The sequence below is a fragment of the Patagioenas fasciata genome, chromosome 1, assembly GCF_037038585.1.
Source record: "Patagioenas fasciata isolate bPatFas1 chromosome 1, bPatFas1.hap1, whole genome shotgun sequence".
Lineage (NCBI taxonomy): Eukaryota > Metazoa > Chordata > Aves > Columbiformes > Columbidae > Patagioenas > Patagioenas fasciata.
In genome coordinates, this window is record NC_092520.1 from 14,497,218 (window position 1) to 15,511,764 (window position 1,014,547).

The following is a 1,014,547-nucleotide window of genomic DNA, read 5'->3' on the forward strand; positions in this document are numbered from 1 at the left end:
CCCAAGCAGCAGCATCCCTCACTGTTCCCTGCTAGAAACCCAGGTCTGAAGGAAAACACACTGCTTTTTTGTTGTCTGGTTTTCACTTCTCTCAATTATCTCAGGGGAAATCTGAGTTTTTTAAGAAGTATCTCGCTGTCTACAGCTACTTGTAATAACTCACTGCTTTGTCTTTGGCAGAAGTTTGAAAGATGGTCAGCAGAGTCTGCTACACACCTGGGCTCCTTGTTCTTCTTGCCTGCTTGGATTTCCTTAGATGTCCACCCTCAGTGCTCTATTGCCAGCTTTCTTCTCGTCTGTGTTGGTTGCTCATCACTTGACTCTTCACATGCTGCTTTTCGCTTTCGGTCTTCTTGTGAAGAGCCTGGCAACCTTTCCATCCAATAGTATTTGTTAGATGGGTAAAGCCGTTAACAACATGAATCCATTCTGCTCTTCATCAAAGCTAGCTCACGTTACCTGCTCTCCCAGAGGAGCTCGTCGGGTCTTCGCTTTCCAGAGTGACTGGAGGCTCCTGCAATGGAAATGTGTAAGTGAGGAGGTGGCAGGGAACTACCTGCCCAATATCCACCTCAGCTCTGAAAGGCACATCCCTTGGAAGGGTTTGCTCAGCTCAGCGGTGCCAGTTCTGGTAGGATCACCACACAAAGTGCAATGGCCAACCTGCATCAGCCTTACTCTACACTTCTGCAGAGATGCAGGCTGGTGGATGACCTTGCTTGTCCCTGTGGCAGCAGTCCCACCTTTGGAGGGGGGAGGCTTTTTTGTCACACTGTTTGTGGCCCTGACATACCTCTGGGGTTTCTGCTCATGCCTCTGCTGCTGCAACTCCTCGGCCGAAGCACCGGCAAGCCCATCCTCCTCCTCCTCCTCAAACAGTTCCTCCTGGTGTTCAATGAGGAACTGCACCAGCTGCGTCACCTGCACGCAGCAGCAAACCATTGGTTTCCAGCCCGGTGGCTGAAAATGGGTCAAACAGCCCTTCCCACTCCTGACCCTCACTGCACTGCAAAGCTGCAGCTCTGGGGGCCCGGCAGGCTGCAACCGGCCTTCAAACACAGCGTACCTTCCCTGTCACCTGCACCAGGACGTCCAGGGGCAGCGAATCCTCCTCGGGTGGGCTGAGGAGGTTCGGCCCCACGCAGATGGCCAGGTTGGCAGCGGTCATCCTGCTGGTGCAGGTGTTGCTGCTGATAGTGCACAGCAGGGTGAGCAGCTGCTTGAGGAGGAGGAGGTTGGCTGTGGGGAGCTTGCTGGCCACCCTGCAGGAACAGGAACACGACATTAATAAAAGAGACGTTGTCACCATAGGTCTCCCAGGATGATCCCAGCCAAGCCCACCCAAGGGAAGGCTCCTTGGCCATGCCTGGTCCACAGCAGAGGGACTGCATTGGCTGAGATATGACTACCTCTCTCCCTGCCTGCTCTTCTTACCACAGTCCCTTTGTGGAGCAACCCTCAATGTCTGCGGGCATTGCCCCGAGGAAAGAAATGCTCCTCTGTGCCACTTTCCCCCAAAACCTGGCCGCACAGCCTCAAGAGGTGTCTGGCAGAAACACGTCTCTTTCAGGCAGCCTGTGGCTTTGCAGGCAAGTTTGGGACTCTGGCAGTGCCTGTGCAGCAGACAGGCTGCTGGCCACACTTACTCCTTCAGCCTCGCCAGCCCCTCCTGCCTGCTGGTCTTCTGCAGGGCACTCATACAGTCCTCATATAACTCGTTCTGGAGGAGCTTGGAGGGGATCTTGTGGAGGAACTTCTGCAATGGCAAGGGCTGCGGGTCAGGCTGTGCCCAGCACTCAGGTTGAGCAGCAGCTCCTGGGTCTGGGCTCCTGCTGTGGCAGGTGCCCGTCAGCACTGGCAGAGCCGGGAGCTGCCGGGCTCCATGTCAGCAGGGTTCATGTTCAGGATGGTGGCCAGGAGGTGCACCGGCTGGCTTTCGAGCTGGACCCAGCCTACGCTGTCCAGGGCCTCCCGCAGCTCCCGGGAGGCGTGCTTGCCTGCCGCCAGCCGGAAGATCCCCTCCATAGATGGGCCGGGTTCCTGCAGGAGAGCCAGCAGGTCCTGCGAGGACAGAGGAGGACCTTGCTGGGCTGGAGCCAGCTTTGTCCTCAAGACCTATCTGGGTTCTCTCTGATCAGGACAGTGCACTTCCAGAGGAGCCAGCGGGATGGGGAGCCTCTGGCCAGGCTCGCTTACCTGGATGGGCTGGGGCAGCGTGCCGTCCTGGCTGTAGAGAGCTGCCAGGGGCTGGCCAAACAGAAGCCCCCTGTCGCCAGAGCCTGATGGCTTGGCAGCCTCTGTAGCAGACGGGGTCCCTCGCTGCCCAAAGGGCCAGGGCAGCCACCTCCTCCACCCGGGCGTCCCACCTGATGCTGAGGAGAAGAGAGTAAAGAGCTATTGAGGAGATGTGCCAGGTGAGCTCTCCTTGACCCTCTCAGTGCTGTCCTCCCACCACTGCACACAGGGGAAAAGCATCATTTGGGAGAAAGAGACCGTGGGGAATCAGGTCTCTCCTGCCACTGACCAATGGGGACAGACGGGCCCTGCGGGAAGGGCAGCCACAGCCCCAGTGCAGCACCGGTGCCCGTTTGCAAGAGGAGGACAGAAGGGCCATTCTGTCCCCATCTTCCCCAAACTCACCAGCCGAGTGGCCAACTCCACCTTCGCTGCGGGATGGGACAACAGGTGGTGGCCGCTGCTCTGCACCAGCCTGCAAGAAATGTTCTGTGTTCACCAAACCGCTGTTCTCACCACCACCGAGACTGCACCCCCAGCGATCCTCACCTTTGCCTGGCTCTCCACCAGCCTCTCCAGGCTGCTGGCGTGCAGTGCCATGGCCTGGGCAAGGGGAAAAGAGCAGAGGGTGAGAAGCAATGCACCTGGAGCTGGGCTGGAGCAGCCTCTGGGGACAGAGCAGAGCCAGGAGGGACACTCACAGCATTACAGCCCCTCAGCTCCTTCAGCAGCTGCTGAAGGAGGGCATTTTGGTAACCCGGGCTCCCTCCACTCCTTCTGGTGGTCTATGCATGGGGAAGAGGAAAGAGAAGAGCTCTGTGACACCCAGCCCACCTTTTGCCTCCCCTACCAGCACTTGGAGCACTTCCAAGCTGCCCCAGAGCAGTGGAGCGGAGAGCAGCGGCGGTGCTGAAGACGGGGCTGGGCAGGTGTTGGCTGGGCACAGCTGGGCTTACCCAAGGAGCGCGCTGACCCACAGCTCCTTCACTGCCCGGCAGCTGCAGAAAGAGAGGAGAAACAGCCTGAGTGCCCCTGCTCCCCAGCCTGTGGGCAGAGGTGGGTGCCAGCACAGCCCTGCCCCGTGGGGATGGCCACAGTCAGGACGAAGCCCTGTGGGGCAGAACAGGGGTGCTGCCCAGCCCTGTCATGGGACGTGGCATCGAGACTCACCGGAAAGTGATGACACAAAAGCCGCAGGACCAGATGAGGACAAGCGAGGTGGTGTGCTTGCCGTCCTCCTCCTCTGCGCCATCGCCAGCTGCCCCGTCCCGCTGCTCAGCACCCGCAGCTGGCCCAGGGACAGGCAGAGCTGCGGGCGTGGGGCACTGCCACATCTGCAGAGAGGACCGGCAGGTAGTGACCCAGATGTGGCCAAGCCCCATGGCTCCCCTCTGGTGTCCCCCTACCACGGTCACAGCCGTGGGTGCATCCAGCACCAGGGTTCTGGGAGCCTGGGGCTGATCTCGGGATGTCCCTTCCCCGGTGCCAGGGCCAGTGCTTGGGAGGAAAGGCAGCTGGGCTCTGCCAGTCTTACTGGAGCTTGGCGATGACCAAGGTGTCGCTGAAGAGGAGGAGGTCCCTCTTCCTCGTCTCACGGCCCTGGGTCACCCGCACGCGCTGCCGGAGCAGTGGCTTGCTCTCGCCCCTGCTGCTCCATGTTGGCACAGAACTATTTCTGGGTCAGTGCCGGGTCAACACAGCATCGCATTCTAACCGCCCTGGTGGGGGAGGGACACTGGAGGCTCTCCCCACTTTGCCCACGTCTCTCTCATCCTGGGCAGCCCAGACCTGGGCACAGCACTGCAGGCCTGGCCTCTGCAGCGCTGAGCAGAGAGAAGGGTCACCTCCCTCTAGCTGCTACCAACGCTTTGCCCCATGCATCCCTGGGTACCACTCACCACCACCTTGGTGCATGGGCACCTTGCTGCCTCCTGCTCAAATTGGTATCCACCAGGACCCCAAACCTTTTGTCCCACGTTGCTTTCCAGCAGCTATTGAACAAGAATTGAAGAGTATTATTTTGATCATTGTCCAATGCCTCTTAAACGTTGAGAGGCATGAGGTATCGACCAGCTGCCTAGGAAGCCTGTTCCAGCATTTGACCATTCTCTGAGTAAAGAAAGGTTTCCTAATATCAACTCTGGAGCATACCTGATTCCTCTGCGAGGTCTCTTGTCCCTCGAGAGAGTCAACAGCACCTCCCAGTTTGGTATCATCAGACAACTTGCTAATGGTGCATTCAACTCCTGCGTCCAGATCCTTGTTAAAAATATTGAGCCAAACTGGCCCTAGAATTGAGCCACGAGGAACATCACTACTGACTGGCCAGCTGGACAACTTGTCCAGAAGGCTACTGTGAGGGACAGTATCAAAAACCATACTGAAATGCAGACCACATCCCATCATGCTTTCCCATCATCCACTAGGCAGGAGACCTTATCAATGAAGGATATCGGGACAGGATCTCCTTACTCTTCCATGCTTGCCTCCTACTCCCTTTACTTGATTTATTGCTCATAGGAATGCATTGGTCTTGAGCTTGGAGGAAGTGGTGTTTGAATATTAGCCAGCTCTCTTGGACCTCCCTGCCTTCTAGAGCCCTATCCTGTGGGATTCTTCCAAGCAGGACATTGAAGAGGCCAGACTTCGCCCTGCGGAAGTCCCCAGTTTTAGTCCTACTCATTTTCCTGTTTCCTCCACACAGGATCCTGACCTCCATCATCTCATGGTCACTGCAGCTGAGGCTGCCTCCAACCTTCCCATCTACAAACAGATCTTCTTTTTTTAGGACAAGTCCCAGGAGCATGCCTCTCCTCATTGTTTCCTCCACCATCTATGTCAAAAAGTTGTCACCAATGATCTGTAGGAACTTCCTGGACTGTATGCTCAGCTATGTTGCCCACCCAGCAGATGTCAGGGTTATTGAAGTCTCCTATGAGAGCCAGGGCATGTGATTGTGAGGCTGCTTCCAGCTGTCTGTAGAAAGCCTCATCAGCCTCTTCTTCCTGATCAGGAGATCTGTAGCAAATATCCACAACACTGTTCCCTGTGTTAGTTTGTCCCTTAATTCTTACCCAGAAGAATTCAACTAGCTCGTCGTCCCCCCCTTAGGCAGAGTTTAAGACATTCAAGTTGCTCTCTCACGTAAAGTGCAACTTCTCCACCTGACCTTGCTGGTCTGTCTTTCCTGAAAAGTACATAGCCCTCCATGACAACATTCCAGTCATGTGAGCTGTCCCACCATGTCTCCGTAATAGCTATGAGATCATGGCCCTGTGAACGCACATAGATTTCTAATTCTTCCTGTTTATTCCCCATGCTACACTCATTTGTGTACAGACACTTCAGGGAAATACTCAAGCATATGGGTTTCTCATTGAGGGTAACAGAACACTGGAACAGGCTGCCCAGGGGAGTTGTGGAGTCTCCTTCTCTGGAGACATTCGAAACCCGTCTGGACGCATTCCTGTGTAGCCTCATCTAAGTGTTCCTGCTCCAGTAGGGGGATTGGACTGGATGATCTTTAGAGGTCCCTTCCAATCCCTAACATTCTGTGATTCTGTGATTCTGTGATGAGGGGTGCAGAAAGATCTACCACAGCTGTGTGTACCCTAGACATGGTTGGCCCTCCGGTTCTCATCTTGGGAAGCAGCTAAGGAATATTTGTCACTGCTCTGGTTGGTCTGGCATGTTCCCCAGTTTGATGTGATTGCATGAGCATCACTACTTTGGACCCCCCTCTCAAGCACAACAGTTTAGAGCCTGCTTCACCTTGCTCCTCTGTGCTTGCTGTCTCATCCCACAGCATGTCACAGGTGAGTCCGATTACATCCCGAGTTATTTTCTCCTCTTTTCTTCCAGTCATGGAGAGTGACATTAGGAGAAACAGATGGGTGCGCTCTATTAACACAGTCCCACATGCCTCAGATTGTGGCCCAAGAGATTGAGAGAGGCCACATTTCAGGATGTGGGGGTTTTTTATGGTATTCTATTCACTCAGGCTAGACTTTTCCTGAAACAGACTGTATCCCACCACTTTTCTTCCCTCATTCTTATTTTTTTCTTGGAGACAGAAATTGGGGTAGAGAGAAACTGGGAGAGAAATGGTCTATGCGTAAATCTCATCCTAACATGTGGCCAAAATGGACAACCACATTCAGGAGTTCAGGGGAACACTCTTAAGCCATGTATTTTCCATGTAGCCAAGGAAATTTTAATGGAAGGAGGCATTCAAGAGGTAGTAAGTTAGGTTTCTTAATTTTAAATTATAAAACCTTTTCATCTGCATTCTGCAATCACTTGTTTAATTCTTCGCTTAGAATTGTGACTTGCCAGTTCAGAAGACAAGGTTATAAAGAGTTGTGTACAGAGGAGAAAAGAATAATAGAACACAACTGTTGTCTTATCACATACAAAGGGACCACCCACCTGTAGTTCTATTTGTTTGTTTGGACTCGTGTTGATTGCATAACTTGGTATAGTTTCATCCTGAGAGTATTGATAAAGTTATTTATCAGGCTATAGAATTATTAAAGAAAGGATAGAAGGAGAATATTTCACAGAGATGGAGACAAATATAAGCAGTGCACAGGCAGAGAGACAGAGTCGAAGTTGAGACTGGGAAAGAGCTGTGATCACCTGGAGACTTGACGAATATTGGTGGAATTCAGGAAGTTTGATAAGCATTTTAAGGTGCTTCAAGTGACAACCATTACAGAAAAGTCAGAAAGTGCCAAAGATGTGAGGGTGGGAAAGCATATGAGAAATAGCCAGAGCTCTCTGTTGGCACAAGAAAACTAAGCAGATGTGGAGAACAGCATACAATCAAGGGCAGGAAAACAGCCACGAGCTGGCTGTCTAGTTTATTTACGCCAGAGTCCTGAAAACCCAGGGTTTCAGAGGCTGCTGCTAATGAGGCAAGAACTGGGTCTATGCAGCTGTCACTGTGTCAGGCAAGGGAGAGGGCCAGAAGCAGCAAGAGCAGCACAATGATGTTCCAGTACTGCCAATTTAGCTTACTATCTTAGTCAACCTCTCTTTCATGGTTGGGATGAAAAATATTTTTTTTTTTTTCCTTACATTTCTTAGAAAGTTTGGAGCCCCTTACGATGCTCTCATCATCAAAAGATGGTGAAAAACTGATGTTTGCCTTATGTTATTTCAGGCTCTGGTAAAGTGGTAGAAGTAACATTTACCAAGAAAAGAAAAAAAAAAAAAAGCTAGAAAAATAGTTGTCATGTTTTCAGAAATGATCACCAAAGATCAGTGTCACAGATTTTAGACCACAGATTAAGAGGTCTCTGTCCTCGACGGTTTTTTTTGGGTTTTTTTTGGTTTTTTTTTCAGACTTAGGGAAGGTCAAGATTTCTAAAAATAAGTTCAAGGTTGTTCAAGGTGGATACCCAACACCAAAATACAGTTCCATAAAGTTCAGCTCAAGATATTACTGTGCTTATGATGAAACCTTATCAGTTGTGACTGTTTTATAATGTTTTATATTTAAAAGTTTGGGGAAAAAAATTAAAGAGCTCTGAAAAATGGGAGCATCTTATATGAAGAACGAAGACTTACAATATTTTGTCTAATTAATGTCTTAATGGTCTCATCAAGATAAGAAAAAAAAAAAAAACACCCAAACTAAACAAAAAGAAATAACCAAACAAACCAACCAACCAACCAACCAACCAACCAACCAACCAACCAACCAACCAACCAAATTTCTTAGTCCAATTATTAAAAGTGAAACACATGAATTTTTCAGTATCAGCCCTTTCATCTTCTGCTCATTCTTCCTATGTGTACTTATGAAAGTTGTAAAAATCCTGAATCCTTCACTGGGACTAGTATGATGTTAAAGGTGAAGGGCTCTTTCTCTTTGGGTGCTATTGGTGCTTTTAAAAAAGGTTTTCGAATGATCTGTTGTTCATGTTCTTTCCCTGTTGGTCCATCCAGTCAGTTAACAACTGTGACATATATATCTTCCCACCCACCTTCAAAAACATCGGAAACTTCTGGACCACTATGATCTTAGCCAATGAAATGCCTTGGTTGAGAGAAGTTTCTAGACTACTGACCATATATGACCACAGATCAGATTCAACTAGGATATAAGTGGAGCGCTGCCAGAGATCCCATTTTCAGTTGGTCCTCCTTGGAGCAGCAGATCTCCAGCTGGGGACTCTCCACTTAGGTAGGGATGCCACCTAAGGAAACACCTCGAGGTTGAGAGGCCTCATCTTATATACATGAATCATCATTCTGGAGTCTGGGAATCCCCTGAGCCAGCTGTATACTAAATGGAGTCCCCTTGGTATCTCAAACCTGTGGTTTAGTGAATGTTTGTCGGAGTGTAAAGTAATTTTGATTAAAAGCACATTATATTATTGATTTTTCACCAGTTGAACAATTTTGATTGGAAGAGAAAAAATAAACTTCCTTTTGAGTTTTCCATCTGCCTGGGTTGATTTTTTTTGTGTGCAACTTGTTATGTATTGATAAGGATCATGGCTGAAAACATTGTGGCGAAACTAGTTCATCCAGCCACAGGAGATGACACATTCAGTATTGAGTGAACTGTGATTTACATATCAACGACAAGCTGACGAGCCACAGCCCAGGCCAGCTGGCTGATACCAGAGGTGGAGGATGAGCCAGAAGCCACATAGATCCATCTTCTGATATGCCCAGCTTGGCACACAAAGGGGAAAAGCTGAGACCCTTCAACATAGCCCGGGGCTTGTCAAGACTTGTCAATCTTTTGCAATAGCCTCTTGCCCCCAGACTTTACTCTGAGAGCTATAAAAAAGCTCACCTAAAACAGCACTGGTAGGGAACCCACCCTCAGGCCACCAGCATTGCCACGGGAACCAGAACAGATACCGCAGGACGCTGCGCTCCTGAATTACAAACCCCAGCATCCTCGCCGCAGGACACCGGAGACCATACATCATCATACAAGTCTCGTCATCCACACTGTGGAGCTGTAAGAGTGGCTGGATTCCTCACCCTTTTTTTCCTTCCTTTCTCTCTGTTCTTCTCTCTTTTTTTATTCTATATCCCTATTTCTTTGCCTCTCCTTCTGTGAGTGGTGATATCTTGCTCTCTTTCTTTCTTATACCTTAGTTTTCCTTCTCTCTCTACACTCTCTCTCTTTTCCTTTTGAACATATAAGAGTAACATCATCTAAGCTCTGCTGTCGCATTCTTGTTAAATTTTGTGTTATAGCTACTAATGGTTGCCAATACATTGCTTGTAGGACTCTTGTTGTTGTATTGATAAGTTCTGTGATATCACAAAATACTATTCACTGTAATTAGTATTCCAACATGTGCTTTTAGTAAAACTCATAATTGAATTGGACCCCTGGAGTGATTGTCTGTCATTGACTTCACATAACCATGCAGAATTAACCCAGAGTTAACTCACACCTGATCTCATCTGTTTAGTCAGGGCACATGTCGCATTCGGAGTTAAGTCATCCCTCATCCCATCTGTTGGGACACGGCACAAATGCAACACCAATAAACACTTTGTTTATTAGACCATTACTATAGCTTGTGTAAGTTTTAGGGTAAAACTGAAATTGCAAAAGCTACATTAATACTAAAACAAGTCATAGATTGATCACCTCACAGACAATTTGTTTTTTCAGATAAAATAGTCTAGAATAAGCTTAAGACTAAACAAGTCCAGACAGGGGTCAGCAATTTCTGTATTGTGAAATTAATAAAGAACCTGTGGCTTCTAACTAAGATGGTAGCCACATATTTCGTGGGCTTAGCAATAGTGTAATTTTCAGCAACATACAAACCACAAGGATATATAAATCATCTCCCTAAACAAAGCCAGAATAAACTAAAATTAATGAAACTGCACAGATAAAGTTATAAAGTCGCATTTGTCACCACTAGAGATTTTTCAAGTACAATTTTATATTTTTAGAGAGAGCTAAGTGCTGAGAAGAGATTAAAACAAAGTTTAGGAAGGTAACATATTATAAATATATGTCAAAACAGAGAGAGTCATAATAAACAAAGTAGCTGACTGATATCAACCATGAGCTATAAAAGATATTTTTGTGAGGTTTCTAGTATCTACAATATATAATTAAAATTATTTATTCACTGGACTATATAAGGACTTGTGCTAAACTTGGGACAAGGACTACAAGAAAAATATAAGTAAACCTACAGTTGCACTGAATTGTATAAATTCTCAGTTTTCTTCACTTGGTATAATTATTCACTCATGCTCATACGAGCAAAGTCTATATTAAAAGGCAATAAATAGAAAAGATTTCCAGAAATGGGACATTTTAAAAATGAAACAACATAGACTGCTTCTTAGAAAGCACATTTTTGAAGGCTATGAATAGTTAGTGATAATAAGAGTGATCTGGGAGAGTACAATGTGTCATTACCAGGAATAATGACTGGTATTAAAATCAGAAAAATACTGTATTTGGAGAAAACTATTTGTCCCAAGGGAAGTGTTCAGACCGTGTCCCCTGAGACATTTATAATATGAATAGGCAGGACACAAGACACAGTGTAGGCAACAATCCTGTTTGTCCCCAGGGTCTGAAGTAAATTAACTGGTAGATCTTCTTAATCACTATTCCTTTAATCTATGATCAAGGGAGAACTAAAAGGTGAACCAAACTCAGATGACTGATATTTCTGATTTGGGTACAAAATAAAGTCTGGTTGCAAAATACTTTATATGCACACACATATACATATGTATACATATGTATGTTTGACTATAAACATATACACTTCCATCTACAATATTTTATTTTCTTTTTTTTTTTTTTTCCCTGAAGTATGAAGTGTATCTGCAAAACATTAATGAATGGGAAACTCTGTTGTAGCCATACAGAGAGAGATTAGAAAATGAATCAAAAGACATTAAAAGTTCTCAGTCATATGGAATAAACTGATAAACACTTTCACCCTCTGAAGTGGCTCAGAGGAAGGTAACACATAGAGATTATAAGATATTTCAGGACAGAAGCTTGAGGCTTAGTGCACAATATCTTAGTTCACATCCACATTGTTCCACTTACAAATGGAAGATATACTGATATGCATGAAAGTATCTGACCCAAAGCTTTTATTAGATATTTAATGCATTATTAAATTGTGTTATAAATTTAAGCATTCTTTATATTTATTTCCATATCCTAACTGGACATGTTTTTAGATAGATAACTACAAAACAAATTATAATTTACAAACAAAGTAATTAGAAGAAAAATTTATTGAAATGCAGGATGGAAAATAAAACCACAATTGTGAAAAATTCAAATATACCTTTCATTAATATATAGATAATAACATGCAAATTATATTTGTATATATATTATTATGCTAATTGCTACTTTAGCAGAACTTTACTGAAGATCTTGGAGATTGCTGAACATGATACCTATGGGTTAGAAAGTTTTAATGCTCTAGGAATAGTGTGTATGGAGTACAGTGTTGTTACTATGAAGTAGAAGTGATTGTAGAAAAAGCTGTGCAGGCCTATTTCTTACATATAACTAGTTTGAGCACAACATCAGAGAAAGACAGCTTTGCATCAATTTTTTTGACCATTAAATAAAGGAACAGACAATCTTCAGTGTTGTTCCCTGAAACATAAATTTGTTTTGGTATGGTTTGGGTTTTTGTTTGTTGTTTTTTTTGTTTGGTTGGGGTTTTTTTGACTTATATATTTTATAAGATATTTCATATATTTTCATGGTCTGCAAATATTAGCTGGTCTTATATTCGCTTTTCAAAGGAAAGCTTGAAAATACAGGATCCAAGTCTGGTTCCCCCAGAACAGCTGTCAAAATCGAGACATTAATGTGAGGATTCCCTTTTGTTTGTTTTTATTTATACTAATACATAACTGATTACTTACACAATAATCCCTTGGCCATAGCAGTTTGAAGAACACTGCCATCCTCTGCCTGCCACAACTTAAACAAGAGAAAAAGGCCAAAACAAAATGGAAGTGTCAAAAACAAAAAGAAAAGATGTGGAAATGACAAGGTACAGGGAAAGATCTTGACAATTATCATTATGTGATTTTGACGTATTCGGAAGCATATGCCATGCCAGCGTTACCCAAGTAAAGGGCTAAAAGTAAGTTGCTTTTAAAATCACCTCTCCAAAACAGCTTGTAAAGAGACTACATTTAGATCACAGTCAAACATACTGCAAAACATGCTCTGCATCTGCTAGGTACATGTAGGATGAGAAGAAAGCCCTTCAAAATGAGACACAGATTTCTTTCACGGAGTGCTCAGAGGTGTGTTACTGCCATAAATTATGCAGTGCTCTCTATCTGATAAACTCTCCTTCTGTGATTTAGAGAGACTAGAACAGTAAAACTCATGATATTGCTTTTTAAGGACTATTCTGAACAGCTTTCCAGACTGAGGTCCCGACATTTATTTTTTTTTTTTCAAACTGAGAACTGCATAGAAATGCTTTCATTTAGACACACAGGACAAACTTAACCTGTGCAATTAAAGATGATGAAATACACACAATTTTGACTTCAAATGGATTTAAGTGTATCTAAAATGATGAAGCTGTGACGATGAAGAAGAGGTTCATCGGATGTAAGGCGTGAATGAAAATGTCCAAGTGACTGAAATTCTGTTTATTTTGAGTAACGTCATCAGTATGGCATATGACAGGGATGTCCTCATGTAAATGCATAAGCCAATAAATTTTGTGTTTGAAAATAGAGCTGTCACAATGAAGCAGGAAACCTTGCAGGGTTCACTGATGTCCAGGTCCTTCAAAATATCAGGAAAAAAAAAGTGGATCATTGTAGGATTTTATTTTCTATCATTTGCTTCTGATTTCTCTCATAAATTGTATGTGTATATTTGTTTTCTTGAGTGCACAGATGGATACGTTTGAAAAGAAGAATCTGGTTCCTAGAAGGAGACTAAAGAAATATTTTTCATGCAACCTATGGAACGTGGAAACTCACCTATGATTGCTGGGACCAAGAATGAAAGACACACACATAAGCCTGAATGTAAATAACCAATATAATTGCAACTAATAAAAAGACTGTTAAAAAGAAATTGCACCTTACTCAGGCAGTAAGACACTCCTTAGCTATTAGATACCACAAATAGTCTTATTGCCCAGGAAAATCTCAGCTTTATCTGCTGGGAGGTCCTAATGCCTCTGCCAAATAGTGGAGGAAATGGAATATTAGACGCATCCATTTTGTGGCCCATAAGGTTTAGTAGGAAATTCAGAAACCCTTTTACCATGAAACACTGGTACTACAAGGTTTTATCACTTTGGAATGAGTGAATACTAAAAAGAATTTCAGTAGTTCTCTCTTTAGTTTAATTATCCTCATAATATTTGATGTGACCAAGCAACTTGGTTGGTACTCTGAGGATTACGTGATTAGAGAGATTAATGAAAAGGAAAATCTTCTTGATGAAAACTTGATGGTTCTTAATTCAGCTTGTTAATTAGGTTAGAGGTATTTGATTTGGGGGTACAATTTAATCTATTGCAGCTTTAGTTTCATGTGTTGCCAAAACGCACTTCACGTGCCACAACACATTCTACTATTAAAAACATGAACTGAAAATTATTCTTTTTGCTGTCTTTATAGTAGACTGAACATGAAGAAATTAGAGGGCATGGTATTTTAGCAAGCTTGTGTTCTAAGTGTATATATTTTAGTGCTATTATTTGGGAGACAGAACACCTAAAAATCAACAATTGCAATGCTCTGAGCTCTATTTCAACTATTTAAAATTAGAAATGAGGGGAGAAGTTCAATCCACTTGTTCACCTACCAAATAGCACATGTTCTTATCCTCACACCTCCATCCTCCTATATCTGATGAAAGATCATGTTATCAAAAATGCCTTTGAAATACAATATTGTCTAATATATGCATGGTTTTAAGAGAGCTTTGTTGACTTATATCAACTTATGAACTGATGCATGATTTTTCTCTAATCAGGTCAATTTTCTCCCTCTTCTAAAAGCAAAGATTTGGAAATAAAAATCACAATTACAAATGCACTTTACTGCTGAAAACATAATTATTATGGCTTTATGTGATGGCTGATTATGTTACCAAATCACCCTCCTCATATAGCAAGATGGATCCTCATAAAGCAATATGGATCGCTGTAGTATGTTCTCAATAATGCAAACAGTGTTCATCACTTCTCCTAAGAAGCTTTTTCAAGCTTGACTCAACAACGTGGGAGAGGCGAGGTGCCCCAGCTCCATGCCCACAGGTCCAAACAGTAGTGAAGCTGAGCGTGTATTCCAAGTAGCCACACACACAGAGCACAAGTGTACAATATAGATATATGTGTACATACAGATATACATACATCTATACCTACAGGCTTATATACCTGGCTGGCCTCACTGATCACAGACAGACAGGAACACTCACAAAAACACAAGCAGCACTGAAAGTCTCATCCTTCCTTCTCTGGTTGAGCAGGATGAAGGTTCACTAGTGAGAATGTGTATGTATACCTGTACCTATAGATATCTGCATGTATATACAATGTGGATCCCTCTAGCACCTGGGCTTAGACAGCCAGTCTGCCGAGTAGCTTCTCCTGGACCTCTGTTGACAGGACCTGGGCATGCAAGATCTGAGCCCTCACTCCAGCTGCAGGTACTGACCATCTCAGTTACATGGAACTGGCCAGAGCTCTCCTGGCTCCCCAGTGGGCAATTCTCCACTGCAGGAGAAGCATCAGTAAGCTGCAGAGATTTCAGAAGAGGCCATTGATATGGCAAGCACTGGAGTATTTGCCCTGTGAGGAGAGACTGGAGGAACTGGGCTCAGCTAGCCTGGAACAGAGATGGGTTTGGGGGAATCTAACAAGAGTTCCCGGTACTCACTGAGGAGACAGAGTCAGGCTCTTCACAGATATACAGGGCTCCAGAGAGATAACAGGCACAAGTTGAAGCAAGAGCGGTTCAGACTGGATATAGAGATTTTTTTTTCTCCTTATAAGGACAGTTAGGGAATGGCACAGGTGACCCACAGAGGTTGTACAGTCTCAATCCCTGGAAACTTTCAAGTGCTGATTGAAAGAAACCCTGAGTAACCTGGTCTGATCACCCAGGTGATGCTACTGTAAAGAGGAAATTGGACTTCAGACACCCTGAGATCCCTTCCAACAGGAGTTACCCTGTGATCCTAAAAATTTCCTTTCAGTCAAGCCCTTTATTATCTACTGTGTTTCGTTGTCTCACATGCATGACCTCTGAATTTCATTTGGTTTAATTGTAACACCAAAAAAACCCTCAGACTGTGCCTTCACAGAATCACAGAATGTCAGGGATTGGAAGGCACCTCGAAAGATCATCCAGTCCAATCCCCCTGCTGGAGCAGGAACGCCCAGATGAAGCTACACAGGAAGGTGTCCAGGCGGGTTTTGAATGTCTCCAGAGTAGGAGACTCCACAACCTCCCTGGGCAGCCTGTTCCAGTGTCTGTCACCCTCACTGAGAAGAAGTTTCTTCTCATATTTAAGTGGAAACTCCTGTGTTCCAGTTTGAACCCATTACCCCTTATCCTACCATTGGTTGTCACCGAGAAGAGCCTGGCTCCATCCTGACACTCACCCTTTATATATTTGTAAACATTAATAAGGTCACCGCCTTCTTATTTAAAAAGCCAGGAATCTACTTAAAATTCCAGAAATTTTATTTGAATACACTGAAACGGTCTGTAATATACATCGGTCTTTGCCCTACCATAAAATGAAGAATGCAGAGCTTCCTGCAGATGTCTGTGAAGGGTCAGACTAATCTGTTTAGCCTCTAACACATTCACTGTCACTGAAAGTGGAAATCTGGTAAAATAAGAATTTTTATGCATTTCCTGAAAAATGCTTTCTCCCTAATATTTGAGAGTTCCCCAGATTTTTTGTTTGTGCCTCTGATTAATAATTTTGACTTTAGCACTGAAGGGGGTAGGTTTCCAATAACTGACACCCTTGGGTTTGTTTGCGCAATGACAGTCATGTAAAAGTGTGTGCAAAATGTCTAAAGTCACAGTGCTATCTCAATCCATGACAATATTTCTGTAATACGGTATTACTTGGTCAGAGCAGGAGAAGCAGAATCAAGCTCTATCCAGCACTCTGGACAAATGCCTTTCCCGTTGACACAGATGTGCCAGTGGAAGTGATTACTTCCAGTTCTTCATTATTGCCAGAAGAACGGCAAGTGTATTTCATTTGCTTCAGGCAAAAATCAGCCAGGTTTCCCTAAACAGTGTATAATGGTGGCTTCCAGCTCCTCTAACTGTTCTTGCCTGAAGCATATAACCAAGGTACACATATGAAGTGAGCTCCTGACAGATCGGTGGTGCCCATAATTTCCAGCAGGGCATTGAGGGTGAGCAGCTAGAATAGTGACTTACTGGCATGGCTTGTTCCAGAAGAAACTATCCTTGGCCTTAGTTACATTCTAAGTTAATGTTAACAATTGCTTTATCTGGAAATGTGAAATTTTGTTTGTTTGTTTGGTTGGTTGGTTGGTTGGTTTTTTTTCCCCTCCATAATCTTCTCCAAATTATGTGGTAGTATTTGCTTGTCCTTTCGTAATTTGTTTTATTTCTTCAAACTCTGTCAGAAAAGATAATCAGGTTCATTTTTATTTTGAACCTTCTTCTGGAATTGTTCCACATTGTAAGAAGTGAAAAACAGGAAAAACCTCCAAAGAGAAACAGAAAACCCTCTTACCTCTGCCTGGCTCACCTCACTTAACTTCCAAACCTCAAGTGTGTTACTATCAAGAAAACTATTTTTTAAAGTTGTAAATTGAGTTCTGATGTTATCACTTGGCTAAATTCCCATGCTGATATCACTGTATGAAAATCAATTCATCTGTGTCATCTTAGATTCCTTTGTAATTTACTTTCTAAGATTAGATATTGCTTCCAAAACGTCTAATCCCAAGATTGTTTTAATGATTCTTTGCTTATCTATTTGTACTACAGGCAAATTTTGTCAAACAGTTTTCTGTCCCTCAGATGAAAAAAAAAAACATTTTTTTTTTCCGTTTTAAAACATCATGTGAAAGCAAATAGCAAAAGTCCCTGACAGATGTACTCAAAACAGCCTTGAAGGAGGAATTCAGAAGATGTCTTGAAGCCTGTAGGTTAGTTTGTTGTTTTATGAAATACTCAATACCAGCTTATACTTTTGTCTTTCTTCAAGATGTGAGAAACTGGGAAGTGGTGCAAGAGATCCAAAAGATTGGTTCAGTGTGGAGAAAAATCCAATCCGAGAGATGGGTAAATGAATCTCTAAGCACATTGCTTATGTCTGTGTGTAACTGCTGAGATCACTTGGACCTGTAAGACACAGGTCTATTTTAAGTGTAGATTAAATAGCCGCATTCTTTGGAGCTGAAACAGTATTCCTTGCTGCACAGGCGTGTTATGTATCATGACCAGCAGGAAGATTTGCATGCACAGTCAGATCCTGAGGCAAAAATGTATACAGATTGAGACTATCAAATGAACTCCATGGATTTGTTTTTAGCTGTTTTGATGAAAAATGTGACTACTTGCAAATTCCTGTCAAGTGTTGCAATGTTTTAGCTGGAAAAAAGAAAAAAAGAAAAAAAAAAGTAAGATGACTGTTTTCAATATAGTGATTATTTATTTTGAAATGGATTTCTGAAGAAATAAATTGTCCTCCAATTAAAAACAAACAAAAACCAAAAAACAAAAACAGAAAAACAAGAACAAAACAAAACAAAACAAAAAAACAACAAAACCTAAAACCTGTGTTTCAAGAAAAAAAAAAACTGAACCAGAAAGAAATTTGTTGCCATTAGAGTAAGAAAATGATACCTTTGGCTTGTCGTAAATATTTTCTTTTCAGTATTTTGGTTAGCCAGGGAACTGGAAAAATAAATAATTACACAGGGTTCTCTGTCTCATGGATTACCTCATCTCCTGGAGTTTCTTGTGCTTCCCATGGTAAAGCATGAGGTAGAGCACACAGTAAAGATACACTGTGTGCTTTCATCTCCCAGCTATTTTGGACTGAGTTCATCCTGAGATGAAAACACAACAACTATGTCCAAAAAAAAGGAGACAGAGAAAAGCAAACTTGAATCAGAGACCTAATTATTACCTAAAATTGAAATGTAAGAAGGTTTCTAAAAGGCCCTGTCAGTTGAGATAAAACATATAGTTTTCATTCAGATGAAGATAAGACAGCAATGCAGAGAAATACAGAGCAGTGGAATGATGTGATCTGAGCACTGACAAAGGAAAATTATTTTAGTCACAGTGCTGGATGAAGTTGAGGGGTGCAATAACAGAAACAAAAGGTTATAAAGTAACTGGCTGCAGTAGTCAAGGTAACAAAATTTGACGTGCCCAGCAATTTACTTGTCATACTGAAGCATTGTATTTACCCATAAAATAGAAAAAAAGAAAAAAAAAAAAAGAGCTGGGGGAGACGGAAGAAAATCACAACCCAATTACTCATGGGAACCTTCAGCCCATATGTGTCTGTTTAATTACTGATAAAAGCTTCAGAGCTGGTACAATCCTGGTCAGTCCTATAAAAAGCTTTTTATTCAGTGCTTGGTGAACTATTTCTAAAAGCCTGAATGCTATGAGGATTAATGATTCTTGAAAGAACTGGTTTGGATCTCATTTGATGGACAGAAAATCTATTCTGACTAGGAACTTGCATCCAGATAATCTTCTGTCACACCTATTAGAGGTTTGCCTCAAATTCTCTCCTAGAAATACTTCTGTGCTTTTCCTCAGCACTCTCCAAGCAGCTAACCAGAAAGATAGACAGAATAACCTTCATAATTAGTAGTGAATCTTTTCCATACCTTTTCTTAAAAAATAAAGAAAAATTCCCCTACCCCATAAGAAAACTGGAAACTAAAGGCAAATGTTAATTCAGCTAGATGAGGCTTTTAATGTGCTTTCCATAATAGCAAACCTGCAGTGGATTCCTCCCCAAGTAGTGGTATTTGATAACTGTAGTATATAACTTTTCAATATTCCCTAAACAATGAGCTTTGAACTAAAGCTATAACGATCTTAGAAACTTATACAAAACTGAAGGATTGGATGAGTCCAGAAAATGTTTAATCTACTGGAGGCATAGTTGTTACTGTTTATAGTTCTCCTGAAATCATTGACTGTCCAAAGAAAATCCCCAAGGGTTTAGGGTTCGGATCCCTCCAATAATTTTCTAGAGAGTCATGTCAGAACAGCTTTAGTCAAGAAAAAAAAATAAAAATAAAGCATATGTACTGAAATGATAATAATTGTTTCTGCAGTATTGACCAGCAAAAGCTTACACAGGCTGGTGTGAAGGAATTCCAAACCCCTTTCAATAAAATACCCAGTTCTTAAACGCTTTTTTGCAGTCAAATCTACATTCAAGAAGTTTGACTTTTCAAGAAATGTTTTACTTTTTCTTGATTATGCACCAAGCGTACCTACTGATATTTTGTTTTCTTTTGCAAGAGGAGCCAATAATAATAATAATTATATAATAATGACATTATTATATTCCGTATTATTTCTATTATTATATTTTAACAATGTATTCCTAGAATTGTATTTCTTTATAGTAAGGACTGCTCTACCACAGACAGAAAATCCAGCAAAGTAAAACACCGGTCCAGGAAAAAACACCACTGCATTATTAATAGCATGAAAACACTTTAAGTTTCTCAGGAAGTAGAATGACCTAGTGAAAATATCAGGATGTTGCTAACAACATGCTTGCTGATGATTGGTAGAAAATTGTGAAGAACATTCAAGAAGGTGAAAACAATGTCCCTGAGGACAGAGACAACAGCTACACTTGTGGAGTGGTACTGCAGATGTCCTTCTTTTACAGGCTTTGAAGCCAGAAGTGGTGACTTCCTGTGTCATTCCAGGTCTCCTTCTCTGCATCCTCTAAAGAGGCACATCTGAACACAATTCCTTGGTCCACCCTGGTCACAGTGGCCATCAGTAGTCCTAGGAGGTCATGCTCTATTTCCTAGTTTGGGTAAGTATATCACTCTACTATACATGTGTTTTGAGTGTATGAGCCAGGTTATTGAGGCCTATGACTAAACATTGCTGAAACCTGGAAGAGAGCAGACAGGAACATAAATAAAACTTTCAGATGTGAGTCCTTGCCTGGCAGTATTGTCAGAGACCATGATACAAAATCTTCTTCTGCACGAGGTGTTTGAAATGACAGGGTGAGACTTCTTAAGAAGGTCACAGGAGGACAATTTAGTTTGTGAAATAACTTTCCATCAGAAAGCTTTGAACTGAGTAGTAGGTATGGTTGGTCCAATGGAACAGATTAAATTTAGTTTGATGTACATGCCTTAATTGTATATAACGGGGCCTTTTCACCAACTGACCTACTGATTTCTTCCTATTACACTACTTGCTAATGCAGACATATGCATTGCCATATTCTCTACAGCAGAACTATGACTAAGGAGTAATTCCACTAAAAAAATGGTGGGTTATTACTATTCAATTTAATTTTTATTTCCATTGTCTTGTAAAGACATATATACAGTATGATCAATTTTACTTTTGATCATAATCCCTTTTAGTTTTCATTCTTTGCTGTGACTCCCATGCAAGTAGACAAGATTGGGATTGTAGATGTAATAGTAAATCCCCCTGAACAAGAATTGTTCCTACTGGTACGTAGATTTTGTCTTTATATCTCACTGTCCAACTGTTTACATAGTAGAAAATTTGGCATCCTCCTTTTATTTTATATTTTTCCTCCTTTTTTCTCCCTGCTTTTTCTGATTTTTCTCTTCTTTCATCATTACTAAAGCTAATACCATTCATACTGTTGTAGTAAATTTATGTTTCCTTTAAAAGAACAATATAAGTAATAAAAGTATTGTTCTCAAACAATTTTGTATTAAGTATGGAAACATTCCCTGCCTCGGTAGTGTAATTGTAACAACCAAATTTGGTGTTCAATGGAGAACTTCATTGTTACACAAGTCATTAAAAAGATGTTTAGTAAATGAAATATGGTTGAAATCAACAGGCACATAGAGAAAATGCCAACAGTAAAATAATAGAGTAAGAAACTGTATGCTTTCTTCTAATGCTTTCATTTTATAGAATTCTATAGGTTAGAATCCTTTATGACACTACAGAAAATTCATAAGCATTAATAAACTTCCTGGAATTTTAAAAATACTTCTTAAAAGCAAACAAACAAACACACACACACACACACACACAAAAAACAAAAAACCACAACCAAACGAAAAAAAACAAAACAAAACAAAACAAAACAAAACAAACAAACAAACAAACAAACAAACAAAAAAAGAGAATATTTTTGACCTTAACCTATTCAAGCTATTATGATATACTATAAGGTAGAGGGATATATCAGTGTCAACAAAACCAGTTTTAACTACGGTGTCCAGCCAAAGAACTCAGAGATATTTTAGTACAAAAGGAATAGCTACAAAAAGAAACCTTGCCTTCATCCAACCTGATATGTGAAGTTCCAAAGCAGAGGCCAGGAAAGTTATGCCTGTACTGCACTGAAAAAAAAGCAAGACGAGACAGAAATCCTGTAGATCTGTGATACAGATGATGACCCTTGTAAGGGTATCACATGTCACCATATGAAGGAAAATACGAATGGTCCAGCGATATCACAGATCTTTAAGACTGCAAAACTATTTTTGGTGTGCAGTGGGACTTAGTTCAAAAGATCTTGTAACCATCAGAATATGTTTCAGACAGTAAGCCTATTGTCTCTGTGAATCAATACGCGATTTTTAGATCTGGACGTTTTTGTTTGAATTTGCTCAGGAAATCAGTTTCTCGTGATTACATGAAGGACAGTGACAGTTGCTCCTTACAGATAATGTATTCAGATACAATTTCAGAGGACCACGATGAAATTCTTTATTTCAGGCCAGGCAAAAAAGTAATTTAGATGGGCAAATAACAGGGTATTTAAAGAAATTGAATAGCTCTAAAGGGAAAAAAAAATCATTAATATATGCATTACCTAACAGCAACTGAGCTACTAATGTTCCTTATTTGGAATTAGAGGTGAATTTCATAACTTTGCCTCAAAGTTTAGCACTAACTTATTACTCATCAAGCACTTCTGAAATACTAAGAAGTCATCTTGCAAAGGTGATCCAATTTGATGAAGCGCTGGGCCAAGCCTATTATGTAGTGTCATCAGCATATAAATGACATCTGGTATCCGGTCTGGAACTGCTCCTGCTACTGTCACTACTGTAAAATGTATGTGTGTGGAAGAGGAGAGAGAAAGACAACAGGCCCAGACCAAGCCCCAAAGAAGGTTTTCTACTTGCATGGTAAATCACTTGAAGTTCATTTGATACTGTACTTGACAATCTGCTTCTTAGCAATTCTTCCAACCACTGAACATCCATTAATAATCAGTGTAAAACAATTAGGGCCCAAAATGTCTTTTCGAAAAATCTGCAAGGAACACTCCAGTACTCATGCAGAACTAATACAAGATGGACTCAGAAAGATCTGAATTAAGTCTAATCAACTCTTCTATAAATAGCTGAGTCTTGACTTTTGCTCACTCACCTGGCTCATGTTTAGTTTGAATAATACTAGGCTTAAAACCCTGTAATTTCATACAAGGTCACAACCTGTGATGCTGAGCTGTGTGAGACAATATCAACTAAAGACTCCCCAGCAGTGAACAAAATAGCTGGTGTAACTCAAGTGTGGAACTATCGGAGAAAGGTGTTCAGAGATCGAGGGCTTTATAGCAGCTGGCTCTTAAGGAAACGCATCTGAAGAGGAAGAAAATAAAATATACCAGATGGCAGCGGAGGCTCCACAGCAAGAAAGACAGAAAATGAATTCTGATGAGATGAGTGCTTATCATTGCTCAGCTCTCTCTGTGACTGAAATAGAAACAATGTTTGTTTCCAGACAAAATTCAAAATGCATAACTCAGCTTTTATGCAATCCATAACTCTTTATAGGAAACATTGGCTACTGCAGACCCACATTTATTTCCACCGTAACTGATATGTATTGAGTACCAGGCTGTGCAAAGGTCTATGACTCCATTTAAAAGAAATATCTAAGTATATCTGCTTGTCCTTCTCCTTTATCTTGGTGATAGCTCTCCAAAACAGAATCAAGGATCTGGACTCCATTTCCTCAAGTCTCACCTTCTGCATAGCACGGTGCAGTGCTGTGCTGGATTACAAAGCACACTGCAACCACCTGCAGTGCACACATTTAGCAAAGAAGACGTCTTAGAAAGAAAGTAGTTCTGAGTTTTAAGATCAGCAAAAAGATCTTTACAAATCTGGATATAAGCATAAAACAAGTTGAAAGAAAACCAATTAATTGAGGCAGATGGTAAAATCCCTAAGCTGGTATCTAGTTTTTAGGTAAGTGTGGTGATACAGGAATTTTGCTGTTTGTGTGACAAATAACATTTGGGTGGTGGATTTCTATAAAGACATCACAAAGGTACTCAGGGTTTGACATTTCATGTATACATCCTTCTGATAGTAGTTAAACACATACAGAAGAAATCCTTCCTCACTCTAACCACTTTGAAAGCTCCTACTTCACCACAGAGAAACTACATTTCAACTTGGATGTAAAATACTCCCTTAATTATCCATAATTTTACTTGGTAATTGAGCCCTATGTTTCTAAATCAATCTAACATGTTTTCAATTAACACCTTTTCAGTTATGTAAAAACACTGTCAGTTGAATAATCAGCAGTTTTGTTCTTTATTTTTACAATGAAAGTAGACCTTCTAAAAGTGTTATTTTTTTTCAGCCAGTAGCAGACACAGAGACTTCATTTAATTGACAGTAATTAACTTTTTAAATTAAAAAAATGACAGTAACTTAGAGATAATCCAACATTTTTTCTTCTTTTTAACTCTTTATATCCTAGAAGGTATGCACTTATCACAAAAATGTAAAAATAGTGCTTGCAAAATATAACCAGAATTGTAAGGCTTTGGGATAAATTCAGTACTTTTTTGGTTTATATGTCTGATATATCCATGCCAAATGCTTTTGGGTCAAAACGTTTAAAATACTGACAGTATTTCTTGTTGTTATCATTGTTCTAATCCTTTTTTTTAAGGAGAGCCTGGCTCAGTAAAAGATACAAGAGCCAGATCCATATGGTTGGATTTTTTGAAAACAGTTTATAAAGAACAATTTACTCAGCAGTACAAGCTGCTTTATAGGTTTTAGAAACGTTTTAATTTTAAGGAATGTTATATAACGCAATGATAGTTCCAAATGTGACAGATAAGAAAATAAATTAAGGTTTGGTTCTGCATATTTTGTGTATTTACTTCAATTTCTTAAATATCAGCTGCCAGTTCTAATCTTATTAACCCTTTCAGAGTGCAAAATGTGCAGATTTTGAATTTTTTGAATTTTGAATTTTTTACTTTGTGATTTTAGTCCTTCACACCCTATTATGGTCCAAACCAATCTAAATCATCTTCTAATAAAAAAAATAAACCAGATGAAGTTCTTAGAAACCTGTCAAACACTAATGAGAAAGATTTAATTTGGTTTATGAGACATATCATTATGTATGGGTTGCATGAGCAGTCACCAAGACGGACTGAAAACTGACTGAATGTCCAGGAACAGAGAGTGGTGATCTGCAGAGCAAAGTGTGGTTGTAGGTCGGTAGTTAGCAGTGCAGCCCAGGGGTCCATGCTGAGTCCAGTCCTGTTCAACATGTTCACTAGTTACCTGGATGACAAGGTAGAGCGTATCCTCGGCAAGTTTGCAGATGACATCATACCAGCAGGATTGGCTGATATGCCAGAGGGACCTCAACAGACTGTGGAAATGGCCGTACAGGAACCTCATGGAGTTCAACAAGGGGAATTGCAAAGTCCTGCACTTCAGAAAGAACAACCCTGGGCATCAGCATGTGCTGTGGACTGCTTAGTTGAGAAACAGCTTGGCAGAAAAGGGCCTGGTGGTCCTGGTGGACACCGAGTTGAACACGAGCCAGCAGCATGCCCTAACTGTAAATGGTATCCTGGGCTGCATTAGGCAAACTATTACCAGCAGGTTGAGGAAGGTGATCCTTCCACTCAGCACTGATGAGGTCTCACCTGAAGTATTGTGTATAGTTCTGAGCAACCCAGTTCAAGAGAGACATGGACATACTGGAAGAATCATACAAACAGCCACAAAGATGATGAAAGGACTTCCCTTCTTTGAGGAAAGGCTGAGACAACTAGGACTGTTTAGGCAAAAGAAGGCTTAGAGGAGTTGTCATCGATGTCTACAAATACTTGTAGAGATATTGTAAAGAGGTCAGAATCAGGCATTTTTCAGTGATTCCCAATGCCAGTATGAGAGGTAAGGGGCACAAACTGAAACACAGGAGGTTCGCTCTGAACATCAGGAAACACTTTTTTTATATTGTGAGATTGAACAAGTGCTGGCACAGGTTGCCCAGGAAGATTGTGGACTCTCTCACACTGGAAATATTCAATAACTGTCTGGACCTGGTCCTGGGCAATAGTCTCTAAGTGGCCCTGCTGTAGCAGGGGAGTTGGACCAGATTGACTCCAGATATCCCTTCTAACCTCAACCACTCTGTGATTCTGTTAGTGTGTGTGTAGCTCTGATGACTCATACCGTGGAAAAATGGTGGATGAGCAATTTTTAAATTCTACATGTTTCAGATCAGTTATTTCCATCTGTTTTCTGCAAGACATATCAAAATTATAATGCAGTTTCCTATTCCTTTGAAGCTAGAATGATATTGATACTGAGGGAACTCCCGGTATCAGTACAGGCTGGGGAATGAACGGATTGAGATCAGCCCTACAGAAAAGGACTTGGGGGTACTGGTGGATGAAAGATTGGACATGGGTCAGCAACGTGCACTCACAGCCCAAACACCCAATTGTATCTTGATCTGCATCAAAAGGATAGTAGTCAGAAAATCGAGGGAGGTGATTCTGCTCCTCTGATCCATTCTGGTGAGACCGAAACTAGAGTCCTGCATCCAGCTCTGAAGCCCTCAGTGCAGGAAAGACATAGACCTGTTCGAGAGGGGTCAGAAGAGAGCCACGAAAATGATCACAGGGATGGAACACCTCTCCTGTGAAGAAAGGCTGACAGAGCTGGGATTGTTCAGCCTGGAGAAGAGAAGGCTCCAGGGAGACCTTATTGTGGCTTTTCGGTACTTAAAGTGGCTTATAAGAAAGGTAAGGACAGATTTTTAAGCAGGGCCTGTTGTGATAGGACAAGGAGTAATGGTTTAAAATTAAAAGAGTGGAGATTCAGGCTAGACATGAGCAAGAAAACTTTTACAGTGAGGGTGGTGAAACACTGGAACAGATTGCCTCCTTGGAGACATTCAAGACCAGTCTGGACAGGGCTCTGAGCAACCTGATCTGGTTGAAGATGTCCCTGCCCATTGCAGAGGGGTTGGACTAGCTGAGCTTTGAAGGTCCCTTCCGAACCAAACTATTCTATGATTCTATGAATCTATTTCATCTCAGCTTGCAGTCAAAAAACACTCTTCCCTTTTTTTGCCTTCTCTTAAGAATGCCAAGGTTTGTTATCCTGAGACAGGTTAGACAGACTGAGTATCATCAGAATGAAAAGCATCATCTTAATACAGCTGTGTCAATAGATATCAGAGCTTCCTCAATGATTAGCACAGTTTCTTCCCAGTCTTAGGCCCTTTCCATCATAGGTAACAAGGTGCAAAGTTGTCTCCTGGCACAGGCGAGTGTGAGGATTCCAGAGGCTAGAAGGAGCATCTGCTGTTTCAAGACTCAATATCTTTCTGAAACGATCTAACTTCTCTGAACCATGTTTCCCAAGTTTCTCCACATGGTTCTGCTTTTAAGTTTCTAAATTTAAATTCATATTTGCAATGAAAACAGAAAGCAGTGATTTTCAGGAATGGACATTCTTTTTTTGATCTTCTTAGTTTATCTGTGAACCCAACTGAAAGAAAACTTTATGGACAGAAGTCACTAAAATCAAATTCTTGGAAGGACTTTAACACATTCTTACAGTGGAAATCTTGGATTTGAATTATTTTGAAATGTTAAATCATTCTGGAAGCAATGCTAAGCCATATCAAGCCAGAAATTAGCTATCTTTGTAACCTTTAACATGTTTTTCTAAGGCAACAAGTTGTATGTAATCACATAATCTATATCTCTCAGTCCTCCGCTAACAGCACTGAAATCTTCAACTAGCTTTTCAATACATTGAAAAAAAAAAGATAAGGTCTTAAAGAGACAAAATTTATTTAGGTTTCATGAATACCATTAGTAAGAGATTGTCATTTTTTCAGTCAGTACTACCTGAAAAAGGGAGAAAAGTAGTTCTAACTTTTGCTCTCACCTGGCCCAAAAGGTAACACAATGATTCAGAAGTCTGTCTTTTACTGTGTAAGAGATGGAAAGGGGGAGGGGGGGAAAGAGGGGAAAAGAACACATCTGATGTTTTAAAACTATGCTTTGCAGACGTATCTCTAAATAATTTAATCTTATTAAGTGCCTTGTTATCTTCATTTTTGCCCCATAAAAAAATCAGTGTCACAGCACCCACGGTGCAAACCAGCTCCAAATCAAAGACTGACTGCTGAGCTGTGGAATGCTGGGCTTTCATGAACAAAGCAGTGTTCTGTTTTCTTTACTTCTAAAAGCAAAAAGGACAGATAGCATTCAATTTAGCTTCCTTTTACTGTTGGTTACCTCCAAGTTTACACTTTGCACAGTTCTCACAAGCTAAGGCTTTTGAGAGAAACCTAATTGACCTCAGCTGTGTAGTGGGAAACAATCTTATTCAATCTTGCAACATTTGAGGGGAGAGAATCTTGGTTAATGTAAATTGGTAGAGATCTATTTTGAAAAAAAAATCTACATTTATTCCACAGAATAAAATCCATAGCTAGAAGGCTCTGCTCTTCCAGGGATTAACATTTCTTACAAAAACTTTTGTCATTTCCTTCAGCAAGAGAAGGGCTAGATCAATTTTGAATTCCAATTTAATGTATTTCTTCATTTGGCCTTTAGAATCTCATATTACAGTTCAGTTTTTAAAAACAAAACCTTTGTGCAGTGTCGGCTTTTACTATCTGTCCCAGAATTTTGTGTTGCTGTTTGTCAGCATGGTGTATGAGGTCTTTTCTATAGAAAGAGCAAAGTCCTCAGTAAGTGACAGAGTCTCATGAAAGGAAATGCATCCAGCATTGCTTTAGCCATGACTGTATTATAGCTGTTCTGAGCATCAGTGTGGTTTGTGCCCGTTAAGTAATACGGGTAGATCCATCTGTGACACAGAGGAATATTATTGAATTTGAATAGAGGAATTCACCGGTATTTCAAGATAATAATTTCAGAAAGAATTAGTCAGAAAAGGGAATAATGAGAGAATATGTGGTTGAATTCTGAGCTACAAAGTGCTGAAAGCTGCCAAAGCATTCTCCTGCTCCTTTTCTTGAGCTGAAGAACCAGAAAGGAACTGTGAAAGAAGAATTTATCCTGTGGGCAAATCATGTACCTCTATTTTCATCAAAATTGTGGTATAAATATACACAGTATCCTTTTATTAAATGTTTAATCAGCAGCAACAAAATGTAGGACATATTGAGTTAGTTTGCCGCTCTTCTCCAGGCCAGTCTCAGTGGCTTTACTGTAGGGAAGAGACAGTAGTGCTCTTTTCCAAACTCTGCTTATGAAGACATCACTGTCTTACACAGAGAGATAAGGCAGTTCAAATCTCAAATCTTTGTACTACTGCATTTAATAAGGAACAAGTTTCAAGGTTTTTCTTTTTGTGGTTAAAACAATATCTGAAATTTTGGAGCAAAAGTCTGTAATGTAGTCCCAGCTCAGATTCTGTTTTAGTTGTATTTACAGTAACTCTGAAGGCTATGGTAACTGAAGACACTTTCAGCCTACCATCTGCTGGTTTTCTTTATTTTTTTCAGTAAATTTCCTGTCCATAAGTACAGTGGGGAGAAATAAAAATAATCTAGTGCTCCCATCAGTTCTTTAAAGTAAATTCTAACATTTAGGCTTACACACTTATAAATGCTGTGCCGTTATATCTCTCACAAATGTAATGGTCATTGTAACCCAATGAACAGACATATGGTAAATAACAATAACATTATTGTTGTTGTTATTGTTATTATTATTATTATAGCAAATCCAAAACCTTAAAGATACTTGCTTTTGAACTATACCTGTACCATATTCCAGCTACATTGGAATTTCTATCATATCAATCCAAGTAGAAGGAAGGATAAGATTCAGCAGTGTAGACTGAGTATGGCACAATTCAGAAATTTGAAGGATCAATGTATGGGCTTAGAAACTATTTAGTCTCCCAGGTTAGTAAAATCTCAACCTCTTTAGAGGCCTTTCATCTCAGCTGTGAGCTCCTTCTTGTGAAGGAGTGGTTTCAGTGGTTTCAATCCTCAGGGGTCTATGTATTAGTTTGAAAAATCTCGGTTTCAAAGGACTTTTTGTGAATCCATTGCAAGAAGAGATGCTGTGCCTGGCACCATGCCATAGGCAGTAGCACATCTTGTCATTAGCTTTGGTCTTCTTGTGTGTGTACTACTACTGTGGTCACAAGCAGTTTTTACTGTTAACAGTGGTTTGCTTGAAAATCCAGCATCTTAGGGTTTGGTCTGATTTGGATCAAACTCTCCAAGAAACAAAATACATATCTATATTGCTAAATGCATCTGTGACACACTGTGATTTTTTTGTCCTTAGTGAGCAGAGGCAGTGGTTCAAACACAGACCACATAGAGTCAAATGCCCTTAGGGCAGACGGGATACAGCTACCTAATACTCGCCCCTGGTTCTGTGTCATGTGCAGCACTCCCAAAACTTCTTCATTTTTTCTGTGTATGCCTATGATATAATAAGAAATCTGTGTTTAGTCCTACTACGGTGAAATGTTTATAGCATACAACTCAGGATGACAGTCACTTGCCTCAAGGCAAGTCATATGAAGTTGTGTTATTTGTTAAGAAACAGTACTCACCAGGTAATAATGGAGGATGCTACAGAGAAGAAAACCAAACCAAACCAAATCAAGCCAAACCAAACTGAATTGTTTGCAGCCTTCATCCATTCTCTGTACTGAAAACAATCTCCATAGAAAACTCTCTTTTTAAGAACAGATGTGTTTTTTACCATGGGGAACTGATCGATAGTGCTCCAAAAGAAGGTTTAGAAACAAATCAACAATTATGCAGTGTGGAAAATCGAAAGGTCAAGGTCTGGATCTTAGAAGCCAAACTATTTGACAGGATAGGCAGACTTCAAGCTTCCTACAGGCCAGAACACTGATTTTCAGCCAGGTCTATTTGTCAGATCAACACATGCTCCTGACTGACTTCAGACTTTTGCTCCAAATGCACTGAATTCATACAAACAGAGATTGAAAGTCCTCTACTTTGGCCATTGCAAATATTCTGTTTACTCATAAAACCTCTCTTGGGGAGCTTTTCAGGACTTTTTTCTTTTACCATTTCTCTTTCTTTGTAAATATTTCTGACATCTGCAGATAAGATGCACAGTATACATGCTAGATATTATAATAACTATTCTTATGAAAGATATCTGTATAATTTACCTCTTCAGAAAAACAAGTTTTTGCTTTTTCTTTGATTTTAGTCCTTACGAATAAATCTGTGGCCTTCATGCTCTAATAATGACAGGACATGACATGACATAGGACAAAGTATTGCAGGGATGTGACAGCAAGCCAATGTGAATATATTTACCAGACAAATATCTTCCCTGAAATCTTTAATCTACTTAACAATGTTATCAATTAGTCAGGAACATTGATTAGGTGAATCAATACAATTCCTGTTTAACAATCCAGCTTTCTTCTCTGGTAATGCCCAGAAGCTGTTGGTATTAGTATGTTGCCAATACTTGTTTTTCTTATAGAATTTACATATTTTAATTTAAAAGAAGGGAAGTTATGTCTCAATATTTCTATTGATGTATATGTATATTCTTTTTAATTACTCATTGAGATACAGAAAAAAGTTTAGTCTCAGTCTTTCTCTTAACCACCCTTTACATATTTTCCTTAATCATATAGATTAATGTTTCTTAGACTCTAGAATAAGGCCTTGGCTCTTCTAGAGTGCATCTTTTATTCTGTTCAGTTGCAGTTTAGGAATACAAATAACAAATACAAAACCCAACTTTTTTCACCTCTTAAGCAATGGCAGGTGTTCATCTGTATATGTGTGGAAATTATCAAGATAACCGTTAACTAAATAATGTTATTGTCAACTTTGTGTTACTCAAGATTTCAGATGTTTTGCATATAAAATGCAATCTTACTTTTAAATATTACGCCAAGGCCTCTCTGCCAGCTTTATTACTTTTAGGGTGGTTTTTGTCTCTCTTTTTTTTTTTTATTTTTCCGGATCTTGAATAGGGTATTTTATACTATTTCTATTCATGCACTAATAAAACAACGTATTTTCACACCAAAACTAGTTTTATTTCCTCCTTTTTTTTTTTTTTTAACTGTCTGCAATAGGTTTATTTTTAATGTACTTTCTGTTCCTAGCATTATTTGAAGCTAAGTGTAATATCAGATGGGACATTCATTAATGTACCATTTTATTGCACATCCTAGCCTGTTGAAGTGAGTAAGAGTTTTGTCATTCACTTCAGTAGGGCCAAGGCTCCACCTAAGTTTATTATTAATAATGTCAGAATAGGACCCAAACAAACAAAGGACCATACCTCATCAAAACCTGATGCATTGTTATTCATCATTGCTTTATTTTACAGCCCTGTAGTTAGATCCTGTCAATATGAAAGAGTAATTTTCCAAGTTGATTTTAATTAATGTTGAGACTAAGATCATTTGCTAGCTTTGTAATAACATCAAAATGTAATAACATCAAATGTAAGAACATCAGACTTGCCTGGTAAGATTTAGTGCTTACAAACCTATAGTGAAGCATCTTGGACATCCTCAGTCCTACACATGACAGGGACAGGCACTTTTCCCTTATTCACAGTCCACAAAACAAGCCTGTTTCACCGGGTATATTATGCACCTCTTCTGAAGAAGTAAAAGTCTTGCTCTGCTCTGTGAGGTCAGGAAGGAAATGTTGAACAGAAGTCTTCCAGATGCTGCCATCAGAGTAGCATGGCCTCTCTTTGCCCCTCAAAAGAGGAGCAAATGAGATGGTAATGAGGCATGTGAAATCTAAACCACACACTGCATCTCTGCAAAGAATCACTCTAAAAGTGACATAACCTTGCCACGTGATTGATTTGAAATATCGGACAACATTCAAAAATTATTTGCAAGGTTAAAAAAAGCAATGACTAATACAGATCCTTTAAAAAGCAATGAAGCAGGCATTTGTAATAGGTGCTTTGGAAAAAAAAAAAAAGTAGAAACAACATAGGACAATTCTCTGAGAAACTTCATTGTGTTAGTTAAAGACAAGATGATTGCGAGTGCTCATGGATTAATTTCATTTCCTAAATCCAAGCAGAATACCCTAACCAGCAAGATAAAGACACAAGTTGTTTTTTTTTTTTTTCCAGCTGTGTTCCAAAGCAACTAAATTCCATTATTTCTCTCAGAGCCAAGAGTCCAAAAGCCTTTGAGGATCAGGGCTATAACACATTAAAAGGATTTATCTCCTAATCCAAAACCAGTCATGAACAAAACTCAGTGGGAAGGAAAAAAAATAATGAAAACTATGAATGATTAGGTAATGTTTAAGAAAGGTTTATTTGTTGTTTAGTTGTTTGTTTGTTAGGGGTTTTTGTTTGTTTTCTAATTGCCTACAATTCCCAATTATTCATTGACCTAGAGGACTTTTATTAAAAATCTGCTTCAAGAGAGGAGGTGAAAGTTAAACAAAGTCTCTTCCTCTCACATTCATAACATAAATGAATTACTTTATATATATGTATATATATTTTTTTATATATATATATAAAAAATAAGTTAGACAACACAGGGACAGGAAACGGAACAAAACTCCTTAAATTATGAAGGAGAAATGAAAAAACTAGCAGGTCCAAAAAATGATAATTTTTTTATTCATGATGCAGACAAGAAATGCAGTATCTTTTTAATCTGAAGATCTAAATAACTGTGCTCCCAGAAATACTAACATATTGTTAAAGGAACTGGAAATGCAGCACATACCTGTGCACATATATGCAAAAGTAATAGTCTCACTATTCCAGCAATACTGGCCTCTAGTATTGGGTTTGCATTAGACAACCCTCCTGAATGGCTTCTGCTACCAATCCTGTGAGATTAATGGGGCTGGCTATGCAGGCTACACCACAGATGGTTAAGCAATAGCACAGAAGCAGCTGTGGATAACTGCTGAACCGGCCAGCAATCACTTATTTTTCTTTCTTTTTTTTTTTTTTTCCCCAGGGCAGAGAAGCAGTATCTCCTACTGTTCAAGATAAGGTAAGGAGGTGGAAAAGCAGCTAGGTGAAGTTGTTTGCTTGCTACAACACTCACTTTAACAGCCTTTCTGAAGTTATATTTCTGATCATAACTGCCATCTATTTTTTCTCTGCTTCTACTGTATTTTGCATCTTTGACTTCTTCAGCCGGTGAACTATTTGCAAGGGACAAAAAGCATGACAGTTTGCAAGCCTGGAATTCAGAATCAGAGTTTAATTATCTCATCTGATATAAATTTACCATGGTATCTCGAGCAATTAACTTAGAAGAATTTAAATATTGCAATGCCTAAATTAAAGGCTCCTGAGATGGAGTTCTGAGTTAGATGACTAGATTTCCTGTGCTTTACATGAGACCAGGGGAATATTAAGGGAAACAATAAGATTTTGTAATAACCAGTGCACTGAGTGGAAGGCATAGATCATCAAAGCAACAAGTAAAGAATGCAGATGGTAAAGGGTGTGTTAGGACTCAGCTTTCCCAGAGGCTTAAAATCAAACTTCACGCTGTGGAAATGTACCTGACATCTTTACTTGGAATTTACAGCTCTGAAACACACTGCCTGATTAAGTATCTGAATCTTTCAGAAATGGAAACGAAGATCGTGCTTCTCTTTGAAAACACTGATGTGGCTCGGGAAGCAAAACAACCTTGCATTTTTAATTTAACAGGATCCCCCTCCCTCTGAATGTGAGAGGCCTGAGTTCATCTCTCTGTGGGGACTTCAATTCACCTCCATCTCCATCTGCCAAGTAGCCAGCTTCAATTCAAAGCTGTATGTATGTATAAGAACAGATGTAGAATTAAGGACAGGATTCATTTATTTTGCTTCAACTGTAAAATTTTGTGGAGAGTGTTAAAGATTCATACGGTCAAAAGTAAGAACAAACCTGGCATGTGTCAAGAGGAAGGAGGAAGGGAAGAGAGCAACAGAAATACAGAACTGGATTCCAACATCTTCTTCTGAAATTGGTTATGTAATTCATCTAATGTGTCTGATGAAACTTTTAATGAATTCCTACTGGATTGTAAGTTAACTACATAGCTGTAGCTACCGTTAAATCCAGTGGACCGTCGCTCCTGAAATCAAAGGTAGAGAAAAATAGAATAGAAATAATAATATTTTTTAAAAAACACCCTCATGTTAAAAAACACTTATTCTTTCCAAAATGCTACTGCTCTTTACTTTAAATTCAAGCAGTGGAATTTGAGATGGTCTTTCTTCTTAAATGCCTAAGAATCTGCAAAATGTTGTGGAAAACTCCATTTCTACATGTTCAGGACCTTTCAGTTTTGTCAAGAAATTAATGAGGAATAATCCGCTCTCAGAGTGATTAATCTTACTCTATGTCAGACCTGTACATCCTGGTTCTCCTTTCTTTTTCAGGAACCATGATCTTCTGAAAAAAAAAAAATAAAAAGGCATCATAAATGAAGTAGGAGACCTCTCTCTCCTGAATTTTTGGTGTTACATCAGCCTGGTATCCAGAATGTGAGAAAGAAGCAATGCTCAAGTAGGAGAGAGGTACTAAAGACAGCTTGAGCTATGGGCAAAAGTAGGATGGAAAGAAGGCAGGCTGCTCTGGGCAAAAAATCTTCACAAAAGCATAATGTGAAAGAAAAGGATTTCTCAAATGCTGCTTATGTTGTCAGCTGCTGGTGTTAATGAATAGCACAGTAATAAACAGAAAAGACTGATGGCCAAGAGGAGGTTGTCTTCTGTACACTCAGATCAATATGATATAAGTCAAATAGATGTATATCCAGGAGACATACATTTGAGTAAAAAAAAATACAGATTGTGAACTCAAAAGATTCTAACATAAATTTCAGCTGAGGCACTGACACCAAATCCCTGGAAACTTTACACAGATTTCTTGGAAGAATTTGACTTTATATGGATAGAATCCATTTTTGTAAGAGATCCTTCTCTAAGGAAAGGCTTTATCCCATTCATTATCTGAACATAATGTTTTATGCCTTGTGACAAGTGCAGAATCACATCCACTGCATACAGGCCACTTATTTAAATAAAGGTGTTAAAGTTAACACTGCATCGTTTAAGGAAAAGTGTTAAACAAAAAGGTTAACTAATCCTGAGTAGGTTATGGAGTCAATAACCTTAGAATACTCACTGAATTAGCTTTCAAAATTTATCATGTCATGCCTGGAGTAAAATTTCAAAGTAAAGATAATGAGGTTGTGGGGAAAGATAAGAGATGTGGGGTATTAGAAACTAGCAAATTGTAAGAGTTTCATGCACTCATAGAATTAAAGTAAAAAGGGAATATACCATCACACATACTGACTTCCAGATAGCTGTTTATTAAGACCAACAACTTCAGCTAGACTAAATTTATTGGGTTTTCATGGCAATGTTCTGGTAGTAGGGGGGCTACAGGGATAGCTTTTGTAAGAAGCTGCTAGAAGCTTCCTCCATGTCCGACAGAACCAATACCAGCTGGGTCCCAGAGGGACCCACCACTGGCCAAGGCTGAGCCCATCACAATGCTGGTAGCACCTCTGGGATAACATAGTTAAGAAGGGGAAAAAAAAAGCTGCACTACAGCAGGCAGAAGAGAGGAGTGAGGATATGTGAGAGAAACAACTCTGCAGACACCAAGGCAAATGAAGAAGGAGGGCAGGAGGTGCTCCAGACACTGGACCAGAGATTCCCCTGCAGCCCGTGGTGCAGACCATGGTGAGGTAGGCAGTCCCCTGCAGCACATGGAGGTCCACAGTGGAGCAGATCTCCACCTGCAACCCAGGTAGGACCCCATGCTGGAGCAGGTGGATGCCCAAAGGAGGCTGTGACCCTATGGGAAACCTACACTGGATCAGGCTCCTGACAGGACCTGTGGCCCCATGGAGAGAAGAGCCCATGCTGGAGCAGTTTTTGAAGAACCTCAGTCCGTGGGAAGGATCCACATTGGAGAAGTTCATGGTGAACTGTCTCCTGTGGGAGGGACCCCACACTGGAACAGGGGAAGAGTGTGAGGAGTCCTTGAGGAGAAACAAGCAGCAGAGACAACACGTGATGAAGTGACCAAAACCCCCATTCCCCATCCCCCTGTGCTTCTTGGGGGGAAGGAGGTAGAGAAAGCTGGGAGTGAAGTTGAACTGGGAATAAGGGAGGAGTGGGAGAAAGGGTTTTTTTAAGATTTGATTTTTATTTCTCATTACCCTACTCTGATTTAATTGGCAATAAATTAATTTCCCCAAGTCAAGTCTGCTTTGCCAGTGATGATAATTAGTGAGTGATCTCTCCTTGTCCTTATCTCAATCTACAAGTCTTTTGTTATATTTTCTCTCCTCTGTCCAGCTGAGGAGGGGAGTGACAGAGCAACTCTGGTGGGAACATGGCATCCACCACATAACAATCTTAAAATAGGGTTTGAAAACAGTTTCTCATTGTGCACCTCAAAGAACAGTAGCTTAATTGAAGCAATTTGAATTATAAACAAGCTTAAAAATTGTTCAATATCAAGTAGAGAAGGTCTAGTTTTAATTTTGCTCTCCTTAGGAAAAGAGTAGAGTTTTTCTCATAAATGCAGGTAAAAAATGCTGTGTGTCCAGATAAAAAACCCTCTATACTCAATTCTATCCTACTCTGCATTTCTTCCGCATACATTTATACAGATATTTATGGTGGAAAAACATCTATTGTTCAAAACTCACACTCAAGGGAGGTCCTTCTGCTGTTTTGGCAACTGGCAAAACTTTCATCATATGTAATGAAACTAGAAGATGTAACTTAGTATGGAATGGAAATAGAAATGCTGACATTTATCATACCATTGTAGATTATAACTGATTATACAATTATAACCAGACTATAAACTTTATAAACTTAAAGATTTGAAAGAAGGAAACATTTGGTTAGTATGAAAGTTCAAGAGCACAGTCCCAAACATAAGTGATATTTTGAAAGTCACTGTGGACTTCCATAGGAGTGTGAACTCAGAATTAGAAATCTGGTCACCATTGTTGAGCTCATTTTCCTCTTCTGATTCTCCTGTCACCAAAATGGGTGGAAAAGATTAATCCATTTTGATTTCACTGAGATTCTTTGGAATGGAACTCAAACAGGCATTCCTGTTAAGCGTTAAAAAAAAAATTACAGTCATCACAGAAAGTATGATAATTCACTGTATATCCATTGTTAACGTACAGAAGATGTAATGTCACTCACCATAGATTAGCAGTTTTCCACTCTGGGGAAAGACGAGGGAATTATATAATATTTGGAAAAGGTAAGAGCATACAAAGGGAAAATCACAGCAGTCCACTAGCCAAGCAATAACTTGTTGCTTTACAGTAACTTTCCTACATGCTTTAACCTTTAAATTACTGTGTACTTTGAACACAGACAGAGATCTTCAGTTACTGAATTGTGAGGTGGGAAGGTATGAAGACTAGACTAAGTGAAACACATACCAGAGAGCCAGAAGCACAAAGATACATCATGCATATAGCTAAGATATACAAGTTCAAGAAGCTGCAGACAAATATTACCATTTGGACTTGATACAAAAAAAACCAGATTGGTGTCCAGGAGAGAACAAGAGGAAGAGATAAAAACACATCCTCCGTGACAAAAAGGAAAGATGTTTACAACTAGACAGATATTTTTAAAAAATGGTTTGCTTGTCTCTCTTATTAGCTTTGTATCACATGTTTTCTGTAGATTTATTTAAAATAAACTCTCAGTGGGTTTGTGGTTTGTTGTTTTTTGTTTTGTTTTGTTTTGGTTTGGTTTGGTTTGGTTTGTTTTGGTTTGGTTTGGGTTTTTTTGTTCTGTAAAGACATCTGAAACAAACTTGTCCCCAGTGGAAATGTATTCCCAGAACTGCCATGTATAAAACTATGATTTCTTCAAGAAAACACTCCAGGAGTGTTTTCATGCTACTCCTGTAGCATGAAGGCTAGGCAGATAACTTAGTTATTTCATTTTCAGATTTGTTTGCTATTAGTAAATAGCTTGCAGTCTTAGAGGTGCTTTCATTACGCTCATTTTTCTTTTTTATCTATCTGTCATGGAAATAAATTTTTCTATTGATTTTTTTTTCTTTTTAATCTAAGACTGTTTGAATACTCCTCAAGTCTTATTTGATATGAGGAGAACATTTCTTCTGACATTATATGCTTTAATAGTAGTTCCTAACTGTTACTATCTACATTCTTTCACTATGCTGCCTTTTCAACATGTATCTGATTCCTGCGTTTTTTACTACATACTAAAATCTCAGCTTTTTGCACCCTGTTTCACTCAGAACGTTAAAAGGTGCTTATCTAAGGCAGAATTATGCTTAACAGTGAAAAAGCAGCAGCTCAGGTAAAATGGTGAACTATTCTTTTTAGTCTTTTGTTTTGTTCTGATTGGGAGATGGACATAAATTTCTATCTGTTTATACCAATTGTTCAGCTACTAGACTGAATAATGTTGATGATGGATGTATTAAACAAAGTCTTTCATAACTGCTGATTTACTCTAAAATGGCTCAGCTAGTTTCTGCTCTAATTTTCCAGTCATTTTATACTTTCTAAGACTACTCTTGACACTTAGATTCTCAAAAATTAAAAGAGGTGATAACCCATGAGCAACAAATGGAATGGAAACAGCCATAATAATAGGAATTAGTCCTCAGAGGAGTATCTCTGCCCCAAATGTCTAGGCCATTCTCCTAAAATATTTTCCTAGCCTCTTCTAAAGCTTATAATACTAAAGACTACAATCTCTGCTCCATTTGTCCCATTTTATAACCATTAGAATCTTTCCCCTTAAGTCCATTATTAATTTATTTTAATATATGACTTCACATTGTACTCACATAAGAAAGAATAGAAATGAAGAATAACTCATTCCTTTCATGTTTGCATATCTTTATATGGATCTGGAAACTGTTTCTTCGCTGTCTTCTGTCTAGATTAAATGGCCCCAATTTTTTCAGCCTTACCATGTCTCCTATACCCCTTAATATTCTTGTTGAAGTCCATATTTTCTCTATCTGTCTTGAGGCAGCCTAAAATAATAACTCATTTAATGGGAGATTTGCATGGTATTTGGAAAACATCTGGGAAAATAGTAGTCTGCTATTCTTTAGTTGAAACCATTACAATAGAATACATCATGCATTATAGGAGAAAGAGCAAATGCTAGTTAGCTCCATTGCAGACTAGAATACTATCAGTAATGGTATAGTTATTGGAAAGTTGTAAAGCACACCAAAAAACTGACACAGACAACTCAAATTTGTGACGCAAAATCCTGTATCAGTGGCACGAAGTTCAACTGGAAGCCAGTCACTGATGTACCGCAGAGGTCAACGTTGCAGCCAATACCGTTTAACATCTTCCTTAATGACCTGTATGATGGAGTGGAGTACACCCTCAGTAAGTTCATAAATGATACAAAACCAGGAGGCCTGATTCATAGACCAGATGGGTGGACTGGTTGGAGAAATGGGCAGAGAGGAACCTCATGAAGTTCAGAGAAGGGAAATGTCAAGTCCTCCTACTAGGGAGGAATAAATCATAGGATCTTACAACAGTTTTGGTTGGAAAGAATCTGTACAGGTCATCTAGTCCAGCTTTCATGTAACAGAACAGGCTGGGATTTACCAGCTGGAAAGCAGGTTGGCAGAGAAGGACCTGGGTGTCTGGGGGGACAACAAGCTGACCAGAACCCAACAATGTGGTTTTGTGGCAAAAAAAGCCAACTCCTTCCTGGGCTGCATTAGGCAAAGCATTGTCATCAGGTCTAGGCAGAGAATCCTTCCCCTCTTCTCAACACTGGCGAGACACATCTGGAATCCTGTGGCCAGTGCTGGGCTGCCCAGTACAAGAGAAACGTGGACATAATGCAGCAAGTCTAGCACATGGTCATTATTGAGGGACTGGAGCATCTATCATGTGATGACAGAAAAGAGAGCTAAGAGTTGAGAATGTTCAGCCTTGAGAAGAGAAGGTTCAGGAAGGATCTCATCCATGTGTATAAATAAGTTATGGGGGTGTAAAGAAGATAAACTCTTTCAGCAACACCCACTCACGGGACAAGATCTGAACACAAGAAGACACTTCTTTTCATGTGAAGGTGGTCAAACACTGACACAGGTTGCCCAGGGAGATTGTGAAGTCTCCATCCATGAAATATTTAAAACTTGGCTGGTTCTGGTTAATCTGCTGTAGGTAATCCTTGTGTAAAGAATCTCAAGAGGTCCCTTCCAAAATAATGATTCAATGATTCTGTGAAATGGGACAAAAGAGTCAATGAACTGAACATATTTTTTAACAGAATTCCGACAAATGGAAAGGAGTCTGGTGAAAGAAACAAGAGAAACATTAAAAAAAAAAAAGCAGTGGGGAAGGGTAAAAAAGAGTAAATGAGCCCAAGGCCAAAACTGTTGTCCAACAGAAGATCCTTGAGGCTTTAGATTTTGCTTGAGACAGTTTATTTTTAGATCAACTACCCCTAAAAGACAAAATGTCCCAAATAAAAAATTATCACCAACAAAAATACTGCAGATAACAGTAACATGGAAGATAAATACAAATTTGATAAATTTTTGCTGCTTACAGCATTGTGTTCCTCTCACCTCCCAGATCATATCAGAAAGATAAAACTACATGCCTCTAAATACTTTTTCAGGTCTTACAATTTTTTTTTTTTTTTTTTAAATCAGAGGTATTGTATTTCTTACTATCAAAGTGAGGCTGGTGAGACACACATAGATTTTTTTTTTTTAAGAAGAAGGAAGAAAAATAAGAACTGTAATTTGAGTAAGAAGACACAATTCCCAAAGTAAATCATATCAAGCTTTATGTTTGGCATTGTCCTCACTTTATTCTATACAACAAATGGGGTATCAGTGGAGAATAACAAATCGTTGGACCTCTATGACCACACCAAAAGCTGATGATCTTCTATGAAACAAATGTGCCACTGTAGGATAGAAATGAGTATTAAGCCACTCAAATCTTCTTGGGGGGTGGGAGAGAAGAGAATTAAGGAGAAAATACATTCACATTCATGCAGTCTCTTTGAAGTTGAACAAAAGGGTTGAGAGAACTGCCTGAATTTCTGGTGAAAAAATGTAGGCATACAAACCCTTTTCATGCAAAGTGATGAAACATCACAGGTGATGTGACCTAAATTCATTGAACCCTATTTTCCTCTTGCTTTGATCGGTCCCTATACTGTTCAGTTTCTTGCCTTTATATAAAATACTGTAGTACCTTCTTTGAAACGGTGAAATATGCTCCTCTACAGAATCAGTCAGACTTACTTAAGAAATATCTTATTTTCCAAAGGTTAACCTTAAAACGGAAGATACTTGAAATTTATATTGTTTAGAAGACAGACTTTTAAGAAATACAAATAAAAAGGAGCCTGTTGTATATCCATACAAGAACTAGTCCAATTACATTTACTAATTACTTCCATGAAAGATTTTAATAAAAATGGTGATATGGAAACTAGAATATATTGTATTTCAGACTTGAATCAAATTATTTAGAAGTCTTATCATGGTAAAAGCCTACAACAGAAAATACGTAATTTTTTAAATTTTTCTCAGTTGCGATTGTCTCAGAATAGGACTTTTTCATTATGTGCATAGGAAAGCATTATATTCTTGTATCATGAAAATTACTGCCTGAGCTGTTGACCTGAGAACAGATTGACCATGGTAAACAAACTGCAAATTTGTCCTTAGGAGTGCTTCTTTCAGTGCAAAGTTGGGATATACACTTGGAGCAATGTAGGAGCTGGAAATGAGTCTCACTGACTACTGTATTTTTCTAAAAATGACTTATTTCTTTAGCCTGAAAATGCATGAAATTCAATTGAGGTGAGCAAAATCTTCACTGAAGTCAGTAGAATTGTTGAAATTATGAGCATGCTTTATGTTTGGAGCTGAAAATATACCACCCTAATGTAATGCTCATTGATGTCTCCACATGATTACTTGGGTTTTATCTTGCAAAAAAGAAGTTTTAACGTGGGTTTTTGTTAACAGTACTGTTTTATGGCATAGCTGTGTTTATCTCCTGCCATATTTATTCTCACATTATCTCTTTGAAACTGTCATGATCTTGTGAGACACTGAACACAGAGCCCTCACTCAGCTTCTGCAGAATTCTGATGGCAGAAGTGTTCATTAAAAGGGAAAAAAAAAAAAAAGTAAATGAAGAAAGTCAACATAAGACTTCACAAAGTTTATAGAAAAATAGTAGGTAATATTTTATAAATACTTTTTCTTATCCCTATCTCTGTATTATATATACTATGAGGCACATCTTTCTTTGCACCTGACTTGAACAAAAATGTATATGAACTCATTAGATTCACAACCCTCTTACTTACAGTGTTAAGTAATTCAAAGAAGTATTAATATGAACAATTCTGTACAGTGCAAATTTGACTGATACTATTAACTTTCTACTCTATGACTGAGCCAAAAATTATTAAGCTAAGCAAGCTTTCCTGTCTACCTCCATGTACTGCTAATTTTAACACTGAAAAAATTCAACAAGACCTTTTTTGTTTTGTTTAGCAGTAAAGGTATTAAAAGGTATGTGTGTGGTTTTTTTTCAGGCACAGTGTTACGCATGTTAAGCAAACTGACCTGACACCAACAACTTTGTCATTTGGCTCTATTTAAGACACTGTATTTGAGTTCCAGCTTTTGAGTAGAGAAGATAAGGATTTCCAAATGATCATGAAACTTATCTTCCATACATCTTTATACACAGGAGGCAATCATACACTAGTATAGAACAATTTCATGTATGTGCCTCAAAGATTTGAATGCAACCGGGTCATTTGCTGACACATGTAAATTCAAAACTCTATACTGCACAGGCAAGGGTAAATATTGAAATGCTAGGAGGATAAAAGCTGCCTTACCAGTATTAGTAATGAGCCTTCAGCATGTTTCCCATCTCAAACACTCATTCTGTTAGGAAGCATTAAACAGGAAACTTCCACTTTTGGAAGAAATGCACCTGAAATAAGTACAGCAATAATGCAAATACCTGGGCACCAGCACTAACATTTCATTTCAAGAAGTCCAATTATTTTCTAGCCCATAAGAATTAATTTTGCTTGATAGATTTATTTTTCCTAACCTGGCATAATTTCCCTCCTGATTTCTAAATTAAAACCCTTAAATTGCCATTTTTATTTTGTACATTGTGTGGCCTCTAGAAACCTGGACAATCAAAACAATCAAATCCAATGTAAAGCTCCAAATAATCAATCTGAGCTGGTGCAAATTTCTCAGTGTTGTGTACTGACAGATATAGATCAGTGAGTCTTGGTGTGGCGATTTAAAATGTTAATTTTCTTTGCTATCCTTTTACTTCCACCGAATACAGTCACTGTCCTGAAATGGAACCACAACAGGAGGAATGTGTCTGCCCTAGTTAATGATTATTGATTAGTATTGCCTTCTGCTACCACTGATATAAGGGAACTATCGTTGCCTGCAGAATATTCACTGTAACAAATGTGATAAAACATCAGCCATTTAATCAAACTCATCTAGTGTTTCCACAGAGAAAGCCTTATACCAACCTCACTAGTTGTAACGTTACTAAACACAGGGTCTGTCTTACTCAAGGTCTGTCAAAGACCAGGAGAAAAGGTCTTGTCTACTCATGGATAATTACTGAGAATGTCAGACACATGAGGTCAGAACTAGTTTTTCTAAGTCTGCCTTAATTGCTGGGAGTAAGTCTAGGAAAAAGAGAGCCTGTCAATTTTTCATTAAGCAAATAGTTGCAAACAAATATTTACTTTGATATTTGTAAACAAAATTGCCTATTGAACACCCTGTAGTGGAGATATACATGTGCCTTAATTTCGAAAGCAGCTTGCAGAGGTTAGTATATGAAGGACTCCCTGCTGTTTCCTTTTTGACCCTCTAGCTATTCAGCATGGAGATTTCTGAAACAAAGATGATGTGACAGGGTACATAGAGGACAAATGCTGTCACATAAGCATAGATGGAAAAAAGGATTATCAAGCCTGGATATATATATATATATATATGTTTAGCAAGGATATTTGCATTATTTATTCAGGATAGTTACTTGTTATTTTTCTGTAAGAACTAACCAGATCAATCAAAACTCTAAAAGAGGAGAGGTAGACTATGGTTCACATTATGAGCACCAGAAAAAATTGGAAAGGACATTTCCTAGATTCTACAGGACATTACAGACACAGATTAAAAGAAAGGCACAGGATGCAGGTAGGAGCCTGAACCTCATGCAGGGAAACCTAGAGACTGCAGGCACCCAGACCACAAAAGGGACAGAGAGCACTTCCTGGGGACCAGAGCTAACTGATGTTTCTGATACTCAGTAATCTTGGTCAATTATGGAAAGAGTCCAGAAGCAAGAACTTGCTTTCAACAGCATAGTGAGTGAAAGGCAAATTTTTATTCACTTATTTTCAAGTGTTTGCGGTTTATGCTCACATAAAAATCTGGTTTGGTATTTTTCAGAGGTGAGTATGTTTAAAAAACTTTGTCTTCTTGGGGAATAAAGAGAAGGTCTAGAAACCTCTGTCTCAAAGTTATGCTGCTGACTGAGGTCCTATCACAAAATATGAGTTTATTCTTTCTATATTCATAGTAATCTGGAAGATATTAATGATGCCATATGGCCCACTGTTCAACCCTGTAACAGAAATTTTCCCAGATTATGACTGCATCAAAACATGTGTCTATATACTTGTATGTTGAGTACAGTACTTGCAATTAATTCATTAACTTATATAGGTCTGAAAATATCTAGTGCTTTGCACAAGTGCTCAGAAAATCCAGCAGTATATATTTTTTTTCCTGATTAGATCTTGCATGGAAGATATCATATGACTTATTTCAGAATAGGCCAGTTAAACATCTGGATTCATCTTTACTGCTGCAACACTCATCTGCACAGGAAAAGACACCAGAACCCATGTCTCCAATACATCCATTTTTTCCCAAGACCTTCTTATTCCAGCAATTTTGGAATTTTTTGAAAAATTACCGCAAGCTTGACAGGTGAAAATTCTCCAAGAAAAATCATAAACCAATATATTCCCAAAGAATGAGTGAAACTTAAGGGAAATTTTACCCTAGTGTTTTTACAATAGTGAAAATAATCATGAAGAACAGTTCATGTTTTTACTTTTAGGAGATACCAGCAAGTGTTCTAAGATCCGTAAAACATGATTCTCATTTTACAAATGAAACAAAACATTTTTTCCTCCTTTTTCTGTCTAATGTCTGAGAATATTGCTCGAGAAAGCCATAGACATACACCTACTTATGTCAGAACTTCTTCTAGAAAACAGATGTCCTAATTCCTTCTGCTTTGTTGAGAAGTTGGAGACCAAATATGAAAGCCACCAAACTTTGACATACAATTATATATAATTATTTTTATAGTTACAATTTTGACAATGGTATTTTTATTTTCATTTAGGCATTCCGCCATGGATTGAGATTAATTATTTGAACATCAAAGTCTATGAAACAAATGTGTCTGGAAGCAGATGTATTACTGATGAATACAAATAAAACTATTTTTCATAAGACTTCCCATCTGTAAAAGACAATTACTGCATATTCTCTATTATATCCTCATCTACCATAGGCAGAATTTGCAACAAGTTAGAGATGCTATTAGCTTTCAACACTTCTTTGCGTTTGAGTGCATTATGATTTAAGAATCCGTTATGTCCCAATCCTGAAAATTGCCGCACTTACATTACTTCCACAGAGACTTACACTGAAATCTAAGAACACCATAAAAATTACTCCCCAAATTAAGAGTCTTTAATTTCTGTCTCTGGAGTTGTAAAATTCAAATGACAGTTCTGAATGTAAAAAGTTGCATTTTCTAAACACCTCCGTAGTTTATCTTGTTCTTGTCACTAAGCCACAGCAGGCCTAGGTAAAGCATTCTACTCTAGCAGACAGAGCAGAGCAAATGGAGGTACTGCAGACAATTATACAGAGATGCCTTACTGTTGCTTCATTTCATGACCACTGGAAACCAAACCAGGTATCGAATTCTGTATTATCAGGATTGAAAAATTAATCTTTGTGAATTATTTTTTAATTATAAAATAACCTTTGTTTTGAAAGATTTTTTATTACCTGAACTGACTTCTTGTGGAGGTATTATCACTCTGATGGTGAACTATTGAAGAAGGAAGGTTATACATAGCTGAATTAGTTTTCTACTCCAGTTCAGTTGACTGGGTACTCCGGTGGTGTAAATTCATGTAGTTTTAGTAAAGCTAATGGTCAAATGTCTGTTTTAAATACTTAAGAATGTTACTTGAATTTTGCATCCTTCCCCTGAAATCCACCCATAAGCTCCCCCCCAAGCCACCTCAGGATTTGGAACCACAAGTTTCCAAGATCCAGGGGGCAGCTCTGATATAACCCTATTGGTTGGCCTTAGTTGCTGAGAAAGTGGCTAAGCTATCTGATAAAGCCATGTGATAAAGTCTGTAGAAAGATGTAAAATGTAAAAATACAGACAGAAAAATATTTCTTGAGACAAGTATTGCAAGGAGCTCTGGATTCAAGATGGGGACATCAACATGAAAAGGTTAAATTCCTGTGAGAAAAAAAAATCACAGTCTCATGAGGAGTTGTCAGGCCATCATGCTGATTTGGTGTTTCATTGTTGATGGAGGCTGGGAAAGATGGTCAAGAATCGAGTATAGGAAGTTATGGAGGTGAACTAATTTTTCCATGAGACACCTGCTGGCCAGAAAAAATATTTCGGGTGATGAGAACATGGAACCTAACAGCTTGGTAAAACCCAGCTCTCACCTGTGTGTGTTAGCCAATATGTAAGTGCTATATGAATTTAAACTGAGCATATCCTGCTGACAGTCTCCTTATACATAGCTAAATATTTCCAAACAAATTCACTTAAAAGAATAACTGCAAAACATTTTACTGTTTTGGAAAACTATGTAATCCTGGGCAATTCTGGAATCAAGCTGGTTTCTTTTTCCTTCCTTCCTTCCTTCCTTCCTTCCTTCCTTCCTTCCTTCCTTCCTTCCTTCCTTCCTTCCTTCCTTCCTTCCTTCCTTCCCTCCTTCCTTCCCTCCTTCCCTCCCTCCTTCCCTCCTTCCCTCCTTCCCTCCTTCCTTCCCCTCCTTCCTTCCCCTCCTTCCTTCCCCTCCTTCCCTCCTTCCTTCCTCCCTTCTTTCCTCCCTTCCTCCCTCCCTCCCTCCCTCCCTCCCTTCCTTCCTTCCTCCCTCCTTTCCTTCCTTCCTTCCTTCCTTCCTTCCTTCCTTCCTTCCTTCCTTCCTTCCTTCCTTCCTTCCTTCCTTCCTTCCTTCCTTCCTTCCTTCCTTCCTTCCTTCCTTTTCCTTCTTCTCTTTCTTTCCTTCTCTTTCTCTCTTCCTGTCTCTCTTACTCACCTGAAACACTAGGATATCAATATGATGTTAATTCTATGGTTAGTGGTTATTTTACTGAAAGTACAGTGTAATTATTGTAGGAAAAAATATTTGTTTTGCAATTTTCTCACATCTATGTACATCTATGTATCTTTGGTCCCCCTCTTATTTTTTTTTGTACCAAGCAAAGGCTCTGTATAATTTTATTCTTTGTCTGTTGTTTGGGTTAATAATGTATGATATCTTAGTCAATAGAAAATTATTTTCTAGTCCCTTAACAATTAAGTGTTTTGTATTTGCAGTACATTTAGACTTCACACCCTCAAATTCAGCATCCAGTCTGAAGCCAAAGTCACTCTGATGACTACAAAGCACATTGATACATTAATGGATTTACTCTCCTGTTGCTCTTGCCAATAGTCTAAAACTTATATGGAATAAATCTTTATTTCTAGATGAAATAAAGAACCAGAAACTCCCAAATTCTCATCTAGAAATAGCAGTGCTGTCTTGATATAAGTTGTCATCTGACCAACACTACAATAATGATTATAATGTAGTGACAGACTGAAGGGTACAGAATGTCCCTGAGAGAATGTTGGGGTTACTGATTCCTCTGAATACCTCCCAGTTAATAGTTTAATTTTGCATTTAATGGACCTGAAGAATTGCCAAAATTGCCAATGAGAGTTGAGGGCAGATACTATATAACAAGAAATCCTATACCAAATTTTATTGACATATTGGAAAATGCAGATTTTTTTAAAACTACATTTATTTTTTAAAACAGAAAGAGGTAATGGGGCAGGTTATTTGTTCCACAGCTAACAAAAAGCTACGCAATTAAAAGGAATGTGAAGACTGTAAGAGAAGGAATATGAAAGTTAACTAATAAATGAGACTAATAAAGTATGCAGAGAAATTGCCCATTCCTGCACATGAGCTGTTTTCCTTTGTTTTTTGTTATTTTAAGACAGACTTATCTCTGATGAAAGATCTGGAAAGCAAGCAGCTGGAGAGAGGCTGTTTCATCTGGTTTTGGTTCCCTTTGTGGATTGTATCCTACTAGGTTACAATGTCTCAGTGTGCATGTGTCAGAGAAAGCACATCATCCAATTTTACATTTAATCTCAGGACTGGTCCTATCTCAACTACTTCTTGAGATCTGTTCTGTTTGAAATGCGCTCTTTTTTTGTAGACACTAGTTGAAGTGTGTCAGATAGTGATCTAACTGGTAAACCTGGAAATGAAGAACTTCTAAACTTCTTCCAGATTTCTTGTGGACATAGGTGGTCTCACGCCTTTCTCAGACATGTTTTGTTTCACTTTCTCTGAAGTTTGTTCCTCTTCTCTGCTGTCCCTTTGTTGTCCTCTTCTCCTTGGTGTGCAGTTCCCTTCTGATTTGCTGTACAAGCCTCAAGTTTTCTACATCAGGTTGCAATCCTCACTTTTACTTTCCAGGACTCATCCACTCCCAAAGTTTCTATTTCATATCTAGTCTCTCCCACCATGTGGTTATTGCTGAATTCTGATTCCTTACTGACTTGTAGCCTAATCAAATAATGTCTTTCCTTCTTTCATGCTACTCAGGTTTGTGCCCAAGATTTTTCCTTAAATCATGATTTGAGCTTCTAATGGAGAAATCATATTAACTCTCACACTGTTTGTTATTAAGCATACCTGGTACTCATATCGGATGATCATGTTTATCCATAAAGGCTAAACTGTGTATTGGAGAAAGTCAATTTGACAAATTGCCTCCATTCACTTCCACTCTGTCTACTGGTACATCCCTGTTCCTTATTGATTATTTGCTCACCAGTCAATTTCTTCACACACTTCTTACTCTGTAGTAGTTTTATGCCACTTCTCTCTACCCAGAGGTTTCACTGTCTCTCAGATGTGCTTTCAAGGATTAAGATTTCCTTTAAAAAAAAGCCAAGAGGAAACAATGGATAAACCCGGCACAACAAGATGTGTGAGAACAGACTATCTCAAGCAGGCTAGTGGCCTTCTAAATGCCATTGTGGCTGATGAGTTAAGTGTAGCTTCTTCATTCTCTGTTTTGACTGATGTACTGGCTTGCTAATACTCCCATGAAAATGGTATAGACAAGAACAGCAAGCACTTCTGACATTAAATTTCTGGAGGAAAGTAATATTAACAGCTTTTGAAACAGATGATGAGTATGTAGATAGTCAAAACAGCATACTTGGATTTTTCAGCAGCTTTTAACAAAATATTCTTTCAGACATTCAACAGAGGCTCCTAAAGAAACCATGGATGATTATGGAGAAAGGTGTTTTGTAGGTCAGTGAGTGGCTAAAAAAAAAAAAAATCAGAAATAATAATATAATTTTGTGTCCAATTTTCACAGCAGGCAAAGGCTTCTGGTAGGATACTATAGACACTGAGACTTAGGCCATTTAACAGACATCATAAAATCCTAGTAAATTATCTGAAAAAGGAGGTGAATATTGCTGTCATGCATTCTACAGATCATACAAATTTAGTAGGTTTTCTACTAACCAGAAATCTTAGGAATAGGATTTTCCGCTGCCATAAGTCATTTTATTTGGGGAAAACTGCAAGGAAGCTTCCTGAAAATAGGAACCTAACAAGAAAAGTCAGTCAACACAAAGGACTCTATCTTCTACACATGTGGATTTGAAAACAAAATTGTGCCTCATTTTGGTACAGTAAGCTTCAAGATTAAGGATAAACAGGTTCTCTCAAAACAGGTTCTTACCAAAAAAAGTACTCAAATATTAATTGCAACTGAGTTCAGAGAAGTGTCAAAAATGCATTAAGTGGCAACCTCTCTCCCACTCACCTCTAGTTTCAATTTTTTTAAAGACTTTCCCTGTATTTTGTCTGGGAAAATATTAAATTACTATGATTTCTTGCTCTGCATAAATCCTAAAATGCACAACAAAGATGATAGTCTGCTAAGTTTACATTTTTAAAAAATGCCAAGGCTGCATCTGTGCACTTTGATTCTGTTTATACAAGGTACAAGTGGAGCTACTCTAACAGGAACTGAACAGGACAAGCCAGCTCCGGAACAAGCAGCATTCTGCAGAGCTGCATCTCGTGTAAACAGTTCTGCTTAGAGGCTCAATAGTTATCCTCTGAATGCCTATGTGTTAACATTGCTATTGTGATTTTAGGAACCACAGACCAGTGTTGCTGTGCCCCACATAGCTATCACAGCTACCTGAAAGGCAAATAAAAAATTTCTAACATCGATCAACACTGTGCTACATAAAAATGTTTCTAGAGACCCAGAACTCTGTTGAAAGAACTGTCTTCATAGCTAGTTTTCTTCTTACTGCCTGATAAAATACAGCTCTGGTTCCCAAACAGGGTCTCTGGAAGTTACTGCAGTCAAAGTTTGCCTGCAGTATTGAACAGAAAATGTCTGGGCATGACTGAAAACTAAGTAATTGAGATTCTTGTGATTAGGTGGCAGTTAAAGCTTATTTTCTTCTTCTTGTTCAGTTCTTTATTTTTTTTCTTTTCTTTTTTCTTTTTTTTCTTTTTTTTTTTTTTTTTAAATGAAATAGTATTAAGAGAACTGTGGTACTTCAATGGGATAAGGGCTTTGCACTATCCCTCTGCCTCAGAATGACACGCATGCAGAAAATGTCAACTGAAGTGGCCCCTACCCTCTCCACCGGAGAGGAAGCCTCGTTAGGCTGATGTTGTACATAGGACCAGATGGCAGGCTATGAGCAGAAGATTATGGGTCCTTAGAATTGAATGACAGGTTTTATTCCCAGTGCCACAGTAGTTAAAGAGAGTTTTCAAAGTTCAATAAGCAGAAGTCACATAACTTGTGACCCCATCTTGCCAATTAGGAGAGAAAACTCTTAAGGGTAATAAGCTTACCCAGAGAAATGTAGACTTCCAGGGCTAATGAAGATCATATTGTATAAATTGTCAGCATTCCCTTCTTTTAATTAAAAAGCAATAAACATGTGGTATGTTTTGTCCCCATTTTTTGTTATGAGACATTTCAGCAATATAACATAAAAGCTTATGATAACAGATGAAGGAAAAAACAATGCTCTTCATCAGGCATATAGCCTTCCTGATGCCTGTCAGTGCTCTATAGCTGCAAAGTGACACACAAAACCACTTTCTGTAGCACGCAAAACGTTCTTTACATAATCAGTTAGGGAAAAAAAAAATATTAGAAGCATCGAGGTTATAAGAATGACAAGGAAAATCAGGCATATGATGTTTTAATGACAGGTTGAAGTATGTTAAAGGGCTGGAAAGGAATCTTCGTATCTGAAAATGTATATGCTTAGTGATAAAAGAAATACACAGAATAAAAATTAAAGTTTACATAAAGTTTAGCAGCTCCCTTTGCTGATCTATAATGTATATTTGCAATATAAATTCATGAAACATGAAAGATTTTTTTAAACAAAACAGAATTTCACTTAAGATTGTACAAGAAATTGCAGTACATGCTGTCTCCACAATTCATATCATTAACTTTAAAGAAGGGATCTGTAGAATAAAGCAAGATGTAATTGAAGTAATCTGAGCCTCTGATCTATTCCTTGTAAATATTTTGCATCCTTCCTCCAAGCTCTATGTAACATTCAGAATATTCAAGTGATGAATGCTCAGTTAAGCATAATGCATGAAGCACCCTGCAAATACATTATTAAAAATCATACTATAATAGAAAAAATATATTTAAAGTAAGCTAAAGGCTAAGCCAAGCAACTTCAAATGTTATAAAACTCAATGATGTCTCTATTATATATATGACACTTAAAAATAATTTGCAGCAAATGTACTGCATATCTCTGCCTCTTGAAGTCTCGAGACCAATATGAGATAGGGTCTTTCATTTGAAGGTATGCTTTAGGAAGACAATAAATGCAAAAGTTCGTTACAATGTGAAATCGCCTGAGTTTTCGCTGTACATGCATGAGTGTAGAAATCTGTTATGTGTCTTTCTGGCTTTGCATCTATTATATTAATGTAAAAGAAGTGACAGAAGCTCCTTTATGGGGTATTTCTGCACTAAAGAGTTAATGTCTATTTACACAAAAAGTATGGGAATCAGTTGAAAACATTTCATCCCCTTGTGTTCTTTTAAGCACCCTAAAGCATTTTGTTGGAATTGGCAAATGTGAGACAAATTGCTGGAAGGTCTAGAGATGCAGCAGAAGACTACAGACAGCATACTGAATTGTTCCTAAAACGAATTTTAGGCAAGGGACTCCTACTAATAGGGTAGGGTTCAGTTCAACACAAAGATGATATATCATCTTGTAAAGATGATTGTGACAGTGAAAATCACCAAATGTTTAACTATTTAATGAGTTTTATGTGATTACTGGGATATTGTTCACATGCAGAATCATGTTACGTGGAAGAAGTAAACAGACAAACTATAGCTGCCATTCAGTATGGGAAGGGAAGGGAAGGGAAGGGAAGGGAAGGGAAGGGAAGGGAAGGGAAGGGAAGGGAAGGGAAGGGAAGGGAAGGGAAGGGAAGGGAAGGGAAGGGAAGGGAAGGGAAGGGAAGGGAAGGGAAGGGAAGGGAAGGGAAGGGAAGGGAAGGGAAGGGAAGGGAAGGGAAGGGAAGGGAAGGGAAGGGAAGGGAAGGGAAGGGAAGGGAAGGGAAGGGAAGGGAAGGGAAGGGGCCTATTACCCAGAACCAATAATTCAGTTATTAATAGTTACACAAGCAAAACAACAGTATCTAGAATAAGCGATCCACCCTTGTGCAAGTCTGCAGGAAGTTCTTAAGAGTCTATACATATCTGAATATCTGGATTCCTCATATTACATGGGTGGATAAACAAAGAAATTCACCCTCTACATCATCTGTTTCATGAAGTAGTGCAATTATTGCTCTCCTGTCTGTTTAAACCTTAAGTACTCTTCCAGTTTTATTCAATCAATTCTGTCAAGACTGTTCTTTATCTTAAGATTTCATATTAAGAATTCTTAGAATTTTCTTATTATCCTTCTTTCTTTTTTTTTTCTTCTTTTCCCTTCAAAGATAAATAATTATTCTACCCTTTTCAATATCATCACATATTCTGCCTATTGATATTGTTGAGATAACATTGTTTATTTTATTTCAACGTGTTTAGACTTCTCACAATTCCTTGTTAAATCTTGTTTTACTTTTCATGGCCCTAAATCCGTCATAATACTTTATTGTCAGAAGTATTTAGTTGTCTATCTTACTTTTCAGTAATAAGATCCCAGAGCTCACATCTATCTGAAAAATAACAACTATAATGACCGGAAATGTAGATCTAAAACTCAGCCTTCACACTGAGGAATCTCTACAGAAAAAAAAAAAAAAAAAAGCAAAAAAAAAAAGCCAGTATTTCAGTGCATGGCCAGCTCTTCTTTGCATTAGGCAGAAGTAAGTGTTATAACTTTTAAATATTATTTCCTGACTCCTTCAAAATAACAAGAAAGTCTCCCCTCATTGTCTCAATTTTCACCACATGCCATTTCTCACCATTGTGAATTTGTTTTTCAGCCAGGATAAGCTGCTAAGATAGATGACTGCTGTCCATCCCCTTAACATCACTTTGTTCTCTCTCTGCTCAAGTTTCCAGTTCCTTTTGAGGCTGGTGAGAGATTGTTCCTAGGTATTCAAACTAAATATAGAAATTTATTCAGATCTGCTCGCTGATGAGATATTTTTGCCATATATCTGCATATATCATTACAAGTTTGGAGCACAATCTTTCCTGTTACTTTTTCTATTTCTCTAACCATTTTTATAACTCTGCTCAGTTCTTTCAGTAATAAGTCAAATGACTGCTATATCAAGGTGTTTCACATTCATATTTCTTCTTCCTTGCTCACATCAGTAAGCCCTGTGAATAATTAATTTTCTGTCTTTAATCTAATACTGGTGTCATAAGCAGCAGATGTTTTACTCGATGTACTCATGAGACTTTCTGAATGCAAACGCAGCATTGCACTAGCATAACAATTGCAAGAGGTACTTTACATTCTTGCATTATAGTATATCCTATATCCTGTAGCACATACAGGCTGTTCATGTGCTTTCTTAGAATCTATAAAAAATCAAAACTATAGTTGAAACTTACTTCACCATAACTGTATTATGTAACTGACCTAATTTTCCTGAATAATAGTGATTTTCTATCACTATCCTTTCTTCATAAGTGACAATATGTGTGTATTAAAGATGATATTTGATAGGAAGAAGATATTTGATAAGGAAGAAGACAGAACACTGTCATGCTCACTACATTTCCACTTTCTTAAATGGGACATGTGATGTCCTAATTTTTATTTTGTTCTTCTAATTCTTCAAGAGAGTGAAACCATCTTGTACAGTGTCTAGGTTAATTGTCCATTCTTTGCAGAATCAGAATCACAGAATGTTAAGGATTGGAAGGGACCTCGAAAGATCATCCAGTCCAATCCCCCTGCTGGAGCAGAAACATCTAGATGAGGTTACACAGCAAGGCGTTCAGGCGGGTTTTGAATGTCTCCAGAGTAGGAGACTCCACAACCTCCCTGGCCAGCCTGTTCCAGTGCTCTGTCACCCTCACTGAGAAGAAGTTTCTTCTCATATTTAAGTGGAACCTCCTGTGTTCCAGTTTGTACCCATTGCCCCTTGTCCTATCATCGGTTGTCATCGAGAAGAGCCTGGCTCCATCCTCATGGCACTCACCCTTTACATATTTATAAACATTAATGAGGTCACCCCTCAGTCTCCTCTTCTCCAAACTAGACACCCAGCTCCCTCGGCCTTTCCTCATACGGGAGATGCTCCACTCCCTTAATCATCTTCGTGGCTCTGTGCTGGACTCTCTCCAGCAGTTCCTTGTCCTTCTTGAACTGAAGGGCCCAGAACTGGACACAATATTCCAGATGTGGTCTCACCAGGGCAGAGTAGAGGGGAAGGAGAACCTCCCTTGACCTACTAACCTCTCCACTTCTAATACACTCCAGGTTACCATTGACCTTTCTGGCCACAAGGGCACAGTGCTGGCTCATGGTCATCCTGCTGTCCACCAGGACCCCTAGATCCTTTACTACTAATTCATCATTGCAATGCCTTATGTTTTGTTGCTTTGGGTTTACCTCTTCAAATTGGCATTTTGAGACAGTTCATGTAGCTGAAAACTGCATATTTGAAGTGCTGTACTCCCTGACCATCTAACGTAACACTATTTGGGGAAGAAAGAAGAGGTGGGACTGTGTGTGAAAGAGATATCATTATGTCAGAACAGAGAATACTGAACGAAAGGCTATCTCATGACTGGGAGAAAGAGATGAAGGAACATGGTGGGAAAGGAAAAGAAGCTCCAGGAACTGGGGGTAGCAAGGATGGATAACAGAGTGGGAGGAGTAAGATTGTTGCGGTTGTTTCACAAATCATTTGCAACTTTGGTAATTTGTTTAATCAAACCAGTTTTGATTTATTGTTTTTCCAGCTCAGTTTTACTAAAGAATTTTCAAATTACAATTTTCTGGTCAAAGATTTTTCCTCTTTTTATTTATTATTAGATTGTTTGGTAAGCTGCGATAATGCTCCTTTAAAATGTTCCTAGCATGGTCATACTTCTGCCTGGACATGTGCTTTCTATCAAGTCAAACAAAAATTTTCTTTGGAAGTTTTCTACAAGATGCTCAGCTATACTTTTGGTTTCATTATATTTCTCACAACAGAATTATTAAAGCTTTAGTCTTGTTCTCAGTTTTTAAGTGCTCAAACATTTCCATATTTCTTGTCTCTTTTCCGCAAATACGAGTATTTAATCATGTTACTAATAGTTTTGTTTCAGAATTCATTTGAGAATTTATAAAATAATGTTTTTGTTTGTGTTTCGGGGGCCGTATTAGAAAATAGTCAATTGCAATATACAACGTAGACACTGTTCAAATTCTCTAACCTGTGAGGTCCAGCAATCTCTTAGCTTATCTCCCGAAGTCATGAGAACACACAGTTCCTCTTCTGTGCTGAAGTTTATACTCTCATGGATCATTCCTACCACATTGATAGAAAAAATAATAACAAGAAAGCAAATGGAAAGTCAAGTCATTGATGGCTAATTCACTGAACTCACTGATCGAATAATCAGGTTGATTGCATGTGGAATGCATGAAAATCTCCTCCACTTCACAGTGCCAATTCTCCTAATGTTGTGTAGGAAAAAAATACTACTCATTAACAAATTGTCAGGTAAAGAAAAATTAACTGACTTCATAAAAGAGAAATGGTATTTTATGCCAAAAAGGATGTTGGCATATGGTATGGGAAAAGACAAAGAAAGTACTTCACCACATCTGGCATGTCAGCAGGTAGGTACAGTTTGAAAATGCTAGTAGGGAACAAACCTGCAGCAGAAAAATCAGTGGCAAAGAATACTGACAGATTTTGGAGGTTTCAATGTCATTCTAGTGTATGGATGCAGATACAGCATTGTCTGTGCAGTTGTAGATCATGAACACAAATCATCTCTTGGCTAAAATGGAGCCAGGAGGTAAAGAAGAAATTCTATGAAAAAAATTACTGATGCAGGATTAGATAGGGTGTGCTGGCAGATTACCCAAAAGCTACCATACCCAAAAGCTGTACATACCATGCATAGATCTGTGTGTTTAAAAGAATTAAAAGCCTGACAAAATTGCTATTCATTTCTGCTGGTGCATTCCAACATGTGAGAAGCCTTGGACAATAATAGAAATGACCTGAATTTCTTCAACATGTTATCTTCACCTGTCACCTTCAAATGGTTGAATGAAGAAATTAATACAAAATAATGGGAGTGAAAAGGCTTGTGCATCTTCCTCAGAAAGGAAAATAAGAAATTATTTAAATCGTGGTCATTGTTGACATTAGGAGGAATATGCCCATACAGAAAACATGTGTTTGAAATAGTGCTTGCTTGTAAAAAGCTTTATCAGTATGCTTAAAGTCACAGAACTGCTTTGGAGGACAGTGGTTTTAGAAATATACTATATATGGTTTGAAAACTAGGTCATTGAATTTGCACTGTTACAGTTTTGATGTGTGTAGCAAGAAAGGGTGGAGATAAACATACTTGACTTATTGTCCAAAAATTATATCATAAAAATACCAACTGCACAAGAAAGAGATCTCCAACCTGATGGTAGCCTAGAATGAAAAGCCCTCAGTTACTTTCCATTTTCAAAGCAAGGACCACAAAGCACCTGAGAACACACTGTGTAAAATGAATTTTAAGCTCCTCAAATTCATCATCTTGTCAGTATTTCCTGACACCAGAGGAGAAGCCACACATAGTTCTCAAGAACACAGCAATAGCAACTGCAACTTTAAAACAGGTAAAATAATGTAATTAAAACAAAAAACTTTTCAAAAAGTGTTTTGAAGTACCTTGTTTTAGCCAGAAAGCTAGAGCTGCTGTTGTAATCCGTTGGCATAAGTGTCATGGTTTAACCGCAGCAGACAGCTCAGCACCACCTGGTTGCTCGCTCATTCCTCCCCTGGTGGGATGAAGGAGAGAATCGTAAGGCTGAAAGTGAGAAAACTGATGGGTTGAGATAAAGACAGGTTAATAGATAAAGTAAAACATGCACAAACAAAGCAAAACAAGGAATTAATTAGCTGCTTTCCATCAGCAGGAAGGTGTTCAGACATCCCCAGGAAAGCAGGGCTCCATCATACGTAATGGTTATTTGGGAAGAGGAATGCCATCACTCCGAATGTCTCCCTCATCCTCTTTCTACCCCCAGATTTTATTGCTGAGAATGACCTCATAAGGTATGGAATATTTCTTTGGTCAGTTGGGGTCAGCTGTCCTAGCTGTGTCACCTCCCAACTTCTTGTGCACCCCAGCCTAATTGCTGACATAGCAGTCTGAGGAGCAGAGGAGGCCTTGACGTTGTGCAATTCTCAGCATTTATTTTAAAATCCCTCTGTTATTAACATTGTTTCCATCACAAATCCGAAACATGGCACCATATAAGCTGCCAAGAAGACAAGTGACTCCATCTCAGGCAAACCAGTAAAATGGATAAGGACAAAAATGGAAGATCTGGTGAGCCAAGGTCATGTGAATGAGGAAATGAAGACCACACAGCAAAAGATGATGACAGTACTCAACATCATTTACAGAAATTGAAAAAAAAAGTGTTGTTTTTTTTTTTTAATTAGAAAATACAGCTTGTAGACTCCTGTTCATACATTATCAATACAATAATTACAGAAAGATACTACTGTGTTTCATCAAATATGTTGTTGTTTGCTGGGATAATTACATCACTGATCTCTTCCAACTTTTTTATCTTTAAAAGTCTCCATCTATTTCATGCTAAAGAGAGGAGAGAAATTTCATCATTCTCCTGTTCTTATTATATCTTGCATAACATCGTCTGAGTCCTAAAAGGCTTATCTAAGCTAGAACTCTTAAGATCACATTGGATGTTTCATTGCTTCTCTTTCTTCATTAAATATTTATATTCAGAGCATATGCAATATGCCAACAGAAATTAATACAAAAATACAATTGTAATGTTCTGTTAGAAGATATAACAAGAGCACAAATACGTTGTGATACTCTTTGATCAGGTGATAAAGCAACTTGATAAAAGCAATTACACACTTGAAATATTTTAAAATTTTTGACTCAGTATTATATAATACCTTACTCTGAGAAGACATGCAATGCACATAAGCAATTGGTCACATGCTTTAGTTGGGCAAAACCTGATGTATTCATGTATAGCAGACAGAGTTTAAAGGCAAAGAAATCAGTGCTAGGGTTTATGATAGCTAGGAACACTAAGATTTCTTCAGGATCTGATACTACTCAATGTTTTAATCAATAATCATATTGTGTGTATTTAGATGATAATTTATGATCTTTGTCAGTACATTGTATAAATCAATGGAAGTATTAAATAATGAGGAGAAAAGGGTGTTGTTAGACAATGTTCTAAATCTTCCAGGTAAAATGTCATAATTCAGCAAAATGTGTTTCAGTACAGCAAAGGCAGTGCAAGTTGCTACACATGGAAACTGGTGCAGCAAACTTTAGCAGCAGAATGAGAGATTTCTTCCTGGAAAGCAGCTTCTTGAGAAAAAAACAACTATTATCAGAGAGAACAGTGTCAGTGTGGAAGCTCAGTATAATATTCAGTGGATGTTGTCACTGGACGAATGAAAGAATACCAAAAAGGGAAAATATAATCTCTGTACACAGCATTCATAACAATTTGAATAATTCATTCTGCTCAAAGTCTGTACTGCATGGAAGATATGACCTTAATAAAGAGGATTCAGAGAACTCCAAAAATGTGCTAGAATGTACAGATGTGCTAGAAACCAATCCTTGATAATGGGATGCTTATGGAATTCAAACTGCTATCTTATTGAGGAGAAATACATCATCATGCTGCATAGATACTCAAACATAGAGTTGTTATTTGACAGAGGATGGTGTCTTAATCTTGCAGATGAAGGTCTAAGAATATCCAATGCCTGGAAACTGAAGTTAGACTTATTCAGCCTTGAAATAAGATGCAGCAAGATGCATTGGTGAAGCTGATCAACCACTGGAACAACCTGCCAGAAGAACACCATGGACTTGTTATCATTTGGAGTCTTTAAAAACATATTAGATAGTTCTCTGAGAAACATATTTTAACCTAGTTTCTGGAAAAAATTCTGCAGTCTGTACAGGCAGAGCAGAGGGTCAGATGGTCCCTTCAAAAAGGAGTGCAGGTCCTGTCTGTTCTCAGTGTCCATGAGTGAGAGAAATGAATCTTTGTTTTTTTCAGAGCAACGCTCAGAATCAGTATTTCTAGGATTAGCGAGCTGGAGTATACTCCTCAGTAGAGCTCTGTTTCCAGTCTCATGTAGCGTGTAAACGGCAGGCAGTAAAGTTTTCTGGTTACTCCCAGAAGACCAGATTTTGTCTCCAGAACCTAAATATTGGGGGATGATAAAAAACAAAAAAAGTGTAATTTGATTCCTAAATCAAGGCATATGTTGGGAGAAAAACAACAACCTCTACTACAATTAAAAAAAAAAAAAAAAAGACTTTTAGATTGGCATATAATCCATGCAGAATACATCAAGTCTCTTCACTGTGGAACTCTAACAAAACTATTTTTGAAGTAAAAATTTTGACTGATTGTGTTTCTATGTGCTTCTGCTTCTGGATAGTTTTTGTTTGCAATTTATTGTACACCAAAGAAGCTACAACAAATGTAAGTATAGGTTATGAATCTCAAATATGCAAATATTCCAATATTTATTGACTATTCTTCCAATTATTAATTATTATTAATTGAGATATTTTATTTTCTACCATGTCCTCCATTTAAACTTTTTTTTTGTTTGCTTTTATATTGAATTTCCATGAACTAAAAGGGCATCCTGCAGTGTTTCTTCCAGGATTGCATGTGCTTTCTATGAGACTTAGTTCATCTACACTGGCAGCATGTTAATTAACTAAACTATGAATTACCCCCTGCTATTTTACTGGGATTTTTAGCAGTAAAATAAAGACAAAAAGAATACATAAAACTTTGCTTTTGCAGCCAATAGGGGATGGGAGTATTATTGTCCCATATTATTCCTTTCAGTGATAGTCTCTATGTGGATAATCCCCACAATGTAAATCTCTGATGTCAGGCAGTGAAATCAGTTGGAAGGGAATGATATAAAGCAACACCACCCCATACAGACGCAAATACTCCTAACCATCGGAAAGCAACTCATCAATCTGTGATTGCTTCCTTTTCTGTCCTCATCAAGAGAAAATTCCTCTATGAAGAAGCTGCAGAACTATTGTTAATGGAAGGGTATCAGAAATTACACTGCTACATACTTCTTCCTTTCAATTATTACTATTATTATTAAATACGTATTTGCATATGTTGCAACAATGGCCTAGAGCACAAAATGGAATCAAAGTCTCATCATTGCAGGCTAATGATATAAACAAAATTAAACTGGCAACCACAAGAAAAAAAAACCCAAGGAAGATTTTAGAAAGAGTCTTCTCCTCTTTTGCAATGCATACCATTGCATGTAGCAGATTCCATAACATCTAGTGAATCCTAACAATATCATTATTCTGCATTATGTTCCCTGATGCTGGATTTTTCCCTTTATTCTACTGAACACTCGCCCAGGCTTTTCTTTTTTAATTGGTCTTGCATTTTTTGTTAAACTTATTCTGCACGTTTAGGAACATGCACCACTTTTGTGAGATGCTGCAATCTCTTGGAAATCCCAACTAGAAACCTTGGGCATTCACATTTTTTCATAAAATGACAAGTGAAAATATCTGTAATTCAAAAACACAAACATAAGTCGTTGTAGACAACAACTAGTAAAACTTATAGAATGAGAAACTTCATTTCTATACCTTAATGTTATTACAAACTAATATTCCTCAAAGGTTTTACAATCTCCAGGAGAAATTCCAGCACAACTGGGTTAATAGCAACCCTCACCTCCCCCTTTGAGTCTCTGAGGATAGAATTTCACCTGTAAACCAAATTCACCTCTCATTTACCCTGCTTTTAAACTGATACAGAAATGTTGCTTGTGTAATTACTAATTCATCTTAAAGGTACATGAAGTAATTAGGGTGGGTTTTTTTGTTTCTGTTGTTTTCCACAGTCCTGAGGCATACAAAAGCAGTTCAGCCAACTTGTTTTTCCATTCACAAGTCTCTCAGGCAGCAAGAAATAGAAAAAGCAAACTGAATGCGAAAAGTAGCGACTAATTCTCACATTGCTATTCTGAAAAACTGTTAACTACTGCACAAAACCAAGTTCTCTCACTTATTTTTCTGTGAAGACCTGACAGCAGATAGCAGGTTTCAAAAAATTAATTATATTAATTGGGATACTAGGAAATTCAATATCATAGTACATACATGGCAAACAGAGACACTGGAGTATATTTTTAACATAATTTGTTGGGGTCCATTGTACAATGGGAAGCTTAAGGATAATTCAATCCCCTTGAACTAATGTAATTCCTTGAATAAACATGATAGTGAATGTTCACATCATATGTAGCTTCAGACCTCTGTAGATAGAATTGCAAGTTATCTAACATGAAGCATACTCTTCCAACCCTAACAACGTGACCTGCAGTTTGTCTACACAGCAATGTGTAAACATTCCAAGAAATTTCAACAGGAGATATACTGCATTTAGTCCATAAATTCTTAGAAATAAAACAGATCTCTTAACTGATCAGTTACAACTTGATTAATCACAATCATTATAGAGATTAGGCCATGGACTTTTCACATACTTACATATTTTCATATAAAAAACTTACATCAAATAAGTAACATATTTGTTCTCAGTGTCTACCTGCAGATAATTGTCAAGCTAGTGGAAAAAGGCCAATCAGTCTCAGAAGGTCAGTTGTATCCTGAGTTGCATCAAAAGGAGTTTGATCAGCAGGCAGAGGGAGGTGATTATGCTCCTCTGCTCCGCTCTGGTGAGACCCCACCTGGAGTCCAGTGTCCTGCTCTGGAGCCCTCATTACAGGACAGACGTGGACCTGTTGGAAAGGGGCCAGAAGAACCTCAGAAATGATCAGAGACTGGAACAGCTCTGCTGTGAGGACAGGCTGAGAGAGTTGCGGTTGTTCAGCCTGTGGCCTTTCAGTACTTAAAAGGGGCCTATAGGAAAGGTGGGGACAGACTTTTTAGCAAGGTCTATTGTGATAGGACATGGGGTAATGGTTTTAAACTAAAAGAGGGGAGATTCAGGCTAGACATGAGGAAGATTTTTTTTTTTACAATGAGGATGGTAAAATGGTGGAACAGGTTGCCCCGAGAGGTGGTAGATGCCCCATCCTTGGCAACACTCAGGACCAGGCTGGACAGGGCTCTGAGCAACCTGATCTGGTTGAAGATGTCCCTGCTCATTGCAGGGGGTTTGGACTAGATGAGCTTTGAAGGTCCCTTCCAAGTCAAACTATTTTATGATTCTATGGTTCTATGAAAATAGGCAATGAATTATAGACTGGAATGAATGTATTTTTCCAGTATTTCATTTCTGTATTTTGAGAAAACAGAAAAAGACTAATTCTTTGAAATAAAACCAGGTTTGGTTGTTTTGGGGTTTTGTTTGTTTGTTTTTAACCTAAGGCTTTGATTTAGTTAAGATTTTGATTGGGACACATTTGATGTAGTTAATTTCCTATCATTTCACTTGCTGTGTCTGATGCAGTCAGTATGCATTCAGACTTCTCCAGCTTATGAAGAACCAGAAGAGTTTATGATAAGTTCATTTGCAAAGAAGACAGGGAGAAAAGATTCAATCATCACCTGCCTGAGATAGTTTGAACTTTATAAGAATTTAACTTAAATTGCTGCTTTGTATGGCATTCTAGCGGAGATCAGTGAGACACCTCTTAATCCCTCCTGAAGCAGTGGATTCATTTCACATAAAGTTGCAGAACAGTCACTTCAGAGAGACTGGGTGAAGCCATCACTTAAGGCCTTCCATCTGGAGGAATCAAAAGATAAATCTGCTTTCTATCATCAGCTCAGAAGAAAATTACACTATCAAATGTAAAATGTCATTTCCTCCATTTTGAAGAGAGACTGAAGACTATCATGGGCTGTGACTGATCATGATGGTAGTTAGGTTTCTCATTTGGGGGGAAATAAGTTTAGATATGTAGAAGTAAAGGAGAAATTCGAACCCAAATTTTGTCAGTCACCAAGTAAACAAATTTGTTTGGAAGTACTATTTTTCCTTTTTTTTCAGATTCAAATATATATATATATAATGTCATAGGAGAAATATTGCCCTTTCTTAACTTCAGAATACTGGAATTGTTTATCTTTCGTCACTAATCTTATAAGAGAGACTGAAGGCCAGATCAACCCTTTTAACAGCTATTTTACAATTATCTCAATGGAACTGAGTTACCTATGAGCTTTGACTCCTAAGTTGTAACTGTAAAAAATCACTTTCCTCTTTCCAATTAACCTTTTGTTTTGTTAAAAGCAGGAATACTGAACAGAGATAATCAAGTAATTTCACTACTTTAAGAGTAAGTAAGCTAGTAAGCACATATGAAACAATAATACTTTTTCTGATGGTTTGTTAAAAATGTGAAAAAATAAGAAGTTTAGGGCAGCTGACACTCTATTTCTTTAAGTAAATGTAGCTATTAGTGAGGCAGTCTCAACATGGCTTACTGAAAATAAATATATGGGAATTGAAAGGCAAAGAACAAACTTCACTTGCTGCAAAAAGTATTTGTGAGCTAAATCACATCCATATTTTAACAAAGCATCACATTTTCAGAAGGTCATATTTGGAGAAAGAGATCACATGCAGAAATCAGTGGGATTATAGGGAGTATATACATATGGGGAAAGGTACGAGTTGCAGATAAATATGTTGTGTCTTTATTTCCGTTTTATTTCTCTTTGACCTGAACTAAATAATAAAAAGACAGTATTTGTATGTTTGTTTCCACAGGAAAAAGGAAAGGCTAAAGGGTAAGCAATCACACTGGAGAACTGCACTAGGTGATGTGTATTCCCTTTCAGATAAATGTCAGCAGTTGGAAACAGAGTGAATAGTGCCATGAGAAAGTTTGCTGGATGGCAAAGGGAAGAGCCAGTTGCAAAGGGCTGCAGAAACTTGGGAGAACAATATGATTCTTAAACAATCTACGGACAATGAAAGTAAAGTATACACATTTAAAACAGCATATGTAGGAAAAAGAATCATTTTTTTTCACATACATATTCAGGAAGTTTAAAGTGACTGTTTCCACTTGTGCAGACAACATTGTGGTTAGGAGAAAGAGTCCAGTGCAGATATAACAGCAGCAGCTAAAAATACTTCCTCTCTCCCTTTCTACCTTCCTCCTTTCCTCCCTCCCTCCTTCCCTTCCTCCATTCTTCCCTGTGGCAGGATGCAAATCCCCCTCTCTTCTCCTCCCTCCTTCAGTATGGAAGGAGTAGGCACATCTCCCCCTCTCTCTGCTGTTTGAGGCTAACAGCTTCTTTTGTTTGGCCCCAGAGCACCCTGGCCAGGGCCATTAGGAGAAGGGAGCGTCAAGGCGCCAGTGAGCCGCTGGGCACCTGCAGCCAGTGTGGGGGATGTTTGGAGGCTTCAGGGGCACTCCACAGCCAGGGTGGGGGTGCAGAGAAGCTTCTGGAATGCCTACAGCCAGGTCTGATCAGGCAATAAAAAACAGGATTCTCGTCGAGACTCCGCCCATTGTCATGGGTCTCTCAGAGCACGAGCGAGATGCTGCCGCCGAGAGCCCCTCTCCCCAGGATGGAGACTCCACTTGCCTTACTGCCACATGTGCGAGTAAAACTCGCAGGATTGCGAGTGTATTTATACTTTCCGTGCACATATGCACGTGTAACTTTCCGTACTCAGTATGAGCACGTGTATAAATTATTTCCTCACACAATCGCGAGTGTATTTTCCTCCCATGCTTCTGTATAAGCACGTGTAATATTCCGTGCACATTTGCATGTGTATTAACCCTCGCAGGATTGCGAGTGTATTATAACTTTACCCTTGTAGAATCGCGAGTGTACACTTTCTATACTCACTACGAGTACGTGTATCTCTTTAAAAATAATCCCACACCGTGTTCAGGCAAGTGTGTACTCCTCCCGGACTCAGGGGCCGCTCCGGCATTATTTTGGATGAAGCCATGTGCATGCACTCTGTGGACCGCCTGTTGTATGAGTTGCTGCCCCTTAATAATTTTCCTCAACTGATATCCAAACCCGTATTTAAGTCACTTTTGGACTGCTAAAACCCTGTTTCTCACCAGTTTAATAAAAGTTGTTTTGGACCCTGTTGTCCCTTGAACTAGCCTCGGGGTGCCTCCGTGACACTCCCTTCCTCCCTTCCTCCCTTCCTCCCTTCTTTGCTTCTTTTCTCCAGCTTTCATAAAATCATAGAGTCATAGAATCATTTGGGTTGGAAGGGACCTTAAGGACAACCTAGTTTCAACCACCCTGGCCAGGGCCACCTTCCACTAGACCAGGTTACTCAAAGCCACATCCAGCCTGGCCCTGAACACTTCTAGGGAAGGGGAACACACAGCTTCTCTGGGCAGCCTGTTCCAGTACCTCTCAATCCTCATGGTGAACAATTTCTTCCTTATGTCTAATCTAAATTAACCCTCCTTCAGTTTAGAGCCACTACACCTTATCCTATCACTGCATGACCTTGTAAGAGACCCTCTCCAGCTTTCCTGTAGTGCCCACTTAAGTAATAGAAGGCTGCTATACAGTCTCCCTTGAGTCTTCTCCAGAATGAACAACCCGCACTCTCTCAGCCTGTCTTCATAGGAAAGGTGCTCCAGCCCTCTGATCATCTTTATGGCCTTCCCCTAGACTCACTCCAACAGGTCCATGTCCTTCTTATGTTGGGGGTTCCAGAGCTGAACACAGTACTCCAGATGGGGTCTCATGAGTGTGGTGTGGAGGGGGAGAATCACCTCCCTTGACCTGCTGTTCACGTTTCTCTTGATGCAGCCCAGGATACAGTTTGCCTTCTGGGCCGCTAGTGCACTTTACTGGCTCATGTTGATTTTCTCATCCACCAGTACGCCTCCAGGTCCTTCTCCACAGTGCTACTCTTAATCCATTCTCCATCCTGCCTGTCTCGATATTTGGGATCGCCTGGACCCTGTTGTAGGGCCTTACACTTGGCCTTTTTCATGAGATTTGTATGGGTCCACTTTTCAAGCCTGTTAATTCCCTCTGATGGCATCCCTTCTATCCAGCATGTTGACAGAACCACACAGCTTGGTGTTGTTAGCAAACTTCCTGAGGGTACACTCAGTCCCACTGTCCACGCCACTGGCAAAGATGTTAGATAACGCCGGTCCCAACACCAACCCTTGAGGAACGCCACTCATCACTGGTCTCCACTTGGACATAAAGATTTTGACCAATCCATCTAATTCTTTATCCACCATCAAATCCATGTCTCTCCAATCTAGAGGCAGAGGTGTTATGCAGGACAGTGTCAAAGACTTTGCACAAGTCCAGATAGCTGATATGAATTGCTGGGCACAGAGGTGAGACTGACTGGCCTATAGTTCCCCAGGTCTTCCATTTTACCCCTTTTAAAAATGGGGGTTATGTTTTCCATTTTCCAGTCAGTTGGAACTTCACTGGACTGCCACAGCTTCTCAAATATAATGGATAGTTTCTTAGCAATTTCATCCAACAGTTCCCTCAGGACCCACAGATGTATCTCATCAAGTCCCATGGACTTGTGCACTTTCAGGTTCCTTAGATGGTCTCAAATCTGATCTCCAGTGAGCGGTTCTTCATTCTCCCAGTCCCTGCCTTTGCCTTCTGAGACTTGGGTGATGCATCTATAGTACCTGCCAGTAAAGAATGAGGCAAAAAAGAAAAGTTGTTGAGTACCTTCGCCTTCTCCATATCCTGGTCAACCCGGTCTCCCATTTCCTTCTGGAGAGGATCCACATTTTTCCTGGTTTTTCTTTTATCACTGACATACCTATAGAAGCTTTGTTTTCATTAAACTCTTAATTATGTCATAACTTTGGCTATTTTCCTATGCCTATTTTTGTCCCTAATCTTTGAGGAAGGATTTCATCAAATGCAAAAAAGGAATGATATTTAATCTCTTGCTTTATTAGCTACTTAAATTATTAAGAAACATATGCACAGTTCTCCTGTACAGAAACACAGTAAACCTGATTATGTGAAATCAAGCTTGCCTAAATTTTACAATGCTAGGATACTTCATCTTCATGGTGATTTTCTGTAACTAAAATATCAGTAATCTGTAATTCTCACTGCTTTACAGTTTTGAGAAACAAGATAGGCTAAGGATATTACATACATGTGACCACTGTTGATATTTTCTATTGGTATTTCTTTCAGAACTCATGGACACATTTCATTCAATCTATATGATTCATAGTCCTTGTGTTTCTTTGTTCACTTGTAACATATATGTGTTGTACAAATCTGCAACAGAAACAACATAAAAGTAATGAGAACAGACATAAAGCAATATTTTTTGACCTGAATCTGCAATAACTCAACTGAGGAACTGTGTTTCATACAGCAAACCAGGTAAAATTCATGGTTAAAATTGATGTGGTTTGGGGTTGCTACTAATTAGCTCAGTTGTCATCAAACAGGAGGGTTTTTTCACATGTGCTTTTATGTGTGCTTGTTTTGTATCTATACATTTTAGGAAATACTTTGTTGCACTGAAATTTTCATTGCTATGAAGACAATCTGAATAAAATTATTCACTTGGAAAGGGTATGTTCTGAAAAGAAAAATGTAGCTGGGAATCAATGATGAGTAATCTGTAGTAAGGTCCTGGAGATAACACCATCTTGGTTCCTTCTGGGTTAATATTTTTAAAACAACTCAAAAGACATTAAGTAGGGACTGATGACATCAACATTGGAGGAAAAGCAAATAACAGAAAAGTCAGATTTGAATCAGTTCATGAGATGGTAGTTGGCTTGTAAACAAAAAATGTGTGTTTGGTTACAGGCAAATATAGATATACACAACTGAGTATGTAGGCCAAAGCTATAAGATTTTGAGGAGTAGATATCTAGGGAATGGAGGAGGTATGGGTTAGTAAATAACTATTTGGACATTATATTCCAGGTGAATATTTTGAACAACAGGACTAATATGGTATTTGGGTATGCAAAAAGGTACACAATAAATATATTTAGATATTATATTTTTTCTTTATTCTTACTGTAACACCCTTTAAATCTGTAGCCAGTTCTGGTGTCCATATTTGAAGGTTACCAAAAAACTGAAGAGGGCTCAGAGTAGAACCAAAATACATGTAGGATTATAAAATACGCGTTCCAATTAAATACTCAGGCAGTTCAGTCTATTATATTATCAAAGAAATGGTTATGACTGTTATGGTCTGTGAGTGTCTACACTTGCTAATAGAGAAATAAACTGACACTTGTAAATATAAAGTTCTTAAATTTAGAATCTAACAATACATTACAGTCAAATAGCAAGAAATTTGAACTAACTTCAAAGTAAGATGAGATGTCTGTTTCTTTAGAAAGTTAAGATAATTGACTATTTAAATATCTTATCAAGAGTTGTGGTGATTCTGTATGTTTTTAAATCAGGAAAGATTTTGGTTTTTTGGTTTTTTTTGGGTTTTTTTTGTTTGTTTTTTGTTTGTTTTTTTGGTTTTTGGTTTTTGGTGTTTTTTTGTTTTTGTTTTTGTTTTTTTTAATGCAGATTAACCATAGGTTTGGAGCTTCTGACAGAATTTAACTCAGACAAGTCTGGTACCATACAGTATACTGGGGAACAAACTAGTCTCAAAATCTGTCCTTTGTTACATTTTCATAGAAGCATAGAATCACAGAATCATAGAATGCTAGGGATTGGAATGGACCTTGAAAGATCATCCAGTCCAATTCCCCTGCCAGAGCAGGAACACCTAGATGAGGCTACACAGGAACGTGTCCAGGCGGGTTTTGAACGTCTCCAGAGTAGGAGACTCCACAACCTCCCTGGCCAGCCTGTTCCAGTGCTCTGTCACCCTCACTGAGAAGAAGTTTCTTCTCATATTTAAGTGGAACCTCCCGTGTTCCAGTTTGTACCCATTGCCCCTTGTCCTATCATCGGTTGTCATCGAGAAGAGCCTGGTTCCATCCTTGTGACACTCACCCTTTGTATATCTGTAAACATTAATGAGATCGCCCCTCAGTCTCCTCCAAACTAAAGAGACTCAGCTCTCTCAGTCTTTCCTCATAAGGGAGGTGCTCCGCTCCCTTAATCATCTTTGTTGCCCTGCGCTGGACTCTCTCCAGCAGTTCCCTGTCCTTCTTGAACTGAGAGCCCAGAACTGGACACAATATTCCAGGTGTGGTCTCACCAGGGCAGAGTAGAGAGGAAGGAGAACCTCTCTTGACCTACTAACCACCCCCCTTCTAATTCACCCCAGGATGCCATTGGCCCTCTTGGCCACAAGGGCACAGTGCTGGCTCATGGTCCACTGTAAAGATAAACTTTGACAATCAATGTGTAGTCATTTAGTTTTCTCATTCTTAGAAAAAAATTCAGTCTCTCATGATCTCCAGAAATAATCCAATATCTTGTACATTATCATAGTTTATTCTCAGGAGATGGGAATGCCTTGTGGACTAGAACATTATGAGTCTGCTGAAGTCTTATACTCCACCCTGTTTTTCAAGTGTTAGACTTATAAGTAAACTGCAGTGTTAAACAAGGATTGGTGATTTTTATTTATTTTATGTGTTTATTATATACATGAGAGACATTATTATGTATAAATATACATTAAAAAAAATTAAAAACCCACTAAGCAGTATTGCTTTAGAGAAGACTTCTTTCTTAACCATAATTATTCAACACTAATGTCAGATTTAAGTAAAACCTCTGAACCTCGGGGCATAAAATCCATTGTTCTGCCTACTGGGGACTATTTTGTATTCAAAGATGATGTTGTAAAGGCATGTTCAGTTAACTGTCAGTTCTTTTAATATGTACATATTCTGCAAAGTCAGGCTTTTATATTGGAATATTTCCTGTGTGTTTGCATTGCAAGTTTTTGGTAGTAAATGGGGTTAAAGGGTTGGCTTTTGTGAGAAGCTGCTAGAAGCTTCTCCTTTGTTTGACAGAGCCATAGCTCCAAGATGGACCCACCACTGGTCGAGGTTGAACCAATCAGCAACAAAGGCAACACCACTGAGATAATGTATTTAAGAAGGGAAAAAAATAACCCACGCACTTGTAGATGGGAGAAAGGGAGAATATGTGAGAGAAACAATTCCGCATGAGGCTGGCTGTCCCCCTACAGCCCATGGAGGTTTAATTCTTGTTTAGCACAGTTTTTTACAGTTTACTCGCTTATTATATTTGAGGACTTCTTTTTTTTTTTTTTTTTTTTTGGAACTTGTTGTCAAGGTATTGGAGCATTTTTCTTTTGGCACTTCAAGTTTCTTGAACACAAGCAATAGAGTATTGTTACAGTTATCCTTAAATTTGCAAGTAAGGACATTTTTGTCTGGAGACACTATAGATTTTACTAAAGTATGTAGGCAAACTTTGGAAAAATTGAAAAGGTTTTCACCTAACATGTTTCAAAAAGATCCATTCAACAAGAAATCATATCCTAATTTATGTAATTGTCTGCAATTTGGTTTCATTTTGTATCTATACAAAGAGTCACATTGGCTTTATACCAAAGCATTCACCCATCTCAAAATTTTCTTTCAACATATGTAAATGAGAAAGAGAAAATTACTGTTTCAAGAAAGCTGAAAGAATCATGCTTGATATCCTTTTGTATCTCTTGTTTAATATATTCTTTTCCTTTTCCATATTTCCGATGTAACTCCCTTACTCTGCTTCAACATCTCACATTAAAATAAAATCAAACAAAACCAAACAAAAAAAAAAAAAAAAAAAGGAAAAGACTAAAAACCTGGACAAATTGATTTCTGAACATCTGTTGTAGGTGTTATTTTTATCATAGTGCTACCATTCCCCTACTTTCTAACTTTTTCCAATTTCTCATTCCTGAAAGAAAAAGATATTCACCCTTTCTAAATATCTGCATTCTTTCACCGGCCATCTGTTAATCCACCACCAAACACCAAAAAGATCTATCTCATTTGTTTTCAAAATTTTACGTCCTTTCATACCACCTTGGCTTTTTCAGAGACCTGCTAGTCTTTAAAATAGCCTTGTAGACTGGTGAGATTTATCAGTGAAAGCTGTCTTTCTTAAAACAAACAAGCAAGCAAACAAACAAACAAGTTGGCCAGAAGAAGCCTTTTGTGACAATTTCATAGAATCATAGAACCATACAATGGTAGATTCATAGAATCATAGATCTTTAAATATCATCTAGTCCATCCTTCTCCATGGACAGGGATATCTTTCACTAGATCAGGTCATTCAAAGTCCTGCCAAACTTGTCTTGAACACTTCCAGAGAGGGGGCATCCACAGCTTCTCCGGACCACTTGTTCCAGATTCTCAACAGCTTTGTGGTAAAACCTTTTTTCTTTACGTCTAAACTAAATCTACTTTCAATTTTAAACCACTGCCCTTTGCCCTGTCACTACAGGCCTTGGTAAAAAGTCTCTATCTTTCTTATAAGTTTTCTTTTAAGTATTGAAACAGCATAATAAAGTGTCCCCAGAGTCTTCTCTTCTGCAGGCTGAACAGCCCCAGCTCTATCAGTCTGTCTTCATAGAAGAGATGTTTCAGGTTTTAGATTATTTTCATGATCCTCCTTTGGCTCCATTTTAACAGGTTCACGTCCTTCTTGTGCTGTGGACCCCAGGGATGGATGCGGTACTCCAAGGACACCAGTCATTACTGATTTCCACTGGGACACTGAGCCATTGACTGCAAGTTTTTGGATGCAGCCATCCAGCCAATTACTTATCCATCTACCTATCCATCTATCATCAAACCTACATCTTTCCAATATAGAGACAAGAATACTGTGGGAGGCTGTATAAAAGGCCTTACAGAAGTCAAGGTAGCTGACATCCCTAGCTCTTCCCTTGTCCACTAATATAGTCACTCCATCAAAAAAGCCACTAGGTACAATTAGCCTTCGATGGAACCATGTTGGCTGTCTCTAACCACCTCTTGGTCTTCCCTATGTTTTGACATTTCTTCCAGGAGAATATGTTCCATGATCTTGCCAGGCCCTGAGGTGAATGTTAGAGAAGTTCCCTTTCCTTAGGTTTCCTGTAGCAGAGACTCAAGCATAGATTCCAGAAATTCTTCTAAAATAAATATTTTTTTTGAAAGGAAAAATGCAGAGCAGTTTGAGCTGGATGCCTCCCAAAAAGGGACCCTCAGCTCAAAAAACCTTGGACAATTATACCCTCACAATCCAATCCTCCACCCCCTTGCACATCGATCTGGGCCAACTGCAAAATTAGAGTCTGAGGTCTCCCCATTCTTCATTGGATCTCTTCATTTTCATCAGGTGGGCCGGCAATCCAAGTCCTGACATTCAGTTGTTACTTTGCACTTGCAGCTGGAGCAAAGTAAGTTCTTGGTAATAGTCAAAACATTTTTCTGTTTCTTGTATTCTGTGAGGGGCCGTTCTGTTTCTTTGCTTATCTCCAGAGGCACAGCTCCCCTTACATTCTAGCTTGAAGACTCTGAGGCCTTTTTTACTTAACAAAGAGAAAGTTCACAGCTTGCAGAAGTTATGCTAAGCAAACTTATCTATGCTAAGTGAATTCTATATAAGCATCTTCTAAACAATTTTTATAAGAAGCAGTATACAAAATAATTCAATGAGCTAAGGCAGTCTATTCCCTAACAGTGAGGCTGACTGGTCAGTAGTTCCCAGGGTCCTCCTTGCCACTCTTTTTAAAAATGAGTGCAATATTTGCTTTTGTCCAGTCACTGGGGACTTCACCTGATTGCCATGGCTGTTGAAATAGGATGGAGAATGGCTTGGCAACTACATCAGCCAGTTCCGTCATGACCCTGGGGTGCATGTCATTAGGTCCCACAGACGTGTGTATTCGAGTTTATCAGGTGGTCTCAAATCTGATATTCTTTTATGATGGGAGGGGTTATTTCTAATGGCTGTGTGCATAAAGCAATTAGATCACATTAGTCTGGGCATATTTAAAAAATTATTTTGTATTATTGACCATCTTATTGCCCTCAGCAGAAAACCATGCTTGTAACTATGTCAAATAATTTAAATATTTAATTTCAGTCTCACCAAACAAGAAAAAAAAAAAAAAAAAACAAACTCAGAAATTCAACACCGAGATTATCTTTAAACTCTAAATATTTTTAATATGCATGATTAACTTAATTCAATTTAAGCCTTGTTTTATATTACTTTAAACAGGGAAAAAAATAAAAAGGATGCACCTTGACTATAAATAAGTTGTGAATAGTAAAATACTATGCCACAAATACAGTTTAAGGCTGAAGAATATGAACAAGTTATCCTAGACAAAAGCATACATTAACTAATCTGCAATAAATATCCATGTTTGTATTCTTACCTGATAAGAAATACAAGATAATTGAATTTAGAGTATTCTTTTTCTATTAGTGGCTATGTTAACTTGGATTAAATTGTATTTGTTTTGGCCTGAGTTCCATTTACATAATGAGTTACCACAGATCAGCAGATGTGTATCAACTTTCTAACCACCAACAACTGGCTTATATTTAGAGCCCTTAACTGTGTTATTAGCTCTAGCAATTGAACAGCTTTAAACTGAAATTTCAGTTGTCATGGAAAACTAGTATCTTCAACATGTTCATGATTTTAGTACCTATCACTGTGTGGCAATTCTGATGCAAAGTCAACAGAAAAGTAACAGTTTTGTTTTACCTTTCTAATATATGCTGATATATGTTTCAAAATTCTATCAATGGTAACTTACTAAATATTTTCTGGGTGGTTCTCCACTAAATCAATTGGCTGTTATGCTAATCAGGCTTGAGGGAATATGTTTCTTTCTAGCCAGCGTCAATGACAAAATACTCTAGAGGGGACATGATTAGCGATGGAGCTTCATTGGACTTGAAATGTACTGCAGCCTGATCTCCCATTCAGGCACTAAACCGTTGAAATTTTGTTTCATGTCAGAACAGCGCATCTGCTCCTACTCAGGGGCACAGAATGAATGAAGGACTTACAAACTGCCAGAGAAGTTCATCTACTTTATCAAGCTATCCTGTCACTTTTCCTGCAAAGTCCAACTCGCAGTTATACAATTCCTATGTTTCATGTCTCTGGCTCAGCAGTAGGTAAACTGATTTCCTACCTAATGGAAGGATTTGTGATATGTTAAATGTGACATGAGGCCAATGAATTGAACTAGGTTCATTTCAAAACTCATTCCACCAAGAAAGACTTTGTGACCTATGAGTTGTTTTCATGGATACACGTCTTTAAAAGCCTATTTAGCTCAGCTCGGAAAAAGACTTTGCAGTGCCATATCTATGCCTGAAGTGACTTTTTTTTTCCTCCCCTCTTTCCCCATCCCCACTTCTACCAATATCTTGACTGCCTTTCCCTGCTTTCCTTTCACACTTTGCAAATATTGTCTTCTGCTGTGCTCCAGCTGGCAGGAATTCAGCAGCTCTCAGTGTTCACATTTGGAATCCATCCTTAGAAGATGAGGGACTGAAGATAATGAAAGGAGAATTGGACTATTTTTCCTACATGCTTCTGCAGTTGATCCCACACTTCTCAAACTAATCCAGTTACTGATTTCTGAAAGTGTCATCCCTAGTGTTATGACTACAGAGGTACAAAGACAGACCATGTGAGGAAGTTTTGCAGTTCCAAGAGATGTCATGGGGGAAATGTTTGCATGAAGAGAAATAGCTACTAAAAAGAACTGTATGTTTTCACTTACCAAGGTGACAGTTACTTTACTGTGTTTAAGACTGGTACAATAAAAGCTGGCTGTGAAATCATAATTAAGCTAAGAAAAATACAGAACAGTATTAAAAATTTCTTGCCAGCTGCTCAGCTAAAGTCATGTTAACTTTTTATGTAAAATCACTTTCTGTTGAGAACAGACTAAAATAAACTGAAATTGCTGTTCATATCAGAAGTCAAACTAATGATAGGATTATGGCAAAGAGTCTCAGAGTACAGTGGGTTGACCCCAACCAGCAGCAAAGCATCCACACAGCTGCTTGATTGCTCGTCTCTCCTGAGGCACAGGGAGAAAATTGAATGAAGGCAAGAAAACTGATGGATGAAGATAAAAACAGTTTAATGGGCGAAGCCAAAGCTGTGCGCAGGAGCAAAGCAACATAAGGAATTGATTCGCTACTTCCCTTCTGCAGGTAGATGTCCAGCCATTTCCTGGCCTGCAGGTCCTCAGCACATATGACAATTGCTTGAGAAGGTGAATGCCATATCCACAGATGTCCCCCATGCCTCTTCCTTTCCTGGAGCTTTTATCTCTGAGCTCAATGACATGTGGTATGGGATATCCCTTTGGTCAGTTCAGGTCAGCTGACCCAACTGTGTCTCCTTGCAACCAACCTGCCCATCAGGAGGAAGGGGGAAGAAGTGCAGAATGAGGAAAAGAAGGAAAGGAAAAAGAAAGATGGAAAAAAAAAGGTTCCTTGTTTGTGTGCAAGCCTTCAGCAACAGTCAAAATGTTGGTGAGTCCTCTGCATTGTTTTAGTCACAAAGCTAAAGCACATCACCCTTTGGGCTGCTATGAAGTAAGTTAACTTCTTCCTAGCGAGACTCAGTGCTCAGAGGTCTAGTGCTACATAAAACAAACAAGCAAACATTTTTCTGCTTTACTTGAATTCCTCTTGTAACATTAGCAAACTAATCCATTTATTACATACTGTTCTGACAGGTGTAACTATATAAAACTGTCACACATTACAAGCTCGGTTCTATTATTTTGGCTGCAATCCGAAAAAAGACTCATACTTTTCAGAAGATTAGTACATTCCCTCTGAGGTGAAATTCTGGCACAGTTCCCACTCAGTTTAGTATACATGTCTGTATTATCTTGGTGTTATCAATTGAGCACTGCTTACTAAGCCAATGAGTGTCTCTTGGACAACATCTCCACTGTTGAAAGCAAAGGCCACATTATACAGATTGTGTGCATTCTATTGCATCCACTTCGACATGAATGATATTCAGTTCCTCACACATTAATGTGAATACCGTATCCATCTGACACACACCAGGGGGATGGGAGTCAGTCCCAAGTTCAGAAATGTAGATTAAAATGTGTTTATGTGTTTTCTTAATTCCCACTATGGGCAGTGGTGATCTAGGGATTTATTAATTTGCCGAGTATCATCTGAGATGACTGCATGTATCTGAAATGACCTAGACGACTGGCAGATATGACCCAGAACATATGGTACTTGTGTCCTTTACAGGTGGCAGATGGAGGTCAGCATGAAGCATCCAGAATGTCACTAGATGGATATTTAAGCAACTGAATCTAGTCCCTACCATCAATGGACACAAGTGAGATATTCCATGCTTTAAGGACCGATTCATTTTCTAAATATTTATGACTGCAATGCCATTTTTGTCAACCTAGGGTTTCTGAAATATTTGGAGTGGGCTAGAAGATTTGATATATAGAGCCAACAGACATGGCAGACAGAATCTATAGGAAATGCAAGTCCTTCTTCAGCAGCATTCAGAGGCCAGGTAGAACACCCAAGCAGTCTCAGACTGTGCCAGACTGACATGCCTATACATAAGCAACTAAATCTAGATTGTCCTATTTGTTCATTTAATTCAAAATCTTGTAATATAAGAAAAGGAACATACATGTGAAGATTTATCCAAGGCACTGTCTGGGAGACCTGCACCATGCCAAGTGTGATTATATGGCTCCCAGGGCAACAGTCGAAGGCTTGGGGGATCAAAGTGGTTTTTCCTCAGTCATGCTGATGAGAGGAAAGGGCAAAGAAAGTGTAGTGCCCAAGAGATCAAAACTGGCAAACTGATAACAGCAGACAAGGAAAAGACTGAGGTACTCAACAATGTTTTTGCCTCAGTCTCCACAGGCAAGCTGTCTTCCCACACTGCTTGAGTGAACTGCAAAATAGGGACCAAGAGAGCAAAATCCATCCCACTGAAAGAGAAGATCACGTTCATGACCACCCAAGGAACCTGAACATACATAAGTCTATGGTACCTGATGAAATGCATTCCAGAGTTCTGAGGGAATTGGCTGATGCAGTTGACAAGCCACTTTCCGTCATAATTAAGAAGTCCTGGCAGTCAGGTGAAGACCCTGGTGACTGGAAAAAAGGAAACATCACATCCATTTTTAAAAAGGGTAGAAAGGACCACTCTGGGATCTACCGACCTGTCAACCTTGCCTCTGTGACTAGGAAGATCATGGAACTGATTCTTTTAGAAGCTATGCTAAAGCACATGGAGGACAGGGAGGTGATTTGAGAGAGCCAGCACAGCTTCATGAAGAGCAAGTCTTGCCTGACCAACCTAATGGCCTTCTGTGATGGAGTAGACAAAAGAAAGGCTATGGATGTCATCTATCTGAACCTCTCTAAAGCCTTTGACACAGTCCCAGGACACAGGTGGCCCTCTTGGCTGCCAGGGACACTGCTGGGTCATGTTCAACTTGCCATTGACAAGAACCCCCAGATCCCTCTCCACAGAGCTGCGTTCCAGCATTCCATTCCCCAATCTGCATTTACAGCCAGGGCTGCTGTGTCCCAGGTGCAAAATCCGGCACTTCTCCTCATTAAACTTCATGTAGTTGTTGATTTTCCAGTTCTTCAATTTGTCCAAATGCCTCTGCAGGGCCTCTCTGTCCTCAAGAGTGTCAACAGCTCCTCCCAGTTTTGTGTCATCAGCAGACTTAGTATTCTATCAAGTCCTTTGTCCAAGTCATTTATGAAGACATTAAAGAATACTGGCCCTAAGAGGTGCATCAAGCACAGCATTGCCAGCCAGGCGAGGGAGGTGATTGTCCCACTCTGCTCTGCACTGGTGCGGCCTCACCTAGAGCACTGTGTGCATTTTTGGGTGCCACAGGATAAAAAGGATATAAAGCTACTGGAGAGTGTCCAAAAGAGGGCTACAGAGTTGCTGAAAGGTTTGGAGGGGAAGCTGTATAAGGAGTGGCTAAAATCGCTTGGTTTGTTCAGCCTGGAGGAGACTGAGGGGAGACCTCATCACCGTCTACAGCTTCCTCACAAGAGGAGGAGGAGGAGGGGCAGGTGCCAATCCCTTCTCTTTGGTGACCAAAGACAGAACCTGAGGAAACGACAGGAAGATGTGCCAGGGGAGGTTTAGGTTGGACATCAGGAAAAGGTTCCTCACCCAGAGGGTGCTGGAGCACCGGAACAGGCTCCCCAGGGAGGTGTCACAGCCCCAAGCCTGACAGTGTTCAAGAAGAGACTGGACAACACCCTCAGACACATGGTGTGAACTGTGGAGTTGTCCTGTGCAGCGAAAAGAGTTGGACTTGATGATCCTTGTGGATCCGTTCCAACTCAGGACATTCTGTGATTCTATGATCCTGTCATTCCATGAACAAACAAGAATTATTTGGGAATAAGAGCCAATCCTAGGATTCCTGCAGTGTTATACATACATGAGCTCTAAGATTGGTACCTATCTTACTGAGAAAAAAAACAAAAACAAAAACAAAACATGTTTACATTTATATGGGCAGAAATGCATCTGTCTTGATGAGTGCTTACAAGTATTACACATACTACCAAAATAATGGATATGTCTTGTCAACACAAGACAGAAAACCAACAAAAAATCTTTCCTTCTCCTACCTTGAAGTCCAGATGTAAAACTTTAACCTTCATCTTTTATATTGTAGAATATCAGGTTATCTTACGTTGAATGAGGTGTTTCACTGGGCAGATACCTATGTCTTTCCTACATCTGTCTTTGCTCCAGACCTTTAACTCCTGAGACATCCTGCACTCTGTAAGGAGCTGCACCTCACCCTATATTTCCATATTAAACCAGATAAATTCTTTTTAGTTTGCACAGACTTGAAGCAAATTATTTTTTCATTCTGGGCTGTAATTAGGAAGTCACATAATAAACTTATTTAGAGCCCAGAATTGAACTAATTTATCTATAACATGGAAAAAAAGACCCTGAAACTCTAGTGCAAAGCAAGTAGACATGGGTACCTCATAGAACACAAGCAGATAAGGGGATTAACTTTTTTAAAAATGAAAACTTAAACACAGTATTACTTTTTATTTTGAGTGTTTTGGTATGCTGAGACTTCTGTAAAGACAGCCATATTCATTGGCACATACTTTAGCTCTCACAGCTTAAAGCCACACAAATTAATACACATTGTGACGCAACTCCTTGTTGGCTTAATTTTTATTTTTATTCCTCTCTTTTCTTGAACATCCTCTAAAAGTATACAAACACAGCTATCACTGACAGTTTGACATATATGAAGCATATTCTTCAGCTTTTCTGAAGAAACCTCACATTTGCATTGGCCTGGATGAATGTTTCATTCAACTTTTCTCAAAGCTCTCTTTACTTGTCAAGAAATAATTTAACTGAAATTCAAGAGATTTTGAAACAGAAATTATTATGCTTTGTTTTGAAAACTTTTAAGTGATGTCTTTTGACCATTAAAAATTCCTCCCACTTTATTTTTTTTTTTCCCCCAGCTGAAACTATTCACCTAAGTGAAAGACTTTTTGAATCAGCAGTAGATAATGAAACCAATGCAGTGGAACTGGAAAATATCCCTATCAGATTGAAGATTTTGTGAAAATAAGAATTGTAATTAATGGATAAATTATTTCTGATTTTTTTTTTTTTTTTTTTGTCATGAGCTCTTTGCACATGTTAAAAATAAGAACCTAACAGAATTTTGGCACATTTAAAAGATCAGATTCTGAGATCTATGCTTAAGCCATTACTTATATGAATGTGATTTTATTCAAGATGAAAAATAAATCATTTTTTCTCAACTCAACCATTCTCCAAAATTTGAAGGAGGAATTTATTTTTTGTGAAGGTTAAGATTATTGGTTTTTAATGTTGATAGGTATTTTCATTGTTTCTGTTATTGTAAAGTTGGGCTAGGGGGGAGTTCGGTTGTTTGATTGGGGCTTTTTTAGTTGGCTGGTTATTTTTTTGTTTGTTTTTGTTTTAATGTTGGAGCTGTCTTAATAAACAAATAAAAATAAATAAATAGCAACTGACATGTATTCTCTTCAGAAAATAATCTTCAGAGAAGACAACATTTTGACCATCAAGATAATTATCAGACAATATTAAAAAATATATACTCAAAATAAGGCTAGATGGCATAGTATGAAGTGTAGAGTCTTTGATACCTACAGAGTTTCAGAACTGAAACAGTACAGTATCAGGATTATTCTTGACTGTTATTTATATTTAAAGCTTGAATCAGCTAACTCAAATAGAATTATGACATTATTAATTTTCCGGGATTTTTGTTTTGTTTTATTTTCTAAGCAGGGCTAGCAGAAGTAAAGCCATCCTGTTTTTATTGGGATGGCAAGTAGTGGCTGTTAGAGATGATTGCAACATCTGGACATTATCGTTTGAGTAATTTATGGTACTATTCATAAACTATAGCACAATTTCAGGGGGTCTATGAGGGCAAGCAATTCTTTCTTCCTGAGTCTGAGCCTGCCCTAGGCAGCTGTCATCCCACGATCGAAGTATCACTAAGAAGCAACACAGTCTAAGAAAAAAAAATCATTAAACAAGCCCCTTCCAGGATCCCAGATCCATACTGATCCCACACATTTTATTATCTGGATATAGAAAGAAATACCATTGACTGAGACAAGAGGAAGGAAACATCATGTACCTCTAAGCCCCTTTTCACTTATCAAGGAAAATGGTAGGAACAAAAAGGTCATGTACCATATTTTTAAATTTGGTAAGAGCTACAGAAATACAGAAGTTAATCAGCACACATGAGGCACTGGTCTACTATTGAAGCCATTTTGTTGCTTCAGAGCTAAGGGCATTCAGCAATTTTTTTATTATATTATGTATTTTTAAGAATCATAATTTTCCGAAGATATAACAACATTTCCAGTGTTTTTTTCACCTCCCACATACAGCTACTCCTATCCCAGCAGTTACAAGTTTGCAATATGTACACTTCCCTGTACAGCAAAATACTTCTACATCACAATGTGTAAGTTACTTCGAGTTACTTCAGCTTTCTTCAACACTGATATCTAATTTTCCTCCAAGTTACCTTGCAAAGAGGCAATCATCAAGCAGTATTTAATTGTAGCTTTAGTTCTAGCTTCCAAAAATCCTGAGATCTGATCAAAAGCTCCATAAAAGCTTAGGGCACAGTTTCAGACTTATCAATTTTATCAAAAGCTATTATCAATCTTTTATTTCCTCCCTGAATGAGGTAACTACACCTCAGGTCAGTCAAATGCCTCATAGCTATTGTTTTGGTTTTCATGTTAAGGGGTTTTTTTGTTTGGTTTCTTTTTTTACCATTTAGATTCTACTCTGCTCCTGTTCTTGCACAAGCTAAAAGTAGAAGGGCTGTGGTAAACTGACCTTTACACAAAGAAGATGACTTTTTGTCCTACCAATTTTTTGGTGTCTTTCAGTTTTCTCTTTTTCCAGAGATGACATATTCTCTTTCAGAGTGAAAATTAGGCCTTTGGATGCGTGTGATGGAACTCATGGGAATTGTTAAGGCATGTCACAGTGCAGATTAAGCTTCCTGTTTGATAAAAGTCTATCTAAAGGTCTTTGCTGCTCAGTTCACTTTGCACATTATGTTTTCCCTCATTTTATTCTGCCAAGAGGGACACGTTATGCTACCTTAATTAAGATCTGAATCAAGAGGCCATTTATAAATATTTTGAGATCTTTCTTCTTTAACTGGGTTCCTTTAAGAACGAAAAATTTCAAATAAAATTGTGACAGAGGAAGGAAATTTCTGAGTACATTTTCTGAGTTTTATTTGTACTTCAATTCTCTGAAAAGCCAGCTGGGATACTGAAGGTACAAACACAAATGCAGACACGTGGGTTTTCTTTAAAAAAAGCAAACCAACTGTAATCTATTTGTCTTTGCATTCTCCATTTTGGTTTCTGAAATCTTTTCTCATTTTACAAAATGAAAGACACACTAATTGGTTTCTCTTATAACTTTTGTTGTTATTGATTGAACAAGCATAGCAGTTGGATAAACTCTGAAGAACTATAATAGGAACATGTGGAACAAACAAGTATTGGATTAATAAGGACTAGTTTGCATGGGAGTTTAATTATCTCCCAGATCTACAAGAATGTGTCATTTTAGCCACAGGTACCATGGAAGTCATTTATAAAATAATAAGTGCAGCTAATGAATAGCAGCCATAACTATACAGGACAATCAGACAATTATTTTCTCTACTGTAGCCAAACTAATGGTAACATGGAAGTTATTTTCACTTCTTTTTAGGAAAATGAAATCCACAGAAGCAAATGAGAACCTCAAGAATCATTGAAATAGAAAGACAGAACACTGTGGAGGGGAATTCTTTTAGAAATCTTATTAAGCTTCTTTGTTAAACACTGATAAGCTTGCCACTGATCCTACAGATCCCTTATCACTTAGAAAAAAAAAAAAAGTGTTATTAACCAAACCATCAAACCATGGGAAAGTTTTGCTTACATAAATTCATTTCTGTTACCATTAAAAAACAAACAAACAAAACAACAACAACAAAAACAAACAAAAACAAAAAATAAACAAAATAAAAATAAACAAAAAACAAACAAAATAAAAACAAAACCAAAATCAACCAACCAACCAACCAACCAAAAACATAAGCGGAAAACACTAAGACACTGCTTTCTACATGACAGATCCTCCTTCAATTACCAGACCAAAACTGAATGCAAGTGAAAGCTTAATCTACTTGGTTAGACTGGCAGCCATTACCTCACTTTTTAAGGAATTGCATGAGTGGTGATCCATTATATAGGATTGACAATACACTGACTTTAGTACCTCAGAGTGCTAGATGTTAGACTCTTATAAGAGTCTAATTAAAGAACTCATGATTTGCACTACCTAGAGGCAACATGCTTTAAACAGAGCACTTCAACATATATTCCCTTGTTTCCCTATTCCTCCAAGCAGCTATACAGATTTTATTCTAACACTTATACATACTAGATCCCTTTCCACTCAAGTACAGTGTGGGACAGAGTGAGGCTGTGGAGACACCTGAAGAATCTCCTCTTGTCATCTGCCTATGTGCTGTCCCAGAAAAATCACTAGAAATCTGTCCAATGCAGTGTCACATCTCCTGAGATTGCCTGGGTGAAACAGACCTTTTTGCTTTGAAGACAGATTTGTAATGTTGCCATTCTTTCACTATTAAATAACCATAAAATTGTACTATTTCACAGGAAGTTTAAAGCTTCTGTTCCAGATACTTCTCCAATCTCTCATTTTGAGCTTATTTCTTATTCAGCCTACTGCTGCTAATTATCATTAATTCCTTTGGTATTCACTGTAATAGCACTAATTATAATGGAATTGTTTGGTATTCATTATAATAGCACTGATCATAAAGAATTCATTTGACGTTTATAAGGACGTCACATGTATTTTCTCAGCATACTATTGTAATTTAGCATCTGTAAAATATTGCTTAATAGAAACAGAAAGTTAAACTTCAGCCACATTTTGGAAGAATAAAATATGTGCCTACTATTATTGAAGAGATGGGGGACTTAATCTGTTGGGGTTTTTTTTGAGGGAATTTGTTGGGCAATCAGCCTTATTAAGAAATCAAAAACAATTTTGATAAGTGTTTTGCTTTCTGTTACGGGTTTTACTGCAAAGCTCAAGCAGATTTTTTTTATTGCATGGTGATCAATACTCTTTGCTCTGCACATAGAGATGTATCTCTAGATTTATACATTTAATGCATGCATTTTAAAGATGGGTCAGCTTTATGTGTTCACTGAGAATCCAAATTCAGGCATTGAAATAAGACATTCCGGATGCTTCCCAATTAAGGGTTAATTGTGTATGCAGAGAGAGTATTCACTGATTGTATCTTATTAAATTATGCAATAGTATCAGTGTTGATCTTGTGCTTCCATCAGGTTCAAAATCTCGTCACAGAAACTACCAGAATACCATGTCATCACTTCTGTTTTCCGTAGTGATTTAGTGATGCACATCAACACAGTTATAATAATATGTGTAGCAAACCAGCAATACAATAAATAGAAATAGAAATAGGTATAGTACTATAGTATAATATATTAACATTGGAAATTACACTTAAATGTAAGAAAAAAATTCGATTGTGAGAGTAGTCAAACACTGGAAGATGTTGCCCAGAGATGTTGTGAAGTCTTTATCCCTAGAGGATATGCAAAACCTCACTGCACATGGTCCTGAGCAAACAACTCAACTTGATGAAGTTTCAGGCAAGCAGGCTAGACTAGAGATTACCAGGGTCCCTTCCAACCACAATGATTTTTTTTGTTTGTTTTTAATATGTAGGGTATTGACACCTCCCGCATTAAATAAATTTATTTTAACATAAAAAATCAAAAGAAACTGGACATATTCTAAGTCAAATAGTTAAACGACTTTCTGGGGTATGCCACAAGGTAAGTAGATTCTTACACAGTCTCTGTCTCATTTTACCCCTCTTGCAAGTTCCTGATGTAAGGCTAGAATCAAGCTGCATATTCTTCACAGTTTATTTACAGAAGGCAATATTTTGAATGGTATATTTACAAACAGGTTTGAAAGCCTGTTCTGGAGTACTTGATTGATCCTGGACTACTTCAGAGGTACTCTTACAGAACTGAAGAGGGAATAATACATTAGCAAGGTGCTCACATGAGCAGCCTCTAATCATTTCTTTATTGCAAATCATCACCAAATGTAATACCAGTAATCTGTAGCTCTTAAGAGAGCTCAATGCAGTATTTTGTACATGTGTAAACAAGGAAATGATTCAATGCTGAGGATGTTTATGATGCTGATAATACAGAAAGATCACATTACAAGGTTTTATGGAAAAACTGATTAGAAGAGATTGACCTACTCCATGAACTGGATGTTAATCTAGAGAGGGGACACTAATAAGTTTAATCACACCTGGTTTTTTTTCTTTTTTTAAAAAAAAAAAGAAAGAAAAAAAAAAGAAAAAAAGAAAATGAAAGGCATCACTTTGTCCTTTGATATTCATCTGAAGATCTTCACAGCCTAACAACAGAGTATGGAATCTTGCATCCCTATTAGCAACCCAAGCAGTCTGCTATGCTAAATATCAAATGAGACTCCAAAATAAGTTCTTCACCTTTTATATCTGCTTCTTCACCTTCCCAAAAGACTATAGAAACTACTGGATTTTCCAAAACGCCTCTATCAAGCCTAACTCATTAAAAAAAAAAAAAAAAATGCTAAGAACTGCACTCAAAGATACAATAATGGAAGTGAAGGAATAGTAGTTCTTAAATAGTTGTTCTATCTTAATAGTTACCATATGATTATACACAATTTAACATCCAAGATTTTTCAGGAAAGATTTTCAATTCTGCCTTTTTTTTTTCAACAATCTGCTACCCTACTGCTGTCATCAGTGACTTATCAGGTTGAGTACAACTTCTGTTTGTGAATTCTGAACGTTCTAAAACCAAGTTTAACCCATAACTCCAAGAAAACTTGTGATTGTCACATGTAAGTCTATATTACTTATAATTATTCTCTTGTGTGCACAAGGTTCCCCATGTTTCTAGAACATATGAAATCTCTTATGTAAATAAAGACCAATTTTTGAATACATGGTGGTTTTGAGAAAGCACTGATTCCTCATATTTTCTGAAATATTATTTTATGTGTTTCAAGATTAACTTCAATAATACTGATAGATATGTTGTGGCTTTTAGTTACAGTAGTTCAACTAATGCAACGGTCACAAGATCTTAAGGGAGTCACAGTATCTACAGATTTCAGTTCTGCTTCAGTGACTATGGGTATTTTTGTTCATAATACCTGTTCTGTTCTTTTCATGCTATTACTGATTCTCTGTAGTGTTATTGAGAAAGGGAAATAATCAACTTACATGAAAGCAACGTGGTAAGCTATATAATGCTAAAAACTGCACAGGGAAAGCAGGGTGTAATTAAAACACAAAATTCCTCCTGGTCTGGTGAATTATTAAGAGCTTTGTTGTGAAAAGAACAAGGATAAAGGTATTTCTAAGAATTATAGCAAAAGAAGGTTCTGCATACTACACTGGAGAAATTTCTCATCCATAAGTAAAGATTACCCTTCCAGTGACGCCATGCTAACAGGGTTGCCAGGGTTTTTTTGAGCAGTCCCTAGGAATGGATGTTAGATATGTGAAAATACAAAAATACTGAAAGGCTGTCATTTTTTTTTGTACTAAAATCTCAAGGTGTTATTATTTCCTTTTGAAAGACTTCTGGTTGGCTACTCAGAAGTCAGCACCCTTATTGAAATGGTGTTGTTATTTTCATTAGGGATGTGATTCTTTTGATTTATCTTTAGTTCCTGAAACTCAAGTTTGACATTTAAACTAAAAAATCTGAAGTTAGACATCCAAGTACACTCAGATGTTTTGATTTAATAAATCATGACCAGGTATGGAGTTCTCTCCTAGATGACGTAGAAGGGAAAAGACTTGCTTCAACAAAGTTTTACTCTACCTGTTATGGTGCTATGGGCTAAAGCCAGACTGAAAGTGTTGCTCAGGAGAGTAAGACTCTAACCACACTTGTCCAAATCTACTTCTGCCTCTAGCAGTGCTACAAAAACAAACCCAGCACATTGCTATGGGGGAAGTTTCTCCAAATGCTCAGTCTGCATCTGCCCAGCCAATTGTTTAGGTGTATGCTCGGAAAGACAGAAGCACAGGTGAACTGTAAATAATTTTAACTTAAAATACATTTGGTGCAGAAGCTCAAACTATAATAGTAAAATGGGTGAAAACAGCTACCTGGTTTAGTCATGGAGAAAAGCAAAACAATTGACATGGATGAAGTGGCCAGTGAAACCATAGTCAGCTTTTACCATAGTCAGCTTTTACCATCTAAGTCAGAAAACAATCAATAGTTAAAATATTAACCCCTCCATAGGAACAAATCCATGGGCATCCAACACCGTGCAAAATGCTGAAACCAAGGTGGAACCACTACATGTGTAAGCTTTCCAGGACTCAGGTGCATGGAACAGTTCAAATAAAGTGTCTTGTACCTCTGGATCTCTGGTACTGATCACAACTGGACCAAAGAGGAGGGATCTCAACTGGTGTGAGTATATTCTGTACAGAGTGAATTAGCATGTCACAGTATAGAAACATTGAAATAAAAAGTTAACCACCTGTTATGCTCATGCTATTGAGTAAATAAAAATCTAAAATTTATGCCACTCAGTGAAGTAATTCTATTTTTGCCAATACCTCAACTTAAATTCCTCCATGATGTAGACCATGAAGAAATAAACAAACCTCCTTATGAAAATTTTAGGATTGACAGTCTTAGCATCTCAACTAACTCTTTTGTTAAGGTACAAAGATAAAGCCAGACAAATGCTTATATTACAACATGGACTAATAGAGCATGGAGTATTTAATAGTAAAACCAGCACCTGAATTTTCAACAGAAAACAAAATGGAAGCTTGATATATAACAAGATCGCGGATAAAATCTACACTTCATCCTTAAATTCCACTAAGCTAGCACAAAGCTGTATTGTGTACCAGCTAAAAACATTATGTGTTCATTGATGTGTATTGTATTTCAGTAACACACTCAGAAATTTTGCTTTCATGAAGTCTACACTTAAAAGAAAGGTGACTTGGATTAGATCACTTTGCTTCATTTGATAAGTTGTATTTGTTTTGAGGATGTCAGACTCATATTTGATAGCTTTCATCCTTGCCATGGGGTCTGGCACACTTTCTAAAACAGGAAGCTTACTAAACATGGGGCTGTAAAGATGAAAGTACGAAAACAAACAGACAAATGAACAAAACAAACAAAAACAAACAAACAACGCTGCCACAAAATTGAGAGGGCAATGCTTATACCATAAAAATTATAAGCCTATTATCTCTAAAAACAAGTTTCATTTTTGCTTACTGTTTTTTCCTCAGTCCAAAGTTTTTTCTCTTGTTACCATTTGATTCCAATAATTTTTACTCCAGGGAAATGAAAACACTGCATCACAAATCAGGTGTAGCTAGATGATGGAATTTCAGGATTTTTCAATGATCTACAGCAGTGACTAAAAGCAGTTGCTCTCATCCTTATAATATCTTTCTCTAAACTGCCTTCACACATTCACACATTTGAACAAAAGAAACAAAATCCTAGGAGTTTTGGCCTTGCTGTTCCCAGTAGGCAATCAGGAAATCATACAGTATTGCCGCTACACCATTTCTCAAAATAAGGTCAATTGCATGCAGTCTTAAGTATTTAAAAAAACCTGAAGTATAGCAACTTCTGTAATTTCAGTTTAGATTAGTCTAGTAAACTTGTCCCTTCAACCGTTTTCCATTAGAAAAAAAAATGCTTCCTGTATGGTTTGATTTCCATTTTCTGTGACACCAAAACCAGATGAGGAAACAGCTGTTATGATTGTATCTATCACATTGCTAAGAGATCCAATTATTAACCTTTCCTTCAACTAATTCTTAGAAACATTATTTGATTTAAGGTATCAATAGTTTAAGTAAATCACATTTGTTTTTTCAATAATTTGTATTGTGACTTTGTCAGGCTTGTCATTTTTACACTTGGCAAGACATCCAAAACTGACATAGTCACTTCTTGAGTTTTTCTCAGTACAAAAATCTGCTCTTCCTTTATAATCCCTGTTTGGCACTAGGGTTTAGCTAGCAAACATTTTCATTCTTTGATTAAAAAAAAAAAAAAAAACAACACCAAACTTTTTTCAGCTTGTTCATTGTCTCCGGATATAATGTCACAATATTTAACATCCAAGTCTACCCAGTCTCCCTTGTTATGTTAAATAGCTTTTATTTTTCGAGATTACTGATTGTACATCTTAGCATGGCATGAGAAATTCTAGTGCTGCATAATTTTGGAACATACTTTTCCCTTCTTTGTATCACCTAAGAGTTAATGTTGCAAAGATTGTCCAGGGAATATAGTCTTCATTATTACCTTAAGGTACAATGTGCTTAATTCAGTTGTCTAGACACTGGAACGTCAAGCCTTAGTAAAAAGAATAGGTTCCCAACTGACTCAGTTGCGTAAACCTGAACAGCATAGTGCCTTTTCAGATGTGTTCAGACATTTCCTTTACTTTCTGCAGCCAGTTCAAAAACTCATAGGTCTCCAGCAGATATTCTGTCATATCTTCTTGACCCTTTCAGATATTTCTGCTATAATCAGCTATTTCAAACGTCAGTAAGTGTTTAAATTTGAGCAACTGAACATTACCCTGGGAGTCAGTTCCTAATTCAAACTGAGAGTTTACAGATCTAATGCAAATTTTGTAACCTATTTATGTTCTGTTTTGACAGCCTTCTAAATAAATGTGAATTATAAAAAAAAAAATCTTTCTTATATCTTAGAGCATAATGAAAATTAAAACAAACAAACAAACAAACAAAAAACCCACTACTGATTGTAAGGTATTTCAGTACTTCAGTGGATAAAGCTCTTTAAAGCCTCAGGAAAGATCCTTTTGATGTCACAGACCACATCGATTAAAAAAGTACATCCATGTCTTCACTAAAACTTACATCAGGCACCCTCAGGTGAGAGTGTCTTCAAAGTAGGCATTGAAAAAAGCAAATGTTGTATTTATAGCAGAATATGACAAAGATAAACCAGAGACAATCATGTTTATATTTCATTTAATACTGCATGGAAATAATACTGTTATCTAGTCTTTGATTTTCAGCAACTTCATAGAATAGTTAACATGTAAGATATCATGGTCAGGTATCATATTTTTCAGTTTTCATGCTCATGCTCAATCTTAGTCTAATACGCAGAGAGACATAAGGAGAGAAATTAAGCTGATTCATTCCTGACAAAGTGAATATATTATTAAGAATAGAACTTGCTAACATTAAAATGACTAGGTAGGGCACTGAGGGAACTTGGGAAGGCAGCCAATAATCATATTTCCTATTGAAGGAAAAGGAAAAATCTGAGTGGCAAGGGAAACAAAAGAAGTGTTCTTAAAGAAAATTGTATAGTTCCAGGACTAGCAACATCTTCAGCTTCTGTCTGTGTCTTTTTGAGTATCCTTCCAAGTAACATGTCTGGCATCTGCATATCTTTGAATGGTATCACATGTTCTATTTCACTTGTATAAAGTGTTTTATATTTATAGCATCTCTCTGAAAATGAAGTTTCTTCAGCCATTTAAGTTGTGTTTGGAACTCCTGGAAACTGCAAAGAGTATGAAAAGAAATATCCTTGATGATTTTTTTTCCTAAACTTTATGTATTTCACAACTAGAATACAGAAACTAGAAAGAAATACTGAAATAAAACAATATCTACAAAATTGGTGTAATTTGTGCAGGCATATGTATTTGAGCAATACATCTTAGATTCCCTTAAAAAGAATAGATAAAGTCAGCACTTTCTGGATATCATCTATTTTATTTCAATGTCTCTAGTTAGATGAGATGAATCTCACATACTTTCTTCTTGAAACTTTACACTGCCATGAGATCCCTGATAAGAGCTTCAGTCTCATGGGAAAATGACAACATTCCAGTTCTTAACAGTTAATATTTTGCATCATCTTTGTCAATCTTTTGTTTTATCTGATTTTATCAGCTATTCTGTTTTTCAGAGAAAAAAATCCGTAACACTATATAACTCTCTGATTCAAAGCAGCAAACAGCTTTGTAGATGCCAAAAAGAAAGCTGTATGAAGTGTAAATAATTATTACATTAGTACAATAAAGCCATTAAAAACAAATCTTTCAGAATTTTTTAAATGACCATACAAATATTCTTAATGAAGGCAGAGTCTTACAGGGAACTGAATTAAGAACATTGTGAGAAGAGAAATACAAGAATCCACAATAAAAAAAAATGAGATAATCATAGTAATATTTTTTAAAAGATTAATCTTCTCATGTGGATTTTGAAAGGAACTGCTAAGACTTTCTGGTTGCTAAACATTTCAGACAACTAGGTTATTTATTTAGGAGGTTATTTAGAAATAATCTTTAACTTTTGTACTGATTCAATTTTTGAACAGTTCATCAAGCACTCCTCTGTCATTGTCACAGCATTTATAAATTACTCTGCTTTCTTCAACTCCTCTGTGGCTGAAGTACTTCTTGTAAGCAGCAACAGTATTCACAAAAGCTATGTTCAGCTCTGTTCCTGTGCTCACCTGATGGTATGAGTGTGTGAAAAATCAAATCTATTTGTTTTCTGTTCATTTTTTTTAAGGCTTCCTTAGGGAGGTTAGGATTCAGTAACCAAATATATTTTTCATCTAGAATTTCACAAAGTGTTTTGTTTGGGGATATTTTAAAGATCTTTCCATTAAAATGAAAAATGTCAAAATATTATTTATATTTATAAAGTTAGATTTAGACAACACACTGGGGCTTCCTGATGTATATTCAATGTTCTTTTTGAAAGGAGTAATCCGGTCACACATTCATTGCCTTCAAACCTTCAATCTTTCATGTTTTCATTGTCACAAATACTCGCAAATGGAGCCTGGGACTTTACTGAAATCAGAAATAATTTACATATTTCAGACAGCCCCTCCCTCATAGATGTCTTTGTGCTGCTGCATTTACTTATACATTGAAACTAGTACCTACAGAAGAAAACTCAGAAGAGATTAAACATATGACTGTCTATAAACATCTAGAATTTATGCTACATGTTTTTCAATCTCACCTTGATTTATAATGAAATCATGAAAACCTTGCTAAAAAAAAGTAATCCAAATTGTAAAAAAAATAATGTGGATCTCTAACTTTGCAATACTTTTAAGATATTTTCTTGGATTCTGAAGTCTTCTTAAACACATTTAAATAGGAAAAAAAAAAAGCCACTGTTGCCACTTAAGATTGAAACTAAGATGTGAACTTCGACATTAGGAAAAGCATAGAATATAAATAATCCTTTGGACCCCATTGTAGAAGAGATTTTTTTTTCTTATGTCATGAATAAACATTAAAATTATGTATAATAACCTGTAGTCACATTACACTATGTACATAGAGAATGTTTAGGCAGGACAAGGGAAGGAAGGTCCTTCCTTTATAGGGCTATGCTTTCTGTCAAAAATGATCACACAGCATGCATCCCTGGAGGTAGAATCTTCCACTGATTAGTCGAGGCTTGTTCTTCAACATCTCCTCCTGTCCTGCTCACTGGATTTTAGAGATACTTCCCAAAAGATCCTATAAAGAAACACTATGCTATAAAAACAAGCTTATTAAAAATCATTTTTCTACTTAAGTCCTTTCATAAACTGTGCCCTTTCTCTCAGCTTATGAACAAATGGTCTTAACAATAATTTGATTCTCATTTATCCTATATTCTCTGCTCCACACATACATCCACATTTACTTCATTGGATTTCTTTGTTTTGTCTCCTTTTTTTTTGTATTTATAGCTTGTTACTTTTCAGGAATAAGTACTTGTGTCTTGTAAAGTTACAACATAAAAAAACATGGATCATTCAGGACTGGAATTCATTTGTGCCTGTAAGAGACCAATAGATATGAATAATCACAGTGGTGTTTGGTACCATGTAAATTAAAGTTTTCTGTGTATGTTCACAATTACCCTGTACATCATAAGGATATTTTCAGTTGCCTTCTGAAGAGAGCTGACATACAAAATCTTTTAAGTTGCTATCTAATGGAACTGTTACTCTAACTGTCTCCAAATGTTAAAGGCCACCTATTTTTAGAAGAGATGGCAGTATTTAACCTTGCTCTGATTGTGTATGGATCCTGAGAACCATGGTGTTTGTATATCTATACTAAGTTATTTTTACTACAAAAATATGGATGCCCCTGGCAACTATTAAATTTTGATAAGTCACTTTGTTTCTAATGTCTTGGTTTTAAGTTTGTGCCTTAGCCCAATTTATGTACATTAAAAAACAAACCAAAAAACAACAACAACAAAAAAACCCCCACAACCAAACAAAGAACCACCATGACAACAACAAAAAAACGCACAACAAATAGGGAAAAGAGTGATTTAAGAAAGAACTATTGGTGGATTTCTATTCTTTATCTATCTGCTATGATATATATCAAGAAGAATACTGCTTTCCTAAAGTTGTTTACTTTCTAGCATCCGTTTCCTATAAAGGCTATTAAAGAAAGATAATAATTTGTATAAATAAAGATTCCCAATTCTATACTCTACTGGAATAGGAAGCCATAAACCATTTCAGGAATTACAAGAAAACATTAGGGTATTTTCTTGGAAACTCTATCATAAACTAGTCTTGCTAAGAGTCACACATAAATTACTGTGGAAATAAGCTAATGTTAAGATGTATTTGTAAAAGTGCATGCAATAGCTACTGCATATCTAATGAAATAAATGTTATTGCATACAAGCTCTCTGCTTATGACAATATATTTATTACTCTGCTTAGGAAAGCTAAGTGTTCTGGGCATTGATCACTGCAGAACCTCATTGTCTTGAATAGCTTTTCTCTAAAAAACTATTCTGTTTCTTTAAAAGCAACAATGACAAATGCTAAATGCATGACTAGTCAATAACGGAGTAAGAGAGCATTGCAGGCTTGAGGACAAAATGCTGGTGCAGCTTCTGACTTACCATTGCAAATTAGGAAGGATTATCATTTCCAAGAATATTGCTGATCAGTCTTAGGAATAAATGTCTACAGCAAAGCTAAGCTCACTTGGGGAAGAAATGATCTCACTTGGGGAAAAAAAAACATATTGAACATAACACTGTGTTTAACACAATACTGTCAGAGAGTGCATCATATGTCACAGGAAGTGCTAATGGTATTTAGTATTTGTGTAAAATGATTAAAACTTGGTAGAACTTCTGTTAAGAATTATATATTACTTGTAACAGTAACAATAACCATTTAATGATTGTGTGCTTATATTGTTACATCTCAAATCTTCTTATAAAGATTAGTCTCTGTTTAACTTTTCCTTTACAGTCTCTTTTGTTTTCACCTGTATCAGTAAATTTGAACAATAGGCAGAAAAGGAGGTATGACCCATTTTTGAATTAAGAGAATAAAATGTAGGTGTCTATGGTCAAAAAAGATTTAGCCAGTATAACCACAGGTATTTTAATGGCTATTCAGTTGGCCATGTACTGGACAGAAGGTTTAATTACCTGTGAACAGGTTGCGTGATGCCATGGGAGACCCCCCACGGTATCTGAAACATCTGCTCAGGACTAGTATATATGGCACGGAAATTATACCTTAGATGTTAGAAACCTATAGCTACATAACTGAATCCTCTTCTGGAAAAAAAAAAAAAAAAAAGAAAAGAAAAAAAGAAAAATATTTGATTGCCTAAAAATGACATCTAGAGCCATTTTAGTTTCTTTACCCCCTCTGGCCTTCAGCTTGTAGTCTGGAATTGCACTAACTATTCAAATGTCTTGTGTCATATTTACTATTCCTTTGCAGATTTCTGGAATCCTCTACAGCCTCTCATATGGACATATATGTTAACAAATAGAGTGATTCCTAACCATGTGCTTTATCATGAGTCAAATCACTCAATTGCTCCATTCTAGCTCCAGCTCAGAGTTAGCTACATCTCCACTACCTACATAAAGGGAATTTACACTCCTACACCTATATATATTGACCCTGATATGTAAGTTTCTCAGTCTGGAAGTGAGTCCCACCTGAATGATAACATGAAATTAAAAACTGATCTGCTATTTTCCCCCTTAACAGTATCTATTCTGTGGTAACTTACAATATTATAGGTATGACAAATTCTTTATGATGCATACTCAAACCTCAATGAAACCCATTAATACTCTATAACTAAAACTGACACAAATTTTCATCTTTTTATATTATGATTTATTTCTGCTAACTTAAGTGCAAGTATTAATGGTCTACATAAAATATACAGAACCATGAAGAAGATTGTCCTACCCAAATGAATAACTATATTCAGAGCCCCAGCATAGCAACAGACAATCACAAATCGTAAAATGGGTCTTCAAAATCACTTTTCCTCCTTTTGTAATCAGTTTATTTCCCACTCAGGGTTACTAGGACAGAACTCTCATTAGAAAAAGTTGGAAAGTTTTATTGAAAGCTACTCAAAACAGAATAGTCTTCAAAACTGGTAATGGATTTTTTTATTTAACTTATCACTAGTACCCATGAAGCTAGTAATATCAGTATATTAATGTAAAATATTCTATATATATATCACATCACCAATATCTGTAATCTGCCATCAGCTTCACTGAGTGACAGGAATTTATTTGTTAACTTTTCAGTGCAGTTTATGAACTTGGGTAACTTGTGCAAATATTAATAATCCCCTTTCAAGTCCAAATTGAGTAATACTTTATTTCAATGCTTGTTCACTATGTTACACTGGGTTGAAAATATTAAAAATATTGGAAGTGTGATTAATCAGAGAAATTTAATGTCACTCGAACTGAAGAAAGACATTAAACGTTATTGTTTCTTGTTTTCACAATATAATGAGAATAAAAAAAATTCTAGAAGTGTTGTTCGTGCATATAATAAACTCTGTTTTTCAACAACTGTGTTAGTAATTTCTTTAATCTGAATCGATCACAATGATCCATGCTTAGAAGTAGATATTAACATCCTATTTTTCACAGGTGTTGAATTTTCCTCAAAGTCCAGTGGCTGTTATGGGTGTGTAGTATCTCTGTAAGTCAGGTCATGAAACACATACTTAAGTACCTAACGAAAGGTGACCTTACTCTCATAGGAGGCTGAGCATCCATGCTGAAGTTAATGACGCGGCAGCGCTTACTACATCTGAAAATCATATTAAATTTATCTGTGTAACTTTAAACTTAAAAGCGAGTCAAATTCTGATTAATACAGAGAAAAAGTTAATCTTCTTGTCCTATCATTACCCTCCTAACTGTCATTCACCTGTCTGCATTTTTGTGCCCTGGAGTTGGACCACAGGTGTGTGTAGGGGGTGTTGGATTTTGGTAGGGTTTTTTTGTCTTAAACTTTTCCGATCTTTCACACTTCTGTGATAATTTCTCTTTTGGCAATGTTTTTGCTTGAATTATTCAGAAAGGCAAATATAGTTCTGGTTCCCTGAGATGACTTGACAGTAGACTTAAACAGAATGTTGGAAAAAGATGGTACATATCAGCCAAACAATAGTATCTACAAGATTTCATGACCTCACTCCTAATACTGTGAACTGTTGGAGTTTTTTCCTTATAGATTCATGAAGGTTTTAAATCTAAATTGAAATAACTGTTTTGTTCCAGTTGATCTAGGATTTAAAAATAAATATGTGCTTTACTCACTGGGAAAAGGAGCAAATGATGTAGAAACATGCCTGTACTTCTTGTAATATTAAAATTTTCTCCTTTGCGACTTCAATAGAAGTCTTTAAAAAGATTGTGCTATTTCACAGAATCACTTAACTACACAGCCACAGAACAGCTGAAGCTTGAAAGTACCTCTGGAGAGTATCTAATACAACTCCCTGCTCAAAACAGAGACACCTAGACTAGGTTACTCAAAACTCAGGTTTTGAGTATCTCCAAGGATGGAGGTTCCACAACCATTCTGGGCAACCTGTTACAGTGTTATGTTTAAATGGAATTTCTGGGATTTCAGTTTGTGCCTATTGCCTCTTATTTTGTCACTGAATATTTAAAATGAATGTCCTTAAAGATCTGCAAATCAAGTGGCATCTGCAGTATGTCACACAATGGATGAAATAATCCAAACAGATAAAGAAATTCCTGAAAAGATTTCTTAAACAAATGCTTCCAGACATCCAGTAGAAAGGGAAGATACTTTTATTTTGGGCTGCTGCTGTGCCTGAATACATGAAGCCTCACCATGTGTGGCAGTGTACAAGTTTTAAAAAATTCTTTGATCATTACTTATTATTGTATGCTCCTTTTCCCTTTGATCCTTTTCTATGTGACGATCTTTAGAAATTGTATTAAAAACTCCACGGTTTTCAGAAAAACAGTGTCACACCTAAGTCTGTAGATTGATTTCTTAAAAAGAAATTTTGTTTTCTTTTACATTTTCTTCCAGTTAGATCTTTATTCTCCCTGATGCATTATTAATTGATCTATGCTCTCTGGATGGAGCTTTCCATAAACATCTACCAGACTTCCTCAGAATTTTACTATTCTACTATACTGTCATTTTGCATTTTAGTATATTAAGCCCACTGTCAAACACCTAGTATGTTGGAATCTAAACACTGTTTTCAAAGGAAAGAAAAGTTAGCTCAGAGTTCATGCTAATATTCAACATTAAAAAAAAATCTATTTTTGGGAATGAATATTTTTCTTTGTCTGTTTTTCTTTTTTTTAATGAATACTTAATTAAATTAAACAAGTATCTTTCTATGCCAAATTACACTTGAGTCTTTACTATTCCAAATTCCAAACCAGAGGAATTAGCTGTGAACTTCACATTTGAAGATGAAAAAGCAGTGTAAAATTTTCATATTTAATGTTTTACATTCACCACTTGGACATCAGAGAGACCTTCAAATTCTACTTCAACTTTTACAGTCAAGAGTGTACTTTAAAATCATAGCTTTCTAGCAAACCAGTGCAGAAAATTTCAGTCTATTTATATATGGTACCTTCTCTTGAAACTTATTGTCATGCTTGATGTCTTCATTTAATTGAAGATAGACTAAAATATGATCATAGACAGCAAAGGATTATTACATAGTGAATACAGAGAAAACTACATAGTTGTGTGGAGAATTTGTTCTTAAAAGATTTGGATTAGAATAGTTAATGAATTCATTTTCTCAGGGTTTTATATTTGTTGTCTCCCTGCAATGAAAATGAGTTGCAGAGAAAGCTTCAATGATTGTCCAACTATTAAGTGATAAAAACCAGGAAGTTAGAGCTGACATTTCTCAAAATACTTTCTTTTTTTTCAAAGTTTCCTATGGGTCTAAGTTTGCATTTGAACACACTCAATGAAAGAGAAATTTCTTGTTCTTAATCTTGATGCTTGTTGTGTTTCTTCAGCACAGAACATAGTTACGTGGGATTAAAGTTTTTACTACCTCTGTTGCCTGCACTTTGCCATGGAGTCTGTTCTTGATCAAACATGGCCTGGAACCTTGGCGACACCCTTACACTTGTGAAGTGTCAGTGTGAACATTCACAGAATAAAAGAAAAAACGTTCTGTTACCATTTGGCATTATCACAAGTGAGTATGCAAGTGACAGAAAATTGAGATTTGTGATGTAGTGAGACAGTTTTGGTCAAATCGAACAATATGTACTCCTGAATTGTGGGATCTCTTGTGGAATTAAATTCCATTTTGAAATTTTCTGCTGTACCTTTTGCTTATTTTAACTAAATTCTTTGTATGATGGCCCTGTTCCATTTTGAGTTTGGATATCACCTACCACGGGAGACTGGTCTAATATCATCTCTAGACAATCTCTAGGAATGATTTATCCAAGAATACATACAGTTGATTCAGTGTGCAAAATATGGACATTAATACTTTGTTCTCTCCTGTATTGCAGAAGAAGTACGTTTCTGTTTGTTCTGTTCTCAAATCATTTGAGACAGAGCTCGCATAGCACTGATAGAGTCAGGAAAAAAAAAAACATAACAAACAAAAAACCTCCACAAACAAAAACACCTCACAACAACAAATATATATGTCTTTGACTTCTTAAACATACTCCATTTTTATCTGTAATGGGAGTAGGGAAGTGACTGATCTTTACACAGAACTTAAGGACACTGCAGTTCTATTTTAAGGATGGTTTTCAGGGACACATGCTGGAAAAGAAACAAGCTACAGAACTTTCCATCAAGGGACGTATTCAAAATTACGTGAATAGCTTATAGGAATAAAAGGTTCTATAATTGTTGAGCAAACAAAAAATGGGATCTTGACTGTAAAAATTAAAAAAAAAAAAAAAAAAAAAGAAAAAAAAAAAGAGTTGTAGCATTCTCTTTCTATGGAATATTAGAATTATTGTTTCAATTTAAACTTGTGCAATCTAAGTGCTTTGATTCCCTAGGCTGGAGGTACCCCGCAAGTTAAGAAGCACAAGGGCATCTGAACCAAACATGTTTCTTTAGTCTATTTTGTATGTGAAGAAAATACACGTCTTGACCCTGTATATGTAGACCTGAGAAAGTTCCCCGAGAACGTATTTGAAGGCACAATTACCTATTTTCAACTGCAGAGAATAATGATTCCCATTTTAAATTATGCATGTCTAAATTACAAGGGGCATAAAGAGGTCAGATCCTGTCCCTCAAGATAAGGTAATTAATAATGTTCTGTACTTGTGGTACAACCTAAGAAGCATGTTATGCCTCTGTATTGTGATTCCACACTTGAACATTTGGAAGGCAGTTTCTATTTGGTTTAGATGTTTGTTTGTTTTTTTCCCAATGTTCACTACATTGGAAACAAGTATGATTTTTTTTAATGATATCAGAACAGTTCAAGTTCTCTGAGAATTTTTGGTTCAAGAAATGTATTGGGGTTTTTTTGGTTTTTTTTGTTTTTTTTTTTTCTGGTGCAAACATTTGACATGACTCATGAGCTCAGAATTTTCACCCTTTGTCATTGTAATCTTTCTTCATCACAAAACATTATGTGTGTGTGTGTTGTTTTGTTGTTTGTTTGCTTTTTGTTGACTGTGAGGGTAACTGAGCACTGGAATGGGACGCCCAGTTTTGGACTAAAGGATCTTCACAGGTCCTTTCCAACATCAAGCATTCAGTGACACTGCAGTTCTCTGATTCTCCACTACTATTGCATTCTGCTTCTATTTGCTCGCTGAATTAAGGCTATTGAGAACATGGGAGGCACGTCTACCTGCTATATTGTGGGGTCCTCCATGGGCTGTAGGGTGGATATCTGCTCTGACATGGTCCTCCATGGGCTCCAGCAGGACAACCTCACCACTATAGTCTTCTCCACAGGCTACAGCAGAATCTGCTCCAGCATCTGGAGCATGTACCTCCCCTCCTTCACTGACCTTGGGATCTGCAAAATTATTTCTCACTCTTTCCTCAGCTGCTGCACCACATTTTTTACCCTTTCTTAATTATATCATCACAGAGGCACTACCAGCATCACTGATGGGCTCAGCTCTGGCCAGTGGTGGGTCTGTTTTGGAGCCATCTAGAACTGTCTGTGTCTGGGATGGGGCAGTACCTGGTCTTGTCTCACAGAAACCACCCGATCCCTGCAGTCTCTTGGTTACCAAAACATTGCCATGTAAACCCAATGCAAGTTGATTGTTCTAGTTCTACATGTACTCTGCACTGTAAAAGCAAGAATCTTCTTTACCTGACCAGTCCAAAGATTTTCCTGTTTTCTGCCCTGTTTGTGATTAGTATCAAGCATTTATAATGATGTTTTCCCCGTATGACTTCAGCTGCTGCGATCAGAAATGTATGTTCAATATCTATGCCTTAGGTCAGATAGATTTTACTCTTTTACTCTTTAACCTCCAGTTTATGTGCTAAGAAAAAAAAAATTAAACTGGATGGTATTTGACCTACATTTGGCCATCTTCTGCCTTATTGCTGTGGAACCTGGTGTAATATGACACTCATGATTGTGTGAAAAGCCTATCTGTTTCTTCAGTTTTGCTTTCATTGGGATAACACTTCATTATTTACCTTCTCGGTCTATGTGTTTTGTTTTTTGTTTTTTGGTTTGTTTTTTTTTTTTTTTTTTGCTCCTAAATAACTTAGCTGAATGCAGGTTCTTATCTTTGGATGATCCAGGTATTTTTTCAAGTTTATATCTTGAAAAAAATTGTGCACAAGCCAAATATTTGGTATGGGCACAATAAAAAAAATGAGAATTTTCATATAGGAAGATTTACCATCTTTCCAATACAGCCATTTTTTAATAAAAATATCTTTATATAAGGTTCTATATAATGTTACACTGGGATAAAGTATTTTTTTCTCCCAGTATCTAGTATAGTGCTGTGGTTTGGGTTTAGTATGAGAAGAATGCTGATAATACACTGGTGTTTTAGCTATTGCTGAGCAGTGCTTACACAGAATCAAGGCCTTTTTGGCTCCTCATACTGCTCCATCATCAAGTAGGTTGTGAGTGCACAAGAAACCGGCAGGAGACACAGCTGGGACAGCTGACCCCAAATGACCAAAGGGATATTGCATACCATATGACATCATGCTCAGTATATATGCTGGGGGAAGAAGAAGGAAAGGGGGGCCATTTGGAGTTATGGCATTGGTCTTCCCAGTTAACCACGACGCGTGATGGAGCTGAAGATGGCTGAAAACCTGCCTGCTGATGAGAAGTAGTGAATGAATCCTCTGCTTTGCCTTGCTTCCATGAGTGGCTTTTGCTTTACCTATTAAACCATCTTTATCTCAACCCATGAGTTTTCTTATTTTTATTCTTCTGATTCTCTCCCCATCCCACCAGGGGAGTTGGGGAACAAGTGGCTGCATGGTTGTTAGTGATTAAACCACAACTGGCAAGGTGATAGAGCAAATAATTTTGGAAATAATTTCCAAATGTACTAAGGACAAGAAGGTGACTAGTAATAGTTGACATGAATTTATAAACCAGATATGATATTCAACAAACCTGACAGGCTTCTATGATGAAATGACCAGCTCAGTGGAGGGCAATGACTTCAGTTAGTCTTCCATACATTTTCACAGAAAAAAAAATGGTGAAGTACAGATCAGATAAATGGACAGTAATTTATTGGACAGTAAAGGATTTACAGTAGGTTGGGCAGCTAAGGCTTGAAAACTGGCTGAACTGTTGGCTCATAGGGTTATGATCAGAGACACGAAGTCCAGCTGAATTGTCCCAAGGGTCAATATTGTGGCCAGTGCTGTTTAACATCTTTATTGATGATTTGGATGATGAGACAGAGTGCATCCTTAGAGCATCACAGATGATACAAAACTAGGATGAGTGGCTGATGTACCAGAGCACTGTGCTGAACATTCACAGGAACTTCCACAGACAAGAGAAATGGGCAGACAGAAATCTCATTAAATTCAACAAAGGGAAATGAGTCTGAGGAAGAACAATTCTGAACACCAGGACAGGCTGAGGCCAATCAGCTGGAAAGCAGCTTGGTGTAGAAGGCCCTGGAGATCAGGGCTGCCAGCAAACTGAGTGAGAGCCAGCAATGCGTTCTTGGAGCAAAAAAGGCTCACAGCCTCCAGGGCTGCATTAGGTAGAGTATTGCCAGCAGGTTGAGGAAGGTGAACTTCCCCTGTCTCAGTGCTACACTCAGCACTGGTGAGAAACATCTGGAGTCCTGTGTTAAGTACTGGACTGACCACTACAAGGGAGAAATGAACTTATTAAAGCAAGTCTAGCACAGGGCAACAAAGACAACCAAGGGCTTGGAACATCAACACACAAAGAGAGGCTGGGAGAGCTGGGACTGTTCAGCCCCCCCTCAGGGGGATCTTAGCATTGTGTGTAAATACTTGATGGCAGTGGGGAGTAAAGAAGGTGGAATCAGATGTCTCAGTGGTGCAGAGTAACAGGTCCAGAGGCAATAGGCACAAACTGAACACAGGAAATTGCATTTAAACATGAGGAAAATCTTTTTCCTGTGAGGGTGACTGAGTGCTGGAGCAGGTTTCCCAGATAGACTGTGGTGTCTCCATCTTTGTAAACAATGAAAACCATTGGGCATGCCCCTGAGCAACCTGCTGTAGGTGACCTTGCATGGGCAGGGTGGTTGAACTAGATGATCTCCAGAAGTGCCTGCCAACTTCAGCCATTCTGGGATTCTATATGCCAATATTTATAGTTATCTAATATTCAGGGTATTGAAAACATCATGATTGGTGAGCATTCCCTGTTCGCTTAGAAAAGTCATGCTTTACAATGTCTTTGATACAGTAGGGCTGTTTTCTTTCATACAATTGCAAACCAGTTTGCCTTACAGACCAATGCTTTGCTCAGAAGACTGATTTATGTACTAGTGTTTTACTATGAGTTGCTTGATTCTTTTGTTAGCAAAAATGCACAAAGACTTTTATCTTTTCACTTAATTGTGGTGTAAGCCTTTATACTCTGGAGGCTGTTACTGTAATAGAAGAACCAGTCATAAGTAAATAAGATGGAAGACAAAAAGAAAAATGATAATTATCAGTACCAAGCACAAGCTTAGACAGGAAAACAAATTGGCTTTGGAGCTCTGATTTTGGTTCATTCTCTTGCTAAGCTCCACACTTAGCAAATTGATCAAGTAACAGGTCACAGCTGAGATTACTGTTTATTCTACAAGGATCCAACAATTTTATTTATAATCTTTCCAGCTCCTTGTTATTACTAATTTCTCCCAACTACTTGAGGCCTAATATCTTCACCTTAATGCTTGCAGATGTTGTTGATTCTTATTCATATTTCAAGTACAGCTACTTGTTCAATTCATTTGCAGAGAAGCAGCAAATTAGTAATGCTTCACTACAGCAGTTCATTTGAGTTTAATGAACTAGTTCCTCTACATTGGATTAGTGAAACTACTTCAGATGATGTTTAGCAGTAGCTTTACTTTTGCAAGTATCGGTCACTTTGCATCTGTTATACTGTTCCTTGTGCAATTTCAATGGAAGTGATTTACTGAAGTTCCATAATATTCTATTTAAAATCTACTGAACTAACAGTTTCTTCTTTTTTTAACTATGAAAATCAGCGCTAAAGTTGAGAGCAGCAGCACTTGTGTTTATTCACACAAACTGATAATTTGGGCCAGTTGGTCCCGCACTATAGCTCACAAGGGATGTTATGATGCCTAGTGGTTAGACAAGGACTGTGAACCAAAATCAAACATGTAGCTTTGAAATGTTGAATACTCAGCTAGTATTTTGACTTGTTCTGCTTTTTATTTCAAACTAATTCCATTAATGAGGTACAACTTTATCTTCGACTTATGCTGAAACTGATCCATGAGAAACACTGCTACTTTACATCTGGATTGCAATAATTAACTGATCAGTTATTTTCCTTCAAATTCATTTCTTCATCTCCATTCCTTTGAAAACATGACAAGTTTTTGTGGTCATACTTGCTGTCAGTGTTGCTTGTTAGGAGATACATTGTGGGTGGGTTTCATTTCATGTAACATTATGAATCTATGACAGAAGCATCCTTATCTATGATTTTCCCTCGAGGTTCCATTTATAATCAATGGAAAAATAGCAATATTTTTCAGAGTATGATTAATCTGACCTAGTTTAGCTGTCTACTTTAGGATGAAATGAATCATGAGCTAGAAGTGATTATTTTCTACCATTGACCAAACTAGAAAGGGAAATATGAATGGGATCAAATGAATCTTTCCACTATGCTTGACTTCATTTAATTTCTCTTTTACCTAGGGTTACTTTATTGCCACCGCTTGAAGACAGGACAATGCAGATTAAAATATGTTTTAGCTAAATAGTGAAGTTGGTTCACACTGGTCATACAACCCCATGCAAAAAGTCTGTATAGAAATATAAGATTCCAGCTGAGTGTTCAGGGTGTATCAAAATCCCATATTTCTTAGCTTTAATGTGTCAAACAAATGGTTAAAATCTTGAGTTTTAGGAAGGTGGATTTTTCCAGTTTTAAGAAAACTTATGAGGTTACACTTTGATTTTTTTTAACTATGGAGACTAGACTAAGAAGGGGAAATATTTTCTTTCTTAATTCAGGAAGATACTATCAGCAGTAGATGTTGCCACATTTCCTGGAGTTTTGTTCAAAGATGAGAAATAGACTGAGAATCACCCATCAGAGAAATACTGTGAAGAAATATCATATATTTTAAAAAAATCTTCATTAACTAAACTACCTTTAAGACTAGTAAAATGTTGCACACTTTTTTTTTGCTTCTATATCTTAGAAAAATTTATGGCTTCTTTTTAGTTACAGAGTCGTTTTTTCATAATGTGTTTTTTCTTATTAAATTTGTGTTTGGGTACAAGAGAAAACATACTTGCCTCTCTACAAGGTACAAAGAATTTCCAAACCAAATTCCTATCTTTTTTATGCATAATTCAACTAGAATTGATTTTATTTTCTTGTTCTGTACTTCTTTTTGATAGCTGAACTGGCTGCTTCAAATATTCTAGCTACCACCAACCTACTAATCCAATGTTTTAAAGTTCAAATATCTTAGAGTTCCTACTATTAAAATAAAAAAAAAAAAAAAAAAAAGGTGTGTTTGTTTATCTGTTTTCATATTTGTGCACATCCACACAGACTCACACACACCTACACACAACAGAAATACCTAATAGGACTGTAGGAGTGATTTTTAATTTTTTTTTTAATTTTTTTTTTTCTGTGGACGTTGGAGTCTATTTTAAGTCAAATATTCTTTGAAATCAAATAGAAAACTGACATGTGCTAAGAAATAGGATAAATTCTTGGTATTCAGGGACTTTATCAAGATTAACAGAACACATAGTCAGTCCCTTTAGAGAAGGAACGTTAAACAGCATTTTTAAGAGTCTTGACTGTTGCAGCAGGGATATGCTTGATAAAGGTGATCCTTTTCCATTGCTGTAGATAATGATCCACCTCACGCCTCCAAAGTATGCTGAAATATTGAAAAATTGATGAAAGGGTTGAAATATTTTTGAAAGGATAATAACATGAAAATGATCAGAGGGATGGAGCACCTCTCTTATGAGGACAGGTTGAGAAAGTTGAGGTTGTTCAGCCTGGAGAAGAGAAGGTTCCAGGGAGACCTCGTTGAAGCATTTCAGTTCTTAAAAGGGACTGATGAGAAAGATGGGGACAGACTTTGTAGCAGGGCCTGTTGTGATAGGACAAGGAGTAACGGTTTTAAACTAAAAGAGGTTCAGGGTAGCCATAAGGAAGAAATTTTTTACAATGGGGGTGGTAAAACACTGGAACATGTTGGCCAAAGAGGTGGTGGATGCCCCATCCCCAGAGACATTCAAGGCCAGGCTGGACAGCGCTTTGAGCAACCTGATCTGGGTGAAGATGTCCCTGCTCATTGCAGGGGGTTGGACTAGGTGACCTTTGAAGGTCCCTTCCAACCCAAACTACTCTATGATGGTACAATTTTATACCTGCATAAAATCTTAAAGGGGAGAATGCAATTTAGAAAACAGAAATCATTCCAAGTATCTGTGGGGTAAGAAGGGGACCATTCTTGGAGAAAAAGAGAAAACGACTGTCACAAGTAACCCAACTAAAGAATATCCCAGTTCCAGTGGTTAGAGCAGTCATCCAGAAAATTAAATGTTTGTGATCCATTCTCCTACTTATTAATATTTTTCCAATGGATTTGTGTCAAATCTGTGAAAAATTTGGGATGATCAGAAACAGGGTTTTCAGTAAATGAGGTATTTGTTTCTGATAGCTTTGGTGCTTGGGGAGCCACAGTATACTATAATCCAGAGTATCATTTTTGCCAATATGAATCGAAAATTTCTCTGACCCCTAAGCAAACAAATTTGCTGAACTTTGAGACCTATCTTCAAAAACTAACTGCAAAGTAAGAAATGTTGAAGTTTATTTGATAGCTTCTGTAACCCTTTGATTTATAGAATCTACTGTCACAACATGGTTGCTGAAGAAAAAAAAATCATCTCACAAGGCATTTCAAGCAATAAAAAAATATTTTACTATGTTTCAGCACTTCTATGTAAAAAATAAGGTTTGTATCAGAAGGAAAAAAAAATTCTACTGATTTAAAAGAGAAGTATAAAAAGTAAAGTATAAAGAGCAAAAGTACTTTTCCTACTAAAATATATCTAAAGCAAAACTTTGATTCAAAATATAAACATTTTTTCTGTAACACTCAAAAACCAGTAATTTTCTCATGGCACTATAATGTTTCATGTAATGTATATGTATTTTATGACATCTCATTGATTCCACTATAATATTCTCAACAGGAACAAAAAGTACTGGAAGTACTAGAGAGAGTGCAGTACTAGAGAGGGTGACGAAGCAGGTGAGGGGCCTGGAACACAAGTCTGATGAGGAGCGGTTGGTGGAACCGAGGTCGTTCAGCCTGGAGAAAAGAGGGGAGACCTTATCGCTGTCTACAACTGCCTGCAATGAGGTTGTAGCATGGACGGTGTTGGATTCTTCTCACAAGTAGCAAGTGATAGGACAAGAGGAAATGGTCTCAAGTTGCACCAGGGGAGGTTTAGATTGGATATAAGGAAAAAATTCTTCATTGAAAGGGTTGTCAGGCATTGGAACAGGCTGCCCAGGGAAGTGGTGGAGTCACCATTCCTGGAGGTGTTTAAAAGGGGTTTAAATGAGGTTCTTACAGACATGGTTTAGTGCTAGAGATTGGTTAGGTTATGGTTGGACTCAATGATCCTGAAGGTCTCTTTCAACTGAAATGATTCTATCATTCTATTCTAAAAGTACTTCTCAGGAAACCATTTTTCCAAAAGGCTGCAGCCAGCGTCTCATGGGATAAGTGCTGAAGAGAGGTGTAGAAATAGAAGTAAAGTATGCTTATGGGGTCCTCGCCTCCTCAGTCTTGAGCCTTGAAGCAGAAAGAATGATAACTTGTCCTGTTTATTCTAATTTTGGACAACTATTTTTGCTGGGTGGTGATTTTTTGTTTCTTTCTTTTGTTTGTTTGCTTGTTTGTTCTTGTTGTTGCTGGTTTTGTTTCTTTGTTTTTAATTTTGAGATTATCAGTCAAATTAGAGAAATGGATTATAGAAAAGCCTTCTTTGCCTTCTAAATTTTTGGAGCTAGAGGGACAGCCTCCATCTTCAGCTGAAGACTCTGTACACTACCCTTAATATAGATTTAAACTTTTTTTTTTTTAGATCAGCTGAAGTTTTGTTGCTTTTCCATTTTTACTCCTAGTATTTTGCTCTTTAAAGTCTCCAAAAATAAACACAGAAGCCCAAAGAGAACCCACAGAGCAATAGATTATCCTAAAATAACTTTTTCATGGCCTAAGAGTAACAGTGATTCTAGAATAAAAACTACATAATTGAGAAATAATTTTTATTTTAATATTTTGTCAGATTCTAACTGGAAATTATTTTCATGCGCTTGTTCAAATGTATCTGCTCAATGTTCATGATTGAAGGCAGTTTAAGAATGGTAAGGCTAATTCTTTTTAGAACTCTGTAATCATGTATCAAGTGACACAGGAATATAAATTAAAAGTAAATTAAAGATTAATTTCCAGATCTTTAAATTAACAAGGAAACTGCTTCAGCAAGAAATCACCAGAGAAAATAGGGAAGTTTAGAGATCTTACCGAGTCACGCAGTCATTCTGGCTACATATAGCTCCAGAAGAAAATACAGCAAAATTTAGAGGACATTTCAAATTCTAAGTGGGTTGACTATGCCTCAAATATATTATATATCTCACTCATTCCTTCAGTGCTCCATTGACAAAGCTTACAGGGACTGATGACTCTGCTCCTAATGCAGTTAGCTGTCTGCTACTGTACGAGAAAAGTAAGTCTACACAGGTGCATAAGAAGGAGAAGAAAGCATCCACTGGAAAAAAAAAAAAAAATGAAGTTAGGACTGAGATGTCTACAAAGAAAATACAAATGTCTGTGGTTTTGGGCTTCATCTCAGTAGGGCATTTAATTGTTTTATCTCTTTTGTCCCGATGTTGAAAAAATGTTTTTTTGTTGGAAAACACTGGATTTGCTTTTAAGTAAATATGTATTATAAAACTGTGTAAGAGTAAAACTGACTTCTGAACGAAAAATGCTTAAGACAGGGTGAAAAGGAAAAAAAAAAAAACCAACCCACAAGCACACACAGGGGACACTGATGCCATTAATACCACAGCTAATTAAGTTGTCTTTTTTCCTTTTTTCCACTTACTTCAGCAAGTTAAATTTCAAAATTCAGTTCAAAGGCTTTTTTATTTCTTTTTAGCATTGAACAGTCTGACTCCATTGTTCCTGATTTTTTCCTTGCATTATAAATGTAAGTTTAATAAAGTTCTACATTTCTTCAGCACTTGTTGTTAACCATATTGCCATCTACTTAATTGTAAGGAAATGTGAAGCGACAGCTATACCAGAAGGTTTTATTAAAGTATCAAAAAACAGCAAGCTATCTACACAAGCCAATTAAATGGCACTGCATGTCCCCAAAGTAGAAAGCACACAGAGTTACATATAAGTTGATATTTTATTCAGCAAATAAATCAAGCCTTACACAACATACTCCATAAAACTAATCAGGCAGAATATACTCCGTATGGAATAGCAGTCTCTTCATCTCAGGAATATTAAAAAGCATGTAGAAAGCTACTTTACCACTCTATAAACTATCACTGAAAGATATTCCTTGGTACTTCACAATAAACCACTCGTGCACTAGTAATTAGTCACTCATTGAAACTAGTGTAGGTGTAATGTATTCAAACACTTCCTGTTTCCCAGGCCTTCCTTGATTGCACATTCACGTGATTTTGGAGCACACTTTCTAGCTTTATGAATTGGTAAAGATGATCATGAATGTGTAAGACTCACTCTGGTGAATCATATATTTCATAGAGCACTAAAGATCACAGACATGTATCTTCTATCTACATATAGAGCTGAAAAACAGTACTGTTACTAGTACATGGGATTTCATTTTAAATTATTCTTTTTCCATTAAACCTTTATCTTATCTCCAGAAATCCTGCTTATGAATGTCAACTTTCCCAAATATCTTTATCTTCCCCAGGCGCACAGGCTCCAAAGAGTCATCAGTAGTTCAGGCTGAGTTCTGTCATGGGCTTGGGGAAAGCTTTTGAAACACAAGATGTTTTGAATGTTATATATCGGATATAAAAAGCTGGACTTTTTTCACTGAACTGTTGCATTCAAATATTTTGTCCTGTCTTATTATAATGAAAGTTATTTTGGATGCAACTCCATCCTTTTTTCAGCTGCCCAAATAAGTACTCCACTATCACTCTGCAACTGGTAAGAGGATAAAAGAGATCTCACTGGGGCTCTTCAGATAGTTTTAAGCCATATCAGACAAAAAGAGGAAGGATTCCTCCGTATAAGGTGGAAAACCAATGATTACAGTACAACCTTGAAAAGGAACAATGACTAAGCAGAACATGCGCATCCTGGATTGTCTCAGAGCATTATGATGATGTGCATTATTAGTGTTTTTCACATTATTATTTAAAAAATTGATCTAACGGCCCTTCAGACCAAGAAAGACTAATAAATAAACTCTATTCAGGGGCAGGATGATGCTTATAGCTGATCCTTGACACCAAAGGCTCTAGCCTAGCTCAGAAATCTCAGTCTCTGCAAGACAAAATTGTCAGTACCCTGAGAGCATCAGTAAGCCTTCCCCTGGGCCTCCTCCTACCCAGACCATGGCTCAAGACCCCACTTCAGCCCAGTCCCTGCCCCTGCCATGCTATCGGATGTTGATCTTCAGCTCTCCACAGTCCTGACCTGCACAGTCATGGGCTGTGTTGGTGCCCCTCCATAGACCAATGTCCCAGCCCAGTCTAAGTCTACCCCTGGCTGCAGAGAGATGTCCAATGTCCAGGTCTGTGGCTGTCTCTAGTGTCCTCTGGTTGTCAGACCCTGTCACCCCAGAGATTCCCCAGGCCACATGGAGCTGCTGGTCCTCCCTTCTCCCTGACAAAAATATGATTCCTGACATATTCTTTATGCCTGTAAATGCCAGGCAAACAATTCTCAACAGAGCATGACAATCCCCTAGCACTGCTAGGCAGACAATTGATTTTCCATTGTCAAAATGATTATCACATACTTGTGACAATGAGAGGTGGTCGGTTTCCAGGGAAGAAGCGTAACCGCTTCCCACATGAGTGCCGGTTTCTCCACTCACGTTGCAGGCAACAGGAAACAGAGCTGATATGGATGTGTCAGCTCATGCAGAAGTTCTGGAGCACACCTTATCATTTCTCATCTGGGAAACAAAATGATTCCATGTTAATGATTCTGTTTCATAAATTCTGGAGATTTCATCAGATAAGTCTGTTTAATATACATCTTTGCACGTAGTGTTCTTAGACATTTAGCAATTACTAGAGTGCCTTCTTTCTTGAATGTCCACACACCTTTTCCTGCACTATTAACAGCACTGCTGCAGTGAAACAGTTGTGGTCCAGTAGACTCAGCAGCTCTGACCTGTGTCTTGTGTCTATAAAGACACAAGAGTGAACCACAACATGGGCCAGCCAATGCTCCTGCACTGGCAGGAGCTGAATATTGAATCAGAGACCCTTTTCTAAGAGGTCTTTGTTTTGTGTGCCGTTAAGAGGCCAATTTTTCTCTGTATATCCTAGCACCAGGGCCTAAATAGCAGTAAGGTCAGTGCAGGCACGGGTAAGCAAGGTTTGGAAGGTCTGACCAGCAATTTTCCTGCTGTGATTTGATGAACTGAACTCCAGAGCATAAGGCCTCCTAATGGTACAGAAAATTACTCCCCTCTCCACATTCCTCCAGCTAGATTGCTGCCTTTTACAGAACATCCTGTCCCAATGCTTAGGACTTAAGAAACACACCAGCAGCAGAAAGATAACATCTTCAGGATACCACTCCAGATACTGCCTCTGTATTTTTCCAACACTTAGTTCTTCCACAATTTTGCACAGAAAAGTATCTGAAGAGACTAGAGAATCTTCCCAGAGCCAGAAGCAAGTAAAGTCAGCGTAACAGTCAATAAAAGACTTACGCATTTGTTTTTTGTCATTAGTTTTGCCTATGTTTTGTTTTCACCTATTTTTCTTTGTAATACACTTGTAGCCTCACCTGGCTGAAGCAGGTGATCCATTAGTGGCTGTATTCATTTATTTAAATGCAATGCCAGAAGGATGCAGGGTGCATAAAGCACTAGGCTGGCAGCATTCGCAAATCATTCTGTCTAGAGTAATAAAACTGGCTTCGTTTCTTCTAGTCTTTAAAGATTGTAGCTTTCTACTTCAGACAGAAAGAAGTCAGTCCTTCAGTTTGTGAATAGCTGCCATCCTTCTATGCAGGGCAGCTGGCATACTGGAACATAGAGTTTTACAGCAGGATTTACATATGCACTTTGACAATCACAGAATCACTGAAAACGAACTGCTGGGATTAAAGCTATGAATACAGAGAAGGTAGATTTGAAGATGATGAGAAGAAAATAGCATGTAAATGTATGATGGGTCAAGATGTAAGAACATGCTGCCAGGAATGAAAAGGTGCTATAGGAGAAGTGAAATAGTTTACTCTCTTCCTAAATTAGACACATTGAGGTGAATTAATTATTCTGTTAGAGCAATGATGCTTCTTGGAACCTGCTTGGCTCTGAATTTTGAGATCAATTTCATCATAGAAGTTTGAGACAAATGTTTACAAGGTGATTCATATGGATAAGATTGAGTCTCTCTCATTTAAAAGAATAATTAAAAAAGCAGCACATCCTTTAGAAAGGTTTTACTGTCTGAAAATATGAACAGGAATAAAAAGAATTAAAAAATGTATGGCTTTCAGGCTGGACCTGGTTTTGGTGTCTTATATGTAACTTGATAAACAAGCAATGGTCATGCTATCTTAGGTACTGAAAAGTAATTAACTTTGCTGAAATGTGTATGCTTCTGGGTTGATGATGTATTCAGCAAGATAGCAAAAGAAGACAGCTCTTGCCCAGCTGCTTAATGATCAAAATACTCAAGTGTCTGAACATGGCCAGTGTAATCTATTTCTAGTAGTTTGCAATCTGAGCTGAGCACTACAAATTCTGAGCTCTTAAACTACTCAATCTCCTGGACAAAAAAAATCATTGTCCTTTTTTCTCTATGTGTCATTATTTCCCCATCTTAAAAAAAAAAGAAAGAAAAAAAAAAAAAAGAGACAGCTGTTCTTTACCTACAAATAGAAGGCTCTGTTCTGTTTTGTTACTAACACAGGTTAGTAGTACCCCTCAAGACGAGAAGTTAAATGTTTGCTGAGGCTAAAGTCTCCATGTTTTAATTTTCTGTGGCTTCTCAGCATGCTCTTACTTATACAGTTTAATCAACGTTTCTTTAAAAGGTACAAATTTCAGTATTGTTTTAGCTTACCCAATCCAAGACCTTCTTCAGAGTGTAATAAGAGTACCATTAACGTATGTTTTGCAAGACAGTGTTAATGTTCATACAACAACATCGTGATTTAATCCCAGCTGCCAGCAGAGCATCACACAGTGGCTTGCTCACTCCCCTCCCCAGCAGGATAGTGGGAAGAGAATTGGAAGAGTAAAAGGGAGAAAACTCATGGGCTGAAATAAGAACAGTTTAATAATTAAAAAAAAAAGAAAAATAAATAAAAAAAAAAAAAAAACACACACACCAAACCGAAATAAAATAAAATAATTGCAATATAAAGGAAAACGACGAAGAGAAAAATAAAGTGATACAAAAGAAAACAATTGTTCACCTCCAATTCACTGGTGTCCAGTTAGTCCCCAAGCAGTAGCTCCCCCAGACAGCCTTCCCCCTAGTTTATTGCTGACCATGATGTCCTGCAGTATGCAATAATCCTTTGGTCAGTCTGGGTCAGCTGCCCTGATCCTCCCAACTATTTGTGCACCCTGAGCCTACCTGAGGAGCCAAATGCTATGAGGAGCCTCAACTCTGTGCAGGCATTGCCCAGCGATAACTACACATCCCTGTATTATCAATACTGTTTTCAGATTGCAGCATGATTTTCACATGTCCACATAGCCACATAGTAGTTACTATGCATAAAATTAACTCTACCCCAGCCAAAACCACCAAAGACATCTTTCTAGGTTTTTTTTAGTGTCTGAAGACTGTAGGAAAATTAGGGTTGGTTTTACCAGTAAAAATAAAGAAAAAAAATACAAACTAACAAAACCAAACAAACTATGGATATTTCTCTTGGCTGTATATTTGTATATTTTATTTTTTCAGGTTAAAAATTTTACAGATCTGCCAATATTTTTTTTTTTTTTTTTTCCTAGAAGACAAAATAAAAACAGTAGAGGAATTAGAGGAAAATAACATATAGTTAATTTATGGTTAAAGTATGAAAAGCTGAGTTTTATTGAAAGCAACAACTAGACAAATGACAACAGAGAGCAAAATAAGATTCCAAAATGAAACCAAGAACCGAGAGAGGAAAACCAAGAGTCTGATTATAGCCACAAAAGTGGATGAACAGTGGTCACTCTAGCCCACTGATCTTTAACTTCCTCTATGAACTGTATGTGCCACTTACCAAATACACTGAGAAAACTATCCCCACCTGAACTAAATGCCAGTTTCTGTCTGACATTTGCAGTACTGCAGTGTATTTGAAGGTCAGTTATCAATGTAACTTACACTGTTGGGTGTTGATTAAGGTATGTTAGCCTATAAACAGAATCACATGCCAAGTGTTATCTGATTGGAGAAACACTGAAGATATTGGATGCTTTTTCTAGTACATAGATCTCAATTTCAAGTACTGTGCTATTTTTTTCTCCATCAACAGTTTTGCTGCAACAGTAACATCAACTTAATTAGAGATTTCCAAATTTGTAACAGTGCAAGTGTGCAACAGTATGAAATGCAATCAGAAGTGAGCTGGAATTTCATCACTAAATTAGTTATATTTACTGAAAATTCATGAATTACCCTTGAGCTGAACTGATGTACTACAAAGACCTTTTACTTTTTTTTTTTTTTATCACCCCTAAATCTACCTGACTTTATTAGATTACTGCCTACCCAGTTATGAAACATCAAGGAGAGAGACATCTATAGTACAAATAGATTGAATGGACTGCAGCATTATTTTTACATGTCTATCAGCCATGACAAAAATACAAGAAAAGGGCTTGTAGAATTTAGGCCCATAATCCAGGGGAAACTGTTGAGGGAACAAAGAAAATATAAAAAGGGAACAATCTGGCAAAATAACATGCTATGGGTGGGGGGAAGTGAAAACTGATTGTTATTATTTATTTGAATTACATGCACACATGGATAGATTAATTATAAGGAAAAGAAGAACATCAAAGTTCGGTTTAAAATATATTGAAGTTGAGTTGTCATATAAGAAAAGGAGATAAGGCTTGGAATTTTAAAGATAACTAAGAAAGGGAAAATCAATAAACATTATAATAATAATAAAAAAAATTTTAGAAATGTCAGTGTTTTAAATGATAATCAGAAGGCCGTGGTTTTGGGATAGTTCTTACAAAGATGTTAAGCAGAAAGTCCTAATAATAAACCAATTTTATATTACTTTTACATGAATTACTTGTCTATTACCTTTATACTATAAAATACATTTATATTTATGGTATGAGGAATGAGTGTGCCAGTCACGAATAATCTTTTTTTTTACCTTTCTTACAGCATGTAAATCCACACCACTTCCTGTTAACAGTAGTTGGTAATGTTCACATTCACCTTCTCCTAAAAACTTACTGTTTATTCTGCTGTACTTATTTATGACAGCTTTTATTTGCTTTATTTTTTTTTTCATTGTAAAACTTAGTTCTGCTTGAAATACAGAGCTTAAAAGAAAGGAGGAACAATTAATATCTCTTTCTACAACTGCTGCTCTTTACAAGTAGCGTTAAATAAATGATGATATACTACAAGATTTAAAGCCCAGCAAGAATCCAAAACCTTCTATGCTACCCATAATGTTGCAGTTTAAAGGCAAACTGCTCTGACTCTGTAGGCAACCCTTTTGAAGCTTCTCATCTCAAAGAGAAATTAACCTTTTAATTGAAAAGGCAATTTTTATTAAAACATTTTTTATTAAACTGAGGTAAAAGCAGGGGTTTGCAAACTGGCCTCTTGTAAGTGCACATGTATATGCGCATGCTTAGATTTCAGTAACTGAAAATAAAAGCAACATTTTTATAAAAGGATACCATTAAATTTGAAGCATATAAACAAAAATGCTATGACCTGTATAGAGAAGATGTCCTGTAGGTTTTCCTTTAACTTGGTAAAGGCTTTTTTCTTGGAAGGAGGAGAGGGGGACGATGTTTTAGTTTAAGGGTTTTTTTTATTTTTATAGGAGTCTAAATGGAAGCTTGTACTAATGATACCTACAAGATACAGATCTGTATATTCTTGTAAAATAATAGTTTGTACAAAGAGATCTGGTTTTACATAACACAAAGGCTTTAACACATATTTATTAAGCCTGACAGTACCCTAGTGAATAAACCAAGTATTCATTAATTTTTTTTAAATTAAATAACTAACTAAATAAACAAATAAAAAATAAATAAGAAAAGGAGAAAGGTTTCCCAAAATCATAGCCAGCAAGAAAGCTGTAGATATAATCCAGAACTTTTGATTAAAACTCTGATCACTGGATACACTAAATCAGGCATTTTAAAGGAAGCTTTCTCTGTCATATTTTTTTTTAATATATAGGTACATTTACGATCCAGAATTTGCCACTGGTTTCAAACAACAGGCTTAACAGGCAACTGAGATCTAAATATCTCTTAGGTATTTTAAATTAATCATATTTTGGATGAAAGCTAAACATGCAGCTTCTACATCAAGGAATACTGCCTTAACCACAGCCTTTTCTGGACTGGGTTCAACATTAGAAATTATCATTTTTCAAAGGAGAATTTCAACACTTGGCAAAACCAAATAAACAGTAACTGATTTTACAGAAATTTCTCAGTCTTAATTAATCTGTAACACAATCACAGAATGGTTGAGCTTGGTAGGAACCTCTAGAGATCATCTAGTCCAACCACACTGTCCAAGCAGGGCCAACCACAGCAGGTTGCTCAGGGTCATATGCAGTCAGGTTTTAGATTTCTCCATGCATGGAGACTCCACAGCAGCTCTGAGAAACCTATTCCAGAATACGACCAACCTCACAGGAAAATTAAAATAATACTAATACTAATACTAATACTAAACGATAATTTTTCTAAAAAAACTTTTTCCTATATTTAAATGGTATTTCCTACTTTTTCAGTTTGTGCCCATTAACTCTTGTCCTGTCACAGTGCACCACTGAGAAGAGTCTGGCTCAATCTTCTTTATTCCACCCATAAAGTATTTAAACACATTGTTGAGATCCTGCTGAGCTTTCTCTTCACCAGCTGAACAGTTTCAGCTCTCTCAGCTTATCCTCACATGACAGATGCTACAAGCTCTTAGTCATTCTCAGGTCCATTTGATGGAGTCTCTTCAGTATGCCCATGTCTCTTTTGCACTGGGTAGCCCAGCACTGTGCTCAGCACTCTGAATATATTTCACCAGAGCTGAACAGAGAGGGAGGATCACCTCTCTTGACCTGCTGGCAGTAATCCGCCTATTGCAGCCCACGAGGCTGTTGGCTTTTTTATTGATGCAAGAGCACATTGCTAGCTCATGACCAACTTGGTGTTCACCAGAATGCCCTGTTCCTTCCTTGCCAAGATGCTTTTCAGCTGATTTGTGCCAGACTGTCCTGATGCCTGGGGTTATTCCTCCCCAGGGGAAGCACTTGGCATATCTTTTTGCTGGACTGAATGATGTTTCCGTTTGCCTTTTTCTCTAACTTGTTTATGTTCCTGTGAATATCAACAAAACCCTCTGGTGTATCAGGTACTCCTTCCAGTTTTACCATCTGGAAATGTGCTGAGGGTGCACTCTGCCCCATTGTCCAGGTCATCAATGAAGATGTCAAATGGTACTGGCCACTATATTGACCCTTGGGCCAAATCACTAGTAACAGGTTTTCAGCTGTACTTTCTGCCTGATCATAACCCTTGGAATCAACAGTTCAGCCAGGTTTCAATCCACCTCACTGTTCATTTATCTGGTCCATCCTTCATATTTTTTTTCCATGTGGATATGATGTGATACAGTGTGAAAGTTTTACAAAAATCAATATGAACAACTTTAAATGCTCTTCACTGAGCAAGTCATACCATTGTAGAAGCCTTCCAGGTTGGTAGACTATTTCCTCTTCAAAAATCCATGATGGCTTCTCTCAGTCACATTTCTGCGATGTGAAGCTGACCAACCTGTAGTTCCCTAGGTCTTTTTTCTTGTCCTTCCTGAATACAGCAGTGATATTTGCTTTCTTTCGGTCCTTGGGAGTCTCCCCACCTCCTCCTCATCTCCCATTACCATCACTCATCACCTAGTTACAAAGTTTCCAAAATTATTAAGAACTTTTCAATACATATTAAAATCAAACAAACTAATACACAAAAACAAGAAAACCAACCCTGGAGTGATTATTTATGTAGAATATTTGTCATAATGTAACATGCATTGAACTATGTTTGATTAGAGTATAATACATTTTAGAAGATAACATATAACTGAGCACTATTGTTTCTTGAAAGACACCTTTGCATTTAACTAACAATCCCTTAGTATTACTCAGTGGAATGCAGACCAGGAGAAACATAAAGTAAGTCAGAAGATTGTACAGAATCAGGAATTCTATACAGCAATAGTGTGATTTCTTTAATGAGGTAGACAGTATAGTATATGCAATTGTAGTTTAAATGTAGGACAAATACTTGTCCAATTTTTAAACTTATAGTATATGGCATTTATATAAATCTATGTCTTCCTTTCTTATCCTGTTTTAATTGATGAAACATCTTTGAAATACTCAAGGGAAGAAATAAATTGATGAACAAAGAGAAAATAAATTAAGGGGCAGAATAATAGATGATTCAAAGCCCAATAATGTAAAGGAGATTAAACTTTGAAAATATCATGAATAGTGAATAATATGAACAGAAATAAAATCAGAGTTCAATGTATCATCTTTACTATATGCCTGCTGAATTTCACGTTTTTATCTCAATTTTGTATGTAAAAGAGAACACAGGGAATTGCTGCAAAAAATCATCCACTTTAAGAGCAGCTGCAGATTCCATGTAGCTTGCATTATTTATTAATCCCCAAAAATGTGGTTTGGTTTTTATTCCTGTGTTTCTTTTCCCCACATGCCTCAGAAACCAGTAAAATAAATCTTTTCTTCTCCACGGGAGTGACATAACTAGACGCATAAGATTTCCTGAGACCAGAAAAATTGTAAGAAAGGTCTGTCTCCACAATCCCTTTTTAACTCCTAAGTAGAATATAGTTGAAACAGTTCCAAGAGGGCCATAAGTATTTTTATTATAATACAAAATGGAGAATCAGAACATAGTCAGTGGGGAAAATGAAAACACTATTATGCACATGAGTCAGTGTTTAAGGAAAGACAATTACTTGCAAAGTCACTAATTAGATTTCTGACTCTTATTTCACTCCTACTTTGGGCAGCTCTTGGAGTCTAATGTGTATTGAATGAAAATGCCCTTTCTACAATCAAATGACTATAAGAACAATTATTTTATGAATACTCATCCTTGCCATTTCTAATATGTCTTTTCCTTCATATCTATTGTACCAGGATTTATGGAGAATGAGGTTATGGGATATGTATTTTTCCTTTCTCTAGATATTTCCCCTGTTGGAGGGTCTGTAACAGAGGAGTTCAAGACTAATTCTACTTTCTTAGAGCATAGGGCCAAAGAGTCAGATCTTTTGAGTTTGTGATCAGGGTGAAGTATTCTATTGGTTATGTGTGGCAACAAAGGACTGGATTTTATAATCTCCAAATGTTCACTTCACTCTTACATCCTTACATGACCGCTATACTGTTAGCATAATCACAGTTCCTAGTACTTCTTAAGTGAATCTTCTAACGACAGAACTGACTTCCTGATTTTTCTCTGGGTGTAGAGCTTCAAGGACAAATCAATCTTATTTTGATACAGATAAAAATAGCTTTCCAACCATTTTAATGGTAATCACCTATGTCACTTTCGGTCCTTGATCCTGTTTATATGATGGCAGAGATATACTGTGACATGCTGAAAAGATGACTCGCTAATTCTTCAGAAGATCTAAGCCTGTAAAAAAACAAACAGACAGAAAAAAAACCCAGCAAACATATTTTGCATGTACTTATATCCCTGGCAAGTTCCATTCAGCTCAGTAATATCATGTTTGGGCCAATACCACTTACCACTGTTGCTTTATAAATTAATCTGCCACATTCTCAATGAGACTTATAACAATGTCAGATCATTAACAACTTATTTTATTGCAAACCTGAGTTTTCAGAGCAATGAATTGTGACATAGAAGAGGAAGTTAAAGAACAATTTTTCCTTTCCTATGTTGATGGTCCAGACTTCTTCTCCTTGGGGATCCTTAAATTTGACAGTCACACTCCCCTTTGAAAGGTTTACTCTGAATTCATAGAAGCATATACTCATAGAATGGTTTATGTTGCAAAGGGTGTTGAAGATTACCTAGTTCCACATCCCTGCCATGGGCAGGGACACTTTCCACTAAACCAGGTTGCTCAAAGCCTGTCCAACGTGACCTTGAACACTTCCAGGGATGAGGCATCCACAACATCTCTGGGTAACCTGTTCCAATGCCTCTAAACTCTCATGGTGAAGAATTTCTTCCTTATGTCTAATCTAAATGTACCTTCCTTCAGTTTAAAACCATTACCCCTTGCCCTATCACTACATGCTCTTGTAAAAAGTCCCTCTCCAGCCTTCTTATAGGCCCCTTTTAGGTACTGGAAGGTTACTATGAGGTCTCCCCAGAGTATCCAGACTGAACGACCCCAACTCTCTAGGCGTGTCTTCAGAGCAGAGGTGTTCCAGCCATCTGATCATCTCCATGACCCTCTTCTAGACTCACTTCAACAGGTTTGTGTCCTTCTTATGTTGGGGGCCCCAGAGCTGGATGCAATAATCCAGGTGGCATCTTATGAGAGCCAAGCAGAGGTGGGGAGAATCACATCCCTTGATCTGCTAGTCAGGTTTCTTTTGATGCAGCCCAGGATACAGGCTGCAAGCACATGTTGGCAGGTCATGTTGAACTTCTCATCAACCAGCATCCCCAAGTCCTTCTCCCCAAGGCTGTTCTCAATCCATTTTCTGCCCAACCTGTATTTGTGCTTGGGTTTGCTTCAACCCATGTGCAGGACCTTGTACTCGGCCTTGTTGAACTTCATGAGGTTTGCATAAGCCTACCTGTGTCAAAGCTCGTCAAAGTCTGTAATTGTTGAAAAACAAGCAGTTTAACATGACTTTTGGGTGTGTATTAAGGAAAGAAAAATGGGTAGAAGGAAGCAGAGAAGAGGCAACTTCAGAATGATGAAAATGTTTCAGCTTGGGGTATTAATCCTATGGAGAGTTAGTAGAGCTTTGTCTGTGAATGTGTCAGATTTACAATAAGTGCAATTTACAGTTTAACTACTAACCTGATGGATGTTAACTTACTCATACTGATTACCTAAGAGATATTAGCTTTATATATATAATATAATATAATATAATATAATATAATATAATATAATATAATATAATATAATATAATATAATATAATATAATATAATATAATATAATATAATATAATATAATATAATATAATATAATATAATATAATATAATATAATATAATATAATATACATAATATAACATATACATCATATATTATAATTTATAATCTAACTATAGTGTAGAATTTTTTAATATATATGTGTACAGGTCTTAGTACAGTGAATAAAGACTATGATCAAAATCACAATTTTAATGCTCATAATAATGGTCTTGATGCATTTAATGAACTGTCAAATGTGGAAGAGCCTCTTATTTCTGTGAGTTGTTATTATCACATTATTGCCTACACCTGGAAAAATCTTAATGGTATGTTAATCCTGCAGATCTGTTTCACTATTAAACACAGATCTAAAAATCCTAACTACATTTCTAAATAATGAGCTTCATACAATGTAGCTCCATCCTGGGTTCATTTAAGACAGCAAACTGACAGTATACAGAAAGTGTTAGACTACTCCACTCGAGCAGCTCACAAAAAAATAAGTGCCTGGCAATTTCATCTCAGGAAAGAGAGAAGGTTTTTGATAAGTTCAAAGGGGACAGTTTTGACCTTATGGGGAATAGACCGATAATTTGTGAAATAGATGAAACCTCTTTACTGCAAAGTACAATGCGAATGAATGACTAGATCTAAGACTCTAGTCTTAGCACTCCTGTACCTCTTGTACCTCTCTGGAATGCAAGTCTGACACCACTTTGGTCACAAAAGTAGAGGAGCCACACTCGTAAATAATGTTTTATCACTGCACCTGCAAGAATGACAAGCATAAAGATAAAGGGTTACAGTTACAGTTACAAGGCAGTAAACACTTAAACAAAATGCAATTAAAACAGTTGATTTTTTTTTTTTTTTTTTTTTACTTTTTAGACATTTCTTGCATTTGCCAATAGGCTGTTGTATTTTTTTTTACTTTGATAAAAAAGTAGTGCCTTGGTATTTTATACATGTCAGCAAGCATATTGTACAAGCTGCTGAGCTGTTTGGCAGTTTGCTGAGAACTCTGGTTTTCTAAAACCCTAGCCTTAACTTTTCACATTTCCATACCCTGTGAGCAATAAAAATGGTTATTAATTGGTCTTGCAATGACTTTTTTTAAAAAGTAAAGCTTTAAATAATACAGAAAAACAATTCCAACCTTTTCTGAAAAACAGCAATTACTCCAAATTCAGTTGTCTATAATCATCCTTGTACCTGTGCTGAGTGTTTCAGCTTTTTCGAAAATATTTCTATAGCAGAAGAAAATAAAATACATAAAAATGTCGCAAACATCTGAAAGGGAATATAGAAAATGTAAAATACTACACCTTGTGATTGTGACAGACAAAATACTCAATATAAATTACCTGCTTCTAAAACCATCTTCAATTAAAATAATTCTGTAGCTAAAATAACTCACTTCTCTAATTCTCAGATACTTTTTGGAAAAGTATCCGTGGACTCTGTCTTCTACAGACATGTGACATGACTCAGTCCTCATCTTGGATGCATTTGTTACCCAAGACAGAAATACATAGAGCAAGATATTGTGGTGAGCAGCAGTGTATAGTCTGTTACACTGTAACTTGTGCTGTACATTGAGAGAAGCAGGAGATAAGCCTTCCTAATTCAGTCATGTATGTCCATGGTGATATTCAACAGTATTTTGCTTTGTGACAACATAAAAGGAAAATCTTTAAAGAGCATTTTGGGTTTGCTGGGTTTTTTTCTGACTCTGTTCACAAACCTATTGCTATTCAAAAACACAAAATATGCTACATAACAATGGAAGATGTGGCCTAGACCTACAGGTGCATCACTTATCTATATTCTTCAGTGTAAGGAAGTATAAAAGTTCCCCTCCTTTCATTTCAGCAGCTATCATTCAGCAATTTAGGACAAGAGAGATCAAGCTGGCAGTCAATATATTTCAGGTTTTCCTACCTTTAGAGGGGTATTTATTCATGTAAATAATGTTGTATTCCAGTCCTGTTTTTTCTTTTACAAAGTAGCTTAACAGAATTGACAGAAGAGCATGTTTTAAATGCTGCAACATTATTGGATTTTTGGTTACTTGGTTGGGGTTTGGTTTTTGTGTTTTGGTGGTGGTGGTTTTTGTTTTAAAGCATGCATCTTTGCATGGCATAGAGAAATAGTGCCAAACACAGACTTTAATACACCTTTTGTCAACATACCCATATTCCAATACTCAGGGCTGCAGCTGTCTCTCCTATCATTTGATGCTCAACAAGCCATCAGGAAGCAGAATGAACATAAACCAGTTAAACTATAGCAAAGAAAGAGTTAAAAATTATTAGCAGATATTTAGATTTTATCAGGTGAAAAGCACAGTGTAATGACTCTGCTTTTAAATGTCATTATTATGTCTGAAAGGAAAAAATAAATTAAAGCTGTTGGGCTTTCTTGATCTGAATTAATTTCTTTGACCATTGGGTTATTGCAGTGATTTGCTGCTCTTGTACTTGCATTGTGTTCTGGTGCTAGCACTGCTGAGAAAATATCTCCCATACACTTATAATGAACAGGCTCAAATTGCCCTGTAATGTGACACTTATCATTATTTCTCCCTTTACCAACTGAAAGTGAGAATGTTAATACATTTAAGGCAGACTAAGGAGAATTGCTGGTGACTCAAATGCCCGTAGATCAAACCTTTCCCCCACATTTCCCCACATCAAATATTATTACTGCAGCTGAGTAAAATGAAGAACTGTTCTTGCCTTTATTACATGGATGTCTAGTGGTATTGAGTTCAAGGCCCACCGTGCTGCCCCTGTGAGATTTACAGACTAGGAAAGAAACACATCTCAAGAAACAGTGGCTGGAGCTAGACTGATTCATGCTGGAAATGAGACCTATATTTTTTATCAAAATCTATCAGGAAAAATAGATTCCATGCCCTGTAGTCTTCCTAAAAATCTCAGACCCTTTACAAAAGAGGTTACTATTTATGTAAATGCTAATTTATTGGACTAAACACAAGAATAACGAATGAAAATTTGTGCATCCAAGCATATCATATATGACAAAGCCTCTCGCCTTAGAATCTCTGAATGGGAATCTCACTGTGTACAGTGGGCAGCAGGGTGATACTAGTATTCCTATTTTACAGATGAGGAAAAAAGCCTAAAGAGGCCACACATTACAGATATTTTGTTTGAGTCCAACAAATTCAATTTTTTTCTCTGCTATGTAACAGAACTGCAGTTCACCCTTTAAAAATACATCTATACAGCATTTGGGTGTATAGAGGTCACCTGCATTCCTCCATGCACAGCTTTTAATCTCTCAAGTATTTGAGCATGACACCCAATATGTGTAAAAAACAAAGTTGCATTGCCACATCTCTGATTTAACTCTTGTTTTTTGTCTTTCCAGATATCTTGTGATTGGTGCTTACTGTCACATCACTACTGTCTGACTTCCTCTTTTTCTAGCAGTAGGATCTCATTCGTTTACCCCTTTCAGCTACACTGTAGTCAACAGACTCCCTGTGCTCATTCCTTTTTTATAAGAATTAGTGTCAACATTCCTCCTGGAAAAGAAGCATAATGCTCATGTAGAATTGTTCCTGCTGTGTTGAAGTTATATTTACAATATTTGCTGGAGGGTTCAGCTTAGGAATTTAACAACCACATGCATAAGTTCTGGCCTCCATCCCCATAGTTCCTGCCAATATACTAAGTACAGTCAGCATTTGCAGATGTACAGCTGTCCAGCAGATAAGATGACACCCTCAGGGTACCTACTGCCACTAGGGATATCACAAGTCAAAACCAGCATTTCTGCCCAGGCCAGGAAGCTAAAGTCTTATAAACTCATTCATGCATTTTCCTCCACTGTATTTTTTAAATTAATACAAAAACCCAAGGCAGTCCTATTGTTCCTGCTACCATACTCACTGCTGCTTCTCTGAATCATTTAGTCTATGGCTATGTCTGTTCCCCACAGGTGTAAAACTGATCTATGTTGACCCTAATTGGCTTAGAAAGTCTGCCAGGATCACAGCATAATATCAACCAGGTATTTCTTTACCCTGTGTTATTATATTAGACTGTAGCATTTAGCAAAAACTGATCAAGTATAAGATTTTATTGTTCACGTGTGTAAAAAAAAAAAAAAAAGCATAAAGACAGCAGCAATGCTTATTCTAATTTAAGACAATGCTCCAGATGGATTCTGATTGACCCAATTAACTGAAGGACCTAATCTGGGAGTATGATTGCTGTAGGCACTGGCTGTTGTCAGAGGACAGACACAAGCTTCTTTATTGAGGGTTGAGAACCATCTGAATTCTGAATTATCCTGCAGAGGTGCCTTTCTCCTTCCTTAACTGTTAAGTAAGCCTATGGTTCCAACTTAAGTACCTCTGTTAGGTACATCAACATAGGCGAGATGAATCAGGGCTAAAGCAGCAATGACAAATGGAATAGAAATAATTGTGTGAAGCAAAAATAACAACAGTATGACTGTGATTTCTGTTGTATGTATAGCTGATCCTGAATCTATTCATGACACACATCTGAGATACTAATTTTCTGATAGTCTCCTCATTGAGACTGGTTTTCTAGGTATTCCAGCAAAACTGAGTCTTCAGCTAGACAGAGATTTTTGTCTTGTTTTGTTTTGTTTGTCAGAGAAAGTCCATCCATTGGAACTGAAAATGTTTGTCTTAAGTTTATTTTTGTTATATAGGTCAGTTCTTTGACTACACAGACTTGGGAAACACAGATGGGAATAAGCCTCAATTTTTCACTCTTATGTGCATTTTCAGGCTTCAACATTTTTGAGCAAGACAGAAACATCTGCATAAGCATTGGTTTAGGAAATCAGACAAAATTTGAACTAAAAGCCATATCATGCAACAGAAGTTCAAGTGTTAACAGTGGCTAACCCATGAAGAAACTGTCTTCCACGCAGAGTATTAACCAAGACACAGACTGCTTAAAGAAGCCAAAAGATGATAAAGTTTGGGGGCAAACAGGAACTCTGTTAATTGGGAAGCCAGGAGAAGAAATTCAAAGAAAAGTGAACAAAGTTTCTAGGTGCGTAGGAAAACTGAAGCTATTTGAAGGACAAATATCTGTCACATAATATTGACTTTATACTGCTTATTCTACTAACTAGGATTCTCTATGCTATGCCCACACAAATTAGACTCATAAACCAAGTAATTTTGCTAAGATAGCTTATGGTCCAGAGATGCAAGTGTTGTTTATGTTTCTGCTTATAAAACTACTTTCACTTAATTACAGACTTAGGTTACTTAAACACTCTAAGGCCATTTGAACACTTTGAGGATCAGTTTCATTTAACTGAAAATTACTTTACATCTCTAGAAGTTCAAATGGGCTAAATGGCAGCATTTTAAAATGACTGGAAATTGGTTCATTGAAAAGTATATTTTCATCTTTTCCAGCAAGTTCACCCTGATCCATCAACTAAAACTAGTTAGAAGTTTGAGAAGTGACTCATTCTGAGTTACAGTACTGAAAGCTGTTTCATGAGCTAACTACGCATGATGGTAAAATGCCTTATTTTTAACTTAATGTTGGGATAAGATTCAGGACACCTTTATCTCACATCCCTTCCCTCTTCTACCTTGGTCTGTGGAAGAAAAGCCAGAACTATGATGTGGTAGCCCAGATGTAGGACCAGAACCAGGGGCCTCTCAAAGCCTCCTCATAGCTGTTTTGACAGGTTACACTGAGAGTCTTCCCTAACTGTAGGGAAGACCTCACTACTTGTGTTAGGTGATTCTGGGTGTCTCCACACTGGCTGGGAAGTTGCTCAGATGTAGCCATCTCAGTACACATAACATAAAGGATGTGTCGAAATAGGTGCAATACTCAAAGCTTCCTAGTAGATTCCTCTGAGCTCTCACACTGCAGTTTTCTTTTTTGAGGTTGTTAACTGTTTGTAAAGGGAGGGAAGGAAAGGTTTTTTTGAGAGCATTTTGGCTGCCATTAGCTACAGACATCATTTGTTTTCCTTTTCATTACAAGGAAACAGATCTTCCTCTATAGTTTGCATGTGGTTTGCCAAGTCTATTTATCTGTCTGCTAAGAGCAGCTCCAAGACCACACTCAAGAGCAGAGCCTATAAGCAGAAATAATATTATGAGACTGTGTAATCAAACACTGCGTAACGATGTTCACCTAGCAGATGGTTAAAAAAAAACAACAAAGCCACAAACAAACAAAAAAACCTCTACCCACAGAATTTCAGCGCTCTCTGGTTTCCTAAAGTGAAATATTTGACTTTACAGCTTCAAAGTTCTTTCAGTGTGTTCGTGTGTGTGTGTGTGGTTGGAAAGAAAGATGTTACATAAATATAGATTATTCTATAAACACACTGAATACTGTAAAACAAATGCAAGTTTATGCAAAACTGTCTTTAACAGAATGCTTTTCCAGTTCACACAAAACATGAAATCCTATATTTGGGTACAAAGCATGTTCTGCTGCAAGTTACACTGTAATTTAGGAAAAACATAATTTTGAGATTTACAATTAGGAAAACTATTATAGCCTCAAGTACTGAATCTCAAAAATAAACTTTCAGCAATGAAATGCAAGTGAAATAACACCATTGATCATGTGGTATAAAATGCATTCAGTTGGCTTTTAATAGGCGAATATATAATTAAAGGAAATTATATACAATCTTTCTGTTTAATGCATCTATATATGCACATACACAATAGGCAGCCTGATAACTCTTTAACTTCTGACTATTGCTAGAAAATTATGGCATAAACAACTTCTTATTTGACACATAATGAGAAAACTTTGTGCTTACACAGTGATTTTATTCCAAAAATCTTTCTAAACTGTGCCAAGCAGTGCCTCTATTTTAGATACTGTGAAGGATGTTAAGGATTTTATAAGATGCAGTTAGGCTTGACACAAGAAGCAAGTGACCACTCCAAAGTAATGTCAGTATCAAGGAGACAGTAGTGGAGAAATCATAGAGCCACAGGGAGTATCAAGCATGTCTCATCACATCTGTCCATCAAACTTACAAAAAACATACCCCCAGCATACAGTAGTTTTAAATGCCTCCAATGAAAAGGATTCAACAGACTCCCTAGAAAGCCTTCCTTGTGCTATCAATTACTTAATTATTCAATCAATTAATTTTACTGTTACTGGTTTTTGCCACTGATTTCGAAATTAGTATTATATTGTTGTTTATTATGTTGGTTAATTTTACTGGAAAATCCTCCAGATTTGATGCTCTCCATTGGGCAGTGACTGAATTCGGCTTTTCAAACCATTGTGTAACCTCCATGTGACAATTACTGTGAGACTGTGTTCCTCTGTAGTTTGTTTATGACAGTGCCAAATGGGACTGTGTGAAAATCCTTACTAATGTCAAGATATATCAAATCTATGGCTTTTCCCTTGTCCACTAGGCAATTACCCTGCCACAGAAAGAACTTGGATTGATTTGATATGACTTTTTTTTTTTTTTTGACAAAGCCATGTCAGCTGTTCTCTATCACTTTATCCTCAGGGTGCATCCAAACTAATTAACAAGCTGTTCCAGAATGTTTCAGGTATTGAGGCTAAGCTGAGGGACTTAGGTCTTCCCTCTTACCCCTTTGTAAAAATAGATACAATGTCTGTCCTTCCTCATTCTTTAGGGAATTCACCTGTTCTCCATGTGTTTTTTAATCACCAGTGTCTCCTAGATTTTGTCCGCTTCTTGGACTACGTAGTATGAATAAATCTGTAATATCTTAATATTAACTGGTTTAAGTATATATCTAGAATTAATTTATACAAATTAAGATTTTCTTAAAAATCTGAGTTTAGATTTAAAATTCCACATATAAAACTTTGTATGACTTTAACAGTTACAGCACATAATATCTTTCAGAAGTCATTGAATGCTCTGAACATGGCATTTAGGTGACATTTGACAGTGTATGTGCAAGCAAGCAAGCTTAAGCATGTATTGTAAAGATGTAAATGCACACACAATACACAAATATCTGTATAATACACCTGCAGATATGCATCCAGCAACACAGATCAACAGAGAGAGAGAGTAGTGCTTTTACTTGCACACATAAATGCAGCACTTTCAATACTGTGAACAGCACTGAGGGCTGATCCTGCGTACCCTCTTCAGGTGACCAGGATTAGAGCTTGCTTGCAAACATACAGTTGCCTTCACTCTCCCAGCCCATGATGACAGGCACATCTGCTGTCCCTTGAGCCCTGGTTCTATGGGCATATCCAGAATTGACACCTAGACCAAGCTCCAACCTTGGGACTGGCCAAGTTCAATTTCCTCCTGCTCACTGGCCAGTCCTGCTTGAGGTTCATTAGCAAGTCACACATGGTAGAGAGCAAGTTTACACAGATAACGGACAGGAACAGTTTAACAAGACAGGACAGACTGCAGCAACTAGATACATGGCTTGACCAGATGGACAAGTAGTCTGTAGTTAGTGGGGTTCCCAGGGGTCAGTGTTAGGTCCAGTCCTGTTCAACCTGATCATCAATGACCTGGATGAAGAGATTGAGTGCACCCTCAGAAAGTTTGTTGACAATACCAAACTGCAAGGAAGAGTTGACACACCAAATGGCTGTGCTGCTATTCAATAAGACCTGGACAGGCTGGAGGACTGGGCAGAGAAGAACCTGATGAAGTTCAACAAGGGCAAGTGTAGGATCCTGCATCTGTGGACAAATAGTAGTCCAGTAGAGAGCTACAAAGATGATTAGGAATCTGGAGCATCTTTCTTATGAGGAGAAACTGAGATCACTGGGTCTGTTCAGCCTGGAGAAGAGAAGGCTGAGAGGGGATCTCATCAATGTTTATAGATATCTCAAGTGTGGATGTCAAGAAGATGAGACCAGACTCTTTGTTTGCCAACGATAGGATGAGAGGCAACAGGTGCAGACTGAAACATAAGAGTTTCCATCTGATATGAGGAGAAACTTCCTTACTTTGAGGGTGACAGGGCACTGGAACAGGCTGCCCAGAGAAGTTGTGGAGTCTCCTTCTCTGGAGACATTCAAGACCTGCCTGGATGCATTCCTGTGTAATCTACTCTAGGTGAACCTGCTTTAGCAGGTGGATTGGATTAGATGACCTCCAGAGGTCCCTTCCAACCCCAGCCATTCTGTGATCCTGTGACATATGTACCAAGAGCCTGCTTATATGGGACTGGCCCCTTTTATCTGCTCTTTTTTATTTTCCCACACCCACTTTGGATAGATTTTCACATCCACTTTTACCTTTCCTTTTCCCTACCTTCAGCCTCTCCCCTAACTCTCCCATAATAAGTTTCATATTTTCATAATTTGCCTTGAATATCCCACATTTTTTACCTTTCCTATGAGATCCATGATGATATTATTTCCTCCTTATCAGTTTCTAAGCTCTTTGAGACTTGGAGGTTGTTTGTTTCTTTGTTTGTTTATGTTGAAGAGCTGTTAACCCTCATAAGCCAGATAGCCTTAAAATCCAGATATCCACAAATCTTCTAACTTATATTTTTGCATTAATGTAATTCCAGATATACTAATTCTTCAGGATCCTATTTTTTGATTCCTGGTTCTGTGATGGTTGCATGATCAACTTTCTTTCTACAAGGACATAATTACTCCTACTAATTAAGACTTGTCGTAACTTCAATGTGATGTTATTAAATATTAAAGATCAGAAATACATCAAAAACTATATTTGGAAGATTTGATACAAGACAACTTGTCTTTTTTATAAATGCCATCTAACTATCTACCTGATTTTCTTTATTTATTTTCTTTCTTCTGTTGTTTGAATAAATCTCTAGGCTGCCACAGGTACATGGTTAGCTAATGCCTTTAAGAACTTTAAAATAGGTTAAAGAACTTGATGTGGCCAAACTTTTAATTCCCTTCCTACTTACTTCAATCTAAGAGTCATACTGCTTCAGGAGGTACCAGAACTCTATTCTAAGTAATTCTATTAGATAAATGGAAAGATTTAAAGCATGTGAAATGAATAGAATAAATAGAGATAGCAGCATGTCAGAGCAGAGCTGTGAGAAATACTGTTTGTCACTAGGATATTGTTTCTCAGACTCAAGGCACACTAACAAGCAGATCTAAAATATGTAACCTCAGCCATCACAGTCAACTAAACAGACTTGATGCATGCCTCTTCAGCACCTCGTCCTCTGAGACATGTAAAAATGTACCGCCACTATTTTAGTTCTATCTGCTTCATATTTTGGGGGGTAATAAAATTATGAAGAAATGTTAAGGCCATGTGAAGCCCTGTATGGAAGACAGAACGGATATAGGGGAGTTTAGCACAGCTCCCTGCTCATACACTCACTGGATCATGCAATTGAGCTGCAGATCACACTGGACACCATCAATGAGGTGCCATAGAAGGCTGTAATCCTTTCTTAGGCATCTTCTTCCACTCAGGAAAGCCTTCTTGAGAATATAGTAGCTTGCTTCTATATGAAAAATATTTTTTCTGTCAAAAACCTACAGGTGTTGAGAATTCACTACAAAGTAGTAATAGATTTGTTATTTCTGTAGTGCAAACTCTACAACTGAAGTGATCAATTAGATGCTGGAAGCATGAGGGGGCACGAAGTTATTCTTATAAATATAGGAATATTTAGAAGTTCTCATTTTGTGTTGCTGATAGCTATTCTTTCTAAAATTATGCTAATAACTTTACATATCCATAGTGAGTGATTCACTCTTTTGATCCAACTGGATTCTCTGTTTAGAGTCAGGATGAAAACTCTGTGGTCCCTTATAACTAAAAACAACCTGGGGAATTTAGGGTAGGATTCAGCTTACCTAACTTTAACCATCTAAACACTAGGCATCACACCTAAGGGATTTGTTCAGGCTTTCTCTGTTGCCAAAGTGAAAGAGACAGGTATGTCCTTAGGACGTATTGTCCTACGTATCTCAGACAGAATCTTAGCAGTTGATAAATTACTTTCTGGGAGTGTCTCTCTCCCTGCATGGACTATAGATGAAGACTTGTCAACTAACCTAGACAAGATGTTTAACTTTCAGAAGGTTAAAGTTAAGTAAAATCAAACCATTTTTTTTGTGACTGACAATCCAATATTTTCATTTACTGGATTGCTTGATTCACTGTGAAATTTTAGGTAGCACAGAGTCTCATTTTTTAAAAAAAATATAAACAGTCAAGCTAATTAATATGTTTAGCCTATCAAAATGTATGTTTTATTCAGTTCAAATTTTGGAGTTCTAATAATTAATGTTTAAATTTAAATGCTAACTATAAGAAATCTCTTCTACTTCAGTCAATATTGTTTTCACAGTCGAGTGAAATTGTTTTATTAACATTAGTGATGCTACTGAAAATGTAACAAAAGCGTAACTATTCATAATCTCAGTATCAGAGACATCCAAGGTAATCCTATTCTTTGTCCTTATACTGTCAAGTCTGACATCCATTTCCTTATCGTCACTTGAGTTTGACACCTATTTCCTTATATTCACTCTATCATGCTTGTCGCTCTTATTTGAAGAAACTTATATATTTAATATCACATCATAAAAAGGAAAAATAAAGAGGGTTGAAGGAAAAAAATAATTTCATTTGTTTCTAACAAGATTTACTTATTTGTAATAATTACAACCTCAAATTGAGTTTCATATTTTTCTCCCTGACCTTCCTGATGTCAAACTCAGTTCAACCTGGCACCTTGATGTTATCATGTCATCAGCATTTGGCATTTACTGAAGAAGCACCTGACAGTCAAATTTCCTTCCTCTGTCTGTGTGAGCTTTTTTTGAAATGAGACATTGTCAATCTTCATTCAGCTTTCAACTCTTTCTTAGGAATCATGGATGGATTTGAAAACATAAAAATAACACATCTAAATACTTGTTAAAAAGTTTTGGTTATTCATATCCTATTCATATTTGGTATAAGTATGATTTTCATCTTTCTGTTACTGAGAAAAAATATGCAAAATCAGCTCAACAAGAATTTTATTAATTTGTCTAATAAGAAACAAAAACCATATCACTAGATTTTAATTCCATCTTATTTGATTATTTGCTGTGTGTTTAGGGTTGTAAATATCTCTCAACTACCATTCTTATCCTTTGAAGAGTATTTTACCTGCTGCCACTGTCACTTTTCCACAAATTTTTCCATTCTGCCTCACTTCCGCTTACAAATAATGAACAAAATCATCTTACAATGTAAATGAAAGCAGCTCCACTGAAGTAGGAGCATCATTTATAATCTTTAAAAGGCATTTAAAGAGAGTTTATGGACTTGCAAGGCTGAAGTGCAGTCTTAGAGCTGACAAGGTGACTTTAAAAATCTGTTAATTTTCTGTTTCAAGATGGTGCAATGCATGATTTTGATGTCATTAAATGATGGTGAAAGGAGATATTATGCATGGACAGTGGACACATCCAGTCATTGACGGGCACTGGGACATGAATCAGAACTAAGCATTACAAATTGTTGAATATTTATTACCAAATGGTCCTCTGGAAATCCTCCTGGGGTTGTCTCACAGCAGTGGTCACACTCATCAAAATGAATAATTAATGATTCACCCTGCACAACAGATAGCTCTGTGAAGCTTTTATTTGGGAAGAAAAACAGCCCAGAATTACAGGCATAGGAAGAAGTACAGGAAGCTCTAATCAAGGAAAAAACCCATATTAAGTGTCTTCCATAATAGATAGGATAGAAAAAAAGTTGAAATGGTTGGCTATTTGTTACTGTGGATGCTCAGAGGATGCTTACCTCTAAAAACAAGCCACCCACCTGAGTGGAATCATAGTAATCTTGAGCAGCTCCAGGTCTAATTCATGCTTTAGTCATGTCCCAGTTAATAAACTTACTGATTGCCTTTGTCACTGGCAGGCCTAGTTTCTGTTTGCTTTCTTAGAGCATACTCAACACAGTTTGGTTCCACAAAAACAAATCTGGGAACATCCTCTATCCCTTCCTTGATCTACTTTTATCTAGGAACACAAGGAAGAAACATGCATCTGTGTTATGTGGATTAGCTGTTCTGGTCCTAGAAAGTGTGCTTCCTATGGAGGTGCCCTAATTGCCACACTGAGGTGGAGTCTAGGGAAAGGAAGTGCTTTTGCAATTTTTTATTAAGCTAAAACCATTCCACTTTACATGAGATCGATGAACATTCATTTGGCACAGAAGGAAGAGTGAGTGTGATTATAATGGTTGATGCATTCATCTGAGAGACAAAAATGACCAGGTGCTCCACTTCGTGAATACTTTAATATTCAGTATTGATTAGATTAATGAAGGGCCTCCAGGTCTCTCTTTTCCTTTCCAAAGGCTTTAACTACCAGAGTGTGGTTCAAGTTTCCAGTTTATAAGTCAAAAAAAAAAGAAAACTAAATGGAATGATATTTTCTGCTTCATCCCTCAGAACTGAAAAGAGTCTTGTGAAAGACAGACACTAGGCTGTTGCTTCAGCTAATTACTCATAGACTGAATAAAATTATCAATCTTGTATTTTTTATATATTTCCTATGGGAAAAAAAAAAAAAAAAAAAAGGTATTTGTGATTTTAAAACAAGAGTCCTGCTTTCAGTCGAAGATATAGCACTAGTACCTGCAGGTGGAATTAAGGACATACTGCTGTTTTGAGTGCTTCCTGTGATCTAGGCATTGAACCTGTTGGTTTCCCCAGCATTCAGATGACTGACTCGCAGTATGAACTACCCATGAGTGACCTAAATCTGTGCTGTCGCTACACACTTACCTTTAAAATTAAGCACAGAAATAATCAGAACTGTCCTTTTGTATATGTACTCTGATTTGAACATTGGAAAAGGGAATACTCTTTCAGATTTGATTGCAGAATTGTTTTTTTTTTCTTCTCTTCTTTTTAAATATTCAACAATTTTATTTACAGAAATCCACAGAAGGCTGCTTTCTGATCATGCCATCTTTAGCTGAGGTCTCAAGGCAAAGCATCACAAAGAAAGTATATCTGACATGCAGAAACCTCAAAGCATGTGGTAATCAACGGCTTGTTTTTTCCTGAACAAGACAGAAAGTTTAATCCATTAAAAGTAAGTTAGCAGGCACAAATTTCAGCTATATCACCTATCAGACAGATAACTGAATGAAAAAGGATAGAATTCTTAAATGTTTTTGCACAGGAAAACAACCATGTGCCCTGAAATAATTTACTGCAATGAAACAAACCAACCACAAGGTGGAGAGAGACAAAGCAGGATTACATAGATGAGCCCTGATATAAATTTAAAATTATATAGTATTCCTGCTGGATTCTTGTTCTGAAGAAGGCATTGGCTTAGTCAACAATTGTTGCATGATGGTTATTGATTTGAATGGATGATTTTGTCTTAAGGCCAGCCTCTGTCAAAAACAAATGCATGGGTTGCTTGAAGAAGCTGCCAGGAACACGCAATGGCAGCTAGAAATATGCTACCAGGCAGATTTAGCTAAAGAAATGATTAATGGAGACTGCAAAGACCTTGTAAGAAAATAACTCTTAGTTTTAGAAATACAATGGTTCTGCAAAGAACAAAATAAATGCCTGTCCTTTACTCTTCGCTGTATTTATTTTCCCTTTCTTATATTCTTACAGCACAGAATATACGACAGAGACCTTTTATTAATAGAGAAAGGCCAAAAGGCACAACTTACATAGCTGACTCAGGACTATCTAGATCTTCCTTCATACTGGGGGATTTGAAACTGTGTGAAAAATAATCACAATTAAAGTGCAAAGATGTTTTAATGCAACTACACCAAGGGATTTTTATATTCAGCCTTAATGAAGAAATAAAAGTGTGTAGGGAATTGTTGTAAACCCACCAAATAATACATTTACTTGTCATATGTTTTCATATCATTTTCAAGGCCTCTATTATAACAATTAATTAGAGATGTTGCATAGGTAAACTTAAGGACGTTTATTGTTTTGCAACATACTGTGTAGTAGGATGGTTGCCAAAACACAGCTGTTGTTTAGTCCATAAATATCATGAATGGTCGAAGTAAAAGCAGAATGATACAATCTATATTTTAACAAAACTAGTTATTAGGTACTTCCACAATATACATGCATATTCATTCTAACACATATGAACCTGTATCTTCCATAGATAGTTGTTATTTAATTTACAAACACAATTGTTCTGCAATTTTGATTCCTGTGAGAATAAGGAGGATATGATCATGCTATTTCCCTAAGTATATCTGCACATCTAAAAGTTCTTAGCAATTTCTGAATCCATTGCCAATTTCAGCTGAGTCAATGTTCAAATGTGTTATGTACCTACTCAGCTCATGAAAAAGGGTACCCAAGTAAGAACATCTCCATGGAAAGAAAGGATATGGCATGAGCACAATACAAAAGACGTTAGAGAATCAATACAGGAAAGCTCTATTACAAATGACCTAGCTTTGGAGAAAGATTCAGGGAGACTTCACACCTAGTTAGAAATCACAGAATCTATTCCTCGGACTAGGTTTTTCACTCATCTGTCATTCCTGTTGTCGAAAAAGATACAAAATCCTACCCTTCAATACTGCTGATATTTATAAAGCCATTGCCTAGCCCCCTTGCCCCATCATTCTCCGATGCCTAAGAACATGTGGATTCCAGTGGTAGCTTCAGTTTCATTCATTGATAAAGGCAGTCAACCATGAGATACAAATCCACAGGATGCAAGGCTTCACTAGTTAACAATAGAACTTTTTGTTTAGTACATTTAGTACTTTTCATTGCATATCACTTTATCATGTTACTTCAGTAGCAGCTACCACCTAATAAGAGTTTTTCAAAACTGTGGGAAAATCATCATAGATTTTGCTAAAGGCAGTACAAGCATGTAGAATCATCACATCGTAATAAGTAGCTCACAGAGCAGTTAAGAAGGCACAATATTGGTAACTGTATTTTAACATTAAAAAACCCTACTTTGTATGTCTTACAAAGGAACATACAAAACATACTGAATGTCATCACATGTTAGCTTGATGTGATCTGTAGAAGAACAATCACATCTGTCTCCTGTCCTTGGCTTTGTGATCCTTTCCACTTGGAAAGATTCATAATAAGTCATTGTTGCAATAACAAATCCTTCCAATGTTTTTCATGAATCTAAAACTCAGGTGAGTGGTCTTTAAACTAGATTCCTGGAAGGAGCTAGAACTTCCATTTCTCTTTTACCTAATCATGTATGACTTCAAACACCTGCCTTCTTAAAAAAAAAAAAAAAAAACCACAACAAAAAACCCACCAAACTTAAATGCTATTTATATCTTGTAATCATCAAGAAATGAAAAAATCACCAACTCAGTTGCACCAAGTTTAGGATACTTCGGTATTTTTCTTGATAGTATTTGTTATTTGACTTTATTGTAGCGTGTCTTCTATGTATCAGTGAATTATATCTGTCAGAAATACAAAAGGGTCCTGTCACCTTTTCAACTGTCTCTATGTCAAGCAATTTATCAAGTGAATTTTATTTGCTCCCCTTAGGACTACTTTGTACAGTTCAGATTTAAAATTAGACAGTCTTTGATACTTAGTGCAGTGTTCACTGATTCTAATTGACAATCCATTACATATTCCTTGAATGCCTCTCTGTCTAATTGCTTGCTAGTATCTGTTTCTACTCAAAGGATATACACAATCATTCCTTTAAAAATATAGTGAAGGATGAGCAAGAATAGGATAATGAAAAGTTGTAGGACAGACATGCTCAAACATTTTAGTCTCTCCCTCCATTCTTTTATCTACTGACTACCAGGACCTTCTTATCACTGTTCTGACCATTTTCCTCTCCTCTCCCATGTAAAGAACTGTCATGAAAATCACCTGCCATCTAAACTTTTAAGACCCTGCCTTGCCACAGAAAGTGAGCCTAGGCTCCACCAAGGAGAAAAAACGCTGTTGTTACAGATATTTCCCTACTGGATTAGTTCTATACATCTTTTTACAAGGTAGGACTCAAGGGAGAAGACAAGAAGCATGTCGCTCCCAAACATGTGGGGAAAGCATTGACCAGATGGAGAAACAGCCTTTCATTTCCTAAAAAAAATGTTATGACCTTCACTTTGTTGTCAGAAAGAAAAGACAGAAGGAGGTGAGCAGGCAGAAAACAGAGAAAGGACTGATAACATCTTTCTGTGCTTTCTCATAGTGCTATATCAAAGTATCCATCCTGGATCAACCACCAAACTAAGTATATGTATCGTCAAAAGAAAATTTGCTTGAAAGGTGTATAAATATAGAGCTAGTAACAGAAGTAAAATCTCAGTTTTCTTAGTCTATGCAAGTCTAGACTTAGCCTTTTCATTGTAGTGATTGTACTCTCAAAAACACCACAGGTTTCTGAAAGACCTCCCTGTAGGCCAGATTCTTGTTCTTCAGATGAACCAGATGCCTTTTTCCTAAACAAATGCAAATATACTTTAATCTCTACACACATGCTTTCATTGACTCCATTTCAAAAGACAGAGTCAAGCTTCAAATAAACATCCCTTTTTCCAAGGATTACAAAGCAAAATTACTAGTAAATCTCCAGTTCAATGTGATATCTTTCCCAGGTATATGTATGCATGACCATTGACATTTGGAGGTATTTGCTGTACCTTTTTTCTGTATTATATATTACAGTGTCACACTGACATTGGTGTCTGATCCATGGAAGCTATGAATCTTGTCCTGCTCTAGGGAAAGGGCAAGACATTTTGTACCATGGAGCAGACATGGTACATGTAGCTTGTGTCTTGGCAGCAAGGAGCTTCTGCAGCTACAGCAGATCCAAGCAGGTTTCAAATTATTCCAAGAAGCAACAAAGATTACTCCACTCTAATCTTTCGATGGCTGCATCTGACTTTCTAGTCCTATGCTCATGCAAATCTCTTTGGTGAATTTGTTGTCCTTTACTCTGTTTTAAATCACATATGTTCAGTATTTAATGTTCAAGTCTGCTGAAACTGAAACTGTGAAAATTACAACAAAAATATAGAAGATTTGATTTTATTATTATAATTTTTGTGCTTCAAGAATGCCAAAATTCTGTTGACCATGTGCTTATTTCTCTTTTTACTCTCATGAAAAAGTGAAAAAGCAACAGTGTGAAATGTAGAGTATTGCTGATTCTATATTGTTTTAATTGTTCATAGATGTAAAGATAAATAGTAATTGAATTGACATTCAGGAAGATGTTTAGGTACCAGGGCAGTTCAATAACGCTTTTTGGTGTTGGCATTTATTAACCTGGATGGCAGAAAAATTATTGTGTATAGCCTTTACAGACATAAAGAAGAAATTATATACAAATTTGGAAATTTAGCTGCAATAAACCAAAGGAACTGGATGATATTTACCAGAAAATCTAGAAGAAATAAAGTGTGAAGTAGCAGTGAAACTGGCATTTATGTGATGTAATCTTAAAAATCAGGAGTACTCCTAGAGATGGAAAGTTCTTTCTAAGCTATCTTTTTGCTAAGAAAGACAGTTAGGTGAGGATAGATAACAAAACAAGTGCATTTTAGTGCTGTGTTTTCAGGTTTCTTGTTTCTGCAGACACTATGGGATGAGTGGTAGCCTGCACTTGTGAAACCTGGATTCCAGCTCCTTTTTCAATCCTTATTCTCTTATTTTTCCTCTAAGTGTGGAGCCACAGCCAAAACAAACAGTCACACACAACCAGACATCGAAGCAAAAAAGACAAAGTGGAAATTAACTGCCTAGTTCATGTATCCATACTTCTGGAAAATTTGATGATCAGACATGGAAATAGAAGTCAATGAAGAGACGTAGTTACTTCTTTGCTTTGCACAAAGCCGCTGTGTGGAGATCTCTGAAAAATGGGTCTCTGAAATCCCAACAGTGTCTTGCAAAAGGTGGAAAAGTTTAAAGGGTAAGTACATGGCCACAAAAGCAGAAACATGAGGCAAGGTCATTCCATGCTCACGCTATATAGCTCATGGAGTTTTACCACAGGCATGTTTCCAGAGCTACTGTTGGAAATGCTGGAGTATCCCAGAGCAGAGCAGGCCCACTGCTTAGGCACATTGCATATGACCCATTAAAAAGGCAGAATACTCAGTATCATAACGGAAATACTTACATTGGGAGTTACATTTTTATGACTTTTTTTCCTTTTTCATACAATTTCATTGGCAAGTACTTGTCAATATTGAGTGAATGAAGTTGTTCAAAGTGTTGTACCAAATTTTGAAGGCTTTCCATAAAATCTCGTACCTCTCCTGAAGCAGCTATAGTCCTATTTAGTATCATCGTTGGCATAATTTATCAATGGAAAGGCCAGAGATAGCTTGTTCTTACAGAAGGGCAATGCAGCAAAGTGTTTATGTACATCTGTCATTTAAACCACTATAAATTTTACCCTACCTGTGAGTCAAGAGCCATGTAAGGAGAAGCTTTGCTGGATCACAGAAAGATTACTATTATCCTGAATAACCTAGAAAGCTTAGAGATTTCAGAGATTTCTCTCTTAGAAAATAATTATATCCACACTCTGCTGGGCCATACGCACCTGCAGGAAAACTTAAACAATAAAATCCATGTGTGGATTTAATTCTTTTAATTATTATTAGAAAGCAGGGTGGTTTCAGACCTTAAGATCTCTCCCTTCTTGAGTTTAATGATATTTAGTTTATTTTCTTATAATTGGTTATTCACATTCCTAAAAGTGTCTTTTAATACCAGCACAGATTTGCAGGATGCGTGGAGTAAGGGGATTTTTTTTTTCTACCTCCCTGTCATTTACACCATGCAATATGGCACTGGCACATTATATTATCTGGTTGCCAATGAACTCTTCAGTTATTCCTGTGTCTGTCATTGTAGCATAAACCAAGGCCAAGACTTAAGTTTCTGGTGTTCTATTTACAATTTTTGTTATCCTGTCAAAGGTAAGATTCCAAAATGTAAAATGTTCAATGCAACAAGATCCTGTTATTGTTCAATTCAAAAAGAACGAGTGAGCACAGCTATCTTCTGAATATTACTACATTGAAAACTTTCAAAAATAGTATGAATAGTATGGTATTAAGAAGTCTAATAGTCTAAGACTTGTGAGTTCCTCTAAACTATCGGAATGTCTAGGGTTTTTGGAAAAACATGGCTATAATTACAGCCATGGTTTTAACACTTAAATATAAACTGCAGATCTCATGCCAGGTATTTCTAGTTCTTAACCCTAAATTCTAATTAAATCTAATTCAGAATTTCTAAATTCATCCCTTCTAATATAATGTCTAGAAAGTAAAACAACAATAAGCATAGGAGGATTAATATTGAAAGACTATTAGGAGAGCAGGCTCCCACTTATAAAACAATTTAGTGTTTCATAACTGGAATCAGAGTTAGTAATATTTGCCATTGGGAATGAGCTTATGCTTTTACAAATCTAATTTCAACATACAAAATATGCATCTCTTTATCTCAAATGCAAATAAGTTACACAATTTAAGCTCTGAATGTAATGAAAAAGATGTTTTGAAGTCTTAATTATTATTATATTCCAGAGCTTCAAATAAAGCCTTACGTGTGCAGTTTTATGCAAAACTTAACTCACAGTCTGATTCAAATTTGTTTCTGGTCACCAACATTGCTGTATTCCATGGGGACGACTCATTCTTTTTTTTTGTTTTTGTTCAGTATGAAACTCAACAAGAAGTACATGCGGCATGGAGTCAAAAGCCACTTGAAGCTAAAACTTATTCTGGTTTCTGTTCAAATCAGTTCTCCAGATTATCAGTTTAGCCTTATTTTGATGAGATATTTTTGGAAACAAAGATGGTTAGGAATAGAAATGCCTAGCTAGATACAGAGACTCGTAATAAAACCATTAGTCCACCATTTTTTTAAAACATTTCTGACTTCTGTAACCCAATGAACTCACACATACTATTCATAACAGATGAAGCCTTTTTATTGAGTCTATATCAGTGATGTTAAAGCTTTTTTCAGGCACTAAAGAGAGTCCTAGATATATGGTAGGAAAGCAAGCAGCTACTAACTATTCCTGGTAAATCTATCCAAAGCATTGTCCGTAAACAAATTCCTGGAGATAAAATCTTGCTGTTTTGTGGGGGTTTTATTTATTTTATTTTATGGTTCTGTATATTTTGACTCTTCTCTGTTTCTATTTAATTTGAACCTAATTCTGCAGAGCCATGCACCGGGAGTACTCATTTCATCTGCAAACATTGGCCATTAGGATTCCAATAGGAGTTTCACTCATTTATGGTTGCTTGTATGCTATGTTATGCTATGTTATATACTATACTGGGTTCAAGGCAATGAAAAATTAGTGCTTCTGTAATCTATGGTTGTGCAGGGACAGATTGTCCTCTGGTGCAGTTCTATGGCTACTGACAGAGAGATGTCAATTTAGCCTGCTGAGGATGTGACTTCCTGCAGTCAGCAAGGAGGAAACTGTAAGCAGGATGACTTTCAGGGAGAATTGTAACCATTCATCATTTATGAATGTCTTTGTGAGATTAAAACAGGAAAAATGTATGATTTTAACTTTTATGTTTTCTTCAGTCTCTAATATCTGTACTTCTCAAGATTGTCTCTCTGCATATAAACACATATCCATGCATACATATCCAAATATGCTTATAAACAAATACAATGTCTGCAATGATTTAAAACTACTGACATGAGTAACAGCCCCAGAGGGAAAATAACAAAGTGACTGAAGGAGTCAGTATCCTGAATCCCCATATAATCTCATTACAGTAAAACGGAAAACAGTGAGGGAGAATTCTCTCCGGAGAATAAAAGTAGAGTATGGAATGTGCAGGTTACACAGCAAGTTTTTGATTTTTTTTAATGTGCTACACTGTCTTAACATCTACATACTGTTTTTCTCATTATGTGTTTTCTCAAGTGAGTGATTATTTAAAGCATTTATTTTTAAATGGCAACAAATGTTGCAGACTATTATGAAACACTAACACAAGGCAACTCATCACTTTGTTACCATTTACATATGCAAGATAGCCTTAGAAAACTGTTGTTTTGTGAGTTTATTTAATTGCAATTTTAGGTGATTTTTTATTTATTTTTTTAATACAAATATTATACACAGTATAAGACCAAAAGTAATTCATCAGAGGAGTGTCTGATGGCAAAAGAAAGATAAGATCATTCGCTAGAAAAAGAAAAGTACAAAGCAAAAGGAGCTTGATAAAGAGAGGCCAGATCATCAACCTTTTCTTTTTTATCTCTATATGCAACAGAAAAAAGGAGTAATTTCACTTAAAAGTTTAAACTAATAATTAAGCGACCAAACGGTAAAATGAAAAAGTCTCAAAGTAAATTATAGTAATTAAAAAATGTTAAATGGATTCATTCTTTTCCCTGGTTTGGAAAAAAAAAAAAAAAAAAAAAACAAACACGTGAAAAAGTATTTAATCTTTTTAAACAAGTTTGGTTTAATCCTGGTAGGTAGGTGTCCCTTTCACAAAAGGCAAACAATAGCTGGCATCCTTTAGTGATTCCTGCTCTGCCGAGAATGAGAACAGATTGAATGCAGATGAAGATCAAACCAGACTGACATCTCTAGAAGTGGTGGGTGAAGGTTGGAAAATGTAGACAGAGCAGTGCAGGAGAGCAACAAAGCTGTTGCACATGCTGCCATGTAAAGGCTTTATATGCTCAGTGTGAGACTTATTGGTACTTACTTCACAAGCAGAGCTGTGAATTGCAAAACAAAGCATACCCCAGAGATGCTGTAGAAGAAAACTTTCAAACTCGAATATTCCTGGAAAAGAAAAAGAAGAATGATTTAATGGGGAAAGCACTAAGCTTGATATACCTGATCCCAATTCTGTGCTCAGTCACAGACTTTCTGCTTCATCAGATCAAATACAAGAATTATATTCTTGAGAGATGCATATTTAGATACCAAAAGATATGGAAGCTGCATATGAAACTTGCAGAATTCACATCTCTCTTATTGTATGTTCATAAAGCTGCCTAAATCCTTAGAACAACTTCTGCATTTCTTTGTCTCAGCAGATTTTCAAAACTTTTGCCCAGTTGGCCTTCATGTGAATAAGCACTAATAATAATCATGGCCACACTATTTCCTTCTCCTCTGCCTCCACTCACTCCAAAAAAACACCACAGGACACATTACCTTCATTGTCTCCTTGAAGGTCAAAGGTCCAATTTCATGCTCCTTCCCTTCCTGAAGGGATGTCCTTCCAACTCGGAGCTGAATGCCTTAGCTATCAGCCTTTTTGTGTCACCAGTGAAAGAGTTGCAACTACAATGTATTGAGTACTGTCCAGGCACGGGTGAGGAGTGAGTTGAGAGTCTGTGGGTGAGAATTAAGGGCAGGCTGGCAGGGGTGTTACTGTTGTGGGCATCTATTACAGGCCACCACATTGGGGTGAAGAAGCAAATGTCACTCCAGTCTTCAAAAGGGGCAAGAAGGAGGACCCAGGTAACTATAGACCGGTCAGCCTCACCTCCATTCCTGGGAAAGTGATGGAACAACTTATCTTTGGCGCCATCTCAAGGCATATCAAGGATAAGAGGGTCATTAGGGGCAGTCAGCATGGCTTCACCAAAGGGAAGTTGTGCTTGACCAATCTCATAGCCTTTTATGAGGACATAACGAGGTGGACAGACGATGGCAGAGCGGTGGATGTGGTCTGCCTTGACTTCAGTAAAGCATTTGACACAGTCTCCCACAGCATCCTCACAGCAAAACTGAGAAAGTGTGCTTTGGATGACCGGTATTGAGGTGGACTGCGAACTGGTTGAAGGAAAGAAGCCAGAGAGTTGTGGTCAATGGGGCAGAGTCTAGTTGGAGGCCTGTATCTAATGGAGTGCCTCAAGGGTCAGTACTGGGGACAGTATTATTCAATATATTCATCAATGACTTGGATGAGGGAATAGAGTGTACTACCAGCAAGTTTGCTGATGACACCAAGCTGGGAGGAGTGGCTGACATGCCAGAAGGTTGTGCTGCCATCCGGCGAGACCTGGACGGGCTGGAGAGCTGGGCGGGAAAAAATTTAATGATATAAAACAAGAGCAAGTGCAGAGTCTTGCATCTGAGCAGGAACAACCCCAGGTTCCAGTATAGGTTGGGGAATGACCTATTAGAGAGCAGTGTAGGGGAAAGGGACCTGGGGGTCCTGGTGGACAGCAGGATGACCATAAGCCAGCACTGTGCACTTGTGGCCAGGAAGGCCAATGGCATCCTGGAGTGAATTAGAAGTGGGTTGGTTAGTAGGTCGAGAGAGCTTCTCCTTCCCCTCTACTCTGCCCTGGTGTGACCACACCTGGAATACTGTGTCCAGTTCTGGGCCCCTCAGTTCAAGAAGGACAGGGAACTGCTGGAGAGAGTTCAGTGCATGGCAACGAAGATGATTAAGTGAGTGGAGCATCTCCTGTATGAGGAAAGGCTGAGGGAGCTGGGTCTCTTTAGCTTGGAGAAGAGGAGACTGAGGGGTGACCTCATTAATGTTTACAAATATATAAAGGGTGAGTGTCACAAGGATGGAGCCAGGCTCTTCTCGGTGACAATCAGTGGTAAGACAAGGGTAGTGGGTTCAAACTGGAACACAAGAGGTTCCACTTAAATTTGAGAAGAAACTTCTTCTCAGTAAGGCTAACAGAACACTGAAACAGGATGTCCAAGGAGGTTGTGGAGTCTCCTACTCTGGAGACATTCAAAACCCGCCTGGACACATTCCTGTGTAACCTCATCTAGGTGTTCCTGCTCCGGCAGGGGGATTGGACTGGATGAGCTTTTGAGGTCCCTTCCAGTCCCTAACATTCTGTGATTATGCAATTATGCAGGAGATTCTAGGGGTTAAAATACTTGTTTTAGAAAGGAGATGGAGGGAAGGCATGAGACTCTGGATGTAAGACAGATGGACTTGGGGTTAGTCACTAGTAGTGACTTTCTGTAACAACTGGATATGCACTAAATTTCAAACTTAGGGCTATCCACTTGTGGAAATATATTCCAGACTAATTCATGTGCACATGCTCCCACTCCAACACTGTAAATCTTACATGTTAAACTGATACACTGGCACACTGGAAGTCTTTTCTTAAAGCAAATACCCAAACTCTGTGTATACACACAATATTTATAACCTTGTGTTTCAATACGTGGCAATATTATGCATTAAATCTACACCTGCCTCTGCATGGCATTTGATTTTCCACAGTACTGAGAAGTTTTGATGTTCCATTGTTGCATTTCTTTTTCGTTTTTGTACCTTCTTTTCAACCTCGGGATTTTGTTCAGTGTGTCAATCTGTCATTTCACACATAAAGATGTATTTTGTGAACCTGTAAAATTGTGAACTAAGCCTCTGAAGTTTTTCAAATAATTACAGACACTGTCTCTTTTGTCTGCTTTGTACTAGCTCCATTTTGCTCTTTATTTGACACTTTTTCTTTCCGTATTAGGACACATGAAGTTCAAACATACATTCCACTTTTCACTCTGTGGTAATTCTATGCATCAGTTTCCATATCATAAAAATTTTAAGCATCCAAAGAGATGCAATAATTATCTAGAGATAGTATTCTTTACTAACAGCCTTTATAGAACATGGAATTCTTCTAAATCCAGAGGGGAGATATTTTCTATTCCCAGAAAGGACTTCCAACTCTATTTGTTATGAGATATACCACTTTCGGGAAGATACCTACATCCAGTGTAAGTTTCAAAAATTCCACACTAAGTCTTCATTTTTAGCACATTTCAGAATTTACACCTGATGAGATATGATTCCACCCTAACTATCAGAATATTTGGCATAAAAGGATGGTCTAGCCAGGGAAAAATAATGGTGTAAGGAACTAGCCAGACTGATTTCAGATAAAGTTACTCTTGATGCTAAGCAGATTATAATAATCTTGGAATATGTTTATCTCAGTTATAGAATTTTATTCTGATTGTTTGAAAAAATGTAACTGCTTCCATTGCTTAAAACTCCCATTTAGTATCTAAACACACTTTGCATTGTGTGCTTCAGGGATTTTGACTTGCTGTATTTGTTCTGTGTTATGATATATCACAACAATAAAGACAGGTACTTTTCAACTGGGAAAAGCCTTCCCACAAAAAATCACACCAAGAATTGTTTTTTCTGGTATGCAAAAGTAGATATCTGAGAAGTAACACTGTAATGCATACAAGCTTGCAATAACTGGAACCCAAACTATCAAATGAAGGCTCTTAGTAAAGAAAGATTGAAAATGTTCTGTGTAGGAATGACAAAGCCAGCATCAAGCTGGTTTAGCTATGGTGCCTATATGGAAGCATCCAGCCAGAGAAATGTGTAGGACTGAATTGGACATGTAGGATCAGGCCATCAGTGAACAGTTACAGCATCATTCCAGCTTGTGAAGAACTACACTGATATAAATTTTTACAGTAGCCATTTCACATAGAGGGCTATCTTACAAAGATTACTTGAAATTAAAAGAAGCTGGACAAAGAAAATCTGCCAGCTTTTTCAGTTCTGAGTGATATCTAGTAAAAGAAGGTTGTTTACTGCTTTGTGTATATCTGTAGTTTTCCTGTGCTGTCAGAGCAAAATGAATGATTTTACAGTTGCTTTACAAACTCTTGGATTTCTTATGTTTTTCTTCCTTCATGGTGCTCAAATAATTAAACTATGAATCATACCGTCTACAGCCATCTGGGATTCTGGGAGGCAATTAATGAAAAATTGAGCAGAGACTTGAGAGGGTCTTCAGTGTGCTTCATATCCAAAACAATTGGTCTGTTGTCCAAAGCTTTTGGCCCAAAATGATACACATTTTCCCATGCCAGAAAAAAATAAGGTTTTTACAAGGTTGGCAGTTCCAAAAACTTGATCCACTTGAGCTATCACAAAGGGCTTTTGTTCAATAACAATATTTGCAGTAAATGGTGGAGGACTACTGTTTTCTTTCCACTCTTTTTTTTGTTTGGTTTTTTTTTTTTTGTTTGTTTGTTTTTTTTTTTAATTCTCTTTTCTTTCAATGTTTGGGACTAAGAATTTAGGAATAGGGCATTATGAAATAGCATAAAATCAGATTGTTATTCCTTAGTCTCTTACCAAAATTTACTACATTGGAAAGGTGTATTTTTCTGGTTGATTAGTTGGTTGGGGTTTTTTGTTGTTGCTGTTGGCTTCTTGCCTCTTAAGAAAACATGTTTCACTGAGAAATGTCACAATTGAAATATGTTGACCAATTTTGAAAGGCATTGGTTTTTAATTGAACACAAATTCTACCAATGAAGACCAGGAAGTGTGAAGACTCTTAAAAAGCAGAAAAGTAAAACACTAAAAAGCCGCTGTCACAGCATCAGGATGCATTGTAAGTTGTGAAATATGAAAGTCTGGTTTGAACAGTCGAATAGAAATTAAATAAAATATAGTTACATAGTGCAATCTGTGGAGATGTAAACAAAGTTAAGAAATTATAATACATGAATAATATAATAGCAACATTGTACAAATTTCAGAGGAATAAACTATCTTTAACAGCCTTCTAATCAAAAACCTACCTACTGTCTTTCTGAACAGAGACAGCAAAATCTCTAATTGCAAGTAGTTAATTCGGAAACATTTCTGCAATAGTTTCTATTTTAGAGCAATTATAGCTAGCAGATCAATCATGAAAGCAGGTATAAACTTGTGTGGGTACGAATTGTTTCAGTTTTCTTTCTGGTTAATTAAAGGAAAACCATCACATATATTCTAAAGGTTTTCATTGTGTAAGTGGAAAAATCCTTGTGATAAGCAGCCATCTAAATTAGAAGCAATTCTTCTTTTTCATTACTTAATTAGCAAAAAAAAAAAAAGTAGAATACAGATTTCACTAAGAGAAGTGTGGTTTTCATTTTTAATAGCAATGCACTAGAAAGATCTCAGAATATTTACTCTTCTTTTAAGTTGTAAAAGTATATGGCACAGCAAGTTCATGAGTTGTAAGGTTCACCAGTTAAGCTGAATGTAAAACATGCTGGGCTCTAAAAATAGTTATCAGTTCCTTGATGTCCAAGTTGTGTTTTAAAATAATTATATTTATTTTTGAATGTCAGAGGTTTTAAAAGACACAACGTTCTTGATCATGATTTGCAGACTCTTGCTTCCTGTGTTCAGCGTAAGAAGCATTAGTTTGGAAGCACAGAATTGTTTTTATGACTATCAGCTAATAGACTAATATTGCTTAAAGTTTTCACCTCTTTTAAAGGGACTAACATTTGCTGTGCATGTTTGCTAAATCCTTTTCAATAGTTTCTATGATTATTCTGCATGTATTATAACTAATGTCACCACTGTATCTTGAACTCCTAAACAGCTGTCATGATAAGATCACTTCAAACACTTCTGAACTGTTTTGTATTCTGCCTGCCTGGACAGGGAGCGCAGCAGCAATGAAATGAATATTTGCATTAGTCTTGCATTAGTCTGACTTGATTATAGTGCAAAGCATAAAAAAAACAAGTGGAGACTCAGGTTCTCTTTATTATCTTTTATTATAAGCAAATATTCAAAGTACTGATTTAGGTTCTGTGTGGATATTAAAAAAAGTATATTAAAAATACTAAATAACATGTAAAAATGCTGATTCTAAAATGTTGCATTCAATATAACTTCGTTGGCTATTGCATGACATGATATTTTTTCCTATAGAGAGACCCAGATCTGGCAAGTATTTAAGAACACAGAGAAAGTAATTGTTTCAAAAAATAAAAAAAATGGTTGGCTTATCTTTGAAGCTATTAAACAATAAATACACAGTTCTGTTAGTGTTTATTTAAAAATAGTGGAATGTGTTCTGTAATAAAAAGAATAGATTAAATATATTTGTTTTGAAGAAGAAAAAATGTGTATACATGTTGTTTGTCAAATGATAACAATTGCTACTTGTTTCCCTTACTGCAAACTACCCTTTTCAGAATTTAAATAATGCCCTCAAAAAGTTATTCTGACCATGGTAGAAATCACCATACTCAATGCTAAACCAAGCGCAGACCATTAAATTTATGTCAATGTAAAAATGATGCAAAGAGAAACTGAACCCACAGTCCAATTGTTTACATTTACATTACACATTCCTGGAGGTAAAAAAAATCTTTTCCAACATATCCGCTAATTATTTTTCCTGGTTAAAAAGATAAGAAAACAAAACAAACCTTTTTAAACTTTTATTTTTATAACATAGATTAAAAAAAATAGTATTTATGAGCAATAAGAACAAAAATTACAAAATGTTGTGAATCTTGACATTCAAGTGCCTTTCATGAACTTACATGTGTTTTATGTCAGTCTCAGTGATTTGTTTCGTGTGATACTTTTGAGTAAGCATGAAATTCAAAAATGAGGACTAGATAACTTAGGAAATACTAGATGGCTAAAACTATATTTTTCCTTCATGCATTTCTACTGGTAAAACTATATTCTGTAAAGAAATTTACTTTGCTCGGGTCATGATATCTTCCAGTGCTTAGCTAATTGCAACAAAAGGATCCAACAGAAAGTGAAACTTAGCCCATAGTGAACAGTTATGTCATTTTCTCTTAAGAAGAGAGTATTCCCATTCTTTAAAATTCTGTTTCATGAACTTTAAAGGGTTGTGGCAAATAGGTGTCCCTTCTGAAAACTGTAATTTATTTCCAAATATATGGACTTTGATATGCCGAAAAAAGGAGGTGGAAAGGGGAAAAGAGAGTCAGGAAATAGGCTGGAAAATTTTCAAGATATGACAAGGACTTTAGAGCTATGGTCCTGATGAAGGTAGATACTTAGGCTCTCTGGAAAATATTAGTTATAACTGTATTCTTATGTCTCCACTTACTTTTGTAGAACTGAATTTTTAAAAGACCTTAGATAGTATCAGGTAGATTATGACAGAGATATAAATTTAATATTTCAAGGTTTATTTTTTTCTTTTAAAAATAAACACAAAACACTAATCCACAACTTGAGATTTTCGATTAATGGCTATAAAGGCCTGATACTGATATATTCAGGATGGACAAGAGGTCAGCAGAACGGGCCATGATGTAATGATGCATCTATGGTTATCCATAAACCAAGCTAATCCTCACATACACAAGTGTCTGAGTAAGATGGTAAGTAACACTGTTGCATTGTTGCTGAAATCATACCACTAGTCTCTTATCCTGTGTGGTAATAAGCCCTTAACTCTGCGCATGTTATATCACAGTGGGATATTCTTTTGGGTTCCCACTACAGGAAAGACATTGATAACTGGAGGAAGTCCAGTGGAGACCACTGAGACTGTGGGGACTGGAGCACTTTTACCTGTGATGAGAGACTGGAGGAGTTGGATTTGGTCAGGCAGGAGCAAGATGGCTTGAGGGGTCCTAGTAGCAGTCCCCAGTACCTACAATGAGTGACCAAGAAGTTGGATCCATGTTCTTCATAAAATACAGTGGACACAGGTATAAACACGAGAGGCTCAGACTGGCTATATAAACAAAGCTTCCTTCCCATGAGGAGTGTCAAGCCATGGCACAGATTGCCAAGAGTAGTGCAGTCTCCATGCTTTGAGGTTTTCAAGACATGACTGGATACAAACTGGTTCAACACCATAGCAGACCCTTCTGTGAGCTGGAGATTGAACCAGAGACCTCCTGAGATCCCTTCCAGCCTGAATTATACATGAGTCTAACAAGCCCACAGATACCTTTTAAAAGTATAGAGTACTCTGAAGTGTAGCAAAAATACTGTACATTAAATCAGTGAGGACCAGTAATAACTGCAATTCATGCAACAAAATACAAATAAAATATGTAGGGATTTCCTGCCTTTCTTGATCAAGTCCACAGCCTCTGAAAGGTATTTCCATCTTGAAAAAGGAACAAGACAAGCCTTGAAAGGAGTGTGCAGTAGCCCTAGATATGCCCCTTACTCTATTCAGAGGAACAGCTCCCTGGAGCTATTCCTTTGCACAAGCATTTCCTGATCTCATTAACCATTATCTCTATGGCACTAATTGAACAAAAGGACTTATGGCCTTGTTCAAAGCTGATTTTTTTTACAGAATGATATGATACCAGTATCAAGAGTAATGTAATGCCAATTGATTGATCTTTGCTGCAGAAGAAAGAATTATGTAGGAATTCAGGAAAAAAAAAAAAAAAAGATAATGTGGTGCTATTCTTATTAAGTAAAGCATGAAATGGAGCCTGAAGAACAACAGATGAATTTATGCTGCTGCTATCTGAAGCCAGTGACTTTTATAAAGCTTAGGTCATGAATAAGAGGTGTTATTTGGGAGAGAGAAGAGCAGGTGAAGTTTAATACACAAATTCTAATTACCCTCAGTGGACTTCAGATATATACATTTTAAGTCTCCCCCTTTATCGTGAATTAAAAGGGTTTGATAAATGTCTTAAACATGTTACTCAGATAATTTATCTATTTAAGTTGCATTCTTTCCTGTCTTTTTTCCATTCAGCTTTCACCCTAGTGAATTTAGTCCAGAAAACACTTCATTGTATCATAGAATTATAGAACCATAGAATATTCGGACTTGGAAGGGACTCACAAGTATCCAGTTTAACTCCTGACTCCATGCAGGACAACCTAATATCAGACCATAGATCTAAGAGCATTGTCCAAACACTTGCACACTGAGAGGCACAGGGCCATGTGGGGAGATTGTTCCAGTGCCAGATCACCTTCTCAGTGAATAACTTTTTTGACAACATCGAATATGAATTTCCCCTGACACAGCTTTAAGCCATCCCCTTGCATCCTATCTCTGGACACCAGGGAGAAGGATCCTTCCTTCTCTGTTCCCCATCATGAGGAAGTTATAAGCAGCAACAAGACGACCCCTCAGTCTCTTCTCTAAACTGAATAAATCTTGTATCCTCAGCCACTTCTCATTAGGCACGCTCTCTCATCCTTTCAGCACCTTCCCTGCTCTCTTTTGAACATATCCTAATATTTTTATATCCTTGCACTGTGGAGTCCAAAACTGCGCACAGTACTTGAGGTGAGGCTGCACCCATGCTGAGTATAGTGAGAAAATCACTTCTTTCCACCGGTTAGCTATACTGTGCTTAATGCACCCCAAGGTAGGGCTCTCCCTTTTGGGCACCAGGGCACATTGTTGACTTGTGTTGAGTCTACCATCAATCAAGACCCCCACATCTCTTCCTCCACAGCTGCACACAGGCTTCATGTTCCCCAGTCTATATGTACATCCAGAATTATACTGATCCAGGTGCAGAATCTGGCATTTGTTTCAAATGTATATTATTGAAGGTATATGTATATGCTCATATATAACCTTAAATACAAGTGTAGACCCCTTGCAGTGGCATGTACCAAAGGACTTTTTAGCTTTTCCGTTAAAATCTCTTTTTAAAATCCAGATCTTACTCAGCATCCTTTTCCACAGCTCATCCCATTGACTATGCTTTTTGATGTTTTGCAAACCTAGCTTTCAGTAGCAGCTGAAAGACAAACAAAACATTACGATTAGTAAAACACAGAGATAGGAAATAATACCAAACATATTGCATTCCAGTTACACAAAAGAATGATTTGTGAGGATTAGCATTTTCCCTTATATAATCTCACTACAAACAGGAATGTGAAAGAGGCATTACAGCTTCTGCAAGGGGAGACTGAAGAGTCTTGGACTATTTATTCAAGGAAGACAAAAAATACAAGAGGACATGATGCAGGTATAAAAAACTGCAGGTAAGCTTGCAAAAGCAGTAGAAATGTTGGGTTTGGCCAGTAATTACCAGGAAGTATAATTTCTGCAATCCAAAGGGCTTTTTAGCAATAAAACCCAAAATCTTAGTGCCTATCAATTATTAACACATCACGACTTCAACCACATCCTGATAACTGACAAGAATCGGGAAAAATTGGAGTCTTCCAAGTATGATAACACCAGACACCATTTTGGATAATATCTGTGGTTTTATGTTCTCCATTAATTTGCTATGTCACTGAGCAATTTCAGAAAAACACTATAATAGACAATTAGAGGCTAATAGACAGCAGGAAAGGTCTCCTTTCTAACTCCAGTTCAGTTTGAACTCCTGAAGAGTTAGGTTTCTGCTCCTTTCAAAAAAGTTAATTACTGATATATTTCTTCTTCTTCTAGTTCATGTACCATCCTCACCTTCTTTTGAATCCCACTAATCACTTGCCCTGTTGATATCCTGTGGTAATGAGCTCCACAATCCTGTCTTAGGCAAGGAAAATAATTGTTTCATTTTGAATTTTTTCTATTTTGTTTTGTGTTTCCTCATTTCTGCACCACAGTTTAGGGCACTTTCCACTTCTTTAACAACGTGTTACTTCACATATTTGTCTCACTTATTTGTCTAAATACATTTTTAAAGGAAACATCTCCAAAAGTCTTGCTCTATAGATCTTCTGTGTCCCTTGCTCTAAATTTTCTGGAATAAAGAATACATTCTGCCAGAGGCAGAATTTGTGAGTACATAGCTGAAAGTCTAGTTTAATGTACTTTTTCCTATGGAAATCTGTATGCTGTGGTTGAATACTAAAAAATCCTTCCAAACATGTTTCCTTATAATTCTTTAAATGTATTTTCTATAATGATCCTAAAAGTACAGGCAATAATAAATGTACAGGTTTTGAGAGAGTGTTGCATCAGGGTGTTAGAAAAATGGTTATTAATTTTTCTGGACAATTTATTTCAGTAGTTCCTTTATGGAAAGAAATTTTCATTTAGTTTTCACTTATTTTCCCATAAAAATATCCCTAGCAGGGTTAGATACTATTTAGAAATTTCCAGATAGTTTGAAAATAGTAGTTACATGTTATTCTGTTTGATGCCAGATCTTCACACTGTAAAACTAAAAATCTGAGAATGTCATAAGGTGTTATAATCTATCGGAGTAACAGAAGGTACAGAGAACTCTATTATTGAGAAAAATAAGGCTTTTTTTTTTTTTTTTGTAAAGTCTTCAAGAAATAGTGATAAAAAAACAAACAAACAAACAAAACCAGAAAACAATTCAAGTTAAATATCTGGAAAGAAAGTATGTGGTTTATCTTAATGGAAAGCTTATTTCTGCACAATAAATTATAAAAAATGTTCAAGAACAGTTCATATTTGAAAAAAATATGACCACCTGTAATACTGCCAGAGTCAAAGAGATCTTTAGTGAACTTTCGAGCAAATAATCATCATGTGAAGTGCAACTGCCTAGGGCCAATCTTAACTGAAGCACCCAGTTTCTTTAGGATTTTAAGCAAGTTTAGAATAATAAATTCAGAATACAAATACTGTAACTGACACATATGAGATAGTTCCTCTCTTCCTGCCCTCCCTACCCCATTATTCTTTTCCTTATTTTGAATATACATATTTAGGTTGCACAGTGGCAGGTTTCTAGGCAAAGAAGAAACTCGGGACGGGGGGGAATGTATTCATCAATTAATTGCAGCAGGAATACTACATGGTACTTCTTAAATTCAAAGGCAAGAAAGTCGTTATCTGTGAAGAAAAAAAAGTAAAAATATGCTGAGCATGCCTCTCCATGTTAATTATCTTGGTTACATCTACAACCTTGCACATTTGTATGCTCACCTTGTCATTCTGTGGAATCTGAACCCCTGATATTGAACAGCAGGTGCATGGGGAAAGTATAAAAGAAAGTTAAATCAAAGGTAGGATTGAAGGTCTTGTAGTGATGGCATGAGGAAAACAGAAGATCTAAAGTCAGTTCTTGATTTAGCTGTGTGTGCACCAAGGAGCAAGTCACATTTCCTTCTGCTAACTTTTCTCCCTATCCATAAAACACAGAAGATACTTTATTCAACTTCTTTTTTTTTTTTTTTTTGTCAGTTTGTCATTTAATCTATGAACTTTTAGAGGGGGAGAGATGTGTCTTACTGGAGACTCATGTGGAACTGAGCACAATGAGACTTGTCAGTTGTGAATTCTCAGCTCTACCAGAATAGTGGAAAGCAATAAGAGGCAAAGCAGAATAGAGATGTTCTTATTTCAAGTAGCAAGTACAGACAGGTATAATATTACTGAATTTAAATGGGGAACTGAAGGGAGAATAGCAACCAACACAACAGTAACCATTTTCCATAATTCAGAGACCTTTAAAACAGAGAAAGTGAAAGAAAGGTCTTACAGCTATTACATACTGCTGACTTTGTTTCCTAAGCCTGAAAGTCAGTCATTAATTAAATACACTTTGGTTGTATTTACATGATGTACTTCATATTTTCAAGTTTATTGATTTCATTTTCCTATATGTGTATGTATATATACACACATACATACATACATAGAAATTCAAACAATATATACATAGTATATATACATACATATCTAATACTGAAGCATGTTTCAGTCTTCTGTCTAGAACAAGAGATTTTTATTTCTTAATGAGGAGTCATTAGATGTGATGGGATTACAGTGGTAGATCTGGACAGACTGCCTGCAGCTGTTGAATGTGTTGAAGTGTCAGCAAATTCACAACAGCATTTGAGGTTTAGTTTTGTGGTCTGATAAATAATTTCAGTCAAACAAAGCTTTAGTCTGAGTCATTATAAAAGAAAGCTATGGTGTATTAGGAGTAGCAAGTAGCCTGAAAAATGTCAAATGGTGGTTTCCTTTGTAGCTGATAAAAGTTAAAGGACAGAAAAAATTATCCAGGCCTTTCTTAGAAAAGGAGAAAATAGGGCAGCAAAATACTGCTGCCTCATGAATTGTTATTCAATAGGTAGCTTGATGAGGGCAGCTTCACGGATAGTTTAGGGTTAATGATGTTTAATTTTTATAAGACAACAGCTGCCTTTGCATTTTGCAAGGTACCTAAAAGGTAATTTTGACATAAAAACAAATAGCTCTTATAAAACAACCGATTAAAAAAGAAATAAATTTAATTCCATGTTGAACTTATTGGCACAGAACTCTGAAACTTTCAGATGAGAAGTGCATCTAAGCTTTGATTTTTGACATTCGATATTTGGAAATAGTCAGGGAATTACCCTATTAATAAAACTAATGTTGATTTGGCAGCAATGTTCTGATTGTCTTCTGACTTGGTTTCATTTTCTGCTTCTTTTTATGGTTCCAGGAAGCTCAGGACTATATCTGAGGTAAATACAAAATTGAGCACAGAGAAATCCCAACTATTTTTAATCTGAAGCTAGTACCAGTGCTGGGACTGAGTCTGCAGTTTCCAGTTGTGAACTTCAGTTGATTTTGGTCAGTCATTTCAGTGAGTGCACCTGATAATACCCTCATCTTGCAGTGTTCTGTATGCTTAACGTGGCACATAAGAATTCATTTTTATGTCAACTTCAGCCTAATCAGGTATGTGAGAATAAGCACATGAATAGCACTTGCAGGACAAAAATGTATGAACCACACAGCAGTGAAACTTAATTAGCATTCAGATCTGTTGCGAAAAAAAAAAAAATATATATATATAGATATAGATATGGAGATATATATATATATATATATTACTATAGTACCACATTCTTCTAAGTCCCCATTAGGGTTTAAGCAGGTTTTACAGCTTTTCTTCTATAGCTTTGTATCCTGAACAAGGTATCCTGAGTATTACCGACAGAAAATCACCTGCCTGTCCCCAAAGGTCATCCTGCCTATTGCTGTGTTTTTTTTAAGAAAAAAGAAAATATTCTTCTCATTTTGGTCTGTATTTTTTGAGCAAATCTTGTGAAATTCCAACGAAGACATGTTTTCGAAGTACAGTCCACAGTACTAAGTTGTGAATAATGCATTGTGCTCTGCACAGGCAGGTCTATAAAAACATGCTTTGAACAAGTAAATCATTCAGGTCAAACCAAACCAAAACATACTTCTTTTTTCTTTTTCTTTTTTCCCAAATACTTTTTGGTTTAAATAAAAATGGAAGAAAAACTGGGATGAAAAAAAAAAAAAAGGTAATGTCTCCTTAAAAACTTGCAACAATTTTTACCTTTTCAAGTTTTTGTCTTTTTTTTTTTTTTTTCCTCCAGATTTAAGCAGTCCTGCAGACACAGGCATATATTTGTAATTTTGCCATTGTTGCTGTTGACAAATCACTGATTTTCACTGGATTTTTTCTTCAAATCTGAAATTCTTGTTTTATATTTACTGGTAGGAAAAATATTTCCTTTAAGCAACTTGAAATTCTCCTGCATCTCTTCCCACCTTCCTTAGTGTGTTTCTATATTCTAAGACAAAACTTTATTAGAAATATTCTGTAATTAATATTATAAAGCAAATAGAAGTATATTTACCCCTGTAGTACTTTGGTCTTCCCAATATTGTTTTCAAAACTATCAATTTTTACTTTTTAAAGACAGTGAGTGTTACACTCCCAGATGAAATAGGTTTTGCATCCTGATAAAACAAGGGTTATGGTACCCACGCATCCACCTCGGAAAAGATGTTATTCTGGACTCTCCCACTGCAGGCCTGGGTCCCAGCCCCCATTCACATACTTTTCCCTTTTCCTCAATTACAGGATTTCAGCTCCAGCTACCTTTCTGCAGAACTCCAGACCAAAAATAACATTAGCCAACCCCAACAAAGCAAGATGAAGACATATAAGGATTCCACAGAAGAGACTATTCCTTATCAAAACTGTAATAAACCTACAGTATCAACATAGTTGATGGTTCAAAAGTTTTAATAAATTACAGAAACAGTCTCATTCCCTTCTGCAAGCTGGGTAGCACCTGGAGGAAAAGTTTCAGAAGCGGAGCAATACTTGATGTAGCTCCATGCAGGTGTTACCCAGAAATCTCCAAGACAGCAGAACTTGGTGTTTGTCACTGAAAAGTAGAGACTTTCAAATACTGGACTCTGGCAAGGTTACAGTTTGAGAGCCTGCTATCAGACAAATAGATTTGCATTGTGTTCTCAAAGGACTTAAAAAAAAAAAAAAAAAAGGCTGATCATCTCTTCCTTTCACACGTTAAAAAAGCATTGAGTTGAAAAAGAATGATAGAAAGCCTAAAAAGAGTTTGACAGCTTAACTGAAACCTTGGAAGAAAGTCACAGGATCATTTAATACTTGTTTTCTCTAAAAGACTATGTAGAAAATGTCTGTTGCTTTATTTATATTTTAAACACCAAATGTACTTTTTTCTGTCCTGAAAGGCTCTGTCTGAGAACTTCCAAGGTTGAAATATTGCAATGAGTAAAAGAACGCAGATAATAGTAAACCTCAAAACTTCAGCATCTATCAAGGATACTCTCTCTGGGAGACAAAAGGTCCACAAAATTATATCCTGTTGTAGGAGTTAACTTCAAATCTGTCAGTCCTAAAAATAAACAGAGGAAAACTTCTGCACAATTTTAATGAAGAATGCTCAGAAAGCCTTTGTGAGCTTCTTCAATATCGCCTAATAGAAAAAAAAATCGTAAATCTCCAAAATTTTGGCATGTAAATCACCTTAATGGGCAATGACCACAACAGCAAGGTATATATATCTAAAAAAACCTATACTAGAACTAGATATGATATTTTGCCCTACGTCAGAAATCACTACAGACATTAGATATTTGGCCATTGTAGAGAAGATTAATGTGCATGTGTAGGGGAGGGGGAAGAAAGAGAATTGCAGGCAAGTGTGGAGGGAATAAAGAGGACAAACACTGTCCTATGAACAAAGTATCACCTGTGACATGGGAGAAACACGTAGCCAGCCTGCTTCAGAACAGAAAAGGAATTGAACATGCGGTTTCCACATCCTGACTTACAATAATAGCTCAAGAACCTGGATGCCTGTAAAGGTAAGGCAAGCCTGTCTTTTTCAAATGGTCTGTGGTTGTGTTTGAGAGTGGGGCTGGGTTTGTTTAGGTTTTTAATGTCATTTTTCAAACCCTGAGCAAAGCCAATTCTCTGCCAAGAATGTGTATAAAGAACTTGTGAAAACCCCAAGTCAGATAAGTATAGGGAAAAAATTAAGCTTATCTGTTTATCCTCATTCCTAAGGTAATCACTATGGCTAGAAATCACAGATAAAGACAAGCTGTCTCAGCTACTGACAGCTCTCTGAAATCATATAGCAGTAGCACTAATTTGGGTAGTACTGCTGCTCTTAGACACAACTGGTTTGTGCTGGGTTGAAAACAGAGCTTTTGTCCTGGCTGTGACACAGCCGCAGGGGGTGGGGAGCAACAAGAGCTAAAGGAAGCAGGAGTGGATGGGAATAGGGCAGAGCCAGAGCCCAGTGTGTGGTAGTAGATCGTTAAATAAACAAAACCCAAAAAGCTTGCAAAACTTTCACCCCAGCGATCAATTAAAGTCGCTGACTGAAAGTGGAAGGGGGTACAGTGGGAGGGAGGAAGTCAGGCAGGCAGGAAGGAAAAGATAAACTCGTCTCTTTCTCTGTCTTTCCTGGGACCTTTGTGGAGTCTTTTCTGCAGCCAACACTGCAGGGACATGGCATTTACTACACTAGATCAAGGATCAGTCCTACATCCTATGTTAGAAATGGACCAATTTTAAATGCTTTGTAGGAAGGGAGTAGAGGATTAGATTATATCTCTCAAGGTCTCATTTTATCTCTACATTTCTCTGTGGCAAGGCTATTTTCATCACATAAAGCTAACATCCTCCCAGAACAACAGAGAGGTTAAAGAATAAGATGGAAATATAAATTGGATTTTCATGCTCTTCCATCATGAATGCTGAGATTATAACATGCATTTGAGTCCCATTATCAGGCTTTTCGTTTTTTAAAATAATGCTGATAATTTTAAGTAAGCATACAACTACACAAACTGTGACTAGAAAAAGGAATGATATCACAAAATTTGTAATATGACTGCTGATAAAACTGAATTTATTGAATACCTCAGTCATACTGTAAAAAGGACATCTGTCTGTCTTTGACACCAATCCTCTGAGCAAGTGAAGCGGGTGACAATGTCTGTGTCTCACCATTCTTTTCAAACTCACTGTAATTTTCTGACATCCCATGGAGTGTTTTGCATGATGTCTTGGACACAGGTATAGGTCTGATACATTATTGCTTTATTCAGGCAGCATGTGAAAAATCTGTCTAAAGCTCCATTGTCATTTTTCAGTACATGTTTTTCTCAGGAAATATTCTTATGCCTTTTTAGAGTAGAAGACATGAGCACTATCAGGCACTTGAAAAGCATGATTTCTGAAAGACGAAATCAGAGAGGTAGTCTAAAAAATCTGTTAAGAAAAGTCCCTGCCCATTCTGCAGGGGGAGAGGATGAAAAACCTGCTGGACAATATGACAGTCAGAGGAATCTTGCCAAACCTCTTTCTCCGCTAGGTTCTTGACTATGAAGTTTTCCAAGGAAAGGATGCTCAGAGAAGTTCATTGACATTAGTACAATGCCTGATATCTTTAGAACAAAGGTGCTATGTCAGCATAAAGTATAATTAACTGAGTTTCATATACTTTAGCTCCAGTGATGGAGTTGTTCCTTTCATAACAGAGGGTCCTTTATACAATTATCACCTGGGAGATACAGCACATGTTCAGAACAGCCATGACAGTATTCATATGCATACACCCTTTAGACCACACATTTCACATTCCACTGATGTTTGCCATCATGCTGCAGTGACTGCAGGTGACATCATGGCCTTGACAAGAATTTGTGTGCTAAGGATGTTTCTATCTGATAATGATGTTCAGCTGCAGAAAAAAATACCATGACAAAGCTGCAGGGCTATTTTCCACGTGTCTCTTAAGGTTGGCTTCCATGAAAAGTTGGGAAAGAGAGCAACCTTCCAGATTCTGAACTTTAAATAGCTGCTTTTTGACTGCTCAGTTCAGCTTTATCCAAGAGCTTCTTTATGGCCGTTATCAGCCTGGTGAAGAAGTACGAGGAGAAAGGGTGGAAATCTTGATCTTTTTCCCCAGGCACTAAGATGTTAAATATGGTTGTCTCATAAGAAAATGTGAAGATTTTTTTCCTTTTATGCCATGTCTTCATTCTCTCAGATAAACTGAAATACCTTGGTTGTCTGCAATTCTCTGAACTCTGTGTTTTGGACCACTGCATCAAGTTTCTCTTTCCCTGCCCTCCTGTTGATAATGCTTCTGGTTCTGCCTCTGCCCTCTATCTCTGATTTTGTCCCCACTTTATTATATGTTAGAACCCCAAATTCTCCACTAAGCAGAGACTGGAAGTAAGCTGACATTATTTAATACCTGATTTATAACTCAGATTAAAAAAAATAAATCAAATGTTACAGATTATGTTTGGCTGGTTGAAAAACAAATATGTTCACTGAGAATAGTCCTAGACTAATGTTTTGTGCAACTATGACTGTGAACCTTTTGTACCTGATCTCCATTCAAACTAGAAGACCCATAGACACCTGGTTTGGCTCTGGGACTGATTCACCTCTCTGCATCAAACTCCTTTATATTCCTACACCTTCTGAGATATTTTGTTTGTACATAATTTTGTTTATTTAACAGGATAAATCAAAGCATATCTTAAATAAAGTATATGACCTTATTCACTTGGCACACAGATATGTTGAAATCTCACATGTTCTGTTAATCCTGGGGTGTTAAAGAACATCTGATGGTATGCTATCAAGCAAAGCAAGAGTAGGTTAGGGATTTTCCATCATCTGGAAGATTCTGAAACTTCAAAACCTTGAGTAATGTGCAGTGGGATGACCTACAGACTTCACAAAGTTTTCATGAAAAATTAAACCTTCTAGAACAAATTATCCAATTCCAGAATTTGACTTTTCTATATATTATACATATGCATACGTATATGCATAAGCATATATGCAAGTATAGATTCTAAAGAACTGTTGAGGTGAAAGAGAAGAAAGCTGGAACAATTGTTTCTTCCCACTTCTGTCCAGTCTGTAAGTTTTGTTTCCTCACTTTTTGTGCTAATGTTGAAATCTGTCAGATTGAAAGCAGCCAAAACAACCTAACCAACAAAAAAAACCCAAACCAAACCAAAACCAACCCAAAACAAACAAAAAACCCCACACCGACCTCAAACCCCAAACCAATTTGAGCTAAAAGGGGCTGAATTGTCAAGCAAGAAGGTTTTTCTTTGTTTTAAATCTGAGAGAGAAAAGTAAATGAACCAAGATGTACTTTTAGTGCTTTAAACTTTTCTAACAAAAGAAGCCATGCTGTAAAGAGTTGATTTAGAGCATAAATCTCTCTGAAAATGGCTCAGATTGCAGGTGAAACTATTTTCTAACAGCTCATATTTTGAGGGCAAACTATAAGTGACCCCTGGAGTCTTAGTCAGCACCAAGTCACAGCAAGGACAAGCCAGCACCTGCAGTACTCTGTTCCTGTAAAATGCCTCCAGGACTGTCAGTGCTCCCTTTAGCCACTTCTAATCTGACCTGCAGGTGTAGGTTGGAGTGTCTTCTCATCCCTGAAACACAGAGATACAACATATGATAAACACCCATCTGAACTACATGGCTGAATTTTCCTTTCTAAGAAAATCACATGATTAGAGGAAGGGAGAAGAGGGCAACTCCTGGAGCCCCAGTTTATTATGTACTGTTTCTGTAGACATAGTTATAACTGCCATAAATAAAGGCAGTGAATGCACACACACAAACCTTATTTTATTGTTTGAGTAACAAACAATAAAACAGGTTCCCAGAGATGTTTTGAAGCCTTCATCCCTGAATGTCTTCAAAACCCAACTGGACACAGCCCTGGGCAGTGTGCACGGGAAGATGCTGCTTTGAGCAGGGGATTGGAATAGATGATCTTCAGAGATGCCTTCCAACCTCAATCCATGATTTTGTGGTTCTGTAAATATCTTGCCTTCATCTACTGATCAGAATGAAAGCTACCTTTTTCAGATCCTCACTGATTCAAAGACATGCATGCAGAAGAATTTCTGGGTATGTATCCATTAGCTGGAACAGATGCTTCATGTACATGGTTAGCTTGTCGCACTGGGCCTCATTTTACAATTGTGTTTCTTAAAATAAATGCAAGAGATAAACAGACTCATTTACTTCCTCTACTTTCTCTGCTGACAGTAACTTCTTAAAAAGCAGCACTTCTGACAATCACGAATGGAAGACACACATGTTGTTCCCAAGGGTCTAACACCAGAAATTCAAACATATATTTTTATAACAAAACAGGATAATTTTAGAACACAATTATTTCATAATTATTTTCCTTGGTCAAGTGGGACATTAGTACATTGAGTGAGGAAAAAAATAAAAAAAAGGCTAAATATTCTAATAGACTGTTGACTAAAGGATTCCTGTTTTGAGTCAGTTTTGGTACCTGTCACAGTCCATTCAGTGATGGACTCATGATGGTTCTTTTATTTTGATCTCGAAGCACAAAATTAAGGCAATCAAAATGCCAAGGGGTTATGATTCAATCAAACAGTGTTACTTTATTATTTTGAGTGTAAAACAGCATGCAATAGTGAGAGAGAGTAAGAAAAAGGAAAAGGGAAAAGAAACAGGGAAAGGAAAAGAAAAAAGTGGGAATGAAGATTGTTTTACCACCAGTTGAGCTTCAGAGGTGTCCCTCTGGTCTCCAGTCCCATCGAGTCCTGCTGGTCGCTGTTGTGGGTCGGGATCCTCTGGTGAGGAGATCTTGACAGTGTCCACTTGCGAGTAATCTCTTATGCTTCTTTACCCCCTTCACTCCCATTGTTTGAGGCCAGTCTCTGCCTTGATTTCGCAACCCAGGCTTAAACTACGCAGGCTCGAAAGGTCCATGCTTTCTTTTGCCAGCACTTACGTGGCCAGCACTTAGGGTTCTTTCTCTGGTCCATTGGGTGACCTCAGGACCCTTGGTGAGCTTCTAGGCATGCTCCTTTTTGTTGACCATTGTTTGAGGGAACACGTGGGGGATAGGTGTGACTGAGGCTGCAGGTGAGAACACATCTTCTGGACGGCAGCTATTGTCCCTGGGTCAAAGAGATCCTCATAACAATCCCTTTCAGGAGGTGGGGGCTGGTTTGGCCAAAGCAGTAGGTGAAGTTCATACAGCATCCATCGTAAGCAGCAGCTCCCCTGAACTGGATAAACCAATGCAACACAATGCTTCTACTTGGGCCTCTCTCCAAGTCATTGTCCATGCATTCCTCTGTCAGGGCCTCAGTTATCTCAGTTCCTGATGGCGATGGTCAGGTAAATCTTCAGACCGACTCTTACAGTACCCATGACTGTCTTCCACTGAAAGCAGGGCTCAAATAAAGAAATGTAGTTGAGTGAAAAACTGAACCAAAGTGTTAAGTGTGTGACATTAAAAACTAGGCCATTAACAACTAACTCCACGTACCTGATTAGGGTTTACATAGTGGTCTTCATGCTCTATTAATTTGTTTGTTTATTTGTACTCTGATACACTCATTAGGAGAATGAGCAATCCTTCACCAAAGATCCCTCCTGAAGAATATTACTGATTTTTCACCAAAAATTTAATTAAGCCAAACTGGAACAAACAGAATGTGCCAAATGCTGACACCCTGTACAGCCTATTCCTCAGGAAGAATGATACCAACATGCAAGAGTCTGTATCATTTTTATAATACAAATTCCAAGTTTTCTCATATGGACATGCAACTGTTGAAATGATATCAGGCACACATCCAAGTACCTATAGATCTGTCATGCATTCTGTCTCTCCAGATATTTTCCTCATATTATTTTAAAGCAGCACTTACTTTCACTACATTTCAGATAATTCACCATAAGTTTCATCTCTTCCATAGTTCTCTTCTATTTGGAGCAGCAGAGAAGTTGTTACCCTTTCTGTTTTCCAGACGGTTCCCTTAATGCAGCATGGAATGCCTTAATCTGAGAAGATACAGAAAGATCTTACTAGTAACTAGATGGTTTGTCTCCTTGAGAGATACAATAGAGAAGCCAGAGAACTTCAACCCCTTTCATCATTGAGCAAATTTACCCCTACAATGCTGGATACCTTATTCTACATGAATGAAAGCTGAAGAGATATTGAGTCCTTTAGAAAGTCAGAGCTTGCTCTTGGAATTTCTAAAGAATGTTTTTGCAATTGTAGTCGGGGGGAAATGAAGAAAACTGCTAAAATCTAGATTTCCCAGAACCTTTTACTTGTAAAGAGTGGGACAAACCCCTTGGCAACAGCCACATATGCTGAAATCAGCAGTCTCTCTGACAAAACATGTTAAGCAGTTCTGTACTGATTTCAGGGTTTTAGATAAGTAGCAAGATCAGTCCCAGTTGAGAAGCAGAATTACAGTTTGTCCAGAGACCTAATTTAAACAGTTTTGATGCACTGAGCCTGAAAAACACTCTTCCTCAGAGGGAACACTTTTGTTCTTGAAGGCATGGAAGATTTTTTCTTATTGGGAAACAGAAGTGAGAAAGGACAAGACTCTTTCCAGAAGCTTCCCCTTACTATGCTGACCTATTAACTGAAATCAAAAGATGAATAGCTAAACTAACCTTGCCCTTTCCAACCCAGTAACATATATTTTCAGAGTTTCAGAAGAGATGAGGACACCCAAGAGGTACCATTTTCGCAGGTTTAAATTTAGAAGTCTAAGTCCTATGTTATAAGTGCCTCATACAGTGGTGACAGATTTATTATTTCTTTCTTGTCTATGTAAACTTTGCAAGAAGCTCCTCTCACCTTGGAAAAGAGTGATAGATGGTGTCCATGATCTCTCTGCACTATTACTGAAGAAAGATGGAGTTATCCAGGGCATTTTGTCATTTTGTGGAACTTATTGCTCTTCATCCTCTTTGTAAAGAGACTAAGGATACATGAGATCTAACTGAATACTCACATTTGGAGAATGTATTGGAATATATCCTTGTCTACACATGTATATACTCTATGAGAAATCAAAGACCACCTAAAATAACTAGACAAATGAGGACTATACAGAGTGGAGTCCTGAAGAAAAGTAGACAACCTTTAGGAAGAGCGGGCAATTGCCAACAGCAAAACAGTCTGGCACACCCACGACACCATATTCTTTCTATGAGAGAAAGAGTGACACCAAAATGTCATGAGTAAAGATGAATAAACACATCCATGTGGTAGTTACCCAGTAAACTGGGTTATTTTTAAGGGTCTCTGCCATTCTGGAGGCTCAACCTTACGAAAGATACAGAAGTACAAAAATAAAGAAAAGGTATTCACAATAATTTCAAAGGGATAAGTAAATCCCCATGACGGATTTGTTTGACACTTTATGCCTTACATGGCTTCAAAGAAATCTGTCAGTACATGCTACTTCATGTCTGTGTATTAGATTACTATAAAAGTTAATCATCACATCCCTTACCTAAAGTCATAATCCTGTATTTGTGACTGTACAATTATTTAACATGGTAACAAATCATATTATTAAGTGCAATACAATTCTAAGTGAGAAATAAGTGGGAAGAGATGGAATTTTTTTAAAGGAAGAAAACACAGTCTTTAAAGATAGGGGCAATGGAGAAGATGCATGGATCAGAGCAGACAGTGTGCAACCAAAATTGTCAGCTTTCTTCCTTGAGTGTCATTGATTCACTATCCTTGTACAGTTCTCTGGAATTTACCTGTTAGTCTTCTTAATCCCTCAAAAGGCTGAGATTCCTATTGATTTTTCAGTTTTGCCTCTTTTCCACTGATCTGCAGTTGGGGGTAGCTTGTTCTGATGGAATCAGCTTGTGCAGAACTGTTTATTGGATGTTGTTTGTATGGGATTCGTCTTTATTTTGTGAATCATTTTACTCCTGAAATCACTAATAAACAGAAGTGAAATGGGGTCTTCACTGAAGTCAGTAGTAAAACTCACATTGACTTCAGTGACATCACACTTTCCTGTCTTTGGATTACAGTCTTTCATCCATGCAGCAAGTTTAGTCTGAATAATCACCATGTAAGATTCAAATCTTATTTTTCCATATGTCAGAATCCAGTCTACTGATGTGAACAGAGGGGTAAGCAATGTCCTCTCAGACCTTTTCGGTTGGGTGACTTGAAGAGCCAGGGGCTGTCCTTTAATGAGAAGTTATGGTGCTGTGGGCACTTGACTGAAGAATTCATTTTGCCTAGGCCAGCACAGAGTTTTAGACTCATAAAATCTTATACAAAGGTCTCTGTGCTCATATTCATTTGCTTATTCAGGTGGTCCCATGGAAGACTCTGACACCATTACTGCCTCATAAACACAAAACTAGAGGGAGAAACAAATAATCAATTTATTTAATACATGGTAGGATTTATCACCACTTAACATAAAGTCTCAGAGAAGAAAATTTAAAAAAACACACTGTAGAGATCAGCAGATCAAAAAGGCTTGTCCTGTGTGAGGAACTTTCCCTAATCTGGCCTTTTTCATGTGTGGCTTTTCAATTGTGTTTTGACTCACAGGCTCATTGTGAGACCTTTGTTGAGGCACCTGGATTCTGTAGGTCTATTATTCTCAATGTATTGTTTTTGTTTTGGTTTTATTTTATGACAGAAAGACCTTACTAAAAAGGATGTTTTTGAAAACTGCTAAATTCAGGTTGTTTTGTGTTCTGAATTGATAAATAACATTTAAAAAAAAAACCAACACGAATGTAAAACCTGTTAAAAAAGATGACAAGCTAAATCTAGAAGGGAGAGAGAAGGAGAATCACCTCATAGTGCAACACCTGCTTCAGGCTAAAACAGTAAAATTCAATTCATTTTCATACAGCATCTTTCATACAAAGCCTCTCAAAACACTTTATAGCAAGATATAAAATGACAAGATAACTTGTTACAGAAGAGGTTATTGCAACTCTCACCAGACAGCAAAGGAAGGAAGCTGTGTACAGAAACAGACTGGGCTAGGGGAAAAAAAAAAAAGGATGTAAATTCAAAGGAGGGGAAAAAGTAATATCCTTGCATAGTGTAACAGAAAGATGAATAGTAATCATACAAATGATATGGATGAGCAAAATGATGGGGATGGGGATGATAATAAGGATAAGAATGTTTCCTCCTTGTATAAAAATTTACATCTATAAATTTCATAGCCTTTGCAGACAGAAAAACCTAAGTATAAATAAATATGCTAAAAGGACTGTCCCAGGAACAGAGGCAGCTTCCTACTGATAGGAGCTGGAGAATGAGAACTGCCAATACTTACCAAAACACTAATACAAAAGCTGGCTCTGCTACTTTAACCAAATACAGCATTTTCCCATTTTACGGTGGAGTACTGTATGTAGTATTTTTCAGCAGGTCCATGAGTGACTGAATTCCAGTGTGAATGCTTGAATTATGTATTGAAAGAACAATTTTTGCACTGTTCTGTCATCTCTGAAGATCACAAAATGAGTCAATGTCATGGACATGGATGTGATTCAGGAGCCATCCCCAGTGTTGAGCTTCAGGTGCCAGGCAGATGACACCAATACACAGAAGGAAGATACAAGAACAGAGGTTGGTCTGGGAAAGCCAACTCCCATGCAGTTTTGATCACACCGTAACATACAAGAACTGTTCAATGATGTGGCAGTAGATAGAAGAAGGATTCATAATTTATGGGAGTGAAAGCAAGGGAAAGGAATTCCAGATTTAGAAGACTCTGTATTTTCAAAGTGAAAGGAAACAATATAGAAAATCAAAGCAGTAGCAAGTAGTAGGTTAGAGAAGTAAACTGTGGGAGAGTAAACGAACACAGAATGCTGTAAACAAAATACATGGGTTTTTTAACCATAGAATCATAGAATCATTTTGGTTGAAAGAAACATTTAAGATCATCAAGTCCAACTGTTAACTGAACACTGCCAAGTCCACCACTAAACATTGTCCCTAAGAACATTTTCTAAATGCCTTTTAAACACCTCCAGGGATGGTGACTCCACCACTTCCCCAGGCAGCCTGTTCCAATACCTGACAACCCTTTCCGTGAAGAAATTTTTCCTACTATCCAATCTACACTTACCCTGGTGCAACTTGAGGCCATTTCCTCTTGTGCTATCACTTGCTACTTGGGAGACCAACACCCTCCATGCTACAACCTCCTTTCAGATAGTTGTAGGCAGTGATAAGGTCTCCCCTCAGCCTCCTTTTCTCCAGACTGAACAGCCCCAGTTTCCTCAGCCACTCCTCATCAGACTTGTGCTCCAGGCCCCTCACCAGCTTCATTGCCCTTCTCTGAACTCTCTCCAGCACCTCAATATCTTTCTTGTAGTGAGGGGCCCAAAACTGAAAACAGGATTTGAGGTTGAACCTCACCAGCACCAAGTGCAGGTGGATGATCACTTCCCTAGTCCTGCTGGCCACACTACTTCTGAGACAAGCCAGAATGTTAGATACCCAGTGCCTATACAAGCAGACAACAGATGAGCACTGTGCCTGTGCACTGTCTGCTTTTGGAGGACTGCAAGAGTAGAGATTCTTCATTTTTAATCAGTGTACTTTCCCTAGTATTCGTCTTCCATGTTTTCACTCCATTTTTCCTCACTCATTCATCTTTCTTTGTATCATAAATAATGCATACATGGCTTGCTGCATAGCAAATCATTGGCATCAGATACATTCTTGCAAAAGTGTTAACTTCCACACATAGTTGTGCATTTTGGAGAATATGGATATTTTCCTGTGATTGAGAAATGTGACAGTACTGTCAACATATTCCAAGAACACTGTATACATGGCAGGGTGCTTGAATCACTGTTACCACGGAACCAGGCTTAGCGCCAACGTACTATGTGCACTCCCAACTTACTGAACTAATATAAACCACCGTCCCCATCCTGCATTTGGCAGCCTTGGGGAAGTCTGATGCACCCAGTTTCAGTTCAGCTGTTTGCTCATATGCTGTCTGCTATGTGACAGACCTACAACAGTAGGAACAAGACTGATGAGAACAGAGATGAGTTGTCATCCAAATATTGTCTTTAAATATATTAATGCAACAGCATTGATGGTACAAGACTGTAAGTAAAGAGTTCCTACTTCTTTATTCATAGTGTATTAAAATCAGAAAGAAAGTGTGCATAGATATACAACAAATGAGACTTATTTTTTATTTGTTTTATGTCTGTATTATTTAATATTCTTTGTATGTTTCAAAAAAATTAACAAGATATTGTAAAGTGTCACATTTTATCATGCCATAATGTTTTCAGATATCAGGACTGGTTACAGCTATGTAGAACATAAAAGTAACATATTTTAGACTTTTCCATGTAAAGCCACTACCTTACCTGCTATAAATGTATCATTAATTATATAATTATTTAATTATCTTTTTAAAGTAGTAAAAAATTTTCAGTACTTTACATTTCTTTTTTTTTTTTCTGCAAGTTTCACTTGTAAGAATACAATTATTTCATTTCGAATGTTGTATTCTTTCTTTAGAAGGTATATTTTAGAGAGGCAACATTTTTTTTTCAGCTCTGCTCTCCGTAAGATAGAGTAAGTAGTGATAGATTAGTGAGGATATATGTTTTTAATCTCATAGGTTTATTTTATTTTTAAATTAATTCCAAGGTGACTTTAAAAACACTATTTAAACTTTCTTGTAGGTTAAAAATGAGGGTACATAATTCTTTATGATTTCATAATATTTGTCTATTCAGTAGTAAGTTAATGTGATTTAACTTAAATGTCCTCTAGAAATGCCCACTACACCATGTAGTTTATGTTATTCATCTGTGGAATGAGCAAACAAATAAGCTATAGGTCAATATGAATGAGAGTGGCAGTAGGTATCCCTTAACATAGTTTATCTGTAGGTCACCGACAGCAGGTATCACACAGGTAGCACTATTACAAATCTGAGAATTATAGGCTATATCATGACTAAACCTCTCGCTCCTCACAAAGGAACTGGGGAAAGGAAGCCTTGGGCAAAGTATATCCAGATTCCCCAGAAGAATAGTCTATATGAAGGAAGATTTAATCTTCCAGACACGATTAGTACATTTATTGCTCCTCATGATGCTCTGTGCAATATGGTCTCTGTGGGTCATGTATAAAGGACCATTTCTGCTGTATTTTCTCATGTTCTCAGACACTTTGTTCCACAAGGAATTGGTTTTGCTACAAACTTTTTGTCATTATGAGACTCCAGCCAAGCCTTGTGCCTCCGTTGCAGTTGAGCATTTCTGTTTGAATCCCCAAGTAGGTTTTCACTTTCCTGGTTGGAGAGGTGAGGATTTTTGAACAGTTAAGCCACTCATTGTCCTCTGGGAAATAAATTTACTCCTGAAAAGATGTGGGTGCCTAAGCCATTCTTCCCCTGCAATCAGATTTTTGAAATGGCATTGGCAGGATTTACATGGTGTCTATTGACAGTAGGTCATAGTGATGGCACCTGAGATGAAAAAGGGAAAAAGCCAAGAAGCTGTATATATTGCATATAAAATTTAGAGATTTTTTACTGACATTTTCCACATTTTTTCCTTTCAGCATCACGTTCATTGTCTGCAGTTTAAACCCTATTTCTCTTCACTTCATGTTGTTTATGTGTCATGCTCTCTTGCATTACCTACATGTTCTGTTGTGTGTTTTTTGTTGTGTTTTGTTTTGGTTTTTAATCCTATCAGTCACAGCTGGATGCCCCTGTGAAACAGTTTTATAGCATGTATACAGAGCAGCATCTTCTGAAAGCCCCAATATTTGCAAATACTTTTCCAAACAATGTCAACCCATGTAACATTTAACTGTCCTAAATGCATTCTGGCCAGGTAAGTATTACCTTTTAAATTTAAAGACTTGTCAGCATCTTTCATTGTCTTTCCAGGAGTACAACACTCAGGCATGTAAAGGTGCATTGATAACATAAACTTCAGTAATTTCAATATTAATCCTAGTTTCCTTTTTTTGTTAGCATAGTCCTTGCCTAACATTGACTTTAATCAGTCAACTTGCCCCCTCAGTACAAGGTGACCATTCATGTGATATACTGCCATGTTTAGCTTCCTTAATCACATACACCTAATTTTTCCAGCATTGATTTTTACTCCAGATTATCCACAGGAGGGTTTATGCCACACATACCTCCTACATCTTTCTGCCCACAATAGGATAACCAAGATAATTCAACATCATTGCAATAATAACACACTATTTACATTATTAAAAATAAGCAGCTATATTCCAAGGAGTCCTTTGGACTTGTGGTCTGAGTTCAGGGTTTAGCAGTCAGGCTTGCTAAATTGTAAGTTGTCCCATCAAAGTGTAACACCTCTGAGGAAATCTTTAAGCTCTCCTGTCATGAAATTTTCCTCTGTAAACTTAGTTACTATACCTGTCTCACAGGGACCAGGGACCAGGGACCAGGGACCAGGGACCAGGGACCAGGGACCAGGGGAGGCGAGGTGAGGTGAGGGGAGAGGAGGCGAGGGGAGGGGAGGGGAGGGGAGGGGAGGGGAGGGGAGGGGAGGGGAGGGGAGGGGAGGGGAGAGGAGGCGAGGGGAGAGGAGGCGAGGGGAGGGGAGGGGAGGGGAGGGGAGGGGAGGGGAGGGGAGGGGAGGGGAGGGGAGGGGAGGGGAGAGGAGGCGAGGGGAGGGGAGGCGAGGGGAGGCGAGGGGAGGCGAGGGGAGGGGAGGGGAGGGGAGGGGAGGGGAGGGGAGGGGAGGGGAGGGGAGGAGAGGGGAGGGGAGGGGAGGGGAGGGGAGGGGAGGAGAGGAGAGGAGAGGAGAGGAGAGGAGAGGAGAGGAGAGGAGAGGAGAGGAGAGGAGAGGAGAGGAGAGGAGAGGAGAGGAGAGGAGAGGAGAGGAGAGGAGAGGAGAGGAGAGGAGAGGAGAGGAGAGGAGAGGAGAGAGAGGAGAGGAGAGGAGAGGAGAGGAGAGGAGAGGAGAGGAGAGGAGAGGAGAGGAGAGGAGAGGAGAGGAGAGGAGAGGAGAGGAGAGGAGAGGAGAGGAGAGGAGAGGAGAGGAGAGGAGAGGAGAGGAGAGGAGAGGAGAGGAGAGGAGAGGAGAGGAGAGGAGAGGAGAGGAGAGGAGAGGAGAGGAGAGGAGAGGAGAGGAGAGGAGAGGAGAGGAGAGGAGAGGAGAGGGAGATATATTTCCAGAAGTTTTGATGTGATTGCACTTTGCTCTGGATGGACAGGACTATGTGTTACACAGTCCCCAGCATAAGTAACAGGGTGAAGCCAAGGCACCTTAGCAGCATTTGCAGTCACGAAAGTCCCTCACTCCTTCCCCAGTACAGAAGGGTGAGAGAAGCCCTATAAAATTAACTGCATTTATTGTTGGCTTCACTTGATCTTCTGGGAAATAGAAAAGTTTCTCCCACCACTCGCCTATTCTTGCCAGAGTTTCTAGCACACAGCCTAGATACCAAGCATGGCAAAATAAATGTGCACAATAATTCAAGCGGTGCCAAAATAAATTTGCTGAGGAAACAGGTGAGAACTTTTACATGAACATATATACTTACACAGTTGTCACTTAATAAGACAACAAATGCTTCAAAAGCACCTAAGAAACAATAACTTGGCTGCAACAGACTTCCACATACAGTAGTTTACTTTCTTTTATGCAAAACACAGTCAGGTTGTGACTGCAACCCCAAAATGCCCAGCTCTATTGACAGTAATATACAAGTAAAAAAAAAATAAAATAGTAGAGTCCCTATCAAGTCCCCAATCACTAAATCTATTTAGTGTTTCTAAAGTGGCGTAATACTGATTTAATGATGCTATTAGTAATATCTGCTGAGAATGTATGAATATAAGCAATTACCATTTGGGATATTCTTTCTTGATAGAAAAAACACATAATTCCACTAATTGCCTCTACTTTTGTTTCTGTTAACTGTACACTGCATACATGTTAATAATGTGATTATCAGCAGCAATTAATTTTAATTAATATTCATGTGTATAAATATAATTCAAAACAAACATATTCTGATCAGTTTATTTTATTAATTGCATAGTTATTTGCAGACCTAAATCATTATTCCTAGGTATCAATTAACAAAAAAATCTGCAATTCACCATGAAACAAAGTTAAAACAACCCTTACATGAAACAGACATCTAGAGACCCTATCCCTAACTAATACTTCAAATCAGACCATTACATTAAACACTCCTATGAACACATAATAGGCATTATTACTACAGTATCACAGTATGTTTGGGATTGGAAGGGACCTCAAAAGATCATCTAATCCAATCCCCCTGCTGGAGCAGGAACGCCTAGGTGAGGTCACACAGGAACATGTCCAGGCGGGCTTTGAATGTCTCCAGGGAAGGAGACTCCACAATCTCCCTGGGTAGCCTGTTCCAGTGCTCTGTCACCCTCACTGAGAAGAAGTTCTTTCTCAAATTTAAGTGGAACCTCTTGTGTTCCAGTTTGATCCCATTACCCCTTGTCCTATCATTGTTTGCCACTGAGAAGAGCCTGGTTCCATTCTCATGGCACTCACCCTTTATATATTTATAAACATTAATAAGGTCACCCCTCAGTCTCCTCTTCTCCAAACTAAAGAGACCCAGCTCCCGCAGCCTTTCTTCATAAGGGAGGTGCTCCACTCCCTTAATCATCTTTGTTGCCCTACGCTGGACCCTCTCCAGGAGTTCCCTGTCCTTGAACTGAGGGGCCCAGAACTGGACACAATATTCCAGATGGGGTCTCACCAGGGCGGAGTAGAGGGGAAGGAGGACCTCTCTTGATCTGCTGACCACCCCCCTTGTAATACACCCGAGGATGCCATTGGCCTTCCTGGCCACAAGGGCACAGTGTTGGCTCATGGTCATCCTGTTGTCCACCAGGACCCCCAGGTCCCTTTCCCCTACACTGCTCTCTAATATGTAATTTCCCAACCTATACTGGAACCTGGGGTTGTTCCTGGCCAGATGTAGGACTCTACACTTTCCCTTGTTAAATTTCATCAGGTTATTCCCCGCCCAACTCTCCAGCCTGTCCAGGTCCCGCTGGATGGCAGCACAGCCTTCTGGCGTGTCAGCCACTCCTCCCAGCTTAGTGTCATCAGTAAACTTGCTGATAGTACACTCAATTCCCTCGTCTAAATCGTTAATGAATATATTGAACAATATTGGCCCCAGCACTGACCCCTGAGGCACTCCACTAGATACTGGCCTCCAACTGGACTCCGCACCATTGACCACCACTCTCTGGCTTCTCTCTTTAAGCCAGTTTGCAACCCACCTCATGACTCTATTGTCTAGACCACACCTCCTCAATTTAGCTGTGAGGATGCTGTGAGGGACTGTGTCAAAGGCTTTCCTGAAGTCAAGGTAGACCACATCCACCGCTCTGCCACCATCCATCCACCTTGTTATATTCTCATAGAAGGCTATGAGGTTGGTCAAGCATGACTTACCCTTGGTAAAGCCATGCTGACTGCCCCTAATGACCCTCTTATCCCTGATATGCCTTGAGATGACACCAAGGATAAGCTGTTCCATTACTTTCCCAGGGACAGAGGTGAGGTTGACCGGTCTATAATTACCCGGGTCCTCCTTCTTGCCCTTTTTGAAGAGTGGAGTGACATTTGCTTTCCTCCAATCCTCGGGCACCTCTCCCGTTTCCCAAGACTTGGCAAAAATGATGGAGAGCGGTCCAGCAATGACTTCGGCCAGCTCCCTCAGCACCTGCAGATGCATCCCATCTGGACCCATGGATTTATGGATGTCCAGACTATTTAATTGCTCCCTAACCCAGTCCCCATCGACTAAAGCAAACTCCTCCATTGACCTGGCTTCATCCGGGCTCTCAGGGGTACAGGGTTCCCCAGGACAGCCTCCAGCAGAGTAGACAGAGACAAAGAAGGCATTCAGCAATTCTGTCTTCTCTGTGTCTTCTGCCACCAGGGCACCCACCTCATTCACCAGTGGGCCTACATTGCCTCTGGTATTAGTTTTATCCGCTACGTATTTGAAAAAGTTCTTCTTGCTGTCCTTGACCCCTCTCGCCATCTGTAATTCTAAGGAGGCCTTGGCTATCCTAGCTACCTTCCTACATCCTCTAACAGCAGCCTTATATTCCTCCCAAGTGGCCAGCCCCTGCTTCCATGACCTGTAAACTCTCTTCTTCTACTTGAGCATACCCAACAGATCCCTATTCAACCACACAGGCCTCCTGGCTCCCCTCCTCAACCTCCTACATGTGGGGATGCTCTGATCCTGAACATGGAAGAAGCGATCTCTGAATGCATTCTAGCTCTCTTGGGCTCCTTTTCCTTCAAGCAGTCTTGCCCATGGGATTTCCCCCAGCAATTGCTTGAAAAGGCCGAAGTTAGCTCTGCTGAAGTCCAGGGTTGCAATTCTAATTGCTATACTGTTCCTGCCACACAAGATGCTGAACTCCACCATCTCGTGGTCACTGCAACCCAGGCAGCCCTCAACCTTTACTGCTTCGACCAGACCCTCTTTGTTAGTGAGGATGAGATCCAGCAGTGCACCTCTCCTAGTCGGCTCCTCCACCATCTACACAGTCTTCCAGTTCAGAAAATATACTCTATATTCTGATAAAGTTAGGAAAAGTAAGCATGAAGAACTGAAAAACCAAATCACTAGTCCAGAGCCATCCAAGAGGTTTATAGTAGGGCAACAAATTGAATCCAGATCTCATGAAAACTGGTTCAGTGCTTTAACTACAAGACATTAGAGACATGACTGATCAGTCATTGAGATTTTATAGAGACTTGAAATGTGCAGCAGTTTCAGAGCATAATTTCAGCTTCCTCCCTGCATAAAACTGCCAAAATCGGACTAGGTTGTTCATGGAATTTGGAGAATTAAAGCTGCTTCTGAAACCTGCAGTTCTCCTTGCTAGTTTTAATCCTCTTTAAATCATATTGTCATGACCAATATTGATATAAGGATATCAATACACAACAAAGTATTCCTTTTCCCACACAGCAAGTATAAATGTTTGACAATACACCTGAATTTTGCCAACTGATTTGTAAGAGGATTAGAGGCCTTCTTTAAAAGCTAGTAAAATGAATGTAAGTCATCTTTAAGGATATTCTAGTAAGGTCCTTGATAGGTGCATCAGCCATGGCTGTGTACTTGGCTGATTTCCATGATATTTCACACAGTTTCAAAAATATTAATACTCTTCTTTTAAGAACTATTAATACTCTTTGCAGGTTCTGAAGGAAATAATCCATAAAAGTTTTAGGGACTTTGCAAAAGCCAGTGTAAATGCCTTAAATCAACATTCTCCCCATTTGAATCACTAGTAATATATATATATTCCAGGCTGCATTTATTACAATTGATTTCACAATATAATCAAACTGGATTCAGCACTGCTATTTAAAAAAAGAACTAAAAGTTTTAGGTGTGATGAATTCCTCAATGTCTACCATAGGTTTGCTTTTTATTGGTACCTCAATAATGCTGATCAATGTCATTTAATTTCTGGCAGGCACAGAGCAAACACAAGTAGTGATCCTATATATTTCACTGCTCCTCTTACACCTATGTGGCTATAAATGGTCAATGTGGACCCACTGTTGGAACTAAAAACCTTCAGTCACATTGACACTCAGACAGTTGTTATGAATGGACATATGGAGAAAATATATTCAAGCTACAAAAGATGACACAAAATGGCATACCATTATAAAGTACATTTAATAGTCCAGGTGCACACCTTTTAGTCACTGACAGCATTGCAGAATCATTCTAAGTAGGCAATGGCAGCTTTTACGCATCAGCAAGGAAATCTTCAGTACTCCCTGGAGACCATCTCTGTTATAATTGGCACTGGTGGAGGAGGAAGATGCATCAGGCAGAAGGATATTCTCACACCATCCTGAGATGGTAGTAGTGGCAGTTAATGCTCCTTCGGACTTCGGAAACTAGCTATGGAAGTCCCTGATGGGAACCTAAATGAAGGAGTAAGATGGCATTCTTTTACAGCTGCTTCTCATAGTATCATGACATTTAAAGTGCATGTTGAACTCTATCAAGTACAGTAAAAACATAATTATGTCATTTTTGTAATGTGTTATGTACCTAATGTAAGTACAATTAGTCTATCAGTGTTTTGAATCTGTTATGGAGACAATAGACCAGAGCACTTGGAAAAATTATATTTCTGAGTTTATTATTCAATTAGTATGTATACTCTCCCTAAGAAACCAAAATTTTTTGTGGGGAACAAAACATTTTTTTCTGCATGTGCAGAGTATGCAATTTAATTCTTAACAAATTGCTTCTGCTTTAAATTATTATTATGTTAAAAAAAAAAATCTTACATGTTGTCATCACTCTTTAAATTTCACTTAATGGTGCTTGGCTATACATGCCAAAAGGTCTTTCAAACAAATAGTTTTGCTTTCAGTCTGTTCAATTAAAATCAGAAAGTCATCTGTCAAAACCTTAATCCTATGCTAATACAAATTCTATAGAACAGATTTTAGTTCCTTTTATAACATTATTTCTGGTATTTTCTATGGTAAAGGTGCTTTACACTGACTGATGTTTCACAACGATAACCAAAATCAGACCAAATACTCAACACATCATTTGCTGAATCATTTCAGAAGTAGTTCAATCAGGAGTAAAAATATATTATCTTTTGTTTTTTAATTAATCTTCTGAGGTGGAACCTTATGATAGAGCTCTGAGGTGTATCTGTCTCCACAATTCCTTAGAGCAAGAGACATAATCCAAAAAGCATCCATGCACTCTGAAGGTCAAAAGCTGTTTTCATTGAAAAGTAAACTAGAAAATAGCCTTAAAAAAATAAATAAATAAAAGAAAAAGAAAAAAAAGAAAGTGTCTCCCTATTTTCTGTTACATCCTTGCAGAGTGCTGCCTTTTCAACAACAAATCCCATGCTGGCTATAAAAGCTGATTTTTCTGTCCCTGAGGCCCTGTTGTGAGCTTGCTCTCAGAAGCGTCTACCACACTGTGGTTTCCACACTAGTTACTTCTTTCTGTCCATCACTCCTAGTTTGACTCAGAGGAATAAATGAAATTTTCCACAATTTTCTCTCCCCCAGAAGTCTGACGACTCCTAGATACCTGCAGTTCTCCTCTTCAGAGGGCATCACCTAACTCAGGCTTTAGCTTTCAGGGACAAACAGCACAACAGCTATCTATCAAACTGGGTGGCCATTCCTGGTTAAAGGAACACATACAGCTGTTCATTACAAAATCAAACCTTATCCAGCCTGTCACAACTTTAACAAAGAAGATTAATATAAGACAACTTTTTAAGAGCCCTCACATCCTTTATGTTAACACTTTGAAAGGAAAACAGATGTTTAATATTCACTTTCATTACTAATAACATAGTTGATAATTTAATACAAAAAGATGTTATTATAGATGGAGCTGGTAGTGTCTTTGGAGTTATTCTTGCTTAATATTTCTCATTAGAAGATTCTGATTGAAGCTGCATTTAACTTTGCCAAAAAATTTTACATTTGGATTGAAATTTTCTCCACTGCACGTCTGTCAGGCAGATGATTTATTTTATTTTCTTCACAAATGTTTCAGCAAAAATGATTCAGCCATTTCTGAACAAAAGCTAACAGAAAAACACTCTTTCACTGATGTTAAAGTATAGCAAATTCAGCAGTTACTTTAAGAACACTTTACAACAAGAGCTTGACCTTTTAGCAGTATCTGTTTTTAAGCCAGAGGTGTGTCTGATACCATTCCAGTAATAAAACTGCTTTTTCCCATGCTAAAAACCCCCCAAAAATATACTTCCACAGTAGCTTGGAAAGCCTGAAAGGTTTCACAGGTACATTTCCCACAGCTTCTGCCTTCCAAATCAGAGCTCTGACTTGTTTGAGGAAGTTTCATACCTGGAAAGTGACACAGTCCAGACCACAATTACAAAGACCACGGAAGACTCTTCCTGAGTTTCAGTGCCAGTTAATGTGGGCATGGCATGCAAAACCGTGAACTAATAGATTATTTTCCTAGAGCCTTAAGGTATTTCTTTGTTGATGCTCAAGTGATGTAGAAGTGTGGGAAATGTGAAAAAAAGCATCATAACATCTGACACAAAGACAAAAAACAGAGGGCAAAAGATGACGGTTGAGGGAAGGAGCAGACTGGGACAAGAAACCTGAGAGAAAGAGTGCGAGAAGGTTGAAGATTGAAAAAAATGCTGTAATCAATAAGCAAGGAAATGGACTCTGGGAAGAGGAACATAAGGAAGATGGGACGTAGAGCTGTGAAAGCTACACAAGTCATACATTGTAACCAGAAAACAAGAAGAGTGTGGAAGAACAGAAACGAGGAAACAAGGCAGGAAAGGTAATGATAGAAAAGAGGGACTCATACTGGAAATTTGGAAGAACTGCAGAGACAGGGAGGGCCCAGCTGTGCAAGGATGTGTAACTTAAACATTTGCAATGACAGGCAGATTGCAATATGTAGGACGTTGGTAGTCAAAACTCAGAGGAACAGATAGAATGGATTAGGTTCACACCCCAGACCAGAGGCTGGAGGAGAACCCACCACTGGAGACACACTGCTGTACAAATTTAATGGAATTCTGCCTTGCTGGGGTATGATTTCATGCCTCTTAATATCTGTTACTGCTTTCATGTTAGGAGAATTTGTGAAACAGATTTTAAAATCTGATATATTTGCTCAAATACCTTTATGATTGTATAAGATGGGATTCATGAGGTTTTTGGGTGAATTTTTTAATTTTTCTTTTTTCTAAGCTGGAAGTTATACTTTGAAAGAGGGGTTAACACGACAGTGTTTCAATGTCAGAACAGTAAAAAGGAACTGCTAGCATAAAGATTTCCTATGCTATTTCAGTCTCTTCCCCCATTTTTGCTCCAAAGTTGAATTTTTGTTTGGACACATGAGAAACTCATGTTTGAGCACATGAGATCTGGAAAGAAGCCACCAGGAATTTCTGTTTCTGACTTCCTGGCAAACGCAATTCTGCTTAGGAAATTGTTTTGCAGCACATAACCCTTGAAGTTCCCTTGAAATAGATCAATCCACTTTAGTAGCATGTGTAAGCATATTGTGGTAGCTGTGATCACAATACTAGTAAGACATCATCCACTTTAAAACTCAATAGTTTTGATTGTTGCAGATGGTGTCAAGACATTAACATAGTAGAGTGTGTTCCTTGGTATTGGTTATTGGTGCAGCTGTTAACTTAATGAAGTCAGTATATATTCAGTTTTAATTGTAGACACATTTTATTTGAGCTTTCATAGAACAGCTGTGAAATAAGTGCTATAATTAATGTTCTCTGTGTTATGCTGAAATCTATGTATATATTTTATAAATTATATGCTATAACCTCAGTTCAATTTATTTAGTTTTTGGTTCTTAAAATGAAAGATGATCAGATTATTGTATTTTCTTCAAAAAACATTTAAAGATTTCAAAGTCATCTTCATTTGTGTTTTCACCTGCCAAGTCATCATCAATAAAATTTATTAGTAGATTAAATCAATTTATTTTATTAAATTAATGCCATCTGTATATAACTAGATTTATCAGGTACTCAGCATATTAATACTGGAGTCAAGTAGGTTGTTCCAGTTGTACTTAAAGAAATAAATAACCTCATTCTAGCTTTCTTTTGTATAATTATCATATAGGGTGTTCCAAATTTTCCATTCATGAGAAACAGTCATACAAAGGATAAAACTTCAAAGGGAAAGTCAAATGTTGAATCTAATCCCCTTGGTCAGGTTTGTAGGTAAACTCAGGAATGCTATTTGTGCTATTTTAATTGCAGCTGCTACAAACTCCCTCAGTTTCAAACATTCTCAGTCAAATGTTTTCTTCTATGGGGTAGCATGATTGTAGGAAACTCAATGAAGTAGAATTGTCAAGTCTTCTGGGAGACTCTGAGATTAGCAGAATAATCTGAGACTGTCTCAGACTTGGGGAAGTGATTTATAGATATAGTCTTCCTTTCTCCCTCCTTCCTCCTTTTTTTCTGTTTTCATAATGGCATTTGGAAAAGGGGTTAGTTGGTTTGCTTGGGTTTTTTTTATTTATTTTCAGATAAGAGTTCACAAATTCAGTTATACACAATTTACCAAATAAGGACTTCCTAATGGTATCACTTAGGTTTCTTGGGGATACCTTTATCCAGCTTTACTTATATATTACATTATTTATTGCATTGTTTTGGACATTGTGTTATATTCCAGAATTCCTATTTTTATTTTTGTGACCCTGAAATGCTTAAGTGACTATTCCAGAAAGCAATGGGAGTCTGAAAACTGCAGGAACTTTGTCTTCCTCATACTTCATTCACAGAGTCACAAATCTTCTGGAAAAAAAGATAATAGCATACACTGTGGGTTACATAAATAGCTTATGTCATAAGTTCCAGATTTTTGTTATTTTCCTCAACAGGAAAACCACCTAGAACTAAAGGCTCGTTGTTTAGAAGTAGTGAAAATCTTAATTCACTGCTAGTGTAGTTGCAGGTATACTATACTCCTAAGAAGTTTTTTAGTGACAAGGATACTTCCCACATCAAGCCACTTCTTTTAGTGTATTTCTGTTGAATTGGGGTGGGAGGGGATAGGAGAAAATAAAGAAATAAAAGCATTTTTTACTGCACACTTAGAGCTATGGGAATTCTGTCCCTCATCTGCCTCATTAACAGGAAGAAATAGGGAAATTATTTTCTTTCGGAGCATCTTTGTGAGGCACAATAGTATCTTCAAATATTTTACAAAGTAGATTGTAATGACGTGATCTATAAGGGCAGAATTCTGTGTACCATTGTTTGATACTTAAACAGAAGAGTCTGGTTTTTTTCTTAAGTACCAACAGAAATCGGAGGAATCTAAAATTGCTCAACATCTTTGAAAAAATCAGGCCATTTATATTTAGCTATTGAATATAAGTTAGGAACCTGCATTTAGTATCTACTTGTCTGCATTCAAAAGTCATGGTCTCTGACCATTCTGTGATTGAGTGGAGGGCAGTTTATTCATCCTTCATGCTCTTCACTCTTTGGAAATGTGAGTTAGGAATATACTAGGATTTATCTTTGTTATCATCCAGTTTTCTTTGTCACTGGAACATTCAAGTATAATTAAGCATTGTTCTAAAATTGTGTGGTGCTCAGAGAACCTCTCATTCCCCTTTCTGTTTTTCTCTACTTTGAGGATTATGACTCACCACATCTAAATAGTTTGCTATCCGAACAGCTCATGTTGCCATGGGATGGTTGCAGTGGTAAACAGATCTGTTCTTTCTCCACTCCTCACCCCTTTGTGGGTTTTGCTCCCATGTGAAGAAGAAGATCTGCTCCACTTTTGTAGAATGTAAACTCAGTCTCCAGGGGCCACTAGATCCTTCCTGTGCATATGGTGAAGATCAAGATGGAAGGAATGAGGAAAATTATGGTTTTGCTGTTCCCAGCATACCAACTAGTACAGTTGTATCACAGCATCAAAAGCAATGCACTGTATCTCACAACAGATGTTCCAGGTATGTCTCTCACAAGGTTAGGAGAAAATATGAATCTGCACATCCCTTATCTTTATTCTGCCTCTAAGCTACAAAAACATATCACACAAAGCACACAAGGAAAAATAAAAGGAATCCTCTCCCATGGCCAGTTTATCCTGCTTCTGTCAGTAGCCAGGAGACTGACTGCTAAGAACCTGTTCTGCTGGCTTCCTTCGGGCCAGTTCTTCGCAAAGCCAGTAACACTCAGTGGAGAATCAATGTATAAATGCATTTGGTATAAGCCTAAGATGTTCACATTTGTCACTTCCCTAAGGCTCTCCCAGTGGCTGTGGCTTCTGCAGAGACAACGGAAATCCAAGCCTGTCCCTTCTGTAAATAACTGAATACCACAGCATTGCTAGTTTGTTGTTCGATGACCATTGTTTTGGTAGTAATATACTGCCTGTATACCTGGATACATCAAAATACATAGTACCCAGCCTATTTTGTCTTCAACTAGGCGGCAGTGGAAGTTTACACTGGGTGTTGCCCACCAAAGAACAGAAGGGCCTCACCACCCTTCAGGTGCTTGACTAACTGCAGTATGGCTCTGTAATCCTCTCTTACTTAGACCATGGTTTAATTAAACAATATATCCAGTTTAGAAGTTTCTCTTGCAGAATAAAAAAGACTGCTGTGACTTTATATAAATCTGCAATATAGAACATGCTTCATTCGGCTGCTTCAAAAGTTTTTCAAACAGGTTAACTTTCTGCCAGTCTTTATGTTGGACCAGCTGTCATCTGTCTGCACTTCTGAAAATTTAGGAGGCTCAAGTCCCCAGAGGTTGGTTATTTTTGTTTATTTTATGCAGCAACTTCTTCCCTTTGCTAACATCTCCAGTTTGTTAATTATCTGCTATAACTGAAAGCTTGCATGGTAGGCTCTGCATCTTCTGCTGTTTGCCCAAGGCCTGAAGAATTATGTGTCACATTTACACATAATTCTGCTTATCCCCCTACAAAATTCTCTCATAAGTCTAATTATGCAGCCATGAGGAACTGAATGAGTCTATCCAGATGTTCTAGGGGAGGACAAAATACAGTCGCTGCCACTAAGTTGATACAGTTATGTACTAAAATAGGGCAAATGCATATCTTTCAAAAATTAGTATTTGCTAAATACTGTCCACCAGGTACCTGAAGGAATATCTTGTTATAAATTGGGAGGGGAAGAGAAAGAGAAGCTCTCACGCTACTCTGAAGATACACCCCGAGTGCTGTTGCAGACACAGATGTGTAGGAGAAAGTTGTGCAGCCAATTATTTTCTTCAAGATTCACTCCCTAACTTTTACTTATATGCATCAATTGGTTAAGAAAGTACAGCGAAATGTCCCAATAATAATGGTATTGCTCAGGTAGCTCTCCATGTGACAAAGAAAAATATTACATTACGCTCTGCTTAAAAGAAGAAGAGAGATTGAATTAAAAGGAAAGATGTACAAAACAAATAAGAGAAGAGCTCAGAAACAATTCAGACTCTGCAGATGTGCTGCATCTGTTTGCTTGCCCACTGGGGACATCAAGATAGAGAGATTAGGGCATTCATACAGAGATGGTTAGACAACTAGATCAAATATGCAAAATGCAGCTAGATTGACTTAAAGTCTATAACAACAATATTACTCTAACAAAGAAGTGAATATCATTCACTGCCAATGCATTAAACATTGAACATATATGCCATAAACCAGTTCATGGTCTTACAGTGATGGAGTAAAACCAGAACTGACCTTGCAAAGGATGCACACAATCAAACTTAATGTTAACCTGTTTAAAAGCTGTGTGCCACTTAGCTGTCAAGGAAAAATAAAACTGGTACTCATACATACACAGTCAATCTCTAATTATATTGAATGAAAAGGTAAAAATATGTCCTTGTAGAAATACTGCTGATGTGAAGTTAAAAGGAAGGAAACAAACATAAAAAGTAGCCATTCAAAATAAATAGGTACCTGTGACACATGGTACCAGGGCTTCTAACATGGTAGCCACTGGCTCTTTCACACCCTTCGTTTCGTACCTCTTACACCCCACCTTGGCTGTCATTCTGCATGCACTTTGGTTGGGTGTCAAACATCACGCACCCACTGCGGTACAGTGACCCCTGTCACGTACACCCCGAGCTGGGGGAGCAAGAGAAGCAGGACTCCTCTATCATCAGACGATGCCCCTGGCCAATGGGGTGCCTCAGCCCAGAGAATCTTTTGGACATGATCATATATGATCACAGTTCAGATCCGACCAGGTTATAAATGCGAACCCCACCAGAAACCGCTTTTGAGTTGGTCTTCTCACAGCACTGGGTCTGTGATTGGAATCTCTCCTCTTCAGCCAGCGACGCTGCCTAAGGAATCTTCCTGGGACTGAGAACCCTCACCTCTACCCCTGGTGAGTGATTATTTCTTCTGGCTATATTCTTGAGAGAGCCCTCACCCTGCCCCTGGCAAGCAATTATTTCTTCTGGGCACCCTTGAGAGAGCTTCCCCTTTGTGAATGAGCATGTGTGCGCTTCAGATTATCGTTCTCATGTGCTAACGTGCAGTAATACTCTGACTGGTACAACGAACCTACAGTGGTGTGTCAAATGTCATCAGGGTGTTGATCGATTTTGGATTGCCTCTGTTTTCATTGCTTTCTGCTGCTTGGTTTTGGTGTTGTCATGAAATAAAGTTCGAGCTTATCTTTTGTTTGAATCGGTTTCTGTATACCTCCATGACACTGCCTTGGCAAGAATTCTTAGATAAAAGTGAGCTAAAAGCAAAAATAAGGTAACCCAATGGGTATGGCATGTGAGCCTTATAGTAGTCTTTAAAAATAACCTTGACCTATGAACTTCACAAGGGAAGATAAAGGCCATAAAATCCACTCTTTATGACTTAAAAATAAAATTTGAAAAAATCTATTTAATTCCATCTCTACCTGTAAACACAAGTAACCAGTGAAAGTCACCTTTTCACAAATAATTCCTCACTATTGTCCTAAATGACTACAGTATGTAAAAAATAAATTTATTAGCAAAAATGCTTCTGGCTTTAACTTTCACTTTAGAAATATTGAGAAATGGAGTCTCATAAGTTATTCATAAGATTAGAATTAATGCAGTCACTATTCGTGGCTTCTGATTAAATGCTGTCTTGTAACCTAGTAACACCAGAAATAATGACCAGATGATAATACTCAATGAAATGAGTCAATGAAGAGAAACTATGTCAAGTGTCAACATCACTTGTCCCACAAAAATATACCTAGAGACCCATTCACAGTTGTGGAGACAATTTTCTTCTGTGTTGTATGGGCTAGTGCATGCAAAGTCAATTTCTAATGATGGGTTCATTCTCTCTCTTTCACTATGATAGTTAAGACAGTGGTAGGCGGTTATGACGAACTGAAATTTACAATCCTAGAGTAACAAAAAAAAAGGAATTAAAAGTGGGGGAGTTTATTCAGCTCATCCTCACTGATATTAGTGGGTAGAATTCATTTAACACGGTGCCAAGCTGCAAATCCTTGGACAGACTTCCATATAGTATACAAGACCACAAAAGTGTATAAAACAGTGTCACTCATCCCCAAAAACTTATCTTGCTAGAGGCTTCAATATAAAAGACAAGCAAAAGACACAGAGAAAAAACTCATATCAGTATTGCCAAGATTTAAGATTAGAGTCTGTAAGAACCCCCAGCAAATTCCAAAATTAAACAATTCCTCTTCCCCATGAATCGAAAACAAATAAAAGACCATTTCTAAAAAATAATCAGAAAATACTTGAGATAGGAAAATAAATAAACACGAAGACATGTTAGTAAAGGAAAAGGCACACACACGTGTTTATACACCACACAGGCTCAGGAAGTATAAAACATTGCAACACGGTCACTGAAGCAGATACAAATCTTGGAGAATAGGAATTAGACAACATTTAGTTAACGGATAAGTTAAAAAAAGAGACCTAATCTGGAAGGAAAAAAAAAAAAAAGATATGAAAGAAAAATATAGAAGAGTAGTACTAAATGTTAAAGCAGAAAGTTGTCATTGCTACAGGAAAAAGAAGGATTTAAAATCAGCCCAGATCCTGAGGGTGGCCATTACAGCCACAGAGTGTGAGCAGGCAGTACAGATAAGGATGAGCACGGAGATGCCGAAAAACACGAAAAACGCGAATTTGAACGAGCGGCGGCGCCGTAGCCCTACCCAGGGCTCCGCACCCGCGCCACCTCCGCAGGGCCAGGAGCGCAGCGGCCGCGGGGGCGGTGCTGCGCAGGGGAGCGGCTGCGCAGCCCGAGCAGAGGCGGGGGGATGGCAGGAGGGCGCAGCAGCGCGGAGCGCAGCGCGGAAGATGGGGCGAGGCGGGGCGCTGCGAGCTGTTGAAGCGGTGTGCAATTAAAAGCGAATGGATGATGGGGAATAGAGAGGGAAGGGGTTGGCGGAGCCGCGGAGCTACAGCTGCTGGCACCGGGCTTGCTGCCACTGGTGTTTTTCCAGCCGCCGCTGTATAAAGGCGGAGGTTGCGCGGGCGCGGCGCGGTGGAGGCAGCGGCCGCGGTTCTCAGCGCCCGGCTGCAGGGCGCGGAGGGGAGCGAGAGTCATTACCGCTGGAGGGGAACAATTTACATTTAAGAAAAAAAAAAATCTTAAATAAAGAATCTACCTGGAAGAAGGATGGGGAAGGGGGTGGGAAGAAGGGGATAGGGGCAAAAAGTGATTTCTGGGGAAAGCTGGTGTCTTGGATTCGAGAGGAGTAATAGACCGGGGAAGAGCGCTTGTCAAGTCATCCTGTTGCCTTCACGCTCCGGGGCAGAGTGGAGAAAAGGAGAAAATCGGGGAGGAAGGCGGCGAGGAGGAGGAGAAAAGAAGGGGGGAGTCCGTGTGCGCTTAGGGGTAGGGGCGAACCGCGGGCGGCAGTGTGAGATGGCACACACATAAGCGTCCACATACACACGCGCACACACACACTCATCCAGCCAGGGGCGGGCAGAGCCTCCGCCGCCCCTCGGGAGCAGCCGGGGGAGGTGCCTCGTCCCCCCCCGCCGGGGAGGGGGCACGGCGGGGCCGGGAGGGGCTCGCGGGAGCTGCCGGCGCGGATGCCTTCACCTGGGTCTCTTCATCAGTGAGCGAGGCGAGGGGAGGCGGTCGGGTCTGGAGAACTACCTCTGGATGGTTTAAAAGAGAAAAAAAAAAAAGAAAAAAAACCCAAACAACTCTGCAATCCTCTGCTCCACACAGGCTCAGCACCATAAGGGACTGCTATATTTGAGGCTGTCAGGAGGATGGGAGAGAGAGACTGAGAGTCAGGGCGAGAGAGAGACGGTGCCACAGCAGCGGTAAGTGTCTCTGCCATTCCCCCAGCCAGGCACTGGTTTCCCTGGTTAGACTTTGGAGTGCGTGCAGATTATTTGTTGTAGTATCCATCGCGGCATCTCCGTGAGCAGTCTCCTGTGAAGCCAGCAATGGCCAGAGATCCGATTTTTGGGCTCCTTCAGGTTTATGTGTTTTGCTTTTTGTTTGGAATCTAATGTTGAATTTGTTGTCAAAATTGAGGAAAAAAGTTGAAGCAGAAATTACTGTGATCTCCTGCATGCTTCCTGTCATTTAGCTAGCAAACGACTGCAGCAAACGAGTTGTGAAAAGAGATGTGAGGCTTTTAGAACAAATGCCTACTCCAGAGAAAAAAATGCCTATTTTAATGTGCTATTTTTTATGTTTGGGAGAGCTACTGTGCTAATTCTTGAGGGTGAAACAGAAAATAATCTAGTGTATTGAGTTTATAGTGATGCACTAAAGTTGTGTTGTTATGAAGTTCAGAATGGTACTTGGCTTTGGGATAAACAATTATCTCCTGAATTAGAAAAGTACGGTGCCTGGACTGTTCTGCTTTGCTGACAGGCAGAGGAGATGAAATGACATAAAGATTCACTGTTTTTTCCTGTATGATGTGAGGACAGTGAATAAGACTATGTGGAATGTCTATGAGCTGGGTAGAAGATGAACTGAGGACTATTTCTATAACAGAGTGTGACTGTGTTTTTTAAGATTTTTATCTTAGATAAATAATCGGCTTCCGTTACTGTACCTGTACTTCTTCAGATGTTTAGTTTCGTTACTGTTGAGCACAGAAACTTCATAACACAGAAGTTACACAAGATAGTGTGACATGACTACTTAAGGCTAAACTTTTCTGTGTGTTGCAAAATTTCAGAAACATAACATAATGTGTTTGCAAAGTTTGTTCATGTTTTGAATTCTAAAAGTAACACTTTCCTTGAATGACATATTTTCAGTAATGTTTTTTAATGAAGAACCTGATGACAAATTTTTCTAAGGAGTTAACATTCCCCTAGTCTTCAGTGAGTTTTGGATCAGATCCTGAAGTTTGAAACTACAAATAAATTATATGTTCACTGTTAGCCAAAAGCTAAGGGGGATTCCCAATAATTAAAATTTGGATGACATTTTCCAATTAATAAATGTGCAATTAATTATTGCTGAATTATAGTAGAACTCCTTCAGAAGTACTTAGTGACAATCAATACAAAATCAGTTCATTGTGATTAATATTATTACAGTGGATATCAAAAGAATTAGCAATAATTGGGTAGTTACTTCAAAGTGCTATAAAAATATCTATTAAAATTTGTAAGAATGTATTTTCATAAATTGTTTTTAATCACTAAAGCATTTATCTGCAAAATCATAAGTGGAAAAAAACCCACCAAAATTCCACTGTCTCTCTTTTTGGGAGGAATGACTCTTTTTTACTAGTGTGAGGTATTCTAAACGGAAGACAGAAAATTGAGACATGAACTATAGTAACTGAGGAATATTTCATGTATAGTGGCCCTCTGTGGCAATTTACTTTTAACTATGTGAATGATTAAGAGATGTCATTAAGAAGACAAAGTCTTGGAAGACAACAAGTATATAAAGGAAGGAAGATGAAGCATTAAGCATTCTTAAAGGTGATAACAGCTAACTAGTTTTAAAAGTGGACTATTCAACATGCAGTTCTTCTGTTTCATACACTTACACAGCAAATGTCCCTGCAAAAAGTCAGAACTAGCAGACCGTGACATGAAGTGTGAAGATAGCTGGGTGGATAGAAGATGGATGGTCGGGAGACTTTAGTTTTGTTGGTCAATATGAAGCTGAAGGTCATACTTTGAATTTTAGGTTAAAATGTCAGGAGAAGGGAACTTAAATTCATTTTATAATGAGGGCAGATGTACTAAGAATGAAAACAGAAAATACAAGAAGTCTGACTGGCTGAATTATAGCTGAGAACGTGGAAGAAACCAGCTTTGACAACAGATCTTGAGGAAAAATATCCTAGCAACTAAGATAAAAGGTATGATTAAAACCACTGCTGTTAGGAAGTAATAAAGCGCAACCTTAAGAAATGCGTAACTTAGAGCTGTCAGCACAGATTCAATACAGGAAGGTCATGACTGGTAAATTTGCTTGAGTCCCCTGAATAAATTGCTGACATGATGAACTATTGGGGAATCAGTGATATGATTTATGGGGATTTCAGAAAATGTCCAGTTCTGTGCTCCACAAAATATTGATTTGGAAAGTAAATTTTGGATGGAGTGCTGGAATGAATTCAAACCTGACTTAGAGATAGGGACCAGAGGGTGTCAGTAAAGGTAAGGAGCTTTGGATGAAAGGAGGAGGTTAAAAGTATGATCCTTTAAGTGACAACCTGAGATCCAGTTTTCTTTCTTGCTTGCTAAAAAGCTGGCATATTAAAAAAAAAAAAAAGAAAAAGAAAAATCTGATTTGCTAGCAATACAGAAAAATCTGTTCCACTGAACAGATTCAGCACACTTGAAAGTTTTCTAATTAGATTAATTATAGGAATAGTTATTTTAACTAATTAATGCAAATCTTTACTGATGGCATTGGAAACTATATATGTTAAGAATATACATATCAAACAGCTGTCATTGACCCATCTGAGGTGATTTGTTCAGTGATATTGAAAAAATGGTTCTTCTAAATGATTTTGTCTTTCTGCGTGTAGCCTGCAACATAGACTTTAGTTCCTCTGAATTCACTGCATAATTTGCCACTGTTGGTCTGCTCCCTCCATATGCTCCTGCTGTCTGCTTCTGCATTGCACTTTCTCTCAGTTTCAGAACCACCTACCATTTGAACAATTTCTTGTAGTCTAAAATACTAAACTGAAATCCACCGCAGTTTATACAGCATTCTTAATTTCTGAGAATCAATGCCAAATAGACATTCTCTTGCTAATATTATATTGGTAGGTGTTTTGCAGAATTTATTTTTCTCCTTCTGTGTAGAGGTTCTCTGATGCTTTTTTCAGGGTCTCTCACACTCTGTATTATCAACTTCTTAGCACTTTACGAGGAAAAAATACTCTGTCTGGAAGTGATGGAGTCCCTACAGAGTTGTATCTTCTGAGCAATTCTGATCAATAACACTACATTAGAGGGCCGGTGTCTTTTAAAAAATTACAAAATTGTTAAAACTTGGTAAGATAAATACATTCTGATTTTACTTAAATTTGAGATCTCAATGCCTCTTAATGTGTGTATATATATGTATACCTGGTTTTATACACACACGTATTATATACTAATGATTCTGTATCTTTGCAAGGGGAAATGAAAGCAACAATAACATTTTCTGTCTAGTGGAAGGGAATGTAATCTGTTTGTTTTTATAATTAATTTCTTGGCTGATTTGTGGAAATATCCCACAGTGTATGAATCATAGTAAAATGTTATCTTTGGTTATATGCTGCTTTCTAAAAGGGAGTTCAGGATGATTTCTCACTGTACTTCATAAAGAAGGCCACAAATCAAGTTTTAGGTGTTGTAAGAGGATGTATAACAAGGGAATATGATAGCAGATACTGTCTGCTGTGAATATAATAAAACATTAGAATTACCACCCATGTTAGAGCTAATGTTCTTGATCACACATGCCTATACTTATTCTGTGTCATCATCCACTCAGACTAGCTCCTAAGCTTACAGAGCCATGAGGTTGTGTCAGAATGACAAAGTAATTCATGCTGTCATGTAGTAGTTACCAACACCATAGCTCACCTCTTTATATCTCCTTCAGGACCAAACTTACATGTCAGTCTCAGGAAAATCTGATAACTCTTCTCCATTCTCATACCTAGAAATAGAAAGTGCATCAAACTCTTTCCATCCATCAGAAGCCTCTTTTGGGAGTTTCCTTTTTCAGTACGCTCTTAAAGGTTTTATTGTAAATTGTGTTAAAACATGATATCTTCAGAGAACCTTCTGCTGCTGAAACTGAAAGCAGACAAACACTGAAGGTAGTTCATCGCAGTTACTGAGAGGAATAGAGGATGACAATTTTCCATTCCATGTACAGGAAGTGTGGCTTCAGTCTCAATGTGAGTAAAAATGCTCGTTTTTGTAGGAGCCAGAAGTTTAAGATTTACTATATATCCTAGCCTGCAAATCGTTCTGATCGAGACTAAATGTACAGCTTTGTAATTCGTGTAGACATAATATCAGTCCAGTCTTTCGGGTATCTTGCCTAACCAAATAGCATTGCTTTGCAAGAATTCATGAACCCCATTATATTTTATTGGTTTTATAGTCTCCACTAAGTATGTGAGGGGCATTGTCCTGTGGTTGTAACATTTCTGTTGCAGGTAGTAACCAACCTGCTATAGCAATGCATCCAACCAAGAGTAGTAGCTACACAGGTGGGCACATGAATGAAAAGGACTGTGGTCATAGTATCAGAAGCAGCTAATCTGTCAGCATAACGCCCTCATAACCTTATTTTGAAAAGGCACTAAACTTGAAAAGTTGTAATTCTTACTTAGTCATAAAGAAGACATATCCAGAAGATACATTTGTTGCAATAATTTCCCCCTAAATGTGCTCTCAAAACTAAGTAGTAATTGATAAGGAGCTTAACAGAAATCTGCTTTTGGCAAAAGTGGCTAATTATTACCTGTTTAAGTACAGATGCATTATCTTTTCTAAAAGATGACCAGTTTTCCCTGTGAGCTTACTCCACAGACTTTCTTATGCTGTCTGACTTCAGTTACTTCGGGTCTCCACATAGGGAGTGTAATGAACAAAACCATACGAAAATGAGTTAACAAGGTTACAGTATATATTTTATCTCTTCTTCTGAGATGGTTCTCACAGAGGACATTTTCCAAAAGTTTAGTATTATAGTCACTGAAAAATGATTCTGAGCATGCTGGAACACTTTTGTGACGTTCAGCACTGTTGGTCTGGCAGAGTCATTCAGCTTTGTCACGTTCATGTTACTGCAATGTAATCAGGATTTTTCATTTATCTTTACATTTATTCTTGTGATGGCTTGAACGGGGGACAAGATGGACATACTCTGAAATGGATGGAATAGAAAATACTGAAAATTTAATGAGCTGTCTTAGTCCTGTATAGGAATTCCAGTATGCCTAGCACACAAAATGGTGGTTGTATTCCAAACAAGCATTTGAAGTTCTGGACATAAAGATAAATTAAAATGCCATTCAGTTTATTTTTTATTATTTTTTTTTCTGTGCTTACTAATGTATTTCCTGTGCTGTGGCCTTATTCTTTGTTTGGTTTTTGACTTCTGCACATCTGAGGTTATACATGGTCTTGATTTCTCAGTCTTCTGCTATGCAGGATACTCAGGGTGTTCTTACTCCGTTGAAACTTATGCAGTGTCATGAGTTATTGCTTACATAGAACTCAGCGCAAGCACTGTTTCTCAATTCAAAAACAGTTGTGTAGTATTTCCTCTGTCCAGACTTTGGGGATGCAGGTTGGGTATTGAAATAGCTTCGGGCTGAGAAAGACTGACGTTACTTGGTTTTGAGAAGAGCCATAACTGAAAATGTAGAACAGATCAGATAATGAGAGAGGATAATTTATTAAGAAGACCATTGACACACAAAGAGATAATTAAGAAAACAAGATATATAGCTGAAATGTCTGCAGTCTTGTTTTCCCCCTTGCATATCACAACTGACTGACTGCTAACGTCTAAGCATTTATTTGGCTTATCAATCACTTTGTGCCTGAGTCATTCACTGATGGGCATAATCCTCTATTTGTGACTTCACAAGGTATCTCTGGAGGAAATTTGAATGTCATCAGCAACGAATTGAGACATTACTGAAGGCATCAGGTAGGAGGAAGATGTTTGCACAAGGGGTATATTAATCAACAACAGGAGAAAATATGCAGCATTAAAGTAGCATAATTCAGTTGAATTTGAATTAAATTCTTGCATATTTTCTGCAAAGTTGAAGCAAGACAGACTGGTTGATCAAGCTCTGCAAAAAAGCAAAGCCCTTTTCTAGAAAATAAATAAGCTTGAGCACATTGAGAAGCATTAAGCATAAAGATTATACCCTTAAAAGGTCATTTACCACCATAACTTACTTGTTCAAGATTTCTGTTATATCTGGAAGTTTTCAGTAAATATCTGTAAGTTATTATCAAGATTCCTTCTTTGTCAAGCTTTGTAAAATAATTCTTTTGAAACGTCGTGACTTTAGTTGCAAAGACTATTAATAAAGGAATGTAGAGGAATTTGCTAAGGATTTCTCTCAAAGCTTACAAAAAAATATGTTGGAATTATAAACGATGTGTGCATGGTTATATAGGATTATAGGATTTGTAAACAAGACTCCAGTATGAGAGAAAAAGAGGTGTATCATAGTTTTAGTTATTTTTCTTCAACAGAAAATGATTACATGACTTCATATGTGACATTCTGTATCAAATAAAAACTGGCATATAAGACAGTGTGATCAATTTAACAATTTTAGTATTTACTAAAATATTCTCTGTTTCAACAACTGCATGTTAGTTTCATGTGGTATCTGCGATTTCAGAAAAAGATAACAGACTGCTTTGTGCAGACTGATTTAAAGTCAAAAGAATCTTGGGTTATGAAAAACGTCTTAAAAAATGTAATGGACACACTTGCTTTTGCAACCTACAGGAGTGTAACTAAGCAGCTTAGGGGATCCCAAGTATTCCTCTAAAATCTACCTGTAGGTGGTATAATAAGATCTGGAATATTTTGTCAGTGGAAGAAACAGACTGTAAAGAGCTCTGTGCAAGGCTGTGATTTTGGACTTTTTTTTTTTTTTTCATGGTTTATTATAGTACTGTGGTGAGGTGACAGAGCAAACAAATACAGAAGTTTACCTTCTATTGGACCAAATCTTGTTTTGTGAAGTGGCTGAGAAAACCTCTATCCATTAACTTGAAAATAAAAATGAAACCAAACCAAACTAACTTCCAGGATTAAGCACACTGGACATAGAGTTGTTTTACTTGTTTATGCTGTACAACAGATTTTAAGACACATCAGAGACATGGGAAGAAATAGTTTTTCCTTGCTTAATAAAACAGTCTAACGGTTCAGTCAAAAGAAACTTTGGCAGACTATGGACAGAAGGGCTTATCACAGGTGATTTTTGTTACTTTCTACTAATTTTTGTTCTGAATGTATTAGTATTTTTAAAATATGATTGGATTTTGTGACTTTAGTTATATTTCTTTTTCTCTAATGCAGTCTTTTTTATTGCCATTTTCCTTTGGTTTCCTCATCACCTGAGTTTTTCCTGTATGTTGAGTGGCGTGAGATCACATTTCTTAATTTGTGTGCTTGATTTGCCTTTTCTGTATTTTGGATTTTATTGCCAATGTCAGACAAAAAAAGAAAAAAGTGAGGGAAGTATTGAGAACACAACTCTTCATCACTCCCATTGTCAGATATAAAGCCAGTAAATAAATGTATTTTCTTAATGCAGTAAAGCCGAAGTCCCTGTGGCTTGAGATACATTAAAGAGACTCTAGCACACCAAGGACTGCTGAATTAGATGATGCTGAGGGAAAAGAAAGAAAAAAGAAATAAGAAAAAAGCACTTTCACATTAAATTCACACCACATTTAACAAGCTTAAGAAAAAAACACTTACCCAAAGCTGAAAGCACAGGTCACTACAGCTTGAGTTTAAGAGCCAGGCTTTCCACCAAGAGGCTGTAAACACAGGCTGGGTAGTGCAGAAATGGTGGGGAATGTGCAGTGATGAATCCTACTTTCTCTGCTCAGTGCTAAGTAAGGGGAAGAAGGAGAGCATCTACATAAATTAGTCCCCTTCTGTGTCACAGAGCTGTATCTGCAAACAGGCAACCCCTCTATTGGGAATATGGAGGATCACACAACACGCACGCAGAACACTGATGTGGGTTATTGAGGTTTTTTTGATATACTGTCACCTGAACACCACTAGGAATCAGAGGTGTATTGTGCTTACCATCCTGTCCAGCTATATTTCTCCTAACAATACCATAGTGATCCTTGTGACACGTTCTGGGTATAGACTAGCTCTTTTATGGGCATATTTCTTTGCACCCAAAGTAAACATTTATAGACAGTGTCCTTAAGTACAATGAAAGCCGGTAGTTGAAGTCCACTGACCACTAGCAAGTGCTGACTGCTGTTTAACAATTTGTGTGTATTTCTTATGCCTCTTTTAGTTCTCTTTCTTCATTGCCACGACATGGACGTATCCCCACATTTTGCCTTTTTGTAGTCATGAGTGGGCTTTTGTGGCTAATCCTTACCCAGAAGGACTCAAAACCATCCAGAGCCAAATTCTGTGCTGGCATAAATGAGTGCAGCAACACAAAATTTGGTGTCATCCCGCCCATTCATTTAGGGATAACTCCAATACCTTGAGTTTATTTGAAACCTTCAGCCCCTACTGCCCAATGAAGCATATTTTGCCACTGACAGTGACTGAGGAATTCTAGGCTGGATTTTAAATCTGCCACCAAATGTATTCTGGCTATGCTAGTGGCAAGCGGAGCTGCACAAAAATTACCCATTTTTGTTCTGTAAGTGTCCATCTGCATCAATGATGATTTTCTGCCTAAATATTTTATTCTTCTGTGAATGTGCAAAAATGTGGATTTTTTTTCCCCCTGCCGGTTCTGCTGACAAGCAGAACTTTTTCATACAGCTCTATAATTAGGCTCCAGAGTCCTGTGGAGACACACAGCAGAGTCATAGACTTTATATTCTGCAACACTCAAAAGCTGCAGTTCACAGACGTGTGCGCTTACATCTATCCCACCTGTTTGCATGCCATAACTAGTCTTTTCCATTCCCTTTGGATGTGTCCCCCTGTGTCTAACAAAAATTAGAATTTTGAGTGTTTCTGGTCTTAAACTGCAAATCAGCACTCGACCACTGTGTGAAACTTTTGACAGTATAGAACACAGTTTTAGGTCATCATTAAAAATCCCAACTCTGGAATCTTGCTTTGTTTCAGGTTGTACAATGAAACTATCATACTTTGTATCAAAAACATATAACTCTTCAGGTTTTTTGAACAGTTCAGTATGAATGTGAATTTTTGTTGTGATTTTCGTCACTGTACAGTGTTCCTGATCCCAAAGCCCAGTGATGATTATTTATATAACTTTCCTATGGCAAATATGAATGTACTTGTAAAGAAATAGATCACTGGTAGAAGCTGTATGCAGATTACTATATGTTGTTCTTGCATGGCCTGTGGGGAAACCTTCTATTTTCCTCTAAGATAACCTTCAAACTAATCTGTTTTGAAGCATGCTATTTAGAGACTATGAGTCTTTGCTACTTGAGTCCATAGAGAGCCTCAAACAACAGTAAATTAGTGACACTAGTTATATCTCCTGAAGATAGCTAACATCTGAGATTTCATTACTATTAAGCTTCTGTCAAGACTATTTGGGAATATGAATTGGTATGATTTCTTTATCTTTGTATTGGCATGATTTGGGAAAAAAGATTTTCATGTTATTATATGGCTAATGAGTATTACGGCTTATTCTTTAGCACTGTTACCAGCAAAGGAGAATGTTTCCTGTCCTTAGCTCATTTTAGAGATTTAATTAATAATGTAGGCAGTTGAGTCTGCCTGCTTGAACTAAAATAATTAGCAGAGAGTAAACAAACACTTTACGTTTCACTTTATGAATGGTGTGGTGCCACTTTAAATATTTAATGTTTTGATCTGAGTGACCAATCAATTCTTGCAGGGTGCCAGGTTACAGCTGCAATCTGGGCAGGAAATCCAAGCTGTGAGCAAAGGTGGGCTCCTGTAACTGCTCTGACCAGCAAGGGTGGCAGGAGATCGTAGAAAACCTAAAAATACTTTTAAAAGGAAGAGCATGAAAATGTAGAAGCTACCAGAAAATAAATGGCAAAGAAAAACAAACAGGAGGGGGAGCTGATAGAAAGCAGTTTAATGCAGCTCAGTGACTAACTGGTTAGATTTCCATATGAGGTCCTGTAGGAGACAAGTGTCTCATACACATTTAAATCTCAGGTCGTGACTTATTCTCATTCCTTTGTACATTCAGGGCAAATAAAACTAGGCAATATCCCTCTTAGTCAAATTTACTGGCTTTTTCTCATAAATATTGATGGTTTGGTAAAGAGAAAGCCCAGACCTTGCCCACAGAGCAGATAAAGCTGAAAACCAGCAGTGTTTGCAGTTTTGACTTCAGGAAACACGTATGCATTTTCTGAACAACTTCATGCACAATCTTAAACTGAACATAGCCTTAAACAACCTTGACTGCAGTTTAGTTAATCTTAGGTGAAGTCCTGGACAAGTAGCTTTAAAAAGGGAATGATAATTACACCTTATCTTTACTTCATGGTGTGGACTAGTACTTTTGCATTTACAACAATTCTGTATTTCTGTCTGAAGCATGCAAAAAAACCATACTTCTTAACTTTAAAAATCTCTTTATTTTTGTGGTTTATGTCTTGCAAACCCAAATACTTATTTTCTATCATTTAAAAAAAATTCTTATTTTCAAAATCTCAAAAATACCTAATATCTTGTAAATATATAAACTAATTTTGAAGAAGCTGTTTGATTCAGTCAAGTGTCGTTCACTTTCAACAGCATGAAATATTCAAAAAGTCACATTCGTATTTATTTTTATTTTTTCTGGAAACTAGATGAAGATGCAACAAATGCCATATGAGGCTGGTGAATAATATTATTTTCTGACTGCTGCACCACTCAGAAAAATGTCCACAGGCTTCACTCACTGTGCCCACTTCAATGAGTTAGCTATATTACTGCAGCCCATGATGAAACTCCTGAGCTATAACTCAGGACAGTTTTCTCCTTCTGGCTCTTTTATTAATCATGATCATACTTAGGAGAGAGCCTTGCCTGATTTTCGTATTTCATGCTGAATTTGCAAGGTTGACTAAAATATCAGTTAACCTGTTGTGTTTGGTACAAAAGCCACTACACAATGATTAATATGGATCCCCACTGTGCTGTTTGTTTATGGTTATTTTCCAGGGAAAGATCAAGTTTCAATTGTATTTTTTCAGTACAACCTGCTATCTTCAACATTTTGAAGACCGTGTAGCAAGTCCCTTGCCATTTGAGTAGAAGTTTCCTGAAACGTACTCGTGAGTGACAAGAGGCTTTGTCTGGGCAGGGATATGGGCTATGGCATGTGGGAAGCTGGCTCCATCTCATCCTCGTGCTGGGTGAGAGGTTTTTCACCTATCAGTGACACACACAAATACGACAGCACTGAAATATTAGATGTATGTGTCACTGTCACTATTTTTTTTTTTCTTGTTCAGAAACAACCAAACACCACAATCATCTGAGAAAAAATGAGAGTTATGGGAGCTTCTGTATGAAGTGATTTGCCTTTTTTTTTTTTTTTATTTATAGCAAACTTTGATGACAGTATTTGGATGCTTATTTGTTAATGAAAATACAAAGAGTGATGTAAAATATAAACATTTTGTTAAAATATTTTGTTTCTTTCCTATTCTTTTTCTACTCCAGATTAAAACTATTCTCTTGGTATTCTGAAAATAAAATTCCATTCCCAACTGGGATTTTATACTGATTGTCACAAAACCGAAAATCTATTTTTAATCCAGTTCATCTATGAACTACCACTGGTTCTGAGCAACCAGAGACCTCATTTTCACAATCTGTTCATTCTCCCATCTGTGAAAACTGATGCAAGCATAAGGGAAGGGGTCAGCTATCTATTCATCCACTTTTCATGGCTTTTTCTGTGACACAGAAACCTCTAGAACTGGCAGCAAAAAGCAGTTTGAACAGATCGCTTTGCTGCCAAGGTAATAAAATCCATGAGCTTTCAGAATAAGCAGATTTCTTGTATGATGTTTAATGTTCGTGGCTGACTGACTAAGAAAAAAACTAACAGCTTTTCATAACAAATAAGGTGCCCATCTTTTGAATAGCAGTTTGCAACATTTGGGCAATTTGTGGAGCCTGGAGTAGATGAGGTGTGAACCAAATAGAGGAGAAAATGATGTTTAAGTACCCAAGATGGCGAAGTCCAATGCATTTGTGTCCCAAAGAGTAATTTCAAATGTATGTATGTATGAGTGCACAGGGTCATCAGCTGATGTTTTTTTCAGAGTTGTGAGTAAAATTCAAAAGATTTTGAACTGTGACTATTGCCTGTGACTTCTGAGATATGTATTACTGTCCTCAGTAAGGGAGGCTGAACATCTACGAAGCAATCAGTTTGCAAGCACTCAATCTCAATAGGGATTTTGTTTGTGTTATTTGTAACCTCTGCTACCAGTGTATAAAACTCTGACTTGGACTTTTGATTAATATGTTTTTTATTGCACCATTAAGCTTGTCTAGTTTACTAGCAGCATGGGAAAATTCACAAATTCACAAATATAACATTTTTTCCACTCTCCAAATACAAATAAACTAGTTTGTGCAGACATCCTCAAGGATTTGCATCCTGAAATACATTTATGGAAGTTAATGTTCAGGGGATATCTCTGGGAAAATTGAAGTAAGTCATGTCAGGGCTGATATTGCCGAGGTGCTGAATTTGGGGGGAAACATTGATTTTAGTGGACACAAAATATCCCTCCATCCAGAGGAAGAAGACACCCCAGAGCTTTGGACAGAGTCTGTATGCCTTGCCGTTGAAACTTCTGTGGTTTGCAACCTGTTCACTGCAGGGCTGTGAGTGAGTTTTCTCTTTGGAACTGATATCTTATGAGAGGAATCCACAGCACAGTAAATAGTGATGATCTTTGTTAACTCTCATCTACCTTGTTTGTCAAGATGATGAATCTGTATAGGCTCAAGGTTTTAAAAGATAATGTGGTTTGCTACTGGCTCTAATGGGGATTTTTTTTTTTTTTGGTAATAACATGGAATTTGACTGTCCAGTATCATTTTATTTTATTATGCTCTTTTTTTGTGTAAACATTTTTTGTGCCATTTGATCACACACAGGCTGTTTTGCTACAGGAGCTGTTCATCAAAGTGGTGACATTTCATTTTAGGACGCATTTGGAAAACAGATATTGTTGTTGTTGCTGTGGTGGTTTGACTTGGGAAATGCCATATAGTGTATGCAAAAACTCTGCACAGTCACGGAAGTGGCGGAAGTTTGCCTGAGCTTAAATTCCCAGACACTTTGCAATGAAAATTAGCCACTTTGCCTCATCCTTCTCTCACACCGAAATGAGGCCTGCATAATGCAGGCAAAGGTAAAACAAATTAAAGGGAGCACTTCTTCACACAGCATGAAGTCAGCCTGGGGAATACAGTGACACAGTTCATAGATTTGATTTTTAAACTGGGTAATTTTATGACCAATAATAACATTTTTAGTTATGCATGCTAAGTAAGTTATAATTGGATTTCCTGCTTCACAGCATCAGCTAAAAGGCCGCTACATGACTACAGGGGCTGGGAAGGGGTGTATTTACACACACACATGCACTTGTTCACACCCATGTACACCCCTCTTGCACGCAGCAATGAATTTTGGTGATGTGTCCTAAGGAATTTTTTGAGTCATTGTGCATAAGCCATTGGCTGTGAGTAGTTAGAGCCAACCATCTACATGTCAACAAGAGCAATGCAGAGTAACAGTAGTAATTACAATGCATGCAGAGCATGTGAAAACTGCAGGCACTTCGTCCATTTTGCAAATGTCAGCAAGTCTGGACCCAGCTGCAGGAGGAAGAGAATGTGTCAAAACATCAGCTCTTAATATTCAAAAGGCTTCTGGAAATATGAAAAGCTATGCAAACCTCAGTTAGTACCGGAGTGCCAGATGCTGGCAGCAGACACAGTCACTAAAATGTGATTGCTAGTTTAGTTAACACATCCTTCACCTTTCCATCATGGTTATTTCAGAAATCAACAGGAATAAAAATAGGAGACCGTAGCATGGTTGCTTCTTTTTAAGTATTTGCTTTTAGTGAAAGTATAGCTGAAAATTAAAAATTGATCTGAAAATACAGGGGATAATTACTGCAGAGAAAGTCCAGGCTATGAGTATGATGAAGTAGCACACTGGGCCTCTTTTAATTTTATTTTATTATTTTTCCTAGCAGGGTGTATGTTATCTACACTGGAACATGAACCTATGGAAGAATGGACTAATTAGTGAGTTTATTAAAGGTATCATATATCACTATCAGCAGTTTCAACTACCAGAATAGGATCCAGAAACCTTTTCTAACACTTACTATGAGGAGGAGCGTTAGGCACAAGCAAGAAGGTAATTAAAATCTGAATTTTCAGCATGTAGATGCCTAGAGCATGCCAAAGGCAAAAGATGATGGTGACAAGCCCTGTGTTCCACTGGGGACACTAGAATTTGACCTGGCCATTCACAATGCATATCACTGAACCACTTCTTTAGAGAATTATGTTTTTAAAATTAAAGTATACCACTCATTCTGTTAAAATGGAAGAGGATAAATTTCATTACTGGACTGTCTTTGTGTTTAGAGCCATTCCCTAAGTCTGAGTTGTGGCTTCAGTTTCATGAGGAGTTGGGGGCAATTCAAATGCACAAGCATGTTGGTGTAGCATGGTTAGTGCTCCCTGATTGTGCAGAAAGGAGGTAGATGCTCACTGCTGGATGGAGACAGAGCACATGCTAGAAAAAACTTCATTGCTGCTAATAATTGAATCACTGAGAAGGAGTCCTCAGTTCTGCTGCCAGGACCGCATCTGCTACAGAGAAAATAACAAAACAGCCAGTGGTGAATCTGAGCACTGCATCCAGAACCTTAAGTCTCTGTGGTCTCACTGTGTTCAGTTCAGTTTATCTGCAAATCCTGTTCCATTCACTTTGGAACTAATAAGGAGAGATGTGGAAAACTGCAGTTCTGTCCTCTAACAAATTAGTCACTTGCAGATCCGTTTATCCCTAGCCAACCTGCCTACACTGTTGTAAAGTGTGATTGCAGGTAGCAGAGTTGTAACTGTAAAACTACAGCTAAAAGCATCCCCTTTTAGTGACAGTCTGTCCCCCTTACAGAGTGGACAATTTGTTGAGAATTACATGATAAACACTAACTACACCAGGGAGTTTGAATTGATAAATATACCTTATCTTGCTTAACAACATTAAAGCAAATATAAATTATAAAGTGTGTCATGGAGGTGATATTTAGTCTGAAGAACTGTAGACAAGAAGTAGGTAGAAGTATAATTATAGAAAAGCTAAAGCGAAGTTTACGTTGATGGAAGGCAACGCTGATATCTGATAGATTTGACATCAAGAGTTATTTGACTATACATGATGAAACTATTAAAAGTATGTTAAATGGAAGTAACTAGATCAGCCTATTGTATGGGTCAATAATACCAAGTAAATCCAGAGAAAGAGGAAAAAGAGGGAAAAAAAAAAAAAGAGAAAACAAATCTGTATAATTTTCTCTAGACAAGTTTCCGACTAGTCACATTGAGAGTATTGGGGCTTCAAGGGGAAAGCCATCCTGTGTTCTGTGAAAGGACAAGGCAAAATTGGTCACTGTGTAGGTATTCTTCCTGAAGAGTAGAAATCATCTTGAAGAGCATGGAGAGAAGAAAAATACAGCCAGAGTTCCATGCTGCCTGAATACTAGCTTTTTAACCTAGTCAGCCAAGGTGGTGAGGTAGTATTTGTCCGTCCTTCTTTGGGATGCAGTGGTTTATCTGTTCCCAAGTTACCACTTCTGGGGTACTATGAGAAGACTAACAGGAAATAAAATAATTAGTAGAGGTGAAAAATAAATCTTCCGTTATTTCTGAAATATCAAAACTACATTCTTACCCTTGAGCATTCTTACACTTTTATACATATAAAAGGCTTAATTTTGAATAGTTACTAGTGATCTAAAACTGAAAATTCATATGTTCAAGACAGGCTGGTTTGGGATTTAATTAAATTTCTCAAATACAATTTTAGAGAATAGAAACTTCTCAGCTTTTTTTTTTTAAAGGATGTAATTCTTCAAATTACGTTTCCTAAAAACCAACCAACCAAACTAAAACTCTCCTTTCTTCCTGATCCAGCATTTGCTACCATCAAGTATTGTTCGGAGAATACTCCTGATTTGTCACTGGGTGATGGGAGGTGACTGAAGAGGAAACGTGTTTAACAAAGAACCCCAGACCTTTGTGTGGCCCTAAAAATTAAATCATATGTACTGTATAGAAAATAATGTATTTAGGATAATCCAGATAAAATTACATAAATAGTGTGTCTTTTCCAGCACTTATAGAAGATTTAAATTATACAGAGATGTTGAATGTGTTCCTTTTGTAGGATTCTGCGTGTTGAGGAAATGCATCACTGTAGTACAAAACCCATATTGGAAAATATGTTAGAATGACTGTGAGAAGTCAAAAATATTAGATGGTGCCTTTTTTTCTTTTCTTTTTACCACAGAAATAAAAGGGAAGTGCGTATGGTATTTCAGACTACACGGTGCTTAATTCTTTTGAATTCTGGTTTTATATGCAATGCTGGACTTTGCATTATTTGTAGAAAACTGACCTTCTAAATTCAGGGCTTCGTTTTCCCTAACTATTACTGGGTGCCAAGGATAAAGCAAAGCATCTGGAACTGTACTGTGCAGGTTCAAACAAGTCCATGAGGTTTCCTTTTATTTTCATATTTGCAAAGCCATTATTTAAACAGGAAGGATGAGAGTGAAAAAAAGCAGCAACATAGAGAAGGAGACAGAGTAGTCTAATTACATTATGATTCTTCAGTTACAGATATATACTGGTTTATTCCATCCAGTCTTCTCATTTATGAGCACTATCAACAGGGAAATGGGTTGTGTGTGTTTGTACTGGATGCCATTGGAGCAGTATTGTTTTCTGTGTACTGGTCCAGAAGATGGTGGCCAATGTGTTATAGGGAAGTTCTGCAGCCCAACGCAAGGGAAGGAATAACTGTGCTGGTTTTGTAGATTTTCCTGAATGTTTGTTTTCCTCCCTTCCTTGCTTTGCTGTTGTAGTACTGTAAAACAAAGGTCATTCCAAGTAAAAAATATAAGTTTGTTCTTTGTGTATGGAAAGCATAATTAAATTACTGATGCTTTAAAAGATTGGGTTTAGATCCTGTTAAGCAGATCTTTATTCGTATTGATGAATTCATTTGACATCTGTTTACTACCTAAAATATTGCTGCTATCGTCTAATGACCAGACATTCTGGCTCCATTCAGCAGAAGTGTCATTCAATAGCTGCTCTTTAGCACTAAATGTTGCATTACATAGAATGATGGAGTATTATGAATTTAATATATTTTAATTAGTTTCTAATGTCAAGATTGAGTGTTATGAAGCAGGTGTTCTAGTAAGAGTTAAAGATTATCTACATTATCTACAGAGCAATTGTACTAAGTCAGTTAGCAATGTGGGTGTCTGAAAGTTTTAAAATTCATGAAGGGTATCCTCTACTTGGTCATTTCTATCAAATATGAATGCATGCAAATCTTCATTTCCACATGTACAAGGACGTTTCAAGAGAAGATGAGTGTTGCTTAGCCTTTTCCACTGAATTTGCAAACACTCTAGTACTCCCTCTGCCATTGCTGAATGCTAAAAAAAAATGCTGTAAGTCAATGGAAACACTGCCAGAAGTTGGACTGGCATAAACCACCACATATTGTTGGATTCTACATTATTTTTATGGGGCATTAGGTACACTTGCTATGAATTGGTTTCACAGTAACTGAATTGGATTGAAAATAAAAAACTTGCAATTTTGGATTAAAGAGAAAGATGCTCAACAGGAGTAACAGTAGCAATAAATTTATCTTTAAAGATGAGGCACATTCACTGTGCTATTCTCTATGTGATACCATTTGATTCAGATGCTCTAGTCTTTCTTTGCAGCAGTATAAGAACATTCCCCTTGGACTTTTGCTCAGAAATGACTGACATTATCTTTCATGGAAGAAGAAGGGAAAATTATAACAGCCCGACCATTGAATCAAGGTTAAAGGCCTCATTTATGCAAGCTATCAAAAGTCTCCGTGTGTGTAGTGAAATGTTGGTGGGGGAGGGAGGGAAGAACTTGGACAGAGAAGGAAAGTGGCTGGTAATACTGTTTAATAAAGACACTGTCAGAGAGCTTTGGGAAAAGGCAAGAGGTCTGAGTGGCAGAAGGATTCTTTGCATATACCCTGTGTTAGGACAGTGGTTTCTAAGCTGTAGCTTCAGCATTGAGATTCATCACCAAATTCACTAAGTAGCCGTGGGACATGTCACCACACCTTGCACAATTTTTGTGACAAGGAAAGGTCATAATACCCATTTGTTATCAATCATATGATAACATTGAGGTAAATTATCTAAATTGTTGGAGAAATTGCCTCATGCAAAACCTGGTGAGAAGCACACTAAGACGTACACCATGGGCTTGATCCACATCTTACTGAACACAGTGGAAGTACTTTCTGTGAGTTCTTTAGGGTTTCCTTCCAGGTATTAATGCTGAATATTAGCATTTGCTGCATTGTGAACATTGGCACTAACGCTGCTTTCTGTTCATGAATTCATGCTGAGTGTTGCTTTGTTTGCCAAGGCAGTGCAGTGTTTTGTGTACAGACCTATTTTCTCAAAAGCAGCAGAGAAGTGTTCGACAAAAGAAGAGAGTGTTCATGTTTAAGGTGGTAAACCTTTTTCAATATGTTGTACACTATATTTGTTTTTAAATTTTATTACATGATTTCTATGTTGAATCTAAAGGGCTGAATTCACTATTTGAAAAATGACGTGTTAAAAAAAAAGTATATAGCTTTTTCTTTTTTTTCTGTCCTGTTGCATTTTATTTTGTATTTAACATTTTAAAGTTAATACTTGTACACTGTAAATATTCTTAACTGAAATCTCATGTGTTTTGAGATATTTGCAGAGAAAGTACCCCTGTAAGCAAAGCAAAGGGAGATGGAAGATTTCACATCTTATTTAATGATGTGCAAACATTTTTTTTACTTTTTTTTTTTTACATTTTATTAATAAGTACCCAGGGATTTATTAATTAAAAAGTAAATAAAGAAGTTAAGGAAAAGAAAATATCACTGCTAAGTCTTCAAATAACAGCTCTTGGTTCCCAATTGTCGTATCAAACAGAACTAAATCAGCACTGTATTTAAAATTTTAGATTTAGTTTTTTAATAAGGTTTATTTAGGAAGAATTTCTATATAGGTTTGAATAAGTGTCTGCGTGTATACGTAGTGTTTTATGTATGTAGTGTTTTAATATGCATATAATTATAAAAAACATACTTTTAAATTTTTGTTTATGATGGCAGGCTCATGAAGGGCATGGAAATGTTATAAATGAAACTACCTGTGGATGAAATCTATATTGAAAATTAGGCTGTTGATGCTTAAAACTCCTTTCCTCAATTTTTCCCAATTTACTGTTTTTTCTAATCAGTGTCAGATGACAAATACATTATTCTAAAGTCTTAAGTGGCGTGGTGGCAAGCGCCTTTTCAAAGACTGGTTTAGATAATCTAAACATTCCCTGATATCTTGACAGATATGGGGGTATTGTAATTGCTTACTTTGTGTCCTGTACATGGAAGGACTGTGAATCTCAGAAAAAAAGTACTATTTAATGAATTAGCCCTAGTGATAACTACTCTTTTTATTATACAGCAGAGTAAACAGTCATTAATTTAAAACATGTAAATTGGAAATCTGTAGTGGGACATATTCCTTCAGAATGTGATTACTTCCATAATTCTTGCATATATAAGAATTGCTGTGAAGCGGAACAGTCAGACATTCCCAATAAGAGGCATCAACTGCTAACTCATTAAAGGAAGAAAGAGAATCTGTGGACATGGAAAGAATCTACAAGTCATGCCATTTCTAAATTAAAGCCTGAAATAGTTTGATTAGAATAAAGGTTTGAAAGCTTATTACTTCCTACAGAGAAATAGCACACTCAACATATATTTGAAATGGTTGAAATATTATGACAAAACCTTGTATAGTGTAAAACTAGTTGCAATTGGACTCTGAAAAGTGGGCATGCTTTTAATTGGAGATATTTTTTAAGAAAGGGAAAAAATGACAAAAAAATGAAACCTGATTTCAGTATATTATAGGATACATGCAGTGAAAGTAATTATGCATTTAAGGCGATATCATTCCATTTTGCAGTTCTCTAGGTTTATTTCAGAGCTTGTGCTTTGATTATCAGTAGCTATCAGTGGGTGTTTATGACATTAGGTGCTAATTGGCTGAATACAGAGGACTTCCAGGGAGCACACCACCAAAATCTCCTTTCTTACCTGAGTCTTCAGAGAAGCTGACCACTGTCGAGGTTCTGAGCTGCCATCTGGAGACCTCCAGGATGCTTCTTTCTCTCAACTGCCTTCTGTATGAACTCCAGGATCCTTATTTAGGAAGTCAGGATTGTGCAATGGGGAAGAAAGATCTCTCTTTTCAATACTAGGATATCTAACTTAGGTAGTCTGGCTATGAACCTGAAAGCTTAATTTATAGGTTTTTAGGTGCGTTACTTGTTAGAAAGGGAGAGCACTTACAAAGATTTACTAAGAAATAATTTTTACCTTTGCAAAACTGCAGCTTTACAAAACTATTTTCCATCTTTCTCTCTTAATGGAAAATACTTTATTCCATTTTTTCCTTAAAATTAAAGTATAGCAGTTACTGCAAAATATATGCTAGTAAGACAAAACAAAGTGCAATTATATAACCTATATACCATGTAGGAAAAATCCCTTTTGTTAAGTTTTACTGCAGTTTGAATATTCTGAAAAAAAAAATAATGTAATTTGATTAGACATATCTCACATTAGGCAAGCTCTTGGACCAGTCAGTTTTGTTAATGTAAAGTGATAGCTTGGATTTGTACACTGAAGGCTGTAGCATAATTCTTGGACTAGATGTGTTGCCTCTTTTGTTTTTCCCCTTACTTCATTCTAATTCTGGACCCTTTAGTATGCAGTGAAATGCATTCCTTTAAATTCAGTATTGGGTAATGTCTAGAATATAACAGAGATTCAATGAGACTCCTTATCAGAGGCTGTAGGATGCACAGAGTCTCCTGCTATCTCTCTGCTGTGCCAGGTTGTGAGTGGGGATGGTCCTGAAGATCTGTCCATCCCAGCTCATTGTTAAAGGCTCAGCGATTCTTGCCCTAAAGCTCTCTCTTTTCAAATTTACTGCCAAGGTCTGAGTGTTTTTTTGCCCTTGGGCTCTATTCTTTCAGATTGATCATCAGGGTTTGAATGAGTGTTGCCTCTGGGTTGTCTCTTTTCAGTTTGAATTTCAGAGTTGGAACTCTTGCTGTCATTAGATATTCACCTTTCACTTTCAATATAAGGGTTTAAAGACCTACTGCCTTTAAAACCTTTTACCTTTTAATATGTTCTTGCATCATGCTTCAGTTAGATGCAGTTGCATTTCTCTCATTGATTATGCCTCCTTTTGTACATTTCTTAATATTCACGGGGTTGGTTTGTTCAGGATTTTCTTACGTTTTCCACTTCTGTGTTGCAATGTGGTAAAAAACCTCACTGATTATTTATTTAGAAATGTATTGAAACCACTTGCAAGCTCCTCTTGTATTTGAACATGAAAACAGTAATAGATAGAGAGTACTCCTTCCCTTTATTGAAGAAGTACAGGTACTTTCTTTAAACATTTTAGAATGCCACATCAAACTTCACAGGATTTGTCCATTTCTTTATGCAGTGATATTTCTAGTGCTCACTGGAGTCTTCAGTTCCAAAAGACAGGGCTTCATTATGGAACTTTCCATGATAGTATTACATTTAAAGGTGCCTCTGAATTGCCAAACATTGATAACGTGTGCAAATGTTTGGAATGTTGCCTTTATAATTTACATACACTTCCACACAGCACTTGTCACTTCTCTCACATGTTGCTTTCAGTGTGCTCAACTGGTTTATGCAAGGAAAACAGTGTTGTTTTTTTTTTCCAGGAAAACAGTTAATCTCTTCCCCCAGCTGCTTGTCCTTCAAAATTTCATGCCTGTGTACTCCTATCAAGGCCAGGCTAAAGTCTGCTGCACTGCGGCAGGAAGAAGCTCAGGTAACATTGACACCTTCACAGAATCACAGAGTCACAGAGCAGGTGTGCTGGGAAGACATCTCTGGAGATCACCTACAGCAGGTTGCTCAGGCTGTGTCCAGTTGGGTTTTGAATATCTCCAAGGATGAAGACTCCACAGCCCCTATGACAAAACTATTTCAGTGTTTGATCACCATCTCAAAAGCCTTTTTTAGGCTTAAATGGAATTTGTTATATTTCAGTCTGTCCTGATTGACTCTCATCTTTTTAGTGGACTTTACAGCATATCTTTTTATGTTTAAAACACAGATACTTCAGTCCTTTGCATCTGCTGTGTTCCCTTGCAACACGCAGAGAGAGTACAAAAGATACACTGTGCTAAAGCCTTTCCTCATAACAGATGCACAAGATTTATATTAAACCAGACTAAAACACCGTCTCTTAGATAAATTGTGTAAAAATGAATATGAACACATACAGCCTTTTCAGGAGGAGGACTTTTTGTTTGCTTTCCAATAGGAGTAATTTACATGTCTGAACACTTTTTCAAAATGCCAAGATACTTATCTTTGGTCTCCTCAACAAAAAGCTACTATAATATTTAGACCCTTGAACACAGGTATATATCATCAGAAGCTATTCAAAACAGGCCCTAAACGTCATAACTATCAAGCCCATTTATAAGAAGCCTACTGAAACAGTTAAATAAGTTTCATTGGGACAAAGGTTTCTAAGGGTCAGTAAAGACTTTAATAGCATCCTAAATTGATTTGTAGATGTACTCACTTATCACTTGCATAGTTTTGTTTCTTTATGCTGACATTCAGGAGCTGGAAGGTGTGGATGGGTCCCGGACAGGAGGATCAGAACCCAGAGCAGAGTCCAGAGTGTAAGTCTTGATTATTGTTCGAAATGGATTCATCTATATTGTATGCCAAACACATAAGGCCTTTTGGACTGTTTATCCCAAGGCTTTTAAAATCCAGTGATAGCATCCTACAGGACACCAGAATATATTTCTTTACATCCCCCTCTGGACCTGTTTGACATAGCAGAATCCCAAACTCTTTAAACCTAATGCTACGTTCACATATACCCTAAATAACAGAAAGGTTGTTTCTTATTGGTTTAAGACCACTCCCAATGACCCCTTGGCGCATTAATGATTAATTAAAGTCTGTTATATTGATTTCCCTATGCTGCAGTCACTTTATCATACTTCCACTGGAAGTAAGGGGGAGCTGGGGTTTTCAGTTCCTGATTTTTTATTTTTATTAAAAAAAAACCACACGAAAATGGTCATTTAGGAAACCAAGAGTTTTGACAAATCATTGGTTACTAGACAGTAAGTAGTCATTATACATCATGTGTTCCACGGGAATTTTCCTTGGAAATATGGTTAGTATTGCCCATTAAAATCTCTGTGTCATTGCTCTTTTATTAAGGTAAGCTATGTCACGTTACATCGCATATTCTGTGGGATGCTGTAGGACAAGGACAGGCACACAAAAAGTAGCACTCAGTAGCTGAGGTGCAGTTATTTGTTACCTTCTTGAAAATGGAATTTAGCCTCCTAATCATGTATGTGTAGAAGAAGATATATTCCAAGGTCTTGTTTATCCTCATTTTCAACAGAAATGAATGGTGCAAGAAAATGGAAAAGAACCGAGCCTTGAAAGTATTCATTAAATAAATAAATAAATAAATAAAAATGTTTATTTTCTGTCATATATTAAGCATGTGGTATGATTTTCCTGATTGGGTACACAGCAAAAGGCAACAGTCATTTTTTCAAAAAATATGTTACATGAGAAATCTTGTGCAACAAGCTCATATGAATTGCTTCCAAATTAAAAATTGATTTTGAACAATCCTTGATCCCATTTAAAAGAACAGCTGATGTGCATTCAACAGCATAATGCCACTGGTATATTAAAAGATAAAGGTGAAATATTTTGTTGATTTGTTTCATAGGTAGGCTAAAAAGATGTTTGAAAAAGGGATACGTTTGAAATGCTAATGGGTATTTGAAAGTTTTATTTTGTCCTGTTCAGAATCTGAGATTTCATAATTCAATGTGTTTAATCTTTATTCATTTTTTTTTTTTTCCGCACCAGGGTATTTTTTAGGCCTATGCAAGTCTGACTAGGTTCTCTTTTTCCAGGTCACTCTTTTATTACATTCTTTGAAAGTATCTAAGTGACTGATCCCTCCTGGCTTTGACCTTTCATCGAAGCCTCAGACCACTGTGCTCATTTGCAGTATTTTCTTCTTCTCAGATAGTTCTATCTTAATGATCTGTATTCTGTCTTTTTATTAAACTTTTTGAATTCGAATTCCTTTCAGCTGACATGTTTTATATCCAGTCCATGATAATGAAAAAATACTGTTTTGAAATCATATCTTGGAGTCATGGTAAATTTTGGTTATCTAAGAACTATTGGTGAACATCTATTTATCTGTCACAGAAGAGATACAGTGGACCAAGTTACTCTGATATAAAATACTGCTATTATACTCATGATCAGATTGGGTTTTACAGTGTTAGGACGCTAGATTGCTTTAAAAATTATTTTAAGTTACTAGCTCAGGATAAGTACTTCTTTGTGTCGCAATGCAACTGTCTAATTTTATGGGCATGTCTTTATTTGAAGAAAACCAACAAAGCTCTATTGAAGACAGTTAAAATAAATTTTGTTTACAATTTGTCAGCAAAATTTTCCATATCTGTATTTGATGAATAAAGAAAGGGCAGCTAGGTAAAGAAAGAAATTTATCATTCACGAAATTCAATTGCTTGAATAAAAGAAAAACAAATATAAAATATTTTCTTGTTGAAGTCCCTGCCTACTGCTAAATCCACTTCTGAAGTTCATGCATATGACTTCAGAGAAATTAATTTTCTTGTATGGAAGTAACACATACAGATTTTGACCCATCAGATTTCATTTATGGTACTAATTATAATTTATTTATTTTTATACTAGGAACTGCAATGGTGATACAATCCCTAATGCTTTATTGCTATTTAGATATGGCATATTTAAGGGTACCCTGTGATTGGATAGAATTCAATGTAGTGGAACAATAATGTCATGGTATAATTTCAATTATGTTTTTAAATGTACTATTTCTCCAATTAAGAATACTGCAAAATAATTGGGATTTTTTGGTGTATGAACTTACAAAGGTGACAATCAAAGTCAGTCAACAGCAACAATATACTCTCTTGTAATCTATTATTTACTGTTACTTTATACATTGAAAAAATGATCCTTTTGATGCTTTTTATCGTTTAGTTTCATTCTTACAATAAAGTCAAACAAATTTGAAAATGCTGCCTTTGTAGACATCTTTGAATTACGTTGGTAAATTTGTCTATTCAGTGATGAAATACAAAGTCTGTCAGTCTTTGTTACACATCTCAGGGGGAAATATTTGTAAGTGTTGCTTAGCACCAATCCAAACTAAGAGTAAAATTCTGTATTTGGTTGGTTGACACAAACTCAGTACAATTTTTAGTTTAAATGGGCATCATAATGGGAGTTAAATTGAAATAAGATATATGGCAGGTAATTTGATGGTAATTCATCTCTAATAGGTAGAAAGGTCTTGGAGGAGATACTAGTAGAGTTTCTAACAGAAGTATAAATTAATGATATAATAAAATCATAATTTTACCTGTCTAATGTTTTAATCATCATTTTACATTGTCATATGTTTCAGAAATAATAACCCCAGAAGCAACAACAGGGACCGCATTTAGGACACAGTAGAAAGAGACATCTTTTACCCTGGTTACTATTCGGTTGATAATTCGTAACTTGAACCAGATCATATAGATTCTTCTTACCACAATGGTACGGCTATTTCAGGATCAATTCACTGATGTCATATGGGAATCAGGAATGATGGCTTCTAGCTAATGATACAATCTAGCTACTAAAATTTTTCACTGATGATGTTAACCTCTTAACATAAAATGGTTGATTCAGGGTTGAATTGGTAAATAACAGATTCTTAGAACTCCAAAGAATAAATTTTGAATCTTGCATTAGCTCAGATTGAAGCTCATCCATCCCATCCAGATTGTGCAGGCTCACAATTGGCTTGAGTATCAAGTAAGCCAACAGGCACGGTTAGTGAAGAAAAACTGGAAAGGAAGCCATCAGTGAGATGTTGAACCAGGCATTAAAAAAAGGAAAATGGTCTTAAAGCACCTCAATACCATTTCTCCCGCACTACCTCAAGACCTTAAGTTCTGAGAGAGGTGCAACAGTTTACTTTTGAATGTTACCTCTTTCTTTCCATTAATTAAAGAAGAAACCTAAAGAACAAAGTTAGACTAGAAGCTTTTAGATGTGTAAAACTAGGTAAGATGGCTCCAACTTCCCATGCCAGAGGTGTTGGAACTAGAAGATCTTCAAGTTTGCTTCCAACCCAAATCATTCTATGATTCTATGAATCCCACTCGAGCATTGCCTGAGGATGGGCACATGACATCTGTAGCTTCAGTAATTCTTTGAGACATGAAAAACACTTTTGGCTGCAGGAAAAGTCTTGATGGTCCCTCATGCCAATGTTAGGATAGACTACTAGTTCTTTCTAGTTAGAGATTCCTTTTCTGCTTTGCAACTTCATGGTGAATATGAAAGGCACAGTCATGGGTAACTTTTTTTTTACCATGGTCTGTCTGAATGAACAAGTAAAATCCTTGATGCCCTATACCAAGGCCAAGAAATTGCTTGCTCATCTTCTGCTGGTGCATCTGTATCAGATCTTATAATCACAGACATTTATTAGACACAAAAGCAACAGGTAGCATCATGCTTGGCATGTTCAGAGATCCCATGAGGGTAGGAGGCTGAAACTGTCTCTTCCAGAGGTAGGATGATGAAGGAAATCATTCAGATGTTAAAATTCTGTTGTGGTGAAGTAAGGGTTTGTGTGTTACTACTAGGTAATTGGTGTTCATTGTTTTTGAAGTAAGGTATAATGCAACTGATAAAGGAAAGAAGCTAATGCTTAAGCTTATGGCACGAATGTGACTGACCCAGACCACTTTGGTGAACTTGAGCCGAAACAGAGGCATAGCTGCAGATATAGCTGGATATTTCATCTGTTCCTCAAAAGGATGATTTTTTTAATTTTTTTTTTTTATTTTTTTAAGGGATACCGTGTAATTTCACTACATTCTTCTCAGATATCTCAGACTTTACACTGCTGTAAATGATACTAGAACACAAGCTATTGGATTCACGAACAGGATTGCAGGTTTACTTCTGCACCATTTCTAGGCAGAAAAAGCTGTTTTGTTTTTAACAGAAGCAATCTTTCTTAAGGAATAGGTTCTGGAACAAAGCATAGATTCTCCTCTAGCAAGGGGAGCTGGAGGTAAAAATAATAGATTTTGGTTACACCTGGTGCAAACCCTGAGATCTGGTAGCGAGCTTCTGCATAAGCAAGTGATACTAAGTACATTCTTTTCTCAATACCGTATAAGAAAACAGCACTCTAACATTTAGCACAATAGAATCCATGTACAATGCTACCTGTGATGATAAAGCAGTAGAAAACTGAGGGAAAGACAAGTCCTGAATTAAAAGGTCGTTTAATTCTGACCCTTTATTGCATGAAATCAAAGTATAAAGCTTAAGTGATAAACACATGTGACTCAAAACTGTTTGGTCTACTTTGTTTCAAACGGCATTCAGTGCTTACCATAGCGCTTCTGTTTTATCTAACACTTGTAAGAAACAGATAAACTGTGTATTTTTGTCTTTTTACAAAGACCCAGTACATTCCTTGCTATATGAATATCAAGCATTTATGTTATACAGCAAAATATCCAGAGAAAAATGAAATAAGAAATAATTAAATAAGACGCCTAATGAAATAAGATGTGTACAATGTGGATACCTTAATCTAATCTAGTCACACTATGCCTCCCTTCTGTGTATTTCTAGAGCATTATCAATCTCACCTTAAAGTAGATATTGAAACCAAATTAGATTAATTGTGTCCTAAAAGTGACTGTTTTTTTGGTTCTTTATAAAGGGAGCCTAGGCTGACCTGCATTGATTTGGATGAATAAGGTTAAATGTATGCAGTTAGGTGAGATGCATATCCACATTACCTGTGTGAAGTACTTGTTAAAGGATTTTTAGACATAAATACTCATTGATGTAAACTTTATTGAGCTAGATGAAGCAAAGCTGTTGGTTTTACAAATTGAGAAAGAAGGGAAGCTAAGATTTTTCACCAGAGACAGAAATTTTCACAGTCCTTATATGATCATGGACAAATAGGCTCAAGGGAACCGGTAGCATGACACGTTTTTACCATAATATTCTTCTTAAACATAAATTAGAATGATTAGGCAGTGCAAGCATGGATATTATGATTAGGAATTAACTGGCATTGAGCTAAACTCCTGACTAGACCATTCCCTTTTAGAGTGGACGCAAGGATTTCCCTTGTGTCTTTCCTAATCCACCACTACCTTGAGCTGATTCATTTCTGTGCTGAATGTATACTGCCATCCTCAGAGGGCAGATTGCAACACTCTGCATATTAAATACACCAGGAATCCCTTCTCTCCTTCTTTCTAAAAAGTGTCTAAAATTTCTTTCCCCTGCCATGCCTTCATCTTCTGCAAAATAGACCATTCTTTTTGATTTTAAGTCCTTCTACCGTAACAGTTTATGGTGTAATACTTCTGGGAGAAGGGTTTTGCTGTATGTTAATCTCACTCTAATGCAATTTATCCTTTGAGGTGGTGGTCCCTATAAAATGAAAACCTGTATTGAACTAGGAAAAAATAATACTTATCCCTGAAAATATTGAGGATTAAGGAGAGCACTTGAGTGCCAACCTGAAATGATCAGTCATAACAAAAGACATGAAGGAAAATAAAACAGGAGTTAAAAGATCAGAATTTCAATACATTTTATTTTTATTAAATTTTTTTAGAAAATATAGCTTAATCTTACAGAATATGCTTTACTAAACATGAGTTTGAAAAAAAATTCAGAACCAAGAAAATATTAAATATTATCAGTAAAACCATAAAAATATGCTTCTTGGACAGTTAGGGCGGTTTTAATTATTTTTTCAAAGCAATTTATTAACCACTTATCGCAAAGGGTTTTTTTTTCATAATTAATAAGTATTTTCGGGAAACAAAGCATGAAATAAAATTGTAAGCTCCAAGAGTAATAACATAGTTGGCCATAGTAGGATCATCTTGGATTTGTGTATCACTGATATTAGTGTTAGAAAGGCATAATGACCTTTTCATATATCATCCTGCCTATCTAACTATGAAATCTCACCCAAAAATTCCTTTTTTACTTCTGTCTTTATGCTCTTTTATCTGTGAAAGTGACAGAAGCACTACTTTTTCCCTCTTCCTCTAGTCAAACTTTTTCTTTATGAAAAACACTTCCATATTCTTCTACACCAAATTTAGCATCGTAGGCATCTTACCATTGAAAAATATGATTCTTGGTAATGTCATGCTGAAATGCGAACATTCCAGATCTATCTGCTTTGACTAGATATCCCCTCAGGTATTTAAAGTTAACTTCTGACAGTTCTGAGTTATGAATAATTCACACGCTGAACAGCATCTCCAGTAACACATCAATACACTGAAGAGACTTGTTTTAAGTTTCCCCTAAACTTTTTTGAAAAGCCTTCCTTATTTATGGCAATTGAGCGATCTCTGAAATATGTATATAGTTACATATTTTCATTACTATATATATATATATATATATATGCGTATGTATCTATTTATCAAAAAATGGAAGTTTTGGTTTTCTTTGCCAGATGGTGCAGCTTTGGAGGAAGGTATTTCTGCAACATGCTTGAATTAATGTATAAATTTAAAAATTTTAATCTGTATCCTTTACGGATATGAAGATTTAACTACTCTTCTCCTGTGACACAGATTTTTGAGTGAATGATCAGCACCTTTTCGCTGTTAATACAACTGGAAGGAAAAGATGTACTAAATTATCATGTGGACTATTAAATTCTTAATAAGATAGGCAACATAACAACAACAAAAGATTAAGATCTGCCATGAAGAAAATGGATACTGCTAGTTATTTTTTATTTAACACAACCAAGATTGTTTATATTTTATGTGCGTGCTGTATATATACCTAGAACTTTTCTTTATGCCAAACCTGTCCGGTTTAGATACCACAAGAAACTGAGCAAACATCTCAGTGTGGTGTACGACAGATGCACCTCATGGCTATTCCTAAAATCCCAGAATTTTGGGAATTCAGCCAATTCAGCGCTCTGTCAGTTGCTGATATTCTGCCATTGCTGTGCCTTATCTCACCATGCTCAATTCCCTTGTTTTGCTCTGAGAAACATATATCTCAGCAGTAAATGATTCAGCAAGCAAATAAAAGAATAGAACGATTTTTGTAAGATTTTTATATGCTCAGAGTCCAATGTTACGTATGCAGAAAAGCTGATGTTCTTTCTTCTGGTAGCATCTAAGTTTAACTCACCTTTTCTATAAGCTATGCAGTGCTGTCACTCTTCCTGTGTATATGCTGAGAGACACAAAACATGTAGCTTTAACTTCTTTGCAAATTGTTGCTGAACTGTCTGTTATGTGGATCATATCTGATCCAAAGGTGGAAGATGTGTCTACAGCAGCATTTTCTTTGAAATCAAGAGTGCATTTTTGAACTGAATCTCCTTACCATGCCCACAACTCTGCTTTGGTTCACACCCCAGAGCAGGTTTGGTGAACATGAACTGCATTCCTCTCAGATGAACTAAACTTGTGCTCCAGGAGCACACCTAATGCAGTGTAACAGCTGGTAGGCATTCATGAATATGAATTTTTGCCTGTCTATAACCGAATTTGTAGAAGGCTTTTAGAATTTCTCTCTAACAGTGTCTGGGGGTTTGTGATTTGTAATGCACAGGGCAATGCAAATGCGGTAGCTTGACTAGTAAGTTATGCTGCTGCTACCTACTAGTTCACCTCCGTTTTCTAAGCCAATGTACTTGTCTTGACTAAGAAGGGAAAAAGCTACAAGATTTGCTTGAAATAAGCATCCTCTTGGCCAGTTATTTTAAGCCACTGGTGATGGTGTTTTCCTTGCGTTCTTATCCTTGCTCATATGCTTATGCTTTTCTCCAGTAATCTCATTTAGTAATATCTTAGGAGCATGTCACTTTGTTCAAGAGCAACACAATGTGTCACTTTGTCAAATCCTATACATTTTTTTACATGTAGAAGAATCACAGAAGTCATCCTGTGAACTCAGTCATATAATGAGTTTTGTGGAAGATTAGTGGTGTTTGAAATTTTAATTTCATGGAAAAATGTGGCATTTTGATATGAGATAGAGTTCTTCACCAAAATGAAAGCCAGATTTTTCTACATTTCTTAAAATATGGATTTTTTTTTTTTTTATGTTTTAATGAAGTCAAGTATTCTGTTTAGTATCAGAGCACATTCTGGTATTTATGTAATCTATGTAAGATTGTATACATACAATCAGCAAGTATTAATTCATAACTTGACTGTGAACTGCAACAAGCTGGCCAGTTATCATTCCATTTTATCAAAATAAAACCAACTTCAACAAATAAAAAGCTTTTGGGGGTGCTAAAATTTGACACATCTTGAATTCTCTTTTAGAATTCTCAGCTCATAAGCTGCTTCTCTTAGACCTTCAATACAGGACAGTTAGGAATGTAAAAATTAGGTAAAAAATTAAGATCCATGCTAAAACCCCAGTGTGCTTTATATGAGACCATTTACAGATAGTCCAGTGATTTTTATACTTCCCTTTGATGAGAGATATCTATTACAAAGGAAAGGAGATGTTCTCAAATAAATGCAAGTACTTTTTGAATCCTTGCCCTTTATAAAAAAATGTTTCCAGTTAACATTTGTCAGATGTTAGAGTTCATTCCATTTTCTCTCATTCCCCAGTGAACTCAATTCCCATGACTACGCAAAATTATGTTGCTGTCGTAAATTATGTCAATTTTAACCTTTATTACACATTTCCAGTTATAAGTTTTCATGAATGGAACTGAAAACAAAAGAGGGAGAAGATCTCTGAGCAAGTGTGTTAAAAGCCTAGTTATTAGATTGTTCATTCCTATTCTGGTGAAGTCTCACGTTATTATATTTTTCTCTTTCCTTATTACACTCTATATTCTTTATTGACGTTTTCCAGCTAAGTTTTTATTTATAAAATTTTAGCTTGCACTTTTCCTTTTCCTGTTCCTTTTTCTTTTTCTCATGAGTATGTCTTCATGGTCATGTTTTGGAATATTAAAGCTGTGTGACTGTAGATTCTAGCACTACTGACATTTATTATGAGTTTTCAACAAGGCAATACAGATTAAACTATTGTACAATGGCACTTTTTATGTGGCAGTCCTTTTGACACATCTCACAACCACAGAATAGTGCCTGTAAGATGTAATTCAGAGAGAAGTACGTGCATTTGGCACATCTATGCCTATAAATCTTAGATCTGCCTGCATCTCCATAGATTAAAAATGCTTTTAGGAATGACAATAAATTAAAAGCCTTATTTTTTATAAATTTTATCCCAGACAACTAATCTATCTCTTATGACTGTTGACAGTGTACGCAAGTCTGATTAACTGATGTGTTCCTTGAACTCTAGTTGTTTATTAAAATGGTTTTATTGATAAAGAAATCCAGCTATTTCTGGAAGCGGACAAGAGTTTTATCTATGAGAGACTTAATGGTAAAAAAACACTTAAAGCAACTCAGTCTGTATTACATTTTAGTTTCCTTTTTCAGATTACTTAAACTTTGAAATATTTGATCTTAAATTAGTTATCTCCCTCTTTTCCTGCAAATATAAAGTGGCTTTTTTTATGATTATGTTAAAGAACTGGAATGAGATTAAGATATCACAGAGAATCACAGAACTTTCTTTTAGCTGAAGAAAATCTGTCCGCAATTTCTTCCTTTTTCCATTCTGCATTACCATACTGGTCTTCAGCCAACTGCAGTACAGGAAAATAAATGAAGATTCTAAAATTAAAGATGTCACTGGCAAAAATAAAAGCAGGGGTTCAAACCAGCTGCGACAAATATAACTACAAAAGAGGTGCTGCAGAGAGCGTAATGTGAAACTGTCTGGAGGACAAATGTAAAAAATCTGAAGATTAGGAGATATTGTCAGAGTAGATACAGGATTTGCAGAAGGTGAGAAGATGGGATTGACCTGCGGGGAGGGAGAACACGAGCCAGATCCTGCTGTGTTGTTGTGCAAAGAGAAATGGTATGGGGAACACATTGAACAGAACGAGCAAGTAGGTGAGAAATAGGAAAGAAGAGCAGATAATCATATTAAAGCTGAGGAAGACAAATATATACTCAGCAATGTCAAAACAAGCACAGAGACAAAAAAAAAAAAAGTGTTGAACAATGAATTATTATGTGTGGTCAAATGTTAGCATGTATGTCAATCAGAGAACCTGAGTAAATAACCTGAATGAGGTGTGTATAAGCATTGTTTCTATTTATTTTAATCCTCTGGCTCTAAATACAGGCTTTTTTCTTGATTTTCCTCATTTTTTGCCCAGAAAGCTCTTTATATAGTTTTGACTTGTTTAAAACTGTTGCTTCTAGAAGGCACATCTATTCAGTGTTCCAGCTTTGCATCTGGAGCTGTGCAATATGGGAAGTGGGTGAGCTTCTTGCAGACTTATCATAGCTATGAGAGCGAGAGCAGAAAATCCAGCCAAAATTGCAGAGACTGGAGCACTTGCCCTGTGAAGAGAGGCTGGTGGGAGAGCTGGGTTTGTTCAGACACTTTGGGAGAGAAATAACATCACCCGCCAGTGGCTAAGCAGACATCATTGGTCATCAAGGAGGTGAAGCTGCATTATTCTGAGCTGTGCAGGTCAGGAGGATGAGAGACAGTGGACATAAATAGAAATCTGAGATGCATACTGAACCTCTAAGGAGAACCTTTTCCCCATGAAGGCAGTCAGGCAGTGGTATAAGTTGCCCACAGAGGTTGGGCAGTCTCTGTTCTTACAGGTTTTTCAAAACCTGACTGGACAGAGCCCAGAACAACCTTGTCAGATCTCATGGGAGACCCTGAACTGAGTGGGAACTTGGACTGGAGATTGTCTGAAGACCCTTTGGACCTGAATTATCTTATATGATTAGTCTATGATTTAGGAAAAAATATGCTCACATTATACCCAGTAACCAAGCAGTTGCTTGGAAAAGTCACTTCTCTGTCTCTGTGAGCTGAATCATACTTATTACCTGCTTATTTTAATAGACAATTTCAAAATTACTTATGATTTTACAGTGAAAAGAGAACAAAAACTAACTGATCCTTTTTTATTGTATTTCTTAAGCTTTTTCTTTTTTTCTTCCCCATGAAACAGTAAATTGTATCCCACCCAACTCTTAGGTGTATATTTGTGAGCGCTATAAATGTGACTATCACAACTAGTAAATATAGATTAATTAAAAATGACCTAAAACCTTCTGATAATAAGGCATTAATGTAACTCTAATACATATACAAATTCAGCTTATTTTTTAATTTACATAATTTGCTAAAAGACACTCCATTAATTTAAATTATCTTTCAGTAGTTTTAGCGCAAATTTATTTGTTTCTACAAATAATACCTGTTAGTTTAGTAGAATGTATCAGACTGTGAAACAAGGAATGTGATAAAAGGTATCTTGATATAAATTAAAGTGCATTGGTTTTGAAAAATAATTTGGTTTGGATAAAAGCTTTTAGAATTAGCAAAAATGTGCTGCTCTGAATAAAAATCTGTTCATTTCCATGCAAATATGTTGCTTATCATACAAATGGTCTGATTTCAAGCGGCAGGGACAGGTATTCAATGAAGGTGTATAAAGTGTGTATTTCAGGCAAAAATTATCCCCAAATATTTTGATTTTTAATAAAAAGTTAAGAAAAATGTTTAAATCTTCAAGATTTAATTACTGGAATTGATTGAAATTCCATAGTTAAATAATATTCTTTTGGAAAATATAGCTTATGAGAAATGAAAACTTGCAAATCTATCACTTCAACTGAAAATTCAAAATAAAAAAAAAAACCTTACAGAATTATTGTTCATTTTAATTTGTGGCACATTTGTATGCACACTTAATGTTATGCAGGAATAATAATAAAAAAAGAGTATTCAAAATATTCTGAGTGTATCTTTCAGTAGTCACAAAATACATACAATAGCAGATGAATGAAATAAATAGGAACAATGAAGTCAAAATAGATGTTTCAGTTCTTTAAAATAGAGTTGATTGATTGACATATATTCTGAATTCTTGTCTTATTAAATGAGGATTAACTTCTCTAAAGACTGTGAATTTGAACAGGTATAAATTTTTAGAGCATCAAACAAGATGGATCTATGCCATTCCCAGAACAGATGATTCATAAGCCAACTGGTGAACCCCAAATTCTCTAGTCCAGATGGCTTTATTTTCCCTCTCATTTTCTGGTGATACAAAAAAGTCCTCTGGGGATATCTGATGTTTAACATCAGATTGGAAAAGATCAGAGATACTGTACCTCCTAGGGGTGAATTCTGGAGTATGGGAATAAACTAAAAACACATTTAAGATTATGGAGATATAGTTACTGTTCAATGTAGTACCCAGATTGCTTTAAAATATTCTAAAAATGGTCCCATTCCACAGGCAGCTGTGAAATGAGAGGTAAAAATGTTTTGTTCTTATTAGATGTTCTTCATGGATTATGAATGAACATCAGGGATGGAGGCTCTGATATATAAGATATACAGATAATTTCAACTTTTCACTATTTCTAAGGCACAGAAAGAAATAAGATTCAGAGCATTGTTTGTGAAGTATTATTGGTGGCATACAAAAATGGAAATTAGAAACAATGTTGTGATTACTCCAAACTCACAGTATTGTTGTGACCCAACCAGTCTATATTTCTCAATTAGAAAATGGGAGCACGATGTAATACAATTGTTAAAGTAATGAGATATATCTTGCAACATCAGAAAATGAAATTGGAGAATTCAGTTATGAGGATGGTGTCATGGGATAAGTGGTAGAGGAAAAGTGGGTATTGCAGTAAACATTAAGCCCATCGTTTCCAAGGATGTTGACAGTCAGTTACATCCAGCTCATAGGATACACTAGCCTTCCTGAAAATGATCCTGTATATTGATTTGTGACTGCGTATCTGAAATGTCAAAGATACTAATATCATAGAATCGTTGAATGGAATCACACAGTAATTTAGGTTTGAAGAGACTTTTGGAGACTATCCAGTCCAAACCAAACTAAAAGCTCAGATGTCTCCCCCCTATGTTGTGACAAAATTTGTTCCTCCTCACCTTTCCCAAGGCATTAGATCTATTCTCTAAATGCACAGCTGCAAAGAAGGGAAAGAGCTTTCCTCCTCTTACCAAACTTGCAAGCTTCTGTCTTTCCCCTTCCTGGCATTCTGTATCGTGCACTTGTTCAGGTGCAGGTTCTACCTGCCCCTCCTTCCACACAATGAAGGTTTTAGGGTCTGGCAGGTTCCATCGGTCTTGTGTTGATACCTTCTTGATGGTGTGCAGTCTGCTTACCTCCAGCTGGTGACTCTGTTTCAACCAGACCACACCTCCCACAGGTGAGGCTGCATTTTTCCCCAGCCTCAGAGTGTTACATCAGGCACTGGAGACTTGAGGGTTGTGGCAGGAGCTGTCATTCAAAGTGTGTCTGCAAAATCACCCCTGGTGTGTCAGTGCTAGTGTTGCACCAACTGTGGCAGACCGATGCAATTTCTGGGTATTTTACCTTCTCTTCCATAAATTGGTCCCACCTTGCCATCCCTGTTCACTACATTTTCTGGTTGTTGTTACTCCAGATAATAGAACAAGCAGTCAAAGGTGAAAATATTGAAATGCAGTCAGGTAATATTGTTGGTCAGAAGAAGAGGATGCAGTATATCGGTCCTACCAAAGTAGGAACTACTGGTATTGCCATTCCAGACAGTGACAGAGCTTCTTTAGCCACTTAAAACACTGGCCTCTAGTCAACTTTGAACTAAAAGACTTGAAAAGCTGAAAACCACTGTAGACAATAATGTCTGTAAGGAGATCTCCTAAGCAAACCCAAACTAGTGTCAAAAATAACAAATTCCCATTTTCATTCTATGGATATAGATACATAGATTGCACCAGAGATCAAGAGATTTGACTAATACACACTCTCTTGAGAGAATTTAACTATCTAAATCTCATATTGAGCTTCTCTCCCTGAAGCTCTTTGGTAAAATGTGAGCATGGCTCCAAGCCCTTAAGCATTTCCAAATACGGAAACATACATTTCATCCAAAACTACTATATTCAATAAATTATGAGCTCTGCGTAAACCTTGTAAAATCCTTGTGAAAAGAAAAAAAAAAATCTAACAAACAAACAAAAGCAACAACAACAACAAAACAAGCAACCAATCAAAAAATGAGAAAAAAGAGAAAGGGAGAATTTATTGTTGATGACTCTTTGCAAACTGTGAATGTGAGCTTTCAAAAAGGTCTAAACATATGTTAAGATCAGCATTTTTCTGCTTTCTTTGGTGCTGCAGTTCTTGTTTTCAACTTCTGCTTAAAAAAAAAAAAAATAATCTAACATAAGGTATTGCGTTTTGTTTGATTTGTAACTAATTTTGAAGTTTCCGGTCTCTCCTTAGGGTAATGTTTCTGCTTACTAAATTTAATGCTTATTCTTCTCAGGAGAAATGGACCCTTTTTTTTTTTTTTTTTTTAAAGTCTCATCCTTAACACTAAATTCTAACATATGAAGTTGCCTTTTTTTTTTTCTATATCTGTTATAAGGATCTGTTATTGGTTGCACACAAACAAATTATTTTGTTAATTAGATCTTTGACAGTAACAGTACATTTACCTACATTTTACTTGTCTGAGATCTTACAGGTGCATATTTTTCTGTTGGACTTTCCAGAAAGTAGTTGCAATGCTCTGTAGCACATCGTGTTCCTCTCTGCTGATGTTGGTGTCCCATTTTTATTAGATCTAAGTGAGGGTAAGAAGAAAAAAAATATGACTTTTATTTTCTTCTTTGCTAATTTCCATAAAGAAGGTTATCCACTAACCTCAAAGGTAAAAATTATCTTCTAATGACATGCTAATAACATTGTTAAGTGGAATATAGAATAACCTTTAGGAATTTTTCATGTGAATTGGACAGTGGATTTTATTATCTGTCCCTCAAAGGAGATCCTTGCTGTTGTCTCTCTTACTACAGTTTTAAAGAAGACCCAACGATTTTGACTAAAGGAACAGAAAAGTGCTAGGAGTAGTATCCTCAGATACAGAGCTATAACCTCTACTACATGACCAGGTCTGAAGAAGTGGTTTGCAATAAAAGTCGGGAGTAGGAACCCTACGAGGAAAGCTGTCTCTTAAAATGCAAGACAGAATATGTGCATTTTTTAAAGGAACTCTTGAACCCCTGCAACAATGGTAAAAAATGAAAAAGAGGAAATGCTACAGATCAGTTCAAATGTTTTTGAAAACAGGCTTAAAACAGAGGATTAACTGCAGATATCTGAATGTAATTTCAGTAAGATAAGGGCAGAACAGGACTTTTTTAAATACAAGATGTCTGAAGATTCATCACGTTCCTTTAAAGATCTTAAAATTTTCTAATCTTTCCTCAATCTCAGTATCACATCATTCTGTAATCAAATAATAGTACAATCTTGCTTTTTCACATTTCTATTTTTATTTTATTTATTTATTTTTTAAAATTTAATTTGGTTTTTAACTTCCCAGGCACCAGAAGGCTCCTACAATGCTAAAAAGCATTGATAATACAAATACTGATTATTTTCCTGGTAAGGGTTTTGTCTCAGAAGATTTCAGAACTCTGGTACATGATTGTGAACAGGGACTGCACCGCCTTGCTCTGGGTCCAGGTATATTTTGATCTCATAAACATGTTAACAATGCTGCAGTGTTGTCCAAATAAGAGAGAGCTCCCTGATGCCAAATGTAAAGAAGAGCTTTCTTTAACAGGTCTGCATCAACTGTTTCTCCTTCTACTAACTTTCCTTTCCTTTCCTTTCCTTTCCTTTCCTTTCCTTTCCTTTCCTTTCCTTTCCTTTCCTTTCCTTTCCTTTCCTTTCCTTTCCTTTCCTTTCCTTTCCTTTCCTTTCCTTTCCTTTCCTTTCCTTTCCTTTCCTTTCCTTTCCCTTCCTTCCCCTTCCTTCCCCTTCCTTCCCCTTCCTTCCCCTTCCTTCCCCTTCCTTCCCCTTCCTTCCCCTTCCTTCCCCTTCCTTCCCCTTCCCTTCCCTTCCCTTCCCTTCCCTTCCCTTCCCTTCCCTTCCCTTCCCTTCCCTTCCCTTCCCTTCCCTTCCCTTCCCTTCCCTTCCCTTCCCTTCCCCTTCCCTTCCCCTTCCCCTTCCCTTTCCTTATTTTTCCTTCCCTTTTCCCTTTTCACTTTTCCCTTTTCCCTCCCCTTCCCCTTCCCCTTCCCCTTCCCCTTCCCTTCCCCTTTTTTCTTTTTTTCCCCTTTTTCCCCTTTTTTTCCTTTTTTTTTCCTTTTTTTTTTCCTTTTTTTCCCCCTTCTTTTCTTTTTTATTTTTCTTTTTGTTTTTGTCTTCTGCTTCCCAGATGGGAAGACAAAGACTATATGTCTGAAAGCTCTTTAGGAGAAGAGAGTTTTCCTTCTGTGTTCACAAGGTCAAACACAGTCTAAGCCTCAGCAGAAGCTCTGAAATTCATATTTCTTCTCCCAGACTTCATTTTAGCTCCTATTTGATTTGTCTCCAGTATCACTTTCTCTCAGTAAAGATAGATTTCTTCTTCTCTTTTACTGAGCTCAAAGTGGGATGTTGGGTTTGCTTTAAGTTCTTTAGGAAGACCACATAACAACTCCTTTGAAACCTTGGGTTACAAACATGGAAACACAGCAATCTATTAGATGGTCATTAGAAATAAAGCTTATTGAACTCTCAGCTCGACCCAGATCTTGGCAGAGAGCAAAAGAGCATCACTTCAGTGAACTCAGTGGTACTATGGTGATACATGCCAGTTGAAGATGCTTACTGTGGCTTTCTGTGCTCATTACTCAGTGAGTGATCATTGTGAAGAGCACAAACACTAAATCAGTTCATGTTTTTAATAGGTCAGCTGAAATACATTTTTCTCTCAGAAAGAAAATTACCTTGCTAATACAGCAGATTTTTTCTGTAAAGACAATTAAGTAACAACTAGCATAAACATTGTGGTAATTGTTAAATTGTTAAACCATATGCCGATAGTCTCAAATAAAATTTGAGCAAAGCTCATCCAAACACATAGAACCAGTCTTTCCCTGAACTCATAAATTCTAACAACTTGCATCTTGGCTCCTGATTTCACTGAGTAGAAAATTCCAAATACTTCCTGATAAAGTAAAATTTGAACTACTTCTCTCTTGTTAAAAAAAAAAAATCCTTTCCATTTAAGCACTGTGTCAGTGTTGCAGTCACTTTTTTAAAAGCCTGGCTTTGCTTGGGAAGATCTTGTTATTGTCTCATCACCACCTGATTCTTTATTGTGCTACTGAAAACCTTTTCTAAAAAATCATAAAGAGGGAGGGGATTGTTACCCCTTCTGATTCAATTGCTTTGCACAGCTCTAACAGAGAGCTAGTGTTGCCAAGTTTGCCTTTTAAGGCTTTCTCTGTTAGGTATCCCCACAGTGGACAGAAGTAGCCCTTTCAGTCTTATATTTTAGGGGAAAAGTGACCCTATTTGTGCTGCTGCATATCAGATGATTCTCATGGTCATCCTGCATAAGAAAAATTTGATGTGGTTCTCAAACTGTAGCATAATCATAATAGCAGTCATATTTTTACGCTGAATTAAAAATCTTTAACTCACATTACGGCAATCATGCTTCAGTCAAACGACACGCTGAGCATGATGCAGGTTCTTCCATCCCTTGTCTGTACTTGACTGCTAATTTGAAATTTCTAATTGCATTCTTGTGATCTTGCTTCCTGTCAGACTGAAAGCTACATAACATGTAGGAGTAATGCTAGATGGGAAGGCTAATTATGAACTAAGGCAGCCAGGAGGGAGAGAGAGAGAAGGATTATTTTATTTTTTAATCGATATTATATTTTCTCTTGCACCACCCCCAATAGATTGTGTCTTAATGAGATTCAGTCCTAATCAATGCACATCTAGCCAAATTAAAGGTCAAATCCTTACTGTCTAGGGCATGTAAATCATGGGAAAGTCTTTGAGATGCCTTTTCTTCCTTTCCTCCTTTTCCACAGGACAGCCAAGTCCAGAAAGAACACAAATTCCTTCACTAGAAGAGAGGAGGTTTTTCTTTTTATCCTGATTCCCTGCAATTCGTATCATTCAAAGAGGTAGAAAAAGGCCAGCTGTGTTCCCTTTTCTGATTTTACTATGGTTTGCTGACTACCACATTATTATTCTCTAAGCAACTATTCTATATATTTCTGCTCTTAGCCATGCTCCATGCATTGATCTTCCAACATGATTCAAGACTACTCATACTGTCCTCATATTTTCATATACTTTGCATAACCTCCTATCCTGCCCCAAGGCATGAAACATACACTTCCTATAGAAGCAATGTTTTAGTGGGTCAGAACTCAGCCTTTGCTGTTTCTCAGATGCTTTGAAAGCATACACAAAAACCAGTTACATCAGTGGGCCCCAGGAATACCATATGTGGGAGCAGAATTCAGCCAGGTAAAGTTCTATGTTGTGTAGATAGACCATCTGTTCTAGTGATACAGTCCTTACAACAATAATACACATTTTTTCCATGCAAACTGAATTAATATAAGAGACAATTTAATGGAACCTTACTTAAACATCTATATTAACCACGATATAGTAATATTTCATAAGGTTTTATCCATTTAAAAATTTTAGGAATTTTGAGTTTAAAAGCATAGAAAATAAATTAACTGGTATATAATATATTTCTGGATTTGAAATATTTTGCTTTTCCTGGTTTCTTCTCCTGATTTATCATTGTGCGTCATATCCTGGTTATATCAGGTTCACCATACTAGAAACCTGCACAAATTGGTCCTGATGTTTATAATGAGGCTAGAATGAGTGGTGGAGATGTGGATTCACAGTCATGAGACAGAGAAGTTTAAGAATTCTCCCAGTCTAAGAATCTGTGTAGAAAATGTGATCAGAAGTAAGTGAGGATTATAGCAGAAAACAAATGATAATATGGACAAGAAGTCAGAAGCAGATGCCAGAAATCACAGCTAAGCAAGCAAGAGACAGAACAAAGGAAAAAGCCACAGTGGCACATGCGAAGGACTTATATGCTGCTAAGGGACACTCTTCAGTCTCTTTGATCAATGTTACACCATTTCTGCTTGCTCTATCAGCATCTTAGCAGGAGCTTGAATAAGAACAGGTGGTCCACTGCAGAGCCCCATTAATGAAACTGTTAAAAAGGAGAGTATTTTCACTACTGACATGTGTTATGTAATTCAATAATCTTTCCCAGTTTCTTTTTAAATCAGTAGTAGTTGACATCAGTAAGGGTAAGCTGGGATCCTAAGACAACAAACTAAACCTAAAACAATAAAAGTCAGTTTGCTCATTTGGGCCATTCAGAAAGTGGCTCCTTAACCATTTTATATCAGAAAAGAATTAATCTAAATGAGCTGCAGTCAATTTTTTTCTTTCAGAATATTACGTGGTAAGTAGATAATGTAGAATAATTCTGTTGCTATCATTGTAAAGACAGTGTAGATGTGGGTTTTCTTGAACTTTTACTAACAAATCAGATATTGACTGCTGCTAAAATTGTGTTGGACCTATTTATTAAAATTTTGCCTAAAGACAAGATCAGGTTCAAGTATTGCTCAGATAATCCTGGAAATGTCATAGCTGTGTATGATGCACATAGTTCTAAGCATAAGCTTCTATTTTTATCTCCTGCATTTAACACCTCCATTTGTTCACACTTTACTTAGCTTCCTTGCCACCTTCTCATCTCCTGAGAACACCCAGCATCACAGTTTTGGTGTGACTACAGGGATGAATAAAGCCACAAAAATGAAAGGATGCTACTCCCCAGTCCAGTTTGCTTGATTCTCAGTTGCCTCTGGTTTCACCAGCCGGGTAGCCATCTGCCCAGACAGGAGCTAATTTACAGGGATCTAAAAGTAGAAAGTACCATCATTATTTCAGAGTTCTATTTGGAAACTGCAACTACAATGATAAGGAAGCGTTACTCCAAACTGGGCAGTGTTACAGATCTCTTCTGAGCAGATGGGCTGCAAAACAGCAAACTTTGCATGGACCAGCTGCAGTCTTTCATAATGAATACAAGCTGCTGATAGCAGTCTAGACAGGCACAACAGCTAGAAAACACATTTCCATAATATAATAACCTGTTGTAGAAATGAAACCTGGTCTTTGGCATTCCTACTAAAATTTATGTTCTTATTAATAGAGCTAGATTATTATATACTTACATAAACAACTCTGCCAGCATGTGCAAGTTAACACAAAATAGATGTAAAATGCTACCAAGGTAACTAGGTAGGAATCAAATATCACAAACAGATTTTTTTTCTTGTTTGTTTACCCAAAGGAAGTGGCAGTTTTCTCAAAATCAAGTTGTTAATGAGCAAAGAATTCTGAGAAAAATCCATATGTCATATGCTGAATAGTTAAACTGAAGAACATTTCTTATTTTTTAACTGGTGCAAAGTATTTAGTTTTGGAACATCAAAAATTTTAAGACTGAATTTTCTTATTTGTGCTCTGCCTTATAAAAATTGTGAGTCACTTGCAGTTTTGGAGTGTTTTCAGATTTTTTTTTTTTTATTGTTTTCTTTTATCCTATATGGCCAGCAGAAATTCTGTATCTCTCAGCATCACGCTCTAAATCTCCCTCTGACAGAAATACAACTTTAATACCATTTCATGAGAAATGCAACTCTACATGTGTTAGAGAAGGTGAAAAGTAGGGTTATCAGAAACATGAATAGAGACCTTTCTCTTAACAGTGTGACTCTCAAAAGGTAGCTTATTATAGCAGCTGATTTTAAATTAAATGTAACAAGATAGTAGAGAACTAAAAAAAAAAAGGCATCTTAAAGAAATGCTTCACTTATTTTGAAGCAAATTGATTAATAATTATGATTTCTGGCAAAAATAATTAAAATAATAGTATTTTACAGAGAGATGGGATGGGACCTGTGAGTTTCACTGCATTCTTCCTTAATCAGTCTGATTTAGCAGATTTCTTTCACCTTCTGCAAATCTCTCGTAATGTATAACTTGTAATTAAAGGGAGAGCTAACAAGGAGTTTGTAACACTCTTACAAGTGATTTTTATTCAGAAGAGAGGTCAACAGAGATAACTGCTGTCCCAAATATTCTCCAGATGTTCCAGTGCAGAAAAGAGAAGTCATGGCTGAAAGAAATCATGCCATAGGTTAATTCCTGTGTAGTAGCGAGGTTCCTATTTTATTCATCTCTAGATATATTCAGGTAGTATCCTAACTCCTGGATTCTATTTATTTGATGTTTCAGTTAACTGAGTTAATCATTTAAGTGATGGAGAATAACTGAATCCTAAATGCCACATACTCCATGTTTCTTGCATGTAGGAACTCCTCTCACATGTGCCCACACCTTTGACTTTGTGCAGTGTCCTAGCTGTGTCCTGTGGCTCTGAGTCACGCAGACATTTTAATGTGCATGGCATGAGGTCAGGCATTTCGGCTCTCACTGTGCACAATCTCACTCTGTGTGCTCTGTGCCCTCTCATCTCTGAGAGAATCACCAGAGTGATCTAGACCAAAATGCATGTGTATTGTCTAGCTTTGCTTTACGCTAACATAGTATCTACTATAGTGTATACTAAACATGGCACTCATTAATATAACTGATCTCTCAAAGGCTATGGAACAAATGAAAACCCCAAGGCTTTTGATTCAAACCTTTAGCTCCTGTTTTTAAACTTTAGAGAAATAGCCATTAATTTCAGGATATAATAGTTGAAAAGGCCTGTCTCTCTCTCTCTCTCTCCAAATATATAGTAATCATATGTTGTTGCAGTAACAAACCAGTTAATTTAGCTTTTTAGCACAGGTTTCAGTCAGGTTTCAGACAGTTATCTTTGGATATTCAGTATTAAAGAACACATCGTATATTTTTGTCCATTAAACCAAAAAAGGGAAATGGTAAGCAAAAATTTCCTGAAGTTGTAACATCACTAGAGTCTAAATTTCTTCCAGGTCCTATGATGCTGAGACTTAGGATATTTATAAAGTGGATGACACAAAAATATTCAAACTTTCTCTCCAGGTATCTTTTTAAAGTAGAGGAGAAAACAGACTGGTGAGAAAAATGTAGTGTGAAACACTGTTTTAATAATGCCAGATGAGAATATTATTGCTGGGCAATAAAAAGACTTTGCAATTTTGTAAAAAGATTATAAAGAAATGTGACCAAACCCTCCTCAGACTGCCTTTAAAACAAACAAAACCCCTCTATCACAAAACAAAAACTCATAAGTAATTCAGTCCTTTGTTCTCCTTTGTTTGATAGCTCTAAACCATTTTGCTTTTAAGATTTTCTTCTTTTTTATTTTTTGTACGTATAATATTGAATAAATATGTGACTGTCTCCACGGCTAACACAGGGAGAAATAAAAAATAAAATATAGTATCCCGATTAATAGTCATAAGAAAAGTTATAGTCTCTTTGGAAGGAAATAAACTGCCACAAAGGTCACACAAACAGTTTTCCATGTATATAACATGTTAGTGTTCTATCAACATAAGATTACTTGCACTTTGTTCACATTTTTTTCTTTTTTTGCTTGCAGATGTTCTTCTATTCAGGGTAATATAAAAATAATTCCCTCTATGAACTCCATGTTATTTTTATTGAGCTTTCCTGTAACAAAGCAAGCATAGTTATCTGGTACTTTCTAGTTACATAACCAGGGATGAAGAGTTAATTAGGATACAAGCACTAAGATCATTCAGATTTGCATAAGACAATCTAATAACTCAATGTTATTAAAAATGCTTCGGCAATGTTCTTGAGTGTCAATCATAGAGAATGAAAGGAGGGGAATATTACTCATTTTAATTTTTAAAAATGAATATAAATAATGCACTGAGAAGATTCCAGATGGAAACCATCACATATTCCCTGCCTCTTTCCTCTCTCTTCTGTATTGTTTTTGCATACCTAAAAGGCGGAAACTGTCACAAAGAGGAAGATTCTTATTTGTTTGGAGTCTTGTTGAAGTCAAGGGAGAGAGTCCACTGTGCCTCAGTGAATCAGCTACTTACATGCTAAGAGACAGATGTCTGACTTGCAGGAGTTTGCATTTATGTACCTTTGAGGAAGGAAATAAAGATTGTAAAAGAAAGGAGAATGGAAATCTGAATAGTGAATTTCCTACCTGCAACATGGGACTATGAAAGCATGGCTTGAACTTTGTAATTCTCTCAGATGGATATACTGTGACATGGCAGTACTTTCCTTGCTTTAGACGAAACAACTTTTGGTGGGGGGGCAGGGGGGGGAAGACACAGCATGATACAGGGAAAATATTACTTTTTTCCTATTCTGATCTGAGCTTCTATGCTAAAAACACAGAAATAACCACAGCTGACTCTCCAGGAAGGGCTTAAATGCCTTTGTTTCTAGGCATTTAATATTTAAGTATCCCATAGGTGCCTCACTATTATCAAAGGATGGAAAAATGCCTGGGAGTTACGTGAAAAACACAGTTAACCTGCCTGAATTGAATTATTCCTAAAACTCAGTGTAATAATAAATGTTTTTTTCAGTTGCTTTGTTTCCTAACAGATGTTGTTTGAATTGTGTGTTTGACTCTACTTACTTTAATTAGGCGTAACTCTCCATCTGAGTCCCCCAGGTCAGTGTTTTATATTTAACATTTTTTCTGTCATATTGTTGGTTTTCAGCCACTGATGTACCACAGTCAGTTTATTCACATGCAATGCTCATTTGCCATAAGGCAGCAATTCAATTTCAATAACAGACCTTACTCCTGACAAACTAACAGCTGTGGCACTTCTAGTCCTCAAAGCACCTGTGACTGGGTTTCTACATGCCTGGAAATGATTGTACATGTTTTTTCCTTTTTAGCACGATAAATACAGATCTGTCTGCCTATGAGAGTAGTAGCACTGACATATCCATGAATTCACTTGTTTGCAGGACAAATGCACCATTCTAGGAATGTTTTTTTTGGCAATATGTTTAAACTACTGTATATATCTACATATCTTCCTACTCTGAAAGATTGCCTGAAAATTTACACATTAATATTTATTCACCAGTTTTCATACCTTACAAACAGAAAATACTTTGATACACACTGTTTCCTGATTGATTATTAATACATACGAGATCATTACAGAAGTGTTTGTGACAAGAGTGATAGTAGAGTAAATCACAGGATATGAGTAAAGTTCATATGGGAATAGAAACAGGTGTTCCAGCATCCTGGTCTTTTGTGGGTAGGCTAAACACTAGATGTCTACTTGAAAAGCCAGGAAGTAGAATAGTGTGGAAAAGGGAGGAACATATCTGTGATTCCGGAGATGAGGATTACGAGCCCTAGAAAGACTCTTGTCTCAGAAAATATGAAAGAGAAAATAACTAAGTGTTTCTGAAAGTTATCTAAGAAAGAAGAGATTAGATATCTTAGCCTGATTTAAATTTAACTGATAAATAAAGGTTTTAGATGAGACAATATAAGTCACTTAAAATGTGTCTTTTGAGATGATAGCAAATTACTTCAGTGGGTTTACTACAATAATAAAAATGTGTCTTGTGCCCAGAAAGCATGTGGAGAGCTCAGTAACTACTGAACTGAAGCTGTTCTGAGGTCAGTGGATACTAGTTTGTGGTATATCTTAGTTAATAACTTTGTAGTTCTGATACCTGTCTGATGTTTAGAACAGAAAAGTCAATATCCTTCACCAGCAATGATATGAGTTGCACTCTTTATTGGAGGAGTCAGTGCTGTGTGGGAGTAGAACCTAAATGAATGTTTATATGTGGAAAAACAATTTTGTTCTTCAAACTTGAAATATGTGCTCTTTCAGAAGCAGTTCGAGCTGGCATCTTAAAGTATTTTTGTTTTCTATACAAAGCCTCTGTGAAATTACATTTATGTGTTAGAGAGCATCAAATGGTACCATTTAATTGCAAACTATTTTTTTCTTAGCCATAAAAGCAAAGGCCTTGTAGATCAAAGCTTTTAAGAGACACTGTGACAGATAACAGAGAACAATCTTTCTCCGTAATGTTTTATATTTAAAGACACTCACTCCACAACTTCCTAGGAATTTTTGGAGAAAACTGATTAACTTTGTGTTGATTACAGCAGCTTCTAAAGTTATAAAGTTGATGTTATAAAGATAATGTAAAGTATGTAAACAAAATGAAGTATGCTGAAATAATGGTCACCCTCCTCACTTTGTATTTGTCCTCCAAAAATATGCAAATTGTATATATCAAGCTGTCTGCTGCACCTAGGCACAGCTAGAATAACTACTTTTGGGAACAATAAATTAAGGACCACTACATGTTATGTAAAACCTTGCTAATTTTACCTTTGTTTCACTATTCACATAGTGGGGTTTTGTGTAATAGTTTTGCAATGTAAAAGAAAACTTCTGAAATCTTTCCCTGTGTAGTGGAAGTGCTGTAATTATGATGTCTTGCAACTTTTGAGGTTAATTTTGGCTTAGAAGCAAGAAAGTTGTTTGTTTTATAACTTGAATTAAAAGTTAGTTCTTGAAGCATATACTTCGTGTTATGGATGGCTGAAACGAGGCCCTGGAAGAAAGGGATTATGTACAGAACTGATCTAGAGTCAGTCCATATATGGAACAAATTATAGATGAAGTTTAGGAAGACTCTGCATAAAAGATTTCCCCTTCATTGGGAAGCCAACATTGAGCAAGTGATGAAAAATTGAGAGAATAGGGTTTTGTTGTGCTTAGAGAAGGCTACAAGGAGGTGATAGGTTACTGTCTTCAGTCTCCTAATGGTGGCTACAGATATGACAGAAGCTCTTCTCAGAGATGACAGCAAAAATGCAAAAGAACATGGGTGCATGTTGCAACAAGAGAAATTCTGATTACATTTCAAGGAAAATATTGGTCATAGTGTCGGTGGTTGAGCATTGAAACAGTTTCTTTCGAAAAGTTGCAGAATCTCTGTCCTTAGTGATACTTGACACTCAAATGGTTGTAACACTCAGAAACATTTTCAGACTTTGAGCCTGGCCCTTCTCTGACTGGAAGGGTATAGATCATCTCCAGTAGTCACTTTCAACTAAAATTATGATATGAATCTAAGTTATTAGGTCTGGGATATCAGAGATTACTTTTACCAGACAGATTGCCCGTCCTGTCACTGCTATGGAGGATTTACTGTTATTAATTGATTCAGCCAACAAGCCACAACCAATTCCTTACTCACAATCTAGTGGGCAGGACTCTAGGCTCTTGAAGCCCATAACAACCTCTGCTTAGGCCAGCTTTTTCCATCCAAAGAGCCTGACTGTGAACCAGGAATGGAGTAAACTGCTATCACAGTCAAATCAGCACTTCCCAGCCTTTGGTACCTTCGACATCAGCCCTGGGAGTCTTCTACTGGCTGTGTCTCATCTGCTGTGGGGCCGTGGGCTGGGGTGCTGGAACGCAGCTGGGCAGAACACAGTGTGTGCTGCTGTTATTGACTGCACCAGTACCGTGCTATGATGCCACCTCCACTGGAGAGTGCTGCCCCCGTAAGCAGTGATCATCCTCTTTCCAGGAGTCACCGAAGATCACGTCTCCCTCTTTTTGCATTGACAACCACTCTCTTTCACTTTGTCACTGAATTCATACTCATGCAGCCCCTCTCCTCTGCTAACTTTTCCTGGTTATTCTCTAAAAAAAATCTTTTCCTGTGTCAGTTACTAAACTGAAAAATACTAACAGCCTAATATCATTAACTGTGCCTTCCATATTGTGTTTGCAATGAAAGATTCTTTATCCAGCAAGAACCAAAACAAAGATATTTTGTTTCTTTTACTTTTCATCATGGGTTTCTGTCAGGAGGCATGATTGTTTAGGACTAGTAGGAGATGGGAAACACACACGTTGAAATGGTAATTCCCTGAGATAACACCTTTTTTGGGTGTTGAATTCTCAAAAAAAAAACCAAAACCCAACCAAACAAACAAACATCAAACCAACCAAACAAACAAAAAAAAACCCAACCAACCAACCAAATACACCCCCACGCCTTTCTGAAATAAGAACATCATTATATATAATATGTATGATTTTTAGGCAGAAACTACTCTCTGAATTCTGGAGAGACTGCATATGAAAAATATGAAGGCATCCTATATTCTGGAAGGCTTCACATCAGGTTAAAATTTGGCTTTAGACACTAGAATTTGTTTTGCTGTATAGCTATAACTGTATCCATCCAGCCCTGTTTAGCTACTGCACTAGTTGAGTAATAAACACGCACAAGAACGCTGTCTTGGAATTTTAGAGTTCACCATAGAGTTCCTCTTAATTGTTCATGAGATTTGTTCTGTCCTTGCAAACTTAATTTTCCCTGGCGCCTTCTGGAGTTAGCACACAGAAAAGTACCTTTTCTGACATCCTCCAGAGGAGCTTCTCTCTCCAATGGTTACGCTAAGAGCTTGAGGAGATTATCCAGCCTTGGCTAATCTTAGGCTTTACAAACACTCCCTCCATTTATATTCACAGATTAAATTATTCACAGACATCTCTTTAAAAAAAAAATGCTAAAACATTTTATAACGTCTTGTAACACTGAATTGCACAGACTCTGCTAAGCATGAGGAGTTGGGCCATATGTGGTTCACACAGAATTTGCTTATGCATGAACTTGAGGTTCTTTGCAAGTAGTGGGCATGATCTAAGACTGGATTAAAGAAATGTTTACTTACAAGATGTCCAGAAAGTGGCATCAGGTCCTTGACTGGGACTGTGAAGGTCAAGTTCAATTATCTGTCCCAGGCTTCCTGTGAAAGAATGGAGAGACCCAGACTATAAACTTATTTATATATAATTCAAGTCTTTTAGTACTGAACTACTGAGGCTCCTAAAACTGATTTTCTTTGATGGTTCAGATACTTAGAAATTTATGTGTCATTAAATAATTTTTAAAATATAGACTAGAGTACTCTATAAAATTGTGGGGCCCAAGAAATTGCTTCTTAAATATCAAAACAGTAAAATTATCTGATCAAATATTGAGAAGATTGTGCTAGTCCACTTAGTGATAGTACAAGGAATTTCCTGTTTCTGCTGATTCATGATGATTTACACTGCTAAGAATGGCAGCCTGAATGAGGACAAGCATGTTAAGAAAAAAGGAGATGCTCAGAGTTTATCAGCAAGAAGAATTTGGCTGTTCAGTCCTCTACCCAAACACTCACAGCCTTGAAAACTGCATATTGTTCCTGTGGGCAATGCTGTTTTGCAGAGTTAGGTTTGTCTCTGGCCTGTTGAGAAGGAACTGACCTTGGTTATGAAGATAATATGGCGTGATTAATAAAACAACAGGGAAAAAAACAGACCAAAGTTAGGGAAGATCAGAGGCAATATACAAGAAAAACAAGCAATTGAGTAGAAAAAACATAAGAGCTAGAGAGGAAGAAATGCCGAATTTTGGAAGCAGGGTTTTCTTCTCCATTTCCTAGGCCATTGCATTTTCCTATAAAAACTTTCAACCAACAGTGCATGCCTAAATTTTTCATGGATTTGTAACTATTTTATGCTGAGACCATGCAGGCAGAAGTTCAAACACTGCGTAATGGCAAATCAGATAAAAAGAACCGCCTTCCAGTGAGGTTTCTCCTGTTAGAACTGCTGTACACATGTAACTGCTGGCAATAAAATGTCAGGACTGAGAGAGAAACTTGAAAGATCCTTGATTCAATAGGGAAAAAAGATTTTTTTTTTTTTTAAGACAATGTTCCACATTGTTATAGAACCTAATTATGAACAAACCAGACCTTGAATGAAAGCTGAGACTTTCATCCCCTGTTTGCAGAAGGCATGAGACTACATTTGTTTTGAGAGATAATGAGTTTGACACAGAAAGCTCAGCCTGGCTACCTTTGAGCTTAGCAGCATATGGTCTAAAACTTCACTAATGATGTGAAAGCTTGAACTTCCCATTTTATGGAGGTCTACGCTCCACCCTTGCAACAAGCTTGCTTATCCAGACGTCCATGAACACCACTCAATACTCTTGCATGTTTCATATCATTAACAGAGAGTGGTAAAAATCAGTAAATTGAATTTTTGATAAAAGACAACAACTAGTATATTGCCTGTGCAGGAGAGATGTAAATATTCAAGTATATACAGGGGTTTGGCCTCACAAGTCACTCTTCCTTTGCTAGTCTTCCTCACATATCCTTCCTTGCATACCTACTTCCATATCAAAGACAAATGTGGTAAATAATAAACTCAAAAAAAACCAAGAACAAGTTCTGAATTTTAATCATTCCAATGGAAGAAGTACTGTTATAGTCACATATAAAGGTTGGGCTCATAAAAATCACACTTTTTTTAGCTATCTCAAGCTAGCACTTCTATAATTGTTTTTAACATTGTAACACCACTTCATGATGGAAGCCATGGGCTTATTCTGTGCCATGATTAGAGTATTAAATAATTTTCTAGAGTAACACTAGTGATTCAAATGGAAGCATACAAAAAAAAAAAAAAAAGACATAGTTTATTTTATAGCCTCTTTCAATCCTTTGGGGCCTGCACAGGGACTTTCTGTGAGCTGTGCTGCAATCTCCATGAGGCTCTCCTGGGTTTCCAACATACGGTAGCAATGTGATTCTGTCAAGACAGTTTAGCCAAATCAAAAAATTTAAGATTGCCTCATTATCTAGCTAGAAAGGATTTAACAGTGATTGATTTCTGTCATACTGGAATAATTAACCTTACCACTTACCATATGTAGTTATTCATTAAGAGTATCTCACACCGATTGCCAGAAATTACTAAGCTAAACCTCATGATACTTGTAAAGAAAGAATAATTATCCCCACTTTGCAGGTGGAGAAGCTGATTACATACATACACAAATATCTACACATGCTCACAAATACATTGTATACATAACAGCATAGATACAGTTGTACGTAAAGAGAAAAGCCTACATTTTCCTAATTGATTATCTAAAATTTGGTATTAGACTTATGCCTACATGTATAGATAAATTTTTTGAGGTGCTGAAAATCTTTTATATCACAATCCAGTGTATATGGAGATGAAGTTTAAATACAAATCAGGAACAAATTACATCTGAGCAACTTCAAAAATCCAAGTTTGTTTTTGAAAGCATGAGAAAATGTGTAAAAAAAGCACAAGAAAATTTAACAGAATTCTGCAGCAAATACTAGAGCTTTTTATTTGAATATTGTAGTTGTGAGTCACAGAATCACAGAATCACAAAATGGTTGGGGCTGGAAGTGACATCTGGAGATCATCCAGTCCGACCCACCTGCTAAAGCAGGTTCACCAGAGCAGATCACACAGGAATGTGTCCAGGTGGGTTTTGAATGTCTCCAGAGAAGGAGACTCCACAGCCTCTCTGGGCAGCCTGTTCCAGGGCTCTGGCACCATCGAAGTTTCTTTTCATGTTTAGATGGAACCTCCTGTGCTTCATTCTGTGTCCATTACCCCTCATACTGTCATTGGGCATCACTGAAAGGAGTCTGGTCCCATCCTCTTGACACCCACCCTTGCAATATTTGTAAATATTGATGCTAGTTTCTATATATTAGAGATGTAGATTTTTGATTAGATTTGGATTTAGACTTTTTGATTATACATAGATTGCAATGAGAGTTTGACACTGCCTGTCTTTGATTTCTGTCACATTTATTTTTATTTATTTTACTTCATTAAAACATTACTTCTTTTTCATTAAAGGAAACTCTCTGGTACCTAATTTAACATTCAGTACACAGTCTTGTGTTGGAGAAGAGGTGGAGTTCTTAGCTGTACCATCCACTAGCAATCTGTTCTCCAGGAGCTGCTAGGTAGAAGGAGAAAAATCACATAGCAATCCCGAAAAGCCATGCCTAGCTTAATAATAATGAACAGTTGTCATTGAAATTGCTAAACCTTTATAAAACCTTTGTGTTTGAAAAACATTATCACTCGTGGTTAAGTGTAACATGACAGAGTTGCTACTTACAGAGTTCTACTTTCCTGGTTTATATAGATAAAACCAGAAGAAAGCAGTGAATCAAACTTAACCCAGTCTTCATTGGCTGTGCATTTTAATCAGCTTTTAAAAATGACTGGTTTTCTGGTTCTCAGCATTTTGGGGGATACTTCGGTAAACTGAAGCAACAGACAAAGAAAGAATAACCAGGGAAGAGTGGCTCAGGTCAACCATGGAGATGAGATATCTTTATAGCAGCAGAGGTTCCAGTTACCTTTTCAATATTTATCAATACTATTCTTCTTCCATTAAATTTATTCATTCCCTTATCCAATTATTTGGATTAGATGGGTACAGTATACAAAAGAGGACCCATTGTGGCAAGGAAAGTGTTGCATCACTTTATTTACTTTAAAAATGCTTCGATCATTAGGAGTGCTCAAAAGCTAAAGACAAGGAATCTGTGTAGAAAATATGTTTTGAGAATATACCCATTAGGGGATAGTCTACCTGATTTAATGTTTTAATGATGTAGTGTATCGAATAGGATAGAAACCTTACTGAATCTCAGGGCTTAAGCATTTATTCAGGTTCTGTTTGAAATAGTGAGGAATAGCGTGGAAGCAAAATGCTGTGAAGGTTATAGACCATAAAACTGGTGATGTAAAGAAATAAGAATGGTCAAATATGGCCATTCTTGCTTTTACTGGGTAAATAGGAGCTTGCTTGTCCTGCTGGGATTACTTGCAGAGCATAGTTTCTCAGCAAACAGTTGTAAGAATCAGCTGTATTGTAAGGGAAAAAATGTCCTGAATGTGTCTGTGGAAAACAAATTGCACTTGTCCTGTGCAATCGTTTCTTACAGGCTACAACGTCATTGTTGAAAAGGGCTCGTTATTTTATTTGTGGGCATTATTGCACAAGCCATTGTAATAGCTGATGAATAACAGGTACATTATAATCACTGATTTTCTTCTCCATGAGGTAATTAACAGGGCCAATAATAAGCAATCTGTCTGCCCTGTCTTCAAGGTACTCAAGGTCAGAGCAGTGTCACACGGTCTCCTCCCAGCTAATTGATATCGCACTCCCTTGTAAGACCTTTCTTCTTTTAGTGAACAACTCCTACCTTAGCAAAGGGATGTTACAAGCAGGTGAGGACATTAACCTTTTCCACTGTCACAGATGAGTCTGGGTCTGCAGTGATACACTGAATGCTGCAATCCGGCCTGACTTCTGCCTCAAGCAGTAAGTGTTAGACTATCAACATTAGGTTCAGGTGCAAGACTTAGCTTACCTGAACCTGGAAAACAGACTAAGTTCATGTTTGGATTCAGGCTTGGCTCAGTACTTATTTTATCAATACTTGTTTTTTCCCATCCTAAAACATTAGCTCTTTCTCCGCGTTTGCGATAAAGTCAGTGTTACCCTGGTGATTTCAGAGAGAAAGAGCACAGCCATCAGAGGAGAGAAATGGTTTCATTAATTGAGTGTGCTACCTCCTAGTCCTTGTGTCAATATGAATTCAGTGTTTTGCCAAGATTTTCTAAGGAGATTAATGATTTTGGCTGCCTAATTTAAGAAACCTTTAAAGCCTCTTGAACTTTAAGAAGTAAAAGTTATGTTCCATTAAAGCGCTGCAGGCTGGCTATGTAAAACCCAAAGCTCTGAGACACATCCATCTAAATACGCACATATATACTTGTACGTGCTCTTTGCTATAGTTATGCATTTGGTAGGACATGAGCTTGCTGGTTCATTTCTTCCCTTGGCTAAAACTGACAATCAGAAATGCTAGAAAATGCATATTCACTCACAACTGTAGCCCTTTTGATTGAAATTTACTATCTTCATTTTTTATCCTGTAATAGAAAGATTCAACAACCAGTGGCCATGGTAAAACTAATGAATCAATAATCCAGCTGCAGGATTTAATTTGGGAAACAAAAAAAAAGCCACAGTTCATATCAGTTCACATAGTGTCACAGCTCTGGATATTTGTACCTTTTTCAGAATTTTCTCACCATGGAAGTTTTCCAAGTTGAGAAAAAAGGTAGAATTCCAGAATTCAGCTTTGAGTTTTTTACTTGCTCTAAAAGCTTTATCCTGATTATAAATGTTTATGACAATTTCTGTAATTTATTTTTTTTCCAAATAAAAGAAGATTTACAAAGAAATGAAGGTGTTTTAATTAAAAGCTGATCAAAGGAAATTGGTATTCATAGTTGCTTTCCAAAGCACTACATACATTTTGTGCTACATGTTTGTATATATAAGTTCTCATGATGGATTGAAAAGTAAGTTCTGCACAATAATTTATCTTTATAATTATTTTTTTTATTGTACTGTGCTAGTTGCAAACAGATTGGTAAGTCTTCAAAATAACTCAAAATTACAATTTAAGTTCTCTATTCAGTTGTTTGTGGGCAAAAATCTACCACTATTTTGACTCGGGTATTTGTAATAAAAATGATCTTAATTTATGACTTCCGCTATGTTATTCGCCTAAATAAATGTCATAGGAAAATTATTCCATTTTGATTCTGTGAACACTTTATGTTTAATTCTAGGTTTCTGTTAAGTCCAATTTATTGTGACAGAACTATTTATGTGCTGTTATCTAAGCACATAAATAAGTGTTTGCAATCAAAGGTCTCTGTATATCAGTTAGAAAAATATATTAGTTAGCAGACAGTCCATAAGAGAGAAAAATCAATGACATATGAAAGCTAACAAAGTCCTCTGTCCTTCTTTCCCTCCCGATTGCCTGTCCTTAATGAGAATGGGGGAGAGGGAGGGGAAAAAGGGGGAAGGGGGAGGGAGAGGAGGTTAACAATACGTCTGCCAGGGTTTTATTGTCACCCTGCAATCTAAACCCTCAACAACCATGTATTATTTAGTACTTTGATGGATAATTTTTGAGATGACAGTGAGCTTTTTGATTTTTGTAAACTCCTTATTGATGACTTATTTTTGAACCATTTTGTTTCTCCTTTCAACCTAATATACTTCTGTAATTGTCTATCACCTTGATTTCATCACTTACACTAATGTCACAATGCCTTATTTCAACCGTTGATTATGCAATTGGTTTAACATTTCAACTGGCATGTGCTTTGATATTGGAGTGGAACTCAGAGTCAACTGATCATCTGTAAAATTGCACAGTTATTACCCTATAATATGGAATAACCTCAAAAGGATGAGACAAAATTCAAAATAATCTATGTGGAACATGCTGGTGGGAGATTAGTAGAGTGAATATCAGAGATACGGGTTCTGTCAGCAGAGAGGCTAAGAGCATGGTTGTTTGAATACGCTAGTTTGGCCAAAAAAATATATTTTTCTCTTGTAAAGGGTTTTTTTTTTTTTTAAAAACCCCAAATTTGCTGCTTATCCCACCTATATCTGAGGCAAAAATGTAAATCAGAGTGGTGGAGAGAACAAAAGAAAACCAAAACTGACGGGAAGCAAATGTTTTGTCCTTTTAAAGAAATCATGTGTGTAAGCGGTGAGGGCATATGCATATGTTGCACTCATGTCTCCAGCCTCCCAAACTTCTTTATTTAATTTCTGGGTCAAAATAGTCAAAGACAACGCAAATTTGGGGTTTATTCTGTTTTAAACCTTGTATCTAGGAAGTTGTCCTCGATCCTTCTCTTTATATACAGCTTAGTTTGAATGGGGCTAAAGTACCATGCTTCTGCTTTGATGTGTCCAGCGAGAAAGGGAATGATGGACCTCTGCCTATGTGTCGAGGGTTAGGATTGCGGGGTGACAATCAAACCCTGGCAGATGTATTGTTAACCTCCTCTCCCCCCCACTTCCCCCTTTTGCCCCTCCCTCTCCCCCCTTCCCACTCAGCACAGGCGATCGGGAGGGAAAGAAGGACAGAGAGAAGAGAGTTGGAAAAGTTAAAGATGTTTTACTAATGCTACTAATAAAAATAGAGAAAATAACACAAAATATACAAAACCAATCTTGTAAGTCTCAGCAACTGCAGAGCCAGCACCCAAAGTCCTGGATTAGACTCTGCAGCCAACCGGAGCTGGATTCAGTCTGTCACTAGGCCTCAGTTCGCAGGGACGACCAGCAAGGTCCCCTCCTAATGTTGGCCATAAGTAGAAGGGAAGGAAAAAGGCAAAAAAGGGCCGAGATTCTCGTGATCTCCCACTTTTATATGAAGTATTCATGTGAATGGAATGTTATACACTGTTGGTCAGTCTCTCGGTCATCAGTTTTCTCGTTGCCCCTCTCGCGAGATGTCCATCCGTGCTTATCAATAAGTTTGCATTCCATTGCTAGGTTTACCAAAACATGTGTTGGGTTCTCCAGGAAAATGCAGTTAACATGAAGGCTTTAGCTGACAGGCAAATTCACTAAAAGAGAAACTTGTTTTTAACAAAACCGGGACACTATGCTAAAGTGAGGATCTAGCTTTCATCTCTCAGTGGCATAGACATACCTTGGCTTCTGATACTAACACTTTGCTACGGAGACAGAGAAATGGTGAGGTGACCCCTATGGATGGATGGATGGATGCTCGGGCAGTGTCTGTTAATGCTATATTGTTTTAATCTGCTAAAATGGAAGCATATATATATATATATAAATAAATATAATGTGTATATATATATATATATATAATGTATATATATAGAACTACAGGATCATAAATTCATTTTGGTTGGAAAAGACCCTCAAGATCATTGAGTCCAACCTTTAATCTAACACTGTCACTAAACCATATCCCTAAGATCCTTATCTATACATCTTTTAAACACCTCCAGGGCTGCTGATTCAACCACTCTGTTGGGCAGCCCGTTCCATGTATGCAAGTACATATGTGTGTGTATGTATGTGTTATGGATTGACAACCTTCGTGATTTCCAGTAAAAAGCGATTGATCAATACACAGACATCTGTTTGGAGAGAAATGTCTAAATTGCAAGATACATTAGATTGTCACTGTGAAAGAATAATGTTGTCTAAATACTTTTTTCAGTGATACTACCCTGGGATCTTACCCTAGGTAACTTGGAAACTAAGAAAATGGTTGTGCAAGAATTATCTACTAATTTGTATTTGGCTTTCATGCTTTCAGACAGTGCTTTGTATTATAATTCTCATGTGGGTTGTTTCAGCATATGCTTAATTTTAAGCATGAGCTCAAATCTAGTTGTCAGTGGACTATTTTGCTGCAGATGGATAGATTTAAAAGTTAAGCATGTGCCTTAGTACTTCATGGATGTACAAACCTCCCAAGACTTCAATTAAATGTCAGTTAAGCTTTGCTGAAGACTCAAGCCTGTGTGAGCAGCTGAGGATCTGGATGTAAGAAAAAGAGTTGAACAAGAGCTACCCAGCGTGTTTTCCTCATACAGTGTTCAGCATGGATTTGCTGTCAAAAATGTGAATACAAGTCTTGCTGTTTAGATCCCTGCTCAGTGAGATTTTTTTTTTTCTTTTACCCTATCTAAAAGTTGGTTTTTTGTTAATCTTAAACCATTACTGAATAGGAACAACACTGTAAGTGCCCTATATACAAAAGCTGAAAGTAAGATTCAGAATGTTGGATAACCAGGTGGGAATATAAGGATATCAAAGTGCACCTCTTTTCCTCAAAGGCAGAAGAAAGCAATCTAAATCCTAAGTTGGGTACTGAAGCCACACGTAGCTGGGACAATGGGAAAAAGGAATTATTCTAGTTTCAGACATGTGGGCTGAAACAATATTTGGCATTATCCACATGGTGCTATCGCCTGTATCTAATCTGAATCTGTTGTGTCCTCCTCAGTTAACATCAGTCACAATTATTACAACTTCACAGGCATCCACAAAGCATTCTAATCATTGCACATGAATCACTGTTGAATATTTTGTGTACTATCATGTGCAAAGTGTCTTTTTTCAAGTTATTTCTATTGCCCGTTGAGCTCCTCTGCTCAACACTTCTGGCAGGGCTGTGAGAATGGATGAACAGCTCCATGAGGTATTGTCACAACCCGAGTTTGCTGGAAGCCTTTTGTGCATTGTTTTCTTTGGATGAAATGTTTTGTAAGAATGAGTAGGCTTCAGTGCATGTTTTGAGAAGTTTTCTCAGGTACAGGATGAATGGCTGCAAGAGACATGAAAGGAAATAACAGACCATAGGAACACAGTATCTTTAACTTGGTTCTTCCACACCGCAGATGAATACATAATTGTTACTTAACACATTTAACTGTTTCTTACTTAGAGGCTTAGAAGATGTGAAGTGTTAAACCTGGCCCCTCTCTATCTGAAGTGAGATTAGTCATGAAGCTTTGATTATTTCTAGCTTTCCCCCTTTCACTCTAAAAGTCTTTTCCTCACCTACTCCCTGGATTAACTTTGAGAAAGCTCAAAAAAAATTTTAGTGAAGCAATGACAACATTTTTCACATTTCATAAAACAGGAAAAATATTTCCTGTTCCTTCTTTGCAATTCTGGCCTCAACACGATTTCCTCTTGTGTCTCCTGCCAAACTTCATTGTCCCTGGATCCCCAAGCATAAAGATCAAAAAAGTGTTTGTTTGTTTGTTTGTTTTCATACAGGATGTGTAATGATAGACAAGGTAACTTGCCAGCTTTTTGAGACAGTCAGAGATTACGTGACTGCAGTATGAGCCTTACGAAGCAAATATTTATTCAGAGCTCAGTGTATGGTTTGGATGACATGATATGTAAGCTAAAGGTCACATAGTGAGTGACGAGCATAAGAGAATATAAAGAAAAAGTTAACGGCTGGTCATTCCCTATGTCTTATGTGACCTATCTGTTGAATGAAACAAGGTCTTGTAGAAAAAGGGGAAAAAGCCTGCCCCAACAACTGCACCAGTTTGGTTTTGAACAGAGGCAAATATTTGCATTGTTCATTCTGAAAATTCACCTTTGCAACATTAAAAAAATGTGGTTTTTGTGTTGACTGTCTTAGTTCAGTGAAGTAGCAAAATGAATGTTTTCTGTGCCTTTTAAACACTATTCATCCATGCCAGTGGTGAAATTTCCCTCTAAAAAAGTTAATGCTTTGCCTACTCTAGTCAAAAGGAGAGGTGTGTAATAAGCAAGTCTTACAGAAAGAAACCCCTTGGGCTTGGCTTTCCCTCCTCTTGCTCTGCCCATGTTGTCACCTCCTGCCACTTTGCTCATAATGTGAACTCGCTTTTCAACAGAATGTCTGTGATTATCTGCTACTTTTTCCCCATGTGCAAAATATGGCTGGAAATGTAGCGGTGTACAAGAAAGGGCAAAGTTTAAATAGTTTGCAACTCAGCTGGAGAAAAATACATCAGCCAAGAAAACCCATTTCTGTAGCCTAAGGGCCAGATTTCAGTATTCAGTTATTAGACATCTTGGAGCTCAGCAAAAAGATTGCACAGATCTCTTGTAGCTACAAAGGCTGTTTCTTAGCTTTCTCTGCAATTACTGTAGCTTTAGCCTTGATCCCCACAGCAATTAACACATTACCTCATTTTGATAATTTTTAGTTGGTTGTGTTTTTTAGAATCTTTGAGGTAGTCTCAGCAGACAAAACCCTGATTGACAGGTGGTTACACCTTTATGAGAATGTTATAATTTGGCCGTCTGTCTCGGCAGGTTTAGCTCCTTTGTCATTCCTAGCTCTGTGCACATCTGGCTTTTTCACATTTGCAACTTTCATGTTCTGCTGAGTTGGTTGCTCTGTCTAGATCATCCTTTTGATCATATGTCTCACAGAGCTAATAGACATACATTTCTACTGGTGATTCACTCTGTGCATGTCTGATTTCATGAATTTTATGGTTATTTTATTAAGAAGACTGCAGTGATGATTGCCACCTTAATGTTCTTATCCAGATAGTAATACAGCAGGTGACTACTGGTAATTAATCATCCAAACCTTTATTCTTTTTATACCAGGGGAGATTTTTAACATTATGCAAAAGTCATAACCTGCAAAGCCCACAAGTGTTGGGAGAATCTGACCGAAATAGCTAAGCTTTTACAGAAAATGGTGTCAAATGTTGAAACTCTGATCTTAAGAATTTATGGGATCTGAATGTGCATGAATATATCCACATGCTAATTGCAGCAAAGCAATTTTTTTCCTATCACAAGTTTTATAGCTATAATTTGCACTAAAAATATGGAAAATGGCATGTCATATCCCCCAAAGTAACAGTGGTGTGTTTCTCTTAATAACCCTTACTCTTCCTTGCAGATAAATTATAGTCTTTCAGCCATATAAATACCTTTTCCATTGGAAGAACTGTGTACAAGCAGCCATTCTTTTACCTGCATTTTTAAAGGCCATTAATGCCCATTCAACCAACCGTTCATAGCACTTAATAAGAATATTAATGACACACAGCTGACAGTAATGTCAAGCAGTCAATGTTTGGACATTAGCTAATATTTTCCATTACACACTGTATGATTAATTTACTATGACTGCAGTTAGAAGAAGGAGCAGAATGATGTCACATTTGTGAATTTATTTTGAACTTTGAGTAGTACAGAACATATTTAAAATGGCATTGTACTATGAGTGAAATGGTTATGACTGTGTGTTGATCAATAGAGACATCTAGAATAGCCCTTTGCTGTGTCTTCCAATGATCATATCGGTCGATTAACATTGGCAAAGGAGTCTGAAAGTCTACAGCATCAAAGGAGTTTCCAGTGAATCCAGGATTAGAAAAACATGCAGTGTAGCTGCTTGACATATCTATATGTTTGTTTGCTACACGTGTTAAAGAATAAATGTCTTTCTGGACTACTGAAAAATATTTTCCTGATTTGAGTGGTGTTGGATATTTTCCGGGTAAGACAAGGGGTTTCAGTCTTTAAAAACAAATGAAACCAAACTAACAAAAAAAAAAGTATTGTAATTGCTAGAAGACCATGTTTGTGGCTGACTAGATAGCACTCATATGCTGCTATTCAAGTAGATATTGACATGTGCTTGTGAGGTGTTTTTTATCACCTGAAATACATTATTTGGAATACATAACCTATATTTCAGCTGAAGTAGATGAACTTCTTTGTTTATTCGCATTTCTGTGCTACATTAGAAAAGATAAGTTTGTTATGATATGATATGCATAATATTGCCGTTGTCCCACTTCTCCCAGATTTTGCAGAACTGGTTTTGGTTACTCTTAGGATTGGGAAATTGTTGGCACACAAAATGTTCATGGAAAGACTTTGTGCTCAGGGAGCACATTTATCAGTGCCTTGGAGAGGATTTTAATCAGAAAGAAACCCAGTCTTTTAGATTTTTGGACAAGACAACCATTTGATCCTAACAGGTGTTGAGCATTTTGTGATATGGATAGGACTGGAAGCCCAGCTCTTAAGACTCTGTCTTTATGTGTATGTACGTGTAATGGTGGAGTTTGTTTTTCTTTGCATTGTTTTTAAGGATAATCAGCTTTATTTGACTTTCTGTGACAATATTTCTGTTGGGAATTTCCAGAGGGAAACTTGGTAGAAATAAGTAAGTACTGAAGAATACTGATAGGTAGCTAGGTAGCTAGTGAGGTTTTCAGAAGTGCCAAAGCATTTTAATAAGTTGGAAAAACATACAATGATGCCTGTCTACATTGTAAACCACTTATATGCTTTCAAAGCTAATCTTTAGCCTCAGTTTGTGAGATTAATCTCACCTAACTTGAAACATCCTTCCTTAATATAGATGTATTTGTCTGAGTTAGGCAGCATGGTGACTTTTTATAGTCATGGATGAGAAACAGCCACTTGTGGGACACGATTCATCTCACTGTGCCTTAGAAATCTCTAGTAGTTCAGATGAATGGAACCCTAAAAATACCTATTTTTCTCCACTCCCTGTAGAAGGATTGTAGGGTGACAGTCTGAGATATCCCTGGCTATATTACTGACCTATAAAGTCAGATAGCTAAAAATCTGAACTACCTGGTTTTAGATCAATTTCTTAGAGCCACATGGCTCAAGCAAGTTATGTCCAGACCTACTGTCAGGGCAAAATTCATGTGTGAATCTGTCTCTCTGTGTGGAACATGAGTTGATTCATTCCAGATTTCAATAAGATCATGGGACAGGACATAGGTTATAGTCACATATAGGCTCATGGGTTATAATGTGAATTCAAAGTAACATGCATCACTTCTGTGCTTCAGTACTAATTCATTAACTAGATATCATCACTTATAGCTTATTGTCAGGTGTAGTGTGGAAATGTGCTAGGGGTTGCAATTCGTGTGCTACATAAAAGAAGGGCTTATCCTTAAGGAGTCACAGTAAAGCCCTGCGAGTCTGCTGGTATTAGGTAGAATTGTGCCTTGAACATATCAGTGGATTTTTAGGATGTTTTCACTATATAACTTGGAAAAGTAAGAATTCAGATTTCTAGTGGTCATTTTTTCCTGACTTCTGTGTCCAATAATCCTTCTCTGAAATATGGAAAAGGTGGCTTTTAATGCATGAGATGCATTCTTTTACCTCACCCTGCTTTGTAAGGAATGGTATTTTATTCACAAGTTACCTTCAGCATTGAGGTGGGATTGTGATGAGTCATTTCGCCTTATTTTCTCAAAGACAGTTTTGTAAATAAAATTAGAAAGCATCAGTAGTTTGTTGATAGAAAGATGATGATGTTCTAAGTTCTGCATAATACTGAAGAGAGGGTTTGTTTGAAAGAATAAAATACCTTTTTCTTTTCTAGATAGGGTAGTTATTTTTGTATACTTTTTATTGAGTGTTGTGAAATCATCTGCTGATCTGTTTTCCAAAAAGACTAGTGATGACTTTGTCAGTCCCATTAGACATCTTGATCTTGGGCCATTTAGTACTAATGCAATTGTCAGGAAGAATCTGTTACAAGCTCTGATGTTGTTCCAAAGTGCTCCTCTGGCTAAAGAAGCAAAAATAGAGATGGTTAACAAAAAAAGAATGAGGGGGAGGAAGGAGCAGAGGAGGACAATGTATATTCAACAGCATAGAAAAATAAGTGAAGTTTTAGAGCTGCAGAAATCTACTCTATACCAATGCATTAAGACAGGGGTATCATACTCATTTTCACCAGGGGCCACATCAGCCTCGTGTTTGCGTTCAAAGGACTGAATGTAATTTTAGGACTGCATAAATGTAGGAGTAGTTACCCAGTGAAAATGAGTTTGACACTGCTGCCTTAAGACTTCAGCTTGAGAAAAATTCCAAGCTCTAACTTTTGACTCTGCTTATTATCTTCTCTGAACATAGGCTGTGTGCTCTGTGTTTGAAATCATTAAAGGCGAGGTTCAAATTGTAGTAGACTTGCAATTTAAGGGTGGTTAATGGCATAGAAAGAAAATCCTTGTCATTTCTCATTCCCTCAGCCCTTTTGAGCCACTGACATCTTTTTATGTATCTTTCCAAAAGCTTTTACTTTCAGCACACTCCTTGCTTTCAGTCTACACACCATACTATTTCTTGCATCCACAGTGCAAAGAACTACTGCTTGTGTTATTGTCCTTGAAGACACTATTTCAGATCTCCTTCATAATTATCTCTGTCTAAAAAAGAGATTGTGCTGAGCCACCTACCTTCCAGTAGTGCTACAGGATCAACAGCATGGTGGCAAGAGGTATAGTCAGCAACAGCAGCTCCTACTCTTTGCTAGGGTGTCTTTTTGTGTGAAGTGCTTAGTTTATTGTATTAAAATAGTTGGAAGACTCCAGTCTACAATAATGTGTGAACAAGCTGCATTATTGTGTTGCTCTTGCATTATTTCAAGAATACCTTCTCAGCCATTTCCTCTATTTAGACGAATCTTGCTCAAAGCTACAGTGATCTGTAAATTCTGACAAAATTTCTAATCCTCTATCTTTACTCTTCCTGGTCTTTCCAGGTCCATCAATACTTGAAAACCCCACTCTTTCCTGACTTTCATGACAATGCCCTTCCTGATTTTCCTGTTGTTTTTTTTTCTTCTGGAGAGGACACTTTTATGTCTCCTAGGTTATTGATCTTTCCCTTAAAACCTTCTCCACTATGTCTGTTTTCCACATACAGGGTTTCCATTCTCCTATGGCTAAGTTCTCAATCTTAGTTTTTCCTTTGTTTCTTTCTCATCTCCTGTTATCCAAACTGTATTAATATTCCACTGTTTCTTTTTCTCTTGATATTTTTCTGTTCACAACTGTTTTACTCGTCTCAGCTCAAATCAGGTCAAGATTTGATTTCTGTAAGCTCAGTCTTGCAAACTCTCACAATTTCACAACAAGTCTTGTATTACTTAATGTTTTACTGAAAGTTTCAGATCCTGAAGGCAACTGAGAACAAGAAACTGTAAGCTTTTATCAAAATTACTAAAAGCTTAGCATTCAGGATTACACAAAAACCCTGAACACACAAAGGAACATATTAAGGACTCAAATACAAAAAGACAAATAAAAGCCCAGGCTGTCCCTCTTTTAGCATTTTACCCCTGCTTCCATTAAGAAGCAAGCTAGCCTCACATTTGAGAAAACAGAATTCCTTTCTCACCAATAGTTAGAGATATACTTACCTGTGAAAAACATGGAAAGTATGCTGATATTATAAAAATAAATCATGACAATAAAATGTTATTATTTTCATATGAATCAGAAAGAATAGTGAGTATGAAACAGCTTACTGTAAAATCAAATTGAGATCATTCTTCTTAAATGAGGATGAGCATCTTGATCACACAATAATTTTACTGAAGTGTGTAAATTTGCTCCATCTCCATGCCGCCTCTAGTTCCACATAGCAACTTGGGAAAAATATATGGACATTGCCAGTTAATAAAGAAGTGAATGGTATTTCTGCAGATTTTTAGGAGTTATGTAAGCCGGAATCCATTTGTGTCTTTAACTTGTGAACTTTAACAAACTTGTGAACACTGCTACATGTTTTCTCCTGCCAGTAGGTGGTGATAGTTATATTAACTATTTAAGTAAATGGGAAAATATATACAATTATTTAGTTGGTTATACATTCCTTATATCCTCGATATATTTTAACAACATGAGCTAATTTCAAGTGCTTTGGGAGTTTATATAAAGTTTAAAGTATGGTACCAACACATAACTGCACACCTAGCTTTGACATTTATTATGTCCACTTTATTGCTCAGATCATCATGTTTTGAGCCAGCAGCATTTAACTACTTTGTATATTTAGATTGGCTGAATATTCCTCAGAGCTGTGTGTGAAACTAAAAGGAAAAAACAGAATTTTGAAAGGTTCCATCTTCTGTTTCACAGTCAGTTGCAAGTGAAAGCTAAACGCTCATGTATTTGGTAGAATTAGTCAAGTTTTCTTTGCTACAACTATGCCTGTCTGTTTACTGGTCTAAGCATTCTTGAAAGAATTTGAGTTAGAGTTCATGGGTGGTTTAGAATATATTAATGTATGTTTTAAATTAAACTGCCCTTCGTCAACCCTAGTACTTTTCAAATATGAACTTGATTAAGATTGAATTCAGTAGGTCTGTTATTTTAAGCTTTGTTCCTTACTATCTAGATAAGAGTGGTAAGTGTAAATACTGCCAACTAAGATTGCAGTGATTTTATTTTCCCAAGATATAACAACATTGCAAGAAAGCAACTCTCCAGATTTTTGACTGAAATTTAAGCCTAGAAATTTTTTTGAAACAACAATAACAAAAATTCAGAGCATAAGAAATAATAATGTTGGGTATTAGCTCCATAAAAAATTTGCTAGGAGAGAAAACAACAACAAAACCCCATGTTCATTTATATCTCACTAGTCTGTATTTTGCTTAAATGTAAAATGGAAATTAAGTATCCAGGTTCCACAAAGTTCTATTTATCACATGGTGTTCATTTTGTGGAAATACACAGTATTCATGAAAAAATGCGAAGAGTAAAGTTTTTTATTTTTTTATATTTTTGCATAGTTACATATATCATACATAAAAACATCCTGTTGCTGAATTAAATTCTATGAAAACTTAGTTATTGCAAATAAGTGAGAAGCACAAACTATGCATTAAATTTAACATCAGGTTTTGTTTTTGTTTTTTAATATTTGCAATCAAATTAAGTCAGTCTTCAAAACCTTTTCTTTAGAATATCTCTGTAATTCTATTTCTTTAAGATGAATCTGTACACTGGATTGAAAGCCCATGAAGCTGGAACTCCATTGGAAAGAAATGAAATCTGTCACTGCAGAAATAAAGTAGTAACTAATCTGTTATGCAGATGCGTTTATTCATGCAATGAAGAATAAAGAGCCCCAAATAATGAATTTAAATAATATAAAGTCTGAAGGGTTTGTTTTGTTTTGTTTTGTTTTATTTTTTCTTAATTTCCTTAATTATCTTCCAGCTAACAAGCACCTCTAGTTTTACCTTGTGGAATCATCAACTCAGAAATATATTTCCAGATGAGTGTCATTGAAAATATTAGTCATCTAAAATGCACGCATCTCAGGTGCAGTAGTTATCTGGTTGTGGGAGAGACAAGGGCTCCTCTTCTTTGAGATTTAGTTTAGATAAGAACTCCTTATCTCCCCTTTGAATACAAGTGCTGAAGTCACTCATATTATTTTGGGATACACTAAGGACAGTATTTGTAAGGGCATCTTTGCTGATCAACAAACATTATCTGCACAGCAGTTATCTTATTGACTACCATTTTGTACATGCAAAGAGGATTATTGCAGTATAGAGTTCAGTTCATTGCTACCAAAACCATTTTTCTTAGATTCATTTCAGTTTGATGCTATAAGTTACCTATGATCCATAACTCCTACCAGGTTCATATTGATTTTGATTAATACTTAATATAGTTAGCTCAGTAACTCAGGAGACTAGAAGTATGCCAGGACCTCAACAGCTGGAGCCATAAGAAAAACAATAGTATAATCCATCAAATAACAGGCCCTTGAAAATGAATACATTGCTTGCTTGAGCTTATTGTTAGAGGAAGCAGGAAACTGTGGAAAGGGTGAGGAAACAAAATACTGATGTGTTGAATTAGCCAGGAGGGAACATTGATTCCGATGTGGAAAAGAAGTAAGATGGTTGTAAGAAAAAATGTTGGAAGAAAAACAGGGATTTTTTTTTTTTCATCTGGGCAGAGAAATTTGCTCAATATATTTTACAGTGTGTTGTAATTTCCTTTTTAAAGAGTTGTAAGAAGAACCTGTAAGATCTGTGAATAACTGAGAACTTTGAGTGATGTGCATGATGGCAAAACTATCTTAGATTTTCCCTCCAGGTACAGAAAGAAACCTTAGTTTGGAGAAGGATGTTAATATCAAGTTCTAAGAAAGAAATGTGCATCAGGATCATCCAGACTTAAGTCAATAGCAAAGCTGGAGAGACAAGGAGGGACCCAAGACCCTGGGAAGTCCTAGTAGCTGTTTTAATTGCAGAAATAAAGGTTCTGAGTTGATGGTGAAAGTGAGTTGATGGTCAACAGAAGTGGGTTTATTAGACTCAATAAATCATCCCAAGAATTTAAACTCTAGGAACATACAATCATTGTACCCCAGTTTGGAAGGAAGATGGACAAATAAAACAATTCTAATTCAGCAGTTCGGGGAGCTAGAGAAATAAGGAGGCTGAAGATATAGCTGAAGTACAATAACCAAAGATTAGACATCATAAGGCCTATAGTGTGTTGTTTATTTTTAAAAAGTTTCATTTTTATTTATTCAGTAATTCTAAATTTGAGAAAAATGGTTAACATACTTTATAATAGTTGTTAAAATCAAGAGTTTTAATAATATGGAAGTGCACAATTGTAGCTGAATCTTGACTGAGACCTTTGAGATAGCTCTGATTCTCTTACACTGGGGTCATGTATTAGTGAGGTTTTGCTAAACATGCAGAAATGGGCACAATAATACTGATTAAGAATTAAATGTGTGGCATACCTTCTGCACTTAACAGTTTTGGTTATTCATATTCAGAGATGAGATAGTGATTTTACGTTAAAGGACAAATGAAGAGAGCAAATGAAGTAAAACAGATTGAATCTCAGTAACTGAGGTGATAATCTGTTTGGAGACCAGTGATGACTGAGAAGGAAAGCTTCAAATAACCAGTTGAATCTTGATTTCTTATGTAGGACCAGCAAAGGAATGCAGTTTAGATTGTCCAATTTATTGATTGCGACAAGGATGAAGTTATTAGATTTAGAGAGCTTAAAAGGCAGAAGAAGACAGAGAATTTTAGAAAAATAAGGATTTAGTTGCTTGTATTTTGTAGAAAGAGTCCTGAAAATTTTGCATCACAGTTACTCTTGTTTTTTTTGGGTATCAGTAATATCTAGTGGAAGGTCACTTTCTCTGTGATAATTGGAGAAATTTGGGGTTGACTCAAAGAGATGTAGCCATCACGAAACTCTTCAAGGTTTGTTTTTTTTTTTTTTTTTAAATATAAATTCGTAATAGATGCAATGTATTCAAATGACATATCTTTTTTTTTGTCTGCCAAGTTAGGTATACTCACATAGCACTGAGATGTAATATGGAGGTCAGGATTCTGTTCTGTAAGAATTTTCACAGTTAATTAATATTACTGCCTGCCCTGGAGAACTTAAATTTCAGTTAGATAAGATAAATGCTAATGAGAATGCAAAGTAATAAGGCATCTCTTTAAAGTCCCTAAGTAATTTTACCCATGACTCACTGGCATTTCTTTGGAGAGGATCTAGGTCTCTAGCCTCCCACTTAGATTTGTTGCTTACTGTATGGTCATGTAACTATATTTTTCACAATCATCATTTACAACTATATTATGATATTAAAATGCAGAACCTTTCTTCAATGTGTTAAAAGCAGTACCTGTCTGTCATTGTTTAAAAATGAAACTCTGTGAAGTGGAAGTTCTATCACTTCTGTGTTGGAATGCCTTCCTGTGGCTTGAAAGTCTCTATTTCTTCTTCCATTGAAGATCCCTGTATGAAAAGATGTAGAGATGTCTTCCTGGTTCACCCTTTCCCCATTTTTAATGAAGATTTCTGACCACTGACATTAGTAATAGTAATATTTATTTTTCATTCCAAACGCAATCTTTATGAAACTTTGCATTACAGATACAGGAAAAGTGTACCTGAAACACTAAAGTCATGTTAATTTTAGCCATAACTTATGCAAAATAAATGCATTGAATAATTTTACAGACGTAGCTTCTTAATCATTTATGTCAATGTAAACAAAACTTTAAGCTTGATATTGTAATATAATCTACAGAATTTGTTGTTAGTGTGAAAATGGCTAAATAATACTTTACGTCATGATCCATATATTTTGAAAATCACCCTTACATTTTACAAAAATACATACTAAAATAAATAGTGAACAAAATGGTGTTTGAATGATTTTCAAATTTGTGTTCCTGTATTTTATTTTTATATAACATGGCACACTGAGCAGGCCTGACAGTTTACGTGTATTGCAGTAATTTCTGAGATAACAATCAATGTTAGTATTATTTTGTGGGTGATGTTGTGACCATACATGTCAAATGGCAGTTTTGCATACATAAATTGTCCAGGCCAAAGAAAAGTGGGAGGAGTTTATTACCATCCCATTTCACAGAAAATCAAAACAAATCTTAAAATGTAATTAATGTCTTACGTCTTGATACCTGTAATGTAAGTATATGTTTTGAGGTTGTTACTATTGACTGTTTTCATTCTTGATAGAAACTGACTGTAGATATGTGAAAGGGGTGATTCAGACATGCCTATTTAACATTCTACATTAGAATGCAATGAATTGCTTACTAACAGTGTCCATTTCCCTCTGTTAACTGTAGTCCAAGGCTAAAGGAAGGATTTCTATATCTGATCAGATGAAATCCATTATTATCTTAGGTCATATCTTATTTGGGCCATATGAGAAATCTGTCAGATAGGAAAATTGAACACCCACGACTTTTAATTTCTAGTCCAATATTCCCAATGTAGTGCCCTCCTTTTCCAAAAAGCTGATTGCTAAGGACTGCTCTTCATGAATGGGAAGACTTACTCATTTAGATGTATGATACAATCTTAGGTAAACCATTAAGCATACAGCTGTAAGGTTTTAAGCTCACAGGCAGATCATGTTGACTTGAGAAGCATTTTACATATCCTGGTCCTATAGAAGGTAACAGGTCCTGGAGGAGACTGGTTGCATCTTGTCAAAAGGGATGTCCTGAAGAGAGGTACAATAAGGTGAATGATTTACATACAAAGTGTGTAAATTGCTAGGTCTAAGTACCCAGATAAAGGACTCTCATAAATTATTTCCTAAAAAAAAAAAGTGATTGTTTTTCCTTATGTTATGTTCTGTACAGGTTTTTCTGCCATAGTAATAACCATGCTGACTTTGAACATTACTATGTATTTTCTGGTAGCTTTATCATCATAAGCTTTTTATGATCCACATCTAAGTCACATAAATTATAAAAAAATAAGGCATAAAAATATTTTAAAAACACATTAAAACATTTTACAAATACTCAGACTTAAAACATCTTAGCATAATCAAAATTTTCATTCTGCAATGTAAATACATTCTGGTTTTCTCTCTCTGTTTCTGTGACTCAGTATTTATCTTCTTGAAAAGGAATGTGTGTGTATTCATATATTATCTTACATGTATAGTAAATAAAATAGAGTATGGATGGATATACAGAAATAGATAAGAGGACTACTTAGAAGTCCATTAGAGAGAATTAAACTGGATCAAGGCATTGATATAATTTAATTTATGTTTTGAAATGTAAAACTTTTATGATAGTAGTAAAAATGTCTTGAATGCAACCTAATGTCGTATTTCTTGCTGATTTCAGATAAAGTAAAAGGTGCTATTCTGTCAATGTTTCCTGACAAATAAGAAGCAGCAAGTATTAGAAGTGTTTGATAAAACTTCACCTATCTTAATTTTATGTTGACCATAGCAATCTTTCTGAATGTTCAGAGTTTACACTAATATATTTATCAGATAATCACAGGAGTGAGCTTCATCAGATAGTCACAGGAACTATTATCTCAGATTAGTTCAGGAAAGCATTATCGTTGCCTGTAGTACACTTCCAAGTAATGATATTTTATAGTGATAGCTATATTTACTTAGAATGTTTTAAAAATATACTGCTTTATTCTTCCTGATCTATGGTGCAGTACAATGCATGTACTAGTATACTTTTTCCATTTCATATGATTATATGCTAAAATTGTTTGTCAAATTATGAAAATATTTCAACTGTGATACAAAACCAGATTTCATTGAATCTACGTGTCCTTTAAATATGACTTAGGTTCTAGTACTAAAACTAATACATTAGTTAGATTAATTTCCTGTGCAATTTTTCATCACAACACCATTACAACTGAAGTAGTTTCATTACATAATGATGGAAAATGTCAGGAAATACGAATAGGATTCTGATAGATGTGGCAAATATGAGAAGCATAGAAATGTGAAGGAGTAACACAAGATATATATCTTTTTCAGAATAAGACTAAACTAGAGAAGTGTTTTCATCATCACAATTGGAAGGACTGAATGAGCATCAGTATAGGCACTATTACTCTATTCAAACACACTACCTCCTTTGCTGCAAGGAATTCTTTACTTAGTATATTCAAGTAGCTACAGGTTTGAATACTGATGCTGCAGCCTGCAGAGCATGTGGTTCAGGGGTACCATGAATCTTCCCTCTCCACAGCACCTGCAAGCAAAGGTCTTAGAGTTTTCACCCTGTTGCTTTAGGTGTGGGAGAAGAGAATCTAGAAGATAACAAGATACAGCATAAAATATTCTAATGGCAGCTATACCTGTAGAATTTATTTCCAACCATTTTGATATCTGTAACATAGGAAAATATCACAAGCATGAGTACAGCATGATCAGGTAACCAAGGTCAATCCTTGAAGGTGAAGCATGTAAGCAGTACACAGACCCTTTGGGCTGCCGTTATTGGAGGACGATTTTAGCAGTCACTAGAGGTCAGTGCAAGCCCACAGAATTTTCCTGGTCCAACAATTTCTCTTGGAGATGGCTGTGGTACCCACACAAGTCACAAGCATGGACACACTACTCCTTCAGTAGAGTTTCTGTAAAAGCTCCCTACTGTGAATGGGATGGGGATTTCAAAATATTTGATCTAAGTTCTGTAAGGAAGCTTTTGGTTTGGTTTGAGTTTTTTTGTGATTTTTTTTGGTGTGTTTTTGTTGTTGTTATTTTCTTGTCTTTGTACTGCTTCATTATGTACTTCCTTTCTTCATCCTCAGCATTTAATTCAGATTCCTTTCTTTCCTTCAATAGTTTACATTCTGTTCTCCTTCTCTCTTTTTTCTTTTAAGTCTAGCTTCATAGGAGTTTCTTATTTGTAGTTGAAGTTTACATAAATATTTGTTATTATTTATTTATCAGTTTGTTTCAAGTTCTGGGCTAAGATTCATACTTGTTCTACAAGCAATTTGTTCATTGTTATAGACTGAAGATGAATCAAGTCTATGAGCAGAAAAAATATCTTGAGATTTCTAGGAGTGTGGGGAGGATGTTGGTGGGTTTATTCTGGGGAGAGGTTTGAGGGTTTTTTTCCAGTAGGAAGCTATCTTCCAGCAGAAGAATCAGGGATGGCAACTATAAGCTATAGATTCCAATCCCAGGTTTGCTATTGACAAAACTGCTACCTCAGGGAGGCTTTTTTCTAATGTTCGCTCTTTCCACCTGAAGGATGTAAATATCAATCCCTACCTTGGAGGGAGTGCTACTGAGATTTCCAGAAGAAAATACTTAAAACAGTAATTTGAAAAGATTCATTTAACTAAGCTACATTCGACTAGCCTTGCACACAGATTTGCATCTAAATTCAATAAGTCGAAATAAAGAAGAGATTATTAATCATAGTTTATGTACACACATGTATTTATATATAAATTTCATAAGCATGATTTTATATTTTTGCTATATTTAATCTTTCTGCAAAGGTTTTATTTAATTATTATACTCAATAGTTCCAGTGGTAATGACTTCCAGATGTCATGTATTTTTTCTGTCCCAATGACAGTACTCATGATAGTTGTAGCATTTAAATTGTTTATAGTGATTTTTGTGCGTGTTTGAATATTCTTAATTAAAAAATAAGGAGTAAGTATAGATCAAAAAGAAATAATTCATATGATGGTATTAATTTCTTAAGAGTTAAAGGTTCATAGTAAGTATTCAAATACTCAAAGTATTTTCTGGTATATTTGACAAATGAAAGAGGAAAAATCTATTTAATTTACAGAAGAGACATAAAAATCTCTGTTAACACACCAAGAAATAAAAGGCAGATGTCAGCCTTGTGTTTCAATTACTCTGAGTTCAGGTAATAAAACAGAAGTGATAGAGCAACTTGAACACTGAGTGTAAAGGAATTTAGGCAACTTCTTTCCCTAACACTGGAGCGTATTTCCAAGTAGCTCAACAATGTGGTGTACATTTTGAAAATTAAAAGGAACTCACTGGAAAAATGAACAGTAACAAGACAGAATGTCAAGGCTAAAGTAAGACAGACTGGCCTTGTAGAAGAAGTGAGTTTGCAGGTGAGTGAGAGGCTGTTCTGGAGAGAAACCAGAGAAAGTGGCAGCACAACCAAAAGAGGTAAAGGTGCCAGTAGCAACACTGATATAAATCCTCAGCATCAATAACATGCAAGAGTAGAGAAGTAAGAACTGTTATGTTCATTTATTTAAAACACATTATTAGTATCACAGAAATACGGAAAGAGCTATTTGACAATAGGTTATAATACCTTAAATGTGGTAGTTATGTACTTTTTATAAATATAAAGGAATTAACAAAATGTTTCTTCTCTTAAGTTATTTTAACCATTCAGGGAATATAAAAAGGTAAACTCTTGTTATCTTGAAAATAATAGAAGCAGGACTGAAAAGGTGTTTTTTGTATAAATTAGGGCAGCATTAAGTGAGTTTTTGCAATTACCCACAAATGCAGAATCTTGTAGTATGCAAGTAGCATTGTCTACACTGAGCATGTGTTGTGGTTTGGCTTAACTTCAGAGTCAAAATCATGGACATTAATAATGTCTGTTTTTCTGCTATTATATACCAACCAGATAGAATATGCTTCCTTTTCTAAAATAGAAGAGCATTACTAATGAAAGAAACATACAAATCCAACTTCTGATATTGTTCTGTATAGTGAAACTCTCTAAGGAATATTTATGTGCCTAGTAGATTCATTATTTAATAGCCTTGCCATATTTAGTCTCCCCAAGTGCCAATTTTTTGTATGGAAGTATAAACCAGAATTGTAATATTTCCTTTTCTAATAGACCTCTCAGTAAAAAAAATCAATATTTCCATTTCCTCTTTTTATTCCTGACAACCAAGAGGATATTAGAATTCCTACACTAACTTTTTATTGTAGTCTGGATTACTCTGCATTTAGCTTTTGGCTCCTTTTGGGAGCTGAAGCCCTCTTCAATGGACTAATGTCTGCAGATTACCTAAATTCTCCATACTGGTAATATTTAATATACTTCATATCTCAGTTTCACACAAATAGGCACTACTCATTTATGAATAGAAAGGTATATGTCCTTGCATGGGAAAACGATTATAGAAAATTTATAATACAGAAAAAATATCAGACAGAAGCTAAACAAAGTGTTACTGATCTGATCTTTAGAGAGGTCTTTCCACAATAGACTTTCCTTGCCACCTTTTTTATCCTAAAAGTTGGGAGACAGGGTTGCTGGTTATTTATTTGTTTGGCAGTGGTTTTCTGAGTGTTCATTGTTTCTTTGTATTATAAACATATTTTTGCAGTTTTGTTAATTTGAGGTTGGCTCCTTAATGATCAAAAATACAAATTTTCCCATTGCATGTCAGGATTCTGTGTCAGGATCCACCTGAGATATTTTAGATAATGTTATTTCAACAATTCCTGTAGTTCCCTGGTGCTGGCTTTCTGTAACAGCTATGCAGGATTTGGATTTTGTTATCAAAAATCAAAAGGTGTAATCTGCAAAGAAAAGTTAACTTTGGACTTTAGAATATCTAAATAGCAGAAACTAAGGTCTTCTGCTCACACAGTGATAAACTTTTCCTTTTTTATTTTTTGGCTAAAAAAATTCCATGAAGCTGAATATAACTTGGCCTCAGGGTATTCAGGAGTTATCTAGGAACACAGAGCTGTACTTTAATTTTGCAGGATTTGACATTTTAGTTGAATCATGTTATTTTCAGTAAATTTCCTTTTCCTGTTTTCATGTGGTATTATAACTAGTTGCATCCATTATTTATTCTGCAGTGTGTTGCTTTAACCCTCAATTCAGCAAAGCATTGAAGTATATGCATAAGTATGATTGACTTCTTTTAAATCAATCCTGATATAATAATTTACTCTGGGACCTGATCTATTTCTTTAATTTGCCCCTGCAATTCACTGTGTCTGTAGGAAACATTTTCTCCAAACTGTGCTGTTACAAGTGTTAATGAGAAATGGATGGGTCATGATGCTACTCATGGAGTGAAATAGTTTACAATTTAGGTAACTCAGCTTTCAAAATAGCTTATTTTTCTCTTTGATCTGGGTGATGGAGATCAATACTTTTTTACTCATCTTCACTGTCACTAAGTGTTTATTTTTCCCTTGTGCAGACAGTCTATCAAGCAAATACTTAATACTGAGAATTATCTATCAGGAGTGTCAAACTCATTTTCACGGGGCAGGGGGGGCAGAGAGGGGCACATCAACCTCGCGGTTGCCTTCAAAGGGCCGAATGTAGTTACATTTATACAGTCCTAAAATTTTATTTGGCCCTTTGAAGGCAACTGCAAGGCTGATGTGGCCCCCAGTAAAAATGAGTTTGACACCCCCAATTTAAATCTATCCATCCTCAATATAGCATTCAAGCTTGTTTTACTTTTTTTTTTTTTAAAAACTCAGTAGCTGTTTTACATAATACAAAAATTTTTGGAAGGACTGTTGAATGCCATAAGGTTTTGCTAAATAGTCAGGTTTTATTTATACTGGAATTTCTGGAAACTTTCTTTGAAGTCTGTAGCTGACACGTGTTAGTGTATTAGATTAAAGTTAACTCTGAATCAGCGTGTTAATTTTTCTGTCTCTGTTTAAAACCCAAAAAGCGGCCAGGGGTTTGATTAGCAATCTGAGAACTGGGAGGTCTGCAAAAGATCAGTCAAGGCTACAGTAGTAAACATAATTTAGAGACAACCTTTTACATTCAAAGAGCTTTGCTCTTGTCTAATCTCTGAGTTTTCCAGGGCTGGCACTTCTATCTGTCTGTTACTACTATCAGTGCGGCCCCTGGTTCCTCTATTGTGGCTGATGCCCACGGCCACAAAAATCATGTCTCCACAAAGTTGGTACATATTGGCCCTTCTGTATTCCTGATGAGACCTCGCTTTGTAGATGTGAGTTTCTGAAGGGAACGTTTTATCTTCCTCATTCCTTTAACCATATTATTATATTCTCACTGAAGTTCAGTGAAATTCAAATCCCTCCCCTGCCTGAACCCAAAGCTCACTGATTTGAATCCAGTCTCACATGACAGTCTCTGAGCCACTGACAAGTATTCTGCTGGTGCCTCTAGGCTGCTGAATTTGGTCCATTCTATGTACAGTATCAAGGCAGTGGTGGCACTGTCTTCTCAGAAGTAGGATTTCAGTATATGATCAGTGAATGTCAGTCTCCCCTTAAACATTCATGCCAACTTGCTTGATGTTTTTTGTGAATCTCTCAGCACCCAATTCCTGTAAAATCCTCTGTAAGGATGTTAGATATGTAAGACTGATATATGGCTTCTTCCCAGTGAGGCAAGAAATGCATTTGCACTCACTTCAGTCTCAGTGCATCTTAGTTCTACAATGGAATTAAAGCTATTCTCTCAGAGATATATTAGATATTATGAGGTACTCAGATACTATGGTGGTGAAGTCTTATAAGTTTCTTAGCTAGATATCAAGTCCTTTGTCCAGTTTGAAGTATATACAATTAAAGCGACTCCTTAAAATTAGGGCTGAGTTGTACACACGGCTGTCAAACATAACACTGGTCACACCATTTAATTCTTGCTTTGGCAAGATACTTAACATGCACCTAAATTTGAGTGTTAATGAGTTAGATTAAATCTCTTTGGTGCTTAGGGACATTCTTGACTTCTTTACTGAACAGAGGCTTAAAACTGAACAACAAACAAGCTAAGTACACCCAGCAGAATCGTTGGACTGTCATTCCATAAGACTGGAAGCTGACTTTGGCATGAAGACCTGTTTGCATAATTAAATCTCTTAATAAGTAGACCTCCTTTATGACTTTTACATAACTAACAAGCTTAAGTACTACAGATTATTTTTCTTCAATATTATTGAGTAATTAACATTTAATTCCAATCAAATCCCATAATTTCCTGTTACGGTTAGCAGAGAAACCTCGTTCCAGAGCACTCAGAGCAAGCTGTCGTGCTTTGTTAAACAGGTACTATAGGGCAGTAATGCTTCCCCAGAAGACTTCTATGTGTATTCAATTAAAACACAAAGTTGCTGCCTCATTTATACGAGTAGATATGTTTAAAATTGAATAAATGGGTTTGGTTTGGATTAGTACATATTTCAACACTTGTATTAAAATATAGAAAGACAGAATGGAGCTTGGGGTGTAATTCCTCTCTCCCTTCCCTGACAGCTTAAAGTGGACCCAAGATGTAGTATGTATATATAGCAATAAATAAATCTGGCATAAAATATTACACACATAAAAATATGCAGGTCTGCTTCTTTTTTATCTGGGCTATTTCATGTTCAAAATTCAGATAACTTTTTTAAACCTGAATTTCCACAACTACTGCTGTATATAATATAACAGAAACAGATACTTCTGTTTTCACTGAAAGCAACATCTATACTTTCATTTAATTGATAAAGTGATTAACCTCACTCTAAGTAATGTGAAACTAATGGTTATTTAAAAGCGTATTTATACTGACTCAGTAGGAATTGGACAAGAGCTTATTTTTCTTATATCTTTCGGCTTTTGTTCAGAACTGATAGCACCTTCTGATATCCTGATAAGAATTTTGTAAGCTTGGATAAATGTAAACTAGCCAAGCATTCAATCACAAGTCCATAGGATTTCTTGGAAAGGTCTGGGGCCAGGGTGGGCTCTGGGTCTGCAGAACTGGAGGAAGTCCTCTCACAAACTGTGAAACTGAAATATTGAAAGCCTCCACCTAGTCCTTCTCAGAAGTATCTGAATTATGAAAATGTGTCTGGCAGAGGGAAAGTCCCAGGGCTGCTGTGGTAGCAACTCCAGAGCAGCTGTCTGAAGAGCATATCACATTTCTTGCCATGCAGAGGTGAACTTTAAAACCACCAGAAACAGAGGTTCAATGTAAATCCAAGTTCTTATTTCCACAACAGGAAATCCAGGTGCATTGGTCTTGGAGATTCCAGATTCATAGAGGGAATTTCTGGTACGAGCTGCAGGGATTTGTGTCTGGGACAATCATCAGGGCAGGGCTGTCAGGACGCCTTGCACCAGTGATTTCTGAGCTGCAATTAATGCTGAAGGAATTTATATCTGTGGCAATGGTACAGCACAGCTGTGCTGTCTGGAGGCCATGTTTCATTTCAGAAGTGTTCTCCTCTGGTGTTTCTTGTTAGTGAGACTGTGCATGGGGGAAAGGTGTGAGATACACACAGGCACCCATCTGCCCCATTAGCCATATGTGCTGCTTGTTGCCGCACCCTTATAGTGCAGCAAAGCTCCCAGTTCACATATGACTGCTTCTGCCACAACACTGTCTTTATACAACACTGCTGATGATACTCTACAAGAACTCATTAGCAAATAGAATCACAGCATCATAGAATCATTTTGGTTGGAAAAGACTTTTAGGATCATCAAATTTGACCATTAACACTGTCAAGTGTACTTCCAAACCATGTCCCTAAGAACCTCATCTACGCATCTTTTAAACACCTCCAGAGATGAATCCTCTTCATTGCTTAACCATGCTATGTTGCACTTTCTTTTTCTTTTTTTTTCCGCTGACAATACCTAATCTGTTTTCTGAACAGTTGTTCTTCATATCTTTTTCATTTCCATTGCAAATTCTTTGAGACAGGCATTAGTCATTCAGCATGTTTTCTAAAGTGATGTGTACACTTACACTCCTATCTAAGCAAAAAAACAGTAAAAGCAACATTTTGAAAGATTTACTGAACAAGGCAATAACATAGGAACATCTTCAAAGAGGATAAAATAGTTAACAGTAAAATTCTCATTTAATCTTAATAGATCATGGGATAATTCACATTACTGTGAGAGTACTGACACCACTGTGTATATTGTTGTTTTAATTGTTTGCTAATTAGCAGTTCATGGAGCAGACCAAATTACTTCTTGGCATGTTGCACTGTGGCACAGCTTTGGCTCCCCCTATCTCCTACACCCCATCTGTTTCTCCCCTCTCTCCTTCCATTAGCTGTGAGCAGTGGACTGTGCTTGCTCATGGACTCAGATGAGAAAGCAGATTTTTTTTTGTTTGTTTATTTTGTTTGGATTTTTTTGTCTTCATTAAAATAATATTGCTCTAAAATAATGACAACAAAAAAACCCTCTGCTCCCTATATTCAAAGTTTCAGACCAGAAAAATGAGCAAAGGGAAGGGATAACACTGGGAAAAAAAAAAAAAAAAAAAGAGTGAAGATCTGAATAATAGGTTTCAAAGTTGCAAACTAGTTTTCTGTGCTGTTTCTATAGCCACAAAGCAGTACACAAATGAGCAAAAGTAAAAATGACAAAATACAAGCAGCAGCAACTTCTCTGAATAAACATGAAAGATCACTGACATGAAACATGTCCCTGCTCCCATTTAATGTAATCTAACTCATTGTCTGAAATGCAAGCATTTCATTTTGAGCTCACAGGTCCAATTATTATTCATCTATTATTCATCAAAATAATACTAGAAAGTGGCATAAATGGTGTATGTTGTGTCTTATGGCTGACCTTAAGTCTACTTTATTTAAAAGCTGTAAATATCATGGCCTGTCAGAGGAGGAGGCATGAGTTGCAGTCTTAAAAAATATTTTAAAAATTCTCCCCATTACTTGTTCTGAAATTATTGTGAATTTTGTGTCCTGTTCTTCACCATGGTTTGGAAGTTTTAGACTTGAATTAATTCAACAAAGGGAATGTGTGATGGGTTGACCCTGGCTGGACACCAGATGATCACCAAAGCTGCTCTATCACTCCCCTCCTCAGCTGGACAGGGGAGAGAAAAATTGACAAAAGGGTCATGGGTCAAGATAAAGACAGGGAGACATCACTCAGAAATTATGATCATGGAAAAGACAGACTTGACTTCAGGAAATTAGTTTAATTTATTGCCAATTAAATGAGAACAGGGTAGTGTGAAAATAAAAACAAATCTCATAACACCTTCCTCCCACCCCTTCCTTCTTCCCAGGCTCAACTTCACTCCTGATTTCTTCTCCTCCCCTCAACAAGCAGCACAGGAGGATGGGGAATGGAAGTTTTGGTCAGTTCATCATATGTTGTCTCTGGTACTCCTTCCTCCTCGTGGGGAGGACTCCTCACACTCTTCCCCTGCTCCAATGTAGGGTCTCTCCCATGGCAGACAGTTCTCCATGAGCTTCTCCAACATGAGTCCTTCCCATGGACTGCAGTTCTCCATGAACTGCTCTAACATGGGTGCCTTCCATGGGGTGCAGTCCTTCAGGAGCAGACTATTCCAGTGTGGATCTCCCACTGGGGTCATGAGTCCTGCCAGCAAACCTGCGCAGCCTGGGCTCCTCTCTCCATGGGGCCACAGGTCCTGCCAGGCGTCAGGAGAGCTGACCTCACCATGGGCTGCACCAGGGGCTGCAGGGGAATCTCTGCTCGGGTGTGTGAAACACCTCCTGCCCTCCTTCTCCACTGATCTTGGTGTCTGCAGAGTTGCTTCTCACAGATTCTGACTCCTCTCTCTGGCTGCAATCACTGTTGTGCAGCAACTTTCCCCCATTCTTAAATACATTAACCCAGAGGCACTACCACTGTCACTAATAGGCTTGGCCTTGGCCAGCAGTGAGTCTGTCTTGGAACTAGCTGGCATTGGCTCTGTCAGAAAATGGGGGAGTCTTCTAGCAGCTTCTCACAGAAGCCACCGCTGTATCCCCCCCGCGCTACCAAAACCTTGCCACACAAACCCAATACCTAATGACATATTCATATGCCAGAATATGATTCATATAAATATGTATTAGCTTAACAAGGATTTAATGCCAGCACCACTTTATATGTCATATATTCCTCTACACCTTCATTGTGCATGGCACAAATGATGAAAATTGTTGTCTGTTAGCTAATGGATGATTTTTAATTTTTTTTACCTTCCTCAAGTATGCAAATTAGAAATAATAATTATTATTACAAAGTTTAATGCCACAGTTAGCTGATTGCCATCAAAAGCAAAAAGAGCAGGAGATTAGAAACACCAGGATCTGATTTGTTTATAGATATGTCAGCAACTTGTGGCATTTGTCCCTCTGTAACACTGCTGCTTTCTGCTCTCTGTAAGCCTCAAGATGTCACATCAAAATTGAGCACATGTCTGCTCAATAGGCAAAATGGAAACTGGGCATGAGGAATGCTTTTTGCAGCACCTTGAATTCTGCAGGCCTAACTAGCTAGGCAAGTTGTGTTCCTCAAATGAATTGACTTTCACAGTTATTTCAAGGAAACAGAACATAGCAATGTTAGCACTTCTCTTTTTACAACTGCATTACAATTCATTACTGTGAATCGTACATTTATTTCTTTCCAGCCACCTATCTCAGGCACAATTTTAGGCTTATGATCACAGCTGCATATGTACAGGTGTTGAACACCTTTAAAATGATAAATTGTACAACTTCAATTTTAAGATAATACATTGCTATAACTTTTCTAGACCTTGTTATGAGATGCATTTATCAGACAAATACACAAATCAAGATATCCAACTCCAGCATCCAAAACTACTTCCTAGTTAATTTTTTCACACCTTTCAGTTTGATTCTTTCAGGATCAGCACTGTTTGGGTTCTGGCTATATGCTTGCACCCATCATGGTTACTGGCAGCACTGTAGATGATATTTCTCCTTAAATATTTAAAAGCTGTTATCTTTTAATTTCTGGTGATGAAACTGTATAACGAAATGTGTAAAATATATCTAATTTGAGTGAATGGCCTTTTCATCATCCTGACATGAAACTTCTGTTTTGTGAAGGGTCATAGAAAAGGAGCAGTAGAGACACACATGGTCACTTCTTGCCTTTGTACAACAAGTCTCTCAACCAGAGGCACTACCCTTATGAGCCCTGGGAGCCTCAGGTAAGGCTCATCTCTGCAAGGTGAGGGAACACAATGTCTCAGGAAGGTAATGAAGATAATTCTGGGTATTTCTCTGGGATCCTGGAGATGGAAGAAAACAGGGTGAACTGTTCAAAAAGTTCATTACATGTAGAATACAGTTATTGCATTGTTATGCTGAAATATTATCAGAAAAGCTGTGAAGTTGCTTGATAATGAACTTCCACAGTCCTCCATTATCTCACTATTAGCCTATCAAGTTGCATCTTGAGATCAAAAAAAACCCACTTGGTTACAGGTACAGAACAGTGTAGCTGACGCATGTCAAAAGGAGGAGTTTAGGATTTTCTTATGCCATTGACTTTGGGACATTCATGTTCTGCATAAACTAAAATATACTTTAAGGTGCTCTGGAGGTAGTCAAGTGGCTGTGACACTATCAGTGCTAAATTCAAACCATCGAATAATAAATGCATAACTTGGGAAGATTTGTTCTTTTTGTTAGGGGGGAGAGGGTTGTTTAGGTTTGAATTATTATTTTTCTGAGAATGCCTGCAGTTTGCCAGAAAACTGAAAACAGATTAGCAGACACTGCTTTTAAATGGTATTTTAGTATGCTCTGAGTGCCAGCACAGACATTCTACACTGACTGGATCTGATACTTAGGTATTCTGCTTTTATCCCCAGTTGGGCCTAAGTAAGTGTCTTGACAAGAGTCACTACCTATCTCCTGCCTTACACCACTTTCTCACATTCAGAATCATGTTTTATATTTAACTTTTACTATAGAAACAGAGCCATTCTTCCTGAGAGATTATCTCTTCTAAGCCGAGGACAATGCAAAGGCATCCATGCTGTTCCTCATACTTCTATTCATTGTTTGTAACAATGTTTTCCATAAGATTCCATAATATTGTCTCAAATATTCAGTAGGAATTGAAAGAACAGCTTGACCATTAATATACTCCTTTCTCTTAGATAAATTTCAGGTGTAACTGTACTGTCAATAATGAAAAACCCTTTTTTCCCTGCAGGTTCAAATGGATAGATCTTTTTCTCTTTCCTGTTCAACATATGTGCTAAACCAGTCAGCAATATTATAAAATGCTACAGGCTTAAATGCCTACCATATGCTGATAGTGCACAGCTGTATGTGTTGCATCAGGAAACAGAAAACACTGCCATCCAGATTCTCATTGCCTGCATCAGCCAATTATCAGCAATTTAAACTTAAGGAGGAGGTAGATAGGTATAAAACTGATAGGAAATTTCTGCAAAGTTTTCTTGATCTAATAGCCCTCAAAGGGATGCAATACTCTGTATTGGATAACAACTAGACACACATTAGCAGCTGGAGGAAAGATAACATTTGATCACTTATAGGAAACACTAAGTGTAGACATGATAGAAAAAGGTACATAAATGTATATATGTTATATAAAGAAAACACCTAGCATTGCTTCTCCACATTTTTGACTACACAACTCTTTTGCTGAGGTGAGGAGGAAGGTGGAAGTGAGATACAAAATGTTGCTTTGATCAGAGATTTTCCAATCTCCTTTCTGATTTGAACCTAACAGGCAGAAATGCCAATCAAACACCTCTCTTTTGGTCTTTTACTCCCACTGAAGTACTGATGCTTGACCACTGATAGCAATGCCAAAATTATTATCAATAGAGATTTAGGCTGGTCTAAGTAACAAGACACAACACTTTAAAAAATGAACAAAAATTTTATCTTCTAATCCTTTTATATCAAAGTTATTTAGATCCTCTACAGACAGAAGTAGCAAAAATTCTAAATTCTACTTAGGATAGGTTGGCATAACTACAAAGCACTTTGCAATAAAAGCCCATTTACAATGCTGAGAAATGAGTATAGATTTATTCAAACAGACGTCCAACAAAAGTTCTGCACCATTTCCCTAAGAGTACACAGATATCTTATTCACATTAACCTTTTATGTGAGTAGACAAACACGCTTCATGAAACTCAAATAAGACCTTTACATTTATCAGAGAATTTAATTCTAACCATTTACCACAGATTAAGAACCGGATTAAGAATGTATTACTAACAATATCCAGCTGGAAGGATGTAAGTGCAAAACTGGGTCATATCAACAGCTTTGGCCAATGATTATGTAGATAAATGCAATAATCTAAACAGCATATTAGTGTGTAGATATTTCCCTAAATGCTACATTTAGAATGATTTTAATATTGTTGCCTATTTAATCAACTATTGTAGCCATGTTACTAACCATCTGTCCTAAAAACATGCTGGATATCTGGTGCTTGGATTACAGGATCTTTGGAGGCTCCAGATTTTGTTAGTCTGAAAATACAATGCCTAGATAAAGGCTCTATTAGCAGCTAAAAGCCAGAATCTTGGTGAGCTTTCCTTGCTTTCTAAAATTCATGATATTCGGTATTCTGAGAAATATATGTACCTCAAAATGAAATGGTGATTCTAGTTAGATTTACCTATGTGTTGCCCACAGGACAAAGTAATCTTGACGAAAGCAACTGTCTTTGCCACACATAATCTACTATGTAACCAAAGTGTTTTGAATTAGTTTGGAATTGGACATATTCCTCAAAGATATTTTTCCTTGTTAATGAAAATTTTCTGATTGAAGAACAGCTTTTTCTGAACACTGAGGGATATGGAACAGAAGTAAGTCCTGTCTCAAAACAAAGTTGGTGGCTGAGTAGAAGACTTCTGTCCAGAATACAGAAATATCGAATAGTTGTCTTTGCCAGATATCTGAGTCCTAAGTAGTCAGGAAATGCAAAATAATATATTGATTTCATAAAAAAAAAAAAAAAAAAAAAAAGTTCAACTGTCAAATGTGATAAATAAGTCACAACGTCAAATGAAAATGTCCAAACAATATGTCAATCTATTTAATACCAATCATGATCTTCATAGAATCAGCAGAATGTAGTAGAAGAAAAAAAATGGTGATACCATAGGAAATGAAATATTGTTTAATACTGAATAGTTTCTTCTCACAACTCAATGCCTAAGACCGGTCCTTAGAAATTTAGTGTACATGCTAATAATGCAGTCATTCAAAGCATCATTGAAAATGGTCTTTTCTATGACCAGAATTCATTGTTAAGAGTGTATGTACACCTTAAACAGAATGTAAAGTGTTTACTGACTGCACAATGGAAGATAATGACTCAAAATCAATTCTTGTATTCAAATTACAGTCAATTGTGAAGATCATTTAGGAAATAAAAAGTAAAAAGAAATGTCATAATGAGTTATTCAGGGATTTTAAATACTCCATCAAGAGCTCTAGTTTTATTACCATAAATCAGAAAATAAATTCCATTGCAAATGAAGAAAGAGTCACTCATTTTCTGAAAGAGGAAATGGAAAGAGCAGCAGAATAAAGAATCTCTTCAGTGATGATTATATAGTCATTGAATTCAGTTTGCTCATTGAGCTCACCTCTGCAGCCTTTTCTTTAAACTTTCCAGAGCCTCTCCCAGTTCTTGGCAGGAAGTCTTGCTCACTTCTTTACGAAATGACTAAGTGTTTTTGATTTAGAGTCCATGACTTTTTTCTTCATAAAAAGTCCTAACTGCCTGGGTATTTTTTCTGTGACATATGGAGCATCCTCAGCACGTTTGCAGCCCTCACCTGTGCTGCCATATGAGAACTGTTTCAGGGATTACCCTATTTAAATTAGCAGAGGGAAAAACTTAGTTTCAGGTGGGATATAGAATTTTCCTAAAAGTCAAATGTGTTTGGTTTGGTTTGGTTTGGTTTGGTTTGGTTTGGTTTGGTTTGGTTTGGTTTGGTTTGGTGTCATAAACCTGGGAAAAGCAAGGTGCTACTTTGGAGGCATCTGAAGTTACTCATTCGAGTGTTAGGATACTGTGAGGCATAAGATCAGGTAGATTTAGTAGCAAGAGTTCAGGCTGAGTTCAGACTCTAGAAGACCAAACGTGGTCAGCTTGTCCACAATACAGCCTACTTTAGACTCAAGGCACTCCTAACTAGTACCATTTTCAGTGAAACAATTCGAACAGTGTGGTCAACAGTGGCTCAGAGGTCTGTTTTGGATATGTAAGTGGAATTAAAATCAAATCAATTTTAGTTCTACCACAAAGAAAATAACAAGACCAGGAAGACTGTAATGTAACTCTGTGATTACGTATCTATGAGGCTCCTGATAATTTCCTTTCTTTGACAATGAGCAACAAAATCTTAATCACTTTCATATTACTGTGTTGTCTTGATTTTTTCTTTTTAAGGAAAAACAAATCCTTCTGAAATCCTAGCCACCCCATACAATTACTCATACTTTTTATCTAAGAATCTGGAAAGAGTAAGATTATCTTATTCTCCAACGTGACATAAACATATAGGTCAGATCTATTCAGTGAAGGTTTAACATCTATACATAATCTAACAATTATTTATTTCCTTCATGGTCACTTACAGGAAATATGCATTTGTAGATCACATTTCATCTTAGTCTAGAATAAACAAAATATGTCCAAAAGTGATTATTTCCTTCTCTCTACTATAAGCTAAATAGCTATGGTGTAGACATCTAACCTGGGTATGTCTAGAAGAAGTTGATATAAATTTGTTCTGCAGCAGTTGAAACATGCAATACCTCAGTTTCTAATGCTTGTAGGAACTCTAACAGTTTTCACAATTGCATCTGCTTATTAAAAAAGTGAATGGAAACCCTGTAGGGAGGGAGCAATAGCTGAACAGGGAGGAAAATGTGGGGATATAGAAATATCTGGGGGTCAGAAATGACTACTCTGAATAAATCAAGAAATAAAGTGATAGAGGAAATTAGTTAGAGGTCATGCTGGAGAAGTGGTTCATTGTACCCCAGACAATTGAACACTCATTTACAGCACTCATTCATCATTTCCATTTAATCACAGCACCTGAAGCGTAAAAGTAAATGTCAAAGCAAACTTTAAAACTGAGTTAAATGTAGATAGCTGCATGACCTGTCCCACCACGCAGCCTGTGAGGCCAATCAGCAGAGACATAAGTTTAATAGATCAATTAATTTAAATGTCTCTATTTAACATAATTTATTGAAGTTAAGAGGAAGACACTAAAATTCCTTTTTTGTTTTTCATTTTACCTAACAAAATCCTTGCTATCACTGATTTCTATGAAGTATAACATGAGATAAGTTCAAGTTAATAGGAGAAATATATTCTGTAAAAGACAGGACAGAAGCTTTGCTGTATGACACTGTTAATTTTTGATGGATGGGCCTTTTAAGACAGCACCCTTCATTTCAGTTAGTTTTCATCCAGGTGTTGACATTCATAGGTGGTAGTTGTTCAAACAGTTCTGTTGTTCATCACTATCATGTTTGTTATATTAAAAGTAGCTGCAAACGCAATGACAGGAGTGGGAAGCAGAAGCGATAATTAAGCTCTAAATGTTGAAGCAGTTATACCAAGGATTGGCAGGTGGCAAGTGGAAAAGTCATCTAAGTGATTCAGAGCAGTCTGCCAGCCTCATAGGTTATCTCTTAATCAACTCCAGACTTTAAATGTTCACGCATTCATGTTCAAAACTAAATTGGGTTTGGCAACAATATTTTTTTCATTGAGAAGTTTTGCCACTCTGGATTCAGCTCATGAAATAACTTGTTAACCAGTATCCTGGAGTAACAAATACAGAATTAAAAGACGTTCAATAGTCTACATCAGTCATAGGCTAACATTTATGAAAGAGCTGGCCTGCAAATGAATTTTATTAACTGTAGTCTAAAATACAACTAGAAAGTACAAATATGAGAAAAAAGTAACCTTACAGAGACAGAACATGGAACAATCAGAAAACAAAACTTGAGGCTATAGTCTTAACTCCTGGTATTAAGTGAAATAGAGTGGCTTACGTATTCAGGTCTGTTAAAATTATTAAAAAGAGAAAAACACATAAAAAGGCCTTCCAAAGGACTGAATTATAAAATTATATTGTATATATTGGAACAGGAAATTAAGATATTGAAAGCCGATCAAATTAGAAATGAATGATGTGGTTACCCACTGTATTATCCTTGATTGAAAAGCTTAGGCTTTTCTGTACACTCACCATGTTTATGCTCACTCACCTCTCAAGCAAACATTTCAATACTGTTATGTTGCCGACTAGAGATGTTCTATATAGACTAACCTTGAATGAATCCAGAGTTAATAAGACCCCTCCCACCCCTCATAAAAAGTGGAGAAGAGAGAGGGAAGCAGGATCAGCAATTTCTTTAGCTGTTCGAAAACTGTATAACACCACATTCTGAGATTACTGGGAGTCAGTCCTAATGAACCCTTTAGCCAAAATTTTTATGCGTGATGTCTGCTGGAAACAGATTCCTCACCCAAAATCTCACCTTTTTAATGGCAACATGAGTAAACAGGTGTGCTGTCATCAGATATGTGTTTAAACTTAGTCAAATATAGTAGTGTCCTAGCTGCTGGTCATGATCTCATCTTTGCTGGAAAAATTCACACCTCAGACATGAGTGTAGTCTGTCACATGACCAAAATTGTTGTTATTAATCACCTTATTTTGCATTCCAAAAACATTTATTTTCATAATATTCATTTTGTGTGCAGTTCTTTGATTGCCCCAAGTGCATACATCCATTTTAATATCACTTCAACTAAAATGCTCTGCAACTGACCCAACAGTTTTTGTTTTCAAAATTATCTTTTAAACATTCAAGAGAGTGTATTCACATATATTTCAAATAAATCTCCATTTATATCTTTTGATATCATGAGTGAGTTCACTATCAAGTCTAAAAATACAGTGTCAGTCCAAATGTCTCGTAATAGTGACGTAAAGAATTTGACCATTAAACTTGTTCACTAATGAATTATGGAGACCCTCGATGACATCTAAACTATCCTGAAAGTAGTTGTAACATTAATAATTCGTGGCAGAAATTCCTGTTTTAACTATCTTTATTACTGCTGACAGCAGTCACTAAGTAATTTTTAAGTGAGGGAAAAACAAGACTACAAGCCGAATGAATAAATTTGTTCGAAATATTGGCAGGTCATAACATAGATTAAAAAATAGTGAAACGCTGCGTATTATGGAAGCGTAGAATCATTTAGGTTGGCAAAGACACTTAAGATGATCAAGTCTAGCCATTACCCAGCACTGCCTAGTCCAGCACTAAACCATGTCCTTAAGCATCACATCTACACATCTTTTAAACGCCTCCAGTGATGGTGACTCCACCACTTCCCTGGGTAGCCTGTTCCAATGCCCGACAACCCTTTATGTGAAAAGAAAAAAAAAATTCTAATATCCAATTCAAACTTCCCCTGGTGTAACTTGAGGCCATTTCTTCTTGTCCTATCTCATTACTTAGAAGAGACCAACACCCACTTTGCTAAAAGAAATTAGTAATTAGTACTTTTAGCATTGAATTATACATATTTATTCATATTTGAAGGAAATGTGATTCCCTTTAATTCTAAGATAACAATGTTGAATGGGCGGTTCAGCTCAGAGTAGATCTTCTGCCACCTGGAGATAGCCTCTGAGGAGCATCTATGTCTATAAGGAGATTCTTTTTTTAAAGCTCTAGTGTCTTTTAACTTATCTAACAGACAACATTAAAAGAAATAATGAAAAAAGGCTCTTTCATGCACTGTGTTAAAAAAAAAAAAAAGGAAAAGGACAGTAATTATTTTTCTCTGCTTCATTCTCAAGTATTATAGAAGTTTTATCACTGATATTTCCAGTATCGGTACACATGCTTAACTTTCCCTTAGTTGTGGACAAGGTTTCCCGAGTGAGACAGAGTAACCAGGGCAACATGAAAGCAGCCATCAGTAGGTTTGCTAGTTTTTCTTATTGTTGACAAAATGTCTTTTTTGAGAGTGATTTGCATTTAAATAATTATTTATGTGTGTCAAAAAGGGATAGCTGGTTCCTCTCCTCATAAATAAAAAGCAATCTAAAGCAAACTAAACTATATTGCTTTCCTTTCAGCTAGTCACTTTCATCTACCACAGAATAACTATGACATTTAGAATATGTGGAGACTCTAAAGAAGAATTTTAGATATTTATTTATTTATGAAGAAAGGCTATAATTATTTTAATGTTGCTTTTTTTTTCAGTATGCTGGTTTGTATGCTCATAGTTATGCCTTCTGGCCTTGAAATATATGATCTTCTTAACTTTTGCTTCATCCTTGGTCTCCAGGGGCTAGAGAGATAACAGATTGCCCATAATGATATTATTCTGCTCTTTCAACTTTATTTTAATACAGCCAAATACATTCTTCAGATCTTCGGGAAAGAGTTTTCTGATTTTTTGTTTACTTTTTTTTTTTCCAACAGATGCAAATTTCACTGTGTCTTCTATTTCTTACATCTTCTTTCTTCCAAAATAGGAGAAAACATCTAATCTATGGTTTAAGGATATAGGAAAGGATGAATGATTATTTCATAGTCATATAGAACTGTCTTGGATGCTTGTTTGCTGTATTTTTATAAACATTCCCGGAATATAGAATTTTATCTTTGTCTACACAGTGTAGGTTAAAAATAAGACCTACAAAGATCACCTAGATTTATACAATCTAATCAACTCACTATTGAAGATTTCTAAGTCATTTTAATTTCTTTAGACCTCACAGAGATGTATTAGTGGGAAATGCAATGGGTTAAATGATTCTCTCTATTCCGAAAGCCTTGGACATCCTTATCAATAGTTTCTTTTGGAAGAGAAGGAGCAAAATTAAAATGCATAGAGTCATTAGCTACTTAAGATCAGTTCTAGAAGACTTTATTAAAGTAAATCTGTGTTATTGATAATTGAAAATAGAACACCTAACTGTTAAAGCTTTTGCAGACAACTTAGTTTTGCAAAATGAAGAAAGTCTGGGAATACTTCTCTTTTCTCTTTTTTCTTTTCTTTTCTTTTCTTTTCTTTTCTTTTCTTTTCTTTTCTTTTCTTTTCTTTTCTTTTCTTTTCTTTTCTTTTCTTTTCTTTTCTTTTCTTTTCTTTTCTTTTCTTTTCTTTTCTTTTCTTTTCTTTTCTTTTTTCTTTTCTTTTTTCTTTTCTTATTTTCTTTTCATTTCCTCTTCTTAACACTGGTATTAGCACATATGGTATTGATACTTTGTATCAAGTAAGTTACTTGTAAAATCAATATCTGTCACAGTATTGTGCTTTACACTATACATTAAAAAATAAATAAATAAATCACACTCTGGAAAGAAAATTCCCTTGATGCTCTGAAATCTGAAATGGGACAGTTTTGCTTATTGGCTCCATCCACAGACATAACTCCATAGAATTTAGTTAAAGGCAATATTACAGTTCATCTGTTTCCAGCAGATGTATGGTTTTTATCATCAGCACAAAAAAGGCAAACACCAACAAAAATGACCATATCCATATGCTACTGACACTTATTTTTGTCACTTGTGTAGCATAAATTATATTTAGCTAATTTAACATATTTTAAAAACAAATGGATTTCTTTTCAGATATCTTTTCCTTAGTGTTATTTTTTGTTTCACCTCTCACTGATGGCAGCTCACTGCTCTCAAGTGGCAACAGAACTGGAAAAATATAGTAAGCTTTTAAAAATTATGCATTATTGCAGAAAGTTACATTTTTGTGTCTCTTTTGGAAGGCTTGGTTACAGAATACCAGATACTGACCAATCTTATATTCAGAGACTGGACATTGGGCTGCTCACTATGGGTCCTGTCTGTAGTAACGAGTTTGATCAGACTGTAAATTAGGTTTATACAGTTTGTTCTGATTAAATTATTCCCTTGTGTGGGATTCACGATTTTGTAAAACAAGGATCATGGAAAATATGCCAAAAATTTCTGCTATCAGTAACATTTCCAAAGTACCAATTGCATCAAAAAATATCATCAGAAGTTGCTGATAGCAGTATTTTCCTCATTCTCTGTCTGTTTTGCTTCACATGGCTTTGGATATGGCCATATAGTCTGTTTCTGTAGGGATTTTTACATATGCTGGTTTAAGAGCACAAACACTAGAATAGCTTGCCAGAGGAGGTTGCAGGAACTCCATTGCTGGTGTTTTTAAGAATAGTTTAAATAAACTTAGGGTAGAAAATGTGCAACTACAGCATAATCTGCTGTGAAATAAATGTTTTTTTCAGCTACCTGCCAACCATATTTTTTGTGGTCCTGTGATTCTATCATTTGTAGATTATGCATGGAAACAAAGTTGTGGGCAGATGTCAAATGTGTACTTTCTCATAAACTCAATCATCCAGGGCATAACTTTTCCTCTCTTTGCTCACATGGAAAGGAGATTCCTTGACTTCCCTGGGTCACTGCTTTCAGCACTTAACTGTCTGTATAATTACATATATTTTCCTAATATCAAAACTAATCTCTGTAAAGCTAATTTATTCTTGTCCTGTCCCTAGTGAACAAGGGTAATAATTGCTCACTGATGAAGGTCACTTTATATTTTATATTAGCATAAGACAAAATAATAAAATATAATGACTAACAGAGCCCACCTGATGCCCTTAGAGATCCTGCTAGTGGACCCTTGCTTGCAGCAAAAGTCAGGTAAGGCAGGAGTCTGAAAATTGTATACATCTATGGAAGCATTGCTTGTATTATCAGAGGCTGATCCTACCGTAGTGACTACTTCAAATGAAATTAGTCATCTCTGAGGATTTTCTTTTTTCAATTTGCTTTTGCTCCCTCAGAACTCATGCTAATAAGGTTTAGGTATATAACTTATATAGAGATATACCAAAAATATATGCAATTATTTGCAGCTTGATAAAATATACCTGTTTATTGTTACCGTCACTCTTTGTATATTGACTTTTGTAATCAAATAGAGAAGGAATGTGTATTTTCAACATATATTCATGTCTTTAAAATCTCTGAGAGATTTTGTGGGGTGCATGTAGGATTCCTGTTCAAGCACACTCAAGTCACTGTAGAATTTTCTCCCATTCACCAACTGTTAATGTTTGCAGAGAATGCAAGCAACATTTTCTTACAATATTTGATCACCTCAGGTGAAATGGAGAATTATTTTTAATTATCCTTTTCTTGACAGAATTTGATCAATTGGAAGATTGTCTTTATGTTTCCTTGAAACTTTTCTTTAAAAAAAATCATTTCCTTCAAGCTTTTCTACTAGACACATTTTCTAAGCCTTGTTTTAACCTACTTATTTTTCTTTGTCTTTCCATTTTTTACATTTTAATTAAAGTGTGATGTTCCCACAACCTAAAATAGTCCCAAATCTGGGACCTTACAAGAGACAACTAGAGTTTGAATTATTGTCTCTCTACCTTATTATATAAGTAATTTCTGTTAAAACAAGACAGATTGAGTTGCTTTTTTCTGTAACTGTGAGGCATAACAGACTTGTATTCAATTTATAAGCCATCACAACTCCCACATCATTTTGTATCATATCACTGCTAACCAGTTATTCTTCACTTTGTGCATTTTTTTCCTCCTTTCTAGCAGCAGTACTTTGCGTTTTTCTTTATTGAATTTTGTCTTCTTGTTTTTGAGCCATTTCTTCAATTTATCAAAATAATGTTGAAATTATGTCCTGTTCTACAGAGTGCTTATAGAATCATAGAGCTCATATAATCTATGAATGCTTTTAGTATGCTTTAATCACTGTAGTGAATATGTTTTTTAAAGATGTCTAGGACAGACAGCTAATATGCTTTCTCAAAAAAACCCATGGATAATAATTCTATGGAAATAGCAACCTTTGAAGGCAAGTAATTTTTACAAGTCTCAAAAAGGACTGACACTTAATAAGAGAATATCTGGTGTTATCAAAACTCACTATATAAGTTTCAGGATGAATTTATAATGCTATACTTCCAGATTTCAACTGATTTCTAATTATATCAGCTCAAGATGAAAGCTATAATGTCACATCATCTTGTATCAAAGTCAGAACTTTCTAGAGAATTTACTATTCCATGCTGTTGAAGGAAGGCTATTAAGCTTGATGACTCTTCTGTCCAAACTAGAACTGCAAAATCTCAATTCCTAGCTGCTCTAGGAAAACAGAGCATCTCTGAATGAGAGCACAACCTGAAAAAGATGGCAATGTAGTGCCGTTAGTAGTAGGATTATAGAAACATAGCCATATATACAAATCATGCTTCATATCAAGTAAGTTTTTAGGGATTTCTTTTTATTTTTTTTTTTAAGGGGTTATTTTGTTTGTAAATGGAGCAGAACTGATGGGTGTATCATCAAGGGACAAGGGTGAAAGATGCTTTTTGATGGAGTTCCTTTTCAGAGAAGAACCTGTCTTCAAAGCTTTTAGAGATTTTGCTGTTGCAGTATCTAGATGGTTTTGGAAGGCAAAAGCTAAAGCATGCTGATAGTACTTCAATGCACGTGCACATTGCAATAGTGTCAAGAAAAGTCATGTCACAGAGGGAAAGAAAGTCTCAGAAACACAGGCAACACAACCACTCCATTCCTACAGGGCATTGATGTAACTGGGAACTCAAGAAGAAGTTCTTTCCTTTCTCTTCCCTAGCAAATTTTTTTTTTTTTTTTTTTTTTTAATGCTGATTTGCTTATTTTCACCTCATTTAAGCTTTTAAAGGTAAAAGCTGTCCCCGCTCCCTGGTCTTGTGAAAAGAATTCAAACAGGGGAAAGAGGAATTTGTTTTCAAGCTGCAGAAATGTTCTGCTAAACTCTAATCACCTCTAACACTGAGGGAGGGGTGGAAATTTCTTCTCAGCCTTTTGCCACTTGAAAAGGAGCCCGATTGGCAAAATTGGAACTGGTGTCCTCAATTCAGTGTCCTTATTGGTGTCCTTGTGCTATAGATGCTAGAAACAGATGGACTAGGAAGCACAGACTTTAGTAAGGAAGCTAAAACAACACCGTAAAGAAAAAGGAACACAGCAAAAGAGGTATTTTTTTCTTTTTTGCTTTAATTAGTTTTGATTGAGATTACCCCATTTACCCATCAAGTTGCTACAGTATTTTCCTTTGAATTAGGAACAAGAAGTTACTACAGTACAGTAATTTAAGAAGAAATGTGGATGTAACTTACCAGTGTTTCAAACTCACAAAATGCTATGTGATGATGCTAATTAGGTCACCAGACCGGAATTGTTAATTGCTGGGGAGAGTCAGGGTGGATTATCTGGGACTTAATGTTTCACAACATAGTCACAGGATTTCTATATTGGAGGTTGCTCATGGCCAGCATGAGATACAAGCAGAACAATGGTACCTTAGTATAGAAATAATGCAACTCATTCCAGATTGGGTACTGAAAAAAAGTTCTTTTTTAAACTCTTATTTTCACTGTAACCATCAGCAGTTGCAAATGATCCTACTGTAAATTTTTTTCATAAAATGAGGAATAGTAACCTGGCAGTAATTAAGATGAATGACACTTTACTGGGGAAAGTAAACTGTAAAAGTTACAGAGAAGTAGATAGACACAAGCAAGCTGTATAAAGTGATCTTGGAAAAAGTGACAAAAACAGCATAACAAAAACTGTCTGTGCATTCACTCTTCACAGTCATCCATAGCACTGGCTGCGTGCATTGTACATGGTGTCCAGCAAATTTGTCCACAATGGACAGGCATTGAAGATTAAGATGTGTATTGAAGATTGAACAGGATAAAAGTGCTTTGTACACTTTTTCTTTGCTTACCAAGTGAGTAACACATATTTTAAAATATTTGTCATGAACAATATTTTTAAATCACAGTAGGGATCAAGAACTTATAAAAGTGCATTTTTTTTCTCAAATTCCAATATTTCCCTCACGTACTGCAGATCATGCATGTATGCTTGTGATTCTGTTGCCCTCAGGTTTGACATCTGTAGTTAAATAATTATTAGTTTTTAATTTTAAATAAATTATCTAAAACATTTTAGATCTTCAGAAGTGTTTGAGATTTTTCATATAGGTACATTATGCTGAAATTCTTATAAATGTTTTTCATATTCCTTCCATTCTCCTTCTTCCATTGCAGCTCTTCTTAATCCACTTACTGTAGTAAGCTCATTTGGACAGGCTGTACTTCACTTTCTCATGGGTAACACACTAATACACCCATCTAATCAGTTAAAGAACAGGCCACCCTGGTGTGAGTGGTAATCTGTCCAAGGACATATATGTAGTTCACATTATCGTGAAAATTCTTTCAAAAATAGGCACATTTGTTCAGGTGTGGCCAGGTAATTTTTTTGTCAATATCAAGACACTGTAGTGTAGTAAGTATCTCTTGTTGCAATATTTAAAGAGCCAAGTGATTGCAGTGAACATGATAAGACACAATAGTAATTGACTCATTTGTTACAAAACAGTTGTCCTGTATAAATCAATGTACGTTGGTTAGTGCATTGTAGTAAAGATAATGTATACCAATTCTCAAAGGATCAGCCTTATATTAATTTTATCAATGGATTTAAGACAAATAAATGTCTAAAAGGTTTAAAATGTGATAAACACAAGACTATTTTGTTTGCATTAGAAAGATGTGTATCCTCTCCCAGTGTGAAAGTGTATTCATAATTTTTGGAGTCAGGACAATAAATGGCTCTAATAATGACGTTGTCAAGAGAAGTAACACTGAGGGATTTTTTTGTTCATGTTTGCTTTATTTTGTTTTGTTTTTCCCCTCCCTACAGTTCTATACATACAATCGTAAATAATTCAGATGATATATTGTTGAATCTCTTTGAAATAAGTGGCTACCACTGTTGAAAGTTTCAAAACTGAAAATATTTGAGAGCAAACTGTTTTAAGGAAGAAAAAGGCAGCATGCTCTGAACAAAAGCTAGCTTTTAGGAATTTAATCAATTTTACTCTGTTTTTGTCATTTGGTCTCATCTATTATTCTGTGTTGGACATGAGCATATGAGATCCCTCAAAAGAGGCTGCCTCATTTGCTTTGTGCCTGCAAGCAAAGATTTTATTGAATTTGGAGAATTGAATTTAGGGTAAGGAAGAGTCTACTCTTGGTAAAACTGTAGTCAAAAAATCATCAAAGCTATTATGTTAATAAAGAATGAGATAGAGACTAATGGAGGTGAGAATACAGAAGGGCGGACTGTTATTTCACAGAAACAGTTCACTTTAGAAGACAAGAGTGGACATGATGTTAGTGTCCTATGGAGTGAAACAGATAGGTGGGAAGTTTTGCTTTCCTATCTCATTACCTATGAACAAGACAGTATTTTCAATTAAATTACTGTGTTCAGAGTCACTGATGGTCACTCAGTAAATTGATGTGGTTTTTAATGATTTTTTAAATGTGTAAGAGTGTGAAAAACACTGCTATTGAATATTATTGAGATCACAAACTGAAGGTGATTCAAAAGAGAAGTGAGTAATTGTATAGATATAAAATTATCTGACAGAACTATCATAATTATTGCAATTCTGGAAGGTACATTAAGTTTTGTATTTCAAGGTTTAGGGCAATTTCTAACAGAGATCAAGAAGATACAGAGTAGCGGACTATCATAGTCTGATTATTTTTCTTATGTTCCTTCCTGCAGCTAGTGTCAAGTAGTAGATATTTGAATCTGACACATTTTGAGTCTGGAGGTACATTTTCCTGTGAAACTAATGATAATATTTCCACTTGTTATCTGAGAACCTCACAAAGCTTTGGAACATAGAGCATTGCTAAGTGTTACTGAATGCACTTATGCTACAGAGTGCATCCACACCTATAATAAAAATATATTAATACCTTCTGAGGCTTCAAATTGTGCATGCAAAAAGAGAAAATTGGAACCTAAGTTTTGAGTGGATTGAAGTAAAGTTTCTAAACTATAGTAATAAATTAATTGCCTTTCTAGTTGTCTCTCTCTCTTCAGTCCCCTTAAGTAAAGCAAATGGCCTGTGGCTTGTTCTGTAGACATGTCACCAGTGACATACACAGACATTGTGCATCTAGCACAACGGTGTTTGACTTTGGCCTTATTTTGCTTCAGAATATAAAACCTCCTTCAATTTGCAATGTATCACATTAGAATATTTGAGAATGTTCAGTTTGTTTTGTCAAAATAGTGCATTCACTTATTTTAAACTGAGAGTTTGAAAATTACGTATCCGATAGTTAATTGTGCTTGCAGCTAGGTGGATAAATGATATACAATAGTGTATTTAAGTATAGTTAGTGTATTTTAAGATTGATTTCCTTGAATGGAATAATAACATATTTTTATTATCACTTTGCTTTTAAATTGTGTATGTAGTTGACATTGTCGTGAAAATTCTTTCAAAAATAGGCACATTTGTTCAGGTGTGGACAGGTAATTTTTTTGTCAATATCAAGACATTGTAGTGTAGTAAATATCTCTTGTTGCAATATTTAAAGAGCCAAGTGATTGCAGTGAACATGATAAGACACAATAGTAATTGACTCATTTGTTACAAAACAGTTGTCCTGTATAAATCAAATTTTGCTAAAATTCACTATGCCCTACGCATTATTAATCCTGATTCCAATAACAGCTTGAAGGCATTGAGAACTTTCTTTTTTTCTTTTGAAGGACTTGAAGGACAGATGCAGCCAAGTAATGTCACTCAAGCATGAAAATGCTTTTTTCTGACTACTAAAGCTCCACCTCAATGTCTTATAAGAGAGAACTCATGGTTGACCAGGCAACCATGTATTGTTTCTATCACATAATTTGGATTTGACATTTATTTTCTTCAGTGAATATTGAGAAGCAATTATTTTTGATTCCTTATCATCAAAGTTGTTTTTTAGGAGCTCCTTTAACCAGTGCTTGAAATACCAGCAATATGAAATTCAGAGAGGAATACCAAGGCTTTGGAATCTTACAAGAGGTACAGGGGATATATTGAAATGATACTGAAATGAAAGATCCCAAAGGTGAAAGCAAAGCAGAAACCAGAGATTTATCTTACCTCATCTCACTTAGACACATGCAGTGTAGACATCCATGTCTGAGCCAAGCAAACATTGTTAATCAGATTCCCTTTGTAGTCAAAGGAGAGTAACAGCTGCTTTTATAGCTGGATGTATTTGATGGAATTTGGATGTCTTCTTTGGGATGATATAATTCCCACCTATGAAGTGTCTTTGTCTCTTCCTTGACTACAAAGGGATAAAAAGATGACTATCCTAGAAGCTGACATGTAGATAGCTATGTTTGGTTAAATAAATGCCACTTTGAAACACTACAAACAATGTCAAGAATAAATTACTTTGCAGGTAGATTCATGACTTTTTTTTTAAATAACGGTCCAATACTGTTGGAAACACACAATGACAATGGTAAGGTACATCTGTGAATTGTAATTAAAAATTAAAATAAGGAAAGGTTATTTCTGTCAAGCACTTCCTTGCTTTTAAAGAAGAAAAAGTAAAAAAAAAGAAATTACCAGTTAACACATTAATTTGTTCCTATGCAGTCTTTTACTGACTGCTTTGAAAAATGTCCACAGATCAAAGGACCTGCTTGCATTCATCAACACAACAATGTTCTGATGTGTAAAAGGAAGGAACGGCTCAGATGAGCCACAAAGAACAAATAAGGAGTATTATCAAAAGCTTGTCAGCAGTGGGTAAACCTGAAGGAGGTAGTTTGCAGCCTGAAAAGAAAGCAATAATCTTTCATATGGTCAGACAAGAAGCTGTGAAATTCCATCCAGACTTATGTACATGTAATCATAAAGTGACTTTCACAAACTCCATTCAATGGTAATAGCAGTAAAAAGCACAGCAGTGTAATTCAACCAGTGCAATAATAATATTTATGTACTTTAAAAAAATACAATATAAGAACTCTAAATTATCACAATTCTTATCATGTTTGTTCTTCTTGTGCAAGAGCTCCATACATTCAGTCAGCCTCCTTGCTCTTCTCTGTATTCCTCTCTTTCTCGTGTAGGAAGAAGATGTTATTGCTACTTCAGGTAACATGACCAAATGAGTCTGCAGTAATGGTTCATATGGAGACATTAGCATATGCTCCAGATTGCTCATTATCTTTTTTTTTTTTTTTTCCCCAAACACCTTATTTAGGTATTGTCTTTTATTATTGCTTTTTATAATTTGAAAAATATCTTAACTGCCTTGTCTGAAATGATTCTCAGGTCAGTTTCCTCAGTTTAGCACTTAGCCTGAAACATTTAGTTTGCCTATTTGCCAATTTTGTCAAGATATGAAATCTTTACCAGTCCTCCTAAAATCTAAGTAATGCTGTCTGATTGCAAAGATTTTCCTCTTAGCTCTTGTTTAAGATAATATAAATAAGATAAATTAATGTACTCTTCTGGAGACTTTAAGATGTGTTCTGTTGACCATTATCATAGGGAAAAATGGCTGTTAAGTTGCAAACTTTGATGTTTTTCTCCAAGACACCCTTAATCCATTACAAGATTGCCCTATCTCCAAAGCTTAATTAGCTCATTTAGGCCTCTCTCAGGAAAGTTCTTGACAAAGGCCTCTTGAAAGTGCTTCTTCTCCGTTCTTCACTTTCTGCTTACATACAAAGAAATATGGCACTGAAGTAAAACACTGTAACAGGGAAGAAAATAGAAAAATGTGGTTAACTACATAGTCACTAGATATTATAATTGTCTTGGAATTTCCAGCTCTGAAGACTTAATTTCTAATGCTGATAGTTTTTACTCCTGGTTTATAGTATTGCTTTTGAAGTTGCAACTAAATCCAAGTACATATGCATTGTTGTGAACACATTTGACACTAGAATATACAACAGTACACTTTATTTACCAAAGTGGGATGCATTTTTTTTTATTTTTTCAATTTTAATTTCAAAAAATAATATTGGAGCATTCAGACTTTTTGAGATAGCCTGGTTCAATATTTTAGAAAAAAATATTTTAAATATTCCTTTTCTTCATAATACATGTTGATAATCCTGTGCCTATAGATGAAACCAGAATTCTGTTTAATCAGAATAATATTTTAGAACTTTCTTTCAGAAAGATTTTTTGCAATAAGGAAGATTCTTCTTAACTGAAATATAGCACGACTTTGAATCATTAAATTCTTCTCAAAAGAGGACTGCTGTATTTTGCAGTGCTCTAAAGCAGCGTAAAGTTCTTTTTTGTTAGCTGACTGACTTGAAAATATCCTAAAATCTGTTTATCAGGAAAGATGCACAGGAAGACCTTACTGGTGGCGCCATATGGAATAATTACAGTGACAGCCCTCAGAGGGGTAAAGCACTGTTTTGTACAGTCGGAGCAGTAAATTAATACCCCAAGGATTAACTCGCCAAAGGCTGAAGTAATCAGTAGCACAATAATTGTATCATAGATGCTGAATTTTACCCAGCTAAGCTGCCACTGTCTTTCTGCCGCACTGGATTGAGAATGGGAATGCTATCTGCTAAGAAGGAGCTGGGACAGGTCTAGCATTCAACCACATTCCAAGTGACCATGTTAACACAGGTAACTGATCATGATATTGGTATCTCGTCTTGTATAACTGTTTATCAGATTATATCAGCCTTGTTGTGGACATGCTGACGAAAATCCTCGCAAGCCTCTGAATGCTTAATAATAGTTAATGACAAAATGAACCTGTTTGACACATAATAGTTTCCCATATAAACACTTGCATTTTTTAGCTAGCCATTAATTGTGATTTCAGGCAATGTTTCGAGTGAGTCTGAAGAAAATAACATAACTGATCATGCTGCATATGTTAACACTTTGTAATAAAACATTATAGCAAATGGCTAGTTAAATCCTCACTTTTGCAGTGAGAAACATGTTGAAACACATCTAAACAAGGAGAATGTTCTGCATTGCTAAATTCGTGACTAAAAATAAGTTTGTTTTAGTGAGTGTGGCTAGTTCTTTTACATTTTTATTTTTAATAATAGGAATGGTCTTTTTAAAGTTGTATAATGATCTTAACTATGGCTAAGAAAATTTTTTCAATTAGTGAAGTAGATGTATTTTTTAAATTTAATACACTGTATAAAGATTTATGCTTTAACGTGATATTTGACTGCAATTTTTAAAAGATTCAGTATCAGAGGGTATGTTAGTATGGAATTGAACTTTATGGCAACAGAAATTTGCAGAATATATGGCGTGTATAAACAGTAAAGCTGGAGAGCAATAAACACTGTATTTATTTTTGCATCAATTGAGCTTCTCTGTTTTGAAACAAAGCTGGTTTTGCCTACAGAGACCTTAATTTTGCTAATAAGTTAAGTGCAGTGAGATGAATACAGACACTCTATCTGCTTTGTGTTAAAGCTAAATTAATACCCAAAGGATTAACCTTCAGCATAGAGTGTGCTGATTATTATTATATTAGAAATTACTATTAAATGCTCTTTAAAACGTGGTTCCACCAAACAAGTTGCCAGTGGGAGTCTGAGATGGGGGGAGAAAAACACCTCCAGTCCAACATGAATACAAACTGGTTCAAACTCAGCATCTTTTTACCTCTGTCAGATCTGCTTTAACAATTTTGATGAAGTGTTGGGTTTTGATTTTTTTTTTACTTGTTTGTTTTTTTATCCTCATTTTCTGAAAAGACTTAGTTGCTGTCCCATAACTTTTATATTCTTCTTCATCAATGCTATATTAACAGTCACTTCAGTGAACTGTTACAGGAGGTGTTGGCTTGTGCTGTGGTTAACAGCACACTGAAGTCAATGAGATGGCATTGGGTCAACTCCCTTGGTATGTTTAAGCAAGAAAGGACTACCAGATTTGAGTAGTTTTCCCTGTAAATATATAACACGCTACCTGAAGATGGTTAAAAAAATCCTTAAGACCTTGTTATTTGTAAAAAGCCTTCAGCAAATCACATAAGAACCTCATGAATTGTGCTGCAGATAGTTCTAGAAAGGCTTTTCTGATCCAGCATGAAGAAACAGGGGCCTAAAATGTCCACGAAACATGTTTTTAGTGACAGATGAGTAACTGAACTTAAAAAATATATATATTTTTTTAAAAGTCCAACCACCTCTAAACTTACAGAGGAAATACATAATCATGTGCCTTCAAATGTACTTCTTATCATGCATAGAAAAATAATTTAATGTTGCATTCTCATTACTTAATAGAGGGAATATTACTAGATTTGTCATTCATTAGTGAAAATGGTAAAAATGACTTTGTTTCCACAAAGGAACATTATTAATGGGGGCCTGTGTACAGATTTCAAATACTTATTTGAAGTCCTGTTATATACAATCTGACTCATATCAAGTATTTCACTTCCAGGTGAATATGTGGTAAATTCAGAAAGTAATTAAAGTATATTTCAAAATGCTTTTTCTACTAAACCAAATCATACTTCAGAAATCCAAGAAATGCAATGCCAGTTATAAAACTTTGTCAAAATAAAGTATATTTGCCTTGGGCTTGTCTTCTCAAATAAGTCTGATGTAATTTGGCCATCCTACTTTGATTTAATGCTTTCGCCCCCCCAAAAAAAAAAAAAAAATCTAGTTGTATTTTAAGCCCATTGTGTACTTTGGTAATTATGACCTCCATTTAGGGTAGCCTATTTTTGGGTTGGTCTGTACATTTTATTTAGCTACTTGTACAGAAAAATGTCTTGCCTCACATACTCAAATACAGCACTGCTTTTGAGCTATGGTTCCTGTTTGAAAATTTTTGAACTCCAGAAGTAGCATATATCCATTTCTTGCTTACACTTTTCTACAGGGAAAGGGTGCTTTCAAAATGCAGATATGTTGTCTATATGCATTTCAGTGTTTTACATAATATTATGAGCATCTCTCTTTTTTCAAAATATTTTAGCTAAGTTTTATTGTGGAATCTTTGTGATCAGAGATATGTGGTTCTAATTTTGTAAGGCATATACATTCTGCTTATTCACATGGCAAACTTTTACTTAGTTTATTAAAAACATGACTTTGACATTTCTGGCAGAGAACCTGGTGTCCAGCCCCTCCAGGGTTTGACAGCCTGTGCCAGCGCTGGGGCCACTGGTGAGGCTGTTCTTTGTACCCGCTTTGCCTGCACAAAGAGACTGCATGTGCACCTGCTGGATAAGTTTGCACTGACTCTCTGTGGAAATAATTTTTAAAAGTATCTCAAAGACAGTGTATGAAGAAAACTGTGCATGTGCAAAGTATGTGATTGTGTTCTTCGCTGGCTCAATTCCAGAGCACCTTATGGAATGCAGGCAAATAATGAGAATTAAAAATAGAAATGAAATTGCTTAATGAGGCTCAGAATGCTGTACACATATGTAGTGTGGTTTGTTTTTTTTTCCAAAGTGCAGAACTAAGTAGGGATTATATTTATTTTTTCTCTTTTATCCTGAGAACAATTTAAATAAAGGGAAAAATCCACATATTATACTAGAAGTTCTTCAGAATTATTTTTTATATCTCAGCGGTAGGATCAATACCATTTAACAGTACCTAAACATTTGAGGAAAAAAACTTGTGTTACTTTTATTGTGCAGTAAATTTTCAATATAACACATATAAATTGTTTGCAAGCAATAAGATGTCTATTTTATATAGCCTTCCTTAGCTTTATAGTTGCACTGGTAGATGCAAAATCACTAAAAATCAATAATATAAAAAAAAACCAAACAACTAGGTGAAAAAACAATGACATAATATTGGTTCAATCTTTTGTATCATATAAGTCTCTTTCTGTGTGTTACCTTGAAACTACATTAAGGTTGAAAACTGCAGTGCTCAAGCATTAGGAAGTTAAGCACAAAGGATCCTATATGCAAAAAATCATACTTTATCATATAATTAATGACTACCATAATGCTTAGTAAAAAAGGATCCTACAAATCTCTTGGATAAAAATAGCATTCAAGAAATATTCTCCATACATTTCCCCTCTCTGTAATTAGAAACTTAAATCTCTCTCTATATACACACACCTACTGCTGGCTGGCTGATACAGTGCACCCAAAAAACCAGAAACTTACAGTTTGAATGAACAGAGGAGTTCGTAATGTAGAGAAATTGAAGACAGATAAAACACTAAAGCTAGATTTGGTCCTTAAACATGTGGAGCATGTAGAGTGCTCCCTGGAGAAGCCAGCTTGTGATCAAGACTTGAACAAGTTACAGGTTGGAATTATGCCAATGGAAAAAAAAAAAAATCCTACTTAAAAGATTTTAAATTGCATTTTTTATGATTTACTGATTTTTTTTTTATGAGATACTGAAATGATTTGTGGCATCTATTGAGGAGTTATATACTCTTGCAAAGTGTAAATGAATTATAACTTATACATTTGGCTTTCAGCTGTAAGATGTTCAGAGCTTTTAAAGCTATTCTAAAAGTTTTCTGGAAGAATCATGTCATTTGGAGCAAGTAATTAGGGCACCTAACAACTGTCAATGAGGTAATTTTTTTTGTCTTGTCAGTTATGAGTGAAGCATATAAAGTTGGTGCAACGGATAAATATAAAAGTACTTCAGCACTGTGGTCACAGAAATGGCTGGAATATAGTGTAGACACACTTGAGCTTGCTCTGAAGTGACTATTTCAGGTATGATAGCCACCCCCCAAGGCCCTAAGGACTGCAGCCTAAGCTATAAAAACCCACACTGGTAAATTTTCCCACTGTCAGCTCTGTCACTTCAGGACTGCCATAACCTGGATGCAAGGCCAAAGGAGAGGTTGATGTCAACTCTGCGTGCTCTTGGGAGTCTCACCGCCACCTCTTAATGCTCATTCCTCTCCTGGCCCTGACACCCCCGCAGTGCTAAGCATAGCTGAGCTGAATTTAGTGGGATACACACTTTCCTAGAAGATAGAACAATGGAATTTTGAATGGTTTGTGTTTCCAGGTAGATGTTTCGAAGTTATGAAGCAGGTATGTCTGTACCCACTTAGTTTTCAGAATCTCAGCTAGATGGATTCTGATGAAGAACTTTAGTATTTCCAAAAGGCCTCATAATGATCTCTACAGTAATTTTGGTTTAATGTATTAAAATAAGCAAGTGATGGTTTGGATTTTTAATTTTTCCTTAAAACTTAATTTCCCATAAAACCACAGTGGGGTTTGGATTTTGGGAGGATTTTATAGGGAAAACGACATAGTTTACAGAGTTCATTCTTATAAAATGTCTCATTTGTATAAGGGAAAATCCAAAACTTCTCAAATGAAGATATATATGGAGGATCTAAGGAAACTGAAAAAACACTCTTTCTCATCAAAAGATGTCTTAAATGTGTGCTGTAGCATAATGACTACCTTCAGAGAAAATGTTTCAGGTGTAACTAATCAGTGCTTTTGCTATCTTTACTCTGTGTGAGGTTGGACAGCAGGGAAATATTCCAATACTGCCTTCTATTCTTGTTATTATCTTTGTGCTGCACACACTGTATCAGTATCTCAGTAGTCAATCTATTATAGTTCCTGCAGCAAAAGAAAAATTTAAAATTTCTATGCCCAGTAAACAAAAATGAACAGGATGAGCTCACCAAAACCTGTTTTGAGTTTTTTGATAAAAAAATCCCCACTGTAGCAGGATGCTTTACAATCAGTTTTTCAGGTTATCTGTATTTTGAAGCTACTGTAACAGAATATTATATAGCACTATAGAATATCTGCAATATTCTGTGTAACGTTCCCAACCTTTACAGCAGACGGCACGTGCCTTTAAAAGCTAATGTCAAGGGCTGTACTTTAGAATGTCTATTATCATCTCACTTTGTCAGTGTAAGCTATTCATCTTGATAACAAATACTTTATTGGAAAATAAACAGTGCCCCATACTTTTCTTCATGGTGCAACTCCACATATTGCCAGAATCTTTCCCAATTCTCACAAATGTAATTTAGGAAGGAATTATATCCTGCAGTAAATTAAGGAAGGCAAAGGACAGTTCCAATCCATGAAGCAGCACACTGAGGTTTGAGAATGCAAGGTGGTAAAGAGCTGCTGGAAAAAGAGCAGCATTTTTTCCTCACAAATGAATATATAATCTCCATGAAATATGAAGCTGAAACTAATTTGGCAATGGCAGACTGGTGCATAAAGCATGAAAGCTGCAAACAAAATTTACTACTTGGTTAGCACTAGTAATAGTACAGGCTCTACTAAAACTTGATGATATTCTTTTAAAGCTGAATAAAGTCATTCTACATTCTGCTTATTTATTAGCTACTTGCATCACTACAATGGTGAGTAGTTTAGTAGTTTGAAGGAGAATAGTGGAGGTGAATCAATAATTCATGGCTCTGAATGATAGAACTAATATAGCAACCTCCTGAAATGTCAGCATGTGGTGTGAAGCCTATTAGTAAAGGGTCCTTTTTTTCCCAGAGAAGTTAAATAATTATTACTCAGGACAAGGGAGTACAAATCTAAACATTTATAGATAGTCAAGAATTCTTGAAAGGCTTTTCCGTTGGTACATCTTAGTTAAATTCATGGTTCCAATGCAGTAAATGTTTATCTTTACTCCAGACAATGAGGAGGTTAGCTGTGAATCACGATGTCACTTATTTGTGTTGTCATATGGAAAGCAAGAATAGTTGCTGATCATGGATTCCCCATTTCCACTTGCATTATTAACTAGGAATCAGCAGACTTGGTTTTGATCTCATACTTTCTGCTTACCTGTGGCCAGGCATGACAGAGCAAAGACAGCGCTCATGCGTATATACTAGATGCACATTTAATTCTGAAAGAATCAGAAACCAGAATATTTGTATACATAATGTATATATTTCTATTATAGCTAAAGAAGACAAATATCAGGATTGAGATTTTTTGCAGGTGAAAAACAAACATAAGCTAGCAGTTGACTGTATCTCTATGAAAAAATAATAATGGCCAAATGCCATGCCCATGTAAATAGATTTGCAGAGTGTACAGCAGCAATCGTGTAGCAGTAGAAGAAATGCCAAAGAGGGATCTAATCAAGGCCTCTCCCTTCATAGTTTCTTTGGAGGGTTCACATTACCTAGTCATGAGATCGGGACAAATTTCTCGAAGAGAAAAGCTAATCTACTTTATGCCTTAAAAGTGTTGAGGTGTAAATGGACTAGTTTGTTTATCATGTTTATCATGTTGGGTTTGCATTTATATTAAGCAAATAAGGTATCAGATGCCTTTGCTCTCTTCCTGCTATACATGTGTTGCAGTAGATCAAAGTAAAGCCAATACCAATTAAAGTGAAGAAAAGTGAAAATCGTACTAAACGCTTAAATTTCTCACAAATAAGTATGAATAGCAAATAGTCTGTAATGTGCAACAGCTTCATGTTCAAAAAGGTCAGATTCCCTGGTATGTTGAGACTGATGAATCCATATGTGAGGTTTATGGCTGCTTTGAGTCACCAAAGCAGTGCTTTTCAGCTAAAACTCCTCAGGATCCTTGCCCTGCTGCATGGGAAGTGCTGCTTATTGCACTCTTTTACTACTTGCATCTAATCATAAGCATTTTTTTCCCTGCAGTTTACGCATCCATTTAGATCACAGCTGCCTTGAGCATATTGAAAACTTTCAGATACCCAATTAGTCTGGGCTGTGTTTGACTGAATGTGGTTCCTGTTTCCTAAACATTTTTTTTTTTTTTTAATCCTGATTTTCGTAGCTTTTCATTTTAGAATCAGTTGTCTTTGGTTTGATTTTTTTTACTAAAAAATGCCGATACACTAGCTTTGTGTAATGGCCTTAACTTGCCTCTTAACTGCTACAGTAACCAATATAAAACATCTGGATCAGAAGCAATAGGGTGGAATTCTGCAGATACACAGCATAAGACAATGTTGGTAGCACTTCCTAATAGCTGCTTAAGCAGTAGGAGCACAAAAATTTTGTAGACAGAAAAAGACACTTGATGTTACTTCAAGCACAGCAATAGCTCTTTAAATTGCTATCCATTAACTCCCTGTAAAGTCTAAATCATAATTTAATTGATTTCTCATAAAGCACAAAAAATATTACTTTTTGAACCAAATGTCAGTTTCATGAATTGGAAAGCTCCAAGTAAATGGGAAATAAACAAGCATCAACCGAAAAAGAAAATTTATGTAATTTAAAATACAGTTTTTAGTTAACTTTTAAGAATAGCTATATTTTTTTCTCATTCAATACTCTGCAAATCCATCTGGATATGTTTGTGGAATACGGGTACTTGGTTGTTCCTGTTGAAATCTACTGTAGCATTATGTGTAATACATTTACACGTTATGTATTTTCCATTGTTAATATTTTCTGAGTATTTGTTGAAGTTACTGGATTATTCTTCTCCTTCAAATAGTACTATCTATCCATTTTTCATTCTTTTAACTGAATTTTACAATTTCAGGTTTATTGTTAATTAAAATTAACATTTTAGTGCTACTTCCAAAGATTTCTTAGATGACTAAGACAAATTTAGATTGACAGCATGTACTTAGGTAAATTGATTTTTGATGTAAATGTGTCACACAAGCTTCTATAACCTAGAAACTTTAAACAATTGTGTGGTTTTGTTACCTGGATGTTTTAATAAGTCTTAATGCATATATTATTAAAGCAAGGTTCATCTGTTGAGGAGTTTCATAAAAGGAACTAGTGTCATGGCTCTGTATTATTTTTTAAAAAGTAAAATCTACTTGTTTCACAGTGTTACAAAAAATGATACATCATAATATGAAAATTACCATATTTTTTTGCTTTTTAGTGTGGTTTTCTCCATAAAGTATTTACTAAAGTGAGCCTTTAAATTCTAAATTTGGCTCTATGAGATACAAGATGTGAGTTCCTCTCAACATGTTGACTTGACATGGTCTAACATATGCCAAATTTGTACTGCAAAAAATCCACCCTGTGGCTCCATGTAGTGAAATCTGCCAGCTTTGATGATCAAAGTTAAGTATAAAAGATGTGTTGCAGTCTAAATAACAGAACTATACCTGAAGCTTACTTCAGAAAGTTAATTATTTGTGACCAAAAAGTTGTGCGCAAGTGTCTCTGATGCAGGATGGCTAGTTGTTGTATTAGTCCACACCAGTCACCCCTGGAAGCTGGTTCTGAGTGGAATCACAGAAAACAGCTGTTTATTTAGTTTTCATAGCTATGGTTAGATCTGTAGTATGAACCTTGATTTAATCAGAATGAGGCAACACTTACCTAAGCAGCAGGCTTCAGAAGTAATGAAATTCATTTAACTGTATTAAAAGCTCTCCGATTCAAAATCACATTCGTGTTTGAAATTTATGACTTTTTTCAGAGGTATCAGCAGTAATCTGACAGGTGTAAACAAACCCCAGAGATATTACAGAGTACAACAGATTACGAGAACTGAAGGTCAACTTGAGTGCTCAGGCATTGAGTATTTTCCACTTACATGTACACTGAGAATGGCACTCAGTTTTGTTGTTACCAAGTTCAGCTGTTTCTTTTCTATACAAACACATAATCACATTTCCTGCTGGTTCAAATATTAGCAAAGAAAGAACAAGAAACTTCCAAATAACAGATACGTTTTAATATAGTAATTGGTGACTTGGCTGTTAAATCTGCGGATTATGAACCTGTATAAGAGAGTTTTGTCTAAACTCAACTTTTCCGCCACTTACCTCTATCATAATTTCAAAACCATAGCACAGTTAATAACCTCTCCACTAAGTCTTTTTATTAATAACATGGTGTAGGATTCATCTTAACAAATTGAGACATCTACATTGCTTATGTCTAAAAAAGAAAAGAAATCTTTTCATGTACTTGAGTGAGTCTGACCCTATTATTTCAGGTCCCATTCAAGAAGATAATAAAACATTTTTCTTCCTTATATCTAGTATAAATGTACCCTCTTTTTGTTTAAAATCATTACATTTTGCCTTTTACATTTTTAAGAGATACATTATACTTAATTTGGAGTACCTTACATTGACTTCTTACTTCTGAAGGATCAGCAGGTAAAAAACAGCTTATTGAATGAAAACAAAAAAAATACATTTTTTGATCACAAAAAAAGGAATATGGGAATATTTTCTCCAAAGGAAATGATGATATTTTTTTTTGTTTCTAGTCTTACATGTCTGTTACACAAGGAAAGTAATGAAATAGTGCCTTCAAAAACAGATAAAAAGGTTTTCTATTTACAGAATAATTTTTCTAAAATAAGACCTTTTAGGTAACTGGGCTGAAATTCCCCCTACAAAATAATAATGAATTAAATGAATGACCCCAATTTCCTGTCTCAGTGTCTATAATCAGTGTGTACACATACGCAGGCATGTCGCAAGAAGAGCCAGAGGCCACGAATGCATTGCAAAGAGCAAGTTTTATTTTAGTTACCTCTCTACTGGGGGATGTCTGAAGTGGCACCTAAGCTCCCAGGCAGAGGTGACACCAGTGGGGCTGCAGGCACTGGTCACTTCAGCCCTGCTGGAAGATCACCGTGCCTGCTGAGCTCGCCTCTATTTCAAGGCTTCAGGCAGGCGCAGCCTCCCGCTCTTTCTCACAACAAAGCAGGAATCTCAGACATAGTGATAAGGTCCCTTGAGCTTCTCACAGGCTCATGTTATCTAACACAGAGGTTCTACCCATCAAGCACACAAGGTCAGTAAAACAATTAGTGTAATGTATGTGCTTTTTCTATAGTGCAAGTCACTTGAGCATATTTACATTTAACTAACCTTCTCGCCAATCTTGTGCTATATTCCCATACAATCAGTTTTACTATCTGCCTGCAAAATGTGTTTTTAGGCAGACATTTCTATTTTATCAATGAAAAACACACTGCTTAAAAATATTTTGGTAAAATGATAACACTTTTCTAAGTGAAATTTTATGAAATTGTTTGATTTAATTTTGATTGTTTGATTTTAATTTTTACTCCATTAACTAAACTTTGAGGAAAGGCTCAAGCCTTGGCAGTATGTAAAAGTGGGCAGTAGGAAGCTACAAGGATATTTTATTCTTCAAACACAGGCACAATCTCTCCTCCTTTCTTTTTTATTAGTTTTAATTGATTTTTTCTGGCTACTGGGAAAACTCCAGTCTCTAGTAATTAAAAAGCTATTATAAACAACAAAAAAAAAAACAACCTGAAGCCTTGCTTGGCATTTTTGCTAGACTCATAATGTTGCTATGTAATAAATACCAAGGTTGCAAAATTATTAAAATGAAAGGAATCTGTTAAATATGCATTGAACAACAACCCTTTCATCACAAAATGTAATTGTATATCCTGGACTTCAGAAGGGAAGGGTGAACGTCTTTGGAGAGAGAGGAGTAAAAGAAACAAGTTTTTTGTTGTTGTTGTTCTTTTTTTGTTGGTTTGTTTGTTTTGTTGTTGTTGTTTGGCTTTGTTTTTGTTTTTGTTCTGTTTTTTGAATAATACAACTTATGGGTTTTTTTAATATCATTTCCTAAATATACATGGCTTTCTGCTCTCCACTGCTGCACTGACTGTATCTAGAATCCTATGACTTTTCAAGAAATCTTTGCTTTAGCTACTATTAAAGAAACCGTGTATATTTCCAGAAATGTAAATGGCTGAGAGACACTATTTGCTGAGGTTGCACAGGATTCTTCTTACTCACAACACAGTAACTGAGGAATAACTGTCCCAGGAACTGGTTGAGCTTCATAAAGTTAAGAATGTGAGAGAGATGGAGAGAACCCAGCTATACTTCAGCAAAGAGGCAAGAATTTTGTTGAACATTAAATTATTTAATCTTTTATTGTGCTTGTTTGGCAAGTCACAGAAATAATAAATTGTAGATGATGTTTGCTTTGACTGCAGCTGTAAACTGGTTCTTTCCTGTTTAAAACATTTCTGTATGTTTTAAATGAAAACTGAACATATCTAACACTGAGAAGAATCACAGTGTTTTTTTGATTGTTGATTTTTTGACAATTTCAGAAAAGAATTTTAAAATAACAACACCAATGATAATAAAAATAATAATGTAATCTGAGGAACAAAATAAATATATTCAAAGGAGGATAGGCAGATACAGCTGTGCACAATTTGTTCCTTTAGGACTCAATATTGATTTTTTTGGCTAACAGAGCAAAAAATATTTTCTCATATGTAAAAGTATTGATGCTCTAAAAAACTAGGAGAAGCTTGGGAACGTTGGCATATATACTTACTGATAAATTAATCCATTATCACTTGACCTAATACAATTCTAATACAATGTTTTTTTCCTGCTTCTCAGAAGAAAGAAAGCCAATCAGAAGGAAAGTCTAAAGGCATACCAAACATTAACTTGTCCATTGCTCTTAACTTGATCTTGTACATGTTGAAGATGAAAAAGCAAAGGAAATCAAATTAAAGTTGTTGTAGCACTTCAGCAGTGTTTTGCTGTAAACCATGGTGGTCTCAGCACATACACAGAACAATGTTTGCAAAATAAGGTAATATCTTTACTACATCAGCCAGTCTAGTTTGAAATAATTAAACAGAAATTCAGTCACAGGTCATCTCCTTCAAGTCTGAAATAAAAGCAGAAGTTTCCCAAACTAAATGGTAGTTGGAAAGACTTTCCCATGGTTTAGTCAGACATCAAGTGCCTTAATACACAGTGCCAGATATGCAGTGCTTAAGTTTCTCTGATGTGTTTAGTGTTAAGCACTTGAGCTGAAAATTCACATCTTTTCTCTCAGTGTAGTTTATGGCTAGACTGGCAGTTCAACTATGAACAAATAGAAAATACTAATGAGTTATGAGGATATGGATTTACTGGTTGGAGGAGAGAGGAAAACCTGCGTTTTCGTATTCCTTATTTCTTTCCTTCACATGAATGCAACCGTACACTTCTGCTCTTCAGCAGAGACTTAACTGTGAGCATTGCTTGAATTTGTGAGCAATGCCTGCATTCGGACTTTGGATTGGGATTCATCCTGCTCAGCTACCAGCTTTAAGTTATTGACAGAGATCCTCAAGTTAGAAATGCAGTTCTCTTGGACTCTGTAATTACTAACAGGTGAGAATTCCAGTTCTGTCTCCCTAACTGAATTGCTTCCATCAGAATGCAACTGAAATAAAAGGAATGATGTACATTTTTGACATATTATCCAAATAAAATTCACGCAATACTTTCAGTGACAACATCAGGTGTATTCACTGGTGAAAGTACAGGTTATTTTAATGGAAATCAGAGCTGTACCAAGGGGGACTTTTCATCCTTAGGTGACTAACTGCAGGAACCAACAGAAAACATGTCAAAAGATGAAAAATTGATTTGGTTAGTGTATAGAATCAGATTTTTGTATCTATATTTGGAATATCAATTTCTAGATAATTAATTCACATAAGTTAGAAGGATGTTTTCAGACACATATATAAATATCGGTAAGATGTTTATCCTACCAGAACTTACACTTTCTAACACCTATATAGATTCAATAAAGGAAGTAAACAAAGGAAAACAATTAATTATGCTGCTACTTAATTTATCAAGAACATTTTAAGTTTTAGACTCAAACACAAACCAACATCAGCAACGTGATGGAAGCTCTACCTACAGAAATTATTTTACGTATTCTATTTATTGCCTTCAAAACCAGATATAATAAGAGAAATCAGGTTGCTTGCATGGCCACATGCCAGGGAATACAATGCACTTTAGGGTACATGAGAACCAGGTATGAGTCACTTATGATTAGTAAGAGAAACAGAAGAAGTAAAGAGAAGTTTAAATTTAAATTTAAGATGAAAAGCATATGAAAGTTGTTGCACCAGAGAAAGGAGAAAAGTAAGCATATAAAAATATAAAGTACTTTCCTGGTGAGAGGAGATAAAGAATACACACTTGACATGGAGATGAGCTATACAGTACAGCTAATTTTGGGATATATAAGCAGCTGTTTAAGGACAGGCAAGTTCTACAGCAAGAATAATAAAGTGCCTATATATGAACATATGATATTCAGCAAAATCCTTATATAAATATTAATAAATAGGAGTCATCCACAGAAAGAAAAATACAAAAATATGGGCTTGAATGAAATCTGCTTTGATAGCTAAACCTAGTATATTCACATTAAAGGGAAAGAAGGAAACATATTTTTGAAGATGAAATGCAAGAAAAAAGTATTTAAGGAAAAGAAAAACAACCTAACAGCAAGCTTAAATCTTATCAGTCATCAGCAAAAATGTTTATAGACCCTAGTTTTACCTGTCCTCTTGCATTTATGACATATCAGCAATTAGCTGAATGTGTTTGCCTTGTATTGTAGCTGCACATGTAACATAAATTCACTGTGGGGAGCAGGATTTCAGCTGTACTTGTACTATTCATTATTCAATAAATACTGTTTCATCACTAGTACTAGAACAGATGTTAATATCTGACTTTGGTTTAACAAATTATAGATGCTTACAAAACCCAGGTGTCATTCTCTACCAAACTTCAATGACATTTAGATTCAGAATTGTATTTTAATACTCCCTGTGACAAGTGTCAACTTATGTAAATAAACACAAGCATAGATATGTAGATTGCAAATCTGCTAACACACATAATTTATTAAAAAAACTCTCAACTCGTGAAATGACTTTCAAAGAAAAGGCACTTGGAGCTGCACTTGAGACAGCTATCAAAATCTATTTATGAAAATAAGAGTGAAGGGACATTATAGATTGAGGTTATAGCTTTGTAGGATAAATAGCTCTATGAACATTGTGTAGGAGGTCATCTTGCCACAGATGGCAATTGGACTGTGAAATGATGGAACTTTAAAAAAAACATTGAGGTGTCCTGAGTGGTATTAATGGAAGCTTAACTATCCAAGCAAAGAGAGGAAAATAAAAAGGAGAGGAAATAAGACTGAGGGTATGTTTGCGGATGTGGCACACAATTGATTTTTAACTGAATATGTGCATCAGCTGAAAGGGAAGGAACTAATAATGGCTTTGGCATTAAATAATACAGTCAGAAAGATACACTTAAATAACCTTGTACTGAGATGGATGTAGGCAGAGAAATTATAAGAGACTGTTTGTTCCTAAATTTTGTAATTTGGGAGGTAAGAAAATAATCATAGTTTTAGAACAAAAGGAAAAAAATTCATTACTTGGGTATGTACATGTCCAGGGTCAGCAGAGAGACTCTAGAGACAAAGGGAAAATCAGTGACACGTCCCAAAATGTCTTTTTTGTAAAAAATCTACAGAGTACAAAAGTTTCTTAAAAGCAATGATCATCTAGTGTGCTCAGGAAATTATGGATTTGTGAGGACAAGGATCCCCTTTTTAAAAGACTAAGGATTAGCAGTTCAGTCTTTGAAGACTTCCAAGTTTATCACTGTCTTTCTAAGGTAGCAAGAAAGAGAGTTCCCTTACTGCCAGCAGCTTCTTTGCATATTCTTACTCTTTGAGGGTGGGAATAAACACTGACAAATGAAGCCACTTTAGCAGTTTACAGTGAGTGATTTATACATTTATTTGCTGTCTAGTATTTTCTACTATATGCCCTATTTTGGTCTGTTAAGAGAGGATGCGCTGTAGAGAGGAAGGCAGCCTGCTATCAGGGTCAAATGAAACACAAGTGAAGCCAGCAGGGATTGCTGCTTCTCTGAAAGCATTTAGGAATTCATAAGTCACTTGGGGGACTTCTCAAGTGCAAGGTGAGATGTGCAGGAAGAAGAAAAGAGCACAGTGAAAATGCAGAGCAAGCTCAGGGAGACTACGTAGGCAGCCACAGGGCAACCCTGGGGGAGGCCAGGGAACTGACATACACTAAGGTCTTAGTGAGGAAGGAACAAAAAAGACTTCTCCTAGGGATCTAGATGATCTTCACCCACCTTTTTGGCTTTTGTGTCATCCTGGAGGTGTCATTTTTTTTCCTGTTCAGGAACTTTGTACTCCAGTTGTGTCACTGTTGTTCAACAGTGATGTGTAGGCAGATTCATCTTTACACTTTTTCCAGAAGAAGTTCCCGTTGCACATCTCCTCATGGCATTTTAGGATAAGATTGTAACAAGTATGAACTGGCATGTTAACTGAACTACTGAGGTTGCCTTTATTTATATCCCAAGTGTCTGCCAAGATATTTTACATGTGTGCATATATTCAAATGCTTCAAAATATTCTTTGTCTATAATATATAAACCAAAAGTCTGTATGGAGAAGCTGCCTGTCAGTGAATCAGAAACTGACAGTCCCTTGTTGCTCTGCTTGTATTTCTAATTCTACAGAAAGATGTGTTTCTGTTCTAAAACTCTGGTCTAGCTGTGTGTGGTAGATTGGCTTATTTATTGAAGATTAACTCTCACCTGCAAAGGACTACCCCAACATCTGACCAAAACCATTTTCTGAGCTTTAAACACAAAAATAGCCTCTTCATGTGAGTCTGTCAGTGGCTTTGAGAAGACTGCAGAACATTCTTGGTATTGGATCCAGAAAGGTGTTTTGTTTTTTTTTTTTACCTTCACAGAAAGATCTTATTCATTCTTCTCTCTTGTGCATTGCAACAATTCACCATGTAGTTTATTTATTAAGTCCTGGATAATCAGTTGTAATTAATTATTTCTTAAAATCTTGAGGACCAATGTGCAGCTTAGATGGCCTGAGACACCTACTCAGGTGTATGTTTTCCTATAATGCTAGAAGACCTAATCACAGAATGGAGGAAAGCAGTCCCAACACAGTAAGGTGGATAGATAGAAATTTAGTCCAGGAATACACCTACCCAGCCAAAGCTAACAAAAAAGCTTACAAGAACTAAGCTTTCAATACAGATACAGAGTTTAAGACTGGGACTTCATAAAAACAAAACAAAACAACAACAAGAACAAAGAAAACATGGAATGCAATGTGATATTAATTTAAGATTTGGTCAATTAAGTCCAAGACAAAAAAAATCCACAGAAGATTTGTGTAACTATCTGAGACTCTGTAGCTTATCCATTTCTTCTATAGCATTTGCTTAGTTACTTAAATTTCTGTTACTGTAGACATCCAAGAATCTGTCAAGCTAACTATTCTGCATATATTTCATTCAAAGCTCATTGACAAATATCTCAGATCTTAATGCCCTTCATGGATGCAGTATTTGTTACAAGGCCTTTATGTAAATGTCTTTGATATGTTTTACATGCCTATTTCATACTGGTATAATTAAGTTCACTATCCAATACAGTATCACTGTCCTTTTCATTTAAAAGTACCAGAAAAGGAAGAGGCATTGATGTCACTGTTTGCTTTCTGCTTAAAGTCCAAAAACAAAATCTCTAAATTACAAAGTAGGAGACTTGTTACTTCAGGCTTTTCTTGACCTGAATGGTAAAATAGCTTCTGGAAGCTTACTACTCCTAGGTTTAGGCATGTGCTTCAACTTTTCTTCAATGTGAACCATCTTAAGAGAGGCAACAGAAGAGCCAGGAGGACAAAAGGAGGACAAACAGCTGGAAACTTGAATCTCTAACTAAGTGGTTAAGGCAGCCAGCTAGCAGACAGCAGACCAAAACACTGGTCTCAACATCAGCTCTTCTATTACACAGTAATCTAATATAAAATGTACAAGTAGTTCATGGAAATGATGTCAGACCTCAGGTTGACTCCTATCAGATGGAAACTCTAATAGAGTCAGGAACCATAAGCAGACAGACTACTCATGTTTTTTGGTGTTTCATTTTCATGTGTTTCTCTGTCTTTTTAAAGAGACACAGACAATAGAGAAAACCACAGACAGAAAGTAGCACTAGCAATAACTATACAAGAAAAGTAGTTTTTACTGTCTGCAGAAACACTGAATAGGGAATTTTCCCCTTTCCAGTCTCATGCAATACTAGCAACATGAGAAGTTGCATGTAATGATTGGAGACTTTAAAAAATTGCCTGGAAGGGAGACTTTTAAATTGAAAGCATTCTTTTAAGTTGACTCAGTAGAAACTAGCGTCACTACATGATACTTATCTGTGAAAGTACTTCACTGTCATCATCAAAATTTCACAGAAAATGTGGAACTAATCATTTGCTTTGAATAAGATGAAGCTTAAACTTTCTGCTCATTTGTGTTTACTGCCTAGGTAGTTCATACGTCTCACTTAGAGATAAGACTCATATGGCTGTAGCCTAAGGTCCCAGCTCATTCATATCAGCTTAAAAATGATTACTGTCAAGAGTAAGGCAAGAGTATTTTTGATTTTGTACTGTAGCCATGTTAACTGTATGCAAGAAGCACAGGGAGATGCCTATTGGGGGGGTCTTGAGATGGGATCTGCCTGAACCGGCGAAAAGGGTATTTTTAATATTTCTTCCTTCAAGTTGGAAAAGCTCGGTTTAGAAGTAATGAAAAGTTGTGATGTTGATGGAAGATGACAATAAAGATTTTAAAAGGCTGTGTCATGCTGTGGGTGTAAATTACAGATAAATTCTTATTTAAGCAGCTCATATTTAAAACTGAAAGAGAGTTTGACTATGCTGTGAAACACTGCTGCCTATGAGTGTTGGCCAGTGTTAGGATTTTTGAGGGACTGTTTCCTGCAATTTGGCTACTTAGGAGTAAGAAAAATACACTAGGGTATGCTGTGCTCCATTATGTGGGCAAAGGGAATCTGAGATAGCTCTATGAAAGGAAAGATATTCATAATGGAGTATGAGAATATATTAAAACATGTTAATAAAATACTGCCATAAAGCATCGGCGAAACAAACAAACAAAAAATCCATTTGGTTCCATGCAAACCTATGCTCTCTAGATTAACATTTGGCCTTGGAAAGTGCTATAGCTGCGTTCATTTGGCATCACACATTATTCACAAGTCAGCCAAAAAAACCTGTAAGAATTGGTATTGGCTGTGCTCTTCAGCCATGTTATAGCTAAACTGTAATCCAGACAAAGTGATGGTGCTTGGCTTGGAGTTACTGGATGCTACTGAGTGGAAGGTTCATTAAATCATTTTCCCTATAATTATGTCAATTCTACCAGCATTCCGTATCCCTTCATCCTACCCCTCCATTTCTGCACTCTAATGTCTCTTAGGTTCACATTACATTTCCTCTTTTTCTTCATGTCCCTGGCCTCTCATTCCAGGTCTCCATCTACCCTTAAGTTCCTCCAACAACTCTACACAAAAAGTAAACCCATTAATATATGCTCTCCACAATCTTGTCTTAGCCAGACCATTTCCTGCCCTTTGGCCCTCTTCCTAAATGTAAAATCCTTAATATGCACTTATATATATTTAACATAAGAGTGTTTATTAAAGAATCTTCCTGTAGGTATATTTCTGTTACTCTTCTTATACCAGTAAGTATCTATACAATTGGGGTTGGGGCAATTGTGCTGCTTTAAAGCAGCACAACATTCCATTTAGAGATGAGCATAAAGGTGATGAAGTCTAGTGCTTTGCCATGCTATGAAAAGGTCGATATTGATGACGGATACTTCAGTCTACAGGCTTTGTATGCCTTTATACAATCCTTATTGCAATGTGTGCAAGAGGCAATTTTTTTTAACACCTTGCTCTAGTCCTTGATTACGTAGATTGTTCATCTCAGCACTTTCTTTCATTTCCCCCCCCGCTACAATTTGTTTCCCTATTTTGGTCACATGGGGACAATATCAGTATAATTCTCTGGTGGCCTGTGGAGATCCCCTTACTGTCACATGCCCTGTGACACTTTTACCATGTCCTCTCTCTTCTCTTGATTTCTTTTTCTTCTTCCTCGGGAACAATTTCGACAGAGTTGGAACTCTGACAGATCTCGTCTTCCACTTCTAACCTGCAAGTTTTGCTGTTCTGTTTCAGGGATGTAGGTTAACTCATCCCCTGGGCCAGATCTAGGCTGCTACTTGGCCAGCTCCACTATGTAGTCAGGTTGCATGAGTAGAACTTGGCTGAATGAGCAGAACAAAATGATTAGGTTTGGCACCCCAGGAATTGTAATTTCAGCTTCTGCTTTTCACTGCAGCACTAAAGATTCAGCTCACCTCCCACGATAGTCAAGAAAACATAAATTGCAGCTGTTATGGAATTCAAGATAGCATTTTGGGGTATGTTCGGGAACCAGATTAAGGGCACTCTCGAGCAAAACTTTTAGCTGAAACTGCAGAGAAGATAGAATTTTAGAAGAAGAAATAGGTGGTAGACAAAAACCAAGTTACAAACAAACAAGGAGAAACATTTATAATTAACTGCATCTTAATCATACAAAGATGCTGGGATATGTATTGAATTCTAAGTAATCACTGTGCCTTCAAAATGAATTCTATGTGTCATAATAAAAGTAAATTTTCCATTCCATATAGATATTTCAAATATCTTAGCTCACATTTCTAAATCCAGTGTCCAGAAGAGATGCTGAAATAACTGAAGACTTTAAGCAGTCTTGAGATATTCTTGTCTTCTGTATTATGGCATGTAAATAAGAAACAGAGCACTGCCTAACAGGCTTTGGAGTGTTAAACTAAGTCTGAATGGTCTTCAAGGTCATTAGCTGTAATGGGGTCATCAACCCAATACCCTCTGCAGAACATGTTTTCTGTTTAGCAATGGTGTTTTATGTTCAGTCTGTGCTGATCACTAATGTATGAGTAATAACCAATTTATTTTTCACTAAATCGGCCTTTCATAATAGAGTCCAGAAAAGCCCTTTTCAAAGGATTAATTTTCTCTCTAACTCAGGTGGCTAAAAGCTTTCTGCCATTTTCTTGATGCTTCACACTGCATGGCCCAGATTCAAGATTGTTCTTTGAAAATGTGCTACTTATTATTTCGTTATGCAATGTAGAAGGCCAAGGAACATGGTGGAACTTGGAATAAGCAGGATTACTATTATTGACTTAATCTAAACAGGTGGGTTTTTGCTTGGTGTGTGTGTGTTGCTTATTGTAGTTGGTTGGTTGTTTTCTTTGTTTGTTTGTTTGTTTTGTGTGTGTGTGTGTTTTTTCCATTCTGGCTAGAAAGGCTTTATTTTTCTCATTCAGGTCCAGGGAGAGGAAACAATATAGAACTAGTAGAGCAGAAGTAACAGATGCCATTAATCGCACAGAAAGGTTTCTGTTCCTCAGGAAATCGCAGTCCCGTGTTCTTCCCAGAGTTCTTACTCCACTGGTCTCCATTATTTTAAACTTACCCTGCAACAGAGTCTCCAACATTTAACTGCCTAATGTGAATGTTTGTGGCTCTTTTCTGTCCTTGATTGTTTCTACACAATGCAAAGCACATTCTCAGCAGGAATCCCACTGGGACATGGTGTATTGTGCATATAATTGCTGAATATTGCAGTTGCCCTCCAGCCATTGGTACCTTATCTAAATATTCACTACTATTCAGTCAAGCTTATTTGCCTCATAGACACGTTTGTTTATGGGGAAAGAATTACAATCAAATGAAATAAAGAGGAGCATAAGTGAAACATCACTGCAACCAGTAATATATTGGAACAAAATAATTATTCATTCAAAACAAACAAAACTTAATATTATTTATCCAGTAATTTTTTATCCTCATGGGGACTAAGTTAGTGGAGGTTTGTTGCTTTTTTTTTCCAGAGAAAAGGCTATAGATTTCATTTTTGGCTGATATCTCTGAAAATTTCTACTTTTGTCAAAGAATCAATATACAGGACATTCATGTCAAAATTTGAAGTGGGGACACAATTAGTCTTTTCTCACCGTGATTGTTATTCAGTTTATACGTCTATACCCATTGCATTTCCTACAGCCTTTATTGTAGAAATTCCTTTCATAAAGGACCAAAGAGGAAAAACAAACCAAAACAAAAAACTTATTTTGAAATAACCCGTGTCTTGAGAACTGAAAGATAAAAAGGCCCATTCAATACAGGTTGTGCAGGCACAGTTTGGATGTGGAGACCTGTATAGTTTGCAAACAAATGCCAAATAAATCCAGAAAATTGCTATCTATTAAAACTGTGAACCTATCATCCTAAGTCACTATTGTTTAACAGTGTTAGCCCAATTTTAACTAGCTCCCATAGGTTGATTATAATTTCAATTGAATTTTCATTTGAAAAACTTTAGTGTAGTTTGAACCCTTTGGCCCATGAGAGCCAAACCAACATCTGCAAGCTGCAATTCAGTATAGAAACCTGATTGCAAATTTTGCAGATTTCTCTATGAAAGGTAATCAGTCATTATGGAATTCGAAATTAAAAATTACATTTCATAAATATTTAAGCTGAGCTTCTTAAAGTTAGGAACGTAAGACAACAGTTAAACATGTACACTAAAATAATCCATACTGTTTTCCCGTGGCTCACGGCATCTCTTATTACCACTAATGCAAACACCCAGAGGTTCTACTTTCATGACGGAATTGCACTTTGAACAGTGAAACTAGAAAATATTTCAGCCGGAAGCAAAATAAATAAATAAATAAATAAATAAAATCAGATCAGTTTGCTAAATCATCAGATGTTAGCATAGTAACTTGCCTGAAGCATATACGTAATCATCCAATTAAAAGAACATCATGATGCAATCTAGTAAGCTATCAAACTCAATGCTAATGATGGGGAAAATCAGATGTCATACAGTATCTGAGATAAAGGGAAAACTTAAGATTTGATCTATGTGAAATTCATGCTTGAATGGGGAGCAATAGGGTGAGCAGATTATGTTCTAGATTATGTTGGGCTGGAAAAAAATACAGGTGTGATGTGGTTTTTTGTTGTTGTTTTGTTTTGTTTTGATGTTATTGTTTGTTTGTGTGTGGTCTTTTTTTTCTGTTAGACTGCTATTTTAATTTGAATATGGTATACTGCAACAGTCTTTTCCTAACTGAAAATCTGTAGATAAACTTGCTAAATCCAGCAATAATGCCCGATAAACTGGTTAAAAAAGGCTGTATCTATGGAAATGCAGATACAGATTCTTTCTTGCTATCAGTTACTTATGACAGAAAATTCTACTGCTCATCAGGAAGCACTGACAAATACACTATGTGTTTAATACACAAAACTAAAAAACCAGGGTCTTCAAATCCTGGGAAAAAAAAAAAAGCCTTGGAAAGGGTTTAAGTTGTTCACCAGCTATATTTCATGTGACATGATTTTTTTTTTTCCCAAGTCTAAAAGATTCAAGCCATCAACTGTGCTGAAACACAGTCTTAGTTAACCTTGAATCTGAAAGTATTTAGGTTGATTCTACAGACTTCCTTCTCTGAAAAAAAAAAGCTGATGTTTTCTTCAGGCCTATTAAACGTGCTAATTGTTCTATCAGTTTTATAGGCCGTATCAAAGTCATTGAAATATGAAAAAAAGATTGATCAATTGGGGAACAGAACTCAGAAGATACAAATGACAAGTGACTTGCTCTAGACACTGCCACCATATGTATAGACTTTTTTAATAAGAATTCTTCTTCACTGCTAGGTCTATACAGGGTGTTTCAAAAAGATGAACCCAATTTGAAATCACTATATCTCTGCAACCACAAATCGCCCGTGAAGGAGGTAATATAGAGCATTTATGAAAAGGTTGCTAAAACTGGATGACTCATTAAATCTTTTGTAAATTTTTGTGATTGTAACATGTTGCTCTTGTGAAATATACTGCTTTGAAATTTGGTCCATCTTTGAAATTGGGTTCATCTTTTTGGAACACCCTGGACTTGAAAAATGCCTGCAAGTGGCAAGACTGTGCATCAACCTCTAGTGGGCTGAGTTAGACACAAAAGCACATGTGCAGTGAGTAATTTTTACAAAAACTTGTATTCCCAAGCATTTCTCCCTGATTCCCTGGTTGCATGACAGGTGTCACGGAGGCACCCCGAGGCTGATTTAAGGGACAACAGGGTCCAAAACAACTTTTATTAAACCAGTGAGAAACAGGGTTTTAACACTCCAAAAGTGACTTAAATATAGGTTCGGGTATCAGTTGAGGAAAATTATTAAGGGGTAACAACTAGTACAACAGGCGGTCCACAGAGTACATACACGTGGCTTCACCCAAAACTATGCTGGAACCACCCTCGAGTCCCAGAGGAGTACACACTTGCCTGAATCCGGTTTCTGGATTATTCTTAGAGAGATAAAGGTAAAGCGTACACTCGCGATTCCGCGAGTGTAAATTTATAATACACTCGCAATTGTGCGAGTGTTTTACTTACGCACGTGGCGGCAAGGCAAGCGGGGTCTCCATCCCGGGGAGGAGGGGTCTCAGCAGCAGAATCTTGCTCGTAGCTCCGAGAGACCGGCAACAACTGGCTCAGTCTCGACGAGAGTCCCGTTTTTATTGGCTGATCAGACCTGACTGTAGGCATTCTAGAAGCTTCTCTGCACCCCCACACCCTGTGTGGGGCGCCCCTGAAGCCTCCAAACACCCCCCACACTGGTCACAGGTGCCCAGCGGCTCACTGGCGCCTCGGCACTCCCTTCTCCTAATGGCCCTAGCCAGGGTGCTCTGGGCCAAACAAAAGAAGCCGTCAGCCTCAAGTAGCAGAGACAGGGAGATGTGCCTACTCCCTCCATATTGAAGGAGGTGGGGGGAGAGAGGGGGGTTTGCATTCTGCCACAATCCACCCCGTGACTACAGTCATGGTCTGATACTTTGGAGTGGTGGTGCAGTCACCTCTTGCCTCCAAAGTAAAAAGGGGACACTTCTGCCGGTGAGCCTTAATGTCCACTGTGGATCACCGTATCTCATGGGTTGACTTACCCCTGCAACGCAGTTATTAATAACAATCAACAATAGAATTGAAATAATTAGAACAATCAACAATTGCCCAAGGTAATTATTGAGTCCCAAACATCAGTCACAGTTCGTTAGTGTTTCCATTCCTGTGACTGCCTTCCTTCTGAATGGCTTGCATCTGGATTCTCTTCCATCTCTTGCTGGTGATAGCTGGATCCCTTTCCACCCCGTCATTGCTGGTGTCGTTTCGTTTCCACGGCATCTGGATCCTCTTCCACCCCGTCATTGTCCTTTGCCCTGCAAGAAAACACAAGAACAGACCTCGGTCCTCGAGGAGGAACCGGGCTTTCAGGGTTAGTAGTCTGGAACTATCCACCGAGCACTAATACGGTGGGTTTTCCCATTCTCATCAAGGGCTTCCCAGGCATATAACCCTCTGGGTTTTGCTAGAGTCATGGGTACAATACCAATAGATGGTAATTTCACCATGACAGGCTGGCCCACTTGTATTTTTGAGGAATGCTCTTCCTCTGTGTTGGTTGTCAAGTTGCTGTCTGTCAATGGCTTTTCAGGACAGAACGCCCTGATTTTGGGGCTCCCATAGCTTCCCCAGCGGTTATTGACAAGGAAGACAGCTTGTTGATTCCATTTGGCAGCGAGGGTTCCATCCTTTGCATGTCCTTTTACCCAACCCACACTCACTACCTTCCCCCTCCTCTGTTATTCTTTTTCCAGTAGCAATCTCCAATGCTGCTGCCTTGTACTGCCAGTTTGTCCCTACCCGATGGGCTGATGCATCAGTGAACCAGACTCCTTGTGTGTCTGAGTCCTGAGTTAGCTTAGGTGCTTCTTTAATAGGAGAGGGTTTATAAGGCAGGCTCAACAGGACCGGATCAGCGTTCACAGGTTGTTGAAGTTTTGAAACTTTTACAGAACCCTCCTTTAGTAGTAACAATTGGCTAACTCCCTCTAAATAGGCGTACCATTTTCGTACTGTTGCTTTCTGTGCCACCCCCTCAGGGGGCGGTAACCCTTTAAGGATTGAATTCAACAGAGGGAAAGGGCCTTGTACAATAACTTCCTGTGACGTACACAGTTTCTCTGCCTCCTTAACTGCTCTGGTAAGTGAGAGAAGCCCCTTCTCCCACTCCGAATATCGTTGTTCAGCTCCCTTAAATGCGGTGGAAGAGAACAACAAAGGTCTAGCTGGCCCTGTTGGACCCCTTTGGAATATGGCACAATAGGAGGCATGTTCTGCAAACCCCCATTCCACTCTCAATGGGTCTTGTGGATGTAGTGGGCCCAATTTCTGATAGGTTTTAAGTTCATCTTTTAGAACATTAAGGGCCTCTGTATGTTGTAGAGTCCAATTCCATTTCTTGTTTTTTCGGAGTAGGTCATATAGGGGACGGGCAATCACTGAGAATCCTGGGATATGTTTTCTCCAGTACCCTAATGTACCCAACAGGCATTGTAGGTCCGCTTTGCTGTTTGGGGTGTGTCCCTTGTCTATAGTAGCCAGAACATCATCAGGCACTGCTATGGCTCCTCCTATCCACCAAGCCCCTAGGAATTTAACTTCCTGGCTGGGACCCTGGCACTTGGACGGTGGAATATCTAATCCGTTCTGTGTTAATAAATTCCAAAGAGTTTCTGCTACTTGCCCCACCTGTTCCTTATTGTTTCCACCCACTAAGATGTCATCTATATATTGATATATGCAAATGCCTGAGGGTACCTGTACAGTGTCAATGAGTGCAGCAAGGGCATTGTGGGCAATAGTAGGAGAGTGTTTGTACCCCTGAGGAAGCCGATTAAAAGTGTATTGCTTCCCTTCCCAGGTAAAAGCAAATTGTGGCTTGTCTTCTTCCCTTAGGGGAATCATGAAGAACATATCTTTAACATCTAAAGCAGCCATCCATGGGTGGGCTGCTGCTTGTATTACAGTCACCACTGAGGCTATGTTTGGGACGGCAGCTGTTAGTGGTGCTGTGTTACTATTCAGTTTTCGATAATCAATAGTTAGGCGCCATCGCCCATCAGGCTTGCGAACGGGCCAAACTGGAGAATTATAGGGAGAATGGGTGCGGCTAATTATTTGTCTTTTTTCAAGATCATTAATAACCTCCGTAATGCCCCGTTTTGCTGCATTTGGCAGGGGGTACTGTGGAGTACAGGTTATTGTAGATGTGGGTAGAGCAGGAGCAAGTTGCAAAATCCTAACGTCAGTAGTTCTTTCGAACTGCAAGGGTGCAGAGGTAAGTGGCAATATTCTAATACGGGCTACCTCTGCTCTGTGGTTTCCAAAGCTCCAAATCTCCCCATTAGGTAAGCACCACCGTCTACCTGCCAAAATATCAAATCCCAATATGTTTGCCTTATAAGGACTCAGGGCAACTTCCACAGCTGTTGTCCGTTTTTCCCCAGGTAGCAAAAGGTGGGTTCGAGCTAAAGGACATCTCTCTGCTACACCTGTTACCCCTACTATATTGATGGCTTTCCTTGATGGTTTAATCCCAAGTTTGTCAGCTTGCCGCCTGTTCAAAACACTGATTTGTGCGCCTGTGTCAATTAGAAATTTCACACTTATTCGCCTTGGACCAACGGGGATATGTATGTATGGTTCTTTATCACTGGACCATTGGCAAGAAAATACAAAGCGGGTGGGGCGGTCCTGCTTCCCATCCGCTTCTACTAGTTTTTTGGCTCCCTTTGTGAGGATACGAAAGGGTTAATGTTTCGCTTGTCCTCAGGGAGGGGGACGGTTACCGGTGCCTCCTCTTTGTTCTCTGATCTTCCCTCTAAGTATTCCACCAGCTCCTGTAGGTGCTCGGTGGAAAGCTTATATAGCAGTGTTCGGGGCACACCCAGAGCAGCCGCGCGGCGCCAGAGGCTGCTCTGCTGCAAGCTGCTGCTCTGATCTGACCGGCAGCCAAAACGCTTCGGTTTCTGGGACGGGGGGGGCGGCCTCTGAAGAGGCTCGGCTCGGCTCGTCTTCCGGACCGTCCGGCTTCTGCACGGGCCGCCGCTTGGGTCTACCCACCCCATCTCGCGCCCATGTGTAACCACATTGTGTAAAATTTCCGCCCAGGTTAATACATGTTCAGGAGGACTTCGGGGATTTTGCTTATTATGATCAATAGTCCCCTGAATTTTCTCCTTAAGGGACTGGACATATATTTTTAAGGCATCCGGTAATCCTTTAATAAGCAGCCGAAGGTGGACCGGATCCACCGGCGCCGCTATAGGGGGGGACTGCCGGCCCTTTTCATACATTGCTTGTATACAAGCCGCCTTTTGAACTCCCTCAGCAAGATCTGATAAGCCTTTTACAACAATTGCAACTGGCTCCCCACGTTCCCTGGGATCTATACCGCCAGCCCAGTAAGCTACACGAGATGTGATGGAGTGATTACCATCCGGACCATCACTTAAAAATACCCCTGGGCCCCAGAAGCCTGTGGCCTCGTCCTTACTCAATAATATCCTATCACCCCCGGTAAGTGAAACGCGCCAAAGATATTCAGTCTCTGTCTCGCCCGGCTTGCGTGAGAATCTAGTTTGTAACTCTCCTAGCTCCAGTCCTGAATATGGCGTGCTATGGGTAGCCGTGCGTGGATTTTTGCCTCGTCCATCCGTATGTGTTTCAGTTCTAATAAGAGGACGCACGTCCTTTGTTTCTACCCCCCCTTCATCAACACTGTTTTCAGAATCAGTATCTTTGTCGAGAACCGGGGGGGCCGAGGGGCACACCTGAACTGGGGAGACGCTAGAGGAAGTTCTCATATTAATTAACAAAAACTCAAGTTTTTGTTCCGAAAAAACAACTTTCTGTTCTAACAAGCCAAATCTCTGTTCTAACAAATCCGACCGTATGCTTTGCCGCGAAAAGTCCTGCATCAGAGAGTCAAACTTTTCACTTTGTCGCGAAAGGTCCTGCCTAAAAAAGTCAGACTGCTCACTTGGCCGCGAAAGGTTTTGTTTTAAAGAATCAAGCTGTTCACTTTGCCGCGAAAGGTTTTGTTTTAAAGAATCAAGCTGTTCACTTTGCCGCGAAAGGTTTTCCTCCATTCGTTGCTTAATTTTACACAAATCCTGTGCTACCTTTAAGCAAACACCCAAACTGAAACACACCGCGATCCACATTACGGCAAGACCCCAGGTTACTGCAGAGACATTAAACAACCCTCTAAATAATTCCTCCATATCTGATACCCTGCTCGCTGCGCCAAAATTGTCACGGAGGCACCCCGAGGCTGATTTAAGGGACAACAGGGTCCAAAACAACTTTTATTAAACCAGTGAGAAACAGGGTTTTAACACTCCAAAAGTGACTTAAATATAGGTTCGGGTATCAGTTGAGGAAAATTATTAAGGGGTAACAACTAGTACAACAGGCGGTCCACAGAGTACATACACGTGGCTTCACCCAAAACTATGCTGGAACCACCCTCGAGTCCCAGAGGAGTACACACTTGCCTGAATCCGGTTTCTGGATTATTCTTAGAGAGATAAAGGTAAAGCGTACACTCGCGATTCCGCGAGTGTAAATTTATAATACACTCGCAATTGTGCGAGTGTTTTACTTACGCACGTGGCGGCAAGGCAAGCGGGGTCTCCATCCCGGGGAGGAGGGGTCTCAGCAGCAGAATCTTGCTCGTAGCTCCGAGAGACCGGCAACAACTGGCTCAGTCTCGACGAGAGTCCCGTTTTTATTGGCTGATCAGACCTGACTGTAGGCATTCTAGAAGCTTCTCTGCACCCCCACACCCTGTGTGGGGCGCCCCTGAAGCCTCCAAACACCCCCCACACTGGTCACAGGTGCCCAGCGGCTCACTGGCGCCTCGGCACTCCCTTCTCCTAATGGCCCTAGCCAGGGTGCTCTGGGCCAAACAAAAGAAGCCGTCAGCCTCAAGTAGCAGAGACAGGGAGATGTGCCTACTCCCTCCATATTGAAGGAGGTGGGGGGAGAGAGGGGGGTTTGCATTCTGCCACACAGGTAATCCAACCTTCACAATTCTTCAGTTCCCTGAGACCTGTCTCGTGCATGAGGAGAGCCATTCCTTGGCCCATTTAATTCTTGTAAAGATTGTGATAATCATCCATGCCATAATATGACAGTGTGTTTACCATCTCCGTGGCTAGCTCTGTCTAGTACGGCTGACAATGTTTTTAAGTCTTCTAATTATTAAAATAAATTATGACTGCTCCAGAATAAGCGTAACATGATGTTAATTAAATGCAATGTCACAGAGCATTTACTAACCAAACAGGGCTCTTTCGTTGCAAGGTTCTTTGTAGAACTGGTGTTATTAAACGGACACAAGAAAAACAACTACAACAACAACCAAAACCAAACTGTGCTCACCTCTATCGATCCTGTCCTAACAGTGGCCCTAACCCTTTTAGAAAAAGGGAGCCAATTTTGTTGCTTGCTCATCTCCTCCTTTTCAAAGGAAGAGTCTGGAACGAGCACAGCTCTGCACATCAGAACCCAGAACAGTCCATACAACTGTGTTATGGCTGTAGTAGGAAAAAAACCTGCTCTTTAACACATGAGCCTGAGGAACGTAAACTGGATATTGCAAGTTGTTGCTGGAGAGAGAGATAAGAAGAGAGGACAATTCCCTTACAAACTTTGTATGTCAGGAAACCAAAGAAGTTTCCTTTTGGATTATACTGACATCATCCTGACATGTTTGAGGGAAAAAGAGAATGTTTATTCATAGCTACAGGTCTGAAATGTTTTATGCTGAGATAACAGTCAAGCACAATTTTTACCTTTCCTATAAAGCAAAATTATGAGAAGCATATTTGGCAAGATGATCAAAACAGTGAGTTGTTTTAAGCAATTAAAAGACTTATTTATTCTTTTTTTTTTTTTTTTTAATTCTTAAAGAGATAGCTATATATTCAAAATAATTTCCCTAAAAGAATAGACCCAAAAATGTGGAAAGCAGCTTCTTCAGTATTTCTAAACACTGTTCCAGTTTTGTTGGAATAGAGTTGTTTTTATACAACACTTAGGATTAAAAAGTATTGTCTTCTCCAGCATGAGCTATTTGCTACATGCTCATTAATGCTTCCTTTTGGTCCATTATCTAGAAAATAGGCTAGAAAATTGAGAGACACAGGAGGGCACTCAGACTGCTCTTAGAACCAGACATTCTGTTGTGTTTGTGCACTCGTGGGAAAATTAATGAAGGTACTAAAAAGCAGTTCTGCATAAATCCTAAAATGCCACATTTTCCGAAACAGGCCTGTGTACAGCAAATCATTCACAAAATCAGAAAATCTTTCAAATGGTGCCAAAGAAGCTGCTGCCTTGTTGTCAGCACAAAGGTGCTGTAGACAGATATAAGTGCTTCATTGTGTCTGTTATCTACTGCTTGGAGAAGTAACTGGCAAGTTAATTCAGAATTAGATATTCAGAGTTTGACCAGCATTTGACTAAATATGCTTAGGGCATGACAGATCATTCCTTCTGCAAATACCTTACAGACTACTTCTTGTAATGACTTCTGAGTTTAAAACCCATGCCATGACCATTATGAGTAGTGACAAAGTGTTTAACTTGTCATAAGCAAGTCAATAGTTCAATGGGGTCTATGCAGAAGTTCATGAACATTCTGTGGAGTGTGGCCCCTCATATCACTGTGATTTAGGAGCAGTTCAAACCCCTTCACAAATTAGAAGTAGGTAGCATGAGTTTTTCTCTTACTTCACATGCAGACAGTTGTAGAAGACATCGAGAAGCTTAGTATTTGCAAATTTCATAAAAACCTGTATCAAAACTACTGAGGCACAAAAGGAAAATTTATTTTCATGGCCATGGCAAAAAATCAGGAGTGTACCAAAATTTAAAACTAATTTTGAAAGGGAATTTCATAACTTGGGCATTACCATACAGCATGAATACTGTACCCAGTCCCATCAGAGTTACATTGCTATAACTTTGTGAACTGAGCTGAGGTAAGCATGAAGGCTGCTTTGGCAGTTGTGAGGTTTGTTTGTTTGTTTGTTTTTGTTTCGTTTGTTTGCTTTTGTTTTTGTTTTTTTGTTTGTCTGTGTGTGGTTTTTGGCGGAGAAGGTTAGCTGGCTTTTGGATTTTTTTTGGTTTGGTTTGGGTTTCTTTTGTCTTAATATTTTTCCGGAAGATTATTGGTTGTTTTGAAAGTATAGAAGGATTATACCTTTGCCATAAATACCAACATAATTTGAACAATTACCCACAGCTGTTGCAATCACTTAAATATGTTCAGCAGATGTCATTTCTCTGTGGGAAATTTCAACATTTCAGAATTTGTAGATGCTGTTAAGAAGAAAAAAAATGTGGAAGTTTCAACTGAACTATGAAACGAAAATACTGTTGATAATATTTTTGTTTCAGTTTAAATAATTTGCATATGTGAAATAGTGTATTATATATGGTGAATTAATATAAAACATTAAATATAATATGCACTTATATATAAATATATATATTTTAATCCAACTAATGTGTTAATGTGTTGATTTTGAAAAATTATCCATTTAGAAGCAGAAAAACGTCTTATACTGAAAACACAACTATTTCTTGAGGACTGTAATTTCCATCACACTTTGAGGAAAAAATACACTTTAAGTCAAAAAGGATCTTATTTTTTGCTAATGGTCCCAGCACATTCATAATAAGCAGCTGATCTTTGAAAACTATTAATGTTAAAAGAAACTTGCCACCATGCCACAGGTAGGAGGTGCTTAATGACGTAAGAGATGCTGTATGTGAAACACATGTGGACTAAACCACTGAGCAATTAAGAAGGATGTGGAACCAGAGGAACATGCTAATCACTTAGTATGCTATTTAATTTGCACAAAAAGGGCATACTTTAGAACAAGGTTGCTGAAGATGATTTTTATTAAATCATTTATTTTAATAGCTGTTTAGGAAGAAGGTATATAGATTTACCAATGCTAGCATTCTTTTAGCCAGTAGCAACAGGACGATAATATTGAAAGTTAATTTGGGACTCTGGCTTTATTATTTGCTACTCTAATTACTTGCCTTAGTGAGCAAAGCAGCCAGAGGAAAATAAACTGGAATAGCACCACATCAGGAGACTGAAATGATAGAAGCTCCAGGCTAAGTGATCTGAGGTGTTGCCATTTTTAGAAAGACTTTGTATTCTAGGTCCTTTGCATAAAGTGTATTTTCTCTTCTGAGGATTTTTTATACCAAAGCACTATTTGATTTCATGACATCATTTTCAATATTTTCCTTGGAATTAAGCTTTTTTCTTTTTTTTTTTTTTTTCATCTCTTTGGCCTCCCTTCTCACCCAGTGGTTCAGATATGAAGAGGTAATAAGAAAAAAGGAAAACTCCCTTTGAAAATATCGCTTGAAATGCTTTAATAACTCCTTTGCCTCAGAGTGAATATTGAATTGTGCTGCTGATAGGCAGGGGAAGGGTTGCACCAATTAAATGGAACCCATTGTTATTCTGCAGTGTCTCATTTTTGTGCAGTGATCTTCTAAAGAAATAGGCAAAGGGACTCTCTTTAGTATTAATAATGATTTCTGAGAAAATAGGAGAAGGATGCCCTTTTGCATAGTGTATCACTGTAAAAGATTATACAGAGCATTCCACTTTGTGCTAATTCAAAATAGAAATATAAATTGTAATAGATGGGACTAGTATATACCTGTGGGGTTTTTTATATGTATAGTATGATATAAAGTAAAATGTTAATGTATCTGTAGTTTAATTTATTATTTGCTACTAAAACCATACTACAAATACACACATCAAGTAAAAGTTAGCCTTTACATGCTCCTTCTCTTCCTATGCATTATCTTCAAATATAGAATGGAATTTAATTAAAGCCCCTACTTACTTCAATAAGAGAAGCCTTGTCAGTTTAATTGATTCTTGGTCAAAGTAATATTGATTGGATAAAAGCAAATCCATTTCTTTCTCAACAATTAAAACATTTAAATAGGCTCTGTCTCCCTTTTGACAATAGGACATGAAACTGCTGGCAACTGTCTCTATGGCTGATGCTGATCATTAGCAAATGAGTTAATGTACACTTATATTAGTACCCATCTTGTTTTATTATAAGATTCCGCTACATTAAAGTCTCTAATATCCACCTATTAAAACCCGGAGAGTGATATAAAAAGTCCTTACTATATTCTGGTGTAAAAACTGTTTCAAATAACTGGTCTTTATTACAGAATCTGAACCTGTACTGAGTGGTTTTTAGTTCTCATAGTGGATATGAAAGACTGTTAAAGGTGTTTAGCACTTCAGAGTTACTGCTTACTTAAACAGTTTTAAAAGTATTTAAATAACGTCCTTCAGAAATCAGCAAATAACTAGCATGTAACTGCTTTAGCATTTCCTAAGGCAAAAAATCTTTTCCCCTAAATTTCCACACAGTGTATCCCAAATAAACTTGCATGGAAATTTCTATCTTTAGCTCTTTGCTTCTGCTTGAGGTCTAGTATGTCTTTCTAAGACTTCTGAAAACATTTAGACTTCTGAGAATTCACTTTCTCTTGCAGAATAAGATAAAAAATGAACACTGTGTTACACCTAAGGTCCATGTAAGTCTGTATGCTCTCCCCAGCAGTAGCCCATAAATGTTCAGAAGTGCAATGTAAGAAACAGTAGGTGTAGTGTGATACTTCCCAGCACGATATTTTCTCAGTGGTCTCTGATGTGTTCCTCCATGGGCTGCAGAGGAGACACAAACTGTTTCCCCATCATCTTCTCCACTGGCTGCAGGGGAGTCTCTGCCCTGGTGCCTGGAACACCTCTTCTCCATCCTTCTTCACCAACTTTGGTGTCTTCACACCAAAGTTTCTTTCACATTTTCTCACTCCTCTCTCTCAGGGCTGCTGCGCAGCGTATTGATCCTTTCTTAAATATGTTGTCGGAAAAGCACTACCAGCGTCACTGATGGGCTCAACTTTGGTAAGTGGTGGGTCTTCTGGATCTCTCTGGAACCAGCTGTGTCTGACACAGGGGCAGCTCCTGCTATCTCCTCACAGAGGCCACACCTGCAGCTCCCTCCCACTACCAAAACATTGCCATGTAAACTCAATGCAGATAAGTACCACCTGTAATTTTCTAAAACCTATGAAAAAAAAAATTTTGAAGGTAATGGCGCAGGTAGATGGTTGCTGCTGAAAGTACATCTAGTTCTGGTGATGACTGCTTCTGGATGTTGAAACAAACAGAAGGATTTAAGAAAGAAAAGAACAAATCTGAGAGAAAGAGTACCAGAAGCCTAGTAAAATTTGAGTCTTGTTGGCAGTAGCTTCAGAGACTGGAAGCTCTGCCAGAGTGGAGTTCTCTTTTTACTACCAGTTATATACCCTTTAATCTGATTCTATGCCTGTCTGTAGTGAAGTTAGTTTTTAAAATTAGTACATGCAGATAGTGGAATGAGAAATATAATAATAAGAAATGAAAAGTATTTATTATGTCTTCGTAATTTCAATAAATTCTTTCTTGTAGTTGAGAACTCGTGACATGTTGTTTACATGCTGAAATACTTTGCAGTCAGTTTATTATGGACTGCTGGAGTAGATGCATCTTTGTCATGCAGATTGTATTACAGAAAAAAACAGAACTTAATACTTCTCTTTTCGTGGCATTGCTTGCTTATGTCTGTTTATCCTCCTTCAAGTATGTGTAATCACAAGAATGTGACTGGAGATGGCCATAGCTGTGTGTAATGAAATTTTTAGACACAAGCATCACATTTGCAATCCTATAGAAACTCATTCTACCATTTTATTTCTTTATTTTATTTTATTTTATTCATTTCATATTATCTTAGGTTGTTAAGAAGTAAATAAAGTAACTAATGTAGTTTATAGTAATTTATATAATCTATCTGATTTTTAGTACATGGTAGTATAATCATAGGGTTTGTGTAAAATAATGCTGTAAGCTACGGGAAAAAGTATGGGCTGATGTTTTAAGTTTACTGTGTCACAATTGGCAGGAATATAAAATATGTATTATAATTTGATAAATGGAATCAAACACATTTGTCAACATTACCTATGATGTGTTAAACTTCTAGGCTTTTAAAAACAGAAACCTCTCAGCTACTGTATTAAACCGTTTACTCACTTTAAGCAGTTACTTCATCCCATTTGCATGATTGACATTGACCTCATATCCCATTTTGGAATTCTAGAAAAATTAACTATCAAGTATGTTGTTTTTATTTATTCTTTCTGATTTTCACAGTACTCAATATGATTATAGAAAGTAAAAAAACTAAACAAGAAAAAACCCCAAACACACCATTTCTTAGCTCTAATTTTGTTAATGCTTAAAAATTCTTCTTTTTAGTCCCTCTGTTGGCAAGAACAACAACATTTCAAATATTCCACAAATCCCATACTGCAGTGGGTCAGCTGGGATCTTTCTCAGCAGCAGAGATGAAAATGTCAAAATCTTGGGCAAGATGCACTTTTGTATTCCACTGCCCTGCTGAGTAAGTACAGACAAATCACAAGAAGGTAGTTGTGTGAAACTGTTTTTCATAGGATAATTTTATGAATCCCTCCTACATATTCATGAGTTTTCTATATTTTAGCTAGCACTTATGTAAATAAATGAAGGTTAAACAGGCTAAATAAATACTGCATAGTAAGGTTTCCTAAATATTCCTGGAGTCTCCTAGTTGTTTTTATTTCTCTCAGTATTATCAACCTGTAGTTATTTTTTAAAGGTAGATATGCCCAGATACAGTGGAGAGCAATAAAAACCACTGTTCCCCAATAGCAAGAGGTAGAGAACATGCTAATAAGCATGGTGAGAGATGGCTTCATGGTTTTTCCCTACAATTGTGTCTGTTAGTACTTCCCCATGTGCCTGGCAGTACCTCTGTATGCTTATTTTCTTCACAGAATCAAAGAATCATTTCAGTTGGAAGAGACCCTCACGATCATCAAGTCCAACCATAACCTAACTAACTCTAGCACTAAACCATGTCCCTAAGAACCTCATCTAAATGCCTTTTAAACACCTCCAGTGATAGTGACTCCACCACTTCCCTGGGCAGCCTGTTCCAATGCCTGACAACTCTTTCTGTGAAGAATTTTTTTCCTAATATCCAATCTGAACCTCCCCTGGTGCAACTTGAGGCCATTTCCTCTTGTCCTATCACTTGCTACTTGTGAGAAGAGACCAACACCCTCCATGCTACAACCTCTTTTCAGGTAGTTGTAGACAGCGATAAGGTCTCCCTTCAATCTCCTTTTCTCCAGGCTAAACAGCCCCAGCTCCCTCAACCGCTCCTCATCAGACTTGTGCTCCAGGCCCCTCACCAGCTTCGTCACCCTCCTCTGCACTTTCTCAAGTACTTCAATGTCCTTATGATGAGGGGCCCAAAACTGAACACAGGATTCAAGGTGTGGCCTCACCAGCGCCGAGTACAGTGGCACATTCACTTCTCTAGTCCTGCTGGCCACACTATTCCTGATACAAGCCAGGATGCTCTTGGCCTTATTGGCCACCTGGGCACACTACTGGCTCATGTTCAGCCACTGTCGATCAACACCCCCAGATCCCTCTCTACCAGACACTTTCAGGCCACTATTCCTCGAGCCTGTAGCGCTGCCTGGGGTTGTTGTGACCCAAGTGCAGGACGCAGCACTTGGCCTTGTTGAACCTCATGCAGTTGGCCTCAGCCCAACGATCCGGCTGGTCCAGATCCTTGTGTATGGCTTTCCTACCCTCCAACAAATCAACACTCCCACCTAATTTGGTGTCATCTGCAAATTTGCTGAGGGTGAACCCAATCCCTTCATCCAGATCATTGATAAAGAGATTAAACAGAACTCGTCCCAATACTGAGCCCTGGGGAGCACCACTCATGACTGGCCGCCACTAGATTTGGCTCCATTCACCACAAACTTTTCGGACCTGGCCCTCCAGCCAATTCTTTTATCTTCCAGGTGTGGGTCTGCAGGGTAGGAGTCCAGTTAAGAGGTTGCATTACTGTATACGGTCTTATAATTGCCATTTAACTAAGGGTTTAATAAGGTTAGAATTTGTCTAAAATAATCACTGAAATTTGTGGCACTATTTTTTAAAAGCACTCAACGGGGGGGAAAAAATGATAAAAAGCAGTAATTATCTGTGAGTTAGATCTCTGTGTGCTGCTTTGCCTGTAAATCATACTTGTCTTCAAATCCCATAACAACATTCTGCTCCATCCCAGGACTCCTGCCATAATCAACAATATGGTTTGACTTCAAGGGAGCTCCTTCAAACATAACAAGCCTTTCCTGGCCTTTAACCATTTGAAGAGCCTTTTTTTTTCTCTTTAGTATCTGATAGCTTTATCCTGCCAGAACTCTTAGTCCCAATATACACGAAATGGCATACAGAAACAATCATTTTGCCAATGAAAGTAGCTTCTTTCTCCTCCACACCAAATCTTCTCTCCCCATCCCCAGCTCAGCAGTGATGTCTCCACAGGAGAAATGTGCTTATCTCCTATGTCACCATGCAGATGGGATAATTTTCATGAGGAGATACAGGTGAGATCATTCTGGTGATATTATCACTGGAGCAGCACAAGTCTGCATATGCCCTAAGCAGGATTTTTGGTGCACAGTGAAGACTTCAGTTCAAATAGCTGGACCACTAACAACACTGACAGTATCAATGGATATTTAAAGCATGGGATAGCAATCCTTCTTTCTTTCTTTCCATGTCACAGCTCTCCTGAGAGTAAATTTCTTCCTGTGTGTTGTGAGAGAACTGATGTGTGTGTTTATCTCCTGGGAACATCTGTCCACCCATCTGCATGTGTCTCCGACAGATATCACTTTCTGGGTATTCGAGGCGCACAGTAGCGTGTGGTGATGTGAGGGGAGGAGGCAGGCTGCATTTCCCCCATTTTTGTTACTGTCAGATTAAAGACAAGGATAAAAGGTTACAGCATGTTCTTTCTTTTCTTACCTCTTAAAATTGTATTAACCTTCTTATGGAGGAAATAAAAGCTTAGTTGTACCATTACAGTCTGACCTGCCCTTTTAAAATAGACCTGCTGACACTTCCTGAAAAGTATCTAAAGGTGGTCTGTCTGCTCAGTTTGGGCTGTATAGCATGTGTTTGATTATAGACATCTTCCTCAAAGGAAGGAGTCATTGAAGATTTAATTTATCCCTGCCCTTCGTTTTCTGTTCCTCTTGACATCACTTGGCTTCTGATGTGCCTAGGTCCAGGGCTGGGATTTGGTTAATGATCAAGATACCTAAACTGTGACTTCTAACTGTTCTTTATGTGTTTACTCTGTGTTATAAACAATGCAAATTGAGAGTATGACTGTTCATACATATGTGTCTACTGTCATTTAACACACCCAGCCCACCCAGATATCCACTGCAGACATCTGTGGGGCTGGCACATCTGATGCAGGGAGCTGCACCCAAATGCCTGCTTGGAGAGGTGTCTGAGGGCCCAGTCACCTAGAGAGTCTCAAATGGAAACCAGGTGCACAAGCTTGAGCAGCAGAAACATTTGTAAGGCACCAAAGTCAGTGCTTAAATGGTGCTTAAGCACATGGCTGACCAGTGCTGGCAACTTTTTGCAGAGGAACTAAATCACTCTCAGTGCTATGCTGGCTGTTTTTAGGGGCCCAGAAATCTACTTTACATGCAGAGACATACATATAGGCATCCAGCTCTAGACCTGAATTCCACCATCAGAGATGTAGAAGGGAACATGTGTCAGCGCAGTGGAGATATTTCAGACACTGTAGGAAACATCCAATAGCTGTAAATACTTCTGATTACTGAACCAAAGCTGAAAGGATCTAGGGCAGGAATGTGCTGTCTCACCTAGCTAGTGACAGCACAGTGAAATGGCACTGCTCTTTCTCTGCAGACCCACAAATAAGCCCAATGCTACACTGTAAATTAATAGGGGAAAAACAAAGAAAGGTGTATCTTCATGGAATTGTGTGATGGGAATCAACTGAGGAAGTCATCTGATGGATGTGCCTTCTCTCCCACAAATGCTCATGGTCCATAGCACAGCCAGAGTCCCATTCTGGTCTTGAGATCGTCAACAAAATTCATTGATGCAAACCTTGGACTAAAAATGCCTCTTCAGTGTTTTACTGAATGAATTATATGAAGCTATTAATAACAGATAAATCAAACAGGATTTTGACCTTAAAGTGTAAATTGAAGCAGAAATACTCGAACTATCAAAACAAATTCCAGCGTAAGCAGACTTATCTTTATATTAGAGATGATACATGGAAGATATAGCCTGAGAAATGATACAGTGATTGGTGGTGCTTCCTATTACAGACCTTCATAATTCAGTGAAAGGTCACTTTCTAAATCCTTCTGTCATGATGGTTCCAAGAATACAGACCTTTTTTTTAATTTTAAAATAGAGTGGTTTTGAAAATTCTCAGTGACTTTCAGTTATTTCTTGCTGCTCTAAATCTGACGGGCATTCCTAAATACTCATTTCAATATGGCCAACCATTTCTCTCTCTCACTCCTGATTACCCCTGTTTACATTTTCTGATGTTTCTGGCACCCTGTCTCTCAGTGATTATGGTGGCTGCAGCTGGCAGTTGGCATTTCTGCCGTGAGCATCCCTAATTCCTGCCATCACCTAACATCTGCTCAGTGGTATTCTGCTCCTCAGTGTTTTAATCTCTATCTCCATTTATCCTTGGGGCAAACATTTTCTCCAAGAAGATTTCTTTGTCTGCTCTGTTCATATCAGAAAAGTGAACGCTTTTAGTAACTCTGATTTGATTTGACAGATACAGCCAAATCCCACCGTTGTTCTGTGCAGCGGGCAGCCACACATTTCTTATTCAAGTGTGTTACTTCGCTGTGGTGGTCTGTACTATTTCTTTATTGAAGACATTTTGATAATGTCATTATAAATTGTGTGTGTCTAATGAGTTGCATTTGGGGAAATGGCTATATTAAAATAATCCTCTTTAATCTAAAATACTTGTTTCATATCTGCAGTTTTTTAAACAGAAAACAGGTCAGTGATGTTTTGGCTGGATTCTGTTGTGTTTTCTAATTTAGTGACTATCACTGAGGTTTCCGACCTAATATGAAATTTTGCCAGTCCAGTGAAACAATTAGAGTTACACCAGTTCATTTAAACTGAGCATACAGCCCTGGCTTCTGATTGCAGACTGTCACTGGACCTTATGTTGCAATGCAGTAAAATTTTTAAAAAATGTATTTTGCCCTTACAAATTTGTGATAGGGAGCAGAGTAGACAGTAAAAGAGAAAACAAAAACCTTCAGCGGCACTGTTTTTCTTCTTCTTTCAAATGACCAAGGTAAGAATTGTCACTGAGGTTTGTTAGAACAAAAAATGTAGCTCATTAAAACAAAGCTCTGGTAGTTTCACAGCTATACCTTAATGATAATGACTGAGGAAACTGCAGGCACTTTTGGCTTTGGGGACCAGGTCCAGGCAATTACAGTGATCTGCAAAGGTTTAAATCTTAAATAGACTAAAATAAAATACCGATATGAAGAAAAAAAATTATAAAAAGCCCCAGAGAAAATTTGAACACTAATGTTTGTGACCTAAAGTTATTTCTTGCAGAAGCCATTAAGACCAACACAGCCCTGAATCCTACACTGGCACAAATGGAAATTATAGGTCAAAATTGACCTGTACATCTAGAAAAGAACTTCTCACAAGGACAATCTGATTTATGCTTACATAGGCTCCAATTTCTGACAACATTCTTCTTGAAATTGCACAAATGTGTTCTTTTATGAAACTTGACTATGATGACTTGGGAATAAAAGCTTGACTAGCGGATGTTGTTTGGTATAAAAAATAAAATGTACATATATATAAAAGGAAAACCCCTCAAGCATAAGCTCTTATTTTGGGGGAAAAAAACGCAAGAAAATGCAGTTTAGAATTATGTTTTCCTTTTCAAAAAATAATATATACAGTTAACCTGAATGATGTTTTTGCCTTTTAAAGTGCAGTTCTGCTGAAAAAGTTGATTTTGTGTAAGGAAGGTATAGGACAGTTACATAGTCGCTAAAATCCTTGATTTCCTTATAAAATTTGCTCACTTTTCTGCAAAAAATTAGCAGCTCCAAAATAGGATAGGTTTGGAAAATCAAGTAATTTTTTAACAAGTCTTCTCACAGATAAAGGTCAAATTATGTATGCTAGTCCTTTTAGCACTAACTGATTTGCAATCATACCATAGAATCAGGACTATGGAATGAAGGAGATGTAGCAGAAATCCTGGTCTGCTTTCACAAACAGACAGTATTAGTGAGGCACAAAATGAAACCACCTATTTCTTATTATGAACTCTCCCTGAACTGTTTTTAATTGTCAAACTATATACAGGGACCATCTTTTTGAAACACCATGTATTATGAAGATGTAATCTAGGCATCAAGCAGTGGTTATTTTCTAGTGAGGTTTAGGATTCTCTTTTTTCTCCCACACTTTTCTGATCTTTTACAGTGTGGCCAGAGGCTCTTGGGAAGGTGCCAGATCGCCACCCAGCCACTCTCTCACCGCTCCTCCTCAATGGGACCAGGGGGAGAAAATAAGATGGAAAAACTTGTGGGTCAAGATATAGGCAGGGAAATCCCTGATCAATTACCATAATGGGAAGAATACTCTAGACTTGGAGAAAAATTTAATTTATTGCCAATTAAAATAGATTTGTATTATGAAAATAAAAGACAAATTACTACAACACCTCACCCTCATCCCCCTTTCCCAGGCTTGAAGTCTGTCCTTAATCTGTGACTCTACCTCCCTGCTCCAGGCAGGTTTGGTTCTCTAAGACCCAGGGTGATGCGTTAACCCTGTTACCCATGTGGGTTGTGGTGCAGCACCAAGTGTTGGTTTTGAAGCTTAACTCTGAAATTCACAGCTTAGGAAAGTGTGATATATATATATATATATATATAAGCCTAATTTCTATGAAGTTATGTGAGTTTTGTGGCTCTTCGTATGAGTCATGAAATATGTATTTAATGGCAAGAAGTATGAACCCCAGGTCTGAGCAGATCAGTTTTTACGACTTATTATTTTAGCTATGATTAATAAACTAGAGGGAACATAACCCTAAAATAGTGCATTATTTTATTTCCAATCGTTAACCTTAACAAATAATATTTTTTTCTGATTTATTTAACAGATTAACTAATGATCTTATCCAGTTATGTGCAATTTTATTTATGGGAGAGTTTTGAGATTAAGTTTTACAAGTATTTTCTGTAACTTTTGGCAATCCAGTAACCATCTGCATGGTCATCTGGACATCAAGACTGTATAACGCAATGAAAGGGTAAATTAAATTTGTTGGAAATTTTATTTCTTCCTGGCAAAGATGTCACTGAACAGACTTCATGTTATTTATTCAGGAGTCTTATTTTGACAGGATTTGCTGTCAGAACTGTCTCATGAGGCTTGTTGTAGAAATGAATGACAGAAATGTAACAGCATTATATCCTTCTGTATCTCTGACCTATGTCACTTTTTCTTTTCCAAGAATGCTGCAGGTTCAGTAGGAAATAGCTGATAAACCATGTGACACAGCAAATTAAGAATATGTCAAATTGGAACAGTTATTGGAGATACTGTTTAGTTCTAATGTAAAACCACCTTTTCCCTTTCATTCAAAACTTCTAACCCTGTCTAGAATCAAAAATTATTTGAAACTGCCTTTCTTTCTATCCATGTCTCCATCCCTGTCTGTCTCTTTATGATATTTTAATGAGTTTTCAATCAGTTTTCAGTTTTCCATTTCCATACTGTAACAAAACATATGACAAAACCTACAAAATGTAAGCATCCTATTGGTCATAGATATCATGGAGTTGGACTTGATGGTCTTTGTGGGTCTCTTCCAACCCAGGACATTCTGTGATTCTATGTGCATCTGTAGCAATAATGATTACCTGTTCAAGTATTAGTTAATACCAGAAATAGAAGAGAAATAAGATACTTGGTTTTACTTTTAATCCTTTTAGCAATCAGGACTACTGAAAAATGGAGATGCTTACCCAGACTGTCACTGTACTTGAAAGCAAAACTATAAACTTTCAATTATGGGACCCTGTACAAAGTCATGAATTTTCAGTGGTTGGCCTATATCTCATCCACAATCTGATTTTTTCTTTCTGATTTGCATCTCTTCACTAGACACCTGGTGGGGACTAGAAGAACCTGTGAGTATCCTTAAAACTTAGACCTAATCCAAATTTGCTAGAGTCTTCTGGGATATTTTCCTTAAGTAAGCTAAATCAAGATTTCTTTGCAGTTTTGTCTGCTCACTTTATTGTTAATATAGCTGGTAAAAGGATTTATTTAATTTTGAATGTCTCACCGTATTTTGAGTGAGAACAAAGACATTAGATCTGCATATCATGCATAATTTCTACATTAAAAAAAAATATTCAGTGAAATAAAGTACTTGAAAATAGAACCAAAACCAGCATAGAGTTGTCAGATTTCTTATAATGGTAGGAGGAGTTTTCTTTCTTGAATGAGACTATTTTTCTTGGGTGGTGAAACTACTGGTTTTTTTTTTTTTTTTCCTCTCTCTGTTGCTTGTAGAAATGGAAAGAGTTCACAGTAAGAAAATCCAAGCTTTCGCTGTAGTGTTCCAGTATACTAAAATAGTTTGAAAACACATCTATCTTACTGTCTCTAAAAAATGTTATGCTTGATTATTTTTTTTTTCTGCTTTGCCTGTGCCTACTGTGTGAGAGGAAGGGAAGATGCATTCTCTTGTGGTTATTTCCATAAATATCATGCAGGTGCCGGTGCTACCGCAGAGCAGGTATTCTAAACCTAAAATCAATTCTTGCATACAATAATTCTCAGAGTTATAAAGAAACCTTCATGTGTGCAACCCAGATTATAGTCACCTATTGTTATTTATTTTTTCTTAGACTTTCCTTAGGCTCTTCAAAAATAAGTAATAACAGTGGGACACTCATGGGCTTTCAATTCATACCTTCATATATAAATATTAATATGTTTATACAATACTTTTTCCCTTTTGTTTGTATGTAGGACCACTGTATCTGTCTTCCCCTGGATACTTTCCCTTTTCTTCCTCATCAAAGTTTCAGAGACACAAAGTGTTTAGAGTCACTGTATTGATCACATAAGTGATTAATTCTGGCATAATCAGTACTTTGCACCATCTCTAGTTCAGATCCTACTGTAATGGCCTCAGGTTTATTTTTTCCATATAAACTGGTTCAGTATATCAGTCATCTCTCCCATAACCAGGGATCTTCTGCTGATCTGAGTGAATTTAACTTCTACACTTCAATTACCTGAAAATTTTGCTTTCTTCAAAAAATCTTCAGAAACCTGATACTCTCCAGCTTAATGCAGAAACTGCTTCTTTGATTCATATCTGATTCAAGGAACTGAAATGACCTAAAGTCCATCGGTGTTTCATTTCCAAAGCTTCCATGTGTTGCTTGTCTCCTCTAGATCTCTACCTTGTGTCTAAGCAGTTCTGCCACAGAGATCTGGTTAGCTCTCCTGCCACAGCCTGTCTCTACAGTCAGTCTTCTTTCCCTTATGTGTCTATTGATGGAGAAACAATAATGAACAATCTGAGTTTAAAACTACAAAAAATGCAAGCTAACATATTTACAGCAAATCAATATCTGTGATCAATGGCAAAAAGTTGTATTTTATATCACACATTTATGCTCTTTGATTCATCAGCACTGATAACCAGTGTTCACAGTGTATGATTTGTAGTGAGGTGCCTTGTTTTTTTTCTGTTTTCCTCAGGCCTTCCCAAGTTGACAGGGGTTTTATATCTTCTGCAGATTAACATAGACTCATAATGTTCTGTCTCTTAAAAGGGCAACTATAAAATGAGAATTCTTTGCATATGAAGTGGTGAAGGTCAGCTTTACAGTGCTCACTAATTTGTTAATTAAATCATAACGTATGCATTTAGAATATCTAATCTCTACAGTAGAATAACTAAATACATAAAGGTCATACAGATAGGTAGCTAGATAGAGATAAGTGTATTTCAGGCTAGATAAGAAAATGAGTGTTGCTTAAAAATAATTAAAATTTTTCTTTCTCTCTGTGAGTAGAACTGGCCATCCAGGGATGTGGTTGAGTCACCATCCCTGGAACTGTTTAAAAGACATGTAGATGTGGTGCTTGGGGACATGGTTTAGTGGTGGACTTGTAATTTTAGGACTGTAGTCACTACTCCTACATTTATTTATACAGTCCTAAAATTACATTCAGCCCTTTGAAGGCAACAGTGAGGTTGATGTGGCCCCTGGTGAAAATGAGTTTGATGCACAGACCATATAAAAAGGACACCATGAAGACTAAGGACATTGTCCTCTACTGCTAAATGCAGTGGCAGAAATAATCCAAAAACACATCTTGGGTCTGCAGAATTTTATTCTTGATTCCATATTCTTTCCCCTGCATCTTTATTCCCTGTGCTCCATAGGAACAAAAGGCTCTGGAAAGCTTCTGTAGGCACAGAAAAATCTTGATTGTTCAGTTTTAACAATGATTTACAGGCAGCAAGTAATCAATCTCAATATGAGGCACAGGCTAGTACAAGCTGTCAGTGAATATGATAGCTACCTCATTGAAGAAGTGTTTCTGGTAGTCAAAATTAGTCACAAATTTTCTTTGGCAAGGAATTAATAAGGAGAATCCTTCAGCTCAAGGAGTTCAAGTGGAATTTGTAATATGCCCTAAATTTTGATAGTCCACAAGCTCTCCTTAGGAACAGGATCTGAGAGCAGGTCAAGAAGGAAGAAGATGATCAGTGTTTGAAAAGAGCATTCATTACCATACCAAAGGGGTCTGATAATGGGCATTGTGCCTGAATTACTAGTTTATATAATTTTTCAAATTACTTTTATTGAAATAGGCACTTGGAGACAGCAAGCAATGACCTATAGCCTTTCTTATGGCGAGAGCTATTCCTTCCCTCAAAGAATCGGTGCGTGCACTCTTTCTTCGGTCTTGTACTCAGTTAAAAGACTGAAGAGATAGTCCCTTGAACCCTTGCAAGAAGAACTCTCACATAATTGCTTTTCTGTCCTTTTCTTCTTTTCATTTTTATATTATTCACGATTGTTGCTGTTTTGTTGGTACTTAACCAGCCTCTATTTCTTTTTCTTGATACAAGCAAATGAATGTTCAGTGAATGCACAGGAGACATTACTTAATTTTAGAAAAACTTTAAGAATTAGTATATATTCTGCAGTAATTTTCAAGGTATTGGCCTTGGATTAGTATTTTCTTGAATTTTTGAAATGAAAATGCTCACATTCTGATATCTGCGTTACATTCCTTGCTTGTAATTTTTTCATTGCCATAGGGATATTTCAAGTACCTGTTATAATATATGGCATACCTTCATCATTGTCCTTTTTCTGAAGGAATCTGTTTGGTGTTCTACTCAATGGAGCACTTTTTTTTTTTTTTATGTATTAGTCTTATTTTTCTTCTCTATTATTTTATCTGTTAACATTTGACATTAAGCATCTGTTTGAGGAATATAAATCAGCCAGGCATTTTCTAGAGTCAGAAGACAAAAATAATCGTTTCAACAGGATGATTCAAAGAAGGTTCAGAGAAGACACACTTTCTGGAGATAGCTAACATGTTGATCATAGTGTGACTAGCTTGTGAAGTTATATTGTGTATATACTATTCTTCCCTCATAAACACACTGTTAAGATAAATATGAAAAAAATCAAGTGTAATTTCTAATTCCTTAATAAAAGTATGGTTGGTAGAAAGCGTACTTTTCTAATTGAAATCCCATGTGAAACACACCTTTTGATTCAAAAAAAAGCATGTAGACTTTTGAGCTGTGCAAGGCTGAAAAGCTGGAGGCATGGCATAGAATCCAATAAATGATGACTTTCCTCTTTTAATTCCAACATTTTGAAAGCTGGCAAATGACTGAAAACAGAACAGAAACAGTAACAGATAATGGGATGTATTGAACAAATGATATGGGGCTTTGCACTGCTCAGCCTGATGTCTCTGAATGCTTCACAAATATTTTTATTTGAAAACCAATACTGCCATAATCCAGCTCATTATAGTCAAAGGAAAGTCTTTAACAGACTTCATTCTGCAGTGGATTAGGCTGCATATCTACTGTTATAGTCATGGTAACTATCAGATTTCTATGACAATAAATGAAAGAGGGTATAAAGGAAGACTGCAATAGTGTAGATCAATTCAAAGGAAATGTTCAGTGTAGCAGAATCAGCATGGAGATGTTTTAAACACAAGCTGATAAATTGGTACTTAAAGTTATACTTGGTGGTAGAGTAGAACTAGAAAGTTTTATTCGTCCATATTCTTATGCTATTTTCACAACTGTAGTGTCTTACATCTTCCAGTGATGTGAAAATCCATATGACGGATTTCTCTCATCTCTGCTTTAGTTCTTCTTTGTTTCTATTCTTGGTGACATTCTAGTACTTAACTTCTTGCATGTGTTTTGAATGTGGTAATGTCTGTGCTGTTAATGTCTGTTAATATTATGTGCTAATATAAGAGAAAACAAAGTTGGTGTTATTATGTGCTGTTATAAACAGAAAAAAAAAAAAAAGATTGGAAAAATTACATATCTTTTGTAAAGAAAGACATGTTGAAGTAAGTAGGGACTTGGAAGAAGAAAGAAATGCCTTGCCTTCAGGGGACAAGAGACTAAAGAGCATTGTGGTGTGTAAATGGTTGATATTTAAAGTAAGATGAAAAGAAATTAAATAGAAATTATGGATAGGGTAATACACTAGGTGAACTTTAAGGTTTCCCCTAGCCTTGTGTTTTTGTAGTATCTGTTGGCAGTGAGGACAAGGTACATGAAAATATGAAAGGTTCTGGAAGATATCTCAGAAGTTCAGTTTTGACTAGGTTCAGCTGAATTGACCTTTGGCATGCTGAGAGCAGATACTCCCCTTCTAAAAAACTGTCCTTATGATGACTTTACCTTCTCAATACCTTCCCCATACACATAAAAAGCTTAATATAAATTAGTTTCCATTAAGTAACTGAAACATTTTCTGTTTTTAATGTATCATTCTCATTTAGCAGACAAAAGTTTAGCCTCAAAATAATAGAGTAGCTCTGCACATATTATATAGTAAAAGAGTTCAGTAGTATGTGAAGGATAGATTATGCAATAATTACAGATCTAAGTTTGAAATATCTACTTATTAACTAATAAATGAAGTAAATTTCTGAACCTTTAATTCTGGATTTATAGAAGTCAGTGCTTCAAAGTGTTGTGGTCATACCTGTGGTAACAGAATTGAACATTTCTTTAATTTTTACATTTTTGTGTGAAATTATGTCTTTGAAGATATGATTTTGTCAATGGCTAGCATGCCTCTTAATTGAAATTCTACATGAAATTGAATGAATTCCCAATTCTTTGTGTTGACTGTAATCTTAAGGAACTTTGAGATATAAAGAAATTGAACAAAGCACTTCAATGTACTTGTAACATATGCAAATACCTTGGCCAGGTCTTCAGATAAGTTAAATCCTGCTAATTGATGCTAGTTTATGGCAGGAACTTTAATGTTTATTCATTCATTTGAACTTACATAAAACGCTCAAAATTTCCACATTCATGATATATGGTCTCTGGCCTAATTTTGAAATACATCTCTGTCTCTCATCAACCATTATCAATCACAATATGTCATTCTATTCTTGATTAGAAGTCAAAACTTCAATTGCATGAAAGATGATGAGGTTTTGTCGTTTTTCTTCTGCATAAAGACTTTTCCCCCAAACTGAATAAAAAATACTTATTGCTGTCTGAACTTACAGCCATCACAAATGATGGCAATCCACATTCACCTTATTAGTCTCAGTGTCTTAACTTCAAATCTATTGACTCTTCTGAAGTAGGAGTCTCTCTCTTTCCTGAAAATACTACAACACATCACATGTACATACACAGCAGGCTAAAATCTCAGTTAATATTAAAGCTAACCTTTAAACAAAACAATTTTATATGTGAAGGAAGCTTACTTTTATCAGGAATCTTTATTTTAAAGAGATGAAGTAAAGATATCTGTTTTCACACTTTATTCTTTCTTGTCACCTAAAATGAGCTTTTTGTCTGTGGCTGCCTGAGAGTTTTAAAGACCTAAACATGCAAACAACTGAATAAAAACAGAAAGGAAAGGACTTGACATAACTATGAGGTTTCATAATTTTGTTCTGTCCTGTTTCAGTTCAGTTTAATTGAACTGAATTGAATTTACATATACTTAAGCCCAATTAGGCTGTTTATTTTGGTGTAATTTTTCATGTTGTGAAGTATACAGTTTTCCTCTGTTTCCACAGAGTTGAACAAAATCCCTTTTGTAGGTGTTGATGGATGAAAGTGCACATAAAAACTATGCATCAGTATTTGAAAAATGATTATGACATACTTTGTATATTGGAATATTGTAGTTTACGTCATTAATTTTTCTTGGTGAAAGAATATCCTTATTAAGAACTAAGTAATATAGTAAAACAAGTAATAAAAATAACAACAAACTAATAACAAATAGCATTCACAAATTAATTAACGTTTTGTGTATATGAAATCCATGTTGCAACAAAAATACCTTGGATTATGTGGTAATCTTAAGAACAGAAGCCGTGAGAAGCTCACAATGTTATTACTTGTGCAGCTGCTCTTCTGAGGTGTATAAATGTCTGTCCCTTTTTAAGAACTGAAACAAACTCAATAAGTCCATTCAGAGGTATTCATGGAGTAATGCTGAACACTTAATTGCTGCTGATATTTTACTAAGAGAAGCTTAACTTTGAAAAGTCTTATTCCTTAGATATAAAACTTCCTCTTATAACGTTTCCAAGGTATGTCCCCACCCCCGAATTTCATTTTGCACTGACAATGTTTTTGCATTGGATAATACACTATCAATATAACTCATTTATTTACATCATGGAGATTTGCAGTAATTAAAAAATATGGCACGAGAAGGATAATTTAATAAATAATGCATAACAGCTGGAAGCTCTGGGCAGGCATAAGCTAGATGGGAGGACTTGAGAGAAACATAAGCAAACAGAAAAAGAAAATACGGAAATAAACTCTTATCAGGAAAAAAAAAATGTGATTCCTGCCTCCTTTTTTCAGTTTATATATACACTAAACTCCTACATTTTTAATGAAATAGAATGCAAAGATGCACTTTAATAGATTCAGAAACAGGTAAAATAATGATGAATAATTATGTAACATAGTAGAGAGCCTGTGATCTGAACAAACAAGAAAACAAATGACCAAAACATTACTTTTTCATCTGTAAAAGTGCAAACCAGCATGTAAAAGGTAACATGTAAAAGAAGAAAAGAGACTGATATAGAGAAGAGTCCCTTTTGCAGTGTTTCTGAAATGGGTTTCCATTACAGCAGGACCTTTGTGATGACAGAGAGGGGAAATTAATTGTATTCTATTAATTAAAAAATTACTTTTTATCTTTGGACTTTTATTAAAATTTTTGTCACTCTTAGATTTCATTAATGTATATGCTAATCTTCCAGTGATATGATGTATGCATTTTTGAATCTATGATGTCAGACACTTTCATGGCATTTGGAACTTCCGTGACATCTTGGTAACACACAGAAGAAGAAGAAGAAGAAAAAGAAAAGAAAAAACAACAACAACAACAAAACTTTTATCCCAGATTCCAACTACAAAGGATAATGTGAAACATACTCACAGCATTGTTTGAAATGTTTTTCGTATTAGTTCTTTACTGTATGCTGTTGCACAAATTTACCACTCAGGACATAGTAGGTATTTTTAATTTCAAAAGCAGGAAAAGATAATGCTATAAGAGGATTCATGACTACAACATTGCCAAAACAAACAAACAATCAAAAACATAGAAGTTCACAACTGCTTTTATTCAGACCTAAATGTGTTGGGTTTATATCCAGATCATTATAACCAGCAGATTTGAGGCTTCCTTTTACATTTCTCCCATCAATACTGAAGCTACTTTCTGCTTTCAGTCAGGACTATTCTTTCCTCGTAAACTTATTTGTTTTGTTTCTTATTGTCGAGGGTTTAGATTGTGGGGTGACAACAAAAACCCTGGCAGATGTACCGCCAACCTCCTCTCCCCCCCACTTCCCCTCCCGCCCCTCCCTCTCCCCCCCTCACACCAAGGACAGGTGATGGGGAGGGAAAGAAGGACAGAGAGAAGAGAGCTGGAAAAATCAAAGATGTTTCACCAACGCCACCAACAAGAACAGAGAAAACAACACAAAATATACAAAACCAATCCTGCAAGTCCCAGCAACTGCAGAGCCAGCACCCAAAGTCCTGGACCAGACTCTGCAGCCAACTGGAGCTGGAGTCAGTCTCCCACCAGGCCCCAGCCCGCAGGGACAACCAGCAAGGTCCTCCCCCAATGTCAGCCACAAGCAGAGGGGAAAAGGAAAAGGGAAAAAGGGATGAGATCGTCGTGATCTCCCACTTTTATATGAAGTATTCACGTGAATGGAATGTTATACACCGTTGGTCAGTTTCTTGGTCACCGGTTTCTCGTTGCCGCTCTCGCGAGATGTCCATCCGTGCTTATCAATAAGTTTGCATTCCATTGCTAGGTTTACCAAAACATGTATCTGGTTCTCCAGGAAAATGCAGCTAATATGAAGGCTTTAGCTGACAGGCAAATTCACTAAAAGAGAAACTTGTTTTTTAACAAAACCAGGACACTTATATATCATATTACAGGAAAGGTTTTCTTCATCAAACCATGTATTTCATTATGTGTGAAATTCTTCTTCCGCCCTTACTTTTTGTCAGTGAACTTTCTACATCAGTCAGAGATAATAACAAAAAGAGAAATTTACTGAAACTTATTTCATTTAGCTTTTCCATCTCTTTTTTGGCTTTCTATGATAACTTTTAAATAAGTTGCTTGTATTACTGTTGTAAATCATGTCTTTGATGCATCTACATCTTTATTTGGATTCAAAAGCTGGATAAGTTCTATGGTTTTATATACAGAGGAACCAAACTAATTGAAAAGGTTGAGATCTGTATTATGTTTTTGCATGTATATATATGTGTTTATGCAGTGAAATTTAAAAAGCCTTTATGTAATCTATTCACAGATATGGAAAAAGAGTATTAATATATCCACTCAAAGTAGGAAAATTATATGGCTTTTTATGGGGAATATATATATGAACTTATTCTACAAATAACATTAAAATGTAAATGTGAAAGACAGAAGATGGACAGACAGGAATGGATATACAAAGAAATAATTACAGGATACTGCTCAGCATAATAGACAATCTCTATACTCCATTTTTATGCTGACTTTTGCATGGGCAGTTGCACTCCAGTATTTACTTCACTGAATACTATGTTTCCATTAAAAAATTGTGATTAATAAAAAAAATAGTCCCTCAGTTTTAGAATATGGCTCTTAGACTGGTAGACAAACACAAATACTGATCACCAATGAGAGCCTTACAGTGAAACAAAAAACCCAAATTCCTACCAGAGATTATAAAGAAAAATAACAAAACACAAATTAAATTTAAAAAAAAAAAAAGTGAGCATCACTGCATCAGGTATTTTTTGCTGAACCTCTTTTCCTGGCCCAATTACTGAGTTTGACAGCAGTTTGTTTCTGTGATCTTGGTAGTAATTTTCTGACTAGTTGAATGAAAGTGCTTGAGGCCATTGACTTTCTTCCTGCAATCAGCTGAACATATCACTTCTGATATTCACAGTGAACTTGGATTGTCTTAATCAGAGTCTACCATCATTTTTGCCTCATTATATGTAGCACATAAAAATGTGGTTGCTGATTTGGGCTAATTCAAAAATGTCTGGTTTGTGAACACGAAACTATTCCAGAGAGTACTGTTTGCTTATGAATAATTCAGTACACCAAGGTTTAGCCTGCATGTTACTTATACAATAGAATTTCATAAGTCCTAATAGTCATCATTTGTAGATACGGGCAGCATTTTTTGTCTGGAGAACCTGAGCTCAAACTCTCAAGCTGTTTAAATAAAATGATCAATTTCAATATGTGCAGAGTCAGGTAAAAAGTCATCAACAACAACAAGATGCATTGAAGCAAACTATAATGAAAGCATCCTTATACATCTAAATTCCATGATCAATAATTCTTTATCATACAATAATGTTTTATCATATTTTTCACCAGGTGAATATGAGAATTTAATTCAAACTCTTCTATGTGCAACAAATATGAGATATAGTCCTTATGCCACATATAGATATGTCAGAGTGAATCAGGAACCAGAAGCCACATCTTTGCAATACAAGTCTGGACCAAAATACTGTCTTCCACAGTGTAACTGTATGAGCACTATGGACAATAGGATTGAAAGGAGATTTGTAGCTCAACAGCTGTAGTCCCCAGACACTGCATACTGCATAATCTCTTTGCTATCTTAGTTTTTGTAGTGGTTGAAGTGTAAAGGGGTTCAACTAGGAAACCTGATGCTGGCATAACCAGTGCTGTCTCACATAAACAATCCCTAGAAATATAAATCCAGACCAGACCTGAAAAGGACTTCCAAAGAAAAAGTAGCTACTAGCAGCAGAATCAATGAAGTTGGTTTGCCACAGATTTGAGTCCTGTACAATCTTATGGATGTCTATCAAGGCACTAACTGAGGCTGACATCTCTTCTTGATGCTGAAACATTTGTAACATCATTGCACCCTTTGAATTATTTGAAGCCCAGTCAAGAAAAAGCTAAGGCAGCACGTTTCCTCCACAGGGTCTCTCTTTAGGTTCATGGACAAAACTTGTTTCCTATTTTCACCTGAATCTGATTTTGACAAAATTAGGAAGTTCTTAGTAACACTGAGATTTCTACTTACATTTTGTTTCATGGATATTGACCATGGGATGGGGGGAGAGACAAAACAGGCATATGAATATAAAGTAAATAGAACTGGACACAGAAAAATAAACACACACACATACACACTTGTCCACTATGATCATATATATTCATCTCTTAGTAAGAAAACCTTGCTAAGAGACTCACGCCAGGACATGTAATGCTTGCACTCAAAGCTAGTTTATGACTTGCTGTAAGGCATTAGGAAAATAGTCTGTGGTCACCTTAGACTTACACTGTAAATCCTCTGCAGTAATTCTTTCCTTCTGTGTGAATCTGAGTATTTGAAATAAAATTCTGAATATTTTACATGGTATTTAGGCTCAGATTGTTTCAACTACTCATTTAATCAATTTTTAAGCACAGACAGAGGCTGTAACTCATCTTCTGATGACAGTGAAAATGATAAATATCGAAGATATTTAATTGGTTAGAATAAGTAGATTTAATCTTTTGTCTTTTGATATTTCTGCTTAAAACACAAGTATTGCTATGTAAGTAAATGAGCCAGATGATTACGGGTAATTAACTGGATGGATATCTGCAAGTAATTGTTCAGTACTTGTAAGTATTTTGTGCAAGGTTATACTACCGTTAAAACACATCTATAGTGTCCTATAAGTCTTAGTGCAATTTAGTCAAGCACATTTTTCAATGTTTCCTGGAGTCATGCTTTCATGAAGAGAAAATAATGAACACCAAAAGACTCCTTAATTTAGGTAAGTGTCATACTAAACCCCAAAACAAAAGACAGATTATTAACTCAATCCCAGCAAAAACAGCACACTAAGAAAGCTGTAATGAGACCAAATATCCAGAGTCTCAATTCAGAGTAATTTGAATCAGAAGTAAGGTATAGCACTTTAATAACTGATCAGATATTGGAAGTGATATATTCTTCACCTCTTGAAGTAAGGTCTTGCTTCAAAACAATACAAGCTATTGCATTCATTACAAGAGTAACTGGGTTAAATTACAGTCCCTGTGTTACAGAAGAGGTCAGACTCTATAATTTAGTAGTCCTTACTGGTTTTAAGATTAAACCTTCTGTAACACTCAGAAACATTAAAAGGTTTTGAACTGCAAATCAATACAGTGTCAGAATGTCTGTGGATGTAATAAATAATACCCATTTAATGTATTAATAAAATAACTTTCTGTTTTTATACTCTTTTCTGCTAGATATTTTCCTCATCAGTGTTTGCTCTGCATAGAGGATACTTCTATTTGTCACAGATTTTTGGCTCCCACAAGTGTATCAATGTCATTTCAGGAAGTAGAATCATAATACTGGGGGCTGTGGAAATGCAGTGATTAATGTAACATGCTAATTAGGGTGCTATTTTTTGTTTTGGTTTGTTTTGGGTTTGGTTGTTGTTGTTTTTCAATCTGAGCGCTAGGACTGTAAAACATGATCATCTTTGTAACCTGCCACTGGACTCCCTTTAGTAATTCCTTGTCCTTCTTAAACTGAGGAGCCCAGAACTGGATGCAATACTGCAGATGAGGCCTCACTAGGGCAGAGAAGAGGGGAGGGTAACCTTCCTCAACCTGCTGGTCACATTTTTCCTCCACAACCCTCTGAGCTCTGCCATACAACCAGTTCTTGATCCGTCTCACCATGCACTCGTCCAACTTGCACTTCCTGAGCTTACCTATGAGGATGCTGTAAGACACAGTATCAAAAGTCATGCTGAAATCAAGGTAGGCAGCCTCTACTGCTCTCCCCTCATCTACTCAGGTAATCATACCATCATAGAAGGCTATCAGGTTGGTCAAACATGATTTCCCCTTAGGTGAATCAATGCTGACTACTCGTGATAACATTATTTTCTTCCACACGCTTGGAGATGATGTCCAGAATGAGCTGTTCCATCACCTTTCCAGGGATGGAGGTGAGGCTGACTGACCTGTGGTTTCCTGGGTCCTCCTTCTTGCTTTTTTTGAAGACTGGAGTGACACTGGCTTTCTTGCAGTCCTCAGGCACCTTTCCTGTTCTCCACAACCTTTCAAAGATGATGGAGAGCTGCTTAGCAATAACATCTACCAGCTCTCTTGGCACTCATGGCTGCATCCCATCAGGGCCTATGGATTAGTGGATTTCAGTTTGCCTAAACGATCTCTAACCTGGTCCTCCTCAGCTAAGGGAAAGTCTGTCTTTGTCCAGACTTTCCTACCTCCAGGGTCTGGCGTTCCTGAGGACCGCTCTTAGTAGTAAAGATGGAAGAAGGCATTCAGTAACTCTGCCTTCTCTGTATCTTCCATCACCAGGGCACCCACCTCATTGAGCAGTGGATCTATATTTTCCCTAACATTCTTTTTACTGCTGATATGCTTGAAGAAGCCCTTCTTGTTGTCTTTGACATCCCTGGCCAGATTTGCTTCCAAGTGGAGCTTGTCCTTCCTCACTGCATCCCTGCATACTCTAAGAGGCACCTTATATTCATCCCAGGTGGTCTGTTCCTTTTTCCACATTATATAAACATCCTCTTCCACCTGAGTTTTTTCAGGAGCTCCTTGCTCATCCATGCTGGCCATGACAACATATTAGTGGTGTGAGCTGTCCCACCATGTCTCTGCAATAGCAGGAAGAACATGGCCCTGCAACTGCACATAGATCTCTAATTCTTCCTGTTTATTCCCCATGGTATGCACGTTGGTATATAGACGCTTCAGAGAAGTAATCAAGCATGTGGGTTCCTCATGAGGGGTGTAGAAGGATCCACCACAGCCATGTGTACCCTTGAGGTGGTTTGCCTTCAGGTTCTCATCTTAGGAGGTAGCTAAGGAATATTTGTCGCTGCTCTGGTTTGCCTTGCTTATTCTCTGGTTGGATGTGATGGCACAAGCATTACCACTTTGGACCCCACGCCCCACACTCATCAGTTTAGAGCCTGCTTCACCCTATCTCCCTATGTCTGGTGTCTCATCCCACAGCATGTCACAGGAGAAACTGATAACATGCCCCTCCCCCATCATGACTCGTTTAATACTTTGTCAATAAGCCCTGCTAGCTTGTATACAAAGACCCTCTTCCCCCTATGAGAAAGTTGAATTCCATCCAACACCAGCAAACCCGGTGCCGTGTAGTCACCCCATTATCAAAAAAGCCAAAATTGTGGTGGTAACACCAACCGTGGAGCCATGTATTGACTGCACCCATCTCTTTCTTCTATCACTGCCCATAAATGAAAGGAGAAAGAAGAAAATAATCTGTGCTCCCAATTCCCTCATCAGCTGTCCCGAGACCCTGAAGTCTCTTTTGATCAAACTTAGACTACTTGTTGCAACTTCATTGCCACCCACGTGGAAGACCAGTAATGTGTAGTAGTCCCTTGGTTCACTCTTGACTTTGCTATGCTGACAGGAAGTTTTCACAATCGCAACCTTAGCAGTCTGAGCTGCAACTAAACGCATTCATAAACAACCATATATCAGTAAGATAGTTCACTAGGCCTCAGTTTGCAGGGACGACCAGCAAGGTCCTCTCCTAATGTCAGCCATGAGGAAAAAAGGGAAAAAGGGCCGAGATCCTCGTGATCTCCCACTTTTATATGAAGTATTCACGTGAATGGAATGTTATACACCATTGGTCAGTCTCTCGGTCATCAGTTTCTCATTGCCCCTCTCGCGAGATGTCCATCCGTGCTTATCAATAAGTTTGCATTCCATTGCTAGGTTTACCAAAACATGTGTTGGGTTCTCCAGGAAAATGCAGCTAATATGAAGGCTTTAGCTGACAGGCAAATTCACTAAAAGAGAAACTTGTTTTTAACAAAACCAGGACAACTTATAGTCTCACCAAATTTGAATAACGTTTCGTCTTCAAGATCTGGCTGCTTTACAATGAATCCTGTTCTCTCACCACAGGATATGAAGTTGTATGTGTGTGGTTTGTGTGTGCACAGCCTTCAAAGAAGTGAACATAATCAGAACAAGCCATCTGTAATTAACTGAAGATTGTAGTGAAAGGACCTGGTTCTATTGAATGAGTCTATAGTTCCCTTTTAAGTTAATTGTTAAAATAATATGATCAGCAATTCTAACAGAATACTTTCCCAAAACATAGAATTGCTGTGTTGCTTTATCAGACATATGTTAACTGAGTATTGGGCTTACTCTGAAAATGACAGTGCCTTTTATTGGTAAGCTTTTGACATCTGTTCTAATGATTTATTCATAATGAGGAAAAGGCAGGTGAGAATACAGAATTGAGATAAATAGCAATAGATATGCAGTGAATTGGGCTGTGATTGTGCAAATGGGTTCAACGTTAATGCTAATGTTCAGGCAATTTCTATCATTCGAATGCCATCTTCACGTACTGTTATGTGATCTTGAGGTGCGAAATATTGAAGCCATAATGCAGAAGATCTATTTTTAGGCAAGCAATGATTTCTACTCTGTCTTCAGACATTCATCCCTTATTATGGATAATATCATAAAAAAAATTATGTATGCTTTGGCCTTTCATATATAGCTAATTTTAAGGACAAATTCAGAGGGAAGATCTCTACGTCAAAGATTCCTGGAAGGTGTGGAGATTTCACAATAGGTTTCCCTTATTTCTACGCCTGTATTATTGACTGATTTTCCTACAGTTTACTGGGTTAACTAGGGCTTTGGTCTTATCCTGCATAGCTGTTCCTTTGTGGAACTAAAAGTCCAAAAATCAAGAGCCTTGAATATTCCCATGAAATTCAATGTAACCAGCTTCCTGAATTATATTTGACTAAGTGCTGGTTTGGGCTGGGATAGAGTTAATTTTCTTATAGTAGTTCATATAGTAGCAACCAATGCCAGAACCTGAAGTAATGGCAGGAGGATGCGCCAGGGAAAGTTTAGATTGGACATTAGGTTCTTCATCCAGATGGTGGTTAAGAACTGAAACAAGCTCCCCAGGGAGGTAGTCATGGTCACAAGCCTGTCATTATTCAAGAAGAGACTGGGCAAAACCTTCAGACAAATGGTGTGAACTGGGGGGTTATCGTATGCATGGACAGAGTTGGACTCAATAGTCCTTGTGAGTCCCTACCAACTCAGGATATTCTATGATTCTACATGGTGTTATGTTTTGAATTTGTGATCAAAACAGTGTTGATAACACAGGAATGTTTTGGTTACTGCTGACAGTGCTTACACAGAGTCAAGGCTTTTATTTTTCTTAGACTGATCCACCAGCTAGTAGACTGGGGGTGCGCAAGGAGTTGGGAGGGGACACAGCTGGGACAACTGATCCCAGCTGACCAAAGGGATATTCCATACCATATGATGGCATGCTCAGCAACAAAATCGGGGGGAAGAAGAAGGAAGGAGCAAATATTTGGAGTGCTGGTGTTTGTCTTCCCAAGTAACTGTTATGCATGATGGAATCCAGCATTCCTGGAGATGGTTGAATGCCTGCCTGCCCATGGGAACTGGTGAATGAATTCTTATTTTGATTTGCTTGCATACACAATTTTTAACTTTACCCGTTAAACTGTCTTTATCTCAACCCACAAGTTTTCTCAATGTTACCATTCCAATTCTCTCCCATCCTATTGGTGGGGGAGTGGCAGTGTGGGGCTTACCCGCCTATTTGGGTTAAAACATAACAGATTGCAATTCTATGCTCCAGTAAAAGAAGAGACCACCATAACATTAATTGAAATACTGTTCTAGTCTTTTGTTCCATTTTAAAGGAACAATGTTAAAATGTTTGTTGGATGCAAAGCAGAGAATAAAGGATCATTAGAGGTGAAGAAATGAAGGATTGCACACATGTAACAAAGATTCCAACGTAAAAATAATAAAAACAGATATACACAAACCAGTAGTCCATCAGTAACTGTTCAGAAAACATAATAACCGTACATGTTGAGACTTAAAATCTTTCAGTATTGATTTGCTATCTTCAGTTATGACACATGATAGGTTATATTTATTTCTGAGGTAAGGAAATAAAAACAGAGGTTGTCATGTTACATATACGTTTTCACACATGACCACCTATTAAAATAATCACTTTTGTTTAAAATCTCTAGAAATCAGGCCGTGTTTTAAAAAAATGTTTGTGTAAGCTCAAGGGTTTTCCTTAGCACTTGTAGGAGCTAAGACTATGTACTGACACAGGTGAAAAATGTTGTCCTTTTAAATTGTGGTAGACTTTGGTGGCCTCATGATTTTTTGATTCAGAGTTCTTTATATAGGTGTGACATGAAGTAGAAATCAACTCACTGTCTTCACAAGAAAAATTATGTGTTTAACAAACGTTACAATCAAAACCTTGATTTGGGTGAAAAGGGAACACTACTTATATATGCAGATAAGAATTTATTGTTAATCTATCTGAAGTTTTAATGGTCTAATCACAATACAGAAACAGGTATTATTATTTGTTCACTTAGAATAGTAAACACTTATGATTAATAGTGTAGTAAAGACTGATACACAGAAACTTCCCAGTAGATTTTATCTTTCTCTGGTATAATTTTCACCCTTCCAATTTTTCTCTGCATCCAAAGTTTGACAGCTTTAGTATTCCTTAAAAAGGAACTTATGACAGTTCATCAGTATCTTCAGTTTCCATCTAAAGGAGCATGACACTAATGAGAACCTCTTCCTACACAGTCTTGATTCCACTTAGATTTTTTTTTTTATATGCTCTTACAACATAGATTGCTTCGCTTGATCTCCTTTCATTTATTTCCATCTTAAGGTGGTCTGTTTTCAGCCATTACCTACTGAAGTTACATAATAGGCTTCGCCAGCACTGATTAACATCAATGTAATTATGTTTCCCTGGGTTAATGCTTGTTATTCATTTACTACACAGGTTTGTTATAGCTTTACGGTATGTGACCTTCACAATTAAAGAAATCAGACAATAGTAACTTGACTTCTAGAAAACTGTTGTCATAGTTAAAACAAGGTAAAATCAGCTCAGCCAAAACCAAATATAGACAGCTCCAGACTGTCAGATCAGTACAAAATCTGTAGGCTTTTACTGGTTGCAGTGAAAGGGTATTTAATGGGATACAGGTGGCTTTGCAAACAAATAATCTACCATTTTGAAGACCAATTAGTAATCATTAAAAAAGTAATGGTGATTAAAACTATATTAGCTTTCTCTGGGATTTTCTGATGCTGATCCTCGCCTATTAATATTAAACAGTATTCCAGAATATGTTATTAACATGTATTAGACCATACATTTGTAAAATATCTGCCAGTTTTCTTCCTGGTGTCTACAGCATTCAAGTGTCATATTCAAGTTCACTTGAATAAATAAGTATTTAATTTCTTACGTTTTTTTATTGATTGACCTGTGACTGTAACATAATTATCTATATTGTTTTACATCTCTTCCCACAAAATGTAAATACTTCAAAGAATTCCCAGTAGGTACTGATTCTTCCATAATGGAAAACATTTAATGCTTGGAAAAATGTTTTGCTTATTATTTAATGTACATTTTTCTTTCCTTCAGTTAATCTCCTTGCCATAGTTTTAACTTCTCCCATAATACTCTTCTTATTTAGCTGCGGTATTTAAATCATGTGACTTCTCATTAATCTACCACATGCTGTAAGTAATAAATGAAACACAAAAAGTTGTGAAAGAAAAAACAAGATTAAAGTATTTTCAAATATTTTCTCTCTAGACTTTTCCTTGGTCCTTAATAATTTTTTTGTTTTAGTTAGTCCTGCTTTGTCTCTTCTTTCTTGATGCTGAAATGACATCTGCATTTCTGACTGAAAATCCACATCGAACTTCTTCTTTGTCATAACTCACAGAATGATGCAACAAGCAGAGAGTCTAAATTGTTGAGTCAAAAGAGAACTGGGTTACAAAGGAAAGGTGAGAGCTGATGGGAGAAGTCAGATGCAGCTAACAGCCAAAGTAATGTATCATCTGGAAAACAGACAACTGACTAACAGAGAAGAAATGGTGACTAACATCAAAGTGTCAAGACTTTATCACTTACCTTGAAAAATATGCAGGATAATGACATTTAAAAATCAGGGAGATATATTTTTTTTATACTGCACACAGAAAAAAAATCCAAGATCAGAACATAATCTGCGTGTTCCTTCCTATTCAAATTGTCTAACAGAAAAGATGAAAAAAAGAGACAGTGTAGCATTTTATTCCATTTGCTTTGCCTCATCTAAGAATTCATACCGTCAGTAGCAAGAAGTGGTAGAACATCATACCATACTTTGTGGGAATATCGATAGGCTTTTTTTTGTAGCCAAGTTTGGTCTCCAGCTTGCACAGTACCTGTACTGGCAGTGTCCAAGTGATTGAAACAGAGCCCAGGATCAGCATCCAAGGGTTGCAGGATGAAGGATGAAGGGGAGTGCAGTGCTGTTTAAGCCAGCACTGCTATTGCATAACTTTTCCATCAAACAGCATCCTTACTGGATTGGATAATGCTAAGTATAATGAAGGCCTGATTGCTGTTTCGCATTTGAGGTACATGAAGCAATAATAATACATCTTAAAAGAGTAATAGACATAGAAAGTAAAGAAGGGTAAGGGAAGACCTTGAATGGACAGCTGCATGTAGCAAAGTGAGAAGTAAAGTCCACTACAAAATAATTGATTCATCGAGGACTTTTAGGTGTCAGATTCAGCAAGTGGCTGGAAAATGCCGTTTTTTTCAGGTGCAACTGAAACGAGCAGAGTGAAAGGCCCATTCTTATAATTCATCCTTTCATTAGGTGAAAAAGTTTTGCTTTGTTTTGTTTTCAGTAATATTAAGCTATGTTGAACCAGGTATTCCAGTGGTATCTCAATGCAATGTGGCAAAATTAAACACAAATTGCTGTTTGTAACACATAGGACTCTGAGTTCCAGTAAATGAATAAGGCTTATTAAACAAAGCAAACACTAGAATAAGCTAAAGAGTCATCAGTCGTACAGCTGTATTCCCACACCTCGTCAGCATAATAAAAGAATAACTAACTTCAGCATGGAGTTGAATGTGTATTGAGACTGCTCCTAAACATAAACTGTTGGCAAGAGCGTGAGCACTGTGAGAGTAAAGGCTCCCTGTGAGAATGTTCCTACCTTGCTCCCAGTCCACACTCTGCTGGTCAGAGCACTGGAGGCCTTGCAGGAATCATCTGCTGATTGCAGTCTGCATGTAGGGACTGACAGGATTATATGACATGTCTTCCTCTGCCCCTCTGGCTCTTAACTTCTGCCGCTCAATATTTTGATCTCTGCAGGAGATGAGGGGAAATGCATCTCCTCAAAGGTTTTCTTCTTTTCTAGGGGAATGGAGAGTAGATTCAGAAGGTGGGAACTCATAGCACTAGATTTCCATCTACAAGGCCACTGATATGAATATATGGGTGTCCGTCTGTCCCTTTAAACAAGAGAAAATTTGGTTGCACAAAATCTGTTTCTGTAAACCTTTCATTATTTACAAAGGTTTGAAAACAATTGTTTAAATTTTCCAGTGAGTAGGAGTGAATGACAGGTGTATATTTGTTTAAAACTACAGTATTGTAATGTTACCTGGCATCTTCAATTTGAGGATGAGGCATTGCAAGACATACATAGAACACGGAAAATGTTATTGAGGAAAATAAGGATCTTTTAAGAAATATATTCTTTTTGTTTGTTTGTTTTGTTTTAATTACATTACATTGGGATAAAAATGTGAGAGAAAACCACCGTCACACCAAACCCCACTTCATGTAGTCTTAGAAAAACTTGGGGGTTTTGCCAAGGTTGGCAAAATGAAGCATACTTTTTTAAGGGAATGGGAAAGTCCTTCTCTTGAGTCAGTTTCAACTAGTTACATTCTTTCAAATTTGACTCCAATGTAGTCTGCCTGAAAGTTCTTCCATGCAACCACCACACCTCCCAAATGCACACTTCGAATGCTCTGTAACAGGTCTTACTACAGTCTCTAGGGTAGTTGTGTTTTGTGTTATTCGTCTGCCTGTACTGAAATCAATGAAAGAAGCTTGCTTGTTGGCCAACAGCTGTAACATCATTATTAAATTCTCTTCAGTACGCTATTTGAATCAATAAGGGGCCAAGAGGTCTTGACAAGCTATATTTTTTCTAATATTGATCTTGATGACCAAGCTGGTGCCCTCGAGTCTAACCATTGATTCTAAGAGACAAAACTGTCAAGTTGGAGACCAAATTTCTGCTATTAAACACGCCAGAGTTTGTAATTAAAGAAAATGTCACACTGTTATATTTTTTATTACAAGCAAAATGAATATTTCTATATATATAAAAATAAAATGAAGTGCACAAATATCCTGGAAACATGTGCACTAAGTTTAATTACTGTTTTCATAGATTGCATTCAAATTCAAATCAGGGTCACTAACATTCTACTGTATATGGAAGGTGATATCCTTCTCTTTTTTCCAAAATTTAAAAAAATTAAGGAAGTATTTTTATGAATTTATTTATTCAGTTGCATTCCGTGATCCCATTTGCAATTATTTTTTGGGAATCCAAATCTGAACACAGTTTTAAACAAGCACACCAATGTACTTTATCAATTAAGGACCATCATTTGTTGATATACCCCTATTCACGTCAGTGTGATGTAACATAAATTAAACTATGCAAATGATGTTCAGAGCTGTTGGTGAAAGCATGCATAGCTTACAGAGCTGAAGAATGAGTTACCTGAAACTAAAGAACAATTTTTCCTCACACATCTTGGAATGCTACAGCACTTGTTTCCTTAACATGGCAATATGAATGGCTGGGTGCAAAGGTGTCTGCTGACTTTTAGGAAGCTCTTAGCTACACGCAGCTGGAGATACAATTTAACATAGCTAGCGTAATTTCTAGAACTATATTAAGTATTTTCAGAAGTCTGATGTATACCCAATTTCCAAAGACAAAAAGTGATTTCACATCACTTAATAACATCACGGTGATATATCCTCCTTATTTTGTGATTATGTATGCTATGGGATTAAATTACGGATTACATCTTGTGTATTATATACTCTAAGAAACCCAGAAAAAAGACAGCCATTGGCTCAGCAAACTAGTTGCTCAAAGGGAGAAAACACTTACAAATAAGGAAAAAAGCCACAGAGATGTTTAACACGGAGTCATATTAAAAATTAGTTCTGAAGGGAGATCATCTATGCCAATCTCCTGCTCAAATAAGGACTAACTTCAGCCCCTCAAAGATGTCTAGCTCCCCTTTAGGAATTAATAGAAATCACTGGGTATTAATACAGTAGGTCTTGAAGAAATCTTGAAGTCTGAAGAGAGCAGATACCAGCATCACATGCAAATTTTGCACTTTCTATCTCAATACTCTAGCTGGAAATGACAGGTCCATAGATGTCGGGCCTGTCTTGATTTGCCCGAGATCACACAGGGCCTGCTTGACAGAACAGGAAATTGAAGATGTAATTCCTAACTGAAGGCTTTGATTTCCAAAACTCATGATTTGCATTTTGAATGTCAGCTTTGCTTGGCTTAGCTTCCTTAGGAATTACACTGAAGTATCTTTGTTTCATAATTTGGTAGAATGCTCTTTTTGTATTTCTTAAGTTCCATTTTCATTACTTTGTTTTGCAATATCATTATTCACTTTATAAGAATATCCTCAAGCTTTTCTTCATCAGTATTTTTGTCTGCAAACACATATTGCAGTGGAATTCTAGGTTATTTCTGAAAATATTAAAAGGAATTACAGTTTTCTTAAGAATCAGTTTATTAGCTGACTCCACAAAAACTTCTACAGTGCATTCATTTTATTAGGCAGTGAATACTGGTTCAGAGTCTTACAAGACATATAGAGAAAGAGGGAGAGAGAGGACAGGTGTCTGAACAGAAAGATAGACGTGTATTTAACTGTGTGCAAGAAATATACCTGTTTTGCTATAAAGTTTTAACATTATTTCAGAAATGCACTTAGTCTGTAGGTTTTTACGATTGCCAGTTTTAAACAGTTACTTTCTACTTTTACTTGTGTTTTCTCTGTCTTTACAAATTCCTTTGACCTAAAAACTGACACATTATCTGCCATAGGCAAAGTTTTGCAAAGTTTCAAAAAAAATGAATAAAATAGGTATTACAAGTTATTAAGATTTGACTTAATTGAAACAAGAAAGAATTTTATGCTACTGTAAGTATTTTAATGTCTCTTCTTACAATGAATCTAAGGAATGAGGATTGTTATGAATTCAGAAAATATTGTATGGATTCATATTGATGGAGTGAAAGATGGTCAATATATGTGACAAGGCAAAACAAGTCTGCTTTCAAATTAGAACTGGCTTGGTCAAAACAACACACATGCTTTGAATCCAGAAGGTTTTCGGTTAGATCCACAACATTTATCCAATGTTGAATACGGATGATATCCAAATTCCAGTTAGTTCGATTTATGCTGGTACAGTAAGTAGAGAAAAAAGCAATTTTTCATACATTACGAAGGTCACAGTAATCTTAATATAGATTTATGAGGGTAATTTTGAGCAAGTCATGTTTTCATCCAAGTATTAGTGCTACTTTGTCTTATATTCCATCCAAAGACAATTTTTATACTGCTTCAACTCCAGTCTAATGAAAATATCTTAATTCAGGTACGGTTAATAGAAGATAGTATTAGAAAATTGGAAAGAATATAAAAATCAATTCCCCTTTTAGCATGTATTTGAAATTCTTAACTGCTTCCATTTAACCTCATATGTTCATATTAAATTGTTGTTATTTGCTAAAATCCGTAACTAAAATGTTTTCTAAAGATAAAAAAAAAAAAATCATCCCTTTGTGAACACAGGATCATTCGTTTACTCAGCCCACAGCTATTGCTAGCTACCTTGTAATCTGTGTGGTACTATGGTTTATGTGCTGGTTGTTGTAATAACCAAAATCCACATAATACTGTATTTTTAGTTTGTGATAATAAATATAATGTTTATTTAAATAATAGTGATTTTAGAAAAATCCTCATTAATGCAAAAAGTCATGGCTAGGTAGTACAATTTTTTTAGATGAAATGTGTTCTCAAGAACGGGTTAGTTTTTCTGGTGATTAATGGTTGTTCTGGGGTTTGTAGAAAGACCTGTACAGAAAATCCTTTATTGTAACTTGTCCCTTTTTCTTATTTTTAATAATTTTCAGTTGAGAATTAGCCATAGGAATTATTTTAGTTTTGTACCTGCATGAGCACACACCTAAACAAACTTCCATAACTGCTCTTTTTGTAACTGTTATTATCTGTTGTCAACATAAATTCAATAATTTTAATTTTTCACAACAAATTGCTTCCATACTTATACAGGAGAAAAAGAGATATGTGCTCATCCTATGCCATGGATGATCAATATCTTTGAAAAAGTTGAGGACATGTATGCATATAAGGTGGCTTCTGGCAATTTTGTTTAGGGGCAGGTGCATTCTGTTTTTACATCCTGAAATGAATGTGCTGCAAATTTTTATATTGTTTACATAAATGTATTTATTGTTGTATCTTTAAAGAGTGCTTTCATACAATTGTCTTGTCTTTCTACAGTGTTTTCTTCAATGTTCTCATGGTAAACTTAGCTAGAAAATTCCCCATGTGCAATAATCAGAAACCTTAAGTATTAGCTCCCCTGCTCCACCCTTGAGCATATTCAAACCCAAATCTAACCTGTTTCTCTATTCTCCTTCCTTATTAACATCAAAAGTCAAAATTTGTAAAGTTTTCTATTTGTGTACCCAGAGTAAGAGGATGACATTTTAAAAAAACAGTGAGTCTGTCATTCACAAAGAATAAACTGGTTAAAGAAGCAACTCCTTTCAAGAGGGATGCAACTTGAATTTTAAGCAGATGACCTGCTGCTGCTGCTACTTCACAATACTCACAATGAATCTATGTAGGTTTCATTCCTGTCTGCTAATGTGACTCAACTTGTTGTACATAAAACTGTCATAAATATTGATGATAATTATTAAGCATAATATAGCGTTCCATGTTAACTGCTCACCTACTCCGGAGATAATTCTTTTCCTTGGGAAATGTCAATCAATCATGAGAGGTCCCCTGTTGAGTAGAGGGGAAGGGCAAAATGGGAGGGGGAATGTGGGGAATGGGGAAAAAAAAAAAAATTAAAAAAAAAAAAAGAGTGAGGGAATAGGGGGAATACGGGGGATTGGGAACACATCAGCATTTTGATTCAAAGCACTAGTGCGTTTTTGGTGTAAATACCCTGAGCATCCTTCTTCTCTGTGTCTATATTTGGTTTACAGTGTAGTTTTGATATATACAAAACATATTTTTTTTTATGGACATAAAATTGGAAATTCCACTGCAGGAGCACAGCAAAGGCTCTCCAACCCCTAATGGTGACACAAGGACCAACAGCTAATTCTTTGGAGAGCTTCAAAGCACGAGTGGTAGGAATGTTCAGCACAGACTAGCCCATGCCATAGTAAACACACTGGACCATATGTAGGGACCTCAACTAACTCTTTTTATATACTGATATACTGGTTTTGTGTTGGGAAACACAGAATCACAGTATTGACCCCCGGAGTGCACTGCTAGTTTCTGCCCTCCAACTAAATGTTGCACCACTGATCGCTACTCTCTGGGCCCGACAACTTAGCCAGTTTTCAATCCACCTCAATGTCTGAGCATCTAGCCCATATATCAACATCTTGTCTATGAGAATCTCATATCAGGCATTGTCAAAATGTTACTGAAGTCTAGATAGAAAACATCCACTTATCTGCTGGCCTCTACTAGGCCAGTTTATCAAGCTGGTCAAGCATGACCAACCTTTGGTGAAGCTATGCTGACTATTCCTGATTATGTTCTTGTCCTTCGTGTGCCTGGAAATGCTTTCCAGGATTAGCTGTTTTGTTACTTTCCCAGCAATCTGGGTGAGTTTAACCAGTCTGTAGTTCATTGAGTCGTTTGTATGTTGTTAGCAGATTAATATTACAAATATTTTTATTGCTTGTGTCACAAGATCAGCTGGAAAGATCTTTTTGCTTCATAATATCTCTTAATGCACTAGTAACATGATGACTTTTTCAATAACATATTAAAGCAAGTCTGAATATTCAAGAGTGTTCCAGCACTAATAGGAAGAGCATTATTGGTCTGGAAATCACTGAGAGATTTAAAAAAAAAAAAAAGAAAGGCATAAAAAGCACACATAAGCATATGCTTAGCTCAGCCGTGCAACTTCATCTGTACCTATAAAGATGCTTTCCAGATGTAGCAGTATTTCCCCCTAATTTACTTTAGCCTCCATCAGAGGTGAACTTCTAAGGCTGATGGAGAGAAGCATAGGAAAGGGATATGGAGTAAGGGAAGAAGGGCAGAAAGGGAGATATTCAGAACATCAGGAATGAGGAGGAAGAAAGATCTAATGAACTCTCTGGGACAGACAGTTGCACTAGCTGTAACCTAACTGGGAGTTGAAGCACAGGGTATTGAGGGAATGGGGGCAAGAGGACAACTGTGGGCACTTATTTGTCTCAGGGTGATGGAGGAGCTTCAGTCTTTAGCCCAGTCATCTGGGCTCCCATTAAGGAGGCAATGAAAAATCACATCTGTGTGCAGACATTCATGTTTGTTGCAGTAACATTTTTAATACTAATTAATGTCTTCAGTATTCGTCCTTTAATAGTTCTAAACCTGGGATCTGGTCCAAATCAGCACACTGTCTATCACAATTTCAACATGACTTTAACTAAACCAATATTTTCAGAAAGGAATTTTACTATATTTGAAACATTCAAAGCCCCATGAACATACACTTCATAAACAAAGAAATCTGCTCCACTTATCTTCCTTAAATTCTTACATGACTGGCTCTAAAATATATATCTGATTTTTATCTCATTTATTCCACCTGTATTTAATTTGTACAGAACCATGGCATCTGTGTGTCAGTTCCCATTGTAACGTACTTCCCGTGGCTTGAATAGAAAATACTCTGAATGACATAGCAAAGCCACAGTGGACACTACTCAGCAGCTGAGCTGTCTTCACGGTACAGTTGTCATGATGCAACACCTCAGTACCTTTGTCTGGATTAGAGAGCAGTTCAGTTGCCTTTTGTCCTTACTGTTTTGTGCTTACAAGCACTGTGTATTGTCTGATCTTTACTCCTGCATTACCTGTTCTCTTGTAGTGACTTATTAAGTAATGTTATTTTCCTTGCAGCTTTAATAGACCACTCTTCTCTAATTGGAGGAGCTCTGATATCTGAGAAACAGCATGTTGCCAAAGTTAAGTACAGTGACAGGCAGGAGATTTAATTTCTTGTATTGTTTAGACAGTGACTCACTCTTTCGCTTTGTGCAAATTGCTTAGGAGGTCCAAGTTTACAAGCATCTGCACAAAGTTTGGGTATCTTCATTTTGTTACTTACCACAGAGTTTTGTTCTGAGAGGTGCTTAACACAGAACAACAGTTAAAGACTCTGAGGACTTCAGATGCTTGACATATTCAAAAAACAGGATAGTATTAAAGTGTTTCAAAGTCAATATCTTAAAGCCCCGGATAGTTTCAAGCATTATTTTTTTTATGTTGCTTTAGAAAATACTCTTTCTTCATTTTCTTATCTTCAAATAGAAAACAATAGCCTTCACAAAATGTTTATAAAACTTTTCAGGATTCCTTGTGTTATAGAATGAGACATTTACTCAACTATGTTAGTATTATTAAGTTACACATACTAGAAGCATAACAGATAAGACCAAATGGAAATAACCCTGCTGAAAGTTAGACTCAGTTTCCTAGACTGTGGCTATTCCCCAGGACTTCTGACTAACAAAATTCAGTCTTCACTGCACACTGATCCACATTATTGGGCACCTTATGAGTGAAAACAAAAAATGAATTGGTCATAATCTGTCTTTGCTCCTAGAAACTGGCATTCATCTGTGAAAAATCATCTGTGGTTACAAAGGTGAATGAAAGCATCCCATTAATTAGACTGGAAAATAAGTACTTTGCTGCAATTAAAAAGAACCCGAGCAAACAGATGTAACAGAAGTTGAATTCAGAAGAGTTCATCATGAGGTGACTACTTGCATTTGCAACCAGCAATGACAGTGTGATGGTTCCCAAAAGGTATTATTTTACTCATGGTGCCAATAGCACCAGTACCAGCAGGAATGTCATCTCTGGTAGAAAGGTGCAGCAACATCATCCAGTCTGTGAACATGAAGACCCAGTTAGAGTGGAGTTTGATAACAGGTGTGGCCAATGAACTTGCTCACAGTTTCCTTCTCCCATCAACATGCCTATGTTTTACTGTATTGGAACAAGCCTAGTTGCATGACAGGGCAGTTAGGGGAGAGTACACTAGTTCAAGACAATATGCATGAAATAAATGTGAGACTAAACTCAGTAGCGAAGTGTCACAACCTAAAAGCTTACCAAGCCTGTGGGTGTATAGAGATCACTACTGTGGGTTTGCAGGATTCTGTAATACACAAGGGGATGGAGTCTTTTGTTCTCAAATTTCACAGATAATTACAAATACCATAACAATAACTAGCAAGAGTGCTGTCACAAAAAACAGCACTAGCAATTATACCTGCGATTAATGAAGTGTATCTATCCAGCTATTACAAATCACTATCAACATTCAGCAACACAGTATCAATCAAGAGTAAGGCAGCAGTCAACACTAATAAAAGCAATCAATTGTATAGCAGCAATCAGTTGTAGAGAAACAATAACTATTACAGTTTAGTACAAGTTTATCATTAGTGAAGCACCTTAGCACCAATCTGATAGCAGATACTTATGATAGTTTACTTATATGGACATATATTCCCAATGTCAAGTGAATTAGATAGATTTTAGAAAGGGACAAACCATCCCAAAGGGAAGGACAAACCAGTCACCAAGAGGGACCCAACCATCCCAGAGGTGGAAGGACAAATTTAACTTCAAAAATTATACACATCATGGAGTCAGGAGTCAGCCAGGCATCCTCAGTGAGAGTCCAAGTGTGTGTGGAATTCAACTTGCATAGGGAAGTTAAGGTATGCACATCATGGTAAGTTCTCAGAAGATAAATATTACACCACCTACAAACATTTGCTGACTGGGCAAATGATCTTTCAGACTTGAGTGTGTGTCCTCAACATTTCATGTACAAGGCTAGAAATTATCACCTGCAGTTGAATTTTACTCTGTCAAAATCTGCATCTAAGCAATAGGGTTCTTCCATTACTGAACTCTACAGTTTACTGGAAATGCTCATTATAACCTTCATCTTTATTGGCACTGGCTGCTGGTCAGCTTTCATTGCTGTTCATCTCTCCATGTTTTTCCGTCTGGAAAATGGACATTTACTTATATTGTGAAAAAATCATTATAATACTGCAGATAATACCAGTGCTAGGTGTTGCATATATTACAGTCAGCATTATTATTATTACAATGCACAGAGGAAAGGAGTATTCTGGTATCATGCCTACTCTTTCTGAAGCTTGTGGAAGGAAGGTGCATGTCAGTAGTTGGTAAAAAGGTACTTGTGAATGTCAAGACATGCTTTAATTTTAAAGATGAACATGTTGCTATATATTTAAAGACTCAAGTAACACTTTCCACCTCTGTCTGCCAGACTAAAAATATATTAAGAAATTTATCAATACATTTTTGAAATTATTGAGGTCCAGAGAGTATGCATATGTTTGAAATAAATTTTTAGTTTCACAGACGTTGTAAGAATTCTGCTATAGATCGAGTCTATTAATTACAGTGAACAAGCTAAGGATCATAACCTGCCACTCAATATGTGCCTGCTTGCCTTGTGCCTATAAATAACAATTTCTCACCACTGTGGGGTTTGGCTTTTAGCTTCAAAGTGGAATAATTTTCTTCTTCATTTAGATCCAGAATTAGACTCAACTTCCCTTGACCTGACCAAACTATTGCCCATCACACAAGCATAGAAGTGCTTTCGCACTTCCAAATAAATCAGTAGAAATCTCTGCTTATGTTCTATTAAGGAATGTGTTATATCTTTGATTCCTATATGGATCAATCCAAAGCAGAAATAAAAGGATGTGAGATGGGAGAAATGACAAATTCATGGTGTAGTTGTGTTTAAACTTTATCTTAAATTATCTTATCTTTTAAAAGGCTTGTGCTGAAATGTGAAAACCTGTGTAATGACCAGTACACTTGATAATGAGCCTGAGGGACAATTTTGTGCCTTTAGGATTTCCTGGTATACCTACCCTCTTTTAATCTTCACCTGTGAAGACTATACAGTACCAGAAATAGATTGAAGCAGAAAAGTGAAGAAAATGATGTTAAATGGAAAACATTGCACTAAGAATTCAAAAGCAGTCTTGAAACACACATACACAGATACACAGTGGGAGTACTTGTGTTTTTTGGTTTGTGTGTTTTTTTTTACAGAAAGCGTATTTTTCAGTGCAGCCTACAGTACAAGGCCTCCCAGAGGGCATTTAGGAACACAGTGTTTTTGATTTTAATGGAAAATATATTTACTGAGGATGGTCCTGTCTGCCTTGCAGTCACCAGGAAGACTGGTTGCACAGCAGGAGCCTCTTTCCTGTAGTATAGACACAGATAGCGAGACCCGATTCAACTGACTAAAGAAGCTTAGCGTTTCCCGCAGCTCTACGTGGGAGGCATTACATTTCTTAGAGAAGTTTCTTTATTCCATGCAACCAATGTTGCCCTGACGTTTTCAAATTAGCTAGAAACTGTGGTCCCATTTGACGTAATAGCAAAGAGGTTGAATGAAGTGAGAGGAAGATCTGATTTAGCCACTTCGAGAAAAAAAGTGGAATTACTGAATAGGCAGGTGAGCAAAACATAACTATTTTTCTGAACCGTGCTGCATCAGAAGCAGTAGATTTGTTTAATGGATGCAGAAAGGCAAGTCAGTTTCCAGGATATTTTAAGGAAGCATGAAGGATGTTGCCCTTCTACACAGAATGAAACTGTAAAAGGGCATAACTTTCCTGTGAGAGGTCAAAAGTGTCTTAAGCTGTTTTTTCTAGCTAACTCTAGCAGGTCTCAATCAAATATCTTCCCAAGCCTATTATCTCTATATTTCTGTCTCCTGCCTTGCCCTTCCACAATATTTAATAACTTAATCACTACTTCCCCTTTCTAACATGTAAAAATTCACTGATTCTTAACTGGTCATTAATGAGAATGTAATCTGTCTTGTCCACAGTGAGCTATTCTTCACAGCCTTCCCACATAGCCTTTCTGTGGATGCTGATGTTACACCTCTCTTCTACTCTGATTTCCTGTTCACTCTGTAGTATAGCATCTGTTAGTCACAGAAAGCTGAAAAGTATAAGACTCTGCAGCTGGAGTACTCTGAAGTTTGCAAATAACCACAGAAAGGTTTTAGACCTTTGGGTGTAATGCACTATAAAAGTAAAAGCTGTGGTTTATTGTTTCTTCCAGTTACTGAAACCTGATGGCTAGCCCACCTTCTGTGGAATTCAGTGAGCTGCAGATGTTTCTATCTAAAAAGAAGTTTGAATAAATTGTGGTTCTTTTCCTTTTAATATGTTGAACTTCCATGTTATTGTGCAATCTTTTGTGCAGAAATATTTTTTGACATTCAGTTCAAAGCTGAAAATATACAAATTTTTGTTTTAAAAACAAAATATGTTTTAAAAATGAAATCTGTGAGCATTAGTAAAAAATATTACCATATAGGCATAGGAATATTTATAAGCACACAGTAACAGCTTCTATTGTACACACACACACACTCAGATCACAAACATATACCCTTGTAGCTTATGCAAGAGAAAGAAACTCAAGGAAACAGAAAAGTTCAGTGCAAATCATACCTAAGATTAAGCAATTCGGCATTATTTCAACAGAGATTGTCTATCTTTGTCTGTAATTTCCACGAAAAACAAACAAACAAACAAACAAATAAATAAATATATACACACACATATATACATACATATGAAATGCCACAGGATGACATGATTCTTAAGGGCAATGTCTCCCCTTCCCAGGTGTGGCTGTAAAGCCTGCAGTCAAATGATTGATCAGCTTAATAACATCTAGGAATTAGTTCCAAAACATGATGTGAGGAAGTAGAATTTTTATGCTCAAGATATCTTTTTCCCCAAAAAAAGAAACACACCTTATATGTAAATTCAATAATATACTGTTAGGATAATTTAAATTGGAACTGTCTACTTGAAGAATTCTTATTTCTTCAAGTCTTATTATTACAGGGGAAAAAATACTACTACTACTAATTTATGAAAAAAAAGAAATAGAAAACAAAGAAAATAAAGCTATTGCAGAAGAAGTTGAGATTTCCATACACACACTCTTTATATTTATCACTTTTATGATGCTAGGTTTGATTTTCCAACACCTCCTGGATCCAAACATTGGCTTCAGTCTGGAGAGAGGGTACAGCTAGATGACAGCATACTTAATCCTTCACTGGCACTCACGTGAATGGTTTACTCCTCCTCCTCTAAGACTCACATAGGGACATATATGTTTGCCAACATGTCCACAACTTGCTATTTGTTCATTGGTTTTCAAGTGTATGCTTCATCTCTACTTACTATATTTATACTTTGCATGTTAGATACATGTTATTTGTTCTCATTGTTGCCTGTAAAATTGATTTTGCCAGGTCTGCACCTCCTTAGCTGATCATTAGTAATTCTCTCCTTTCCATTATCATGCCTTCATCACCGGTTTTCTGTATTTTATCTCTTCATAATCTTGATAAATTTTCACGGTTTTCTACAAGGTGAGACAGCTCTAACAGAAAGGTGAGCAGTTTGCCTTCCTCTACCTTACAAATCTAAGTGGTTGCTGAACAACAGATGCAGCTTTGAATCATTCAAGTTCTATGGGATTGAGTTGTAATATCAGTTATGTAAATTCTTATTCACTAGGCTGATCTACAAAAAGTTAATGAAAACAGCATCAGAATTTTTCACTTATACTGATTTTTTTTTGTTTGTTTGTTTGGTTGGTTGGTTGGGTTTTAATATTTAATATAAGTAAAAACTACTACTTTCTAGTCCCTGAATTTAGTTCCTTTCTAGAGGCAAAGTCTGGGTAAATTTTTCAATTCAAACTTCAAGACTCATATAATGAAGAAAAGTTGCTCATAATTCTCAAGTGCATTAACTATGAAATTTGTACTTAGTTCTACCACAGCGCCTTTGGTAGAAGAAATTTAGGAGACATGTAACGTTTCCTGGTAATAACATAGAGAGGTCTGACTAGGACAGTTAAGTGGGGTTTATTTGTTTATTTTTAACTAGGTCCAAAATTATTTACTAGATGTAGTTCCCAGCTCCTTACTGACTAGCAGGAAATAATATTAAGTAGAGAATAATATGTAATGGGAAGACATTCTTGTGACTCCTTTAACCAGGATAAAGTATTGCAGAAGTCAAGAGAAGAACCATGTGAGAACATAAGTTGTGTACAAGAAAAGCTATGAAAAAGTTTCAAAATGATATAAATGTGTTTACTGTTTAGTTAATAAAGACATCTGCAGTATGAGTATTTAGCCTTTTCGTGAAAGTTAATTAATCCAAAAGCTGACATAGCCTCACAACAGTGGTGGGGTGTTGTTTGTTTTGTTGTTGTTTTGGGTTTTTTTTCTTTTCTAATTGAGGATGCTGACAATCATTCACATTTATTGAAAGTGTTGTGATTTCTGTGTTGTTGCAAATTTAACTCAATGATTGCATACCTAGGTAGAAGAGACTCTGGTTCAAACAATAATTATTTTAAGGAAGCCTTCTACTGTACTTTTTAGAATGATAAGCCAAACAGAGATGCATGTCTCTAGCATAATTTTAAATGAGTAATTTGAAAATGAAGTAATCAAAGTTGTAATTTTGTGTTATCTGGAAAAGGTCACTTTAAAAAAAAAGTGAGAAAGCATCTTTGGAAAAATGCGCATGAGGTGGTTTAAATTCTAACAACAGAAATTATTCTGTATTTCTTTCATTATAGATGAATACACATAAACAAAAAAAGGCTAATAATCTACATTTGTAACTTTTCCATTATTCTCTGTACTTTCTTTTAAGGTAGCAGATGAAAAAAAATAACTCCTCATTCCTGTTTCTTTTTGTTGTTGTAAGAAATACCATTTTTTCCCTTAACAGCATAAAACAAACAAGTTTTGAATCCTGTATCCATTCTGAAACAAGATTTAATTCACATTTAATTCATAGAGGCAGCCAAGGCTGCCACATAATGAGACATACAAGGAATGAAACATGAGAGTCAAATGAACAGATCCCCACATACAAGAAGGTTTGAGAGATCTAAGGCTTCATATACAGCTCTACACACATATATATAACGTTTTTGTTTTTTTTTTTTTTCTTTCCCCACAGATTACCAAAAAGGAGTTCTAATACATTTTGATTCGATTCAGTTCCTGAGCATCATCAGTTTTCACTCATACAAGACCTATTCTGTGGAAACCATTTATATTTTGAAGGACAGCTTCTGTACAGCCGATAGCAGAGTTGAGGTAATGGATATTTAAACTAAACTGCTTTTGGAATATGTTTATGAGCTTTATTGCTTCCATTTAGTTTTTTATAAAATTAAAATCAAATACAGAACCTCTCACCAGCAATTTAATATGAATAGCCTTACAAATGGAATAAAGATATTAAAACCATAAATCCAGTTTTCTGGATAATATAGTTATGTTTCTCAGAAAGTTCTCTCGTAAAAGTGTATGCAACTCCTTTTAAATGTTTTAAAACAGTCACTGCAGTATACTCTTAACTGAAGTGCACTGAATAAGGTTTTTAAAATAATTTTTTCCTCATATTTAATAGCATCTGATTAGTTCAGGAAAACTCTTGACAAGAGTTAGAGACAAATTCTATATTGCACTTGTAACCTCCCAGGTATTTCATTATGGCTTGTCCTCGTTCTAGAATATGGTGCGTTTGTTCCAGGAATCTGAAAGCACAGGCAAGTTCACATGGAAGTAAATCTAAAGGTCAAGGATGATGCACCTTGTTAGGCAGTCAGAGTTTATTTGCAATTAATGTGATTTGTGTAACTCAGTGCAAGTTTTATTAGAATATTTGAATAAAAACAAATCTGTATTAATGAAGCAGGTAAATGTCAAAAGTGGTGTGCTCATTAAGAGCCTATTGTGATACAAACCAGTGTGATATAGCAACTGTAGGTATGAGTCATTTGAATCTGATATTCATCATCGATGAACGATTGATATTCACTTCAAATTCATCATGAATATAGCCACAGATGGAAAGAAGATGGAGTAAATGTCTGTGGTTATCTGTTAACTGCTATGCTTCATAATTTAATAGCTGAATGATTTATGATCATGTAGTTCAGAACTACTCTAATTAATTTTTGAGTTGAGTCTTTATTCTCAACCTCAACTGGGGTTTATTAATAGGTCAACATAAAGAGCTTGCTAAAGTGTAATGTGTGGCTGTGCGAACATATTTGGAAGCACACAGTTCATTGTTGGATGTCAGATGCTGTACCTGCCTACCCAACTAATTCAGAATCATATCAGAAAACTAGAAAGCCATTGTAATGAATGAGACAGACACTGACCTCCAAACAGACAGAACTGAATTAGAACTGATGAACTTGCTATGAGTAGATTCACAGTGTCATTTTAAATATAACACAGCTTAACTCATTTTCCTGCTCTTGGCAATCTATTGCAACCACTATAAGCAGAGGAAAGATTGGCAGGTGAATTTTAACTTTTTTTCTCTATGTAAGCATTGTTAGAGTATCAGATTTATTGAAGGATACTCTTTAGCTTGGCTCTGAGTGTATGCAAAATAGACATTCCTACATCTAAGATGTGTCATTAAGGCCCTTGAGGAGCAAGAGAAAGTAGGAGGAGAGAAGAGGGAAGAGTTTTATTTTCAAGCTATCAATCAAAGATCACCCTCGTTCTTTCCAAAGAACAACGAAGATAAATTTAAGTCATAACTGTGAGTGAAAATTTAACTTCTACAGATTTCTGTTTATCAAATGAATAATTATTTTTAGGCTGAATAATTGTGTACACTGTGTCAGAATTCAGCTAGTCTTTAGGCTGGAGGCTTTTGATAATCCAATTTTGACAAATACACCAGGATCACTTATGTAGATACTCTTTCTATGTAAATCTATAGCATCAGGTGACAGAACTAACTTCTGGCTTGCCAGTCTTTGTGCATGATGTTAAATTCATCCTTTGCTGCAACAAAGAACTGAGTCTTGTCTGTTTCTTAAATCCATGTGGTTCATACCTAATAAATGTTAAAATGCTGACTTATAGAAATTCCTGTTTGAAAAAACATAAATTGCCAGTGAAACACAAATCATGCTGTGTTTTATTCCACCTCTACAAATAAGGAAGATAATTTGGCGCTGTTTTATCCCTAAGCAGAAGCTGCTTATTTAAGGGGGAAGAATATGCCCTCAGAACAGTCTCTTTGGTACTTCATGCCTCCACCTCTCAGTAAGTACATAGTATGAAACAAAATAGATTTAAGGAAAACTCTGAGCTCCCCTGACTATAGCCCCTTAAATTTTTTCTCAGCTCTGAGATACGGGAATATTTTCATCCTTCTTTTCCTAAAATGCATAAAATCTCCAGGTTTTTGCCTAAGATTCTGCTAATCCTTCAGTTTCTGTTAGTTCATTTCGGTGGATTGACCTTTTGTTGGATTTCCCAGGAAGAAGGCTTACATACACAAGTGTTAAATCAGAATAACTCATGGATATCGAAGTCTGATGAATCACTCAGATACATGTAGAGCAACAACAGCAAAGCTTACATAAACAAAATAAACATTTTTGAATAGGCCATGTCACTATTTTATAGTATCTATCTTTACTGTGTGGACCTTGACATAAAGATTACATTTAATAGATCTTTTTAGAACTGCTCTTTGAAAGTTTGCTGGAAAAAATTGCACGCTAGGAAAAACAGTTGCTAAAATGGGCTACATAGGGGTTTTGTATACTGCTATTTTAAATGATCAGAAATTCTGACAGTCGTAACAGTGATGGACAGGAACAAAAGTGGCAGTGATTTTCAAAAATACAACTCTGCCTTGTCTTCCAAACTTGAATATTTCAGTCGATTGACATACTGAGAGAGTGGAAGGACCTGACACAAATTAGTCATTTTCTGTATGTGTGGAATTTAACAATCCTTAAATGACTTGTGCTGGATAAAAGAAAAACAGAAAAATGACCTTTATCTTCGTCACTACTGCAAATCATGTAGTTCCACTGTTCCAGTGATGCGTAGAGGTGGAAATAACGGAGATGAGTACAATAGAGTTTTCCACAGACTGAGTTTTCCAGGTCATTTAATTCTCTCTAGTGTCTTCAGAACCTTTCCAATAGAGCTAATGATAACAGATTGCCACATTATCCTGTTCGTGGTGACCTGTTTGGGTAGCTGCCAGAAATTCTACTCACTCCAAACTATTAATGAAAAAAGTGTTTACTGAATTAACTTCTAATGGTTATTATAATGTATTCAGGACAAAGAAAATAATATGTTGTATTATTGAGCACTTAATGTGTTAAGCAATGATTCGATTATTCTGAAGATTGACACTTTGGACCTGAGTTACTGCTCTGCTGCAGCTGGTTTTGAATTTTCCTTGTAGACTCTGGCCCTCTGCCAGTACACATTCATGGGAACCGTTCCCCCAGTCTAACAAGGTTGTTTTTTCAGTGTATATCCAGCTAAATCTATCCACACTCTGTCCTTGCTAGAAGAGAAGTAGCTGTTGCTCTGAAGGTGATGAATTTAGCTTTTTCCTGGGAACTGTGGTTGCTTTTGGGGTGCATGAGCCTAGAAAAGTGTAAAGGAAAAAGTCTCACCACTTATGCATACAGTAGCATTCAGTCTCCTGAATTGATCATTTTAGATTTTTCCCTAATTGCTTGTATCTCTAGCTCTAATAATTTTCTGAGAACCAGGAAGCTTGAAATAATATACACCACATGATTTTTGCCATGAAAAAATGAGCCTGTGTTTAATTAATGAATTTAATTCAAGAAATATATAGAAATCTGCCCATTGGCTACTTGAATAGTCAGTGTTTCTCCATTACAATCAGAACAAATGAATTTTTTAAAAGAGATTCTTTCTGAGAGTTTTGCTTTTGAGATATCTTGCTCTTGCATGTTATTTCTACCTAATTTTGAAGAACTAGTTGAATCTATAATTTTAAATATTTACTTGCTATTTAAACCAATCCTGAGTGTTTGAAAAATATTTGAAATGTTGATTTTTAATATTTTTTTAACGACAGTTAAACTGCTATAGAAATGCAGAAACACTAGATACATCATCCTCATTCCATATCAATGCAAAATTCAGGTTAAGAGTATTACCAAAGGTTGCCATCAATACACCAATGATTCAGCTAGGCTTTCCACATATAAGTCTTTATTTTCTAACTTAGGACTGATGTTCAAGCTTGTGTTGCTCATTTAAGTCACCTGCATAGCTTTCCCTTGACTATAGATTATAGAACAAGAAATACTAGAGATGGAAAATGCCATCAAATCTGTTTGAGATGTAAATGTTTTAATCAGCAAAGGTTTCTTTTGGAATCTGTTTCACATATGAAGGGCTAAAATTTCAATATTACATAAAGAGTTTTGCCTGCTGGATGTAAAGTGGGCAGTTCAGCAGCTGCTCTGCTAGCAGCTGAATCATCTGATGTGTAACAAATACTTTCTCAAGGTGGAGAGGGCACCATAGGCTGGGGAATCATGAGAGTCATCACAGGTAGTAGGGTTAATTGCATCACACTAATTTTAAAAGGAAGGTTTAAAAGGTTTTGGACTTATATGCCTGATATTTTGTTGCCAACGAGCATGCTTGTATTCTGAGTAGATTCATGAAATGGCTATAGTGATTCCTGTCTTTCCAGCCTATGTGTTTGCACTAGAAATAAGTAGAATATCAGATGGTTTAGATCTTGAACCCATTTCCTTTAAGACATTGATTTTATGTTATACCAAATTGCTTAATTTTAATTTTGTGATGAACTCATATTTTTCTGCTGCATAGGCTTACAACGTTCAAAATGTTATAAAATTATGACTTGATAAAATATAAAGGTTTTTGATAGCCTTCAGAATAGTGTTTGAAGTCCCATTAGACTATAGTCCTGAAGTATTCAAATATTATTATCATTTTCATTAGTATTGAGTACATAACTTGATGGATTAAATTGTGATATATATGTTTACAGTTCACTTCAGACTAATGAGAATCTAATGTGTAACATATTAATAGTGGTTCACTGCCGAATGGGGAAAATGGAAATACTATTTTAAGTAATTGCATGTATTCGGGTTTCAGCTCCGTTATAAATCTCTCTCCCCACAAGAAGCCATTTTTTATTAATTTCAATGTGTTCTAAAGAAGAAAAGATTTTATCCTAAGATAGTTACTCCGACTCAGTCTGACATTACAATGAATCCTACCTAATCTACGACAAATCACTGCAAAACATGTAATTCGGTTCTCCTCTTGCTACCTTCTCTTCCCTGTAGCCGATCTACATACTGTATAGCCAATGAATAATTGTGGAAAAGTTTTGGTTTGTTTTGTTCCATTTTCTTTTGTAGATAAACCAGTGTACTAGATGAGAGGGAAATTTCAAGGCACCAAGGCTTCCACTTGCTGTGGCAGCTTGCTCTCAAATTGACTCTGCTATCACACTAAGTCACAAAGCAGGCTTTAATTTTTGAAGAAGGGAAGATCCTTGAACTGATATAGCATCAGAAATCTCAAAGTGAACAGAAGTGAAATATACATGGAGCCACTCCTCTGCAGGTGCCACTTGCCACTGCTAAATGATTAGCTGCTTTTGCAAAACTAAACAGAGTAGGGCGTCACACCTACTTCTTATGTAATTTGGGGGAGGCACCATGTTCTCCAGGAAAGCAGCAATTGGTCAAGCCTGTCAAGCCATTAAGGCACAAGCATGGTCAGTGTTTGTTAAAATCAGCTCTAAAATGTTCGTAAAGACCAGATATGCCTACTTTCCACATAGTGAACATGAAATCTGTCTCCAGCCTGGCCGTGGCATGTGCATCTGTGCCGATTGTACCACCATCTCCCAGCAGCCAGGAGCAGCCACTTGTTCATGATGGGGATAGATGCAGGTTGATGTATGCCAGGGAAGGTATTGCACAACTATCCATCTTTTAATGAGAAATAAGCAGGAGAAAGTCTTATACTGTTAGCCATATATACTCCCTGAATAGTGAATACAAATGTTCAAAGGGACAAGCACCTGAATCTTGAAGACAGCTCACTGACCATGTCGTTTCAGATATTGTACAACTGTTACCATTTTATACGGAATTCAGATATTTAGGTGATAGTCAGCTGTAAAAACCCCTGAGACAGAAGTAATTTGGAAGATGCCCATATTTTTAATATTTCTTTTTGAGTACAGAAAAATGATGGACTGAAATTGATATGAAAAAGCCATTGAGAGACCTTAAGTCTCCTGTAGGTTTTTCATTATAGAGTTTATACAGACACAACATTTCAGAATAACTGAATTCATATAAGCATGCATGTATCTATTTTTGTATTACATTTATATATAACTCAAGTTTTCAGAAGTATTTGTAAAACATGTTTATAATTGTTGCATTGTTTTATCTCCCTAGATTTGAAAAACAAACAAACAAACGAACAAACAAAAACAACAAAAAACACGCTATAATCCCATAAGGATGCTTATACCATGCTGCCTTTTACATGACTAGAAGGAGAGAGAACACTGTAAACACACGTCAATTTAGTCTCAGGTTTTCAAATGTGAATCCACATTCACATCTGAAGTCTTACAAATATCCACATGGCTTAAAATTAGGTTTTTTTGCATAACATATGGATTTTTAAAGAATGGTTCTAGGCTACAAATAGCAAAATAAAACACCTATTTAAAAGATTATTTGCTGGACTGCAAACTAGAGAAGAGGTTTTTGCAAATGGGATATATTTCTGTGTTTTACAATACTTTTAAGAAAATAGGAGAAAATCCATAGCTTCACACAAAAATTGAAGCATTACATAATATAACAGACTCTTAAATAAGCATTAAACATCCGGAGTATGTAGCATAACTCCTTTATCAGCAGTTTTAGAGTAAAAAATAATTATTTTTGCTTTGATGGAATGAGAAGAAGCAAAGCTCAGTATTACTTGTTGTCATGATACTAATTATCAGTATTTATCTGTTATAGCAGTATTTTCACATGTCAAGTCTTCAGAATGAAAGCTGTTTTCATCCTTTTAATAACATATGCAGTGGGGTTTCTAAAGTTCTGTAATTAATTTTTTCAAATTCGTGTGAACATTGTTATTGTCTTAATCTAATACTTGATACTGATAGAAATGAGCTACATAATATTTAATGACATTTTGCGAGTAGTGTCATATCAAATTTGTCATTGCCACCTGACACAAGCAATTCTAGAAGTCAACAGTCTTGTTAGTTAATGTATTTGGCAGTCACACATAATTGACTCTTACCTTGGTTTTCATGTGTTTTTATGGGATTATGTGGAGGCTTTTTGAAAGTGTATACTTCAGATTTATTGCTTGTGCAACTGTAAAATCGCTTCTAAATGATATTTGCCTGGATTTTCTATCACATAACAAACTAGATGTCTGCCAAATCTGGTAAAATTAAGTAGCTCCATATAAAAAGCAAAAGTTCATAAAATCATAATGTTCAGAAAAAAAAAGGACCTTGGGCAGTCTCCAGTGCCTATAGGGAGGTCGCTGAGGAGACAGAGCCGGGCTCTTTAGAGCAATCACCTCCCTATAGGCACTGGAGGCTGCTGTTAGGTGCCCCAGAGCTGTCTCTGCTCCAGGCTGAACAAGACCAGCTGCACCAAACCCTCCTCATGGATCAAGTTCTCCAACCACCAGCATCTCAGCGGCCTCCCCTGGACTCCCTCCAGTTGTTCACCATCTGTCTTGTACTGAGTGGCCTAAAATCAGATGCAGTATGCTAGATCTGAAAACTCAGAGAAGTGGGAAATAAGACATTCTTTATCTTCATAAGACAAGATTCAGAAACATGACTGAATTGGCAGGTTTTTTTCTGATTTGTGGACAACTTTAATTTACAGTAACATGAATCTGACTCTTGCTATCATATCAAAAGCGGAATCTGGCCTTAAGACACATGCATCCAAACGGATACAAATTTCTTTAAAAAGACAACTTACCTAACTCCTTTTAAAAATTTCAGAATTCACAAACGTCAGAAGGAGATAAGAGATGAATAAGAACCACAATGATCTAATTTTATTCTGCAGGGGAATTCTATAGTTACTTCTTTTGGTGAAATTTGCACAGCAAGAGTTTCTTGTAAACATCGTATTCTCCATTCAAGAGAGAGAGAGAGCACAAAAAGAAAGAAAAACTTTTAACTGATGTGAAAGACATCCATTTTTACCCATTTTAAAATGGGTGGGAACAGTCCCATTTCTATTCTGTAATGAAATAACTGAATAGGGCTGCCCCACTTTTGCTGATTGACACCACATGCTCATGCACCCCTCTCCTTTCCCAGGAAACCAGCTTTGCCCTCAGACCAAGAACCTGTCAGTCATCAGAGCAACAACTTTCAAGACAGTGAACATATGGAAGAACTCCTTAAGAAACTCATAGAAGTTAACAGTCCATGAGTGATTTGGTAAAAAGGAAGAGTAGTTTTACACATCACTCTCAAGTTTGGGTTTTTGTTTGTTTGGGTTTTTGTTTGATTTTTTTTTTTTCCTTTGACACCCTTAAGTATAGCTATGTTTTAGTTTTATCCCTTTTGTCTCTTATTAGATCTAAAAATGTGTACATATATATATGTATATAGTTTACATATATACATATATATATGTACACATATGTATGGATTTGTTGCACAGCTTTTCCTGTTAGTTCATGGCTTTGTCTCCTGTTTGTTCATTGCACATGGTGGGGTTGTGATTTCCTGCTTTTAGATGCTACAGGGTATATAAGTGTGGGTTGCTCACAGCTACTCCTTCTAGAGGCAAGAGAGAAAAGGATGTACCCGCAGAGGGAAAATGTGTATCACCCTAATGCAAATATGTGATTTAGGGAAATGTTTTATGGTGATTTATCTGAGGTTTATTTCTAACCAGAAAGGAAGAACAGTGTGTCTATATTAGACACAAGAGGTACAGCAATGTATCTTGTGTATAAGTGGCTACACTTTTTTGACACTCTTTTTCCAAGTGGTGTTTGTTTGGTTGTTGGGTATCTTTTTGTTTGGTTGTTGTGTTTTGTTTTGTTTTTCTTTTTTTTTTCTTGTTTTTAAATTTGGTTTTGGGTTTGTTTATTTAAAAAAAAAAAATCAATGCATGGACTGCCTCATTTCTGTTAAAAAATTAGTGCATAGTCTCTGTGATTTCATAGCTGAAAAGTTGTAGGTCATCATTTATTGTAGTAGAATAGAGGAGAAACATGGCTTTGTCAGTGTATCTCTTCTTTTACTTCAAAATCTTTTCAATAAAATCTCGATTTTAAATGAAAGAGGGCTAGAGCAGTCCTAAAATAGGAAATCTGGGATTTAAGTTATTGAAGCACTAAAACTAGAATTTAATTTTAATCCTGCTGCCTCAAACATATTGTAATTGAATATTACTTTAAATATAATCCCAGTTCAGATGTTACATTTACTGATTCCTTTATTTGTAAGTGGTAAATGAAATTTGGAGACTGCATTCGTTTAAGAAAAAACAAGTAAACTATCACTCAGAATAGTCTGACATAATTAACCAATGAAGTATTAACACCTAGATAGACAGATAAAACCATTATGGTCACAAGGTCTCAAAATTACTATTGAAAGAAATAACTGATTAGTTCACTAAATAATAAAATCTGGAAGAAAGCACTTATATTGAAGAATAGTGTTGACAGAGAAGTTATCTGGCGGGCTGAATATATTCCAGATTTCAATAAAGTTTTTGTGTGGCTTCATGCAGTAGAGAAAGATGTATTCTTGAATGCTGTAAAACATGGCTTTTGATAGAGATTCTATCCCCATTTTTGCCAGACTGTCAAAGCCATTTTACTTCAAGAAAGCTCTTTCAGGAATGGAAAAGAAAACAAGCAAAAAACACCAGTATAATTTTAAAGTACAGTAACCAAGTAAAAGTGATATGTTAAATGATTTAAAGGTGAGGAATCTTTTATATAACTTAAACTGTTTATGAGAACTAGGCAATATAAAAATAACTTTAGGTAAATGGGTATTTCTAGCAAATAAAACAAAGCATATAAACATCATGACAACAATACCAGTTAGCACCTGAGATGTTTTATGCAGCAAAATTCGATTTCCGGAATTAGATACTGAAAATCCTTTACCCTAAATTAGTTAGTTTAAACTGAAGTGCTTGCTTAAATCTTGATTTGTGGAAATGTATAAAGTTTCAAGGCATCTATCTATAAGTAGAAGGGAAACAGAATGGTACTGTAAGTGGCTGCAGTTCCTTGGCAAAACTCACTTCAAAGTGGAAGAAAGCTTTGCTTAGTGTTCTGTAGTGAATGCCAGCTAAATAATAGTTTATTTGTTCCAAGTAAAATAATAATTCTTTTTCTTTTAAAATTTAGAAAAAAAAAAAAAAAGTGGAAGGACGTCTCGATTTTGGGTGTGCAAACTGAATGTGTCTTTAGTAGCATGATTAACTGGACTCTGCAGTGTGGGAAAATGCATTCTTATCTCCCAGACTTCCTTACCTACTTCATTGTACAGATAACATCCCATTGTGAGGGAGTTGCTAGATATATAAATGTGGTGGATATAGCTCATTCTTCTTTAGGCACATCTTCATTTTTGCTGAGAGTTGTTCTGGAGCTTTTAGTAAAGAAAAAATTGGCTACACAAGTGCCAGTAAATGGGCTCAGTGTCAAGGCTACCCTCCAAGCATTTCACCTGTATCTGCAGCACTTTGATATATCTGTACTAGTCACACCCCTCAAGAATTTATATAAGTGTTTGTATCCCAGATAATGTACAAAATCCATAATTGCTCTTTTTATATTAAATGGGTTTTTGATAATTAATATGTACTTAAGGAGAGTTAGTCAGTTTTCAGTATCTTTTGATCCATAGATTGTGGTTAACTCTTTTTATAATGCAAATTTTCAAACAGATTCCTGCCCTACTAGCCACAGACTAGGAAAAAAATATGGGTTTATTGTCTTCCTGGTTTTACAAATGAAAGCTGGGTTGATATTTGGAGTAGACCACATTCAGCGTTAGTTATTTGGTTCAATTAGCCAAGCACTAAGTATTACATTTTTACCCTTGGCAGGAATTGCTTAGTTCACAGGCTTAGTGAAAACCATATCATAGTATTCATTAAAATAAACGCATCATCATAAAATAAAAATAAAATGGAGGTTTTTTTTTTTTCATTAAAAATCTCTTTTACTTTGTAAGTCATACACAAATGAAATTTAGCTAACTTTGGGGAGGGGCAGCGAGGAACTTAGTACCTTCATCAGGACAGTAATTCCCGTACAGAATTTGTGGAAGTACGAAAACTGTTCTGTGTCATTTAGGGAGTCAGATACATGTTTTCAATGGCTTCTGGAGGTTAAAGTCCCAGCTAGCATCTGTGGTTATATGACAATCAGTTTGCTATGTTCTGTAATACTGTTAAGTGGAAATACGAAGCTATTGCTGAAAAGAAAATCAGGAGGTTGTACAGGAGGTTGTACATAATACAGTAAAGTAGCACTATGCTTTTCTCATTACGGTGTAGTTACAGACCACAGTCTTTCACTTTCTCTCTTTCTCTTTCATTTGATAAATCAACTGACCTGACTATGCCAATTCAATCACCTATCTGATAAAATCCTTATGGAGAATCTTAAGTTTTCTACAGGCTAATTATATAATTATTTGTATAAACAGAATCTTTGATCTAAACTGTTAGAATAAAAGGAAAGGTAGAACAACAAGCAATATAGGTGAAAAATCTGAATCACTAGACTTTTTATTATAAAAGATCTTGAAAGTAGAAAGTCTATAACGCAATTAACAAAAAACTAGTTCAAATTCCACTGTAGTCAATAACAAGGCTTCCAGTACATGCCAGGGGTTGCATAAATCCATGAAATTTACAGAAATTTGAAGATTACTATACAGTCTGTCTGGGAAACAGTATCCTTTAAAATTTTTATGTATGCATTCTTTTAAAAGACAAAATATCTATTGATACTACAGGGAATTCAAAGTGAGCATATTAGCTTTCACTGAAAAAGCACAAATTAATTCAAACTTAGTAGTATAGGAAATGAGTGGAGATATGGATTCACAGAAAGCTGGAAAATGTGAGATAGCACGAAATTAGATCTTGAAGGTCCTGTGGTCATTAAAGCTCTACAGTGACTAATCAGTTTGGTAGCTGTTAGGGAACTTTTGTGGTATTCCTTGAGGTGAATTAAATGCGTTTGTGCTTAAATATATCTATCTATATATATAAAAAAACCATTTGCCAGAGCACTACCACAATACGTGTTTCGACATGGCATCTGCAGAGATGTGTCACAAGCAGATTCCTTATTTACCCTTTTGCCAGCACCAGTCCTGGAGTGGGTTGCGTGGAACACCTCAGCCCGGCCATGAGTTCATCCACCAGCCCAGCTCTGCTGCACAAAGGTGGCCCCTGAGGTTGGGCTCCTGAGCGCTCCTTTCCAGGATGGCTACAAGACAATGCTGAGACTTTTTCTTATCACCAAGGGAAACTTCAATCATCTGCAAGGAGTCCTTCTGTCCCTGGCATTCCTGCTTCCAGTCAATTTAACACCTTCTTGCCATTAAGCCTTCTTGCCCTCTCTGCCAGATCATTCCTCAGTCACAAATCACCACCGCTAAGCAGTTACAATTAGAATTTCATTTTCATAGCTAAAATACATTTTAGGATTTGGGAATGGCATAAGAAAGGGAAAGTGGCAGAAAACCCTCATAAGAGGATCTGATTAAAGCAGTATCAGTTGATAAATGAGCAATACATTATCTGAAGACAAACCCAACAAAGCTCATAGAATGACTGACATCATGTCAATAGGGAAACAAAGGACCCAGTATAAACACTATGTGAAGATAAAGTGAAAAAAGATGGACGACTGTACCAATCAGTCTCCCCAAACCATTTAGCAAATAGAATACATGCCACACATTGCAATCTTTTAACAAGCTAGAATGATGTGGGGACTAGAGCACAAAAAATAAATAGAAACATAACAACCAAAAATGTTCATTGCATAAAACTTCCTCAACTTAAAAAAAATGGCAGACAGACATAACTGAACAACTCCATTGTCTCTTTCTCTGTTTTTAACAGTTAAGTAAAATCCAGACCATACATGGTGGTAGAGTACTGACTAAATAACCATCTAGGTGATACAGGAAACATAAGGGATTGTGTGAGAATAAGATTGACTTATTAGGAACTAGGCTTGAATTGTCACTTCTGCATTTGCTTTTCCTGTGGAATATATAATTGAGCAACAGAAGAATGAAAGATTTTTAAACACTGGTTTTATTACTTAATTTCTCTTTCATAAGGAAAGAAAAATGAACACTTACCATTATCCTACTAAGTTTCTACCAAGTCATCACCATTCTTAAAACTTCAATATGTAGATCAATGTTTGTACAAGAGACTGTTTGTGAACATAGCAAAAGAGTAATAGTTCAACTGGGGATGAAGAATGACTCAATTTTAAACCCAAATGCTTTTCTTTAATATTTTTATCCTTGTTGAAATCTACCAATATTTTTATTATAGATTTTCCTGGTAAAAACAAATAAAATCTTAATAACCCTTAAGACCTCAGTATAAGTAACTATGAAACACCCCTATCTGAAAATGTAGCAATTGTCATACATAAGTAATCAGCCAGGTTGCTAAAATAAAAAATAATTTGGCTGATGAAGAAGAAATGTGTGTTTTTCTTGCATAGTGCATTCATTTTCCATAACAAATTAGTGCCCACATAAATTCAGTCTTCCAGACAAATGAATGTTCAGTTAAACGAGAATCTGGAACTTGCACATTAATATAAATGCAACTGCACTGATCGTAGCAACTGAATTAATGGATGCATATGCTGTACTGTCTATTTAGTTGATAACATATGCACTGTAAGTTGCATGCAGTTAAAATACACTCTTTACAAATGAGTGTGCATTTTTCAGTTCCAGTTGTACAAGGTTAGAAATGCATGTATGATTTCTTTATTTATCTTTAACTTTGCTTATACAAAACTTGTCATTCATGAAGCAGCCAGTCCAAGATACTAATTTTCTAAAAGATACAGTGAGAAAAGGAATCACTCTTCTTCCATATGCTTTACTGCAGGCCTGAGGCACGTTGGCTTTGAGCCTCATTGCTCAGTCTATATTTGTCATCAGTGGAAAGAAATAACAGAACATAATTCAGTTCAACCAGCATCTAAATCATGCTCAGGATGTCTGTCAATAAAAGGAACCTGGGATGCCTAGTCAGGATGAATTTGCCCAGTACTACATGTTGAACATCATTTGGCAATGCTCTATGGTGTCATGTAACAGAATTTTATAACCTGTGTTTAACATGAAATAGTTTTCTTCAGAGTGTGTGCTGTTTCTATTGTGTATTCAACCCTTATCATATAGCTCTTTCATTATGAAGTGCAGAGGAAATTACGTCCTTATGGTAAGCAAAACAGAACTTCACAGTTCTTATTATAAAAGTATTTTGTCATCATCTGGCTTTTCTTCAAGGAGCAATTGCTCCCAACTGACATACCTGAATCAACTGACTGAATCTGAATCTTATTTAGCTGTTAGAGTCTTCATCTACTCTAAGGGACTATACATGTATGGTCAAGACTGTTCAAAATCTGTTGGTAATTCCCTGCTTACCGTTTCATCTAGCAGTCATTGGCATCTTCCTCTTTAGGGTTGTCAGCATATGGGTAAACAGGTTCTTGGACTGTGCTGGGTAACCTGTTCACATGGCAGGCAGTGCCGTTGCCACTCTCCCAGCTACTGCTATCTATGGCAAGCGGAGCGTGTGGGCACCCTGCATGGAGCAAACCCACTTACCTGTTATTGTCTTCTGCTGCTTTTCTACCAGATTTCTGTTCATTCTTTGCAAGGGAGAGAAGAGCCTAGAAAGTCACTGGGCTTCAGGATGCAGGCAGGTTTGTTGGCTCTGAACCTGCTGAAAGTGAGTGTGGAGGAAATCCTTAAACTGCAGACAAGAAATAAGAAGCAGTGCATATTGATTTGGGTGCTACAAGATCTCTTACAGCCACAGAGGAGAACCTGAAGAGTCTGTTCTGTAAATGTTTTGACTTAAAGTCAGTCTTAAGTATCTTGGTATATATATTCACTGGTTTAAGAACAAAGTAAGCTGCTGAGAATGATGCTGTTTACATAGGATAGAGAATTCATTATAGTGCATTTACCTTGTGATAACCAATTTGCATTTGTTTATTTTTGCTCTAATTTCCGTGTTCTTTATGCAGTTCTACTAGAGTAATTACCAATATTTGAATAAATGACAGATTTACTGCATCTTGTGAAACAAATCATTCCTTTAAATCATTGTGCTAATCAAATATATTTACTCTGGAAATGAATTGGTATTTAATGTCATTTGTGCTTTGAGATGTGAGAGAGCATTTTGTTTATTTTTTATTTCTTTGTCAGCAATTTATTTTTCTGTCAAATACTGAAACATGCCATACATTGTAAAAGTAATTGGATGTAGCTCAAGAACAGAGTAATAAATATCTAGCCAATGTTTTCTTTTGAATAATAATAATAAAAAAACCCCTGAACTTGATTTAGTACACTCTTTCTTTAGTAAGTGTGGAGAGCATGTTTGACAAGGGATTTGGCGAGTTGATTATACAACTACCTACATACATTTTGAAATGTAAATCCTTATATTTTCAAAGGAGGATTTTAGTTTTTTCGAAAACAAAACAAAACAAAACGCCAAAACCAAAACAAAACAGACAATAGATAGATGGTCAACTCTACTGGCTTTACTAAATTGAAACAGAATGTTTACACATCTTTCAGTTTGTGGAATCTATTGTTTTTATTAACACAAAAAAAAGGAAAAAAAAAAGAAGCTTTTAGCAGTTACAGCCTTACAGGACCCTTAAAACACACTGCAGATAACTTTAGAATAGCTATGTGACTCATGCTGACTTCCTCATGTCTAAAATTGCCTTTTAAAAATGAATAAAACATTAATTAAGGTTCATCTAATTTTTTTGAACTATAAACTAAAATTGTAACAGGTTAATGTCACTTACAGCACTGAAGAGCAAGTAATGTGTCCATAGTTTTCCATATTAGTGAAGTTACGTAAAAGCTTTTAATTTGACAGCGTTTGGAAAAGGAAATGCTTATAATCTTTATTTAGTTTTAACAGCCTTTTCTCTTTAGAAACCTTAGCATCTACTTGAATTTGTGGAAAGTATATTCATCTTACTGTGACCTAAATTTTGTTTTATATACATCAGATGGCAATTCTGTGGAAATTATTATCAAGTAACCTTTGTACAATATTAGATTTTGATTTGGTATCTATTTCATAATATGAAGTCACGGTGAGGAAAAGCAGTAAGAGCTTGCATTCCACACAATTTCTCTTGGTTTCTGAAAGACTTTTTGGTATGATTTCTTACACTACCCTCTGATCTGTAAATAATTTTTTCACAAATTTTCTTTGAAAAAAAATACACTTAATTTTATTAAAAAGAATGAGCCAATTGTTACTACAGAATAAACTCAAAAAGACAATTTATTATTCCACCCTTTAAAGTTACGAGGATTCCTTATAATGCTAATCTCTCGGTGAATTTTTACCCCAAGCTTTGGAATAATCTCACCAAATGGAAATGATCATTGCCTTCAGAATTGTTATGGAATCAACAATGTCATATTTAACAGAGCAGAAGTTTATGCATGAAACCCATAAAAGGTCAGGCGCCTAAAATATGATACAAGCACAGTTGGGAAAAGTAGGTTCAGTTTTCTTTCTCTCTGAAATTCCACTTAATCATGGAGTGGTTCACTTCGGATGTTGTTTAATGTTTCCTTTTTTCTCTACAATTCTAATTTTAGACAAACACACCACTGTTACTTTGCCTCTACTGTCCTCAACACCTCAAAACACACTCAGGATCTGGGTGTTGTCCAGTGCAGAAGACAAATATGGGTCAATAATAAGACTTGTCCTGATGAAATGCACTAGTGTCTCCTTCAGGTCCCTAACACTAGTGACAAAATTTGACATTTCCACAGGCTATTTGAATGTCCTGTCTACTAAATGGAAAGCAAACTTCTCTTTACCATGATTGTGTCAGCTAAAGTAACCCTTAAAGAGCCTTGCTTTTGGACAGATACTGCCAGAGGTGTGGCTGTTTTCTTATGTGACACATGAAAAAATGTGGCTTCAGAGCTTTGGTACTATAAAAAATCTGGATAAGTAATGTATTTAAGTCAGACTGATCATTGTTTTAGTTCATAAAACAGCATATCTGCTTGAGTTCAGAAGAGGTTAGTTCTCAGGAGATGTTTCTCCAGTCCCTTTCCCTTCCCAGAGCAATCCATACCCTTATTTCACTTCCTAGAATAATCTGTACCTTGATTTATCATTCATCATAGACAAGTTTCAGAAGTAGAATTTACCAGGTATCAATTTATGAAGTTGTAAAAGGGAATTCAGTGTCCTACATTAGCTCTAGTTGACAGGTTTCCATTTCCTGTAATACAATCAGCTCTGACCAGCTTTGTAACTTCTGCAACATGAGCCCGTCTACCCTGGAATTCATGGCCGTTATTGACTATTTTGGATGGGAAGTAAAATTGATACATATTTCTTGGCATTTGTCTCCACAGCTGAGGTAGAGATGCAATATGCATCTTTTCTGGGAGTCGTTTTTTGAACAAAACTAATTAAAAAATCGTTATACTTTTATTTAAGAAGCTCTAGTATTTAGTGCCTTGTGGGAATTTGTTAGAAGTTTAAAAATGGAAGAAGGCTAATATAGCCTTCCAATTGGTTAGCTGTGGTAGAATAGAAATGCTTTGGAGAGCAAACAATTTTAATTAAGGTGATAATTGTGTTTCTTTTTAAAATGAAATATCTTGCAACTCTATTGACTTTCTTGTTTGCAAAGATTAGAAAAATCAATATCCTGCATTTACACTCAAAAACCAGAATTGGCATTGTGAGAGAATAAAACTTTATTTTCACTCTAATGTTATTTTCACTGCTATTTGCACCAAGAGAATGCATTCATGGTGCCTGAGGTGGTGTTTTTTCGTAACTGCTAGAGTTTGTGTGAATCTCAGCAAAGCTTTCACTTTATATGTTCATTAGGTATATGTGACATGGGTACACTGATCCATGTTTGTGGAAACTTCCTTCTTCCCACCTTCCTCAAGTTTTGTTTGTATTCTTTATTTATTTATCATATTAAAATATGAAGTTCAAGGTTGTCTTAATACTGTGCCATCCCATCGTTTCAAAGCCATGATTCCAAACAGAAGTTTCAGAGCATCTCCAGAGGTATCTCCAGAGGGTGACACAAAGCAGAATTTTATTTTGAATTACTATTGTAAGAACGAATTCTCATTTAAGTACTGCATGTGCCTTGTGAATATTCCTAATTTTGCTTATTGCTAAAGATATGTTGCTCTGCAGAAACACCAGAGAGTGAAATTCATAGTGTTTCTTGGTAGTGTGTTGTCACTTTGTCATTGCTATAAATTATGAAAATCTTTGAGAAATAAGGTTTCTTGTAATTCTCTCTAGTTCATTTGGGACATCTTGCTTGAAATTTTTGAATACTAAGCAAATTTTTTTTTTTCCCTGAAGATTAGAACTCTTGTTTTTGTTTGGTTTTGTTTTGATTTTTGTTTCTGTCAAACTCTTGAAAATTCAGGGAAGGCCAGACACTTAATTTACACAGGCTGCTTGGAAAATTCTCCTCTACAAAAATGCTTTCAATTCTTTATCAGACATAGGCACTGGCTTTGTAGCATTTAACATTTATAATAAGGATACACCAAGATGACTACAGTAGCAAATAATCTGCTACATATATTTTAATTATTGATATATAGATGTCTACATTGGGTCCCCTGCAGCTATTAACAATACTTACTTTACTAAAGTCGCCAACTGGACAGCTTCAAAGCACCAGAATACCAACAGTAGGCAAGAGAGCACTGCAGTGAATTTCAAAAGAAGAGATTCACAGCAGGAGTCTATTGATAACCTGCATCTCAACCCACTCCACTGCCCTAGAGGTGACTATTCGACAAGGACACCCTCCTGCACTGCAGATTCACATGTGCACTGGGAGGGTGGATTCACCTTGAATCCTTGCTGAAGGAATCATTTGTGAAACTAACATAATAAAATTGCAGAATACCTTTTTTATATTTTTTTTAAAGACCATAGAATTACACGCAACTGTCTCCCACATACATGTTAGCTGTAGTAACCAACCTGTCATTCCATGATGATTCCATATTATATGCATCTCATAGAGTCTGATATCCATCTTGTAAGTGAGGTATATAAGTCAGAGACAATAGAGTATTTATATATATATATATACACATATATATAAACTGGGTATTTCTTTTCTAATTATATTAAATGCCATTCCCATAGAGATGGTCATCCATGTAACATATTCAATACATTTTGTGCATTTTTGTCTGAATATTTACATAGAAAGTAGAATAACAATTCATAGGGGCTCTCTCTTAAAAATGTGATCCTTCAATAGGTATTTGATTTAGCCCACTTTTTTTTTCCGTTTCAAGCTTATGCTTTCGGTATCTGGTGGGACACGTTTTCCCAAGGATAGTTTTCTATGAGAAGGAGCATACATGGCTAAAAAGAGAACAGTCTTAGGTCAAGAAGAAAATCCATTTCTTAGATCAGAGCAAGGTATTAGAAGCAATATAGTGTACCATGCTCACCTTGAAAAAAGCTTCTTCCTTGATATCACAGAAGACAGAGTCTCCTGTGGAGATTTCAGTTAAACACAGGAGGAAAATTTTACAGTGAGAGCAATCAGCCATTGGAATAATTTCCCAAGGGAAGTGGTGGATTCTCCAACACTGGACAATTTTAAGATTCAGCTGGATAGGGTGCTGGGCCTTCCAGTCTAGGCTGTGTTCTTGCCAAGAAAGGTTGGACCAGATGATGATTGAGTTCCCTTCTAACCAGGTATTCTATGATTCTGTTAATATATTATGGACCATAGGTAACTCAGTAATATTTCATATCTGTGCTGAGTTCATTAATAACTTGGAGACCCTATAATAATTTCATAACTGGACTTCTAAATCACGACATCTTGAAATTAACAAGAGTGCCTATTGGAGAATTATGTCAAGAGCTCTGAAGTTTTTGCTATTGTGGCTATCTTGACAGCTGTAAATAATTCTTAATAAGATGTTAAATAAACTTCTAGCTTATACTTACACAATTACAAGTATTTTCTATTACTTTCAGCTAATTAATAAGAGCCACTATGTTATGTAGAACAAATGAGGTAGATTTATGTATCTCTACTTCTGATTTATGCATCTCTTCTTCTCATTTATGCTAATATGAGTGTGTCTGTGGTTTGAATTAGACTGTCTAATGCTGTTTTGGCCAGGATTAGAATTTCTCAAAGGCTTTGCATTCTCATATGGTTACCACTTCCGTTCAGCTATTTCCCCTCTGGTAGTTTTAGCCTGGATGTTAACATTAATTGCAGAACACGTAATAGTTCATTTTAATCATTAATAAGTTTACATCTTTTCAAATTGATTCTTGGAATGTGAAATCTCTGTTGTCATTGCAGTTTAATATCTTAGAATCTCAGAATAAGGATATGAAAGTAAGCTTTTTCCGTTGTTCTAGAAGATGATTCAGCAACTATTCGTATCAGAAAGCATAATGCCCTTTTCTTGACTTTAAACACAATTAATGCTCATCATTATAAATTCTTTTTATCAGTGTGTATCAGTGCTGACACTGACTGATCTTGGCAAACACCCAGAGTAGACAAAGTCCAATGTAGTTTTGTAAATGTCAGTGTATGACATCACCACGGGGAGCTGGCATCCTTCTGTACTGACAGAATGAAGGTTGTAATTAGAAATGAATGACAAGGTGCGTTTCATCTTTGATGAAAAAAGATTTTTGTGTCAAAATATCTCACTGCAGAAACAGTTTTTCTCTGAGCATTTCTTGTCCTACATACATTTTGCATAATAAGGGGGGGGGAGGGAGGGAACAGAATTATTGCACTGTGTTGCTAAGTGACAAAATAACAGATATTCTGCATTTGCAGATAACAATTGTTTGAATGCTATCATATTGTGATTTTAACAGATACCATTTAGAGGAAGACTTAATATTGTCACCTTTCGAAAAAAATATGAAGAAAATCAGGGGTATTAATGTCTTTGACAACTTATGTAGGGAACATTTTAACATTACTTGACAAAAGTAAATAATCTAATTCAGAAATGTGTATTAAGGATTTAATCACATGATACATAACCATTTAGGAAGATAAATGACTTGAATTATGTTTTCTTGATCTTTTAGATAGAAGAAGACCTACCTGGTCAGTCAGTGGAAGAGATATGAAATACCATCTGAATTTAGAATGTTTAATAACTGGCCTAGTAAATTAATTTATAATACTTATATTTAACTTAACATTTAAACAAATGGCTATGATTGTGTTATTGTAAATAAAATATGATTGAAGCACTGTAGAAACAGTGCAGAATAGCATAAGATATTTTCAGAGAAGTCCTTAACTTCCAGAGTGACATAATCTGAAATTATGGCGTGTAGGAAAGTAAGTTTAAGTTTGATACACAATGAATGCCACAAATTCTAATTAAGTCCCGTAGATTCTCAAGACAACTTGATCAGTTTGACAGAGCTTAGAGAATGCTTTCAGTCTTCATAGCGAATGCATCTGTTGAAAATTAGATAACATATAGATTACAAATTGATCTTTCAGGTTTGTAGTTAATTTCTCCTGCCATTTACTTAAAACTTGTGATTAAGTGAATGCAGAGACAGTAGATTCCTTTGCTAGTCCTGTCTTCTCTACAATTCTTCACAAAAACTAAAAACACGAAAGCAAATTCCAGTTCAAGGTATAATGCCTGTGCAATTAAAAGAAGATTTCCTTGTATTGAGAATAAGGAGAATATATTTGCAAATATATAAAGGGTGAATGTCACAAGGATAGAGCCAGGCTTTTCTTGGTGACAACCAATGATAGGACAAGGAGCAATGGATACAAACTGGAACACAGGAGGTTCCACTTAAATATGAGAAGAAACTTCTCAGTGAGCGTGACAGACACTGGAACAGGCTGCCCAGGGAGGTTGTGGATTCTCCTACTCTGGAGACATTCAAAACCCACCTGGACACATTCCTGTGTAACCTCATCTGGGTGTTCCTGCTCCAGCAGGGGGATTGGACTAGATGATCTTCTGAGGTCCCTTCCAATCCCTGGCATTTTGTGATTCTGTGATTCTATATTTGTAAATATTTAGGTCTGGTTACATAGCAAGACTGTGTATGTGTGCAAATAAAAATGCAATTTACTAAGTCTATTGAAGGAAGAAATGTGGTTATTTCCTCTCTCGTCTTTGTCATTTCTTTAGTGTGCTGCCAGTGGGATGCTTGACATTGTCTTGAATGAAAAAGTGTGAAGTTGCAGTCTCTGAAACCATCTTCCAGATGACTGTCACTTGCTCTTTTTGGCTAGACTCTGAGCTTCATTCTCCTTTTATCTGAAAAGGCAAAAATTTCAGAGAAATCCATGGAAGTTAATGGAACTACAACAATACAGAGATAATATAAATGTTGTCTCAAATTAAGGTATCTTCTGTGTATATCTTTGCTGAGATTTAGTTCTCATTGATTTGATAATTCTCTTTCACTGATGGAATTTGAATAAACAGTCTTTAATTAGTGTTTATAAAGCATAAATATATTAATGCAGTGTTTAGAATTCTAATACGTTTTTTCAAAGGTTTCATTACCTTGACACAAAAATGGAGTACATAGTTATAATCTATAGTGTTACAATCTGTATCATCATTAAAAAATCCCTTAAATTTTTTTAAAAACTGCATATTGTGTTACAGATTCAGCTAAAATGAACAGCTAGCCAAATTAATTGTCATTACTTGAAAAAATATTTGAGCTTGTTTGGACTGTGAAAGCAATATCTGCCACGGGGAAGTTGTTGATCAGCCATTATCACAATTCTGCCAACTTCAACAAATTGTAGAAACGATTAGATTACAGATAGAGAGGGGTGTGCAAAAACAAACAAACAAACAAACAAAAGAGATAAAAACATGTGAAAATGAAGGGGAGGCCACTTCATAGCATGGAGTCTTTCTGCTTCAGCTACCAGATGGAGAGGGAGGAAAGATACACGCACCTTACTTTTTCAATATAATGCTTGCCAAAAACTTTACAAAGCTCATTGTCACTACCCCATCCTTCTTGCTTCTACTGTACTTTTAGGTGTTTTTAGAAGTGCTAAAAGGCTGACAGTTTGCTTTAGGCATAAGAAGAATTGTTTTTGCTGTTGGACCAAAGCTGGGAGAAGCCTGGAGGTAGTTTTAGATTTGTTTTTGTTTGTGTTGGGTTTTTCGTTGTTGTTTTTGTTTTTTGGAGGTTTGTGTTTTGTTTTGTTTTGTTTTGTTTTTCATCTTTCTTAGACCATCAAAGAGCCAAAATGAATTTGAGAAGATGCTGAGCAATGGATTTTAATGTTATGGCTTCTAGAATAGAACCTCTGTGCAGCACTTGCATTATATAGAATGGGAAATAATTTAAAAACTGTGGTACATCTTTTTGAAGAAGCCGGATCTCTCTTTTATTGCTTATGCTAAACAAAACTAGGATTTCTCTGTATCTGTATTTGAGTAGTACTTGGCAAAAATGGTTCTGAAAAAGAATCAAAGTTTTAGCTTCTCTAGAATTCTTGCTGGCTTTGTTGTAAAATTGGATGTTCTATTTTGTATTTAGAGCACACATAAGTTGAAAACAATGCCCATTTTCTCAGAAACAAAACAGACATTTGAATTTCATATTAGTGTCAACTAATGTTGCTTGTGAAAGATTATAAATAGCCAGTTTGTGTTTTAATGCTTTTATCTCTATATCTGAGCTACTACTTGGTGCTGACAGGGCAGTTTGGTACATTGATTTTTTTTATTCCCGCCCCTGCCCCCCCCCCAATTAGAATTTCAGGGTTTAGTACCAATGACAAACAAAAATGTGTATTGTAGATAACGCCACATTGTTCCAAACAATACACACTCTGTAAGGCTGACTCTGCTCTGACTGTAAGGATTATAAGGTAGGAGACCAACATGGCAAAGGAAGAACCTCGTGGTCAAACCAAAACACAAGAAGAGAATGTATATGCAATGGAAACAGAGTCATGCATCCTGGGAAGAACATATGGATACTGCCTAGAAGTATAGGCATGGGACCAGGAAAGCTAACGCACAGCTGGAGCTAAATTGAGGGAAGTGAGAAATAGTAAGGTAATTTACAGTTATGTTATGTGGCGGTAGCAAATTCGACGAATCCAGACGCCGGCATAAGCTCTTTGATCGAACGGGCGGGCCGGGCGAGAGTAAGGAGTCTAATTCAATGTGAATTTACCATCCGTACTCTTTAATGAACTCTTAAACAACACTGAATATCAATGTCCCCGAGACCACGTTTTTCCAAGCCTTATATACTCTATACCAAAAGGCCATGCGGCAAGTGCAGGCTACAATTGGTTACACTCACAGTCACTCATGCCCCCCCACTATGGTGATTGGCTGCAGGGCACTGTTCACAGACTGTTCATGCGCAGCGGCAACGCCCCTCCTGCAGCCTGGGTTGAGGGCAGACCGGCTTCTGTTTACTGTCCTTTTGTCTCTGGTGTCTCAGGGAAATCCTTCCGTGTAGCACAGCCGCATCAAGCCCTGGCTTGTTCACAGCACACAGCCAGAGACTCTCCACAATTCCTCCTTTTTTTTTTTTTTTTTTGGACAAGCCAGGATTGATTAGCTGTGTGTTCTAATCCTTTTTTGATATGTGATAAAAAAAAACAACTTATACATAACATATAAATAACAACAACAATCAACATAAACAGTGCACTTTGCAATAAACCTGAGGTATTCCATTGTCGTTTAAATATCGCAATGGATTGATTAAACAAATTCCAAGAACTTTGGTTTAAAGATACTCAACTTATAACAAACGATGTGCTGGGTGTTGATAAACTTACTCAAGAGGTAGTGGTGTTTAAAGATCTACTTATATAACTATAGTACGCATACATGTCACAGCTAAATCAATGCAAAGGTTACACCTCACTCTGTGACCTCCGAAGGTTCTGCTGCAGGGAGTTGACTTGGTTGAGTTTGGTTCAACTCCGGCTTTACTGCTTGGCTTGGAACCCACAATGGACCTTGATCTGTGGAGAGACACATATACCCTCTACCATTAAAAATAACAGGTACTGGTCCCTTCCACAATCCAGTGGTGGGATCACGATATCTCACCATGAATTCCGGTAAAGTGTTTTTCCTTCCTAGTCTGATCTGATAATGATGAATGATCACAGGAGGCTCCTCATGATCTCCAGTTAGACATAAATAATTCAAGGTAAACAACACCTTTGCTAAACGCTGTTGACAATCTAACTCTTCCTGCTTCTGTTTGCTCAAATACCCTTTAATCATTTGATGTGCTCTCTCAATGATTCCTTGGCCTGTTGGGGAATGAGGTATACCTGTAACATGTTTCACTCCCCATTTCATCAGAAAAGTTCTAACTTTCTGGCTAACATAGGCAGGGCCATTGTCTGTCTTAATCTTTTCTGGGACACCCATTACAGCAAAACAAGCTGTAAGATGTTTACATACATGTAGTGCTTTTTCCCCTGGTAAAGCAGTAGCCCATATCATTTTTGAAAAAGTATCAATTGTGACATGCACATATTTAAGTCTTCCAAATTCTGGCACATGTGTCACATCCATTTGCCATACTTCTAAGGCTTTTAAACCTCGAGGATTGACACCGATTCCTATACCTAACATCTGGCTTCCACACTGAGGACATGCCTGTACAATACTTCTTGCTTCATTTAAAGTTAAATCGAATTGTCTTTGGAGACCTCTGGCATTCTGATGAAAGCTCTCATGACTTTGTCTCGCTTGTTGGAATTTATCTGTTGGAGGCATGTGCTGTACTGAACTTACTAAACTATCTGCAATTTGATTTCCTTCACCTAGACCAAGATTCCATTGATGACTGCGGATGTGAATCACACAACAGGGTTCTTTTCTTTGATTTAAAATAGCTCTCAATTGTACAAACAATTTTCCTAATCGAGGATTATTCGATTGTCTTAACAGGGCATTTTCCATTCTGGGTATTACACCTGCTACATACAAAGAATCTGTGACAACATTTAAAGCAGATTTCAGCCAATTATTTAAGGCCCATATTACTGCCGTGAGCTCTAAAGTCTGCAATGAATCCTCTTTTGAACCTTCAATTAAATGCTGTTTCCATTGACTATTCTCTTGCCAGACACATGCTGCCTGGTGTCTTCGTTTTCCTGCATCTGTATATACTGTAAGGCCTTCAACAGGTTTTGCTTTTACTTTGCTTCTCTCTAACCACTGATTTGTTCTAAGGAATTGCCATAGTTTACCTTTTGGTTGTCGTGAATGTACCTTGCCTATAAATCCTAATAATGCATTCTGAATAGGCATCGAATGTCTCAGCCACCATTCTAAATCGGCTCCATTTATCGGAATACTGATGTCATCTGGTTCCTGACCGCTAATTTCTAATATTCGAGATCTTCCTTTTCGAATCAATTCTCCAATTGCTTCTGGTCTCGTTTGAATACTGAATTTTGGTTGGACACTGAGAAAAATCCACTCTAATAATGGCAAATCATTTTCTGTTTTCAATCTGACAGTGGCACAAAAGGAAGAATCTGTAGCAACATCTATGGGGAATTCCCCGTTTTTGTTTTGCCACTGGCAGATGATTGCACACGGATGTTCTAGATTGCTAATAAGGAGGGAAATTGGTCGATCAGAAAGTCTTCGGCTAGACCAATTTGTCTGTACTTTTTGTATAATATCAGAAAGACATTTGAGATGCACGGACTCTAAGCTTATTTTCTTAGCTGGATCACCTCCTTTTAGAAGTGAAGTAAGAGGTGCTATATCATTGTTAGTAATGCCTACGCAATTTCTAATCCATTGTATGTCCCCTAACAATTTTTGGACATCATTTAATGTTTGTAAATCAGTATGTAATTCAATTTTTTGTGGACGAATCTGTGCATCACAAATGGACCAACCAAGGTATTTCCAAGGTGCAGACTTTTGAACTTTCTCTGGAGCTATAACCAACCCCTTTTCTTTGAGTTTGATCGTAATTTGGACTATGGAACTTTCTGTGAACTCAGCTTGTTGACAGAACAGAATATCATCCATATAATGATAAATAATTGTTTGTTTCCATGATGCACGAATAGGTTGAAGTGCCCATACAACATACATTTGGCACAGTGTAGGAGAATTTTTCATACCTTGCGGTAGCACTACCCACTCATACCTTTTAGCTGGTTCCGCTTTGTTTACTGAAGGCAGTGTAAATGCAAAACGCTGTGTATCTTGCTCATGTAAAGGAATGGTAAAGAAACAATCCTTTAAATCTATAATTAGAATATGCCAATTTTCTGGTAACATTACAGGTGATGGTAATCCAGGCTGCAAAGCACCCATGGCTTGCATTTGATCATTTACCTTTCGCAAGTCATGTAATAATCGCCACTTTCCACTCTTTTTTGGTATTACAAAAATTGGGGTATTCCATGGACTAGTAGAAGGCTTGATATGGCCTGCAACTAATTGCTCTTCTACTAATTCACGTGCCTTTTGCAGTCGCTCTTCTGTTAATGGCCACTGGTCAACCCAAACTGGGCTATCTGTTAACCAGGTCAATGGAGGGTTGGGCAACTGCTTTCCAGTGACCACTAAGGAAAAGGCGAAGTAGTTAACACAGCACCAAGTTGCCCCAAGACGTCACGGCCAATAAGCGCCTCAAGGCTGCTTGGCAATTCCATTACATACACCCTAAGGGTAACACATTGACCTTCAGGGAAGCTAATGGAAATGGGATCAACACTTATATTTGGAGTAGTTTGACCTCCTACTCCAGCTACAGTGGAAGAGATTGATTTTTGAAGTTTCCAATTTCATGGCCATTTGAATTGACTAATGATGGAGACATCAGCTCCAGTATCAAGCATTGCATTTACCTCTACAACAACAGTAGAATCAGATTGAAACAGTTGCACACGTAACATGGGACGCTGAGTCACTGATGAGGTGAAGCAAACTGCAGGACCTGTCGATCCAAATCCTTTATCACGCCTTTCTGTTGAGGATGCTGGAGGAACTCCTGGAAGCATTGGTAGGCAGTTTTCCAGTGCTACTACCTGAGCTATTCTACTCCCAGAAGGAATAAAAATTGGCGGATGCAGAGTGTAGGCCAGGATTTGAACAGTTCCTGTGAAATCTGCATCAATTATACCTGGTATTACTATAAGACCTTTGATACTAGCAGAAGAACGGCCAATCAATAGGCCTCCAATGAGACTATCTTGTCGAAGTAAAGGTCCTTTAGCATTCGTTGGTATTCTGTGAATTGCAGTATTGGTCAATGTTATATCTACTGCTGTCTCCACATCAACTCCGAGGCTTCCTGCGGTGCTTGGCTTGTTGAGGTGAAAGAAGCCTGGTTCACAGTTGTGTCGCTGATTGTGATACAGGTTCGGAGATGTTCTTTGTGTCTGGTAGCTGCTGAACGTATACCATAGTTTGTGGTTGTTTGTTTTGCTTGCTGCAAAATTTTCCCATCATGTGGTTCCCATACCGCTGTCTGAGTGTTCATATTTTGAATTACCGGTAGGGCTAATTTTGCTGGAGACCAATCACCTTCTAGAATGGCATCTTTGATGACCCCTGACCATCTGCTACGTCGGGGCTGCGGCTGGTCAGTAGAATCTATAGGCACCTTTGATTGCATTGTTTGTGAAAGGCAAGCTGGTTTTTGAAACTCAATTTGTTCCTTATTTTTCTCTACATTTGACACTCTTAAGTTAAGTTGTTCAAGCTTGTTGGTAATGACTTGCAGTAACTGCTCTACTGCTTGGGGTGAGCCCAATGATGTAGGAGGAGGCTCACAAAAAACTTCCGCGGGTGCTTGCGGAGGCAAAGTTTGAGGCGGCCCCGGCCCCGGCGGCTGCGCCGCGGCCGGTCCGGCGCTTTTCTCGGAGGCAGGGGGGGCGTCCGGCTCGGGGCAGGGCAGAGGCGGAGCGGTAGGAGGAGGGCGGCACTCAGGGCCTCCCACATCCGGACAGTCGACTAGTTGCACTTCCGCCTTCTTGGCGCATTGCCCCAGAGACTCGGAGGGGGAAACTTCCGGTTCTTTGTTTACGAGCCGCGCAGTTTCTAATCCGCGTTGCAGATCGGATTGTGAAAGTATTGGCTGAGCCGGGACCCCGCGACCACCCCGAACGGCAGGCAGACCCCACAGAGTAGCCCACAGGCCCCTCTTTTCTTTTGGACGACAAGTTTTATCAGTCCAGGTTTGTTCTGGGACAAGCGCCTCCGCGGCTCTTAGGGCGGCACGTTGTTCCAATTTCATAACTTCTAATGATTCTAATACGGTTTTCCACAATTCTCTCACAGCTTTAATTTCTTTCTCTTCTTCCCCTCTGATAGTTTTGTCCCACATAGTGTCCCCCACTGATCTCCATTCTGTTGGGGAAAACAAAAGTGGAACTTCCCCAAAGTGTCCCCACTTCTGAGCTAAAAAAATCAATGTGATTAGCTTTTCCTGTGACGATTCAATACCTCTCTTAGAGAGAATAGTCGTCAGCAGTGCCGCGGCTGTTTCAATATCCATTATCTTATCAGCGCGGTCTTAACGTAGGATGCGAGTGGCCAGCTCGACTGGTGCCCGTCTTTTGATACCGGACTAAGCACACTATCCCACACCCCGGCTTGGCTCCGTTTTTATGAACGCTGCTCACCGCACTAATTTCGATCCGGAGCGATATGCTTTGCTAACGAACCATCCTCTGCTACCAAATGTGGCGGTAGCAAATTCGACGAATCCAGACGCCGGCATAAGCTCTTTGATCGAACGGGCGGGCCGGGCGAGAGTAAGGAGTCTAATTCAATGTGAATTTACCATCCGTACTCTTTAATGAACTCTTAAACAACACTGAATATCAATGTCCCCGAGACCACGTTTTTCCAAGCCTTATATACTCTATACCAAAAGGCCATGCGGCAAGTGCAGGCTACAATTGGTTACACTCACAGTCACTCATCCCCCCCACTATGGTGATTGGCTGCAGGGCACTGTTCACAGACTGTTCATGCGCAGCGGCAACGCCCCTCCTGCAGCCTGGGTTGAGGGCAGACCGGCTTCTGTTTACTGTCCTTTTGTCTCTGGTGTCTCAGGGAAATCCTTCCGTGTAGCACAGCCGCATCAAGCCCTGGCTTGTTCACAGCACACAGCCAGTAACTCTCCACAATGTTAGTCATAAAAGACAGACAAAATAAATTTTACATACCTGATACATGAGACAAGGTATCTGGTGAAAACTGATATGGAGAAGTCTGAGGTACTTCGTTTTTTCTTTTTTGACTCAGCAAGTTATCTTCCCACCTCTCTCAAGTGCCTCAGTCTCAAGGCAAGGAATGAAGTCCTATGCAACATAGGAAAATATCAAGTTCTAGACTGTCTGAGGAAATTGAACATATACTTGTCTGTGGGACCTAATGAGATGCGTGCCAGGGCCCTGAGGGAATTCGCTGATACAGTTGCCAAGCCACTTATTATTCTATTTGAGAAGTCATGGCAGTCAGGTCAAGTCCCCAGTGACTGGTAAAAAGAAACATGTCCATGTTTATAAAGGGTAAAAAGGAGGACCCTACTGACCAGTCATCCTCAACTCAGTGCCTGGAGAGGTCATGGAATAGATCCTCTTGGAAGAAATGTTGATGACAAGGAGATGATAGACAGCCACCATGGCTTCACAAAGGGCAAATCATACCTAACTAACCTAGTGGTCTTCTACAATGGAGTGGCTGCATTGGTGGCTAACAGAAGAGCAACCAATGCCATCTGTTTTGACTTCAGTAAGACCTTTGACATGGTCCTCTACAACATCCTTGTAGCTACATTGGAGAGAGATGTTCTTGATTGATGGACTATTTGATGGATAAGGAATTGGCTGGATGACCATGTCCAAAGAATTGCAGTCAATTACTCAATGTCCAAGTGCATGTTAGAAACAAGTGATGTCCCTTAGAGATCCATGTTGGGACTGATACTGTTCAATATAATTATTAATGACATAGATTGTGGAATTAATTGCACTCTCAGCAAGCTTTCAGATAACACCAAGCTGAGTGGTGTAGTTGATTTGCTAGCAGGAAGGGATGTTATGCAGCGGGACTTTGACAAATGCAAGGAGTGGGCTTATGTGAACCTCATGGAGTTAAGCAAGGCCATATGCAAGGTCTTGCACCTGAGCTAGAGCAATCCCCATTATCAATATAGACTGGAGGTGAATGTATTGAGAGCAGCTCTGTGGAGAAAGACTTGGGGATATTGGCAGATGTAGAATTGGATGTGAAATGGCAACGTACAATTACAGCCTAGAAAACCAATTTGTGTCTGGGCTGGATAAGAAGCAACATAGCCAGCAGGTCAAGGGAGGCGATTCTCCCCTTCTACTTTGACCTTGTGAGATACCACCTGTAGTATTCCATTCTGTTTTGCAGTCCCCAGTAGAAGAAAGATATGAGCATGTTAGAGCAGGTCCAGAGAAGGGCCAGAAAAATGATCAGAGGAATGGAACACCTCTCCTATGAGGACAAGCTGAGACAGTTGGGGTTGTGCAGCCTGGAGAAGAGAAGGCTCCAGGGAAATCTTATTGCAGTGTTTCAGTGCTTATCAGAAAGATGGGGCTTTTTACCTGGGTCCATAGTAACAGGACTGGGGCAACAATTTTAAACTGAAAGAGGGCAGATTTAGATTAGACATAAGGAAGAAATTCTTTTCTATGGTGACACTCTGGAACAGGCTGCCCAGAGAAGCTGTGGTTGCCCAACGCTGGAATTGTTCAAGGTCAGGTTGGATGGGACTTTGAGCAACCTGATCTGTTAGAAGTTGTCCCTGCCCATGGCGTGGGCCATGTATCATATAAACAGAAGGCAGCTAATGAAACTGCTTACATCTGTATCCCAGATGGTTGCCTGCAGTCACTTCTGTGTTATGCTGAAAACCAGTAATTTACTGGTTTTCTTAAATAATTACTATTAATTATTTCTATTATTTATGGAGTCTTATCTAGTCCTACCTATTCTATAGCCATCCTGTCTGGCCCTGTCTGTTCTACACCACACAAATCTTTACCAAACAAAGAATTATTAGTTTAAGTAAGAGCTTGACTATAGAGTCCTCATTCAAAATATTTTCACTCTTCCAGGCTGTCATTGAATTTATCCTTACAGTGGTCTTCTGAGGTGACGTTATATTATCCCCACTTCACTAGGGAACTTGGTCACAAATAATAAGAAGCATCTGCAAAAGTGCTGGCCAGTTTCTGTACCTAACCCAAGAAGCTAAGAGACTGACTTTTTTTTCCAGTTTTCTTAGCACTTTCATGGAAATTTAATTCAGAACAGAGCTCCCACTGATTTCAGTTTTAACTGTCAACACTTAGGATCCCTGGAAATTGAACTTTAGCTGTCTGAAACATATAATCCCATCTATTTCTAGTACATAATACCCAAATGAACCAGGAATCCTGTGGGAAATACTATGTGATCACGCAACTGAAAACTGTATCAGAACGAATACATATGCCAGGGTGATTTCAGGTTACATATAGTCTGACACATTCTACATTTTAGTGTTTTTCTTTGCAACCTACCATACTCATGATACATTTTTGATGGAGGGAGATGGGGTGTGCTGGAGGAGTGTAGAGGCTGTTGGTTTTAATTAGTTGGAGATTTTAGTTTATTATTCTCTTTGTCAGTACTTTTGTGACAAAATTTAATTTCCTGTTCATCTTCAGACTTGGACTTTCAAAAGTCCTTTACCAAGGGATGCATGTAAGTGACAGACACAGGAAAGCAGTCATTTGTCTTCTGCTTACTGCTGGGGAAGCTTTGTAGTTCACGCTGGTTTTGAGGAGGTTTTGACAGGCTAAAATAAATGTTTTCTTTTTCCTCTTTCTGCTACTCATGTTTGCCCCTTTGTTTCACCCTCTGTTGTTTGTTTTTGTTTGTTTGGTTTTTTGTGTGTGTGGTTTTTTGGGTTTTTTTGTGTGTTTTTTTTTTTTTTTGTTTGTTTTGTTTTTGTTTTTTTTTTTTTTTTCTTTTTCTCCTGCTCTTTACATATTTCAGAAAGTTGTTTCTTCTTTCCTGTCTCATTGATTATACAAAAAGTGGTCTTCCTTCTTTGTTTTGCACCAAGTTCCATTGTAGCCCTGGAAGAAGTGTTTTGAGAAAAAAGAAATCTTGCTTTCTCCACAAAGACAAGGTTCATTAAGTAGTGGATATAGCCTGTGTTAAGTGAAATATGCTGAATCCACAGAACATTTAGGTGCTGAGACCTAACATATCTGATCTTGTGAGGACCGACAATGAACAGATTTATAAAAGGTGAAGTTTATAGGTGTTTTCCGAAGAATGAACAAAGAGCACCTATGGCATTGGACAAGAGACTTCTCAAAACCATTTCTGATTTTTGTGACTGCAACATCTTGGGGTCTAGCACAAGTAGAACAATCTTTACTTTTAATTTCAGCAGTAATGCCTTATAAATTTTTAGGATAAACTTCATAAAAACAACAAAAGGACATAGCAACATCACCAGCATGCAAAATTGTGACCTGAATGGCCAAGCAACTGCAACAAAGGAGTGTTTATTCAAAGTAATCAGCCACTTTAATCATAAGTGGCACATGAGCCACCTATATTGTAATTCCCATTATCATAAGAGGAAATAATTTATTCTGAATAGAATTTTGTTTATTAGAAAAATGGGGGTGGATTTTTTACATACAAAAATAACATTTAGAAAATCAGTGGTGCTTGTTGGTGGTTTTTTTTTTTTTTTTTTCCTTTCCTTTCAATGACTCAGTAGAGATGTCAAATTTAATTTACATCATCATTCATGTGCCACCTGGGGTTAGCAGAATTCAGTCAACAAAAGTGGGAGAGCTGGTGAAGGTGAAGGTTATTCCACAATATGAAATAGAAAGGCAGTTATACTTCAAAGATATGATGTAAAACCCTTACATCATTCTTTTTTTATTTCAATGGATTCAGAGACAGAGATTGCACTGATACTTCCTCAGGATTGGTCTGAAGTATTTGTGAAATTGGTAGTCATCTCAGTTATAAAGGATAGCTCTGGCAGAGATATTTTGTGTCCTTTGGAGGACTGCATATTTGAAGTTTATTTCCTGGGATGCAGACCCAAAGAGCCCTATGTTGATTGCCTGGAACTGCTGTAAGACAACACAAGTCAAATTGGCAGTAGTATTAAGCTGCATTTAAATTGTAATGTATTAAAGAATGAGCAACATTGGTGCTATGATGGTGGTGGTTCAGCCACTTGGAAGTGAAGGTGTGGCTGGACTTGAAGGCTTGAAGAGATCTGCATACACTGCCAAGGAAATATTGGAAAGAGGAATATAAGCTATGTTTTCTGTCTGATCAATAAAAGGAATTCAGTGTATTTCAGCAAGTACTGATTCACCCTTGCATGTGTGAATTCAAAGCCTGTTATTTTCTCCTGATTCAAAAAACCACAAGGCAACTGTTTGCAGAGTTTGTCTGAATTAAGGGCCATGAGAAACCATAATGTTCTCTAGACTTAATTTAGGTTTACTTTGATACTCCTATTTAGAAGTCTGTATCTAGATAGGGTAAAATATTTTTGTCTATGTATATATTCTGAAGATGGAGCAAAAGAAACTTACTTTACCCAATCATCATGCTAGTCCTTAGTATTTGGTAACATTTAGCTTCAATTAAAAAAAAAAAGTATTTTGAAGGTAATATATAAATTTTTCATAGATGAAATAATAAAAATTAATACTTCCTTCTCTGTGTCATGAATAACTCTGGGCTTAAGGGGATAAGAGAAGTAATAGAAATATTTTTTTTTTCCTAAATTAGAACTTCAAGCTTTAGTCTAAAAGGCAAACACATTAAAATGTTCAAATTATAAATATATTTGTAATTAATAATAATTAGCTAGAGTACAATAAATGTTAAAGTGCTTATAATTCATAACTTCAATGTACCTCAAAATTTTGAAATGTGATATGTAAGAGCATTTTTTTTTTTTTCAGTCTAAAGTATCCACATCCATAGTTACAAAACAGTGTCACTGGCCTTGTATTCTACTCATCTAATGTGGGGACATGAAGCACTGTATTTCACCACATTTCATTAGCACATTGTTTATTTTTTTTTCATGCAGAAGTATCACATAGAATGTTAGGGATCAGAAGGGACCTTGAAAGATCATCCAGTCCAATCCCCCTGCCAGAGTAGGAACACCCAGAAAAGGTTACACAGAAAGGTGTCCAGGCGGGTTTTGAATGTCTCCAGAGAAGGAGACTCCACAACGTATGTGCTTTCATGTCACTGGGCCAATGATCTCTATTAGCTAAGTTAAAATATAAATATGGGTATTTGCAAGGCAATTACAGCTTTATGAATAATTTTACCTGTTTTGTGAAGATGCAAATACAGCTTTCCAGAGACAATCCTGCAGAGCAGATATGAATGGATGCAAAGAATTTTAATGAGTGTGTCTCAGGAAATGGTATCAGCAAAATATGTAAGCCCTTTAAGGGTTATTAAAGTAGAAACCAGGTCAACAATTTTCAACCTGCTGAGAAGGCTTCTGTAGCTTTCACTTAAAACACACTCAACACCAATCTTGAACTGTTCCATGCAATTATAATAATAATTTATTAGTTCAAGTGGCAATTTAATGTCTCCTTTAAGAAACTCTGACAACTCAAACACTGTGACTAGGAGCCTGTGGGGTTTTGTTTCCATGTTAGAGATTTTTGGAGATGACAAACACATATCATGGACCAGATCATTAAATATGTCTGATTCAAGTAACTGTGCTCTTGGAATAGCAGGATTTCAAACAAAGCTTAATACTGCCTGTACATTCGACGAATGGAAGACAACTGGCTATATATAGCATGTTTCCAAACAAGTACTTTTTATTTTTTTTTAATATATCTGTATTTTCTTCATAATTATGTTTTGAGAAACCATAACATTAAAAAATGCAGAATACATTCCAGCATATGTGTGTACTGTACAGGTTTTTGAACTTGGATCTGTAGAAAGGGAAAATCAAAAACCAGCTTTTCAGTGACGCTTGGAATTTCGTAAGCTTGCACTTCTTCAATCAGCAGACTTAGTAAAACTTTAAGACAGTCAGTTGTGAAGTTTGCTTAGTGTAATTACTACAGTTAAGAAGAATTTGTAAGGTTTTTTTCTTTCAATGCAAGGAATGAGACTGTAAGAACAGATGTAATTTTGATAAGTAATCTGAAAACAACATTAACTGTAGTAACTGCAGATAAGCTGTTCTGTCTAACCCCTAAATATCTGTATTCCATATTGTAGTATATCATCAGGGAGACTGTTCTGTTCTTCTAAGGTGTGCATCTTTTACTGTTTCAGAGAAATGACCAATGAGAACTATGTTTAAGTAAGAGTGAGCTAGTATTTTTAAGTAAAAAAAAAAAAAAAAGAAAGAAGGAACTGTTGCAATTACCTATTCGGATCACTCTAAATCTGACAATAGACTTCATAAAATCTCTATAACTATAGTAAATATTTGAAGAAAAAAAAAATCAAGTTTTAAAACAGAACACATTTGTTGATAAAGACACTGAAAAAGCCTGTGGTAAAGTTGATCCAGTGCCTAATCTCTTAGAGTATTACATGTGTACTTATTTCAGCCTAAGAATTTGCAGCTTTAATTTTCAGCCTTTGATTTTGTGACATCATGCAGTTAATAGGTAAAATGCTTCATTGGCTATTCTGTATTTTAAATGTAGTTAACTCCTGGACAGGCCACCTTTAATGTTTCCATTAGTATAAGAACTCCAATGTTTCACTGGAAGGCATAATTTCCACACTTTTAAATCAATAACAGCACTTCTCTGAGCCCTCTCCAGTTCCTCAACATCCTCTGTGAATTATAAACACAGTATTTGAGTAGAAGTTGTGTGAGAGAACTGACATATTTACACAATATTCATTATTTTACCCACCAGAGATATTTAATATTATTATTTTGCCTGTGACAATGGCTCGTAGTGATGTGATTTTAAAGTCATTCAGAGCCTTTTATCCTGGAAATATGGCCTGTGTTCTTGGTACTTAGCAACGCTATATCACCTTTAGTGGAAACAAAAACTACAAGGCAGGGGTGTGTGGTTTTTTTTTCTGACTCACCAGGTAATCCAGGATTAGTAGCCTCATTCTTGTGTACTTTAAAAATCTTATCTATTAGGACTAGAGATTTTTTTAAGGTCATTTTTAGATTATATGAAATAGGTACTAGTCTTCACTAGGTATCTGGAACCTCAGTAGACGACCATTCTCGTAATAGACAACTCTGGTTTTTACTCACGTCATCAACTAATCAGTGTTTTATTGATTTCAGTGTTCAGGATACTTTACATTTTAATAAGAAATCAGAAAAATTTAATTTGAATAGTTGTGCTGTCAAATTTAATGTCTTTTTAAAATGTAAACATACTGTATCAGCATTATTGTTTTTATCAGCCAAATGTATAACTGAATAAAAAAAGAAGGATTCTTCCAAGATATCTAAAATCTACATTAAGATCTGCTTTCCATTAATCCATGCTGATTTGGATAAATTGTCTTCCTTTAATTATTAAGTAGACTACCAGTGCTTTTGTATAATTCATGCCAGTTAAAATGGCCCTTTCCTTCTTTATTAACTGAATCCTACTTGTTACTTTTCCACAGATTGGCATGCAGTTGGTAGACTGGTAATTACTCAGTTAATCCAGATGAACTTTTTTATTACAACAGCATCAACTTTCTTCCATGGCCCTTGCCTTTCTAGTGTTCCAAGGCTTAAGACATGACATCAGCAGACCAGATTGCTCCTTGGCTAACTCTTATAAAACTGGTGATTTAAAACTGCATTTCATGAAAATTTTTGTTTATCTTATTTTGTAACTGCTATGGCAAATATTTCTTCATGATCTAAGAAAGGTTAATTTTCCTCTAGCTTCTGGGAAGTGAATTTGATTATTTTAAATCTTTCAAATGTTTCTGATCTCTCTGATATCACAATTATTTCCATTAAATTTATATGCCTGAAAAAAATGCAGAATCTCTCCATAGATAACTTCTGCTGTCTGAAACACCTTTTCATGGTTCTCTCCTAGGATTTTCTGCTAATGTTATGTCAGTTGTAACTGGAAATATACTTTTACCTTTTCCTCTAGCCAAGAGTAGCATCACTGCCTGATATCTTGGTAACTAACATGATATATAACCTTGTTTAAGATATGAATTTTGGAAGATTTGTTTCAAAATGTACAAGTAAAAAATTCTTTTTCATTAGGTGGAAATATTTCCTGATTCCTGACAGCTGATTTTTTATATTTTTTTGGCAGCCGGTGTATGTCTACATATTGCCCTTACATCTTAATGTTATTCACACAAATAGTACCCTGTACTCAGGTTCCCAATTCAGAAATAATAATCCATTTATAGGGTTCTGAAAAGAACAGAAGTCAGCATAGTGTCACTGAACATTACTTCATAGGTGTAGATGACTGTGGAGAGTCACAGGAGAATGTGCAGAAATTGAATTAATAATCTGAAAAGTAATGACAGTGCTCCCACTCTGCTTACTGTTGAGTGCTACATAAACAAGACACTAGAAAGGTCCTACTCAAAAAATTGTTACATATATTTGTCATCCTCCTGTGAAAATAGAATACGAAAGGTAAAAATTTTACATTAAGCTTTCTGAGTGATTGTATCCTTATTCTGTCACCAATGCTATAACATTTTATGGAATACTTTTTAATGGAAAATCTTCTCTTACAAGTGTTTCAGCCCCTGCTGCCAAAGGGCATAAATTTTATTTTCTGGATCTACTCTTGAACAAAACTGACATGGAGTTTGGGAGGACATGTGCCTCTTCCTCTACTCCTTTCCTGAATGCCTCTCAAATGCAAATATCTACAGTAGCATCTTTTGACAGATCATTTCTAGAGCCAGTACAAATCTTTCAATGGGACATTTTCCAAAAGGGAAGAAATTCACGTGGGAGTGTGCAGGTCACTGCTTCAGTCCAATAGGTTGAAAATGCACTGATCTTTTTTCATGTTTTCTTAAGATATTTCTTAAAGCATTTATGGAAGTGTTAGGATATAAAATCATTAAAGAGTGCTCATTCTTGAAACTGTGATGTTTCTCAGCAGGATTAATCAATTAGATCATTAGTCCATTTTCAAAACTGAAGGAATTGTACACCAAAACCTGTCAAATTTCACTTGAGTTAGATAGTACTGTATGTCATGGCTGGTATGGTTAAGAAATAAGCTTTCCATCCTGTTATTGCCATGTCAATGTATTCAGCCTGAACTGGGGTTGGTAATAAGCACCCTTTAAAATCATGTAACACTTCTAATGCCAAAATGGTAGTCCGTGCACAAATGGCAATGAAATAATTATGGGAAACCACAGTTTTCCTAACAAGGTAATCACTTTCTTAAAGAAAAAAAAAAAAAAAGGTACTTCAAGAGCACTGTATTTAATGTTTTACACTTGTGAAACAGTAATTTCTTCAAATATTATTTTTATTCTCAAATATTTAATTCAGGTTGTTTTAAAACACTAGTTTTCCTCAGGCAGGCTTTTTACAGAGGATTTCTTGGCAACAAGGATGTATTTCCAGGAGTGATAAGTGTGATTCTGGAGACCCCAGAGACCTGCATAAATACCGTGTTCCCAGGTGCTGGCCCTGATCCTTTATCATATATGTTAATTCCTTATATGAAAAAGTAAAATGCTTAAATTCATTCTTCAGGGAACAGTATTAAAAGAACAAGGGAGAACTTGGCTTTAATCTACCAAGTTAACTGGATATTGCTAGATAATAGGATTTTCTCGTCATTCAGTTCCCATGTCTGAAAAAATGATACATATATTAAATTAAGACAGTCTGTCCTTCTTACGCTCAAAAGGGTGGAGGGTTTTTTTTCTGACATTGTTAGATTTATTAAAATCTCTATTTCTATATCCTTGAGGTGAAAAGGTAGTGATAAAATGCAAGCATCCTATTTATTTCTTGGAAAACTCCAAAGGCACCTGGAGATATTGCTACATTATAAGCAATCCTAACAAAATACATTTCAGATGTAAAGCAAGTGGAGTGATGATTTCATGGGTAACACAGACCAAAATGTCCTTTGCTGAGTTCTTGTCCAGAACTTGTAAAATGTTGCAAAACGTTGTTAAAATCTAGGCCCACACATCAAACCCTGTTTTACAGTTAATGACTGGATTGTTTTTATAACTTCTGTCCTCAAAGATGACAAAATTAGGGTGGAGATTCTTCACGCTGAGGCTGAAACCTTTCGCTGTACAGTATGCTGCATGGGTGATTTGCACCAGAGGGCTGAGTTTATTCCAGCTGATTTTAGAACCAGGCTGTAAGGAAACATCCTTCTTCTCAATACCAACTTTAGTTTGAATTGTAATATGTTCTGGAAGCTTATACTTTTGCAGCATTTTGAGACGAGTAAAAGATTGCTGTGCATCTTCTTAGAAGGCAAGTATTTTGAGTGTGTTCAACTATTTTGGCAGAGCTGATAATGAATCAGAGTTTTCCTGAGTACAAGTAAGGAAGGCTGTATTAGTAGAGTCTTGCAGCACTGAGGGTGCAGCTTCAGATGGTCTTGCTGATGAGACCACCTTGACCTAGATGTTCACAGGAAATCCTGGAAAAAGAAGCTGAGTTAGCTCCTTGAATGTAGACAACATTTGGATTGCCAAACATCAAAGGATCACTGAAGTTAGGGGTGGAGAATTTAGGGATAAATCAAAAATATATTTAGGCACCCATTTATGCAGATATGAAGGGCTTACAAAGCATTTTAGTGCCATAACCTTGTACATTGTTTTCCTTTGTTTTGTTTTGTGGTGTTTTTTTTTGTTATTTTTGGTTGGTTGGTTTTTTTGAGCATATTATGTGAGTTTTGGTGGTGGTGTGGGGTTTTTTTTGTGTGTGTCTTTTTGTTGTTCTTGTTGGTTTTTCCTTGCAGAATATTGGATTATTCTATTATTTGGACATAAACTGAATGATATTAGATGAAGAGGTGGTAATGATTACAAGACATGGTGATAAGTGTTTGTGCACTGCCTGTGTTTATAGAATTGCTGGGAAACAGGAGGAAGCTAAAAGCCATTTTGCTACTTATTTTCTGTCCATAATCATAATAACTTGTTGAATTATGTATCCAATTCGGTAGCAACTTTCTCTAGTCCTTTAAAAAAAGTTCACAAAATGTAAAGTACTTCAGAGGGATACATTTAGCAATAATAATCATTAAACATGGCCATCCTTCATTCCATTAAATTAGTTTTCCCCTGGAAACATCTGAAAGAGCAAAAATTGGACATGTCTAAAACGAAGTTTGTAGAAATGGAATGTTCCTCAATGATACTACAATGAAAGAAAATAAAAATCACAAACTACTTTTTGCCCTTAGAAATATAAACAGATTATGATTAGACACTGAAATTAATTTTTACCACTTGTGATGCAGGGTTTAATTTAACAATTCCTTAATGATTTCTTAATTAATAAAATCACATTTATAAAAACAGTACAATTCCTCAATCCAGCTGAAAAGTCTGATTACTTTTGAAATCAAACTACACTTTAATTTCAGAAATAGTTGTTATAATACTGTTTAACCCCTAGTGAGTCATGTTCAATCATTTATTTTTAATTTCAAAAGGGCTCTAAGTAAAGCTATCACTCAATAATTTAGCAGATCCGGAAAAACCTGCAGCCAGTTATGGCAAGGAAATATGAAAACCATGAGAAAAGGCAAGTAGCAGGTTTGTCATGTTGTGACAATTATTTTTACAGAATGAGAATCCATATAGTTACAATTATTTCTTAATACTTACCAAAAAACTGTAAAACCAATCTTAAGTCTTGGTCAGAGCTAATACCCATTAATAAAAATTTCAATACAATGATACATTTAATTTGTGCCTGGGTGTATTTTGAGCATTGCAAAAATCTTAGAAAGGTGGATTTTATTTAGGTTCAGAGTTTCATTTTGTAAAGTATTTGATGGTTAGTCAAACTGCTTAAAACTGTAGAATAACCCAGTGAATCTTTTGCAACCACTATCTTATGAGAGTTGTACTTTGATTTTTCACACTATCTCAACATTACCTTAGTATTCAAACTGTTCAGAGAGAGAAAAAAATAAAATCCTGAATCCTCAAAAAGCTAAGCTGGTTATTCTCCTACATGTGTTCTTTACTTCTAATAGAAGTTTTTGAATGGAGTATAAATGACTGAACATATTCACAATCAAATGTTAAATCATTTTTAACTTTAAATGCACTATAAAATAATGGGAAAAGAAGTTTTATTGCAACTGTTCCTGCATTATGTTTTCCTTGCAGTAAGGTAGCCAGAAATAACTTTCTCACACCTCTCAGGATGTGTCTGAAATCTGTCATTGATGGGTTTGGTGGTTTGTCTTTTTATTTTTTTCCTGTTTCATATTATTTTCCTAAACCTCTTTCCTAAGCAGAGCACGACAAAATTCAAGTTAACAAGTACATCCCTGAGAGATTCTGTAGGTATAACATTTGAACACAAACTAATGATAATTAGATGATATAAACTAGTGTTTGCATCATTTGCATCTGAGCAGGCTGATACGCTGAAAGAGAGGACAAATTAAATACTATGCTTCAGATGAATCATTTCAAGTGCATAATTATTTCTCTATTTAGCATAAAGTCTAGGTGGAACATTCAGGATTATTTTTACTTTATTAGAAAAGATTTATTTAAATAAACATTTACCAAAAAAATAAAAGCTGAATATGTTAAAAATTATGTAAAAACTAATTTTTAATACTTTAAGATTATTTTTGTTTTTCAATTTTAACATCTTCTTAATTTCTATACTATGTTTTTAATTTTTAATTACTTAATTTGGTTCTAATTTTTAGTTCTGTAAAAACTAAGTAAATAATACTTCGAGGTGACTTTGGTTTTATTATTAATTTCTATTTTACTTTATTTTATTTTAATTTCTTTAGTTTGGACATATTAAACGAGACAGGTTTTATTGTTTGTTTGTGTGTTAGTTTGTTTTCCTAAAAAAGTCATAAATGCTTAAAGAAAAATATTTTTAAACAGGTTTAGTTGTTAGGCATCACATTCTCTAGAATTAACATCCTCTGTTTATGAACACCCAAAGAACTAAATTATTTAAAGAAACATTAAAAAAGTTAGAAACAAATAAAACCTTTGTATTATAAACAAACAAGATACATCTGACTGTATAAATAGTTGATGATACATAACTTAAGTTCTTTCACTGAATTTGTAATCTAGTGCCATGTAATAAATAATAACCTCAAAACAACTTCAGAAAGTACATCCTGCATATTAGAGCACCTACTGAGTAGATCTCCTTTTCAGAATTACAAATGCCTTGTAACAGCATCAAATAGGTTTCCTTGTCTGTTTTATTCCTATTTTTTCCTCTTTGTTTTGCTCTTCCTCTTTTCCACCCCTACAATTGCTACAGAAACCGAAAATATTCTCTCTGCATGAAATTCTATTTAAGAATAAATGGAATTTTTCCATAGTTTCACTTAGTGATGACATGTCTGGTAAAATTCAATAGCATCAAAGTGTAGACTAGTAATGCCTCACAGTGAAATAATTCAGACATTGCATTTATATAGCCATTTTAATTTGTGAAATAGTCAAAGATGATAATGGACACAAACCTACCAATAGTGCTCTGTGTCTTTGGGCTAGAATATTGCAACAAGCTGTCTTTAGAGCTGTTCTTGGAAACCCTCAAAGATTTGTCCAGTGGGGAATGACGATGTATAACTCCTGGAGGGTACATCACTAAAAGAACTGGAGACATCCACACTTCTCAGGCTTTGCTTGTTGTTCAGAATGGCTCAACTATAATATGAGTAAGAGAAGTAAGGAGTTTGCTTTAGAGAACTTGGACTCAAGCATTTCGGTTCTGGTTTTTGTCTGTTGGGTTGTTTTTCTTGTTTGTTTGTTTGTTTTTGCTTGTTTTTTGTTTCTTTTTTTTTTTTTAATTATACTATGAACTTCTTGTACTGATGATGAAATATTATCTTCACAAAGAAAATCAGATTTTTGTGTCACGTTGAACACTCAGGCCTTTTTTTTTTACTTCACCATTATGGATAATATTTTTTGAATTCTGTTAGAAAATGTTGTGAAATCATTTGGCTTTTAATCTGTGTGCTTTACTGTGCAATACAAACAATATCAATAATAACACAGTGGCCTGTGGAAACCCTGACATTTTTCTAAGATGTGACATATGGTTCTGCTAGTAAAAGGAAAGTGACATTTTCATAATTGTTGAGTTTTATGATTTTCCTCATATTGGCCTAGTAGGGATTAACCCTCCTACACCAGACAGAGAAAGATAGGGTCTCTACCTTGGGAAGCCTTAATATCGGAAATTGAAGTGATGCAATGAATTAGGGCAGCTGATTACCAGAGAGAGGCATTAGCAGCCAAAGGCGAAGACTGCAGAGAAAAGTTCAATTATTCTCTATAGGCATGCTCTCTAATACTGGTAGTTTTATTATTTCTGTTGGTGAGGCAGTGGCAGTCATGGACCAGGACTCCACTATACCGTATACTTCACAGTTGAAGGAAAAAAAGAAAATAAAATGGTTGTTCTTCTTTATAGTTAATAAATCAATACAATACTAGAGGGATTAAAGCATTGAAAGACTGGTAATATTCATTCACATGATGGGCAAAAGACTAAGTGTATCTGTAAGAAAACATTTTCATTGACAAGAAAAGCCCAAAATAGAGTGTATTTCTATCACATTTGAATATGTATGGGCATTTTGAAGGGTGTCTCACTGTAAATTTGAAAATAATACAGAAAGTAAGGTTACAATCCTTCAAAGTCATACTCTTTTTGTTTTGAGGCTACTAAATGACACCTTAAATAGGGTGTTTCTCTCTTTGAAAAATTTATATGATAAGGTTATGTGGATAGTAAAAGGTATGTAGACACCTGAAAGGTAAGGCATCTGCATTGTAATGATATCTGGTTAATGGCAGCCCAACTTAAAAACAATAATAAGAATCAGGAGAAGTAATAAATTAAGCCCCTAGATACAGAAACTTGAGTAATTAGGGTGTAACAGAAACAATACCACAGGCTAAGAGCTTGCAGGACGCTGAAAGGTTGAGTGGAGCATGGCCTTGGAGAGCTTCAGCCAAAGCTTCAAATCTGATAAAAGGGAGGAAACAAGATTGTCATGGGTCTCTTGAATAAGAGCAAACTTACTGTAGGATATTTAAGAAGTTTGTAGGATTGTACAAATCTTGTTATGGCGAGTTTTAAGGGGACTGTGGAAATAATGAAAGCTATATGATGTCTAGGAGAACGAATAAAGGTAAGGAAAGAGAGTGATCAAAGTGGATGGGGAGGAACAGGTTTGGCAAAATAGAGAGGCGGGGAGTAAAAGTGTTGGATTCAGTGTAAGCATACCACTGGTCCTTCCTCTGGACAAGACAGGAGAAATCCTTTGGATCCTGAAGTCCTCCAGATATGGCTTCTCTGAATATATATCACTTAAATAATTCATTTAACAGAGTAATTTATTTTCTCTGTTATCCCAATGTGTTCCTATTTATGATAAGCAGGCTTAGTACAGATAAAGGATGTTTTTTTCTTCTCTTTGTTTTCTCCTCAGTGGGAAGAAAAACAGTCTCATTGCTCTTTCCAAATGTAATTGAAGGGTGGGAACCAAAAACAGACTTCATTATAGGGTGGAAAGGTATGACAGTAATTTTGAATACATATGATAATATGCAAAAAGACAAAATGAATGTTGAGCCTTGGTAGCTTTCTTGAGAGAGTTTCAACAGGAGATAATGTTTATGCAGTTTTGTCTTTTTTGTCTGTGAGGACATTCTTTGTCTTCCATCTCAGTAACAGCATGATTCATTAGCCAACTCCAGAGAAATTTTTAAAATTATTCAATGTTGATGTTCATCAAAATAAATGAGAAATCTAAGCAGAGAAAAGCTCCTCCAAATGCTTTACTGAGAGAAATTTAGGTAGAATGTGGATTTTCTACCTTCTGTTCAATACATCTGGTGGGCAAACTGCTATTTACAGTGATAGTCTGAGCACAGAATATGCTTTCTCTTGACCTGCACCAGTATGGTAGGGATGCTGCAAGAAGCTGGTGATACTATATTTGTGGATGCATGGTTTTAAGAACAAAGAGCTGTAGATAAATAGTCTTTATTCAGTTTCCCTCCTGTTGAATAAGATTAATATTTTAGAGATGTAATTTTCTGGGATTGTTTGTTGTTGTTGGTTTTGGTTTTGTTTTTCAGAATATTTAAATGTGTTGTTCACAAGTAGTCTTTTGGATAGTGCTATTTAATTATTTTTTCATACTTGCGTTCAGTCCTGAAAATATTCATGCATTTTTTCTGTGTTGTTATGGCTACAGCTGACTTTCTTTAAACCATTTGATATACACAAAATGGGTGTGAAATGGTTATTTTGAGTTTGCAAACAATTCTGCAGTTAAATCAGTCTTTTTTCTTTTTTTTTTTTTAATTATGTCTGGTGAAATATTTAATTAATTTACCAGATCAAGTAAGCAGGTATTCAGAGAGAGAAGATATCTTTATTTTAAATACAGTTTCTGTGTATATGGATTCAAACATGTTGTGGATTTTTTGTTCATTTTTAAAATGTTTGTCAGGAGAAAAAAGTTGTGTCATCACAGTATTTGTAGAACTTTCACTTTCTCTAAATAGTTGTATCTGTCCACAGAAATAAATTAAAGATTTAGGAGAAAGTCTACTCTAGGGTGTTAAATTGTATACAGTGATGGATCAGAAATTTTGGTATGGCACTTTCTGTACTTATCCTTGATTTCTACTGACTTCTCCATGAAGAAGTTCAAAATAAAAGATGTGAGTAAAACCCTTGTCATGGGAGATGACATTCATGCGTGTCTTACAGGCATTATATATATTTTCCTTATCTTATTGTAAAGTGTGAGAATTATCATGCCCTGAGGCTACATTTGCTGAGGCTGAATGTCCCTCAGTGTGGGTCACCCTGTGCTCAGGGCATGCTGAGTTTTCTAATATAGCAACCCAGCTGTCTCTGCCACTGACATCTAGCATACCCTGTATCCATACTTTTGGTGACTGCAATGCTATTACTAAGGTTTTGTGGCAGGGGCTAGTTTTGGGATCACTGCATATTCATCAATTCTAGTTGCTAGGGACGAGATCCAACTGATGTATACTGGAATGCATATTTGGGTGTTGTAAGGGGGATCAGAAACCCTAGAGACGTATCAGTTCATTAGCCATGTAAGTCTGTTTAAACATAATTTGTTTTCAACGCAGCCACAGAAAACTAAAATGCTTTTTGTCCTCTTTGTGTCCTCTCGTCTGCAGAAATGTGGCACTGGAGCCTGGGGCTCCCCTGCAGCCTAAGCTCAGCTTCGGGCTACCTGCCATCCCGCCTCTTTCCCTGCTTGTGTGCAGTCCTGCCACCTCCCTTTCAACTCCTCAGCCATTTTCCTGAGGCATTTCAGCACACTAACCTTGCAGAAAACTGCTCACCTTCAGGTGAATTTTCTTCGAGTTTAGGACAAGGAGTGAGGTTGCAGAGAGTCACAGCAATAACAGATTTAATGCAACCGGAGAGGGTGCAAACTCTATAAGTCATTCTGAGTACATAATGTGTGGATGAAATACGCTTTTTTGAATTACCATACAACTCTGAAGTTCATAATTTTTAATAGTGTTTGGTAAAATATTTACTTTGTATACTGGGTGGAAAATCAGGTATTAGGAGACAGACAGAGGACCCTGTAGACAAGGAACATGAGGTGAAAAAGGAGCTTGGTAGGCTATAGTCAGGTAGGCTGAGGGCTGCTCCACAGCTAAAACCAAGCTTCACAAATTTTCCTAGCTGGCTTCAGAGCAAAGGAGAACAGCTTAGTATAAACCATGATCACTATAATCCAGTGAATTATGTCTGGTAGTCAAACTCTGACTCCCTCCTTCCATTTAGCACTCACTGTCTGTATTCGCCTCTCCAGAGTTAAGCTGAGACAGAATTCAAAGATTAATCTGCTGCTACAGATGGTCTCCTTAGCAAGGAATTAGTATATTTTTAAGAAGTGTGCTTTTTGTACTGTACTCCTCCATAATCTCATAAAGACTATCAGTTTTTAATGCAGGAAATAGAGCTATAAAAAGACATTAGTTGGACTTCTGGTTTGTTTTTTTTTTTTTAAAAAAAAAAGACTGCTTGAAATCCCCTCCCTGGGTAACAATCAGCTAAGTTCTCATTACTGGGAACTTTAAAATGTGTGCTGATCTGCAAAACAGAGCATGAGTGATGTGGGCATTACTTATATAATTGGTTTTGTGCATGCTACAATCACATACTGGCTTTAAAAATATACCCCCTTAGTACGTTCATTATATCCATCTCTCATCTGCTTCTGCAATAGATATTTCCAGTCATTCATCATTGTTTATTGTTAGAAAAGCAGTGAATATGGAAGAGCATCAGGTATTTTAACAGTTTCATATGACAGTCCTAAAAGCATATACATGTTAATAAACAATGCATTGTAGAAAGTTCACATTTATCTTATTAACTTCTACAAATTCAACAGAACTGACCTCCTGTCATGTTTTCCTCTTTTTTTTTTTTTTGTTCCTTCTGTTTCCATGTATTTCTGCTTAGGTAGTGGTGATCAGAAACTAAACCAGGACTCTTAAAATGGTTATTTGGGTTTTGTCTGCTGATGGTGTGATTTATTATTAATTTTTGCTTCTTTTTATATTAACATGTTCTCATTTTAAATTATTTATGAGCTTTTATGATTTCCAGATGTATATCTTTTTTAAGTATTCTACATTTTGTATAGATCTTTAAATGAATATTTAGTCATATAAACCTTTAAAGAGGCAGATCAATCTCTTGCAAGGCATATATAGTGAGTGGTGACTCCATAATTTAAAGTTGTATATCACAGCATGCCATGAAATTTTCTTATCAGCAGTTCTTGGCAATATAAAATTGATATGTTTGGTACTACCAGTAAATGTACTCTCTCCTGTAAGTCACCTTATTCTGATTTACCCTTAAGCTACTCTCTGCATGGAGGGCATTGTATTCTGGACTTATTAATAAACTTATTGGTGAAAGAGTTCCTCTATAATGATAATTAGTAGAGGATGACCATGACTAATTCAGTTGTTTAGATTACCCAAGACACCTTGACTACTGTTCTGCAGCAACGAACTGAATATTCAACTTTGTGAATCAATACAGTACTGGGTGCAGTAGCAGATGTATCCAGAGGCCCAGGGCATAATTTGTCTCTTTGTTCCAAATTGATAACCTCTTACCACAGTATTTCTCAAAGGGGTTATTTGCTGCAGCAGCTATTTCTATTACTCTTCTGATTGCAAACTAGCTTGCCTTGGTGCTTAGGAGTGATAAGGAAAGAGGAGATCCTCACTGGCAAACTGCAAGAGCTTAGTAGGGATTTGAATAAAAAGGCTATGTGTTATGACATCATCCTGGGGGGGATGTTGGGACTGGGGTTTGATATTCTGAGGCCCATTGTCATGACAGAAAGGCTAATTACACTCATGTCAGTGTCTTTGTGAAGAACTAGTAATGAATCACATATTCCATTTAGGTATTTGTTTTCGCTATATTCATCAATGTAGACATCCCAGATTCCATGGAGAAGGTGCCTCAGAAGACAGCATTAGTGCTGTAGATAATATTGCTGTGCATAGTCCAGGTTGTTGCCATGAAGAACCATTCCACTCCTTTTTCACTCTCTCCCACACAGACACTGTAGTCTCCTTTCCGTCAGATTTAATAATAATTTATTCGTAAGTAAGTTCAAACAGCAGATTGTTTGGAAAAGGACTCTCTACCCAACACAAAAGCTTCTCTTCAGGTCACCTTAGATCTCACTTAGATACGATGTCAGGAAGGGAGATGGAAGACACTATTGTATTATTACTATCAGCCAAGGGTCTCAGTTCTTCTGTAATTTGTGTAACGTGAAAAGTCACCCTGAGTCACCAAAAGAGAGAGAGATAGGTGGAGTTTATACCTTCACTGGGCCAAGGAATGGGAAATTTGTCTGTCAGGCATAAAAACTAATCTGGTTTAAGAAGAAATTTGCATTTCTAAGGATATGAAAGAAAGCTTATTTTGATTCAGATGGATGGTCAGACCAGATGGTCTCACTAGAATGAGAGAAGTAAACTAATTTTAGAAAAAGAGATTAAATCTCTCTAGACCCACTGGAGGGCTCCAAAATGGAAATTAATTCTAAAACCAAGTCTGTCTTACCAAACTAAGATTTTCTTTCAGGAATAAAACCTGGGGTATGCTGGAGAAGTCCACATCACACCTGCTAGGTAAAGGGATCTTTTTTTTCAGTCATAGTGGAAGTAGATTAAAGGCTGATTTCCTTCCCTCCCCCTCTTTTTTTTTTTTTGGTAACTATGTCAGCTATTTTAGATGTTTTGAGCAACTTATTTTATTTACAGCTTGAGATAAGAATGATCTTAAGATAACTCACCAATAACGTATTCCTCACGGAATAGTAAGGCTAGTCCAGAAACCTGTCCACTTGGCATCCTTAAGTGCCCAGTTTCCCCATATTCTATGAAATACCCAAAAGGGACTGGAGAATTTTTGTGCATAAAAATTGCATGATCCTGGTGAGGACATTATGCTACATGGGTCAAGATGAAATGGAAAATTGTCTACCAGGAGACCGTTTAGCATCTAGTCAAGATATAGGAATACATACCTGGATTCTTGGGCTCTTCATATAGTGTATCACAATATCTAGAAGTAGTTTTAGCATAACTAAATCATAAACGAACAATCTTTTAAAAATGCATGGCCAGATGGTTATTTAGCAACTTGCAAAAGCTATGTTTAATGACAGTAATTATTAATCTTAAGATAATTTCAACACAAGTCATACATGTATCAAAATCTCTCCAGGAATTAAAACACAGTTTTGTGTTTTCTTTTATCCACATCTAATGCACACAAACTTGTAAAAGCACTGGTCAGCAGAGATTCCAAAGTCTACAGTACATTTCTGCTATTCTGTTCATGGAAAAAAGATCAGTTATTTTATGGATGAACTGACAGTGATCATTGAGAATGTCAAGACGGAGACTGAAAGTAGTGACAAAAATGAAGCTGTCGTTTGTCTGTCTCAACCACGACCAGGACTTGTATATTTAGTCTATTTTAAATTGGTTTAAGGAAGTGAACTTTGACTGTACTTCAAACTTTTATATAAAAGAACAAAAAAGAGAAAGCAGAAAAATGTGTTGCAAGACCAAAGCCAGTTGAACTGAACAGCTATCATTTGAACACTAGAAATTCAGCTGTATCTTTTAATTGGAAAGTAAAAAAAAAAGAATTTTGAAATAGGCAGGAAAAACACTTGGCCCGTTCTGTTCTCGATTTTTTCCATACTTTGCTCCCTTCTCCTCTCCCTTCTTCTCTCATATTTCAGTGAACTACAGAGAGAAGGTTGAAATAATGGTGAAAAGTTGAAGATGGTGAGAAAAGTATTTGGTTCTTTTGGACTACACATTACAAGAGCGTGTTGTGTGATACACTTTTGAGAAAATAAGAATGCAAAATGTTTTGGAGACTTCAGTGTCCCAGAAGAAGCTTGTAAAAAAATGACAAATTTAAGATTAGGAAGTCAATGGGACTAGATAGTATACTTCCAAGAATTAAATGATGAAATATTATAATAGAAAATTCCCTATTTCTAAATTAAATATGCCATGTACATACTTAATTAACACTACATTGTATGACCTTGCTGCTGAGATTTATGACAATTTATTAGCATTAGAATGGTAAGTTTTACATATTTTTCCTGCATTAAAATGCAAGATTTACAGATGTAACCTATGCAGAAAAAGTAACCTCTAATAAAATGTAACAACATGTTTACTGGCTGACTGTCCATTAAGATTCAGCAGTAAGTAAGTAAAATGCATTCTCATTCAGCCTTCTCTTCTACACATCACACCTTTTAGGAGATAAGCATTGCTAAGGGAAATGATCCTGTTTAATTTAGGGCAAACACAAGCCCGAAGGGGGACCAGTTTTACCAACTGCAGCTCTGAAGCATCTGACCACTTTTAGTTTACTTGTAGAGGTATATCCTAATCTACTGAAATTTGAATTTTTGTTATGAGTGCCATTTCTCAATCACATAACTCTGCCTAAGGAAGGCAGAATTTTAGCATATGGAGTGATTACACTGACTAAAGTCCTTGCCCAGAATGTACCTTATAAGATGTACCTTGTAAGTCTGAGGACTCTAGAAGCCCTCAGCAGTGTGAGAGCAGGTAGGCTATCAACCTCTTTTTGAAACAGGACATTTTTTGTAAGTATTGAGGTATAAATATTTCATAATAACTTACAGATTTTATATTCCCTCTCTTCAGGAATTACACATTTTCCTGTCTAGGGTTGAAGGTAAATAAGTTAAAATTATTTTCTTGCTGAACCTTACCATTTTTCTTTTAAAGTGTATGTTGTTCCTATGCTTTTGTCCATACAGCAAGATTTTGGCAAGCTTGGGATGAAGTATCCATGTTTTTGGCTCTATCTGTGAATTTAACAGTGTATGGTACATCTATCTGGAGCTTCCATTCCCTTTCCTAGTTTTATGTCATATCAACTCCTGAGCAGATGGTTTCATGCTGACAGTTGTCACTTATATACTAATGTAGCTTACAATTGACTATTGCTCTTGTTTCAAAGTGAGTATTATGTGAAATGGGAAAAGTAGTTTTCCTGTAAACAGATCAACTTTTTATCATAAATTCAACATGCATCACAAATTAATGGAGGCAATTTTTATAGTAATAATGTAATCCCTGGAAGAACTGCAGCTGTCTATTCAGGTGCATTCAATCTCTCCTTGATGGAAATAATTACCTTCCATCCTTGTTGGATAATTGGCTTTTGATTGAGGTCATCAGAGCAATCAAGTCTGTGAGAGGCAGAAATCATTGCTAGAGTGAAGAAAGAAGGGGAAGGAGGGCAGAGACCATAATAGATATTTTAAAAGGCAGAATTAATAAACAGAATTTGCATGTATTTTACTGCTTCTTTGTTTGTAGTAATATTTCAAATGATGTGATCATTGGAAATTAGATGGCTGTTAAATATGCTGAAGCTCATGTCTATTTATTATTTTTTTTTCTACAAAAGAAGGGTGTTATTGTGTCAGTCCTTGAACAGAGAATTTTCTAATTGTAAGCTTAGAAAATAATTTCCAGTTGTGAATGTCTGCATAAGTTTAAAACTCTGTTTCTTTTTTAATTATTATTATTTATTTTTCTTCCCTGGTGTCTGTTAATTGTTTCAACCAATTAATTTAGTAGCTTGGATTTTTGCCCCGGGTCTTTTGGTCCTAGTGTTTGCCAGTCCTGGAAATTGCTTTCACCTGGTTAATGATTGGACAGTGATACAGCTGAGAATTACATTTATTATTCTAGTATACAACCTTCTAGTTGTCCTGTTGATCTAATATTATCTACAATGGAGGCAATAATTGTCTAGCCCATTAGCTGCCAGTTTCAGCATTGTATCCTTCTGTTGTATTGAAAATGAGTGTTTTGCTTTTTTTTTACAAATTACAAGGAAATATCAGAAGATACTTACAATATTTTTTCTTCCATTTATAATAATATTTAAGCAGGCAGGGAAGCACCCGATTGTTCTAAAATATTATTACATGAATTAATATATAATATATGATATAAATTAATATAATATATTTTTCACTATGCATACACATATTTATGATTTCCATACATAACAATGTCTGGGTTTCTGCTGGGATAGAGTTAATTTTCTTTCTAGTAGCTGTTTTTTGGATTTCATATGATAAAAATGTAGATAATACTCTGATGTTTTGGTTGTTGCTGGATAGTCAAGGACTTTTTCGGCTTCCCACTCTCTACCAGGTGCACAAGAAGCTGGTAGGGAGCAAAGCCAGGACAGCTGACCCAAGCTGTCCAAAGGGGTATTCTTTACAACATGATGTCATGCTCTGGAGTTGGCCAGGGGACAAAGACTGCAGCTCAGGAGTGAATGTGCTGTCGGTTTTGCAAGCAGTGAGCAATTGCATTGTCCATCACTTCTTTTGTATATTCTGTTATTATTATGATTATTATTTCCTCTTCCTTTCCTGTCCTATTAAACTGTTCTTATCTCAACCCACAAGGTTTTTTGTTTGTTTGCTTCTTTTTTCCCTTTCTAATTCTCTTCCCCATCCCACTTAGTGGTGGCCAGTCAGGAGTTAGCAGGTGGCTGCATGGTCCTTGTTGGTGGCTGAGGTTAAACCATGACAAATAAGAAGTTATTCCAGGTGTACATGACTAAATTTTGTCAATGGAGACAAATAAGCAGAGTGATTCATGTTACTTGGTTTTGAAGAGGAAACTGTTGCGTTATGTGTTATATAAAATGTACACATACAAAGGATAGCCTTTGTACTAGTTTTTAAGTAAATGATGAAAGAGAATCATAGAATAGTTAGGTTCGAAGGGACCTTCAAAGATCACTTAGTCTAACCCCTGTGCAATGAGCAGGAACATCTTCAACTAGATCAGGTTGCTCAGAGCCCTGTCCAACCCAGCCTTGAATGTTTCCAGGGACAGGACAGGACATCTGGGACAGGACATCTCTCTGGGCATCTTGTGCCAATGTTTCACCACCTTCATTGTAAAAAAATTTCTTCCTAATATCTAATCCAAATCTACCCTCTTTCAGTTTAAAGCCATTGCCCCTTGTCCTATCACTTCATGCCTTTATAAAAAGTCCCTCTCCAGCTTTCTTGTAGGTCCCCTTTAGATACTAGAAGGCTACTATAAGGTCTCCCTGGAGCCTTCTCCAAGATGAACAACCCCAACTCAGCCTGTCTTCCTAAAAGAGGTACTCCAGCCCTTTGATCGTCTTTGTCGCTCTGCTCTGGGCTTACTCCAACAGGTCCATGTCCTGCTTATGTTGGAGGCCCCAGAGCTGAACACAGTACTCTGTGTGGGGTGTCACAAGAGCAGAGCAGAGGGGCAGAATCACCTTCCTTGATCTGTTGGCCACATTCCTTTTTATGCAGTCCAGGATACAGTTGGCTTTCTGTGCTGGCAAGCACATATTGCTTGCTCATGTCCAGCTTTTCATTCACCAGTACTCCAAAGTCCTTCTCAGCAGGGCTACTCTCAGTCTGTTTATCCCCAGCCTGTATTGATACTGGAGGTTACCCTAACCCAGGTGCAGGACCTTGCACTTGGTGTTGTGTAACCTAATGAGGTTCATATGCGCCTTCATCTCGAGATTGTCCAGGTCCCTCTGGATGGCATCCTGTCCCTCAGGCCTGTCAACCCCACCACTCAGCTTAGTGTCACCTGCAAGTTTGTTGAAGGTGCACTCAATCCCACTGTCCATGTCATTAACAAAGATATTGAACAGACCCCTAAAGGACACCACTTGTCACTGATCTCTCTCTGGACATCGAACATAGAATAACGATAGTGAGCAATTTCCAAGGCACTGCCCAAACTACTCAAAAAGATAAATGCAAATGAGAGAAAGGCTCTTAAAAGAAGCAAGGTCTGGGTTTGTTCTGAGATAGACAGAGACTGCTGAAGAAGCTATTGGACCTGACAGAAGAACAGAGAAGAGATCATGGTGAGTGACAGCAGGAAGAAAAAAGTGTTTGGAAGTTAATGGTGTGGAAATGAGGTGGGTTCACCAAAGCTCTGCATGTAACTGAAAGGAAATTGTTGCTGGTAAACACTAACTGTGGCTGAATGCATAGGATGCACAGTTGACTGCTTTCTTGCTTCTCCTTCAAGGTAGTTAGTGTTACTTTTCATGCAAGTGGATGAACCTCTATTATAAGATCATTGCACTGTGTACATGGCTCTGTCATTTACAAGTCGAAATCATAATGATTTTAGAAAAAATAAAAGGAGAAACTTGAATTAATAGGTGCTTCCATGGGACAGAAACAAATTTTCTTTATTAGCCTCCTAAGGAAGAAATTACTCTGTGCCTCTTTCCTGTTTTTTACCTTGTCTTCAATAGCTGCTTGAGCTTAATTTATTGCTCTCCATTGGTCTTTCTTGTTGTTGTTCAATTTTCTTGCTTGAAATTAAACTGTGAGCTTATTTGGAACTTATGTGTGCCTCAACAGTGCCCAGCACAGCCAGTACAACGTAGTTCTGCTGGAATATTAATCAGTGGCTGTACAGTTTTTGAGAAGACTTTGACTTAAGGGCCTTAGTATATTTGCAATATCACTGTAAATTATACTCTTCTTTTTGCTTTTTTCTTTTTGATTATTAAACACTCAAGCTTGAAATTATGTTTGTAGAGAAACATTTTTTTTTAACTAGTAGAAATGCACCTTTTATCATGAGGTGAAAATGAGTGTGTGCAAACTGTGTTGTCAGCACTTTGACATAGAAAGAGATTGAAAACTTAAGACGTGAAACTGCCTTACCTCTTGATCTCTCGCAGGCTGAGGTGAATCACTTGATAGTCAGAGCGGCAGAAAATGTTGCTATCCTTTCTCTTGAGTGCAGATAGAAAGTGAATTAAATGACTGAGAAGAATGCCATGAGCAACTGAGCGGTACTGATGTTTTATTAGGTAAAAAGGTTAATGCTGGACATCTTATTCTAAGTTCTGGCTGCTTCCTAATACCAGATGGTTAGCCATAGCTGACAGCAATAAAATCTCAGAGATATGAAAATAAATGTTCTTATTTTCAAAGTGCTGAGCTTTATGAACTTACAAATATTTAATAAATCCAGGTCAAATACAAATCTGCTGTTGTTTTAGACTCCATGTTCTAAGGGTTAGCCAGCTATAACAAATAATGAGAATGATAGATGCAAATTACTATGGGTTTAGGGCAAAACATTTTGTATGTAGGATATGTTCAATGTACTTTGTAAATAGGTTATTCTTGTTTTGTTTGAAATACCACATAATTGTGACGTTGTTATATTGATAGAATCGTTGAACTTTTAAATCTTATCCACCTTCTTTTGTGAAAATATTTAGCTTCAGTAAAAGCCTGAAATATATTATTTTTGTTCTCATTTTGACTATATGGTAGAAATGGTTATGAACACCAGAGAACATAGTCTTATTGAAAACAACTCAATTAATGAGAAGTGAAAAAAGGGATTCACTATATGTTTGCATGAATTAGGATACATACCAGAGTACATACTGGCAAAACAGTGAAATATATTTTTAATTGAACAGAAAGAGAATCAGGGAATGATATTTTTAAAGACCAGTCTAGTTCTATTAAACAGAATAAATGATCTCATTGACGTTTCTCTGTAATGAATTATATTGGGAGAGAACTTGGTAAGATTTCTCATCAATAACTTTTCTTATTTCATGGCTTGTGTGCTTTTGCGTCTGAGACTGAGAGGATGGATGTGGGATGGGATGAGTACTTTGAGCAAATGCTGCTCTGACAGAGGGATTCTACATTTATCTTCTCAGAGTCCAGCATGGCCAAAGCTGTTCTCCTGTGCACATAAATTTACAGCTGGGAATTATTTTCACCTTTGCATGTGCATGAACAGAGCCACTAATCAACTACATCCTAATGTAGACTATGGTGCAGGTTATTAAGCTAAATTTTGCAGTATATGTCAAAATTTGGAGATTCTACTTTTCATGGTGTATAATGGCATTAGGAAGTATATTTCGTGTCAGCATGAAATTCCACAGGTCAGGATATTTTTTTCACTAAAAACAGTTGTCAAGAAAAAAAAAAAAAAAAGTCAAACTTACATTCTTTGTTAGAGTCCTCTTATTTCTTTTACTAGACATAATGATAGAAGCAGAGTGGTACCACTGGAGTGGTAAAAGTGTGAAAGAAAAACCCTACTGCACTTCCTAGAATAACATTCAGGAGAAGAGACTTGAATTAGCTCTCACCAGTCCCAGTTGAATGTCTAAATCTTTGAACTCCGGAGAAGAACATCCTTTAAAAGCATCCTTTAAAAGGATGCTATTTGATCTATCTTAGTTTGGAGGTATTTTTAGAAACTATGAAGTCCTCAGGACTCTAAATCTGCTTCCCACTGAGATACAGATCTCCAACTAGGCGATGTCCATTAACCTCACTCAGAACTGCAGTGGAGTCTGATGGGAGGAGATTCCATCTGAGTTTGTACAAAACTAGGTATTGAGGTGAAGTTCAGCACCCAGCCAAAGGTATTGGGGAGTAGAAAATGCTCAACAGTCTGTTTCACTTTAATCCATCCTGCACTAATGTAACTTCTGAATACTCCTCAATAAACTAGAGTATTTCTGTGCAGGGATTTTCCTCTCATGGTAGACCATAATCCAATGGTCAGCATCAAATGAAAAATACCCATTTCCATGGTACAATCTGAAAAGCCAGTAACAGTATTTGATCTGCTTAGGGCCTCCAGTAGTGAAGCCTTTTGTTCAGAAGCTAACAAACTCCTTTAATTGAGACAGCTCTTGCAGACTTATCCAAAACCTTAGACAACTCTCTCTGTCAGTCTCTATTACTTCCCACTTCGTCTAGCTTGCACAGATGCCAACTGTCTTTCAGGAAAGTCTGAAGCCTTGCTAGAAATTTAGAAATCAGGGAAATAACATGGTATGGCTGTACTGAAAAACAGATGCACACTTGAAAAACACACTTATTTTCTGGTTGCTATTCCAGAAGGCTCTTTCCTCCATCTGTATTTCATGAACACGGAGTATAGTGACATTAAAGATCTCTGTAGTCCAAAAGTAGTATGATGTTTTACTGATCTTCAGTTTTGGACAGTTTTTATTGGTGTGACAGCATTACAGCACATCATGTTATATTATACTATGAGTAGTACCAGAGGTTGTAGGAGGAAAAAGCTGATTACTAGAACTTTAAGTTAGTTTGATCTCTTCTTTTTTTTTTTTTTTTTTGTCATGGACTTGCATTGGCATATAATAGCAAACTTTTTTATTCCTTGGGTAAATAACTGAAAAGAACTTTTCTTTTTTAGTAATTCTAATTTTTTTTTTTTAATCCAATATTTGGCAAAATCTAATAATCAAGTAAATGATTTTACATTTTTTCAATAGCAAACTCTTCAATAACATTTTCAACCACTGTTATGAAGTGAAGCTATTGAAGTGAGCAAAAGACCAAGAACGGGTAGGGTTGGAAGGGACCTCTGGAGATCAGCCCACCTGCTGAAGCAGGTTCACCAGAGTAGGTTGTACAGGAATGTGTCCAGGTGGTCTTCTGTACCACCCTTTCTGGTTTTCTTTGGACCGTTTCCTCATATACTGTATTATTTTTGAGCTAAAAGGACTATAGTTGCAGAATTATTCTTAGGTGTGGGAAAATCATGGGGTTTTGTGATAACTTTAGGATATTCTTGATTCAGTTCTTTACAATGTTTCTTTTAGCCAATTTTTGTTTTTCCCTTTAAACTCCTGAGTATGGAGCAATATCTTCAGTGAGCTATCTTGGCCCCAAGAACTTGCTCCTGAGTGGTAATGTGGCCATCATCTTTTGTTAGGATTTATTTTCTTCTTGTGTATCTTTTTTGTAATTATGTATGGAATTATTTCTGTCCTAAAAATATGGAAAGGTTTTGCTGATTTGGACCAAGAGTTCATCCTGTCTCTACTGGTAGCAACAGAAGAAACCATGTGGGAAGAGCACAAGAACCTGTCCATTTTGTGCAGTCCTTTGTAGTCCTATATAGTAGGTGATTTATGTAGTCCTTTTCTCTGTTCCAGCATCCAGAGTCATTGCTTTAGAGGTATTAAAGCATATAACTGTAAACACATGTTTAATATCAATTCCTGGATATATTGTCCATGATTTTTTCTAATTGTTATTTGAACCTGCTGGCCATTTTCTGATCTGGGAAATGCCATTGCTGACTCTTTTCCACACTGAGAATTCACAACTGATCTTTACCTCATACCCTTTAAAGAGATTTTAGTCTGCAAAAGAACCGTCAGTCTAACTCTTTCACGATTTAGATTCTCGAATAGCCCATTTTTTCATGTAACCCAATAGACTGAAGTGTAAGTGATAACTTATTTGTCAATATATGTAAAGCAGAGAAACTCCTAGACTTATTTTACCTAGGCTGTAAAATCTTTGGGATAAAGGCAATGTTGTATGGAGAAGGGAGTTAGAAAAAGTAAATCTTCATGATGAGAAAATACTCTGGAATAAATAATCACATTTTTTAAGCCACTGAGAGGTAAAAAGATGAATGGTGCCAGTGGGATCAGTGAAGAATAAATTTTGTGATACAAATCTAACTGTAGATTTTGTAATCTTTGTACAACATGGTTAGGTGTTCCCATGGATAGTGAGGGAGTATATAGTGCAAATTTTGCTTTTCCAGTTAGGTTTGAACTGTTTCAAAGGAATCTAAACAAGAACTGCATAGGACTGGGTAGTGGATGAAAAAATAGCTAGAAAACTACACTCAAAGAATAGCTGCCAGTAATCACCAGTTAAATAGGAAGAGCACCCTAAGTCTATTTTGTTAAACCCCAAAATGCTTATTCTAGGCCTATTTCTAGTTGCTGTTTTCATTAAGGATCTAATGATGGAACAGAGAGCTCTATATAACATTGCAGATCACATCTGCCTCATTGGGACTGCAGCATGTTGGAAGATGCAGAACTTGAAAGTATACTGACAAACTGGAGCAATCACCTAAGGGAGAAAAAGATATAAATCAGCATGTATAAGCTCAAAATATTATTTTACATTAAGAACAATGAATTCATAGGTTTGGGAGCAACTGCTTAGGCAGGAGCTGCCTAGAAAGAGCTCGAGAGATCACAAGGTGAAAATGAAACATAAATTTCATGTTACTGTCCAAACAGCAGTATCCTGGGATGTGTGAAGAGAATGTTTAGGACAGGGCAGGCATATAGAAAAACATTTAAAATAATCTTTCTGCTAAACTTTGCAATAGTAGATTTCAGTTGAAAAAACCCTAGTGTTTCATGGGTGACAGATTAAGAAATATTTACAGGTATTGGAGAGTCCAGAGAAAAGCAGTGAGAATAATCAGAGACGTAGTGAGTTTATCTGAAAATAATGATTAACCTGCTTAACGCTACTTGCCTTGAAGAAGGTGGAACTCATGTGGGACATGAAAATTTTACAAAATATAAAAAGCTATGGCACAGACAAATAAAAACCATATCTTCCATATGCAAAGTGAATGAGGTGAGAAGTTGCAGCTCAGGTTGCAGAGATAAATACATAGATAGTCTGATAAAGAAAAGTTTCTAATTGCAGATTCAAAAAATCGCATGAGGCATTTGTAAAGTGTCTATTACTGAAAACAGAAATTAACTACAGATTAGACAAATGCTTGTCGAAAATGATGTGCGTGCGATTGATGCTGTATTGAGGCATGATACTAGGGATTCACTCAGCTTTTTGATACTTTGATCAGAATCTTTAGATCTTAACACAAAGTAAATAGATATTAATAGACAGATGACAGAACTGAACAATAGATACTGAATCACTTTCTTGAGGACAAATGAAGTATTCAAATTTAAATCTGTGTGAGAAGTTTTTTCAATTTCCTGTCTCTTAGTCCAAGTTTAGACAACTTAAAATCATGTGTTCTCTCAGAAGATAAAGGAACAGAAATATGTACGTAATATTCCTGATAATCTTGCAGCCTCACAGCTACAGCTACAAATCAGCTTAACTGTTGGGTAATTACTTCTTATGATTATTTGTCTTATTAAACAGCAATTCAGACTGAGGTTGAAACAGTACCTAATGTACCAGGAATGAAAATGAACCTGCTTAACTATGAGAAATGGTCTATGGCATTAGATACAAAATGGCTGCAATAGGAATGGTTTTGGTATAGTGCGGAAAACCAGACTACCTTAGGAGTCATTCCGGGTCTAAGCTGTTTGTTTTGTACAAATGCTTTTTGCAATATGGAACTGAGTTAGCTAAACAGTGCCTCTCTTGAATTAACATGAACTCAACCATTTTAGACCTTACTAACTTTTATGATGACCTTGAGACCTTTAACTTATCCATACAATCTTTTATTCTTTAGAATAGTGGAGTTTATAGGTGTGGCAGACAAAAACATTGATTATTATTTCGGTCCTTGCTAGTAGAGTAAGAATTTTTCCTGATGTATGTTTTTTGGATAATTCATCATCTGCTTTATTAATTTTAGCTTTAAATATCTTTACTGATTACAAGTTAACAAGTTGTTAGTTCAGGATATTTATTCTTAATGACATAGGACTTTCTTTTTTCCCTGTTACATAGACCTAGGATACCCTAACCAAAAATAATGTATGAAGAATACAACTTTAACTTTTCCCAGCCAAATCCACACCAAAAATATGTGGAAAGAGAATTAGATATTAATATTAGAAATAACACTGTTGGGTAGTCTTCTTAATGCAAAGGTACCTCTGAGATTTTGTGAATTTAACTATTATTATTAGCCATAGAACTCAACTTAGAATATACTGTTTAGCTTTCTTTTGTGCAATGTGCAAAATTCATCCCAAGCTGCAAGCATAATGCATAACTGAATGTTTCAAGTGCTTGTGAAGTCTGAAAATGCTGAAGTCTGAAACTACAATGGAAGCATTTTTAAGCTTTTTATATCCCCGATGGAAAACAGTGGAGCACGTTTTTTAATTGCTCTTCCTTAGAACTGCATCAGTTTCTGTGATTTATCTTTCTAGTTGCCCCTGATTTTAAGTTGTGTACTATTAGGATAAAAATTAACCTCTTTTAGTTTTTAAGTTAAAAAAAAAAAAAAAAACACAAAACAACAAAAATTTCCTGTCCTTACTATGAGGAGCCTCTAAACTGACCTTTCCTGAAGTTTAATTTCACCTGGACCAGTAAGGAGTAGTCAATATATATTCCGAAGTTTATACTGGTAATTATGTTTAAAATGTATGGTCTTGCAGATTAACTCAGAATATGTCTTTTTCTGGGCTTTGAATAGGAGGAAAACTTCACTTTTCTGATATATTAATATTGTCTATGAACCTGCTTGTCTTCAGTCATGCTTTGTTGTTGTTGTTTATGTAACACCATTGTAACATTCATGTAACATCATAGTTTTCATGCTAATATGCTTTCTAAAGAGATAAAAGTTACTGTAGTCGTATTTTATAGGGAAAGCATGTATTTCCGCATCTAAGTAATTGAAATTGTTTGGTTTCATTTTTAGGGCTTAATCACTTATTTCACTAATGTGAATCTTGTGCTCAATGCATCATACACTACTGGCTTTATTTTTTTCCTGCACTTTCAAAATTTTTAATCCTTAACCTGAACTTTAGATTATCAGTGCACTTTAGCCAGATTCCAACAGACCTCATTAAGCAATTTTATTTGTATTCTTTTTATTAAAAATAAAGTTTTTACCTGTATAGTACATTAATCTGAAACTTCGAAGAATTTTTAATATTTTGGGACTGTTTATAATATTTTGGGATTGTTTATAATAAAACTGGCAGGCTCATACAAGTATTTCTGAATTTTTCACTGTTAATGTTTTAGAAACATTTCATTTGACTGTTATTTTTGATTTAAAGGTGTATCATAATTAAAGTAACAAATAGGGTGAAAAGTTCCAAATTTAAGTCTTTAATTTGGTTGAAATATATTGTTTGATTACTGAGAATTCTTGTGTTTGTAGTTTCTCACTACAAACTATGTGTTATCACTGATTCTGTGTGGAACAGGTCTTTGCTTGTTTATGCCTTTATCTTCATTTTAGTCATTGCAAAACTTTTAGTCAACCTACTACTGAAAACTAATATTTCTATGATTTATACTTAAAATGAGGAATACTTTTACAACTTTCAAAGTTTTCTAATACTGATTATACTCTGCTGTCTTAGGTCCACATTTCTGGCAGTTTGACTTGCAACAGATGAGGAGACATATCAGTTAACATCGATATGTCTGTCTTGTTTTAAAGCCAGAACTGAGTACTCTGAACTAATCTGTTCACTGCAAATAAATAAAAAAATAATAGTAATAAAAAAAAAAAAAATGGTCTTTTGAACATCCAATTCATTGACCACGATAAATATAAAGAGTACACAACATAGTAAATTCATTATTTAATGAGGACTTGTACTAAACTCATATTTTTGTAATGAGAAGATTCTGTAAAGAATGAATTTCAGTGATAAGATTGTTCACCATGACCTTTAGTCTTGTTTAAAGTCTTTCATAACAATATATTTTATTTTTGTTAGCAACTGTTCTAAAGCAAGTCCTCTGAAGCAAGCAGTTGGAAATTTGAGTTACATAATGCAAAATCAGAATATTGGCTATTCATAGATTGAGCTGAGTCAGAGATGACTCAAGTTATTTTTTATTTTTGTCTCAGAAGTGTAAATGTTGCACCAGTTTCAATGCTCTGATGTTTGAAATAGGATCTCTGCTGGTTTAAAAACTGCAAACTGCTTGAAGGTGAACTTTAAACAGTCTTTGTAGCATTGGCTGGTAAAGTCAGATGGATCTGCAACAGACTTCACACACAGTAGAAGCTCTCATGAACTATTTATGCTCTATTTTTTGTGAATGATAGTCAAAAGTCCAGTTGTGCTTTGAACGTCAATTTTGTTTGACTAAATGAAGTAGACTTTCAAGTTCTTAATATTATCTAATTTCAGGAAACAGAGAAGACTCAAGGGAATTAGTAAAAAGAAGAGAATGATCTTATAAATTTGAAACTCAGCTTCTGGAAACCAAAAAAGAAATAATCTCTCTAGATAATAGCACAGTGACTGGCTGTGGGCTTGCCACCTGATGTGGCTGAGAAAGAGACCAGTATGATTTTATGCATTAAGCAAAATATTTTCAGTAGCAATGACAAAAAAATGTTAATGCGGTGTTGTCAGATACTATTAAAACTTTATGTGGAATACTACATATGAGTGGATGTTTATGTTCAAGAAGAGAATAGGTACAAAGAGCACTTACCAGAGGAAGGGAATACTTAACCTTGTCTCAAATTAAAAAAAAAAAAAAAAAAGATACATTCTGTGAAATAACATGAGAAATGCAATGGCCCTTAGCCATTAAGGAATGGCAAGTCTTTCCAAAATGAATAGTGTGAATAAAAGATCATATCTGAGAATTGAGCCTGTCAAGTTTGTGAAAATGATACTACAATGTACTTCTCTGTAGCATTGGGGAACTTGACTAGAATTCTTTTTCACTCAGATGCATCATACTTTCTACATAGAACGTGTAATTAATTCAGTGAAAATGGAAATCAAATTGAAATGGCTTTCTTAAGGACTATTTAAAGAACAGCTAGGTAATAAAGCAGTTCTAAAGAGATGAAAAATCTTCTGAGGAAAGATACCCATGAAAGGCTTTAAATAATTTGATAAAGACAAAATGATTTCAGAAAGCAGAAATGCATCTAACCTTGTGACTTTTGAACTGTTGTATTTGATGTATTAAAAATATTTTTAAAATATAGAATGTTTGTATTTAATCTTAAATGTTAATATTAAAAATGTATTTTAAATTTTACAATTTTCTTTAGTAGTTAAATCTAAAGAGAAAAGATCATTATAATAAAAAATTACTCCCTTGTTGGAATTTATTCTATCTGAAACCTTTTCTGTCATGTTTCCAAGCATGGGTTTCAAGAGACCTAGAATGACACATTTAATTTAACATTGTGACAAGGTCATTTCTTGAAAATGTAGCCAGTTGCTGTCCTTAAAAGTAACCGTATCTGTTGTAATGTAATGTAATCCTGATCTTTTATGTTTTTCAATGGAGGGACACACAGAAAACTGAAAGGTCAAGAACCACAACTTGAATATTATTGTGAAAGAGGGTTTTTTTGTTTGGTTGGTTGGGGTTCTTTTTTTTTGTTCGTTTGTTTTTGTTTTCTTAAGAATTTTTTACCTTCATATTATTTCTTATCTACAGTTAGAGTTTGATAAGGATGGCTGGTTTGGGTCCAACAAGGACACAATCAAGATCACGGAAACAATCTGTCAGGATGCCTGTATGTGGTATGCCCTAAATCAGGTTCTTGGTCTAAGATGTGATGATGTGACAATGTGATATTTTCAGTTTCTGTTTCTTTATTCTACTGAATACTCTGATAGTGAAATTATTTGCTAATCTTGGTAGTGAGCTGTCATTATTTTCCTAAAGTTTCTACATGGTGAATTTAAAAAAATCTGCAATTTATGACCTATATGCTAGTTGTTGGGGTGGAAAAATTCCTCACATCAGAATGCTTCTACCAATCCATGAACTATACAGACTATGTTGATTTAGACAGACCTCTGATCTCCTGAGAGATGAGGTCTGAGGCAGGATTTTGGCTCTGGTGCTAAATACACAATTTCCAGACCAAAAAAAATTTCAAATTAAATTATTCCACTACAACATGGTCTCTCCATTTACATTTAGTCAGTCCTATCTGTTCTAATGTATTTCCAAAACTCGTATAATTTCAGTTACTTGAGATTAACCATGCAACAATGTTTTGCGACTTCTGAAACAAATATGTGGCTTTCATACAAGTTATGAAACAAATTTAAAAATCACATGATATTCCAAACCTAAAGAAATAAACAGTTCATATTAGAACAAAATATATCCTTATCATTAGGGGCTCTGGAGAATAACCACTGTAAATGCAATATCAGGCAAAAAGTAGATTATTTTCATTAGTTAGTGATACTGAAAAGCTTTTTTCATTTTTTACAAGTGTTTCAATTCTGATATATATTAAATAATGCATTATTCTTAGTGTACTTATTAATTACTTCTGTTTTGAATCTTTGTTTATTCTTCATCTCATCTGTATGTGTAGTGTACCGTGTTCTTTAAGCATTCAAGTGTATTTCTGCAGTTTTTTATTTCAGGAATCTTTCAAATTAATGTTAATAATATTCTCTCAATCATTTGTAAGAGGGTAGTTTCAAGATAATACCATATAATTATGATGTTCTAGTATTATCAATTGCTATTCTTCTGGTTGCAATAATTTTGACGAAATGTGTTAGTCTTGTTACTTATCAGAGCATAAACTATTCAATGAAGGTTTACTGCTTTGAAGAGGAAGATTTATAAGGTATTTGATTATCTGATAACCTCAGTTAAAAAACATATGTACCAAAAGTAAAGGACCAAATTTGACTTCTGTATTTGTCTTCAATGCAGCCAGGATTTCATCTTAAGATTCTATTCTAAGATTTCTTTGGCAAAAATTGTCCAGTGTACATATTTTTCTGCAACCATGATAAAAGAAAAAAATAATTATGCTTTTCTTTTTATGAGAAAAAAAGTAATCTAGAAATTTTAACTAACTTGCAGTAGGACCAGTTTAGTAGAGAAGAAACAAATGTAAATTGTTTTAATCCTGTAGCCTCAGAATTACATCAGTATTAGGGAAATTTACATGATGGATGTCTAACTGATGAGTCTTGGAAATGGTTATCAATATTAAATTTTTTAAAACATTTTGCATAAAAACATATGAAGAGCTCTATTTTGCAGTTTAGGAGTGTTGCCAGAATAGATAGTACCTATATGCATGCAATGTTTTCCGTGGAAAATATCTTTTGGGAATATAACATGTAATAATTCTCACCTTCCAAAGAGACCTTTGGTTTGTTTTCAGCTGTATTAATACACTGGTATGTATCTTAGTCATGCAGAAAACAATGTACATTCTTTACCATTTTTGCTAAGCAGATTAAAAAATTATTTATTTTCCTCCTCCTTATCAGTGCTGACCACCCTTCTTATACAGGATGTTTTGGGTTTTGATACACATCCTCGTGGTGAATGTTGCTAGGCTGGGGTGGCACATCTAACTCCAGCTCTCTTACCTTTTCCCTAGCAGAGTTCACTGTCCCTGTGGAAGAAGCGATGAAAATAAAATGGTGTTCTAGTATTTTTAGTTTGCATTCTGATGCATTAATTTAAACTGTGAATGAAAAGTTGGATTTGTGTGGTTTTACTAGACCAGGGCATGCAGTTCTCTCTTACAAGGCTGAAAGTTTCTGGCATTAGGCAGGACATTCACATCGGAGTGGGAATATGCTAAACCACCCCCACAAGAAGACATTTGGCAGAGATCTTTGATTTTGTTCTGTGTGCTTTCCTGTACATTTCCATAGGTTTTGCATCTGGGCTAAGCGTGACAGGGTATGAAGGTACTTGTACCATCAAAATAGAACTTCATGGTCCAAGTAATATGTCAGGTCTAATCCTCAGGCCTCCTAAGTAATTTCCCCCTCCTAAGCTATTTTAAGCATTAATCTGTTTACTTATTAGATTTTCAATTTCAGAAGTGCCAAAACCAACATAATAATGAAAGGTATTGCATGAAATCATGAGAAATTACGAAATTTTTGTGCCCACTTCCAAGTATGTGGAATCTGCACACTTATTTTATTGGATTCCACAGTTCATTTGAAGTGATGATGCATGTCATTGATAGACCTCTAATTTCCCACAAGCCTCTAAGAAAATGATAACTCAGCAACATTTTTGCTTAGAATACGCCTTTCAAATTCCAAATATAAGGCTAAAGTATTCTGAGCAGCAGATACCATTTATATTTATTTTGTATAAATTATTTTGTTACAGTTCCTCATCATTTGCAGATTTTTATAACACTATGGAAGCACAGTGAGACTATCTTCATGCAGATCAGGGTGCTGAGACTGGAAAGTGCTAACAGTGTTTTATCATCAGAGATTTAACTGTAACAGAAAACCCTCTGTTGGCAGAAGTAATAGCTTTTTGCTATTGCATCAATGTGGGGATACACAGTAGTTGTAGGGGTTTTTGTTTGTTTTCTCTTTTGGGGGGTGTTGTTTTCTTTGTTGTTTTTGTTTGGTTTTATTTGTTATTTGTTGGGTTTTCTTAATTCTATTGATTTTTAAATAAAATATATTCAAAGCTAGGCAAAAAAAATATTAGAATAATATTTGGTAGTCAGTCTCTTTTTGGTGAAATCTACATGCTAGAGACATAAAATAGGTCATATCCAAATAAGGCTTTTATTTCTTGTTGGCTATACCATTTGATAAGTCATGTTCATCATCATTAAGGACTAGTAAAAGCACTTATATAAACCCATAAAATAAGAATAAAGTTAGAATAGCTTTTAATTGTCATCAAACTAGTTTTCAAAGTTTTAAGCTAAGTCTACCTGTGAAATATTATGCTCACAATGCATTGATCCATACTTTGTGTAAACAAATTTTATCAAGTCTTACACATGTCAAGAGAGAAACAAAATATTTTAAGTTATTTGAAAGAATTTAAGAACAGAATTTAGCAACACAATGTAATTTTTATGATTTATGGACTGCTCTTGTACAGAAAAATGGCTACTGCAGTATAAGAATTTGCTTGCTGTTGTTTACAACTAAGATTAGTTTTCAAGAGTCAAGAAGCTTCAACTACATTCTTAGCTCTCATAGACAACTGATTTGTCAACATTGGCTTTTTTTCTGAGAGAGTTTATTCTATGTGGCTGCATAGATTTTGTAATGGAAAAGTTCAGCCTTGAATATTCTTGTGTATGCTTACGGGAGAGGGTTTTTTAATGCAATACAGATTTTTTGAATGGATTTAAAAAAATTTAAAACTACAAAATCCTTGTTGCTCTGCTAGTAGTATCAGGTTCACACTTGTAAAATTGCTACATGGAAATGGGTTCAAAATAAGGCAAATGCATGCCATAAAATATCACCATCAGTTATGGTTAGTAAATCATGACCATGGGCAGAAAAGATGTCTTGGCATTTATTTGAGAAAGACAGGAGTCAGAAAACAAGACGCTCTAAGAACCAAATTACCTGCTATTCTAGACAACTACTGTTAAAATATGAAGGGGGATGGAGGAAAATTGGAGTTTACTGAAATTAATTTCTATCCATCATTCTTGTAAAAGTTAGTACCACAAAATAATCATTTGGTACTAAGCTAGCTATTGGAAAACTTGAATTTATGTGATTCATTTTTTTGTGGAAAAGAATAACTGGCTATATTCATGTTCCTAGCACTTAAGAGTCCTAAAGATAACAAATAGTGTAAAAAGTCAGAATAATGAGATAATTTCATTCTGAGGCAGAAAGTGGAGCATAAGACAAGATGCAAAGATTGATGGAGGCAGACAACCCTTCTAGTAGGAGGAATGGATGAGTCCTGTTGGCTCTATGGCAGTCTGACTGCTGTCATGTTTTTAGCATTAATCATTGTTTAAGAAGTTAAAGGAGCTTTCTGAAAAAGAAGATAAAGTAATGTTCTATCTGTCAGGCACTCATCCTAAGTCTGATAAACAATGTGAGATAAGGCAACAAACATTAGTGTATACTTGTTACAATTGTGAGCAACAGATTGTATTGCAGATCATGAGTGAATACTTTTTCAGTATTGAGACATGATGCATGGAATGACAGTAATTTGTTTTCTGTAGTAAACCAGAGGAGGACACATAAAGGGAAAAAAAAAAAAAGTAACCCCAGGATTGAAGAGGAAATTTAATTGCAATAATAATACCTAGTCCTTTCTAAAGAAATAATAAATAATATAGGGATAGTAACACTTAGTTGTTTCTAGAAAATAAGCTTCAGGTACTTTTTGAGACACTTCCTACATACAGAGCAGCTGTTTTTATTGAGTTTGCCAAATGACATTCAGGTTTGTTTCTTTAATTGTTCATTTAGGACTTGTCGTTCCATATGAATAAGTGAAGTTGTACCTTTAAAGCAAGCATTATCAAGCATTATCTTAATCAGTGAACCTTATCTGCTTCTGTCATCTCAAAATTAGATTACAGAAATAGGTTTTAAATCAATACGCAAACAGCAGCTGACACAGGTCTAGATATTCTGCTTATTATTAAGCATTCTAGCCTACTGGTAACGCCAAACAAGAAAACCAAGTGGACAATTTGTGACCTTTCTGGGGATCTTTAAGATGAATAAAACCTGTTATTGTTTGGGATAGGGTTCTCGCTACACTGTGCCAAGTCCCATCACATTTTTGTACTGTAAACACTAAAGCTGTAATCTAGTCAGTTTAATCCAAAGCAGATTTTAAAGGTGAGCCTGAAGGGAATAATGACATTTAGAACAATTTCTGATTTTTTTTTTTAGTTTTTGAGAAATATTGCCTTCCAAATTAAATATATATTCTCTTGTTGGTATCTTGGGTTACACTGAGAATAGCTAGTCTTGCATTCAGGGCATACTGCAAGTTTCACATTAGTTAACAGATTCATACAAATGGAAGGATTAGAAAGAGAATATCACCTGACACTGTCGGCAAGCTGTTTTAATGGCAAGACTTTTCCTTTTATATCATCTGAAGCTTTCATCATAATTTGAAAGAAAGGGACTAGCTCCTGGTGTGTACTGCCCTCACACTGACCACAGGGTACATCTTCACTTCAGTGGAAAATTTCCCTTTTTATTGATACTTGTTCTAGTTATTTTATAATGACATCAAGGGCAGGATGTTTAATTTTTGAAGGAAATTAATAAGAATATTTTTTCAAATATGTATGTGGATGACATTTTAATTTGTTTTATTAGCATTGAAATCTCTGATCAAGCAATTTTATTCATCAAAGTTTGATAGATGTCTATCTTAGTCATATTTTCCAACACAGAAACACAAAATTGCAAAATGGCTGGGGTTGTAAGGGATCTCTGGAGATCATCTAGTCCAACCCACTTGCTAAAGCAGGTTCACCTAGAACACATCTCAAAATAATGCATCCAAGTGGGTTTTGAATGTATCTAGAATAGAAGACTCCACAACCTCTCTGGGCAGCCTGCTCCGGTGCTCTGTCACCCTCAAAGTAAAGAAGTTTTTCTGCCTATTTAGATGGAACCTCCTTTGCTTCTATCTGTGCCCTTCACCTCTTATCCTATCATTGGGCACCACTGAAAAGAGTCTGGTCCCATCCTCTTGACACCCACTCCAGAGATATTTATAAGCATAAATAAGGTCCCCTCTCAGCCTTCTCTTCTCCAGGCTAAACAGACCCAGCTCTCTCAGTTTCTCCTCATTAGAAAGATGCTCCAGACCCTGAATCATCTTTGTAAACCCCCACTTGACACCCTTCAATAATTTCTTATCCTTTTTAAACTGGGGAGCCCAGAACTGGACACACTACTCCAGATGCAGCCTCACAAGGGCACATTCTTCCTAATGCATTCCAGGATACCATTGGCCTTTTTGACCATGAGGGCACATTGCAGTCTCATGGTCAACATGTTAACAACCAGAACTCCCAAGTCCTTCTCTGCAGTGCTGTTTTCCAACAGGACAACCCCTGACCTGTACCGGTGCTTGGGGTTATTCCTCCCCAGGTGCAGGACCCTACACTTGCCCTTGTTGAACTTCATCAAGTTCTCCTCTACCCAGTCCTCCAACCTCTTTAACAAGGCATAAGCTGGAAACTCATTACTCATACTGAGAAGAGATACAAGGAATTGTAATTATTTGGGAATTATTTGTTTTAAAATTACTAGCAGTGTTTCTTACCAAAAGATTTGATATCAAACATTGTCTCCTAAGAGATCTCCTCCTCTCATTGCCAGCCACTGTGATTCCCATTGACCGTGACTGCTCACTGAGGGGTTCCTCAAATTTGCAGCCTTCATAATTAATCAAATCAAATTACCATCTTAGAAGAACTTGCTAATAAAATACTTCCAGTAACAATATTGACATTGGATATGGAAAAGTACGTTATGAACCTTCTACCAAGGCATCCACAGTTTTGGCAACTTTTTGGTGAGTAAACTACTGTCAATGAATGCCTGTGAAAGTGGAAATATGTATATTTTCCATAAAGTGTAACTCCAGTATGTCTGAGGAAGCAGATATTTTTGTGATAATAAAGAGTATGGTATATTAATTTGTGCCATTTGGAGAATGAACTTGAAAAATAGTACAGGAAACATTTATAGTCTTGGTGTGTCTGGATATTAGCTGACTATAAATACAGTGCAGCAAAGCTGAAGAAGCGTCTTTAGGTAATAAGGTAATAGATGGTATTTTAGGACAATAGATGGTACCCTGAGGGAAGAGGTAGGGTACAAGTGCTGGGAAAGATTGAAGGGTGGAGGTAAAGTGTAGAAACAAATAGGAATTGGAAATCACAGAAAAGATTGAAGGAAAAGTAGGCGGAGACTGTGAAAAGCAAAATACTGGTATGTGGGAGGGACTGCTCTGGAATATAGTGATAAATTTTCTTATCTCTGCCAAGGTAAGGCACTATGTAGCTGTTCATCTTCTGGTCTCCTATGGCCAAGCTGAGCCTTTATTCCTTCACCACGCTTGCAGATTGAGGTGGAGCGATGAGCCTCTTGGCCAGACTTGGCTCCCATGCAGAGAGCTCATTCCTGTATCATTGTGGAACTACAACACTTGGGTGTTGCTACATCATCCAGTATACAAATTTATTCTTGAGTCCAGGGATTAACTTTACCATAAGAAAAGATGTCTTGTAACGTGGCTTTTCAGAATGGAAGACAGGGAAGAGCCATAGTTTTTGAGCAATGACTGCTGAAGGACAGGTTTCCAGAGAAAACGTGTTTTTCACCTTTGTGAACTAGCAAAAGCTCAGTAAAGCTCAGAGAATAGAAAGAAGCACATTAGCAACTGCAAAATCCCACAGAAGGAGTCAGAATCTTTTTTATACACTAGGCTTGACTTTCTTCTCTACTGATTTCTTAGTCTGGGCCACATAGCCATCTGTCTCTACAAAGCAGAGAACATAGTGATTCAGTTCAAGGAATTCAGGGCAAAAGGGAAACCTAAGATCAGTGGGTCACAGAGGATAGATCCTTTGAGAATGACTGAGTCTTGCATGAGGCTGAAGCAGGTAAGAAAAATAAGACTTGGTGGCAAAAAATCAAAGCGGTAAGAGACCAGGTAGCAAACCAATACCAGTCCTATTAAAATAGAAATATCTCTGCTTTTATAACAAAATAAATGAACTAAAAATGTTATCACATCTAAAAGTTGGTTAATTTGGACAATGTGAATCCTCTTGTAGCTCCAAGTCATTTACTTAAATTATGGTATAAAGTAAAAGTAATTGCATTTCTTCACAAAAACAAAATAAACCAAAAAAACCCAACCAAACAAACAAACAAAACCACAACCAACCAGACAAAACAACAACAAAAAATCCTCTCCACCTATGCAAAGATATTCTAATATCCAATTATTCAAAGCAGAAAATCTTTGTCAGTTGGACTAAATTTGAATACAAACTGACTTGGTTTAGTTTTTATAAAAGGTGATAAAATCTCACTGGATCTTCACAAAGAGGAACTACGTATAGTTTTATTTCCAAAATGAAATTCCTGAAAATATTAAACTAGCTTTAAATGACTGTTAAGAAATATACTCTTAAGAAAGCAACACTGAAACAATTTGCATTTTAGTGGCAGTGCAACATGAAATTCATGTTCTGCCATATGTAATATTAGTTAGAATGCATATGACATAGCTGTTTTCTGTAAGAAATTATAAAATAAAAATGTGGAAATAGCTGAATTACTATCAGCAATTTCATTTTAAAAATGTTTTTTCTTAGAAAGGCCTATTTTAGCTATATAATCTGGGAGAGAACAGAAAAAACAGAATGAGCTGTAGTGTTAGAACAGGCTGCTGTAGTGTCTATGTGGAGCTTATAGGATTTAAGCAACTTAGATGCAAGAACCAGTCAGAAAGCTTATTTGAAGTTAAAAGGTGTCTCATATTGGACTTTGGTGCTCCTTTAGCAATTACTTTTTGTTTTCTATAGAAAACAGTCTAGGAAATTGTTGTTGTGATCTAAAAAATTGTAAAAGACCTGATTGCTATGTATGCATCCAATGTGCTGAAGCCCCTGGTCATCCACGTCAAAGCAGCCCATGAAACCATAGTGAAATCTGCTAAATATCTGGACATTTTTGTTTGCTTATAAGCTGCAGCTCTCATCCTTTCTCCTCATACAGCTGTCTTTCATTTCATCTCAGAAATGGTCATTATTCTGATAGCATCTTGGTATGCTCCGTTTCTGCTTTTGAACGCACAACTGAATGTGAGCTTCTCCCTTTGTCTTTTGGAAGTGAGGAAACTTCATTCCCCATTTTTGCACTGCAGATTACTAGAACAGTTTTGTAGTAAACATTCATTGAGTTCAACCCAGTAACAATTCATAGACCAGGAACTGGCATGCACTGGTTTGCCAGTGATAGAAGAGACCGGATTCTCTCCTTTTTTGTTTCTGTCAGTCTGATAATTTTGTATTTCAAAACTGGCATCAGCATGAGAAATGAGGATCCTGTGTGCTATTTTGTGTTCTGGCATTTTAGAAGTTGAAAACTGGGAAGCATGGCATTGAGTTTTTGAAATCAAACAGAGGTAGGAAAGAATAACCCATTTATTTTGCTGCTGTTTTAACAACAAATGTGAAACACACTTTCACACTTTGATGCTCAAAGTGAAGTTTTGGAGGGTTTCTTCTTTGGATTCTTCCACCAGGAAAGTATTCAGCATCCTTACTTTGCATGGACAGAGGTATCATGCTTGAATATCAGAACAAAATGAGAATTCAGTGATACCTCTCTGCTCGATATTTCATTTTGGTTAGCTCTGGGTGACTGTGGTTTGAACAGTTCTGTGACTGTGCTTTCTATAGGACCCTGACCTTCTGTGGAAGCTTGACATACAGGAGTACCTTATATCAACAGGATGTCTAAAGAAGGCATTTTGAGTAACAGCCTCTCTATGCTGGGCTACAGCTAATCCAGATTGTCCACAGAATAATTCTATTCCTTAAATATAAATTCATAAATTGATAGTACTGGAAAAATGACATGCCTCCTTCAAACTAGACTGAAATATTTATTTGCTTCTGGGCTGCTCTTTAAATATTCTTAAAATAAACTTTTCCAGCTTCCTAAATATCTTCCTACAAGAATAACGTGATTTGGGGCTTTTAAAGGTTATGTTGAAATCCATTTTATTCAAATCTTCCCTAAATTGTTTTGCCTCAGATACTCATGAATATAAACATAAGAAGATAAATGGAATGAGTGTCTTATACCTAAATGCAGGAAGTTGTAATTTTCAAATGGCTTTTAAAAAGTAGTGGAGTCAGATGACATTCTGAAATCTCATTTTCATGATATTTAACTTGCATATTACACTCTGTCAACAATAATAAAAAGGAGTCAGTTTATTTAGTCAAGACTTTTATCTACAACTTTTAAATTATTTGTTATTTAATATATTCCTCTTTATTTGTCATTTACCTATTGCATAGGTATTTATTTCCTTTTCTTTTGCCTCATTTCTTTCAAGAGGTTGATATTGCCTTGGAGTAGAATGATAATCAGGCTGTATCACTTTGTTGTTCCCTGAAGTGGGGCTACATGGAAATAATAAATAATGCAGTGACTGCATCACTGGAGTAGGAAACGATAAGAGTGCAACAAAGTCGTGGTGAAAGTAGGGACTGAGAAATGGCAATATTATGGAGGTAGCAGTTGGCATACTTTCTGAAAAAGGTAAGCATAGAAGAAAAATTAACTGTGTTCGGTATTCTTACTTTGGAAGAAAATAAATATGAGTTAAGAAGCCCAGGCATGGATGTAGGGTACAACCAGTGGGGGAACTAGCAGTTGATTGACAAATGTAGTATAAATGAATTGGATGATAACTTGAGAAGATAACTCATTGCAAGCTTTATACATCTTGAACTCAAGGATAATTTTCCTTATATCTAAGGGCAGATGGAGAGATGTCATTACTCTGTTGATAGTTATGCAGTTCCAGTGCCTTCAGTTGGGAAATTAAGATTACTGAAGCTAACCATATTGTTAAGTTGGAGAAAAGTCCTGTAACATTTGATATAGCTGTACTTTGAGCATTTGAGGTGTGAGTGAGAGAGCTCTGAAGAAAGAGTAACAGAGACAGTAAAAGAAACTGGTGAATGTGAATAGATCTCAAAGGTTTTTTATACCTAATCAGGATAGAATTTGTTGAAAAAATCATCTTAAGCATGATTTCCAAACTGACTGTGTAATCCATCTGAGACATGCACATGTGTGCACACAATATTGATGTGCAAGCTCGTGTTAAAAAAAAAAAAAAAGTTAACTGTCAGGGAAGGGGGTTCTAAGAGCAGATGACAACTTCATAGACTTTTTGTGCAATAGCTACACTTTAAGTAAATGTACAAACAGATGAGAAGTCAGAACTGACTTCTCTCTGAAAATTAGGTTCCTGGTAATTTAATGCTAGAGTTTTTGGAAGTTTTGCAGATAGTAAGTAGAACCAGCAGGTAGTATGACAAATTCATACCAGTATATTTCATTGGCTTTTGGGGTTGGTTTATGTAGTGAAGTAAATACTCACCATTCTCCTGAGGGAAAAATTGACTCATGTGGCCTCAAGCACACCACTTGAAGTAGAGAGTGGATCACTTTAGAGTCACAGCTAACAAGTTTATTTTCTCTCCCATGTAGCCACTATACTGTAACACTTTTCAAGCTTCACATATGCATTGTTATTTTAAAGCACATGCCTCCTACATGTAAAGGCTATTTCAGCTACATAAACAAATTGTGTTTGCAAGCTAAATCTGACTGGGAAAAGTAAGCTAAAACTCTATATCACTTTTGGGAAGGATTAGCCTGGAAACATGAGCTAAGCTGTCTCTAGATGCCTATTTGAGAGACAAACCTGAGATGTGGGGGAGTTTGGGTGCTTTTTTTTCTTTTTTTTTTTTTAATAAAATTAATTTCATCCTGGAATGTCATGCCAGAAATAACAGTGATTTGTGAACTAATCCTTTCTTTTCTTTCATGTTATTTTGGTACATCAGAAGACAAGCACAAATTTATTTTGTTCTAGATAGCTAGGCTTCTTGCACATTAAAACAAGTAGATTTTGTGGTACTGAAATATTACACATATTTTAAAATCAAAATATGGGAGCTGCCATTGGTACTGGGGATGTCCACTGCATAGAATAAATATAGATAGAAAAGTACATATAGAAAGGATCAACTAATGTTACTTGAGCGTGCTCTGAAGAGCACCTATTCCAGAGATCAGTAAAGGTGATTAATTAATTCTATTTAAGTTTGAATCTCTTCTTACCTCATTGGATACATTTCTTTTTGTTTCTGTTTTTCACCTGTACTATGTCCAAGTCAAATGTATTTTAGAGATTCTTCACAGTCATTTAGCCTGATCTTAGAAAAATTAATATTGTTTGTTGCTTGCAAAAGACCAGTGTTACCTGATTTGTTCATGCCAGGTTTTAGACCACTTTTTTCCATACCCTGCTCTGATACAAAAGTACATGTCTTTTATTTTCTTCTGTTCCATGAGTTTCTGCCCTGTTTTTGTTCTTCCTTCCTTCCTTCCTTCCTTCCTTCCTTCCTTCCTTCCTTCCTTCCTTCCTTCCTTCCTCCCTCCCTCCCTCCCTCCCTCCCTCCCTCCCTCCCACCTCCCTCCTTTCTTCCCTTCCTTCCTTCCTTCTCTCATCTATATTCAGAAGAATGCTGTTATAATCTTAATGGAGGTGTTATTTTATTTAATGGTTTGTTTGTTTGCTTAGCATTCATCTTTGCTTTCATAAACACTTTATTTGCTAGTGTGGTGAGTTGACCTTGGCCATCAGGTGCCCACCAAGCCACTCTTATCACTCCCCTTTCTCAGCAAGATGGGGAGGATAAAATAAAATTAAAAGCTTGCGAGTTGAGATAAGGAGAGGAGATCACTTACCAGTTACCATCATGGGCAAGATAGGCTGGACTTGAGTAAAATTAATTTAGTTTGTTACCAGTTAGTGAGAAAATAGAATAATGAGAAATAAGAACAAATCTTAGAACACCTTTCCCCAACACCTTTCTTTTTCCTGGTCTCACCTTTGCTCCCAATTTTGTCTACCACCTCCTCCTGAGCAGCACAAGGGGATAGGGAATGGAAGCTGCAGTCAGTTCATCACAATTTTTTTTCTCTGCTCCTTCCTCTTCACACTTCCCTCCTTCTTCAGTTTGGAGCCCCTCCTACAGGAAACAGTCCTTCACAAATTTCTCCAATGAGTCCTTCCCGTGAACTGCAGTTCTTAAAAACTGCTCCAGCGTGGGTTCTTTGCCCAGAGTGCAATCCTTCAGGAACAAACTGCTCCAGCCTGAGTCTCCCGTGGGGTCACAAGTCCTGCCAGCAAACCTGCTCCAGCGTGGGGTCCTTTCTCCATGGGGCCACAAGTCCTGCCAGAAGCCTGCAACATCATGGGCTCTCCATGGGGACATGGCTTCCTTTGGGGCATGTCCACCTGCTTCATCATGGAGTTCTTCATTAGCTGCAGGTGGAGGTTTGCTCCATGGTGGATCTTCACGGGCTGCAGGAGGACAATCTCTGTTCCTATGGTCTTCACTTTAGCCTGCAGGGGTACCTCTGCTCTGGCACCTGAAGCACCTCCTTCCCATCCTTCTTCACTGAGCCTGGTGTCTGCAGAGTTGTTTCTCTCATATTCTCACTCCTCTCCCCAAAATGCAGTTGCACAGCGTTTTTTACCCTGTCTTAAATATGGTACTACAGAGACACTACCAATGTCACTGACAGGCTCAGCTTTTGCCAGCGGCTGGTCCATCTTGGAGCTGTCTGGAAGTGGCTCTGTTCAATGTGGAGACAGGACCTCGCATTTTCTCACAGAAGCCAGCCCTGCAGCTCACCTCACCCCTGCTACCAAAACCTTGCTATGTAAACCCAATACAGGTAGCATTCTCAAACGTAGGGTACCCATCACTTTGAATATTGCTGCCTAGCCCACGTGGCTACCGTTTCAAGAGCTACAGTGCACTGCTTGACCATTATTTTAAGCAGCAATCCACCAAGTATATATGCTCTAAATTCAAAGACATTTAGTCCCAGTCCATAGCACAAGACTTTCTCTAATTTCCTGAGTGCAAAGTCACCATGTTCATGGAAGCATATGTGCCACAGTGGTCCATGTCAGCAAGAGATAAGAATACCTCCCTTGTGATACACCCTTTCGTAAATCCTTGCTAGGGTAAACACATTGCCACAAGTTGAGGACTATCAATTACTTTCAGATTATCTGCTGTAACTAATATTTATTTACTATTGCATTACTTTTTTTTTCCGTAAGTGAAGAAACAAGACTTTAGTACCCTTAGAGTTTTACAGCTAGATCTGGTTTCTGTAACACTGCATGTAGTACGCTAAGGAACTGCAGAAACTTAATTTACAGTAGAAAACTGCTGAGGGCTTGGTAAATAAAAGATAAACAGGAATAGGATGAACAATACTGTAGATCTAATTTATTTTATTGATTTTGTTTTGGTATTGATTTTGTCTTATGTTTCCTCCTCTTCCAAGGCTCTGCCTCCACAAATAAACTTTACTTTGTAACATATGTTTATATTGATAGCATAATCTTGTGTACAATACAAAGTCTCTGAAGAAAGTGGCAAGCTTTAACATTGGATGTGGATGCAGTTATGTGTCACTGCCTATCTGAGAAGGGACTTCAGGATCATTTAATATTATATAGTACATCCATCAGATACACTAGAAGAAAAAATTATTAACAGTTTTCATGTTTATACTTCTGTGTTTAAGATCTGGAGGTAGTGACTCAGGGAGCTAACATAACAATTTCCAGAATGATTTTTTTGTAGCTGTGATAAGTTTTGTAAAGATATTGCAGAATTTTGTACATGTTTCTCCCACATCTGTAGCAAGATCACACCTTTTGAAATGAAAACTTCAAATACAATAAAACTAAACCAATACAATACTAAAATACCAGTACAGTAAACTGCAGAAGTGTGAGCTCATTCATAGTTTTCCTAAGTAATAATATAAACTGCTCAGAGCAAGCCACACCATTTTACATGGCTAGCTATACTGGAAGTAAAACAAAAATAGCACTCTGATTTTAACTGGTAGTTGTCATCTGTAATACCACTTGTACTACACCTATGGGCACATTTAGATAAATACAAACTGACTCTGGCCTAGCAACCATAGGTTAATGCTACTTTTCTGCTGGGCATGCATAGACTAAATTCCTAACCATCAGCACCTGCCCATGAAGTCATATTTCATGTAGAAGTGATGCTGTGTTTCTAGACTGTTGTTTGACAGGTCTCTACCCAAGACAAAATTCTTTTTTCTTTTTTTTTTTTTATGTTTCTCACACAGATCTCAAGGAAGTCCTTAGACAACAGACACTTTTAGTTCAGCATGATAATAATAGCTTAGATGTGTTTGGTTTAATGATAATAATTATAATCACATTTTCAACTACATTCAGAAAAAAAGTAACTTCAATACAAAACACTACAAAGCATGTCTTTGTTATCAAGTGACATAATCTTATTTTCTTTTATTCTAATAATATTTTTAATTGTATTTATCTGAAAGCAAGGTGATTTTTTTCCCATTCTTACAGAGATTTAATATCTGGGAGGCATCTTAGATCATATTTTAAAGGAAAACCTTTGCTACTGAAAGATGGCTATTTACCACACATTAGTAGCTCTAACCAGATGCTTTTTATCTTGCAACAAAAGGGAGATACATTTTCAAGTTTCAGTTATAACTGTATTTTAAAATGTTTGTTACAAAGTTCTTGCATCTAATCCTGTGAAATACATCTTTCTGAGGCATTTATGGTCTGACAGACATTAATTACTCACTTTAAGTATTGCTTCTTTTGTAGTACTGAACAATGCCTTGTTTGTTCTTGTTTAGAGAATGCCTGCTAGATAATTTGAAGTTATATTCATGTGCATAGTATAAAACTTTTGAGTTCCATGAACTAAAATTTCTCTTACTTTGCACTTCAACCCTGAAAATCTTGTAATAATAGACTCAAATTTCTTAGTTAACAGTTCTTTGATTCTTAGTTCGAACATTCTTTCTTAGGCAACTAGTTGAAAAGGGTATGTTATTGTGGTTGTAAAAGGACATACATATTTCCTTGTTTTCTCTCTTAAAGTGTTGATCCTCTAGGTTTGTGGCTCAAAAAAATCCTTAATCTTTAAGGAGAATGAATACTGTATTTCCTAAAGTTATAATTTATATTTAAGGAGAAATTTATTCTCTGAAGCATCATTCTGCAATGGTAAAGCAAGGGAATTTATTTTGAGTATTTAAATATCAACTGGCAAGTAACTGGCCAATTCTTCTCTGATAGCTTCTTGATTCCAGAAGTTAACAAGTTTTATGTCATCTTTGTAGTCCTAACAGTGATTTACCATTCCCACAAACCAGAAATACAAATCCTAAAGCAATACATAGAAGATGCATTTTGGTTTTTATTTTATTACTTTCAGACAGTTATTAAATATATACAGCCTAATGCTTCTTTCAGGTAACTGAAAATATTAATCGTGACTTTATTTCTGGTGTATAGTATGAAAATTGCTGTGGGTGATAGTTCTTTATTAGTAATCAAATGTTATGATGATCTTTTATGAAAAGAAACCACTTCAGTTTTCAGCAATGTGCTTTGGAAAAAAATCAGAAAGTTCTTTCATATCCCAGTTGAATTCTGTTTGTTCATCACTAAAATACACATTGAGTTCCTTCCAGAAATAATTTTTGATAATTTTTGATTAGTAGGAAAATTTTCAAAACATTAACTTCTTGGAAAATGTGAAGACATTTGAGGGCCAAAGTCATGCTTAGAACACCAATGATATGCATACATTAGTGTACTTGCAAATTTAGCACTGTCAACTTTCATTTCATGTTGTAAAAAGAAAACTGAAATCTGCAGGAGACGGATGTGAAAAAGTAACATTTCTTTCATCTCTAGAGATGAAAGCAATGACACTGTAGTATTAACTCTTCTGAAGTTTGGTTAATTATTCTCTGTTCTTGGAAATGTTTCAATGATTTACTCTTTAGCTTTACTATTACAAGGACTTGACGTATATGGCATTAAGTCATTTTCCATTTCAGCCAATTCCATGAGGTCACCAACTACAACTGACTTACTGGAAGAGCCAGTAAACATATAGATTAACCTAAACAAGTAAAGTGCTTAACTTAAAGATGAAATAACTTCAATATAAAATAACATTCTTCATATCTGAAATCCTAGAATTTAGTACCAGGAAGGCACTGAAAGAAATAGTAGGTTTCAGAAGAAGCTCATAGTTTAGTGCTTGAAACAGAAGGTTTTGGGTGTGCAGAACTTGCAGTGAAGTATTTTACATGGTTGTATTCCTTGAAAATAGAAAATCCAGGTTCTCCAGACTATTAAAAATTGAGAATAAAAAAAATTTACGTTTAAATTATGGCAGTCTAACATTTAAAATTATTCCCCTGGCAATTTTTATTGTTATCACTATATAGTAACTTTTGAAAAGGATAATCTATTTTTTCTATCCAGAATTTTCCATCTAACAGTCACCCAAGTAGTCCTGTGGAGGCAAGTTTCACTTCCTGTTTGATAGATTCTTCAATACTGACTCAGGACAAAATATCAAGCATCATACACAGAATCACAGAATCACAGAATGTTAGGGATTGGAAGGGACCTTGAAAGATCATCTAGTCCAATCCCCCTGGAACACCTAGATGAGGTTACTCAATGATTACACTCTTATTTCTTAAGAAAGAAAAAAGGGTAGTGTTAAAATTGTTGTGTAGTATAACTATATAAGATTTTTTTCCACGTACAAGATAAACTGAGAAATTTTGGGGAATGGATATCAACAAAAATTGGGTGGTTTCATTGTGTGCATTGTGTACATGCTCAGAAAGAATTTCAAAGCTCCAGAAACATGAGGGAAAGCAAATATGAGTTTCTGTAACTGCTGTTTGACCAGCTTTTACCTCAGTATCCCTCTCTCTCCCAAAGTCATAAAATGCAATATAGGTTTTGTGTATTGTACCTATCACAAGCATAATGTTATTCTCTGGAAGCAGTTAATAATATTTGGACTGATGCCAGACAGAGGGAATGTTATTCTCCATCCCCTGTCATGTAGAAAAAAGGCACTTTCATTTGTGCTCCCACTTTGTAAGGTTGCTTGTTACCCATGTGCAACTCAGAAAAACCTCTCAGATACAGCAGTGCCAGTTTAATTTAGGCATTGTTCTTATCAACGCTTTTGCAGATGCTGCAGGCAATAAGCCATGTGAGTCACTTACAGAACTTTCCAAATGGCTTTCCTTGTATTAGTGATGAGAGTGAAAGGATTTCTCATGGCACCTTCAAAGCACTTTGCTGAGACAAGTGCTGTTTGTTTTTAAAGTAGATCTACAATGTTACTACTTTTAAAACTCGGAAAGGTTCTAGAGAACTCTTTCTTCCCACCACAGTCTGATGGGTGAATAATAAAGATTGGATCCAATCTTTACTGCAAGGTTTAGATACAAGCATTTCAACTCTGTACCAATGGACAGTTTTAGGGCAAAGCAATGAACATAACCAGATCACTCTACGTGTTGGTGTTTGGATTTTATTGTGTAAGAGCCTGAAAAAAGAAGGAGGAGGAAATCCTCTCTCTTTCCCACTCACTGGAATTTCCTTGAGTTAACCATTTCCATACCTTTTTGCTGTAACAGCTTTTGGTGTTACCCACCAGTAATCCTTCAGAAAAGGAGGCGCCTCTGCACAACCTGACATTAGTGTTTGCCTCTGTTCTTCTGCCCTGGCCTCACTTCCGTCTGAGCTATTGCAGAAGAGCAGCTGAGAACTGATAACTCTATAAATTGTAGAGGGAAACAAAAACTACAGAAAGAACTCTGTCACATCTATTTTTTGGCTTCTGTCTGATCGAAGCTGTTTCATTGGGAGGTCTCATTTCAGAGAGCGAATTACAAGTAAAGAATGTAATCTCATACAGTTTGCGAGAAGTTACTAAAATGCTGAGTCTCATTTTGGAAATGGATCAATTGTACCTGTGAAAGTCTTACACTCTAGACAGAAAGGGAGTATTTTGAGCACCACATAAAGATCTGTGTACTTCTCTGGTACATGCAGAAAGATGGAAAGGTAGAAAAAAAGGAAACCTTACAACAACAACAAAATCACTAGTGAAACCAAAGAGAAATAGTTCAAAGAAGGTAACTGTTTGAAGTGTTAGAAATTATTATAGCAATTTAAAGGTATGTTTACAGGTAGACTTTCTCATATGAGCCGTAAAATAGTTGTAGAACATGTAGTTCTAGAAACAGGCAAATACCTTACTTTATTAAGTGAATGCACATTTTATTTTTTCACATAGTTAAAGAGAGGACCTGATGACTGCAAGACCTACCTGATTTTCAAGTTCAACCATTTGGAGTTCTAGAAAACAGACAGAGAATTAATGAAGCGTCAGCTAGTTTTTTAGACAGTATTACTAGCCACATATTAAACTGAGCATTCAGGAGATACTCACCCATCATAGAGTTTCCAGTGGAAAAAATAATCAGTGTGTTGAAAAGCAATAGTATGTTTTCTCCACCCATATCTTCCAGGGGTACAAATAATTCTGTATCATTGTATTTCCATTGCTCTGTAGAGCTGATTTTTTCTGCTATCACAATCATTCTGTAGATGTCTTCTGAAAAATACCAGTATAATCTGCTGTGTATCAGAATCCATCTTGCACTTGAAAACCTGATACATCATCCTTGGCAAGAATAAAAGGGTGAAGATTGTAATTATATTTCATTTCAGCCTTTCCCCAAGGCATACAAAATGCTTCAGAAGATTTTAATGGTCTGTATGGAGCAAAACGTGTAAAATCTCAGTCAGTGTCACAGACCTTCCCCAAATACATTTGTATCTATCTTAAAAAAAAAAAAAAAAAAAACACAAAAAAAACCAACAAACAAGCAAACAAAATACCCACCAAATCCAAGACAAACAAGAAAACCCCACATAATAAATAAATACATAAATAGCAATACAAGGTGATATTTTGGAACTTAACAGTTGCACAGACAATAGCTGACTAAGGTCAACTATATAGACACTGACTGTTCACAACTTCAGGTGACAATGGTGACAATTCTGTGGAAGCACAAGCATATGAAGTGCACTCTCAGCAAGTTTGCTGGTGATACAAAACTGGGAGGAGTTTCTGATACACCAGAAAGCTGTGCTGCCATCCAGTGAGACCTGGAGTCTTGGGCAAAGAAGAACATAATGAAGTTTGACAAAGGCAAGGGTAGAGTCCTGCACCTGGGGAGAGATAACCCCAGGCACCAGTAGAGGTCAGGGGTTGGCCTACTGGAAAGCAGTGTTGCAGAGAAGGACCTGGGAGTCCTGGTGGACAACACGTTGACCACGAGACTGTAATGTGCCCTCATGGTCAAGAAGGCCAATGATATCCTGGAATGCATTAGGAAGAGTATGACCAGCAGGTCAAGGGAGGTTATCCTCCCCTTCTACTCTGCCCTGATGAGACTGCATCTGGAGTAGTGTGTCCGGTTCTGGGCTCACCAGTTCAGGAAAGACAAAGAACTACTGGAGACAGTCCAGGGGCAGGTTACAAAGATGATCAGGAGTCTGGAGCATCTTTCCTACAAGGAAAGACTGAGAGAACTGGGTCTGTTTAGCCTGGAGAAGAGGAGGTTGAGGGGGGATCTCATCAATGTTTATAAATATCTCAAGGGTAGGTGTCAAGAGGATGGGACCAGAATCTTCTCAGTGGTGCCCAGCAATAGGGTGAGAGGCAATGGGCACAGACTGAAGCATAGGAGGTTCCATCTAAACATAAGGAGAAACTTCTTTACTTTGAGGGTGCCAGAGCACTGGAACAGGCTGCCTAGAATGGTTGTGGAGTCTCGTTCTTTGGAGGTATGTAAAAACCATGTGGATGCATTCCTGTATGATCTATTCTAGGTGAACCTGCTTTAGCAGGTTGGTTAGACCAGATGATCTCCAGAGGTCCCTTCCAACCTCAGCCATTCTGTGATACTGTGTGATTCTGTACTGTTAAATTACAGTTGGGACTGCTACCTTGAGTGCCCAGCACTGACATTTAGAGACACAGCTACTCCGCAGCTAGCTGCCCCTTACTCATGCAGAATTTCTCGAATTCCGCTTCTAGCAAAGGCTGAATTCACTCAGACTTTTCTAGACTCAGAGGTTCATGCCACGATTCCTTTTCTTCAGGGTGATATAATATAGCAGCAAATTAAATTCTCTACTCAGGTGGTATGTAGCACATAGTGGGATCTCACCCTGTAGCAGTTTGAGTCTGTGGTCTCAAATTACGATTATTCTTTATACTCTTTGCATCCTATAATCCTTATAGGTATACATCCTATGTTGTCTTATTAAGTGGAACCTCTTATTGTGCATTACAAATTTGGTAATCATGTTAATTTTTTGCAGAATACACATGAGAGCCCTAATCATGGACTGCAATCCAAATATTGTGCATGTTATGTACCTTACAATGTCATGTTTGAAATATTGCTATTCCACATGCATATAATACAGGACTTTCTTGGCCAATCATTTGATATACTATCAGGCATCTTGCTCATCATTCTAACGGAAAGTGCTTGTTAATTGCACCCTACATCTTTCTGTGATTCCAGTTGCTTACATGGCTACAGTACTTAAATTTCATGTTTCCAGGGCTGTGAAGCATTGCTGCTGCCTATAGTTGAGATAATCTTGAATGGTATAAAACTTATGATTCAGACAATCTTTTTTATTGCTTCAAATGTGTTTGATATCAGTCTAGCTGAAATTTTAAATTCACACCTTTCTCAGGGAGCAATATGACTTTTGTGCAACATATAAACAGTGTGAAGGAACATAAATGAAATGTCTGTATAATTAGCTTTATATAAAAATTTAATACAATTTTGGTAGCTACTTAAAATAAAAGCAAAATATAATTTAGAATACAGCAGAAAAATATTTTATTTGACTCTGAACTTTTTTAAAATTATTATTGGTTTACAAATAAATTTAAAAAGCTAACTTTAGTTTTCTGTTCAACTGTTTCTGTTTATCTTTTTAGCTTACAGCCAATCCAAATGTAGTTCTGCACTGTCAAGTTTTCTTTGGCAGCCCACCTTCTTAACATTTGCTGCTGACAATTGTTGGCAAGAAATATTTATATTATTAATATGAAATAAATATTTATTTTCCTTATCATTTAACTCTCAGCAAGAACAAAACAACTACTTGACACTCTTTCTGGGGACTTCCACATCTCAGATAATAGTGATAATAAAACCCATGGCCCTTGCAAAGCATGCATAGGTCACATGTTAGAGAACTGAAGATATGTTGCTGACAAAATGAAAGAATGAGATAATAAATGAGGAAAGTTTGATTATTATCAGACATATATCTTCATGCTCATCAGAAACTCCAGTTCGTAATCTATTCTGCTACTTCTACTATCTCATCTTACCTTTCCAGGGAATATATTATTCTAACATGGTTCTCTCTTACAGTATTTAGAAAGGGGACAAAATAGATGATGATACTTTTAAAACACATTTTTAATCTTGGTAGTTGATATCCTAGCAATACAGACAACAGAACTTCTGATTCCTAAATGTTAGACATATTGGTACTTTTTTGTGAAGATAGTAAAATGTAATAATACATGAATTGATAGAAGATAAATGCAGTCCCAAACACTTATTATCACTGTTCATTAGTTTCAATAACCTCCAACACTGACATTTTGAAATGTTTTAAATTTTTGATAGTTTCTTGTTGGTTGGTTGGTTGTGGTTTTGTTGTTGTTGTTTGTTTTTTGTTTTTGTTTGTTTGTTTGTTTGTTTGTTTGTTTGTTTTTTTCCCAGACTTTTAGTAACTAAGATCTAATTTACTTTAAGGAAACGTAGTATGAAAACAGCATTGACCTGAGTGTAAAAATATTAATCCCTTCTTCTGGTGACTATTAACTGTACCAAACTATTCAATATCCCTTGCTTTAAACTCCAGTGGTTTTTGGCTGTTTGTACTGTACAAACTTGATTTAAAAAGTCAGCTTGTTGATTTTTTGTTTGTTTGTTTTATTTTTCAGATAGATTTACAAACCTTTAGTATCAGTCTGTTGTTTTGCTAGTTGTCAGTAATATATTTGTGTCAGATCTATAAAAAAGTTGTTTCACAAGTCCCTTTATAAATCTCTCATATTCTACTGTGAAAAGGCAGTTCTGGCAATATGTTTTCTGAGACTGGAGAAAACTGTATTGTTCCAAGTATTGCAGCTTTTCTTCTTCCACTGTCATAATTTGGGTATTTCCTATTGCTGATAGCAAAGTCAATGGTGTGTTGCTCAACTCCTTACTGGCTCAAAAATCACTCTACTAGAAAAATCCTATTTTCACTGTAATTCAAAAATACTCTGTCTCTTTACTTAATAATGAAAATGCAACCCACTCCAAGGTAATCCAGAATTTTGGTTTAGAAATTATATAATGCACATATTCTATTTTTGTAAGTTGTCACTTATTTTTAATATTCAGAAAAACTACTGGTATTAGTTAAATTATGCTTAAATGAAAAGAGGTATTCTTTAAACTACTGAGCAATATTTCTCAATTCATGTCATGATTTTCAGTAGTTTTTAACTTCCCTGTAAATTGACTTTGGACTGCAGCTTCTCAAACTTGTTATCAGATAAATTTATATATAGCTTGAAGAAAATCCATACAACTGTTTTTGACTCTTCAAAGAGAAAAGAATGTATTAGAGATGTTCAGTTAAATATAATCCTGTAAGATGTTGCTGAGTGCTCTTCTGCTGTGATAATTATGCTACTCAGGTCCATTTAAATAGGTGGTTGCTCAGGGTTTGTTCTCACAGCTGGATTGTAAAATCCAAAATATTGATGCCATAGTGCAGTAGATAAATTATCTTTATTGCCCCTCTACTATAAAATATAATATGATGTTCATTTGAGATAAAGCTCCACACATAAAGGATTTTCTCAAGTAAAAATCAGCCTTCCTCTGGGATTGTGTGAACCAAATACAGAATAATTTGAAGTTCTACTAAATGTAGTTAATGTGGAAGGTTTCCCAAGGTACACAGACAGCTGCTACCAGTTGCTGCTGTGGGTGTTTGAAGGCCTGCACTGGAAGGTGTGTAGAGGAAGTATCTATTCACAGACAGCATAGTGTCTGTACAGCAGCTTTGAAAACTCTTGTTGTCTGTTACTCAACAGTAGTGGACAGAACAGCTCAACATTTAACACGTTTGTTTTTTTTTTCCTGCCAGAAACTATGTTTGCAACTGGTCACATTATGCTTTTTAACGATAAAAGGCCATAAAACTGTGGGAAAAAAAATAACATTTAAAAGGTGCTTTATTTCTTTTAATACAACCTTTTCAGGTTCTCTTCAGTTTCTCATGCTTTTCTGATTTAATGTGATTTTCTTCTCTCTGTAATTCTAATAATCTATTGCTGAAGGATTAGCAGAGGGAAAAAATCCAAGACAAGAGTGGCATGGATTACAAAATCTGTCTGTAACACTCCACAGCTGCTCTTAATTAGGAAAAAAAAAAAAAAGAAGATAAGATAGGACAACAGCATGATTTCATTTTAATAACTCATTCATTTTTGTTTCTCTTTAGTTCTTCATTTTGTGGTATATAGTTTATGAAATATTTTTGAAGCAGGAGCTTGTGATGCTGCAATTAGTACTAGGTATGACTTTTTCCAAGAGGTAGAAAAGAGCTAATTGTAGATAGTGGAGAAGGGAAGGTGCCCAGATTAGACTCGCTTCTGTTTAAGAATGAGGATATATGGTCAGAGTAGCCAGAAAACCAGTAAGGCTTATTGCTTGTCTATAACACTCTCTATTGAGAGCAATAAAGCTCAAGTATTTGATAAAAGCGATAAAATCTTAGGGTTTGCAGGGAATAAGTCAGAAAGATAGAAACCCACCTATGGAATGACATATTTGCAAAAATAAGAATAACTTTTATTTTAAAAAGACTGGAAATTTTTTAAGCAAGAGTTTGTTTTGACACAATACAAAGAAAGTCCTTGATAGTTTTAAAAGACTTTGTTCAGGTAAGGGGAGCGTGAGTATGTAGTTAAGATAGTTAGCAAAAAATTAGTTCATTAGTTCCTGTCTCTCACATACTTTTTAAACATGTTTTAACAGCAGTTTGGCACCCTTGTGTGTAAATGAAGATAATACAATAGGTACTTCAAGATCATTATGACAGTTAATTCATTAATAAGCCAATTATCTGATGTGCAACAAAGGAGCAGGTTTTGGAGCTGACACCCACTAAAACATATGATCTCATATGTCTTTTTTTATTATTATTATTATTGCCCTTTTTTTTTCCCCTCTACCACACAGGAGCCTTTGTATAATTTTTACTGGAACTAGCTGACCGGTCTATAATTACCCGGGTCCTCCTTCTTGCCCTTTTTGAAGACCGGAGTGACATTTGCTTTCCTCCAATCCTCAGGCACCTCTCCCATTTCCCAAGACTTGGCAAAGATGATGGAGAGCGATCTAGCAATGACTTCAGCCAGCTCCCTCAGCACCCGCGGGTGCATCTCATCTGGACCCATGGATTTATGGATGTCCAGACTATTTAATTGCTCCCTAACCCAGTCCTCATCGACTAAAGCAAACTCCTCCATTGACCTGGCTTCATCCGGGGTCTCAGGGGTACAGGGTTCCCCAGGACAGCCTCCAGCAGAGTAGACAGAGACAAAGAAGGCATTCAGCAATTCTGCCTTCTCTGTATCTTCTGCCACCAGGGCACCCACCCCATTCATCAGTGGGCCTACATTGCCTCTGGTATCAGTTTTATCTGCTATGTATTTGAAAAAGTTCTTTTTGCTGTCCTTGATCCCTCTTGCCAGCTGTAATTCTAAGGAGGCCTTGGCTATACTAGCTGCCTTCCTACATCCTCTAACAGCAGCCTTATATTCCTCCCAAGTGGCCAGCCCCTGCTTCCATGACCTGTATTATTGCATTAGGGAAGTAGAAGGAAAAAATGATGTGGAAAAAATGATGTTGAAGGGTGCAAGAACCATGGTGCTTTATCTTCAGGAGGAGAAGGGGAATGTAATGAACATTGCATTATCTGTAGGAGAGAGAGACTCTTGCTAAAAATCTCTAGTGGTCTGTGGATGTTATTAATTTATTGTCACCTGATTTTAAACTGCTATATAAACCAAGCTATAAAAAAAAGGAATATCAGGCATTTGTAATTATTGAGGCACTACATTGTATATTTGAAAGTGTATTTACGTTCCATGCTGCATTATCAGAAAAACCACACCTTATAATTGTGCAAACAATGAGAATATCTCCTTTTGTTTGACAGACAAAGGTTGAAAAAAGACATTATTGTTTTTATAAATATTGTTCAGAATGGAAACTGATTTTGTCAGCTTGGAAGCTGTTGTTGCCAATGGTTGTTTGGAGTTGCTTCTAATAGGCGATAGCCAAGGGAAACTGGCTGAAGCAACAGCGGGAAATGATGCACTGGAGAGAATTTTCAGTCCTGTCCTTGATCATCACAGAGAGACTCTGGTAAAATACCCACAGAAAGGAGGTGTAACTGATTTTTATTATTATTATTATTATTATTATTATTATTATTCTTTTTGTCTTTTTGGATTGTATTTCTTCCTGAAGACCCTTAAAGGTGATGGGAAATCCTAAAAATTGAGTGCTCACAAGGGAGAAGAGGATTTATCCAAATATTATGTTTTCTTTGTGGAAGAAAAGAAAAAGCAGAGATACTAGTAGCCAGCAACTCCTACTACATTAATTTTCAAGTATATGATATGTAAATAGACAAGGGCAAAGATTGGCCAAAGAACAAGGACAGCTGGGGCTAAGACATGCTATAGTAGTGGATACAGGAATGAGAGACACAGCAGATTTATTTTTGGATTTGTAGCTATCCTGTAATATTTAATCTACTTGTACTATGAAAATATAACTTATTTTGGGGCAGAATACCATGATTTGTCTTTGATCATTCACCTTAGTCATCAATGGTGACATACAATTTACATTGTAAAAGAAAAGCTAAGGAAAATTGTTAAATTAATATAAAAAAGCATGAATGCAAACCAGCTAATTCAAATCTGAAGTTTACAAATAAGAAAAGGTAACATTGTTTCTCCTCTGGTCTTTAGGTTAGTTTACTGCATAATCTCCCTCCTTCACTGAATTCAGATCATAGAGTTGTTTTGTTTTCTTTAATTACCTCTTCTTCTGTAACACTGAGAATACTCGATGATCCTCTCTAAGCTGTTGCACCTTTGCTCTGTTTAGCACATGCTCGAATCATCAGGACAAGAGTGCGATTCCTTCCATCTGTCTCCAGTACAACAAAACCATCAGACTAAATTTTGTGGACATGAAGTAGATGGATGTGAAGGAATGTCCACCTTCCTCCTTAGGGAAGCTAAGAAATTAGGCTCTGTATTTCTCATCAGCTGCAGCCTTCTCTTAGTGTATAAACTGATGCCAACACCCCTCTCACCCCAAATTGTTTGGGAGCAAAGAATCATGGAATTGTAAAATCATAAAATGCTTGGGGTTGGAAGAGACTTTCAAGATCATCTAGTTCTAACACCCTTGCCGTGGGCAGGGTCACCTTCCACTAGAACAGTTTTGCTCAGATCCTCATCCATCCTGGCCTTGAACACTTCCTGGGATGGAACATCCACAACTTCTCTGGGCAACCTGTTCCAGCAGGGTGAAGAATTTCTTCCTTATGTCTAATCTAATTGTCCCCTCTTTCAGTTTAAAGCCATTACTCCCTGTCCTATCATTATATGTCCTTGTAAGCAGTCCCTCTCCAGCTTTCTTGTAGGCCCCTTTTAGGTGCTGGAAAGCTACTGTAAGGTCTCCTCAGAGCCTTCTATTCTCCAGGCTGAGCAACCCCAACTCTCTTAACCTGTCTTCATAGGAGAGGTGCTCCAGCTCTCTGATCATCTTCATGCCCCTCTTCTGGACTCACTCCAACAGGTCCATGTCCTTCTTATGTTGGAAGCCCCAGAGGTGGATGTAGTATTCCAGTTGGGGGTCTCACCAGAGCGGAGCAGAGGGGCAGAATCATCTCCCTTGTCCTGCTGGTCATGCTTCTTTTGATACAGCCCAGGATACAGTTGGCTTTCTGGGATGCATGCACATATTGCTGGGTCATGTTGACCTTCTCATCAACCAGCACCCCCAAGTCCTTCTCAGGGCTACTCTCAATCCCTTCTCCAACCAGGTTGTATCCATGTTTGGGATTGCCTCAAGCCATGTGCAGGACTTTGCCCTTGGCCTTTTTGAAATTCATGAGGTTTGCAGAGGCCCACCTCTCAAGCCTTTCAAGGTCTCTCTGGATGGCATCTCTTCCCTCCAGTGTGTCAACCAAGCCACACAGCTCGGTGTCCTCAGCAAACTCGCTGAGGTTGCATTCAATTCCACTGTCTATGTCACTGACAAAGATATTTAAAAGAGCACTGGTCCCAGTACAGATCCCTGAGGAACACCAGGCATCAGTGGTCTCCACTTGGACATCAAACCATTGACCACAACTCTTTCAGTGTGACCATCCAACCGATCTCTTATTCACCAAGTGATCCATCTGTCCAATGCATGTCTCTACGATTTAGAGACAAGGATGTCATGCGGGACAGTGTCAAATGCTTTGCACAAGTCCAGATAGAAGACATCTGTTGCTCTTCACTTGTCCAAGAATATGGTGAGGAAATGAATTATTTTATTAAATGGATTAATTTTATCATTATTTAATATCAGTGCACTACACCTTTTCTGAAGGTCATGAGTTTTCTATAATTCAGGAAACATTCTCTACCCTGTCACTTTTGAAAATAAGCTCAAAACAGATTACAGCATCCACCTTCAGCTGTAATATTTGTATTAACTAATTTTTTTTTTTTATGTCTGCAGAACCATTACAAGCATTTTGAATGAGTGTAACCTAGTTTGGCTTCTTAATGTTTGCCTGCTTAGTCATTAAATTGTCAGAAGTGTGAAGTTGAAACTGAAATTCTTTTTAGCTGTACTTCAATGAACTAAGTTTACTGAAATTCTTAGATGTAAATAGAGGTGTGGTAAAACTAGTGGTAATTTTTTCAAAATTAGAGTTTGGATTTTTTTCCCCCTGGATGCATTATGAAGTCTTCTATACTGAAGATATAAATGAAATGTTTCCCACCCATTTAGTTTGAACTCTCTCATGTGTTTTTAGCTTTGGATTTTCCTATGTGGGTGATTATCTTCTATTATACGCTGTCAGTGCTGAACTGAAGGATCTACAATTAGAAACTTTCTCTTTCAATTTACTGGAATGAAGTCAAGCTAACACGTGACTGATTTCCTGTATAATTAAACTGTGAAGGATTATCATATTTCTAAACCTTTTTGTCCTTGTTTAATTCTGGTAAATGTATAAAATCAGTTTAATTTTAAATCAGCTTTTAAAAAAATATATTTTATTTAATTATTTCATTTATTTATTTTAATTAACATGAAGGTTTGGCCCTTTAAAAGGTAACTGTATGGGGCCAAGGAGGCCCATAAATACAAAGATGGAAAGAAATATACTACACACACTTGGAAACAATGTTCAAAGCATGGATAATATCTTTCTCTCCATTTCAGTAGTATTCCACATGATCATACTTAATGTCATTCTCATTCTTTCGTTTTTAAGAATTTTTAAATGTTCCAACTTGAAAAATAGAAATAAAAGAAGGGACTATGCCAGAGATTATTTTCTCTTTCCAGTTGCTCAGATATTTTTATGGTGGGACCTGTTACAATACTAAGTTGCACACACAGGTCATGTGAATTTTTGTGGAAAAACTCATGTAAGTAGAGTCTAAAGGAACACTCAAGAACAATAAAGTGTAACAGCACATCTAACAGAAGGCATTACCAGAGGATATTTAAGATCTTTTTTTTCACATAATCCTATGTTGTCTTGGCATCTTCTCTGTCTCTGCTGCTTTGCATGAAACCTTGAGTGAAGAGCAGGAAACTGACAAGGCATCCTGAGACAGCATTCATTTTCAGATATAAGTGTCACCCTGTCTATTAGCCATCCTGCTATTCTTGTTTGGCAGCAAGGCCTAGAAATTGAATTGTGAAACACTTATGATTCCAACTAATTATCACAAAGGAAAGAGAAGGACGTTCAATTCTTACCTCAATTCCATCTTTGTTCCCTTATAATCACTAACGGAGACTCTGCCAAGGGGTTTCTGTCTCTTGGAAGGGAATCGCTAAACTTTTAATAAGTCATAATTCCACTTATCTTCCAGAAACACACAAAAAAAACACCTTAAGTATGTGCAATGATGGGCATGATACTTCACTCCCTGTCAAAGAAGTGACTGGAAAATCTGTCCTGATAGACCCTTTGCTGGGTAATTAATAAGATGCGCCAGCACTTGTCCAGCAGGTACCAGAACATCCAGTAGGCCGAGGCTTGTATTTAACTGGCTGATTTTTGCCTGATGCATGAGCAGAATTCCAGCACACTAACACCAAATGGTACATAGTTTCTTAATTATATTTCATGACATTTTGCTGAATTGTTCTTGTTGGTTTATGTTTTATGGACAACATGGATTTGCTAAAGTGAAGCATCTTATACAGCAAAGAAAATGCCATGCTGAAAACCTACAGCTGTGTATAGTTTGTGTTCTTGCTTCTAAATTCTACATTCTCTGCCTTCATGAATGGCAACAGAGAAAAATAAGAAAGAAAATGTCCTCTGTCACTGAACATAACCTGCAACAGGTTGGAACTCACAAGCTAAAGAAAAGTGACAAGACATGTTCTGGTAGTCATGGAAAGAACTGGAGGAGATCAATGGAAATAAGTGCTGTTGACATAAACAAAAACATCGCACTCTGGAAACCAGTAAGTGGCTCATGGCTTTTAGTTAAAGAGGATGTCCTCTCCCCAGATTAAAATTTTAAGAAATAATTTCAAAAATTATTATTTCAAAAATTATTATTTCAAAAAGTACAAGAAATTATTTCATAAACTATTTCAAAAGTAAATAACACTGAATGAGGAAAAAATCAGGAGATAGCCTTCCAGTTCCTGTGACAGAACTGTGATAACTCTTTGGTATGATCAGGGAAATGCAGATACTCTGTAAGGAGTGCAAAAGCTGTTGATCTTCATGACAGTAAACTCCACTTCAGGATGCTAACAGTGCAAAAATGATACTAAAAATGCTTCAGCGAATTGACACAAAATACAGAAATGCTAGAAAAAATAATGGGAAATAACTTGGTCATTGCAGACTTTTGTGAGGATCAGTGCCAGTTTATGCAAAATTAATGTTCTGCTGATTTAGATATGAATGTGTTGTTTGGGCTCGATAATTAAACAGAAATACGTTCCTATTTGGTCTTGAGTATATTTGTGTATGAATATCAAATAACGCAGAGATCTGTTGTTACTAAATGTAGTACTCTATGGCTGGAGCCTCCAGGCCTGGTTCTGAGTTAGTATACATTTCACAGATAAATTCATGACTGTTGTATTACGACATTTTACAGGGACAAGGAACTGTCTTATTTTCCTGGCTAATTTCGATTTGTTTGTGCACCAAACCAGCCTCTGCCCTTTCAAGTTACTACATTCTTAATTTCTGACCCTAAATCTGTCTACTTTAGCACAAAAGTAGAAATTCTAGTTGTTTCTTGAAAATACTACATTCCAGTACTTTACTCTGAAGTGTACTAAAGGAAGAGCTGCCAACTTAAAGATGTCTGCAAGAAATTAATCTTTAATCAATAAAATGCTTGCAAACACTATTAGCACACTTTCTTGTGCAACATAAAATTAAATTATCTTCCAAAGAATAAACAAATCAGAAAGTGTCAGTGCCACCAGCTACTAAGAACTATGTTACCTAAGGATTGATTTAACTCAGAAATGACAGGGTGCCTGGATAACATATTTGGATGAAGTTTATAGTAGATGATTTATCTGAGTATATAAAGAAACCTAAAGTGCTCTGGTTCTGAGCTACTGTGATTCTAAACATTTACTGGAATTTTTCCTTAAAGATCGGGAAAAACATCTCCATAGAAAATAATGAAGGCTGTGATATTAAGGTCTATTTAAAAGAGGCAGCTAGGATGTCTGCCCTCCTGCTTTATCTGCAGAAGGTTTTACATTATGGTATCCTGAGCTTCAAACTAAATGTCAAATTCAATTTGCAACTGAAAACATGAAGTGTGTGACTGCCCTTAGAGGAATAACCTGACAGCACAATTTCATAATTGGTGTCTGCCCTAGTACCAAGTTAAAATACAAGAAGAGATGTTATTTGACTGCAGTCATATCTTACTCTTTAAAAATAAACAATCTACCCTCAGACATGCTAAAACACATTTGGTTGGAATTTGAGCCCTCAATAAAGTTCACAGTCTTTATTTAAAATCTGCTGAAAAATAATGTTAAATACAGTATGATAACAGATGCAAACCTCCCTGATAGGATCATGCCACCAGTTACATCTTTATGTCTCTGACATTTATATCATATAAAACGAGATTTGTGAAAGAAAATGAAGAGGTGATTATTCCATTTAGAGTACTTTATTTTTTTTTCCTTTCTATTCAGACATGCTTGTGTTTTAATAATGAGATTTCTAATCCACTTTAATATCCTAACGTTATATCTTAGTGAACTATCTGCTGTATAAGTAATAATAATGAGGTATGTTTAAATATAAAAATGTATCCTTAAGCATCTAGACAATTTTAGTACTGGTTGTAATTAGAAACTCAAGAAACATGTGCAATTAAATATGCTCATAAAAAAAATAAAATCAACTACAACCAGGTACATCTCTGTAGCACCGGTCAATTTGTTGCATCATTAATACTCTTCAGTATGGCAGTTTAAAAATGTGTTGCAGTGTTTCAAGTGAACAAAATTATTAACATTTAAACCACCATAACCGTTTCAGAACAACAGCTGAATGTTTTAAGTATCTTCTCCGAACAAATTTTGGTTTTCAAGATGCATTTTCAATTATTTATCTATAGATCTAACAGCTAAGTTCCAAATATAATTTATATTTACTGTATATTATATAAAATGTGACAACTATCAAATAGTCTAGTCCAACTGTTTGGTGACATACCCTTGTAATGGAGTCTGTGTGCATCGATCACCTCAACTTGGAGAACACAAATAACAATATAAATATTACAGAAAAACATATCATGTTTGAAAAGCGCAATAGTGTTTTGCTTAGAACAGGTTATCCAGGGAAGTGAGTGAGTCACCACTCCTGGAGGTATTTAAAAGACACATAGATATGGCACTTATGGAGATGGTTTAGTGGTGACTTGGCAGTGTTAGGTTTACAGTTGGACTCAATGATCTTAAAGGCCTTTTCAAACCTAAATGATTCTATGATTCTATGATTAGAGGGATCTTTTTAGTTAAAAATTTATATTTATTTGATTATATATTATATTAAAAAAAAAAATTAACTGAAACCAGTCTAGTTACCAAAACCTGAGGGCTGAATCTATGTGAAATCTGCCAGTGACTAGCACAGGTGTTGCCCTGGACCTCATGTGAGACATTAAAACAAGTTTTCTGTAGAGTACTATCATTTTTCTTCCTTGTGGGTTGGCAATGAGGCAGACTTGTAGCATATGCACACTGATGGATCATTCACATACAATTTTTTTACATACAAACCTCTCTTTGTACCTCCCATCCTCTCTTAAGCAGGGTATTGAAGGAACTTACTTTTCCCTAACATGCTTTCAGGACCCTGCCCTGCACCCACTTTATAAAGTGAACAGGATCTCATGTGTCAGGCACAGAAAATTTATTGATCCTTTTCATCTGTATATTGAACACCCTGGTGCACAATACACCCTGTTATGCCAGAACTGATTTGTCTGGAATTGAGCACAAAAATGAATCAGATTTACAGGTCCACAGAGAGGTTGTGGCCACTACTTCAGAGCATGATATACACACAATCTGCAGGGTTTTATATCCTTGTAGAGTTGAGTGGTGATGCTGTTTTCTGTTATTAGAATGCATAATATGGTTAGTCTGGCAGTTGCATTAAGTGGAAGTCTTAAGCTATGCATATTGTAATTGGCTGATATAATATCAGATGCAAGTGGAAGTCAAGGATATTTATTTAACTGCAGTCATCTTCCCTCTTGGCACTAGTTGGCTGCTGCAGAATAGAGGCCAAGATGAGCTGCTTCTCTTATACATTAGGGATAGATCTACTGAGTACAGCTGATACACAAAACCACAGCAGTGTCATGCTGGTCCCATCATTGTCCTTAATTCCCTTGATTGACACAGGAAAGGTAATTTCCAGATGTGATTACTCTGGCATACCTTACAAGCTCCCAGAGGAATCTAGAAATAAATAAGTGGGCCTAAAAAGACAAGCATAAGAATATGCCTCTTTTTTTTCCCTGCAATTCTTGGTTGGAAATAAATCAAGTCTAATATAAATAATGCAGGTCAAGGGCAGGTCGTCAACATGACCCGCAATTCTATAGCTGTTTCTCCCTGAATTTCTCAAGTTCTCTGAGGTCATCTGTAGAACTTAATAAAAGTGCTTGAATATATTTCCTGAATAACTAAAGCAAGATACTGGGGAATGTCCATTACAGAAGAAGGGTGTTTTTATTCCAAGATCACCAGGATAGGAGTTAAATGACTAGTTCAATTTTTTGCGTCTTGTGGAAACTTTCATATAGGCTTGAAGAAACATGTGAAGATTTCTCTTCTTTTAGGGTGCCAGAGCCCTGGCACAGGCTGCCCAGAGAGGTTGTGGAGTCTCCTTCCCTGGAGACATTCAAAACCCACCTGGACACCTTCCTGTGTGATCTGTTCTGATGAACCTGCTTTAGCAGGTGAATTGGACTAGATGATCTCCAGAGGTCCCATCCAACCCCAACCGTTATGTAATTCTTTGATTCTGCGATTCTTTGATTCTGTGATTCTGTGAATGTAGATAAATAGCAGCACCTCACTATTACTAGTTTAGAGAAGCTGAGAATTATTATATTTCTCATATCTCCTCCTTCCCCTGAGCATGCTAATGACATTTTATGTCTGATTTGCAGTAAGAATCCCAAAGAGGATCTAACTCCTCTAGCAACTAACACTGAATGATCCCTGAAATAATTCAGCGCTAAACCAGGCTTCTTGGTCAAATGATTTTGTTAATCTGTGCTATATTTATTAATGGTTAATTTGGTGGTGAAAAGATAATATTAAACACAATAAAATGCAGTCAATTGGCTGAAATGTTATCATTTTCTTGCTTTCATCACCAGCTTGATATGCATGTGTTCAAAAGGGAGACATCCTTTTTCTCACCTTCAAAAACTCTTTTGAAAATACACGTGTGTAAATACATTCAACTACTATAAAATAATCAATATTTAATACAATACATTTCTTATTTTTATGGGTACTGTGTGGAGTTTTCAAAAAAAGCCCAGGTTTAGTTCATCTGAATAATTCAGAACCTCTTCCACTCAGAGATTTTGAGATTCTTATTCAGCATTTGCAATGAAATGTTTTGTTTTTCAGAGCAGTAGTTCAGATGCTCATTCACCAATATAGAAATTGAGATTGATCCGCATTTCAAAAATAGCCAATTTGCTTCTTTTGCACAGTAGAATTCTATGCTTCTTCCTAGAACTTGACTGGTATCTTGGAAAGATATATTAACATCATGAATAAAAAGACCCCTCATAAAATATTAATTTGGAAATTTAAAGTCCTGTTTGCTTGCCAGGAGGAACTTGACAAGGAAAGGTTCCACTGCAAAATAAACATTTAATACTGTTAACAGTAAATTACATCCTCACAAAACAACTCAGAAATTGTTTTATGAAATTGCTAAAACTTGTACTTTCTTTACTATAGGTTGAACTATTATTTAGCCTTGAAAATAAATGATCTTCCCTTGGGGTGACAATCAACCCTACAAGATGCCTTGGTGTTTACATTGGCTTAATATAATTTCACTTTCATTTGTCCTATAACAAATTCCACTGACATTTCATTGTAAAAGTGTCTATTGTATGACTTTTATCAAATATTAACTTAACATGTTTTTATTAAATTTAAAGCATTTTGTAAATATTATTGTCAAAAAGATTTTGGAGTGAGCAAATTAATTCTTTATTGAAAGCAACCAGGGACATGAACTCTGTAGAGGTTATTTATATTCTGTATAACCAGTGTCTGTCATAATCATGGTCTAGTAGTTAACTTTATAGGTAAATATGTCATCAGGGAACTCTCAACAGGCAAGCTCTTTTTAAAAACTTCCAGTCAAGCTATCTCCTCTGCTCATTATGAACTTCATCATATCTGAGCATTTGCTTTTCTAAAGCCTCTAATTCTCCAAAGACTGAACTTTACCAGTTCTGATACTCATGGTAGTGAGAAAGATAAGCTGAACTGTTGAGTGGCAATTCGATTCATGTTTTCCAAGCCCTGACTGAAGTAAAGGTTATACAGGGAGGGACAGAGACTTCAGTGTTGATTAGAAGGCTTTATTCAGTGCTTCAAATTGTGGATCTTCAGTCAGACCTCTGTCTTTTTCCAATATTATAACATGCCTTTTATATATTAGTCAGTGATACTTAGCTTGTTTAATTTATTGATTTCATAGGTTTGCTACTTTGAGGCACCTTATTAGTAGTCTCATTGCGCCTTAAGCCAATATCATCCACTTAGTAAATGTGATGAAAAAGATTTCCTAAGAATACTATCTAAAACCATAGAAAGGTATCTGTTCTTTGTAGGATATGTTGGTTTTTCTGTCAATTCAGGCACGTTGGTGGCAATAGCTTAATAATCAGCACACAGAATTAAAACAAATTGCAAAGTAATTGTGAAGTATGGTAGCACCATGCAGAAACTGAAAATTGCATCTGCTAATTATTTGTGCAGAACAATAAGTTACATTTATCAGATAAATAATTTACTGCTCATTATATACATCACCTTTATTTTAGAGCCCTGATTTTTATAAATTTCTATTGGGGAAAATTAATATCCTCCATATATATGTATATATACAAAAACAAACAAACAATAAAACAAACCTCAGTGAGTCTGCATATTTTGCAAAGAAACCAGAAACCCAGAATAAGAACAGGAAAGAAAAAACTCAACAAATGGTAGACGTTCCATCCTTACTTTTAAAAACTAGATTGTAGAGCTTTTTCAAATCATGTTATTATGGAAAAAAAAAAAAAAAATCTGTAGAATGTAGTGTATTCCAGACAGCTTCATTTTATTTTCTTGCACTGAATTAGCAATTAAGCCAAGAAACCATTCCAATCAAGACAGTTGGGTTTTTATGAGGTCCAAATTCATATCTGAGGGAAAAAAAAAAAAAGGTACTGTTCAGCATAAATTATTTTAAAGTCCTTTTGAGCAGCATTTTCAGCTCTATTCTTTTGCAGTACTAAGTGAAATTATATTCTGTTCTATATTCTTATGATCATTCATGGCTAAATTCAGAGCATCTCTCTGTCATTGCACACTGCTTTTACATTTTAATGTGCCTACATAACAGGACTAAAGTTTGGTTTACATCAATAGGGTCGGGTTATGTATGTCACCGTTAAGAGTTGTCACTTAAAAACTGTTATAGCTATTTAGCTATAGGCTCCTTATCTGGCAGAGGTTATCAAAACTCTGTTGTCTTTAATGAAGCTTTTGTTAAAATATATATCCTTTTTTCCAGAGATCTTAAAATCATGATGTTTCAAGAATGCAAAGAGAAATGAGTTAATCTGTCACTATGATGCTTGCACTGCTTGGATCCAGTTATTCCTCATCATGATAATAATGTCAATATTAACAACAGCAACAACAACGATCTTACATTTTAATGCTGGAAAGTTGGTATATTTTTGCACAACAGAGAAATCACCAAGTTAACATAATTTCTGTGTTGCACTACCATAAAAGCAGCTGAAGACAAGTGAGGAAAAGAGAAAAAGGAAGTAAAGCTGAGGAAGCGGGGAAGCTGTGCTTTACCCTCTTTAACAGATATGACCATAAAGGAAAAAATTAAATATTAATGAAAATACTTATTTCCCAAAGGCTTGGGCAGCAAAGAATGCTGAATGAGATAATTCACTAACCAAAGGAACACGGTGACTGAAAAGCAGATTATCACTCAAGTGAAAAACAACGGCAGCTGATATTAATAATTAAATGAGATGGTTTCCTGTGGAGGTTTAGATGAGCTACAGGCACTATGTGTAAAAATCACTTGACTACCAGATTGTTATGTTGTTTTTCAGAGATGCTTATACTAATGTGTACATCCAATATTAAGTTTGCTTCGCCTGAGTTACCTGGAAAGAAGTACAGTCCTAATAGGGAATTGTTATCTGCATTGAAAGCTGTACCTGTGGTGCTGTGTAAATGAAAGCTGACAAGTTACACCTTTAGATTGTTGCAGGAGTAACTACCAGTACCTAAACAGATGCTGTTGTTTTGTGCTCACACTGTGTCTATCTCTCTATATATGTATGCATACATGTTTGTCCCTATATATGATGAAAAGGTTATCAAAATAGACTACAATTAGATAGGCTTAGAAAGCAGGTGAAATGAAATAATACACCAGGAACCTGCTCACCTGCTCTTACATCATGAAATTACTTTTTTTTCTGTGACTGTGTTGAGCTTTGCCTCTCCTTGCTTACTGAGAGTGTTCTCACACACCAGATACACCCCCCTAAAACAGCAACTGTGGCATGTAAGTAAGTTGATTATAATTTGAGGGAGTCATACTGTCCCCAAAAGGGTTTTGATAAGGGAACAAAGCCAAGTTGTCCTTTGTCTCATTGTTCTGGCCTGTGGGATTGCTCTTGTAGTTGTAGATCACAATCTATATGGATTGAAGATTTTTTTGGGCTCCAAGAAGAAGATCTCAAAGGCTTCCTAAAGAGATATGACCAGTGCAGGAAATGAACTTTATCTTTGCAGCTTAATGTTTTTCAAGTCAAAGTATGGAAGTACACTTATGTCCATACATAACTAGCTGAAACATCTCATATTTTGGACTGAGTTTTCAGTCATTTGAACAGAAAAATCCCTGCATTTTGATGTGTTGATATTACTGATCTTATCAAAGTAATAGCTAAGAACAGAGTGATCAAAGTTGTATTAATAGTGCAACAAATTGTATTTGCAAGTCATGACATAGAGAGGAAATAAAAATCTGAGGAGTGGTAGTAGAGGGAGGTAAATATGAAAAATCTGTTCTCTATAAATGGTCGTCATTTCAAATGTATTGGTAGATTCTTTACACAATGAGTAAATTGGAAGAAACTGGAATCTATTTCAACTCACTTTGTAATTAATAAAAATTCCTAATTTCCTCAAGCAAATTCTTATTCTGCTTTGGGCTTTCTAATTTGCTTAATACCAAATATCAACATATTGCTTTCAGGAAAAGAAGAACACATGCCAAGCTCTATGCTCCAAATATGTTTTACTGTAAAATATATGTGCACGATCTTTTGTCCTTTTGGAAATTCAAATCTTCAATAGACACACAGCTATGGGGTGATATCCATATGTTTATCCAAAGCACTGCCACAGATAATTCAGCTATTAACACAGGTAACTACTGGAATAAGATGCCTCCAAGTATCTGTCAGGCTACTTGCCCCTGTGCATACAGGGTTCTTGGAACAAGACTTTTAATTGCTTTAGGAGCAGCTTTGTCTTTTGAATTATCCATCATATCATTGCAAGATATTTTTAATTTTCCTAACAGAGATTTGTCTTTGTCTCACTAGGGTAAACTTTAATGAAGAAACGTCAACGTAGCTAACAACTGCACAAAGAGGGACTGAAGACCTTTGTGACCAATGATGTGGTTGTCATGGAAACTGTTTCTGTTTCTGTCACTCACTGGCTGTCTTTCAGGTAAATCAAAACAAAATGAAAAAAATACTCTGCTTTATTTATTTTTTTTTAACTGCAAACAGAAATAGGAAGAAATAAAAGCATGACATCATCTTCATTAAAACTATTTGGCTAAGTGGTGAAATCATAAAAATGTATTTGAATAGCTTTACAAGTGCTGTCTATCTGCCTTTATTTTGTGCATAAAACTGAACAATATTTAAAAGAGAGGACAGATCCATATTTCATTTGATGACAATGATGACATTTTTATTAAAAAAAAAAGAAAAAAAAAAAGGAAAATAATTTATTACCACAGGATTTCCTGAAGTCTAATAGCTGCAGAATGTTTCACATTGGCATTATGTTCTGGTTTTGGAAACCACTTACTAAGTTGTTTTGTTTTTTTTCTTAATTCTGTGTATGTTTTCTTGATCATTATGATTTTCGTCCGTGTAGTATTTCTTTTGCAGATTTTTCTTTGCACATTAACTTAGTTGTTGTTACCTTTGCAAGTAACAAAATGAGTCAATCAATAATCATTTAGGTTTCTCACATGAGAATTTTCATAACTTGATAGTGTATTGTCTCTGATCTTTTTAGACTGCGCTGTTTTCTTAATGCTGCCCCTTATATGCCTCTCAACATTTATGAAGCTACTCTTTTCTCAAATTCTTTCAAAACTTACTGTAGTTTTTTGTCATCTCAAGATGAAATCTAGTAAAAGTCAGTTAAATAAAATATTTTAATAATACTGTAATACTGGAGACAAGAACTTAATAAAAGAAAGTGCCTGTGGATATGCGCATACATGAATTGAACACATGCACGAAACAGTCTAATCTAATCTGGTTTTCCTCCTGTAACTCCATTATTATCTAAGTCCATTACTTTTGGGCAGGGAATTATTATTTTCTTTTTGTCTTGTATTGTCAGGCACATTACCAATCTTGGTGACGTTTGTGTTTTGGTGATTCTAGTATTAGTATCTTACAACCATCATCTATTGGTGTTTTTTTTTTGTTGTTTTTTTGTTTGTTTGTTTGTTTGTTTTTTTTTGTTTGTTTGTTTTTTTGTTTGTTTGTTTTTTGTTTGTTTTTTTTAATTTGAAGTTTATATATTATTTTTACAGTTTCTAAGAACTTTGATGCAAAATTCAGAAGCATTTCAGAAATTCAACTCTAGATTATTTTCTCAAAAATTATGTCTTAAACCTTGCAAAATTTAAGAGTTAAAAGTCAACATCTGGCAGAAGGCATTATACAGTGAAATCGTAGTACCTGAGCCTGCAGTTGGTTTCACATAGCTAAAATGTCCTTACTTTCAACTGCAGTTAAACAGAATACCTTTAAGTAGTAGAGTTTGCTCCTAAAGAACTCTCTAACTCTGTACAACACAATAACATGTTGCAAAATTTCTGAGACCTATTTGATATTCTAGCAATTTTGTATACCAAAATTTCATATACAGGAATGAACTTCAGCTGTTTATCATAGTAATTGTGTTGGTATGTGTATTAAACCAGCATCTTGCAAAGGCTTTAGAGCGTTAGCAGTGACCGATTCTAACATAGCATTGAAACACATAACCACTTTGAAATTTAAACTGAAAGCCAGTATTTACAGAAGTACTTTATTTAAATAACATAATACCCTGAAAACTCTTGCCAGTCATTTACCACCATGTTTCAAATTGACTATTCCTCTTATTTGTTAATTTGCTACTTACATCTGATGGTTTCTAAAGAATTTGTCATATTACATTTAATTTTGATTTTTGATTCTTTATGATTCTAAGGGTTTTTTCATATTACTCGAGTACATTGAAACTCTAATAAATAATTTTTAACTGCAGTACTTGTTTTTCCATGCTGTTGAATATAATATGATATCACATATTTTTCTCATACACAAGGATAATTGTGTAATGACTTCATAAATAATAATAATTCATTAGAAAATCTCATGCTATAAGAGCTGAAATTAATCAAAGATAACAAAATTGGTTTCAAAGTTATTTTAATTAGATAATCTGTGTAACTGGTAATTTACTCACTCCATACCTTTCACATTTGATTACATCATTCTGCCTTTGGAGCTGCTTCTGTCTTATAGCACTCACTAGAATATGTTTACAACTGCAAATAGTTCCTGCAGCTGATGCAATTCAAGGTAGACTGATAAGTTAGATGCCTGAATGTGCTGTTCTGAATGATGAAGCAATAGATGTTGATGCTGCTTTGGTAAGATAAAGTTCATTCAATTCCTTTTGTTTTGGCCTGTGTTAAAATTCTGTACTTATCCATTAAATCATCAGATCACCGGATTACTTTTATAAGCAACCAGTATTTGGAAGAACATACTGTATTATTGTATTGATTTTGCAGTGGTGAGGGAAATCATCCAAGAAGAGAACAAATGACCTCCTTAGTTTGTGTCAACTTTATTTTTATATTATTTTTATCTTGAAGCTGAACCTGTTATTCAGATTTTGCTTATCCACGAATGCATGCAAGTGTGCTTAAGCGATGCGTAAAATTATGTTTAGGCAGAGAAAAATGTATTTTCTGAATACCAGACTGAGGACTGAATTGTGTCTCCTACTCAAGTTTAATTATCTACAGCTCACAGTTATACACTTACATTCTCACAAATTTTACATTAATGGAATACTGATAATTAAGAGGTGCAAAGAGGGTCTCAAGACTGATAATATATTGATTTTCTCTTATGGTATATTACTGACCTTCAAGACAAGTTAGATTTGAAGAAGAATTAAGCTGTCATTTTAGAACTAGGGTCTACCTCACTTCTGAACCAACAGTTGGATTTTTTAATTTTTTTTTTTCCTATAAGGCTTTCCTGTAGGGAAAGACCTCAAGTGGTCAGGGAACAGGTCACTGAGAAGGAAATGTTAATCTGAATTTCAGATTTTTATATCTGATTAAGTTACAGTAATACCTAAAGTGAGTTCAGAGATGGTCAGCTTAAATTTAAATCAAGTTAGCCAGAATTTAATCTGTTGGTAATGTTTAACTTTCTTGATAACTTACAAATGTACATGTAGTTAAAAATTATATGTTCAGGACATTTTGACAGGTGTAATTGTGATTTTTCTGTGGAAAATCATAGAATGATACAGGGACCACACTGTCCTACGTACAATGGGACTGGGGTACGTTCCTGGGGTTTTATTGTCCTGGTTCCCCATAATTACCTTGCGATCTGCTTTTATGTCAATACTAAAGGCTATTTATTTTTGGTTCAGGCTAGTATTACCTAAGCAGAGGACCTTATTTGTCTAGAGTTGCTAAGGTTTCCCTTCACTGATTTCTCAGAGAGGCTGGACTTGAATATTGCTGAAGGGCATTGTTTTAAACCAGAACTCCCTAACCATGGAATGAGACAAACAGGTATGTCTCTTTGTGTTTCAAGAAGAGGATAAATATTTTTAAAATAGAACAAAATCACATCAGATTATCAGCTCATGGTTAATAGAAAAAGTGAGACTGTGGCTTTTATTTGCAGATTTAAGACACTTGACAAAAGCCTGCTTGAGAGTAGAGCTCCTGTCATTCTTTTTAATAATTATTGCTGCCTGTGATAAGATGTTTCAAAGTTTAAATACATGTTAAAGATTACAAAATAGAGTGAATGACTATTATAGAGTTCTGATTCTGTTTTAAACTACCATATATCCCTTATGCCTTTCTGTTTCTCTGCCCATTTATCTACTTCTATGTTATTACCTCCTGCATGCTAATCAGGTCAAAAAGAGACTAATTTTCTCTGTAAGACTTCATATTTCATGACATCAATAAAATTATGGGTATAATGAAAGTAGCAAGGCTTCTCTTGCTCAGAGACAGAACCTCTGAGGCCCTGTGGCCACTGCTCATAGCACCGAGTGGGTAAACACTTATCCTTAAGACTCATCAATATGTACCATTCATTTCTTTTCACATAAAACATTCTCATTACCAAGCAAAGACTCCCTAAATAGTGAATTTTACTCTGTATCTCTCGGTATGGTGCTCAAAATTAAAAACAGCATGAATTTTCTAAACAGTTGTTTGCTGTTATTATATGAATGGAGACTCACGAAAAACGCTCTTAAGTTAGAGAACATATGTGGAACAAACACAAGTGTCCTGTCTAGTTTTGACCTACAGCTGACAGTGATCTGAGGTGCTTCCTGTCTTTTATTTTGTCCATCCCTCTCCATCTGTCTACTTGGAGGCTTTTAGGAATTGTCATCTGCACTTATCAGCTTCCAAAATGCATCTCAAACCTGCTCAACATGTGACTTTCAGAATTCCAGCAGCCACTGCCAGGATTAAAATTCATAGCCTAAGGTTCATAAACTCATTAACTAAACCATATAAAATATGCATACTGCTCTGAGTGCCAGGACTATTTCTCAGTTTTATTCTTCTGCCTTATAGAAAATGTCCTTCCTACATCAAAGCGGACAGTATGTGAAAGGTTGCTTCTCTGCCAAATGCATGATGAACACATGAATGACCAGTGTTTATCATTGTAACATTTATTACCTACCTTACCTTCCACCCCTGGCCCTGCACTGATGACAGTGTAGCAAATCCCGTGCAACTTTGTCACCTTTGATAGCTGAGCATTAAAAGACTGAGCTCTATATAAGTACTAGTGCCTGGGGACATTCATGTTCTCAGCCTTCCAAGTAAAATGGAAAGTCAGAACAAACTTAACCTTTCTGCGGCCCATCCTGAAATACTGTGTTTGCAGACAGTGAGAAGAACAATTTGTTGCAGTGTTGAAGTCCAAGGTAGCCTGCTACCCACATTCTTACTCCTGGATTCAGTGCTTAATTGAATTGGGGAGGAAAGCACTTATCTGTTGAATGCTGCACTTTGTACAATTCTTAATTCAAAAGAAGAACGGAAAGGTAGAAATTATTTACTGCTGTCAGAATCCTGAAGAGTGTTTAATGTTAATCAATGAAGAGTGTTAAAAACTGGAGAAGTTCTGGTCACGAAAAGAGTCAATCTAAGTACGCACATAAGGAAATATTTTTAGGAGAAACCTTTCTGCTTCTTTGCATAGATTTGTGTGTGTTTTCTATTTTCAATAATATATGGAATAAACTATTCAGGTTTTTATATCTGGTTGGAGCTACAGAATTATATGCTTATATGTTGACGTGATCTTTCAACTTGCAGAATACCAAATGTTAGGCAATCACGAGATGTCTCACATTTAGTATGGAAGTACTTGATCTGCTTGGCCTTTTCAGAGCTGAGACCATAGTAAATGTGAGCAATAACTAGAATCAGAACAAAAACATTGCCAAGTATACAAGAATTAAACTAATGATTGATATTTCATGAGATAACAGTAGGAGTGCCTCCATTAATATCATTACCGTACTATAACATATTTTGATTACCTACCTCACTAAACGTTCTCAGTTTAGTACAGTTATGTTTTTTCATTAAAGACATCCTACCTCCCAACAAGCTCTTATCAATCATGTAAACAATTGTCCAGCAAACTGGTACTTAGATTATCACCAGTTTGGAACTGGGATTACAGATCTTCTTTCTCCAGAAAAATTTTGTGATGCCCACTGAAAAATAGACTCCAGTCATTCTACTGTTACCACCAACCTGAAGAAACCTTAACCTGCACATATACCCTCGTTTTTCTGATTTCTCTTATTTGATGGATAAGCCTTAATGAGGCAAGCTGTTTAGAATCAGCCTATTACAATCTGATGCTTTTAAAATATTTTCTATTGCATTAGATATGATAGTATATCACATCTTTTTAACTGATTGTATTATACAAAATTATAATGAAGCAATATTTTTGTGTTAAGATAATGATTTTACCTTTCTGTCTGACAGATTACACAGATGTATCTATTGTTTTCAGATTACACAATAGGATAATTGCTCTAGCACTTCATGTTTTTGGAATGACATTGGAAATGACATGCTGTTGGGATTCAGTCCTGATGTTGTACTCCTGGCATCTCATCTTGACCTGGAGTCAGCACTAACAGTTCATAGTGGTTTAGATTAAAGTGTTTGTTCATCCCTTTCTGTCCTTGTGGTTAAAATATTAAAGACTAAATCTCTTTTCACTGTTGGATGCCCAACATCTATAGCACTCATATAATCTAGCTTTTATATCACAGTACAATAAAGAATGAGTCATTCTGTTTTGCTTGTTTACTTTTGTAGGTTAATAGAAAGATAATGGGCTAGTGGGAAAATAATGGTAAAAAAAGCTATAAAAGCATCTTTTAAAAGTGTTACTAGTAGGGAGAAGTCTGCTGTTAAGAAGCTGTCACAAAAAGCAGCTGTGCAGGCCCGGATTTATCTCTTTTAACCTGAATGTTTAAACTGAAATGCCTGAGTTAATGACTAATTGCTCTCCTTGCCTATATAGTCTATGGACAGAGACAGCCACTTGTGGCTAAACCCACCTGAATCTGAATTACTTTCTGGAATTCTGAACACAAACATAATAATTTCTAGTAGGGTATACACTATACTTACAAAACTTTCCCTAAATAGCAATGAAAGTCTGAAGAGAAACTGACAGTTTTGAGTGTTGGATCAGTGAGAAGTGCACAGACTATGGGTAGACTGTGAATGCTGCTTCATAAGGTCATCTCTTCATCCTGGCTGTAGGATAGCTCAGCATAGTCAGCCACATGTTAGGGAAAATGTTCCTGCCATGAGGTGTCAGGAAAAGATCCCTGACCCTCAAGCAGCTTCCTGACTCTGAGTGTCTTCAGGAATAACAGTAAGTGGTGAATTGCATTATGTGCTCCTGAGCATATTCAGAAACTTTATCCTTACATCCAACACCTCCATCTAAGTACCATATATGGACAAGGCAATACATCTCTCTCCTGTCACTAAAAATGACTCAACCAGTTAATATTTGATAGAGCACTTTGGTTATTAGTACAGTCAACCTGTTCCATTTGATAAATGTTGCTTTTTTCACCCCAAAGTAATGTTAAAATTTGTAGCCACTGTAAACAAAGTCACCAAGTTTGTGTGGAGACTTAACTTAGAGTAATCACTGCAACAAACTGCCAAACCTGTCTCTCGGCTACTGTGGAAAATGCTTATCTTCAGCGAAAAGTTCAGCTGAAGAGGACCATGGAGGACAACCTTTCAGCTCTACACAGCACAGTAAGAGGTGGAAGCTGCCAGCTAAAGGCAGCACTCTGGACCCACTGATTTAATTCATAAAGCCTGTTTCTTGCTGCCTGCCAGCAAGATGTTCAAAGTAGTTCTTAGTACTTCCCCCAAATATTGCGTGTCTTACTTTTGTAACTACTGCAGTGGATCACATTTCACCAGAAGTCCTTGTCCCCAGGAACTTCTGGTGCTTTCATCCATACAACTGGGAATTCAGAAGCTGTGAAACACATTGCAACAGTTGTAAGGTTTGTATAGGAATATTTGTAATCAGTTTCCTAGCAAAAGTAATCTGTTCTATGAAATGACCATCATTTTCCCAAAATGTGCTTCTATATTACTTCTCATGATCAGAAATAATGAAAACAATAAAACTGTGTCTCAACAAGCAACAAGCCTGTTTTCCCTTTCTTCTAGTGCCAGACATGTACAAGAAATAGTTCGCCCATAATGCAGAATAATTTCCAGTTTCAATTCAGCACTAACAGTATAACAAATACGTAATAAAATATGTCATTAACTTCATTTTAAGAAGTCATTAGAGGCTAGAATAATGTTTCTTAAGCATTGTCTTGGCCTTTTCTAATAGGAATGCAATAAAGTGGCAGTGAAACCTTTTAAAATATGACAACTTCAGCTTTGAAATTAGACACAGTTTTCTAGTAATGAGGTTAAAACAATATTGGAACAGCTCTACTAGGAGAGTTAGCAGATATGACAATGCTTCAAGCTGGAATACAAAATTAAATATCTTTAAAAATGAAATGTTTTATCAAGTTTCTGATAGAAATTCTATGGAGGATGTGAGTGAAAGTGTGTGCGCCTATGTTGGAACAGAAAAATACTGGGTTGCTTTCCAGATAATTTTAGATTGCATTAATCCATTAATCCCTATGTTTCTTTTTTTCTGTCTGTTTCTCTCTTCCACGGGGCTGGTCAGAAGTTTTTCAATGTGATATAAAATTTTCAGGATAGATGCGTTCATGAATCTTCCTGGCTTTACTGTCATAGAACAAGATGAGCAAGATGGAATAACAACCATGTTGGTTCATGTCCAGCTTCTGTTGCAAGTACGAGTACGATTCCTCATAGAATCTAGTTTACAGGTTGCCTCCGACCTATAGAAATACAAAATAGCAGTATGAATAAACTTCCTTCTTCTAATTGCTGATAATTTTAACCATGAATGGCTGAGAAAAATACTACAGTATATGTCAAGATCTTAGAAAGAAAGATTTGTTATAGCAACTAGTGTCACAAAAACCATATGGGAGAAATTGAATTGCTTCCATGGACTAAATAAATTTAGATAATAGAAGATGGAAGTATTTGTATAACTTTGGGGGGAAAAAAAAAAAAAACCAGAATGTGTATAAAACACCTTCAGAAATGATCCAAGGAGCTAAACTAATTTCTGTGCTGGAATGAAAAGTGATGTACTTATTAAGGTTATAAACTTTCTGCAATAATATGATTTTCCTCCCACAGCTTAATTCCATAGCTTCTCTATATGCAATAATTGCCTGTGTTAGAGGTACTGATGAGATAACCTGTCTCCTTGCAAATGTTCTTCTCTGCTCCCTAGGTGTTAACTATCTTTTCCTTTCAGACTTGCCCATCTGAGTAGTGACAGTAGTTTAAACTCAGGGCAATCTTACCCATTATGAAGCTAATGTTTGTTGCCGATATCATACCTGAAGAACTCTTCATGTGCTACAAAAATGGTGTGGTTTTGTTTCTCTGTTTGTTTATCAACTGATCATGCTTTGATCAAATGGTTTTACTACCATTTGAAAACACTGCTCCTTTTTGGAGCCACACTGAAAAAACAGGCATGAACCCCTGTGCTGAGAACCTGATTTATATTTGCAAAAATTAATAAATTAAGATCTGTCAGTTTCTCCACATTGGAGGCAAGCTGCCTGATGTGGAGAGGTCCCATATCTTACCAAATAATGAATAAATACACTTTATATGTATGTGAGCACATGAACATAGGTAGTTATGTGTGAATCTCTTGCTGTTCCAAACTTAAAAATGCACTTGTCAACTCTATGGCTCTCTTTGTTTAAATTGATGCTGGCAGTTTAGTGAGGGCAATTTCTTAACTGTAGTGTAAATAAATCTCTATCCTAAACTGAATGAAAATATAAAGTGTGAAAAATAAATATATATCTTCTGTCAAAAAGTATGAAAAGTGTATATGCTGTTTAGTGCTAAGACTGTAGGAGGCAGAGTTTATTGAGCTGCCTACAGCAGGGTGACTGGTAACTGCTTTGCTCATTGCTTTGATAGGTGTGGTTTTCCCTATTAAGTGCAGTAGTGTGAGAATGCTGATAATACTGAAGAATATATTCTGTGATTTTTGTCTTTTATTCAGCATGGGTAGCTGTGTAATGTACGGAGGACACTTTCAGTAGTGGTTTTCATATACTCCATTGGATTTATTAACCTTAATGTTGGGTATTCAATAGAAAGGTTTCATCTAATATTTTGTTAAATACTCCAGCAGAGTTTATTTTGGTTGGGATTATTGTGTGGATCTGTGTTGGGGTAGCTAGAGGGTTGTGTAGTTGTTTGGGGTTGTTTTTTTGGTTGGTTAATTGGTTTGGTTTGGTTTTAAATATCTTAGCACCATTACAACTAATGCAGCTCATGAACTCAGTGGTTAAACTGTTCATGTGCCATTGATGTCCAGCAGGGTGTGAGCCCTGTGGTGAGTGCGCCATGGCTTATGCTTCTAGTGTTTGCTCTTAATACAGTGCGCAACTGTGAAAAGGAGTGTTTTAGTCATGGCACTATAGGTAGTGTCAATTTAGCTCAGTACAAAGCTGTAGGTGGTTTGCTATGGCTCACCACACAGCCATTAACAGTATCATCTTTGTTCAGCACAGAACTGCAAGTGATAGTATTTAAACTCCCTATAACACTGTGAATGATAGTGTTCTCATCTTGTCTGGGGAGAAATGTGAAGACAGGCATTTTGACCGAGCCTGTGATTTAAGCAAGTCAAGTAAGGAAATAATATAGTCTCATCATCTGCAAGAGGATGTGGCATTGCTGAAATTTAGCATTGATTTTTAAAGTGATTAAAAAAGTGCAATGGATCACAGAGTCAGCAGATTTCAGAAGAAAAAGATGGGTATATTCATAAATATGTCCTGACATGAGCAGTGTAACTTAGCAGTTCTGAATCCCTCTCTGGAGATGCAGCTTTTCTCTAAGCCCTGTGGAAACTCCTCTGGAGTGCTTGAACTAGATGACTAAAGCAAGTGGTGCAAATATTCTTGTTCATTTGCCATTGAAGCAGTAATCTGCTCAAAAAGTTAAAAGTGGAAAACGTCTCACAAAGGATTTTAGAACGCAAAATTACAATAACAAGTATAATGAAAATGTGCTGAAATGGTAGAGTACAGAAATTAATAACTTCTGCCTCATAGCTAATTTGTGCTAAGATATTATAAAATGAAGTTTCTAACAAGCTGTTCTAAATCTACTTATGGCAGAGATGGGCAGAAGTGGAGAAGCGAAATGATTACATCGCAGGTACATAAACCCACCCTGGTGGTGTGTAACTGTGCTCTGATTTGGTGACCTTACTCACCTGGGACTACAGGAAACATTACATTTCTGTAGAGTTTCCATCTGTGCCTTTAGTTTGCTTTCTATAATATAGTAGAGTAATTAAATTTTCTCTAACAATTATTGCTCAGAGTAGCATATTTTGCTGTCTGGACTATATTTCTTCTTCACTGAATACTTGTTGTTTCATGATCATTTGTGTTTTCCATTTGCTAGACAGTTCTTAACATTTCTTAAGAGCTAACTTGCTGTGTTAGATTTATCGCTTTAATACACTTAACACTCAGAGGTTAAATAAATGATGGTTAAGTCCATGAGTCTGAGAGTTAAGCTGAACTGAGGATAGTAGAAACCATCATTTTAATGATGATTCATCAAGTTCCTTCCATTAAGTGAAAGCTTGGAAAACTCAAAACCCAAACAAACAAACAAATGAAAACCAACCAATCAACAACAAAACTGATATTAAAAAGGAAAATGGGTATAGAGAATAAAGTTAGCTTATCATATTTTTTCCTATAATAGAGTTCTATGGCATTTAGAAATAAATAATTCTGATTATTTTACACAATCTGGAAGATATTTTTTAATTTACAGTGCTGTTATTCAAAAAAATATGGAAAAAAAATATGGAAATGCTGCAGAATTTTAAATTATTGGCTTCACTCTAATTTGTGACTTGCAGAGACACCACAGAAACCACTATGGATGGAATATAATAACATCTATGTGTTAACATATCAAGAATTTAAACACTTGACCAGTGAACTCAGTTGTAAATTGGTAATCCAGTAAACCTCCAACAGAGACAATGGTGAAAATCACCTGACCTGTTCATAAAACAAAAGGATTTTGTGGCATATTAATGCCGTAGAACTACAGAAAAAAAAATGGGATTTGCAGAAACAATAAAAATTAAACAAGTACTTCTACTTATTCATTAGCTATTATGTCTTTCATGTGAAATAAATGACCAAGAACCAACAGTTTGGCCATTAAAGGTACCAATACATTTTTACTTGATTAGTATCTTTTACTCTTTGTATTTCAAAACTTCACTTGTACAAATATTTTTAAGGTTTTTTAAGGTTTGTGGGAAGATGTTGGATACTGTTAATCTAAAAGATAAATTAATTACTGTTATGTGTGAGCTCAGATATTTAGATATAAAAGAACAGTGTTCTAAATGTTATAATATTCCCTCTTGGACATTCTATATGTATATATATATAAATTAATTCTCCAACTGAGTTACCATACTTTATTAGAGAGTGCAAGATACAGTCTATGAATATGTAAACTTTATCAACAAATAATTGATTTAAATAATGAACAAATTAGGGAACTGAAACAGGATTTCCCATACTGAAATGAATAAGAAGATATTCCTAATAAGTTACTTTCATCTTTGATTTGGGCACTGCTTACCTCATTGGGTGAAACCTAGTATCTAATTCAGTATCTGATTCACTGTATTGGCCAACTTCAATTCTAATTGAGCTTTGGCAGCACAAATTTCCTCTCCCAAAAGGACAAGAAGCATCTCTTAGTCCTCCCATGTTGCCCGACCTTGCTACCACTGATCATGTAATTTCTTTTGTCACTGTATTTCAAGAAGATACATCCTCAACCAAGCTGGCTTTTTACCTCACCTGCTAGATTTTTGACATTTTAGAATGGCCTGATCCTGTGCTCTTAGTAGGTGGTTCTTAAAAAACAACCAATACTGGTGGACCCAAACACTTTCAAAAGCTTCTTCACAGGGAATTTTACTAAGTATTTCTCTAAGCAGCCTCAAGTCTGCTCTCCTCATATCTAGTGTTAAGGTCTTGCTGGAAGTTTTCCTCCCATTAGCAAAGATTTTAAACCTGACTTCTTTGTGGTTGCTATGGTCAAGGAAGCCACTGGTCACCACATCTCCCATGGGACCCTCGCTGTTAGTGAAAATCAAATCTAGGAAGGCACCTTTCCTGGTCAGTTCCCTTAGTACCTGCACCAAGAAATTATCATCCAGATGATTCAGGAATCTTCTGGAACTGTTGCTGCCAGCTGTGTGATATTCCCAGTTGGCATCTGGCAAGATGAAGTCCCCGATAAGAGCAAGGGCAGATGGTTTTGAGGTTTCACTTAGTTCCTTAAAGAAAAACTCATCAGTTTTGTCGTCCTGGCTGAGTGGCCTGTAGTAGAAACCCATGATGACATCTGCTTTATTTATCTGTCCCTTAATCCTTACCCAGAGGTCTCAACTTTGCCATTGCCAACTGTTAGCTCCATGTACTCCAGCCCCTCTGCTTTGTACAGTGCCACCCCCCCACCTCTCCTACACTGCCTGTTTCTTCTGAATAGCCTGTAGCCATCCATCATGGTGCACCACTCACAGAATTCATCCCACCAGGTTTCACTAATGCTAATTATATCATATCCCTGGGACCAGGCCAAGGCTTCTAGGTCATCTTGCAAGGCAAACAAAAACAAGTCTAAAAGCTGACCAGTTTATAACTCTAGAATTCTATTGTATTCTTTAGTTTTAAGGTTGTATCATCATTAAAGATTTGAGAAATATTTGATTACGTCTTTAAGGATGTGGAAAGAAATTAAAAATGCTTGGTTTGGCAAGACATCCTATGTGTGCTCCATTGCATTTCAGAATTTCCTCTGTTAGAGTAGATTTAGGACTGGAAAACAGTGTGAGCAATGAAAAATATAATATAATTTTCCTTTAGAAGTCTTTCTCAGTCTTCTGTTTTTTGTTCATCATACTCTTAAATAATTGCTATAATTTATACTGTATTTATACTGTAATCTGTGGTAGCTAAGGCTATAAATTTGCATGTCTCTCAGCTTTTACAGGTTACTGTGTACTGTAGTGCAATCTGGCAGTATAGTGGACTTGCAAGACTACATTTTCTTAGCAGTATTTATAAGGTTTGTGGAGTTTTGCTATACCTGTCACAACTTCAGGTCTCCTGACAGTGAAATAAATCCACAGATCTTAACACAGGATATAATAATTGGAAATAATAATATAATTTTGTTGTAACTTGTATTACTCCTTTCAATTATTACAACTGCTTGGATTTTTAAAATATCATCTATAGCAATAAGGGAGGATAAATTACTTTATAATATTTTTTAGAAGCAAATATGTAGCCTTCTACCTGTGTGTGATATATGAAAAGGTTTGTTCATTCAGTTCAATAGCCTTTCCAAGTAACCCTCAAGATCTTTTTTTTCTTTTAGATTTCTCCTGGTCAGCTGTTTCTATATTTGCTGCCAACGTTTTTAAATACCTAAGATAAGAGGTTTTTTATAACAGGCTAAATACTTTAACAATTATTAGATTAAGTATTTTCTGACTTAAGAAAAATATGATTAAAAATATTTCTAGTTCTTAGCAATACTTTAAAAATGAAATTATTGAGATCCAATAAAAGAGTTTCCACTTTGATAAAGTATGTTTTGTCTTAAATTATAGAGTTCTATAATTAACTTTTCTTAATTATACTTATTTTTACATTACTCATGTCAGTGAAAAAGTTAATTTTAAAATACTAATTAATCCTCCAACTAGAGAGAAAGCATATGTCTTTCTACAAAGGCTTCTAATTTCCAACCTGAGCCTTCCTGGAACATTTTTATTATATCTGTTCTTGTGAAATGTTAAATAAATTTCTCCTTTCCCTCTTTTTCTTACAGACATCCATCAGTTTTCCTTCTCCAAAAGCTGGTTAGGGGAAGCCCCATATAACTGTGTAGGCAGTACTGTAGGTATTCTAAAGATCTCTTAATTCCTACAATATTTGGAGATGTAAAATAGATGTGTTATTAATATGTGTAAAATATATAAAGATGTAAGTAATTTATCAGATTATCTCAAGGGAGATAAGTCTTACTAAAGACAGAATTAATCACAGTGTTTGTGGTATTTTCTTGGTGTTTAAGAAATTAGAAACTGTAAAATAAAAAAGCTAGTTCTAGTCCAAGCATGCTATTAATGAAGATTTTGTGGCATAAAATAAAAGTAAAGGATTAAATATAGATCTATGTCCTGTTTCTAAATCCACAAAGAATTTTACTGTATCTGCAAAGAAATTCATCAAAACTGTTTTCCAGGGCTCTGATCATGATATTCTCTTAATTCATTTTGAAGTCAATTTGTCTAGCACTTGGCTTAATGTATCTAAGAGTAACCAACAACAATAAAAAAGCTCCAAAAGTAACAGTTAATGAGTTCTTTCATCATTAAGAGCCTTGAAACTTGTCCTTATTCTGGTTATGAAAACCATATCTGCAGTAAGTCACATTGTCTGCCCAGTCCACCACAATGCTGTGGAAGGATTGGCGTGTCTTTGAAAGTTTTTATTCCGGGAGCCAGTTGGGTTTGCATTGCTGGGACAGAGTTGTACTTATCTGTCTTTAAAAAGTTATTGCAGTTGAACCTAGAGCACTTATTTTGTTCCTTGCAGAGATTTTTTTGTTAGTGTGGAAGTTGCTCTTGTTCTTGTTTCAGGTGAGACATGACCGCAGCTGGCAGTGATATTAGTAATAGTTTTCCTCCATCCTATATTTATATTGGAAATCGCTAAATAACTAACTTTGCTTTTAGCTTTTATTATGAATTCCAAGAATCACACACTTAGAGATTATTAATACTCAAGGCCATATGCTAGCTAAGATAAACAAGCCCTGTGTTCTTGATGTTATAATATAGCAAGATTGTAAATCAAATTTTAGATTAACAACATATTATTATGCCAGCAGGCAAGGCTTTCTGTTAATTAGTTTGCAATTAGTGCCTCTTATTTCTAATCTCAGAGTATTAGATATTGATGGAATTAATAGATTAGTAGCTTCATCTTAATGGTGTCAAACAGGCCAAAATGCAAATAGGGATGGGTTTTAATGGGATTTATTGATTTATGTGCATATGCTACTTAATCAGTTTTGTGCTTGACCTAGGCAATTGCTTTATATTTTAGTTTATAAACAAAATGAAGGGACCTCCTTGTTATATTAGGAAATAATTTGTTTTTAAAAAAACTTCTCCATCATGCAACTTTCAGGATTTGCCAGTAGAGCTGTTTCTGTGTGTCCCTCACATCCTACATCTCATTCTCCTAGCAGCATGTCTATATTGCCTTCATTCTTACTTTGAACTGAATTTAGAATCAATAAATGTTAAGGACTGTGTTGGTATATTATGTACTGAGAGGAGTCGGAAAATGAGACATTGTGCTGCTTAGAGATGTTGGTATAACCTATTTCAAGATGCTTCCATGGGCTTTTTAGAAAACATTTAAACATTGCAGATTAATAAATGAAAGATCAAATAATCAGAAATGGTTTTATCTGGAATTTTAAAACAAGCTCAAGATTTTTGACCTGTAGCACCTTCAACTGCAAAAGGTGTTAGTCAAATCAACTGTTCTAATCTCTGTATTCCCTCAACCAGGCCCAAAGAGCATCCCTGTAATATACAAGTGGTGCCAGCCAGTGATACCTTCCTCTTAAAAGACGTAGAAGAAAGAACATCCTTGTACCAGAATGTAGTACCAACTGTTCTTTGATCTTCATTTTGCAGGAATTTGAATTTAAGGTACAAATCTTGGTCCTCAAAATGGAATATAATAATAATAACAAGAAGAAAAATAATTTTAAATTTGTTAAATAGGTACTGGTCCTTCACTGGAGTCTGCAAGAGACCTTGGACGAGCCTAATAGCCTTGTGAAAATCACTCGGTCTCTTTCCATTGGTGATAGAGTGAGTCAAGACCCATAAGTCAAGCATGTCAGTTACACAGTGTTCTTCTTTGCAAGATTAAATCAAATCCATCTGTCTTATACAAATGCATTAGTGCAGATTTCTGTAAGATCATTCATCCTCATAATAGATTTCTGCCCAATCACTGACTTGGCAGTTCTAGGTTAATGGTTGGACTTGATGATCTTAAAGGTCTTTTCCAACCTAAACAATTCTATGAATCTAATTTCTGTTGCCTTTTCCTGAGCTTTTTAAAACTCTGACTGGCTTACTTTCACTCCCTCCACTAGCAAGTGAGATTCAGCAAACAAATCTAATAGCAGTACATTGTGTGATTTCATTGGATCATATATTCCAAACAGTTAAAATGAAATCTATAACACACTGCTGTCTTAAAAGTAAAGTAGTTTGCACTGAATTTTCTTTAATGAAATTAAAGCCATAGAGTATGGCTGGAGAGCAAGTCCTTTGGTGCTTGCCTGAATTCATAGTAGATACAAAGTAAAAATCCAAATACATCATGTGGAAATGTAGATTTTTCAAAACACTAAGGAAAGATTTATACTAGTATATTATCAGTTAATCATCATACTACAAAATTCTAATTATCTCATCTGTGGAAATACAGATATATCATTTCTAAAAGATGTTTCGTAGGTAACTTGTAAAACTGTATCTCTGCTATGTCTAACTGCAGACTACCAAAGAAAATCAATTTATCTTCCAAAAAGAAACCCTATTCAGAAATAATTCAGAGGCCGGTAGGATTTGTTTTTATTTGCTTTCTAATTAAGATGAAGAACAATTAGGTTTTTGAGATTGAATGTTTAAAAGCATGATTTTTTTCTAAAAAGGATGTTGATCTGCTAAAATATTAGTTGCTTCATAAAACTGGTACACGTATATTTGTTTTACGTATACGTATATTTGCTTTGCATATCAGCCTTCTATTTAAGATTTTTGGAAATTAGTGGGCATATTTTTACTATCTATACTAGGCATCCAATTCAGACACATTAAATTAAAAGTCTGTCCTTCGTGTAGCATCAACAAAGACAAAAATTACACTCCTGAGAGACTGTTTTAGGATCCAGGCTGGAAGCCTAATTGGTGCCTATTTTGATCAATTGATTGTTTCTAAGCTGACTAATCTACAAGGTAACCATAATCTGATCTCATACATAGGGTAGTAAATTTCCTATATTCCAAAGATTCGCTTATTGTGAAAATAGCCTTTCCAAAAAAAAGAGTCTTGGTAAGTTTAAGGCATACGTGCATTCTTAAACTCTTTTTTTTAACTATCCATACCTAGTAGGTAGAACTAGCAACTGTCAAGCTGGCTGTAAGTATTTCTTGCTTTGACTTCAGTTTAAATTAATTCAAAGAGGATGGTCTGTTCTCTGATTACATTATTTAATTTAGTGTGTGGACGTTTGTGTGCTTCCTGGCCCCAAACCCTTATTAATATTTCTTATTAGTGTTCTTACAGTACAGCGTAGTTCTTTCAGTGAGTAATCTTTTACATACCTCTCCTTTTCATGGGTGTCTTAGTCTTGTTCTAAATAAAATGAGACATTCAGAACCAGTTACTCAAAATCAAACAATTCTTAATTGTGAAATACAAATTTTCTCATGTGGTGGAACTGTTAAAACCCCAAGAGCACTTTTCTAGGTTTTCTCATCTATTCCAATAAGAGTTTCATAATACTTCTGTTAGCACAACTTTTTGTACCTGGAGCTGCCTAGAAATGCATATTTGGTGCACTGATATTTCTATTTTATTTCATTTTCAAGGTTTACATAAACAATATTCTCCTCAACTGACATTTATTTTCCAGACAAAACAAGGAGAATATTTCACTTGTTTCATTTGGATGTAAAAAACAAACAAACAAACAAACAAAAAAAAATCAGAACAGAATTAATTCAGCATATCTCTGCCAGACAGAATTTAAATAACGGTTAACAAAAGTACAGTTAGAATTGCCATGTTGGATAGACACCTGCTTAAAAATATTTCTCCATTTCTCTTGATACTTTTTCAGATATTGTAACCACATTACCTTGTTCAAGAATAATGACAGCATTTACAGCATTTCAGGCAATAAGGCAATAACATCATCACAAATTTCGCATACCAATGTTTCACGGGACTAATTGGATAGATCAGTATGTGATTTACTTTTCTTTAATAAGCCAGCAAATTAAATAATCTACCAGTGTATTATAAGACACTGCCACTCCCACTGTTACTTCACAATTATTGAGAATATTTAGGGAAAGCAGAGGTGCGGGATGTTAGTGGATGTATAGTTTCCAACTGGTGTTTCACCTTGTTTCCCAGGTTTATTTCTTCTTGTCATTCCATTAATTTTTGCATTCCTTTTCACATCATCTATGTAAGTGTGACTGTATGACAGACTAAGCAAAAGCTGATAAATTAGTTGTATTTGCAGGAGTGGAGTCCTTCAACCAGATTTTAGGAATTAACTGAAGAGTTTAAAAGGAAAAGCATAGTTGTCTTTGACCCCTGTATTGTCAAAAAAAAAAAAAAAAAATTTCTTCAACTCAAATTAAGATACCAACATTATCCTGTGGTGATCTGTCTCTCTTTGTCCACTGCCAAGGGTGTGTGTAGTATTTAGTCATTTGAATAAGAAATGTGAATTAGAAAAATAAAGTGATATGACCTTATTCCAGGCTATAGCAAATAGAACCAGTACTTCTAATGCAGGAGCAACTAATAGCAGGTGAAGAAGCATCGGATCCAGATTGAGATTGTTACTGATAGGATTTTTTTATATGACTATAATCTTAGAAGTCTAATTTCTCTAACAGAATTCCCCCAAATCAGAATCTGAATGCCTTCTTCATCTCAGTCTTTACTAGTAAGAACAGCCTTCAGAAATTCAAGGCCCAGAGATGATGTTTAAACAATCATGGTGATTGGGAGAGGTGTCTTGGGTCTAGAAGAAGACAAATATCACTCCCATCTTCAAAAATCACAAGCAACACCTGGGGAAGTGCAGGCCAGTCAGTCCCACCCTGATTCCTGAGTAGGGGATTAAACAACTTATCCTGAAACTATTTCCAGGCACATGAAGGACATGATGGTGTTTGGGAGTAGTAAGCATGGATTCACCAAGGGGAAGGCATGGCTGAACAACCTGACAACCTTCAATGATGAAATTTTAGCAACCTTCTACTGGCTTGGTAAACGAGGAGAAGACAGTGGATATTGTTTACCTTAACTTCAGTGAGGCTGTCTATACCATTCCTGTAAGTTTCTCATAGCCAAGCTGTTGATGGAGGAACAGACAGTGAGATGGATTGAAAACTGGCAGAATGGCCAGGCTCAGAGGGTGGTAATCAGCAACACAATATCTTGTTGGAGGTCAGTAACTACTGATGTACCCCAGGGGTCAAGACTGGATTCAGACCTGTTTTACATCTTCACTAATGGTTTGGGCAAAGGGATAGAGTGTACATTTAGCAAGTTTGTTGATGACACAAAACCAGGAGGAGTGGCTTGAGAGGGTCATCCTGCAATATAGAGGGTCCTTAGCAGTCTGGAGAGATGGGCTGACAGGAACCTTATGAAGTTCAACAAAGATACATGCAAGGACCTACAGCTAGCGGGGAACAGTGGCAGGTACCAACAGATGCTGGGGGCCACCCACCTGGAAACCAGCTTGTCAGAAAAGGACATTGGAATCCTGGTAGACACCAGGTTGAACATGAACCAGCAATGGGCCCTTGCCACAAAGAATGCCAATGGTAACCTGAACTGCACTAGGCAGGCAAAGTGTTGCCAGCAGACTGAGGGAGATGATCCTTTCCTCTACTCAACATTGGTGAGGCAACACCTGCAGTGCTGTTTCCAGTTTTGGGTTCCCAGTGAAAGAGAGACATGGACAAACTGAAGGGACTCCAACGAAGGGCCATAAAGCAGAGTATCTCTTCCACAAAGAAAAGCTGAGAGAGCTGGGGCTGTTCAGCCTGGGGACGAGAAGGTTCAGGGGGAGTCCTATCAATGTCTATATATACCTGAAGAGAGGGTGCAAGGAGGACAGAGCCAGGCTTTCTGCAATGGTGCCCAGTGGGCATGAATCGAAACACAGGAGGTTCCCTTTGAACATTGGAAAATACATTTTTGCTATGAGGGTTACCGAGCACTGGCGGCACGGGTTGACCAGGGAGGTCGTGGAGTCTCTGTCCTTGGAGATATTCAAAAGCTGTCTGGACATGGTCCTGGGCAGTATAGGGGTTGAACCAGATGACCTCTGGAGGTCCCTTCCAACCTCAGCCATTCTGTGAATTCATTAATCAGTACTGAAGAGGATTAAAACAATTAAAGAATTAAAAAAAAAAAATCAAAATCAAAAACCAAACGAAAAACACAAACCAAACCAAACCAACCAAACAAATAAAAACACAAACCACACAATTATGTAGGCACTAGTGGGTTTGCCAAGAAGCAGTGATTACATGCCAAAGTTGTTTTCCTTAACAGAATGATGTATGCAATAGACCTCTTTTTCTACAGTTTAATTTTCCTTCTACCTCATGTCTTTTTCTTCTATGGATATTAATTTATTTCTCTGGGCCTCTCAGAGAAGTCAGCAGATTTTGGACACTAAGTTTGCTAGTTAGAGAGCAATTACTTCTGCTGAGCGAAGGGAGAAAACCTTTGTTACTTTTGTTAGTTGACCCTTACATATGTGATATATTAGGTGTAGCAATTTTTTACCATTTTCTTCTCCCGTTCTCACTCTTTCTCTCCTGTCTTCTTTTTTTCATTCATTTTCTTACCATGTCACTCTTAGAAAAAACATGCTTCCTAATACTGCTGTGTTAGCCATTGCATTAGTCTGCGCATTTGATTTGTTTGCTTCAATATTTGTAAAATACCTTGTACTGACAGTAAAGTAGAATACGAAAAAGCTTAGTAATTCTACAGACTAAGGTTTGTAGTTATGCATTTTCTAATGTATGCAGTGGTTATTTTCCCCTGTCTTGCTTTTGGGTCTCTAGTTGCTCAGTTTGAGTAAGTAGAAAGAAACCTTGTATGAATTTAGCAGTACTGTTATTCAGAGTGCATTAGCTGAGGTTTGCAACAGTTTGTTTTTGTGAAACAAAAATTCCTTGGAGATTTTTTGGCACTAAATACAACAGCAAAAATATCACCAGCAGCATGTTCTTTACATTCCCAGTGGAACCCAGAGGAACCCTGGCTGCTTTCCTTCCTCATTTACATTTATTTTCTACTTGTACAGCAGAGTTCAGAAAGAAGAGAAAAATTCAATTTACACAAATACACAAATACCTGCATTGTTCCTAGACTTTTTCAGAAGAGACGATAAAAATGCATGTTGATATTTTGGACTTTTTTTAGCCAGAGGAACACGAAGGGAAATAAATTCAGTATCTATAGATTACCGATATTAATCACAGAGTACAACTGTTTATAATTTGGCCATTTTTTTTCTGCAGCCTTTTTTATAAGGAAAGAAGTGCATTTCAATTTCCCATGTATCTTTTATGTATACTTTTCATTAATTATTTTTAGCTAGAATTTGTTTCTGTATTAGTATGTGTATTTGAGTGCATATGATTTAGTTTGCTTTTCTTGGGAGATTTGTGGTATATTTTGTGCATGTTTTCTAATTTTAGTAAGTTTCAAATAAGTCTTCATATTTCACAGATATGAAAGTATTTCAAATACATGAAAATAAGACTTGAGCTCCTGAGTGTTTGTCCTGGTTTTGTTTAAAAACAAGTTCTCTTTTAGTGAATTTTGCCTGTCAGCTGAAGCCTTCATATTAGCTGCATTTTCCTGGAGAACCAGACACATGTTTTGGTAAACCTAGCAATGGAATGCAAACTTATTGATAAGCACAGATGGACATCTCGCAAGAGGGGCAACGAGAAACCAGTGACCAAGAGACTGACCAACAGTGTATAACATTCCATTCACGTGAATACTTCATAGAAAAGTGGGAGATCACGAGGATCTCGTCCCTTTGCCCTTTTTCCCTTTTCGTTTTTCCTCATGGCCGACATTAGGAGAGGACCTTGCTGGTTGTCCCTGCGAAATGAGGCCTAGTGAGAGACTGAATCCAGCTCCGGTTGGCTACAGAGTCTAATCCAGGACTTTGGGTGCTGGCTCTGCAGTTGCTGAGACTTACAAGATTGGTTTTGTATATTTTGTATTATTTTCTCTATTCTTATTAGTAGCATTAGTAAAACATCTTTAATTTTTCCAACTCTCTTCTCTCTGTCCTTCTTTCCCTCCTGATTGCCTGTGCTGAGTGGGAAGGGGGGAGAGGAAGGGGCAAAAGGGGGAAGTGGGGGGGAGAGGAGGTTAACGATACATCTGCCAGGGTTTTATTGTCACCCCGCAATCTAAACCCTCGACAGTTTTCTTTTCTCTTAGAGTGTACTAAAAACTACATGAAGCACTCTCATAACTGTTGTATCAGTGATGATTAATGATAAATACTGAAAGTCTTCCCATATTTTGACACAATAGCAGAAGACCATGTGAAATTTTATCTTACAGATCCTGGCATTTGGGTCTGTTGCCTCTCTTTGTATCACTCTGCACCTTTGATAAGTCTGGCTTCATCTTCTCTGATGAGATGGTTGTGGATATGATAAGGTTTCTTTTTCAGCTTCTCTTCTCCAAGCTGGGCAGTGCCAGCTCTCTCGGCCTCTCCTCATCAAAGAGCTACTTGATGCCCTTAATCACCTCTGTGGTTTTTCTCTGAAGTCACTTCTCTCTGTCCTTGTCTCTCGTGTACTGGGGAGACCAGAACTGGACACAGTCTTCCAGGTGCATCTCACTAGAGCTGAGGAGACTGGAAGGATCTCCTCCCTTGACCTGCTGGCAATTTTCTGCCTAACACAGCCCAGTATACCATTGGCCTTCTTTGCCATGAGGGCACATTGCTGGTTCATGGTCAATTTATCACCCACCAGGACTTCAGGGTCCTTTTCTGCCAAGTTAATTTCTGGACAGTTGACTGCAGATTGTCCTGGTGCCTGTCATAATTCCATACCAGATACAAGGCTACATGACAGGTAATTTAGAAGCCTCTGTGTGCCACATACAGATGTGCAAACACATACAGATAGATCTCATCTCCTTTGCTCAAATAGATTCAGGTTTGTTTGCAGTCTGTAAATGATGTTGTTTGTGAGCGCTGTATAATGTTTTAATTAGAAAATCCTGCAACAACAGGGAGAGATTTAGAGGGTCAGACATATTCTTGCACTTGCTTCTCTCTTCATGTGAGATTATTGTCTTAAACTAGTTTAAATAGATGTTTTAGGTTTTTGGGTCATTTTGATGTTGTATGGACCTACTTAAGAAAAATGAAGCTTCTGGTTTACTTTCTTCAAACAATGTGCATAACAGTCTATATCACTGATTTCTCCTCATTCTATTTTTATACGGATCACTATTTTTCCTGTACTTCAAACTGTTTTCCTGTTTTGATGCTTTGGCTCCTATTTCAACATGCTGCTGCTAAGTGTTTCTGTCAAGTCCATCAATTCCAGTTTGCCAAAGGGGCATTGTTGTATTATTGATTTCTCTAAAACAGCACCTTTCTATTCCCCTAAAGTCATAATGTTTGTTCATCAAACTTCACCCTGAATTTGTGCTAAGATTAGCTAGCACATGTAAGGGATGCCCTTCCATGTCTGAATTTTGCATGTCTCTTAACAGAGATCTTTACAGCTCTGCTTTTTTTTTATAGTGCCAAGTACACTGCCATGATCTGAAAAGAATTAGGACAGCACAAATATATGCTCATCTGTAGCTCTTTTATAAGCCAAGGCCTGCTGATCATAATAGTTTCTCATGATTTGTGACCAATGTTCAAGCATGGTTTATTTAAAAGTGGTCAAAAAGTCTCCAGCTTTAAGCTAGTCACAGAGCAATACTTGTTCACACAAGATCACCATGCACTTTGGTATAAAGTGGACATTTAGCAGCTGCTCAAACCCGAAATATTAGTAATTCTGCAATGTATCAGCAGATATATAGATAGAGATAAAAATAAAATAGATGATATAGATAGAGATGATATAGATACAGATATAGATAGATGTATAATCACATTTCAGCCCTCATCTGCTCTGTGTAGGTGTAAATACATTAAGTTGTCTCAATATATAAAGTTAGTTTAAGGTCTCTCAATTAATTGTTTTATTCATAATCTATATTATCTATTTTCAGGTGTGCAGAACTGTTATGTGAGTGTAATGATTGTGGAAATAAGAAGAGAAGGAAAAATATCATTGGCTGGAATTGATGCAGTAATAAGACTATTTTGAGATTCCATTTTGATACAGGCTAACCTAATAGAGCTGATTATACTCTGTTATATTTATTTGCTTTTTAAGAAAACTCAAAATATTATTTTGCATTTACAATGTAGGGCAACTGACATTCTGAAAACCTGTTTCTATTCTCGTTTAATGTATGTTAACTTAGTTTTTATGACATAATTTTCATTGATTTGGTGTTTATGATTAATTTCAAATCTAGCTAATCCCCAATAAAAACAAGCAGAGCTCAGGGGAACAATATTGGCATTTTATATAGAGGGCTGGGTACTTTAATGTTACAGTTGGGAGGGAGATGTTATTTGGCTGAATTAGAGCAGCATAGGTCTTGAATTATTAGAAATGCTCTGGTGAAAATCATTGTAGTGCTTTGAGAGTCAAAATTGCTTTCACTCAGAAGTTACTGTAGCTCAGTGAAATAAAAATACTTTGGTATGCGTCTACTGTCTTTAAAATTCCATCAGGAATAGTGTGGCCAGCAGGACTAGAGGAGTGATTGTGCCACTGTACTCGGTGCTGGTGAGGTCTCACCTCAAATCCTGTGTTCAGTTTTGAGACCCTCACTACAAGAAAGCCATTGAGGTGCTGGAGAGAGTTCAGAGGAGGGTGACAAGGCTGGTGAGGGGTCTGGAGCACAAGTGTGATGAGGAGCAGCTGAGGAAACTGGGCTGTTCAGTTTGGAGAAAAGGAGGCTGAGGGAAGACCTTATTGCTGTCTGCAACTACCTGAAAAGAGGTTGTAGCATGGAGGGGGTTGGTCTCTTCTCCCAAGTAGCAAGTGATAGGACAAGAGGAAATGGGCTCAAGTTACACCAGGGAAGGTTTAGATTGGATGTTAGGAAAAAATTCTTCACAGAAAGGGATGTGAAGTAGTGGAACAGGCACCCAGGGAAGTGGTGGAGTCACCATCCCTGGAGGTGTTTAAAAGATATATACATGATGTTCTTAGGGACATGGTTTAGTGCTAGATTTAGGTTGTGGTTGGACTCAATGATCTTAAGAGTCTCTTCCAACCAAAATGATTTTATGATTATATTTGTTAGACAATGGCTTGTAGAATACTTAATTTTGGTACATAATTTGTATTTTATGACTTAATTTATCAATTTAGGAGGCTTTTACCATATTCGTGACCTATTAATGTACTTCGTTTTTTAGGTGATTGTACTGTTGTTTTTTTATTTTAATCTATCAGTCAAACCATTTACATGTATAAATCCCCATGATACAGGGCATAAGTTAGATCATGATGTAAAGTTCTCTTCCTTTGTGGCTTACTGTTCCACAATATTTAATGTTATTGTGTTGGAATTGCTGCTTGAGTCATTTCCTCTGTTACTGTACATTTCCTTTTCTGTGGGAGTACCCTGGAGGTCTTGTAATTTGCAGACAATGGGGACATTCTATCAAGATTTTGACCAGTATCTTAATTATTTACTATGTCAAAGATTGTCTAATGTTTTTATTGCCCCCTTGTGTGCCATTTACTAAAGAGCAATTTGCTGTTTTGGAGATAAATTAGCTTTATTTTGACTTGTTCTAGTACACAGCAAAAGAACTGTAAATGGGCTTTTTCAGGTCATCAGAGATCCTATTAAATTCTGTTGTCCTCATTTATCACATTCTTAAAAGATCTATTTTTGGCCTTGTTAATAACAACAAACATCTTGACATTTGAATACTGCAGTTGTATTTTTCTAAAGCCTATAGAAAAAAAGATGAGGCGAAGTGTTGCAATTTGTTAGGTTGTTTAGCATTTACAGACTTACTTGTCTCTCTGAAAGCCGGATCACAGCTGGACAAAACTGACAGGTGGCTAATGGGCAGTACAAGTTTATGTCTTCTGCTTGGTCTGGCACATGGAACTTGTGCCACAGAGGAGAAGGTATTTTGTCTAGGCTAGATCCACACATGTGGGAGGAAACCAGCTGGGAAAGCTCTTGATGCATATCATGGATCATGTCTTGACATGTCCAATCCAGCTTCTTGCTAAAAAAAGGTGGTAAGTTTTCATCACGCTTTTCCAGCTGGGCATCAGCTGGGCATCACTTCCCTTTCCTGCCTCCTCCTGAAAACAGTGGTACAGACCCTGTGAGTCTAGGCCATATGCCAGTTTTTATATGAAGGATCAGGTTTGATTGGCTTGGACTACATTTCAGTTAGTAACACAGCTCTCAGAGTATTTTCTTCTTTCCCCCGACTTGAAAGAGGAACTGTAGTTACTACATTTCTAAAGTGGCTGAAGTCACGTGCGGATGAATCCGGATGGTAGGACCAAACTAGAAAGCAATACCAGGTTGATTCCAGAAGATCCATTTGAAAAATTCTCTCTGCATACACAAATAAAACGGTGTTTCTGCTGATTTTGCTTCCCTTTGCCGCCCTCAAAATTAACTGTCTGAAAATGAACTGGACACTTAAAAAACAAGACTGTATTATTCCACAGTACTGTGCTACTTAACTCACATTCAATTAATTTACAGATGAAATGGGGCTGGTAGATAGTTTAATTCATCGTTTAGTTATTTCCAATCTGCCTGTGTTTCAGTGTCAGTGTTTGCAGTATGTGCAGTTATGTGTCTGCTTTTATGTATACAAATAAATCCTTTCTTTCTTGGATGAAGTATATTATGTAAAATATTTGTCATTAACGACCTGTGTGCAAATGGCTATGTGATACAAAATGATTAACTTCTTGCTCTACTTCACGTGTCATTGTGCAGTTTGTGGAATAACTTTGATACTGTCTAGATATTAGTACAAAATTACATTTATATAGAACATTTCATGATGGAGGGTCCTGACTGTGCTTAGAGCCTCAGCATGCCTATATGAAAAGTACTCAGAGGTAACTTAATTCACTGCTGAAATGTAGCAGCTGTTCACGCATACATCAAATGACAGTATCCATCTAAGTATTCCTAATTCCCTTATGTCCAGATTACAGTGTCCTCTACAAAATTTATGAAACTGTATTCTACGAAGTGTAGAGTTCACTTACCCTCTTAGTTGCAGCACTTTTACCAAGCTAGTGTGGCCTTGCCAGTTAAACTGTTTGAAAATCTGTTTTCTGACAAAAAAGTGAAGATTACAGAGTTAAATCCTGCCTAGTTAAATTTCTCTTGTTCTTCAGGTAAAAACTTCCATAGGTGTTAATTGATCAGAGCCTCACACCAGAAGCTCAGCTAAAGTCTTGTAGCCCACGTGTAAAGACCAGCATGGAAAAATAGCAATAGCACCAGTATAGCATTGAGTATCACTACTTGAAACTGCCTCAGAGGGATTTAGGCAGAAAGGTTCAGGAAAGTAATGATACTACCTATATTTGTCTGTAAAGCGACAATGCTTCTCTCCTTGGCTTCAGTTCTGAAAGTGATGTAGGCAGAGAGAGGAAATACATTTAATTAGAACTACTGGTGACATAGATTTCTACATGCAATAAAATACTTGGAAAAAAAGTGTCTATGTTTATCTTAATCTCTTTAATAATTAAGAACTATCATGAGTTTCATCTTTTCAGTACAAGCCAGCAAAATATATTCCTACAACTGTCCTAGTCACTCTAGATACCTCATTTCCCTTTGAAATATATTTATATAATCAGTATTTTAATTTTTATCTATGTCATGATTACTGTGGCTTTTAACTCCATTAATCAGGAATCATTGTATAATACAGAGAGACTTGAGGACTACATGGTTTTCAACTGAATTTTACCCCGTTTTCTTTTTTTCAATGCATTAGTTGGTTGGTTTTTGTTTTGTTGTTTTGTTTGTTTGTTTGTTTTCAGCTTAATACAATATATGTACATCCTTCTATGTTGGTTCTATCTCTGGATCTGTTGTTCCTTTCTTTTAGCTGTACAGCTTTCATTTCTGTTGCATTCATTTCCAAACACCGAGGTATTGTTAAAATGCTATCATTTTGGAAGACGTTGACAGATGATCAGAATGTCTGGAAATACGGGGGGGGAAAACTAATATGATGAAGAAAGAGTAATAGGAAGCATTAGATGCAGCTGCCACACCTGAGTGTAAGTTGCAATGCTACAAGTATGTACGCACAGGAGAGGTATGTTACAGAAATAACTTACAGTCTAGCAATAGTACACTAGAAAAAGAAATTATTGACAACTCTTAGATGTACACCGGGTACCTCAGTCATATGAATAGTATGAATATATATTTTCTGGATTTTTTTTTTCTCTTATTTTGGACCCTACTTGTTCTTATTTTTGAAAATTTTTGGGAGGGATTTGTACATTTAGAGACTGCCAATTTCAAGACTCAGAACACTGAGAAACAACAACAAAAAAATCTCAGATTTTGAAGAGCTTAAAATTGGTGTGAGCAAGTAGACAATAAAGCACTAATTGTAAGGAAAAGATGGTGAGTTTTTTTCCTCAATTGGGACGTTGAATATGCAGCAATGATAAAAACATCATGATTATTCCTAATGGAGGTGTTGTTTAGAGGGTGTTTATAATTAGACAAAGATTTTTCCAGTGTTTTGTCCTGACCAATTTGTTCACTTTGATGGAAGAATCAATAGTGCTAGCCACAATAATTGGGAAAATTAGAAGCAACATATAACACAATATGCATGTCCTCCTTGTTATAACTGGCATTTAGGCATGTCCTTGGCAGAGTGGCAGCACATATGCAGAGGCTGGAGACTCTGCAAACTGACAGCTGCTTAGATTTTGATCATTATTCAGTTTCAAATGCATTCAGAGTAGCTGTGAAAACAGATGAGGAGGCAGAGAAGCTCTGCAATGACAATGTCCCTCAGAAGGATAAGTATCTCACTGCTAATTGAAGGAATTTGTGCATAACTCCTATGAGTGCCAGTTTTGCTGTTTCTCTCAAGCTGTTGCTGCGGGGCTTGAAGATTTCACTTAGCAGCAGTCCCTATGTTAAGGCTTTAGAATTACAAAAGCTACAGATGAAAAAATATCCTAAATGAAAACCCAAAGCATTTTTTTTTTCTGTTTTGTCCTATTTTACAGAAAGAACATTTGTTTTACTAGAGAATGTGAAAAGAAATACCCTCAGAGATGATGAAGAATATAAATTAAAAATCAGTTTTCCTCTTTGTACTTATTTGTACTTTTAGAAAATGAATAAGTGTTGTGGTGATACTGAAGCAGGGAGGCATTTGTCTATGTGGGGAATCCCAGACATGGGAGAAGGCAAACGCACAAACATACCTAATCCATTAATCATCTCACAACACAAAAGAAAGAGAGGAATGTCTATGAAGATCATGCCGTGTCATTCTTGTGATATAAATGAGCTTTTATGGAGCTATATACCTCAGCATTTATTAATTCGTGTTGTGACCACTACTTTGTTCCCAGCCCATTTAATCGGCAACTATAACTTTTTATTTTCCAGTGACCAATGTGAAATGAATGAATGACTTGTCCTAAGTACAACTTTTACTATCTTTCTAAAAGTATTAGGCCTTATTTTTGTTATAAAGGTGTATCAAAGACCAGGCGATTTACTGGTTTCACTTTAAGAGTTGTCCTGACATTTGGGGAGATGGTATGAGAGAGCAGACTGCAGAGAGAGAGGGAACATAAGAACATAAAGACATTCTTATAACTGCTGGCCTCTTTTCTCTTAAAGAAAAAGAAGACACCAACATAATATTTTTAACTAAATGGCACATTTTCATAGTGTATTACACTATGAAATTTCATGACTGGAATCACTGCAAAGGAAGTTCACAATAGTATTTATTTTAAAAGTCCTGAAAGCTGAAATGTGTACTGGGACTGGCCTAGAAAAGTCCTCAGAATCAAAGGCAAACATCTGATGGGTAGCCTTCCTCTTGGCTGTATTTCTAGTCATTAAGTGGGAATTAAATGATGTAAGGAATCCTTCTAGCATGTTGCATGTTGGCTGAATTCCATCATAGAACTTATAACAGGTACATGACGTGATTCTGCTGAGGAGCAGATTTTGGAAAGGAAATACATTATAGGATATAATGTTACTATACTTCTAAATATGTCTTGAATAACAGAGGCACTTAATGCTACCTAGTTAATGGTATTATCAATTTACCATACATTTTTAACATCAAAACTGCCACTTTTGTTTTTATCCTCGGTTGCCATTACTTCTATAAGCATTAAGGTGATATATACCTCTACTCTTCACTTTTCACAAAGGTCTACGTTCTCCAGTGCATAAGAAATGAATGAAGGAAAAGCTTGTCCTTGGAAGTAGAGGGGATTCTCAGTTCCTTCTATCCACCAACACTGTTTAGACTTGCAAATAATGTGAAGAAAAAATACCATCTAGATTTGTGGCCAGGCTGGCATATGTGTGAAAGTTAAGAAGGAAAATAAGTCAGCTGAGATGTCAGTCAGAAGATGTTTAAGCTGTAATAATGAAGAGGATAAAGGAGTCTGTTGTAATTTTAATTAACGCTAAGGGGACAGAAGGTAAAATTCACATTAACATTCTGACTAATGTTCAACATCCATTGTTTTCTGGCAGTCTTAGTCAGCAGCCTATTTGAATCAGTCAGTCTTAGAAAATTGTATTATGATATATTGGTTTGATCACCTTCCTACATCTGTTTGGAATGCAGCTATCAGTTAGTAAACTGCAGGAAAAAAAAAAAAAAAGAAAAAGCATCTGAAGTACTTCATGAGGAAAAAAATTATAAAAATAAAGAAGGAAGAGTAGATAAAATACGCCAAAAATGTAAATTTCGTATCTGTATACCAGTAAGGAATATAAAGTCATGCCTGAGTGATCAGATGTGATTTTCCTTTGTTGATATTTGAAACAAGTCCTACAAGTACCATATATTTTTTTAATCCATCTTTGAACAGAAAGCATCTTTTATCATAATCAAAATATACATGGAAACATACATGGAAGACTTTATGTTGAGATTCACCTTGAAAGCTGTGCTAACAAATTGTACTAAGATGTCATAAACAAAAAAAACCCATAAAACTGCACCTCTTAGTGTTACAGCAGTCATCTGATATCTTAGAGTGTTAAAAACAGCAGAATAAAAATTTGCATAGCAAGTTCAAGTCACTTGGACTGTTAATTTGTTTTTGCTAAGTCTATTTTAAGTATTGATTGTTTTTATATGGGTGATACATGGAAGGAGCTGGATTTTTTTCATCTAAAAGAAGTTGCTTTGCTTTTTTCTTTTGTTTGTTTATTCCTATGTTGACAACACATATCTTCATGCAATTAAAATATTTGTTGTTTTTTTTTTTTTTTTTGAACAGAGGAAGAAATGTGAAATACTTCAGTGTTCATTTCATAATAGTTTGTGGCTCCCAATATAAAAAATAAACTTTAAAATCACAGTTTTGTCTTTTCCCAAACTTCTGCATGCACTTTCTATTAGATGTTCCCCTAGTGCCTAAGTTTGTGCAGTCAACGATCCACACTGTGAAAAGGAGCAGTGATATAACTCACTCACATCACAGCCCCAGAAGGACTCTCCAGGGAGGTGTTCCCTTGCCTGTGGAGCCTGAGCTGGAAGAATTCAGGAGTTGCCTCCCAGATAGATATGACACCAGCTTGAAATGAAGCAGGAAATTAAAACTGTAGTGATAAAATTGTTAAAAGACAGACTAGAAATGAACTTTTCCCTGGTCTTTCCCCTCCCCAAAGTAATTCCCAGTGACTAAGCAAGTCTTTCTCTCTCCTTCCAGTGATCACAGAATATCCCATGGCAGCTGGAACATCTGTAGCAGCAGAGATTGAGATAGCTTCATCCTGAATGTTTTTGCCTCACTGTTTAGGGTAGCTCTGTCAGAGGTGATAGACTGGAGGTCTTGTGCCCCTAAAATAGAAAAAACAGTTTGTATCTTTCCTAATGAATAAAAGACAGGGATCTGTTTCTTGCTGATTCAGCACTGTTGTGCAGAGGACAGTTTATGGCTCCATCCCAAGCCAAATCCAGACACCTCTATCCAGATGCATCAGTGAATCTCTTACAAGGAGCATAATAGCCCATTCCTCTCTCTGGAATTTCTTATTTCTTATGTTAAAAGGTTTTGTGCTCTCTTAGCTGGCTTTTACAGCTCCTTATTTTAGACAAGTATCTCTCCATTCTGTTCATAAAATTTAGGGCATCAGCTTAAAAGCTACATTTCTTGCAGTTTGTACAGAAATTTCTGGAAAATATTTAGTGCCATTTAATCTAAATAAATTATTACAATTGTATGTTATTATTCAATTGTGCTTAGCAGCACAAAAGTCTCTATTCCAAAGAGGTTAAGGCTTCCTTCTTAAGTAACCAGGTTTACTGGGAGAGGAAACGACTTTTTCAGTTCATAAACAGTTACAGGGTTTTGCAATGAAAAATATAGATCAGAATGGAAATTAAATTTAAAATGTACAAGCCAGAGAATAACAAAATGGAAAGTGAAATCCTGTTAAAACACTGATCTCATCTGTGGGAGACAAATTTAATACATTTGATTTCAAGTTTTGCAAGACTTGGCAAGTAATCTACTCAGTGGTATTCATTCTGGGAGATCTCCATCTCGTGCCCCAGTGTAATCAGGTTTAGCCAAAATATAAAACCTTCATTAGGAGAAATTGGGATATCAACCCCAAGATATTCATCCTATGTCTAGCAGCTGTGGTGCTTTGCTGCTGATGAAGTACTTTTGTTCACAGTCTTTCTGGATAAAATGAATCGCAGAACTGAAACCTTGTTTTTCAAAACTGGTAGGTTGCTGTGCAATGTTTCAGTTCTGATTTGTTTTAGTCAACTGCTACAATGAAAACCTAACCCATGAAAGTCATAATGACTATCAATGACTATCAGCAACAGGTGTATTGAGCCAGCATCGAGTCTCTTAGAGTTACAGGCTTTTGAATATAGTAAGAATTCTTTGGAAATAAATGTTGCCCATCAGTTACAACAGTGAGGGTGACACTGCAAGGGGTGCTGTATAGCAGGCTTGCCACTGTGTTTTCAGCACTATTTTGATAGGAGTTTTCCACCAGAAGAAAAGTAGAAACCTATAAACCATCTTCATTAATTCTTAACTTTAACTGTATAGAGGATGATGGCAAATAATCATAATATTAATTAGTTTAGACAGGCAATCAGTATTCAGCAATATTTTAAAAGCCATGCCTAAGTTATAAAGCATTAGTCAAACTGTCCAGCACTAATTCAAACAGCAGCTGCTGCTGCTATTTAATGCTATCAAGTTAAGAGAAACATCACGATAAAGAAGAAAAAAAGATTTGCTCACCTCTTAGAATTTCTGGCTTATTGGTTTAAAGTGTCATTTCATACAAATGTTGTGCTGAAAAAAAAAAAAATCACATTTTGGATAACAACAAACAAACTAGAAAAGTATAGAATTAACTTCTGTCTTACAATGCTGAAAAGCAAACTGGAATTGTCAGGAGTTGATGACAATTATAAAGCAATTAGGAAAAGAAAGGACATAGTACCTTGTTTCCCATTTAGAAGGTTATCCACATAAAGAGTTGTCAAGTGCAACCTTATCAAAATGACGTTTTTCAGGCTGCAAGTAACATAGCATCTATCAGCACAAAATGTGCAAACAACTATGCTGCCACTTTTTGACTGAAACATTTCTAAACACAGGTGACACTATACATCTTGTTGCTCCGCAGATCCTTGTTCAGGTGAAATTTAATGCGGTTTGTGTGCAGAGAAAAAAGAAAAGAAGATTATACAGGAGATGGATGAGTGTATTTCAAATTGCTTCCCGCTTGTTTTCTCTCAACAGGATGAGATGCATGAATAAATATTTAGTAGAAGAGAAAGGAAAATGATAGGAATACACTTCTTCACATAGGTCTAGGGTATTTCTCTCTGTAATAGTCCGTTTGTTCTATGCAGTGATTTGAGACCATTCTTCCTGTGATTAAATGAGTAAAACAACTCAATTAAATAAACACTATTCTAGTCTGAAAAATATAAATGTATATGAATTAAAGTGCGTAGTTCATTATTTTTGTTCTACTTTTGAAAATATTTTGATGTTTATATTTGGCAAGCTTTTTGCTAGCACCATGTGAAAGATCTTCAAACCTTTAATATTCAAAGAACCATGTTACTAGAACCAAAAATAAGATTTTATATAGTCTATAGCTATGACTCACTGTAGAGTTTCTTGCTGGGAATCATCTAGTAAGACTGCAGGAATGAAGCACAAGACATTATGCTTTGGTTTCCACTGACTGCTTTCCCCACTGCACAAATGGACATTTATTATTATTATTATAGAAGTACGAAGCATCTTTATTTTTGAGAGAGAGCATGTTGCAATACATGAATCTCTGTAGTGTATGTTCTCTAAAAGTCAAAATTAATTTTCACATCTTGTCTGTCGTGGTAATGGTATTGAGTATAAATGTATAATGAGTATAAATGTTCCCTTCTATATGTTGCTTCAGTTGAGAGGACACCTCCGGAATATTCAGTATGTAGCTGCAGGTAAATATTGAATGGACTATGGACAGGACTGAGTCATGTTGGCCCCTTGCATGATATGGAGGTTTTGTGCATAATGCTCTACAAATGTCAAGAGGAAAGCGAACTCTCTTCAATACATCAGAACTGCTGAAATACTTCATGCCACCAACATAAGTTGGGCTTGGTTTAGGATTTATCATATTAGCATAATTTAGATGGTCTTGCACTTGCCCTTCTTTTTTATGAACTTTTTTAGGAGTGTTAAACATGAAATAAAAATTTCTGTATATGTCTCTTGATTATGGTTTGGACTACTGAAAGAAGATGAGAGGAATTTCTTGCTGCCGTGGTTTCTTTTCTCAGGATACACTTTTGTAAGTCCATGGCATGCTGTCCCAAGTCAGTAAGACTTTATCTCATGGCCAGACCCTTCAGGATGCCCAGATCTTTGGAGGAGCAACAGTAATGAACTCCAGGGATGCCAGGTTGCTCTCAATGCTAGTCTGTACAGCACAGCAGGTATAGGGAGACCAAGTTCAAGCTGTTACTGAAAGTATGCTTTGTATCTTTCACACAGGCCACTACTCAGTACTTCTCATTTACAGAGGCGCTGCAGATTCTGCTAGAGTTGGATTCTTAGGGCATAGATAACATTATTGTCAGTTTTCCCAGCTGAAGGTCAAAGCTCTGAAAGAGACAGGGTTAACTTGGAGGTTAAGGCCTAGTTGTGTTTGTGGTATTTCCAGATGGTGGCTTCCAGAATGAAGTTCCACAAGCTTGCCAAGTGATAGCTGTCTCATTAAGAATAGAAACAGCCAGCCTTTCCATGCTGACTTGCTGAGAACTTTAAATTAGGTCATGACACCTTTATACCTTTTTAATCAACCAGGCAAAAAGTTTGTGAAACAAAGGTGAGAGGATTACTCATATCATAACTAAAAGGATCACATATATGACTCAGTTGGCATAACAGAAATTTGGTGAAGTCGCATGACTAGAACAGCAACATAAATATTAATCTTTGCCTAGGAAGGTTTGGCTAGCGAAGAAGGAGACATGGCACAGTTTATGACTGAGGTAAGCAACTTCTTCAAATTACCTAAGAAACAACACCCGCTAAAAATCTGTGTGTGGTAATAAAATGGGAGAGGAACATGGGTACTGTGACCGAGATTGCTGCTAAATGAGAATGATCACATGGGTAAGATTTTTTTGTGGTCAGTTAGTGGAGTTCCCCGAAACATAGATCTTAGGTGCAGTGAAAGATTTAAACTACCTGGACAACCATTTAGGAAAAAACAGAGTATGATCTGGATTGACAAGAAAGTTTTGGAAAAGGTTGTTCATATTTAAAAAAAAAAAAAAAGTTAAAGATTAATAAGTGGAGGGAAGGTATATCTAGTTTTGCCTATAGCCTGACGGTTTTCTCTGGCTACAGGGATCTGTCTGAAAAAATGAAATCATTATGCAATTTCTATAAACATCAAGAAAGAAAATTCATAAAGTTTGATAGAGGAGATAAAGACATCAGGAGAATAAAAACATGAGAGACGTGTGTTTATTTAAATTACAAGATTTCTTAGCGAAAATAGTTTGTGGTTATTCCAAGTATTTTGAGAAGGATGATTATAGTTTCTATGACTACAGTTGTGAACAATTGCAAGGAACTGGGGAATGTGATCCTTAATAAATCAGAATTTTTAGGCAAGACATATTTCTTAAACATTCGATGTGAGCAGTTTTCTAGAAATGAAGTAAAAAAATGTATCACTATTTAAAAATAAAAGAAAATGGAACAAATCCTAACATCTTAACAGTTTTTAAATTGCAGAAGGGAAGGAATAGATGAAGTCCCAAATCCAGAACCCACATCTGATTTTGCAAACCTTGTGAGAACAAGTATTGTTCGTATTATATAAGATATTACTTTAATGGTGGTTTTAGCTGCAGCACAGCCTGCAAAATGTGACTAATTATCTCCCACAGCTCTAAGAAACTCATTTCCCAAAGGAATAGTAACGATAAAACTTTGTCCTCATAGCAGTTTGCATTTGTGAGTCTAGAAAAGATTTATAAAATTCACTAATTAAGTCTCATAAACCTCAAGAGAAGAAGTAAAGCAGTAGTTTACTAATTTTTACGGTGCTGCATACCCAACTAGTGTGACTTGGCAAAGGTCACACAAAGACAGAGCTAGAGATCAAAATAGATCCATCTCTCTTAAAGGCCAGTGGCATAGGAGTGCTCAGCAAACAATGCTTTTCTGTCACAGTTCAGATCACTGTGTTCCTGTATCAACTCAAATGTTACTGAGCAGTCTCTTGCTGTAGTTTTCATCTTCTTTTTTTGCTCTGCTTTGTATATTAAAATGGAAATAGTAACTTTCTGTTATAGTAGGTATAATAAATTAGCATTTTTAGGGCAGTTAGAAGAAGTTTGAAATTCTTTAAATATTTGGTAGAATGTTGTTAATGTGTTGCTTATTGACCATAAGGAGGAAATAAAGGAAGACTTTGTAAAGGGGCATTTGTGAACTTAAAATGCATGCTATAGTAAGACAGACTGATACTGTAGTAAATGCTTCACATTCCGTTCCTACAATCAGGCAAATTTATGTTTCAATATATATACTTCAACGATTTGGCGCATCTTTCTGTGCATCACTGGAGAATGATATTTAACTCCTAAATCACTATGTTACTGAATGCCTCAAAGTGTGTTAAGTAAGTCCATCACAAACCGACAAATTCTCTAACAGAAATTAATCTGCTTTTCTAGACAAAGCTGCAGAACAAGTGATATCAGCCATTAACATGATGAACTGGGCTGTGGCCAAACAATAGTTAAGTTGAGAAGGCAACACAAACTGGGAAAAACTTTCTGTGTGAAAAAAACAAATATGTCCAGGGTAGAAAATCCATCAGAAAAAAAAGCATGGTATTTAAGTTGCTGGTTCTCAGTTATACCTATTTATATATATTTTTATATATATAAATATATATATAATTTCACCAGCATTCACTGAGATGGAGAAAAAACAGCAAAGAGAAGCAATGGAAGGGTTCTGTTTGCTAAAGAGAGGTTCATCTTAACAGAAGTGCCACTTGAGAGAAAAAACAAACTTGATTGCAGTAGTGACATGAGTACACCTTGATTTGAAAGAAAAGCCATTTGCAACAGAATACCATGAAATTCCAGGGAATGGTCTGACCTACACCTCCCCAGATTCTGAAGATTGTAAGAAGATATTGATGGGAAAATACAGATATATACAGATGGGTTTATTTTTTTGTTTGCATGATCATCTTTTGTTAAAGAAGGAATAAATTATTTTTCTTTATTGTACAAAGATAAATGTACATTTTACATGAAGGAACCTAAAACTTGTGTGCCCACAGCCGTGAAACTGTGGAAACCTGGTAGGTCTCATACCTGTAAAAGGACTAAACAACAGAGAGATTATGGCTTTTCTGTGATATCTAAGGGAACTTTCTCAGACAAAGAAAAATCTGAGATGTAATAGGCTGCAGATCCTGTTCCAGAGAAGGAGACTTAAAAGCTATGTCTAACATGTTAAATGGAAGGTATCAGAGATCAGTTCCAGGCCGAGAGCATAAATGGCAGCAAATGATCATTTGACCAAAGGGAAATCTGGTTAGGGATAGCTCTTCCCCCCTCAGATTTTTTGAGATGTAGTTGGGTTTCCCAACAGAGGTAGGGTATGAAGTTAAAAATTATGTGCCCAGACCATTTCAGCTGTGGGTAGTTAAGCAGTGTGGATAATCCAGAATGATAAACTCATTCTTCAATCCCCTTTTTTGGACTACTGATATACCCAAACATGGCCACTTGAAAAGCACTAGCTCAGAAATCTTTGTCGAAACTGTGGCAACTGAGTTTTGCAGGAATTCGCAGCAAGTAGATGTTCAGGAGAAAAAAAAAATCTGCACTGTACATTTTTCAATTACTGCATTTAAGCATGGGCCAAGTTCCTTAGCTTTTTCTCACATTAAAAAAAGCATTAAATCACAAAGTCATCTTGCCTGAAGTCAACAGTTACTCATCTCAAGGATTATAGAAATAGGATCCTGAATTAGATATTGACCTTATAGCCTGATATTAAGAAGGTAGGTTCTTTAGTTGTAGGAAGAAAATGAAAGCAATTTCCTAGTCTCGGTCCCTCATTGCTCTTTATATGTGAATAAACTCTCATACAAAGTAAGACAAACCAAAATTCTGTAAAGTGACTGCAAAGTAATTAATCTTAGAGTGAAAGGATGAAAACATGAAGTACTGTCAGTAATTTACCTTGCTGTAACTAGGTTAGACATTTCCAAATCTGAAATGCTAGCTCAAAGAAAGACAAGGCAAGTAGTCAGCCACTCTGTTATGGTTTTCAGCAAAATTATCTTGTGCATAAACCAGTCATAAATTATGAATATCTAGGATTTTTTATAAACCTTAGTGTGGAGATTTTTGTTCGTAGTTAGATATAAATCTTTGGTAAGATATCAAAACATAAGCACTAAACTATTGTGCTATATACAGCAAACCTCCTGATTTCCAGAGTCAAATGGGTTTTATAATAATTAATGTAGCCTACTGTTCCAAGGCCTTGATTTGCCTTCTAAATCACAGGTGCACATTACCATTATCCTGTAACATCAGCTCCTTCTTTGCATGTGTTTGTGATTCGCATGTCCTCTAGATGATAGAGCAGATACACCTGCATGCTGAAAGGCTGAATAAATCATTAGTCAAGGCTTATGTCAGGCTACTTTGGGCCCCAGTGCAGCATTTGTTTGTAAGCACCTTGTTCTTCAGTTGCTTCTGCACTTCTGTTCACTGAGTTATTCTACCTCTTTCAGCAGAACATCTTCCCTCGAGGGAAGTAGTCATATGCAGTTTGCTAGGTCACCATCAAGTCACACAGCAGTCATAAATATCTCTGGAGAAATGAGAATTTTTACAAGAACAGAGGCTTCTTCAGGAAATGGACTTAACTTGGGTACTTAAGTTCATTTGCAAACTCTGATGTTCTTTTATATGCAGTTATAGTCTAGTGATTAATTTTTGTAGAATAATATGTATTCAGTATATAGGGACAGTGAATCCTGATGAATCTTTGTAGTTAACAAATCTACATTCCTTAAGGAGACTTCAGAGGAAATATTATGTAGGTGTAGGATGCCAACACAACAATGCCAGCCTCTGTCATCTAGAAAGGCAACCTGGATTAATGAGAGAAGACATGCTAAATCTATAATTATGTCTGTTATAGCATTATGAATAACACCTGGGAACCCATCCAGATATTTGGAGTCCAAGTCAACTGCTGATCCATAAAATCGCACTTTTCAGCTCTGCCATACTAATCCCATTCTTTGTAAAACAGAATGCATTTATATGTATTTCTTAATTTCCTATCAAGAAAACATTAATCTGCTAATTCTAATCTTTGCAGACTTTTCTCTTGTTATTCATACTGATCATACAACAACTTATCTTTTCAGCATTTGTTGAATAATAATAATAATAAAAAAAAAGCTGACAAAAGAACTGGCAGGAAGAGAGTTAAGTCTTTCACTCTCTTGCTCTTGGTTTTTATTTCTGTTATTTCGTGTTTTCTGTGATGTAAAAATATTGTAGTTATCTGAATTACAGCTACAGATATTTTCTCCCTTAGCCCTTTCTCACACTTAGTTTTACTGTTCCAAACAAGAACTTGACCATCACGTTTTAACATGAAATCTCATTGATCTCATTGCTCAGTGCTAGCTGAGGAATACCCATCCTCTTCCCTTCCTTGCTCCTTCTCTGATCTTAGTTGTGGTGTGGCACTGGGGAGCACAAGGTGTCAGCTTACTGATTTGAGACCTGGACTCTCTGGAAACGCTCAAGGTCATTCCTATGGGCCCAGCAGTGACTTGGCACTAGTTGTGCCCAGTGTGTGATCCTTTCAGATCCAGAGTGCGTGTATGTCTAGCTAAGGTTGCATACTGAGCTATACACTAACACTAAACCCAGGAAAACTGAAGTAATTCTAAAGCTGGAATGAACTTTTTAATATTAACTTAATTAGGGTATGTGAATTCAGGACTGATGAGTTACCTTTGTGTGTAACTGTGACTCAGGCAGATATAGCAGTACTAATATACAGAGCAAAATGTCTTCATAGTGCATAATATGGATTGTCAGTAATATAGTGAGGTCTTATATAACTCTATAAATTACCGTTTAAAACAAAGGTTACAACTTATTTAAAGAGAGAAATTCCTTCCAGAAGAGGACATATTCAAAACCAATAAATCTTTAAGTTGTTAGTTCACCCAGAATGTTATTTTTAAGGTGTTAGCAAGAATAATTTGATTTAATGTTTATTACTTATGCATAAAACATACTGAACTAAATTGAAAACTTATCCCATTATTTTTCCAAGTCCAATTGACTGAAATAAATTAAATAATAAAAAAAAAAGTTTATCAAATCTTTCTTTAGTTACCAGAAAGAAGTTGATTAGATAGTGTAATTGCTGAGGTTTCACATAATGTGCACATGTAGATAAGAGCGCACATATATATATATATATATATACACATATTAATAAACACAGAGAAAACTAGATAAATTAAACCAAGGGAATGTCCTTGGACAGCAAATTATAAAAAATTATAAATGTTGCAATACTTAGTTTTACCTACTATAAAATAGAATGCAATTTAACCCTTGTTTGGCATGTTTGGAAGGTATTGTTCCCTTGAGAAACTATTATTAAAAAAAAAAATGCTTCCATTACGCCTCAGCCCTGATTTAGTGCACCTTTGATGATGTCATTACCATCATTTTATGCCACACAAAGAGCCAATGACAGGCAGTGCTAAGCTATCTGCCTCGAAAGATGATTCTTGGAAATGTACTCCACGCACCTTGACATATCTCACTAAATGTAACATGAAGTATGGATGTCTCGTTTATATGAGTGACGTGCTAGAGTTTCCAGCTGCTAACATGCTTTGTTCAGTGCGAAATGCAAGTCAAAGAGACTTAAAATAATTGCTCACACATGTGAACTTTTAGTCAGAACTGAATGTAGTGATTTCCATAGGATTATTGATTTCTGTTTGAAAATAGAAAATATCTTATGTCCTTGTGTCTCTCACTGTGATTTCTAGACAAATACATGTATTATAGTATTCCCATGAGATGAGGAATAATTCAGCTTATTTCAGACGTTACAGGGTTTTACATGCACATAAAATTGTTGACCTAAGGAACCATGCCTAAGGCAAGCATTCCAGCACAAAAATTGTGTGAATGCATTGAGCTATAACAGAGAATTCTAAGAAACATTTCTTATTGGTTACACAGAGGAGAAGGAAGTGGTGAAAAATGTGAAAATTTGAATACTTTAGAATTGGTTTAATCTTGCGATGTATTTCAAACAGATCAATGAAAGAACTAAATCACTCTGAAAGATTAAATAAGATTGGTCATTTCACTGACAGAATTCAACTTTATTGTGAAAAACATTGCCTTTTTCTCTCTGGTCTCTAAGGATATCTTACTTCTTGAGCTGGTCAGTATGCAACTCCAGAAAACTTTCTTGGGCATAACTGAGCCTCAGCTCCAGATAGCTATTTTCACTTTGATGAATATGTAAAACTAATACTATTTTTATTATTTAATTTATATTTATACTTCCAAATATAGTACAAGTTGTTAAGGCATAAATAGCCATCCAGTGTTCACCATATATTTTGCAATAGGAGGTGATGGTCTTTATTGTGTATGCTTATTTGTTTTAACTTATTTTGATGTCTGTCAGATTTATAATCTGGATCTTGCAGCTGGGTTAGTATTTTTAGAAGTCTAAAATTAGATCAAAGCAAGCTGATTTGTTTGCCGTACTAACACTTCATATGTAGGATTTCCATGAATTACCCAACTGAATATTGTAGCAGCTTAAACTGTTCTCCAGGGGTTCAAACATTGCTTTCAAGTGTGGGAGGGATTCAGAAAACATTTTCTACGTCAAAATTTCCTTGAAATCCGCTCAGCCATCTCTGTTTCATTGCTTTGTGTTTATAGATGTGAAGTGAATTACACAAATACATTTCATTTGCTCATGTAGGCCCTCAACAAGACCTTAAAGATATAGTTCTGGAAAGGAAAGAACTCCTTTTCTGAACAGAATGTAAGTTAATAGTCCCAGTTGTCAGACATAAGCAGGTCTCTGGTGTTTGATGTTATATCCTCTGGATACTTGTCTTCTTGTCCTACCTCAAAGAACATTGTAGGGCCCAGTTTTATATTCTCATTTCACTTAAATACTGATTGCTTGTGGAACATATGCTGATTACACCACACAGACATGACACTTTTGCTAAACCTGTAGCCTTTCTGAATTCCAAGTCTGCAGGAGAACAGAAAAATGGTTTTCTAATCATTTTGTCTTATGACTATCATAAAAAAAAAAGGCACGTAACTTTGTGGTAAATTATGATAGTACATCTGCAGAGCTACAGGAGCTCAGAAAATCTATCCTGCTAATGGTGTTCTAAACTAAAATTATTATGCATTCATTAAGTTGCAATAAATAGAAGAGGAGCTAATGCATTAAAGTTAATAGGGCTGCTGGAGATATTTACAGTGAATAACAGTATGAATAGCACTCAGATAGATATGAATCTCACTGGGAAATCCATTTCAGTATAAAGCATGTAAAAAGTTGAGAGTGAGAATGCAATGGATTGGTGCTCATGGCAGGCTACCAAAAAAATGTGTCACTTGACAATGAACTCAGTCTAGGGGCATCTATTACTTCTTACAGCTATTTCTAGATATATAATTACGGTATATAGTTATGGTACATATTCCTCTTATTCTTCAGGTGGTGCTATTTCTATCACTTTTGAAAAATGTATCTAAATACAGTAATTTTAAAACAATGATTTGGTGATGTGGAAAAAATTAGACCTAAAATGAAAGTGGTTAAGGATGCCCTTATTTTTTCATCAAAGCTGTAGACTGTAATTGCTGTAAGTAATTAACTGAAAATGGTAATAAAAACTAACTCCCAAATCATGTGTCATTAGGACTATTAAATGCTTTTTAGATTCTCTTGCATATGTAGTACTGAATGAGCACTTAACACTTAACTTTCTCATCAACATAAACTAGAATTAATTGACAGCACTAAGTTTTCAGTTGTTTGCAGAAAGTGTTCACTAAGGACATATAGCTCATTAATTAATGTTTGCACATATATCTTATTTGCCTAGCTAGTGCTCTATATTAAGAAATCTCTACCCATATATATGTATCAGTTTTGGTTCTGTAAATTATTCTCCCTCTCTAATTATTCTCCCTCTCTCTCTCCCTCCCTCCCTCCCTCCCTCTCTCCCTCCCTCTCCCTCCATTACAATGTTTGATTAATGAACGATGCACCTTTTTCCCACTTTTTCCAGTCCTAAGCTTGATGTCCCTGTAATTTACCGTACTGTACGTCTTCCTGAACTTTGTCCAAAAGAACTCAAAATTTGGGATTTAAGACAAGCATTATCTTCTCATTTTCAAGTTTGAAGTAGGCCGGCTAATGTGTGTGAAGGCTAATGTGATGGTCAAAAATACTGACAAAACTGACAAGAATACTGCCTGTAGGAATAAAGTTGACTTGCAATGGAAATCAGGTTGAAAATATCAGTAAGACAAAAAACTGGAAGGCAATAGACAAGATTAGACACTGGATAAAACAGGTGAATTTTTATATATGCGAAAAATTAATATTATGGATGAAATTACATTCTTCAAGTACATTCAGACTCTAGTGTTTGTCTAAGAAGAATCACACATCTTTGTGATGGATCTTCTTTCTGTGCCCTCACAGTCAGTGTACATGTGATGTACAACTGCATTACAAAAGTCTCTATAAAATGTCATGCAATGAAGACTTTTAATATGTATTTCTTTTTGGTAGTATTATGTTGTTCCATTTTAAATTATTATTATTTTATGACAGCTGATATTATTTTAAACAAATTGTACACCACCACCAAGAAAGAATTGCTTAGAGCAGTGTGGGTTATTCATGTTCACACTGCTCAGAAATGTCACCAAGTTGAGTAGCTACTGGAAATTCTTAAATACAAGTTATCATAAATAATGCACTTGTTACCAAAACGTACAAATTTTTTTAGCCAGGACACCCTGTCCTGTGCTCACCATATTACTCTAAGCACCTTACTAATATGCACTGCCGCATTTCATCTGTTAAAATCTAGTGTGGCACTCAAAATCTGTAAAGTAAAAGGAAACACATATGTAAAATCAAGAATTATCATTAATTTAACTGAAATTTAAACAATCTGTTACAAATAATAGTCTTATGGCTGTGGAAAAAAACAGAGAAACAAAAAATACAATAAAGAGTGTTGTTTCAGAAGTGTCAATAGTGACATGGTGGAACCAGTTACACAAGAGTTCCTGCTATTTACCCTGTTCTCTGCAGTTGTGCTCTCCCATCCCTGGTCCCTCTGGTCCCTGCAGTTCCTGGGGTCAGTCTCAGCAGCGTGTTGCAGTGACTCACCAGAGTCTTGCCCAGAAGGAATGTGAAGCAAATAACCTGTTTCTCCACCTTTAAGGTCCACTTGGGACTAATTGTTTTATGTTGTTTTCTAACCCCCTTTTAGAACTGACTCTTTTCCGATCTTAAACTGCAGGTTACATCCACATTTTAAAATATGGACTGTCTCACTACGCTGGATACTTGCTCTTTGCTGTCTTTGTTATATCTAGAACTGGTTTTGCCCATTTCTCAGGTCTGCATTTTTTTAACTGAGTATAGATCAGTTATTTACAGCTCTGGGGTCTCCAGTGTCATCCTGTGTCCCTTTTCTTCTCACCCCACACAAGCATTGCTCTGCATTGCATCTTCTGTCCCAACTTAAGAGGCATCTGCCACCATATGGTGTCTGTACTCCTGTATACTACACCATTATACTAGGGTCATAAATATTTAATTCTACACAGGGCAACTGTTTTTGGTATCTTTATAGAAAATACAGTTATACCACATACTTCATTAAATATAAGCAAAAGTAAACCAAATTAATTAAAAATGTCTCCTTTAATCTGTTGCAGCTCGATTAACTAAAACAAAGCTTTAGACAGGCCAACACAAGTTTAGATAAAACCTGACAAGTCTTGCAAAGTATGATAACCATGATATATATTCATCACATAATCTTCACAAATTTTTTTCATATTACATTTTCATTTAAAACTGTATTTCATGTATGCAACGTTATCCTCCTTCAGATACAGGTTTTTTTTTTAAATTTATTTTTCAAAGTAAAGAAGAAATAAAATGGACTTACTCTTTCTATACCAAAATAAAAACATTTGTAAATGGTATTATAGAGGCTGGCAATGAATTAATGAATTCTGGTTCTTTAAATTATAAAAATTGTTTCATATTAGCCTTTGATGCTGCAGCAATTTATGATAGGACAGGCCACGTTGTTTATAAGATCTGCCATTCAGGTTATGGCCCATTAAGTAAATAATTGCTCACAGTATATGTACACAGTTACACACTGTCTCTCTTCATCTATGTGCATACTGGAATTATCTAAGAAATTGGATGAAAGGAAAATTTACCTTTACAGTTGTGATCCATATGTCTAAATCACTTTCCATATGTCTAAATCACTTTCATCAATGTAAGAAGTACCTAAATAATTGCTTTATTTTCTAAAAAGAAGCAGTGAGTTATAAAATATTTGGTGAATGATTTAAAATGTAAAACATTAAAAAAAAAATCAGACTTGCTTAGAGGTAACTTCAATTAAGTAATAAGATATATAATTACTGTGCCATGTAACTGTGACATTACTGAAAGTATTCTAAAGGTCTCTTTTCACACATGTAAATATTTCTCTTAGAATGTAAAATCATGCAGTCATAGAATGGTTTGGGTTGGGAGGGACCTTTAAAGCTCATCTAGTCCTGCCATGAGCAGGGACATCTTCACCCAGATCAGGTTGCTCAGAGCCCCATCCAGCCTGGCCTGGGATGTCTCCAGGGATGGGGCATCCACCACCTCTCTGGGAAACCTGGGCCAATGTTTCACCACCCTCATTGTAAAAATTATCTTCCTTATATCTAGTGTAAAACTACACTCTTTAAGTTTAAAATCGCTACCATTTGTTCTGCCTGGACACTGTCATGTTCCTGATGATTTGTTGCCCTGTACTTGCAGGCACATTTAGAAGTTTTGCTTCTCAAAGTTAAAGGACACTTTTTTTTTCCTTTAATTTAGGTGTCTCTGTTTTGCAACTGAATCAGTGTGCTTTAGCCCTTCTGACATTTACTTGTGTAGTTTCTTATGTCATCACCTACAGTTCCAACAGATTTTTTGCAACACATGAATTTCCAATATCCTGATAAAATCCACATATTCACTCAAATTGAGAGTAAAAAATGGTTGTATTACAGATAATAGTAGCATACATTACATGATACTCAAAACATCAACAGAAGGCACTGCAGTTACTTATAAACCTTATGTATAATTAGATCGCAAGAGAGTCACTTTGCTTGTCCATGAACATGTATACTTTTCAGAAGCTCATTTATTCATGAATAATGAAATTTCTTTTTTCTTTTTTTTTTCTCTCTCCCTACCAAAAATACAAACCCAAGAACAAAACAAACCAACTCTTTTTTTTCTTTTTTTTTTCTTACTGTGAAAGTCATCCATAGGAAATAGATATTTAATGAAAAGTACTGCCATAATGAAACTATTTCAACAGGTTTCTGTCAAGCAGCCTGGCAAATAATTATCTCCCAAATTATCTCATTTATAATAAGTAGAATACCTCTTAACTGTGCATTAGTCTTTCTTTAAATGGAGTTAATGGAGCCTATTTAAAAATCATCTAAAGTAGACTTAATATTGTAATACAGATCAATCCCTTTAACACTTTAGTTCTCTATGAAACTCCTTTATTTGAGAGAAGAGAATCCTATCCATCAAAATCCCCGAATCTGTCCCCTGATTGGAAGCTTGCAGCTTTCTTCTTTTGTATCTCCTCTATGGCACCTCAAAGTTTGTCTTTTGTGGGGTCTCAAAACGTTCTTTCTCTTGAGGGAAAGTCAGTTGTCCTTTTCTTCTTTGCTCCCAACCAGACCTACCAGTTTCCCTGTGAAGGTCTGAACTGAGGTCTGCTGAATGTAGAAGCGCTCACAGCTCCCCGTAGTGCGTGTCCCTGGGAGCACCATTGCCCAGCCTGTGCAAAAGCTCTCTGTAGTTTCTGCTGTATGATAGTCCATTGGGCCATTAATCCTCAAGTTTAGATGAGCAATACCTAGCAGAATGAAACAACTTCATCTCAGCTTTACCTGCCTGTTCCTTTAGCAGGACTCACCACCAGCAGGTACTGTTGCTGCTGGGCTGGAGTCGTAGCTGACTGAGCTGAGGTTGCAAGGCTGCAGCACAGCTGGGTCATCCAAAACAAAAGCTCCTCCCACATTTTTTTTTTTTCTCTCTATGTTCTGTTGCTAGTGAATACATATATGCATTTTCTTAAAAAAATGTGATGGTTCTGACAGAGTAAAGTGAAAGGTGCTTTGATTACTGAAATTATAACCTACACAGTAACCAGGAGGAAATCAAACTCTAGTGAAGTGATCTGTATATTTTTCTTTCTCTTTTAAATTTCATTTAACTTCCTTATTAAAGTTGCATTTGCCAGAGACCAAGTATTGTATGTGCATAACTTGATTTTTGACTTTTGTAGATTAGTTTCATAAACTTAACAGTCACGTGAGTTAAATCTATTTAGTTTCTAAATATTGTCTGTTCCAGTTGTGTGCAGAAAATCTGTATAAATCTATTATTCTTCCTGTTTTTCATCCAAACCTGCATTGAGTCTACATAGGGTTTTTTCATTAATCTTTAAATTTTCAGTGGTATGTAAGGCCACACTTCCTTCCCTCCCTTATTATTTTGTGCTATAAGAAGCACCTGAAGCAAGCATTATAAATTCATTGAATCCTCAGAAGTCAGGCATTTTTCAAATGAAATACCTGTAGTGTCATAATTTTCTGTAGCTTGTTACTTTTAATTCAAATCCTTTCTACCCTTTTGACCTAATCCAGAAAGTTCCAAAATTCCCATTGTTTCAAGGAAACTTCAGTCAGTGGACACACGTGTGACAAGGAAGCAGGACTTTGGGAAGGAGCTGTCTCTGTGTGTATGTTTGGGCATCTGCTGTAAATATGGTGAATAAACAGAAGCTGAGAGTCTTAATACAGTAATGTCACAAGCTTAACTTGTGACTTGATTGGCATGACAGGGACTTCTGATAATTCTCATGGCAGTAATATTGATACAGATTTATTATTATTTTGTTTTTCAGTAGAGACATGTAGAGAGAAAAGAGAGGAAGAGTTGCCCTACATATGAAAGGTGGATGTTGATGTTCTCAGGTTTATAAAGTGGATAGGAAAATCTGAAAGACTGTTGAAAGACTATCAATAATAAAACAGATATAAGCAAACATTTCATTATGATGGACTTTTATTAGAGACACCTACCAGGAAGCTTAATGAAGGACTTTTGTGACTAGTTAGTAGAGCTGTTAGAAGCAAGAGACTTAGCAGAAAGGGAAAACATCTGATGAGAAACTTGTGTTACAGAAATTCAATTTTTATAAACCTTTGAAATCTCTACAGCAACTTCCTGAATTTTATTGTGAAGAAAGCAGTCATAGGGAATGTGTTTCTAGACTTTGCAGTCACAGGGAGGAATTTGTAGAGACTGTGAGGGTAGAAGGCAACTTGGGTAAGGTGATCAGGAATTGAGTAACTTCATTATAAGAAAAGACAGGAGAATGTAAAAATGGGCAGAGTACATTAGAATAAGTATAAAATGTGTATGTGGGCAGAATCAGTAAGAGTACAACATAAAATCAGAAACAACTAGCAAGGAATAGCAAGTGTAAAAAGAAGTAATTTTGCATGGATATAAGCATTAAGAGAAGGAACAAAGAAAATGGTAGTTTGCAATTCAGCAGACAGAAAAGGTGACAACAAATTGCTCTGTGAAATCTTAAAAATTTAATATCTTTTCCTCATTCAAATGAAAAATGAGAGGTTTCAGGAGATGGCAAGTAACTAACACAGTCTGAAAATAATGAGGGTAGTAGTGGGAATAATCGTAGTAGGAAACAGCATGTATGCTTGCCTCAATTTTACTCATCCCTAAGCATCGGTGTATGGCCAATGTTGGGGTTACTCAGTTGAATGGACCTTTGTCCTGTCCCAGTATGGCCAGTCCTCTAGTAAAGTAGATGCATATGTAGGTAGCTGCAGTAGTCCTTCAGAAAAAATGAGAAGGATCAGGATCCAAACAGAGTTAACTGGTGTTGTACATGCCAAAGCCGATAGTCCTCACAGTGCCATATATGAACACTAACACTGTTCACTAGATCAGAGTTAAACCTTTGCTTCCAACGCAAGGAATCAGCCCAGAGTGTTGTGACATCGTCAGCTGAAAAAGGATAAGAAAACCTCAACAGCAGAAACAAACAAGCAAGGTAGCATACAGAGAATGATAGAAAGATGGCTTATTTGGATTGCTTATTCTAAGGCAGATACAACTTTAAAAATGAAGGATAGAGCTGTTTGGTTTGGCTGTTTTTTTCTTTATAAGTAAATAAAAGGTAATTGCAGGAAAGAAATCAAATAAAATGTCCACTGAGAACAATGTAAGAAACAGGAGGAATAAATTGCAACAGAAGAGATTTAGTATAGACATTACAGATTTGGTTTTAATTTTATGTGGATACTTAAACATTGGAAAAATCACTGTGGGACATTGTGGAATATATATTGGTGCCAAACACTGTCAGGAATAGTTAGAAGCCATTGAACTTGCTGTAGGTGTGGGGTACTCATCTAGATGAATCATGGAGGTCACTTCTAGCCCTTTTTTCCATTTTTTGTTTGTTTGTTTGTTTTTCAACCAACTTCCTTTGATGTAACTCCACATGTTGTTGACAATTTAAAGGGAGCACTACAAAAATTGTTGTATCTGTATATTATAAAGAAGTACAGTCTATGCATGCTGACAAGCCCTTACTAGAGAAATTATTTACAAATACCATCAGTCCATTTTATGTAATTCTCTGAGAAGAAAAAATACAAACAACAAACTGTTTTGTTCATATGAATTTATGACACAATCTATTACTGTTTTTATACATGACATCATTCACAGAAATCTAGCCTTGACCAGTTGTGCATTAGTTCTTTACATAGCTGTCTAAATTACATCTGAAGAGTCATAACTATGTTATAGTATCAGTGTATCTATTGCTAATAAAAGGTGCAAGACAGATGGATGTTCTGAAAAATCTTTAAGAAAGTTTCCACTCCACATGTGGTGTATTTTACTATTCTTTTATATGAGTTTTTTTTTTTGCTAGAATATGTACATAGACATTAAAAAGTGCATTAAAAAGTGTTTACTAGAACAGCAGTTAGGGTTCTAACTTTTCTGAGGGAAAAAACACTACCTTCCAATGAACCGCTAAAGAAAAAAACAGAATTCTAAGATTTCTCAAACACTGAATGTAGTTAATTCTCAAGTCCAAAATCTGAATCAAAACTAAGGGGATGAGTCAAATGGATGTGATCTTTCACCTTTGTTACGTGGAAGAGAAAGTAATTATGTTCTCCTTTAATGGTATTTTTAAACATATTGTAAAAATAAAATGGTCAAGCAGAAACAGAAATTTCTCCATACAAGGTCGAGTCAAAACAAACCCATTCTAGCAATAAAACAAAACAAAGTTAGAAAGAGCAAGTCTTATTCTTCCCCTTTAATTATTAATAGAATGAAAAACTTCTTCCTTTCCTAATATCACAGTTTATTGTTCAGAAACAACTTATTATATTAAAAACATGTTGTAATTCATCTTCTTCATGTAATTAAGCATTTGGCTCTATGAGTTAAATTCTAATTACACGTAACAGAAAGCATAACTTAGGTGTAATTGTATTATGAACTCTATGTACCTTGTTCAGAGTTACTGTCAATGTACTATAAAGAATGCTTAGGATATAAAAATAACAGTATCTCAAAGCATTCAATAAATGAAACACTGTTTTTTCAGAGCAGATTAAAACTGGAAATGTCTTTATTTTAAATAATTGTCTTTATTATTTCCATCATGACTTCTCTAACATTTGAAACAAATCCGTGTGTTTACATGTATGTTCTTGTGAACATACACTTTCGTATATTATGTAGTTGAAAGCATCCTTTTTTCCTGTAGTTAAATATCACTTTTATCCTAAATAAAAGATAGATCATAACTTTTATACCGCTTTAAAAGGAACGTCTGGGAGAAAAAAATTGATTTAGACATGAGAGGGGAATAAAACTGACACTTTGCCACTGCTTTGTCATTATTTTTGCATTATTCTATGCAAAGTTCTTATGTCAACAGTATCGAAATACATAATTGGGAAGGCACCTCCACCATACTCTAAAGGGTGTTACTTCACAGGCAACACATCATCTTCGTTATTCAGATTACATAGTGGTTGCATTTGCATAGGTTTATTTCTACTTTGTAAATTCGTTCTACATTCAGATAGTTTCAGTGAAAGCTGTTTTGTTATACGCATCACTAAGAGCACAAGATTTACAGTTTTTATATATGGAAAAATACAGATAAGCAAAAGACTCATGGGAAAGTCATCACAATTCAGAATATTTCTGAATTTCCTTTGAAAATTTTTGCAGATGTTTACATCTGTTTTGTCTGCATGGAAAGAAGAAATCTCAAAAAGAAAAAAAAAAAAAAACAACCCAACCCAAACCACAACCCAGTATTAAGACAAAAAGTGCAATATTATTTATTGTTAAATTTTTATGTCTTATTACAGAGGATGCCTGACATCATTTCTCATATAATAAGCACTGAAGATCTACCTAGATGCTGCCAAGGTTTTACTTTAGATCAGTGTTTGTACTAATGCAAAATAAGAGTCTAAACTAGGATCTCCAGAACATATAGTTTATTTCATTAACTACACATTTACGTATCTGTAAATTCATCTCTGATAAAACCTCTTTCTTCTACAACAAATAACTGCAAAACCCAGCCACAGTTTAAATATGGTTTGAATCAAAGTATAAAACAATATTATATATCTATTATACAGGGTACTTCAAAAAGATGGACCACATTTCCAAGTAATTTCAATTTGAAATTTGGTCTATCTTTTTGAAACAGCCTGTGTTCCTGAGTTCTGCAGACCTTGTAGAAATAAGACAGGAAATATAAATGGAAGTGAGGGATAAGTCATTTAGTTTTGCAAACCTGAAGGCTGTGTTAACATTGGTCAGATATGCGAGTAATACTTTTACAGGATTAAATTAAAACCGAATTATTTGTCTTTGTTTAAATGTAGCAAAGTGAATGGAATTCTTGTGAAATGCAAGAACTCTTTCATTGACTGAAGTTTTATGGCACAGTAATATTATAGCCTACATTTTTCTTATTTCTCACATTAAATTTTCAAACTTGACTGATTTTTCAAATTAGTCAGCAAAACTTCACTAACATTAAAAGGCGTTTTAACTCCATGTATGATTTGCTGATGGGTGAACTATTTGTTTTTTATTTTAAACATCCAGCTTTAGAGGATTGTGGTGATCTATGAAAAGAAAAAAATGTACTAGTTATCTGTCCATGAGACTTTTTCTCCTAAGTTACTGAGATGTTTCTGAGATTCCTGTCATTTGCTGTAAAGCAAAAAATATATTTTACAAATTTACTTTGGCTTACCTTTTCAATAGAAGCCAAAAGCAAACACTGGCATGGAATGTTAGAATCTACTTTGTCAGTACAGCAGCTACTACTTTTAAAGGATTCATACTCATACTGTCCCTTTCTTCAAGTAATAGTAAGACCTTCACAGAATCACAGAAGAGTTGATGTTGGAAGGAACCTCTGGAGACCATCTGGTCCAACTCCTCTGCTACAACAGGGCCATCTAGAGGTAGTTGTCCATGACCATGTCCAGGAGGCTTTTCAGTATCTTCAAGGACAGAGACTCTGCAATGTCTCCGGGCAACCTGTGCCAGGGCTTGGTCACCCTCACAATGAAAAAGTATTTCCTAATGTTCAGAGGGAAACTCCTGTGTTTCAGTTTGTGCCCATTGCCTCTGGTCCTGCCACTGGACACCACTAAAGAGAGCCTGTCTCTGTCCTATTTGCAGTGTCCCTTCAGATATTTATAGACATTGATGACATTCCCCCTGAGCCTTCTCCCAGCTAAACCCTCTCTGTTCTCCCAGCCTTTCCTCATAGGAAAGATGCTGCAGTCCCTTCATCATCTTTGTGGTACTTCGTAGAACTCACTCCATTATGTCTATGTCTCTCACACTGGGAAGCCCATAACTGTAAAAGCATTTGAGGTGTGGCCTCACCAGTGTTGAGGAAAAGATCATCTCCCTCAATCTCTTTGGAAAGGCTTTGTCTAGTGCAGTCCAGGCCTTTTTTGCAGCAAGGGCCCATGGCTGGCTTATGTTCAACCTGGTACCTTTCAGGACCCCCAGGTCCTTTTCTTCCAAGGTACTTTCCAGCCTGGTGCCTCTCAGAATAGAGGGTAATGGTACCTTATTTGAAAATCTACATTTATCAGATCTTCTAAGAATTCACTAAGAACGTGCAGATAGATATTCAAACTTAATCCTAGACTAAACACATGTATACAGAATACTTTACTGACAAAGATCAAAAGCATCTGGTTTTTGTGTAATGGGATTTAACATAGGGCAGAAAGGAGTTCCTAACAGTTTTAGCAATATTAAAGTTTCAACCCTGATTCTACTGCACACTTTTTTTTTTTTCTTGATTGTGTCAATAACCAAAGATGAAATCCACTTCTAATAGACTGTGAACCTTCTTTTTTTTTTTTTTTTTTTTCCTGAACAATGCAAATTCCTGTACACCACAAAAATGAATAAATGGTTCTTTGCTGGAGAATCCATAGCAGTAACAGAATCCCTTAAAGACTTGAAGTTGGATTCAATGATACTTAATGGGTACCTTCCAACTTGAGACATTCTATGGTTTATGATTCTAAAACTTAAAATATTGTGACTATTAAAACCTTACCAAAACTGTCATAGACTAATCCCATTTGACTGAGATGTCCTTCTGCACTCTCTGTTGGTGTATAACTGTGTCTGGGTGTTTGAGGTTTCTGCTTTTCACTTCTGGTGGCAAGTCATCAGCTGGAAATCAAATGACAAGGTCTGAAATTCGATCATCCTCCTCCATCCTTTCCCCAGTGTTATCTGTGGCTATTGCCTCTTCTGTTTTGCTTATATTAGTTTATTTAAAGTCTTAAAGCACTAAAGTGAGGAGAAAGTATCTTGAAGAGCTTCAGGAGACATAGCCTGAGGAAGGCAAAACCAAGAATGAGGTACTGGAACCTGTGCTGTAACATTGAATATCAAAGTGTGACACTGTAGGCTAGGGGTGTCAAACTCGTTTTCACTGGATAGGGTGGAGGGAGGAAGGGGAGCACAGCAGCCTCGTGGTTGCCTTCAAAGGGATGAATGTAATTTTAGGATTGTATAAATGTAACTTGTACAGTCCTAAAACGACATTCGGCCCTTTGCAGGCAACCATGAGGCTGATGTTCTCCCCCTGGTGAAAACGAATTTGACACCCCAGCAAAGGATTGCTGAACCCAAGGCCAGCATGATGCGGTTGGTGAACAGGAGTAAAAGTGAGTTCACTGTCCATCGACTATTATTGCTGTAATAGTTTTCTTGGGCCATGTGCACACACATATGCAAGTATTTTTTAATTCAGAAAAACCTTTAGTAGCAAAGTTACTGACTGATGTTCACATTAATCTAAGCTGAGTATTTTTATGTATAGGATGTGGCATTTACTAGTAAGTGCGAAGTATTTCCATGAATAATTTAACCTAAACCATACCTGTCAAATTAAATGAATGAAGTACAATTCACAATGCCTTATTCTGGCATTTCTTATTGTGTGTGTTTACTTCATCTCTAATTCAGAAAACTGTCTAATCTATGCTAAAATGGCTGAGATTTGAGAAGACAAGCAAGAATATCTGTTCAATGACTCCAGAAATTACTGGTTTTGCAGCTAGCAGCCTGTGTACTGATCAGAATTAGAAACATGTAAAGGAAATCTATGATTTTACATGAATGATTATAAGTGTCTTTTTTTAGGACTTTAGTCCTCTGAAGTTATTACCAAGTGTAAGAATGAATTTCCTCTGGAAGCACTCTTCACATTTGATATTCATATGGCTTTAAAAGTAAAACAATAGTATCTGAATATCCTTCAATGTCTCTGTCATTTACTAATGAGTTCACAGATAGGAAAACTGAGGCAAAGAGTGAATTATTATCTGAATTATTGATTTCTGTAGAGAAAGGCATTGAACCCAGGCAGCACTGGTTTCTGGAAGTACCACCCTGTACTTTTTGCTTTTGTATTACAAATTGGTGTTTTCAGTAATGTGGTGAGATGGAAGATACACTCATTATAGAAAAATAATGTTACTGGATTAAAACTACATAAAGTTTTCCTGATAGTGCCATTCTGAAGTTATCTAATCCTTTAAGCTGTTATCTCATGTAGTTCTGATCTTGATGCAATTTCAGACACTGCTGTAAACTAAAAAGAAAATCACCATTTAAAAACAGTACTCACTTGAATGAGTATCACCATGTTTAAGAAAACTAGATTTCATACCATCAATTTAGTTTAATGATGATGGTAGACATTTTAAATCTCATTCTTTATATGTTTGGGGTTTTTGTATCTATTTGAACTACATGAGAATTTTTTCATTGTTGCTCTTTGTGGTTTGTTTTTCCTGCTTACAAAATATCCAGATATTTTACTTTGATGACCTGTTCACTGGGTTCACTGACTTAAACAGTTTCTATTCTGACTCTCCTGTCACAGTAGAATTTGTGATTTATCTGTTTTTATATCCGTAAAGATACAGCCTTAATAAGCGGTCTCTTGCATAATCAGACTGGCTGGGAGTTCACTAAATGTAATCTTGAACTATGTATCTCAATTAATCTTGCAGACTGTGGCTAATCACATCCACACCAGGCAGGCTCACATATCTCACCAAGTTGGATTATTAAAATCCATATTTCACGTTAACAGCCATGTGTGTGAGATTAGTTTCTAAGTAGTAATGCACCTGCCATATATACCTCGTATCTGGTATCTTCTGAAATACTGCTGCTGTCAAAGATGAAAAAGCATGATGTGCATTCAAAACTAGTTTACATTTCTTTTTATAGGCAAGCAATCTTTTATCGAGTCCTTTTCTTTGTTCTGATATACCTGAAAATCTATAGAGCACAGAATGTAATGAAGACAGAACTTGGTAAATTATCTATTTGGTAAGGACTGATAGAAGAATATGATTATATTAACTTTATTCATTTTCTGTCATTTCCTGCATTAATTTAGGTTCATACCATAAGTCATATATTAAGAGTTAAATTCCATTTTACAGTGAAACTTTTTAAATCTGGAGTAACTCCAGGAAGCTCAGTTGCCCTAGAAATTGCCTTAGCATTGTCATTTTACTAATTACATCCTAGGATAAAACACTCTCCGTCTGATCAGTAGACTATAAGCAGAAGATCCAGACACTGAATCTCAGAGTTGCAAGTCTCTTGAGTCCGTAAAGGCAAGTGATGCTTCACTTCATGGCCCATGCATTTAAGAGGCAGAGTATCTGTTTAACTCTCTGTGGCCCTCAATACAGTTGCTGCAGTAATGCCTGGAATTTGCAGTAGAGACCTTTTTCTCAAAATTTCTCTTTAAAGATGTCTTTGGTACAGCGAGCCATCCAAAGAGTTAAAGAGTACAGCTGCAAGCAAATAGGCTTTGCATAGAAATGCTAAATGTGATGATGCTTTACTTAAAGAAAGTCCAAGAGATTAGCATGTTTATTATTTTCCTGATGCACTGCTCCTTAATCTAACTCCTTATTCCCACGGGAGTGCACCAAGGTATATCTGCATTCAGACAAGCAGCGTTTGTCCTTAAGCCATCTGGTAGAAGCAGCTCCGGATGACTGGTGGGATTGATGGGCACAGTCCCTGCCCTTTCATGACTTTCCAGGCTTTCTGTTGGGTGAATGCTTGAAAAGACCCTTTTCCATTCTCACAGATTATTGACAGATGAAACTGCTGTTCTGGTGATTTACGGCCTGATTGTTCCATCCTTTCTAATGAACAAAACCTGTGTTTTAGAGCGACTACATTTCAGAGACCTCTTCATTGGCCTTTTAGTGTTGGTACATGCTTCTTGGCATTTTGGTGCCTGTAGAAGGTAGGGAGGCAGTGGAGAAGGATAGGAGAAAAATAGTCCAAGTCTAATCTGGAGTTTTCTTAAGGACCATACAGTGAATTCATAACTTTCCATTAAAAACATTGACTGTGTAAATAGACTCTTCAAAACATAATATGTATACACAATTTTACTTTAAAAATCTTTCATTCAAATGTATATGCAGACTGACAGAAAACGTAATCAGAATGCTCCTGCTTTTCAGAGCTTTCAATTGTCCTTCAGGTCTATCGGTTACTCAATAATTATGTTAAAATAATTTTGGTTTAAGGAATGAGAAAGAGATTATTGCAATAAAACATCAAAATACATACATGTTTAAAACTTTAATGCCATTTCATTATTATGTATATATTCAGCAACATAATTTCAAGGGTACAGTTTAGATATACAGAAATGATGATGTAAAGAAAAATCTATTGGGAAATGACACTTGTTACGGTATAATATATCTCCTATTCTGTAAAAGCAGTTGATTGTGCCATATATTCCAAATGTGACTGATACAATTTTCAAGTTGTATTTTGTAATGTGTGCTCCCTGATACATTGAATACTGTATAACCATAGCGGTCCATTTTTACCATGTTAAAATTTTCTTATACACTTTTTTTTTTTTTTTTTTTAACATTACAAATCCATCACAATCTGAGGGAGTTGTTTGGATTTATTGTTGCTTATCTTTGGCAAGCCTTCATATGAAATATATCTCATTATCAGTCACAAATTGCTGCTAATGTTTCAAAGTATATCATGGAAAGGAGCAAAATGCATCAAGACAAATCAGACACCATACAGCTAGGTAACGCCTGAACACCCTCCAGAGACACACAAATTAGAATAAGAAATATGCTGTAAGTCCTGAGGTCAAATGCTTTACCTAAGAAGTACATTAATCCCCTTGAGAAGTGCTACTTTGAGAGTTTAATTTCTCTTAGGCAATAGAAATAAGGAAAACAAAAAGCAGCAAAAGCCATCCAACCCTATGCATTCACTGACATAAAATACTGGGGTGTAATATTGTGTTTGTCAACAATATAGCAATGCCTAAGGCCCTGTTGTGCTGGGTATTTTACAAATTCAGAACAAATAGCTCCTGCAAGGAATTTATCATCCATAAATCAGCAGTCAGTAAAAGAACGGACCAACTGCCTAATTTAACAGGGAATGATGGCTACGTGGAGTCTTCAGATCTGCTCATGGTTCAAAGAAACCACAATTTTATAATTTTTATACAAATTACCATGAAATATAGATTTTATGGTCCTCCCAGACAACTAGCCAGCCCTCCCCATTTATCCATATGATATCCATCAAATTATATTTTATTATTTTTGAGTATTTGAAAGCTGAAATAATCCATAGTGATGTTAAGAGATGTCAGGTCTGTGATCAGTGTTAGATTTCAGAATGAACAGATCACAGTAAAGTAACTGACCATCATCAACTAGTTGAGTACGTGTGGTGATACTTGCATAAAGAGCTAGACTGATATTGTGGCTAAACACATTCTTATTAATAAGTTCAACTCTCTTTAATGGTAGTGTTTAGTTACACATAAAGTTGATTTTGCTTTCTTCTCTAATATCTTTTGGCTGTTTGGTTACTGAGAGCTGACCATGGAAATGCTTCATCTGGTTTGACATCACTCTGCCTGCAGAGCATGATAAATTATGTTATTAGTATCAAATCAGTGTTAACCACAGTTAGAAGCGGGGGGAAAAAAAAAAAGTGTTCTAAAGTTTTAAATTTTAAGAGTTTTAATTATTAAAGGTTTTTTCATGCATTGACTGCCTAATTTGCATGAAAAATGTGAAGAGTTCTAGCACTTACTTCAATTTATTGCATTCATTTACTTCAAATTACATATAAGGCAGCTTAACCAAACTAAGCAATCTGAAGAACAATTATAATTCTAAATATGTACTATTTAATTGTCGAGCAAGCAAAGTCACACATAAGAAAGGGTACCATTGCCTGTGGAAAATGTTCGGAATGAAAGAGATCAATTCAAACACCGTTTCTTCAGCAGCAAAATGTATCTTCCTAATGCCTTATAAACCACTTTCAGCTAGCAGTTTTGACTTGAACATTCAAAATACGGATCATCTGGATTTAGCTGGAGATAAAGGAAAGAGGATTTGGTGTATTAAAGGATTCTGAAGGAAAATTTAGGTTTAGACCCCAATACTGCCTAGACCACGCTCAGAAAATTGCCACTCAGACCTATACACAAAAATAGCCTGTAGACTGTCCATCATCAGAGAGATTGCAGAAAGAATAAAGTATTGCTAAATCTTGCTCTTAAACTGTAAAATTCCATGAAGAATATTTTGTGACTGTGAGAAAACACAAGCGATCTCTGAATTCATTAAGTGGGAAACTGTGCTACATCACAAAATCTTTGTATTTAACCAGATATTGAAATAAAAAACCTAGACTTCTGCAATTCTGCGTTAATGCCACTATCATGAAGGTCCCTTGTACTATCTCCTCTGCCTGAAGAATTCTCAGTTAACTAGCTGAACAAAATTTGCCCAGGAAGCCTGAGGGAACCAGTCCCAAGAACAATATGGGCCTCACATTCTGTCTGTCTCACCAAACAGGAGGATTGACTTCCAGACCTTAATCTGAATCAGAAAGCCAGAACATGTGAAACTATTTATCATATTCACAGGTATTTTTGGCTTCTCTCCAACCCCAAAATACTGCCTGCCTAAAAATTTTTATTAAAGCATGCCACCACCTCTGTGCTTTTCTTTACATCACTGCATAATAAAAGGTAATGCAGTATTTTCTGTAATCATGTTGTCTGTTGTCCTTTCTGTGTCAGCGTGCTGACCACTAATGCTGTTCAAAAAGCTGAGTCCACAGAACACACACCTGCATTATTCTTGCTGTTGATCTGCTGGACCAGTTGTCCTCCTGTCCTGGGATTAAAATATCAAATGCTACGTTATTTTTAATAAAAGCTGAGGTGACAAAGCATGCACCTGTATTTTTGTTGATTCCACCTGCTTGTCCTTTTTTCACTGCAATAGCAAAACTCATGTGGCCACCATTAGTGAAAATACTGTCTACTATATACTGCTTTAAGTGTCATGCTTTAGTTGGGGAGAAAGAAAGGACTATTCAAAAACAGTGAATCCAGACAGCTGTTTTTACAAGCTAATATTGTATCATGAGCAATTTTATACATGATGCTACTCTTTCAGATCATGAATGGATTATGTATTGATCTCAGTGAGGGTCAACTTTGGACATGCCAGCAGAAATAACAAGCTAATTAAAAAAAACAAAAAAAAATCAGACAAAAACAAAACCAAAATTAAATAAAAATCCCTACATGAAGTAGAAAAATTATTTCCTCTAACATCCTTAATCAACTCAGTGATTTGAAAAAAAAAGCTGGGAATAACTGCTTAACGAATGTCTATTATATGTAGTTACAGCAGTGGCTGTAAATGAATGTGAACAGGAAGTAGGCACAGTACTTATCGGGTTAAAAGCATGACTGATGCTGCAAACAACAGAAGGTTAAATATCACAGAATCACAGCATCATTCAGGCTGGAAGAGATCTCAGGAGGTCTTCAGTCCAACCTCTACTTCACAGCAGGGTCAGCAATAGGGACAAACCTGGTTTCTCAGGATAGTTTATCCAGTCAGGTCTTGACAGCCTCCAAGGACAGAGACTGCATAGCATTTTTGGGCAACTTCACAGAATGTTAGGGATTGGAAGGGACCTCAAAAGATCATCCAGTCCAATCCCCCTGCCGAAGCAGGAACGCCTAGATGAGGTTACACAGGAAGGCATCCAGGTGGGTTTTGAATGACTGCTGGACCTTCCTCAGTGGGAAAATGTTTCTCCTTATATCCAGTCTGAACTTCTGTTTTACCAGTTTACATCCACTGTCTCTTGCCTCTCCACCCAGCAGCAGCACTGTGAAAAGGCTGGCTCCATCTCTTCAAGGGCCTCCTATAGGAACCAGGGCAGGTGTTAGGCCCCCCCAAAGCTTTCTCTGCTCTAGGCTGAACATGCCCAGCTCCCCCAGACCCTTCTCCCAGGACAAGTGCTCCATCTACCACCATCTTGGTGGCCTACCCTGGTATCTCTCCAGTTGGTTGCTGTCTTTCTTGTAGTGAAGGGTCCAAAACTGGACACAGTATCTACATGAGTTCTTACAAGTGCTGAGTAGAGGGAGAAAACCACTTCCTTGAGTCTCCAGGCTTTGCCCCTTTTCCTGCAGCCCATGGTGCTTTTGACCACTCTATTGCCAGGACAAAGTGCGGGCTTGTGGTTACTCGAGGGCTTTTACTGCAGAGCTGCTCCACAGCCTGTAGGTCTGCAGCAGCAGCTTTTGTAAACAAAATATTTCAATGACCTTTTGTAACCAAAAATATATCAGTGGAGAATTAAAACAAACAAACAAACAAACAAACAAAACCCCACTACAACAGACATATTTTTAATCTTCACTTTCAAAAGGTAAAGGCAAACAAGTTCAAATAATAGACTAAGTAATAGGACAGGCCTAATTAAAAATAGCAAAAATGCAATCCATTTGTGTAACAATTGTGATAAAAGAAATATATGATCTTGTTGTTCCTGAAGCAGCTCCAACCTCAGACCGTTTTTCTAACACCATTAAACTTAAATGTTAGTCTTGCAATTATGCATACTGACAGAACAAGAGAGCCTGCAGACATAAAATTATGTGACTCAATTTAATATACAATTGTTACAGTATGTAAAAGTATGTGTATATATTTAGCCAAATATGACCTAAATGTCTTAGACAGATATGCAAGAGTAATATATTGAATTCAGCAAGCTGTGATAGAACTACATGCACAGAGATGTCATCCATTTCCATGCCACCCTATGTCATCTTTGCTGCACTCCAGCTTCACAGGTTTTTATCATTCCTGCTGAGTGAAAAAAAGTCGGCATCTTTTCTCTGTTACCATTTCCACTCACACAATATTGTTGGTCTTCACATTTTGTACGTTTGAAAAATAAGCCACTCCAGAAAGGTACATCAACAGAATACAAGTGATTCAGTGAAAACCTCAGGACACAAAACCTTCTCTGTGTCTAAGTGTACAATTGGTGTTTCATCAAAGGCTATGCTTAGAAGGGAAATTAAGTTTCACTTAACTAAAGGAGAGCTGTTGTCTTCAGTGCCAGCATTATATATTTTAAAACTAGATTAACTTATTTTTCTATCATCACCCTTTTTTTAAGGTACTTTTTTTTCAGAGAAATTGATAAAAAATTTTGATCGTACAGTACTGTGATCCTCTGTGTTATGGGGTGTTAGATGTGATCATGGTCTCTGACAGCTCTGAATCCCAGGTGAATTTGCCCTGCCTGGCCACTGGAGCCCAGCCTGGTGCACCAGAGGACATTGGGGTCCCTGTTCTGGCCCAATGGACATGGCTGCTGCTTCGCCCTTTGTGGGCTCAGCCAGTAGCAAGACTGAGTGTGTATCACAGAGGCACACACAAACACAGAGGACACACAGAAGATGCTGACATGGATAGTTACACAGGATGCCATGCAAAAGACTGCCTTGAAATACACCTTTGTGCAACACTACCAGGACACACAGGAGATGTGAGCACAACCAGCCAAGCATGCTTCCTTCTCTTCATCTGGCCAGGACTGAAGCTCAACTGGTGAAAGCACACACATGTCACTGTAGATTCACAAGCACACACACATTTGCAGATCCCTGAGGAGTGGCATGGCCCTTCTGTCTGTCCAGTTCCTCTGCTTGTACCCTAGGCCCTCTTACCTGTCACATTGGATGGGTCTCCTCCTCACCTGCTAGTCCAGCTTGGGGCTTCCTAATAAACAAATTGTCATGTTCCTCTTGTTTACTACTTCTTATCAGCTACAAAGTCTAGATGACCTTTTCCAAAGTTGTGCCTGGAGCTTCTTAATGGCCCATGAGTTACCATCTCTGTTATCCCATGTCTATCAGGTTTCTGTCTTTGACTGCTCTTGTTCATTGTTTCTCTCTACATATTATCCCCTTCTGCAAATGTCTTTGATTGGATGACCTTAATGAAGTATATGTTCTCAACTTCCGTGTATGCTTACACCTTGTAATTTGCTATTAGCATAAAAGACGTTATCTGTCTTTATGTATATTACATATATATTAATCAGGGTAGTATGAAGTAACATGTCTTATATATTTGATACTGATGAAGAAATAAGATCTGCTGTGTGCTTTAAGGAAGTACATTTTGCAAGTGTTGTACTATAGACATTTCTGAACCTGCAACGATCATATTTGAACATTTTCTATTTAGATTTTTCTTGGTCTTTCAGAACCTGTCAAAATGATGTAGTATTATATTAGTCTTGCTGTTCCATTTGCTTTAATAAAATTCACATTACACACTAAGCACACAAAGTTTACCAGGAGTATTTTAACAAGTTAGTCCAACAGTATTTAATTGTTTTTTCTATTGTTATATGCATTATATCAATTCTACTGGTTTATATTACCACCCTAATTCTATATTCTCTAGAAACATCAAAAAAGTGAAAACATATTTTTCTCCAAAATGGTCAGGTCTGATGGATACTAGTAAAGCATTTTTTAATCTGAGAGGGAACTTCAGATCTTGTTTACTTTTATTATCATGGTGTGCTGGTTTGATGAAAGTCAAGTTAATTTCCTTCATACAGTTAGGAACTCTTTTTTTTTTTTTTTTTTTTTTAGCTAACATGGTTGTTGTTTGCGCTTAGTTTGAGAATGATAACATGCTGGGACAGAATTACTGTTTTTTCTTCAAGTTAATATTTTGAGTTGGAATGAAAAGAATGTAAGAACTTACTGTTATTGTAGCTGTTGTCTGGGAAGCCAAGGTCTCTCCACGCTCTCTACCTGCAGGCATGAGGCAGCTAGGAAGGGAGTCATGGATGGTGCAGACCTTGCCTGACATCCAGACTAGTCAATGAGAATATTCCATGCAGTTAGCATCATCCTTCATGTTCGTTGAGAGCTGAGTTTTCTAACTAAAGAGATCCATTCCAGCTCTGCTTCATTTCAGTTGGTTTCCATTTGGGAGTTCCTTTATTTCATCTTTTTGCCATTTCACCATTTTGCAGTCAACCTCTGGGTCTTTCTGTCTTTTTGGTCTTTTTGTTCTCCGTGGGGTTGGCTGTTTGGGACCAGGGTGCTCTTCCTGGGACAGGCTGCTCAGAGCAGACAGAGTTTGTGAGGAACTGCATTATGAACCACTTCTTTTATATTTTATTTTCATTTTATATATAGTAGTAGCATATTAGTATTATCTTATTATCTGTTACTATCTCAATCCACAAGTTTCTCCCTTCCATTTCAATTTTCTACCCTATTTGGGGAAGGGATGGAGAGGAGTGGGGAGAGTGAGCAAACAACTATAGTGGTTTTGATTGCAAGGTGGGGTTAAACTGGCTAAATGCATGTAATCAGAACTCCATGAACTTGTCACTGGCAAAAACCCCATTATTAAGTTTAACATAATTTGATGCTGTTTTATAATGAATCAGTACCAGAATATTTTTAAAAAATCATATGGTAAACACCATCTTAGCTTATATACCATCCTCAAGTACAATTAATGTTTTTTTTTCAAAAACAACAAACTCCTGTTTCGCCTCTCATTTCAGAATTAGATATATTATGGGTGATTTATTTTGCACATTTTTAGATTTCAACTACTGGACTAGTCACCTTCAGTTCTGCTCAAATTCCGGGGAAAGAAAGGCACTTTAAGACCGCTTCGATTGAAGATTAATTATGCTCTTCAACTGAGATATATTTATTTTTCTTTACTCACTATAAAATGTCTCTGAATGACTTACATAATGTATGTATCTGCATTTGGTTGTGTCAATCCCATCCTATTACTTTTTTACTATAGGATTGATATGTTTTAGTTCAAGTGTTTTTTAATATTACAGGGCATGCACTGTTTATCATGAAATGTACTTTTATGAATTCCACACTTATCTATAATTCCCACATTGCAGGTAGCATTTACAGTTCCCTCAAAAGTAAACAGAGATATGAAGATGCATTTGAGGGCAGAATTTTGATCAAAGCAAATGGTAATGCAAAACAGTTCTTCACTTCCCCTTTTGGAGTTCTTTAATGGGTTTTAAATTAAAATAGCTAATTAACTATTAGATTTTTTTTTTTCAGTTGATCAGCTAATTTTAGCTCTCCATTTTCTGACTGTATCTGTAAGAAAGCTTTATGGCATAACCATGTTTCAGTGACTTTTTTTCTTCTTCCCTGAAAGTTTTTCAGGGTGAAATTTGAGAATTTGGTACATTTTTCTGGTATTTGTATAAGTGGGACAAGATTTAACAGTACCAGATCTGCTATGATAGGAAATCCCAAATCTGTCCACTGTGCATTGTATTATAGCACATTTCTGATCCAGAAACATCATATGTCTGTTCAAACTGTGGTGTGCTAGCTAGTTACACTGTCCCAGTAACAGGACCTGGAATAAAACATTAAATAAACATGTAGTTTGATTTCTGAATATTATTGTTGTCACTTCATTTATACTGTATTGAATATTTTAGCTACCCTTTCAGCTCATTGTAGATACTAGTAAAAGTAAATGATGCTATAGAGTACTGGGGGTTTTTTGCCCCATTTGGTGTTTCTAAATGCTTTCTGAACTGGTACTCATCTAGAGTTTGTTGTTATTAGACAATTAATTTGAAGGTGAAATCTGGGACATAGTCACATAAATGGGAGGAAGACTGAAATGAAGAGGAGAAGTATTTTCAGCCTATACTAGAAGAAAAAAATATTACACTTAGAAAAGTGGCAATATGCCAGCTTTCCTGATAATGGTTGGTAATTAACTTCAACAGCAGGCTGCACACCTGCTTTAGGATGTCTAAGGGTGTAAATCATTATCCCCTGAAATCCCCAGATTTTAATTTTCCTGTTTGGACCCCCAAGCTCAGCACCACAGGGACAGATGGCTGAGCATGACTGTAGTTTACCAGAGCAGAGTTCTACAGTTTCTTTGTGAGAAAAAAGCATCCCACTGTGGGACAAGGCCTGACTCTTCCCATAGGCCGTAAGCTACTCAAATGCCTATAATAATTTTGCTGATCAGGTCTTTAAAGCTGATGCAATGAAAGTAAGCATATTTCTACAACAAAACTCCCTGTAATGCTTAGATATCCAGGGAACATGGAACATGGGTTCACAAAGGAAAAGTCCCATTTAACTAGTCTAATCTAATCGATTAACAATATACATGCTAGGTCAAAAACAACATTAAAAAACCCCACCTGTGATATAAATGGCACCCTTAGCACCTCATTTACTGTGGTGTGTCAGTTTACCATAACAATTCATGAAGCGGAAAATGGAGAGATAGATATTTAAAAGCTGCTGTATTTATGGGTGAAACAGCAAGATTGTATTTTACTCAGTGTTTAAACTGGTATCAGCAGAGCTAGACCAGACTAGGCCATGTCACTCTGTGATATTTGGTATGAGGATTAAGCATACATTTACTCGCAATGTGGAAGACATATTTTATTTGTTTTTCCTTGGAGACTAGTGGAGGCTAACACATTTTCTTGTGAAAAATGTGAGGATTATCCCAATATTACAAATGATGCAGCTGAAGCAGAGAGGGACTAATGGATTTTTCTGTCTCCAAAATTAGCTATAAAACCTAGTCATTATTTCAGTATTCACTGCTGATCATAGAGTGCATTTAAACACTTTTTTACAGAAACTATTGGTGCTGAAAATTGAAAAAAAAAACCATAAAAATTTAAACAAGGCAAAGCTAGGACACCAAGGACAATGTTTCTGTAGTAGCAGTGGGTGATTTTTAAGGAAGAGTGCAATACCACTCTGAAGCTTATTGCATTTGCTCCATTTTAGTTCCTCCAGTAAGTGAGGTTCCAGGTTTTATGCTGTTTGTTGTCCATACTCAGTTTAGTAATCTTGAGCTAGCTTTTTCACCCCCCAAAAAATGGAAAACTAAAGAAGGAAGACCTTTAGGTAGTGAATAATCTTAAAAACATTGAAACAAGTTTTGTTTCTTACTAGTAGATCTGTGTTATTTCTTGCATGGTCGTCAGATGAGTATTGTTTTTTCTCCTTGCTCAAGCTTTTCTACTCAATAGCCACTAAAAGTGGGGTATTTGGCACTATCAGTGCTCTCTGGTCTTCTTGAGGTCTCTGGATATTCAAATAATTGAATATGTAATGAAGAACTATACAAATATTTGAAAGACCATTTATGCTGCTTCCTCTCTAAAATTAGACGAGTAAGGTCTATCCATCTTGCCAAATGTCTCGTGTTTGTGGAAAAAGGGTTGCATGCTTTGATAAGAAAGCAGTATGTTTGGAGTTAAGACTCTTCTTGCAGTCCAGGTTACTGTGTCTTTGTAAATCAGAAATGTTATTTCATGCATAACGTTAAGAGACTGCAGCACCTAGTGATGCTAATTTATTATGACATAGGTACTTGAATTATTCAATAAAACACTTCATTATTCAATAAAAAAATGATATTGAAAAAATTAAGGCCAGCTATAAGGGTAATTTCAAAGAATCAACACCTTCTATACACACATACTTAAAATTATTAACTTTAAATATAGAAGAATATTGGTTGACTGCATAAAATTTTAGATGGTACATTATTGATGCCCGTAAGTACTCGTAATAGACATCTGAATAAATATTTAATCATAGTTGTAGTCAGTGTAACATTTTAAATAATTAGCATGACATTATCCTGATAAAAAAATACTTTCTCATGACAAGTCTACTTCTGATAAAATAAATAGATTTCAAACAAATAATCCTGAAAGAAGTTATACACCTTAAAAAATGTAGTTGCTGATGGTACTTTTCTCTCAAGTGCAAAATTGCTGCTTTTGTTTTGCAATTGGCAGTGGTTGAAAAAAATGTATGAAGTAGTAAAGTTGGACTCATACACTCTGAGCTCAGGTTTAGTGACATTCTTACTTCTCTTCGCCAGTTTCTTTGATTAGCACTAAATATCCAGATAGCTTGCTTGGTTACTTGCAAAATGATCTTCTGAAGATCATAGGAGCTGGGGATGGTGGGGGGATGTACTTACCAAACTACATTTATCCAGAAATTTCTACACTGTTCATCACTGAATCACACCTCAGAGCAGCAGACACACTTACTCTACACAGTTAGAGATTTAATGAGATGTTCTAGACTTTTAGAGAATGTTTTTGCCTATATGGCTCTCAAGTAAAAGTAAGCAGTGAGCTTCTTATGAAACACTGAATTCCTGAGAATGGTCATGGATCTCTAGGTTCCAATCATAATAAAAAAGGAAACAATAGCTATTTTATAAATGCATCTGCACAGCCCCGGCGTAGATAGTTTGCATAATGCATAATACATAATACAAGAACTACGCAAACTTTTCAGTGCAAATATATAATGACTTCTGTGGTTACTTCAAAAGACCCTTTTGTTATTTTAAAATGTGACAAGCATCAAGGCGTAATACTTGAACTTAGTGAAACCTTCACTTATTATCTAAATGAAATATTGAAGTGTCATCCCGGATACTGTGAACACTCTGCTCTAAGTAATCTTTAAAAACTCATTCTTCTTACACTCTTCATTTCACCTGTCCTGCACACAGCAAAGAGTATTTATTCAACCTGAAATTATTACTTCTTCACTGTATAAAACATGCAGGTTAAACACTGACGTAGTCTAGAGGTCCACATTTGGGCAGCGAGGATGACAATGTTCTCCGACTTTCTTCTACCCACCACAATCTAACACCGCCATCACTGAAGGAAATTGCAACTTTCTTCCTGAAACTGTAGTCTATAAGAAAGTTTTTTTTCAAACATAGGAGGTTCAGGGAGTCTGTGAATACTAGCAGGGAAATTTTTGTTTTCACATGTGAGACATCTATGCTATTGATGACTTTTTTCTCCTCCCTCTGAAGTTCTTTTGTCTTCTGCAAGAGACATTTAACCTTTTTTTTTTTTAAAGGGAGAAGTACTCTTTTTTCTCATTTCCATTGAGTATCATGAGTTATATTAGAAATTATCTTTACCCCTGCTGATGCATCTATAATGGTCATTTTCTGAAGTCCAAGCACTATAATACCACAGAAATCCTTTCTACTCCTCTGTATGCCTTTCCACAGATCATCCCATATGGAGATATGAACCTTTGATTGTACTACAAGTTCCTTCCAAGAAAAGGATCACATTTCAATAAATATAATTATAATTAGCTTTCTCAGGAAAAAAACCCCAATGAACTGGTATATCAGTGTGATGAAATGGATGTCACTTTTTTAGATATACAGGTCACCTTCAGGAGGATGATTAGAGGGGCGAAGTCGGGAAATTTATATTGAAAATTTGCTGCATTTCTGGCATAATTTTATGGTGCGGAGCTCTCGCTATATAAAGAGTGGAAATGCAAGACAGATGTTATGTTTGTACTGTTTTATTTAAATAGCTTTAAGGTTAAAGCTTTTATTCCAAATTGCTTATTTTAATTTAAACAATATTGTACTGTAGCTAATGTGTTATATAAGTGGTAGGTAATACAAACATATCAAGAATATGACTAAATGATAAGGTCTCTTGAGGCCTCTCTTTGATCTTTATTCTGTCTTGCTTTTATAATTTATAGTAGGCAATTTAATAAAGATAACATTTGACCTTTGCAAGAATATATAATTTCTCATTTTGTCTACTTGCTGTCAATTTTGAAATTCTTCAATTTATGCAAATTGTTTTGTGCCTGTATTATTTATCCTGTCCATATGCTATGCTTTTCACTTACCTGATATATGTGTCATGACAAAATAATACAAAAACTTTAGGTGATGTAAGGAGGAAGAGTCCCTTTACAGCAGATTTTAAAGCAGAATTTTAAATTTTGAAACAGTAGCTTTAGCAAGTTCATAATCAATTTTTTTTTTCCTTTTTTTTAAAAAAAAACCCCTGTAGTTACCTCTTCTACACTATGGTGTTGTGAAACTTCAGTGTACCCCTGCTAGATGTAAACTGGTGTCTGGATTTAAGGCATGGCCCCCTAGGCAAAAAAACAACCATTTCGTCATAATTTCTTCCTTTTTTTTTTTTTTTTGTAATTATTTGGTGATTTACTACATCATCATTTTATCTCTTTCCATACTAGCACATTCACTGATTGATTCCGATTGACTGATTTCTGCCAGGTTGGACAGAGGAAGGGAAGTCTCAAAGACCACTGACTTCCTCCAAGCTCCATGACAGTAGATGTCCAGGTAGAAATTCAGGAAGGGCTGCAAACATGTAATGACAGAAAAAGTGTGCTGGGATCTGTGGTCATACTTATGAGAGGGTGGAGGATGCGCCTGCCTAAATGAGCACTCAGAGTTTATGTATAACACCAATCAAACATAAGATATCAATCTATGAGAAATGTCAATTGATTAGTTCTTCTCATAAAGCTGCTTATTTTTTTCTGTACTTTTGTCATTACTTTTGTCAGATAATGCATTCAGTACATGAGAAGGAATTGTATCAATTTCTGTGTGCCCATTAGTTTAGTATATTATTTAACGTGTTCTTAATGAAAAAAAAAATGTTTTGTGTGATGAAAACCTGATTGTAGTTTCCAAAAGGTGGAGATTCACAAGCCACAGCAACTGTCTTTTGCTGTGCCCATCTGGTAAACACTTAAATGTCTGACTGTTATTAGCCTAGAAACTTGAGCGTAGGAAAATTCAAAATGCTCCATGCTGAGTAGTCCAGGAAGCAGAATTCCAGCTCCATGTAGCACTGTCAAACTTCTAAAATCATTTATTTCTGGATCTAGCCAGCAAAAAGAAACATGGATACATGACTCATCTAATCAGTCCCAGATGAAGTGTCTCACTGAACTTCCTAAACCCCAAGATCAAATGTAAACAATGGCCTTCTCTTAATCACAACCATAAAATACAAAACCCTGATAAGCAAACATAAGGAAATGTTTGTTTGCAGAGGTTTTTCAAGACAAAAAGGGAAGTTGCTTTGTTCAAATACAGTATTTGCTGAACCCTAACTACAGATGATGTACCATATGCTACTTCTTCCTTTAATAATCAGGAATTTCTGACACATAAACTGTTTTTGGTGAAATGTGACTATTAATAAACTACTCACTAATAATGACCTCCATCCAGGTTTGAATGAAAAAGATTTAAAAGTTTATAAAATCTGTTTTAAAAACAATATATTCCAAAAGAAGATAAAATAATTTTAAAATAGAAGCTTGAAGAATGAAAACATACTCTCATTCTAATTACATGTGTACTTTTAATACATACAATATGGCAGATTGTTAGTGCCCTTTACAGAACGTTGAAGTTCAGACAAAAAAATATCTCAAACTTTTTCCCTAAGCCCATGTACTTTAGGACTGATCTGGTAAGTCCTGTATCTGTTATCTGAAATTTCTGAAATTTCTCTGATCTCACTATATTGAGTTTAATAGTGACCTAGTATAAATTTCTATACCAACCTATAATATTGGGTGTTAAATATAACTAAATGCAGCCAGATTTCATTAAGACTAATCCAACTTTCTCCATTTTACCTCCTGTGAAATCTTGTAAGCCTAGTGCAGCAGCACAGACCCATGAAGAACCCACAAATACCTGCAATATTTCACACTTGTAGAATATTTATTTTACAAATTCTTAGTCAAAAAGTACAGTAAGAGTTTGAACACAAGCTAGTCATGCAATAAGACATTACAGGAGTTATTAAAGAATAACACATCTTTCTTTGAAGTAAATTCTTTTCTGGACCTTTGTGCGCATAAAATACCAGTGCTGAATATCCAGTCTGCTGCCAGGCAATTTATCAAGAGTTTGTTAAATGGAAATAGTGTGGAGGGTGTTTATTGGCATCCAAAGAAGTGTAGTTGCCAGTTGACCATGGGAATTAGTAAGATTTATTTACTTAAACCTCTGACTAAACCTGTTTTTATATTTTCCGTGTAAGCACATAGGCAGAAGTCCTAAAGAATCATTGCTTTGTTTTGTAGATTGAGATGGAAAATATTGAGGGACTTACCCAGTGTCATAAAAAGAGGTCAGTGTTAGACTTGAGAGTAGTTTTCAAGTAGTCCCTATATCTAAATTTATCTGTGTTTGCCTTTTTATTCACTGTAAAATTTATGAAATCTTTTTCACATAAAACAGACTTGCAAGCAAAATAGAAACACTCAAAATATTTTCTTGATAGATTTCTTGCAGATTTATTTCTTTTTAAAATAACCACTGATTATTTTTAAACTGTCAATGAGCAAACTGTCACCTGATGAACAGGTGTCATAATTTTAAAATTATCATATTTTAAACTTTCATATTTTGTTACTTGTCTGTCCAACCCTAATATTATTTTGCTCTGAAAATAGTTATGAATGTTGTTGTGGTTTTTTTGTTTGTTTGTTTGTTTTGGTTTTGGTTTTGGCTTTTTTGTTTGGTTTGGTTTTTGTTGTTGTTGTTTTGGTTTGATTTGGTTTGCTTTTTTTTGTTTGTTTTGTTTGGGTTTTTGTTGTTGTTTGGTTGGCTGGTTTGTTGTTTGGGGTTTCTTTAATCCTCTCTGCAATGCCATCCTTTTGTCAAATTTACATGAGAAATTTTCTTTTGGGAATGAAAAACCAGTCTCTGGAAGGTTGCCCATCTCTGTGCAGTGTTTCCAATACAGAAGACTCTACTTAGGCAAAGAACCAATACATCTTTTTCTTCCTGTCCTAACATTTTGACATTAGTCCTGGTTTATGCTGCTCAGCTGTCGTCACATTCCACTTCAGAGACAATCTCTGTTCAGCACCTTTGAAACAAGATTTTTCATTACATTTTTAGGAAATATTGTAGTATCTTCCAACATGAAGGATACTGTTATAAAAGAGAAATAATTTCTAACATGGAGACAGACCACCTGAGTCATAACCTGAAAACCAAGCATGATGAAAACCCTCTGACAGAAAACTGCTCGGTGTTGCGAGCTGGCACAGAGAGCCAGGAGTTATCATGCATCCTTCTCTTCCTCCTTCAGGAAGGATTACAACACAGAAATTCACATTTCAATGTGGATAGAAGAGCTGATTCGGATGAACTAGTGTTCAGCCTGGTTCACTGCATTTGCTTTTCCCTAAGTTTATATCATGATAATGAATCAAGGTGAGAGCCATTACTGTCTCCTCAGAGAGGTTAGGCTGCACAGACTAAAGGCATTGTATCATTTTGTGTCCAGAAAAAAACCATAAATTATTGTATAAGCATGACTTCTGAGACAGTATATTAGACTGCATTAAACCAGGTTTTTGTGGCATTCTAGGTTCTTCCAGAAACTTGCTCTATGTGCATTATGTGGCACTTACAAAATAGTCAAAATTAGAAGGAATAATAACAGAATTTCCAGGCTGTATGAATAAGGGGTTTTTTTATGGTATGTGTCCTGTGGAACAAGTGTGTACAGAGAGTGGGGAGGGATTGTGTGTGTGTGTGAGATCCATCACCTGAAGAAAAAAAATTGTGGCAAAAAAATGAGGCTTTTATAAAGTGGCAAAAAATGAGGCTTTTATGCTTCAAAAGTGCTTGACTCTGTGTTTACCTTTTCCTTCATTTTGCTTTGATCTTGCTATTGTAAAAATATGATATCCGAGAGATTCATGAAGTTCCTAGCTTAATGAAGAGGGCAACATGAAAACAATAGTAATAAAATAAAAATTTTAAAAAGGGAAACAAAACCCCCAAACAAACAAACAACAAAAAACAAACAAACCTTGCCTATTGAAATCAGCAGAGTTCAGGCATTTCTGGGGAGTTTGGCGAGTTTGTAGCCCATTACCTGCACCAGTGAATGTGAATGACTGTTAGGCCAGTCAGTCATGACAGGTGCAGAAGGAATTTAAGAGGAAGATGGAGGCAAGGGAGATGTATGTCTTTTTTGCTCTAGTTTGCCTCTCAGCATTCTCTCTGGGGATGCCGTTCCCTGCTGTTGACTGTTGTCTCTCTATGTAGAGCATATCCTTTTGCTGTACAAAACACAGATGCAATATCTTCTAGTGCATAACCAAAGACAAAGCACTGGCCAGCCCTTCAGTTTCTTGCCTCGAGGATTGTCTTCAATTATTTCTGCACTGTCTTCTATACTATAAATGTGTATAGGAATGGCCTGCATTTATGCGAAGAACATTGTAAATACAGTCTGATATCTTAATTGAGTCAAAGGATATGTACTAAAAAAACCCAAAACAATCCAATATTTCTACTTCAAAATCTCTTTCAAACCATTATTATCTTATTGTCTGCTACTCCAGTAAGGCATTTGTTGCACTATACTTTTTCCAAAGGTTCTCTGGCTTAGCTTTTGCACCTTGCTATACCTCTACATCTTCGCTCAGTTAGCCTAAAGTGGTCCCTTCAGGACATGGAGTCAATATATATGTATCCACAGATATTTTTATGATATGTGGGCTGGAGGAGGGTCTGCAAATGTATAAACAAAAGTCACATGCCATGTTCTACCAGCCTTTAAAAATCTCTTTGACAGTTTCAAAATGTTGAATATGGAATCATCCAGAAATATCTTTCACAAGGCACTCACCATCAGGAAATACAGGTCTTCAGCAACCTGTCCAGATGCAAACACAAAATTTGCAATGTAAAAGTTACCAGAAGAAGGAATTACATTTTAACAACACATTATTGTACATAGAACCACTGTACTTCCACAAGGCCAGTTATCCCGGATCTGTTTTCTTGGTTAATCTGGATATGTGATCCATCTTCTGTCTCTGAGTATTTGTATTGTAGTTTTTACTGTGGTACCAAGAGAAGAAAGCATTTACAAGTAAAAGACTGCAGTTTGAAAAGTCAGCTCAGTTTTTTATTCACTCATTCACTGTTCATTTATTTCGCTTTATGTCTGTTTCTTATAAATAGACATCAATCTTCCCAGTTAGTTTTACTGATCTTCTGTGAGGAGGGAAAAAGGTAATTCTCAAAGTTTTTACCTTGTGTTTCAGTGAATTTTCTTCATTAAGTATTTATATAGGTAGACTGGAGTGCATGGTCTAGGCTGGAGCTAAATATGGAGTATAGGTCTTTCTAATGTAAATTACTACTAGTAATACTGCTAAAACACAGAAAAAAGTATACTAAATTAAATCATTGAAAGTCACATAAGTTAGAAGAAATATAGTTTCTCTTGGTGTAAATAAATACTGTTCTTATTGTAAAAAAATCAACCCATCATCCATTTATTATTTAAAATAATAAGCCCTCTGGCCTTAACCTAGAATATTCTTAACTTTAAATATGAATATTTCTTTAAAATGAAGCATATTAACAGATTTTATTCTGGACCGTCTCTGGAGTGTCTACTGTAGAGTTAGGAGGAGCGATTTCTTATATTGCTAATTCAGCTGATGTTAGGAAGACCATTTCAGTGTAGGAGGATCCAAGTAGGGTAGAAAAGGACCGTGTGGCTGGAAGATGTTTGCAACAGACATGAAGATGCTACAGGTTCATGAGGTTCTAACCTGAGTGAATACTTCTGTCCTTTGGATAAGAAAGGGTGGGCTCACCTCAAAGAGCAGTAGCAGGAATTGTTCAGGGACATGCAGGCTTTGCTTTGCTGATTCAAAAAAGATTTGCATTTGCATCAGCAAACACTGTTACTTGGCCCTCTAATTATAAAACCTATTTTCAGTTTACACATGGAATTACTGTTGGTTAGTGAAAGATCAATTGCTGTCCTATTAAAACAAAACCTATATGGAGAACTGGATATATTTAATTGTTTCAATAGTATCACGAGATCTAACATTTTATCAAACAAATGACACATTAAAACCTCAAAGCTGTTATTCATCCAGGAAAAGAAAAGTAGTTGGTGTTAATTCTGACAAGTTCTCATAATTGCATTTGTGAAACAGGCCTGCTATGCAATTAATCTCTGAGAAAGTCCTTTCTGTATAGTTTGTCGACTTACGACAGTTAAAATAGCCTGCAATGCCTTCAGTACTGTTTGTTTGATTTCATACTGCAGAAGTGAATGAGTCATAAGGTGCCTCTAGTTCTGATTCCGGAAGCTAAGAGAAATAAATTATTTCCTGTCTTTTTTTTCCAAAGGCTGTAAAAATCTTGTGCTCAAAAATGCACAAATGTAGTCTTTATCTTACTTTTTTGTTGTTGTTGTTTTGAAGTCAATTGTAAGTATTGTGTATTTTTAAACACATTCAAAATCATTACAGACTGCATTGCAACTGTGATGTGAAAATGGTGTTATATGGGCATATGGAATAATAAGGTATGTTTAATTGGGAAATAAGCATTATCTGAGAGAATGAAAAAAATGCAAAAAAATAATAAACTGTAGATTTTTGCAGTTACTACAGGCGAGACCGAAAAAGAATGGTTTGGTCATTATATTTGTTTAGCAATTAGATGTTATCCCTGCTGTAACGTGCTCTGTATTGTCATTATCTCACAAAACCATATATTTAAGGTGTCTACATGCATGTATAAGATCAAAATTCAGAAAGATATAGTCTATTCTTTATGTGAGATGAGTATTTGCTTATTTACATTATATTTTCATTGATCTATCCTGGTTAAATAAAATGCCTTTAATACCTAACTAGAGTTTTCAAAATGTTCCTGTAAGACAGCATGTTTCAAATGCCTTCAGCTTTTCTTTATGGCTGAGAAAATTTTCAGATCCTTGATGGCTGCTTTATGTCTTTGGTCACTAGAGTTTTTTCTTTTCCCTGCAGAGAATCTTATCAACCCATGAGAGTTGGTTCTCACTGAAAGTAGATTCAGTATCCTCTACCACCCTCTACAAAATTCTGTACCACAGGATTTTTGTGTTAACATGCACAGTAGTTTTTTGAGATGTTATTATTTTCATCTTAAAGCAAGTATCTGAGTGGAATAAATGCCTTTAGAGGTCCTGATTTTAGAAATAATAAAGCATTTTTTACACATTTTAGTATTAACATGAGGGCATGGACTGCCTGACTGTGTCTATGAAAAGCAATCGAAGAATAAAATCAAGTGGGAAGTCCACCCTGGTAATATTCCGTAAGTTAGTGTTTAAAATGCATATTGAGGATGTGTCAGTCAGATTTACTTTGTTTTTCCAGAGTCTGATCTTCTATCCTCCCAATAACAGATGAGTTTTCTAAACACTAAAATAGTTTACAAGTGGACTGTCGTTAGTCTTGATGCTCTCATTACCTCTTCCACCTCTGTAAATAACAAAATACAAATTGGATCAGGTCTTTAAAGCAATGACCTTTACAGAACAAGGGAATCAGTCTTTTTTTATGCTTAGTAAATATTTATCTGAAAATTTTAAAGAACAGGGGCATTAATATATATCTCCCATATCTTATGTGGAGGCCACACATAGCTAAGCTGCTGGGTGTTCTAGGATAGTTTCCACTCTCTGATTATATCTGTATTTAAGAAGTTATTTCAGTAAAACCTCTGTCCAGATTGATATGTTCTTGCACTTTTTTTTTCACTTTGATAGATATTTTCTAATAGAACAATATTTTTAAAGATAACACACAAAAAAAATCCACAGTAAAAACAGGTAAACTTTTAGTGTAAAGCTAAGTAATATGACACAAATGAAACTTTTTTTCTTCTAGGTGGAGTCTGTTATATCCTTTCTTAGGAACATTTTCTACAGAAAAGTTGACCTCAATTTTTATGAACAGCTCCTTACATGATGACAGCCCTGCCTGAAACAATTCATACCCTGAAAGCAAAGTTTAAAGATTTATTTACTTCAAACTATTATTTTAATTTTATCTTGTCAAGTTTGAACCTTTATTGCCACAGCAAGTTCTTAACATTCTCTTTCCAGCATCTAAAACCTGAATTCCAGGAACAGTCCAGCGGAAATGAAAAAACATGTCCTCTGATCTATTGGGTTGTTACTCTTCATAAACATTGGTACTACTGACAAACACATAAATTACTAAACCATGAGCAAGATGGATTAATACAAATAGAACTAAAGACCTATGACATAATTGTAGAAGACAATTTCTGATTGCATTTGAACAGGAAAAAAATCTCTTTCCCTAAAGCTATGGAAAAGGAAGCTAGGGTAAACTGACACTAGCAGTGTAAAGATTTTATTTATGTTGTCCTTTTAGCAGAATATTTTTCCCATACCCCATAAAAGCTTGAAAAGCTGCCAACTGGTATGAATGATCTCAAAATCCTGTATTTCAGAGAAATGAGTGATATTATACCTTGAAATAACTTATGTTAAAAATGATCTGGCTTTCTATAGACTTCCTCCATGTCATCCCAACCCTCCTTTTTTGTCTGGGATCAGTGTGGTCTCTATAAGACCGTAGTATATATGCCAAAATCTCCAGCAAAATTAGCAGATTATTGTTTCCTCTGGAAGTCTGAGACAGTCAGTTGTGTCATGTGTGATTCTTCTTTGGGATCTTCCCATATGATCAGAAATCTTTGAATCTTCCTTTAACATCTCTGCTTCTATAATCATGCAATGATTTGAGTTGGAAGGAACCTTTAGAGATCATCTAGTTCCGACACCACTGCCACGGGATTTCGGAGGTAGTGATTAGGTGTGGAGAAAGGAGATAGCAGGGCAAGAAGTGAAGAGTTGAACAGAATTTTATTCTATAGGCCCTACAGAAGTAAGTTCCCAGAGATAGTAAAGGTCATTGTTGGTAATTTATGTTCTCAATTGACTCAGTAGCAACATGATGGTCACAGTCACAGCTATTTCAGTGTAACTGTATAAATAACCTGGTGCAGCAATCTTTCAAAGAGAATTGACTAAGAAAATGATGGAAAATCCTACTACAAACACAGCAGAGTAAATAAGTAAGAGATCTTTCTTTTCCTCTGTAGTTTCTATGCTGAAAAAATTGGTGTTGTCTTCTAAACAGACAGAGGTTTCTGTTTTGAGACCTTTGGATATTTACACAGCCGATAGGTAAATTTCAGAATTGTCACCATCGGACTGTGTATTCAGATTTCAAAATTTTGCAAACTCTCCTAGGTTTTCACTCAAAGGTCAAGCAATGTTTTAAATGAAGAAACACAAGAGAATTGGTGTCATTTTTTATTCTGAACTATCTCTTCTTAGAGGTTAAAGTAATAGCAGCAGCTGATATTTGTTTTTGCTGTGGTAGTGTACTCATCAATACTGCAATGGACAGTTCTGATCCTAAAAAGAAAAAAAAAACAACACACAAAACAGGTGTTTTGGCCAAGTACCATGCAGTGTACCTGCTGGTGTAGATTTTTTATCCTTTTTTAGAATTTTTCATTTCACCTCTGTTTTTGGTCTGAGGGAAATCTTGTCTAAATTATCCTCTACTATTCTCCAGGAATGTTATTCTGGTGACTGTGTGTGTTTTTCCTATTTCAATTATTACCAATGATAACAAAATTACAAGTGAAACCAGACAATTTTAATACTTATTGCTATGATCAGCAATATACTGTGATTCATTTGACTTTGCTAGTTTCACTCTATCAGCTGTTCTTATTCCCTTTGTGCCTTCATATTCTCTTCTGTTCTATGTCATTGCCAGTGATCATGAAGAACACAGGGAAAAAACACAACTGACATGCATTTTCTTAAGTTTATGTATCTTCCATGATCTGAAATTTGTAAGTTTCTCTCCTGTGTTTACTTATTCTCTTTCTTTTCTTGTTTCCAATGCTGTTCAGTGTCAGTCATCTATGGAGAATGTATGTGGATTAAAAAATGAAAATAATACTGGAGTTTAAAATTCCACACTTTCTTCAGGGGATTTGCTTTCAAATGTGGTTCCGCTAACTAATAATGAGCATAAATGGAAGAAATTCTCCTATTTTAAAATGTTGAATTTTCAAAACTCAGATACTAGGCAGAATCAAGAACCATTTTCAATTTCAGAGGGTTGCTTTTCTGTTTCCTTTGAAGAAATAATGGAGATTGCAAAAGTTGAGTAAATGTCAATCTCATTAAACAACACATGAAATGGATGAGCCTCCTTGTCTGCATTACCCACAGCATCAGCCTACAAAGTTTGTTTTCACTAATTTTCTGCTTTCCAAAAGCTCCCTGACAGAAGACAAAAAATGGAGAACGGAGAAACCCAGCATCAGTTGTTCTCAAACAACTTCTGAATGCAGCAGCCTTTCCTTGCTGTCACTTGCTATACCTTTCAGAAACTCAATTTGTATTCTGTACTGACAGCTAAAAGCAGAAGCATAGGAATATCTGATCCACACAGATCCCATACAGCAACAAGGATAAGAGCATTTGGGAAGCTCCTTCCTCCTTTGAGAGAGCCTGTTGGTGCTAAATTGAAAAAAGGGAGACAAAAAAGTTCAGCTTTGGGAACAATGAGAGGCTTGCATGCTCTAAAATATTTTTAGAGCCATTTCTCTGCTAGAGTTCTTTCTCTCTGGAAGAGATTATAAAAATGTAAGCAAATGAATAATAAAATGTCAATGTTTTTGTTGTTTATCCTCATGGAAGGCTGTAGGGAGATAATCCTCAGGACCTAGCTCTGCTTATTTATGAGGAAGGGATGTTAAATTAATACAAAAGAAACCAGGCCAAAAATATACTCTAATCCTTCCAGATGTGCCTTTATGGTATTCCTCGGTAGGACAGGAGGGCCAGCAGCTCCAGTAGAATTTAAGAATCGAATATTAAAATAGTAACTTTGCAAAATGTAAACTTCCTCCAAACAAGAGTTAAATTTTTAAAGTATGCCTAGGAAGCCTCTGTGTGCCTGACACAAGGCAACTGAGTAACTTAAAATATTGATTGACCTTTGAGTTAAAACCTTGTTTCAGAAATGTTTGCAAAATTTTAAAATCTAAATGCACAGAGCAATGGTGACACTTCTGAAATTTCGCTATGGGCTATGTAAACATTCAAAGGTCTCAAAAAACTTATCTGTCTGTTTAGAAGACAGCACCAATTCTAAATTAGACACACACAAGAAGTATGTACTAGAAACACAGGTTTTTTTGCTAATTAGGAGGTCAAAGTATCAGAATTGTGCCACGAGTGACCAGTGTGTAGTATGGTGGAGGCTCCATTGCCACAGATCTGTGGACTCCAGTCTCAAGGCAAACAGAATAGAATTACATGAAGTTAACTTTCTTGGCTAGTGAGGTCCCCAAATCCAGCCTGCTTTGGAGACAGAGGTGGGCACAGACAAAAATATTTTGGTATGTTATTGCAAACTTGAATTTCCCATATGCTTCATTAGTAGATATAATAGCCTTTTCCCCTCAAGCTATTTTCCACAAAACTATGTAGAAATGTTTTGGCTCAGGAAGCCATGAGCCTGGAAGTGTATCTCAAAATGTGCCCTTGCTACTGGTGACTGATAGGTCTTGTCTGACTCTGTGCTACACTGGCTGAAACCTCCCAGAATAATAGTACTACCGAATTTATTATTTCAAAGTAAGGGAAAATTCAGGTAAGAAAATATATTTTGTCTATTATTATGATTGACATTCATTGTCATTTAGTAATGCAAAACCATATATGGAAACATAAAACCCACAGAATGCAAATTCCCTTGAAATTACAAGGCTTATTGATTCAATATATTTTCTTCATGGAGAAGGTTCTAAAATGAAAGCTATAACCTAAGGCTTCGAAACAGTCACACTAACTGTGTTTACAGTAAGGTTCTATATACCAACTAGATGACTTAGAATAAATCTTTCTGTTGTGTGCTGTTCATACTTAAAAATTTACTTATATGACAGCCCTAAAATACGCTGTAGCAAAAAGAACTATTATGAGTTCTCCTGGAAAGGTATTAACATTTTAGACAACCTTGACTGATTCTAAAATCTTCCTTACTTAAAAATTTGTACTGTGTTCCGTGTCTATAAAATGGCAACTACTTTTTGAAATGGAAATCAGCCATAAAGCAAAACCAATTCAAGACATATAAAGTCTTTTATAATTGTTGCCCATTTGTACTCCCCTAAATGCTTGGCAAACTAATGCTACTTTGAAATGTAATAGATGTTTGTGATTGTCTTAGAAACGTCCTTTGTGGTGACTTTTAAAATGAATTGTGTTGATTTCCCTCTGCTGTATTTTACATTTTCATTGCATATTCACTTGATGTACATAAGGGGACTAAGTTTGTCTGTCATGGTGTTTCAGTGCTGGTTCCAACTATAATCCCATTACATCTGTCACACTGCCAATGCTTGCAGATGATTTGTTTCCACGTAGATGGCTCTAATGCATTTATACATTTTATTAGAATCCTGTGTGCAAATTTATAATAGCGTTGCTTGCTGACATAATTTTCTATTTAGACTTGTAGTTGCTGTTAATAATAAGAAAACATGCATTGGTTCTAGCTTTATAATTATCATATCATGTATTTCTTCTTGTTAATTCCTAATAGGAATTTTTCCTGATGACATCATAAAAAGACTAGGCAATGTACTCAGGATAATTTATTTTGGGCTGTAATAAGCCATTGCCTTGTCTATGAAGAGGCATGTTGCTGCCCACTGCTGGATGGGATGATGCTACAGGGCATTTTGTTGGGCTGTATTATGATATTGTCAAATCATTTTTACCGTGAGTCTTTACTTAAGACTTCAGGCGTCCATCCTCCTTCAAACACTCTGTAGGATAAAATTGTGAGGTCTGTTTGTAATGCTGAGATCTTTTAGTTGTATGTATAATATGTAAAGCAGTTATAATCTGCCCACTTTTTGTTTAAATTAATTAATATTTGCCTTCTTATCTGTTAACTATTATTCTCAGTCACAATACCTTGACCAGTTTGCTCAAAGAGGCTAACCATTTAATATTGCAAATATATGTATTTTTAATAACAATAATAATGATGAATCACCACAAATATATAAGGCACCTCTATGCAATTGGCATTTATTTATACTGTATACATGTCCCCTGTTGAAAATGAGTTTGACACCCCTAATTTATTTGAAGAACTTGCAAACTATGGATGTTCCCCTATAATAAAAGGAAATTTTGCAAAATTCTTTAAGTCATACCCTGTACAGCTGTTACCTATCCAAACTAATTTTAACTTGTAGATTACATAAACCTGTCAAATTCTAGTTTTTGTGTCTTATTAATGCATGGTACCTTCTCAGAAAGCTATATTTGTCTTCATTACTTCAGAAAGCCCTTATGACTCTATTGCTCATGGTACTTGCATACTTAGATAAAAATGTCACAGATTCTTTCATGCAAAAATGAAAATATGTCTACACTTGTTATGATGTATGAAAAATAAAATGTTCTTAAAAATATTTTCAGCAGTTTTCCTTAAAAAAGTGGCTAATTTCTCTCAACTTTCAGTTTCTTGCATCTATATAGCTTTGAAGACAGGGAAGCTCTTTGAATAATGAAGTGTTCTTATGCCTTAATGAGAGTTCTGCCTGGTGATGTGAGCCTGAAGCAGCAGCCTCCTTTTCAGATGAACAGTTTTCATTCACATACATATACCCTAATAACTTTTTTTTTTTGTTTTCAGTATTTTGTTAGTAAATCTGCATTTTAATAGTAAAGATCATAGCCTGAATTGTGCTTCTGCTTATAAACCATAGCAGTCATTGGTTGGGCTTGGACCCAGCTCCCTGATGCTTCCATTCAACTTGCAGTACTCCTCATGTGCAGCCTGGATCCCGCCCCACAGCCTCAAGCCACCTGTCTCTTGTCTCTGTATCAGTCCGTCCCTGCTCTGTCTCTGTGTCCCTTAAAACAGCCCACTCCACAGCAGGTCCTTGCTGAGGTTTCTGCAGGACAAAGACATCCCTTGCTGGGAGCCCTGAGAGCTCTGCCAAGCTTGAGCAACCTTGTGGTTTTTGTGTTTTTCCCCCATGTGTCCACAGCCCAGGGCCTCATTTCAGCCCAGTCACTGCCGCAGTGACACCATAGGACACCAGTGTGGAGTCAGGGCTGCTTCTGCTGGCATGTGATCCATGGTTGTAGGGGGTCCTGTTTTATGGACAGGTGAAGTGTAAGCAAAGAGACATAGTCCTCACTAGCCAGATTACTGCATAGAACTGACCAAAGAAGTCTTATGAGAACACAAGAATATATGAAGCAGTAACAACTCTCACATCAGTTATCCCGCTGGTCTAGATGCGCTGGGCATCACCAAAAAAGCAAATTTTCATCTGTAGTTTTGGGGGAATATGATCAGATAGCAATAGAGATGTTTATGGGAAGTTAGTTCCTTGTTTGAAGGACATGGGAGAAAGCACAAATGTAGCTTTTGAAAGCAACACCTGGTAGTTCTAAGGCAGTAGCAGAGCATTTGTTAGAGCAGCAGCAGACAAACTGGTGTTTTCAAGTTAGTTCAGGATGAATTTCAAGATCTTAATCTAAGATGTTGCTCACTTTTCAGTATGTTTTCCTTCCAAGTAACTATTTGATCTCTTAAAAAAACATGTCTTTACAAATGTAAACACATTTCCATTGACATGAAAATCAGCAGGTAGCTTCCTTCACATACAAATTGTTCAGATTTTGACTGCTTCAGTTTTCATGATGGTGTTAATAATTTAATCAAGTGTTTTATATAAACAATGTGAATTACAAATTTCTCCTTTGCTGTGTTGCTCTATTATTATTCACCCAACATTGATTTGCATATCATTATAGGAAGGAATGGCTATAAATAAGGATTTCTATCCATCTAATGATTTTAATTGATTTGTGCTGAAAAGGTTGACCTTTGGTACTTGGTTCTCCCTTCCAATTCAGAATTGACAGCTCACTTTGATGATAGTCAACCATGGAGAAAATAAGTTAAGATTTCGATTAAAAGCATGCAGTGTAGGCTAATCTAAGGATCTCACATTAGTAACACTCCATAGTTTCCTGCTAGAGGATACATGTCACATTCAAGTTGAAAAATATTTTATGAAAAGTACCTAAAAAAGTAGGACAATGAAGTATATCTAAAAACTGATAAAACCAGAATCACTTAGGAGTCTTAGGGCACTTCTTCATATATGCCTATAAATTGCACCTGGTAAGGTAGAACTACTCCTTCAGGCCGAAGATCACAGGATATGTAGAAGAAGCTAATTTCTGCATTTTCTTTCTTGGGTGACATGAGAATAGTGTTGCCATCAGCTATCTACACTGTCTGCTCTAAGTGTTATTTTTTAAACAAAGCTGGCCTAAAACTCCTTTTTATTTGACAAGCAGGCAGAAAAATTCCATACATTGGTGAAGTGTCAGTTATCTGTGCTCTTAAACAGTGCACAGAAAAGTAGTAATAAATATTGAGCTAGATGGAACATACTAAATTATAAAGTTTTGTTCATATTGTTTGAAGTTAAATTTTCCTTCAATAAGTTCATGAGAAGAGTTTTGAAAGAAGAGTTTTTATATCTGAAAAGCACTTTTCATTATACTACTTCAGTGAATTTGAAAAGGTGCAAAGCACTTACTGAACATAATCACTGTGTTTGAAGCCTATGCTATGGCAGAAACATACCCTAGCTAGTGGTAATCTATATATTATATTAGCATGTTTTGAAAGAGAAAATATTAGGTGTTTTGATAGAAAAAATATGACCATAATCTCAAAATACTTTTTTTCAGTTTAGAATTACTTTACTTTGAGTAAATGTTCTTCCATAATTGGAACATATTATTACTTTTATTATTTTTGTTACTGCAGTTCTAAGCATTCTGTAGCTGAAAGTGTTATATTTTAAAGTGTATTTTGCTTGATCTGGTGGATGTTGGATGTAAAGTGGGAATAATTGAGTGTATATTGAGTCATCTATTTGCTACATTATGAGTATGAAGTGGAAGTAAGATGGAAAATAGATTGTTTTTTCAATAGGAAGGGAAACAATGACCGACTCTACAAAAGTATCTTTATATTATTCAAAATAATTCCTCATAAAAATTCATGACATTTAAATTAGCTCTAACAGTATAATATTCCAATGATGCTGATTCATTTGCTAATAGCCATTGGAAACATTCTTCACTATCTTCCAGACAATGCTTTAAGTCTTCAAATTACTTTTGCTTTGTTACTTTAAAGGAAAACAAAATATATCCCTAATTATTATTTTTTTTTTCCCGTATCTGTTCATGCTATTATCTGTTCTCAAATTTGCTTCTTTGTATGACCAGATTTCTAAGAGAAAGCAAATTGTACAAAGCGAGAAGCTATTCTGTATTTTCAGATGAAATTGTGTGTCTTCCTTGAACACTGGACTACTGAAAAGTTCAACAGAAACAATTTTGGAATGAAGACTTACTTACTTTAGCTAAAGTCGTGGCAAAAATGCTTTGTGAGGTTTCTTTGATTTTGGTGGGTTTTTTTTGTTGTTGTTGTTGGTTGGTTTTTGGGGTGGTTTTGTTTGTTTGTTTTCCCCAAGGAACAACCTTATTAAATAGGTGAATTTTCTCCCCTTCCCATACTATCAAATCTGTGGTGAAAAAGGTTGATGAAGACCACTAGCATACTTGACCACTGCTGCTTTGGAAAACAATTCAAATCTCTTGATCTTCACTCCTCCACAAAGCAACTGGACATTTTGGGCAGAAAAGACACAAACAACCCTTGACTGATTTATGATGAGATTACTAAGTCTATGGACATCTGAACAAGTGTTGACATGTCTGCTATTCACCTTACTTTACTTTTGAAGCCTGTGACAAAAAGTGGCCATTTACTGAGCATGTCCATCATATCACATGCCATGTTCCTCTTCACCACCTGTAAAGTGAACCCAGCCTCACTGGCTCACATGTAGACATTCAGATTCCAGGCGGTTAAAGTAAGGTTGCTGGGGAAGGTTTCAGGCTTTTGATTTGGTTTGGTTTTGATGTTTGTCTGCAAATGCTGTTGCATTGCCTGTTGTTTTGAGCAGCAATTTCTATTGGATAGCAATCATTTAAAATGAAATCTGACACATAAATTAAGCCACACACAGTGGGAAGTATGCAGAAGATGATCAGATGCATCAACCATTTCTCAAGAAATTCTGCTGTCTTCCATTTGTTTCTGTGTTTTGTTCTGTTTGGTTGGTTTTTTTAGAGTTAATCTCACTTTATCATGAAAATATAATTTATTTACATCTTGCTGTGTTTTAGTAGTAATCCCAGTTCTCATAAGCAGATGCTCTGGATGAACATCTTATCGACAATTTCCTACTATTCTTGCACCTCTCTCTCAAGTTATTGCCAAGCTACATGTCATCAAGGAAACCTATGTGCATGCACAGAACAAGACAGAAAACTTACTTCTGTTTAAAAAGTCAAGGAGCAACAGTCATGTAATAGAGTTTACAGAGTGAAGGTGCATATGTTCATAAGCTTAGAAGACTGAACACTTCCACTGAAACAATGTGATTAAAAGTTAGAATGAAAAAATGGGTTAGCATTCTTAGTGACATTTGATTAAACAGGCTAGTTAGCAAAAATATACAAATGAAGGTCACATTTGCAATTATTATAAGATAGACTACATTTTAATTAGTAAGTTGAGAAATGTCAATGAGTTAATAACTGACCAGGAGTCACTTTAAAAAAAAAAAAAAAAAGAAAAGAAAAAAAAAAGAAGAAAACAAAACATCACCCCAGGATTCAGAATCCTTCACATTCCATAAATTTCAAACACGACAAAGTTTTAAAAGACATTTTGAGGATGGATTCAGTGAATTTACCTTGTCATCTTTCTCTGTGTGAAAAAGAATGTATTTTGGTCAAATTACATAGTACCATTGTTGGAGCTATGCTGACATATGTTGTGCCTTTTGAAACAAATCTTCCAGATAAAATAACAGGATAGTATTTGTGGTTTATATTTGTACTCATGGACTGTGCCTGAAGACAGTCTTATAAGTATAAGCTTATGCCATGCTGTCGGGAAAGATCCCTTTTCTCTCAGTCAGCTCAGTTCTCCCACAGCACACAAGAAATGAAGTCAAATTTAACCTGACATAGCTATTACAAGTTATAGGAGTAAACTTCTTTCAGATTATATGGAAATTCATATTTTTGATTTTTCTAAAAGAAAAAAAAAACAACAAACAACACCCTAGGTAATCAGCAGAAGACAGTTTCTCTATTACCTGTAGTGCTGTTTTTCCTAATTGTGTTGAATCTGACCAAAGAAAGGCTGAAGACCAGCACGTGCTGGAAATAATAAAAGATGTATGAATAATTTAATGAGTTGACACAGATTCATTAAAAAGCTACCAAAACCAAATCATAATTCACTGTTGGAAATCACATTTAAAGAAATGTGCACTTTGAATAAAGAAATATAGTTGTCATGTTTTAACCCAAGCTAGCAACGCAACCACAATAGCCACTCACTCTCCCCACTTCCTACCCTCCCCCAGATAGGGAAGAGAATCAAAAGGGAAGAGAGAAACTTGGACTGAGATAAACACAGTTTAATGAAATAAAAAATACTAATACACTACTAGTAAATATATATCTATAAAATAGAAAAAGTCTATAAAATAGAAAAAGTCTATAAAATAAAAGATACTCAATGCAAATCCTCAAGAACTCCATCCACACGAAGCAGCCAGACCCATAAAGCAGCACCTGGTGTCAAACAGCTGATCCCAGAGAGAGACAGACAGAGAGACGGGCAGAGAGACCCAAAGGCCTCTGCAAAATGGCAAAAGGCCTAATTATACATCCTGAATAGAACTCCCCCAGTTCTGACAAAGAGAGTGAAGGAAGCCAAGAAGTGAGAGAAAGAGACTAGAAGATTCTGACTCTCCTTAAATATGAAGCATGATGCTAATGGGATGGAATACTCTCATTGATCAGCCTGGATGTCAGTCAAGCTTTACCCCGTCTCTGCCCCGTCTTCCTTGATGTCTCACACCTGTGGGCAGAGTGCTCAGAGTGTCCTTGGCTCTCAGATCAGAGCAATTAAAAATATTAACTCTGTGCTGGGGTGTTATTTCTTGTTCTCAAACTAAGTCCAAATAATGAGCATGCTACCTATGAAAAAGAAAGGTTTCTAATTGCATGAAGAAAATTAACTCATTTTCAGTCAAGCCAGCACAATAGTATATATTAAAACTGTCATACTGTTGTTAAAATAACTATAAATCTAGTAGTTCTAGTGAAAAGAACTATGAAGGCTAATTCAAGTGATGGATTTTATTGTGTCTGGTTTCTAGTTGCTCAATATCTTTAACATTTGGGTCTATATCTGTGTCTGCTTGCAACTGAAAAACCTTTGGATGTTTCATCCCAAATTCTTGTTATTTCTAAGAATGAGGTTAATGAAAATATACTTTTGTTGTGAAACTCTAGTAAAGCAGAGTTTTGAAAGCTACCCATAGGTCTTTAATTCAATTTCTCAAGTGTTTAAGAGTAGACTGGTGAAGTTAAAAAAAACCACATTTGAGACTAACGTATACTCTCCAGAAGTTTAACTATGTCTTTAGATAATGGAAAATAAACTTATTTTCCCAAGTCTCAGAAGTCTAATTCAAACCAAATTAAAGGAATAATTTTATTGTAAATATTGCTACAATAAAAATATATTCTAATTAAGCCACAGCAACTAGGTAGTTCAGAAGTCTAAATCTCTGGAGGTGAATGTTTGGATTAGGAAGTAGGTTTTGTTTTCAGGTAAGTGTGATTTCTGCTCTAGTTGTCAGTAATGATCACAGGCTACAGGCTTTCAGTAAACAAAACAAGAAATATTTGCTTATGTATAATTCATTAACCATTTTCAGTTATGTCTTACAAGAGAAACTTTACTCAGGTACAGCATCTCCATGAGCATGACAGAGCAACCAGAGTCAGGGTGAAATTTCACACTGATCATTAATCCCAGCCAAAAAAAACCCCAATTATAACATGATAGGTCAGAAACCTCCTTGCATAATACTATCATTACTTCTGGAACTTTTCACTATATAGAGTGACTTCTGTATCCTTTCCTTCTCTTTCTTCCCGTGGTACTTCACATTCATGCCATCTGAGATCATGGTGGTTTTTTTGTTCTTTCAAACCCTGGATTTATCACTGTGGAACAAGTATTCCTCATTCAACTAGATAACAATATTTTTTTTTCTTTTCATGTGGGAAAAGGATTACAGTCTTCTTGACTTGATGAGGCAGCACAGAACAAGTTCATTTCACCAAGCCGCCTACATGTACTCTTTCAGCAAAAGAAGTTGTCAAAACTATTTCAGGGTTGTGGAATCCTATTTACTGGAGTAGCTTATTGAGTTATGCATGAAAATGAACAGGAGAGTCCTAGCCTAAAAATAAGAAATATTACGTTAGCAAAAAATTGTACTTTAATTCAAAATTCTGCAGAAGGGGAGGCTGCATACCACTCTATGGCTTCTATTTACTTCTGTCTAGCAACATGATGTCTTGGCAAAATTTAGGCAGCCAAGAGCAAGTCTTGTTATTGTACTTTCTCCTTTTTCCAGTCCCACTTACTGCTTAGCCCTCCACATTTACCTGGCTCCACAAATCTCCTTCTTTTCCAAATGTGTTCCTCTGCCTGGAAGCTGCTTGGACACTCACCCTAATGACAAAAAGTCTGATCCCAAACTCATTAGGGCAGGAGTACTAACAAGTACTAACAAGCTCAAGCTTGCTAGGAACTGTATTACACCTCAGCTCATAAACTGGCATGCCCTTCCAATTAAAAAGTATTTAATAGTAAAATTTTGAAAGGATTAATGGTTATTTTGCTCTTCCATGCGTGTATAATCTGCAGTTTGGCCTGGTGCTAAATGAGTTATGTGTAACAGGGGTTACAATTTTTGATGTGTTTGTTTATGACTTTACGTATGTGTAGTGCTTTTTGTTTCTCTTGTGTGCCTGGGCAGCAGGGAGGAAGGCTGCTTAATTTGTCCTGTTTGGGTGACAGATCAGGCAGAACCTGGTAGCAGGATGTTCCTCTGCTGTGAGAAAGATGTCTGAGAGATGTTTACAGAAGCAGGTGGACATGACAGAGAATGAGAGGCACAACAAGGAGAAGAGCTGCATGGCAAGCTTGCTAGAGGAACAGGGGCTTGGCCGCATTTTATGTTCAGTATGCTGTTGAACTGAAAAAATGAATATTAAAAAATAATTATAAAAAAACATGTTTATGTAGAAACATGCAGAATTGTGTGCTTGCTCCACCCACTTTCTAAGCTGACAAGACAGGGCAATAGGAACATGGAAGCTATAATAAATGGTTTATCTAAGGATCAGCATTATTAGTATTACTATTTAATTTCGGATTGCTTGTCTCCATTTATTTGCAACAAAAGCAATATAGAACTCAAACTCTCTAGCTTGCACAAGAAATCTTTCTTTCTACCCATCAAGGAAGGCTGTTTCATAATTTTCACACTGAAATGACAAAAGAATAATTATTTGAATCTTCTCAAGCCAGAATAGCTGATATGCTCAAGATCATCTAAGAAACTATCTGTTGTCAACAAATGGACTACATAGTTTAAAAATTCTTCAGACATCAGTTTTATTACTGATATATGTATGGAGTATAGTACATTTAACAGCCTAGTAATACACTATTTCAGTCACATGAAGTATTTATCATTTGCTGAAAAAGTACTGACATATAATTTTCCCTAATCCATGTCCTTTGCCATAGGGCAAATACCATAGAGCTAAAATACCATGCTGAAAACATAAAAGTGCCTGTGTCTGCAGAAAATACCCAAGAAACAGTACATTGATTATATATGTGATTGCAATCATGTTTCCTTTGGAAATCGTATTAAGGTTTATTATGCTGTGTTGTGAAGTTTGGACCAAAGGCAGGTCTGCATTTTTTTCATCATAAGGTAAAATTCCTTCCAGTGTGCATTTCTTCCGTGCCTGTGTGCACACTGGAGGAATGTCTTCCCAATAGCAATCACCAGTTTCCAGTGTGGGTTGTTTTTGTTTGTTGGTTGGTTTGTTTAGTTTAGTTTTTTTGGTTTGGTTGGTTGTTTTTTTTGTTTTGTTTTTGGTGTTTTTTGTTGTTTTGTTTTTTTTTTTTTTGGGGGGGTGTTGTTTTTTGTTTATTTGTTTGTTGTTTCTTTTGGTTTTGTTCTTTTTTTTTTAAAAAAAAAGTTTGTTTTGCTTTGTTTTTAAGCTGTAGAAATGGATCCCGAATATGTATCACTGAGTATGTATCACAGAATGTGTATCACTGTTAGAATTATGTAATTCTTTACTTACGTATAAAAACTTATACAGAAATAGTTTTCTTAATATAGCATTTTCTTTCTGCTTCCTTTTCCTTCTCATGTAGATTACAGATCACTTGTTCACCTTGGGTTAGAAGCAGAAGGATATGTGTGTATTTAAAAAGCAGAGAGATGTGGTGTCTTTTCAAAGCAAGAGTCCTTTGCATGGTGCCTTGCATCCTTGTAACCAGCTACAATCTGGCCACAACTGAGCTCCATGAGAGAAAAACAGGACTGCGTACTGATCTGCCTGTTTCCAGATTTCCTGCAGCATTTCCATGGAGAGTTGCTGAGTTAAAAGGGTTAATTTGGCAGAAACTAAACCCCCTTGAGTACCAGCTTGTCCTCAGTGTATCACTGGGGGCAGGTGACAGCTGAGCTTGGCTTCTGAGTGATGCCAAATTAAACCAAAATGACCTCAAGTCAGCACTGTGAGTCTGATCGTGCTCAACAACCAGTCTGGCGTTATGTTGAATTCACACAATTATGGATTAACCAATAGTGTGGGGTCAGGTCATGGTCCTTGTGTTTAGGCACTTGCACAGATTCATGAATAATATAATATGTACCATAAGTCTGAGCGCATCCAATGAGATATTCTCACAACTAGATCCACAGATAATGAAATTTATTAAAGCAACAGGTACAAGCTCTTTTAGCTTGCCATTGATAAAATACGCTGACTGAAAAAATGCACTTTATTTGCAAAAATACACTTTGGTACCAAATATATATAGATTCTAAGATAACTATATGGCGCTACTAATATGATTACAAATACAAGCTTGAAGTCTAAATTTCCCAGGGAAACACTTGGTATAACAAAGCGTGCAAATCTTACCCAAAAGCATCCTTTTTGGGGGGAAAGATGGGTTCAGCCAATTGACTAATCCCAGAAGCCTACGATGCTGTCTCCTTGACTTCTCAGTGATGGTGTCTTCCCTCTACTCCGCCCTGGTGAGACCCCATCTGGAATATTGTGTCCAGTTCTGGGCCCCTCAGTTCAAGAAGGACAGGGAACTGCTGGAGAGGGTCCAGCGTAGGGCAACAAAGATGATTAAGGGAGTGGAGCATCTCCCTTATGAGGAAAGGCTGAGGGAGCTGGGTCTCTTTAGTTTGGAGAAGAGGAAACTGAGGGGTGACCTTATTAATGTTTATAAATATATAAAGGGTGAGTGCCACGAGGATGAAGCCAGGCTCTTCTCAGTGGCAAACAATGATAGGACAAGGGGTAATGGGATCAAGCTGGAACACAAGAGGTTCCACTGAAATTTGAGAAAAAACTTCTTCTCAGTGAGGGTGACAGAGCACTGGAACAGGCTGCCCAGAGGGGTTGTGGAGTCTCCTTCACTGGAGACATTCAAAACCCGCCTGGACATGTTCCTGTGCGACCTCACCTAGGTGTTCCTGCTCCAGCAGGGGGATTGGACTGGATGATCTTTTGGGGTCCCTTCCAATCCTAAACATACTGTGATACTGTGATACTGTGTCTTCCCTAACTTTCTCCTATTGTTAGGGTATTTTATACTATTTTCTATGTTTAGGTGGAGCTTGAGTGACTCTAGTCCTACATACCTGTGTTATTGATTGGTATAAAATTCTCTCACTTCAATTTTTTAAAGGTATAGACTTAAAAGAATACAGAGAGCATGCTCAAAAGAGCAGGGGGGCGTGATGGCAGCGGGTATCTTTTGGGGTAGAGGTGCATTTGGGTATTATAGTGAGATTATAATCACAGAATCACAGAATGTTAGGGATTGGAAGGGACCTCAAGAGATCACCTAGTTCAATCCCCCTGCTGGAGCAGGAACACCTAGATGATGTGTCCAGAAGGATTTTGAATGTCTCCAGAGTATGAACAAGCTTCATCCACGGGACAAATCTCTCCACAACAGCTCCCTCAGTAATTATTCCACAAGGGTATCATAAACACCTGGGGATATCAGAAGATCTGAGCTGTGAGGATCTGAGGAGCTCCGCAGTGCCCAACTGATCAGTTCTCCTGACACCAAGTATTTCCATCCTCTGATGTAGACTGTGTTAGAGAGAATCTAATCCTTATCTAAACTACATTTATGCTTAGATTAGTTTTCCAAAAGCTCTCCAGTAAGGACATGACCTAGTATTTTAAAGAGACTCAATTTCAATTGAGTTCACTGCTATTCAAACTTTTTGAACATTCATAGTTTTTCATTGTTCATATTATGCCAATGTGAAGAATGTCCAATTTATAAGTATTTATCATCAGTGGAGATGACAGAACGATGATCTTTATTTCTACCAGCCACTTCCCCTGTCCTCCCCAAAATCAGTTCCTTCATATGCACTTGATATAAGTCTGACACTGTTTGCTCATCTATATGAACTTGAAAAATTCTTCTCACCTCCTTAAGACTGTTGCATGTTAAGGACTATTGACTTCAGTAGTTCAGCTTGCTTTGTTTCTGCAGCTCCTGAGTGATATTTTTAATCTGTTATGATAATATAATATATTTATCTATCTTTTATTTGGCATTATACAAGGGGCCCTATTCTTTATTCATAGACACTGAAATTTTAAGTACAGGCAGGAAAAAAAAAAAAAGGGAAGTTGCATAGACAAAAAGAAGTGACTTTGACATGTGCATGTTTCGAGGATCTCTGCATATGTGGGTTCTTGGGCTTTTCAGCTAGCCCACTTGATTTTCCCACAAATTGTTGAAATGAGGAGCATATTTATTTCTGCACTGCATCTACGAAGTATATACAAAGGCTATGAAGGAAAGATGGTGGCTTGGCAAACATTTTTCTACTAGTGAATTAAGGTTATATAAATAGAATTTAAAACATTGTAAATTCATATCAACATAAATAACGAATTTAATAACCACCTGTTTTTTTTATGTTATGTTGAAACTGCAGAGGAACTTTCTGTCTTAGAGCTCTACGCTGCTGCCTAGTTCTGTCTGGAAGCTGAGTCCCTCATGGAATCTGAGGTGTCTCTGACACTACTTTTATGGATAAAGATTTTTCTACCTTTCTCGTTAATAATTAAATCCTATTTTGAAAAGTGATGGACTTTATTTTTATTCAGTGCTCTCTTTTTTTTCTTTTTTTCAGAATATTCAGAAGCTGTTCCTGGTCTCCCCACATCATATGCTGCTATTCTGAGAATCAAATCTGCTAGTTCATCCTTAGCCTCATTTAATTCAAAGAATAGACCACGATTAAGCAGTCCTTCATTAGGAAGTGTATCTTCACCAGGTTGGAGAGGAGCTGCACAACATTATCACTACCCAACAAACCTCTACCACCTTTCAGAGGCCTTCAAACATGATGGTAAGTCTCTGAATCTTTGAAATTTTTTCAAAAACATTGTATTTTTTATCAAACATCATTTTGAATTCTATTAAACAACACAAAGTAGAAACAGGCCTCTTTCCCTCTAGATTGTTCAGATTAACCTCAGAGTCACCCGTTAAAAATTCTTTCTTAAAAATTCCTATTCAGAATAGTTTTATACAGTTTTTGCTACAGGAAAACAGAAAACTAGTGGTTTGAAATTCCATTACAGCACAAGTTCATCTAGTAATAAAATGTCAGTCCCTCTTTTATAGATATATATTTTTTCTTTGGATTTTTTCTAATTTAATCATGAATGATAGCAATGTAAGTTAAACATGAATAACAAATCTTATTAAATTACTCCTTTGCTAAATTATGTCCTCTGTGTATTCAGCTCTTCCATGCATACACATATGCATGAATGGGTAAACATACCAGTGAGATACAGTGTCATTTACCTTTAAATGCAATAATTCATAGTAACAATACACATTTTTTCATATTTGGTTACATTTGAAGAAGTCACATTTCTGATACCATTTTTTAATGAAAGATGGAAAGAAAAACAGAAAGAAAAGGAGGAAGGAAGGAAGGAAGGGGACAGAGGTAAAGGTTAGAGGATATTTAAACATTATAGTCTAATGAAGTAAGAGAGGAAAGGATTGTGATTAAGACCTCACAGTTCAACATTAATGCAGTATAATGACTGTGATTACAGGATTATTGCTCCTTTCAGGAAAGTCTTTATTTTTCCCCTGGAAAGTGCCTTGCGTATGTTGAAAGCTAACAGTCTATGCAAGTATTTTTTATGAACAGATATGACTTATAGAAGTCATAGATATGACTTATAGAAGCATAAATATGTTCCTTGATTAAGACTGATCTAGAACACGAACAATTTGAATCATGCAAGCAGGTAAATTCTCTTTGAAAGGATTTCTGGAACTGGGGCAGATTTCCACATTTGTACTTCCTCTGCAATATCCTTTGCAAGCAGTGACTGGACTAAACTCACTTATTGGCCATGCACCACACACTGCTGACTCCTCCCAATCAACCTGATATGTGCAGGTGAAAATCAAAGTTCTGGATTAAAACCAAAGTGTATTATCCTGGTCTTCAACAGCATGAATGTCTAAAGACTGAAGGAGAATTGGAAGCCACAAAGCAAAAGAACACAGACTTTATGAATAATAGAATACAAGCTCAAACCATAAAGCATCTTCTCCATCATTTACCCTGATTTTTTCATCATGTTTTCTTGCAAAAACAACAACAACAAAAACACAAACCCAAAAAAACCCAACCAAATCAAAAAACCCACCACACAAACACAAACAGCTGGCAAAAAGGCAGCTTACTTTGTTCAAATTTGTTGTGAAGTTTGATTGTTATGCTTAAATCCTTACTTTGAGAAGGCTGAGGAAACTTTATGCTCAACTCATTCTAAGAAAATGGGATATGGGATGGGGATCCTCAGGGTAAGCATTCTACCACCTAAATCCTTGGCATTTCCAGACTGAAATCATACCTGATATAAGTCATCAATCATAAGTCTTCTTGAAACATAGGGGCCACATTCCAGCTCTACAGTTGAGTTTCTTCTGTTTTACAGCAGGAAGTGAACAACCACTGACTGGAGGCAAAATTTCAAAGGGACTATAACTCATAAGCCCCAGCGAACAGAGCACTTGACTCAGAAGAGAGGGACTTCAACTCTTTCTTTCAAGGATTGCATAAAACAGTCCTAGGAGAGCTACTCCACCACTTACAGGTCTTTGTACATCCAGCTGTGTAGACATTTGTAAAAACAGGTAAAACTGAGGCACCCAAGCAGTATTTTAAAAGCCCTTGATTATCTGAAGCACCTGCACGGCACTAGCACGGGTATGAAACAGGGCTTAGAAAAGATGAGCACATTTCTGGCATGGCAGGACTGAGGGCTCTGTGGCAGGAGACCAGATAGGGTAATCTGCATCATCCAAGAAGGCAAGAACATATCTGCTATGGCAGCTGAATACAACTTAGTTTCTAAATCTCCTGAGTTCTGTTATTACCTTCACATTTGATATCATATCTTTGATATTTAGAAACCAGAAATAAGTTCACCATCTTAGTCATTTGGCATTCCACTTACTTAAATGAATATATTTATTGAATTTGATTTGTCCTCAAGGCTCTTTTTCAGTTTGTAGAGATCCTGAAGGAAAGATATTTTAGTTATCTTCCCACAACTGGTATGTGATAAGTGATAGACTTAAAAGGTCACATTTATTAGCCAAACCGTCTTAAATGAGGAAATGCTAGAGCACCCTATGCTCATGTGTGGTCATGAGTGACTGCTGCTACAAGTGAGAGGACATTAATAATCGGGGGAAATATATTTTAAGTTACTACAATTGAGAACTTACATAATTAAAGCACCTAATATATGGCATATACTCTGGAGCCAGTTTTACCATAAGGAAAAAACAAAATACTTTTATTAGCTGCTTAAGTATGCAGTTTCTCAGGCAACTTTTCAATTGATTTCCCAGCAGACAGGTTCAGAGGCCTGACATGCCTTCTAACAAAGATCCTTTTATAATGACTTTATGCCATTTAATTTGCACTTTCAATTCAGCATGTGTTTTTTGATATCTCAGATTAAAAGAACTGTGCTGTAGCTCACTGCTGAATTTAAACTATATGGAATTATTTAGCGTAAACATGCAGTTAAGGCAATACAGTCCTTCTGTAAAAATGTGTAAAGTCACGACTAAAAAATGTGCATAGAAAGTGTGAATTATTCATGAAATACTCTTGAAGAATCATAAAACTGCAAACTCCCATACTTTCTTACTGTTTCAAAAACTTCTGAAGTGCTGCAGTAAAGACAATTGAACTTAACCTTGAACAAAGACTCTTTTTATTCTTCCATCTCAGCTCACTACTGAAAGTGTTTGAATCAGTGAACCTCAAGATGTGCAAGATCTGAATCTGTTTTCTAGTGAATGTGAATTCCTGATTACACACCATCTGCTAGATTCAGCATTTACTAGTCTGAATTAAAGAGAGAAACTACTAGCATTTCTCTACCAGTGCAGTGTTGAATCTGCTACACCTTCCTCTTCTGCAGACAATTATGTTTTAAAATATTATTTAAGAAAACTTTTAAAAGAAGGCTATTTATTTTATTCTTTAAAGGTACATCACTTAGAATTATCAGACACTAGAAATAATATTGACAAGGCAGCTTCATTGAAGAACTTTGAACAACATCATAGTTCTTTCCCTCTCACCTCTGTGCTCCCAGGGTTCCAGAATTCCTTCTTTTTCATATTGACCTGGAATTGTATTAAGGATGGAGGCAAGAAAGCCGAATGCTGAGTAATGATACTTTTTCTGTTACTGCAGAACTGAAAGTGCAGGAAACTATATTCGCATCTGCACTTTGTTCTCACGGTATTTACATTGCTCAGCAAGAACAACTACAGAACATCTGATTCTTTTTTTTTCACCAGTAACTGAGGGAAAAACTGAAAGTGTATGTGTATGCAAGGGTGGAGGATACACAAACTCCAGTCTCCATTCCCATGAGGATTTAAAAACCTTTTATTAAGAAGTAATATACTGCAGTATTTTTCAAGTACAAATGAGCAGCACAGAGAACCTTGGAATTCAAAGAATATTTGAGAAGAGCACTGAGGAAATTCAAGAATTTAAAAAGAGGAACTTTATTAATATTTGAAATATTTTCCATAACCTTTCCATAGCTTGTCACCCTTTCCCCAGCCCTCTGCCAGACTCTTCATTCCTTAACTTAGCAGACATATCTTTCTAGAAGGTAGGACATGGCTCTGCATTTGTGCCTGATTACGGGAGTGCGCAATGCTCTGGTCACATCCTATTCTGACCATCGGCTCTGAAAGGCAGGAAAAAAGACAAGGCGCAGGCACCCTGTCTCAACTTGACTACCCCGGAAAATCTTATTCCAGACTCTTGATAACTGACCTGACTCTTAACATCCTTGTAGATAACGGCAGATGTCTAGGCTTGTATTATTGAGAACAGGGGATCACCACGTTCTGGTACTGACTCTTTACAACTGTGGCTGTAAAGGCAGGATAAAAAACAATGCCTCAGAAACACTCGCTCTCCGTTGTCAACCTCTGCCCAACCCTCTGCCAGACTCTTGATTCCTTAACTTAGCATCCATATATCTGAAGAAGGCAGGAGATGGCTCTGGATTTTTCCTGATTACAGGAGTGCCCAATGCTCTGGTCACATCATTTTCTGAGCTTTGGCTCTGAAAGGCAGGAAAAAAGACAAGGCGCAACCACCCTGTCTCAACTTGACTACCCCAGAAATTCCTATTCCAGACTCTTGATAACTGACCTTACTCTTAACATCCTTGTAGATGACAGCAGATTGTTGAGAACAGGGGATCACCTTGTTCTGGTCCTGATTCTCTTAGGTTTGTGGTTCTAAAAGGCAGGATAAAAAACAATGCCTCAGACAACCTGGCTCACCATTGTCACCCTCTACCCAGCCCTCTGCCAGACTCTTGATTCCTTACCTTAGCATGCGTATCTGTGTAGAAGGTAGGAGATGGTTCTGGATTTTTGAGAGATTACGGGAGTGCGCAATGCTCTGGCAATGCCCCTTTCTGAGCTTTGGCTCTGAAAGGCAGGAAAAAAGACAAGGCGCAGGCACCCTGTCTCAACATTAAGATCCCAGAAAATTTTAGTCCAGGCTCTTGATAACTGACCTTAATCTTAACATCCTTGTAGATGACAGCAGATGTCAAGGCTTGCATTGCTGACAACAGGGGATCACCATGTTCTGCGCTGGACTATTGAGGTCTGTGGCTCTATAAGGCAGGATGTAAACCAATGTCTCAGAAACACTCGCTGACCGTTGTCACCCTCTGCCCAGCCCTCTGCCAGACTCTTGATTCCTTAACTTAGCATCCGTATCTCTGTAGAAGGTAGGAGATGGTTCTGGATTTTTGACGGATTACGGGAGTGCGCAATGCTCTGGCAATGATCCTTTCTGAGCTTTGGCTCTGAAAGGCAGGAGAAAAGACAAGGCGCAGGCACCCTGTCTCAACTTGACTACCCCGGAAAATCTTATTCCAGACTCATGATAACTGACCTTACTCTTAACATCCTTGTACATGGCAGCAGATTGTTGAGAACAGGGGATAACCTTGCTCTGGTCCTGATTCTCTTAGGTTTGTGGTTCTAAAAGGCAGGATAAAAACAATGTGTCAGACAACCTCGCTTGCCGTTGTCACCCTCTGCCCAGCCCTCTGCCAGACTCTTGATTCCTTAACTTAGCATGCGTATCTCTGTAGAAGGTAGGAGATGGTTCTGGATTTTTGACGGATTACGGGAGTGCGCAATGCTCTGGCAATGCCCCTTTCTGAGCTTTGGCTCTGAAAGGCAGGAAAAAAGACAAGGCGCAGGCACCCTGTCTCAACATGAGGATCCCAGAAAATTTTAGTCCAGACTCTTGATAACTGACCTTAATCTTAACATCCTCGTAGTGAACAGCAGATAGCAATGCTGGTATTGCTGAGAACACGTGATCACCGTGGTTTGGTCCTGACTCTTTACATCTTTGGCTGTAAATGCAGGATAAAAAACAATGCCTCAGAAACACTCGCTGTCCGTTGTCAACCTCTGCCCAGCTCTTTGCCAGACTCTTGATTCCTTAACTTAGCATCCATATATCTGAAGAAGGTAGGAGATGGCTCTGGATTTTGCCTGATTACAGGAGTGCGCAATGCTCTGGTCACATCATTTTCTGAGCTTTGGCTCTGAAAGGCAGGAAAAAAGACAAGGCGCAACCACCCTGTCTCAACTTGACTACCCCAGAAATTCCTATTCCAGACTCTTGATAACTGACCTTACTCTTAACATCCTTGTAGATGACAGCAGATTGTTGAGAACAGGGGATCACCTTGTTCTGGTCCTGATTCTCTTAGGTTTGTGGTTCTAAAAGGCAGGATAAAAAACAATGCCTCAGACAACCTCGCTCATCATTGTCACCCTCTACCCAGCCCTCTGCCAGACTCTTGATTCCTTAACTTAGAATCCATATATCTGAAGAAGGTAGGAGATGGCTCTGGATTTGCCTGATTACAGGAGTGCGCAATGCTCTGGTCACATCATTTTCTGAGCTTTGGCTCTGAAAGGCAGGAGAAAAGACAAGGCGCAGGCACCCTGTCTCAACTTGACTACCCCTGAAAGTCTTATTCCAGACTCTTGATAACTGACCTTACTCTTAACATCCTTGTAGATGACAGCAGATTGTTGAGAACAGGGGATCACCTTGTTCTGGTCCTGATTTTCTTAGGTTTGTCGTTCTAAAAGGCAGGATAAAAAAGAATGCCTCAGACAACCTGTCTCACCATTGTCACCCTCTACCCAGCCCTCTGCCAGACTCTTGATTCCTTAACTTAGCATGCGTATCTGTGTAGAAGGTAGGAGATGGCTCTGGATTTTTGACGGATTACGGGAGTGCGCAATGCTCTGGCAATGCCCCTTTCTGAGCTTTGGCTCTGAAAGGCAGGAAAAAAGACAAGGCGCCGGCAGCCTGTCTCAACATGTGGATCCCAGAGAATTTTAGTCCAGACTCTTGATAACTGACCTTAATCTAAAGATCCTCGTAGTTAACAGCAGATAGCAATGCTGGTATTGCTGAGAAAAGGTGATCACCATGTTCTGGTCCTGACTCTTTACATCTTTGGCTGTAAAGGCAGGATAAAAACAATGCCTCAGACAACCTCTCTCACCATTGTCACACTCTACCCAGTCCTCTGCCAGACTCTTGATTCCTTAACTTAGCATCTGTATGTCTATAGAAGGTAGCCTCTGGCAATGCCCCTTTCTGAGCTTTGCCTCTGAAAGGAAGAAAAAAGACAAGGCGCAGGTACCCTGTCTTAACATGAGGTTCCCAGAAAATTTCAGTTGAGACTCTTGATAACTGACCTTAATCTTAACATCCTTGTAGTTAACAGCAGATAGCAATGCTGGTATTGCTGAGAACAGGTGATCACCATGTTCTGGTCCTGACTCTTTACATCTTTGGCTGTAAAGGCAGGATAAAAAACAATGCCTCAGAAACACTCGCTCTCCGTTGTCAACCTCTGCCCAGCCCTCTGCCAGACTCGTGAATCCTTAACTAAGCCACCATATCTCTGTAGAAGGTAGGAGATGGCTCTGGATTTTTTCCTGATTACAGGAGTGCGCAATGCTCTGGTCACATCATTTTCTGAGCTTTGGCTCTGAAAGGCAGGAAAAAAGACAAGGCGCAACCACCCTGTCTCAACTTGACTACCCCGGAAAGTCTTATTCCAGACTCTTGATAACTGACCTTACTCTTAACATCCTTGTAGATGACAGCAGATTGTTGAGAACAGGGGATCACCTTGTTCTGGTCCTGATTTTCTTAGGTTTGTGGTTCTAAAAGGCAGGATAAAAACAATGCCTCAGACAACCTGGCTCACCATTGTCACCCTCTACCCAGCCCTCTGCCAGACTCTTGATTCCTTAACTTAGCATGCGTATCTGTGTAGAAGGTAGGAGATGGCTCTGGATTTTTGACGGATTACGGGAGTGCGCAATGCTCTGGCAATGCCCCTTTCTGAGCTTTGCCTCTGAAAGGCAGGAAAAAAGACAAGGCGCAGGTACCTTGTCTCAACATGAGGATCCCAGAAAATTTTAGTCCAGACTTTTGATAACTGACCTTAATCTAAAGATCCTCGTAGTTAACAGCAGATAGCAATGCTGGTATTGCTGAGAACAGGTGATCACCATGTTCTGGTCCTGACTCTTTACATCTTTGGCTGTAAAGGCAGGATAAAAACAATGCCTCAGACAACCTCGCTCACCATTGTCACACTCTACCCAGTCCTCTGCCAGACTCTTGATTCCTTAATTTAGCATCTGTACGTCTGTAGAAGGTAGGATCTGGCAATGCCCCTTTCTGAGCTTTGGCTCTGAAAGGCAGGAGAAAAGACAAGGCGCAGGCACCCTGTCTCAACTTGACTACCCCTGAAAATCGTATTCCAGACCGCTGATAACTGACCTTACTCTTAACATCCTTGTAGAAGACAGTAGATGTCAAGGCTTGAATTGCTGAGAACAGGTGATCACCATGTTCTGGTCCTGACTCTTTACATCTTTGGCTGTAAAGGCAGGATATAAAAGAATGCCTCAGAAACACTCGCTCTCCGTTGTCAACCTCTGCCCAGCCCTCTGCCAGACTCGTGAATCCTTAACTTAGCATCCATATATCTGAAGAAGGCAGGAGATGGCTCTGGCTTTTGCCTGATTACAGGAGTGCGCAATGCTCTGGTCACATCATTTTCTGAGCTTTGGCTCTGAAAGGCAGGAAAAAAGACAAGGCGCAACCACCCTGTCTCAACTTGACTACCCCAGAAATTCCTATTCCAGACTCTTGATAACTGACCTTACTCTTAACATCCTTGTAGATGACAGCAGATTGTTGAGAACAGGGGATCACCTTGTTCTGGTCTTGATTCTCTTAGGTTTGTGGTTCTAAAAGGCAGGATAAAAAACAATGCCTCAGACAACCTGGCTCACCATTGTCACCCTCTACCCAGCCCTCTGCCAGACTCTTGATTCCTTAACTTAGCATGCGTATCTGTGTAGAAGGTAGGTGATGGCTCTGGATTTTTGACGGATTACGGGAGTGCGCAATGCTCTGGCAATGCCCCTTTCTGAGCTTTGGCTCTGAAAGGCAGGAAAAAAGACAAGGCGCAGGCACCCTGTCTCAACTTGACTACCCCGGAAAATCGTATTCCAGACCCTTGATAACTGACCTTACTCTTAACATCCTTGTAGTTAACAGCAGATAGCAATGCTGGTATTGCTGTGAACAGGTGATCACCATGTTCTGGTCCTGACTCTTTACATCTTTGGCTGTAAAGGCAGGATAAAAACAATGCCTCAGACAAGCTCGCTCACCATTGTCACACTCTACCCAGTCCTCTGCCAGACTCTTGATTCCTTAACTTAGCATCTGTATGTCTGTAGAAGGTATGCTCTGGCAATGCCCTTTTCTGAGCTTTGCCTCTGAAAGGAAGAAAAAAGACAAGGTGCAGGCACCCTGTCTCAACATGAGGATCCCAGAAAATTTTAGTCCAGACTCTTGATAACTGACCTTAATCTTAACATCCTTGTAGAAGACAGTAGATGTCAAGGCTTGAATTGCTGAGAACAGGTGATCACCATGTTCTGGTCCTGACTCTTTACATCTTTGGCTGTAAAGGCAGGATAAAAAACAATGCCTCAGAAACACTCGCTCTCCGTTGTCAACCTCTGCCCAGCCCTCTGCCAGACTCTTGATTCCTTAACTTAGAATCCATATATCTGAAGAAGGTAGGAGATGGCTCTGGATTTTGCCTGATTACAGGAGTGCGCAATGCTCTGGTCACATCATTTTCTGAGCTTTGGCTCTGAAAGGCAGGAAAAAAGACAAGGCGCAACCACCCTGTCTCAACTTGACTACCCCGGAAAGTCTTATTCCAGACTCTTGATAACTGACCTTACTCTTAACATCCTTGTAGATGACAGCAGATTGTTGAGAACAGGGGATCACCTTGTTCTGGTCCTGATTCTCTTAGGTTTGTGGTTCTAAAAGGCAGGATAAAAAACAATGCCTCAGACAACCTGGCTCACCATTGTCACCCTCTACCCAGCCCTCTGCCAGACTCTTGATTCCTTAACTTAGCATGCGTATCTGTGTAGAAGGTAGGAGATGGCTCTGAATTTTTGACGGATTACGGGAGTGCGCAATGCTCTGGCAATGCCCCTTTCTGAGCTTTGGCTCTGAAAGGCAGGAGAAAAGACAAGGCGCAGGCACCCTGTCTCAACTTGACTACCCCGGAAAATCGTATTCCAGACCCTTGATAACTGACCTTACTCTTAACATCCTTGTAGTTAACAGCAGATAGCAATGCTGGTATTGCTGAGAACAGGTGATCACCATGTTCTGGTCCTGACTCTTTACATCTTTGGCTGTAAAGGCAGGATAAAAAACAATGCCTCAGAAACACTCGCTCTCTGTTGTCAACCTCTGCCCAGCCCTCTGCCAGACTCTTGATTCCTTAACTTAGAATCCATATATCTGAAGAAGGTAGGAGATGGCTCTGGATTTTGCCTGATTACAGGAGTGCGCAATGCTCTGGTCACATCATTTTCTGAGCTTTGGCCCTGAAAGGCAGGAAAAAAGACAAGGCGCAACCACCCTGTCTCAACTTGACTACCCCGGAAAGTCTTATTCCAGACTCTTGATAACTGACCTTACTCTTAACATCCTTGTAGATGACAGCAGATTGTTGAGAACAGGGGATCACCTTGTTCTGGTCCTGATTTTCTTAGGTTTGTGGTTCTAAAAGGCAGGATAAAAAACAATGCCTCAGACAACCTGGCTCACCATTGTCACCCTCTACCCAGCCCTCTGCCAGACTCTTGATTCCTTAACTTAGCATGCGTATCTGTGTAGAAGGTAGGAGATGGCTCTGGATTTTTGACGGATTACGGGAGTGCGCAATGCTCTGGCAATGCCCCTTTCTGAGCTTTGCCTCTGAAAGGCAGGAAAAAAGACAAGGCGCAGGTACCTTGTCTCACCATGAGGATCCCAGAAAATTTTAGTCCAGACTTTTGATAACTGACCATAATCTAAAGTTCCTCGTAGTTAACAGCAGATAGCAATGCTGGTATTGCTGAGAACAGGTGATCACCATGTTCTGGTCCTGACTCTTTACATCTTTGGCTGTAAAGGCAGGATAAAAACAATGCCTCAGACAACCTCGCTCACCATTGTCACACTCTACCCAGTCCTCTGCCAGACTCTTGATTCCTTAACTTAGCATCTGTATGTCTGTAGAAGGTAGGCTCTGGCAATGCCCCTTTCTGAGCTTTGCCTCTGAAAGGAAGAAAAAAGACAAGGCGCAGGCACCCTGTCTCAACATGAGGATCCCAGAAAATTTTAGTCCAGACTCTTGATAACTGACCTTAATCTTAACATCCTTGTAGAAGACAGTAGATGTCAAGGCTTGAATTGCTGAGAACAGGTGATCACCATGTTCTGGTCCTGACTCTTTACATCTTTGGCTGTAAAGGCAGGATATAAAAGAATGCCTCAGAAACACTCGCTCTCCATTGTCAACCTCTGCCCAGCCCTCTGCCAGACTCTTGAATCCTTAACTTAGCATCCATATATCTGAAGAAGGCAGGATATGGCTCTGGCTTTTGCCTGATTACAGGAGTGCGCGATGCTCTGGTCACATCATTTTCTGAGCTTTGGCTCTGAAAGGCAGGAAAAAAGACAAGGCGCAACCACCCTGTCTCAACTTGACTACCCCAGAAATTCCTATTCCAGACTCTTGATAACTGACCTTACTCTTAACATCCTTGTAGATGACAGCAGATTGTTGAGAACAGGGGATCACCTTGTTCTGGTCCTGATTCTCTTAGGTTTGTGGTTCTAAAAGACAGGATAAAAAACAATGCCTCAGACAACCTGGCTCACCATTGTCACCCTCTACCCAGCCCTCTGCCAGACTCTTGATTCCTTAACTTAGCATGCGTATCTGTGTAGAAGGTAGGAGATGGTTCTGGATTTTTGACGGATTACGGGAGTGCGCAATGCTCTGGCAATGCCCCTTTCTGAGCTTTGGCTCTGAAAGGCAGGAAAAAAGACAAGGCGCAGGCACCCTGTCTCAACTTGACTACCCCGGAAAATCGTATTCCAGACCCTTGATAACTGACCTTACTCTTAACATCCTTGTAGTTAACAGCAGATAGCAATGCTGGTATTGCTGAGAACAGGTGATCACCATGTTCTGGTCCTGACTCTTTACATCTTTGGCTGTAAAGGCAGGATAAAAAACAATGCCTCAGAAACACTCGCTCTCCGTTGTCAACCTCTGCCCAGCCCTCTGCCAGACTCTTGATTCCTTAACTTAGAATCCATATATCTGAAGAAGGTAGGAGATGGCTCTGGATTTTGCCTGATTACAGGAGTGCGCAATGCTCTGGTCACATCATTTTCTGAGCTTTGGCTCTGAAAGGCAGGAAAAAAGACAAGGCGCAACCACCCTGTCTCAACTTGACTACCCCGGAAAGTCTTATTCCAGACTCTTGATAACTGACCTTACTCTTAACATCCTTGTAGATGACAGCAGATTGTTGAGAACAGGGGATCACCTTGTTCTGGTCCTGATTTTCTTAGGTTTGTGGTTCTAAAAGGCAGGATAAAAACAATGCCTCAGACAACCTGGCTCACCATTGTCACCCTCTACCCAGCCCTCTGCCAGACTCTTGATTCCTTAACTTAGCATGCGTATCTGTGTAGAAGGTAGGAGATGGCTCTGGATTTTTGACGGATTACGGGAGTGCGCAATGCTCTGGCAATGCCCCTTTCTGAGCTTTGGCTCTGAAAGGCAGGAAAAAAGACAAGGCGCAGGCACCCTGTCTCAACTTGACTACCCCGGAAAATCGTATTCCAGACCCTTGATAACTGACCTTACTCTTAACATCCTTGTAGTTAACAGCAGATAGCAATGCTGGTATTGCTGAGAACAGGTGATCACCATGTTCTGGTCCTGACTCTTTACATCTTTGGCTGTAAAGGCAGGATAAAAAACAATGCCTCAGACAACCTCGCTCACCATTGTCACACTCTACCCAGTCCTCTGCCAGACTCTTGATTCCTTAACTTAGCATCTGTATGTCTGTAGAAGGTAGGCTCTGGCAATGCCCCTTTCTGATCTTTGCCTCTGAAAGGAAGAAAAAAGACAAGGCGCAGGCACCCTGTCTCAACATGAGGATCCCAGAAAATTTTAGTTCAGACTCTTGATAACTGACCTTAATCTTAACATCCTTGTAGAAGACAGTAGATGTCAAGGCTTGAATTGCTGAGAACAGGTGATCACCATGTTCTGGTCCTGACTCTTTACATCTTTGGCTGTAAAGGCAGAATATAAAAGAATGCCTCAGAAATAGTCGCTCTCCGTTGTCAACCTCTGCCCAGCCCTCTGCCAGACTCTTGATTCCTTAACTTAGCATCCGTATCTCTGAAGAAGGTAGGAGATGGCTCTGGATTTTTGACGGATTACGGGAGTGCGCAATGCTCTGGCAATGCCCCTTTCTGAGCTTTGGCTCTGAAAGGCAGGAGAAAAGACAAGGCGCAGGCACCCTGTCTCAACATGAGGTTCCCAGAAAATTTTAGTCCAGACTCTTGATAACTGACCTTAATCTTAATATCCTCGTAGTTAACAGCAGATAGCAATGCTGGTATTGCTGAGAACAGGTGATCACCATGTTCTGGTCCTAACTCTTTACATCTTTGGCTGTAAAGGCTGGATAAAAAACAATGCCTCAGAAACACTCGCTCTCCATTGTCAACCTCTGCCCAACCCTCTGCCAGACTCTTGATTCCTTAACTTAGCTTCCATATATCTGTAGAAGGTAGGAGATGGCTCTGGATTTTGTCTGATTACAGGAGTGCGCAATGCTCTGGTCACATCATTTTCTGAGCTTTGGCTCTGAAAGGCAGGAAAAAAGACAAGGCACAACCACCCTGTCTCAACTTGACTACCCCAGAAATTCCTATTCCAGACTCTTGATAACTGACCTTACTCTTAACATCCTTGTAGATGACAGCAGATTGTTGAGAACAGGGGATCACCTTGTTCTGGTCCTGATTCTCTTAGGTTTGTGGTTCTAAAAGGCAGGATAAAAAACAATGCCTCAGACAACCTGGCTCACCATTGTCACCCTCTACCCAGCCCTCTGCCAGACTCTTGATTCCTTAACTTAGCATGCGTATCTGTGTAGAAGGTAGGAGATGGTTCTGGATTTTTGATGGATTATGGGAGTGCGCAATGCTCTGGCAATGCCCCTTTCTGAGCTTTGGCTCTGAAAGGCAGGAAAAAAGACAAGGCGCAGGCACCCTGTCTCAACTTGACTACCCCTGAAAATCGTATTCCAGACCCTTGATAACTGACCTTACTCTTAACATCCTTGTAGTTAACAGCAGATAGCAATGCTGGTATTGCTGAGAACAGGTGATCACCATGTTCTGGTCCTGACTCTTTACATCTTTGGCTGTAAAGGCAGGATAAAAAACAATGCCTCAGAAACACTCGCTCTCCGTTGTCAACCTCTGCCCAACCCTCTGCCAGACTCTAGATTCCTTAACTTAGCTTCCATATATCTGTAGAAGGTAGGAGATGGCTCTGGATTTTGCCTCATTACAGGAGTGCGCAATGCTCTGGTCACATCATTTTCTGGGCTTTGGCTCTGAAAGGCAGGAAAAAAGACAAGGCGCAATCACCCTGTCTCAACTTGACTACCCCAGAAATTCCTATTCCAGACTCTTGATAACTGACCTTACTCTTAACATCCTTGTAGATGACAGCAGATTGTTGAGAACAGGGGATCACCTTGTTCTGGTCCTGATTCTCTTAGGTTTGTGGTTCTAAAAGGCAGGATAAAAAACAATGCCTCAGACAACCTGGCTCACCATTGTCACCCTCTACCCAGCCCTCTGCCAGACTCTTGATTCCTTAACTTAGCATGCGTATCTGTGTAGAAGGTAGGAGATGGTTCTGGATTTTTTACGGATTACGGGAGTGCGCAATGCTCTGGCAATGCCCCTTTCTGAGCTTTGGCTCTGAAAGGCAGGAAAAAAGACAAGGCGCAGGCACCCTGTCTCAACATGAAGATCCCAGAAAACTTTAGTCCAGACTCTTGATAACTGACCTTAATCTAAAGATCCTCGTAGTTAACAGCAGATAGCAATGCTGGTATTGCTGAGAACAGGTGATCACCATGTTCTGGTCCTGACTCTTTACATCTTTGGCTGTAAAGGCAGGATAAAAACAATGCCTCAGACAACCTCGCTCACCATTGTCACACTCTACCTAGTCCTCTGCCAGACTCTTGATTCCTTAACTTAGCATCTGTATGTCTGTAGAAGGTAGGCTCTGGCAATGCCCCTATCTGAGCTTTGCCTCTGAAAGGAAGAAAAAAGACAAGGCGCAGGCACCCTGTCTCAACATGAAGATCCCAGAAAACTTTAGTCCAGACTCTTGATAACTGACCTTAATCTAAAGATCCTCGTAGTTAACAGCAGATAGCAATGCTGGTATTGCTGAGAACAGGTGATCACCATGTTCTGGTCCTGACTCTTTACATCTTTGGCTGTAAAGGCAGGATAAAAAACAATGCCTCAGAAACACTCGCTCTCCGTTGTCAACCTCTGCCCAGCCCTCTGCCAGACTCTTGATTCCTTAACTTAGAATCCATATATCTGAAGAAGGTAGGAGATGGCTCTGGATTTTGCCTGATTACAGGAGTGCGCAATGCTCTGGTCACATCATTTTCTGAGCTTTGGCTCTGAAAGGCAGGAAAAAAGACAAGGCGCAACCACCCTGTCTCAACTTGACTACCCCGGAAAGTCTTATTCCAGACTCTTGATAACTGACCTTACTCTTAACATCCTTGTAGATGACAGGAGATTGTTGAGAACAGGGGATCACCTTGTTCTGGTCCTGATTTTCTTAGGTTTGTGGTTCTAAAAGGCAGGATAAAAACAATGCCTCAGACAACCTGGCTCACCATTGTCACCCTCTACCCAGCCCTCTGCCAGACTCTTGATTCCTTAACTTAGCATGCGTATCTGTGTAGAAGGTAGGAGATGGCTCTGGATTTTTGACGGATTACGGGAGTGCGCAATGCTCTGGCAATGCCTCTTTCTGAGCTTTGGCTCTGAAAGGCAGGAAAAAAGACAAGGCGCAGGCACCCTGTCTCAACTTGACTACCCCGGAAAATCGTATTCCAGACCCTTGATAACTGACCTTACTCTTAACATCCTTGTAGTTAACAGCAGATAGCAATGCTGGTATTGCTGAGAACAGGTGATCACCATGTTCTGGTCCTGACTCTTTACATCTTTGGCTGTAAAGGCAGGATAAAAAACAATGCCTCAGACAACCTCGCTCACCATTGTCACACTCTACCCAGTCCTCTGCCAGACTCTTGATTCCTTAACTTAGCATCTGTATGTCTGTAGAAGGTAGGCTCTGGCAATGCCCCTTTCTGATCTTTGCCTCTGAAAGGAAGAAAAAAGACAAGGCGCAGGCACCCTGTCTCAACATGAGGATCCCAGAAAATTTTAGTTCAGACTCTTGATAACTGACCTTAATCTTAACATCCTTGTAGAAGACAGTAGATGTCAAGGCTTGAATTGCTGAGAACAGGTGATCACCATGTTCTGGTCCTGACTCTTTACATCTTTGGCTGTAAAGGCAGGATATAAAAGAATGCCTCAGAAATAGTCGCTCTCCGTTGTCAACCTCTGCCCAGCCCTCTGCCAGACTCTTGATTCCTTAACTTAGCATCCGTATCTCTGAAGAAGGTAGGAGATGGCTCTGGATTTTTGACGGATTACGGGAGTGCGCAATGCTCTGGCAATGCCCCTTTCTGAGCTTTGGCTCTGAAAGGCAGGAGAAAAGACAAGGCGCAGGCACCCTGTCTCAACATGAGGTTCCCAGAAAATTTTAGTCCGGACTCTTGATAACTGACCTTAATCTTAACATCCTTGTAGTTAACAGCAGATAGCAATGCTGGTATTGCTGAGAACAGGTGATCACCATGTTCTGGTCCTGACTCTTTACATCTTTGGCTGTAAAGGCAGGATAAAAAACAATGCCTCAGAAACACTCGCTCTCCGTTGTCAACCTCTGCCTAGCCCTCTGCCAGACTCTTGATTCCTTAACTTAGCTTCCATATATCTGAAGAAGGTAGGAGATGGCTCTGGATTTTGCCTGATTACAGGAGTGCGCAAAGGTCTATTCACATCATTTTCTGAGCTTTGGCTCTGAAAGGCAGGAAAAAAGACAAGGCGCACCGACCCTGTCTCAACTTGACTACCCCAGAAATTCCTATTCCAGACTCTTGATAACTGACCTTACTCTTAACATCCTTGTAGATGACAGCAGATTGTTGAGAACAGGGGATCACCTTGTTCTGGTCCTGATTTTCTTAGGTTTGTGGTTCTAAAAGGCAGGATAAAAACAATGCCTCAGACAACCTGGCTCACCATTGTCACCCTCTACCCAGCCCTCTGCCAGACTCTTGATTCCTTAACTCAGCATGCGTATCTCTGTAGAAGGTAGGAGATGGCTCTGGATTTTTGACGGATTACGGGAGTGTGCAATGCTCTGGCAATGCCCCTTTCTGAGCTTTGGCTCTGAAAGGCAGGAAAAAAGACAAGGCGCAGGCACCCTGTCTCAACTTGACTACCCCTGAAAATCGTATTCCAGACCCTTGATAACTGACCTTACTCTTAACATCCTTGTAGTTAACAGCAGATAGCAATGCTGGTATTGCTGAGAACAGGTGATCACCATGTTCTGGTCCTGACTCTTTACATCTTTGGCTGTAAAGGCAGGATAAAAACAATGCCTCAGACAACCTCGCTCACCATTGTCACACTCTACTCAGTCCTCTGCCAGACTCTTGATTCCTTAACTTAGCATCTGTATGTCTGTAGAAGGTAGGCTCTGGCAATGCCCCTTTCTGAGCTTTGCCTCTGAAAGGAAGAAAAAAGACAAGGCGCAGGCACCCTGTCTCAACATGAGGATCCCAGAAAATTTTAGTCCAGACTCTTGATAACTGACCTTAATCTTAACATCCTTGTAGAAGACAGTAGATGTCAAGGCTTGAATTGCTGAGAACAGGTGATCACCATGTTCTGGTCCTGACTCTTTACATCTTTGGCTGTAAAGGCAGAATATAAAAGAATGCCTCAGAAATAGTCACTCTCCGTTGTCAACCTCTGCCCAGCCCTCTGCCAGACTCTTGATTCCTTAACTTAGCATCCGTATCTCTGAAGAAGGTAGGAGATGGCTCTGGATTTTTGACGGATTACGGGAGTGCGCAATGCTCTGGCAATGCCCCTTTCTGAGCTTTGGCTCTGAAAGGCAGGAGAAAAGACAAGGCGCAGGCACCCTGTCTCAACATGAGGTTCCCAGAAAATTTTAGTCCAGACTCTTGATAACTGACCTTAATCTTAATATCCTCGTAGTTAACAGCAGATAGCAATGCTGGTATTGCTGAGAACAGGTGATCACCATGTTCTGGTCCTAACTCTTTACATCTTTGGCTGTAAAGGCTGGATAAAAAACAATGCCTCAGAAACACTCGCTCTCCATTGTCAACCTCTGCCCAACCCTCTGCCAGACTATTGATTCCTTAACTTAGCTTCCATATATGTGTAGAAGGTAGGAGATGGCTCTGGATTTTGTCTGATTACAGGAGTGCGCAATGCTCTGGTCACATCATTTTCTGAGCTTTGACTCTGAAAGGCAGGAAAAAAGACAAGGCGCAACCACCCTGTCTCAACTTGACTACCCCAGAAATTCCTATTCCAGACTCTTGATAACTGACCTTACTCTTAACATCCTTGTAGATGACAGCAGATTGTTGAGAACAGGGGATCAACTTGTTCTGGTCCTGAGTGTCTTAGGTTTGTGGTTCTAAAAGGCAGGATAAAAAACAATGCCTCAGACAACCTGGCTCACCATTGTCACCCTCAACCCAGCCCTCTGCCAGACTCTTGATTCCTTAACTTAGCATGCGTATCTCTGTAGAAGGTAGGAGATGGCTCTGGATTTTTGACGGATTACGGGAGTGCGCAATGCTCTGGCAATGCCCCTTTCTGAGCTTTGGCTCTGAAAGGCAGGAGAAAAGACAAGGCGCAGGCACCCTGTCTCAACATGAGGTTCCCAGAAAATTTTAGTTCAGACTCTTGATAACTGACCTTAATCTTAACATCCTTGTAGAAGACAGTAGATGTCAAGGCTTGAATTGCTGAGAACAGGTGATCACCATGTCCTGGTCCTGACTCTTTACATCTTTGGCTGTAAAGGCAGGATATAAAAGAATGCCTCAGAAACACTCGCTCTCCGTTGTCAACCTCTGCCCAGCCCTCTGCCAGACTCTTGATTCCTTAACTTAGCATCCGTATCTCTGAAGAAGGTAGGAGATGGCTCTGGATTTTTGACGGATTACGGGAGTGCGCAATGCTCTGGCAATGCCCCTTTCTGAGCTTTGGCTCTGAAAGGCAGGAGAAAAGACAAGGCGCAGGCACCCTGTCTCAACATGAGCTTCCCAGAAAATTTTAGTCCAGACTCTTGATAACTGACCTTAATCTTAACATCCTCGTAGTTAACAGCAGATAGCAATGCTGGTATTGCTGAGAACAGGTGATCACCATGTTCTGGTCCTAACTCTTTACATCTTTGGCTGTAAAGTCTGGATAAAAAACAATGCCTCAGAAACACTCGCTCTCCATTGTCAACCTCTGCCCAACCCTCTGCCAGACTCTTGATTCCTTAACTTAGCATCCGTATCTCTGAAGAAGGTAGGAGATGGCTCTGGATTTTTCCTGATTACAGGAGTGAGCAATGCTCTGGTCACATCATTTTCTGAGCTTTGACTCTGAAAGGCAGGAAAAAAGACAAGGCGCAACCACCCTGTCTCAACTTGACTACCCCAGAAATTCCTATTCCAGGCTCTTGATAACTGATCTTACTCTTAACATCCTTGTAGATGACAGCAGATTGTTGAGAACAGGGGATCAACTTGTTCTGGTCCTGAGTGTCTTAGCTTTGTGGTTCTAAAAGGCAGGATAAAAAACAATGCCTCAGACAACCTGGCTCACCATTGTCACCCTCTACCCAGCCCTCTGCCAGACTCTTGATTCCTTAACTTAGCATGCGTATCTGTGTAGAAGGTAGGAGATGGCTCTGGATTTTTGACGGATTACGGGAGTGCGCAATGCTCTGGCAATGCCCCTTTCTGAGCTTTGGCTCTGAAAGGCAGGAGAAAAGACAAGGCGCAGGCACCCTGTCTCAACATGAGGTTCCCAGAAAATTTTAGTCCGGACTCTTGATAACTGACCTTAATCTTAACATCCTCGTAGTTAACAGCAGATAGCAATGCTGCTATTGCTGAGAACAGGTGATCACCATGTTCTGGTCCTGACTCTTTACATCTTTGGCTGTAAAGGCAGGATAAAAAACAATGCCTCAGAAACAGTCGCTCTCCGTTGTCAACCTCTGCCCAACCCTCTGCCAGACTCTTGATTCCTTAACTTAGCATCCATATATCTGAAGAAGGCAGGAGATGGCTCTGGATTTTTCCTGATTACAGGAGTGCGCAATGCTCTGGTCACATCATTTTCTGAGCTTTGGCTCTGAAAGGCAGGAAAAAAGACAAGGCACAACCACCCTGTCTCAACTTGACTACCCCAGAAATTCCTATTCCAGACTCTTGATAACTGACCTTACTCTTAACATCCTTGTAGATGACAGCAGATTGTTGAGAACAGGGGATCACCTGTTCTGGTCCTGATTCTCTTAGGTTTGTGGTTCTAAAAGGCAGGATAAAAAACAATGCCTCAGACAACCTGGCTCACCATTGTCACCCTCTACCCAGCCCTCTGCCAGACTCTTGATTCCTTAACTTAGCATGCGTATCTGTGTAGAAGGTAGGAGATGGTTCTGGATTTTTGATGGATTATGGGAGTGCGCAATGCTCTGGCAATGCCCCTTTCTGAGCTTTGGCTCTGAAAGGCAGGAAAAAAGACAAGGCGCAGGCACCCTGTCTCAACTTGACTACCCCTGAAAATCGTATTCCAGACCCTTGATAACTGACCTTACTCTTAACATCCTTGTAGTTAACAGCAGATAGCAATGCTGGTATTGCTGAGAACAGGTGATCACCATGTTCTGGTCCTGACTCTTTACATCTTTGGCTGTAAAGGGAGGATAAAAAACAATGCCTCAGAAACACTCGCTCTCCGTTGTCAACCTCTGCCCAACCCTCTGCCAGACTCTAGATTCCTTAACTTAGCTTCCATATATCTGAAGAAGGTAGGAGATGGCTCTGGATTTTGCCTCATTACAGGAGTGCGCAATGCTCTGGTCACATCATTTTCTGAGCTTTGGCTCTGAAAGGCAGGAAAAAAGACAAGGCGCAACCACCCTGTCTCAACTTGACTACCCCAGAAATTCCTATTCCAGACTCTTGATAACTGACCTTACTCTTAACATCCTTGTAGATGACAGCAGATTGTTGAGAACAGGGGATCACCTTGTTCTGGTCCTGATTCTCTTAGGTTTGTGGTTCTAAAAGGCAGGATAAAAAACAATGCCTCAGACAACCTGGCTCACCATTGTCACCCTCTACCCAGCCCTCTGCCAGACTCTTGATTCCTTAACTTAGCATGCGTATCTGTGTAGAAGGTAGGAGATGGTTCTGGATTTTTGATGGATTATGGGAGTGCGCAATGCTCTGGCAATGCCCCTTTCTGAGCTTTGGCTCTGAAAGGCAGGAAAAAAGACAAGGCGCAGGCACCCTGTCTCAACTTGACTACCCCTGAAAATCGTATTCTAGACCCTTGATAACTGACCTTACTCTTAACATCCTTGTAGTTAACAGCAGATAGCAATGCTGGTATTGCTGAGAACAGGTGATCACCATGTTCTGGTCCTGACTCTTTACATCTTTGGCTGTAAAGGGAGGATAAAAAACAATACCTCAGAAACACTCGCTCTCCGTTGTCAACCTCTGCCCAACCCTCTGCCAGACTCTAGATTCCTTAACTTAGCTTCCATATATCTGAAGAAGGTAGGAGATGGCTCTGGATTTTGCCTCATTACAGGAGTGCGCAATGCTATGGTCACATCATTTTCTGAGCTTTGGCTCTGAAAGGCAGGAAAAAAGACAAGGCGCAATCACCCTGTCTCAACTTGACTACCCCAGAAATTCCTATTCCAGACTCTTGATAACTGACCTTACTCTTAACATCCTTGTAGATGACAGCAGATTGTTGAGAACAGGGGATCACCTTGTTCTGGTCCTGATTCTCTTAGGTTTGTGGTTCTAAAAGGCAGGATAAAAAACAATGCCTCAGACAACCTGGCTCACCATTGTCACCCTCTACCCAGCCCTCTGCCAGACTCTTGATTCCTTAACTTAGCATGCGTATCTGTGTAGAAGGTAGGAGATGGTTCTGGATTTTTTACGGATTACGGGAGTGCGCAATGCTCTGGCAATGCCCCTTTCTGAGCTTTGGCTCTGAAAGGCAGGAAAAAAGACAAGCGCAGGCACCCTGTCTCAACATGAAGATCCCAGAAAACTTTAGTCCAGACTCTTGATAACTGACCTTAATCTAAAGATCCTCGTAGTTAACAGCAGATAGCAATGCTGGTATTGCTGAGAACAGGTGATCACCATGTTCTGGTCCTGACTCTTTACATCTTTGGCTGTAAAGGCAGGATAAAAACAATGCCTCAGACAACCTCGCTCACCATTGTCACACTCTACCTAGTCCTCTGCCAGACTCTTGATTCCTTAACTTAGCATCTGTATGTCTGTAGAAGGTAGGCTCTGGCAATGCCCCTATCTGAGCTTTGCCTCTGAAAGGAAGAAAAAAGACAAGGCGCAGGCACCCTGTCTCAACATGAGGATCCCAGAAAATTTTAGTCCAGACTCTTGATAACTGACCTTAATCTTAACATCCTTGTAGAAGACAGTAGATGTCAAGGCTTGAATTGCTGAGAACAGGTGATCACCATGTCCTGGTCCTGACTCTTTACATCTTTGGCTGTAAAGGCAGGATATAAAAGAATGCCTCAGAAACACTCGCTCTCCGTTGTCAACCTCTGCCCAGCCCTCTGCCAGACTCTTGATTCCTTAACTTAGCATCCATATATCTGAAGAAGGCAGGAGATGGCTCTGGATTTTTCCTGATTACAGGAGTGCCCAATGCTCTGGTCACATCATTTTCTGAGCTTTGGCTCTGAAAGGCAGGAAAAAAGACAAGGCGCAACCACCCTGTCTCAACTTGACTACCCCAGAAATTCCTATTCCAGACTCTTGATAACTGACCTTACTCTTAACATCCTTGTAGATGACAGCAGATTGTTGAGAACAGGGGATCACCTGTTCTGGTCCTGATTCTCTTAGGTTTGTGGTTCTAAAAGGCAGGATAAAAAACAATGCCTCAGACAACCTGGCTCACCATTGTCACCCTCTACCCAGCCCTCTGCCAGACTCTTGATTCCTTAACTTAGCATGCGTATCTGTGTAGAAGGTAGGAGATGGTTCTGGATTTTTGACGGATTACGGGAGTGCGCAATGCTCTGGCAATGCCCCTTTCTGAGCTTTGGCTCTGAAAGGCAGGAGAAAAGACAAGGCGCAGGCACCCTGTCTCAACATGAGGATCCCAGAAAACTTTAGTCCAGACTCTTGATAACTGACCTTAATCTAAAGATCCTCGTAGTTAACAGCAGATAGCAATGCTGGTATTGCTGAGAACAGGTGATCACCATGTTCTGGTCCTGACTCTTTACATCTTTGGCTGTAAAGGCAGGATAAAAACAATGCCTCAGACAACCTCGCTCACCATTGTCACACTCTACCCAGTCCTCTGCCAGACTCTTGATTCCTTAACTTAGCATCTGTATGTCTGTAGAAGGTAGGCTCTGGCAATGCCCCTTTCTGAGCTTTGCCTCTGAAAGGAAGAAAAAAGACAAGGCGCAGGCACCCTGTCTCAACATGAGGATCCCAGAAAATTTTAGTCCAGACTCTTGATAACTGACCTTAATCTTAACATCCTTGTAGAAGACAGTAGATGTCAAGGCTTGAATTGCTGAGAACAGGTGATCACCATGTCCTGGTCCTGACTCTTTACATCTTTGGCTGTAAAGGCAGGATATAAAAGAATGCCTCAGAAACAGTCGCTCTCCGTTGTCAACCTCTGCCCAGCCCTCTGCCAGACTCTTGATTCCTTAACTTAGCATCCATATATCTGAAGAAGGCAGGAGATGGCTCTGAATTTTTCCTGATTACAGGAGTGCCCAATGCTCTGGTCACATCATTTTCTGAGCTTTGGCTCTGAAAGGCAGGAAAAAAGACAAGGCGCAACCACCCTGTCTCAACTTGACTACCCCAGAAATTCCTATTCCAGACTCTTGATAACTGACCTTACTCTTAACATCCTTGTAGATGACAGCAGATGGTTGAGAACAGGGGATCACCTGTTCTGGTCCTGATTCTCTTAGGTTTGTGGTTCTAAAAGGCAGGATAAAAAACAATGCCTCAGACAACCTGGCTCACCATTGTCACCCTCTACCCAGCCCTCTGCCAGACTCTTGATTCCTTAACTTAGCATCCGTATCTCTGTAGAAGGTAGGAGATGGTTCTGGATTTTTGACGGATTACGGGAGTGCGCAATGCTCTGGCAATGCCCCTTTCTGAGCTTTGGCTCTGAAAGGCAGGAAAAAAGACAAGGCGCAGGCACCCTGTCTCAACTTGACTACCCCTGAAAATCGTATTCCAGACCCTTGATAACTGACCTTACTCTTAACATCCTTGTAGTTAACAGCAGATAGCAATGCTGGTATTGCTGAGAACAGGTGATCACCATGTTCTGGTCCTGACTCTTTACATCTTTGGCTGTAAAGGGAGGATAAAAAACAATGCCTCAGAAACACTCGCTCTCCGTTGTCAACCTCTGCCCAACCCTCTGCCAGACTCTTGATTCCTTAACTTAGCTTCCATATATCTGTAGAAGGTAGGAGATGGCTCTGGATTTTGTCTGATTACAGGAGTGCGCAATGCTCTGGTCACATCATTTTCTGAGCTTTGGCTCTGAAAGGCAGGAAAAAAGACAAGGCGCAACCACCCTGTCTCAACTTGACTACCCCAGAAATTCCTATTCCAGACTCTTGATAACTGACCTTACTCTTAACATCCTTGTAGATGACAGCAGATTGTTGAGAACAGGGGATCACCTTGTTCTGGTCCTGATTCTCTTAGGTTTGTGGTTCTAAAAGGCAGGATAAAAAACAATGCCTCAGACAACCTGGCTCAACATTGTCACCCTCTACCCAGACCTCTGCCAGACTCTTGATTCCTTACCTTAGCATGCGTATCTGTGTAGAAGGTAGGAGATGGTTCTGGATTTTTTACGGATTACGGGAGTGCGCAATGCTCTGGCAATGCCCCTTTCTGAGCTTTGGCTCTGAAAGGCAGGAAAAAAGACAAGCGCAGGCACCCTGTCTCAACATGAAGATCCCAGAAAACTTTAGTCCAGACTCTTGATAACTGACCTTAATCTAAAGATCCTCGTAGTTAACAGCAGATAGCAATGCTGGTATTGCTGAGAACAGGTGATCACCATGTTCTGGTCCTGACTCTTTACATCTTTGGCTGTAAAGGCAGGATAAAAACAATGCCTCAGACAACCTCGCTCACCATTGTCACACTCTACCTAGTCCTCTGCCAGACTCTTGATTCCTTAACTTAGCATCTGTATGTCTGTAGAAGGTAGGCTCTGGCAATGCCCCTATCTGAGCTTTGCCTCTGAAAGGAAGAAAAAAGACAAGGCGCAGGCACCCTGTCTCAACATGAGGATCCCAGAAAATTTTAGTCCAGACTCTTGATAACTGACCTTAATCTTAACATCCTTGTAGAAGACAGTAGATGTCAAGGCTTGAATTGCTGAGAACAGGTGATCACCATGTCCTGGTCCTGACTCTTTACATCTTTGGCTGTAAAGGCAGGATATAAAAGAATGCCTCAGAAACACTCGCTCTCCGTTGTCAACCTCTGCCCAGCCCTCTGCCAGACTCTTGATTCCTTAACTTAGCATCCATATATCTGAAGAAGGCAGGAGATGGCTCTGGATTTTTCCTGATTACAGGAGTGCCCAATGCTCTGGTCACATCATTTTCTGAGCTTTGGCTCTGAAAGGCAGGAAAAAAGACAAGGCGCAACCACCCTGTCTCAACTTGACTACCCCAGAAATTCCTATTCCAGACTCTTGATAACTGACCTTACTCTTAACATCCTTGTAGATGACAGCAGATTGTTGAGAACAGGGGATCACCTGTTCTGGTCCTGATTCTCTTAGGTTTGTGGTTCTAAAAGGCAGGATAAAAAACAATGCCTCAGACAACCTGGCTCACCATTGTCACCCTCTACCCAGCCCTCTGCCAGACTCTTGATTCCTTAACTTAGCATGCGTATCTGTGTAGAAGGTAGGAGATGGTTCTGGATTTTTGACGGATTACGGGAGTGCGCAATGCTCTGGCAATGCCCCTTTCTGAGCTTTGGCTCTGAAAGGCAGGAGAAAAGACAAGGCGCAGGCACCCTGTCTCAACATGAGGATCCCAGAAAACTTTAGTCCAGACTCTTGATAACTGACCTTAATCTAAAGATCCTCGTAGTTAACAGCAGATAGCAATGCTGGTATTGCTGAGAACAGGTGATCACCATGTTCTGGTCCTGACTCTTTACATCTTTGGCTGTAAAGGCAGGATAAAAACAATGCCTCAGACAACCTCGCTCACCATTGTCACACTCTACCCAGTCCTCTGCCAGACTCTTGATTCCTTAACTTAGCATCTGTATGTCTGTAGAAGGTAGGCTCTGGCAATGCCCCTTTCTGAGCTTTGCCTCTGAAAGGAAGAAAAAAGACAAGGCGCAGGCACCCTGTCTCAACATGAGGATCCCAGAAAATTTTAGTCCAGACTCTTGATAACTGACCTTAATCTTAACATCCTTGTAGAAGACAGTAGATGTCAAGGCTTGAATTGCTGAGAACAGGTGATCACCATGTCCTGGTCCTGACTCTTTACATCTTTGGCTGTAAAGGCAGGATATAAAAGAATGCCTCAGAAACAGTCGCTCTCCGTTGTCAACCTCTGCCCAGCCCTCTGCCAGACTCTTGATTCCTTAACTTAGCATCCATATATCTGAAGAAGGCAGGAGATGGCTCTGAATTTTTCCTGATTACAGGAGTGCCCAATGCTCTGGTCACATCATTTTCTGAGCTTTGGCTCTGAAAGGCAGGAAAAAAGACAAGGCGCAACCACCCTGTCTCAACTTGACTACCCCAGAAATTCCTATTCCAGACTCTTGATAACTGACCTTACTCTTAACATCCTTGTAGATGACAGCAGATGGTTGAGAACAGGGGATCACCTGTTCTGGTCCTGATTCTCTTAGGTTTGTGGTTCTAAAAGGCAGGATAAAAAACAATGCCTCAGACAACCTGGCTCACCATTGTCACCCTCTACCCAGCCCTCTGCCAGACTCTTGATTCCTTAACTTAGCATCCGTATCTCTGTAGAAGGTAGGAGATGGTTCTGGATTTTTGACGGATTACGGGAGTGCGCAATGCTCTGGCAATGCCCCTTTCTGAGCTTTGGCTCTGAAAGGCAGGAAAAAAGACAAGGCGCAGGCACCCTGTCTCAACTTGACTACCCCTGAAAATCGTATTCCAGACCCTTGATAACTGACCTTACTCTTAACATCCTTGTAGTTAACAGCAGATAGCAATGCTGGTATTGCTGAGAACAGGTGATCACCATGTTCTGGTCCTGACTCTTTACATCTTTGGCTGTAAAGGGAGGATAAAAAACAATGCCTCAGAAACACTCGCTCTCCGTTGTCAACCTCTGCCCAACCCTCTGCCAGACTCTTGATTCCTTAACTTAGCTTCCATATATCTGTAGAAGGTAGGAGATGGCTCTGGATTTTGTCTGATTACAGGAGTGCGCAATGCTCTGGTCACATCATTTTCTGAGCTTTGGCTCTGAAAGGCAGGAAAAAAGACAAGGCGCAACCACCCTGTCTCAACTTGACTACCCCAGAAATTCCTATTCCAGACTCTTGATAACTGACCTTACTCTTAACATCCTTGTAGATGACAGCAGATTGTTGAGAACAGGGGATCACCTTGTTCTGGTCCTGATTCTCTTAGGTTTGTGGTTCTAAAAGGCAGGATAAAAAACAATGCCTCAGACAACCTGGCTCAACATTGTCACCCTCTACCCAGACCTCTGCCAGACTCTTGATTCCTTACCTTAGCATGCGTATCTGTGTAGAAGGTAGGAGATGGTTCTGGATTTTTGACGGATTACGTGAGTGCGCAATGCTCTGGCAATGCCCCTTTCTGAGCTTTGGCTCTGAAACGCAGGAAGAAAGACAAGGCGCAGGCATCCTGTCTCAACATGAGGATCCCAGAAAACTTTAGTCCAGACTCTTGATAACTGACCTTAATCTAAAGATCCTCGTAGTTAACAGCAGATAGCAATGCTGGTATTGCTGAGAACAGGTGATCACCATGTTCTGGTCCTGACTCTACATCTTTGGCTGTAAAGGCAGGATAAAAACAATGCCTCAGACAACCTCGCTCACCATTGTCACACTCTACCCAGTCCTCTTCCAGACTCTTGATTCCTTAACTTAGCATCTGTATGTCTGTAGAAGGTAGGCTCTGGCAATGCCCCTTTCTGAGCTTTGCCTCTGAAAGGAAGAAAAAAGACAAGGCGCAGGCACCCTGTCTCAACATGAGGATCCCAGAAAATTTTAGTCCAGACTCTTGATAACTGACCTTAATCTTAACATCCTTGTAGAAGACAGTAGATGTCAAGGCTTGAATTGCTGAGAACAGGTGATCACCATGTCCTGGTCCTGACTCTTTACATCTTTGGCTGTAAAGGCAGGATATAAAAGAATGCCTCAGAAACACTCGCTCTCCGTTGTCAACCTCTGCCCAGCCCTCTGCCAGACTCTTGATTCCTTAACTTAGCATCCATATATCTGAAGAAGGCAGGAGATGGCTCTGGATTTTTCCTGATTACAGGAGTGCCCAATGCTCTGGTCACATCATTTTCTGAGCTTTGGCTCTGAAAGGCAGGAAAAAAGACAAGGCGCAACCACCCTGTCTCAACTTGACTACCCCAGAAATTCCTATTCCAGACTCTTGATAACTGACCTTACTCTTAACATCCTTGTAGATGACAGCAGATTGTTGAGAACAGGGGATCACCTGTTCTGGTCCTGATTCTCTTAGGTTTGTGGTTCTAAAAGGCAGGATAAAAAACAATGCCTCAGACAACCTGGCTCACCATTGTCACCCTCTACCCAGCCCTCTGCCAGACTCTTGATTCCTTAACTTAGCATGCGTATCTGTGTAGAAGGTAGGAGATGGTTCTGGATTTTTGACGGATTACGGGAGTGCGCAATGCTCTGGCAATGCCCCTTTCTGAGCTTTGGCTCTGAAAGGCAGGAAAAAAGACACGGTGCAGGCACCCTGTCTCAACTTGACTACCCCTGAAAATCGTATTCCAGACCCTTGATAACTGACCTTACTCTTAACATCCTTGTAGTTAACAGCAGATAGCAATGCTGGTATTGCTGAGAACAGGTGATCACCATGTTCTGGTCCTGACTCTTTACATCTTTGGCTGTAAAGGGAGGATAAAAAACAATGCCTCAGAAACACTCGCTCTCCGTTGTCAACCTCTGCCCAACCCTCTGCCAGACTCTTGATTCCTTAACTTAGCTTCCATATATCTGTAGAAGGTAGGAGATGGCTCTGGATTTTGTCTGATTACAGGAGTGCGCAATGCTCTGGTCACATCATTTTCTGAGCTTTGGCTCTGAAAGGCAGGAAAAAAGACAAGGCGCAACCACCCTGTCTCAACTTGACTACCCCAGAAATTCCTATTCCAGACTCTTGATAAATGACCTTACTCTTAACATCCTTGTAGATGACAGCAGATTGTTGAGAACAGGGGATCAGCTTGTTCTGGTCCTGATTCTCTTAGGTTTGTGGTTCTAAAAGGCAGGATAAAAAACAATGCCTCAGACAACCTGGCTCACCATTGTCACCCTCTACCCAGCCCTCTGCCAAACTCTTGATTCCTTAACTTAGCATGCGTATCTGTGTAGAAGGTAGGAGATGGTTCTGGATTTTTTACGGATTACGGGAGTGCGCAATGCTCTGGCAATGCCCCTTTCTGAGCTTTGGCTCTGAAAGGCAGGAAAAAAGACAAGGCGCAGGCACCCTGTCTCAACATGAAGATCCCAGAAAACTTTAGTCCAGACTCTTGATAACTGACCTTAATCTAAAGATCCTCGTAGTTAACAGCAGATAGCAATGCTGGTATTGCTGAGAACAGGTGATCACCATGTTCTGGTCCTGACTCTTTACATCTTTGGCTGTAAAGGCAGGATAAAAACAATGCCTCAGACAACCTCGCTCACCATTGTCACACTCTACCCAGTCCTCTGCCAGACTCTTGATTCCTTAACTTAGCATCTGTATGTCTGTAGAAGGTAGGCTCTGGCAATGCCCCTTTCTGAGCTTTGCCTCTGAAAGGAAGAAAAAAGACAAGGCGCAGGCACCCTGTCTCAACATGAGGATCCCAGAAAATTTTAGTCCAGACTCTTGATAACTGACCTTAATCTTAACATCCTTGTAGAAGACAGTAGATGTCAAGGCTTGAATTGCTGAGAACAGGTGATCACCATGTCCTGGTCCTGACTCTTTACATCTTTGGCTGTAAAGGCAGGATATAAAAGAATGCCTCAGAAACAGTCGCTCTCCGTTGTCAACCTCTGCCCAGCCCTCTGCCAGACTCTTGATTCCTTAACTTAGCATCCATATATCTGAAGAAGGCAGGAGATGGCTCTGGATTTTTCCTGATTACAGGAGTGCCCAATGCTCTGGTCACATCATTTTCTGAGCTTTGGCTCTGAAAGGCAGGAAAAAAGACAAGGCGCAACCACCCTGTCTCAACTTGACTACCCCAGAAATTCCTATTCCAGACTCTTGATAACTGACCTTACTCTTAACATCCTTGTAGATGACAGCAGATTGTTGAGAACAGGGGATCACCTGTTCTGGTCCTGATTCTCTTAGGTTTGTGGTTCTAAAAGGCAGGATAAAAAACAATGCCTCAGACAACCTGGCTCACCATTGTCACCCTCTACCCAGCCCTCTGCCAGACTCTTGATTCCTTAACTTAGCATGCGTATCTGTGTAGAAGGTAGGAGATGGTTCTGGATTTTTGATGGATTACGGGAGTGCGCAATGCTCTGGCAATGCCCCTTTCTGAGCTTTGGCTCTGAAAGGCAGGAAAAAAGACAAGGCGCAGGCACCCTGTCTCAACTTGACTACCCCTGAAAATCGTATTCCAGACCCTTGATAACTGACCTTACTCTTAACATCCTTGTAGTTAACAGCAGATAGCAATGCTGGTATTGCTGTGAACAGGTGATCACCATGTTCTGGTCCTGACTCTTTACATCTTTGGCTGTAAAGGCAGGATAAAAAACAATGCCTCAGAAACACTCGCTCTCCGTTGTCAACCTCTGCCCAACCCTCTGCCAGACTCTTGATTCCTTAACTTAGCTTCCATATATCTGTAGAAGGTAGGAGATGGCTCTGGATTTTGTCTGATTACAGGAGTGCGCAATGCTCTGGTCACATCATTTTCTGAGCTTTGGCTCTGAAAGGCAGGAAAAAAGACAAGGCGCAACCACCCTGTCTCAACTTGACTACCCCAGAAATTCCTATTCCAGACTCTTGATAACTGACCTTACTCTTAACATCCTTGTAGATGACAGCAGATTGTTGAGAACAGGGGATCACCTTGTTCTGGTCCTGATTCTCTTAGGTTTGTGGTTCTAAAAGGCAGGATAAAAAACAATGCCTCAGACAACCTGGCTCACCATTGTCACCCTCTACCCAGCCCTCTGCCAGACTCTTGATTCCTTACCTTAGCATGCGTATCTGTGTAGAAGGTAGGAGATGGTTCTGGATTTTTGACGGATTACGGGAGTGCGCAATGCTCTGGCAATGCCCCTTTCTGAGCTTTGGCTCTGAAAGGCAGGAAGAAAGACAAGGCGCAGGCACCCTGTCTCAACATGAGGATCCCAGAAAACTTTAGTCCAGACTCTTGATAACTGACCTTAATCTAAAGATCCTCGTAGTTAACAGCAGATAGCAATGCTGGTATTGCTGAGAACAGGTGATCACCATGTTCTGGTCCTGACTCTTTACATCTTTGGCTGTAAAGGCAGGATAAAAAACAATGCCTCAGAAACACTCGCTCTCCGTTGTCAACCTCTGCCCAACCCTCTGCCAGACTCTTGATTCCTTAACTTAGCTTCCATATATCTGAAGAAGGCAGGAGATGGCTCTGGATTTTTCCTCATTACAGGAGTGCGCAATGCTCTGGTCACATCATTTTCTGAGCTTTGGCTCTGAAAGGCAGGAAAAAAGACAAGGCGCAACCACCCTGTCTCAACTTGACTACCCCAGAAATTCCTATTCCAGACTCTTGATAACTGACCTTACTCTTAACATCCTTGTAGATGACAGCAGATTGTTGAGAACAGGGGATCACCTTGTTCTGGTCCTGATTCTCTTAGGTTTGTGGTTCTAAAAGGCAGGATAAAAAACAATGCCTCAGACAACCTGGCTCACCATTGTCACCCTCTACCCAGCCCTCTGCCAGACTCTTGATTCCTTACCTTAGCATGCGTATCTGTGTAGAAGGTAGGAGATGGTTCTGGATTTTTGACGGATTACGGGAGTGCGCAATGCTCTGGCAATGCCCCTTTCTGAGCTTTGGCTCTGAAAGGCAGGAAAAAAGACAAGGCGCAGGCACCCTGTCTCAACATGAGGATCCCAGAAAACTTTAGTCCAGACTCTTGATAACTGACCTTAATCTAAAGATCCTCGTAGTTAACAGCAGATAGCAATGCTGGTATTGCTGAGAACAGGTGATCACCATGTTCTGGTCCTGACTCTTTACATCTTTGGCTGTAAAGGCAGGATAAAAACAATGCCTCAGACAACCTCGCTCACCATTGTCACACTCTACCCAGTCCTCTGCCAGACTCTTGATTCCTTAACTTAGCATCTGTATGTCTGTAGAAGGTAGGCTCTGGCAATGCCCCTTTCTGAGCTTTGCCTCTGAAAGGAAGAAAAAAGACAAGGCGCAGGCACCCTGTCTCAACATGAGGATCCCAGAAAATTTTAGTCCAGACTCTTGATAACTGACCTTAATCTTAACATCCTTGTAGAAGACAGTAGATGTCAAGGCTTGAATTGCTGAGAACAGGTGATCACCATGTCCTGGTCCTGACTCTTTACATCTTTGGCTGTAAAGGCAGGATGTAAAAGAATGCCTCAGAAACACTCGCTCTCCGTTGTCAACCTCTGCCCAGCCCTCTGCCAGACTCTTGATTCCTTAACTTAGCATCCATATATCTGAAGAAGGCAGGAGATGGCTCTGGATTTTTCCTCATTACAGGAGTGCGCAATGCTCTGGTCACATCATTTTCTGAGCTTTGGCTCTGAAAGGCAGGAAAAAAGACAAGGCGCAACCACCCTGTCTCAACTTGACTACCCCAGAAATTCCTATTCCAGACTCTTGATAACTGACCTTACTCTTAACATCCTTGTAGATGACAGCAGATTGTTGAGAACAGGGGATCACCTGTTCTGGTCCTGATTCTCTTAGGTTTGTGGTTCTAAAAGGCAGGATAAAAAACAATGCCTCAGACAACCTGGCTCACCATTGTCACCCTCTACCCAGCCCTCTGCCAGACTCTTGATTCCTTAACTTAGCATGCGTATCTGTGTAGAAGGTAGGAGATGGTTCTGGATTTTTGACGGATTACGGGAGTGCGCAATGCTCTGGCAATGCCCCTTTCTGAGCTTTGGCTCTGAAAGGTAGGAAAAAAGACAAGGCGCAGGCACCCTGTCTCAACTTGACTACCCCTGAAAATCGTATTCCAGACCCTTGATAACTGACCTTACTCTTAACATCCTTGTAGTTAACAGCAGATAGCAATGCTGGTATTGCTGAGAACAAGTGATCACCATGTTCTGGTCCTGACTCTTTACATCTTTGGCTGTAAAGGGAGGATAAAAAACAATGCCTCAGAAACACTCGCTCTCCGTTGTCAACCTCTGCCCAACCCTCTGCCAGACTCTTGATTCCTTAACTTAGCTTCCATATATCTGTAGAAGGTAGGAGATGGCTCTGGATTTTGTCTGATTACAGGAGTGCGCAATGCTCTGGTCACATCATTTTCTGAGCTTTGGCTCTGAAAGGCAGGAAAAAAGACAAGGCGCAACCACCCTGTCTCAACTTGACTACCCCAGAAATTCCTATTCCAGACTCTTGATAACTGACCTTACTCTTAACATCCTTGTAGATGACAGCAGATTGTTGAGAACAGGGGATCACCTTGTTCTGGTCCTGATTCTCTTAGGTTTGTGGTTCTAAAAGGCAGGATAAAAAACAATGCCTCAGACAACCTGGCTCACCATTGTCACCCTCTACCCAGCCCTCTGCCAGACTCTTGATTCCTTAACTTAGCATGCGTATCTGTGTAGAAGGTAGGAGATGGTTCTGGATTTTTGACGGATTACGGGAGTGCGCAATGCTCTGGCAATGCCCCTTTCTGAGCTTTGGCTCTGAAAGGCAGGAAAAAAGACAAGGCGCAGGCACCCTGTCTCAACATGAAGATCCCAGAAAACTTTAGTCCAGACTCTTGATAACTGACCTTAATCTAAAGATCCTCGTAGTTAACAGCAGATAGCAATGCTGGTATTGCTGAGAACAGGTGATCACCATGTTCTGGTCCTGACTCTTTACATCTTTGGCTGTAAAGGCAGGATAAAAACAATGCCTCAGACAACCTCGCTCACCATTGTCACACTCTACCCAGTCCTCTGCCAGACTCTTGATTCCTTAACTTAGCATCTGTATGTCTGTAGAAGGTAGGCTCTGGCAATGCCCCTTTCTGAGCTTTGCCTCTGAAAGGAAGAAAAAAGACAAGGCGCAGGCACCCTGTCTCAACATGATCCCAGAAAATTTTAGTCCAGACTCTTGATAACTGACCTTAATCTTAACATCCTTGTAGAAGACAGTAGATGTCAAGGCTTGAATTGCTGAGAACAGGTGATCACCATGTCCTGGTCCTGACTCTTTACATCTTTGGCTGTAAAGGCAGGATATAAAAGAATGCCTCAGAAACACTCGCTCTCCGTTGTCAACCTCTGCCCAGCCCTCTGCCAGACTCTTGATTCCTTAACTTAGCATCCATATATCTGAAGAAGGCAGGAGATGGCTCTGGATTTATCCTGATTACAGGAGTGCCCAATGCTCTGGTCACATCATTTTCTGAGCTTTGGCTCTGAAAGGCAGGAAAAAAGACAAGGCGCAACCACCCTGTCTCAACTTGACTACCCCAGAAATTCCTATTCCAGACTCTTGATAACTGACCTTACTCTTAACATCCTTGTAGATGACAGCAGATTGTTGAGAACAGGGGATCACCTGTTCTGGTCCTGATTCTCTTAGGTTTGTGGTTCTAAAAGGCAGGATAAAAAACAATGCCTCAGACAACCTGGCTCACCATTGTCACCCTCTACCCAGCCCTCTGCCAGACTCTTGATTCCTTAACTTAGCATGCGTATCTGTGTAGAAGGTAGGAGATGGTTCTGGATTTTTGACGGATTACGGGAGTGCGCAATGCTCTGGCAATGCCCCTTTCTGAGCTTTGGCTCTGAAAGGCAGGAAAAAAGACAAGGCGCAGGCACCCTGTCTCAACTTGACTACCCCTGAAAATCGTATTCCAGACCCTTGATAACTGACCTTACTCTTAACATCCTTGTAGTTAACAGCAGATAGCAATGCTGGTATTGCTGAGAACAGGTGATCACCATGTTCTGGTCCTGACTCTTTACATCTTTGGCTGTAAAGGGAGGATAAAAAACAATGCCTCAGAAACACTCGCTCTCCGTTGTCAACCTCTGCCCAACCCTCTGCCAGACTCTTGATTCCTTAACTTAGCTTCCATATATCTGTAGAAGGTAGGAGATGGCTCTGGATTTTGTCTGATTACAGGAGTGCGCAATGCTCTGGTCACATCATTTTCTGAGCTTTGGCTCTGAAAGGCAGGAAAAAAGACAAGGCGCAACCACCCTGTCTCAACTTGACTACCCCAGAAATTCCTATTCCAGACTCTTGATAACTGACCTTACTCTTAACATCCTTGTAGATGACAGCAGATTGTTGAGAACAGGGGATCACCTTGTTCTGGTCCTGATTCTCTTAGGTTTGTGGTTCTAAAAGGCAGGATAAAAAACAATGCCTCAGACAACCTGGCTCACCATTGTCACCCTCTACCCAGCCCTCTGCCAGACTCTTGATTCCTTAACTTAGCATGCGTATCTGTGTAGAAGGTAGGAGATGGTTCTGGATTTTTGACGGATTACGGGAGTGCGCAATGCTCTGGCAATGCCCCTTTCTGAGCTTTGGCTCTGAAAGGCAGGAAAAAAGACAAGGCGCAGGCACCCTGTCTCAACATGAAGATCCCAGAAAACTTTAGTCCAGACTCTTGATAACTGACCTTAATCTAAAGATCCTCGTAGTTAACAGCAGATAGCAATGCTGGTATTGCTGAGAACAGGTGATCACCATGTTCTGGTCCTGACTCTTTACATCTTTGGCTGTAAAGGCAGGATAAAAACAATGCCTCAGACAACCTCGCTCACCATTGTCACACTCTACCCAGTCCTCTGCCAGACTCTTGATTCCTTAACTTAGCATCTGTATGTCTGTAGAAGGTAGGCTCTGGCAATGCCCCTTTCTGAGCTTTGCCTCTGAAAGGAAGAAAAAAGACAAGGCGCAGGCACCCTGTCTCAACATGAGGATCCCAGAAAATTTTAGTCCAGACTCTTGATAACTGACCTTAATCTTAACATCCTTGTAGAAGACAGTAGATGTCAAGGCTTGAATTGCTGAGAACAGGTGATCACCATGTCCTGGTCCTGACTCTTTACATCTTTGGCTGTAAAGGCAGGATATAAAAGAATGCCTCAGAAACACTCGCTCTCCGTTGTCAACCTCTGCCCAGCCCTCTGCCAGACTCTTGATTCCTTAACTTAGCATCCATATATCTGAAGAAGGCAGGAGATGGCTCTGGATTTATCCTGATTACAGGAGTGTCCAATGCTCTGGTCACATCATTTTCTGAGCTTTGGCTCTGAAAGGCAGGAAAAAAGACAAGGCGCAACCACCCTGTCTCAACTTGACTACCCCAGAAATTCCTATTCCAGACTCTTGATAACTGACCTTACTCTTAACATCCTTGTAGATGACAGCAGATTGTTGAGAACAGGGGATCACCTGTTCTGGTCCTGATTCTCTTAGGTTTGTGGTTCTAAAAGGCAGGATAAAAAACAATGCCTCAGACAACCTGGCTCACCATTGTCACCCTCTACCCAGCCCTCTGCCAGACTCTTGATTCCTTAACTTAGCATGCGTATCTGTGTAGAAGGTAGGAGATGGTTCTGGATTTTTGACGGATTACGGGAGTGCGCAATGCTCTGGCAATGCCCCTTTCTGAGCTTTGGCTCTGAAAGGCAGGAAAAAAGACAAGGCGCAGGCACCCTGTCTCAACTTGACTACCCCTGAAAATCGTATTCCAGACCCTTGATAACTGACCTTACTCTTAACATCCTTGTAGTTAACAGCAGATAGCAATGCTGGTATTGCTGAGAACAGGTGATCACCATGTTCTGGTCCTGACTCTTTACATCTTTGGCTGTAAAGGGAGGATAAAAAACAATGCCTCAGAAACACTCTCTCTCCGTTGTCAACCTCTGCCCAACCCTCTGCCAGACTCTTGATTCCTTAACTTAGCTTCCATATATCTGTAGAAGGTAGGAGATGGCTCTGGATTTTGTCTGATTACAGGAGTGCGCAATGCTCTGGTCACATCATTTTCTGAGCTTTGGCTCTGAAAGGCAGGAAAAAAGACAAGGCGCAACCACCCTGTCTCAACTTGACTACCCCAGAAATTCCTATTCCAGACTCTTGATAACTGACCTTACTCTTAACATCCTTGTAGATGACAGCAGATTGTTGAGAACAGGGGATCACCTTGTTCTGGTCCTGATTCTCTTAGGTTTGTGGTTCTAAAAGGCAGGATAAAAAACAATGCCTCAGACAACCTGGCTCACCATTGTCACCCTCTACCCAGCCCTCTGCCAGACTCTTGATTCCTTAACTTAGCATGCGTATCTGTGTAGAAGGTAGGAGATGGTTCTGGATTTTTGACGGATTACGGGAGTGCGCAATGCTCTGGCAATGCCCCTTTCTGAGCTTTGGCTCTGAAAGGCAGGAAAAAAGACAAGGCGCAGGCACCCTGTCTCAACATGAAGATCCCAGAAAACTTTAGTCCAGACTCTTGATAACTGACCTTAATCTAAAGATCCTCGTAGTTAACAGCAGATAGCAATGCTGGTATTGCTGAGAACAGGTGATCACCATGTTCTGGTCCTGACTCTTTACATCTTTGGCTGTAAAGGCAGGATAAAAACAATGCCTCAGACAACCTCGCTCACCATTGTCACACTCTACCCAGTCCTCTGCCAGACTCTTGATTCCTTAACTTAGCATCTGTATGTCTGTAGAAGGTAGGCTCTGGCAATGCCCCTTTCTGAGCTTTGCCTCTGAAAGGAAGAAAAAAGACAAGGCGCAGGCACCCTGTCTCAACATGAGGATCCCAGAAAATTTTAGTCCAGACTCTTGATAACTGACCTTAATCTTAACATCCTTGTAGAAGACAGTAGATGTCAAGGCTTGAATTGCTGAGAACAGGTGATCACCATGTCCTGGTCCTGACTCTTTACATCTTTGGCTGTAAAGGCAGGATATAAAAGAATGCCTCAGAAACACTCGCTCTCCGTTGTCAACCTCTGCCCAGCCCTCTGCCAGACTCTTGATTCCTTAACTTAGCATCCATATATCTGAAGAAGGCAGGAGATGGCTCTGGATTTATCCTGATTACAGGAGTGCGCAATGCTCTGGTCACATCATTTTCTGAGCTTTGGCTCTGAAAGGCAGGAAAAAAGACAAGGCGCAACCACCCTGTCTCAACTTGACTACCCCAGAAATTCCTATTCCAGACTCTTGATAACTGACCTTACTCTTAACATCCTTGTAGATGACAGCAGATTGTTGAGAACAGGGGATCACCTGTTCTGGTCCTGATTCTCTTAGGTTTGTGGTTCTAAAAGGCAGGATAAAAAACAATGCCTCAGACAACCTGGCTCACCATTGTCACCCTCTACCCAGCCCTCTGCCAGACTCTTGATTCCTTAACTTAGCATGCGTATCTGTGTAGAAGGTAGGAGATGGTTCTGGATTTTTGACGGATTACGGGAGTGCGCAATGCTCTGGCAATGCCCCTTTCTGAGCTTTGGCTCTGAAAGGCAGGAAAAAAGACAAGGCGCAGGCACCCTGTCTCAACTTGACTACCCCTGAAAATCGTATTCCAGACCCTTGATAACTGACCTTACTCTTAACATCCTTGTAGTTAACAGCAGATAGCAATGCTGGTATTGCTGAGAACAGGTGATCACCATGTTCTGGTCCTGACTCTTTACATCTTTGGCTGTAAAGGGAGGATAAAAAACAATGCCTCAGAAACACTCGCTCTCCGTTGTCAACCTCTGCCCAACCCTCTGCCAGACTCTTGATTCCTTAACTTAGCTTCCATATATCTGTAGAAGGTAGGAGATGGCTCTGGATTTTGTCTGATTACAGGAGTGCGCAATGCTCTGGTCACATCATTTTCTGAGCTTTGGCTCTGAAAGGCAGGAAAAAAGACAAGGCGCAACCACCCTGTCTCAACTTGACTACCCCAGAAATTCCTATTCCAGACTCTTGATAACTGACCTTACTCTTAACATCCTTGTAGATGACAGCAGATTGTTGAGAACAGGGGATCAGCTTGTTCTGGTCCTGATTCTCTTAGGTTTGTGGTTCTAAAAGGCAGGATAAAAAACAATGCCTCAGACAACCTGGCTCACCATTGTCACCCTATACCCAGCCCTCTGCCAGACTCTTGATTCCTTAACTTAGCATGCGTATCTGTGTAGAAGGTAGGAGATGGTTCTGGATTTTTGACGGATTACGGGAGTGCGCAATGCTCTGGCAATGCCCCTTTCTGAGCTTTGGCTCTGAAAGGCAGGAAAAAAGACAAGGCGCAGGCACCCTGTCTCAACATGAAGATCCCAGAAAACTTTTGTCCAGACTCTTGATAACTGACCTTAATCTAAAGATCCTCGTAGTTAACAGCAGATAGCAATGCTGGTATTGCTGAGAACAGGTGATCACCATGTTCTGGTCCTGACTCTTTACATCTTTGGCTGTAAAGGCAGGATAAAAACAATGCCTCAGACAACCTCGCTCACCATTGTCACACTCTACCCAGTCCTCTGCCAGACTCTTGATTCCTTAACTTAGCATCTGTATGTCTGTAGAAGGTAGGCTCTGGCAATGCCCCTTTCTGAGCTTTGCCTCTGAAAGGAAGAAAAAAGACAAGGCGCAGGCACCCTGTCTCAACATGAGGATCCCAGAAAATTTTAGTCCAGACTCTTGATAACTGACCTTAATCTAAACATCCTTGTAGAAGACAGTAGATGTCAAGGCTTGAATTGCTGAGAACAGGTGATCACCATGTCCTGGTCCTGACTCTTTACATCTTTGGCTGTAAAGGCAGGATATAAAAGAATGCCTCAGAAACACTCGCTCTCCGTTGTCAACCTCTGCCCAGCCCTCTGCCAGACTCTTGATTCCTTAACTTAGCATCCATATATCTGAAGAAGGCAGGAGATGGCTCTGGATTTTTCCTGATTACAGGAGTGCCCAATGCTCTGGTCACATCATTTTCTGAGCTTTGGCTCTGAAAGGCAGGAAAAAAGACAAGGCGCAACCACCCTGTCTCAACTTGACTACCCCAGAAATTCCTATTCCAGACTCTTGATAACTGACCTTACTCTTAACATCCTTGTAGATGACAGCAGATTGTTGAGAACAGGGGATCAGCTTGTTCTGGTCCTGATTCTCTTAGGTTTGTGGTTCTAAAAGGCAGGATAAAAAACAATGCCTCAGACAACCTGGCTCACCATTGTCACCCTCTACCCAGCCCTCTGCCAGACTCTTGATTCCTTAACTTAGCATCCGTATCTCTGTAGAAGGTAGGAGATGGTTCTGGATTTTTGATGGATTACGGGAGTGCGCAATGCTCTGGCAATGCCCCTTTCTGAGCTTTGGCTCTGAAAGGCAGGAAAAAAGACAGGGCGCAGGCACCCTGTCTCAACTTGTCTACCCCTGAAAATCGTATTCCAGACCCTTGATAACTGACCTTACTCTTAACATCCTTGTAGTTAACAGCAGATAGCAATGCTGGTATTGCTGAGAACAGGTGATCACCATGTTCTGGTCCTGACTCTTTACATCTTTGGCTGTAAAGGGAGGATAAAAAACAATGCCTCAGAAACACTCGCTCTCCGTTGTCAACCTCTGCCCAACCCTCTGCCAGACTCTTGATTCCTTAACTTAGCTTCCATATATCTGTAGAAGGTAGGAGATGGCTCTGGATTTTGTCTGATTACAGGAGTGCGCAATGCTCTGGTCACATCATTTTCTGAGCTTTGGCTCTGAAAGGCAGGAAAAAAGACAAGGCGCAACCACCCTGTCTCGACTTGACTACTCCAGAAATTCCTATTCCAGACTCTTGATAACTGACCTTACTCTTAACATCCTTGTAGATGACAGCAGATTGTTGAGAACAGGGGATCACCTGTTCTGGTCCTGATTCTCTTAGGTTTGTGGTTCTAAAAGGCAGGATAAAAAACAATGCCTCAGACAACCTGGCTCACCATTGTCACCCTCTACCCAGCCCTCTGCCAGACTCTTGATTCCTTAACTTAGCATGCGTATCTGTGTAGAAGGTAGGAGATGGTTCTGGATTTTTGACGGATTACGGGAGTGCGCAATGCTCTGGCAATGCCCCTTTCTGAGCTTTGGCTCTGAAAGGCAGGAAAAAAGACAAGGCGCAGGCACCCTGTCTCAACATGAAGATCCCAGAAAACTTTAGTCCAGACTCTTGATAACTGAACTTAATCTAAAGATCCTCGTAGTTAACAGCAGATAGCAATGCTGGTATTGCTGAGAACAGGTGATCACCATGTTCTGGTCCTGACTCTTTACATCTTTGGCTGTAAAGGGAGGATAAAAAACAATGCCTCAGAAACACTCGCTCTCCGTTGTCACCCTCTGCCCAACCCTCTGCCACACTCTTGATTCCTTAACTTAGCATCTGTATGTCTGTAGAAGGTAGGCTCTGGCAATGCCCCTTTCTGAGCTTTGCCTCTGAAAGGAAGAAAAAAGACAAGGCGCAGGCACCCTGTCTCAACATGAGGATCCCAGAAAATTTTAGTCCAGACTCTTGATAACTGACCTTAATCTTAACATCCTTGTAGAAGACAGTAGATGTCAAGGCTTGAATTGCTGAGAACAGGTGATCACCATGTCCTGGTCCTGACTCTTTACATCTTTGGCTGTAAAGGCAGGATATAAAAGAATGCCTCAGAAACACTCGCTCTCCGTTGTCAACCTCTGCCCAGCCCTCTGCCAGACTCTTGATTCCTTAACTTAGCATCCATATATCTGAAGAAGGCAGGAGATGGCTCTGGATTTTTCCTGATTACAGGAGTGCCCAATGCTCTGGTCACATCATTTTCTGAGCTTTGGCTCTGAAAGGCAGGAAAAAAGACAAGGCGCAACCACCCTGTCTCAACTTGACTACCCCAGAAATTCCTATTCCAGACTCTTGATAACTGACCTTACTCTTAACATCCTTGTAGATGACAGCAGATTGTTGAGAACAGGGGATCACCTGTTCTGGTCCTGATTCTCTTAGGTTTGTGGTTCTAAAAGGCAGGATAAAAAACAATGCCTCAGACAACCTGGCTCACCATTGTCAACCTCTACCCAGCCCTCTGCCAGACTCTTGATTCCTTAACTTAGCATCCGTATCTCTGTAGAAGGTAGGAGGTGGTTCTGGATTTTTGATGGATTACGGGAGTGCGCAATGCTCTGGCAATGCCCCTTTCTGAGCTTTGGCTCTGAAAGGCAGGAAAAAAGACAAGGCGCAGGCACTCTGTCTCAACTTGACTACCCCTGAAAATCGTATTCCAGACCCTTGATAACTGACCTTACTCTTAACATCCTTGTAGTTAACAGCAGATAGCAATGCTGGTATTGCTGAGAACAGGTGATCACCATGTTCTGGTCCTGACTCTTTACATCTTTGGCTGTAAAGGGAGGATAAAAAACAATGCCTCAGAAACACTCTCTCTCCGTTGTCAACCTCTGCCCAACCCTCTGCCAGACTCTTGATTCCTTAACTTAGCTTCCATATATCTGTAGAAGGTAGGAGATGGCTCTGGATTTTGTCTGATTACAGGAGTGCGCAATGCTCTGGTCACATCATTTTCTGAGCTTTGGCTCTGAAAGGCAGGAAAAAAGACAAGGCGCAACCACCCTGTCTCAACTTGACTACCCCAGAAATTCCTATTCCAGACTCTTGATAACTGACCTTACTCTTAACATCCTTGTAGATGACAGCAGATTGTTGAGAACAGGGGATCACCTTGTTCTGGTCCTGATTCTCTTAGGTTTGTGGTTCTAAAAGGCAGGATAAAAAACAATGCCTCAGACAACCTGGCTCACCATTGTCACCCTCTACCCAGCCCTCTGCCAGACTCTTGATTCCTTAACTTAGCATGCGTATCTGTGTAGAAGGTAGGAGATGGTTCTGGATTTTTGACGGATTACGGGAGTGCGCAATGCTCTGGCAATGCCCCTTTCTGAGCTTTGGCTCTGAAAGGCAGGAAAAAAGACAAGGCGCAGGCACCCTGTCTCAACATGAAGATCCCAGAAAACTTTAGTCCAGACTCTTGATAACTGACCTTAATCTAAAGATCCTCGTAGTTAACAGCAGATAGCAATGCTGGTATTGCTGAGAACAGGTGATCACCATGTTCTGGTCCTGACTCTTTACATCTTTGGCTGTAAAGGCAGGATAAAAACAATGCCTCAGACAACCTCGCTCACCATTGTCACACTCTACCCAGTCCTCTGCCAGACTCTTGATTCCTTAACTTAGCATCTGTATGTCTGTAGAAGGTAGGCTCTGGCAATGCCCCTTTCTGAGCTTTGCCTCTGAAAGGAAGAAAAAAGACAAGGCGCAGGCACCCTGTCTCAACATGAGGATCCCAGAAAATTTTAGTCCAGACTCTTGATAACTGACCTTAATCTTAACATCCTTGTAGAAGACAGTAGATGTCAAGGCTTGAATTGCTGAGAACAGGTGATCACCATGTCCTGGTCCTGACTCTTTACATCTTTGGCTGTAAAGGCAGGATATAAAAGAATGCCTCAGAAACACTCGCTCTCCGTTGTCAACCTCTGCCCAGCCCTCTGCCAGACTCTTGATTCCTTAACTTAGCATCCATATATCTGAAGAAGGCAGGAGATGGCTCTGGATTTATCCTGATTACAGGAGTGCGCAATGCTCTGGTCACATCATTTTCTGAGCTTTGGCTCTGAAAGGCAGGAAAAAAGACAAGGCGCAACCACCCTGTCTCAACTTGACTACCCCAGAAATTCCTATTCCAGACTCTTGATAACTGACCTTACTCTTAACATCCTTGTAGATGACAGCAGATTGTTGAGAACAGGGGATCACCTGTTCTGGTCCTGATTCTCTTAGGTTTGTGGTTCTAAAAGGCAGGATAAAAAACAATGCCTCAGACAACCTGGCTCACCATTGTCACCCTCTACCCAGCCCTCTGCCAGACTCTTGATTCCTTAACTTAGCATGCGTATCTGTGTAGAAGGTAGGAGATGGTTCTGGATTTTTGACGGATTACGGGAGTGCGCAATGCTCTGGCAATGCCCCTTTCTGAGCTTTGGCTCTGAAAGGCAGGAAAAAAGACAAGGCGCAGGCACCCTGTCTCAACTTGACTACCCCTGAAAATCGTATTCCAGACCCTTGATAACTGACCTTACTCTTAACATCCTTGTAGTTAACAGCAGATAGCAATGCTGGTATTGCTGAGAACAGGTGATCACCATGTTCTGGTCCTGACTCTTTACATCTTTGGCTGTAAAGGGAGGATAAAAAACAATGCCTCAGAAACACTCGCTCTCCGTTGTCAACCTCTGCCCAACCCTCTGCCAGACTCTTGATTCCTTAACTTAGCTTCCATATATCTGTAGAAGGTAGGAGATGGCTCTGGATTTTGTCTGATTACAGGAGTGCGCAATGCTCTGGTCACATCATTTTCTGAGCTTTGGCTCTGAAAGGCAGGAAAAAAGACAAGGCGCAACCACCCTGTCTCAACTTGACTACCCCAGAAATTCCTATTCCAGACTCTTGATAACTGACCTTACTCTTAACATCCTTGTAGATGACAGCAGATTGTTGAGAACAGGGGATCACCTTGTTCTGGTCCTGATTCTCTTAGGTTTGTGGTTCTAAAAGGCAGGATAAAAAACAATGCCTCAGACAACCTGGCTCACCATTGTCACCCTATACCCAGCCCTCTGCCAGACTCTTGATTCCTTAACTTAGCATGCGTATCTGTGTAGAAGGTAGGAGATGGTTCTGGATTTTTGACGGATTACGGGAGTGCGCAATGCTCTGGCAATGCCCCTTTCTGAGCTTTGGCTCTGAAAGGCAGGAAAAAAGACAAGGCGCAGGCACCCTGTCTCAACATGAAGATCCCAGAAAACTTTTGTCCAGACTCTTGATAACTGACCTTAATCTAAAGATCCTCGTAGTTAACAGCAGATAGCAATGCTGGTATTGCTGAGAACAGGTGATCACCATGTTCTGGTCCTGACTCTTTACATCTTTGGCTGTAAAGGCAGGATAAAAACAATGCCTCAGACAACCTCGCTCACCATTGTCACACTCTACCCAGTCCTCTGCCAGACTCTTGATTCCTTAACTTAGCATCTGTATGTCTGTAGAAGGTAGGCTCTGGCAATGCCCCTTTCTGAGCTTTGCCTCTGAAAGGAAGAAAAAAGACAAGGCGCAGGCACCCTGTCTCAACATGAGGATCCCAGAAAATTTTAGTCCAGACTCTTGATAACTGACCTTAATCTAAACATCCTTGTAGAAGACAGTAGATGTCAAGGCTTGAATTGCTGAGAACAGGTGATCACCATGTCCTGGTCCTGACTCTTTACATCTTTGGCTGTAAAGGCAGGATATAAAAGAATGCCTCAGAAACACTCGCTCTCCGTTGTCAACCTCTGCCCAGCCCTCTGCCAGACTCTTGATTCCTTAACTTAGCATCCATATATCTGAAGAAGGCAGGAGATGGCTCTGGATTTTTCCTGATTACAGGAGTGCCCAATGCTCTGGTCACATCATTTTCTGAGCTTTGGCTCTGAAAGGCAGGAAAAAAGACAAGGCGCAACCACCCTGTCTCAACTTGACTACCCCAGAAATTCCTATTCCAGACTCTTGATAACTGACCTTACTCTTAACATCCTTGTAGATGACAGCAGATTGTTGAGAACAGGGGATCAGCTTGTTCTGGTCCTGATTCTCTTAGGTTTGTGGTTCTAAAAGGCAGGATAAAAAACAATGCCTCAGACAACCTGGCTCACCATTGTCACCCTCTACCCAGCCCTCTGCCAGACTCTTGATTCCTTAACTTAGCATCCGTATCTCTGTAGAAGGTAGGAGATGGTTCTGGATTTTTGATGGATTACGGGAGTGCGCAATGCTCTGGCAATGCCCCTTTCTGAGCTTTGGCTCTGAAAGGCAGGAAAAAAGACAGGGCGCAGGCACCCTGTCTCAACTTGTCTACCCCTGAAAATCGTATTCCAGACCCTTGATAACTGACCTTACTCTTAACATCCTTGTAGTTAACAGCAGATAGCAATGCTGGTATTGCTGAGAACAGGTGATCACCATGTTCTGGTCCTGACTCTTTACATCTTTGGCTGTAAAGGGAGGATAAAAAACAATGCCTCAGAAACACTCGCTCTCCGTTGTCAACCTCTGCCCAACCCTCTGCCAGACTCTTGATTCCTTAACTTAGCTTCCATATATCTGTAGAAGGTAGGAGATGGCTCTGGATTTTGTCTGATTACAGGAGTGCGCAATGCTCTGGTCACATCATTTTCTGAGCTTTGGCTCTGAAAGGCAGGAAAAAAGACAAGGCGCAACCACCCTGTCTCGACTTGACTACTCCAGAAATTCCTATTCCAGACTCTTGATAACTGACCTTACTCTTAACATCCTTGTAGATGACAGCAGATTGTTGAGAACAGGGGATCACCTGTTCTGGTCCTGATTCTCTTAGGTTTGTGGTTCTAAAAGGCAGGATAAAAAACAATGCCTCAGACAACCTGGCTCACCATTGTCACCCTCTACCCAGCCCTCTGCCAGACTCTTGATTCCTTAACTTAGCATGCGTATCTGTGTAGAAGGTAGGAGATGGTTCTGGATTTTTGACGGATTACGGGAGTGCGCAATGCTCTGGCAATGCCCCTTTCTGAGCTTTGGCTCTGAAAGGCAGGAAAAAAGACAAGGCGCAGGCACCCTGTCTCAACATGAAGATCCCAGAAAACTTTAGTCCAGACTCTTGATAACTGAACTTAATCTAAAGATCCTCGTAGTTAACAGCAGATAGCAATGCTGGTATTGCTGAGAACAGGTGATCACCATGTTCTGGTCCTGACTCTTTACATCTTTGGCTGTAAAGGGAGGATAAAAAACAATGCCTCAGAAACACTCGCTCTCCGTTGTCACCCTCTGCCCAACCCTCTGCCACACTCTTGATTCCTTAACTTAGCATCTGTATGTCTGTAGAAGGTAGGCTCTGGCAATGCCCCTTTCTGAGCTTTGCCTCTGAAAGGAAGAAAAAAGACAAGGCGCAGGCACCCTGTCTCAACATGAGGATCCCAGAAAATTTTAGTCCAGACTCTTGATAACTGACCTTAATCTTAACATCCTTGTAGAAGACAGTAGATGTCAAGGCTTGAATTGCTGAGAACAGGTGATCACCATGTCCTGGTCCTGACTCTTTACATCTTTGGCTGTAAAGGCAGGATATAAAAGAATGCCTCAGAAACACTCGCTCTCCGTTGTCAACCTCTGCCCAGCCCTCTGCCAGACTCTTGATTCCTTAACTTAGCATCCATATATCTGAAGAAGGCAGGAGATGGCTCTGGATTTTTCCTGATTACAGGAGTGCCCAATGCTCTGGTCACATCATTTTCTGAGCTTTGGCTCTGAAAGGCAGGAAAAAAGACAAGGCGCAACCACCCTGTCTCAACTTGACTACCCCAGAAATTCCTATTCCAGACTCTTGATAACTGACCTTACTCTTAACATCCTTGTAGATGACAGCAGATTGTTGAGAACAGGGGATCACCTGTTCTGGTCCTGATTCTCTTAGGTTTGTGGTTCTAAAAGGCAGGATAAAAAACAATGCCTCAGACAACCTGGCTCACCATTGTCAACCTCTACCCAGCCCTCTGCCAGACTCTTGATTCCTTAACTTAGCATCCGTATCTCTGTAGAAGGTAGGAGGTGGTTCTGGATTTTTGATGGATTACGGGAGTGCGCAATGCTCTGGCAATGCCCCTTTCTGAGCTTTGGCTCTGAAAGGCAGGAAAAAAGACAAGGCGCAGGCACTCTGTCTCAACTTGACTACCCCTGAAAATCGTATTCCAGACCCTTGATAACTGACCTTACTCTTAACATCCTTGTAGTTAACAGCAGATAGCAATGCTGGTATTGCTAAGAACAGGTGATCACCATGTTCTGGTCCTGACTCTTTACATCTTTGGCTGTAAAGGGAGGATAAAAAACAATGCCTCAGAAACACTCGCTCTCCGTTGTCAACCTCTGCCCAACCCTCTGCCAGACTCTTGATTCCTTAACTTAGCTTCCATATATCTGTAGAAGGTAGGAGATGGCTCTGGATTTTGTCTGATTACAGGAGTGCGCAATGCTCTGGTCACATCATTTTCTGAGCTTTGGCTCTGAAAGGCAGGAAAAAAGACAAGGCGCAACCACCCTGTCTCAACTTGACTACCCCAGAAATTCCTATTCCAGACTCTTGATAACTGACCTTACTCTTAACATCCTTGTAGATGACAGCAGATTGTTGAGAACAGGGGATCACCTTGTTCTGGTCCTGATTCTCTTAGGTTTGTGGTTCTAAAAGGCAGGATAAAAAACAATGCCTCAGACAACCTGGCTCACCATTGTCACCCTCTACCCAGCCCTCTGCCAGACTCTTGATTCCTTAACTTAGCATGCGTATCTGTGTAGAAGGTAGGAGATGGTTCTGGATTTTTGACGGATTACGGGAGTGCGCAATGCTCTGGCAATGCCCCTTTCTGAGCTTTGGCTCTGAAAGGCAGGAAAAAAGACAAGGCGCAGGCACCCTGTCTCAACATGAAGATCCCAGAAAACTTTAGTCCAGACTCTTGATAACTGACCTTAATCTAAAGATCCTCGTAGTTAACAGCAGATAGCAATGCTGGTATTGCTGAGAACAGGTGATCACCATGTTCTGGTCCTGACTCTTTACATCTTTGGCTGTAAAGGCAGGATAAAAACAATGCCTCAGACAACCTCGCTCACCATTGTCACACTCTACCCAGTCCTCTGCCAGACTCTTGATTCCTTAACTTAGCATCTGTATGTCTGTAGAAGGTAGGCTCTGGCAATGCCCCTTTCTGAGCTTTGCCTCTGAAAGGAAGAAAAAAGACAAGGCGCAGGCACCCTGTCTCAACATGAGGATCCCAGAAAATTTTAGTCCAGACTCTTGATAACTGACCTTAATCTTAACATCCTTGTAGAAGACAGTAGATGTCAAGGCTTGAATTGCTGAGAACAGGTGATCACCATGTCCTGGTCCTGACTCTTTACATCTTTGGCTGTAAAGGCAGGATATAAAAGAATGCCTCAGAAACAGTCGCTCTCCGTTGTCAACCTCTGCCCAGCCCTCTGCCAGACTCTTGATTCCTTAACTTAGCATCCATATATCTGAAGAAGGCAGGAGATGGCTCTGGATTTATCCTGATTACAGGAGTGCGCAATGCTCTGGTCACATCATTTTCTGAGCTTTGGCTCTGAAAGGCAGGAAAAAAGACAAGGCGCAACCACCCTGTCTCAACTTGACTACCCCAGAAATTCCTATTCCAGACTCTTGATAACTGACCTTACTCTTAACATCCTTGTAGATGACAGCAGATTGTTGAGAACAGGGGATCACCTGTTCTGGTCCTGATTCTCTTAGGTTTGTGGTTCTAAAAGGCAGGATAAAAAACAATGCCTCAGACAACCTGGCTCACCATTGTCAACCTCTACCCAGCCCTCTGCCAGACTCTTGATTCCTTAACTTAGCATCCGTATCTCTGTAGAAGGTAGGAGGTGGTTCTGGATTTTTGATGGATTACGGGAGTGCGCAATGCTCTGGCAATGCCCCTTTCTGAGCTTTGGCTCTGAAAGGCAGGAAAAAAGACAAGGCGCAGGCACTCTGTCTCAACTTGACTACCCCTGAAAATCGTATTCCAGACCCTTGATAACTGACCTTACTCTTAACATCCTTGTAGTTAACAGCAGATAGCAATGCTGGTATTGCTAAGAACAGGTGATCACCATGTTCTGGTCCTGACTCTTTACATCTTTGGCTGTAAAGGGAGGATAAAAAACAATGCCTCAGAAACACTCGCTCTCCGTTGTCAACCTCTGCCCAACCCTCTGCCAGACTCTTGATTCCTTAACTTAGCTTCCATATATCTGTAGAAGGTAGGAGATGGCTCTGGATTTTGTCTGATTACAGGAGTGCGCAATGCTCTGGTCACATCATTTTCTGAGCTTTGGCTCTGAAAGGCAGGAAAAAAGACAAGGCGCAACCACCCTGTCTCAACTTGACTACCCCAGAAATTCCTATTCCAGACTCTTGATAACTGACCTTACTCTTAACATCCTTGTAGATGACAGCAGATTGTTGAGAACAGGGGATCACCTTGTTCTGGTCCTGATTCTCTTAGGTTTGTGGTTCTAAAAGGCAGGATAAAAAACAATGCCTCAGACAACCTGGCTCACCATTGTCACCCTCTACCCAGCCCTCTGCCAGACTCTTGATTCCTTAACTTAGCATGCGTATCTGTGTAGAAGGTAGGAGATGGTTCTGGATTTTTGACGGATTACGGGAGTGCGCAATGCTCTGGCAATGCCCCTTTCTGAGCTTTGGCTCTGAAAGGCAGGAAAAAAGACAAGGCGCAGGCACCCTGTCTCAACATGAAGATCCCAGAAAACTTTAGTCCAGACTCTTGATAACTGACCTTAATCTAAAGATCCTCGTAGTTAACAGCAGATAGCAATGCTGGTATTGCTGAGAACAGGTGATCACCATGTTCTGGTCCTGACTCTTTACATCTTTGGCTGTAAAGGCAGGATAAAAACAATGCCTCAGACAACCTCGCTCACCATTGTCACACTCTACCCAGTCCTCTGCCAGACTCTTGATTCCTTAACTTAGCATCTGTATGTCTGTAGAAGGTAGGCTCTGGCAATGCCCCTTTCTGAGCTTTGCCTCTGAAAGGAAGAAAAAAGACAAGGCGCAGGCACCCTGTCTCAACATGAGGATCCCAGAAAATTTTAGTCCAGACTCTTGATAACTGACCTTAATCTAAACATCCTTGTAGAAGACAGTAGATGTCAAGGCTTGAATTGCTGAGAACAGGTGATCACCATGTCCTGGTCCTGACTCTTTACATCTTTGGCTGTAAAGGCAGGATATAAAAGAATGCCTCAGAAACACTCGCTCTCCGTTGTCAACCTCTGCCCAGCCCTCTGCCAGACTCTTGATTCCTTAACTTAGCATCCATATATCTGAAGAAGGCAGGAGATGGCTCTGGATTTTTCCTGATTACAGGAGTGCGCAATGCTCTGGTCACATCATTTTCTGAGCTTTGGCTCTGAAAAGCAGGAAAAAAGACAAGGCGCAACCACCCTGTCTCAACTTGACTACCCCAGAAATTCCTATTCCAGACTCTTGATAACTGACCTTACTCTTAACATCCTTGTAGATGACAGCAGATTGTTGAGAACAGGGGATCACCTGTTCTGGTCCTGATTCTCTTAGGTTTGTGGTTCTAAAAGGCAGGATAAAAAACAATGCCTCAGACAACCTGGCTCACCATTGTCACCCTCTACCCAGCCCTCTGCCAGACTCTTGATTCCTTAACTTAGCATGCGTATCTGTGTAGAAGGTAGGAGATGGTTCTGGATTTTTGACGGATTACGGGAGTGCGCAATGCTCTGGCAATGCCCCTTTCTGAGCTTTGGCTCTGAAAGGCAGGAAAAAAGACAAGGCGCAGGCACCCTGTCTCAACATGAAGATCCCAGAAAACTTTAGTCCAGACTCTTGATAACAGACCTTAATCTAAAGATCCTCGTAGTTAACAGCAGATAGCAATGCTGGTATTGCTGAGAACAGGTGATCACCATGTTCTGGTCCTGACTCTTTACATCTTTGGCTGTAAAGGCAGGATAAAAACAATGCCTCAGACAACCTCGCTCACCATTGTCACACTCTACCCAGTCCTCTGCCAGACTCTTGATTCCTTAACTTAGCATCTGTATGTCTGTAGAAGGTAGGCTCTGGCAATGCCCCTTTCTGAGCTTTGCCTCTGAAAGGAAGAAAAAAGACAAGGCGCAGGCACCCTGTCTCAACATGAGGATCCCAGAAAATTTTAGTCCAGACTCTTGATAACTGACCTTAATCTAAACATCCTTGTAGAAGACAGTAGATGTCAAGGCTTGAATTGCTGAGAACAGGTGATCACCATGTCCTGGTCCTGACTCTTTACATCTTTGGCTGTAAAGGCAGGATATAAAAGAATGCCTCAGAAACACTCGCTCTCCGTTGTCAACCTCTGCCCAGCCCTCTGCCAGACTCTTGATTCCTTAACTTAGCATCCATATATCTGAAGAAGGCAGGAGATGGCTCTGGATTTTTCCTGATTACAGGAGTGCCCAATGCTCTGGTCACATCATTTTCTGAGCTTTGGCTCTGAAAGGCAGGAAAAAAGACAAGGCGCAACCACCCTGTCTCAACTTGACTACCCCAGAAATTCCTATTCCAGACTCTTGATAACTGACCTTACTCTTAACATCCTTGTAGATGACATCAGATTGTTGAGAACAGGGGATCACCTGTTCTGGTCCTGATTCTCTTAGGTTTGTGGTTCTAAAAGGCAGGATAAAAAACAATGCCTCAGACAACCTGGCTCACCATTGTCACCCTCTACCCAGCCCTCTGCCAGACTCTTGATTCCTTAACTTAGCATCCGTATCTCTGTAGAAGGTAGGAGATGGTTCTGGATTTTTGATGGATTACGGGAGTGCGCAATGCTCTGGCAATGCCCCTTTCTGAGCTTTGGCTCTGAAAGGCAGGAAAAAAGACAAGGCGCAGGCACCCTGTCTCAACTTGACTACCCCTGAAAATCGTATTCCAGACCCTTGATAACTGACCTTACTCTTAACATCCTTGTAGTTAACAGCAGATAGCAATGCTGGTATTGCTGAGAACAGGTGATCACCATGTTCTGGTCCTGACTCTTTACATCTTTGGCTGTAAAGGGAGGATAAAAAACAATGCCTCAGAAACACTCGCTCTCCATTGTCAACCTCTGCCCAACCCTCTGCCAGACTCTTGATTCCTTAACTTAGCTTCCATATATCTGTAGAAGGTAGGAGATGGCTCTGGATTTTGTCTGATTACAGGAGTGCGCAATGCTCTGGTCACATCATTTTCTGAGCTTTGGCTCTGAAAGGCAGGAAAAAAGACAAGGCGCAACCACCCTGTCTCAACTTGACTACCCCAGAAATTCCTATTCCAGACTCTTGATAACTGACCTTACTCTTAACATCCTTGTAGATGACAGCAGATTGTTGAGAACAGGGGATCACCTGTTCTGGTCCTGATTCTCTTAGGTTTGTGGTTCTAAAAGGCAGGATAAAAAACAATGCCTCAGACAACCTGGCTCACCATTGTCACCCTCTACCCAGCCCTCTGCCAGACTCTTGATTCCTTAACTTAGCATGCGTATCTGTGTAGAAGGTAGGAGATGGTTCTGGATTTTTGACGGATTACGGGAGTGCGCAATGCTCTGGCAATGCCCCTTTCTGAGCTTTGGCTCTGAAAGGCAGGAGAAAAGACAAGGCGCAGGCACCCTGTCTCAACATGAAGATCCCAGAAAACTTTAGTCCAGACTCTTGATAACTGACCTTAATCTAAAGATCCTCGTAGTTAACAGCAGATAGCAATGCTGGTATTGCTGAGAACAGGTGATCACCATGTTCTGGTCCTGACTCTTTACATCTTTGGCTGTAAAGGCAGGATAAAAACAATGCCTCAGACAACCTCGCTCACCATTGTCACACTCTACCCAGTCCTCTGCCAGACTCTTGATTCCTTAACTTAGCATCTGTATGTCTGTAGAAGGTAGGCTCTGGCAATGCCCCTTTCTGAGCTTTGCCTCTGAAAGGAAGAAAAAAGACAAGGCGCAGGCACCCTGTCTCAACATGAGGATCCCAGAAAATTTTAGTCCAGACTCTTGATAACTGACCTTAATCTAAACATCCTTGTAGAAGACAGTAGATGTCAAGGCTTGAATTGCTGAGAACAGGTGATCACCATGTCCTGGTCCTGACTCTTTACATCTTTGGCTGTAAAGGCAGGATATAAAAGAATGCCTCAGAAACACTCGCTCTCCGTTGTCAACCTCTGCCCAGCCCTCTGCCAGACTCTTGATTCCTTAACTTAGCATCCATATATCTGAAGAAGGCAGGAGATGGCTCTGGATTTTTCCTGATTACAGGAGTGCGCAATGCTCTGGTCACATCATTTTCTGAGCTTTGGCTCTGAAAAGCAGGAAAAAAGACAAGGCGCAACCACCCTGTCTCAACTTGACTACCCCAGAAATTCCTATTCCAGACTCTTGATAACTGACCTTACTCTTAACATCCTTGTAGATGACAGCAGATTGTTGAGAACAGGGGATCACCTGTTCTGGTCCTGATTCTCTTAGGTTTGTGGTTCTAAAAGGCAGGATAAAAAACAATGCCTCAGACAACCTGGCTCACCATTGTCACCCTCTACCCAGCCCTCTGCCAGACTCTTGATTCCTTAACTTAGCATCCGTATCTCTGTAGAAGGTAGGAGATGGTTCTGGATTTTTGATGGATTACGGGAGTGCGCAATGCTCTGGCAATGCCCCTTTCTGAGCTTTGGCTCTGAAAGGCAGGAAAAAAGACAGGGCGCAGGCACCCTGTCTCAACTTGACTACCCCTGAAAATCGTATTCCAGACCCTTGATAACTGACCTTACTCTTAACATCCTTGTAGTTAACAGCAGATAGCAATGCTGGTATTGCTGAGAACAGGTGATCACCATGTTCTGGTCCTGACTCTTTACATCTTTGGCTGTAAAGGCAGGATAAAAACAATGCCTCAGACAACCTCGCTCACCATTGTCACACTCTACCCAGTCCTCTGCCAGACTCTTGATTCTTTAACTTAGCATCTGTATGTCTGTAGAAGGTAGGCTCTGGCAATGCCCCTTTCTGAGCTTTGCCTCTGAAAGGAAGAAAAAAGACAAGGCGCAGGCACCCTGTCTCAACATGAGGATCCCAGAAAATTTTAGTCCAGACTCTTGATAACTGACCTTAATCTTAACATCCTTGTAGAAGACAGTAGATGTCAAGGCTTGAATTGCTGAGAACAGGTGATCACCATGTCCTGGTCCTGACTCTTTACATCTTTGGCTGTAAAGGCAGGATATAAAAGAATGCCTCAGAAACACTCGCTCTCCGTTGTCAACCTCTGCCCAGCCCTCTGCCAGACTCTTGATTCCTTAACTTAGCATCCATATATCTGAAGAAGGCAGGAGATGGCTCTGGATTTTTCCTGATTACAGGAGTGCCCAATGCTCTGGTCACATCATTTTCTGAGCTTTGGCTCTGAAAGGCAGGAAAAAAGACAAGGCGCAACCACCCTGTCTCAACTTGACTACCCCAGAAATTCCTATTCCAGACTCTTGATAACTGACCTTACTCTTAACATCCTTGTAGATGACAGCAGATTGTTGAGAACAGGGGATCACCTGTTCTGGTCCTGATTCTCTTAGGTTTGTGGTTCTAAAAGGCAGGATAAAAAACAATGCCTCAGACAACCTGGCTCACCATTGTCAACCTCTACCCAGCCCTCTGCCAGACTCTTGATTCCTTAACTTAGCATCCGTATCTCTGTAGAAGGTAGGAGATGGTTCTGGATTTTTGATGGATTACGGGAGTGCGCAATGCTCTGGCAATGCCCCTTTCTGAGCTTTGGCTCTGAAAGGCAGGAAAAAAGACAGGGCGCAGGCACCCTGTCTCAACTTGACTACCCCTGAAAATCGTATTCCAGACCCTTGATAACTGACCTTACTCTTAACATCCTTGTAGTTAACAGCAGATAGCAATGCTGGTATTGCTGAGAACAGGTGATCACCATGTTCTGGTCCTGACTCTTTACATCTTTGGCTGTAAAGGGAGGATAAAAAACAATGCCTCAGAAACACTCGCTCTCCGTTGTCAACCTCTGCCCAACCCTCTGCCAGACTCTTGATTCCTTAACTTAGCTTCCATATATCTGTTAAAGGTAGGAGATGGCTCTGGATTTTGTCTGATTACAGGAGTGCGCAATGCTCTGGTCACATCATTTTCTGAGCTTTGGCTCTGAAAGGCAGGAAAAAAGACAAGGCGCAACCACCCTGTCTCAACTTGACTACCCCAGAAATTCCTATTCCAGACTCTTGATAACTGACCTTACTCTTAACATCCTTGTAGATGACAGCAGATTGTTGAGAACAGGGGATCACCTTGTTCTGGTCCTGATTCTCTTAGGTTTGTGGTTCTAAAAGGCAGGATAAAAAACAATGCCTCAGACAACCTGGCTCACCATTGTCACCCTCTACCCAGACCTCTGCCAGACTCTTGATTCCTTAACTTAGCATGCGTATCTCTGTAGAAGGTAGGAGATGGTTCTGGATTTTTGACGGATTACGGGAGTGCGCAATGCTCTGGCAATGCCCCTTTCTGAGCTTTGGCTCTGAAAGGCAGGAAAAAAGACAAGGCGCAGGCACCCTGTCTCAACATGAAGATCCCAGAAAACTTTAGTCCAGACTCTTGATAACTGAACTTAATCTAAAGATCCTCGTAGTTAACAGCAGATAGCAATGCTGGTATTGCTGAGAACAGGTGATCACCATGTTCTGGTCCTGACTCTTTACATCTTTGGCTGTAAAGGGAGGATAAAAAACAATGCCTCAGAAACACTCGCTCTCCGTTGTCACCTTCTGCCCAACCCTCTGCCAGACTCTTGATTCCTTAACTGAGCTTCCATATATCTGAAAAACGTAGGAGTTGGCTCTGGATTTTGTCTGATTACAGGAGTGCGCAATGCTCTGGTCACATCATTTTCTGAGCTTTGGCTCTGAAAGGCAGGAAAAAAGACAAGGCGCAACCACCCTGTCTCAACTTGACTACCCCAGAAATTCCTATTCCAGACTCTTGATAACTGACCTTACTCTTAACATCCTTGTAGATGACAGCAGATTGTTGAGAACAGGGGATCAGCTTGTTCTGGTCCTGATTCTCTTAGGTTTGTGGTTCTAAAAGGCAGGATAAAAAACAATGCCTCAGACAACCTGGCTCACCATTGTCACCCTCTACCCAGCCCTCTGCCAGACTCTTGATTCCTTAACTTAGCATGCGTATCTGTGTAGAAGGTAGGAGATGGTTCTGGATTTTTGACGGATTACGGGAGTGCGCAATGCTCTGGCAATGCCCCTTTCTGAGCTTTGGCTCTGAAAGGCAGGAAAAAAGACAAGGCGCAGGCACCCTGTCTCAACATGAAGATCCCAGAAAACTTTAGTCCAGACTCTTGATAACTGACCTTAATCTAAAGATCCTCGTAGTTAACAGCAGATAGCAATGCTGGTATTGCTGAGAACAGGTGATCACCATGTTCTGGTCCTGACTCTTTACATCTTTGGCTGTAAAGGCAGGATAAAAACAATGCCTCAGACAACCTCGCTCACCATTGTCACACTCTACCCAGTCCTCTGCCAGACTCTTGATTCCTTAACTTAGCATCTGTATGTCTGTAGAAGGTAGGCTCTGGCAATGCCCCTTTCTGAGCTTTGCCTCTGAAAGGAAGAAAAAAGACAAGGCGCAGGCACCCTGTCTCAACATGAGGATCCCAGAAAATTTTAGTCCAGACTCTTGATAACTGACCTTAATCTTAACATCCTTGTAGAAGACAGTAGATGTCAAGGCTTGAATTGCTGAGAACAGGTGATCACCATGTCCTGGTCCTGACTCTTTACATCTTTGGCTGTAAAGGCAGGATATAAAAGAATGCCTCAGAAACACTCGCTCTCCGTTGTCAACCTCTGCCCAGCCCTCTGCCAGACTCTTGATTCCTTAACTTAGCATCCATATATCTGAAGAAGGCAGGAGATGGCTCTGGATTTTTCCTGATTACAGGAGTGCCCAATGCTCTGGTCACATCATTTTCTGAGCTTTGGCTCTGAAAGGCAGGAAAAAAGACAAGGCGCAACCACCCTGTCTCAACTTGACTACCCCAGAAATTCCTATTCCAGACTCTTGATAACTGACCTTACTCTTAAAATCCTTGTAGATGACAGCAGATTGTTGAGAACAGGGGATCACCTGTTCTGGTCCTGATTCTCTTAGGTTTGTGGTTCTAAAAGGCAGGATAAAAAACAATGCCTCAGACAGCCTGGCTCACCATTGTCACCCTCTACCCAGCCCTCTGCCAGACTCTTGATTCCTTAACTTAGCATCCGTATCTCTGTAGAAGGTAGGAGATGGTTCTGGATTTTTGATGGATTACGGGAGTGCGCAATGCTCTGGCAATGCCCCTTTCTGAGCTTTGGCTCTGAAAGGCAGGAAAAAAGACAGGGCGCAGGCACCCTGTCTCAACTTGACTACCCCAGAAATTCCTATTCCAGACTCTTGATAACTGACCTTACTCTTAAAATCCTTGTAGATGACAGCAGATTGTTGAGAACAGGGGATCACCTGTTCTGGTCCTGATTCTCTTAGGTTTGTGGTTCTAAAAGGCAGGATAAAAAACAATGCCTCAGACAGCCTGGCTCACCATTGTCACCCTCTACCCAGCCCTCTGCCAGACTCTTGATTCCTTAACTTAGCATCCGTATCTCTGTAGAAGGTAGGAGATGGTTCTGGATTTTTGATGGATTACGGGAGTGCGCAATGCTCTGGCAATGCCCCTTTCTGAGCTTTGGCTCTGAAAGGCAGGAAAAAAGACAGGGCGCAGGCACCCTGTCTCAACTTGACTACCCCTGAAAATCGTATTCCAGACCCTTGATAACTGACCTTACTCTTAACATCCTTGTAGTTAACAGCAGATAGCAATGCTGGTATTGCTGAGAACAGGTGATCACCATGTTCTGGTCCTGACTCTTTACATCTTTGGCTGTAAAGGGAGGATAAAAAACAATGCCTCAGAAACACTCGCTCTCCGTTGTCAACCTCTGCCCAACCCTCTGCCAGACTCTTGATTCCTTAACTTATCTTCCATATATCTGTAGAAGGTAGGAGATGGCTCTGGATTTTGTCTGATTACAGGAGTGCGCAATGCTCTGGTCACATCATTTTCTGAGCTTTGGCTCTGAAAGGCAGGAAAAAAGACAAGGCGCAACCACCCTGTCTCAACTTGACTACCCCAGAAATTCCTATTCCAGACTCTTGATAACTGACCTTACTCTTAACATCCTTGTAGATGACAGCAGATTGTTGAGAACAGGGGATCACCTTGTTCTGGTCCTGATTCTCTTAGGTTTGTGGTTCTAAAAGGCAGGATAAAAAACAATGCCTCAGACAACCTGGCTCACCATTGTCACCCTCTACCCAGACCTCTGCCAGACTCTTGATTCCTTAACTTAGCATGCGTATCTCTGTAGAAGGTAGGAGATGGTTCTGGATTTTTGACGGATTACGGGAGTGCGCAATGCTCTGGCAATGCCCCTTTCTGAGCTTTGGCTCTGAAAGGCAGGAAAAAAGACAAGGCGCAGGCACCCTGTCTCAACATGAAGATCCCAGAAAACTTTAGTCCAGACTCTTGATAACTGAACTTAATCTAAAGATCCTCGTAGTTAACAGCAGATAGCAATGCTGGTATTGCTGAGAACAGGTGATCACCATGTTCTGGTCCTGACTCTTTACATCTTTGGCTGTAAAGGGAGGATAAAAAACAATGCCTCAGAAACACTCGCTCTCCGTTGTCACCCTCTGCCCAACCCTCTGCCAGACTCTTGATTCCTTAACTGAGCTTCCATATATCTGAAAAACGTAGGACTTGGCTCTGGATTTTGTCTGATTACAGGAGTGAGCAATGCTCTGGTCACATCATTTTCTGAGCTTTGGCTCTGAAAGGCAAGAAAAAAGACAAGGCGCAACCACCCTGTCTCAACTTGACTACCCCAGAAATTCCTATTCCAGACTCTTGATAACTGACCTTACTCTTAACATCCTTGTAGATGACAGCAGATTGTTGAGAACAGGGGATCAGCTTGTTCTGGTCCTGATTCTCTTAGGTTTGTGGTTCTAAAAGGCAGGATAAAAAACAATGCCTCAGACAACCTGGCTCACCATTGTCACCCTCTACCCAGCCCTCTGCCAGACTCTTGATTCCTTAACTTAGCATGCATATCTCTGTTGAAGGTAGGAGATGGCTCTGGATTTTTGACAGATTACGGGAGTGCGCAATGCTCTGGCAATGCCCCTTTCTGAGCTTTAGCTCGGAAAGGCAGGAAAAAAGACAAGGCACAGGCACCCTGTCTCAACATGAGGATCCCAGAAAATTTTAGTCCAGACTCTTGATAATTGATCTTAATCTTAACATACTTGTAGAAGACAGTAGATGTCAAGGCTTGAATTGCTGAGAACAGGGGATCACCATGTTCTGGTCCCGACTCTTTACAACTATGGCTGTAAGGGCAGGATAAAAAACAATGCCTCAGAAACCCTCGCTGTCCTTTGCCACTCTCTGCTTAGCCCTCTGCCAGACTCTTGATTCCTTAACTTAGCATCCGTATCTCTGTGGAAGGTAGGGGATGTCTCTGGATTTGTGCCTGATTACTGGAGTACGCAATGCTCTGGCAATGCCCCTTTCTGAGCTTTGGCTCTGAAAGGCAGGAAAAAAGACAAGGCGCAGGCACCTGTCTCAACATGAGGATCCCAGAAAATTTTAGTCCAGACTCTTCATATCTGAATTTATTTTTAACATCCTTGTAGACGACAGCAGGTGTTAGGGCTTGCATTGTTGAGAACAGGGGATCACCATGTTCTGGTCCTCATTCTCTTAGGTCCGTGGCTCTAATTTCATGTTAAAAAACAATGCCTCAGACACCCTCGCTCTCCGTTGTCAGCCTCTGCCCAGCCCTCTGCCAGACTCTTGATTCCTTAACTTAGCATCCATATCTATGTTGACAGTCGGAGATGTCTCTGGATTTGTGCCTGATTACGGGAGTGCACAATACTCTGGTCACGCCTGTTTTTTGAGCTTTGTCACTGAAAGGACAGGAAGAAACCAAAGGCACAACCACTCTGTCTCAACTCTGGTACTTCGGAAATTGTTATTCCAATCCCCTGATAACTGACCTTAATCTCAACATCTTTGTAGATAGCAGCAGATATCAAGGCTTATATTTTTGAGAAGAGAGGATCACCATGTTCTGCTCTGGAATATTGAGGTTTGTGGCTCTATAAGGCAGGATAAAAAACAATGTCTCAGAAACACTCGCTCACCGTTGTCACCCTCTCCCCAACCCTCTGCCAGACTCTTGATTCCTTAACTTAGCATCTATATCTCTGTAGATGGTCAGAGAAGTCTCTGCATTTGTGACTGATTACGGGAGTGCACAATGCTCTGGTCACTCCTTTTTTTGAGCTTTTGCACTGAAACGATGGAAAAAAAACAAAGGCGCAACAACCCTGTCTCAAAATGAGGATCCCAGAAAATATTATTCCAGACTCTTGATAACTGACCTTACTCTTAGGTCCCTGTAGATGACAGCAGGTGTCAATGCTTGCATTGTTGAGAACAGGAGATCACCATGTTCTGGTCCTGACTCTTTATGTCTGTGGCTGTAAAAGACAGGGTAAAAAATAATGCCTCAGAAACCCTCACTCACATTTGTCACCCTCTGCCCAGCCCTCTGCCAGACTCTTGATTCCTTAACTTGGCATCCTTAGCTCTGTAGATGGTAGGAGAGGTGTGTGGATTTCTGGTTGATTACGGGAGTGTGCAATGCTCTCGTCATGACCCTTTCTGAGCTTTGTCTCTGAAAGGCAGGAAAAAAAACAAAGGCGCAACCACACTGTCTCAACCTCGGTACTCCAGAAAATCCGGGCACTGACTGCCCTTTCCCATCCAGAGTCTTGATTTCTTTACCTACAATCTATATCTCTGTAGGAGATAACATATGTCCCTGGTTTTTTGGCTGATTACATAGTTGAGCCATGGTCTTGTCTTGCCTTTTTTCTGAGCTGTGGTTTTAAGAGAAATGAGAAAAAACAAGGAGGCAGCCACCCTGACCTATCTTTGTCACTCACTGTACAACTTTCTGCCAGACTCTTTATATCTTGTTTTCTGTGTCCTTGTAGACGATATCTTTTCTCTCATCTTTTATTGCTGAGAACATTAATTAATCACGATCTGGTCCTTTGCCATTCTGGGTCTGCAGATTTCATTACAGAATAAAAAAGCTAAGGGACAGCTGCACTTCTAGGGTCTTGATGCCTTAACTTAGCTTCAGCATCCTTTCAGAAGTTAGCGAGTCTCTCGCTTTGTGGCTGAGAACAGGCGTTCACCATGGTCTTGTCCTTCCCTGTGTGAGGCTCTGGCTCTGGAAAAGAAAGGAGAAGCAACCACCAGGGACAAGCCCTGCTTCCCTACATGGGTACAGCAGCCCTGCCCTCCCCTCCGTGCCCTCCTCTCTGTGCCCTCACCTCAGCCCTCACTCATCTGCCTGCTTCCCTCCAGTCTGGGCCGGCTCACCCCACAGCCCTTTCTCTACCTGTCCTGGGCACCTGTGTCACCAACTCTTTGATATGGCCACCACCAACATTCTGCCTGCTATGACACAGCCACCTCATCACCAGGGGTTCCAATGGAATGCCCTACCTTTGGCTGTCCAGGAAAAAGGGCCATTGATGATCAGCTTTGTTCAAACACACTGGGATGGACAAACTCCTTAACTTGGGCCCACGGAGAAAACAATCAACATGGAAAGCCCACTGTCACACCTGTTTTTGTGGGGAGAGCATCTTGACCCATGGCTGCAGTAACCTCACAGCCTCTCATTATCCTTTTCTAATGTTTACAATTATAAATTAAGGTTATTTTTCCTTATGTGCCTACTTTGATAAGAAAATACTGACAACTGCTGATAAATTGATAAGAGGGTAAAAGGGATTCAAAATTTTATTAAAATTTTTCCTGAAAGTTCAGACTTTTATCCTGCAATGTTAGAAATATCTGTATTATGAGTGGTACTATGCACACACACTTTTTTTTTTTTTTTCTTGTTCTTTCTAGGAAAATGGATAAATTACCTAAATTTAGAGTGACTATTCACATTGCCCACTTTCAAAGATTCCAGGTTGTGAGGTCACCATCCAGTCCAATTCACTCCTCAGCCCTGGCTCCATGACTCAATACTCCTGCAGATCTGTAGCATCACACTATGACTCTCTGCATGCTGCACAACCTGGCTTCACCTCCATTATCTGTATTAGGGGAAGGGAATAGCGTTCTGCATCCCTGAGTCTCGTCCCACCATGAAAGACCAACAGGCCCCACCTTGAATACTGTGTTCAGTTTTGGGCCTCTCATCACAAGAAGGACATTGAGGTACTAGAGAGAGAGAGTGCAGAGGACATGATGAAGCTGATGAGGGGCCTGGAGCACAAGTCTGATGAGGAGCAGCTGAGGGAACTGGGGCTGTTCAGTCTGGAGAAAAGGAGGCTGAGGGGAGACCTTATCACTGTCTACAACTACCTGAAAAGAGGTTGTAGCATGGAGGGGGTTGGTCTCTTCTCCCAAGTAGCAAGTAATAGAATGACAGGGAATGGCCTCAAGTTGCACCAGAGGAGGTTTAAATTGGATATTATGAAAAAAATGAATGAAAAATGGAAAGGGTTGTCAGGCATTGGAACAGACTCCCCAGGGAAGTGGTGGATTCACTATCCCTGGAGGTGTTTAAAAGATGTATACATGAGGTTCTTAGGGACATAGTTTAGTGCCAGAATTAGGTTGTGGTTAGACTTGATGATCCTGAGGGTCTTTTCCAACCAAAATGATTCTAACATTACCAGAGTATGCAATGGCTTCTGGGAAATGTTCTCAAGTCCCACATTTTCAATGTAGCTTTAGACTCCCTACACAGGAAAGAGAATACACTAAGCCTCCACCAATGTTCCAGGCCAATTTTAGAAGAGTCTAGGACTTACCACTGCTTTTAATGAGATGTTAATAGCTAGCTAAACTCTGTGCAGATCATTGATACAACTGCTGAATCCTTCACAAGGCTTCATTTTATTTGAGTTTTTATTAGCTTTATATATAAGAAAGCTAAAAGTTTTCTCTTTTATTACAAGGTTTTCTGTATTTTAATTTTAAAATAATAGTTTTAAAATATTTTAATGAAATATTTAGATTGGCAGAGTGTTTCCTTTATTGCTTTGGAAATTAAGAAACGAGGCATAGAACACTTAAGATTTTGAATTTCAAGTCTGTCACTGGAGTTTAATCAAGACAGTATCATTAGGTAATCTGCTATGTTTTCTTGCATATAATATATCACACCCCATTGTATTTTATTTACTAAACCCTTTATTAAGCTTGATAATTTATAAGTTTATAGTCTTGTCTTTTCAGCAACTGCTTTGGTCTCTTCAGAATAGATCCTTTTCTTCAATTATTCTGTTGCAATCCAGGTGATCTAACTAAGAATTAATTTAGCCAATTTAGCTACAAACTGATGAACATGTCATTTATTATTATGTTGCTTCTGAGTCTCCAAATAATCTCTGCTGGTACTCCACACTCATCTGAAATGCAGAGAAGCAGCTAACTACATATTTTAATCTTTCAGAAGCATGACTTGCATTCACTGAACTTTCTCTGTTACCTTTGTCTTCATGGCAGGCAGAAGTAAAACCTGTTCTTCTCATTCCACATAACACAAGTATCCAAGTAACCATTAAGAATACCAGCCTCCACCTAAAGAGTTTAGTTGGGTGAGGTTTGGTTGGTTGGTTGGTTTGGTTGGTTTTTGTTTTGTTTTGTTTTGTGTTTTGTTTTGTTTGTTTTGTTTTGTTTTGTTTTTCCAAAAGGAATGTGCAACACAGTATGTCATTATTACTGTTGCAAACACTGCAGACAGAAAGAACACCTGCACTCCTAGTGACACCAGAGCCTACTTAGCATTGCATCTTTTTCTTTTCTTTCCAGCAATCTAGACTGTCACATTATATTTTATGTACAGACTCACTCCTAGGGAGAAGATAATTAATTTTTGTGAATATACTCCCTATTCATATAGCTACTAATTTTCATGGAATAACATCTAAATCTAAACCCATGTTTTAGTTTTGCAGTCATTAATTAATTTTTGGTTTTGCTAGATTCAAGCTTGGTGGGAGCTATGTAAGAAGCAGGAAATGAAATTATACGATATAATCCATAAAATTTATTTGTATCCATATTTTCATTTCTTAAAATAAGTTTTGCCAGCTGATTCCATTACACCTGTGTCTGCCTCATCTGTAGTGCTCAGAATTTAGCACTGGAGTTATTTTAATTTCAATAATATAGGCACATATCAGAAATCACTTAATGTTGTGGGGTTTTTTTTAATAATCATAGAATCATTTTGGTTGGAAGACAACCTTAAGGTCATTGAGTCCAACTATAACCTAGCTCTGGCACTAAACTATGTCCCTAAGAACCTCCTGTATACATCTTTTAAACAGCTTCAGGGATGGTGACTCCACTACTTCCCTGGGCAGCCTGTTCCAATGCCTGACAACTCTTTCCATGAAGAATTTTTTCCTCATATCCAATCTGAACCTTCCCTGATGCAAATCGAGGCCATTTCCCCTTGTCCTATCACTTGCTACTTGGGAGAAGAGACCAACTCCCTCCATGCTACAACCTCTTTTCAGGTAGTTGTAGACAGTGATAAGGTCTCCCCTCAGCCTCCTTTTCTCCAGACTGGACAGCCCCAGTTCCCTCAGTTGCTCCTCATCAGACTTGTGCTCCAGGCCCCTCACCAGCTTCATCATGTCCTCTGCACTCTCTCTCTAGTACCTCAATGTCCTTCTTGTGATGAGGGGCCCAAAACTGAACACAGGATTCAAGGTGGGGCCTCACCAGTGCAGAGTAAAGTGGCACAATCACTTCTCTAGTCCTGCTGGCCACACTATTCCTGATACAAGCCAGGATGCTCTTGGCCTTTTTGGCCACCTGGGCACACTGCTGGCTCATATTCAGCTGCTGTCAATCAACACCCCCAGATTCTTTTCCACCAGGCACTTTCCAGTCACTCTTCCCCGAGCCTGTAGCGCTGCCTGGGGTTGTTGTGACCCAAGTGCAGGACCTGGCACTTGGTCTTGTTGAACCTCATGCAATTGGCATCAGCCCAATGATCCAGCTGGCCTAGGTCTCTCTGTAGAGCAGATATCTGTCACAGAAAATATATTTCTGCTAATACACCCAACTGAAGTAATGTGTCTAGACACAGAAGTAATGTAAATATGCACAACAGCAATCCCCACTCACAGAATCACAGAATCACAGAATCACAGAATGTTAGGGATTGGAAGGGACCTCAAAAGATCATCTAGTCCAATCACCCTGCTGGAGCAGGAACACCTAGATGGGGTTACACAGTCCTACAAAAAGGGCTAATAAACTTAAAAATTATGCAAAACCAGAAGCTACTAATTGTTGCTGCTCTCATTTGCTGTCTTTACAAATTGACAGGCTAATCTTTTGAATTTATTTCGGTAAAAGCCTACATACCTGAAAATAAAGGTATTTTCAAAATCTGCATTTGAATAGCAGTGTAAAAAGACAAAAAACTAAGTGTGTGACAAGTGTATAGTCACTAAAAAGGAAGGCTGACTAACATAATGGGTTTTCATGTGGTCTTTTCACTATATGACAATAGAATTGAGAAACCCAAAATATCACGGAATTTAAGAACATGGAAATTTGCACCTCAGGACTGGTGTACTATGGACCTATGTCCCCCATATTTCTAATTCTTATTCAGACTCCAGGACTTTCTCCTCTGTACCAAGATGCATAGTCCCATGCACCTTTTCCTGTATACCCAAACTTTCTGGAACTGTTACCAGTATGAACTATTACCAGTATGAAAAGCATTACAGTTCCCAAAACTGTGAACCCATAACATTTAGTTAAAGTTGTATGGAGTTAGTAGAACAATGCAGTAAGTCAATGTTCAAAATCCAAAGTCTTCGGGTGCACCTTTCTTATGTCGAGCTGGTAATGGTAGGACAAATATTAATATAACAGGGAGTTATATACTGCTTAATGTGCTGTCCTCAGTACAGGTGCAGGACTTTAATGACCCAAATCATTAGGGTATCATTCTAAATTTGACTAAATCATCCAATAGTTTGGAGCAATTCTCAGCTGATTAAAATTCCACAGTCTTCCAGTGCACAGTGAGCGTCTTAGTTATTCAGACCTGCGTGATCAGGAATGCTATTCTGGCAACCTTTTACTTTCTGAAGGTTACACTTCCCTCTTCACAATATGAAAGAATTGGAATCATAGATGTATTCTATGTGTCTATCCAGCTTTTCTTGTTCAGAAATGTAAATTTATATACAATATAGATGTATGCCAGATTAGAGAAGACAGTGGAGGAAAATGAAATGGCAGATTTTGCTATATATTATTTAATAGTAGCCACCAGCTGCTGCCATTAATTTTACGAGTGATTTTTCTTAGCAACTCCTGGACATAAAGGGGAGAATTGTCTTAGTTTTTTATAAGCTGCTGCAAGCAGCAGGAAAATTTTTGTTTACCTTGCTCTCTATAAGCAGAGTTAACTCCTCTTTCTGGCTTCATTCTCTCAAACAGCTCATTAGACTGCAAGCCAAAGGATGTCTGATGAGAAAGTTGTTTTAAGGCATGATAAACACTTAAATCATACTATGCATTTTATTGTTAGCTTAGTAATATTTCCTCCTTATTTTTTTTTTTTTCCTTTCACTATTGCTTTTTAATATTGCATCTGAAGTAATGTGATATGAACCTCTGGAAAACAAACATAATTTTGCATACTTTAATCTCACTTCATAAGAGCTATAATACATTTACATTTATTCAGATTTCCTAAACTATAGCACTTCTGTTTCCACAGAAAGTGTTGATTATGGGCCAGTGTTTGTACAAGAGCCAGATGATGTGATTTTTCCAACTGATTCTGAGGAGAAGAAAGTATCTCTGAATTGTCAAGCTCGTGGAAATCCTACTCCCACCTACAGGTACCTGTTTTAGAAAATGTTTTAGTTTTCAGAATATTAGCCAATGCAATCCCACTCTGAGATTCAGCGTGCTTTAGAGAACAACGTAACAGAAACAGCTTCATGACACAAATGGCTGTCCTGATTTAACGCTTTTTCTGATACTGAGTAAGCAAGAAGCATAACTGGTGGTGAATAAAAGCAAAGTGATATTTGATGTTTAAAATTATGTTCTCTGTGCATCTTATCTATCCACATGGAGGGACTTTTTTGACTTGTGTCTGCAAGAGGTAACAAGATCAGAATATTTCATTGTTTATTTGTTTTTTTCTAAACATCTTTAAATCTGTGAAATACTGTCCCATTCTACATGGAAATCTGTAAATAACAGATACATGGAATGACATGACTATGCCATACAAGATACAAAGACTGAGCTAAATCTGGTGTCTTTTCACTCAGAAGTCCAGCACCTTATTCCTTTGCAACCATTGTCTCTTGCCTGTTTTCCCACACAGACTATTATGCCACAGATATCTACTATACAGATCTGTTATGACACACCTGTGAGTCTGAGAGTTCAGTTTATTAATGGTGCCCACCTACAGGTGGAAACAGTATGTTGCAGTCACCTTATCCATTTGTTATATCTGACTCTGTTCATATTTTATACAAATTACAAGTGATGTAGGAGGGCTGGGAGAACATATGGTTGATTATTTTTTCCATACACACTTTATCTTTTCTCACACAGTCATTCTTCACTTCAAAAGGGGACATAAAGACTCTTATCATTGTGTTTTGTAATAGATTACAATCATCAGTCCTGAATTTTATTGTCTACCTATTATACTTATTTCACTTGTGGATTCTTTAGTATTCTGGGTGGATTCTCCTTTGACTTCTTTGAACGACAAAATTTGCATTTCTATGGCTGAAAGAAATTCAGAGGCAGTACCATCTATAGATATCCTCATCACAACAGCACAGAATCTGTCTCTGTCTCTTTGGAACCAATGCAAGTCACTAAATGGATCTGATGCATGGCACAACCATTCCAAACAGCTCAGGCATGCCTAGAGCATGTAACATGAGTTTAGGAATAAGTGGCAATAAATTATTGAAACTGGAATTGCATTAACTCCTCACCTTGCGGGATGAAAGTTATGTTGCATCCTTCCTTATTGACATTCCTTGAGTAATTTCTATTTGTTGGTTTCTTGATAAAAAAGTACATTAGGTCCACACACTGTTGAAGTGCTATCAGTCCATGAAACACTGTGTGTGACCATAGGGAAAAAGTCACACATTCCCACCAAAAGAGGGGAAACCTTTTTTCAGCCTTCCCAGACAAGCCCTTTATTCTTGTAGAGATTATCTCTTTGGAGAACTTAAGTCACCTTCTTTCTTTCTTGATCCAACTGTTTTTTGCATTTTCCCAGTAGAATGCCATCAACACAGACTTTCAGCATATCTTAAAGTGTGGCTATAAAGAGGATAGGGGCTTATTCTTCACAAGAAGCCACATGTAGAAGGCAAGGGGCAACAGATACAAGAAAGGTTTCATCACAATATAAGAAAGACATTTTTATGTGTGAGAACATTCATTCACTGGAACAACCTCCTCAGGGACATGGCAGACTCCCCATCACTGGAGTTTTTCAAGATGCAATTGAACAAGATGACAGATAATCTCATTTAGTCCCCCTTTCCCATGAAATATTGCACCAAATAGTCTTTTGAGGTTCTTTTCAACCTGGACTGTTTTATCATTTTGTAATATATATTCCTTCAGTTCTCCAGAGATTAATTGGTGTCAGCAGCCTCATAAACAAACTTTCCTGACTGCTGTTCTTGCAAGGAAAGCTTTCACAGAATCACAGAATGTTAGGGATTGGAAGGCACCTCAAAAGATCATCTAGTCCAATCCCCCTGCCAGAGCAGGAACACCTAGATGAGGTTACACAAGAATGTGTCCAGGCAGGTTTTGAATATCTCCAGAGAAGGAGACTCCACAACCTCCCTGGGCAGCCTGTTCCAGTACTCTGTTACCCTCACTGAGAAGTTTCTTCTCAAATTTAAGTGGAACCTCTTATGTTCCAGTTTGAACCCATTGCCCCTTGTCCTGCCAGGACAAGGGGTAGCACCAGTCTTGTAGCAAATCATTTATGGACTGAATTTTTCTATTCCCTCCTACATCGTCATCCAAAAATGGAAGGAAGAAGGAGAAAAATCAGTTGAGCTCCAGAGTCTTTCAGCATCCATCACAAGGCCTTGAAATCTTTCTTCATTCCCCTCAGACTGTGGGATGCAGCTTCCTCCCCACCTGTCTGGAAGATCAGCAGAGGGTAGTAGTCTGTTGGGTGCACCATGTTGGGAGTGTCCCGGTGATGTCCCTGATCCAGGCTTCAGGTAGACTACAAACTTCCCTATGATGAAGGTCAACTCTGCATATTGGGCCCTCTGTCCCTCTCAGAAGGGAATTGCCTACTACAATTACCCTTCTTTCTTTCTTATCTGAGGCAGTCTTGAGATGTGGAGTCAACTGCCTCTTTCTATGTGACCTTGTAGGCAGGCCTTGCACCACATCCTCACCTACCTCTTCTTCAAGATCCAGAGCCTTAAACTTATTACAGAGGGGCACCTGGGGAAGCAAAGCAGGTAGGGAGAGAGGCTGCCCGGAGCACCAAACTGGAACTCGCTTCCCACCCTTGTCATCTTTTTGGTCCCCTACCTCTGCCCGGCAGCGACAGGGCAGGGGCTGTCTCGGGTCTTCGCTCTCTGCCCAACAGGGCAAGAGGTCCATCACCTTTTAGGGGATATCCCCCTGGAGCCTCTCTGACTGGCACACCAGGGAGTTACTCCACCAGTCAATCTCCTGTTCACACTCCCTGACGGACCTCAGTGTCTCAACCTCCTCCTTAAGTTTTGCGAACACGCTGAGCAGATCTTACACCTGCTCACACCTCACACAGGTGGAATGCTGGCCATCCTCCCTCAGCAGCAGCAGCCTCTGGCACTCCCTGCAGCCAGAGACCTGAACAGCCACGGTTCGGGGCAAGCCATCAGTTTGAGTCGTTGCAGTCTTTTTGAGAAAAGCTCTCTTTCTGGAGGAGACCATGGTCGACAGTGGTCTGGGACACTGGCAATAGGTGAGAGGGTCTAACAAGCAAAAAGTGACAACCTCTGCGCTCTACCACATGAGCTACCACACCCGCTGCTGCAGCACAGTGTGGGTGGGACTCACCCGCAACACAAGCTGGTTGCCCCTCACAGCACCTGGTGGGCAGGCGCCCCCGCCCTCCCGGAGGATTTTTCAAGGCCCGGGGCGGGGGTGTGATCGCCGTCACCGTGGTAACATGCATGCCACGTCTGCTGCTCTCGCAAGGGCTGCCAGGGCCTTCTGGGTCTCGAGATCAAAACTGCTAGAATCAGAAAAAAAATCAAAAAAAAGGCTTCTCTGTACCTCAAGATTTTGCTCAATTGGCACCGGCTGAACTGGCTCCAATCAGCTGATCTGAGGAACTGAGTGCTAGTGTCGAGTTACAACCGCTTTTAGATCTCCTGCCGCCACCCTGGTAACGCCCACATCATGTCAGCTGCTCTCACAAAAGTCTAATCATGAAAAAAAGGGACAAATAACTATTTCACACTTCATCTTAATTCTGGCAATTCTGGCCTTTGGATTAAAAAAAATTCAGACCTGCTTCAGCCGAATTCTGCTGTCTGTATCTCATTCACTATGAATATTAACAAGATAGGATGAACTGATAGTAAGTTTGTTTCATTAAAGTTGCTTCTGGAGTCTAGATATTGCCAAGTTCTTCCAGTCTTTGGTGAACTCTGGCAAATCTGGGAAGTACCTGGCACTGTCCTGAGGCAGCTCTGAAATTTCAGAATGACTGTGAACTAGCAATGAAGGAAATATCTGTGCATCATAATAGCTGTGCCATATCTGTTTACATTGCTTATCTCTTCTTTGCATTCTTTTAACAATTTCGTGTTTTATACAGTTTGACACAAAAGCAAATCTAAGAAGTCTTCATATGCAGATTACTGTTCTTTAATTGCGATGTTACAGCCCCCTAGAAGTTATTCTAGAGTGCTGGAATTTATTGCTGCACCACAAAAAATCTACTATTGCAGGGGTCGTTGTTTCAGTCTGTGGAGATGAATGAGAAAGATGAGGTTTTTTTCGCAGAGAATATCCAGGGGAAAGCAAACAAATAAACAAACAAACAAACAAACAACCCCAAAATCCACTCAAATAGCAGAAAAATTATGAGACTCTTGGGCTACTTCTGAATCCTCAGAAAAAGAAGTATTCATTCAGGAATTATTCATGCTTTGGGTCCGATGTGATACATTCTAATAGGCTTCCTACAGCCTGTCTTTTTCCACCTGACTCACTTCCATTCTTGTCTCTGCTGTTCAGGCTTTTCATTTCATTCCCAAACCCCTCCCAACTTAGCATTCCCTCTGCCGAATCCTCATCTGATCTGAGCTTCTCTTTACCTGGAGGCTGCCAGGCATTATCCTTGACCAGACACCAACTAATTCCAGGCTCCCCTGGACCATTTTTTTCTGAATTTTGTGTATCCTGGCCCAGTTGATATTGTTTTACCTTTGTCCATTGCCAATATTCTTTATTTCATAATGGTCTATGTACATCAATCTACCTCCCTGCTCTTCAAAAGCCTTACTCTTCTACTTTATTCAAATTCATTTTCTCCATTTCTTGGAACCAGAAGAACAAATGCTGAAAGAATGGAAAAGAAAGGTTCCTTGCTCTCATACAGTGCAGACTCAGCTCTGCTAACTCTAAGTTCATCTGGGCCTAAGACTTTAATCATAGGACATGCACTGAAACTTTGATTTTCATAAGAGTGAAAGCCCCATTTTTGACATACTGGATGCATCTGCTACACGTTTCAAGTCTGAAGCCTTTGTGGGTGATAGGATTTTGGGGGGAAAAAATAAAAAAAAAAAAAAAGGGAAGGTAAACGAACAAAGAATATGCTTTATCTTCTGAGGTTGAAGATATGTTTTTACTTGTGTTTTTCAGCAAAGCTTAGCTTTTTTTCAGGTACATGTTGTAGAATGTCTCCATCCAAATCTTTGCCAAAGTAATGGGTTACTGCATAGAGTATCTTTGAGTAACTGCCCTCCTTATAACAACTGGGGCTGTCAGGTTCTGTATACTAAGTTTGATGCCTTCCTTTGGCCATAAAATGCTCAAGTAGTTTCTTTCTTTTTTCCTAAGGTGGCTTCGAAATGGAACTGAAATTGACATTGAAAGTGATTATCGCTTCAGTTTAATAGAAGGAAGTTTGATCATCAAAGACCCCAGTGAAATGAAGGATTCTGGACAGTATCAGTGTTTAACCAGCAACATGTTTGGCACTATTTTAAGCAGAGAGGCTGTTCTTCAGTTTGCATGTGAGTAACATTTTTTTTAACATCGATAAATTAGATCTTTACATTGCTCGATGGGGTTCTTAATTGTAATTTCTATACATTATACAAGTTATATTGTCCACTGACTTTGTTGGGGTTACGATCTCAAAATTAGAAATAAAATGCTTAGTGGGAAACCGTGGCTTTCCATGGACTTTTCATGTTTAAAATAGAACCAGCTATCAGGGAAAATAACTCTAGTACATGATCCCAAAGTGCTATTCTTTATTGACATACTTGAATACTCCACAACGATATATTTCAGTCAATGCTAGTTTCCTGAAACATGTATCATTTCACCATACTATCTGAGAAATAGCTGTAAACTTCGGAATAGAGTGGGATAAACTGCCTCTATATCTGTAGGATAGTCTGCAGCTATAACTATGTGTGTCAATATAGTTTTCTATGCATATGTGTATATGTGTCTATGTTTATGCATACATAACATGCACACATTAATACATCATGAGATTACATTTTTTTTGTAGTTGTTAATGGAAACTGAAAATGTCACAGTTTTTGAAATCACTCACTACAACATTCTTTCCAGAAGCTATCAACCATTCATGATCATGCATAAGTACTATGGTCTAACTAGAGCATGCTCTTTTTCAAACATATTATCAGAAAAGATGGGTCCAGAATTTCAGATATTCTATCTCCAACCCTGACCTCCCTTTAACACTTTACAGGAAGGCAATCAACACCTTTTTAGTGCTTTATATAGGTAATCCTACCATGAAGGTTTTTAAAAGGTAGGGATGCAAAATGAACTCCACCCTAATTTCTCAGATCCTGCTAAAAATAGGAAATTACCACGAAAAATGAGGCAGATCTTATATAGCCACAACAGGAAAACAGTGGGGTTAAGGATAAGTTGCCTACTTGCATGTCTTCTAACACATCTGATGGTATGGAGAACTCAGCAGGGTTAGTGTGGGGTTTGAGATTCTCCCTTAATCCACCCCTCCCTGGTAAAGTCAGACCTCTCAAATCTATTGGTTTAGCCTTACCTGCTGCAAATCCTGTCCAGGTATATTTTAGCAAGATCATGGCACTATCCACCTACTTCTGACTTGTGAGCAATACTGACTTTTGTCAAAGTTTCCTCATCCCAGGGCAGTATGTTTAAAATTCTGAATATCGAACAGTGGTCTTATTACAGTATTATTGGACCTCAGTCTTAAACATAGCTCTAAGTAAATTCTGTTACATTTTATTTTTTAGACAAGAAAACTATCATAAATGAAATCACTTGGTTAGAGAATCTAACAACTGGTAAATATAGACAGTTCCAGGGCTCTGTACCTCAGATTTCTGTTCCCATTTCAGGAGCATGGCTAACAGGTGGCGACTTGACGTGCAACTAAAAAGAAAAACAGAGAAAGTGAGAGCTGGAGTTCCATCAACAGAAAGCCTATGAGTTTCAATAGCTACATCCACAGTTCATTCAGGATCCCATGTACTTCCAGTTACAATATTATCTCCTCCAATAAAATCAATAGATAAGGTTGTAGGGGAAGCAAAAAAAAAAAAACAAAAAAAAAACAAAAAAAAAGGTTTGTTTTGGTGAGTTTATTTTTATTTTTTATTGGATTTTATATTATTATTAGCTTGCACACATGCTTTTGCAGGTATCAAAGCTGTTCTATTCCAATCACTTGAATGTGATTTCTGTTCATTAAAGTATTTGTTTGGGAATTGTAATGAATGTTTCTTAGGCGAGGTTAACAGAGGAATGCTGGCTGGAAGAGCTGAGGTGTAGCAGACAATGCTGTAGAACTTGTGAGAGAGAAGAGGCTGTTACAAGCACAGAGAAATCTTTGAAAAAGGATGGAGTCATAACTGGTTGAAGTTGTTTTAGAAATTCTTGAGCAAATCCTTCACAAGAACAATTTCATGTTCAATGTGTATTTGTAGTTCAACATCTTTGTAGCATGACACTCTCTTCTGCTCTTGATTTAATGCTTCTTCAAATCCCTCATCTTAAATGGCTGATGTGTTCCTGTTGAAACAATAGTTGCATCATGCAGCAACTCCCTGTGGAAACTGGTGTCACCACACTGTAATCTCATAGCAATCTATCAGAAGCTTATATCGGAGGAATGTTTTAGGAAATTTAAAATAAAGATTTTTATTATGATTTCAGCTTTAAAATATCTAAGACACTGTCTTGAATTTGACCATAAAGTTCAGATAATTTTCTTGAAGTAAAGAATGGAATACTTTCATCCTGATATCTTGGTTGATAAAAAGTTTTAACTGGTTTCCCGAGTGCTAATACTCTTTATTTCCTTTAGAAGCCTGAAATATATTCTTCAGGTGCCTAAAGGGAATATCTTTACAGGATGAAGTATCATTTTATGATTTAAAACTAACAATTTGGAGACCTCTTCATATCTAGAAATACTTCTATATGTAATCACAATCTTTGTGAAATAAATAATGACATTTTCCATATTAGCATATTTCAACCAAGTAATATATACCTTATCATTCATTAGTAACTCTTTTTCTTGTTTTTAAATCAGTTGTTAACGTGAGAACCACCTTGGGTGAGGTAGTATACAATTAAATGGTCTTTAGATTAAACTATGTCTACTCAGTAATTAGCACTGAGCACTAAAGCATTATATAGATAGGTAGAGATGGACTAGACAAAGATTATCTTACATTACCCTGAAGTAAATATAAGAATTTGAAAAACGTCGTGCTTTTGATGAAATACTGTAAAATTTCAGTATAGTTGAAGTAGGACATTTTATAATATTGCTTGTTAACAGCAGACTTGTATGTCTCTAGCTACATTCACTAAGGTGGAAAATAAAGCATTGAGAAAGATTTTTGTAAGAAAAGGTCCTAACCTTAAAGTAATTAAAGTAATTGGTGCCCTGCAATTTTACTGGGCTCTAATGGCTTGAAGGGTAATTTATAATCCCAAGGATAGACCAAGACATTTCTGATTAAGAGATACAGAGCTACACATAATGGCATTCAGTTTCTCTTTTTTCACTAGAAGCCATGGATTCCAGAAGCCTAGAAACTTACCATTTTAACAGAAAAATCTTAAAATTAAGTTAATGGACTTGCCTGAAGGCATGGTTTGTACTGCTGTGGAAAATAGCTATGTCTTTGCAGCTTGAAGAGCTGTTCTTCTAATTAAAGAGAGCAATGGCAATACGGCTCAAAAGGAAACAACAGGAACCATTAAACAAAGCCTTTGACACTGTCTTACAGGAAAAAGCATGTGCTATAATGTGCCTACACAGAATATCATGAAACTTGAACAAGAAGAGCACATTTATTGCTTTGGCTCTTAGTTTTCCCTCAATTACATGGCCAAAAGCTCATTTTCTATGGTTGTTATCATGTAGTTCAGTACTGGTGATGCATTACAAATATAAGAGTTCATGTACTATATCACTTGTGTATGTGCGCATAATTAAAATAAGACTTTGAAATACTTACATGATATCTTTGTATTTGAGAGATATAAAATGAACATACATTTTATACATGTTTAGAGAGATAACATTGAAATAGCCTCCCATATCACTGGTTATTTTTCTGGCATGAAGTGGAAAGATCAGTTATGTGCAGTTAAAGGTCTGCTCAAAGATTTAAAACTTCCCATCTTTTTTTTTTCTGTTCTTCGCATTTCTTATGGTCTCTCATGCCCAAAGTTATGCTATTTTAAGAAAGTAAGCAAAAAAGAGAACAAAATCACTTTCTCTAACAGAAATTAAGGAGAAATATTATTTTCAATAAAAAGCAAATATTTGACGGGAATTTTTTTGTCTTCAAGATAATTTTATGCAGAAAAATTGGGAAAGTAAAGCCCCATGATAACACCGACAAAATGACAAGCAAATCAGAATTCCTGATCACAAAAATTATATGTTTAAAGTCACATTTTAGAAGTTTGCTCCTAGCAGGTTCTTGAAAGGATATAAAGCTATCAGTTTGCTACAGCTTCAAATGTCATTTATACTTCATAATCATTAGGAACAGTTCATACACAAAGTATATTGTTTTCTTAATGAGATTCTAATCATCTCATTAAAATGTAAGAGCATTAGAGGAATAATTACTGAATTCCTTTAGCCCATTTTAACGTTAATGATTTTGGTAGCTCTGGGTGTGGCTAACTCTATGGAAGAGTTATTCGAATCACAAACACATCTTTAAAGATTCTGCAGTCAATGGAAATAGAAAAGTGAAAGATAGTTATTCTAGCTTATGCATTTACTGCATTAGGAAAAAAATGTCTATATGTGAAGGCAAGAGCATCAGCCAAAGAAAACAACTATAGCAAACTTATAGTTGCTACTGCAAAAAGAAACCAGGTTTTGTTGAACACCTAGTAATTTTAAAGAAATTCATGGCACCTAAAGTATTTTGAGGATATGAAACTTGATAATAAAGTGTACAAGTTTTATGACTTAACTTACAAAGTAAGCTCAAATACATTAAATGGTTTTACTTTGCTCTCTTATCTCCTCTCATTTCTGTTGTTAGAAATTTGTGCAACCTAAATGGAGGGTTTAAAAATTGAAGTTTATTATTAATTTCTCAGTGCTAGCTGCTTTCAGGATCTGTACATGAGCTAAGAAAGTATAACTGACTTGAACCTGATGGGAGTTCGGAAAAAATACAGAGATTACAAATTGACTAAATCTACCTGCCTTACTACACAGCAGCCACATATTTTTTGTGCTGGGTTCCACAGCGTCTCTTTGGAACAGTGTGCTACAACTTTGGTTAAAACCATGGATGTATTTGTGCATTTCTTTGCCATTGTTCCATTAGGTCATGAAACAAAATTGCTTTACTCTATCTGTGGATTATTCAACCCTTCGTATTTCCAGCCTGGGCTAATAATAATAAGGATGTGGTAGGGGGAAATAACTTCTCACTTGTCATTTATGGAGATCCTCACTGCAGTTTTAGTAGTCTCACTGTCACTGGCTTCTTTGTATAATAGATTTCCTTTTTTTTTTTTTTTTCCTAACAACCTGTTAGCAACTTCAGCTACTAAGAAATATGCTTGATTATTCATGTTTTCTTTCTTGCCATCATGGTCCCTGTACATTTTATTTGGTTTACTCCATGATTTCCTAATATTTATTTCTGAAGAGCTGATTTAATCACAACCCTATAGACATGAAAAAAACCCCTTGATTTCTCATGTTAATTCCAGAATATGGAACATTGACTTTGCAATTCTGCAAATCTAACCATTTATTTTGATGAGTCAGCACTTTAAACTGAAATATATGTATTTTTTTCCTATCAAAATCACAAAAAACCAAAGCTTTAAGACAAATTAGAACTTATTTCTTTAATTTCAACTCTGAAAAACCAAGTTATTTTAATTTTAGCTGCAGTGATACTTTGTTGTTCACAGAAACATTCAGTTTATGCAACTAAGTTCAATGCTGCAAGGTGCCAAGAACTTTGTCCATAGTCTAAAAAAGTATTTCATCTTAAAATATTTACATAATGTTTTTGAAGTTGATGGAATGATGTACATGCTTAAAATTAAACATATGCTTAAACTCTTTGTTTCTGTTAAACATGAGAATTTCTAAAGCAAGAACTAAACAGTCTGGATGATTTTGATACCATAGTGTCATGTTGACCAACATATAATAGGTTTAATTAAGCCTTCTGTCATTCATTTCTTGATCCTTTCTTTCTTACAGTGAATAAATAGCTTAGAATAATGAACTTCATGCCTTAAAAATAGAAGAAGTCATTACAACTCCTTTTATCCAGCAGTTCTTGAATAATGTTTCCTGTTGGAAAAGATAGATCTGGGTTTATCATTGTGGCTATGGTGAACCTTTGTTGAAAAAGTGCCTTTGACCTTCCTTTACATACATGAATCTATCAGCCAAGTCCAAAAGGAAGTGTGAAGAAACATAAAAAACAGCACTTGAGAGGTGACCTAAAACTGTGAAGACAGCATCCACTCTTTCTGACAAGAATGACAAAAATAATGAATATTTATCCATTGTTCTAATTTCCCAAGAGACTATTAATGATTATTGCAAGACAGTAAACCTTATGGTAGTTCAACTGTACTCAGGAGTAATATTCACTGAAAACTTCGGGGAAATAAAAAATGCATCTTGTCTCCTGGAACTCCCTTTCCACACAAAGCACGCAACATGTCTTCAGAAATGGTCTCCTAACCCTGTCTACAGTGACTTGTCTATAATAGTGTAAGACCAGCTGAGAGCTCTGGTAGACTTGCTTTTTGTATTTATGTCCCTTTAGTTCTGCTTTTGAAAGTCTCTGAGAGTTGCAGCAAGTTTCTATTTTTCCATCGTTACATCATTATTCAAAGACCAACTGACTTGCCCCAGTATTGGATCACTTGAAGAGCAGAAGAAACCCAATTCTTTCCTGTCTACAAAGCAAGTGTTTTCTTTCCTTGAATACAAGAGGAGTGTGAGTATACTCTCTTTTATCTTCCCTGTGCTGCCTTGAGTCAGTATCTTGACAATTCCAAAAGGGTTTCTGTGCCTATGCTAGTAAATTAAACACTCCCTAGCACTGAGAACAAATCATATGGAAAGATCTGCAGTCATGGTTCTGAATTCTTTTATCTTTCAAGACACAGAGTACTTCTAAATGGTCTTTTGGAAATGACCCCTAGTCATAGAATCATATAATAGAATCATAGAATCATTTTGGATGGAAGAGACCCTCAAGATCAAGTCCAGTCATTAACATGACGCTGACACTAAACTATGTCCCTAAGAACTTCATCTGCAAGTCTTTTAAACACCTCTGGTGATGGTGACTCCACCATTTCCCTGGGCAGCCTGTTCCAATGCCTGACAGCTCCTTCCTTGAAGAAATTTTTCCTCATATCCCATCTAAACCTCCCCTGGGCACAAACTGAGGCCATTTCCTCTCATCCTATCTCTTGTTACTCAGGAGAAGAGACCACCGCCAACTTTGCCACAACCTCCTTCTAGGTAGTAGACCTACCTTGGTAGACCAAGATGATGTCCCCTCAGCCTCCTTTTCTCCAGGCTAAACACCCCCACATCCCTCAGCTACTTGTGCTCCTTCCTACTAACACCCAAAATGTAATGAAAATTGTCTGGGAGAAGGATGTTGTCCCACCAAAGAATCCTGTGGACACTTCTAATACTGTGACAGTGCCTGTGATGAAAGTCCAGTGAAAGAGAGAATTTCTTGATACTTTTCACTATATTAGTGTAGACTAAGTCTGAGTATGTTGAATAGAGAGTCTTCAGCATACTAAGGGGAATGCATACACTGCATCTTTAATATATGTATCAGACATGCCATAGTTGTATGAAATAATGTAATTGTATGATTTTACTATGTGAAGAAGACTATGAAATGTCTTAAGAGAGGAGATAAAGTCTGAAGAATCCAAGCTATGCATTAAGTCTTTCTGTAGGGTGATACACAGGAACATGAGAAGACCATACTAACCAATGTTGTGTTCAAGAGACATTCTGTAATACAAAAGTATTAGACTTTCTTTGTTCACCTGAAAGAAGCTGTTTACTCTGTGTGTGTCCTTGCAAACAACTAAATCATTCCTTCACTTCATGCTTTTGACTTTTCCGTGGTGAAATCATATATTACCTCAGCCTGGGAGGGGTGTTTTGACAAAGCTGATAGCCAAAACTCAGGAAGCTCTAAAGCAGCAATCCAGAAGCGTTTATTCTTTTGTATGGTAGTATTAGAATGAAGGCAGCTTGAAATCTTGAGGCCAGATCCTTAATTAGGGATTATACATCAATGCAGTGCAAATGTGATTCTTGTTGTAAGTTACTAGCTTCAGAAAAGGGTATCAATTCTGGATGTACTCCATTGAGCAGCATTTATTATCTTATTCCATTTAAATTGCACATAGGTATAACTTCAACCTCATTGATTCTTGTATTCATCAAACACCAAAAAAGTTATGATTATTTCAAAGTATTCAAATGGAAATGAGATTTATTAATCTTTTCAAGTTCATTTTGCTACATAAGTTTTGATGCCAAAAAAGTATTCTGAGGTTTAAGTTCTGCTCCATCTTTAACTCTGAAAATGTGCTTTAAACAATACATTTTATATTTTGTGTTCTGTGGAAGCATTAATAGAAATCAGTCATGTAGGGAGACACAGTCTGAAAGGTAGTTACAGCAATCATTTAGAGATGCATAGTATATCTACTGACTTCTCATTTTAACATTGTGCATTTCTCTGCAGGACTGGAAGGCTGGTGTTTAACCTGCCTATAACCTCCTTACCTATCTTTCCCAATCTAATCTATCATGCTAATGGACCATTAGTCTTGGCATTTAAATATAGATGACAATAATTAAGAGCAGCATTACTAAATAGGAGAAATTTCAAAAGGTTGAATGAGAATTCTGTGCCAAGACCAGCCAACACTTTCTAAATTTCCTTTCCAAGTCCTAACTCAGATTGACTTTTAGCAATTATCATGTCATCTCTCTACTTACAGCCTTCCAGGTGTTACAGATTGTGGTGAGCAGTACTCTACCTTCTTTCAAATTGAAGGTGTAATTTGACTTGAAATTTCTTGCATGGCATTCATAGTGGTACCGTGGCATCCCTGCCCTCAGTACGCTCTTGGCTTTTCCCAAGAGCAGATCAGGCTTCTAATCCAACTGAGAAATAAACTTGCCTGACAGGTTATTTTTCTTCTCGCAAAGGCCGGTGCACAGGTACTTGTGATAGCACAGGGGAGAGAGCAGCACAAAGCTGGGAGAGAAGAAGGGAGAAGTGGACAGGGCATTCAAGCTGACTGCTCAGGAACAGCACTGAATAGAACAACATTGGAATCAGTTTTCATAATACTTTTGGAACTCAGGGGGGAAATCTTCTAGAAAAGAGTTGAGTTATAGCTGAGCTAATAACACTGCAGAGGAGGTATTAAGTTTAAGAAAAGCCTACAATGAATGAAGGAGATTGATCATCAAAGAAAACAACATCTGGAAGGTTGTAAAACATACGGATAAAGTTATAATTAGCAGAAATCAAGCTGAGTTAGACTGACAAAGGAAATTAAAAGAAATGCAGATAAGCATTTTAGCTAGGTTAATAAAAATTAACAAGAGAAGAATGAGGAATCATGGGATAGAATTAAAGTTAATCTACATATGATCCCAAATTCGATGGTTACCTTTCTTTGATTTTCTGTAAGGACAGAATATCTCATACATCTGATTCCATATGAAGCATGAGATACCAGAAACAGAAAGATACACTGCTTTCAGTTTGGGGATGGGAGAAGACAAGAATGGTAAAAGTAAAGCCACAGTTAAAACAAACTAGTTGATAAAGGTAAGAACTTAAAACATCCATGAGATCTATTAAAGAAATTTAATACTTCAATGGTATAACTTCAGAACAGTGTGCAGTTTCAGGACCAATTTGTCCTTTGTTTTTCCTGATATTTTCACCAATCTTCACAGCACAAAGGTGAAATTAATTAAAGTATCTAATGCTGCAAAAATGGGAAATATTGCTGATGTAGAAGTTGTGTTTTCAACTGTAGTAATCATACATTTTATTTGTAACGTCTTGCAGTCAACGTCATGAACATGATATCACTATCATTTTGAATAATATTTCTGGTAATTATTATGAGGAGAAAATCAAAACAAGCTCCAAAAATAAGTTCTTGTCAGTGACAATGATAACATCAAAAGCATCCTCTGATGACCACCATGTAATGAAAATGTCAAGTAATGTTAAAAACCACCATGTGATGATAATAGCCAAGTCCTCAAACATTATCTTCTTCAGTGAGATTGGGTAGGTGTGTTACATACACACACCAGGACTTAGAAATATATTAGAAGTATATAATTCCTTTTATACTGGTTTTAAAAGTCAGAAATCAGAAACTGGTTTCATATAACACAGTGCATATGAAGAAAAAAAAAAAAAAGAGCAAATCCTCTCTGTAAAACATATTGTAACCTGTTTCCATTACAAACACACACATGACACTAACCAATAAAGAAAACAAACAAACAAACAAAAACCCACAACCCACACCAAACACACCTTTAATTAGGTTTTATCCTTATATCTTATCAAGCATGGAAATATAGTAAAAATGCCCTCAGGATTCTATAAATATGCAAATCCTATGCCCACCCACCTACCCACTCCATACACCATACTAATTAAAAGACAATCTATTAAATCAGAAACTTATACACTGTGTGTCTAACTGCACATTAAATATTACACTGAATTTTATTAGAGTTACAAGGTCAAACATCCAAGCTAAGAGATGAGGAATTTATCAGTCTGCATGCAGTCTGAATTTTGCCTTGTACGCAAGAGTCCTACAATATAGATTTATCATACAATCTTGTTGTTGTTGTTGTTTACATTGGACCACCTATACTCACAGAAAAAAAAAATTACAGAAAAAAATACTGCTTGCATTCTGAACAGAGTTCTATTTTCTATTGTTCAGTGCACAGCCCCCAACCTTCCTTAATTCAGATTGTTCAAAACCTTTTCTGATCACAAAATTCATTTCCTCAGAAGCTTTTTATGGTGTTCATCATTACAGCATCAAAGTGGTTCATGAACATTAATATATTTATTTTTACAATGTTCCTGTGAAGTGAGTAGTTATTACTATCTCCTTTTTATAAATGGAAAACTAAGACATGAGAGATTAATGTAAAATATCCAGTAATTTGGGGAACTGTACATTAGCTCATGAGGATCTGTGTTTCTCAAGTGCTTAGCAGAGCCAGAACTGATCACTTTCCCATTCATCACTCCCACCAATCTTTTTCTCAGCCTTTGTGTCAGTCATATGTCAATCCCGCATCTGGTTTCTGATCTCTCTCCTGTTATCAATTAGGCCTCTGATTCTATTTGTGATTTCCTTACTTACCAAAAGCATCTGACTAAAATGAATAGTCACATCTTTCTAGATGTTTTTTAGTCTCCATGTGCTCATTTTGTTTCACTGCCTGCAGTTCCTCTATCTCACATTTCCCACTTCCAGGCTCCTAAACTCAGTTTTTTTCTCTGTCTCTATTCAGTACCTTCTACAGCATGCTTTTTTCCATCCATGACCTTCTGCATCCTTAGGAGGGTAAATTAACATTTAGTTATTTTTAACCAAAACAGAGTAACTGAAACAGTATCTTCTAATGGAAAGTGTTTGCCATCTTAATCACAGTAGCTGCTGCTTGTTGTGCTTATAATAATGGATTGATTTCTTGACATTGGCAGAAAGCATTATATTTTTTAATTAGAAAAAATGTATCTGTCTTCAGGATAAGTAGCTTAAATTGCTACTCCATTAGCTGTCATAAGCAAAGTGGGTCAAGGCTTTGAATGGCAAACTGTAACAGTACATCGAATAGGAAACTCTACTGATAATTCAGTAGCTGGTACTTTCTCTTTTAAATTATTAATTTATTACTGCAGAACATGGTGTAATGAAACAAGTGCTCCTTGGATAAATTTCTGCCCGGAAAGGGATTTCTACTTAAATACTTGCCATTTATCAGCATTTTCTTTCCTGTGAAGTCTCAACCATGTCCCTCACTCCTCATGTATAACAGCTATTAACTGTGACCTGTGTTTTGGTTGGTGACTGCAAGATTTTGAGATTCTAAGACAGGCTGTTTTCAGCCACATCCTTTGAATTTCATGGCCATTTTACTGTGCTACTGACTTCGCTGCTTCCTGTCCTTCACAATTTATAAATGAAAGGTTATTGCTCCATCTAAACTGGAGCATAGCAAATATAGAAAAACTTAATTTATGATCATCACTAGCCACGACAAACCACAAATATGGATAAGAACTGTTTTAAGATTTTTCTTTCTTTGTTTCAATACTGGTTATATAAGGTCTGGTAGTGTGCACTAATGTGATACTTGGAAGTAGCACATCTTTTAATTTTTAATTAATGTTGTTACCTCATTAAAATCTTATCTGCTAAAAAAAGAAAAATGGAAACATCATAGATAAAATCTTGCCAGTGAGTGTAAAAGTTGGACTGGAATATTGGTAAGAAAATCATAGCTAGCTGAACAAAAGACACTAAGTATTCTCAATTTGAGATTGCTTTTTGACAATCTCAACAGAGGAGCCAGTCCTTTAAGTACTTTATTCTGCAGAACACAATCACCAGCAGTTCACTCCAAGTCACTTGGATGGCATTCAGGACAAAGATGTTTACTGCATATTTTGGTCAAAGTTCTCTGAAATGTACAGAGTGATTAATATAAATATAAATATGCTCTTCTTTATTGTTTCTTTCATGACAAAATTCCAAAGCAATGCATACATAAATACCAACAAAAGATTGTATTTAAATGACGTCAAACAGTTTTGTGAATCTTGCTTTAGAAAATTCTATTATAGTGAAGTAAAAATACTTTTACCACATCATTTTGAGTACTTCAAGTTTGGCTTTGTATTATGCTAAAGATATTAGATGGAATTCACATGTGTATGTAATATGTGTTTTGACAAGGTAAAACTTGACTCAGCATTGCCAAAACAAAAAGTCTAAATTACTATTTTTTAAGTATAAAATTGTTCTTACAACATATTTTTTTTTACTGATAAATTTCCAAAATTAAAAACCACTTAGAATACCAAAATTTAAATGCCTTTATAATAACTAAATGCCTATATAATAACTATTTGTACCTAAAGCTATGTCACTTTGAAGTCTTTACTTTTCTGTTACAGTGGAGCTACAAGAAAATAATCTAATGAGGAAGGTGTAGCCACAGATTAAGTTGTAGTGCAACTGCCACTGTTGCAGTGCTGTTTTGTCTAAACTCTCTCACTCTTCCATCCCAAACTCTCCCATACAGCTTCTCCTTAAAATACCTGATCCACAGCCAACAAATCATCCTTGCTCAGTTTAACTACCTTATGACAAAGATATGTACATTATGCCTAGTCACCTAGACCTAAAGTGAGACTTACAGCTCAGAGGCTCGTTTGCTTTTCGTAGAATCACAGAATGTTAGGGATTGGAAAGGACCTCAAAAGATCATCTAGTCCAATCCCCCTGCCAGAGCAGGAACACCCAGATGAGGTTACACAGGAAGGTGTCCAGCGGGTTTTGAATATCTCCGGAGAAGGAGACTCTACAACCTCCCTGGGCAGCCTGTTCCAGTACTCACCCTCACTGAGAAGTTTCTTCTCAAATTTAAGTGGAACCTCTTGTGTTCCCATTTGTACCCATTGCTCCTTGTCCTATCATTGGTTGTCACCAAGAAGAGCCTGGCTCCATCCTTGTGACACTCAGTCTTTATGTATTTATAAACATTAATGAGGTCACCCCTCAGTCTCCTCTTCTCCAAGCTAAAGAAACCCAGCTCCCTCAGCCTTTCCTCATGTGGGAGATGCTCCACCCTGTTAATCATTTTTGTGGCTCTTCTTTCATATATGTTCCTAAATGTGTGACCATAGCATCACAGTATCACAGTATGTTTGGGATTGGAAGGGACCTCAAAAGATCATCTAGTCCAATCCCCCTGCTGGAGCAGGAACGCCTAGGTGAGGTCGCACAGGAATGTGTCCAGGCGGGCTTTGAATGTCTCCAGGGAAGGAGACTCCACAACCTCCCTGGGTAGCCTGTTCCAGTGCTCTGTTACCCTCACTGAGAAGAAGTTCTTTCTCAAATTTAAGTGGAACCTCTTGTGTTCCAGCTTGATCCCATTGCCCCTTGTCCTATCATTGTTTGCCACTGAGAAGAGCCTGACTCCATCCTCGTGGCACTCACCCTTTATATATTTATAAACATTAATAAGGTCACCCCCCGGTCTCCTCTTCTCCAAACTAAAGAGCCCCAGCTCCCTCAGCCTTTCTTCATAAGGGAGATGCTCCACTCCCTTAATCATCTTTGTTGGCCTACGCTGGACCCTCTCCAGCAGTTCCCTGTCCTTCTTGAACTGAGGGGCCCAGAACTGGACACAATATTCCAGATGGGGTCTCATCAGGGCGGAGTAGAGGGGAAGGAGGACCTCTCTCGATCTACTGACCACCCCCCTTGTAATACACCCAAGGATGCCATTGGCCTTCCTGGCCACAAGGGCACAGTGCTGGCTCATGGTCATCCTGTTGTCCACCAGGACCCCCAGGTCCCTTTCCCCTACACTGCTCTCTAATAGGTCATTCCCCAACCTATACTGGAACTTGGGATTGTTCCTGCCCAGATGCAGGACTCTACACTTTCCCTTGTTAAATTCCATCAGGTTATCCCCCGCCCAACTCTCCAGCCTGTCCAGGTCCCGCTGGATGGCAGCACAGCCTTCTGGCGTGTCAGCCACTCCTCCCAGCTTAGTGTCATCAGCAAACTTGCTGATGGTACACTCAATTCCCTCGTCTAAATCATTAATGAATATATTGAATAATATTGGCCCCAGTACTGACCCCTGAGGCACTCCACTAGATACTGGCCTCCAACTGGACTCTGCACCATTGACCACCACTCTCTGGCTTCTCTCTTTAAGCCAGTTTGCAACCCACCTCACTACTCTATTGTCTAGACCACACCTCCTCAATTTAGCTGTGAGGATGCTGTGAGGGACTGTGTCAAAGGCTTTCCTGAAGTCAAGGTAGACCACATCCACCGCTCTGCCATCATCCATCCACCTTGTTACATTCTCATAAAAGGCTACGAGGTTGGTCAAGCATGACTTACCCTTGGTAAAGCCATGCTGACTGCCCCTAATGACCCTCTTATCCCTGATGTGCCTTGAGATGGCACCAAGGATAAGCTGTTCCATTACTTTCCCAGGGACAGAGGTGAGGCTGACCGGTCTATAATTACCCGGGTCCTCCTTCTTGCCCTTTTTGAAGAGTGGAGTGACATTTGCTTTCCTCCAATCCTCGGGCACCTCTCCCGTTTCCCAAGACTTGGCAAAAATGATGGAGAGCGGTCTAGCAATGACTTTAGCCAGCTCCCTCAGCACCCGCGGATGCATCCCATCTGGACCCATGGATTTATGGACATCCAGACTATTTAATTGTTCCCTAACCCAGTCCTCATCGACTAAAGCAAACTCCTCCATTAACCTGGCTTCATCCGGGGTCTCAGGGGTACAGGGTTCCCCAGGACAGCCTCCAGCGGAGTAGACAGAGACAAAGAAGGCATTCAGCAATTCTGCCTTCTCTGTGTCTTCTGCCACCAGGGCACCCACCTCATTCATCAGTGGGCCTACATTGCCTCTGGTATTAGTTTTATCTGCTATGTATTTGAAAAAGTTCTTCTTGCTGTCCTTGACCCCTCTCGCCAGCTGTAATTCTAAGGAGGCCTTGGCTACCCTAGCTGCCCTCCTGCATCCTCTAACAGCAGCCTTATATTCCTCCCAAGTGGCCAGTCCCTGCTTCCATGACCTGTAAACTCGCCTCTTCTGCTTGAGCATACCCAACAGATCCCTATTCAACCACGCAGGCCTTCTGGCTCCCTTCCTCGACTTCCTACATGTGCGGATGCTCTGATCCTGAGCATGGAAGAAGCAATCTCTGAATGCAACCCAGCTCTCTTGGGCCCCTTTTCCTTCAAGCAGTCTTGCCCATGGGATTTCCCCCAGCAATTGCTTGAAAAGGCTGAAATTAGCCCTGCCAAAGTCCAGGGTTGCAATTCTACTTGCTATTCTGTTCCTGCCACACGAGATGCTGAACTCCACCATCTCGTGGTCACTGCAACCCAGGCAGCCCTCGACCTTTACTGCTTCGACCAGACCCTCTTTGTTAGTGAGGATGAGATCCAGCAGTGCACCTCTCCTGGTCGGCTCCTCCACCATCTGCATGAGGAAGTTATCATCAATGCACTGGAGGAACCTCCTGGACTGGGGCTGGCTGGCTGAATGGTCCTTCCAGCAAACATCAGGGAAGTTAAAATCACCCACAACAACCAGGGCCTGTGACTGTGAGACCACTCTCAGCTGCGCATAGAAGGCCTCATCAACTTCCTCAGCCTGATCTGGTGGCCTGTAATAGACACCTACAACAGTATCACCCCTGCCAGCCTGTCCCTTGATCCTGACCCATACACTCTCAACTCGCTCCTCATCCGCTCTTGTACATATATTTTTTCCCACGGAAAATATTTACACAAAAGAGAGCAGAGAAAAAGCAACCAGAAAAGGCAGAGACAATGGAAAAAAATATCCAGACCTGAAACCTGTGTTTTCTCTGACTGTTATAAATGAACTTTGCATCAGGTCAATAACATGGAAATAAACATGCATTACAAAGACAGTAAAATAGTTTAAAAAATCATTTGCACATTCTTTGGGAGTAAACTCAACTGTTTTTAAGCAGCATAGAACTAAAGCATAAATAAAATTTGTTCAAGCTGGAAGGAAAGGTAATGAAATTCAAATGTTTGCTTTCATAGCACCACAGGTGCTTTGCCTGATTTATATAAAATATTTACTGAAGTAAATCTAAATAAAATCTGGGAGTGGGACTCGATGATCCTTATGGGTACCTTTCAACCTGAGAAACTCTATAATCCTATGAATTGAGGTAATAAGAATAATTAAAATTGCATATTTTAAAGGGTTCCAGCCCTCACTTCCACTAGATCAGGTTTCTTCCAGCCACATCCAACCTGGCATTGAACACTTCCATGAAGGGAATGTCCACAACGTCTTTGGGCAATCTGTTCCAGTGTCTCACTACCCTCACAGTAAAGAATTTATTTCTAATATCTAATTTGAATCTACTCTCTTTCAATTTAAAACTTCTACCCCTCATCCTATCACTATACTTCCTGATAAAGGCCCCCTCCGCATCTTTCCTATAGGCCCCCTATCATTCATTTTCAAACCAGTCATATATTATCTTCTAAAGTAACCTAGAGTATGTGTAAAGATATTACATGATATATAAAGATGGAGACATCCCTGTCAGACAACTTATTTTTTTTGAAAATACTTGTGTTTTTCTAGGTGATACATTTAGACACATAACAGTGCCTAAAAATGCTCATCTCATCTTTTTAAGAGACATTCTATTTGAAAATAATAACTAATCCTCACATCAGTTGTTTTGTACAACCAATAAATTGTTCTCAACCTATCTAATAAGATTTCTTTGCAGTCCTTTCTCTTCCTTCAAAAATGTTTGAAGATCAGTAAAATACATAATGGTTTCTATTTTTAAATAACCAAGCTTTCCAGATCAGTTACAAAGAGTTCTTGTCTTCAGACTTTATTAATTTAGAGCCTAGCACTCAGTATATTTTAATGAAGGCAGTGTTCAGCAGTCTACTTCAGTTAATCAGGGCTGCCAAGTTTTATTCATTTTTATTAATTTTAATGTTATTGAGTATCCTGAAATATGATAGGTTTTCTAGTACATTTCATATATGTTATTGTTTATTCTTATCTCTGTTAATGAGAAAAAAACAACAAGGTGATTTAGACACTGATATAAAAGACGTAAACCAAATGCTTTCCGAAAGCAAGAAATGCTCTTCGTGATTTAGCAGCTGAAAAATCTGTAAATGGTGTCTGTCATGTAGCTCTATGCTTTCACTATTAATGGTCTTAAAATGCTTTCACCCACTTTAGCAGGTACTCTTTCCAGATTGTAATTATGATTTATATCTTTTAAGCACAGCCTAATGATATGTTTGTTGTTGCTATGAAAATATATGCAAACTAGGTCAGTGCTGCAGCATGCTGGAAGATAAGTCTTCATTTTGTAAATGTTTTAGATCCAGAGGATTCTGCTCAAATCTACCTTAATACTGAGATGAAATATTTATATGGGAGTCAGTTCAATCAGGTATCCCTTTTGTTTGACAGATTGGGTCACCTTTTGGGAAATTAACAGTATGTGAGCTGCAAACCCATGTGAGGTTTTGATATAGTGCTCATTGTAAGCACATGGTATTGACACACATGGGCCAATACTATAAAAAAGTAGCCAGAAAGTACATTCTCATAAATAAGTAAGCATGAAATAATAGTATCAGACTTTGATTCTAAACTTAAACTGAAAAAAAAAAAAAAACCCTGTAGAACTCATAAAGCGGAAAACATATATCAGAAAAAGGGTTTTCCACCAGTAAATTGGCTTTTTGAAAAAGCTTTTCCAAATATCTTCTCATTATGATTACCTGTACATTCATATTCTCTTAATTGGATTGCTTTGTTTTGTTTTATTTAAGTTATCTGCTGGCACAAATTCTTGGGTGTACTCTGGTAAAAATAAATAAATAGGCAGAGATTTAAACACAGGTAATTTGTATATTAAAGAAGTTTCATTCTCTTCAGTGATAATATTTATTGCCTCTCTGTGAAGGAGACAGCGTAAAGCAGTGACATTGATTTTCAAGATGGAATCTAACAGTCAGGCAACATCTTGAGGCTTCGTTCTGAAAGTAAATCATTAGTCAACATCTCACATCTCAATGTGATCTGCATTATCACACTTATGAGACATGTAATCTGGAACTTATATCCATGGTTTGTTTTGCCATTAGAAGGGTCTCTTTTGCTGACTTCATATAAGTTATCTGAGGTGCACATCAGTTTGTGAATAAACACTCAGACTGGGAAAGATTTACATGATATCATACCCAAAATTAAGTTTGAAGTAATTACAAAAATTGTATTTTTTCTTCATTTTGTAGGCATAGCCTACAAATAAAGTACCTACAGGGAGTAACTTTACATTTACTGCTTGTATCTCTCTGATAGCACAAATTACCACAAGTGGAAATACCTTTCTTACATTAAGCATAGGTGTTTTTAAAAAAGGGCTATAATAAAAGATTTAAAGTTCCAGTATTTGAATTAGAATGGCTGCAAAGATGATGTTTCTGCTTCAACTCTTTAACTTACTCCTTGAAATGGGAATGCATTTAGGCACCTAACATCTGATTTATAAAATTGCTACTTACTTTTTTGCATAGTTTATTTGGTAAAAGTAGAACACTTTTTATTTACATAAATTATATTTTTCTTTTCCTTTTTTTTGTGAAAGCTCTTGTGGATGCTACTTCATCATTCTCATCTCAAGAATGAATGCTAAGACAAAAAGGGGTTGCAGGTGAGAATGAAATGTGGTAGTCTCAGACTCAATAAGTAGACTGCACTGCAATATATTTTATATAAATAAAAATAAGGGAAACATTTTACAGTACAGTGCAGAAACCAGAGTTGCCTAGAGGAATGTCAGATTGGGGGAAAAAAAAAAAATAGGCTTCTCTTTGAAATAGTTTGTTTGTTCTGATCTGACACTTCCAAGATATTCACACTGAACTTGCTAGGTGATTTTTATATCTTCTCTATATACATTGTTAAACAAAATAGTGCTTAAGTACTGCCTTCGCTGCAATACAGATTTCCAGTGATTGTTACCCACTAGAAGACTGAGTAAGATACCGAAGGTCTGTAGCATTTATAAGTGAAGTATAAGCAGAAAACTGATTTCACCTTAATGCAATTCTTCACAAATTCTAGAATGTTATGTATTTGAGGGAGAGGGAAGAATATGATTTAATACTACTGCCATTTCTATACCAACGAAGAGGCCAAACACAACAAACTGAGGGCTCATTGTTTGAGACAGTGTAGAAACATGATAAATGAAATCTGGTGACAACTGACATGGAGAAAGCTCAACAACTTTTTTTGCCTTGGTTTTATACTAGCAATTGCTCTTCACACATCTCTTGAGTTCCTGAATCTCAAGGCAGGAACTGGAGGAATGAAGTCTCAGCCATTACAGTAGAACAGAACAAATGAATAGAATAGAATAGAATAGAATAGAATAGAATAGAATAGAATAGAATAGAATAGAATAGAATAGAATAGAATAGGAGTAGAAAAATAGAATTTCAGTTGGAAGGGACCTACAACAGTCATCTAGTCCGCCGGCCTGACCACATCAGGGCTGACCAGGTTAAAGCACGTTGTTAAGGGTATTGTCTAAATGCCTTTTAAAAACTGACAGGCTTGGGGCATCAATCACCTCTCCAGGAAGCCTGTTCTAGTGTTTGACCACCCTCTTGGTAAAGAAATGCTTCATAATGTCCAGGCTAAACCTCCCTTGGTGCATCTTTGAACCGTTCCTATGCACCTTGTCACTGGATCCCAGGGGGAAGAGCTCAGCACCTCCCTCTCTACTTCCCCTCCTCAGGAAGCTGTAAAAAGCCATGAGGTTGCCTCTCAGCCTCCTTTTCTCCAAACTAGACAAACCCAGAGTCCTCAGCTGCTCCTTATAGGACATGCCTTCCAGACTTTTCACCAGCTTTCTTGCCCTCATCTGGATGCATTCAAGAACCTGAACATCCTGATTAATTTGTGGAGCCCAGAACTGCACACAGTATTCAAGGTGAGGCTGCACTAATGCTGAATATGGTGGGACAGTCCCCTCTTTTGACTGTCTGGTTATGCTGTGTTTGATTCACCCCAGTATGTGGTTGGCACCTACACGCAGGACTCACATAAGCACAGACAGGCAAGTATCCTGCTTCTCTTCAGCTGGCAGAGACAGAGGTTCACTAGCGCAGGCACATACATGGCATTCTCCAGGTTCACAGGCACACACACATTTTCACATGCTTTCAGCATCAGAAAGGCCCCTCTGTCCACCCACCACCCTTGCTCAGATCCCTGGCCTCCCTAACTGCTTTGTGGGTCACCTACTCACTGGCTGGTCCAGCTTGATGCTCTCTGGCAAATGTGCTGCCCTCACACACTCATCCCTCAGGCACTGCACATTCACACATCTCCCTGGGCAAACCAGGATGGATCCCCTGCATGCCTGATAACCCAGTCCAGACCTGACTAGTCCAGCTTGAATTTCTCAAGTGGATATACATGCACACCCGCCCCCACCAGATTTGGGGAAGATACAGACACTTGCACCCCCAGCAGCCAGCACCAGGGACATGGACTGTCACTGTGGGCCCACACCAGTCACTGATGCAGAGCTTCTCACTCACTCATCCTGGTCCCCTCAGCAGCTGGTTTTGGGAACACACACCATTTCCACCCCAGTGGCTGGAGATAAAGATCCCACTGGCTCCTGCAGCTGGCACAAGTGTTCACTCACACGCACAGAGGTAGCACTGAATCCTTGCCACACACATAGGCACGAGGTAGAGAATGGGATTACACAGGGAAAGTTTAAAAGTTTAATAAGAAGCTATAAGAAGATAGAAGAGACTGCAGTGACCAGACACAGGGTTCAGTCAGATAAGTCTATTGACTGACTCAATTTTATGTGTGATCAACACCTTTTATACCCTTTTCTATCTACCCTCTTCTTTGTTCCTCCTTGCTCCCCATTCCCCTGCACAATCCTCATGGGTTTGTACAGCTGTATCCATTCCTTGTCCCCCTCCCCATGGTTTACAATCTTGCAGTTGCAAAGTCCAGGTTGATCTCCTGAAAGTAATGCCTGTATTTTCTTGATAGCCCATCAATTACTTTGACTGGTTATGTTTGTTTCCTGTCACTGTCTTCACATTTTTTTGATCAGGTTTGTGTCTCGGAACAGGTTGTTTCCAATTTCCCCCTTTTCTTTTAGTTTCCTGGTTGACATCAGATAACCTTGGTGGAATAAATGTTTTCACAATCTCATTTACCCTCATCAATTAGTGTGACCAACCAGGATTTTTTTCCCCTGAACTTGAGTTCCATATGTCACAGTCTTCCTCAAAAGAATGCAAGCAGCCAATAGTTCACCTCTCTGTAGTAGCTATAGCACACGTACCATTTTATTCTCTTGCCTGCAGCTGAATCCGAACTCAGATTTTTCAACCTGTCTGTAACAGATATTTGTGCAATAGTATGACCCCACTTTTTCAGCTCTGCTATAATTTATTAAATAGCCTAAAAATGGCAGTTTACTTCTTTTTTACATCATATTGTATGTACATAGATCTGGATCTCAAGTTGTGACCTCAGATTAGTGTGAACAGTCTCCCTGTTGAAACCACTCATGATCAACGAATGACATGTCAAAACCCCCATATACATATATATATATATATACACATGTGTATTTAAAATAGAATCATAGGCTGAAAGGAGCTTCTCTCTTCTCCCAAGTAACAAATGGCCTCAAGTTGTGCCAGGGGAGGCTTAAATTGGATATTGGGAAAAACAACTTCAAGGAAAGGGTTGTCAGGCATTGGAAAGGGCTGCCCAGGGAAGTGGTAGAGTCACCATCCTTGGAGATACTTAAAGATATGTAGATGAGGTTCTTAGGGACATGGTTTAGAGGTGGACTTGGCAGTGTTAGGCTAACAGTTGGACTTGATGATCTTACAGGTCTTTCTTCTAGCTGATAAATATGATCATATTTAGACACACACACACACACACACACACACACACACACACACACACACACACACACATATATAGATACATATATATAGATCATTATTTCCAGAGTTTTGTACTTAACACCACTCAGGGTGAATTTATTTGCCATCTCTTTATGCTACTGACTGTTTATGCTCTATCCATTGGACCATGTTTGCCCAAGGTTTTATAAAGGAGCAGCTGAGCCAGATCACAGGGGCAGAGTCCATGATTAAGAAACACATCAAGATCCTTTGGTAGAAGAAGGTGTAATGTGAGGGAGATTTGAAACATAAAATGTGCGAAGTCTTGTATGAGTCATTGCCTAAAGTTGGCCATCAAATTTGCTTTTGTGAACTTAAATTATTTGTCCTCCAGAAATTCAGAAGCAAAACTCATAAGAAATTGTTTGCGACTACATCTTGAGGTCACTCTAAACTTCCAAGAGACTGGTTCCTCCTACACAGATTTGACCACAAGCTTCTTTACTATCAGAAAAAAAAATTGTGACTTTTTTAGAATTTAGACTTAAGAACAGATATAAAATGTTGAATTTAGTAGACTGTGTACTGCCAGGTTCAGCTTGAAGAGTTAAAAAGCTGAAATTCTTATGAATATTTTCATGAGAATAATAGTAAAAATGTTGCAAGACGTAATGGATGCAATGTCTTTCTATTCTTTATGAGACAAATTTTAGGAAAAATCTGCCTACTTCTGCTACACAGTAATCTGCTTACTCTGTGCCTGTCATCACAACTACTTTTATTAAGTCTGCTGGAAAACTACAGAAATTACCAGGAACTGGACTGACCTATAGCTTCTGCTGCTTTGCATGAATTCCACAGATATCCTGTGACCACAGCACAGATCTTCCCATGGAGTTCAATTGGTCACATAGAGCTCCTTTGGATTAAAAACCAAACCAAACCAAACCAAAACAAAAATCAAAACAAATAAAAACAAAAACCTGTTCACAATAAAATATTGATTGTAAGTGTTGAGCAGCCGTTTATTTTCTTTTGTCTGTCTCTCTGTAGAATTTCCCATCTGAGACTTAGCAGGGTCAGGAGTTTTGAACTCCTTTGTCTAAAAGGATGAAAGACATCTTGTATTATTGGCACTTTTTAACTTTAGAATGTAATAGAAGGTTTCCTGGGGTGATGCTTTTTGTTGTTCCTTCATGGCTCACAATTCCCCTATGGATCAGCCGCAGGTGACAATCTGTTTCTCCTTAGCCACGGCTCTTCTCATCTAAGGGAATGATTTTTTTGAGTTATTCCAGGCTCCATTTTATTGACACACTTGATTATAAATCTAGGCTATTCTTTCCGTACTGACAGAATGAAAATTCCTGATTTTCTTCTCTACCCTGTCACTTTTGGAGCCTACCTCCATCTCCCTACTCTACCTTCTGCAGCCTGCAAGTTAAAAAGGGTATTGATGAATGGGACAGGATTTGGAGGATTGAGTAGAAAACAAGAATTTGCTCTAAAATAATGAAATTCATTTTGTCTAGATCTTCAATGGAAGGTTACCGATGCACTGATACATAGGCAATAAAAATAGAATCATAGGGGCTTCTGCAGGTGAAGCAGTAACAAAATTCACCATTTAAAACTTAAGCTTTTTTTTTTTTTTTTTTTAATTTGGAATAAGCTACAACTTCTCAGGCAGAAAAAAATAACCACTGGAAGAACTGGGCTAGGAAAGTAGTGCGTTTTTATTTTCTCCTATGAGAGACATCTGTTTTAAAAGGCAGTTAATTTAGAGAAATCCTATAGTTCATGTTACATGGGAGTTCAGTAGATGATTGCAGTGGTCATTTCTCTATTTATCACTTCTTAATGTATCTAGAGATGTTTAAAAATCACATTCTATATTTTTGATTCTCATGCATTTTGTGTTGGGAGCAACATGGCAGTTATTCACTTGCTGAACATTAGCTGAAGACAGTAAAGGTAAAACTTTCACAAATGGTTCTTCATTAGGAGCACTCATGACATCTTGATTTATTGGTATACCTTAGGGCATGTAGTCTGATTAGCTGCTTGACTTTGACATACCATCTTTTTACTCATGGGATCTCTGAAATTTACTTTCTCAAATTTTCTCTTCTCCAGCCAACTGCATATGAGATACCTGATTTATGCTCTGTGACAATCATTGTACTAACCTTGCCATGTCTAACCATATAAAACAAATCCATACATTTAGACATGAAGTGGCCATTAATGTAACCAAAATTATTAGTATTTTTTTTTTTTTTATTTTCCCTATATTTTAGTCCTAAATTATCTGGCCCCAAGAGGTAGTTTGCTAAATCTACTCTTCTGGCAGAGAGCTTCCTTGGTCAGATTCAAAACCTGATCAGACACAGCAGCCTAATCAAAGCTGGTCCTGCCTTTAGCAGAGGGTTGCAACTGTCTCCAGAAGCACCTTCCAACCTAAATTATTCTACGACTGTTTTATGGAGGAGAAAGGAAAAGTTTCTTGGCAAAAGTCAGACTTCAGTTTCAACAGTCTGAATTCAAATTACTTTGCTATAAATAGTAGGCTGAGTGCCTGTGATGCAAATTTGGCCATCCACACTTAATGTACTCCAAACAGAAAACCAATGCCAAAGATCTGGTTGCAGGATAAGCTGCCATTTTTCTCTTCTGTGAGGGTGAAACAGTAAGAATCGGAAATGACTTGTACACATATGTACAGCGGCTGAAGCCAGGGAAAAATGTGGGTATAATTCCTCTTTCTGAGATAGATGGAAGGCACTGGCTGGTGGCATATTATTTCTGTTAGCAGAGTATGTAGGTATGGGAGGTGCCGCCATGTGCAGAGAGGCTGGAGCCATGCCTCTATACATAGTAATGCTCTTCTGCATTTCCAGCTTCCGAGGAGGGTTAAAACCTGGAGCTGCTGTGTGTCACAGGTGCATACTGATTGCATACCTTTACACACCTACATATTTTAAACAGTTTTTGGTGAGAAAGTGTTATCTCACAAAATTACTTATGATCTTGCTAATGTACTTCAACCCAATGGAAAATACAGAACTGCTCTCCTGCATGCCCATAGAAAACCTTTTAATCTCTCTGCACAAAACTAGTGTGTGTTGCAGGCCTGCTTATACATTACATGCTGTAAAAAGTGAGGTTAGTTTTACATGTGTTTAAGAACAGTAGCTGACTCTGGACAGACTTCAGATACTGATCATCACCTAAGTCCCTCTGCAGTAACTTGTCTGGCTGGCACATGGATCCAAAACCCAGAAGGTATTTTTTGGTGAACTATTATTCTCTGAAAATATTTCTTACCTTATAAACTCTTGCTGCTCTTCAGTAACACTGATTCTGACACAAAAGTAGGGTCACAAACTGATAAATTAATTATCATTCAGTTCTCATCGGAAAATACAATTGTTAAACATGCCATTTGTGATACTCTGTGAAGTCAATGGAATAATATAAGGGATTAATTTGACCTCTTTCATCTACAGTTTCAACAGATTAATAACTGCAGTTTATTTTCTTTATCGCCCACACTTTTCATTAAATACATTTTTGTCTATCTTGTACACTGTGCTTTACACAGCATTAGGCTGTGGGAAAATATTATATCCCACAGTGACCTTCTGTGCCTCTGGGCTTTGCCTATTTAGATAACGAAGGCCAAAGGAAACTGATCTGCATGTGGCGTTAGATTTGCATAACTCCATTTATTTTAGTGACACAAAGTGTATGAGAGAATCAGCTCATAGACACCAGTACATAAAGGACTTAATTATCTATTGAACTGTCAGAATCCTTTTAGAAAACAGCCTGTGTGGAGGTACTATGTCATTCTGGTATTACTATATCTGGGTTTTTTACTTTCTTGTTCTTAATGCAGTAGAAACAGTTGAATGCCCAGAAAGGATTTAGACAAAAACATGACAACAAAGTAAACTGACTACTCAAAGCATGATTTCTGAGGAGATAATATTGATAAAATCCTCACTGATGTAAATGAGAGAAAAATCTAACTGTACAAAGATAAACCATGTCTTCTTGTCTCTAACAGAGACCACACAGTGATTATATTGGATAATTTGCGTGATAAAAATGAAACTTGTCACCAGAGTGTGTTGAATGTCACAACTGTCCCCTGAGTTCTTTATATTCATCAACATTAAAAGGTGCCCATTTACTCAAGTTGAAGATGCTCATGCTTTTAACACTAAGAGATTCTGACTGTGTCTGTCATGGTACCTTAATTGCAGTCTATTTATAAATATTGAGGCAAGGAAGTGCTTCTATCTCAACTATTTTAATAATAATTCCAAAATTATTTTAAAGATTCAAGTAATCACAGCAGTAGTAGGGTAAAGTTCCAGAGGTGAAAATTAAGGACTCAGACACCTAGCAGAAAACAGTCCCTACTGAAGAGTTTATTCCATGAGACAGCATCCAGTTTTGGGCTCACCAGTAGAGAAAAAAATTGATGAACTAAAGGGAGTTCAGTGGGGATCTACCAAGGTGGTTGGGGCTGGAGCACTTGCTCTGTGAGGAGAGGCTGGGGGGGTTGGGCTTGTTCAGCCTGCAGCAGAGGTGGATTCACAGGCCCTGACTGCAGCTCCCCGTTGCCTGCAGGGAGGTTATCATCGAGATGGGTCCAGGCTCTTCAGAGTGGTGACTGGCAGGAGGAAAAGAGAAAATGGATACAAGCTGGAGCAAGAGTTGTAAGGAGAAACCTTTTCCTATAAAAACAGCTAGGCAATAGTGCAGGTCCCCAGAGAGGCTGGGCAGTGTCTATCCTTGAAGGTTTTCAATACCTAACTGAATGAAGCTCTGGTCAACCTGGTCTGATGTTGTGGATAACCTTGCTTACATGGAAGATTGGAACAGCAACCTCCTGAGTTCCTTCAATGCTGAATTATCCTCTGATCCCTCTGACTTCCAGCTTCTGTATGTTCCTACATCTGTTAAATAACTTTGATTTTGGTATTGTAATGAGCATCACGTGTCTATATTGTTGCACTCAAGTGAAATTTACTGCAGTGTAGGGCTGTGAAGTGTGGTATTTCAAATTTATTCAGAAGACAATCAAAGACATGTATTTCCGTGTTCTGAGAGACAGGATTGACAGAAAACCCTTTGACACCAATTTGGATTACACAGAGAAACTGGAAGAAAAAAATTACCTCTTTGTATTGTTTTAAATATAAAAAATTCATTTAAGGATGACTTGACTCCTTCACTATAGAAAGAACATAAAAAAGAACATTAAACATCTAGCTTTAGATTTCTGAACTTATTACTAAGGGGATTTTACTGTTAGTTTAGGAATTTCAGCAACTGATATTTGTTTAGGGAAAAAAGTCAAAATAAAGCATGAGATCAGTAAGGGATTTTTCCCCCAGTACTGTTAGTTTGTTGATATGACAGAGTATCTAAATGACAAGCTGTCTCTTCAAGTTCACAGAATTCGGCTGAATATGCAGTTAAGGGGTAAAAGACGTAAAGTATCCCCAAGAAATATCAGCTTTAGTTTTAAAACAGTGGTTTTACATGTGCCCTGAAAATATGAAAGACAGATTTATAAACTTATATGATGCAAGAGGAAGGAAACAGCTACAAGCTGGGACTTGTGCCATCTGGTTGTGTGGCATTGTTGTACTTGGAAGGTCAAAATGCAGTGAAAGGTCTGGCTCCATCAGCCAGAAATCCTTGTAGGAGGACAAAAGATGAAAGCAGCTCCACCACTCCATCGATGGATCTGGCACAAATGCTTTGCCTACCATAGAGACACTGAAGGACACTCAGGCACAAATGAAAAGCAGTCAAATTCCTCCTGAACTTCCACTTCTAAACCTTGATGTCTGTCATCTAGGGAGAGCACATTATCATAAGATCACAAGATTTAGGTCTATCTCCCCCTTTACATGCCATCCTTCTCTTATGAAAGAGCAGATTAATGCCAGAGACAAAGTTTGGGGATAGGAGAACAGACAGGGTTTTGGAGATAGGAGAACAAGCACAGGAACTAAATAAATCATAGCTGTCTATTGCATTTGTTATTTCACAAGTTTCTTATGTTAAGAATTGCAAAAAAATTGCAAATACCCTGCTTTGGATACTGTTTTTGTGATGCAACCAGTAGGAATATGCATACCTTGTGTAAAAATCACATTATACAGAAAGTGTGGGCAAGTTTCTTTACAGTAAGATAAAGTGTGGAGAAAATGGAAATTATTTCAGTCCACAGCCGTTAAATTACATTTCAAATTTGCATATGAATGTTACCCATATGGTTGTGAGCTGCATCTACAGAGGATGTCCTGCTCTTCCTTCTGGAGAGAAGAGGAAGGTCCTACATTGTTCTCCCAGTTTTTGCCACTGTCAGCTGTTCTTGAAAGCTTTCTCAGTTCTGAAGACCTAAGCCTGACCTGCCCAACTAAGCAATTCAAGACCATATACAGGCTAGAATTCATTTATAGAAAATTTACATTTTTAAGACTTTTGTGAAAGCTTGCTGAAACAAGCTGTCACATGAAAATATTTGTATTTCAGAACCAAATGAGAAAGAACCTAGTTTCAGAATCAGTCGTAATAACAACCCCTGAAAAGTTGTTTGGCTCTGTCCTTTCTGAATGACAAGCCTTCATTAGAGAATCACAGAACAGTTGGTGTTGAAAGGAACCTCTGGAGATCACCTAGTCCAACCCACCTGCTAAAGCAAGTTCACCAGAGCAGATCGCACAGGAATGTGTCCAGGTGGGTTTTGAATGTCTCCAGAGAAGGAGACTCCACAACCTCTCTGGGCAGACTGGTCCGAGGCTCTGACACCCTCAAAGTAAAGTTTCTCCTCATATTCAGATGGAACCTCATATGTTCCAGTTTGTGCTGGTTTCCCCTCATCCTGTGGTTCAGCACCACTGAAAGGAGTCTGGTCCCATCCTCTTCACAACCACCTCTGAGATATTTATAAGCATAAATAAGATCCCCTCTCAGCCTTCTCATTCTGTAGTAAAGATGTGTGCCAACCCCTTATGCACTTGTAACTGTACCACAGCTTTTCTCAGAATGCTTGCAAAAACTGTACACATCTTCTCATGACTGACTTAACTGACTAGTGTAGACTCTCAGTGGATAACAATCTTGGAATATATTCTCAAATACATACATATGTATACCCTTGAACACATAATTATTTTGCTTTTTCTTATTTTCACATGAAGATAAAAAGCAAGGATGTGGGAAGATCTGTGGGACTTTTCATACCTGAGATACATTAAGGTGGATACTTAGGATGGGTTTAGCTGAGCAATGGACACTTACCTTAAACCAAAATCTATTTAAATACTTCCTCCCCCCGCTTCTCCAAGATTATATAAAGTTAATGACTCTGGAGATTACATTTCACATTATATAACAAAAAGGCAGGGCAACAGCTATTTTACCAAACAACTGTTGAGCAGTCTGCTGGAGGCAAACAGAATTTGCATCCTTTCGTAACTGTTGTATTGGAGATGCCTTCTCTACAGGTACTGTGCCATGAGCACCTCTGCCAGCTCTACTGAAAGGCAGTGTTTGTAAGATGGAATAAGACTGACCAGTCATTGTCTTTGCCTACAAAATGTTTCAGGAAAGGTTCACAAGTCTTCTGGAGAATTTTGCTGCATGAAGACAAAATGACACTTAAGAAAATCTCTAGAGAAGTCTTAAATTTTGTTTATTTTCCCAGTGATCCACATAACCAAGAACACAACTGCTAACTAGAAAACAAGGGACCTAAATCAAGGCTGGTATAAAAAGAAGTGATGTCAAACTAATGAACAACAACTATATTGGTATAAATCAATGTAGTTTTATTTTCAGTTAATGCTCTGCTCATGGACTTAACCATCCTTATGTTGTATTAAGATTAATCATTTTCAAGCCAAACTTTTTCAAAGAACTGGTTTCTATTCTCTGATAAGAGGTCACTGTATTACATTATCTTCAATTGTCATGTTATTTTACATTATATCTACTTCCTTTGCCATTGACCTCTTGAATATGCAGTTGCAAGTGTTTTTCTATAATAGTTATTTCCAAACTTTGGAGCACTAATCTGTGTCATCTCTCAGAGGCTTCTATAGACCATCTTGCATCTTCAGCCTCAAGTGTTTGATTCAAATCCTTGTAAAAGCAATAGGCTTCTTTGACCAGCTACATCTTCTCATGACTCACTGAGGATTCCAGGACTGTTGGTCAGAAATCGCTGTTTGACTGCTTTACTTGCCAAATGTACAAGTATTTGTTCAACTGTTTGGATTTTCTTTATTGTATTGATTATATCATGGTCTCACTCACCTAATATTTTAAAGGAGGACACGTGTAGATGGAGGAACAAAACCATTTCATTCTAACAGACCAGCAATAAGACTGTGTTCAAAAGACCAGAGATTTGATACTATCTAATGAGACACTGGGAACTTAAACAATGCTGCAGTGCAACCTCATGTATTAAATAATCAGAGAGCTGTTTTAAGTGAAGTGATGAAAAACAAATGAGATCCTTTCACATGCAATAGTTTTCATATTATTTATTTATGATAGGTATGTTAGCAACAGCTGCTATTTGTGTAGTTTGACTGTAGACACTAAAGTAGATGAGTGTATTTACATTGTCTATGGTAGGCTGAGATATGTCCAAAAAAAATTACTGATAGAATTGCAATTCAATAGAGCATGACTATGAGAAGTTATTTTGAGAGGTTAGGACTTACTTGTTTCTTCCATCGCTCTCACTATTTGTACATCAAAAATCAGTGTTATGAGAAAAAAATATCGATCTTCTCTCCACTTTTAATTAGGAAGCTTTTATAGCTTTTGTACATATAATCCATCATATGCATCAATTTCCTTTTCAGCTCTGACTTAAGACAATTAAACAGCACTCAAATAACTTGGAAGTGTTTAAATAAAGGTAGCATTTAAAAGGAAGGATTGAACAAGCAGAAATATTCAAGCTGCATTTGTGAAACTGAAGAGCAGGTCTACATGACAGCAATCGCCTTCCGTGTTATCTATTTAAAATCAATACGTATTCAAAGGTATTGTTTCTCTGATATTAAAGGTGTTTCTACAGAGGCACATAGTTTCCTACACTCTTTACAAAGTCAATGCAGTAAAGTAGACACATAACAAAGGCACTTCCATTTCTTCGTTGTTATTCTGGAAGCCTTTTGCTTCCCCTGAAATTATAAGCAATAAATATGAAATGCTAGCTGCTTTTATGCTTGCTGGATTGTCTGCTTGTCATCTGCAGCTGGACATTTAATGCAGCATTATGATGGTGGCACTTCTGTTACCCTCTTTTCTCAAATAAGTTTCTTCCCAAGGTGTAGAAGATTAGATTGTCTAAGTATCACACAGGCTCAGAAGAGTAAGCTGGAAGTTTTCCTGCATATGTACATTAATCACCAAACCAGTAGGCAAAAGAAGGAGTAAAGTTAATTTAAAAGCCAGTGTAAAATCCTTTAATACATAGAACTTTAAGGTTTTTGATACTGCAGAACAATATGAAACACATTAGGTGTGAAATTTGTATATCCAAATTGTTTTAAATCTAAAGCTATCATTTTTTGTCGTTCAGGAACAGTATCTTACAATACAATCTGTGTCACAATAGGAAAGTCTGTGAGAGTAAAGGCCGAATTTGCCTTTATTTGGAATTTTTTTGTAAAAGTATTACACTCATACTCTAGTCTCCGGTGTACCTTTTTAAAAATTGGTTTGTTTGTTTCTGTACTGATAAGAGTAAAAAGCTGTTTCTTCACCTTTTACTAACAAAGAACCAACACAGATATGGGATTTTATAGTTGCTTTTTATTACTTTTCTTACATGTGTGAGAGGAAACCTTCGCCATTTTCTATTCAGTTTTATCAAGACATTGTAAACAAAATAATAATATGGAGAAAGCAATCTGAAGATCAAGGAAATAGCCTCTAAATGCACTTCATTCATTCTCCTTTAATGTCAGATATCTACAGTATAGGCATCTGCAACTGATCTAATTATTTAGATTCCCTGCTTAATCTATTGCACTACCAGAATGCAATTCATTCGTGTCAAGTTGACATCTAAAATGGATCAAATGAATCAAGCCTTTGAAGTGTCAATTTCTTTGCATTGTCTTTAGAAGACGATTAGGATGACTGACTCAGATGTAGCTATCAGGCAACTGAACTCACACTGAGAATAAAATTTAGCACACATAAATATTGCTTTTCTGGTGACTTGTTAGAAGAAAAGAACTCATCTATATTCCAAGCAAAAAAATGACCAAATAATAGAAATAAGAAATTAAAATATTGTTCTATTACACTGAAAATCATTTGCATAAAAATAATTTTTTAAAAAGGCTTTCTCAGCATTAACATTATACTATTACCTTAAAGTATAATCACACATGAATCTCCTGAATGACTAGTCACCATTATTCAGTCACATTACAATTCATTTTAGGTTTACTTACATTTCATTCATATTTGGTAGGCCATAAGTATTTATGATAAGACTTTATCTGAATAAGTACATGTAAATGTTCTAACATGATGTGTTTACTTGGAAGGAGCTGAATCACAGTTGATTTTAACCTACTACCCATGCTTCTATTGTTAACTGGAAACCCAATATTTAGTAGGAATTGACTTGAATAAAATTAATGTATGCTACCACTGCAGTTTTCCTGTCAATAATTTGCAGTTACACTGAGAAAAATCCTATTTCATCTCCTGAGAGTGTGAAACATGTAAAATTGCTTATAATGTTTTAAAACAAATATTTTATGTTAAATTACATTGATATCATGGATACAATTCTCCTCATGTCTTTAGGTATCATGTCCTTAAACATCAGTCCTTCAAAGGAGATTTCTTCAATCATTATTAAAGTGATAAGAGTGCAGTAATCTTCTATCATTTTCCTTTTATTTCCCACACATAACTGAAAAGGATTCACTATTTTTATTTCTTTATCATTTCTAAGAGTTATCTTGGTTCACTATTATTTTTTGTGTAAACAATTTATGCATGAAATCTATGTGAAAAATCGTATTCTAATGTATACAAATGTTCATGCACATATTTGAGTATACCCACTGAGTTCAAGGAGACCATTTCTCGGAGCGAACATAAACACCTGACATTTATTTGTAGGATCAGGTAGACTCACCAGGAGATTGATTCATAAGCTCAGATATTTTCTTTTAAGACAATGAAATAATGGAAAAGTCTTTTTCCTTTTCTCGCCTTTGACTTCATCAGAATATTTTTTCATAGGCTTAGGCATTTATCACTGTGAGATGTTTTCTGTAATGCAAATTAGTCTCATAACTTCTCACTAAAGCCTTTCAGATTTGTCAAACTCTTTTTAAAAGTATGACATCAGAACAACATATCATACTTATGTGACAGAGAAATTTTCAAAGAACCTGATTTTCACATAGGAAAATTTCAGTCCTTTTCGGTAAAAAAAAAAACCTCTAACTCCCAGTGGAGTGGGGGAAAACAAATCACTTTTATAATATATAATGTTAAGCATCTGGAACCCAACAGGTGTGAATAAGATATTCCTCCTGAAATATTGCAGACTCACGTATGCAGATTTTCATCTATTATTTTTTATTAGTAAGGTTCTTCAGCTGTGTTAGGTCATTTGTAAGTTAATACCCTATACTCAGGAACAATCCTTTCAGAACCTCTGAGGTTACTGATCTGCTTGTTCTAAGCCATTTGGTGATCATCTGGCAATATTGCTGCAGAAGATGTTGTTCTGTAAGTACTTAATCTGTGCTGCTCTTGTTTTTTAATTATTTTCTCTTTGGTATTTATTAATATCTAAATAATTCTTTACATTATTTGATAATATTAAAATCTGACCAAACACTTTCATAGTCTTCATTTCACAGTCTCTAAATATTTGGTCCACTTCAGAATAAAATCCAGCCATTATTCTCAACACATTGTTACTTTTGTTTTTCTGAAGAGAATTTTCAATTCCTTCATACAGCGTATTCACTACAGAAGCCTGGATTCTGTCCTTGCTGGTAAAAATATCTTACGTATTTAGTCTGCTTTACCAAATGCATGCCATATGTTTGAAATGGCTTGACTTCTTTTTAACATTTTCCCCCCATGTCCTCTTTTATACCTCATTCTCTATAAATAACTGCTGCAACTACTTTATGGTACCTTCCTAAAAGGCCAGTCCCTAACAGGTCTGATTCATCTATTAGAGGTTTTTTAATTCCATGGAGAAATCATGTATTCAGGGCTCAAAACTACAGCTTGATTTTTTTTTTTTTATTTTTTACCCTCTTAGTGGTTGATTTTACCCACACTACTCAACAACTGTACCACAGAGCCCAGTGATTTCTTGTGGCAAAGTATTGTCTGAACATAGGCTTGTGATTATGGTCAGTAACGGCTTTAAGGCTTACAAGTACTGTGCAATTCATTAGTAGTATGTAGTAATGTAGATGGAAGTATGGTTCTTTGTTTAGACACCCAGATGCATCCTGTGAGCAGGTTCATTTGACTTAAATAGAAATATCTACCTTTCGGGATTTTTATTGTCTTTTTTTTTAAGGATTGCATACTGCTATGGTTAGGTATGGCTTCAGGCTTAGATAGCATGGTCTAACATTTGATTGATATGGTCAGCGGTCCATATGAGAAGAAAAGCTGTACTGCTGTTCTTCCCTGCTGCATTAGCAATATTACCCAATTACGCATAACTTCCAAACCAACAACTTTCACAGCTTTGATTATACTTAGTTTCAGCATAAGAAGTCTGTACCATTGTTACAGCTGGGACAGATTTGGTGGTAATTTGCTTTGCCCTAGGAAGGTCAGTTAAAAAGAGAAGCAATTATTAGATTGCTTAAAGAAATCAATCCATATTGTGGAGCATCTAACTGACTTCATTCAGGAAACATTTTATTTTGATTTCTATTGATCAATGGACAATAATATGTAATTGTGACAAATGATAAAGGAGCTTAAATGATCGGATGAGCTGCTGAGGGATTGCTGCCTAATGTACATTCCTAAAACAAAGACTGTGATTACTACTTTGTGCAACCTTGTTACAAGGCAACTTGCATAGTACTAATGATGTATCTGTGTTTTACAGTTTCTCATATAGATATCTTTGATAGGATATCATTTTGAGAAGAAGTATAATAACCTTGGGAAGGCGAGACGAGGTGAGGGGAAGAGAGGAGAGGAGAGGAGAGGAGAGGAGAGGACATAGAATAACACTAGAATACAATAAAAGAGATGGGAGAAGTAAATGCCCTTTAGAGAGCATATGAAACAACTTCAGCTAAGATCTCAAGAAATTATGAAACCTTCTACAAAGGTTTCACTTCACTAATACGACAAATAAATAAATGGTGTGCCATTCATTTGCCACATATTAGATTGTTAAATGAATGGTCAAACCACCTTCATGGGGCTTTTAATTGATGTGTTCTAGTTTACAGATTGAAAATGTTGAAAGTACATAGACACTAATGTATAGTAGCTCAACTGACTGGTGAAAATTTCTTTATCTTCCATGACTCTTACTTGTTCTACTACATTCTCATATCCTAAACTGTGATTTGCAGTGGCTTCTATCACCTTGATATTAAGCAGAATAACATACTGCAATAGAAACTGCCTTATGAAAAACATTACCTGGGATCATATGTAACAACCAGCTGTTACCTAGGAAACACTCTGTTTGTAAGGCCTTCATTTCCAGTTGAGCTATTCAGCTAAAACCAAGGTCTTCAAGATTTACTCCTTGTTTGTGCCCAAGCACTTAGTTATCTTGTCACAATTGACTTGTAGGTCATACTGGGCACCACAGCTCTTAGAGAAGAGCAAATAAATAATTTCTGGGAGATTATGACCTTCTTTTCTTTATGACAGACCAGAAGTGAAGTATGGAGCAATTTATACACATTAGCTTAGTGAGAAGTCAGCACTATGAAACGACTTGTCTATAGTGGGGTCAGAATTGAGTATGTCATACCTCATCAAAATGGTGTCTTCAAGCCTCCAGCTGTTACTGGAATCTGGACAGTCATGTCATTCTCTAACCTATGATCTGAACAGAAGTTATCAGATATTATATTTGTCCTAGTTCCTACATATAATTTGCAATTCTGAAACAAAACCTCAATTTACACAGAATATAATTTAGTCATAAAAAAAGAACAACAACATTATCAGTGTTCCTGCTCCGGCAGGGGGATTGGACTAGATGATCTTTTGAGGTCCCTTCCAATCCCTAACATTCTGTGATTCTGTGATTCTGTGATCTCTATGTTGTTATGTTCAGAAGAAGGACTCTGGTATGGCAGGGTTTCATTTTCTTTTCTGCAGAGTCTTTGTCAGTACCACCTTTGCTGGATTTATGCAACAAAATAAAAATATCCATGAAGTTGAAAAGGTCTTTGCCTAAATTTGTAAATCTAGGTCCCCTTTGTAGTCACTAAACAGAAATAACCAATTTTTGGGTAGGATTAATGTCTTCTTACATTAAAGACCTGAACTAGGTCAGATGAAACAAGTTATGGAAATACAGTGGTATTCTGTTAGTGTAGTATAAAAGAAGCAAGATAACCTCAAATGCAGAATCTGTGGAAGTTGTAAAGATTTTAATGTAGGTGAGCTCAACACCATCTCTTCTGAACCTGAGAAAGCTTACTTCCTCTGCACCTTTCCCTAATGAGAATAATTTAATTTAACTGTTTTATACTCTTTCTTCTGATAAATTCCAGCTTTGGCAAAGTCAGATTTGGAACTTAAGATGTGGGAGAAAGGATTCATGAGGCTAAAGGTTTGCAACGTTGCCCTGTACATACAGAAGTGAAGCCATTATGTCATCATTGGGACCAGAACCCATGAACTAAAAGTATGAAATGTATCTAAGCAATGTTTTACTTTCTAGTATGAATTAGTTCAATGAAATACAGAGTGGTCTGAAGAGTTGTTTTTCTCTGTATTACTAACATTGCCACAGATCAGCCTCCTAAGAACCACAACTATATTGTAACTTTCTGATAAACTATAGGGAAGAGATTAGTTACTGTCAATTCTATATAATATGATAAAAAACTGTACTGTAGTAGCCATTCCATTTTTTAATCATGCAAAATTCTTACTGACTTTGCTATCTTTATTCACTAATTAAAGGACGGAAAAGTCACACCTAGTTGGAGAAAGTCAGAACAAACAAAATGGTGTTTGCAACAAATCCTTTGATGTTTGGAATTAATTTAACTGCAAAAAAAAAAAAAAGACTAAAAGAGCAAATAAAATTAAAAAAAAAAAAAAAGAAGAAGTACTCATAAACACAATGGAAAAAGTGAGAAAGTAGAATTATCAATATCATGTATTCAGAATTTATACAAGTTAGTATAATTCTCAGTGCCAGTGCTAGGAAAGTGTATTAAAAATGATGCAAATAGAAATGTGTGTTTTTCAAGAAGTAGATATTATGTAAAACAGTGTATTTACAAAAAAAAAAAAAAAAAGCAGCATACATTACTCAAGTGGATATCAGTTTATTCAGAAGCTCCATAAATAGTACCATTTGTTGACCCACTTTATCTTGGTGATTACATGTTGGCAACTGTATTTGAAAATCTTTCATTTGTTATTTAAAGATAGTTGTTTATTTACTTGATTTTAACTGTTTCTCCTAGATGACAGATCATGAATGGAATGAAAGGATGAAAAAGTCTTAATTATAATATGCCACTTGATTCTGTGTTTTGCCCTGTATTGCAGTATGCAGATATGAAAGAAGAGAAGCATGCTGAAATAATTCTTGTGAGAATAGACGCAACCTGACAAACATAGAAATATTGTAGTTAGTTAATCATAACCATCAACAACTGTAACTGCAAACATCCCAGATATAATGCAATTAGCATGGCAAGCTGAATCATATAGCAGCTCAATAATTTTCAACATAATCTTGCTATTTTATTCTGCATGTAAATATTCTTCTTCTAATTCACTTTGATCCAGTACTTCAGGATTTATGAGTACAGAAATCCCACTGAAGTTCAGGAAGATTTTGGTATCTACAAATTCCCTTTCTTCTTCAAGGCTCTGAGAAAAATTAAGTTTTACTGATGATATTTATTAATGTTATTGAAACTAGATGTAACAAAATAAAAAATTATTCAAAGCTCCCAATATACATAAGACTCCTGGGGTTCCATGAATGGTTAGATTGTATCCAAAAAGTCAGGAGAAAAACTGGAAGAAGGATATGAATTCATACTTTATATAAAATGTATGTAGGATCACAGGTAGTGAATAATTTAATTGAAAAGTAGTATTCCATTTTAACAACTATGGCATAGTAAATAGAAGAAATTTCTATTTTTTGCCTACTATAAAAAGTTCTGATTTTAATTAATTTAACTAATTAATTATAAATATTAATGTATTCTGTGAAGGAAATTTAAAAAGAAAATTATTATACTATATTTCATAGAAGAATCAATAAATAATTTTAGGAGATAGTTCTATATATTTCTTCAGAACAGTTAATTATTACAATAATTGATTTTATTATGGTAGCATGTATCAGTCACATTTATGGCTTCATGACTTCCCTGTGATAGGAAATGTAGAAAGTGCAAAGACATGTTCTCTACTTACAAGGTAAAACAGCTAGACATAGACAGCTAGATGAAACTGGACAATAAATGGGAAAAAACTACTGACTTCAGTAGAGCAGGTATTTTTAAATTGCTATAAAATATAAAATGATACATATAAAAAGATGTCATTAATGACAGAAAGAACAATATTCCTTTAGTTACCTACTTCTCTGCAATTCCTAGTGAAAATTCAGTTCAAGGCTAATGAATCAATAGTGTATACATTATAGTTCATGCTGACAGCATGGTAGAAAGAAAATTATTTTGTTTTTACAAGAAAATGCTCAAGGACCACCATTGTTCAAAGATGTCTTCATGATTTTTTTTCCTTCTGAGAAAAAAACTGCATTATAGTATCTTAGAAAGATTCTGGAAGATGTTGATCAAATATAAGAAAATATCTTGTGTCTTCCCTTCTGCATCTTTTCCTTTTTTAGACAGGAGTCTCCAAGTTTCTCTTGTGCTCCTTTTCACCTTTGTCAGCATTCCCTGAAAATATCTTTAACCACCCCCTTTCATTAAAACTCTTCCATGGGTCTGCAGATGTTCTGAGACACAGGCTGGCTGGTGTACAGGCTTAAAATGCATCATTGCTTCTCTGTACTCTCTTTCTGTTGTGTCTCATTATATCCTTGCATAGTAACTTCTCTCAGAAAAAAAATGACCTTTTTCAGGTCATGTCAGACTGATGATCCATAAAGGATTCAAAAGCTTTCTGCTAAGAAATAATAACAGCAGCAATGATAATAACCATGATACATTCTAAAGTACTTGAATCTTGCCCTTACTTTTTCACCTAAAAGTCATATGGTAATGTGATTTTTAAAAGTTCAAGATGTATGCTTTTCCCATTAACCATGATGAGATGATGTTTCTGTCATGGCAGAAATCATTTTATCTAAGCTCCCTTTCACACCTTTTCTAGTTAACATCTTCAGTATTAAAAGTTACTCTTTGGTTCAATTAATGACTTTAATACTGCAGCTCCACCTATTTCATAGAATCATAGAATGTCCTGAGTTGGAAGGGACTCATCCACAAGGATCATCGAGTCCAATTCCTGTCCCTGCACATGACAACCCCACAGTTCACACCATGTGTCTGAAGGAATTGTCCAGTCTCTTCTTGAACACTGTCAGGCTTGGGTACCTCAGCACCCTCTGGGTGAAGAACCTTTTCCTAATGTCCAGCCTAAACCTCCCCTGGTACATCTTTCTGTTGTTCCCTTGGATCCTATCACTGGTCACAAGAGAGATAAGGTCAGTGCCTGCCCCTCTTCCTCCCCTTGTGGGGAAGCTGTAGACTGCAATGAGGTCTCCCCTCAGACTCCTCCAGGCTGACGAAAACAAGTGTCTTTAGCCACTTTACATACCACTTCCTCTTCAAACCCTTCACCAACTTTATAAGCCCTTTTCCGGACTCTCTCCAGCAGCTTTATATCTTTTTTATTCTGTGGCACCCAGAACTGCACACAGTGCTCCAGGTGAGGCCGCACCAGTGCAGAGCAGAGCAGGACAATCACCTCACTCGCCCGGCTGCCAATGCTGTGCTGGATGCACCCAGGACACGGTTGACCCTCTTGCCTGCCAGGGACACTGTTGGCTCATGTTCAACTTGCCGTGGACCAGAACCCCCAGATTCCTCTGTGTGGAGCTGCTCTCCAGTATCTTGTCCCCCAGTCTGTATGTGCAGACAGGGTTGCCACATGTCAAGTGCAAAATCCTGCACTTGCCCTTGTTAAACTTCATGTGGTTGGTAATTGACCAGTTCTCCAACTTTCCAGATCCCTTTGCAGGGCCTCTCTGCCCTCGAGAGTACCAACAGCTCCTCCCAATTTTGCATCATTGGTCAACTTACTTAGTATTCCATCAAGTCCTGTGTCCAAGTCATTTATGAAGACATTGAAGAGTACTGGCCCTAAGATGGATCCTTGTGGAACTCCACTAGTGACTTGTTGCCAGTCCGACATAACCCCATTTACTAGAACCCTTTGAGCCCAGCCTGTCAGCCAATCGCTCACCCACTGCACTGTGTGTTTATCCAGATGTTTGCTGGCCATCTTGTCCAGGAGGATACTGTGAGAGACAGTATCAAAGACTTTACTTTCCTTCTGCTTTGATTAACTCCTTAAATAACTCATCAGTGTCGTCATCCTGGCTGGGTGACCTCTAGTGGACTCCCACAATGTCATCCGCTTTATTTGTCTGTTCCTTAATCCTTACCCAGAGGCTCTCCATTTTACCACTGCCAGCTGTGAGCTACATGCATTCCAGCCCCTCCACTACATACAATGCCACTCCTCCACCTCTTCTACCCTGCCCATCCCTTCTAAATAGCCTGTAGCCATCATGGCACATCAGTCACAGGACTTTTCCCACTATGTTTCAATAATGCCAGTTACATCATATCCCTGGGACTGGGATCTGGCTTCTAGTTCATCTTGTCTTTTGCCCATTTTGTGTGCATTAGTGTAGAAGCATTTCAAGTGTAGCTGATTATGCCCTTCACCTTGTGGTGCAGTTGGAGGAATCTCGCTATCAGGCAGCTCCTCAAACTTTGGCATGACATCCTGTTGCTGGTCACTGACTAGCCTGGTATTGTCCCCTTCATCCTAACTTAATATGGTATTCCTTGAAAATATGTGTATGACAATACAAAATGATCTGTTAATTTCTTTGGACATCTTTATACCCTGTAGATGTTGTATTTAATTAATCAAATTTAGAAGTTACCTATACAATCTCACATCACTTCTTTTTAATATCTACTTTTCATTCTTCTATAGCCTGTGTTTGTGGGCTATTAAACACAACTTTTATATTTCCCATTGTTTAGAACATACAGCTAAACCATGTTTTTGTTTTAGGTTATAAAGGAATTTTGAAAAACACGTGTTTAATGGAATTCTTTTCTCTGTAAATCTTACGTTTTTTAAAGAGCAACAATTCCACCTCAAGGTCTATTTCTTAGTCGTATCTTTCAAACAAAGGAGGGGAAGGCTACGCTCTCTATAGTGACAATGCAATGAATAAGTTTGTCCTTGGCCTGACAGAAGTGTTTTACCTTGTGTAGAGCTATTTTTACCTTATTGTAAAGAATATTGCCCGCTTTAAACTTATCTTTAGATATCTTCAGTATGCATCTTTAAACATTTTAATACATATCATACAACGTCCATTTTAAACTCCGTGATAAATTTGCATGTAAAATAGTTTAAACTTACAGAATTGGACTAGCAGAAGACAATGTTCTGCACCAATCTAATTTCTACTTTTAAAGTTAATTGACTGGTTCAAGTCACTGATAATGAACTACAGAACCTTACACAGCTTCTATTCTAGGTTACCAAGCAGTAACTGCCTAAAATAAAAACAAAATCTGATTTCCATTTTTAATTTGATCTTAATTTCATAGCAGTTATCAGTGGACCATTGCCTGGGTCACAAAAATCTTCCTCCTCACTGTTGCTGTCATCAGCTGCAGCCAGAAGAGAATGAATGATCCCTTCTATGCTCACCTAAAAGGCAAACTACAGTGAAGGCAAATTGGGAAGCTAATAACTGGTGTAAACTGCTCTAACTTTTGTACAAGTCCTTCCTTCAATGGCAGAATATTTTCCCCTTTATTTAGTTGTTTGTTTTGTTGCTAGTCCTGCAAAGGTTTTGTGTTGCTTTGTCTGTCTTGAGATTTTTCTCATTTATTTTCCATTACTCCTTTCACCTTCTGCAAAAGCATTTGTTTTCTGTTGGGTTTTATTTAAGCTTGATACTCTTGTGGTGGTGAGTTTCATTCTTCCACAATGCACATCACTACGCACAAATTTGTGCTCGGAGAAACCCATACTTCAGCTTCTTTCAGCAGAATGGGGATGTTCACTGCAGGGACAGCCATACTACCTGGCAGCTGCTTTGGATCAGAGATCTGAATGCTTTTCCAAGTTTGTAACTCCTGTCAGAGATCAAGTACTGCAACAAGCTAGTTGTATCTGAAGCATAACGAGCACGTCAAGACAGTATTGCACCAAACCCATTGGATATAGTGTCTTGCATCTTCACTAGCTTTGGAATTTCTCTGCTTGTTTCCCTTTGATAGTAGAAACCACTCCTGTGTCCAAGGTTATTCTCTAGTAACACTGCATAACATTTTTTGAATTGAATATTTTTACAGCAATAAAGACAATTACGCTACTCCTGCCACACACGCTCCATCTCAAGTGTTCTTTGGTAATATTATGTTTGTATTAGAAATGGCAACTGACAGTTCACTATACATTTTCAAGGTAGTCAAGGTAGTCAAGAATATGGAACTCATGTAGCTAATACAGTAGGAACAGCTTCGAAAATAATACAATAGGTGTTATCATCTTTGCTACTAACAGTGACATAAGGGTAAATAATCTTTCAGAGCATAAGATGGACACCTATGGAGCACAGAAATGCATTTTCTTATCAACCAACCATATACATTATCATAATAGGAAAGACAGATTAATTCTATGTTAGGCTGTCCACATGTCACACATGTTGTGGGTTTATATTACAGCCAGAATACTGAACCCATGGCTGTCATTGCTATGTGAGAGGTTATGGTCCCAACTTCTGTCCACCCTTTCTTTTATTACACTTTTTTTTTTGAGTTTTTAAAGTAAAATGATAGGATTTGAATATTTTTCTAGTAGCTGTCTTTCTTCTTTTTTTCAATATGGTTGAATATGAAATGGCTGGGATTTTCAGAAAATGAACTGAATTTTACTTTCATTTGATTCTTCCATATTGGTCTTAAGACTTTAATGTGGGGGAACTGCAAGCATGATCCTTCACCTTTCCTTCCTTTTGAGCCTTCCTACATTTATTTGTTTTACAGCTAAATCCTTGCTTTTGTACCTGTTAATCCTCTTTTTTCACTGCATGCTAACAAGAAATCCAATTCAGAACAGCCAAAAGGAGCTGAAATTCAAAGCTCTTTTTTACCTTCCTTCTTTAGTTTGAAATTAATTGGTTTGAACAAATAGAAACTTGAGTTACACAATGTACTTTTATTTTTAACTAAAAAAGAAGATCCTTGTTTTTCATTTAGAGAAAAAAAAAAAAAGCAAGAAATAGTTGTCTATCACAATGCACACACAAAACAATAAATTGGAAAAAAAAAATCCTGTGGTTGCTATAGTTAGTACGAAAATAGCATTTATTCACCTGAGGAAAAAATAGCAAAACCTCCAAAACTTTTACTTTTATCTACAGAAGTCACAATTTAGATGTCACAACTTTGCCTTATTTCATGTTGACTGGCTTCCAGGTTGTGCATCACAGATAGTAAAAATTTAATCTCAGGAATGGAAACACATAACCATAGGTGACACAGAATTCTACATTACAATTAAATATTTCATCTTACAGGAAAGATGTAAATTAGATTTTTTTTAAAGAAAATGAAAAGTATTTCCCAAAAGTAAAGCTTTTTTAAAGTAAAACAATATTTCAAATTGAGTTTGGAATTTAAAAGACTGAAGTTCTTATTTTTTTTAATATAAAAATGTTTCTGAAAATTCTAATGATTTATTTTCCATCTAACAAGAAGTTGCAGAAATAAACTGTGAAAAAAAATTTCAGAGACATTTTTTTAGAAGTAGAAAAGTTTGCTTCCTTGTCCGGTTCTCTATATAAATTGCAGAGAACCTCTCCTCACACTGTTATGAATTTTTACTATTGAGCTCACAGTATTTTCATTTATTCAGCCAATTGGATTCCCTGATCCAAATATTTTCTAAAAGAAAAAAAAATATTGTGCATATAGCAGACTTGCGTGTGAGTTTCAGGTAGTCAGTGATATTAAAGCTCTTTTTCTGTTGTCTGCACCATAGGTTGTTTTTTTCCTCCAAATGCTGGTTAAGGAAGCACTAATATGATAATATTTTTTTCCAACACACAGAGAAGTGGCCTATGTGTTTCTCACAGAGCAGCTATTCTGGTTCCACAACATCTTCTCAAAACATGTTGAAGCCATGACACATAGTTCATGTTCTGTCCATTGTTTAAATTCATTGAGGTTTGTTCATGCATACATTGTGGAGCTTTGAAGGCATTTGAGGAATAAATCAAACTGCATGTTTCAGGACACAGAAGATTCGGCATTTCTTGAGACGGAAGGCTACAAGAACAATTTTATGGAAATTCAGTGTCATTCTTCCCTGAAAAGTTGACCTTGAAAAAATGTCCTTAAGGATACACTGTTTTTACAAGGCCTCAGCAATAAACACTAAAAAAGATTATTGTATTCCTAAACTGTGCATTAAAATGAAAGCTAAGCATTGGTTTCTTAGTAGACTGCAGACAATATTGGTTGATATATTAGCTTCCTTTTAGAATAATACAGGACTTAACACAAACGTACATAAACTTCCAAAGTTACATGCAAGTGAAATCCAGACATTCTTAACTAAGAAAACTTTTCATTGCAAGCTGTTCTTCCATCCAAAACAATTGATTATGCGGTGATACAGCAGCCTGTTACTTTCTAGATGTAAAATAATGAAAATTACCTTGCTGCAGAATATACTATCAGGCAACATTCATTAGGTAACATTTTTAAGTGAAATTACACCAGAATGTATTACAATCCATAGTGGTATTATTTTAAAATGCAATATAATATTTCATTAACTATTTCCTAGCAAATGTTTGTATAATTTGCGAATATTGACCTATTATTTGTTAAAATTCTACAGAAGCCCATCCACCTTCTCTCTAGTCAGATATGAAATCTACTGTTGAAATGAAGAAGTTGATTCATTTTGTCCAAAGACAGTGAAAATTTAGGTACATTTAAATTTCAGACTTCTGCCTATGCCCAAGACATCTTTTAGAAATGTTAAAAAAGCATTTGGAAATATTATAAGTCTCTTTCAACCTAAAACAGTGCACTTAAACCCATTATGAAATTCATCAAAGATCAAGTCATATTACTTTCAAAAATCATTGAACTTCAGTTTCATGCTCTACTAGGCATGGAGCAAGATGTGGAGTTTCAGCATCCAACAGAGAACTGTCAGCTGAGTACAGTTAAGAAAGTAATAATTCTACTCAACCTATTCAAACTGTTTGGTGCTGTCTGGCTCATACCAGCACCTCGGTACGCAGAAATTACCAGGTACAACTGGAGGTCATTGAATTACAATGAGAGATGTTCCCACTGGGCCCATCTATTCATATTGTGGATCCTCATTTAGTGCCTGCTGAAGCTTCAGTGTACTTTTCAAAGATATCTTTGGGAACCCTCATTGCAGCTCGCTTCACTTTGATCCACATCAGAGAGAAATGTCTCTGGAAAAACCCTGAGTGAATAGAGATTTTAGATGGCGTTGCTGGCACTGAGGAATAGATGGAGGCACCGGTCTGATGTCAGAACTGAGCTGCCATATCTGTTCTGCTACAGATATGCATACTAGAGCATACCTATCCACCTCAAATGTGAATTCAGATCCACTGTTCCATGTGGTAAATGGGGTAATCAAAGGCTTTAAATAAACACAATGAAATGTTCATAGCAGCACCCTACAACCTCATTCAAAAGTTCTTGTACAGAAAATGAAATGTTCTCTGTTCACCTGCTGGGAAGTTTTGAGGGGAACGTTTTGGAGGGAAACTATACTTACTCACAACTGGATTATGTTTATAACACTGAAGAAATTAGGAGGAAAGTATTTTAAAAAGAATAACTAACTTATAGATCAGATTTGGTTTTCAAACCAATAGAGCTGATTTTCCCTTTTTCTCATCACAAAGTGTCATGCACTGTCCAGGTGATGGTGACAACATCATCAGTCTGGATGTTAGCCAGGGTGTTCTCTCCACTTTTATTTTTTTTTCTCACTTCCACTAATGAAAAACACCTAACAGGATAAGATAAAAGGAAATAAAAGCACTGATAAATGTTTTTGTAAACTGTATTTATATTGTCAGTTGCTTTTCTTTTGATACTGTATCCAAATACACTGAAAAGATAACAAAGTGCTAATGCAACATGGAATACTTCATAATGGAAATGGATCTATATTTAAAGGCCCTCCTCTTATAGATTAAGATATGAAAAAAGGGAACTGTCAGCTTTATAAGAGGAAATGTAAGTCACACCAGCCACCAAGTTTAAAATCTTTGGTATGTAATTATAATGCTCTGTTCTTTTGATAGATCTGGGGAATTTTAGCGGTCGGACAAGAAGTGCTGTCTCTGTACGTGAAGGTCAAGGAGTTGTTCTGATGTGCTCTCCTCCACTTCATTCACCAGGTACAGTATGCTGCAGCTTGTTTGCACACTGGTCCTTTACGCTTATTATTGGATGCATCATATTTTAGATTTAACATGTATTTGATTGCAGAACTTAAAAAATGAAATATCCACCACTCTGCTGACAGTGTTTAAAGTACGAAAGAAATAATTGAAGTTCATATACTGCAGATGACACTGAATAGCAACAGAATTTCTGTTCCAAGATTGTCTTATTTCCCTGTATTAAACTTGAATATAGAAACAATAGTCTCTGTGCCACCAGTGGTGAATATGCTGCCTTGAGGTCACAGAAGATTTCTTTTAGAGTTTAGAAGCCTTCAGAAATATTGTTCCAAATGTCAGTGTCAAGATACAGTTGTTGAATACAAATTGTCTTTTGTTTTCAGGAGTACAGCCATGATTCTGGTTGCTTCCTCTTGCTGTATAGCTTAGTTTCAAGTACAACTGCATTATTGCAAGAAGTCAGAAATATCATAAATCCCATTAAATACCTGTGAATTCCCAAATGAAAGTGTAGATATTCTAGAGAGCTTACATTTTTGCTTTTCAAATTGGCACTCCGGCAATGTCTTCAGATAGCTAAGTACATCTTTGTATTTGCATGCCATATAGCACCTGGAGACAACATGGTAGACAGAATATCTTGGTTTTCATTAGATCCAGTATATCCCATCATTTTCCTCTTCAGGAAATTAGATTTATACTGAGAGGACTCTGTCGAAATCTGAGCCCTGGAAAAAGTAACATTTCAAGGTGAAGAGATATAGAAAATAAAGTTTCTTCTGAGTTTCCATTAAAGAAATTTGTTCAGTTTTTATTTATTCTGAAATTATTGTTATTACTATATTACAATTATCAATGTAATTAACACTTATTATCTTCTGGCCATTGATATGCTTTTCTCTCTTCTGTATTCATTCCCTTTTTATCATTGCTTTTATAGTCTGTTTCCGAGGTTGATACTACCATCTCTATGTGATGGAATTGAGTGCATGATGTTAAGGCTCGATGATGATAAGTGAACTGGGAAGGAAAAGAAGTAGGCAGAAAAGGCGAGAGATGGTTTCAACACTACAGCTGAATATGATTTCCACAAACAGAGTGTAAAGATAGATGGGCATCAATAGTGAAGTAGTCACACACCTAAAAACAGTCATTCCACAAAATGAACCTTATATGTCATCAAACTGTTTATAATTTTTTGTCTAAAATTATAATAGAACCATAGAATTACTTAATTGTTTAGGTTGGAAAAGACCCTTAAGATCGAGTCAAACCATTACCCAGCACTGTCTAGTCCACCACTCAACCATGTCCCTGAGTGCCTCACTGATACATCTTTTAAACACCTCCAGGGATGGTCACTCAACCACTTCCCTGGGCAGCCTGTTCCAATGCCTGACAACCCTTTCTGTGAAGAAACTTTTCCTGATATCCAAACTAAACCTTCCCCGGTGCAACATGAGGCCATTTCCTCTCATCCTATCACTTGTTACTTGGGAGAAGAGATCAACACCCACCTCACTAAAACCTCCTTTCAGATAGTTGTAGACAGTGATAAGGTCTCCCCTCAGCCTCCTTTTCTCCAGATCCCTCAACCACTCCTTATAAGACTTAAGCTTCAGACCCCTCACAAACTTTGCTACCCTCCTCTGAACTCACTCCAGCACCTCAGTGTCTTTCTTGTGATGAGGGGCCCAAAACTGAACACAGGATTTGAGGTGGGGCCTCACCAGCGCCAAGTACAATCACTTCCCTTATCTTACTGGCCACACTATTTCTGATGCAAGCCAGGATGCTGTTGGTCTTTTTGACCACCTGGGCACACTGCTAGCTCATATTCAGCTGTTAACCAACACCCTCAGGTCCTTTTCCTCTAGGCAGCTTTACAGCCACTCTTCCCCAAGCCTGTAGTGTTGCATGGGGTTCTTGCGAACAAAGTTCTGGACCCGGCACTTGGCCTTGTTGAACTTGATATGATTGGCCTCAGCCCATCAATCCAGCTGTTTCAGATCCCTTTGTAGAGCCTTCCCACCCTCAAGCAGATCAACATTTGTACCCAGCTTGGTGTCATCTGAAAACTTACTGAGGGTGCATTCAATGCCCTCATCCAGATCATTGATAAAGAGATTAAACCAAACCGGACACAATACTGTGCCTTGGGGAACACCACTTGTGACCAGCTGCCAACTGGATTTGACTCCATTCACCACAGCTCTTTGGGTCCAACCATCCAGCCAGTATGTTTACCCAACAAAGATTATGCCCATCCAAGCCACAAGCAGCCAGTTTCTCCAGGATAATGCTGTGGGAAACAGTGTCAAAGGCTTTCCTAAAGTCCACAGCCTTTTGCTCATCCACTAAGCAGGTTGCATTGTCATAGAAGCAGATCAGGTTAGTGAAGCAACACTAACTAGTCATAACCTCTCCTTTTTTTTTTTCTTTTTTTTTTTTTTTTTTTTCCCCAGGATCCAGCCAAAGCTCTCGATTATGCTTTTGGACTTATAATTAGAAAGATTCCAATGCAATGTTCTACTGTAATACACTTATTGCCTTTGATGGTCAAAAACTGGTATCTTTTGTTTTCATCAGTGGGCCAGCAAAACCCCTGCTGTGGAAATTACTGTGCTCACAGACAGTGCTCAGTTGGTTTAGTTTATATTGTTTGAGCACTGGAATTCTATGCCAGCAGGAAAATTACTTCTAGGAAAATATTTTGATCCCTTGTTGGCATAATTTTGACACCATAGCTATGCCAAGAAAGGTTCTTCAGTGTAGAGGAGTAATCACTGAAATCTGAAAAAATTGCATTGCTGTGCAGATGTAAACACAACCTCACGTAGGAGGGAATGGGATTTGGCCTCCCTTTCTTTCTTCACCATGTAATGAAGAACCACATAAAATCCCCCTCCAGCTCCTTACTTGCAAAATACTGAGGGGCTGCAAGTCCTTGTATTGCGATGGGACAAAAAGTGATATTAGTATAGTGGCTGGAGTCTCCTGGGAAAGGGGAGAGCCACTTTCATGTGCCCTACAAAAAATTCCACAGCTGGTGATGTTTCAACAGTAAATCACTCCACAAAGCTTGGACACTAAGGTACAAGACATTAATGAAAGATGACTGCTAGATCAGAGTCAGTTTGCAAAACATAATTTTGAACAAAGGCAGAACTTTAAGGGGAGTGTGAAGTCAATCCTGAAATTAAGCAGTGAATATGAAACTTCTCATTCAGTTACAAAACTCTTTTGCAGAAAAACTTCAAGGATTTGTGCACAGGAACATCTAAAATACTTTTTTTTTTTTTAAGAAATTTTTACCCTTATAATCACCTGGGAGATGAACTTTCAAGTGAATATTGAGCTATTGTAGTGGATATATCTAAGCTAAAGACTATTTAAAGCATGTGTGAAATGTGTGAACTTGTAAGATTAAGAGGATCATGGTTTGTGGGGCTGTTTTTGATGATAGAGAATTTTTTGTGGATGAACACCGCAAACTTCACTATATTGATTTATTCACATCGATCAGCACCTTTAGAAATAATTTTCACTTACTTATCCCAGGAGATAAATCCATGATACAATATCAAACCTAATAATTCTCCAGAACCTTGTAAGTAATTTCTCCTTCAATAGAATCACATCTCTCAATCTCTGAAGTCAATACCCACTTAGAAAATTGTCTAAGAATTTCAGGATTGAGCCTTTTTAGAAAATGACAAAATCATCATGGGAAAAGAAAGACAACTTAATGGAAGAACATGATATTAAAGAGATATTGGTTTATTAACATGTTTTCAAATAGAAGATAAAGTAAATACTTTTGATTGAATAATACCAATATTCCATTCTTACAGAAAACAATTCTAGAAAAATCTGGAAGTCTTTACAAAGCATCAGTGACTGAAAAAATACTACTCTATTTGAGAAGAATTTAATCAGAAAACAAGTTTCATATGTATACAGACTTGATTTCTGTTTATTACTGCTGTGATATATTATCAAGAGGCAATGCAGTAAACAAACAAGCACAAATTTATGATATATATAGAGAGAGATTAATCATATAGGCTTTCATTAGATTGTTGTGCAAATATTTGACAGAGGAAATAAGGGGGGGAAAAAAGCACCAGAAATATAGTCAGAATATTTGCAGTGCAGATTCAAATGAAATAATAATTTATTGGTTTTAATAAATGGGTTTGTTAAGTTATTGTTGTCTTTGCTGAGAAGCAGCTAAGCACCAAACTAAGGGAGTCTTTTGGGAAAGACACTGTCCCTGTTTTCAGAATAGTGAATAAAACATTCAACCAAAAGGATTTTGTGCAGATTCCTTATGACAAACAGCCACCAGCAGATTCTCACCTCCTGGTTTTCCTGGACCATCACTCCAAAAAAATGCTGCCTCTGACTTCACTGGGAGTTCTGTAGCATTTTAATGTGTCTGCTACAGAAGCTTTTCCACTAATACTTTTTGTTGCAGTGCCTGAAGTTGTCCCTTGTAAAACACATTAATCATGGAAAACCTGATCATAAACATTATCCTTTTTTTTCCTTCCATAAAGATAACATTTGATTCTTTCCCACACTCCATTATATTTTTCTCCTAAATGGGTTTCCAATACAGTTAACTCTTAGGTAAGTTTGCTAAATTAGAGGTTCATTAATTACCAACAGTTTAAATAACAAGCTTTGTTTGATGTCTCCGTTTTAAAAGGTCTCTGCTGCTCTTTTTCCATAAACAGGATTGTGGCATTTCATTGTGGTATTCTAAAGGATGTAAATATAGAGTTTTATTGAGTCATTTAATCATCTTAATTACAAGGTTTACCACAGCAAGATTAAAAATGAATGGAAGATTTCATCCAGTTTTGCATGTTTCCCTCAGAATTAATACTTTCAGCTGAGCTTTTTAAGGCTTTTATTCAAAGCTTTCAGTATGAGCTTAATAGAGGACGATGATTCCCATTGTTAGAATGAGAACAGTGCTGATGCGCGCAGGGAAAGGCAGATGCGTGCTCCCTCCTGCCTCAAAGGGACGCTGCCGTCTGGAGGGAGCACTGAGGCTTAATATTTCCACAGTATGTAACATCCGTAGAGATGTTAAACTACTTTATTAAAAATTTTTTTAATCATTTTCTAAAGGACAAAGTTGATCTTACCTAGTTTGGAAACTGTATTACAAGCTGTATCTTTTACTCCTCCCCTTTAGTGTTATAAAACTGTAGTTGTCATGAGAAATGCTTCAGTAAAGATGATAAATGCCAGTGCTCTGGGGATCACAATCCTTCCCATGCATCTTCTGGATGTCTCCATGCCATGTTGCTAAACTGGCAAGCTGCTAAAACTAAACTTTCTAGTAAGGTCCAGCATGTTTTGTCCTCTTCTATTTCCTACACAGCTGTCCTAGTCCTCATATTCACTGGAGAAAGTCACATCAAATAATGGTTTTTTTAAGCTGTTTTGTGCTCCTATTCGTGTGTACTTTGAACATACACAGAAAACTACCTTGGAAGTAAACACAAACCGGTCACTTCTCACTGCTCAGTGTCTGCAAAGGGAATCAGCTGCATTTGTGCTAAAACTGCAGCTTTGGATTGCAGCTCCACTACAAGTAAGAAACCAAGTCCAACTGAAGTGCTGCAGCTCTCTAGTTCAGAACTCCCCTGATTAGGCCCATACTGCACGAATTATACATAGAAATAACAAGGGAGGCTCTAAATGACCTCATTCAGGTACACAATTGAAAGAAGTAGACTTCTCCAGGCAAATTAGTTATGATAACAACATTGTTGTATTTGGGCTGAACTGCCCTCAGTGTTCTCATTAGCTTGTTTACAGGCAATTGGCTCTGGTATTTGCATGCAGGACACAGCACATCCAGTTTTGAAGGCATCTGTATATCCTCTTCCTCCCTGTTCACTAAGCTGACTTTTGTGAATGCAATTCACAGTGTCTAACTATTTATATGGAGGCCACAAGGTTATCTCAAGGATGCAGATTCAGTCCCAGGATCCAGACACCACAATGCTGTGTGTTTCAGTGCACAGCATCAGAGAATTTCAGTCTTTATGTGTATCTAGCTGTTACCAGTTTCTTCAAAAGCATAGGAAGCTTGCATGAACTTAGATCTCTGAATCTCCGTCTCTCTCAAGACATGACTGGGTGCTACCTCATGACGTTCACTATAGGTGAGGTTTCTTCCTGATCATGATTTGATGTATGTGTAGTTCTGTATGTATTAAATAGCAAAGCAATTTCCAAATCTGTTCTATTTTTTTTTTCAGATCTGACTTTCTGATATATGATATATATTTTTCTGTCTACACTTCCGATATCTGTTTTTGATGGAAAGCTGTGTAATTTGCTTCCAGGAAAGACCAGTGTAGGTGAAACAGTTACATTTCTCCTCTCCCTTGAGAACAAGAAGGACTATTTTGATGGTTTCTGTCAAAGCACTGGCCACTCCTAAAAGAGCAGCTGGACTGGCCATGCCTCCAACCATCACTTTCCCTTAAGCTAAGCAGAACTTATGAATTAGTCAGTACCTTCTATCAATAGTTTGTAGAGATTAATATGTAAGAAACTGGTGGCAGCAAATAAAAAAAATCACATTCACTGGACATAAATATCATCTACAAACTGCCAGGCTTGCTGGGAAGGTAGAACTGTCCAACACCCTGATACTTGTCCTTCTACTAGCAAAAGTGAGGTTTAAAGGAAGTTGTTAAATTGTTAAGATCATAGCCAAATTTGTGTCCTAGACTTAACAAACAGTTGATCTGTAATAAGGGGATCCATGTGAAAATATACAGAACACCCATCTTAACACCGTTTCATTTATCTCACAACTGCATGTCAAAGTTTGAGTTTCTTCACACTTTTTAATTCATCATGGGAGCATCATGATAACAGAAAAAAGGCCACTTAGTAACAGTATTAGAAAATTGTTGCTAACTGTGTAGGACAGAAAAGTTTATTTAATAAATCTATAATCTATCATATATAGAAGGCAAGATGACACAATCACAGAATCACAGAATGGCTGGTGTCCAAAGGAACCTCTAGAGATCATCTAGTCCAACCCACCTGCTAAAGCAGGTTCACCAGAGCAGATCACACAGGATCACGTCCAGGTAGGTTTGAATGTCTCTAGAGGAGACTCCACAACCTCTCTGAGCAGCCTGTTCCAGTTCTCTGTCACCCTCAAAGTGAAGAAGTTTCTCCTCATGTTTAGATGGAACCTCCTAAGCTTCAGTCTGTGCCCATTGCCCCTCATGCTGTTGTTGGGCACCACTGAAAAGAATCTGATTCCATCCTCTTGACACCCACCCTTGAGATATTTATAAGCATAAATAAGGTCCTCTCTCAGCCTTCTCTTCTCCAGGCTGAACAGACCCAGCTCTCTCAGTCTTTCCTCATAAGAAAGATGCTCCAGGCCCCTCATCATCTCTCTAGCTCTCCACTGGACCCTGTCTAATGGTTCATTGTCCTTCTTAAACTGAGGACCCCAGAAGTGGACACAGTACTCCAGTTGCAGCCTCACCAGGGCAGAGTAGAGGGGGAGGAGAACCTCCCTCGACCTGCTGGTCACGGTCTTCCTAATGCACCGCAGGGTACCGTTGGCCTTCTTGTCCACAAGGGCACGTAACTTGTCTATCACTTCTTGACATAGTCATAACACATAAATGATCATAATGTATATGTAAAATATTTTAAAGGCACTGTTTTGAGAGCCACATGTATCAACTGAATGAGTTACTTATGAATTGAAAGGTTCCTACACTTCCCTCTTAGCTTTTGCTATATTTTTGTGTTCATTTGATTTTAACAGAATGCTAATGAAGCTTTAAATGTACTTTTTGATAATGAGAGAAAAAAATATTTTAGAAGACAGATGCACAGTCCTTCAAACTCTATATTCTTATCCTAATTCTGAGTTAATTCCATAGGGTCATCTCGTCTCTTCACTCAAAATTTTTCCCTGAAAGAATCATAAAGATGTTTTCCTCTTGCATCCCCTACTTTATCACTTTTACTAGATTTCTTTTGAAACTTTCTTGTCTAGTAATACTAATTCCCATGTGTGTTATCATTAAAGAGAATGCTCATGGCCCCTGACATGGGCCAATATAGGAATTCTTTATCTGTGCAACTGATTGATGACTATGCCGGTAGTTTTCATTATGGAATGAACAAACACAATTAACTTCTTTTTTTTTTTTTTTTATTCTGTGGTCTTTTCATTACTCAGTACATGACCAGTAATTTTGTTCCTGACTTCCCTGGAGCACTTTACAGGCTTTCCTTCCTCAATCTTGTTGAAGGCATGCATCTGAGGTTATGAAACTCAAGAGTTTGGGAATGATAGAATTTTCTGTAGGGTAGCATTGTAACAAGCTATGATTGCCAATGAGGAGTTACTCCCCGTCTGTTGGCAATGTGTTGTTATTAGATTTTAATTACATTTTAATGATCTGCATGTGCCCCAAATTCTAGGCAATGTCTGCATAGTAGTCACATGGATAGAAAATGACTGCCTATTTAAACTTTCTTGACATAGAAGTCTAGATTTTCTCTTCATCTTTTTTTTCATAATTTGAAAAGTACTAAATGAACACAAATGCATTACTAGTCCAACCATAATGAATTTTCCCAATGAACTTGTAATTTAGCGTTTAAAACCAAACCAACAAACAAAAAAACTTTTATAACTGTGTTATAACTGTTGATAAATCATCCCCACCCCCTTAAAAACACTAATAATTATTTCAGAAATTAAGCTAAGATACACTAGAAACTGAAAGTTTAATGTCCATAGGCTCACTAGATCACTCACTGGAGCTGTTGCTCCCCTCAGGGACTATGAAAACATGGTAAGAGAAAGCTGGTTGACCTTGGCCAATTAAGCCAGCACACAACACTGGATGAAGGGGCAGCCGTGACAAGGCTCTGCTTAAGGGACACGTGCTGTAGTTGCACAGCCACACTATTGTCAACAAATATTACCCCATCTGCCAGTTCAGGAGAATCAAAGTGAAATGAGACACCAAGGGAAGAGGAAGGAAACATGGGAGATTAATTAATTTAAAAAATGCATTGAGTGTGTTGGCCTGCAGGCTCGTGCTCTATTGCCTTTCAGGTGCCAGCCATGTGTGGCTATTTGTCTACAGCTTGACAAATGGGACGATAATGATGAAATGTGTCTGCAGTGGGTAAGCTCCACTTCCCTGGAGACAAGTTACTATCCTGTTACTGAGATGTCCCAACAAATTAGACATAACTATCAGCAACCCTTCAGTCCAGCCATTAAACAAGACAATATTGTCCTTCTGGGTTTAACAGAAATGTGTGCTCATGGTATCACAACCACATTTCTGCAACCAGTGTTGTAAAGGTACCAATTAAAGTAGGAAACAGGGTTGCAAAAACTTTTTCTTTGGCACGGGCTATATGACTTCTAAAATAGCAGAATCCCAACATTAATAGATTTAAGATTGGAGTAGCATACAGCAGTTACAGCCACAGAGGTACAGGCTCTCACAAAATGGACCCTCTCATAATAACCTTCCTCTTACAATCCATTTGTTATTTAGTTCTGATGTTTTACTAAGCTGGTATCTGGAACAATACTGTTTTACAAACATGTCAGTTAGTTAAATGGCAGAAAGCACATTCTGTTTAAGAGAGGAAATTCTTGATTAATCCCAATTACCACTCCACTTCATACTACAGAAAAGAATAGAGTGAGAGTGCACATGTTAATCAATTTAACTAAGGAGAAGCATCCAGAAATACAATGCTGATCAGACAGCTGAAACAAGAGGAAACATAAGGAGCAAGACATGAGAAATAATTCATTCCTAAGGGTCTGGAGTCTAGCTTTTTCTCTCTGTTACCATTGCGGGGAAATCTTAAAAGATTAAAAAAAAAAGAATGAAAGCAGTGGAGTTTTCCGAAAACGCAGCTCTTCCCAGCCTAGGCGTGATTAACTGAGTTCAGCAGTGATTCTGGTAGAGAGGACTACTGAAAATGTTAGGTGCTCAGTCTTGAGTCAGAAGGAAAAAGCTTTGAACTGAACTGATCTGAGTTCTGTAAGATGCCATTAACAAGTTTCCCTGTAGAATGAAGTCACTTATTCTTTATTTTGTAAGTATGATATGAAAGTTAACTTGCAACCATTTGAGGTGATACAATGCTTAATGAGACACATAGATTTTCATATAGCCTTATTTAATCAGTTCAGGAAGATTGTTCCAAATAAATGAAGCAGTATGGAAACAATTCTAGTTGGGATATTTAGTTTTCATTTTCTCTTTCTAAGAGGAAACTAGAAATTGCTTTGAAATATATATCTGGGTGTATTTATGTTATTTTTTTCCTACCCAATACAATTGTAACTGGCATGAAGGTAGTTGTTTCTTAACGGTAAATACGTTGAAGGCAATTGCTTGGATTTTCCAAGGAGAAAATGACTGAATAGCTATAAGCATAATATCATAGAGTTCAGACAAAAATCTGAATTATTACAGCCAAATCCAAACTACTGTGCAGCAGCACATGTGCATCCTTTATCTTCTGACAATAAAAGATGTTTCCAGAGCAATAACAGTAGAAAAGTGACTTCTTTTACACCATAATGCCATCTTTTTAACCATGCAATGACTAATATCACACTTAACTCTGATAATTTGATTGCCCACTTCTATCTCCCATGTTCTCATGCTATGTTCCAATATTGTTAAAATCATTGCTGATTACTTCATTAGCCAGCTAATACAATTCCTGTTGTGTTGATGTTATTACCCCAGAGTGGAGAATCTGTAACTGGAAAATTTCACTTCATTTATTGGTTAATTGAAGCATTAATTTTCATGGCATTTTCCTCTTTCAATAATTAAGAGAGTCTTCCATGGGAGACTGCAGGGATGAAAATTCAGGAAGAAGGGAGAATGGAAAGAAGTATGTAGATATTACTGATGAAGGGTTTATCCCAGTTTGGCTTTTCCTGCAGAACAAGTTCTGTTAGGAGTTTAGCAAACTATCATGTACTTTCAATCCTGAAGAGTTTATTTTCAGCTCTGCCAAATGCAAGATGAAAGGAAGGAGCGCTACCCATTTTACAGAGGATAAGAGAGGATAATCTAAAAAGACAATTTCAAGAAAAGACTAAAATTGCCCTGATTTACAGTCCAGATCTTGTGACTTTACAACATCATACTTCATGTCTAAAAGGAAAATGGCTTTGAAAAGCATAATTAGTCTTCTGAAAACTATGCCCATACTCAGCACAGGAGGGAGCAGAATTGCCTGTTGTTTGCATTTCTTTAATAATTATGTTTCTTTTAGGAAAAAAAATCAGGGACAGTTGGACAAATATATATTTTTTTTTCCTGTGTGATACACAAATATAATGTGACACATCAGGAGTCACTTTCACTGCTATTGCTAAGGGGTTGAGAAGGAGAGATGATAATCATGGGACACTGCCCTAGGCTGAAAGTAAGGTGAGAGAAGGCTATGTATTATCTCCAAATAACAATTATGTGACAAGTAGAAGATGGATGGAAGCAGTTCACTGGGTTTCCAGTAGTGCAGAACAATGTGCACAGGGACTCAACAGTGTATTGTCTGTATGTAGGAACAGGTAAGAGTTACAGACTACATTGTTAAATTTTATATGATTGATTGTTGCTGAGGTTATTTGTAGTGATTTATTTGTACAACATGGTTGAACAGCATTATCAGTATTCTAGGGCAGTTTGCTAATGTGACATGTATCTTCCTCTTCATCTGCACTTTGAGTTATTTTTTAATTAAGATTAAAAAATAATCTGTCACTGTCATTCTTAATATTTTAAATTGTCTTTTGGGGACCATAAATCTGTTATATGTTATTCTCTGAAGCATATGTTCACATGTTCCATTGTGTTCAGGAAGCTGTAATGGAGCTTTCCATTCCTTGGTACATTTAAGCCTAGAAAATACACCAAGAAGGAGCCAAGCACTAGATCTGGAGCATCTGGGGGATTATGCTATTTATATTGCTAATTATTTTTTTAAGTATTTGAAAATCAAATTCAAAGGGAGAATGAGGGGGTAGTTACCCATCTCCATTGTTTACGTACACAGCTCCTGACTATAAATTTTTTGTGTTTGCTTTGGCATTTCTTCTAGATGTGCAAAGAGCTGGTGAGGGGAGGAAGAAGTATTGAAAGTTAAAGGAATTATCTATTAGTGAAGATTTTGCTTTGATTGATTCATGACTCCTGTGAAGTCAATTCCTGCCATCTTCTTCAGTTTTCCCATACAAAAGTGATGATAACGCTACTCCTCTTGATTTGAGATCTTAGAATAATAAATACCATAGGAGCAAAGGAGCAGGTCCAAGGAAGATCCATCAATCAGATTGTGCCATGACCATAGTGGAATTCACCAAATATTGACCTGTAGATAGACCCAGAAAAAGCCTTTAAATCTGTACTAAAACACCTAGCACCAAGAGAATTTAAAGCAGAGGCAGAGGGGTGTATCTTAAGTTCAAGATGTGCAGCTATACAAATGTGACTCTACAAACTCCAAGTACTCAGTTTTTGCCAGTGCAATTCCTATGACGATAGCATGTAAAGGGTGGTGAAGGCTGTTAGAAAAGATTGTGTTTTGAAGTATAAACTAGAACTGCAGCAGCCTTTTATTTTCATTTCTATACCCAGAGGCCCGAAATTAAATCATGTTAAATAAATCTTCCTGCTACTGTTAATCTTTCCTGCCATTAGGAATCAAGGTGAATAAGGGATAAAGTGGCAAATTCAAGTTCCCTTCTTTCTTAGAAGTGCAAAAAACCAAATTGAAACATACATATAAACTCATTGAGAGACTGATACTCTGATAATTGGAGTACTATTGAATATTTTCAGCCAAATTACAGAATTTTCTTAACAGAGCTTCTGTTTCCGAGTGAATAATAGGGGAAAGATAGGGATGCAGAGATTTTTCATTTCTCAGCTGAATAGGAGATAATGTCACTCTTGCACTTGACACAGAGATATTCCATGAATTTGTATCCAATTTGATCATCATCCTATCATTATTTTGGTGGTTTGTTTTTGTTTTTGTTTTTTGGGGTTTTTTGTGTGTGTTTTTTGTGTTTTTTTTTTTTTTCCTATTTTTGATGAATGTCCTAGTTATGTCTTTGAAATGCATTAATCTATTGTTATCACTGCAGCAGTCATAAAATTAAATTGCAATGTAGTACAGCAACCCACTTGAATTCAGGATTCTGGGGTTCACTGCAGGTAACACTGCTCTGGAGTATGACTTTTCATTGTGTGTAAGAAAAAAATAGACAATGCTGGAGTAAATATCACACCTGTGCCATTAAAATGTAGAGAAAATCAAGTATCATAGCATCACCAGAGAATGAGATGTAAAGCATAAAAGAGAAAAAAGAAGAAAAATAAATTTATTTTAAATTCTGTTGAATGGTTTGCCAGACAAAATAATTTCCACATATAAATATTCTATACAGGAGTATGTTTTCTTGAGCATTAAACAATATCCGCATTATTATCTGATGCCACACTTTCCATATGAGCACAACAGTTAGTACCACAAAATTGTTGTTCATCCAAATTATTCAGAAATAATCATGTGTTACTGTGCATTCAAAACATTTCCACCATTAAAAAAAAAAAATTATAATAATGATAAGCTATCCAAATCAGAATTTACCAGTGATTCATCCTGCAGATTTGTTACTACCAAGTTTTATATCTGCCGTAGATCAGTGCTTTTAAACTGCATAGGTTTGTTTTTAACTTTTAAGGTGTTCAGCAGCAAAAGACACAGATTTCCAGAACTGATCTCTTTGATCATGCTTTGCAGTCAGGTTTTAATGCTTTCAGTGCACAATAAGTTATTTTTGAGGTTATTCCAATTATTTTAATCAGCATGTTCTTTTATAAAACATGAGTTCTAGGTACATTACTGAAAATTTGCTATCTTTGTTGATAAAAAGAATAAAAACATACTGAGTTAGTTTGACTAGATTTATTTTCTTCCAATATTGTTAATTATATCTCACTTTTTAAATTTGATATTAATAAAGTCTCATATCAGTCATAGTGTTATTTCATCTAAGATTGAAGCTGATGAACTTATAATGGTGTGAGTCTACTTGACTACCCTTTCTAATGCTGGAACAAAATTACCTCTAATTCTTGTCTTTGGAAATTACTAATCATACATCATAGAATCATTCAGGTTGGAAAAAACCTTTAAGATAACATAGTCCAATGTCCGTAAGCACCATGTTTATGTATCTTGTAAATACTTTGAGGGATCGTGACTCAACCACTTCCTTGGGCAGCCTGTTCCAATGCCTCACAACCCTTTCAATGAACAATTTTTTCCAAATATCCAATCTAAACCTCTCCTGGCACAACTTTGGGCTGTTGCCTCTCATTCTATCACTTGATACTCGGGAAAAGAGACCAACACCCTCCATGCTACAACCTCCTTTCAGGTAGCTGTAGACAGCTGTGTCAGTTACACTTTCCCCCTCTCCAAGAACTGCTGTGGCAGTTGTACATCCCCCTCTCCTTCAATGGTGCAGTTAATGGCTCTTTTGTGGGACCTGGAGTCAGCTAGACACGTTAGCAGAGGAGGAGGGACCCAGAGAAGCTGAGAATCTTCTGGAATACCCACTGCCGATCTGATCAGACTATCAAACTCAGTTCCCACCAAAGATACCCTTTGTGTGTCTCCCCGGAGCAGCGGGACTGCACCGGAGCCCTCCCCTTAGGCGGGAACACCATCTGAGGAAACTTCCCGGGATTGGAAGCGCCTCACCTCCTTGTTTGGGTGAGTGATAATTTAAGTCCTTGCCAAGCAGCCAGGTGTAGTCCTTGCCTAGCCAGGCAAGTGTAGTCCTTGCCTAATTCAGTCGAGTGTAGTATCCTGGAGTCAGAGGGCTCTGGCTTTGTTTCTTCTGAGTGTGTGCATGCACGCTGTGGATCCTCAGTATTTTCATTTGCTACACTCCAATAATCTCCCCAACTGATATCTGAACCTTTATCTTCTATTATCAGTGCTAACTAATTGTACAAACCCTGTTTTGGTCGGTTCATTGGCTGTAATTTTCCAGCCAAAATAAAGTCAGTTTTGCAACTTGTTTTGCCCCCTAAAAGTGACTTTGAGGTCCCTCAGTGACAACAGTGATAAGGTCTCCCCTCAGCCTCCTTTTCTCCAGGCTGCTCCTCATCACACTTGTGCTCCAGACCCCTCACCAGCTCTGTTGCCCTTCTCTGAACTCTCTCCAGCACCCCAATGTCTTTCCTGTAGTGAGGGGCCCAAAACTGAACACAGTATTTGAGGTGCAGCCTCACCGGTTCTAAGTACAGGGGGACAATCACTTACTTAGTTCTGCTGGCCATAGACGTTTCAATAGTTCTAGTTAGTAGTATTGATTAAAACAGCTCCAGCGCTAATGCTCTGAATTCTGAATTAAGTTCTCTGGTATTACTTATTTAGGCTGTTTAACCTTATTCCTTTTTACCATTCACTATTCTTCTGCTTTTCATAGAAAAGAACATTGCACAGAGACATCTGCATTACCTGACATGTTATAAAACACTGTATATAACACACTGAACATCACTGTATATGGAGCATCCAGGATTTTTCTACACAAGTATTGATTTCCATTCCTACCTAAGAGCAGATTAGTATGAATAGTAGAGCTGTTGTCAGAATTCTTTGATTTGTTTTGAAAATATTTTTACAACTTCTTATTTGTAGTTCGTTTGCCTTGTGGTCAGATTTTTCTTTTTTCAGTGTTTTTCGTCCTTAAGGAAAAAATTCAGTCCTAACCACATATTTATTTGTTTCTACTATCAGGGTTTTTTTCATAATTTACATCATTTTTGCATTTTATTTACTTACATGAGACAACAGTACTGATAAAATGGCCTTAAATTCTGAAATTACAGCATGTCTGAAAATTCCTTGATCTGCTGAGAATATGGTATTATAAAAATTATTATTATGGTATTATAAAATTATTTTTAAATATGTCAAGAAAATGACTTTTTTTAAAAATAGATGAGGGCCTGTAGTCAGGCTGAGTTTGAGTTCTGCAAAGTTACTGTGTCATAATATTAAACACTGAATTTGATAATGCTTATAATGATGTGTTAAGAAACAGCCAATACGGATTTGTCAAGAACAAATTTTATCAGATTTAATTTTTCTTTGGAAGTGTGAATGGCCTAGTGGAAAGAAAGGCATATTCAGAATTTGTTAATGACTCCGGACTGCAAGAGGTCACAATCACTGCAGAGCACAGAATGAGAAGTATCAGTACATTGGAGAAATGGCTTGCAACTAGTAGCACAAAATTCAGCAAAATACAGAACACTATACTTACGAAAGATCAAATTTACTGCTAGAATAAAGGGAAGTAAGTGATTAAACAGCATTCTTCCCCAGAAAAATACTGCTATTACAGAAAATGGAATACCATGTCCAGCTATGGGTCCTATACTATAAGATGTAAAAAGCAGTAGAGATGACAACAAGAAAACTAAGTAGAAGATTGAAAAACATGACTTCTAAGGAAAAGTTGAAGAGATTTGGTTGCTCTCGCCTCAAGAACAGAAGCCTGATCTAATTATGTATTGAGTAATGAAATAGGTCATTCTGAAGATCTAAAGTTTGGAATTTTACTCACTGGACATTTTTAAAGACTGGGCTGATAAGATCTGGTCTTGTCTGAGCGCAAAAGAAGAGCCTGAAAGACATGCATGTTTGAGTTCCTTTTGATCACAGTATTTTGATTCTTTTTGGAATAGATTTTTTTTTAATCTGACAATTACATCAGTGACATTCAAATATACAGAATAATCTAGCATACTTTCCCTAGCATCCTTCCTTCCTTCCCAGAAGCCATATTTTTGTTGTATGCTGTGTAGTCTCTTTAAACATCATGTGTATGAGAAAGAGATTTCATCTGTCTTTGCACACTTCAGTGACTGGCTACATTTCATACATGTCAAATGTACAAATGAGACTATATTGGCTGTGTACACTGGCAATGCAATATAATATTTGCATCCTTTAGTACAAGATCAGTGCTGACAGTACACTTACCTTGTCTACCATACTTTTAGTTGTTGCCTTTGTGAATGGTTATAAGAAAGAAAATATTTGAATATTTATCACTGTAATTAAATCTGAACAAAAACAAATGTATGATGGGTAGAATTGTGTTTCAGGCAAATGAGCAGTAGATACAGAGCCCCCAAAGCAGAAAAGAAGCAATTTCATTGCTAGTTGATAAATCAACGATATCTGTTTGCTCTGTGTAGGTGCATTACAATGTAACAAATAAAATACCTTCATTAAATATTTTATTGGAGGATTAATGAGCGCTGATAATAAGTCACAGCAGCACAAAGAAATACACCGAAATTATTTATCTGGTTGTGGTGAGAGGCTGGAGGAACAACCCCTAGTTATCATTCATCTTAGCTAAAAAGAAGCCATCCTCCTCCTGAATGTGGTCTCCATCATTAGAGTGTGCCATATATTGCACCTTTATTCTGTGCTTGGTACACAGAATATCTGAACACCAAATGTGATGATAAAGTTTAAAAATGGGTTTGAGATAAGCTAAGGTTTTCTACTTTCAACAGACCATATATTTTTCCCAATACTTAGTTTTGTTAAAACAACGTATTTCTGAATGGTAAAGCAAAGCCATCATGTGAATTTCATGGTTTATAGCTATGTGTAGTAAATTCAGACTGTAACCTTGAGTACACCTTATGCTGTTTATTTTTTATTATTATTTAAAACAAAAACAAAAAAAAAAAACAAAAACAAACAAAACAAAACAAAACAAAAACCAAAAACAAACAAAAAAAAAAACCACACCTCTTTCGAGTTGCTAAAACTCCCAGATTATCTCAGATCTTGGCTGTCATCAGGCATCAGTACCATTTATTCATCAAGTACTGCCATCTTGTGGAATTGGGGTAATCAGAGAAAATCCAAAACAAAGGAGGAGAAATATGTTTTCCCAACAGGATACTGGAGAGGATGGAATAATATATGACCCACTGCATCACAGAAATAAGGCAGAAAACAGACTTATTTCTTAGTACATACACAGAAGTGCAATTATGGGATGTGCATCTGCATGCTTTGCCCTTGAAGATGCAATATTTAACCATTGTGTGGACTGTACTCTTCAAGGAGTCTGAATGGCAACTTTCTTGTTACATCTTCATTAGCCACCTGAACTACTCCTTAGCTGACAGGACTGATGAAAAGCCTGTCCAGAAACTGCATGTTAAAAAGATGAAACACGCAATTTTTCAGGAGAAAAGCCTTGAAGCAAGTCTGGGAAATATTCAGACACTTACAAACACAGGAGTGAATATGTGGTGCTATCTGAATGACTTCAGCACGGCTCTCCTTGGAATACTTAAGGGGTTATTTCTTACTGACAATGACAGAAAGACTTTTGCATTACAGTAGTACGGACATTTTCTGCATCAGAATGGTATCTTCAAAAGCACTATACAGCACTAACATAAATGTTGATATGTCAGTATTCCAGCTTCATCCCTTATGGGAGGTACGTCACATTGTGACAGTTTAGGAATTAGTGTTGTGAAACAGAAAAATAGATCTACAGAAATAATTTAAGAAATTACCATAAACAAAATTTCACACCATATATTCCTTTTGGGAGAAGATAGGTGCTCTCTTCTCACTATTTTATCACCATCTGACCCAGATTTTCACCTACATAGCCCACTAAAAAGCACTTAATAAAACACAGAAACAAATTGGACACTGGAAGGCTTTCTAGATGACCTTCATAAAACAGATAAAAAAATCCTTGGAGACATTTTTTCTGTAAACAAGGATGGCCATTCATAAAAGTAAATACCAGTTTTATAGTTACCAAAATGACTTAAATAATTTTAAACCCCAGACTTTGCATGTAACAGAACCTATCAGCAGGACAGTCCTCCAGCCCAAGCCACAGGAGAATGCCAATTTACAACTGCCCCTCTAATTCATAATTTCTCTGTCTTTTTACTCTCTGTGAAGATGAATAATATCTAAAGTTTCTTTTTGTGTTGGCAGTCAACTGTAATTTCCAGTAAGGGCTCTGTATCATCTTTGTAGTTTTGCCATAGGTGTCACATTAAGAAAAAAATAGATGGGCATTAAAATAAAAAATAAACTCAGCACATCTTTTGTAAAGATACTCTAAACTGCAGTGTTCAGTTTCCTATTTTCATTTAAACTTTTTTTCCCTATTGAAAGCAAAATGAGTACAGCATGAAGAAACCATTTATTCAGTATTTTCTCAAAAGGAGATGACTTCGGATGGTTCACATCTAGAATAATTACTTCCTGATTTTACAGTTGTAGTTGCTTGATTTATATTTTGGTAGCACTGACTTTTAGCTTCAAAATCTCTTGAAGCTCATCATTATTGACTTGTCAGGCTTGAGATGCATCTCTGGAGTTTAGGCTCCCATTAAAAAAGTTAATACCGTGATGCCTTTGCTTTGTGCTTAGCGAAATGATACTGATTCGAAAATCTTTTAAACTAAGCTATTATAGGAAAATATAGGCTTGAAGTTCAATAACAACTGCAGTGAGCTGTGGTCAAATAGGCGTAGTGTCATCTGTCTGGTCTTAGGATTCTTGGTCTGAAATTCAGAAATTTCACTCAACAGTTTACCATTTTGTAAGACTAGAATTTAAGATAACATTTAGATGCAAGCCTCTCTTCTTGTAGTTTACATGTGCTCTTGTGCTATACTTCTGTGAGACTTGTGGCATGTAACTATATTCACTGTTGGTTTAAAATATGTTACTGTGCATGTACTATAGATAACAGACTTGTCTATAGATAGACAACAACAGTTTACATGTTGATTCTCCATCATTCTCTGTTTATTGGTTATTTTTATATGTCACTGCAATCATTTGGGTATCCTCTTATACATGACACTGCCAGAAGAAAAAAAAATATAATAATAATAAAAAAAATCCTCAGGTTTTGTATTAGGAGAACCTTCATGAGGAACTCTGTGATTTAAGAACCCTAAATTTTAGTTTTGCTGGCATGCAAACTGGGAACATCCAGAGCCTTAGAATATGAACAACAATGCATGTTTCATCCTCTACCATGGCTGCAAAATTAGAAGAGTGACACATTTGTACAATAGATCAATGTCAAGGTACACCCACTTTCCATAATTGAAGTCATTTTCTTGAGACCCTTTTGTTCACTTCTTCAAGATCATCCATCAATTTCTGTCAGCTAAAAACTGCTGGGTCCCCAGATCCCAAGCCAGCTGTGGTTGTTTCTGACTGTTCTGCATAGCGTGCATTGGAAATTGTAGAGTTTTCTGAAGATATTTCCACTGAAGCCTATGAACACTGTATGGACATTACCTTCAAAATTATATTTAAGAATCTGCTGAACTCATTAAACAGGCCTAATCAGAGAGAAACTTCGTAAAGTGTGTAAGGAGCTCCTTACCTGCAAAGAAAGTTCAGAATTCCAGATCAATTCCAGATCTAAGCCTTCAGATTAAAAGTTTTCAGATATTTGAAAGTGTGTTCCCAGGGTTTTGCTTTTTAGAAATGAAAAATAGAAATAATTCCTTCTATTTCAATGGACTAACAATGATTGAGAAGTAAACTGTTAGCACTTCTGTCTGTGTCTTGAAGCTTGGGTTCCTGGCTGGAATATAGATGCTGTGGGTATGCACAAACAAAAATATTAACTGCTATTTAAAAGCATAGATGAATTGAGTATTAAGTTTGCCAATAATTCTGTTAGTTTTTTCTCAGTACCCTGTCCCAGTATCCATTCCTTCTTCACTCCATTTTAAACAGGAAAAATCATTTATAAGGGGACAAAATAACAGTATACTCCCTGGATTCAGTACCAGAAAGACTAAATACTCTGTTTCCTTCAAGATACAAAAAACCTATTTCCTGAAATCTGTTCCTTAGGAGTAGTTGTAATTAATACATGAATAATTACCTGTGCATGTTTTTGGGGTACAAATGGAGAAAATTCTATTCTACATGGACTACCAATGAACCCACAATGATGACTATTTTTAATTTGGTTTGTACTACTTTTAAGGCAGAGTAATTAGTGAGACTGATTGCTTTCCATTTGAATTGGTAACAGGTGTCTTCAATTAAAGCCTATGCACTTTCCCTGAACTTGCATGTTCATCATCACTTTGTAGAATGTTATGCTGCCATGAATCATTTCTGCCAGATAAGACATCATAGGAAAACGTGGTAATGAAATTTTCAGAGAGAAATATTTTGGCGACTTAACATTTTGCCTGAAACATAACAGAAGAGGGAGGAAATTCTGAACACTTGGTCAGAAAGCTCTGTGAGCCCTGAAATTCTCAGGGTTCCTTATAACCACTCAGAATTACAATTAGATCTGAAAAAAAGAGTTTAAGCAAAACGTCAATGTGTGCAGCATAATGCCCTGTTTCAGAGAAGTCTTCCCTTACTATCAGTTAAATATGTTTAGTCCTTCAACAGAGCATTTTTATATTAATACCATTGTTTTTTCATAAGAAAATTTTAATCTGACTTTAAAACTAAACTGAACTTCTTTAAAATTAATGCGGAACATCCTGCATCTCTACATCACTGCTTGCATGTTGGCTTATATTGGTTAAAAAAACTGGTCATTGTGCTTTTCCATTCTTTTCTGACCAAAATGTCAGGGAGTGGTACAACACAGGGATAGAATGGAGAGATCAGTTACAAGTTCTAATGCTTTCTAGACTGTTAAAGTCAAACTGCACACCTGACTCTGTCAGGTAGTTAGCTAGGTTGTTAATGTGTTTCACATTTCTTGTACCATGAACAGCTATACCAGTTCCTCTCCTATCATTAGCAGAAAAGCACAGAGAAAAAAATAAATTCTGAGGAGTTTTCCCTCACTCCTTTGACCCTTTCCTTTTCCAGCTAACTTGATATCAAGGAAATATTTTGACTGTAGTGGAGATTGTCTTCATATCACTGCTGAAGCTGAGAGCAGTCACCTAAGAAATCTGAGTCTGAAAACTTGGAACTTGCGATATTAATGAAGCAGTTTGCGTCTTGGAGGAGTAGCAGGGATTTTATATACCTGGCCTAGCTTTAGATTGTCTTATTTTGGAGTCAGTTCTTTAAAGGCCTTCACAGGGGGAGATTACAGAAGAAATTGCTTTACAGCTAATGTGCCAGTTTAAGTAGTGGAGAATTTTTTTTTTCTCAAGTGTGAAGACAAAATGAAACAGTGGAAGATAAGCCTGAAAGGCGAGCGACGTGCAGAAAAGCATAAGGTTAAGGCTTTAATGTCTCAATTGTTGGAGCTCCACATGAATAATTCCCTGAAAGGAATTCCCTGCTAAATGAGAATCTCATTAGCTTTACTGATACCTCCAATTCAGAGACATTAATGCATCTAGGTTTTTAATAACTTGTGATATAATCTCATACAGGAAAATAGGAAATGATATTTTTTCTCAAGCAATTATTATAAGGGGAAAAAATGTATACTTTTCAGGTGAACTGAATGATTTGTGGGATAAAACTGAGAACCAAGGCAGTGGTTTTAATTACCTTTTCTAAAAAATAACTTTGATTAGTCTTGATCCATCAGATTATGAGGCAAAGCAGTTCGTAGCTTTGGTTTAAAGAATTATTCATTGATCATAGCAATTTAAGCTGCATATAGGAAGCGTTCTGAGATTCTTCAGTAAAGCAGAAGATAGAAGTCTAGTGTGGTAATCCTACCTGTGAGGTAGGTTGAACAGTTACTAGAATCTCCTGATTTTGAAAACAGACATTCAGATGGAAGAGTCATCCCTGGCTCTATAGAATGCATCTTGCTATAGTTCACTGAAATTTTGAACAAGTAGAGAAAAGAATGCTTTATATATTATTTCTGAATTGACCTGAAACATTAGAAAAGGGAATTATGTAATACTTTATGGGTGACTTCTGAGTCTGTTGAATAACTTAATTAATTTTCTTGAACTAAATCTGTCCTGTGGATTCAATACTTACGTTGCTTCCAAAATTTCAAGGAAAGATAAAGAATTATTCTCTTCATTTCTAAAACATACAAACAAAACAAACAAACAGTTTAAAAACCTTTAGGTTTTGTTTTTTTCTAGATTATTTTAAAAAATCGTGAACATTTATCCAGCATAACCAATAACATTACACAGTATTGTTTCCATAATTGTTTTCTTTTATTTTTTCTGTTTTCTTTCAGAGATCATCTACAGCTGGGTATTTAATGAATTCCCATCTTTTGTGGCAGAAGATAGCAGACGCTTCATCTCTCAGGAGACAGGCAATCTCTACATCTCCAAGGTGCAAACATCTGATGTTGGCAGCTATATATGCCTGGTGAAAAACACAGTGACAAATGCCAGAGTTTTGAGTCCTCCTACACCTCTGACACTGCGAAATGATGGTAAGAAAACAATTATTTCTGGGTACCACATAGAAGCAGAAACACTAAGCCAAAAGTACTCTAGCTAATTTAAAAACCATGATTTTATTGGTTTTCAACATATTTTATTGTTTTTCAACACATTGATACTGCAGCAATCATCGAAGGAAAGATGTTCAAGGAGGCAGTATAATTTAAAACATCTAACAGTTGTGAGAATATTTAGATGTCTGAAGACTGAGGTGCAATCTCAAACCTCCTGATGTATTTCATTTACTGTAGTTACTCCTTGCTATTCTTGTGATCCGCCACTGATAGAGAGAAGCAAATCTCCTGTCTCAGTAACGTCCTTCTTTAGGGCACAGTTCAGTTGCCTCAATGCAAGTGGCCACTACCACACTGAGAAACCTTCAGGAATCCAAAACATCCACAGGGGCCTGGCAAATACCACACAGCATGTGCAGAACAGCAGCAGGATGCCAGGAGATGGACATTCATGCATCTCAGATGACACAAGGCACATGTGGTTAGGCAACTGAGCAGATGTATTGCTCAAAACTTTACCTGTTGCTTTATGAAAGACCTGTTACACTTCCAGGCTCCAATTCAATGCACTGATTAAGTACCACCAGGGGCACAATAGATTTGATTAAAATGATAGTTACCCAGGTAGTTTTAAATTTCATCAACACATTTAACTGCAATATTTTTTTTTCTGTAAATAAGTACCTAAATTGTATTATCAAAAAGTGGCTTAGGCTTTTTTTCTCAAAAGTTCAAAATAAATCACCTTCCAATAATATTTCTTATGGAGCAGTACAACAGTTCAGTATAAATTATATGTAACTCTGATTCTGTTGGAATACCTGCCTATAGAGGCAACTGTGTTATTTGCTCTTTTGCAGCAAGAAGATTGATATTTATTGCATTATACTGCTTTTTGTTTTGTTTTCTGCCAAAATAATGTTATTTTTTAGAATAAGAAGTAATGATTCCATAAGTGCCTATATTTTCCTTTTTTTCCAAGATGTTCCACATTTAATTATGCTTTCTAGTTCTTCAGAAATGCATTTCAGCAACTCCGCATAAGTGAATCCATACTTTATATAAATCAGAGAGAGAGAATGCGGTGAAAAGAATCCAAGGCTTTTGTCTTGCTTATAGCTTTTTCTAGAACTAAGACTAGTCCTGTGTTGTATAAGCATTACAAACGCCAGACTTAAACACAAATGACTTAGTTTAGCAGAGTAAGTTAAAAAAATGTACTCACAGATTAGAATGGAATTAATTAAATGTTTATTCATCATAACAAGTTAACATTTCTGTCTGCACAGTCTGCAGCCTCTGCAGCAGAAAGCTGCGTATTTTACTGTATCATTTCCTATTTTCTTTTGCTGGTTTAGTACCTATGCTAATTATTCAGTTTCAGGTGTTTAATTTTACTGAATTAACATAACAGACCTGATCTTTTCAATATCAACCTTTGAAAATAAAAAGAACCCAAACATTGACTGTTTTTTAATCAGTTTGAACTCTGACTAAAAAAGGATTTTATTGTCATTTTTATTATTCATATCTTGCTCTATTGTTTCTTTATGACATTTCTTCATGCTCTTAGTGGGTTCCAGTTTTGTGCAGAAATTCAACAAATTAATTTTCCATATCATACTAACAGTACATAGGCACACAATACAGTATAAGAAATGGAAAGAGTAAATAAAGATAAATGCAGCGGTCTACATCACTAAGCTAAGAAACAAAATCTGTGAAGGAAAACTGCACAGATTTTCTTAAATGTCAAGTGGGTAGTATATACCAGCCTCAAGCAAATTTGTGTTTCATGGCTGGCTGTCATGCAACTGTGATAATCCAACCTTCTGAACTGTGCTGGAGTATTGGAGATGTATTTGCACATAGATGAACTTCTCTTCAACAATTTTCCAATTCATTTTTTCACATGCATGGATTTCTACCAGGCTTCCATGCCTTAATTTTTATCTGTCGGGATTTTTATCTGTTGGGATTTCTGAAAAGCCCCTTTGTTGTAATGGAATTCTTCAGTACATCTTAGTAAATTGTTGGCTTTCTTGTATGACTGAGCAAGTTTCTCAATGAAGAGACTCAGATTTTTTACCCACCCTTGCAGTCTCCATGAACCTACCTTTAAAAAATAATTCAGTAAAATTCTGGTTGCTAAGTCATATTTATTATTTAGGATATATACCTTCTTGTACCTCCTCCACAGAATGCAGCAATATGGGCCTTTTAAAAGCCATCGAGGATCACTATTAAAATATTCCATTAATGATACGGTACTTTTCCTTTTTGATAGAAATTGTTTAGGTTACATTGCCTTGTCCACTGACAACTGTTAAAGGGCAATGACAAAGTTTTTAAAATATGTGTACATTATACTCAGAAACATGGGATAATACAGCTGCTTAAAAGAGATGCTCATTAGACTTAGAGGAAAATAATGTTATTTGTGGAGAAAGAAACATCTGAGGATGGACATTAACAAGGAAGTGACATTAAGAATAGCATTGAACAAAACATCCATGTACCTGAAAATTTTATTGAAACTATGCTGCTGAGTTCTGTTATATGATTTTGAAAGTGGTTTTGTAAGCTTTTTGGTCATAAAATGAATTTAATAATTTTCAACATTTCAAATATTCACTTAAGTTTAAATATCACACAGCTTTCTGAGTTCTAATGGTTAGCATCACATTATCCTTCTCAGTCAGCACATTTGTCAGAAACCGTAGGAAGAGCTTGTCATTTTAAACAGCTTTTCCAAATGACACTTTATAAATAAAACAATTTATATAGTCTGTATTCTCAAAAATATTCTACTTGATATTTATCATCATGCTCAGATTTCGATGTATAAATAGTACCTGTTCCAAAGGGACTGGACAGTTTGTGATGAAAAACATTCCTATGACAACATTGGTCTCTATCTATGAGGAAGAAACGGAATAATATTAAGGCTTCCTGTCAAACTCCATAAGAATGTAGAAACTTCCTGGGCTTTCATTAATATTTTATTTCTTTTGCGATGTGTCCCAAAGGGTAACTTAGGTCCTGGCTATGAAGCAAATTAAATAAAAACATCAAGAAATCCTTCAATGGATTCTGAATAAAATAAATAGCTCATTTATTCAGATGTCCTTGACAATCAGTCATTTCATACAATTCAATTTTACTTCAAGCTGGGTTATAAAAACATTCTAAAATTCCATCCGAGGAGATAAAAATCGTAGCAGAAAAGAAAATGCATCATTTCATTAACTGCCTTTATAATGCATTAGAAACTTTGAGGAGTTATTTAATAATTGTTTGCAAATAATAAACAAGGTTGTTAAAACAGATCTTCGCAGGCTTGGATGCTGATTTGGAGCAGTAAATTATCTTGACTAATAAAAACAACAGAAAGCCTCTTCAAATTTAGGAAATAAAAACCTAGGGAGTATAAAACATTTGATGCTTGATAGCAGAAGACAGTTATTTCATGTTCACACATTTTCAATCCAGTTTCTCTTCCTTTTTTTATATTTTTATTTATCTTGAGAAGATGTAAACTTTAACATTATTACTGTACAGGAGAGAATTAAGTAACTCTTCATTTTGTCTCTGTGTAGTTACTGCCTAGTGGCTTTGTGATGGTGAAATTATCAGAGAAAAAAAGGAGAATCTTACAGTTTCAGACATCATAGAATACTTTCTGCTGTGTTCCATTAGAGCAAATTAGTTTATATCTCAACAGAGATCAGTGTATCTGACCAGATATATTCTCATGTAACTGGATGTCCTTGACTTTCCAATTTTTTTCCATGTCATCATATTTCTGTGAACAGAATCTAGTCTATCCTAATTCTGTTGATTCTATTGATTAATTCTATGTGATTAATAGTCTCACATAGTGATAGAATTTATATTTATCAAGGTATTAAGAATGTTAAGCTCTGTTTTTCCATGATGGAATGTGTTCTGCATGTGCTTATTCAGGTGGAACTCTGGGACATGTTGTTTGAACATCACAGGGTTATCTAAAGACTTCTTTCCAAACATTAAGAAAAGTTTGGTAGAAGTCATAATAATTTCCCCAATGGTGGAAATTAAGCAATAAAAAGGGCCAGTATAGGACAATAAATTAATAAATAATACATTGAAATAAAGTAAAATCAACAGTTTCACAGACATAGACTATTTCCATCCCTGAAGAATACTGATAGTTGTTAACTGACTGATAATTGACATTAGAAAGATTTGCTTAAAGATTAACCTTAATGTTTATGATGTGACAGTTTTCCCCTTCCAGAAATGCACAGATTTTTTTTTTCCTACTTGCATTACTAGTTTTCCTTCTAATGTATTTATTCATATGGAGCTGAATTCTAGAACACACGAAGCATAGATTGTAACAGGAGTTCGAAATATCTAGCTGTGACTTAATCCTGACAGGTTTTCTGTAGTTTCCAACCTTGTAGGCTGCCAGTTTTTTGAGGGTTATATTGCAAGATCATTAAGTGTCCAGTCACATTTCATATTTGAATTTCACAAGTCATAAAAACTATGAAGACTGGCTGGAAACTGCGGGAACCCCTCCTAATGCTCCAGGACAGAATTCAAACCTGATATTATCCTACTTTTATTTCTTTCAAGCAGATCCAAACTGTTTGGGCAAAATCAAGTTTGATCTCTAGCAGTATACAAAGGCTGATAGCATGGAGAGAGACATCAAAGTACACAAGGTCTGCTCCAGGGAAGGCTGATAAAATGACAGCCATTATTAATCTGGTAAACATGTTGTTTCTCCGCCCGGAATTATAGTGAAATATTTTAATGATGGGTCATTATGAAAATGAATATAAAACACTTCCCATAAACTGTGCTTTTCTCTAGTAAAAATGTTTTCTTAATAAGCTACAAGTATTTTGAAGAAACACGTTTTGCTTGTTTTATTCTGGCTCTGACAACCCACTGCAAGGTTGTCAAAAATAGCAGGATGAAAGTCAGAATTAAAAAACATCAGTGTATTCTAATTTTAATTTAAAAAGGGGAAAAAAGGTACATATGTACATATATATATAAAACAGGAGGGGCAGTGTTGGTTTTGCCATGTTTTTTTCCAAAATACTTATGTTTCTTTCCATTTAGAAAATCTGTTGCAGTCAGCACCAGTGGGCCTTCCACCTAAAAACTGGCAGTGAAGATCTATAGGTAGGCAGGAGGTTTTATGGATGGCTCCTATACAATAACCCTTTACACAGTGTTTTACAGGGATTGTAGTATGGCTCAAGTGCATTACTAAACAGCACACAAAAGTTCAAAGACACTATTTATAAAAGATTTAGCCTACAAAAAAAGTGTAGAGAAATCCTGAGATGGTCTTTTGATTGTATAAAAGCGTTGAACCCAGGGGATTGTCTCAAGAGGAGAAACTGGGAAAGGCGTGGAAAAAATTAGGTTCCACTATTCAATGTAGAACAGGAATTCTTACGCTGTGAAACAGTTTGCTTTGAGTTTAGTTTACCTGAGCTCTGTTAAGATAATCCTATTGAAGGAGCTTTAATTTCTGAGTTTTCCCACTAGTTGATAAAAACACTATCTGTTGGAAATGAAGTCATTGCTTTTTTTAATTAGCTGAAGTAATTTAGAATTCTAGACATGTATCATCTTGCACATCTTCTGTACTCATGTTTTCTTGTTTTGTTTCTCCTCCTGATGATTTATGAAACTACTACACAAAGGAAAGTGTTAACTGATCCATATACAGAGTATACAAAGCATAAAATAAATGGAGAAAAAATGTTCTTATAAAACCAACTCAGGATTAGGAATGACATTGCATTGAACTGTAGCTATTAAGATTTTGGACAGAAGTGTGTCAGTTATATTTTAATTAGTTGTGACTAAATTAAAATTTGTACAAATTGATAATGAAAATAACCTATATTGTTGTGCGTGGTTTCAGATTGTTGAAAATGGTCATACGAAATGTTATGTATCTCACTGTCTCAGGATCTGAGATACAAAGTCACAAGTGACTGCTTGCTTTGCAATCATGAACTACATTTATATATTCATAAAATTTTCAAATAAGAATGACTTGTCAGTTTGGTGTTCTTGTCAATATACTGAAATAATTTGATTATGAACAGCAGGAATGTTGCTTTGGGTTAGGACTGCAGTAAGTTTATAGCAAGAATGATTTGTTGCTATCGGGTCTAAAACAATGGGTATTTAAATAGCTGTTGTTAATGGAGGAGAAATGTTACTGTTAGTTTGATCTTTCTTATTGAGGAAATAATAGGTACTTGTATTTGCATGGTTGTATCAGGAGTCTCAACTGAAAAAAACATTTCTCATTTAGGAAGATCTTTCCAGTTAATTAGATGACAATAAATATTAGAGCAACACTACTTTGTGTCCTAATTGATCAGAACCAAATGAAAAATTCCTCTTTGGACACTGCAACAATTTTCACACTGTTAGTACCTAACTGGAAAGGGGATATTTTGTTTTCATTCTGTAAAAGAACAGTGCAGGTTGCAAGAAAAATGGAGATAAAAGTCATATTTGAAGTGCAAATAATTATGTCATTTAATACAGGAGAAATGAGGTTATTTGAGAACTGTGAACATGTCATCAGGAAGATAATTAGAAACCCCATGAAAATTAGATCCTCCTCCTAATCATTTAGATTAAATAATATTTTCCAGGTTTCTGAATAACTTTTGTGAGCCTGACCTGGATGAACAGCAGGTAATTGGAAAAGAGGAACAATAAACATTGCCCAGCGATGCCTAAAAGAAATCTGCCATAGATTTCTTGTGCCAATTTCAGCACAATCTCCACCTCTGTAAAAGCAAAATGGAACAACAAAAAATGATAGTTCTTTTGGCTCTATGTTGACTCATATTCTTAGGGCTTTTAAGCAAGATGGCATGTTGTCTAGTGTAGTGGAGTCCTGATTTTTTCTTTATGTGTATGGCTGCTCAGAAAAATTACCTATATGCATAGCAATTTAGTCATAGTTAGGTTATCATTTATCCATACAACTATAGATATACAAATCTTCATACTGGAATGTTGTATACAAGCCATTCAGATGGCCTCATTCATCTTTGAATGCCCGAAGGATGAAGTTTTGTTTCATCCAATGCCAGATGTTCTGGGTTTAACAGAAGAGTTTATACGCTAAATTACATATATGTGAAAAAACTGATGAATTGAAGGCTAGATTATGACTCACTAAAGACTCATCTACACAGAGGGTCAGTAATCTTGGTCATAGTTGCTGTTTGATGTTTTCAAACACAGGTAGACAGAGATCTCTGCAGCCCAAACTGTAGACTAGAAATTTTGGGTCCTTGTTTAAAGAATTAGAAAAAATACCACTGCTCTGCTCATTGCTTATTCCGGGCTTACCTCACTGTTTTTGTATCCTTAGGATTTGGCCCCAGCTTGCTTCAGTCATAATACAACCACTTATAATTGAAGTGCTTTTAGTTGTATTTGCTGTTTAAGAGAGAGAGAAAGCTCTCATGTTTGTATGTCATTTATTGGTTATAAATAACTGATTTTTTTCAATATGTCAAGATAGGAAACCTATTTTTAGAAAGAGCTTTCCAGACAGAGTCCAGCGAGTAGCTGCTGGACTAGTAAAATGAACTATAATATGAAGATGGATATTACATTGGAAGAAGAAAGTTTTGCTTAAACTTTAGTTAAACAATTTGGTTTGGTTGAATGTGACCACCTTCTACATTTATACTTCCATACCTAGAAATACATGAACATCTTATCCCCTCACTGTAAACTACAGAAGAGTTTGTTCCCTTCTTGCCCTGTTTTACTTAAGATTTTTTTTTTTCCAGAAACTTAATTACTAACTTTTCTTTGATGCTAGGATAAATTCTAGTGAAGGCTTCTTTCCATCCAGTGATATGTGATATGATTTGCTCTCTGAGTAACATATTAAAATATTGTTAGTACTTTAAGTTAGAACTTAGTGTTCAGTGCATTGCAGAACGCAATTTCACATGAGTGTTTTTAGGGCTTCTAAACTGATAAAATTATAGCTCAAAACTTGGCTATGAGATATCAAGGTGAAAGGAATATTGTGGACAGCTATCATAAGACAATCATTCCTACAGAAATTTTTAGAGACTTATAGCATGGAATCATAGAATGTCCTGAGTTGGAAGGGACCCACAAGGATCATCGAGTCCAACTCCTGTCCCTGCATATGACAACCCCACGGTTCACACCATGTGTCTGAGGGTCTTGTCCAGTCTCTTCTTGAACACTGTCAGGCTTGGGGCCATGACACCTCCCTGGGGAGCCTGTTCCAGTGCTCCAGCACCCTCTGAGTGAAGAACCTTTTCCTAATGTCCAACCTAAACCTCCCCTGGCACATCTCCCTGTTGTTCCCTTGGGTCCTATCACTGGTCACAAGAGAGAAAAGGTCAGTACCTGCCCCTCCTCCTCAGTCTCCTCCAGGCTGAAAAAAACCAGTGACTTTGGCTGCTCCTCATACGGCTTCCCCTCCAAACCCTCACCAACTTTGTAGCCCTCTTCTAGACACTCTCCAGTAGCTTAATAGCCTTTTCATCTTGTGGTACCTAGACCTGCACACAGTGCTCCAGGTGAGGCCGCACCAGTGCAGAGCAGAGCAGGACAATCACCTCCCTTGCCCGGGAGCCAATGCTGTGCTTGATGCACCCAGGACACGGTTGGCCCTCTTGCCTGCCAGGGACACTGTTGGCTCATGTTCAACTTGCCGTGGACCAGAACCCCCAGATCCCTCTGTGTAGAGCTGCTCTCCAATATCTTGTCCCCTAGTCTGTATGTACAGACAGGGTTGCCACATGTCAAGTGCAAAATCCTGCACTTGCCCTTGTTAAACTTCATGTGGTTGGTAATTGACCAGTTCTCCAATTTGTCCTGATCCCTCTTGTCATGGTTTAACCAGAGTTAGCAGTACAACCACAATAGCTTCTCTTTCACTCCTCCCCCACCCCCTACATAGGGGAGGAAATCAAAAGAGGGGAGAAATTTGGATTGAGATAAACAGACTTTAATAAAATAGCAAAATATCAATACACTACTAGTAAATATATATATATATATATATATATATATATAATAAAATAGAAATAGAATATAAAATAAAAGATAATCATTGCAATTTCTCACGCTTGCACTGAGCAGCCAGTCCCAGGAACTGGACCAGCACCTGGTCCAATCAGCCAATCTAAAGGAAAAAGGCAGAAAGGCCAAACTAATGAAAGTCCTGAACAGAACTCCCCTGAACAGGTCTCCAAGCATGAAGGGAAGAGAACATGAGAGAGCAGAAGATCCCAGCTCTCTTTATATATGAAGCATGATGCTAATGGGATGGAATACTCAGTCTGGATACATCATACATCAGTCTGTTGTCAGTCAAGCTCTGCCCTATCTATTCCCCCACACACACCTGTGGGTAGAGTGCTCAGAACATCCTTGGCTCCCAGGCCAGAGCCACTGAAAACATTAACTCTGTCCCGGGTTCTTGTCTTCTTGTTCTCAAACTAAGTCCAAATAATGACTGTGCTAGCTATGAAAAATAAAGGTTTCTAACTGCATGAAGAAAATTAACTCATTTTCAGTCAAACCAGCACACCTCTGCAGGGCCTCTCTGCTCCCGAGAGCATCCACAGCTTCTCCCAATTTGTGTCACTGGCAAACTTACTTAGGATTCCATCAAGTCCTGTGTCCAAGTCATTTATGAAGACATTGAAGAGTACTGGCCCTAAGATGGATCCCTGCAGAACCCCACTAGGGATTGGTTGCCAGCCCGACATAACCCCATTTACTAGAACTCTTTGAGCCTGGCCCATCAGTCAATCGCTCACCCACTGCACTGTGTGTTTATCCAGCTGTGTGCTGAACATCTTCCCCAGGAGGATACTGTGAGAGACAGTAACGAAGATTTTACTGAAATCCAAAAATCTCACATTGACTAGCAGGTGCTAGTCCTTCCACTTAGAATAAGATTAATGGCAAGTGAGTCAATAAATTCTTCCCAATGCATTGACAATTTCTGCTGCAGTCAGAATGCAAGGTAGGTATCATCATTATATTTGAATTAATTTGTTTTTTGCTGTGAATTTTCTGTCATTGTAAATGTATGTATTCAGAGATCTCTCTTCCAAATAACTACTTGGGGACATTTAATGATGCAGGTCTCCAGGGAAAATGCTAAATATTTGTTTGTCAAAGAAAGACCCACATGATGGACAACCTTAGTTTGCATCACAAATTATTGCCAGTAGAAGAAATTATGCATGAACATTCCTGCCATAGTTCCTTCATCAAAATTTTCTCAGGTTTGGATACATTCACACAGCAGATCATAATTATAATGTGGTAGGAAACTCAATTTCTGATCTGTGCAATTCTTGGAAAAAAATACTTATGCATCAGGCCAAGTTCATCACTACTCAGGAGGTTTCCCAGAAATTGAAAGGAACATCCAAACCAATAAAAATCCCCAACATTTTTGTGATTAGTGCACTATTCAGGCTTTAAGAGGACCGGATTAACATTCCTACACCATCTGATTAAGATCAAGGACTTCACCCAAAGCTCTCGGGCAAACACTTTTAAACACTGAACTATGGGGGTTGTATCTTCTGCTAATAAAATAATGGCAAGTATAAATCTGTGCCTAATCTTTCTCCTGAACACAGGAAAACTTTGGCTTTCATTTTATCCCTAGCACTCTGATGACGTTTAGCCAGGAATCTGATATTCTTTTCTAGGTACTGTCTTAAAAGCTTATCAGCCACTTATTCAAGTATTCCCTACAATCTTTTCCATTCAAAATTAGTTTCTGAAATAAATTAAAGAGCTATTACTTGAACAGTTCAAAACAAACCCAAATCATTTTAGCTGAAAGGGTTTAAGGAGCCATTATGGAAGTTCATGCTCTTGGAAATTCCAGAGGGTAGTTAATATCTGGAAGACTAGCGGAACAGAATCATTAGCCTCTACACAGCTGGAGTAAGATGATGTGTCATGATTTCTCAGCAGTCTGATTTTCTTTTTCTCCATTAAGGCAAAAAGTGTTATTGTGTGGATATAGCCATAGACTCACAATGTTTCTACACTACACAGGGAGTGATAGGCTAAATGGAGAGTTAGAACAGTCCTTTTCAAAGTGATAATGACTGATATTCTGTCTGTAGCTCTCTCAGTTGTGCTTAGCTGAAAAGACTGAAATCAGAAACGGTTCTTGGTACTTTATTCCATTCTCCATTTCCATTAAAAGGCCCACAGGGGATAATATAAACAGTTTTAGCTATAGTAATATCTGCAAATGTCTGAAATTCTATTACGTTTATTCCTGTGGTATGTGAGCACATCACAATCAGTGTTTATGACATTATTGTGATTCAGTGAACAGAGTTATCTCTATTTTTTGATGGAAAACTAAAATTCAGACAACAGTGTAGCTAAGAGTTCATAAGACAGTTTGGGTAGTGGAGATTTGACCATGAGTCACAGATCTGTAGTCAAGTCAAGGGAACAACTTGCTAAATGAAACCACTTGTTAAAATTAAACATGATTTAATGAAGATTTTTCCTTACCTGAGCTGGAGAATATGTAATAATTGCTCTGTGATAATTGCATTATTGTAAAAAAGTCTGAATGAGGGAATAGGGAAATCATCTCTTCTGTAAATATTGAGCTCTATTTTTGCCCATATGACCAACAAACCATTAATTCTAACAAGGTCAAGCTGTGCTTAATCCTCAGATATGTTCAGTCATTTGAATCAGTATCTCTTTCAGTAATATCAGGTGTATAACAGAAGGGTTATTAGAGTTTCATCTCTAGTTCAACTTCACCCAGCCAGGGAAAGCCCTGGCTGGGCAGAAATGTGGACAGGTCTCCCTCTCATGCACACTGAAGGGGCAGAGACTCAGAGACTGGGAAATGTAAGGTGGGGTGACGTGTTTCAGAATAAAGACCAGAGGTAAGATTTACTTAAATGAATGGGAAAGTTTGGTTTTTAACCCCTTTTTTATTCCCAGACAAAATTTCAAGTTCTGGTAAGTCAGATTTATCTTGAAGTGGTGTGTTTCATAGTCATCACAAATTCAGCACTTTCATACCCAAATCTGAACTCAGGTGAAGAGCACAGCTTGTGAAGTAGGGAGTGTAGTAAACTAACTAATTGGCCTAACGAAGATTGAATCATTGGGTTCATCTCTGGGAAGGTAGAATATTGTCCAAGGGAGGTATTTTCATGGTAAGGCAGAGCACAGGAGCACTGAGAACTGCTCCCTCTTCCTCTATAGTACTCAGACCTCACGAGCTCTGTAATTTGTTAGCTGCTTGAAAAACATATATTATGTTTTTATTCTGTGCTGATCAATTTTATTTATTGTTGTATTTCATGTTTGATAACTGGAAATAAAAAATGACTTGAGAGAATTTTTTACGGCCTTAACCAAACCTTTGAAAGAAAGTCATGTATATAAGTCTGAGAGAGATTGATTCTAGTGTACATAACTCAAGGTCTCGATATTTCTTAAAAGTTCAGGTTCCTTTTAGTACCTGATACAAACGCACAAAAATCTTAATGAAAATGCAGATGGTGATTGTTTTACCATTACCAACTCATAGTGACCAAAACAGAAACTGGGAAAGATAAAGAGTCTGGAGGTACAACAGCCACAACAAAGCAATTACATTTTAATGTGGGAAGGTATGGCCTTGATAATTCCCTTGATGTCTATGCAACTGGAATGGCCTCCTTGGTCTCAAAAATCATAATTAATAAGGATGAAAAATATCCCTGTGCAATAATAGACTTTTGTTTCCTAATTTTCATAGGGAGACCAAACAATTGCTCAGCAATTTTTCTACATTTTTTCTGCCAGTTACTGCAGGCACTTTGCTTGCTAGTGTAACAATAACCGAAAAGAACAGGACATGGTACAACACATTAGTAGATCAGTGTTTCATTAGGAATACAAAATGATGACATGACAAAGAACATTCAATACTTGTGCAGACTGCACCTACTAAAGGTAGTTAATGTAAGTTAAAAACATACCATCTGAAAGATAATACTGTCCCTCAGATGTGATCATAAGTACTGTATTATTTTAAATGCAAGAAGAATTTAATCCTATTTTGGGTTTCATTTTTTATAGGTCTAAAAAAGGCAAATGTTTAACAGTATATGACATTTGAACACAATGATTTTCAGGAATAGTGTCTTACACAAAACCAAAAAACCCTTTTTTAATTCATTGAATCACAAACCATGTCAGCAAGTATGACACATATGTCAACATATGGCAGACATTTAAAAGGAAGATTTCAGAAGTATAAGGCTGCATCATAAAACCTAAATGAACTATTTTCAGTAGTGTTCACTACAAGGGAACTTAGAAAGGTTCCCCTACCAGGACTGCAGTCTTGTGATTGAAGCTTCAATAGAAGACATTTTAGGAGAAATATTGACATTACAAATACTAACAAATTCCCAAGACCAAACTCATATATGGAAAGAAGCAGGATGTACCATTTTCCTTCACCAGAAGGACTGCAGGTAGGAAAAGGTGGGTTTTGTAAAAAAGTGACTCCTAGGAACATCTGAGGAACTACAGATCAGTAGGTCTGACTTCTGTGTCAAGTGTTTTGATAGAAAATACATAGAAAAGTACAATTAGTAGGATTGTATTTATCACCGTACCATACAGTAGTTTTACCATACCATCATATATCATGAATGCAGCTTTTAAAGAGGGAAGTCATGCCTCAATCTGTATACAACTTTTCTGAAGAGTCTGAGAGAATATGAATAGGAATGGTCAAGGTAACATTGTGTACTTTCATTTCAAATAGCTCTTGACAGGGTCACTCATCAAAGGCTGTCAAGGAAATGAAATTCTCAGAGGGGTTGAAGGACAGCCCCATTTCGAATTAGCAACAGATTAAAAAATCCACCTGTTGGAGGGGTATCTGATCAGCTTGGAGAACTGGGAGATTGTCTGTTAAGCTACAGAATACCTTTCTGGGACTTCACCATTCAACATGTGAAATATTTGGAAAGGAAATGAACGCAGAGTTAGAAAAGCTTGTTAATATGAAATTATTAAGGATAGTTAAAATTAAACCTGTCAAGAGCTGCAGAAGGGTATTGTGATAATAAAGTGGATAGGTGATAAATAATGTCACAAAGTGCAAAGGTATATAATGCCTAAACCTAAAAATATAGTACCTTTATTAGGCATTATCAGTAAAGACACAGCATTGCAGATGAACATCAGCTCAAGTGCAAAAAGGTAAATGGACCAAAAACAAACAAAAAAAAAATCTACAACTTCAATACTGCTATGGGGTTCTCATCTTCCCTTCTCAAAATGATAGAATGAAATCTGAAACAGTGCAACATGGTCATTAGGAATGATTGCAGGTATATTAAAGATTCATTTTAAGGAAAGATTAATAGTCTGGGATTTTTCAGTCTGTAAAAGACAGCTAAAATGGGATATGACATATCTTATAAAATCATGAATGATTTTACTGAGATGAATTCAAAACTGGTATTCAGAATCACAAATAAAAAGGCCAGAAAACAGTAAATGTCAGGAGGTAATTAAATTATGAAATTTACTGACATAGTACAAGCCACTGGGAATATATTTTTATGACAGATTAGGAATTATTTCAGTCTATGCTAGGGAAAATTTTGTCTATAATGTGATTGATGCCATGATTTTATTTCAATAACCACAACACAAAGGTTAATTTCCTTTTCTCTACCAAAAAGATATCTTTTAATCTCAATGACAGAACTGATTCAGCATTTGCCTTTACATTCAAGGGGCAGTATTTCTTTCTAAGTTCATAAATCAATGTCAAAATGTTGATTTAGTCACCTGGTCTAGTGGAAGGTATCCCTGCTGATGGCAGGGAATTTGAACTAGATGATCTTTAAGGTCCCTTCCAACCCAAAACACTTGATAATTCTACAATTCTGTTTTTGAGGAACTGTTGCTAGTACATGCAATACTTGCATGAGTATGTTTTTAAAAAGAAAGCTATTGCTATTTCTAAAGCTACATTATGTATGGAATTGATTTGTTTGAATTAAAAATATCTTATGCTTTCTACTTTTGTTATTAGCACTTGATTAACATTAGAAACATTTAGATTTTTTTTACTGAATTTAAGCCCCTAAAGACATGTTTAAATGCATGTATGTTTAGACTTCTTCCCAGAACAGAGGTGCAGGAGCCTGTGGGATAGCAGGAGGAAGAGGGCATAGCCCCATTGGAAATTCCTGAGTCCTTGGGGAACATTTGAAGGGCTAGAAGTATTATGTTTTACTATTTCAGCCTTTTTTGTTTCTTTTTTTTTTTTTTTCCTCTAATATGCTGTGCATTGTTTTCCAATCTATGCCAGCTGCTCTCTCAGTTGCAGATCTCATATTCCTCTACTTCCATGTTCCTGGTTATGCTCCTTTCTTTTCTCTTCCTTGCATAAGATACCTCTTTTCTCTCTTTTCCTCTCTTGTTCCTAGTTGTTTGCTCTAGAATTCTTTGGAGAACCTTGACTGATTTTTGTTAATTTAGACTAGACTTGTTGTGTTGCTAATATGTCCACAAGTCAGATTTTATTCAGTTTTCCTCATCCAAACTCCACATCATTCTTTCTTTGTTTAATGTAGCTTTTAGTTCCTGAGTATCGCTTATCCCAGTAGCCCACCTTCCATCTAACCAAACACAGCTGTTAGCCACATTCTCCTCCTGACATTCTTGTTTTTCTTGTTGAGCTTAGAAGATCGTCAGTCGAACACAGCATGATATGTTGATTTATTTGTTATAATTGTCACTGCATTAGTAAACAGAGCTTTGGTCTGTGAAAACACTCACCCTTCTAAAATCTATTACCTCCTTTGGTCTTTCAAAATATAAATATTAACCAATTTTGAGAAAATAAATCCTTTTTCTTAAGCTCACTGTTGTGCTGCTGGCAACCCTGAAGAGCATTTTAGAATATTTACTGGACCTAAGCAGAGCACATTAGATCAAAGGAGGCTATCTCCATCAATTCCTACCTTTACTGCTGGCTGCCCACCAAGCCACAGGGTTTTTATGTGATAATCCAAACAAACGGAAAACTGATGATACTTCATATTTTAAACATACCTTATTTTCCAGGTGTGATGGGGGAATATGAACCAAAAATTGAAGTCCATTTTCCCTACACAGTTACAGCTGCAAGGGGAACTACTGTTAAGATGGAGTGTTTTGCACTTGGCAAGTAAGTCCAGATTCTATCATAATTAGACATCGTTGTTTATTAAGATGTGACATGCCTAATTTGTGGTTTCATTATTTTGTTGGATTTCATTTTCACAGACAATCCTTACTGCACACTCAAAGTAACCAATTGACTAAGTAGCTAATTATGAATTCCCTGCCCATGCATTTCTGTGGATAGTAATTCATTTGAGTTAAAATTATATCTATAAAAACAAGAAGTAATGTTCTTGTAAACAAAAAGGGAAACTTTTTAAATTGAAAATTTTACCAGACTTACCCATTTATTCACTGATACTATAAAACAGTAAATTAGAGTTTATTTTGCCAAAAATTCACACATGGAGAATAAATACAATTAGTAGCTTTTTTTTTTTTCCAAATGCATAGTTTATAGATGAAGGTAAGATTGTAATATTTGAAACATGGCCTAACACAGTCTGTGGCAATGACAATTCTCTAGTTTCTACCTGACCTAATAGCACTACTAAATTAGGTGTTTAGTATTTATGTCAAGGAGGTTTTTATGTTTACTGATGAATCAGTTTAGGGAAGAAAGATTTTAGAAATACCTCTTTGCTATTTTATACAAATTAAGTAAGAAGTGAAATTACATCTATACACTATTCGGATTACAGAATACAGAATGAAATTGATAACATTTCAATTTTGTTGTGGCAGTTAAAATTATTACTGTTACCAAGAATATCGGTGGCAAAGGTAGTATACAGTCAGAACTAAGAAGCAACTCTACTGATTCAAAGAAATCATTTTTTCTCTGTACATGTCACAGAGGTACACCAAAAATCAGGTCAGACAGGCAATGAACTAAAAGCAAATGGGTTATAACCAAAATCATTCAGAAGAAAAACAACTAGAAATGGGGTTTATTCAAAATTATTCAGCCCTCAGACAACATTGCAATCCACAGGTTTGTGACACCCATTGGAATTTAATTACTACACAGCTGACTCCAGCTCAGAGAATCCCCAGAATTTTGAATGATGATTCAAAATGTGCATTTACTCACTCACAGGATGAGGATTGTCATAGGCAATGCAGAACATGCAACCACTCATCAGTAAGGCGAGGGCACTCAGACCTCAAGGAGGTTTCTTTGGGCAGCATCCCAACACAAGAGGACAGTCTTTGACTGCAGACCTGCTGCTCCAAGGAGGACCAACTCAAAATGGAGTTTCTGGCAGGCTCCATTTCTGCCTTGGTTGGATGTGATATGTGGTCATATATGGTCAGTGGCCTAGAAACTTCTCTCAAATGAGGTGTTTCATTGGCTAAGGACCATGTCTGTCAACTAAGGGGCAGGTACATGACCATAGTGGTCCATTGGTCTAGAGACTGCTGGTGTTTTGAAAGGGGTGGTGCACCTGCTATAGAGGTATGTAGCTAGAAACAGGTGTTCTATTGGTGATGGTTCACTAGAGATATGTGAAGAAATATAAAGGGCAGGTTTTTTTTCACAAATACATAAAATTCTAGGTAGGTGGAAGGGTGGGGGCAGCATGTTGAAAGAAATATTACTGTATTTAATTCTTTTAATTTCCTTTTTATAGTGGTTTTCCTTTTGAGTATCTTCCTCACTCCCCGCAAAGTCATGCTGTTCAATATCATATATCCTGCTTGGTTTTCTAGTTTATAGGTTAGCAAAGCACATACGGGTTCTTTACAGCCTGGTTTTGATTAAGAAACAGTGGAAAGATTTGTCCTTGGAACTCCTGTAGAGGAACTTCATAAATCAATTAGTCTGTGGAATACCATATCTTCCATACCAATTCCTCTTACTTATATACTTAAGTAGGAACAAAACATAAGAGGAGAGGAGCTTTAAGACTTACTCAGCAGGTCTAGTTTTCTAGAGCAAACTGTCAAACCCTGCATCTACTACCTGAGAGGCCTTCTAAAATGGTTTTATAGTCATTTTGACCTTCGTGTGTCACTGAATTTTTTTTTAATATTTTTCTCGGAATGGTTCCTGTTAACTGGCTGGATGAGATATATCTTAAACTTGCTTCCTTTCTTGCCTGTTTTTCCTGTTTGGCCAACACACAGATATTGTCAGTGAGCAGGTCACCAAGAAGTATTCATAAATAATTGCAGACAAATTCTGAAAAAATATTTTAATTGTATCTATTTAGGTCCAGTAAAGTTGAAGGAGAAACAGGAGATAGCCAAACCAGTCCAAATAAAATGTGGGAGACCATAGCCCGCATAGGGAAGCCGTTAGACAGTGACAAGGACTTCTGCAAATTCATACCTAACACAAATGTAAGCAGTAGTTTAGAAAGCACATGTGAGGGAAGGACTTCTGTAGGGTAAAACACAAGTCTTACGCAGGAAAGATAAGGAAAGAGGTGTATGAGAGAGGACAGAAAAGCAATAAATGGAATGATTCTTTGAAATTCTGAAATATATGAAGAAAAGAGCTGTTCTGTAGGGGCTGGTGGCTCCAGGCTTTCTCCTGTCAACAGCACTAAACAATTTTTTGCAAGGTCAATAGTTGGCAACCAGGCCCTTTTAGACTCTTGGCTATGGCTGAAGCAGTAAGCAACGTGTTAGTTTCTGTTTTCTTCATTTTGCTGGAATTAAATTACAGTTGCTGACAGTTTACATGTCAACTGCCACTTTCCAGTGAAGAGGAGGTATGCCACATGTTGTCTTTTGCAACCATCACTGACAGGCAAGAAACACAGGTACTGATATCTTCCATGATTAGCACCCTGAGATTTAGTAAACTCTCTCAAAGAATCAATATTCAAACAGCAACATAAGAAAGGTGGAGTTTGACAGGAAAGGGTTAAATTAATTTATTTCCACATTCATACTTGGTGTTAACCTTTAATAAACAAACAAAAGAAAAAACAAACTAAACCAAAACAAACTAATGAAACCCCCTCAAAAAACAAACAAACAAAACCCCAAACCCACCCACCAACCAACCAAAAAAAACCCCAACAAGCACCTGAGCCATCAAGGAATTTAAGGTTATCTAATAAATGGATCCCATTTGCTGCTATTATAATGGGTAGCTGTTTTTACCATGCACATTCCTTATCTTCTTTTCACAGCCATTAATGAACAATCAAATCAGCTGAGTTGAAATTACTTTCAACCTACTATGGTAATAATTACATGATGACATTCCTGGCTTCTTTTGAAACCTGAAGGCTGAGATGGGAGGTAGAAGTGCATCATGCTTCCTATTCATTTTTGTTGTTTTCATTTTTTGTCCCCATCTCTTATCTCCAATAGCTTTTAAGAATCTTTTCTTATTACACTGCCATGGATCTCTATTACCAGACTGAATCAGCAACAAATTTCTTCCTTCTTTATTTAGTATTTTGAGATTTGGCACTTTGAATTCTTATTGTAAATAACACAGAAATTATTACAGTCTTAAAAACCGGTGTGCTATTGTTTTTCTCATGCTTTAATTTAGCTGTATGAAACACTTGCTCTTCTTTTTCTGCTGTAATTGTGAGAATGACAGACGTTCCAGTGAGATTTCTTGGAGCAGACATTTGGCAAATATTCCAGAAAGAGCCTAGTCTTTAGTTACAGATTAATGATTTATTAATAGCATTTATTTAGAACTGCCAGTCACTGTGGCTGTAGGAATTAAATAAATTGGAGCTGTGCAGCTTTTGTCTACAAACTAAAATCAAATGTCTTAATTACTTGACAGACAGAAATTCTGAGAAGCATTTTATTCTGACCCAAGCAATGTGTAACCGGTCCAATTACAAGTAAAAATATTATGTTACTGATGCCACTTATGGATAGCCTTTGCTGAAGAATTCACGGTGAAATTCACAGGAGTGAAACACCTCAAATGATGTTATATGTATTAGATAATGCTGCTTATAATGAGAATCAGTCATTGGCTAAGAAATCACTGCATATATCCATGATTTAATGCTGAGATGTAAGAGAAGACACAACATACAGCGGAGTCAAATAAAATTTACTGTATTGTATATCAGAGTGTGCATTTTTCAATTAGTGATGTATCACAATTTGTGTTCTGTGCTTATGCTGGCCTACTTTGGTTGAAAGGTAGTTTTTATAGCCATATTCACTCTCACATCTGCACAGCAACTTGTGTTTTGGTTAGCTCTAGGTTTCATATATATCTGTATATATAGCATACAGACCTGTTTTCCGTGGCTCATTTAATTACGCCATTTTTAATAGAAACACCTGAATTTTTGTTTGTTTTCCAAGAAGATAGGGGATTGTTTCTTTCTTTTTTTGAAAGAATTATTAAAAAAAAAACAAACCACAACCTGGAAATAACAGTATTAACATCTTCTATTTTTTTGAATTTTCCATAAGAACAGAACTACCTCTTTTAAATTTAAATAATTGCTAAATTTTGAGTAAGATTTACATTAAGCATTGTTTAAATAATAAAATAAGTTTAAAAAAAAATCCTCAAAAATTACTGAATGTAATAATTCAAAACATCTATATTAAAAAACAAATTAACCAGCGTTATAATGAAATTTTACGTGTGAATAACACAATCCTCAAAGATACATTTTTGGTGAAACAAATAAATGAGCTTATTGGTAATGAGGTTTTTGTTTATTGTCCAGATGATGTTTTTCTAGTAAGTACATCATTTCAATGTCAGAAACTAAGTGTAATATCTAAATCAGGAGGACTGATCATGACCTTGTTCTTTGGGTAAGTTCTGGTGAAGAAGCCATCATTTTCCCAGCTGACACTTGCACAAAGCACAGCATTCCTTGCTCCAGAAAAGGCATTTCTTGGTCACTGCCTTCTGTGATAGCAGTTTGCCATTTTCACTTTGCTTCCGAGAACATCTGGAGGCAACTCGTTAATTCTTTCATTTCTTTTTCCATGTACTTTTTTAAAAGGAAGAATTCTGTTGTCTTCATTTTGATCTCCATTAAAAAGATATGAAAGTAGTGGTGCTGACAGATCAAAGGACATGTAAGTTCTGTTCCCACCACTTGAGGTATTCATTAGTGAAGCACTTCCAGTGATGCTCATCTGAGTTTTCTTTAACACTTCCTCATAAGTGGTTTGAATACTATTATTTTAACATGGGACTTGAAAGCAGGCATAGAGGGAAATACATGGGATTTCTAAAGCCTCAAAACAAACAAATTTTCGTACTTCAAACAATGGTATAGGATTGGTTTGTCCAAGCTCACATGAAAAGCAGTAAGTTAAAACCCTCCTCAGTGAGCATAGACCTTGCCCTCAGAGGAAAATCATAAAAAGGAAGTGTCAGAAATTTATCACTTTCTTCCTTTTTTTTTTTCTTTTTTTCCTTCAACTCTAGGTTGACTTCTTTTTTCCCTTTCAAATAACCTTCTACACCTGCTCTTTCACATGGATTTTTTTAATCTCCAATTGTGTATAATGCACTCACCCTACCTGACCCTCACACCTCAGCCTTTCCCTTCCTGCAGTTTTTGTTGTACATCACATCATACAGGAGCTTCTATTTTGTTCTCCATTTAAAACTCATATTTCACTTGTTTTCTGGCTGCAGACAAGGTAAAAGGGGGGGGGGGAAAAAAAAAAAAAAGAACTTTGTGTTATGACAGTGCCAACAGCCAATTTTGAGTGAGCAATCATATTTTATTTCTCATTAGAACAAATTAAAGTATGTGGGCTGTTGCTGTACTTATAGGTTATCAAAGTTTTTGATCTTTTCTTTTAAAATAGGATCCCTGAGGCAGGTAGACTGCCAAAAGGATTGTTTTGTTAAAAAATTAAATTTTATGCATCCTTTTTTTCACTATGGTCATTTTGTAATAACATAGCTGAACACACAGAGATTTTAATCAAAAGAATCAATAGAGAACAGTGCTGACAGACAATATTTCTTACAAACTGCATTGTTTTTCTGTATTTTTGAGAGACTCTTTTATACTTGTGCTACTTCTGTATGATAGTAACATCTACACCATATATAGATATTCTTTTTAACTGCTAGCTGAATTCACTTTAGTAATGTCAAGACTATGTTTTTTACTGTGAAATATCCTTATTTAAATATAAGAATAAAATAGAGATATTGACTTGCTTTAATTACTGAATTATAGCAAGAATGTTATGATAGAAACATTATTCATGCCATTATAGTTAATGTTGCTTTAATAATTCTATTGTAAACATTGTTTTGAAGAGATATATAGCTCAGTCATGAACATTTCTGCCATCTATAATATGGCTTGCAAGAACTCAGCTCATAGTCTATTTTAAAATCTTGCTTTCTGAATGAAATCAACTAAAAATAAGATAAAATTGCATATATTTAAGTCACAAAAGTAAATGAAATATAGTAACTTGGAATATAGGAAATTTTCTAAGCTGTTCTCTTGAATCGAAGAACTCTGAATCAATTATAATAATAAATATCTCAAAGTTTTAAAATCCATGGAATATAGGATTTTTTTTATTTCCTTGACCTGATTTTCATTTAAACAATGTTTCTGATAGTTAGAGTCACAGAACAGTTTGGGTTGGAAGGGACCTTCAAGGCTTATCTAGTCCATCCCCCCTGCCATGAACAGGGACATGTTCAACTAGATCATGGTTGCTCAGAGCCCTCTCCAGCCTGGCCTTGAATGTCTCCAGGGATGGGGCATCCACCACCTCTCTGGGCAACCTGGGACAATGTTTCACAACCCTCAGTGTAAAAATTTTTTCCTCATGTCTAGCCTGAATCTTCACTCTTTTAGTTTAAAATAAGCACTTCTTCTACTGTCGTAACAGGCCCTGATAAAAAAATCTGTCCCCATCTTTCTTATAGGTCCCCTTTAAGTATTGAAAGACTCTCCCTGGAGCCTTCTCTTCTCCAGGCTGAACAACCCCAGCTGTCCCAGACTGTCCTCAAAGCAGAGCTGTTCCAGCCTCTGATCATTTCTGTGGCTCCTCTGGCCCCTCTCCAACAGGTCCATGTCTGTTCTGTACTGAGGGCTCCAGAGCTGGTTATCTAAGCAAAGATCAAAGTGGCAATATAAAAAATCTTTATGATCCAGTGAAGGGCATTTGACCAGAACTGTGGAGAACTGCATGAAGTAATTGAAGAAGTTATTTTTCTGCTGTCACTTATTAAGACACTGATATGGCATAATGGCTATAAAGAAGGCTTCTAGTCATTGCAAATCTTTTTGCAGATGTAATAGGCTTTGCAAGGCCACATGTTGAAATGATGTTTCTGTGAGGTCTGGTCTGTGTTTGGCAAACAACATAATGAGGATGAGAAGAATTTCAGAAAAGAAGAAAGTTAAAGGCAGTCAAGAATTGCATCTTTGGTCAAAGGTTTTATAACACCTGGTTTCTTTCTTTTCAACCTCTGGACTTTAGCTATATGCAATTTCTGCCAGGACCGCAAGGCTCGTGGACAATAATCTTACAATAAGTCACGGATACAGATTGTACACTTCTCTGGCTAACATATGAAGTTATTCATGTGGTCCCCCAATATGGGTGAACAGAAGTTTACAGTGTTGCACTGTATTTTTTCTTAACTGCAAAGGACAGAACTTAAACTTTTCTGCTTTCAAATTCATAAAATATGGCTTTTCCTTTCAGCCCACCCGTTGAAACCGTGCCCCAAGTCTTCCATATCTCTCTCCCTACCTTTTAGCCTTTTGTTGGCTGATCTTGGCAAATCTAATATTGCCTTATTTATACTCATCCAGAATGGGTATTCATCCGTAGTCTAGAGACAGCTATTCTGAGATCAAAATCTTTTCTGACATAAATCTCCTTAATATAAATCTGTTAATCTACCTCTCACTCCAGCCCTGGTATTATACTTAGGAGCAGCAGACCTAATGCACTGACCACGTTTTATAAAAAACTTAAAGTTAACTTCTGTTAACTGCACTACACTGCATTCCAGGGTCATCAGAATGAGTGAGGGTTCAAGGTCGTAAGCAGTAGCTGAGTTGTATTTAGTATAAACATGAGAATATAATACAAGCATAAAATAATGCTAACATCTGTGATATAAAACAAGCTTCACTTTTTAGGGTCAAGAATGACAGTTCTGCTGGCCATTTCTTTGGGATATGTCAGCAGATTTTTACAGTGGGCTGGCAGTCAAGGGACAGAGAACAGAAATGTTGTCTGAAGTGGAACGGCCATTCAGCCCCAGCAGCTGCTCCTTACTAGGTATTGTTTTTTGGAATTATTAAGTCTTGTACTTTTTCATGAACATAAACCAATTCTTGCCTCTTCCCACAACAATGTTGACGTCTAGAAACACCTTTGATTTTACAGATAACCTGATTCTATGCTAAGGACATTCAGAGCACATTAACAGCTTTCATTTCCACTGGACCCTGTGGCAGTAACACATACCTATACGGGACCCGCTGGTCAAAACAAAGTATAAAACTACATGACGAATCACTGCATTGATAAATGAAGGTTGGAGGGCTGTGGAATTCTAACCAGATTTAATATACAGTTTGCAGACAAAGAGAAAGCTAATTTTTAATTTTCTTTTGAATGTATTATGGTACTTACAATTTAATGACATGCCAAGATCCCTGGCTTGCGTTAAATGGAGCAGATGATTCTAGATGCTATCGTCCAATTCCTTGTTTGAACTAGGGATTCAAGTATTCAGGTTTTTTTCCTACATACAAGAGAATTTCTAGGGGAACAAGAAGCGCTAGTATCTTAGTGTCATTGAGTATTAAGCAAATTCACAGTGTAGAAGTCCACAGGTAGTAATTTGCCTTCACTCTCAAAAGCAATTCTTACCACAGTGTTCATCTTTTTCATCAGGTCAAAGAGACATAAAATGGCAAAGCCGTGGGATAGGGTACTAAAATAGAATGAATTACCCCAGATCAGACTGCAGGATAGAGACAAAAACTGGTATAGATTTGTTTCTAAGTCCCATAGGACAAAACCTCCCATTCTTCCATTCTCCTTCACACCACTTCTCACTTTAGAAAAAAAACAATTTGTTAATTCTATCAGATGCCAAACCTGGAAGCTTTGGAAGCTACTCTTAAAGTCTACTGATGACAAAACATTGCCAAGAGGGAAATGAACACTCTCAGAAGAACAGCATTTGTCAGTGTTATAAGTAGGAATGTCCTTTCCTCTGGAGATAAACTTGTGAGGAGAGGAAGGAATCTTTTTAAATATCAATGTGGCATCTTCAAGCTGAGTTTGTTTATATAAAACAGGAATAGATCCAGGATTTTTTTCTCTTTGACAGCACATATTGTTTATGTCAAATAAATCTTTCTAAGACTTTCATCAATCTAAAGTTCATTTTTAGCTCATACTGAATAAGAATTTATGTCATAAGGTGCTGGATCAGGATTGGATTTTGTTCCTGTTTTTCAGGCTGGATTGATTTCTGCCTCCCTTTAAGTGGACTTATTCTAGCAGACACTTTATAATGCTGTTACAAATATTGCGATAATTCATAGTAATGTATTATTTTGGTAAATCTCAAGTAGCACTCCCAGACCTCATTCTGCCTCATTCTGACTAAATGCTTCATGCTTGCGTCTAAAAACATTGGGTTAATTGGTTTTACCATATAGCATAGGGAAAGTGGAACATCAAAACAAAACACCAAACTGCAAGTTATCAGCAGTAGAATGTCATTCTTGAAGAAGGAGTACTACCGATCTCTTCCCTTTCTCTCTCACAACCATCAAAGCAAAATTATAAATGCTACTAAAAACTTTGTTCAGTAATTTACACAGCTTTAGGTTTAAAGATAGAGGAGCATTTTTTATTTATTTTTTTTTTAATTCCAAACTTACTATCTAGAAGCACATATATAGGCTTTCTCTCTCTGTCAGAAGTTTAGAGGATAAGAAGGAAAGAAATTCTGGCAATTGTCAATAGTAGGTCCCCAGAGTTACCATTGTTATATTTCTCTTCAGGATTTCCCATAAAGAAGTAAATACATATAATAATGTGTGCTACAAGATCCTTTAATCCAGTACTTCCAGAAACTGTCACACTGACTGTCTTCAAATTCTGTAGCTGATCAGCAGGTTCAAAGCAATCTTGTGCACCACAGACATACCAGATTTACATGTGGTGCTCATGTGTGTCGTAACTGGCACTAGACCAGTTGTTTCTGGAAGTCCTGGATTCATTGTAACTACTTCTCTGGAACTGATCTATGCACGTACACTGGCCATACCTGTACAGAAGAGTTAGGAAATCTTAGATAGTGTGCCACCTACAAAAATTCTACCTGGACAATGTTTGGAACAGCTTAAAATGACGTGAAAGTCCATTTATAAAATAGTTTTACACAGGGAAAGTAAACACAGTGATACTGTAGTACTGTGGCCCTGGGAATGCATATGAACACCTGACAAAAGCATGTCACCTTTTCAAGCAAATTCTCTGCTTCAAAGCATTTGTCTCCTCTACCTTAAATTTGTGGATTCTTCGTGTGTTATCCCCCAAACTGACACAGCAGATGTCATATATGTCTTTTGCTTTTCAAGTTGCTTCAGATTCTCTTCTCAACAGCCTTTATCAAGTCACAGGCTGATGAAAATTTATCTGTCATTATGTCTTTAATACATTTTAGAAGGATATCCACTTAGTTCAGAGTGCTCTCAGCCAGCGAGCTGAGGTAGGCTGTGATACAGAGAATAGGAAAAAAGGGTCACTGGATGGCTGAGGGAAAAACAGAGCTTATTTCCATCCTTATTTAGTAGTTGTAGTAGTTCAACTCCTTTTCCATCCCACAATGTAGCATTTCCTGTACTATGATGACAAAAATATAATATGGAATTTTGCAACATGGCCAACACTGAATCCACAAGAGGAGATGTTCAGCTCTTTTCTATTAATTGTTTCATCATCTAGCTGTGCTGTTGTGATTTCATTAAGAGTAAAAACCATTATCTAACTTTTAAATGGAGAAATAGAAGGTTACAGAATAGCTTTTCACCTTTACTCACTCCTTGTGAAATCAGTGAAATTGCTTCTTGTGAATCTTCTGGTTTCACGTTTGATTAAACCTTAATCAGATGACTCTTGTGTTCATTATTAACGTGAATTTAACAGTTTGGAAAAACCTTTGAAATCACCAGAACTGTCAGTTATGTTATCTAACTTCAGCTATCAAACAGTTAAAGAACGAGTTTGAGCTAACAGTTTAGGGTCTCATCTATTAGTAGAGAAAAGCCTCTGGAGTATGATTCACTATGAATAATGAATCATTATAGATAATGAATGATTATCCATAACACTATTTTAGATGTTAGAGATGCTCTAATATGTTAGGACTTAAAGTGTGAAGAAAATTACTTGGATCCGGACATGCAGCCAAGCAGCCACACTGTCTTTGCTTTGTGCCATGAGGAACAAGCCAACAGTGGTGAGAAAGCACATGCACATTTGTATATGACACCGATACATGTGTCAGACCTTTTTAGCACAGTCATGAATGTGTGTTGATGTGACTTACAGACCTGGACTTGCTCAAACACACAGGCTTCAAACTCATCACGCTTTCCTTGTATTCTATTTTTAAATTACCAGTACTCACAGATGCAATATTTCATAAGTAATAATTATATTTCCATAACAAAATGGAAGGAAAAGGTATTATCTTGTCTCCTAAATCTCCACATATGACCAGAACAGATTTATATGGGGTGTTTTAAAGGCAGAATCATGTGAATGGTTGATGGGTGTTTCTGGAAAGTACCCAATAGAATTTCATGATACTACTCAACATTGTAATCCTACATAATTATCCTCTAATAACTAGAAGATATTTAACACAGTTGCAAGACTGGAGGGCATAAGGTGAAAGATTTTTATCTAGTCTCAAATGCATAGGTATGCATTTCTTCACTATGAGAGTGGTGAGGCAGTGAAACAGGCTGCCCAGAGAAGTATTCAAGGCCAGGTTGGATGGTGATTTGAGCAAGCTGGTCTAGTGGAAGATGTCCCTGCCCGTGGCAGAAGGGTTGGAACTAAATGATATTTAAGGCCTCTTCCAACCCATACTATTCTATGATTCTAGGTTTTCAAGGTATGTTATGATATAAACCTGTGTGGGAATATATATATACTTTATAGATCTAATCAAATTATTTTAGATGAAATTAAACAAACAAACAGACAAAATATAAAATTGCTTTCAATAGTTGTTTTGAAACATTTTTATTTCCAATGAAACTGGTAAAGAATTTCCAACAAATTCAATAGCACTTGTCACAAATAAGACACTGCTGAAAGTTTACTCTTGCAATCTCTTCTAAATGTAAATGTATAACTGATATTTTCTACAAATTCAAAGTGAATAAACCCACAGTGATGCCCATTGCAGTCACCAGTGACCTCTTAGAACTTCTGTTTCAGCTCAGATGAACAAGAGGTTTAATTATGGTATTTTTGAAATCAAGTAGAATTTTTTTCTCGGTGGTGCAAAGATTTACCAGTAGTATTCAACACATTATTTCCAAAAGTGAGAAAAAATATTATCTTTGAACTCAGCTGAAACTTGAATAAAGTTACTCATTGGAGTTGAATGTGGGCAGGGTTATAATGAACAAGGAAACAACATTCCCATAGATGTCTGCTGAGACCAAAATAAAAATGGATTATAATGATTATAACATTTAACACTTATACATATTACATTAAATTCATGTGAATGATAGAAATACTTTTTCTGTTTCTCTGTTTCTTAAAAAGCTGTGGGTCATTTGAAAAGATGAACAATATGTGCATGTGTTAGATTTTTATGGTAGATTTTATGGGTTTACTAGATCAGCCACACATTTTTATTCTTTCACATCTTCACTCAGAGATATTTCATTATTTCATTTCATTCTCACACAAGTCACAGAGGAGAAATAGGTATAGATATATTTTTATTACAGGTGTAAAATCTATACCTCTCTTGTAAGTTATGCGAGGAAAATAAGGTTCATTAAACAGAACTACAAGTTGTCTGCAAGTAGTGATTTGCAGTGTTGTAGTACTTTCTTTTGAAATCATTAAACTACACAGCTAAAGTAATTTTATTTCCTTGAAAAATTCCACTTACTGCCTCACACTGATGAAGAAAAAAGTGAGACTTTAAAAAGTATGTTTCCTAAGCACCCAGAGAAAAACAAGTTTAATTTGTCTTTGGCATGCTGTACAAAGTTACTTTCTGTAGCATACGCAAAAGCAAATTTAAAAAAAAAATAGTTAAATGCAATTTAACAGAAATTTTCTAAATACATGAATTTCAGGATAATCTCAGCAGCTAAAAGAGACAACTTTAATGGTTTCTAGTGTCTTCATGATTTCTCAGAAATATATACTATGAAAAAAATTCTCGTTATCAGTTCTGTTCAACAGAACCAGTTTTCTTCCATGACAACAGAGCAAAAGCATTTTTGTCACTGATTTGACTGGCGGCATGTCTGAAGGGAAAATAAGTAATAATGGGCATTGAGCATGGCAACCTTATGGCACCAAATAAAGTAAACCTGCACACCGATCTCAGTCATAAAACAGCCATTGCTGGGTAGTATTGCACTTTACCACCATAAAGTATTCCTACTGTGAACCTCTACTGTGATCGGTAATGATGAATGAAACTCCTTGCCATGGTGGCTGTTTTGCAGCCAGCAATCATGACATAATTATATTCTATACAGAAAGAGGACACGCGTATAAGGAGTTCACACTTAAAGCTGAACCTGAAACAGCAAAAGAGTTACAAAATCTCCAGAAAGTCAGTCAAGAAAGGGTATAAATTTGAATATCGAAGAGAAATGTGCAAATAGAAATGAGATACAAGAGCTAGTAAATGGGAAAACAAGAAACTAATATTGTTATTTGTATTACTCGTAACATATGCAAATAGTTATCAAAGTATATAAAATCAAATTATGTAGCCAAGGATGTGCAAGGAATATCATAAAAGGTAGGATTAAAGATGATAAGTTTTATTAGTGCAGAGACAGAAATATCCTATTTGTTATTTGAATTTGTATTAAACATTCCCGTAAGGATGGAAAGTTCTTATAAACTTCTCATTGTATGTAAAATAAATTCTAATAGGAAGCAAACTTTATAAATTAGACCCATACAGGTTGCACAGAAGAATCCTCAAACCAAGCCTACAGGAGACCAAAGCTTGACATCAGTCAGCAAGAAAGTTATTTAAGATTAATAATGAGCAACATATCGAGTTTCTATGGTGATATAGTAGGAGAAAAAAGAGAGCTCATATAATCCACACCTATCATACAACCCACAATTATCTATAAAAAGAAAAAGATATTCATGATTGGAGTACTGAAGAAAAAGATCAATCTGGTTTGTTTACTAAGAAAAAAAAAGAGGTGATTTCATTTCTATACACAGATATCTTCCCTGGGGGACAGTGATAAAGGACTATTTTCAACAATAAAGAGTATTGTGTGGACTATGCCTCAGAGATTAATCCACACACACTCCAAATAAACTGTCTTTTGTCACGTTAAGTAATCAGTGCAGCAAACTGATAATGGAAACAATGTTTTTCTCTTTCTGATATATTCAAATCGAGGATACCACTCCACATGGGGCTATACTATGTTAACAGGCTCAATGAAATTCAGTGAGTTATGACATTCAGAAGATAAGATTAGAGAAACCTTCTGACCTCCAGCTGCAAGTCTGTAAATTTTCTGAATCTGTATAAAGTACTAGAATTTGGAGCATCTTGTCTGGAAGTTTGAGTACAACTATAGTAACTCACAGCCTGATTTTAACTGGCTGAAGAATAACTAGGTCTTTACCTATGGTTGGTTGCCATGTCTGTGTTTGTCATGTCTCAAATTGGACACCCTGAAATACTGACAAAAAGGTGTTTTTCCAGTGCAACTTTATATAGTTACAGCAACTGGAAGTTAGCAAATGATAGCAGAAATTAATAGAAGCTTTGAGTCCAAACCTCTGCTATGAAGTATTTTTCCCCATCTAAACTGCCAGAAGATCTGGCTGTATTTATAGCTAAATTTAGACTTAAAAGCAATTCAAATAAATATAAAATATTTTTTTCAAAAAGTGTCAGCATGTAACAGTTACATTTTCTTTTATGATGTCCTGGAGGCTTTGTTTGGAATACCTGAAGCAGTCTAGTTTTCAACTCACAATCAAAGATTTTATAAATACAGTTCTTTTTTTCTTTTTGTTTTTTTTCCCCTTTAAGTATCCACTGACGTATTTAGACAAATATATGTCTGTACCAAAAAGCCCAATGGGCCTAAAATGACTGTGAAGTGTTTCAACTAAAAATAAAATATAATGAGTGCAAATAGTATCTAATCCATTTCTTCCCTTGGAATGAATGTGAATGACACAGTTTCCACATAGACCTGTGTGGAACAGCAAGCTACAGCAAAAAGCCCTTCCACCCCCGTGAGCGAGCATGGAGTGCTGTGAGTCCAAAACAGTAGTGCCATTAATACATACTTGTTACACAACCAGTTTTGTAATGTAAATAATATTGTGACAGCAAAGCTCTCCAAAACTTTGGTCAACCTAATTTATCCAAGATACAGTGGTACAGAAATCCTCTGGTCTATATGGACATATCACTCACTGATCTCCTGAACTGCAGTTTCACTGAAGGAAAATTGGGAAGTGTTGTAATTTGCTAAATTCATCCAGGTTTTGAAGTCATTGTTCTCTTTTACCTGCTGAGTGAAAGTGTTGAGGAGTAAAGCACAAAGTGGCAGAGAAGCTCTAGAGAGAGTATTTCAAGTGATTTACCTATCTCAATAAAAACTTGGCCTCCCTTGCGGATGAAAGAGACACATTCCATGTAACAAACCATTTATTAAGGATTCCCTACAGAAAGTGAGGTATATCAAGCATTATATGAACCTTAATTGTGGCTATATTTTATTGCTACTTAGATTATTAAGTGTTTAAACTACCGGATAACAGAATCTTTATTCTCAATAGTAGAAGAGTGCTAACAGTAATTTTACTAAATGTTTCAGCCCTGTTCCAACAATCTCTTGGAGGAAAGTTAATGGTCATAATCCAAGTAAAGCCCGCCTGAGAAAATCCCAAGCTGTGCTTGAAATACCTAATGTGCAACTGGAGGACGCAGGGGTGTACGAATGTAAGGCTGAAAATTCTCGTGGAAGAAATGTCTTCAGAGGACAACTGCAAGTGTATAGTAAGTGTAACTGCACACAATATTATCCAGCAATGTTTTGTCCACATTTAAAGCTTTACCTACATATGAAGGATACTAAACTCCAGTAGAAATGAAATATCTTACTTCTGAAATACAATTAGCATTGAATTAAGTTATATCTTTTTGTTCCTTAGTAATGCATTAAAATCTGAAATATAAATGAAGTTGACTCCCTCGGAGAACTGGCTTAATGCAATTTCATATGTGATGTTTATAGGGTTCAGGTTTATTTTTAAAGGGTACCCCCACAATTTAAACGTCTGGGTATTATTATTATTATTATTATCATCATCATCATCCTGATATTATATATAAAAATAAGATGCAACCTAAGCATGATATATCAGTCAGAAAACAATATTAGAAATATTTTAGGATTTTTATCACTATTTTATTAATGTTTCACCCTTGCCATGCCTGGGTGCTGAGCTTTGTCAAGTTCATTGTACAGCAATCAAAGCTAGAGGAGTGCTTCTTTTTTTGTAAAAAAAATCTCAATCCTAAACTAGGCATGCAATTTCTGAAGTTGCTGATTTTCAGAAATTGCTGAACATTTTCTCTCTGAAATTGGTCTTTCTAAAAGTTTTTTGAGTGAGAATTAAAAAAAAAAAAATCATGCATTGTATTGAAAAGAAAAAAGCATGATCTGAAATTAAACATATTTAGTAAAAATAATTTATATAATATTGTTACTGCATCCTAGAGGCTAGAAATGAAAGCTTATATAAGACATATCCTATTTACCTAACATTTACAGGTCAATTTTTGCTTGTATTGAAAATGTGTTTCAGTCCTCACTGCCTCTTCTTATCAATTAAAGTGACATCACTTCCTATAATTCCATTAATTCTATAACCTTAAATACTTAGCAGGAAAGGTCTGTTGCAGGAGATCATGCAACAAATCTTTCATACTGGATTGATTTCTGTCTTCAAATATCGCAGTTAGTGGATTTCCAACTGCTGCAGTTTAGACAGGTCCTGAGGTTAACAGATACTTTTAAGAAGTCTCTCCTGTTAATCAATTTTATTTTTCTTTTCTTGATTTCAGCGTACAGCTCCTAGTGCTTTCTCCCCATTACTGACCATGCACAGTTCTCTGTGTCTGTTACACACTTTCATCAAATAACTGGCATCATATATTGAATTTATTTTCCACATATGTCAATATTTTCAGGTCTGTAATCAATTTTCCTGTCTCCTCCAGCTTTCCAATGTCTTTATCTTAGCTCCCTTGTTTTTAGGGAGTATCAGCATATCACCGGATGATGTGTCTCTTCTTGCTTTTCATTCTCATCCATGTAGAGTCAAAGGCAGGTTTTTTCTTCAAATTTTTCTGGTGTATGCTGGAAAAAAAATATGCAATGGCAAAGCTGGTAGTTTGCACTTTTCATTTTGTATGTGCAACCCATACTGCACTTGTTGCAAAGGTTTTATAAGACTTTTACTGAAAACAGCAGTCTAAGCCATGGAATTACTGCATGCCTCCGACTATGCCAATACTCCAGTGATATTTCTCCCATATTACAAACTCTTATTGTCATTTGCTTCCTCAAAAGCATTACAGCTCCTTTTAGGGACCCAGAGGCCAGGGACGTTTAGGAGCATGATTGGTATTTTTCAAAAACGTTTCTTAAAATGTTTGAAATTAAAAAAAAAAAAAAAAAAAGTTGGAATTACAAGGTGTACTTCAGCTCATAGACTTACTGGCTGTTTTCCAGAGTTGTGAAACTACTAGACGCCAAAGTGCCTTATAAAGGATTCACAATTATCTTTGCCTCACTCTTTCAAATCTCAAGGAATATAAAAAGTGCTCTTCAGGAGAGAAACTAAGATGCTGGAAAATTATTTCCTCAAGAGCACCCTGCAGAACTCAAATCACAGCAAGCATGTTGTACTGTTCTACACAGCTCTGCCTCTCTCATTAACCAGGAAACATTTTTGTTTTGAGCAGAAATAAAGATGAGACTCAAATCTAGGAGTTCACAGAAAACATTTTCTATGTCAGTTTTTTTCTACTCTGTAGAGATAGAAATAAGAATTTTTAGTTCTCCACCATTGGACAGTTGTCAAAATTGTATTTTTTACAGTCACTGCCTTTATGAGGAACACGATTTGTTCTAATTGGCATTTTTTTGCAATAATAGTAGAACAACTGCTTTAATCTTATAGAAAGGGAGTCCACTCTATACTGTATCATTCCTCTGATTAACAGTTGCGTGAGACTAGTATATTATTAAGTTACTGTTAAATTTGTTCTTATATTTTAGACTATTTCACAGGTAATTCAAACCCAGATTTGAGTCAGAGTTTCATCTATCTGCGTTAGTAGGGAATGAGATCAGAGCAGGTAATAGAGGGCCTCCAGATGGAGGAGACTGGTAGTGACCTTCAGTATAGCAGAACAAGAAGCACAAACTGTTAATAGCCCCGACAAGGGCCTTTTCTTGGCCTCGAGATGAAATACTCCCCAGTGAGCCTCTCGCAGCCTTCAGTGGTCCTGAAGATAGCATTAATGTCTCATTGACCTATAAACCTTGACAAGCCTTTCCAGGGGTGTAAGAGGGCTTGGATAAGGAGGTTTTTAACAGTGCAAACATTTAGCCAACTGTTTCTTTACAAAATTCCCAGCTTCCTTTGTTGACAGCTGATATGGCAGGATTTGGGGGTATTACTTGAAACAGCATTTCCTGCTTGCTGTACCTTTTCTTCATAACAACAGTCAACATGAATTATTTACCTGTAAGCTCATTGTCTTTTCACTGCCATCAATTCCTTTAGGGGACAGGGATTATTTTGGTTCAGAAATTCAGATGTAGGCCATCATTCTGTACCAGGGATTTCTTGTAAAATTGTGGAGTAGGCTGTAGGACCAGCTGTGTCATACTGCAGTCTCACAATTTACATTTGTCTGTAGGAACTCACTTGCTGTCTGTTTGAATCTTCTTCATTTCATCAGTTGCCTCTGATCTGGGTCACCACAGAATATTTTGGAGAAAGCCCAGGATGCCCAGTCTGCCTGTCTGGTCACATTTAATCACAAACTAGTGATTTTTAATTTCTTACCTAGTGCTGCAATCCAGATATACCATGACTGCCTGATGCAGCTGACACTTCAGATGTTGTTCAGAAAGTGGTATTTCAGATGCTGATAATTTCAGATTGTTGTAGTCTCAGCACTTAGTGGAAAATCAGCTGTAAAAGTGACAAAGGGTTTTAAAACATAATTTTGACAGGGCAAGACATCCTCATGTTCACTGCAACCTATTTTGAGAGGTGTGATTTTTCCCCAAGTGATCTCCTCATCCTGTTATTTCCAAGACATTGTATTCAAGTTCAAATTGATTAATAGGAGAGAGCACAAAAAATAAAATTTGGGTGGAGAGAATTGGGCATTAACCTTTTGTTATCACAGTTCCTCCACAAAGCTTGACTAGCAGCACTTTCCCAATGATAAGCACTGGTTTTTGCAATTCCTGCTCCTGTCTCACACTGAACCTCTCGGGTTTGCTTGTGCATTACACACTCACTAGTGTCGGTTCAGCAGAATGTGGTGGTGTGAAGCAGACCACTTTTTTGGCCATTATTTTGTTGGCTGGAACAATTCCTTGATCTGCTCACAGCAGTCCCCACGAGCAGCAGTTCTGCCAGAGCAGAAGGGGAGATTTGCCATAACACTGGGGTGGAATGAGGCACTGAGGACAGGAATATTCTGTAATGCTTCTATAAGTGTACTGGATCATCCTTATTTTAAAAACCATTTTAATAACTTGCTTATGAAAACTGCATGAAAGAAAATCCACTGCTGTCACTACAGCAGAGCCCCAGATGCATTTGGTAAAACTGTCTAGAGAATAAGAGATTTTTTTGGTCAGAATCGCAGAGTCAGTTGAAAATTCCTATCTTATCTTTCTCACTGTGATAGCTAAGTATTCTTCTCTCACCATATACTTCTCAATGGTACGTGTGTACAGAAAATGAATTTTATTCACCCCAAACTCTGATCTCATTCACATTTTAGGACACTATCTAAAATAATTTCCCTATGCAATATTTCGTCCTTAATTTTTTTCAGTCAATGTTGCTTAATAATTTGAGAAAGCAGACTGACTTTTCTGCATCTGAATTTGATTTTGCACAGACGATATAAAAACTGGCCTGTAAGCTTGCAGATTTATTGCCAATTTGAGTTTGTAAAACATTTTGACATCCTTGAATAAACAGGTACAGAAATGCAGCATAAAATAAATCAAGGATTGAATGGTGATTTTAAAATCTCAGGAGCACTTTATAAAGCTATGGAACAATACCCATAAAGATCAATGAATAATAAAACACATCCTTCTATTCTTATATTCACCCCAAAACTCTTCATTGGACAGATAAAAAACAGGCAAACACCCATTTTTCCCCAAGATTCATGTTAAATTTATAAAGAGAAAAAATAATCTTTTATATTTGAAATCTCTTTAAATGGTTCTTAGAATGTACATTTTCTAAGTAAAATTAAGTGCAACTATAGAATGAAATTTTCTTTGCCTTCATGTGTATCAGGATGGTATTAAGAAATTTTTGTTAAAAAAATAAAAATACATTGAGTCAGAGGTTGTACATGCAGTTAAATGTTTCACTTTTAATATTAATGACAGGGTTTAAGAACAAGCGTTTTGATATTAAGGAGAGTGATCTTTGCTAATGAACAGAGAGGGAACTCTATATGGCAAAGTAAGGGGTACATAAAGAGATTAAAGGAAGAAAAAATATTGAAAATGTTTATCTCAGTCATGCATTTAGCTCCATTGCTGCTACATCTACCTATTTCTTTGCTGCCTTGTTTTCAAAGGGGTGGCAATCTGAGTCGCTGGTTTGGTTGATGGCAAGTTCAACAGCTTGAAGATTGTGAATACAAACGCCATTTAGGCTATGAGGAGAAAATCTAGGACAGAAGTACCCCAACTAATGAAAAAAGGTTGTTAATACCAATTGATCATATCACTGCAAGTTTGTGGTTGCAGGGGAAAACCTGTGCCATGACTGTGCTATCAAGACAGCTACAGACAGAGGGTAGGGAATGGCAGTTGTGCTCTGAGGAGAACATCTCTGCAGCCAGGCTTTGGGAGACAATTTTATTTCCATGCAAAGAGGTGCACACTCTGATTCTGAATGCTCTGGTTCATGATGAGTCTGAATGCTCTGGTTCATGATGAGATCAAATTCAATGTAGAAAAATGAGACTAGATATGCTTTGGGTCATATAGTAGAATTTTCAGAAGAGCGAAATAGTCAAAAGAATGAAAAATAGGTAGGAACAGTTTGCACCTCTTTGAAACTGCATGATTTTATGGCACCACTGGCTGACTTTCGTGGATTTTAATTACACATTTAACCATCATATCTTCCAAAATCATATCAGCATACTCATTTTCAAAGGAAACAATTTCTTCTCAGCATGCTTCCCTTGTGCATATTGCAACACTCAAAAGGCAATGACACCATCAGCTATACAGTGCGATCAAATTATATTTTTAGGACAATTAGTAGACAAGTGACCAGGGACTCCTTCAAACTGCTTCTGGGTATTTCATGGTATCCTTTGATATAATTCAAGAATTAAGTGATTCAGCACAGAGGAGCACATATGGAGCATGTCTGTAATAGGAAGAATAAAGGAGCAGATGGTTTTGATCCTGGGTTTGGGAGTGAGGTTGGGCAATCTTATCTCTCTTTTCCTCTACTAAAAGGGAAATAAGTGATTCTTTTTCTGCTGTGTCTCCAGCTTCTGACAACTGTTCAGGGACTCTGAAGCAGACTATTCTCTGCCTAGGAATGATAGACACCTCATTCGCTTTCTTTATCATCCATGCACGAGATGTAAGCTAGAAGCAGTTAGTCACTTGTCATGCCTTTTCATATCTTCTCACGTCTTTGATTGGTGACCTGTCAAACGCCAGCTAGATTCAAAGATTTATTTTTAAACTTGGTTCCCCGTGTTTAAGTACGTTATCAATTATCCAACGTTTGAAGCGGAGACACTGTTGTGACAGATCTGGACTTCTATTCATACCAAAGAGAAGAATTTTACATTCCTTTAGCAATGAAGGCCTTTCAGTTACTTATTCTCTACTATTTGATAAAAACCGCCAACATTTAATATCATTAATTAATTTCATCTATCATCCTTTTTGCTATAATGATTGGTATGGTTACAGTATGAAAACCCAAAAACTGGCTTTTAACCATACTTTTTTATTTCTGCATATGAATGCTGAATTCCTCACTGAGTCATACAAAGTTTTACAGATCATATAATCCTACATATACCTATCTAATCCGCTGCTGCATTAAAGATCTGTTTCTCTGCAAAAAAACATTCCCTGCTTTTTTAACAGGTTATTACATGAAATTTAGGTACTAGTGATCACATATACAGCTAATAACTATCTACCTTTAAAAAAAAATGTTTTAACACTGATTTATTGTATAATTTAGATATCTAATGAATGCTGGAAATCTCGTGGGTATTGTGCTTAAAAGCATTAAAAATAGTTTCATCCTTGAAATATTAATTAAACCCAATACACTTTAATTAAAATATGTGCAAATACCTTACTAAATGCTCAATCATTACTAGCTGAATAAACCATGATTTCCTAGTAAATGAGAAAACTACATGAAACAGAGTCTATGATGATTGACCTCCTTACCAAAATGTAAATAGCTTAAGTCTTGAAAAGTTACTAAATATTCTATTGTGACTACCAAGCAAATGCTCTTAAATTCAATAACAATGAATGCATTAATATACGGTACTGTAATTTAATCCATTGTGCTTTATTAAATCAGGCAGATGTCCATTCCTGATCACCGTCTGGAGCCATTACAGCTTTTCCTTTAAATTTATGGAGTTTTGTTTATTACCTTCTCATTCGGTTTTGGTTTTTTGTTTAAAAGTGCTTCTTTCTGAGAGTCAGTTGACCATTGTAAAGACCATAATTTAGGGTTGTTGGTTAGGTCTTTGCATATCAGCTAGAGACTTACAAGTTTATATGTTTCATGTATAGCATTGTATTTTTTTATTGCAGCCTACCCACATTGGGTGGAGAAACTTAATGATACTCAATTAGACAGTGGAGATCAGCTCCGATGGGAATGTAAAGCCACTGGAAAGCCAAGGCCCACATATCGCTGGCTGAAAAACGGAGTTCCTCTTTGGCCACAGGTACATTAGATGAGGAGTCACCAGTATGTTGCGTGTTTCTCCTTTCATTCAGCTAAAGTCAGTTAAAGAAAGTCCTGAAAAGTACTTCACAAATGACTGTATTGGTTTCTTAAGTGTTCGTATACAGACAAGTTTTTTATGCGTGTCTCCTCTGAACCTTCTCAAGCAATGTAAAATTGCATTCATCAGTAATTCTCTGTAGTTCAGAAATATTTCAGAGGTGTGACCTTCTGAGCTGTCTGTAACAGCATCTGCCATTGTACTATAAAATACATCTAAACAATCTCCAGTATGTTTATTTTATTTTTCTTTTAGATAGTGGTGTTATGCTTTTTCTATCTATTATTTTTTTTTCTGCGTAAAAAGATAGTAACAACTCAGAGAAGTGCTGTATTTGTTGAATCACATTCCTTCATATTTCCCCCGATGTTATGTTATTTACTACATTTTGTTTGTATATAATCATACTCTTGCAGGCTGGTGTAAGAGGCACAATAACTGACATTTTCATCAGTTTTGAATTCTATTAATTCTCTGCAAGTAACAGAACTCACCATCAAGATCATTAAAATGCTGCATGTAAGACTCCTAGAACGTAAAGTCTTTAAATACAGTCACCTGCTATATTTTAGAATTAGATCTAGATAAAATTGTCTTCCTTTTAAAAGACCACTCATGGCATGGCCTGCCTTATTTTACTTTGTTCTGTTTCTTTCACCGAATCATCAACATGCCAGCCCACATCATGTGGGTTTTGTCTAGCACCTGTCTATTTTTTTACTCTCAAATTATTTAAAGAAAAGTTTTGTAAATTTATTTCATGCATTTTTCCAGATTAAAATAAAACTGTTCAATTCTGGGAGAAAATGTCTCCATTGCTAAATGAATTCACAGAATGGATTTATGAATATAAAAGGTGTAATATCTGTCTTTTCAGTGAATGTCATTTCTATCTGTGAACATCATGCAATTATGCAGACAATGAGAAACGAAACACAAACACAGTTTACTTTTGAAGCTGTGAGACATTGAAAATAAGGTTATATGCCTTTACTTTACTATACATTTCTGCCTTTTTAGATGGAGCTATTAGTCCCAAAATAGAAGCAATTTAAATAGCTATAGTTTTTGCTTTTCTTATTTTCCAAACCATTAGTTGCACCAGCCTCTGAAATTTCAAATTAAATTTCAGTTTAAACTGGAGGATTACAAAACAGAGGACTTTTTTTCACAATTTCCTCTGTTCTTTATCAATTTTTAATTAAAACTACAATAACTGCAATAATGAAACTTAGAGATGTTCTATAGCAGTTCCAATTATTCATTATACAGCTCCATCAAGTACACATTTCCATAGCTATCAATGTCCCTTCTCTTCCAGCTGTGGTAACTATATTCTACTAGTGTCCTTTCAAATAAGAGATTTTCACTAATGATAAAGTTGATTAGAACCCTTCACTCTTACTCATGTAAACAATTTTTATATATAGTTTTATGAAAAAAGTACAATGACTGAAACCATATATTTTATAGAGATGTGAAGATTGTCAGATATGTTACACCCACAACTGACTTCTTGCTTCATTTAAGTTCCCAAGATGAACTGCTTTTAAAAATCATGTAAGGGTAATAACAGATGAACAAGAAAACAGACTAAAGTAAGTCGTGGAGAGAGTGAATTTACACTGAAAAATATTTATCTTTAAATATTTTTGGAGTTCTTTCTGCTCGCCCCCATTTGCTTTATTCATATAATCCCTGATATATATATATATATAAAAAGTAAATTTGTTGCTCAGTTTTATTTTAATTTAATGATGTTTTTCGTTCCTTTGCCTTAAGCTAATAGCACAGTGAATTTCCAGTGTCTGTTTGCTTTTATAGAATATTTTTTATTATTATTCCATTACAGAGCAGGATTGAGATGGTTAATGGTGTTCTGATGATCCACAGTGTGAATCTCTCAGATGCTGGAATGTATCAGTGCTTAGCAGAAAATAAGTATGGCACCATTTATGCCAGTGCTGAGCTGAAGATTTTAGGTGAGTATTATCAAAAAAGAACAGGCTATTTCTTTTTTTCCATTCGATGATTACATTTGTTCATGGTCTGTTATGATAACAAATAGCTTGTGCCAGTCCAAACTTAGCAGAGCAGATAAAATTGGGTTCTTTTTTCCTGTATTTTTATGTATGAGGGGGTCCTTTGTTGCCCAAGAGAGCACACGTCCTCCTGTTAAGTGAAAATATTCTTTCATAAATTATTGACTCAGTTACATTTTGTGACCGTTTCTCATATAAGGCTATATCACTTCAAATACATGGAAAAATATTTTTTACTTCTTTAAAAACAAGTGGAGGAGAATAAACTTAGAGAAAGTAAATATATTTTAGTCTCTGTGAAAATCAAATTAATAATTGTACCAAGGCCATTATTCAAAGGTAATTAAGCATTATCTTAATTTTAAAGGTGCAAAAATTTCCTATGAAGTCACAAAAACTGAGTGAATACTGCAGTTTATGTACTTGAGCTAATATCATCTCATAGCAAAGCAAATACACTACATAGTGTTACCTGGAAATAAAATTTAAAACATCATTATTCAAAAGTTTAAGTAGGTATTTAATGAATTAAAACTCGAAGCATGTCTTTCCAACACTGTCTTTCCTTAAAGCAAACTGTGGTAACACAATGGGACAATATTGAGAAGAGGCCTTCCATGGGGTTGAGATAGACTTGTGAGAGTCTCGTGGTCTTTATTAGACTATGGTGTAGCTGGAAGACAAGTATATGTTAATGTAGTTGAGTGGCCATATCAGAGATTAGAGGTCTCTACAGTGCTCAAAGCTTACAAATTTCAAAACCCTCATCTGGGAATCATTCTTGGAAACTCCCAGTCATACAAACACTAAAACTGAAGTTACTGAAATATTCCACAATCTTTAAGCTAGGATCTGATTCCTCTAAAGAATAACCTATCTAGTACATTTCCACTATTTCCTAGCTGGATAACATTAGAATTTCACCAACAACTCTGTGAAATATTTCTGTCTAGCAATAGATTAAAACTCACAGTCAGTGATCGCTCTCTTTCCATCAATTTCCTATGTCATTTGTGATTGAGTCAGCAAAGAGATCACTGTTGGTTACAATGTTCTCTTCCTCTATTTTTTATGTCTATTACAAAATAGGTATACCCATTATATCAGGTAGTTGTACACTTTCTTTGGTGTTCTCTAATATCAGAAATGGCCATTATATGCTGCTGCAGTAGAATCAGCCTTTCGTCACTTGTGAAATTGTACCCCTGTTAAATTTTAACCATACTGTTGCATTAATGAAACAGTTGTGTTTAATTTTCTGAATTGTTAAAGGAAAAAGAACAGAATAAATTGTCTATATAAATAGCTCTGATATGAAAATTACTCAAAATAATGATAGGAAATTCCTACATATTTGGGACAATGGACTCTAGTATGTTCCTATGTGTGTAGCTGAGATAGTTGCCGGGGTGGGGGGGGAGGGGCGGGGGGCTTGGTTTTGCAAAAATAGTTTAAAAAAAACAGAAACAAATGAAATTACTTCAGAACAACTGTCCTTTGATGATGTGAAATTACAGCAACTAGTGTCATTTTGTGATACATTTATTACCTTATCTGATGCATTGTAATCAATGAGACTTCTTGGAAAGTGAAGTACTAAGAACAAGATGTGGCTAAATATCTTCTGCTAAGAAGCTCTCACTTTTCAGTTCCCAGTATTCAGAAAAATATAAAAAAGGAAAGTAATAAAAGTTCTCTAACAGTAATATTTTTGCAAGAATAAACTTTAGACAGTGTATTCATGGATAACTGTGGAATTTAAAGTTATTTTCATTTTGAACTAGTTTCTTCTAACAAGTTAGCTATGAAATAAAAAAAAAAAAATAAAAGGAAAAGGTATAGCTAGATCTACTGCAGTATTTAATTTCTGAAGCTGCTGGATTTCACAAGAAATCTTACTTTAGTATGCTGAAGTGAAGGACATCTCACTAATTCATAACTGGATTAAGTTATAGACTTGCCATCTAGTCTCAGCTGCTGATTTCAAATATTTTCCAAATTTCCATCTAATCTGCTGTTTAATAATTTCCAAGTCAAAAATTGAGATCCTATCCACTCAATCATATCTATTATTCTAATCTTTTATTAGGATATAATGAAACAGGAAGCTGTGAGTGTTCTCTGTAGAGTTAATATCACTTCTCTTTAACAGCTTCAGCTCCCACTTTCCCACTAAATCAAATGAGGAAAACAATAATTATTACCAAGGGCCAAGAAGTTGTCATTGAGTGCAAGCCAGAAGCCTCTCCAAAGCCAACTATCACTTGGAAGAAAGGAGACAAAGCCTTAAGGGAGAATAAGAGGTCAGAAGCTTGTTCGGTAAAATAAAGATTGTGTTTGGATGTCTGATTCTGTGATATGATATGAAAATACTTCTAGTGACAAGAACATGCGTATGGTAGCATGGGTATGTAATAATTTTGTCGAGCTGGTTTGTCTGATAGCAGTGACTTAATTGTTTCCACAATATGGAAATGAAAAATCTAAGTAATTTTTCAGAGATGCAGAGAGATGAAAAGAAGTTACATTTTGGTTTGGTTTGGTTTTTTATTTGTTTGGTTGAGGTTTTTCCTCTATTTTCTGTTACTCATTTCAAAAATACTTCAGTTACACTGAAGAGATATTCCGAATTTAGTGTATGAGGGTATTAAAAGCATCAAGGCTGAAATAGTCAGGACCACATAAAATATAAAACGTGCTTATTCATTTGAAATAATTTAAATAAGGCAGATTTGCATCTTGATCACAATGGAAGTCTGTGTAAGAATAGCTTTAAAATTATTCAGAGAAGAAAAATACTATTCCATTATGGGATTTAATTATACAAGTAATTTCTGTTCTCAGCAGCACATCTGTTTAACAGAATATGTTTGATTAAATAAGTTCCGTCCAGCTCTGTACTTTAAACATAGTTTAAGCACTGGAGGTTAAATGCCAGCTGTAATTGCACTTTACAAGATTGCATGTCTGTACACTAGAATAGTTTTGCTGCCCTGCACATGGTCTTCAAGTACGCAGAGCAATCTTATCTTCTTTCTGGCAATGTATGTGAATGAACCATTTAAACTGATTTGCATGGCACTAGTCAAAAAGATAAAAGCAAGGCGTTTTTGTTCATTTGTACAATACTGATGAAAACAGTAGAGCTCATCTGTCCTCATTAGCTGCAAAAGCCATTTCATTCAGGTAAGTCTCACTTTCATTTCATGCCATTTTTTTTGTTCTGAGGAGGAGAATGGGTAACTTTTCATGCTTTTCAGGGGAGCAGAGTGGAACAGCATCATATAAATTTTACTAACAGCTATGTGTTGTATAGTACATATCGACAAGACAGAACAATATTACAAAGATACTGATAATATAAAATGTCCTGAGACCAATGCCTCTATGCTGTAGCTACACGATTAACTAACTACATGACCTTTTCCTCTCATCTCCACAAAACTCACTATGGTTTTTCTGATCACCACACGTAAATCACACTTTAATCCAAGGCCAGTAAGTCATTTTGGTAGGTACTTGATGTCTGTCAAAACATAACCCAACTCTGCAATAAAAACTCTCATGAAAAGAAGATCTGGAGCTACCTTTGTAGTATTTGCAGCTTTTGATACTTGCTTATTTTGACAGAGGCTGGACCAGGAAATGGTGAAACATGGAAGATAACAAGCTGGTTAAACTATTCCACTTCAACTTAATTTTGTGGTCAACTTAATTTTTAGTCATCTGTTAAGGGAATATCTTGTGTCATCCAGAGCAGTTCTCCTGCGTCTACTGTTTATAGGGGGCTGTGGGGAGGTAAATATCAGTTTCAATGGAACTCAGTTCTGCCTCTATATACAGTATGCTTTAAACAACACTAATAGAATCAGTGTGAAGAGGATATGAAGGAAGCTATTGTGATTTGGGGAAAGAAAATGTAAATCAATGGAGGCAGTATGTGTGTTTCCATGCTTTGAACACTGGGAAGGAATCATTGAAAGAAAACTGTGTAAAATGTTTTAAAAAAAAAAGGAATAATGTGACATAATTTCATGAGCACAAATATATACTTTGAAAATGAACTTTCTTCACAGACTGCTTATAAAAATCACAGCAAAAACAATTAGGAACTGTCATGTGGTGAGTTTGCATAGAATGTTAAACCATCAAAGCTTAAAAAAAAAAAAAAGGCATTCTGATTAGATAATAAGGAAGGGCAAGGATAGAACAACAGCATTTTTTATTATTATTTTCTGCCACAACTTAATCCTCTTCTACAGAGTGCTTGTACCAAGTGAATGTTTTGTTTCAAAGGAATTTGCTTCATTTAGATACCTCTGTTCAAAAAGTCTCAATACAAAAGAGACCTCAACCACCACGGAGAAGAAATTGCACTAAACTAGTGGGTCTGCTGTCATCTAGTCCACCTCTTCCAAACTGTGTTGCCTCTTTAGGTGTTCCTGCATACAACCCAAAACTGGCTGACAGAAATTCCTCAAGTGACATTTCAGTTTGTAACTGAGCAGAAGGCCGAGCTTGTTCCTGTGGGACTTGTGGCTGAGTCCTGTCCTCGCTGGGACTCCAGCTCCTGGAATGTAAAACAGTTTGAAAGCCTCAGGTGTTTCAGATTAATACAAAAGGCTAAAGTCATTCACTTGGCAACATAATGATGTAAAGAATCATCATAAGCTCCATCTCTTGGTCTGTTTTTACCTTTGAACAAATTATCCAACTCTAGATCTTCAAATTCACAGTCTCTCTATGCTAGGTGTGCTCTACCTGGTGAGGAATCATTGTTTTGAGCAGTCAGATCATTTGATTCAACTTGGAAAACATCTGTATGTTATAACAGTGCTTCTGAACTTGGTTCTGAATGAGCGGCAAATCTATAAGATAGATCACAAAAACTAGGATATTCACAGATATTTGCTGGAAAAGATCTATCATTCTTAGTGTTATAATCGCATCAATGCTATAAATTTGACTAAATTACCCCTATAGAAACATACTTATTTAATAAAGAATCCAAAGTATTCATAGTTCATTCTGTTAACCAGATGTAAAGATCAAGACTTGCTGCAAAAGCCATGAGCCATGTTTTAATGAAACAAAATATATGATATTGAAGATCTACTAAGATTAACACTTCAAAAGATCAAAGCAGTCTGTGAAGCTTACTGATACAGGATATTTAACAATCACTATCAGCATTTGAAAGGAACTACGTGTAAAATTCAAACCTTTTGTATTTCATTATCTCGATGAGTTGTTAATACATTCAAACAAACAGAAGTTCGTTGGCATTTTCACCTAAAAGAGGAGGGGAAAAAAAGCTATTTTGAAATTAGAATGCAGCTGAAAGCAAAAGCAACTGAAGTTGTGTAAGTAGAAAACCACATTAAAGATGCATATTTTCAGTAGTCACCTCACAATAATTAAAATTGTTCACTATCTTTACTAACCACTTTTCTCTGGATTCAGTTATTGTCTCATAGGTTGATAGAAAATTGTATGTCATTGAGGCAGTCTGTGATCCTGTGTATCCTGGTTATTGATTTGAACACTGAACTTTTTAGTTCATAAGAATTTTGCTAAGTACTTTTCAATCTTTTAGTTCATCATTAGTTCTGAGTTTATAGAAAACTGGATTATATTGGGATCCAAATCTGAATAAGTTTATTCTTTGATTTGTAGTAAAATGTTTGGTTGAAACTTTGATTTAGATCCTGAGCAGGAAGAATTAAGCCCTTGGGCAAGAGTACGGTGATCAACAGTCATTTTCTTGAAGTTTCTGAAACATTCCAATCAGATACTGTAGTCAAACCCTCATTTATTATTTTAGCATCAGTTTCTAAAAGAGATCCAGACCCAGACTACCCAGATCAGAAAGTCAGACAAGTGCCTGTTTCTAATTAAACATTTTCAAAACTTATGTATCAAGCTAAAATAAAAAAAAAAAAAATATATATTTAATAACATTATTTTATCTAGACAGCTAACTTTATAAACACAGTAAAATAGACTGGAATGTGCCACCAATTACATCAATGTAAATTATAGGTAATGCTAATAAAATCAATTATTAAATTCCAGACAAATATATATTTTTCAAAATTCTTTCAGTTTCCCTGTCCAGGCTTCTGTAAATTGCACATATTTATTAATGATTTACCACTGCACCAATTTTTGTGAGCCATTGCTCCATTAACTATAATTTCAGTTTCATCACTTCCTTTAAATCACTTGCCTGTTTTGTCTAGATTGCCCTTCAGTAGTGACTACAGCTGATGTTTAAACAGATATGCTTGACTAGTCATAGATATTAAAAAGCACTATAAGTCTTTATTAATCTGTTTTTCTTTTTCTCCTATATCTAAAATATTCTTCTCATTAAACTTATCTTGAATTTTCACTCTAGCTCATTATTTCCATTATATATCCATTAATTATAGTTAAAATCATTCAAAAGCACTCCAGCAGCACAAAGAGTTCTATTCATTCTCAATTTTTTTCCTTCTCCATTCAGACCACCAAGAAATAATTTTAAAAAATACATAATTTAACCAACAAGCTGGTAACTGAGGAAACAGAATTTTTATAGTGACAATTTTGTGCTGCTTTATTTTGCTTTTGTTCCTTTTACTTTTGAAGCTTCTCAAATAAAAATGTTTATTTTATCAATGTTTCTTGTACATATCAATTTGTGTGTGGATAAATACTTTATCTAAAAAAAATCTACATACACTTATGTTAAAACATGTATGTATGCACTGGTAATACAGTTCTGCATTTATTGATTCCTCCTTTTCTGTATGACACCATCTAATGTTTCTTCTTTAAAAAAAACCCCACAACATTAACAGTCTCTGGAGGTCATATTCACAATAGATCATCATGAGCAGAACAACAGTGCCAGTCTCTCTGTGGCTGTTGTACAATTGCTCGCATTCGTCCACCTAGGTACAATTTTAACTTTCCCTGAGGACCTAAATATATTAAGCATATCTTTCTGTGAGGAAAATAGATTGTAACAATACTCTACTCAACACTTCAATTCAGCCGCTTTTCCTGTGGAACAATTAGGTTTCTTACACTTCTGTTTAAAGGAGTTCTGGAAATAAGATGAAGAAAACTTTTAGTGGGTTAAGCAGCACAGGGAATTTTGGATAGATTGAATGCAATAGCCTGGCCTGGGTTTGGCCAGGTCACAAACTTCAAGATTCCTACTCCTGCAGTAGATATCATGGTGTTTTTTAATTGATTACAAGTGGCTAAAAATGTTTTCTTCCATTTTCTCTGAATGGTATCAAGGAATCACAGAATATCTAAAAGTGGCAGGGACCTCTGGATGTCACCTGGTCCAATTCCTCTGATCAGAGCAGGGTCAGCTAGAAGAGGTTGCTCAAGATCATGTCCAGCCCTGCTGAGAAAGACTTGAAGGTTCTCATGGATGAAAAGCTGGACATGAGCCAGCAATGTGTAGTCACAGTCCAAAGAGCCAACCATATTCTGGGCTGCATCAAAAGGAGCGTGGCCAGCAGGTGGAGGGAGGTGATTCTGCCCCTCTGCTCCGCTCTGGTGAGGCCCCACCTGGAGTCCTGTGTCCAGCTCTGGAGCCCTCAGTGCAGGAAAGACATGGACCTGTTGGAGAGGGGCCAGAGGAGCCACAGAAATGATCAGAGGCTGGAACAGCTCTGCTGGGAGGACAGGCTGAGAGAGCTGGGGTTGTCTCCAGGGAGACCTTATTGCAGCTTTTCAGTACTTATAATAGAAAGGACCTATAAAAAAGATGGGAACAGTCTTTTTAGCAGGGTCTCTGGTGACAGGACAAGTGGTAATGGTTTTAAGCTAAAAGAGGGGAGATTTAGACTAGGTCTGAGGAAGAAATTTTTTTCCAATGAGGGTGGTGAAACCCTGGCCCAAGTTGCCCAGAGAGGTGGTAGGTGCCCCATCCCTGAAGACATCCCAGGCCAGGCTGGACAGGGCTCTGAGCAACCTGATCTGGTTGGAGATGTCCCTGCTCATGGCAGGGGGTAATTGGACTAGATGAGCTTTGAAGGTCCCTTCCAGCCCAAACTATTCTGTGATTCTATGATTTATAATAAAACCTGCGCACAGTGTATTGCCATGTAGAAAAGTTAATGTCTGCTTGACATGTTCTTCATTTACTGTATGCCTCACCTGGGGCCATTGGGACTGATTTGCAAACATAAAGAAGCTTCTAGAAGCTGTACATCTAACAACAAAGTACTGGATATTAAAAGGAAGTTCTCTGAAGTCAGAATTTAAATATCACAATTAAAATCAGTGGATACTGAAAATAAGGAGACGTGAATATTTGTGAAGCTGTCAGGCATTAAAAACATGGAGAAATATTAATGAGGAAATTCTGTCTTCATAATCATGTGAAAAAACTTCAAGCCACACACTGGCCTTTGAAGAACAGGAAAACACTAAACAGTACCCATTAATTGACAATCATCATCAATAGGTACTAAATAAAGAATAAATCCACTTGAGAGGACAAAGTGCTCAAGCTATGGGTAACATAATACATGAAGGAGTGAATTGAGACTGATGAAATTTTGCCTTTACCTAAATTTGCATCATTTTATGTTCTTTCAGTTGTGTTTTTCTAATATTCAACAGCTGTATAGGAAGCCAGAGAAAAGAAAAATAAGGAGATGTCATCTGGGGACATTACATTCCAAATACTAATAGAGAATTGCTACAGTGTTGCTAGATTGAGACACAGGGAAGCCTGTGACTATTGACTTATACCTACCCGAGGTTAATAATTAAATCTTTGAACTACAGAAGTAGTTGTCCTGTATGTCTAGATATTTCATCTGTCATACTTTGCTATGTAATTAGTGGAAACACATGGAACACTTAAATCTAAAAATATCATCATGCAAAAACTTAGAAATAGACAAGTTTTAACACTCTTCTGATCTCAGACTACTTCATTTTCCATTTTGACAGGTTCTTATTACAGTTTTACTCTTCACTCTACAATATTTAAGGATCTGTTAGTTTTTCCTTTGTAAATTCCTATTTTAATGGTTTTACAGCTCAATTGCTATTAAAAAAAAAATCAAAAGAGAAAAGAAAAAGAAAGGTGTTTCAGAGCAGAAAATAAAAAAAAAAATATTTGAGTTTGTGGGTGAAATGTGTATTCAATGTGGTTTGGTTAGTACATGTGTTATATTTTTAAATATGAACATGTATTTAGTGTAACAGAGACACATATTTTATGCTTTCTTCCTGGTAGCTTTCCAAAAAAGTTTCAGTTCCATCTAACTGTGGTATGTAATATTTGTTTAAACTGAAAACTGTGCACTGTGATGGTAAAAGAAAGCATATATGTAAAATGGATTGAAAATTACTCTGAATAGTAATTTTCAATTTGTCTATTGGTCTCTAAGTTGCACCAGGCTCAGCTTGTATCTGGCACAACTTTCTGCATCTGTGTGATCAACCACACAGAGCACAGTAGCTCAGTCTACTACGCTACCATTTTTTTCTTTTTTTTTTTTTTTTTTTCTGAGAACACCACGATCTTTTTTCCAGGTAATGAAGAAAGATCTTCAGAAATAATCCAACCATAGGAGCAGACTATTAACCAGTTTGAAGATGTAACTTTGTGTGTCCAGTTAAATATCCAAAGAAAATGGCCACTCATGAGTTTCAATTAGTTTAACAAATAGCATTTCCACAGGTGACCAAATGAGTTCTGTGGTTATACTCAAGGGAATTGTTACCCACAAGACACTAAATGACTCTTTGAACTGAAACATCCCACTCTTTCTTACCAGGAAGGGTATTCAGGACAATATTTTCTGTTATTTCTTAAAAAGTACTTCATATACGGCTATACAGCTATTTAGGCACTCACTGACTCTTTTGAGAGAAATAGGTATGTTTAGATAATAGTGCATTGCAGTATACATTATTAAAGAAAAAAAATCTTTTTCACTAATTGAGTTGATGTTTGAAGAAGTGTACCACCATATCTTACCAATTTTTAATTCAAATAGGATTTAATTGTATAAAAACAGAAATTCAGATCTCTCCAGTAAACCTCATACAGACTAGACACTAATATTTAGGGAGATGAGTCCCACTCAGTACGACATTATTTTTTGTTGTTTCCACACAATTTCATTTCCTGAGTTTTTCTCAGTTATTGAACTGTAAGTATCCAATATATGTATCCCACATATATATATATGTGTGTATATATATATGTATATACACATATATATACGTATATATACATACATACGTATATATACATACATACATATATATATATATAAAGCACAGAAGAGCTCAACCTTTTTAAGTTGCTGACAACCATGAGATATTTGATCTGCAGTATATGCCTTGAATATCTGCTTACACAACTCAACTAATTATCAGTTGAGCAAACAGTTCATGAATTCTGATTCTAACTATGATTAATTTCTTTGCTGCTGTTATATACACCACCTATTTGTGCACTACACAGGCAGAATATGAAAACTCATCAGTTGCCAGTTGCCTGAAGATTTTTCTTTGCTTAAGGTTCTTCAGACTATGACTTTCAACATCATTTGTCCTTATTAGAAACTTCATCTAAAATTCTTGAGAATTTAAACACTTAACTTCATTCCACCAGCTGATCCCCATGTTCCCAAGTGGCACTTTAATGATAAAAAGGTAGTGAAGAGAGAAAATGCTGAGAACATAAAGAAAAAGAAACTTCATGACAGAAACTCTTATCTTCCTGAGAGAGTTCCACAAGTCACTTCTTTTCAACTTTTGCATAAATCATAATCTAATTTAGCTGTGGCAGGCTCATAATGGGAATTAGAGATCTGGTTATAATGTATAAAAGGGAAACAATTATAACCTTGACTAAGTAGTAAAAACAAATGGGAAGATAATCCCTTCACAAAATAAAGGATCTTTGTTCAAAAGCAACATTGTTTTACTAATTGATCATATTACAACATGAGCTTTGACAAGACAGTGATTTTGGGCAAGCTCCAAAACAACTCTTACTCTTTACTCATGTTCTTTTACAGAGAACATGATTAATGAAGCAATCCAGTACCCATCATGCTTGAAATGTTTCCTGCTTTCTTGCCTCTAGCCAAGAGATTTGGTTTTCTGTACCTATAGGTCCAGTCAGTTCAGGTTTCAGTGACAAATTTAAATTGCTGAAATTTCCTTCCTCTGTCTCAGGCCTCTTGCTTTACAATGGAAGGAGTTAGGGGTGTGATTCAGGTGGAAAATAGCCACTTTATTTCACCTGGGATGTTTTTTTGCTAGGTCATTACTCTTGTCAGTTGATCACACAGATGTAGTTGTAGTTATGCCAAAGCAGCCCAGGAAGGACTGGAGCAACTGGCCATGGAAAAAGACATGTACTTGCAGCAGAGAAGTATCCAGGACAGATCATGAAGCCTCACATTTTCCTGCCTGTATATGCCGTACACCAGTTAGGGCAGATGACTTACCTAGATAAGTAAATTGTAACCAGCCTTGTAATTTTGCCTAGGATTGTACTGGTTTGCAATCAGGTATGCTATTAAATGATTAGTCCCTGGCTTGGTTTTATCCTCCATCAAGTGGCTCTCTGCCAGTAGTCCTTAAGCATCTTAGGAGTTTGTGCATACGAAAAGCCATTCCTGCTAGCCTGTTCACATACTGCCATCATGCTTTAGAGACTAACAGTATTTAATAGAATGGAAACAGTTCTGTGATAGATGGCTTCAATACAGGAAAAGAGTATACCTATTTTTTTTTTTTCTGACAGAGAAATAACCACTGTGTAAGTTGTACAGCACATGAGGGTCTTACCTCAGCCAGAATCTCTGGGTGTTATCACTGAAATAGTCATACTGAAACAGTGACAATATCAATAATAATTACTGTCACTCAGTGGCATTTAACCAAATAGCAATGAAACATTTAGAGTCTTTAGGCACAAGAAATAGAATGTTAAAGAAGAAATTCCCAGGGCATTGTGGGAAATCTGTGAAATGAACCCAGATTGTTTGGATTGAGAAATCTTGTCAGACTCTGAAATATAAGCATGTATTTTGGGTGTATCTGTTAATTTATAGCACCATAAATGTCTAAACTACATTTTAAGTGATGTTCAACATTTCGTTAGATCTCCCAGTCAGCTTCCATGATCTGTACGGAGATGACAGAGTTTTTGTACACATGGGCTTCTAGAATTTATTTTGCACTAAAAAGCCACCTTCCCAAGGAATATTCTTCCTTGTCTGTCATAGACCTATAATTAGTTAGGGTGTCTTTTCAACACATTATCATCTATTACATCAAGATTTACTGTGAAGTTAAGATTGCAGCTATCTTACGAAATTTGCTACTAAATTTCAAAATTTAAAGGGAATTTGCAATGCTCTTGGCCAAAGTTCTTTTATTTAAGTAATAAGACAATTAGCATCACAAATCAATATCACACTGTTACTGATTACAAGCTGCATTCCTCTTATTTAACACTATGAATCGCATGTTACACTTTGGGAAAGGGGTTAATTTAAAAGAGCTTCAAATTAACTGTTTCTCCTTAAAGTATAGAAAGGAGTCAAGAATTTCAAAATATTTATGAAAAACAACAACACAAATGATCCACCTCTGCTTGTAAATTGTAAACCCATTTACCACTGTGAAAGAGAATATTTCTAATATGATCTAGTTGTGTATAACACCAATTTTGCCATGTCAAATTAATAGCATCAATGAAAACCAGATTACTCTAATGTTAGTGATTTCCATGGAAGCAGATTATCTACACACATATCTGAGATTCATGTATTTCTCATTTTCTTTTCAGCAGCTTTATATAGCTTCTGGCCCTGCAGCAAATAAGGAAAAGTCAGGGGGAAAGAATCGTGAGTGTAATGCACACAGGAAGGTTAAAAATGTATCGAGACTTCTATTTAGTAGACCAGCCTTGGAAAAAAAAAAAAGGAGAAAGCATTCTAGTAAGAGCAAACTATAGAGGCATTCGATGTTTGTGAAGACTTTTAATGATCTTTTCTCAACCTTGCCTTTCCCTTCCAATTTCCTCTTGCTAAATCCTTTTCAAAATATATTTCTGTAGTTTCTGGTTTTAAACATCAACAAGTAACTCCAAGATAATTACTATACTATTTTTATCAGAGTATGAAAACAAAACTTAGTAAAACTAGCACCAACATTAATATCTGTAGACTTACCAGACCTAATATAATCCTATGCTTATTTTCTTCCTCTGCCACCACAGCCTGTTATCACTGTACACAGTCACTAATTTGCTTTTTGTGTTATACTCAGTGGCTATTATCTGCTTGCCTATGTTCACAGCAGATACAATCAGCCTAAACCTGGAAAGTGTATGATTTAAATTTTACCACAGTGTCATAAATTAAACTGTGCTAAAGCCATTGAAGCATCCTTAAAGGATCAAAAATCTATAGTTTCTAGTTAAAAACTTGGGAAAACCTATGAGAAAAGTGTGTTTTTTTCATATATGTGACTTAAGGTCACAATGCATAAAATCCCCTCATTACATAGTCTAATATTGATGGAAAGTGATGATATGGTATTGTACCAACATAAGGTAACGGTATGATAGACATATGACTATGTAGGAATCAGAAAATGCACCTTCTGAAGCTGCTGTTTGATCTAGCTTCTATAAGCTTTTCATTTTACAAGATTCTCAAACCACAGAGCAGAAAGACCTTTTAGTACCCTTTTTTGTTATTTTTGTAAGAATGATCTCTTTCAGCATTTTCACATCTATGTCTCACTGATTCTTTGTCAAGAACACCTACCATTATTCAAAGGACTCTCTCTTAGACTCTTCACTGTTTAGTGACTGTTTATTAATCTTTTATCATGGTATTTTTTCCAATTTTGTATCATCTTCCCTTTCCTTTCCAAAGTTTTCTTAACTATTCAATATGTACAGCAGCTACATAACCTCAAGAACATCCTCTAGCGTAGTTCATTTCTCATTACTAGGCCAAGTGACATATACTTAGTGATAATATATATTTATATTTTTAAAGAAAACTTTTCACCCATGGGACATTAACACTCTATGTTTTTGACTTCAGACCTGAAAAGTTTTTCTGTAGTTTGACTGGAAAGTCACCATCATCCTAAAGCTAGTGAGGCTTTCCTCAAAGCTTCTTGTCTAGTAAAAACCAAAAGACAGCTCTCCTCCCACCAGAAAATGCAAAAATATGTTTCAGACTAGAAAATGCACAAACAAATCTACAAATAATTTCAGTTTATCTTGATAATTCTTTATTCCTCTACCTACAGAAATGAAGATCCAGATATTTCTTCGACTCATTTACAAGTTTTATTTTCTTGATATAGTAATGCACAACTTTGAAACACCTTTGCTTTTCTAGTCTTTTTTAATGAGCAGTTTTTAAATGTTTTCTTCCAACATCTCTGGTACCTCTTTGCTGTGAATGGATCCTTACATCCCTTACTACAATGCCAAATCCACATCTTTCTCAGTCATCAGTCCAAAACAAAATCTGTATCCATGAAGAGCTAGTTAGTAAAAATTTATTAGAAACAAAATATCATTTTTTTCATTGATCTTTATTTTCCTTTTCTTCCTTGTGTTTTGTACTGTTCTCTTACATTGCAGTGCTCCTGGAAAGTATAACTGTAACAGAATTAATGAAATTGTATAGGATTTCTAAAACCCATCTAATCCAACACTCCACTCAAAGTAGTACTAGCTGCATCAGGCTTCTCAGGACCCTGTCCAGTCCAGTCCCGAATATCTCCATGGATGTAGATTCTACAGCCTTTCTGGTCAACTTATTCCAGTATTTGTACACCTTCATAGTATGTTTTTTTCCTCATTTTTAGCCAGATATTCCAATTTATGCCTGTTATTTCTTATTCTATGCATCTCCAAGTCCAGATCTTTCTTCCCAATACTCTTCAGTAGGTGGATATAGACAGAAAAAAAAAAAAAAAAAATTTAGTACCCTTAGCCTTCTTTTCTCCAGGCTGAAATAAAAAATATTTCCCAGTCTCTACTCATGTGATTTTTGCAGTACAACCATCTCTGTGGCTCTCTTTGGGACTCAGTCCAGTAATTCAGTATCCTTCTTGTACTCAGATACAATCCCAAAAGGAAAAGTGCCAAATAGAGAAGAAGAATTGAGGACCTGCTTTTATCTAGTCATATTGTGTCTGCATTTGTGCACAGGGCTATTCTTTGCAGATTTAGAACTTCACTAAAATTCCTGAGGTTTGTCTAAGGCCATTTCTCCACCTGTTGAGGTCCATCTGAATAACAACCCTGCTGTACAGCATATCTAACACCCTCTTAATTTTACATCATCTGTGAACCTGCTGAGTGTACTCCTTGCCATTATATGGGCAATTTATATGACCAGTAAACATCTGTGGCCAAGAGGGATGCTAACTAGTAGCCAACCACCAGCTGAATTTTATATCACTGATTACAGACTTTTGAAACAGGCAGTGCAACAAATTTGTTACCCACACATTACACACCTTTTCCTCTTCACACAAATGCTTGATCCAGGCTTAGCTGTCTTTGATGCCTTCTCAGATGGGTCTTCCTCCTCTTCAGATGCTCCCAGAGCACTATGCCTGTCCTGGAGTTGCAGATCTAGAAGTGCAAATGATCTACAGGTCAAGATCTAGGAAGACTGCTGTTGCCTCAAGCCATGCTTTTTCCAGTCTCCCTCATCTTGGGAGTTTCCATCTACTGTTCCTTTGAGTACAGTGTCTAGCTGAACCTCATTGCTTGTTTCACAGAGCTTGGGCTTTTGTCTCTTCAGGGTCTCTGAGGAGACCCTGTCAATCTTCTGTCTTTCCTAATGTCTCCCAGTCTGCGTTCACTGCTGCACTAACATCTGCCAGGTCCCAGCTGCACTCCAGCCTGATGGTTACACAGCTGCCCCTCAAGCACCAGCTGAAGAGGTGCTCAGGTCACTTCTTGACAGTAGTCAGCTGAAGACAGAAGTTACAAATGGCCCCTAACCAGGAAACAGCCAACAGAGACTCGCTGTTAGATGATAGAAGCAAAAGCCTCCAGAAGGCAACCTTCTCCAGCAATAGCAAGCCACCAGAAGTTGCCAGGAAATGCTCTCAGAAGGCGACTGTAGCAATAACAGCTAGTTCCTCCGTGGTCTGCTTTGGGAACTGTGTCCTATAGCTGATTTTTAATTGTTCTTCTGTATTTTTTCTCATCTGGTATGAGAACATATTCTCAACTTTTTTCTTGATACTTTCTTAATCACTTCATTTCATGTCCAGCTCATATTCCTGAAGAAAAGATAAGTTAAAAAAAAAAAAAAGAAAAAAAAAGGAAACACTTTTTATTATTACCTTGCCTTATAAATGCAAACTATACTAAGAATTTGCAATTCTTTCATCATGAGAGTGAAGAAGCCCCTTTTCTGTAAAGTGAGTGATAGCCCACTGCTGGAGAGGCTTAACCACCTTTAGTAAATGTTTGACTTGAAGCTTAAATCTACATCAGGCGAGATATAGACTTGGACAGAGGTTTGTGCAGAGTACTGACTGCTCTGCAACAGGGTATGGGAAAAAACAAAGATTCAAGGACATGAAAACTCAAAACCCTGCACTGCAACAACAGTGACACGCATCATCCTGGATTTCTCTCTTTCTATATGGTTTAATAATGAGTGACTGCCTTGTTGAGGTCTGGGTCCGGTTCATCCAAAAATTTTCCTTTCTGCACAAAGTTTACTTTTTAATGAATAACTTTTTTTATTATTATTATTTTAAAAGCATTGAACTGGAAAAAAAAACAGGTCCTTTGAAAGACCCTTTATTTTCTCTGCATCATAAACCCTACTGTGGTTGTTTAAACAATCTAAGTAATAAACATCATTTAAATGTTAAAAATGTTATTTTAGAATCCGTGATGGATAACTCTAATTATCTTTACAAAAGAAAGACAGACTACATTTTCATAGAATAGTTAAACAAAGTGCCAAGGCCATGTGTTTTGATGTATTGAAAATAGCACACTATTTAAGACAGGCAGACGCAGAATCTCTTACAACTCCAAAACTGAAATTGCTTATGTTGTTAGCACACTTGGCAATAAATGAAGCTAAAAAAATGTTAACAGTAATGTACCTTTAATTTACCTTAGACCATAAGCGGATTCAGTTTTTCACTGTGAGTTCTTGGTTTGGATGGTGATTAGCCACAAATGGCAACAGGTACTTTACCTTTGTACTGAATATCCTTCAGATGAAAAGTAATATTTGTGGGGACTTAAAATTCCTAGTACATCAAGAGCTAGCTGCAGCATTCAGAAAGATATATCAGTTGAAGTTTTTATCTCCATATCTTAGTGGAGATTCTTTTTCTCTTGAATCAGTTTTTCAGCAGTATCTCACTTTCACATGCAGACTATTATTCTAGTTGCGTTGTTGTGTTTTGTTTGGAGTTTTTATTCTATGTCCTTTACAGGATCCAGGCCAATACAATAGTTCTTTTTTGCCCACTGAATACCCACTCAGGGATATTGTACATGCTCTTTGATATTCCATTAATACACAGTGTTTTCTAAACTCTCATAACAGCTTAAAAGATTCATGAGATTCACGCTGTTGAATTTAAGCACATGTGCTTTTTTCTTTAAGACATAATTCCCGCTTGATGTTTGACTTCTGCATTATGGCTCAACTGCACTTTGATGTGACACTCAGATAAAAGCATATACCAGAAAGTATAAACCAGATTTTGTATCAAAGAGAATCCCTTGTGTCTAATACAAACTCCTATACAAAGAAATACTCGCAACTACAGCAGTAAATGAATCCTTATTTATTAAAATTCATTTATTCTTTAGCAAGGGGTTTCCGGTTCTGTTTAATGTAATTTGCCCTATAATATTAATGAAAAAATTGTCACTACATAAACATAATATTGAAATGAACTAATTCAAACACTTCCAACAGGACCCCAGAGTCTAGAGAACTGTGTAATAAAAATGACTGGTCAGATAATAAAACTGGGAACACTGTCCTTTTGCAGATCATATCATGATTTTTTTTAACTTTTTATTCTGTAATTAGGCCATTTTCATTTGGTGCCTGTCTGTTACTTTTTGCTTGTGAGTGTGTGTTGATGTTTGGGGGATTTTTTTAAGTCTAGATAGTTTGCCTTCACTAATGGAGGGTCACTTAGGAAATAAGACATAAAAATATATATTTTTTAAAAGACTTCTACTAAGTCATTGGTATTAAATTCACACATGGGAACTATTGTGGCCCTTTTTATGACAGTCATGTGGCATATACTGTAATACCGTTCACACAGCTTTGTGAACACATAAAAAGCATATTGCCTATATTCAAAGCCTTGAATTTGTGGCATCACATTCCCCTCCTGTCACCCATTTAGTCCCAAAATGCCTGATTGCGCAAATGACCCAGCAATAGGTAGCTCTACCTTGCTGGTAGCACTTCTCCAGGTTACAGCAGAGAGGAAGCCCTATTGCCCTTTTCAGCTCATCACTTTTGTAAATACACAAAAAAGATGTTTCTATTTACCTCAGTTTTCAGAGAAAATGAAAGTTACTTTTCTTTCTGGGGCAGGATTCTTTTCTTCAGAGCCAGGCATGTTCCTAAATAGTACAAATGGTTAACTTCTGCGTGGTGTGAGGTCAGCTGAGAAAAGCCAGAGGATAACTTTGGGTTTTACCTCCTGTACCCTCAGGGTTCTTTTATTCAGAGCAGCACTCATTTTTATACTCTGATTCATTCCATTCAACATTAATTTAAGGTTATTAAGTGAGAAAGTTCTGTAGTTTAGAGAATTAATTTTGTCTCCCTTTCAAATGACCCAAACAGCTGTTCTTTCTCACTGCTTTAATTCCCTATGCAATACATATTTAATTTTCAGTGTGTAGCAAAATATAGTTTACCTTTCTGTATATTCCCTTTTCCCTCCATCATAGCCTCTTTCCCAGCTTCTCTGATAATTGTCAAACTGTTTAATTATCCAGTTTAGATCTGAAGCTTTTTCCTACCAGTACATTTTCTCTTTTGCTTCAGATACAAATTCCTTATGTATTTTTCACCTTTGACTTAATAAAAATCAATTTTCTCTATATTCAGGTCCTTTGTCCAGTGAGTACATTCCCCAGATTTCCTCTGTAATCAAGTCACTGGGCTTCTGCCTTTGCTCCCAGGTCCTGTATCCAGAATGATCAGGACAGTGGAAAAAAAAAAAAAAAAACAAATTGAAAAAGAATCCATATTCAGAAATAAATGTATTAACCATTATTACTATATATTATTCAATTCACACTTTAACCTCCAACTGCAATGTGATTTTTAGCAGGCATTTTCTTCTTTGCTAGTATTTTGAAGATGTCTGCTCCAAACCATGTCTGATTCTTCCTGCAGATGTTTTAGATTTACAGATTGGCTTATTTGATCAAACTGAAAGAAATGAGCTCTGAGAAGTGTATAATTTTTAAATATCTTGTCTAATATTGTCAGTACTTAAGGATTATAAGTACACAACATTGACAATTAAACTTATCTCTGTTTGAGGCTTCCCAGTAGTTCTTAAAGGACCAGTCTGCACTATGTTGTGAGCACAGTCACAAAGGGTCAGCCCTTCTTACAGAACGGAGGCTGCAGACAGACAGACTGCCCCGCCAGCCCATCTGGGAAGTGCTTGGGTAAGATAACAGCTGGAGGGTAGACTGGAGAAGGATTTGAAGGGAAGGATAGTCCAGACAGAGATAATTAGGTTAAAATTCTGCTTAACTTTCATGAGGAAGCCAAAAGAAAATCAGGCAGATCGTTTCCTAAGGTAGAGGAAAAATTCAAAACCATATCATTAATTGTGCCTTAAAAGCAACTGAAAAATGAAATATTTGATGACAAAACTGCTGTCATCTATTTAACTAGCTGAGCCTTTATTGTGGTACAAAATTAACAGTTTAATTACAGAAGCACCTGAAGCATTTTACTGGTAATATTGCAAACAGTGGAGTTTGCAGTCACATTTCCACAATTCACATTTTAAACAAAAAATGGAGGAAAAGGTTAAAAAATGTTGACATTGATCAAGAATAGCTCATCCAACAAAAGTAGTAGCTCTTCAGTAAATATAAAGTGCAGGAAAATGTTCTCTGCTTTCAAGCTCTTGATTCTGGGCTTCAGAAGCATTCATTTTCCTCTTTCCTTAAATGCTGAGGACACGAACTTCTTATTCTAAACTGTGCCTTAATGCTTTTTTGTATAATTTTGAAGCCTTGCTAGAAAAAAGGAAACACCTGCCATGCTTTTAATGCACATTCTGAAAGCTTAGAAATTTCTCTGCAGCTGCTATCGTTCTCATAGCAGGGTGATTGAAAAAAGGAGTATCGATGCCACAGGTTCTTAACAGCACTCTGTGGAGCTCTGCGGTAGATTGCTCCGTGGCATTATTATCCAGGTACTGTTAAGTTGGATTTTGCACATAGCAACTGGAGGATTTTGATCAATAGGAAGGATGCTACACAAAGGACTTTGGGAATAGGCATTAAACTTACTGAAGCAACTAAAAGAAGTCTCAAGGAGTCCTGACAAATTACCAGCTGCTGCTCTTGTCACATCCTTAGCAGTAAACTGACCGTGAGCTAAGAACTGCCGTCAGAGAAGGCCAAAATGAGGAACAGTTAAAGAACTGCAAACTGTCACTTTTTTCCTTTTGTAGGAAATATGTTTCCTATTAAAAGATTCATAAGCTGAGCCCAAAATATGATAAAGAAACAGAAATGTCTGACTGAATAATATCCAAGCTGCTTATTTTTGGCATTTAAAACTATCCCAGGGGATTTCTATCCCAGGTCTATAAAAAGAAAAAATGCTATATTAATATTTCAATGAATGCAAATTATTCAAAGTCATGATGGAAAGATCAAAGAAGGTGAAAAATTTCATTCAGGTAAAATCAGAGGATAACAAATGTTGAACAGCCACTGTGCTTGTCATTTCATGGCTTCATTAGATTTTAGCCAAAAGGTACCAGAATAGAACCTGACTGATTTATATATAGTCTTTTAACTTCATCTACTGACATCAGTATTGAAATCAACAATTTTGTAAAAGGGTATTTCATAGTCCAAACAATGGCAAAAAAAATCAATGGAAAGGAACAAATAAAATTGGATTTGTTCTTTCCCAGTACAATTTTTTGTTGTAACAATTTGGCTACCAAAAAAGTGCAAATAAGATGCTTGATATGAATGTTGTCTTAGGGTCCATTGTGCTAGACACGGCTCAAGCACATACAGTTCCCAAATGAAGGACACAAGTTGGTACAACAAAGCATGCTTATGTAAGTACATTTCATTCTTTGTGGAAGAAATGAAATTCATTATTTAAATTCCAGAAGTCAAGATGAAAAGCTTGTGTTATCCTTGTAGAAATGTTGGCACTGGAAGTTTGTCCCAGGACATGTTGCTTGTTATGAGACACAAGCACAGCATAATAAAAGACTTTGGAATATTATTAGTGATATTAGTGGGACTGATATTCATTGTGACACGTGAAAAAATCAAAATATTTTCTCTGACACATGCTGAAGCTCTTGTCAGATCCTCTTTAACTGCTAAACACTCTCCATAAAAGAATGTAGGATTTGATATGTGCTTTTTCAGTGACATAATGTAAGTGCATTTATTGGTTAATTGTATAATCCAGAAAAAGTATGTCTTAAAGTAATTTGTAAGCCTTCATCTAGACTTTAATTTTCTGCTGAGGAGAGAAATTACATCGGCTTATTTATAAATAGCAGCTTGATAAACTGTGCACTTAATTAAACATCCACTGACTGATCTGATCGCCCTGGTATATCTTCATAGTTTGTGATTTATAGACAAACTAAGGGTCATGGGAGCCATTTACCGCATTTATGGTGGTATAAGAGAACAGTCATTTTAGTCTACAACATTTTATTAAAAATCTTCAGGTGCAGGTTGTAACTACAATGCAGGTTTATTATCTGTCTGCTTCTCTGTATGTTGCCTCTAAAAAACAATGAGAAACTTTGATTTGGTGGACAAGACCAGGGGCCACATTATGCCCTGAGAAACGATGTGTGAATGGGAGCTGTGTAACACAAGCTACCAGGAAAATGAGGCTGTAACTCAGACTCTGTGGTACCTGGGGCTGAGTCATATAATGTTTCCTCTTTCAAATCAGAAACCTAGAAACAAGTGAAATTCATAGATGTTTTACAACACACAAACTTCCAAATTGGCCAAAGTCATGTCCCCGGTCACAAGATTTCTAGTATTTTGTGTCAGTGGGATTGTCTACTAGCTGTTATTTTATAATATTGACTTGTCTTCCCTTCCTCATCCCTTTTACAGATTTCCCACATTCTCAGCTGTCATCCCCTTGTTTTACAAGTGCTTGTGTTTTTAGTAAAGTTACTTGAAAATCCACTTCAAAAGCTGGGTCCTTGATTAGTAGCACAAGTAACTAAAGTTCATTGCTAATAGCTTCTTAACTAGAATTAATGCTTTCAGTAGCTCTCTTTCTACAATGCTTTCTTCTCATTGCTTTTCCTCTTCAGGCTAACACAGGAAACTAAATTTATTGACACTTCTGTCAGACAGAAGGAACTGCTTGTGTAATGTATCACACAGGAAAAGCCAAAGGGCATTTAAAGACCTGTATTATCCCTGTATGCAGTTCACAAACATGTCAAGTTTCCACTCTCTGTTTTGCGATGCTTTTGTGAGCATTTGGGATGTTGTAGCTAGTGCAACTGCATTTTCCTTGACTCCAGTGTCTTTTTCTCTCACCCTCTGCTCCTGTGAACAACAAAATTTTCCCTCCACTCCGCTACATCAAATTATTTCATCACTTTTCTCCATTTAAATTATCTTGGACTAAAATCCCTGTCTAGGAGGTGTCCCTTTTGCATTCAGAAACATGACCAATTAAAAAAAAAAAAAAACCCACACTTTTCATCCACAAGATGTAAAAAACCTTATAGTTTTTATTGCTAGAATACCCATCTGAGTAATGTAAAATCATATGGCACAATTGTTTTAATAAAAAATGCCAGGTAATATATATATATATATACACACTTATATGTATTATGTGTTTATATATATATTTATGTATAAAAAGTATATATATGTACATTTCTTTCCATTTCCTGATTGAAATATTAGTAACTATCAGAACCAAAAGTCTATGAAAACCAGAAAGTGCACTGAATTTATTCTGATATCCACTGTCAGCCCAGCTTTTCATTCAGATGTTATATGTCTGTGTTATAAAGATTTGAGTGTCTTCATGTGTTTTACGCAACCATTCAGTAGCAGCAGCTTCTTAGTTGCATCTCCCTCAGTCTCTGCACAGACTGCAGGAGAGTGTCCGTGGAGGAATGGCTATATTGATGAGGAATCTCACGAGCTTAATGGTCACCACAACTCCCAGGAACTGTCAATCTGACTATTACATTGCCTCACGCTCCACATTGAGCAGAAGACAATTTACTTTCCTTTTCTCAGTGGAGACTGAGGGTTTGAGTCACACCAGACTTTAGCAATTTAGAAGATGGTTTCTTTTGCTACACCAGTCATCTGGTCTTTTGGTTAGCAGTAAGGGAAGAGCTGGTCAGAGTACTGTACTTAGCCCAAAATACCTGTCCAAGACTAGCCATGTGATATGCTTATTTCTCTCTGACAACTATAGTGAGAGAGAACTAAACATAGTTTATACAAGACCAAACACTCTTGAGTAGCCGATGAAATAAGTGAAATCCCGTCTTGAAAAGGTCACCACCAAATGCAGTTTTCTGCAAGAATAAATCCACACAGGGTCTTGGGCACAGACCTAAGATCTTTCTCTTTGAAGAGCATTCCAAATTGCAGTGACTTTCCTGCCAAAATGGCTCTAATAGACTTTCACTTTCACACCTACAAACTTACAGAATCAGATTCACTGATTCACTGATTCACTCCCTAATACTATGTTCTTCACCCTGCTGTATTTATAGCAGAGAGTGTACACGTCTGGAGTTCTGCTCTTTCTCTCTCTTCCACCTTCCTGGAATTTTATCTGCTCTTCTTTTATCTTTTTTTTTTTTTTTTTTTTTTGGTTGCAGTTTAAGTTTTAATTTAGCTTCAGGGAGGGGAAGAATCAAGGCTCTGATGTACTGAACATTCACCCAGATCTTTGAACCACTGAAAACTGATATATTTCATCAACATTTTTAGTTTGGAAAGTTTCCCATTGTAATGAAAACAACATTGCTGTGACTTGTGTCATGTGCATTGCAATTTCGTAGTTCATGCAACGTTATGGGTGTAGATGTTGACTTTATCCAGAACTTTTTCTAAAATTTAGGAAAACACGCTGCATTATTTTAATTATTGGACTTCTATGGTTTTTTAGGGATTTTTATAGAACAGCTATTTTTTGATCTTTGCACTTTCTGATATGATTTCACAAATTAACAATTTTTAATGACACAGAAAAATAATATTGAAAAATGTTCATATATATTTGCATAGTATCACTTCTATGTATACGGTTTCTAACATTTAGGATCATAGAATACAGGTTGGAAGGGACCACAAGGATCATCTGGTCCAGCCTTTCTTGGCAAAAGCACAGTCTAGACAAGATGGCCCAGCACCCTGTCCAGCTGAATCTCAAAGGTGTCCAATGTTGAGGAATCCACCACTTTCCTGGGGAGATTATTCCAACGGTTGATTGTTCTCATCATTAAAAATTTCCCTCGTGTCCAACCAGCATTTCCCCAGGAGTAACATGTACTCACTTCCCCTCATCTTTTCCATGTGACTCCTGTAAATACGGAGTCTCCATCTTTGTAAATACTAGAACATGGTGATGAGGGCTCCTCTAATCCTTCTTTTTGCAAGGCTGAACAAGCTCAATTCTCTCAGTCTGTCCTTATATATATATATATACTTTTTTTTTTTTTTACTCACTTGCAAGTATAAATCAATATTTATTTACCTCCAATGAAGATTCTGTCTCTGCAAGGGAGAATTAAGTTTATTTTAGTGTCTGTTAATTGTATTATCTCTAATCTTAAACACAGAAAGTGTAAACATCAGCTACAGAAAAGTCATTTGGTATAAATCCCTTTCTAAAAATGAAGGACATTTTAATGTAGTGTGAAAAGAGACCTTCAAAGAGTTTTTAGATTTTAGAATGAAAACTCAGCCAATCAATGTACAGATTTCTTTCTGACGTTTTTATCGATATTTTTCAACATTTCCATAGAAACAAAACTACTTTTTTATTTTTACAAGATTTTTTTCTGCTTTTCTCCACTCATGGCACATAGTTAAAGCCTGATTTATAGTAATTTATTTTAATTAATTCTGGAAACCTGCAACCTATAATTTATTTGACACTGATATAAATTTCCTAGCTCAAATCCAGCTATTACAATGCTTTCAGTCATATTCAACTTCTTTTTTGGATATGGAAACATGGCTTAGTATGGAATTAATGGATATTTCGTTGTTGGTGGTTTAGGTTCTTTTTGTTTATATTCCCTTCCTTCTGTTAATGCTAAGATCTGCATATCACCACAAGATAAAATTGTGCTAAAATTTGCACAACCGTTATCGTATCTAAGTAGGGACTGAATATTCATAGACTGAAACAGAGTGTAAAGATTTTTATTTACAGGTTCTGAACACTTTTTTTTCTAATTGGGGGGTTGTTTTTCTTCTGAGACAAGTTCATTCACAAAGAATCATAGGCTGCTAGACTTTAAAGAAAAAACATCATTCAAGTTATAATGTCTTCAATTTTAATTGGCATTTGTTAAAATGAGAATATTTTGGTGGCTCTGCTGTCTTCTTCCAATTAACTTCAAGTTCCCTCCTACATTACCAGACTGAGGATCAATATGTTTAATTTCCTCAATTTTCTAATTAGAACAGGATAGAAGTATTTCTAAGTTGTTGAGCTGTACAGTACTGATCTTTACTGTAGAAAAGCAGTAATGTGACCCCCATTTGGAGTAATGAGGATAAGGTCTCTGAAAGATCATGGACTGACTTCAACAGTTACTGAAGGGACACACAGAAATCATCTGGTACCTCTGTCAACCACATTCAGAAGAATGACCAAAAAACGTAGAAGTAATTAGAAATGCCACAAACCTGTCCTCTAAGGAACTTGACCCTTAAATTACATAGAATCTCCTTTTACATGGTATATACAGGGATACAGGAAGCAAACCAGTAATTTGCATTAAAAACTTCAAGAGATAAGAACATGAAATAGCTTCAATAGATGTATGTTAATTACGCAGAATGTTTTCTGTGTGCACTGGGGCAAATAATGGGATATTTATTATGGGGTGGATATTATTTATATATGTACTATGTATACACTATATGATATATAATTACAAACAATAACATTTTATAATAACTATATATCATAAACATGCCTATTAACTTATATATATTTTTATTTGTATGTATACAGAAGTTATATGTATCTATTCATGGGCTTTTATTTCTTGCCACTATAACAGAGGAGATGCATGTACTGGTTTTGGTAAATATCATCAAGATTTCTTTCTTCTTTTTTATTTTCTGTGTAGTTGAACAAGTAACACACAGAAGATACAGAATAACTACCTAACTGTTTCAGGCAATCTCATTCTCCTGCCTTCATTGTTCATTTTGCACTGATCATAGGGAACAGTTCTTAAACTGAAACAGACAAACAAAAAAGGTTTATACTACGTTAGATATTGCTGAAATGCCCTATGTTGGTCAGAAAGCACCTTCCTACACAAGAATCACTGAGATTATTTGATAATCTCATGAAGGAGTGGAGAAGTTATGTACCTTTCTACTACTTTCAGAGATTCTTCCACAGAAAATCAACCTAAATTTAGGAACAAAACTGTAGCAAAGGACAGATGTCGGCTTGCTGTGTTTCCATGTGTCTCAGAATAATTTCAGTTATTTCTTTGGAACCTTGACCTTGCAAGAGTCTTTTATCATTGGTTGTTGATCAATACAGATCATAATCCAAAGTTTCAGTTCAGTAGAGATCAAAACTTCTGGGTAATCCTCTGAAAGTCTTAATTTCTTTGAGTTTTACGTAAAAGATACTAAAGTGCCGGAGTGCACGTTGCTGTCTCTCTGAATGAACAGAGAACTTTGAGGACTAAAACCTGACTTTGACCATGACTGCTATTACCCTAAGTCACTTAACTCTTTGAATTCTTCATCTTGACTAGTGGGATGGGAATAATGTTTTTAATTTACTCTGCAGAAGCTTTCAGGTTTAATCACTCATAGAATCAGAGCACCATTGAGGTTGGAAGGGACCCAGTAAGGTCACTAGTCCCAGTCACACCTGATCCTTAAAGTCTTTTTCTTATATTGCTGGCAAACAGCTGGTGTTCCCTTCCAAGCACAATTTTATAAAAGTTGATGGTTTTGTTTTGTTTTTCCTGATTATCTTTTCCTGTACTTTCTAGCTTGGAAATAACTTGACCAAAATTTCTTGTTTGTCCTCTGACCCACCTGTACCAGGCCACTGCACAGCATGTTCCAGAGCAGCACACTCGTGTCCCTTCAGCACATTGCTCAGGGCGAGTGAGCAAGTCAAGTCTTAAGTTTTGTCTGGATGGTTTCTCATGCTTCATTATCTCCCCTGGTGCCTTTGAGTGACAGGGAATTTCGCATGTATGGTGAGCCTGTAGGCTGTTCTTAGTCTTACAAACACTGAAAACTGCACAAATATATATGCATTTGTTGCTTCACTTCACCTTATACTGAGAGAAGCCAAATATGTCTGTGAACCTTACCTCTTCCTTTCTTACAGTGTACAGATATCTTAATAATCTCTGCAAAAAGAAAAAAAAAAACTGCTTTCAAGTGAGAAGAAAAATACTTTGTTCCCAAATCACACAGTCCAGTGACAGAGTAGATGGAGTGCTCAGTGTCATCTGAATACATCATGGCCTGTCATACATGATCAAGAGAAAATTTTACATTTGTGATTAGGTACTTGTATTGCTACAAATCGTATGGATGCAAATACACATAAAAGCAATAGACTCTTCAATAGTTCTTGGTGATTGCAAAGAAGTGACAGTATGCACCGAGTACTTTAAAGGAGCACTGACCAAAACTAACTTCAAAATAAATCTGATCACAGTTATAGATGAAATATGATTCAAACTAATGAACATCATGGTAAATGGAAACCATATCATAAATGTTAGAAACTTTCATTGTTTCGGTGTTTTTTCCACAAAATATGAATCGTATCATACTGATACCGGTCATACTGCTGTTGCCAGTAGAAATCACACCTCAACAGAGATAATATCACAGTGATCTACTAACTTTCTCCTTTCTGCAAGTTGCCTACAATTACAGTCAAATAGTGTTTTAATACATAAGTTAATGTGACTTTACTTAAAAAATTCAGAATTTATTTCAAGTTCCATGTACAAATGTGGTTTAACACTGATCATATTTTTTTGCCTTAAAAGAACAGAAATTCTTAGTACTTTCTTTCTCTTAATGTTACTGGTATCTTCCTCATCTTCTAAAGTTATTTTCAAGAGAAGTGATAACACATATGCTATAGATTTACTTTCTGCTTTTCCTCTTGTGTCAGTGATGATCTGTGTTGAAGATGATAGTAGTGATATGTACTCGTAGAAAAGGTATACATAGCACATGATGGATACTGCCAGATGATGGATGCAATCAAACTACTTATAATAAATAAGGATAACTGGAAATGAGGACATGTATATCCTGAAAGCTATCAATTTCTCAATATTGAACAAAATAGAAGTGCTGCCAATGGGGTTTTTTCCATGGTATCTTTCTTGCCAAATAAATACAGTACTTTTCAAAGGCATGCTTTTTTTTTTCCCCAATATATCAGTAGTTTGCAATAACATATATTAACCTCTTTTTGGCTTACAATATCAACAAGGTTAGGGTGTTTTCTTTTTATCCATTTTATGCATAGACTGTTTAAGTCCTTTCAAAAGACAAAGAAAACATGTAATAAGGCTTAATTCAGTTAAACAGATTTCCGGTACTGCGTCTCTTGCCTATACACATTTTTGTCTCGATCAGAAGATAAACATCTGATTCCACTGAGATGAGAATTAAGTATGTTCCATGAATACCTGAATGTACCTTGCTTTTCCTTTAAATGTTATATATGTTCTTACTACCTAAATATAAAAAGCTTCTACAGTGTCCATAAGAAGCAGGAGTAAGCACAATTAGATCATCATTCTATTAGTCAGGCAACCTGCAAATGCTTTATCAGGTAGTATCAGACATTGATGTCTCTGTCTAAGTCTCATATAAGTACATCTCCACTGTCTTCAGTTACCTGCCTTGAAACAAGGGTAAGCCTGAGTTCAATCTTCTGATTTTTTGTTGATGTTGTTCTTGTAGTGAAATGTGTGAAGTTATCAAATACCATTTTCCTTTTCTATCTTTTTATTGGATGTATTTGGTTTTTTACATAACCAAATATTAGATAGACCAAATTAGCATGTTCAGCACATTTTTGCATATTTATGAAAGAAGGCAAAACATGCTGACATCAAATATAGTTACTGTGATGAGTATTGTATTGTGATTTACTACAAAGAAAAACAGAGCAAAGAGCTTTTATGATCTCAGCCCAGGTCTGCTTTTCTGACTATTCAAAACATCTAACAAATCTTGTTGTACTCTAATTGTAATATTTCAAGAGCTATTTACTGTACAAGTAAATATCAACTATCAGATTCAAGGAATTAAATTTTTGCTTCAGCAGCACAGGTTCAAAAATAGCTTGAGGCGTTCTGTGTCAGAAATACAGTGACAATAAGCAAATAAGAGGGATCTTCTGCATTCATGGAAACATGAAGGAAGGAACTTGTCTTTTCACATGCTTCACATCACTTCCAGGGGATGATCCATTTCAAACAAGAAGCTACGTAGTTGGAATGATGTCCCCTTAACAGTAAATAGTCTTAAGTTTCTTCTGTGTTGCTGGATGCATTGTCACATCTAATAGCAGCCAGGTATATGCTGGTGAGAAGACCCCAAAAGAACTGGATATCACTTAGTTTTATAGAGATTAAAACTGGAACGGGCAACTAAATAATCTAATATCAATTGCTTTGCACCTCAGATCCTTCTAACTCCCTGTCAAATATCATGTTTGAGTACAGCATGTCTTCTTTGAGAAAGCAAGCTAGATTTAATACAAATACACAAAAAGACAGGGAACTGGTTCTTCCCTTGGTAGTTTTGGGATTTTCTTCTGGCAACTAATCTCTCTCAGAGTTTGAAATATATTCTTCTAATTTTAATTTGTTTGTCTGTAGATTCATGCTATTTGCACTATTGATCCCCTTCCCTTCTAGTTTATGAAGCCCTTCGGGATGTAGCATTCACTTGCTCTACAAAGATTTATGAAATAAGTTTTTTAAAATAATCAAGCAGATGGAACTCTAAGTTTTTCAACATATCATACTTTCCCTAGGTCTTGATTCACTTTATTTTTTTCTGAATTCTTTCAAAATTTATTAGTTTTGTTTGGTTGGGTTTTGTTGGTTTTTTTTTTTTTTCAGTGTAAATGTAGAATCATAAAATCCATGCAGTAGTCCAGTGTTATTCTCAAAAGTGTGACCTGTCAAAGTAAAATCACTAATCTCTTTCCCTACCTAAAAATCCTTTTAGTTCAAAAAGAATTATTTAAATTCAGAAACAAGTAAAGAATTGACCATCCTTTTGGAGGAAGTCTGCATTCTGCAGCCATAGTATAATCCAAATTCGGACTCATTTTGTTCAAGACTGGGAAATGCTGTACTTGCGACTTCTCCAGCAAACTCTGGCAAACCTCCTTCAGGGGTTCTACTGTAATTCCATAGGTGATTGCTGTCCAAATGAGAATGGAGAGACATGCAAAGCTGTACCTTGTTGTATGATGCAGGAAAAAAAAAAAAAAAAGGACACAAACTCCTATAAACTACAAAAACCACAGAGCGTACTTTCAATTCAAGTTTTGTACCATGTTCATATGGTGCTGAGTTTGTCTTACATCTTATCAAATAAGGATGAAATAAGATACCAGTAAAATACATTAGCCATGCTCAGCCTCTGTACTGAGTGATGGATCTCCAGTGTCAATCAGAGGTAGCAGGGCAATCTCTGCGCTCAGGCTCTAAACACAACAGATGCTGCTTTGCCAGTTTTCATTACACTAAAGTAGTGTGGCAACAAGATAGCTTCTGTTCTGATGTTATCAGTTTTCTTAGGAGTAATAAGCATTTCAGATTTTTCTTTTGCTGTTGAAGTATAGCACTTCTCAACGGCCAGTGCCTCTGATGTTCTGACATTTAACAGGAAAAGAAACCAAGAAAAACAGCCTAAGTAGAAATTTTTAAGTGATTAAAGAACGATAGGAACTATCCTGTGAGTTGATAATAAATTACTATTTACAAAACATTCAGTAGCAGAGTCTTGATTGAAAAACAAGCAGTCCTTAAGACTTATCTAATGTCCTCAGCTGTGCAGTGTTAATGAAGGTTTGCAATTACCATGAATTTTAACTAATACTCAGCTTTATTTGTAATTGTTTTGTTTACAAAATGCATGCATTCATCACATTAGTGTCATATTTTATCACTTTCAAAATTACCTGGCAGCAGTTGAAGAGCTCTAGATAAGAACAACTTGTTTCTTTTTGAAATACATTGTGAGAATTGATAGAATGAAAATAAAAAAATCTTATTAATTTATTCATCTGAAGAGAGTTCATAACAGTTTTTGGCATTAGATATTTTCTTAGACCCAGTTAGTCTGAGTATTTTATTACTATAATTGAAATTATAGTCCTATAAACCCTTTATTTAAATGTTCCTGAAAGGAAGTTTTAGGCAATGAGACACCAAATGTCTTATAAAAAGTTAAATCCTGACCGTAAGTGTATTAAGGATAATTAAGCCACTGATTTCTGTGACTAGAAAGGGGTAATCTTGAGTACTGTGTGGCAAAAGAGATACTGATAATACCAATATACAAATAAATCTGTTGTAATGACAGATATTGATATTTTTCTAAGGTCATTTTTAATTGCTACTCTTTTCTTGCATCTCTCCTTGACTAATTACAGAAGTGCATAATTACTTTGAACATAAGTGATACCGTTTAGATCAATAACCCTCTGACATGGCACAGATAAGATGTTGGTGTGATACCCTAAGAACTCAAAAAATTGTAGGCATGTGAAAGGGAGGGCAGGGTCAAGCAGGACCTCCTGAGCTGCTTCTATTTTGAACCCTACCATGCAAAGCCAAAGATGTGAAATTACTTTCAAAGTGTTTGCACATGCAGTAGTGGCATTAATTTTCAAAAATGTAGCAACTGGTGCAAAACCTGCCAAAGTGCATGACAATATGTGACACTGATTTTTGCTGTATAGTGCAACATATTAGTGTCATGGGGCAGGATGAGCTCAGGCTGCCTGCGTGGCATGGGAATATCAGGTTGGCATTGAGACTAGTTGAAGAATTGGTCTAAGAAATAACTGAAGGTTCAAAGTGTTCACTGTTTTTTCACTACCTGTTAAGCTGATGCAGCCAACAAGATTAACTTAAATGGATACCTGGTATGGCTCTCCAGTCTCAACTGTTCATTTTTGTTTTCCTTGAACTTACTTGGTCTTAAATGCCAATGTCTGTAATTGAGTTCCATTTGAATTATTATGTTAATCCTTTTAAAATGTTTGTGCCTTTGTACCTCTGCAAGCAGATAAATTACTTTTGATAAAGCAAAGATGGAGCTGCTAGACACATAGCACCTCAGCATAAAGCGTAGCACCTCATAGCATAAAGGAGTCAGAGATTCTTTTCCTATAATGTGCCTTACTCCTTACCAGGAGGTATTTAAGCAAAAGTGCTATTAAATTCTCTTCTTTGTAGACTGGAAGGGAGACCCCAGTCACATGTTGCACAATCTTTGTCAGTTAGTGTAATGTGGAAAAGTTGGAGTTGAGTGGCAGTTTCAGTCAGCAGCACAGCACTGAAGTACGCTGTTTTTAAGTCCTCTCAATTCTTTGCTTTGGATTGAAGACAAATTCTATTGCAGTCATCTGAGCCTTGGGAGTAGCTGATATCCTTACTAAATGAAGTACATACGCCTTTCTGAAGGTTCGACTCCCTGCACCTGTCATTCTTCTGATTTTATTCATCAGACAGTTGCTGTGTTTCTGAAGCATGACAAACAGCAGCCAAATCCACTCCGAGACCTTGATAATGGAAGTGGGAAAACAGAAAAACCTTGAAAAATGCTGCTTTTAACTGTCAGTCTGTTTCAGCAATTAAATAATTTAGTGGCCAAAACTAACTAAATGTGTTTCTTTTTAGAGTTATTTCTGAGAAATAAGGAAGGTTTTCAGCCCTCAAAGCAAAAAGTAGATTTTGTCACTTTGTGGTTTTTTTTAATATTTTTATTTTTATTTTTATTTTTATTTTTATTTTTATTTTTATTTTTACTACTGTATACATCTTGGGTGAAAATGAATTCTTTCCTTCAATGGCTTATAGAACTATTCTTAATATTTTATGTTGAAGGAGGAATCAAATTCATAAATAATAAATATAAACCTTCTAGGTGGAATACACAGGAATATAATGAGTTTCTGTGAAATATCACAGATTTAATGCAATAATACAGTGTTTTAATGTCAGCTATACTCATGTGCTACTACTGTCATTAATGTATGCTTTCAAATGAAGAGATTTACTATATTCTTCACTGGTTTTTGCTACATCACTCAATAGGTGTATGACTCTTAGAGGTTAAAAAAATGAAGCAGTGTACTGCAGACAATGGGGTCAAAATGAACAATGCATGATAAAAGATATTGTTTTATTTGATAGAATCCATTAGGTTACATTTGAAAGCCTAAGTAATAACCAGTTAAATGAAATGAGGGAAGCAATTAGATAAGCAAATAAAAAATTATCTCAGAATGAAATATTGGTGATAAAGGGAAAAAAAAAAAACAACCGAACAAACAAAAAAAACCCACAAAACCAGTAATAAAGTAATCAAGCTCAACAGAAGGCTCTCAAGAGGTTTGTGTAGCATTAAAAAATAGATGCTAGCAAACACACTCAGGCTGAGAGTTTCAGAAGACCTGAAACACTCATGTCCTGTGTTTGACAGGGCCAAATTAAACAAAGCAAGGGTTTGTTTAGATAACAGATGTAGGAAGCTGTGTTCTGCCTGTGGTCCAGACCTTTCCAAAACTGTGAAGCTGAGTTACTAGAGCCCTGAAGCTCATACCGACAGTATAGGTTTTGTGCCTCACTGATAAGAATGCATTTAAGCAACCAATATGAAGGAAAAAATATCAAAAGCCTAGATTGTTTGAGCTAGAGAAATCTCATTAGGCCCCTCTGAGTGTGGGTAGATTTTACCTGGAGATACTGTTTCCAACTGCCCCACATTGAAGATCTAGAAATAAAGCTTCAACGTGACACAAAAACATTGCCAGTTGACATATTGATTCAACAGTTCTGAATGACTCTTTTGCACAGAACAAAATTTTACCAGCTAAGAATGTCAAAATTGAGGTTACATTGTTAATATCTCTTATTTCTTCTGTGCCGTGGCTTCTGGGAAAGACTGCAGAGCTCAGAGCTTTTTTTCCTAGACTCTCACAGTTATAGAGGTGTCAGAAATATGAGTACCATTAGGGTCAAGCAGGATTAGAACCCAAAGCTTTTTGAATGAGTTTACAAACCTAACTGCTAAAAGGCACCCTCCAGTTTTGTGCCTAACCACAAAGAAAAAAAGTCTCTAATAACTTTGGCTCTTGAATTTTCATATGAATTCAGAAGTTGGAGTATTTTGCTGAATATGAAAAGTAATAATATACACCTGAGTTAGGTGCCAAGGCTTCGACAACTTTCTAATAGAATTCTCTGGCTAGTATTTTATTTGGTATCTGTGGCTGTACTTCTTGTAGGCTCTTTTTGTTGCTGACCAAAACTGTCTCCATTGACTGGATATGGTAGGACTTCTTACTGTATGAGGCAAAGCATCAGTCTGAGGGACTAAGATAAAGGTTTTGGGTTTGGTGAGGTTTTTTTCCCATTCTCTCTCCTATCCTTTATGATGTAAAGTGAGGTATTATTGGGTTCCTAAAGGGTTGATATAAAATATTGACTAAAAAATTCTTGACAGGGTAGTATTGGAAGCCTAGCTGTCTAGCTCTGTCATCTCAAAAACTTAGGATTGAAGTTGGGCATATGTTTGCAGCATCCAAATTGGAGCCACCCTTTTGGATACTTTAGCTCTCACCTTTCTTCCTTAAAATCCTGGATTTCTTCACATGGACAGTATTATATTTTTACAAAGTTAAAACCACAGGCAGACTTATGCAACAGGCCTAACTTAAAAGATGTTGAGCAAAGATTACTTGACTGAATTAAATATGTAGGTGCTCATGAAGTCATTAAACATTTAGTAAAACTTCTATCATTTTTCACTATAGCTCTCCAATTGGCTGACTGCTGTTGAGATGTAGATTTTCTCTACATGAAATGTCTTGCCAACAATGAATAAGCACTGAACTGCTGTTCAAGAAAGGATTAAGGGAACTATAAGCATGACCACCTGGCTAATGTCTTTGTCTTTGATTTGTTATCAAAGATACTGGATTATTTTATTTCTCTTTCCTTAAAAAGGGAGTTCTGTAGAAAATATACTCATGCACATAAATGCATCTAGATAAACAGATATAAATGAATTTACTGGCAATTAAATTTTTGAGATTCCTAGAGAGTCACCATTCTTTTTCTAGTTCTGGTTGTATGCACAAAAGTGGCTTCAAAATGTGCCAGTCCAAGCTGTTCAGTTGTGTTCAGAATGCAATCTAGTATAGTTACATTTTGTGATGAAAAAGCAGTTCATAACTATGTCCATTGTCCTCTGTGGTAAATTATGGTAGTTTTGTTCCAGATATTCTCATTGTAGAGTTTATCACAATAGACTATCACAGAAACAAAGGCTTTAGCAAGATTCAGTGAAGGATTAGACATTTAATTGAATAATTGAATAATAATAATTGAATAATAATATTATTCAATTGAATAATAACATTATTCAATTGAATAATTGAATAATAATAGCCAAATATTTATTAACTTCTAACTTCTAAAACAGCTTCAGGAATTAATCTCTAATGTGGATTTTAGAAATAGACTTCTTTGCTTTTGTTCTAAATCATTTATGAAACGCTACCATTAGATACAAACTATTGCTCTAGACAAACCTGTGGTCTCATCTACCAGTTTCTGTCTTCTTAAAGCAATGGAGTCAGCGGCATTGTCCTGTATGTGCCAAAACCCCCTACTTTAACCTTTCTGACAGGAATAACAAAGAACTATTTACAGCCGAATAACATTGACCTTCTTGTGATATTATCTGTTGTTAATCAAGGATTCAAGCATGTTAAAAGAGAAGTAATTTTTCCTTGTCAGTTGGATTGAGAGGTACATGAGAACTAAAGGTATCATACTCCTATTGCTATTACTGATAGTGCCAAGTTGTTTACATTATTCAGGTTTTTCTGTGAGGAATGCTTAATTATTTCGCAAGATCTTCTATTTCAAAAAATCTTACCTTAAGTAAATATTGTCTACGTCTAATTCTAGCCCAAATATAGGTGCTATTTTTTAAGTTTTTGCAAATAAAGTAGGCTGAAAGCTTCAAAATGTTACAGGCTGAGATTCTGATAAGTTTCTCTGGAGCCTGAGGCTATGCTCTTTTTCATGTTTTTTTGTTTTGTCATAGGGAAAAGGCTCTACAAACTCAGTGGAACTCACAAAAAGAAGGTATTTCCCCCAAGGATCAAGTTATGAAGTTCTTCCCAGTTTGCTTTTCCATAGTATACACTGTTTCTAGTAAAATTATATAATGATAGCTCTGGCAAAGTTACAGATTTCTGTACTATGTAAGCACACCATGAAATGATGAAAAGCTGAATTCAGTGGTTTATGCTTTCTTTTGCGGGGGGGGCGCGGTCAGGGGGGTAGCAGGGATGTGATGAGGGGCAGAAAGTCCAAGCCAGGATTTTAGAACAGCACAAAATTTATTTATTTTTCTTTTTTTTTAGGAGATGATTCACACCTAGATAGTGCAACATTCATACAAACATCACTGGCTGGTGAGGGAGGCAATAACACAGTGTGTTTTCTCTTTCTCTTTTTTAGTATCAGAAGTCAGACAAAGTTCCAAGGTATTCCAGAGCTAAGGCATTCATATTAGTTGCATGAATGAGTACCAAGTGTGGACAGCTGTTCTCAAGCATCTCACAGAGGGCCCAAATCTTTTTTTCCTTCTTCATATTTACAGGTATACATAGTACAGTATAAATGCCAATCTGCCAATTTGTATGCCTAGCCATCTTTAAGCAGTCATTGGCTTGCTCCAAAATTATTTATTTTAGCCTTCCACACTTTCCTGGACTTCAAACTGTCCATTTCTCTCTCTTCTGAAATGTTTTTCAACTTGCCCTTAGTGTTTAAGAAGCCAATAACCATAATTCAGAGGAAGAATTACACCTCTCCCCCCACACCCTGACAGTCAAACATTAAATAAGTTTCAAAAAGGGAAGAAGGAAGCAAATAAGAAATCAGTTGGAGAAAAACAAACTTTAACTGAGGCTTCTCTCCTTCACCTTCAAGATATACTCCACTGCTGTCCCAGCTGTCCTGCTGATGTAGTAAGACATTGAAACACAAAGCTGCACTCAAACCAAGCTAAGATGCCATTATTTTTTTATATTAAAGTTAAAGGATATTAGTGTTAGTTTTAAGATAATCGTTTTCAAATGATACATCATACATACGTACATCACTGGCGTGCAGGCTTTTGACAGGTCACTCACATTGAGTACAGAACAAATCACATCTGGACTTCACATTCTAGATTTCTTCTATCACTTTTTGTTAATGGAGACAACTAAAATGCAAAAGGTTAACTAGAAGAAATAACTTTTATTTAAAAAAAGATGAAGTCTCATAGGATTATCATGGTATTAGATGTTCCATGAGTGCAGCCATCACCTATTGGTTCAAGGGATGTTTGGGCCATCTGTCTTCTGCGTGATAGCACATGGCAGGGGTGCATTCCCTTGAATTCAGATGACACCAAGGGAAAAGATGATTGTCACTAACTGTGCATAATCTTATGCTTTCTCTGGGTCCCTGCCACTCATGTGGTGTTGAAAAAGTACAGCCAACCTGCACTACTGAGATGAGAACATGAGTTCCCAAAACTTCAAGAGGAAATAAGTTACTTAAAGCTCATGAGGACCAAAGGCAAACCTGGACGTCCAAGTAAGGCTGTCCCTGATATTGCCCAGTCTTGTCTAAATCTAGCCACATCCAAGGTAGTTCATCTTCAGTGATAAATGTATGGAGATCTGAACTTGAAAATTACTTATTTTTCTTCTTTTTCCTTTTCCATTTTTTTCCTCCTCCATTTCTTCCTCTTCCTCTCTTCTTCCTTTTTCTTTATGTAGCTGCATGACAATTCTAGCAGGATGGGATTTAACTTTATCAGAAGGAAATTAGGTTACTGCACAAATTTGTAACATACACATTCTAATTTTTGAGACTTCAGAACAAATAATAATACAGGTGATCTTCTATGTTTTATAGAGATAAATAAATAATCACATACCCAGCCTGATGGATAATAAATTGTAATAGAATTCCATTAATTGTCAAATTTTGAGAGATACTCTCTTTTTTAAGAGCTCTGTGCTGCTTAAATACATTTCTAGATTTTGAATTTACAGAAAGTGAGGAAGAGAACAATTCACATTTGCTAATGAATGTTTTGTAAAGATCCAACCTAGAAAAGCAATAGGTATGTTTTCCTGATGTTTCTGCACTTTTTATTTTCACAGCATGTTGTCATTAGCTTCAACCTCTCAGTTCATGGTCATTTGTTTGGGTTTAGTTCAATTATGTCTAACATAATGGCATCTCATCCACTTTGTTGGATGCATTCTGTAACATGCCATAAGATCTAGTCCTTTGTTCATTACTGTTCTTGATTTATTTGACTTCAGTAAGTGACCTATTTGTCACCATTATCTGTGCAGTTACAAATATACTGTTCTGTACCCACAGATTTCTCTGTTACTGAGTTAACTTTATAGAAATGATTTATTCAGTTTACTCAGCTGGAGGTAGCAAAACCATCTATACACCACTGTTGGGAATTTGAAATAGGCCACTTAGTGTTTGAATATCACTTATTTTTTATTCAAATTAATAAATGAAGACACTTCTTTTTTCATGTTTGAGTATTCTCTTCATCAGTTTCTTACAGTGGCACTTTCTGATTTCTTATGCATTAGTACAGCTCTTATTAATTTCTAAATTGAAGACATTGGAATTCTGGAGAGAATTTTTTCTTTTCCTCTTCTATTGATCTCGAACTAGACAGCTGTTTTGGAATCAAAATGCTTCAGTGCTTTATATAGATAAAAGATATGCTTAATAAATACAGAAATTTATTTCTATTTATATGATCACACCCCGTATATCTGCATTAATGACAAATATATAAAACTAGGAATGACCATAAACCCTATCTCTATTTTCCTTCTCTTTTTTCATAATAAAGTGCATAAGATTTTTTGTTTGTTTGTTTAAATGAGTAAATGGATGGCTTCATGTGTTACCTATGATACATGAATTAAAAGAAAACTATGAAGAAATACATTTTTAACACATAGTTATGAAAGTATTGTGAAACATTCTTAGTTACTGAGTTCTTAATCATGAGTTGCTGCATGATAAGGTTTAAGGACAGAAATAATGCAATGGAAAGGAAAGGGACTATCTTTTGTTAGCCAAAAAACAGAGTTGAAAATAAAAGTTTTGGGATTACTTTCTTCAGTTGTTCTAAACCTTCAGCCAGATACTACAAGACTTTTGTCTTTTTTGTCTTCCAAATTCATGGGTCTCTTCAAAATGATCAGCTATTATATTGTTTCTGAATAATAGTTCTTAGAGGAAGCCAAGGTTAAATAGAAACAGGTGCTGCTATAATTACCACATGATGAATTATAAAAAATACTTGAGCTATATTTACAGGATTCTCTATTTGGTAGAAAGACAGCAAAGAACATGAAGATCATGCCTGACAAATTTGTTGGCCTTCTATGGGGTTACAGCATTGGCGGCTAAGAGAAGAGCAATCAACATAATCTACTTGGACTTTTGCAAAGCATTTGACACTGTCCTACAAAACATCCTTGTCTTTAAATTGGAGAGACATGGATTCAAGGGCTGAACAACTTGGTGGATAAGGAGTTGGCTGAATAGTTGCACTCGTTGTCAATGGCTCGATGTTTAAGCGGAGACCAGTGATGAGTGACATTTCTCAAGTGTTGGTATTTTGACCGATGCTGTTTAACGTCTTTGTCAGTGACATTTCTCAAGTGTTGGTATTTTGACCGATGCTGTTTAACGTCTTTGTCGGTGACATGGACAGTGGGATTGAGTGCACCCTCAGCAAGTTTGCCAAGGACACCAAAATGTGTGGTGCAGTCAACACACTGGAGGGAAGGGATGCCATCCAGCGGGACCTTGACAGGCTTGAGAGGTGGGTCCATGCAAACCTCATGAAGTTCAACAATGCCAAGTGCAAGATCTGGCACATGGCTTGAGGCAATCCCAAATACAAATGCAGGCTGGGTGGAAAACAGATTGAGAGCAGCCCTGAGAAGAAGTGGAGCATGTTGTTTGATGAGAAGCACAACATGACCTGACAATGTGCACTTGCATCCCAGAAAGCCAAACGTATCTTGGGCTGTATTAAAAGAATCGTGACCAGCAGGTCAAGGGAGGTGGTTCTGCCCCTCTACTCTGCTCTTGTGAGACCCCATCTGGAGTACTGTATCCAGCTCTAGGGCCCCCAACATAAGAAAAACATGGACCTGTTGTAGGGAGTCCAGACAAGGGCCATGAAGCTGATCAGAAGGCTGGAGCATCTCTCCTATGAAGACTCAGAGAGTTCGAGTTGTTCAGCCTGGAGAAGAAAAGGCTCTGGGGAGACCTCATAACAGCCTTCCAGTACCTAAAATTGGCATACAAGAAAGCTGGAGAGGGACTTTTTATAAGACCATGTAGTGATACAACACGTGGTAATGGATTTAAACTAGAGGAGGGTAGATTAAAATTAGACAGAAGGAAGAAAGTCTTCACCGTGAGAGTGTTAAGGCACTGGAACAGGGTGTCCAGAGAAGTTTGTGAATGCCCCATCCCTGGAAGTGTTCAAGGCCAGGTTGGATGAGGCTTTGAGCAACCTGGTCTGGTGGAAGGTGTCCCTGCCCATGGTGGATGGGTTGGAACTAGATGACCTTTAAGGTGCCTTCCAACCTAAACCTTTCTATGATTCGCTGATTATAATATTTTTCCATATTTTATTTTTCCAGGGCACATGTGCCGAGTTCAAACTCTAGTATCAAGACTGTTAAATAGAAGCAGGATGCCATGCAGATGGTCTGGCTGAAATACAGATGTAATAGTATCAGTTTTGACAGAAAGGGAACGGTCAAAGTGGAAGTATTTTACATTTGCTCCTAAAAGTAGCATTAAGGCATTCTCTTAGATATAAATTAAAAATTAAATACTATGAGGGCTGGAAGCAGAGCTTTCTGTAATCAAGTGTCTGTGGCAACCCAGAACTAGATTTTCGCATTCATTAACAAACTGATTGTCCAATTCTGGAGAGAGCCACAAGGCAGTCTATAGCACTCAGGTAAATGCGTTACCACCGTGGTACCCACTGTGCTTCATTTTGACTACATCTTCCTTGTACATGGGTACATGTTGTAGAAGTTTTGCATATCAAGCTCTTTTATAATAGAACTATAATGTTGAACTTGTTGTTGTAATGATGAAAAAGTGATGTTATGCGAGCGGTTTAATTGTCAGCATTTTACTAGTTTGAAACTGAGGAAGTGTCTGTGTCGAAGACAGGTAGATAAAAGAAATTCGGAAGCATTATTACATTAATGAATTAAGATATTTCAGCTATTACCGAGAAGACCTCCCTCTTAATCTTATGTCAAATCTGAAAAGTATGCATTAGGGGAAAATTCAATTAGTATGTTAAAATTAAATAGTTTTTATTTTATGTTAATATATTGATTTTAAATAATATATATATCTATGTCCAAATTCCTGTGCTGTGATACGTGAGTAATTTCGCTCCCTACACATACTGAGTTCAAACCTATTCTGTTAAGATTAGAATGTCTGTCAAATGCACAGTAAAGTGATAGAGCGTACCCTGCAGAAGCACTCTGTCCTACACTGGTGAAATTCTTGTTGCTTTGCAGAAGTTCTTCCTGTGGCTGTGACTCACAGGAAAGTAGATCCACTTTTGTAAAGAAACCAAACATGCTGAAGCTGGGAAGGAAACTGAAGATATCTCAAAAGCAATCTGCTGATTCAGAATTGTTTAAAAAAACCTATAGTTTCAGTAAACTTTGTGTTATTTGAATAGTCTGTCCTCCCATGCCATTGGAAAGCCCATAAAGACAAAAGACTGCCATAAACTTTTAATATTGATTTTTGTCTAATTGGATGGAAATGCTCATTCTTCATCTTCAAATTTATGGTGGAAAATGATCCAGGATGATTGGGGAATGACAGAGTAAGATCAAGTGACACTAGGAATTAGAAATAGTCATTCGACCTGCTAAAAAAAATACACAGTTCCTAGATAAGTTCCAGAGCTGGAAATATTATAGTACATTTGAATTAAATATATTTCTGCTTTGTGAGATATTTTTAGCAATCCACCCCGTTTCTATTTTAAGCATATCTGTTTTCAAGTGCAGTTATCTGTTTCTTAGCTGCCTTTGATCAAGCGTATGAACCTTTAAATTGAATTTCTGCATTTGCAAATTTCATTTTAACAGTTTCCTATTAATTGAATCAAATGAAATGAAATCTTATGGCTAGTGTCCTAACATGAAGATCTAGTGTGACAACATACAGTGAAATGCAAGTCATTATTTAATTGCCAAGATGTTCATTGTTTAGACATGGTGATTAATTCATTTGGCATTTGCAAATATGAAAATGGTAATTCTGTAATAAAGTAATTAGAGAGAGGCATATTGCCATAAATGAAACAAGACTCAAACTGTAACCTGAATGAATACAGTCTTAATCTAAATGGAATACTTTTAAATTTCTAATATTTGATATTTTCTGATGAAGATGGTGATTTTGTCCAACAGGTGACCTTTTGCACATGAAAATAATACTCCAATAGCACTTAGCATTTCTGTTCAAGCAGCTATGAATTATTTAAACGAATTTCCATACTTAGGCATATTGATCTGTAAAATAAGTTAGAAAGGGGAGGAGGTAAGGCTTCACACTATTTATTTGAAAGTCAATTTTATGACTTTCTATAAAGCTTGGTCAGATAAAAACTATCAAATTAAATTTTAAAGTCCCTGTTTTTAATCACAAACTTTATTCTTTTCCATTCATGCCACTCTTATTGTGAGTACTTTGATTGAATGCACAAGTTGTGCTTTAGGCCATAGTGTTCCAGAACATAGATATTTACGATTTTTTTTTATATGTCTAATGATGCAGAAAGTAGAACATTAAAACTGGTTTTTGACATATTCAAAATATTCTCAATTTTTTTACAAAACCCCAGGAATTATGGAAATCTGGGGAAAAAATAACATCCCGTAGCATATTTGAACCTTCCACAACTATGGCTAATTCTATAGAGTTAGCTACCAGAATATTATCTCTAGAATACCTGAATAATGTCTAAACCTTGATTATCTTGTACTAGAATATTATCCTAGAATATTGTCTCTTTTTCTGTCATGATAATTGTCACAGACATGGAAAGGAAAACGGTATAATTTATGTTTTAAACACACCTTTATACCATTACACTGGTGTAAGGCCAGTGTCACATGCAAGAATTTCTCATTGGTCTACATTTTTCTTGTGATAATTAACAAGCAACTAGTGGTCACAGAATCACACAGAATCAAAAAACGTTAGGAATTGAAAGGGACCTCAAAAGATCATCCAGTCCAATTCCCCTGCTGGAGCAGGAACAATCAGATGAGGCTACACAGGAATGTGTTCAGGTGGGTTTTGAATGTCTCCAGAGTAGGAGACTCCACAACCTCCCTGGGCAGCCTGTTCCAGTGTTCTGTTACCCTCACTGAGAAGTTTCTTCTCAAATTTAAGTGGAACCTCCTGTGTTCCAGTTTGATCCCATTGCCCCTTGTCCGATCATTGGTTGTCACCAAGAAGAGCCTGGCTCCATCCTCATGACACTCACCCTTTACATATTTATAAATATTAATGAGGTCACCCCTCAGTCTCCTCCAAGCTAAAGAGCCCAAGCTCCCTCAGCCTTTCCTCACACGGGAGATGCTCCACTCCCTTCAGCATCTTTGTTGCCCTGTGCTGGACTCTCTCCAGCAGTTCCCTGTCCTTCTTGAACTGAGTGGCCCAGAACTGGACACAATATTCCAGGTGTGGTCACACCAGGGCAGAGTAGAGGGGAAGGAGAACTTCTCTCGACCTACTAACCACCCCGCTTCTAATTCGCTCCAGGATGCCATTGACCTTCCTGGCCACAAGAGCACAGTGCTGACTCGTGATCATCCTGCTGTCCACCAGGACCCCCAGGTCCCTTTCCCCTATGCTGCTCTCTAATAGGTCATTCCCCAATTTATACCGGAACCTGGGGTTGTTCCTGCCCAGATGCAAGACTCTACACTTGCCCGTGTTATATTTCATTACATTTTTCCCTGCCGAACTCTCCAGCATGTCCAGTTCTTGCTGGATGGCAGCACAGCCTTCAATTCAGCCACTCCTTCCAGTTTGGTGTCATCAGCAAACTTGCTGCTAGTTCACTCTATTCCCTCATCCAAGTCATTGATGAATATATTGAATAGCACTGGTCCCGATACCAGCCCTGGAGGGACTCCACTAGATACAGACCTCCTACTATGCTCTATCCCATTGACCACAACTCTCTGGCTTCTTTCTTTCAGCCGGTTCACCGTCCGCCTCACTACCCGATCATGTAGTCCACACTTCCTCAGTTTAGCTGGTCTACTGAATTCTGATTGAGTTTAAAATTCAGTCAGAGCATCAGCCAAAAATTTCTCTTGTGAGGTGTCTACCCCAAGAGGTGAACATGGAAGTGAATGTCTCCAGTGGTCTGTTAGGGTTCTGGGCTGCCTAAAGCCTCATTAGATTTCTGTAGTCAAAGCAGAAAGCAAAGGTTTTCTCAATAATGTGTGTTCCAGGAAAGACTAGCATTCTGTAAGTATTCTTAGAGTTAGCTGATTTCATCTTTAAACAGAAAAAATAATGTTGGATTAAACCCAAGATAAAATGGAAGAGGATCACACGATTTTAAGAATTAAAGCATAGCTGAGCCTGATCAAGATCTCAGACACTGTATCTTCAAACAGTCAGATGTGAAGCCTGATCAGAAAAATGTCTAATGGGATTAAACCTGTATCTTGATTCAAAAATATTTGCTTTCCCGTGAATTATAGGTTTTCAGTTTATAATGATGTATAGTATTAACAACATCAACTTTCTCATTTTTAGATGAAAATAATTGTAGAAGGGGTGAAGTTAGCTTGCAGCTATAGGGTGCCTTTATAGTCGAAGTGAACATGAAGCTTTCATCTCACCCTTTGGTTTCTATTTTTTTTGTGATAACTTCGCCCAAGGGCTCAAGTGTGTAGTACTTTATTCTTTGATAATTTAAACACTACTTAGCAATTTATGTTCTTCTTAGTTTACAACCTGATTTTGCCTTTTGAATCCTAGTGACCAAATTTTAAAGTATTTCAGAAAAAAATGGAGTTCCTACTTGAGGAAGCACAGGCTGCAAAAGAACTTCTGTCACCTTCTCCATCCCAAATTGTCCTTTCCCACTATTTTCTAATATCTGCATTCTCCCTGTGAAAGTGCTTAGTCCTTGCAGGAAACTGCTTAGAAAGTAATAACATTTTCTTGTACCTTTACTGTTATTTGCATATCTTTGCAAGCATGGCAATAATTTCCCTCTTAATGAATTCCTTTGTTTAATAGTCATCAAGCCTTGAGGTAAGACATGCTTAGTAATTTAGATAATCATTACTTTGTTGATTAAATAAGTACCAAATGTGGAGAGGCAAATTATAACCACAGCTAATTCCAGCCTGACCAAGAAAAACTTCTGGTTGCAAATCCCAATTAGGTAGAAACAGTAGCCTGTGAGAAAGCAGTCAGTGGACCATGGTTCACAAATGACTCAAAGATCCCAAACTCTTCACACAGTTATAGTGATCACTAATGTTCCCTTTGCAAGGATAAGTACTGGAAATCCATACTTATTTCATGTTTGGCAGTAGGACCAACTGATTAACAAACTGATCTATTTACTGTTTGTGTCATTGCTGAACAACCAAAGAGGCAGGCTGTCCATTTGTTCTGCTACAGACTACAGGCATAGAACAAGTCTTCCTTACCTGAATTACATAAGTAGCTACACTCAAATTGTTGAGCATTGATTCTACATTCATTGCTTCTCCTTTTGTGTGAGACAAAACCCGTGGCCCTTTACATTGTCATTAAATTAAGTCGTCTTCTTCTTTTCCACTAACTGTTGCTATTTTCATAGAATCTTGGAACGATTTGTGTTGGAAGGGACCTTTAAAGGTCATCTAGTCCAAGTTCCCTGCAATGAGCAGGGATATCACCAGACTGTTGTTTACAGTTGAACTCAATGATTGTAAAGGTCTTTTCAAACCTGAATGGTTCTGTGATTCTGTCTTCAAATAGATCAGGTTGCTCAGAGCCTCATCCAGCCTTACCTGGAATATTCCCAGGCATGGGGCATCTACCACCTCTCTGGGCAACCTGTTCCAGCTACTCTTATAATAAACAATTTCTTCCTTATATTTAGCTTTATTTTTCCCTCTCTTATTTTAAAACCATTGCCCCTTGTCCTTCCACTGCAAGACCTATTAAAAAGTCTGTCCTCATCTTTCTTGTATGTCCCCTTTGACTATTGCAAGGCCATTTTTATGAGTATGAGAATAGCTGTGGAAAATCAGTGGTAATGTTACTGAGTTGTAAAAAGATGCTGAATTGAGCTATTTTACTTCAATTCAAATATCTCCCAATTCATACTAAGTTTTTATTTGAGTAGGAATCTCATTAGGTCTAATATTTGAAGTTATAAACCAAAATACCTCCACAATAAAGTTAAGTCAGGAGGTTGGAGTGTTTTATAAATGTCTATAAATAAAAGTCTGTATGTGATTGTGGAACCTGTGAAGCAGCACCTTGAATATACCGATGTTTCTGGGTATCACATGTTAAGTTTTATGTTTCCTTTTTCTTTTTCTAGGTTCTAACCCACACCCCACTCATGAAGGGACATTTTTGCCTGATCCTTATAGCAAAGACTCCACCTCACTGTGTTCCCTTCCACAGCCTTACTGCTGAATGCCAGCTTATGTTTCCACTTTCGGTAACAGCAGTAAATAAAATAATCTTATAAAAAAGATCTTTGCTTTTGATGATTATCCTTGGAAGAAGCTATGAAATCTTGAGTTAAAAGAAAGATCCTTTGCTCTTTACATTCTTCTACTTTCATACAGTTCATAAATAATGCTATAATCATATCCAAACAACTATGCAAAAAACACTGCAGAGATTACACATTTAAAAACTCAGGAATAGAGAAAACTGATGGTTTAGGTTACAAGTGAAATCTCAGTTCAGCAGGAACACACGTAAGTGTGACAGGAGTATGAATCAACCAGAGCTTTGAGGATTTGTCTGCAACTTTTCATCAAAGTGAGCACCCTTAAATCACCAAATGTCTTTGAACCACAGGAGCCGTGTTTTATTAGAAGTGAAATAAAATCAAGACGCGTTTTTTAAATCAAGCAAACTTGGTGACAAAAAAGTGAAGCTATAAACAGACTATCCCCATCCACTGTGTCCTTGGAAGGCTCACCCTTCCCTTCAGGTTTGCTCTTGGTTCAGCAATCTTTCATCAGGTTTCAAGAAACTCTTTATGTAGTCCTCTCTGTATCCCTAGGAAAAATATCTTTCTTTTCATCATCTCTGATCCCTGACTGTGTGTGTTCCCAGACCTCAGAAGAGACGAAAAGGGAGATATCAACACGGCAAACTACAAAATGACAGGCAAAACTGATGCCATCTGTCAATATCTGTTTTCAGGACAAATTCATGCTTACTGGCTTTAGATACTTAGGTTAGCTTTTCCAGGTCCCTGGGAAGTAGTAACCTGGTCTCATAGATTCAGAGTATACAAGTAAAGTCATTAAAAAGAGATCAAAGTACTTTTGAATGGCTATAGAAAATAATACTGTGTGTGAAAAAGAAATGTAGTTATATAGTATGCAGACAGGTTTCTGTTGATTCAGTACTTCTCTCTGCAATCCTAAGAAGGGAGCTTGCAACAGTTATGTAAACTTACGGGCTTTTCTGATTAGTCTGTCCATATAATTATATAACACAAATGCATGTCTGGCCATGGGTTATGCCCAGTGTCACAGTAACTTTAGCATCATATTTTCTCTACTCTATATTCCCAGCTTTGTGCCAATGTCATTGATAATGCACTTCATAGGTAAGGTTAGGGAAGAAGAGAGATGAGGCAACAGTTAAGAAAGCCATAGCATGCTGTTTGGTGCCAGAAAAACATGCTGAAGAAAGAAAATATAATTTAGGAAAACAGGGAAGATTATGTCACTGAAGAAGTACTATGTTCTTATTATACAAATTCTTAAAATGATGTGGGTATCAAGGATCATGACATTAACAATTGCATGTTCTCCCCAGGCCTTCTCACTGGTTCTTGCTGCCTCCCTAGTGCTCTCCAGAGTGTATGACTATCACACCTTGCCATCATTGCAAAAGCAATACAGACGTTGAGAGACAGGAGTTAGAGGATGTGCATGGATTGTTTGTGCATGAAGCAAAATGGGCTGACCCTGAGGGCACCATATTTTTTGCATAAAGTGTTTCTCCCAAAAAGGTTTATGACCATCTAATTCTGTGTGATGGGGCACCCCGCTCTAAACCAAGAACCATCTTTTGGAGCAGCCTGGCAGAGGACAACAGATACAGTCACTGATTATTTTTCCTTGTGTCATTATTAGTCTCTTATGCTCTGTTCCAGATAACTTGAGTCACTGGGGTAATTCCATCTGTTCTCTTTCATGAACAGAGATACAGCTGCAGATAGATATGTCAGTTTTAAAAAGAAGCACTTCCTACTGAGCTGTTATTACAACTTGTAATCAAAATCTTTATAGTCATGGCTAGAGTGCAAGGTATTCTAAAGTAAACTAAGATATTTAAGGTTCGAACAACCCTAATCAATAGATTGTTTTTCAGTAGGAACTTCATATCCTTTTCACCCTTAGTACGAGTAGCAATACAGTTCTCTGGAGGGAACATATATGTCTTTTTAACTGCCTTTTCCATTTAAAAGACCTTGTGACACTAGAAAAAAATAGAACTTGTTTTACCTAGATCTTGTTTTATCTGGTTTTCTAGCCAACTGACCTGAAAACTGATGTCAAAAAGATCATAGTCCATTATGGTTAAAGTCCCATTTACAATTCCTACAGTCTAGAAGTATTTTTGTGCTGAGCCAGTGCTTTTAAACTACTTCTCCAACGAACTGACTGTCTCTCCTTCCTGCAAGATGTCCGCATCTACAGATCAGACTGGTTCTTCCACACATTGTGAAAAAGCTAATGTAGCTCAGTCAGCTTTACAGTTTAGTTAGATTTTTCCAACTCCTCATAAAAGTTTAAGCATTGCAAGACCCTGTGAGTATGATCATTATCCCACGGGTTTACTATCAAAAGAGAAGTGTCAAAGATACGAAATGAGGTAGTATTCTAGAAAAGTTGTCTTCTAGATCATGTGTTCCTGTGATAATTTTGTTTGTGTTGCAGAAATGGTACAGCCTTTAGTCTGCACTGCTGTTCATAATGAAGGTTTCTGAATCCTCAGCTTCCACCAATATCTTAATAAACAACCACATGTTCACAACAAGTACTGACTTAAGTACACCACTCATTGAGGATGTGGTCAGGAAGTGTATTGGATGCAAATCATGTAGAAATCTATAGCTAATGTCACTATATTACAGAGCTAGATTAGGGCAATATCATGGGACTAAGGAGGGAAGATTGCTTGTCACGTGTGCACGTTCACCTCTCACAGTTTTTGTGAGGTCTGTTTTATCACACAGATTTCTCCACTAAAAAGCTCCTGTATCAATGTGTGAAATAGTCTGGAGTAGAAATGAAGTCATGAGACAACTTTTTGCTTCTATCCTTTACTTTCTTTCTGGATATAGTGACAGCTTATTTAGACCTTTCCCACTAGCTGCAAACGAAGTTTATAGAAGAAAGAAATGTTGGAATTTCAAATGGTAAACTCAGAATTTTTATAGCGCTGAGCGAACAGTACTGCTCACAGTATGGTGATCTCTGATTTGAATAACCCAAGAGCTGGTGGAGAGTTCTTACTACAAAGCAGGACCAATTATACTATTCTGTCATTCCTATCACTATACTAATCTATGTCATTTTTGTTGCATGCAGCCTACCAAGCTTCTCAATGTTGACAATTACACAAACATCTCAGGAAATTTATTTCAAGAGCTAAATAACCTGAAACTAACATGATCAAAAAAAGCCCAAAAAACTCTTTTACTCTACCTCTTTACTCTATCCCCTCTAGATCTGTTTTTTTCATGAAAACAGTGTGTCAAACTAGGTTGGACTCCAACTGAGACATGATAGTTATTAGAAGGGGAGAAAATAGAGGTCATTTCACAGCAGAAATTGATAGAGGACCAGCAGTTCTATGGAGCATTGCATCTTATAAAGAAATTTCCATACAACTGGTGAGGAGCTTGAAGCTATTGATCCAAGCAAAATGTTCATCAGACTAATGGAGTTTCTCTGCAGAGTTTCTACCTGGGCAAATATGCAGTAAGTGCAGGCTTTGCATACTCTTCCAGCGGCAGAGGCCCAATAGAAGCAATCAGTCTTCATTCATTCAGAATCTAGTAGCACCTATCATATGATAGAAAAATAACTAGAGCTACCCCAGAGTCAGTTTGATCTGAGGATATGGCAGCCATTACGATCTTCACCTGTCCTATCTTTGAACTACACTGACATTACACATATGAGATGATTGAAACCACAATTTTGCAAAACCCACTCAAATTCAAAGGCACTAAGGAAGGAATTAAGAGAACAATACATTAACAGCATGCATCAGTAGATCATTAAAATTACCTCAGCCCTCATATACTGTGAGCAGATTCATGTCATTCTAGTGTCTGTTTCTACAAATCACCGACAAGAAGATGCACATTTTGGGGTTTTTGATGCATTATATCAATGGGACATAGAAAGCCCTAATTCTTTTCAGACCTCCATGCTGGCTAATTTAGATGGATTCTTAGCCCTCTTGCCAATTTAATTCTCAACTGCCAGGCTCCCTTGCCAACAGTCAGCAACCACTTTGGCTGCTGGTACCTTGCTGTCTTGTTTGGGATTGTGGCATTCAGCTCCCAGTGATGCGTAAAGAACTCACTGTCTGTGTATGCAAAGGAGAGAGCACAAAAAGTAGAAAACAGCTCCATCAGAGTAATCTTCAACAATGTATATTAGTTTATTACATACTACATTGAGGGTTTTGTTTGTTTTGGTTTTGGTTGTGGTTTGTATTGTTTAGTTTTGTTTTCCTGAGAGCAGAGATCTAAAGCAAAAGCAGTCAATTGTTCTTGTCTAGCCAACTCTTTTATCCACATGATAGCAGTAACGGTACCTCTAACAAACTAATTTTTCTGGGAGGTGGGAAAGATTAAATTTCATCGCTGTGTGACATGGAAATACCACTTGCAGTTAATATTCTAGTAGTGTTGCTATAGAACATGAATCCATGTTGGAAAGCAGGTTCCATCTGACTGGACATTATTACAGAGCTTACAATAATAATGCTTTAGCTAGATGACTGCTGCCCTGAGCATATCAAAACTTCCCATGTAAACATCTAATTAACAGTCTTAAATTTACAAGTATCTCATTTCAATGAAATTAAAGTTTCTGCTGTTCATATTATATTGCTGAACTTAATGTTGACACTTCAAGCATAGCATAGTTTGGCTGTTTTGAGCTGTGTCTTCATTTAGTATGAATCAAAAGTGATTCATGTAGTTGAATGAAATTATGTCATTTTACACTGGATATCTGCCCCTTGAGCACCTGGTTAATTTGAATTTTACCTCTCACATACCAAGTCTTCCTTCGAGTACAAATGTTGCTTTTCCAGCTAACAAGTGAAACATGGAAATGTCTTAAAGTAACTAAAGTTTTACCATGTATTTTTCTTTTCCTGAGGGAATGATGAAGTCCTACAAGCAGTTTATTATATGTGAAGCTTCTGAGGAAAATAGAATAAGTTAATAATTCATTGCTGTCACTTAGGAACATTGAAAAATTATTGTGATGAAAGTATTTTTATTGAAAAGGAGGAACATTTTCTAAGTAACAGACTATTTCTGACATTTAAATAGCGTGCAAAAAAAAAAGAAGAGGAAATAAGTTTAGTTATTAAATATATTAAAAGATATTTTAAATTTAAATTGACCAATATGGATTGCAAAAAAAAAAAAAAAATTCTTTCATCATTTTAGAGTTATTTCAGGACGTTTAGAGATATATTGTCCTAAACCAAATATATTTTATAAAAAATTTTAAAGGAACTTTTGAGCTATAATGCAGAGTGGAAAGACCATAAATGGTCTTTCCTGTCCTCTGGGACACTTACCATGAGATATCTTCTCAGGAATTCTTCTAGTTTTTCTTCTTTACACAAGTACACTTTAGAGCAAAATATTTGAGCAGAATGCCAAAGTGCAAATTAGCAAAGTGATGCTAAATTTTCTAAATTTTCGATATGAGTGTATCAGTGAAAATACAGAATAATCTTGAAGTGTTCTTGTTTCTTTAATTTATGTAGGTAACAGATTACTGATTTGAACTTCTGTTCCATTTACAGTTAGGCTTTGATTGAGTTTAATACCTCAGCATATGTTTACATTTTTGGACCTTTATATCAGTGTTGACACTAATGTTATTTAGAGAGTCTTTAAAGCAAACTAAGTATTGGTCTGAATATAGTCATTGATACAAAGCACTGTTAAAATCAATAACGAGCAGCCTACTCATACAAAGAAAGCAGTATTCCAAGAGACTATGTTAATTCTGACATATTGGTAGTTTCAAGCCTTTATTGCTCCACAACACTGAATCACAGAATCACAGAATGTTAGGAATTGGAAGAGATCTCAAAAGATCATCCAGTCCAATCCCCCTGCTGGAGCAGCAACACCCAGATGAGGGTACACAGGAAGGTGTCCAGGTGGGTTTTGAATGTCTTCAGAGTAGAAGACTCCACAACCTCCCTGGGCAGCCTGTTCCAGTGCTCTGTCATCCTCACTGTGAAGAAGTTTCTTCAGTTCACAGTCCACCTCGCTATTTGTTCATCCAGACCGCACTCCCTCAGTTTAGCTGTAAGGATGATGTGGGAGACTGTGTCAAATGCTTTACTGAAGTCAAGGTCAACTCCAGAAATCATACTTATCATACTTATCATACTTATTCCCTATGCTTAGAATAGAATCTACATTTGTTAGCAGAAACTGACTTTTAGTGTCAGCCACTTGAAATTATTTTTACATATTTGGACAGCAATTCCACCAGCAAGAGCTGTGTATTTTCAAGCACAAATGTTACTGTGCAGCAAATGGCAAGGACAAAATTAGAGGCCCGGTTGTGGCTCCTTTGAAAAAAACTGCCTTAAGACAGTATGAATAGATTAGCTTAAATAGAGCTGGAAGTAGTTTACAGTACATTAATAATAAGTGTTAGCATATTCCAATAACCTAAGAAATCACACAGAGGAATTACGCCATTATAAGTGTTTGAAAATCTGAAGTGAGGAAAATCCAAATAATTTTGTGTTTTGCTGAGGGATTTGGGCCCAACTTAGTCTTGTTTCTAATTAGGTCAACAATACTTAAATAAAAAGACTCTATCCAGTGTGATAATATAAAAAATGTCATAATATAAAAATGTAATAGTATAAAAAATGTAAAAACCACTTACTTAAGTGGTTTTACTATAGCAATAACTCATCCTTTTTCTATGAGAGTTAGAGGTTTGTACATCTATTATGAAGAGCAAGGGAAAGCGAGAGGACATGACAGAGCCCACAGCCACTCAAGGAGAAATAAAGGTTTCAACTATTTACAAATACTTCTCCCTCTTCCTTCTAATCTACATTAAGGGATACTGACAGATCCCATACTCAAGCTAATGTGAAATGACAGATTGCTCAGATCAGAACACTGTGAGGGGCCACAGGCTAAATGAGTCAGTGCAGCTTCTCTCCATTTGCATCTTTCAAGTTCTTGTTTCCAACATGCACACAAACCAATTTAATACTCCTGGTTTTAGACTCCAATGAGAAATGCAGGGGAAAAATTTCTAACCATTTCAATAACTTACACTTCTCTTTTACCCAGTTACTAGGTGTTAACGTTTCCACAGCTTTTAACTAACTGAAATGTTTCCTTGATTTCTGTGATTATTTTTCGGAAGTCCTATAAAAATTGACTTTAGTATGAAAGTTAAAGTCAAAATACAGTAAAACAAAAAAAAAAGTGAAATGTAAAAAAGGTGTATAGCCTAATCAAACTACCCATTGCTAATAGTTCACCCACACAAAAAAATGACCACACAATTGACTTCTATTTTTACTTACTATGTAATTGTTACTTAAAGAACTTAAAGCTCCGAGTGTAAGCTGTCTGGCATTTATTTCTATAAAGATAAAGACACTGTCAATGTGTCTGCTCCAAGTTCTCAGTAAAATCCTGAGGTTGTTTAGCAGTTGTAACTTTTGCTGCCTCAACTGCTCAGCTCCTTCAGCATCCAGACTCCAGCGTCCATTGCAGAATTTTTTAACAATTTCTAGCCACAGCATCAAGACATATATTAATGAGAAACTGCTATGAATGATGCAACAGAATGAAAATGAGAGTTTCCCCTTCTCATTATCTTAATCTTGATGGAAGTCTCTTCTCACTGATTTTCCCTGTGATAGGAACAACAAATGCACATCCTGGCCCCAGTGGGTCAAGGTAAAACTGTCCCTTGTGATAAAGAGAGCTGAGAATTTCCATCATCTGAACCAGTATGTCCTCTGCTAGCTGTAAATAAAATCTGAGAACCTCCATGGTGGGTGGTACCAAATACTAATGAATTAATATTTTGTCTGTGAGACAGTGGATCAATAAAAGTATCTGGTCTACTAATATGTTTCTTTTATCCTTAAGAATTAATCAAAGCAAAAATAATTACAACAATATAGCAGGCAGAATAGACCTCTCTTTTTTATACCAAAACTATGATGACTGTATTTCTTTATCCTTACCCTTAAAATAAGGACAAAGATTATTGTCACTCTCACAAGTTTTTTATGCATAAAACAGCAAGAAGGAAAAAGCTCATTACGTTTTAATCAAAATACTGTAAAGTAAAGGATGCTGCTTTAAAATCCTGACCCATATGAGCAATTCTTAAACATCATATGCTACTCAGTCCTCTTGTCTAAATCACATAAAGCCTGAAGGAACCTGAATTTTGTCATTCACGTTTGTGGGGACCTTCCAACCTGTTAATCTCCATCAGCACCGTTCCTTGCCTCTGTGTTGGTCAACACCAAATAATAAAACGCATTTCTGACTGCCAGATAAAGGACTCCAAAAAAAACCAATTATAAACAAAGATCCAGAATTTTCTGTGAGTCTAATTTCCATCCATCAGTTTCTCAGCAGACACTTGGTATCAGAAAACACCTTTCTGTTCACATCAACATACATCATTGTTCCAGATAAAACAGCACATTTTTTGTCAGGGATCTTACTCTCTTTGGTACATACTTTATTGGTAAAAGAAGAGCAAAACTGATTAAAAGACTGATCTGTATGAGATAATGCATTTTTGTTTAAACAAATGTACTAAGATTGTTTCTAATTTTAGGTGTTACTGCAGAGCAGTATCTTTGAATAGATTGCAAATATTTTTACAGTTAAAACAATCAGTTGGAAATATTGCCTGAAAACTATAATTACTGAGTATTTTGTAGCCTTCCAATGTCAATCTAAAACCAACATGAAACATTAAAGAAGAAAATTTACACTCTCATTCATTTATGAAACAATGGTTTTGTAACAATTCTCATCGTAGTTTACTGAGGTATGCAGTCATTAACAAAACTGACATTATAGAAACGCTACTAATATGCATTTCCAAACTTGCTGATAAACCACAGACATTGCAAGCTGGGCATCAAACAGCTGCACTATTTCAGATAAAATCACAGTGGAAAAATTCAATATCCACAGATATCAGACACACTTTGAAATTCACATTCAGTTTCATTTTAGCCCCTTTCATTATTCGTTGGGGGTTTTCAGCTTCATGGGCATACTGTAAGTATGCAGTAAAGCTCATTATTAATTGATTTCTGAGAGACCAGGTGTTTATGTTCAAAGACCAGCATCATGCTTGGAGCTCATGACCACCATCATCAACAGACTTTATATCCCTTAATTCTTTAAAATGTATCTAACATTACACTATGGGCTTAAGTCACCTACCCCTCCCCTCCTGCAAACTGCTGCTGCCATTTGAGAGTCCTACAGTGTCATCCCGGCTCACATCTACACTTCAAAAAAGTCACACTTACACCTGCTGTAAACCTCGGTGTGCTATAAGCAGTTAAGTCCTCTCACAGGTCTTGTGTCGCATTTATCAGCCCTGCTCAGGTGTCTTGGATACCTTATGATTATTTCTATATGAGTAGGATCAGTAGGAGCAGCAAAAAGTTGATAGTATTCTGAGTTTCTCAATGTTTATTTGTAGCTGAAAAGCAATGCACTTTGCAAGCATCCCTCTGAGTTTAGTATGAGCTGAAGTTCATGTGCTCACACTGCTTCATTTTACAAACCAAAGCCAAAGCAAGTGGGGACAATGGGGAAATTAATTTCAAAGTCATGCTCGAAGTGAACAGCAGCTGAGCTTTCGTCTCTCAGATGATGGCAGGTCACAACAGGGACTTACATCTGGGGAACTGAGTCAAGATTTGAGAGTAAGATTCAGATCCAGGTGGGATACCTGAGTGTAGATATCTACAATGTGAATTACACATCTAAACTTTTTTACTGTCAATAAAGCTTCCACTGACTATTGACATGGTTTAACATCTAAAACATAAACTCATCTCACATGCAGATGCCTTAGCTTTCATTTTACAGGCTCTAGAACAAAAAATTTTCTTTTCTGGTCATCCTGAGGATCCTTCTGAGTTCCAGCTTGATTAGAATCAATCTTTCTGAATACTGAAGATCAAAATTGTCCTGTATTCCATATTGTGTTTCCTCAGCAACTTATGTATTGGTACTTCCATAAAAAACTTCAAGTTAGTATCTGATATATTCTAGGGTTCCATTTTCCTTTGCTGCATTGGTTAGTTCAGAGCCACATTCACCACTTTTCTATGAGTCTGGTGATGAGTCACCAAACCCCTCCTGTTTGATATGCTGATCTTGCTGTGTCAATGAACTGTTTATTTCATCAAATTTCTAGCATTCTTCTTTTTCTATTCTAGTCATTATGAAAAATAGGATAATAGTACAAAGAACCATTTCTCTTTCAAAAGAAATATTTTTCTGTTCTATTCAACCAGTTTCCTGAACATCTTAAATTTCTATATTAAACCTGTTTAACCAGTCATGTGAATTTCAGCAAGAAAACAGGTTTGAAACAAGTGGAAGATCGAATCTGCATTTATTTTCCCTAGAAAATGTTTCTTCTTACTAAATATTACAAAAATGTGGTCTAATTCAGTGTACTTTAGTCAAATCATGTCAAATATTATCTCATGTCCCTTTGCTGTCGTATCTTGATTACTCTTTCCTAATAATTCCTGCTAAAATCTTTGTTGCTATTGATCTTAAGCCAACATACGTATTGACTCCAAGAAATTAATGCTCATCTCTTTTTCTCCATGTTAGACAGATAACTCTTTTCTGCAGAGACACTAAGCTCATGTGCCAATTTTTAAAGAGCCTTTGGGTGGACAACATCTATCTCCTTTACGTAATTACAATGAGTTTTTCTTAGACTTAAATATAATAATCTCCAAACTATCACCTTGATCTCTCATCCATCCTTTTTATATCTATTCTGTGGAGAGTTACTGGCTGTGTGCTGTGAACAAGCCAGGGCTTGATGCGGCTGTGCTACACGGAAGGATTTCCCTGAGACACCAGAGACAAAAGGAAAGTAAACAGGAGCCGTTCTGCCCTCAACCCGGGCTGCAGGAGGGGCGTTGCCGCTGCGCATGAACAGTCTGTGAACAGTGCCCTGCAGCCAATCACCATAGTGGGGGGGGGATGAGTGACTGTGAGTGTAACCAATTGTAGCCTGCACTTGCCGCATGGCCTTTTGGTATAGAGTATATAAGGCTTGGAAAAACGTGGTCTCGGGGACATTGATATTCAGTGTTGTTTAAGAGTTCATTAAAGAGTACGGATGGTAAATTCACATTGAATTAGACTCCTTACTCTCGCCCGGCCCGCCCGTTCGATCAAAGAGCTTATGCCGGCGTCTGGATTCGTCGAATTTGCAACCGCCACATTTGGTAGCAGAGGATGGTTCGTTAGCAGAGCATAACGCTTCGGATCTACAAATGGTAGCAGAGGATGGTTCGTTAGCAGAGCATAACGCTTCGGATCTACATATGGTAGCAGAACGATGGATCGTTAGCAAAGCATATCGCTCCGGATCGAAATTACTGCGGTGAGCAGCGTTCATAAAAACGGAGCCAAGCCGGGGTGTGGGATAGTGTGCTTAGTCCGATATCAAAAGACGGGCACCAGTCGAGCTGGCCACTCGCATCCTACGTTAAGACCGCGCTGATAAGATAATGGATATTGAAACAGCCGCGGCACTGCTGACGACTATTCTCTCTAAGAGAGGTATTGAATCGTCACAGGAAAAGCTAATCACATTGATTTTTTTAGCTCAGAAGTGGGGACACTTTGGGGAAGTTCCACTTTTGTTTTCCCCAACGGAATGGAGATCAGTGGGGGACACTATGTGGGACAAAACTATCAGAGGGGAAGAAGAGAAAGAAATTAAAGCTGTGAGAGAATTGTGGAAAACCGTATTAGAATCATTAGAAGTTTTGAAATCGGAACAACGTGCCGCCCTAAGAGCCGCGGAGGCGCTTGTCCCAGAACAAACCTGGACTGATAAAACTTGTCCAAAAGAAAAGAGGGGCCTGTGGGCTACTCTGTGGGGTCTGCCTGCCGTTCGGGGTGGTCGCGGGGTCCCGGCTCAGCCAATACTTTCACAATCCGATCTGCAACGCGGATTAGAAACTGCGCGGTTTGTAAACAAAGAACCGGAAGTTTCCCCCTCCGAGTCTCTGGGGCAATGCGCCAAGAAGGCGGAAGTGCAACTAGTCGACTGTCCGGATGTGGGAGGCCCTGAGTGCCGCCCTCCTCCTACCGCTCCGCCTCTGCCCTGCCCCGAGCCGGACGCCCCCCCTGCCTCCGAGAAAAGCGTGGGGGCCGGGCCGCCGCCGCCGCGAGGGACGGGGCCGCCTCAAACTTTGCCTCCGCAAGCACCCGCGGAAGTTTTTTGTGAGCCTCCTCCTACATCATTGGGCTCACCCCAAGCAGTAGAGCAGTTACTGCAAGTCATTACCAACAAGCTTGAACAACTTAACTTAAGAGTGTCAAATGTAGAGAAAAATAAGGAACAAATTGAGTTTCAAAAACCAGCTTGCCCTTCACAAACAATGCAATCAAAGGTGCCTATAGATTCTACTGACCAGCCACAGCCCCGACGTAGCAGATGGTCAGGGGTCATCAAAGATGCCATTCTAGAAGGTGATTGGTCTCCAGCAAAATTAGCCCTACCGGTAATTCAAAATATGAACACTCAGACAGCGGTATGGGAACCACACGATTGGAAAATTTTGCAGCAAGCAAAACAAACAATCATGAACTATGGTATACGTTCAGCAGCTACCAGACACAAAGAACATCTCCGAACCTGTATCACAATCAGCGACCAACCATGAACCAGGCTTCTTTCACCTCAACAAGCCAAGCACCGCAGGAAGCCTCGGAGTTGATGTGGAGACAGCAGTAGATATAACATTGACCAATACTGCAATTCATAGAATACCAACGAATGCTAAAGGACCTTTATTTCGACAAGATAGTCTCATTGGAGGCCTATTGATTGGCCGTTCTTCTGCTAGTATCAAAGGTCTTATAGTAATACCAGGTATAATTGATGCAGATTTCACAGGAACTGTTCAAATCCTGGCCTACACTCTGCATCCACCAATTTTTATTCCTTCTGGGAGTAGAATAGCTCAGGTAGTAGCACTGGAAAACTGCCTACCAATGCTTCCAGGAGTTCCTCCAGCATCCTCAACAGAAAGGCGTGATAAAGGATTTGGATCGACAGGTCCTGCAGTTTGCTTCACCTCATCAATGACTCAGCGTCCCATGTTACGTGTGCAACTATTTCAGTCTGATTCTACTGTTGTTGTAGAGGTAAATGCAATGCTTGATACTGGAGCTGATGTCTCTATCATTAGTCAATTCAAATGGCCACGAAATTGGAAACTTCAAAAATCAATCTCTTCCACCGTAGCTGGAGTAGGGGGTCAAACTACTCCAAATATAAGTGTTGATCCCATTTCGATTAGTTTCCCTGAAGGTCAATGTGTTACCCTTAGGGTGTATGTAATGGAATTGCCAAGCAGCCTTGAGGCGCTTATTGGCCGTGACGTCTTGGGGCAACTTGGTGCCGTGTTAACTACTTCACCTTTTCCTTAGTGGTCACTGGAAAGCAGTTGCCCAACCCTCCATTGACCTGGCTAACAGATAGCCCAGTTTGGGTTGACCAGTGGCCATTAACAGAAGAGCGACTGCAAAAGGCACGTGAATTAGTAGAAGAGCAATTAATTGCAGGCCATATCAAGCCTTCTACTAGTCCATGGAATACCCCAATTTTTGTAATACCAAAAAAGAGTGGAAAGTGGCGATTATTACATGACTTGCGAAAGGTAAATGATCAAATGCAAGCCATGGGTGCTTTACAGCCTGGATTACCATCACCTGTAATGTTACCAGAAAATTGGCATATTCTAATTATAGATTTAAAGGATTGTTTCTTTACCATTCCTTTACATGAGCAAGATACACAGCGTTTTGCATTTACACTGCCTTCAGTAAACAAAGCGGAACCAGCTAAAAGGTATGAGTGGGTAGTGCTACCGCAAGGTATGAAAAATTCTCCTACACTGTGCCAAATGTATGTTGCATGGGCACTTCAACCTATTCGTGCATCATGGAAACAAACAATTATTTATCATTATATGGATGATATTCTGTTCTGTCAACAAGCTGAGTTCACAGAAAGTTCCATAGTCCAAATTACAATCAAACTCAAAGAAAAGGGGTTGGTTATAGCTCCAGAGAAAGTTCAAAAGTCTGCACCTTGGAAATACCTTGGTTGGTCCATTTGTGATGCACAGATTCGTCCACAAAAAATTGAATTACATACTGATTTACAAACATTAAATGATGTCCAAAAATTGTTAGGGGACATACAATGGATTAGAAATTGCGTAGGCATTACTAACAATGATATAGCACCTCTTACTTCACTTCTAAAAGGAGGTGATCCAGCTAAGAAAATAAGCTTAGAGTCCGTGCATCTCAAATGTCTTTCTGATATTATACAAAAAGTACAGACAAATTGGTCTAGCCGAAGACTTTCTGATCGACCAATTTCCCTCCTTATTAGCAATCTAGAACATCCGTGTGCAGTCATCTGCCAGTGGCAAAACAAAAACGGGGAATTCCCCATAGATCTTGCTACAGATTCTTCCTTTTGTGCCACTGTCAGATTGAAAACAGAAAATGATTTGCGATTATTAGAGTGGATTTTTCTCAGTGTCCAACCAAAATTCAGTATTCAAACGAGACCAGAAGCAATTGGAGAATTGATTCGAAAAGGAAGATCTCGAATATTAGAAATTAGCGGTCAGGAACCAGATGACATCAGTATTCCGATAAATGGAGCCGATTTAGAATGGTGGCTGAGACATTCGATGCCTATACAGAATGCATTATTAGGATTTATAGGCAAGGTACATTCACGACAACCAAAAGGTAAACTATGGCAATTCCTTAGAACAAATCAGTGGTTAGAGAGAAGCAAAGTAAAAGCAAAACCTGTTGAAGGCCTTACAGTATATACAGATGCAGGAAAACGAAGACACCAGGCAGCATGTGTCTGGCAAGAGAATAGTCAATGGAAACAGCATTTAATTGAAGGTTCAAAAGAGGATTCATTGCAGACTTTAGAGCTCACAGCAGTAATATGGGCCTTAAATAATTGGCTGAAATCTGCTTTAAATGTTGTCACAGATTCTTTGTATGTAGCAGGTGTAATACCCAGAATGGAAAATGCCCTGTTAAGACAATCGAATAATCCTCGATTAGGAAAATTGTTTGTACAATTGAGAGCTGTTTTAAATCAAAGAAAAGAACCCTGTTGTGTGATTCACATCCGCAGTCATCAATGGAATCTTGGTCTAGGTGAAGGAAATCAAATCGCAGATAGTTTAGTAAGTTCAGTACAGCACATGCCTCCAACAGATAAATTCCAACAAGCGAGACAAAGTCATGAGAGCTTTCATCAGAATGCCAGAGGTCTCCAAAGACAATTCGATTTAACTTTAAATGAAGCAAGAAGTATTGTACAGGCATGTCCTCAGTGTGGAAGCCAGATGTTAGGTATAGGAATCGGTGTCAATCCTCGAGGTTTAAAAGCCTTAGAAGTATGGCAAATGGATGTGACACATGTGCCAGAATTTGGAAGACTTAAATATGTGCATGTCACAATTGATACTTTTTCAAAAATGATATGGGCTACTGCTTTACCAGGGGAAAAAGCACTACATGTATGTAAACATCTTACAGCTTGTTTTGCTGTAATGGGTGTCCCAGAAAAGATTAAGACAGACAATGGCCCTGCCTATGTTAGCCAGAAAGTTAGAACTTTTCTAATGAAATGGGGAGTGAAACACGTTACAGGTATACCTCATTCCCCAACAGGCCAAGGAATCATCGAGAGAGCACATCAAATGATTAAAGGGTATTTGAGCAAACAGAAGCAGGAAGAGTCAGATTGTCAACAGCGTTTAGCAAAGGTGTTGTTTACCTTGAATTATTTATGTCTAACTGGAGATCATGAGGAGCCTCCTGTGATCATTCATCATTATCAGATCAGACTAGGAAGGAAAAACACTTTACCGGAATTCATGGTGAGATATCGTGATCCCACCACTGGATTGTGGAAGGGACCAGTACCTGTTATTTTTAATGGTAGAGGGTATATGTGTCTCTCCACAGATCAAGGTCCATTGTGGGTTCCAAGCCGAGCAGTAAAGCCGGAGTTGAAACAAACTCAACCAAGTCAACTCCCTGCAGCAGAACCCTCGGAGGTCACAGAGTGAGGTGTAACCTTTGCATTGATTTAGCTGTGACATGTATGCGTACTATAGTTATATAAGTAGATCTTTAAACACCACTACCTCTTGAGTAAGTTTATCAACACCCAGAACATCGTTTGTTATAAGTTGAGTATCTTTAAACCAAAGTTCTTGGAATTTGTTTAATCAATCCATTGCGATATTTAAATGGCAATGGAATACCTCAGGTTTATTGCAAAGTGCACTGTTTACGTTGATTGTTGTTGTTATTTATATGTTATGTATAAGTTGTTTTTTATCACATATCAAAGAAGGATTAGAACACACAGCTAATCAATCCTGGCTTGTCCAAAAAGAAAAAAAAAAAGGAGGAATTGTGGAGAGTTACTGGCTGTGTGCTGTGAACAAGCCAGGGCTTGATGCGGCTGTGCTACACGGAAGGATTTCCCTGAGACACCAGAGACAAAAGGAAAGTAAACAGGAGCCGTTCTGCCCTCAACCCGGGCTGCAGGAGGGGCGTTGCCGCTGCGCATGAACAGTCTGTGAACAGTGCCCTGCAGCCAATCACCATAGTGGGGGGGGGGATGAGTGACTGTGAGTGTAACCAATTGTAGCCTGCACTTGCCGCATGGCCTTTTGGTATAGAGTATATAAGGCTTGGAAAAACGTGGTCTCGGGGACATTGATATTCAGTGTTGTTTAAGAGTTCATTAAAGAGTACGGATGGTAAATTCACATTGAATTAGACTCCTTACTCTCGCCCGGCCCGCCCGTTCGATCAAAGAGCTTATGCCGGCGTCTGGATTCGTCGAATTTGCAACCGCCACACTATTCGTCTATCATCATCTTTCCCTCAGTTTCTCTGAATTGTCCTTAACTCTACCACAACTGCTTTTCTTCTCTCTTTTCTTCCACTTTATTTATAAAGCTAAAAAACCTTTTGCTAGACTATTTTCTTATTAAAATATGTAGACATATTATGCAGGTGGTCTCTCCATGTCTGAGAGATATTGGCAGGGAAGGAGGAGAAGTCTATGTTCCTGCTGTGTGCAGCAAGTGTTATGTGAATAAATAAAGCATTTCAGTTTCCATCATAACCAGCCTCTGGCATTTTTCCCTAACACACACACATACAAAAGAAAGAGAACAGATGAATGCTAGGCATTTAAAGGAAAGTATTAATTTCTCAGCCAAATAATTCACCAGCAAATGTGTTTGTAATTCCTTTGATTGAACGATTACTCTTTTCCTCATGGATGACAAGAGCTTTTAGCTAAATAGAAATGTAGCTGATAATATGTATGAGATTCATTAGATAGTCTTCCATATGCATCTAACTTTCTTTTCCTCCAAGCTCAGAATGAAAAAGAGTTTTATATCAGGACTTACGCTGTGTATAAGCTTTTATAATTTGTAAACACTGTAGGAGTATCCTTTCAGTTGTCTGATGTTGACAGCATATTGATGAAAACTATTATTGTTCTGCAAAGGCTATTGTCATACTAATGACACAATGTTCTCAGAGCATTGATCACAGAGCATCTTGATAGGAAAATAAAACTTACACCAAAAGGAAAGAAAGGAAGCTTACATCCCTGTCAGTGCCTAAAGCAGATGGTTTCTTCAAAGATGTGACAAATTATGATGAAATTTCAGTCCTTCTTATTTTTTGGACAATAACCACTAAAACCTCAAAACTCTGATACAGAGCTATTTGTTCAATATAATTATGTTTTCAATAAAATTACCTTCAGACAAATAATGTAAATCAGATACTAATAAGTATTTGTTTAGAGCAAGATGGGAGACACATCATCAGAATGCGCTAGGGAATTTGAGAGCTGACATGGCCTTCCTCTGTCCCTTTCCCTTTTGAAACTGCTGTTTTCTTCTGTCTCACTGCTGAGAGCAGTGAGTGGTTTCACACCTGAAGTGAATAGAAGTACATTCTTCACTGGAATGAAGTTCTCTTTTCTACACCTCAGTGTTTATAAACCTCAGACAATAAAACACTATTTTTCACAAACAGAGTCAGAGAATAGAGGATATTATTATTTTTCCAGGAAAAAGATGCTGTCTCATACTAGTGATTTAGTTTGGACACATTATTTAATATTAAGCCTTTGGTAAATCACTCCAAGTTTAAATCAAAAGTAACTCAGCTTTGGATTTTAACAAGTTCAACCTAGAAAGGGAATTCCTTCACTTTTTTGGCTGAAGAGCCCAACCCAGACCTGCTAGCTGGGATGTTCAAAGCAACTTACTCCTGGTTAAATACTTCTCCAGACTAAACCACAACATTGTTGCCTCCATGATTTCTGATCATAACTTCAATAGGAGTCTCCCAGCAGAAGAAGTGGTAGTTACTATAGTACATTAACAGATGAGAAGCACTCTCTGGATAGGTATATCTAAAAATTCAACCATTGCTGGAGGAGAGCCACCCACCTACTTAGACTCTCCTACACAGAGAGGTCTTACTTTAGTTTGAAAATACAGAAGGAAACACTCCTTCATCTCCTTCTCCACTTCTATGGGATACCTGAAAGCACTTGCTGAGGATTATCTGTTTTCAGCAGATTATCTGCCAGACAGCTTCCAACCTACATCTCCCATGTCATTTGAGAGAGACATAACAACTGCCCAACTTGGGAAAGGATGTACAACATCTACAAGCAGGATTTGGCTTAAATGCCACGTAAGAGTTACCATGTTCCATTTAGGTTTGTACTTCTCTGTCAGGAAAGAGGCAATGATTATTTACTGCTCTGCCAGAGCTGCAGCAATAATATATAATAAATTCAGGAGCTTTGTCATTTTAGAACAGAAAAAAAAGTGTTAATTTTCACCTCTGTGCATCTTCATGGATTTTATGATTAATACTGTGTAAGCAAAGCCAAAATTTGAAACTCCCAGATGTGAATAGTTGAACATCTCTTACAAATATGCTTCAGTTGGGTTACTTACCTAGAGACATAGTGGAGCTGCAATCATATAAAACTCAAGGAAAAAAATATAAGCTGAGCTACAAAAAAGCAGATTATTTAAGTCCCTATGCTACACTGTGTAGTGATGCCATAAATCATATTTTGACCAGATACAATTAATTTTATATTTTTCTAGTCCTCTTTTACATTTTACTTCACATTCTTCTCAAATTTGATTCATAAGGTCATTTTTTTATAAATGTAATAGCCTGTGCTTGATATTGAGATGTGATTTGACAATAATAAAGCAGTGAAACTTTAAATAGAAATTATAAATACTGACCTTTTTTACTTTTTACAAAAGGTTCATTAAAATTCAACACTGATAAGTGTCAAAGGATTCTAATCTACTAATGCCTTCCTGAAACTTTTTGAATTAAAGAAAAGGAAGGAGTAAAATAGGTTTATTACAACCTTTTTGAAACAGAAGAAAATTCAATTATTATCTTCATCATCCCTTGCTACAGAAGCAGGAGTCCTTAATCCTATTTATTAGCTCTGAAAGTTATTATAATGGAATTTGGCTGCTAGAAAGGAAGATATAATTGTATATTTATCTATTTACCCTTTTTAGGATAACTATTCTTCCACATGGGAGCCTGCGAATCCTGAATGCTTCCAAGTCCGATGAAGGACGGTACTTATGCCAAGGTGTAAATGTATTTGGATCTGCAGAAATCATTGCAACAGTATCTGTTAAAGGTATGAAAATGCTTTGATGATAATGATGATTTCTTTTTATTAATGTTCATTATTGCTTAGAATCCCCAGCCAACAATATAACAGAATTGTGCAGGCAGAATAAAAAAACAACTCCAACAAGATAAGGGGGGCTAACCTCCATGTGGCCAAACATTGTATCTCTGCATCAGATTAAATACTTCAGCTGTTATACTATAGGTGAATGTCAGAAGAATCAGTATATATATATATACACATGTGTGTATATATAAATTACCTAAATTATAATAATTCCACAAGTAAAAGAATTAATACCTCTTTTAACATATTTTAGCTTTGGGAATTTGTTTACCCCTACTTCTTTCTGCATGGGAACAAAGTTTAGGATTAAAGTAGAAATTGTATCAATATAAAATCTAAGGAAAGATACTTTCTTAGAACAGTAATAATAATCAAGTCACTGAGTTGCAATTAATTTCTAAACCCCATTTTTGTCATTTTACAGCTGAATTCTCCAATGATCATGGGTTTTGTTTTTAGGGGTTCAAGTTTTTTTATTACATTTTTCAAGCTTTTTCCTATATTTACTAGGCCTGGAAATATCCTTTTTGATTTTAAGTGATTAAACTGAAATTTTCATGCAATCATGAGATTCCAGGTACTGCAGCCTTAAGAAAAAAAAAAAAAAAGTTTTTCTGGGCCTAATAAAATTCATTAATTAATCCATCCGAGAACTCCTATGGACTGTTCTTTAGGATCCTGCCTTATTAATTTAATGAAACTGGCTGTACTTTCTGTTCACCACTGTCATCTCTCAGTGTGCATTATGGATATATTTCAATATTTTACACTATGTATTTGAAACAAACAGTAAATTTAAGTCTGAGTAGACTAAGCAAAACTCAGTCATACTATTTTGGCCTTGGACTATATCTAGACTTCCACCTAAATGTTCCTAATCCTTCTGTATTTCAAGAACCTACAAGAATAGAGCTGACACCTAAGAAGATAGAGTTAATGGTTGGAGAAAGCATTGTCCTCAGTTGCAAAGCCCTTCATGACAGCACACTAGATGTCACTTTCTATTGGACACTCAATGGGCAGCCAATTGACTTTGAAAAAGAAGGTGGACACTTTGAAAGCATCAAGGCAGTAAGTGACCATGCATTTGTCATCTGTGTGCTGTGAACTGACAAAAATTTGCATGCTTTTACTTGTCTCCCATTCACCAAATTCTGACCAAAGGGAAAGATAATTGTTGCAAAAAAATGTTATCTAGGAAAGGTGCAAACTGTATGCATTTCATGCTATTTCAAGTAGTTTTAATCAAGAAGATATTAAATGTAAACTGATACATCCTATTATTAGTGAGGCATCTGATTATCTTTATGAGGGAAGAGAAAGCAGTTTGAATAAAATTCTCCTTACATTCTTCTGCTGATTTTAATATAGAAAGGATGCTGCTATAAGCATTGGTGTCTTTCTCATAGATAACATGGCTATTGGAACGCCATCTCCTCTCCATACTTTTACTTGCCTAGCATATATTTTAATATCTGTGTAGCAAGGAGTATACTTTATTTTCCAACTCCCTTGCATGAGGTAGGTTCTAGCAGTGCAACCATTACTTAAATCAATAAGAATCATATGAAAAAAAATATGTATATGAATTTCAAATATTACCCCTTGATTCAAAAACGATATAATATGATCAAACAATATGACAAAGTAATTCAAACCTGTCCTATGTAAAATGGTTTGACTTTTCTAAGTAGAAAGAAATCTCTTAGTATGAACAAGTTTGAAAATATAGTCTACACTCATTTAACTCAATCTTCCCAGTAATTAAATGTAAATCAAATGTCCATGCTATGTTAAGAATGAAGACTGAAGGCCACAAAGGTCAGCAAATTTTAAAAGTTAATGTATCTAATTTGAGTATAATGTAGCAAAGTTAACTTTGCGTTAAAAATCTTGTCAGCTACAATCAATTTATGGTTCTGCTTGCCTTTATGGAAGTCACACTGTATTCACCTTGTGGTGTGTTTTTTTGTTTTGTTTTGTTGTTATTTAAATGGTTTTACTTCAATAAGCTTTTTAATTGAAAAACGTTAGTGAGGTAGAACTTAGGCTGAAGATTCTTAGCATACTTACCTTCATCTGAGGTAGTCCAATACTTAAAATCCAGCATTAGAAAGAAAACCATAGGGGTTTTTTGTTTGTTTTTGGTTTTTAACTTCAAAGTTAAAACATTCTTTGAATCAAGATAACGTCCTATGACTACAATTTAACTTTGAGTCATTTCCAAAAATACAAAATCTCGAATGTGTTACATTGTTCCTTCAGTGTGTTTCAACATCTGTGCTGAAGGGAATTTTTAATCACTGGGAAAAATCTTCAGATTAGGAAATTTCCAAAGTAATTTCTCCTATCAAAGTAAAGCTCATGTAATGTAATTCCTTTTTATTTTCTTTAATGAAAACAGGATTTTGTAGATCTTTCAACAAGAATTCTTCATTAATTTCATTTCAGATTTATAGATGTAAGGGTCATTCAAAGTGAAAACCTAGTAGATGACATGCTGGAACTATTTTCAGACAAATATTCATGCAAAACACACTGAAATTACTGACTCCTTTTATTGTCCTAACATGACTAAAATTTTACCAAAACCTAGTAGATTTAGCCAGATATTTTAGTATGAGTTTATTACTTCCTTCTCACTGTGTTACTAAGGTTGCTGCAAAAATAATATTAGTCACTTGTAATGGAGTCAATGTTCAGTGTCTAAATGACTAAGTGGACAAAAGAAAAAGGTAGTTATCAAGTGAAAATTTGACATCTTCCTTTTCAGAGGCACACAAGTTCTAAAACATATATTTTTTTACAAGTAGCAGACTTCAGTTGATCAGAAAATGAAATCAAGTTAAAAAGAAGACACTGCATATTTTGCAAAATATTACAGAATTAGATCTTGTCAATTGCTAAACCAGTGTTGAAATAGTGAAATACTATGCAACTCCAGAGAAATACCCTAATAAAGCATCAGACCCTGATATTTTTAGACTGGGCTAGCTTCGTTTGCTTTTACAAGATTTTACAAGAAAAATTCAAAAATAGTGATTGTGGCAATACAGCAGGGTTTTTTGTGTGTGTATGTTTTGATACAAAAACTCTGTAATTCACATAACTACTCATTTGTGGAATGTTTTCAATTATATCTCAATATCATTTCTGTTAATCACATAAGCATCTGAAATTAATCATAAGCATGAAAATGTTTTTCTTTACTTTGTTAAAATCTAAAGCATGACCAGATATGAGAGGAAAGCAAGATAAATTAAAACTCTTCTGTTTTTCCTACCATGTAATCTCCTTTAATTTATCCAATTTCAAGGGAGTGATACACAGTGTGATAAAGATACAGGTTTAAGAATGCAGAAAAAAAAGGAACTCGAAAACTTAAAATCTGATAGAATTCAATCTATAGCCCTTATTTTACATTTCTGAATTAATTATTTTTTAAATTGCATTAATTGATCCTGAACAAAATGCTTTTTAATGAAGTATATTTAAGAAAAATATCCTTTGTGTGCATAAAGTTATAGAATTGTACATCAATTTTGTTTTGCCCACACTGATACTTCATCAGATTTAAAAAAAAAAAAAAAATCAGATTTGTTTTGGTTTTGTTTATTTGTTTGAAAGCCTGGAAAACTGAACATTATTTGGATGTATTTCATTAATAACAAAAGCATTGTCAACCTCTCATCACTGGTTGCGTTGCTCATCCTTTCACTGTGGCAGACCCAGGTGCTTAGTGTGATGAACATTCTGATGTTTAATGTAGTGTTATAATAGCTATCACCAAAGTAACACTTATTTGAGCTGTAGATAGATTTCCACTTGCTAAAATTGCATGTTCCCTAGCAATTACAATTAAAAGGAAAAGGAAAATATTGCCTTAATAATACATAATGTTCTGCTTGTTTTTAAATTATATCTGCATCTTTTCTAACAAAAACAAACAAACAAAAAAGTGTTAACATCTTTCATACTAAGAACTAATTTTTATACAAATTGAAGATGTGTTTGAAGTTATTTACTGAACTATGAAGGATTTAGCACCTATAGCAATTTAGGTGCTTCAAGGACTTGCCTAGAGAAAGTATAAGTGTGGTAAGCATGTCAAGTTGAACAAAGCTGTGCACAAAGGGAATATTAAGGAAAAGAGATTGAACTCCACTGGGGTGACAGCTGCAGACTGCACTCTAGGTAAGGAAAACATCCCAAATGGTGTACACAGTACACTTGGTAGCAGAACGATAATGCAAGAGGTTACATGTACTCAGAATCCTTTGTCATTAGTAAAGTCTTACTTTGTCTACCTAAACAGACAATAACATTTTAGGGTCCATGAGGTGTAGTCTGTGTAATTAGTAGAAACAATTTTGAACAGAAGTCTGAATTACCAAGATTTTCTTCTCACAACACTAGTGAGCACTTGAGCACAGTAAATATAGACATGCTAGCTTTTATTAGGGTAACTTGGATTTTCTGTCCTTTGTGCCAAATCCTGAAGTCTTGTTCAAAATTCTGCTCAGAATTTTATTTTCAAAGATATCCACTGACCTTAATTTTGTCCTAGAGGTATCCCTTCCCAAGCTAAAGATTTCTGATTTTGCGAGTAGATGTTCATACAGCTACCGTCATTCCAACTCTGTGTTTGAAAGCTGATACTGTTTTTATGGCAGCCAAGCAAAATGATTTATTGTGGTTATCCACAGTGTGGTAAGCAGCAGGATTGCTCTAAATGTCCCTCACCTTGACCTGCATGAGTACCTTTCAAAATCAGGAAAGTGATTTAGTCTCAATATCTTCATGGTCTTTGATCTTAATTGAAACTGCCACCATGGGAAGCAATAAGCACAACTTGCCGTGTTATATTTTACAGTGTTCATTTGTTCACATGGAAGTGAATTGAAATCTACTGTTTCACTTAGAAAAGACCAGCAGATACAGACTAGACAATACATTAACTACTGTCTAGCACTGGAGACTTCAATCTGATAACCTAGAACCTGTGGGAGAGCATAACTTGCTACCTTCCCTTAAATTTTCAAGTGCCTCATTTGTTGTAGTACTTTAACAATATTTTAGATTAAAATTCCCTAAAGATTTCCTAAATAGGCAGCACTAAGTTCTGCACTACATGGAATCAATTAAAACAGCAGGTTGTTAATAATAATGCCTTTCCTCTTTATTGGACATAAAACCAAACAAGGCCAATTAAATAGGGATTTTATTTAATATCCTCCCTCCTCCCCACAGTGAGCAAAACTGCAATAGTTGTCGAAAGTCTTGGAGAAGATATGTGCTCTATGTAGAGAGAATTTCTGTTCAGGTTAATGCTGCTGTATCAACCTCATTGCTATCAATTTGTTTCACTGTTTGTCGCAATATTTTCCTGCTGATGAAAGAGGCTGAACACAGCCATTACTGTCAACTGAAATCTCCAGATATTTCAGCCTTATGCTCATTAACTGGTTTTGCCCATTTGTCACGCTATAGCAGTTAAATACTCAAGTCATCAGGAGCAGTTTCAAAATAAAATATATATCTTGTCTTTTGGTAATACAGATTTCTTGCAAACTGATACAAAATGGAATGAGGATTTCTGGTACAAAAAACTGGAAAATGTGTGGTTTATGTGTTGTAACTGCAAACCCAAATCTGAACACAATGAAGCCTGTGGTCTAATAATGCACTTTACCATGTGTTGCTTGCAAGATATAAATAGTCCCAGGGAACTGATTGAATTTATAGACATACTTGCATGCTGCATTAGAACAGGACACTGCGAACATTTCCTGGAATCAAACAAGTACATAACTTGGTGTGCCCAAGTGCTTGTGGCTTTGGCTATGAATAAAGAGTAAGGGAGAGAGATGATAAATAATATCTCTTCTATTTAATTTTACTTTGGAGAAGGTATAAAACTGAGGATTTTGGAAAATATGAGTCTATTAACATTCCTGAATACCAATTACTATGAAAAATGATTGTAATAAAAAAGTCATGAAATACAGTCAGATAATTACACTGGTTTATTCTATTAAGATATTGGTTACCTTCCCTTCTTTACAAGCAGCATTATAAAGAGAAACATCTTGGGGTAAACAAAAGATATTTCATGACAGTCCTTTCTTTCCCCTGTTTGCTTGTAGCTGCTGGATCATTTAGCTGCTTGGCACAGTGTTATTCTGAGTTATCACAGGGCATTATTTGGACACCTGATCAATATCAGTTTTCTTAATGCTCTGGACTTTGTTTGAGGCTCTGCTGCCTATTTTGCACTTGCAGGTCTGTGGTCTTTCTCCCGAGCTGTTGTGACAGCATTTTCCAGAGTTGCCCTGGCAGTGCTTCTCCCTTGCAGTTTGTGCACTCCTGATCTCCTGGTTTGGTTCTTCAGGCCTTGCACCTGCAAACCCCAATCATGTTGTTCTGGTAGGGTCTCATGGAAACAAGCTCCCACTGGCCTGAAACTCAGTCCTTCTATCTGCCCCCTTTCTTTGTCTCTTGTTTTGTAAACAAAAACACGGTGTGAAGTGAAGCAGATAATTTTGTGTAAATACTTAATAAATATTATCAAACAATATGCGTGCTCAGAAGCTTAACAATCTATCACTGTGCAACAACTGCTCTTAATTTGCATATTCCAATCAACATTAACATATAGGAAGTTTGAGTAGGTGTCCTGATGGAGTGATTTAGGATTCTGCTTACTGCAGAACCATGTTTAGATTTCTCAAAGAAAAGCATGACTTGAAGAGTTCAGTGACAGGTTCACTCTATTATTTACTGCATGGAGGAAATACGCCAAGCTGAACACTGCTTACCTTCTCTCCAGGAGCCTGACACCTATTCACCAGGAGTTTGTATTTTAGAACTCTGTAAGCAAACTTTCAGGCAAGGCCTGATAACTGTTTGTGGTGCAAACTTTCAGGAAACAAAATTCTCAGAAAGAAAATTTTTAAAAAAATTAATGGAGTAGAGCAGCAGGAGAGGTGTCTCAAGCTGGGTACCTGCACAGATTTTCAACGTAAATATAGAAAACCATAGACTTTTATATCTTTACAGATCATTCATACCATGATTCAGTCCAATAGCAATATTTCAGTTTGGGGTCTGCTTGCTTCTCATTGGATCTTTTCCACTGATCTCATATGGGCCTTTGTTTTGTTTAGCTGTAGATATTGTTTATAGTCTATAGCCTTGCAGGTGCTGTTTTGCCTGAATAAGTCCTTTTCTTCTCAGCAAAGTGTAAAACAGGCCTTATCTTGCAAATGTTCAGTATGGTTTGTAGTTGCTTTTGGTAAACATGAGCAGAACTTTACAGCTTAATATTTCAGCAAATCCAGTTTACTAACCAACACGAATCAGAGAGTATAGATGGTTCACTATGTTTAGTATGCACTTACTTAAGCTAAATGATTGGTATGAAACTTAAATTGGGTTCATTCGCTGACCTGTGATTAGTAAAACTATCACCATACAGCTCACTTATTTAGCAGAGAGAGGTCAAAGTAGGCTCATCTAGGCTGCAGTATTCATAGAATAAAGTGGTTGACTCATAGTCAAATGGCATACAGTGGGAAAGGTCTGCACGAGGCTCCCTGCACCCACGACATTATTGTTCAGTTGCTGTTCTGCTTCCTTGTGGGTTTCCCAAAAGTTCTTGGCTGGGCTGCAGCTCCAGCTTTTACCTCCTCTGGAGCCTGGACCAAACTGCTGCTGGTTTCGCTGGGTGGGGTCAAGCACATCTGCCACAGAAGGCTCCAAAGAAAACGTTACAACACCAGGGAAAAAATAGGAAAAAAATAACAATCAGAATCTTGTTCGTTGCCACTTACTGCACTGGAGAGAGACTCGAAGTGAGAATACTCTTTCTGGCTAACCATCAGGAAGAGTTTTCCATTTTCCTTTTCTCTTTCTTTCCCTCCTCATTACCTTTTTTGTTCCTCACCTAGATAGCTTTCTTTGCTAGAGTTAATATATGCCGTCATCTATGGACCGTCATTCATGGACCCTGCTAATAAATCTCTGTTCGTGTAAGGCAGTCACAACATTCTTCGTGCAGCACACTAATGAAATCCCAATCACGTGTCTGCTCTTCATACTTCCCATTTTGATGTCTTCTCAAAAGGGCACACTTGTCCCAGATGGGTTTTGTTGTCATTTCTGTCATCTTTATCCATCACTATCACCATCCTTCCACTCAAGTGTGTAGCTCCATGCTGTCTTTCTCCTGCTTTCTGCATCTTTAAACAGTAATACAGGTTATTATTTGGTATTTTCTTCACTTTTTCTCCTAATAATAACAACTCAGATACAGAACATTAATTTAGCAACATGAGTGTAGTGGGCCTTTCCATCCTGAAGCTTGCCATTGCATAACCCATCTTTTTTTCTCATTCCTTCCCATTTTCTATAGTTTCTCTATGTTTTTCTTTATACCTAGATTTCACAAAACTGCCCCAGTACATGACATATTACCTGACATCTGATAGTCATTTAACTTCATCTCTTCCTTTGCCTTCCCTCAATAAAATGAATCAGACCCATTTGTAGCAATTCAAGCTGCACTTTAGGTCCTCCCTATCCAATCCCAACACCCCAACACTCTCTGGCATCTGATCATAACCACCAGTGCTCATCTAAAACAACTGTTTTCATTATTCTTCCCTTCTTTATGCAAACTGCCAAGACATACTGCAACTGGAATGCTCCACACCTCCCCTGCATAATTCATATGGATCCACAAATTCGAAAATCTTGAAAACCATTTGTTTTTACTTCTTATAGATGAGGAAAATCCACCCTTTGTATTATCAGACATCCCTCAGTCAACCTGCTTCAACCTGGATACTACTATACCTCCATTATTGTACCGCCACATACCATTTATCACAACAAAACCAATGACAATAATTCCATCTTCTTTGTTCCAAATGTGTTTATATGATTAAAAGACACAACTCAGAATACAAATTTCTCTTATCACTATATCAACAAAGAAATATGCTGCTTCTTAACAGATTAAATATTTGCAATTTGTAAACATCATAAGCAGTAAACAGGCAAGTGTTTGATGTGTTCAAACCTGAGAATTTGCATGAAATGGCACTTAAATTGTCCTAAATGTATTATGAACAGACGTTGGCCTGAAGCCAGCAATCCATCATAATGCACATATAGATTGTCAGCATAATTTAATGAAACTTCATTATATCGCTTTTTTTCACTTACTGTTTGTGGTACAAAGAGAACATTGCTACAAGTTTATTCTGTAAGGTCATTAGTTTGTTTCAGATAAATTCATCAGAAAGAAACTCCATTGCTAATCAAATATGTCAAACAATCAAGATTCAACTGTAAATTGATTTTTCAATTTAATTTGACTAAATTTCATTAATAGAGGTTATTTTGCTAAATCAAATAGTGTATGAGTCAGGAATTCACCTAACTTTTGTGTTCTTTGTAAAAACAAGCACATATTTTAAATAATAATTTAAGTTGAATAAGATAGCATTGACGACCAGGTCATTCTTGTTTAAGATCAAATCTCAGTCTTATTTAATTGTATACCATTGTTTCACTGTTCTCAGATTATACAGAATATGAACTTCCAAAATGGTTAGGTACTTTTCAAGACTTTTGTACCCCTCAAGCATTCTCTTCTGTATAGAAACTACTTTGTAGGACTGCATCTTCACCTCTTAATGACAAGATATTTAAGTGAAAGCAAGGTAGCCTTGTTAAACCCATGTAGCCATAGTAAACAAATGACTCAAACACCCCTTAGGCTTTCATAATAAAAAATTGCCTGCAATGGCAGTCAGTGTTTGATCACTCTTTTTTCCCATTGATTTAAGCTTTTCTTGGATCATGATCATTTATAACAGTCTCAGTACTCTTTTTAGACATATTCTTCCCAAGTAGAGAGACAATTTTCACTGCAGGTTGTCTAGGTTGAGTTCCCAGCCTGAATCCTGGATACAAAAATAGACAGCCTTTTTAAGACCCCAGGACTTGGCAGCACAGAAGCTGAGAGCTGCAAGTTGCCAAATAATTTATATTGACTACCTAATATTTTGAACTTCCTTGCCTTTTTATCCTTCTTTCAAGATAAATTTGAGCTACATTCACAGAACTGCAGCTGGAGTGTGGAAGGGAAGTATGATGATCAATGTGGAATATGAGCAGCATCAGAAACAGATTAAATGAAAGCTAAGATTGATATAATGACAAGAGAAAGATTTAAGGTTCCTGTGTTTCATATAGATTTTCCACATATTTCTATAGTTTGTACACATGTGATAAACCATGTAATAATCAAACCAACATTTAATTCTTCCATGGAAGAGGCAGGCGGAAGTAAACAAGAGATTTACTAGATGTTTAAAAAGTCCTCTATTGTGTAACTGTGAGCTCCATTTTAAGTGCAGGCAGATTATAGATTGTTCGTGTGCCAAGCCTTCAAAAGAAAAGGTTGAATATTGAATGAACCACCGTGGTTTAGAGATAAAAACTTAGGAAATGAATGGACAGATTAACAGGGAGGTTTCCTAGCAACTGGCTAAAGATAATGGACTCACTCTCACAGGAAGAATAAGTGTAATTCTCTTCACTTGAAGGACCATATGTAAAAGTTATTTTACTGCAAAGCAACTCACAACCTCTTAGGATTTCTGAAATGGAAAGGAAAAAATCCACATACTTCTTCTCTGTGGGGATGTGTGATGTCTAAAGAAGTATTAATTCACCAACAATAACATCTGTGCAAGCTGGCTTTTTTTAATTCCCTCTGCGAATCCCCCACATTAAGGCAAGCGTGCAACAGACAAATCTGCCAAGGTAGTTCCCATTGAGCAAAGTATACATCCTTGAAGCGTTTTGGGGTTTGGGGATGTCCACAACAAAAGCAGATGTTATGTATAGGTGGCACCAATTCTTGTGAAAAATTACTTCATGCAACACTTTACAGGTACAGCTAATTAGATACATTGCAGACACAAATATGGCCTCAGATAACATGCCTCACTGGAGCACAGAGAACAGTAGATTGACACAAAACTCAGCACTGGAACTGCCCAGAACCTGGTGAGTGGGATACTTGGGAACATAGCGTGAATCATACAATAATTTGTTGTCCTAGAGAGAACTATTAGTCATGACAAATGGCACTGATAACTGTATTATTATTATTATTTTTTCTCTGCTTAATGAATAGCAAGATTGTGTTCAGTGTTACAGTAGGCCCATAGCTGATGCTGGCCTTGAAGATTACATTTAGTTTTCCTTAAAATAATCAGAAGTTGACTGTTAAACCTATGGTTGGGTTTGATTTGATTTGGTTTGGTTTGTTCTTTTTTCCAAGTCTTAGCTTTTGTAAAGTAAAAGACACATTCCACACAGTAGAAGTTTATACTGAACAAATATAAGTACTTATGATACTTGGCTGATTTGGGTAATATACGATATTCAGAACATGAAGGAATATATATTTTTCTAATAAAATGCTACTTTTAAATAGTACACTTATTGCAGAATATGCCCTGTCACAAAACACTATAAAATAAGTGGAATAAAAAACAGTTTTTAAAAATGTACACTTAGTAGAATGAAAATTTAGATGTAGACAAAGTTAAACACCACTAATTTCAGCTTTGAATGATATTGGGATAGCATGGTTGCTGACACATCAGACTGTTCTAACTTGTGTTAGTCCAGATGAGAGTTCTTTCTACAGTTTGCATCCATGTCGCCCAGTTTTGGTCTTACCCAAAGGAGAGGGAATGTCTTTGCTTTTGCTGAAGCATTCTGCTTTTTCCACTGAGAGGAGACTAAAAGCAGAAGACAAAGTTTTTATACCTTAGGTGTTTTTCATAACGGATTCTCTGCTGCTTTCCCGCTGAGCAGGTGTTTTTTTTAACTGGATTGTAATGGCTCAGCAGAAGATTCAATGACATGGTACAGAGATTTTTCTTAAGATTTGGAAGACCAGAATATCTGTTTAACACCCCTAGGCCCTGTTGTGATCTTGAACTTCTCATTACAGGACAAACTAATAAACAAAATAATCTGTTTTCCACGGCTTGGAAGAGTCTGTAAAATTCATAAATATCAGTTTATAAATACCACCGAACAGCAAATAATATGATATTTTAGAGGTCCTGTTTAAACATTGCTCCTGCTTATCTAAATGGAAGCTAAAATGTCTCATTATTTCCCATGATCAAGAATCTAATGTTGAAGTATACATCCATCTATATTAAACACAGTGAGTTTAATTTATTTCCACTCACACATCCTAAGCAATCCTGGCTGCACATCCTTTTATGCTGTAATAAAAGTGTTTCATGGTAATCTATTGCACTGCACTGCTCTTCACTTACAGCAATCATTCTTTCAATTGCTGCTTGCCTGCCCAGTTACACAGGTGTGCAGATGAAATACATATACTTTTTCTGATAAGAATATTAGGATTCACACAGTCATGAACTCTCTAGAAGTTAGAGTGACAGCCAAGATTTTTAACAGCTCCTGAGTGACAAAAACAGACAGTTGCTATCCATTATTCTTTCCTCCCACTTAACAACAAACACACATTAAATGTAAATTACCCTCAAGAGAGGACAAATGTGGACTAATTCTGGTCTTATCCTTCTAATAGCTACAGCTTTTTACTAGAATCACTAATCATCTTGAGCAACCCATGTGTCAATAGCAAGTAAAAGCTGTTGTGCTAGACAACTTAAAAAGTTTGTGTACTGAAGTTGACTCCTGGTAGGAGTGTGTGCTCTTCTTTTTTCATTTAGAGTTGCAGAGTACTCAGATATTCTTTTCCACTGCTGTGATTTCTGATATGCCACAGCAAGAATATAAGAATTGCATTATGGCCTGACTGGTCTGAGTATCTTCCCTCCAGCAACATCATTAATTGAGGCCACTTCAGAAGGCAAAACACTACTATTGTATTCACAGTCTTGGATCTACAGGGTTATTAAACTATAGATCATGGCCGCATTCACTCTGGTCTCAATGGCAACCTTGATGTCCCCCATCTCTTTTCCTTCTTTTCATGCGAATATGCTGCAATAAAGATTTTGGCTTAGTGCTACATGGAATATTATGACAAATTCAGTTCCAAAAATGCAAATGAAGAAAAGATTGGCTGAAAAAGCTGTGCCAAGGTGTGCTGAAAAGGAATTCTTCTGCCTAGAATGAAAAAAATTGAATTATAGAAAACCGGATCTTGGTACCAATCTTATTTCATCTTGTCTTTAATGACCTTGGCATAAGAAATTAAAGTATGAAAATGACAATTGTGTGGTACAAAACTAGACATATTATCAGTATAGGAGATGATGAAAATAACACATTGGAACAGATAAGAAAAGCACAAGGTCACGCATATATGGGTGACTGGTTATAAAGTAGGTGCTCATATCTTGCAAATAATTGAGAAGGATAATGATCTGAGTGCAACTACCTGAGCACAGAATAAATATGTGCCAAAAATACTGGAAAATACAAATTTAGGTGACATCAGTGACGTGTTTCCAGCACAGCTAGGAAAGTATCAACATGCATACCCCTAGTAAGACTTTGTTCTGAATACAGGGTACAATTCTACTCATTCATGATCAAAATGACCCAAATTAGAACCACCATTTCCTTGCCATGCAAGGAAAGACTGTCAGTCTTTGCTTGGTTGGTAAAGGAAACAAAATCTGAGCACAGAAATGTCTATACTCAGTACATATTTTTTTAAAGTGAAATACCAAGGAGGTGCATAAAAGCACTTGTATATAATATATAATATAGGGTAATATATTTAGATTAGATTAGATTAGATTAGATTAGATTATAAAGCTAATTATATTAGCTTTATAGTAATCAATTCTTAGTATGCAATATCTAATATATAATGTATGCTAAATGTAATTTAGTATTAAAATGCATCATATCTTTCATAGCATATGGTATTACATTTATTGCATTACATTATATCATGTCATATATTATTGTATAAAATGTACTAGACATGATGTATTTTAATATATTTTTATATACACAGTATTTTATAAACTGTAGATACTGCAATAGCAAATAGTGGAATAATATAATAGTGGTTTATATAATATAAAAATATATTATATATAGTTATATATTATCATTGTTGTGTTATTGTTCAATTATATATATAAAAATGATATTGTTTAGGCATTATATATGATACATTTTATAAGTGTAATAATTCTACGTTATATATTACCTAGTTATATAAAAAAATAATTATATGCAGCCATAACATAATATTATAAAAACTCTACATTGATGTTGAAAAACCTTAGCATGTTAGGTTCACATATCATACAAAGTAGCCATGGTAAGGATACTTAGAGATATTTGCAGAACATTTTGCCTATCCTCAGTTAATATGGTATAATTATTTCCATTCCACTGTTAAAAGAAAAAAATGCTTTGAAAGGAACAAAGCTATTTCTGGTAACTTGCAAAGTTTGCTGGTACTTCTATTGAATCAAAAATTTGCAAGCATTTTTGGGACACAGTCTTGAGAAAGTAAACTGCAATTTCTAATCCATGTGGTTAGGGTGAATGTTGTTCACACTTACCTATTCTTTCCCTGAGTAGTGACTATATTAAACCAGCAATATCTAGGGACTTGGCATCACTAAATCTGATGGAGCAACATTTGTTGACTCCAGTAAGTTTGGATATAACAATGATTTTGGACACATAAAATTAAATATTATTGCTTGAATCAGAGAATGAATTGAGAGCAGCTCTGAGGAGAAGGACTTGGTTAATTTGGTTGATGAGAAGATCAACATGACCTGACAAAGTATGCTCACAGCCCAGAAAGCCAACTACTTCCTGGGCTGCATCAAAATACCAAGAGGATGAGAGAGTTGATTCTGCCCTGCTACAGACCCCATCTGGAGTACTGTGTCGAGCATAAGGACATGGACCTTTTGGAGTGTATCCAGAGGAGGCCACAAAGATGGTCAGAGGGCTGGAACACATCTCCTATGAAGACAAGCTGAGAGAGTAGCAGTCATTTAACCTGGAGAAGGCTCTGCAAAGACTTTACACCAGCTGTCCAGTACCTAAAGGGGACCTATGAGAAAGCTGGAGAGGGACTGTTTATAATTACAAGTAGTGATAGGGCAAGGGGTAATGGCTTTGAACTGAAAGAGGGTAGATTTAGATTAGATATATGGAAGAAATTCTTCACTATGAAGGTGGTGAGGCACTGGAACAAGTTTCCCAGAGAAGCTGTGGATGCCCCATTCCTGAAAGTGTTCAAGGCCAGATTGGATGGGCGTTTGAGCATCCTGGTCTAGTGGAAGGTGTCCCTGCATATGGGAGGAAGGAAGGAACTAGATTATATTTAAGCTAAACCTTTCTATGATTCTATAAATTTATGAAATAAGACAGGGATTCTCAACAAAAGTTATTCATCCTCCAAAAGGCTGTTCAACTTTCCAGTTTTCTCTTTCTTGCTCCTAATTTTGAGGCATTGTAGTTTCTGTTGGCCAGAGTACTAAAAACTAAAAATTTGAACTGGTTATCTGTGTATACTCATTCAGAAATCTATGTTTCAGATTTTTATATATTCAGATTTTTATACAGTCAGATTTCAACAGAAAAAATGAGATTCTGTTCATATTTCCTCAATCATATTTAGTATTAATTTTCTCTATGTTAATAAAAAACAATCAATATTATCTTTCAAGTTATCTTAATTTCATTACAGTAGCAAGACGTATTCAAAATGTCATTGCATTGTAGGGAAGAAGAGGAGGAACTAGCCCTTCATTTCTAAGATGAATTTTTAATACCAAGGATTGCATATGAAACATTTCTGTTTATCTCCTTAATGAATTTCTTTGTGTTAGGTTAGAATAATTGTCTTTGAGCATGCAAATATGCACCATGTGCTCTAAGCAAAGTCAAAGTTATTAAAAACCTGAAGTCCTCTTCTTTAATCCTCATTAATAATTTCATAAATGTAGTGTTCTGATAATCCTCAAAAGAGTATATTAGGGCACATAAATGTTGTAAGATAAAAGATGCAATCATAAGTATATCACACTGTGCATAACACCTTCATGAACTACCTTGAACACAGATTTACTGAAGTTTACTGGCACTTTATCCCTATTTCAGCAAGCGTCCTCTGCAGATCTAATGATCAGGAATATCCTCCTGACGCACGCTGGCAGATACGGCTGCAGGGTCCAGACCGCAGCAGACACCGTGTCAGATGAGACGGAGCTGCTTGTTAGGGGTGAGTATGCTGGCAGTGTCACACAGTCACCAGAAATTATTGTACCATGGAATTTAAATATGTGGGCATCAGGGACATCAGCACTTTGCATTATTCTTCAGACTCTATCTTATTTGTGATTAATTTTCTGTTGCTAAAAGAAGTTTCACCATAAACTCTCCTGCAGACATGGCAATGAGAAAAAAAAAAAAAAAGACAGTTGGCTAATGGACAGTCTTAAGAGAGGTAATATCGCAAAAGGTATACTAGATTAGTTAAAATGTAGACAATTAGCATTCAGAGGCCTCTGTAAGGTAAGTATGATGGGTTCTGTGCTCTTTATATGATACTTTACATTTCATGCTATGGTCAAGCTATTCCCTCAGGTTTAATGGTTTAGGAATATTCGTTCGCTTCCTAAGAGGAGGGACCCTGCAGAGTTTTGTAAAATGCTAGCTAAGAACAACGAACCAAAAGCTCCCTAATATGACAGGGGTTTGGGGTTTTTTTCACACATGGAGTTGTCACCACCAAATTTTGGCTACATCTTTCTTTAGACCCAGTCCTGTAATCTGTTGAGTTGCTTTACCTGTCATTTAACGTTCCTGATTATGCACAGGAACACAGAGTCGTTGTCCTGCAGAATCCCACATAATATCTAGGACACCAAGCAGCTTACAGTGAAGCAGGATGTTAGCACCATCCATGCATTCCGTGAAGCAGAGTATCTCTGAATTCTGTGCTACTTGTTTGTGTGCGCACGTGTGTTCAGTGCCTGATGGGACTTGCGGATTTACAGTCCACTAACTGGCATTACAGCTGGTGGGTCCTGCTCTGTCAAGATAGATGGATCCCTGTTAGGTAGAACAACTATGTAGCTTTACTGTGGATTATACATTTTTGAAAGAATAAGTCAAGGCAGATATTTTATTAACATTTGCAAAACTTCAGATTAAAAAAAAAAAATCAAACCTATGTAGAGATTATAATCTTTCAAACATATTTGTTCTGACACATTGCAACACTTCTTTAGATTGTATATGTTCATATCCATCACTTTTAGGACAAATACATGCTTAAAGATTGTTTCTGATTGACTGCAGAGCCCTTCACATTTTGATGAAAGTAGCTGTTAAACATTTCCATAAAATCACTTGAGGACCATCAGATTTCTATGAGTTGTGGCACTACTGGAATGGGAGTATTCAGTTGCCTCAACACAGACATACAATTCCATTTTAGGGGCCATATGAAATCTGAGTCATCCTTTTGCGTTACACAAGACCTTATGCATTATATTTACCGCTCTCAAACAAGAACTGAAGGCTCTATAGATAGGCAAGGTGATCTCAAATTTAATTTAATTGACTTATTAAGTGACAAAAATCCCTTGGCTTACTACTATTTAGGACACTGTAGACTTGCTACCAAATTATTTTTTTGAAGAATAACAGTTATGTAAATGAGTTTATTGAATCTTACAAAGAAAATAAATGCTTCTCTGAGGAAGAGATTTGAGAGTAAAATAAAGGGCATTATAAGCAGTATCAGAATGTACGTATGTGGGTGTCTCATTACCATGCCACCTTGCTGATGAAGTGAAAACTATGACTGCTTTATAATGGATTTTAAATTCAAATATACTTTGCTTACAATGTTCTTTACTTTTTTCTATGATTGAATTATATGATCACTTTCACAAAATGTTTTATACTGTGTAGCTGCTTTTGTCCTTATGGAAAATTCAGTTTTCATTAATTTATAGGATATGGATGGTTTGCTGAAGTAGTTAATTTCCTTTAAGATAATCTGTAAAATTTATGCAAATTAGGGCAATAAGATCCTACAGTGTCAGTATTGCTTTCACCAAAAATGCAGGATGATTTAGTTTTGTATTGCAGAAAATGTTTAAAGCACACTCAGTACAAAGTTGCTAGTTATTACTCTCAGACTTCAGCATTTCAAAACTATAAAGTATTTAGGTGAATCTAATCTATCTCTCCTTATACCATTACAGGCATTTTGTTTTCATTTCAGTATCTCTAATTCTTTTTTCTCCACCTATCTCAGTTTCTAGAATACACTCAGTGGTCTGCAATTTGACACTGTCTGATGATCCCAAATTGCAGCACCTTTCAAACTTCCTGAGGTTTAGCTTCTGGAGATATCACACATTGCTTAGGAGAAGAGACCAGCAATAACAGATGTTGCAATAGATATTTCAGTAATCTCTGAAGAATTCCACCCAACAGAGGAAGTCATCATCTATGAAGAAAACTCATTGTCACTATGCAGTAAATTCTGAAATCCAAAGCTATATTATTCTTTATTTCCAGCATAGTTTTTAGGTAAAATAATTTCATTTTATTCATAGTACAAAACACCTTTGTGTTTTAAATGTTACAGCCTATGGCCAAACTGAGATAGCAGAAGCTTTGTTATGAATTCTTAGAAGAAAGACTTGAGCAAAGTTCCAGCACATCCTTGTTCTGACCTTACTCTCTCCTTTTACCTCTGCAGAAAATGCCAGTCTTGAATGCTGATATCATACCAGCATACAACAGCATTTCAATCATTAGTTATATTGTAAAGAAGTTCATCTTGTATTTTTAATATATCGTTGCAATTTTTTCAAAAAAGTTCTGCTTACCGTATTTCCACAGGAAATAAATTGGACACACCTAATAAATTAATCTAGTTTTTCCTCTTTTAGGTATTCATGCATATCAGAATTATTGCTATCAGCAAACTGCCTAAATTTATACTGAATTATGCACTCACCTGGTGCATTATTTTTAAGTCACGGGACAGTTTTCTACAACTTCATTACAAGGGGCTTGAAAGACAGCCATACCTTGCTGCAGCCTCTTCAGATGGAGGGAAGAGAAACAAACTCTACTGTAGACTCCTATTACTCGTAACTAACACATTGATCGTCAGACATTCGCCACTACAGTTTCAGCCAATTGCAATGTCTCAGTATCATTTATTATGGAGAAGGTATGGAGTATCCTTAAACCATACCTACCCTTTGTGAAACCATACTTGATAGTTGGAATATAGCCCAGAGATCTAATTGTGTCATCATTTTTGCCCTTATTCTTCTTTGCCCTGCGTTATACAGTAGAAGTTAAATTCCAAAAAATGTGACCAGTGACAGTCTATCTGAAGAACAGAGAATTAGTCAAGTAAATCTTGATTCTTTTGAGTCTAATTACACAATGGAGTAATTAATGGTGCAAGAAGATTTCTGAATTTACACCATATGTGCGTACATGTGTGTGTGGATAATAGTAGAAATTAAACAACTGCAAGTTTCTATTCTGCAGCTTTCTACAATGGTTTATGGATTTTTTCAAACCACTTTCAAATTCACTACTTCACAGCTCTGAATTTTAGGTAAGTTGCAATGAAATACATGTTTAATGTTACTTCTATAATGATTTTTATATCATGAATCTCTTTCAGGAACTCTTCAAATCTATATATGAAAAGATATTCTAGATAATGTTTGCATAAAAAACAAAATTCAAGTCCTTTCAGCACCGACTACTCAAACCAAAACATAAATACTTTTCTAATTGCTTTGAAAATGTGATTGAATTATGTATATTAAAGTAAGAAACAATTTTTTACTCATCCCCCGTAATTTCTCTGCTCCAAAAATGCTGTTTTTCCAGACCAAGTTATTTATTTTCCCCTTTCTGTTTCATTTTTCTAATGGTCTGAAGAACACAGGTTTCACTAGGAAGAGATGTTCTGCAGGCAGCTGGACCTGTCAGGCAGTACATTAACTTTGCAGGTTAAGTGTCTTGCATTTTAATCTTGGCATGGGTTATGAAAGAGATATTTCAGAAGTCTCATGCTAGTCAACAGTGACCTTCAGAGGGCTTTTGTCCTGACATAACCGACATCATCTGTTTATATTCAGGTAGGCTACTACCTGACTTGCATAAGCATTTCCTCTTCAAAATACAGTTCTACAAAATTCTCTGTAATTCACCATCATGAATTGTTCTTATTATTAGGTATCTGAAAAAATAAGTGATCATCTTTTCATCCCTCTGAGATCCACAGACCCCTCTAGGTACACACCTTGACTCTGTGGAAGTCCCCAGAGAGATCCTTTACTCTCTGAGCATGGAGAGGATGAGAGAGAGGCTTCAGCTCAATGGTCAGGGTTGATTTAAGGCAGAAGAGGCATTGCAAAACACCTATAGCTTAGTTCAGTAACTGCAATGCTGCAGAAACTGCAATGAGGTAGGATGTGTCTCAGACCCAGCCTCAGAATCTCACTTGTCTCTCCTCAAGAGAGTGCTAAACCTACAGGCAGTAGATTAATTGGGATCAAGATGTGTTCAACCCCTTTTATGAGGCAGAGTAGCTAGGAGCACAGGAGTCAGAAGACAAACAAGTGAGATCCCGACTGTGTAGGACACAATTTAGGGTACCCCCAACAACCCAAATATTTGCTTCTTTCATAGAGCTGACTACAGCCCAAAAGAATGAATATAGTCCTCAGGGACTGTCAACAGTTTAAACAAGTATGCTTAAGTGTGCATTGGAAAAGAGAAAAGCTAAATAACAGGCATGCACCCTCTGCATCGGATTTGCCCTCCAGCATGGCAATGAGGCAGATAGTGGTAAAGCCTTAAATGTCACTGCAAGGTTTTCTGGAAGAGAGTCATCAGAGCCCGTAGCAGCAGAAGAAGGCACATAGGACAGGCTGATACAGCTCAAGGACATCCAGAAGAGAAAACAGCTTTTCACATAGGGTGATAACTATGCTGGCACCAGGCCCGCACAAATGAGCTATTTCAGAGGAATCCCACAACAGGAATTATGTATGTCTGATGGTCAAAGAAATAGTTTTAGTGGAGTGAATGAATACAACAAAAATCACAGCTACAGACATACATTCCTGACACCCATGTCATTTCCCAATTTCATTTCATTTATGTCTTGTGTTGTTTGCTCACCCAAGGCAAATATGTGCAGAATAGCTGTTTGCCATGCAAACAAGGATGTTTACAAGAGAATATAGATATTTGCTACACAGTCAAAAATGTTTGCCCCAGCACATGAAGTCATCAGCCATTTAAGAAGCAGAAGTGATTTATGATTTTTACGAATGTTGATCCCGTTATTGACATCAGTCCAAGAAGAGTTTTCCCATGTCGTGTGCTTTATCTGGCTACCACCCTTTATTTATCCACCCAGATCTTCAACTTCCAATGAATATTAAGTAGCAGTGAAGCAGAATAGCAGAATGTTTCAGCTTGGCTGGTTTTCGATCTATCATTGGCACACCAGAAGCCAAGCTGTCTCTACACTGCTTTTTTACGAAGAAGTGATAACCAAAGCAGAAGGCTCTACTACAGGATAAATATGCACATCATGTTCTGACACTAATGATATGATCACAAACATGGTTACTAAACACTCCAGTACCAGCCAGGAGACTTGCATCTCACAGATGTCTCAGGTGATCTTGCAGCCAGCAATGTGTCAGGTTTCCTCAAGACAATGCCTCTTTGGTAAATTAATCTGCTTTTTTAATTCTGTCTTCCAAAAAGGGCTTATTATATTCTTATTTCTCCATTATGATGTAGAAAATTGAAGCAATCTGTGCATTCATATTTTCACTGCAAAGGATATCTTCCTAATTCTGTGCTTCCACCATGTTTCACTGTAGAGACACTTTAAACACCAAATACTTCTGCCATAAAAAAGGTTGGCACCATGAAAAGGAGAATCTTTATCACTTTAGGTTGATCCAATCAACTACATGAAAATAGGTCAACAGTGTTTTTCGCTTTGTGTTTATGAATTCATAAGTACAAAATCTGTTACTCATAGGGAGGTTTTGAAGAACACCAGAAGAACTCATAGCACAGAGAAGGCTATTTCTTGCATTCACTTTAGGCAAAAAGGTATCCCTTTGCTCTTGAAAGACATAGTTTCTAACAAACTCATTTGAAGCATTGCTTTGCCATGGGCTGTAATAAAGAAAAGCTTGAGTAAAAAGTCTCCTAGCAAAACCAGATATTGTATATTCCTTGCTGTTTTTTCTGCAGTTTTGGAGGATTGGTTTAGAAAAGCATCTGTACAGCTCAGCAAAAAAAAATATTGGGAGTTGGGAACGTCACACAGGGATCTAACATGCTTTCACAAAGACCAGCATGAGGATCCCTATAGTCTGTTAAGAGTAGAGATCCCCTTTGGTTTCACCAAGGTGCGTGGTACACCTGGTGCAGCAGGGGGTTTCTTGCAGAGGATCACTGCAAAATTTACCATGATACTATTATCTGATGTGGATAGGGACAGTGCTTCAAACATTTAGAATTCAGTGAGTGATTATTCCTATATAAAGCTCTATATTGTTAGCAATAATAGTGACACCACAAACACCAATATAGGCTATTTTTCCTTATTATCTGTTTCTTGCATGACATTTCTTTTTAGGATCATCATGGCTGAATTAGGAATAACAAGGCTGTGATGTTAAAGGATATTTTTGTATCTGTGAAAATTCTAGTATCTACTGAAGTCTCCAGTATTTTAATATTTATTTAATACATAAAAGTTTTTTATCATAATAAATCACTGGGTTCAGTAACTTTAGGTTGTCAAACAAATTCAATCACTGAAGTCCTATTTGTAAATTACTCTTGCAAGGCTGGTTTGCAACATGTTATACCCAAGAGAGTAAGTAGCATTGATTGCAAACTTCTCAGACAGATGCTGGATACTGCATTATACACTGCCTTGAACAGTCTATGAAGCAACCAGTTCATCTCCAAATTACCAAACTTTTTTTAAGATTGTTCCACGTACTTGTTCTAGATACAGTGCAGCCTGATCTATGGTTTTACAAAGGAGTAAAGGGTACTACTGCCAAAATGAGTTACTCATTATTCAACTTTCTGCAATGTAAATAGTGCAAACTGTAACCTGTATCAAAGGTGGACACTACAAGGTAACTAAGTCTGGGAGATGACAGCAAAGAAAAAGACAATTAGCTCTTTGCAAGGAAACTACAGTAATGCAGTAGACACGCAAGTTTGCTCAATTTTTTAATTTGACATGCCAACTAACAAAAAGTAACATCTTCTGTAAAAAAAAGCGTTCAAATAAATAGAATGCAAATAAATTATTTCTCTGTGTTTTCTTGTATTAATCAATGCTCACATAAAATATTGTTTCAGCACATCTAGTAATTTTAATATTTAATATAATGTTTATATGTAATGCATATATGTTATTAAAATGTTTTAGGAGAAACTCAAATATAAGAAAGTTATTACTCTCAGTTCTGTTACAAGTAGACCTGTGGTCTCTAAGCATTAATACAGTAACTTTGTTCCAGTACTATCTCATTGGTCTATGCTTAAGAATTTTAGTAGCTTTAGATGCCAGATATTTTCTGTGTACTTTCGTAATAGTTTGTTCACTGATGTTTGGTTTTATTATCCTTTTCACTCTTACTGTTCAAAATGCATTTTCTGTTGTTATGGATGTCAATAGACATTGAGTTTTTCTAGATGAAGAAAAAAATAATGTCCAGTCTTCTTAATTCTCTGTGTCAATATTGTACATGCTTAGAAATTTATTACTTTATACAAAACCAATTAGAATGCTTTAAACTATACAAATATTAGTACGATATTAATAGCAGTAACATTCCTTAAAAATAAGGAAAATCAGCTTTCTTCTACAAAGTATAGCATCTTGTAAGACTGTGCACAGAAAGATAATCAAATGCACTGTGCATACTCTAAATAAAATGAGCTTTAAGATCAAACAGCTACCTGCAAGCTGTAAGATCTTGAAATGGAGCAGAGAGCAGTCCTGTAGCATGAAAGGATGAAAGCCTTTGTGGCTACAAACTGTGGTTTAAGAGTACGCACTTTGTGGTCTAAAAATTAAAAAAAAAAAAAAAAGAGTTTAAAGAGTTTAAAGCTATTCATCTTGTAGACTGGCAAAACTACCAATCTAAGCAAGAAATTCACTCTCATGATTTATTTTCAGAGAGGCAATGTTTCCTCTGAACTCCACTGACCTGGAGCAAATATAACGCAGGAACTGCTGGTTAGGTTGACCACACTGCTCCTTTCAGTTGTGATATTGCCAATAAAACTTAAAGACAAGCACTTGGGTTTAAAGGCCATCAGACACAACATTATTAAATGGAACGTAAACAAGGTCAACAAATTCTTGCTGATCTTTGACATTACATTTGAGCTGTAGCAAAGGCCAGGAAGATGCCCTAAGCACAGACCCCACTAATTGGACTCACAGAATACATCCATAAGAGTAAACTGCTCCCTGAGGCCAACGGGTGTAGCAGAATTCCTGTCCACAGAGCTACATTCCCTGTTCCCTCCCGCCTCAAAACAGGCTGAGCACAACAGACTGCCTATTGAGATCTGCCGCAGCCCATAGTCATCCATTAATTGTGCCTGGGCACCAGCTGGGAAGGTCATAATTGCACAGGGTTGAAATTACAATAGGGCCTGGCTGACATCATAACGGCACATAGGTTTGGTGCTGGAGTTCAGATCAGTGCTTTGGCCCTTTTCAATAAATCAGTGTAGCTGAAACATTTACAATGTTGGAAGATAGTATATTGCTGCAGATGGAGCACCAGCCCTTTAACCCAGGGATTCCAGACTGAAAAACTTCCAGCAATCTGATCTTGTAACAGGACCTTTGTTATAATATCTTCAATAGTATGAAAGGGAGATCCATTTGTTTAAAAGGATTTTGTGGGTTTTTTTAGGAGTTAGTCTAAAAAAGACCTTCTGTTCTGTCTAAGAATCCTTTTTACAAATGTCAACTTAAATCCTACTTCAGTCAATCCTACTTCAGTCAAAAAAGTGCCTAGAAAAAAAGTACAAAAATACAAATCAGATGCTGTGGTGTTCACAAACTCAGTGACTGAAAGACATCCATGCAGTTCTGGGAGTGCTGGTGCCCACACTGTGACTGCAGAGAGAGAAGGAGGCAGCGTGGACCAGAACTGAGACAGCTGGAAAGTGATGCCCTACAGTGATAAAAGTAGTCAGTAGGACATCCCAATGAAAGAGTCATGTCCAAAATTCAGTTTCTTCTGCTATTTGGGACCTCATACTTATGTCATTCACAATGCAATTCATAGGCTACTGGTACTCTTCCTCCTAAGGTGAAATTTCAGTTCAGCTTCCCTGCACTGTCCATACATTTGTTGTCAAGCCACAACTGCCACAACACAAAGGTTCAGCTCAGAGGCTCTGGGCTGCAGTCTGGCAGCTGAGCTCACAAAACTCAGCAGCTCTCAAGGTGTTCTTGCCTAAGTCCGCTATTTTTAGGCTGATACAAGGCAGAGAAGTCATCAGGGCAAAGGAGTACAAAATGTGTCTTCTCAGGCAGGACACCAGGGATTTCTGCCCTCATCTCTGGAGTGAGTCAAGACTATTCAGGCTGAAACACCAATGTCTTCTCTTTCTTCCAACCCTGAGCCTAACTTCTTTGTCTGTTCTGCGGTTTGTTAAGGTACAACCTCTCCATCTCTCCAGAGCCCTTATGTTGCTACCTTACAGAAACCACTTGGGTGCACCACACATGGAGGGAATGGGGATATGGATGTACCCATTAGAGCCATGGTGTCTATTGCATTTGCTATACATCAAACTTTATCTCCATCCTCTTGTTCCACACCATGTGCAAACACTTCATCTACCATCAGCAAAAGCAATTTGTGCTACAAGAAACAGTCAAGCTCCTGTTTTCTCCATCTCCTTTTCCATCATTCTGTAGTTACTGCCTCTTTCTTTCCCTCTTAATGTTTCATCTTCTTGATGAAAAGACAGTGTACCTTGTCATTCAGAAAATAAAATCTTAACGTCAAGAAATCCATGTTTGTGAACTGCTACATAGCAGGCATACCAGGCTTCCTAATTGTTTGGTAAACGTAGGAATTATCCTGGTCATGCCACAGTGAAGTAAATCAGCACACATTCTGGGATTCGCTGGAAAGGGCACTGCCTCAATATGGTTATTACTGGTAATAGTCTCTCAAGAACTCTCACATTGATATTGTACCATGGCAAGCAATCTAAATGGCCTGCCAGGATGATCATTCCAACAATAAAAAAAAGCACATAAACCAAGTTTCCCAAAATTCATTCACAAATGTCCTGAAATGAAGCATTAATCTATGGAATTCCTCTGAAAGAACATAACTGACTAATAACCTTGACACTGGGTTTCCAGTGTTCCCAGAGCAGCGTAAGAGCTTATTGCAGGTCCAAATGTCTTCTCTACGAAGGTCAACTGCACTTTAATGCGTTTACGACCAGTCATTTTCTATGTAGTTTCCAGAGAAGCATTTGAGCAGACTGTGCATTTTTGCCTCAATTGGCTATTCTCAACTAAAAAATTGTTTTAGAGATCCTGAACAATAACACAGCCCTTGGGAGAAAAACTTCTCTGCATTAGCCATCCGTCTGTCACCATGAATGATTACATCCAAGCATAAAATTTAATGGGATTTCTACAAAAATGAGTGGCATCTGCATAGCAGTCAGGTCCTGGCTAACTGTCATACATTTGTCATCACTGAGGCTTTTGTCCTTTATTAATCCGCTTTCAAGAATGCCTGCTGTTGGAAATGGAAATGCTTTTTAGCAGTCAGCCTGCAGACTGTGTAAGAGCACACATCTCAGAAAGCATAATGACACATTGTCATGACTAGGAATGCATTTAAAAGGTTTAGAAAACATGAGAGAACTCTGACAACAAAATATATTGAGAATTTAGCAGAAGGCATCTGTGTAAATATATTTTACATATTTTTATACAAGCAAGAAGCTTTTTCTGTTGCCTCTAATACAGTGGCTAGAAACTAACAATATTCAGTGTGCATGGGAGAAATATCATTGCAGAAGAAAAGTACTAAAATATTTCCCTTTAATTTTTTTTGTGCTTGGGACCATGATATAATTCCAGGCCTAGGGCTGCAACCCAGGAAAAGCATATGACTGTATCAAGATCCCAGCTTTCCTTTAAGCTTTCCCTCATGGCTACAAATAAAATATTCACTAGTATTTTCCTACATCAACAGATAGCCTGAAACAATACATGATGAAGACTGAAGATCACCCTATTTTATTAAATTAGCCCCAGGACTTGCTATTCTGAGGCGTAGACCTGACCTGGTGCTTCCCATCAAAGAACAGCGAACATTTAGTAGGAAGGCGAGAGTGCCGAGGATGCATCTTTCTTCCATGTTTTCACTCAGGAAGGAAAGCAAGACTTTTCAACTGCAGATGAAAATGGGAAAGGCCATGAGTCACAGGCTGTCCATGAGGTGGCACCATCTTTTCCCAGCACTGTTTGTGACTTGATGAAGGGTGCTGACAAGAGCGAAGTCAAGCCTGCTGAGCAAGCAGGACAAGGGAAGAGAATCCCAGCAGTGAAGCTGCTCATCGACACCCGCAAAGTGGAAAACCTTGTTCTTCCCACAGCCCAGACTTTGTCTACTACAAAGAGGATTACAGTGCATTGTGGAGACAATGTTTCCACATACATCCATAACACTAAACTTTGTTGTTTTCCTTCCATTCCTGGAACTGAAAACCCTGAAATGAAAATGTTCATCTTTTTTTGTTTCTATTACTTCTAAGTGTCATATGTTTCCAACATTTTAGTGTCAATTTGATTAGTTGATTGTAGATCATTGCCAAGCAAACAGGGGCAAGTAAATAGTGTAATTTGCTTTCTCATTTAAAGGATTCAATATCTCTTTCATGCTGAATCTATATAGCCCAACTATTACAAAACCCTGACCATACTGTTGTCGTAGTTCACGTAAACATGCTTTTGTTGAAAGTACATCAGAGGAAATATAAAGTTGTTTGCAGCTGAAAATGACAAAAAAAATAAAATTCCCAAAAACTATCCCGACAACTACAAAAATTTCATTAATGTTTTTTTTTAACCTTTGGTATTCAGATAAATTTGTTTCTACTCATGGACTCAGGATTCTAGCCAGCAAAAGATTTGATTGCACGAAATAGCACTGAAAAAATAATAATGCTGAGCTCAGAAATCCTGGCTACAACTGCCACTGCAAATGGAGACACCAAGCCGGAGTGTTTGCCACCCTGATCCACATGTGTGGAGCTCTGACAGTTTATCAGTTGGGACCGCAGGACTCACCGCAGCTCACGGGAACTGAGGTGTCCAAAGGACCTGCTCCGCTACAGCTCACGATACATACAAACAGCTTTGGGCTCCCACAAAAGTGGAGGAGCGATTACTTTCTATTAATAAAGTTGTTTCCATCATCACCCTTCCTGCAGTTTCATTTGGGAGAAAGTGTCCAGCACTGCATTTCTGATTTCATAAGCCTCCACTCGTGTAGGAGCAGAGGCAAAAAAACAGCCTTCAACAACAGGGGGATGGAAAAGCATCAGAAGGGTCTTTGTTGTCCATTAAATCCAGATTTGTCATAAGTAATTACAGTGATAAATAATATTAATATTTTGCAGAAGTATTAAGGCCTGTCCTTCAGGACTTATGTAAGTTTTAAGTATAAGAAACCACAAGAGAGATGTTTATTCTGGATTTATCCATGACAGAGATTCCCCTAGACATCTGGTGACAACGACTGTGGAAGAGGATCCTGAACCAGGATAACCTTGCCTCTGATTTAGTTTGGCAAGTGCAAATGAACATTTTCAAACACCAGTAATATCAACATCAGGAAGAGTTAAAGAAGAAAATTGGGGTGTGTGTGGGATGTTATAGCTACACTTTTCTTTGCAAAGTCATGTTTGCTACCAGAGACCTCACTTACTGGGTCAGTCACATAGCCTATAGAAACAGTTCTTAGCATATTGTCATTTGGTGCAGCTGAGTGAAATAAACAATCCTTTCATTTCTCAAGTGAGAAGCTGTTGTGATTTTTTTGTTCATTCTTAATGGAAACATAGTAATTATCAGCATTCAAAGTATTTAGGTTTGAGTTTTGGTTTGTTTTTAACAACTTTCAATCAAAAAGTTAATGGCCTTCCACCAGGATTGTAATCCAGGCAGTTTCTCTGAACGAGTGAATTTTAGAAAAAGGATGAATGCTGTATTATTGATTCAGTTATTAGTAATATTATTGCTCTTCAAGAAGCACATCCACCTGTACTTCATTTTGATCACTGTTTGTCTTTCCTGCCGACAGGTCTCACACAAAGAGAAGATGCAATTACGATTTTTCGGTCCAACCTGAATGCTTCTTAAAGTTGCTCCTTTTTTCCTTTAATTTTAGGTTCAGAACAATTGAAGATAATTTTTTTAACCTGTTTCTGTTTCTATTTCTTCAGCTGTCACTCTGACAAGTTAATTGATACCCATCCATGCAGCATTTAAAGAGTAAAAACAATCACAATCTACTACCAAAAATCATGGAAATGAGGTATCTCTGTGATGTAGTAGTGTGCATATTAACCCTTGTATTCCACAGACATTGAACTCCACTGGGACCCTACAGAATGCATCTCCTCTGTTATTGCTGCTCATCTGCCATAATGGTGTAGTCTGTTTGATTATTCACTTTATTTCTAGGTCCTCCTGGTCCCCCAGGGGTTGTAATAGTGGAGGAAATTACAGACACCACAGCAACACTCTCCTGGAGTCCTGGGGCAGACAATCACAGCCCTATCTCCCTCTACAACCTGCAAGCACGCAGTCCATTTTCTCTTGGCTGGCAGACCGTAAAAACAGGTGAGAAAAACTTTCAAACAACACAACTAGACTGTTCAAAACTCCTGCTCATCACAAAAATAACCACTGGCAATTGCAGGAACAGATACTCTTAAGAGAACAATGATAAATAAAAAGCACTGATTTTTTTTTTTCTTTTTTCATTCTTTTCATGTTACTTAGCAACAGCTCTGAAAGGACAACACAAAGACACCTGTTATGATGCATCTATGAATAAGCAGAAAACTCTCCCCTATATCCTTCAATCTGTGTCTTTTCAGGAGCACCACAGTGACAAAAATCTAGTGATGATTTCTGACATACTAGATCATCAGTGTCATTTCCAAAGGCCCCTTTGTATCAGAAAGTCCACTTGCCATTCAGACACTGCATGCGAGCTTCAGATTTCTGAATTACTTACAAATTTCTTTACTGTCTCCAGTTCCAGAAGTGATAAGTGGTGACATGGAGTCTGCTATGGCTGTTGAACTGAACCCTTGGGTGGAGTATGAGTTCAGAGTTGTCGCAACCAACAAAATTGGGACTGGGGACCCAAGTGCACCATCACGAGTGATCAGAACCAACGAAGCAGGTAAGAAAAGGATAAAAAGGTTAATTATCCATGTTTTGCAGAAACAAGAACTATTTTGACATAATAATAGAGCTGTTATCCTTGGTACATATCTGTGCATTCAGTCATCACTGTTCTGGGGTGATATTCTTTGTAACGGGGAGCCAGTTTGTTTTAATTACAGAAACACTGTTTAATTTACAGAAAGTTCAAATAAACCCATTCCCTGCTGTCTTACTCCATCCGGGCTGCCTTACTCTTCATCTTACACTTAAGCCTTTGCTGCCTGCCCTCTGATCGGCTTCCACTGCTCTTCAGTTGTAGACTTCTCAGTTTCTTCACACAGCCCCTCCCAAGCAGCCTCTCCCCCTTTATTCTTCATAACTTCTCTCCTCAAAGGTGCACAGATATTTTTATTTTCAGCAAGATAGAGAAGCCATGGGAAGTTGCTTAATTTCTGCTCTAGGTGTTCCTTTATCATGGACATTCTACCATGAACTGTTAGCACATTTAAAGAGTTTTCATTGTATTTCTGACTGGGATAGTACTGTGGGGGCCCACGAGAAACACTTTATATCCTCTTCAGGTCTCTTGAAAATTGCAGTGATCTCACAAAGTTTGGAATCATTGACAGTAACTTGAGCAGAATACAGGGAGATAAAGAGGGATTGCAAATCTGAGAAAAATCCCCAGGCAGCTAGAGCAGCATGTTTTAAGAGGCAGAAAGAGAATGAGATAGGGTCTACATCTCAGAACTCTTTCAGGTTATTCTTTATTCTTCTTTGTTATTTAGGAGGCATAGAAAGTTTTGGTTTTGTTTTTATGTTTCTTCAGCTGAATGACTTGTAAGTAGTTTATTAATCATACAGGAGAATGCCAAATTCAAAGATTCCACTTGAATTTGAAAGTATAACTGATTTTGTAGTTGTAAATATTCTAATGAATAAAGCAGTCATGTTGCACTCTGTCTTCTCATTAAAGGAGTTTATAAGAATTACAACTGGCAATGCCAAAATGTGTCTGCCCCTCTCATTCTGAAATAAAATTCTAATCTTTTAAGATGCGTTAATCTTGTGCCTCAGCTCCATAGTTCACTGGTCCATGTATACACCACCCATAAACATCCACAGATAAACATTCAGGCTGATTTTCTTAGACAGAACCACAAAACCAGCTGAATAATTGGGGCTGGAGAGGATCTCAGGAAATCTCTAGTCTAGCCTCCTGCTCAAAAGTGAATAAACTGACTTTAGAACAGGTTGCTCAGGACTTTGTCCAGTTGGGTCTTCAAAATCTCCAAGAAGGGAGATTGCACATCCACTCTGGACAACCTGTGCCCGCAGTTGACTAATATCATTGTGATTTTTCTTTCAATATATCTAGCAAGAACTCTCTCTATTTCAGCTTATGACCACTGACTCTTGCCCTCCCACCCTGCACCACTATGAAGAACCCATGTCTGTCTCCTCAGTGACCTCCCCGTAGGCACTGGGGGCTGCTGTTAAATCCCCTAAAGCCATCTCTACTCTGGGCTGAAGAAGCCCAGCACCCACAGCCTCTCCTTACAAGGCAAGTGCCCCAGCCCCGCCACCCCAGTGGCCTCCTCTGAACTTCTTCTAGTCGATCAATATATTTGTCATTGTGGCACCCAAAATCAGATGCACTATTTCGGGTGAAGTCTAACAAACCAATCTTCAGTTATAAGACGACATACTTTTTTCTCCTTTAAATGACTGTGTAGTTGCTAGCTGATATTAAATTCCACTGTGCAATCACAGAACTGCAGTGAGGTGATTTGATTCCCATTCATGCACGTGTAAGGATTCTTCCTTTCCAACTCTCCCCATCACTTTCTGCAAGTTCCCCACAGCATGAAACTCAGTAACTTTATAGCAGTTGCTTCAGATGCTACATACTTTGTTCCATTAAGAAAAGGAGGAAAGGAAAAATAAATAAAAATAATTATCTATTTTCATCTCAAATTACTTTCAAAAAACCTTATTTCACCACCATTATTCTTTCCTTGATTTCATACCATATTTCATTGGTAGTGAAAACTGTGCTGGGCCCAAATGTTTGAATGACTTCTCTATTTATTCAGGTGGTACATATTGGAGAGGACACAAACATCCTAGAAAAAGTTTATCCTCTAATAAGTTGCAGCCTTGGGATTATGTTCTTTCAGATTTATTAATATGTTCCCTGTTTTTGAAATTATGGTTTGGGATTTTAATCAACCAGTTATATTTAAGCTGTAAGCAACTGAAGTTTGAAAATGTTGGATTTCATCTAGGTGTCATGTTTTTAAGATTCCTTCTTCTCCTTTCACATTATTTACCAAAGGCTGTGTTTACTAAAACATATTCATACAACTCTACTGAAAGCCTTCTTTGTGCACATCCATTTTCAATAGTCTTTTTGATAATCATTGCAACTTTGCATCTGCAAAAATGAATTTATAAATAATAATAATGTTCAGTAAAAAAAAAAATACACATGGAACAGACAAAGCCTGCAGTCTGCAAGGTATTTTCACCCAGTGACCTGTATTCACTTCTGGGTAATATTCTACTATTGCTGGCGTTGGAAAGAACAGTCTTTGGTTCAACTAGCAATGATCTGTGCTCCAGTACGATGGTCCTCCTAACAAACAACACTGTAGCTGAAAATAATGCAGATCTTCTTGAACAATAAATCAATAACATGTTAATTCAAATGGTGGAAAAGGCCACATGAGATGTTTACTTGCACTTTCAGATTCCCAGTTAGGAATACATTTTGCTATCAAGAGTTACAGCTGCACAAATGTCACATTAGAAGGAAGTGTTTTGTAGCATGACATTGAAATCCAGACAGGTGCCAGTAAAACAACTGAACAGTCTTCAGAGAAATTGAAGCTGAATTTATTTGGTGTGCCTGCTGAACATGGCGTGGTACAGCAGAAGTCTGTTGCTATCACCTCAATTTCAAAAGACCTTTCTTTAAGGAAAATGTTGAGTTTCTCTTTCAGTTGTGATTGATTTGGGTTTTTTGTTTTGTTTGAGGGGTTTTGTTTGTTTGTTTTTTCTTTTGTTTTTTTTTTTGTTCTCTTTTATTTTTAATAGAAAAAGATAGATGCAGTTTCTTTTTTTTTTTTTAGTCTATCGAGGGAGTGAGACGACAGGAGTTACAATAAGATGTAACTTCCCAGTTCATTAGAACCTTCAAAGAGGTGCTAAGTCAGAATAATAACACAATGGACCCTGCTTTAAACAAAGAATCATTCAAACAAAAAAACCCTATTGCACATATAATTCTTTGCAAAATAGTATGCTGCTTGCAATTTTTAGAACACTCCTGAAATGCCAGAGGCTTCGTGATCTGCTTCATTCGAACAGCCACTTTTTCCTAATCTCCAGATATTCCTGAAATCCAGAACCTCTTTAGCTCTGTCCTCTGAGACAGTTTTCAGTGACTGTGTGAATTATCAACCTGTTTCTCAGAATCTATTATTAATTTTTCATCTGAAAGCTTCCAGGGAAAATCCCTATTAACATGAGCTCCAGTTGTAATATCATAGACCTGAATTCTTAACAGAGGTGTATGTGAAAGGGCATCATATTTCAGAAGGAACATGGCATCAACCTGTGTACTCATGACCCAGACACAGTAACGTGGATATTTGCAGTGATTTGAGATGTCGACCATGAGTGAAAACAGGCAGGCTGCCCCTTCACCAGGTAAAATTCCAGAGGTATCAGTCTTCTAGTGGAGAAGGTGCCTGTGGCTCAGGCACAGATGAGAGCTGAGATCCGCAAGGCTGAATGATAGCTCTGTAGACAACCCACAGAGGCAACAAATGTGCGATTCTGCCTCTATTATTTTATACTGAAATGGAAATCAGCATCTGTAATTTAACGGCACAAGCTAATTTGACTGGAGACTAAAGGCTTTTTCTCTCCCCACACCTCCCTTACTTTATCACTGCTTCCCCAAGGTAGTAACAACATTTCATGTTAGTCCATTATCTAAAAATATCCACAGAAACAATACCTAGGAAGGTGTAAGGAAATCAACAGAATAATAAACATGTTTCCACTTGCTTTAATTTTCTGATTAAACCCTAATCTTGTTACTCAGTTCATCGTTAGTTAACATGATTGCTTTTCATAGCTACTTTCATCAGAATGGATAATACCACAATTTTCTGGCACATCTAACTTATAGCCAGCTGCTGCATTACTGTCAGTTCTAGCCTTGATACATATTTTACAGGTCCACAAGGTGAAAAGAGCCAGTAACATGAATTTAAACATGTCTGGCATTCCACTAAGGCAGTCGGGCATTTGAAACCTGGGGGCAGAGCATCAATTACATTATCTATTCATGGGGAAGCATGGGGAGAGAGAAATTGAGCAGAATCAAAGTTTAACCTGCTAATCATGCATGCAAACTCGATTTTATGAGGTAACGATGTAATGCACTCTATTAGTAGCAGATTGTACACAGACTTTATTTTTAATAAGTCCTTATTTTCCATTAAGTTGCTCTTATTCTCAGCTAGAATTAATTCATAGCACAACAAGAAATGCCTCTGTCCCAAGAAAAAGTTACCTGTTTTACACTGCTTTTGTTATTAGGATTTTTTTGTTGTTGGGGGTGTTTTATTTGTTTGTGACTGTATAAAAGATGTTTCAGCTTTTACCATTAACATAACTATTTTTGACCTAGAAAAAAATGAATACCTTGTTGTATCTGTGACATTTGGAGACGATTGCGTGGGCTACTAAAGACTTCATAGAAAACGTATTTTTCCACAGGGGAAAAAAAAAGGAAGAGAAAATAGACAGTAATCATTGACTGCATGGGTATATTTAGAACCAGCAGGCTACTAACACATAATATTGCAGGCTCAAACTAATGTGTAGTACATATTCACAAAGAATGCTACTAAAAGGCATAACAGAAAAGCTAAGTAATTGGTTCTCTGGCATATATACCTCAGCATTTGAGATGTCTGTCTTATATGTGGTGATTTGGAGGTTTTTCAGACCGAGTCCAGCAGCCAAACAACACTATTATCAGTCAACAGAACTGCATTCTATCTCCTACTGAATTACAAATATTAAAAATACAGAGGAAATGAGAACAATGAAAATGCAGATCCTAAGACCAGTTGGGGCATTCTTGTTTTCCAATAGTTGAATACAGTGTATCATCCACTTCTAAGATGCTGGCACAGTCTACATTTAATTTCTGAACAGATGAGATGTGAAATGTTTTCCTGGGAAGGTGGGAACTGGAGGGCTGGCCTTTCACACCATGAAAGGGTTTTCATTTAACATTCCTCTGTTTCCTAGATGTGTACTGCAGGAGATATCTCTCTCTCTCTCCCTATATATATATATATGTATATTTGTGTGTATATATATATATGTATATTTGTGTGTATATATATATATGTATATATATGTTTAAGTAGACGTATAAAGGCAAAAAGCTGAAAAGAAAAAACTGTTGAGTGTGTTGTTGCTTGGGTCCTCACATTAGGAAGTTCTGTCAAGCTCAGACAAACCCTTTTCTCCCTACCCAAGTGTTTTCCACAGCTAATGAGTTGATTTTCAAATCACATCTGTATCTTAAAAGATATAAAAAACTCTATAAGAAATAAATAACTGCAACTGTACCTTGAGCAAACACCTTAAGGATAAAGCCAAGTTTAATAATTCATCTCCCCCAAAAAGTGAAGCAATATCAAGATTTTGTTTCATTTTGCTTTATTTGATGTTTCAGAATTTATACAAAAATATCCATATGGAAAATCTGTTCATGAACATAGGATTCAAGAAGAGTAAGAAAAACCTTTTAATTAAAACATAGAATGGGGATTTGGAAAATCTGGACTCAATTTCTTATCAGAAAACTCACTGTAAATTTGGGCAGCTCACGTTAGCATTTCTTATGCTAAAAACAGGAGGTCAGTAAGACTCTCACTTCTCTTTGTCTTCCCTCTATCCCACTTATTCAGATTCCAAAATTGAAGGATAGGGAATAATCTAGCTACATGTTTCTACAGCAATACTAAAATCAATTATAAACTTGGCTGATACATACTTTTGTTCTGCACAAAAAATAAGATGTTACAAAATTAAGAATCTGTAATTTCTCTTCATAATAAACAAAAGACAGAGAACTGAAAAAAGCCACTCAAGTTTTACTTGGAAAAAAAAAATAAAAGACAAAACAGAAACACTTCAAACTGATTAATTAGTCATTCAATAACATTTTTTAAGTTTCTTTACAAGATTGGAACATTAAAAAGAGAATTAAATGTTTTTCAAGTACTTTCTGTTTTTCCAGGTTCAATGTGACATTTTATTTTCCTATCTAAGCAAATCTAGTTTAAAAGACTTTTCAGTTCACTTGCTGAAGTAAAAATGGGGAGAATAAAACTGATTTTAAACAAAATGTAGATTTTCCTTATTTAGTAAATTAGAAGCAAAATAATAATTTTGGATAAAAGTTAAAAATCTATGGCATCTCTAAACTAACCAAAACCAAAATATCCTCATTTGTCTTTCCAGTTTTAATTTTTCTATTTAAAAAAAAAAATGAAGCAAAGATCAAATTATACCTCTTTTTAAAACACAAATTACTACATTTCATTTGTCATGTCAAAATGAAATGTTTAATAATTTCCAATATTTTACCCAAATATGACTATCCAAAATCTTTGAATGAGACAATCTACCAAAATCAAAAGTTTTCATTAAAAAAAAAAAAAAATATATATATATATATAATTTTTTTTTTTTTCTGTCAACCAGTCAGCCATGCAGAGTGAAGAGAGAGGAAATTTTACAACTCTAAACCAAAAACCTAATTTAAGCACCCTAAAGCACAGAGCAGTTTTCAAAATGTTGAGCACAGTGGAACTCTGGCAAAAAAAGCTAACATATACCCCAAATGTTCATGGTTTCATAGCTACAGTGTTACCTATTACTTCCAAAAGCTTTCCCAAAATTTAAATTTAAATACAAATTTAAAATGTATAGGTGGCATTGTCAGCACTTTTCAGCACTTTGTAACCAATACTCCCATACACAAAGCCCTCAGCAACATCAGTTCTGTCTGTACGTTTTGTCCTAAACAAAACCCACTGATTTTCATACATATTTCTCTTGTAATTATAAGATACACACAAATTATTAAACAATTGGCCATGGCTTCATGTTTAAGCTTTACCTTTCCATACCACCTTTTCTTCATTTATAGTTGAAGCACACTGTCAAATGTTTCATAGGACTGCTGAGAGCTACATTCTTTGTGCCTGCTCTTAGAGAAAACATTAAAGGTTTTTTATTTTGTTTGGTTTGGGGGAGATAAGTTTTAAATGTTTAATTAGACTTTCATTTTCAGCATATGACAGTATTTCCATGAAAACAGAAAACAATAAGAAACAAAACCTGCTGTCTCTCTTCAAATCAAACTCCCGGCAAAGTCACTTCAAGCTTTTTGTTTGGTTGCCTGAAGTGGATGTTTTGACACCAACACGTTCCAGCATACACACATTATTTACAATGAACTACATCTAGGTACCATGTATTTCAGAACAGTTTTTAGTACTACTTGTTGTTAGCATCACTGGAACAACAGAGAGACCTGGTTTTTAAGTCTCAACCTTACCAGAGGCTGAAGAAACAAAAGAAAAGAAGAGCTGACCTGATCCCGAAGAATAAAATAGGAAAGAAGTGAGAATAGGTAGATGGCAAAGGGGCTAATGAGAAGGCTTTGATAAGAATTACAGACATAGGATTAAACTAAGCATAGACACATTTTATGATCATGAAGACCAGTTTTAAACCAAGGAGTGATTCACTTTCCAGTCGGTGACATTCTCTCATCTTCTTGTTAAATTATAGAATCATATAATAGTTTTGGTTTGAAAAGAGCTTTAAGATCATCAAGTCCAATTCTTAACCTAACACTGCCAAGTCCACATCTAAACATGTTCCTAAGAACCTCATCTACACATCTTCTAAACACCTCCAAGGACTGTGATTCAACCACTTCCCTGGGCATTGTTCTCCAATGCTTGACAACACTTCAGTTAATAAATTGTTCCTAATATCCAATCCAAACCTCCCCTGGAACAACTTAAGGCCATTTTCTCTTGTCCTATCACTGATTACTTGTGAAAAGAGACTGACACCCTCCTCTCTACAACCTTTGTATTAACACAGCATAGGGCTCTTTGTGACTAGTTGGGGTGTATTTATTCAGGAGAAACAACACTTAATTTCTCAGCTTTGATAAACACTAAAGAAAAGGGATTCTAATGTCCTTGTCCCCCGGACACATGGATCCTGTGATCCAAGTTTAGTCATCATACTTGTATATTATGTGCAAGTGTACCTCAATGAGTGACGAGAATTAACAGCTTAAAGATTGAGAAGTCACTAATTGCAAAACAATAAACTTAGGCTATGAGTGAGTAAGTTTGGATATAACACTGATAAAAAGGTGATGCTGCTGAAATGGTTGCTAATACATAACCTCAGTGCCTGGCAAAAATGTTTTCTTTTAATAGTTTTCTTCACTTAACAGTTACTCATTTGAAAATGTCCCCCTCTAACTGTGTATACTCTACTTTGGTGCAGTGCAGAGGAAATTTATTACTTTGACACATTTATTCTTTTAATGGTTATTCATTTGAGAGAGTTTCACTGTGTGAATGTACATTTTAGTTTGGTGCAAAAGAAATTCATCGTTTTGACAGTTTTATTCTTTTAACACTTACTCATTTAAATAGGGCTTCAGTCTGCAAAGCTGTTAACAAGAAAACTCTAGAAAGAGGACACTGCAGGTTAAATGAGTCCATCACGTTGGATGCCTTAAAGGAGTACAGTACAGTTGCTCATCAGTAATGTGGCACCTACATAAAAACTTCATTTATTTTTATGACTTAACCAAAAAATGTCTTAGGAAGGCAAGAGAAAAATGGGTGCTAAACAAGGTTTAAATATGCTCCATTAGAGATGGCATCATAAACTTTGCATGTTAATTAACTGGCAAATGATTCTTCATCTGCATTTTTTCACTGTAGAACATTCATCACAGTGGTGCATAACAATTGTTTTTATTCTTCTTCTTTTTTTTTTTTTTCCTAATCCATAGGGCAATTCTATTTCTGAAAGGAAAATCTGATTAACTTTTTGCCATGTAAAATCAAGTCTTAAGACTTAAACTAAGTCGGTTCATGTGTCCAGTCACTGGAGTCTAAACAATCCTCAACATTATTTAGACAGTTATATTTGGATGGGATGAACCACCCCCAAACTCTGCATTCACTGGAAAAGGAGCCTGGACCTGGATACCTGTTTTCCCACTGGCTAAAGTTAAACTGCAAAGTAATTTGATCATCTGATTATACAGAAGTCAAGAGTTTTCAGCAGAGAGTAACTATGAAAGATATCATTTAGCATGTGTGTAGGGAGACAGATGGAAGGGAGGGAGGAACAAAAGAAGGAAGGGAGGCAGGCAGGCAGGCAAGAAGGAAGGAAGGAAGGAGAAGAAAGTCTAAGGCACCATGTTTGCCAGATGAACCCGGCTTTATTGGAGAGAGATGTTTCACCCATTAGAAACGTCCCCTATCAGTCTTGTAAGAATCACAGATAAAAGGGCTCTTACCCCATTTCCAACAGTGTAAATCAAAAGCAATTCATAAGCTTTGTGAGTTTGCATCATTTATGAGAAAAAATAGAATTGGACTTATGTTCTTTAAAGGAGAGTTCAAAAAGACATGACACAAATGAATTTTGAAATTTTACATGATCCTCGAGGATCTAGTAAAACGTATACTTTCATTGAACTTAAGCTGTTAATGATCAACACAGAAAATAGAGAGGACTGTGAACATTTCTTTAAATGTATCTTTTCTTTCTATAGTTCAAAGGCACAGTGCTACTCAGTAAATAAGCTAAACAATATACAATAAGGCCTTAACAGTTTATGCCTCACAGTACTTTTTTACCAATGACTTATGTACTGTTGTAAGGAAGAAAAGAGAAAGTTTATATTTTAGGACATATTTTATCAGTTAAAGAATTAACGTGTTACCTGCTCACAGGAAATAAACTCTATACACTAGTCATTTTAGGAGCTTCATTAGAGACAATAAGATAAAAGAAATTATAAAATTCCAATGTAACAGTTAAGATTTCTGAGGTTTTATCAAATAAGATAACCCAATTCTCACTGATGATAATGTTTATCATTTCTTTTAAAGAATTTCATCAGCTGCTCATGTGTGCTTTCAAATCTGTAATGGTGGTCTCAATTTTTAAAGAACTGTGGGTAGTACTGCTTCCAGCATTTTTAAAATTTCTGAACATTGGCTCGCTGGTAAAGCATATCAGAAAAAATTTACAAGAACTAAAACATTCTGGGTCACTAACAAGCTGGGAAATAGTAGAGACATATTCTTAATGTCCTAACATTTTACCTGAAGTCTGAAATATGTCAGGTTCCCTGGCATTTGATTTTGAGTTGTCTATTCAAGAAATACGAAGGTTAACAAGATAATTCCTGTTTCACATCCTTGATGATCTCTACATTGAAATTCTGGTTAATCTGCAGAAGATACAGTGCTTAAACAGCTTTGTGTTCCAATATTATTTTTCTTCTCAGCTATACTTTGATTGAGTTTACTAACTTGACTGTGGAATTCTTTGAAATGAAACGAGCAAATTTTCTTTACCACAGAGTTCTATGTTTGTTATTTCTGTACTGATTTAAAAGTCTCATGTCTTCTGTAGCAACTTATTACTATGGGGAAAACTTCAATAACTTGGACATTCTGTTTTGTTTTGTTACTTTTTTCCTTTTTGCTCACAGTTCCAAAGACACCTCCAGCTAATGTAAGTGGCAGAAGTGGAAGGCGACATGAATTAGTAATAGCATGGGAGGTAAGGGACTTTTCTGATTAAAGGTTTGGTTCATGTTTATTTTTTTGAGGGCAAAGTAAAATGTACTGTCCTGGGATTTCCTTACAGCACATCTTGGTAAGACATGAACACAAAATACTCTTCTTTAAATATCACTTGTTCTCAAGTTTCAAAGTAATGTGCATTTTCATGTGGTTTGAGTAGAGAGCGTTATGGCAGTAGCTCCAAAGTCATGCTAATTCATAGATCTTTTCTTCTGGATCTACTGCTTGGGTTGATTTATTATAACTTCTGTAGATCTTATGTAAATGCCACACCATATGAAATGATAGCTAAGGGAAGAGAAGGAAAACATTGTAACTTTTTTTTAAACTTAAATTAAGAAATAATTATTTTGTTAAGTATTTCATAAAAACATCAGACTAAAGACCAGAAATAGACTTTTATTTTGAGAAGATATTTTTGATGCAAGATGCAACACAGATGCATGACTATATGCTAGTGGGCAATTGATGGAGTGGGAGATGCTTCCTCTGCTAACCATAAACAACAGTAGAACAGAGACTTTTCTCAGGGGGGGCGTTCAAAACTTCTGGATTCATCATGAAGAGTTTCAGATTCAGAAAATATGTGTATATGCGTATATAACACCTAACAAAATGTCATCAAATAAAAACACGAGATTTTAATGGAAAACATTTTCACCTAGGCAACTTGAAAAGAGATTTAGACTGTAAGAAACACACAGAACTCTGAGTAACTACTTAAAATGTCAAATTTTAGTACATCAACTACCTAAGACAGCTGAGACAGAGTTGTTTTCAGTTTGCTTTATAGTCTAGAACTATAAACATCTGCATCTCTCCTATTGGGAGAGAATTTGCTGAACCCCAAACAAAAATATCAGGTGGCTAGAACTGTATCTGTTGTAAACTGGCCTATTCTCAGTCCCTAATATGATAAATTAGTATGTAGTATTCATATAAAGTGTCTTTATAGTGTTTCTCAGGTCACTTGAGATGGGGACTACTGGAGTGCATTGTACCTCCCTGTCCATCAAGGGTCAAACTTTTCCTTCAAAAGAAACCAGAGACCTATGGGTGTCCCATCCTGTGATACAAATACAAGAGACAGTTAAGAATTAGCAATTCCCATAATATAACTTCCAGTATACATTGACCTTTTTTCCTACAAAAGGAAGCTGATGCTTCTTCAGTTGTAGCTAAGCAATATAAATTACCAATAAGGCAGAAGGTGTCAATCATTCCCCCTTGTTTCTGATTAACTCCTTGTTTCCATCAATACCTGGTGCTGTTCTTCCTAGTGTTAATACTTTCAGCACACTATTGTTTCACATACCTCTTAAACTGCATAAAGTCATTAATCAAATTAAAATTACAAAAACATCATGGCATTTCATCTGTGTTGAACATAAATTGTGAAGTGGGCATATTTACATATTTTAAATGTTTGAAAGATTTATTCCATTTCTAACTATAGTCACAACCTCTTCAAAAAATGATAGAAAGATAGAATAGAACACGCAAAAACAGGCAATTAAAAGCAAGTGTTGACATTTCCACTAAAGAACTAATCGTAAAGTCCTGGATAACACCCCAAAAACTCATGACAGACTACTGTACTAGTAAACTGGTAACAATGGTCAAGGAGAAGGCTGAGGCACTCAACTTCTTTGCCTGTCTTCACTAGCAAGCTCTCTTCCCACGCTTCTCGAGTGGATAAACTGCAAGACAGGGACTGGGGTAGCAAAGTGCCTCCCACTCTAAAAGAAGATCTGGTTCATGACCACCTGAGGAACCTGAACATACATAAGCCCATGGGACCGCTTGAGGTGCATCCCAGAATCCTGAGGGAATTGGCTGATGCAGTTGCAAAGCCACCCTCCATGGTATTTGAGAAGTCATGGCAGTCAGGTGAAGTCCCTGGTGACTGGAAAAAGGGAAACATCACATCTGTTTTCTAAAAAGGTGGAAAGGAGGACCCCAGGAACTACTGACCTATCAGCCTCACTTCTGTGCCTGGGAAGACCATGAAACTGATCCTCCTAGAAGCCATGCTAAGGCACATGGAGGGCAGGGAGATGATACAAGACAGCCAGCATGGCTTCAACAAGGGCAAATCCTGCCTGACCAACCTAGTGGCTTTCTATGATGGAGTAACTAAATCAGTGAACAAAGGGCGGGCTATGGATGTCATCTATCTGGGCTTCTGCAAAGCCTTTGACACACTCTCCCACAACATCCTTCTCTCTAAACTGGAGAGGTATGGATTCGGTGGGTGGACTGTTCGGTGGATGAGGAACTGGCTGGATAGTCTTACTCAGAGAGTAGCAGTCACTGGCACAATGTCTGGATGCACATTAGTAACAAGTGGTGTCCCCCAGGGGTTAATACTGGGACCAGTACTGTTTAATATCTTCATCAATGACATAGACAGTGGGATTGAGTACACCCTCAGCAAGTTTGCAGATGACACCAAGCTGAGTGGCCTGAGGGATGGAATGCCATCCAGAAGGACCTGCACAAACTCAAGAAATGGGCCCATGCAAACCTCATGAGGTTCAGTAAGTTCCAGTGCAGGGTCCTGCATCTGCGCCAGGGCAATGCCCAGTATCTATACAGGCTATTACGATTAGGTGAAAGAGCTCTTACAAGGCTCATCTTCAGAAGCAATTGTCTGTATGTGTTCCCAGGCATGATAAGTAAAATCCTATAACACAATTGTAAGGAGTCACTCTCACACAAGCAGCCGGATTATGGTCAGCTACTGAGTGACTGCCTTTTAAATTAGTAAAACCACATCTAATAATTACCTGAACTTTATTTTTTAGCCAGTATCAGAAGAGTTTCAGAATGGAGAAGGATTTGGATATATTGTAGCCTTCAGACCCAATGGAACACGTGGCTGGAAGGAAAAAATGGTGACATCTTCAGATGCCTCGAAGTTCATCTACAGAGATGAAAGTGTGCCACCTCTGACTCCATTTGAGGTGAAAGTTGGTGTTTACAACAACAAAGGAGATGGTCCCTTCAGCCCTATTGTGGTCATCTGCTCAGCTGAAGGAGGTCAGTTGAATGTGTAGTTAACTTGTATATTATAAACCATATTGGGCTATTTTTATATTGTGTTCTATTATACTATGTTTTTTCAGTCTTAAATTTCAAAATTCTTTACAGAAGTGCTAAGTAACATTAAACATGTTTCGCAGAGAAAAAAAGTGAGCTAAGTTGCCAAGATTACCCAGAAAGCAAGTGGCAAAAGTTTAGGAATAGACTTCAAGCCACATCAGTCCTAACTAAAAAAAAAAATCTCTTTTAATGAAGCTGAATCCCTAACATGAAATCTGTAGTCTTAACTTCAAGGTGGGCTGCTTGCTCTAACAATGAGCGAAGAAAGGTTGATATTTTCTAATATTTCTGAGGTTCATGATACTTTCTTTGATGTGTTAATCAGACAAAAGCTCCAAGGCTAAAAAAAAGTCATTTATGCATGTTTGTTTCCTATTTAATGGATACTAAAACTCCACAGAATGCAATTTTATTCTTTTCTTTTCTATTATTTTGTTTCTTTTTCAGTTCATAAGTATTAAAGTTCTGAATTTATGTTAATGTCCAAATATTCAATGTGAATTATTGCCATAGTTCAGAAAAAAAAATGAAAAATATTTCTTGAAAATTTCTATGTCGACATAACTCTCAAACGTATTTTGTGGAAAAAAAAAATAGAGACTAATTTATACTAGTAAAAGAAGTCATTCTGTATTGGCAGAAGCCAGTCTATGGAAATTTCTGTACACACAAAAGGTAAATAAATGTTATCTACGGGAATATTTTGAGCAGCTCCATTACCAGATGTTATATATTTCAATTTTTCTTGAGTATACTATCCATGACTTAGCTCACTGTCTCCTGTTAACAGAATAAAACAAGGACAGTCCTGGTACAGGTGGGAGGAACTTCATACTATGTCTACAAAAATGTAGTGTGAATATAATGGTGTTTCATGGGAAGCTGGAAAACATAAAGTATTATCCCATATTAGCCCACAATAAATGCGTAATTTTGGACCCACAATGTAACAGATACTCTTTCTCATGCTAAGCAGATACTACTCTCTCATGGTAATTATAGAGGCTGGAAAAGCTGATATTGCTAAAAGCAATTGCAGTAATTTGTTTATGTTCCATTGTTTGGATCAGCATTACTAAGTATTCATATTATTGTAAAAACAATTATATTTTAAAATGTATAAATTGCCAAGTGCAAGTTGGAAATTTTACAGTTCACTTTCCTGTTCCTCAATGAGACTGATGGCAATGTTTTTATTATTTAACAGTTTCATACTCTAATCAGAAAGTTAAATAACTATAGAGTTTTGCAAGAGAAGGGAGGTAAAACCTTAATGGATTTTCTTTTTTTAAATAGTGAAAGCTATTTCAACGAAAGCTGGATGATGAATTGTAATAAGTAGTCCTTAGCTTGTTATTTGGATAAGGCTTGAAATGGAATAATCAGTAAGATATAAATCAATTTTTCTAACATTCTTTTAAAATATGAAGCTTGCAAATTGTCTAATTAGAATTCTTAAAATTAACTTTCTCTCTGTGCTCCCAAAGACTATCACTAGAAACCAACTTTTCTGATTATATGTCATTTACTTGAAAGTACCTCACATCATAGCTTTGCTAATTCAGTCTCTGTAGGTGTCTGTGTGTTGGACTTTCTGGTGGTAAAAGGAATTCTGTGGGGCTAAATGCTTCGTAAGACTTGTATTTGAGGAAAAAATATGGGCTGCTGTGACAATACAGTGCAAAATTAATTTATAAAAAGCTTTTCTCCAGAATAACCCTAGGTGATGTACTGATAATTTAAAGGAATAATGACAGTTTATAATAGCTAAGATCTGGGCAATATGGAGACTGAGAACAACAGGTGTTTCAGCTTGGTGTGAAAAAAGGAGGAACTGGTTTGGAAAGAGGTATGGACTTTCACACTTCAGGAGCTAAACAACTGGATACAGATTATCTCAGGATTTCTATTGAAGAGGAGATATTAAATGAAGATTGACAGGACAATACATTATCGTCCTAGGGCTGATCCAGCGAACTCTTAGTTCACTTGCTTTTCATCACACACTCAATTAACTGCTCTGCAAAAGCTAGAATAAAGGCCTAGGATAAAATTATTAAAAGATAAGGAAACTTTGTGTTGCATACTAAAAGGTTTCCCACATCTACAGATGGATCTATGATTGTTTACTGGCATAACAAATTTGTCTAAGGAAATCTAAAACCTCTTCCTCATGTCTAGCCTGAATCTCCTGTCTTTTAGTCTAAAACCATTGCCTCTTGCCCTGTTGCAACAGGCCCTGCTTAAAAGTCGGTCCCCATCTTTCTAATAAGCCCCTTTTAAGTACTAAAAGGTGGCAATAAGGTCTCCCTGGAGAATGGAGAAGCAGATAGAAAGTTGTACAAAACTAGGTGAATAACTCAGGAGGAAGAAAAGCAAATGTGACTCGAAAAGACGGCTTAATGCAGTAGAAAATTTTGAAGGAGGAGTCTTTCCTGGAGACCTTAGGAAAGGAAGAAAGCAAACAATCAAGAAGAGAAGAAGAAAAAGAGAGGTCAGATGTTTCAGTGAAGTAAAAGAGATGATGGGACCACCAACCAGTTCTGAAGAGGGAATGGGGGTGATACACAGAAGATACAGTGTAGAATGAAAAAAAAGATATGCAGTTATCTTCAATAAAAGGCAGAACAGAAGGAAAAAACAGAAGTGCTCCAGCACCAGGGAAAGACAAGCCTGAACATGTCATAAAGAAACCCTTTAACAAGGGAGAGAGGCACCAGAGCCATGGAGAACACAGCATGTTGGGCTGCCTGTTCCGAGAAAGGCCAGAGGCTGAAAGGACAGTGAACAGAACAGGGAGAAATCTCCTAACTGTACTTTCTGCCAGGAAAATAATGGTATCAGATTCATGCTAGAACATACTGAAACAACACACTGAACCTTTGATCCATAGAGAATAAAAAATTTAAAGGTACAAGATATTGAAAATAAAACAACGTTTGTTTTAACTTTTATATATTCTTCAGAGATTTTTCCTCATGACTACATTCTGTTTCAATACTGAGGGGCTAAGAATGCCAATACTACTAATACAAGCTTTCAGTATCAGGGAAATTATATGAAATCTCTATGTGTGTATTTAATTCACTGGAAAAGGAAAATCAGAAATATGGAAATGGACCAGAAAATACGAGAGTGTAAATATAAATTTGCAGAAGATGGAAAAGACTGTACTGATAAGAGTGATGGCCAGGTAGACTTGCTTTAGCAAGCATGACTGGACAAAGTATGAGTTACATCCATGACTGCCATGGATGTTGAGAGCTAGTGCCCTTTACATGCTCAAGGACCTGGGGTGAGACTTTTCCCTTCCAAAGCAATGAAAATAAAGAACTGTTGGCAAATTTAAAAATAAATAAATAACTGAATAAATAAAATAAATAAATAAAAATTAATCTATCAAGAAAAAATACATTTACTTCTATATAAGTACAGAAAAAAAAAATACTAGACTTGTCAAAGGCTTGGAAGACTACTGATAGAATTTCTTAAGGATCAGTCTTAGATCCTGTATATTTAATTTTCGTAAACACTAATAGAAGAACTGGTTATGATATTGTTGTTATTACAACTTCAGGATGCACTGTCAGTACAGGCAAAGGTCTGAATACCTCAGAAAAATATGAAGAGGAAGAGGACTAGAGAAAGAGAAACATGAACTACACAGAAAAAAGACTCAAATGTTTTGATTTGTATCAGGTCATCATTCTTACAAAACTGTCACAGAGCTTTGCTAAGATCTTATCTATAGTTCTGCTTGCTCATGCTTTACAAAGAACTCAAGATGATAGAGGTTCAAAGGACTAACAGGATCATCAGGAAATTAGTAGAAACGATAAGAGGTGGGGGTTTTTTGTCCTGACAGAAAAAGGTCCAAGTTTGGATAAGATGCTGTCTGCAGATCAGGGAGATTAGTAGGGATGGTGAAGAGCTTTTAAAGGTAAAGAGCAATGATGCTACACCTTTTTTGTAGCAAATAAACAAGACATCTATTCTTTATCCTTGAAGCCAACTAGACTAAAAGAGTTCACATCTGCACATTTGAACACCGTCACTCTCCAGACTGTGATTGCATTCATATACCTCCTGCGAACCATCCCTGGCCAGGCACCAGCAAATTCCTGGGTGTATTTTGCAGCAGCACTAATTGGCCAGAGTCAATACATCACCACAGATCATGGTAACTATTTAAGACTATGGACAACTGTATGTCCATGATCAGGAAGGTGCCTTGTCTCCCTGTTCCTGTTTATTTTACGGGTATAGACACAGACAATCAGCACAGGAATAAATACGAATTAGGATACATGTAGTATAGAAATAGGTGAGAATATGAAAGGAAACAGAAAAAAGCTTCTGCGAGAAAAAGGAGACCCAACCAGGTTCAAGATGACTTAGGTCTTTTATAAAGTTGTTGTATTTTCATTTTTGTTTTTGTTTTTGTTTCTTTAATGATTACCACAATGGGTGATACAGAATCAGTTCTGGTAATTTCGGTATCTATCTTCTCCTTCAGACACCTCACAAAATCCTCTTCTCAAAAATTGAAGTTTCTATAATTTTGATAAACAGTGCAGTAAACATTACTAAAAGCTTCTAGATATGAAATAGAGAGCCCCAAGCAATATGAGGTAAAGCTTGGAAACTCTAAGTCTTGCTGTTTAAAACCTCCTGAGGCAACCTAAATGAACTTCAGTAATACATACAAGATGTAACGATACTGCACAAACCTTTTGTTCTTGCTTCATACGGATTTGTACTAATTCATTGAGCCAAAGGAGAACCAAAGCTTTCTGTTATATGAAAGGCAAAGGGCCATATAATAGACTTTCAGTTTTGTTCTCTCACAACTTTCAGAAGTTTTGCATGAGGCCAGCTAGCAGGTGATGTGATATTAAACAAGACACTGCAGAGTGAAGGAGTGTTCTCGTTAAGCCCATGTCCCATTGCTTTTCAACCTGAGCCTTTATTTAAACAAACAAATAAATTACCCTTTTAATTTAGAGGAAAGAATATGCAATTACACACTTTAGATACAGCCTCCATGTCTTTAATTAAAATCTTGCGTTCCCAAAGTGAAATCCTGTGGTTTATTTCATAGCTTAAGTTGAGCTGCTTGGGGTTTAGGCGAACCTGAAAATTAATAAATTGGCATATTAGCTGTAAACTACAGAGGATTATTTCCTGTTTCTGCCAACTGATCCAAGTGGAGGGATCCCATAACATTTCAATTAAAGCTGTATCCACTGATTTTTTTGAAGAACAAAATCACAATCATGACATACAAGAGTTTATTAAGTATTCCTTTGATTAATGCCACTACACCCCATGGGAAGGTAGGTGTGCAATCAATATAATAGCCACATCCCCTTCTCATGTACTGAGGATAACTCTGGATGCCACCTCACTTGGTGGAAAGGAACCATTTATATTCATAAAGATGGCAATGTTCCTCAGAACTTCTAATCTAACAAAGCCTGAATTTTTTCAGTTCTTGTATCCAGCTTTTACTCACATGCCAAAGTGAGTGAGCCGTGTGCAAGTGACACGCTGGTAAAGCATACATGGGATAAGGCAGCTCCTTATTCCCACAGGACACTGCACTGTGTAATAAATCCAGGTTATTCCACAGAGAAGAGAGAGGCGAAGCAGAATATATGCTGTGAACAAATATGCAGGACACCAGTGTTACAGGAGCAGGCTTGAGAAGTTCTACCTGACAAGTAAGAGTATTTCACTGCTAAATAAAAGAGGTCCAGGACAGAGGTCAGCACTGCAGGCCTAATCACTGGTTCACTGCTTACTCAGTTCCTCACCCTTCTAATTTTTCTGTTTTAAAGTCCTCTGCAAAGACACCAGTCAGAGAGAAGATGAAAATAGAACGGACTTGAGGAAAACTGAGAAGTCTGAGGGCCTTTCCAGGAAACAGTCATCTCATTTTTGGTGTTTTGCAAATCAGATTTCTTTTCCCCTTACAGCACAAGATTCTGGAGGAATTCTTATTCTGCAGGCAGCCATGCCACCACAGATCCGATGGAGTTCCCAAACCAGCATCACGCATCAAACAGGCTGAGAGGTGGAGTTGAGCATAACATCCCTTGTTTTTTCTCAGGAATGGAAACAGTCTACTGGATATCCCCTGATTTGGAAGATACTTCCTGTGTCTATTTCCAGCAAGGGAGGAAATGCTAACACTTTCTTTAGCTACAGGTTGACACAACAGGGACCACTCCTCATGGTTTTCCTTCTGATACATCTCTCTTGTGGATTTTTCTGCAGAAAGGAATTATCGCAATCGTGGGTCCTGGCTGAAGTCCCAAAATCTCAGCTATGTGGAACTGCCTGGAGTCATAATGCTGAGGTTCTTAGCTGCAAATAAAAGCTCAGATTTTGAACCAGGAAAGTGTGTAAACATCCTTTCTGGAGTTAAAATTAGAAGTGAATGGGTATTAAGCAATTTGATGAGGAATCCTGACTGCGGCACAGGAGGGTTAAAACGACATAAACATGAATAGGCCCTTAGACTTTTTTTAAAGTTAGACCATGTGGAAGTCTTTGAGGATGAATATTTCAGAAAAAAACATCAGATCAATGCAATTAGTGTAATTCCTCGTCTTATTTTCTTATAGCCATAACAAAGACCTAGAGATTGAGCATGTTTTATTAAAGTGTGATTGCAGCACAATGGAAAGACTATGTTTTGTGGACATTGCACACAGCCTTTTGAGAACTTGCCATGCTGCATCTTCAATTCAATCAGGAAATATTAAAGGGACCATTAAAGTCATTGGCCCCCTTTTTTTTTTTAATCAGTATGACCTCAGGCAGGCACCAATAGGTTTAACATAATGCCAAGATATTAAGAAAATAATGTGATTGTAATATCAGTGACCATTATAGAAAAATCTAATGAACCTGTCAAACTTATCATTACTTTTAGACACACAGAATAAAGCATGACATTGGAGTGAACCACAGACTGTATTAGATCACCAGAAATTATATGATCTTCATCTTATCTGAATCAATAAAAAATACTTTTCAGTCTCCATAAACTTTCAGACAGTCATACTCCTAAATATACAGTTTCTCTTCTTTTGCTGAACACTTAAAATCTCAATGACTAGCATCAGTGAAACTGCAGTGAACGATTTCTGGAAATGTAAGAAATGCATTTTCTTCACATAAAAAACCTAACTATTTCTACCCCATTTTTTGAAAATATTTTTTTTAAATATCAGAAAATATTCTGTGTTTCTATTCTGAGCAATACATAAACAACCCCTAGTGAATGGTATGCAGAGGAAATTATTTCTACATTTGTAGACAGTGTAAAGGCTGCCAGCCAGCATTTTGTGTACATGTCAAATTATTTATCCCACTGCAATCTTTTCTGACAACAAGGTAATTGCTTCAATAATACAAAAAACAGAAAATATATTTTGCCACATAAATCTTAGTAGTACATAAAATATAAAGCAGGGTGTAACTATCGAACAGAAAATCGTATTATGAGGAATGTATTTCTTCATATCACAATTCTTTCAGTATTGAATTCAGAAGATCATTTCACTTATTCCTTGAGATATTTTTTATTCTTTGTTCTATATATATTATACTTATTAATAATACTCATTGTTGACGAACACCATTTTTCATCACATCAGAAATGTTTCTTTTCTTTAGAAGTAAATAAAAAAGATCAAAAAGAGATGCAAACATTAAAAATCTGACATCAAAAAGGATGAAAAATTTCTACAAGCCGTGTCAGAGAGAAAGTGTAGGGCAGCAATGCCAGAGCAATGCCTGCAATATGATCAGAGAAAAAGGGGTAGCTAATGAGTCATGGCTGATATCAGGCATCTTGCTAATGCAGTTTGATTACTAAAAAAAAATGCATCATTTTAACTCAGGCGGTTCCATAAGGAAAATCTTTTTCTGTAGTTCTGTTAAGTGAGCTCTCTCTCTATATATATATATTTTTACAAAGCTCTTTGATGTGCCTCACTGTAACATAAAAGCTGGGACCTCTGCCTGCCCTTCAAGAACAGATCAACACATTAGAAAGGTAATGAGGAACATTTGGCCAAGGAAGAAATTGCAGGCTCTGTGTCTGCAGGGGAATGTGAATTCACCTTTTGGCTGAACAAGTGAGCTACACCAGAATGGTGGAGAAATGCTGCTGATGTGTGCTTTGCTGTGTGTTCAAGCCTCCTCTCCACAGCTTGTCTTAAGCAAATTTTCAGAAATATTTAGGTAATAAAGCAAAAGACCCGAAAGATTTCCTTAACTCATGTCTCAGGTGACAGTTTTTGGACACTTTTCATTCCCAGCGCACTAACTGGTGATACAAATTTGTAGTATGTTCAATGGCCTGTCATGGCAGACCTCTATGTACATTTACCCAACCTCCCAACTACTGAAAGAAGTTGGACTTCTGTGAAGTGTTCAGTGATATGAAAGTGCAAAGTGAAACGTACCTGTGGCAACACTGTTGGGCAAGTGTGATATTTAAACATGCTGCTGCCCTAAGCCTCCAGTGTGCACCCAGGCCAGGCCCCAGCAGCACTGAAGGACACCCACCCTGGTTGGAGGGCAGGGAGGGTCCTCTGCTCCGGATAATCAGGAGGTCAGGACTGCAGAGTGTCCTGTGAGTAGCATGGAGTTAAAATCACAGACATAGCACCAGTGGTAATGACACAGGTAATCAGAGGGGCAAATCCTAGGTCTTAATGCCTTCTTTAGAAAAGCGTGCATCCCAGGCCTAAAACAGTCTATGCTTCACAGCCGGAGGAATGACGACATGCCCCAAACACTGGTGCCTGTGACTTCAAGGACGTAATAATATGGTCTTAAAAATTTATTTTAAGTAGCACTTCACTGCAGCTCTGGGTATCGCTTCTTGGTATAACCCTGTAAGAGCACTGACTGAGCACCCTAGCAAGGTATCACTCATCCCGAGCTGACAGAATGGCACTAAAAATCCAGGAACAGAATGAATGCTCCATTTACTGCTGAAGTCAGGCTGATCAAGGGCTATGAAATGGCTGTGTGGAGGGGGAGGACATTTACAAATATTAAAGGTTTTTTTTTAAATCATAGACAAGAGATTCTGTCACAGTTTGCTGCGCCTGTCATCAGTGATGAGATATTGATGTAGCATGACAGAAATAAAGAAATACAACAATAATAATCTCTTAATCTTGTTCAGTTTTTCATGTTCCCTGTAAATGTCATACCTTCTTGTGAGTATTAAGGTAGAATAAAGGAAGTAAATGACAGTTTCAGATGGAGTGTTTTTGATAAATACAAGTTGTTACAGTGGAGGTTTATTGTTTCAATTTTTCTTAATACAGAACCTACTGCTGCTCCCATCGATGTCAAAGCTACAAGTTTGTCTGTATCAGAAATTCTTGTTGCGTGGAAACATATTAAAGAAAGTCTAGGAAGACCACAGGGATTTGAGGTATGAATACAGAATATCATAATGAGAAGTCTTGTTGCTTTTGCTAGCATTGAATTCTGTTAACATATGCAGTAGTGAAACTTCAATAGAAATTATGCTCATTTTAGAACAGATATGACTAGCTGTAGAACAACAGTCACAGCTGTAGCATCAGCACATCTCTTTATTTATTTGTACTTGAAAACTGTTCAACACCAGTTCTTATAACATCTCTTTGACACTTCAAAAAGAGCTAAAAGAACTGCAAGTGACCCAGCATGCCTCTTTCAAAGGCTGGGGAAGATTAGGCATTGACTGTTTCCAGCTCTAAGTGACCAGTTCAAACATATTATTTACTGAGAGCCAGTAAATACACAGAGAAAGGGAACAGCCTCTGCCATCCATATGCTCTCGTCCAGCAGCGACCTGGGGACATCTACTGGGCAGATCGTAAAAGGTCGGATGTCAGGATGGGAAGCAGCAGCCGCACAGTCCATAGGTAAAGCTCTGATTAGACAGAGCCCTTCCTGACTTAGGAAAGAGAACAAGCTCTGGCATCACACCTTCTCGCACTTTTGGGTCCAGTTGTAGCTTTAGATCCAGTTTACAATCCAAACCTCCAGGAACAGATCAGATCTAGGAGTAAACCTACCCGTTGGGGTCATCGTGACCCATCCTGACCTTGCGGTTCAGGCTATGCTGCTCCTCATGAAACAGCACAGCTAGACTCAAATTGCAGGTTATTTGGTCTGCTTTAGTCCTTTAGACAGTGCTGACTCTTTCCTGATTCTCTGCAGTAACAATGGAAAGAGGGTAAATATGTAGACCTGAGGCAGACACCAGTCAAATGAATGTCTAAAGACATCTTGTGACATACTAGCACAGGGTGTCTCCCTGGCAGCATGTCCAGACAAGACCAGAGAACTGATGACCATCACTGGTGGCCTTAGGAAGGAAACGTAGCTGCCCAGGCAGTACCAGAGCCATCGCACTCTCCAGCACAGCCTCAGGCTGGACAGCCGTGATCAGGACACCATATTTACCCCAGAGTTTAGACACAGTCAGCTAGCATTTTTTTTACCCGATTGCTCTAGCCTCTCAATTCTTACATAATCCTGCATTGCTATCCAGTGCAGTTTGAGCAGGCTGTGACCATGGCATGTCCCCTCAGGTCTCTCATTTGTCCAGGTCTCTTTCCCTCGTACATCTCCATGCTGAACTCCTCAAATGCTCTGTCATTTCTCTCTCATTATACTTTATCTCCATTTCTTCCTTACATTAAACATGTTTTTACCCCTTTTGCACATGGCTTGCTTCATGCAGCAAAAGTGATATCTAACCGTTTTACCTTTAGTACTGCTATACATAAAGAGAACAAAACTGTATTTGACAGAGATGATATTCACCTTGCAAATGCTATCCCTCTCCACATTGAAGAGTTCCACTTGATACTAACCTTTGTTTTCAATTTCCAGGCCATTCTTTTATCCTTTGAAATAACTTACTTGCTGCACCCTGTCTTTTTCTCTTCAGAAAGGTGGCTGTTTTGTTACTCCCTCTTAGATTTCTTGATGTATTTTAAATTACACCTACTATTGTTACTCTTATCCTCATTCCATCTATCACATTTTCAAAAAGATTTATTAGCTTAGTTTTACATAATTTAAAATGAAAAAATAGATTTTATTTCTAAAATTGAAAATAATTTCACTCGAAACCTATTCTTTCATAACTTAAAAGTATTTTTCGTTTACTTGCCTGTCACAAAACACTTCCCTTAACTCTACAGTTGTGTCCTAGCGATAGATGGCTGTTAAAGGTAGGACAATGGGCTCTCTTTGTTTCAGGGGTGGTCTTCCTGACTTGGAAGCTGTTTAGACCTTCAAAATCCAGCATAATCTAACTCTAATAGTAACACTCACCTGCTTTATGTCTCTCATGGATTTCGTAGGAATGAATTTGGAAATTGTTATTGCTACTGCAAGGGTGATTAACATTGAACCTTATTAATAATTTGGTTCTTCACTGTGCTGTACACAAGTTTTAGCATTATAACTTCACTGCTCCTTTCTATCTCATCCCATGAGGACATGAAGGTATTAGGGGAGCCTTCTGAGCTATTACTTTTATCTGGGAGTGGGAGGGTGCTTTTTTTCTCATCCTGCTCCTTTTTCCTCTATGTTCATTTAGCCAGAATTTCTTCTGCTTTCTGACAGACAAATCTTTCAGGGAGTAGTTAGATCTTTCCTGTCCTCATTCCCAGGAAGAATTATGATCAGAGCAGCCCTTACTCAGTAAACAGAAGAATAAATGCTGTTCACCTGCATAATTCAGCAGGACAGAACACAATCCAAAGATGGCATTGCTAGGTCTTTTCAGTTCAATTTTTTGGAATGATTTCATCAAAAAGGGATAATAACTTACAGGATCAGTATAGTGAGTCAGTGCATTGCAGTATTCACTCAGGAACACTAAATCAACACTATCAGCCCCATTTTGCTAACATAGTGACCAATTTCTCTTTAAAGCAACCCCTCAGTGCAAAAAAGGACTCTGTATAGCAAGAGACTAGGGATAAATCCTGCCCCCTTAATCCACAGATAACTAATAGATAATGTACAGAAATACAGTGACTATGATTAAAAGATTAATTATCTTTTCTTTTTAACAATTGTTTCCTAATGTAGAACTATTGTGGACCACAAGTGAAATGTTGCCTTCAATTCAAATTGAATGCAAAATTATCTGACTAGCCACTCTGTTTTCATGTCTCAATTTGTATTCTGCCTGTGGCCACCACAGCAGTGACAACCACTTCACATTTCCTGGCCTTTTAGCAACATTATAAAAGGGGGAGGCTATTTTTTTTTAGCATTTGAATGTTTGGGCTCTAATCAAGAAAAGTGACACAATATTTACTACAAATGGACAAGTTTGCAGTGACCCACTTTCACTCTGGCCCTGTTTGTACTTTGTACTAAGGAGTAATGAAAGGCAAAGTAACTTGTCCAATTTCACATTGTCATCCCTGAAAGGGATGTTATGTCACATGAGTTTTATGCAAGGTTTGCTGTGCTCATTTGCATCTTCCAAAGCACATATTATTCCTGACTTCAGTACAGGTTTGTCAGCTGTCCACCTGACCTTACTAAATATATGCCAGCTACACTCTGATAAAGTAGAAGTAACTTGGAAACTTTGTCAGAATGATAGAAAAATATAGTGTGCAGCTCATACTCATTGTTTAGAATCCCTAACCTGAAGGTTATAAAAATCTATTGCAGCCCTAGGCAATATTTTCTTTGTCACTCACTGCTGGTAGAGAAAAGAAAACGAAAGAATTACCAAATGGAAAAAAAAAAAAAAAGATACTTAGATACTTTTGTTTTCTTTTTGCTTTTTTAGAAAACCAAGGCTAATACTTAAGTATAGGTCACAAAGCTTATGTCTTTTTCACTGGAATTCCCCCAAAGGATAGGAGGTTAACTAACCTAATCGAAAGATCAACTTGCAACAAAAAATATAATAAATAGAAAATCTCTAATGCCATTTTCAGGGAGGATTTCTTGACATAATAACTTGTTTATATGACATTCTGTCTTTTCAAAGAGAAATATTCAAGTTTTTGTTGTTTCTTAGATACACCTTATCTGTTTTTACAGTGGAACAGAAAATTATGTCTATACGGTACAAGACTTGTATTTTTTTTAATTTAGTGAAGTATACCTTGAAGTAACTTAGAACACATGGATGTTTCTACCGGAGTCTAGTAAAGCAAGACAGGAAAACAAGGGACTGATGTTTCACCAGTCTGAATACCGATTTACCAGGCTTCACTTTTGAAATTAATGAATTTTCCCAAACACATAATTAGCAATTGGATTGTTTCATGTATGAATCAATTTTGCCTACAAAGTTACTCATATGTTCATTCAAACCCCTCTAAAATCCTAAAGACTATACACAGGATCTTAGAGCAGTACTACTGCTCTTCCAGTCCTTAAGGTATGGATCATGCCCTAGATCTCTCATGAAGGCCTAAAGAGAGCTGCACCTTTTGAAATGTCCCTATTATGAATAGTTTGATAACACAAATAGTTTGAGATAATACAAAAGCACCTCTTATGTCCTAAATGCTTGGTTCTACTACTGCACTTAGAGCTGCATGACTTCCATGTGTCAGTTCAAGGCACTGACAGGTTTTCCAGTAACAATAATTAAAATAGTTATTGTGAAATCTGAATCGCGTTGTGGGGGGTTTTTAGGGCTACCAGCACTTCTTTCAGCTCACTGCTGGTTCTCCCCTAGGACTTTCTGCACTCTGAGGACTCTCTGAGTTCATTTTCAGTTATGTTGGTACTGTTGACATTGGTAAATGCTCAGTCAGAGAGCCCATGAAAGTTTGTGTGTTTTGTCCACTTCGATTCATCCTACCTAATTTAGGCTTTTACTTGATATGCTTAATTTGTAGCTTTAATTCTCTGTGGTAGCAGCAGAAAGAGTATCTAGACAATAACTCTGACTTTTACTGAATTTAGAGAAGAGGGCCTGCAATTAGATCAGATAAATTTATACCGAAGTGTGCATACCCTAGAAACCAATTTGGGAAAGAGAGTAATATTTTAAAGATACTTTTTGGCCTGAACTTCAAGGAAGTGGTCTGCAAGTATTGAAGTAGAAAAATTTTAGACTGAAACAAATTTTAATGTGATGATTTACTTTTAACAATTGCTTAACCCGCAATCAGAACAAAACAGATTGCATGTTCCTGTACCTCCTCCGTTCAGTTATTTAAATAACATTATTGCTTTCTTTCCAGCTCAAAGAGATGGGTTTCTGGGAATCAGATATCAAAGCTTGCTATTCTTTGGCTACATAAAAAACAATGGAAAGTGCAACTAAAATGTGAAGCCTCAAAACAATAACGCATTCAACATTTTAAATTTTTATTTCCCCACTTTTTCTTTATTTTTGTAAATATGGTCAACTCTTGTGATTTTTGGTTTCTGCTATATTAGTATTCATAATTAGAATTAATGAAAATCATCTCTAAGTGTGATAAATCCCTTCTGAATAGTATTACCTATGGTTACAGAAAACAGCAAGATTTTAATTAAAAAAAAAAAAAACACACATAGAAATGTAAATAAACAAACCCTCAGATTTAAGAAATATGTCTAGCACTTTTAAACATCAGTAATGTCTTCATTTCAGTTCAAATCGATGTAAGTTTCACCACCATCGACCCCAGTTAACAATCATTGGAGCTCTCTTTTTTTTTAAACCACTTTTGCCTTTAGTACAGTTGGCCAGCAACAAATGGATGTGTGAGAGAAAAGCATATTTTAAGATCAAAGTCCAAACTCACCTGGCAAAACTTTAAGGGGAATTTTAAAAGCAGGGACCAAACACTTATGGGCTTTGAAGTACAGGAGAAACTGAAATAGAATCATTGCCAAATTGCATTTCATGCTTTTAAGCATGTGCTTAATACAGTGTATTCATTCCCCCAAGAATACCTCTTTGCCGAGGGGGAACACCTTTGCCACGTGGTGCCACAGAACTGGTAGGGAACATGCCATGGTTATTTTTGCAGACTTACCATGGGCAAAATATGATTAGTATCCAAAGTGATAATGCCATATAAGTAGTGATACAGAGCATTTCCAGACACATGAAAAATGTCGAAAGGGCTGAGTTATACTCCTAGGTTTCTTCCAGATTCATCAGGTTTTAACATCTGTGAAGTCCTGATTTTTGTAAATATTTGAAAAACAGGTTTTCACGTTCTCTTTTTAATAAGAAAAAAGCTTCATTGCAAAAGCCGTGGACTAGCTACTGTCTCATACGTTGCATTCACACAAGACATGATGTGCCTTAAAAATAAACAGTGAAACTTATTGAGCTAATTATAATTTTGCTCCTGGCTTTCTAGAACGGGGATTTCACTCCTTGAGTTGCATTTCCACCCCTGCTACTGACCACCTGTGTCACCTTGGGCAAGTCGCTTTTCCTTTCTGAACATTTCCCTGTTGGATGCTCAGCAGACTTCACTACTAGGATGACAGGGGCTCCAGGACATGTGCTGTCTCTCACCACCTGTTTGTACAGCACTTAATACTATGTGACTTTTATCACTGCAGTGTCAAGTTTGTAAAGATACATTGCAAGTAAAATGAAAGGAATCTGACTGTCCAAGAAATAATAAGCATTGGCGGTTCAATCCTGGTGGCTGAAATAAATGGTTGTTGATTCTTTTTTCTTTCCAAGATGTGACTAGGTGTTACTTCACATACCAACAGGGTTGGTCAAGCATTCAGCTAGCAAAATACCTCAGTGAATCACACTTAGTTGAACAAGAAGTGGTGACTACAGCTAGATTTGCTATCTGAGCTGTAATTAACCTAAGAATTAAAGCAACAGCATTTTTAAGAGATAGTGCATGCTAATTTTACATTAATTTACAGCTGAAAGAGTAGATTTTGAGTTGGCACAAACTGATATACCCTTCATCAAAGTTAACAGAGCCACTTTAATCCAGTGAAGACATGACCTCAAATGTATATTTTTGCAACCAGGTCTTTCTAGATTTTTTTTTTTTTTTACATAGCAGTCCCAGTGCAATTATAAAAGGTCAACATTATACTCATTGGTCCTATTTTCATACAAATCCCTTGATATTGGTTTGCTATCTTCTAGGATACATTCACAAGAGTGCTGTATTGTCCATGACCTTTTTCTCAGAGGAAAAGTTATCCAGATATAATATGAATAACTTATTATGAAATAACTAGCTTCACAGAAAAGGTCAAAATGTGGAATAAATGCAAGCAGGTCTCTGCATGAATAAGGGTAAGCTGAATATAGGTCTTTGAATAGCACATTAGTGACATCTCCTGTTAGGGAAAATAGGGCCTTAGGAGAGTTACCTTGCTTAGGTAGGTCACCTAGATACATTAAGAAGAGACAGTACTTCTTTTTTCCAGTTATGCTCTGCAAATACTTGGTCCCTGATGAAAGAGACTAGTCAAATTCCTAGCTCAGCTCTGTAATCTCTTTGAGATTATGATAAACTCAGTGAAGATACCACAAGTATAGACTAACAACCACCAAGGATCATTTAGGGGTTTTATGTCTGAAAAGGAAGGGTATAAACATGCAATCAAAATTGCATTTACCAGAAACCTGTTTATATCCAAGAACCAAAACTGCATCCACTTCCTTCTTTTTCTTCAGATAAGATTTTTCAGATGAATGAAAAATTTCCTTCAGTGTTCTGTCATTTCCTATTCATTACACTGATAAGAAATCTCATGGCTCTGAGTTGCACAGGACCAGGAAGGGAATATTGCTCATAACACTTATTAACTGATGCAGTCAGAGCTTTCCAGGGTGAAGGTAGATATTCTGGTGACCTACCGAGGATGAGCTCTCTTTGAATTCTGTGAAATACTGTTGACTCCCTGCCAATGTTTGTCCTGTGGTCTTCCATCTTGTAGTTACATCTTCTCATGCCAGTACACAACAATTCAACGTGCTTCAGGCAAAACCATGATATTCTGAGACTCATCAGAAGTGAATGTTGCTTGGCTCTGAGGTTAGGCTGCAAATCACACATGTTTAAAAGGGTCTGGTGATCAGACAAAAAACAGAAATAGCAAAAAGGCCCTTCGCAGGATAACAAGGATGAGTATCTGGAAGCATGAGCTTTTCAGATGCCTATATTAATTCTTCGTTTGGTCACTTTTTTGGCAGGTTGGTTACTGGAAGGACATGGAGCAGGAAGAAGCAGCAGAGAAGGTGAAAACTGAGGGAAACGAGTCATCCATCCTCCTGACAGGATTAGAAGGAAACACATTATATCACCTAACGGTGAGGGCGTACAATGCTGCAGGGTATGGACCACCTAGCTCTGCTGTGCGTGCAGCAACCAAGAAGTCCCGTAAGTTATTTCAGTACCTTCATTCAAAAGGAGAAATCACGGAGCAACCTCTGCCCTCTTGGGTTTTCCTTTAATAAGAGTGTATAGTAATCAGGAATCACGTATAGTTTTGATTCATGGCTTTGCTTTGATATTTAGACATTAATTCATATGACTTCGCATTCATAGCAAAGGTTATCTTCATACAGAACAATATATTTTCAACAAAGGAGAGGAAAGAGCGCAAGTTCATAAGCTCTGTGGATCTTATGGGTGGGCTGAGTAAATACACCACAAACTATTAAATGGCAATTCTGGTGAAAAAAAACCCACTGTTCCAAAATTCCAGCTAGAGTAACTAGTTGTAAGAGTAATAAGAGACTGAAGTACTTTTCTTTTGATTTAAAATAAAAGTATCTATAAAATATATATATGTACATGTTGTTCTTTCTCCTCAGCTCCCAGCCAAGCACCAAGCAATATCATGTGGATACAGGATGGCTCTCATGTGTCTCTTGGGTGGGAGCCAGTGAGACCTCTAGCTAATGAATCTGATGTAATGGGGTACAAGGTCAGTGCTTCCCTTCCTTGCTCACCTTTCTTTCTTCCAAATTACTACTCCTCTTCCTTGTTGGCTTTTTAATTTTCTTCTTTTTTTCTGTGTAAGTAAAGTATGCTATACAGACTGTCTGCAAACACATTTCACCATGAAAAGCAATAAATAAAATTGAAAATAGCAAAATGTCTTAACATTTTCTGTGTTGTGATTTGCAGCTACAGATTATAAACTGAGTAAGTTCTATGTGAGGGGATCAGTTCATCGTATCTGACTCAGAAGTGACAATTAATAAGACCACCCTGCAATGAAATTCCTACTAACATTTCAATTTAACTGTGTTTGCGGTAGGATTTAGAGAAATGCAGAAGAATGAGGCATCTTAAAATGACATTAAAATTAGTATTTTTATGGAGCAGAAACACAAATACTTGAGTTTGTTTTGTGATTGTGTCAGTTATGTTTAACAATCGCCGATGTTAACACCTGACATTTAAAGTTTTGAAGTTTCAAAGAGTAAAATCCAGATTAACTATTAACTTTCAAGTCATAAGCAGTAGAATACACTGCAGTCTTTTAAATCAAAGCAGAATGATTTTGGTGTTTTTACAGAGGTGTGAGCTTTTTCTTTTGAAGCATGTATATGATCATTTCTGTAGACTACAATCTGATATTCCCTCTGATATGTCAGGAAATATCATCAAGAAAGCATAAAATGGTTCAAATAAACCAGAAACTGCTCTAACCTTTATCAGAATAATTGAAATTCTTAAAAAGTTGACTACTTTGGTTTTTTACACCTCTCTGACCTTTTCAGTTTTGTCTGGGAACAGAAACTCTTATGCAGAAGTAACAAAAAGACAGCTATGTTCACACTGGTTTTCTTCCCCCATGCCATAGGCTTGTATTGAGTTTTATAAGAGATGCAGGGACAGATCTGAGCTATTCTCAGTTGACTTAGCCAGCTAAGGTAAACATAGGAAGGACATTATTTAGGGAATTTTCTTAACATTGGAATTTGGGTTCTTCAGCCAAAAATGTGAATATCTACGTGAATTTGGGGATAAGATTTTGAATCAAATGGAACCTGTAATGTACTTTGAATAAATTTGGGGGAAAAAAAAAAAAGCGTAACACCTAGTGCTGGAGAGGGCAAATACTCTTTGCTCTGGATCATAATCAATGTACTTTCACATTCATTAATTGCTATTAATAATATACTTTTTATTAATGTTTTGAAGCCATTGGGAGGAAGGGAGAGTAGAAGCAGATGGCTATTCAAATGTAATATCAATAAATCCTTAATGAAATCACAAAAAAATTAACATTTCAGTGACTGCATTGCTTGCACAAAATGTCTGTTATATATCTTGCATGACCACTATGACCACTATCTACTTGATGGACCATAGGTACTGTTTAGACAAGAAGGCCAGAGCAACAGTCAAGTTATAGAAACACAGAAGACCTCTGCAGTGGTGCTTCTTCCTGATGCTGGTGTCTACATCATTGAGGTCTGTGCAGTCAGTGAAGGAGGGGATGGAACTGCAAGTCCTCAGATCAGAGTTCCATCTTTTTCAGGTAAGGTTAAACTTAGGCTGGAAGAGCGGTGATCATAGCAATGCTCATTAACTCTATTAGTCTCTACCTTAAAAAAATTTTCTCACAATTCTCTAGCTATTAGATAAAATCATTGATCAGACTCCTCAGTTCTATGCTGAAGCAAAGGTATCTAGTGCTATTCGAGCAGCTCAAGACCATCTGAGCCATCCATGTGGGGCTGATGAACAAAGCAGAGGATTTACAGGAAACTTTTCCCTTTGAAGGATAAAATCTGGAAACCTAATTGATCTGTAGATGACTACACATTCACTAGGTGTCTCAAATAGCATTATAGTCAGCTGAGATATAATCTATACAGACTGACAGTGGAGCCTAGACAGCAATTCATCTGATCTTTTGAATTTAAATATTCAGATATAGGCACATGGGGACATCTAAAATGTCCTAAGGTACCCTAAACTTTTGGCACAGATTTGGCAGATATGATGTGGGACTTCAAGGATATGCATATCATTCTGGATCACCAGCCAGAGGTGTACTGTCTAACACAGCTAAAATGGCATGCATTTGGGTAGCTGAACCCTGCATATGTGTCTGCTTTAGAATAAGCTGAATTTCTCTGTAGGTTCCATTGCCTCCCTTGAATAGATATTACTTTATTAAATTATTAATGCATTAGAATATTAATGTATTATCATGAAGCAAATTATGATGTCTTGCTTCCATTTCCTCAGTTACTGCAATATGAATTTGAAGTATCAATATTACACAAGTAAGAAAGGGTGGAAGGATTAGTGGCAAGGACAAACAGGAAATAACGTTATCTTTTGCCTAAATACGAGGCATCTTAATTCTCACTTTCTGCTAACACTTTAAAATTCTACTAAACATTGCTTTTTAGGCCTTAAGGGGTACTATCCAAAAGGTATGAGCCTGAAATTTCAGCTCTAGTCTAGTCACAAGCTACAATGCTATCATCAGAACGCAGAAGACACCAACCCCTGCTCTATGGAATATTTGTTTCATGTAGATTTTAAGCCATAACTCCAAGCTACAAAATCTTTCATTCCCTCTAACCTGGGATTTTTTATTAGACTATGCACAACAGATCAGTTCCACTTAGGACAAGTGTGGTCCAAAGAAACCCCAGTCTGGTTCCTTTCCCATCCTGTGATCTGTTTCCACTACCAACCCATAGCACATTTCCCCTGAGCAGGGCTTTTTAAGGGACTGCTGTGATCTAAAAATGTCACTGAGCTACTGGGCAAAAGACCATATTTTTCTCTGGCCAAACATGAGGGTCAAGGACTAGGTTTCGTTCCTTGTCCAGGAAGAACATTTGTGATTGTGACTCAGGGCATTTTCTGCAGCCTTATTATTTTTGAGGACTGAGGCATAAAACCATATACCCTTTTGGAAATTCATATACATTTGCAGACTCAATGTGATGATTCAGCATGTAGATATCATCATAAAATCCTCAGATTCCTTATGTCTGCGTAGGGACCCTATTTTGTGATTGCAGTTGTCATAAGGTAATCTATTGCCTAAAAGTTAGGCTTTTGCTGACCGTAATAGAATACAGGTTTGTGGTAAAATCTAGTACCTAAATATACTGAGAACCGTTTGCATCATTTGTTCCTTAATTATTTTACTTTTCATTTCAGGAGGGAAAGTAACAAGTGCTCAATCCTCCTTACACGTGTTGTCTACTTCCTCATCCTCTGTAACATTGCTTTTGGCACTGATGGTTCCTACAACCTCATGGTGAAGACTGCAGACTTTGTTGTTGTTGTTATTTGTTTGCTTTAGCTTGATGACACCAAGGGATGGAGTTTTATGTCCGTGGAGAAACTGGAAACCCAAGCTAATGCTTAAAGACCCATAGAAATGCTTGTGGTGTACTTAGAGGAGTGCTGGAGACACAGTCAGTAATTCATCAGGTTTTTTTCTCTTATTTTTTTGTAAAAGTCCTTTGAGGAGGGGACATGTCTTAGCCCAAAAATATGCAGATTGTATGTAATAAACTTTTGTAAGCAAAAGTAATTTCTGTCAAACGTACCTTACTTTTTTAATATGTTCAATTTTGGTGACCCCAGTCATGTATCACTATGTGTTTCAACAGTGGTGTCTGGTACAGTACATCTGTTTGGTTTGGAAAAAAAAAAATCCATTTTTAAATATAGAACAATGTTTGATACGGCTTTGTTGAATACTTTTTTTGCAACCCCTATGACTGCCTGTTCCTACTGACAAGAGAAAAAAATATTGTTTAGATATATAGCTCACTGAAAAGTACACAGATTTTTTTTCTGAAAATGTATGAATATGTATTTAATTAGCAAAAAAAATTGCCAATACAATACTAGACAGCACACTCAGAAAATGGCGAAATGGAGCAGAAAAGCCCTTTAGTTTATTGCAAAGTACATGGAAAATGATTAAATACAAACTTAAAAGGAAACAAGCTGGTTTTTTACAAAATACCATATTTTAATGTCAAATGAATCAAATATTTATTTTCAATAGCAAATAAAATGTACATCCCTAATGTGCACAACAATGAAAACTCCACTGGGCATTATAATATGATATCCGTTAGGCTGCTAAGCGGGCAAATAAAGCAATGAGAAGAGATAAACTTACTTTTTCTAACCCCTTCTCAGTTGTAACTATTTTTTTTTTCCCATCTGGATCCCTTTTTTGGGGGCATTCTGTGCTTTATATATTTGGTAATCAAGTTGAAGTATTTATGAAAGCATATTATGGAGACAATATTAACATTTTTTGAAGGCACTCGTTCACATATATACAGACTCCAGTAGAATATATTTTGCAGAATGCTGTGTCTGAAAATAATACTTGGATAAGTGCTACAGAGCATCATTCCAGTTATTTAGCTAATTGCCTCTATTTCAATAGTTCACTAGAGATTATTCTTGTAGGAACTATATGCTGTTAGTTTTAATCCCCACCTTTTGCTGTACCAAATAATTTTTCACTCAATAGACAATTTGGACAATTTTTTTTCTACATTGGAAGGCCTTTCCACATATTGGCACCCAAGTCAAAATGATCCCCAGGGTATATGCTGTGCGTGTTTGTACAGTTCTGGTGTGCAGTGTTATGAGGGAGGGTGCTCTACTACCACAAGTCTAGGGATCACAACTAGGATGAATATCCCCTTGCTTGGGAAAAATGAAGTAAAAAAAGTTTAGCAGGCAAATCCTAACATAATAGCATAGTTCTTTTAGCTGTCCATCCCTCTAAAAGTGTTGGTGCAAATCTGTTTTGGTTGAGGTGTTCTAGGTCTAAAATGCTATTATTTTGCAAGCTTAATAGCAAAATAATACTTGGCATTTATCTAGTACACTCTAACTGTGCCCTTGCTTGGCAGCTTTAAAATAGTAGTCAAGAAAGCACAAAACAGATCAAGTGCTTGGTAGATAAAAACCTGACTGATGACTAAATTTTTATTTATTTTGAATATTTTATCAGTAATTTTTTTCAGAGATGGTTCAACTCAAATCTTTAGTACCCACTAATATTTTAAATAATTTTCTAAAAACTAGGTTTTAAATTTACTTAGTCACCATGTTGCTAGGAAAACAAAGGCCGACTAACTAGCTGAGCATAGACTGTAGACACAGACAGAAAAAAAGCCTTTGAGGTCAAAGAAAGGAAGGTGGAATGTCCCATCCTGATAGAGCAAACTCATAGAAAATTACTAGCTGCTGTCGTTCATAAAACAACAGAATTGATACTGTGTAGAGAACTTGCATTAGCAAACCATTGTTTTTCAAAAGGTTAAAATAAACAAGAATAAAGTGATGAACCAAAATCAAAATGACTATTTTATAAATTAGTTAAACATAATTTCCTCTATTTTTTATACAGTCGCTTGCCAATGCGGTTTATTTCAGAGTATTGAAGAAGGCTACTGTCAATGTTGGTGGCATTTTGGCCAAGCAACTTTCTGAATACAATAAATGGCTATGCTTTATAAGAAGAAAGTCTGATAAGGAGATAGAGCTGCATCTAGATATATCTCAATGTCTAGTATCAAGATACCAACACTGAACATACCATCAGGTAATGTAGTTGTATTGCAGGGACAAAAGGGGGTATGTTTTATATTCAACATGAACAGAATATGTATTTTGCATCTTAAATATATTAATAAACATGTTTTAAATGTTTAAGTACCTATGTATTACCTATTTGTTACTTTGTAGAAAATGATGTTTCCTTATCATGACATATTATTTTCTAGTTGCAAAGGAAAGCTCTTTCCTTTTTCATGTAAAAGATTGTAATAGTGCAGTCTAGCATTGCTGAGGAGACTGTATTTTTGTATAATGCCACAAGATCCATTTGGAAAAAAATAATTAGAAAGAAACTTTGTTTTGCAGACCAAAAGAAAGATACTGTCATGGCCTATATCAAGATGTTAGATATATTGTATACAATCTGTATATATTCTATATATAATAGTATATACGATGTGGAAGACACAGTAATATAATAGTTCCTGTGTACTGTTCTTGTAACAATAGATCTTTTTAATAAATAATTCTCTTTTTATTGACTTTTATCTCATCTCCTGTCAGCTCCTAAATTGTATTCATAGAGGACAGGGTGACAAATATTCTGGATTCCAGCAACAGCAACCTTCTAATGACATGACTTTCAAGAAGAAAATGATGAAGCTGCAATAGTGAATACGGACAATGCAACCATTAAAATCAAATAATTGTTTTCGTCATTGTAATTTCATGTGTTGGTTTCCCTGGGTAGATATTACTTTTATAATTAAATAACTGAGAGATGGAAGAAAGATGGATATCTCAACATGAAAATATACCTAACAAAAATTGCAAGATAAGTCTGCAAATTAGCTTCAGACATAAAAGCTCTCTGCATCAAAACAAAACAAAACAAAACAATCAGTAAAATAACTGCTTTATAAGTAAGCCACCAAGGGCAATCCTCTATATACTGAAGTATTATATAGTTTCTGAATACCTCTGGCATGTAAAACATTCTTTCAAGTGTCACAGATACCCCATGGCTGTGCAGGCACAAAAGCACAGCGTGGTCATTTCATGTTGAATTGACAAGTTTAGTTGCTTTGTCTTACATTTGCAATACTTTGTGTGATAAATCACTACAAAAAAAGCTTTCAAAAATACACATACTCTTTTGGAAGAAAAACTGTAATAATAGGTGACACAATTTTACCAAATATTTTGCTTTTTTGGTAGTTTTATTTGCCTTTTTAATAATCCCCAATCAGTTCTTTATGAAATGAGTGTTTATAGGGGTAAATGACTTTGCAACACAGTACGAAGTCAAAAAGCCCATTTTGGAAATAAAAATAGTCACAGTCACCATTTGAACCGACACTTCAATTACAATATGGGTATTGCTTTAATAGCACATTATATCAGGACTTCCATTAAATTAGTTATGAATGTCACAGAAAACTGTAATGACCTGTTTTTGCTGACGTGGAGAACTGTACATATTGAAAATCCATATCTTATCAGAACTTAGACCAAACTGCAACCACTCTTGCCCTTTTATGGTTATCATCCCAGTTCCTCCGAAGATGAAAGACATTTTCCTTCTTAATTACTTCCTATGCTTTTGAGCAAAGCAATGTCAGGGACAAGAGAAAATGAACAGCATTTTATTACAATAGGTTAGTTGGCTTTAGGCTATTACAAACAGCCTCTCTAAGTGTGCCTGCACAAAGACTGTTTCCAAAAATGCAGGTCCTGAGTTTGCTCTAAGATTTTTCTCTCAACTACAGTAAAGACAGACCTAAGCATTGACTTTGCCTTTGTTGCGGTTCATCTTTTCAATACTTTAAAGAAGATAATGATAGTGTATATAGATTAAAGACTCAAAACCCTAGAAGAAAAAAATCTATGGAAAATTGTACACTAGCAATTTCAGTATTCACATTACTTATTTCAGGGGTCAGCTGCTTAAGCAAACTGGTGCAGCTGTTCTTCCTTCCTGTCCTCTTTTTCTGCTGTCAGACTATTAACTAAGCACTGCAGCTTGTATAAGAAACCTACCTAGTCACCAGAAGAAACTGATAAAGAAATCTGTGATGCCTCGTAGTTCATCTTTTACTATGATGAAATACATACCTCTGGCTAGAGACAAATAGCCCCCTTTTTGGTATGTGTTTTGTTTTTTGTTTTTGTTTTGGTTGGTTGGTTGGTTGCTTTTACTTTTAAGCTCAAACTCATCAATTCTAAAAAAAAAAAAATGCATAAGAAAGTCTTCCTGAAAGACACAGTTATCAAAATGAATAGCAAAGGCAGGCACTATACATGTTAACCACAAATAAAGGCATTCAGCATATTTTGATCTTTGTACAGAAAATAAGTCTGGAAAATGCATCAATTTCCTTTCAGTAACAGAAAACATGCGAATAAAAAGATACTGAAGGTATTTGAAGCATATCTAGGTCAAAGCTTTAGCAAGTACAATTTTACTCTAAGCCACATTGCTCTGATGCCTGGCTGAGCAAGCAGTTCCATTTCATAATGACACCCTCTTATCTTCTACAAAAGGGACCTTTTAAGACAGGATAGTAAAACACGGTAGTCCTGATATTCCTTTAAGACTTCATCATGTGGTACGACTGGCTGACTTCAAAAAGAAGCCTCAATTCAATTACTTAGTTTTGTGTAACTATATCACTTATTCTCAGGTAGTATATACATCTAAATCTATCATTATTTTGGTGAGAGTCATTCTAGGTGATGACATTTGATATGTATGCTTGTTCAAATTAAGAAGTTTCACATAGGCTTTAGATGAAAACACTGAATGCTTGCTCTGCTGTGACCACTACGTTATATTACATGGGCTGTTGAATGATCAGTAAAGGTAATGTGTAAGCAGGCTATTTATTCTTTTCTAACATGAGGAAGACACAAAAGCAAATTGTTGATGTTTTCTGGATATACTACATTTATTTTAAGTCCTATTAGGAAAAACCAGATCACCCACAGTACACTGTCTCTCCTGACCCCGTTACAGAGATGAAAAAGTAGCGCTTCACCCTGCCCTACAAGTCCCTGGGCAACCCCTTCTTTCTCCCCTTACGTGTCCTGCATCAAAGTGCAAAAGGGTTCACGCATGCATTATTTGGGGGGAGAGAGAGACAAGAGGAGGAGGAAATCACAGAATAGCTCATGTTGGAAGGGACCTTCAAAGGTCATCTACTCAAACCCTCTGCAATGAGCAGGGACATCTTCAACTAGATCAAGTTGCTCAGAGCCCCATCCAGCCTGGCCATGGACACAGTTCCCCACAAGGATGACCTGGAGTTCACCCAGCTTCTTGACCTACCAGTGTTTGCCTTCCAACAAGTCATCTGAAAGGGCAAATTTTTTCACTTCCAGACATAAAGGAGAGGAAACATTTTTCCCCACCTGAGAATGACTGCACTAGATCACCCAAAAAAATGAGCTAGATTTCTACTGTGTTGGGTTGCTATCTGTCAATACTTTCTGACTTCCTCGGGGGAATAAAAGCTAATCCCACAATTTTTGAATGGGAAGAGAAAGGAATTTCATCACTACGAATTTATCTTAAAGAAAGAAAGAAAAGAAAAGAAAAGAAAGAAAGAGAGAAAGAAAGAGAGAAAGAAAGAGAGAAAGAAAGAGAGAGAGAAAGAGAGAAAGAGAGAAAGAGAGAAAGAGAGGAAGGAAGGAAGGAAGGAAGGAAGGAAGGAAGGAAGGAAGGAAGGAAGGAAGGAAGGAAGGAAGGAAGGAAGGAAGGAAGGAAGGAAGGAAGGAAGGAAGGAAGGAAGGAAGGAAGGAAGGAAGGAAGAAAAAGAAAGAAAGAAAGAAAGAAAGAAAGAAAGAAAGAAAGAAAGAAAGAAAGAAAGAAAGAAAGAAAGAAAGAAAGAAAGAAAGAAAGAAAGAAAGAAAGAAAGAAAGAAAAGAAAGCAAGCTAGCAGGTTGCTGACTGAATGTATTATTGCAGCATGAGAAACAGGCTTGCAGTGGCAAAAAATCCATCAGATTTCTAGGTCATATATGGCTTGAATATAAGAAAATTGTCCACGGACTGAGGATACTGAAACCACCCCTTCCACATGGACATAAAATGTAGGAGCTGAAACTGGATCTCCAGAATCAATGTCCAGCATTTCCACCACTGAGTGCCTTTAAATCCTTATTGTTATTTTTTTAATTATTACTGGTTAGGTTGTAATGTGTTTGTGGGTCATTTTTGTTACCTGCTGGTAACTAATCAGCTAAAGGCTGTAACAGAATGAACACAAAACTCTACTAAGGATCTTCCTGTACCTGCACCATTTCTTAAGCTAGACACAGAGCCTAGGAGAATTTTAGGTAAGACAGCAAAGTAAAAGCAAATATCTGCTCTTACTCTTTCATGAGTAACACCATCATATTTACTGGCAGACCATCAGAGAATGGGGGAAATGAAAATGCAGCATTTTTACATTCTTTTTTATGCTGAATACACTAAGGGGAATGATTTTGGTATAATGTAGAAAAGATGCCTGATTGATGTAGGTTATAATTTTAAAACTTTTCGGCTTCTGAGTACACACATACTCACTAATTAACTTGAAAAGCAGTTTATAAGACCAGTTTTGACTCTGCCCATTTAATGAACAAAATCCAATCAACCACCCTGTTAGCGTAAATGGAAAATACTTGTCTGCAAGAATGATAAATAACTGATTGCTATAGTGATTAGCATAGCGTGCCTTCTGGGGAGCTATTTGGCATTCAGCTCTCACCAACACTTTTTAGGGATTGGTAGAAGTTTTGGTGTGCTTTGCATTGGACTTGCAGCTTATTAAACAGGAAGGCATCTTTCTAGATCTGATGGCTGACATTTTCATTTTAAACTTTTACATTTCTGTTTATAAGAAAATGAATCATATTTTTCAAACTGTTGTGGGTGTTTTCACATAAAACGTATGTTTGCCTCATTCAATTAAAAAAATCCAAATTTAATTTTAGTGGTCCCAGATGCTCGAAGCATTATAGCTGAGCTAAACTAGCCTCAGTAAAGCTATTGCTGACTCACAGCTACGCAACCTGGTGACTTCAGAGGCTGTGTGCTCTACTGTAGAATTTTTTAGAGTCTTTGTAGACTTCAACTAACTGGGCTGTAGAAACATCCAGAAATTAAATACATCAGATGATCCTCTGCATTAAAAAAAATGGATGATATTTTGAATACACTTGAGGTAATGTGGAATGCTACTAACAGCACAGAATGTCTACATTTGAAAAACTGGCACTTCAGCTACTCTTTTTAGTTCCTTAGCTTCAGTTCTAGTTAGGACTATGTTTTAGTATATTGGTGCATATTTTTAACATATTCGCTGGTTCAATATCAGAGAAAATTCCCTTCAATAAAAAATAAATCTGGGAGACTTTGCTGGAGGCTGTTGTTCCTGTCACAGAATTGACTGAACTGTGGGCAAAGCTCCTCCTGAACTGCGGGATCTCGGGTCACCATCTCAGGCTGTGTCAATGGAGCTGCACTGTTTCTTCCATCTTGCATCTGTATGGATTCACTTCAGCTCGAAAGAGTTGAGCTGCAAATAAATTATATTTAAATTCTGCAAGTTAATACAAAAATCTTGAATTACCTGATTAGGAAAAACAAACAACTCATATATGCAACTTACTCTATAAATTTAAAGGAGGCACAGCTTCCAGCGAGGCTCAGTGAAAACCAGGAGGAAGGGAAAAGACCTCTCAAGACATCATAGATTCAAAAGCAAAAAAAGAGTTTGAACTGCTCCCTGAGCTCCTAAGGACAGGCACTGAGCTATCATTGAGCTGTCATTCCCAGAAAGCACCCTATATAAATAAAAATATTGCATTCAGTGTTTTCAAAAACTAGGATACCTCCACAGCAGTTCAAAGAATGCAGATAACAAACTGGGATGTCACTGATCACAAATATGATGGAAACAAGAGTGAGAAATGAATGCATTAAAGTATAATAAACTTTGAAAACCCCATTCTTCCAAGGAACATAATTTTAAATATCACAAACTGCATAATACTAGCTGGGAAAAAAAAAAAAAATCCAGTGAAGAAGGAATTAACTTAAATTTGCTGTCTTCCTGGTGAATTTGGAATGTTTCTTGGCCATTCTTCCATTATTAAATACTAATGGAAGACACACAGGATCCCTACTGGGGTTTGCCTGCCAGGTGTCCTGTCCTTGTTGCCTGTACATCTCACTCTAAACCATTAATAATGGGAAGGAGATGACAATAAGAGATTTCCTCAGTTGATGGTCTTTTCCATGCCTGAAGGATGAAGACTTCTTCACCCACCAGTAATTCTGAACTGGTGAAGGCAAAACCCTGACCTTCATTCTGACGCTCAATAATACACTAACCTGAGCAACTGCTGAGGACCAGCTGCTTCCATTTCAGCTTCGTAGCTCCAGCATAGTCTTGCATGGCCTGCTCTGGACATAAAAATTACCCACCCTAAAGCTCACTGCAGAGGTGGGCTGCAAAGGCTTGTGAATATTGAACTTGTTTTGAAGGGTTCAAATTTCAGCACTGAGAATAAACATCTTAGAAGGTTTTATCTCCATTACAACCCTGGAAAATAGATTCAGATGTGTTGCTGGAACAGCAGCTTCCCTGACTGTCCACTGAGTATCTCAGAATGGTCCTTGTGCAACCTAAGCCAACTTTTATACAAGTGTCCAAAACAGTGAGAAGCTGCCACTGAATAAAAAAAAAAAAAAACCTCTCCATATATACACAGAGGCATTCATTACATTTGAAATATTAGTATATTTTAAAGAGTTGAAATTAAAAAAAAGGGCCAGGTTTAATTTTAAAATTGATCCTACAATTTTACTCATTCACCTAAATGAATGCTTAGAAGGAACCCAGAAGAAGTGGCGATGGAAAAGAGTTCATTATATCTGGAGAGTGGAAAAATCCACCAGTGAGATATTATAGTTACCTTAAAGGGAAAAGTCAGCATACCAAGGACAAAACCATGAAAAAGGCTGCATACTGGAATGAAATCTATTACTCATAAAATGGTCTTCTAAAGTGGCCTCCCCATACCAGTAAACATGTGAAATTAATTAAAAATAAAAGAAGGCAGTGTAACATCACATAAAGCTAACAATCTGACACCCATACAGATATGTATGAAACCCGAAAGACTGAAAAGACAATAGAAATAAAGCAAATAATAAAAATTCTTAACCTCCAAAGTTCAAAGAAATATAATTTTCCACTTAAAAAAAAGCCAACAATAAACACTTCCCTTCAGGCTTTCCAAAAATATTATATGCAATTTTCTGAATAATTTAGCGTGTTTCAGGTCAATCAAATTTTCCAAAGTGAAGTTACAGAATAGAGTCTAAAATGTTTGTGGCCCCTTTCATCCTTATTTTTTATGAACCTGTAGCTTTTTATAACACTCATTGACTGAAACATTAAGCTGAAATAATTTATTTGCTCCAATACTCAGTAATAATGTCAGCATGTCTCACACCTTCAGACTGATGCTTCTCTTTAGTACTCAAGTTCAAACTGGGCATATTTGCTATTTTGTTTTTCAGTTGAGCTGTACATATTCTAGCTAAAAAGAGTTTTCTATTCAGTTTTGCAGTGTCTATATTTCAGGTCAATAGTTCTCCCATATCCTACAGCAGCAAAGAAGTGGGATTTTAAACCTTCTTTTTCTTTGATGTAGTGGTTGTATATACAATTCACATTCATTGTTGAGCACACATCCAAGCGTGTACCTGCGTCTGATATCCCAAATAAATATCAGTTGGCATTGTCCTAGGGTTTCAATTACCTCTTCTTGAATTCCTTTAAAACAGCATGGCTTAACGCATGTTGTTACAGTGCCTAATTAAGCAAGAGGTGACTAGGATAGATGGTGACCTTTTACAAGTGATTTCCATGCATAATATTCTGCATGAAATGTGAAAAGCTGACTCCTGAATGAAACCTATCAAAAAGAAAGACTGTTCTTCTTTATACAACCATTCTAGAGTGCTGTGTAAACGACTAGGATCTTTAAGGCAAAATCATAGCGTGTGACATTTCTTTTTCATAACCTTTTCATTCCGTGAAAGTGTGGTTTTAATGGTATAACCCTTGTAAAATACTAATGATTTTGCTGAATGTGACAAAATTTATAAGGCAATATACTCAGCATCATTTATAAGAATACCTATTATAAATGCACTCCAGGTATAGAGAAAAAATTCTACTGGAAAAGTGAAATATTCAAAAAGATATGTGAAATAAGCTGTGATTTGTGTATCACTGCGTTGTGTTATTAACTTGAAAAATAGTTCTACTTCAAAGGAAATGTCAGGGAGCTCTGTAAATTTTTCAAGCCCAATCCTAAGTAACAATGAACCCATTTTAGGCAGAGCTGATTTTTCACACCAAAGAAAATTTTAAATTATCTGTCTCATACTTAGAGCATTTTTCATATTGACCTTGCAAAGATGCAAAGTATATACGTTATAATTGGGTGCAAAGACTTCTGATGCATAAGTAGCAGAAAACAGATTTCTAGCATGCAAAATCAGTTTAAGAGGACGTTTTCTGGTCTTACATATCAGTGTAAAGTTTATTTCCATTTGAAAAAAAAAAAAAAATCCTATTCTTCCCTAAATATTCAAGCTCTGTTGTTTTGTTTTATTGGTTTAACAGATGGAAGGGAGTTGCCTGTGATGATGATAAAAAAATTATTCTGTTTAAGGCAGAAACCTGGAAATTCAATGCACAATTATTTATTTCATGTTTTTCTGTACTTTTTTACCTCTCTTTGAACATGTAACTTTCTGTAACATCAAATTCTGGTTGCAAACGGAGAAGGTATGAAGTGTAGAAATTATATTTATTATATAAAGCACATCAGATTGTAAATTTATGAAAGATTACGGGACAGTCACACTGGGATGTCCTTGATATAGCTCTATATTTCTAAGTGAGTGTCATAGGAAGAACTTCTTTCTTCCCCTGGAGTGAAATTACTAGCTCAATAGAGAGAGCATTGGATGAACCTACGTTCAGCTGTTTTCTTGTAAGAAGACCAAACTGTTACAGTAATATTTTCCACAAGAACACATACAAAGGCAGAGGAGGCAGGAAAGAATTTGCAGGTAGTCACAGAAGAATGTAAAAGCACTTCTCCAGAACTCTGTCATGAAAACAAGGCGGGGGGGGCGAAATAGCATCCTATCCAGGAACTAGCTAAATGTGATTACAGCATAGTCTGTGTAAAATCAAGAATTTTATGTTGTAAGACTCTAAGGTATCCAGGTCACAACCTATTCCCAGGAATCCCAGAGATATTATTGACTGATTAAATAATGGTCTTCTTAAAAATAGTTTTCTTTGTATCACTTTTGCAAAAGAGGAATTGCTTATTATATTTGTCGTGCCTATTGAGAGTTTTAGATTAAAAGTCTAATGTACATTTCTTCATTCCCACAAGTATTGCTGAGTTGTTAATAATCAGCTCCTAACCTGATGTTCATTAGATTTTAGACGCATTGAAATGAGTCATGCCAGTCTCATGCTGTTTAATTTAGATGCACAGTCAGACATTTCTTCATTTTTTTTATTCCATAGCTTTATGCTTATTCAAATCTTTTATTTCATTTCTGCTGCAATTACTTTTGAAGTTAAAAAAATATTTTCATTTTGTTTAGTATAAGGACATTTTTTTTTAATATAACTCTTCAAAACTTACGGTTAGGCCAATTCACAGCTCAAAGTAAAGTAGATTCAATAAAGATCCTATTTTAAAGTTAAGTTTCATTCCAGATATCCAATATAATGAAATGAAAAGATATATTATAGTTCTTAAGAAAATCATTGACAAAATGTAGCAGTTTTAGACCACTGCAAGGTGAGAGTAGCAACTGAGTGTTCGCTTCGATTAGCAGAGGGAGCTGTGAAAGCAAACTACTCAATTAAAATGATTGTTTTCTCAGGGCATGGAAAAACAACAGGGGACACATCAAAAGACTAACAGATGACCTTTTCATTCAATTTAAACTCTTTATAAATTGCAAGAGAATGTTAGGATCATTCTGTCCTTTCCCATCAAAGTTATCACAAATGTTGAAAAGAAGCTTGCTCTGTTTCAATTATAATATCAGTAAAGGGTTGCAAAGACCTTTGTGGTCAGTGCTCTTTTTCCAAGAGGTGGCCCTCATTAAGTGGTAGAATAGCTTCCTGTGTAATTAAACTCTGCCTTGGAAAGATGACTTCTAATTTCCTTTCTGCTATCAGGTATTTCACAATTGTAAAATAAGAGCTTGGTCTTTTTTTTTGTTGCGGTTTGGCCTTGGACATATGGCACAGTGATATCAGGGAATACAGACTTCATCATGAGACACTTCCCCAGGAAGTAGGATCCTACCCTTTGCCCTCGTATGGGTGCTACACTGAACTTAGAGACTTTCTGGAAACTTATTCTACTGATTTTCCATCGCCTCAAACACTCTGTCTGATTCTCATGTTTCTACCTTTTTCTTGTGAACTTCCTCACTTTTTGGAAGTGAACTATTTCAAATCATGAGAAGATCTAATTTTGCAAGGTCTTTTTTCGTTTCTGATCACCTAGGAAGATCAGGCTGCCATTTGCTGGAAAAAAATCCCTGCATAAAGTGTACCATCCATGACACATTTTTACAAAGGAATTAAGCTACTGTTGCATGCTTCAATGTCAATAGTTCAGATAAGAAGAAATAAGTCCTGATGTTAGGCCCTGCCAATAATCAATAATTATTTAAATCAAGTATTTGTGATAACAGGAACTGAAACTGGTATCCCAGATAATCTAAGCATTTCAACATACAGTCATTCCCGCTCCCTGGCAATTAGATCACCTCTCTTTGACTTAGTCAATTTTTGGTATAACCACAACAGCAGAAGAGCCTGACCTCATAGTATCTTATGCCTGAACAATAATGAGGTAAAAATTTGTTGTATCTTAATTGGCAATTTCGTAGGTTGAGTACAAGGGGACCTGAAGGAAATGCAATTTGTGATGTTAGATAAAACAGACAAGAACAAAAAATATTCAGTAATTGGAAGCTGAAGTGAAACGAAAGCAGATTAAGAGCAAGAACCAGCACTAGAACAATTGTTGTCTCATGGACTTTCCACAAAAGAGAAGAAACTTGCTTAGAAGCCTACCTGTAAGTACTCAGTTACAGCTAAAACTTAAGGTTTCTGTGCAGGAAATTCTGGATCAAATATTATGAACGGTTCTCAAAAGGTTAAGATTATGTGGCCATGGTACTCTCATCTGTTACGACAACCCTGTAATCTGACAACCTGTGTAAACCAAGAGAAATTGCAAGAGCCTATTGCCATGTGTAAATCTGTGAGATGAAAGATAAACCCATCAGGTCTCATCACAGACCTGCCTCACAAGCAGGAACAACAGAGCTGTACTGCACCAGACTGAACTTTTAACAATACAACTTTAACAATTTCAGCATTTAAGACTGACTTTATATGTTTCCCTATTCAATTTTGCCTTGTAAACACAGTCAAGTGTTCTAGTTTTTATGTGCAGTATGTTTTAATTACATGGGGAAATTTCTCAGAATACTAACGTATATGATATGTCCAAGGTTCACTATTTAAGGGATGAAAAAGAGCTTTCTCACTAATTAGAACAGCAGGGGAATAACAAATAACTTATCTCAGGGCAGAAAGTAAGAGAAAAATAGTTAGGCATTTTACCCTTCAGAAAGGTTTGCTTAAGCATTTCAAGCCATTCAGTGTTAACAGGTCTCATTTCCCTGATGTAATTAGTAAAGGAAACAACAATTACCTGCAGCTTCACTAAATACATCAGCACTGTTACTCATCACTGCTACTGTTAATCATCAGCACTGCAGAAGATTGTTATGGACCCAGTACAGTTTGAATTCAGTGGCAATGCTTTGCTAAAGAGAGTATTACTCTGCTTTTAAATTTTGTCATTCAAATAGATGAATGTTTTCTGGTTTTTTTCATTTAATAACTGAAAATTATTCTAACTATGAGTGAGTTTTGCAGTCTAATTACGACAAAGCTTTTTCAGAGTACAATAAATTGTCTTATCACAGTATCACAGTATGTTTGGGATTGGAAGGGACCTCGAAAGATCATCTAGTCCAATCCCCCTGCTGGAGCAGGAATGCCTAGGTGAGGTCGCACAGGAATGTGTCCAGGCGGGCTTTGAATGTCTCCAGGGAAGGAGACTCCACAAACCCCCTGGGCAGCCTGTTCGAGTGCTCTGTCACCCTCACTGAGAAGAAGTTTTTTCTCGAATTTAAGTGAAACCTCTTGTGTTCCAGCTTGATCCCATTACCCCTTGTCCTATCATTGGTTGCCACCGAGAAGAGCCTGGCTCCATTCTCATGGCACTCACCCTTTATATATTTATAAACATTAGTAAGGTCACCCCTCAGTCTCCTCTTCTCCAAACTAAAGAAACCCAGCTCCCTCAGCCTTTCTTCATAAGGGAGGTGCTCCACTCCCTTAATCATCTTTGTTGCCCTGCGCTGGACTCTCTCCAGCAGTTCCCTGTCCTTCTGGAACTGAGGGGCCCAGAACTGGATGCAGATGGGATCTCACCAGGGCAGAGTAGAGGGGAAGGAGGACCTCTCTCGATCTACTGATCACCCCTCTTGTAATAGACCCAAGGATGCCATTGGCCTTCCTGGCCACAAGGGCACAGTGCTGGCTCATGGTCATCCTGTTGTCCACCAGGACACCCAGGTCCCTGCTCTCTAATATGTAATTTCCCAACCTATACTGGAACCTGGGGTTGTTCCTGCCCAGATGCAGGACTCTACACTTTCCCTTGTTAAATTCCATCAGATTATCCCCCGCCCAACTCTCCAGCCTGACCAGGTCCCACTGGATGGCAGCACAGCCTTCTGGCGTGTCAGCCACTCCTCCCAGCTTAGTGTCATCATCAAACTTGCTGACAGTACACTCAATTCCCTCGTCCAAATCGTTGATGAATATATTGAATAATATTGGCCCCAGTACTGACCCCTGAGGCACTCCGCTAGATACTGGCCTCCAACTAGACTCCGCACCATTGACCACCACTCTCTGGCTTCTCTCTTTAAGCCAGTTTGCAACCCACCTCACTACTCTATTGTCTAGACCACACCTCCTCAATTTAGCTGTGAGGATGCTGTGGGAGACTGTGTCAAAGGCTTTACTGAAGTCAAAGTAGACCACATCCACCACTCTGCCATCATCCATCCACCTTGTTACATTCTCATAGAAGGCTATGAAGTTGGTCAAGCATGACTTACCCTTGGTAAAGCCATGCTGACTGCCCCTAATGACCCTCTTTTCCCTGATGTGCCTTGAGATGACACCAAGGATAAGCTGTTCCATTACTTTCCCAGGGACAGAGGTGAGGCTGACCGGTCTATAATTACCCGGGTCCTCCTTCTTGCCCTTTTTGAAGACTGGAGTGACATTTGCTTTCCTCCAATCCTCGGGCACCTCTCCTGTTTCCAAGACTTGGCAAAAATGATGGAAAGCAGTCTAGCAATGACTTCAGCCAGCTCCCTCAGCACCCGCGGATGCATCCCATCTGGACCCATGGATTTATGGATGTCCAGACTATTTAATTGCTCCCTAACCCAGTCCTCATCGACTAAAGCAAACTCCTCCATTGACCTGGCTTCCTCCAGGGTCTCAGGGGTACAGGGCTCCCCAGGACAGCCTCCAGCAGAGTAGACAGAGACAAAGAAGGCATTCAGCAATTCTGCCTTCTCTGTGTCTTCCGCCACCAGGGCACCCACCTCATTCATCAGTGGGCCTACATTGCCTCTGGTATTAGTTTTATCTGCTATGTATTTGAAAAAGTTCTTTTTGCTGTCCTTGACACCAGCTGTAATTCTAAGGAGGCCTTGGCTATCCTAGCTGCCTTCCTACATCCTCTAACAGCAGCTTTATATTCCTCCCAAGTGGCCAGCCCCTGCTTCCATGACCTGTAAACTCTCCTCTTCTGCTTGAGCATACGCAGCAGATCCCTATTCAACCACACAGGCCTCCTGGCTCCCTTCCTCGACTTCCTACGTGTGGGGATGCTCTGATCCTGAGCATGGAAGAAGCAATCTCTGAATGTGATCCAGCTCTCTTGGGCCCCTTTTCCTTCAAGCAGTCTTGCCCATGGGATTTCCCCCAGCAGTTGCTTGAAAAGGCCGAAGTTAGCCCTGCTAAAGTCCAGGGTTGCAATTCTACTTGCTATTCTGTTCCTGCCACACGAGATGCTGAACTCCACCATCTCGTGGTCACTGCAACCCAGGCAGCCCTCAACCTTTACTGCTTCGACCAGACCCTCTTTGTTAGTGAGGATGAGATCCAGCAGCGCACCTCTCCTGGTCGGCTCCTCCACCATCTGCATGAGGAAGTTATCATCAATGCACTGGAGGAACCTCCTGGGCTGTGGCTGGCTGGCTGAATGGTCCTTCCAGCAAACATCAGGGAAGTTAAAATCACCCACAACAACCAGGGCCTGTGACTGTGAGGCCACTCTCAGCTGCGCATAGAAGGCCTCATCAACTTCCTCAGCCTGATCTGGTGGCCTATAATAGACAGCTCTTGATTGCATTCATGTCATGTAACCCAGACCCACCAGCAACATAATACTAGTACTTATAGTTGTCAAACTCCAAATTTAATATCACTTAAAGAAATCTGGACCCAGCAGAGTATTAACTTTCTTTGCCAGGAGATAGCCTCTCACACAGCAATTTCCATTCTAAGCTGGCTGGGAGCCTCTGTCTCATCCTGGTCTTGGCTTTTTAATATTCTACCTAGACTACAATAAAGCAATATACATGGCATGAAATTCTCACTCCTTCAGAGAAAACATCTGAAATGTTATTATACTTTCATAAAAGGTTTCCCTAGAATCTCAGGTTGACTTTCACCTTTTTGGTCTTTATTTTCAAGATGGTTGTTCACCTGGATACACTCTGTACATATATATAGTTATGTTAAAAAAGTCATTCAACACTTCCGAAGGAAAAATAGTAGTGAACAGCTGTATTTCTCAGGAGAAAAATAAAACAAAACAAAACAAAAACACACACACACAAAAAAAAAAAAAAAAAAAAAAACACAACAACAACCAATACCTTTCTATCATAAAAGTAGAACTCTTTGCTCATGACAGACATCCTCTGAGAATTTTCTGAGAGAGGGATTGAAATTCTACAAGAACTGAAGCACAGGTAACCTAACAATCTCAGTTCTAATTACACATTTCTTACCTACTTTCATAAGAATAAACTCAGAGCAGCTTAGCTTAGTGTATACCAACTGTTCCTACTCTTAAGTGTAAGCATACCATATTTTCCTCTGACCCTATTCCCAGGGCATGTAACACATTGTTATATAATAACTACTGGCATTAGTTTTGTAGCACAGTAGTATCACTGGTTTCTGTTCTGCAGTCTTTCAGCTATCCAAGAAAGATTCCCCAAGTTCCATCTGTAAGGTTTTTGAAACGTTTTGCAACAACTACTTTGTAATTTTTTTAAATATTAAAAATTAATTAGTGGCTCTAATTGCATTGTATCATGATGTTTTGATCTTTTTTTCCCTCCAGTCAGAATCTTCCAGGATTTTGTGACAGACGAGTAAAGATGCCAACCATTGTCTTGCCCGTGTTTAATTAGAACACAGCAACACAAAAATGTTTTGTTGCTGTCCAGGAGGCAGAAAGCCAAGCAACACCCGGCTAACCAGCAGCCTGGAAGTCAGAGGAAACGTCTCTCCTCAATTGAACTGTTTCACATTTATTTGTTTTTGTTACCCAAGTGTCAAAGAACAACCAAGAACAAGGTTTCACTTTACAAGGCCTCTGTGCAAACAATAGAGTAAGATTCATTACGTATCCAAAGAGTTTGGAAATTGAATAAGAGTGCACAGTCCCAAGTACCATGCTTTGAAAGATGGAGATATTTTCTTTTGGATCTGGCCTCCAAGTAATGTAAATACCATTTTCATGTAAATTAATAGAAACTGAGGAAAGAAAATGAAGCTAGCATAATATAAGCAGTTATCTCTAAAGTGAATGTCTTCAGGTATGAGGAGCTGTTTAAAAAACAAACATAAATCACAAATAAATAGAAGAAAAAATTAAATCGGCTTTCAGAATTTTTCTCAGTATACTCAGCTGCAAAGTGGCAGGACATCCCAATCCAAGTAAACAATTTAAACTGCTTCAAAATAATAACACATCATTTTAAAACCCATCCTTTATTCAGCAGAAGCTCATTTACTAGATTTATGAAAAGGAATATTTCACAAACCCCAGTCATTCAACAAATATTATTTACTCTGTTTATTCCCACTGTATTTTAAGGTTATTCAACTGGCAGTTGCTAAGGGAACAGCCTTCATTTATTTCAAGTTTTACCAGAACTAGAATACCATTATGCAAGAGATAAGTCTGTAAAAGTAACATTAGATCTAAATAAATGAGCAAAATGTATATGTATGTATGAGCACACACAAGCTCAGAGGTGATGGGTTGGTGGTATTAGCTCAAATGAGTTTAAACAGCTTGATTTTTTTTAACTACCAAATTTTCTCATCTGTCTCTTAAAAAAAAAAAAAAAAAAAAAAAAAAACGCCTATGAGAATATTCTCAAAGAGTTTTCAGCTTTTTCTATAAATGTCATCAACTGCAAACAGTTACATGTTACACCACTGATAGGGAATATAGGTTCCCTTTTGCTAAAGAAATCATTTCAGCTAAAGAAGTTTTGAAATCAGCGGGTGATGATGTTGTGTCACACATTCAAAAGGTAGCCTGGGCTAACATGAAAGCTAAGCTTTTGAAGGACGAACTTACCAGCCGTACACTAGTGGGAGAGTCAAACCTCCTGCATATCCCACTGTTGTTAATGGAAAAATTACACCTCAAGACAGAAAAGGCATTCTAATGAATGTTCAGACAAAGTCTTTGTCTTTCTCCTCTCAACAGGCTAGACATCTTGAAGTAAATCAGAAGACTTGAAAACTTTTCTCTGGATCCTTTACATCTTTTCTTTGGGACTTGGCACCCCAACAGGCAGTGAGGATTACCGCTTGAAGCAGCTCCTATAAGCACTTGTTCTGACCAGTACACTAGGCAAAACATGCTTCCTAATGGCTCCCAGAAATCACTGTAGAGGAGAATTTCCCTCTTGAAAAAGTGGCTGGATTTGCCAGGGAGAGCAAGAACCCTGGCAAACCACATGGATAAACTAAACCCAACAGGGTGAGTGTTACGACTGTGCTATTCCACAGTGCACTGGTGTCTTCCAGTTTTGTTTTAGGAAGGAATTCTCACAAACAAAGAGGATAACCATTCTCTTTTCCTGCCATGTACAGCATATTAATACAAAACTGACACAAAGCAGCCTGTACTACCTATTTGCTCTCTAAATCTCTTTGTCCTTTCCTAAGCTCTACAAAGAGCAAATTTGTAGCAGGCCCAAGACAACCTGGTAGATAAATGGTGTCACAATACCCAAAGGTGAGCTGCATTCTTAGTAGAAAGATTTCCTTCAGTTAAAGCTACAGTTTCTTTCAGACCATGAGCCAAATTCTGAGATCTTTATTCGCACTGTGCAAGTTCTCCATTTCTGCTAACACTACGTTGGAGTCCAGGTTTCCTGGGAAAAGAGCTTGTGTAGTAGTGGAAAATACATAGCATCTACTGAAATCCTCTGTTACTACTTGTCTTTCTGGAAAAACATTAAGGATGGAAGTTTTTTGATCCGGAATTCACTCGTAAGAAGTACTCTCCAGGAACATTCTCCTGTCAGGACCAATCCTGTTCTACTTATTTAGGACTTCAATTCATTTTTCTTACAAAAACAAAATGGAATTCCTGATGTTAAAGTCTTTTTTGTCATATTTCGATGCAATTAGTAATCTTTCACCTTCACTTTTAATGGACATGAAAGTCTAAAGAAAAAAAAAAACCTACACATCCATCAGAGCTGACAGAAGAAAAAATTATTGTTTCTAGCATCCCCAAACTGTGCTTTGCTTGCACTGTGCAGAATACTCCATCAGACTTGGAAAATACTTTCAATCTTACTGAAAGACAGGAATGTCATAGCTAGTCCTCAGCTGATGTATTTGAAACAGGTTTGCCTAAGTTTTATAAATCCTACCGGGAATTGTAAGACCTCTGATTCCACACATAAGACATTGGACGAGTATTATGCAGGTATGTTCATAGTTACAGTTTGTTTTGAGATATTTCTGTGAAGTAGGTTGGAGTGAGAAAAACAACACAAAAAATCTCACAAAAAGCACAATATGAAGAATAATCTATCTATGTATAAACATATCAAGTTTAAGGATAAGGAAAAAAAAAACCATTTCTGTGAAGTCTGGTATGTGTAAACCAGATCAGCCTGAAACAATTTGCCTGACATTGTGGCAACTTACACTGTTTTGTACTATACTATTACATTATTCATTAAATAGTAGCATTAAATTAACGACATGGAGGCATCGTGGGACCTTTGCATGAACATGAAATTACTGCATTAGTGACAGCAGAATAAAAGTCTTGAATTCTCTGTGCTTAAATCGAGCTACCTCCTTGCCTTTTATGATTGTGATTTATCGAATGATCAGCAATGCACAGAGGCTTTATGTGTATTGCCTTCCCTGCTTCATTAGGAAATCCTCTATAGGCAAGACAGGTTTTATTGTCACTGACAGGCAACATGATAGCACACAGATTGCTAGATAAATTCTAGAGTGTCACAGGCACAGAAGATGCTACACACTTAAACCACAACATTAAGAGAGCTGGGGGGGTAGTCCAGCAGCTACGTGTCCCATTACACTTCATGGCCTTCTAACCAACAATTGCCCTGCGTATGCAACAGTGGAAAATAGCTACATTCCGTTCTATCAGTCACTTCTATTGCTGCAGCTTCTAGGAGCAAAGTGACAAAGCACAAATCCAATGAAATAGTTTTTAAGTGCTTTGACACTCTGCACAAGGTTGGGACTGGAGAAGGGTACAAACATAAGGACAGCAACAAATTGCTGAGCATTATGAAAAATGACTGTTGTGACTACTCTGCTGGTTTGGGCTGCAATACGAGTTAATATCTTCATAGGAGCTCGTATGGTGTTATGTTTTGGCTTTGTGCTGAAAACTTGATAATACAGTGATGTTCTAGCTATTGCTGATCAGTGCTTAAACAAGAGTCAGGGCCTTTCCTGCTCCTCAAACCACCTCACCAGCAAGGTGGATGGGGCCGCACAAGGAGTTGGGAGGGGACACAGATGGGACAGCTAACCCCAACTGACCAAAGGGATCTCCCATACCGTATGATGTCATGGTCACCAATAAAAGTTGGGAGAAGAAAGAGGAAGGAATGGACAATTAAGGGAGTGGAGCACCTCCCTTATGAGGAAAGGCTGAGGAAGCTGGGTCTCTTTAGCTTGGAGAAGAGGAGACTGAGGGGTGACCTTATTAATGTTTACAGATATATAAAGGGTGAGTGTCACAAGGATGGAGCCAGGCTCTTCTTGGTGACAACCAATGACAGAACAAGGGGTAATGGGTACAAACTGGAACACAAGAGGTTCCACTTAAATTTGAGAAGAAACTTCTTCTCAGTGAGGGTGACAGAGCACTGGAACAGGCTGCCCAGAGAGGTTGTGGAGTCTCCTACTCTGGAGACATTCAAAACCCGCCTGGACACATTCCTGTGTAACCTCATCTGGGTGTTCCTGCTCTGGCAGGGGGATTGCACTGGGTGATCTTTCGAGGTTCCTTCCAATCCCTAACATTCTGTGATTCTGTGATTCTGTGATTGAAGCTACAGTGTTTGTCTTCCCAAGTCACCATTACATGTGATGGAACTCTGCTTTCCTGGAGGTCACTAACACCTGCCTGCCGATGGGAAGTAGCGATTGAATTCCTTATTTTGCTTTCTTTGCATGCACATCTTTTGCTTTACCTATTAAACTCTTTATCTCATCCCATGAGATTCTCACTTTTGTCCTTCTGACTGTCTGCCCCATCCCACGAGGAGGGGAGTGAACAAGCAACTGGGTGGGGCAGAGCTGCCAGCTGGGGTTAAATCACAACACTTGCAAAAACCTTCATAGATTCAGCAAAAGAGACACATACAACAAAGAATGTAGATATTTAATTTTAGCACTTTTAAAACATAATTTACTTTTTCATTACGAGAGTTTGGAAATAAGTTTTAAAATTCATATTTACGGAGTTGAGGAAAGATTAAATGGAATTATTTTTCATTTAAAAAAACACTTCAATATCTCGTTTTACTGAGGAAGATAAAAAATTAATTCTGCACAGGTCCCAAAATATTTTTTTTATTCAGCCAACAAATACAAAAATCAGTTATCTTTTCTTTCCAATCTTAAACTTTTACAGTCTTACTGAATTCTGTTATTCAGCTGAAGAGCATTATGCCAGAGGCTTTAATTTTTGTGTAGTTAAAATCACATACCAGGAGGCACTTTCAAGGTATGACATTTTTAATGAATCCTATGAACACTATTAGTGACACTGCACACTCTAAGCTGCTACCTGTTGACATAATTTTGTGTATTTATACCCATAAAAAAGCAATTCTTCTTGTAGGGTAGTGTCTGTACAGAGGATAAGAGATTAAATATTTTTCATCTGCACACAGAGTATAAACATATATAAATAAAAATTTAAAATATTTCAGACAAATAAATACTAAGCAAAAGTATCAAATGTTGAAGTATTGATAATTTAAAAATTTAAATATTTAATCATTTTAAACAACCATTGAAATGTCCCTATTTTGGAGACAATATCACACCTATGTTTAGATGTGAAAAATTCTAGCAGAGTTTGCTCAAGAAGGATTAGAGACAAGAATCTGCCTATGTATTTGAATTTATGCATTTCCACCATTCATCATAGAAAATATGCTTCCTAGCAAAATGATAGCAACAAAACAGGCCCAAGAGTTAATGTTAGAAATGTCACCAAGCAATTATTGACCAAGTGGTCTCTGCCCTAGAAAAATAATTTTTAAAGTATATAAAGTTAAATTAAGGAAGATAGTCACATAGATTTAAATAATGGTGACATATAATTTTTCTTAATGTGTTTTTATCCAGGGCTAACTGTAATCAAATAGTTGTCTGAGATTCATTGTGCATCAAAAAAAAAATCTGTAGTAATTGTATAACTTAGAGTTTTCCATTGCTTGTCTGATTCCACTTTTACATTACATTATAATTTTTCAAACTGAACAGTCTGCAGTCTTATGTTTTGCTCAATGGACACCCCAGCTGTGGCTTCCTGCAGGGAGTTCAGCAAAGAAAGGTGAGTCTGTAGAATAAAAATTCAAAGGTAGAATTGGAAAATGCCAGTACACTGTAGCTCTGATTCACACTATTAAACTCTGGCTCAGGAAATACATTGATCTTGTACTCAACAATAATCTGTGGTCTATTTGTGTTCAACTTTTTCTATACACTGTAAATGGTCTTGATGTCAGAAATTAATTAGGTCTACTGACCAAGTAGACAATCACCCTCAATCACCATACAAGACAAATATGTCCCCTGCAGTCGCAGAACGTGAACAAACTAGGAAGAAAAAAAAAATAAACAGACAAACTCTTTCTCATGGGAGCCAGAACTAAAAACTTATTATGTCAAATATGGTCATAAACATGCATGATGCACTTGCATTTTACAGTGTTGATGTATCTGATGTCAATGAGATGCAGTCCCTGAACAGCACTTCTGTAAAAAAGACAAATTAGTAGTATTCACATGCTTTGTTTTATTATGTTGTTCTTCTAAAAACATTTGACACTACAATTTAATCCATTGGTCTTCTAGTTCCATTTAAATTGCTCAAATTAATATAATTTTCTTTAATTCAGAGCATTCAGGACTTTTTAAAAATGTGAAATATTTTAAAAATATTAAAATAGCATTTACAACAATTTACAATACCGAAAAATATGTTGAGAGTCATTCTTATCAGTACATGTGGGTTCCAAAGATTCCTCTTTCATCCATACAAATGAAAAATGGCAAATAAAAAATTTATTCAAGAAGTTGTAATGTTTGCAAGCCCAGTCCCCCTTCTCCTAGGTCACTGTTTTACCTGTCTAGCAGGGTGGTCAGGCATGATTTGGGGAAACCAATTCCCATTGTGTGGGTGCAGTGAAATGGAGAACCGAGACACTCTTCAATGTTCCTTAGCTCTGCCAAGAACAATTCCACGCTGTATAAGTGTAGTAAAGTCAGGAAGACTGAGGCACAAGTGTGATAAGGAAAGACATGAAGGCACAACCCTCTGTGCTCTTGGAATTCCTGCGGTATGGGAACAGACCCCCTTTCTGCCTGGGAGGGTAGTGACCATGAGTCACTTTTGACAGTTTGGTACACCTGCTACCTGGGACTTGACCTGAGTGAAATGGTACCAGAACTATTCTATCTAGAGAGTTCCGGATGCTGTCAGAATATTACCTCATCCTAAGAGCAGCTACAGCAGGAGAATACTGACTAAATCAAGGATCTTGTGACCCTATAAATAGCAATCCGAAAGTGTGGCACTTTGAGGTCTCCTGGATCGCAGTGGGCTGTGGCTCAGTTTCTCCCTCCAAGGTGAACAAGCCTCAGAGACATATAATGAAGAACGGACATCATGACGTCATGGGTGAGGACAGATTTCTCAGGTTTCAATATGTCATCTGTTGAGGAATGATGATATATTAAAGTGAGTAATTCATTTAACCTGAGAGGGAAATTTTATAGATATACCTCCACATATACTCCAAAAACAAATGCACAAAGCTATAGGTTAGTGTGTGTGAATATATTCAAATGCCTATGGAGTAAAGTGTGCTAGTAGGTGTGTCTTTATGGATTTGTACATAAGCTTTTAATCTTGTACCTTTGTGTGTGTCTAGACCTGATTTAACTTTCCATTTTGTAAGTAGAGTGTGACCCCTGACTGTTTTAATTATAACAAATCCCACTGAATTTGTTTAAATGATTTTGTTAATCAGCTTTTGATTAGGTATTATTAGAAATCATATATCAAACTCATGATCTACCTTAATAAATCCTAAATTGTTGCTAAATCAAAGCTGTGTAACATTACATTCTGTAACAAAAGCTAATTCTCTGATACTTAAAAATTATCAACTGAAAAAATGAGTTCCATTAAAATAGAATTAAAATTGAAGTTTTGTATCATTTCCAGAGGTAATGTAGAAAGTTAAGATTTCCTTACTATTCAAACTATCTTTGGTGTTACACTCTCTGATGTGTCTGCCATCTTGCTCCTTTTGTATAGACGTTCTTTGAGAGGTCGATCTTTGTCCCCTATTAAAAAGACTGAAAACATCCATTTCAGTTCTTCAAGCAGATGAATAAGCATCAGATCTTGATATCTGCTTGGCTAGACCAAATTACAGTTCTGTTTTTCATACTCTGGATTCTATTTACAACATTGCAATTAAAAGAGTTCATATCAGAATTCTTTTACTGTTACTGTTTAGAATTGACATTGTACTTGCTCTGAGGCTTCCTTTTGGATAAGAGTCTTATTCTGCTTCACAGCATCAAAACAGAGTGTCACGGAGGCACCCCGAGGTTAGTTTAAGGGACAACAAGGTCCAAAACAACTTTTATTAAACCGATGAGAAACAGGGTTTTAGCACTCCAAAAGTGACTTAAATACAGGTTCGGATATCAGTTGAAGAAAATTATTAAGGGGCAGAAACTAATACAACAGGTGATCCACAGAGTGCATGCACGTGGCTTCACCAAAACAATACCGAAACAGTCTCTGAGTCCCGGAGGAGTACACACTTGCCTGAACACAGTGCGGGATTATTTTTAAAGAGATACACGTACTCGTAGTGAGTATGGAAAGTGTACGCTCAGGATTCCGCAAGGGTAAATTTATAATACACTCGCAATCCTGTGAGGGTTAATTTACTTACACGTGCAAATGTGCACGGAATATTACACGTGCTTATATGGAAGTACGGGAAGAAAATAGATTCACGATTGTGTGAGGAAATAATTTATACACTTGCTTGTATTGAGCACGGAAAGTTACACGTGCATATGTGCACGGAAAGTATAAATACACTCGCAATCCTGTGAGTTTTACTCACACATATAGCAGCAAGGCAAGTGGAGTCTCCATCCCAGGGAGAGGGGCTCTCAGCGGTAGCATCTCGCTCATGCTCCGAGAGACCCACGACAATGGGCGGAGTCTCGACGAGAATCCTGGTTTTTATACTGGCTGATCAGACCTGACTGTAGGCATTCCAGAAGCTTCTCTGCACCCCCACCCTGGATGTGGGGTGCCCCTGAAGCCTCCAAACATCCCCCACACTGGTCACAGGTGCCCAGCGGCTCACTGGCACCTTGGCACTCCCTTCTCCTAATGGCCCTGGCCAGGGTGCTCTGGGGCCAAACAAAAGAAGCTGTTAGCCTCAAACAGCAGAGAGAGAGGGAGATGTGCCTACTCCTTCCATACTGAAGGAGGGAGGGGGAGAGAGAGTTTGCATCCTGCCACACAGAGTTAGAGGCATATCTTCAGATCCAGACCATCTGTATCTCATGCATAATATGTGCACTATAACCCACTGAAATTAGCCACCAGCATGATGACACAGACGACCTTATTTACGAGTCTACGTGTATATCTACATTAACATTTTAATCTGGATTGGGAGTGTACTTCTGAAGTGAATCTCCTGATCATGCCAATTCAATCCTCCTCAGTTCTCACCCTGGAGCAGTCTTGAAGTTTATTAAACTCCTTTCAGATGTATCTAAATCAGAATTTACACTCCAAGACTGAACCAAATATCTTCTTTCCACCAACACATATACAGGCCATGTACCCAAACCAGAGTGAGTCCAAAGTAAAAAATGTCTAACCTAATTTTCTATGGACTAATCTCTGTCCTATGAGCTCATCCAGTAGAATAAACTTCTCATCTGCCTGCTTTGTAATGAGGCTTCCAGAACACTCACTTCTGCTTATATGGCTATTTCAAGAGGCACAAAGAACTCTGATGTACTACATCCCATTGAATTAGAGTCAGGTCCTTCTCCATGCAGGATGAACACAACCCCTTCCCTTTTCCAAGCAAGTATGCTAAGCATCATGGTATCATTTTCAACCAGTCTGACAACTTTTCAGGTTTTTATTGGGTTCAGGTAGACTGTAAGATTGTTCTCACAATGTAAGATGAAGGACTAGAGCCAATCCACAGTACAAAAGTCTGGAAAACAGTCAATATAGAAACATGCTGAAATGTAGCACATCTTGTTTGCAAGGTAGCGGGGGCAATAGTTGGTCCATGCTGTATAAGTACTAGCTGCTGTTTCAAAGAGCTATTTAGGTAGATATGTAAGGGAAAATATGGAAAAAATGTCACCGGGCTGTTATTGTACTCATAATAAAAGAGCAAAGAACTAATTCCCATACATATGAACAACGTATACAACTACCTACAATCAACTTTCAACTAATCTTTCGAATATCATGAAAATCGATCTAAAATTCAGCTAGTTTGGTGTTATTCTAAAAGTCTTCTGCTGTATTTTCCTGTTTTCTATGATAATGTTTTGGTTTTTAATTTCATAGAAAACAGCACAAAGCCAACTGCTGTCAGTGTAAAACACATTAAACATTCATTATTGTGCTTCGTGATGATACATTTCCAAATCCCATATAATAGCACCATGGAAATAATGCCTTATCAGATGTAGCAAATGCCACAGGGACTAGAATTTGTGAGTACAAAGATATTGAGAGAGATAAAAGAAACCAAGCCTCTCTAGGGAATAGAAAAAGATGAAACAAGCTATAACAATAAGTCCTAAAATAAAGTCAAAAGGGCACACAGAAGCATCCAGGGGGAGTAGGTAGCACACAGGAGTGTGAAATGAAAGACATTGACTTCACAGGCTCCGGAAGAAAGTATCAAAAAAATGATCTGCCATGTAGACATGCATACAGGGGACAGCCTTATACTGCCAAAACAGCAAAGAACTGAAACAGATCAGCTAGACAAAGATAAATATGTAACAGTGAAAAGAGATGTATATATATACAACACACTTTAAAAAGCAAAAAAGGTATTGTTTTATATTTAAAGCCGGGAGGTCCTTATAATACACAGGTGTTCATGAACTCCTGATGTTTGTCATTTGAAAGTGTGGATTACTATCATCTTACAAATAAGTTGGTTTTTTATATTCTAGTATTTAAACCTGTCATTTTGAACTGCAGTTCTAGGTTCAGTTATAATTAATAACTGTCACATGAATGCTTCAGCTATTAATGGGTAAAATGATTGAATCTTTAACCTTAGTTCTATGTCACAGATTTCACAGAATCACAGAATGATTGGGGTTGAAAGGGAGATCATCTAGTTCAATGCACTTGCTAAAGAAGGTTGACTAGAGCAGATCTCAGGAGAACGTGTCCAGGTGGGTTTTGAATGTCTTCAGTGAAGGAGGAAACTCCACAATTCTGAGCAGCCTGTTCCAGTGCTCTGGCACCCTCAAAGTCAAGAAGTTTCTCCTCATATTCAGATGGAACCTCCTGTGCTTCAGTCTGTGCCCATTGCCCCTCGTCCTGCCATTGGGCACCACTGAAAGGAGTCTGGTCCCATCCTCTTGACACCCACCCTTGATATATTTGTAAGCATGAATAAGTTTGCCTCTCAGCCTTCTCTTCTCCAGGCTGAACAGACCCAGCGTTCTCAGTCTTTCATCATAAGGAAGATGCTCCAGGCCCCTAATCATCTTTGTATTCCGCTGCTGGACTCCTTTCAGTAATTCCTTGTCCTTCTTAAGATGCGGAGCCCAGAACTGGACACATTATTACAGAAGCAGCCTCACCAGGGCGAAGTAGAGGGGGAGAAGAACCCTCCTCAACCTGCTGGTCACACTCTTTCTAATGCACCCCAGGACACCATTGACTTTCTTGGCCACAAAGGCACATTTCTGACTCACTGTCAACTTGTCATCCCGCAGGACCCCAGGTCCCTCTCCACAACACTGCTTTCCAGCAGGTCAGCCCCTAACCTGTAGTGCTGCTGTTGTGTATTGATAAGGATCATGGCTGAAAACATTGTGACGAAACTAGTTCTTCCAGCCCCAGGAGATGATACATTCAGTATAGGGTGAACTGCAATTTACATATCAACGACAAGCTGACGAGCCACAGCCCAGGTCAGCTGGCTGATACCAGAGACGGGGGATGAGCCGTAGGGCACATAGCCCCATCTTCTGATATGCTCAGCTTGGTACATGAAGTGGAAAAGCTGAGACCCTTCAACATGGCCTGGGACTTGTCGAGACTTGTCAATCTTTCATAATCACCCCTTCCCTTCCCAGACTTCCCTTTACTTGGAGGGCTATAAAAAACCTCACCTAAAACAGTACTATTAAGGAACCCACCACCCTCAGGACCTTCAGCCCACCATCCTCGCCGCAGGAACTATACCAGACATCAGAGGACACTGCCCTCCTGAACTACAAATCCCAGCATCCTTGCCGTGGGACACCGAAGATCCACACATCATCGTACAATTCCTGTCATCCACGCTGCACAGCCGTAAGAGCGGCTGGATCCCTCACCCTTTTCTTTCTTCCGTTCTCTCTGCTCTTTCCTTCTCTCCTTTTTTCTATATCCCTATTTCTTTGTCTCTCCTTCCGTGATATGTTACTCTCTTTCTCTCTCTCTTATACCTTAGTTTTCCTTCCCTCTCTACTACTCTCTTTCTCTCTTATCCTTTTGAACATATAAGAGTAACATTATCTTAAGCTCTGCTGTTGGATTCTTGTTAAGTCTTGTATTATAGCTACTAATGTTTGCCAATACACTGCTTGTTGTAGGACTTTTGCTGTTAATATATTGATAAGTTCCGTGATATAAAATACTTTTGCCAAGCCACTATTCACTGTAACTAGTATTCCAACACGTGCTTTTAGTAAAACTCATAATTGAATTGGACCCCTGGAGTGATTGTCTGTCATTGACTTGACATAACTGTGCAGAATTAACCCAGAGTTAACTCACACCTGGTCTCATCTGTTGAGTCAGGGCGCATGTCGCATGCAGAGTTAACTCATCCCTCATCCCATCTGTTGGGATGGGACAGCTGACTGGGCTTAATCATCCCTAGATGCAGGACCCTACACTTGCCCTTGTTGAATTTCAATAGGTTCTTCTCTGCCCAGTCCTCCAGCCTGTTCAGGTCTCACTGAACGCCAGCACAGCTTTCTGGTGTGTCAGCCCTTCCTCACAATTTTGTATATTAGAAAACTTACTGAGGGTGCACTCAGTCTCTTCATCCAAGTAAATGATGAGCGGTTTGAAGAGAGCTGGACCTTGTACAGGTGCCTGAGGAACACTACTAACTACACGCCCCCAACCAGACTCTGCACCATTGATTGCAATCCTCTGATCTCTGTCATCCAGCCAGTTCTTGATCCATCTCATAGTGTGCTCAACCAGCCTGCACTTCTTGAGCTTATCTACGAGGATGTTGTGAGAGACAGTGTCAAAAGCTTTGCTGAACTCAGTGTGGACAACGTCCGCTGCTCTCCCCTTGTCTACCCAATCAGTCATACGATCATAGAAGGTTATCAGGTTGGTCAAATAATGATTTCCCCTTGGTGCATTCAAGCCAAATTCTAATGAAAACCTCCTTTTCCTCCATGTGCTCGGAGATGATGTCCAGAATAAGTTGTTCCATCAGACTTCCAGGAATGGAGGTTAGGCTGACTGACCTGTAGTTTCCTGGGTCCTCCTCCTTGCCCTTTTTGAAGAGTAGACTGACGCTGGCTTTCTTCCAGTCATCAGGCACCCCTCCTGCTCTCCACAGCCTTTCAAATATGATGTAGAGTGGCTTGGCAATAACAATCTCCAGGTATCTCAGCACCTGTGGCTGCATCCCATCGGGTTCCATATATTTGCGGACGTCCGGTTTCCCTAATTGAACTCTAACATCATGCTCCTCAAGCAAGAGAAAGTCTTCATTTCTTTGGGATATTTACAAGAATCTCTCCTATTCTTTCTTATTTTTCTTTGTTGATTTCTTCCAGTGTCACCCCACTCACCTCTCCCAACTTGTCTGCTCTGTTCTCTACTGTCTGATTCACCACACCTCTGGATTTGTTGTGGGGAAATAGTGATCACAGAATCACAGAATGGTTACGGTTGGAAAGTACCTCTGGAGATCATCCAGTCCAACTAACCTGCTACAGTAGGTTCGTCTAGAACTGATCGCACAGGAATGTGCATCAAGCCCTTGAGATCCACTCACTGTAATGGCTGTGTGGACACCGAGTCCAAACACAGACACCGAAGACAGAGTGAGCCAAATCCCACACAAGTTTTAGTTTCCCTTCTGCCAGCAAGGCCTGTGTGCTGTATCCCCATAGATGAGCCCCAGTGGGAACATTCTCCACACAGGTTTTTGTAGCTAGTGCAGTTCAGAGCAAATATCGGGGTGACATTTGAAGGAGTGAGAAATAGAAAGGGAAGGCAAAGGACTCGTCCAAATACTAAGACTGGACAGGTATACATTTGACACTTTATTTCTATAAACAAATAGTAAGAAAATTTAGAAGGACATACATATGAAGGAACGCTCAAAAGTGCAACCAGTCCATACAATGAATCCCAGCAAAGGCAAGAGGAGGAGGCATGGATTGGTCCTTCAGTCCGATCACAAACAAATCACTCTGCCAGTACTCAGATTTGAGACGGCTTTCTCTGCAGATGGCTGGGATGCCTCCAGTCATGTCCTAGTGACATTTCAATCATCCTTTATTTCTAAAGTGCCCCAACATACATTGGGACATCCATGGCATGTACAACTCTGTATTCCAGTGTTTCAGCAGAGGCTCTAAGTCTGTATAAAGCCCTAGCAAATACACAACTGTGTGCACAATTGCACCATTGACTCCCGTTAGTAACTCTGGACAAAATGCTCATCTGCAGTTCTCAGTTAACCACAGAGGCAGGTAAATGATGAGAAAGACCACACTAAGGTCTAGAGATCTGGCTTTCCCCCTTTTGAGTGCATAGGGATTTCTTGTTTGTTTTCGAAAGGTATTTGGGGTCTATTGTTTCATCTTTTTTTCTCTTTTTTTTTTCCCAAATCCCCTTGGTTTTTTCACAGTGCACAGCTCAGAGCAGTTAGGAGTGTAATTACTTAGGGCAGCGATTGCTGTGGGTATCAAGTGAGGCTTTGCCCATGACAAATAGATGACACTGCATCTGAAAGACTTCAAATGCCAGCTGGGCAAGCTGCACCTGAATTTCCATGCTTTGCTGATTCCTGCAACATCACTGCAAGACCTGCAGATCAGCCCTGCCATTCTTGCCCCTGTTGTGGCTGGCACTTGTATTTCCACTTCTGAAAGGAGCTCAACCCCATTAGACATCACACAGGGCTCAAGGATCAAAACAGCAGAGGCTATTTAAGTATTTGCAGATTTTGGAAAAGCTGCTTTCAATACCCTGGTGATGACTGACAGAAAGGAGGGTGTTTGCTTCAGTCCAGAGAGAGCTGATCTGCCGAAGAAGCAAGAAAGGGATGTTTTATGTAGCTGATCTGGAGTTATTCACCTGGTGGAAACTGCAAGCCAGTCCTGTGTGAGCAACAATGATAAGAAAGAGCATTCTGCTGTGTGCTGCAGACAAGAACTTGCACTGGCCACAGAGCAGCAATGGGTGCTCCCTTCTTGGATGGAGCAAGTTGGTTCAGCATTGGTCTGCCAAGAATGAGGAGTTGGAGATAAAACACGGAGGTTTTATGGGATGGAGCACACCGTCCAGCACATCCCTCGTGTCCCTCGCAGATGACATGCACCGCCATGCTAACATGCTCTGTGTAACCCAAAGTTCACACGCCAGCCTGACCTCTGGGGACAGGTGACGGTGGGCGTTTGCTCATGGAGCTGATGGGTGAGCCAGCAGGGCCTCCTGCGAGGGTTGGGATGGGTCTGGGGGCCATGCGGAGCTGCTCTGGTTAGCGGTGCACGGGTGGAATGGGCCGGCCAGAGCAGGAGGGCACGGTGTCTCTGTCCTCGCCTCCGCCGAGGTGGTGCTGGCGCTGGATCGTGGCCCTCGAAGCCCAGGTGTCAGAGCTCATCCAGGAAATCCAAGCAGCCGAAATAAGTCTGCACCTACAAGGACAGTGAGAGAAAGTGCTGATCAAACCACGGAGGCAAGAACAGTCATCCCCCATGCTTTGACAAGTCCAATGAAAAAGGGGTCAGTGACTTGGGTGTTGCTTGGGCCCCTTCTCAGCACATGCAATACCCTCAGGACACAGCAAGTTGTCAGAGACATGCAGCACCCCTTGGCCAGGCAGTGGGGCTCAGCAGGGAGTCCCTGGGGAGCTGGGATGTCCTTTCCAAAACCCAAGCAGCAGCATCCCTCACTGTCCCCTGCTAGAAACCCAGGTCTGAAGGAAAACATGCTGCTTTTTCTTCATCTGGTTTTCACTTTCCTCAATTATTTCAGGGGAAAACCGAGCTTTCTAAGAAGTATTTCAGTGTGTACAGTTACTTGCAACAAGTCCCTGCTTCGTCTTTGGCAGAGGTCTGAAAGATGGTCAGCAGAGTCTGCTACACACCTGGGCTCCTCGTTGTTCTTGCCTGCTTGGATTTCCTTAGATGCCCACCCTCAGAGCTCTGTTGCCAGCTTTCTTCTCTTCTGCGCTGGTTGCCCATCACGCTGCTCTTCACATGCTGCTTTTCTCTTTCGGCCTTCGTGTGAAGAGCCTGGCAACCTTTCCATTCAATAGTATTGTTAGACAGGTAGAGCCATTAGCAACGTGAATCCATTCTGCTCTTCATCAAAGCTAGCTCACGTTACCTGCTCTCCCCAGAGGAGCTCGTCAGGTGTTCGCTTTCCAGAGTGACTGGAGGCTCCTGCAATGGAAATGTAGAAGTGAAGAGGTGGCAGGGACCTACCTGCCCAATATCCACCTCAGCTCTGAAAGGCACATCCCTTAGAAGGGTTTGCTCAGCTCAGCGGTGCCAGTTCTGGTGGGATCACCACACAAAGTGCAATGGCCAACCTGCATCAGCCTTAGTCTGCACTTCTGCAGAGATGCAGGCTGGTGGATGACCTTGCTTGTCCCTGTGGCAGCAGTCCCAAATTCACACTGTTTGTGGCCCTGGCATACCTCTGGGGTTTCTGCTCCTGTCTCCACTGCTGGCAACTCCTCTGCTGAAGCATGGGCAAGCCCATCCTCCTCCTCCTCCTCAAACAGTTCCTCCTGGTGTTCAATGAGGAACTGCACCAGCTGCGTCACCTGCACGCAGCAGCAAACCATTGGTTTCCAGCCCAGCGGCCGAAAATGGGTCAAACAGCCCTTCCCACTCCTGACCCTCACTGCACTGCAAAGCTGCAGCTCTGGGGGCCCGGCAGGCTGCAACCGGCCTTCAAACACAGCGTACCTTCCCTGTCACCTGCACCAGGACGTCCAGGGGCAGCGAATCCTCCTCGGGTGGGCTGAGGAGGTTCGGCCCCACGCAGATGGCCAGGTTGGCAGCGGTCATCCTGCTGGTGCAGGTGTTGCTGCTGATGGTGCGCAGCAGGGTGAGCAGCTGCTTGAGGAGGAGGAGGTTGGCTGTGGGGAGCTTGCTGGCCACCCTGCGGGAACAGGAACACGACATTAATAAAGGAAACGCTGTCAACATAGAGACTGCCTTGTCTGAGACACGGCCACCTCTCTCGCTGCCTGCCCTTGCTCACCACAGTCCCTTTGTGGAGCAACCCTCAATGTCTGTGGGCATTGCCCCAAGGAGAGAAATGCTCCTCTGTGCCACTTTCCCCCAAAACCTGACCCCACAGCAGCAAGAGGTGTCTGGCAGAAACACAGCTCTTTCAGGCAGCCTGTGGCTTTGCAGGCAAGTTTGGGGCTCTGGCAGTGCCTGTGCAGCAGCCAGGCTGCTGGCCACACTTACTCCTTCAGCCCCGCCAGCCTCTCCTGCCTGCTGGTCTTCTGCAGGGCGCTCATCCAGTCCTCGTATAGCTCGTTCTGGAGGAGCTTGGAGGGGATCTTGCGCAGGAACTCCTGCAATGGCAAGGGCTGCAGGTCAGGCTGTGCCCACTGCTGCCGGCAGCACAGGCAGCATCCCCAGCCCAGCGCTCGGGCTGAGCAGCAGCTCCTGGGTTTGGGCTCCTGCTCTGGCAGAGCCGGGAGCTGCCGGGCTCCATGTCAGCAGGGTTCACCTTCAGGATGGCGGCCAGGAGGTGCACCGGCTGGCTTTCGAGCTGGACCTGGTGTCCGCTGTCCAGGGCCTCCCGCAGCTCCCGGGAGGCGCGCTCGCCGGCCGCCAGCCGGAAGATCCCCTCCGTGGACGGGCCGTGCTCCTGCAGGAGAGCCAGCAGGTCCTGCGGGACAGAGGAGGACATTGCTGGGCTGGAGCCAGCTTTGTCCTCAAGGCCCATCTGGGATCCCTCTGATCAGGACAGCGCACTTCCAGAGGAGCCAGCGGGATGGGGAGCCTCTGGCCAGGCTTGCTTACCTGGATGGGCTGGGGCAGTGTGCCGTCCTGGCTGCAGAGAGCTGCCAGGGGCCGGCCGAACAGAAGCCCCCTGTCGCCAGAGGCTGATGGCTCGGCAGCCTCTGCAGCAGACGGGGTCCCTCGCTGCCAGGGAAGCCACCTCCTCCACCCGGGTGTCCCACCTGCTGCCGAGGAGAAGAGAGCAAAAAGCCATTGAGGAGATGTGCCAGGCGAGCTCTCCTTGACCCTCTCAGTGCTGTCCTCCCACCACCGCACACAGGGGAAAAGCATCATTTGGGAGAAAAAAAATTCTGGGACTCAGGTCTCTCCTGCCGCAGGGCAATGGGGACAGACGTGCCCTGCGGGAAGGGCGGCAGCAACCCCAGTGCAGCACCGGTGCCCGTCTGCGAGAGGAGGACAGAAGGGCCGTCCTGCCCCTGTCTTCCCCAAACTCACCAGCCGAGTGGTCAACTCCACCTTCGCTGCGGGATGGGACAACAGGTGGTGGCCGCTGCTCTGCACCAGCCTGCAAGAAATGCTCTGTGTTCACCAAACCGCTGTTCTCACCACCACCGAGACTGCACCCCCAGTGATCCTCACCTTTGCCTGGCTCTCCACCAGCCTCTCCAGGCTGCTGGCGTGCAGTGACATGGCCTGGGCAAGGGGAAAAGAGCAGAGGGTGAGAAGCGATGCACCTGGAGCTGGGCTGGAGCAGCCTCTGGGGACAGAGCAGAGCCAAGGAGGGACACTCACAGCATTGCGGCCCCTCAGCTCCTTCAGCAGCTGCTTGAAGGAGGGCATTTGGGTAACCCGGGCTCCCTCCACTCCTTCTGGTGGTCTGTGCATGGGGAAGACGAAAGAGAAGATCTCTGTGACAACCAGCCCACCTTTTCCCTCCCTACCAGCACTTGGAGCACTTCCAAGCTGCCCCAGAGCAGTGGAGCGGAGAGTAGCGGCGGTGCTGAAGATGGGGCTGGGCAGGTGTTGGCTGGGCACAGCTGGGCTTACCCAAGGAGCGCGCTGACCCACAGCTCCTTCACTGCCCGGCAGCTGCAGAAAGAGAGGAGAAACAGCCTGAGTGCCCCTGCTCCCCAGCCTGTGGGCAGAGGGGGGTGCCTGCACAGCCCTGCCCCGTGGGGGTGGCCACAGAGTTAGGACAAAGCCCCGTGGGGCAGGACAGGGGTGCTGCCCAGCCCTGCCGTGGGACGTGGCACCGAGACTCACCGGAAAGCGATGACACAAAAGCCGCAGGGCCAGACGAGGACAAGCGAGGTGGTGTGCTTGCCGTCCTCCTCCTCTGCGCCATCGCCGGCTGCCCCTGTCCCGCTGCTCAGCACCCACAGCTGGCCCAGGGACAGGCAGAGCTGCGGGCATGGGGCGCTGCCACGTCTGCAGAGAGGAGCGGTAGAGAGTGACCCGGTGGTGACTGAGCCCCATGGCTCCCCTCTGGTGTCCCCCTGCCACGGCCACAGCTGTGGGTGGGAGCATCCAGCACCAGGGTGCTGGGGGCTTGGGGCTGCTCCTGGGGTGTCCCTGCCCTGGTGCCAGGGCCAGGTCTTGGGAGGAAAGGCAGTTGGGCTCTGCCAGTCTTACTGGGGCTTGGCGATGACCAAGGTGTCGGTGAAGAGGAGGAGGTCCCTCTTCCTCGTCGCACGGCCCTGGGTCACCCGCACGCGCTGCCGGAGCAGTGGCTCGCGAGACGCCGGGACGGGCACGCACTGCTGCACGGGCTCAGGGTCATCCCTGCAGAGCAGACGGTGTCAGGCACGAGAAAAGCGGCTGCTGTGGGGTCTGGCTGTTCCAGGGTACCCCCAAGCTCTGGGGGGAACCTACCTGGAGCCGCGGCAGCAGTTCACCTGGCCCATCCCGACGAGAAAAGGAGAAAATGTCCGTGGGACACACTGGTGGGGCTCAAGATCGCTCCCAGAAGGCTGGAGACAAGCTCCCAGAGCGCGTCCCAGTGCCAGTAGTGCTGCTGGACAAGAGCTGTGCTCTCGCCCCTGCCGCTCCGTGTTGGCACAGAACCGTTGCCGGGCCAGCGCCGGGTCAACACAGCATCACATTCTAACCGCCCTGGTGGGGGAGGGGCACTGGGGGCTCTCCCCACTTTGCCCACATCTCTCTCATCCTGGGGAGCCCAGAGCTGGGCACAGCACTGCAGGCCTGGCCTCAGCAGCGCTGAGCAGAGGGAAGGGTCACCTCCCTCCAGCTGCTGCCAACGCTTTGCCCCATGCATCCCTGGGTATCACTCGCCACCACCTTGGGGCACGGGCACCTTGCTGCTTCCTGCTCAAATGGGTGTCCACCAGGACCCCAGGACCTTTTGTGCCACATTGCTTGCCAGCAGCTTTCCACCAAGAGTTGAAGCACATTATTAACAGCATTTTCCTAAAGCCTCTTAAACACTGATAGGCATGAGGCACCAGCTGTCTAGGAAGCCTGTTCCAGTGTTTGACCATTCTCTGAGTAAAGAAAGGTTTCTTAACATCAACTTTGGAGCATTCCTGATACCTCTGTGAGGTCTCTTGTCCCTCGAGAGAGTCAACAGCACCACACAGTTTAGTATCATCAGACAACTTGCTAATGGTGCATTCAACTCCTGCGTCCAGATCCTTGATAAAATTATTGAGCCAAACTGGCCCTAGAATTGAGCCATGAGGAACACCACTGCTGACTGGCCAGTACCTGCTGATCTCAGTTGGACAACTTGTCCAGAAGGCTACTGTGAGGGACAGTATCAACAGCCATACTGAAATGCAGAACAACCACATCTCATCATGCTTTCCCATCGTCCACTAGGCAGGAGACCTTATCGATGAAGGATATCGGGACAGGAGCTCCTTACTCATCCATGCTGGCCTCCTACTCCCTTTACCTGATTTCTTGCTCACAGGGATGCATCAGTCTTGAGCTTGGAGGAAGTGGTGTTTGAATATTAGCCAGGTCTCTTGGACCCCCCTGCTCTCTAGAGCCCTATCACATGGGATTCTTCCAAGCAAGACCTTGAAGAGGCCAGAGTTTGCCCTGCTGAAGTCCCTGGGTTTAGTCTTACTTATTGCCCTGCTTCCTTCACGCAGGATCCTGAATCCACCATCACACAGTTGCTGCAGCTGAGGTTGCCTCCAACTTTCACATCTCCAACCACTTCTTCTTGGTTTGTTAGGACAAGGTCCAGCAGCACACCTCTGCTCGTCAGCTCCTCCACCACCTGTGTCAAGTTGTTATCAATGATCTGTAGAAACCTCCTGGACCGCGCGTGCTCAGCCGTGTTGCCCATCCAGCAGATGTCAGGCTCATTGAAGTCTGCCGTGAGAACCAGGGCATGTGATTGTGAGGCTGCTTCCAGCTGTCTGTAGAAAGCCTCATCAGCTTACTCACCTGTCTCCAACTTCCTCACCTGCTTTTCCAGGCACACAGAGCTACACCAGCCTCAACTGGAGAACCACAGTCATTGTCCTTACCGCTGACATAGGCAGCAGGTGTTTAAAGCAGGAGCTGATTTCAAGCTGAAACAGAAGCTTTGATGAAATCTGAGATGTTCCCTTTGGGTACATCATCAAACTTCATCATGTACTTAGTGGAAAATGTGAGCTGGATGCCTCTCAGGCTGGAGAGTGCAGCCTACTTTCTGGAGCTCTCCAATCACTTTGTCCATCCTGGAAAAAGTATCTGCCATTCAGAAAACCAACTATGAACTAGTTGTCCACTGTTCAGAAAACAATTAAAGCATCCAAATCAGGGATAAGGTTTCAAGCCTTCACCACCAGTCATAAAGGAGGCAGAAGGAGAAATACTTCAGTCCTCCTCTCCACCTCAACGCCCCTTCCTCCTGGCTGCTGCAGGACGCTCCAGAGAGGGGACACCCTCTCTAAGTGCACAGGAGGGAGACGGCCCCAAGGCTGGGCCAGGGATGTGCAGTAAGAACCTCACCTGTGTCTGCCCAGTCATCCAGCCTGTCCATGTCTCGCTGAATAGCAGCACAGCTTTCTGGTGTGCCAGACCTTCCTCCCAGTTTGATATCATCAGCAAACCTGCTGAGGGTGCACTCAGTCTCTTCATCCAGATCATTGATGGATAGGTTGAACAGGACTGGACCTAGTACTGATGCCTGGGAAGCCCCACTAACTGCAGGCGTCCAACCAGACTCTGCACCATTGACCACAACTCTCTGAGCTCCGCCATACAGCCAGTTCTTGACCCATCTCAATCAGTTCTTGTTCAGATGTCAAAGGCTGTTATATGCAGCAATGTTTTTTTAATGTGATTTTCTAACACAGCATTTACACATCATTACCCTTTCAGCAACACACGTGGGTTATTAAGGAAAGCGGAAAATTGGAAAATGGAGAGAATGGAAAGAGAGAAACATAAAAAGAAGAAAAAGAAACAAAGGAAAAGAGAAAAAATATAAAAGAGAAAAAATAAAGAAAAAAGAGATAAAAGGAAAGAAGAAAGAAAAAGGAAAAAGGAAAAAAGAAAAAAGGCAAAGATAGGAGAGAAGGAGATGTGAAAATCTGAAAAAAGTCTCTGTCCCGCTTTTAACAGAATACCCAATGTAATTATACTTAAAGCACCAATTAAGAATTACCATTCAAGTACACTGTACCCAAAACTGCATGCAAATCTCAGACCCAGAACAAGCAAATATGAGGAAACATTTTAAGAAATGGTTTATATGTTTATATGGCATATTATACTGCACAGAATTGTAAGTACATGAACTTGTATCTGTCTTTATTTCCAGTAGGGGCAAAATATCGATTTGAGCAGCGATTACACGATTTTATATTCATGATTTTATGTATAACTGTAGCGTATTGTCATAGCTCCTGCTGGAGTCTGGAAGGAGTTGGACATGAGAAACTTTAGGCCTATCACATTTACACTTAACTCCCTGCGTTGTGCGAATGTAGAAATCCAATCTGTTCTTGCTGATGAAACTTTCAATGATTGTGGCAGATAAGATGATCACACCTCCAGGTTCTTTTTCTAATTTTTTTAGACATCTGGAAAAGATATGTAAACACATCAGTCTGGGATTGGGTTCACCTGCTAATGGTAAGCCCACTATGTGCTGTCTGCCCTAGACAGAAAATTGTCAGAGAAGTCCACCAGGGACTGAATCCTTTCCCTGTCGCTCTCACATTATTTGGATCAAAAATGGCAACTGCTTGTTTACTTTTAATGTCAGACAGAGGCCTGATTTTGGTCATATCATCAGGGCAAACCTCAGGGCAGAAAGCATAGCACTACACTGCAAGAGAGATACTTAGCAACGGTGTTTCAGAGAAAATCCTTTAAAAAATTGTCTTAATGAGGACTCTGTGACAGATTCTCTAGTGAATGGATACTACATCCTGGGCAAGTGTCACAGGCAGATTGGAGTTCACTGGAGAGTAACTCAAAAACAGTTAGTTAAGATCGGAGAACAAGGCTGATATTTCTTAATTATTTTCCTGTTTCTTACAGACTTGAGTTTCTTACTATGTTGCTCTGAATTCTCTTCTGGAAAGTGTTAAGTATGTTCGACATCCTAGAATGATATTAATTATTACCAGGCACAATTAATGATGTAATAAAGAAAAAAATATTTTTGAGAAAGGGAGAGGGAGGGAGCATGTACATGTGTAGCCACGGGACGTAAATGGAAGACACAAATGGAGGGGACAACTATGCCACTGTGAAGAGGGAAAGAGGTAATTGAAGCTAAAGGAGACTGGAAAGGAAACATTGGTCTGGTTACAAAAAGAAATGACTGTGGTTCTGTAAGGACATTACCATGACATCAGCTAAGCTGGAAACTTAGAGAACATTAGCCACTGAGTGATAATTACTCACATGAGGTCTGTTACCTAATATTAGCTGCCAGATAGCTTGTTCATAAAGGGATTTACATTGCCATAGGTCAGACAGTTGTATGAAATAAAACCATGCACTATAGGAGTCAACATCTAATAGCTGTATCTACTCAATAACTTATCTTAGAGTAACTTGTTTCCATAGCCAGAATTCTAGAGGATGCAGTATATTTTAATTATTAGTGCCAAAACAAATTCCACACATCTGGCAGGTTAGAAAGCCCACAATAATGTGACATGAGCATTCATCTCAAATAGGCATTCCCAGACTGATTTGAATCACCAGTGAAGGTGAATACCTCTAATTCACCCATCTGAGTATGGCTTCTTCCTCTGTTTTTCTCCATGGCTAAGCATATAGGCAGTGCAACATTTGAGAAATAGTTCACCTGATAAATAAATCCAGCAACAAACATAGTGATGATATCACCTCAATTTAATTTTAATCCATTTGTTTATAATGTATCTATGTCCCTTAAACGCACTTTCTGAATATTTCTCCCCCACTTACCAATTGTGCACTTGTGCAATGAATCATGGTTTCTCCTGATCATTCATTATTATCATTAGAAAATGAAATGAAAATGTATATTCCTACAACTTGTAAATGGTCATTTGAAAACACTTTACATTAGGAGAGCAATTTCCTACTTCTCACTCGTAACCAGGCCAATCACTTTCACAAAGTGAACAGTGGGTCTATAAAATCACCTTCTATGTTTCACAGTGTTTTGCACTAAGTAACTAACAGTTAAAATTATGGGCAGGTAAATAAATTGGGATGAGTCAGACTCCAGGAAATTGGAAAATAGCCATTAAAGACATTAACAGTCATAAAACAATTTCACAAAATAAAATGTCCAAGGTTTAATGGAAGTTAAAAATTGGGAGCTATCCTAAAAATATTTATGACTTGATTCTTATCTTCTATATCTTAGTTTCTCATCTGATGAAATTGTATGAAAGTAAGTGCTGTGTATTGTGTTTATGTGCCAAGGTTTTGGAAGCAGCAGGGCTGCAGGTGTGGCCTCTGTGAGAAGATACCAGGTGCTGCTCTCATGTCAGACAGAGACAACTTCAGATGCCTCCAAGATGGAGCCACCACTGCCCAAAGCTGAGCCCTTCAGCAATGCTGGTGGTGCCTCTGTGATTACATATTTAATAAAGGGTAAAAACTGCTGTGCAGCTCTTGTGAGAGGGAAGTGAGAAAATATGAGAGAAACAACTCTGCAGATGCCAAGGTCAGAGGAGGAGAAGGAGAAGGAGAAGGAGAAGGAGAAGGAGAAGGAGAAGGAGAAGGAGAAGGAGAAGGAGAAGGAGAAGGAGAAGGAGGAGGAGGAGGAGGAAAGGAGGAAGAGGAGGAAGAGGAGGAGGAAAAGGAGTATGAAACTGGTGCCAGTGAAAAAAAAATACATTTTCTTAGAAAATCAAATATTTAAAGTTAGATATAACCCAGGTTTTGACATAAAAATTCTATGATTAGGGCTCCAGGGTTTTACGAATTTTAGAACTCTGCTATCAAGGCACACACACCTTAGTATTGCTGAGGTTGAATGTTTTCCTTCAATTTTCTTACATGTGCTTGATCAGGACATGGAAACAGACTCTTATTCTGAACAATCTCTAGAGGAGCATGTACAGAATTATTATGTTCCAATATTAAATATACAGAGCTAAACACATAAAGGATACGCCATGAATCCATCTGTGTTATTGGAGTGACTCATATCTGCAGGGCGGGCAAAGACTCTACATCCCAGGCAGAACTGCACAAGAGAGCAGAATTCTGTGGCTTCAGGACCAGAAAATTGCCAGGGAGGGACAGAGAATTCTTTTATTTTTCTTTAAGTGCAGCAAATTCACTGACGAAGATCAGAATTTTCATAATTTTCCTCCAAAGGCTATTAGTATCATGACTAATAAGAGCCTAATTTATTGCTTCGGAAAGGAAAGCACTTGAACCACAACTTCACTGTGGGTGATTGCAATAGTGACTGAGCACTGACTCCCACAGTAGATGGGAATGGCTGGTGACAGCACTTCAGGAGGCACTTAAAACCAGAACCAGTAGTTCTAACAACAGTTACACTTTATGGCCCAAAACAGCTGATGGGCATTCAGAAAACAGAAAGAAATATACCACGTTTACAAGATACCACTCTCACACAGTATGAAGATTTCTCAGGGTTACTTTTAAACTAAAAGACTTTCTGAGTAAAACCAGGGAGAGCCAGTGAGAGACAGGCACTTCACACCTGCTGTGTTCCTCTGAACATATCTTGAGAATTTCCCATGAAACTAAACTCAGCCTCCACGAAAATGCCTGGAGCTCTGCCTGCTTCAGTATGTTAACACTGAGGTGAATTTGTTTCAGTGTGTTGAAAACTAAATAAACAAAAATCATCTCCTTCATGTTTAAAATAATACTGCACTTTTTAGACAACAACCTATATGAAAGTGCAGCAAAACTCTATTGCCTTGGGGGTTGAAAGAGATAATATTTCAGGGAGGCACATTTTTTCTTCAAACTTGTTTGCAAAAAAAAAAAGGAGAAAGTGATCCCTGGTGCTCTCCGCAGGCATCGGTGCTTCCAAGCTCCTCTGTGTCCCGACACATAAAAGGAACAGCCTCTCCACCCCACTGAATAGAGTGCAAAGGTTGCAACAGGTTTTTTTTCCGTGAGACCTCACTTCATATTCTTCACAAAAAATACGCAAGTACAAATAAAACCTTTCATGTGCCACATCCAGACACATATCCAGGCATCTCAGTTTCAGTGATACACATGGGTATAAATTTGCATGAACTGCAAAACAGCTTTTGCAGAAGAAAAATCACTGCCAGAAAAGCACTGTCACCTAGAATAAGCTATTTTGCAGGAACCACACAGACAAACATAGGGGAATCACATTTCTCGATAAAATGCAATACTCAGCTCTCATAACTCTGACATCCTCACAGGTATGCAGGCTGCACTTCGCAAAGAAATATCGCTATCTGCACGGGCATTTCCCAACTACCTTGTTTTGAACAAAAATCAAAACTCAAGAGGAAAATTTTGATTATTTCCCTGTTGTGTCAGGATGTAATGAAAGATGGTTGTTTTCTGCAGAGAGTTAGTTGTTTTCTGTTAATTCTAGGAAGCATGAAGTCTTTCCCGCAATGCTGTGAAAGGCACAGGTGCACACAAAGGAAAGTGCACACTGGCAGGCCCTGCATTTTTTATTAGGGTAGAGGGAGAAATCTAAGTATAGAAGGAATAATGAAATATGCCTTGCAGTTACACACACGTTATCTCTTGCACAAAATTCTCCTGCTGTTGGAATTAAGAAGTGAGAAAGTAATAATATTTTATCTTCCTATGATAAAATCTTTGTATACCAGAGAACTACACTTAGAATGAACATGTCATAGGCTTTTCCAGATGAAATGAAAGCACATGATATGGAAATATGGCTAGGGTTCACACTGGTTTAACATTTGCAAACAATTTGGGTTTCCTAGGATTCCAGTTAATACTAGCTCAGTTCACTGCATTCCTGAGAAGTCTGAGTATTTCAGTTTGTCTTGTAAGACTCCAAAAAACACCCCAAGTCATTTGCCACATGATAATAAGCATCCCAGAATAGGAAAACCATATGAATGTGCTATTTTCCAAAATAACTTTTTATTAAAATAGAAATATCACTGCATAAGTTTACTGCAATTAAAACTTGCTACTTAAGGAATAAATTCCTTAGCAATAATTGGATTGTAAACTAAACTTGTGACTTTCAATAGCAGAACAGTCAAAGCTTTCATACATATTGCATGAAAGCTTTAATACATATTGAATATAAACTTAAATTAATTTATACTATTGCATGCCCTGGAATACAATCTATACTTCCATCAAAAAAGTAATCACAGACCACAAATTTGAAGTCAAACAATATCAACAAATACTCTTCCATTATTAAAATCTGAAGTTTTTATGGCAAGACCTATAAAGAATAAATAGTAAAATATTTTTTTTTACTTCCTCTTAGCCTACTAGAGTTAAAAAGAAAGATTAGGTCACATAAATGCAAGAATGAGACATAGCAGTAGTTATTTCTGAATTTATGAGTATAAATGACTCTAAGGTAAAAAGAATTTAACAACACCTAAAGACAATCAAGTTATATCCACTTTCTTAAACATAGACATATTAACTGTGCACATGGTACCCGGCTTCCCTTATGAGTCAAAAAATACAAAGGTTTAAACAAAAGGTTTTGTTCACAAATATACTGAAAATTAAGCCTTCTTAATTCTTAGCTGACAGTTAACCACAGCAAATGAGAATTAGAGACCTGGAAAATCACAAGCATGGAGACCATATGGATAAGGGAATCCCAGGATTAACTTTTCCTTATAATGTCTTGACATACAAAGACTCATGTTGCTGCTGACAAGCCTTTGTATTATTAACTTGCAGGCTCTACACATGACATATGTGGTTAACACTTACTTTTCATTAAAAAATGATGGTATGGTGCGAGAAATTACGTTGCAAAAAATATATGAAAAATACATAGCTTTCAGGCAGCAGGATTACATCATGCCTACCACAATGTACTTCTACATATGACATGCTTATCAGCAGTTCGTCAAATCTGCTTCTGTGTTAATCATGATTTTGAAGTTAACTTTGTGTTTTCGACAGAAGTTCATTTTCCTAATCCAGAGCCTTTTTGATGGAATTGAGGCCTACCAAATAGGTTTGATGCTATGAGATAGCCAACAGGTCAGTGCAGACTTTCACAGATTTTTGCATTACATGACAGAAAGTCAGTAAAGCATGTTGATCTGCATGTCATGCAAACATCCATTGTACCATCAAAGCAAGCACATTTCACAATTTGGCCACGTATTATGAGAACTCAGAGAGATTTTTCTGTATATCGAGAGGGCTTTTTGTATTAATCCTGTCAATGTGGTTAACCATCTTTCTGAACAATCTTCTCGTTCTAACTAAATCAGTCTGATAATTAGGAAAGACATCAGTTGTCTCCCTGTGAATCTATCTTCAAATGAGGACACTAAAGCAAGCCTATTATAACTGTTTGATGTAGACCTGCCTATTAGCCCACATTTGTCAAACCATCATCTGCTACAGTTTGGTCTGTCAGGCAAATCTTTCAGAAATCTAGTTCATTGTATATTTTGACACTTGAAACTTAAGGATCAGTCATACTTAAAACAAACAAACAAGCAAACAAACAAACAAAAACCTACAGAATCCAGAGTGTACTTGGAGAGAGATTTCAAGATAATTTGACTATGCTTAATTTTGGAGGCACTGAAGACTAGTAAAAGAAAATTAATATATTTATCTTGTTTTCATTGTTCAGAAATAAAAGGGTGTAGTAGCTCATTATTTGCAATGTTTTTAAAGTTCATTGTAAGCACAGCTATATCACTGCATGAAATCTAGGATATCATTAGTTTTTTCACTATCCTATAAATAATTGTTCAACTGTGAGCTGTCAAACTATTGTGGTTTAATTACAGTGCTTAGTACTCCTGTAGTTCTCATAGTGAAAATGTTAATATGTTAGCATTCCAAACATGAAACTGCTCCTGGAGTACCAAATTTATGCCTGCTACATCTCCACTGAAGTCAATGCAGAAGACGGTTTCCTGCCAGGAACGCTGCAGGACTGCTTCACACATAAACTGGGCCTTCATAGTTCATGGTCACCGACCATGCCACTCACGCTTTTCCGCAAATCCAAACTGATGTTGATTTTCTCACAGCATTTGAAGCAAGGGTCTCATGCTCTGATTGCCAAGTTCTAGCAGACTTCAGCAGGTGAAGCTGGTTTGGGTTCAGATATTAAGACCATGAACTGGAAGAGGTGAACCCATTCAGTTTGCTGCTCTGCTGTGTAGAGTCCTCCGGCAGAAAAGCAAGCTGGATAACTGTAATGATAATATCTTCAATCTGTTCAAATCTTATATCTGTTCAAGATCAGTTATCAGAGATCACATTAGTGCATTGGAAAAATTTTTAAATAGTTGCTGGGACAGTTGTCACGGTGTTCATCCAAGCAATATCTCTGAGTTTACACAGAATTAAGACTACATCTTAATAAATTATTCCTTGGTTTTGCATTAAGGCAGAAGCTCTTTGTTTCATAGCTCTGGTTTTATATCCATTGGATGTATAAGAAAGCACTGTAGTTTTTTTGTTTCTTTTTTTACAGATGTGTGTCAAAGTAACCAAAACCAACTGCTTAGTCTGGGAACTGCAGACTTTTGGGCAGACCTCCCTTCCTCCTGAGAACAGAGAATGGCATGGATTGGGGTGAAAAGATTAGAAACAACACACCCTTTGGAGCCCTGAGGAGGACTGCCCGACCTCTTACTCAGCCTGCTACAGAATGCTAAATAAGCTCTGACTTGTAATGAAATAGGAGATCTGAAGGAAAGTCTAATGGACAATTCCCACCGTATAGGGGACCTGCAAAACAGGCTGTATATTATAAAGTAGGAGCACTTAAGTTGCCACAGTTCAATGGCAACTGTGTAGGAACATATGGGAAGATATGGAGTTGTAAAAGGCAAAGAGTCTGAAACCTTCATGATTCCAGGGAGAGATCCTGGATCATATTTTCGCATTCAAATCTGTCCATAGTTCCTTACTTGTTCAATGGCATAACATGCAACACACAAGTCCATACACTGAACACTGAGGAGAAAGTTTCTGTTACCTGTCTATTATCACAGCACAGAAGAAATTGGACAGAGTAGTAAAATAGTTACTTAATTATTCCTGGGAAATCAGCTATGTGTAAGAAAGCAGAGTAAGAATGTAATTAAGAACCAAGTGGTGATGAGGCTGTGAACTGCCTTTTAAGTCAACAAGGCCAGTTACCGGACAGTAGTTTACTAAAATAACATTGTCATTCGGCTCAAAGAACTGCAACAGATATTTTGCTTAAATAGAAACTTTAAATCATTCTTTTCATCAGAAGGTCATGTTACATAGTACATGTTACACGATGCATATTACAATTCCACTTAAATGGCTGGAACAGTTCTGTACATGACCAGATCTACCTTATGGATGTATTGCACACCTTGAGTCATTTTATTGTTCACAGTCCTCTTATGAGTTTTAATGGAGGTAAACTGAATAATATCCCAAAATTACAAAATCCAAAACTGCTCTTAGAATGACAGTCAGCTATGTTTCAGAGCAGTAAAGTTGTCCAGGCCTTTTCCAGTGCTCAACAGCCTGTTCTGGAAAATCTAACCATGACCAAGCAGGTGAATTAACCACGACCAGGCCAGTGGGACCAGGACCAGGGCAGTAACCCATAGTAGGGCAAGGGATCAGTACAATTTGTAGGATATGGTGCTCTGTTTGTCTATTTTTACATGTTTGTTCTATATGATACAAAGCAATCTATAAGTATGACTGAAAACAAACTTTCTGCTTATTTTGTGTTATAAGTATTATTATAATTATGTCATTTTTCAGCTAACAGAAACAAAGCACAGAGATATAATAGTTTAAAACTGACACACACATGCATATTCAGGCATAATTTAAGTAGATTAATTTGGAAGCAACAAACACTTCTCAAAGTCAGCCTATTATTTAGCTATCTACAACCAATGATTTGGACCAAAATTTACTTACTTGAGGTCACCTAGAAACATCAAAGGAGGGCAAAGAGCAAACCCATGTTTTCAAGAGCCGACCTTTAACTCTAAGCCAATCTAGTCTGCTGCAGCCCACAAGATAAATATCTAGATCTCACAAATGAAGTCACTGCATAGTCAGCTTTCCATCCACACACAGAAACATATGCATATGCATTTGCATTGTAGACACTTGTCTTTTTCTGCTTATTCGTACTTACACACAGGAGAGGTGAACATAACAGGTTGTTGTTCCCTTTATTTATAGCCCTCAAGAACAGACAAAGTCCAAAACTACTACGTTCATACCCTATCAATCTTGTTGAAAGGTACAGAGTATATGGTACATTTAAGAAAGCAATGATGCAGCATATTGACTGATTTTAGACTAGGAGTCTCAAGAGAGTCACGCCAGTCCTTTGGAAAGTAAAGATGGATGACTAATAGAAATGAGAAGACAAGTTGAACAACCTCCTGCCAGTTCACTGATTAGAAAGAGATAATTAAAGTGGGTTTTGCCATAGATTTGGCCTTGTAGGAATCAGTAGACCAAATGCCAAATTGATCTCAAATCAATGGAGGAAAAAGACATTGTGAAGGATGGGGAAACAATTTGAAATGAACCTTCTGTGATAGACCGACAAAAATAAGGTAGTATCGATAGTCTAGAGGACAGCCAGGAGTAGTCAGAACTGCAGCTCACACTCAACAAATCCTATGATATAAAAAAGATTTTGCAGCTGGTTTATGCAAACAACCTCATTTACAGCATGACATTATTTTCATCAGTCTGTTGTTTTCTGTGAAATTCAGTGCAATTTCATACTTTTGTTTTTCCATGGTTGTAGCTTTCCTTCCTTTTTTTGTAAACAACATCTTCCTATCCAGTATTGAATCTTCTGACACAATAGAAGCAATCTTCTGTTTTGTAAAGATCAATGTTGTTCTTTCCTCTTTCAGAATTTTGAACGCACTCAAACCTTAACACAGGTTCTGCATCTCCAACACTCAGAATACATCACGAACCTTAACCCTGCCTTGCATCAAACGGATTGATTCCTTTGGCTTATCCACAAAAATCTCCCCTGTTTAACTGTTACATCACTTTCAAAGAGATAGTCATGTCTTCTCTGTGGTGGGCTAAGCTTGGCTAAGAGCCAAATGCCCACCCAGCTGCTCATTCACACCCCCCTCCTCAAAGGACAGGGGACCAAAATGAGATGAAAAAATATCAGGGGTCAAGATGAAGACAAGGAACTTGCTTACCAGTTACTGACACAAGCAAAAGAGACTCAACTTGGAGAAAATTAATGTAAGTTATTGCCAGTTAAAATAGATTTGGCTAGTGAGACACAGAGACAAAAATAAAACAATACCTTCCCCCATCCCTTTTTCCCAGGTTCAACTTCACTTCTTCACTCCTGACTTCCCAAGTCCCCCCTAGGCTGTTAACCCACCTGACAATGGTCTGCACCACGGGCTGCAGGGGCATCTCTGCTCTGGCACCTGGAGCATCTCCTGTCCTCCTGCACTGACCCTGCTGCATCACTCATACTACCATGCAGTGTTTTTCCTTTTTGTACATAAACAGTTTAGTCGAACAGTGCAAGCCAACATTTCCTGTGCCTCAGCTTAAAATCCTGAATCTATATAGATGTGTTTAGCTAACAGTTAACTCACTTTCACTGGCTTAGTAAGCTGTCTGCTGAGATATTATGCCGTTCTTTCTGTTTATTCTTTAAAATAATGTTTATCCATTTTCTTACTCTGCCCTGCTAAGCTCTCGATTCTCATTATCAGGAAAAATTAGCAAAGAGCTAGAACAATATTTAGGTAAGGAGATCCAATTTAACCCAAAATACCACAATATTTATTTAATAACATAGCTAGCAACTGAAGAATATTAGTATTTTTTTTGTTACAAAACACCATCAAATAATGTTATCATCAATAAAGACAGAATTTTAAAACTGTTTCTGTAAGAAAGTATATGCATCTGAAAGTTGCTCTTGTCAGACACATCAAACTTTGTACTTCCATATTGTAGACACTGAAAGCTATAGAGATAATTTTCTAGACTCTCCTTATAGTCAGTGTAGAAAAATAAAATAAAATAAAATAAAATTAAAATAAAATAAAATAAAATAAAATAAAATAAAATAAAATAAAATAAAATAAAAATAAAATAAAATTTAAAAAGTAGGATAGGTTCTCCTGCTACAGTAGATGAAAAAAATTAGCCAGTTTAGAAAGAGTCTGGACAATTAATTCAGATACAGATGTTTAGACTTGAGATGTCTAAATGTTTGTATCGAGCTTAGTGATATGAACCCCACCCTGTGCTTCTTCCTCCACAAAGAATACACCAGTTTCAGACTTCACTAACCATTTGTTAGAACTACAACCCAAGCAAAAGATAATAAGATTTCTTCTGCAAGGAAAAGAGTGGATGATTTGTGATTAAATAGCAAAAGAAGAAGTTAAAGGTGAAAAGGAGGTGAAGATCTGATGTTTGACATTCAGATAAAATCAAAGCATCAGTAATGTATCATGTAGCTTCCTAATGGAAACTAATTCATGTTAGTAGATTTTTGTCCTTAGTTTAAGAGTTACTACAGCTGAAATAAATGGGCCATGTGAGTGCTCACTCCCTTAAAATTAGTCTGGTTCCTTGGGTCATGTGTGAGTGATGAATTCTTAACACTGAACTTGAGCGTTACCGGTTTCAATAAATGCTTTTCACTGTAGGTAAACCAAGTATTAACACACTTTCAGATTCTTAAATAATTTTAAGGGACTTGGGAATATTTATCATGAATCTTCTGCCAAACTTATTATAGAATAATACATAATGTTACAAACAGTCTCTGAATGAGATCTAGGACTATTCAAACACCACAACTTTCAGCAAAGGGAAACTGCCTTTTAGGTCAAGGGAAAGTCTTTCTGTTCTGTCCTTCATAGAGTGATGTCCAGGGTAGCAACATGCAAATACTTTTAGAATCAACGGGCCGCTATAAGTTAAAGTATTTTCTCATCAGTTTTAGCACTAGAAAAATAGGATAGGGGACAGTAAACATTAAATCATCTGTATAATCAAAGTGTCAGCTTTTTTTTTCCCCTAAAGAATTTTCTTTCAAGTAGAGGTATAACAGTTCACTTTATAAGAAACAATTTTGTGTAAATTTGTCCTCTGTGTTTCTAAAACATTCTTTAAAATGATACTTGCACATTGTTTAGTGGTAAAAGTGTGACTTTCTGCAGGAGGATTTTAGCTTCATTAATATCAAAAACCAAAGGCCCTACCTCAAGCATCAACACTCCTGTTTAGAAGCTTGTATAAAATTAAGTTGTTAATTAATTCACAATTCAAGTTTGCAACAAACTTATAGAAAAGGATAGAAAAGTTATAACTTTTTAAAACTCTCAAATTAATATTTTTAATACATTTTATTGTAAAAACAAGTAGCTAAAAAAGGAAAAAGCCCTCCAAAGCTGACTATCTACAGAGATCATCCAAACCAGCTTGCTTCTTACTTGGAGTTTTTTAGTGTCTGAATTCTGCCATCAAACTGTCATTGTCATGGGTTCAGAGCTGATGTCTGAAGGCAGCCATGCACTGAGGCGCATCCCATTGCAGTCACTAACATCCTGTGCACTCTCTGACTTTGTACAAACGCGTGTGCCCATACAATCAGCACCAACCTGTTTATCTGACTCTCATTATTGCTATATCTGAGCATGTAACAGTCTTCCATGTGTCAATGTTCACTATATGAGCTCGGACAACACTGTTACCTCATTTTACAGATGAGGAACACTCAGACATATACAAAAGTAGGGCTCAATTCAAAACATGCAACTTACTGGACCATACCTAGTTCAGAGCAGCTTTCACAGATAACTTTTTGTTTTGCCATTGACTTCATGTTGACATAAAGATGGACATGCTGTGAGAATTCTTACAGGATGATTGCAAGTGAGATCCTGTTATGGATCTCATGAAATGGTTCATAAACATCATGCAGGTCTTTAAATGGCAAAAATGACTCATATGTTTAGGGTATAACATTCAAATATTTTCCCTAAAAGATGGAAGCATAATATTACATTTAAAATTATATTGGAGAGGATATTAGGCTATATACTCAGATTAATATTGCATTACAAGAAGAGGAATTAAATGTTATTGTATTGATAGATCTTTTCCATTTCCAGATGTCTTATTTACTATCCAATTTTGCTGTCAGTGCCTCAGTTATTTTCTTTTTTTCCCCCAAATTGTCTCTTTTCTATGACTGCTTCTTAGTAGCTTTATTTACTTACTTCCTACCTCACCATTTAATTTGATCGTAAGACCACTGCCGTGTAGCTGTATTCCCTCCTTCCAAACCCGACTTATTAAAAGATATTCATGTGCTTGTATAAACAAAGAGCAAATATTACTGGCTTTGAAATGTGTGTCACTGGCACAAAAGGAAACAATACCCAAACTTTGCAGATCCTATGAATGTCTTGCAAAGATTATCAGAGAATTCCACAGTGGAGACACTATGTTGTGCTATCCACAGAGAAAACCTGTGGTGAAAGGAGAAAAACAAAACAGTTACTCTGATGCAAATCAAAGTACAGAGTACCGAGAAACAAAATAAAAAGAAAAAAAATAGTGGGAAGTAGCCAGTATAAGTTTCTAGCTGATGGATGTTTATAGATTCTGTTCAATATATAATTTTAAAACAAATGATAAAATATTGAAAAGAATAAACAACTTAGCAAAAGGTGGGAAGATTTTACTGAAATCACGTCTGAGCTTAATTCTTCCATATAGCTAAAGCTATAGTCCCCATGTCTGAGAAGCAAAACAGCACATTTAATGAAGTTAAAAGGAACATTCATTAGAGTCCTGGTGACAGTAGTGTAAGCATCAATATATTATTCAAAAGACTGTTTTAACAATTGTACAACAGCATAAAGACAATTATTGGTCTGTACCAGAAGAACAGGACTTTATTCAGAAGAATACTAAATACTAAATAGACTAAACACTAAATAGACAACTAAAATATTTACACTTAACTCCTTATAATAATAATAATAATAATAATAATAATAAGGTACATAAGCACTCATTTATCTTTGATTACATGTTTTAAATTAATAAAATTCATGGGAAAAAAGGAAAATACAAAATAGCCTGACCATTACTGGATTTCTTGCATCAAGCCTAGAGTTTTCAGGTAAGCTCAAGCTTTCATTTTAGAAAGATATCCAATACTGATCTGAAGATTACAAGTGACAAGAGTACTCCCTCATCCCTAGGTGTTTCAATGATTAATAATCCTTACCCATTTCAAGTCAGGATTTGTCTGTACCTAGCTTCCAGCTGTGGGATTTTGTTACACTTCTGGTTTACAGATTAAAGAGACCACCACTGACAGAAAACTTTTTTTCCCCCCACATATTTATTTATATGCTATCAAGACACATTTTAACTTTTCCTTCAACAACATAAAGAGGCAAAGATTTAATTTAATGGTAAGCACGTGCTTAAACAATCTTTTAAACAAATATGCTTTCCTAGAATGACTGCTGAATTTTGTAAAAAAAGCATTAACAGTGAATCAACTATTATGAACACAATTCTCCACGCCAATTATTGCATTACAAACACAGAAAGAGAAGCTCAGCACCTGTCAGGTACACAACCGCAGGTTTCTCTGGGAACTAGGCTGTTAACTGTTGCAACAGACAATCCTTGTTTTTTCCCCTCAAGGTAATTTGAAAGGGAATCTGTAATATTTTCAGGGAAATCAGGAAGGAGAGGGAATAAGTCATTCCAGAACAAGGTGCAGAAAATGTGCTTTTTCAGGAAAAGCAAAAGTTTTGAGGCCAATTTATATGTAGTGATTACAACCTATACCGTAGGTAAGAAACCTAGCAGCAATTCAGCTGCTTATCCTGGGTTGTATATACAGTCAGGGTGAACACAACTTCCTTTCCAGAACTTAAAAAGTACAAAGCACCATACATACTACTGGGTTATCATTTCATCTACATCTCGTAAAGACTATCAGCTCTTGATGGACCAGGCCTCTCAAGAAGGCCATGAGGCACTGCCTGACTTTTTAGCACCATTATGGCAGAGGGCACCCCTTGTTTGAATGTTACAGAGAATAGTGTGTAGAAAGAAAGACAGCAAGCTGTTGCTTGGGATGAGGAAAAGGTATTCTGCCATTTTTCATATACAGAATTATACTGGGTTTGGCGGTGATGGAGTTAATTTTCTTCATAGCATGGTGCTACAACATGGATTCGTGATGAAAACAGTGTTGATAACAGAGGCATGTTTTAGATATTGCTGAACAGTGCTTATATAGTCAAGGCCTTTTCTGCTCTTCAGAATGCCGCACCAGCGAATAGGCTGGGGGTGCACAAAGAGCTGGGAGGGGACACAGCTGGGACAGCTGATCCCAACTGACCAAAGGGATATTCCATACTATAAGACATCATGCTCGGCATATAAAGCTGGGGGACGAAGGACATTCAGAGTGATGGCATTTATCTTCCAAAGTCACCATTACGTGTGATGGAGCCCTGATCTCTTGGAAACGGCTGAACAACTGCCTGACAATGGGAAGTGGTGAATGGATACTTTGTTTTGCTTTGCTTGTGTGCATGGCTTCTGCTTTACCTATCAAACTGTCATTCTATCATCCCACGAGATTCTCACATTTGCCATTCTGATTCTTTCCTCCATCTCACCAGGGGAGTGTGAGCAAGTGGTTGAGTGGGGTGAGCTGCCTACTGGGGTCAAACCACATCAAGTCTTGTTGCAGTTTTGTTGTTATTTAACCCCACCCGGCAAAGGACACCCAGCCATCTGGTCATTCACTCCCCCTTGATGGGATGGGGGAGAGAATTAGAAGAGTAAAGTACATCTACACAAGATGTACTTAAGTGGTATGCATATTAAGAGTAACTAATACTTCAGTTCTTTGTGGCACATTCTGCTGCTACTGTCACTAATTTACCAGTTAAGCTTAGCACTGCACGCTTTACTCAGTTTGTTAGCAGACTCTTTGCCATTCTTACTTATGATTGCCAATAAATTCTTAAATCTTATCTTCATTTCCCTGTCACCAAAACGTTATGAGGGAAAAGTTATAAACTCAAAATTCAAAACCAACAGAAGTCTTTTGAACTTGTACCTTCATAATTTCTTCTATTTATTTCAAAATCCAGTTTAACAGACGGATCATGACTACATGCACTAGCTTTCAAAAATATCCATCAAAAATACAGTAAAGAAACTTGCACAATCAACAATATCAAAGCAAGAACAATGTACAAATGGCACAATTTCTTTATTTTAGTGCCTGTTTGAACCCAATATAGGAGAAATTTCATGCAATTTAATAATCTATTCCATCCTATGAAATATGAAAGAGATAGGCCAGTTACTGGGAACACTAACAACAGCAAGGACAAAGGCCTGTTTCTCTTCTCTTATCTATCCTACTGTCCTCTGCCTATCTTCTCATCTCCTGGAGGCATCCTAAGTGTTGGATGCACAAAAGAACTTATCATGATTTGTCCCACAATTCCCTGAGACCCACTATATTCCTCCTTTCATGCTGCTCCAGCCCTTAATAACACAACCCATTTTACTGTTTGCTCCACATGCTCAAATATTGTTATGAGACCCAATGGCTAAGAAGATTGCTTTGTCACTTTTAACCTGAGCTAAGGCTGTGTTAGCCTATAAGGTATCTGATTATACAACAGTCATGCAGAATAGCAATTTGATAGCCCATCTGCGGTGATGGCTAATTGCACCTACACAGAATGTGTTAGTGTTGGTACATTACCATTATTATCCCGGTATACCATCTATTATTAGGAAGCTGAGTATGCAATCAAGAACACAGCATGCAAAACATATATTTATTCTAACCGTGAACCATAATGCAATAAAAAAAGAAAATACCACCACCAACAAAAAGCAATTCACAAGATGCATCTAAACCCCGGAGCTTATGTATCTAAATGGAAGTTATTTCTTATTTAATAGGAAGATATGCTACTCTACTATGTGCTAATAATGATTTTATATATTTGATTTGGTTAGTAAAAGAGCATTTGTAAGGCTTTCATTCTAACTTGTGTACTTTTTTAAATAAAAATTTTAATAGCTTTCCCTCAGTGGGGCAATGCAGTCTAGTGAAAATATCTTCAGTGATAATGTACAGAATCCAAAGATTTTTCTGAAAACCAGTAGGAGACAATCCAGCCTGTCTGACCTAGGTGTTTCTTCTAGACCCAGTTAAACACCTACTGCTTTCATGAGTAAAAACCTAAGTCCCAGTTGCAAACAACGGCAGTAGTACTCCTGCTAGAAAAGTAGCCTAACTATTGTGACTATGCAGTGGAAACAACTATGTACTCGAGTAACTGATCAGCAGATAGAAAACAGGTCACTGAGCAGGATCTCTTTTGTCACCAAAGGATTAACAAAGGTCCACACAAGACACCTGCAGCATTGCAGACACGAAAACATCCAGTTATGCATTCATCAGAATGTATGACTAATTGAAAATAGAAGTGATGTTGCAGCTTGAAGGTACTTATCATATGGATAAAGTAAGCGGCCCTTAAAAGCAAGCAATAAAGATGTGTCAGAAGATAACAAACCAGGAGAAAAATGCTAAACAGATAGATTATGTGGCGGTAGCAAATTCGACGAATCCAGACGCCGGCATAAGCTCTTTGATCGAACGGGCGGGCCGGGCGAGAGTAAGGAGTCTAATTCAATGTGAATTTACCATCCGTACTCTTTAATGAACTCTTAAACAACACTGAATATCAATGTCCCCGAGACCACGTTTTTCCAAGCCTTATATACTCTATACCAAAAGGCCATGCGGCAAGTGCAGGCTACAATTGGTTACACTCACAGTCACTCATCCCCCCCCACTATGGTGATTGGCTGCAGGGCACTGTTCACAGACTGTTCATGCGCAGCGGCAACGCCCCTCCTGCAGCCTGGGTCGAGAGCAGCGCAGCTCCTGTTTACTTTCCTTTTGTCTCTGGTGTCTCAGGGAAATCCTTCCGTGTAGCACAGCCGCATCAAGCCCTGGCTTGTTCACAGCACACAGCCAGAGACTCTCCACAATTCCTCCTTTTTTTTTCTTTTTGGACAAGCCAGGATTGATTAGCTGTGTGTACTAATCCTTCTTTGATATGTGATAAAAAACAACTTATACATAACATATAAATAACAACAACAATCAACGTAAACAGTGCACTTTACAATAAACCTGAGGTATTCCATTGCCGTTTAAATATCGCAATGGATTGATTAAACAAATTCCAAGAACTTTGGTTTAAAGATACTCAACTTATAACAAACGATGTGCTGGGTGTTGATAAACTTACTCAAGAGGTAGTGGTGTTTAAAGATCTACTTATATAACTATAGTACGCATACATGTCACAGCTAAATCAATGCAAAGGTTACACCTCACTCTGTGACATCCGAGGGTTCTGCTGCAGGGAGTTGACTTGGTTGAGTTTGTTTCAACTCTGGCTTTACTGCTCGGCTTGGAACCCACAATGGACCTTGATCTGTGGAGAGACACATATACCCTCTACCATTAAAAATAACAGGTACTGGTCCCTTCCACAATCCAGTGGTGGGATCACGATATCTCACCATGAATTCCGGTAAAGTGTTTTTCCTTCCTAGTCTGATCTGATAATGATGAATGATCACAGGAGGCTCCTCATGATCTCCAGTTAGACATAAATAATTCAAGGTAAACAACACCTTTGCTAAACGCTGTTGACAATCTAACTCTTCCTGCTTCTGTTTGCTCAAATACCCTTTAATCATTTGATGTGCTCTCTCGATGATTCCTTGGCCTGTTGGGGAATGAGGTATACCTGTAACGTGTTTCAATCCCCATTTCATTAGAAAAGTTCTAACTTTCTGGCTAACATAGGCAGGGCCATTGTCTGTCTTAATCTTTTCTGGGACACCCATTACAGCAAAACAAGCTGTAAGATGTTTACATACATGTAGTGCTTTTTCCCCTGGTAAAGCAGTAGCCCATATCATTTTTGAAAAAGTATCAATTGTGACATGCACATATTTAAGTCTTCCGAATTCTGGCACATGTGTCACATCCATTTGCCATACTTCTAAGGCTTTTAAACCTCGAGGATTGACACCGATTCCTATACCTAACATCTGGCTTCCACACTGAGGACATGCCTGTACAATACTTCTTGCTTCATTTAAAGTTAAATCAAATTGTCTTTGGAGACCTCTGGCATTCTGATGAAAGCTCTCATGACTTTGTCTCGCTTGTTGGAATTTATCTGTTGGAGGCATGTGCTGTACTGAACTTACTAAACTATCTGCAATTTGATTTCCTTCACCTAGACCAAGATTCCATTGATGACTGCGGATGTGAATCACACAACAGGGTTCTTTTCTTTGATTTAAAATAGCTCTCAATTGTACAAACAATTTTCCTAATTGAGGATTATTCGATTGTCTTAACAGGGCATTTTCCATTCTGGGTATTACACCTGCTACATACAAAGAATCTGTGACAACATTTAAAGCAGATTTCAGCCAATTATTTAAGGCCCATATTACTGCCGTGAGCTCTAAAGTCTGCAATGAATCCTCTTTTGAACCTTCAATTAAATGCTGTTTCCATTGACTATTCTCTTGCCAGACACATGCTGCCTGGTGTCTTCGTTTTCCTGCATCTGTATATACTGTAAGGCCTTCAACAGGTTTTGCTTTTACTTTGCTTCTCTCTAACCACTGATTTGTTCTAAGGAATTGCCATAGTTTACCTTTTGGTTGTCGTGAATGTACCTTGCCTATAAATCCTAATAATGCATTCTGTATAGGCATCGAATGTCTCAGCCACCATTCTAAATCGGCTCCATTTATCGGAATACTGATGTCATCTGGTTCCTGACCGCTAATTTCTAATATTCGAGATCTTCCTTTTCGAATCAATTCTCCAATTGCTTCTGGTCTCATTTGAATACTGAATTTTGGTTGGACACTGAGAAAAATCCACTCTAATAATCGCAAATCGTTTTCTGTTTTCAATCTGACAGTGGCACAAAAGGAAGAATCTGTAGCAACATCTATGGGGAATTCCCCGTTTTTGTTTTGCCACTGGCAGATGATTGCACACGGATGTTCTAGATTGCTAATAAGGAGGGAAATTGGTCGATCAGAAAGTCTTCGGCTAGACCAATTTGTCTGTACTTTTTGTATAATATCAGAAAGACATTTGAGATGCACGGACTCTAAGCTTATTTTCTTAGCTGGATCACCTCCTTTTAGAAGTGAAGTAAGAGGTGCTATATCATTGTTAGTAATGCCTACGCAATTTCTAATCCATTGTATGTCCCCTAACAATTTTTGGACATCATTTAATGTTCGCAAATCAGTATGTAATTCAATTTTTTGTGGACGAATCTGTGCATCACAAATGGACCAACCAAGGTATTTCCAAGGTGCAGACTTTTGAACTTTCTCTGGAGCTATGACCAACCCCTTTTCTTTGAGTTTGATCGTAATTTGGACTATGGAACTTTCTGTGAACTCAGCGTGTTGACAGAACAGAATATCATCCATATAATGATAAATAATTGTTTGTTTCCATGATGCACGAATAGGTTGAAGTGCCCATGCAACATACATTTGGCACAGTGTAGGAGAATTTTTCATACCTTGCGGTAGCACTACCCACTCATACCTTTTAGCTGGTTCCGCTTTGTTTACTGAAGGCAGTGTAAATGCAAAACGCTGTGTATCTTGCTCATGTAAAGGAATGGTAAAGAAACAATCCTTTAAATCTATAATTAGAATATGCCAATTTTCTGGTAACATTACAGGTGATGGTAATCCAGGCTGCAAGGCACCCATGGCTTGCATTTGATCATTTACCTTTCGCAAGTCATGTAATAATCGCCACTTTCCACTCTTTTTTGGTATTACAAAAATTGGGGTATTCCATGGACTAGTAGAAGGCTTGATATGGCCTGCAACTAATTGCTCTTCTACTAATTCACGTGCCTTTTGCAGTCGCTCTTCTGTTAATGGCCACTGGTCAACCCAAACTGGGCTATCTGTTAACCAGGTCAATGGAGGGTTGGGCAACTGCTTTCCAGTGACCACTAAGGAAAAGGCGAAGTAGTTAACACGGCACCAAGTTGCCCCAAGACATCACGGCCAATAAGCGCCTCAAGGCTGCTTGGCAATTCCATTACATACACCCTAAGGGTAACACATTGACCTTCAGGGAAACTAATCGAAATGGGATCAACACTTATATTTGGAGTAGTTTGACCACCTACTCCAGCAACAGTGGAAGAGATTGATTTTTGAAGTTTCCAATTTCGTGGCCATTTGAATTGACTAATGATGGAGACATCAGCTCCAGTATCAAGCATTGCATTTACCTCTACAACAACAGTAGAATCAGACTGAAATAGTTGCACACGTAACATGGGACGCTGAGTCATTGATGAGGTGAAGCAAACTGCAGGACCGGTCGATCCAAATCCTTTATCATGCCTTTGTGTTGAGGATGCTGGAGGAACTCCTGGAAGCATTGGTAGGCAGTTTTCCAGTGCTACTACCTGAGCTATTCTACTCCCAGAAGGAATAAAAATTGGCGGATGCAGAGTGTAGGCCAGGATTTGAACAGTTCCTGTGAAATCTGCATCAATTATACCTGGTATTACTATAAGACCTTTGATCTAAATAAAGGTCCTTTAGCATTAGTTGGTATTCTGTGAATTGCAGTATTGGTCAATGTTATATCTACTGCTGTCTCCACATCAACTCCGAGGCTTCCTGCGGTGCTTGGCTTGTTGAGGTGAAAGAAGCCTGGTTCACAGTTGGTCGCTGATTGGGATACAGGTTCGGAGATGTTCTTTGTGTCTGGTAGCTTCTGAACGTATACCATAGTTCATGATTATTTGTTTTGCTTGCTGCAAAATTTTCCAATCGTGTGGTTCCCATACCGCTGTCTGAGTGTTCATATTTTGAATTACCGGTAGGGCTAATTTTGCTGGAGACCAATCACCTTCTAGAATGGCATCTTTGATGACCCCTGACCATCTGCTACGTCGGGGCTGCGGCTGGTCAGTAGAGTCTATAGGCACCTTTGATTGCATTGTTTGTGAAGGGCAAGCTGGTTTTTGAAACTCAATTTGTTCCTTATTTTTCTCTACATTTGACACTCTTAAGTTAAGTTGTTCAAGCTTGTTGGTAATAACTTGCAGTAACTGCTCTACTGCTTGGGGTGAGCCCAATGATGTAGGAGGAGGCTCACAAAAAACTTCCGCGGGTGCTTGCGGAGGCAAAGTTTGAGGCGGCCCCGGCCCCGGCAGCGGCGCCGCGGCCGGTCCGGGACGGGCCGGTCCGGGCCCGGCCCCCATGCTTTTCTCGGAGGCAGGGGGGGCGTCCGGCTCGGGGCAGGGCAGAGGCGGAGCGGTAGGAGGAGGGCGGCACTCAGGGCCTCCCACATCCGGACAGTCGACTAGTTGCACTTCCGCCTTCTTGGCGCATTGCCCCAGAGACTCGGAGGGGGAAACTTCCGGTTCTTTGTTTACGAGCCGCGCGGTTTCTAATCCGCGTTGCAGATCGGACTGTGAAAATATTGGCTGGGCCGGGACCCCGCGACCACCCCGAACGGCAGGCAGACCCCACAGAGTAGCCCACAGGCCCCTCTTTTCTTTTGGACGACAAGTTTTATCAGTCCAGGTTTGTTCTGGGACAAGCGCCTCCGCGGCTCTTAGGGCGGCACGTTGTTCCGATTTCAAAACTTCTAATGATTCTAATACGGTTTTCCACAATTCTCTCACAGCTTTAATTTCTTTCTCTTCTTCCCCTCTGATAGTTTTGTCCCACATAGTGTCCCCCACTGATCTCCATTCCGTTGGGGAAAACAAAAGTGGAACTTCCCCAAAGTGTCCCCACTTCTGAGCTAAAAAAATCAATGTGATTAGCTTTTCCTGTGACGATTCAATACCTCTCTTAGAGAGAATAGTCGTCAGCAGTGCTGCGGCTGTTTCAATATCCATTATCTTATCAGCGCGGTCTTAACGTAGGATGCGAGTGGCCAGCTCGACTGGTGCCCGTCTTTTGATACCGGACTAAGCACACTATCCCACACCCCGGCTTGGCTCCGTTTTTATGAACGCTGCTCACCGCAGTAATTTCGATCCGGAGCGATATGCTTTGCTAACGATCCATCTTTCTGCTACCATATGTAGATCCGAAGCGTTATGCTCTGCTAACGAACCATCCTCTGCTACCAAATGTGGCGGTAGCAAATTCGACGAATCCAGACGCCGGCATAAGCTCTTTGATCGAACGGGCGGGCCGGGCGAGAGTAAGGAGTCTAATTCAATGTGAATTTACCATCCGTACTCTTTAATGAACTCTTAAACAACACTGAATATCAATGTCCCCGAGACCACGTTTTTCCAAGCCTTATATACTCTATACCAAAAGGCCATGCGGCAAGTGCAGGCTACAATTGGTTACACTCACAGTCACTCATCCCCCCCCACTATGGTGATTGGCTGCAGGGCACTGTTCACAGACTGTTCATGCGCAGCGGCAACGCCCCTCCTGCAGCCTGGGTCGAGAGCAGCGCAGCTCCTGTTTACTTTCCTTTTGTCTCTGGTGTCTCAGGGAAATCCTTCCGTGTAGCACAGCCGCATCAAGCCCTGGCTTGTTCACAGCACACAGCCAGAGACTCTCCACAAGATTAGGTATATTTTGGATTTGGAGTGGTTTAGGCATGGCTCCTAAGCAGGAAGCCCCACAATATGACAGCACTAGCACAACAGTCTAACGTTAACTACTTGCCTATTACATCCAATAAAGTGACACCCATTACAAAGCTAGTCTTTAATTTCATGACTAAAATTAAATGTGCCTACTTTAACTCTGGAGTAAACAATCTGATATTGAACAGCAGGTAAACTATTCCAGTGCCAACCCTGGAATAAATAGATTAAATTTCCAATATCCACACATTTCTGATTTCTTTCAGTGCATCAGCAGATTTCAGGGCTTCTGTTCTATAGAGGAGAAATTGGAGAAATGTATCCATATTATAATACTATCTGGACATAAAGACATGAGATCAACAGAGATGATGAAGCATCAGCAAAAGTTCACACAGATGATGACAGTAAAGAAACTACTGGCCCAGTCTGGTAGCCAGAAGTGTTTAGTATATAGCCTGACAAGTCTGTAAACTGTTATATGGAATGAGAAAACCAGCCACCTGTCTTCTACACAGAGATCCAGGCATGGTCATATTCTATGTAGCAGTTATCTGACAGAAGAGAACTCTCACTCCACTGGACTGAATTTGTCTATACTAAAGTATGTGGAATGCCATGCAGACCGAGAAAGTCTTTAATCTATATAATGATCTACATGAATGTCCAAACATGTTTAGCTTGGGTTATTCTTAGTGAAAAATGGAGAAAAGTTCTCTTGAATTTAACACCTAGAAAAATAATCTGTATATTGATATGTCCAGCATTGTTTTCATTATCAGCTCTGCTCTGAGCACTCTTTATGCGAAACAATTTTAGAACTATGCAATAGAAGACAGTCAAAGTCTACCTTGATGCTGGATAAGTTATTTCCCACTAAGAAAACTCTCACATTGTAGTTCATATATTTTTAGAGCTTTAAGACTTAATAATGTCATCTCACGTTTGAATACAGTGCTTATCTTGGATGTTGAATTATGAAATGCTATGTGTAATGCATTATCAAGGGTTTCCAAGTGAATAATGTGACAAAGGTCTATGAATATAATTAACCTGCTTGAAAAGGCAGAGGAATTAGGACTAGGCATATATAAAACATAACTCAAATCATTTAGTCACAGATTATACAGGGAAGATTAATATTAAAAAAAAAAACAAAACACTTTAATCTTGATATTGACAGGAGATAAAGTTAAGCAGGTGATTCATTTTTACCTCATACATGTTTCCAACATCTATAAAATGTACACACTCTTGAACCGCTGTATAAATCCAATCTCACTCTTATAACTTGCACATAATAATACTTGTTTCAGACTTTTACAGCTACCTTCAGATAAGAGAACTATTGTCACAGTACCTACAATATACATTTCACAGACTATTCATGGCATTTCATAATCAACAATATCTCAGTAGATTCTGTTCTTTTGCATATAAAAGTCATCACTGGCATTGATTACTCTACCCTTTATTTCCACAGTGTAATTCTTTTGAAATACAGCCTAATAATTATATTATACACAATGCAATTTAAATTATGTTTCTTCTACACTGGAAAAAAAAAATAAATAAAAAAGACTATGGAAAAATATCTGTGCTACTCTGCAACAAAAGCAGGAGGCACATATTTTTTATGTTCACAAAACTACATTTTTAATGTTATAACAGTTAACATTTATTTTAAAATTAGGATATGCCACTGCTGTTAACAGTCTTAATTGAGCCAATTAATGTACACACATTATTTTGCCACAGACTTCCATACAGCACTTTTATTTTCTCCCAACATTCATCACTGATTACCTAATTAATTTTTCTTGAATAATTTGTCTATATGTATTGCCTTACCATATCACTGCAGATGTTTCAAACCTTGCTCCGAAGACAAAATTATTTATTGTTAAATGATTCTATATTTCTTAATGATACTACATACTATTATAATAATAAAGCTATTTTTAATAATGCCATTTGAAGAGGATAAAAGGAATTACCCTATTTATACAGAGAAATTGGGCACAGGTAAATGAAGACGGTCCTGCTTTAGGAACTTTACCACATGCTTCTATTAGCAAAAAAAAAACTAGACTGAGATGTTCCTCCAGGAACAGACATTTATTTTCAGGTATGAAGGTTTCTATTCAAACAGTCCTAAGGTATTCTAGCTGGGCAGCCAGAAAATAAAGAACGCAAGTAGCAAAAGAAGTGGAGGAAGTAATTTCTAATATCATGTAGAAAATACTGTGGAAATAGCAGGAATCAGATGCAAATCTTTAGCACAGCATTCCAGAATCTTACCAATGATTACATGTATCCTAATAAACAAAAGAGGGTCAGGAACTGATCTCTGACCCTGCCAGTGGCACAGCCTGGGTACATCACATTTGACTTCAGGTCTCCTCTGAGTCCCCTGTGAAGTACCTGTGACCAGAAGACATTATTTTTATTGCTGGGGGTGGGTGGGAGGGTCTCAATTCAAAACATGCAGCTGTGCACGGATCCATTTCGGTTTATGTCTACACTTTGGACTGGTCCCATCTAGAACAGAACTGTCTTGGAGAGCTCTAGTCTAAGCAGTTTAAAATAGTTAACCAATAATTTGATCTCACTCAGGAGATACTCCAGTGAAAGGGTACTTATCAAAATGAACAGTTGCAAGAATTTTGTTCTTATTTGTATGTCTAAAGAACAGAATCATTTTTAATAATATCTACCAGCTCCTGTTATTTCAAAGGGGAGTGTTGAGTAGGCATTTATTTACTTCTAGCCATGATTTATTTACTTCTAATCTCAACTGTATTTGTCCTGAACATTTTTTTTATTTCTGAGATATTCACAAATCTTTTATTCTATTTGCCAGCCCTTTTGCAAAGTTTGGTGTAAGTTATGAGATTAAATGAAATATTTCTGAATTTTATATCCTACTATTAATGTTGTTTAAAATATAATTACTAATTAAACAATTCCCACTGGTGTTTCATTCTTTAGTATTCTTCTCTGATGTTCATTACCAGTATAGGAATGTAAAAGTTTGTCACTTTGAAAGTTGAAAGTATAGTAGAAAAGACTTGCTTTTTCCTTTTCATTATCCTCACTACATTGAAAAAACCCTTTTGCCTTTGTAACATCCAAAAAAATAAAGAAAAAATATCCTTTTAGATTAAAACTTACTCTCACACTGTGCTTAATAGAACTATCTATTTGCTTCTAGTACCCTGAATACTTTTTTATGTGTAGTGCTGTTATGCATGAAAAATACTATAACTTCAGACCAGAAAAGAGTATACTTATCTCACTGTGTTTTATGTTATATAATTGATCAAAACACAAAAGCACTGGGTTTTTTTTCAGAGAAATAGACAAATGATTTAACTTTTTAATTAAACTTTAAAGCTTTTAATTAAATGCCTAAATTGCAAAGAACTATTTCAGTTTAAACTGTCTTTAGATTGCTGGATATGTATTTTCCTATTGCATCTCCTCTGACCTAGAAAGTAACAAAGAGCAATAAATCACATTCTTACTTCTTAATTGGTACCATTAACACTTCTTTAATTATCCAAGAAGACAAGCACTAATTGTGCAAATGCTGCAGGTAAAACAGAAACTGATGCTTTTAAACCCAGTTCTGTCACTAATGTATTTCAAATGCTTTTAAAGTATCCACCAGCTGAATAACTTCATTTTCTTCTTTCCCACACTATTGTTGTGCTATATTTGCAATGTATTTCCAAGTGAAGCAACGTGGCCCAGCAGATAAAGCACAACTTTAATGAATTCTGTAGTCTCTGTTCATCTGACACTAATTTGAGGTGACCTTGAGGAAGCAGCTTTCATTCTTTACATATTGGACACTTTTGTACCTTCTATACGCAGATGATAAACTTTGATACATGGAGCACTTACATGTCTGTGCCCTGAAGTTCATGTTTGTGACTCCAATGAAGGATTCTAGACACCACCACTGTGCTAGAAATAAGAAAATAATTATAATTTCACCAACACCTGGATCTTTTCAGTGGGTTTGTTTTGTTTGGGGAGAACAGAGCTGTTATCAGTCAAGACAGTGGTGAGGACAACCACAACAGATGGCAGAAATCAAATATATCAATAATCAAATATCAAAGATATCCACCAAATTTCTGTTTTGAATCTCAGCTGTGAAGGACGCTACCTTTCCAAGGAATATCCTTTGCTTTTTTGTATGCTATAATGTTGCTTTATATACTAATGTTCTAGACTAATGGAGGTCTGATATAAGTGCTTTATATCGCTTATGCACTAGCCACAGTGTCAGATGTCTGTCGCCAGGTATGGATTTGGTGGATAGTGATGGGGAAGCAAGAGCTGCTGCCCCATGAAGAAGAATAACCCATGAGCTCTCACTAACCAGGACACAGTCCCACAAGATCTGAGCAGGGCCACCTGATGATAACAAGACACAGTCAAGCACTAAACATGGTTCAGGGTTCATCTGGAAAGTCCGACCAGAAAAAGCTGCAGACTGGGCCAGAGAAAGACACAGACAAGGCTATGACATACATCTAAGATCCATGCAACAAATGGGGCTGCAGACAGAATACATGTGGCATGGTCCTGAAGTCTGTGCAGAACAGAGGGCTTCCTACAGCATCAGTCCAAGGCCTCTCTCAAAAACCGGTCAGCATCTCCGAGGAAATATAGTACATCCCCACTACAGCCTCACTTTGCAATTCAGAAAATGCAATCCCATTCTTTCCAAAGGGTTTTCATCTTAAATTTCTGCTGCAGCCAATGCCCAGGACATCAGAAAAGTTGAGGACTATAACATAATCCTCTTCTGATTTGGTACAGGCTAAGCAATATTAACTGGGCATGCTCCATCTCAGCTACCACAGAAAGATTTAAGCAAAAACTGTAAAATCTGTACCTAACAGAAGCTTATTCAGTACTGGATGCCTGAATCAATCATTCAGATTTCCATTCTATTTTAAACAATAAGCTCAACCTTTTAATGAACTGATATGACAATCCACTGAAAAGATATAACATGGTAAGAATATAGACATGTTAATGCACACAATTGTATTCTTTACAAGAAAAAGCATAGCTATAAAACTAAAAGGAATTTGGCCAACTTTTTTTTTTTTTTTTTAAGCACAGCACCTCATGCAACAAAAGTTTTTTTTTTGCTTTAAGTACATCCTTGAGGAAATTGCCAGAATACTTGTTGAATTAAGAGTGAGGCAAAGGAAGTTACTAAAGTTTCATATTCTCTTTGTTATTTGTCTATGGAGATTTTTAAAAGTTCCTTCTTTTCTTCCCCAACACAAAATTTCAGTTAAATATAAAAGATGTCAACTTAGTACAGGCCTTACTCAATATTTATTACATCAATGGGGCTATTTCTCTAACAGTTGCTGTGAAATCAGTGTATCACCTAAGAAATAATCTTTAAAATTTGAAACCTAAAACTTAATCTTATGTTATTGTAGCATGACAAGCGCCATACATTTCTTATCACACTCTCTCAAATTTGCATTTCTATCCTGATGACAGCTACTTTATGCTATTCTATTATTTACCTTAAACATCATTAAAGCTCATCATAAAGGAAAATAAAAACACTTAAATAAGGCAAGTGTCAATCCAAGGTAAAATGTACCTTTTTATTCTGATATTTTAAGGGGGTTTTGTATTTCATTTGCAATTTGGTGTTAAATTTGCTCTGCTGAATAATGCCATCACACCATACTGGCACAAATTACCCAGTCTCAGGAGAGAAGAGGAGGTGGCATGTTTTCATGCTATGTAAAATCAAAACGGATAATGAAGGTTTATATTTCACTGGTATTGAGTTTCTGATGAAGAACACTATTCCTTCATACTTGAATTTACATACAGAAAATTCACATTTTTACTCTCAACCAGAAAATTACTGGTCTTATATAATAATGAATCTGCAATTATCTTGAGTGATTGATAGGAAGGTTTCATGCAACTTTAATTTTATACTCTTGACTTGACATGCAAAAAATCTGATAAGGCATAGATGTTGGTCATTGTAATATGCTTGACAAATGGATTAAACTCAAGAAGTTAAAACATTCACTGAACATGTTTAAATTAATAGTCCGTAATGCTTTGAGAAAAACATTCAGACAGCTATTGTTTTTCTGACGGTGCTTCACAAACTCTGCACAATTATGAAAACTTGAATTGCAGCAAAATAAAACATGAAAAAAGGGAATCTAAAGACAGGGTTTGAGGGAAAGTAAAGATTTTCAAAGTATATTGGTAATGAGAGACTCTGCTTATAGAATACACTCATTATTACATTGGAGTGCACCCTCACCAAGTTTGCAGATGACACCAAGCTGACTGGTGCAGTTCGTACACTTAGGGAAGGGATGCCATTCAGAGGGACCTAGATACTAAATTGAAAGGGAATTAAGAATTTTGTGTTAGAGCACAAGATGGATTGTGTTTATTCAAATTTTATGAAACATTTTCTGCAATTATTTTGAAATAAATCACTCCCGCTTACATAACTATGAAACACAAAGATCACTGGAATTGTAATAATGAGGCTACATATGCTTTTATGTACAGTTGATTGCCGCTCACAAATCTGAGTTTTCAAGCCCAAACAAATCACAATAGTGCCATTTATTCATAGTATAAGTTCAGTTCCATCTCAGAATGTGGCAACAAGCTTCCAAAACTGGGAAGACTAGGTTCACGGACAGAAGTAGAGCTGGCTTGCACATCTACAGGCAACACAGACATGATCTTCATGCAGCTATTCATATCTACATTTTTTTCCCCTTGGATTAACTCTCTAGACCCCACACCTGTTTTCCAGAATAGGTTTATGTACCATGTAAAGGCTTCAATTTTCTTGGAGGAAGAAGGAAAAAAAAAAAGGACACCAACTCAGAAACACGTCTCTCTTGCTAATGAAATCCCTGATTGTAATTCTATTTAAAAAATAGCAGTTCTGATGTCAGTCCAAAAAAATGTAGTGATGTAAGGCAGATGGGCACAGTTTGCAGCATTTCTGGAAGCACTGCCTGTGTCTTCTCTCCTTAGCTATTCATAGTTTCCTCTTTCAATTGAGGAAAGAGAGGTTCACAGGATCAGTCGTATCCAGAAGGCAGTCAGATTGACTTTTACAGTTTCTTCATGTTCGTTTATTATCATTCTATACATGCAAGAAACAAGAGTATAGAAACAAACCTTGTATGATATTACAATAGTGAGTTTATTCGTATATTTGAAAATAGCTGTTTATAAGACAGTTAAAAAACATGTTTATCGGAAATACTCAGCAACGCATCCTGGTGAGCAGCTCTGGCACACATTGGCACACTTCCTGCGAGACAGAAATCTGGAGTACATGGCAAAGTTATTTGCATGATCTGATTTTTATGCCATCAGAACTCATCCTGAATGAATTTCTAAATCACAGTGTAAAGCAGGTTTGAAGGTTGTAATATTTGAAGAAAAAGTGATTGTTATATAATTAAACATTGGAAAATAGCACTAACTTAGGGTGAGCTCTTAATTCTAAGTAGTATTGGAAAGGCAGGAAAAAATATGTTCAGACAACCTTTAGTGTTTAGAACTTGGCAGGCTGCTAGGCAAAAGGAGAGATAGGAAAGTGACTCATTGGATAAAGACTATCTTCATGTTTCAGGGAGTTGGATCATAGTATTTGCATTCCCAAATAATGCAATATGTGATCATTTAGGTTCCTGTTGTGACTGTTTTGAAATGTTACCCTTGGCAATATTAACAAAAAGGTCAATTGTATTTCTGGTTTGTTGTGGCTCTATGCACTGCAGGTATTTTCATGGTAAGAGTAAACGTCTTGGTGGTAATCATTCCATGGGTTCTGATTCCCTTAACCTTTAATGGAACATGACTGCAGATTGAGAACAATGATTTTCTCTGTACAGCTTTTGCTAACTTAATCAAAATAATTAGGAGGAATCTAGGCTTCTGTATGAATAACATTATGTCCAAGCAAGGTACCGTGAAGCCATCCCATCCAGTAGGACACAAACCATAAAATAATTAGGTCATAGCACAATGGCAAAACTCAAAAGGAGGAAGATCAGATTACGAACAATTATTTCGATGAACTTGTTGACTTAGTCCATCTCAGGAAATCTACAGTGATCAGGACCACATTAGTCCTTAGTGAACTTTGATGGTCTTCAGTCTTGTCTTTGTATATTATATTGCTAATTGAGATCTATCTGTTTCTTCAACAATACAGCAACCCGCAAGTTCACAGCAAGGTAAATTTTAGGAACTGATTCTGTCTGTAGACTATGCTCACAGATGTCTTGAGGCTTGTCTGCCTTGAGAAAAAAAAACACAGATTTTTTAAAGAAAAAAGCTTTTGGAGGTCTAGGTTCTGCAGATCAAACAGGCTGGTTTAGTTGCTGGCAGTAAATATTAAAGCTCTTTAATTACAATTGTAGTGTTTCATTTGAACTATTGCAATTTCACCTGCACTGGATGTCTTCTTTCAGTCTTAAAAAACAATTATATAAACTAAATCTAAACTAAATCTATGGGGTTTTTTTAATATTATTGGAATACTACGGAAAAACTCTGACTGTGAGAGACTACTGTCCTATGTTTTGACAATTTAGTTTTTAAAAATTGTATCAGTCTGCTGAATGGAGAAAAGGATTCAGGTCAGTCACCAATTAAATAAAGCCTTCAAAAACTGTAAACTGATAAGGACCTTAATCTCTACAAGAACGTCTGATGAGAGCTGCCCTTTTAATTAGCCTTGTCATGAAGACTTCTGCTGTAACATCAGACGTATTGTCTTGACACCAGATACAAAACAATGAGAAAGACAAGACACAGTACAGAGAATCTTTTTGAAACTTACAGCACAGGTAGATTTGAGAAGCCTACCTAGAAGAAGATGATTTGCAATACATCAAGTTATACCTCCTCATACCACAACTGTCCTAGATTTTCATAAGCAAGAATATTTGTTTGGAACACACAAAGATTATTATTACTCTTTCCATATTTAAATACAATATCCACTTCTACTTCTCTAGACATACGCAATTAACTCTGCAATACAGTTACACATATTAGACACTGTATTTTAGATCTTACGAAGAAACGCTCAGCTAGCTTTTTCTGCAAGTAATTAGAGTATTTAATATTATGCACAAGATAATTAGGAAAACCAATTACTAATGGATTAAAATGGTAAACAGTCTAAGTAAACACCACCCAGAATGTATATACTTTATTCATGGTGCATCTTATAGCACTGCTAATACACAGTCAAATTAATAATGTCAGTAGGTGCCCCTAGATCAGAAGTGATTAACCCATCTAATTCTACAGATTACAAAGTTTTTCAGGGAAGATATAATATATGATAAAGCAGATGGAGGCCTCTCTTCCCTACAAGGTCCTCTTATTTCTTTTTGTTTGTGTGCACATGCAAATGCTACATGCTTGGTCTTTGTGAGTCATATTTCTTCTTAAAGATTGTTACATCAGTAGTTCTTATTTTCATTCTTCATATGATCAGGTCACTAAACTAAAATAACAAACAAGGAGATGAGTAAAATGGCTATTTTTCAAAATAATTTAGATCAACAGAACCCATTAAATTTTATTGTAAAATAAATAAAATGCTAAAACTAGCTATCCACCTTTTTATGATCTTACCTACTTTGAAGTGCTTTTTTAAGTGCTCTCCTTATTGATTTATCTGTCCCCAAGAAGAAAGCAATAAAACTACCTGGCTGGTCTGAATATCTGAGCACCACAAAACATAAACCAATGTATCTCATAAGGACTCAGGCTTTTAAAATATTGACATTTTTATTTCTGTTTCACCATTGGGGTTGTCTAATCTGAGACATGAAAAACACAAAATGGAAAATATTTGAGAAACAAGGTTTTTATAAATGCTGGTGGCTAAGAGGAAAAAGCCTTTATCGAACTCCCATTTTACAATATTTTCAAACTGACTTTGCTCCCACTCAAACATTAAAAAGTGGTATATCCAATGAAATTAATGAATTTAAGATGTACACTTTATTTAGGGCCTCTTTTTCCTGGACCTCAATTCAGGACCTTTTCGAGGTTTCCAATGCAACTTGTGGAATTAGAGAAGGAGGATTGCTAAGGGAAGTATCGTTAACTCTGTGCTAGACCAGATAGTAGATACATGAGTTGCCAGGCACGTGCATCTCATTATATAAATCTGAGTAACTCATATGTTAAAGAGAGGCCTGACCCTGGTTACTGTGCTTAGCATACAGATTCAGGAGGCAAAATGGGATGTTAAAGTGGGACAACATCTCTTCATCATTCTCCTTTGAAAAATAAGCAAGAAAAAATGAAAAATATCACTTCTTTATATTTTCTTGCCTTTGTATAAGAAAGCAAAATGTTATTTATTATATTTAATTTTTGTTACTCAAAACCTTTCTATTGATCTTCTTTCATCTTCACTTCATTTAAACATACTCATATTTTTTTTTCTCACAGCTTCCCAAGAAATACATAAATATGATATTATTAGGGATTAAAAAGAGGTGCAACATATATCAGAATGGAAATTAAAGTCTTTATACTTCACTGTATTTGACAAATCATTTTGTCTTTTAATCCTTCTTAAATACACTGCATGAGAAATATTAATTTTTAAAAGTATCCAAACATTCAGTTTAGTCAACACTGAAAAAGTAATATAGAATTATTAACATCTACTTTATAATAAAATAATAACTGTGCTCTGGAGTACAGTTTAAGAAGAATTTGTTTCACGATTTTCCAGGCCTCCAGTATGAAAATTAGTCCGGAATTGTAGGTAACATTCAAACATTCACTACGAACAAACTACTAAGTAACACAACCACTTTATTTTTCCAAAATCAGAAAACACAAGACACCTGATATCTGAAGTACTTATTTGTATAGAACACCTCAGTTTTCTATCAATTTTTGCTTTTCCAGCATTTTCCTGTTAAATGAGATAATCACCTTACATGACTCTGGTAAGAGATCACCTGAGTTGGTGTGTTGGCTCAGGTGTGATGGCCACAATCAGCCAAACTTCTTTGCTGCCTTACACAAAGTAATGGACTCATTATGGTCGTCATTTAACTAGTCACATATGAGGACCATCAGATATAGACTGGCATTCAATCCCCCCAGAACCATTACTTTTTTTTTTTTCACTCAGTGTAGTAGGAATTCCAGAAATAGGGAATTCTAAATGGAGTTTGAAGATCAGTTTAGGAATTTAAGACATCAAACACAAATCAAATTACGAGACAGTGAAGAGCAGAAGATAAAAAAACCAAAAAATCGGCATGATCTTTCAAAAATATTTCAAAATATAATAGTGCATTTCTTTGCTGGATGTAGTCCAGGGAGAGTCCTAACAACACTTAAAGTTTTGCCTATAGGAGTTGTATCTCATGATAGAGCTGAATAGCTCTTAAGTTAAAAATACTGCATTTGCCATCCAAATCGGAGTTGTGCTACTGGCGATCTGGTTTCATTTTTTGGTTTTGGTTTGGTTTGGTTTTTGTTTGTTTGTTTGCTTGTTTTGTTTTTAACAGAAAAAAAGAGTGAAGTTACAGAAATATAACAATAAAAGAAATGCATACCAAGTAACCCACTCTTCTTGGCGAGTCTTGCTGATTGGAATGCCATGACTACAAGAAACTCTTTATAAGGGTGTAACAAACTGTGAAAGTAGATTTCTGGAACTGCAACAATACAATGCTGTTGCTAAAAAATTGGATGAATGCAATTTTAAATCACTCTAATAAGCACATGTCAATGGCCAGGAGCAAGCAAAAAGCAATTTAAGAATAAAAACAGAGTCATAAAATATTCAAGGAGGCCAGAGGATTAGCACTCAAAGCAAGTAGCATTAATTATGACTTCTAAAGCAGAAAAAATTGCTGATAGACCAAATGTCATTTAACTGCAATTGCTCTGAGCCAGGTTTTAAACACACTACATGAAAACAGTAATTATACAATGTTATATAGCAAGGGATGACACAAAGTTAAGATCAAAGGTTAATTCTACAATTGCCTCCAAACTTAGACCAACTAAATTCCCAAGACTGTTAAGGCTGGCAATGAGGGACTTCTTTGTCAACACAGATAAATATGAATAGAACGAAAAATGGACACACATTTTCAAAATCAAAATAGTAGAGCACTAATGAAATTGTGGGTAGCATCAGGCTTACGGTTTGAAGGTCATTCTTGCTGCTTGTTCACCCCAAAATAAGCAGGAGTCTCAAGAACAGTGATAGCACTCTAGAGATTTGAAGGAAACTTAAATCTGCCCCTCAGAACATTTGGAGGTGATGTTAATTTATGTGCAATATGATTAAAAATCTAATTCAAGAGAAATAAGTTTTCCACTATAATAGAAAGCTGATCTAATGCAAAAACAATTTTCAAGTTAAGTAAAGCGTAATTCAGAGACCAACAGCATCAGGATTCAAAGATTATAATGATTAATATGTTATCTATTATTTCATGACTTTAACATAGATTACAACAATCGTCTTCCCAACAAGATCTAAAAATTGTATAAGTAAGACAAGACAGAAATTTGTCATGCATAATATTTTTAACTTAATTTTCAGAAATAATAGGGAAATTAAAAAGCTATAAAACTTATGTGATATAAGGACTAATCAATAATCAGGTTTAGTTTATGGCTCAAAGCCTCTTTCCACCAAAACCTTGAAAAGCTTTCCTACACACAGATAAAAAAGAATAGAGTAGCAACTGAAGAACTCTTAACAAGTCTTGGAAAGACCACAGTCACAAGAAAAGCTGAAAATCATAAATGAATTGCACAAATATGACACTAGATTACCCAGCATAATACAAAGTGACAGCATAATTGCAAACCTAACACAAAGTATATTTGCAGATGAAAGTATAGTCACTGCATATAGGACAAAAACCCGTTAAAAAACATATTTTCCAATACATTATGAAGAAAATGTGACTCAGTAAAGAGTAATATACCATGTAACATTAAAAAAATAAACAAACTGTACAGTAATAACCTAATAAACATCAACAATGAGTTTGACCAATGAAGTGTACTTACATCTTACCTTATTGAAAGAGGTCAGGTTGAAGATCTGGGAGCTGAAGCAGCAGTTGTTGTTCCTATCTGGAAGACCATCTGCTTGCCATGTATCAATCCCAAGCACAAATACAAAAGAGTGAAGCAAACAGCAAAAAAATCTTATAATAGACTTATTAGATTTTGAAAATGCATGCTGTTGACTTCATCGTCATTTGTTGCAGAACCCACTAAAATATAATATACCAATAAATAATTAATATAATTAAGACTTTAGATCTTATACCCAGTTAAGATTGCACACTCAAACTAAGCTCAGGCTTAAGCAGATGTTTCAACATAATGTGAAGTGGTGTCAAGAACATGTTTTTCCTGTTTGACATTGCTTCACTTTAAGAAAAATCCTACTTAGACACATTGTGTTGCTCCACAGGAAAAGCATGGAAGATGTAGCTGTGACTAAGAAAATAGCTCTTGGAAGTAACAGTTTAACCAACATGCAAGCAAGGAACAAAAATAGCAGACCATCACAAACCAAAATTTCAACACAAAAGTCTAATGAGGACTTCTTCAAATCAAAACTCAACATAACCTTAGAAGACAAGGAATTAAGTGAATTTGCATATTTTGGTTGAAAAAGCAAGCATGTGGGGACATCAACATATAAATTCTATTAAACCTGCAAGATAGAATCTTAAGAGTTAATAAAAGCTTGGCTTAAATATGTTCAACTTAAAAGACCAAATTCCATATCTTTAATTCAAATTTAATTTTTGCTCTTAGTGTATAGATTTGAAAACTTAAAATATTCCAGAAGAATAGACAGGTGCCTAAAAGCCTCTGGAAGAAAATACCTGAGAACATTTGTAGATATTAAATCTAACAAATGCAGAATTTTCCCAGACACCTCTATCTCATTTTAAAATTCAAAGACAGAAACATGAGAAGGTTGGAAGTGGAAGCTGGTAAAGCCAAACCACCTTCTGTGCTGGAAATTCAGATAGAGTGACTTCAACAGTACAAATGACCACAAAGGTCATCCAAGGACATTAGAGCTTTCCTTGTGTCAGTGTTACTTCTGATATTCTGGGCAGAATTGTTTGTATGTTGTTCTGAAAGTAGCTAATGGGAAACACAGATGTTTCTCTTTGCAGCTCATTAAGTTCACCATGACTTTAACCCTTTCAAAATTGCTAAGGCAGGACTTTATCTGATGCAATTTATTTATTAGTTAGCATGAGTCTGTTAGACTGGTGTTAACAAGGAGGCTGTAGAGAGAATTCCATTTGAAAATGGTTCAAAAGGGTTACTAATCAAGGCAAACATAGTTTTACGGATAGGTATGACACTGATAGAAAGTATTTGGAAGTTCAATGGCAACTATTAAACAGATGGTCCCACCAACATCAGTGTATCATGAATTAATACGATCATTATATGAGACTTTTATATGCTATTTATAAATCGAATCTTAAATCCAGAAAATACTCCAAAAGCATTTTACCTCTGAAAATGTCATCAAATAACTACTATTTCTACTTCTAGGTTTTATCACACAAATAGATCAGAAATGTTATACTATTATTTCCTACATACATACCTGAAGCTATCCTGGCCATAGTATTTATGTAGCCTAAGAAATCATTCTAAAATACATAATTAGCCAGGCAAAACTATATCTGGAGATTTTCCTCATCAAATTTCTCACACATTTAGTTCTGTTTGTAATACTTTTGACAGAAATACAACATTTTCTTGTTCTGTATAAAAAGATTTAAAATTCCAGATACCAAGATGTTAAAATTTAAAATAGATTTTTTAATATAATATATGTATGCATATTGCAGACATATAAAAATTTTCATTAGTTCGTATTGTAGGCAGTATGTACTACCCCCATCGAACTTTACAAGTATCACACTGGAGACAAGGAGTGCCTCCTGAGGCTGCCAGTTGCTTACAGAGTGTAGAAGACCTCCTTGGCCACTGAAATAAGGGAGAGAATCTGTTCAGGAAGGAATCTCTATGGCTAATATCCTTCATGCCTATACATTTGGGAAGGAAGAGTGGACACAGAAGGCAGAAAGCTCTGTTTCCCTCCTTCCCCTTGTGTATCGACAAAAAACCCAAGCTCTGTCATTGTGTCAACCGCTCTTTGATTTCTAAATAGCTTGTGAACTCCACAGAAAACTTAAACATCAGACTCCTGTGACAGGTAACGTGGAAAGAGATAAATTCACTATAACTGGGAAGTTTAAATCTCAACTAGTCTCTGCAGGCTCACAGAGAGAAAAAAACACTTCCAGAAGGTGATTGACTACATAAGACACTTCCCTCTGGTCTCAACAGACCTGATGAGATGCTCTCTGGACATGACCGTGAGTTTCCACTGGCTGCAAAGGCAATTGGGGTGACAAGCTAAGATTTAAACATCATCTTTCACGTATTTAAAGCTGGCTGAGGTGAACATCTACAGTGCAAGCACTGAAACCTTCTAAATATTATTATTAGAACTGGTTGAGTTAATGGGTTTTTGATGCTGTCTCTCAACACAAATACAGAAATTAAGATCAAGTCCAACTGAGGATGAAAGTTGTTTGTTTTTTTTTCTAAATGGGAGTAAAGCAAAAAAAAACCACTTCAGATTGTACATATTTAAATTCTAAATATATTGTGAGTTTACGCTTTTTTCATTCCTTTATTTCATATTTGATCTTGAACATGTTATCAATTCCTTTCCCATAAAGCCAAGTATAAGCACAGAAGACTACTATTATATTCTGTTCTTTGTAGGTGTTTAGTCTGTTTTCAAGCAAATTTTAGACTCATGCATACAAGAAAGTATTCAGAAAAATCACCAAGATCAGTTATGAAAGGTTTATCATTCCTGTCTTCTACCCAGGAAACAGCTCTATAAGACATGTATAATTTCATTTTGGTGTGTTTTCTCAAGCTGTAGTGTAGCCTTACTACAATACAGTTTAGCAATTTGCTATGGGAAAAAAATGAAGAACTATCCAGTTCTATTTTCAGTATGTAGACCTTAAAGAAAGATTATTTTTTTTCTTGATCAGTACTTAAATATATTATTAAAAGCATGACAGAAATTAAGAGGAAAAACTATTATTTGCTTATGTGCTGTATACAGAATAAAGGGAAGAGAAACAAAAGAAATGTTCACTATGTCCAGGTCAAATACAAATAAATATTTGGACTAGTTACCAGAGGTCTTCTTGTTCATTTCATTGGGTCAGTGGGCCACAATACAGAATTCTATGCAGGCTACATAACAAGTTCATGTATTTGACTTGCAGTGAGTGGTGTGGTAAACACCAGTGCATTAATGCATCCTACACACCTCTTGCTTCTGCATGAGTGAAAGCCAGAACATGATATGAATTATATCTATGCAATAAAGTACAAGTTCTTGTGCATACAACAAATTACAGATGAAAGTTCACAGAACAGACTTAAGGGGAAACCTCACAGTACTTGAAGGCCTGGTGAGAGGGTGTCTTATAAGATAAACTGATTTTAGATAGATAGATAGATAGATAGATAGATATACACACCGGTATGCACTTTTGTTAGAGAAGAAACAACTAAGGAAATGTACTTTGCATAATTCAAGTGCATCTTCACAGTGTTCAGCCCACACTCGTTCTGAAATGGGAAATGTTCATTGCACTACTACTTTTGTATTCTAGTTCCTATTTCCTAAATATTCCATTAACTCTCTACTATATGTTCATACCCACTGTTTTTCAAGAATTGCTGTAATTTTACCTCCAGTATTTTGTTATTGGAGGGCAAAGAAGGAGCCCTCATTGCTGCTATTTTGAAAGCCAGGAGGAAAAAAAATGCAATAATCAGCTCTAACTAAATTTCATTCACTTAATTTTAGCTACTTTCTTTGCCTGATTCTTTCTCTTTTGCTTTTGAAATGTAAAATAAAGTAATTGCATTCATGTCATGGGAGTTATACTAAAGTTGGTCATACATGATGTGTTTTACCAGCTCTGTGATACCAATTTATTAGCAGTCTTTAACTTTACAAATCACCTTGAATCCAAATAAATGATTCAAGAACACTTACAGTTTATTTACCTTACAAATTGCTTGTGGACTTCACAAGGAATTCAAGCAGCTTCCCTGGGGTTTGCCATTTGGAACCTGATTTATCCTATTATCCCTGAAATGGAGAGAAACAAAACAAGGCTCTTGAAGCTAAGGTTCACAGACATCAACACATCCTTAGTAATTTTTAAAATATAACTTACTTAGTAAAATATAATTACGGAGTGGTACAGTGGTCCTGACCATCACACATGGCCCTCAGGCCGGTGCTGTACAAGTTTTGGCTGCAGGACAAACTCAGTCGACTGATTTTAACCGAGGAGCCTGCGGGTTCCCACTCGGTACCAGCAATTACACCACCTGCCTGGCCTTGCTTTTATCTAACAGCGCAGCAACAAGTTCCCATGCGAACATCCCTCCTGTCTGACAGTAGAAATAATGAATAGAATTGTTTCCTTGTGAGGAAACAAGGAGTAGCTCAAAGGACCAAAAGCAGATAATCTCTTCTATGGACAGGGTCTGCACAGCGTGCTGCGTGGGGACTGGAAGCCCATTTGATGCTACACCACTTGGGGTTTCAAACATCTAAAAGGACATAAGATTGCCTATTCTGTTCTTTTCTTGTAGTGTTGAATCTAAGAAATAGCTTTTTAAATGCTACCTTACAGAGTCTGAGTGCCTTTCTCAGTGGGATCATAACGGACCAACAAGCACCTCCAGGTACAAAACAAGGTATTTTCTGTCATTCATCTTGAAGATATACTTCCTCGTTTCTATGAAATAAATATTACTGATGCAAAAGTTAAAAGTGAATACAGATGCCTCATTATCTAATTAAATGTCCATTGTGAAATTTCACCTTGAACTAAATGAAAATTGCATTAAATTGAGCAGATTGGTATTTATTTCAAGATGAAAACTGAACACTTTTTCTTGGTTGTACCTGAAGAACTAAAGAAAGAAGAATGCAATAGTAAGACTCAAAGCCAATAGAAGATGACATACATGGTCCTCCTAGAATTCCAGCTTAACCCCAAATTCATTTAGATTAATGCACTGAAATACAAATCTTCAAAATTAGTCTTCACTTTAAATGAAAATAACATAGAAGAGGCATTTAAGTAAAGGGCAAAGTATATCCTTCATGGATTTTGTGATGTGCAGGTCCTTGAGAAGTGAAGGCCTCTAAACCTGCATCCATAAAGTTGAAATCTACATCTATAAAATCGAAGACTTGTATTCTTACTCTTCAAATGACTTGATTAGCATAAATTAGTGCCCAGATGACTGTAGTAAATTATATAAATTATACTTTGGTTTTCTTTTCCCTGTTTGAATGGTGTGTAGAGTATCCCTTTGCAAAAGAAAGACTTGCTGTTCATTTTACAATTGAAGCAAGGGATATATTTCTAATGAAAGAATACCTTTGCACACCAAAGATTATGAAGGGGAGGGTGGCATAACTGAAATATGTTCACTTCATCATTTTAAAATCTCCTGCTGTCTCCCTTTTGTCATCTACTAAGGAAGACTTCTAGCTGAGGGTGGATCTACTTTCTGTGCAAAGAACCACGCGGAGAAAAGCAGAGAAAAGTTCATTTTTTCTGTTAAAATGAGTAATACAATTGTAACTAGTTGCTTACACTGGCTCAGAGCCCAGCATGATTAATGATGCTTTCAAACTGGTTTTAGAGGAGCACTTAAAAATCTCGTGTCTGTCAGTTTTCCAGGGCTTTGCCTGTTTATTTGACTGCTCTGTTGCTCAGAGCAAAACAGCAGGCTTGGACTGAGGAATTTTCAATTTATAATCTTCTATGCTATTAGATGGAAAAATTTCTGCCAAAGTTTCTATGAGTAGGGAAAACTGTGAACCTTGGACTGAGAAATTAGTGTCAGTAGTGACAAAAAAGATCTATTCAGTATCTGATTATTAGCTGCCTTGATCAACCTGTCCATGTTATACACAGAGTCCAAGAGAGAAACCTCCTGCCTTGCTTTCCTCATGTACAGGAAGAACCGGAGGTTGTGAAAAGGTGGGTTAACCAGGAGTTAAGTCAGTGTATGTGTTCACATTTCTCCCTGAATTGGTCCAAACTTTAAAAAAAACCAGACTGCAATATTTCTGTAACTGATATCGTATACTGTATTTACAGTCCCTACAATACTTTCGCACTTAGGCAAAATTATTTGAAATTATTAATTCTGCATACTAAGAGGAGGCAGATAAAAGAATACCATAGCTTTTAATTTGCTTATTTGAAAAGATAATTTGCCCTATACCTAGCAGGACATTACCGGTTGAGTAAGCCATCACCTTCCACTTCTATCTATCGTCACAGTACTGAGCATTAAGTAAAGCATTCAATACAATAAAATGCCAAATCTTCCCCTGGGGAGGAATAACCCCAGGCACCAGGGCTGACCAGCTGGAAAGCAGCTTGGAAGAAAAAGCCCTGGGGGTCCTGTGGACAGCAAGTTGACTACGATCCCACAATGTGCCCTCACGGCAAAGGTAGCAACAGCCTCCTGGTCTGCATTATTCCAGCACTGCAGCAGGTTTATATCCTTCCCCACTGCTCAGCAGGAGAAGCACATCTGGAGTCCCGTGTCCAGTGCAGTGCTCCCCAGTACAAGACATGGACATACTGAAGACCATCTAGCAAAGGGCCACAAAGGTGATTTAGGGCTTGGAACACCTGTCATATGAGGAGAGGCTGAGGGAGTTGGGGCTGTTCAGCCTGGAGAAGAGAAGGCTCGAGGGAATCTTATCAGTGTATATAAATACCTGATTGGAGCAGAGTAAAGATGACAGATCCAGACTGTTCCCAGTAGTGTTCTACAGCAGTCTGTAATTATGTGCTGCTATGATAAAGGCACAGTCATGTCAGATTTTCTGTCACAAAGGACAGTCCTTATAAATTTTAAAAATTCACAAGTGGTAGAAATCAGTTTCTTTGCTTTATGCCTTGTGCCAGAAGCAAATAATTTATTTGTGTTATTAAATGAACTGTATGACAATGACAGCAAAAATTTGAGCTTAATCTCTCTCAGCCAAGTATTAACACCTAGGAAACAAAACCATAGTGGTATGTAGGACATATTTCGATCAGGTTCATTAGAGGAATGACTGTTGTAAAATATCCTTCCATAAGAGAAGTGGTGTCATGCTGCATTGAATATTTTCTTATTTTGCATACATTAAATAGATACACTGGAGGAAATATTTCATAAAAAGAAGATTAGCCTACATTGACTGCTGTACCTTTTTCTGATTTTCCATATTTCCACATGTATTGCCGACTTACAGCTATGCAAAACCCAGTAAATTTTCCAAAACATTATTAACATATCAGTCATATTTTGTACATTAAAATTGGAAATTTGGTAACAGAAGAAAGACTCTGTACTCCATTTTATATCACTTCTAAACAGTTTCTGCCTAAATTGCAAAACAAGCATTCTTCAAAGAGAGAAATACAGAAAAAAAATTGGTAAAAAACTCAGATAAAGCATTGAACCCTATACCAATGATTGCTGGAGTCTTAGTTAAGGAAGGTTCCAAAACATTCACCATTTCAAGTGTAAACAGACATTTAACCCAACTTAAATATATATATATAAATATATATATATATGAGAAGAGATATGAAAAAGAGTAATTTTACCGCCATTAATGTAGGAGACAAAGTGGTAAAATCCGTTTTTTTCAGCAAGAAGAAAAAAATTATTCTCAGTCTTACTGTTATTTATGTGATGCATACGCTTCTGCCAGTAAAAACAGGAAACATCATCTTCATTAGAAATAGTATTCTGGACGATAAAATAGTAGTGCTTTCTTAAACAACAGACATTGAAGAAAAAGGATGATATGGCTCCTTATAGACATTTAGAAGGAATCTCAGTACTCCACTTGCTTTTAGGACGGAAGATTCACTTGGTTTATGCCAAGGTTTTGGTAGTGGGGGGACTGCAGGTGTGACCTCTGTGAGAAGACACCAGGACCTGACTCTCTGCTCAACATAGCCCAGGCCACCTGGCTCTGAGATCACAAAATCACAGAATCACAGAATGTTAGGAATTGGAAGAGACCTCAAAAGATCATCCAGTCCAATCTCCCTGCTGGAGCAGTAACACCCAGATGAGGCTACACAGGAAGGTGTCCAGGCGGGTTTTGAATGTCTCCAGAGAAGGAGACTCCACAACTCCCTTGGGCAGCCTGTTCCAGTGCTCTGTCACACTCACTGAGAAGAAGTTTCTTCTCATATTTAAGAGGAACCTCTTGCGTTCCAGTTTGAACCCATTACCCCTTGTCCTATCATTGGTTGTCACCAAGAAGAGCCTGGCTTCATCCTTGTGACACTCATCCTTTACATATTTATAAACATTAATGAGGTCACCCCTCAGTCTCCTCCAAGCTGAAGGGTCCCAGCTCCCTCAGCCTTTCCTCATAAGGGAGATGCTCCGCTCCCTTCATCATCTTTGTTGCCCTGTGCTGGACTCTCTCCAGCAGTTCCCTGTCCTTCTTGAACTGAGGGGCCCAGAACTGGACACAATATTCCAGATGTGGTCTCACCAGGGCAGAGTAGAGGGGAAGGAGAACCTCTCTCGATCTACTAACCCCCCTTCTAATACACCCCAGGATGCATTGGCCTTCCTGGCCACAAGGGCACAGTGCTGGCTCATGGTCATCCTGCTGTCGACCAGGATCCCCAGGTCCCTTTTCCCTACGCTGCTCTCTAATAGGTCATTTCCCAACCTATACTGGAACCTGGGGTTGTTCCTACCCAGATGTAAGACTCTACACTTTCCCTTGTTATATTTCATTAAATATTTCCCCACCCAGCTCTCCAGCCTGTCGAGGTCTCGCTGGATGGCAGCACAGCCTTCTGGTGTGTCAGCCACTCCTCCCAGCTTAATGTCATCAGCAAACTTGCTGATAGTTCACTCTATTCCCTCATCCAAAACATTGATGAATATATTGAATAATACTGGCCCCAGTACTGACTCTTGAGACACTCCACTAGATACAGGCCTCAATGGACATGCTACTGCCCAAAGCTAAGCCCATCAGTGATGTTGGTGGCACCTCTGTGATAGCGTATTTAAGAAAGGGTAAAAATCCACTGTACAACACCTGGGATAGAGAGGAGGGAGAAAATGTGAGAGAAACAGCTCTGCAGACACCAAGGTCAGTGAAGAAGGAGGGCAGGAGGTGCTCCATGCACTGGAACAGAGATTCCCCTGCAGCCTGTGGCAAAGACCATGGTGAGGTAAGGTTGTCCCCCTGCAGTTCACAGAGGTCCACAGTGGAGCAAGTCTCCACCTGCAACCCTCCAAGGACCTCCTGCTGGACCAGGTGGAGAGCACGTATCAGAGCAGGCTCCTGGCAGAAGATGCAGCCTGAGGAGAGGAATCCACACAGGTTTTCCAGCAGGACCTCTGGCCCATAGGGGCCCCATGCTGGAACAGTCTGTTCCTGAAGGATTGTACCCCATGGAAAGGACTCATGCTTGTGCACTTCTTGAAGAACTGCAGTCCATGGGTAGGACCTATGTTTGAAGAGTTCAAGAAGGACTATATTTTGTGTAACAGACCCCACACTGGAGCAGCGGAAGGAGCAGCAGAGATGAAGTGTTAATGACTGACCCCCATTCCTATCTGCCTGCACTGCTGCAGGTGGGAGGAGGTGGAAGAATCAGAAATGCTGCAGATCTAAAGCTGGAAAGAAGGGAAGAGTGAGAGGAGGTGTTTTTATCTTTGTCTCTGTTTCTCACTATCTTTATTTGGCAATAAATAAATTTAATTTTCCACAAGTTGAGTCTGTTCTGCCTGTGATGATAACTGGTAAGCAACCTCTCTGTTCTTATCCTGACTCGTAAGCTTTTCTGTCTCCTATTCTCTTATTCTTCTTCTGTCCTCTTGAGGAAGGGGAGTGATAGAGCTGCTTGGTGGGCACCTGGCAGCCAAGGTCAATCCACCACACAAGGAAGAAAATTATCAAGTATTTTACCTAATCAGCAAGATGATATTAGATCTATTGACAAAAGGAAAGGTGACGAGCAGCAAAGGTTTTGCATTTCTGTTCAGACTTTTTAAAGATGGACAAAAGATCTCCTGGCAGTCATTGTGATTTTACTGCATGTATCACAATATTAGATGATTTCTAATTCTCAGACATCAAGCTGAAATGTACATACTTTATTCAGATGGGCTATAGGGATGTTTTTTTAATTACTATTGAGAATAAAACTTAATTTACTATCTTCCTGTCAAAACCTCTAAATATTACCTAGCAGTCATTCCATGTGGAAAGACTTCTAAGTTTGCCAGTTCTTATTTTCTTATCAGAAGAAAAATATGGTCTTTATGAGGTATATGGTAGACTGATGGGTTACTATAAAAATTCTAACAGGAGACAGAAAAAAAAGTCTTAAGCATTTAGAAACTGCTCCTGTCACATAAATTTGACACATACCTTTGCATCTTTCCTCCTTGCAGATTGTTGTATTTCAAGACACAAAATACCATTCGACACTCCAGGCACAGATGGCAGCAGAAACAGGAACCAGAGACAGCAACATCTTCATTGCCTTACAAGCGTACCACTGCCCTATAGAACATGGATAGCTGATGCTACCAGTCTGTAAGTGAAGAGAGAACTTTACAACATTAAATGCCACCCACTCTGTACAGAGGGTGCTGGTAAGCTGCTTCTTCTCCTTTTTTCTCTCCACTATGATAAACTAGGAAGATCAGGAATAACAGCTGCATGAGGAAAAGATTATGTGCAGGAGACAAGGGAGTATAAGCAATAGTACGAGAGTGGAGCAAAAGAGGACACTGACACAGAGACAGAACATGAGGAAAGGTTTATGCAATAACTTCTGAAACAAAAAGATTTAACCATTAAGGCTTTGTAATAGAGATATAAAGTTCAACCTTGAGGATATTTGGTCCCTTAAACTACAAAACTCCATTGTTATGATGGTATGATAGGCCACTCAGCAATGCATACAAACAGCTTTCACTGAGGAAAGGACCAGACATGTTTAGGCCACTATTCTCCAAAGCTTGATGTCACGGAGGCACCCCGAGGTTAGTTTAAGGGACAACAGGGTCCAAAACAACTTAAATACAGGTTCGGATATCAGTTGAGGAAAATTATTAAGGGGCAGCAACTAATACAACAGGCGGTCCACAGAGTGCATGCACGTGGCTTCACCCAAAACAATGCTGGAACCGTTTCTGAGTCCCGAAGGAGTACACACTTGCCTCAACACGGTGCGGGATTATTTTAAAGAGATACACGTACTCGTAGTGAGTACGGAAAGTTAGTACACTCGCAATCCTGCGAGGGTTAATTTACTTACACGTGCAAATGTGCATGGAATATTACACGTGATTATGTGGAAGCATGGGAGGAAAATACACTCGCGATTGTGCAAGGAAATAATTTATACACGTGCTTGTATTGAGCACGGAAAGTTACACGTGCAATGTGCACGGAAAGTACACGTGCTTGTATTAAGCATGGAAAGTACGTGTGCAAATGTGCACGGAAAGATACTCGTGCTTGTATTAAGCACAGAAAGTTACACGTGCATATGTGCACGGAAAGGATAAATACACTCGCAATCCTGCGAGAAGTTTTACTCACACCCGTGGCGGCAAGGCAAGTGGAGTCTCCATCCCGGGGAGAGGGGCTCTCAGCGGTAGCATCTCGCTCGTGCTCCGAGAGACCCGCGAAAATGGGCGGAGTCTCGACGAGAATCCCGTTTTTATACTGGCTGATCAGACCTGACTGTAGGCATTCCAGAAGCTTCTCTGCACCCCCACACTGGCTGTGGGGTGCCCCTGAAGCCTCCAAATATCCCCCACACTGGCCGCAGGTGCCCAGCGGCTCACTGGCCCTCGGCAATCCCTTCTCCTAATGGCCCTGGCCAGGGTGCTCTGGAGCCAAACAAAAGAAGCTGTTAGCCTCAAGTAGCAGAGAGAGGGAGATGTGCCTACTCCTTCCATATTGAAGGAGGGAGGTGGAGAGAGGGTGATTTGCATCCTGCCACATTTGACAAAAAAATGATTGTAAGCTCCTCAAACACTGAGCAGACCAAAAGCAGGCTACTCTCAGCAGCTGCATTATCAGATAAAACAATCCTGCTGACCAGAGGCAAAATGAAAACTTTGAAAGTCTCCCTGCCAGATTAAAAAGGGAAACATATATGCCTCTCTGTTCTTATTACACACATCCACTAAGAACTATGTATTGCCTAGCACCTATGGTTTACAAAATGGTGATCATATATTTTGTGAAATCTCGGTGCTATAAGACAGTTTTCTTGAATTATAAGAGAGAATTTTTCCCTTGAAATTATATATTATCATAGTTTATATATTATTATAGCTTAACTTTTTTTTCTCACTAAAATAAAGACATAAGTCTGTGACCTAATTAGAGTAGAACTAATTCAATTCAAGACCATAACAGCAAGAAAATGCACTAGAAGATTTTATCTGCACATTTTTTTTAGAGATAAATACAATGAGGAGAGCTAAGGCAGCTAACAGTGCAAACAAGGAAGCATTCTGAAATGAATAAACCATTGATATTGCACATCAGTAAGTAGAGTAACAGACCTGTGACATGAGACCTGGGAACATAATGGAGCTGAGCAAGCTGTTAAGAAGTGGAGTTATGGTGCCTGAAAACTTGTGAAGATTCAGAAAGTAACAGAGTGTAAATATTCACTCTGCAGGAACAGAAAGACCATTTCCCTGACAGCATTCAGGCAGTCTCTTGATGTTTATAAAGCTACAGAATGGTGGAATAGACAATGAAAATATATCTTGAAAACATGACTTACTGAGGCAGTATGCAGGAGAGCATGTATGGCGTCTTATTCTTTATAAATGGGTAAGCTAAGTCATGCTCCTGTTTGGACCAGATTTTAGCAGATGAAGAGCTGACTCAAAGGTTTTCCTTGTACAATACCAAGAAAGAATCGCAAGAAGACGGAAGATGAAGGTGCTAATTTAAGGAACTTTGAGTCCCACAAGCATTCAGCTGTTGAGAGAGATTTCATTTCCCTCCTTGCCTGCTTTATTAAAACAACGATTTTCCTTTTATTCTTCTAACAGAAAGCAGAATACTGTAGCAAACAAAACATCAAATACATAGTGGATTAGACAACCATATTCTTTTAACACAAATTTCTATCCACTATCAAAGTGTAATAATTCAGTAAAATGAATCTTAACTCAGTTTAGTTAAAATGACTCTACTACTAATCAGTGTTCACCTGGACAAAAAAGTTTCTGATCTAATATATAGTAGGTTATGCTACTGCATGTATGCACAGAGAAAACGTGCACATAGTACATATATAATTGCTAGCATATTTCCTATTAGTCATGAAGAATTAATCACTCCCAAACATAGATTATCTATTTTAATGTACCCAAATACTATTTTTTCCCCATGAGGAAACTCTGTATTCACACTTCACGAGGAGGGAAAAAAATAGTTTCCAAGTAAACATACAGTAGTCCAGGACTTGTATCTGAAGAGATTTGAGATCAATTAATTGATCTTAAAGGATGACAGTACAAATACTAATATTTCTTGTGGAATGTTTTTAAGCAGTTCAAGCCAATTTCACACACCAGCTTGCAGTTAAATCAACAAGTTCCAATTTTGATTAATACATTGAAGAAATATAAAGCAATAACATGCAGAGGCTTGTGTCCACTACTGACAACACTGGACAGGTTTTCACAAATGTGATCAGTGACAAGCTGACAATATTAGACTACCAGCTTAATCACATCATAAAGACTTACAGTCAATGAAAATCTTTTTACAGCCATCTACTCAAAGATAAACCTAACTAAATTAGGATAACTCCTAATTTACTTGTTTCTGTAAGTCTGATTTTTTTTTCTGATCTGTAGCAGGCCAATATTTCAATGATTACTGGAAAAATTCCCAGTACCTGGTACTGACAAATACAAAAGTATTGCAACTACTACCAGTCTAAGGAACAACAGGGTAACACAAACAGTCTTTAAGTACATTATAAAGTGGGATATATAAATCAGCATATTATGTTTTAAATAACTCTAGCCCTTATTTGTTACAGAAATATGTTTTACTTGTGTTAACAATACACAAATATTAAAGGAAGAATCTTAATGAGGTCTGTGATGCAAATGATGCATAGGTAATACTGAGATTTCTGGGAAGAGGTGGAACATGTGCCTAAAGCTTAGAGCATGTGACTAGAGAAATGCGTTGTTATCTAGTAAAAATAGTCTTGTTAATGTATACAAACATTTTTAGAACTGCATGCTGGTTATCTGTGCCCTTATAGCCAGTGGGAAACTCAGAGAGGTGCAAGCAAGGAGATAACAATGATTCCATCTAACTCTGCATCAGAAGCCTATAGTTGAACCATCGTGACACGTATTTTTATCTATGTTGCCTTTTCACAGGGTGAGCTTATTGGTGACAAAATATTTAAAACTTTGTAGCACTCTCGGAGTGGGATGCCGGAAGGTGACAGAGACCCAAATAATGACTACTAATAAGCTTTAGGTATGGGTATAGAGATTGTCCTGGGACTACATAGCTTTTGTTGGCTTATGGGGACTATCTTAAGTTCAAGAGCAATAAACTGTGAAAACAACAGTCGTAGGAAGGGCTACCTAAAGATATTCAGGACTGCACAAAAAGCTGAAACAGATAGATATGGGTGACAGGCCACTAACCAGCACTTGGCCACGCTGAGATGTTGGAGTGAGTGTCCTATTCTGCCAAGTCCATGGCACAAGTCTCAGCCGGAATACAGGGGCTAGGACCTGTTATACCTAGACCACTTCCAGAAATTTCAGATTTTATTTCACTGAGTGATGTGTTTTTTGTGGTTAGCTCACTGTAAATTCACCCAAGATGGTTCTCTGGTCTCCAGACCACTGTTTCCACCATTGCTCAAGTTTTCGCTGACAAGGAAGATTTTTAGGACAAATAAATTGAAAAATGTTGCTAAGCGCTACACAGATGATGGCTACAGCTAGAGAATATTAAAGGTGCAGTATTCCCCCAGCTACAGTTGGACTTTTCTTCTCCTTATGTTTCTTTTCAGATGTTGGGAGGTTTGCTAAGGAGCCTTGCTTTGATTACCTGCATAGGAGAAGGTAATTATTGCAAGTGAGACATTAAAGCATTAACAAATGTAACACAAATCCATGCATCTAAAATGTCTAGAACATGTTAAGTAATTTCGTGCTAGCACTGCCATATAAATATACTGACAACTGTATTTTTCTGGAACAATAATGGCATCTTGTGGACAGTAAATTATTTTTATGTGTGCAAAATTTACAAGAGAAGATGAGGCTACACTCAGCATCTATTCTCAACATTTAAGAAATACAAGCAACAAAAAATCTAAGCCTGGCACACGTCATTCAAGCTTAAATTTTTACTCATTTTCATTTTACTCACAGAAAGTTCCAAAAATCAACCTAAAAGGTAATATCATTTTGAACATAATATAACAGAATTATCCCACATATAATTAAAGTATATTTTAATCACAAATCATTCACATATTCAGACTCATGCCAAGGTAGATAAAATTAATAGTTCAAATGACTGGATTCAACACGAGTAAAACAGGTTGCAGAAGGATGAAGATTGCTGGAAAGTGTATCCCCAACAGTTCTCTCTCTGTGGCCACAAAAGCTACTGTGGAGATGGAGTTCCATATTTAAAAGAAATACTAGACTAATTGAAAAGACCTAGAATACTGGCATTTTCACTTGTTCCCCCTGTTTTTCTCCTCTCATTTTCTCCCTCCACATATACAACAATTAGTCACCATTGCTGCCATATATGTCTGGCAATGCATAGTACTTTCTTCAGTATAGAGTTAAGTGCCTCCCCCCAGCCATTTTATCACCACTCTGAAAATGCCACGTTCGTATTCCCCACTTCACAAAGAACTATTTCAGCACTCCTGAAGTTCTAGCTCTATTGATTTCCTTCAAATTGAACTATAAAAGAAGTAAATATTCTTTCAAGAAAATATGAAGAGTGGGTTCTTTTTGGATTCTGAAAGCTCTGGATATTCAGGGAAGGCCAGTGTTTACACTAGAATACAGAAATTAGTGATATTAGCTGTCCACAGTAACAGAACTATAACTTAAGTCTCTTATGTGCCAGTGTTTATAGATGCTGTCAAATTCAAATGACAGAATTTATCCCTCCAAAAATGCCTATAACAACACAATAACCACGTTGGGAGCATACAATGAAGGGCTTGAGATGGGAATAAATCACTAGACTTGGTACGCTGGAAATGAGATTTAACTGGTGGACAACTTAATGTGAGAATGGAATACTACCCAATACAGCTATCTATTAGTTCTTTTAGATCCATAATTTTCTCCATTAAAGGGTCTAAAAGTTGTGGGTTCTATCATCATGACCACCACATCACCATCCTCAAATATGAGTACCATGGTGCCAAAAAAACCCACCCAAAACCAAACACCAAGAGATTTACTTGACGCTGACACAGTCAAAAGTCGCAACTAAATCGGTGCTACATTGTGGTTCAAAGACCAGTTATTGTTCTACAGACACCGGTGAGGCTTACAAAACTGACATAAAAAAGCCAGATGAAGTCATCACACAAATATACCTCCATCAACCAGAAATGTAACTAAAGGCAATATTTTAAAACTCTAATGTTACTACAGTTTTGTCAGGTTGCAGTACTGCTAAGCAGTGTCTATACTTTCCCAGAGCCATGGTTGCTGGCATGAACAACAAATGGGAAATTTCCAAATGTGCTGTTCATCGCTTTAATTTTTTAAATAATTATGTCTTGTCTTCAAAGAAGCAGAATCTTACTTTAATGGTAAGAATCACCAAAGCATCTTTAGCTTGTGCCAATATTCTCTTTAACAAGGAAAGTTATAAGCTTGTCTGACTATCTATAACACTACAGGAAGAGATTTATGTATATATGTGTTCATATATTTTAAACAGAAAGTCTTTGAGAAAATAAAAGCCGTAATATTTTATGCTTCAAATATAGAAATCACTTCCCATGTTTAAGACTTTTAAAAAGTTCAGAAAGACTTTAACGGCGATGTCCAGTCACACTACTGAGCAGTATAACACCACTGTGTGCATACTCCAGAACTTCACTATCATACAGAGACCTGATTGCATTAACATCTTTTACTCTCTGGCCCCATTACTCCATCAGTACAACATAAGGCCACTTAGATCTCCCTTGTCTACTTATACATTATAATCAGTTTTCGTAAGGGAAGGCAACTCTGACAGATCAGTGAACACCAGTGATGAAACTCTTTACCCTCTCCTAGTTACAATTTTGTGTTACACATTCGGCTTCTCCTTGCTCCATGATTGCAGAATATCAGTACGTTAGAACTTGTAATTTTTTCCCAGCACACCCATTACCTTCAGTAACATAATGGTTGTGTCCTGGAGTGGGGAAAAAACATGATGTCAACCAAAAGTGTTTTAATTCCAGGACAAGTAAATATATTTTTTTTCTTTAGAAACATCGTTAAGTCTAACTAGCACTAGTTAATTTTTTCCCTTTCAAATGGTTTCATATTACACAGTCATAAACTTTAAATAACTTTAATATGAAAATCCTTCAAAATGCAGAAACTGTGCTGGATGATGTAATTCACACTATCCCATCAGTTTTCTCAACCTTAATCACTTTTGCTTTGCTGGCTGCCTGCTGACTGGGACCAGTAGAGGGCATTTTAGGACCGAGTTTCTATCACAAACTGCAGCTCACTCACGTTAAGAGTAGGTGTTTGAGTAGCTTATCAGAGTGTAAATCGTAGTGTTTTCATAATAAATATCAGATCCACAGTATTAAAGTAAAATTTCATATGCGACATTTATTTTATTAAGAGCTATGTTTTCCAACTTGTACTTGTTTACTGCACATACACTGAACTACTGCAGAAATGACATTTAGACAGCTAAATGCATAGGAAAATTAAAACTTTATACAGAATACACTTACAAATTAGGGGGGGGAAACAGCACAGGAGTCAATGGCTGAAAGATTTCATTTTACTGAGCAAAATGTTTATTTCAGCAATATTAACCATTTAATTACATGTTCTTTACTTAAATTGTGAGATTATATATGAAAATATGAGGTTAAAACTGGTTTTACACATTGGCTGATTAAAATCACACCATAAGTTTATTTATTCTTAAGTGGTATAGTTCTTAAGTAAAACCTTGTGAGTTTAGGATGTGGTTCTTCAAAATCACCTGAAAATCTGAATTGAACAATATGGTAATGTTTAATTCCCCAGTTCCTACAAGTGAGCACGAATGGGAATAAGTGCTAAAAGCACAGGCTTACTGGAAGGTTTTAAAAGTGTACACACAAATCTATTTGCCTAAGTACATACTCAGTTACACCAGACGGGCTTTTCAAACATGGATATTCAGTTACATGCCTTGATTTCAGCTTCTAGTTCTACTAATGGTGCTTGTGCAACTTTATACAGTCTGTTTGGAGTCTCAAGCTACCGACTCCACAGAGTCAGCCACAACTGTGCCCTCATTAAGTGCTTCCTCAGGTTACAGTGTTTTATTTTGTGAGGGTGAATGACAGGGTTTCCACTGCAGTTTCCACAGTCTCAGACTGTGGACAGAGGAGGGACTTCATTAGTGCAGTGATATATGTGTTCTCAGTGTACAAGGATGTTGCCTATTAGGCCCTGGGACAAGGTTTAGCCATGGAAGGTATTTATCATATCCCTCCTTTAGCCAACTATGACATAGATGTAATGTGACCTACTTGTCTGGCTGTCACCTTCTACTGCATGACAAGCCACCCTGTCAGAAGCACATATTCAGCATCATCCACAGTTTAAGCAATGGTACTGAACATAAATTCCCACACAGAAAGCATTTTGGGGAAGAATAGAATTCAAGTTGCAAACCTTCCTAACACCAGCAAAATTGTTGGGTCCCACCTCCCCCCCCAACTCCTCCCTCCATGCCACATGCACTCCCCATTTACTTTTTGGAAGAGAAACAACAAAATATTTCAAGTTTTCATCAAACTACTAATTCACACCACCATTTAATATCAGATGTGCAGCACCCCTCTGGGGAGATAAGAAATTCTGGAACCATAAGGACTGTATGCTGGCCACAGTCCTCGGTTGCACTGCTGGCTGGCAATTATTTGGTGAGGTGAAAGTAGCTATATAAGAAAGGAAAAGTTTGTGACCTTGCTGAGTTTTCTAAAACAAAGTGCAGTTTTCCAGTCTACAGGTTTCCATACAGTTTACCACCAAGAACCAGAAAAACCTGTTCTCATGTAAATCTGTCATGAAACAAATATTACTTTTGGCAAGACACACTCCTGGGGGAAAATCCCAGTCAAATGAGCAGAGTGATACTGATCTAATGAAAACTATAATGATAATGATGGGGGCGGTGGGAAGGCAGAAAAAAGTCAAATGTCTACTCAGAGATACCAGTATACATGCCTGACCAGAGGAGAGGTGAGGAGATGGGAAAAAAAAAGAAATAAAAACACACCGACCACAAAAAAATCAGTCTTTTCTACCAGGGTGATCTGACTAAATGAGGAACCTGCTTAAGGTCACCTTCAAACTCCACCTAAACATTTGCCAACAATTTAAAAGCTCTCTCTACACTGTGCCATTAAATCACCAGTGCAGGAGACTCCATATGGATTTTCAGTCACTTCAAGTGACAAAACACTGGATGAAATACTGGTTTTCTGAAGATAAATCCTAGAGAAGTTATTACGGTGGGAGGAAGATCTCTCAGGTATAAGTTCACCCCACATCCAACGCAGCTTACCTCCTGGTTGACAGCGAGAGGGACCGTCTCGCTCTCCTGCCCGTGCTGGCTGTGCTTCCTTCACATCAGTTCTGGCGACCACCTGAGCTCCAGCCACCCCTCCCAGGCAGGGAGCAGCAAGAACAGGCTGACCCGTGAGGAAGGATGAGCAGGAGCCAAGGGTGACCACAGTAAGGCAGCGTCCTCATCAGCCAGAGCACAGTCCTGCTGCACCTGCACAGCAGTCCCGGACACAGCATAGTCCATCCAGATGGCCTGGTCAGAAGTAGCAGAAATACCACCAGAGTGGAGACAAGACTAAAAGATAGGTGTGAAGTCTACCCAGAAGACAGTACTGAAGACAATGGACATAGATCTTAATCCATTCAGGAGGCACAACCACCACCTACAGCACAGCTCAGACAAAAACTGGCTGCCCAGGAATGAGGTTAATAGGAGCTCCTAGACCAGTGAGCTGCAACTGTGGATGAAGGTCCCAGGTAAGGCTGGTCAGGGTGGTTAAGGTATATTATTAATAGTTCTCTCAAGGTACTGATGTTTGGATCATGGAAAAATAAAGTACTAAAAAAAGCTGCACAATCACTATGAACATTTCAACTATAAGGACAGGTTACTTGGCTCTACCCTCTTTAGTGCATACACTAAATACGCTTTTGATTTATAAATGAAAATATCGTTTAAATAACTAAATTGATGAGCTTAACCTAGCCTCCTACTTCTGAAAACAGTAGCTAATCTTGATACTGTGACTCCCTCCCACTCAGGTTTTAGGTAATGATACATTAATGAAACAATGGCAATGTGCACTGATTTATGTCCTCTTATCTGCAGACAGATCTTGCCAACTGGAATTGTGCACTGGCGTCTCACGTCAGCGGCTGGAAAACATGATGAGGAGTTTACAGCTGTTCTTTACCCCATGGTTAGTAAAAGAATAACAGGCACTTGCTTTGTTAAAACTGAAAAATATGAGACTGCTTGAGAGGACCTGAGTAGCTGCCATAAAGGCAGCAGTTCAAGCCAAAACGGGCAGAAGACTTTATGAAATAAAGCTCTTTTGGGAGGGTGAGTGTGTTTGTCTGTCTGTGTCTGTGTTTGCATTGAGGAGAGAAGTTTTTCTTCTAATCTGAGAAAGGAACAAACAACAGTTATCTGAAAACAGTTAAGATTTTTGGATCCAAGTAATAATTTAGAGGAAGACATACTAAAAGCAGAAGAACAGAGCACTTCGGAAATTCATAGGCAGGCTAACAGGCATACATAGCATTTTGCTGATTCTTCATTTTCAGTTAAAAAAGTTTAAGCAGGAAACTAGGAATCATGAATCTCCAAGAAAGCAAAATAACAATGAATGAAGGACAATTTTCAGAGGGTTGAAAAAAAGAGGTATAAAGAGTGCAAGACCTGTCACGGACACAACTTCAGCTTCGAAGTACTTTGCTCTTGAAGTGGCAGCAAATGTTCTGAGTTAGATGTCTAATTCACTCCATGTAATGGATAGGGTATATACAAGTTTTTGAAAGACATTCACAGCAATCAGTATGCTGAGTATAACAGTGGCTAAACTAGGCATGGATATAAGAATTTGACCAAAGATCCATTTTTTCATTGCTTTTCTTCAAGCATCTTACCACACAGAGGGAGAAGGACTTAGACTTGAGAATAAAGCAAGAAGGCACTTTATGTTCCTGTTGGAGACTGGCACTTATCCAGCTCCTGAGTCTTCTTGGTCCTCTTGGCAGGCAGTGCCATCTTTACTGGCTTTGTGATTACAGACTGTTGGAGAACTTGGGCTTCACAGCAGCCTTCAGAGAGCTTTGGTGTGAGAAAGGAGGTATGTCCTCCCACCAGCTCAAAGGTCAGGGGATGCAAGGAAGGTGGACACCGAGCTCTTGCGCTAACTATATGTAAGGAGGATGGGAAGTAGGCACTGGGATTATGTCCAAGAACAACTGGAGCTGGACATCTGGGATTTAGCAAGGTCTGCCCAGCTCTGCAGGGGGTGTTGGGAGATGTGGACCTCTGGACCTTGGGCAGCTGTCAGGGCATTTTCACACAGTTGTGTATTCAAATCCTTTGGGAGCTGGACTGCAGAAGATGTTAATACTTAATTTTGATGTAAAATGTATCTAATAAAACAGAATACAAGGGGAAAACTTCAAATCACCAAAGATGCCAAATAACGCTGTGTAAAGGTTGTCTGCCCTAAAAGGGAGCATTCAGATGAATCAATGAGATCCCGTTTGTCAGGAATGAACAATAAAAGTTTCTCATCATGTGTCTCATAATTCTAACACTTTCAGCTGACACCATCTACTTCAGGAGGAAATTCAAACCATCTTATTTAGATCCACCAACATTTCCCTGTACCGTGCTGAGGAGGCAGAAGAACAAAGCAAGTGAGAAGTCTCCACTCCTTGCTTGTGGTGGGGAAATACATAAACTGTAAATAACAACTGGAAAGTCTGAAGATATTACAGTAATAGAGGCCATAAAAACAAGCTAAAAAGTCTTGTATTTCTTGAATGAGTCAGACTTCTTGGCAGCCTCTCATGTAAGTGGTGAGGCCCAAGACTGTTTACCTCGTACGAAAGCAAGCAGATAAAGCTGTGTAAGTGATGATTAAAGATATAAGGGACAATCAAAAGCAGCCAGTTTCAGCGTAATGAAAATATAGGGCAAATAGCCCATGCAGACACTGAGCACACAGAAGTTCAATGACTGAGAGTGTCACCAAACTGGCAGTGGTACTTCAGGTCTGTAGGAATACACAGAACTCTAATTGGACCCTGTTCCTCCATGTGTTGGAATACTTCATTACATTAAACACAGCACTGGGCTACCAAAGAAAACAGAAAATGTTAAGCATTTAAACCAAACGCAGTAGATCAATCCAGCACAGCAGCAATTTTATATACAATTACTGCAGTATATTACAGGTTTCGTAGCTGAATCAGCAGAGCTTTGAGAATGGAAACCCTTGAAATGAAAATCTGCATAAAGCTTATTTGCTACCCCACGTCACTTATTTTCTACAAAAATCTGCTAGTGAAGCTATCTTAAAGACATGTTGTTAGACATTGGGTTTTGTTTTATCCTGTGTTTTGATTTTATGGGTCTAACTTTTTGGTTTTCCATGGTAAAGATCACCGAAGCACTACAATAAAAAAACTTCTTTCTTTGTTGTGGTGGCCCCTTTTTCCTGAACCATCTGATATTTTTCAGAAAATGAGAAAAATGTATATTTTTCTAGCAGGTGATGTACACTTCCATGGAAAAATCATCTTGTTTGTCAACATCTCAAGAAAGTGGGACATTCACTATACTAATGTAGCTCTTGCTGTAGGTAATATTACAAAGATATTTACAAATGTCCATAAGAAATTACAAATACTGTAATTTCTTGTTATAAAAACCAGAGAATACTTACCAGTAGACAGAGAAAAACTTGCTCCTCAATGTAAACTATTGCTTGTTCATAAACTTACTGTGAATAAGCCAGAGTATATATGTTCAAATTCATTAACATGAAATTGCTATTTTTTAATATAAAATTCAAAGTCAAGCAGAAACTGGACATTCCAGTCTGAAATAAACTGAAAACACGTAAATAAAACAAACAAATAAACCAATCAACAACAACAAAAAAAATCAACCCCAAAACTGAATTTTGCTGGAGCTAAGCAGGTTCAGATGTTATAGTTTTGCTTTCACATAAAAAGAAATAATATATCATTGCAGCCAATGTAGGGTTCAAACAAAAAGGTTCCTTAATACAGCAGCGGAAGTAGCCATGTTCCTAGTTTATCTTGCCCAAGGGTCATCTTTTGTATTTCCTTGAGTTAAAAAATAACGATTTTCTTTGCAATTAGTGTGAACTGTTGCCTGTATTCACCTGCTGTGTTTTTCTACTGGTGATCACTGGTTCACTTTCAGAACAAACTATCTCATTCAACTTAAGGAAGTGAGAAAATGCCAACAGCTGTAAGAAATAAATTACCTGAAACTCTAAATCTAATTTAGCAGAATTCTTCCCTCCCCCTGCTCCGAATTTCACATATAACTATCAAAATAGCAATGGCAGTAAAAATAGTTTTATGCACAGTGATTCTTCATAGTTCTGCCTGACTGTTATGTCAAAAGAAGCACCAAGAGTTATAAAAATCACATGGTTCTTCAAAAGCATCCTACAGGTTTTACTAAAGCATTATTTTTTTTACATGAAAGAAGCCAAAACCAGCTTGACTTTACTTTTCCACCTAATTTTTTTAAAACATTATATATATATTTTCCTTGCTTTTTGTAATTTTTGTTGTTGTTGTTGTTGTTTTTAACAACAAAAAGTAATATAGTATCTGACCTAAATCACATGGGTTTAGGATACATTAAAGGAATTACAAACATGAAAACCATAGCTTTTTAAGTAAGCTGTTTTAGAATGGACTGAAAAAATAGGGCAAAGGATTGTGTGTGTTGTCACTACAATGAAGGGAGAGCTCACTACCTCAGCTTAATTTCCTGAAAACGCAAGTAGGAGGGTAAAAACAGAGGTACCTACATGTGCCATTTTAGGAAACCTAATCTAAAAACTCAGACACTCTTTAATGCAGGGAGCACCTACATTTGACCAGTGAAGTTCTCTATGGTCCTAAAACAGAAGATGCCCAAACCATGATTTTTATGTACAAGCCGTCAAAACTCTTGTTGAAACTATTGGTTAAGTTTTAGTAAAATTTTCCATGGATCTCTGGTTTGGCTTCTGCACATACCCAGACCATTCAGCTGGCACAACAAATCACGTATATAGTTGCTTCTGTGCTGATCCTTATGGAAATAATCAGTCATGTTTTTTAACAACACAGATCAATAGTTCAGCTAAGTTAATGCACTGAAGTAGACCAATTTTATTTCTTCTCCCCCACACTTCCTGGCACTGGTGACATTTTTGTAGGGTTACTTCTGTGCTAGTGTGTCTTCCCTGATCCGCTGGGGTCAGAAGAGGGCAAGAGCAAAGGAAAGGGCAGAATCACCCAGCCATGGGCAGGGCAGAGCAATGAATGGTCCCTTTCCATGGAGCTTGCTGCCGTTCAGCTCAGATGCCACATTAACTGGATTAATTCATTAACACACATTAGTGTGTATTGCACTGTAGACTTCAGTAACAGATACAGACCACACTAAATTCTGTACCAACACAGTGAAACTAGTCCTTTCATAACAGAAAATAAGACCAGAATTTTTTTTGCATTTCTTGTCAGTTCAAACTGACAGAATATTTTCTGAAAGGTAAGGCCAACCAGACTTCTGAGCCGTCCTCAGCTGAAATGAGCCTTAAACTTTTAACCCTCTCTCCTCAGGAGCAGCTCTCCCATCTTCCTGCAGCTGCATTACAACCCCACAGCACAACACAGCTCCAGACATCTGGAGCACAAGTCTGATGAGAAGTGGCTGAGGGAACTGGGGCTGTTCAGCCTGGAGAAAAGGAGGCTGAGGGGAGACCTTATCACTGTCTACAACTACCTGAGAGGAGGTTGTAGCATGGAGGGTGTTGGTCTCTTCTCCCAGGTAGCAAGTGACAAGAGGAAATCACACAATCACAGAATGTCAGGGATTGCAAGGGATCATCTAGTCCAGTTCCCCTGCTGGAGCAGGAACACTTAGATGAGGGCACACAGGAATGTGTCCAGGCAGGTTTTGAATGTCTCCAGAGTAGGAGACTCCACAACCCCCCTGGGCAGCCTGTTCCAGTGTTCAATGGCCTCAAATTGCACCAGGGGAGGTTTAGATCGGGTATTACGAAAAAGTTATTTGCTGAAAGGGTTGTCAGGCATTGGAACAGGCTGCACAGGGAAGTGGTGGAGTCACCATCCCTGGAGGTGTTTAAAAGACACATGGATGAGTTTCTTAGGGACACGGTTTAGAGGTGGACTTGACAATGTTAGGTTAATGGTTGGACTCAATGACCTTAAATCTCTTTTCAAACCAAAACAATTCTATGATTCTATCCTGCACAAGGGGATTTGATTTTGACCTGTGCTCCATTGTGTTCTGTACATCCCTTTCAGGGTCTCTGCAGCACTTTTTTGCTTGTATTTAACATGTTATACATGCAGCATTCTGAAAAGCAGTCTGTGAGCTTCATACAGGATGAATGCTTCAATTGCTCAGTTCCTCACTGAACCCCAGGAAAGCGTGAGGTTTTTTTCTTCAGTATGAAAGCTTTAGAAAAGTGGTATGGGGGCATTTTTGTCCATTTACTCTTCAGAAATTTTGTAGAAAATGGTAACCAGAACACAAGCAGGCAAGTCTTGCATTTAAATGGTAGTTGCAGTTTGAATCAGCACAAAATTTATTCTTTGTGGGATGAACACTAGCATGATTAAACCAATTCCAGGAGAATGAGTTGTTTTGTAAATACAAGATAAAGCAGATGAGTTAGATACAGGGTTGTTGTTTGTTTGTATTTTTGTAGTGTAATAATCATCCCACGCACATTCACAACAAGGAAACAATCCCTGACTGAAACAGTTTATAGCTAATGTTAAATCAGAGAAGTGAGAGTAAAGACATTACAGGAAAGTGACATAAACAGACATGGAAACAGAAATCTATGCTGTTTAATTTGCTTCAGGAGAGCTGAAGATCCACTCCGAAGTAAAAGCAGATACCATCATTTGAAATATTTCAGATGTGAATTAAACCACTGTTAAGGCACAAATCCACATAGAAAAAAATATCCAGTAAGGCTAAAGATCCGGTTGTGAAATGAAATTAATAGTAGAGGAGGCAGTGATATACAAAGAAGTGGGATGAGAAAGGTAATATCTAGAAAACAAGAGATCTGCAGGTGTGTGAAGATACTGCCAACTCAGCATTCTGCTCTCCCACATTTAAGGCCTCCAGTCCAGAGAGTGAACCTTAACAAAACCTATGACAGGATAGAGATCACGCCTCAGGCAAAGATGTTTAAGTATAATGAAAACAGCTGTTTGTAGGAGGGGAGGAAAAATTTCCACTGTGATGTAACCTACCTTTAATGAGTTTCCTGTCAAATATGTAGATGATGTGACCTACCTCTCCCTACAAAGTTCCCAATAAACATTTTCAGTTCCACATCACATAGATTTAGAGACCAAGTCCAGGGCCCCTCCTTACTGTTAGAACCCACTGACAAGCTTTCTCTTTTGACTATTCAAGGAGAACAGCCAGCTGGCAGAAGCACCGCAGATTGGCACTTTTCCTCTTGATTTTTGGACAAGAAATACCATTTATTTGGCATATGTCCATCTCTGGTTCTGTCTGAGTTCTGTCCTGTCTCTGTCTCAGCAATCTGAGACCACAAGGCTGCCCTTTCTTTTGAGAAGACCTAAATTATGTGGTTGGAAGATTCTGCTGCTGCCTGGAGGATGTTATCACATCATGGGCATTACTGTTTCACTCAGACCTCAGACTGGTTTTCCATGTTTCTGTTATCACAATAATGTATGATTATGGTTATTTTCATTTTCCTTAGATAATAATGTTTTTTCATAATTTCAATTAAAAGGGAATTACATCATACAATCACTAACTTTACTGAACTGCCCATCAGAACAAGAGAAAATAATGATTGAGAAGCTGTAGCTCTAAATCAAAACTCAAATACTTGAGTTAGCTCCATTCTCTGTTGCAGGCTTCTAGGATGACCTTGAACAAGTCATTTAAGTCACTTGCCTCAGCTCTCTTTCAGAACAGTACCTTACTTTCTCAGCGCTGATAAAGCAAAGTTGTGTCTATGTAGGCTGACTACCTACTACAGTCACTCTGCTTTTTTCTAATACCCGACATGACAGATATTATCAAAGCACAGTAGTCCAGCTTTCAAAACAGAGCCTCTAAAGCTGTACAATCCTCATAAAGGACATCTCAACTTACTACACAGTAGTTTCTAAGAGATTTCCAGACATGAGCCTAGGATAAAAGAGCCATTAAAAATATTTGTGTTGCAAGACACAGTGGTAATTACACTACAAGCTTGCAAGTGTACAGAACAAAAAAAAAATTAAATTATTAAAAGTATCAAAAACTTCACTGCTAGATACACACGCAAGAGGGAAGAGTTTAGTTACATATGTGATTTTAGCTTTATCATTTCCCAGCCTCTTCAATACATGGATAACAGTAACACTTCAAAATGTTTTCTTGAAAAGACAGACATTATTTGCTATTGTGAAACTCCCTGACTGCATGAAATCCTACCACTCTTCTCATGAGCCATGAACACAACTCAAATCTCAGCAGGATTTATTCCAAATCAGGGCTCCCACTCCTTTGCATTAGACTGAGATGTGACAAAATTGAACAGCTCGACATGACTCAGCAATGTGCGCTTGAAGCCCAGAAAGCCAACCATACCCTGGGCTGCATCAGAAGGAGCGTGGCCAGCAGTTGGAGGGAGGTGATTCTGCCCCTCTGCTCCGCTCTGGTGAGACCCCACCTGGAGTCCTGTGTCCAGCTCTGGAGCCCTCGGTGCAGGAAAGACATGGACCTGTTGGAGAGGGGCCAGAGGAGCCACAGAAATGATCAGAGGCTGGAACAGCTCTGCTGGGAGGACAGGCTGAGAGAGTTGGGGCTGTTCAGCCTGAAGAGAAGGCTTAAGGAAGACCTTATCGTGACGTTTCAGTACCTAAAGGGGACCTACAAGAACGCTGGAGAGGGACATTTTACAAGGGCATGTCATGATAGAACAAGGGGTAATGGCTTTAAACTGAAGGAGGGTAACCTTCTAGTAGAAGGTGTCCTTGGTACTATGACTCTATTATGACTTTTTCTTCAAGTGTACTGAATGAGACCTCTCTTTGAAGCGGCAAGGGTGTAGGAAGAGGAATGTACTTATTTGTTCTAGATACATAAATGCTTACTTTGAGGAATCAGTGAAAATGTCTCCCTGCTACAGCAACCAAGCACCCTTTCAGAGTTTCAAACCACATAAAATTCCTTGTCTGCAGCAACTTAGGTACTTGGACAAAAGAGTTTGAGGTATTTTCTCAGCAAAAACTTAAATGAAAGAAACATTGAAAAAAATCTTAAATGTATGGGGAAAATACACTTTTTGTTCCAGTAACCCAGTGACTTCAGCTCAAAATGACAAACTAATCCTTGGACAAAGATGGGTTACTCAATGGGTATTTGGGGTTAAAATTATGAGACCAAAGTAAAAGATATTTGACAAAGCTAAAATTAGTAGATTCAAAATGCAGTGAAAACCATCAGAACTTCCCTTGATATCAATTCCCTTTCAATTAGTCCTCATTAAGCTTAACTTTTGGAAGGATAGCCAAGAACTCATAGGTTTTCAACTCAAATACTAGGATTTCGATTATCTTTTCATTTCTCAGTGAAGCTGATAAACTCCCCATGGCCAGGAGCTATCAGTAGGAGAGAAAACGAGATAATTCAGAGAGGTGATAAAATCTAGAGATATCATACCCTGAAAAACAGGACCTAAGCAGAAGCTTGACAGATTTTCTACTTTACACACAATTGACACTGCCTAGGGACAAGGATGGACTAGACAATTTGCTATGAAAAATGCAAGTGCTCTATTATTTATAGCTTTTAAGAATAAATGAGACTCTTCCAACATTTAAGTATCATTATCACTGGCCATTTTTTCTGGTCTAACCTGAATCTTGCAGGCTGCAATTTAAACCAATTATGTTTTGTCTCGCTAAACTGAACATATAAACCAGATACTCCCCTCCTCTTTCAAGTAGTCTTGTATCACCCCTCAGTATTGCCTCCGTATATGACAAACACTACCTTCCTTCAGCATTTACTCATTTCCTAGATGTCTGATCATGATCACTGCTCCCTGCTTATCCCTATCTAGTCCACATCCTTCTTGAAACACCATACCTGACAAGAGGACAAAGTAGTCCAGCACACCTTATTGTTATAATGGAGCTGCTACAAAAATGTGCCTTTTTGCAACAATATAACATTATTAATTCAAGTTCAGCTTGTGAATCTGCTATAATCTTAAGATTTATGTAAACCTTTGTTTGAAACAGTTGCTCCTTCTCATTTGCACTTAAATATACAATATTGTACTTATATTTATTGAATAAATAACTTTTTCTAGGTCTTTTTTTCCACCAGACCACTTCCTCATTGGAACTACAGACCACTTCTTAATATCTGCAGAATCTGACACCTTAGTGTGACCTACAAATATAACATACGTTTTTGGGGGTTTTTTTGCTTGAAAAGCAACTAAAAAAGTGGATTATTTTGTAAACTGGATGATAAATCTGTTAAGTCCTTTGATTATCAATGACAAATTTTATTTTATGGAGTAATCTCTTCATAGCAGTATTTCTGATCACTAGGAAAGCATCATCTTTAGGGGTCATCATGGAAGGACCAATATTACTACTCTAATGAAACAAAGATTGCAAAAGTAGTCTAATAGGGCAAGAGTCTCCAGTAAAGCAGATCTCAGCAAACAGGGAGATGTTAGGTAAACTCATTTTCTGAAATAATTTGAAGAACAAAGAAGTACTGGTAGGAGTAGTTAAAGGTGATTTTGTAAACCAAACTATTCCACAGCAAAAGACCATTATGGCTGCATTGAGAGCTCTTCAGTAAATTGAAGTGGTGAAGAATGAATCATACAAAAACTGAAAGCCAGGATATATCAATAAAAGCTAAGATGTGAGGGGACATAATGTGGCATAAAGGATTATATGAAAAAGTTTTAGAAGTTAGAAGTAACAAGAAGACAAAGGGAACAGTGAGAAACAAAAGATGCTGAGAAAGTGAAAATACCTAGAAGATGGAATACTAAACCACTGGCATGGATTTCTGAAGCACAGAAGATACTCAGACTGTTTAGTTTCCTCTTTCAACAGAATAAATGGCCTAGTAAGTAACAAGATGCAATAGACTTAAACATCAGCAAAATTTTTAAATGTTGGTTTGCACTGACATCCTAAAGCACAAGGCTAATGATGCTCTGACGAGTACCAGAAGGGTATACAAGCAGTTTGAAAAACTCACTTTCAAACAAGTAGTTTTCATTAGCCTCCTCTCATACTGGGAGAACATAGCACAACTCCCAAATTCCAATTTCCATTTATTGAAATCAGTCATAGTAAAATAGAAAATACTGTTGGAGAAAGGATCATAATTTAAAATTATTTTGACAAATCCGTAAGATAACTAGCTTCATCTTCCTGGGTCTGGACCAAACAGAAGAACAAAATTATGTGCAACTGTGAGAAAATGAAACACAGAATACATAAAATACAGAATGAGAAACATTTAGCTAGATGATGGGAAAAGAAATAGGTTAGCATTACAATGGCTTATACAGTGATGTCCTTCAAAAGAGCCGTCTCCTTCTAGGATGCAATAATGGGAATGATAATTAATCTTAGAAATTCTGCTTTGATGAGTCCTCACAGGAAATTCTGAATTCTGTGTCTTGTTTAGGAGCCACATGTCTACCAAGAAACTAGAGAGAATCCCGATTAAAAATAAATCCAACAAACAAAAAACCACCAAACCAACAAAATAACAAACAAACGAAAGACCAAGAGTTTTTAAGAAGAGGAGGAGTTTCTGAAAAAAAGAACAAAAGGCAGTGAGTTAGTTTGATCTAGAAAGGAAGATGGAGGAGATAGGACAAAAATGGCAGAGAAAGGTCTATAATCAAATGTTCTTCATGGCCAAGGGAGAAGAAAAAGAAAAAAATACTGTTGACAGCAAAGATTAAGGTTGGAGAACTTTTTCAGCAAGATGGTGAAACACCAGAAGACGCTATCTGAAGAAACTAAGAAAATAAACTTATTGACAACATTATTAGGCACAGGTGAGTTTTTTCTCAGAGATGGTTTAGGTATACTTGATTGAGCCTTAGAGAGGAAATTCATACTGCGTGCTCCCTTTGATCGTCTCTAGCCTTACATTTCACTAATTTATGGGAAAACATACTGCATTAAAAACGTGGAGAAGTGGAGGAAGGGAGAGTCATTACAACAGACAAATCACACTATACTCTTTTTCCAATACTATGAGGAGCGAGCAACAAAATACATTACCAATGTCTAATTTAGTGTTAGAATTCCAGATTAGAAGCATCGGGTCCCTAACTTAACTGTCTTCAGCCAGTGCCATTTGCACAATTAAAATAATAAACAAGGACCACATGCAAGTGACTCTACATTGAATAGCAAAATAGAGGAGCAGCAGCTTCAATCACAACTTAATTTCCCATGGTGTCAAGTAACATCAGGTTTGTGGGCCATGGGTACCACAGGCTGAGGACAGTTTAAACAGGTACCTTCTCTCCCTCTTCTCAGAAAAAAAGGGTTTATCATTGAGTAATATTCCATTTTAAGTTACTAACATGACAAATGAAATCTGGATTGTTTTACATCATAATACACTTAATTTCAGCGCTTCCACACTATTTTCTGTTCTCAGTCTTTATCAGTTACATGAAGAATTACCCAGATTAGCTATAACAACCTAATTTAATTGTTTTTTAGATATGTGACTTATTTATTTTAAATATGTTTGTAATGTATTCAACATGCCTATTAAAACATTTCTGGTTAAACAGTACTACTAAGAAAAAGCAGATGTATCAAAAAAAGTGTATATTTTTTAAAAGAAATACAAAACCAACAGGACTTCAAACAAAACAACTTACCCTTCTAACTATACTACAAGGATACACAGCTATTCTGCTGTCTATAGGAGGGCTACGCTGTTGTTCCCCTAATGTAATGAAAACACTATGAATTAAACAAAAAAACGAAACACTGATGAGAAGAGGACAGAGTTCAAAGAAAGTGCACATTTCCCTTGTTCACATGAAGATCTATTGTGTATTCATAGATGGAGCCATGAAAAATAGACTTCACTTACTATTTGATTTAGTTTTACACTAAAACAAGAAGCACTTTCCCACTTTTTGGCAGCAAACACTTCAATATCTTGGAAATTATAATGTAACTTACATGTTTCAGAGAAAAAAGGGAAAAACCCATGTCACGGTAGATTTCAGTTATACAGTAAATGGAAAAAAATCCTAAAAACAGAGTTCCCATATAAATAAAGAATATGTTTAGCTAAAGTATTCTTGGGGAGTTTAATGTTGCATTATTTATCTTCTCTGCATTTTGAGATATACTGAAATAGTTATCCCTAATTTATTCTAGGATGATCATTTTGCTGTAAATTCTCAAAGGGACACTGCTATTCTATGATAGGTATTTTAGTAAACTTCCAAGCATAGACACGTTTATGGAAGTAACTTGCTTCTGGCCATTAATCTGTCTCAGTTTCCCTACCTGTGAGCAGAAAAATGTATTTCACCACATGTATTCTGTTCTGAACCTGACCCTAGACACCCACAGTCATAGCCGGTGTCTTTCACCCTAGGACTGCCACTCACTGGCTTTCACATAAATTGCTTGAATAGTTTTTATAGAAAAATGGGACTAGAACACACCCTTGTAGGCCCTCATCACTAGGCACAGAAATTATTCTGCCCCTCTATGCCATAAAGAACATCCTTTTCCTGAATTCATATAGAACTCAAACTCAAAGCTACTTAGCCCTGTCAAGACTTTGGCACTTCTGCACATGCACAAAAGCAGAGCTTTAGGCAACGTAGAGAGTTAGAAAGGCATTCAGGTAAACAAATTATTGATTTAGTTTCTGGTTTATCTACCTCCACAAGCACATATTTAGATAATTGAAAAAATACTTAAAGATTTGCCACAAAATGGCATTTGTTAGTTATTTTCTCCATCTAGAATTGCCCTACTTTCTAAGTAAACTTTTCTGTAATTAAAGTTAGTTTTCGGGGGAGAGATCACTTTTGGTAAACCGGTAGTTCATGTGTCATCCAGTATTTCTGTCATAGTGTTTAACTTGGCCAAGTCCAGATTTATCTTTTGGAACTGAAGCCAGCCTTTTACTTGGCAAAATGCTTCCACTGCTTTATGACTGCCAAGAGGCTTCACACACTTGCCCTTTGGATGGGTACTTTAGCAATGGGCCTCCGCAGCTCATTACATGTACCCAACATCAGGAGTTGTTACTGGAATCAGCTTGCTTCTCACACTTGCTCTGCAAGGGTGGACCTCGCAGATCTCAGCACTCCCAGCAAAAACTAGACTTCCTGATCTTTATTTTTTTTTCCCCCACTTATCTGTTGAGCCAATCTAAATGCAAATTATGTGCTAAAAAGTACTGAACACTGAGAACCTAAATCTTCCAGCGAATGGCAACTAATGTGAGACATCCAGGAACTCTTGGCCCTACTGACTTGTGTGTCATATCTTACTGACAGACATGGCAAGAATAAACTAGTCTTTTTCTACTCAGTTAAACAGGCTGCAGGTTACAATTACTACTTCAAATTTACAAATAGTGAGGTATGAAGGTTAGTCAGATTTCCTTTAAAGATCTTACGTACCTGCAAATCATCTTAGGAAATTACTAGCTGGAAAAAATTATGCCATCTTACTGTCCCATATTCATAGATCTGGTTCTGCTCCCGAAAATCAAGCAGCATAGCAAAGACTTTACGTGTGATCCTCTACCAGTTGCCATCTCCTCATGTCTGTCACCACTACACAGCATGGCTGTGATTTCTATCTATTTCCATACAGTGGAGGGTCATAAGATCAAGAAGACAGCAGAGATGTCTGTTCACTTTCCCTCTCTTGCTACGCTTTTCCGTGGTATCCCTTCTACCACGATCTTCCAAAGTGAATGAGCTTCCTTCAGCAATCTTCTGTTATTCCTGTCTTCTATGCAGTCAGCAGTAAACAGAGAAATCCACTTTGACCCAAACACCATATAAAGGTGTAAGCAGAGGTGTGAGCCCTGCTTTTAGCTCATCTAGCACCACATGATCACACAGTCCTCACCTGGTGCAGCCAGTTGACTAAGGACAGGACCAAAATTTGCTTACATCTGCCTGTAGCCTTTTTTCTTCTTTCATGCTCAAAGTATACAAGTCACAAGGCCAGTAAGGATGGCATCCACCTATGGAACCAGATTCTGGATGTGAAAGAATAATTTTGGATACCAATGTTAAAAATTAGTTTCTTGCTTTTCACCTTGATGATGATTTTTAGAGTCCAACTGCTTGCTTACTTATATTAAATAAACTACAGTAAATAGAATATCTAAGTTACTTACAGGATAGTATAGACATCAGGCTACAACAGAATCCCAGCGAAGAATACATGAATCAAATTTCAGTTAAGATGCTACACCTACTGCCTCTCAGATGCTTTGCTTCCAGAGCAAAAGCTAAAGCATGGGGGTACTTCTCTATAGTACACAGACATAGAGAGTGATCTAAAGCCTTTTCATGCTGAGTGGAGCTCCCCAAAGCTGTCAAGAAGAAATGTGAGGCAAGGAGCTGTCTGAAGTTTCACCCATCCAGAGATAGACACTGTGAATCCAGACTGCAGGAACCTAACATCTAACTTTCCCACTTTGTAGGCAAATGCTTAGGTTACTAAGATATATATACAAAACTGGAAGTCTTCATCACCTTGCTGTGATTTTTAAGCTGTCGTATCTATTGCTTCATGTAGAACACTGAGCAGCCTTCCTCTGCTTAGTCACTTGTACTGTATCAATACATCCGGGATCTGTGAGCTTTTTGTCTGAGTGTCTGTAACTCACATGGTTTTATGCATCTACTTCTTCAGGTAAATGCTATTTTGAGCATATCATAAGGCAGAATCACAGCTGACAGGGAATATTCAGATTCAACAGAGACATACCCAGGAGGCCCAAGCAAACACAGTGTAAGAATTACTAAACATGGTTTTTAATTTCAGCCCTGAACTTTGCTCTTTGAAGCTTCTCCAAACCAGTTGGAGCTAGTTCAAGTACTAAAAAGACTACAGTTTTTTCAGGAAATATTATTGATCTGTAATTATTGATTACAATCTGAAACACTGATAGGAATGCGTATGTGAGTAGACCTTTGTGCTCAGAAACCCATGTCTCAGGATAAAATTATCTGTACATACTAAATTATATGGTTTGGCTTCTAAACTATGATTTTGGCTAGTTACTCTGCTCCCCTGACAATGTTAACTTGCAGTTACAAAAAAAAAAAAAAAAAAAAATCCAAACAACAAAACGAACAGAACGCACTGGCAGCTACATCATTTAACAATCAGTTAACACCACAGAGATCATATTCCAGACAGAGAGACCAGTATCACTTTCAGCTTATATATACAAGGAATTATGAAACTTAGACATATTTCCCTGTTTTGTTTGTTTGTTTGTTTTTAATTTAGCACTGTTAGCCAATATAAACATAGGATCTAGAATCTAAATTTAATAAGGAGAAACTGAAAACTTTTAATAGCATTTATCCTAGCAAGTTACTGGGAACCTTAACAACTCCCATGAAGAAACCAGTGGGAAACTTTGATAAAACAAGATCCTTAGAGAAGCTAAACCAAATTCAAATACTCTGTAAATAATTGCTCAAGTCTTCTATGCTATTACTATTTTCTGTGCTATATAGGTACAGAGCTAATCTTGTACCCTTGAACAGTTCAAGTGGACTTAAAAGCATCACTATCCTTGCATTCTTTGGCTATAATCCCCCACTCTCTCAAGGGACAGCAGCAGTTTGCAGAAGACAGAGCAATCCCACACAGCTCCTATATATGCTCTTTTCCCATAATTGTGTACATTGAGGCAGAAGAAATAACAAGGAAGCTGGCAGAGTCTCTGTTCTAAAATATTCCCCTGTGGACAACACACCCTCACGGTCCTTCTCGGCATTAACCGCTAAATTAACAGCATCTAACAGAGGTCGGTAGAGCCACAACGCTGAGTAGGTGTGTATGTATGAGTGCAGTGCAGTCACTAAACCAACACACATCTCTGCCCTTCCCAGGCAACCCAGCTAACAGGTCCAGGGTAAGGATATGCCCCAGGCATCCTCTGGAGTCAGGGAAGGGTCATTGATTGGAAATTACAGCTGAGTGTTTACATTTCAGATGAAGGAGAAATCTACAATAATTGATCTGACCTCATTAACGCCTAAGATTTCAGGACAAGCTTAGAATAACAAACAAAGAAACGGATGAAACAGGACAAAGCTCCCCAGGGTAGAGAAAAAAAGGTATCTCACTTTTCAGTCAGCTCTTCACAGCTAGTGATAACATCAGGGTAACTCATTTACTAGAGCCTTCTACTTAAGGGACTGGTGTTTGTACCTACTTAGGTGTCTAAAGGAGTTCTCATTTAGCATAGTCCACCCTCTTCTAGCACACTGTAACTTTCAAGAAAGAAGCTTTTCCGTAAATCTAGGCTTCTCCCCCGTTCCGTTCATCTTTTGAAATCCTGAAGCCTTGTGTTTCTACTAGGGCCTGTACTAGAAACTTTCAGGAAAAAAAAAAAAAAAAAGAGAGAGACAAAGACAGTTATTTCTCACAATAAAGCTTGGACTTTCTATGATTCCCAAATGTATCTTCAAATCCCTTGTATTCTTCAGAAAACTACAAATTACGGGGTTCCACCTAACCCCAACACAAAGCACATATTGAGACTTACCTTTACATCAGGATTTTTTTGTTAGTTAACCTATCTACAGATGTGCCAAATCATTCATTTAACAGATCCTGTTCAGATGCAGCCACAAATGCTCATTTTCTCTGTCAGTGGAAGATAATGTAGGGTTGTGTTTACATCTAATCACTTATCACTTTTTGAAACAAAAATCATTCTTAATGCATCTATCTTCCTTAGAAGTGTTTGTTCTGAGAAAAAGGAATGGCAGTATCTGTGAACTAGTGGGATTTTTACATGGTATTCAATACACCGTATGCTGAGAAATTCACAGTTCATCTAAGAAAGATGTGGATTATTTTGAGAAGCACATGGAACCTGTTAAATAGATAATGTTAAGTTACCTGGAGGGAAGATGTCAGGCTGGAGGGAAGTTCATAGTAAATGTTACTAAGTACATTACTAGTATTGGTCTCAATATTTCTGCTCGTGAACCTGATACCAAAAGCAGCAATGGGGTTACGGAAATTCTGAAGATGAGAACATTATAAAGTAAGAAATGAGATATCCTGATTACCAGAAAAATTGCTCTGAAATAAAATGTTAAGTACACATAACAAACATTTCTGCTTTAACTTCGGCATCTGTTGGTTGAAAGCAGAGGGAAAAAAAATCAAAGTGAATTAGTGAACCCATAGAAATAATTTGGCCACGAAACAGACAAATATAATGTTAATCGAAGGTATTTCTAGTGCAACAGTGTAGTCACTGACGTGGCTGAACAAGGTCCTGTGCAGAATTTCAATAACACATGATCAAGTATTTTATTTCGTGACAGAAAGCTTTGATTAATTTAGATATTGTATGGAAGGTTTGGAGATTACATTATTGCATTCTATAACTACATAAAAAAATAAATATGTAGAAGACAGTCTTTTTGGCTACAGATGACATTGAAGGAAGAACAAGTGTGCCTGAAATAACTCTACAAATACACATAGGCCAAAAATTAGGTTTTCAATAATCAGAACAATTCGATTTGGAACATCCTTCCAGTAGTTCAACTCAACTTTAAATGAAGCTTATTAGTTTACAAGTGAGATTACATGCTACTACCTGTAGAGGAAGGAAACAAACTTGTTAATCTAAAAGTATTTTCCAGCCTTATTCTTCCTGTCATTAGAAAAATAATTTGTCTCAGGCAAAATGTTGATAAGCAGAGTTTTGCAATCACTGTGAATTAAGAGTCTTTAATAGGTCTATTAATACCAACATTGACAGCTAGCACAGAGATTGTCTTGTGGGTAGGAAGTTTCAGCCTTGTAAAAACAGAGAATTATCATATATTTTTCTGCATGTGATACAGTTAGAAATTACAGCCTCTTTTCTGCACTTCTGACAGTCACAAAAATACATTGTGAAAACTAAGAAAGGAGTTTCGGCAAATGGTTAAGCAGCACGAAGAGCACAAATTATGCTAAGGAACTACAACATGCAACAGCTTTGAGCCTTCCTCTGCTTTCGTGTTTAACTGTAAATATGGAGACTGTGATTGATGTGGTAGCAGGAGTGTGTGCGCAGCTAACAGAGAAACATCACTGCCTTCTTTTTTGTCCTGAAGTACTGTTATTTTTATGGCCAGTCTTGACGGTTGTTTCCAACGGAGTTATTGCTGGCTTGAAGGTGTGTTTACAGACAGCTCTCCTCAAACCCTGCACGTACATTTGTATACATACTTGCATACTGACAGGGTACGTCTGGAAAAAACTGCTCCAGATAAACACAGAAGAATCATCCAAACTGCTTCTGTTTACTGAGATAAACCCACTCATGTACTTAGAAAAACACAACTTTCCTATAGTAACCAGGCTTTCAGCTTCTTGAAGCTCCTCTCCAGGATGTATTTGGCACAGCTGTATCCCCCATAGCAGCCAAGTGCCACGGCAGAACATGGACGTCCCTGTCTTTTAGTACTTCCCTGGTCTCCATCTCCCTCTCTCTTGCTCCTTTATGCTA

General features: G+C 37.5%; 1 protein-coding gene and 1 long non-coding RNA gene across 6 annotated transcripts in view; one reads left to right on the forward strand and one right to left on the reverse strand.

The window, feature by feature from the left end:
• The window catches only part of LOC139826966 (uncharacterized), a 1,055-nt gene extending 539 nt beyond the window's left edge, over positions 1-516 (reverse strand). Inside the window, exons 1-2 of the long non-coding RNA XR_011737132.1 lie at positions 460-516; positions 217-372 (exon numbers count right to left, since the gene is read on the reverse strand). This is a non-coding gene — a long non-coding RNA (uncharacterized lncRNA). The remainder of the gene's footprint in view (positions 1-216; positions 373-459) is intronic.
• Positions 517-191,018: 190,502 nt separating this feature from the next.
• Positions 191,019-900,464, forward strand: CNTN5 (contactin 5). 5 transcript variants are annotated; one of them, XM_071803584.1, is made up of 26 exons: positions 191,019-191,103; positions 191,954-192,051; positions 373,667-373,806; positions 479,936-480,065; positions 577,237-577,455; positions 645,838-645,961; positions 651,204-651,379; positions 698,635-698,730; positions 722,072-722,275; positions 738,491-738,593; positions 754,597-754,778; positions 761,881-762,017; positions 763,930-764,059; positions 766,272-766,422; positions 831,542-831,669; positions 832,625-832,800; positions 847,909-848,029; positions 861,608-861,766; positions 862,188-862,337; positions 873,192-873,262; positions 876,093-876,327; positions 885,747-885,856; positions 893,591-893,777; positions 894,215-894,327; positions 895,725-895,893; positions 897,543-900,464. In XM_071803584.1, the coding sequence occupies exons 4-26, from the start codon at positions 480,008-480,010 to the stop codon at positions 897,644-897,646; spliced, it is 3,303 nt and encodes a 1,100-aa protein (XP_071659685.1). In that variant the 5' UTR covers positions 191,019-191,103; positions 191,954-192,051; positions 373,667-373,806; positions 479,936-480,007; the 3' UTR covers positions 897,647-900,464. The 5 variants fall into 5 exon arrangements, with proteins under 5 accessions (XP_071659685.1, XP_071659696.1, XP_071659691.1 ...); XM_071803595.1 differs by lacking the exon at positions 191,019-191,103 and adding an exon at positions 214,052-215,029 and having other exon boundaries at positions 191,650-192,051; XM_071803590.1 differs by lacking the exon at positions 191,019-191,103 and adding an exon at positions 191,650-191,837.
• The last annotated feature ends 114,083 nt before the right edge of the window (positions 900,465-1,014,547 follow it).

Excerpts from the sequence above, each read along its gene's own strand:
- CNTN5 (XM_071803584.1), top strand. The coding sequence starts at position 480,008 with ATGATGTGGTTGTCATGGAAACTGTTTCTGTTTCTGTCACTCACTGGC. Across the intron at positions 766,423-831,541 it reads GCCTTAAGGGAGAATAAGAG|GATAACTATTCTTCCACATG; the intron begins GTCAGAAGCTTG and ends TACCCTTTTTAG. Across the intron at positions 861,767-862,187 it reads CTGGCAGACCGTAAAAACAG|TTCCAGAAGTGATAAGTGGT; the intron begins GTGAGAAAAACT and ends TACTGTCTCCAG.